This window comes from Schistocerca gregaria, chromosome X (genome assembly GCF_023897955.1).
Source record: "Schistocerca gregaria isolate iqSchGreg1 chromosome X, iqSchGreg1.2, whole genome shotgun sequence".
Classification (NCBI taxonomy): Eukaryota; Metazoa; Arthropoda; class Insecta; order Orthoptera; family Acrididae; genus Schistocerca; species Schistocerca gregaria.
Genome location: NC_064931.1, coordinates 91,725,663 through 92,724,452, shown reverse-complemented (window position 1 = coordinate 92,724,452; position 998,790 = coordinate 91,725,663). Strand labels below are relative to the sequence as shown.

Here is a 998,790-nt window from a genome sequence, read left to right as displayed (position 1 = left end):
ATATTTGTATCTCCTGCTAACACTAGCAGTTATAAACTGCAAAATACGCAGTCGTAACCTAACCTTTTCTATATATAAAAAAAAATTCGGAAGCAGCGAGAAAAGTCACCTGAAAGAATTTGAACAGCTGTTAATGAGGTAGCACATATTTTAGAAGTAAAAGCTAGAGATACATTTAAAAGAGGACGCGGAGAGACAAATATTGGTTAAGAAATCGGATTTCTGGAAGAAAGAATTTGGGGTCATCAAGTAGAATGATAAAAGTTTTAGTTAGTGACGTTCCACTGGTGACAATGAGTCTTGGACAAATTATTCTTAAATTACAACAATTATTTATTTGTGATTTCCCTTTGAGTTATACGCCACATTACTATCCTTTGAATCATATTTAGCATACCGTTCAGAACACAACTAGCATACAGCAAACAGGTTCATTCTGTAACTATAAAGGAAAGGTTATACAGCGAAATATGGCGTTTGAAGAATCATCTCTGTAGTATCCTTACTGCCTCAATACATGTAAATTTTCGAATTTTTAAAGGGAATTACATGATGTAATTTACAATTATTCATTGGATATAACTAAAACTAAGTTTTCATTCTAGATATTTAGTACTACATGTTTATTCTTAGGGAGTTTCTGTTCAGAGAGTTAAGAGATGTCATTTAGCTGTAGATGTAGAGAGGGCAAAAACATTTTTAGCAATAATTTGAAAAGTAAGAATGTGGACAGCCAGTACAGAAAAGAAAGTTTTGTTGTCAGGTCGTCCTTTAGGCTAACATTTGCAAGGTGAACGGGGATCAGAATTCTTGGTTACCATTTTCTTAAAACCTTGTGATTGGGCCAGATCACGGACTATAGAGGGTCAGTTTGTAAAGACTTCACCAAGGGAGACACCACAGTTAAGGCCAGTATACACTAGCCATAATAGCATCATTACATCCTGTCACTGTCACGTTAAAGTGTATTCACACTGTCTGCAATATCACAGCACATTAAGTCAATTCATGTCACACGATCTCGACTGACATGACAGTCCAACCTGTTTCTTTGTGGGCATTTGGATCTTCTTCACAAGACGATTTTCAACTGCTTTTATGTGTGCAGCGCACGTACACAACACAGTAGCTCATTTGTCAAAAACGACATTTGTTGGACTTAAATGGTTTACAGCTTAACGGGATGCGTTGTGCATTAGAGACGGAAGACAGAAGTGCAAAACAATGTAAAAAAGGGTTTGAGTGCGAAAAATGCTATTTCTCGTACAGAAGGGAATTTCACGCACTATACAAGGAGCTCGTGGAAGAGGAATTTGTAATTTATAAAATTTTAAGAAGTCAAAGCACCAGTTTCTTTCATTTGTTAGGCCAAATTGCAGGCAAGATTGCTTAAAGAGAAGAGAGTGTTATGAGCTTCCACTACAGCTCATGAAAAATTTATTTGTTTCAAGTTAAGCTTAGTTGCCTGTCAAGTGCAAATATTTATGCACTAATCATATCTCCCTCAATACTTCCCATTCAGTATTTATAGGTTTTCTTTCCATTTTGTATTTGGCTTTTAATAGTTCAAATTGTTAAAAAGCAGGTTTGTCCCCCACCATCCTACTACATTAGATTAGATTAGATTTACTTTTATTCCAATTGATCTACAGTGAGGAGGCCCTCCAGGATGTAGACTATGTCAGAAAAACAATAATACATATTACAACTAAAACAAATAAACTAATGTACCTTCCACAGGTCATTTCTTTTAGTGAACACTATCTGAAAGAATCATTTTACAAACACTCAATTACTAAGATTGGATTAATGCTCTGAATTTAAAATTTAAAAAAAAATGTTTTATTTATTTATAAGATAATAAACATATAATAGAACTACTACAACTTTTATTTTCAATGAACAAATTACTGCACTGAAATGGTGCAGATGTTAGATTGTACTTTATATATATCAGTTGGCTCTACTGAGAAATTCATCAATGCAGTAGAAGGAGTTGGCCACCAATAAATCCTTTAGGTTTCTCTTAAACTGAATTTCATTGGTTGTTAAGCTTTTTATGGCTGTTGGCAAGTTATTGGAAATGTGTGTTCCAGAATAATGCACACCTTTTTGTAAAAGGTACATGACTTTTAATCTTTGTGAAGATTATTCTTATTTCTAGTATTGATTCCATGAATTGAGCTGTTGGTTTGAAAAAGTGATATTAAGGAATAAATATATTGGGAAGTAGTAGTTAGTACCCGTAGTTGCCTAAACAGGCTTCTGCAGGATAATCTTGAGTTCACACAAAATATAACTCTTACTGCACGTTTTTGTGCCTGGAAAACTTAAGCTTGGCTTGATGAATTACCTCAAAAAATAATGCCATATGTCATTATGGAATGAAAGTAAGCATAGTATGCCAGCTTTTTCATTTTTATATCCCCTATGTTTGACAATTCGCATTGCAAGTACAGATTTGTCAAGACACTTCTGCAGTTGTGTGGTGTGCTCCTCCCAGTTGAATTTATTATCAAGCTGTAATCCCAAGAATTTAACACTGTCCTCTTCTTCTACCTGTTTCTCATCCTATGTTAGGCATATACTCTTGGGACAGCCCTAACAAGTTCTGAACTGCGTGTAGTGTGTTTAGTGACATAGAATAGGCTAGGAACCAGTGATTAATGTCCACAAATATTTTATTAGATGATCTTTCTAAGACTACACTTGATTTGCTATTTATTGCAATGTTTGTATCAGTGGCAAACAAAACAAACTTGGCGTCTGGCAATGTTGCTGATGAAAGGTCATTGATATACACGAGAAAAAGTAAGAGCCCTAAGATGGAACCTTGTGGGACGCCACGTGTAATTAGTTCCCATTTGGAAGATGTCTGGTGGCGTAATAGATGTCTCTTTCCGAATAACACCCTTTGTTTCCTGCCAGAGATGTAAGATTTGAACCATTCTGCAGCATTTCCTGTTTCACCATAATATTCTAATTTACTTAAAAGGATGTTGTAATTTACACAGTTAAATGCCTTTGACAGATCACCAAATATACCAGTTACCTGCAACTTTTTGCCTAACGAAATAAGTACATTTTCACTGTAAGTGTAGATAGTCTTCTCAATATCAGAACCCTCTAGAAATCCGAACTGCGACTTTGACAGTATATTATTTGTTATAAGATTGTTATAAAGCTGATTGTACATTACCCTTTCTAAAATTTTTGAGAATGCTGGCAAAAGTGAAATTGAACGGAAATTTGATGCTATTTTTTATTTCTATTCTTAAAAAGTGGCTTAACTTCAGCATATTTCAACCATTTAGGAAAAATTCCACTGGCATATGACTGGTTACACATGTTACTTAACTCACATTCTTTAGTTAACTTTGTTGATATTTCATTACACCCACTAGATGTTTTTGATTTTAAAGATTTTATGATGGACATTACTTCTGCTGGGGTAGTGAGGGTCAAATTCATATTATGGAAGTTACTTGAAATGTCTGGTCTGAGGTATTCCATAGCAGCATCTATGGAACCCTATAACCCCATCTTTTCAGTAACAGTTATGAAATGTTTGTTAAAAAGTTCTGCAACACTATACACATCTGTCACCAATGTATCATTTACTCTTAGTGCTATTTGTCCTCCTTCATGTCTGATTCTACCGCTCTCCTCCTTCACTATATCCCATATTGTCTTTATTTTGTTATCTGATATGACTATCTTTTCCTTGTAATATATTTGTTTTTATGTCTGTATTACAGGCTTTATTATTTTGCAGTATTTCTTGTAATGTGCTACAGTATCAACATCAGAACTGTTTCTGATTTACAGATACAGTTCTGTTTTTGTTTTACAAGATACCTCTATTTCGTGAGTAATCCATGGCTTCTTTGTAGACTCTGCTGTAACCTTGGTTAGTTTTGGAGGGAAACAGTGTCCAAATAAGGTAAAAACTTTATTAGTAAAAGTGTTATATTTTTCATTCATGCCATGACCACTGTAAATATCACTCCAGCGAATGTCTCAGAGAAGTGTCCTAAAATAATCAATTTTTGGCTTATTGATTACCCTCTTGGGCTCAGATTTAACAGATTTTGTATTTTGTTCAGTATTCACATGTAACAGAAGAAACTGCATGACATTTTCTGAGAGGCCATTGACTATTGATTTTGCAATATAATTTTGTTCATTGGACTTTTCTATAAAGATATCAATGGCTGGTTGTGAGCAAATGGCTACCCTAGAGGGGAGCTTCACAGTGGGAATTAAGTAAAATTATAGTGTTACTAACTCAAATAAGTTCTTATTAGGAGAGTCTTTAAGGATATCTACATTGAAGTCACCAGCAACCACTATTGCTTTGTTTTTGGTTGTTGAATGGGCCAGTACAACTACAAGGTGGTTTATGAAGAGATTAAAGTTACCTGCAGGCGTTCAATATACATTTAATAATATGGCAGACTTTTTGTGAATTTCTGCTTATGTTGCACATGATTCCATATGCTGTTCTAGGCAAAATTTATGAGTATCTATGTTCTTAAATTTATGACAGTTCCTGATGAATGTGGCAACTCCTCCTTTCTCAATTTCTGCTCTACAAAAGTGAGATGCTAACCTAAATCCTGTAACACTTAAAAGTTCTATACCAGTGGTCACATAATGTTCAGAGAGGCAAATTATATCAGCTGGGTTTGGGGACTCTAATTCATCTGTGCAGGTAATTAACTCATTAATTTTATTTCTCAGTCCTCGAATATTTTGATGCAATAAAGATACCTGACATTTCACATTGACTGAATTAAAATTGGGTAGAACTGAAATTTCTGGTGGTTGTTGAAAATTCTTAACCAACAGATGTTTATGCTGATGTAAGAAGCTAGAAATATGTTTTTTGGTTTCTTTCTCAAACTAAAGGTTTGTCTCAATCCTAACCTCTCTTAAAACTTGGTTTCTTTCTGTCCTCCTTACCCTAAAAAAGGGTCTTTTCTGAACCCTGTAACTGCTGGTATTTTATCACTCATAGCAGTGCCTCCCCCCTTTAACTTTCCTGCTATTTTCCTAGCCAATTTACTCTTCTCTTTCCTGTTGAGGTGAAGGAGTATAATCCCACCTACTGAGAGAATCAACAGGAACCAGTTTGTCTTCTAAACTCCTAATTAAAATAGCTGGAAACTATATCAGATTATTTTGTTTTCTTGCTGTTATTCTTCCCAAAAAATTTGATGGTAGAAAATGTTATCTGAGTAAACATTACATGAATTTAAAGACTAATGTAAGTTAATTCCCCCTGTGAAACCTATTTAAGGCCAATTCAAACTGTCCATCATGTCATGTCACGTCACATTCCATCAAAAATTCTGAAATGCATTTGAAATGGCGGCATCCATAGTGGCCATCCCATCATGTCATGTCACATCATGGAACCATCCAGGCTTCTCAGGAAGAAAGTTTTGATGGTCAATGTCACCCATTCATTGATGATCATGTTATCCTGAAGCTCATATCCACTCAGTACAGGCCAATGTGCGAATCTCCATATTTTATTTCATCGTCGCTTTTATGGTTGATATGAGTTGCTCCTTGTTTGTACAAATTGTTTTGTTTCGTTATTTCTTTTGTTAATTTTATAATAGATGATGAAGGTTAATTGAAGCAATAAGGCAAAAGTCTGAATTGTATGACATGACCATGCTAAATTACTTGTCCTCAACTACATTTATAAAGGTCATTTGCATACATACTGGTACCACATTTAATATATTATAGTGAGATGGATTGCAATACGGCCGCAACTTGAAGTGAAAAAAGCACTGCAGGTAGAATCATATGGATTAGTAAGTGGAATTTATTTCTATGTTGTCAGGTATGTGTGATGTTTCATAAAGAAATGGTCTGAAACCTTCAGGGGCTGCAACGGTGGCATAATGTTATTTTTGTGAATTACACATCAAGTAATGTATTAGAATTGTTTGTTTGAATATATGTTTGTGGCAGGCTTATTTATTGTTAAATAGCTCTCTGGATTCTGTGTGAAACAGTATTGCAATCCTCAGTGGTCAATATTTATGTGGTTTCACTAGCTAATCACAGTACAAATAAGGTGTATGACCTATTAAAAGCAAAGGTATTGTGGGATATAGGACTACTGCATGAAAATAGCACTGGTGGCAACTGAACGTAACTTTACACAAACCTGCTTTTCACAGGATGTCATGGCAGCTCGTAACACTGTGCTCTTTATGGTAATTCTGGGTGCTATGTAACATAAAAAAGAAACAATGGGTCTTCAAGTTCCTAAACTACTGTAGCCGTGTACAACATGGGAATTTCCACTTCTGTGACATGTAATAAAACTTTTTGGACCCACATTCCCTTTGTGTTGGTTTGCACTTCTGCCCTCCTACTCTAATATACGAGCTGTTCCTTGCAGGCTGCACTTCATGCATAAAAGAAGTTGATAATCATCTTGAAAAGACTACAATTCTGGCGAAAAGACAGGTGAGGACATCATGTGAGTTGAGATCTGAACTGACTTTACATTCCATGATTTGATGAATGGTGTGAATACACCTTGATGTGGCAATGCCATGACATTACATTGCTGTAACGACCAGTATGGATTAGCCTTTCTTCAGATTATGCAATTCACTGTCCTGAATGTTCAGTCTTAATTAGTTTATATGGAAATGATGTATTCTGAAAGTTATTGTACTTCAAAGTATTCGATCTGGAAGGCATTCATAAAAATGTAGTGAGCTAATAATTAGATTCAGAAAAGTAGTAGACAAACTTTTTCTCATTTCCAAGACATTTTTATTTTAGCTCAAACCTAATTAATTCAGGAGATATAATTAATTAAAGATTTCAACTAGTCTAAACTTTCAGCTTGTATTGTGACCAAACACTATAAATTTCTGGAATATGTTAAAATACTAGTGATGGGCTAAATTTTCTGAACCCAATGACACCAGTAATAAATATGTAATTGTCATAACTAATGTGTGTGTAATTTTTAATATCCAAATTGAGATAATCAATGTGGATGCCATACCTATAAGTCTAGAATTCCCATAGTGTAAGCATAAATTGGTTCTGTATATTTTAACAGCTACTGCTCATATCGGTAATTTGATAAATGAAGTCTGACAGTCACTATTACATCTATTTAAAAAGGAATAATTTGAAGTAGGAAAATTTCAAAAAATGATCGAATAACCAAAATCACACAATATTCTAGGGTGTCCTTATATAAGGACAGAACATGCGCAGTTCCATACTTACTTTTCTAATTTTTCTTGGAGTTAAGTCTTGGTCAGTATGTAACCTGCTCTGAGATTATGGTACTCCCTACACTGTTTGTTGTAGCGTTGTTTTTTTAACTATCTTCGTGATTATTTGAGAATATGAGCAGTGACTATTACAATCAGAGACGTACTTAACAAGTAACATGCCACTTTATCTTTAACAAACTATTATGATCACTCTGTATGCCTTGTAGACAATTTGTTAATCTGCTGTAGGAATTAATTCATGATTCTTATCGTTTTGGTGGAATATAATTTAAAGTTATCCATCAAATGGGAGTACAAGGAGATCTGCATAAACATTTTTGATCTCTAATGAGGCTTGGTCTTTAGCGACAGGAATCAAATACCATAAATAAATATGTGAAATGATTTTGTGTGGACATCTGAAAAGAACTACAGAGCTTTCCTTTTTATTTATTAAGAGATGCAATCCTATCATGAACATTTTCAGCTAAAGACCAGTGGCACAGCTACTGAGAGGCAACATCATTATACAGGTAGGCCCACTTGTATCCTTACATATGGTGCCCTGTTCAAGGACCAACATCAGGCTTGATATAGTGTTTGGTTGTGGACTCGTAAGTACTAAGAACAGTGTGTAGAGGTGACATTTAATGGAAAGTGGCACTAGTGGTGTTAACATACACTTCTTTAGACGAGTCAGGAGCAATACAAGAACTGATATATTGTTTATGAACAATCGAGTGCTGAGAACATAACGTAATGAAATGATTTTTAGTGTAATATAAGTGGAAGTTTACATTAATGACTAATCTTTTAAGAAACCCTTTGCTAAGGTATTTTACATGGAAAATAAAACAATTAAATGACTGTTAATGGAGTGTACATTCATGTAGAGAACAAGAGTGTGACTGAGTGAAATGTACAGTGGCCAGTAAAAAATTTTTGGAACAAAGTGACTGTTCTAAAAGGTAACTGGAGCTGGACTGTGATATGGGACATCATAAGAGGACCATTGGAATTATGAATAATCGGACAGGTTTATAGAAGATGAATTGCTGGATCCTGGAATGGCTGAGAGGGCAGCCACCTTGAAAACTGGACCAATCGTTGTTTGGCGAGCTGTAGGAGGTGGTGTAACAGATGGTACCAGATAGTACCAAATGGATCCTGAGGTGACAGCGCTAAATTCACCATGTATTTAAAAGCTATTTCAGTAACTTGTTTAATTCAGTGTTCTAACTTAAATCTTATGGCCGACAGGGAAAAGAGTGTTAGTGGTAAGAAAATGGTTGTTGACGATTAAGGTAATCAGGATGATAGTGTTGTGGCTGTACCTAATTTTCTCATTACGACAGAAATTTTAAATGAGTGGTAGATAATGAAATAAGTTTTGATTATAGTCAAACAAAGAATCAAATTTTGGAAGAAATGACAAGGGCTGCGTCCAGTAATGGTAGAAATTTAAGTAATGTTGAAATTAACTATGAACTGATACAAAGCTGTAATCTCAAACAAGAAACTGTCAGTCACCACATGTTGTTTGGTAAAATTAAAACAGAACAAAATGGCGGTATGGATAATAGTGTGAGAAATGAATTCAAACATGGGTGAAATAAAAGGGGATATTGCCAATATAAAGAAAGAGCCAGCAGTTGTAAACGAAAATTTGATAAAATATGACTGTATTATTGCTGAAGTAGGGAGTGATTGCAAAAGCTTGTTGAGTGAGGCTCACGCAGAAATAGATTCTTATTTGGAGGAAGTAGCGAATCATTGTGAAGCTAGTAAGGAAAATGTTGTAAAAATGTGTAAGGATGGGATGGAAGCAGTAAATTCTAACTGTCAGAAAGTTCATGAGGATAACAAAACTTACTGTGACAAAAATAAAGATGATTTGAAAACACAGTTAGAGCAGACAAAAGAAGTAGTGAATAGTTCATCTCTACATCTGGAAAGTAAAGTAGAAAATAAATGTATTTCTGTAGTTAAGGACAGTATGTTGGGAGTTAATGAAATTTTGAATTCAAAATTTACTGAAATTAAAAATGGCATGAATCTAAGTGTTGATGGAAGTGATCACTCTATATCATGTGTTTCATGTTTCATTAGTTGTACAAAAATTAACAGTTTTGAACCTTGTTGGAATGTACACCCTATGGACTTTATTAGAGAATTTGATGATTTACCTAAGGGATGGGTTCAAACACAGAAAATGTCTTTTGTAAGATGTTTTATGAAATGTGATGCTTATGGTTGGGCAGCAGATGTAGCAAGTAAATGTGCTTCTTGGGAATAATTCAGAGAGGTACAAAGAAGAACAACATGACTGAGTTTTGGGGTGGAGAAAATATGACCATTTGAGAGGATAGTAAAAGAGTTTTGTCAATAATGGATAAACAAACTCAAATATCTTGATCAGGAGTTGGGTAGCGAAACAATTAACTTGGGGTTAGAAAACAAATGGCCTCAAATAGTGAAAGAATTACTGTTATCTGACCCAGAGGAAATTTAAATGATTTTTTAATTAATGTGGTAACAGGAAAAAGAGTTAAACCTAATTTTTGGGAACATGAACACACTTAAGTGAGGGAAAATTGGAGTAGAAATAATTAGCAAATGCATAGGTTCAGTGGATCAGCTAACCGAAATAACCACAGGTATATTTGGAGAAGTAATAGTAACAAAAGAGGTAGGGATGAAGATGGAATCTCAGGTAACTGGAATGGACATAGAAATGCTGATACAAATCAGGATCAGGGAAACTAAGATTTGCACCAGTTGGAATTCAAACTTTGGCAAATGTTGCAAAGAGTCATGCAATTTCAAATATAGCACTGGTTATATACCAGAAAGTGAATCAAGCTTTTTTTTATAAAAAAAATAAGGACAATATACACCATCAGAATTACAAGTAACGTAAGAAACAGCTTGTATATCAAAAAGGAAAGGGGAGGAACCAAATTATGTGCTAAATCAGCCTGTAAATGAAACAGTAGAGGCAAATAATGCAGAAGGAGTAAACAGAATTAAAGACGAAATTAGTAACTCTTGTTTGGAATTAAACAGAGCAATTTCCAGTGGTAGTAGGCTAGAAAATTCATTTGAAAACCTTTCTGATGAAACAGGTGAAACTTAAAATGGAAACACTGTTCCATTGTTACAAATTGAAAACAATGGCAACGTAAATGTCGTGTGGCTAGGGCCTCCTGTCGGGTAGAGCGGTCGCTGGGTGCAAGTCTTTCGATTTGACGTCACTGCGGCGACTTGCACGTCGATGGGGATGAGACGATGATGAGGACAACGCAACAGCCAGTCCCTGACTGGAGAATATCTCCGACCCAGCTGGGAATCGAACCTGGGCCCTTAGGATTGACATTCTGTCACGCTGAGCTACTAAATAAATTTTCCCCAGCTTATATTCAGTATGAGGTGTATTGATTTTTGCAGTGAGGTCAGATATAGAATTCCAGGGTGTTCCCCTTTCATGTCACCATCTGAACAGTTGTCACCTAAAGTTTAAGTTTGGTAGGAAATCACACATATTTCGTAAATTATCTTTATTCAAAAATTGTAAGCCAGCATTTCTCATAATTTTAAGCAACTGTCCTTCTGACATAACAATTTCAACAATTTGTTGTGGAGCTTATTCTAAAACTGTATTGTTGTCGCTATCATGTTGTGTAGTAGAAACAAGTGCGTCCTTCTTTAACAGCACACTGGGGGTTAGGGTCCTCTGCTGCTCTGCTGCCCCTTGCCCCCCCCCCCCCCCCCCCCGCTCTCCCCCGACTCTGTGGGAGCAGTCAGCTGCAGCAGTCAGCACCAGCCATGTTGGGAGTACTAGGTCCGGTAATGAACAGCTGCCAGCTGCCATACCAAACGACATGGAGAAGTCTGCAGGCTACCCATACACATGGGTAGTACCTCACTGATGTGCACCTAGCAGATTACGGTGCACACTTGATGTCATGCTACCATTTCCACACTGTTTCTGTGACTGGCTGTGTGACACTCCCGCGGCCCACACACATCAACAGGTGGTGGAGATGTAGTCCAACTTCTACCTACCACTAAACGTCTCAAGCAATGCACCATACAGGAAGGTTGCTTTTACCAGCGTTTTGGAGCTTACGGGTTGTTTGTGTTTCTGCGCTACATTAGTTAGGAATGTGAGCAGCTGTCTGTCTGTGTTGTGCACATAGACAATCCGCTGCACCAAAGCCCACATGATTGTAAATAAGAGACAGCTTACAGACAAAATCCTAAGACTACACAATTTTACACTTAAACATGCTGTAATTTTGAAACAGAATGACGTCCTATTCTGTTAATCAGAGGTGATAGTACTGACATTCCATAGCTGGAACAGCTATGTACCCTTAAAGAGTAGTAGGAATAACTTTATATTGTATTGTAGTGTATTGAACTGAGGACCTAGAAATGACGGAGAGGCTTCGTCCCCGCTGTAGTCCTCAGTGGTTCACAACCTCAGAACAGGCTACAGCAGTCCACTCACCCCACCACCGCCCCACACCGAACCCAGAGTTATTGTGCGGTTTGGCCCCCTGTGTCCTCCCCCCTGCCTCCCCTCCCCCCCCCCCCCCCCCCAGTAACGTGTCACACGAGACGAGTGTAACCACAAATGTTTGTATGGTAGAGTAATTATGGCGTACACATATGTGGACACAGTGTTAGGAAGCACTTTACTTGTACTTCATTAGACAAAATGTTTTTAGGATTTGATGAACCGAATATTCTGTTTATTTTGACCTCGGACACTACACATTGAAAGTGTATATGTGGTGTAGTTTCGTCGTCCTCACCACACAGCCTATATCTTGGGCAGGCTTGCTCACACAGGGCATTCCGGTCGGTGGACGCCCACGTAGTGCACGGACAACGAGTCGGCCGGGTAGTCGCATGCTGTTGTCAGTCTTCGCTGGGTCAACAAACCCATTGGCTCACTGCCGTGATAGCTGATGATATGAATATGGATTCAGCTGAGAACAGACCAAGTTCTAGCGTAAATTGCGTCCAACAAGAATCCCTATACGAACTGCAGTGGCTTTTTGTGTATACTGGAGAACGTGCTGTATGTGTATTATGCTGATATTCTGTTATATATATATATATATATATATATATATATATATATATATATATATATATATATATATATATAGCGTTGAGCAACACTAAAATTCCAAAAATTGTGACGTGCATAACTGTGATCAGGGCGACGAGTGTCTGCAATTAACTGCAAAGTTAAAAGAATCCTTCAGTAGTAAGATAAGCACAGTTATCTCAATTAATATGGCACCAACTATTGATATTTTAAAGCTATATTACAACTGAATTTACCCAACACATGAATTGTGCACATATGTGTTACTCAGCCAAAGTAGTGTGGGTGATAATTATATTGCATCACCACTCAAGATCAGTATAGTCCTTAACAGAGTGATTACTGTACAAATGACAGACTGGTCATCCATATTTTTCACATTTCTAGAAATTCAAAGCTATGTATGAAGGTACAGCGAGGGCGAGCTTTAGAATTGCCCATTTAATTGCTTGGGAATTTAGACCATTCTCCACTGGATTGGTTGTGAAAGAATGCCTTTACCTTGCTGGTGAATCCATGTGTCCTGTAAGTACAGCACAATTTCATACAATTTGTCTTTCTCGACACACAATTGCATGCCGAATAGAAGACCTTAGTGCAGATGTTGAAGGACAGCTAAGGTGAGTGGGCATCAATTCTTTGCAATTCTATGTGGCTTGGTAAAAGTAACGACGTTTCTGATACAGCACAATTGGCTATATTCGTTCTAGGGTAAATACAGATTTAAATATCACACAAGAGCTTCTTGATTTAGTCCCCATGAGGGATACATGTACCGGCGAAGATACATTTAGTGCTGTTCAATATGCTCTACGAAACTGAATCTGCTCTGGAGTAAACTCACTTCCGTCGCCTCTGATGCCGCCCCAAATATGGCTAGCTGTAAAATGGGATATGTGGGACGTCTAAAAATAAGCTGAGTCCAGGACATCAATTTCACTCAGTGCATCGTGTAATTGGTCAAGAGGAGCTCTGAGCGGAGACTGTGAAATATGACAGGGTTATGAATGTTGTCATTAGGACTGTAAATTACCTACGGCCTGCAGGAGTGGATCAAAGACAGTTTCGAGAGTTAATGGATTACTGGAATCTGACTGCTATGATGTACCATATTTTTGACAGTTAAGATGGCTGAGTGGGGGTAAAACCCTTGAACAGGTAAATCTTTTTATGGATATGAAAGGAAGGTCGCTTCCTGAGCTTTCTGGCCCTCAATGCGTTGTTAACATAGCATTTGTTGCCGGCATAACGGCTCTCAATGTTTCGTTGCAGAGAAAAGGTCAGTTAATTATATCTCTGTTTCCTAAAATTCACGAAATGCAAATGAAATTGCAGATATAGAAAGGTAAAGCCCAGGATCGTAATTTTACCCATTTTAAGAATGTGATGTGATTCGCTGCTAACATTAATAATGACCTTGTTGCGTCATCTGTTCGGTCTCTGAATAATTTGGATGCATTTTGATATCTTCATGTTACCATGCTCGGTGGATGTCAGAACTGTGTCCACAGAGGTGCAATTAGAATTGATACACCTACAATGTGACAGCCTCATTAAGGAGAAGTTTAGAATGGCGAATGACATCATTTAGGTCTATTCTTGCTTTCCACGGGATAGATTTCCTCAACCACATGCGAAACCAGCAGCTATAATGTGCATGTTTGGTTCTACTAATTTACGTGTACAACTTTTCTCAGCCTTAAAGCTTTGCAAATCTAGACATACATCACAAATGACATATAGCCATCTGAGGGCCGTTCTTCGACTGCACACCAAAAGTGGTATTAGTCCGACATCCCTTCGCTTGCAGCAAAACACGGGAAATATAACAATGTATGCATTTTTGTATGTGGTGCTATTGTATATTGTAAGCAATAAAATATTATATGGTTCATTTAACCAGTTGCCATTGAATCCTTATCACGACAGTGTTGTATTTTATGTATGTAACCTAGAACGGCACACACACAAGCCCGATAGTCGGCTGCTCTCACGCTTCGTCTCTGTAACGTATGCTTCTGGTGAGCTGCTCGCAGTTACGTAAGTCACTTCTGCCTGGCTGCACCGGCCTAGGGCAAACGAGCCAAAGCTGACCATATCTGGTCTACGGGCTTTTTCTCTATACCAATCGCTTGTAGGTGTTTCTTAAGGCTGCCATAGCCTGTCATTAGTCCTATCATGTGTTTAGTTTGCCTCTTTTTCAAGCCCAGGATCACAGAAATTTTCTCAAAGCATGGCTTTAGCATCATTTGCTTGCCATGTTTTAGTTTTTGGGTCATAGGTCGAATTAAAGGAAGACATCGGAGTGACTCACAGGTGGGCTGCTAGAGTTGTTACTGGCTAGTTCGAACAACACCAAGTACTAAGAAGGTGCCTCAGGAACTTTAATGGGAATCCCTGGAGAGAAGACGGTGCTCTTTTCGAGGAACACTCTTGAAAAAACTTAGAGAACCAGCATTTGAAGGTGACTGCAGAACGATTCTACTGCCGCCAACGTACATCTCGTGTAAGGACCAGGAAGATGGTATATGAGAAATTAGGACTCATACAGAGGGATGTAGATAGTTGCTTTTTCCTCGCTCTCTCTTACGAGTGGAACAGTAAGGGAAGTGGCTAGTAGTGGTAGAGGGTGTCCTCTACCAGGCGCCGTACGGCGGCTTGGCGGGTGTGTATGTATATGTAGATATTCCACACACTGCCTTCTGATCCAGTTTTGTAACTTTCACTTAAGCATCACTTTAGGTGTGGTTAGAAAAAGTTCCGGTCTAACAAATGGATTTGTTACACCTGACTTGGCTTACCTATAAGCTCGTTCATTGCCACTTGTTCCTGAGTGACCAGGGACCCACAGCAGGTTTACTCCATTGCTTTCTCCTAGTCTCACAAATGCTTTGTGGAATTTTGCTAAGATTTTTGATCTCACTAAAAGGGCCCATAGAGATTTCAGAGCTGCTTGGCTGTCTGCATAAATGTAGATGCTACTATCTTTGCAGCGGCTACGCAAATACTTCTCTGCACACACCCTGATAGCAGATATTTCCGCCTGGAATACCGTGGCCCGTTTCCCTAGAGAAATTGCTCTCTCTCTCTCTAGAATAGGTGGTACACCATAAATCCCGGCCCCAGCATCTTTGTCTGTTTTCGACCCCTCAGTAAACCAGGCTATGTCACCTCGGTGTCGCCGTTTGGTATTCCACTGCTCCTTACTTCCAGTTGTTAACTGAAAAGTTTATTGAAGCACCTGGAAGTTATTGTACAGACAATGGGCGTCTCCATATTATCCACATTCCCTGTATTGGTCGCTCTAGACGGAACATGATTCACAATATTATCTGTTCAGAAGACATAGTAACTGAATATGGGGCCTTGCTAGGTCGTAGCAAATGACGTAGCTGAATGCTATGCTAAACTGCCGTATCGGCAAATGAGAGCGTATGTAGGCAGTGAAACATCGCTAGCAAAGTCGGCTGTACAACTGGGGCGAGTGCTAGGGAGTCTCTCTAGACCTGCTAGTGGCGACACGCGGGTCCGACGTATACTAACGGACGCTGCCGATTTAAAGGCTACCACCTAGCAAGTCTGGTGTCTGGCGGTGGCACCACACTTAGTTATTTCCAATTTTTAGCATGTATCCCCCTTCCACACCCCCTATTTTAACCCAGAGGTGTAATGGCGTCATGTACAGCCCAGCCTCCGTCCCAGCAGCGGGTGTGTTATGGCTAAGTAGGCCAGCTCTCCCCCTTGACAAGTTCATTAGCAGCTACCATCTGTTCTACTTTGTTCCACATTACAGCAGCCCTACAGATCACCACAGGCCATATTACAGTGATGTGTATGCAGTACATACTCTTGGTGTTTAGACTCCTGATTTTTTCCTAGGTTATTCTAGTTCTCATAAGAGTACCTTTCGTCTTGGAACATATACTGAAGAGCCAAAGAAAGTGGTACACTTGCCTAATATCATGTAGGGCCTCCGCGAGCACGCAGAAGTGCCGAAACACGACGTGGCTTGGACTCGACTAATGTCTGAAGTAGTGTTGGAGGGAACTGACACCATGAATCCTGCAGGGCTGTCCATAAATCCGTAAGAGTACGAGGGGCTAGAGATCTCTTCTAAACAGCACGTTGCAAGGCATCCCAAATATGCTCAATAATCTTCATGTCTGGGGAGATTGGTGGCCAGCGGAAGCGTTTAAAGTCAGAACAGTGTTCCTGGAGCCACACTGTAGCAGTTCTCGACCTGTGAGGTGTTGCATTGTCTTGCTGGAATTGCCCAAGTCCGTCGGAATGCACAATGGACATGAATGGAAGCAGGTGATCAGACAGGACGAAGATTTGATGTTTTACAGGATTGATGACATTCACGATACACTCGTGAAATGGTCGTACGGGAAAATCCGCACTTCATCCCTACCTCGGAGATGCTGTGTCCAATCGCTCGTGCGCCGACTATAACACCACGTTCAAACTCACTTAAATCTTGATAACCTGCCATTGCAGGAGCAGTAACCGATCTAACAACTGCGCCGAACACTTGTTATCTGACATGGACGTTGCCGACCGCAGCGCCGAATTCGGCCTGTTTACATACCTCCGTATTTGAATACGCCTGCCTATGCCATTTCCTTTGGCGCTTCAGTATATATTCCTTATGTGAGGCGTCCATGATAGTTTTGCATACACATTTGACCTGAAGAACTTTACTACTCCCTTTACAGGTAGAGTTTCAGTGAGAAGCTTAAGATTCCGGTACATATGCTAGATATGCTTCTTTATGAACGGCACAACAGATTTCTTGGTGTTGACCGGTAGACCCTGTTTCCTGCACCAGCTTTGCGCATTGTTCAAATGCACGTTGTGGCATTGTTCTAAAAGTACTAGAAAATTTCGTAAGTATTACTACGACTTAGCAGTTTACATATCCTTGCCAATAGTATTTTGTAATAATTAACTCTTAAGTAAGTTAATTCATTGCTGATTTCCACGGTAGTGGGGTCGGAACCGCTTCTTGCAGAGATCCTCTGGTGGTGTTGGTTTTACTTTTCTTCTGCCCAATGTGGTCCTAATCCCCCTACATTTGGTAATCTCAGTGCCATGCTGTTCTGCAGCTCTAACCGTAGATTCGAAGGTCGCACTGCTAAAAGCCCCCTCAGTATCCAGGAAGATGTAAAGGGCAATTTCATGAAAGCGTAGTGCTCTTTCCACCTTTCTAACAAGATGGTGATGTGCTATTTCAAATAATTTGCTTGGCTGATATGTGTGTTGGCTTAAATAAAGAGGAAACTTAGTTAACTTCCTTTCCCTAACGTGCACATTTACCAGTTTTTCTAACTTCCTTAAGAGAAAGGAGGACAGACTGATCCGCCTCATATCCCTGGCTTTTCCCTGGCTTCAGAATGAAAACAACCCTCACTGTCCTCTAAGCTGCTGCTAGGCTAACCCTTACAAATACAACCTCTCCTAATTGCTACAGTAGAGCTGGAAAGATTTCGTCAGGGCCTTGTGTTCTTAAACGTGGGTACCCGGCCCCTATTCAGTATATCCAGCTTGCTTTCGAGTAAACATTCAGAAACTGCTGCTGTTCGTGTCGCTGCTTCACCACAGCAGGTTGTGGGCACTGACATCACAACCAACCAGTATTTGCTCATTGTACTGTGAGCAGTTATCAGTCTCCTCACTTCCTGGGAAAGAGTACTATCACTTGTAAGGAAGCTAAGCTGAGGCCAATACAATTTCCTTCCTTCGTCACACTGTTTCATCCTGATGGTCACGAAGTCCCTGCAGAGAAAATCCGCCATCGACATGAATGAAAATTCCATTTTTTATATAAATGCATGTTCTGGAGATTTGCAGCCTCCACTCGCCACCATGGTCGCATCTGATACTGACGTTAACATGTGAAAACCATAAGCACAATCTCAGTTCCTGTTCGTGCATTCTCCTCTGTGGTTTCTCACCACGTTCAGCCTGAAGGGTTTGGATATAAGTCACAACCTTTTTTGTTGATTACCTCTGTCGATACCTTCTGGTTCTGCACAGTTATTTTTATCGAAGACAGTCTTTGGAGGAGTATCCTTAAGATATTATGAGACCCAAATTGGTACGTTTCGGTCTTGAAGAGCTCAACTACTGTTTTGACCAGCAGTTTCACCTTTTCCCGCAGCGATATCTTGGCCACCATATTCTTAAGCCAATCCACTGTTCCCATCCCCTTTCAGATAAATATAAGAGCACCTTTGTCCAGAGAGACTCTCCTGCCCCCCCCCCCCCTCCCAGCCAGTCTTCTCAAGGAAAGCTATATGAGCAAAATGCATCACCTGTGAGGACATGTTGACCAGTGGGTAATCCTGTTGGGTAACTGCTATACTGAAAACCAAGATTGCAGACATCTGTTTCCCTATTTCCTTATTTGGCTTTTTCTGCATGCGATTATCCTGAGAAGTGGGAATATTAGACTCCTCCCTTATTCTTTGGTTTCCTGTCTTACAAATGGAATGAATCCGTTTACCTCCTTCACTCTTATATAGTATTTTTTGGAGCTCTTAGGTTCAAGAAATTTTAGTTTCCTCCAGCTTTGTTTAGTAAGCCATTCCTTACCTTCCTTTCATTTCTATTCTGTAAGAATTTTTTCCTCTGAGCCTCAGACGGGGATTTAATCTGGACCTGGTCCAACTTCTCCGTGACAATTTCCACCTCTTGGACTGGTCTATCGCCCGATACAGTTGCGGAAACAGCTTACATCAGTTCCAGACCCAATGTTTGGATGTTTGAGTTTCATCATGCCCCTCAGTTTTTGTTTTTTCTTGTACTATGTTTCCCACGATAATTGAGGATATATTAAGTCAACGCCACGGAACATCACGCTGTCAAGGATACTTACTCAGGGAGTTCGCTCGGTATCCTTAGGGTCTCGTTAATGACACATCTTCCCATATGCCGTGCACATCTTGGCAGGGATTGCATCACATCTTGGGTTCTATATCTGGGAAAGTTCCATTGGGGGACTGGATATGGGACACATGAGGCACTGTGTGACATTCTGCTTGTGGTTCCTCCGCTGAGACCTGTCCGGCATGGGAGACCCAGTTCATGGGCACATACACAGCGCACCATTAATTATTTTAAATTTAAAATACATTTGTTTTAACATGATGTTTTTATAGCCTATTTACATGATATCCATATTTCATTTCTACCTTTTATTCTTTAAGTACACTTTATTTTCTTATTCAGCACTGAAAGACCTAAGTTGAAACAAGGCCCCCGGAGTAGACAACATTCCATTAGAACTATTGATGGCCTTGGGAGAGCCAGTCCTGACAAAACTCTACCATCTGGTGAGCAAAATGCATGAGACAGGCGAAATACCCCCAGACTTCAAGAAGAATATAATAATTCCAATCCCAAATAAAGCAAGCGTTGACAGATTTAAAATTACCGAACTGTCAGTTTAATAAGTTACAGCTGCAAAATACTAACGCGAATTCTGTACAGACGAATGAAAAAACTGGTAGAAGCCGACCTCGGGGAAGATCAGTTTGGATTCCGTAGAAATATGGGAACACGTGAGGCAATACTGACCCTACGACTTATCTTAGAAGCTAGATTAAGAAAAGACAAACCTACGTTTCTAGCATTTGTAGACTTGGAGAAAGCTTTTGACAATGTTGACTGGAATACTCTCTTTCAAATTCTGAAGGTGGCAGGGGTAAAATACAGGGAACGAAAGGCTATTTACAATTTGTACAGAAACCAGATGGCAGTTATAAGAGTCGAGGGACATGAAAGGGAAGCAGTGGTTGGGAAGGTAGTGAGACAGGGTTGTAGCCTCTCCCCGATGTTATTCAATCTGTATATTGAGAAAGCAGTAAAGGAAACAAAAGAAAATTTCGGAGTAGGTATTAAAATCCATGGAGAAGAAATAAAAATTTTGAGGCTCTCCGATGACATTCTAATTCTGTCAGAGACAGCAAAGGACGTGGAAGAGCAGTTGAACGGAATGGGCAGTGTCTTGAAAGGAGGGTATAAGATGAACATCAACAAAAGCAAAACGAGGATAATGGAATGTAGTCAAATTAAATCGGGTGATGCTGAGGGAATTAGATTAGGAAATGAGACACTTAAAGTATTAAAGGAGTTTTGCTATTTGGGGAGCAAAATAACTGATGATGGTCGAAGTAGAGAGGATATAAAATGTAGACTGGCAATGGCAAGGAAAGCGTTTCTGAAGAAGAGAAATTTGTTAACAAAGTATAGATTTAAGTGTCAGGAAGTCGTTTCTGAATGTATTTGTATGGAGTGTAGCCATGCATTGAAGTGAAACATGGACGATAAATGATTTGGACAAGAAGAGAATAGAAGCCTTTGAAATGTGGTGCTACAGAAGAATGCTGAAGATTAGATGGGTAGATCACATAACTAATGACGAGGTATTGAATAGAAGTGGAGAGAAGAGAAATTTGTGGCACAACTTGACTAGAAGAAGGGTTCGGTTAGTAGGGCATACGAGTATTCTGAGGCATCAAGGGATCACCAATTTAGTATTGGAGGGCAGCGAGGAGGGTAAAAATCGTAGAGGGAGACCAAGAGATGAATACACTAAACAGATTCAGAACGATGTAGGCTGCAGTACGTATTGGGTGATGAAGAAGCCTGCACAGGATAGAGTAGCATGCAGAGCTGCATCAAACCAGTCTCAGGACTGAAGACCACAACAACAACATTTTCTTATTCATGAGGATGTCTGCGATAGATGACAACATTACCTAGCCTTCTGAGTGGAGTAGACTTGGATGTATTAACTGGAATAGTACAAACACATATTGCCTGGCAGCAGCTTAAACTGCCAGAACAGTCTGAATATATATCTACAACATGGAACAATGCGAGCACAGCAACGTGTGACTATTACTGTAGTTAAAACTATGTATTTAGCTACAGAATAGTGTTGGACCCTTCTATCATTGTCCATTTACCTTTGCTGTTTATCAACAGCCACTTCACGTCTTCCATTCTTTTTCCAGATATCCGTGTGTCGTCACCTAGTCACTACATGTGTAAGTAGGCTGTCTAGGTTTTTATATTGGTAACGCCACGTAGCGCTCTGTATGAAAATCACTGGCTGTGCTGTGTGCAGTCTGTGACTGGTTGGCGTTGTTGTTGGAATATTCGCATTTGCAGTGGGCAGTTGGCTGCTAACAGCGCGTAGCGTTGTGCAGTTGGAGGTGAGCCGCCAGCAGTGGTGGATGTGGGGAAGTGAGATGGCGGATTTTTGAGAGCGGATGATCTGGACGTGTGCCCATAAGGAACAGTACATTTGTAAGAATGGATGTCATGAACTGCTATATACATTATGACTTTAGAACACTATTAAGGTAAATACATGTTTTGTTCTCTATCAAAATCTTTCATTTGCTAACTATGCCTATCAGTTGTTAGTGCCTTCAGTAGTTTGAATCTTTTATTTAGCTGGCAGTAGTGGCGCTCGCCGTATTGCAGTAGTTCGAGCAACGAATATTTTTGTGAGGTAAGTGATTTGTGAGAGGTATAGGTTAATGTTAGTCAGGGCCATTCTTTTGTAGCGATTATTAAAAGTCAGATTGCGTTGCGCTAAAAAAGATTGTGTGTCAGTTTAAGCACAGTCATGTATAAATTTTCAAAGGGGACGTTTCACATGTCTTAATGGTAATTCTAATTGCTCCGATTCCTCACAACAGCTGATTTCCACTGCGATACTGGGGACAATGCCCCTTCTGGTGATATAGGTCTGTATTATTCTATTTGGCTGGTTGTGCATCTATGATCCACAGCATTTGCAGTTTATGTGCAGCGTTAACTTTTGTAGGTGAAAATCCCTAGAAGCCTGCTCCTCATACGAAATGGTGACACATTCTTCCTTCGGCCTTATGTACAGCCATTAGTCTTCACTAAGATGTATTCACAAACTTTTGTCTAAGGTAATTATCTTTCTGGCACAATTCTTTTTAATGACCCTGCTTTGCAGTGATTGACTTCACACTCGTTCTGGTCGGACATGAAGAACATTACAAAGGTTTGTCTACAAATTTTTGTTCCCTTAAAATCTCTTTGCATTCTAATTGATCTGTCGAAAGTCTAATATACAACTTCTTAGAGTTATCTAATAGTAGAAACTTTTTCTCTTGCTACATATAAATGAATTTCCCTGTATCATTTCTTGTTGCTGTTTGGATGGCAATATTCTACATAAATTGAACACTTTGTTTTCTACTAGTGGAATACTAATGACATATATTAGTACATTATCTGACACGAGGACATCTAAAGCAATTATTTTTAGAAGTATGTATCCATATTCTGGGAAGGATATAGGGAAATGTACGTTTCTAATACCGTCTGAATTAACTGTAAGTATTTTACTATCTCTACAGATACATGATGTGTGGTACTAGGAACCTTTTTTGTGCATGCGCGATGGCATTTATTAATTGCTCGTGCTCAGTAACTAATTCTCTAAATAGTGGGACTAACTGTGTCATCTTTTCATTGATGATGTCGAACGTGACTATTCACTTTAGTCCTGCATCCGTTGTCTGTAGTGAGTACATAATGAATTGTTCCAACTTATTCAAACCATTTTCTAATATTTGATCATCAGAAAACGTTGCTCGTTGTACGGGAACTTGCTCCTTTCACTTTCCCAGCAAACTTCTCATTCGCCTTTCCATTTTATTAATGCATATTTTATAATCTGAAGCATCTGCATTGTCCACAGTTCCGAATAGTGTTTTACTGCTTTCGCCTATGACATTGAAAATTCTGCTGTTTGATCTGGAGTTGTGTTTGGTTAATTACTGGATAAAATCTTTAGTTTGTTCTAACGTGGTTGTGTTACTATCAACATCTTTACTTTGCCGATATTTAATCCGCTTAATCTCTCTCAGTACTGTTGGACGGCCTTGTTTCCCATTAGGGCCACTCTATAGAATACGATATTGCAGTGCCTGTGTTATTCCGAACTACGCTGCTTGGAAACGCATGCATGTCCAAAGGAACAGGCACTGTGGCGACTACAACCGACGTGGAATACGTGATATGGTTTCGCAATTGCGAATATGGGCAACCATCAGCTATATAATGGAATGACGAGTGTGAAAATTTGTGGTGGACTGGGACTCGAACCCAGATTTTCCGTTTATCGCGAGCAGTCGCCTTTCCATTTTTTAAATTTTTTTATTGCAAGTGCTATACGATCTTTCTTTTTTTAGACTTCTTCCACTTCAGGCGTTGGCCCCAATTACCCATACTACCCGCCAAAACCTATCTAGCCTAAAAACAATAACAAAGCTATTGCCACGGCCACTATCACCCTAAAAGCTAACTAGGACGGTTGTTTGCCGCCACTTCAGGCTTCGCCCAAGGACAAAAACTAAATATGCCTCTGAACGTTTTGTTAAAAAAAAAAGTTCAAATGTATGTGAAATCTTATGGGACTTAACTGCTAAGGTCATCAGTCCCTAAGCTTACACACTACTTAACCTAAATTATCCTAAGAGCAAACACACACACCGATGTCCCAGGGAGGACTCGAACCTCCGCCGGGACTTGCCAACGTTTTGTTAAACAAAGAAAAGGATAAAGGAAGGAGTACAATACTTGTAGTATATTTTATTTGTTTTTCATTTTTTGTTGTTATGATTTTATTTGTAATTTTATGTATCTTTTTTTATCTCCTTTCGAGGGTGTCCACAGCAGCCAGACGCGGGATGTCCAGGTAGAGAATGTTGACGTTAAGAGTCCAAGGTCCTCTACTACGGCTCTTCTGTTGTGACAGAGTCACGACGCAGATGAAGGCCTGATGGTCGGTGAATGCAGTGGGCCACATCTCGGCACCGACAGTCGCTGCCCGAAGACCTCGGGAGACTTTACTTGAAAGCCGTTTGCCCGGCGTCAGCAGATAAATACGATATTGCAGTGTATGTATTATTCTGAATTACGATGCAATGCTCCTTTGGACATCGTTATTCGGAACAATACAGTTACTGCAATATCGTATGGTATATGACACATGGTTGACGACATATGGAAGTTTGGGTGGGGCCTTAGGTCGTGCATGGATAGTCTAATGGTACGGTAGCTGAGCGTGTTCGGTCAGAGGGTAACCACCCTCTAATAAAAAACCGAGTTTATGGAACGACGATGAACATGAACAAGCGTCATTGGACGCCCGACCCGAACAAATAGAACGAATAATTAGGAACAAAATGAGATCAACATAAAAAAAATTGGGTAAGGCGACCGCTTACGATAAGCAGGAACCGTGTTCGAGTCCCGGTCCAATACAAATTTTCATTTTCGTCATTCCATTGCACAGCTGATGGTTGTCCATATTCGCAATTGCGAATATACGTATTTCATGTACTCTATAGAATTTTTCATCAAGCGTCCTCAGGTTCACATATGTCACAATTTTCTGTGGTACTAAATCCCAGGTGACTCTTACGTCTTTCCTATCACCACTGTGTCTTCGCGTGATCCAACCATCCACATGGCAGAATAGCTGAAGGCCGTTCGAGAGAAATTATGACTGCTAAGGTTACGAAATTAGGAGTGGGATGAAACACTAAGAGAAACCTTTAAGCCAGTTACCACATCTCTAGGGCAGCTCTCGGTAAAATTACGTGATGCTCATGACGATGCTACTGTCGACGTCATTATTCGTCACAGTCATGCTAAGATAGACAGAATATTCACCGTCAGCAGGGTAAAACCATACGTGCTAGGCACACAGTCTATGAGTTTAACTGATGACAGTATATGGATTGGTGATAGGGAATTGCAGAGAACACTAGATGTACTTAATCTTATTTTCCACAGACCTTCAGAAACCCTACATTATTCAGCTAAAGATTTGGAAATGTGTGGTGAAATATTGCATTTGACTGATCTGCATAAGAAAGCATTTGGAGTACCAAAAAGCGAAAGCAGTGTGAAATAAAAAACCATTTCAAAACCTACATTAGATGATGAAAATAACAGCGGTGATGGTATTGACATTCAGCGTAAATGAGTGAACAAGAAATTCCCGCAATATATATATTATGACGATCCCAATGAGCTAATAGATTGGCTATGATTGCTCATGGTAATACAGCTCGTTCGAATGAGGTTGTTTCATTAACTACTGAGCTTAGAGAGACGTATCATCGAATAAGTATGGAGACAGTAGTTCGAGAACTACACAAACCAGCATGCAAAATAAATCCTTGTAGACGAGTTATGATTAAAGGTTTGGATGACTTGTAGTGGGCTGATCTTGTAGATATGAGGGAGTATTCACGTGTGAGTAATGGTTTCAAGTATATTTTAATGGTTATTGATACTTACTCTGAATTTTGCTGGGCATTACCTGTGAAAAGGAAAATGAAGAGAGATATTGCAGAGGCATTTGAGTGCTTCTTGCAGACAGGAATGAATCGATGTCTGGACAACCATCAAACAGGTCATGGCGGAGAGTTTTACAATAGGTATTTCAAGATCGTGATGGAGTGGCATGGGATACACCACTACTAAACATTCACCCACCTGAAGTTGAGTATCGTGGAATGTCTCAACATAAAAATAAATGGTCAAATGTGAATACATTTTAATCTTCGCAGTTCACACAAATGGACAGATATCCTCCCACAAATAATTGCACCAAACATAGCACAATAAAAATGAGACCAGTTGATGCTCATGATAATGAACTAGATATAGTATACAATCATATTAAAATGCTGAGTCCACGCAAACAAAAGTTTAATGTGAGTGATTTAGCATGTATTGTAAACCACAAGACAGCATATGAGAAGTCATACCTAGCAAACTGGTCAACTGAGATAATTTCAGTTTCCAGAGTGCAAAGAATGACTCCTAGAAATTATATCTTAATGAAATTGCAGGGTGTGCTTACACAGGGGATTTGAAAAAAAAGCTCAGAACTGGAAATGTTTCTCACAGAGAGGGTCATAAGATGTCGAGGGAACAGAGCACTAGTTAAAAGGCTTAGTTTTCCTGCAACACAAAACAGCTGGACTGTCGCTGACTATTCCCTGGCCGGACGCTGCGACCGAGCAGTTCTAGGCGCTTCAGTCCGGAACCGCGCTGCTGCTACGGTCGCAGGTTCGAATCTTGCCTCGGGCATGGATGTGTGTGTTGTCCTTAGGTTAGTTAGGTTTAAGTAGTTCTAAGTCTAGGGGACTGATGACCTCAGATGTTAAGTCCCACAGTGCTTAGAGCCATTTGAACCATGATTTCCTGTATAATAGGGTGTGCAGACCACAAGCACTACAGTAGTAGAACATGCATGATAGGAGACGCAGTAGAGGATGTGGTGGTATTCTCAACAAACTGCTGGTCGAATTACACATTCCCGGGTATAACTAACATGGATCTCGAACAAAGCTTCAAGAATGGTTGACGTGGGGTGATAAGAGGATTAATCTGCTTGACAAACCGTGTTTAGAACACGACAATGCATACATGGCAAATAAAGATCTTTCAGGACGTCAGACTGCAGATCGAATTTTAACTGATAAACTCAAGTCAATAAGTGAAAGAAGGGATATTGGCATAGGTCAATGCATTGTGGCATTTACAGTTGAAGGAACCATATGTGGTAAAATTAAGTTGGGTTTAAGGATGAATTTCAAGCAAGTTATGAATGCAGCATGTCGTGCACTAAAGAAAAAGAATAAGATGATTACTAAGAAGAAGATGGGGCAGGGATGTTTGAAAAACAGTATCCTGGCAGCGACGAATGAAGCTAAAAGCGCTCTGAAGCATAAAGGACTGGTTAAAGCACCCAGGGTCCTGCCAATATCCAAGACGTCAGGTACAATTATTTGCTTCCTCATTCCAGCTCTCACAAGTCTCTCAGCAGTGGATTCAATGGCTGGTGGTGCTCCAGCTTTTGCCAGAACAGTAAAGAACGCATAGAACTCCCAGGAGCAGCTAGCAGGCGATAGAAGACATAACCACATGATGGAAGTAACAGCCATCTAGAAAGGACTATACTTGAAACCATCGAAGAAGCCTCGCGGGGTAACCGCGTGGTCTTAGGCGTCTTGTCACGGTTCGTGCGGCTCTCCCCATCGGAGGTTCGAGTCCTCCCTCGGTCATGGGTATTTTGGAGTGCTGGAGTGCTGGAAGAAGCAGCTGCGCCTATAGGAGCAGCAAGAACAAGAGCAGCAGAAGCAAACGCAGTAACAGTTCAGTCAGAAGGCAGAATTGCTCCGTACTCATGCTGCACTGACAGATGGCCTGACGCCGCCAGACAAAATTTCTCCGCCTACACCCCCGACGTCATTTGCCAGATTCGACTAGGCTACGGAAAGATGGGGAGAATTATCTGTGTCAGTTCTTGCTACACTGCCAGGTAAGACGTATCGTCGATCCAGCTAATAAGACTGCCTTGTTATTATCCAGAAGCGTGGGTTTATACGAAATCCTTCACGATTTGAAGCTCTCAACCGACCGTGAGATACGCACCTTCGATGAACTTCGCAGTTGCTTATTCAGTATTTAGGTCCTCAAACCCATGTCATGGCGGCACAGTTACAGTTTAACCATAACCAAAAGCACCCCTACAGTTGTATGCGGCGAGGACTGAAAACCTGAAAGGTCTCTCGCGCAGATATACACTACTGGCCATTAAAATTGCTACACCAGGAAGAAATGCAGATGATAAACGGGTATTCATTGGACAAATATATTATACTAGAACTGACATGTGATTAATTTTCACCCAATTTGGGTGCATAGATCGTGAGAAATCAGTACCCAGATCAACCACCTCTGGCCGTAATAACGGTCTTGATACGCCTGGGCATTGAATTAAACTGAGCTTGGAGGGCGTGTACAGGTACGATACCACAGTTCATCAAGAGTAGTGACTGGTGCACTATGACAGCCAGTTGCTCGTCCACCATTGACCAGACGTTTTCAATTCGTGAGGGATCTGGAGAATGTGCTGGCCAGGGCAGCAGTCGAACATTTTCTGTATCTCGAAAGGCCCGCACAGGACCTGCAACAGGCGATCGTGCATTATCCTGCTGAAGTGTGGGGTTTCGCAGGGATCGAATGAAGGGTATAGCCACGGGTCGTAACAAATCTGAAATGTAACGTCCACTGTTCAAAGTGTTGTCAATGCGAACAAGAGGTGACCTAGACGTGTAACCAATGGCACCCCATACCATCACGCCGGGTGATACGCCAGTGCGGCGATGACGCATACATGCTTCCAATGAGCGTTCACCGCGATGACGCCAAACACGGATGCGACCATCATGATGCTGTAAACAAAACCTGGAATCATCCGAAAAAAATGACGTTTTGCCATTCGTGCACACAGGTTCGTCGTTGAGTACGCCATCGCAGGCGCTCCTGTCTGTGTTGCAGCGTCAAGGGTAATGGTCTCCGAGATGATCGTCCCAAATGCACTACCTGATATGCGGACTCAGTATTTAGGACGCGCACCCGACGATAATGTGCAAACTACTGCACTGACCTTGCTGACACTCCTTTAGCCGGACTTTTAAGACTGCTGAGTCACTTGAGTTTTAGGCAGCGGCGAGGGACGTACTTTCCGACAATCAGCAGGTGGCACAGTTAGACACGCGAGGTACACAGCCCCCCCCCCCCCCCCTCCCCTGTCCCATGGTGTGAACCAGGTGGCCTTGTCTTGCTCTGAGTCATGGTGCTGATTAACCATTAACGATTCGAGTGCAGCGACATCACGACGCTGCCCATCTTCGCCCATGTCAGGCTCGGCAGGTATGCGTCATTAGAAGCATCGTCATACCCGCTCGCACCGTTTTTCGGATTCTTTGTGTCACTCTCCTTCCTCTCAATGTGCAGTCTGGTGTTCATGCCCCGACTGTCATTTGGTGCGTGTTGGAAAGGAATGTGTGCGACTTCCCTCTTAACAGGCTATTTGGCAACAGTTTGTCGCAGTCTGCGAGACGCGAAGTGGTCTTCTGAGGCCCCAGAGTTTTTCCTGCAATCAGAGGCTGTCTCTGACGCCCTGCAAGCACCGCCCCAACGAATTCTGCTGTCGCTGATGGTGGGTGGGGATAGGTGGACACGGGAGCGTCGGTCAGCCTAATTAACTTAGATATGTACCGGCTGTTGGACATCCCTGTGTTGCAACGGCCACTTCGTCCAGTTGTGCCTTATACACTACTGGCCATTACAATTGCTACACCACGAAGATGACGTGCTACATAAGCGAAATTTAACCGACAGGAAGAAGATGCTGTGATATGCAAATGATTAGCTTTTCGGAGCATTCACACGTGGTTGGCGCAGGTGGCGACACCTACAACGTGCTGAAATGAGGAAAGTTTGCAACCGATATCTCATACACAAACAGCAGTTTACCGGCGTTTCCTGGTGAAAACGTTGTTGGGATGCCTCCTGTAAGGAGGAGAAATGCGTACCATGACGTTTACGACTTTGATAAAGGTCGGATTGAAGCCTATCGCGATTGCGGTTTATTGTGTCGCGACATTGCTGCTTGCTTTGGTCGAATCCAATGACTGTTAGCAGAATATAGAATCGGTGGGTTCAGGAGGGTAATACGGAACGCCGTGCATGATCCCAACGGCCTCGTATCACTAGCAGTCGAGATGACAGGCATCTTATCCACATGGCTGTAACGGATCGTGCAGCCACGTCTCGATCCGAGTGTCAACAGATGGGGACGTTTGCAAGGCAACAACCATCTGCGCGAACAGTTCGACTACGTTTGCAGCAGCATGGACTATTAGCTCGGAGACCATGACTGCGGTTACCCTTGACGCTGCATCACAGACAGGAGCGCCTGCGATGGTGTACTTAACGACGAACCTGGGTGCACGAATGGCAAAACGTCATTTTTTCGGATGAATCTAGGTTCTGTTTACAGCATCATGATGGTCGCATCCGTGTTTATCGACATCGCGGTGACCGCACATTGGAAGCGTGTATTCGTCATCGCCATACTGGCGTATCACCCTGCGTGATGGTATGGGGTGCCATTGGTTACACGTCTCGATCACCTCTTGTTCGCACTGACGGACTTTGAACAGTGGAAGCTACATTTCAGATTTGTTACGGCCCGTGGCTCTACCCTTCATTCGATCCCTGCGAAACCCCACGCTTCAAAAGGATAATGCACGACCGCATGTCGCAGGGTCTGTGCGGGCCTTTCTGAATTCAGAAAATGTTCGACTGCTGCCCTGGCCAGCACATTCTCCAGATCTCTCACCGACTGAAAACGTCTGGTCAATGGTGGCCGAGCAACTGGCTCGTCACAATACGCCAGTCTCTACTCTTGATGAAATGTGGTATCGTGTTGAAGCTGCATGGGCAGCTGTACCTGACACACCATCCAAACTCTGTTTGACTCAATGCCCAGGCGTATCAAGGCCGTTATTACGGGCAGAGGTGGTTATTCTGGGTACTGATTTCTCATGATCTATGCACCCAAATTGCGTGAAAATGTAATCACATGTCAGATCTAATATGATATATTTGTCCAATGAATACCCGTTTATCATCTTCATTTCTACTTGGTGTAGTAATTTTAATGGCCAGTAGTTAGTAAACACTGTATCCCACGAGTTGTCAGTTCTCCGTCTCTGCACGTTATAAGAATGTGGCACGACTATTTACGTTGTGTTCGGTTCAAATGGCTCTGAGCACTATGGGACTCAACATATGAGGTCATCAGTCCCCAAGAACTTAGAACTACTTAAACCTAACCAACCTAAGGACATCACACACATCCATGCCCTAGGCAGGATTCGAATCTGCGACCGTAGCAGTCACTCGGTTCCGGACTGAAGTGCCTAGAAGGGCACGGCGTTGTTAGTGGTAAATTCACCATTGTGGGTTAGACATCTTTTCTGTTTTTGTGTTTCGGATATCGGACAAAGTACATTTACCCTGGTGCAGGCAGAAAAATTTTGAGGTACAGAACTCCGTTAAGTTGTCTGCCATAGCTATATTTAGTCGTCCCCACCCCATTCAATTCACCTTGCATGATAAGGTGAAGGTCGAGTTGCAGCATTTGGCGGGACCTCGGCGTCGTTTTCCCTGTTTTATCGAGTCAATGAGCCTTTGCGGTTATTTCAAGCTGACGATGAATGTGTAACGAATCGCGGACCTCTACCCCATACCACGGTCGGTGGAGTTGTTGGCGAAATTGTCTGGATGCCAGTATTTCTGGCGCGTCGACTTGTGCGATGCGTACCGGAAGTTGCAGCTGGGCTCCACTTGTTCGAGTTTCTTAGTACCAAGTACCCACTCTGGGCTTAAACAGCTTAATCTCTTGATTTTTGGAATCTCGTTAGCACCCTGGTACTTATCAACGACGTTCGGAGTGGTTGATTCAGGATATTTCTTTGTTACGTTGAAAGATATGCATTGATTTTTGTACCTCTTTCATTGCTTTTAGAACCCATTAACTTAACTAGGAATCGTATTAATGTTTTCTTGTTTTAATTCTATGGGATAATACCGATTCCCAGAGGAAGTGTCTGCGTAAAATGCATTTTATTTTACCTTAAGTGCCCTTTCTGATCAGCAGTTTCTATTCTGTGCCTGTTCAGTGCACTGCATGGAAATATAAGTTTAGCTGGGTGTTGGGACGTATTTCTGCTCTGGCTTGTTGGAGTTTCCGCCAGCTCTCGTACCAAACTCGCAGTGTGGGCACGCTAAAAAGTGGAGGGCACATTCTTGTGTCGTCTACGTGAGTCGTACTGGGCGCAGATGGAGAACTAGCTCTTCCCGCCCAGTTTCTTTGTGAGGCGTTTCACTGGCTCTTCATATTTCTCGGGAGAAGCTTCTCGAAGCATGTGGTGTCTTTCTTTCGGCACAAGAGCGCCAAAAGGATGTATTCCTTCGCGCTCTGCTCGAGGTGTGATTGATATAGACCATTACGCAGAAAAACATGACAGGCGTTGGGTCAGTTAGGGTTGCCAAAAACGCGGGAATGGAGCTGCCTTTTTCGCTAGCGTGAAGCTAGATAGCTCTAGCGAGCAGTTCAGAGAGCTATGGGAACTCAGAGTATGCGTCTAACTTTGCCGCCTGCCGATTGTGTCCGCCCCGATAGTGACGGCACGGTAACTCAGCGTGTTCCGTCAGAGGGCTGCGTGCTCTCTGTAATAAAAAAAAAAACTGAGTCAAGGAATCAACGATCAACTTGAACGGATGCTTTGTGACGTCCGCTCAGGCCAAACGCAACGAACTATATCGAACAAAATGAAAAAAAAAAAAGAGATAGCTGAGTGGTCAACGGGACGGACTGCCGTCCTACGGGCCCGGGTTCGATTCCCGGCTTGGTCGGGGATTTTCTGCGCTCAGGCAGTTTGTGTTGTGCTGTGTTCATCGTCATTTCATCCCAATCCGGCGCCCAGGTCGCCCAATGTGGCGTCGAATGTAATTAGACCTTCACCAAGGCGGCCGGACCTGCCCCGCAAGTGGCCTCCCGGCCAATGACGCCAAACGCTCATTCCCATTTTTTACCAGCCGATTGTCAGAAAGTACCTCCCTTGCCGCTGCCTAAAGTTTATGTGATCTAGCAGTCTTAGCGACTTTGGCTACAGAAGTGTCAGCAAGGTAAATGCCCTAGTTAGAACATCTGCGTCGGGTGTTAACCGGCGATATCGTCCTAGCTAATGAGTCTGCATATGAGGTAGAACATTTGGTACACTCAAAATTATACATGCGTGAGAGACCCTGCAGGTTGGTGATCTACGCCGCATACTACTGCAGGGGTGATTGTAGTGGTTGTTAAACTGCAACCGTGCTGCCATCGCATGAGTTTGATGACCGAAATACTGCGTGAGCGCGTGACAAAGTTCATCACAGGTACGTTTCTCAGGGTCGGTAGAGAGCTTCAAATTCTGAACGATTTCGGATAAGCCAGGCCCATGCAAGAATTGCACCCGGCGTGTGCGGCCTCGCTCCGCTAGCGCAAGGCAGTGTAGTTCGGCGCCTGTACGCGACTGTGTGTCGCTACTGTCGGCATAGGGAGCGAGAGAGAGAGAGAGAGAGAGAGAGAGAGAGAGACAGAGAGAGAGTTGCGGAGCGAGTGAGACCGCACAGCACTGCTCTGCGCTGGAGTGTCCTGCGGTCAGATCCAACGTAAACAAAATAACAGAGGAACCGCAGCTCTGTAAAAGTGGTCGATGAGCTTAAAACAAGCAAACCATTTGCTGTTTAGATAACAATTAGTATTTTCGTGTGGCAGAATTGCTACGGAAAGCTGTAGAAAACAGTATCCGAAACAGAACAACGTAGTACAGTAGTTTGATTCTATTGGCAGTGCAGATGCACACTCATCATAAGTACAGTAGGCGTCTTCTGAAAGATATATGAATGTCTTAAATGAACTAGTCTCATAAATATTCTATTGTCTATAGAGTCTCATTCTTACTGTTAGTAGTTAGAAGTAAATATTTTTGTTGTACTTCGTGCTACAGCTTTTTGTATCCCTTTTCAGGGTTTAGACATTGGATCCTTAGTGTGCTGTTTTGTACGCAATAATTTTAATTGACCAAGTTTGAAAATTTGTTAAAAGATAGAATTAAGGTTAAACAGACCTTCAATCCTTACAGTCAACATTGTTCAAGAAAATTAACATTTTACGCGTTTTTCTTTTTCGAGGAAATGATTTTGTCTAGGTTTGGTACAATATTCCGGGGGACTGCTAACGTCAAAGAATTCGTCAATTTTTTTTCGCTAATTAGTGAACGATTCCTAGTTTTAGCAAGTTGTAAAATGGAGAAAAAACGCTCACAAATATAAGTGGAACGAAATATGAGAGAACTTTGGCCGCGTGCTTGTGCAAAACAGGATACTTCGCTCAAGGAAAACAGTTGTAAAAGTCATCCAAAGTTTTACACATAAGAAAGCGGTCGTTCAGGTGGATATCGCACTGCAGGTCAATCAGCTGTAGTTGAAAACACTTGTGAAACGTCCTCTTCCAGATGGGAAAACGGGCGAAGAAACACATCTAAGGCCGGTTGAAGCTCACTTATTTCTAAAAATCTGTTTTCAAACTCTTCTTGTAATTCGCAAATGATTTTACCATATTCTGAAAAATCCACATCTTCTTTAACGCTATCTGATGCAGGGAAGTGTCCACAATTCTCCTTGAGAAACTGTTTTTCCCACAAAATAATTTTTTTGAAATGCTTGAATCGTCTGCACTGAATCAACAACAGAGTGTTTTTCGCCTTGGAGTGAAATGTTCAAAGTATTAGGTCACTCAAAAAAGCCAAATTCCCCACCCACTTAGGACCACGAAGTAATGCTTCTGGACGTCCTTTCATTTCCAAAAAGGTATTGACTTCGCCCCTCAGTGAGAAAAACCGATGAAGCACCTTTCTTCTGCTCATCCATCTTACTTCGGTGTGGTAAGGGATGTCCGGGAATTCCGCTTCGACATCAGCCAGAAATTCTTTAAATTGGCGATGTGTGAGTCCATGTGAGCGAAGATAATTATTTATTTTATTATTTATTTATGCATTTATTTTACCTGGCAAGATTAGGGCCTTCAGGCCCTCTCTTACACCTAACCAGGCATACTCAGATTGAACGAGTTACAGTTTCTACATAACATTAAGGACATATAGCCTATTATGCAGTATTGATGTTAAAGAAAAAAATAGATATTATAACAGTAGTACAATGGTAATTATAACAATAAAAAATAATTATAACAATCAATAATAATAATAATAATAATAATAATAATAATAATAATAGTAGTAATAATAATAATAATAATGACTAAACTCCGCCAAAGCCGGTCCCAAGCCGGGTTGCAAAAGGAGGAGGGGGAGGAGTAACACCTCGTTAAAAAACCTTGGTTCACCTGGCCCGGGTGATAGTACCTTGTGAGGGCCCCTTGTCAGGGTACGATGAAGACCTCAACGGCAGTGAAGACGGAGATGAAGATCATCGGTACGGCGGAACTGGCGGAAGAGGCTAGCTTTACGGAGAAGATAAAGCATATCCAAAGTCCAGACACGTCTGTGTGGCAACCACCGGTACTCTGGCCAGCGTCTGTTCACCATGTGAGGTGCGGCTGAACACCATGCTCCAGGAACTAACAATCCCTGGTTCTAACCACCCAGCATAGCTGGAACTGAATTACAAGCAGTATGATTCGTACAAGTAAAATTAATATTACCCCAGGTGGACAATCCACTCGCCCTGTGGCGACAACCAAGCTATCGGATTCTGGGGAGCTTGGGCTAGTACGACAGAGAGAGTCGGAGTTCTCTGGTAAACTTCCACGAAAGTCGCATACATTTATTGGCACTTTCAACATCCAAACACTAATACAAACTGGCAAGTTACATAATCTGCTGACAGAACTCAACAAACAGAAAATTCAAATCCTTGCTCTGCAAGAGACTAGATTCACCGATTCAGAAACAATAGACTACAATAACTACCGTATCTTTAAAAGTAAAACAGGCAAGAAAATATGTAAAGGAGCTGCATTATTTGGCATGGCCTTTATTGTGAATAAGGACATCCTTGATTCTGTTATAGGTGTGAATCAAATCAATAACAGACTAATGACCATGCGAGTCAAGCACACCAACAAAACATATACATTTATTAATGTTCATGCACCCACCAACATTGATAACAAAAAAGAACCCGAGAAGACAGAAAAATTTTGGGAAAAACTTGAAAATGAAATGTCCAGAATTCCAAAGGAGGACGTAAAAATTCTCCTCGGTGATTTTAACGCACAAATCGGCAAAGAAAAGAAATATAAAAAAACAGTCGGCAACTACCCTGCACACAAATTCACGAACAAGAATGGCATGAGGCTCATCGAGCTGTGCCAGCAAAACAACCTAAAAATCATGTCAACATCATTTCGAAAGGACCCTAAGAAACAAAAAACGTGGCGATCCCCAATCCTTCAGCTAGGGGAATTTCAAATAGACCATGTTGCGATTTCCTATGATTTCCAAAAAGAAATACCTGACGTTCAAATCCGCAGAGGGGCAAATATAGATTCTGATCACTATCTTACCAGAGTGAAAATTAAATTCACTCCAAAAAGGAAAGGAGGAAAGAAAACTCCACTAATTCCCAAATTTGATCTGAAAAAAATCGAAGAATCAAAAATTACAGAAGTATGGGAAAAGCAACCTGCAAACAATTGGAGAGATTTCCAAACAAAAATTGTACAGAAAGCAAGAGAACTGATCCCATTAAAGAAAAAATCCAAACACCCATGGTGTAATTCAGATTGTGATAATGCAATAGAAGAGAGACGACGTGCCTTCCTAAATTACAATTGTGACAAATCAGAAACCACGCAACATACATTTTTCGAAGTGAGAAAGCAAACAGCTAAAATACTTAGGCAAACTAAAAGAAAATATCTTCATGAACAACTAAACTCAATAGAAGAAGACTTCAGGAACCACAACACACAAGATTTTTACAAAATGCTCGCAAATCAAGTCAAAGGACACAATCCACGAAATCTCTGTTTCAGGAAAGAAAATGGAAAATTAGCATTAACTAACAAAGAAAATTGCCAAGAACTAGCTAAATACTTTTCACAACTTCTAAACTGCCCACAACCGAAAACAAGATTCCCCAGATTACAACCAGAATGCACGAATGAAAGTTCACTAGCGCCAACTCAGGAAGAAATATATAGCCACATTAAGAAGATCAAAAATAATAAGTCATCAGGAGAGGATGGAATTGTAGCTGAACTACTGAAGAACCTTGGCCCAAACTCCCTAAAAGAGATCACCCAAATCATCACAGAAATCTGGCAGACAGAAAATATTCCAGAGGATTGGAAGTGTGCACTAATTCATCCACTGCACAAAAAGGGAGACAGAGCAGACGTAAACAACTACAGAGGCATTTCACTTTTACCTGTGACTTATAAAATTTTATCCGCGTGTCTACTAAAGAGGGCACAAGAACAACTAGAACATACAATTTCAGACTACCAAGCAGGCTTTCGACCTAACAGATCATGCCCTGAACAGATCTTTAACCTTAAAGCTATTTTAAAACTGAAAGCAATCCGGTCTAAATCAATAGTGTGCACATTCGTTGATTTAAAAAAAAGCATATGATTCTATAGACAGACAGTCTCTATTTAATATTCTTGAAGAACGTGGACTAGACACCAAAACCCGAAAACTAATCGAACAAACACTGACAGAAACCAAATCAAAAATTAAATTCATAGACGAAATCTCGGAACCATTCTTAATTAAAACAGGAGTAAGACAAGGAGATGGGATCTCGCCACTATTATTCAACATAGTTTTAGACAAAGTAATGGAAGAATGGGAAATCGAACTAAAGAAACAAAACTTCTGGAAACCAATTGAACTAGGAAGAGGTAAAGGAAAATTGAACATCCCATATTTAGCGTTTGCAGATGACCTAGCAATTATAACTGACAGTGAAGAAACTGCAATAAAACAAATTGAGATCCTTAAAGAATGTGCAGAGAAGGTTGGCCTGCAAATCTCCTTTGAGAAGACTGAGTTTATGTGCTCCAAATTAGATATTCCGAAACTGGAAACAAATTTTGGTGAAATCAACAGAGTCAAACACTTTAAGTATCTCGGCGAAGTTATTGAACCAACAGGACTCGAGAAAATAGCACAAAACAACCGAGTACAGAAATTCAAGAAAGCATTCAGACTTGTTCAAAGCATATATAACAAAAAATGCCTGTCAAAAGGAACTAAAATCAGACACTACAACACAGTTATCAAACCTACAGTCACATATGCAAGTGAAACGCTCTCACTGAATAGAAAACTAGATTTACAAGATATTAAGAAAATAGAGAGAAAAATTATTAGGAAAATTCTGGGACCACGATACACACAAGATGGATACAGACTGCAGACCATCGAAACAACTGAAAAACTTTCAAATATCGAAAGTGACATCAGAAAGAGAAGAATGAAATTTTATGGACAACTACACAGATTACCTGGAAACAGGTTAACTAAACGTCTATTGGACTATGTGCCATCACTTAAAGCAACAATACCCTGGGTAACTGAAGTTAAGAAGGATTTGACAAAAGCAAAAATTGACATAACAGACGCATCAGACAGGGATACATTCAGAAGAAAAATTGACAAGTGGAAGTTTACTTCAGAGACGGCACCAAAACCATACCGACCAAAGTGGACTGAAGAAAGAAAGAAGGCCTTTGGGGAGAAAATGAAGAAATATTGGCAAAACAAGAAGAACCTAAAGAAATATTGATAAATCACCTGCTTATCGTTCTCCTATGGGGAAATTCGCTAATAATAATAATAATAATAATAATAATAATAATAATAATAATAATGACTATGTATATGAAAGTAAACATACTTTTCTTTTCTGAATGTCAGTCCCATTGTTAGTTGGGAATTTTCTCGTTATGTTCTTGCAGCTTGTGAGTTATTCTAATCGAGCAGAGACATAAGACGATAGAATGGGGTGAAAGAGATATATAAGAGGTAGATAGGTTAGAGGAAGAGAAATAGAACGGTAAAATTCGAAGCTGTGATGGAGAGGAGAAAGAAAGAGATGGGAGGGGCACAAGAATGGTGGCTATACCGTCCCTAATATGTAAGTTTTGAGTTCCCTTTGAATGTTGAGTAGTTCTGGATAAGACGCAGATCACAGGGGAGCGCGTTCCATAGTCGTATGGCTGAGATGGAGAATGACACGGAGAAAGATTTTGTGTTATGTAAAGGTACAGCCAAGATGATAGACGTATCCGATCTGGTGTTGCGATTGTGGAATGATGATAGGTGTTTAATGTGAGAAGATAAGTATTGGGGGCACCAGTGGCTAAGAAATCGATGAAGTAAGCACATCGTGTGGAGATCGCGTGCCGTATGTGGGCGTATCCAACCTAGCTGGGAGTATGAAGGACTGATATGATCATACAACCGAGTATTGCACACGTATCTAACACAAGCATTCATCACTAGCTCGAGGCATCTAGAATTTTCACTATTTGTGCCGTGTTGAACTACATCGCAGTAGTAAAGATTAGGCAAGACTAGTGTTTGGACTAATTTTTGTTTAACATGGGTTGGAAATATTTTTCTAAATTTTTGAATTGCATGTAGGGAGGAGAGCGATTTCCGGCAAGCTGTGACTGTTTGTTCTTCCCAGTTTAGGTGTTCATCCAAGATTATTCCAAGGTCTTTTACTGTTTTTTGGTATGGTAGTTGGGTACGATTGAGGAGTATTTTAGGGACTGTTTCGCGAAAGTACCGGCTGATTAACTTTGGATGAGATATAAGTATGACCTGGGATTTCTTGGGGTTTAGTTTCAGACCTAGGTTCTGTGCCCATCGAGAAACAGAGCAAAGATCTGCGTTCATACTCGCTACTGCGCCAGCAATGTTTTTGGGGCTTGCACTTATGTACAGTTGGATGTCGTCGGCATAAAGATGGTAGTTGCAGGAGTGAATCACTGAAGAAATATCATTAATGTACAGTGAGAAGAGTAGTGGACCAAGGACGGAGCCTTGGGGAACTCCAGAGCGCACGTTTTTCCATGATGAATTTTCTGACCCACAAATGACTTGTTGACTTCTGTTTTTGAGGTAGCTGTCGAACCAGTGTATTGCGCTGTTTGAGAAATTCAGCTGTTTCATTTTAATTAGTAATATATCGAAGTCAACTGTGTCAAAAGCCTTGCTAAAGTCAAGCAGTGTTAGGATAGTAGCTTCACGTCTGTCCATAGCATGTTTAATGTCATCAGTTACTTTGATTAATGCGGTTGCTGTACTGTGGTGGTTTCGAAAGCCTGACTGATATTCGTCATGGATGTTATGAGTTTTGAGGTAATCCGTCAGTTGTTCATGGACGATGTACTCTAGGGCTTTAGAAATTGCAGGTAGTATGCTGATCGGCCTGTAGTCACCTGGCGACTTAGGGTTGTCAGTCTTGGGTATAGGCTTAATTAAAATTTGCTTCCACTCAGTAGGATATGTACTACTGACAAGAGACAGGTTGAAGATGTCTGTGATAACTGGAATAATAGTGTCTACGACGTTCTTAATCATGCCAATGCTCACTCCATCATTTCCTACTGCCTCGGAAGAGATTCTCATAATTGCCTTGTGTACTGTGCCGGTAGTGACATGTTTTAGGAAAAACTTGTCTCTCGAGAGATTGATATCTTGGGGTTGGTAATTTGTCGCTGCGTGGCAGTTTGCAGCTGTTGAGAAGAAATCGTTTAATTCTTCTGCAGACGCTTGATAAACAGCGTCAGATCTTCGCTTCCCTATACCGAAACTGCGCAGCTTTTTCCACAGTGCAGCAGGTTTTGATATGCCGCATACGACAGAGCGGGCATGTCTGATTTTGGCATTCCTCACGCTTTGCTTGGTTCTGTTTCGGAGTTTCCTATAAGCTTCGTACGCCTCGGGAGTTGGGTTACGCTTGAAGGCCCTATGTGCAGCATCACGTTTATTCATTAACTGGCGTAATGCAGTGGTGAGCCACGGAGCGGGAGCTCTCTTTACCTTAACAGTGCGTTGAGGAGCATGTTTATCATACAGTGCAATAATTACCCGTTCGAACAACTGTGTCAATAACATTTTTTATGTTGACAAACGTCGCACAAAGTGCCTCCTGATGAATCAGGCAATGGACTGCCGCGAATGAGGAACAACCAGCTTCAGCCATTTTTGACCAGACGCAACCTAGAAATCCAGGACGTATCTCGCGTAGCGCAGGGGCTACATCCGTTGTTACACTGGTCAGCCGTTCCCTTTTTAAAGCCTTTGACTCGAACACGTTTTCCACGGTTAGAAAAGTTCGCCGGGTGCCGGTGTTTCAAAATGACGTCACTTCGGTGACCTGCAGTTGATGAGAGTGACAGCACAAGAGACAGTGCCTGGGAGGAGAAAATTTCCCGAGCCTGCCGGGAATCGAACCCGGGCCCAGAGGATTGACAATCCGTCACGCTGACCATTCAGCTACCGGGGGCGGACATCTTCATATATATTAAAGAGTCATACGATAGGAAACACTTCATTTTAATGCTGCTTGAAATTTTCTTTTAGTTCTTCAAGCTTTGACGGGCGTTCCTCTTGCGACAAATTTTCTAACTGATCTTTGTGACGGGTATTAAAGTGCTGTTCAATCGAGTACTTTTTTAAATAATGAGGGTCAGATGACATGCGAAACATTTAGCATGATTTTCGACAGTAGTAAAAAAAAAAAAAAATTCCCACTCGGTTTAAATAGTGCGGACGCGCCGCTCCTTCTTCTCTAGTCTGCTGCGTTGACTATCCATCTCGATCCACTGTAGCCTTACGTCTGTTAACCTACGGCTTTGTGTCGTACCGCTGCTGGATCGGCGGTCTGTCTTCCGTACGAAGCGCGCGTCCTACGGCATAGCGAGGCGCGGCGGTCGGACCGCTTGGTCAGCTAACCGACACGACTCAGCCACTGCAACAACATACGTATTTATTAATGGTGGGTTTCATGTGGTTCCCAAGTCGTGCAGCGACCGTATACCATAAAATTACCAAATATGCAACAACCAGTCGCAAAATCATATTTTATTTATTCACTTTTGCAAATCGATTTCAACTGATTAACAGCCATCATTGGTGCTACAAATACAAGAATAAAATAATTAATAACAGGGACCAAATGAATAAATGTACATAAAGCAACGTAAACCAATTAACTCTATATAGACGCATTAAACCATTTGAAATGAACGTACAAATTTACCTTTCAACCAATATGTGCCCTGAGTAGTAATACTGTCTTAAGCAGAGGTCAAACATAAAGTGATACATCGAGAATTGACTATGACAACGTAAAACCATAAGGAGGCGCTGCAAAGCAAACCCGACCTCTATGCGAAAAAATGCAGCTAAAATAAAAATGAGAAGAAGAAGAAAGAGGTATTACATACAAAGTGAGGTAAAATATAATGATGTAATACTAAAACATTTACATGAAACGGATGTATTGACAAAGATTTTGTCAACCACATAGTACAGTTATATACGCCAAAAAGCGATTGTACAAATTAGTAAAAAGGGATAAACGTAGATGAGAAGCACACCATCGAAAAAAAATTTTATAAATTTTTTAAAATTATTTATCATATTTTTATCCAAGAGTAAAAGTTAATCATAACGCCAAAACGCAAAACGTTGTTGGCATCCATCTAGCGTACATTTAATGACATTCAAGAAGATCGGACTTTTTTCGGCAGATGGCGCCACATTGCTGAATGCACGTGTAATGTAAACTAAGTTGAGATAAGAAAATTACGGACACGAACGAAACAAACGTATTAACGAAACGAGGCCAAATGCAAAAATAAAGTGCTAGCACACTTCATAAATGGGAAAATTAACACTGGCTCGATAGGATGAATTGAGAACTCGTAGGGGCTCTTACGGTGTGCCCGTATATCCTGAGACATAAATCTACAGCATCACCTCAAAAGAAAAAGTGAATCGAGCACTATACTTACAGACTAACTGAAGAATGAACACAGCAGTAAAAGCGGCGTTCAACTTCCTGCGATTCGACTGTAAAAGTGCTTACCGGATGACGGGCTTCCGCTCCTACAAGCGTCTACCACACTACCTGGTCGAGCTGGCCGACACCGCGGGCTTGTGCAGATAAAGCGCCTTTTGCGGATGGACGTAAGGGTAGACATATACGAACCACCGCAAGTCCCCCAGCAATGCAACAACTGCCAGCGATTCGGTCATTTGGCCCTTCGCTACGGCCAGGCACTCCGTTGCCGCGGATGCGCTGCCAAACCCGCATTCAAACACCTGTACACTTATCCATCAAAACACACGCCGCTGCGCCAACTGTGGTGTACGTCTACATCTACATCTACATTTATACTCCGCAGGCCACCCAATGGTGTGTGGCGGAGGGCACTTTACGTGCCACTGTCATTACCTCCCTATCCTGTTCCAGTCGCGTATAGTTCGCGGAAAGAACGACTGCTGGAAAGCCTCCGTGCGTGCTCCAATCTCTCTAATTTTACATTCGTAATCTCATCGGGAGGTATAAGTAGGGGGAAGCAATATATTCGATACCTCATCCAGAAACGCACCCTCTAGAAACCTGGCGAGCAAGCTACACCGCGATGCAGAGTGCCTCTCTTGCAGAGTCTGCCACTTAAGTTTGCTAAACATCTCCGTAACGCTATCACGCTTACCAAATAACCCTGTGACGAAACGCGCCGCTCTTCTTTGGATCATTTCTATCCCCTCTGTCAACCCGACCTGGTACGGATCCCACACTGATGAGCAATGCTCAAGTATAGGTCGAACGAGTGTTTTGTAAGCCACCGCCTTTGTTGATGGACTACATTTTCTAAGGACTCTCCCAATGAATCTCAACCTGGTACCCGCCTTACCAACAATTAATTTTATGTGATCATTCCATTTCAAATCGTTCCGCACGCATACTCCCAGATATTTTACAGAAGTAGCTGCTACCAGTGTTTGTTCCGCTATCATATAATCATACAATAAAGGATCCTTCTTTCTATGTATTCGCAATACATTACATTTGTCTATGTTAAGGGTCAGTTGCCACTCGCTGCACCAAGTGGCTATCCGCTGGAGATCTTCCTGCATTTCGGTGCAAGGCCATACGGCCAACTACAGGGGCTGCGACGCATACAAAGAGGCGCGGAGGCGCAAAATTCAAAAATTGAGGCCACCCAACGCCATACCACGTCCAAGGCCCGCACCAAACCCTGTTAGGAACGCAGTATCGTCGCCATGGCTACACGCCCTAGAGGAGCGGAGCGGGCAGCGGAAACTCCGCGCCTAGCACACGCACGTAACACAACCGCTGCGACAACAACACAACCGTCTCAGCCAACATGCAACACCACAACCACACCGGTACCAACACCAGTTCCCCAAAACAACACGACCCCACCCCCTGAAACCACAGCCTGCGAATCCACACACAGCACACAGGAAGACGCACCTACACAAGGAGCCCCAGAACCGAGAACCCAGAGAAAGCGCAGCCGACCACGAGGTAACAGGAGTGGAAACACTAGTACACCACAACAAACTACCCAACAACAACAGAACACTGAAACGCAGGCACACAGACAGCAAGCCAGTGATACCAGCGCACACACTACTCCACTCCTCACCACAACTGGAACACAGGCACTAGCAAATGCACCACACAGCAGCAACACAAGCGCCAGCCCACACATAACGCCAACACCCGCACCAGCGGCCGCCAACACTACAACCGAGCCACAGCCCGACACACACAACACCAACATATCATTTGAGGGTATATTGGCAGCACTATTCCCCCAGCACACGACCGCTCAGATCTTTCGCAAGATCGCGGCGGTCGTCACTACACTCGGTACACGGCTCATAACTACTCAACCTGTCCGGTCGGTGTGACCGAGCGGTTCTAGGCGCTTCAGCCTGGAACCGCGCGACCGCTACGGTCGCAGGTCCGAATCCTGGACGTGTGTGATGTCCTTAGGTTAGTTAGGTTTAAGTAGTTTTAAGTTCTAGGGGACTGATGACCTCAGGTGTTAAGTCCCATAGTGCTCAGAGACATTTGAACCATTTTTCTCAACCTGGGAAGTACTGGGCTGCCATACAAACAGCGCTCACCACACTGTTCACACCCGTACATGAGTAACACGCCACACCCGGCGCCCATCGCAAACAACTAGACACTGACACAGATCCTGTTCTGGAATGCAGACGGGATCAACAACAAAAGGGCGGAATTTGCCGCGCTCATGGAGCGTAAGGGTATCCTTATCGCACTACTGACCGAAACTAAGCTCAAACCACGCAACCAACTAAACTTCACCGGCTACTGCATCTATCGTACCGACCGACCGGACGGCTCTGGTCATGGTGGAACAGCCATCATCATACACAAAGACACAGAACACACTCCCTGAACTTGAAAAACTAGAGGCAACCCCCGTCAGGGTCACGTTCAACGGAGCCTACACTACACTGGTGTCAGTATACAACAGCCATAAAAACATGAAAACACACGACATCAGCACAATACTCAACATATCACCGCGCGTAATCGCCGCTGGAGATCTTAATGCAAAACACCCTGACTGGAACTCACGTATACGAAACTCCAACGGCAAGAAACTATACGAACACGCAATAGGACGAAACTACATCACACTAGCGCCGACCGAACCGATGCACATTCCCTACCGGAGGGGACACGGGCCAGACGTGTTAGACATGGCTCTCATTAAGGGCATAACAACGACACTCAACGCTGACGTTGAAAACGATCTGCCCTCAAATCACCAACCCGTTATCCTGTACATTGAAGAAACACTGCAGCACATGGATCAACGCAGGTTGTTAGACTACAGGTGCGCGAATTGGACGCTGTTCAAGGAAACGCTTGACAGTCGCATCCCACCCACCCATGCGGTTAACGAGACAGCTCAAATTGATGAGGTAGTTGAAAGCTTCACCAGCGCCGCCCAAGACGCAATAACCGACACCATACCGATCCGCACGCCACAACAACACAGTGCTGCCCTGCCCCAGGAGATCCTGGGCTTTATCTCAATAAGAAACCGCCTCAGGAGACACTGGCAGCGTACCAGGCGCCAGCACTTCAAACAGCACATGAACAGGCTCCAGGCAATAATACGGGACAAAATACAAACATTAAAACATAACAGTGGGACCAGAAACTCGAAGGACTAGACACCACGTTACCTGGCGTGTGGCAGATGGCCCGAAACTTCACCAGGAAGAAACTGTACACACCCACGCTACAAGGGTCCGACGGACCAGCATATTCTGCCGAAGAAAAAGCGGAACTGATGGCCTGACACTCGCAGCGTCATTCACACCGAACCTGGATCCCTCAGACCCAGCGTTCACACTTGCGACCGACCAGGAGGTCACAACGCATCCTGGCCCAACCAGCATGCAACATCATCCGACAAGCTAGTACAACTGAAGTCAAATGGGCCAACATCCATACAACCGCTAGGAAGGCCCATGGTCACGATGGCATTCAAAACCGTGTCCTCCAGGAGTTCGCGGACAAAGCAGTAGACTACCTCACACACATCACGAATGCCATACTTAAACACCAACACTTCTCCGCCTTTTAGAAGATGGCCAAGGTCCAGATGTTCAGGAAGCCGGCGAAAGACTACTGCCTCCCCAAAAATTGCGCACTCCGTAAGATCGTTGATAAGGTAATACTAAAACGACTCACCAGGCATTGTATCACAAACGACACCCTGAGACCGGAGCAATTCGGTTTCAGGAATCACCACTCAACTACACAACTCCTCCGCGTCGTTGAATACATAAGATACGGATACAACGCAAACAAAGCAACTGGGGCGGTTTTCTTGGACATCGAAAAGGTTTTCGATCGTCTATGGCACAACGGCCTTATACGCAAACTCAGCGACGCAGGGTTCCCCGACGGGCTAGTACGTCTCATACACTCATATATCACGGACAGGAGTTTCAACACCTACGTGCAGGGCAAACAATAGACACGACATGGTATCCAGGCAGGAGTACTCCAAGGAAGAATCCTAGGGCCCTTACTGTTTAACCTCTACATTAACAACCTCCCAGCTACACGCAACACGACGGTAGCAATCTACGCGGATGACACTGCCATCCTTGCGCAAGACTGGAAGCCGTCTAACATTAACTCACCACTACAGACTGCACTCAGAGCGGCAGAGCCTTGGCTGGTGAAATGGCGTGTTACAGTAAACGTCGACAAGTGCGAAGCCGTTCTGTTCACTAGAAGACCGAAACTACTGCGCAAACATCAGCATTGCAACCCAATAACACTACATGCACGCCCAATACGTTTCCGCGAGAAGGTCAAATACCTCGGTGTCTGGTTGTACCGGAAACTACTCTGGCAGGGGGGGGGGGGAGGGGGGGGGGGGACCAAATTCAAATCGTGACCAACAAAGCAAACGCGAGGCTCAAACAGCTCTACCCTATGCTTATCAGGAGTAGCACACTGAATAGGAGGGTGTGTAGGTCCATGTACATGAAACTTATTCGACCCCTGATGACGTACGTAGCCCCTGTCTGGGGATACGCTGCGCCCACACGTCTGTGCCGTCTGCAGCTCATACAGAACAAAGTACTCATAATCATAAGCAACGCTCCGCGCTACACACGCACCGCGGACCTTCACCGGGAATATTGGCTAGATACCATCTTGCAGGTATTCCAAAAACTCTCCACAGTACTGTACAATAACACGAGACACTCGCGCAACCCGTTTATCCTTTTTCTGTGTAACTACGTCCACAACCATAGATGGAAACATAATAGACCAAAGACACTATTGGCAAGGAACTAAACATCTATGGTCCATAGCACGCTAACACGACAGTACTGGCGAGTCCCTGCAACACAACTACTACTGGTAACCCCAGATGCTCGACCCACTAAAAAACAGGCAACCGTAGGGAAACCGTACTGTACACAGCTCGAAAACCAGCCACACACACCCCCTACACTGTGAGCCGATCTGTGACCGATCGCCCACTAATGTATGACGACCCTGACCTGTTACAGGGACGCAGCAACTGCAGCAAGCCCCCACAACGAACTTCCGCAACGACAAAGGTAACGATGCACGATACCTCGCACTAACATAACCACACCTTGCATACACTGTCGCAGCTAACAAGCCGCTACTGCCATTATTACCCGTCCTGCAGTCGCAGAGGTTTTTTTTTCCTTGGCGCTTGCCTTGGCACTTTTTTTCCTCTGCCCTTACAACCGCTACCCTTCGATCGCTTTCGTCCACTTTCTAACTCCTGATAAACCGTGTTAATGAATAATCTTACCCAGACGCATGGATAACATCACAGCCCGCATCCTGTGATTCCTGATTCAAAAACTAACATGTTATACGGAGATGAGAGTAGAACTTTTGGTTTTGGTCACCACGTTGGTGTGGGCGTGGAGGGGCCCCATCCTTTGAGAAAGAAACAACATCACCTCCGTGTTCAGTAAGGTTTTCGAGACCATCCTCTCTCACCATATTCACCGCCACCTTAACCAGCACCACATCCTTCCCCTTACTCAATGGGGCTTCAAATCTTCTTTCCCTCCAACTTAACTACCATCGCTCCGCTGTCTTTGTTTCCCTTGACCTCCAGAACGCCTATGACCGTGTATGGCATCCCGGTCTCCTCTTCAAACTCCAGACCTATGCTCTCCCCATCAGATTCGTCCGTCTCGTTGCTTCCTTCCTCTCCCATCGCCCCTGCTATGTGACTATCCACAATTCCAACTCCTGTACTTTCCATCCCTCTGCCGGTGTGCCCCAAGGCTCTGTCCTTTCCCCTCTCCTCTATCTCCTGTACACTGCTGATATGCCCAAACCTCCCCTGCCTGTTCATCTTCTCCAGTTTGCTGATGACACCACCTTCCTAGCCCTTTATCTTACCCTTCAATGGTCACAATGTACCCTCCAAAAACACCTTGACCAATTCACCGCTTGGTGCAACCAATGGTTCCTCCGTATCAACCACTCCAAGATCCAGGCGATCATCATAGGACACACCACTCGCTCCTTCCATCTCCATGATTTCTATCTCACCACTTATGACTGTTCTATCCACCTCACTCCTACCCTCAAATACCTTGGCCTCACCCTCGACTACCACCTCACCTGGACTCCCCATCTCCTTACCATCCAACACAAAGCCCACAACAGACTCTGCCTCCTGAAACTCCTGTCCAGCTGGACATGGGGTTTGCATCCCTCCACCATCCTTCACATCTACAAATCCTTGGTCCACGCCATCCTCTGTTATGCCAGCATGTCTTGGATTTCCTCCCCTCCCAGATTCTATAAATCCTACCAAATCCTTGAACGCCATGCGCTCCACCTCGCCTTCCGCATCTGCCTTCCGTCCCCCACGTGCCTCCTCTACGACCTCATCCCCTTTGCCCACCTTCTCCTTTTCCTTGAGCACACTCGCACGATATATATTGTCTGCCGCATTGATCCCCCTCACCCCCTGGTGTTTCCCTTCCTCTTTACCCCCAGCTTGTTGCCGTGCCTTTACCGTTGTGTCCCACTCTCTCTCCATCTCCACACCCTCCATCTCCTTTCCCAACGCAACTTCCACCATCTACCCCTCCCGGATGATGAGCTTCGCCTCGAAATCTACCTTTCCTACCAACTCTAACCCCATCTTCCTCCTGCCTCCCCCTCAGGGCTCCCTCTCCTCCCTCTCCCTTCTCCTGAGTGGCTTTCTCCTCCTACACCCCATCCCTTTCCTGTGCTCCCCTTCAGTGTCTCTGCACTCCCTCCTGCCTTGTTTTCCCTCTTCATCTCCTGCCCCACCAGTCTCCTGCCTCTTAGTGTACCTGCTGACACCCCTACTCTTTTCATCCCACCGCCTGCCCTGCTGCCCCTTGATCTCCCCTCCCTTTCCATCCTGTCCGGCCTCTCCCTCGGCAGGTCCCACCTGGCAGTTTTATTCTTCATCATGTGTGCTCCAAGTGGGTTTTAAGTGTGTTGTTCTGGAGTGTTTTAATACCGTGGTCGACTTTTAACCTGTGTGTGTGCCTTCAGTGTCTTCTTTGTGTTTTAAGAATCGCCAACTGTGTTTTTTAACTTTATGTCGACCTTTTTATTTGTCCCCTCATGAACATATCTATGTCAGTGTAGTTTTACCTCCATTATATCCCATTACTCTGTTTTATGTTCCCCTTTTTCATCGCCTTGTATATGTAACTCTTTATTCTTGTTTTAGTTGTCATGTCACTCGGCTGAGGAGTGGCGATTGTGCCGCTGCCCATATGGGTAGGGGAATGAAATCACAATAAAGGAAAGACAAACTACACCATATGTCTGTTGGTGCACCCGACAAGACACCAAAAGCCCAATTAAAGGGCGTCAACGCGAACTAAGTCACAATAACATCATTCAAATCACCAATCTATTTATCATTGCATTCAGCAATGTGGCGCCATTTGCTGGAAAAAAAGTCCGATCTTTCTGAATGTCATTAACTGTAAGCTAGATGGATGCCAACACCGTTTTACGTTTTGGCATTGTGATTAACTTTTGATCCTGGATAAAAATATGATAAATGATTTAAAATTTTTTATAAAAAATTGTTTCGATGGTGTGCTTCTCACCTATGTTTGTTCCTTTTTACTAACTTGTACAATCGCTTTTTGGTGTATATAACTGTACTATGTGGTTGACAAAATCTTTGTCAATATATCCATTTCATATAAATATCTTAGTATTATATAATTATATTTTACCTCACATTTTATGTCATACCTCTTTCTTCTTCTCATTTTTATTTTAGCTGTATCTTTTCGCATAGAGGGCGGGTTTGCTTTGCAGCGACCCCTTAAGGTTTCTCGTTGTCATAGTCAATTATCGATGTATCACTTTATATTTGACCTCTGTTTAAGACAGTATTACTACTCAGGGCACATATTGGTTGAAAGGTAAATTTGTATGTTCATTTTAAATGGTTTAATGCGTCTATATACATTTAATTGGTTTACGTTGCTTTATGTACATTTATTCATTTGATCCGCGTTATTAATTATTTATTCTTGTATTTGTAGCACCGATGGTGGCTGTTAATCAGTTGAAATCGATTTGCAAAAGTGAATAAATAAAACGTGATTTTGCGACTGGTTGCTGCTATTTGGTAATTTAAGATACGAATTAGACCGGGGCGTTGGTCCGGTGATCGCGGGCGCTAGGGCTCCAGGGGCACGTTTTGGAAGACGCTACTGGACAATCACAAGACAGCCTTATCAGCTGGATCGACGATACGTCTTACTTGGCAGTGTAGCAAGATCTGGCAGAGATAATTCACACTACCTTCCCGTAGCCTCGTCGAAACTGGCGAATGGCGTCGGGGGCAGCGGGAAAGAAAGTTTCTCTGGCTGCGTCAGGCCTGCTCTCAATGCAGCACGAGTACGGAGCAATTTTGCTTTTTGAACAGTTTCTACATTTGCTCCTCATGCTGCTATTCTTGCTGCTCCTGGATGCGCAGCTGTGCTATTGTGTAAAGTTCATTCAGATTGTGTTAGGGAGTAATAGAGATTAAGAAGAATAACTTTGATGCAGAACACAGTCTGATAACAGTGAGAATTTATAGGGAGTAATTTGGATGGTCGGAGTATAAGACAAATGTTAGGAGATGCATTAATCATATCTCTGTTGAATGCAGCAAATGGCTTATGAAAGACAACAGAGGTTGCTGCTGCTGGGAGCAGCTTCAGTCTGCAAAATGAAATGGTAAGAAACGTACAATTGTAAGCATGGTTAGATAGGAGTTTTAATTAATATCTTTCTTGGTATATCAACTTTTCTCTCCAGGAGATCGTGAAAATAATGAGTAAATTTAGTCATTCTTTCATCTCGCGTGAGCGTCCGGTTAGCTTTTCCAGAAAAGTGAGGTCTCGGAATGGTCCATCATTTAATATCTACCGAAGCTTTTAGTAGCAGTGCTCTAACTAGCCATTCTGTGATTGTATCTTACATGCTCTGTAGTGCTTCCTGCTAAAGCATCAGTGTCCTCTGTCAGTTTCTATAATTCATTTAACAGAGTATGCCTCGTCCTTGCTTATAGCACAGAGTCCAACCCAAGCTGATCTGTCCTCCCCGCAGCTTCCACTCTGATACGAATTCGGGTGCGAAAATAATGTGCAGTAGTTTTTCCATAATTCTGTAGTCCAGTGCTGTGGCAATGTTAATAAATGTCACAGTCTGTAATGCTTCTTTTTAAATTACCATTTTACTAGTCCCGTTATCGTCATAATCAGTCTATAAACGAGAAAGGTACAAATTACGTTCAATGATTAAGTGATCGTCTCCATAAAGCTGTACCGAGTTAGCATTGCCGAGCACAGGGTTAGACCGAGAATTCTCTCCCTTAAATTCAGGGCTTAGATGACTTATTTTGGATAGAAACCGGTATGGCCAGCGCATTTACTGTTGAAGAGAAATGGAAATTGAAAAAGGTGGGTTATCTTCTGAGAGAGGTTTTTAATATGATCTTGCAGCACAGGAACAATCAGCTGTTACTAAGTCGCGAGTCTTTATCAGTGATTAGCCCCAGATATTGCCGAAGATTTATACCCCCAGGAGGCAGATGAAATCAACAATTCCTTTCATTTACAGGTAGTGAGGGAGATTCCTAAGGGAGAGAGACGAAGCACAAAAGACATACGCAACAGGCGAGGATACAGAGAATTGTTTACCATCCGGAGCCCAGGGACAGATTATGGACCAGTTCTTAGAAACACCAGCGGAAGAGACGAGGTCAGGCGCGGTACAAATTCCAGCCCCGGTGTTGATCTGAATAATTTTCAAGCCTTAATGTAGGATCAAAAATTGCAGGTGGAAGATATTTATAAAAAAAGAACGGAAAGAACTTCCAAAAAACAAATGAAAATTCCAAGAGAATGGAAGAACGGGCAACTAGCATTAATCAGAGGTTAGATGTGTTCAAAGCTGATAGTAAAGGCATAATAGAAAACCTTCATCCGGAGTTGCAAAGCGTGAAATCTGGGTTAGGAGCAGTAAATCGATGGCGAGACGAAATTATGGAAGACAGTGCGAAGGTAGTTGTAAATATAGAAAATCGAATTTCAGCTATCGGACATAATGACGGAACCTGTGCGAATAGCATTGTGGCTGACTCGGCCATTGTACAGGAAGTACTGGAGGCAGTCAACAAGGATCAAAATGAAATATATGTGCTGTTTGTCAGAAAGTATCCAGACATGAGCAGGTCTTAAACCGACGTTCAGTGAAGTACGCAAGGTTTCCAGACAAACTGAAACTCTTACGATGACAATTTGATAATTATCTACTCATGATGAGAATAATTCTGACACGACTCGTCCGGTAGATGTGGCAGAAATGGAATAGGTGCAGTATCTGCTTCGTTTTAAGGAGAATCTGGTTAATAAGAGATATCGCGAAACTCTAGATGAATTGTATTTATCAAGCGTACGAGATCATGGTAGGGAACTTCAGGACTCGTAGGCTGTAGTGCGATCTGATAAAGAAGAGAAGATGCCATCCTGATGATCTCGGAGAGTTTGAGGAGAGTTAGGCGAGAATACGGAGTCCAAAATACATGACAGGGGCGCTACAAACGGATCGATCGATTGACGAATTTTAAGACAAAGGAAATTGGAGACATTTCCTGATGGTTCAAAGGTATAGTCAGTTCCCTGATCCGACGCGCAGCTTACACCACCATATGTTTGCTGATCAATTTGAGAACTCGTTTTCTTTAACATAAAGTCCGTCAATGCAGATGAACTTCGTGTGTGCTGACCTGAGAAGCGAAGTAGCGAAATCCTGCACAGGGTTCTGAACAGCTTTTTTGGCTGAATATTGGTCGAGAAATACTCAGGATCAAGTCCAACATGGCATATCGATGACTGACGCGTATCATGATGCGAGGCACCAGAATATGATGCTATTTTTCAAAGATATGCTGCAACCAAACAAATATCTCGACGCGCCATACGACCCTATCTAATTAATCAGAATTTGCTCAAAGGCGGTATGTCAATGAATAAAACTGCAAGCAGTTGCGCACAAAGCTCCTAGTTTTTTTTTACCTCTTATGTTTTAGTTATGCCCCTTCCATCATACTGGATTGGAAACCGTCTATCCTGAAGTTTAATTCATTCACATACCGCCTTTTAGTGGTGTTTTGTTCTGACGGACAAAGAATATTGGGTACAAAGTTTTTAGCTTTAATGGTTCAAATGACTTTGAGCACTATGGGACTTCTGAGGTCATCAGTCCCCTAGAACTTAGAACTACTTAAACCTAACTACCCTAAGGACATCACACACATCTGTGCCCGAGGCAGGATTCGAACCTGTGAGCGCAGCGGTCGCACGGTTCCAGACTGTAGCGCCTAGAACCGTTCGGTCACTCCGGCCGGCACGATACCACAGTTCATCAAGAGTAGTGACTGGCGTATTGTGACGAGCCAGTTGCTCGGCCACCATTGACCAGACGTTTTCAATTGGGGTGAGATCTGGAGAATGTGCTGGCCAGGGCAGCAGTCGAACATTTTCTGTATCCAGAAAGGCCCGTACAGGACCTGCGAGATCCGGTCGTGCATTATCCTGCTGAAATGTAGGCTTTCGTAGGGGTGGAATAAAGGTTAGAGCCACGGGTCGTAACACATCTGAAATGTAACGTCCACTGTTCAAAGTGCCGTCAATGCGAACAAGAGGTGACCGAAATGTATAACCAACGGTACCCCATACCCCAGTATGGCGATGACGAATACGCGCTTCAAATGTGCGTTCACCGCGATGTCGCCAAACACGGATGCGACCATCATGATGCTGTAAACAGAACCTGGAAACATCCGAAAAAATAACGTTTTGCCATTCGTGCACCCAGGTTCGTCGTTGAGTACACCATCGCAGGCGCACTTGTCTGTGATGCAGCGTCAAGGGTAACCGCAGCCATGGTCAAAGCTGATGGTCCATGCTGCTGCAAACGTCGTTGAACTGTTCGTGCAGATGGTTGTTGTCTTGTAAACGTCCCCATCTGTTGACTCAGGGAACGAGACGTGGCTGCACGATCCGCTACAGCCATGCGGAAAGGTGCCTGTCATCTCGACTGCTAGTGATTCGAGGCTGTTGGGATCATGCACGGCGTTCCGTATTACCCTCCTGAACCCACCGATTCCATATTCTGCTAACAGTCATTGGATCTCGACCAACGCAAGCAGCAACGTCGCGATACGATACACCGCAATCACGATAGGCTACAATCCGACCTTTATCAAAGTCGGAAACGTGATGGTACCCATTTATCCTCCTTACACGAGGAATCACAACAACGTTTCACCACGCAACGCCGGTCAACTGCTGTTTTTGTATGAGAGATCGGTTGGAAACTTTCCTCATGTCAGCACGTTGTAGGTGTCGCCACCGGCACCAACCTTGTGTGGATGCTCTGAAAAGCTAATCATTTGCATATCAAAGCATCTTCTTCCTGTCGGTTAAATTTCGAGTCTGTAGCACGTCATCTTCGTGGTGTAGCAATTTTAATGGCCAGTAGTGTAATATCCAAGAGAATCAGGATTTGTTTGACCAAGGTGTCTCACGGAGTGCAGAGAGAAAGTACGATTTCTGGCGGGAATATGAACATCGTTCGAGGTTTTCAGTTTTTGTTGCAAGAATTATGCTGCTATCGAAAATCAGTATCGTGCTCATCGTTACCACTAGAGACAAAACAATCTGACATTTCCCGTCAGTTCCACGAGACACAAAGTCATCTTAAACCAGACGTAATGATGAGCGAAGAGGTCGAAATACGTGGAGAGACTCAGGTCCGCCTTGGAACATGTAAAATGAGCGAAGAAGGTTTGACAGGGCTGGTCCGGCATGAATATAGGAAGCTGGAGATTGAGGGGCAAACATTCGAGTCGCAGAACCACGTTACGATGTCCCACGCGAGGGAGAGTCACATTGGCAGAAATTCACAAGAAGAATTAGGCGTTCTTAGTTCTGAGAAGACACGATGTTTTGTTTTGTATATAGACTTGGAAGACATAAGGGAATCCTTTTTGAGACAGGACAAGGAAGTTATCGACGGTAGCTTATGTGTGCAAATATGAAAAAAGAATTTCAAGGGATGTTAGACACTCGCTGACACACTTCTATAATGAGAGAGAAGCTGTTTTAAGATTGTGGAAGCAGTAGTCAGCATTGCCTTTGCAAAACGCAAGAATCAAGCGAGCAGTGAATTATAAAAGGATGACAGTAAATATAAAAGCTGAAACGTCTTTTAGGTGCCAGTCAATAGAGTTTAGAATCAACTTTCTAATAGTACTCCTTTTGACAGATGAGTTAGTTCTGTGTCTGGACTTCCTTAGACTCTACTCCGCGATCTTAAACCCAAACGAAAAATTCATAGACGTGCATATGAATGATACTTCTGTAAGATTAAGGTTTGACTACTACTCTGAAATAGGTTCTGTATGCAGCGACAGAACAGAAGTAGAAGATCTGATGATGAGTAGAACTGACGGAGAGATTAGGTCAATGATCGACGGCAAGCTTTCTCAACTTGTCTCCTTTAGCATTGTGGAACAGTGTGCAGAGATTTACGTAGATTGTGTCCATATGCGTTATCTGCGGTATTGTTATTAGTAACTTGAAATGTTCTGTTCGTGGGGTCGTTGCTGTGTGAGTGTGACGTGCTGGGGCTCGGTGGTGGAAAGTGCTGTCTGCCTGCCACTCTTTCGTGCTTATCACACAATTGTTATGCCAACTGGTGTAAGCCTTATATTGCTTAACCCACCAAACTGATAATCACAGAAATTGAAAGTCCTCTGTGATTCCATAACTCTTAAACATAAATGAGAGCTGTTCTCATCGATTATTTGTCACATAAATTAATCAAATTTCCAACCACACATGTAGTCTTCCATATAGAGTAGAGATGTCCAATCTTTTAGCTTACGCGGACCACATTATAAGAAGACGAGAAGTTTTTGCCTGCACGTAATATATTTAACACTGACAATAACTGCTGAGAAAAATAAAAAGTCGGTGACGGTCAGATGGACATAGTTAACACATTTAAGTAGTTTAGAATTTAGTAAATTATGGTCCTTTACTCTGAAAAAGAAAGATGAAATTAATTTGACATTTTATGTACGTGAATTCATTAATAATTTTATATATAAGTAATTGCAAATTATTGCATTAATGTCAAATTTGGCTGTGAATTTAGGAAACTGACATATCCGTATCAGATTCGATTGAAGTGGTTGCAATTCTCACAGTGTTCCAAAGGTGTTCACCTGAAATTTTAGTCATAGTTTTACTCTTTAAGTGCTTTACTGATGAGTTCACAAGCGTACGTGCTTCCGTACAAATATGTCATATATAACGCATGACTGTGCAGCAAGGTATATTTGTCTCTCGGCAGGTATGATTTGTGAAATCCAAATAAAAATAAGTGATCATATTTTGCTTTTAGTTAAATGTCAGACTGCATCTCTTTGCATTTCATTTGAATAACTTTTGGCAACGTATCTATATTGTTTATAAAAGATGTCGCATGACTGCAACAATTTTGATTATTCTTTCAAAAATCCTTTATTAAATCGAAACGTATGGCTGCATATGTCGTCCAGTCTTTAGGATTATGCTTGGCCAACGTGTTGAAATGAAAAAAAAAAAAAAAAAACTGCTTGCATTTATATGTGCTTGCGATAATTTCAGTTTCATTTTAAAACGCGTTTATTGTTTAAAACACTGTACTACCTTGAAGACACTTGTTTAAGTCACCTAAATGAACAGTCAAATCTACCAAAAGGGCTAGATCAGCCACCAGTGGCATCGTCAAGTTCTGCCATATGTTTTGCTTTTGATATCACGAACGATTTGGTTTAATTAATTATGCTATAAAATTGCTTTAGTCTCTGGCCTCGACTGTTCCACCTTACTTCTGTAAAACGTACGACATCATCAAAACTTCGCAGGGATTCCTGCAACTGGCAGTGATTAAATCCCCTGACTCTCATAAGATTCAGTCTTCACTACGATTTGCACAAGGTGATGCATTTTTAAAGCTTTTCCACATAAATTTTCTTGGTGTATTATAAAATGTAGGGTAATGGGGTAATGGGGGTGCTGATGCAGTTTTAATATCAAATTCATATCTAGATTAATAAAATTGATCAGATAATTACACCCGCCCCCACACGCACACACGCACGCCCAGCCCCCCCGAAATGATGTTAAGTGTTTTTCTCAGCCAGCACGTGGGTCCCCGAGCCCTCCACCCCTCCCCCCCCCCCCATACACTACTAGAGAAATTTCGAGTTTTGGCAGGAATTTTGAATTCGGGCAGAAATTTCGAATTTTGGTAGGAATCTCCTAGTCCCAGTGCTGTGCTAACGTCCCATCCCGAACCCCACCCGAGAATTGGCTTGAAATTAAAAATGGCGTGGCCTTTCCTGGAACTCGAACCCTGGTCCTTCTGGACAGAAAGCCCAAGTCCACCCCCCACCCCTCGGTCTCCCCCCCCCCCCCCCATCCCGCCCACAGCACATGGAAACTACAAGGATTAGGAGATTAGGTTAGTGTACTTTATTTATTTTGGTTGGGAAGCTCAGTCAAGATAGGTCCTAATTACATAATTAATCACAAAAATCGGCCCTAATTACACAACTATGTGCATAGCACCACACTAGCACTGCCTAAAACGCATACAACTCAAAAACAACTGGCGATATCCTGTTCGGAAAAAAAAATTCAGAGTGCGGGGAAAAAGACTGGAGTGGGAGGTACTATCTTTATTTATTTATTTTTTGGTGGCAACTGTGTTCAACTGACAAGATGCTGGTACTGGGCAGCAAGAAGCTTAATACATGTATTACCTGTAAGCATGCAGCCGAGGACTCTGTCTATAGCTGTTTGACGTCAGAGTTTGCTCCAGACGCCTGCTTGACAATCATCCTGCAGCCCAGGTAACTGATGCCAAAATAGTAACACAAATAGTGGAAAATGCTTAGCTGTTCTAATTACACATCGAAATTATCGTGAAACAAACCAGCACTCGTAATCAATAGGTCATTATGCAATAGTGTACTGGGGAAATCGCCGTCTCAGAAGAGTGCAGCGGGAGCAGCAGTTGCAGCTGTGTCCTGTGCCCTCTTCGATGGGTGCTCATGAACTAATTACCTTACAGGCAGTCTTACTGCTCTCCCTTACCACGCCTCATCCCTTCCTCTCTTCACCAAAGTGTTGCGGCCACATGTAGTAAGCGTTGCTTCACGCAGTGGAGAATGGCAAAACAGAGGCACGCCGGTGATCAAGGCGTTACGAAGTGAGTGCAGCACAGATACCCTTGCTGACAGTTGCAGTCTACCAACAAGCTGATGGAGAGGTGAGTAAGGAGAGGTGAGGCCAGCACGCTAAGTTACGCTGCAATATAGTGCGGGAGTAATAACAAAAAGCTACCATCGAGGGTAAAAAAACGTCCTCCTACGGATATAAATAGTGGAGCGCAGGCAGCAACAGAGAAAAGCCATCAGGAAGCATTTCGGATCTGAGGACGGACGTGGTCCCTGTCCGAATGTTCAATCTTCGTAGGTGACGCTTCCGGAAGGCTGTTCCAGCTCGCAGGAGTCATCCGTTCGCCGCCAGATATCAGCTTCAGCTCTGGAGGTCGGCCCGAGTTCGGTCGGCACAATGGCTGACAAACTACAGCGAGAACTTCCAGCAGGACCGGCCGCAGCGCGGTCTTGGTCACAGGCGCCGCCGGGGACTGACGCCCGGACTTCAAATGGCTCTGAGCACTATGGAACTTAACATCTGTGGTCATCAGTCCCCTAGAACTTAGAACTACTTAAACCTAACTAAACTAAGGACATCATACACATCCATGCCCGAGGAAGGATTCGAACCTGCGACCGTAGCAGTCGCGCGGTTCCGGACTGAGCGCCTAGAACCGCTAGACCACCGCGGCCGGCTGGCCGGACTTCACGGAAGCTGGCCCCACGGTGCGTGGTCTATCCATGGCGAGACCTCGCGGACATCGTGACTGATGGCTTCCCAGCCGCCGGTGCCACAGGCGTCGGCAGCTGACCTCACGGCGACGCGGCTCCTGGGCGCCTTTAGTGGGGCGCCGAGCGGCGACGAGTTCATCTCAACTACAGGGCATCCTGGCTTCAGCGGAGCACTGGTGGCCTGAGGCTCCCGGGGCGATCAGCGGCGCGCATTGCGCGGATTGTCGGAGAATCTCCACAGCAGCAGCCAGACAGAGGGATCCGCAGGGCTGGGCAGCTGCGACGAGGGAGAAATTGTAAAGAAAGATCAATAAATAATTGTAAAACTCCACGCCGTCTCAGTCTTTGGCGTAGCCACTGTGTCTGCTGCTAACAAGTAGTATCTGGCGATAACAAGTGGTGCAGAAGTCGTAACAAGTACTCGTAACAAAAGGTATGGATAGAGGCCTGTTCTATCTTGCTGCTGGTAGTCCACAAAGAGATCTTTCTGGTGGCATTGATATACTGTCTCTTGTCTGCAGAAATCGGTCACAGATAGACAAAAGACAAGAAGAAGACGCTTCATGAATTCTGTTAAACGTATTTCTTCTCAGAAAGTATGGAGAGCCCTCATCCTCCCCCCCCCCCCCCCCCCCCCTCCTCCAGGAACAACAGCGACATTCCGGAGAACTCTCCAGATCGCTTTTTCAAACGTCTGCTGCTTGGATAACGGGCAGACTGCCTCTGCCGGCCTCAGCCACCACCCCACCATATCTGGCAGCAGAGTCTTCAGTCAACTGCAGACTACCTCCCATCCACCAGTGGACAAGTACACCCAGCCCCCTTGAGGCGACGGTCCTTCGGCAACACCAAACCATGTATAGCCAACTAAACAATGGGAGATAAATGGAGGGCTGCCCCAAGCGCCACTTGTTCGTTCGTCTAAAATCCACTGTAACAATTGTATTTAACGTTAACGCATCTCTTATAATCGAGAATCTATTAAAAATGAAACCAAATTCGCCCTCTTTTCACGAAAATTGGCGCAATCCATTTTCTTTTAGTTTTATAAGCAAAATCGGTATAGTTTTTATGTTCGACTACAGGATATAATTCGCATATCACCATTTTGTGACATCCAACGAAGTGCACCACCATCGATTACGAATGACTAAAATTCATAGGTCACGCTATACACCTTTTATACACATTCACCTTGCATAAAACTGTTGAAAAAACTTCCACTATTTTGCTGCAAAAGCTACCGATCACTACAGGATGTCCTCGTTATTTCTAAAGCAACTTCGGAGTAAAGAAAAAGCGAGAATTTAAACTCCAAAGAAAAAAAGAATCAATGTTAAACAATTCCGTTCAGCTTGATGTACAAATTACATGACCTGAGACCGTCGCTCACGTTCAAATCAGTGTCTGTAAATAAACTGTTATGCATGTGCGTATTACAAACATTTAAGACATGTGAAATAATATTAGAGAATACAATCTTTCACTCCATTAAGTCACATGTTGGAAAAAAAAACCAGAAACATTTTACGTTTCGTCAACAGGAAGCTATAATTCAAGAGGATGTTCCTGTTTTGCACATTATGGAAAGATCCATTTTACCAATGCGAAGCTACATTCTAACATTCATGGTGGTGTCTGTTTGTTCTATATCGTGTCTCCCTACCACTTTCGCACAACGACGCTCTGAGCGTGTTTTTTAGGGAATTAACTAGTTTGAACCTGGGACCTGTTGCTGGTAAGGAGACGCCAGACCACACATGACATGTAGAATTCAGAAGAGATCAGTGAGACTAGCGATGATATAACCAAATACTTAATGATTTCAGCGTTAGCTCCACTGCACTCCCTGTAAAAGAATCTTAATACTAACTAAATTTAGTGGAAGGGGTTCAAGGCTTTCCTATTTTTAGTTAGCTGGTAAAGTTTACCATTGTAAATTTTATTCTACTCACAAAACATTGTTTATAAATTGCACTATTGATAAAAGGAAATGTTTTAATACAGGATGGTAAGAACCAACTGCGTTCAACAAAAATGTGAATGAATATTCCCTGAATGGGTTTCCAAGTTCTACAATGTATCGCAGGATGACCTATGCCATATCACATCTATAATATAGGTTTAAATTAAGTTTCACAAAAGAGCAAACTATCAAAATGGTCTACAGTGACCCTCAATTATCTTTAATTACTTATCTAACTTGTTGTAAATTACAGTGGCTGATGAGGCTTCTCAATAACTATATAACAGAAAAATCATCGCGTTTCAGATTCTTACTTCAAGTGGAAAATGTGAACACCATGAGCTTTAATTGACGATGAGACTTCTGCAGTTCTGAGCGAAGCCTTATGCGCTCAAAAATGCGGCATCGCGTGCGTTCATTACCTTGTCGGTGTTTAGACAGCGTCAGGGCGGCAGCGGGCAGCACAGCTCCGCTCACCTCACCATCTCGGAAGCAACTCTCTTTCTAACTTCTCCTTACTACCATTTACCGAAGTTGGTTTAAAACCGAAAAAAAACTATCTGGCTGTGTTGTCATCTGACCAATCAGGGTCTCAATGTTAACCTTAAGCTCCGCCTCCAAAAATTCTGTCTATACAATGAGAAACGTTATACTTATCGTGGTGGGGCAGTTTTTTTAAAGTTAGCAACGTAACAGAGACGCGAAAAAGTCTCACGCTAAAACTTGCAGCTGGTGTGGTCCTTTTAGAGTTATCGTAAGATCTATGCTGTTCTTCTGGAGAGCTCTATCTTTTAACATGTCACGATTTATTCGGAGTTATGTGACATACTACTGGATTTGCTTATCATGTCAGGGTTTTCATGGATTTGCCTGACACCTTACAACATAACACCTACATTTACAGAACAAGTCATGAGAGTCAACCTTGGCCGGCCGGTGTTGCCGAGTGGTTCTAGGCGCTTCAGTCTGGAACCGCGCTGCTGCTACGGTCGCAGGTTCGAATCCTGCCTCGGGCATGGACGTGTGTGATGTTCTTAGGTTAGTTAGGTTTAGGTAGTTCTAAATTTAGGGGACTGATGACCTCAGATGTTAAGTCCCATAGTGCTTAGAGCCATTTGAACCATTTTTTTAGAGCCTACCTTGTAATAGATTCTCCAGTAACAACAGCAAACCAAGACCTCCTGCTGCGCCTGTCACTTATCCTTTTGTGCGCTTAAAGACCCACAATGATGGCACATGATAATTGCAATTCTGATATTTTGTGTGCTAGATGCTCATTGTAAGGGTGCAGACAGTATTCTTATGTACAGTACAGATCAGCGCATTAGACTGTATGGCACTGTACTCGAATGCACCCAGTCACTCACAACCGAATATTCTACAGATCCAGTGCTTTTGTTCTATTCTCTGTGCGTCGTTGTCTATGCGAGCATCATTAAATTTAAATGTGCTTACATCCCCAACAGAATCTTATTTTGAAGAGTTTTTCCCTATTTGCAGAGCTTTAGCGCTGTGGACAATAAAGTACAAATTGTTGAAATCGAGACATCACGATTGGTGATATGTATGTATGTGTGCAGAGCAGGTAGCGGCGGACGGTTGCGGTTCGATTGCATAACTTGTTAACTGTTCGTCTATAAATTACGTTGGCGCGAATGCGCACTCTGTAGCTACAGAGAAAGGAAACTCTCACGTTCCAGGACAGTCGACACACTGTCAACTAACTAACAATTTATTCCTAGGACAAAAAATACCCGAAATCTACAGTTTCTGGATATCCTGACAGGGTATAAACAAAGTAACGAAGCTCATCTGGTAAGCAAAAAGAGCATATACTTACGGGAAGATATGTCAGAGCAGCAGCAGAAATCAACTGTGTACACATGTCAACTCCCTGTTGCAGATAACTACATGGTAGAGTGGAAGTCAGATGAACATGTAGAACTGTGCCAGCCTTTGAGTTTTCATCAAGTGCATCACTATATTAGTCTGCAGACAAGCTCTCTGATGTGTCGCAGCAGTGCACAGATTTGTTTCCAGACTACGAGTTTCCAATCTTCACCATTCATTGAGCCTCATCTAGGTACGAGGAGAGTGTTACTGTACTTTTCATGATCTTCCTATCCTAAATTCATGCATATAGATCACTGGGAAGAGGGGAATTCTTAGAATTTTTAGTAGGCTAGTGTATAGGACACACAAATAGCCATTTATAAAATCAAACAAAGCATGAGTATGCCGGCAATATGACCACATACATACTGAAAAATATAAAAAATATGAAAAAACTATTTCAAATCGATAAAAATCGAGAAAAACCTGGTATAATTACGACAAATTTATGGGAAATACGTAAAATTGAGGGAAATACGACAAAATATGTAAAATCACTAAAAAAAACTTGCAAAATTGATCACATTGATTGAGAATACATAAAATTAGAGAAAAATACCATGAAATATGCGAACTGAAGTGGGTTAGGGGTACCTGGACACTCAAGATCGAAAAAGCTTAAAAATTATGCTATGGATACATTCACTTTTAACCCTCCCCCTCCAAACTACGTGGGTTTTCATAACACATACTTCAACAAATGCGACGTAAGTATTACACAGAGGCGCATATGAACACATGCAAAACAGATGTGTTCAAATCCATAACTGTGTTCTCACACATGCAGTCAAATATAGATATTTTCGAATTACTGCTGGTTCTCACAAACAATGCTATTCCTTAAGTATTAAGGAGAAGAATCAAAGCATTTATTAGAGTTTTAGCTATTCTCTAGAGTGTTCTGTACAAGAGTGGACCGCTGTCACATATATCACCTTTAATAGTATGCGAGGGGTGTACTCGAGAGATGTGATGTTAGGACTAAATTGCTATATTATCCTACACATGAGCAAAACTACGTAACATCAGACCAATACTTCTTTGTGCAAGATGAATGGTACCAGAGCTGTGATGATGCTACTCTAAACAGCAACAAGACTGTCACATCTCCTTTGGCTATTGCTCAAGGTGCTCACTCCTTCATAAGAATTTCCTGCTTCTTCGTGTGCATTTTCGTGCAGCAGGTCATGGGTGGTACCTCAATGTATCAGCTATCGAAAATATTCATGTCGGTTTTACTTTACAGTGAATTGTTTTTCTTCTCAGAACGGTGGGCACTTGGCGAGGGCAGTGTGTGGTCGCTCTAGGGGGGTTGTGCTTTGATCAGGAGGTGGCATGTGTGGTGGGGCTGTGTCAATAATTTTTAGACGAACGACAAGCTGTACCTGGGTCATCCCTCTATTCATATCCTATTGTTTAGTTGGCTTTGCATGCTCTTGTTTTGGCGAAGGACCGTCGCCTCAAGGGGGGGGGGGGGGCAATTGTCCACTGGTGGATTGGAGGTAGGCTGCAGTTGACTGAAGACTCTGCCTCCAGATATGGTTTGGTGGGGGCTGTGGCTGGCTGAGCTGGTTGAGGCAGTCTGCCTGTTCTCCAAGGAGCAGACATTTGAAAAAGCTATCTGGCGAGTTCTCCAGAATTTCGTTGTTGTTCCAGGAAATACTTTTAACTGATTGCATGAAACGTATTCTTCTTGCCTTTTGTGCATCTGTGACTGATTTCTGGGGACAAGAGACAGTATATCAATGCCACCAGAAAGATCTCTATGTGGACCACGAGCAGCAAGATAGAACAGGCCTCTGTCCCTGCCTTTGGTGAGGAGAGGGAGCAGAGGGAGGGATAAGGTGATTAGTTCATGAGCACCCATCGAGGGGGACACAGCTGCAACTGTTGCTCCCTCTGCAATTTTTTGAGTCGACGATTTTCCCCAGTGCACGTGTTGCATTATGACCCTCTGATTAGGAGTGCTGTTTTTTTTTTTCAAGGCAATTTCGACGTGTAATTAGAATAGTTAAGCATTTCCCATCAATTATCTGGGCTGCAGGGTGATTGTGAAGCAGGCGTCTGTAGCAAACTTTGACGTCAAACAGCGACAGTTAGAATCCTCAAAAATGGTTCAAATGGCTCTGAGCACTATGGGACTCAACTTCTGAGGTCATTAGTCCCCTAGAACTTAGAACTAGTTAAACCTAACTAACCTAAGGACATCACACACCTCCATGCCCGAGGCAGGATTCGAACCTGCGACCGTAGCGGTCTTGCGGTTTCAGACTGCAGCGCCTAGAACCGCACGGCCACTTGGGCCGGCCTTAGAATCATCAGCTATATGCTTACAGGTAAGACATATATTATACTTCTTTCTACCCAATACCAGCATCTTGTTACTCGAACACAATTGCTGTATTGCGATTTTAGGTAGTGCCTGTGTGGCGCTATTCATATAGTTGTATAATTTAGGCTGATCTTTGTGATAAATTACATAGTTAGAACCGAACTTGATTTCAGCTTCCCAACTAAAGTAAATAAAGTACACTAAGCAAACTTTCCTCTCCTGCATTTGGGCAGTTTCTATGTTTACTAATTGAAGGCATAAAGTCTGTAAGTGAGTCTGCAATCATTTTTGGCACTTTATTTTTACAAGTCCGCCTTGATCACACAGATTTCTTTTTACTTTATTACCGGTTTTGGCATACTGCCATCCTCAGATCTGTTACAAAGGTAAACATTGTGTGAGCGACAGGTTTAATAAGTTAACACTAAATTAAAAAGTCTTAGTGATACATAAAATATAAAATTATAAAATGTTTGTAGCCACGTATGTATGGCAGCTATACGTGGCTATAAACATTTTATAATGTTATATTTTATGTATCACTATGACTTGTTAGATTTAGCGTTAACTTATTGAACCTGTCGCTTACACAATATTTATCTTTGTAGCCGCTCTGAGGATGGCAGTACGCGGAAATACAGTTTCCATGTGTTCGGGGGGGGGGGGGGGGGGGGGGAGTGTGGGGGGACTTGTGCTTTCTTCCCAGAGGGAGAAGAGTTCGAGTTCCAGAAAGGTCACTGCCATTTCTAATTTCAAGCCAGTTCCTGGGTGGGGTGTGGGGTGGGACGTCAGCACAGCCCTGTGGCACGAAATTCCCACCAAAATTCGAAATCCCGCCAGCAGGGTATGTTTGGGCCAGGGGAGGAGGAAGGAGTCGATGAGCCCGGGACTCCACATACCGACTGAGGGAAATACGTGACGTCATCCAGGGGTGAGGTGGGCGTGGGTGGGGTAATTAACTGATAAATAACACCGTCATACCAATTATTCTACTACTATGGGTTTTCATCAAATGAGAGTTTCCGACAGCTGCGGCATCGTCTTGTGTTAATTTTAAAAGGCTTTCCTTTATATGTACTATAGCCAGATGCGCAACTACGCCAGATAATTGACAAGAGAGAAAGAAAACCGCGTTAATGTTTCTTCTTTTATTGCTTCATATGACTCTCTTGCTGTTGTCGTGTTTTCTAATGGTACTAATGTAGCCATCTCTTTGGTAAAATAGTACTAGTCACTAATAAACTGAGAGGACATCGAAAAGGTTCATAGTAGGGTAGCTCCTTTTGTCTTTTGGCGTAATAGGGGAGAGCGTGCAATTGGCATGTTGCGTGAATGAGGGTGGCAGTCATTAAAACAATTTTCATTTCGCCAGAATCTTCTCGTGAAATTTCAATCACCAACTTTCTTCTCCGAATACGAAAATATTCTGCTGGCTCTCACCCACATTGCAAGAAATGATAGTCATGCTAAAAGAAGAGAAATTAGAGCTCGCACAGGAAGATTTAAGTGCTCGTTTTTCCTGCGCGCTGATAGAGAGTGGAACCACAGAGAAATAGCTTAAAGGCGGTTCGATTAACCCTCTACCACGCAATTAATTGTGAATTGCAGAGTAATCATGCAGATGTAGATGTAGATGTAATGCCTCTAATAAATATCGCAAATCTGCACTATTAGAAGCATCAGTACTTTTGTCCATTGCCAATGAATAAAATCTAAAATACAGGTTTTACTTTTCAAATCCGTTTCAATAGATCTCACACTTTCATCAGTTTTCCTGACAATAGTTTGACGAGACAAACTGATTTTAAAAGTATCTCCCATCTTGTGAGGGGAAATGGCTCTGAGCACTATAGGACTTAACATCTATGGTCATCAGTCCCCTAGAACTTAGAACTACTTAAACCTAACTAACCTAAGGACATCACACAACACCCAGCCATCACGAGGCAGAGAAAATCCCTGACCCCGCCGGGAATCGAACCCGGGAACCCGGGCGTGGGAAGCGAGAACGCTACCGCAAGACAGGGGAAATTATATCAAGCATTTTTTTAATAAATTGAGTACTACGCTGAAAAAGTTCTTTGTCACAATTTTACAAAGATAACACAGAATTTACTTGTATTTCCATAAATTAATTTCATTTACGGCACTAAATCTCTAGTTTCTAAGTTGCAACTGAAGTAGCCGTACGACAACAGACCAGCGCGTCTGATGGATTGCCCAGTTGTAAGAACGAGACTTGGGATTCACGTATAGCACTGGCGAAAATTTTATGAATGGTATGGACCAATGAGAGAATAGTTCATGTGGTGGGAGTTTCAAATCGAAAATACTGAATTTTCAGTAAACAGAATTTTGTGGATTCCTTTTACCGATCGATGCTCACCTGTTGGGCTGCGTTGATACTTGCTTTGTTCCCCATGCGGCCTGTAAGATGGACACCTGTGGTACAGAGACACCTGCTTTAAGCGTCACAGTAAGAGCACAATTCAGTTATATGGAATAAATCGGTCACATTTCTTTATTGTGGGTTACCAGGTGTTATTTGGTGTACGACTAAAGAAAATGAGGAAAGCAAAACAATTCTTTTAAATACTAGATCTATTTTGACTACATTGGTTCGTAACTAAAGTGAATATTTTCTCAAAGTGAATCTACGAGCCGGCCCGAGTGGCCGAGCGGTTCTAGGCGCTAAAGTCTGGAGCCTCGCGACCACTACGGTCGCAGGTTCGAATCCTGCCTCGGGCATGGATGTGTGTGATATCCTTAAGTTAGTTAGGTTTAAGTAGTTCTAAGTTCTAGGGGACTGATGACCTCAGCAGTTAAGTCCGATAGTGCTCAGAGCCATTTGAACCATTTTTTTGAATCTACGAACAGTTTTATATTTAAAAAACTTCCTAGCAGATTAAAGCTGTGTGCCCGACCGAGACTCGAACTCGTGACCTTTGCCTTTCGCAGGCAAGTGCTCTACCAACTGAGTTACCGAAGCACGACTCAGGCCCGGTCCTCACAGCTTTACTTCTGCCAGTATCTCGTCTTCTACCTTCCTTCTGCAAGGTTCGCAGGAGAACTTCTGTAAAGTTTGGAAGGTAGGAGACGAGATACTGGCAGAAGTAAAGCTGTGAGGACCGCGTCTGAGTCGTGCTTCGGTAGCTCAGTTGGTAGAGCAGTTGCCCGCGAAAGCCAAAGGTCCCGAGTTCGAGTCTCGGTCGGGCACACAGTTTTAATCTGCCAGGAAGTTTCATATCAGCGCACACTCCGCTGCAGAGTGAAAATCTTATTCTGGAGTTTTATATTTAATAGTAAGATAACAAACTGTCTGTGGAAAAACGTAACGAAATCAATTTCCACAATGGAATGCACGTTTTTGTGCCTAATATTACAATACATGATCGTTTGAAAAAGCTCACTTGGGACAGACTGTTCTGATAACAAGTAGTGGATACCTCTAATTGGACAGAAGATTGTTATGGAACCGCAACTTCTTGGCAAACTCTGTGCAGCTCACAACAGCAAGTTAAAACTGGATCCAAGATCTAAACTAGTAAAGACACTGAAAAAGCAACGCAAGTTGCTGAATTTACCTCGCAGATTGTGAGCTTGTCAGAGCAAACAGCGCGCTAGCGCTTAAAAGGCGACTCTTACCCGATCGATTCAGCTGGCCAGGCTGTGACCAGGCGCCCCTCTCTCGCGATTTGACCTCTCGGCCACGCGTCTTCATACCGGCTCCCGGAATGACTGATTTTCCTCTCCACTCCCAGGAAACTACTACCAGGAGGGGAGAATGTAAAACTATCGCCACAGTGATGACAAGGAAAACGCCCTGAAACGACAGGGAACCCAACCAAATCTTCTCCACTATCGCTTACAGCACGTTCCTTAAATGCCCAGAGGGTGGTACGCTGTATATGGTGTGTCGCCACTCACTGGTACAGACATTTACGCTCCAATGGCTATGCCGATGATCCTTCTGATTGGGACATCATCCTGACAGTTAGATTCTAGAATTTTGCCACACTGGAGCCGAACAATGCCGGTGCCGCAGAAAATGCAGATTCGTCACACCAGAAATGCTCAGAGGACCTATGATTGCCCGAGTATCTTGCAAGACTGTGCCTCCTCGCGGATACCAGAAATCGGTCAACATATTCGTATTTCCACAACATTTGCGCGAACCAGCAGCCCAGTAGAGAAGAGCTTAAGCCATACCGTATTTATAGCGCTGCGACCAGTCAGGTCTATCGCTGTACCCTCACAGGCCTGCCTCACTGAAGGAAAATTCACGAATCTTACATCAGAAGCCACTAACGGCGTATTTCCCTCCAGCACGGTTAAGAATCCTAGGCTGCCAATTTTACCCATTATCACAAAGTGATATATGTAATAGTGCTTTCACAAACTTCGCACTTCTACCCGACACACCTTCCTTTACCTTGTTATACCCCCAAAGCACACTTTATCCCTTAGTTCGACTCTACTGCCTCTAAAAGTAGTACACAGATTTAATATTTGTTTTTAACTCACTTCATTTAAAGATAAACATTTCTTTTATACCGTTCGAGCTATATTTTTAATAATCCGCAATTTTTCCATCCCTTGAACACGGAAACTATTAGTCCTGGAGGTAAAAATGAATAGCACCTTTATTGTTGGAAATTTAATTAGTTTAAATTTGTACTGGAAAACATTTTCTCTAGAAGCTGTGGTTTCCGAGTTATTAGAGAAAAACATAAAAATGTGACCTTTAAACATAGCTCCACTCCATCGCTCACACCCTATTGGTCAGGATTTTTAGTATGTTGTTCAGGACATTACTCCTAACACTGTGCAAAGATTTTGGGCTACACTGGACTAACTGACAGATTTTAGAAAAGGTCAAAAAAATTTAAGTGTTTTTAACAACTCAGTAGGTAAGCTGTTGCTTCCGACTCGGAAGCCGTATACTCGTAGTTTCGCTAATTTTGTGTTCGTTCAGCTTTTGTTTCTTAACAGTGGTTGGGTTTTGTTTTGATCTGCGATGTTTCCGGAGTAAATTTCTGATCTTGTTATTCAACTACGGTTGGTACGTCTATCATGACAGAAACATGTCTAGCACATGGTTTGAAATAAGTTTGAGCTTTGTCAGAGATCTCCCATATTGCGATTCAGAGCTGAATGATCTTTCCTGACTGCTGATGTAATTTCCTACCTTTTTCTTGTCTCACTGTCTGAGCAGAAATCTACCGTTCTTAACTTTTTGTTCAGCACCAATGGTCAGTTATACTATAGTAACCTTATGGTCGTTGATTCCTATCTCTGCATTCAGTGAACTGCAAATGTCAAGTGTTTCACCTGTTAGTTGCCACAAGTTCCAATACGTATCCGTTGCAGGTTGGCTGTGTCACGAATTGCTGTAGAAAATGGTTCAAATGGCTCTGAGCACTATGCGACTTAACTTCTGAGGTCATCAGTCGCCTAGAACTTAGAACTAATTACACCTAACTAACGCATCTGTTGAGCAACTGACCGCCCAGATGAACTAAGGGGCTACCAACAGTGTCTCCTCAACGACCGTTTAGCGAACGTTGCTGAGTATGGGCTTCCGCAGCTGGCACTTGGTTCGTGCACCCAAGCTGACCGCTATTCATCGGTGACAAAGGCTGAAATTCACACGTCAAGACCACAACTGTATATTGTAACATTTCTGGCTTATTCAGCCATCATATTAGGCTCCAGGAAGCTATTCCCAGGGCAGTGGAGATGCAAGAAGCATAGAGATGACGCAATGTGGGATGAGGTCCCGGTGACAGATGTTAGATTCGGTACCATTCCCGTGAGAAAGACCGCCTGCATGATGCTGCTGCTCTGTGATTGGCTGCTGTGTTCGGCGGTAGGGCGTCAAAACGTTAAACTTTAGTTGCTATTATTAATTAAACCTGTCATCCAAATTACTTCATTTTTTTAAAAAATAAACATCTCTCAACAGCCAGCTATCAGTCAGTCATATCAAAATTATTAAAATCAAAGTATTACTAAAACAAAAGACTGACGATATTACTGGCGATGTACTTCGGTGGCGTTCGGGTCACGCCTTGCTGGCTTGGCGCTCGATGTGTTTCGGGCAGTCCGGCTCTCCAGTTCTGAACGTTCCAGTAGACAGACATGTTGTCTGTTATAGCAGTATTTGTTTCATGCAATTTTATTTACTACAGTTCCGACCGTCGCTAGGTGCAGACATGTTGTCTGTAATAGTAGTATTTGATTCATGTAATTTTATTCTCCAGTTCTGACGGTTCCAGTAGACCGACATGTTGTCTGTGGCAGGATTTATTTCATGTTATTTTAGCTAGATATAATGACTGTGGAAAGATATGTTCAATGCGTTGTGATCAAGAATAGTTTCTCGTGTCTATATCAATAAAAACGCGAGTGGCATCCCAAATGAGTTATAGTTTATTCGTAGCAGCAGTTCCTTGCGGTTAATTTCAGCCTCAAGAAAAAGAATCCACGACCTGCGTGCTGTTTTCTGCGCTGGGGACATCATCACCATGAAGACAGCAGGTTAGTGAAGTGCACAAGAACTTATGTATTCCACACAGGGCAGTGGAAACAACTAGGCACCTCACGTGTACTGCATGCACAGTACGAATGTGCTCAGCGACACGTCATCTGCAGTAATGCAGAGGAGGTAAAGAAGGATGAAAGTATTAACACTATCTCACTTTTATTCCTTTTTTCCTGCCGTAACATCCACTGAGTGGCGACAGGTGGTCTTTTCAGATGAAACACGTTTTATGCTTCATCGGACAGGCGATCGTTGGTGTGTGCGGCGTGATCGTCTGAAAGCAAACATACTGTAACAATCTTCGGGAAGTGTCCAGGCCGGAGGAGGGAGTGTTATGGTCTGGGAATGTTTCCCTGACATTCCCTGGTTCATCTCGTCATTCTGGAAGGCACAGTCGATCAACGAAGAATACGCATTCATCCTCGGGTGGATTGCCGTCCTAAGGGGCCCGGGTTCGATTCCCTGCTGGGTCGGGGATTTCCTCCGCTGAGGGACTGGGTATTGTGTTGTCTTCATCATCGTTTCATTCCCATCCGGCGCGCCGGTCGCCCAATGTGGCGTCGAATGTAACAAGACCTGCACCAAGGCGGCCAAACGCTCATTTCATTTCCATTCATGCTCGGGGATCATGTCCACCTCTACGTGCAGGTTGTTTTTCCTCGGCCCGATGGCGTCTACGAGCAGGATAATGCAACGTGTCGCACAGCTTGCACTGTACGTGCGTAGTTCGAAGAGCACCAGGATCAGCTTGATGAACTCCCCTGTCTATCAAGCTCTCTGGATTTAAGAATCTACGAAACAATCTGGATCGGGCTGTTCACGCCATGGATCCTCATTCGAAAAACTTACAGCTGCTGGCCACGGCACTTGAATCGACTTTGCTCCACATCCCTGTCGGTAACTCACTGAACCTCACTGACTCTCTTACTGCAGCGGCCCGCGCTGCGAAAGGTGGTTATTTAGACTTTCGACAGGTGGTCACATTAATGTTACTGGGCAGTGTATAATCTATCTGAAACCTTCCGATGTCTCTAAGTCCCCTCCGTGTGTACATTCTCCTTCCTTGATTTTTAAACTACGTGTTAGCAATGACAAAATTTTGCAGTTTTCAAAATTCTGTTAGCTAGCTGGCTCTGTCATCCGTTGCCCCCAGTCAATCTTCTCTTATTGTTTTTCCTTCTCCTCATTTTCCTACTACTGAATTCAACTTCCTCCTCACAATTCCATTTATATCACTCTTAATTATCTGAATACTTTGTTTCATCTCATCACACATTTTTTTTCAATGCCGGCCGCAGTGGACTAGCGGTTATAGGCGCTTCAGTCTGGAACCGCGCGACCGCTACGGTCGCAGGTTCGAATCCTGACACGGGCGTGGATGTGTGTGATGTACTTAGATCAGTTAGGTTTAAGTAGTTCTAAGTTCTAGGGGACTGATGGCCTCAGATGTTAATTCCCATAGTGCTCAGAGCCATTTGAGCCATTCTTTCAATCTCATCAACCCCCGGCGAACTAGTAGGCATATAAACTTGTACTGCTCTGTATATGTATTGGCTACGGTAATGCGTTGACTGTGCTGTTCATAGTAGATTGCCCGCATTCTTATTTTAGTACTTATTAGATCTGCATTACCTCTGTTTGATTTTCTGTGGTCAACTGACCTAAGATTATGTTCTTTCAGCAACCGCACATCCCTCTAGTTTCCACTATATATAACTTCAACATATCCATTTCCGTTTTTAAATTCAGTAATTTATCTACCGGTGAATGGATCTAACGATCCACGCTCATACCGACTACACCTTCATGAGTGGTATCCTCCCAGAGGTGCGGATGAGAGACAATTTTATATCCAGAATACTTTACCCAAGAGGATGACATTATCATTGAGCCATGGAGTTGAGCTCCATGTCCTCGAAAACTAAAATGGCTGCACTTTCCCCTTCCTTTCGACCGAGCGAGGTGGCCCAGTGGTTAGCACACTGGACTCGCATTCGGGAGGACGACGGTTCAATCCCGCGTCCGGCCATCTTGATTTAGGTTTTCCGTGATTTCCCTAAATTGCTCCAGGCAAATGCGGGGATGGTTCCTTTGAAAGGGCACGGCCGACATCCTTACGTATCCTTCCCTAATCCAATGAGACCGATGACCTCGCTGTCTGGTCTCCTCCCACAAACAACCCAACCAACTTTCCTTTCGTTTCAACAGTACCATCACAGCAAGGTCATGTTGGCTAATGTTACAAGCCCAGTACCATCACAGCAAGGTCATGTTGACTAATGTTACAAGCCCAGTCAACCATCTAGACTGTTTACCCCCCAATTACTGAAGAGACCGCTGCCTTCAGATACCATATGTTAGACTGACGTCTCTACGCACACCCCTTCGATGTGTTTACACCTATGTGATTTCTATCTGTGTCGTTAAAACACAGAAGCCACCGAACTGCGGCAAGGGCAGTGGTCGTCGATGGCCACTGCAGAGTCAACAGCTAGGCTCTCAGAAACAAGTTGAACTAGTCGAGATCGAACAGGCTCATCGCATTCTAAGGAAGAGTGATTTTCTCAGTGCGATTCTCACACAAACAGAGAGAAAGGGCAGAAGCACTTCCCAAAACTTTTCCATCAATAGCAAAGACGAGAATCGACTTGAGTAACCAAAAGGCAACGTCTAACAAGCAACTGCTGGACTAACAGCGAGCGCATGCAGATCGCGATGAATGGCAGCCAGACACAGCAAGCCGTCTCATGCGTTCAACAGCATTTATCGCCAGTTAGTAAAATGGAAAGAACAAGGCACAGTTTCACTGCTCTTTTCTTTCAAGTGAGTCAGGTAGCTACGGAACAATGCGCAGAAGCAGTCTCGCGTTTCCGCCACAGTAAACACGTTTACGACTGTTGTCGTGATTTAAGCTCGCAGTTAACACAGGCACTGCGTGCACACTACAGCTCCCTTGTTTGTGTGATTGCAACATGTAGGAACCAAATGCGACTTCCAGCGAACCAGGTATTTTTCTGCCAGTGAAAGGATCGAGAGGCAGAGGTTTAATTCGAAATATAATGCTAATGTCAGAATACGGGGGGCTAATACTATGTCCCTTCAACACTTCTGTGTAATGGTGCCAGTTAATTAGTTCAGCCGGCGGGGGTGGCCGAGCGGTTCTAGGCGCTACAGTCTGGACCCGCGCGACCGCTGCGGTCTCAGGTTCGAATCCTGCCTCGGGCATGGATGTGTGTGATGTCCTTAGGTTAGTTAGGTTTAAGTAGTTCTAAGTTCTAGGGGACTGATGACCTCAGAATTAAGTCCCATAGTGCTCAGAGCCATTTGAACCACTTTTAATTAGTTCAAATGGTTCAAATGGCTCTGAGCACTATGGGACTTAACTTCTGAGGTCATCAGTCCCCTAGAACGTAGAACTACTTAAACCTAACTAACCTAAGGACATCCTGCCCGAGGCAGGATTCGAACCTGCGACCGTAGCGGTCACGCGCCTCCAGACTGAAGCGCCTAGAACCGCACGGCAACACCGGCCGGCCACAGAAATCACATGTAGCAAAAAGCACATTGGGCATGCAACGTCATCGAAAAGAAACAAAACAGAACATACACATTTTAAAAAATTAACAAAAGAGGATATCTGTTTTACATAAGCAAAACCGTTAATACAGGGCCACATTGAAATACAGGGTATTGTTAGCCTAGCCGTCCAACACGAAATACAGTCACGTGGCGTAACGCCTATGGTATGGTTCAAGTCCTGTATTGACATGAGATTTCGGCCGTCAAAAAGACCTGTGTGGAAGTCCGTAAGACTTATAGGTAACTGCTAATGGGCTGAAATACAGGGGTATCCATGCTTGAACGAACACTGAGGTGTCAAAAGTTATGGGATACCTCCTAATATCGTGTCGGCCTCCTTTTGCCAGACGTAGTGCAACGACGCGATGTGGAATGGACTCAACAAGTTGTGGAAGTCCCCTATAGAAATATTGACCCATCCTATATATAGCCGTACATAATTGCGAAAGTGTTGCAAGTGCAGGATTTTGTGCACCAAGTGACCTCTCGATTATGTCCCATAAATGTTCGACGGGATTCATGCTGGGCGATCTCGGTGACCAAACTTTTGGCTCTAACTGTCCAAAATGTTCTTCAAACCAGTCCAAAAAATGTGACCCGGTGACAAAATTTCATGAAGTCCACGAAAATCATACACTAGGGTAGCTCGATACACATGGGCTTTGTCGTCAATGAAGAGTCTGTCTGGCCAAAGTGTACCCCAGAAAAGTCACAGATGTGAGTGCAGTACTACGTCTCTGCTTATAGTGAAGCTCGATACACCTATCCTGCATCATGACTTTCACACTAGCCAGTAAATTGGCGGTTTTTCCTGATATTCCTACGACTGTACTGGCTGCAGTATTCTCCACAGGCGAAGGTGCGATGGGGATAATTGTGACAGTTGAATTCCGATGCACATTCCTCCAATAATACTTGCAGCTGTTTACTCTCCGCTACGTCACAGACTCGGTTAGTATGTGTGAGAATGTTACGGACGTGTCATCCAACTACAGTGGTAGACAATACAAGTGAGATGTTGAATATGGTAGAGAGTTTACTCTTATGTTTCGAGAGCGAAATTTCCAAGAAGAGAATGCAGGGTAGATTACAGTCGATGCCAAGATCATTAGAGACAGAGCACAAGCTCGTATTGGGGAACAATAGGGAAGGAAATTAACCATGTTCTTTTCAAAGGAAGCATCCAGCACTTGCCTTAAGCTCAGATTGCCGGATCGCGAGCTGTGCCTTGGCACAAGTGCCATAGTGCTCAGCCTGGGTACACATACTCCCCCCCCCCCCCCCCCCCCCCCCACGCGCTCCCAAATCGGCCACGGCACGGCACGCTGTTTCAGCGTCAAGAGGCAGAAGAAGGAGAAACGGTGAGGGCGCCACATTTAAATGGCAACTCAATCGCACTGCAAACGACTTGCTTTTCAAATTTCTCAACGTCATAAATCATGCACAAAACGTATTTTCAGTATTATTTCATTATTATTGGCTCACTGAACACATAAAGTAATTTTTATGTGGTACAAACTGTCAGCATAGGGAACGGCCTTGCCGCAGTGATTACGCCGGTTCCCGTGAGATCACCGAAGTTAAGCGCTGTCGGCCGTGGTCGACACTGGGATGGGTGACCATCCAGGCCGCCATGCGCTGTTGGCATTGTTTCGGGGTGCACTCAGCCTCGTGATGCCAATTGAGGAGCTACTCGATCGAATAGTGCTGGCTTCGGTCAAGAATACCATCATAACGACCGGGAGAGCGGTGTGCTGACCCCACGCCCCACCTATCTATACCCTCCACGGACGAAGACACGGCGGTCGGATGGTCCGGTAGGCCACTTGTGGCCTGAAGACGGAGTGCTTAATTTTTTTTTTTTTACTGTGAGCATACGGATAGACACAGATATTTTCACAGATTTTCACACTCAGGTTGCCATGTAAACATTTCTTATTTAGTTTCATAATCGAAAGAAGGTCTTTTAGTCACATATGTTGATCGAACTATTGTAGCATTTTTGCTACCTCATTATGGAGACACGGAAATTCTTAGCTGAGGAAAACAATGTAGATGTATTGCGCTCTTTTAACGTAAAAAAAAGGGAATTACATAGCAGGTCAGTCAATTACATCTGCACATGCACTGGGGAACTTTCAACTCAAACGATAAGCACTTTGGAAGAAAGCTCGAAAACAGATGTAAGATTGGCACTGTTCTGAAAACGTTTCCAAAACTATCCTTGTAATTCTTTTACGGCCACAATGAATTCTTAAAATCTCATCTTTTCTTTAGGGAAATCATCAATGTTTTTCGTCAGAACTTTTTCCTCCTAGAGCTCGGTTTTCTTTTAATATCGCAGTCATGGACTGTGCGGCTGGTCCCGGCGGAGGTTCGAGTCCTCCCTCGGGCATGGGTGCGTGTGTTTGTCCTTAGGATAATTTAGGTTAAGTAGTGTGTAAGCTTAGGGACTGATGACCTTAGCAGTTAAGTCCCATAAGATTTGACACACATTTTTTTCTTTTTAAATCCATCCCCATCAAATCAGAAAGAAGTTGCTTGTCACCTTGCAGTGTCTTAATGTGGGCAGCTTTCAGTGTGCAGTCGAGTGTACTTAAAGGTCGAGCTCTGGAATCCATTCCGGATATTCAAATTTTCGTTCCTGTTGTGCTTTTTCCTTAATAAATTCAACAGCAGCGCATTTTAAACAGAAAAATAATTCCAGGGATGCTCCTTGCCTTAAGAAACATATTTTGCAGCAATACAGAAAGTCTCCACACCTTTCGTTCAGTTCCATCAAGAACTATTGAAACTGACGCTGGAAGAATAAGCACGGCTTCACAAATTTTAGGGTTCGTACCACCAATTTCCCCCCCCATGAACCATGGACCTTGCCGTTGGTGGGGAGGCTTGCGTGCCTCAGCGATACAGATGGCCGTACCGTAGGTGCAACCACAACGGAGGGGTATCTGTTGAGAGGCCAGACAAACGTGTGGTTCCTGAAGAGGGGCAGCAGCCTTTTCAGTAGTTGCAGGGGCAACAGTCTGGATGATTGACTGATCTGGCCTTGCAACATTAACCAAAACGGCGTTGCTGTGCTGGTACTGCGAACGGCTGAAAGCAAGGGGAAACTACAGCCGTAATTTTTCCCGAGGACATGCAGCTTTACTGTATGATTAAATGATGATGGCATCCTCTTGGGTAAAATATTCCGGAGGTAAAATAGTCCTCCATTCGGATCTCCGGGCGGGGACTACTCAGGAGAATGTCGTTATCAGGAGAAAGAAAACTGGCGTTCTACGGATCGGAGCGTGGAATGTCAGATCCCTTAATCGGGCAGGTAGGTTAGAAAATTTAAAAAGGGAAATGGATAGGTTAAAGTTAGATATAGTGGGAATTAGTGAAGTTCGGTGGCAGGAGGAACAAGACTTCTGGTCAGGTGATTACAGGGTTATAAACACAAAATCAAATAGGGGTAATGCAGGAGTAGGTTTAATAATGAATAGGAAAATAGGAATGCGGGTAAGCTACTACAAACAGCATAGTGAACGCATTATTGTGGCCAAGATAGATACGAAGCCCACACCTACTACAGTAGTACAAGTTTATATGCCAACTAGCTCTGCAGATGACGAAGAAATTGAAGAAATGTACGATGAAATAAAAGAAATTATTCAGATAGTGAAGGGAGACGAAAATTTAATAGTAATGGGTGACTGGAATTCGAGTGTAGGAAAAGGGAGAGAAGGAAACATAGTAGGTGAATATGGATTGGGGCTAAGAAATGAAAGAGGAAGCCGCCTAGTAGAATTTTGTACAGAGCACAACTTAGTCATAGGTAACACTTGGTTTAAGAATCATGAAAGAAGGTTGTATACGTGGAAGAACCCTGGAGATACTAAAAGGTATCAGATAGATTATATAATGGTAAGACAGAGATTTAGAAACCAGGTTTTAAATTGTAAGACATTTCCAGGGGCAGATGTGGACTCTGACCACAATCTATTGGTTATGACCTGTAGATTAAAACTGAAGAAACTGCAAAAATGTGGGAAATTAAGGAGATGGGACCTGGATAAACTGAAAGAACCAGAGGTTGTACAGAGTTTCAGGGAGAGCATAAGGGAACAATTGACAGGAATAGGGGAAAGAAATACAGTAGAAGAAGAATGGGTAGCTCTGAGGGATGAAGTAGTGAAGGCAGCAGAGGATAAAGTAGGTAAAAAGACGAGGGCTGCTAGAAATCCTTGGGTAACAGAAGAAATATTGAATTTAATTGATGAAAGGAGAAAATATAAAAATGCAGTAAATGAAGCAGGCAAAAAGGAATACAAACGTCTCAAAAATGAGATCGAGAGGAAGTGCAAAATGGCTAAACAGGGATGGCTAGAGGATAAATGTAAGGATGTAGAGGCTTATCTCACTAGGGGTAAGATAGATACTGCCTACAGGAAAATTAAAGAGACCTTTGGAGAGAAGAGAACCACGTGTATGAATATCAAGAGCTCAGATGGCAACCCAGTTCTAAGCAAAGAAGGGAAGGCAGAAAGGTGGAAGGAGTATATAGAAGGTTTATACAAGGGGGATGTACTTGAGGACAATATTATGGAAATGGAAGAGGATGTAGATGAAGACGAAATGGGTGATACGATATTGCGTGAAGAGTTTGACAGAGCACTGAAAGACCTGAGTCGGAACAAGGCCCCCGGAGTAGACAACATTCCATTAGAACTACTGACGGCCTTGGGAGAGCCAGTCATGACAAAACTCTACCAGCTGGTGAGCAAGATGTATGAGACAGGCCAAATACCCTCAGACTTCAAGAAGAATATAATAATTCCAATCCCAAAGAAAGCAGGTGCTGACAGATGTGAAAATTACCGAACTATCAGTTTAATAAGTCACAGCTGCAAAATACTAACGCGAATTCTTTACAGACGAATGGAAAAACTGATAGATGCGGACCTCGGGGAGGATCAGTTTGGATTCCGTCGAAATGTTGGAACACGTGAGGCAATACTGACCTTACGACTTATCTTAGAAGAAAGATTAAGAAAAGGCAAACCTACGTTTCTAGCATTTGTAGACTTAGAGAAAGCTTTTGACAACGTTGACTGGAATACTCTTTTTCAAATTCTAAAGGTGGCAGGGGTAAAATACAGGGAGCGAAAGGCTATTTACAATTTGTACAGAAACCAGATGGCAGTCATAAGAGTCGAGGGGAATGAAAGGGAAGCAGTGGTTGGGAAAGGAGTGAGACAGGGTTGTAGCCTCTCCCCGATGTTATTCAATCTGTATATTGAGCAAGCAGTAAAGGAAACAAAAGAAAAATTTGGAGTAGGTATTAAAATTCATGGAGACGAAGTAAAAACTTTGAGGTTCGCCGATGACATTCTAATTCTGTCACAGACGGCAAAGGACTTGGAAGAGCAGTTGAACGGAATGGACAGTGTCTTGAAAGGAGGATATAAGATGAACATTAACAAAAGCAAAACGAGGATAATGGAATGTAGTCCAATTAAATCGGGTGATGCTGAGGGAATTAGATTAGGAAATGAGACACTTAAAGTAGTAAAGGAGTTTTGCTATTTGGGGAGCAAAATAACTGATGATGGTCGAAGTAGAGAGGATATAAAATGTAGACTGGCAATGGCAAGGAAAGCGTTTCTGAAGAAGAGAAATTTGTTAACATCGAATATAGATTTAAGTGTCAGGAAGTCATTTCTGAAAATATTTGTTTGGAGTGTAGCCATGTATGGAAGTGAAACATGGACGATAACTAGTTTGGACAAGAAGAGAATAGAAGCTTTCGAAATGTGGTGCTACAGAAGAATACTGAAGATAAGGTGGATAGATCACGTAACTAATGAGGAGGTATTGAATAGGATTGGGGAGAAGAGAAGTTTGTGGCACAACTTGACTAGAAGAAGGGATCGGTTGGTAGGACATGTTTTGAGGCATCAAGGGATCACAAATTTAGCATTGGAGGGCAGTGTGGAGGGTAAAAATCGTAGAGGGAGACCGAGAGATGAGTACACTAAGCAGATTCAGAAGGATGTAGGTTGCAGTAGGTACTGGGAGATGAAGAAGCTTGCACAGGATAGAGTAGCATGGAGAGCTGCATCAAACCAGTCTCAGGACTGAAGACCACAACAACAACAACCACCAATTTCTTCGCATGCTCCTTGTCTGCAAATGTAACCCAAAGTGCTTCTTGCTCTACAGAATAATAAATCCTGTCTGTCAACCGTTGTAATTGTTTGTTCTTTCATTGTCAACTAAATCTTTGAATTCTTTCTACATGGTGTTGTAATGTTGTTCCATAGAAAATTTTCCAATATTGAGAATTTTCGTCGTCCTTTTCTGTCATTACCATTCAGTTTTAAAGGCTTGTGACGATACACAGCTAGACTGACTCTTTTTGTGCATACAGCCACTGGACTGCTACCAGTCTTCATACCACGAACGAATAGTGAAGGATAAACAGCGCTGACACACAACTCTGCCGAGCTATACCGACCGAAAAATGCCGCACCGCTATACTAAATGAAATGTCGCACTTTACGGGGTACCTATTCAGAGGACCGAGCAAAGCCAACAGGCTGAACCTTGGCCCTCCCGCGGCTCCCACATCCAGTGGCCGGACCTGCCTTAAGCGAGTTAGGGAAAACGACAGAAACCTATATCTGCATGGCCGTATGGGGATTTTAGCCACAGCCCCCCCCCCCCCTCTCAATGTGCTAAACAAAGGAGGTATCATGTTATTCCTTCCACATTAATCCCGGCGGGAAGTGACCATCGGGGTGGGGGGAATCAGGGAAATCAGAACTCACACAGGGTCTTACTCATTCAGTCATTCTTCCCACGCCGGCCGCTGCGGTCGAGCGGTTGTAGGTACTTCAGTCCGGAACCACGCTGCTGCGTCGGTCGCAGGTTCGAGTCCTGCCTCGGGCATGGATGTGTGTGATGTCCTTAGGTTAGTTAGGTTTAAGTAGTTCTAAGTCTAGGGCACTGATGACCTCAGATGTTAAGTCCCATAGTGCTTAGAGCCATTTGAACCATTCTTCCCACGAACTGTTCGCGAATAAAAAATGGAATGGAGGAAATAACAGGTGGCTTGTGGGGTATAGATGTAGATAGACACATATCCATCAGATTTCTGCTAACTTCACAGCACAACATCTGCTTTATCAAAATAACAGAAACCTGGAGCTTGACTTGGATAGACAGGAAGTGATTATCATATACCTGTAGACTTTAGCAAAACATTTGACACTGTAGACTTCGACATTTTACTTGCTAAGCTTATCAGCTTAAATCTCTCTCCTGGAGCAGCATTATGGTTTCGCTCATACCCGACGTCTCGCTAGCAATTCGTCATGTCGGGCATGAAGACAAATACTATCAGGCATCCGCGAGAGCTTGGCGTTAAATGCAATAGGACTGTTTATATGTTTGTATGTTGGTAGCGCTAGAGACTGCATTAATATCACAGACAGTGCTTTGCACCCTCGCTAAGAGACTCTGTGGCTGGTCGGACTCGCAGTTGAGAGTTAATAATTAGCAGTGTTGGAGGTTAGCAGTGAGCGAGCGGACGGTCTGGACGTGTGTCCATCATGGAGATTTAGTGTTGGTTGGAAATGGATTGTAGAATGATGATTGATGTATCTGCTAATGTTGGGAGAATGGAATTATTGCTGATTGTATAACTTTTGGAACTGGATGTCGCATGAATAAGGTAAAATGGGCCAAATACATTGTTTGCCCTGCAACAAAATCTTTCCTTTGCTAACCATATGCCTATTAGTAGTTAGAGCCTACAGTAGTTAGAATCATTCTATTTAGCTGGTTGTAGTTGCTGCTTATTGAATTTGCTGTTGTTCGTGTTATGACTATTTTCTGTGAGGTAAGTGACTTATGGAATGTATAGGTTATTGTTAGGATTTCTTCTAATTCAGGGCCATTCTTTTGTGTTAATTATATGCAGTCAGACTGCGTTGTGGGTGGGTATTGTGGGTCATAAATGCCTAGGGTAAGTTTGAGTTGTATTTGCCAGTGAAAATTCGGTGAGTCAGTGTTGAAATGATAAAAACAAGCAAAGAGACAGTAGGTTCTGTTGCACTCAGCAGTTTAAGAAGGTTCAGTTGCATTCAGCAAATTCAGACTTAAACACAAAAGTTTCACTATACTTTCTTTTTCACTGTATTTCAATGATGTGTGCGGTAGCAGGTTTCAGACGGCCGGCCGGAGTGGCCGAGCGGTTCTAGGTCCTACAGTCTGGAACCGCGCGACCGCGACGGTCGCAGGTTCGAATCCTGTTCGGGCATGGATGTGTGTGATGTCCTTAGATTCGTTAGGTTTCAGTTGTTATGATGATCTCAGATGTTAAGTCCCATAGTGGTCAGAGCCATTTGAACCATTTGAATTATCTGTCATCAGTTTTGTCCTAATGCAAATACTACATGCATGCTGACGACCTCCAGATATACCTAACCACAAAAACTATAAATATGAAGACAGCTATCGCAAATTTCAACGCCTTCCAATGTGTACAATCAAAATGGACACAGAATTCTATCAAAACTGAAGCGTTCCTTGTACGTCATATTAGATTCATTAACCCAAAACAGTTCGAATCCTTACCATCTTTAATCTCATATTGTACAAATACCAACTTTTCTCGTTCACCAAAGAGTCCCGGCGTAATAATAGATGAAAAGTGAAAATGGGCCGAACACACAGCTGCTATGCGCAAGAGGATATCGGCATCTCTCGATTTCGTACAAAAATATAAAAAGCTCTTCCCTTTTCACACGAAAAAGAACACCTTCCAGTTGTTAAATCCTCGCGTTCTCATAATGACAAATGTTTCGTTTAACATAATCTGATGTCGATTTTCTAAAGCGTGTTCTGCCACCTCCCGTGTTTCGTCTGTCATTACCGCCACTGTGCGTGCTGCTTGGCCAATGTAGTAGCAGCCACGTTGACATGATATCTTTTACACTCCAGGCGTTCTAGTCCTCCACGGGCCTCATAAGCTGTCGAATTGTTGGTGGGGACCCGAAAGCTGAGGCAATGTTGTGTCCCTTCAGAAACTGGCTAATCTTCCCGGATACTGTACACAGAAAGAAAGGCAAAAATGCTAGTTTCTTGCTTTCTTCTTTGGTGGTATTTTCCTTGCGAGTCTCAGCGGAAATGGCCTGTGATACGTGATTCCAGCTGTTTTCAAAAAATGTGTGCGAAATCTTAAGGGACTTAACTGCTAAGTTCATCAGTCTCTAAGTTTACACACTACTTAACCTAACTTATCCTAAAGACAAACACACACACCCATGCCCGAGGGAGGACTCGAACCTCCAGCTGTTTTGCCGGATAGCTCTTAGGAGGTGGCTTTGTTCCAGCGGCAGGTTTTTAGCGTCTGAGACGACATTAGCGAGGATGTTCAGAACGCCACATTTTTGTGCCGGATGGAGGTGAGTGTGAGCGTGCAGAAACCGACCCGATTGTATAGGTCCCTGAGACGCAGTAACTGAGATGCCCGTTGGTTTTTCGGCGAACGAAGACGTCAAGGAAGCGCAATGCAGTATCTATCTCCACTTCTATCACAAACCTAATGTGGTCGTCGATTGCTATCCTGAAAAATCAGGTAATCGACACCGGATTATGTTCGACGAAACTTCTCTCATTTTGAGGACGAACGGATTTTGGGATAGTGTTATAAAAGAATGTATAAAAATACCTGAAAACACAGTCAATAAGGACAGCGGTTTGCAGCTCAGCACAACCTGGAACAAGGCCATCACGAGGTTGAAGCGGGCGCGACGGACGAGGGACGAAAACAGTACCCTATTTGACGAGGAAGCGAGCGCCAGTGAACTCACAGCCACCATTACGGCTATACAGGACAGCCAGAAACAGTCTGAAAGGTTCGTAAGGGTGTTGCATGGTAGGTTGTGCTGGTAAATAACTGTTAAAAAAAATTCTATACGTTAATTCGTTCCGAGTTAATTAGCAATCAAGTTAGCCAACCAGGCCGTTGCGCTCAGCCTTTGGCTCGCGTTCTATCCTTACTACGGTGTCACGTCCACTTTTTGTACCGGTTTTATGTTTCGTTTCAGGAAGCCAAACGAAGAACACATTTGACGACACCGCCTCTGGCGGGCCGCTTGAATTTGCGCGCGCAATGGCCTGATTGGCCATTTCAGTGCTAATTAACTCGGAAACGGCACAATGTATCGGATTTTTTCTTAACAACTATTTTTCATCACAACCTACCCTGCAACAACGATTTTCAGAAAGTTTCTGACCACCCTGTATAGCGGCGAGGACACGGCAGTCATTTACCACTTGACAATGGCCGAGAAGAGCTCGGTAGAAAGCTCATGGGATTTTAATCACCTGACGTGGCTGGAAGCCTGAGGACCTTCTATTAATTCGTGTCACCGTGATACCGTGCATTCATGCAATGATGATTGTTGATTCGAGTGATGTTATCTTGAAAGGTCCTTGTCAACAAAGCTCACGATGCCTGGAATTGGCGATGAATGCCTGAATTCGAATATTTGTGATGTGTGACACTTTGATAGTACTTCATCAGCTTACACACAGCTCTACTGGGTACATGCAGACATGCGCACAGAGTTTTGAACACTCTGTCTCCTCTACTTTCTTATCAATGTACAATGTCCCTCATAAAAGAAAGGGAATACGGCCACAATTTTCACCCTGTCTACATCTGTCATATTTATTTAATCGTGTCAGAATCACACACTATAGCTTACAAGTTATACAAAATGTTCCAAAACATGGTACTATAAGCATTACAATTACAGTTAAATGCGGCGTGGCCAGTATGCAGCAACTTGGTGGAATCTATGACATTCTGTGGAGTGCATGACGTCGGGCATAGGCTGCAGACAAGAAGATGAATCATTCTCTGTCCTTCACCACATTCACATGCTGTGGAGTCGCATGCAAATCCCCATTTTTTGTAGTTGGTCTTCGTTCCTCCAACTCCAGAACGCAGCCTGTTGAGGGTCTTTCATATTGACCTGATGGGAGGCTTTCTATCGGGATCATCCACACTGCAAGGTGGCTGGATCTGGAACGCCATGAGTTGACTTTGAAGTTTGAAGGTGGTTCAGTGAGGCTTTCACTTGAATGGAGAAAGCTTTTCCTTGATTTGAGTCTTGGTACTGCTGGCTGATATCCGTGTAGTGCGTGGGACGTCAGATTCAATGCCTTAGACTTTTCCAGTCTGGATGCACATTCACGACGGATATCTGGAGGTGGGATGCTCGCTAGACAATAAACTTTATCAAGTGGTGTAGACCTCAGACATCAAGTAATGAGTCTGCAGGTTTCATTCAAGGCGATATCCACTTATTTAGCATGACTAGATCTCCACCAGACAGGGCAAGCATATTCTGCAGCTGAATAACAAAGAGCTACAGCAGAAGTTCTTAAGGTGCGAAGATGCGTCCCCCAGGCTGTACCCGATAATTTCCGGAGAATGTTGTTCCTTGCACATACCTTTCATTTGGTGTACATCTGCCATGAGAGTCTGGGATTCTTTATGACCCACTCATCTCTGCCCCCCTCCCCGTGGGTCATTTGGGTAACGTATAAATGGTGGACTGTTCTCCTATTGGCTGGGGCATACTGCATGGATGCGGCTCTTTTCCACTATAACTTATAACCCAGTTGTGACCACCCTTTTACTTATGACTATAATTATATACCCTCCTTATCTTAATTAGGATGATTTATGTTTGCCAAATGTTTTCTGAGATCCTTTTCCTTATTGCTATAATTATTATCCGTATTGCTGATGTTTGTTGTGGTGTCACCGCCAGACACCACACTTGCCAGGTGGTAGCCTTTAAATCGGCCGCGGTCCGGTAGTATACGTCGGACCAGCGTGTCGCCACTATCAGTGATTGCAGACAGAGCGCCGCCACACGGCAGGTCTAGAGAGACTTCCTAGCACTCGCCCCCAGTTGTACAGCCGACTTTGCTAGCGATGGTTCACTGCCTACTTACGTTCTCATTTGCCGAGACGATAGTTTAGCATAGCCTTCAGCTACGTCATTTGCTACCACCTAGCGAGGCGCCATTATCAGTTACTATTGATAATGTGAACTATGTACTGTCAAGAGCGACGTTCATCATTAATGGATTGAAGTTAAGTATTCCACCAGATACGTCCGTTTTTCTAAATTCTAATTTCCTTGTCCTGTTCCAGACCTCACGCCAGCCTGCGTGAGCTAAACGCGTGCCTTTCGGCCTCCTCTAGTAACACGGTGTTGGCTCTCTTGTCAACCACAACATTGGCGACGAGGCAAAATCGCGTTCTTATCGGTATTGCCATGATTTACTTGTGTAATGGCTTCGCCAAAATCTCCAGATGTACTGACCGAATTTTATCGCTTACAGAATCAGCAGACGCAGACCTTACTGGATGCCCTTGGACAGCTCGTCCAGTGTCAACGTGCGATGCAAAACGATGCGGCGGCAACCGTTTCACCGCCAACGCAGCCACAACACGCTGTTGCACCCACTTTTCGACCTTTTGATGCTGCACTGGAAAGCTGGACGGAGTGGTCACGCCAATTTGGATTCCATCTCGTCGCCTACAGAATTCAAGGTAACGAGCGGCAGCCATTTTTATTGTATTCGGTCGGCGTGCAAACGTACTGTGTGATAGTCAAATTATTTCCCCAACTCGACGTAGCAACTCTGTCCTACGAAGAAATTTTGTCTGCATTAGATGCATATTTCAAAGAATCAGTCAATGTAGTTGCCAAGCGGTATACCTTCTTTCGTACAAAACGTACGGCAGGCCAGACTAATCGGGAGTGGGTTGTAACCTTGCAAGGCCTTACTAGGGATTATGCTTTTGAGTGTCAATGTGGACTCCCTTATTCAGATACTATGGTAAGTGATGCAATTGCACAGAACGTTTCTGATGTTCGTATAAGGGAACAGATTTTGAAAATAGTCATTCCCTCCCTTCAACCAGTGATGGACATATTGGATCGGCAGGACACACTTGACTTTGCTCAGGAATCATTTGAAACTTCGCCAGCAGTGTGTCAGGTTAACCGGCCCGCCGGGCGAGCTGCACGGAGCAGTAAACAGCCCTCGCGCCCGGCCGCGCCGCTGTCGCCAGGCTCTCAGCCGCGTGTGCCGCGCCGGGAAGCAAATGCAGTGATCAAATCATGCCCGCGGTGTGCTACTAAACATTCGCGTGAGAATTGTCCGTCAAGCCGAGCTATTTGATTTATTGTAATAAAAAAGGACATGTTCAGAGTGTTTGCCAGAAAAAGCTCAGATCGGAAGCTCAATCCCGTTCCAGGCCCTTTGCTTCGCGCCGGAATCGCAATCGAACCAAGGATACTCAGGCTCGCGAAACTTCGCCCATGGAAATTCATGTAGTTCATTCCATTCCGCGCCGTGCCACTCTCTCTAACAGTGACTGTGTTCGTCCCAAAAATAGTGTGCGTCGACATCGCCGAACTCCCGTCAAGTCGCAAGTGATTATGTACCAGTGTCAGTTCACGTTGCACGAGACAGTCGATCTTGTTGTCAGCAGGACAATAAACTTTTTGTAGACTTGGACATTAACGGCAAAGTGATACCATTCCAGCTCGATACCGGAGCTGGAGTTTCACTGATCAATCAAGACACTTACAAACTGCTGGGCACACCTCCGTAGCGTGCCGCAAATGTTAAGTTCACTAGTTATTGCGGTCAAGCTATCCCTGTGTTAGGACAGTGCAGCCTTCTTGCAACATACAAAGGACAAACAAAACTTGTGTCATTTTATGTTCTTCGTTCTTCTTCTGCAGTGAACTTGTTTGGTTTCGATTTATTTCAGCTGTTTAACTTGTTTATAGTAAATCAGGTCCTATCAGTGAACCAGAAGGTGCCTTCAGACAGTGTTTCTCGTCTATGTGAAGAATTTGCAGACATTTTTGCACGTGGAATCGGTTGCGCTAAAAACTATAAAGCACATTTGGAACTGAAAGTAAACGCGCAACCGAAATTTTTCAGAGCGCGCAATGTTCCCCACGCATTGCGTGATGAGGTTGCAAAAACATTATACAATTTGGAATCACAAGGTGTAATTGAACGTGTGCAGGCTTCTCTCTGGGCACCACCCTTAGTAATTTTGCCAAAACCTTCCGGCAAATTGAGACTTTGAGTGGACTTCAAGGCAACAGTGAATCCTCAACTAGTGATTGCAACTTTTCCTTTACCCCGCCCAGAAGACCTTTTTGACAAACTGCGCCGGGGAAAAAATATTTTGAAGTTGGACCTCGCAGATGCGTACTTGCAAATACCGGTGGACAAAGAATCCCAGCGCGTTTTCGTGGTTAACATGCATCTTGGGTTGTATCAATTCAAAAGACTCCCATTCGGGTGTGCATCCGCCCCTGCATTGTTTCAGCAATATCTACAAACTGTTTGTGCGTCGGTCCCTACTGCAACAACTTATCTGGACGATATTGTGATCTAGGGAAAGACGGAAGAAGAACATTTGGCCAATCTCAGGACATTATTTCAGGTCTTACGACAAAATGGTCTTCGCTTGCAGAAGAACAAATGTGTGTTTTTTGCTCGTGATTTGCCATACCTGGAACATGTACTCAATGCCCAAGGCATACATGCCAGTCCAACGCACCTTCGTGCCGTACAAGACTTGCCTTCGCCGCAGAATTTGAAGCAGTTACAGAGTGTGCTGGGAAAAATTGCGTATTATAACCGCTATGTTCAGCATGCCTCTTCCATTTCAGCTCCGCTTCATCGCTTACGCCGTAAGGGTGTTCCGTTCGTCTGGACGACGGAATGCGAACGCGCCTTTCGCCAGTTGAAAGCGGCGTTGCTTTCCAATACTTGCCTTACGCCATTCCATCCCCAGAAGCCCATTTTGTTGATGGTGGATGAATCGGATTTCGCGATCGGTGCTGTGCTCGCGCACAAAGATGGATCGCACGATCGCCCTATTGCTTTTGCGTCCAAATTGCTCTCGTCTGCTCAAAGAAATTATTCACAGATCGAGAAAGAAGCATTGGCTCTCGTATTTGGTGTTACAAAGTTTCATGATTTCTTGTATGGTCGTCACTTTACCATAATCACGGACCACAAACCTTTGACATCACTTTTTCATCCGACCAAGCCTGTACCTCCACGTACAGCGCAGAAATTCATTCGCTGGTCTATTTTCCTCTCGCAGTACCGCTACGATATCTTGTATCGGTCCACTGCTAAGCACGGAAACGCCGATGCGCTGTCCCGCTTGCCTTTTGCTGAGGATAGGGCATTCATTTCCTCCGAACTTGCTTGCATATTCATTGATGCGGAAACCGATGACGTGGTCGAATCGTTTCCGATTGATTTTCGTCGTGTAGCTACAGCCACAGCTGCCGACCCTGTCCTTGCTCCCGTTCTGCGTTTTGTTGCTACGCAATGGCCCTTGTCAAAGTCACGGATCGGGGACCCGTTGGTTCGCCGGTTTTTTGCTCACAAGGAGAGACTTTTTGTACGACGTGGTCTAACATTCTGGGTGGTGTCTGTTTGTTCTATATCGTGTCTCCGTACCACTTTCGCGCAACGACGCTCTGAGCGCGTTTTTTAGGGAATTGCCTAGTTTGAACCTGGGACCTGTTGCTGGTAAGGAGACGCCAGACCACACATGACATGTAGAATTCAGAAGAGGTCAGTGAGACTAGCGATGATATAACCAAATACTTAATGATTTCAGCGTCAGCTCCACTGCACTCCAGTTAAAAGAATCTTAATACTAACTAAATTTAGTGGAAGGGGTTCAAGGCTTTCCTATTTTTAGTTAGCTGGTAAAATAACGTCGAAAAAGCAGTTAATTTTACCATTGTAAATTTTATTCTACTCACAAAACATCGTTTATAAATTACACTATTGATAAAAGGAAATGTTTTAATACAGGATGGTAAAAACCAACTGCGTTCAACAAAAATGTGAACGAATATTCCCTGAATGGGTTTCCAAGTTCTACAATGGATCGAAGGATGACCTATGCCATATCACATCTATAATCTATGTTTAAATGAAGTTTCACAAAAGAGAAAACTATCAAAATGGTCTACAGCGACCCTCAATTACCTTTAATTACTTATCTAACTTGTCGTAAATTACAGTGGCTTCTCAATAATTATACAGGGCTATTACAAATGATTGAAGCGATTTCATAAATTCACTGTAGCTCCATTCATTGACATATGGTCACGACACACTACGGATACGTAGAAAAACTCATAGTTTTGTTCGGCTGAAGCCGCACTTCAGGTTTCTGCCGCCAGAGCGCTCGAGAGCGCAGTGAGACAAAATGGCGACAGGAGCCTAAAAAGCGTATGTCGTGCTTGAAATGCGCTCACATCAGTCAGTCACAACAGTGCAACGACACTTCAGGACGAAGTTCAACAAAGATCCACCAACTGCTAACTCCATTCGGCGATGGTATGCGCAGTTTAAAGCTTCTGGATGCCTCTGTAAGGGGAAATCAACGGGTCGGCCTGCAGTGAGCGAAGAAACGGTTGAACGCGTGCGGGCAAGTTTCACGCGTAGCCCGCGGAAGTCGACGAATGAAGCAAGCAGGGAGCTAAACGTACCACAGCCGACGGTTTGGAAAATCTTACGGAAAAGGCTAAAGCAGAAGCCTTACCGTTTAGAATTGCTACAAGCCCTGACACCCGATGACAAAGTCAAATGCTTTGAATTTTTGGCGCGGTTGCAACAGCTCATGGAAGAGGATGTGTTCAGTGCGAAACTTGTTTTCAGTGATGAAGAGAATCCTCACGCATTCGCGCAGCAAATTCGCAATTAACCAAAAGTTAACGTGTTTTGTGCAATCTCACAATTTAAAGTTTACGGACCCTTTTTCTTCTGCGAAAAAAACGTTACAGGACACGTGTATCTGGACATGCTGGAAAATTGGCTAATGCCACAACTGGAGACCGACCGCGCCGACTTCATCTTGCAACCGCACTTCCATCATGGTCTTCGGCATTTCTTAACCAGAAGATTGGAAAACCGATTGATCGGTCGTGGTGGAGATCATTATCAGCAATTCATTTCATGGCCTCCATGCTCTCCCGACTTAACCCCATGCGATTTCTTTCTGTGGGGTTATGTGAAAGATTCAGTGTTTAAACCTCCTCTACCAAGAAACGTGCCAGAACTGCGAGCTCGCATCAACAACGCTTTCGAACTCATTGATGGGGACAAGCTGCGCCGAGTGTGGGAGGAACTTGATTATCAGCTTGATGTCTGACGAATCACTAAAGGGGCATATATCGAACATTTGTGAATGCCTAAAAAAACTTTTTGAGTTTTTGTATGTGTGTGCAAAGCATTGTGAAAATATCTCAAATAATAAAGTTATTGTAGAGCTGTGAAATCGCTTCAATCATTTGTAATAACCCTGTATAACAGAGAAATCATCGCGTTTCAGGTGGGCAGCGGCCGGCGCAGCAGCCATCCAGCTCGCCGTCTTGGAACTAACCAACCTCTCCTAACTTCTCCTTACTACCATTTACCGAAGTTGGTTTTAAAAAAAAACTATCGGGCTGTGTTTTCATCTGACCAATCAGGGTCTCAATGTTAACCTTAAGCTCCGCCTACAAAAATTCTGTCTATCCAATTAGAAACGTTATATTTTTCGTGGTGGGGCAATGTTTTTATAACGTAACAGAGACGCGAAAAAGTCTCACGCTAAAACTTGCAAGTGGTGTGGCCCTTTTTGTGTTATCGTAAGATCTATACTGTTTTTATGGAGGACTCTAGCTTTTAACATGGGCTGGGGGGTGGTCCTTGACGTAACAGAGACGCTAAAAACTCTCATGCTAAAACTTGCAGCTGGCGTTGTCCTAGTGGTTAGCTGGCGACGTGGGTGTCCGGTCAGTCCCTTATCGTAGGGCCTTCTAGCTTAATACGGTTTTGCTCTCGGCTTCTGTTCTCGTTTCTCCCCTTGGAACTGCGTCTGTCTCATGGTGGGAAGGTATGACATGCATTTAGGCATTGTTGTGTTAGTCTGTGGTATTCCATTTGCTCACTCGTTACTCGTATTACTATGGTTAATTTAATGTCACGATTTATTCGGAGTTATGTGACATACTACTGGATTTGCTTATCATGTTGGGGTTTTCATGGAAGGTGTTGGATTTGCCTGATACCTTACAGTGGTGTTTTGCTGTTGCGTTCTGATAATGATCAGTCCAGGGTCGTGGTACCACGTTCGTTACAGTCCTCTGTCTTACAGCTTCTCTACCAAGGACATTGAGGTATAGTGAGAACGAAACAACTTGCTCGTCAGCACTGTACTTGGTTTGGAATCGATGCCGAGATTACGAATATGTGCTCTTCTTGCATAGTGTGTGCTGAACAACAATCAGCACCACCGCGGAAATCCTTTGCATGGCCAAAAGCCACTTCCCCTTGGTAATGCTTACACATCGATTTTGCTGGTCCATTCTGGAATGCTCGAGGGTTGGTCGTGGTAGATTCATTCAGAAATTTTCCTTCTGTTGTCCAGATGTCTTCCATGACGTCATCTGCCACCATCCAAGCGTTGTCCGCTATCTTTTGCATTGAAGGTCTTTCACAGACTATTGTTTCCGACAATAGCCCACAATTCATGTTCGCAGAATTTCAGTCATTCTGTAAGGCCAATGGTATTCAACATCTGACGTCCGCGCCGTTTTCGCCATAGTCAAACGGTGCCGCTGAACAATTGGTCAGGACTATCAAGTCACAGATGTTGAAGTTGAAAGAGTCGCATTCTCGAGAGGACGCGTTATTGCTTTTTTGTCCTCGTATCGCTCTCAGCCCGGAGATGGTCGCTCCTTGGCTCAGTTGCTCCACGTTCGTCATCATCTTTGCTACATCCGCCGCATCAGGTTCCTGTGCAGCTGCAGACACCTGCGTTTGCTCCAGGCGACGTTGTCTACTATTGCCACTATCGAGGTTCACGGCGTTGGCTCGAAGGGCGCATTCTTCGCTGCCTCGGACGCGCTATGTATCTGGTTTTGGGGGCCTCTTGTGAGGTGCGTCGGCATCTCAAACAGCTGCGCCTCTGTCGTCGCACGAGATCTGCCGCTCGCCGTCTGCTTTTAGCGACGGTGCCGTCCGGTCAGCGCCCCGGGGACCCATCTACTGGCTCGCCTCAGCCGCAGGTGTTACCGACGCTGCCTTCCATGCTGCCCCATGGCGACGCGCCGCCGCCGCCGCCGCCGCCGCCGCCGCCGCCGCCGCCGCCGCCTGTTCTCCCGCCGGCGACGCCCGCAGTGGACGCGTCTCTGCAACCGCCGGGCGCCTCCCTGTGTCACGCGCCGCCGATCGCTTCCCGTGACCAGTTGTCGTCCGACATGGAACTCTTGCCCACTCTGGACCATATGTCGTCTTCGCCCGTCGGGTGCCCCGGTTCGATGGAGGTCGACCCTCGGCCCCTCCTGTCTCTCTACGGGCGCATACACCGCATGTTGGCGTGCACCCTGGAGCAGGTTTTCAGGCGTTTCCTAGCTCCCGCGCTCCGAATGGCACGGTGCGGGTGGCACAGCCTCGCCTGTTGTTAGGCTCCCCACTTCGTCGCATACGTCAACATGGGGTCCTCCCCACGGCGGGCGGAAGCCTTATGCCACAACCGTACGCCGATTTGCGGGGGAGGAATGTGGTATCACTGCCAGACACCACACTTGCTAGGTGGTAGCCTTTAAATCGGCCGCGGTCCGGTAGTATACGTCGGACCCGCGTGTTGCCACTGTCAGTGATTGCAGACCGAGCGCCGCCACACGGCAGGTCTAGAGAGAGTTCCTAGCACACGCCCCAGTTGTACAGCCGACTTTGCTAGCGATGGTTCACTGCCTGCTTACGTTCTCATTTGCCGAGACGATTGTTTAGCATAGTCTTTAGCTACGTCATTTGCTACGACCTAGCGAGGTGCCGTTATCAGTTACTATTGATATTGTGAACTATGTACTGTCAAGAGCGACGTTCATCATTAATGGATTAAAGTTAAGTATTCCCCCACCGTGAGCTAAAACGCGAGTCCTTTCGGCCTCCTCTACTAACACGGTGTTGGCTCTCCTGCCGACCACAACATTTGTAACGACCCTTCTCCTTATCAATATAATTTGTTGCCCACATCACTGATATTTAGTAGGCAATGGTTCAATTTGTGACACATGATGTCATCCAAGATGACATACCTATGACGTCACTGTTAAACATGGCTACCTCTGTGAACTGCGGTATGAATACAACCCTATTACGTTGTCGTGTAAAATGGTAGGAAATTTTAACAGTAAGATAGTTGCATATTGCATGGTTTACTTGTTAAGGCATACTTCTGGATTCAAATGGTTCAAATGGCTCTGAGCACTATGGGACTTAACATCTGAGGTCATCAGTCCCCTAGAACTTAGAACGACTTAAACCTAACTAACCTAAGGACATCTCACACATCCATGCCCGAGGCACGATATGGACCAGTGACCGCAGCGGGTGCGCGGTTCCAGACTGAAGTGCCTACAATCGCTCGGCCACTCCGATTGGCACTTCTTGATTCCTCGAGACATCTATGTAGTCGTGGTATTTTAAAAGCATCACTGGCCGTACACAGGACATCACCAGCATTATGCTAAGTGTAAAATTTTAGAAAATCCAGGTGAGATAGATTGTTTGATACTTGTATTTTGCATGGTCTATTTATTTAAACAAATAATTCAAGAAATGACAATTGCTATACTTTCAGCTAACCACTTTCAACTAATTTCCATAATCACCCAACTACTCTTCAAGTTTGGCATAAAAAGACACTTGTAAATTATCATAAATACAAGAGGTTCAATGTTTAAGCAATTACAATTTTGTACGTGTCGTAGGCTAGGATGGGATGGGAACGTTTATTAAGCCAAATAACTACCGCACTGGGAGGGCCCCACGTGGTGCACTATGTGACTTGCGATGTCTGGGGGGGGGGGGGGGGGATAACCTACAGCCACCAGCCTCACTGACCAAATGAAGCATCCCCTCTGCTGCTTTGTGCACTATGCAAGGGAAGGATTCAGCACCGCCTAGGTGCCAAGACAGTCTTATCTCCCAACCTCCACCCTGAACTCCAGACTAGAGGGGGTGCATTTTTTGCCTCCATACGTGAACACAGCATTCCGCATGATACGCACCAGCTCTGCATACAACACACTTTCTCTCAGCGAGAAAGTTCAATTTTACAATTCATCATTAAGGCTGGGGGGCTGAATCACGTTTGATGCAGTCTTAGGTCATGAACTGCTGGTTGTGGAATGTGGCAAACATACAGAAACAGCTAGTGTTTGTGAGCCATCACAGGGTCAACATGGGAGCCGTGAGACAGTGAACGATCTTCGTCAGTCACTTGCCCCACTATTCCGTTCGTCATGTTGTTTTGTTATAGCGCACATGCACGTAAAGAGAATGTCAACACATTATTTAAACACAGTGCAGTCTATGACAATGGCTGTACAAGTTTAGATGTTACAAGTAATTGTGGCACAGCATCAATCTCGCCTTTTTTATGCATTAACAGACATATTTTATAACTGTAATAATATTACAGATTTTATTACATCAACTGACCAACACCGGCGGTGAAATAGCAAAACAGGATCAGATGCATAACACACATTTCCTCCATTCCATTAACAGTATATAGTCCTCTCATCAATAGTTCAGCTTGTCAATAGTGAGTTGTATTTTACCATTTCTCGTTAAATTCATAATAAATTATGTACTGCTTGTATGGCTCAAATGGCTCTGAGCACTATTGGACTTAACTTCTGAGGTCATCAGTCCCCTAGAACTACTTCAACCTAACTAACCTAAGGACATCACACACATCCATATCCGAGGCAGGATTCGAACCTGCAACCGTAGCGGTCGCGCGGTTCCAGACTGTAGCGCCTAGAACCGCTCGGCTACTTCGGCTGGCGCTGCTTGCATGTTTTCTGTTCTAAAGAATATCTATACATATACAGAAAAAGGGCCGTGTTTACCCTCTGCTACATGGGGAGAAGTAATACGTTGTCCAGGTGTACCCTGAATGTACTCACTAGGATGTGGAACATCTCTCCTGTAGCATGTACGACTGGAGTTTGTGTAATACCTCCGCAATGCTTTCGCACAAACTTGAGAGTGTGCCACTGTGTGTGTGGCCTTGTCTGTGCCTCCTATTAATATTGCTATAAGACGGTGTCCTGTGAGATCAGACACCGTCCCAACGAATTCACTGGTGGTATGCAAATGACATAATCTTGCTAATTTATCATACAAGATCCTGAGAGACGAAAACACACCCCCATGAAGTATGTGGACTATACAGATGTAGCGACTGTTGCGCATAAGAAACACTGAAATTAAATATCGTAAAATTTCAGATGGCCTCGGCCACTGGGTTGTTGTTAGAGAATTTGGGCAATCAGTATGTTCAGTAACCTAATAACTACTAAATGAGAGAGTTATATGTGATAAAATTTTCTTTTTATTCGTGAAAAACTAAGAACACCAGAAAGCTTCAGGCACAGATAGGAATCAAAAGAGCTATTACAACATAGCTTTCCTTAACAGCATGTACGTTCAGTAATCAGTCACAGAGGGTGTCAACCAGCATTACACTGGACAAGTCGATGAAAATGGTGGCCAGACAATTTATGGACACACCAATAACAATTTCAACTATGGTAGAAGAAGAATGAAATTAGCATGACATCAATACAACCAGAATAGAAATTCGAGTTAAAGAGTTGAAAAATCATTAGAATAGTTGCGACAATTGCAGCTGATAATAGGATCAATTAATTGATTCATGAGTGGGTACCGACCGAAAATCCCCAAGAAAAGAAAGTTGACTTTTAAAGGTAAACAAGCGTGACTTCACGCAACTCAATCAGTGCCTCAGAAACAATAACTGAGTTGTAAATTGAGGTTAAGTCTCTCTTTCTTCTCTCTGCCAAATGACCTAAAGCTGAATGTTCATATCGGAATCTGCAGCCTTACCGTAGTCACAGTTATCGTAGCTGAAGGTGGTGGCACCGGCCGCTGGGGCCTGAGAGCTGCTAATAGGCTATGCCGCTGGTTGTAGCAGGTTCGCTCTGCCAAATGACATAAAGCTGAAAGTGCATATCGGAATCTGCAGGCTTACCGTAGTCACAATTATCGTAGCTGAAGGTGGTGGCACCGACCGCTGGGGCCTGAGAGCTGCTAATAGGTTATGCCGCTGGTTGTAGCAGGTTCGCTGCAGAAAGTCGAAGTCGCCATATTGTCGATAACGATGCGTATGAATAATCTCTGATTAGCGAAAAAGTTAAACTGCAGAATGACATGGAAGAGTACCGAAGTCCAACAATCTCTTCATTTGAAGCGAAAAAAAGGAAAAAGAAGCAGAAACACCACCGAGATCAGTCAGCAAAAATGCCTAAGTTGATCGCCAATCCCAGACATGGAAATTGGTTCCCTGTCTCCCACCATATGATTTAGCATGCATCAGCTAATGAAAACAGTAGTTTCACTAGCGAGCAGGGACCGGGCGAATAATCCCACACACGGTTCTCCATGATGGGAAATTTGCAATTTTAGGAAGATTACCAGCCCACGGAAGGTGTACTGTGAAGATTTTCGGCGTGTACCTGTGGAAATAATTCTGGCTTAGCAAGACAGAGCTACGAGAGCAAACATAGCTGGTAGTCTCACTGTAGACGGACAAAACCGCCCGTCGATAGCTATAATGAGGACCAGGTGCCCGTGAGGCATCGGTTGTTATTGTGCACAAAATTCGAGTGAGTACCTTTGGGTCCATTTCGCACTGACCGTATGCGGCTGACGCTCTGGGCTGCCGATCGCCACATGACCGTCATCTCAGAACTAACGAAAATGGGGCTAGACTGCCGTGTCGCTCTAAGTAGCGTGAGAAGGTTGCTGTTCCACAGTTAGAGGGTATCCCACGTGCTGAGCAAAGATATGAATAGAGATATCTGAATGTCTCCAGAAGTTTACTTGATTCGAAAATCCAATTTGGTCACCCATCTACATTACTACCAACTACATCTTAACCACTCATGAGTTACATCCGAAAGTCGCTAGGTAATGCAAGGTAAACACAGAACGATTCGGAAAGCAAGATGAAGAAATTAAAGTCTTATATGCTAATCACGTGTGCAGAGCAGAACAATAAGTGAAGTAAGGCCTGGAACATGCCGCCGCCTCACAGTGTGACATGGTAAACGTCTCAGAGAGAGGAGCAATACTAAAAATTCGGTCGAACAAGTGTTATATAAGCCACTTCTTTCGTGGATGAATTACGTCTCCCTAAGATTCCCCCAATGAATCTGAGCCTGACATTCTATTTTATGTGACCATTCCACTTCAGGTCAATCTGGATGGTTACTTTCAGATATTTTACGATTGTTAGTTTTTCCAGTGGTTTTCCACTAGTGGTGTAATCGTGCAGTATTGGATTTCGCGGCCTATTCAAATGCACTACATAGAATTTACCCACAACTACATAGAATTTACTCACATTCACTATCAACTCCGAGATCCTTTATCTATCATCTGCAGATATTCCAGCAATGAGGAAATCTAATTGTGAAATATTACAAAACGTCTCTCCTCCATACAGGAATCCTTGTCTGACTCACAAAGTGTCCCACGTACAGTGTCGTCATTACAACGTTTATGCTTTTGGAGTTTTTGGACCACAAATCCGTGTTGTGGTCTATGTAGCACAATTAAAAACATCGTGTCTTGTAGGATACCCTTTATGTACAAGAATCCACTTTATTATTTATAGAGCTTCGCCACCATGTCAGAATTTTCCTTGCTCAAAAAAGCAGTAACTATTCCAATTTTTGTAGAAAGAGGATGACGATGAATTAAAGATGTTCGAATCTAAATTTTACTACCAACACGTATGAGAATTATAGAATTATCAGACAGATGAAGACAGATGGGAGTGGATATGCTTCGACACAACAGCATTGCATGTTGGCATTTTAATACATGTAGAATTTCCTTCTCACAGTCCGTTTGCATATTTTATTCTCAGCAGAGTAATATTGTTAAGAAATTGGGGCCAGTATTGCAGAGTTCAGTATCATCTGTAAACAAGTGCCTAGTGGTATGAGGTAGTCCAATAGCTCGGTGGTTGGTGTCCTAGGAATTGTGGGTGTCATGACCTACTTTCAGTTCTATTTTTAGCCTATGAACTAAATTTTCTCATGTACAGGACCTACGTCACGGAAATTCAAAATAAATAGTAGTCCTCCCCACTACTTGAAACAGTCGTGGGCTACCATGAACGATAGGTGCCAACTGGAGCAGGGAAGGGCTGGAGGTTTTGCATGTTGATGTATTAATCAGCCAGTTCTCTCGCTCTTAACGGTACAATATCGACAGATGTGAAGACAATTTCATGAGTACCCCAAGGGAGTGTGATAGAGCCCTTATTATTTACAATACATATAAATGATTAACTACAAAATGCCGGAAGCTCCATAAGGTTGTTCGCAGATAATGTGGTTGTCTATAAGAACGTAGCAATGTCAAAAGACTGTATCGCTCGGCAAAAGGGTCTGCAGAGTACTGATAAATGGTGCAGGGACTGGTAGTTGCCACTGAGCGTAAATAAATGTAACACATTGCGCATACATAGGAAGAGAAATCCACTGCTGGACAACATACCACTGATGAAAGATTGCTGTAAACGGTGTCTAGCGTAAAATATCTAGGAGTAGCCGTCCGGAGTGACCTTAAGTGGAATGACCACATAAAACAAATAGTAGGAGAAGCAGATGCCAGACAGATTCATAGGAAGGGTCTTATGGAAATATTAATTCATCCATGAAATAAGAGGTTTAAGAAAGACTTGTTTGGCCGATTCTTGAGTACTGCTCATCACTCGGGAATGCTTACCAATAGGACTAATAGAAGAATAGATCCAACGAAGAGCAGCGCCTTTGGTCATAGGACTGTTTAGTCAGCGCGAGAGAGTTGCAGAGATGCATAACAAACTATAGCGACAGACGCTACAAGGAAGGCGTTCTGCATCTCCGAATGGTTTACTTTTGCAATTCCCAGAGAGCACGTTCCGGGAAGAGTCGGACAACACTTCTCTCTCCCACACACTTATCGAGAAATGACCACAAGGAGAAAATTCGAGAAATTAGAGCGAATTAAGAGGCTCACCGACGGTCATTATTTCCATGCTCCATTCGCGAGTGGAACAAAGAGAGGGCGATCAGTTAATGGTACTAGAAGTTCCCTTCAGCAACGTCAGGTGGCTTACGGAGTACTGATGCAGATGAAAATGTACGAGTAGGATGCCCTGATGAGAGGAATTAATGAAACAGAAGAAATCCGTGTTACGCATCTGATCCCTCGCCGTTGGTATTAGTCAGTGGATGCAATCAAAATTATAATATTATTACAGTTAAAAAATCTGTCTGTGTCTGTGCATAAAAAAAAGAGGCGAGAATGATGCCGTGCCACCACTAGTTGTAATACCTAAGCATGTACGGTCAATGATAGACCGTACTGTATTTAATTAATGTGCAGACGAAGCAGCCATTGTCCATCTCCATAGCTGTGTCATCACACTGGGTGACTGCAATGTGACGGACCCGTTTTATACACCATGTAGTGGCAGGTATTTTTTCTTGGTGGGAGGACTGCAACGAGATTCTCTCAGCCTGGTGAGGCCAACGGAGGAGCAACTCGAAGGAGAAGTGGCGGCTTCAACGTCAAGCAACTCGAGGACGACCGTGTGTCTGACCATATGCCTCTCCATCGCGCAGCCATTGACGTTATTGGCAGAGGACAACGCGGTGGTCGGTCAGGACTGATTGGCTCTTCTAGGGCCAGAACGCCGAACTTTTTCACTTTACAGCACCTATTTCCTTTATGTGCACGTGCAGTACTACGAAACAAGACGACTCGCGGAACTGTGCTTAATGCGACTGCCTGTTAGCTTCCAGGGTGACAGTTGTGGAATCGTAAACGTTAGCTGTTCCTGCATGTTTTCCGCATTCTACACACGCCAGAGTATGACCTAGAAGCGCATCGAACTTGAACTGCGCCTCAGGCCTTAATTACGAATCGAAAAATTATTTTGGGACGAGAGAAACTGTCTAATATTCAGTGCCGGTGGAAATCATGTGGGATGCTGTGTTCGCGTATGGAGGCAAAAAATGCGCTCCCACCGAGCCAAAACTTACATTTTCATTTATTAATTAATGGTAAGGATAATACAGGTTGGTGACCATTTACGGAATTTCAGTGGTTTGCTTTAGTGCGGCAAGACACAATTAGTCCCCGTGCTACTCCAGTTCAAATGGAAACAGTTGCCAGCAATCTGTGGTAACACATTGAAGGGAACCCCAAGTGTGCTCACTCTGATGGCTGATTTATGCCATCTTCAGTCGCAATAGTGTGTTTTCCTATGATTAGCCAGAAAATTATGGCTACCGAATTACTATCGATGTAAGCCTGTACAGGCGATAGCAGCGTCACCTGGCAAAGAATGAGTGCTGGTCAGACACACTCGCGCTGCATGTACACTACTGGCCATTTAAATTGCTACACGAAGAAGAAATGTAGATGATAAACGGATATTCATTGGACAAATATATTATACTAGAACTGACATGTGATTACATTTTCACGCAATTTGGGTGCATAGATCCTGAGAAATCAGTACCCAGAACCACCACCTCTGGCCGTAATAACGGCCTTAATACGTCTGGGCATCGAGTCAAACAGAGCTTTGATGGCGTGTACAGGTACAGTTGCCCATTAAGCTTCAACACGACACCACAGTTCATCAAGAGTAGTGACTGGCATATTGTGAAGAGCCAGTTACTCGGCCACCATTGGCCAGACGTTTTCAATTGGTGAGAGATCTGGAGAATGTGCTGGCCAGGCAGCAGTCGAACATTTTTTGTATCCACAAAGGCCCGTACAGGACCTGCAACATGCGGTCGTGCATTATCCTGCTGAAATGTACGGTTTCGCAGGGATTGAATGAAGGGTAGAGCCACGGGTCGTAACAAATCTGAAATGTAACGTCCACTGTTCGATGTGCCGTCAATGCGAACAGGAGGTGACCGAGACGTGTAACCAATGGCACCCCATACCATAAAGCTGGGTGATACGCCAGTATGGCGATGACGAATACACGCTTCCAATGTGCGTTCACCGCGATGTCGCCAAACACGGATGCGACCATCATGATGCTGTAAACAGAACCTGGATTCATCCGAATAAATGAAGTTTTGCCATTCGTGCACCCAGGTTGGTCGTTGAGTACATCATCGCAGGCACTTCTCTCTGTGATGCAGCGTCAATGGTAACCGCAGCCATGGTCTCCGAGCTGATATTACATGCTGCTGCAAACGTCGTCGAACTGTTAGTGCAGATGGTTGTTGTCTTGCAAACGTCCCCATCTGCTGACTCAGGGATCGAGACGTCGCTGCACGATCCGTTACAGCCATACGGATAAGATGCCTGTCATCTCGACTGCTAGTGAAACGAGGCCGTTTGGATCCAGCACGGCATTCCGTATTACACTTCTGAACCCACCGATTCCATATTCTGCTAACAGTCATTGGATCTCGACCAACGCGAGCAGCAACGTCGCGATACAATAAACCGCAATCGCAAGAGACTAAAATCCGACCTTTATCAATGACGGAAACGTGATTTTATGCATTTCTCCTCCTTACACGAGGCATCACAACGTTTCACCAGGCAACGCCGGTCAACTGCTGTTTGGGTATGAGAAATCGGTTGGAAACTTTCCTCATGTCAGCACTTTGTAGGTGTTGCCAACCTTGTGTGAATGCTCTGAAAAGCTAATGATTAGCATATCACAGCATCTTCTTCCTGTCGGTTACATTTCGTGTCTGTAGCACGTCATCTTCGTGGTGTAGCAATTTTAATGGCCAGTAGTGTACGTATACATCTACATGGTTACTCTGCAATTCACACTTTAGTCGAATTAACAGCCCTTAGATTTGATCGATTTATCGTATATCCAAAACCTATCGGATTTCTTTTAGTACCCATGTGGATGACCTCGCACTTTTCTTTGTTTAGTGCCAATTGCCACTTTTCGCACCATACAGAAATTCCCTCTAGATCATTTTGTAATTGGAATTGATCGTCTGATGATTTTACTAGACGGTAAATTACAGCGTCATCTGCAAAAATCTAAGGGGGCTGCTGAGATTATCACCTAGATCATTTATTTAAATCAGGAGCAACAGAGGGCCCATGACACTACACTGCAGAACACCAGATATCACTTCCGTTCTACTGAATAATTTACCGTCTATCAATGTCGAAACATTAATTCTAACTATACCTAAAAATGTTCGTACATGGCTCAATAGGTGCACAACAATAGTACGAGAGACCGCCACCTTACAGGCACAACCAAATACCAAGCGCCTCTCGGTTCCGAGCAGCTACCAGCTAGATGGCGCTCGCTATTTCGGACTACTTTCTGCTTCAGCCGTCACACCCATCGGGGCGTCGTATTCGTTCGCCAATAGCGTTGCCAGCCGCCAAAGAGAGCACTGTTATACCTAAAAATGTTCGTACATGGCTCAATAGGTGCACAACAATAGTACGAGAGACCGCCACCTTACAGGCACAACCAAATACCAAGCGCCTCTCGGTTCCGAGCAGCTACCAGCTAGATGGCGCTCGCTATTTCGGACTACTTTCTGCTTCAGCCGTCACACCCATCGGGGCGTCGTATTCGTTCGCCAATAGCGTTGCCAGCCGCCAAAGAGAGCACTGTTAACCGGTGATTCTTTTGCTTCCGCCTGGTCTTGGGCAGATGAAGACCCTTCCGCTGACAGGCAGAAAAGAAAAAACAACACAGACATTTTCTCTGTTCAGTCTCTCTCTCTCTGTCGTCTGACAGTTTTGCCACTGGGTGTGAGTCTTTATCGTTGGGACCACTTAGGCAACTTACGCGTCGGTGTTGATGAGGACAACACAACACCCAGTCCCTGAGCGGAGAAAACCCACGGCCCAGGTGGGGATCGTATTCAGCCCCCTTTGTTGGCAACCAGCCACTCTGACCCCACAGCTACCGAGGGGGACATATTGTCTTATGGCACACCTTCCTGGTGTACGTCGCCCAATTGGACACCAAATTGGCGACTGGCACGTCGTTCAACGAATGGCACCCAGTTTTCTTCGGAAGGACGCCAAGCCAAGTACTAACTGGCCCTGACGTTGCTTAACTTCGGTGATCGGGTGGGAACTGGTCTTACCAATGTGGCAAGGCCTTTGGCGTTCAGTTCAGTTCCTGGAACTCAGCGGTTTCTATGTTTCCTGTATTACGCAACGGAACAGAGTTTCACTAGTTCCACTGAGAAGACAACAATTCAGACTGTTTACAGAGAACTGGAGTAGTGAAACGAGTGTCTACATAATTACACCCATTACAGTGACAATGTCATAGACTGCCAAGTCCCAGTAAAGTTATTTAGATTTTGACGAAAAAACTGGTAGAAGCTGACCTCGGGGAAGATCGGTTTTGATTCCGTAGAAATGTTGGAACACGTGAGGCAATACTGACTTTACGACTTATTTTAAAAGAAAGATTAAGGAAAGGCAAACCTACGTTTGTAGCATTTGTAGACGTAGAGAAAGCTTTTGACAATGGTGACTAGAATACTCTCTTTCAAATTCTAAAGGTATCAGGGGTAAAATACAGAGAGCGAAAGGCTATTTACAATTTGTACAGAAACCAGATGGCATTTATAAGAGTCGAGGGACATGAAAGGGAAGCAGTGGTTGGGAAGGGAGTTAGACAGGGTTGTAGCCTCTCCCAGATGTTATTCAATCTTTATATTGAGCAAGCAGTAAAGGAAACAAAAGAAAAATTCTGAGTAGGTATTAAAATCCATTGAGAAGAGACAGCAAAGGACTTGGAAGAACAGTTGAGCGGAAATGAGTGTCTTAAAAGGAGGATAGAAGATGAACAGCCCTCATCTAGTGGTCGTGCGGTAGCGTTTTAGCTTCCCACGCCTGGGTTCCCGGGTTCTATTCCCGGCGGGGTCAGGGATTTTCTCTGCCTCGTGATGGCTGGGTGTTGTGTGCTGTCCTTAGGTTAGTTAGGTTTAAGTAGTTCTAAGTTCTAGGGGACTGATGACCATAGATGTTAAGTCCCATAGTGCTCAGAGCCATTTGAACCATTTTTTTAAGATGAACATCGACAAAAGCAAAACGAGGATAATGGAATGTAGTCGAATTAAGTCGGGTGATGCTGAGAGAATTATATTAGGAAATGAGACACTTAAAGTAGTGAAGGAGTTTTGCTGTCTGGGGAGCAAAATAACTGATGATAGTCGAAGTAGGGAGGATATAAAATGTAGACTGGCAATGGCAAGGAAAGCGTTTCTGAAGAAGAGAGATTTGTTAACATCGAGTATAGATTTTAGTGTCAGGAAGTCGTTTCTGAAAGTATTTGTATGTAGTGTAGCCATGTATGGAAGTGAAACATGGACGATAAATAGTTTGGACAAGAAGAGAATAGAAGCTTTTGAAATTTGGTGCTACAGAAGAATGCTGAAGATTAGATGGGTAGATCACATAACTAATGAGGAGGTATTGAATAGAATTATAGAGAAGAGAAATTTGTGGCACAACTTGACTAGGAGAAGGGATCGGTTGGTAGGACATGTTATGATGCATCAAGGGTTCACCAATTTAGTATTGGAGGGCAGCGTGGAGGGTAAAAATAGTAGAGGGTTACCAAGAGATGAATACACTAAACAGATTCAGATGTATGTATGTTGCAGTAGGTACTGGGAGATGAAGAAGCTTGCACACAACAGGTGTAGGACATCAAATGTCATGCATCAGACTGTTACCAATAATTAAATAAAGTTTATATCATAACTCGTAAAAACGTTATTGGTTATTTCGTACTGTGTTGCCACATTTCCGTTCTAATACTGCCCTGTCAAGTAAGTGTATAATTTAAGAGTACTAACATGCAAACTGCCACCAATTTGAGTGAACCATTTTAGAAACTAACTTTTCAGTACTGTGGATATTTGGGCTAGATTAATAGTAACATTCAGTTACAACATCCCAAAACTGGCGACGCGGAAAAAGTTTAAAGATTGTTGACAATATTCCACCAGTTTCCAACAGTTGCGACGATTAACTGAAAGTCGTTGATAACAAATTTCGACCGGTAGCTAACACCTGCAACGGGTTGAGTTAAGTTTAGTGACATTTTCAGTTCTCGACACTGACAACGAGGCAATGCACACCAACATTATACTCGCCGACACTGGCGACGATCAGAAATATTCAATACTGGAAAGAATTACCGAACTAAGTTGGCAATCTATTTTTACACGTTTTCCTTTGAGTTTACGTATTTAGTTGATTTCTGTGGCAACAATGGGTGAATTACATTTACGGTGCCTAATAGATTCTAGGAATCCTAATCCGTTTCCTCTCCAGGAAGATTTTTGTGAACTGTTTCAGACATGGTCCAACCGAAACTGATCATTCTACTGCCAGCGATAAAGTTATTGCAATAACCAACAGCAACCCAGGAGCTCATGGTGGCACAATTAGCCACGCGTGAAAAAAGCAAAGACGAATGCCAACAATAATAACTGCAATTTAAGATGCCGCCGCAACCATTTCCAGCATATGATCGGAAAGCTGAGGCCTGGAACAACTATATACAGCTTCTGGAGCAGCATTTCCTCACTCATCAGATATCAGGTGACGTGCAACGGAAATAATGTTTGTTATTGTACACAGTTTTCATTTCAGTGTTTTACTTCGCCTCAACATCAACACAGCTTTCAGCTCTCCTCACATACATACAAATAATCAAAATATGTAATTTACTAGTCAGTATCTGGGCTTTAAGCGGCTCTGACAGTACCTATTTCTTACCGAGACATTACAGTATCCTAACCGTCTGTCATCTTGAGGTACATGAAATTCCGTGGCAATGAAACAATAACCTAACACCCAACAAAAACAACAGCAAAAACAAAGTCGGAAAAAGTAATGTATAGGATCAGAAACCAGTAAAAAAATTCTGAAAAATGAAAAAAATTAAATGATCGTATGGCACTTATGGCTGGTAGATCCCACTAGGGGTAGTACGGCTTCCTAGTTGCAAGTCTTCTGAGGTGATGCCACCTTAGACGACTTGCGTGTCGATGATGATGAAGACAACACAACACCCAGTTCCCAAGCGGAGAAAATTTCCGACCCAGCTAGGAATGGAAGCCGGGCCCATTTTTTACGAAATTTCAGTCACCAACTTTCTCTTCCGAATGCGAAAATATTTTGTTGAGCCCAACCTACATAGGTAGGAATGATCATCAAAATAAAATAAGAGAAATCAGAGCTCGAACAGAAAGGTTTAGGTGTTCGTTTTTCCCGCTCGCTGTTCGGGAGTGGAATAGTAGAGAGATAGTATGATTGTGGTTCGATGAACCCTCTGCCAAGCACTTAAATGTGAATTGCAGAGTAGTCATGTAGATGTATAGATGTAGATGGCACTCAGACGCTCCGACCAAGCAGCTAAGGAGACGGACATTCCTGAAAAGAAAAATAAGATTAGCACATCGCAGAAGATATGTAATTAATTCTACCACCAGGATTTACAATACGTAAATCTGAATTGTGACAAAGTTAGCTGTAGTTCCATACAATTGAAAGCTAATTTTATCACTGAGCTAGTAGCCAATTTTCCAACAAACTTGGTTAACAACAAATCATGCGCTGAAAGAATAATTACCTAACAAATTACAAAAGCTCCGAATCTGGAAACTATCCTGCCAAGGACGCCATTATTTCATGTAAACCCCCATGGCGTTTGTAACATATACTGAGGTGACACAAGTCGTGGGATAGCGGTATTCACATACGCAGATGGCGGTAGTATCGCATACACAAGGAATAAAATGGCACTGCATTCGCAGAGCTGTCATACTCACTCAGGTGATTCACCTGAAAAGGTTTTCGATGTGATTATGGCCGCAGGACCGAAATTAACAGACAATGAACGGAAAATAGTAGTCGGAGCTAGATGCGTGGGACATTCCATTTCGGAAATCGTTAGGGATTTCGGTATTCCGATATCCACGGTGTCTAGAGTGTGCCGAGAATACAAAATTTCAGCCATTATCTCACCACTGACAACGCAGTGACTGACCGCCTTCATTTAACGACCGAGAGCAGCGGCGTTTGTATAGCGTTGTAGTGCTGGCAGACAAGGACCACTGCGTGAAATAACCACAGAAATCAATGTGGGACATACAACGAACTATAGACAAATTTTTTCAATGTTTCAGAAAGTCAGATGAGTCCTATAAAGATGTATTGCTCAATTACAGGAGCTGGCAAGGGAATGTTAATTTCATTGCCAAAATTATCAGTGTAATAAACTCGCTAATTAATGACATGTGCATCATGTACTCCTTTGGCGCTAAATGAAAGAAGGACCCGCTTAGTCTAACAAACCCGTTTTTACAAGACTGTCTGTCGTTCATCTGGGCATACGAACAAATGCATGTTTCTGCTGAAGCATTGCAGTGCGAAGATGCTGACTTACCGTATACACTACACGTCCACATTCGTCATGGCCAAGTGACGTGTGGCCAGACCTGGAGAATACAGGCCGAGCACGCCAGTCAGTGAACAAGGTTACAAATGCTAAATTACAATCTTCTTCATGCTGTGACATAAATTCCAAAAGGGATATTGTTCCTAGCGGAACGCACGTTGTAATAATCCGGACATAGTGTAACGTCGCGAGTCAGCATTTGTTGCACTACTTTGCAGTACGGCTCGCAGCTTTAGAGCCGTAGGCGGTGATAGAAACTACCGCTTGTATCTTAGCATCTGTAGCTAGCCTAGCCGTTTGAAACGGTACCTGTGTCAATTAGAGCGACAGAATATTCAAGCCCCTAAGAATCTAAATAAACTATGTTACATATTATTCAATTTAGTTAAAAGTAAATATACTGCCCTTTGTTATTAAAAAGAAGACTGTGTAAAAATCCCAGCTTCCTAGCTGCCATACTTTCAGAGATAGAGAAAATTACCTAAAACACCCCAAACCGACGCTTGTAAGATTAAAGTCAGTTAGGATTCATAATAGTTTGTCTTTTAGTATTATTTGGAATCATTACTGAAGTTCACAAAATGTTAGGTCAATTCGTCTGAATTTTCATAATTAAAAACGTTAACAATTCCTCATTTTCGTAATATAAAATTCAGAAAAGATCAGTTTTTATTTGATGTGTTGTTGTGTTAGTAAATGAGAATGAGTGAGAGTGTGTATGTGGGACATACGAAAAAACTCAGTATTATCTCATGTTAAACATTGCGTCACTATGTCATGGGATAGTGTTAAGCAAGCAAGTTGCAATGAAAAACGTAATTTCCCCACCGTGCTGTCCCAGGGTACTTGCTACTGTAAGAAGGCAGCCAGAATAGCCATTTGCAGAGTAATAGTTTTCTAAAGTTATTTCAAGATTAGATTTCTTTTCGTTTGGTTTTGTTAAACATTTTATTAATATTTGCATGATGAAGTGACGTAAATGCATCTGTGAATGTTGATTGGCGTAAGACAGTTTTAGCGCGGAAAAGAACTCGAAGGATTATTTTGAATGGCTGGTCATTTTGAGCAACCAATCAGTGTTAAGCATTTCCCACGCATTGCAGGTAGTTATAGGCTGTGGGAGGAATGGCAGGAAGTAAGTCGTTGGCTAGATATCGGAGGTACAGGTCATGTTGGACGCGTCCGTCTACGTTTTGAGTAAAATGAAGAAGTTACTGGTACTTGGCGTCAGGGTGGTATTGCCGTGAAAGCAGCTGCATTTAATGACAGATTGTGGAAATTTGAGCGTTGTGAAGTGTTCAGTTGGAAAGACAAACACGTGTGAACTTTCGGTATTTGTAGAATACCGCGTGGCATGTTTCATATTCATCTATGGAATAGTTGGCGAGCAGTTTCTTTATCACAAATCCACTGAAAAAAAAGACCGAATGTGAAACTCATATATTATAGCAAAGCGTCAACTGTAGATCACGTAAGCTAAAGAAATAAAAGAACTCGTTGCAGAATTTTGCCATTTTTCTAAAGAGATGAAGCAATCGCCTTCGGCCCGAAAAGTAAGAATTTACAGGATAGCTTGTTAGCAGAGTTTACGCGGACTTTTCAACGTAAGTATTGACGGCTTTTTCTTCAATGCTGCTTTTAAGTCGTCAGCGCCGTATGCAGAGAAACGGGCTGGTGATCGGCCGCCGTACTGAGGTAGGTGGAACTTTTGCAGTGAACAATACGACGAAAGACAGTGATCAAACATTTACGACACAAATCCACCCCGCCCAACCGCAATAGGGCGGTTAGGTTAGGTTAGGTTGGTGCTCAAAGCGAAGCACAACCAACAAAAAATCACATACCCAAAAATAATGCAGTGCTTTCTAACAAAAAGTCAAGTAATATTCATAATGAGCATGCGTAAATTCAAAAGCTTTCACGGAAGAGACGTCTTTTCTGTAAATAACAATTCGTTATGTACTACTCTTAGAGTTAACAAAGTGCCAGTCTGTTTTCAAATTGACACAGGGACATCAGTTTCAATCAGTAACCTACAAGCTTATCGAAAATTAGGATTGCTAAAGTGCAGACTTTGGAAGTTCACTGTTGAGTTACAACAAACAGGAGATTGCAGTAAATGGACAATATTCAACAGACGTTACGAATAAACGATTTATGAAACAGACTACATTTGTCATTGTAAATTCAACTGAAGCAGCTAATTGACTCCGAGCGGTCTAAGGCATTGCAGTGATGGACTGTGCGGCTGGTCCCGGAGGAGGTTCGAGTCCTCCCTCGGGCATGGGTGTGTGTGTTTGTCCTTAGGACTACTTAGGTTAAGTAGATGTAAGCTTAGGGACTGATGACCTTAGCAGTTAAGTTACATAAGATTTGACATACATTTGAACATTTTGAACAGCTAATTGACTAGGACTGGATCTCTTCAACGATTTGGGCTTCACCACTCATGAAGGTGCAGATCAACTTCAAACTGTCATTCCCAATGAAAAGTTAAATCAGCTTTTCTACGAATATATTTTTTCTGAAGAAACACGCAGTATTAATGGCTATGAACCACACACTGCACTAAAGGTAAACGCAGTGCCAAATTTTGCAAAGCACGCTATATTCCTTTTACATTAAGATAAAGTAAAACAGAAAATTGACCATCTTGAACAGAATGAAGCTATAGAAGCCATAACCAGTAGCTGATTGGCGGCGCCGATAGCAATTGTACAGAAACCGGATGGCTCACTACGCATCTGCGAAGATTTCAGAGCGATTATTAATACTTGATCTATTATTGACATCCCTCTGTAAAACAAAACAAAAAAAGATGTGAAAATTGGCTGGTGGTATGTACTTTGCCAAGCTGCATCTCAAAGGAGCATATTTGCAAATCCTTTTGGACAAGGACAGAGAGTTTGATGGTGATAGATACTCCATTTGCTCTATACCGCTACAAAACTTACGCTTCGGAATAGTCAGTGCACTAAGTTTGTCCCACTGGTATTTAGAACAATTATTTCGGAAAGCCATTGTCTCCGAATCAACTCCACAGGAACTCTTACGGAATTTGCAACCCGGTTTCCAAATACTAGAAGCAGCAAGTCTGAAACGCACAAAGTGTATTTTACTTCAGTGCGAAGTCCAATAATTAGGAGATTGTCTCTATACGGTATCTGATCGACATTGCAGCACATCGGTGCAATTATAAACCTTCGGCTGACAAGAAATTGCATGCCATATTAACACAAATAAATTGTTATCAGAAGTTCCTCCCTCATTTAGCTCTCATTAGTGAAACATTACACGAGTTGTTACGTAAAGACACCGCATGGACCATGAATAGTGAATACCAACTCACATTTAAGAAATTCAGACAGAGGTTGCCTGACGCCATATGTCTCACAACACATCCGAACAAAATGGTCACACTAGCTGCGGATGCTTCAGACTATGACAAAAGCGCCATTCTGTCGCATCAACATCATTGTTTTCAACGATCAGTTACGTTCGCTTCAAAGACTGGGAGTGATACAAAGAAATTACAGTCAATTCGAGAAGGAGACTCTCGCGATTATGATTGTAATCAAGAAATGTCATGTTTATATTTACGGTTGTAAATTTATCCACGTCACAGACCACAAAGCTTTAGTGGCTACCTTAGGACCGAACAATATTGTTCCTACACAGATGGCTTAACGTTTAAAGAGCACTGAGCGTGTGACTTCGGTCGAAGTACGACTGTGAAATTATATTTAGGTCCATCTCACAACACGTGACTGTATTTTTCTTTCACATCTGTCAATAGGACAAGCCGAAATGTTTTACTCTTCAGCTGATGTTTGTTCCTCAATAGATATTAGTGACCCAGACACCAGTAAACTCAAATTTCATTGCCAAACTTGCACCTACGGCTTCTGTTCCGTTTCAGATCAAACAATATAACCTAGCGATAAGAAGTTGCTGCATCAACCAGTGATTAAATCTCATTTGAAATATGAGGAATGTACTTGTCAAACGTCCTCTCTGTCGAAGGATTGCTGAAACCTACGGTCACAGACTACACCACACAGTTCTCTTCTGAGGAATTTAAACTATTTTGTGAAACCAGCGTCATTTCACTTATGAGAACTGCACAATTTCGTCCTGAGGTCAATGGGCTCGCTGAAAAATTCGTTCGAACTTTCAAGTCGCACACGACGAAGCTTGTTCAACAGTACAATAAAGACAATCGTTTACTGATCTTTCTCTTTCAGAACAGAACCACTCCACACAATGCAATCTCCAGCTGAGAAACTTAATGGGTGACGACATCGAACATTAAAGTCAATTTTGCCTGCATCGGTGGCCGAGCGGTTCTAGGCGCTTCAGTCCGGAACCGCGCGACTGCTACGGTCGCAGGTTCGAATCCTGCCTCGGGCATGGATGTGTGTGATGTCCTTAAGTTTGTTAGGATTAAGTAGTTCTAAGTTCTAGGAGACTGTTGACCTCAGATGTTAAGTCCCTTAGTGCTCAGAGCCACTTGAACCAATGTCAATTTTAAAGCCACTCGTGCATCCACAATACAAGCTTCGACAGCAGTCAAAACAATTTTCTTTAACCGAATGAGCTTGTGTTGATTTCAGTGTACGAATTTGGTAGAAGACATGGGTACCACGTACAAACTGAAATGTTCAGTGTTCAAATCAGTCTGAACCATGCTCACATACCTGTGGGCAGAACTCTTTAGAAATCATCTTGTACAGAATCAGACGAACTGTAGGCAGCCAGCTGTCTGGGGTGTCCTCTTAAGCAACCCGCAGCTCCCTGCGCCTGCACATGCTGCATCCATCCAGTGACTGATGGACAGAAGTGGACGTTGCGACTCCCACTAGCTTACGGACATCAAAATTTTAAGCGCTTTACAGGCCACACCCTTAGTGTTCTTATGAGTGTGTTTCTTAAAGTGCCATACGCGAATGATAGGGGGAGCAACATACACCGCTGACCATTAAAATTGCTACACCAAGAAAAAACGCAGATGATAAACGGGTATTCATTGGAAAAATATAATATACTATACTAAAACTGACATGTGATTACATTTCCACGCAATTTGGGTGCATACATCCTGAGAAATCAGTACGCAGAACAACCACCTCTGGCCGTAATAACGGCCTTCATACTCCTGGGCAATAAATCAAACAGAGCTTGGATGGCGTGTACAGGTACAGCTACCCATGCAGCTTCAACACGATACCACAGTTCATCAAGTGTAGTGCCTGGCGTATTGTGACGAGCCAGTTACTCGGCCACCATTGGCCAGACGTTTTCAATTGGTGAGAGATCTGGAGAATGTGTGGCCAGGGCAGCAGTTAAACGTTTTCTGTAGCCAGAAAGGCCCGTACAGGACCTGCAACACTCGGTCGTGCATTATCCTGCTGAAATGCAGGGTTTCGCAGGGATCGAATTAAGGGTAGAGCCACGGGTCGTAACGCATTTGAATTGTAACGTCCAGTGTTGAAAGTACTGTCAATGTGAACAAGAGGTGGCCGAGACCTGTAACCAATAGCACCCCATTCCAACACGCCAGGTGATACGCCAGTATGGCGATGACGAATACACGCTTCCAATGTGCGTTACCACCCAGGTTCGTCGTTGAGTACACCATCGCAGGCGCTCCTGTCTGTGATGCAGCGTCAAAGGTAACCACAGCCATGATCTCCGAGCTGATAGTCCATGCTGCTGCAAATGTCGTCGAACTGGTCGTGCAGATGGTTGTTGTCTTGTAAACGTCCCCATCTGTTGACTCAGGCATCGAGACGTGGCTGCACGATACGTTACAGCTATGCGGATTATATGCTTCTCATCTCGACTGCTAGTGTTACGACGCTGTTGGGATCCAGCATGGCGTTCCGTATTACCCTCCTGAACCCACCGAGTCCATATTCTGCTAACAGTCATTGGATCTCGACCAACGCGAGCAGCAATGTCGCGATACGATAAACCGCATTCGAGACAGGCTACAGTCCGACCTTTATCAAAGTCGGAAACGTGATGGTACGCATTTTTCCTCCTTACACGAGGCATCACAACAACGTTTCACCAGGCAACGCTGGTCAACTGCTGTTTGTGTATGAGAAATCAGTTGGAAACTTTTCTCATGTCAGAACGTTGTAGGTGTCGCCACCGGTGCCAACCTTGTGTGAATGCTCTGAAAAGCTAATGATTTGCATGTCACAGCATCTTCTTCCTGTCGGTTAAATTTCGAGTCTGTAGCACGTCATCTTCGTGGTGTAGGAATTTTAATGGCCAGTAGCGTAGATCTCAGTATTGGCTCCTATGCCTTGCTCGAAAGTCCTGGCTATCTCGGATAAATGTTGGGACTCCATTTTCAAAGAAGCAGTTGAAATTCCTGTGACTATTAATTCGCTCAACATGAACACAGATTCCAACTGAGCAAGGCATTGAAGCCAATACTAAGCTCCATCAAAGCAGAACGGGACAGTTGGACACAAGATGCGACAGGGACGGCGGGTTTCCGAAAAACAGTTCAAATGAGCATAACATATTACTTCTCAAAAGTATGTGCAGTGAATGAAAAAGTCACTACACCAATAAGTAATTGATGTAGAATAGTGAAATTTCGGAAATACATTTCTTTAGGTAACATATATAGGTGATTAACATTGCAAGATCACAAATTAATGGTAGCGCGAGATAAGCCATAGCAAAAATGAAATTCTGGTACATTAATAACCGGTGTATCCGCCGGAATGTTGAATGCAAGCATGCAAACGTGCATGCATTGTGTTGTAAAGGTGCTGGACGTTAGTTTCCGGTATGCTTGTTGGACTTGGTGAGTCAATATGGGGATAGTCAAAGCTGTTTGACGATGTCCCAAAAGTGCTCGATTTTCGACAGATCTGCGGATCGTTCAGGCCATATAGAGCATGTTGGACTACAACAACGGTATGTGCGCGAGCCTTATCTTGTCTGCAGACACCCGCAGGTATGTTGTTCATGAACGGAAGCATGACAGATCAATCAGACTGACGTACAAATTTGCAGTCAATTTGCATGGAATAACCAAGAGAGTGTTCAGGCTGCCATAACAAATTGCACCACAAACCATAACTAACGCCTCTATTATTCGATTGGGATGAAACTGAGGAGACATCATCTTTCCGATGTAGAAACACGCATACCAACTTTCGTTTATGTCGCACAACTCATTCTTGGTTTTGTGATTTTTTCCGCCAGTGTATATAACAGACAAAAAGCTCTCAATGTCTGAAACTGTAAACCAGGTCAACAAATACTTTTTGGAAATATCACCTGATGTCACAAATAAACCATGTGTGTACTGTAATTTCTTGTACTATAGTAGTCGGTCTTGATCACACAACAATTTTGTTGATTACAAGTTTCGACTCTCACACAAAGTTTCTTCGGATGAATATGTACGTATGTGATATAATACTAAGCTTTCGAAGATCAGCATTTGACAGTAACCTTTTAGACCTAAAAATGACTATGAGAATCGAAACCGATAATTAATAAAAGATTTATTTACTTAAGACTGTTACGCTGTAAGAAAATGAGATACATTAATTATGATAATAACTACGAATTTCATGAGGGAATACGCAAATGAGAGATCAAAACACTTTAAAACTGTGCCATCAATTTAAATTTCAAAATGTTATGTAGACTCACATGAAAGGGTATAAGTGAATGTAAGAATGTGCTTCGTACACAATTTTTATCGATGCCCATGCAATGCAGAATTTTATAGTTGCGAATGACAACAACGTTTCTTAAAACTACCGTCTCCATTATATTTTTGCTTGTCAGCCATTGCCGTCTAATATCAAGAATGTATAAAGAATTGATTGTGACCTCTGAACACCCTGCTCCCAAAAATCTACGTATTGGAGGAATCGCCTGATATTTCTGCAACTAAATGCATACATCCGCCCAAAGCAGTCAAAAGACGAGACAGTTCGTCACCTCTTTGTGAAATCCCTGGCTAAGCTCACATTCAGTGGGCAGCTGGAGACGCTTATGACCACGACCACAATGACAGTTTTAAAATTTAACGCTGTCAAGAGATGGAGAGAGGCGAGCTTACCGACTCCGGAACGCATAGGTATCTGTGATGTGAGCCAGGAACATGAAGAACACCATGTGTAAAGGCATTATCAAGTGTACGGAAAAATGTATTAGGCCAAACGACAGTGAGAAATAAGAGGAGTGAATAGCATCACTGAGAGGAAGAAGACTATGCATGTGTGTTCTAATGGTATCCAACAGTTGTGGTAGAGAAACAATTGTTTGACACTCGTAAAGAATGTACGCTCCACCACTAAAGAGGTAATTTGGAGTGAAGTGGCACATGGTTTATTTGGCCAACACATTTGAGAGATTCTATGGATTCTACTTAGTCTGAAGACGGCAGCTGTCTACGCTGATCTGCCGTTGAAGGGCAGTGTTCCATCCTTGTGACACGAAAGAATCTTGCATCGTGCTCAACGTCTTATGGAGAAATTTTCCCTCTGCTGTCACCAAATGCTGCCATATCCCGTTGCCTGTAGAACTCATCATGTTTTGCCAGTGTGGAGATGAAACTGTTCGCCGTGTGTGGTGTCAGCTGTAGTATTTAGCATATCCCTAAGATGCTATAATCCCGTTTCTGGTGACCTATAGAGAAGGGAAGCACCCCATAATATAATGTAAATTTATGTTAAGGAAATGATAGTTTTGTGCAAATGGAAACATCTTACTGAAATCATAATTAATAACGTGGCCCAATCAAGCATGAAACTATAGACACCACACCAAGCACATAGACACGTTAATGACAGAAGGGATCATCTGTCTACAACAGAAATAAGAAGTCACTATAACAGCCAATTTATTATCGCAAAGCACCAAAATGTGAATTAAGCACTGATGTAACTGAATGAACATTTAGTTATTGGACAAGGGACTGTAATTGTAAAATCTAACCTTAGAACAGGTGGTTGAATATGATAAAAGCAGGTGTATGAGAATAAATCAGGGTTACGACCAATGATTGCAAGAGAGGTTAATAGTTAAAGAAAGAAACGGAAAAGTAAGTACAGATATTAGTAAGATCGGCTAAATGCATGATGAAAGCGAGATGTTAAAACTGTCCGATGGGCTCCTGAAGGGAGTTATCTAACATCGCGTGCCTACCGAAATGGTGATACCACATGCGTGCAGCGTGACTGCGGAAAGGTGACGGCAGTAGGAGCGGTGGCTGGAGACGGTGAGTTCATCCTGCCCTCTATGCTCATTGTTAACGTGATGTCATTCTTCTTTAGAACCGCAAGGTTCATTTAGCAACAACCCTTCCCCTTTGGTAGTCTGCCTGGAAGTGTTCTATTCGACAACTGAGTGGCAAGTGTACTTGTCGATCGCCTATCAGTAAGTGTCCTCCAACTTAACACCCTAAAACGTAGGCGTTATGACAGAACTGAAACCTCACTGGTCATTAGTAGCACACATTGTGAGTTCTATCCAACAGTAATGTAATCTGGTTGAACAAACTTCAGATCCTAGGTACTTCGTTATGACCAACGGAGAGGACTCCAGAATGCCTCTCCCACACCATGGTACAATTCTGAAGTTGGCAAATAGGAGAGTTTACACGTAGACACTCTCGATATAGCACACGCTCTACAGAATATAACGTTATGAACCAAAGGAGACATCTGTCCCAAACGTTTAAACACAATGTTCATCCCTAGCATAGGTCCCTAGGATAGCGTTCCTCATGCACCTGTGTCTCTGTGTAGTTGCAACTGGTTTAGAACTTTCTAAAAGCAGTAATTCACGCGCTTTCAAATCGAAAATGAAGAGTTTCCTCGTGGGTCACTCCTCCTTCTGTCGTGGGGTTCCTTGAAAAATTAAGTTGATTCTTGTTGTATTGTTGATTGCGTCTACTTAAAGTAGTGGCATGAGTGTTTTTGGGTGCATAAACATTTTATTTTTATCTGTTATTACTTTTATGTTGTAATTTCATGTACTGATATGTGCCATGACCTTGGAGATTTGCTCCTCAATTTGGCCCTACGGAACTTGACATGTAAATAAATGAAAAAAATCAATCGAAATGTGAATTAACCACTGATGTAGTGGTTATTCAGCCTGCCCTTTGTACTCACTGCTAAAGTGAGGTTCACATGGTTCAAATGGCTCTGAGTACTACGAGACTTAACATCTGAGGTTATCAGTCCCCGAGGACTTAGAACTGCTTAAACCTAACTAACCTAAGGACATCACACACTTCCATGCCCGAGGCAGGATTCGAACCTGCGACCGTAGAAGTCCCACGATTCCGAACTGAAGCGCCTAGAACCACTTGGCCACCGCGGCCAGCTAAAGTGAAGTCATTCTTCTTTAGAATCGCAAGATTCATCTGGCAGCCTGGAAGTGTTCTACTCGATGACTGAGTTTGAAGTGTACTTGTCGATCGCCTAAGAGTAAGTGTCCTCCGACTTAACACTAAAACTTAGGTTTACTGCCAGAACTGGAACCTCCGTGATCAGTAGTTGCAGACATTGTGAGTTCCATCCAGTAATAATGTTGTAATCTGGTTGAAGAAACCCTAGCTCCTAGGTATTTCGTTATCATCAACAGGGAGGATTCCAGAAAACCTCTCCCACCCCACTGTACAATTCTGAAGCTGACAAACAGGAGAGTTTACAAGTAGACACGCACGAAAAAGCACACGCTTTGCATAAAATGTCATGGGCCAAAGGGGACATTTGTTCCAAAAGATAAAACAGAACGTTCATCCCTAGCATAGCTCCCTAGCACAGCGTTTTTCATGCGCCTGCGTCTCTGTATAGTTGCAACTGGTTAAGAACTTCCTAAAAGCAATTTCCCAGACGCGAACAGTACTGTTTATTAACAGACAGCTAATTCTTTCGGCATCCTGGAGTGTGGGGATGGGAGCTAACAAATTCCGTTCTCTGCTACCTGCGCTGAAACTCAGCCTATAGCTCTAAGAAGTTTATGACGCCATTCCCTGTTGCTTTAAGTAACCTCCAACCTCATCAAAGCCAGGTTGGAGGCTTTAAAGTCTGCAGAAAATAACAAGCCCTCAAATAGGAAAGAGAATAAGCAATTAGTTGGGCAGTAACTGGAAGCACTGAATACTGTCAACAGCTATGAAGCAACGTAAGAGTAAGACTACATTGAGCAAGGTGATGAGCATGTCATGTGATGAAATATGTTACTTGAAACATAACAGCAGCACACGTAAAGATCTAAACCCTCTTTCGATATGTTTGCAAATCCCATTTCCGTACAAAAATGGATTCGTGTTCATTGACTTCATTCCACCCAGACAAGTTTTGACAATGCTAACACTGAAATTTTGCCAGTTTGCTAAGACATTCATGAGTAGTGTCGTCTTACAGAATGCAACATCTATCTTCGTTCAGATTAGTGAATTTTAACCAGGAAAATAATATTTGAGTGTTTTCAAGACTGTAATTTGATCAATGCATGCAATGGACTGAGTTGAAATTATGTATTAGATGTGTGGCATTTGAAATACGACTGAGACGAGAATCTAACCGCATGCTGAGAAACTGCACAATCTAATTATTAGCACGAATTTCCTGAGTCAGTATCGGTATTAATTATAAATCGTTTGTTGAACATGACAGCAGTTAGTGAGAAAGTTAAACTATCCACGTGCTGCCACTCCATTTCTTCAGCTGCCTACGATAAGGCACTAAAGATTAAATCCACTATGGGTCAAATGCATGTAGTGGAGAACTGTGCGTTGTTTTTCCTTTGTCGTTTTTACAGTCCGACTCAACATGAAGGAAGGGTGAGGCGGGGAGGGGGCAGTAATCACTCTTCTGCTGAAAATTTAAATGTAAAAATCAAATAAAATGATAAATATTCCTTTAAACCAAGGCCAGCCTCGCCGTGCCAAACCGCATGCAAACCAGATGAGAGGACAAAGGCTAGACCTGTCTCAGCTCTGGACGGTCCTTCTGTTAAGTACCCGGTACAGTGCGACATTGCGTTTAGTATTGTGGTGTGGCACTTATCGGTCGCATAGCTCTCCTGAGTTTGGCAGAATCGCGGTGTCGGCACAGTTTACCCTTCGCTGTTAGTTCGTAGTATGAAGGACGTTGACTGGCGCAGTGGCTTTTTGCACAGAAAGAGACAATCTAATAATGTATTGTCACAAGCCTTTCAAATCTAATGGGGGTAACAGAAAATAGGGATGAAAATTCTCAATATCTATTATGCAGCAGCATAACTGACAGGTACGGCGAATTCACTATGAAATGACTTTACAATACCATGCAGAAAGAAATTAGAGCTATAGTTACGAACGAAAGAGCAAAAAACTACAACGATCGAGAGACGAGATTCATTGCTCTGCACGTAAAGCAGTTTGTGCTAAATTTGCTGGCATGGAGCACCTGAAGAAATAGTTGGTACGAACACTAAAATTTTTGAAGTCGCACACGTTGTTCCACTCTCAGTTGCAATAGTTTTCGATTGAACTAAACAAAGAGTATGTAGAATTTGTACAGGGTGTCTCATAATACACTGACAATGCTTAGTATGTTGCGCAGGAAGGCAAACTGATCGATTATCAAGAAGGCACCCATATCCCGGCACGGCTCGGACGTTGGACAACTTCGAAGTTCGAGTGCTGTGACAGTTTGTTCCGAATCGTTTTGGTGTCTTAATATGGAAGATATGGAGCCCTTTCGCCATCTTCGTGCAGCCGATGGATGAACTAACCCTAAACAACATTCCTGCGCATATGCTACGTGCCTCCACAAAGGCCTTATCCGCATCCCACTGAGGGCCTAGTATGGTCTGCCAGTTCAGTAATGTTGTTAATAGCAGTGCACAGATGCGGAAATGACTGACATGGTTCTTGCATACGGCAAGGCGGTGTGCAGTAGGGGAGCTGCTAGAAGATTGTATACGAAGCGTTTTCCAAACAGACGTATCCCACATCTTTCCACGTTTTCGGCCATCGAGAGACGCGTAAGAGAAGCAGGAAATTTGCACGTAGATATTTTGTGCCTCAGATCTGTCCATTGTACAGTAAGGTAGTAGCACTTCTTGCTTGGTACATGCGAATACTGACGCCAGTCTACTGCTTCTTCTCTGATAGATGCCGAAACGCGATGCGGGTGTTCCACGCTCGCCACGATCACTACATTAATGTTCGAAGAGGTCCCAGCCACCAGCACACGGCAGGGGGTACAGGCGCTGCACACGGGTAAAAGTGGTGTCTGGCGTGTTGCCCATGAACACCAGCTGCATCCATTCCATCTCCAGAAAGTCCAGGCATTACGGGAGGAGGACTACCCACGATAGGTACAGTCTGCGCAGTGGTATTTACAACAATGCGTACTCCAGCCGCAATTCTCGAACTTGCAGCTATTCACAGATGAACGCATGTTTACTATAGGCGGCATATTAACACTAGAACCGCAAGATGTATATCTTAAGCCTGAAGATGCCTAAATAAGGTAAAACACGTAGTTGATAAAAAAAACTAAAACTGCACCTAGGACTGTTTTCAACTAATACTATTAAACATTGGTTTGCTGATTCATGCCACAGATGGAGTGGAAGAATTTCTAAGAAAAATTTTTGTTCGAGAGCTCGTTTCAGCGTTACTGATTTTGTATAACTTTCCGATTTGGATTTTTGAAGCTGGAAAATTTTTCTGCAGTCTTCAGCAGATTCAGTGTGATGTAAACTACAGTTTTCATTTCACCCTTGAAGGTCAGCAAATAATGTACTTTACCCGAAAAGAATCAGACACCTTTGTTCTGAGGAAAAACCTGGGCACTAGATATAAAGAAATTGAGTACGGGGCTTAATCTTCTGCTAACTTTTTCAACGCAACGTATCTTGCTGTCTCTGAAAATGATGTGTGTTAAATAATGAGTAATTCGCATATTAAATTTTATTCACTTGGCTTACTGTATCCGGGTGTTGCCAAATTCATACATTCTGTGAGCGTGAGGTTGATCTGAGATTCTGTTATTCTGCGCAACGGATTAATCTGAGACGTACCCTTTACCTTGTTGCTTCTGCAAGATGCTATTTCCACCCCCACACTACAGAAGTCAGACAGACGCTCCTAAAGTTCTAAAGAGAAATGCCTGAAAAACTTTCAGCAATAAATATCTTCTGGAGTCGTCTGCTGTAAGGAAATGACACAAAAATTCACAAAATTTCTTACGTAAATAGTGAGATAATTGGGTACTGGAGTAGTGTTAGTTAGTGTAAGAAAAACATGAAACTAACGAAAGTTATTATTTATTTTTGCAAAAATACTGAGAAATTACAATGGCACTTTTAGTTATGAATTGAACAAGTTATATCCTGGTTCTTTTCGGAATGTGAAGTTACCTCTCAAGGATAGGATTCGCTAATGAAATTTCTATACAAAGTTTAAGATTGTTGTTGACTTGGCAGAATGGCTGAGAGGAGCGCCTACTCAACTTGAATAATTATCCTTTAGAATGTTTGCTAGGTACGGTCGAGGCTGTCGCGTGTGAAATGCAGTGAAGTGTACTGTTGAGGAGGAAATATGGGGCTCGCACTAGCTGTAGCGCATATTACCGTAAGCAGCGATGACTGCTGTCTGCGCCGCTCGCTGCTGACAAATAAAACTCTCGTTGTATCTGGATTGACCTTCGCCAATCAAACTCTCCCTATGCCTTGATGAAGTCAAGGATTCCCATTCGCCCCTAGTCTAACTACTGGCGTAGTACACCAGTCAGATAACCAGTCCACTGCAATGCCACTTAAAAATTCGCTCGCAGGCGTTTAACTATAACTCTGTCCATTCACACCGCACAATAAGTGTGTCGGCCGACACAGTGAACAACGCTTAATCGCAAGGACTCAATATAGAGAGTCGCACTTCGATTCGCTCTCGACAGAGGTGCTCTCCCAGTGAAGTACTGAGGAGAGACTTGTTCCTCGCTCCAAGAGTGACAACGGAACGGCGCCTCTCCACACTAGACGTGAAGGGGTACATATCTTTCGGTCTCTTCCATTACTCCTTCAGCTCAAGGCGTCAGAAATGTCGTCTGCCAATCAGCATTACTCTTCTAAAACGGGAGAATTACGTTTCGTTTAAGGCGACCAATCCGGAAATCTGTAGTATCGGGATTTGGCGTTTGCTGTCTCCCTGTGAAAATCTCTGAAACTGCGTGCTGTGTGTAAAGAATGCGTAGGCTAGCCGCTCCCACACAATGTAGCGGAATTTGCTTTTAAGCTGAACACGGGGTCGTTCCTCGTTTCCCTCGGCGAACGATGTCTGCTCCACGGGCGTCCACCGGCCGACGTAGATGGGTTGGGACTGGCCTCCTGGCGTGCTGTTGCCTCTCTCGAACTAAAAGCTCCTGTGACCGTCGTGTCTGGAACGATGTGTGTACGCCAGCCTCGAGTATTTCAGCCACGGTGCGCACTTGCGATTTATTAGTTATTTGAATATCGTTTACATGAATTCATACAACATTGACTTTATCTTATCGAGTTTGGATTCGAATGAAGCGTCTTGATGTGCGGAATATGATTGTGAGGGTGAAATATGTAAGCATTGAAGGTCAGGAGACCACGACGTCTTACAACATCAGTATGTAATTCATGTAAATATTTGGAGAATCTCATCTTTGTCACTATAATGGATGCCACACACGGCGATCCCGTAAAAACACTCGTCTCCTGCATCTTTATGGAAGATCATTTGAAATGTCACTTCATTGAGTGCACATGTGATTTCTTTTTCCATCTTTGTCAGCAATTGTTTAATTATATCACTATATCGGTTGCGCAGTCGACGAGACTATGCAAGAAGACATAATTCATCACTACAGGGCGTTTCAGGAGCATTGGTCAATATTCACGGTTATGACTAGGAACGATTATTCGGAGTTAAAAGGTCTAGTAAACATGGACTCTAAAATGCATCCCTTAAGAGCTGAGAGCACTTTTCATCTCCGTCACTGTGAATCAAATCTCTTCTACTGTAAGCTCTTTACTCTTCTTATTTTGGGTGGAGGTACTATGGACCAAAACAAGAAAAAATTGTCTAGTAAATCTGAGTGCTAAAATGCATACCTTAAGAACTATGAGCATTTCTTCAGTAGATGGGATGTGTTTCACAGTAGCGAAGATTAACAAGTCCTCATAGCTGTTAAGGTATGCACTTTAGAGCCCTTGTTTGCTGGACATTGTTTCTTATTTTGATCTATACTACTTTTCGTTTACACCTATTTTTAAAGGCTCTGGAAGAAACAAGAGCAAAACTACTATCGCAATTAACTGATGAATAATCCATACATTTAACGTCATTTGCCTTATAGTCAGTGCGTCGGTCCTACCATATGTAGCCAAGTGTGATTAACATCGGTTTTAAATAAAACTTTTCTCCACTATTCCGCTTGGACTTTGTAACTGCGTCACGATGAAGCGTCCCATCAGCGTTATGCAAGAGTTACTTTTAACGAGACGAAGGTCGCATAAGACAGCAATCGGTTTTATGTTCAACTCATATGAAACCTAACTTTTAAAACTTGCAATATCTCCGAGATATTGAAGTAAGTACCGCTTCGAAATACGACGGTTAGGGCTTTATGGTCGCCGTACTGCGCATGCTCGCAAACTGTTGGCTCCCTGCCGCCGTTGGATAAGCAGCTGCCAGCAGAAAGTCGTATACTCCTAGCTCACTCATTTGTTACATAGTTTAATTCTTTATTTCTTTGTGTGTTTTTGGTACTTGCATTGTTTAATTCATAAATTTCGGGCGTATTATAGTATTTGAGGGTTGTAGCATCGCGTTTTAGTACCTGAATAGTGTAAAATCGCGTAGTCTCCTTCCGCCGCCGAGCAGTGTGTCAGCAGTGCGCAAGTAGCAGCATTACTGCATTTACTAGGCAATCTTGTATTTTAATAACCGTTTAAATTTTGTGTCGATTTCTTTGTGCTCTCTGTAGATTAGTTCAGACGTTCTTTGCACAACAGTTTTTAGCATGGATAGGGACTTCAACTGCTGTGTTCGGATGCAGGCTGAGTTGGCATCCCTTCGCTCCCAGCTTCAGGCAGTGTTGGCTTTGGTCACACAGCTTGAGGCTGTTGCCAATGGGCATCACTGTGGGGGTCCGGATTGGGGTTTGTCGGGGACGGACAGCTCCTCCCACGCATCCCCCAATCGGACTAATACTGTGGCTGCCCAGGATATTGCCCACATTGAGGCTGATCTCTCACCTGTGGTAGAGTGGGAGATCGTCTCGAGGTGTGGCAGGGGGCGAAAGACATTCCAGAGGGCTGAACGGAAGGCCTCTCCAGTTTGTCTGACGAATCGGTTTCAGGCTCTGTCTCAGGCTGATACTGATCTTAGGCTGGACACGGCTGCTTGTGCTGTTCCAGAGGTTGCCCCTCAGTCTGCAAGATCCGGGCGGTCGCAGAGGGTGGGCTTACTGGTAGTTGAGAGCTCCAACGTCAGGCGCGTAATGGGGCCCCTTAGGGATATGGCAGCAAGAGAGCATAACAAAACCAATGTGCACTCCGTGTGCATACCGGGGGGAGTCATTCCAGATGTGGAAAGGGTCCTTCCGGATGCCATGAAGGGTACAGGGTGCACCCATCTACAGGTGGTCGCTCATGTCGGCACCAATGATGTGTGTCGCTATGGATCGGAGGAAATCCTCTCTGGCTTCCGGCAGCTACTGATTTGGTGAAGACTGCCAGTCTCGCTAGCGGGATGAAAGCAGAGCTCACCATTTGCAGCATCGTCGACAGGACTGACTGCGGACCTTTGGTACAGAGCCGAGTGGAGGGTCTGAATCAGAGGCTGAGACGGTTCTGCGACCGTGTGGGCTGCAGATTCCTCGACTTGCGCCATAGGGTGGTGGGTTTTCGGGTTCCGCTGGATAGGTCAGCAATTCACTTCACGCCGGAAGCGGCTAAACGGGTAGCAGGGGTTGTGTGGCGTGGACTGGGCGATTTTTTTTAGGTTAGATGACCTCGGGCAAGTACAGAAAGGGCTACAGCCTCAAAAGGTGCGGGGCAAAGTCAGGACATGCGGGGACCAGCAGCAATCGGTATTGTAATTGTAAACTGTCGAAGCTGCATTGGTAAAGTACCGGAACTTCAAGCGCTGATAGAAAGCACCGAAGCTGAAATCGTTATAGGTACAGAAAACTGGCTGAAGGCAGAGATAAATTCTGCTGAAATTTTTACAAAGGCACAGACGGAGTTTAGAAAGGATAGAGTGCATGCAACCGGTGGTGGCGTGTTTGTCGCTGTTAGTAGTAGTTTATCCTGTAGTGAAGTAGAAGTGGATAGTTCCTGTGAATTATTATGGGTGGAGGTTACACTCAACAACCGAGCTAGGTTAATAATTGGCTCCTTTTACCGACCTCCCGACTCAGCAGCACTAGTGGCAGAACAACTGAGAGAAAATTTGGAACACATTTCACATAAATTTTCTCAGCATGTTATAGTCTTAGCTGGAGATTTCAATTTACCAGCTATAGACTGGGACACTCAGATATTTAGGACGGGTGGTAGGGACAGAGCATCGAGTGACATTATACTGAGTGCACTATCCGAAAATTACCTCGAGCAATTAAACAGAGAACCGACTCATGGAGATAACATCTTGGACCTGCTGATAACAAACAGACCCGAACTTTTCGACTCTGTATGTGGAGAACAGGGAATCAGTGATCATAAGGCCATTACAGCATCCCTGAATATGGAAGTTAATAGGAATATAAAAAAAGGGAGGAAGGTTTATCTGTTTAGCAAAAGTAATAAAAAGCAGATTTCAGACTACCTAACAGACCAAAACGAAAAGTTTTTGTTCTGACACTGACAATGTTGAGTGTTTATGGAAAAAGTTTAAGGCAACGTTAAATGCGTTTTAGACAGGTATGTGCCGAGTAAAACTGTGAGGGACGGGAAAAACCCACCGTGGTTCAACAACAAAGTTAGGAAACTACTGCGAAAGCAAAGAGAGCTTCACTGCAAGTTTCAACGCATCCAAAACCTCCCAGACAAAGAGAAGCTAAACGATGTCAAAGTTAGCGTAAGGAGGGCTATGCGTGAAGCGTTCAGTGAATTCGAAAGTAAAATTCTATGTACCGACTTGACAGAAAATCCTAGGAAGTTCTGGTCTTACGTTAAATCAGTAAGTGGCTCGAAACAGCATAACCAGACAGTCCGGGATGATGATGACATTGAAACAGAGGATGACATGCGTAAAGCTGAAATACTAAACACCTTTTTCCAAAGCTGTTTCACAGAGGAAGACCGCACTGCAGTTCCTTCTCTAAATCCTCGCACAAACGAAAAAATGGCTGACATCGAAATAAGTGTCCAAGGAATAGAAAAGCAACTGGAATCACTCAACAGAGGAAAGTGCACTGGACCAGACGGGATACCAATTCGATTCATGCAGAGTACGCGAAAGAACTTGCCCCCTTCTAACAGCTGTGTGCCGCAAGTCTCTAGAGGAACGGAAGGTGCCAAATGATTAGAAAAGAGCACAATTAGTCCCAGTCTTCAAGAAGGGTCGTCGAGCAGATGCGCAACACTATAGACCTATATCTCTGATGTCGATCTGTTGTAGAATTTTAGAACATGTTTTTTGCTCGAATATCATGTCGTTTTTGGAAACCCAGAATCTACTCTGTAGGAATCAACATGGATTCCGGAAACAGCGATCGTGTGAGACCCAACTCGCTTTATTTGTTCATGAGACCTAGAAAATATTAGATACAGGCTCCCAGGTAGATGCTGTTTTCCTTGACTTCCGGAAGGCGTTCGATAGAGTTCCGCAATGCCGCCTGATGAACTAAATAAGAACCTACGGAATATCAGACCAGCTGTGTGGCTGGATTGAAGAGTTTTTAGCAAACAGAACACAGCATGTTGTTATCAATGGAGAGACGTCTACAGACGTTAAAGTGACCTCTGGCGTGCCACAGGGGAATGTTATGGGACTATTGCTTTTCACAATATATATAAATGACCTAGTAGATAGTGTCGGAAGTTCAATGCGGCTTTTCGCGGATGATGCTGTAGTATACAGAGAAGTTGCAGCATTAGAAAATTGTAGCGAAATGCAGGAAGATTTGCTGCGGATAGGCACTTGGTGCAGGGAGTGGCAACTGACCCTTAACAAAGACAAATGTAATGCATTGCGAATACATAGAAAGAAGGATCCTTTATTGTATGATTATATGATAGCGGAACAAACACTGGTAGCAGTTACTTCTGTAAAATATCTGGGAGTATGCGTGCGGAACGATTTGAAGTGGAATGATCATATACAATTAATTGTTGGTAAGGCGGGTGCCAGGTTGATATACATTGGGAGAGTCCTTAGACAATGTAGTCCATCAACAAAGGAGGTGGCTTACAAAACACTCGTTCGACCTATACTTGAGTATTGCTCATCAGTGTGGGATCCGTACCAGATCGGGTTGACGGAGGAGATAGAGAAGATCCAAAGAAGAGCGGCGCGTTTCGTCACAGGGTTATTTGGTAACCGTGATGGCGTTACGGAGATGTTTAGCTAACTCAAGTGGCAGACTCTGCAAGAGAGGCGCTCTGCATCGCGATGTGCTTGCTCGCCAAGTTTCGAGAGGATGCGTTTCTGGATGAGGTATCGAATATATTGCTTCCCCCTACTTATACCTCCCGGGGAGATAACGAATGTAAAATTAGAGAGATTCGAGCGCGCACGGAGGCTTTCAGACAGTCGTTCTTCCCGCGAACGATACGCGACTGGAAGAGAAAAGGGGGGTAATGACAGTAGCACGTATAGTGCCCTCCGCCTGTGGTGTCACCGTCAGACATCACACTTGCTAGGTGGTAGCCTTTAAATCGGCCGCGGTCCGGTAGTATACGTCGGACCCGCGTGTCGCCACTATCAATGATTGCAGACCGAGCGCCGCCTCACGGCAGGTCTAGAGAGACTTCCTAGCACTCGCCCCAGTTATACAGCCGACTTTGCTAGCGATGGTTCACTGACTTCTACGCTCTCATTTGCCGAGACGATAGTTTAGCATAAGCCTTCAGCTACGTCATTTGCTACGACCTAGCAAGGCGCCAGTATCCGTACTATTGATATTGTGAATCATGTCCTATAAAGAGCGACGTTCTTCATTAATGGATTAAAGTTAAGTATTCCACCAGCTACGTCCGTTTTTCTCAATTCTAATTCCCTTGTCACGTTCCAGACCTCACGCCAGCCTGCGTGAGCTGTGACGCGTGGATTTCGGCCTCCTTTAGAAAAACACGGTTGGCTCTCCTGCCAACCACAACACCGCCACACACCGCTGAGTGGCTTGCGGAGTATAAATGAAGATGTAGATGTAAATGTCCACAAACGCTATTACGATAGCTTTCGATTGCGTGAATGTTAGTTTATATGTGTTTGAAACTGCTCATCTGACTGAAAATGTCCCCTAATGTGAAATACGTATTCTTACTAATGTCCGAAATGTAAGAGATGTGAAATCTGCTGAAATTCATCGACAGATTAGTGAAGTGTATAGAGAAAACGTTACGAGGACTGGAATGGTTATAAAATGTTCTAGACCATTTAATTACTGATGTGCAACTGTGCACGATGAAAAGTGCGGTGGAAGACTCTTGTCATTACTGATGAACTGGCGCAGAAAATCAATAAAAACAAAATCGTAAAGACAGACAGCACACGATTTGATCGTTCTCTTATACATTCTCTCACTTTTCCAGAGATTTTCGGTATGAAATTATGGCAGAATAGCTACAGTAGTGAAAGTTGTGTGCACGCTGGGTTCAAAAAATGGTGACTGTGTTGTACAAAACCAATTGTTTTTCCAGAGCAATGACCTTTATTTGAGGTTCTGTGTAGGGAATGAACTTTTAAACCAAGTTATCGCTGGCGGCGAAAAATGCGTTTTTCACATTATAGTGGAAGTAAAACAACATTCCTTGGAACGGAGGCAGTCGGTGTTTCCCAATGAACTAAAGTTCCTGCAAACAATTTCTGCCCGAATAATCATGTATTCCGAGTTTTGGTATAGGCACAGTGTTTTGCTTGTATAGTTTTCGCTTCGAGGTAGTGCAGTCAATACAGACATTTACTGTAAGGTCTTAAAGAAATTACGTCATGGAAGCAACAAAACACACACACAAAAAAAATATTGCATGCGCAATAGAGGGCTCGTTTTGCCACACGACAAAACCCGTCCTTATGTGGTTCATCGAATTAAAAATCTCATCGCATTCGTTGTATGGCTGGCAACAGTTTAATCAGTATAGTAATGAGCTAGCACAAAGTTATTATAATTTGTTGTTGCACTTAAAGAGGCGCCTTGCCGCTGACATCAGCGCTGGGAGTAGGTTGACGATGTCTAAACGTCAGCATAGGACCGGTTAAACATCCAGGTGCCGGAATTGTAGGAGGAGAGGTTTCAGAAGCTGGTCATACGATAAGGTAAGTGTCTTAATACTTGGGGATATTATGTTTAAAAGTATATTAAAGTACAGTCTTTCACGTAAAAATAAAGTTGTTGTGAAACTGCTTTCAGTTTATTTCAAAACGATACTTATTTTAAAAACGAGCTTTGTAGTAACCGAAGCTTGAAGAGTGAAGTGCTATTGAATTCATTTCTTTTGGAACTATGATATTAGCAGCAGAAATTTCTGAATTTCCATTTGAAAAAGTTTGTAGTTAATAGGTCGTCAAATTCTTCTTTCTTGCAAGCGAAACGCAGTTAATCTTTACTGACACTACGCATCCCTGTCTAGATTTAATTTGTAGTTCACTGTAAGAACTGATTCGTGAATGCAAATCTTGATCTGCAAAATTAATTTCCTAGCACTTCTACTCTATTTCCATATGTAGTTTCCGTCTCGTCGCTAAAGATCTGCCATAATCAAACAGCTCAAGCGAGAGAAGTTAATATTTTACTTTCCGTATCTAACTAAATAAACAACGAAAATATGTGGCCACATAAAATGAGCAAAGCACTGATAATACAATTTATTTTTAAATGATAATAACGCCAGGCCAACTCTACTAATTAAATTTGATGTAAACAATTTCCAGTTTGTATCTAAGGAAAAATACAGTTCTAAGGAAACAATAAAAAAAAGTCAACCTTTGCTTACGTGACCCTCATTATAGACATTAAATCAAATTAGTTACAAAGAGAAAAATGATTTTAATATTACTAATAACCTGATAACAGGTAAGGTTTGCTAGAAGCCAAATGTATTGTGAACACGACCTCTTGCTCATCAGATGATCAGAGGGTATGCAGATTACACTGATGTTGAATCTATCAGCCCAGATTATATAAAATGATAGATTACCTCTACGAAGCTAATAGACTTCTTGAAAAATCAACTGCCGCGCATTTCGGAAAACGTTATTTTCTAAGTTACGGAACTCATTATGGGCCTCGCCTATTGTTTATGATTGGATTACCTGTGCATTCCAAAAGAATAATTTACTTCAGTGTTTGCTCCATAATAGAGTTTGATCTGATAAAATAATATTTGTTCAAACAGTGCGTAAAAATTACTCAGGACATATCAATGTCGAGGTTGTAAAACAATCTGAGAATGAATTTACATAATTAAAATAGAGCAATGATAAGAAAATGAATGGTGCTAAGGATCGTCAGCAGCATGATGCTGAACAATTACGACTGAGATCGTGCCTAGATACATAAAGGACAAAAATTATGTTTTCAGGCGTCCTGGCAAAACTATGTAATTACACAATGTTTTTCTGTATAAAGATGCGTCCTTTTGATGTTTACCCTCGACTACGCACTTCAGTGATTCGTAGAATACATAAGCAGAAGGAAAACAATTATTTCGAGTTTTGACAGATTCGTAACGATAACGCAATGAAAGTATGCCTCCGTAGCTAAGCGGTTAACGTGCGTGACTTGTGCGCGGGAGCACCGGATCCGATTCTTGGTACTGCCAGGAATTTTTCCTCAGTGGGTGGAATGGAACGGGGTCTAGTCAGCCTCGTTATGCCCTTTAATGTGCGACTTGAGTGAAAAGTAACTACTCCGAGATCTGGAAAGCTGAAGAGGACCGGGCGAGTCACGTGCTTAATCCAAGCGCCGAAGTACCACACAATCGAATAACGCCGTCGCAAAGGGTGAAACGACAGCTCGTTGGTTCTGCATGGCCTGTTGACGTCAGTATGTGCACCCAGGAAAGAAAAAATCCCATTTAAATGTTCTTGTTGTTGCTGTGGTTGTGGTCTTCAGCCGAAGACTAGATCAGTGCAACTCTCAACGGTTGTCTATATTGCACAGGCTCTAAATGTCTGAGTACCCACTCCATCTAACATTCACGTGGAGCTGTTTAACGTAGTCCTAATCAAACCTTAAACTCCCCACATAATTTGTATACCTACACTTCCCTCCGTCAGCAAATTAACAATTTATTGAACCCTCAAGATGTGTCCCAAAAGATGATCTCTTCTTTTGGTCGACTTGGGTGATAACTCTCTTTTCTACTCGGTTCGATTCGCCACCTCTTCATTAGTTACTCCTTCATTAGTTTCCTCATGATCACCTGATTTAATTCCACTAACCACCATGACCCTTGTTTAACTGTTTTAGATGCTCACCTGATAGCCTCCTTTCAACACACTATGCATTCCTTTGAGTTGATCTTCAATGTCATTTCTGACAGAAATACTGTGTCACCTGCAAACCTTAAAGTTTTCATTTCCTCTCCCTGAACTGCGTTATCTCTTTCCAAATTTCTCCTTAGTTTGCTTTGCTGTTTGTATTGTGTCTCACTGTTTAGAGGCACAAAATGTGTGGGTGTTTTCAGCTTGTTACTAAATGCAAATAAGTAGGAGGCCGAGTTGATAGGAGCTGAATGAGTCCAGGCTGCAATAATATGAGGTACGGCACACTGTTAGAGAGAAGGATTATTATTCAAGAAACACATATTATAATGAAAATTACTTATCTTCAGTAGTTTGTAGGACTGCAGCTACGTATATAACTAATACAACATATTCTTAGGGACGAAGTCTGATGAGCCCTCCTCAGAGAATCAATGCAAACAGAACTGGCTGAGGGCCGATTATGAAAATGCGACTGCCTAGGTTGAAATCTCGCTATGACGTGAACGAGACACACTCCAGTTCCGTCGAGCTGCACAGCCCGCTAAAGTGCGCTGTGCTCGGCAGACGACGGGCTGCCAACCTTGCGTTGGTGCGGTGTTGTAGTACTATCTGTGGCAATGATACTACAGTTTGCTACATGTACAAATCGAATAACGACGGCTGCAACACTGTCTCACTCCGTTTTCAAGTATTGCCTTCCTTTCATATGGACCGAATCTTATTACTGCCGTTGTAGATGATGAGAGACCACTTTTCCTCATCTTTCCAGTCTTTATTAAACGCAAGTTCGCTGTTATTGTAGTTAAAAAGTCAAGAATTCGACTTTAAAATAAATTTATTTTTCGTCAATTATTTTAAATTAAGACGTTCGTCTGTTTTAGATTTGCTGTGATGGGTACCCTAAATCCTTTCTGTTGTGATTTAAGCATACTCCAAACGATCTACACAGCCGGTAGCGACCAGCGTACTCTCCAGCTGATTTCTTTCATTTCATCCGTCGTGGTAGGACACTACCACTTCAGTCAATAAAGTCAAATCTGTTGGCAGTAACAGCCATGTCACTGCTCTCCTGTTCCCAATATAACGACCAGAAGGATCACTCTCTCTCTCTCTCTCTCTCTCTCTCTCTCTCTCTCTCTCTCTCTCTCTCTCAATATATATATATATATATATATATATATATATATATATATATATATATTGGACATGTAATCTGCCTATAGAGACTTGCACAGTTCGTCAGAGCGTCTTGTTTTAAACCATAAATATATGCTCGGTGTATAGTTTAAAGCAGGGCAGCCAAGAATTCGACTCATGAGTGGAACGCGCCCTGCCATGAGTGCCCTACCTCTCAGCCTAGCTGCACATCTCCCCCACTGCCGCGGCACGTTGTCTGAATGTGACAAGGGAAAAGAGGAAAACTCAAACGACCTACATTTAAATGCAATGCAGTCGCACTGAATATGACTTGGTTTCATACATCCCATTTTTCAACGACATAGGTCATGAACAAAACAAATTTTCAGTATTATTTAATTATTTTTGACGCCCTGAAGACATAATACGCCCGCGTCTTGTGGTCGTGCGGTAGCGTTCTCGCTTCCCACGCCCGGGTTCCCGGGTTCGATTCCCGGCGGGGTCTGGGATTTTCTCTGCCTCGTGATGGCTGGGTGTTGTGTGATGTCCTTAGGTTAGTTAGGTTTAAGTAGTTCTAAGTTCTAGGGGACTGATGACCATAGATGTTAAGTCCCATAGGGCTCAGAGCCATTTTGAACATAATACAATTTTTGTTTGATACAAATTTTCACCAAACGGACAGACACAGACATTTTCACATATTTTCACTCAGGTTGCCATGTAATCGTGACTTATTCAGTTTCATAATCGAAATAAGGTCTTTCACCCACATATGTCGTTCGAAATATTGTCGCACACTTGCTCTACATTATGGAGACGTGGAAACTCTAGCTAAGGAAAATAATGTAGACACCCTAGACTGTTTTAACGTAACAGAATTTGTCTTTAAAATGGAAATTACACTGCGGATCCATTACTTACAACAGCACAGGCGCATTGGCGCTTTAAACTGAGACGGCGAACGCTACCGAAAACAGACATAAGATTGGCAGCGTCCTCAAAACATTTAGAAAATTATCGTAATTCTTTAAAAGCCACAATTAACTCTTCAGACCTCGCGTTGTCTGTAATTTCAGTTCAAAATGGTTCAAATGGCTCTGAGCACTATTTGACTACAATGTGATTTTCTTTTTAAATACATCCTTATCAAATGAGAAATAAGTTGTTTCACACCTTGCAGTATCCAGTCAAGTCCACTTAAAATGCAAGGTGTGCGATCCATTCCTGGTGATCTAATTTTCGTTCTTGCACTCATTTGCTGATAACATATTCAATAATAGCGGGTTATAAATCCAAAAAATCGTTCCAAGTATGCCCATAGACTTCACCAACGTACTTTTCAGTAATATACAGGCTCTCTCGAAAACACCGACACCTCTTAGAATGTGTTGCGGGAAGGCACACTGATCGGTTTTCAAGAAGGAGCCCATATCCGGAAACGCATGGGTTGGCAGCTGGAGAGCGTCGAAGTTTGACAGGGATGTGCATTTCACATTACCTCAATAAACCCAACAAGAGTAGCATATCGTGCTGCCTAAATTCGAATGGACTTCGAAATGCGTCCTTCTTACCTAAATGCAGAGCCTACATTGGCGGTGCTAAGCCTCACGGACATGATCCAATACGTGCGGTTGTCTTTGAAGTATTTCGTTCGCTCCGTTGACTCAAGCAATAAGGTCCTTCACTGATGTATATGTGTGCCATACAAAATACTCTTCATACTACCCCACAGAAAATGGTTGAGAGGCGTCAGATCTGACAATGGTGCTGTCCATGGAACTAGTGCATATCTACCAGTACATCAACTGAGATGTGCCGCGTTGAGGTTATTCTGCAGATCGACATCAAAGTGTTCTGGAGCTCCGTCGTGTTTCAACCACATTTCCATCTGCCATCTGAACAATTTGTGGCACTGGATAAAACAAGGTAGGCAAAACATCTCCCTAAACGTGAGTTAGATTGGTCCTGTTACTCGGTTTGGCAGCATACATGGCACAATGATATGGTCACCAATTATTCCGGACCAGATATTAATGCCGACCCTATTTGGTGACTTTGAATCATCTGCACCCGCGGGTTTCCGTCCGCTCGACCATGCATCTTGGGCAGGTTTAATATGCCTTCTCTAGTAAACATCCATTCGTCTGTGAATAGCTCCAAGCACGGGAATTGTGGCTGGAGTAGGCACTGTTGGAAATACCACAGCCTGCCGTGGTGGCCGAGCGGTTCTGGGCGCTACAGTCGCAGGTCGCAGGTTCGAATTCTGCCTCGGGCATGGATGTGTGTGCAGTACTTAGGTTAGTTAGGTTTAAGTAGTTCTAAGTTCTAGGGGAATGGTGATCTCAGAAGTTAAGTCCCATAGTGCTCAGAGACATTTGAACCATTTTGAAATACCACTGCGCAGGCTGTACCCGTCGTGCGTAGTCCTCCTTCCGTAATGCCTGGGCTTTTGGAGATGGTATGGACGGCGCGGTGTTTATGGGCAACACGCCAAACACCACTTTTACCATTGTGCAGCGCCTGTGCACCTGCCAAGTGCTGATGGCTGGGTCCTCTTCGAACATTGTCAGCACGTTCTCCTCCAGCCGTAGTGTACGAGGCGAGCGTGGACCACCCGCATCGATTTCGGCACCTATCAGAGAACAAACAGTAGACTTCTAACACACTGCGTGGTGTCTGTTTGTTCTATATCGTGTCTCCCTACCACTTTCGCGCAACGACGCTCTGAGCGTGTTTTTTTAGGGAATTGACTAGTTTGAACCTGGGACCTGTTGCTAGTAAGGAGACGCCAGACCACAAATGCCATGTAGAGTTCAGAAGAGTTCAGTGAGACTAGCGATGGTATAACCAAATACTTAATGATTTCAGCGTCAGCTCCACTGCACTTCAGTTAAAAGAATCTTAATACTAACTAAATTTAGTGGAAGGGGTTCAAGGCTTTCCTATTTTTAGTTAGCTGGTAAAATAAGGTCGAAAAAGCAGTTAAGTTTACCATTGGAAATTTTATTCTACTCACAAAACATTGTTTATAAATTGCACTATTGATAAAAGGAAATGTTTTAATACAGGATGGTGAAAACCAACTGCGTTCAACAAAAATGTGAACGAATATTCCCTGAATGGGTTTCCAAGTCCTACAATGGATCGAAGGATGACCTATGCCATATCACATATATAATCTAGGTTTAAATTAAGTTTCACAAAAGAGCAAACTATCAAAATGGTCTACAGCGACCCTCAGTTATCTTTAATTACTTATCTAACTTGTCGTAAATTACAGTGGCTGATGTGGCTTCTCAATAACTACATAACAGAAAAATCATCGCGTTTCAGATTTTTACTTAAAGTGGCAAATGTGAACACCATGAGCTTTAATTGACGATCGACACTAGTATTACGCAAAAAGGGGGTGTAACAGATGAGACTTCTGCAGTTCTGAGTGAAGCTTTATGCACTGTTATGCGGCATCGCGTGCGTTCATTACCTTGTTGGTGTTCGTCAGGGGGCGGCGGCTGGCGCAGCAGCTATCCAGCTCGACGTCTCGGAACTAACTAACCGCTCCTAACTTCTCCTTACTACAATTTACCGAAGTTGGTTAAAAAAAACTATCTGGCTTTGTTTTCATCTGACCAATCAGGGTCTCAATGTTAACCTTAAGCTCCGCCTACAAAAATTCTGTCTATCCAATGAGAAACGTTATACTTTTCGTGGTGGGGCAATGTTTTTAAAGTTTGCAGCGTAACAGAGACGTGAAAAAGTCTCACGCTAAAACTTGCAGCTGGTGTGGTCCTTTTAGTGTTATCGTAAGATCTATACTGTTCTTCTGGAGGGCTCTAGCTTTTAACATGGGCTGGGGGTGATCCTAGCGGTTAGCTGGAAACGTGGGTGTCCGTCCCTTATCGTAGGGCATTCCAGCTTAACACGGTTCTGCTCTCGCCTTGTGTTCTCGTTTCTCCCCTCGGAACTACGTCTGTCTCACGGTGGGAAGGTATGACATGGATTTAGGCATTCTTGTGTTAGTCTGTGGTATTCCATTTGCTCACTCGTTACTCGTATTACTTTGCTTAATTTAATGTCCCCACTTATTCGGAGCAATGTGACATACTACTGGATTTGCCTATCGTGTCAAGGTTTTCATGGAAGGTGTTGGATTTGCCTGACACAGACTGCAGTAAGTATTTTCACGTACCAAGCACGAAGTGTTACTACTTTACAATGGACAGACCTGAGGCAGAAAATACCTACGTGCAACTTCTCGGCTTCTCTGCGGCGTCTCTCGATGGCCGCGAACACGAAATGATGTGGGATACGTCTCTTTGGAAAACATTTCGCATACAATTTTCTACCAGCTCTCCCACTCCAATTCACATTGCCGTGTACAAGAACCACGTCAGTCATTTCGCAGCTGTGTCCTGCTAATAACAACATTACTGCACTGGCAGACCATACAAGCCCCGCAGTAAGATGCGGGTAAGGTCTTTGTACAGGGACGTAGCTCAGGCGCAGGGATGTTTATCACTCTCAGGTCATCCATGCGGTGCACCCAGATGACTAAAGGGGTGTGTACCTTCCATATTAAGACACCAAAACGAATCGGAACAAACCGTCACGGCTTCGACGGTCTCCAGCTTCCGAGCCGTGCCCGGATATGGGTTCCTTCTTGATAACCGATCCATCTGCCTTTCCGCACAACATACTAAGCGTTGTCAGTGCTTTATGAGACACCCTGCACAATGTCTCCATACTCTTCTTTCAGTTCCATCTAAAACTGTTGAAACTGCGAGTGAAAAAATGTATGTGACTTCAGAAATTTTACTGTTCGTACCACTAATTTTTTCAAATGCTCTACGCCCACAAATTTAGCACAGAGTGCTTCTTGACGTGCAGAACAGAATCCCGTCTCTCGATCGTTGTGTTTTTTTGCTCTTTCGTTCTCAGCTATAACGCTAACTTCTTCCTGCACGATTTTGTAATGTCGCTTCATAGTGAATTCGCCGTACCTGCATAATAGATACCGAGAATTTTCCTCCCTCTCTTGCGTTATTTCCTTTAGATTTTAAAGGCTTGGGACGATACATCATTAGACTGCATCTTTTTGTTGCAAAAAGCCACTGCGCCAGTCAACGTCCTTCAGACTGCAAACTAACAGCGAAGGGTAAACTGTGCTGACACGACGATTATGCCAAACTCAATAGAGTTTTGCCGACCGATAAATGCCACACCGCAACACTAAACGCAATGTAGCACTGTACCCGGTACTTCCAAGAAGGAACGAGCATAGCTGAGACAGATCGATTCTTCGCCCTTTCATCTGGCTTGCATGCCGTTTGGCACGCCGTGGCTGTCTCTGGTTGAAAGAAATATTTATCATTCGTTTGTTTTTTATATTTATAATTTTCGGTCGAAGAGTGATCACTGCCGCCCCCTCCTCTTTCTTCATCTTGTGTTTGATCGAAAAAGCGAAAAAGAAAAAAACAGCTCGTAGTTCTCCAATACATGCATGTCGCACCTTAGTGGATTTAACCATTAGTGCCTTATATTAGGCAGCTGAAGAAATGGGATGGCAGCGCGTGGATGATTCATATTTGCCACTAACTACTGCCATGTTCAACAAACGATTTATAGTTAGGACCGATGCTGACTCAGGAAATTAGTGCTAATAATTAGATTGTGCAGTTTGTGCGCATGCGGTTCGATTCTCATCTCAGATTTCAAATACCACAGCTCTAATACATCATTTTAACTCCGTCCATTGCATGAATTGATCAAATTAGAGTCTTGAAAATACTCGAATATTATTTTTCCAGCCGAAATACACTAATCAGAACTAAGTTAGACTATTGATGCATTCTGTAAGACGACGCTGCTCATGACTGTCTTAGCAAACTGCCAAAATTTCGGTATTGTTGTGGTATCATCGCCAGACACCACACTTGCTAGGTCGTAGCCTTTAAATCGGCCGCGATCCGGTAGTATACGTCGGACCCGCGTGTCGCCACTATCAGTGATTGCAGACCGAGCGCCGCCACACGGCAGGTCTAGTCTAGAGAGACTCCCTAGCACTCGCCCCATTTGTACAGCCGACTTTGCTAGCGATGGTTCAGTGCCTACTTACGTTCTCATTTGCCGAGACGATAGTTTAGCATACCCTTCAGCTACGTCATTTGCTACGACCTAGCAAGGCGCCATTATCAGTTACTATTGATATTGTGAATCATGTACTGTCAAAATGACGTTCTTCATTAATGGATTAAAGTTAAGTATTCCACCAGCTACGTCCGTTTTTCTAAATTCTAATTTCCTTGTCATGTTCCAGACCTCACGCCAGCCTGCGTGAGCTAAAACGCGTGCATTTCGGCCCCCCTTTAGTAAAACGGTGTTGGCTCTCCTGCCAACCACAGCTATTGTCATTGTCAAAACTTGTCTTGGTGGAATGAAGTCACTCAACTCGATTGCGTTTTTGTAGGGAAAAGGGATTTACAAACATGTCGAAAGATCGTTTGGATTTTTAGTGTGCTACTGTTATGTGTCAGGCAACATATTTCATCACATGATAACCATCCCCTTGCTCAATTTAGTCGTACCCTTATACTGCTTCATAACTGCAGACAGTATTCAGTAGTTCGTGCCGCCCGGAGTGGCCGAGGGGTTCTAGGCGCTACAGTCTGGAACCACGCGACCGCTAAGGTCGCAGGTTCGAATACTGCCTCGGTGATGGATGTGTGTGATGTCCTTAGGTTAGTTAGGTTTAAATAGTTCTAAGTTCTAGGGGACTGATGACCTTAGAAGTTAAGTCCCATAGTGCTCAGAGCCATTAGAACCAGAACTTCAAGTTACTGAGCAACTTTCTGCTCGTTCCAGCATTCGGATTAACTCTAGCTATTTCAGCGGTCCATGCGCAACAGCTGTGGAACAGCGCCCTACGAAATGGCACACGTCACCTGTACAACAAAAGTCAAGATATCATCATTTCACATTATCTTTTCTCACAAAAACTGTAAGCTGTGACCTGTAAAGATGAATCAAATAAATATGTTATCTGGACTGTTGCTTAGCCCATACTTCATCCTGTTTTCTTTTCATAATTATTTCAGTTACTAACGAGATGGCGTGATGGCAACAGATGAAACCGCTCCTCAGCTAAACGTTTTACACAGTTAACAGATGTTTTAATACAGATAAAGCAAATAAAAAGAAGAAAAGGCCTGAATGAGAATTTTGATTGAGGAGGGAGGCAATCTATGTAGCACGAGTAGTTGTGCGACGTGACGGTGCAGGGTGGCGTAGGGGTTGGCGCGTGTACATAGTGAGCAGCAGACCTAGGTTCGAATCTTGACCTTGGTACAAATTTTCATTTGTTGCTTCAGTCTGTATATGTACATGGCAGATGTTTGAGACTTTCAAAGGTCTCTGGACCTTTCTGCTTACATTAATCAACTGGTACAGTATTTTTTAATTGGCTTTAGGTACGTGCCAACATAGCCATCTAAACAATGAAAGACGATACGACAGTGTTTTTAGACAATTCGGGACATTCATTACTGCCAAGTCGTACTGTGGTACGAAGTAACATTGGCTTAGACTTGTAATGTGACTCCACGCAAGCGATTTTCGTGTCGGTTATGACTATACGAAGTAAAGACTACACAACAGTCAGTCCCCAATTGGAGAAAATGTCCGATCTGTGCAGGAACAGAACCCAGGCCCTTCAGTTACCCTATTTGAGGGGTTGTTATTTTCTGCGGACTTCAAAGCCTCCAACCTGGCTGCAATTAGGTTGGAGACTACTTAAAGGAACAGGGAAAGGCTTCACAAACTTCTTGGAGCCATAGGTTGAGTTTCAGAGCAGGCAGCAGGGAACTGAATCTGGTTACCCCACACACCCACATTCCAGGATGTCGAAATGATCAGCTGTCTGCTAAGAAACAACATTGTTATACACTCCTGGAAATTGAAATAAGAACACCATGAATTCATTGTCCCAGGAAGGGGAAACTTTATTGACACATTCCTGGGGTCAGATACATCACATGATCACACTGATAGAACCACAGGCACATAGACACAGGCAACAGAGCATGCACAATGTCGGCACTAGTACAGTGTATATCCACCTTTCGCAGCAATGCAGGCTGCTATTCTCCCATAGAGACGATCGTAGAGATGGTGGATGTAGTCCTGTGGAACGGCTTGCCATGCCATTTCCACCTGGCGCCTCAGTTGGACCAGCGCCAGGGTAGTTGACTTACACCTTCTAGAGCACGTTGGGTGGCACGGGATACATGCGGACGTGCATTGTCCTGTTGGAACAGCAAGTTCCCTTGCCGGTCTAGGAATGGTAGAACGATGGGTTCGATGACGGTTTGGATGTACCGTGCACTACTCAGTGTCCCCTCGACGATCACCAGAGGTGTACGGCCAGTGTAGGAGATCGCTCCCCACACCACGATGCCGGGTGTTGGCCCTGTGTGCCTCGGTCGTATGCAGTCCTGATTGTGGCGCTCACCTGCACGGCGCCAAACACGCATACGACCATCATTGGCACCAAGGCAGAAGCGACTCTCATCGCTGAAGACGACACGTCTCCATTCGTCCCTCCATTCACGCCTGTCGCGACACCACTGGAGGCGGGCTGCACGATGTTGGGGCGTGAGCGGAAGACGGCCTAACGGTGTGCGGGACCGTAGCCCAGCTTCATGGAGACGGTTGCGAATGGTCCTCGCCGATACCTCAGGAGCAACAATGTCCCCAATTTTCTGGGAAGTGGCGGTGCGGTCCCATACGCACTGCGTAGGATCCTACGGTCTTGGCGTGCATCCGTGCGTCGCTGCGGTCCGGTCCCAGGTCGACGGGCACGTGCACCTTCCGCCGACCACTGACGACAATATCGATGTACTGTGGAGATCTCACGCCCCACGTGTTGAGCAATTCGGCGGTACGTCCACCCGGCCTCCCGCATGCCCACTATACGCCCTCGCTCAAAGTCCGTCAGCTGCACATACGGTTCACGTCCACGCTGTCGCGGCATGCTACCAGTGTTAAAGACTGCGATGGAGCTCCGTATGCCACGGCAAACTGGCTGACACTGACGGCGGCGGTGCACAAATGCTGCGCAGCTAGCGCCATTCGACGGCCAACACCGCGGTTCCTGGTGTGTCCGCTGTGCCGTGCGTGTGATCATTGCTTGTACAGCCCTCTCGCAGTGTCCGGAGCAAGTATGGTGGGTCTGACACACCGGTGTCAATGTGTTCTTTTTTCCATTTCCAGGAGTGTAGTCTGGGAAAACTCTTTTAGAAAGATGAAATGAAATGTGTGACGAGGTCCTCCCGTCGGGTAGACCGCTCGCCTGGTGCAAGTCTTTCGAGTTGACGCCACTTCGGTGACTTGCGCGTCGATGGGGATGAAATGATGATGATTAGGACAACACAACACGCAGTCCCTGAGCGGAGAAAATTTCCGACCCAGCCGGGATTGACAGTCTGTCGCGCTGACCACTCAGCTACCGGGGGCGGACTTTTAGAAAGATGTAAACCAGTAACAACTATTCTGAGACGCAACTGGATGAGAAACACCATTGCCTCAGCAGTTATGCTACGGATGAACATTCTGATTAAACGTTTGGGACAGATATCTCCTCTGATTCTTAACGTTATTTTCTGTAGAGCGTGTGGTGTCTACGTGTAAACTCTCGTATTTGCCAACTTCAGAATTGTACCATGGGGTGGGAGAGGCTTTCTGGAGTCCTCTCCGTTGATAACAACGAAATACCTAGGATCTGAGGTTTGTTCAACCAGATTACAAAATTGTCGTTGGATAGAACTTACAATGTCTGCTACTATGACCAGTGAGATTTCAATTCTGGTAGAACGCCTACGTTTTAGGTGTTAAGTTGGAGGAAAGTTACTGATAGGCGATCGACAAGTACACTTGCCACTCAGTTGTCGAATAGAACACTTCCAGGCAGACGACCAAAGGGGAAGGGTTGCTGTCAAATGAACCTTGCGGTTTTAAAGAAGAATGACATCACTTTAGTAGTGAGTATAGAGGGCAGGATGAAGTCACATCTCCAGCCACCGCTTCTATCGCCGTCACCTTTCCGCAGTGACGCTGCACGCATGTGGTATCACCAATTCGATAAGCACGCGATGTTAGTTAACTCCCTTCAGGATCCCATCGGACAATTTTAACATCTGTCAGCCAACTAGTTGCTTTCATCATGCATTCTGCAGATCTTACTGAGATCTGTACTTACTTTTCCGTTTCTTTCTTTAACTATTAACCACTCTTGCAATCACTGGTCATACCCGTGAATTATTCTCATACACCTGCTTTTATCGTCTTTACTCACCTTTTCCAAGATTAGATTTTACAATTATAATCCCTTGTTTAATAACTATTCAGTTACATCAGTGGTTAATTCACATTTTGATTGATTGATTTATTTATTTACATGTCAAATTCCGTAGGACTAAATTGAGGAGCAAATCTCCAAGGTCATGGAACATGTCAGAACATGAAATTACAACATAAAGGTAATAACAGATAAAAATAAAAAGTTTATCAACCCAAAAACACTCAAACCGTAACTTTAATTAAACGCAATCAACAATATAACAAGAATCAGCTTGATTTTTTAAGGAACTCCTCGACAGAACTGCTGAGGTTCGAAAGCTTGGTATTATATGGCATACGTACACATTCATCCGAAGATCGCTTTGTGTGAGAGCCGAAACCGGTAATCAACAAAATTGTTGTGTAATCAAGACTGACTCTTATCGTAGAACTAAATTACAGTACATACATGGTTTGTTTGTGTGTTCAGGTGATATTTCCAAAAATATTTTTTCACTTGGTTTCCAGTTTCAGACATTGAGAGATTTTCGTTTGTTATATACACTGACAGAAAAAATCCTAACACCAACAAGTAGTTGTGTGACATAAACGATAGTTGGTAGGCGTGTTTCTACATCAGAAAGATGATGTCTATTCAGATTTCAAAAAGTGGCTCTGAGCACTATGGGACTTAACATCTGTGGTCATCAGTCCCCGAGAACGTAGAACTACTTAAACCTAACTAACCTAAGGACATCACACACATCCATGCCCGAGGCAGAATTCGACCCTGCTACCGTATCGGTCGCTCGGCTCCAGACTGTAGCGCCTAAAACCGCGGGGTGGAGATCTAGTGTGTTTTCTGATAAAAGCTGGCTCTCCCTCGGTAACAATGATACCCGTGTGTTGGTTAGAAGGTGGGTAGCTGACGGCCTGCAGCCAACCTGCCTGAGTGCTAGACACAGTACACCTACACCTGAAGTTATGGTCTGGGGTGCGATTTTGTATGACTGTAGCAACACTCCCATACACACTGACTGCAAATTTGTACGTTAGTCTGGTAATCCGACCTGTTGTTCTTCCATTCATGAACAGCATTCCACCGGGGTGTTTGTCGAGGGGATAACGTTCACGCACATACCGCTGTTGTAATCCAACATGCTCTACATGGCCTGATCGATCCCCAGATCTGTCTCCAATCGAGCACATATCGGACATTATCGGATAACAACGGCAGCATCATCTACAACTACACTCATGCTCATAAATTAAGGATAATGCTGATACACTTTGGTTGGCGGTTTGCGCGTTTAAATCACCTCGGTGTATGACCAAGCGGTGCATTTGACTTGCGGTCGTCGCACGGTGGCGCTGGCAGCAGTCCACATACGCAGAGGCGCATGTCAGAGTACGGTGCAGCGAGTAAGTGTGCAGACGTTTCCAGACGTGCTAATGGTGACTGTGTCTTGAAAATGGCTCAAAGAACACATATTGGTGACGTTATGAGGGGTATAATACTAGGGCGACTGGAGGCTGGTCAAACAGAGAAGGTCGTAGCACGGGTGCTCCGTGTGCCAAAAAGTGTGATCTCAAGATTATGGCAACGATTCCAGCAAACAGGAAATGTGTTCACACGCTACAGTACGGGACATCCACAGTCTACAACAACACAGGAAGAACGATATCTCACCATCAGTGCTCGCAGACGGCCACGGAGTACTGCAGGTAGCCTTTCTCGGGACCTTACCACAGCTACTGTAACAGTTGTCTACAGACACACAGTCTACAGACGACTGAACAGACATGGTTTATTCGCTCGGAGACCTACAAGGTGCATTCCACTGACCCCTGGTCACAGGAGAGCCCATAAAGCCTGGAGTCAAGAACACAGTACATGGTCATTGGAACAGTGGCTCCAGGTTATGTACACGGACGAGTCCAGGTATAGTCTGAACAGTGATTCTCGCCGGGTTTTCATCTGGTGTGAACCAGAAACCAACTCCTTAATGTCCTTGAAAGGGACCTGTATGGTGGTCGTGGTTTGATGGTGTGGGGTGAGATTATGACTGGTGCACGTACACCCCTGCATGTCTTTGACAGAGGAACTGTAACAGGTCAGGTGTATCAGGACGTCATTTTGCACCAGTACGTCTGCCTTATCAGGGGTGCAGTGGGCCCCACCGAGCTGCCATCGTGGAAGTGTGCCTTGAAACAGGCGAATGGAGTGGCCTGCCTGTTCTCCAGACCTAAAACCCTTCGAGCACGTCTGGAATGCTCTCGGTCGACGTATCGCTGCATGTGTTCAAAGCCCTACGACACTTCAGGAGCTCCGACAAGCACTGGTGCAAGAATGGGAGGCTATACACCAGCAGCTGCTCGAGAAACTGATCCAGAATATGCCAAACCGTTGTGCGGTCTGTGTACGTGTGCATGGTGATCATATCCCATATTGATGTAGGGGTACATGCACAAGAAACAGTGGCGTTTTGTAGCACATGCGTTTCGGGACAGTTTTCTCAACTTATCACCAATACTGTGGATTTACGGATCTGTGTCGTGTGTCTTCCCTGTGTGCCTATGCTATTAGCGCCAGTTTTGTGTAGTGCCACGTTGTGTGGCACCACATTATGCAATTATCCTTAATTTATGAGAATGAGTGTAGTATTAACTATCCCCATATTGACCTATCAAGTGCAACACGCATCCCACAAACTGCCAGCCGGCACCTGTACTACACAACGCATACACGTTTGCATGCTTGCATTCAACTTTATGGTGGGTACACCGTAATTAATGTTCCAGAATTACACATTTTCAATGGCTTATCTCGCGCTTACATTAACCTCTGATCTTACATTGTTAATCACTTAAATACACTCCTGGAAATGGAAAAAAGAACACATTGACACCTGTGTGTCAGACCCACCATACTTGCTCCGGACACTGCGAGAGGGCTGTACAAGCAATGATCACACGCACGGCACAGCGGACACACCAGGAACCGCGGTGTTGGCCGTCGAATGGCGCTAGCTGCACAGCATTTGTGCACCGCCGCCGTCAGTGTCAGCCAGTTTGCCGTGGCATACGGAGCTCCATCGCAGTCTTTAACACTGGTAGCATGCCGCGACAGCGTGGACGTGAACCGTATGTGCAGCTGACGGACTTTGAGCGAGGGCGTATAGTGGGCATGCGGGAGTCCGGGTGGACGTACCGCCGAATTGCTTAACACGTGGGGCGTGAGGTCTCCATAGTACATCGATGTTGTCGCCAGTGGTCGGCGTAAGGTGCACGTGCCCGTCGACCTGGGACCGGACCGCAGCGACGCACGGATGCACGCCAAGACCGTAGGATCCTACGCAGTGCCGTATGGGACCGCACCGCCACTTCCCAGCAAATTAGGGACACTGTTGCTCCTGGGGTATCGGCGAGGACCATTCGCAACCGTCTCCATGAAGCTGGGCTACGGTCCCGCACACCGTTAGGCCGTCTTCCGCTCACGCCCCAACATCGTGCAGCCCGCCTCCAGTGGTGTCGCGACAGGTGTGAATGGAGGGACGAATGGAGACGTGTCGTCTTCAGCGATGAGAGTCGCTTCTGCCTTGGTGCCAATGATGGTCGTATGCGTGTTTGGCGCCGTGCAGGTGAGCGCCACAATCAGGACTGCATACGACCGAGGCACACAGGGCCAACACCCGGCATCATGGTGTGGGGAGCGATCTCCTACACTGGCCGTACACCTCTGGTGATCGTCGAGGGGACACTGAGTAGTGCACGGTACATCCAAACCGTCATCGAACCCATCGTTCTACCATTCCTAGACCAGCAAGGGAACTTGCTGTTCCAACAGGACAATGCACGTCCGCATGTATCCCGTGCCACCCAACGTGCTCTAGAAGGTGTAAGTCAACTACCCTGGCCAGCAAGATCTCCGGATCTGTCCCCCATTGAACATGTTTGGGACTGGATGAAGCGTCGTTTCACGCGGTCTGCAGGTCCAGCACGAACGCTGGTCCAACTGAGGCGCCAGGTGGAAATGGCATGGCAAGCCGTTCAACAGGACTACATCCAGCATCTCTACGATCGTCTCCATGGGAGAATAGCAGCCTGCATTGCTGCGAAAGGTGGATATACACTGTACTAGTGCCGACATTGTGCATGCTCTGTTGCCTGTGTCTATGTGCCTGTGGTTCTATCAGTATGATCATGTGATGTATCTGACCCCAGGAATGTGTCAATAAAGTTTCCCCTTCCTGGGACAATGAATTCAAGGTGTTTTGATTTCAATTTCCAGGAGTGTATGTTAACAAACTAATGTATTCCCGAAATTTCATTATTCTTCATGAATTACTTTTTGGTACTGCGATTTTTTCGGAAATGTTATCTGATGTGGCGTTAGGATCAGCGATTATGATTATGCTTCCAAGGTTTTTGGATTTTCTGCCGGATCCAGTCGTCGAAAGTCCACGATAGTTCGGAGAATATCCATTCCGCCATCGTTAGGTGGTGCTGATGGAATGATGTATCTGCTGTATTCGCAGTATTTATACCTACCAATCCATAAGTCGGGCCCCGATGGGCCCGCGTCGTAGTCGATGAAGTGGAGGGGGGGGGGGAGGGGGGAGCGTACTTGGTACGTGCTGCTGCTGCGGTGCTGGAGAAGAGTCTAAATTGCCTTCCACCCTCCGTCCATGTCCCATCTTGTGTCCCACTGTCGCATTCTGCTTTGATGGAACTTAGTATTGGCTCCGATCCCTTGCTCAGTTGGAATCCGTGATCTTGTTGACTGAATTACTAGTCACAGTGATTTCAATCGCTTTTTTGAAAATGAAGTCCCGAAATTTATCCGTGGTAGCCAGGACTTTCGAGCAAGGCATGGGAGCCCATGCTGAGCTCCATCAAAGCACAACGGGACATGCGGACTGAGATGCGACAGAGACGCCGGGTAGAAGGCAACTGAGACTCTCCACGCCCCCTCCCCTTCCCCCTTTCCCACGAGCTTGGCGCTGGGCCAGTGAGAGTCGAACTCTGGACGGCAGGCATAAGTACCAACAGCATGCAGTAGACGTATCACTCCGTCAGAACTGATGGTGGCGGAACGTTTATTCGCACCACGTACCGTGGCCCTTCGACTATTGTATCCGGTCTTACACCCGAGAGCCTTGGAAGCAGCATATACACCGAAAAAGCCTGAGATGACGATTATGGTTATGTTTCTCTTCAAATCATAGCGTATTTTAAAATATTTAATCTTTTTCAGTACTCGAGAAATTCTGAAATAATGAAGAAGATTCAGTCTTAGGAATATGAGAAAGAGCGTAAATTGTGTCTGGATTGCAAAACGTTCAATATTTGTATTCACGGCCAATCAGAAATTGCGAAGAAAATAAAATGGAAGTAATTGCTGAATTATTTAGGTGAATTTTGTTTCCTGGGGGCAAAGCTTAGAATATAGGTCGGGCTAGTGTCGTTGTTCACGAAGGTGCTGGCGAAGTCTGGATCCGCTAACTGATTCTGATCTTCCATTTCGTATAGCAAATATCGATGTAGGAGTGCCAATTAGTGCGCTGTAGGTTGCAATACTCAAACTAAGACCAATACAGTGTGAATTCGTGATGATATTACAAACTTTCAGGGTAAATTTATCAATTTGGGATAGGGGACCCTAGTCCAGAAATGACCGAGTTGCAAGTTATAAGCGAATATCGTTGTGATATCTCTGGCAGTGTATCTAATCTACTGCAGGCTCTTTGTTTTACATATTTTGGGACGAGGTAGTATGGAGCACAAAAAAAAGTCCAGTAAACGTGGGATCTAAAATACATACCTTAAGAGCTATGGGCATTACTTAGGTAGAAGAGATGTGTTTCACACTAGCGAGAATGAACAAGTTCTCATAGCTCTTAAGGTATACACTTCAGAGCCCGTGTTTCCTGGACATTTTCTTTGTGTGTTGGTCACTACTACCTCATCCCTAAGTAGGGGAAGCAAAGAGCCTGCAGTAGAAGAGATCCAGTGTCAGAGGTATCACAACGATTTTTGCTTATACCTCGGTCGTTTCCGCACCAGCGTCCTTACCTCAAACTGATACATTTACCCTTGTTCTTATCTGTGAATGTTTATTACATCATCACAGATTCACTGTGTATATCTAGGATGGAAGGCAATCGAACAGGTGATGTGAACTTTAAACGGTTCGCGAGATTGTTATTTTGTTCAGCGAATTTCACTCATTCCCAATAACTTCTTATTCCATTTTAAATTAGTGCATTTACACAATGTTAGCTGTATTCGTTTTCGCACTCGTTCAGCTCTCTCTCTCTCTCTCTCTCTCTCTCTCTCTCTCTCTCTCTCTCTCTCTCTCTCTCTCTCTGTGTGTGTGTGTGTGTGTGTGTGTGTGTGTGTGTGTGTGTGTGTATGTGTGTGTGTGTGTGTGTGTTCTTGTGTTTGTGTCTGTGTATGTGTGTGTGTGTGTGTGTGTGTGTGTGTGTGTGTGTCTTTCAAACGACTCGCAACTCTCTCTTATATTAGCGATGCAAACAATTAGGTGCTCTGCGTCATATGCGACTCAACCTCACGCACTAGTTACAAAAGAACCTTTATAATAACGTTTAATACTGCCTCGGGCGGTTCCGTTTTCTACTCCATTTCTGCCCTTTAAACAAAGTGTGTTTGTCTATCTGACAGCTACACAAATACTTCAGGGTAAATGAAATCGCGGACAGAGCCAGAGGAAAAAGAAACTGTAGGGGTAGAAAATGGCACTCCTGTACCACTTCTCTAAGATAGTGCCAACACCGACACAGCTCTCTAAGGATCATTGTTGGCATGAAAATGAGTTGTCTCCCTTGTCGTGTTCACGTCACTTTTGCTGCGGTCAATAGTCGGGTGTGATACTTCCTGCTGTCACGCAAAGTAACTAACGAACTACCACGGAACTTACTGCCGAGTTTGGTATGTGTTTAGAGAACACAATGCCAGGCGACTTACAAGAACAAAATGTTCCCTGTGGTGATCGTATTGCCAAATACTGCTGCAAACATTGCCAGTGTAAGGAAGTGGCTTGAACGGTGCAGAGTCGTTAAACCTAGACTATAGACGATCTGAAAGCTGTGTCGTGGTTCGATGAGCTTACTTTTATACAATTCACTACCAGTAGGCCTCGTTATACACGGAAAGTACATAGATATGTACATAACGCACAAATGTGAAGCATTCTGCATAACCTGCACTGCTTTTGGCGGGAATATCGTTATTTTTTGTAGGTTTTATGGCCACAGTTAAAAAAGAAATATGTTATATGATGAATGAAACTACTTTAGGTGGCCACGTTCATTCAATGGCATAGGCACTGTTCGCAGCAGGGGAACTTCGAATATGATAATGCCTCCAATTAAAAATGGCCGAAAATATCGAAGATTGGACATAAGTGTCGCCCTTCCTCTAAAATCATCAAATTTAAGGCATTGACACTGTAAATACTACAGTAAGCGCCCTTTAAAAGATCGTTATGTCCTTGGTGGATTTTATGTCATCAGGGAGTTGGTTAAAATGCTTTAAACCCATGTGAATTGTGCGCTTCAGGCACTGTTCAGTATCGGTGTGAATAATGTTTTGTCTGATTATTACCATAGGTCCCTCGGAGGCCGAGGTGAACGTCTCCCATAACGTAATACAGTCCTCCAGCGTCCCTGTGTCCGTGGCACTGTGGATTTTGTGAGCAGTCTTTCGCCTGGACGACAGCATTTCCGGAAACAAACATAGATCTAGTGTAGCAAGAACGTGAGGCATCAAAAGTTCGTACTCCGCCGTCAGATTTACTACAGATCGTCGCCTACACTGCGGGCAAGCCTCCGACTTTCACGTTGTGTGGACGTCCAAACCCCTGTCATCTACTCGTGGTTTCACCGTCCTTCAACCCATTCCATAAACGCTCACGACAGAAATACTCTAACACGCTACCAGCTCTGCCGTTTTCGAGATGCTCAATCGCAGGCTTCATGCAATAAAGATATGCAGTTTGTCAAAATTGCTTAGGGGCTTCTATTAATTATGTAAGATACGTGAATGTGTTTTTTTTTATTTTAATTGATTCAACAGTGAATTCTTGGTGATGCATTGTATTGTATATTGTATTAACTAAACGAAACACTTTAGTCTTGTTTGACAGACTGTACTATTACTGGACTGTCTAGGTTTCTGGTTACAAGTCCAGTTTCTAGCACATAGTTTCTCCCAAAGATACGAACCACGCATAGATAAATGTCTCAACTTTTTAAAATATCGGTTCTTATCTTGCACTGTGAAAGTTATCTTGACAACATTGACAAAATTATGTAGGGATTTACAAAATTCACGAGGACAGCATTTACTGTAACTATGACTAAACACATGATGGAGCAGAGCTATATGTACAAACGGAATTTTGTAAAGTGAATGAAGGCACCAAGGGTGGTCTTCTATATAGGTTTGCAGTATTGTCCAAAAGAGGAAAATGAGTGAACTGAGCCGGCCAGTGTGGCCGTGCGGTTCTAGGCGCTTCAGTCTGGAACCGCGTGACCGCTACGGTCGCAGGTTCGAATCCTGCCTCGGGCATGTATGTGTGTGATGTCCTTAGGTTAGTTAGGTTTAAGTAGTTCTAAGTTCTAGGGGAATGATGACCACAGATGTTAAGTCCCATAGTGCTCAGAGCCATTTGATCCATTTGATTGAACTGAGTTCGCTCTTGCAGCAATAAATGTGGGGATACAAACAACGATTTCTTCGTTTCTAAAATTTCTAACTGCACGAGCTTTGCTGTATGTGTAGGTCTTCTATGTCTATGATGTATTTGTGGTTTTCATTTACGCAATGTTTGGCAAAGGGTGAATCCGGCTTCTTAAACCCTGAGTTTCTATGGTGTTCTCTGAGACTAGAGCAGATTGATCGCCCAGTCTGTCCAGTATAGCAATACTGACTCGCTCGGCAGATGATCTTACAAACCCTACACTCCGGCATAACATCAAGCACCGGCATGTCAGCCTGGAACGTTACAGCAGAGAGGGCTGTGAGGCGACGTCAGCCAATAGTACGCTGATTAGGACGACTCTACGACTGGAGTGACCCCTATACGATGAGAATAAAAGCGCTGCACCGCCTAGCTGCAGCAAACCCTGCAAATCCTAGAACGCCATGCGCTCCAACTCGCCTATCGAATCCGCCTCCCATCCCCCACGCAGATCTTATATGACCTCATCCTTTTCCTGCAACTCCTCCTTTTCCTCAAATGGATACAGATCCTCTACACCTCCCGCAAACTTGATCCTCCTCACCCGCTTGTCTCTCCCATTCTCTCCCACCCCAGTTCGCTGCTGTGCCTGCATTCCTCAATTCCCACCTGCTCTCCATCTCTCCAATCTCCATACCCTCGCCCAAGGTGGCTTCCACCAACTCCCCCTTCTTGCCTTCCTGATGATGCCCTCCTCCCCTCCATCTACCCCTCCTACCAACTTCGATCCTCCCCATCCACTTCCTGTGTTTTTTCCCAAGGGCACCCTCTCTCCCTTCTCTTCCTCCTCCCTTCCTCCCTCCCTCCTCTCTCCCGGGCTTCCCCTACCACCCTTACCTTCTTTCCTCCCCCTCCCCCCATCTCATCTGCAACTGGCATCTACACCTTTCCCTATCCCTCCTCCCGCACCTTTCACCTTCTGGCAGGTCCCTGGACTCGTACACATGAAGTGAACTTTCGCGCGCCGGCGACCGTCGCCAGTGTTTTGTGTGTGCCATCGTGATAGTGGTTTTGTGTTTCGTCATTTGTGCTCCTTCGTTCACGTGTGCCGTTTCTGTCGTTTCTGTTAGTGTCAGAGTGCTGCACGTATTTCTTTGGACGTTACGCCTGTGAACGACTTCATGTATTTTAAGTTTGTGTGTCTACTGTTGTCTATCCACCGTGTTGTTTCGTTTTTCGATGCCTCAACTTGTAATAAATGTATTATCTGTGGCCGAAGAGCGGCGTAATATTGCCGCTGCCGGCCTACCTTTGTATAAGGTGTCAAAATAACAATAAAGGCAAAAAAATAGCTGCAGCCACACTAGAAGACGAGCTGTCATATAAACGCTTTAGTTGTGACTTGTGAACTTTATTACTTGTTTGCATGGAAATTTTATACACTCCTGGAAATTGAAATAAGAACACCGTGAATTCATTGTCCCACGAAGGGGAAACTTTATTGACACATTCCTGGGGTCAGATACATCACATGATCACACTGACAGAACCACAGGCACATAGACACAGGCAACAGAGCATGCACAATGTCGGCACTAGTACAGTGTATATCCACCTTTCGCAGCAATGCAGGCTGCTATTCTCCGTGGAGACGATCGTAGAGATGCTGGATGTAGTCCTGTGGAACGGCTTGCCATGCCATTTCCACCTGGCGCCTCAGTTGGACCAGCGTTCGTGCTGGACCTGCAGACCGCGTGAGACGACGCTTCATCCAGTCCCAAACATGCTCAATGGGGGACAGATCCGGAGATCTTGCTGGCCAGGGTAGTTGACTTACACCTTCTAGAGCACGTTCGGTAGCACGGGATACATGCGGACGTGCATTGTCCTGTTGGAACAGCAAGTTCCCTTGCCGGTCTAGGAATGGTAGAACGATGGGTTCGATGACGGTTTGGATGTACCGTGCACTATTCAGTGTCCACTCGACGATCACCAGAGGTGTACGGCCTGTGTAGGAGATCGCTCCCCACACCATGATGCCGGGTGTTGGCCCTGTGTGCCTCGGTCGTATGCAGTCCTGATTGTGGCGCTCACCTGCACGGCGCCAAACACGCATACGACCATCATTGGCACCAAGGCAGAAGCGACTCTCATCGCTGAAGACGACACGTCTCCATTCGTCCCTCCATGCACGCCTGTCGCGACACCACTGGAGGCGGGCTGCACGATGTTGGGGCGTGAGCGGAAGACGGCCTAACGGTGTGCGGGACCGTAGCCCAGCTTCATGGAGACGGTTGCGAATGGTCCTCGCCGATACCCCAGGAGCAACAGTGTCCCTAATTTGCTGGGAAGTGGCGGTACGGTCCCCTACGGCACTGCGTAGGATCCTACGGTCTTGGCGTGCATCCGTGCGCTGCTGCGGTCCGGTCCCAGGTCGACGGGCACGTGCACCTTCCGCCGACCACTGGCGACAACATCGATGTACTGTGGAGACCTCACGCCCCACGTGTTGAGCAATTCGGCGGTACGTCCACCCGGCCTCCCGCATGCCCACTATACGCCCTCGCTCAAAGTCCGTCAACTGCACATACGGTTTACGTCCACGCTGTCGCGGCGTGATACCAGTGTTAAAGACTGCGATGGAGCTCCGTATCCCACGGCAAACTGGCTGACACTGACGGCGGCGGTGCACAAATGCTGCGCAGCTAGCGCCATTCGACGGCCAACACCGCGGTTCCTGGTGTGTCCGCTGTGCCGTGCGTGTGATCATTGTTTGTACAGCCCTCTCGCAGTGTCCGGAGCAAGTATGGTGGGTCTGACACATCGGTGTCAATGTGTTCTTTTTTCCACTTCCAGGAGTGTATATCGAAGGACATTGATTATTTGCATGTCACTATTTGTTTGCGTCCGATCTTTGTTAATACGGGAACTTAAGTATTGTCAATTTGACTTTCTGTTATAAACTCCATTAATAAGATTTGCTTGAACTGTTGTCGAGTTATCCGAGGAAACAGCTTCCTAGGCACCCTATATTAGACGGGTAGGCTGGATACGACACCCCACTTTCCATAACGTGTGGTTGTTTACCTTTGAAGTTGAAGAGACATTGATCAGTTGTCTGTGGGACATAGAAAAGCACAGAGAAATCCTTTCCTTTTAAAATTTTACTTACACTATTTGAACTTTTACCTTTTTCATTTATCTGTGTTCATTTATCTGTGCTTGCTTCTTCAGCTTTTTTTATTGTGAATTTGTCAACGCTGTTGGAATCAGATTCATATTTGTGTGTGGTTTTTATTGTATTGAGCTCCTGGTCGTAGACCGCTTGGGATATGGGAACAGAAGGGAAATAATGGATCATGTGGTGGAATACTGCATGTGTGTGTGTGTGAGCGCGTGAGTTCTTAAGGTACGAAACTGCAGAGGTCATCTGTCCCTTGACTTACACACTACTTTAACTAACTTAAACTAACCTATGCGGATACTGCATGTCTGTAGGCTGTAGGATGTTGAGAGGAAGCTGAAATCAATGTGTCAATAAAGCAGGTTTTTTCGGTAAGATCTGTTACTTGTAAATTAAATGTAAACTGTTTTTACTGCTATATGTTTGTGAAGTTCAGTTTTTTCCTCAAGATGTCGTTGATCACCCCGACAATACTGCATACTGGTGCTTGTATTACAGATGCCACTGGTCGGGTGGAATGTCTGGTTTGTGGAATCTGAGTAAGCCATAGAGCTGTTGAGCCCTAGGATTCTTTTGAAGAATGCTCTTCCAAAGACATTCAGAAAAAATGTTAGAGCACTTATTTACTATCTGCTTATCTTGGCTGTTGGAGCTTTCTGTTGTTTTGAAGCTACACTGACTAGAAAAATTCTTCGATTTTACTTGTATAATCATTTTTATTTAACAACACTACAGTCCCTCCAGTATCTGCTCTACTCACAACCACGTTACTACTCTCAGTGCTAGTTTTAAGTTCCATCAAGAATAAGAACTCGTTCTTCCTGCACTGAAGTAGATGTTGTTGCTGTACCTACTTAATTTCTTCTTCACACTGTACTTTCTGAAGAGGTAATTTTGGATCTACTCATATGGTCTAACACTTGGGGTTTTGGTATCATGTCTGAGGCATAATTGTGGCCTTTTGATAGTAACTTCTCTTCTGATCCTGTCAGGGTGAATGTTGATATGTTCACAATTAAGCCTGGAAACTGGGTTGGTATTGTTGGGCTTAGTATTCTCTCCTTCAACAACGACAACTGTTCTAACATATCCTTCTGGCAGTAGAGCGCATTATCAGTGATGTCCGTAGTTTTTCCAACCAGATAAATTCACACAGATGCAGTATGTAAGTAAGCTGCATATGTACTAATTTCAAGTGCTTATTCACCATTATGTCATACCTCGTACCACTTCGACGTTTCTCGTATTATCTACAGTTGCCGGCCGCGGTGGCCGTGCGGTTCTAGGCACTTCAATCCGGAACTGCGTGACTGCTACGGTCGCAGGCTCGAATCCTGCCTCGGGCATGGATGTGTGTGATGTCCTTAGGTTAGTTAGGTTTAAGTAGTTCTAAGTTCTAGGGGACTGATGACCTCAGATGTTAAGTCCCATAGTGCTCGGAGCCATTTTTATCTACAGTTTGTATGCTGTTTTCCTCATACGTTTTGCGCGGTCCCTATTGTCGTAAATCTCTATTCGTTGTAGGTAATGTAGTATTTACCCGTAGGCATTTACTACCAATGCTGTGTCTTGCGGTCAGGAACTTCAGGTTAGGATTGTGTCATCTTTATTTGCCGTGTTACTGTTCAGTCATGATTTGGATGGTAGCTAGTTAGGACTTCTTAATGCGCAAAGAGGCGGACTACCGGTTGAGGAGGCAACAGGCCGTTTGTAATAGGCGCCTTCGTCGCCAGGGCACCGGAAGATGATCTCTTTTCGAGCTTGATGGTAACGTATTTTGGTGTCATCTCGTAATCTAGACACTGCTTATTAAACCAAACATGCTGAAATTCTGTCGCCTTCTTGGTTAGGAACCGTCCATAAAGCACAGTTAACATTGCTTGGTTTGCGTTCTTAATCATTCTAATTGTGGCTTTCATTTATGCGATGTTCGGCAAAGGATGAATCTGGCTTCTTTAACCTCCAGCTTCTATGGTGTTCTCTGAGCCTACTGCAGATTGATCGCTCAGTCTGTCCAATATAGCAACACTGACAATTGTGAGTTCTTGGTCAAATGTTTAATTTTATTAACTAAGCGGAAAACATTTTTGGCATTGTTTCACGAACTTATTATTGTGCAACGGAGGTTTGGAGCTATAAGCCCATTTTCTAGCCGGCCGTGGTGGCCGAGAGGTTCTAGGCGCCTCAGTCCGGAACCGCGCGACTGCTACGGTCTCAGGTTCGAATCCTGCCTCGAGCATGGATGTGTGTGATGTCCTTAGTTTAGTTAGGTTTAACTAGTTCTAAGTTCTAGGGGACTGATGATCTCACATGTTAAGACCCATAGTGATTAGAGCCATTTGAACCCATTTGCTAATACATAGCTGATTCTAAATATGAGAACCAAGCAAAGGTAAACAAGTCATCTTTTTAAAATATCGATTCTTGACTTACACTGTATAAGTAATCCCTCTAGGCAATTTTGACACAACTATACATAAATTTAAAAAATTCACTATGACAGCATTTACAGTAACTATGACTACAAATATATTGGATCAGAGTTATGCATAGGAAAGGAATTTTGTTGTGTGAATGAAGACAATGAGGTTTTTCCGTCTATGTAGGAATTGCAATATTGTCCGAAAGGATTGAATAATTTACTTCTGTTTGTTTATAAAGTAAGTAAGGTGTTACAAGTAAATAAGGTGTTTACGTTTGACAATACCACTTATGGGACATTACAAGAGCTACATATAAGGCATTGTGACGAGGTTTCCTCATCCGTGAAAACGTAGCACTTCCGGTATAATTTGGCAACACAGCTTTACACCATCCGGTCATGTGAGCATTGTCGAATGTAGAAACCAGACGCGATTTGAATTGTCATTTGCGCATCTCTGTGCTCTTGTGTTATGAATGTCACTTGTTACGGGAACGAGTAACTCATCCGTGAAAACGTAGCACTTCCGGTATAATTTGGCAACACAGCTTTACACCATCCGGTCATGTGAGCATTGTCGAATGTAGAAACCAGACGCGATTTGAATTGTCATTTGCGCATCTCTGTGCTCTTGTGTTATGAATGTCACTTGTTACGGGAACGAGTAACTGGTTGGTAGTGAATGGAAATGTCGAAATTGAAAAATTTTGCTATTGTGGGTGTGTACCCTTTCACAAAAATGCGCCACACCTTCAGGAACAACCCTGATAACTTTTGTTACATTTGTGCCGCTGTTCTTTATGGTTCAAGAAGGCCGCCGCGACTAAAGCAGTGAAACAAGCATACGCCTTTTATTTCGGATGTCGAGTGGGAGGCCAAGATAAATCGTGGGGTCCACACCTATGTTGCATCTCGTGTTCAGCTACACCGAAAGCTCGGATGCATGGTAAAAATGTCTCCTTGAAATTGGGTGCCTGCTTTTTGGTGTGAACCCAAAAATCATGCATCAGATTGCTACTTTTGTATAGTACCTCCCTTTAGTAAAGGATTCAAAACCAATAGGAACATTCAGTACCCTGATATCTTGTTTGTCATTCTCTCTGTGGGTCTTTGCGAAGGACTGCCAGTTTCTGTTGCTCCACATGTACCATCATCAAGCAGTGACGGCGATAAAGCTGAACCAAAAAAGTACAGCCGATAAAGTGAATGTGGAGTCAATGATCTGTCTGGAGAACTAGATTTTCCAGAGTATAAAGCCGAACTATTGGCCTCACGACTGCAGCAGTGACGTCTCATAGCTTACACAGAACATGTCTGTGTTTTTGGAGCGTCAGAAAAAAAAACGTGAATACTAGTTCAATTACTGAAGGCGACATTACATTCTACAGTAACACTGACGGTTTGTTGACGGATGGAAACTCTTCATAGATGGCTCAAACACAAGCCTGAAAAATTATAATGGTTCAAATGGCTCTGAGCACTATGGGACTTAACTGTTGAGGTCATCAGTCGCCTAGAACTTAGAACTACTTAACCTAACTAACCTAAGAACATCACACACACCCACGCCCGAGGCAGGATTCGAACCTGCGACCGTAGCGGTCGCGCGGTTCCAGACTGTAGCGCCTAAAACCGCTCGGCTACTCCAGCCGGGGGCTGGTCACAGTGGTCTAGCGGTTCTAGGCGCGCAGTCCGGAACCGCGCGACTGCTACGGTCGCAGGTTAGAATCCTGCCTCAGGCATGGATGTGTGTGATGTCCTTAGGTTAGTTAGGTTTAAGTAGTTCTAAGTTCTAGGGGACTGATGACCACAGATGTTATGTCCCATAGTGCTCAGAGCCATTTGAACCATTTTTACACCGGCTGGCAACAAGCCTGAAGGCAGTACTCTTACACAGTAACAACGAAAGGCCACCCATCCCTGTCGAATGTGCTGTCTTTTCTAAAGAAATTATTACTATGTTGAATCCGTTGTAAACAGTGAATTACAAAGTCATTACGGTGGCTACACTATGCATTGCTGCCATCAATGTGAGGGGGGACAGTTGCGCTAGAAAAATCACTACACACAGAGCGAATGGCCTCCACGAACAGATTTGGTGCCTGAGTCAAAAAATATTACAGGAAAACCCCTAGTGAATCTGAAAAAAAAACTGTTCTCTCACCAGTGCACTTAAGCTTGGAAACATGACAGATTTGTTAAGGTCGTGCACAGGAATTCAGTAGCATTTCAATGTTTGTGTAAGAAATTTCCTCGACTCAGGATAGAGAAGATAACAAAGAGGATGTTCATTGGCCTACAGATATCGCAGCTGTTGGGGGACACACTCTTAGAGTCCACGCTCAGCTGCGTGCATGGTATTGTTTTTGTCACGGACTACAGTTTTCTTGGGGAACAGGAGAGTTGAAAATTACAAGGGCCTTGTGGACTATCTCACACATGCTAATAAGGCCTCTGGCTGCAACATGGCCCTGAAGATGCACTTCTTTTACTTCCACCGCGATGTGTTCCCAGAGAACTGTGGTGCATTCATTGTTGGGCATATCGAGCGATACCACAGAAGATTTCTCTCATGGAACAGTGGTACGTTGGATGCTATGTTGGCTGACTTCTGCTGGATGCTGCAGAGAGGTGCTCCAGACGCTAGCCACAAGAGCAATGAAAAGAACTCTAGTACTTTTAAATTATACACTTGCTTGACTGGGCGGCCCTAGAACAAATGTGGCATCACAGTACGAAATAATCGATAACATTTATTATGAGTTATGATCAAAGGTTTATTGACCTTTTGATAACAGTCTGATGCTTGGTACTTGACGTCCGATACCTAATACAATGAAATGTAAATGCTGTTCCTTGGCAGACAATGGTATCGTTACTATGACATAGTAATTATGCAGATTCTAGTTCGAATGTTTTAGTTATCTGTAAACAGTGAGTGCTAAATCGGAATCGTTGCATTCTCAACGGAACTGGCGAAGCTGTGCTCCTTGCCGTAATGCAGCAAATGTTGACATGGTAGGAACGGCTGAGCCGCAGGAACTGATGTGAGCTGTACAGAGAGTGTCGTCTTTTCCGCCTGTCAGCAGAAAGAATAGTTCAAATGGCTCTGAGCACTCTGGGACTTAACATCTGAGGTCATGAGTCCCCTAGACTTAGAACTACTTAAACCGAACTAAACTAAGGACATCACACACATCCATCCCAGAGGCAGGATTCGAACCTGCAACCGTACAGCAGCGCGATTCCCGACTGAAGCGCCTAGAATCGGTCGACCACAGTGACCGGCTTGTCAGCAGAAGGACCTCCATCTGTGCAAGTACTTGTTGGAAACACAGTATTGTCCAGTTGATAGCGCTCTCTTTGACGGCTGTTAACACTATTGGCGGACGAATATGACGACGACGTTGCGGTGGACACAGAATGTGGTCCCGAATAACCTGTGCTATGTAGGAGGTGGTTGCTCGCAACTGAGAGGCGTTTAGGATGTGATTGTACCTATGTGGTGGCAGCCTCTCTTAGTACTGTTGTGTACTTCTTGAACTATGAAAACTACCTTCCTTCCCTGAGAGAGAGTGGGAGGTGGGGGGGAGCTGATGAATCCGGTTTTATTGGCGTGCATATTTCGTGAATGTATTTATGTTGCTCCCTCTGACATTCACCTACGGGACTTTGGGAAGCCCACTACGCTAGTCAAGCTTTTGCCATTTTGACGTCCGTAAGCTAGTGTGAGGTGGGAGGCGCAACGTCCATTTCCATCCATCAACCACTGCTTGGATACAGCTGGGTTCCAATGTTGCAGGTTCTGGCGGAGGCAGCAGATCGATGCATAAGAGGAACCCTCTGACAGCTGGCTGCCTGCAGTTGATTCTGTAAATGAATGTGGCTTAAGAGTTCTGAGTTCTGCCTGTAGGCTTGTGAGCATGATGCGGCTTGATTTGAACATTGAACACTTTGGATTATACATAACATTACTGTGCTGCTCTATGGCTCTGCCTGGAACCCACTTCTTTTACCATATTTGTAAAATGAAATCAGTACTGGTTCGATGGGTAAAAAGAAATTGGGACTGTTGTTGAACCGTGGTTTGCTGATGCACAAGTTTAATTAAAATTGACATTAATGTTTTATGTCGTCTTCCATGCAGTTTCTTAACTGGAGATTGTGTATTGTGTGTGTGGCTGTATTAAATAACGTGTCAAAGCCTCTACTGAAACAGCTGTATCAATGAATCCTAAGTGTAACAGTTTTAAAAAAAAGAGATTGTTGTGAGAAACACACGATGTAGATTTTTTAGTTTTAATGTAAAAAAGTTCTATTCATTAATACTAAAGTATCAACCAAAGAAAATGTATATATGTGTTTATAAGATTTTCTAGCCAATGGTAGTAAAGTATCTCTGTAGTAAATAGAAAAATATTATCTGTATATATCTAGTGAATATAACATAAATTATTTTGTTATCATAGATATTCCACTTGATCTTATTTACAAAAAACCTAATCACATTTGCAGCTTATAAAAACGCACAGTTGATACAGCTTAGCCAGCTGGGAAGGCAAGATAGTATTGGTGGCACTCTATTTTTATAGGGCAAGTACCAAACTGACTGAGCTACAACGACAATATATCTTTATCTACTACAGTACGTATGGTCTACATGAAACGAGAGTAAGTTTAGAGATGGAAGAAGCCTATTTTTTCTTTTTTAGTTTGATATAACATTGTAGGATACATGAACATGTACAAATCTGCACGTATATATTCAGCAACAAAGGGTGGTGGTGATTCATTATACATAATGTGCACAGAAGCTCAACACATATCAAAATTAGTAGTGAAAACGTCCTCTGAACTGTTCTCATGTGTAAGCTTTGTAAGCGCGTACCATGCATTCCCCCCCAAAAAAATGTATACACCTACTCACACCACCCAAGACAGTTATTCACAGCACACTGAAGGAATTAGCACGCATCAAGTTTCTTAACGTTGGTTCCTGAAAGTGAGTGCACTCTTCAGTATTATTGTTTATGTACAATTCAGTTATGCTTGGGTAGTATTCAACATGTATTGTGACAACCTAGTAACACAGGAACTGTTTGAGTGTTGAACGAGATGGTTATCTTTGAAAAATTCTGACATAATTTCCACTACTCACTGGGTGATAGAGCTACTTCATGTCGCTGTACTAGGGATTTTCAAACACTACCACTGTGTTGAACTCTTCACTAGCGGACCTGCCAAAAATTACATGTTTACACCCACTCACGTTTAGATTCTACATAATTGAAAAGAGCATCATTTTAATAGGTGATGTGCACCGTCGTAAACACCTGGCGAATGGTGGCAATGTTGATAATAGTGGGAACTCAAAGTTTTAGAAGAAGTGTTCTTTTATGTCCTGAAGCAGCAGCAGCTGAAGCAATATGTCACCGGTGCACTACTGCAGTGCTGCAGACTCAGTCACATGATAAATTATGTGGGGGAAACGTGAAGTCTGATAAATCAGGCAGTGCTGTGGAAACTCGAATAACTGTGTCTCCTTGTTTTGGTAAATTGACTGCATCATCAGGGACCCACTGCACTGTCAGAGAAATAATAACAAATGACATACACAGATAATAATAATAATAATAATAATAATAATAATGAGGTGTGTGTGTGTGTGTGTGTGTGTGTGAGTGAAAGAGTGGGGGAGTGAGAGTGGGGGAGTGAGAGTGGGGGAGTGGGGAAGGGAGAGTGGGGGAGGGAGAGTGGGGGGGAGAGTGGGGGAGTGGGGGAGAGTGGGAGGGGGAGAGTGGGGGGAGAGTGGGGGGAGAGTGGGGGGAGAATGGGGGAGAGGGGGGAGATGGGGAGAGTGGGGGAGAGTCGGGGGGAGAGTGTGAGGGAGAGTCGGGGGGAGAGTGTGAGGGAGAGTGGGGGGAGAGTGGGGGGAGAATGGGGGAGAGGGGGGAGATGGGGAGAGTGGGGGAGAGTCGGGGGGAGAGTGTGAGGGAGAGTCGGGGGGAGAGTGTGAGGGAGAGTGGGGGGAGAGTGGGGGGAGATGGGGAGAGTGGGGGAGAGTCGGGGGGAGAGTCGGGGGGAGAGTGTGAGGGAGAGTGGGGGGAGAGTGGGAGTGTGTGTGAGAGTGTGTGAGAGTGGGGGAGAGGGAGTGTGAGTGTGTGAGAGTGTTAGTGTGTTAGAGAGAGAGAGAGAGAGAGAGAGAGAGAGAGAGAGAGAGAGAGAGAGAGAGAGAGGGGGGGAGCGAGGGGGAGCGAGGGGGAGCGAGGGGGAGCGAGGGAGGGGGAGCGAGGGGGAGGGAGGGAGAGGGAGTGAGGGAGGGGGAGGGAGGGTGGGGGATGGAGGGAGGGGGAGTGAGGGAGGGGGAGGGAGGGGCAGGGAGGGGTAGGGAGGGGGAGGGAGGGAGGGGGAGGGAGGGAGGGGGAGGGAGAGTGAGAGATGGAAAGATTAATAATAATAATTACAACTGAATGTGACAGGCTTCTTTTATTCTCTCCAGGGGTAGTGACTGATATCTGCTGCTGCTGATGCTTCATGATGTTGATAGACCGAGTAGAAAGCACACATTTTAAGTCTGTCTCATGACGCTGGGTGCCCCGACGAGTGGAGGTGGGTAGGGGATGATGTTTTGGGGGATGGGAGGGTGCGGATATCCCATCAATAGGATCGCACTGCAAGACTGAGGAACCATCTTGGATCACAAATTATGGTAACAGTGATGTATTGCAGACTTTAAATAACTACTAATACAAATAAGTCAATATTTATAAGTGTTGTATTAATACAACATACATTTGGTTTTATTACGAATAAATAGCTGTCGCTATAGAATTAGCGATCTTATAGTGCTAATTATTTCCTCCAGACGACACTCTGGAACTCAATTAACGAATTACACCTAATTTTAATGCATTTTATGAGGCTGGCTGTAACATAGATTATGAACCGTAAATGGATATAAACACGTTTATAGATTAGTTAAATTTAAAAGATAAATGTTTAAAAATGTAGACTCGGGACGATATGTAAGTCGTTCTCCATCGGCTGACGGCGACGCTTTAGGCTCTGGAGCGTACTCTCTCTACCCTATGTAGCTCGTGGCTGCTTATCCGTCAGCATCAATTACAGTGACTGAGACCTCCACAAAGGATCAGGCGCCATCGCAGTCATGCAAATGGGTAATGATGCATCGTTTTAGAGTATACTTTGACAACATTGCCTTCTCTATGTAATATAGCACTTTTAAATCTGATATTACACTGCACTGTTGATGGCCCGCAATTAAAACACCGAAACTAGTCAGAAGTTAACATCGGCTGCTATCAAGACTGTTTTTCAACAATTTTATTTCAAACTTTTTTTTTTAGTTAAAGCATGAAACTGTATCCATTTTACACCTCCACAATGCGGTATCTTGTGTATTTCTTTATGTTACTGTTATCTTTCTTTAAACATTAAGATATAACATGAATATCTGACTTAAACAGCCAATGTGTTCCGTTCATAATACTAATAAGGGCAACAGAAAGTAATAGTGAAACCAGTAACATCGTCTGTATCCAGTGAGCTACAAAAAACAATAGGTAGGCTACACTACACTGCACATTACGCTAGCACAATAATTCCATTCTGTATGTTTGACGTCCAGGAAGTGTATCTCGCAAAACATAGTCCCGCCAATAGGTTTAACAAAAATTCGATTTAAGGAACGAGACTCTGGCAACGCTGTAATTGCGTGCAGCGTGATCAAGAACAGGTAGCTTGAACTTTGCACTGTGCCGGAACTTTGCACTGTGGTTGACACGATTCGCGTTACATCTCATCAGGTAGATACTGCTTATTTTGATTCTGATTTGCATGCATTTTTTGTGAATTTTCAAGATCCATTGCTAATAGAGCGGCTTCTCTCTCGGATTGGTTCTAGGTTATGTGTACACATCATGATGGATCCGTTAGTCCAATCCTTCTTGCAAATGCGGCGATCGAGTATATTCCGGTTAGAGCTGTAATTTTCGAACCAAAGTGGACGATTTATTTCTTAAGCCGGCGTTGCTTCCTTATGGGTTCGTTCGTTATATCAGGCGGGAACGCTGGTCTGCTCAACATCGGTTGCAGTGTTACAGTGGTATCCGACCCATAGAAATGTATGTTCAAAGGACTATTCCTTCATTTCTCAAGATGTTTGCGGTTACTGGATTAATGTTACATATGCAGGTCAAGAAGGAGAGCCATGAGCAAAACGTTCAACAAATCGAAAGTAAAATTTTATCTGCCAGGCTGAGAGAAAATTCTAAAACGTTTTAATCTTATAACAGTAAACGGATCAAGGCAATCGGTACAGACACTCTGTGACAATAATGGCATCGAAACGGAGAAGGAAGATTGTACTGTGGTTCTTCCTTTCAATTGTCACAGTGACGGCGACATTAAAAAAAGAAAATCAGTTAAAATCTCTTAATACAGGAAAGGTGACTGGACTTGATGGGAACTTATGGCTGTCCATAAAGTATGAGGAGGAAATTGTGCCTCTTCTAGCAGCAGTTTACGGTAGGTCGCTCTAGAAACAAAGCGTTCCAAGTGACTGGAAAAAAACACAGAACATTCCTGTTTCCAAGAAGGGTTTTCGAACAGAAGCACATAACTACAGGAATATATCGCTCACATAAATCTGTTGTAGAATAATAGAACACGTTTTATGTTACATATTACGATCTTCCTGGTGACTGAAAATCTCCTTAGCAAGATCCAACCCGGATTCCGCAAACAACGATCTCGTGAAACCAATTTTATCTTGGTCGCCCACGACAACCAGAAGGTATTAAATATAGGCGCCCAGCTTGATGCCTTGTTTCTTGACTTACTTAAGGCATTCTGTAGTGCTCCCCACTCTCACCTAACCTCAGCGCATGCAATATCAGATCAGCTTTGTGACTGGATTGAAAAGCTCATAGCAAATATAACAGGGCATGTGATTCTTAACGGAGATAAATCAGATGTAGAAGGAATTTCAGGTGTACCCCATGGGCTGCTGTAGGACCCTTACTGTTGCAGATATACATAAATGACAGACGATATCGTCAGATGCTCCATTAGACTATTCTTCGATAATAATGAGCGTATGGCATTGGTGGCCGGGAGACCCCTCGCGGGCCGGTTCGATCGCCGCTCCACAAGAACTTTAACGCCACTACGGTGATTTGCGATTAAATGAGGATGAAATGATAATGAAAGACACACAACACCCAGTCATCTCGTGGCAGAGAAAATCCCTGACCCCGCCGGGAATCGAACCAGGGACCCCGTGCGCTGGACGCGAGAACGCTATGGCAAGACCACGAGCCGCTGACTATTCTTCGATGATGTGGTTATGCACAGAGAAGTTTTAATGCCAGAAAATTGTATCGAAATGTGGGAAGTCTTACAGAGGATCGACCCTTGATACAGGAATTGACAGTTGATCCTCAATATATAAACATGTAACGTATTGCGCAGGAAAAGGTGTCTGATAGCACGAAGCCCGAACAATCCCTGGAAAAAGTCACATCAATACATGTCCACAAGTTTACGTACGGAGCGATTTAAATCGCAACGGCCACATAGAGCTAATTGTAGGAAAGGCATACGTCAGAATAAGCTTCATTGGAAGTCTCCTCAGAAGTTGAAGATAACACACGAGTGCGGTATCTTATAAAACTCTCGTTCGGCCGAAACTTGAGCACTGCTCGCTAGTCTGGGGGAGTCACCAGAATTTATGGCGAAATAGGGGAGAAAGTGTCACGGATATGATAAACGAGTTGCGATGGCCATCATTAAAACAGAGGTGCTTTGCGATGAGGCGAGTTCTATTCACGAAATTTCAAACACCAAATTTCTCCTCTGGACATGACAATATTTCAATATTTTATAGTCGCAAACGTACATATGTAAAATTAATGATCATAGCAATAAAATAAGAGAAATCAGAGCTCGTACAGAAATATTTAAGTGTTCATTTTTCCCACGCGCTGTTAGAAAGTGGAACGGAAGAAAAATAATCTAAAAGTGGTTCGAAGAACACTCTGCCAGGCACTTATGTGTGAATTGCAGTGTAGTGATGTATATGTAGTTCTAGATGTAGAATTAATAGACGAAGCAGAGAAGATACAAAGAGCAGCATCACGTTCTGTGAGGGGCTCGTTTAGTAAGCGCGAAAGCACCACGGAGATTGTTATCCAGTTCCAGTGGCAGACGCTGAAAGAGAATCGTTCTGCATGATGGTGTGTTTCGTTGTTAACATTCCGTGAGCGTAGTTTCCTAAAAGAGTCGACCAATGTATTGGTACCTCCTGCGTATGCGTCACGATAATACCACGAAGCCGACACAACAGAAATTAGAGTTCAGTCCGAGGTTTTTTTTTCGGAGGTTTGCCAACAATCGCATTTCGCCTGCACCATTAGAGACTTGAATAGGCTAGGGGGAGTCAACACCTATACACTAAGTACCCTCCGTCGCACACCATAAGGTGGCTTGTGGAGTATAGATATAGCTGCATAACACAAAAAATGTGGCCCACAAAGAGGAGCTCGATGTGAGTTAACACTGAAACACTACAGCGGTCTTACCTGTGGCTGCTGTTAATGTTCTTACAACTAGCTTCTGATGCATGGAACACTTATAGCCTAATGCTCCATAGCATTGAAATAAAGAATCAGACAGTAGAAGCCGACCGAGACAGACGCAGCACCAGGGAACTAATTGCATTTGTGCCACATTAAAAGTTCCCAATCAGGGTCAAATTATTTAGCTTCACCTGAGTGCTTCGATAGTTAGGTTTTTGAATATCTGCGTATTACTAGATGCAGTATGTGCGCTTCCTTCAGGGTCTACAGTAGAGTTGCGCAGGACGTGCCGATAGTCCGTTTATCTGGATAATTTAGTTTTCCACGGTATTTAATATGGATAGGGAGTGCGATTGTTGTGTGCAGATGCGAGCCGAGTTGGTGACACTTCGCTCTCAGCTCCAGGCTGTGATGGCTTCGGTTACACAGCTTGAGGCTGCCCACAGCTTGAGGCTGCCCACTGTTGTGGGCCAGCAGTGGAGATCCAACGGACGTCCAGCACGTCAGAATCCTCCGATCGGTCGTTACCGGTGGCTAACCCAGTTACTGCTCGCACTAAGGCTGACCCCTCACCAGTGGTCGAGTGGGAGGTCGCTCAGGCGCGAAGCAGGCGCCGAAAGACTACCCAGGCGGCTGCACGGTTTGTCTGACAAACAGGTTCCAGGAGCTGTCTGTGGCTGACGCTGTCGCTGAGGCATTTGCTGTTGCCTGTCCTGTTTCAGAGGACTCAGCCTGCAAGATACGGGCAATCGCAGGGGGTGGGAATATTGGTAGTTGGGGGCTCCAACGTTAGGTGCGTTATGGGGCCCCTCAGGGACTTGGCTGACAAGAAGGGTAAGAAATTCAATGTGCACTCCGTGTGCATACCGGGTGGAGTCATTCCAGATGTGGAAAGGGTCCTCCCGGATGCCATGAAGAGCACAGGGTGCAGCCAACTGCTGGTGGTGGCTCACGTCGGTACCAATGATGTGTGTCACTTTGGATCAGAAGAGATTCTCTCTGGTTTCGAGCGGCTAACAGAAGTGGTAAAGGCTGCCAGTCTTGCTTGCAAGATGAAAGCAGAGCTGACCATTTGCAGCATAGTCGACAGGACCGATTGCGGACCTCCAATACATAGCGGAGTGGAGGGTCTGAATCAGAGGCTCAGACTGTTCTGCGATCCTATAGGCTGCAGATTCCTCGACTTGCATCAAAGGGTGGTTGGGTTTCGGGTTCCTCTGAACAGGTCAGGTGTCCGCTATACGCAGGAGGCACCTACACGGGTAGCAGGGGCTGTGTGGCGTGGACTGGGCGGTTTTTTAGGTTAGAGGGTCTCGGGAAAACACAAGAAGGGCTTCAGTCACAAAGAGTGCATGCTGAACAGAGGAAAAATGTATATACAGGAACCATTGGTATAACAGTTGTAAATTGTCGTAGCTGTGTTGGGACAGTACCAGAGCTCCAAGCCGGCCGGAGTGGCCGATCGGTTCTAGGCGCTACAGTCTGGAACCGCGAGACCACTACGGTCGCAGGTTCGAATCCTGCCTCAGGCATGGATGTGTGTGATGTCCTTAGGTTAGTTAGGTTTAATTAGTTCTAAGTTCTAGACGACTGATGACCTCAGAAGTTAAGTCGCATAGTGTTCAGAGCCATTTGAACCATTTGAACCAGAGCTCCAGGCGGTAATAGAAAGCACTGATGCTCAAATCGTTATAGGCACTGAAAGATGGCTAAAGCCGGGTATAAGCCCAGCTGAAATTTTTGCGAAGAACCTAACGGTGTTCCGAAAGGATAGGCTAAACACGGTTGGCGGTGGCGTGTTTGTTGCTGTCAGAAGTAGTTTAACTTGTCACGAAATTGAAGTATATACTTCCTGTGAGTTAGTATGGGCAGAGGTCATTGTTAGCAACCGGAATAAAATAATAATTTGATCATTGTACCTACCTCCCAATTAAGATGATAAAGTTGCTGAAAGGATGAAAAAAAAAAAAAACTTGAGTCTGGTTTCAAACACGTACCCGACATATACGATAATAGTTGGTGGTGACTTTAATTTACCCTCGATATGTAGGCGAAAATACATGTTTAATCCCGGAGGTACGCATAAAATATCATCCGAAATTGTGCTAAACGCATTCTCTGAAAATTATTTCGAGCAGCTAGTTCATGAGCACACGCTAATAGTAAACGGTTGTGAAAAAAACTCTTGACCTCTTAGCAACAAATAATCGTGAGTTAATAATCTGCATCAAAACCGGTATAGGGATTAGTGAACACAGGTTTGTCGTAGCGAGATTGAATATTCTAATCCCCAAATCCTCGAAAAATAAGCGAAAATTATACCTATTCAAAAAAGCAGTTAAAAATTCACTTGACGCCTTCCTGAGAGACAAAATGGTTCACATGGCTCTGAGCATAATGGGACTTAACATATATGGTCATCAGTCCCCTAGAACTTAGAACTACTTAAACCTAACTAACCTAAGGGCATCACACAACACCCAGTCATCACGAGGCAGAGAAAATCCCTGACCCCGCCGGGAATCGAACCCGGGAATCCGGGCGCGGGAAGCGAGAACGCTACCGCACGACCACGAGCTGCGGACCCTGAGAGACAATCTCCACTCATTCCAAATTAATAATATAAGAGTAGACCATTTGTGGCTTAAATTTAAAGAAATAGTATCGGCAGCAATTGAGAGGTTTATACCAAATAAACTAACAAACGACGGAGCTGATCCTCCTTGGTATACAAAACGGGTTCGAACACTGCTCCAGAAACAACGAAACAAAAATGCCAAATTTAAACAGACGCAAAATCCCCAAGATTGGCTGTCATTTACAGAAGCTCGAAACTTAGCGTGGAGACGCCTATAACTGTTTCCACAACGAAACTCTCTCTCGAAAGCTGGCAGAAAATCCAAAGAGATTATGGTCGTATGTGAAGTATGATAGCGCCAAGAAACAATCAATGCCTTATTTGCAGGATAGCAAAGGAGATACTATCGAATACAGTGCTGCGAAAGCAGAGTTACTAAACACAGCCTTCCGAAATGCCTTCACAAAAGAAGACGAAGTAAAAATTCCAGAATTCGAATCGAGAATAGTTGCCAACATGAGTAACGTAGGAGTAAATATCCTCGGAGTAGTGAAGCAACTTAAATCACTTAATAAAAGCAAGTCTTCTGGTCCAGACTGTATACCAGTTAGGTTTCTTTTGGATTATGTTGATGCATGACCTCCATACTTAACTATCATATACAACCGTTCGCTCGACTAAAGATCCGTACCCAAAGACTGGAAAGTTGCACAGATCACACCAATATTCAAGAAAGGTAGTAGGAGTAATCCACTAAATTACATGCCCATATAGTTAACGTCGATATGCAGCAGGATTTTAGAACATATTTTGTGTTCTAACGTAATGAATTACCTCGAAGATGGTTGAAATGGCTCTGAGCACTATGGGACTTAACTTCTGAGGTCATCAGTTCCCTAGAACGTAGAACTACTTAAACCTAAATAACCTAAGGGCATCACACACATCCATGCCCGAGGCAGGATTCGAACGTGCGACCGTAGCAGTCACGCGGTTCCGGACTGTAGCGCCTAGAACCGCCCGGCCACCCCGGCCGGCTAATTACCTCGACTAAAACGGTCTATTGACACACAGTCAACATGGGTTTAGAAAACATCGTTCCTGTGAAACACAACTAGCTCTTTATTCACATGAAGTGTTGAGTGCTATTGACAAGGGATTTCAGATCTATTCCGTATTTTTGGATTTCCGGAAGGCATTTGATACTGTACCACAGAAGCGGCTCTTAGTGAAATTGCGTGCTTATGGAATATCGTCTCAGTTATGTGACTGGATTTGTGATTTCCTGACAGAGAAGTCACAGTTCTTAGTATTTGACAGAAATTCATTGAGTAAACCAGAAGTGATCTCTGGCGCTCCCCAAGGTAGTGTCATAGACCCTTTGCTGTTCCTTATCTGTATAAACGATTTGGGAAACAATCCGAGCACCCGTCTTCGGTTATTTGCAGATGACGCTGTCGTTTATCGACTAATAGCCATCAGAAGATCAAAACGAACTGAAAAACGATTTAGAAGAAATATCGGAATGGTACGAAAAGTGGCAGTTGACCCTAAATAACGAAAAGTGTGAGGTCATCCACATGAGTGCTAAAAGGAACTCGTTAAACTTTGGTTACACAATAAATCAGTCTAATCTAAAAGCCGTAAATTCAACTAAATACCTAGGCATTACAATTACGAACAACTTAAATTGGAAGGAACACATAGAAAATGTTGTGGGGAAGGCTAACCAAAGACTGCGTTTTATTGGGAGGACACCTGGAAAATGTAACAGATCTACTAAGGAGACGGCCTACACTACGCTTGTCCGTCCTGTTTTGGAATACTGCTGCGCTGTGTGGGATCCTTAGCAGATAGGACTGACGGAGTACATCTAAAAAGTTCAAAGAAAGGCAGTACGTTTTGTATTATCGCGAAATATGGGAGAGAGTGTCACTGAAATGATACAGGATTTGGGCTGGACATCATTAAAAGAAAGGCGTTTTTCGTTGCGACGGAATCTTCTCACGAAATTGCAATCACCAACTTTCTCCAACGAATGCAAAAATATTTTGTTGACACCGACCTACATAGGGAGGAACTATCACCAAGATAAAATAAGGGAAATCAGAGCTCGTACGGAAAGATATAGGTGTTCATTCTTTCCGCGCGCTATACTGGATTGGAATAATAGAGAATTGTGGAGGTGGTTCGATGAACCCTCTACCAGGCACTTAAATGTGATTTGGAGAGTATCCAGGTAGTCGTAGATGTAGATGAATTCTGTATTTGTATCTAACGCTGAATCGAATTTTGAGAGCAAAAAATCTACATTCAAATAATGCGTTACTACAGTTTTCCTAAGTTGAAGCCGCTGAATGACAATCGTACAATACACAAAACACAATCAGGTAATTAGCTTCTAGAAATTATGAATCATTTGTTGCGTTAATGCTAACTTCTGCGTGATGAATAAGACACATTTCCTGTAAGCTGATTCACAAACAAAGCTGTCCTGTAACATTAGCATCTAAATTAAAAATTTATACAATCCGGTTTTACGATTGCAGTGAGAACATAATAATACGAATACAGGGGACGAGTGGCAGACCAACACACATGTAGACATTATTTCTAAAACTTATATGAATTCCCACAGAACTCTAAAACGGAGGTAACTCTCGAAACGCTGATGTACTGCGCATTGTGCAGTAACGTTATTACATAGATAATTTTTGACGGAGTTACAGGCTTTCGAATAACATCGTTTATGATGAACAATATTTACATCTTTATTGTGAAATTCTAGACGAATGTCTACTGCTAGGGAAATGTTTTACTGGCCCTTGAAATTACATAATGGTTCAAATGGCTCTGAGCACCATGGGACTTAACTTCTAAGGTCATCAGTTCCCTAGAACGTAGAACTACTTAAACCTAACTAACCTAAGGACATCACACACATCCATGCCCGAGGCAGGATTCGAACCTGCGACCCCAGCAGTGGCGCGGTTCCAAACTGTAGTGCCTAAAACAGCTCGGCCATCCCGGAAGGCGAAATTACATGTTCGTTTCACTCACACCACTGTGACTGGTTTAACTACCGAAATGTTCATGCCCTCGTTCAGAACACAAAAATTAAGCAAACTGTAATACGTGCACAAACATAAGTATGTCTGCCTGCTATGTCTGTTGCTTGTTTAGCTATTCGTGACAAACTTGAGAGAATCAAGTGATCAGAACAGGTGACAAGGAGAGGGATTCGTGAGAGATTGTTCTAAACGTCTTATGTGAACATTACCTCGGCGATAGTTAGAGTATCGACTTGTGAGTGTTGTGTTTGGAAATTTGTCGTAAGGTATTACGGGACCAAACTTCTGAAGTCATCGGTCTCTAAGCTTATGCACTAATTAATCTAACTTACGCTAAGGACAACACATACACCATTGCCCGAGGGAGGACTCGAACCTACGTCGAGGGGAGCCGCGCGGAACGTGACAAGCCGTTCGAGACCGCGCGGCTATCCCACGCGGCGAGTGTTTTGTGAGCATAAGAGAGCTGTAGTACCAGTGATATCAATGAATGGAGGAAAATATTTCTTTTTAGCTTATGTGACAAACAGGTGGCAGATTATATTCACAATCAACAGCAGACATTATTCTGTGGGGAATAAAACGTGGAGATGAGTAGATAAAATTTTAAATATGCATAAGACAGCAATCCGTTGCCGAATATTGGATGGTATGGAAAGCGCCATTGTGGTTAAATAGTTGTTAGAACTTTGCTTTGAAAGCAAAGACTGCTTTATCCAAGATTATAACATTACTGACAAATAAAAGCTCAATGTGTAAACAGAGCAATGTAGAGGCGTCTTATGAATATGAAAGTAGAATGTTCTCTAAGTAAGCAAACAGTTCAAAGTCATCTATATAGTCACTCAGTGATGATATGGCACCAAAACGGAGGATGATAGGGAGAAATCTAAATACCGCATCTGATCTTTCGAAAATGTTTCACTGAGCAAGTTCGTCTTGTTCGTCTTGTAGTTAGTCTTTGGAGTCGTAGTAAAAATTCAGAAATGTCGAATATTGAAACTGACTACGAAATAGAAAATCGTATATAATAGCGCAGTTCAAAGGAAACGAATGAATGGGATATATGTGAGCGAGTCCACATAGACTGTGCAAAATAACTTACTCTCCTGCAGCAGGAATTTATCGCAAGTAATCTACACGTCCCCCCATGAACCATGGACCTTGCCGTTGGTGGGGAGGCTTGCGTGCCTCAGCGATACAGATAGCCGTACCGTAGGTGCAACCACAACGGAGGGGTATCTCTTGAGCGGCTAGACAAACGTGTGGTTCCTGAAGAGGGGCAGCAGCCTTTTCAGTAGTTGCAGGGGCAACAGTCTGAATGATTGATTGATCTGGCCTTGTAACAGTAACAGAAACGGCCTTGCTGTGCTGGTACTTCGAACGGATGAAAGCAAGGGGAAACTACAGTCGTAATTTTTCCCGAGGGCATACAGCTTTACTGTATGGTTAAATGATGATGGCGTCCTCTTGGGTAAAATATTCCGGAGGTAAAATAGTCCCCCTTTCGGATCTCCGGGCGGGGACTACTCAGAAGGACGTCGTTATCAGGAGAAAGAAAACTGGAGTTCTACGGATCGGAGCGTGGAATGTCAGATCCCTTAATCGGACAGGTAGGTTAGAAAATTTAAAAAGGGAAATGGATAGGTTGAAGTTAGATATAGTGGGAATTAGTGCAGTTCGATGGCAGGAGGAACAAGACTTCTGGTCAGGTGAATACAGGGTTATAAATACAAAATGAAATGAGGGGGATACCGGAGGAGGTTTAATAATGAATAAAAATGTAGGAATGCGGGTAAGCTACTACAAACAGCATAGTGAACGCATTATTGTGGCCAAGATAGATACGAAGCCCATGCCTACCACAGTAGTACAAGTTTATATGTCAACTAGTTTCGCAATTGACGAAGAGATTGATAAAATGTATGATGAGATAAAAGAAATTATCCAGATAGTGAAGGGAGACGAAAATTTAATAGTCGTGGGTGACTGGAACTCGATAGTAGGAAAAGGAAGAGAAGGAAACGGAGTAGGTGAATATGGAATGGGGTTAAGGAATGAAAGAGGAAGCCGCCTGGTAGAATTTTGCACAGAGGATAACTTAATCATAGCTAACACTTGGTTCGATAATCATAAAAGAGGGTTTTATACATGGAAAGAGTTTGGAGATACTGAAAGGTGTCAGATAGATTATATAATGGTAAGACAGAGATTTAGGTACCAGGTTTTAAATTGTAAGACTTTTCCAGGGGCAGATGTGGACTCTGACCACAATCTATTGTTTATGAACTGTAGATTAAAACTGAAGAAACTGAAAAAAGGTGGGAATTTAAGGAGATGGGACCTGGATAAATTGAAAGAACCAGAGCTTGTAGAGATGTTCAGGGGAACCTTAGGGAACGATTGATAGGCATTGAGGAAAGAAATACAGTAGAAGAAGAATGGGTAACTTTGAGAGATGAAACAGTGAAAGCAGCAGAGGATCAAGTAGGTAAAAAGACGAGGGTTAATAGAAATCCTTGGGTAACAGAAGAGATATTGGATTTAATTGATGAAAGGATTGAAGACCACAACAACAACAATCTGCACGTTCCAAGCGCCTGGTTTTCCAAAAGGTTAGATGCAATTATATACATAATAGCGGCCTATATCTCTCACATTAGTCTGTCGCAGAATTATGGAACACGTTTGACAGTCAAATGATATTACTTTTTTAGAAAAAGAAAAATCTCGGGTGTACAGATCGACATGAAGTACTCAGACGCTGAAGCAGAAATGCTATGAATATTCTGGAACACCTCCCACGCACCTAACGTCGGAGAGGAGCCCAAGAGGCGTCGTAGCTCTACCATTCCTTGTTAGTGTCACCCTACGTCCTATAAGTGACAAGCCATGTCCCTTCACCCACATTCCTAACTCACTCCCCCATCTGTCCCCTCCTTACCTCCAACCAATCAAAGGGAAGTATTAAAAATGAAACAGTCAGTAAAAAAATTAAAGATAGCAGGAATAGCCTGATTGTGCTAGTGGGAAACTTAAAAGTATCTCTTCCCCTCCTCTTCCTATACAATCAAAGGAAAGTATTGGCATGAAATGTAAAAATAGCGCCATTCTTCCCCCTCGCCCACCTGTCCTCAACCTATGAGAAATTAAAGAAGAAGGAACTAGCTCATTTGTGTTTCATGCAACACTCTTTTCAACCAATCAGAGAATAGTTCTGAAACGAGGCAGAAAAATGGAGCCAGATACGCAGTAAAAAGCTACGTAACCTATACTTCAAATTCAAAAAAGTGTGTCATCAAATAATTATATCAATCAATCAATCAAATACAGTAGATTAAATGAAATAGAACTACCTCAGTTGTGATATATATCTTTCCCTCATCTTCCCAACCAATCAGAGTGTAGTATCAAAACAAGGCATACAAATGGGGCCACATATACAGTAAAAAATTACGTAACCTCAGCTCGAAAGTCAAAGATATGCGTTATTTCCATGAAAGTCACATACCTTTGGTAAAATATTAAAACGATACGTGAACATGGTGTCAAGTTACATTACTTCACTGAAAGTAAGAGATATTCATGTACCTTTAACGAAATATTAAGGTTATGTGAAGATGAAGGATGTACATTATCCACGTAAAAATCATGTACACATACACACCTCCGGCGTAATATTAAAACGACTCCAAGGTCAGGATATGCGTTATAGGTATAAAATGGCGTAAACACACACACACACACACACACACACACACACACACACACACACACGCACGCACGCACGCACGCACACACACACACACACACACACATATCCGTATTTCATACATGAAATACTGTAGTCTTTAAACTAACATGTTAAATCTCTTATAAAAAGTAATAATTTGTTCCCCCTCTCTCTCTTTCAAACAGAGGGCAGGAAGTGAGGGGTAACCATTGTCCTCAATATAATTCACATCGCGTTCCGTCAATATGTCATTAATCCATTTCACTTTCTCCACGCCCTTCGCGTAAACACACGACTCAGGTGGAATAACTGTGCTTATATATCATTCAGTGCAGTCTCCATTGGCACACCAGCTGAGCCCAAACTGTGATGGCGGTGACTGTCGATCACTCATTTTGCAGAAGTTACATCCAACAAGTAGTAGGGCGTCGGCTACTGACAAATGAAATCTCCAGGAGCAACCTCACTACTTCAAGCACCACACAGCATCCCAAATGCCTGCTCCCTTGGAACAAATCGACTGCCTATGGTGTGCAGTTCCTCACAGTCAAGAAGAAGTCGTACATGGTTCTGAAAAAAAAAAAAGCAGCAGCAATGGTCAGTCTCATGCAAAATCAAACTCTCTCCTTAAGCATGGGAGAACTGTTTTGTCCTTACCTTAAGTAACATATCAGCACAATAAGATACCCACCAGATTACTGATCAGTTGTAATTGTCAAGACTTCTTATATACATTGAATTTCCAAGATGATGTCACTTCCAATCACGTGATCGTGACATCACTTCCGGCTGAGAAAACTGCGAGACTCCCTCCATATGTACAGTATTAAATCTCACGTTTTTTGTACGCCTTGTTACCCAGTTACTTGAAAGTGTCATTTATATAAGAGAATCGTTAGTTACCAGGCGGAATTGTATAGTATTTTTTGGTTTGCATTTCAATTCTCATATCAGTGACAGAGGATTTCAATATTTCTTCTTCTTGAAGTGAACTATATTATCGATAAAATATATAGACCACTTCTGGAACTCTTTCCAACTCATGAACGGATTTCTCTTACTCCTCTACCATATAATATAGCGAATGAAAATTGCAATACATTTCATTCGCTTGCGCAGTATTTTTGTGCTAAAATCGGCAGAATTCAGATATTGCTTCAACTCTGTTATGTCTGTTACATTAAATATGATACAATAACTTGGCCACATGTCCTGTGGATACACGTTACGTGTCTTTAATGCAGTGGTTTCCATTGCCTTCTGCATCCTCATGTCGTTGATCATTGCTGATTCTTCCGCCTTTAGGGGCAATTTCCCACCCCTAAGACAACCTCTATCCGCTCCTCCGCCCTCTTTGACAAGGCCGTTGGCAGAATGAGACTGACTTCTTATACCGGAAGTCTTCGGCGGCCAATTCTGATTATTTATCAAAATTTAGGCAGTGGCGGGAATCGAACCCGGGACCGAAGACGTTTTGATTATGAATCAATGACCCTACCCCCCCTTTTTTTTAATCTCATTTTGTTCGCTTTTGTTCGTTGCATCTGCTCGGGGCGGACGTCGTAAGACATCCATTGAAGTTCGTTGTTGATCGATGAGCTCAGTTTTTTTATTACAGAGGGCACGTAACCCTCTGACCGAACACGCTGAGCTACCGTGCCGGCTAATCAGGATGGCTGGAGAGCCCTAGACCACGGGTCGGGCTGCATCAAACCAGTCAGTAGACTGATGAAAAAAAAAAAAAAACCTTGAGGTCAAATACCTTTTTGTCTGAAAAGCTAAAATAACGTACTTGCTGTTTAGAGCGGTGTATTGAATTTAGCTTGCATTGTCCCTGTACTAATTTCTAGTGCAACACATTCAATTAAATCCCTAGGACAAATGCTAGAGTCATTTCTTAAGATCTTAGGTAATAATATTTGCTCTTTCTAGCACACTCGTAATTGTGGCATTTCCCAGAAAAAATTTTCGATCACAATTTCCGATTTGGTATCTGCATTACCTGAGAAAATAAATTTAGTGTCTTTTCTCCTGCTAATCAGTACAGTTTCATTGCGAGAGTTTAAAATAATGTGCCTGTAATCCTCTGCGAACCAAGTTACCGTGCAGAGACCGAAATGTCCATCATCAGCAACAAATTCCCTTTACTCATCTCTCGTTCCTCAACCAGCATTCTGCAATATGATAGCATCATTTGGCTTAAAAGACGCACATCCTTTCATTAGCGTTGCAATTCCTGGATAGCGCACATTATCAGTAATTTGGTTATTCGAACGATACTGAATTTCCTAAAAGATGTGAAGGGCACAATTTTTTTTAAGCCGATGTCACTAACTTTCTTTAGTCCTGACTCAACGACAGGGCTTCCTTCAATATAAGTGATGGTTACAATTAAACTGTAACTACTTGAGCCAGTGTAGACGGAAAACTATTTACCGTATTGGTACCCAGCTTTAGAGGAATCAGTATACGTTACAACTGCAGATTGTCAATATGAGTCTGGACAAGTTGAGCAGATCTTAACTCCTAAAGCGGTTTTATTAAAAGAACAGCAGTCGTGCAGTTGCTCTTCGCGAGTATCGACCCATTAAAAGAATACGGAGAGGTTCTCTTTCCCCACCGGCGTGGAAGGACGTGATTAGGAAGTTCGAATTAACTGGGGATTTGGGAATTGCTCCTGGGAGAGACAGCCAACTGCGCCACAAATTTTTGAAGAAGTTACTGTTGCCATGGCTGAAAATGTTGGATACAATGTGTGATCTTCAAGCAGTGCACGAGCTGTATGACAACAGTTGAACATTCCATTGCCCACCGTTCGAAAATTGCTGCGTACAATTATGAAATGGTATCCGTATAAACTTCCAAGCTGTCGTGTATGCTGATAACCGTCACATTGAGAAACGCTGTCAACCTGGAATTTGAACATGGTACGCAATTAAGAAATGTTAACATCTCATGTGGAAATTAAAGTGTTTCTTTCAATGGTTTAGTCGTTATTTCTCTTCAGTATGTCCTTAAAAACATTTCCACAAAGTGTCATTGGCCTACGATCACGCGTTTTTCATGGGGGCCGCCTTAAATAATAAATGTTTAATTATAACCACCCTGTATAGCGCGATTCTCACATGACAGTAGGTAAATGTTTTCTTTTTGTATCACAGTCGATACGGAATCGTTGTGAGCGAAAACTGGTTGATCAAATGGTTTAGTCTTATAATATTCGAAGCGAAGTAGCGGAGTCATCAACGACATTTTTTTAATATGCGATTGCAGTCTCTCTCGGCGTATTCCAATGATGAATTCTTCTCGGTTTATCAGCCGAGTGGTGGCGTCGTCTTGTCGCAACTTCGCCAGAAGATGATGGGTACGAAATTCATCAACTCATCGAAACGCTGGACAAGACGACACCACCACTCGGCTGATAACGCCACCACTGGAACTTTTTTACTCTCACATTCAGTACGGAACTGCAAACCTGAGCCGTAACGTGTTTGCCCACCGTGCGGCGGGCCCCTGGTTCAATTCCCGGCCGGGTTAGAGATTTTCTCCGCTCGTGAACTGGGTGTTGTGTTGTTATCATCATCATCTCATCAGTACTGACACGCAAGTCGCCCAATGTGGCGTCACCTAAAATAAGACTTGCAACTCGGCGGTTGAACTTCCTGGTCGGGGCCTCCCAGCCATCAATGCCACACGATCATTTGAGTACACAACTATCCTCTTCTTCGTCCTCTCCCTCGCCCAGAACAATGTCGAATGAGAGCTACAGACAATAGTGGTCGTATATATAGACTGCGTATCCTAGTGCTGACAGTATCTGTCGATTGTGAAGAATTATACCACTTTCTTCTTGTTCTTCTTCCTGTTCTTCAACTTCTTCTTCTTCTTCTTTGTATCCATTTTAATCTCTTCAGACACAACACGTTGCCTGAATACGATGCCCATGACGTTTCTTTAAGTGCAATGGAACTCTGAAACGAATCTTACCATGAGTAGCACGTAAAAGAGCGGATCTGGTGATTCCACTACCCCGGATGTGACGTGTGTAGGAGCAGCATTAAGGAATGCACGCCAAGAAGTATGTCAATAAACACACAACACGTTAATGCTCTGAATATATACTGGATGTTCTGATATCTTTAAGGTTTGTTTTCCAATTACGGATTCCCTGTGGTCCAATACTGAATATATATTTATCAACAAGCTTAAAATCAATATACATGTTACTCCACATCTCGCTTCGTTCGAGAGTTTTATTGTAGCTGATGTTCGGTTTGACACTGATTTTTCTTCTTTTCTTCTCATCGCATTCTCGAACATTCCTGATTCTCTCAACGGAGCAGAAAAAATGTAGTCAAATCATGAGTCCCCCGTCTTGAAGTAACTCTGTCCAGAATTTCAACACCACTTATCTGATTATAGCAGTGAAAGTTATTGTTTTTAGGTGTAATATTCGACATGGAATTTAAGGTAAATAAGTTGAGTAAGGCATTTTCGCACGGATGATAAGATAAATTTAGCGCCGAGTTAAAGGCAGCAGCTATAACTGAGTTCTCAGCAGACAGGCTAAACGTCAGACCATGGTCGATGGCATCAATTATGATACTGTCATTATATGCTAAAACACATGTTAATTTATATAGAGTTCACAAACTGCACACAAATGTGACCACGCCTCTTACTTTCAGGAAACTGAAACGTATTCTAGTTATACTTAATTGTACAGTTTTTGAACTACCTTACTACATCTGGAGGAGGCGGTAAATTTGAAACATCCCATTAGAAAATTTTTTTAATTACTGTGCTAATAAACCCCTTACGTTATTTGATTTTCAAACAGCTGAGCAAAACTGAACGTACTCAGACTTTCACTAAACTGACACACAGTATTTTTATAGCTCAACGCAATCTGACTTTCAAAAGAATGGCCCTGACAAACAATAACCTATACCTTTCATGAATCACTTACCTCACAAAAAACTTCGTTACTCAAACTACTGCAATACAGCGTGCGCCAATACTGCCAGCTGAATAAAAGATTCTAACTACTGGAGGCACTAACTACTGATAGGCATAGTTAGCAAATGAAAGATTTTGATAGAGAACAAACAATGCATTTACCTTAATAATGTTCAAAAGTCATCATATATACACTCCTGGAAATTGAAATAAGAACACCGTGAATTCATTGTCCCACGAAGGGGAAACTTTATTGACACATTCCTGGGGTCAGATACATCACATGATCACACTGACAGAACCACAGGCACATAGACACAGGCAACAGAGCATGCACAATGTCGGCACTAGTACAGTGTATATCCACCTTTCGCAGCAATGCAGGCTGCTATTCTCCCATGGAGACGATCGTAGAGATGCTGGATGTAGTCCTGTTGAACGGCTTGCCATGCCATTACCACCTGGCGCCTCAGCTGGACCAGCGTTCGTGCTGGACCTGCAGACCGCGTGAGACGACGCTTCATCCAGTCCCAAACATGCTCAATGGGGGACAGATCCGGAGATCTTGCTGGCCAGGGTAGTTGACTTACACCTTCTAGAGCACGTTCGGTAGCACGGGATACATGCGGACGTGCATTGTCCTGTTGGAACAGCAAGTTCCCTTGCCGCTCTAGGAATGGTAGAACGATGGGTTCGATGACGGTTTGGATGTACCGTGCACTATTCAGTGTCCACTCGACGATCACCAGAGGTGTACGGCCAGTGTAGGAGATCGCTCCCCATACCATGATGCCGGGTGTTGGCCCTGTGTGCCTCGGTCGTATGCAGTCCTGATTGTGGCGCTCACCTGCACGGCGCCAAACACGCATACGACCATCATTGGCACCAAGGCAGAAGCGACTCTCATCGCTGAAGACGACACGTCTCCATTCGTCCCTCCATTCACGCCTGTCGCGACACCACTGGATGCGGGCTGCACGCTGTTGGGGCGTGAGCGGAAGACGGCCTAACGGTGTGCGGGACCGTAGCCCAGCTTCATGGAGACGGTTGCGAATGGTCCTCGCCGATACCCCAGGAGCAACAGTGTCCCTAATTTGCTGGGAAGTGGGGGTGCGGTCCCCTATGGCACTGCGTAGGATCCTACGGTCTTGGCGTGCATCCGTGCGTCGCTGCAGTCCGATCCCAGGTCGACGGGCACGTGCACCTTCCTCCGACCACTGGCGACAACATCGATGTACTGTGGAGACCTCACGCCTCACGTGTTGAGCAATTCGGCGGTACGTCCACGCGGCCTCCCGCCTGCCCACTATACGCCCTCGCTCAAAGTCCGTCAACTGCACATACGGTTCACGTCCACGCTGTCGCGGCATGCTACCAGTGTTAAAGACTGCGATGGAGCTCCGTATGCCACGGCAAACTGGCTGACACTGACGGCGGCGGTGCCCAAATGCTGCGCAGCTAGCGCCATTCGACGGCAAACACCGCGGTTCCTGGTGTGTCCGCTGTGCCGTGTGTGTGATCATTGCTTGTACAGCCCTCTCGCAGTGTCCGGAGCAAGTATGGTGGGTCTGACACACCGGTGTCAATGTGTTCTTTTTTCCATTTCCAGGAGTGTATATAAAATCAGTTCATGATATCCAATATTACTAATTTACTCTTTCTAATGGACACACGTCCAGATCGTACGCTCTCAAAATTCTGCCATCTCTCTCCCCACATCCACCACTGCTGGCGGCTCATCTCCAACTGCGCAACGCTACGCGCTGTTCACATCCAACTGCCCGACACTACAATAGCGAATATTCCAACAATGCCAACCAGCCACAGACTGCACACAGCACAGCCAGTGATTTTCATACAGAGCGCTACATGACATTACCAACATAAAAACCTAAACAGCCTACTTACAGATTCCCAAAGCTATCGAAGTAATATACAATATTATACTTCTTGTAAGACACCCAATGTTAACCTAATTTACTTTCCGTCTGGACGTTAGCAATGGCGCTCTCATATGTTACACGTTTTGGGAAAAGAATCTCTCACAAAAACTCTTCGAAAATGTGGCATTTCCAATGTTTAACATATATTCTAAGCCAATATTAATAAGCGCTCTTGTTGGCAGACTGTTATAGGAGGTTCTCAGTATAAGCCCTCCATGTATTACTTTGGTTCCACTGTATTGTCATGTCTTTGCAACTCAGCCAACTGTTTGCGAGCAGTCTTTATATTATTAACGCATGCCGCTCCATCAGCTAATGCCCAACCTGTTTTGGGAATGGGAATTATATGCTCTCCGCAGAGTGCTTTTACTTTTGGAGCAATTCGTGCAGCAATTTTGTGAGCTATTTTCACGGCTGTTATGAGACTGTTGCCTGGTTCTAGACTACTTTGGACTGTTTTAATTTTCTGTTCATTATATTCTCTGCATTTTTCTACTTCTTCGGCGGCCGCGGTGGCCGAGCGGTTCTAGGCGCTTCAATCCGGAACCGCGCGACTGCTACGGTCGCAGGTTCGAATCCTGCCTCGGGCATGGATGTTTGTGATGTCCTTAGGCTAGTTATGTTTAAGTAGTTCTAAGTTCTAGGGGACTGATGACCTCAGATATTAAGTCCCATAGTGCTCAGAGCCATTTTTCTATTTCTTCTTCTTTTTCATACCAATACGTATTTTGCAGTTAGCTGTGTTTGCAATAGTCACTGCTATAGCAGCTAATTTCGTACTGAGTTTGGCACCTTTTGGCTTCACTCTACGCCACTCTCTTTCAGTGTTGTCTGACAAACTGTCTGGGCGCATTGCACAAGCAAAGTCACGTTCCTTGTACGCTGCATCTAATGGCTTGACTGCAACATCACTTCTTAGCAGTTCCATCAGCTAACCCAGTCCACAATATGAGTAGCCAGCTACTCTGTCCAGTTACATTAACGTGACCACCTGTCAAAAGCCTGAATAACCACCTTACCATCTTTTGGAGCGCTGAACGCTGCGTGATGTGCAGGAAGAGTCAGTTAGGATCTAGAAGCTAACGACAGAGATGTGGAGCCATCCCACTCCAGTGCCGCGGTCAGTTACGCTAGGTTCCTCGGTTACAGACCCATGGCGCGAAGAACCCGATAGAAGCGCTTTAATAGATTCTCGAATGGGTTTAAATCCACGGGATTTGATGGCCAGAGGATACCTTAAAGCAGTCTTGGTGCTCTTCGAACCACATGCATGCGCTGCGAGCTATGTGATACGTTACACCCTGTATACCCTCCACTGTTAGTGTGGCCACCTGCCGCTTGTGAGTAGTTACTGCACGTTGACATCGAGTATAGACGTTGCTCACATTAATGTAACTGGGCCCTATATATGAAGTCCTATGTGTAAGCCGTTAACAACTCGATTAAGGATAGATTCACATTGCCTCTTCTCCTTCTCCTTCTTGTAGATTGCTTAAATTCCAACACACGATTGATGTACGAGAATCTACGACATGCTCTTACACTATGTGATCAAAAGTATCCGGATACCTGGTTAAAAATGACTTACAAGTTCGTGGCGTCCTCCATTGGTAATGCTGGAATTCACTATGGTGTTGGCCCACCCTTAGCCTTGATGACAGATTCCGATCTCGCAGGCATACGTTCAAGCAGGTGCCGGAAGGTTTCTTGGGGATTGACAGCCCATTCTTCACGGAGTGCTGCACTGAGGAGAGGTGTCGATGTCGGTCGGCGAGGCCTGGCACGAAGTCGGCGTTCCAAAACATATCAAAGTTGTTCTACGGGATTCAGGTCAGGACTCTGGGCAGAACAGTCAATTACAGGGATGGTATTGTCGTGTAACCACTCCATCACAGGTCGTGCATTATGAAAATGTGCTTGTTCGTGTTGAAAGATGCAATCACCACCCCGAATTGCTCTTCAACAGTGGGATGCAAAGGCGCTTAAAACATCAATGTAGGCCTGTGCTGTGATAGTGCCAGGCAAAGCAACAAGAGGTGCAAGGCCCCTCCATGAGAAACACGACCACACCATAACACCACCGCCTGTTGGCACAACACACGTGGCAGATGACGTTTACCGGCTATTCGCCATACCCACACCCTGCCATCGGATCGCCACATTGTGTACCGTGATTCGCCACTCCACACAACGTTTTTCCACTGTTCAATCGTCCAATGTCTACGCTCCCTACACCAAACGAGGCGTCGTTTGGCATTTACCGGCGCGATGTGTGACGTATGAGCAGCCGCTCGACCGTGAAATCCAAGTTTCTCACGCCTAACTGTCATAGTACTTGCAGTGCATCCTGATGCAGTTTGGAATTCCTGTGTGATGGTCTGGATGGATTACACATTACGACCCTCTTCAACTGTCGGCGGTCTCTGTCAGTCAGCAGACGAAGTCGGCCTGTACGTTTTTATGCCGTACGTGTCCCTTCACGTTTCCACTTCACTATCGCACCGGAAACAGTGGACTTATTGATGTTTAGGAGTGTGGAAATCTCCTGTACAGACGTATGACACAAGTGACACCCAATCACCTGACCACGTTCGAAGTCCGTGAGTTCCGTGGAGCGCCCCTGTCTTCCTAGTTACGATGTCTAATGACTACTGAGGTCGCTGATATGGAGTAACTGGCAGTAGGTGTCTGCACAATACACCTAACATGAAAAACGTATGTTTATTGGAGGTGTCTGGATACTTTTGATCACATAGTGTTTAGCACAAGCAGAACACCAACGCTTGATATCAAGGAAACCGTCGTAGCGCAAAGCAAACGACTTCAAAAATGGTTCAAATGGCTCTGAGCACTGTGGGACTTAACATCTAATGTCATCAGTCCCCTAGAACGTAGAACAACTTAAACCTAACAAACCGAAGGACATCACACACGTACACGCCCGAGGCAGGATTCGAACCTGTGATCGTAGCGGTCGCGCGGTTCCATATTGAGGCGCCTAGAACCGCTCGGCCCCACCGGCCGGCGTAAACGACTTCGGTGCGTCCTCTTTCAGTGTGAACTATTCATGGAAATCCAGTGAGAGCAGTCATCAGTAGTTAATAAACATCTAGTTGAGAATTCCCCCTTGCGGATACATGGGCTCGATCTCCCCAAACGGCAATGGAGGATCTTGAACCAACTCCGAACCGGAAAAGGCAGATGTGATTATCTAATGCACAAATGTTGAGCGGGTAGTTCTGCAAATCGTGACTGTGGTGACACCTTACAGTGAATCCTCCATATCTTTACTGTCCTCTTCGATTGTACCACGCATTGCATAAGACGGTCAATTGGGCTAGTAAACTGGACCTGAAGTTGTAAGATTGTGCAAACTTGTGATTGTGCACGTTTATTGGAAAATGTTGTATATATGTACTTGTTTTCATTATACGATAAATAAAATAAGATCAAGAGCGTGCCGGAAAAGCTCTTCCAGGTCAGAGCAGCCTTGTGCGACACGTAGAAGTTTCTAGTTAAATTTCTGATAACGCACGTCTCAAGAAGAGTCAAGTCACCTATTACTTCTTCAGACATATAAACATCGAAATAATTATCACCATTAAATCTGAGTAATTGGGGCTCATATGGAGCTTTTGCGACAGTCTTTCTTCCTTTATACTATTCCAATTGGAACAGTAATGGGGTATCCGATGAACCCTCCGCCACATATCACAAGGTGACTGGTGAATTGTAGATTCTGTTGACATTATGACATAGCTCGGGTTGGTGCACAAAGTGTCTCTCAACTTCTCCCAATATCAGTTAGCTGTTCACTAGTAAGAATCGTTTGCGTTCGAAAAATTTAATAAATACCACTTTTCAGCAAATATTGACCAAGGCCTGGATGCAAATCGGGAAAAAGTAACGTGTATTTCAACCCATTGTTTGTTACAGTGTGAATGAAATGTAGATAAAATCCGAACCTCGTGCAGACTCATGACGGCGTTTCAGAGAACTGGTCATGTGAAAATTTCGTTTCTCTCTCAAGTCGCTTAGCGGCTACAAATACTTTACTCCCGACTGATTCCGCATCGTCCCTAAAGTTCGTGCTCCGTCAAGCGACCGGCCGGAAGCCGAAATAGCCCGTTTGAGGCGCATGACGCACCATTCGGCTTTGTGCGTTTAACGTTAGCCCTGTCCGTGCGGCTCCTGCTCTCTTTTCCAAAATATCGGACAGTATTCCCTATATTTCGGTAGTTTCCTCTTGTGTCCGAAAGTTGGAAATCAGACGGCTGAGAGTGAAAGAGCATCTGATGTGAACTGTACCACAAAATAAAAGTGAAAATATATTTCGTTTGATGAAAAATTTTCGGTTTAGCTGGGAACACAGAACAATAACGAGAACACGTTCTCGTGTGGTGAACCCAAAAGGTGTGAAAAACACGAAGCAGCCTATAGTGGATCATAGTACAAAAACGACCGAGAAATTCTGGTTTAGAGCGACGTCCTGCATTAGGGTACCACAGAAAACGTCAGCATGACACTCCATTGCGCGTATTTCGTTATGTACTCTATGCTTAAATTATCTCGTTTCTCTTTTGTGCTGCTAACGACCACGTCTAAGAAGCTAATCCAACTTAAACTTTCACAAATACCCTACCTCAGTTTTTGCTTTCTTGTCTTGAGTTTTTTGCTTATTTGCGCTCCTTTCCACCATATCTTCATATACAGTCTCAAACCAATTACGTTTATTTCAGAATGTTGTACAGATTATTGTGTCAGCAGACAAGAACACATCTTTGGATGTGACCACAAAGTTATCATGTTTTTTTCTTATCATATCATCTTTTTTTTACACTAATTTGTTAATTTGCGCATTGCTTTTCTGCCTTGGGTCTGTTGCCTGTCGTCTTCATCACAATCTTCCCTTTTCTTGCCTCACTTCTTTTTTTTTAAGTTAACACTAGTGCTGCTGATGAGTACATGTACTGTGACTGAGTTACTGTCTTGTAATACCGAACTTTTACATTAACTGTATTAATTTAGGTCTCATCTTATTAAATTTTACACATCTGCATCTACCTTTTCTACCTTATTACCTCCAACTCTCAATAATGATTACAAAATCTGATGTTATGACCACCTTCCGTATTCGGTGTAGACAGGATGAGAATATGCTCAGCATGTGACGAGGTTTGTGCTCTGAGTGGTGTACTTTGTAGTGGGCGTTGAAACTTATTGAACATAAACTAAAGAACTACATAAATTAATAAAATTAGTGTCAGTATTGGCTTTTCCCGCCGTTTCCTGACGTGCGGTTCCGTTCTAGACAGTATGTAAGAGGAATAAAAGAAGATTGGATTCTTGAGTCTGTTCGGCATCGAGATCATTACAAATTAGCACAAAAGGACAAGAATGGATGAAAAAATTAGTTATTGTTTATCTCTTGAAACTATTCTGAATCTTGTTTTAAGGGATGTGTATGTAAAATTGGCCAAAAATACTGAAATTTGTGTTGCATATAAAAAATAGCGTCTCCAATTTTAGAGTTTAATTCATGCTAAGAATTGTATAAAAACCATCTTGTTTAAACCAATGCGCACTGCCACGCCCCTTTTCTACACGATTCTGTCCTTGTTTGTGATATTTTATTATTTCGTGCTATCAGAGAAGACCGATGTAGAGTGCAGAGGGCTGTAAATTCACTTACGATGCGACTGATTACGACTTATTAAAGAAGCTCACAAATGGTGGAACACAAAACCCGAACGAAAGCTTTAATATCCTCATTTTGAGGAGACGCGCAAAGACAACGTTTCGCTCATCTAGTATTGTTAAAATCACCTCGTGCGGATCTTGTGTGGTGTTCAGTGATGGTAATAGTGGAAGAATCAGAACTCTTACGAGACTAGGATTCGATGTAAGTTGTTTCTCTGAAAACCTATTGAAGAAGACTGATGACTTGTTTATTGTTGGTTCTGAAATGTCAGTGAAGGATATTGGCAAAAGCTCACGCCACAAGAATAAAACTAGAAGGAAGGATCTGCAAGAAGATAAAAAATACCAAATGTATGGTTATGGCCAACATTAATCAGCGTTAAGATATTTGTTTCTGGCATAAATGCTAATGAAATTTATTTCCTGCTTTTTCTGCAACTTCCATTTTTCAGGGTATAAGGAACATTTTCTGCTGAACCACTGCAGGTTGTTACAGACTTCGTAAATACTGTAACACAACTTCCTGTGGTACAGAATTTTTCAAAGCGTATTACTGTCAAATTTATTTAAATTTTTGTGAAATATAAAAATTATTGTGTATTATACACATAACTTTAAAAAATTGTTGCGAAAGTTCTAAGACAAACTGGCACAAAGATTTGTTTATCTAATTACTAAGAATACCCTACCACATTTTGAAACTGGCAAGTGTAGTAACCTTTGAGAAAATGTTCCTTGCGTGATAATATGTCTTCTGAAAGTATCCGGCAACGTCCTGATCAAATTATGTGACAAAAAATTGAAAAATTGAAAAATTGAGATTATAGCAAAATTTGTTTCAATTATCTCTCAGACAGTGACAGTTACATTAGCTCATATGTACCTGTGTATTTTTCTCGTACGTCCTCCCCTTAAGTGGCTTATTGGAACCACAGAAATGCAAATTAAAGTGGTCGGACGGGAATTCGGACCCCCCCCCCCCTCCCCAACCCCCACCCCTACTCCAAACTATTCCAAAATAAGAGAGCATTGACTAAATTGTGACACCGTAACGCAGTATGTCACGCTATGATACAGAATTACTTTTCAATAATTAATTTCTATTCCTTTGTACGAATGTCGATTTTCATGCAAGTGTAACCGTTAGATTGGCTCTAAAGACTGTTTTCTCTTGATTTTCCTATTAAAAACAAGGTGGCATCCCATTATTTCAAGACTTTAATTACAATAGCGTTGAGATTTCCCACTAGCCAGTCCACTAGCCGATTGTATGCTCGGGTGGAGCCATGACCGTTGGAGAGGAAGACCAATTGGGACGTCGAGACAACTTTAAAGACACAAGGGAAGCAAACATCTTAGTGGTGCATTTGGCAACTGGTAGATGTACTGGACCGTCTAGTTACGAGTTGGTCAATGCAGCCCTCCAGATGCAACTATTCGCGAGGACCAACTTGCGCAGTAGCATGTCCGAAGCAGTAATGTGTCACGGCAGGAACACTCACCCTAATCAATAAATTAGTTAAGAAGGCGTAGGGGCCGCTATTTGCATGTTTGAAAACTTCGTTAAAATTGGTGGCAAAAGTAAATATTCTCTGCAATAAGTATTTCGTTTCTTATCAGATCCAGAGTTTTAAATATTGCTTTTTGTACTCTGTTATTGTTCGTTGATGATGTCTTGTCACGAATCCTGCATGCCGTCGTGACGTTAGACATTGTTGCTGTTGATGCAGCACAAAAATTGGCGTTCATCGACACTCGTGTGTCAACTAGCAACGCTGCAACACTTCAGTGGTTATTCCACGCGGCTTCTGTCAGAGAAACTGTCGCTCAACCAAATACAGACTATCTTCCTTCAATGAGAATGGAAATGACAGAGTTACCATTTCGAAAAGGTGATATCATTTGGAACATAGTTGTTTTAATTGTTTTGTGTGTCACTTGTACAGCAACAGTATACTGTATTTCTCTGTACGTAATTACTTTCTCACAGATCTAGTCAAATATTTGACAAGGAAAGGAACTTTTATCACGACGACAACTCTCAGTGATAGAACGGCATTTACAGATATACAAATATAACAGTATCAGCGTAATTCAAAGTACTATATTTCTCGACATGGCAAATGCACTAGCAAAAATTCTGCAGCTAAAGAGGCTGAAAGGTTACGTCCTTTTTTTTTTTTTTTTGAAGTTTAGGAGATTAACCATTTACATCATCTCGGTCAAAGAAATTGTACCGCCAGATACTGAGCAAATTGCAGCCTACTACGGATTAACTTCCTTAAATGGAAATACAAGAAACTGACACAAATAATTAGTAGTACCTCTTGCAGAGAGAACCATTTATCATGATGACATACTTAGGTCCTAAAACGTCTTTTATTTCTACATTCATATTGACACGATCGCGACACCTCTGGATAGTATATTCCACTAACTCAATCTATTATGCTTAAAAATATCAACAATTTTTATGCTGTTAGAATGTATTAGGGGAAATGAAAAACGAAAAAATACGACCAAACAAAAATGATACTGTCCAAGCAAAATGAGTCAGGAATACGGAAAACTTCTGCGTAAATATTAACAGAGATAAGACGTTCAAAGAGCGTCCTCAGCCCTCAGAAGAACTCACATTGGTACCAGAAAACCCTGTATGTACTAACTTCTAAATCAGGTATGAACAAACTCTAATGCTTTCCCCAGATTCATTGTCATTTATCCGGTGACAAATATCAACATATTAATCCAAAGATGGGAGCTCTTTTATCGGTTGCTGCTGTATCTTTTTTATGGTGTTCAACGTGGCTTTCAATCACATACAAATATATTGTGCATGTGAAATCTGCCAAAATTACATGATAATTCGGATTTTTGTTCAGGTTTTCTACCACTGTGTGGTTAAATTGCTTCGTAGGTTGAACAAAGCTGACCAGTGCTTCTCTTTTCTTACAACAGATTCTCTACGTCCAATGTAACTTAAACGACAGGCGCTTAAAAAGCTCAGGCAGAATATGAAAGGAGGCCTAGTACTAATAATTGTCGGTTTTAGGCAGATTGATGGTGCAGATGCCAATCTTTTGGAAGCCAACTTACCTAGATTTTTTTCTGTATGTTACCAGAAATGGCGAAAGAAGCACCAGAAAGTCGACAGAGGTGCGGCAGTCGCAAATCCTCTCCTTAATTCGCCGACAGATAGTACTTAGCTCTGCCTTTTGTCGTTGCAGAGTTTTAAATTCCTAAAGTTGTGGTATTCTTTTTGAATCACCCTGTACATGTTTTTATTCTAGTCCAATTTCTCGGTAACACCAATATAACATTGCAGATCAAATTTACATTTATGTAGGGCATTATGATTAAGTGTCACACGACCTCATATGGTTTGCCCTACGAGGTCATGAAGTGCCTGAAGAACTAAAATAATCGACCCGGCTGATCTAATATCATCCAAAAGTCGATTACTAGCTACTGCTGGTGTACTGAGTGACTTTTCTGTTTCTGTGGGTGTTCGTCAGGGATCTGGTCTTTTTCCCCTTTTCCTCAACATAATATCGATATGATCACTAGAAATCTACAGAAATCAGCACCGTGGGCATTACTATACGCTGTTGATATTTGGCTGGTGAAGGCACGAACGACCTTCAGCGACAACTCAGAGCACGGAAGAAGAGCCTTAAACAGTCCAGACTAGGCCTCAATATTAAAAAAAAACTGTCACCAGACGCAAATAATGTGAGCGCCGTCAATACTGACGGTATGGATCTACCTAAGACAAATATCTTCAAGTGCCATGGCTCAAAAACCGATGACGACTGCTCACTTATTCTGAAATCACAAACAACCTTAGCAATGCATGATTTAAATGGCGGACACTGACTGGTGTGTTTTGTGATAAGAAAATCCCAGACCAACTTAAGCAGAAAATCTGTAATGCTCCCAGTGGTCTTGTACAGTGCCACGCGGAGTGGCCGAGCGGCTCGAGGCGTCATGTAGCGGATTGTGCGGCCCCTCCAACCGGAGGTTCGAGTACTCCCTCGGAAATGGTGTGTGTGCTGCTGTTAGTATAATTTAGTTTAAGTAGTGTGTAAGTCTAGGGACCGATGACCTCATCAGTTTCGGCCCTTAGGAATTCACACACATACATTCTTGTATGGTGCAGAATGTTGGCCGGTAACAAAAGAAGCAGAGCAACGATTTGCTGTGATTAAAGAAAAATGCCTTGGTATGTATCTATCCTGACACTTCATGATCATGTGACCGATGATGAAATTCCTAGGCAGTACGGAATGACACGTATCATTGAGAAGATCCTCAACTTCGAGAACACCAAGACACAATAGCAAAAAGTGGGTTTTCGATTTAAGCCGCTGTTAAACATCCTCTCGGGGGGGGGGGGGGTGGCTAGATAAGCTCCACATAGACCCACCTGACCAACCACAAGATAGCTCCAAAAGTGCAGACAGAAAGCCAAAAGAGAGACCCCCGCCACATAGCCGGACAAATGCCGAGGAAGAAGGTGACTATGACTACCATTTTAGTGTGTATTTCATTATGCAATGAATCCTAATCTAATTTTACTGTACTTAAAATATTACTATTTTTCATTTCTGTTTGTCTCGACTAATGCCACACTAATATTTCTGTGGCTATGTAACCGCTTTTCAACTTGCATTCCTATGGCATCTTTTTCGACTCTCAATCGGGTGACCCTTTCCTGTCACTGCAAAAGAGCCCTGGACACTCGATATTTGCAATCTACTACAATTATGGCTACTGCTACAAATACTGTGCTCGCCCGGCTAGCCACGCGGTCTAACGCGCTGCTTCCCGAGCGGGAAGGCGTGCCGGTCCCCGACACGAATCCGCCCGGAAGATTAATGTCGAGGTCCGATGTGCCGGCCAGCCTGTGGATGGTTTTTAAGGAGGTTTTCCAACTTTCACGGCGAATGCGGGCTGGTTCCCCTATCTCGCCTCAGTTACACTATGTTGGCGATTGCTGCGCAAACACTGTCTCCACGTACGCGTATACCATAATTACTCTACCACGCAAACATTTGACGTTACACTCGTCTGGTGTGAGACGTTCCCTGGGGGGTCCACTGGGGGCTGAACCGTAAAATAGCCCTGTGTTCGGTGTCGAGCGGCGACGAATTGGGTGGATTGCTATGGCCTGTTGTGGGGTTGTGAATCACTGAGGGCTACGGCGAGACACTGCCTCTCCGTCGTTTCTAGGTTCTCGGTTTAATTCACAGTACACACTACAAATACTAGCATGCTCTATTACCACCACTACCATGTTCATTACACAGCAGCAACAATTATTACTAAGATTTGTGCTACTAATATTAATATTAGTACTAATACGGTACTTTTATTACAATTACTTATGATTACGTTTTGGCCGCAATCTATCAGAGCAGAGGTAAGTAGTATATTGTTTTGTGTCTCATCACTGAAGTCTGCGAAAGACACACAGACTTTGTACTTCTATTAGCTTGTATTTAGTTTCAGTGATTTCTCGGTACATTCTGTACGATATGAAGTTTAGCAATATCTCGCTGCTTCGAGCGCACATGGCAACAGATCAGAATGCATCGCCTTTCTTTCTACCGGGAACAACTGTTACTTCTTGGGTAGGCATGTGGCCACCTTCCTTTACTGTTCCGCTACTGGGCCAAACGACCGCAGATATATCGGGCTTCTATCTTTTTCCCTGGGTTCGACTAGTGGCCTTTCTCATCCTTAATATAGAGCCTTTTGACTATAGCTACTCTTGATTTTTCGGAAGCCACATCGGCTAGAAGATATCAAAATCCTCTTTTAGTCGAATTATTTCGTAAGCATTGTAGCAAAGGATGCAACTCGAGGAACGAAGAGCTCGTAGTAGTGTTTGGGGATAAGAGTAGATGCTGTCTTGACGTCAGGGACGGTAGTTTACAAGTAAGGCATTGTTTAGGAGCGTGGCTACTAGAAATTGCCTACAATGAGCTTACGCAATTACCGTTTGTTGAGGCAAATTTGAAAGCATTCTTCTTCACTTGCTACTTCAATTATATTTATTATTTTGCAACTCAATATTTATATTGTTTTTATCATATCGTTTTCACTTGTTCATTTTAAAGATCATTAGTGGTCAATAAAGTGAAAGATAATCATTTAACTAAACGTAGTTTGTTAAGAGACACGTAATGTTTCCTGGCAGCACATTTGGATTATCTTACAGTTTACAATTATAGAGTTGTGAATTGCCACTTATTCTTATGTTTCCTGTTCTTTTCGTGCGTCTTTTGGGTCTTGAGTACGCATTAGATGAACATATTATAGGTTTCCAATTGAGTGTACGTCACAAATATGTATTTCATTGTACATAACCTTTCTTGCTGCGAACCGCACATAATTTGCTGTATGATGATTGAGGGATCATTAGAGCTACAGAAGGTAGCAGTGGACTTTGTTGTCGGGGTGGGAAGGGAGGGAGGGTGAGTAGGTAGTGTGATAGTGGGAGCATTGTAATCTGCCAGCCCATTTTGTTACTGTTAATGCAACGTCAGTGAGATGTGCATGCTCTTTAAGATATTAAACATGCTTGACCAACACGAGTCCCACTAAGAAAGTTTAGGAAAAGGATGGGTCGTAAAATGTACGGTGTAAGTAACCTGCAACATCTCATGATTATTTGGGACAACAGGTAGGACGTACCATGTCCCACCAACTACGATACTGACGGCGGACGCTGGTATGATCGTCCCTGTATACTACTGCAAGACTACGAGGTTAATGAAGTAGGCTATTCAAGTTATTGAAAATTGTTGTCCGACGCGCTTTATCAGTAGGGCCATTAAGGAGAAAAGTGGCCCAACAGTTTCAAAAATAAATTTTCATCATTTCTTCTCGATAAATACTTCTGTTTCACAGATGAATTTTTGAATAGATAATATCTACGATCGTCGGGCTGCGTTTCTTAAATTTTATTGTAGGTTAACATCAAAGTAAAAGTCCAGTTATGTAAATGGCCAGCATTTCCATGAGAAACCTACTGGAATGTTTCGCAGTATAAAGGGGCATAGTAAATATCATTCCTGTAACATGATAATAACTAAGAGGTGTATGATAGTGTGGTTTTGTTGATATAAAATGCGTTACGTGCGGATGAGTTTTGTAGCACTCTACGGAACCCGCCTCTTCCTTTCCGTGTTTGCGAATTGTGTCCGGATACTCAACCCGGCACGGATTGAATATCGTGGGACACCTCAAACAGTCTATCAAGTGATAGCTAGCGAACTGTTTTGGAAATAAAATGGTAACGCAGCCTACTGGGAACAGTGGTTGTCGATTTATTACGCAATGACCTATTTAAAGCTATAAAAATAATTTGATAATATCCACACGTCCTTCTTAAACCATACATTTGATTCTTCTGAAAGTATTCTCCTGGATCCAACAGTTCCTTTTTGTATCACAGAAATATGTCCGCACCTGTAAGCAATAAAAAAATTGGTCTGTTTCGCGTTCAGTCATATCACTGTTTACTGCAGCCAGTAATAGATTCACGCTCTTGTGATATCTGTAACCCTAAATTTTGGTTCCGTCCTTACTATTGCCTTTAAAAACGATACAAATCTGTCACCGTATGATGGTTTTATAGAGAGAACAACAGTACTCGAAATACAGATATATATAATCTAGTCGAATATTTTCAGTTTCGTGCTTTCCTTTCTTAAATAAGAAATTGTTGTACCAAGGGGAACCGAAGAATACATTGCAATAATGGAACAATGAAATCAATGCACAATCTTAATAGTAGAAACTGACTACTTTTCTCTGACTTACTACCTGAAACACATAGATTATGCATGAAGCTTAGTAGTAATTTTTTTTAGTTTTATTGGCCATTTCTGGGAATAATTTAACCAAATTTATTTGAGGAATTTATAAGGTCATTTGTTAATGAGCACTGCAGAATTCCATAGTTTTTTGTGACAATTATTTTTGTAGAAATTAGGGGAGGTGGCAGGATTGTCACAGGTGGATTTGGGAAACGATTACATTCTAAGCATTGTAACATTTAGACTTCTTTTCTGTTCTGGAGGTTCTGTTCTATTCTGTGATGCAGTTCCTAAGACAGTAGTTTCTGGAATTTTGTGTCGAAACGACATTAAGCTTTCGTGATCCCATATTTTATGCAAATTTTAGCATCCAGTCGAAGTCAAGGATTCCAACTACTATATCGTCAAATATACAGGGTAAGTCACTTCAGATGTAACACTTCTTTTGTTTCGTGAAAGGTTACACGTATCAAAAGGCGGTTTTCGGCTAATATTAGAGTATCGAGGGTCACGTATTTTTTGTTTGGTTAATGTTTTTACTGCCGGTATCTACGGAGATATTGAAACAAACACTTTTTTTTTAATGGAATCTGTTACTTTTTACGAGTATAACAGCATTCGATAGCTCTCGAGAAGACTATTATAGTGATGTAGCCTTTATAAATGTTGACGTTGAAACTTGTCGCAAGAAATTAGAGAAATGTCCTAGAATGTGAGAGCACGGTGGGCGGAAACAGCATTTGCAGTGCAAACACTTCCAGGCAGGCGTTTCGGACCAGGCTGCGCAGTTGTACACCGTAAGGTAGGCCTGCGCTACAAGGGCAACGCTTTATTTCTCCTTGAACCAACTTACGATCAAGATGCAGGTTCATTGACGAATGGTGTGTATGGAAATACGACATAGGCTAGAATCTAGCGTATCACAAAGACCTTAGGAAAACGATTTCATATTTGTGTATGCTCTCAGACGTACGTGAGCTGAAACAGAGAAATCAACTGTTCATTCTTCAAAAATAAAGAGGTCTTATACGCTGCAAAAAGCAATTACTGTATTAAATATCTAAGTGTTAGAAGGAAGATTTGACCTATCTTTCCCTGTACGTAGCTGCGTACTTCTTAAAGGTGAAATACGTACTGTCGGACAACCGCCTCTACCTACACTGCTCTAAGTGACATCGTATGGGGTGCATTCGTTGAACTAAACATTGCATTAAAATACTTTAGTGACCACCAGTACACCGCAAAATAAATATTCTTCTTAACGAAACGTCGTTTCATGCTAGACATAAGCGCGTAATGGTAGTGTTACCAGCGACGTGCAGTACACGCTGTCGACTTATTTGACATTGTAATGCAGAGTGAAAATCTAATTCTGGAAACATCCCCCAGGCTGTGGCTAAGCTATGTCTCCGCAGTATCCTTTCTTTCAGGAGTGCTAGTTCTGCAAGGTTCGCAGGAGAGCTTCTGTAGAGTTTGGAAGGTAGGACACGAGATACTGGCAGAAGTAAAGCTGTGAGTGCCGAGCGTGAGTCGTGCTTCGGTACCTCAGATGGTAGAGCACTTGCCCGCGAAAGGCAACGGTCCCGAGTTCGAGTCTCGGTCGGGCACACAGTTTTAATCTGCCAGGAAGTTTCAATGTACATGCAATGCCATGTACCTATGTAAATGAAATAAAAAGTTTACTAACAATGATTTGGTAACCACCTAAATCACATAACATAAATTTTGTCTTAAAAATAAGTAAATGAAATAAAAAGTTTACTAACAATGATTTGGTAACCACCTAAATAACATAACATAAATTTGTCTTAAAAAATAAAACTTTTTTCTTTGCGTGTGTTCAAACGGTTGACCATGGACTGAAAGGCACATTTGCAATCGCCGTTCGAAAGAACGATGAACAGGTGTAATTACAGTGGATTATATGGTAGAGCATGCAATGGCGATTCGACGACACATATCGTCTGGTGTCATAGACAGCATCTTTGAGTGCTCCCCAAAGAAAGAAATCAAGAGGCGTCGAATCGTGGGACATCGCACGCCATTTCACAAGAGAATTTTGTACTACCCAACGTCTAGGGAAGTTCTCATTCAGTATTTGGGTTGAAACACGAGACGAGTTCTAGAAGAACCGGCAGAATGTTCGTTGGAAAGTGTGCTTGCGAATGTACATTTAGAACGTCTGAGCCGCATGGTCCGAGGCGCCTTGTAACGGATCGCGCGTCGCTCTCCGTCGGAGGTTTGAGGCCGCCCTCGGGCATGGGTGTGTGTGTTGTCCTTAGTGTAAGTTACTTTAAGTTGGATTAAATAGTGTGTAAGCCTAGGGACCGATGACCTCAGCAGTTTGGTTCCATAAGAAACAGGAAAAAAAGAAAGCCTAAGATGAAGAAAAGTACTACAGTGTAATTTCCTATGATGCCGCACCATACGTCTACGCCCCACGGCCGTTGATGTTGCATCTGACGAAGCCAGTGTTGATTTTCGGCTGCCCAGCAGCGCATATTATGCAAATGTACATTAGAGTGGTTAGCAAGCGCTGCTTCATCAGTAAAGAGCTCACGTTGGTTAACGTAGTGTCGTCTCTCAGTTGCTGAAGGGAAAAGCGCAAAAGTTCGAAATTACGGTCGTCGATTGCCTGATGTAGTGACAGCTAATTGGGATGGAAATTCTGTCGATGCAGGATGCGAATGAATGTCGTATGGCTCATTCCACATTCCTTGGAAATATGTCTCTTATATGCGGATTCACTAGCGTCGTAGTCAGAACAGCTCCTTCGTGTCTTCTGTCAGTTTCATTCTTCTTTCTCGCCCTCTTTTTGACATTCAAGCAGATTGTACTCACTCGCCTCTTAATAATCCGTGAAATTGTAGGGCGCGTCGCACATTGGCGATCCGGATAGATAGCCCTATACCGTTGTACTGTTTTTACGGCATTACTTTCACATTCACGATATAGAAGTAATACATCCAAGTACTCCTCATTGGTGAACATGTCTGCACGCAACGAATGTTGAAGCAGAAATGAGCGACCTGTAGTGCAGACAAGTAAACAGGCAAATGTGTTGACATTCTGGCACAGCGTAGCACGAGAACTCTGCTTGGCGCTGTTTGCAACGTAAATGCCGATTCCGGCCACCCTGCTCTCAAATTCTAGGATGTTACTCGAATTTTTTTTGCTACAGGTTTCAACGTCAACATCAACGAACGCTATATCACTATAAGTGTCTTCCCAAGAGTTATACAGGTACAAAGCTATGCGGTTACAAAAAATATACAGTTCCATTAAAAATACTTGTTTCAATATCTCCATTGATACCAGCGCTAAAACATTATCCAAACAAAAACATACGTGCACCTCAACGCTATAACATTTGTCATAAGCCGTGTTTCGATACGTGTAACCTTTTACGAAATAAATGGCGTGTTATGTCTTACGTGAATCACCCTGTGTAACTCACTCCGCGTCACCTAAAAGTATGTGAGACTCATGTTCATTTTTAATAACCACATGTTCGTAACATGAGTACAGGCTTACTATTAGTCTAGGTGAGTGTGGAAAACGGCTTTAAACGTTGTCCTGGCTGATCAGCGTGTGTCTGTAACGACACGGGCCACGGCCACAGGCCAATACCTTATGTAGGACATAGCAGCCACTCCCATCAGTCGCAGTCAGTCTACAGCCACATACTCCGCTAGCCACCAAGCGGTGTGTGGCGAGGGCACAATTCGCGCCAAAGTCATATTCCCCCCCCCCCCTCCCCCTCTGTTCCACTCGCGGATCGCACGAGGGTAAAACGACTGTCTGAATGCCTCAGTACGAGCTCTTATTTCCCTTATCTTTGAATGATGATCATTACGTGATTTGAAAGTTGGTGGTAATAATATATGCTCTACATCCTCGGTGAAGATTGGATTTCGGAATTTAGTCAGCAGCCCCTTCTGTTTAGCGCGTCGTCCATGTGCAAGTGTGTCCCACTTCAAATTTTCTATGTGATTTGTAACGCTCTCGCGATGGCTAAATGTACCAGTCACGAATCTTGCCGCTCTTCTTTGGACCTTCTCAATTTCTTGAATCAGACCCAACTGGTAAGGGTCCCAAACAGAGGAACAATACTCTAAGACTGGACGAACTAACGTATTATAAGCTATTTCTTTTGTTGAAGGATTGCATCGCTTCAGAATTCTACCAATAATCCGCAATCTAGAGTTCGCCTTACCTGTTACTTGTGTAATCTGATCATTCCATTTGAGATCATTTCGAATAGTCACACCCAGATACTTGACTGATGTTACCGCTACCAAAGACTGATCATTTATTTTGTACTCATGCATTAATGGGGATTTTCACCTTGTTATACGCAGTAGATTACACTTACTAACATTGAGAGATAACTGCCAGTCATTACACCACGCATTTATTTTCTGCAAATCCTCATTGCTTTGTTCACAACTTTCGTGTGATACTACTTTCCTGTAGACTACAGCATCATCGGCAAACAGTCTGAGGCCGTTGTCAATACCATCAACCAGATCGTTTATGTAAATCGTAAAAAGCAGAGGACCTATTACGCTGCCCTGGGGCACACCTAAAGTTACTCTTGAACCGACGGTGCAGCATCCAGCAGGAGCTGGGAGCTTCCGCGGTTCTATCACTGCTGTGGAACAGCAGCCAGGCCCAGGTCAATGACCCCTGTGCGAGAGGCTTCTGCGTGGTACGGAAACGCGACATCTTCCACTCGGTCAGCTCTGGACAGCTATATTTAAAGTCCTCCGGGGCCACCTATCGGCGTCGGACTCCTGGGCTATACTATGATTTACATGCTGTGTCATCAACGCCGCACCGATGACGCTGTCGCCACCATAGTGGCCAGACCTCAAATCTCGAATCGCCGTCTGAGCACCCGGCAACTTGAGCAGCTGCTGACACCTTCAAGGGTCTACGATGCAGTGACCTCTGCATGTGCGGGGACAAGGCACAGCCTGCTGTATTTTCGGTGACAGGAGCTGACGTCGAGACCGGCCTGCTACGGCTATGAAACTCGGCACCTCCTCTGACTCAGCAGGAGCGGAGGGGTACCACGTGTGCTACTGCTGACCAGACAGACACCGAGAGGTGACCACGATAGGAAATGCCGTGTCAGTGTATTTACCGTGCTCGCCAGGGATCAACACTAGCAGCACTGAACACTGAATGAATGTAAATAAAAGGCAACAAAGGGTTTCTTGTACCCATGAGTTGCCTTCTACTGCTGCACTCGCATCCCTCTCCGATAGAGAATCACCGCCCACACGGAACCATACCTGACACCCCGTTATATATTCAAACCTAAGAAAGCTGTTGCTATATAGAGACGTTGAATTTAATATTCGTTGCCGCTTTAGCAGTCAAAGTTGCGGAAATTCTGTTTTTAAGTGATGGTTATGATAGAACAAAATTTTATTGTACCTACTGTTTCAAAAATGGTTCAAATGGCTCTGAGCACTATGGGACTTAACATCTAAGGACATCACACACATCCATGCCCGAGGCAGGATTCGAACCTGCTACCGTAGCGGTTGCGCGGTTCCAGAGTGAAGCGCCTAGAACCGCTCGGCCACACCGGCCGGCGTACCTATTGTTGCAGTCCCTTTGGGAAACATATATGTCTGAGCCATTCCGTGATGCTTAGCTTTTATCTAATTTAGGTAATCGAATAATGGATGTTATCTCCTGTTGGGTGATATGAGCTGGACAATGAAAAACAATATCCACGAATATTTTTGTTCTGGGCAATAAGACTGTGGAAGTACGATGACGAAAATTCTGACCTAAAGAGTTTTAATCGAGTAACTCCCTGAAGTGAATCTCTCAGTAGTCCGTTAATAGCTATCTGGCTTTATCTGGGAAAGGGGGGGGGGGGGAGGGGCAGCTGGCGTTACGTACTGAAATCAGCAGTGGACTGAATCTAAAGAGAAGAGAAAGACGCTGGCTTCTCCGTTACAGCACTGTGTGTGATATGCACTGTCAGCTTAAAGTCACTGAATTGACAGTCACACCCGAATATACATTTAGATATGCTGAACATTGTTGGAGGAATAATCATCAAACAGTGGCACCCTAATACGTTGATGCGAAATTTTATTCGTAATGCCTGTACTATATCGTGAGAAAACAGGCGATGGTTTTATAATTGTTTTAATTTAAGTCGAACTGTTAGCTGTGGTAGTTAACAGTACGAACGGTTCAAGTTCATTCCATCATTTCACTGCTAAAATGAGAATGTCAGCACTGAAGTACCGCTTTTTGGTCAGAGGGACATGAAAATATTGCATAAAAATTGATATTTGGCGTCAGTGTATTTAAAATTTTGCACGCTCAGAAATGTGTATTGCAGTCAAAATTTTAACTTACCATTTAAATCACTAGTGAACATCTATCCAGTTATGATGTATTTAAAAAGTAATTCCAACAGTTTGGAAGGACACTTAAATGATCATTTTATTTACAACATAAACAATACTCGAGAGCTTCGTGAAATTAAATCTGTGTTCACTTTCACAAACAAAACAAAATTGTAACTTATGAATATATGTATTTCATCATCAATCTGGTTTACTGTCCTTCAGTGATTATTAGTTTAATGTATTTCCATCCATTATTCCACTATTTTTTGCGGGAGCATCCGGGATAGTATTAATCTTGTACCGATATTTCGGTTGACAACAGTTCAGCCATTTTCAAAACGAGCCGCTTACAAGATTTTTAAAGCACTTTACACTTTGGAGTAAACACGCATTTGTCAGAGATAACACTGCTGGTAACAAGAGCGTTAGTCATTGGTAAAACTTTATGCCTCTAATAGTAAAACAAAGCACAATAAGAGTCATCGAATCCACAGTGCTTACGAAGTGTTCCCATGATTATTACGATGGAGTATGTTAGAATGTCAATCAGTAAAGACTTGGAACGATATTTCTTTTGAGAGCGCAGACGTGAAATGAGGGGTTTTCATGATTTTCTGAGCTGGCAAACCTCGTCTCGCCTGAGCAGGTTGTCTGCCAATTGTATTTCCATAGCTTCGTTGACCACCGAATCTCAGTAGGATGAGGCTGAGGTCAGTATCTTAACTTTCCCGAAGACGTTGGAATAGCCAGTGGAAATACAATGTTCAGTCAGTGCAGACTTGCTGTTCGAGTGTCTCGCCGTTGTTCAATGCAATGTTCTTTTAGAGTGCGTATTGTTTGTCTTATATGCCATTTACCACACTCAGTAGGAATTTCGTACATACCTGCCTTTCGTAGAAGTAGATCATCCTTCACAAATCCCAGAAGATCTGCCGTCTCGGCTGTTGGAAGGAAGATCTCATCCACTTTATCTTTCTTCATTATTCTTACAATTTTTCAAGGAATATTTCCCACATGCGGTAGAAAGGTCGTAGACTTTACATCGGTTTCTTCTTGCTCTTCTTTTGTTGATCTTGTATTTTCACATGCTCTCTTAATTCGTTTTTTTGTACATCCATTCTTACGGAATGTTTCTTCCAAGTGTATCAGTTCAACCTGTAGGCTGGCAGCGCCGGACACTACATGAGAATTGTGTACTGAAGTTTTAAAGATAGAAAAACAATTAAAATCGCTCAAAAGAGGAAAGGCCGCTGGACCTGATGGGATACCAGTTCGATTTTCACAGAGTACGCGAAGGAACTTGCAGCGGTGTACCGTAGGTCTTTAGAAGAGCGTAGCGTTCCAGAGGATTGGAAAAAGGCACAGGTCATCCCCGTTTTCAAGAAGGGACGTCGAACAGATATGCAGAACTATAGACCTATATCTCTAACGTCCATCAGCTGCAGAATTTTGGAACACGTATTATGTTCGAGTATAATGAATTTTCTGGAGAGTAGAAATCTACCCTGTAGGAATCAGCATGGGTTTCGAGAAAGACGATCGTGTGAAACCCAGCTCGCGCTATTCATCCACGAGACTCAGAGGGCCATAGACACGGGTTCACGGGTGTTTCTTGACTTCCGCAAGGCGTTCGATACAGTTCCCCACAGTCGTTTAATGAACAAAGTAAGAGCATGTGGACTATCAGACCAATTGTGTGATTGGATTGAAGAGTTCCTAGATAACTGAACGCAGCATGTCATTCTCAATGGGGAGAAGTCTTCCGAAGTAAGAGTGATTTCAGGTGTGCCGCAGGGGAGTATCGTAGGACCGTTGCTATTCACAATATATATAAATGACCTTGTGGATAACATCGGAAGTTCGCTGAGGCTTTCTGTAGATGATGCTGTAGTTTATCGAGAGGTTGTAACAATGGAAAATTGTACTGAAATGCAGGAGGATCTGCAACGAATTGACGCAAGGTGCAGGGAATGGCAATTGAATCTCAATGTAGACAAGTGTAATGTGCTGCGAATGGATAGAAAGAAAGATCCTTTATCATTTATCTACAATATAGCAGGTCAGCAAGTGGATGCAGTTAATTCGATAAATTATCTGGGAGTAGGCATTAGGAGTGATTTAAAATGGAATCATCATAAAAAGTTGATCTTCGGTAAAGCAGATGCCAGACTGAGATTCATTGGAAGACTCCTGAGGAGATGCCATCCGAAAACAAAGGAAGTAGGTTACAGTACACTTGTTCGCCCACTGCTTGAATATTACTCACCAGTGTGGCATCCATACCAGATAGGGTTGATAGAAAAGGTAGAGAAGATCCAACGGACGGCAGCGCGCTCCGTTACAGGATCATTTAGTAATCGCGAAAGCGTTACGGAGATGACAGATAAAGTGCAGTGGAAGACTCTGCAGGAGAGACGCTCAGTAGCTCGGTACGGGCTTTTGTTGAAGTTTCGAGAACATAACTTCACCAAGGAGTCAAGCAGTATATTGCTCCCTCCTACGTATATCTCACGAAGAGACCATGAGGATAAAATCAGAGAGATTAGAGCCCACACAGAGGCATACCGACAATCTTTCTTTCCAGGAACAATACGAGACTGGAATAGTAGGGGGAACCGATAGAGGTACTCAAAGTACCCTCCGCCACACACCATCAGCTGGCTTGCGGAGTATGGATGTAGGTGTAGATGTAGATGTAAGTAATAGTTTGTGAAGGGTGGTGGCAGCTAGGCGCCTGCAAGTACAAATCGTTATGGGTGGGATTAGGGTAAACACGATGTACTAAAAACACACCTTCCTTTCGTCGAACTGATACAACCATAAATGGTAGACAGACACTCATTTTCCGTTCCACTGTAAATTTTATATTTTTGTGGATGGAGTTTAGACCTTCGAAAAACTAGATAGTTTGTCCTCGTCATTGGGCTAGACTGTGATAGTGTCATCGACATCTCTCCAGAACATTGTAGGTTTCAAAACTGCAGAGTTGAGTGCTTTTTCTTCAGAACCCTTCAGAAATAAGTTAGCTATTAGCTACCATGGGTGAGAGAGGACAACACGTAGCTACACCATCAATCTTTTCAAAACATTGGTTGTCATTTAAACAGTAAGTGAAGGTGAGAACATGATTAAGTAATGCCGTTATGTCTTCTTCAGCCTTTCTGCTAATCAGTGACAGTGAAAACTAAGTATCAAACAAAATAAGAGCAAGAAGAAAGAGATGTGAAGTACACGGTCATTCTACCGCATGTGACAAATATTTCTTCAAAAATTGTGTGAATAATGAAGAAACATGAAGTGGATTAGACCTTCCTTGCATCAACCAAGACGGCAGATCTTGGATCAACACTGGCTGAACATTGTATTTTCACTGGCAAGTCCATGGATTACGGGAAAGTTAACGAAGCTATGGAAATACAATTAGCAGACAACCTGCTCAAGCGAGATGAGGGTTGCCAGCTCGACAAATCGTGGAAACCTCTTTTTTCACGTTCGTGCACTCGAAGTAAATATCGTTCTAAGTCTTCACTGACTGCCATTCCAACATATGCCTTCCGTAATAATCAAAGAATACTTCGTAAGCACTGTGAACTCGCTGACTCAGAGTGCTTAGTTTTACCCTTAGAGGCGTAAAGTTTTGTCAGTTACTGTTGCTCTTGTTACCAACAGTGGTATGTCTGAAGCATGCGTGTTTACTCCAACGTGTAAAGTGCTTTATAAATCTTGGAAGCGATTCAACTTGAAAATGTCTGAAGGGTTGTCAGCCGAAATATCGGTTGTTGTTGTTGTTGTCTTCAGTCCTGAGACTGGTTTCATGAGCTCTCCATGCTACTCTATCCTGTGCAAGCTTCTTCATCTCCCAGTACTTACTGCAACCTACATCCTTCTGAATCTGATTAGTGTATTCATCTCTTGGTATCCCTCTACGCAGCCCTCCACTGCTAAATTTGTGATCCCTTGATGCCTCAGAACATGTCCTACCAACCGGTCCCTTCTTCTTGTCAAGTCGTGCCACAAACTCCTACTCCCCAGTTCTATTCAATACCTCCTCATTAGTTACGTGATCTACCCATCTATCTTCAGCATTCTTCTGTAGCACCACATTTCAAAAGCTTCTATTCTCTTCTTCTCCAAACTATTTATCGTCCGTGTTTCACTTCCATACATGGCTACACTCCATACAAATACTTTCAGAAACGACTTCTTGACACTTAAATCTATACTCGATGTTAACAAATTTCTCTTCTTCAGAAACGCTCTCCTTGCCATTGCCAGTATACATTTTATATCCTCTCTACTTCGACCATCATCAGTTATTTTGATCCCCAAATAGCAAAACTCCTTTAATACTTTAAATGTCTTTACTAATTTAAGTGTCTCATTTCCTAATCTAAATCCCTTAGCATCACCCGACTTAATTCGACTACATTCCATTATTCTCGTTTTGCTTTTGTTGATGTTCATCTTATATCCTCCTTTCAAGACACTGTCCATTCCGTTCAACTGCTCTTTCAAGTCCTTTGCTGTCTCTGACAGAATTACAATGTCATCGGCGAACCTCAAAGTTTTTAATGTGACTTCTGAAATTTTCCCGGCGTATTTCTTATTCTAATAATTTCCGGGTATGCAGCCGGATCCCGTCGACATTCTGCCACGATATTTCGGCCCAGACTGCACCTGGGCTCTTCAGTAGTTGTGTACTCACCTGATGATGGCCGGACGTCTCTGGGCCGAAATATCGTGGCAGAATGTCAACGGGATCTGGCTGTATACCCGGAAATTATTGGAAGACTCAAAGTTTTTATTTCTTCTCCGTGGATTATAATACCTACTCCGAACTTTTCTTTTGTTTCCTTTATTGCATGCTCAATATACAGATTGAATAACATCGGGGACAGGCTATAACCCTGTCTCACTCCCTTCCCAACCGCTGCTTCCCTTTCATGCCACTCGAGTCTAATAACTGCCATCTGGTTTCTGTACAAATTGTAAATAGCCTTTCGCTCCCTGTATTTTACCCCTGCCATCTTTAGAGTTTGAAAGAGAGTATTCCAGTCAACATCGGTACAAGAGTTAATAATACACCGGGTGCACTCCCGAAAAATGATGGAGTATTAGATCTGCCGGGAAAACTTCAAGAAACACATATTTCCATCTAATTCCGCTTCCGTAGGTAAAAACATACAGGATTTTCGCTGCATGAATCACACGAGACTGAAACGGATTTTATTAGTAATACCTAGCTGACAAACGGCAATCAATGTCTCGTGTGGGCTTTCAAGTTCAGAAACAAAGTCTTGTTTATACACATACTGATAACTTGACTAACTCTTAGATCAACAGAGTTACGTGGTCGTGCATACTGGATTACTTATGAAACCACGTATCCCATCCACACTCTGATATCATTTACGCATTTTTCGAGGACTTGGCGAGTTAGTCTCAAATATACCCCTGGCATAACCATATACTCCTGTGGAGTAGATTTTTAGTGGTAATATAAAAGTTGTCATAGTTTGTAGGAACGACAGAACTTGTAGTCTTGGCAAACTGACAAGCTCCCTTCAATTATACCTGATACAACCTTAAGCATTGAAATACTATTTCATCTATAAATGGTTCAAATGGCTCTGAGCGGCATGGGACTTAACATTCAAACCTGCGACCGTAGCGGTCGCTCGGTTCCAGACTGAAGCGCCTAGAAACGATCGGCCACTGCGGCCGGCAATTTCATCTATATATTTCTGTTTCTCCAAGTCCTTTGTCACATCATTTAAAATACTATTTACTTTCGTGAGACGACAGGTTGCCTGTTGAAGAAACTTCATTTTCTTCCTGTTGTAATCTACAAAGCTGTAAAGTAATCAGAAGTAAACAAGAGGAATATCATGGCATGATACGTATATTTGAATGACTCTGACTTCATAAAACACTTGATGCACTGACCTGTAACAGCAGTGAGTCAGAATGGTATCGTGCCATGCGTCACCAGATGTGAGCTGGTCACACTGACAAGTTACATGTTAAGTGAAGCAATTCGTAACTGCCAAAGCAATGAGAAAAACCCACGCACTATATCATGACAGGATCATCCAGTTGTAAGGTACATAATGTGTGGGAGGGAGGGAGGGAGGGAGGGAGGGAGGGAGGAGGGCGGTTCAACGGATATAAACCTGTCTTCCTCAGAAGAAGTGATAACATCTAAAAATAGGATATATTACAACCAGTACATGAAAGCCATATGTGTAGCAACAGGAAACAGGAAAATTAAGAGAAGCGAGGTCAAGAATAAAATCATCCCTATAAATGCTATGGCGTACCCATATGGCTTAGTTAACAGTAATAATGATCCATGTAAAATCTAAGGAAGACGTGCATCATACACTCAAACAGGCAACTAACACGGCAGAAGAGACAATCCAGTAGGAAACTTACGCCCAGGTGGCGCTCACATAAGAAGCGGTGCAACCACAAAAGACACCTCATATGTTAATAAAATTACATTGAAACAGCACTACAGAAAGGGTAATATAACAAAAATTATAAAAAGCAAACAAACCTATGGAAATAGTGAACAAAACTACAACGCACTTTGAAGTAGGAAATGACAAACTACGTCTCTGAGAAAAGCAACATCTCGAAACAGAGCGGAAACCCGATACAGCAGTTGCATCTATTAAACAGGCCAAAAGGCATTGAAAAAGTTTCTGTTTTTATTCTGTAATTGATAATTAACAATAAAGCCCCTATTATAGAAACGTGCTTAAAAATTGGAAATTCCTCCAGCAATTCCAATCTAAAACCCTTCTCTTTCCTATGCAAAATAACATTCTCTTCCAATTTTTCTGCCTACGTATGCCACTCTACTATGCCGGACATCTCATACAATATGCACACACCGCTGTTAAATTGGAAGAAAAGGCTATTTTGTATAGGGGAGGGAAGAGTTGTAGATTGGATTTGCTGGAAGAATTTCAAATTTATAAACACCATTTCAGTAGTAGGGGCTTTATTCTTACTCATTAATTACAGTTTAAAAACAGAAACTATATCGACGGCTTTCGGCTTGTTCTTAAATTGACATAGCAGCTGCATCGGGTTTCCGTGCTGTTTCGAGATGTTACTTTTCTCAAAGACTCATTTACTGACTGCTGCAATGTTCAAGGTTTTAAAGTTTTTACCTGCATAGGTGTCTAAGACTATTGACATATACATGGACATTTCTTCTAACATTTTAAAACCATGTATAGCAGTTGATTTTAATAAGCAGTGTATGAAATGTGTTCTGATGTCCGATTATGTAAAAGCATATATCAATGTTAGTGTAAAAAGGACCAGCAAATGAAAAAGAAACTAGCACAACAAGTTGTGTCTAGCAGATAGTCAAACTTTATGCTAAAAAAGATAAGTTGAATGAAGGAGCGTGAAGGTCTTATTTGTTTTTAACGAAAGCTTTCAAAAATCATTTTAATTTTCAAATAGTCAACGTCTCGTGTTATGTCAGCGATTGGTTATATATCCGAAAATGTGATATTACTGACAAAACGGTTAAAAATTGTTTGTGACTAATAAAGCCTTACGCCTGCTCGTAATCAGCATCGGCACAAATTCTGTGATAGGATGGCAAATAAGACTGATATTAGTTTTACGAAGGAAGAAAAAGATGTTTTAAGTAAAGGTCTTAAATATGATGATAATCCTAGACTTACTGATCCCAGTGCTATGAAAGCCTTGATATAGATCTTAAAACTGGTCTAGAAAGGTCCATAACAGAGAAATCTCAGCAGGCTAGGATCGCGTGTGTGTGTTGTATTACATTGGAAAAAGAATGTTCTTCCAAAGAGAGGGCTTTCCCTGTAGATCAGCCGATAATTAGCAGTATTAATCAGTAACTTGAGAGCAATGATGCTTTAATAACTAAATCAGATAAAAGGCGGTACTGTAATAGTCGCTCATAAGAGCCATTATGTACCTAAAGCTAATAGATGTCTTTAAGGTAAATAACACAAATCGTAGAGACTGACGCGAACCCGACTACTAGCTTCCAGAATCAAATTACGAACGGTTTGCAAAATACTAAAAAATTGGTTGGAGAGTTCCGTAAAAAGTGGCTCGTAAATGTGAATCCCGAACCACCAGTTTTGAGAACCCAGTTTAAGGGCTATAAAAATGGCCACCAATCTTTCTGATTATCTACAGTTCTAGCAGTGCTTGCCGTAAGTTAGCGAGGTTTTTACATTCAAACATATGTGTTTGAGAAAAGGGTTTTTCCGTAGAGTTTTTCAGTATATTTGATTGAAGAATTTAAAACTATCATATTTTATCCTCAGGCTAAGCTGGAGCTCTTTGATATCACTAGTTTATATACACTATGTGATCAAAAGTATCCGGACACCCCCAAAAAACGTACGTTTTTCATATTAGGTGCATTGTGCTGCCACCTAATGCCAGGTACTCCATATCAGAGACCGCAGTAGTCATTAGACATTGCGAAAGAGCAGAATGGGGCGCTCCGCGGTACTCACGGACTTCGAACGTGGTCAGGTGATTGGGTGTCACTTGTGTCATACGTCTGTACGGTTTCCGATGTGATAGTGAAATGGAAGCGTGAAAGGACACGTACAGCACAAAAACGTACAGGCCGAACTCGTCTGTTGACTGACAGAGACTGCCGACAATTGAAGAGGGTCGTAATGTGTAATAGGTAGACATCTAACCAAACCATCACACAGGAATTCCAAATTGCACCAGGATCCACTGCAAGTACTATGACAGTTAGGTGGGACGTGAGAAAACTTAGATTTCATGGTCGTGTGGCTGCTCATAAGCCTACGTCACGCTGGAAAATGCCAAACGATGCCTCGCTTGGTGTAAGAAGCGTAAACATTGCACGATCGAACAGTGGAAAAACGTTGTGGAGTGACGAATCACGGTACACAATGTGACGATCCGATGGCAGGAGGTAGGTATGCAGAATGCCTGGTGAACGTCATCTGCCATCGTGTGTAGTGCCAATAGTAAAATTCGGAGGCGGTGGTGTTATGGTGTGGTTGTATTTTTCATGGACCCCTTGTTGTTTTGCGTGGCACTATCACAGCACAGGCCTTCATTGATGTTTTAAGCACCTTCTTGCTTTCCACTGTTGAAGAGGAATTTGGGGGTGGCGATTGCATCTTTCAACACGATCAAGCACCTGTTCATAATGCACGGCATGTGGCGGAGTTGTTACACGACAGTAACATCCCTGTAATGGACTGGCCTGCACAGAGTCCTGACCTGAATCCTATAGAACGCCTTTGGGATGTTTTGGAACTGCAACTTCGTGCCAGGCCTCACCAACCGACATCGATACCTCTCCTCAGTGCAGCACTCCATGAAGAATGGGCTGTCATTCTCCAAGAAACCTTCCAGCACCTGACTGAACGTATGCCTGCGAGAGTGGGAGCTGTCATCGGGGCTAAGTGTGGGCCAACACCATACTGAATTCCAGCATTACCGATGGAGGGCGCCACGAACTTGTAAGTCATTTTCAGCCAGGTGCCCGGATACTTTTGATCACATAGTGTACCAATGTCCCGGTTGATAAGGATATTGTTGAAAGTTATTTGCTTCATCACAAAAAGTTACCTCATCCTGAAATTACTGAACTTATGCCGTTGCTTCAAATTGTGCTTAAAAATAGTTACTTTGTGTTTAACAACAAATTATATAGTGTGTTTCCATAAGACGGTGCAAAAATGTAACAGAACATAGAGAATGCTCCGCTGAGCAATTTGAGGTAGGGAACCTGGAATCGGAGAAGGAGACATGGAAGTAAACTTGTGTATCGCTTTCTCTAGCATTACTGTTTTCCAGCTTATTTACAAATAATATGTGTACAATTTTACACGTAATATGCTGCTTATTTATATTTACATTCTTTATTTCCTATAACGAAACAAGGACGAGCCTGATTACCAGGAAGTCATGATGCAGGTTTGGTTACTTTACTTGTTCATAAGGTGGCTGGAGGACAAATGTAAGGATGTAGAGACTTATCTCACTAGGGGTAAGAAAGATACTGCCTACAGGAAAATTGAAGAAAAGAGAACCACTTGTGTGAATATCAAGAGCTCAGATGGAAACCCAGTTCTAAGCAAAGAAGGGAAAGCAGAAAGGTGGAAGGGGTACATAGAGGGTCTATACAAGGGCGAAGTACTTGAGGTCAATATTACGGAAATGGAAGAGGATGTAGATGAAGATGAAATGGGAGATATGATACTGGGTGAAGAGTTTGACAGAGCACTGAAAGATAAGGGTCGAAACAAGGCCCCGGGAGTAGACAAGATTCCATTAGAACTACTAACGGCCTTGGGAGAGCCAGTCCTGACAAAACTCTACCATCTCGTGAGCAAGATGTATGAGACAGGCGAAATACCCTCAGACTTCAAGAAGAATATAGTAATTCCAATCCCAAAGAAAGCAGGTGTTGACAGATGTGAAAATTACCGAACAGTCAGTTTAATAGACCACAGCTGCAACATACTAACACGAATTCTTCACAGACGAATGGAAAACTAGTAGAAGCCGACCTCGGGGAAGATCAGTTTGGATTCCGTAGAAAGGTTGGAACACGTGAGGCAATACTGACCCTACGACTTATCTTAGAAAATAGATTAAGGAAAGGCAAACCTGCGTTTCTAGCATTTGTAGACTTAGAGAAAGCGTTTGACAATGTTGACTGGAATACTCTCTTTCAAATTCTGAAGGAGGCAGGGGTAAAATACAGGGAGCGAAAGGCTATTTACAATTTCTACAAAAACCAGATGGCAATTATAAGAGTCGAGGAACATGAAAGGGAAGCAGTGGTTGGGAAGGGAGTGAGACAGGGTTGTTGTGGTGTCACCGCCAGACACCACACTTGCTAGGCGGTAGCCTTTAAATCGGCCGCGGTCCGGTAGTATACGTCGGACCCGCGTGTCGCCACCATCAGTGATTGCAGACCGACCGCCGCCACATGGCAGGTCTAGAGAGACTTCCTAGCACTCGCCCCAGTTGTACAGCCGACTTTGCTAGCGGTGGTTCACTGACTTCCACGCTCTCATTTGCCGAGACGATAGTTAGCATAGCCTTCAGCTACGTTATTTGCTACGACCTAGCAAGGCGCCAGTATCAGTACTATTGATATTGTCAATCATGTACCATAAAGAGCGACGTTCTTCATTAATGGATTAAAGTTAAGTATTCCACCAGCTACGTCCGTTTTTCTCAATTCTAATTCCCCTGTCATATTCCAGACATCACGCCAGCCTGCGTGAGCTAAAACGCACTCATTTCGGCCTCCTTTAACCATACGGTTGGCTCTCCTGCCAACCACAACAGTTGTAGCCTTTCCCCGAGGTTATTCAATCTGTATATTGAGCAAGCAGTAAAGGAAACAAAAGAAAAATTCGGAGTAGGTATTAAAATCCATGGAGAAGTATTAAAAACTTTGAGGTTCGCCGATGACATCGTAATTCTGTCAGCAAAGTACTTGGAAGAGCCGTTGAACGGAATGGATAGTGTCTTGAAAGGAGGATATAAGATGAACATCAACAAAAGCAAAACGAGGATAATGGAATGTAATCGAATTAAGTCGGGTGATGCTGCGGGAATTAGATTAGGAAATGTGACATTTAAAGTATTAAAGGAGTTTTGCTATTTGGGGAGCAAAAAAAATGATGATGGTCGAAGTAGAGAGGATATAAAATGTAAACTGGCAATGGCAAGGAAAGCGTTTCTGAAGAAGAGAAATTTGTTTACATCGTGTATAGATTTAAGTGTGAGGAAGGCGTTTCTGAAAGTATTTGTATGGAGTGTAGCCATGTATGGAAGTGAAACATGGACGATAAATAGTTTGGACAAGAAGAGAATAGAAGCTTTCGAAATGTGGTGCTACAGAAGAATGCTGAAGATTAGATGGGTAGATCACATAACTAATGAGGAGTTATTGAATAGGATCGGGGGGAAGAGAAGTTTGTGGCACAACTTGACATGAAGAAGGGATCGGTTGGTAGGACATGTTCTGAGTCATCGATGGATCTCCAATTTAGTATTGGATGTGCAGCGTAGAGGGTAAAACTCGTAGAGGGAGACCAAGAAATGAATACACTAAGCAGATTCAAAAGGATGAAGGTTGCAGTAGGTACTGGGAGATGAAGAAGCTTGCACAGGATAGAGTAGCATGGAGAGCTGCATGAAACCAGTCTCAGGACTGAAGACCACAACAACAACAAGGTGGCTCTGTTGTTTCGTATTTACATTGCCCCATGACAACGTGCTATGAATCAACGACAGACGGTGTACCGCCTCACTTCAGTGTGGATGTCCGCAACCATCTCAATGCTGTATTTTCTGCCGCTGGATTGGAAGGGGAGGTCCTATTCTATTGCTCATGACGTCATCTGACCAGAATCCCAGTGGTTATTACCTATGGGGATGTCTTAAGTCACTTGCGTATGAGACCGCAATGGGTACGGATATGGAATTAGTTGCCAGAATTGTATCTGCCTGCCATGTGATACGGAAAACACCAAGGATGTTTGTGAGGGTGCGTCAGAATCTTGTTCGTCGAGGTCATGCTTGCATTGAGTTTGATAGCCGTCAGTTTCAACACATTTTGTAAGATACTGTACGAATGGTATTTGCACTTTACAGTAACTAACGTAAATAAAAAAGTACACAGTAATGTGATATTATTCTTATTATCTTCTTAAGCTGGCTTCTCTGATCCAAGGATCCATACCTCAGATTGTTCAGCGGAGCCTCCTCTGTGTCCTGTTATATTTTTCCACTCTATTACGGAAACACACTGTATATGCAGCCTTCTGGCATGGCTATGGATAGTCCCCTAGACATAATTTTAGCTGAAATATTCATATGTTCCTTCAAACAAATGGTTCAAATATCTCTGAGCACTATGGGACTTCACTGCTGTGGTCATCAGTCCTCTAGAACTTAGAACTACTTAAATCTAAATAAGCTAAGGACATCACACACATACATGCTCGAGGCAGGCTTCGCACCTGCGACCGTAGCGGTCGCACGGTTCCAGACTGTAGCGCCTAGAACCGCTCGGCCACTCCGGCCGGCTATATTACTTCGAAGAAGATTTCTTCAAGAATAATTCTGAGCTAAAGAGTAACATTAGTTTCTACGCTCGGTATGTTGACGATTTAATTTTTGTATTCAGAGGTAGTTATGAAGAATGGGATCAACTGTTTCATAGTTTGAACCAATTTGATGAGAAAATAGTGTTCACGAAAGTATTTCATAACGAAAATAGTGAGTTGAAGTTTCTTGATCTTACTTCGAATGTAACAAAAGATAAAATTGACTTCAGAATCTTAAATACGTAGCCTTTTCAGATTGTTCATATGGCTCTGAGCACTATGGGACTTGACATCTGAGGTCATCAGTCCCCTAGACTTAGAACTACTTAAACCTAACTAACGTAAGGACATCACACACATCCATGCCCGAGGCAGGATTCGCACCTGCGACCGTAGCAGCAGCGCGGTTCCGGACTGTAGCGCCTAGAACCGCTCGACCATAACGGCCGGCCTCAGCCTTTTAGGTAACTTTATCCCAGTTGATTTGGCTTACCTTCAAGCACACAAATTAACCTTTTTGCATTGTAATATTGTACGCCCCTGGTAGGTGAGTGGTCAGCTCGACGGAATGTCGCACCCAGCGGCTCAGGTTCGATTCCCGGCAGGATCGGAGCTTTTCTCCTTTCAGGGACTGGATGTTATGTTACCCTTATCATCATCATTTCATCCCCATCGACACGCAAGTCGCCGAAGTGTCGTCAACTCGAAAGACTTGCACCAGGCGAACGGTCTACGCGAAGGGAGGCCCTGGCCACACGGCATTTCCATTTCCATTGTAATATTAATCGTGCTTTGGTTACTCAGTTATCCCCGAAGATTTTTGCGGAAGAGATAAATTTCATTAAAACTTCAGTCAGTAATAACGACTACGAACCATCATTAGAAGACAGAATACTGGATAGTAAAACTGCTAAAAAAGTTTTTAGGAGATTACGAACTGGAAAAGTGAGGAAAAGGGGTGGGGAATTTCTATTCTATACCGTTTCTACGAAGCGTTTTATATAAGAAACCGCCCTCTTGCTAAGGAATATGACTGTAATGTTTCGTTTTCAACTAACAATAGTCTTGCGAAAAATTTAATTCACGCCTTAAGGGGTAAGGAACTATTTTCTCACTGTGGCATCTATAAAATAAGGTGTAATTATTGTCCCTATTTCTATATAGGTCAGGCAGGCAGACAGGAGGAGTAGTTAGTTAGATACAAAGAACATTATTGGATAATGGAAGCGTAATGTTGTCTATACATTCCGAGCACATCATACAATATGTACACTCCCATATTAAATTAGAAGATATGGTTATTTTGCAAAGGGAAGAGAAGGGTTTCAGATTGGGCCTGCTCGAGGAATTTCAAATTTTTAAGCACAATTTCATAGTCGGCTTAGTTCTGGCTTATACTCCAAAGCAGTGCAAATGGTGTTCCCTGTTATCTGTACTCATTGGATATAGACCTGCAAGAATAATTTGCCAACTCTCGAGCCACTAACATCAGAACAGCGCTGTAAAACAAAATCTACTCCTAATGTTACCACTACAAAACCCCTTGATATCATGTATCCTAGACTTTATGGCACTAATATACCAGTTCACTACACACTACATTTAGAAATCAGCATCTTCCAGAACTGCAGCAGACGACTTTCCTTTACCCACCCAAAACCTAATTCCATCCAAAGAAACAAGGTATTTATTGCTAATGATACGCAATAGTAGAATCTAATTAATTTAACTGTTCATGCCATTTATATGAAAAATCCGCCGGAAACAAGTGGGCACAATATGACAGCATGTAGCTATGTTAAGTAAAAAAAAAATGTAATGGCTTTGTTTGGAGGAAATAATTCACAGAAAAATGTTATAAATATGTATGTATATTGTTCTCAAAAGAACGGAGCTGCTTTATAAAGCCCACATTTAGAGATTTATACCAGAATGGAAATTACTACCATCTTTCCAGATGCATAAATTTCTTAAAAGTATCAAGGTAATCACTGAGGTATTAAATCTCCAATGACACACTTTGGCGATTCCTCTCTAATAGCTGACAATTAATAACTGTTATGAACGCAAATATTTTCATTGCTCCCCTCATTTCGACCACATTCACTCAATAATTATATTAACTAACTTAAATTTAACAGGAAACGTTACTTTATCCGTGTTAGCGGTGGCTGATCTCCGTGGCTGTCGATTGAATTATACAGCCAACGGCCACTTTCTGTGTTGCTTCGTGCCTACGGAGATGCTTTTGAGCTTTCACCCATCCTCAATTGGCATAATACATTTATACTTGCTTTAGCAACACGCTTCTATCTGCAGAATTCGAACACTGCAGCTTGAAATACCCCCGTTTTATCCTTTATTGGCTTTTGTGTGATTTACCGAAGCCGCCAAACAGTGAATTATTATGAATATATGACCGTGTGCTTAATGGATGAAAGGACATCGGTTTTTTCTGCTGTGGTTTGGGGGATACTTCAATAGAGTGTGGCTGTTCTAAGACGGAGTGGTTAACGATTGAAAGTTTTTTTATTATTAAAGACCACGAAGGTTGCGATATACACACTGATATGTATTTTCTATTAACACACAAATTTTGAGGCAGTTGCTATCTTCGCCTTACATGTTTAATTACGGTTATGTCTTTTATTGGTTGCTGATTTTAAGTACTTCGTCACACGCAATCATGATGGTCAACATTCACAACAATCCTCACTGCAATTCATGGTTGTTGCTGGCCGACGCGGTTGACGCGAAACACGTAATTCGGCACTTGTCACTTTTGGTTTCACATCACTCGCGAATCGTTTTTGATGAGGGCCAACCCTACGGCGGCAAGGGGACGCGCTCATTTGTCACACTCCGGTGAATTTACAATTTACTTCTCACTCGGCACATCCGCCATTGACACCGCACTCAGCTTGACCGCCGTTCTTATTTTTGCCAGTCTTTACAGTACTGCTTTCACCCGACACTAATCTCACTGCCTCCTGCAGCGCTCGACAATCGACTCTTGCCTACTATCGACCTGGGTGTCGGATACAAATATCTATGTTCGTGGGACCACTGATCCCTTACAAGCTGCCCCATGGAAAATTACCAATAGTATAATTACGTAGGGAAATCATAAAGTAAGCTATGTATCTCGTTCCGCGCAAAGACTACTGCGCAACAAGAGTGTTAGAAAAGAACACATGATCCGGTTATCCGCAGTCACATTTCTCCTGCGGTGCTAATAACAAGTGCTTCACAGTGCGCAACTGAAATGGCGCTGCAACTGGAAACGCACTCCACAAGTTGAAGCGCGAGGGACACTACGGTTCTTGTGGGAAAAACGTGTAAATTGCACACAGATCCACCGTGATATTCTGACGGTATATGGACTAAATGCAGTGTCGCTTCCAGCCGTAGAGAAATGGTGCCAGCAATTTTAGCAAGGCCGCAGAGTTGTAGGCGATGCTGATCGGGAAGTCCAGATCTCGTACCATGCGATTTTCATCTTTTCGGCAAGCTGAAAAAACGTCTTGGATCGGAGGTGGTGGGAAGATTTTACAACGACGAGGACGTTCGCACGACGATTGTCGAATGAGTCAAATGGTTCAAATGGCTCTGAGCACTATGCGACATAACTTCTGAGGTCATCAGTCGCCTAGAACTTAGAACTAATTAAACCTAACTAACCTAAGGACATTACAAACATTCATGCCCGAGGCAGGATTCGAACCTACGACCGCAGCGGTCGCTCGGTCCCAGACTGTAGCGCCTAGAACCGCACGGCCACTCCGGCCGGCTTCTCGAATGTCTCCGTGACCAAATACAAGATTTCTGTCTTCAATGAACTGAGGAACTGAATGATTATAACAACATTCCGACCGTTGTTGACAGAGAGTTGGTGACTATGTTGAAAATCTGTCCCGTATGTGTGTGTCGTGCAGCATTCAGTGAAAGTTACTTGGCCTGCGATAGTAATGCCAAAGTTATTGTTTTATATACCCTTGTAATAGTTACATACACTTAGCTTTGTTCTGTAATTTAACGCTCCTTTTTTCATTTGTAGCCGACGGCCTTGCCGCAGTAGTCACACTGGTTCCCATCAGATCACTGAAGTTAAGCGCTGTCGGACTGTGCTAGCACTTGGATGGGTGACTACCTCGTCTGCCCAGAGCTCTTGGCTAGCGGGATGAACTCAGCCTGTGCGAGGCAAACTGACGAGCTATTTGATTGAGAAATAGCGGCTCCGGTCTCGTAAACTGACATACGGCCGGGAGAGCGGTGTGCTGGCCACATGACCCTCCATATCCACATCCAGTGACGCCTATGCGCTAAGGATGACGTGGTGACCGGTAGGTACCGTTGGGCCTTCATGGCCTGTTCTGGAGGAGTTTAGTTTAGGTCTGCAATTGTAGAATGACCTAGCGCGACTCATTACAATACTTACACAGGACATTTAGCAATATTTTGTCGTACTCAGGACTGTAACAATATTTAAAGGCAGCAATATTAACTCTATAAACATAACTGACTAGGTATAATTTTGGAATTTGAAAGAAATTGTAATTTGGCGTTAGATATTATTTCTGAGGTAAATAAACGAATTAGTCGGCAACGTGGCGTTTGTTCAGGAAAAGAAACTACAAATTGCCGTACTAAAGTGAGCGCGATCAACTATTAGTTAAATATAAATGTACAGCTCGGAAAACGTGGTACCTAAATGAATCGACGCAGCTACAACAGTCAGAAGGAAGTCGATAATTATGAATATGTAAATGATTTCAGAATTTCTTTGTAGGGAAGGCGCAGCGTGTTATCTTGGATGGAGGGCCGTCGATAAATGTTAAAGTAACTTCAGGTGGGACCCTTGCTATTCATGTTGTACCAGTATATTAATGACCTCGCAGACGATATGAACAGGTACCTCTGACTTGGCTCAGAAAATGCCGTTTTCTGTAATGAAGTACTAGCTGAAAAAAGATGTAAACATATTCAACCAGACCTTAATAACGTTTCAAAATGATGGAAAGATTGCCAACTTGTTTTAAATGATCAGAAACGTAAAACTGTGCTCTGCACAAAACGCGGAAACGTTTTATCCTATGACTACAATATCAGTGAGTCACAACCGAAATCAATAAAATCAAGCAAATAGCGGGATGTAGCACTTTAGAGGGCTATGAAATGGAACGATCACGTAGGCTCAGTTGCAGGTAAAGCAGATGGCAGGTTTCTATTCATTAATAGGATACAAGTAAAATGCTTTAAGTCTACAAAGGAGATCGCATATAGCACACTCGTGCAATTCATCTCAAAATGTTGCTCAAGTGTATGGGCCCCGCAACAAATGGGACTAACAAGAAATATTGTATGTGTACAAAGAAGGGGAGGAAGAACGATGACAGGTTTGTTTGACCGACGAGAGTGCGTCACATAGATGCCGGAAAAATTGAACTGGCAGACGCTTCAAGATAAATGACAAATATCCCGCAAAAGCCTACTTAGAATGTTTCGAGAACCACTTTAAGTGATGAATCTAGGAATATTCTACACTCTCTAAACGTGTCACTTCCGTAGGGATCACAAGGGTAAATATAGTTTATTCACAACAAGCACAAAAGCGAAACTTCCTGGCAGATTAAACCTGTGTGCCCGACCGAGACTCGAACTCGGGACCTTTGCCTTTCGCGGGCAAGTGCTCTACCATCTGAGCTACAGAAGCACGACTCACGCCCGGTACTCACAGCTTTACTTCTGCCAGTATCTCGTCTCCTACGTTCCAAACTTTACAGAAGCTCTCCTGCGAACCTTGCAGAACTAGCACTCCTGAAAGAAAGGATATAGCGGAGACATGGCTTAGCCACAGCCTGGGGGATGTTTCCAGAATGAGATTTTCACTCTGCAGCGGAGTGTGCGCTGATATGAAACTTCCTGGCAGATTAAAGCTGTGTGCCCGACCGAGACTCGAACTCGGGACCTTTGCCTTTCGCGGGCAAGTGCTCTACCATCTGAGCTACCGAAGTACGACTTACGCCCGGTACTCACAGCTTTACTTCTGCCAGTATCTCGTCTCCTACCTTCCAAACTTTACAGAAGCTCTCCTGCGAACCTTGCAGAACTAGCACTCCTGAAAGAAAGGATATAGCGGAGACATGGCTTAGCCACAGCCTGGAGGATGTTTCCAGAATGAGATTTTCACTCTGCAGCGGAGTTTGCGCTGATATGAAACTTCCTGGAAGATTAAAACTGTGTGCCCGACCGAGACTCGAACTCGTGACCTTTGCCTTTCGCGGGCAAGTGCTCTACCATCTTTTTTTTGTTTTTTTTTTAATGTATCAGTTCTAGGCTGCCGTTGCGCAGTATAAGAAAAGAAAGGAAATGTCTTCTTGAGGTGCACAAATGACTATCACTTCATTGTCGAAAGGAAAGTTGCTCCGCTGCTCTGCGAGAGAAGGAAAATGTTGAGAGGAAAATGGGAAAAAAAAAATGCCTTCTGCATTGGTGAGCATCTGAATAGTATCTTAAAATTCCGGCAAGAAATGAAGTCCCAGGAAGCAAATATGATTTATACATACAGGCAACTGCCAACCTCTACTATCCAAATATTGTATTTGAAGCATTTAACCGTTAATCATGATTGGCAGCATATTTCCAAATATCCTCCTGTAGTCACAATGTTGGCTTATTTTAAATTGTTCAATTTCTATGTAAGAATAATAGTCTAGGAAAGTAGCATGCCTATTCTGCATAATAAACGATGCTGTGTGGCCCACGATCCACGTGGTAGCGTTGTTTTTTGCTCGTGGATACCTCAGTTTTTGTGGCTGAATGATCTCTAAAAGGTCTACACCACTGGGCGTCGTACGGTCTATCACTGACAATCGTTGACGAAGAAATGTTGTAATTTCTTCTGCGTGTCCGCACGTGAACCTATGAAGGAGCGTATCGACTCTTCCGCATGCGTCACAGTTGGGCGTTGGGTGAATGCTTATTTTATGTAGCTTCTCATTCGTTGCTACTTTATCGTTGACTGTGAGATACCAGTCGGCTATGACGCGTGATGGTAACATGTCGTTGTGCACATTCCGCCATATTATTCTCCAATGTGTATGTGGATGTTTTTCTTCGAGACGATTCCTGTGGTTTGTTGTCATGAGAAGGTCATAAAGCTTCCTGTTCGTCAGGCTTCCGGTATCGACGATGTTGTGTCGAATGTAGCTCATTTCCATGTAGTACAGTTGCACATGTCGGTAAGAAAGTGGAATGCCGGCGATATTAACTGGTGGGTCCAAGCTATGAGGCTTCCACCGCTGAATGAGGTTTCTGATGAGAATGGTCCTCCGGGTACGAAACTCCTTCCTGATGCGATTTAGGAGCAGGGTGACACATTTTTTGTGTACTTTAATGAGGTTAAGGCCACCTTTGGACGAAGGTAAGGTTAAGGTATCGAACTGAACTTTGAAAATATGCCCCCTAAAAATAAACCAACATAACGCTTGTTGTACACTCTTGGCTAGGTGGTCGGAGATTGGAAGAATTTGCGCCAAATAATTCATCTTGCTCGTAATGGCGCTCTCGATGGTCTTAACTTTCTGTAGTATGTTCAAGTCACGGTCGGAGTGAAGTATCAAAGCAGCACGTAATTTATTAAGCATGTGTGACCAGTTCTTCGTCAGGAATTTGTCTGGTTTGGCCTCAAAAGTAACACCGAGGGTTGTGTGAGAATCCTTTACCTTGCACCAGGTAACATGGGATATGTCTCCGATACCGCCACCGATCCGCAAAACTGTGGTTTTAGTTCTATTGAGTATTGCTCCTGAAAGAAACGTGAATGTTTGTAGAAGAGTTGCTGCCGACAGAAGTTGTTGCGATGATGACACAGTTACGCATATATCGTCAGCATACGCAATGCATGGGATAGTGACGGACTCGACGCTAAGCCCGATCCCGCTATGCGCTAAGTTGTTCAGTAGCGGCTCTACTGCAATGGCGTACAAAATCATTGACAGAGGACATCCTTGGCGGATGGATTGCTCAATGGCAACTTCTTTTGTAAAATGGCCATTAATGAGAATCCGTGAAGAGGCGTTTGTAGTAACTTTGCGAATTAATTTTATGAGATGAGGTCCAAATCCTAGTTTCTTCATGCTTTGAAAGAGGAAATCATGACGTACACGGTCATAAGCCTTCTCAAAATCTAGAAAGATCAGAGCGCCCTGTCTTTTAGTTTCAGCATATGAACAGATGATGTCCCTCAAATCGCAGACAGCTGAGATTGCACTTCGACCTTGCACTGCACTGTACTGGTAACTGCCTAAAACCTTGTACATAAAGGTTTGCATCCTTAGCTTAATCGATCTGGTGACGATTTTGAAGTCGGCATTCAGGAGTGTGATGGGTCGTATGATTTCGACCTTCCTGCTGTTCCCTTTTTTCGGTAAGAGCAGGATGATACCTTCCGTAAATGCCTTGGGTATGACTTCCAGGTGCCAGAGTTCATTCGCTATCTCGAGGAGTGTCGGGCCGAGGAGGTTCCAGTATCGCTGGTAAAACTCAGCGCTGAGACCATCGTGTCCTGGTGATTTCTCTTTCTTTGCACTGTGGACCGCCAGTCGGATTTCGTCCTCTGTGAAAACAGATTCCAGCTTTGCATTATCCTGTTGTGACAAGCGACAGCTCAAGGTGCTAAGAAAATCCTCGCACGAGTGTTCATCAACGAGTTGCTTCTTGTAAAGTTGACTATAATAGTCGTAGACGTGCGAGATGATGTCACGTTGTTTCGTGATGGCATTCTCAGCGTCATCAACGACGGCTTCAATCAACATGGCTTTACACCGTTTCGTCGCTCTCAGGATGTGGTACAGAGAGGCCCGTTCTTCGGCGGCAACGTCCTTGGGGTGGGCTCGCACGATGATGTCATGCATTCGTTGGCGTTGTATCTCCGTGATTTTCGCTTTATATCGTTTGATCTTTACGTCGATGTCGCGAGAAAGATTGTTAGTGCGACTGTACAGTTCTCTCAAACAGTGATAATAAAATTCAAAAGTCTGTTTCTGCCAAAAGCTTTTTTGTCGGGCGTAGCTCATGAGGGTGAGGCGTAATTTAGGCTTAGCACACTGAATCCGCCACTGTAGAACGCTAGCGTAACAACGTCGGTGCCGCTGGAGCTGTTGCCACGTTATGTTCACCTCCTCTTGAAGTTGGGCATCCTGCAGAAGGCTGACATTCAATTTCCAGTAGCCCTTCCCGCGGTAAATTGGCTGGCGTTGTAGGTTGAGGTAACACTGATATGCACAATGGTCGGAGATGTTGACAGGAGCTATGTCACAGTTCACAGTGTGTCGCTGGAGGGCATCGGACACATAGATCCTATCCAGCCGACTGGCAGAATGACTGGTTACGAAGGTGTACGCTACCCGTTCACCTTGCAGTTGTTCCTATGTATCGTGAAGACGCATGCCATGAATTAAATGTTCAAGTTCGATACATCTGTTCGTGTTAGGAGTTTGGTCTCTGTCGTTGAGCACACAATTGAAATCACCACCAAGGATGAGATGTTCACGATAAGCGCTAAGAAGAATGGGAACCTCGGTTTTATAAAATTTTGAACGATCTCTCTTATGAGTGCTACCTGAGGGGGCGTACACGTTAACAATCTGCACACCATTTACTCGAAGAGAAATGCCACGACCACTGGGCAGCCGCTGCACATCCGTAAAGGGTATACCGTCACGCAGAAGGATGGCAGTGCCTACAGCATCCTGAAGATTGATGTTATCAATAAGAACGTAACCGGGCACTTCTAAGGCTGTGACTACCTCCTGTAGGAGGGCAATGTCAACGCTGGTACCATACAAGAAATCAGTTAGCGAACGGAGTTTCATCGCACTTTGAATTCTATTGACGTTAAGTGTGGTAATGTTGTAGGTTTGGCTGTCACCCATGATGGTTCAGAGGACAATGAGCTCTGAGTTTCGGATCGTCCTTCTCTCCGGCTTTGAACCAAACTCGTTGGTAACGTTTGGAGTACGAAACGAAATGTCAAAACCAATAACGGGTCAGGGAGCGGAAGGTCGCAGCGCGATGGTCATGCGCGAGAGCAGCTACTGCTGCATCTCCTCGTTCTGCTGCCACCACGGCTCATTGCTGTCTGGTGCTGCGCGGTGCGCGCGCCGCCCTGCCCGCCACCGCCGGTTGAGTCTGTCAACGTGGTCGCATCCGCCTGGCCACCACACGGGGCTGCGACTGACGTCAGCGAGTTCCTGCGGGAGCGCTGCTGCAGCTGCTCGCTGCTCTGCTCGCTCTTCCTCTTAGCCGTTACGGTGCTCTGATCCCTCTCAGCGCTCAGTAGTGCCTTCAGGTGTTTTGGTTTGTTCACGAATGCGTTCTTGCCTCGCGGTGTCCTCGCAGCGCACGGAGCAAGAAGATTGAAGTTCAGTCTCGCTGCCACTTTCTGACATGTGTACGGGTCTCAAATCATTCGACTTTTCCTCTTTGCTACTATTTCCTTTGCTTCTCCTTCGGCGGCCTTTCTTCGTGTCTGCTACAGTCTCTACCGATAGGGGTGGTTCAGGCAAACTGATCTGCACCCGCTCCTGTATCTCACAAGGCTGAGTTCCAGAGGTGACTGGCGCATCGTTGGTATCCAGCGGTAACTGCCCCGGTGAGGATGACGGTGCCGAATCGATGTCCGTCCTACCGCGAATGTCTTTGGCACTGCATTCCACCTGAACTGGCATCTCCGCCTCGCTAACATGTTCCGGCTGCCGGGGTGGTGGTACAGTCCCCGCGACCACCTCACTCAATAGTGGAACAAGCTTTTCACTACCGTCTGCAGGACGTTCCCGTGGAAGTTGAAATGGACGTCGACGTGTACAGTTCATCAGCAGATGGCAAATCGAACAGGTAGAGAGAAATCAGAGCTCGAACAGAAAGGTTTAGGTGTTCGTTTTTCCCGCTCGCTGTTCGGGAGTGGAATAGTAGAGAGATAGTATGATTGTGGTTCGATGAACCCTCTGCCAAGCACTTAAATGTGAATTGCAGAGTAGTCATGTAGATGTAGATGTAGATGTAGGGGGTTGGCCAATGTAAGTTACCTGTGCGCGACAGCCGCCAATGGCAACATACGAAGGTATATGTTTTTTCAAGTCTACACGTACACTTCGCACCCCGCTGTTAACTTGGTAGCGATAGGCACTCGACCATTTTTCATTTGTAACTGACAAAACCGCGCCGTACAGTGACAGACAATGTGCAATCAGATCATTAGGGCACTCAGGTGGCACATTAAGTACCCTGACGGTTCTTACTCCGTATCCCGAAGGCAAGATTTGGACATTACTAATACTGCCATCATTATGACGAATGGTCTCACACCAACATGCTCCTCAACGAATTTCTCATAAGTGTCACTCGAAATAAATTTGATAAATAACGAGTACTGCACAAAGTCCAACTGGAACGTGTCGACTATATCTTCAGGCAATTTCTAATCCTCAAAGATCCACTCAAGAATTTCAAACGCCGTCGGTCGCAAGGCAGCGCGATCGAAAACACACTGAACGCTGTTCGCTCTGTTAATTGTCGACATCTTACTTACAACAGTTATACAGAAACAAACGTTAACAGCGCTCGCACACGCTGCTCAGCTCTCCACCTCAGCACTGCTCGCGACGTAAACACTGGCCCGCGCTACCGCCCGTCACCGCGCGATGTGCACTGGCCGAGTGCCGGAACACGACTTCAGAGCTACAGAAGCACGACTCACGCCCGGTACTCACAGCTTTACTTCTGCCAGTATCTCGTCTCCTACCTTCCAAACTTTACAGAAGCTCTCCTGCGAACCTTACAGAACTAGCACTCCTGAAAGAGACGATACAGCGGAGACATGGCTTAGCCACAGCCTGGGAGATGTTTCCAGAATGGAGAGCTTCTGTAAAGTTTGGAAGGTAGGAGACGAGATACTGGCAGAAGTAAAGCTGTGAATACCGGGCGTGAGTCGTGCTTCGGTAGCTCAGATGGTAGAGCACTTGTTCGCGAAAGGCTAAGGTCCCGAGTTCGAGTCTCAGTCGGCACACAGTTTTAATCTGCCAGGAAGTTTCATATCAGCGCACACTCCGCTGCAGAGTGAAAATCTCATTCTGGAAACATCCTCCAGGCTGTGGCTAAGCCATGTCTCCGCTATATCCTTTCTTTCAGGAGTGCTAGTTCTGCAAGGTTCGCAGGAGAGCTTCTGTAAAGTTTGGAAGGTAGGAGACGAGATACTGGCAGAAGTAAAGCTGTGAGTACCGGGCGTGAGTCGTGTTTCGGTAGCTCAGATGGTAGAACACATGCCCGCGAAAGGCAAAGGTCTCGAGTTCGAGTCTCGGTCGGGCACACAGTTTTAATCTGCCAGGAAGTTTCATATCAGCGCACATTCCGCTGCAGAGTGAAAATCTCATTCTGGAAGCACAGAAGCGTTTAAGCAATAATTCCTACCCTGGACTTCACACAGTCTGCCTTCGGCGGTGCTACGGCACGGACGTCTGTTAACGTCCCTGCCGGAGTAGTTCGCGCTCGCGCAGTTGTTTACCTCTTCGGCGTACTCGCGCGTTTAGACGACTCGATACAGAATGGCACATGCATACCGAAAGTCGACTCTCAAGATTAGTTTTTCGAATGTATATGCGAGGCCAAAAGCTTACGAAATAGAAAGGTTCCTACGAGACGAAGTTAAACTTGACTACAACGAACTTATCGGAATCCACCTCTCCATAGTGAGCAGTGTCGTTTACGTCAAGCTGATTAACGATGCAGTATGTGACAGAATCATCCGAGATACTAAACATGGACTCAAATTTCGTCACTCTGATGGACATGTTGGAGAAGTAACTATTGATCATGCAGGACTGGGCTTACGAAACATACGCATTTTCGAACTTCCCTTCGAGGTTCCGTCTGACTTGGTCATTGACGCCTTACGCCCGTATGGAAGAGTGCTCAGCCACGTTCAGGAAAAATGGTCCAACTTCACGACTTACCCCGTTCTCAATGGGGTGCGTCAAATCAGAATAGAACTGACACAACATGTACCATCGTACTTGTTCATCGGCGGATGCAGAGCTATAGTCATCTACGATGGACAGCCCAAAACATGCTCAGGATGCGGGAAAGAGGGCCACGTGCGTTCCGAATGTATGCAGCGGAGAATAGTGCAAGTTCCAAATGGCGAACCCGTACCTACGTCCACGTTGACGCCGCTGCCACTAACGTATGCGGACGCATTTCGAACAGATCCCATCCCGAAGAATGACCAGGTACAGAATCCTGACAGTTTACGGCAACCGACTGCAGCAGAGACCGCCTCCAGTGACGAAACGACGCACACTTCTGCCGCTCCGGCGCCGACGACGCCCTTAACCGAGCGGAAAGGATCGGTAGGAGATATGGAAATTGATCCTGCGGTTGTGCCGACAGCTGCTTTCGTCCCTGAGCACCGGGAGTCACTTCCGCACTCGGATACGGAGGCGCACACGCGCAAACAACGGTCGCCGAAGCGCCACAAGAAACGACGGCTAGCGCCGTCGGATACCTGCTTACTGCAGTCCATGTCAGACGAACTTGGGTGTAACGTCGATACAGTGCATCTGGATGCGCAACGGGAGGTTCTACCCCCCAAACAGCAGTACGACTCGAATCACGCTAGACTTGGGTTGAATACAGACACACCGGACGGAAAGCCGACGGAAGGAGACCCTCCACCCACCGCAGCAACGCCACCGCCTCCGGTCAGCCCGGCCGGAGAGACGCGACGGGAGCTGGACCTCCAGCACAGTAACTGGGCCGACGAATCCGATGCTGACCCACACACTGACGACGCACCCGCAATGGCCAGTGCTGCGTCCACCGGATGTTAACCGCCCAGAGGATGCAGATTGACGCACAGACAGCAGGTCACCGGGCAGCAGCACACAAATTAACATAAGCGTTCATGTGCGCTTTACGCACTGAGGAACAGCGGCAGGCATATCGAACAGCCTCTATTAATATTAATACGATCAGAGCGCCTGTAAAATTGCAGTTATTACGAGACATGCTGCATGCGTCAGACGTCGACATCGTTCTGCTGCAGGAAGTATGTGTTGAGAGCTTCCCCGACCTCTATGAGTACGATACGTTCATTACACCAACTACCGACGGCGGCAGCGGAACAGCGATACTTCTACGTAGCGGCATAGTAGCCGAGGACGTGGTGTACCTGCCGTCAGCGCGAGGACTGGCTCTCACAGTGCTGGGAGTACGGGTCGTTAACATTTACGCACCGTCGGGGTTCGACAGACGGCGCGACCGATCCCGATTTTACGCAGAGGAGATTGCAACACTATTCTTAGGTCGGTATGAACATGTCTTATTTGGAGGCGACTTCAACTGCGTGCTCGCACCAAAAGATCAACACCCACGTTATACTTCATGCCCGGAGCTGCGACAACTCATACAGGACATGAATCTCATTGATACATGGGAGAAGATACATGGCGACAGACGTGGATACACCTACGTCACGAGTCACTCTGCAAGTCGGCTCGATAGCATTTACGTAACACGTCGTCTCGAACCTGCGATCCTCGATGCGGAATTGTGGCCTGTCGCCTTTTCAGATCACATAGCATATATTTGCACGGTCTCCCTCAGTCGTCAAACAAGTTTGGAGGAGTCGCAGTGTTTGGAAACTGAATACAGCACACCTCAGGTAACCTGAGTGCAGACGCATAGTCGAAGATGCTTGGCACGTGTGTGATCGACGCCTCCCGACATATCCGACGACGTTGCAGTGGTGGCTGGAATGCGTTAAGCCTGCATTGCGCCGAGCGTTAATTGCATACGGAAGAGAGCAGATGATGTGGAAGCGACACACGACGGAATTTTATTTCACGATGCTCCGCGAACTTTCTGTACAAGCATCTTCATAGGAGCGTCGAGCCGGTATAAAACGAGCACAGGCCCAAATAATTTCCATAACGCGCCGCCGTCTGGAGGGAGTCGCAATCCGTGCAAGGGCCTTTGAACGAGTCCGTGGAGAATCACCGTCGATGTATCACGTTATCAGAGAAAAACAACGTAGCCGCAGAACCTTAATACAGACGGTCGTACTGCCAGATGGTCGCCGCATGACAACGCAAAAAGATATTGCCAACGCTTTCGTGGAACACTACGGTCATCTCTATGAAGAAGCGGAACACGATCAGCCAGCCTTTCAGGAGGTCCGACGAACGCTCTCCGCGTGTCTCGACGAGTCGGCCAACCTGGAGTTAACAGGTGAAATCACAGTTGACGACGTAATGGAAGCGATTGATAAGGGAGCGTCGCACAAATCGCCGGGGCCCGACGGGTTTCCGTTAGAGTTATATCGTACATTTAAAGATCTCATGATTCCACGATGGATTGCCATGTACTGCGAATTGATGTCTCCCAACGTGCCTCTTCCACCCGCCTTCGTGGAAGGAATGATCATCCCCATCCACAAACCATCTGGCGGCACAGGGATACAGGCCTACCGGCCACTGACCCTTCTTAATTGCGACTACAAGATCTACGCCAGGATACTTGCAGCACGCTTTAAACGCGTAATACGCCAAGTGATTTCACTAGACCAAACCCAGCTAGGAGGAGACAGCAATATACAAACGGCACTCAGTGACTACCGCGATGTTATCGCACTGGCATCAACATGTCGTCTCCGGGGTGTATTGGTATCGATAGACTTCGATCGCGCATTTGACAGTCTGAGTCATGCTTATCTCACGGATGTTATGACAAAAATGAAGTTTCCGGAAAGTTTTGTCACCGTCGTTATGAGACTACTCGACGGAGCCGCATCGAAAGTGCTCATCAATGGACGCTTGGTGGGGCCCATCACCATCTCACGATCGGTCAGACAAGGGTGCCCGCTGTCAACGATATTGTATGCCATTGCTGTCGAGCCCCTGCTCTGCGGGCTCCGGAATCGACTCCAAGGAATGACGATAAGGCACAACAAGTTTATATGCCGAACATACGCAGATGACCTAGTGTTTTTAGCACAGTCAGGCGACGAGGCAAGAGCCTCCTTGCATTGGATTAATTTGTATTGTATGGCTAAGGGAGGTCGCCTGAACATGGCAAAGTCAGGAGCGATGAACATCGGGAGAGGACTCCCGACAGGAAGTGTAGCACCATTACAGCCGATCAACAAGATGAAATGTCTAGGAATTATCTTCACTACAGACGTTCGACGCACGGCGGCACTGAGTTACAGACATCTTCTGCAAACAATTCGTGCGAGTGTCCGAAGTCACAGGTTAAGGGCACTGGATATGATACAACGGGTCACCTTTGCCAACACTTATCTAGCCTCTCGCATCCCCCACCTGGCACAAATTCTTCCTATACCGGTGGGGCTGGCCCGCCGAATCCTGGCGGCACTAGGATATTTTGTGAGCACGGGTCTGCTTTTTAAGGTAGGATACGAAACCCCCTTCCTCGTAGTCGTGGAGGTCTTGGACTAGTTCACGTACGCGACCGAGCAGTAGCTATTTATGTAACCACAATGATAAAGATGTGGACACGACACCAGACATGTCTGACGGGCACCTTGATAGACGAACTCGCTCCACCTTCGCGTTCGGCTCCGGTAGCCGTGGCTCACATCTCACCATCGCTTACCCATATGCGAACCTTTTTTGTGGAACACAGTTATGTACATATGGAACTACCGACTACCAGGACGGCAACGGCACGTGATATATATCACATCTTGACTCGACGACGGCCGAACAATGCCGTAGAGCGCCGCCAACCAACAGTTACGTGGTCAATGGTATGGAGTACAGTGCACCATCCACACCTTGATACGGGAACGCGCGCACTATGGTATCAGGTGGTAAATGGGAAATACGTGACTCGTTCCAGGTTGCATACAATTCATATGGCGGACGAGCCACTGTGTCCGCAGTGCAATGTTATAGACACAGAGGAACATCGCCTGATATGCGGTCCTTCGGAGGACGTATGGTGTTTGGTCAAAAAAATGATCGCCTTCCTCCTTCGGGTGGGGCCACAAACAGTAGAACCACGCACATTACTTCTCCCAGATAGGACATATTATCCCCGAACAAAGACAAACGCAGTGACTTGGATTCGAGGTTTGACTGTGCGTTATCTTTTCCGAGACGGCAGTAAGAATGTGCTTGACTTCTGGGCCTTATTACAGAAACATCACTCACAGCTTATGAGACATCCGAGATATCGAACATATTACGCAAATTTTTTAGGGAGTGCCTTGCTTGATCCCCCACCCAGTTGGGGTGTCCCGGGTAGGAGAATGTAATTATTGTCTATAAGTATCAGAACAAGAAAGGACCAGGACAGTGGAGAGGATCCACAAACACACGTGAAGACGTACCCGACACCAACGCGAGGTATGACGGGATTAGCGAGGTACGCGACTGAAAGAGGAACGTAGACCGTTGTTGTTTTGTCCTGACAGAAGCAGGATTTTTTTTCCACTCTTATGTAAAAAAAAAAGTGGAAAGTCCACTTATTTACGTTTCCCAGAAAAATTTTATTTTATGAAGTCATCGTCTTATATATTAAAAAAATGCTAGAAGCAGTTTATGTTTGTTATTGCAAAAAAGTCGGTAGAGCACTTGCCAGGGAAAGGCAAAGGTCCCGAGTTCGAGTCTCGGTCCGGCACACAATTTTAATCTGCCAGGAAGTTTCATACAAAAGTCGTTAGGAATTTCACACTGTACTGTAACTTTTAATCCGTGTAGATTGACCACTTGCTTCCCTAATAGATTCATTTTAAACGCTGAAGAAGTCACATACAAGAATTAAGAAAGAAAGAAACTTCCTCAGACTGCAATTGAATGGTCTTCATTTTCTTATGCCACAATCGAAAAAAAAACAAAAAAAAAGATGGTAGAGCACTTGCCCGCGAAAGGCAAAGGTCCCGAGTTCGAGTCTCGGTCGGGCACACAGTTTGAATCTGCCAGGAAGTTTCATATCAGCGCACATTCCGCTGCAGAGTGAAAATCTCATTCTGGAAGCACAGAAGCGTTTAAGCAATAATTCTTACCCTGGACTTCACACTTGTTTCCAGATGTGTAGATGTACACTACTGGCCATTAAAATTGCTACACCACGAAGATGACGTGCTACAGACGCGAAATGTAACCGACAGGAAGAACATGCTCTGATATGCAAATGATTAGCTTTTCAGAGCATTCACACAAGGTTGGCGCCGGTGGCGACGCCTACAATGTGCTGACATCAGGAAAATTTCCAACCGATTTCTCATACACAAACAGCAGTTGGCCGGCGTTGCCTGGTGAAACGTTGTTGTGATGCCTCGTGTAAGGAGGAGAAATGCGTACCATCACGTTTCCGACTTTGATAACGGTCGAATTGTAGCCTATCGCGATTGCGGTTTATTGTATCGCGACATTGCTGCTCGCGTTGGTCTAGATCCAATGACTGTTAGCAGAATATGGAATCGGTTGGTTCAGGAGTGTAATACGGAACGCCGTGCTGATCCCAATGGCCTCGTATCACTAGCAGTCGAGATGACAGGCATCTTATTCGCATGGCTGTAACGGATCGTGCAGCCACGTCTCGATCCCTGAGTCAACAGATGGGGACGTTGGCAAGACAACAACCATCTGCACGAATAGTTCGACGTCGTTTGCAGCAGCAGGGACTATCAGCTCGGAGACCATGGCTTCGGTTAACCTTGACGCTGCATCACAGACAGGAGCGCCTGCGATGGTGTACTCAACGACGAACCTGGGTGCACGAATGGCAAAATGTCATTTTTTCGGATGAATCCAGGTTCTGTTTACAGCATCACGATGGTCGCATCCGTGTTTGGCGACATCGCGGTGAACGCACATTGGAAGCGTGTATTCGTCATCGTCATACTGGCGTATCACCCGGCGTGACGTTATGGGGTTCCAATGGTTACACGTCTCTGTCACCTCTTGTTCGCATTGACGGCACTTTGAACAGTGGACGTTAAATTTCAGATGTGTTACGACCCGTGGCTCTACCCTTCATTCGATCCCTGCGAAACCCCACACTTCAGCATGATAATGCACGACCGCACGTAGCAGGTCCTGTACGTGTCTTTCTGGATACAGAAAATGTTGGACTGTTGCCCTGGCCAGCACATTCTCCAGATCTCTCACCAACTGAAAACGTCTGGTCAATGGTGGCTGAGCAACTGGCTCGTCACAATACGCCAGTCACTACTCTTGATGAACTGTGGTATCGTGTTGAAGCTGCATGGGCAGCTGTACCTGTACACGCCATCCAAACTCTGTTTGACTCAATGCCCAGGCGTATCAAGGCCGATATTACGGCCAGAGGTGGTTGTTCTGGGTACTGATTTCTCAGGATCTATGCACCCAAATTGCGTGAAAATGTAATCACATGCCAGTTCTAGTATAATATATTTGTCCAATGAATACCCGTTTATCATCTGCATTTCTTCTTGGTGTAGCAATTTTAATGGCCAGTAGTGTAGATGTGTTACGCCTGTTGAAGATGTGTGAAAACACTAACGTGTACTGCAATAAATTAGTTGTTGGTTTCCGTATTTCTTGAAGTACAGGGTGTTTACACATAAACTTTCGCTACTTGGGAGGGCTCCCATGAAAAACGAGTGATCGTACGACAATGAAAGTTTGTGGAAACATTTTTAGGGACATGCGGAAGATAAATAATGAATAAAGTGTGCTTCATCACTCCCCAAAATGTTCCGAAGTCACATGTCGTTAACTTCAGTCATTGCAAGAAACGTCAGAGCAAAGTCCACTATACTGTCTGGATCACCTGGGAAAAATTGGTTACTAATGTGAATTTTGTATAGATACATTTCACAGTTGTTCACGGCAATTTTCGAATGGTGGACCATCGAATGTTAGCTGTGCAGAACTCGTGCAGAACTTGAAGATCGCACATTGCATCCAGCATTCCCAGCCATGACAACAGGAACTTCAACAGTTGGTTGGTTGGTTGGTTTGGGGGAGAAGACCAAACAGCGAGGTCATCGGTCCCATCGGATTAGGTAAGGAAGTCGGCCGTGCACTTTCAAAGGAACCATCCCGGAATTTGCCTGAAACGAATTAGGGAAATCACGGAAAACCTAAATCAGGATGGTCAGACGCGGGTTTGAAGCGTCGCCCTCCCGAACGCGAGTCCTGTGTGTTAACCACTGCGCTACATCGCTCGGTAACTTCATCAGTCTATGAAGCAATTAGCGTAGCCCTCTCTCAGGAGCAGTTCCCAAATCGCCAGTTAATTCGAACATCCGAATGATGTCCTTCAACCCGGGTGTTGAAAGACGACATCTCCGTATTCCTTTAATGCGTCGATAATCTGTTACTGTTTTGGTAAAACAGCTATACGAGTAGAGCTCTGCTCACCTTGTGCGGACCCATGTCGACTGTCTACAACTGTAATTCACACTGATGTTTGTGTTTCAACCCTACGTCGCCGTGCCAGTATCGGCGTCTAACCTTAAATCGTGACATTAACACCACTGACAACGCAAATCCTGCAGCGGGCAGTCTGAAAATCGTTCTTTTAAAGTTGAGTAGAACCATTTTGTAAACAATTTCACGTCTACGCCCGTTCTGTTGTGAAATATTAATATTATAACCGCCTTGTAAATTAACAGCGTTTCTGCCAACGTGTCGACTGTGCTATTGGTCCCAGGAGTCGGTGTTCCCATATTTATCTTTCAGCAGAGTTTGTAGTCGTGAAGTTGATTACACGAACATTAGTGTGAACCTCTGGAAGTTGCAGCCCATAGTACTGTTTACGACGGCCGGCCGATGTTGCGGGGTGAATCCCCCCCGGAGGCGGCGCTACGACTCGCGCGTGCGCTTCGTGTCGCTGCTTGCGGGGGTGGGAGTGGGGGTGGGCGTACAAGACTTTATGTGGCAGCGCGCGCGCCGCAGTCCGAGGAGTGTCATGATCGCAGACAGACGGCTCGCAGACGAGAAGCCATGCCTCAGAATGGTCGCAGAAGGCGAAGTAAGTTGCGCTTCCGAGCTGGCGAGTACAGACTCCCAGTATCTTACGACTAGTCTGTGTTTCTTGTACAGCTAAACAAAGTCACATTAATAGCTTCACGAGAGATCTTTATGAGTCTGAGGCCAAACATTTATGATCTTCCGCGATAAAGTCACTTTCTTTTTCGCTCAAGCACTTTTCGTTGCAGTCTCAATTCTAGTCTTGTTTTTTCTTGAATTTACGAAAACAATGCACGGAAAACGGAAACAGTGAAAGTTTCGAAATTTCCCAACATCACACAATAATTAATTACATTGTTTCGCATCTAAGAGGTTTATTTGTTTTGTTTTGCTTTCCCGTACTTTGAATTACCTTGCTATCATAATAGTAACATCACATTTTCTTTCATTGTATGAAGTAACTTGTGATATAATACAGACATACTGATCAGGGAGCGTTCAGCAGATTGTAATATTTGAAGAAATACTTCAGAGGCAAGATCGCATTTAAGTATTTATTTTGAATTGATGATCGGTTTCAACAGTACTTAGCTGTCATCTTCGGATCTTATTTTTGCTTTCAGAATTATGCCACATATTTTGAAAAATATGCTATCCCAAGATGACAGCAAAGTACTGTTGAAACCGCTCATGAGTTCAAAATAAATATTTAAATACGATCTTGGTTCTGAAGTATTTCTTCAAATAGATAACTTGTGGTTTAGCTGGTTGAAATTTTGAGATCTACCCCGCACACTGCAATTCTGATTTTTAATTTAAACGTAATAAACGACTTTTGAGTTATGTCTTCGCAACAACATATAAACTCAGAATAATACGTCTGGTGAAATGGAAACTAAAATCTCCTTGTTGCTTCTTTCGATACTAACATAATTCAATACGTCATTCCTTATGGACGAATGGACTTTAATTCTTTTATGGATTGAGCGAAGCAGAAAAATGACAGCGTAACTTTAACAATTGGTCAGTTGTTTCTTCCTGCTTTGGTATCTCATTTTTGCAGCTAAAAGTTCAGCAATTATGTTTTACTTGAATTGTTTTCAGGGGTATTTGTGCAACTATTATAGACTTCTATTTTCGTGACATAGGAGGTGTAAATATACTTTAAGCAGCATTTCTGTATTTCTTCAACTCATGCGAATGATCCATCTGTACTTTCCTAATTGTGCAGTATTTTAGTTTCAGGAGTCACATTCTCTGAACTGGATTCATTTAGAATAAAACCATTCGCATTTGTAAAATAATGAATAGTAAAGAAATGTCATGTTAAGTAACTTTCGAAATCTAAAGCCGACACTTAGGTTACGTTAAATCCTAGTGGGAATACGTGACTCACCTGGAGGATGAAGTTCTTCAGTAGCTTGGAACTTACGCTTGCCGAGTCCACATTTAATGTGTGTCCATCAAAGATCTTTAGGTATGTACTAGTATATCCTGGTGGTACGTGACGCATTACTCCGGCGTTCAAGGCTTTATAAGAAATAGGAGGCCATCATGTGTTCCCTGTCGTTCCTGCCTATAAAAAAACTATGTTCATAGTAGCAACCCGTCATGAATGGCGCGATCCTCAAGACAATGGACTCGTATTCGGGAAGATCGAGGTTCAAATCCACTTCCGGCCACCCAATTTATATTTTCCTTGTTTTCTTTAAATATTATCAGCCGATAACCGAAGTGATTTTTTTCATTTTAACTACGGACGAGTCCTTATCCAACTGAGCGAATGCTACGACACTAAAGAGATCGCTGTCGCCTAGATATAATACTATAACTTCTCTTTTCTCCATACTAACATATTCTTCTACGCTTTCAGGGTGGATCTAAGGACATACATGTTTGCCTGAGAATCGGTCCCCTTGAGACCGCGAAGATAAATGATGACTACTAAGAGCTTGCATATAAATATATGAGTAACAGTTGTTCTCGTGAAGAGAATTGGAAGAAACCGGAATGGGGAGAAACCGTAATGTGTATTACAGTGAAAAGTAACAGGTGCAGTGCACTTCATAGTTATCTGCCGAGTAGAGGTACATAGTGTTTTAAGTGCTTAGATAACATCAAACAAGACAAAAGACACTATCCATTTCACACCTACAGTAGTATTGCGCGTAGAGTAACCAGTACAGCTCAAAAAACAAAGCACATATTGGAAACTTCGCGGAACCTTTGCCTGCAGTAGCAAGCACACGAGACGTTATGTGAAAATATGAAAAGCGTCGCGGATCATCCAAGTCGATTCAAAGCATTGTCCACCACTTTTCTGCGTTCCACCATCTTTCATTTCTCAGATAAGACTACTTTCGGTGGAAATATGCTGCGGCTGTTTTAGAACCCTGCGTCTTCCACATCATCGAAAAATTCTCTACTAACAACGAACTGTGTCATTCAATTTCTGGACTATCGCGCGACGACTGTCCTCAGTTTTCCTTAACTGACTGAAGGAGAAAATAGTAAAACTAAATCTGGATGGAGACTTAAACTGCTGTTTGTAAGCGGTTGTAGTGCCACAAATCCCAACTCCAGCCTTATTTAGCCATTGCTTATTTAACTTCTTTCGGATACTTCTAGCACGTACCCAGATAAGGCCGTTTGACCGTGGCGTCTCTACAAACTGCCGACAGTCATCTGCGGATTTGTGCACCACGGTAGCCCTCTCTCCTCAGCAACTTAATCATTGCTCTTTGCTATCGCCCCTTACAAAAATGTTGTAAGAATCTTAAAGTGACGAATACTCTACACTTTGAGACAAGTTTTCATACACTTTAGCGACGGGTATGTTGTGACCGGCACTTGTGACAAGTTAAAAAATTGCACCGGACCGAGACTCGCACTTGGGTTCGTGCGTTTCGCAGTCAGTACGCTACCTAATACGTCTTACTAGCGTGCCTCAAAAGTCGACTTAAAACTTCACTTGGTCGTTAATGACCCTCTATGCCATCTTATCCGCACAGAGACTCTACCACGATGCTAGCAACAACCGTGGAAGGCAATATACTGAAGAGTTCAAATGGATGACGTTTTTGCTCTTTCGAGAAATATACTCTACACTGGGCGTATGTGAAGTCCGTCATACGTGCTCATATGGTGTAACTGGTAGCGAATTGTCCGAAAATGCTAGGGTTCTGGGTTCGTACTAAGGTCTAGCACACAATACCAAGTTTTAGCGAATCTTCACTCTTCATCCTGCTAACTTGTTACAATACATCTTTTAAAGTTACATAAATTTTCAAGAAGAATATATTAGATTATCGCAAGGGCGCACAGGTAAATTTACTTGGAGCACAACACGAAACCAACTGGCCAGTCATGGGCCACATCTACTGGTTCCATCTACAGAGGGCGCGGGCCAAGCTGGTACGAAGGAAAACGAAGTTGAATGCGAATGACAGAAAGCAGTCTAACATCATAGCCTCTTACAGACGTCATGCAAATCATCAAACCGTACTGAGAAAAGATACACACTTTCCACTACCCTTTGTGGTGGTATGAGTAGTGTCTTTGGTTTGCAGTCCCACGATGGTTTAGCCCAGCCACAAATCCTTTAACTAAAAATGCAATATATGATACTGAGATAACTGAAAATAAACCGTGACTCGAAGTGCGAAAATACTGGATTCACGTTCCGAAGAACGTCGGTTCACATCCCGACCAGGCCATCCAAATGTAGGTTTGCTGTGTTTTCTCTCAATTCCTGGATGCTTCCTTTGAAATGGAAATGGACCATTTGATTTTTTTTAACTCTGACCACTTCACTAACTAGAGAAGATTTCAACAAAAAAGAAAACTTATTTCCGAATTCGACACTTCATCTATTTGTCACAGAGCAAGAGGCGCAATTACTTTCCCACTGTTAGAGCAACAAAGTCAGTGGTTTCGTGCTTTCCATGGAGTTCTCGCGCGCATCTCTTACTTTGGACCTGTTGTATCGGCTTTTTCATAATCATTCAGAACATCATCGTTCTTGTTTTCTAGTTAATATCACAGTTTCTGGTTTTTTATTTATTTTATGGCCTACAATGGACCACCTCGGTAAATACTTTCTAAATGGACGTGAGTAATTCCAAGTCCTGCATAACGTGTACACGTTCACTGGAGTACGTGTACGCCTTATGCAGGTCTTGGAGTCACTCATGACCATTTAGAAAGGTTAACAAAGGTGATGTTGGCCTGATGTACTAGACGATGCCATTTAGCTATACTGTCTAAAGGATCGTCTTAAGAAACGCCAAAGATCAGCATGAAGATGCCTAAATAAGGTGAAGCGCGTAGTTGATAAATAAATAAACTAAAATTGCAGCCAAGACTGTTTTCAACTAATACTATCGAAATTTTTTTCAAGCTTGATGTTCTTCATCGTGAATTTCGTCAGATTCTGTAGTCCACCATGCATGATTTTTACACTGATTTACTGGGGCAGTTTCTTCAACACGCTGTTTTAAAATTGGTACTAGCTTCTCAAGATTATCGATTACAATTGTATTTTGTGTGTTTTTCTGATATTTGTTATTTTTGATTAATTTATGTGAATCATACTTTCTTTCATCTCCAATTGTTGGCTGTCTTTTTTTCCTTAATGGGGTAAATTTGATTTTGATTTTGACCAAGTAATGATCAAAACCTGTGTCTGTTCCTCTCTGCACTTTAACATTTCGAATTTCTTTATGAAATAATTCGTCCATGCAGACATGGTCCAGCCGCCACTCGCCTCTTGTCCAATCAGGACGTTTCCATGTCATAAGCTTGCTTAGTTTTCTTTTAAAATAAGTGGATTTAGAAATAAGCCCATGTGTTCTGCAAATTTCAACGAGCCTTTGTCCATTTCCATAAGTTTATTTACGTGCAGCCCATTTTCCAATTATATATCTGTGCTTCTTTCCCTTCCCCAGTTGGGCATTAAAATCCCTTACTGAGATATTTACGTTGTTTTTATCGACGTGATTTAATTATCTACTTCAACCATACTTCTGTTACATAAATTTTCTTTCCGGTCGGGGCATGTGCGTTTATGATAGTATAGATCTTGTTTATGGTTATCAGAGTTAAAGTTGCGATTCGTGGGAAATAACTTTAAAATCAGTAACTGAATCTATCGCTTTCAAATTTACTACAACTGTTCCAAATTGTGGGCACTGTTTCATAACTCTTTGTCCTGGTTTTCCATTATAAATTTTATATCCTTGAGATTCAAATGGATCTTCTGTCGTATTTCTCATTTCTCGGAGTCTTGCTATTATGATGTTTTGTCTGTCCAATTCATTTGTCAAGTTTTTGAGCTTTCCAGTTTTCAGTAAATAATTTATGTTATGTGTTGCAATGTAGTTAACATATTTATGCTTTATTTTGGCATTATGAGCTTTTTGAGAGTTGGGTTATTTCAAATGCTCTAATTCATTGAGTTTTCAAGTTGGCTACCCACCGAATCCGATATAGCCTCCCCCTTCCCTACTGGGTTGGACGGTGGAAATTTTTCTCTAAAAGATCTTTTCATGTTTGACAGTCAGAGGCTTTCAACCTCGAGCGGAGCAAGCTTCGTGTTGTAACTATGGTTGTTAGCCACAGACAATATTAATCATCCTCGACTAACATATGGAACAGAGGTTGTTGGGGTACCGCCACTGACATATGGAACCTTCTTGCCCTTGTCACTAGTTTTGGTCCATCTCGGGTATTTTATTTTCGCGGTACCCACCACATCTGCTGAGCATCACCCTATCCGCCATCTGGGGAGGTGCTTAGCAGGAGACTAACAACTCCCCTGAGACAGTTACTGTTTACTACCTCTATTCTGTATCTTACTCTGCAGATTTCTCCATTTCCTCTGTTAAATCACTGTTTCTGATCAGTTTACTAATCGTAGCATAGGTTGCATACTTGAATGTCTCTCGTTGCGCCAGCAAAAATTTACTGCGGGGTGGCGTGCATGGATCATCTTTTTATGTTAGTAACTGCATTTGTGTGTGCTTTCTGTAATTTGAACATTGAGGAAATGAAATACCAGATTAGTATTCACCTGTGTCCTGAAAGACAACATTAGAGTTTAGTGTCCCGCCGACAACGAGATGTTTAGAGACGGAGCACAAACGCAGATTAAGGAATAATACGGAAGTAAATCGACCGTGCACTTTCAAAAGAATCATCTCGGCATTTGTCTTCAGTGATTTACTGAAATCCTGATTTAGGTTTTCCGTGATTGCCCTAAATCGCTCCAGGCAAATGCCGGGATGGTTCCTTTGAAAGGGAACGGCCGAATTCCTTCCCCGTCCTTCCCTAATCTAATGAGACCGATGACCTCGCTGTCTGGTCTCCTTACTCAAAAAAAAAAACACGAACAACAACAACTGATGAGCTACATGTGGACTGCCGGACGTTGATTTGAACCGTCGTCCTCCCGAATACGAGTCCAGAGTGCTAAAACCATTACGCCATCTCGCGCGGTACTGTGTGCCGTGAATTCACTTAAAAGCCATAAATAGTGTGTGACAGTGTCAATGTCTAGATTAGTTTAGGTAGCGGTCGTAAATGACCGTCCGCATCTTCCAGCTAATTAGATGAGTGTCAGTATACTGTTTGATCAAACCTGACACAGAATGTGGACGAAAAACGCAGTTATTTGTTACTATGATCACTGTATTTATGTTCTATACAGATCGACAATGTGCAACTATTTCGCTCGCACTCCTGTTTATTTATTAACATCCCGTCGAAATTTTGGTATTTAGTGGTGGAGCAGTAGGCCGACTACATGAAATTAAGGCGAAGAAATAGTGGTGGCCACCTTGTCTGAAATCATCGTCGCAGGCGACGCGAAAAGCGTGAAACGAAAGTGTGATTGGATGGGCGGTTGATACTCGTTCCTCCCGAATGCAAATTTTGCATGTTACCATACCACTTCTTTACGCTTTTCTGCTATTCAGAACTCCACACCGAGCCTCGTGGCAATAATATGGAACTGGCATCTGCGAAAGAATGAATGTGGATGAGAAATATATAGCCATTATTTAAAAAGAAATGTTTTCAGAATGAAATTTCTAACTTTAGTCCGAGAGTTGCGCTGAAGTGAAGCTTGCTGACAGCGCAAGACTTGATGGAGAAATATAATTCTAGAGCATTTTCCTGCCAGTCTCACACATGAATGCCAGTGGTCGTCCCAGAGACCAAACAAATTGACTGGAAAACTAAAAAGCTGTGCTTCTCGTATTCCTACATTTTCATCTTCATATGTGCGCCACAAGCCTTTGTACTCGTATGTTTAAGTGGCGCAAGATGCATAATATACTAATATATTTTTCTCATCTTTCTACACCATTCGCACGTGTTGTCGATATCCTTCTGTATGAGCGGAAATTTCCCTTCTGTTAACGCCATGGTCTTTGCACTCTGTTTAAGCAAGTGATTCATTTTGGAACGCGAGATTTTGGCATTTCATTAGTAAGTCCCAATGTCTTTCTTCTGACGTCTCCGATTACAGTCTGTATGTTTTCCGTTAATCCAATTTGATAAGTGTCCCATATCGACGAATAATAATAAAGTATTCATCGAACATAGGTTTTGTTACCGACTTCTTTCTGATCTGTTATTAACCCTTTGTGCTGCTAGACCATTGGAAACAGTACTAATTTCTGAGAAAATATGAACCATGCAAAGTAATATCGCTAAAACTCAACGAGAATGCTATCTTGAAAGCGTTCTTTACAAACGAACTGCAAATCTTTTGTCGAAATTGCAGATAGCTGGTCGAATTAGCCCAAAGTTGCTGTACATTTTGTAAATTATTGCCCGCGCGATGTACTTCAATCGTGATGTGAACAACCTTTTCTTACACCGTTCCGCACCAACAGCACAACAAGTTATCTTTGGTGATTTAGTTGTGACGGAAGCACAAGAAAGCCTTCGTGTGGTTACCGCACTGTAACAAGGAAGATGTTTAACCGCTATAATAAGTAATCGACGGAAATGCATGCGTCAGTATTACTTCGAAGAACCTACACTATGCTCTGACTCGCACAGTTTTCAGAACTGGACGTTCTCAGAAGCGACAGCTGTAATCTATGATGGACTAATTTTGGTTGCACTCGTTCTCACAGTACTTTGTACTAGTGCGGTATTTACCTGAGCTTCATCCAGATATCCCTTCAGATCATCTTCATTTGTTACTTCCAGTAAATTTCTTTTCTAATTTTTCTTGTTTGCAATGTACGATCATGAGTGTGGTGCTTGTGCGTCTGACTCTGTATGGTGGGGAGCAACAGGTAATCGAGGTACCATTCATGGTTACGCGGAAAGACCCATCCTAACATTCGTCAAAAATGTCCTTGAATCAAAATCATAATTATTGGGTCGAGATTTGCTCAAGAGTGCTTAGTCGAGCGATACTTTGCTAGGTATTTTTACGATCTGCTGTAATGGCTGCTGTATGATCGTTGCATGCTGAGCCTGAATAGTACGAAGTTACGAGTAGCTCGCCTCGATAGCCACGCTTTTATGCCAACACTCGACTCAAAGGTTGCTGGTTGGAATCCTTTCGAGTTTTCATTCAACTGGCAATGAAAAGAGAAGCAGTTGAGTACAGTTCTCGTTACTTCTTTTGCGTCGGTGGAAATGAAATGAGCGTTCGGCGTCATTGGCCGGAAGTCCCTTGCGAGGCAGGTCCGGCCGCCTTGGTGCAGGTCTTATTACATTCGACGCCACATTGGGCGACCTGCGCGCCGGATGGGGATGAAATGATGATGAAGACAACACAACACCCAGTCCCTGAGCGGAGAAAAATCTCGGACCCAGCCGGGAATCGAACCCTGCACCTTAGGACCGCAATCCGTCACGCTGACCACCCAGCTTTCGGGGCGGACTTTGCGTCAGTGTACTAGGTTCAATCGCAAACCTCTACCACATATCCCATTGTGGCACTGTCGATGGTGACCCGACTGTCGTATGGGACATTAAGCACGACAGCCCACTTAGTGCTATTCGAGAGGAGTACGAGCGGGTTGCACCGTGATCTTATTTCTCATCGTCATTAATTACACAAACACGACACTAAATCTCCAAGGGCACTCATCACTGTCACCTGCACTCAATACGTTCACTTACGACACGACACACATTTTGCGAAGGAGGGATGACACTGCGCGCTATTAAAGAAAGCTTCCCCAGCTAAGTGGCTGAACTTACCTTCTTCGTCTCTACCTCAGTAGATTCATACGAGTTCACTTTAACTTTATTCATGGGTGTAAAAAAGGTTACTGAAACATATTTTACTCTGAAATGTTACAAATTCACGTACATCATGGGAAAGATACAGGGAGCGGACAAAAATATGGAAACACCAAAAGTACACTAAATTACCATGCCTAATAAGGTGCTGGAAAATCTTTGGCATTAAACCAGCTTCTAGTCGTCTCAGAATGGATAAATACAGGCCTTGTAACGTATTCAAGGTAACCTTATGCCATTATTCCTGCAAAATAGTGGCAAGTTCAGAAGATGATGATGGAGATGGATAGCGATCGAGCTTGCTTCGTTCCAAAGTAGACCACAAGGACTCAATAATATTGAGATCTGTTGACTGTGGTGGCCAAGGAGATACGAGACCTCATCCTCGTGCTCACAGTACCATTCCTGGACGATGCGAGCTGTGTGGACAGCGGCCTTGTGTACTTGTAACACAGCATCACCTTTCCGGTACAAATATTGTACCATGGGTTGGATCTGATAGCCAGAATGGTCACAATCCTTGGATAGAATCCGATCTTATAGAGTAACCACGATGCCCATAGAATGCCACAAAATGGCTGCCAATATCAGTACCGAACCGCCACCACGTTTCACTCTTGGCATCAAGGAGTCTGCGTCATAGGCTTGAGACGGTGTACACCAGACATAAACAAGGCCAGAAGTTAGAAGCAATGTGAAACAAGACCCGTCCTGCCAAAAAACTTTCTTCCGTTGCCCCATAGTCCAAGTATTACCAAGTATTATGGCTTCGGCACCACGTTTTTACGGGCATTTGCATCACTGATATGTGGTTTTACCATTCAAGCTCGCCCTGCAATTCGCACGTTATGGAGCTCCATTCGTTTTGTTTTGGTGCTTGACAGGGTTCGCGAGTACGACATTCGGCTAGCTTGGTTGCAGAAGCACCCCCCCCCCCCCCCCCATACGAGCACCAACAATTTCCCAACTTCGAATTCACTCACCTCCGACATAATGTACCCCCATCTATACAGAACATTGTTCTGACCGCGACTGAAACTCGCAACGTATTGAGGGCACCGCACAGTCTCCATTCGCGTTCAAATACAACAACGCCCCCTTCAGGTTTGTGTAGCGCCTGCATTTATATTCAAACTTGCACTTCTCACAGTGGCCGGCCGAAGTGGCCGTGCGGTTCTAAGCGCTGCAGTCTGGAACCGCGAGACCGCTACGGTCGCAGGTTCGAATGCTCCCTCGGGCATGGATGTGTGTGATGTCCTTAGGTTAGTTAGGTTTATCTAGTTCTAAGTTCTAGGGAACTAATGACCTCATAAGTTGAGTCCCATAGTGCTCAGAGCCATTTGAGCCACTTTTCACAGTGTTTCCATATTTTTGTCCCACCTCTGTAGACTTCTTAACAGTGTACAGAATTGCAAACATTGTTCGTTAACGCGAACATAAAAACCATAGCGTGAGAAACGCGCAGTCTATGATATTCCGGGCCGATAACAAAATCCACGCGAGAAGTATGTCAATCCCATGCGGTGGCTTACGTTACTCTTGCCATATGAATGTGTGACTTTCATTGCTTTTCTATTATTGTGAAGAATTCTATGCGAAGTATATCTCATATAAATTACACTGAAGAGCCAAAGAAACTGGTACACCTGTCTAATATCGTGTAGAGCCCCCTCGAGCACCCATAAATGCCGCAACACGACGTGCCATGGACTCGACTAATGCCTGAAGTAGTGCTAGAGGGAACTGACATCATGAATCCTGCAGGGCTGCCCACAAATCCTTAAGAGAACGAGGGTTGGAGATCGCTTCTGAAAAGCACGTTGCAAGGCATCCCAGATATGCTCAATAATGTACATATCTGGAGAGTTTGGTGGCCAGTGGAAGTATTTGAGCTCAGAAGAGTGTTCCTGGACCCACCATGTAGCAATTCTGGACGTGTGGGGCGTCGCATTGTCCTGCTGGAATTGTCCAAGTCGATGTCGGAATGCACAATGGACATGAATGGATGCAGGTGATCACACTGGATGCTTACGTATATGTCACCTGTTTGAGTCGTATCTAGAAGGATCAGGGGTCCAATATCACTCCAGCTGCAACATGTAACCAGTCATTAACAGTACAGTGTTGGTATTCATGGGCATAAGGCTCTGTGTCGTGCAGTCATCAATGGCACACGAGTGGGCCTTCGACTTCGAAAGCTCAAATCGATGATGTTTCGCTGAATGGTTCGTACGCTGACACTTGTTGATGGCCCAGCACTGAAATCTGCAGCAATTTGCGGAAGGGTTGCGCTTCTGTCACGTTGAATGATTCTCTTCAGTCATCGTTGGTCTCGTTCTTGCAGGATCTTTTTCCGGCCGCAGCGATGTCAGAGGTTAGATGTTTTACAGGATTCCTGATATTCACGGTACACTCGTGAAATGGTCGTACGGGAAAATACGTCATCGCTACCTCGAAGATGCTGTGTCCCATCGCGTCGATTATAACACCACATTCAAACTCACTTAAATCTTGGTAACGTGCCTTTATAGCAGCAGTAACCGATCTAACAATTTCGCTAGACACTTGCCGTCTTACATAGATGTTACCGACCGCAGCGCCGTATTCTGTGTGTTGACATAACTCTGTATTTGAACACACATGCCTATACCAGTTTCTTTGGCGCTTCAGTGTATATTCAAGTGCTAAATAAAAAATTGTGACGTGCAACAAGAACAATATCCAGTTCTCTTAGTTCCTCATTTGTGCGATATCAGAATCAGGTGTTTCTCAGGTTTAATCATGAACAGTATTTAAGGCGCAATTCATTCACTTACCGTGAGGCAGGACGAAAGTGTGGTAGAGGAAATATACCTGTCTTACCTTTGCGTTAGATATAAATAAGTCCGCAGTTATTTTTGCTTTGTTAATTTATTCACAATACATGAGAATGCATTTCGAAATAATCTCTTCTAAAACTATAATTTAATTTAAGAACTGTCGAGATAGGCTGCGTAGTGGGTAACACATTGGATATGAATTCATAAAGAACAAGGTTCAAATCTATCCATTCAGATATAGTCTGTATGCGGTCTTGCTGAATTGATTAAAACGAGTGTCAGAGGGTTTATTTGGGAAGGACGGAGCCCTTTCTCATATTGGCCCTACTCGAGTTAGTGCTCCGTCTGCAGTGAATTCGTCGTGGATGAATGTTAGACTGTAATTTCCCTTTTTCTCCTTTTCAGACATTTAATTACATCGTCGCATATGACACAGTAATGACGTGTGACAATTTTCCTCCCTTAACTGGCGTTGTTGTTGTACTATATGTAGGATACTTCTCTCCAACTATCACTGCTGTATACTTACGTGAAAGAAGTTGAAGCATTTAGCTCCTTTGTTGTTACGCCCATTGTCAGTAAATAAACTGCACGTCATACAGAGCAGGCTTCCGCAGCCAGTACTTGAAATCCTCGATGATTTTTATTGTACGGGCACTTCGCCGTGTTCTAAGACGTATTTGTTTCGTCTCCTTATGATGGAGATATTGTCGATGACTATAAAGATATCGTTAGCTGGTTTTTGAACTTACACAAGCTCAGCAAGCCGAATCGTGACATTATCCGACTACTGCCAAAGAGCGTGGAGTCGCTCCCACGTCTACTACGGAACTTGTACTGCATAAGAATTTGTGCGATTTGCTTCATTTAGCACTAAGCCTCAGAACATGCCTATTATCAGTTCTCCTTTTCTTTGAAAATCAAACAGCATCAACTCTTCTGCAGTATAAGTTCCACTACACATGTGAGCGCGATTTTGCAATCTTTGACAGAGTCAGATGAAGTTAAAACACGATCGTTTAAGCTAGATAATCAGCTGAGAGCGTCTTTGTATCATATGAGGATGTCTAAAGACACTAGCAGACAAACGTTAGGCAGACAAATATGCCTTACACAACTGCCTAATGCCTATATACCTACGCCTACATCTACATAGATACTCCGCAAGTCACCGTACGGTGCGTGGCGGAGGGTACCCTGCACCACTATTTCCTGCTCCACTCGCAAATAGAGGGAGGGAAAAACAACTGTCTATATGCCTCCGAATGAGCCCTAATTTCTCGTATTTTATCTTCATTGTATTTACGCGCAACGTATGTTGGCGGCTGTAGAAACGTTCGGCAGTCAGCATCAAGTGCCGGCTCTCTAAATTTTCTCAACAGTGTTTCTCGAAAAGAACGTCGCCTTCCCTCCAGGAATTCCCAGTTGAGTTCCCGAAGCATCTCCGTAACACTTACGTGTTTTTGGAACATACCAGTGACAGGTCTCGGTCGCGGTGGTCTTGCGGTTCTAGGCGCTACAGTCCAGAACCGCGGGACTGCTAAGATCGCAGGTTCGAATCCTGCCGCGGGCATGGATGTGTGTGATGTCCTTAGGTTAGTTAGGTTTAAGTAGTTCTAAGTTCTAGGGGGCTTATAACCTAAGATGTTAAGTCCCATAGTGCTCAGAGCCAGTAACAGGTCCAGCAGCCCGCCTCTGAACTGCTTCGATGTCTTCCTGTCACATTTCCCTGGGGCACTGCTGACGATACCCCTGCCTCTGATGAACACTCACCATCGAGGACTTCATTTAAGATCTTCGAGCCACTCTCATATCTGTGGACTTATTCCATATGCTCCTATCTTCGTTAACAACCTGCAATGGGGCACCGTGTCAAATGATTTCCGGAAATCTAGAAATATGTAATCTAGCTGTTGCCCTTCATCCATTGTTCTCAATATATCATGTGAGAAAAGGGAAAGCTGAGTTTCGCACGAAGGATGCTTTCTAAAACCGTGCTGATTCGTGGACATAAGCTTCTCAGTCTCAAGAAAGTTTATCATATTTGAAATGCGAATATTTTCAAGGATTCTGCAGCAAACGGAGGTTAGGGATATTGTTATGTAATTTTACTCTTCTTATATACTGGAGTCACGTACGCCTTTTTCCAGTCACTTGAGACTTCGTGCTGGGCGAGAGAATCACGATAAAAGCAAGCTAGGTAAGGGGCCAGTGCCGTAGAGTACTCTTCGTGAAATCGAACTGGCATTTCATCCGGTACCTGGTGATTTATTTCCTTTAAAATATTTCAGTTGTCTCTCATTGCCAGGTATGCTTATTACTGTGTCGTCTATACGGGAGTCTGTCCGATGGTCAAATGACGGTATGATTGTACGGTTCTCCTGTGTGAACGATTTCTTGAACGTGAAATTTAAAACTTCGGCTTCCGTTTTGCTGTCTTCAAATGGCTCTGAGCACTATGGGACTTAACATCTATGGTTATCAGTCCCCTAGAACTTAGAACTACTTAAACCTAACTAACCTAAGGACAACACCCAGCCATCACGAGGCAGAGAAAATCCCTGACCCCGCCGGGAATCGAACCTGGGAACCCGGGCGCGGGAAGCGAGAACGCTACCGCACGACCACGAGATGCGGGCTTTGCTGTCTTCAACTGCCACACCAGACTGATCAACAAGGGAGTGAATGGAAGCCTTAGGCCAGCTTAGCGGTTTTACATAGGACCAGAATTTTCTCAGCCAGATGTTTTGCCGGTGGTAGCTGTTGTATGCTTCGCGCGTAGATATTTCCACAGACGCACGAATATCTACTAACCTTCGCTAGACGTCATTTGCGCGTTCCATTTTGAACCGAGAATGCAACAGCCTCTGCTTCCTCAGCATCCGTTATTAAACCATAGTGGGTGTTTTCCATCCTTTACCCACTAACTAGACACAGAGCTCTCCAGATGACGATTTACAATCTGCTTAACTTTGCCCATAAGTCCTCTACACCCATCTTATTGGAACTAAGTGATGACAATGCACTGTCTAAGTGAGATGTTAATAACTGCTTATCTGCTCTGTCTAGCAGAAATACTCTCCTAGCCTTCTTGACTGACTTATTAACTTTAGTAATCATATTTGCTACAATGTCATCATGATTGCTAATCCCCGTTTCATTACTGACATTGCCGATAAGGTCTGGATTATTTCTAGCTACAAGGTATAAGATATTTCCATTGCGTGTGGGCTGCCAAATTAGCTGCTCTAGAGATATAAGTAAAATCAGATGTAAATTGGAGCAACCGGCCGGAGAGGCCGAGCGGTTCTAGGCGCTGCAGTCTGGAACCGCGCGACCGCTACGGTCGCAGATTCGAAACCTGCCTCGGCATGGATGTGTGTGATGTCCTTAGGTTAGTTAGGTTTAAGTAGTTCTAAGTTCTAGGGGACCGATGACCTCATAAGTTAAGTCCCATAGTGCTCAGAGCCATTTGAACCAAAATGGAACTGCCGCGCCATTCTGAATACCGCATGTTTGATTTTTTGAAACAGAATGAAGGCTTCACCGACAATATTCTAAGAAAGTACAAGTAAACGTGTTGCACGAGCTTGGAGGAGCCCAGCATTTTCTTGGATGAAATGAAAAATAGCCTAAAAATCTAAATACGTAGTAGTCGACGTAATACATATGTTAGATTCTAAAGGGGAATCATCTCATGTTCTTGTTATTTAGAAAGCTGTCAGCTTAAGAGAAGAACGGCTCAGTAATAATGTCGATAGCAAATTTGATAGGTAGTACCTGTAATTCACTTTGTAGTACACTCTCGCACAAGTGGTTTAACGGTCATCCAAGTGATGGATTTGTACGCTATCTGACGGGACATGCTACATACTCAGAGTGTCTATATAGAATCCAGGAAAAAGAGGGACCCAGCTGTGATTGCGGAGCCATGGGTACACCAGACCACGTCCTACTGGAATGTCCAGTTTGAGTCCTTGATGAAGGGAGGGAAACAGTAGCATAAGTATCAGTGCACTTCTATCTACGAAGTAGTGTGTAATGAGCTGTATTTTGACTTCTTGAATGTGACGAATTAAGTCTTCTAACTGACAGCCAACAGAGAACATGGAGACCAACTTGCGCAGGTCACACCAATAGTTAAGAAAGGCCGTAGGAGTAATCCACTGAATTACAGGCCCATATCGTTAACGTTGATATGTAGTAGGATTCTGCAACATAAATCGTGTTCGAACATTATGAATTACCTCGAAGAGAACGGCCTATTGACACGCAGAAAACACGGATTGGAAAAACATCGTTTTTGTGAAACACAACTAGCTCTTCGCACACACGAAGTGTTGAGTGCTATTGACAAGGGATTTCAAATTGATTCTGTATTTCTAGATTTCCAAAAGGATTTTGACTCTGTACCACACAAGCAACTTGTAGTGAAATTGCGTGCTTATGGAATACCGTCTAAGTTATGTAACTGGATTCGTGATTTCCTGTCAGAGATGTCACAGTTTGTAGTAATTAACAGAAAATAATAGAGTAAAACAGAAGTGATATCTTGCGTTCCCTGAGGTAGTGTTATAAGCCCTCCGCTGTTACTTATCTATATAAACGATTTGGGAGACAATCTGAGCAGCCGTCTTAGGTTGATTGCAGATAATGCTGTCGTTTATCGTCTATTAAAGTCATTATAATATCAAAATAAATTGCAAAATGATTTAGAAAGATATCTGTATGGTGCAAAAATTGGCAATTGCCCGTAAATAACGAAAAGTATGAGGTCATCTACACGAGTGCTATAAGCAATCCGTTAAACTTCGGTTACGCGATAAATCAATCAAATCTAAAGGCCGTAAATTCAACTAAATACCTATGAATTACAATTACTAACAACCTAAATTCGAAAGAACTCATAGAAAATGTTGTGGGGAAGGCAAACCAAAGGCTGCGTTTTATTGGCAGGACACTTAGAAGATGCAACATATCTACTGGAGGGACTGCCTACACCACGCTTGTCCTTCCTCTTTTAGAGTACTGCTGCGCGGTGTGGGTTCCTACCACATAGGATTAACGGAGTGTATCGAGAAAGTCCAAAGAAGGGCAACACGTTTTTTATTATCGCGAAATAAGAGAGACAGTGTCACTGAAATGATACAGGATTTGGGGTGGACATCGCTAAAACAAAGGCTTTATCGTTGCGCGGAATCTTCTCACGAACTTCCAATCCCCAACGTTCTCCTTCGAATGCGAAAATCTTTTGTTAACGCCGACCTACATAGGGAGAAACTACCATCATAATAAAAAAAGGGAAAACGGAACTCGCACGAAAAGGTATATGTGTTCGTTTTCTCCGCACGCTATTAGAGATTGGAATAATGTAGAATTATTGTGAAGGTGGTTCGATGTACCCCCTGCCAGGCAATTCAGTGTGATTTGCAGAGTATCGATGTAGATGTAGATAAACGACTGCGTGCCCAGAATAGGAGGATGTTACGTGCCGTGGAGGAGGGAAATGGCTCGATAACAGGATAAGAATGGAGTAAAGAGCCGTCAGTTTGTCTTCGAATCCGAAGTCGACTCCGAAAGGGAGACTCGATCTGCAGTACCTCACCTACCATATAGCTGCTGAAATGGGAAATAACACAGTAAACCGGATCCATGAGGTTTCTAAAGTTAGTGTGAAAATGATACTGGACATTGAGTATCCGAGTCACTGAAATTATCTAAGATTACTCAAAAAACTGATATTTGTCGCATGTTCCACATATTTGTCGAGTAATGACAAATCTATTTCCTTCTTTCTCATTAATGTTCTTATTTATATTCTATCTACCACACTTCATATTGTTATTTGTTCTTAGTAATGATTATTAGATTTCTTTATTATATTAGGTGGACAAGAGGTTGTGCAATAATTGGTGCAGGAAGTTGAATTACATTGAGAGAAATATAAGAAAGTACAGATGAGCTTCGTGTCGTCTGGCTTACACACTGGCTGTAAACTGAATGGCATTTCCATATCCTCATCCAAAATATCGCTTTCTCGGAGGATGATCCACAAAACATGTAAGAACTAAGTATAGAAACGATTTCCTTGATAGAAATTGAACTGTGGAATATGCTGTTGGTAAAACCTTCGAGCAGCAACTATACCTTCCGATGACACCAAGTCGTCAACCACTTCACGTCTGGATTCAACTACAGTCGCCAACAAGGCAGTGCGTGAGTTAGGAGACCGTCTTCGTATGAAGTAAGCACGGCTTGAATGCGGTAAACAGGTTACGGTGTGTAGTGGGTCTATGAATCACCAGAAGCGGGCAATTTAATAGCGGGATCTGATAGACTATGTTATTGTTGTTGTTGTCTTCAGTCCGAAGACTTGTCTGATGCAGCTCTCGACGCTAATGAATCCTGTAAAACCCTCATCATCTCTGCATAACTACTGCAAACTACTCTACTACTGCCGTCATGCCTTGGTATTTCCTTCTCTATAATCTGAACTCCCCCGTATCCCACACGCACACACACACACACACACACACACACACACACACACACACACACACACACACCTCTTCCCTCCAATACCATATTTGCAAATCCTTAAAGCCTCAGGATGTGTCGTACCAATGCCAAGTTGCACCATAAATTTCTTTTCATCTCATTTGCATATAGTATTTGTGCGTTAGTTATCCGTTCTACCTATTTAATTTTCAACATTCTTGAGCCACATTGCATTTCAAAAGATTCTCCTCTTTTCTTCTTGCCTAACATGTTTATCGTCCGCGCCTCACTGCAGTACGTACAAGGCTAGACAAATACCTTTAGAAAAGATTTCCTAAAGGCTAAATTTATATCCGATGTTTACAAATTTCTCTTTTTCAGAAAAGCTTTTCGTGTTATTAGGGATAAGCTTCACAGCTATTGTTTCCTTTTCATGTTCTTCGAGGCTTACAATTGCTGCCTGGCTTATATAAACGTTGTAGGTAATCTTTCCCTCCCTGTATTTTATCCTCACTACCTCCAGAATTTCAAAATGAATTCCAGTCAGCCTTATCAAGATTTTCTTCGATCTACAAATGGTATACACGTAAGTTTTCCTTTCTTCATTCTATCTTTTAAAATAACACTTAAGATAAGTATTGCCTCGCATGTACATACACTAGTGCGGATTCAAAAATAATTTTCCCTGAAGTCAGCTTCTATGCTTTTCCATTCTGCTGTAATTAATTCGTGCCAATATTTTGCGAGAATGATTTATTAAATTGATAGACAATTTTCACACATGTCAGCTCTTGCCGTCTTTGGTATAGGGATTACTAAATTTCTGTTGAAGTCTAAGTGTATTTGTAAGACAATGAACTGGTAGCCAAGATCCAGTTTATTGTTTTGCAAGCATCTAGATCGCTCCCACATAAGCACAATGTGCTCCCTACAAAATCTAAGAGTATTTATTTTATCTTATTTATTTTGCATACCAGGTGGGATAGTGTTGTCATGGTATGTTCTCCGAAGGATCTCAGTATGTCTGAAGGAATATCTTCTACTCCAGAGGCCTTGTTTCGACTAAGGTTTTTCAGTGCTTTGTTTGTATCCAAACGATATGTAGTCAGTATCCTTCTCAAAACAAGAAAACAATTTCGCTTAGAGCAGCACAAATTTACGTAGAACCCTTTATTCACAAAAACGTGAGTCGACATAAAAGCTAAAGGGGTTGGACAACACCGCAGAAAATGTTTGCTTAAACATATATGCAGGTGCTAGCCAAGCCTGCAGATGGCACTGTTGTATTTGAACACTAACGGCACTTCTGCAATGTCCTCAATTAGTCCATCAATCGAAAAACTTAGGGGTAAAAGGACGGGAGGGGGGGGGGGGTGGTGGTAGAAGCGCCCGCCTGGAAAGGTAGGTCGCCGGATTAAGTTCATGCTCTTCCCTCCTTCATAGGTCTGCAGACTGAAGGTTGAGTAGGTGATTCCCCATTCTGTCTGCCCCATTACGTCACGAGAAACAACTACAGGGTGTTTCACAAAGTCATCCGGGGCCCTCCACAGAGCGCCTTATTAACCACTGGTAACGCACTGCTCAGTCATGCCCGGAGAGTGTTTATTTGCACAAAATGCATTAACACAGCATAGAATGCAGGTATACGTTACTAATAACACTTGCACAGATAATGCATATGGTCAGAATCTACGTAAACCTTTGCACGATGTTCTACACTGCTAAAGTAGAAACTGATTCTTAGTAATCGTGTACGACAACTGTAGTGTCCTGGGGAAGGCAACTTACCCCACCATGGGAGCTGCTCTCTTTTAAGTTTACAGACAGCTAGACATCCACAGCATTTGTGAACTCAAACACACCGAAGTATCTCGAACACAATCACATCCTCCATGCCAGCCAGCATAGTTTTCAGAAGCATCGGGGGGCTAAACCGGACTCGCAGTTTTTTCAAATGGCGTCGTGAATGGTATCGACCAAAGCAGTCAGGTAGATGTATTTCATGACTTCATAAAAGCACTTGACACAGTACAACATCAGCGAATATGTGATACCAAACAAAATATGTGACTGGAATGAGGATTTCTTGGTGGGGAGGATGCAGCATGTTGTATTGGGTAACGAATCATCCACAGTTATAGAAGCAACTTCAGGTGTGCCTCCGCGAAGTGTTGGAACATTTTCTGCTAATATTGCACATTAATTCTGTGCTAAACAATATTAATAGTGGCCTCAGAATTTTCGCAGTTGATGCCCTTACATATAGTTACATGTTCATAGCATTGTAGAACATCGTGCAGAGGATTACGTAGATTCTGTCCATATGCATTACCTGAGTAAGTGTTATTAGTAACTTATATCTGAATTACTTACATTATAACAAAAACGTGAAGCTCCAAGAAAGGGAGAAACGAAATGAAACTTCACGGGTTGAGAGGTCGGTTGGTTGAGGGGAGGGGTCCAAACGGCGAGGTCATCGGTCCCATCGCATTAGGGAAGGAAGTCAGCCGCTCCTTTTCAAAGGAACCATCCAAGCATTTGCCTGAAGCGATTTACGGAAATAACGGAAAACCTAAATCAGGATGGCCGGACGTGGATTTGAACCGTCGTCCTCCCGAATGGGAATTCAGTGTGCTAACCACTGCGCCACCTGGCTGGGTAGCGTTGAGACGGTATTGGACGTTATCTACAGTTGCAGAATACCTTGAGGAATTTCCCGTAGAGCGTACATCTGAGTATTCTCAATAAAACAGACGGTTTAAAGGTCAAAATTCTAACTTTCTTCCAGTAAATGGGGTCACTATCGGGCTCGGCCTGGGGTCATAGAACTGCCAATGAGGACACGGTAGATATTGCTAAGTAAAGGAACGAAGTCCGAGAGCACTCAGTAGAGAGATGTGAGGAAATGACTTCATGTCAAGTTGACTGTCAGGTCCAGACAGACTGTCCATCTGTAGCGTGACGTTCCAGTCACGCCTCGCAACCTACACGTGATTTTCCTCTCATGTCCCTTACTAGCTTCTCTGGTGTCTGGTGACGAGTCTGGACTTGTCAGTCAGCGTTTTTATTAGAACAAACATTCTCTGCTGATGCGATGGTTCTGCTTGGCACGTAGATCATAGTATATTTATACTGGAAGAGTGACAGAAAACGATATGAAAATTTAAGTGGAAGAAAATGTAAAATTCACGATCAAAATTCCCGATACTTCCTAGCCTGCCTTAATAAGCTGCACTGTTATTTCAGTAGTTACAATATCGAATCAAACTTATAAAGAACCTAGCATTATGAGCCCACTTCTCAGGCCTGGCCGGAGTGCAGGCACTGATTCGGTAAGGAAGGCTACCATTAAACCCTTGTATCCTCTCTAGGGCAGGAGGGCCCACAACTGGTTCAAAAATGGTTCAAATGGCTCTGAGCACTATGGAACTTAACTTCTGAGGTCCTCAGTTCCCTAGAACTTAGAACTACTTAAACCTAACTAACCTAAGGACATCACACACATCCATTCCCGAGGCACGATTCGAACCTGCGACCGTAGCGCCTAGAACCGCTCGGCCGCAACGGGTCCTTCATACCCTGGATACTGTCCCTCGGACGGAGATGACGTCTGTGCTGGTCTCACACATGTTCTCACGGGGACAGATCGTTGGATCTTGTTGGCCACAGGAGTACGTCTACATTGGGCAGGGACTTCGCAGAGACACGTGCCTTGTGTAGACGAGCATTGTCCTTTTGAAATATGGCACCACGATATTGTCGCATGAACCGTAACGCATGAGCACGCAGGATGTCTGCAGTTGTGCCATCAGAGTTCCCTCAATGACTATCGGCCGTGATCTGAACTCAAATCCGATTGGTCCCCTCACCATGACGTCAGGAATAATACCGCTTTGCCTCTCCAAAACATTGGAAGAATGGAGCCTCTCCCAAGGTATCCGCCATACTAGCCGACTACGGACATCGGGGTCGGGTAGAACTGTGCTTTACCACTGAACCCGATGCGATGCCATTCATCTGCAGTTCATGCTGCCTGGTCACGGCATGGGACGGTAATTCCATAGTGAGATTGCTGCCTGTGCTACACTCAAAGCAATGGTGCAGGATCAAAAATGGTTCAAATGGCTCTGAGCACTATGGGACTTAACTGCTGAGGTCATCAGTCCCCAAGAACTTAGAACTACTTAAACCTAACTAATCTAAGGACATCACGCACATCCATGCCCGAGACAGGATTCGAGCCTGCGACCGTAGCGGTCACGCGGTTCGAAATTGTAGAGTCTAGAACCGCTCGGCCACTCCGGCCGGCGGTACAGGATCACACAGATATTGTAGGGCGCCCGATTACGTGGGCACATGTGAAGAGGTTACGGTGTGCCTGGTGCGCAATATGGCTATACTCCTTTGTAGTTGTTAGATGTGACTGATCGGAATCTTGACGTCGAGTATATTTGTTCTCACGTTTCCATGCCGTCCAACATCGGGCCACTGTCGCATTCAAATGCCCCAAAAATCTGAATATTGTACGATTCGACCAGCCAGCCAGATACGTGAATGCGGACGATATTTCTAACGCGAAAGTTAACGATACTTTTAACGTTTTTTATGTATCTGGAAACAAAACAAGTACTGTAAATCGATACTTCTAAAAAAGGCAATCGATAGATTTTTAAGGCCTACGATTTTCCAGTTTAACGTTTTTCGATCAGAGTTATAGTTTTTCGTATGTGATTGCAGGCTTTTTCGGCGTATTTCGGCTATGAAATCTTCTCGGGTTAGCAGCCGAGTGACGGCGTCGTCTCGTCTTCAGGCTAAGGTGATGGATACGGAATCCATTGAAACGTTGCGACAAGACAACGACGCCACTCAGCTGATAACCTGAGAAGACTTAATAGTTTTTCAGTTATTTAAGAAGAACGTATTTACTATTTTGCGGATTTTTGGCTATATTCGCTATCTTGAATCTAGTTTCACGAAATAGAAACTATATCTAAAAATTAATTTCCTAAACACTCATACTTTTTGTTTTCAGGTAATAATTACTGCGATATCTTCTTCATAATTATTGGAATGGAAGCCCGCTGCTCCCCGCGAGGCAAGTGCGTTAATTACTGCGTCACCTTGTTTTGCGTGATTGCGTATATGGCTATGACTTCTGTTTATTCAGTGTCACGGGATCACAGAACATTAAAGCAACTGTAATCTCAACTGTTCGATGCCATTCCTCAGTATCAAACGAACGAGGAATAAATGCTCACAACCTTGCGGTAACTCTCGGGAAGCACGTTTTATATGCCGGGTGACAATCACAGGAAGTATCGAATGCTTTTGAGAATTCTAGAACAACGGAATCTATTGGCACACACTTCACTGCCTCGACGTGCAAAGAAATTTTACGGTGTGCGATAATACCAGTGTTTTTTAAACCCTCACTGCAGTTTTTTTTCTTCTTGGTTCGCGAGGGGAAAAAGACGTATTGTCCCGCAAGTAGTTTCGCGCCGTCACTCTTTAATGAGTTTTCTACTGCGCCAGCGTTCACACCAATACCAGCGAAGATCGAATGTGTTCTCTGAATCAGTTACGGGCTATCAAGAAAATATAGCATGCTGCCGCACTTCTCGTTACTCTTCGTGCTACAGCCACGAAACAGCTGCATGTAGCAATAGCCACGTGAAAACAATAGTACGTATAAACGCATTGACGACTCGTAACACGAGTCTCCCCGTTTTCTTGTTAACGTGAATTACACGCTCTAGTGCTAACAACTGTTTTCCCGAGCAAAACCGAATTATCGAATTAACTTATGAGGTACTTCAGTATGTCCATAGCAATCTGTTTATTCTAGCGATTCTCTAAGAAACAAAATGCCCGACAGGAAATTACAAAAGCACTTCAGAAATCTCGATGCTAACTACGTATTTTTATCGCCCTTCCAAGAAAAAAGTAACGCATAGGAAATGGAGGTCATTCAGGGGGCTGAAAAATGAAAGATTATCATTGTAGCAAAAACACAAGGAAGAAAAAAATGGCTCTGAGCACTATGGGACTCAACATCTGAGGTCGTCAGTCGCCTAGAACTTAGAACTACTTAAACATAACTAACCTAAGGACATCACACAGATCCATGCCCGAGGCAGGATTCGAACCTGCGACCTTAGCGGTCGCGCGGTTCCAGACTGAAGCGCCTAAACCCGCTCGACCACACCGGCCGGAGAAAATGTAGTATTCTTCAAATGTGCTGCATTCAAGTGGCTGTAAGTACGCTCCAATTGATGGGAAAGACGGTCGGTGAAGTGGACACGGTTTGCAGTTGGCCCTCAACATAAACAAATATAATGTACTGCGCATAATAAGACGGATACATACGTTATTGTATAAATACACGAATACCGAATAGTTACTGAAAGCAGTCACATCCATTAAATATCTGGGAGTATGGGCAAGGAGGATTTAAAGCGGAATGATCGCATAAGACTGACAATGGGAAAGACATATTCCAGAATGAGACTTATTAAAAGAATCCACCCATGAAAAAGATAGTTTATAAATTCCTCGTTCGACTGTTACTCGAGTGTGAGTCATCAGACTGGGACTTTTGCCCGTTTGGAAATAAAAGTATCTGTATTTCGTCACAGGTTCGTTTAATAAGCTCGATAGTGTCACGGTGCTCATTCAACTCAAATGGCTCAAATGGCTCTGAGCACTATGTGACTTAACTTCTGAGGTCATCAGTCGCCTAGAACTTAGAACTACTTAAACCTAACTAACCTATGGACATCACACACATCCATGCCCGAGGCAGGATTCGAATCTGCGACCGCGGCGGTCGCTCCGCCCCAGAATGTAGCGCCTAGAACCGCACGGCCACTCCGGCCGGCCCTCATTCAACTCCAGTGGCAGGTGCTACAAATAGATGTCGGACACCACGCCGCGATTAACTATCAGAATTTCTAGAGCGTACGTTCCTAGACTCCTCAACCAGTATATTGCCTCCTCCGACGTATACAGGGTGATTCAAAAATGCATGTAAATATTTTAAGGGTATATTTGTGAGGTAAATATAAGACAAAAATGTTCTATACAATTTTTGCTATACTTGGCTTATTACAGAGTTATGAACAAAACATGATAATACATTCAATACAACGTAAAGTATTTACTTCCCAGAGTTCACAGTTTAATTACAGTGCATTTGGACTAAAAACGCAAACTGGTAAATAAACGTGACGTATCAAACTGAAACAATTCCTTGCGAATACTGTATTACTTTCGTTCCTGTTGATTGAACTAAATCAATGCAAAATAACTAAGGAAAATACGTGAAGAATTTACAGACTGTACTGTACTGTATTTGCACAAATCTTAATGCAATGCATGTTCAAAATGCTGTCCCTGAACTTGCAGACAGACCCGTGCTCGTCGCCGCAATTATCTCTGCACATTACACAGTCCGTTCAACTCTCCACGAATAATTTCACAACCACCTTCAATTCTTTGTTGTAGCACTACTCTGTTCGGTACTGCAGAAGAATACACCAATGTCTTTAGTCGGCCCCATAAATAAAAGTCTAAAGGGTTCAGGTCAGGTGATCTGGCTGGCCAAGCAATTGGTCCTCCGCGACCTATCCATCGATGTGGATACGCATCATTGAGGTACGCCCTTACGTTGCGGCTGTAATGGGCAGGAGCACCATCGTGCATAAACCACAAGGTGGCTCGTGTTGCAAGAGGGACATCCTGTAACAATCCAGGCAATTCCCCCTCCAAAAATTCGCGGTAAGCGTGCCCAGTCAGCCTTGGAGGTAGAACATGAGGTCCGAGTAAGTCATTCCCCACAATACCACACCAAATGTTTATGGAGAATTGATGTTGATATCCACGCACAATTCTCGCGCCAGCATTCTCGACAGCCCACTGGTGCATATTATGCGAATTGATTACACCCGCACGAGTAAACATGGCCTCATCTGTGAATAATATCCGCCGAATGAACATTGGATCATTCAAATGACGCTCTTGTAACCACTGGCAGAATTGCTGACAGCGAGGATAGTCTGCAGATGTCAATTCGTGCACTTTGTGCAGGTGAAATGGATGCAACTGTTGTCTCCGAAGCAACCGCCATACAGTAGATTGTGGAAGTCGTACAGCTGCACTAATTTGTCTCGTACTGATGGCTGGATCTTGGTCTACCAGGTCCAAAACATGTTCCTCGACGTTCACTGCATGCTCAATTGGTCGACCTGAATGTGGCCCAGGACGAATGCCATACTCCCGCATACGTCTGTCCACAGATACAAACGTCTGATGACTTGGTAACCGTCGTCTTGGAAACAGCTCACTGTACCTTCGTCTTGGTGCAAGTGCGTTTCCATCTGCTGCACCATACACAAGGTGCATATCAGCATACTCACTGTTTGAGTGCATCATGTGCACGAAACCTGTAGCCTTCCGACGATGAATGAACGACAGGAAGTACGTTTCCGTTACCAACAACATCAGCGCCATCTTCTGTACAGTAGGAGTAAACAGCAATTGCAAACACAAACAAACACTATTCATGCAGTTTCGAATCAACTGTTGGGAGATACGTATGTGCATTACGTACCAGAATATGGCATCCTGCTGCTTGCACTGACGTCGTTTTGATACGGACATGACTTTCGTATTTTAACGATAACTCTGGAATTAAACGTTTATGGAAAAACATTTATAGAACATTTTTGTCTTATATTTACCTCACAAATACACCCTTAAAATATTTACATGCATTTCTGAATCACCCTGTATATCGAGAGACAGCGACGAAGATAAAATTAGAGAGGTCGGAACTCAGACGGAGGCGTACCAGCAACCGCACTAATTCTTTCCCCCCAAAATATCTGACCTACACTGATCGGACAGGAGGCGAGGGAGGCGCTGGATATAATGTTCGGCCGGCAGTCGCTGAAGCGTGTGCGGGGAATTTGTGTCCCTACAATTCTTGTGGAAACGTGTTCCTGACGCAGCACGCTTTATTCTCACGGTAGACCGTCAATCGCCCCGTTTGGCGACTGGCGTCATTTCTGCAAACACTTGTGATAGTGCTGTCCGGCGGTTTTCGGTGTTGGATCATTGTCTCTGAGATACTCAAGGACCACCCTACACAGTGCAGACCTCGGGAAACACTAATTCTTGTGTCAATCTCCGATATGCACTGAAACATGTATCTTGCACCGATTATCATCTCACGTTCACAACCGGTTAAGACGTGATGTGCTGTCGTATTCACTACACAACTGTCTGAAATAGATTTATTTATTACGTTATAACCTATTACCTATAGTTTAAAAACACACTGTTTTCATTCTTAGAGAGATTATTACTATCAACAGCACTTGTTTCTATACAACGGAAACTGAGACAATATGCCGGGTGATCAAAAAGCCAGTATAAATTGGAAAACTTAAGAAACCACAGAGTAATGTAGATAGAGAGGTAAAAATTGACACACATGCTTGGAATGACATGGGGATTTATTAGAACCCCATATTGCTAGAAGCCTCCCCCCATGAACCATGGATCTTGCCGTTGGTGGGGAGGCTTGCGTGCCTCAGCGATACAGATGGCCGTACCGTAGGTGCAACCACAACGGAGGGTTATCTGTTGAGAGGCCAGACAAACGTGTGGTTCCTGAAGAGGGGCAGCAGCCTTTTCAGTAGTTGCAGGGGCAACAGTCTGGATGATTGACTGATCTGGCCTTGCAACATTAACCAAAACGGCCTTGCTGTGCTGGTATTGCGAACGGCTGAAAGCAAGGGGAAACTACAGCCGTAATTTTTCCCGAGGACATGCAGCTTTACTGTATGATTAAATGATGATGGCATCCTCTTGGGTAAAATATTCCGGAGGTAAAATAGTCCCCCATTCGGATCTCCGGGCTTCGACTACTCAGGAGGATGTCGTTATCAGGAGAAAGAAAACTGGCGTTCTACGGATCGGAGCGTGGAATGTCAGATCCCTTAATCGGGCAGGTAGGTTAGAAAATTTAAAAAGGGAAATGGATAGGTTAAAGTTAGATATAGTGGGAATTAGTGAAGTTCGGTGGCAGGAGGAACAAGACTTCTGGTCAGGTGACTACAGGGTTATAAACACAAAATCAAATAGGGGTAAAGCAGGAGAAGGTTTAATAATGAATAGGAAAATAGAAATGCGGGTAAGCTACTACAAACAGCATAGTGAACGCATTATTGTGGCCAAGATAGATACGAAGCCCACACCTACTACAGTAGTACAAGTTTATATGCCAACTAGCTCTGCAGATGATGAAGAAATTGAAGAAATGTACGATGAAATAAAAGAAATTATTCAGATAGTGAAGGGAGACGAAAATTTAATAGTAATAGGTGACTGGAATTCGAGTGTAGGAAAAGGGAGAGAAGGAAACATAGTAGGTGAATATGGATTGGGGCTAAGAAATGAAAGAGGAAGCCGCCTAGTAGAATTTTGTACAGAGCACAACTTAATCATAGCTAACACTTGGTTTAAGAATCATGAAAGAAGGTTGTATAGGTGGAAGAACCCTGGAGATACTAAAAGGTATCAGATAGATTATATAATGGTAAGACAGAGATTTAGGAACCAGGTTTTAAGTTGTAAGATATTTCCAGGGGCAGATGTGGACTCTGACCACAATCTATTGGTTATGACCTGTAGATTAAAACTGAAGAAACTGCAAAAATGTGGGAAATTAAGGAGATGGGACCTGGATAAACTGAAAGAACCAGAGGTGGTACAGAGTTTCAGGGAGAGCATAAGGGAACAATTGACAGGAATAGGGGAAAGAAATACAGTAAAAGAAGAATGGGTAGCTCTGAGGGATGTAGTAGTGAAGGCAGCAGAGGATAAAGTAGGTACAAAGACGAGGGCTGTAGAAATCCTTGGGTAACAGAAGAAATATTGAAATTAATTGATGAAAGGAGAAAATATAAAAATGCAGTAAATGAAGCAGGCAAAAAGGAATACAAACGTCTCAAAAATGAGATCGACAGGAAGTGCAAAATGGCTAAACAGGGATGGCTAGAGGACAAATGTAAGGATGTAGAAGCTTATCTCACTAGGGGTAAGATAGATACTGCCTACAGGAAAATTAGAGAGACCTTTGGGGAGAAGAGAACCACGTGTATGAATATCAAGAGCTCAGATAGCAGCCCAGTTCTAAGCAAAGAAGGGAAGGCAGAAAGGTGGAAGGAGTATATAGAAGGTTTATACAAGGGTGATGTTCTTGAGGACAATATTATGGAAATGGAAGAGGACGTAGATGAAGACGAAATGGGAGATACGATACTGCGTGAAGAGTTTGACAGAGCACTGAAAGACCTGAGTCGAAACAAGGCCCCCGGAGTAGACAACATTCCATTAGAACTACTGACGGCCTTGGGACAACCAGTCCTGACAAAACTCTACCAGCTGGTGAGCAAGATGTATGAGACAGGCGAAATACCCTCAGACTTCAAGAAGAATATAATAATTCCAATCCCAAAGAAAGCAGGTGCTGACAGATGTGAAAATTACCGAACTATCAGTTTAATAAGCCACGGCTGCAAAATACTAACGCGAATTCTTTACAGACGAATGGAAAAACTGGTAGATGCAGACCTCGGGGAGGATCAGTTTGGATTCCGTCGAAATGTTGGAACACGTGACGCAATACTGACCTTACGACTTATCTTAGAAGAAAGATTAAGAAAAGGCAAACCTACGTTTCTAGCATTTGTAGACTTAGAGAAAGCTTTTGACAATGTTGACTGGAATACACTGTTTCAAATTCTAAAGGGGGCAGGGGTAAATACAAGGAGCGAAAGGCTATTTATAATTTGTACAGAAACCAGATGGCAGTCATAAGAGTCGAGGGGCATGAAAGGAAAGCAGTGGTTGGGAAAGGAGTGAGACAGGGTTGTAGCCTCTCCCCGATGTTATTCAATCCGTATATTGAGCAAGCAGTAAAGGAAACAAAAGAAAAATTTGGAGTAGGTATTAAAATTCATGGAGAAGAAGTAAAAACTTTGAGGTTCGCCGATGACATTGTAATTCTGTCAGAGACGGCAAAGGACTTGGAAGAGCAGTTGAACGGAATGGACAGTGTCTTGAAAGGAGGATATAAGATGAACATTAACAAAAGCAAAACGAGGATAATGGAATGTAGTCAAATTAAATCGGGTGATGCTGAGGGAATTAGATTAGGAAATGAGACAATTAAAGTAGTAAAGGAGTTTTGCTATTTAGGAAGTAAAATAACTGATGATGGACGAAGTAGAGAGGATATAAAATGTAGACTGGCAATGGCAAGGAAAGCGTTTCTGAAGAAGAGAAATTTGTTAACATCGAATATAGATTTATGTATCAGGAAGTCGTTTCTGAAAGTATTTGTTTGGAGTGTAGCCATGTATGGAAGTGAAACATGGACGATAACTAGTTCGGACAAGAAGAGAATAGAAGCTTTCGAAATGTGGTGCTACAGAAGAATACTGAAGAGAAGGTGAATAGAGCACGTAACTAATGAGGAGGTATTGAATAGGATTGGGGAGAAGAGAAGTTTGTGGCACAACTTGACTAGAAGAAGGGATCGGTTGGTAGGACATGTTTTGAGGCATCAAGGGATCACAAATTTAGCATTGGAGGGCAGCGTGGAGGGTAAAAATCGTAGAGGGAGACCGAGAGATGAGTACACTAAGCAGATTCAGAAGGATGTAGGTTGCAGTAGGTACTGGGAGATGAAGCAGCTTGCACAGGATAGAGTAGCATGGAGAGCTGCATCAAACCAGTCTCAGGACTGAAGACAACAACAACATTGCTAGAAGCGTGAAAGATCTCTTGCGCGCGTTGTTTGGTGATGACCGTGTGCTCAGCCGCCACTTTCGTCATGCTTGGCCTCCCAGGTCGCCAGACCTCAGTCCGTGCGATTATTGGCTTTGGGGTTACCTGAAATCGCAAGTGCATTGTGATCGACCGACATCTCTAGGGGTACTGAAAGACAACTTCCGACGCAAATGCCTCACCATAACTCCGGACATGCTTTACAGTGCTGTTCACAACATTATTCCTATTGTTGAGGAATGACGGAGGACATATTTAGCATTTCCTGTAAAGAACATCATCTTTGCTTTGTCTTACTTTGTTGTGCTAATTATTGCTATTCTGATCAGATGAAGTGCCATCTGTCGAACATTTTTTGAACGTTTGTATTTTTTTGGTTCTAATTAAACCCCATGTAATTCCAAGCATGTGTCTCAATTTGTACTACTCTATCTACATTATTCCGTGATTTATTCAGTTTTCAAATTTATACTGATTCTTTAATCATCCGGTACATTATTACATCCACAATATACTAGTCCCCATCACCACAACTTTTTCTATTATTGAGAAAAACTACACCTACTTTCAAATCTAACTATATCTACCGCTATTATTTATTTGCAAATTTTTTCTCCTATTCGTCACTAATGCACACTATAACTAATTGAAAAAGGTTGTAAATGGTGATAACACCACTTCTTGACTGCCGCAATCCACAATGCACTCCTTCACTGCCCAGTCCGTAGGGACATTCTGTACGATTCCTTGGGCACTGCAGAGTCCGTTGTGATTACATCTGGCTCTTCGGCTGTCTGTCGGCACTCTTGTTGGGGACGACTTCCTGTTGCGATAGAGCATCCTACCAGTGAGGTTCGCAACCACCCCCGTTTCTAGTTCCCTGGGTAGCGAGATGCGATTCACCGCTGTGCTTCCTCTCTCGTGTTGTTACAATCGCCATTAATTCACTGTTGGTTGTTCGTCTGCCGGAACTGTTGACCTTAGCTGTCGTTGCTGTGTTGTTCTCGAGCTTCTGTCGCAACGTCCCACACTGCAGTAGGCAGCGGTTAAGAACATCGCATCACTCCTGTGGTGTACGGTTAGCGTGTTTGAGTAGTAAACAAGAATGTGCTCGGTCTCGGGTTCGAAATCCGCCCCAGATTACCTTTGGTATATAACCAGCACTGGCGGCGGAAGACTACCGGCATAAGATGTCACACTCATTCTGCCAACGGCCTTGTCAAAGAGGGCGGAGGCGCGGACAGATCTTCAGGGCACTGTATTGTCCTTGGGGTGGTAAATTGCCCCTAATGCCAGAAGAATCAGCAATGATCAACGGCATAAGGATGCAGAATTCAATGGAAACCATTGCATTAAAGACACATAACGTGTATCCACATACATGTGGCCTATAACTGCAAAAATGTCATGATGATCTCTCCATTGGCAAAGATTCGGGAATAGTCCTCCATTCGGATTCAAAAGGGGGAGGTGACCATGAGAAAAAGCATGAATAATCAAAGATAGAATAACCTTCTACGAGTAGGGGCGTGGAACGTCAAAAGCTTGAACGTGGTAGGGAAGTTAGAAATTCAGAAGTGAAATGCAAAGGTTGTTGTTGTCTTCAGTCCTGAGACTGGTTTGATACAGCTCTCCATGATACCCTATCCTGTGCAAGCTTCTTTATCTCCCAGTAGTTACTGCAACCTACATCCTTCTGAATCTGCTTAGTGTATTCATCTCTTGGTCTCCCTCTACGATTTTTACCCTCCACGCTGTCCATTGATGCCTCAAGACATGTCCTAGCAACCGGTCCCTTCTTCTTGTCAAGTTGTGCCACAAACTCCTCTTCTCCCCAATTCTATTCAGTACCTCCTCATTAGTTATGTGATCCACCCATCTAATCTTCAGCATTCTTCTGTAGCACCACATTTCGAAACCTTCTATTCTCTTCTTGTCCAAACTATTTATCGTCCATGTTTCACTTCCATACATGGCTACACTCCATACAAATACTTTCAGAAACGACTTCCTCACACTTAAATCTATACACGATGTTAACAAATTTCTCTCCTTCAGAAACGCTTTCCTTGCCATTGCCAGTTTACATTTTATACCCTTCGTACTTCGACCATCATCAGTTATTTTGCTCCCCAAATAGCAAAACTCCTTTACTACTCTAAGTGTCTCATTTCCTAACCTAATTCCCTCAGCTTCACCCGACTTAATTCGACAAAATTCCCTTATCCTCGTTTTGCTTTTGTTGATGTTCATCTTATATCCTCCTTTCAAGACACTGTCCATTCCGTTCAACTGCTCTTCCAAGTACTTTGCTGTCTCTGACAGAATTACAATGTCATCGGCGAAGCTAAAAGTTTTTATTTCTTCTCCATGGATTTTAATACCTACTCCAAATTTTTCTTTTGTTTCCTTTACTGCTTGCTCAATATACAGATTGAATAACATCAGGGACAGGCTACAAACCTGACTCACTCCCTTCCCAACCGCTGCTTCTCTTTCATGCCCCTCGACTCTTATAACCGCCATCTGGTTTCTGTACAAATTGTAAATAGCTTTTCGCTCCCTGTATTTTACCCCTGCCACCTTTAGAATTTGAAAGAGAGTATTCCAGTCAACATTGTCAAAAGCTTTCTCTAACTCTACAAATGCTAGAAACGTAGGTTTGCCTTTCCATAATCTATTTTCTAAGATAAGTCGTAGGGTCTGTATTGCCTCACGTCTTCCAACATTTCTGCGGAATCCAAACTGATCTTTCGCCGAGGTCGGCTTCCCCCAGTTTTTCCATTCGTCTGTAAATAATTCCACGTTAGTATTTTGCAGCTGTGGCTTATTAAACTGATAATTCGGTAATTTTCACATCTGTCAACACCTGCTTTCTTTGGTATTGGAATTATTATATTCTTCTTGAAATCTGAGGGTATTTCGCCTGTCTCATACATCTTGCTCACCAGATGGTAGAGTTTTGTCAGGACTGGCTCTCCCAAGGCCGTCAGTATTTCTAATGGAATGTTGTCTACTCCTGGGGCCTTGTTTCCACTCAGGTTTTCCAATGCTCTGTCAAACTCTTCACGCAGTATCGTATCTCCCATTTAATCTTCATTACAACCCCTTCCATTTCCGTAATATTGTCCTCAAGTACATCGCCCTTGTATACACCCTCTATATACTCCTTCCACCTTTCTGTTTTCCCTTCTTTGCTTAGAACTGGGTTTCTACCTGAGCTCTTGATATTCATACAAGTGGTTCTCTTTTCTCCAAAGATATCTCTAATTTTCCTGTAGGCAGTATCTGTCTTACCCCTAGTGATATATGCCTCTGCATCCTTCCATTTGTCCTCTAGCCATCCCTGCTTAGCCATTTTACGCTTCCTGTCGATCTCATTTTTGAGACGTTTGTATTTCTTTTTGCCTGCTTCATTTACTGCGTTTTTATATTTTCTCCTTTCATCAATTAAATTCAATATTTCTTCTGTTACGCAAGGATTTCTACTAGCCCTCGTCTTTTTACCTACTTGATCCTCTGCTGCCTTCACTACATCATTCCTCAGAGCTCCCCATTCTTCTTCTACTGTATTTCTTTCCCCCATTCCTGTCAATTATTCCCTTATGCTCTCCCTGAAACTCTGTACCACATCTGGTTCTTTCAGTTTATCCAGGTCCCATCTCCTTAAATTCCGACCTTTTTGCAGTTTCTTCAGTTTTAATCTACAGTTCATAACGAACAGATTGTGGTCAGAATGCACATCTGCCCCTGGAAATGTCTTACAATTTAAAACCTGGTTCCTAAATCTCTGTCTAACCATTATATAATCTATCTGATACCTTCTAGTATCTCCAGGATTATTCCATGTATACAACCTCCTTTTATGATTCTTTAACCAAGTGTTAGCTATGATTAAATTATGCTCTGTGCAAAATTCTACCAGACGGCTTCCTCTTTCATTTCTCTCCCCTAATCCATACTCACCCACTATGTTTCCTTCTCTCCCTTTTCGTATTCTCGAATTCCAGTCACCCATGACTATTAAATGTTCGTCTCCCTTCACTACCTGAATAATTTCTTTTATCTCATCATACATTTCATCAATTTCTTCATCATCTGCAGAGCTAGTTGGCATATAAACTTGTACTACTGTAGTAGGCATGGGCTTCGTGTCTATCTTGGCCACAATAATGCGTTCACTATGCTGTTGGTAGTAGCTTACCCGCACTCCTATTTTTTTATTCATTATTAAACCTACTCCTGCATTACCCCTATTTGATTTTGTATTTATAAACCTGTATTCACCTGTCCAAAATTCTTGTTCCTCCTGCCACCGAACTTCACTAATTCCCACTATATCTAACTTCAACCTCTCCATTTCCCTTTTTAAATTTTCTAACCTACCTGCTCGATTAAGGGATCTGACATTCCACGCTCCGATCCGTAGAACGCCAGTTTTCTTTCTCCTGATAACGACGTCGTGTTGAGTACTCCCCGCCCGGAGATCCGAATGGGGGACTATTTTACCTCCGGAATATTTTACCCTAGAGGACGCCATCATCATTTAACTATACAGTAAAGCCAAGGATATATATATATATATATATATATATATATATATATATATATATATATATATATATACTCCTGGAAATGGAAAAAAGAACACATTGACACCAGTGTGTCAGACCCACCATACTTCCTCCGGACACTTCGAGAGGGCTGTACAAGCAATGATCACACGCACGGCACAGCGGACACACCAGGAACCGCGGTGTTGGCCGTCGAATGGCGCTAGCAGCGCACCATTTGTGCACCGCCGCCGTCAGTGTCAGCCAGTTTGCCGTGGCATACGGAGCTCCATCGCAGTCTTTAACACTGGTAGCATGCCGCGACAGCGTGGACGTGAACCGTATGTGCAGTTGACGGACTTTGAGCGAGGGCGTATAGTGGGCATGCGGGAGGCCGGGTGGACGTACCGCCGAATTCCTCAACACGTGGGGCGTGAGGTCTCCACAGTACATCGATGTTGTCGCCAGTGGTCGGCGGAAGGTGCACGTGCCCTTCGACCTGGGACCGGACCGCAGCGACGCACGGATGCACGCCAAGACCGTAGGATCCTACGCAGTGCCGTAGGGGACCGCACCGCCACTTCCCAGCAAATTAGGGACACTGTTGCTCCTGGGGTATCGGCGAGGACCATTCGCAACCGTCTCCATGAAGCTGGGCTACGGTCCCGCACACCGTTAGGCCGTCTTCCGCTCACGCCCCAACATCGTGCAGCCCGCCTCCAGTGGTGTCGCGACAGGCGTGAATGGAGGGACGAATGGAGACCTGTCTTCCAACAGGACAATGCACGTCCGCATGTATCCCGTGCCACCCAACGTGCTCTAGAAGGTGCAAGTCAACTACCCTGGCCAGCAAGATCTCCGGATCTGTCCCCCATTGAGCATGTTTGGGACTGGATGAAGCGTCGTCTCACGCGGTCTGCACGTCCAGCACGAACGCTGGTCCAACTGAGGCGCCAGGTGGAAATGGCATGGCAAGCCGTTCCACAGAACTACATCCAGCATCTCTACGATCGTCTCCATGGAGAATAGCAGCCTGCATTGCTGCGAAAGGTGGATATACACTGTACTAGTGCCGACATTGTGCATGCTCTGTTGCCTGTGTCTATGTGCCTGTGGTTCTGTCAGTGTGATCATGTGATGTATCTGACCCCAGGAATGTGTCAATAAAGTTTCCCCTTCCTGGGACAATGAATTCACGGTGTTCTTATTTCAATTTCCAGGAGTATTTATATATATATATATATATATATATATATATATATATATATATATAGTAGGGGTCTGTGAAGTCAAATGGAAAGAAGGCACGGATTTCTCATCGGATGAGTACAGGGTAATATCAGCAAAAGCAGAAAATGGTACAACGGGAGTGGGATTCGTTATGGATAAAAAGATAGGGCACAGAGTGTGTCGCTGTGAACAGTCAGTGATGGGGTTGTACTTATCAGAATCGACAGAAAACCAACACAGACAACGATAGTTCAAGTATAAATGCCGACGTCAAAAGTTGAGGGTTAAGAGATCGAAAAAGTGCATTAGGATATTGAACGGGTAACACACAACGTAAAGGGAGATGAAAATCTAATAGCCATGGGGGACTGTAATGCAGTTGTAGGGGAAAGAGTGGAAGAACGGGTTACAGGAGAATATGGGCCTGGGACAAGGAATGACGAAGGAGAAGGACTAATTGAGATCTGTAATAAATTTCAGCTACTAATTGCATTACAAGAGGAGGAGGATACCTAGAAAAGGCCTGGTGATATCGGAAGATTTCAGTTAGGTTACAATCATTGTCAGACAGAGATTCCGAAATCAGATACTGGACTGTAAGGCTTACCCAGGAGCAGATATAGACTCGAATCATAATGCAGTAGTGATGAAGAATAGGCTGAAGTTTAAGAGATTATTCAGGAAGAATCAATACGCAAAGAAGAAGGATACAGAAGTACTAAGGAACGACGAGATACGCTTGAAGTTCTCTAAGGCTATACATACAGCAATAACGAATAGCCCAGTAGGCAGTACAGTTGAAGAGGAATGGGCATCTCTAAACAGGGCTGTCACAGAGGTTGGAAAGAAAAACGTGGGTACAAAGAATGTGGCTGCGAAGAATCCATGGCTAACAGAAGAAATATTTCATTTGATCGATGAAATAAGAAAGTACAAAAACGTTCAGGAAAATTTCAGAAATGCGGAAATACAAGTTGCTGAGGAATGAAATAAACAGTAAGTTTAGGGAAGCTAAGACGAAATGGCTGCATGAAAAATGTGAAGAAATCGAAAAAGAAGTACTTCTCGGAAGGACTGACTCAGCAGATAGGAAAATCAAAATAACCTTCGGTGAAATTAAAAGCAATGGTGATAATATTAAGAGTGCAATGGGGATTCCCCTATTAAGTGCAGAGGAGAGAGCGGACAGGTGAAAAGAGTACATTGAAGGCCTCTATGAGGGGGAAGATTTGTCTGACGTAAATTTCAAATTTGTGGAAAGTTCCTATGGGACCAAACTGCTGATGTTATCGGTCTCTAGGCTTACACACTACATAATCTAACTTAAACTAGCTTACGCTAAGGACAACACACACACCAATGCCCGAGGAAGGACTCGAACCTCCGACGGAGAAAGCCGCGCGAACCGTGGCAAGACGCGTAAGATCGCTAGGCTACCCCGCGCGGCTTTGTTTGACGTGATAGAAAAAAAGAAACAAAAGGCGATTAGAAGAGATAGGTGATCCAGTACTAGAATCAGAAATTAAGAGAGCTTTGGAGGACTTAAGATCAAATAAGGCAGGCGGGATGGATAAAATTCCATCAGAATTTCATTGAGGGAAGTAGCATAAATGAGAACAGCGAGAAATTTAACATGAGGACTGATGGTCAAAAAAAGTATATGAATTTAGGAAGTATATTACCTAGGCAGTAAAATAACCCATGACGGACTGAGCAAGGAGGACACCAAAAGCAGACTAGCACTGGAAAAAAGGGCATTCCTGACCAGAAGTCTACTAATATGAAACAAAGGCCTTAATTTGAGGAATAAAGTTCTGAGAATGTACGTTTGGAGCACAGGATTTTATGGTACTGAAACATGGACTGAGGGAAAAACGGAACAAAAGGGAATCCAAGCATTTGAGATGTGGTGCTATAGACAAATGTTGAATATTAGGTGGACTGATAAGGTGAGGAACGAGGAGGTTCTGCGCAGAATCGGAGAGGACAGGAGCATGTTGAAAACACTGATAAGGAGAAGGGACAGGATGATAGGAAATCTAGTAAGATATCGGGGAATGACTTCCATGGTACTCGAAGGAGCTGTAGAAGGCAAAAACTGCAGAGGAAGACAGAGACTGGAATACGTTCCGCAAATAATTGATGACGAAGGCTACAAGTGCTACTCTGGGATGAACAGAATGGCACAGGTGAGAAATTCGTGGCGGGCCGCATCAAACCAGTCAAAAGACTGATGACTCAGAAAAAAAAAGCATCGGTAATATTGTCCATGATCTATCATTCTGACTCGCAATGCAGTATCTCCGCGACATCGAGTCTTCCGTGCCGATTCAGTTGCTGCTGATCAGTATCAACAGAGTCTGGATACAGCGGATATTCCTACATAGTATGTTCTCGTGTGCCTTATTCATCAAAGGCACATTCGAAGGTTTGTCTGCAACCAGTTCGATGCCAGGAGGTGTTGTAAGCCACATGGCTCATCGTTCGCAACTCGTGGTCTAGTGGCTAGCGTTGCTGCCTCTTAATCACGGGGTCCCGGGTTCGATTCCCGGCCGGCGCGGGGATTTTCTCCTCTCGGGGACTGGGTGTTTGTCTTGTCCGCATAATTTCATCATCATTCGTGAAAGTGGGGAGATTTGACTGTGTAAAGACTGGGAAATTGTACGAACACTGATAACCGCGCAGTTGAGCGCCCCACATCATCATCACATGACGCGTCAAGGAGTGTGTGAGGCATCTTTATGGATTTAGTTGCCTCATTCCCTATCCCTGATTTATGTTTGGGAGAAAACAATATTCTGGCCTGTCTTGCTTATTTCTTCAATATGTGCACTATAATTTTTTGCTCGTCCAAGAGGCTGCATAGGAATCTCGTGACGGACGTTTTTCTTATAGACCTGTTGCATAATTTCAAGATCGAGTTTCTTAAAAGGTTCACTTTCAACAACATACACATGGTCTTTTAAGGTGCAACGGAAAATATAACTTAATGTAAATAGAAGGTGGATAACTGCTTTCAGCTGCTAGGGGACATCAAGCGGAATCAGTGGTGACGCGCGAAAACGTGTACCAGACCGGGATTCGAACCCGGGACTCCTGCTTAGTAGGCAGGTGCGATAACCACTGCGCCATCCGGGTCACAGTGTTATCGCGTAGATGAGTATTATCTTATATCGTGTAGATGAGTATTATCATAGAGACCTTGATGTAATGTGAGATTTTGTTGCGATTTTTAACAAAATGGAGATATGTGACTACCTAAGATCAAACTATGACTTCTATGTGCAAGGACACTACCACGGAAACAGCAGAGTGATTTTAAATTGCGATAAGACAGGTGAGAGTGACTATTCATCATGGATGAGCTCCAACTGTAGAGTAAAGATGTATTATAAATTTGTATGTCTAGCCAAAAGCCGCGGAGCGAACGAGGTTCATGTAACCTCCTTATCGATTTTTTAAAGTGTCCTGATATGCGTCTATGAAAAAACTTTTACATCTTACTCAGCTGAAGGATATAGTACCGGATGTTTCAAAATGAATATCAAAGTTTTAAGTCCTTGTAGAATTTATTACGTTCAACTGACAAACTAAAAAAAAATTAATGAAAGAGCAACTTAGTTTTTCTTACACGTGTTCGGTGTGAGCAACATTCGTCACATAGTGCACATCTAGTCGATCGGCGAGGTCTTCCCAAGTCTTGAGCATTGTGTCTTCAGTAATTGTTGCAACAATTGCTTAATCCTGTAGATCAGCTGGTAGCGGAGGCACGTACACATGATCCTTGATGAACCCCCAAAGGTAAAAGTCGCATGGCGTCAGATCATGTGAATGTGGAGACCCTGCGAAACCTCTGTCGCTCGGCCCCTTGCGGCAAATCAAGTGGTCGCGTACAACGTCGTTTAACAAGTCACGTACTGAATTATGCCAGTGAGTAACCATCTCGCTGTCAAATGAAGTTCTGTGGTTCAATTCCTTCCAACACAGGAAACAGCCATAGTTCTAGAGCATCAAGATAAGAAATACCAGTTACAGTTGCTTCACCGAAAAAGGAAGTCCCATGAACTTTCCGCCGGGACATGGCATACATAATAAATAGTTTAGAGGAGTCTCGTTGCAACTGTATCGTCTCATGGGGATTTTCTGACCTTCAGATGTGCACACTATGTCTGTTCACATTTCCACTTAAGGGTCATGTCGATTCATCGCAGAAGACGACAAGATCCAGAAAATCTTCCCTAGTCGCTGTCTTTGCTACTATCGCGTTCAAACAGAAGACACAGGAAACAGTACACGTGAAGAGGTAGATAAACAAAACCACTTGAGTTGCTCTTTCATTCAAGGCATTAATTATAATTGTAATTTGAATGCTATAAATGCTACAAGGCCTTAAGACGCTGAGATTCATTTTGAAACAACTGATATAACTAGACTTGAAGCCACGATCGGTAACTTCAGAGTGGACATGTGTTAGGTCCTGTGGAAGACTGTACTAACAGTACTAATAGTATTTACAGGGTGCACCGCTGTACTTTGTACCAGTCGCTTCCGTATGGTGACAAGCAACGAATAACTTACAGAACGGAAAGTTAACTTGCTTACAAGCAAACCTTCCTGTTTATCATAAGTGAGACAAGATTATAAAGTGTATTTTGTCTGCGTTAGTTTCAATTATTGGCCTGTAAACTATGCGGAGGTTGTTAATGCAAAAATGATACAAGCATTATACATAAGCCTTATATCAAAGTTGGAGAAACATCTTTTTATCACTCTATGGTACTGGTCTCCACAATACCATCAAATGTAGATGCTGATGAATTAGGATTGATTCCCATGAATAATATTGCAACATAGGTCTTAAGAGAAAGAATCAATGTATCAACAGACATGAACGATACCACATTAAAGAAATTTCTCCTTTTAGCACACTTCATGTGTTATGTGTACGAAAAAGAAAACTGGAAATGGAAGAGGTCGAAGTCAAAAAATAACAGCTGGAGTATAAAGCGAAAACAACTAACATGAAGGAGGAATATAAATTGCAACTGGAATAAGAAGAAACCATTGCGGCTTTGCAGGCACGGCTGAAATACACTCCTGGAAATGGAAAAAAGAACACATTGACACCGGTGTGTCAGACCCACCATACTTGCTCCGGACACTGCGAGAGGGCTGTACAAGCAATGATCACACGCACGGCACAGGAACCGCGGTGTTGGCCGTCGAATGGCGCTAGCTGCGCAGCATTTGTGCACCGCCGCCGTCAGTATCAGCCAGTTTGCCGTGGCATACGGAGCTCCATCGCAGTCTTTAACACTGGTAGCATGCCGCGACAGCGTGGACGTGAACCGTATGTGCAGTTGCTCCTGGGGTATCGGCGAGGACCATTCGCAACCGTCTCCATGAAGCTGGGCTACGGTCCCGCACACCGTTAGGCCGTCTTCCGCTCACGCCCCAACATCGTGCAGCCCGCCTCCAGTGGTGTCGCGACAGGCGTGAATGGAGGGACCGAATGGAGACGTGTCGTCTTCAGCGATGAGAGTCGCTTCTGCCTTGGTGCCAATGATGGTCGTATGCGTGTTTGGCGCCGTGCAGGTGGGCGCCACAATCAGGACTGCATACGACCGAGGCACACTGGGCCAACACCCGGCATCATGGTGTGGGGAGCGATCTCCTACACTGGCCGTACACCTCTGGTGATCGTCGAGGGGACACTGAATAGTGCACGGTACATCCAAACCGTTATCGAACCCATCGTTCTACCATTCCTAGACCAGCAAGGGAACTTGCTGTTCCAACAGGACAATGCACGTCCGCATGTATCCCGTGCCACCCAACGTGCTCTAGAAGGTGTAAGTCAACTACCCTGGCCAGCCAGATCTCCGGATCTGTCCCCCATTGAGCATGTTTGGGACTGGATGAAGCGTCGTCTCACGCGGTCTGCACGTCCAGCACGAACGCTGGTCCAACTGAGGCGCCAGGTGGAAATGGCATGGCAAGCCGTTCCACAGGACTACATCCAGCATCTCTACGATCGTCTCCATGGGAGAATAGCAGCTTGCATTGCTGCGAAAGGTGGATATACACTGTACTAGTGCCGACATTGTGCATGCTCTGTTGCCTGTGTCTATGTGCCTGTGGTTCTGTCAGTGTGATCATGTGATGTATCTGACCCCAGGAATGTGTCAATAAAGTTTCCCCTTCCTGGGACAATGAATTCACGGTGTTCTTATTTCAATTTCCAGGAGTGTATAAATGCTAAGAGTGACGAAAATTCGCGCATGCGAATAAATTTGTAAATAAACTGGCGCTCAGTGAGATAAGAATGTACAATGATGCCCCCGCTGCATTGCAGGCAGAGGCAGAAGACCTAACCAGTTTCATGTCAGGGTCACATAATCTCGTGACGAAGACATCTTGCAGCGGTGCGCCAGCGACGAGGCGAGTTACCTGCATGGCTTGTACTAGAGATCTGGCCATCCCAGCAACACAAGTGCACACTGCTGCAGTGGCAGGCTGTCTTCGATGTGTCCAGGAGCACTCCAGTTAGGCCTTCGAAACCTGCAAGTTGACCTTAGCGAATTCTATATTATTGGTTCATCCTGTCCTCCGTGAACAGATGGCACTTTTTTTCGATGATAGCCAGTTTGTTGTAATCGCAGTGGTCATCTGGAGCTCGGCAGCCACTAGGCTTCTTATCGGGAGGTCCATCTCCACAGCAAAAGAATTGGAGTGCATTTGATAGTGAACTACCTGCTATATACCTCCTTGTCAAAAAATTTTTGACAATACTTGCAAGGTGTGAAGTTCAAAATCTACACAGATCACAAACTCTTAACTTCACTTTTTCAACGATTTCTGTGTTAAAGGCCCTACGTCAGGTACGTTACGCGGAATTTATTCCATATCCGTCCGCAGCTCGTGGTCGTGCGGTAGCGCTCTCGCTTCACGCGCCACGGTTCCCGGGTTCGATTCCCAGCGCGGTCAGGGATTTTCTCTGCCTCGTGATGGCTGGGTGTTGTGTGTTGTCCTTAGGTTAGTTAGGTTTAAGTAGTTCTCAGTTCTAGGGGACTGATGACCATAGATGTTAAGTCCCATACTGCTCAGAGCCATTTATTCCATATCCCGGGGACCTACAATGCTGTCGCGGACTACTTGCCACGCAGTTGAATAGTTTTGACGTGTATCGACTGGGCAGCTGCCGCAACAGATCAACAATCGGACGTATTTTTGCAACAAGAGCGCCTCTATCCTGCAACTAACAGTTTGAAACTTGAATATGTGGAATTACAGGGTTCTCAATGCCGCTTTTGGTGCGACACATCTCGCAATATGTCGCGACCTCTTATTCGATTCCGTTGGAGACGGGCCGTCTTTGATGTTTTACACGTCTTGTTGCATCTTGGCGTTAACGCTTTGACCAGGTTAGCTGGCTCCAAAGTGGTACGATCGGGAGTATGGAAGGACTGTGCACGAAGTTGCCTTCCCCGGCAGAAAAGTGAAGTAGGACGTCACACGACTTCTCCCGTGGACTCTTCCCCTTCATCTTCAGGTCGATTAGTTCACACTCACGTTGACATCGTAGGACCTCTTCCGAATTAATACTCCTGACAGGTTACAAGCATCTGCGAACTAAGAGCTACCATCCCTGTAGTAATGGAATGATAGAACGTATGGAACGTACCGTTGTTTCACTGGCCTGTCACGGTGAAGCACGGACGGCTGCCCTATCTATGGTTTTGTTGGGACTACACAGTACGTTAAAAGAGGATATTGGATGCTCTGCGCCAAATTACTCTACGGCGAGGGCTTAAAGGCCACGGGAGAATTTTTCGCCTCATTCCCCCTGCACGATTGGGAAACTGGTGAATATGGTCAGTTTCTGCAAAAATTACAAGCTTTCATGCGCTTGCTGTATCCTCTTCCTCCGCTGCGGCATCGATCTCGACCATTCTTTATTCCCAAAGGCATTTTCACCTGTGCTAAGGTTTGGATCAGGGATGACGCCGTCAGGTCTCCATTGAGCCCTCTTCGTTACGGTCCATTCGCTGTGATCTCCCGCAACAACAAGACCTTCGTCATTGATAAAAATGTCACAGTCTCAGCTGACCACCCTAAGTGAGCATTTACCGAAATGCAGCAGCCACCTTGACTCGTGGAATCTCCAGCCAGCCTGCCTCAGCCATCCTCCGTCCTCCACCCTACGAACCCCAGACACGTTCCGGCAGATATAACAAGTATGTTTTCCCTTGGGTCCGGGAGGATCCGGGCTTCCGTACCGACAAGGTCTCTTAAACTTGTGTTCGAGCATAGCTCTGCCAAATGGAGTGGGCGGGGTGGCGGGGGAGGGGGCTAATGTGGCGTGTGCAACGCGTGCAGTGATCAACGGCCGAGGACAGGTCGAAAAGTAGTTACGAGTATAAATGGTTCAAATGCGTCTGAGCACTATGGGACTTAACTTCTGAGGTGAGCAGTCCCCTAGAACTTACAACTACTCAAACCTAACTAACCATGGACATCACACACATACATGCTCGAGGCAGGATTCGAACCTGCGACCGTAGCGGTCGCTCGCCTCCAGACTGTAGCGCCTAGAACCGAAGGCCAACCCGGCGGCTAGTTACAAGTACACATTACATGTATGTTATGTCTTTAAACTAATAATCACCGCTGGATAGCTAACTGTGTTATGATGCTTGCTATACAGGGTGGTCCATTGTTCGTGACCGGGCCAAATATCTCACGAAATAAGTGTCAAACGAAAAAACTACAAAGAACGAAACTTGTCTAGCCTGAAGGGGGAAACCAGATGGCGCTGCCATAGGTCAAACGAATATCAACAGCGTTGTATTAAATAGGAACCACCAGTTTATATTACATATTCGTGTCGTACGTAAAGAAATATGAATGTTTTAGTTGGACCACTTTTTTCCCTTTGTAATAGGTGGCGCTGTAATAGTCACAAACATATAGCTCACAATTTTAGACAAACAGTTGGTAACAGGTCGGTTTTTTAAATTAAAATGCAGAACGTAGGTACATTTGAACATTTTATTTCGGTTATTCCAATGTGATACATGTACCTTTGGGAACTTATCATTTCTGAGAACGCATGCTGTTACAGCGTGATTACCTGTAAATACCTCATTAATGCAAGAAATGCTCAAAATTATGTCCGTCAACCTCAATGCATTTGGCAATACGTGTAACGACATTCCTCTCAACAGCGAGTAGTTCGCCTTTCGTAATGTTCGCACATGCATTGACAATGCGCTGAAGCATGCTGTCAGGCGTTGTCGGTGGATAACGATAGCAAAAATCCTTCAACTTTTCCCACAGAAAGAAATGCGGGGACGTCAGATTCGGAGAACGTGCGGGCCATGGTAAGGTGCTTCGACGACCAATCCACCTGTCATGAAATATGCTATTCAATGTCGCTTGGAATACTGGAATTCTCTCTTTCAAATTCTGAATGTGTCAAGGGTAAAATACAGGGAGAGAAAGGCTATTTACAATTTACCGCTTCAACCGCACGCGAGCTATGTGCTCGACATCCATCATGTTGGAAGTACATCGCCATTCTGTCATGCAGTGAAACATCTTCTAGTAACATCGGTAGATCACTATTTAGGAAATCAGCATACATTGCACCATTTAGATTGCTATCTATAAAATGGCGGCCACTTATCCTTACTACCACAATGCCGCACCATACTTTAACCCGCAAAGGTCGCTGATGTTCCACTTGTCGCAGCCATCGTGGGTTTTCCGTTGCCCAATAGTGCATATTATGCCGGTTTACGTTACCGCTGTTGGTGAATGACGCTTCGTCACTAAATAGAAAGCGTGCAAAAAATCTGTCATCGCCCGGTAATTTCTCTTCTGCCCAAAAAAAAATGGCTCTGAGCACTATGCGACTCAACTTCTGAGGTCATCAGTCACCTAGAACTTAAAACTAATTAACCCTAACTAACCTAAGGACGTCACACACGTCCATGCCCGAGGCAGGATTCGAACCTGCGACCGTAGCGGTCGCTCGGTTCCAGACTGTAGCGCCCAGAACAGCACGGCCACTCCGTCTTGCGCCCAGTGGCAGAACTGTACACGACGTTCGAAGTCGTCGCCATGCAATTTCTGGTGCATAGAAGTATGGTACGGGTGCAATCGATGTTGATGTAGCATTCTCAACACCGACGTTTTTAAGATTCCCGATTCCCGCGCAGTTTGTCTGCTACTGATGTGTGGATTAGCCGCGACAGCAGCTAAAACACCTACTTGGACATCATCATTTGTTGCATGTCGTGGTTGACGTTTTACATGTGGCTGAACACTTCCTGCTTCCTTAAATAACGTAACTGTCCGGCGAACGGTCCGGACACTTGGATGATGTCGTCCAGGATACCGAGCAGCATACATAGCACACGCCCGTTGGGCGTTTTGATCAAATAGCCATAAATCAACATGATATCGACGTTTTCTGCAATTGGTAAACGGTCCATTTTAACACGAGTAATGTATCACGAAGCAAATACCGTCCGCACTGGCGAAATGTTACGTGATGCCACGTACTTATACGTTTGTGACTATTACAGCGTCATCTATCACAAAGCGAAAAAAGTGGTCCAACTAAAACATTCATATTACTTTACGTACTACACGAATATGTAATAAAAAATGGGGGATCCTATTTTTAAAAAAACGCAGTTGATATCCGTTTGACCTTTGACAGCGCCATCTAGCGGGCCAACCATAGCGCCATCTGATTTTCCCCTTCAAGATAGACGAGTTTCGTTCTTTGTGTTTTTTTTTTTCATTTTATGCTTATTTCGTGAGATATTTGGTTCGGTCACTATCAACGGACCACCCTGTATACGTGCTGCTCTTATATTTAATTAGATTGAACTATGTTAAATAAGGAAGGTTTGTTAAAGCGTTCTTTTCGAGTCTCGTTATGCCCCAGTATTATTGATCATAAAAAACACGTTTCTAGCCACGTGGCGTCCACCACCACACAAAGGATGGACGTCATTATACCGAAGGTTTGGTTCGGGAAAGAAAGTTTACAGCTAACATTCGAATTATAATGTTAAAGCTCGCTGAAACTGAGAGGAAGAAGAAATAATAAATGGAACTCAAGATTACAAAGAAACGCACTTGGGACCATCATTCATGAAAGACACCAAGTCCTCTCCACCACTAGAATTTCGTTGCCGTTAATTTCACTCAGTCATCACTCCTCTAAACTAACAACATTGCATAATTAAGGCAAAAAGGCAGCGCAAATCTTATTCACAGACAGTGTTCAAAATGGTTCAAATGGCTCTGAGCACTATGGGACTTAACATCTGTGGTCATCAGTCCCCTAGAACTTAGAACTACTTAAACCTAACTAACCTAAGGACATCACACACATCCATGCCCGAGGCAGGATTCGAACCTGCGACAGTAGCACACAGACAGTGTGAAATTACCACATGGATAGATAGTGTGGAAGAAAGGAGTATGAACACAAGATCTTAAGTTGCACAGGAGTCTATTGATATCCACATGCGAAGAATATACAAAAAGCACAGTAGATCAGTGGCTGAACATGAACGTAGTAATACTTTCAAATCTAACAACACCCTACCTTGCACAACACAGCCCGACGTGTACTAAGATCATGTTTCAAGGGAAGAACCATACTCACACGTCGGACTCTGCAGGAAGAGTGATCCCCAAAAACCAGCCTCCCCAAAAACCGACGTCCTCTTGGCGCTGTTAGGCTATCCAGTAGAGTGAAAAACAAAAACCGGGAAAGCTCACAATTTGTGGCATGCTCTTTTACTAAGCAAACATAAGGACTGGGATGGATCATGATTTGCTATATGTTATTTTACGGGACATCTCTGAAGTTCGAACTGAGAGAAAAGAAGCGTAAATCTGAAGTTCGGGGTGGCTACTTCTGCGTGAAATAAACTTCTCTAATCTACTCCGAAGATTCGAAAACAGCCGGCCGCGGTGGTCTCGCGGTTCTAGGCGCGCAGTCCGGAACCGTGCGACTGCTACGGTGGCAGGTTCGAATCCTGCCTCGGGCATGGATGTGTGTGATGTCTTTAGGTTAGTTAGGTTTAAGTAGTTCCAAGTTCTAGGGGACCGATGACCACAGCAGTTGAGTCCCTTAGTGCTCAGAACCATTTGAACAATTTTTTTTTATTCGAAAACGCATATGCACGCTTCCATATCATGCGACAAAGAAATCAGGACATCGTATTGTAAAAGGAAGAGGCTGCTGATCTCAAGTGAAAAATAAAACATTGTATTCTCCTCCTTCGCATCGGCATCCAGGGGCGTAGATACCAAGGAACTAACGGACGACGGTGTCCAAATCCCCTCACCAAAGACATGAATGTTTTCCTTTTTTTATATGGCTTTACAGTCGCTCACGTTAAAATAGGAAATGATTAGTACTCTCCGTCTTCAGGCCACGAGTGGCCTACCGGGACCATCCGACCGCCGTGTCATCCTCTGTGGAGGATGCGGATAGGAGGGGCGTGGGTATTCTTGACCGAAGCCACTACTATTCGGTCGAGTAGCTCCTCAATTGGCATCACGAGGCTGAGTACACCCCGAAAAATGGCAACGGTGCATGGCGGCCTGGATGGTCACCCATCCAAGTGCTGACAACGCCCGACAGCGCTTATCTTCGGTGACCTCACGGAAACCGGTGTATCCACTGCGGCAAGGTCGTTGCCGGAAATTATTAGTTATAATGAATAAATTTTGACTAATGAACACTTATAATGTCTGTTAGATTGCAAAGTTTGGCTGCAGCGAGCACGATGTCTATAAGATATCGATGCTAAACCGAGTTTTGGCTCCCTACTTGCTATCGGTAAATGTCGATACTTCTCGTGTCGACTTCTTATGTTTACGGCTGCTGCCAACTTCAGCGATCTAACAGCTGTTGCAGTATACTAGGACAGCCAACTAGTGTTGTGTGTCAACTGAAAAATAAATAGCGTAGCGAGTGTGTTTGAACATAAACAACTCTACGATATGTTTCCACCTGACCTTGTAGCTTCTGTGTGTAATATATACCATAGCTACTGATTTTTTGGGCACACGCATGCCTAAAGTTGCATCATTTTATAGCAGACAGCAATATTCTCCCTCTTACGTCCTCCCACAACGTGGCGGCAAAGTTCTTCCTCGTGCTTCCTGTGCAAGTCACACTCAACGAAGCTAAGTTTAGCATCAACAACTTATATAGACTTCTATCGATATCCATAGAGCGTAATTGTTGCCTCTAAGAGCACTAAAACATGAAATAAAAGTAACATGGCTTTAGTGTCTCAGAGTTTCATGGGCTGAGTTTGAAAAATGATATACCTAATACATAAGTTGGACCTTTTTCCAATGAGTAAAGCATCCGGTGGCTGTATCCTCGGGTCAGTGACCAGACACTGAATGTGTGTTTGCTTACATGAAGATTAAACGACGAACATAGTCTGTGGAAACTTTAAAAGTTTCGTCACACTGATAGTAAGAAGAGATTTGCAGTACTTAGCGTGACTGAGATTGTGTTGTTTTTCTAGTTCACCAGAAATGACATTTCAGGGTAACTCTCTTTAGTTACTTTTTGGAAGAGTGAAATTTTATTAAATAACTATGTTAATTTAAACATGATAATGTTACACGTCAATAGATGTAGCTTTTGTATCATCAGTCCAATACTAAACAAGGGAGGGGGAGAGTCACCATTTAAAGAAATGACAAACAATTTGTTTCTAGTGGCCTTTTAAATGAATTAAAATATAGTTAATGGTCAACAAGAAAAACCCGTTGCGGAAAACCAAGCCACGGAAGCAACTAAGGACATTACAGAAGAACTATAAATTGTGAGGTCTGATACTACAAAAACTTGCAGGAATGTTTTTGAGAGAGCAATTGAAATTTATCAACAGCTGGACATCTCAGTCTTGGTTCCTGGGATGGATAACATCCAAAAGAACAGCTCAAGCTTCTCTATGCATGATCCTGAAGAGTACTACCGAGAGGCGGTCTTTATTTCATTTTTATCTTGTTCCATAACCGAGTTAAAAATTGCAGAACACAAGAAAGTGTTTTCTGGATTTTCATCAGTGTTCCAGATTTCAGCCAGTGAAACACCATTTAAAAGAACGAGAAGAGTTCATGTAAGAATTGAATTCCACTTTGAAGATATGCACCGTGGAGTTGAAGATGTTTTTGTTGAATTATGTGTATTGTTGTTGTTGTGGTCTTCAGTCCAGAGACTGGTTTGATGCAGCTCTCCATGCTACTCTATCCTGTGTAAGTTTCATCATCTCCGAGTAACTACCACAACCTAAATACTTCTGAATCTGCTTAGTGTATTCATCTCTTGGTCTCCCTCTACTATTTTTACCCTCCACGCTTTCCTCCAATACTAAAGTAGTGAACCCCTGATGCCTTAGAACTTGTCCTACCAACTGATCCCTTCTTATAGTCAAGTTGTGCCACTAATTCCTCTTCTCCCCAATTCTATTCAGTACTTCCTGATCAGTTCCGTGATCTACCCATCTAATCTTCAGAATTCTTTTGTAGCACCACATTTCGGAAGCTTCTATTCTCTTCTTGTCTAAACTATTTATCATCCAAGTTTCACTCCCATACAAGGCTACATTTCACACAAATACTTTCAGAAAATACTTCCTGACACTTAAATCTATACTCGATGTTAACAAATTTCTCTTCTTCAGAAACGCTTTCCTTGCCATAGCCAGTCTACATTTTATATCCTCTCTACTTCGACCATCATCAGTTATTTTGCTCCCCAAATAGCAAAACTCCTTTACTACTTGAAGTGCCTCATTTCCTAATCTAATTCCCTCAGTGTCACCTGATTTAATTCGACTGCATTCCATTATCCTCGTTTTGCTTCTGTTGATGTTCATCTTATATCCTCCTTTCAAGACACTGTCCATTCCGTTCAACTGCTGCTCCAGATCCTTTGCTGTCTCTGACAGGATTACAATGTCGTCGGCAAGCCTCTAAGTTTTTATTTCTGCACAAATTGTAAACAGCCTGTCGCTCCGTGTATTTTACCCCTACCACCTTCAGAATTTGAAAGAGAGTACTACAGTCAACTTCGTCAAAAGTTTTCTCTAAGTCTACAAATGCTAAAATTACGTTTATAGGGAAGAAAAAAATTCTAGACCTTCATCTGCCATGGAACCACTGCAATTATGCAACAATGACATCTATCCAAATATCAACAACCTTGTGAATATATTGGCCACATTTCCTGAAACTACAGCCACAGCAGAGAAGTCATTCACCAATATAAGACATCAAGAGTTACCTACGAAATTCAACAGTACAGGCAAGCTTTGAAGTTTATTGCCTCACATTAAGTAGTATATTAACTATTAGATTGTCATTTATTAATATTTACAAGTTCCAAAAAGAAACAATGTTTGCTGATGTATAAGTTAAATTAAGCTGATAATTGTCGGCCGGTGTGGCCGAGCGGTTCTAGGCGCTACAGTCTGGAACCGCGCGACTGCTACGGTCGCAGGTTCGAATCCTGCCTCGGGCATGGATGTGTGTGATGTCCTTAGGTTAGTTAGCTTTAAGTTGTTCTAAGTTCTAAGGGACTGATGACCTCAGAAGTTAAGTCCCATAGTGCTCAGAGCTATTTGAACCATTTTTTATGCTGATAATTGTGTTTTATCCTTAAAGGTATTCGCGCTTTAGTCCATTCATCGTTCAGTATCTATTCAGCAATGAAGGTGCAGAGAGCCTCGCAAAGACATAGAAGGAAAGTGATATGTCGTCACAGGGAATGTACTTGTTATTTCATGGTGCCTTCGTTTTAGTTCCCATTATTATATGCCATGAGTTATTTATTCATCGGTAGAACAAAATACTTGACATACTCATCGTCATTACTTCGCACAGTGTTTCCTATGTTCAGTCCTGACACACTTTTCAGGCATACTAATCCTCAGGTTGAGCCCGGCCGGCTAGCCGCGCGGTCTAACGCGCTGCTTCCCGAGCGGGAAGGCGTGCCAGTCTCCGGGCACGTATCCGCCGGGCGGATTAGTGCCGAGGTCCGGTGTGCCGGCCAACCAGTGGATGGTTTTAGGTGGTTTTCCATCTACCTCGGCGAATGCGGTCTGGTTCCCCTTGTTCCGCCTCATTTACACTATGTCGGCTATTGTTGCGCAAACACCGTTACCACGTACGCTTACACCATAATTATTCTACTAAGCAAACATTTGGGGTTACACTCATCTGGTGTGAGACGTTCCTGGAGGGGGGGGGGGCTGGACTGGGGGTCCACTGGGGGCCGAACTGCACAATAGCCCTGGATTCGGTGTGGGGCGGCGGTGAGGTGGGTGGACTGGTGTGGCCTGTTGTGGGGTTGTGAACCACTGAGGGCTGCGGCGGGACGAAGCCTCTCTGTCGTTTCTAGGTCCCCAGTTTAATACATACATACAATACTCAGGGTGACTAACGATTTGTCCCTTTATTCAGACGAGTGCCTTTGAAGCACTTTCTTTCCAGATCAGCTACACTGAAAAAGCATTTGAAGTGGACCGTGGCACAAGAAACTGTTCATAGACGCCAAATATTTGTGATTTACGTCAACGTCATCGGAATATTTTTACTCCAGTGGCTGCATCTCCATTTCTTTGTATCTGTGAAGGTAAATAAATAAATGTCGTGTGATTAGGGCCTCCCGTCAGGTAGACAGTTCGCCTGGTGCAAGTCTTTCGATTTGACGCCACTTCGGCGACTTGCGCGTCGAGGGGGATGAAATGATGATGATAGGGACAACACAACACCCAGTCCCTGAGCGGAGAAAATCTCCAGCCCAGCCGGAAATCGAACCCGGGCTCTTAGGACTGACAATCTGTCGCGCTGACCACTCAGCCACCGGGGGCGGACATCTGTTACGGTACAGTTCCGACACTTTACGAGCCATTTTCAGCACTCGCCGAACTGTTGTGACGCCTCCTGACACGGCTTTCCGGGTGTAGTCTTCCCTGTAGAGCGAAGAGGAAGAAAATGTGGTCTGCCATCACAATGGCAACCCGCGCGGCGAGTGTATCACTGGTCTCAACGTGTCAACGAGTTACACTTACCAACATGATCTGCCACCGGCATATTGGTCGCGGCTCAGTTTGGGTTGTACGAAAGTAAGATCAAATGTGTTCTGTTTTTGACCCGCTAGGAACTTATTGATTGTCAGGAGCACTCGGTTACGGACGTCCTATAAACTTCGCTATTGACAAGTTTAAAAGTGATTGTTGTCTTTATTTGTAAAAATGTTTTCTATTCATTACTGATATTATGACAGTGTTCCATGTTAAATTTCGTCGACATTTGAAAGGCAGTAGTTGTATTTTTTTTCTAAGCCTGTGTGCGATAATCAGTAGCCATCCTTATTCTTTCTGTTTTGACTATTGACTACTTTAGTTAGCCCTGTTTTGACTACACCGTGTTTTTTAAAATCTTTGGTGATTATGTTTGAGATTTTTTAATTTTTTTATTTATTTGTGAAGGTTATAGCTGTATTGTAAGAATGTACCTTATATTATTGTTTTAAAAGGGAAAATCTAAATGGTTCCATAGATCTGATAGATTATGGTATTTTGTGTGGTGTCACCGCCAGACACCACACTTGCTAGGTGGTAGCCTTTAAATCGGCCGCGGTCCGTTAGTATACGTCGGACCCGCGTGTCACCGCCATCAGTGACTGCAGACCGACCGCCGCCACACGGCAGGTCAAGTCTAGAGAGACTCCCTAGCACTCGCCCCAGTTGTACAGCCGACTTTTGCTAGCGATGGTTCACTGTCTACCTAAGCTCTCATTTGCCGAGACGACAGTTTAGCATAGCCTTCAGCTACGTCATTTGCTACGACCTAGCAAGGTGCCATATTCAGTTACTATTCTGAACAGATAATATTGTGAATCATGTACCGTCAAGAGCGACGTTCGCTATTAATGGATTAAAGTTAAGTATCAAACTAATTATGTCCGCTTTCTGAATTCTAATTCCTTGTCATGTTCCAGACCTCATGCCAGTATAGTCCTTCCCTCCTCACGCGAGCCTGCGTGAGCTAAAACGCGTGAATTTCGGTCTCCACTACTAACACGGTGTTGGCTCTTCTGCCAACACAACATTTTGATTGCGGCATTATGTGAGGATCAAATTGATAGATTTCTGTATAAGTAATTCTGTTGTGTATTTTCTTTTAATGGCAATTTTTAGGTCTTATAAGCTGTGTATTGTGTTGTATGGCTAACTGATGGGGGCGGCTCATAATTTTGATGTGTCAATAAATAGTTTGTGATTAATAATATGTTACCTGGGTGTCGTTCAAATGTTCAAATGTGTATGAAATCTTATGGGACTTAACTGCTAAGGTCATCAGCTTACACACTACTTAACCTAAATTATCCTAAGGACAAACACACACACCCATGCCCGAGGGAGGACTCGAACCTCCGCTGGGACCAGCCGCACAATCCATGACTGCAGCGCCTGAGACAGCTCGGCTAATTCCACGCGGCGGATGTTGTTGCACACCTCTAAACACGGCACCACCACTCCTAACTACCACCACAGCACCACAATTTTCACTAGATGCAACCTGTGCTACAATCATAAACGTTGAAACAATTTGTGGTATCAGAAATGGATACTGCACTCATTGGCCTCTCACGGTTGGCAAAGGAAACGCACGTTTCCGACAGACGCTGATAATGGTGGCACAGGGTCTAGGATTGTTGATATTTTAAAAGTTATCGGGAATCCGATATATCGATATTTCAAAAATATCGTTACTGGCTTTAGACATATTGAGTTGTAGGATCTATATATCGATATATCGACGGAAAGTATATTGACGTTCTGGTCCATAAACGCTTCACCTTATAGATATACCACCGCTTTTAGAGCTGTATATGTACTTGTGGATTTATTGTTGGATATTCCTTACATTGGCTACCGCCCTTATAATAAGAATTGAGAGGAAAACGAAGCAAGTTCACGCTTGGCGATAGCCGATTTGCCAACAATGGTAACTGCGTGTAAGTGGCACAATAAAATGTGTCCGATGAGTCCGTCATTCGGTTTCGCCTGGAACACTTCATGTCGACTTCCCTGTTTTTTTTTTTTCATTTCTGTCAACGCCAGTTACCTAGCAGCTGCAGTGTCTAAATTGCGTGGTGAAGATAGACGTTGCAGTTTCTATTGGTAGCGTCAAACGTCGATTATGACACCACTTCCCTCACTCGTCTCCGCTCACCCCAATAGATCAATCTTGTCATTTAGATTTTGTTCATCATTGCATTAAAAATTTGTTTAACGAAACTGGCGTGTTGTTTATTCACATCAGGAATCCTGTTATCCCATTCACACCGTCACCCCCTAGTGCAATCGGACGTCTTCTTTTGTGTCACATATACTTGCTTCACACAGTCAAAGAGAACGACTGAACATGTTGAAAGTACAAAAAGTAGCAAGACCCCTTCACACAGTGAACGCAAAATTATGTTCTAGCAAAATTTCGAGAGAACGACTTCAAACCTGTGCCGAAAATAATGAAAAAATATAAAATTTAAATATCCGCACTCGATATTGCCGTTTTGACATGATATATCGATGTGCAGTATGTTGTCCATAAATGTCGATTTTTTTGGGTGAAATATCGATCTTTCGATATTTTATCTGCAGCTCTAACAGGGAGATGGAGGATCCAATGATGCGCTCCCGTTAAGAAACGCCTTCAGCGGCTCCGCCTACGAGCGCGCTCTGCCGCTGCAATATAAGATGGCCGGCGGCAGAAATACGGTCTAGTCTCAGAAGCAGTCTTCGAAAGTTTTCAGTCTAGTTAGCCGTCGACAGTTTGCTCGTGCGTTAGCAGTGGGAGCCTCACACTGCACGACGCACTTCAATTCGCTTCTTGTTATAGCTGGGCCTTATTGCTGTTTGTTCTTTTAGAAAGTTCCTTCGCAATGCCTGGAGAAAGCTATAAGTCAAGTAAAACTTCTGTTTGCTGTATTTTCGTGTTCGGTTATTACACTACTGGCCATTAAAATTGCTACACCACGAAGATGACGCACTACAGACGCTAAATTCAACCGACAGGGAGAAGATGCTGTGATATGAAAATGATTAGCTTTCCAGAGCATTCAGACAAGGTCGGCGCCGGTGGCGACACATACAACGTGCTGACATGAGGAAAGTTTCCAACCGATTTCTCATACACAAACAGCAGTTGACCGGCGTTGCCTGGTGAAACGTTGTTGTGATGCCTCGTATAAGGAGGAGAAATGCGTACCATCACGTTTCCGATTTTGATAAAGGTCGGATTGTAGCCTGTCGCGATTGCGGTTTATCGTATCGCGACATTGCTGCTCTCGTTGGTCGAGATCCAGTGGCTGTTAGCAGAATATGGAATCGGTGGGTTCAGGAGGGTAATACGGAACGTCGTGATAGATCCCAACGGCCTCGTATCACTAGCAGTCGAGATGACAGGCATCTTATCCTCATGACTGTAAAGGATCGTGCAGCCACGTCTCGATCCCTGAGTCAACAGATGGGGGCGTTTGCAAGACAACAACCATCTGCACGAACAGTTCAACGACGTTTGCAGCAGCATGGACTATAAGCTCGGAGACCGTGGCTGCGGTTACCCTTGACGCTACATCATAGACAGGAGCGCCTGTGATGGTGTACTCAACGACGAACCTGGGTGCGCGAATGGCATAACGTCATTTTTTTGGATGAATACAGGTTCTATTTACGGCATCATGATGGTAGCAACCGTGTCTGGTGACATCGCGGTAAACTCACATTGGAAGTGTGTATTCCTCATCGCCAAACTGGTGTATCACCCGGCGTGATGGTATGGGGTGCCACTGGTTACACGTCTCGGTCACCTCTTGATCGCATTGACGACACTTTCAACAGTGGATGCTACATTTCAGATGTGTTACGACCAGTGGCTCTATCCTTTGTTCGATCCCTGCGAAACCCTACATTTCTGAAGGATAATGCACGACCGCACGTTGAATGTCCTGTATGGGCCTTTCTGGATACAGAAAATGTTGGACTGCTGCCCTGGCCAGCACATTCTCCAGATCTCTGACAACTGAAAACGTCTGGTCAATGGTGGCTGAGCAACTGGATCGTCACAATACGCCAGGCACTAGTCTTGATGAACTGTGGTATAGTGCTGAAGCTGCATGGGTAGCTGTACCTGTTCACGCCATCCAAGCTCTGTTTGACTCAGTGCCCAGGCGTATCAAGGCCGTTATTACGGCCAGAGGCGGTTGTTCTGGGTACTGATTTCTCAGGATCAATGCACCCAAATTGTGTGAAAATGTAATCACATGTCAGTTCTAGTATAATATGTTTGTCCAATGAATACCCGTTTACCATCTCCATTTCTTCTTGGTGTAGTAATTTTAATGGCCAGTAGTGTATTTCTGCTCCTGGCCAGCTTCCCCATGACATCAGCTGCGGCACTACTCTGTAGCTCACTGGCCCGTAGCGTTGTGTACGAAGTAAAAAAAAAAGTTATCTGACCTCCTGTCGGCATGTGTTCAAGATATGATTGTTGTGGTTGGCAGGAGAGCTAACACCGTGTTACTAAAGGAGGTCGAAAGGCACACGATTTAGCTCACGCAGGCTGGCGTGAGGTCTGGAACAGGACAAGGAAATTAGAATTTAGAAACAACGAACGTAGCTGGTGGAATACTTAACTTTAATCCATTAATGGTGCACGTCGCTCTTGACATTACATGATTCACAGTATCAATAGTAACTGACAATGGCGCCTTGCTAGGTCGTAGCAAATGACGTAGCTTAAGGCTATGCTAACTATCGTCTCGGCAAATGAGAGCGTATTTAGTCAGTGAACAATCGCTAGCAAAGTCAGCTGTACAACTGGGGCGAGTGTTAGGAAGTCTCTATAGACCTGCCGTGTGGCGGCGCTCGGTCTGCAATCATTGATAGTGGCGACACGCGGGTCCGACGTATACTAACGGACCGCGGCCGATTTAAAGGCTACCACCTAGCAAGTGTGGTGACTGGCGGTGACACCACAATGATACCGTGAACAAGAAAATAGTGCCATTAACAAGTAATGAAACAATAAAGTTATGAAACGGAAGCTTAAGACGTGCCCCCTTTGAAGCTTCCATTCGCTTCTTGTCTTGTTACGGCGTAAAGTCAAGCTCCGTCACCCTAGTCGTTATCGTCTCCAGGACGACAACGCAACACCAGCGACCCCTATGTGAAGAGAACATAACCGGCAGTCCTACAGCAGCTTCAAGACTAGCAACATTGATAGAAGCGTCAACTCTAACCACTTGCTTTTACGTCTATGTAATTCGAACTTAGGATTGTTTATACTGAAGAGCACTGCTTATTTTGCAAGTCTCCCTTAAAACTCATTAATACGATTTGTTTGAATGTTGTCTAGCGACCCGAGAAAGCAGGTTTCCTAGACACCCAATATTTGATGAGTTGTCTGGATTTAACACTTATCAACGTTTCACTTCGGTTCAAGGTTACAGGCCAGGTAAATACCTTCACTACAGACATCCTAACATTTACATTTATAGCCAATGTTCAGAAATTTCTCGCTTTCAGAAATTATTTCCATGCTCTAGCAAGTCTGCAATTTATATCCTCCCTGCTTCTGACATGATCAGTTACTTTACAGTGCACTGCATTACAGTCTACTGCAGAGAGTGTCTCATTTCTTAATCTAATTCCCTCATCATCAGCAGATTTATTTCGGATACTTCCATTAATCCTGTTTTACTTTCGTTGATGCTCATCTCACAGACTCGTTTCAAGGTACTACCCATTCCGTTAAATTGTTCTTCCAAGTCCTTTGCTGCTTCTGGTAGAGTTAGAATGTCGTCAGTAAAACTCAAAGTTTTTTTTCTTTTCCCTGAACTCCAAAATTTTTTTTGTTTTACTTTTCTGCTTGTACAGTGACATGTTGAATAACATATAGTATAGGCTGCAGCTCCCTTCTTAACCACTGCTTCCCTTTCCTATCCTTTGACACTTACAGATGCAGTCTGGTTTCTGTACAAACTTTATATAACCTTATGCTCTCTGTACCTCTGTTATCTTCAGAATGTCAAAGAATGTATTCCGCTCAACATTATCAAAATCTTTTTCTATGTCTACGAGCGTTATAAACGTTGGTTTGCCTCTATTTAAACTATGTTTTAAGGTTCTGGTGGGGTCAGTGGCCCGTAAATAATTCGTATCAGTATCTTCCAATGATGGCTCATAAAACTGATAGTTCATTAAAACTGACACCTGCTTTCATTGGGATTGGAATTATTAAATTCTTCTTGAAGGCGGTGATATACAAATTGAATTTAAAATATTTGAAAAAAAAAAGGTGATATGTTTTGTGACATGAATTTGCTAGAAGTAACAAATGAAACAGATTAGAGAGATATTTGATGTGCCTAATATATTGTACATGATTTCGAGTATCATCCAAATAGACGTCAGTTGTTTCTGTAATCTATTTTATTTCTTATTTGATGACAGTTCAATCCAGAAAAAATTTGACCGTTACTTCCATATTTTTTTAAAATTTTAAGTTTGGTCGAAAATCAATCGGAATTCTATTGTTTGTTATGTATAGATCAAGAGTAAACAGAGAAGTTTCAGTTTACGTTGGAAATTGATAAGTATTTTAGTTTTAAACATAGAAGAAAGAATTCTAATATTTCTAAACCAATGTAACTCTTTATGTGCAAAATAGGTAGGCGCTGAGTAGCCAGCAGCAGGTGTTCGTGAAAAATTCCAATTATCCCTTAAAGCACTATCTAAGCTTTTCTCAATTACTGTTTTACTATCAAGTATTTTTTTTTTTTTACAAAAGTAGACCTCACGTTGATCAATTTAGTGCCCGATTTATGCATTTCTCACTCTTCGTTTGGCTTTGAAAATTCGAACAAAAGCGTTCCCTCAATCCATTAATTCAGCTTTTCTTATTACCCCGATTACTTTCAAGCAGTTGTTCGATTCCCACTTTTCGTCTTTCTATGAAAATTCGGACAAGGTTCCATTGTGTAAGTTGTAGGAAGTCTTGTTTTCGGTCCTTTTAAACATTTGACCAAATGCTGCCGTGCACATGGTAAAGACGGGATAGGGTCAGTACTTGAAAATTTAGCGACAAACATCTAATACATGAACTGCATGAAGTAATAAGTAGCATTTGGGTAAATGAAGGGACGCCAGAGCACTGGAAAAGCTGAATAATATATCTCACGGTATGAGACGCTTAAAGTAGTAAATGAGTTTTGCTATTTGGGGAGTAAAATAACTGATTATTGTCGAAGTAGAGAGGATATAAAGTGTGACTGGCCATGGCAAGAAAAGAGTTTCTTAAAAAAGAGAAATTTGTTAACGTCGAGTATAGATTTAAGTGTCAGGAAGTCATTTCTGAAAGTATTTGTATGGAGTGTAGCCATGTATGGAAGCGAAACGTGGACGATAAATAGTTTAGACAAGAAGAGAATAGAAGCTTTCGAAATGTGGTGCTACAGAAGACTGCTGAAGATTAGATGGGTAGATCACATAACTAATGACGAGGTATTGAATAGAAGTGGAGAGAAGAGAAATTTGTGGCACAACTTGACCAGAAGAAGGGATCGGTTAGTAGGGCATATTATGAGGCATCAAGGGATCACCAATTTGGTATTTGAGGGCAGCGAGAAGGGTAAAAATCGTAGAGGGAATCCAAGAGATGAATACACTAAACAGATTCAGAAGGATGTAGGTTGCAGTAAGTACTGGGAGATGAAGAAGCTTGCACAGGATAGGGTAGCATGGAGAGCTGCATCAAACCAGTCTCTGGACTGAAGACCACAACAACAACAACATTGTTACACCGACTGCGATCTAATAAGCGCTGTACCATGCAGTCTCAGTTACAGTATGTGTAGAAAATGGTTTTCATGTGTCTGAACACATGCGTGTGCTAGCCGTAGCATGTGCTGTCTCACACTTTCATATCTGTCGGGCTGCATTCGAACAGCGTCAAGGGCAGTATGAATACGCTACTCCAGTGTCTCCATATATGAAATGGGTTCTGCATACACGATACTGTTGAGATGGCCCCATAACCAGAAATGACGTAGGTTGAGGTCCGGCGAACGAGTAGGCCCTGCAACTGGGTCCCCTCGTCCGATCCATCGACCATGGAACTTGCGATTGAGATACGTTCGGACGTTAACTGCAAAGTGGGCTGGAATACCATCATGCAGCACTCACATAATCCATAGAACCATCAATGGCACTTTTTCCGTTAGGGGAGGCAAAGTCACCCGCAAGAAACGCCGATAGTTCCGCCCTGTTAGACGACGTGGAAAGAACAATGGTCGCAAAATACGGTCCCCAATTATCCGGCCCACAAATTCCGGCTGTACCGATACTGATGATTTGCTGTCACCATACCATGGGGGTTCTGTATACTGTCTCACAGGTGACTGTTATGAAAGTTGAAGTTACCACTCCGCGTAAAGGTAACCTCATCTGCGAATAGGATGGATGACGCACATCCCGGTGAAGAAACCAGTGACAAAACTGTTCCCGATGAGGAAAGTCTGTCGCTAGTAAGCCCTGCAAACGCTATAAGTGATAAGGGTAATAAAAGTTTTCATGAAGAATGTTCCATACGGTCGTCTGGCTTATCCTGTACTGGCGGATCAACTTCCTGATACTGACACGGCGGTTGCCTTCCACAGTGTTAATCACTGTTTCTTCCAAGACTGGTGTCCCAACATTTCGGGTGCGTCCTTCATGATTTCCTGCTTCTTGGAACGACGAAACACTGTTGCAAAATTGAATTCTCCGGTTGTCGTAGACGGGGATAGGTCTCTTGATACAACCTTGCTGCCCGCCGCCGGTTGCCATTTGCCTTTCCGTAAGTAAACACCACGTCAGCAAGCTCTCGATTCGAATACGGAACCGTTGTCTACAACGCTGTATCACATCCACTAAAAGGTAAGTCAGCAAGAGAAGTGAATCGGACACAACATTACTAATTACAATGGCAGGAGAGGGCGCTATGGCATGACCTATGAGGAACAGTACAACCCTCTAGGAGGAAACCATGCATACTGTTAACTGTGGCTGCATGGTACACCGCGTATTAGACCGCAGTCTCTGCAACAAAGTATGACTGAATAAATGATCTCCAGCATGGAAACCATGCATTTCCAGACATGAGATCATTATACCTATTTTATTCCGTATCCTCTCATCGATCACTCCCTTCATGTTCGTTTAAATGTGGACAATGAAGCGGCTCTCAGCAACCTCTACAGGTATTCGGGGAAAAAAATCTGCAAAAAATGTGTGGATCTCTGAGACAGTCATGAAATACATCAGCTGATACGAGTGAGATCTATGGCACAATTTACTAAATCTCAGAGAATACACTGTTTAGAACGTATGGAGAGGGTGACAGATGACATGATGCCTAAAAGAATTATTACAGGGAGATGATATTCCACCAGAAGGAAGGCACAGACAAGAACAAGATGACTCGAAAATGTGTTGCTTGACCTTAGCGAGATGGAGATCCGAAGATGGAAAAGAAAAGCAAGGAACAGAGACGTGTGAAGGCAAACTGCTGAGGAGACTAAGGCCCAACAAGAGCAGAAGAAGAAGAGGAAGAAAATTAAGAGTCTATGAAGTAGATGAGGCATATCACAAGAAAGAGTAAGCTATATGATAGATGCGAAATTAACATGTCAAAGGTTTATACGTTATAGGGGAGACATTTGTTGACTCCTTACCTTGTGAAAATACAGAAAGGAATTTATCGGTAATACTTAAACCATTTCAATAAGAATGCATTGATTTTGTGCGCCGCTTGTTACTGTGAACGAGACGCGGATTCGCCACTTCATCCAGAAACGAAACAGCAGTTTAAAGCTGTACGTGGTGGCCGATGGCCCTGCGTCAAGAATGGGGAAGTCGACTTCATTTTCCGGAAAGATTTCATGGACAACGTGTAGGGGGTACAAAAGGCACTCTACTTCTTCATTTCTTTCAGAGTTTAACCGTGTCTGGCTTACTTTACTCAGCCCTTCTGGACCAATTGGATAAGTGACATGATAAAAAAAAATGATTCAAATGGCTCTGAGCACTATGGGACTCAACTGCCGTGGTCATTAGTCCCCTAGAACTTAGAACTACTTAAACCTAACTAACCTAAGGACATCACACACACCCATGCCCGAGGCAAGATTCGAACCTGCGACCGTAGCAGTCCCACGGTTCCGGACTGCGCGCCTAGAACCGCGAGACCACCGCGGCCGCCAAGTGACATGATAAGATGCTAGTTCAAAAGAATAAATCGTCTTTGATCAGCGCAGTACGTCTGTTGACACAGGCACTTTACCAGTGGGAAAATTGAGGAATTTGAAGTGCATGTTCTTGGAATGTCCACTCAAGTTCCCAGATATAACACCAACTGACTTTCTCCTATTCACATACGCAAGGAAATTTGTAGCTATAAAACCTTTCGAAACGGATGGAGGGTTTGCAAAAGGATGGAAGGAAAGAAGAAGTGGGTTTAACGTCCCGTCAACATTGGGGTCATCAGAGACATAGCACAAACTCATATTATTTCGACGATGGGGAAATAAATTGACCGTGTCCTTTCAAAGGTCATTTGCCTGGAGCGATTTAGACAAACCGCAGAAAACCTAAATGAAGATGGTCGGACGATTATCTCAACCATCATGCTCCCGAATGCAAGAATATTTTGCAGAATTTTCTGAATCGCACATCCGGAACAAAATGTAGTTAGTGTCAAAACGTTGCACAAAGTGTATTGGCATAAAATTGCCCTATACTGTCATGCCGAGAAATGGAAAGCTGTACTTCGGTCGGCGAAGCTGAGCGGTTCTAGGTGCTACAATCTGGAACGCGCGACCGCTACGGTCGCAGGTTCGAATCGTGCCTCGGGCATGGATGTGTGTGATGTCCTTAGGTTAGTTCGGTTTAAGTAGTTCTAAGTTCTAGGGGACTGATGACCTCAGATGTTAAGTCCCATAGTGCTCAGAGCCATTTTTTTTTTTTTTTTTTTTGAAGGCTGTACCATGATAACTACATATCTCCACATACTCTACATACATTCCACAAGCCACTGTACAGTGCATTACGGCGGGTGCATAGTAGAAGTATTATCGATTTTCTTTTCTATTCCAATAACGTGTTGCCCGAGGGAAAACAAGAATCTGTTCGCGCGATAATTTACAGCACTGGCCATTAAAATTGCTACACCAAGAAGACATGCAGAGGATAAACGAGTATTCATTGGACAAAAATATTATTCTAGAAATGACATGTGATTACATTTTCACGCAATTTGGATGCATAGATCCTGAGAAATCAGTACCCAGAACAACCACCTCTGGCCACAATAACGGCCTTGATACGCCTGGGCATTGAGTCACACAGAGCGTGGATGGCGTGTACAGGTACAGCTGTCCATGCAACTTCAGCACGATACCACAGTTCAATCAACAGTAGTGACTGGCGTATTGTGACGAGCCAGTTGCTCGGCCACCATTGACCAGAAGTTTTCAATTGGTGAGAGATCTGGAGAATGTGCTGGCCAGGGCAGCAGCCCAACATTTTCTGTATCCAGAAAGGCCCGTACAGGACCTGCAGCATGCGGTCGTGCATTATCCTGCTGAAATGTAGGGTTTCTCAGGGATCGAATGAAGGGTAGAGCCACTGAAATGTATCGTCCACTGTTCAAAGTACCGTCAATGCGAACAAGAGGTGACCGAGACGTGTAACCAATGGCACCCCATTCCAACACGCCGGGTGATATGCCGGTAGGTTATGACGAATACATGTTTTCATTGTGTGTTCACCGCGATGTCGCCAAACACGGATGTGACCATCATGATGCTGTAAACAGAACCTGGATTCATCCGAAAAAATGACATTTTGCCATTCGTGCACCGAGGTTCGTCGTTGAGTACACCATCGCAGGCACTCCTGTCTATGATGCAGCGTCAAGGGTAACCACAGCCATGGCCTCCGAGCTGACAGTGCATGCTTCTTCAAACGTCGTTGAACTGTTCGTGCAGATGGTTGTTGTCTTGCAAACGTCCCCATATGTTGACTCAGGGATCGAGACGTGACTGCAAGATCCGTTACAGCCATGCGGATAAGATGCCTATCATCTCGGCTGCTAGTGATACGATGCAGTTTGGATCCAGCAGGGCGTTCCGTATTACCCTCCTGAACCCACCGATTCCATATTCTGCTGACAGTCATTGGATCTCGACTAACGCGAGTAGCAATGTCGTGATACGATAAACCGCAATCGCGATAGGCTAAAATACGACCTTTATCAAAGTCGGAAACGTGATGGTACGCATTTCTCTTCCTTACACGAGGCATCACAACAACGTTTCACCAGGCAACGCCGGTGTACTGCTGTTTTTGTATGAGAAATCGGTTGGAAACTTTCCTCATGTCAGCACGTTTTAGGTTTCGCCACCGGCGCCAATCTTGTGTGAATGCTCTTAAAAACTAATCGTTTGCACATCACAGCATCGTCTTCCCGCCGGTTAAATTTCGCGTGTATAGCATGTCATCTTCGGGGTGTAGGAATTTTAATTGCCAGTAGTGTATATTAGCTTGTTCTCATGTCCCCTAAGCGAGATAGAGGAGAGTGACAAAATAATGCTCGCTCATTGTTCTTCGTATACAGGTTCCCTGAAGTTACCCAATCGCTTTCGCACAACTACGTCGCCTTTTTTCCAAGGATTCCCGTTTAAGTGCTCTGTGTATCTCTGTTACTCTTCGTATGGGGCATCCCGAGAAGTTACGAGCCACGGCTGTCGCTTGGACGGAGATGTCGTCTTTTCATCTGAACAACAAACTTGCAAACATGGAACTTAGAATTCCTTTCAGCAGTGTCATCATAACTCACAATAAATCTTCGTAATTAGGAGATACTTTGAACGAAACGTTGAGCTATAAGAAACACCTAACAAAGACAGCTGTAGAACTCCGTACAAATAATTCTATACAGATGCTGTGCAGCAACACGTGGGGCTCTTGAGCATCTGCAGCCTTAGCTCTGGTTCTTTCAGTAATAGAATACTGTTGCTCCATGTGCCTTGATAGCCCCCACACTAAGGAAATCAGACGATGCAAATGATTTCGGGCACTACAAAGAGCACTGTCACATTCTGCCCACCAGTCCTATTATCCGTTTCATAATGATTCAGCCCTGACTTTAACCTCGTATTCTGGACACATTGCATTACGAATATTGATATGTTATACCTTACCGGAATCGTGGATATGTCTACTTTTATTTAGTGTATGACTACTGCGTCTAATGGGGTGACATATGCGGTTATATTTAAGGGAAACCCTGCTCTTTCTAGGTTTTTTTGGCAATTGCTAACTTTAAGAACGCATAAAAGTCAGACCGTAATTAGGAGAAAAATTTTCTTTTCCCAGTTAAAAGATAAAATCTTGTTCTATTTACAGGTAGTTTTTCGTTATTTTCTGATTACTCATTTCATCGCTATGTCAAAAGCAAGGCGCTGCGTTTGAGCTTATCGTTGTAGCTATTGCGACGGAGAAGGCACTGATGTTAAGCTTGAAATTTTGTTGGTTACATCATATGTCTTTACTAATAAGCACTCCTCGTGTTTGTTAGGTTAGAATTTTTCAACAAATTGTGTGAAATATGTGCGAGGCTGTGGTGGAGCTCACACCAACGCGTCGCCACTGTTGTAAAAATGGTTCAAATGGCTCTGAGCACTATGCGACTTAACTTCTGACGTCATCAGTCGCTTAGAACTTAGAACTAATTAAACCATCAGTCGCTTAGAACTTAGAACTAATTAAACCAAACTAACCTAAGGACATCACACACATCCATGCCCGAGGCAGGATTCGAACCTGCGACCGTAGCGGTCACGCGGATCCAGACTGAAGCGCCTAGTACCACACGGCCACACCGGCAGTCGCCACTGTTGTAATGCGCCATAAGCGCCTGTTTATCAGCGAAGAACACTAACGTCGTAGTCACATTCCAGTTCAGTATTGCCACGTTCACAGTTTTTGTTGCGAGTAGAGGGAAATAATATGGGAAATTATAAATAATTGCTCTATGTGCAAGCACCTTACAATAAATGAACATTTGTGTAGCACAATTGAACAGTCAATGGAAAAGTCGATTATCTCGAATTAGTTTTACAGTGAAAAAACGGAATGATCGTATGACATTGTTGGTCGGGAGACACCGTCGGGGGAAGTTCGGCTGCCGTGGTGCAAGTCTTATTTCATATGACGCTACATGGGGCGACATGCGCTTTGATGATGATGAGGACAACACAACACACAGTCCACGGGTGGAGAAAAATCCCCAACCCAGCCGGGAATCGAATCCGGACCCGCTGCCTGGAAGACAAGCACGTTGTCACTCAACTAAGCGGGCAGACGAATTTGCAGTCAAGAATGATAACTGAAATAAAACCTGTCTTAATCTCTTTCGCTGCTGGCTAGGTCTCACTGCTGCTATTGCAGTTCGTCTACTTTATCAACAACGATTCTTTTGCGAAGTCAAGACAGTGCGCTCTTCGTGCGTAAGTGCTTTCAACTTCGTGGATATGTCTCACTGAATTCCTCCACACACTTTGGGGAACAGTCCCCACAGCGGAGCGACACAACTGTAAAGCATAATTTATTTTAGAATTCTTATTCTCCTTTGCTATCTTGTTCTTGACAAATACGCAGATCAGTTCAATAACGTTCAATTCGCAGTGCTCTACAGACAACGACACAAGTTTAATTTCCTTTCCACTGATCGTAATATACACTGAAGAGCCAAAGAAACTGGTACAACAGCCTAATATCGTATAGGAACCCCGCGAGCACGTAGAAGTGCCGCAACACGGCATGGCATGGACTTGACTAATATCTCAAGTAGTGCTAGAGGGAAATGACACAATGAATCCTGCAGGGCTGTCTATAAATCCGTAAGAGTACTAGGTGGCGGAAATCTCCTCTGAACAGTACGTTGCAAGGCATCCCAGAGATGGTCAGTAATGTTCATTCAATGGATATGAATGGATGCAGGTGATCAGACAAGATGATTACGTACATATCACCTGTCAGCGTCGTATCTAAACGTATCAGGGGTCCCATATCTCTCCAATTGCACACGCCCCACACCATTACAGAGCCTACACCAGCTTGAACAGTCCCCTGCTGACATGCAGATTCGAGGGATTCATGAGGTTGTCTCCATACCCGTACACATCCATCCACTCGATACAATTTGAAACAAGACTAGCATGATCAGGCAACATGTTTTCAGTCATCAACAGTCCAATGTCTGTGTTGACGGGCACTCGAGGGCGTAAAGCTTTGTGTTGTGCAGTCATCAAGGGTACAGGTGTGGGCCTTCAGCTCCGAAACCCCATATTGATGAAGTTTCGTGGAATGATTTGCACACTCACACTTGTTCATGGTGCAGCATTGAAATTGAGAGAGGACAAGTTACTCTCTCACCTATTTTTCGTATATGGAAAATTATTAAAGATTTTGCTACAACCTGATGCACCTTGAGCAAGACTATAGAAAGTTAACAGCCTGAGCAGACGTTGATGAAGCCTGGTCGGGCGCTAAAAGCATGAGGTATTTTTATGGTTCTTAGCTGGTAGAAACGGCATGTTGGGAGTGGAAAGCAATTGGCGGCAAGCCCATCCCTTAGTAAATCTTGCTGGACAGGTCCACAGCTGCACAGGGCAGATGGGGCAACCCCTTATTGATAAAGATCTCCAGCAGAACAATGTCGCGATACCTGCCGTGGCGCCAGCTGAATCCTGGTCTGAAGGAATGTATCTACATAGGGGAGTCATAAACCAGGCATTGTGTGAAGAGTCATGCGTAATAAAAACTCACAAGTTTTTGTGTTCGCTGATAGTGCAAATAGGCCTGTGAACCACTTCCATAATCCGGTTCAGTTGTATAAGAAACTCCGGCATCTGAGAAATGTCTAGAGACAGAATCTTTATTACAGCTCATAGCTAGAACTAACAAGCTCGAAGGCACAGGCCATTTAGATAAAGATGTTTAAGACTGTATCTGTCCGCTTGTTGCTGTGGGAAGCGACACAACTTCAGAAAATCATCTTCCCCTGTGTGAAAACTTAAAAAAATCCAGTAATTGGCGGTTTCATTTTTTTCCTGAGACGCAGGTTTCTTAACCCTTGCCCTGATTCGACATGAGTTTGTGCTGTCATGTGGGAGGAGAGATTTAGCCCCTCTAGAGCCCCGTGATTGGCGCAAGACGGGGTGAAGGCGGTGTCGTTCGTGCACTTTGCAAGATGCAAAGCACTCAGATGCAGGACTTTGGTCTGGAAGGAACTTCTAGTCGAGGATCTGGCATGTGTGGTTGGTACTTGGGACCTGTCCTGAGACGCGCAGTCCGGAACCGCGCGACTGCTACGGCCGCAGGTTCGAAACCTGCCTCGGGCATGGATGCGTGTGATGTCCTTAGGTTAGTTAGGTTTAAGTAGTTCTAAGTTCTAGGGGACTGATGACCACAGTAGTTAAGTCCCATAGTGCTCAGAGCCAGCCCACCTGTCCTGAGACTGACTTCACGTGCGACTAGTTTAGACTGGGTGAAGTTTTTACTGTACCGACAATGTGACCTCAAATGTCTCGGACTTCTCGTTTGCCGAGGGCACAAGTATTCGTTTTTTTTACCAGTCTTGAGGTTTGGTATACTTGTGCGCTCTGTCATATGAGTGAACCAAATTGGTCCTTGGCAGCGAACAGGTGTGTCACACACTGAAATCTACCGTGATTTCAGGGCTCTGGTAGAGAGTAAATTGCGATCCGTTTGCCTGATCGCCAGACCGTGAGATTTTTGCATTTCTTTCGTGGCCGCAATCGATTCACAGATGCCGTCTCCACGTCTCACCTCCACCTCACACATCTCGCCAGCTGCAATTTACGTCGCCGTTCGAAGCAAACAGGGTAACGTACTACCGCTCCGGCATTATCAGGGCGTACAGATTTCAATCGTCACTTGCTCCCAGCTGCACCTATATAGGAAAACTTCAGTAGACTTGATCAATAAAAGTCAGATTCAGAGTGCGTTATCCACATTTTTAGGGCCAGAGTTAAACCGTCTTTGCCAACCCAGGATCCTTGTCCAGTGTAGTCTTAAACAACCTGTTAGTTGTTTACAGTATTCAATCAACTTGTTTAGCATAAGTGCCTGGCACAGTAAAATTATGCCAACTTTCTCAGTCAGTTTAAACAGCCGCCACCAGTATTACCTTTCATTGTGGCGCAATGAATACCTCATGCTTTTATCGCCCTACCAGGCTCCATCAACGTCTGCTCAGGCCGTTAACTTTCTAGGGTCTCGCTCAAGGTGCGTCAGGTTGTAACAAAATCTTTAATAATTTTCCGTATGTGAAAAATAAATGAGAGAGTAACTTGTCCTCTCTCAAAATCTGCAGCAATTTACGGAAGGGTTTCACTTCTGTCACGTTGAACGATTCTCTTCAGTCGTCGTTGGCCCCGTTCTTGCAGGATATTTTTCGGCCACAGCGATGTCGAAGATTTAATGTTTTACCGGATTCCTGATATTCACGATATACTCGTGAAATGGTCGTACGGGAAAATCCCCACTTCATCCCTATCTCGGAGATGCTGCGTCCCATCATTCGTGCGCCGACTATAACACCACGTTCATACTCACTTAAATCGTGACAACCTGCATTTGCAGCAGCAGTAACGGATCTAAGAACTGTGCCAGGCACTTGATGTCTTATATATGTGTTTCCGACCAGAACGCCGTATTCGGACCGTTTACACGTCTCTGTATTTGAATACGCATGCCTAGAGCAATTTCTTTGGCGCTTCAGTGTACTTTCCAAAAGATATTCCTGTGCCCTGAAGTGCGTTCGCGCGTGTTCCAGTAGCCAGCTTTAGTAAATTCCTCATATGATGTGGCATTAGATGGAAGCTCTACATCATTGCTTTCCATCCATTCAATAACAGAATCGTTTCTTCATTTCGTAGATAGATTTCGTGATACTGAATTTATCATCTTGTGATATTGAGCCTGATCTACAACAATGGCAGATATGTTTGGTAATTTTTCGAGAACGCTCCTAAACCACTCTTCGCAGTGTCTGGCATTCATTTCAGAATGCTAATCTTCACTTCCTCTTTGCCCTATAAAACATAAGCCAGCATTTTGCTCAAACCCATCTTCGTTCCCAATATGGCACATTGTAATGTTTTTTACAGAACCAGCCGGCGTTTGAGTTCCTCATTTCCAGCTATTCCACTCTTGAACAACTCCTATGATCGTCGTACACATTTTCTGATGCATAAGGCACTTTTTTGTTCCTGCCAACTAAATTTTCTGAAATTATTTGCACCACTCCAACTCTCATTAGTTTAGTAAATAGTCCATCCAGTATTGCGCAAGTATCTTATTTCCTGCAAGAACTCTCTTTTTCCTGCAACTTGATTATTTTCCATCAGTACAGGTCTTTTGTTGAACTTGTTTTATCTGAAGCGCAATTATTGAATCGTTTCACTCATATCAGGAAAATATTTCACTTTAGTCTTCAACTTTTCCAATACAGCTGTCACTTTTCGAAGCTACTTCTCCACATAGAAGTCGTGGATTTTTCTTTTTATGACTCCCTGTGTAAACTAGTCTAAAACAAACTTCCGTCGCCTGACAGAACCCTTTTTGGTGATATAAGACATGAAGTTTCTCTATATTCTCTCGAAATTCGCTTCACTGTACTTTCATTAATACAGAGACTTTCAGACGTTCTCATTACTGGCTATGATACGGAACTGCTCGCGCCCTGTTCTTTTTAGGCCTAAAAGTAAACACGTGCGCTAGTCACCATGCACTTTTCACAACTCCGTAAATGATTCATGGCTTCACACAAGTACAAGGCAACTAATTTTGTTACGAGCACTGTCTCACACGAGTACACAGCAGCGAATGGGAGCACGATTATTTCCTATTTGACGGGAAGCCTAGAAGTAAACACTGCAACAATGAAGAATGAAGTGGAAATACTGTTCAAAGGTCCGGCACATGTGAGCACACGGCGCATAGAAACGCAAAATCAAATAAATTAAAGATGTGATATTAGCTCTTTATGTAGATTTAATGCATAGAAACAGAACAGCTGTGAAAGGCAACAACAGAGCTTGCATATACACTTTTCGTCTAGTTAATATGTATCACATAGGCGAATTGCAGTTGTCTGTACCCACCCTTATTAGGACAAAACGTCTAATTGGAAAGCAACATCAGTTCTTCTGGAAGTGGAGTATGATTGTCTCTTTAAACTGTGCAAAGGAAATTTTTCTTCTAATTGCAGTCTGACTTCTATGACTCTTCAAATTTGGTACTCGCCAAAAAATTGTCGAAATGGTATTAAATATTACCTCGTATGCCACCCACTTTTTAACTAAAATGTAATATTCATACACCAAATAGAAGTAGACATTTCCACGATTCCGGCAAGGTATAACATATCGATGTTCGTCATGTGATGCGACCAGAATATGAGCTCAAAGTCAGGGATCAATCATTATGAAGTTACCTCCACCACATCTGCGACGGATGACTGGGTGTTGTGTGATGTCCTTAGGTTAGTTAGGTTTAAGTAGTTCAAAGTTCTACGGGACTGATGACCATAGATGTTAAGTCCCATAGTGCTCAGAGCCATTTGAACTATTTTTGAACATCTGCGACGACAACAAGTACTTCTTATGGAATTTAGAAAAATTCGAAACAATTTACTTTTCATTAGTTCTCTGATTAAGTAAATATGAAACGACTCCGCTCTAAGCATTCACCACTTGTGGAAGCTATATGCTTAAAAAACAACAAATAGTGGAAGAAAGCTTGAGAAGATATTGTAACTGCGAATCTCAAGAAATTCCGATGTATTTGACATGTTCGCTAAGAGCCTATACAGGAAAATTTAAAGACTATCTGAATAAGGCTGATAGTCCAATCAACTATATTTGTAACTTACATGTTTCTTTATGAATTTTATTCTTAGGTCATTAATGTGATTGATAATAATGAAAAAGCACTCCGTCTTCAGGCCACGAGTGGCCTACCGGGACCATCCGACCGCCGTGTCATCCTCAGTGGAGTATGCAGATAGGAGGGCGCGGAATCAGTACACTGCTCTCCCCGTCGTTATGATTGCATTCTTCACCGCAGCCGTTACTATTCGGTCGAGTAGCTCCTCAATTGGCATCACGAGGCTGAGCGCACCCCGAAAAAATGGCAACAGCGCATGGCGGCCTGGATGGTCACCATTCCATGTGCCGATCACGCCCGACAGCGCTTAACTTCGGTGATCTCACGGGAACCAGTGTATCCACTGGGCAAGGCCGTTGCCTGATTGATGATAATGCCATACGATAAATAAATAAATAAATACCGACAAGCGACGGTGCTAACAAAGTGTTTCTGAATTCGTTCGGCGGCTGACGCCATACCTACTTGACAGCGACGTCACACGATGGAACAGTACTCTAAAGCAGATCGCACTATCGCTTTGTGTGCAGTTCCCTCTATACATGCTTTGCATTTCCCCAAAACTTCTTCCAGCAAATTTAAATCTTTGTTATAAGTCTACTGATTTTTCGTGATCGTCCCGTTTCATATTGCTTCTTAGTGTTATCCCTATATACTTATACGACTGACATACTCAAAATGTTCATCAATAATGTTGGAATCAGATACCATCATCGGGCTTTTCCCCTTTGTTTTAGCCATTATCATACATTTATTCACACAGAGCTGCGATTCCCTAAAAGAAGTGAAAGTTTTGTACAAGTCTCTCAAAGGTATTTAACGATCGTCAAACGGCGACAATCTCCAGCAGACAACGGCATTGTCAGCTGCTACTGAATCTCTCTGATAAGTAGTTTATGAATACTGAAACATTACAGGTCCTATTACGCTTGCCGGCCGGCGTGGCCGAGCGGTTATAGGCGCTACAGTCTGGAACCGCGCGACCGCTACGGTCGCAGGCTCGAATCCTGCCTCCGGCGTGGATGTGTGTGATGTCCTTAGGTTAGTGCTCAGAGCCATTTGAAGTGTTTTACGCTTGATTGGCTCACACCCGATGCTACTTTGTTTTCTGTGGATAGTTCACTGTCTAGTATAGCGTACTGTGTTCCATTAGTTAAATATCCCTCGAGTCATTCACATATTCGCGAAGATACGCCATACAGTCGCAATTTAGTTAGTAGTCGACAGTGTGGCACAGGGTGGAATGCCTTTCGGAAATCTGGCAAGAAGTAATATACCTGTACACCTGCCTCTGTTGTTTACAAGATGTAGTGTGCGAATGAAGCAAGCTACGATGCGCACGAATGGTTTTTCCTGTATCGCTGTTGATTCTTTGAGAGACGAAGTTCGGTAGTGTCTGTGAAATTGATACCAGCTCTTATGTAACTTAATTATTTTGTCAGCTGTCGCGTCCGTAATTCCGAAGTACGAACGAGGAAATGCAAGTGCGGTCGCGTGCGGTGAATCCCCGGGGCGGCAGCGGCGGGGGCGGTGCGTGCGCAGACGCAGCGGCGCGCAAGCGGAAGGGGTAGGGCGGCAGGGAGGGGGTGAGGGGTAAAGGTAGGGGTAGGGGGCGCGGTCCCCGGCCGGCCGCGGCGCAGCGTCAGTCCGAGGAGTGTCATGATCGCAGACAGACGGCTCGCCGACGGGAAGACATGCATCAGAATGACCGCCGCATGCGTGGTGAGTCACCTGCGCGCTGCTCCCCGCTAATATTGTCGAGCAAACAGTAGCTGAGCGCATGCCTCCTCTGCACTTCCCTGCCTGACGCAATAGCGGCGCGCTCCTCTAAGGTGGGGTGAAGCAGCAGGCTTTGCGTCCGTACCCGAAATGTAACATCAACAAACCCTCTAATTTGATGCAGCAGATAAAACACTGGAAGTTATTTGTCGAATCACTGCTCGGCGTAACTCTTTATTTGAAGTATATGAAAAATATTACGGTAGCGGTCACCTTTCTCACAGATCGTAACCTCAGAGCACTTGATCTGACCGTTGGTGAAGAAAAGTAGAAAGCAAATCTTTGTTAACGTAAACATGATGCCGTACGAAGAGTCAGTAAAGATGACTACACTTTACGGTATCTTTTGTTAGGTCATTAATATGTGTTGATGACAAATATACTAGTCAGGAAACGATCGACATATGTATCATGCTTAAAATCCTGCGTATTTAGAAAGCGAACGTTGACCTCAAGCAGTAGTATTCCTGAGTGTAATAAACGCGAATTTGTTTACACCAGACATTACATCCACTGTCTTACGTTGCAAAATAGTGCGGCACATAAAACACATTTCGCTGCTGTTCTAATGCCTTCCTCAGTCTATGGGGCTTAAAAATAATGATTCATATTCCTCTTGACGTATTTTGTGGGTGGAACCTCTGAAATCACACCGATATGAAGCAATACTTGTACTAAAAATATCGGTTTCATTATGTGTCAAAGTGGCATGCCCTTCGCACGTGGTTTTTTCGCACGATGCGATTGTTTCGTATGTAAGGAAGCTTTACTTGCGCACCTCTGCACTGAGGCATTTAACGCCAATTGGCGATTGTTACCAGATAATTTATCACACACAGACTTTGTCTGTAACTTAGACACTTACTGGCCGAGAAGCAAAATATGGTATGAAGTAATATGATTGTAAAAATTACGAAGTACATTATGTAACCGACAACTAGCAACGTAGTGCATCTGCTTCTGAGAGTCACAGTACTTTTACTTATCTCTACTTAATCACCCATTTGATATCCCTGTCATTTGAGACAGCTTAAGGTATTTAAGCTCTAATCAATCTAACCAGAAGATTGGCTTAAATACCACAGTTGACCTGTTTTTCCTCCACAAATTGTTACCAGAGGTATCAGTCGAAAATTCATTTCAACTTTCACGAACCTCTCCACAACCCGCAGAGGACTAAACCAAGAACTTCCTAATCTTATGGGCGCAACCACTAAACGCCCTCTTACACTGACTTCTTTTTAGTGATAAGTCAACTAAAGAAACCTGTTTGTAAGATTCTTAAGTTTTGCTTGAGTCTTTATTCGCGGACTAGATCAGCATGAGTGTGGGAAATACCTGAGAAGGTGCTTGCAGAGCGACGTCAATTCAGACTTCATAGTGTAGCCCGAATACAGCATGTAAATGTGCAGACCAACAGTTGGGGCATCGATAACCAAAGAGGCCCGGGTTCGATACTCGGCTGGATCGGAGATTTTCTCCGCTCAGGCCCTGACTATTGTGTAGTCCTTACGCTCCTATCATCGTAACTGATATTCCACTGTTGAAATGGCTGTATGGGCACGGTCCGAAAGCCAGTAAATAAAAAAAAAAATCCTTCGGGCAATCATGGTGCACTGAGATGGACATTATTATACTGAATCGTATCCACTCAGAAAATTTATGATAGACACGTAATGGAAGGTATTTTCAATAAGTAAAACAGCTTACTGTTTATGGTCAATTCGTATATGAAGCAAAGATGAGAGAACAAGAGATTTATGCCATTCAGTTAAGAAATTCAGTCTAATATTCATATGACATCAAGCTCGACGGGTAAAGAGTAGTGGGAAAGAATGGCCACTTGTTTCACGGCTGTCTCTCGAACGATCTTCGGACCCAGATGGTCAAGAATGTCATTCAATCCTGAGTTAGTCTGCCTGTGCCTTGCAGCCCTGTAAAGTATACAGATATAATCCTTATACATCCACTAACGAGCCAAAACATTATGACCACCTGTTTAGCCGGCTGGAGTGGCCGAGCGGTTCTAGGCGCTTCAGTCTAGAACCGATCGACCGCTACGGTCGCAGGTTCGAATCCTACCTCGGGCATGGATGTGTGTGATGTCCTTAGGTTAGTTAGGTTTAAGTAGTTCTAAGTTAAGTCCCATAGTGCTCAGAACCATAGTGCTCAGAGCCACCTGTTTAACAGCGTGTTGGTCCAGCTTTGGAGCTCAATACAGCTGCAATTCTGAGTCACTTGGATTCGAAAAGTCCTTGGTAGGTCCCTGAGGTATGTGTCGCCAAATGCCTAAGCGCAGGTCACGCAATTCCCGTAAGTTACCGGCAGGTATTTGTAGGTGGGATAGCCTCCCAGATATGTTCCTCCCTGTTCAGATCAAGCGAATTTGGTGGCCAAGACAGCAACGTGAATTCACTATCACTGAAGCACGATTCTGGTTGTCATAGGGGCAGTTACCGTGCTGGAATATGCCATCGCTGTCAGGGAGGACTTCAAGCATGAAGGGATGCAGGTGGTCCGCAATAATGTTCACGTAGTCCACAGCTGTTATGGTGTCTCCGATTCCTATCACAGGTCCCATGGAAAGCCAAGTAAACGTCTTCTATAGCATAATACTGTTCCCTCCAACAGGCGTCTGCGGAGAGACGCGAGGGGCATGTTTCGTCTGGATGACGGCTTTTGCGGACAAAACCATCGACCTGGTGTGGAAAGTAATGTGAGTCATTAGCCCAGGCGAAACGTTTCAATTGATACACTCTCCAGTCTCGATGATCCTGAGCCCAGCGCAGTTGAAACGGAGGATATCGTTGGGTCGACATGGGAACACGTTTACAGTGGAGCGCTATGTTCAAAGGCTCGCATCTGTGACGAAGGAGGCAAGATGGTACGTGAAAAGCAATGGAACGCACCAGATACCTACAAGCAATTTCGAGTTGCAATTAGTATATGTCTGTAGTGTATTTACTAGCGTCCTCTCACAAGTGGCGGCGGGGTAGAAATCATTAACTATGCTATCAGATTCGCCCGAGAAGGATAGACGTTTCCTACGATAACGAGATCATTAGAGATGAACTGTAGGACATGTGGCCAACAATGATTGAGGAATTCAGCTGTTGGCCCAGATTGTCCCATTCCTCAACGGCGATTCGTCGTAGATCCCTGAGTGGTTGGGGGTCTCGTCGTCCATAAACAGCCCTTTTCAATCTATCCCAGTCATGTTCGATAGGGTTCATGTCTGGAGAACATGCTGGCCACTCTAGTCGAGCGATGTCGTTATCCTGAAGGAAGTCATTCACAAGATGAGCACGATTGGAGAGGTAACAGGACGTCCTGTGGCTGCACGAAAAGTATTATTCAACATGGTGGCGTTGCTGTCAGGGTTTCTGCGAGTCATAATTCGTAGGTAGCTGTCATCCATTGCAGTAGTAGCCTTTGGAGGGCCTGAGCGAGGCATGTCACCGACAGTTCCTGTCTCTCTGTATCTCCTCCATGTCCGAACAACATCGCTTTGGTTCACTCCGAGGCGCCTGGACACTTCAATTGTTGAGAGTCCTTTCTGGCACAAAGTAACAGTGCGGATGCGATCTAACTGCGGTATTGCCCATCTAGGCATGGTTGAACTACAGACAACACGAGCCGTATACCTCCTTCCTGGTGGAATGACTGGAACTGATTGGCTGTCGCACCCCCTCCGTCTAGTAGGCGCTGCTCATGCATGGTTGTTGATATCTTTGGGCGGGGTAAGTGACACTTCTGAACAGTCAAAGGGACTGTGTCTGTGATACAATATCCACAGTCAACGTCTATTTTCAGGAGTTCTGGGAACTGGGTTGATGCAAAAATTTTTTGGTGTGTGTACTAATAATGGAGACAGTAGTGAATAAGCCTTTTTCGATGTGAAGTCGGACCATATAATTTAGGAAAGAAGTTTACCTTCCACTGATGCCATTTCAGATGATTACCATATCATGTGAAATGTTGTACTGAACACAAGGAAAACCTAAATTGGAATGACTGGACGGAGGATTGAGCGTGCTCCTCCAGAATACAAGTGCAATAGCTGGACACCTCTTTGATCTCGAGGAACTGTTGCATACAGTATGTCTCTTTTGTTTAGAGGCTTGGCATTACTACTGCTAGGTCAGTTCCATTAACGTGGAAGGTCACGGATTCCTGACAACAAGAAACGCTTCCCTATGAAGGAAACGTCTCGTTTTTCTGAAATATCTAGGCTGTATAGATTTTCCTTTGTGTACTTGTATCTGCTGACAAATCGTAGAGATTTTTTTCAGTGACATCATGGTCGCCTTTATTTGTAAACCTATTTATTTATGAGACCCTTTGTTGCAAATTCAGCCATGTGACCATTGTCAAATGGGATGCTGAAAAATGGTGTTTCAGCGCATGTCGAAACCCTAAAATAATATCTGACATGTATATACGTGAGATATTTTTTAAGGCTTCGACATGTGGCGAAGCACAGTTCTGCAGCATCCGAGTTGACTGTGACCGCACGGCCAAAATGAGAATAGTGGGCTTTCTAAACAAATATTTTTACAGCGAAGGGCGACCATTACGTAATTTCAAAATGTTTACATGAATCGAGACAATCATTCAGACATAAACTACTTCACTAAAGACAAAGCACTCGAAATTGGATATTTTCAGGAAAGGGAGATGACATGTTTCAAACTGCAAACGCAGGTCAACATTATGAAACCTACGAAAACAATTACACTACTGGCCATTAAAATTGCTGCACCACGAAGATGACGTGCTACAGACTCGAAATTTAACCGACAGGAAGTAGATGCTGTGATATGCAAATGATTAGCTTTTCAGAGCATTCACACAAGATTGGCGCCGGTGGCGACACCTACAACGTGCTGACATGAGGAAAGTTTCCAACCGATTTCTCATACACAAACAGCAGATGACCGGCGTTGCCTGGTGAAACGTTGTTGTGACGCCTCGTGCAAGGAGGGGAAATGCGTAGCATCACGTTTCCGACTTTGATAAAGGTCGGATTGTAGCCTATCACGATTGCGGTTTATCGTATCGCGACATTGCTGCTCGCATTGGTCGAGATCCAATGACTGTTAGCAGAATATGGAATCGGTGGGTTCAGGAGGGTAATAAGGAACGCCATGCTGGATCCCAAAGGCCTCGTATCAATAGCAGTCGAGATGACAGGTATCTTATCCACATGGCTGTAACGGATCGTGCAGCCACGTCTCGATCTCTGAGTCAACAGATTTGGACGTTTGCAAGACAACAACCATCTGCACGAACAGTTCGACGACGTTTGCAGCAGCATGGACTACCAGCTCGGAGACCAGGACTGCGGTTATCCTTGACGTTGCATCACAGACAGGAGCGCCTGCGATGGTGTACTCAACGACGAACTTGGGTGCACGAATGGCAAACCATCATTTTTTCGGATGGTCCTCGGTTCTGCTTATAGCATCATGATGGTCGCATCCGAGTTTGGCGTCATCGCGGTGAACGCACATTGGAAGCGTCTATTCGTCATCGCCATACGGCGTATCACCCGGCGTGATGGTATTGGGTGCCATTGGTTACACGTCTCGGTCACTCTTGTTCGCATTGACGGCACTTTTAACAGTGGACGTTACATTTCAGATGTGTTACGATCAGTGGCTCTACCCTTCATTCGATCCCTGCGAAACCCTACATTTCAGCAGGATAATGCACGACGGCATGTTGATGGCCCTGTACGGGCCTTACTGGATACAGAAAATGTTCGACTGCTGCGCTGGCCAGCGCATTTTCCAGATCTCTCACCAATTGAAAACGCTTGGTCAATGGTGGACGACAACTGGCTCGTCACAATACGCCAGTCGCTACTCTTGATGAAGAGTGGTATCGTGTTGTAGCTGCACGGGCAGCTGTACCTGTACACGCCATCCAAGCTCTATTTGACTCAATGCCCAGGCGTATCCATCCCGTTATTACGGATAGAGATGGTTGTTCTGTGTATTGATTTCTCAGGATCTATCCACCCAAATTGCGTGAAAATGTAATCACATGTCAGTTCTGGTATAATATATTTGTCCAATGAATACCCGTTTATCATCTGCATTTCTCCTTAGTGTAGCAGTCTTAATGGCCAGAAGTGTACTTGCTAAGTGCAGTAATGTGGTCGCACCCTAACCACGAAAAACATCCCGATACCGTAACACCACCTTCTCCCTACCTCATTGTTGACGGTACACATGATCACAGGTAACATTCTCCAGGCGTCGCCAAACCAAAACACTTCCATCGGATTACCACAGAGTACAGCGTCTTTCATCACTCCAAATTACTCATTTTCAGTCCACAGTGTCCAGTGTTATCGGTCTTCACACCTGCTCAAGCGTTCCTCAATGCCGACTATACAAATTTGTGACTTATGAGTAGCTGGTCGACCATTCTCCCTCATTCTTTTCAACACTCTACGCTCAGTCACTGCGCTAATCGGACTTTTGAGAGCACTTTGGACCCACGAATATTTTCTTCTGATCATTTCATGCGATTTTTTTACAACCATCCTCTAGAGTGTTTAACAGACCCTGTCAATAGGCCTATATGAGGCCTGTCTGGTCGTGGTTTAGCTATGGTTTTCCTTGGCATATACTTTACAGCCATATCATCAACAGTTGGCTTGGGCAGCTTTAGAATTGCTGAATTGTCCCTGATTGATCTGTTAGTCAGGTGACATCCAGTGGTAGTAAACGTTCCAAGTCAGTGAGCTCTCCCGACCGACCCACTGTGCTGTTACTGCTTCTCTACTGACAAGGCAACACTCGCCACCTCGTTTTATACCAGCGGCTCCGCCTCTACAGGCATCTACCGCTCAATCCCTCGTTATTCAGAATACTTTTCATCAAACAGCGCACAGAGAGATGAGAATCAATTTCTCCTCCATCCATATTTATACACCACTGGCCATTAAAATTGCTACACCAAGAAGACATGCACATGATAAACGGGTATTCATTGGGCAAATATATTATACTTGAACTGACATGTGATTACATTTTCACGCAATTTGGGTGCATAGATCCTGAGAAATCAGTACCCAGAACAGCCACCTCTGGCCGTAATAACGGCCTTGATACGCCTGGGCATTGAGTAAAAAAACAGAGCTTGGATGGCGTGTACAGGTACAGCTGCCAATGCAGCTTCAACACGATACCATAGCACATCAAGATTAGTGACTGGCGTATTGTGATGAGCCAGTTGCTCGGCCACCATTGACCAGACGTTTTCAGTTGGTGAGAGATCTGGAGAATGTGCTGTCCAGGGCAAAAGTCGAACATTTTCTGTATCCAGAAAGGCCCATACAGGACATTCAACGTGCGGTCGTGCATTATTCTGATGAAATGTTGGGTTTAGCAGGGATCGAATGAAGGGTAGAGCCACGGGTCGTAACACATCTGAAATGTAACATCCACTGTTCAAAGTTCCGTCAGTGCGAACAAGAGGTGACCGAGACATGTAACCAATGGCACCTAATACCATCACGCCGGTTGATACGCCAGTATTGCGATGACGAATACACGCTTCCAATGTGCGTTCAGCGCGATGTCGCCAAACACGAATGCGAGCATCATGATGCTGTAAACAGAACCTGGATTCGTCCGAAAATAATAACGTTTTGCCTTTCGTGCACCGAGGTTCGTCGTTGAGTACACCGTCGCAGGCGCTTCTGTCTGCGACGCAACGGCAAGGATAACCACAGCCATGGTCTCCGAGCTTATAATTCATGCTGCTGCAAACGTCGTCGAACTGTTCGTGCAGATGGTTGTTGTCTTGTAAACGGCCCCATCTGTTGACTCGGGGATCGAGATATGGTTGCACGATCCGTTACAACAATGCGGGTAAGATGCCTGTCATCTCGACTGCTAGTGATACGAGGCCGTTGGGATCCAGCAAGGCGTTCCGTATTACCCTTCTGAACCCACCGATTCCATATTTTGATAACAGTCATTGGATTTCGACCAACGCGCCAGCAATGTCGCGATGTGATAATCCGCAATCGCGATAGACTACAATCCGACCTTTATCAAAGTCGGAAACGTGATGGTACGCATTTCTCCACCTTACGTGAGGCATCACAACATCGTTTCACCAGGCAACGCCGGTCAACTGCTGTTTGTGTATGAGAAATCGGTTGGAATCTTTCCTCATGTCAGCAAGTTGTAGGTGTCGCCACCGGCGCCAATCTTGTGTGAATGCTCTAAAAAGCTAATCATTTGCATATCACAGCATCTTCTTCCTGTCGGTTAAATGTCACGTCTGTAGCACGTCATCTTCGTGGTGCAGCAATTTTAATGGCCAGTAGTGTAGCTTAATGTGGAAGGACATGAACACATAGTACATTCTGTACTGCATACAGTAGAGGAATACTTTGCAGAGAATGATTGTCAGTATCAGAATGACAACACCCTGTCGTAAAGCAGCATCTGTGCTGCAATGGTTTGTGCGCAGTAACATTCCTGGAATGGACTGCCCTTGCCACATTCCCAACCTGAACTCAATGTAACACGTTTGGGATGAATAAGAAAATCGAATTCGCTCCAGACCCCAGCGTCCAACATCACAACCTTCTGTGGTTTCTGTTCTTAAGAGAAAATTGTCTGCCATTCCTAGCACAGGTATTCAGACACCGAAGGTGTCCCCAGCAGAGTTCAAATCGTCATAAAGAGTGAGTATGCAGACACCCCACATTTATATCTACTAATATGTGACCGTGTACTGTTGATCAGGTATTGCATTACGACTTGTTTATTTTCCAACGCACTGGACTCAGGTTTAGAGCAAGAGCAGAAGACATTAGCTCAGAAAGAGTTCACTATTTGTCAATAATATCGCTTGCCAGACTCTATTGCACAAAACTTATTAGTTTATCGAAAGCTTCTTAAGAAATCTGCAGTGTAATAATATGTCAGCATTAGAAATGAATTATTTCAACGAATCCGATCATAGTTGGGAAAACAAATTTCTGTGAGTTGATAAATAAGTTAAAATATGTTTCTAACCATTTCGTTGTTGCTGACACTTTCATTCCGAGTGCCGCTTTGATGCCGCTCTCCACGCTAGTCTAACCTGTGCAGGCTTCTTCATCTCTACGTAAATGCTGCAATCTAAATCAGTTTAATCCTACGTACTGTAGGCAAACATTAGTCTTCCTTTGAAGTTTTATTTTCTACATTACACCCCTTAGCAGACTGGAAATTTCTTGTTGTCTCAGGATGTGTCCTGTAAAAAAATTCTTTCTTTTAGTCAAACTTTACCACAAATTTATTTTCTCCCAAATTCACTTCAGTACTTTCTCATTAGCTTTGCGTCTTTGCCATCTAATCTTCAGCATTCTCCTGTAACACTAAATTTCAAAACATTCTATTCTCTCCGAACCTGGACTGTTTATCGTCCATGTTTCACTGCTGTACAAGGCTACACTTCTGACGAATAACTTAAGAAAATACTTCCTCGTACTTAAATTCTGCCTTAAATTTCTATCTTTCAGTTACCCTTTTCTTGCGCTAGAAAATCTGTATTTTATCTCCTTTAGGAACACATTTGTACTGAAATGTAATCTTAAATATGGGTTTCGTCAGATTCTGATCATTTCATATAGAGTCAGTTTCAAGTGTGAAAGTAAAAGTTTATCTATATCCTTTCAATGAGCGCTGAAGTGTCGCATTAACGTCCTGAATAAGATACTAATGCAGATGGTTGGCGTTGCCTCGCTGTGGTGTGATGATGGTGTGTCTAATGAGTATTGCAGTATGTTGATAACTGTCGCCAATATTTGTTAAATGTAATATTGTTATGAGTAAGTATAGGATGAGGTGTTATTTGTTGCTGATGAGAACGGGGCGAAACCAAAGGCAGGGTGTAACATTGTCGTCACGCAGCCGATGGGGTGCCAGAGATTAACGTGCCATTCGAGGACTGGATCGCTTCCAGTTACCCCCACTATGAAAGACTCTCTGGAGTAATTTTGAATTTCAGCCAGCGAATTGGTACACTGTCCAGAGATTAAGAACTGCACGTCCTCGTATCTTATCTCTATGCCAATCAGATCCCAAGGACGGAAATTCTTCCACCGGCGGAATGCAACCGGCACTCTTAGGTTCGAGTGCACTTCTGCATCAATCACTTCTGTGAAGGGGAATAATCAAATTGGTGGAAAAAAGGGAGCTACTGTGCTATAGAATCGTACAAAATTCTCTAAAACTGCAATCACAGTAACTGTAGTTGGTGTGTAAAGAGAACTGAGTCACAGGCTACCATGTGCACATTAGTTCCGAAAGTTTGTTGTCGAGAACAGCCGCGCACTGATAATGTTACTCCTACCGTAATGCTGAAGCGTTATTTATAATCAAGAGGGGACGATCTCTCCCTTGGATGAACAAAAGGCATTTCTTATAAACCAGCATCCTGCTACCGGTTCAAATGGCTCTGAGCACTATGGGACTTACCTTCTGAGGTCATCAGTCCCCTAGAACTTAAAACTACTTAAACTTTACCAACCTAAGGACATCACACACATCCATGGCCGAGGCAGGATTCGAACCTGCGACCGAAGGGGTCGCGCGGTTCCAGACTGCAGCTCCTAGAACAGCTCGGCCACTTCGGCCGGCCCTGCTACCGGTATTATCTTCAATTCTTCTCTATTCCATTGTGAATTCTCAGTCACAATATCCGATTGCGACTCATATGACAACCGTGATAGATCGCTCAGTGGTTAACAGGCGATAAGCAACACTGTCCAGTTACATTAATGTGATCACCTGTCAAAATCCCGAAAAATCGACTTTTACGGCCCGTGACACGCAGGAAGAATGTCAGTGAGATTCTAGAAAGTATCGACAAGGATATGTAACCATGCCGACTCCAATACTGTGGCCAGCTGCGCTAGATTTCTCAGTTGAGGATCCATGGCACGAACAGCCCGATCGAGGTGCTCCCACAGATTCTCGGCTGGGCTTCAATCTGGGAAGTTTGGTGGTCAAAAAAGTATGGTAAACTCATTCTGATGCTCTCCGAGCCATACACGTTTACTGTGAGCTGTGTGATACCTTGCATTGTCCTGTTGGTAGATGTCATCTTGCCGAGGAAAAACAAACTGCATTTAAGGGCGGACATGTTCCCAAGAATAGTTGCATACTCCTGTTAACCCATTGTGCCTTCTAGAACGACGAGATCACCCAAGGAATGCCACGAAAGCTGCCCCACGACCATAATGCTCTCACCTGGTTGAAGGTGCTTAATTTCAGAAGTTTCGCGCCGTGCATGCCAACGTCAGTCTGTCCGATGGAGCATAAAACGTGATTCATCTGAAAAGGTCTCCTGTTGCCACTCGTTGGACGTCCAGTTGCAATAGTGGCGTGCAAATCCCAGCCTTCGTCGCTGATGAACAGTAGTCGGCGTGGGTGCGTGAACCAGACACCTGATGCATAGACGCATACGCAGCAACGTCCTATGAAAGGTCATTGAGGAGGCACTGTTAGTAGCACCTTGGTACATTTGGACGGTCAATTGCTCAACATTTGAATGTCTATTTGCCCTTACACATCTCTGGAGGCGTCGTTTACCGCGGTCATCTATGGCTTGTGGTGCACCACTTTTGTCTCGGCGTCATATTTCGATAGCGCCATTTTCCATGCATTGTATACACTGATCAGCCAGAACATTATGACCACCTATCTAATATCCGGTATGTCCACCCTTGGCATGGATAACAGCGGCGAAAGAGCGTGGCGCGGGAGCAATGAGAGCTTGGTAGGTCGCTGGAGGGATTTGGCACCACATCTGCACCCACAAGTCAACGAGGTCTGACGCCACATCCAATCACATCCCAAATGTGTTAGATCAGGATCAGAGCTGGGGACCAGCCAGCACATCAATTGGAAGTCTCCACTGCGTTCCTCGAGCCGCTCCTTCACACTCCTGGACTTGTGCCATGGCGCAGTATCTTGATAAAAAATGCCACTGCCTTCGGGAAACATGATCATGATGAAGGGGTGCACGTGGTCTGCAATTTGCGAGCGATACTCCTTGGCCGCCATAGTGCCTTACAAACTCCACTGGACCCATGGATGCCCACGTGAATGTTCTCCAGAGCATCATGCAGCCTCCAGCTTGTCTCCGTTCGCAATTACTGGTGTCAAGGAGCTCTTACCACGAAAGACGACGGGTTCGCGCCCTCTCATCATAGATATGATGAGGAAGATATCGGGAGTCATCAGACCATGTAACGTCCTGCCAATGCGTCAACATCCAGTGCCGATGGTCACATGCCCATATCTGTCGTAGTTGCCGATGTCGTGGTGTTAACATTGGCACACGCATGGGACGTCGGCTGCGGAGACCGATCGTTAGAAGTGTTTGGTGTACTGTATGTTCGGACTCACTAGTACTCTGCTCAGCATTAAATTCTGAGTTAGTTCCTCCACAGTTCGCCACCTGTCCTGTTTCACCAGTCTGTCCAGCCTACGATGCCCGACATCTGCCATGAAGGGTAGCCACCCTATCCCACGACGTATGGACGTGGTTTCACCTTGGTTTCGCCACGCGTTGAAGACACTCACCACAGCACTCCTCGAACACCTGGCAAGTCGTATAGTTACCGAAATGCTCGTGCCGAGCCTCCAGCCATCACAATCTGCCCTCAATCAAATTCAGATAGATTGTGAGCCTTCTCAATTATATAGACTGACAGCACACTCACTGATACTACATGCACCGTGCGGGTGTCTGACTAGCAGTCATTCCTCGCCAGGTGACGCTGCTATCGCCTGTACAGGTTTATATCGATAGTAGATCGGTGGTCATGATGATCGGGCTGATCTGTGTTGTTTAACCACGGCGGCATGCGAACTGTTTTGCAGACCTGGTCCAAAGGTCACGATCATGCCGTACTGGACGTCAGATAAACCACTCCGTTTCCGAATTACGACAGCGACTGCTTTGTTTTCCGCGTTCTCCAGATTTGCTTTAAATACCCTCCACTGCTACTGCTGCCACGTGCCTTCTATGAGTGGTTATTGCACGTTGACGTCGAACGTAGGCGGTGGTCACGTTAATGTAACAGCACCGTATACAATAGCCTCGACAACAAATATGAAGCAAGCACCACATGATTTCAAATATTACATTATAACGTGTACGTATAGAAATAGCATCCTCCAGGGAAATCAGGGTGGATTTTAAAACAACAACTAGCTCTATTCGGAAACGATATCCTCAGTTCATGGATATCAGAAACTAGGTTGGTTATATCGTCATGTCAACGCCCTGTCAGGAAAATGCGTTGCAATGGGATATCCAACCGTTTTTTGCTAACATGCAGGACGTACCACGTTATCCAATGGAGAGTCATCTGTAGGCACTAAAGTAACATCGGGCTTGCCACGCGAGAGTCTAATATGATCCTTGCTGTTGTTATTATACTTTATTGATGTAGTGGATAAAATTTGTCATTTCGCATATGATGCAGTTATCTATGCGAGATTCCATTTAGTAAAAATTGCAGTAATATTCAAATTTGTGTCGACATGATAGTACGGGAATGCTTAATGATGTAGGGAAATAAAACTCTGAATACACTGACGACATATAAAAGCACGAGATTGTTTCACTACAGGATTAATGAGTCACAAGTGGAGTTAGTTCTGTGAGACTAATATTAGGAGGTAACCATATGAAGTGTAAACACGACAGTGCAGTTATCGATCATGTGAATGATAGGCCACGATTAATTAGTAGGAGACTGGGAAACTTCAGTTTGTGACGAAGAGATATTGTATACGAAACACTCTTACGGCACGTATAAGTGTATTAGGGACACACAATGTCAGTCTATCAGGGGTATCGAAGACGGGCGTTGTGGATGGTCACAGGTTTGCTTAACTTGGGAGAAAAATGTTGAAAAATCTAAAGCGACACACATCCGATGAAAGACGCAGTACATTTCGCGAAAAACTACTTAGAAAATTACGAAAACCATCTTTCATGTCAGAAATTACGAAAAATCGTATCTATCCGGTATATAGGACGATGACAAAGTAACTTCGTGGGTGTAATGTATGCATCAAAACAAGAGTAAAATGTTGAATAAAATTTTGTCTGAAGTTACTTTATTTCAGAGTAATGCCGTACAGTAGGGATCACAAGTGCAACACAAAAAAAAAAAATAATTCTTCACAGAAAGCAACGAGAATGAGGGACCTGGAATTCAACATAACTACGTACTGTACATTTACCCCACAATATGTTCAAAACGATGTCCATGTAGACAAAACAGTGATGTGCTCGACGTGTTGCAGACTCCGTTTAAATCATTCTGCCCAGTGGCACAGCCGTTTTCTATTAACTGCTGTAGTTGCAATACCATACATAAGCTCAATGAGATGGCTCCAAAGGAAGAAGGTCGGGGATCTGACGGGCCAAGCAACTGGTCGCGCACGACTTACCACTTATCAGGATAAGCAACATTCAGACATTGAGATACTCTCTTGCCTCCCGACTGAAATGTGCAGGGGCAACGTCGTGCAAACATAGTAAGTGGTTCGTGTGGCGAGTGGGATATCATGAAGCAGACCACACAGTTCATGTTCCAAAAACTGTCGATACACTCTTTAAGTCAATAGCTGTGGAATAACATGCGATTCTAGAAACTTATTGTCCACTAAACCACACCAGACGTTCACTGCAAAACAATCTTTATATCCTCGTACTGTAGTTACGTGAGGATTCTCATTCGTCCACACGTGCATGTTATGAACGTTCACGATACCCGCTTGAGTAAAGAGGCTCTCATCTGTAAACAGCGACCGACGACCGAACAGCAGTATGGCGCTTGAGTAACCACTGACGTCTAAGATAATCTACAGGTGTCCGCTCCTGTACCTTCTCCAGGCGAAATACTGAAATAGGTGGAATTTCATTTATTGAGGAACCCGTACAGTGGCACTCATAGGACGGTCGAAATTCATATGCCATTTCCAGGATGTTCTCAAACCCACTTCATCCAGCTGAGGCCGACATAACCGTCGTACACCGCGAATGCCATATTCCCTTAAACGCCTGTCCACAGCTGTGAAAGTTTGGTTTGGTACTCTTCTGTTTGGAAGCATTTTCATGCACCGTCGCGTCGCTACTCAAGCATTGCCTCCGCTGCGCTGTAAAAGAGGTGCATATCTGCGTTTTCACCGTTTGAGCACGACATTATATCGCACACAACGACTGCAGTCTGAACTAACGACAGAATGGTTGTACATATTACTTCTAGTGCGGCTACACTACAACAGCGCCATAAGGTACAACAGACCACACTGAAGTCAAGTAAACAAAGGCATTTCGTGCCAGAATCAACAGAGTTATGTAGAAAGATGTGCGAAGCTAAAAATGGTTCAAATGGCTCTGAGCACTATGGGACTTAATATCTGAGGTCATCAGTCCCCTAGAACTTAGAACTACTTAAACCTAACTAACCTAAAGACATCACACAACACCCAGCCATCACGAGGCAGAGAAAATCCCTGACCCCGCCGGGAATCGAATCTGGGAACCCGGGCGTGGGAAGAGAGAACGCTACCGCACGACCACGAGAGACGGGCGATGTGCGAAGCAACATCAGTTGATATGCAAGCGAACGCCGCGCGGAATTAGCCGAGCGGTTTAGGGCGCTGCAGTCATGGACTGTGTGGCTAGTCCCGGCGGAGGTTCTCCCTCGGGCATGGGTGTGTGTGTTTGTCCTTAGGATAATTTAGGTTAAGTAGTGTGTTAACTTAGGGACTGATGACCTTAGCAGTTCAGTCCCATGAGATTTCACACACATTTGAACATTTTTGCAAGCGAACGCGAGAGACCAAAAGCCCGTACTGGCCCATGATGTAATGCCTACCACAGATGACATTATGCATCATAACTTGGAAATTAAGCAATTTCAGACAAAGCTTTATTTAACACTTCACTCTTATTGTGATGCGTACATTACACCCACGACATGTGTACAGCTACTTTTGAATCACCCTGTATATAGCCGTTGAAACTAGGATAAACAATAGCTCGCACGGAGGCGTACAAACAGGAATTCTTACCCTGCTCCATCTGGTAATGGAACGTGAGGAAACCTTAGTATATTGTACAATAAAAAATACCCTCTGCATCGCTCTTCAGTGATTCACAGAGTATAGCTGTAGATGGAGATCTTAAAAGATCCATATTTTGGATAGCAGTGCCTAGAATGAGCATGGGCACCTCATCGTAATACGAAATTTAGACAATAGTCAACACGAACTGATAATACTGAACTGTCATTCCCTACAGAACATAGATTAAATTCGGTATTCATGAGAATAAAATGCCTTACGCATCACGCATCAGCAACAGATATGAAAGAGGCATAGATGTTTCTTCCCACAGTACAGCTCTACATATACATCTACAGCTACATATTATCTAGCAAACATGTAGTAACGCAACTGTTGGATTTGAATTTTGTTCACATCCTGGACTGGCTACTTCTATGTAGTTCCCTTCAAACTTTCTACGGGAATTTTGGGTTGTTGCTCACTAGAATCATTACTCATTCCTCTTTGTTTCTCGTCAAAGTAGAGCACTTCTCTGATGATGTCATTCTTGTCAAGATGGTGTTTCCCCACACTACGTGCTTCCTGTGGCTTTCAGCGGAAAGGAAACGCCATCAACAGCGTTTTTGTAAGTCATCTGCGGTCCATCTTCAGCAGATGATCTAACGCTCGTCTAGGAAGCAGAATCGGCGAAAAATCCCCCTTGATAAATGTCACTGAATATGTATATTTCCTGTTCGTGCTTAGGCACTTTCTGTCCCTAAGTAAAACTGTGTTGAAGGACTCGGAAGTCTTGATGTGATGTAGTTAATTAAATTAGATATATAAATTGCATTCTCTCTCTCTCTCTCTCTCTCTCTCCCTCCCTCCCTCACACACACACACACGCACACACACACACACACACACACACACACACACACACAACAGAAATCAGCTATCCTAAATGGTGATATAAACATACCCAGAATGGTGATAACGCGACCAGAGTTGTCTTCAGTTATATGTCTGAGTCTGAGTAGTGTCACGTGTTGTCGTGGAGTTCCACCATATCAGTTTAGTAATTCCGACATTTTCACAAGGGTACCGTACCGAGAAGACTGCTGCGAAGTGAGTTTAACATAACTGCGGCCTATTACTTACAGAAATTCTAACAACTCTTGGCGTTCATGACGCGGAAACGAAGAATGTTGCATTTCGCACATGAACGCGTATATACAACGTGGGCTATAAGCGATACTTGTCTAGCGATACTCCGGGCTTCGAATTATTTAGCGGACTGAAACTATGTGTCTCCTCACTTGTTGTTCACGATAGTATAGGAAGTGCAGATATTTCTGTATTTACAACAATTTACGTTCTTTTGTAAGTTATATCCTAGACAAGCCTTCACCAATCCCTTTATGAGTATAAAGTTATGAAATGAACTGAACGTGAGGCATTGTCGGCCGGAAAGCCCCAGTCGGGGAAGGTTCAAATGGTTCAAATGGCTCTGAGCACTATGGGACTTAACATCTGAGGTCATCTGTCCCCTAGAACTTAGAACTACTTAAACCTAACTAACCTAAGGACATCACACACATCCATGCCCGAGGCAGGATTCGAACCTGCGACCGTAGCAGTCACGCGGTTCCGGACTGAGCGCCTAGAACCGCGGGACCAGCGCGGCCGGCCCATTCGGGGAAGTTCGACTGCCAAGTGCAAGTCTTATTTCAGCCAACGCGACACTGGGCGACTTTCGTGGGGGTGATGAGGGTGAAATGATAAGGACAACACAACACCCATTCCACGAGCGGAGAAAATCTCCAACCCGCCCGGGAATCGAACCCACGCCCGCTGCTTGAGAGGCAAGCACTTTACCACTCAGCTAAGCAGACGGACTATAAAGTTATATTTCTACTGCACAGAACTAGTTTCTATAGCTCACAAAGTAATACCATCAATTCTAGATGCTACACAATACCTTAGACTATTACAGACACATTTCTATTTAAAATACTAATATTCTATTGAAAACAAACAGTCCAGACACAGTTATGTGACCATTGCCTATACTCGACGACTCTCGGAGAAAGGGGGGGGGGGGCGGTAAACAATGAAACAGTGCAGTATTTGTCGTAATGTGGAGGAAACGGAACCAGTTATTTGATGTCCAAAACGGTATGATCATTGGCTTTCGGGCGAAGCGTGGAAACATTTCCGAAACGGCTAAGTTTTTAATCTATTCGCTTTCAGACGTGGTTAAAATATACCCTGCATGACAAAATGGCACTATCCAAAACCGGAGCCGAGGCAACTGTGGTTTACCATGGGTCATAGATGACAGGGATGAACGAAACTTGCAGAGATGCGTGAAGGCGAATAGACTTGCAATTTGTTGGGCAACTGACCGCCCAAATGGATCAAAGTGCTACCAACGGTGCCTCATCAACGACCTTACAGTGAGCTTTGCCGCATATGGGCCGCCACAGCAGGCACCGGGTTCATGCACCCATTCTGACTGCTGTTCATCAGCGACGAATGCTTGAAATTGCACCCCAGTATCGCAACTGGACGTCAGATGAATGGCGGCAGGTGGCCTTTTCTGATGAATCACTTTTATGCTTCATTACACAGACGGCCGTTGGCGTTTGCGACGTGAAACGTCTGAAAACAAACACCCGGCATGCATTATGGCCAGGGAAATGTTTTTGTTGCATTCCCTGATGATATCGTCAGTCAGAAAGGCACAGTGGATCAACAAAGGTATGGATCTAGCTAGCCTTGGGGACCATGTCCACCCCTACATGCAGTTTGTTTTTCATCGACACGATGGCATCTACCAGCAGGACAATGCAACGTGTCATAAGTAGTTCGAAGAGCACAAAGATGAGTTTACGGTACATCCCTGGACACCAAACTCCCCGGATTTAAACCCAATAGAGAATATGTGGGAAAACCTAGGTGGGGCTCTTCGCGCCATGGAGCTCAACCGAGAAACCTAGCGCCGCACGGTTGCTGTTGGTTATTGTTGTTTAACGTCCCGTCGACAACGAGGTCATTAGAGACGGAGCACAAGCTCGGGTTAGGGAAGGATGGGGAAGGAAATCGGCCTACATGCAGTTTGTTTTTCATCGACACGATGGCATCTACCAGCAGGACAATGCAACGTGTCATAAGTAGTTCGAAGAGCACAAAGATGAGTTTACGGTACATCCCTGGACACCAAACTCCCCGGATTTAAACCCAATAGAGAATATGTGGGAAAACCTAGGTGGGGCTCTTCGCGCCATGGAGCTCAACCGAGAAACCTAGCGCCGCACGGTTGCTGTTGGTTATTGTTGTTTAACGTCCCGTCGACAACGAGGTCATTAGAGACGGAGCACAAGCTCGGGTTAGGGAAGGATGGGGAAGGAAATCGGCCGTGCCCTTTCAAAGGAACCATCCCGGCATTTGCCTGAAACGATTTAGGGAAATCACGGAAAACCTAAATCAGGATGGCTGGAGACGGGATTGAACCACCGTCCTCCCGAATGCGAGTCCAGTGTGCTAACCACTGCGCCACCTCGCTCGGTGGGCGCCGCACGGGATTAGCCGAGCGGTCAAGGGCGCTGAAGTCATAGACTGTGCAGCTGATCCCGGCGGAGGTTAGAGTCCTCCCTCGGGCATGGGTGTGTGTGTTTGTTCTTAGGATAATTTAGGTTAAGCAGTGTGTAAGCTTAGGGACTGATGACCTTAGCAGTTAAGTCCCATAAGATTTCACTTACATATATATATGAGAAACCTAGCGTAACTGACCACGGCACTGAGCTTGGCATGGCGTTACCTACCAGAATCTCACTGACTCATCCTGCACATTTCTCAGCGGTCCGCGTTGAAAAAGGTGGTTATTCAGGCTTTTGCCAGGTGGTCACATTAATGAGACTGGACGGTGTATTTAAATTGAAAACGTTTAGTTCTCTAATTAATTTCCATTTATATTACTGTTTCTGTACTGCACTGGATCTAAATGGTTGAAATGGCTCTAAGCACTATGGGACTTAACATCTGAGGTCGTCAGTCCCCTAGACTTAGAACTACTTAAACCTAACCAACCTAAGGACATCACACGCATCATGCCCGAGGCAGGATTCGAACCTGCGACCGTACCAGCAGCGCGGCTCCGGACTGAAGCGCCTAGAACCGCTCGGCCACAGCGGCCGGCTGCACTGGATCTCTATACTAATGATAATAAATACAGAAAATGCCATTAAATATCCAAATTTTAAAAAAGAAAAATAATTGTATAATGTTACACAATGAATTACCAAAACTAAAATAATAATAACAAATAAAATAACAGTAACAATGAATATTCAGCATTCCAATTTACTTTATTTTGAAACGTTTCAGAATACATCTACATGTACGTGATTACTCTGCTATTCACAACAAAGTGTCTTGCAGAGTGTTCAGTGAACCACTTTCAAGTTGTCTCTCTACCGTTCCACTCTCGAACGGCTCGCGGGAAAGACGAGCACTTAAATTTTTTCTTTGCGAGCCCTAATTTCTCTTATTTTTATCGTGATGATCATTTCTCCCTATGTAGGCGGGGGCCAACAGAATGTTTTCCCAATCGGTGGAGAAAACTGGTGATTGAAATTTCATGATAAGATCCCGTCACAACGAAAAACCCCTGTTTTAATGATTGCCACTCCAATCCACATATCATTTCTGTGGCACTATCTCCCCTATTTCGCGATAATACAAAACGAGCTGCCCTTCTTTGAACTTTTTCGATGTCATCCGTCAGTCCCACCTAATGCGGATCCCACACCGCACAGTAATACTCCAGAATAGGGCGTAGTGTAAGCAGTTTTTTTAGTAGACCTGTTGCATCTTCTAAGTGTTCTGCCAATTAATCGCAGTCTTTGGTTTGCTCTACCCACAACATTATTTATGTGCTCGTTCCAAGTTAGGTTATTTGTGATTGTAATTCCTAAGTATGTAGTTTAGGTTTGTGTTACTTATCGCGTAATCGAAATTTAGGGGATTTATTTTAGTACTCATGTGAATAACTGCACACTTTTCTTTATACAGGGTCAATTGCCACTTCCCGCACCATACAGATACATTACCTAAATCATTTTGCAATTCGTTTTGGTCGTCTTATGACTTTACAAGACGGTAAATGACAGCATCATCTGCAAACAATTTAAGAGGGCTACTCAGGTTGTCTCCTATATCGTTAATATAGATTAGGAACAGTAGAGGGCCTATACCGTTTCCTTGGGGAACGCCGCATATTACTTGCGTTTTACTCAATGACTTTCCGTCTATTACTACGAAGTAGTCTTGACGGTACATGTGTGGAAATTATGGGACGACTGAATTCAAATGTACAACTATCCTGAGTTACATTGCAAAGCTCTCTGCAGAGTCGTTTGAGGTGAGTTTGTACGAGTGTCTTCTGTGAGTAGGTTAGGAGGTCAGTTGAGCACCTGCATTCAATCTGTCTGTGGCCTAGATATTCTGGATCTGCACCTGGGGTTCTGGTATCGGATGCGATTTTGTATGGCAGCAGGAGCACTCTCATGGTTATTCCTCTCACCCTGACTGCGAATTTGTACGTCAGTCTGGTGACTCGCCCTGTTGTGCTGCCGTTCATCAACAGTATTCCAGGGGGTGTTTTCCAACAGGATAACGCTCGCCCACATACTGATGTAGTAACCCAACATTCGCTATATAGTGTCAGCATGTTGCCTTGGCCTGCTCGATCACTAGATCTATCTCCAGCCGAGCAGTGCATGCAACATTATCGGACGACAACTGCAACGTCATCCACAGCCAGCGTTAATCGTCCCGGTATTGACAGACCATGTACAACAGGTGTGGAGTTCTATTACACAAACTGACAACTGACACATGTACGACATATGCGTGCAAGATAGAATCATTGCATTCTATATTCTGGCGGTTACACCGGCTATTAATGTACCAGCGTTTCACGTTTGCAATGGCTTACCTCGCGCTTATATTAACCTGTGATCTTGCAACGTAGATCACTTAAATATATTACATAGACAAAAGCATTCTCGAAATTTCATTACTCTACGTTACTTGTTTCTTTGTGTTGTGATTTTTTCCCGTCTGTGTACATTCCAACATTCCACGAACACTCACGAAAATGTGTCACAACGATCAAGTTCCAAGAAATGACGGTGCAGACGTTCAGTTTCTTGCTCCCCAAAGTAACGAGTAGATACTTTCTTTCTTTTCATTTGCGGAGAATTTGGCGAATCTTTGGGCAACGATAGGGGCACGAACATACAAAATGGCTTGTGCAATGGAAACAAAACTTGTTTTCGAATATGGTTCATTTGGTTTAGAGTGCAGCTACTGTTACATTAACTGACTAGGCTATGTTTTGGATATAGGAAGCGTCAGTGTCCATCCTAGTCTGTCCATATCATGGAGGTCGGCCACCAAACAGCTTGGGTGCAAGCACATATTGACAATATAAGCATCGTATAATAGCCATGTTTTATCACGCGTCCTAACTCTGTGCAGCAACTAAAATTTCTGTTCGGAGAAAGAGAAGAACATCACCCTTCCAGATCAGACATCATTTGCTTGCCGTATGAACTAAACACCAGGAAATTATAGTAGTACTCGTGCTGTGGATCATGCATACTGGCGGGCATCAGTCTTCACCAACACTTCCAACTGGATTTTGTTAATGTCTGTAATCAATATACATGTGGTTCACACCCAGGGCTGAAATTTTCGGAAAAGAATTTTTTCAATCTTCTCTGTGAGTAATACAGTCATTTTGCTAGATCGGAATAGTCTTTTAACGCTTCTGACTATCTCTGCTGCGTTTCAGTCCATTTCGGACCGGTACATAACAAAAAAAGAAATTTGCCTTGTATCTAAATTTACCCTAAGAAATCTAAATTTACGCTACGAAAGCGAAGCATTTGAAATGTTTAACGGCCTGCTATCTCGGACAAGGACGAGTTAGCAAATAGGCCGCTGTTTTTTTTTTTTTTTTTTTAAGGAAACGTAAACCACGATAGTGGGAAAAGGTTTGGAATACTGGTCTTCAGTACACGAACTGAGTGTATGTAGGTCACACAACTTTCATTTGACAGTTTACTAACGTGGGGAGACGTGCGACCGGTACAGTCTCATTCTTAAAAAAATTTCAGGTACCCAGACTACGATTTCCTGAAATATTGCAGTTCCTGTACGAAGACATATTTGTGTTCTTATCACCTTTCATTAAGATTTCGAAATTCTTAAGCACTAACAGTAGTAGATGACTACTATAACAGTCGTGTACGATGACCCGCCTGAAACAATTTTCAGGGCAACGGCCCAGAATTCCAGTCTGTGTATTGTATTCTGTGGGAATTTTTCAATGCTTTTTATTGGGTTAATATTTGTCCTCGATACACAATTTTATCTCATGTGATCTCAGTCACGACTTTTCAACTGCAACGCGGGAAATCACAATTTTGTTGCTCAAAGTTGGACCACGAAGACAACTGGAATTAATGAACTTTCTTTTGCCATTCAGCCTTTTCTTGTCTCAATAGTAACAGACATTTGGGTCTTGCTTGTATCAACACATTGCTGCCACGACGAAATTTGTATCATTACAGGCGACTGTATTTCGTAAATTAATCAGGTACTTTGATGTTGGGCCGAGCGGTTCTAGGCGCTTCAGTCCGGAACTACATGGTTGCTACAGTCGCAGGTTCGAATCCTGCCTCGGGCATGGATGTGTGTGATGTCGTTAGGTTAGTTAGGTTTAAGTAGTTCAAAGTTTAGGGGACTGATGACCTCAGATGTTAAGTCCCATAGTACTTAGAGGCATTTGAACCGTTTGAACCTTGATATTGTGTACGTAAATGACTATGCATACACAACACACAAATCCGATTGTGTATTTCATCAATTAATAAGGTACTCTGACATATTGTTCGTAAATGACTACGCATACGCGACACACCAGTCAGCCAGAAGGAAATGAAATTAATGTTTATAAAAAATCTAGCACCAAGAGAAATACATGTGGCACACTAATACAAAAGTGCACAGTACCAAAGAAATGAGCGTGATAACTGACATTGAGAATGCATAAAGAGGTAAAGCCCAAACGTGTAACATTCAGAGAACGCAAACGTTTTACCATAGCTTCGAACAGTGCCTGAGTATCTTTCTGCCGAATCTGCAATCACGAGCTTTATATGTAAGTCCTCAGTGTATCGCCAGTGTCTGCTAGATGGCCATGAAGGACAAGTTGATGACAAACCATATACACTGACCGCAAAAAATCGCAACACCAAAAACTATTTAATGTAGAGTAACGTAATGTCTGGAATACATTTGTCTAGGAAACATATTTTAGTTATTAACGTTGCAAGTTCACAGTTTAATGTAAGCGCGAGATTGCACATGGCAAATGTGAAATGCTGGTACATTAATAACCGGTGTAACCGCCAGATTGTAGAATGCAAGGATTCTATCGTATGCACACTGTGTCGCACAGGTGCCGGATATCAGTTTGTGAGATAGAATTCCACGCCTGTTGTACTTGGTCTGTCAATACAGTGACGATTAACGCTGGCTGTGGATGACGTTGGAGTTGTCGTCCGATAATGTTGCATACCTGCTCGGTTGGAGACAGATCTAGTGATCGAGCAGGCCAAGGCAACTGTAGCGCATGTTTGGTTACAACGGTGGCATGTGGGTGAGCGTTATCCTGTTGGAAAACGCCCCCTAGAATGCTGTTCATGAACGGCAGTGCAACAGGTCGAATCACCAGATTGACAGACAGATTCCCAGTCAGGGTGAGTAGAATAACCACGAGGGGGCTCTTGCTGTCATACGAAATCGTAAGTGTAGGTCCAGTGTGTCCAGCAGACAGAAAGGTTGGTTGCAGGCCCTCGTCTGGCCTCTTTCTAACCAACACACAGACATCACTGGTACCGAGGCAGAACCCACTTTCATCAGAAAACACAACAGACTGCCCTCCCGTTTGACACCACTGAGTCGGTAACGGCGGTGTTTTGGCTTCAGTGTAATGCACGCTACAGGGCGTCTGGCTCGGAGAGGTCTTTGAAGTAACCGATACCTGACAGTTCGTTGCAACACTGTGGTGCCAACTGCTGTTCGTATTGCTGCTGCAGATGCAGTACAATGCGCCAGAGACATATGCCGAACACGATGGTCATCCCTCTCGATAGTGCCACGGGCCCTCTGGATCCAGGTATTCTTGCGACCGTAGATTCTTGTCACCACCGTTGCCAGCAATCATGCACTTTTGCTACATTCTTGCCAACTCTTCCTGCACTATCGCAGATGATATATACAGCTTTCCGTAGCCTTTTTACACCACCTCGTTCAAACTCAAATTCAAATGGCTCTGAGCACTATGGGACTTAACTTCTGAGGTCATCAGTCAGCTAGAACTTAGTAATACTTAAACCTAACTAACCTAAGGACATTACACACATCCATGCTCGAGGCAGGATTCGAACCTGCGACCGTAGCGGTAGCGCGGTTCCAGACTGTAGCGCCTTGAACCGTTCGGCCACCACGGTCGGCGTTCAAACTCAGTGAGATGTTGATAATGGCGTCACTGTTGTCAGCTCATCACAACCAATCTCAAAGGTAACTAACGCTCACGATAGATACAGCATGTATTTAAGGCAAACCTTATTTGCATCCTCATAGTGGTGCTACTAAGGCCAGTTTTATGCGACTGGCGTGAAATTTGAATAGACATTATCTTGCAGATATAGAAACACGCTTATCAGCTTTCGTTTATGTGTCTCAGCTCTTTCTTGGTGTAGTGATTTTTTTCCGCCAGTGTACGTCCCGTGCACGTCACTGGATATAGTGCCCAGGCTGTGGGATGCCGTCGATCATAGTGGGAAGGAAGATAAGAGTTTAAAGTCTGGTAGGGGGGGATGACAGAGAAGGAAATCTGCAATGTCCTTTTCGAGACAATAATTCTGGTATTTACTTTAAGCTATTCAGGCAAACTAGGGAAAAACTAAATTTTGATGGTCGGCCGGCCAGAGTGGCCGAGCGGTTCTAGGCGCTGCAGTCTGGAGCCGCGCGACCGCTACGGTCGCAGGTTCGAATCCTGCCTCGGGCATGGATGTGTGTGTTGTCCTTAGGTTAGTTAGGTTTAAGTAGTTCTAAGTTCTAGGGGGACTGATGACCTCAGCAGATAACTCCCATAGTGCTCAGAGCCATTTGAACCATTTGGATGGTCGGACGGGGATTTGAACCCCACCCTCTCGTATGCATTCCCAGTTTTGCAGAGAAAACTATTCATTCCTCACCGATGTTTGTCCTTCTGAAATAGGGCATGTGAAATTGCATAAAAAATATGGCGAGTGCGATGGACACTCCTTCCTAATTTAGCAATTTCTGTAGTATTAGACAGGAGTTGAAATCGCATGTCGTGGTTACTGACTACCAAAGCATCACACTTGGGTTTTGCCAGCTATACTGCCCAACGTTGCATGCTGCATCACGATAGGGCCTAACACGTTTGCGACCTGGCTATCACTACGTACTACTAGTATTTTGTGCTTTCTAGGCTGCAAAAGCCTACACAATGACGTGGGTTCCGTAGTGCCAGCACGCAACGGAGGGCGTCGAACTGTAGACGGAGATAGGTCCACAGCCGTTGCAGTGTCGAAGCCAACGCTGTGATCGATGTTCCACTACGGCCTAGTGGACAAAATGACGACACTCTCGTGCAACGGTCACATTGCGTGATCCAGTACCCGCTCATAGTCGCGTTCGATCCTTTATCAACAGGTTCCACATTCACATCGTTGGCGTAGGAGCACGCCCTGAGCGAGCCGACATGTTGCGATGTGACAAACACATTACCCGGAGACTAATCATACTGCACCATTCGTATGGCGTCTGTCGCAGTAAAATTTCAACATAACTGTATATTCTGTTTTTGTGAAAATGTGTGTCGACGTGTGCAATGAAAGTTATCTGGTGCTTCACTCTAATGAACTCACAATCGGTTACACTCATACAGTTGAAAGAAATAACGATTAGTTACGAATACAACGGCTTAGTTTTATGGCATCATATGTACTCAGAGAACTGGCGTTCATTGCGAGGACAGACAAGCACGACGGAAAACACGTGCCACCGGCAAATTAAAAGCTGACAAATTAAAAGCTATGTAAAGTAGGGTTGCTTCTTCGGCAGCAAATGAATGAAGAAAACAGCTTGTGAAAAATAATGTTCCGAGATTAAAATACTAGTTATAAAATCTTTAACCGTTGTTTCACTTTTCAATTACTTCAATCAACACTGCATTCCTCTATAGTTCTGTTCATTTCATTATTGACCTATTTAGAAACTGTACTCGCCAGTGTTATTTGAAACTTTGCGTAATATTTCTTCCGGATTCCATGATGCATAAAACCGATATCGAAGCTTCTTTACGCTAGTTATCTTCTTCGTATACCTGTCAATGTTATTTCTAGTACTACACTCCTGGAAATTGAAATAAGGACACCGTGAATTCATTGTCCCAGGAAGGGGAAACTTTATTGACACATTCCTGGGGTCAGATACATCACATGATCACACTGACAGAACCACAGGCACATAGACACAGGCAACAGAGCATGCACAATGTCGGCACTAGTACAGTGTATATCCACCTTTCGCAGCAATGCAGGCTGCTATTCTCCCATGGAGACGATCGTAGAGATGCTGGATGTAGTCCTGTGGAACGGCTTGCCATGCTATTTCCACCTGGCGCCTCAGTTGGACCAGCGTTCGTGCTGGACGTGCAGACCGCGTGAGACGACGCTTCATCCAGTCCCAAACATGTTCAATGGGGGACAGATCCGGAGATCTTGCTGGCCAAGGTAGTTGACTTACACCTTCTAGAGCACGTTGGGTGGCACGGGATACATGCGGACGTGCATTATCCTGTTGGAACAGCAAGTTCCCTTGCCGGTCTAGGAATGGTAGAACGATGGGTTCGATGACTGTTTGGATGTACTGTGCACTATTCAGTGTCCCCTCGACGATCACCAGAGGTGTACGGCCAGTGTAGGAGATCGCTCCCCACACCATGATGCCGGGTGTTAGCCCTGTGTGCCTCGATCGTATGCAGTCCTGATTGTGGCGCTCACCTGCACGGCGCCAAACACGCATACGACCATCATTGGCATCAAGGCAGAAGCGACTCTCATCGCTGAAGACGACACGTCTCCATTCGTCCCTCCATTCACGCCTGTCGCGACACCACTGGAGGCGGGCTGCACGATGTTGGGGCGTGAGCGGAAGACGGCCTAACGGTGTGCGGGACCGTAGCCCAGCTTCATGGAGACGGTTGCGAATGGTCCTCGCCGATACCCCAGGAGCAACAGTGTCCCTAATTTGCTGGGAAGTGGCACTGCGTAGGATCCTACGGTCTTGGCGTGCATCCGTGCGTCGCTGCGGTCCGGTCCCAGGTCGACGGGCACGTGCACCTTCCGCCGACCACTGGCGACAACATCGATGTACTGTGGAGACCTCACGCCCCACGTGTTGAGCAATGCGGCGGTACGTCCACCCGGCCTCCCGCATGCCCACTATACGCCCTCGCTCAAAGTCCGTCAACTGCACATACGGTTCACGTCCACGCTGTCGCGGCATGCTACCAGTGTTAAAGACTGCGATGGAGGTCCGTATGCCACGGCAAACTGGCTGACACTGACGGCAGCGGTGCACAAATGCTGCGCAGCTAGCGCCATTCGACAGCCAACACCGCGGTTCCTGGTGTGTCCGCTGTGCCGTGCGTGTGATCATTGCTTGTACAGCCCTGTAGCAGTGTCCGGAGCAAGTATGGTGGGTCTGACACACCGGTGTCAATGAGTTCTTTTTTCCATTTCCAGGAGTGTATTATAATTTTTTTTTATTTTTATGATGTTATTGGAGTATTTGTAAAAGATATGTTCAAATGTGTTCTAATTACTAAGGGACCAAACTGTTGAGATAATCGGTCCCTAGACTTACACACTACTTACTTTTTCGGTACTAAAAGCGATTGAGCTACGATAGCATCATTGGCTTGTACGGGAATTCTTTGCTGAAAGATTGCGTACCCATACTTCACTAACACACTTACAGGAAATATGCTGTACTGATAATGGTACCGAACGCTGTACTGAAAACTGAAACAAACTTTGATCCTAATTTTAACTTCCATACCTTGCGATAAGCTACTGACAACTCAAGATCTAAACAAATTATGTTCTTGCTCACGAAATGTATTTTCTGAAGGTGGATACAACGTTTAGTTCTCATTGATTATGATATTTTCAAGACTGGTAAGCAAGATATTCTTTCCAGATACTAGAACAATCATGGATTGTGAAGTGCATGTCAGAGGGTATTTCTCATTATGCTAGTTACGTGTTAGAACTTCTTCCCGTTCCATACATGGATCGAACGAGGGAAGGATGACTGATCAAACGCTTCTGTGTACGCTGTTATAAGTCTAATCTTGTGTTTGCGATCCCTATGGGAGCCATACGTAGGGGATTGTATACTCGTAGATTCATCCCTTAATGTCGGTTCTAGACACTTTAATTAGGCTTCGTGTCTGTCGTCAAAGCATTCACCAGTTCAGTTCTTTAAACATCTTCGTTACTCTCTCCCATGGGTCAAACAATCCTGCTATCTTTTGTATCCGTTTAGTACCCCCTGTTATCCCTATTTGCTACAGGTTTCACACTCTTGAACGATGTTCTAGGATAGGTGGCATCAGTGGTTTTGTGTGCAATATCCTTTGTAGACAGAACACGTTTACCTAGTATTCTGTCAATGATCTGCAGTATGCCATCTGCTTACCTACGACTGCGACTAGTGATCTTTCCACTTCATATCCCTACAAACTTTTACCCACTGGTGTTCGTATGAGTCCCAACAGTGGCTCACCGACATTGTAGTTATAAGACGCTACGTCTTTTCGTTTTGTGAAACACACAGTTTTACATTTCTGAACATCTGAAGTGAGTTGCCAATTTTTGTACAACTTAGGAATCATATCAAGATGTGATTGAATATTTGTGCAGTCAGACTACGTCATTATAGGTAACTTCGCCAGATGTAAAAAGTCTGAGGTTACTATTACTGTTGTCTGTAAGCTCATTAATATACAACATGAACAGCAAGGGCCCCGAAAAATCTTCCTGAAGCACACGTGAAGTTACTACTACGTTTATCGAGGACTCTCCATTCAAGACAACTTGCTTCGTCTTCCCCACAACATAGAGTCTGGTCACAAATTTCGATCGATAATCCATATCATCGTAATTTAGACACAGTATAAGATCAAAAGTATTCGGACTCCCCCAAAAACATACGTTTTTCATTGTTGGTGCATTGTGCAGCCACCTACTGCCAGGTACTCCATACCAGAGACCTCAGCAGTCATTCGACATTGTGAGAGAGCAGAATGGGGCGCTCCGCGAAACTCACGGACTTCGAACGTGGTCAGATGATTGGGTGTCACTTGTGTCATACGTCTGTACGCGAGATTTCCACACTCCTAAACATCCCTAGGTCCACTCTTTCCGATGTGACAGTCAAATGGAAGTGTGAAGGGCCACGAACAGCAACAAAGTATAGAGGCCCACCTCGTCTAAAAAATGGTTCAAATGGCTCTGAGCACTATGGGACTTAACATCTGAGGTCATCAGTCCCCTAGAACTTAGAACTACTTAAACCTAACTAACCTAAGGACATCACACACATCCATGCCTGATGCAGGATTCCAACCTGCGACCGTAGCGGTCACGCGGTTCCAGACTGTAGCGCCTAGAACCGCACGGCCACACAGGCCGGCCCCACCTCGTCTGTTGACTGACAGAGAACGCCGACAGTTAAAGAAAGTGTAATAGGCAGACATCTATCCAGACCACCACACAGGAATTCCTGCCACGTTACAATTTTGTTAACATTGTAGTAGGTATGAAGATTTATTGGTCAGTATGGTGGCAGTGCCGGTGTACTCGTCTAAGCAACGTCTTGTTCACGAACGAGTCACTGTTACAGGTACTTGTCAGTCGTCTGTATAGCTGCCACGTTACAATTCCCAGGTATGTTCGATAAGGTTCATATCTGGAGAACATACTGGCCACTCTAGTCGAGCGAAGTCGTTTTCCTGAAGGAAGTCATTCACAAGACGTGCACGATGGGGGCGCGAATTGTCGTCCATGAAGACGAATGCCTCGCCAATATGCTGCCGATGTGGTTGCACTATCGCTCGGAAGATGGCATTCACTTATCGTACAGCCGTTACGGCGCCTTCCAGGACCACCATCGGCCTACGTCGGCCCCACATCACGCCACCCCAAAACAGCAGGGAACCTCCACCTTGCTGCACTCCCTGGACAGTGTGTCTAAGGCGCTCAGCCTGACCGGGTTGCCTCTAAACACATCTCTGACGATTGTCTGGTTGAAGGCATATGCGACACTCATCGGTGAAGAGAACGTGATACCAATCCTGAGCGGTCCATTCGGCATGTTGTTGGGCCCATCTGTACCGCGCTGCGTGGTGTCGTGATTGCAAAGATGGACCTCGCCATGGACGTCGGGAGTGAAGTTGCGCTTCATGACACGACGTCCTGTGGCTACACGAAAAGCATTATTCAACACGGTGGCGTTGCTGCCAGGGTTCCTGAGAGCCACAATCCATAGGTAGTGGTCATCCACTGCAGTATTAGCGGCCTGAGAAAGGCATGTCGTCGATAGTTTCTGTTTCTCTGTATCTCCTCCATGTCCGAGCAACATCGCTTTGGTTCACTCCGAGACGCCTGGACACTTCCCTTGTTGAGGACCCTTCCTGACACAAAGTAACAATGCGGACGCTATCTAACTGGGTATTGACCGTCTAGGCATGGTTGAAATACAGACAACACTAACCGAGTACTCCTTCCTGTTGGACTGACTGAAAATGATCGGCTGTCGGACCCCCTTCCGTCTAATAGGCGCTGCTCATGCATGGTTGTTTACTTCTATGGGAGGGCTTAGTGACATCTCTGAACAGCCAAAGGGAGTGTGTCTGTGATACAATATCCACAGTCAACGTCTATCTTCAGGAGTTCTGGGAAATGGGGTGATGCAAAACATTTTTTGATGTGTGTATATACACTCCTGGTAATGGAAAAAAGAACACATTGACACCGGTGTGTCAGACCCACCATACTTGCTCCGGACACTGCGAGAGGGCTGTACAAGCAATGATCACACGCACGGCACAGAGGACACACAAGGAACCGCGGTGTTGGCCGTCGAATGGCGCTAGCTGCGCAGCATTTGTGCACCGCCGCCGTCAGTGTCAGCCAGTCTGCCGTGGCATACGGAGCTCCATCGAAGTCTTTAACACTGGTAGCATGCCGCGACAGCGTGGACGTGAACCGTATGTGCAGTTGACGGACTTTGAGCGAGGGCGTATAGTGGGCATGCGGGAGGCCGGGTGGACGTACTGCCGAATTGCTCAACATGTGGTGCGTGAGGTCTCCACAGTACATCGATGTTGTCGCCAGTGGTCGGTGGAAGGTGCACGTGCCCGTCGACCTGGGACCGGACCGCAGCGACGCACGGGTGCACGCCAAGACCGTAGGATCCTACGCAGTGCCGTAGGGGACCGCACCGCCACTTCCCAGCAAATTAGGGACACTGTTGCTCCTGGGGTATCGGCGAGGACCATTCGCAACCGTCTCCATGCAGCTGGGCTACGGTCCCGCACACCGTTAGGCCGTCTTCCGCTCACGCCCCAACATCGTGCAGCCCGCCTCCAGTGGTGTCACGACAGGCGTGAATGGAGGGACGAATGGAGACGTGTCGTCTTCAGCGATGAGAGTCGCTTCTGCCTTGGTGCCAATGATGGTCGTATGCGTGTTTGGCGCCGTGCAGGTGAGCGCTACATTCAGGACTGCATACGACCGAGGCACACAGGCCAACACCCGGCATCATGGTGTGGGGAGCGATCTCCTACACTGGCCGTACACCTCTGGTGATCTTCGAGGGGACACTGAATAGTGTACGGTACATCCAAACCATCATCGAACCCATCGTTCTAAAATTCCTAGACCGGCAAGGGAACTTGCTGTTCCAACAGGACAATGCACGTCCGCATGTATCCTGTGCCACCCAACGTGCTCTAGAAGGTGTAAGTCAACTACCCTGGTCAGCAAGGTCTCCGGATCTGTCCCACATTGAGCATGTTTTTGACTGGATGAAGCGTCGTCTCACGCCGTCTGCACGTCCAGCACGAACGCTGGTCCAACTGAGGCACCAGGTGGAAATGGCATGGCAAGCCGTTCCACAGGACTACATCCAGCATCTCTACGATCGTCTCCATGGGAGAATAGCAGCCTGCATTGCTGTGAAAGGTGGATATACACTGTACTAGTGCCGACATTGTGCATGCTCTGTTGCCTGTGTCTATGTGCCTGTGGTTCTGTCAGTGTGATCATGTGATGTATCTGACCCCAGGAATGTGTCAATAAAGTTTCCCCTTCCTGGGACAATGAATTCACGGTGTTCTTATTTCAATTTCCAGGAGTGTATTTACTACAAGTACTATAGCAAATGCTGGTTGTAAGGGTGTCTGCTGTAGCGTCACATGCGCCTTTTTAGTGGCACATATGGTCCTCAGTTGTAGTTGACGGGCATCACTGTTCGAGCACTCCTGGAAGGCATGTTCGATATCACGCAACTACATTGGCTTAGCCTCTCGCCGGCGCCTGTCGTCTGCTCCTCGCCCCACTCCCGTCCCGGACTTCAAATGATCGAACATGCATGGAAGCCTCTAAATAAAATAACTGTTGGTCAAACAGCGCCCCCACGAATAACTGCTGACTTAAAAAATGAGCATTTGTTCAGCAGTGGGAGATGTTACGAAAATGGTTCAAATGGCTCTGAGCAGTATGGGACTTAACATCTGTGGTCATCAGTCTCCTAGAACTTAGAACTACTTAAACCTAACTAACCTAAGAACATCACACACAGCCATGCCAGAGGCAGGATTCGAACCTGCGACCGTAGCAGTCGCGCGGTGGAGATGTTACGTAATGTTTCGCCACACAATGGCATCACACGTCCTATTTACGTTCCACATGCCACAGAAAGACGACCCACGACTGGGTTTGCTATACGCCTTGTATCTGTATCGCTGCCTCACGTGTCACATTTTGTCATGGTACTTTTGTTGCACAAATTATCGACGGTTTTCGTGTTTTACCGTGCACTACAGCTGAGTTACCTCATTGTGTGCCTTCTGGTCACAGAACCAGAGTAACCATTCTGATAAATTGTGTGGTGATATCAAAAAACAGTGCTACATCTCTCTATACTGCTTAATGCAAGACGGGCAAGTAATTTACATACAACGTACGACAAATTCGTGCATCTGGCTGTCTGGTAGACCGTCGAGCCGGATTATGATATTTGGCTGTTTACCACACCCGTCTACGCAGATGTCGGGAAAGTTTCCCACATTTGTCCAGCAACTCCACACACACAGTTCGAGCCCAAAAACAAACGAAACAAATCTTCATAATTCATAGAGAGGTGGAGAACATGACACTGCTTTAAGTTAACGTGTCGGTTTGTCTGCAGGATCAATGGGATTCGGGCGCAGAAAATAATCGCCGCTAAATATGAATTAGGAGAACCCCGAATACGAGGCCGGCCGGAGTGGCCGAGCGGCTCTAGGCGCTACAGTCTGGAACCGCGCATCCACTAGGGTCGCAGGTTCGAATCCTTCCTCGGGCATGGATGTGAGTGATGTCCTTAGGTTGGTTAGGTTTAACTAGTTCTAAGTTCTAGGGGACTGATGACCTCAGCAGTTAAGTCCCATAGTGCTCAGAGCCATTTGAACCGAATACGAGAATAATGGTCCGAAAGAGAGAGATTATAAACCAACGACGCCTGGATAGAATATTCTTAGAGGAAAGTATTGTGTTACCGGGAGAGTTAGCCGCAACCGCAAGGTAGGGCCGCATCGTAGGTAAGTGAGAAGCGATTGCAAAACTGTGCGTCAGTGCCCCTCGCGGCCACATCCCATACGCTAGGATAAGAACGAGCTGGCCGAGGACAAATGTCGATAAAGATCGCTGACTGGCACTCGACCACGAGCGTTCCGCCTATCAGACGAGTACCGGGGCTCCGGCCTCGCCTGGAACAAAGGCACAGCCAGCCGTAATGTAATGACGATAACCAGGCTTCCACTTTAAAGTAGCCAAGGAAAAAACCCTGTTACTAAACAAGAAAAAATAACAGATTTAGCCTCACTTTACGGTTATACCTGCTGGACTTGTGTTAAACATCAGGGTTACTGCAGATAGATTAATGACCAAAATCATAGACGCAATGTCTGTTTTCCTATGATATGCAAATTTATAACATTTATAAAAACGTGTAGCAAGTGGTTTGCAAATAGGTAGAGAGGATATTGAACTATGTTTAAGCAAAGTGAATGCGTAGTGGTTAATTTGCTGGAATAATATTTCGGAATAACAGGTTTCAATATTCACTTAATAACTGTATTTCTAATACCTGGAGTTTTCACAAACCGCCATTTTAGATACTTTCTTAATTAAATCACGAAGTACCGTTCATTCGCTTTATTTATTTATTTATTTTTGCAGTGGCAACGTTGTCGAGCATTGAAAGCTATTTTCAATCGCCTTTGTTGTCTACTTACTTACGTTTGTACATACGAGTGTATCAAATGGTTCCAATGGCTATGAGCACTAAGGGACTTAACATCTGAGGTCATCAGTCCCCTAGAACTTATAACTACTTAAACCTAACTAACCTAAGGACATCAAACACATCCATGGCCGAGGCAGGATTCGAACCTGCGACCGTAGCAGTCACGCGGTTCCCGACAGAAGCGCCTAAAACCGCTCTGCCACGGCGGCCGGCACGAGTGTATCTAATGTGATTTTCCTTTATGGAATTCGTATAAGTGGTTTGGAATTCATAGGTGGTTTGGAATCCAAATGGTGCACGTGCGTATATTTTCACAAAGGCCATGAAGTTTTCTTAATAACATTTTTCATTTATCAAACTCGAAAACTGTTGATATAGTTTTGTAAGGCAAATTACGTAAGGCTAATTAGTTGTTGCCGTGTGTATCAAACAATATATGATCGCTACTTATTCCTCTTCCAGCTGCTCTGGTCAAATTTTTCATCATCTAAATTCTCAGACTGCCGAAAGCACCGTTTCGTAAGAGCGGATTGGCTTCCAGCTTGTTAGCTTCCTGCGCCGTAAGGCTCTGACTAATGGCGCGTGGCTTTCGTAACTTTAGCGTCACAAACTTAATTTCAGTCGAAGTTTACATGAGCATCTCTCTTTACATGGATCACCCTCTGCTGCCGGCAAAGCCAGGCAAGGCGGACAGAAATTGTAGTACTTCTCTCGCGGTGAAAGCAAGTACAGGACGACAATTTGTCGCTTGACAAAGGCCTCGTAGAAGAATACTTTGATGTAGATGCGAATGAAAATGAAATTGTGGGCGTTTGTGGACAATAAGTAGGTTGACAATGTAATAAGATCGGACATCACATGTTTGTAAAGGAAGTATTTTCTTGATGGTGTTATGGAGGAGGAGATTACTGTTTAATGTCCCGTCGACAACGAGGTCATTAGAGACGGAGCACAAGCTCGGATTAGGGAAGGATGGGGAAGGAAATAGGCCGTGCCCGTTCTAAAGAACCATCCCGGCATTTTCCTGAAGCGATTTAGGGAAATCACGGAAAACCAAATAAGGATGGCCGGACGTGGGATTGAACCGTCGTCCTCCCGAATGCGAGTCCAGTGTGCTAACCACTGCGCCACCTCGCTCGGTGAAGGTGTTATGGATTTACTATATACGCCGGTACTTTATTATTAATATAATGAACAAAAACTACAGAGAGAGTTACTTTTTCAATGAAAATTACTCAGCAGCATCGTATATTTATTTTTAACAATCGGTTTCGGTATCTCAAATTTAATATGCCATCCGGTAAACAAACAAATAATATGCCAACGGTTTCTGCCATTATTGACATTCTGATTCTAACGTAATTCTCATGCTATGAAATAACTTACCGTATTCTTATACTTCATATCTGTAAACTTAAAAGGACAATTAGTCGGTCATTATGGAGACGACATGTCATAATACCACTATGTGACTAGCCGATGTCTTTTACTTTATTTTAACGGCTTAGTACAGGAATTTTGATGTAGGTACTGCACTGATAATGCTCGTACTTGTGACTCATTGTTATACCTTATAAAAACTTTCACTTTTTATTTCTTGCGTTATACAGGGTGGTCCACTGATAGTGACCGGGCCAAATTTCTCACGAAATAAGCATCAAACAATAAACTACAAAGAACGAAACTCGTTAGCTTGAAGGAGGAAACCAGATGGCGCTATGGTTGGCCCGCTGCGTTTTTTTTAAAATAGGAACCCCCATTTTTTATTACATATTCGTGTAGTACGTAAAGAAATATGAATGTTTTAGTTTGCACCACTTTTTTCGCTTTATGATAGATGGTGCTGTAATAGACACAAAAGTATAAGTACGTGGTACCATGTAACATTTCGCCAGTGCGGACGGTATTTGCTTCGTGATAAATTACTCGTGCTAAAATCGACCGTTTACCAATTGCGGAAAAAGTCGATATCGTGTTGATGTATGGCTATTGTGATCATGCTGCTCGGTATCCTGGACGACATCATCCAAGTGTCCCGACCGTTCGCCGGATAGTTACGTTATTTAAGGAAACAAGAAGTGTTCAGATACATGTGAAACGTCAACCACGACCTGCAACAAATGATGATGTCCAAGTAAGTGTTTTAGCTGCTGTCGCGACTAATCCGCACATCAGTAGCAGACAAATTGCGCGAGAATCGGGAATCTCAAAAACGTCGGTGGTGAGAATGCTACAGCAACATGGATTGCACGCGTACCATATTTCTATGCACCAGGAACTGCATGGTGACGACTTTGAACGTCATGTACAGTTCTGCCACTGGGCACAAGAGAAATTACGGCATGATGACACATTTTTTTCACGCGCTCTGTTTAGCGACGAAGCCTCATTCACCAACAGCGGCAACGTAAACCGGCATAATATGCACTACCGGGCAACGGAAATCCACGATGGCTGCGACAAGTGGAATATCAGCGATCTTGGCCGGTTAATGTATGGTGGAGCATTATGGGAGGAAGGATAACTGGCCCCCATTTTATCGATGGCAATCTAAATGGTGCATTGTATGCTGATTTCCTACGTGAAGTTCTAGCGATGTTACTACAAGATGTTTCACTGTATGACAGAATGGCGATGTACTTCCAACATGATGGATATCCGGCATATAGCTCACGTGCGGTTGAAGCGATGTTGTTATTGTGGTCTTCAGTCCTGAGACTGGTTTGATGCAGCTCTCGATGCTACTCTATCCTGTGCAAGCCTCTTCATCTCCCAGTACCTCCTGCAGCCTACATCCTTCTGAATCTGCTTATTGTATTCATCTCTTGATCTCCCTCTACGATTTTTACCCTGCACGCTGCCCTCCAGTACTAAATTGGTGATCCCTTGATGCCTCAGAACATGTCCTACCAACCGATCCCTTCTTCTAGTCAAGTTGTGCCACAAACTCCTCTTCTCCCCAATTCTATTCGATACCTCCTCATTAGTTATGTGATCTACCCATCTAATCTTCAGCATTCTTCTGTAGCACCACATTTCGAAAGCTTCTGTTCTCTTCTTGTCCAAACCATTTATCGTCCATGTTTCACTTCAATGCATGGCTACACTCCATACAAATACATTCAGAAACGACTTCCTGACACTTAAATCTATACTCGATGTTAACAAATTTCTCTTCTTCAGAAACGCTTTCCTTGCCATTGCCAGTCTACATTTTATATCCTCTCTACTTCGACCATCATCAGTTGTTTTGCTTCCCAAATAGCAAAACTCCTTTACTACTTTAAGTGTCTCATTTCCTTATCTAATTCCCTCAGCATCACCCGATTTAATTTGACTACATTCCATTATCCTCGTTTTGCTTTTGTTGATGTTCATCTTATACCCTCCTTTCAAGACACTGCCCATTCCTTTCAACTGCTCTTCCACGTCCTTTGCTGTCTCTGACAGAATTACAATGTCATCGGCGAACCTCAAAATTTTTATTTCTTCTCCATGGATTTTAATACCTACTCCGAATTTTTCTTTTGTTTCCTTTGCTGGTTGCTCAATATACAGATTGAATAACATCGGGGGCAGGCTACAACCCTGTCTCACTCCCTTCCCAACCGCTGCTTCCCTTTCATGCCCCTTGACTCTTTATAACTGGCCTCTGATTTCTGTACAAATTGTAAATAGCCTTTCGCTCGCTGTATTTTACCCCTACCACCTTTAGAATTTGAACGAGAGTATTCCAGTCAACATTGTCAAAAGCTTTCTCTAAGTCTACAAATGCTAGAAATGTAGGTTTGCCTTTATATGACAAAATAATATACTAGGTAAAGGTTGTATGGAAAGGAGCGTACTGGGTCTGCAATCTGGCCATTGAATTGCATTGCAGTGTAGCCTGCACAGCTCGCATCCGCAGCTACTTCTCACTTCCAAATATTCGTTGTTACTATAACTTCGACACAAACTGTATTACGGCAGCAGGCCATCTTCTACATTATAAAATGTAGAGACTATAAAAGATGACGTGGATTCGATATCAGAAAAAACTAGCCTACGAGAGAAGGAAGAGACCGTATCACGCATGAACAAAATGAAAGTGGCATACCAAGTAATAAAAGTCATCTACAATAAGAGATCGATATCGTTAATCACCAAAATGGAACACTACTGCACTGTTATTAGACCGGAGGCTCTACATACGGCAGACAGTCTTAGAGTGAAAGAGAAAGCTCTAATGTAAATGCTTGAAGTCAAAGCAAGGAAAATTTTGAGGAAAATACTGGGTTCCATTAAAGAAAACAGCGAGTCATGTGAGTCATGGGAGTCACAACCACTAATTATATAAGCCTTGCTGAGAAGGCAGGTGACACGATTCAGAAAAGATAAATTGACCTTTATGGCCATATGAGACAAATGAGCCCAGGAAGGATATCCTAAAGGATAATAACCAAGGTAAGAAAACCAAAGGAACATGGTCCACAGAAGTTGAAAAATACTAACGGGAACTGGAAATTTCTCCTACAGATATCCGGGGGCGCGAATCATTTAAAGAAAAAAGCTACGAATACGCAATCTAATCCAGGAAAATCCGAAGCTGAAGATATGGAGGTCGTGGGCCCAATAGGGAAAAGAAACACACTGTAAACGAATGCGAGAACAATGGACAGCAGTCGAAGGTCAGAATTGACAGTTCAACTGACGTGGACCCGAGCTGGCCGAAACGAAGAAAGAAAGCACAAGAATCTGTGGAGGTAACATTCAGGTACTATTTAAAATAATATGGCAAGCAGAGTTATCTTTGAATGTCTGGGATGCAAGAGCTGTTCCGAAGAAATATATTGTAGATTTAGCTGAAGTACGAGATGTGCAGATCTAAAAGAAAGTTCTAGCGGAAATCTCAGAGAAAAATTTGTTAACTAACTGATCATATGCCTGGTCAGAGACAGTATGAATGCGTTACTTTTACGAGATGCAGATTTCAATCATTTGCGTGCTCCTGTTACGTAGTATTTATGAGTATGTTATAGATTGTGGTATCTCCTGGTGACAGGAGGTCGCTTCGTTGAAGGGCCAATGCGTAACGTTGTAAGTGCAGACTTCAGCGGGACTCGCTCAGTGAAAGGATTGCATTAGCGCCGACGTCCAATATGAGGCCAGGCAATTTCCTCTGAAGAAACACAACAAGGCACATCGGTTCTTAATGTACAAATAAAAACAGGTATGTCCCCCCTTGTTATCACTTGTACGAAACCAGGACACACTTGTGGTACCTGTCGGACAGCACTCAGTGGAGGTGTCACGAAAAATACGACCAGGAATTTTGCTCACACACATACATCCCTTCTGATAGTGTGAGAGTGTGTTTTGGAATAAAAAGCTCACATTTTAGGCAGTCGCCTGGCTATCTTTGTTTTAACTATGTAAAACCTAAAACTGATGCTGTATAATTTATTTGGCTCAAGCCCTTATTACGAAAACGTATCTTTTCGCTTAATATAAACTTGTATCCAGTTTCATAGTAACATCGTTGGGAGCCACGTTCAGAAATGCTTTATTTAAGACTTCTTGTTTTGATATCCGTATTGTCGCCAATACTCAATGCTGTAATATTCACTGAGATATAAGCAAACCACTCGAGCTACAGTCTGGAACCGCGCGACCGCTACGGTTGCAGGTTCGAATCCTGCCTCAGGTATGGATGTGTGTAATGTCCTTAGGTTAGTTAGGTTTAAGTAGTTCTAAGTTCTAGGGGAATGGTGACCTCAGAAATTAAGTCCCATAGTGCTCAGAGCCATTTGAACCATTTGAATCACCCCGGTTCTGATAGTTCCGGAATCTGTACAGAAAATTGAAATAGAGCTCAACATAAACATCATTTTCGCCCTTTTTATTGCTCACGAAAACCACACATTGAATGTTGTACCACCATACAGCGAGACCTTCAGAGGTGGTGGTCCAGATTGCTGTACACAACGGTGCATCTAATACCCAGTAGCACGTCCTCGTGTATTGATGCATGCCTGTATTCGTCATGGCATACTATACACAAGTTTACCAAGGCACTGATGGCCCTGATTGTCCCATTCCTCAACGACGATTCGGCGTAGGTCCCTCAGAGTGGTTGGTGGGTCAGGTCGTCCATAAACAGCCCTTTTCAGTCCATCCAAGGCATGTTCGACAGAGTTCATGTGTGGAGAACATGCTCGCCACTCTAGTCGAGCAATGTCGTTATCCTGAAGGAAGTCATTCACAAGATGTGCACGATGGGGGCGCGAATTTTCCTCCATGAAGACTGATGCTCGCCAATATTCTGCCGACATGGTTGCACTATCGGTAGGAGGATGGCATTTACGTACCATACGGCGCCTTATATGACCACCAGGGGCGTACGTCGGCTCCACATAATGCCACCCCAAAACAGCAGGGAACCTCCACCTTGCTACACTTCCTGGACAGTGTGTCTAAGGCGTTCAGCCTGACCGGGCTGCCTCCAAACAGGTGTCCGACGATTGTCTGATTGAAGGCACATGCGACATTCATCGGTGAAGAGAACGTGTTGCTAATCCTGAGCGGTCCATTCGGCATGTGTTGGGCCTATCTATACCGCGCTGCATGGTGTCGTGGTGGCAAAGATGGACCTCGGAAGTGAAGTTGCGCATAATGCAGCCTATTGCGCAACAGTTTGAGTCGTAACACGACGTCCTTGGTTGCACGAAAAGCATTATTCAACATGGTGCCGTTCCTGTCAGGGTTCCTCCGAGTCATAATCCGTAGGCGCTGCTCATGCATGGTTGTTTACATCTTTGGACGGGTTTAGTGACATCTCTGAACAGTCAAAGGGACTGTGTCTGTGATAACAATATCCATAGTCAACGTTTATCTTCAGGGGTTCTGGGAACCGGGGTGATGCAAAACTTTTTTGATGTGTGTATTACAACTATTTTATCACTCTGTAACGAGCCACCAGAGACCACCATGATACTCAAAAAGTCTCCCTGAACAACGTCCAAAATTTTATCGGTAGAGTCGGAGTTGACACTGTACATGTGCTGAAAAAGTTAACGGCCAGAAGACTCCTTCCCTGCGTCTGGGCAACAGAGCCGTCGAAAAAATTGTAACATGACACTGAGGCCATATGAACCAGATTTAATTAATTCTGATATTAGTGTAATAAAGCGACCTCGTTCTTACTAAGATGGCGGTATCTTTAGAGCAACGTATCCCCAACAAAACAGCTTGTTGGAATGCAATGTTGTACTCATTCCTTGCGGTATAACTTCCTGATAGATCTCATACAGAATTCAGAGTTCGTTAGACACTGTAACTTTCGGCAATGTAGCTATTAATTTCATTTCGAATATGTTCATGAGCAGATGTTCGCAGTCTATAAAATGATCGCTGTTGTTATGGTTTGACGTGGGTGATGTTGGGCGTAAAATCAAATTCTTACAAACAAAATGGTTCAAATGGCTCTGAGCACTATGGGACTTAACATCTGAGGTCATCAGTCCCCTAGAACTTAGAACTACTTAAACCTAACTAACCTATGGACATCACACACATCCATGCCCGAGGCAGAATTCGAACCTTCGACCGCAGTGGTCGCACGGTTCCAGACTGAAGCGCCTAGAACCGCTCGGTCACTCCGGCCGGCTCTTACAAACAGTAGTAATTAATTTATGTTTTGCATATTTACAATTTATTCTTCAAACCCATCTAAAAAAAAGCTAATATATTGCAGTGACGAGTACAACTCGTGGAATGCCCTATACAACGCTACACAAACTGTTCTGCATAAGTTGTACCTCTTCACTCACTAACCACACCGAAAACATTACGAAAAAGGAGTAAGATTTACTACTTTTGGGACAAATAAAAAAAAGACTGAAGCTAGCCTAATCCGGAGTCGAGTGTATGAAGTTACTCTCAGAGTTTGAGACATTACGTAAAAATAGACCTACTATCTTGACAGAGAACTGCACCGCGAGCTGACGTTGAGTTTCATCAGTTGTGTCTACAGCGAAGCAGATAAGGCAACCAATTTGATAAGAAACCGGAAAGACGGCAGGAAGCACCTGCAGCTGCCTGATGATTTAAGCTGCTGTGGTTAGCGCCCTTTTGACGTCAGCGTCTGACGGTGCTGTGATAACCGCTTGAGAGATAACATGCCTGGCGGCAAGGCGCTCTAAGAAAATCCGTTGCGGCACACCCTTCAGTGTATTCTCTAGAAAGGCTATGCGCTGACACTACATTCATTTCCTCCCTTCCTGTCATTTCTACAATCATCGGTGCTTACTCCGTCTTAGCTAAGAAGAGATGACGAAGGTTCCGGACTCGGACTTAATTAAACAAACAATATGGCGCACGCTCTAAGTGACACAGAAGGCACAATAACGTAATTAGGACGGTCCATTCAGAATTCGGACACAGTTCTTTATTAATGGAATCTATCGGAAACATCGCATACATTGCAGTCCTTACTTTATATTTATATTTTTTCCAGTACACAAGTCTATATTACAGTCACAACTCTGAAAGAAATGATTTATTTAAATTAAGGTGAACTTCAGAATAGTTTTCTGGTAGTTCTTCACAAATGCGTGAGAAATACACTGAGATACACCAGGGTGTTATTCATGTTTGGTCTAAAATATCCTGAAGAAGTGCATAAAATACTTCGTCTTACAATGACAATAAAAAATGGCTCAAATGGCTCTGAGCACTATAGAACTTAACTGCTGAGGTCATTAGTCCCCTAGAACTTAGAACTACTTAAACCTAACTAACCTATGGACATCACACATAACTATGCCCGAGGCAGGATTCGAACCTGCGACCGTAGTGGTCGCGCGGTTCCGGACTGTAGCGCCTAGAACCACTCGGTCACTACGGCCGGCTGAGTCATAATACAAGTTTGTTTTAGAGACATTAGAATTCGTTGGAAGCAGGGGAAACCGGTCAACAGAGATAACCTATTATTACGCTCCTTCTCATGCGTGATGACTGTATCTTTTTCACATTTGCCCTCTCGACTTGATCTTCCTGTTTCCCATAGCGAAACTCAACCTTGAGTTATTCGCGAAGGACTTTCATCATCTTTATTTATGCAGTTACATCACAATATTAGGAGTACATTTCTAACAGTCGGGGACTAATCTTCATGGTCTCAAGAGGTCAACCGAAGGTATTGGGAAGCACTGGCTCATACTAACTGAGAGCAAGTAGTGCGATCTTTCGAACTGGAAACTAGATACTCAGGTCAGAAACTTTCCCGTGTAAGATTTCTTAAAGAGTTCCAGTGGAAACGAATGGGAGACATGAGCGGTACCATGAATTCAGTATAGTGTTGCTGAGACCATTGGTTCTCCACTCTATAGTGGTGAATGTGGCACTGTTCTGTAGATAGATACCATAATTGTCAGGGAAGAATGTCAGAGTTTGCATGATCCCCTACGATTGACAAGTGTTATTCATCGTGCAGAGATTTTTCTGCTGCCAACAGCGATCTAACATTGTGCCACGGAAGTTCTCTCCACACAAATAGGATTTTACGATCATTCTGAAGCAAAACGTCCTGGCGAAATAACTCTGTGTGCTGGATAGTGACTGAAAGCTGGGACTCTTGCGTTTCGCTGACAAGTGATCCACCGCCTGAGCTATTCAAGCACGATTGACGAACTAGCCTCACAGCTTTACTTCTGCCAGTGCCTCATCTCCTACTTTCCAAACTTCGCAATAGTTCTGCATACCTTTAAATCAGCACGCACCCCACTGCCGAGTGAGAAATCATTGTGGAAACAATGCCCCAGACTGCGGCTAAGCCATGTCTCCGTAATATCCTTTCTTCCAGGAGTATTAGTCCCGCAAGTTTCGCAGGAGAGTTTCTGTGAAGTTTGGAAGGCAGGAGATGAGGTATTGGCAAAAGTAAAGCTGTGAGGGTAGTTCATAAATCGTGCTTGGTTAGCTCAGTCGGTAGAGCACTTGCCTATGAAAAGCAAATGTCCCAGCTTCGAGTCCCGGTCAGGCACACAGTTTTAATGTGCCGGGAAGTTGCAAATGAGAGAGCACGCCATTGCAGAATGAAAATTCATTTTGGAAACACCCTGAATTTGATCATATTTTTCGCGTGGGTGATAGTACCACGCATTTCCACATCTGATAGCATCCATCCATTGTATTCAGCACGAACCGCAAGGAAAAGCCAACATTTTTACACTCCCTCATTGACATTTAACCCCGATCTTTTATATGGGTTATGAAAATAAAATCGTCCACAATGTCGAGTCCAGTTTATGTACTGTTCGTTAGAGTTAATACTCTCCTCTGGCATTCGTGGTTATCAGTCATTATGGTACGTGGATACTTTCAAAGAGCAAGAAGTTGTTTCTGCATCTCCCTTTCCCCACCACAAAGTGTACCACAATGGTCACTTCGTGAGATATTTGTGCAAATAAGTTAAATTTTAAATGTTGAACGGCTCATCTCCGTACGTGCTGCCACCAATTTTAAGACAATACTTATCTGTGAGTCACAACGTTTCCCTTTTATCATCTTACATTCTTTTTGAACGATCCTGTAACGAAAAATGTAATCTTTTTTCAATCTCTGCGCTCTTTCCTATTGATATTACTTGATAATGGCACCAGGCTGAAGAGCAATACTCAAGAAGCGGTACAATGAGAGTTTTGTAAGCCAACCTCTTCGTGGATAGTTGATGTTTCTTTAGTATTCTACTAACGAATATCAGTATATCCACTGTGGATGACGAACTGCGACTGTGATTTAAATTGGCGATTTATCTGCTAATAAATATGCAACCAGTTGGGTTTCATAAACGTTTCGTCACAGACTACTAAATTTCTGTCATTTCCACCAGCAGCATCAGCACAGCATCTAGCTACATTTGGTCCACAGCATAATGTTCTTGTAACGCCTCCATCTGACGATGAGCCTGCAGTGGTTCGAAAACACATTTATGGTAGAATAAATCGTATGAAAAAACTAAAAAAAGACTGGTTGCAAATATCAGTCTGGCATTTTCCTTTGTTACTAATTTTATGATTTCGTTCCACCTTAAATCACTTCTCGGTGCGTATTGACAGTCCAGACTATCAAGCAGAGAACAGAATGAGTCATATTCCAGATGCTGTGATCCTCTGTGGCATTGTATTTTGACTTATACTTCTAGAGATGACCTAATTATTGTTCTATTCGTTTTTTCGATCGGTTTGTTCTACACTATCTTTATATCGTGTGCTTGATTATTTGTATCTACTGGAAATTATACAGGGTGGACAGTAAGAGTCAAAAGCTAGTATGGGTGTTCCTGGGTAGGCTGTTCTGAGAAATAATTGATAATTTCTGTGTTAATTAGCACTGAAGTTAGCCAATCAGACCGTTGCGCCCGAAAATTCAAGCAGCCCGCGGAGACGGCGTCACGAAACGTATTCTTCGTTTGACCCCCTAAAACCGAAAAACCATAAATTGGTTATGTGACGTTAGAAAGGATAGAACCCGAGACAAAGGCTGTCCAGTCTCGTGCGCTGTTATCTACGCTATGAGGACAACTGACAGCGGGCCGCTTGAATATGCGCGCATTATGGCCTGATTGACTAAACTTCAATGCTAATTAACTCAGAAACACCGAAACGTGTGGAATTCTTTCTTTAAAATTATTGCTCATTATAACCTACCCTGAAATACCCTTACCAGCTTTCCAGACTGTTTCTAACCACCCTGTTTATTGGCATAAAGTAATTCTGTTGTTGTTGTTGTTGCTGTCTTCAGTCCTGAGACTGGTTTGGTTCAAATGGCCCTGAGCACTATGGGACTTAACTTCTAAGGTCATCAGTCCCCTAGAACTTAGAACTACTTAAAGCTAGCTAACCTAAGAACATCACACACATCCATGCCCGAGGCAGGATTCCAACCTGCGTAGACTGGTTTGATGCAGCTCTCCATGCTACTCAATTCTGAGCAAGCTTCTTCATCTCCCAGTACTTACTGCAACCTACATCCTTCTGAATCTGCTTAGTGTATTCATCTCTTGGTCTCCCTCTACGATTTTTACCCTCCACGCTGTCCTCCAATGCTAAATTTGTGATCCCTTGATGCATCAGAACATGTCATACCAACCGGTCCCTTCTTCTTGTCAAGTTGTGCCACAAACTCTTCTTCTCCCCAATTCTATTCAATACCTCCTCATTAGTTATGTGATCTACCCATATAATCTTCAGCATTCTTCTGTAGCACCACATTTCGAAAGCTTCTGTTCTCTTCTTGTCCAAACCATTTATCGTCCATGTTTCACTTCAATGCATGGCTACACTCCATACAAATACATTCAGAAACGACTTCCTGACACTTAAATCTATACTCAGTTAACAAATTTCTCTTCTTCAGAAACGCTTTCCTTGCCATTGCCAGTCTACATTTTATATCCTCTCTACTTCGACCATCATCAGTTATTTTGCTCCCCAAATAGCAAAACTCATTTAATACTTTAAGTGTCTCATTTCCTAATCTAATTCCCTCAGCATCACCCGATTTAATTTGACTACATTCCATTATCCTCGTTTTGCTTTTGTTGATGTTCATCTTATACCCTCCTTTCAATACACTGCCCATTCCGTTCAACTGCTCTTCCAAGTCCTTTGCTGTCTCTGACAGAATTACAATTTCATCGGCGAGCCTCAAAATTTTTATTTCTTCTCCATGGGTTTTAATACCCACTCCGAATTTTTCTTTTGTTTCCTTTGCTGGTTGCTCAATATACAGATTGAATAACATCGGGGGCAAGCTACAACCCTGTCTCACTCCCTTCCCAACCGCTGCTTCCCTTTCATGCCCCTCTGATTTCTGTACAAATTGTAAATAGCCTTTCGCTCGCTGTATTTTACCCCTACCACCTTTAGAATTTGAACGAGAGTATTCCAGTCAACATTGTCAAAAGCTTTCTCTAAGTCTACAAATGCTAGAAATGTAGGTTTGCCTTTATATGACAAAATAATATACTAGGTAAAGGTTGTATGGAAAGGAGCCTACTGGGTCTGCAATCAGGCCATTGAATTGCATTGCAGTGTAGCCTGCACAGCTCGCATCCGCAGCTACTTCTCACTTCCAAATATTCGTTGTTACTATAACTTCGACACAAACTGTATTACGGCAGCAGGCCATCTTCTACATTATAAAATGTAGAGACTATAAAAGATGACGTGGATTCGATATCAGAGAAACTGAAACAGCGACGAAACTTTTTCCGTGACCCTCTTCTACCGCAGTCCGCAGCTCGTGGTCTTGCGGTAGCGTTCCTGCGCACGGGGTCCTGGGTTCGATTCATGACGGGGTCAAGGATTTTTCCTGCCTCGGGATGACTGGATGTTGTGTCGTCTTCATCATCATCATCATCATTCATCCCCATTACGGTCGGAGGAAGGCAATGGCAAACCACCTGCAGTAGGACCTTGCCTAGTACAGCGGTGCGGGTCTGCCGCATCGTGCCCTACCCTCCTCGGAGTATGGGACCTCATCATCATATTATACCGAAAGTGAGCTCCTTATTTGTTGGCTGCCGTGTGTTCAGAGGACTGAGATCACTAAGCAATGACATAAGATTCAGGGCGAGAAGAGATATTGTCGAAATAAGGCAAAACATCAGCGAGGCGAGCTTTCGTTAGCGAAAATAAGTAACTGAACCGAACTGTGACGTCCTACAACAAAATTTACAGGTTCTGAAATATTCTGCATAGAGTAAAACAATTAATTCACAACAGCATACCTTGACAAGCTGAAACTCAGATTCGGTCCGTGAGACGTGCTCAGATAACACAATTCGTAGCACATTGGTCGCAAAAAAGGTGGAGATTCGGTTTCTATGATTTTTATACTTCATTTTCGGAAGTCTGCCAGTATCCGCTCTATTAAGTGTAACAGTCCATAGTGTAGATCAACGTACAACTAACACTTAGCTTAATTTTGACGTATTAATTTCGTATAAGGAAACACTCTGCTTTTGTAAGCAGTGAGGTATTCGCGTGCATTTAATTAAGAGACTTGCGAGAAGGTAAACAAGAGCTCCAGCATCTAGTAACTAAATAGTGCAGCTTCTAGTATCAAGCGGTGCTGCCTCGTATTAGCACACAACTAAGCTGTGGAGCGACAAGACGTTCCATTTACATACGACGGAAGTCCATTTCACCATTTGACTTAGCTGTAGTGGTTTCTTGTGCTTTTATAGAACAGTTGTATTTTTCTTTCAAATGTTCGCTCATCATGTTATGTATAAAACAGGTTTTGAGTACAATAATATTACATATTATAATATTAACGAAGGAAATATTTAGTTACATCAATAAACATCCGCAATAATGTCAGGGACATTTACCTTGATTAAGGTTGGCCATTAATTCCCTAGACAGAAGGTCTGACAGGACTGTATTTAGTTCGTTGTTGTAGTCACAATTCCCATTCACAAATATTCTGTTATCGGACTCAGATTTCTTCGTCTCGTTGAAATTTGAGGTTTTCTCAAATTAAATATAGAACCTAATCTCTGCATGCGGGCAGCATCATTTTTGAGATAATTACCGAGCACCCCACGTGTTTGAAAGACCGAACGATATGGAGGAGGAGGCCAAGATTAGTGTTTAACGTGCCGTCGATAACGAGGTCATTAGAGACGGAGCACAAGCTTGGATTAAGGAAGGATGGAAAAGAAAAGCGGCCGTGCCGTTTCGAAGGAACTATCCAGGCATTTGCTTTAAGCGATTTAGGGAAATCACGGAAAACGTAAATCAGGATTGCCAGACGGGGTTTTCGTCCTCACGACTGCGACTCCAGTGTGCTAACCACTTGTACTATCGCGCTAGGTCCGAATGACACGGAATTAAGATTAACTATTTCGCTAAAAATTATACAAACTGTTCAAGCCTGGATCTAAATCGTTATCATACCGTGGTTCGGAGCTAGGATAACAATTTTATATATCTGAGAGTGTTGCTTTACTTTCTCTGTCGGTCTTCATCTATGCATAAATACTGCAGTGTACACTCCATAACAAACTTCCATTACAAACTATTTGAATCTGCGTACTATAGTGTTGCAATAAAGCCTTGCTCTCCCTTCACGATTTCACCCTCCACTCATTCCCTATTACCAAATTAACGATTCCTTGATGTCTGTATGTCCTATCAACCGCTCCTTTTTTAGTCAAGTTGAAATATTTTTTCTCCCCAGCGATTCAGTGCCTTCTCATTAGTCACCCAATCTCCCTATCCGATCTTCAGCATTCTCCTGTAGCATCAGTTTCGAAAGCTTCTCTTTTGTTCTTGTCAGAACTGTTTATTGTCCATGTTTCACTTGCGTAAACGGCGATAGAAGTACCGAGAGGAAATATTTCCTAAGATCTATATTACTATTCGATACTTAAAAGTTATCTTTTCCAGAAACGCTTTTCTTATTATCGTCGGTCTGCATTTTGTGCCCTACCCACTTTGGGCATTAGCACTTATTTTTCTGGCCAAATAATAAAACTTATCTACTACTTTTACTGCCTCATTTCTTAGTTTAACTCACTCCACATTGTCTAATATAACTCGCCCCTAAATAATGAGAAGTGTTACATCATCTACATGAGTACTAAAAGGAATCTGTTAAATTAGGGTTACACGATAAAGCACACAAATCTAAAGGTAGTCAGTTAACTAATACCGAGGAATTACAATTACGAATAATCTAAATTGGAATGATTAGATACGTAATATTGTGGGGAAGACAAACCAAAGGTTACGTTTTATTGGCAGAACATGTAGAAGATGCCACAGATGTACTAAAGAGCTACCTACACTATGCTTATTCGTCCTATTCTGGAATACTACTGCATTGTATCGAATCCGTATCAGATAGGATTGACGGAGCACTTCGAACATTTTCAAAGAAGGATAGCTGGTTTTTTGTTATCGTGAAATAGAGGAGAGAGCGTCAAGGATATGGTACTCGAGTTCGGGTGGCAATCATAAAAACAAAGGCGTTTTCCGTTTCGGTGAGAACTCTTTACGAAATTTTAGTCTCCAATGGTCTCTTTCCCATGCGAAAACATGCTGTTGATATCCATGTACATAGGGAGAAATGTTTATTGTAATAAAATAAGAAAAATTAGAGCTCGCACGGAAGGATTTAAGTGTTTGTATTACCCACGTGCTGTCAGAGGGTGGAAGAGTTGAGAAATATAGTGAAAGTGATTATATTAGCCCTCCGACAGACATTTAAATGTGAATTGCAGAGTAGTCATGTAGAAGTTGTTGTAGACTACAGTCCATTATCCTCGTTTTACTTTTGTCGAAGTTCCAATGTATGGTGAGAAAATGCTAACAAAATTCAAGTCTTATATAATGAAGAATCCAGAAGACTGCGTCTCAGCCCAGGCAAAAGACTTTAGGTCTACGACGAGAGAAAAATAAAACACACCGTTACCAAATAAGTTGCTGAACGTCCGCGTGGTAGGAAGGGAAAGCGCGGACATTAGGATAGTGCTCAAAATGGTTCAATGGCTCTAAGCTCTATGGGACTTAACATATGAGGTCATTAGTCCTCTAGACTTAGAACCACTGAAACCTAACTAACCTAAGGACATTACACACATCCCTGCTCGAGGCAGGATTCGAACCTGCGAACGTATCAGCGGCTTGGTTCCGGATTGAAGCGCCTAGAACGGCTCGGTCACAGAGGCCGGCTAGGATAGTGCTAAGGAAGCAATATGAATACTGGCAAGGCACAAGTTCCAGACGTATCGGGGACCAAAGTCATGTGAGTTCAATGAATATATTTTTTCTTTCTATCATCAGTGAGGCATCCGTGTAAAATAAATTTCACTTCACAGACTACATACTTTTTCCCTGCATACACACCCCAGGAATGCCTTTCCTTCATCTAAGCAGGTTGTTTACTTCAGGAATAAAACTAAGTTCAATGCAGAATGTTGTATACTGTTAATGGAGGAAACGCGACCACATTGTCAGTACATTATCAAGCAGCTCAGTAGAGATAATTGTAAATGTTCGCGGCGGAGGAATACGTTATTGTGTCCATTTCTAGTGTATTTGTTTTCTTTCACAGTACAACGGATCTGAAGTGTGTCCATTCTTACCAAAATCAGTAATCTACGGATATACCGGGTGTCTCTCCTGATGCGTCAGGCGCATTGTCTCCGGTGTTTTGGCACATATTTGCAATTTTGTTTTTGCAATGTGTAGCTGGAGTAAGCCCAAACAAACAAATGCTGCTCACCACGTCTTTCATGCCACACTCAGCGTCGATGGAAAGCGTCAGGCCGGCCGGTGTGGCCGTGCGGTTCTAGCCGCTTCAGTCTGGAACCGCGTGTCCGCTACGGTTGCAGGTTCGAATCCTGCCTCGCTCATGGATGTGTGTGATGTCCTTAGGTTAGTTAGGTTTAAGTAGTTCTAAGTTCTAGGGGACTGATGACCACAGATGTTGTTAAGTCCCATAGTGCTCAGAGCCAATTGAACCATTTTTTTTAAACCGCCAGGTTGTTTTCTGTTAAAAACAAAATAATTTTTAAAGTGCAGTTTTACATGCCCAATCGACAGAGCGGTCGCAAATTAACCTAATGCGATATTCGTTTTAGCGATGTATGCTAATAGGGCCAGTAAAACAGAAGGAATATCCAGTACTTCAGCAGGGACACCACCGTGCTGGCTGCTACCACTATGCAGAAGCGAGAAGCCCAGTCGCTGCTGGAATACCGGTTATTCCTCGTACTTTACTGTACCTGTTAATACATGGCGGTAAAATGAATAACGCACTAGATTTATCTAGGTTCGCTCTATCGAATGGGTACGTAAAATTCCGATTCAAAAGACATTTTGTTTGTCATGGGAAACAAACCGACACTTTCCCTCGACGCTGGGCGTCGTATAAAGACGTGAGGAGCAGGATTCGCTTGGATGACCCATGTTACGCGTTGCAAAAACGAAATTGCAAAAATCTGCCAAAACACCAGAGTAAAGGCGCTTGACGTTCCACAAGAGAGACACCCGTCGTATTTGGAGTCACTGATTGAAAATAAATAGGAAGACTTCTACACATTCCTGGACCGCGGTGTTCTTCAGAGTGTCGTTATGTGCAACTCACAGAAATTCCTGGCTTGTATATTGGCTCTCAGTGAATGATGGATGGATTGAAGGAAGGAAGAAAGATAGATAGATAGATTAGGGTGTTACGTCCAGTCGACGACGAGGAGGCACTCAGGGGTTAACGAAAATTCGCTGTTCGAGTGTAGTTATGTTATGTTTGTTGTTGCTCTGTGCCCGTTCAGGAAAAAAAGAGATTAGGGCCTAACTTCCTGTCGTGTTCGAGTTTATTAAAGACGGAGCACAAGCTCACTCTGTTTTGAGGATGGGGAAGGAAATCGACTGTGGCCTTTCAGAGGAACCGTCCCAGCACATGCCTGAAACGATTTAGAGAAATGACGTAAAACCTATGTCAGCATAGCTGAACTCAAATTTGAACCGTCGCCCTCCCGAATGCGAGTCCAGTGTGCTAATCACACGCCGCTCGGTATTCCCGTTCCGAAGGAATACCTGGTGTCTCATCTAATGCAGGGTGTCTCAGGACCTCACAGAAATAACGTGGTGAAAGATGTCAGAGAAATACAGCCAGCTTGCTCTTAGTTTTTAATAGAAGCCATTTTTCGAGTGAACGCTGTTTTTTTAATTATTTCATTATTAGTGATTAGTTACTTTTGCCCCATCGGGCACTGTCAAGCTAAACTACACAACAACTCATGTTATGAGTACAGCGTGATACGATGCATTCAGCAGTGTGAGCAAATGAGTTCATCAAAACTACCATAGGTAAGGCTCAACTCTATGACGTTCATATGTAGCGTTTGAATTTTTAAATTATTACACTTGAGACTTGACGAGTGTGACAACTGAGACCGTACCTACTACGGTTGTGCTGACGTCTTATTAGGGACACCATCGCACGTTGCTTTTTGTCAGACTGGTGCTGTGTGTGAGTACGTGACGGTTTTTAGAACTTGAACTGTGTCCTTATGCTGTAACAATTTTCATCAAAGTCGCTCAACTCAGTGGCAGTGAGTGAGCAGTTTACTGTAGATGTGATCTCACGCTCCGACGGAGGTCAAATTCGATGGAGATCCTGCGCAGCCTTACAGAAAATGATATGCGGAAAAGTTTTGAGCGCTATAAAGAATTAGCTGCTAGTGGACTCAAATGGATAACCTGTAATTGAACGTATTGGGTAACTACAGAAATTAGCACCATTAGCCGCATTTCTTTTGTGTCCAGTCTCGAATACGACATTATCCGACGGACTGTAAGAAGTCATACAATGCCACTGAGTTGAACGACTTCGATGAGACATGTCTCTACAGAAGACAACGACAAAGAATCCCGTAGTAAATTTAGCAGTCTCTCTTCTTTTTTGTGAGACCGTCGTAGCTGACAAATAGCGTAATTTCGACGTTTAATAAAGCCGAGGTAAAGTCGAAGAAAACATTCTGAATAACGATATACCAACAAGTTCTGAAAGGCAAGCTGTGAAATGCCTTCCGGTATAACGTATTGCGATTTATGTCTAGTTTATAACGAGTTTGTTATCAATAGGACGTTAACTTGCAAATAAAATACCGAAAGAAGACAATATAACGAATACACAAACAATTAAAACACGATGAACCAGAACGGCGGGTTGGTATTTTAGTGCTAATGCCCCGAACGTGAAAGATCCGCCTTCCTTCTCCACACCAGCGACAGAAATTCTTCGAGCACTCAGCTCGCAAACTCCCACCTCCGCAGCAGGCAGTGGACTTGTCCAGCAGATGGCGGAAGCCAGTGTGGGCAAGTTTTGAGAGTGGGAGGTGTAATGGTGATAGCGTTGTGCTGTACGCTTTGAGATGGAGGGAAGGGGAGGCTGGCTGCGCCGATTACCGGTATTACTGGGGCGACGCCCGCACTCGCCGCTACTGCGCACCCACAGTCCGCCCTCGGACATAACTTTCTGCTTCCTGGTTTCCTCGTTTAGAGCCACAGGAATTCTAGCACAATGCGTGAACCTTTTACCAAGGACGTAACATGTTTCTCCAGAGAACTTGCTCCCAACAAGAAGAAGAAAGTAAGGAGGACGATTGGAGTGTAACGTCCCGTCGACAGCGCGCTCACTGGAGTCCCAGCACAAACGTAGATTACGAAGGGAGGGGGAAGGCAACCAGTAGCTCCCTATTCAAAGGAAGCACCCCGGCAGTTGTCTGGAACGATCTAGAGCAATCACAGAAGTCCTAAATCTGGGTGGCCAGACAGGGGTGTGAACCACATTCCTCCCTAATATGAATCCTGTATGCAAATGCAATAATGTCTCTGTCAACAAAACTTTCAAGTCCTGGAACATTTGGTACTCCAGTACCTCCACGTACAATGGCTACGGTAAACCATCCGTTACCATGACCAAATGAATCATTAATATCTAAACTAAAATTAAGACGACATCCACAGAAAACAGAAGGTCCGTCCAGCAAGGCTTGAGCAGCAACAGACTTAACTGGAATACGATTCTTCTTATCTCCAGCTGTTGTAGCAAATTCGATGTTCTCGATGGTTTTGTAGACTGTCTGTTTGGAACTTTGGTAAATCAACATATATGTCGACCTCAGCTTTGCCATTGTATACTCGCAATAGGAGGAAAATATCTGTTAATGAATCTGTATTCATTTGGGTAAAAGGTAAAGGTGTATGTGAATATGTGAAGTTTGTTGGTGACTGTACTGTATACTTCCACAAATAAATTGTTTTTGGTTCCAAACAGGCAGTCTTCAAAACCATCGAGAACATCGAATTTGCTACAACAGCTGGAGATAAGAAGAATCGTATTCCAGTTAAGTCTGTTGCTGCTCAAGCCTTGCTGGACGGACCTTCTGTTTTCTGTGGATGTCGTCTTAATTTTAGTTTAGATATTAATGATTCATTTGGTCATGGTAACGGATGGTTTACTGTAGCCATTGTACGTGGAGGTACTGGAGTACCAAATGTTCCAGGACTTGAAAGTTTTTTTGACAGAGACATTATTGCATTTCGCACCTACCATATGGCCGAACTAGCTAATAAAGACTTTGGTAAATCAGCATATATGTCGACCTCAGCTTTGTCACTGCGTCACTTCACTTTGTAGGAAGAAAGAGGAAAGAAAATAAGCTGTTTTAATTGATAGTTGCCGATTGCGTTGGTATTGTCAGGTATCAGAGCGCTAAGACGAATGACCTGCTGATATATATTACTGCGCAGGGAGTTAGCTTGCGACGCGTGGAGAGTCAGACCTGAATAGAAACCGCGAAATGGATTAGTGAACATTGGTCTGGTACGTCGCCCGCATTGAGTGCGGTTTTTAGGTAGTTTTTCTACATCTACATCTACATCCATACTCCGCAAGCCACCTGACGGTGTGTGGCGGAAGATACAATGAGTACCTTTATCGGTTCTCCCTCCTATTCCAGTCTCGTATTGTTCGTGGAAAGAAAGATAGTCGGTATGCTTCTGTGTGGGCTCTAATCTCTCTGATTTTATCCTCATGGTCTCTTCGCGAGATATACGTAGGAGAGAGCAATATACTGCTTGACTCTTCGGTGAAGGTAAGTTCTCGAAACTTCAACAAAAGCCCGTACCGAGCTACTGAGCGACTCTCTTGCAGAGTCTTCCATTGGAGTTTATCTATCTCTTCTATGAACCCTATCTGGTACGGATCCCTCACTGCTAAACAGTATTCAAGCAGTGGGCGAACAAGCGTACTGTAACCTACTTCCTTTGTTTTCTGATTGCATTTCCTTAGGATTCTTCCAATGAATCTCAGTCTGGCATCTGCTTTACCGACGATTAATTTTATATGGTTATTCCATTTTAAATCACTCCTAATGCCTACTCCCAGATAATTTATGGAATTAATTGCTTCCAGTTGCTGACCTGCAATATTGTAGCTAAATGATAAAGAATCTTTCTTTCTATGTATTCGCAGCACATTACATTTGTCTACATTGAGATTCAATTGCCATTCCCTGCACCATGCGTCAATTAGTTGCAGATCCTCCTGCATTTCAGTACAATTTTTCATTATTAGAACCTCTCGATATACTACAGCATCATCCGCAAAAAGCCTCAGCGAACTTCCGATGTTATCCATAAGGTCATTTATGTATATTGTGAATAGCAACAGTCCTACGACACTCCGCTGCGGCGCACCTGAAATCACTCTTACTTCGGAAGACTTCTCTCCATAGAGAATGACATGCTGCGTTCTGATATCTAGGAACTCCTCAATCCAATCACACAATTGGTCTGATAGTCCATATGCTCTTACTTTGTTCATTAAACGACTCTGGGGAACTGTATTAAACGCCTTGCGGAAGTCAAGAAACATGGCATCTACCTGGGAACTCGTGTCTTTCCTACAGAGTAGATTTATAATCTCCAGAAAAGTCATTATACTGTAACAACTACGTGTTCCAAAATTATACAAATGATCGACGTTTTTCACCCTCGTTTATAGGCAAATGCTGGCCTGGCCCCCTATCTCTACCTCAGAAAATACGATAACACATGTAACAAAGTTTACATGACTCACAGGGAAATTGTGCACGCGACTTCCCTCCCTTAGAGTAACCGAGTACTGAATTGAAAGGAAAGGCATCCGGTCACCATGTAAGTTAAAATACAATCTACCAAATAGTGAAAACTAGCGGACACTGTGTGCTGAGATACACGCTAGGAGAGAAATAAATATATATTATACTTATATTAATCACAAATTAGATCCTTGTACTGTTCTAAGGAACAGGGAGGGGAACATTATATACTGATTCATTTTTGCTAGAATTTTTACAGTTACGTGTTTACGTGTATCTGGCAACATGTCCTCAGTTCCTTTGTTAAGAGCGCTTCTTTCGTCTGTACATGATAGCCGGTTTACAAGCTTAATTTCGTGTTCTCCAAGCCTTGATTTTATTTTTAAAGTCACTTGTATGCAGAGTATTTAGTTCTACTGCTCTTTCAGCCTAAAAATTTCAATAACCCCTTTGGGTCATGGACTGTGTGGCTGGTCCCGGCGGAGGTTCGAGTCCTCCCTCGGGCGTGTGTATGTGTGTTTGTCCTTAGGATAATTTAGGTTAAGTAGTGTGTAAGCTTAGGGACTGATGACCTTATCAGTTAAGTCCCATAAGATTTCACACACATTTGAACATTTTTTTGCCGCCAGGGGTGGGGGGGTGGGGGGGGGGGGGAGACCAAGCGGTTGTAGGCACTACGGTCATGGATGTGTGTGATGTCCTTAGGTTAGTTAGGTTTAAGTAGTTCTAAGTTCTAGGCTACTGATGACCTCAGAAGTTAAGTCCCATAATGCTCAGAGCCATTTGAATCATTTTCTTAAACTCCCAAACTTGCTTGACAACGTCTTTTCTCACCGATCGAGATACGTGCTATAGGAGGGCTCCCTTCCTTCCTAAGTTGGTAACCTTCGTTAAAATATTTAGGTTAAACATCTATTCAGGATAAAGTCGACCCTTGCTGATATCCGATAAGATGTAGAATTAATTGCGTTTCTCATCTTGGTAGCTTTTGAAAGAATAGCGAAATAAATGGCTCTGAGCACTATGCGACTTAACTTCTGAGGTCATCAGTCGCCTAGGACTTAGAACTAATTAAACCTAACTAACCTAACGACATCACACACATCCATGCCCGAGGCAGGATTCGAACCTGCTACCGTAGCGGTCGCTCGACTCCAGACTGTAGCGCCTAGAACCGCACGGCCACTCCGGCCGGCAGCGAAATAAATTTCCGTTTATGTATTTGTCTACTTATAAAATGTACTGGTAATGTAGTTGGGCTGTACATTTTAGTTCACTGCTCCAAAGTAATGAAATACTTTCTTCCTTCAAACCACTCATCAAATTACTAGTTCGAAGTCTATTCTGAGAGTGATAGACATTAATGGCCCTCCAGTATTTCTCCTCACTTGCAGAAAATTGCTGGCATTCAGTCTCGGCTGCGCTTCGGGAAAAATAAAAAGTTACATGGAACATGATGAATTCTACAGAGATTGAGTGGTCAAAAACTGTGAAGCCTACTGTGGCTAGATACGCAGCACCAATTCCGCCTATTGTTTCTTGAGAGCCGATTGTCGCTCATTTGAACACTCTTCTTACAGCTAAGAACACAGCTTGCAATCTATTCTAACATACAGGAATTTTAGACTGCGGCAGGTACACACTAATCGTTAGTCACTTGCTTACTTTCTTGCAACATGATTTGATCATTATCATAATAATTCCAGATTTACTCCTTTGTGAATACATTACTCACACAGCAGCATTAACCACTTGCTACGCTTTTGAAAATTCTCTTGTACCAGTTGACGGCTTATGGCATTCGCTTGTGTGTCATGAAGTCAGTTATGTCCAAAACAGAAAGCTTCGTTTTAATATTTTTTCAACGCTAACAATCGGCTAGAATTATTTTCGGAGGAATTCGTCGTCTGTTTGTTTTAAAATGCTTTAATATTAAATTAAACTATGGTTACTGAAGGATATTAAAACATTTTTATCTGATTTTTAGGTGTTTTGAATTTTCTTACCAGTACACATACAATAGTTTACTAAACAGAAAAATCATGTTCTCTGACTTAGCTTACAGCATGGCCAATGAAAACAACTATTTCCTACCGGCGCTCTGTTAGTAGGTTTTACAGAAAAAATTATAGCACTCGAACACTCGAGATTGAGAGAGCCAATCTGGAAAAGAATCGAAAATTTCAGTAAATAAGAAATGTTTAGAAATTAATTCCTTAGTCACACGTAATACCCAGTGACTGACTACGAACAGGCTAGCAGCGATCTGGACTTCTACCCCGGGAATTTACGGCATTAACATGCGTCAGCGGGACTATGAACTTATTTTCTAGGCCCATCATGGGAATGCTTAGATGATTCACTACCACTGTGTCATTTGGCTGACTCAGAAACAAAGCTTTTGACACATCATTTCTGTGGGGTTATATACGCACTGGCAATTAGCAACGCCAGTTTGGAAGGTTTCTTCAGTGGATGAGGAGTGTCAGACGTAGCACGTACGGTACGCAAGCAGGCGTTCAGAAGTGGCTCGGTAGACTGCTGATAGACTTTTACTAGTGTTCGGAGACATCCTGGTTACTGTTCAGTCCACACCTGGTGCAGCTCTCCTGGCGAAGAATGGATATGGATCAGGAGGAGTGTGGTATGTCAGCACCTCTCTACTTGTATCTCGGCGCTTTTGTCCTTGATTACACGAGGCTGCTGCTCGAACAACAGTTTAACGGATCTATAGCCGTGCAAGTTTATAAATTGTGTTGGTTAACAACGCAATACGGAAATGAAATTTCAGTATCACGCCGTCTTATGTAGAGGCTGTACATTTTCCGTAGCTTTGTGGAAACGAAATCTGCAATAATGTAACCATTGTGAAGAGGATCAAGCTTCACTGGATGTTGAAATCATTTGTCTTGTGCACTCGCATCTCTTTTTTAGTTGACAGAGTTTCCTCACAGGAACTGTAATTTATGAAATGTGATGCTAAAGATGAGTTTATTTCATATCGCCGCTATTATCGGTTTTCTTGCATTCTGCAGCTACAACTACACTTCACTGTAGAAGAATTCGCTGAGTATGAAGGTTTTTCGGTTCAATTTTTGGTACCCGTCAATGTTGCAATTAATTTTAATGGCCAATAAAAATTTGAGTTCCACTGATTTATAATTTTTCTCGTTGTGCCACTGCAAGGTGACCACCGATGACCGATATTTGCTATTATGCACCCTAATGAATAGGATCGCGATCTGATACCAACAATGATCTTCCTTTCTGCAACCAAAGAAAGTGCGCTTTGTGTGGAAGGCTTAGTGAAGGTGATTTGTATGTAACGAGGCAAATACTTCTCGACCGATCATCACATCTCACAAGAACGAGCGTTTGTTATAAGCGTGTTATTATTTACGTTGGACTGTGTAGGACCATTTTCTACATTAACGAGTTCAGTGTTAATATTTCATTCATTTCCCACAGAACTCACGTTCCTGTGGTCTGTAGTCCGATGACAAGTTTGATGCAGCCCTTCACGCTACTCTGTCCTGTGCAAGACTCCTCATTTCCAAATAAGTACCGAAATCCATTTGAACCTGCTTACTGTACTCGTTTCTTGGTCTTCCTTTTTCAATTTTTAACCACTCTCCCCTCCTCTCACCAGTTCCATCCAGTACTTAATTGACAGAATGTGTCCAGACAACCGATTCCTTCTTTTAGTCAAGTTATACCATAGTTTCCTTTTCTTCGCAATTCGACATCTGCATCATACACCGCAAGCCACCAACGGTGTGTGGCGGAGGGTACCTCTGGTACCACTAACTGATCCCCCCATTCCTGTTTCACTCGCGAATGACGCCTGGGAAGAATGATTGTCGGTGAGCCTGTTCAGTAAACTCCTCATTAGTTACGCGTTCTACCCATTTAATCTTCAGCATTCTTCTGTAGCACTACATTCCAAAGCCTGTATTCTCCTCTTGCCTGAACTGCTCACTGTCCATGTTTCACTTCAGTGCAAATCTGCACTCAAGACAAACAGCTTTAGAAAAGACTTCCTATCGCTTAAATTTAAGTTCGATGTTAACAGATTCGTGGTATTGAAAATTATTTTCTGCATTTGGTATCCTCTCTACTTCGGTTCAAAAATGGTTCGCCGGCCGCGGTGGTCTCGCGGTTCTAGGCGCGCAGTCCGGAACCGTGTGACTGCTACGGTCGCAGGTTCGAATCCTGCCTCGGGCATGGATGTGTGTGGTGTCCTTAGGTTAGTTAGGTTTAAGTAGTTCTAAGTTCTAGGGGACTGATGACCACAGCTGTTAAGTCCCATAGTGCTCAGAGCCAAAAATGGTTCAAATGGCTCTGAGCACCATGGGACTTAACATCTGAGGTCATCAGTCCCCTAGAACTTAGAAATTTAAAAACCTAACTAACCTAAGGACATCACACACATCCATGCCAGAGGCAGGATTCAAACCTGCGACCGTAGCGGTCGCGCGGTTCCAGACTGAAGCGCCTAGAATCGCTCGGCCACACCGACCGACTCTCTGCTTCGGCATCGTAAATTATTCTACTTCCCAAATAGCAAAACTCGTCTTCAACTTTCAGTGTCTCATTTCCTTATCCAATTCCCCAAGCATCGCCTGATTTAATTCGACTATATTCTATTAACCTTATTTTCCTTTTATTAATTTTCATATTATATCCTTGTTTCAAAACACTGCCCATTCAGTACAACTGCACTTACAAGTCCTTTGTCGTCTCTGACAGAATTTCAATGTCATCGTCAAACCGCAAAATTTTTATTTCTTCTTCCAGCTCTTTAATTCCCTTTCCAAATTTCTCTTTGGTTTCCATCACAGGCTCCGCAATGTACAGATTGCAAACAGCGCTCATATGCACCGTAATTCAGATCAAACATCTAAAAGTCTCAAATAAACGACCGGCTGCTGCAGTGATTGTACATCTTAGGTCAAATGTTTGAGCGGAACAAAAACAAGACTCCCTATAAATTACACAATAGATTTTTGTTCGAAGTTTCATAGCCATAGGAAGAGCGGTAAATAAATAAATAAATGGACTATCAAATTGAGCAGTAGGAGGTCTATTTTTCCAAAACATGCTGAACTGCATGATAGTAATGAGAATAATTAAGATGAACTTAATCAGTCACTTGAGGATAAATTGAAATAATTCACTAATAGCTGCTGCTAGCTATATAAAAGCAGCGTCAAAAGTTCTTCTCTTCAAGGCGTAGCTATTGTGCACATAAAAATTACATTGTGTAGAAAACTTAGAATTATTTCTTTCATGTTGCAAAAATAAAATAAGTATCCAGTTTTAGATCGAACAGCTCAGATTTTCCTAATAATCCCAATTTAAGTATAATATACTTCGTGCTTTCTGAGGAAAACTTTTAAAAAATTATAAAAAAGAACGCTTAAATATTTTGTGAAATGATTTGCCTAAAAGTAAGAAATAAAATGGATTAGAGAAAATTGTGGGGCGCCTCATTTAGTCTGCATGATTTCGAACATTATTCAAAGACGTGTCAAATGTTTCTCTAAGCTATTTCGTTTCTTACTTTGAAACAAATCATTTCACGAAAGTCACAACTTTTCTTCCTCCAAAAATAAGCAGGGTATTCCATTTACCTTGATACCCCAAATAATTTTTGTCCAGAAGGAAAACAAATGTATGAAGCAAATGTTGTTCATTACATTGACGACTCGAAACATTATGACCACCTGCTTCATTGCTTGTTTGTCCGTCTTTGGATCAAAATACTTCGCTCATTCTTCATACCAGGGATCCGACAGTTTGTTGGTAGGCTTGTGGAGGTATGAGGCATTAGATGTCTACGCACGCGTCACGTTGTTGTTGTTGTGGTCTTCAGCCCTGAGACTGGTTTGATGCAGCTCTCCATGCTACTCTATCCTGTGCAAGCTTCTTCATCTCCCAGTACGTACTTCAGCCTACATCCTTCTGAATCTGCTTAGTGTATTCATTTCTTGGTCTCCCTTTACGATTTTTACCCTCCACGCTGCCCTCTAATACTAAATTGGTGATCCCTTGGTGCCTCAGAACATGTCCTACCAACCGATCCCTTCTTCTAGTCAAGTTGTGCCACAAACTCCTCTTCTCCCCAATCCTATTCAATACCTCCTCCTTAGTTATGTGATCTACCCATCTAATCTTCAGCATTCTTCTGTAGCACCACATTTCGAAAGCTTCTATTCTCTTCTTGTCCAAACTGTTTATCGTCCATGTTTCACTTCCATACATGGCTACACTCCATACAAATACTTTCAGAAACGACTTCCTGACACTGAAATCTATACTCGATGTTAACAAATTTCTCTTCTTCAGAAACGCTTTCTTTGCCACTGCCAGTCTAAATTTTATATCCTCTTTACTTCGACCATCCTCAGTTATTTTGCTCCCCAAATAGCAAAATTCCTTTACTACTTTAAGTGTCTCATTTCCTAACCTACTTCCCTCAGCATCACCCGATTTAATTTGACTACATTCCATTATCCTCGTTTTGCTTTTGTTGATGTTCATCTTATACCCTCCCTTCAAGACACTGTCCATTCCGTTCAACTGCTCTACGAAGTCCTTTGCTGTCTCTGACAGAATTATTCATGCAAATAACGGACCGCCGATTTGCGTACGGGAAGATGGCGCCCGATAGCGACCCAGATGGCTTCCAGAGGATTTACAGCGGGCGAATTTTGTCGCCGAGACATCAACGTGAGTTCACTATAATGCTCCTTGAACCACTGTAGCACAGTTCCGGCTCCGAACCGCGGGCAATTATACTGCTGAAAGTTCGCATCACCGTAGGAGAAGACATCTGGCATGAAGGGATGCAGGTGGTTCGCAGCTGTCAGCATGTCTTCGATTACTACCACAGGTCCCATGTAAGCACAGGAGAATGCCTCACATTGCAAAATAATGCTCCCGTCAACCTGTGTCCGTGGGGCGCTGCATGTTTCGAACCGCCGTTCACTTCGATGACGGCGTTTGTGGAGACAACCATCGAAACAATGTAGCAAAAATGTGATTCGTCTGAAGAGCCGACACGTTTCCATTGATCGACGGTCGAATACCGATGGCTCCGTGCCCACTACAATCGTAACTGACGATGTTGGGTCAACATCTGATCTGCTGTGGAACTCCATGTTCAACGATGTACGACGGTGTGCTCTGAAACAGTTGTGCGTGCACCAACATTGTGTTCTTTAGGCAGAGATGCCACAGATCATCATTTGTCCTACTTTATACAAAGACTAACCTCTGAGCCCCACGTCCTGTGAAGAGTCGTGGATGTCCAACGATTTGGCACCCAGTGGTAGTTTCACTGTCCTTCTACCTCTTTCCGTAGATTATATTCGACCTGCTTTACCGTTTTTGAGATGCTCGTTGACAGGCCTGACCTTTGTCAAAGTCACTTATCTCATGGGATTTCCCCATTTGCAGCCCATATCTTCGCTAGGGTGATCCCCCGTCCGTGTCCGCTCCGTTTACATGCTATTGTTACCGCGTCACGTACCCGCAAAGGCACCAGGCGGCATCTTAAGTCTCGGTAGTCAGTGGTCATAATTTTTTGGCTGATTAGTGTACACCAGGAGGAGATAAACCAGCATCACTACCGTTCTTGTAACTTTGTTCCCTAGTAAGATATGAATAACAGTGCATCTTTTATAAACAACACCCCTTAATTTTTATTCAGTAAACTACTTTCCCTCCTTAAGATTTGTTGAAAAAGAATTACAGTGTACCATTCACGTAAATATGACGTTACTGAAAACGTAATACACAACTGACTTTCAGTAAACAAATGGAACCACAGGGAAAATACACATTGATAATTCAAGCAACTCTCTGCTATACAAGGTACGTGTGCGTACAATATACAACAACGAAGCGAAGGTAGAAAAGTTACACATCTATGGAGAACTGTTACTAGATCAGTCATTGCAACAAGTCGATTGACTGAATGGGCAGTGTGCTTTCCTTGTGTTTACATTTATTTACTGTCAACTCTTCCTCGGGTGCGTGCTCTGTGTGCTATCACAGGAGAGTAAATGTCAGTTGTGTGTTACATTTTTAATAACGTCATGTTTTAACTGAATGGAGCGCCGTGATACATTTTTTGCACAGATCTGGAGGGGAGGATGTGGATTAGCGAATAAAAAGTATTGGATGCACTTAAAAAAGACGTACTGCTGTTCAGATCTTTGTAACGAACAAAGTTAAAAGAGATACAATCATGTTGATTAATACCCTGCTGGTAGCTAAACTACACTTGCACGATACATTTTTTTATTTTGCTTGCTGACAAAATGTTGTTTTGAATGGTCAAGGTTAATGAGAGCACCTTCTATGTTGTTGATACATACTGACTTACGTTATTAACTATTTTAACTGTATCACAGAAGATATATGTATTCACTTTCCTGGGATAAAATTGTCTTGTGTATGCTTCTCTGAAGTGGAATGTTTGCTGACCAGACGCGTTTCGCTTCTTTGACTACAAAGCTAAGTCAGTCTGTAACCACTCGCTCTCTTACCGAACTGTGGTATTGCCTGGATATCTGTAAGACTGGTGTCGATTCAGTCAAAGAAATCCAAAGTTCACTATACTGCATATCGACGTAGCTGTCAGATTACACTGAGATTACAAAAGTCATGGGATAGTGACATGCACATATACAGACGGCGGTAGGATCACGTAAAAAAGGTATAAAAGGGCAGTGCATTGGCGGAGTTGTCATTCCTAATCAGGTGGTTTTTGTGAAAAGGTTCCCAGAATGAAATTTTATTTCTGCAGCGGAGTGTGCGCTGATATGAAACTTCCTGGCAGATTAAAACTGTGTGTCGGACCGAGACTCGAACTCGGGACCTTTGCCTTTTGCGGGCCAGTGCTCTACCAACTGAGCTACCCAAGCATCACGACCCCTCCTCACAGCTTTAATTCCGCCAGTACCTCGTCTCCTACCTTCCAAACTCCGCAGAAGCTCTCCTTCTTACCTTGCAGAACTAGCACTCCTGGGAGAAACGATATTGCGGAGACATGGCCTAGCCACAGCCTAGGGGATGTTTCCAGAATGAAATTTTCACTCTGCATCGGAGAGTGCGCTGATATGAAACTTCCTGGAAAATTAAAACTGTTTCTTATGTGAAAAAGTGTCCGACGTGACTATGGCCGCTCGACGGGAATTAACAGACTTAGGCCGCGGAATGGTAGTTGTAGCCAGATGCATGGGACATTCCATTTCGAAATTCATTAGGGAACTCAATATTCCGAGATCAACAGAGTCAAGAGCGTGCCGAAGATAGCAAATTTCAGGGAATACCTCTCACCAAGGACAACGTAGTGGCCGGTTGCCTTCACTTAACCACCGAGAGCAGCGGCGTTTGCGCAGAGTTGTCAGTGCTGAAAGACAAGCAACACTGCGTAAAATAACCGGAGAAGTCAAGGTGGGACATACGACGAACGCATCCGTTAGGACTGTGCGGCGAAATTTGGCGTTAATGAGCTGTGGCAGCAGACGACCGACGCTTGTGCCTGCAGCGCCTCTCCTGGGCTCGTGGCCATATCGGCTGGACCCTAGACGAGTGTAAAACCTGGTCAGATGAGTCCCGATTTCAGATGGTGAGAGCTGATGGTAGAGTTTGAGTGTGGTGCAGACACCACGAAACCGTGGACTCAAGTTGTCAACAATGCGCTGTGCGAGCTGGTCGTGGCTCCATTATGACGTTGGTTGTGTTTACATGGAATGAACTGGGTCCTCTGGTCCAACTGAACCGATCATTGGCTGGAAATGCTTCTGGTCGACTACTTGGAGACCATTTGCAGCCATTCATGGACTTCATGTTTGTGGGTGACAATGCACCATGTTACCAGCCCACAATTATTCGCGACTGGTTTCAAGATCATTCTGGACAATTCAATGGAAAGATGTTGCCACCCAGATCACCCGACATGAATCCCATCGGAAATTTATTGCTGCTAATAGGATTTAGCGAATTACATTAGGAAACAGAAAGCATAGGAAATGCAGGCCTGGCTAGAGTGTACTCACTTACACGCGCAGTTCTCGGCTATCAAGAAATTGTTCTCGCAGCCGATATCAGATGTCACGGTCAGTACTCAGAAGTACCTCCTCGACATATACAGAGTATCGTACAAGTGATCTCTTAAACACTGCTGTCAGTAAAGACAGCATCCTATTGTTGTAAGACCACTCTTCCCCAAACAGATCTCGAATGGATCGAAAAATCAGTGGTTGAAGAATATAGAGGTACTCCTAAACAGTTCGGTACATTTAGAGAAGAAAGGTCCAATCAAATTCCATCATGGCAGGCTACACGACACCTGAAGCATCGATCGATTCGCTTCCTTTTCTACGTGAACATGTGGATTTGCAAGAGTCCTCTACCTATGCTACCATTCAATTCCAAGTGCTCCTCGTCAGACGAGATAACTTCCCCAGCCAATTACTGGATCCCGTAAGCCATTCCTTCAAATTACTCGCAATACTGAAGCCTTAGATTCTCGGCGTTCTCTTTATGATTGTGCCGTAATCTTGGAGCGAACACTTTTTCGACTGTGCGGCCTTCAAAAACCTTCAAACGCCTGATCAAAAAAGCTATATTTCGCGTGCATGCGGATCAGATTTTTTCGGTGATAATATCAACTGTTTAAAGACCGTAGAACTAGTAGCTGAACTTGTTATTTTTGGTGATCGGACTGAGTACGAATTGTGCACATCGCAAAGAGTACGGTCGGTTTTAAATTTATCCGGAATACGAGAAGTTGTAAGATATGTTAGTGGTCGAATTCCAGACTCATTCGGCCACTGTCATCGTGTCTTTTTAATTCCAGACTCATTCGGCCACTGTCATCGTGTATTTTTGCACTTCCAGTCGCACTTCAACGCAGCCCACTGTTGCTCAAAAGGAAATCTCACTCCGATTGCACTTGGTGCATTGTTTCCTACTCTCAGCCCTCATGTCACTTACGTGCCTTTCACCACCGGTTAGAAAAAAAATAAAAAAATTATTAAGGGAATTTCTGTGAAATGATAAAGACGCAAGAGGGATAACTGCTTATCGAGCAAGAAGACAAAAGGAGAAGAAACTCCAGGTTGTAAAGACGTATCTTAAATGGATTTGTGAGGCCATCGTGTCTTATAAAGGAGAGAACAAAGATGAAAACAAGAAAATAACGAGGTAAAGTCGCTTGCTTTCTGACAGACAAAGTCGCAGTAACTGAAGCCAATATCTCCCGCCACAGTTCTGAGCTCCTTGAGCGTACGCAACTGCATTTAAGCGACACGACCCACTAATTCTCCAAATGACTGCTTGTCAACAGCGACGAGCCATACTTCCTTTACTGGCTGCGCGTAAAATATCTTTCAAATTCTTAAGTTTTGTGTGATCGTTAGCTCCTTTAGTCTTGTTACAGGCAAGTTGATTGATGTCATACAAGAAGGCATATACCTGCAATAATAATGTTATTTAAAATTTTAGATTTAATTTGAGGAAGAAAAGGCCAGCCTCAACTACAACATCTCATCGATATCACTAGAGAGGGAATATTCGTTCTTCAGTTGGGCAAAAAGAGATGCAGGCTTATTTAATTAATTTTTTTTATCATAGTTACAGCATGTTCTCTGAAAAGCTAAAATTGGCCATACAAATCACATTTCCTTGGACAGTAATAAATTATGTATTAACTATTTATTTGTGATACTTAATTTTTAAAGTGCTACTTCTACTATTACAAAACTACAATAATAGCCTTAACCAGTTTCCTAATTACTAAAGCTAGTATAAGCACAACAAAACTTGTTTTCTGTTTGATCACTTATTTTGGTGCATTTAACTCGCAGATAATTGTTTCCGCTACTGGATTCGGCCTTACAGTACCCCGGTCAACAGCCAGTATCTGCAGCATTCTTTGAGCGTCGGTCAGCACGTCAACAGAGTTTTCACTGCAGTAAGCAATTCCACCCATCACTGTTCCGTCTTGAAGTCCACACTTCTATGATCACTTGCGCCAACGCAATGTAGATTCTTGGGGCAGTATTTCATTCGATAGTCACTGACCTTAGTTATCTTCTCTGCATCTATGTTGTCTAGGCGGGATGTTAGCATGCTGACTTATGGTTGAATACCTCATGAAATCTTTCTTGGCCTTCCTCGATATTGCGGCGGAAGTATCGTCCAAAATGCGGCAGGTCGACTCGCTCCTTGGCGCTGCTTTGGGATCCAACATCCTTAATACCTGACGTTCATTACTCGCCACATCTTCATAGAGCGTGCAGTTCCACAATGTATGTTCTGGTGTGCCCACACTGCCACAGGCACAGGTATCATTCATCTGTCTTCTGATTTTATGTAGATACGTAGCATAAAGGCCATGGACAGTCAGGTGTTATATCAGTCAGCTCGACGGGTTAAGAAATCTCATTTTTAATCTCTCCATGATGTTAGGGAGAAATTCATATATTCTCCTGCCTGTGCCCGAAGTGTCCCATTCATTTTGCCTCAGTTGTAATATGCGATCTTTTATTGCCTTTTTCGAAATGGCCATAGTTCCAAGCACCCTCCGTATTTCGATTTGATTGCCTTTCTTGAACCAGTAAAAGGCTCCTCTTTTCTAATTTTCAAGTCCAGCGGGTGTATTCTTAGAATTACTAACAGAGCGTCGTTCGGGGTAGAGCAGTAGGCGCCCGTTAATCTTAATAGCACTCCTCGTTGAACTCACTAATACGTCTAGCTTCACTAACTGCAATCTATGAGCCTAAAATCTTGCACCATATCCTACGACTGCTGCTAATGTGGATTGGTGGCATACTCTGTTTTCGAGGGAAGCCGAAATTGCCTATTTGCAGTTGTTATAATTTTATTCATCACTTTTGTACCACTTCCACCTACCTCCTCTATATGATGTGCAAAGTTACGACGTTCGTTCGGGAATACCCCTAGGTATCTCGTTGCTGCGCTTCTCCTAATCGTTACATCATCTAATTTTATTTAGGGTTTCTTACCACGTTCTCTTTCAGCACGAAGCACGTTGTTTTGTGAGGTGCTAGTGACAGTTGAACTTCGACACCAGCCCTCAAGTTCGTGGAGCGCCGCCTTACGTTCGTCTTGTACAGTTCTTCTGGAGACACCACGTACAACGAACCGCACGTCACCTGAAAGTGCTACCAGTCCGCTTCCACTGTCATGTAACATCTGTAGTATGGCTGCAGTGCTACATCCCAAAACTCTGGATCACACACTGGTCCCTGCGGACAGTCTTTTGTTATTGTCCTCGTTATTTTCTTTCCTGGTTATGTTAAAGAAGCATGTCACCCGTGGCAATAATCTCTGAGGCAGTTGTGGAGCGCTTCTGGACACTCCAAATCAATAAGGTGACCAAAGAAAGACGGCCACCGTAGGTTATCGAAAGCCCCAGCAATATCAATCATCATCGCTAGAGCCTACGTAGAATGAGTATCTCTGTAATTAAATCGCCTTATTTTTTGCCCATCAGTTGACGTGGCTTTTACAAACCCGTACTGGTGAGGGCTCATATCTTGTAGCAGACTATGACCTTATAATCTTTTGGAGCTTAGTTTTTCAGATATATTTCCGAGAACGTTCAAAAGACAAGTTGGTCTATAGGATTTGGATATCATTAGATCCTTATCTTCTCATTTACTAATTATTACCACTCCAGCGTTCTTCCACGGTACAGGGTCCCTTACTTGCAAGATACATCCGTTATACAGTTCGCGCAAGTACCTATCCAACTGGTCACATAGCGCTTGTATTACTTCGGCAGGGATCCCGTCCGGCCCTGGAGATTATTTCTTTTCCAGCCTTAAAATTTTTTGCCTAGTTTCTTCTTGTGTGAAGGTGTACACAAGTTTATTGTTCCTATAGACTTCCCATAGCATCTGTCTCGCCTTCTTCTCCATCGTGAAGAAGCAGTGTTTCCATTAGCAGGGCAGCCTTCTTTCTGCTACCGTCCCATAATTCCTTTTGAGCGTGGATAAGACTGTTGGTGATCTTATTTTCTCGCAGACTATTTTATATGGTACACCCCACGGATCGATTTCTAACTTATCCTCCACGTATTTCTTCCACCGTTCCACTTTTCCTATCCATAATTCTTCTTCAAAACGTTGTTTAACGTACCTGTATCTATGCAACCTTGGGACTCTTTCTTCTTGGATCGTGCAACTCTGATACAGCTTCCTAGCTCTTCTCGTGTCACATCTTAATTTCTGCAGCATCTCAGTCCATATTGCAAGGTTCTCCTTTATAGTGACCTCCATTGCTCTGTGTATAGCTACTGTCAGTTTTTGCCCTTTAACAGCTACATTATCAGGCAGCGATGGACTTCCCGGACACTGAATGAGGATATCAACTCCGGTCGTCCTGAGGGAACCACGCAGACATTGAACTAAAACGGTGCAGGAAAGCTACTGATAACGTTGAACAGGGCGACCACACGGGGATTTAATCTGTGGTCTGATTCATGCAACTGCGTGATCTTAGTCATCCTCCCCCCTCTCGTCAATTTGCAACATGAGAGTAGTAACATACATTTCGAACATTGACACTACATTCTGAAGCTGATTTTAATTTGTTTGTCTTTCATTTGTTTTTAACTATGGAGACAGAAACTGTATGCCCTTCTAGGTCATCACTTCTGTTATCTTTTATCATATGTTTCTTAGATGCCATATTAGTTTACCGTTGTAAACCGGAAGCGTGCATGTCGTGTTATTTCCTCAATGCGTACACAGAGTTCGTCTCCAGTAACTATCGAAGTTAATTTCAGTCATGTAGCTTGTTCTGATCGTGTAGGGTAACAATGGGTGAAGTGTAGGCCTAAGCGCGGTCAGGGCAATCGCAGAGTAGCTTGGTTTTCTGCTGAAGTGGAGGTTGCCCGTTGGAGACACTTCTTGAGCATGGTTTTAAGCATTAAACGTGCAGTAATTGAGTGTACCAACACACACACACACACACACACACACACACACACACACACACACACACACACACCACGAAGGAACTATCAGAATGGGACGGAAATCAGTAGACGTGATGAGACGTGATGTACATGAGGAAGCAAACAAACGATAAAAATTTCAGAAAAACTGAATGATTTATTCAAGGTACATAACTTCACAAATTGAGTAAACCAGCAACGCGATGGTCCATCTCTGACCTTTATACAGGCAGTTACTCGGCTGGGAACAGATTGATAGAGTTGTCGGGTGGACTTCTGGACTTCTGAGGGATACCGTCCAGTTGGCGCGTTAGGTCGTCAAAATCCCGACCTGCTTGGAGCTCTCTGTCCATAATGCTCCAAACGTTCTCAGTTTGGGAGAGATCCAGCGATCTTTCTGGCCAAGGTAGGGTTTGGCAAGCACGAAGACAAGCGGTAGAAACTATAATGGATATAATTAACACCTCTAAGAACTTAAAAAGAAATACAAAACTTTTTGTAACGACATGCTCGTACAGTTTAACACACAGTCCGCTAGCTTACGAGAGAGGGAGGTGAGCCAGGCCAGGACAGAATCCCCGCGCCGAGTTAACGACTGTCAGTCTGCTACAACGGCCAGCTTAAGTGTGGTTTCAGGTGGTTTTCCGCACTCTTTTAGGTAAATGATGAGCTGGTTCCCAGTCACCGCCTCAGAAAATACTATACACGAAGAGTTAAAATACGATAACAAACAGGTGAAATTTTACACGATTTCCAGACAGTAGGCACACACGACTTCTTTCTCTTAACTGACGCCCATGGCGATAGGGAGGGCAAATAAAATTAATTTGCCAAATCATGAAAACAGCGCACCCTTACGACGGAAAGAGAAACAAACTTCTTGCAAATTTGCTCTTGGAGGGTAATACTCCAGCCCAGCGTTGAAGCATTTACGCATGATACACCTATCTTAATGTGGTATTTCTTTACATGACCCCAAATGGCGAGTTTAATATCTTTAAATAAAAGGAATACAAAAGGCGCAACAAAATTAAAGGATCACTTTTCGAAACCCCGTAACTGTCTCCCAATGCAACGCATAAGTTTGAAATTTGGCTCAAGGGTACCTACGACCTTCCTTTGTAATGGGGCAAAACCGTGGCTCCCTGTGACTTCACTCTCCGGCTCACCGACGTTTTGAACGACAAACCGTCGACTGGTGTGAAAAATAAGGCCACAGCTCAGAAACTTTTGTGAGCTGAAATGTGGGTTAATGAAGTCACATTGGTACCGAAATTCACCACCATTATGTTCAACTCCACTGTTGACATGTAACACAATGGAAAGGTCATCACACCCCCTCTTACCTACATTTCGCTACTTCGTTTTAACACCTCGGCAACGAATGTCAGAACCGCAACATCTAAGCTTGAAATAACGCTATTTTCGTGTAGGTGGCCGAGAAAAACATTTCGGACATGCCGCCGCTCAAGACCGACCACGGAAATGCCTCGCGAAGTGGCATAAAGTTTGCCAATGAATCCACCCCTTTCTTGGCGCTTTGATTCCCACGCATTTCGCGGCCTAAACGGACATTTCGCAGTGCGACGAGCAACAGGATGAAGTTCTTGACAAATCTGGCGCCTTCTGCCACCCCCTGCACACTTCAAACCCACTCTGTGGACATTGCAGCGCAGAAACCCGGCTGAGCGTGATCTCACCACTTTGGAGTGTAGCGTGACAGCAATTTTTTTTGTCATGCAGTGTCGAACCTCTAAGAACCATTCAGAACCATTCAACAATATTTGAAAATTATCCGAAGCATTTTCATCCCTCCTTTTTCGCGTCTTCTTGTGGCGTGAGCGTGGGAGGTTTTGGCATAGACACATGCTTGAATAAAATGAGGTGTCCCAGACAGTTCGGCAACACCCTCGTTGCCATCCTTGCGCCTTTGTTGAGCACATTGAAAATATACCTGTCAGAAACTTCAACACCAATTTAGTCTCGTGGTTGCTCTAGCGCCTAAATGTATGCAGACTACATCTAAGGCCGTCGAAGGGATTACCCACTTGTCAGGCGACGGAGCAGCCGCTAGGCTAAATCGGAGTCGAAGTTTCTGACAGGTACATTTTTACCGTGCACAATAAAGGTATGTGGGTGGCACTGAGGTTGTTGCTGAACAGCATAAACTGGATGATCATAGACGGATACTTTGATATTTTATATACCATTTGTCAGTGTCGTGGAACGAACGGCAAAGTGACCCTCTAACACCTTCTAGTTCAGCAACACCCTCGGTGGCACCCACGCACCGTTGTTGAGCACATTAGAAATGTACGTTCTGAAATTTCGACACCAAATCAGCCTGGCGGCTGCTCTGGCACCTAAGTATTATACAACCACTCCGACACCCCATGGGTGCAATTTGCTTACCATCAGGCTGTAGAGCAGACGCCAGGGTAAACTGAAGACAAAGTCACTGACAGGTACATATGTTACGTGCTCAACAAAGTTACGTGGCTGGTATCGAACATGTTGCCGAACTGGGGGGAGAGGGGGGGTGGGGGGGTCTTAGAGGGAATCTTTGCCGTTTTATTCATATAGATGTTAATGTTGCACTCCAGATGGTCACGCCACAGAACAGGAGGCCTGACAAGCAAAGTATCCTCTGCTGCTCCAGATCATGTTCAAATTTCGTTGAATGATTTTGAACGGACTCTAGGGGTTCCAATATGTACACTAGAGCAAATGCTGCGTTCGCGCTGCACTTCAAGGGGGGCGGGAGTCACTTTCAATGGGGATGCAGCCCTACAGGGTCCTTAGAGAAGCGTTGAAACGTCCATGTGAGGTGTCATTAGCGTCTAACTCTGTCTGTTGCTCATCGCACTGTGAACTGTCGGTTTTAACCGCAAAATGTGTGTAAATGAACGGCCCAAGATAAGTGGTCATTTAATTGACGCCCTTTATACCACCCCCCGGGAACTTTTCGTGTCAATGCTGAACGGAGGTGTGCCTGAAATGTTTTCTTCGCCCATCCATAGGAAAACCCCTTAATTTCAACCCTGGATATCGTGGTTCCGACCTACACGGCAGAGACGACAAAAGAAAGGGCGAAATGTTGGTAAGAAGGGCTGTCTACATCTCCATCTACCTGGCTACTCTACAAATCACACTAAAGTGCCTGTCAGGAGGTTCATTGAAGCACCTTCACCATAATTCTCTGTTATTCCACTTCCGTGGAAGAAAACGAACATATCTTTCCGTGAGAGCCCTGATTTCCTTTATTTTATTATGACGATCATTTCTCTCTATTTAGGTTAGCGTCAACAAAATATTTTCGCATTCTGAGGAGAAAGTTGGTGTTGCAATGTAGTGAGAAAAATCCGACACAACGGAAAAGCCTTTTTTTTATGATTTCCACCTCAAATCCTATATCATGTCCGTGACACTCTCTCCCCTATTTATAGATAATATGAAACGTGCTGTCCTTCTTTGAACTTTCTCGATGTACTCCGTTAATCCTGTCTGGTAAGGATGCCACAACGCGCAGCAGTACTCCAAAACAGAACGGACATGCGTTTTCTAGGCAGTCTCTCTAGTAGATCTATTGCATCTTCTAAGTGTTCTGCCAATAAAACGCAATCTTTGGTACGCCTTCCCCACAACATTTTCTATGTGTTCTTCCCACTGTAAGTTGCTCGTAACGTAGTTCATATGTATTTAGTTGAATTTACGGCCAGTAGATTTAATTAATTGATCGTGTAATCGAAGTTTGACGGATTCCTTTTAGCACTCATGAGGACAACCTCACACTTTTCATTATTTAGGGTCAATTACCAATTTACGTACCACATAGACATTTTATCTAAGTCGTTTTGCTATTTATTTTGATCTTATAACGACTTGACTAGACGATAAACGACATCTTGATTTGCAAACAACCTAAGACGGCTACTCTGATTGTCAGCTAGGTCGTTCATATAGGAACAACAGAAGGCCTATAACACTACCTTGAGGAACGCCAGAAGTCACATCTGTTTTACTCGATGATTTTCCGTCAATTACTACGAACTGTAGTTCAAACGGCTCTGAGCACTATGGGACTTAATATCTGAGGTCATCAGCCCCTAGAACTTAGAACTACTTAAACCTAACTAACCTAAGGACATCACACACAGCCAAGCCTGAGGCAGGATTCGAACCTGCGACCGTAGCGGTCGCGCGGTTCCAGACTGAAGCGCCTAGAGCCGTTCGGCCACACTGGCCGGCTACAATGAATTGTGACCCAGTCACATAACTGGGACGATATCCCATAAGCACGTAATTTGATTAGAAGCTGCTAGTTAGGTACGGTGTCAAAAGCTTCCGGAAATCTAGAAATACGGAATCAATTTGAAATCCTCTGAGGACAGCCCTCAACACTTCGTGTGAGTAAAGAGCTAGTTGTGCTTCACAAGAACGATGTTTTCTAAATCCGTGTTGACTATGTGTCAATAGACCGTTCTGTTCGAAGTAATTCATAATGTTTGAACACAATATATGTTCCAAAATCCTGATACATATCGACGTAAATGACATGTGCCTGTAATTTAGTGGATTACTCCTATTGCCCGTCTCTAATTTTGGTGCGACCTGTCCAGCTTTCCAGTCTTTGGGTACGGATCTTCGGTCGAGCGATCGGTTGTATATGATTTTTAAGTATGGAGCAATTGCAACAGTGTACTCTGAAAGAAACCTAATTGGCGTACAGTCTGGACCGGAAGACTTTCTTTTATTAAGTGATTAAAGTTGTTTCACTACTCCGAGGATATCTACTTCGAACTTACTCATATACTGGAATATTTACTCCGTCTTCTTTGTTGAAGGAATTTCTGAAGGCTGTATTTAGCAACTCTGCTTTAGCAACACTATCATCGATAGTATTTCCATTGCTATCGGGCAGAAAAGGCATTTATTGTGTCTTGCTGTTAGCACACTTCACATGCGACCAGAATATCTTCATATTATCTGTCAGGTTTCGAGATAAAGTTCCGTTGTGGAAACTATTAAAAGCATCTCGCATTGAAGTCGGCGTTAAATTCTAGCTTCTGTAAGATATCGCAGATCTTGAGGGTTTTACGTTCGTTTAGATGTGGCATACTTTTTTGGTGCTTTTACAACAGCGTTCTGATCTGCTTTGTTGCACCATAGGGTATCAGCTATGTCGTCTGTTACATTATTTTGTATAGATCTCTGCGACGTCATTTTCATCGTGGCAAACGTCCATGGTAGCGTTTGGCAGAACTGTGGTAAAATTTTGTGCAAATGTGACACCACTAACCCACATTACAGCTCATATGAACTTTTGAGCTGGCGCCTTTTTTCGCGTGCGTCGACACTTTGCTGTTTTAAAGCTTCGCTGAGCCTGAGGGTGACATCGAAGGCACTACGCTTTTGCATCATTACAGAGGAAATTTGTAGGCACTTTTTAGCAGAATTTCAAACTTACGCGTCGCAAACGGAGGCAACTACGGAGTTTCGAAAAAGTGATCCTTTAATTCTGTTGCGTAGTGTATTATTGTGCTTTGTGGACTCACAAAACCAGGAGTTTAGAGGCTGTGATTGTAATACGCGTAAACTTCATATCATATTGAGTTCACAGAATCGAAGATCATGTACAGATGTGTAAACCAGACATAACTGGGTGGTTATAACTAAACTTTCGCTACTTGAGCCAGTCTAGAAGGAAAACTATTTACCTTATGAGTATTTATTTATTTACATATTTGTTCTTCATAATTACAGCCTGTTATCTAAAAAGCTAAAATAGGCCATACAAATCACATTTTCTTGGACAGCAATAAATTTATATATCAACTATTTATTTCTGGTAGTTAATTTTTTTAATACTAAACTACTTCTACTACCACAAAATCACTAGAAAACCACTGAGCAGTCACCCAACTACTAATAGTGCTATACGCACTACAGACTCTGTTGCGTGTTTGTTCAATTATTTTGGGACATTTAACCTGTAGGTGGTTGTTTCTGCCACTGGTTCCGCCCTCATACATGTTTTTTGCTCGCGTATCATGTCATTTCTAGAAACCCAGAATCTACTCTGTAGGAATCAACATGGATTCCGGAAACAGCGATCGTGTGAGACTCAACTCGCTTTATTTGTTCATGAGACCCAGAAAATATTAGATACAGGATCCCAGGTAGATGCCATTTTTCTTGAGTTCCTGAAGGCGTTCGATACAGTTCCGAACTGTCGCCTGATAAACAAAGTAAGAGCCTACGGAATATCAGACCAGATGTGTGGCTGGATTGAATAGTTTTTAGCAAACAGAACACAGCATGTTGTTCTCAATGGAGAGACGTCTACAGACGTTAAAGTAACCTCTGGCGTTCCACACGCCAGTGTTGTGGGACCATTGCTTTTCACAATATATATAAATGACCTAGTAGATAGTGTCGGAAGTTCCATGCGGCTCTTCGTGGATGATGCAGTAGTATACAGAGACGTTGCAGCATTGGAAAATTGCAGCGAAATGCAGAAAGATCTGTAGCGGATACGTACCTGGTGCAGGAGTGGAAACTGACCCTTAACATAGAAAAATGTAATTATTGCGAATACATAGAAAGAAGGATCCTTTATTCTATGACTGTATGATAGCGGAAGAAACACTGGTAGCAATTCCTTTTGTAAAATATCTGGGAGTATGCGTACGGAACGATTTGAAGTGGAATGATCATATAATTAATTGTTGGTAAGGCGGGTGCCAGGTTGAGAGTCATTGGCAGAGTCCTTAGAAAATGTAGTCCATCAACAAAGGAGGTGGCTTACAAAACACTCGTTCGACCTATACTCGAGTATTGCTCATCAGTGTGGGATCCGTACTAGATCGGGTTGACGGAGGAGATAGAGAAGATCCAAAGAAGAGCGGGGCGTTTCGTCACAGGGTTACTTGGTAACCGTGATAGCGTTACGGAGATGTTTAGCAAACTCAAGTGGCAGACTCTGCAAGAGAGGCGCTCTGCATCGCGGTGTAGCTTGCTCGCCAGGTTTCGAGAGGGTGCGTTTCTGGATGAGGTATCGAATATATTACTTCCCCCTACTTATACCTCCAGAGGAGATCACGAATGTAAAATTAGAGAGATTCGAGCGCGGACGGAGGTTTTCCGGCAGTCGTTCCTCCCGTAAACCATACGCGACTGGAACAGGAAAGGGAGGTAAAGACAGTGGCACGTAAAGTCCCCTCCGCCACACACCGTTGGGTGGCTTGCGGAGTATAAATGTAGATGTAGATACTACCCCTATCGCAGCCTTTGTGTGCTGGATTCCTCGGGCATTGGCAGCACTCAGCAGCTTTTCCACTCTAACAAGCGATTCAACCAATCACCGTTAGAGCTTAAAGTCCATGCTTCCGTGATTGCATGCACCACCACAAGGTAGATTCTTGAGAAATTATTTCATTCGGAAGTCGCCGACCTCAGTTGTCTTCTCTCTGTCTGAAGAGTGTGTTGTCTAGCCAGGATGGCAGCATGCTGACGTGTGGTTGACTTCCTCGTGAAGTCTTCCTTGGTCTTACTGGATTCTGCGGCTTCAGTATCATCCAACACGCTCCAGGTCGACGTATGGGTACCCAAATTTATAGGAAGGATATTCAGACGGTGCACTACAGGATCTGCTCGTTAGTTGTGTTAGTGCCAGACCTGTCGTTAGGCGCTGGTATTGGTAGGATGCCTTGGGGTTGAAACACATGCATCGGTGTAAATTATAATTGCAAACAGACAACATGGGTCTGGACAAGGTGAGCAGGGCTTTACTCGAAAAGCTATTTTATCAAAACAAACGCAGCAGTGCTGCTACTCTTCGAGAGTATCCACACAGTAAAGGAATAAGGAGAGGTTCTCTTTCCGCGCTGGGGTTGAGGAATATGATGCTGGACTTCGAATTAACCGGTGATTTGGGTGTTTCTCCTGACAGAGGCCATTGACCAATAGCGCCACAAATTGCTGAAGAAGTTACTGTTGCCATGGCTAAGAATGCCGGATGCAATGTGCGATCGTCAAACAGTGTACGAACTGTGTCAGGACAGCTGAACATTCTATGGTCCACCGTTTGGAAAATGCTGCCAAGAATTGTAAACTGGTATCCGTAAAAATCTCCAAGCCTGTCGTGGATTCAGACGGTCCTCACATTAAACAAAGTTTGTAACCTGGAACGTAAAGTCCGTATGCAATTAACAAATGTTACTGTCTCATGTGGAAAGTACAATGTGTTCCTTTCAATGATTTATTCGTTATTTCGCTTTCGCATGTCTTTGCAACTATTCCCACAAAGTTTCAGTGTCCTACGAGCATTTGGTTTTCCTAGGTGCCCTCTCAGATAGCGAAATTTCAATTATAACGACCCTATAGTATCATGCAGCTATTCTGCGGCATGAAGCTCATTTCGATTACATCTACCCTTCTTGATGTCGCAGTTTCCACAACCTTTCATTTAGGAGTCGTATACAAGTTACGATAAACAACTTCCCTGCATCGATTGACCCAAGAATGCACTTGAGAACAGATGGGAATTTACAACTATATCAGGTTTAATTTACTCCGGCCATCTTTGTCTCTAATGTAGATTTTTTTTTCTTCTCTGAAAAGATGAATAAAATAGCCTTCAAAAGTCTGTGAGTAGTGCTCCACATTTTATTTCGCCACACCATACCAATGACTCAATTTTTTTTCTCGTGGAAATAAGATACGGAACAGTGCTGGTCTCGTGGCTTGGCCGAGCATAAAAGTGGCAGCGTTCTCCTGGATTCGAAGTGTCGGCGCGTATTTAAGGGAAAACCTTTTGCGTAACGACTGTATGCTCAAGAAACGGCAGCCAGCTAACCACACAGGGCTAATAGCTCTAACTAGGCTATGGCATTTATCGCACAGCGGTTAATCATAACAAATTGCTGTGTTAAATTGAGGCTTACGTAGTTGATTTTTAGTTTGCGTTTCATATCTAAGGCTACAGTGAAGCGAGTATTATTCTATGGCTCCCTCCTGGTGATATTAGGTAGCGATGTGAAATCAGCTTGAGGTTTTAATTCAGTACGAAACCTAATTTGGGTTATAGATATCTTTAGCGCATTGAGGAGCAGAGATATGTGATTAGAAATGTGGATTTCTTCCAGCAGATTCTTGATTTTGACGATTCATCACAGCATGTGTATATACAGGACGATTGCCACCTATATAACTTCGAAAGTATGAGAGGAGCTGAAAAGTTTGTGGGACAAAAATTTCTAGGTGGGGTCGCTTAAAAGATATGAAGGTCAACTTTGTTTTTTTAAACGGGATGCTATAGTTTGGTATTTATTTTCTGATAGCGGCGAATCCAATGATGTGTAGCAGTAAGATGTTTAAAGGTCAACGGAGGTCACATAGGTGGATGTTATTACATCCTCTTTCGTGATACCATGTTGTTATGTGTATGTGATACCACTAATACTATTCCAATAGCGTTGTTATGTGTCTGTATTGCTTTACATGCTCATTCATTAATCAGTCACTGCATTTCGATATCAAATTTCGTTAATACGGAGCAAATTCGTCAGGGGTAACATCTGATGTAAGCTATTGTGGTTCATTTTATAACTGAAAAATATTGGTGCCAAACATTACCCAAATTATTCAATAATCTTTCGGTGACACATACGGCACTGCCACACTCGAACGATTACTTAATTGGAATTATGCAGGGGACCGTTACAACAATTAACAATCGCCATCAAGAGTACTAAAGGAGAGGCAGCAGATAACCAGTCTCAAAATAAATTATCGCTTAACGGATCGTCGATTGCGAGGTTATCAGAGACAGTACTCAGAGTGATCAGAATCAGGGAGCTGAATTTCGCTTTTCACAATTGTGTGGCAGTGCTCCAAGGTAATCGCAAGTAAGACAAACCAGAACGATACCAAAATCATGGTTGAAAGCCTTCTCGGGATTTTCTGTAGATGTTGAGGGGAGTAGGCTGCTTCATTCTTCGTAGTTGGAGCTTGGCACAGCAATGAGATGCTTGGTATTCTGCACTGGCCTGCAGCTGTCTTATTAGCAAATGACACTGGCCTGGCTGCACGGCCGCCTATTAACCTCCCCGTCCGCCCGGGCCGAAGCTGTCTCTGTTGAGAACAACGGTAGATGTAATCAAAATTCTGCTTCCTTCTGTCGTTTGTTAACAACAGTTTTCAGAAATATCATGCCATTTTTGACGTATAACGTACATCTGCGTTGTAACTTAAACGAAACACCTGGCTTGTAATTATAAATTATCTGAGCATTATTGCTAGAATTAGTTACCACACATTGATCTCAAAGGCATTTTAACTTGGCGTAGGTTGCATACCCCAGCATATATTCTATTTAAATACCTGCCCTGTCGTATTCTCATATACATGACTGTATTCTGTTTCCAGACTCTGTTATGTAACATAAAACCATAATAATACACTTTGATATTCATTTCTCATAGTTCCCTATTCTACGTACTACTTCAGATTTAAAGGGACTTTATTCATCTACGAAAAATTCAAGAAAATAAGATACACATTAGGGCTGGCTCAGAACAACTGCCTCTCTAGAACGTGCAGAAGCGTTTTATTTCTTGGGCATATCTGCTCGAACAATAAGCAACTGAACTTACATTGCAAGAGCATTGTGTTTATTGCAACGTTGCAGCTGGAAGCACTGACGTAAAACACACACATGGCCATTAAAATTACAACAGCGAGAATGATATTAAATAACGAAATTTTACTTATTATGCAGATATTGTATTGCAGGAAGGATATGTGATTAAATTTGTGGGTGATTTGGGAGGATGCAAGTACGAAATTTATTTCGCCAATTTTCCACCTCCGACAGAAACAATGGCTCTAACCCAGTTGGGAACTGAGTCTTACTGAGCTTAGATGGCAGCTACGGGTATGTGATACTACACTGCTTCAGCTCTATGCCAGGTTTAGTAAACTTTAACGACTGGCGTGTGCTGACGTGCGAACGTCTAGGCAGCGCCAAATGCTTTCATTCGGTGAGAGATTTCAAGAACGCGGTGATCAGCGCCACAGTCAAACACCTTGTGAAGTCGAAATTGGAACCAGTCAGCTCGTAAAAATACTTGGGTGTAACAGTTTGTAGTGATATGAGATGGAACAATCCGTCTCAGTCGTAGGCAAAGCAGGTGGCAGACATCGATTTATTTGTAGACTACTAGGGAAATCCAATCAGTCTACAAAGTAGATTGCTAACGAAACACTCGAGTGACCCATTGTAAAATACTACTCAAAATAAAGCTTACAGGGGAAATTGAACATACACTCCTGGAAATGGAAAAAAGAACACATTGACACCGGTGTGTCAGACCCACCATACTTGCTCCGGACACTGCGAGAGGGCTGTACAAGCAATGATCACACGCACGGCACAACGGACACACCAGGAACCGCGGTGTTGGCCGTCGAATGGCGCTAGCTGTGCAGCATTTGTGCACCGCCGCCGTCAGTGTCAGCCAGTTTGCCGTGGCATACGGAGCTCCATCGCAGTCTTTAACACTGGTAGCATGCCGCGACAGCGTGGACGTGAACCGTATGTGCAGTTGACGGACTTTGAGCGAGGGCGTATAGTGGGCATGCGGGGGGCCGGGTGGACGTACCGCCGAATTGCTCAACACGTGGGGCGTGAGGTCTCCACAGTACATCGATGTTGTCGCCAGTGGTCGGCGGAAGGTGCACGTGCACGGCGACCTGGGACCGGACCGCAGCGACGCACGGATGCACGCCAAGACCGTAGGATCCTACGCAGTGCCGCAGGGGACCGCACCGCCACTTCCCAGCAAATTAGGGACACTGTTGCTCCTGGGGTATCGGCGAGGTCATTCGCAACCGTCTCCATGAAGCTGGGCTACGGTCCCGCACACCGTTAGGCCATCTTCCGCTCACGCCCCAACATCGTGCAGCCCGCCTCCAGTGGTGTCGCGACAGGCGTGAATGGAGGGACGAATGGAGACGTGTCGTCTTCAGCGATGAGAGTCGCTTCTGCCTTGGTGCCAATGATGGTCGTATGCGTGTTTGGCGCCGTGCAGGTGAGCGCCACAATCAGGACTGCATACGACCGAGGCACACAGGGCCAACACCCGGCAACATGGTGTGGGGAGCGATCTCCTACACTGGCCGTACACCTCTGGTGATCGTCGAGGGGACGCTGTATAGTGCACGGTACATCCAAACCGTCATCGAACCCATCGTTCTACCATTCCTAGACCGGCAAGGGAACTTGCTGTTCCAACAGGACAATGCACGTCCGCATGTATCCCGTGCCACCCAACGTGCTCTAGAAGTTGTAAGTCAACTACCCTGGCCAGCAAGATCTCCGGATCTGTGCCCCATTGAGCATGTTTGGGACTGGATGAAGCGTCGTCTCACGCGGTCTGCACGTCCAGCACGAACGCTGGTCCAACTGAGGCGCCAGGTGGAAATGGCATGGCAAGCCGTTCCACAGGACTACATCCAGCATCTCTACGATCGTCTCCATGGGAGAATAGCAGCCTGCATTGCTGCGAAAGGTGGATATACACTGTACTAGTGCCAACATTGTGCATGCTCTGTTGCCTGTGGCTATGTGCCTGTGGTTCTGTCAGTGTGATCATGTGATGTATCTGACCCCAGGAATGTGTCAATAAAGTTTCCCCTTCCTGGGACAATGAATTCACGGTGTTCTTATTTCAATTTCCAGGAGTGTAATTATTAAGATTGATAACTTGTGTTTGTGATCTATGTTGCTGAGAAATGTGAAATATAAAACCAAGTCAAATGCAGTACGACTGTACTGCCATTTAAAGGCGGCACTGATTTCCCCTCTCGCCCCTCCCCGCCCTCAGACAGGGCGGCGTAGCGGTGGGGGAAACGCGAAGCAAGGCTGAGCGCCTTGGCACTTGGGCCAGGCCATGGCCTTCGAGCCGAAATCTTCGCCACCCCTGATCTATACAGTCCCTATCTCTCCCCAAGCTGTTTCTATATTTTTGGAGCTCTGAACGAAGATACCCGTGGCCGTCTATTTGCTTTGGACGAAGAGGTGCACTCCTGTCTGCAATCACGGTTCTGTAGCATAACTGCACATATATTTCCATAATACGTCAGAAATATAACGAATACTGAAAATTACGGTTTGTGAGATCCATTGGTAACCGTGTATTATCACGCCAGGTGCTGGGCCTGTTGATGACTATCTGGTGACGTTCGGTCCCCTCGGAGCCTCGAACCTGGGATACATCCATAGTTAAGCTGTATGCAGAATCGGGACCAGTCTGAAAGGATGTGTCCAGTTTGTTGTGCATTCCTCTCTCCGCTGCCGTGTCATAGGAAGCCGCAGTAAACATCGCCGACATGCTGCTCCAGGTGTCGTCGTGCTGTTCGTGTGCATACGTGTCTTACTCTAATGAAGACAATTTCCTGAATTGAGGTAGTTAAGTGCTTGTACGATGTAACACGGCTCAGCAATCAGTGTGTGTATCCTCTCTAGCTGTTGCCACGTGGGGCCGTTGAGATTCTGCAATGCGTTGAGCGTGGCCTTCCTTATGCAGTATATTGGGTATGAGTATGGCAGGGAGTCTAGTGTGGCCTTCCTGACCCTCCATATTGTCTATTAACATGACAGTCGTTGAATTTCGACCAACATGAGCAACAATACCGCAGGACAATAGAGAGGAGTCTCGATAGGCCACGATGGCCACGATTTTGACACTGTCGAATTCTGACACACGCTGGATGTAACACAAATTTCACAAGCGACCCACATTAAAATATGTTTTCTGAATGAGAACACGTGGATAAATCTCTAGATATCTACAGAAGATAGCTGGCGTAACCACTACCTTCTTTTAGATTTTGCCCTGAAATGCTGATTAGACTTTCAAATCCAAGCATGTGGCACATTAAAGCCAAAGTGACAATTTAAGGCATTGGTTCAATACCCAGGTAAGTCACATTTAGATAATATCGAGTAAAACACAAAACACCCTACCTAAATTGGAACAAAATATTTAATCGGTCTTGTCTGTTTCCAACTTTTATATAGGCCACCAGTACACCGTAATAACGTATTATATAACCAAACAAAGATTCAGATGAAAGAAAAACTAGCGGTAGAGTTGGCAACACTACACAAAACACACGATACATATTTAGCTAAAAGGATACTAATAAACATTGGATTTACTACACTGTGTTTTGTTTAACATCATAAAATGCATAGTCATACAATGCAGTGTGGGCTTAGGTCAGAATCACCGGTGCCAAACGAAGAAATAACCCAAAAAGCACGCATTAAATACCGCAAGTAAAAGTCAACATCTTGTAAAGTGTATTTTCGCCCTAGAAATCAAGACATATTGTAAATAGTTTTCATTATAGACCACATATGATGTTTTTCTTTTCCAATAAAACGAAACGCGTTTGGTGGAAAAACACGCTTTTTCTCGTAGTTTCAAAGAAAGAATTAAAATGCCGACAGTAATTTATTACCATACTTATTGACTTTTGAAAATCTGAACTTACTTCTCTCTTGCATCAAACAACATTGTTTTATGAATACGATGTGAAGTGAATAAACAAGTAACTAAAGAAACAACTATTAGCACTTTGCGGATTATTGAACATTATAAATAGTCTGAGAATTACAAAGAAGTGAATCACCCAATAAAAATCATGACTGTGGAAGGTTAAAAGATATGCATTAAGCTTCTTTTTTTGATGTTCTGGGTGTAGTACCGGTAAGGCTTCAGTCACAGACCAAGTTTGTGCAAAAGTACATGTCTGAGGCACATACTTTTTGCCAAGCTTCACATGTTTTTATTTCTCAAATAACTGGAAGAGGCACTTTGTGAAGTTATTCCTCACGAAAAGTCAATGTGTTTGATGGTTTCTGAATCACGAAATCATGATAGATAAGTTGTGACAATTATGCACTATAGCAAATTTCATGTTTGCGTTCTGTGGAGTATTCAAAAGACGTGTACTTTAGCACTCCGTCTTCAGGCCACGCGTGGCCTACCGGGACCATCCGACCGTCGTGTCATCCTCAGTGGAGGATGCGGATAGGAGGGGCGTGGGGTCAGCAAACCGGTCTCCTGGTCGTTATGATGGTATTCTTGACCGAAGCCGCTACTATTCGGTCAAGCAGCTCCTCAATTGACATCACGAGGCTGAGTGAACCCCAACAAATGGCAACAGCGCATGGCGGCCTGAATTGTCACCCATCCAAGTGCCGACCACGCTCGACATCGCTTAACTTCGGTGATCTCACGGAAACCGGTGTATCCACTGCGGCAAGGCCGTTGCCCGAAAGACATGTACTTTGAAACAGTAACCTTATCATTATTAGCAATCTTAATATTAGACTGAAACAACTATTTTAGATGGGTCGTGAAGTTTGTACATTATGTACAGAGACATGACACTGCAGAAACACCTGCGCTATGTTCTACTCCTTTCATATGCCATAACCTGACTACTATTTGGTGCAATGACAAAAGAAGTAATTGACATGTCTGGTTCTTGCCCCAAACAGCCACAAGTCCCATTCTTGCAGCATACGATCGAGCAATTTTCAATATACAAATGGGGTGACAAATGTCATGAGATACCTCCTAATATCGTGTCTAACCTCTTTTTGCACGGCGTAGCGCAGAAACTTGACGTGACATCGACTCAACAGGTCGTTGGAACACCCCTGCAGATATACCGAGTTATGCTGCCTCTACAGCCGTCCATAATCGCAAAAGTGTTTCCGGTGCAGGATTTTGTGCACAAACTGACCTCTCGATTATGTCCCATAAATATTCTATGGGATGCATGTCGGCCATCGGGGTCAGGGGTTTTCTCTGCCTCGTGATGACTGGGTGTTGTGTAATGTCCTTAGGTTATTTAGGTTTAAGTAGTTCTAAGTTCTAGGGGACTAATGACCATAGATGTCAAGTCCCATAGTGCTCAGAACCATTTTTTTAAGACGCTTGTCACTCCAGCGTATGCAATGGTTGTAAAATCTTATTGTCGGCTCAAAGTGGACATATTTGTATATTAAACCAACAGCTTCAATTGTCGCATGTCGGTTTCATGGCATTGCAGTTTTAATGATAAGCAGTGTACTTTTCTGTGAATGGCAATGATAGTAAACAAAAAAGTCGAATCAACTATTGCCTTCCCATTTTCTTCTTACTTTTGCGAACAAACAGCTATTAAAGACTCCTTTATGACAGTCTACCGTCTCCCTTTTTCCACAACGATAACAGATTTTTTTCAGTTACAGAACATAATCTTATCAGATGTTGTCGCAGAGGAACAAGTCTGTTTCACTTACTGTACACTGCGTCCGTTAATTTATTTACTCTGCAACTAATATTGGTCCGAAGATGTTCTGTTATTGAACAAAATGGGCTACCATTGTGAAAAATGTACGGCAGTAATTATTAAATACCTTTCAGTAATTTGGTTGTATCGGGGTTCTTCACTTGACAGCGTATCAAGCCTTCATAAAAACGTTTTAAGTCGAAGTCCGTTTGAAAAAATAGCTAGATTTTTAACTGTACATTTACGCATTGTAGCCCGCTGAAAAGTTACACATAAATGTTGCTCCAGTTACGAATTTTCACACTTAATGATTGAATTTTCTCATATCAAATCTTTAAATGCTGCTTACATGACGCAAATACGGATCAAAGCGTCTATATTTCAGTATTGTGTGAACAGGGCCTGATGTGTAGTGGTAGATGTAGCAATTACTACCCCCTGTCTAGCAGCATAGGTGACACTCGGCCAGAAGACTGTCCTTTACAAAGTTTCCGAATGGTGTCCTGAAACACCCCACCACATTCGTATTACAATCAAAATTGTAGCTTGAGCAATGTCGGAGTCTCGGCGTGCCATTTTGTCTGGGCTGATATTCAAAAAAGGAATTTTAAGTCTCATGTCCCTACCTGAAATCAAATATATTCGTATTCATCTTCTAAGTGATCTATATGACGAACGTCCGAAAGGTACAGCCACAGACAGAAATGTAGAGAATATGCACAGCACGGTAGGAGACGACCAGCGATTAAAGCTGTACGAAATACCGGCCGCCAGAGGCATCTCAGAACGAAGGGTTTAACATATAATAACTAAAGTATTATTAATCTTCGTGCGAATGAATGTAGCGTTTGTTAAATGTTAAAGAATACCAGGTGTTGGACTGATTAAAAACGATCGAACTGATTTTGTACATAGTTTTCTTTCTGCGGAAGGGGACGCCAGTGGAGATTTAATCTGCCGGAATACTCACTTTCAGCGTTTCCCGGACCTGTTCCAGAAACTAACTAGCGACTAGCACATAAGTCTTTTGGATCAACTGGATGGGAAAGTACGTGAGAAGGGGCACGTATTGCGAAAGAAAAAATAATAATCATCTTTAGTCACGACAACCCAACCTCCCGTAAAAGGAGCTTTAGCAATATGAAAATGGAAGTGTTTTATGTAGTACTAACTCTTGAACGAGCCATTCTGTTTACCATATTTGTCAGCCTTTAAAATGCAACTATTCCAGCAACAGACGTCTTTAGGGATGGGAAATGTACCTAGTCCAATAGAGAGGCTATGGCACTTGAAGATTGGTAATTTGCAGAATGTTCAGTTTCTCGGTCATCGATGGAAGAATAAACTCACTGGAAACATGTTGGATAAAGGTTATTGTCAAAAGAGAAGACTACGTCAAAAAAGTGCTTTTTTAGTGCAATCCTTCTCCGATAGGTTGGAAAAGTTTCTTGTCGAACTTTTATTAGGCAACTGTAATGTCTCAAATTCACATTTTCACTCATCCGCGAGTCTACGTAGTCTGTGCTCGATTATGTCCTTATATACACTCCTGGAAATTGAAATAAGAACACCGTGAATTCATTGTCCCAGGAAGTGGAAACTTTATTGACACATTCCTGGGGTCAGATACATCACATGATCACACTGACAGAACCACAGGCACATGGACACAGGCAACAGAGCATGCACAATGTCGGCACTAGTACAGTGTATATTCACCTTTCGCAGCAATGCAGGCTGCTATTCTCCCATGGAGACGATCGTAGAGATGCTGGATATAGTCCTCTGGAACGGCTTGCCATGCCATTTCCACCTGGCGCCTCAGTTGGACCAGCGTTCGTACTGGACGTGCAGACCGCGTGAGAAGACGCTTCATCCAGTCCCAAACATGCTCATTGGGGCACAGATCCGGAGATCTTGCTGGCCAGGGTAGTTGACTTACACCTTCTAGAGCACGTTGGGTGGCACGGGATACATGCGGACGTGCATTGTCCTGTTGGAACAGCAAGTTCCCTTGCCGGTCTAGGAATGGTAGAAAGATCGGTTCGATGACGGTTTGGATGTACCGTTGACTATTCAGTGTCCCCTCGACGATCACCAGAGGTGTACGGCCAGTGTAGGAGATCGCTCCCCACACCATGATGCCGGGTGTTGGCCCTGTGTGCCTCGGTCGTATGCAGTCCTGATTGTGGCGCTCACCTGCACGGCGCCAAACACGCATACGACCATCATTGGCACCAAGGCAGAAGCGACTCTCATCGCTGAAGACGACACGTCTCCATTCGGCCCTCCATTCACGCCTGTCGCGACACCACTGGAGGCGGGCTGCACGATGTTGGGGCGTGAGCGGAAGACGGCCTAACGGTGTGCGGGACCGTAGCCCAGCTTCATGGAGACGGTTGCGAATGGTCCTCGCCGATACCTCAGGAGCAACAGTGTCCCTAATTTGCTGGGAAGTGGCGGTGCGGTCCCTACGGCACTGCGTAGGATCCTACGGTCTTGGCGTGCATCCGTGCGTCGCTGCGGTCCGGTCCCAGGTCGACGGGCACGTGCACCTCCCGCCGACAACTGGCGACAACATCGATGTACTGTGGAGACCTCACGCCCCACGTGTTGAGCAATTCGGCGGTACGTCCACCCGGCCTCCCGCATGCCCACTATACGCCCTCGCTCAAAGTCCGTCAACTGCACATACGGTTCACGTCCACGCTGTCGCGGCATGCTACCAGTGTTAAAGACTGCGATGGAGCTCCGTATGCCACGGCAAACTGGCTGACACTGACGGCGGTGGTGCACAAATGCTGCGGAGCTAGCGCCATTCGACGGCCAATACCGCGGTTCCTGGTGTGTCCGCTGTGCCGTGCGTGTGATCATTGCTTGTACAGCCCTCTCGCAGTGTCCGAAGGAAGTATAGTGGGTCTGACACACCGGTGTCAATGTGTTCTTTTTTTCCATTTCCAGGAGTGTATGTTCACATCTCCCGGTAATCTAACCTGATAGAGATCCAACAAACCTCAACGTATTCCAGTACGCAAATTCAAAAAGATTTGTTTCAGCTTTGCCTGAATCAGCAACGAACAAGACACCTAGCTCAATACAGCAGCAAAAGTCTTCCCGTCAAACTGTCCTTCCTCAACTCGCTGTAGCAACTTAAAGCGCTAAACGACCGCTGCTGGCAGGATTATGAAATGCACGGACGTCTTCCACTTCCTCGTAAGGCCATCCCACGAAATGTCTTCTCGTGGAGTATGAAATCATAAAGCCGTCACAGCAGATATTTCCGCAACTTGTTTCGGTGATGCAACGTGGTGGTCGGGGTGCGACGGACAAACAGCGCGCTCCTGGAGCTGCGAGGAGCGCTGGAGTTTATCTTAAGCATCGCTTGGGCGATACCATCAGCTAAACTGATACACTGCTTTCACAACTTCCCCAGCTTTCGTAGAATATTCGGAGGTATAAGCGTTCACAGAAGTCGCTATCTGATTACCCACTTTCTGCTAATTTTATCGTTTCATGGTTACTCCTCAAGCCGCAGTGCGATCGGTATTACGTGCCTCAGATTGTCCACTGTTGTCTATCGCTCATTGTAGCCCGATATGGCATTACAGTAAAAACTGTGGAAGTCTTGGTAATTAAATATCAGTAAATGTCGAGATGTTACCAGAGATAAATTACTTGGCTGTGATGTGGTAAGACTTAACCTACGGGACACATTGTATTTAAAGATAAAGCTGTCATTATCCGTAAGTCTGATCTAAATACCGCAGAACTTTACTATGCACGACCCAGTTTCCTGATTCAGTATGTATTGGTAGACGGCGTCCCATTGTCTAAAGTAATGTTGCGTCCTCATGTTAATTGTATTGTGTTCAGACATTGCGTCAGTGTTTCGTAAATCATTCGTAAAATCTTGTTATCAATGTCACACACATTTAGTGTGTGCCGAGTCACTGACCATTTTCTCACGAGGTGATATACGTCGCTGATTGATACGAGATATTTAATATTTTGATGTTGATGTTAAAAGCATTCCAAATAACTGTCACTGCCGTACAGTTTCCTTATCATTTTATTCCTCAGAATTTGGCATCGAAAAAGTGCAGTATCGAAATGTTAGTCACATGCAGTTCTTATGTATCTTAGGAATCATGATCCGTTTGCACAATCACAAACGTCAAACTTCGAACAAGCATCAGATCGTACAGGGTCCGTAGGATTTACTGACGGGTGGTTGTTGTAACAAAGCGTTTCTCGCTCTCTTGAGTGTCGTCTGAAGACTTTAATCTTATGCTACTGATGTATTTTCAGTGTTCTTTCTGTATTACGTTGATGGGAACTACCCAAACAAACGCAGCTCATCATGTCATTCACGCTACCTCCAATGTCAACGGAAAAACGACGTTTCGATTTTCATTAGAAATGAAATTTAGTTTTGAGCGTAATTTTTGTATCATTTTGTATATAACAAAGTTTAAACTAATAGGGCATTCAGATTTCAAAATGCCATTTGACAACTGTAAGAATTCACTAGTCAAGATATTTATTCAAGTCAGTCCTGAATTCAGTATGGTGTCATTTTTACTTGGTTCTTTTTAGGGTTTAATGTCGCGTCAGTGCCGGCCGGTGTGGCCGTATGATTCTAGGCGCTTCAGTCTGGAACCGCGTGACCGCTACGGTCGCAGGTTCGAATCCTGCCTCGGGCATGGATGTGTGTGATGTCCTTAGGTTAGTTACGTTTAAGTAGTTCTAAGTTCTAGGGGACTGATGACCACAGATGTTAAGTCCCATAGTGCTCAGAGCCATTTGAACCACTTTTTTGTCGCATCAGTATCATGCTACTAGAAGATAAACAGGTCCACTTTTGGCACTGTTACTGAAATAAGAGACCTAGAACAATTTATAGGAGCCATATCGGTGTTACCCTTCTAACATTCTGCGTGGTGTCTGTTTGTTCTAAGTCGTGTCTCCCTACCACTTTCACGCAACGACGCTCTGACCGTGTTTTTTAGGGAATTGACTAGTTTGAACCTGGGACCTGTTGCTGGTAAGAAGACGCCAGACCACACATGAAATGTAGAATTCAGAAGAGTTCAGTGAGACTAGCTATGATATAATCAAATACTTAATGATTTCAGCGTCAGCTCCACTGCACTCCCTGTAAAAGAATCTTAATACTAACTAAATTTAGTGGAAAGGGTTCAAGGCTTTCCTATTTTTAGTTAGCTGGTAAAATAACATCGAAAAAGCAGTTAAGTTTACCATTGGAAATATTATTCTACTCACAAAACATTGTTTATAATTTGCGCTATTGATAAAAGGAAATATTTTAATACAGGATGATAAAACCAACTGCGTTCAACAAAAATGTGAACGAATATTCCCTGAATGGGATTCCATGTTCTACAATGGATCGAAGGATGACCTATGCCATATCACATCTATAATCTAGGTTTAAATTAAGTTTCAGAAGAGAGAAAACTATCAAAATGTTCTACAGTGACCCTCAATTATCTTTAATTACTTATCTAACTTGTCGTAAATTACAGTGGCTGATGTGGCTTCTCAATAATTATATAACAGAAAAATCATTCTGTTTCAGATTTTAACTTATGTAGCAAATGTGAATACCATGAGCTTCAATTGACGATCGACACTAGTATTACGTAAAAAGGGGATGTAACAGATGAGACTTCTGCAGTTCTGAGTGAAGCCTTATGCGCCCAAAAATGCGGCATCGCGTGCGTTTGTTACCTTGTCGGTGTTCGTCAGGGGGCGGCGGCCGGGGCAGCTCCATACAGCTCGCCGTCTCGGAAGCAACTCTCCCCAACTTCCCCTTACTACAATTTACCGAAGTTGGTTTTAAAAAAAAAACTATCTGGCTGTGTTTTCATCTGAGCAATCAGGGTCTCAATGTTAACCTTAAGCTGGCCTACAAAAATTTTGTCTATCCAATGAGAAACGTTATACTTTTCGTGGTGGAGCAATGTTTTTAAAGTTTGCAACGTAACAGAGACGTGAAAAAGTCTCACGCTAAAACTTGCAGCTGGTGTGGCCCTTTTAGTGTTATCGTAAGATCTATACTGTTCTTCTGGAGGGCTCTATCTTTTAACATGGGCTGGGGGCTGGTCCTGCCGCTTACTTTCCGTGGTGGACCAATGTTTTTAACGTTTGCAACGTAACAGAGACGCGAAAAAGTCTCATGCTAAAACTTGCGGCTGGCGTGGCCCTTTTAGTGTTATCGTAAGATCTATATTGTTCTTCTGGAGGGCTCTAGCTTTTAACATGGGCTGGGGGGTGGTCCTAGCTGTTAGCTGGCGACGTGGGTGTCCGTCCCTTATCGTAGGCCCCTCTAGCTTAACACGGTTCTGCTCTCGGCTTCTGTCCTCGTTTCTCCCCTTGGAACTGCGTCTGTCTCACAGTGGGAAGGTATGACATGCATTTAGGCATTCTTGTGTTAGTCTGTGGTATTCCATTTGCTCACTCATTACTCGTATTACTTTGGTTAATTTAATGTCACGATTTATTCGGAGCTATGTGACATACTATTGGATTTGCTTATCATGTCAGGGTTTTCATGGAAGTAATTGGATGTGCCTGACACCTTTCACCCTGACTTATTTAATAAACTAATGTAGGTTGTAAGTAATGGTATTCAGTGAAGGAATTAAAAGCCTATTACGGATGTATAGTTTTCAGGCAGAATATCTTCACACAGTTGCACGTTTCAGTTGCTGCCAGAACACATGCCTTTTCGATTTCGACGAGACAGAAGTGAAGAAGTTAAAAGCTTCGTAGATGTCAAGATAAATGGACCTCAGCTTCCAGCTAGACAAGAATAGTGCATGAAAATGGAAATGGCCCTGTTTAAGAACTGTGCTCTTTTCGCCTCATGTGGTTTAGAGAAAATGCGGAAAAATGAAATCAGGACCCCTGCAAGAGATTTTGTCTCCACTCCTGCTTAAAACCAACTGCTGGGTCACAGAGCTTTGTTCCAATTTTGGAAATAAAATGAAACTAGATTCCTTCCTGAGTAGCATCAGGAATCATCGCTGCATAAAATTGGTGAATATGGTGACTTGCGAGAAGATAGTTCAAGTTAAAACAGTGTCTTCCGTGAACCACATGCAGAAACACTGAAAAGCTTTCAGAGTTTCCCTTTAGTGTGCAGGTGAAATTGAAGTTTATGGAATCTGTATAAAAACAAAATTTTTTGTGTGCAGTATCTCATACGGAACACTTACTGAGATTTGACTGGGCTATGGGAAAGAATAAGATCTTATAGTAGTAATGGTAATTGAATTTTCATGTAGTATTAGGAAAAAACCTGGAAGTATTCCGTTTGGAAGAGCGGGCTCAGGCTTTGTATTTGACCCTCCAGACTATAAAGGGCAGTACTCTGCTATGCCATAACTCTTTCACTACATGTCAAGTTACATGATCGATCAGGAAACCATGACAACAAAGTGTCCGACCCCTACTACAGAAATGGAGAAGCAGTTGTATCCCATCGCGTCCAGCAGACTTTCCGATAGTAAGTCATGGAAATGTAATGGCATAACTAATCTTTATAAGAAATAGTTGCGGAAAGATTTAGCAATGAATATCACGCAAGATCACAATTCTTGTAACTGACTTTTGTGACATAGGTACGTAAAACTCCACTTATTTTCCGGTTGAAATATCCACAGAAGACCAGATACTACTGCATTTCAGCAATTTTGCTGCATAATTTAAGTAAAAACGATGAAATCAGTTCCAAAATAAATGCATATGATGTTTTAAAATAAGGATCGGCTGAAGGAGGTGAGGGATTAAAATTCTCGTATTCCGCGGTATCCCTACGTCACTTGAGTTGTACCCCAGAATTATCCTTACTGAACTTGTCCTCCGTTTGTAAGGGCCTCGTTGTCGACGCGATACTAAACCATAACCGAGTGTACTCCCAGATTATTTAAAACTAGGAGGTCGATAGCGTTAACATAAAAAGTAAAGCCGTGTCCAACCCAGTGGCCAGTTGCTTCCGATTGCTTTGAAATGTGAATTGCCTTACACGGGAAGTTACTGGGAGACCTACAGTTGTACGTGGAAACCGATCTATGGTGACATATGGCTGTTTCCTACGTATAAAGTACTGCCAGATGTGACAGTCATTGTAAGTAACAGGAAAATCCTAGGAGACACCATTTCCGACTGAGCGGAGACGCTGTAGGTACGGCCCAGTTTCAAACTTTATATTTCTTCATAGAACAGATACGATGGCAATGGAGTTGATGCACCTAATCGGGCCTCCAGCTTCCCAGAAAAATCTTGGTTCTGTCTGAGATATTTGCAGAAGACAGTGAAAGTTGAATTGAAAACAGTTAAACCAAAAAATTTTCTTCCATGGCATAAGAAGTCGAAATCAGTACTCTGAGACTATGAGCTGTTTGTTTGTGTGTGTGTGTGTGTGTGTGTGTGTGTGTGTGTGTGTGTGTGTGTGTCAACGTTACTCTGCACTTTTCTAAGACGCCAAAAATAACTCCGACGTATAATATTACGAAGTTACTCGTCATTCACACATGACTCATGGATTTTTATGTCCCTTATCACTAGCTCGTGCCAGGTATCGATATTTCTTCGAAGGCGTGGATTTTAATAGAATTTTAACGGTGCTGTAAAAGCGTGATATCAGACAATGGTTTCTTTTTATATGTATCGTTTTCATACCGCGAACGTGTAGTTCTAATAAAACTTAACCGACGCGAGGTAGACTGAATGGAGCTGAAAAGAACACGTAAGTGCCGCAAGAACAGTGCGATGGATGTGATGTCAATTTTGTATTTTATGTACATGTATTTCAACTTTACATTCTCGTGACAAAACCTTGGTTACACCATATTTGTCGTAAACGGACACGTTCTTAGTCGTAAACATCGAATTTTCCGAAACTTCTAGACAAATTAAAACTGTTTGGCGCCCCAGAAGCCTTTCCCTGTGTGGCACACAGTGGCAGCCTGTCCACAAGGTTAAAAATAGGGTACGCTGCGCTGCACATTGTCTAATTCTTTCAGGATCTATTTTTCCAATAATCTACAATGGATGTGATTTTTTGGAAACAATCTAGAGATTTCTGTAAAATTGTACACCGTCAACATCGTAGCCACAAACAGCTACATCATATCACGGCAAGGAATTACGTGGTGGGGAGCGATATTATTGTCATCACAACAAAATTTTTTATAAATACCAAGACTGACGATTGTTTATATTTGTTATTAATTCTTAAAACTGGCCGGCCACTGTGGCCGAGCCGCTCTAGCCGCTTCAGTACGGAACCGCGTTGCTACTACGGTTGCAGGTTCGAACCCTGCCTCGGACATGGATGTGTGTGATGTCATTAGGTTAGTTAGGTTTAATTGGTTCTAAGTTCTAGGCGACTGATGACCTCAGAAGTTAAGTCCCATAGTGCTCAGAGACATTTGAACCATTTGCTCAGAGCCATTTGAACCAGTCCAGTGATTTTGATGGCCAGAGAAGGTACTGCACGTCTTGCAGAGCACGTTGAGTTTCACAGGCAGTGTGTGGGCGAGCATTATCCTGTTGCAACAGCAGGACCATAAGGACCTGTGGTGAGACCAGTGTGTCTTGGACGAATGCACTCTACGAGACAGGTCTACGTGGTACGTGCAAACGGCCATCACTTATGTGCAAGCAGAATCTGCTTTCATCATTGAAAACCGCGGCGCGCCATACCATGTTCCAAGTGATTCTCCGACGGCCCCAGCCGAGCCATGCATGTCGATGCTGTGGCGTGAGTGGACGATGGGCTAGAGGTGTGCGTGCCAGTAATCCTATGCTAATAACTGGGCACAGAAGGCCTGTGCTGTGGTAGCTGTGCGATCTGCCACTGCTGCCTTTCAATACGACGATCCTGGCGGGCATCTTCCCTGCGTGGACGTCCAGAACCTCGTCTACGGGTGTGAGAATACTCAGGTGTCCACTGAAACCAGCATCGCTGCGTAACTGACGCATCACGTTCTACTTGTGTGGCAGTTCCCCAAAAGACCACCCCGCCACTCGGATGGTCACAATTTGACCCGTTTCAAACTCACTCAGTTGGCTGTAGGAAGCCCGAGTGTATCTCTGTAGCATGATTTCCTGCTTCCTTCACTCGTTTGCACCTCACTGAGCCTTCTGGCTAAGAGCATTCCCGACTAAAGGTTAGACACAGATGTCGCTCTGGAAACTATGCCACTACGACGGGCGACGTTGAAACAATTATCAGTACATCTACTATCCCAGATGGCATTTACCGCCATATGGGATGAAAATCGATGTCGTCTTTTCAGGTGTAGTAATTCTAAAGGTGGCAGGGGTAAAATACAGGGAGCGAAAGGCTATTTACAATTTGTACAAAAACCAGATGGCATGAAAGGGAAGCAGCGGTTGGGAAGGGAGTGAGACAGGGTTGTAGCCTGCCCCCGATGTTATTCAATCTGTATATTGAGCAAGCAGTAAAGGAAACAAAAGAAAAATTCGGAGTAGGTATTTAAGTCCACGGAGAAGAAATAAAAATGTTGAGGTTCGCCGATGACATTGTAATTCTGTCAGAGACTGCAAAGGACTTGGAAGAGCAGTTGAACGGAATGGACAGTGTCTTGAAAGGAGGATATAAGATGAACATCAACAAAAGCAAAACGAGGATAATGGAATGTAGTCGAATTAAGTCGGGTGATGCTGAGGGAATTAGATTAGGAAATGAGACACTTAAAGTAGTAAAGCAGTTTTGCTATTTGGGGAGCAAAATAACTGATGATGGTCGAAGTAGAGAGGATATAAAATGTAGACTGGCAATGGAAAGGAAAGCGTTTCTGAAGAAGAGAAATTTGTTAACATCGAGTATAGATTTAAGTGTCAGGAAGTCGTTTCTGAAAGAATTTGTATGGAGTGTAGCCATGCATGGAAGTGAAACATGGACGATAAATAGTTTGGACAAGAATAGAATAGAAGCTTTCGAAATGTGGTGCTACAGAAGAATGCTGAAGATTATATGGGTAGATCACATAACTAATGAGGAAGTATTGAATAGAATTGGGGAGAAGAGGAGTTTGTGGCACAACTTGACAAGAAGAAGGGACCGGTTGGTAGAACATGTTCTGAGGCATCAAGGGATCACAAATTTAGCATTGGAGGGCAGCGTGGAGGGTAATAATCGTAAAGGGAGACCAAGAGATGAATACACTAAGCAGATTCAGAAGGATGTAGGCTGCAGTACGTACTGGGAGATGAAGAAGCTTGCACAGGATAGAGCAGCATGGAGAGCTGCATCAAACCAGTCTCAGGACTGAAGACAACAGCTACAACAACAATTCTATTTCAGCCAGTCTATAAGGGAAGGTCAAATCAAAGGAAATATACGCTGTATATAACTGTTAACGCGCAAAAAAGATGTCGAGTTGACTCAGTCTCTCACCACACTAACAATATATATATATATATATATATATATATATATATATATATATATATATATATATATATATATATATATATATATTCGTTTGACGTTAAAGTTTTGTTCAAAGTTAATATTTCCGTATCATGTAACCAGCGAATGGGCGCAGTGATAGAGACTGTACGATCGTGGGAGAAGGGCTGAATCGTTGTACTAACGATCTTATTTAGGCCTATCGTACTTTCACTGAATTACCTCGTGTGAGTAAGGCCACGTTCGAGTCCTTAACCATCCGGGTTCTGTCTCTAATATCCACAATGTCGATAGTACGTTAAAACCTAATCCTCGGCAACACTATACAAAGGAAGTAATTTGGGCATAGCTTCCCCGTGTCGAAGACTCGCCTCGATAATTCTTTCTGAAATGGGATTCGAACAATAAGATGGACTTTTTGTCTCAACAAATTTACGAGAATTGCCGTATTTCTGAAAAATGTGGCTGGATCAGCACAGGTGCACTTACGAAGCAAATAGACGACCACGTATGTCTTTCTACAGGGATCCAAAAATATGGAAATCACATGGGGAGAGATTGCGATTATATGATGGGTTTTTAAGGGCTTTCGTTCGAAACGTCTGCAACGTAGTCGAAACAACCTTGGCAGCATGTGGGCGGGCAGTATCCTGCAACGGAATGATGCTGTTCGGCAACATTCATGGCCTTCTGGACTTGATGGCGCGTATCAACTTTTGCACAGTTTCGACGTACTGCTGTGCACTAATTGTGGTGCGGTGTTGGAGAAAGTAGTGAGCAGTGGGCTTTTGCCGTCAAAGAAGGAGGGCATTATGACTTTTCCGGATCTGGCGTCCCTGTCGTTTCGACTACGCTGCAGAAGTTTCATTGACAAGCCCTTACACATCCCCCATACAGTCACGAACTCTCTCCATGAGATTTACACATTTTTGGATCCCTGAAGAAAGACGTTCGTGGCTGTAGATTTACTTTGGATGAAGAGATGCACGCCTGAGCCCAATCATGATTCCGCAGGCAAACGCAAATATTTTTCCATGAGACATTGACGGTTTTGTCTCTCTGTAGGATAAATGTATTAACGGTCTCGTTTGACTGCCCCTTATAATTTGGAGTTACAAGCACAATGGTGTACTCCATAGTCAAACCGTTAAAATATATACATTTCCGTGCGACTGTGATTAATGTTTCGAATATTTTAGCCTTCCATCTTTACTGTTTTGCTACACCATAATTTTCATTTTCATTGGTTCCATTTATTTTAGGAAGCGCTACAAGTTTAGGCAGTGTTAAGTTTACATCTAAAATCCATGAAACGAAGTCGAAAGGGAGAATGTGGAGGGCATGAAAATCACCCGATAGGTCACTAGATAACAACATACGTAAACCAGCGAGAATGGAATGGTCGCAGGGTTTCTATGTATTAGGTTAAAGCGCATAACAACGTACTGGACAACGAGATCAAAAGATTCAAATGGCTCTGAGCACTATGGGACTTAACATCTGCGGTCATTAGTCTCCTAACTAACCTAAGTACATCACATACATCCATGGCCGAGGCAGGATTCGAACCTCCGACCGTAGCAGTCGCGCGGTTCCGGACTAAAGCGCCTAGAACCGCTCGGCCACCACGGCCGGCGGACAACGAGATTGCTGACATTCTTGCTAAGGAAGAGATTATCATAAGTATAGAAGACTACACACATTCCAGCGGCGGATCTACTACGCGAATTACGGGAAGAGGATTCGGACTGAGTGGACCACCGAATGGCAAGATTGCCCGGCAACTAAACGGAAATACTATGCTCAGATAACGCCAGTGCTACCACCCAGACCTTGGCATCAAGGAAGTGCGTGATCACGGAAATTTGCAATTACTACAGCGCAGTTGAAGTTCAACGACCGTCGATGTGTACGGCACTTACACCACATACGAATAGTCCGCAGCTCGTGTCCGTGCGGTAGCGATCTCGCTTCCCGCGCCCGGGTTCCCGGGTTTGATTCCCGACGGGGTCAGGGATTTTCTCTGCCTCGTCATGACTGGGTGTTGTGTGTTGTCCTTAGGTTAGTTAGGTTTAAGTAGTTCTAAGTTCTAGGCGGCTTATGACCATAGATGTTGAGTCCCATAGTGCTCAGAGCCATTTGAACCATTTGAACATACGGATTGTACAATCCTCAATTTGTGGCTGCGGAGAAGCAGAAGACAGAAATTACCTATTTTCCGAACGTACCAACCAGTCAGACCTCACACAAAAGTTGCTAAGTAATGTTGTGAGCAAGAAATACCAGTTGCTAACACCCGCGCCAATTTTACTCGCAGCCATACGGTTTACTGAGTACAAAGCACATTACTCCTTTCCAGAGAAAGCGCAATGAGAGAAATGATTTCAGTGCGTAAAAAAATAATTTTATGTAATTTCAGTATGTTACTTCAACTGCTTCTGTCTTTGTTTTCTTGTCATCGTAATTAGTGTCTTTTTAATCAATTTGCTTTGGAATTTGTACCAGTTGTATGTCATTATAATTTACTTACGGAGATGTTTTTATGAGGAGTACTCAAATGCCAACTTTAAAAAGGGTCAGAATGTGTGCCATATGGTGACTCTTTACCCGGTTAAGACTACGTTGAGCCGATAAGGACGGATTACACTCATCACAATCAGTAAACATAACATGTTTGACGCTAGTTATAACATCAAGAAAAGACAGTAGCCGACTGTTTTAATGAGAGAAGTGTTAACCGGTACAAAAAATGAATTGCTGCTTGTAGATAATGATCAGAAAATAACTTTTTCTCCATTAGTTCTCGCATTTTCTCACGTGAAAAGAGCATGGTACGACTGGGGATAAATGGTTCTGAAGAGGGGTGGTGTCTGAAATTTTTCGACTTATTTCATCTCCTCGAAGTCTGCTGTATATTTATAATAACGCATTTTGCATAGGACATTATTGTGCGGTAGCAGTACCACCTAGTTTCAAGTATAATCTTCTACTGTTATATCAGCAGCTTGTTTCGAAGAGTAGCACGCCATTAAATTGACTCATGCTTCTATCTATACACAGTGAGTGAAGCTTGCTGGTCACTACAAGTTTATTGGATGATTTCACCTATAAATTCCGGCCGCTGTGGCCGAGTTGTTCTTGGCGCTTAAGTCCGAAACCGCGCTGCTGCTACGGTCGCAGGTTCGAATCGTGCCTCGGGCATGGATGTGTGTGATGTTCTTAGGTTTAAGTGGTTCTAAGTCTAGGGGACTGATGACCTCAGATGTTAAGTCCTATAGTGCTTAGAACCATTTGAACCATTTTATCTATAAATAGAATGTGTTATTGGGCAATAAAAGAAAATATATTCGTCGCGTCACTTAATTTGTCATCATATGCTTCTCTCTCATAAAAATTGTATGTGGTCCATATGATCTATGGAAATGTATCCAAGAATTAAACTATATTGCGCAGTTGTCAATGGTTGTCTTTCTAATAGTGATGAAAGACCAAGTGTTATTGTAAACAATGAAGTAGCTTCTGTACTAAGTTGAGAAATGTTATCTCAGTTTTTAACGGACTTAGTGCGCGGTACATCACGGGTCATTATCCGAATGGGCCAACGAAGTCGTTGACGTGCGAGATCGGTGAAGTAGTATTTTGTAGCCGCAGTGGTGGTCAGGTCATACAACCTGGCGCGCATTGATTGGCGCCGGCGACAGACAGCGGCACGCAACCAACCTCAAAAGGCGGCGCACACACGGCCGTCGGTCATGCTACTCACGGAGGGCACTTTAGTCACAAGCTGAAACATTGCAAAAGCTATTAACGTAACATCCGTTTTTGCCGATGTTTTCAGAGCATTCAGTCGCAGTATTTTTTCATTTTTTTTTTCATTCTCTCTTCTGAAGGGAGAACTCCTATTCTGTTGGATCAGGATACTATCTATAAAACGCTATTTTGTCTAGGTTTATTTGTAGATTAGCCGGGTGGGTGTTATTTTTAGTTCTCCCAATTCGGAATCTGTTAGTTCTCATATGGACAGCCGGCCACGGTGGCATCTTCGTGTCCTTGACAGTAATACCTGACGCTGTATACGCGCGTTACATACCCTACCAGGACAGATGACTACAGTAAACACAAACAACAAATGTTCAAATGTGTGTAAAATCTTATGGGACTTGACTGCTAAGGTCATCAGTCCTTAAGCTTACACACTACTTAACCTAAATTAACCTAAGAACAAACACACCCGGAACCGCGGGACTGCTACGGTCGCAGGTTCGAATCCTGCCTCGGGCATGGATGTGTGTGATGTCCTTAGGTTAGTTAGGTTTAAGTAGTTCTAAGTTCTAGGGGACTGATGACCTAAGATGTTAAGTCCCATAGTGCTGAGAGCCATTTGAACCATCTCATATGGACAGCCCCGTCACTGACATTAAAAAATAACCAAAACCTTCGCCGGGATTGGATTAAAGACGCGTTATCCAAACTAAACGAACCTCTCAAAAATGCAAAAAAAAACATTTGGTCCAAGAAAACAGACACCTCCTTTTTTTGATTGCATAATCAGTCGCTACCATTCATTGTCCTCCAATGGCAAGTGTTATTCATTACTGTTCTTACAGCGCCTGTTGTAATCAAACTTCTCCAGTTCGTGGGCACGTGGCACAAATATTCCCATTCACGATGTACCGAATGGCGCAACCGAGAGAGGTGTTGGAGTGCTAAGACACTGGAGGAAGGCGGTTCAAATCCCTGCCCGGCTATCCAGGTCTAGGTTTTCTGTGTTTTCCGTACATTATTTAAGGCGTATGCCGGTACAGTTCCTTTCAAATGGTGGGGCCGATTCCTTCCCCATCCTTCGTCAGTCCGAACTTGTTGTTCAACCATAATTTTACTTCCTACATTCCGAATCGCTCATACGAGGTGCTCGAGCAGCTATGTAAAATAGCGGAAATTCTCCAGCTTTCTTTAAGTGACAGAAGGTACAGTCACTTTTCCGTCGACTGTCAGAGTAAAAACATTTATACAGATTAAGTCTAAAAAATGACATGAACAGTTTTCCTAAACCTCACTGTATACTAGCCAAACGTGGGAAGGTTATCAACTGCAGCCAGCCAGGTTAGTCATGATCCAAATTTTATCGACCTATGTTATTTGACATCAAGCGAAAAGTACTTTCGTCCTTTAACTTTGCAAGACATTGTATATGGATAATAGCACACCGACACAGGTGCTGCAGTCGTTAAGGTGCAGGGGCTGTGTTTGTGGTGAACTAGGTTCACATCCTCACGTACCGCGAGCAATTGGATTTTCCTTTAACTACACCAAAGTATCCTGTGGAAGCTGTGTGATGTCTCTGCCCCACCTCTAATTAGACTCTAATATCTAAACATTCTGTCTGTAGTCTACCTTAGGGATGGAGCGGACGGTTGTTTGTGTACACTATCATTTCGCCCCTTCCTGTTTCAGTCGTGAATATTGCGCGGCAAGAACGACTGTTGGTATAACTCTGCGTGAACTAGATTTATCTTTCGTGGTCTTTTCGCGACAGACATGTAGGAGGTTGACTCTTCTAGGAACTGAAATGAAATGTCGTGTGACGAGGGCCTCCCATCGGGTAGACCGTTCGCCTGGTGCAAGTCTTTCGATTTGACGCCACTTCGGTGACTTGCGCGTCGATGGGGATGGAATGATGATGATTAGGACAACACAACACCCGGGCCCTTTCGATTGACAGTCTGTCGCGTTGACCACTCAGCTACCGGGGCGGGCTTCTAGGAACTTATTTTATGGGAATCTGAACAGTAAAGCACGTCGTCACCTCTGCATCTGGAGCTGAAGCTTGACTCTTTCACGCCGACTAAACCAACCTGCGACGAAACGCGCTGCATTTCGTTAAATCTTATCGATGGTGGTGGTGCAGTAATAGAGCACAGCACGCATATACAGGAGTACGACGGTTAAAATTCCTGTCCGGCCATCCAGAGTTACGTTTTCCATGATATTTCTAAATCCATTAAAGTTAATGTCGGTTTGGTTCCTTTCAGAGGACTCGGCCGATTTTCTCCCACATGCTTCCTCAATACGAGTCCGTGTTCCGTCTCTAATGACCTCATCGTCGACAGGACGCTAAACTCTAATCTTCGTTTTATCGAGATGTGCGGAGGGTTTTGCAAGTCAACTCATTGATGGGTGAACTAGAATTCCTTGAGAATTATTTCTACGAATATGTTCGGTATCTGCATTTGCCACGATTAGTTTTATGTGGCTATTCTACTTTCAGTTCCTCCGTATGCATAACTCCCAGAAATTTCATGGCTGAGACTGTTTCCATTACGTATTTTGAAATAGGGTAATCAAACAATAATGGATTATGCCGCTTAGCTATGCACAATACGTTATTTGTTTATGTTGTGGGATAGCTGCCAATTCCTGTACCAATCTCTCTTTTATGTCAATAAAACAAAACTCTTATGGTACTCCACTAATAGTATAGGCCAGGGATTCCCAACAACATTTTCTCGAGGACCCCCTCATCGAGCATGATTGGTACCTTGTCATATCACAGCAGCAAGTACCTAAAAAAGACAAATTAAGATTTTTTATACGTTTTCTATTATTGGTACTTAGAAAAAACATTGACTTATTCATTATTGAAAAAATATTGAGCTTAAAACTTTTTCAATTTAGCCATCATTGTTATTGTTAAATTTTTGATTATTGCTCAAAATCTTTGTCATCAAATCTGTGTGTTTAGTATAACAAGTGCATTATCTTCCTCTTCATCTGAAGGCCTTTCTTGTTTTAACGAACCACTTTTTAACCAACGGTTAGCTTACCCAAAAAACAACGCTTTACAAACACTACTGTTATAATACAGAATATTGAATATGTAAACAATACGGTCTGTGAAAGCACTGGAAATAAATTAACAATGGCCGATTGTTGTCTGAAATGCGAGTTGCTGTGTAAAGTTACTGTCAGTTGTCAGCTGCAAAGAGGCAGCTAGAGTAGTCTAACGGCATACAGCAGAACTATTTGCATCTATCTAACTCTAGTTTTGTGCTAGAATGTGCTAGTGTCAATTGGCTCTAGGAAGACGCTAGACGCAGAAGTTAGCGTTCGCTAAAGCTCTGCTCATACAGGAAGTGGCCAAAACTAAAAATCTGTTATAATACGAAATATATTTAATATATTTTTTATTGTAATAGCATCTTGCAGACCTCTCTGCATAGCTCGTGGACCCCTGGGGGTCCGCGCACCACCTGCAGGGAACCACTGGTTTAGGCAATACGGAACAGTGTTGTCTTCAAAATGCTTCTTTTATAAAGCGATCTGCAAAAGTATCATTTGCCGTGGTAAGTACAGAACATACGTGGTTTTGTATAGGTATCAGTTATTGGTTTACACAGAAGAAAGCTTTCACGTCCTCAGACGTGTTTGTGTGCGAACGTGCCAAGCGGCATATAGGCTGTGCCTGAGCGACGGCGTGGCTGCTTTATTTGCTGTAGCAATCTGTCTGCTTGTTGTGTGACACTGGTTTAAAGACCTTCACTCACTTCGCGGCTACAGTGACGCAACAGCTTCGTAATAGAGAATTTGTGTATGCTGCGCGAACTGTGTGTAGCACCGCTGTGTTTGCGCAGGACTACACATACTGAAAGACATCACACGGCTGCCATACGATACTTTGGTGTAAATGTGTGGGAACCATGCCAAATAGAGCGTTTTTAGGACTCTCATTTAATTACTTCGCGAGCCGTGATCGCTGATTCATCACATTCTTTATCGGATAATACATTAGCGGCTACAATGGTAAAAGTTGAAAAACTGCGCTCGTGAATATCATCGTAAGGTATTTCACGAGCAAATTGTATATTTCAGGAATTCGTGAAGCGGAAAATTTCTAATAGTAAAGTTCATATAAACATACCCCAATTTTCAGTAAATACGGAATTATTGCAGACTGACGTTCACTTTCTTTGTAAGCGCTCACGCTGGTGGTGCGACAAATTGATAACATTCCTTATCCCTGTTATGAATATTGTGAAACGTTCAGCTTGAACAACGTCCGAGCTTCCTGCGATATCTGATATTGATAATCAACTTATCAAGCTTCAATTTATATTCCATTAATTTAACTTTCACTAATTAATGACATAAAAACATTTTACGAAGAAATCTATATTTATATATGAAGTTCCATAAAAATATGCTACAAGAATTATACTATTATTTGGCTTATTTACTAAGACTTGACGAACATTACGCTTCAAGCGATCGGATATACCAATAACAGATTTACAATTCATTTACTTCATTATGAATTTTTTCCTTAAAAATCGATTTCACGTAAATCCATACATATAATAAAAGAGGATGTATGTACGTTCAACATCTCATCCTAAACCACTGGCTAACTATCAGCCAGATTTGGTACACATATCACTTACTGTCCGGAAAGAACCACTGCGGGGATAAGAACCACCTACCGCTCAAAGGAGTGTCGGTGAAAAAGGAGTTTATATCACTACGCGCAAGCAGACAGATTATTTTCATCAAGTATTTGAGAATTTTCGCTGTCCCTACGCTAAAACTGGCGCATCGGGCATAGTCTTTTAAGTTACTGCTTCTATACTACTACACTACTGGCCATTAAAATTGCTACACCAAGAAGAAACGCAAATGATAAGCGGTTATTCATTGGAGAAATATATTATACTACAACTGATACGTGATTACATTTTCACGCAATTTGGGTGCATAGATCCTGAGAAATCAGTACCCAGAACAACCACCTCTGGCCGTAATAACGGCCCTGATACGCCTGGGCATTGACTCAAACAGAGTTTGGATGGTGTGTACAGGTACAGCTGCCCATGCAGCTTCAACATGATACCACAGTTCATCAAGGGTAGTGACTGGCGTATTGTGACGAGCCAGTTGCTCGGCCACCATTGACGAGACGTTTTCAATTGCTGAGAGATCTGGAGAATGTGCTGGCCAGGGCAGCAATCAAACATTTTCTGTATCCAGAAAACCCCGTACAGGACCTGCAACATGTGGTCTTCCATTATCCTGCTGAAATGAAAGGTTTCGCAGGGATCGTATGAACGGTAGAGCCACGGGTCGTAACACATCTGAAATGTAACGTCCACTGTTCAATGTGCTGTCAATGCGAACAAGAGGTGACCGAGATGTGTAAACAATGGCACCCCTTACCATCACCCCAGGTGCTACGCCAGTATGGGGATGACGAATACACGCTTCCAATGTACGTTCACCGCGATGTCGCCAAACACGGATGCGACCATCTTGCTGATGTAAACAGAATTTGGATTAATCTGAAAAAATGACATTTTGCCATTCTTGCGCCCCGGTTCGTTGCTGAATACACCATCGCAGGCGCTCCTGTCTGTGATGCAGCGCCAAGGGTAACCGCAGCCATGGTCTCCGAGCTGATAGTCCATGCTGCTGCAAACGTCGTCGAACTGTTCGTGCAGATGGTTGTCGTCTTGCAAACGTCCCCATCTGTTGACTCAGGGATCGAGACGTGGCTGCACGATCCCATACAGGCATGCGGATAAGATGCCTGTCATCTCGGCTGCTAGTGATACGAGACCGTTGGGATACAGCACGGCGTTCCGTATTGTTCAAATGTGTGTGAAATCTTATGGGACTTAACTGCTAAGTTCATCAGTCCGCAAGCTTACACACTACTTAACCTAAATTATCCTAAGGACAAACATACACACCCATGCCCGAGGGAGGACTCGAACCTCCGCCGGGACCAGCTGCAGGCGTTCCATATTACCCTCCTGAACCCACCGATTCCGTATTCTGCTAACAGTCATTGGATCTCGACCAATGCAAGCCGCAATGTAGCGATACGATAAACATCAATCGCGATAGGCTACAATCCGACCGATATCAAAGTCGGAAACGTGATGGTACACATTTCTCCTCCTTACACGAGGCATCACACCAACGTTCCACTAGGCAACGCCGGTCAACTGCTGTTTGTGTATGAGAAATTGGCTGGAAACTTTCCTAATGTCAGCACGTTGTAGGTGTTTCCACCGGCGCCAACTTTGTGTGAATGCTCTGAAAAGCTAATCATTTGCATATCACAACATCTTCTTCCTGTCGGTTAAATTTCGCGTCTGTAGCACGTCATCTTCGTGGTGTAGCAATTTTAATGGTCAGTAGTGTAATTCTGTTTGCAACACATTTTGTAGACAGTATTCACATATACCACTGAATGTTCTTGCAAAAATGTATCACTGTACGACACACAGTTTAGGAGATACGACGTCATAAACCCTGAGATAAGAGAAAAACTGCCGCATGATGCACGGCGTTTTATTACTTCCTTGCCACTAACTCTATTTACAACACATTCGCAGACAGTGTCCACACCTACCGCTGGATACGACACATAATTCAAGAGATGTGACGTATTGAAAATTGAAGAGATGGTTAGTGAGAGGGGGAGGAAGAGATGGACATAGAAGGAGGAAGAGGAGATGAACAGAGGGCGAATGAGCACATGGAGGTAGGGGGGAGAAGTAAATGGACAGAGAAAGGAAAGAGGAGGAGAGGGACAGACACAGTGGAGGAAGATATGGACAGAGAAAGTTGGGAGTAGTTCGACAGAGAGTGAGAGAGGAGGAATTTGGGAAAGAAAGGGAAGAGGATGAGATGGATGTAGAGAGGGGAGAGGAGGAAATAGACAGAGATAGGAGGGAGGAAGAGATGGACAGAGAGAGAGGAAGGAGGAAATAGCCTTAGAGATGATGAGGAGGAAATAGAGTGGGAAGGATCAGATTGAGAGAAGCAGAAGGAGCAGATAGACAGAGAGTAGAGAACCAGATGGATAGAGAGAGGAGGCAGGAGCAGATGAATAGAGAGAGCAGGCAGGAACAGATTGTCAAAAAGAAGGGCAGGAGGAGATGGACAGGAAGTGAATGATGGGGGAGGTGGACAGAGAAAGGAGAGAGGAGTAGGTGGCCAGGAGAGGGGGAATGAGGAGAGAAACTAAGAGAAGATTTGAATAAGTACATACCCACCAACGCTGGATTCTCAGCTAGTTGGGCATAAAAATGACTCGTTGTACTTGTAAATACATGTGGCTGGCCTGCAAAAACAATGTTGTTCTTTTTCTTTCGCTTCTCCTTCTCTCCCACATCAGTACGGGGTCGGCATGGTTAGTAACGGATTTGGCATGGTTAAGTTAAGGTGTAGCTGGATGGCATTCCTGTCACCACCCAGTTACCCCGGGACGGGATAGTGTACCCCAACTGTCTGTGTAGGGAATAATGCTTGTGAACATGAGCTCAAGTTTTCTAAATGTTTACGAATCGTAACTGAGGTAGGACGTAGATACCAGCCCGGTATGCACCTAGTAGGATGTGGAAAACCGCACTAAAACCACATCCAGACCCTCGTATTTAATATGCCGGGAGGATTCAATCAGGGGCCATCGCACCTCCCCATTCCAGAAGCAGCGTTTCGACACGCACCGCTACTCGGGTGGATTCTGGCATGCAAATACTCTGCTGGCCATTAAAACTGCAGCCCCTTGAAGTTGGTACGCAATAATCGTCAAATTGGCATGAAGTGACATACCTGCTTCGATATGCAAATGTGAGTACTTCAGGGCAATCACAAGAAGTAGGTAGGAATAAAACCATATACACTCCTGGAAATGGAAAAAAGAACACATTGACCCACCATACTTGCTCCGGACACTGCGAGAGGACTGTACAAGCAATGATCACACGCTCGGCACAGCGGACACACCAGGAACCGCGGTGTTGGCCGTCGAATGGCGCTAGCTGCGCAGCATTTGGGCACCGCCGCCGTCAGTGTCAGCTAGTTTGCTGTGGCATACGGAGCTCCATCGCAGTCTTTAACACTGGTAGCATGCCGCGACAGCGTGGACGTGAACCGTATGTGCAGTTGACGGACTTTGAGCGAGGGCATATAGTGGGCATGCGGGAGGCCGGGTGGACGTACCGCCGAATTGCTGAACACGTGGGGCGTCAGGTCTCCACAGTACATCGATGTTGTCGCCAGTGGTCGGCGGAAGGTGCACGTGCCCGTCGACCTGGGACCGGACCGCAGCGACGCACGGATGCACGCCAAAACCGTAGGATCCTACGCAGTGCCGTAGGGGAACGCACCGCCACTTCCCAGCAAATTAGGGACACTGTTGCTCCTGGGGTATCGACGAGGACCATTCGCAACCGTCTCCATGAAGCTGGGCTACGGTCCCGCACACCGTTAGGCCGTCTTCCGCTCACGCCCCAACATCGTGCAGCCCGCCTCCAGTGGTGTCGCGACAGGCGTGAATGGAGGGACGAATGGAGACGTGTCGTCTTCAGCGATGAGAGTCGCTTCTGCCTTGGTGCCAATGATGGTCGTATGCGTGTTTGGCGCCGTGCAGGTGAGCGCCACAATCAGGACTGCATACGGCCGAGGCACACAGGGCCAACTCCCGGCATCATGGTGTGGGGAGCGATCTCCTACACTGGCCGTACACCTCTGGTGATCGTCGAGGGGACACTGAATAGTGCACGGTACATCCAAACCGTCATCGAACCAACGTTCTACCATTCCTAGACCGGCAAGGGAACTTGCTGTTCCAACAGGACAATGCATGTCCACATGTATCCCGTGCCACCCAACGTGCTCTAGAAGGTGTAAGTCAACTACCCTGGCCAGCAAGATCTCCGGATCTGTCCCCCATTGAGCATGTTTGGGACTGGATGAAGCGTCGTCTCACGCGGTCTGCACGTCCAGCACGAACGCTGGTCCAACTGAGGCGCCAGGTGGAAATGGCATGGCAAGCCGTTCCACAGGACTACATCCAGCATCTCTACGATCATCTCCATGGGAGAATAGCAGCCTGCATTGCTGCGAAAGGTGGATATACACTGTACTAGTGCCGACATTGTGCATGCTCTGTTGCCTGTGTCTATGTGCCTGTGGTTCTGTCAGTGTGATCATGTGATGTATTTGACCCCAGGAATGTGCCAATAAAGTTTCCCCTTCCTGGGACAATGAATTTACGGTGTTCTTATTTCAATTTCCAGGGGTGTACATTATGAACTTCAGGGAAGATTAAGCAGTGGGTTTCTCATTCAGATTCCGCATTTGAATATTAGTTGTTGGTGAGAACATCGCATTATGCTTTGTGTAAGAAAGAGAAACACCTACCAGCACGTGTGGGAATTCGACAGCGCCAGTAGTGTGGTCTATCGAGGTCGCTGTCTATCGTTCCTCGACACCGCTGCTCGCGTTGTCGGGATCCTACGACTGAAATGTGAATGGGATCGATGGGGTCAGAAAAGGCATACTGAACGTCAGGAAGGATCTCAAAGACGCCAGACGTCTAGTGCCAGAAAGAACAGGGATGTTTTCCACCCGGCCAAGCAGGACCGTACAGTAACGTCACATACATTATTTGCAGCAATACTGACTATGCCGAGACGTCTGGACCACCATGGACACCTTTTATAGAAAAACATCCCATAATTCAATCTGAAATTATCGTGGTCACGTACGATGAAAATTCAGCTGTACCCTGTCTCTACCATGGTTTGAGTGCTGTTATCAGTGTGCTAGTGGACTGAGATCATACGTCATGTTGGTATCCAGACATTTAAATCTTGATTGGACTTTTATTCACTGTAGAAAACCCCCTTAATAAACAAACCCGTTAAGACAAAAAAGTCAATCTTATTGTTCGAATCCCATTTCAGAAAGAATTGTCGTGGCGAGTTTTCGACACGGGGAGCTATGCCCAAATTACTTCCTTTGTATAGTGTTGCCGAGGATTAGATTTTAACGTACTATCGACATTGTGGTTATTGGAGACAGGACGCGGATGGTTAAGGACTCGAACGTGGCCTTACTCGCCCGAGGTAATTCAGTGAACATGTCTAAACTTGCCTGCGTTTAATTCTGTTCTTATAACTAAAGTTAATACAATTTTTTGATTCATTTTTACAAAATTGGTAATTACAATACAAAACGCATGTAACTTTTTTGAAAACTGACAACAGACTAAATGTCCTATATGGCTATCACTGTGTAAATAGTTTTCAGACTGTTTACCAACACAACAATAAAAATATCATGCGAATCGCGCGAATACAACACGCGAAATTATAAAATTTTGAGCTCACATCTCGTGTGTCTGGATGTATTCTATACACGCTGTTCCCCGAGAGACCGTCTAGGGAACAACTGCTCATATTCACATTTTGCGAACAGAGAGAAAGAATCTGTCTTCTTCGTCCTAAGCGGGAACGGTGGAAAAAATGTTCGACTGTCTCTGAATATCTGCAGTGCTTAATCATCCTATATAATCACTCCAAGAACCTTCACAGCGTGTCACCGTATTCAGGAAATCTGCCAGTCAATTTACTGACCGCGCTCTCTGTGGTAATGTTACAATGAATTGTGAAAATCTACAAAAGAACTTAGAAACTGCGGTTTTCCTTGTCTCTGTTCCATTACTGAAACTCATCAGTGGTTCATTACGTTTTTACACAATTCCAGTAAGGTGTTACAACGTAAATGACAGACAACAAAAGAAATTGTACCAAAGGGGGGGGGGGGGGGGGCAAATTCTTATAATAAAAAAAAAATCCTGCTCATCATTCAGGACGTGAAGGTCGAAGAGATGTATAGCGAACGCGTCATGTAGATGCGGTACGGAGTGCATGTGATCACATCATACCGATCTCGGCCAGCCGCGGTGGCCAAGCGGTTCTAGGCGCTTCTGTCCGGAACCGCGCAACTAATGCGGGCTCCGGTTCGAATCCTGCCTCGGGCATGGATGTGCGTGGTGTCCTTAGGTTAGTTAGGTTTAAGTAGTTCTAAGTTCTAGGGGACTGATGACCTCAGATGTTAAGGCCCATAGTGCTCAGAGCCATTTAAACCATTTGAACCATACCGATCTCCCGGCCGGTTTGCAGATTTTACAGACCGTGGAGCCGTTTCTGAGGGGCCAGGCAGCTCGTCGGTTAATATCACGAGGCTGAAAGCAGCCCGTGCCAGTCCTCCCAGAAAGGAAAAATCGGTAACAGTAACGGGAATCGATCCTAGGTCCTCCGCATGGCAGACATCTGCACTGACCGCTCAGATACGAAGACGGATGCAAATTCTTACACTTAAGCAAATTCTGTCAGATATTATTGCTATCTTCGCCCACAAACCTCAAACTTTTGGATTACAGAGCCTTATTATTCTTCTCCTTATCTACATCTTCACTCTTCAAGTCATCTCATGATTCGCGGCAAAGGGTACTTTTGGTTTACCCCATCCATTTTTGATTCACGAATGGCGCGTGGCAAGAATGATTGTTCGTAAACACCCGCATTAGCTCTAATTTCTCGGATTTTCTCGTTGTGGTCTTCCCGCAAGACACACGTGGGGGGAACTAATATGTTGCGCGACTCTGCCCCGAACGTACTCTGTCGTCATCTCAATAGTGAACCTTTTTGTGAAGCATAAGGCCATTCTTGTAGCGTCTGCCACCGGAGTTTGTTGAGCGTCTCCGTAAGGTTCTCGCACTAACTGAGCGACCCCGTGACGAAGCGTATCTCATTTATTAATCCAACCTTCTCAGAGCAATACTCAAGAACCTTCCTGTAAATCTTGTCCGTCGTGGATGCAATACATTTCCTTAAGATTCTCCCAATGAACCTCATCCTAGTATCTGCATTTCCTACAATTTGTTTTATGCTGTCATTTAACCTTTGGTCACGGATCGTTACTGGTAGGTATTTTACGATGGTTACTGTCTGCAGTGATACATTGATCAGCCAGAACTTTATGACCACCTACCTAATGGCCGATATTTGAACCTTTGGCAAGAATAACAGCGGCGACGCCTCGTGGCATGCAAGAAATGAGGCCTTGGTAGATCGCTGGAGGGAGTTGGCACCACATCTGCACGCACAAGTCACCGAATTCCTAAAATGCGGGGTGGGTGGCAATGAGCTGTGACGCCACGTTCAATCACATCTCATTTCCGTTCGATTGGATTCAGGTCTGGCGAGTTAGGGGGGGGGGGGGAGGGGGGTAGAACATCAATTGGTACTACCCACTGTGTTCCTCGAAGCACTCCATCACTCTTCTGGTTTTGTGAGATGGCGCATTGTTTTGTTCAAAAATGCTGCTGCCGTCGGAAACATGATCGTCATCAAGGGGTGTACTTGGTATGCAACCAGTGAAGGATAACCCTTGGCCGTCACGAAGCTTTGCACGAGCTGCAGTGAATCCATCGATGCCCAAGTGGATGTCCCCCAAAGCCACCGCTAGCTTGTATACGTTCCGCAGAACAGGTGTCAAGTAGCTGTGTTCTTCTGGAAGACGACTGACTCGTGCCCTCCCATCGGCATGATGAAGAAGGTATCGGGATTCATCAGACTGTGCAGCTTCTTGTCACTGCACCAACGTCCAGTGCCGATGGTCACGTGGCCATTCAAGTAGTAGTTGCCGATGTCGTGGCACACGCACGGGTCCTCGGCTGCGGAGGCCGATCGTTAGAAGTGGTTCGTGCACTGTGTGTTCATATACACTTGTACTCCGCCCAGCATTAAAGTCTGAGTTAGTTCTGCCACAGATCGCCGAATGTCCTGTTTTACCTGTGTGCTCAGCCTACGACGTCCGACATCTGTAATAAGGGGTGGCCGTCCAACCTCACGACGTGTGAACGTGGTTTCTCCTTGGCTTCGCCAGACACTCACCACGGCACTGCTCGAACACCCGACAAGACGTGCACTTTCGGAAATGCTCGTGCCGAGCCTCTGGACCATCACAATCTGCCCTCGGTCAAACTCGGATAGATCGTGCGTCTTCCCCGAGCTACTCAAGGACAACACACTCACTCCTGCACCGTACGTGTGTCTGACTAGCAGTCACTCATCGCTAGGTGACACTGCTATCGCCTGTACTGGTTTGTATCGATAGTATGTCGGTGGTCATAATGTTCTGGCTGATCAGTGTATGTCACCAATAGTGTAACCCCACAGAACTGGATTTGTACTACTATAACGCGCAATATATTACATTTATTTCAGGGTCAACTGTTGATCTGCTGTTCTTCTTGCTTTTCCTTGTATTCCTCTGGTGTTAGGGAAGGTGGAATAAGTGGTCACTCCAGGGGAAATTGAATTTTTACCGAACTGTGGTAATTATAAAAGCTTTCCGCTTACGTAGAGGGTAATTCAGTTGCCCCTACCTGTGGGTTTTATGCAACTCGCAGCGCCTTCACATACCACGGGCAAGATTTTCATATTCTCTCACTCTCTACGTGCAAACTATTACTCCTACAGAAAAAATAAACGGGACGTTTATGTAGAATTAAATTTTGTACTTGGATATGTTTTCGCTAGAGACCATAGTTTTGGAATTATTGAAGAAAAACGTACAAAAGTTACCTTTAAACGCGTTTTTCTTGAATAACTCGAAAACCGTGGCTCCCAGCGGTAACGTATCCCGGAACAAAATTTTAATTACATTAAATTTCCGACAAAAAAGTCCTGTTCATTTTACCTGTAGGACTAATGGTTTTTGCGTAGCTAACGAGAGAATATGAAAATCTCGTGTGTGGTTTTTGAGGGCTTTGCACGTTGCATAAAACCCAGCAGTAGGGGCAGCTGAACCATCATGTTTTACGAATCTTCATATTATAAGGCATCACACTGAATATCTATACGTAAAAAAATGTACTCGTATAATGAACAGGACCTACATGCATTTTTCTGTAGGCATACATAATTACCACTTTTCCCAATCTAACGGGATAAAGCAGCCAGTGAAGACATACACACTCCGAAAGTGGACAGCAACCCCCTTTCAACTGAAGAAACGCCCCCAGCAAACAGTTTGCTATTCTTGGACTGAATTGTCAACTGTTTCATCGACAACATTTTCTACGTTGACCTTGCGAGAAGCTTGTCCTCTACCCATTGAGGTAGGCCTCCTAAGACTAACATTAGGGTGCTGTCTTTGATTGCAGTCTCCAACTGTTTGTTAAAACGATGTGGTATTTTGCTCCAGTCTGCCAACTTCAATGCTAATCTCCATATATCGTTCACAGTAAATCCTTAAAATCACTTTCCCTTTTCAAAAACATAATAAAAAGATTTCTTGTTTTTTATCTAACTCAGTCCAGAAGTTTCCCATAATTCTTTTACCCCCTACAGCATCTGTGTTTTTTCCTAGAACAATTCTTTGCAGTGTTTTACGTGGAGCACATAATTGCTTTCCTTCTGTACAAGAAAGCAGTTTCTCATTCTTTGCCGCCTCAATCGCGCTTCGCTTTGCAACATGGTTCCACGTTTGCTGCTCTGATTTACAGGCATATTTTCTGGGCGCAACAATACCAAACGGCTGCAGCAGACCGGTTTCAATCGCATTTTTGTATTAGATCAAATATAACAGAACAGAGATAGTTTTAAATAACGTTAGTATATTAACTAATTCAAAACCGTCACAACGTGACACAATTACGGATGATAGCTTTGTATGTAAATAAAATTTAGAGTTCGGTCTGTAGTAGTACATATGACGTATAGAAGTAGCTAACTGTTGTTAGTGTAAACTGTTTAAAAATGAACTATTGGGAAAAGTGGTCACCTTGCCCCTTCTCGAAAGCAGACGCTATGTTGGAGTTAACGGTTGACAGATTAAATGATCAAACCGAAAGAAACAAAACCGAACTGTATTTGTAAGCCAAAATATGTCGTTTAAACACTGAAGTTGTGAAAAAGTATGTTGTTTAAACAATTACATTGTAAAAAAGTCTAACTGAACTACTTTCCTTTGTCAAACTCACTGATAACACTGACGATGTATATTAGCATTAGTTTGACCACTTCCGGATAGGCAGTAGGACTGTTGAGGGCAAAAAGTACGCATGGCCGCTTTACCCAGCCTTCCCCTACTACATTTCACAGACAACCATATCATCTGCATCTTCCGGTGTTATCCATTAGATCATTTATATATGTCCTAAACAATAACGGTCCTATCATACTTCCTTGGCGGACTCCTAAAATACTTTTATATTTTTAGATTCTGTTCCGTTAAGAGCGACGTGTTGATTTCTACCCGCAAGAAAGTCCTTAATACACCCACAAGTCTCGTCCGAAGGTAAGTTCTTATATAGGTCACTGAACGACAGTGCGGGACTTTGGCAGATGCCTTTCTGAAGTCGAGGAACACAGCGACAACCTGTGCGACTTTGTCTTTGTGGTGTTTTGAAATACTTAATAGTGAATGAATACATTATTACCAGAATCAGGCGTGCATCTTAATTCTGCAACAGCTGCACGTCGAACACACAGTCGTGTATTCGGAGGGGGGGGGGGGGGGCAGAAGTTCAGAACCCCGTCTGGTAAGCCAGATTTGGGTTTCCCGTGATTTCCCTAGCTCTCTCAAGGCTAATGCCGAGGTTTATTTAGCCCTTTCACTACCATTGAGACGTATGAGCTCCACGATAGGTTTTTAGAGAACCTGTGGAAATTTGCTGCGTGTTACTGCTAAGTACTACTGTGGCACTGGTAAAGTGAAGCATATTAATGGTTTGCGGAATTCTTATAATTAGAGCTAGCGCCTGTAGGTTGTGATGCCTTCAACTTTCACCGTTAACTCTCTGCTCCGTACTGCCGCAGCCAATTAGTTGGCGCCCGCGGATAGGCAACCCAATGAGCAGATTTGTAAAGCGGACTGCTGTCGCGCCTTCCCGGAAAATTCGCGTCAATGAACTGCACGCACGCATTCACGTTTGCCATTACACAAGCGGTGTTCATTCTGAGCCCTGCAATGTGAGTTAAAAACTTCGAGAGATGCTCTATCCACTTATGAGTCTCTGTTTTCAGAGCGTCTTATAGTTTTCATGCAGTTGTCTGGAGTCCCCTGAAGTAATTACGAATAACGCTGTTGTCCCAAATCAAAGGCCTTGCCACAGTGGATACACCGGTTCGCGTGAGATAACCGAAATTAAGCGCTGTCGGGCGTGGCCGGCACTTGGATGGGTGACCATTTAGCCGCCATGCGCTGTTGCCATTTTTGGGGGTGCACTCAGCCTCGTGATGCCAATTGAGGAGCTACTCGACCGAATAGTAGCGGCTCCGGTCAAAGAAAACCATCATAACGACCGGGAGAGTGGTGTGTTGACCACACGCCCCTCCTATCCGCATCCTCAGCTGAGGATGACACGGCGGTCGGATGGTCCCGATGGGCCACTTGTGGCCTGAAGACGGAGTGCTGTATGTCCCACCCCTCCCCGAACTGGAAAACAAAGCAGCGAGAAATATTTTTTTCGTATTGCTACTTCTGACTACGACATCAGTTAAAATAATCAATCATTAATGCCTTTCACTCTGAAAAAGAAAAGTTGGTAGTGAAAGGGCTGATGCCCTAATGAACTCGTTGTCGACAGAACCCTAAACCCTAAAATCGCTTCCTCATGTCTAACGCGATATTAAAAACTGTTAATAAGTAACTGATCAGCTCTTTCGGGTCCATGACTTATAGTTCTCAGTGTCTGATTTTACTGTTTAGCGACTGGATATCCTCTTTCTTAAATAACAAAGTGGTTTGTAATAATATGTGAATTTGATCAAATACTTCCAATAAGTATATGTATTTTCGATCAGTCAATCGTCTACATATATCATTATAACAACTTATTCACTAGGACAGCAACTTCCCGCAGCTCGACTATGAGCCTCGCTCTATCCCAATAATCACTCCAACAACTCTGCACGTACAACTAGCTACATCTACAGACACAGACGAGTCTCCGCTTGCCCGCTCCCGTACACAGCCACATTATTCAGCATTGTTAACACAAAAGTAACTACTGCAATATACAGAACGTTCCATAAATAACTATTTTTCCAGAAGCAAAATGAAAACTTTATCAAGCAAACGTTGTTTAGCTATCAGAGGAAATCAACCAGCATGATTGCCTTTCGTGTAACTTTGTTCGTTATGAAGATATGAACAGCAGCGCGTGGTTCTCAAATAGCACCGTATACTTTTTATGCGATAATCCACTTCCTCTGCTCATGGCCTGTTTAGAATTATATCCCTGTGTACCATCCACGTCAACATCACGCTACTAAATACGTAAGAGAAAACTGACTTTGGCTTTCCTGTTGTACAAAGTGTAGGTGCTCTGGGCTAAGAAACTCGTCCCCTTGTTGGAGTTGTCAGTCAAAAAATGGAAACACAAAGAATATTTACACTGTTCATTCAGCCAACAGTCTTCAGTTGAATATTTGTGTGAGTAAAACGTACTCCAACGAAGATCTAATCTTTCGTTATTTACAGCGCCGATACAGGTAATACAGTAAGGTAGCACTTTTAAACGGTATGTTACGAACAATAATGGCGATCCTTGATAAAAATATGATTTAAAAGTGTTACAGTACTTTTCTACATGCACGGGTATTGTAAGTAAACATACGTCATTGCAATTACTGTTATACTAACTTATATTCTCCAGGCAATTCATTTAGTATTAAATAATTTCAGAGAAGCACACTGCGAAGAGCTACGTAACTGAGTTACGGGTGAAATTCTCCTGACTGCCTGTCTCATTTATTTTCACGTAACTGTTCTCGCATGCGTTGTGGCGAGGGTTGTGTTAGCGGATCCTTGTTAGTTTCTATCCTGTATCGAATTTGAAACACTGAAAGAGATTTAGGGTGCCTTCCCTTGGATAGTCGACATTTTAATTGCGTCCTCACAGTGAACAACCAGTACTACTGTTGCCAGTCGCATACCAAAAACTTGTTGGAGTATTTCACTTGCCAAACACATTGTTATCTTTTACTAACCATTATAATTCAGTGAATTATTTGTAGCTTTTATGACATTTACCAGATACATTTTGAGTGAAGGCCAGGATTATCCAACAAAAGGACATCGACACAAAACAGCGTCATACCCTGCAAAGGGAACCTCTCAGCGTATATTTTCATAGTTGCCCAATATACTCTTGCTGACCACTGACCGCACTTCCGCACTTGGCTACCCCTCTACTCCCTGCCACCTCATGATAAGGAGAAATACAAAAGATATTAAAACGAATTTGTAACTTTGTTTGCTATACATCAATAAAGATCGTCAAATTAATGGTTTTCTTCAGTCATCCCATTTTAAATATGAACCTGAGATAGCGCAGTGGATCCGCATTTTGGTGTCGTGGCATAGATCTCCCATAGTTTCCTTTAAATTTCTTTCTGAAGGTTAAACCCGGGATGGTCACCTTCAGAAGGTCAAAGCCGATTTCCTGCTCCATCCTCGTCTAATCCTGTACTGATGTGCAAGTAAGATGTTGGGTGTGTGACGTGTCGTGCGCAGACAGAAATGCAGAATACATCGCGGGCTCTCTATAGAACATGCTTCAGCCGTTGCCTATCCTGATAACTGGTAACTCTTCATTTCGATACCTAGTTTTTTCTTCAAACCCTTCGTAGAAAACTTTATAGACCTGTACTCAGACAATTAGTAGCAGCTTGTTAACGTAATATTTGACAGCTTTGCTTAATGCCTCACCAACTATCATCACTATACCTAAATCAAAATGAAAATCAACGCTAAATGTTCTAAGCGCATCCCGAAGCCGCCGTGCCACGTAGTACAATACACTCCCCTTGGCACTGTACATTGCCCCACCATTTTCCGTCTTAAAATCATACCGCTATAGCTTGTGGTGTCTCTGTTGACCTCTTTTCCGATATTAATATTAGTAATGGTGACAATTCATACTGGATATTGCTCAATATCTTGATGCTTAACATAACATTGCCTCTTGATTCAGACTCGCAAGCTTTACATAGCGAAAAACTCTCGGATTTGCTTACGTTTAACAACAGACCAGAGTAGCACAACCACCTTGAGTCAAAACAGTGTTATAAACTGCTGCTTAGGAATTTCCTACTAAACAGCCACTTGTGTGAAGTGCGCAAAATGTTCACTTTTTTTATAAGCAGTTGTTGATAAAAATATTTTTATATCTGAATTCTAGTACCGCGATTTTCCTTGCCAATTAAGACTGTACCAACGACCGGTATTCGAACTGAATATTTTTTCCTTTGGCTACATAACTCCGCCATCTAAATCGTTGGACATAGGTTCACACCCCTCATCAACGCTACCATCCGCCGGTATTCGCCAGTATCTGCCTGTCGATCCGTGAGGCGTCTTCAGCCTAGTTATATTGCACTAGGCCGCCCGTAAGGCGAAGATCGGGGTTTTAATCTGTCTGCAAGTCACTTGAATGTAGACTCCAGTGCAGATTACAGGAGTCGGTTCGGAAAAATAAACCTAGGCTCTGTCAAACCCATCTGTTTGTTGTGGGTTGCCAATCCAGAAGGCCATCCAGAAGAGGTTATGTGGGATTTAGAAAACAGAAGAGAAGCTGTGGCAGATTGAAATTTTCAAAAAAAGGAAGATTAGGGTTTGACGTCCCGTCGACATCTAGGTCGTTAGAGAAGGAGTACAAGCTGCGTCTGTTGCAAGGATGGGGAAGGAAATCGACCGAGCCCTTTCAAAGGATATTTAGTTGGAGCGATTTAGCGAAATCACCGAAAATCTAAGTCTGGGGGTCCGGACGCGGATTTGAACCGTCGTCCTTCCGAATGTGAGTCCATTGCGCATCCAACGCGCCGCTTCACTCTGTCGAATTTTCAGTGAAGTCGTGTCGAGTTCTCCGATGGGCTGGACACCAGAAAGTGGTCAGCGAAAAGAAACACTCTTGGCTCCAATTCTTATCTAGCACACTGACTCAATTTCTAACAAAGTTTAAATGTAAAGGTAGTTAAATGAAATATTTATTTTGCAAATGAAAATCGCGTTTTTAATTGGCATCTGTGTTTCCTCTCATCTGGTCACGTGCTATAAGTCACACTACAGCTCTGTTTATGAAAATAAGCATGTTTTTATGTTCCCGACTTTTTTCATCCCATTTTTCATATTGTTTGCCCTTATTGTTGTGATACATTAGCAGCCTTAAAGTAAAAAAACGCGAAACGCGTCTTGGAGAAATGAAATACAGTGCAGCAAGAGAAGGCGATTTTTAGTTACAAAACAAATATTTCTGTGCTTGCTGCAGAGGATGGCCACGAAAAAAGCACATTAGTTAGCTGAACATTGCGGTTCGAACTTAAATGAAATATTTTGTGTATGTAGCTATTAACAACATCCCAAAAATCTTTTTAGTGCATCTCATATGGAAACACTATTCAAATGTGAAAACAGTTCTATTACTCGGTATTTCATAACTCACTACAAATACGAAGAGTCTACATTGGTGAGGACGCGAGAAGTGGCCGTGCGGTTTGAGGCATCATGTCACGGACTGCGCGGCATCTCCCGCCGGTGTTTCGAAACGTCCCTCGGGCATGGGTATGTGTGTGTGTGTGTGTGTGTGTGTGTGTGTGTGTGTGTGTGTGTGTGTGTTGGTGTGTTGCTCTTAGCATAAGTTAGTTTCAGTAGTGTGTAAGTCTAGAGACCGATGACCTCAGCAGTTTGGTTCCTTAGGAATTCACACACACATGTATCTACATTGATGAGCCAAAACATTATGACCACCTGCTTAATAGCTTGTTTGTCCGTCCGTGGACTGAAATACACTGATCCTGCGTATCAGGGATCCGACGGTTTATTGGTAGGTTTGTGGAGGTATGTGGCTTTAGATGTCTACGTCCAGATCATATAATTCACGTAAAGGATTCAAATGGCTCTGAGCACTACGACATCTGTGGTCGTCAGTTCCCTAGACATAAAACTACTGAAACCTAACTAACCTAAGAACATCACACACATCCATGCCCGAAGCAGGATTCCAATCTGCAACCGTAGTAGCAGCCTGGTTCCGTACTGAAGCGCCTAGAACCGCTCGGCCACAACGGCCGGCTTCACGTAAATGACGGGCAGCTATTTGCGGTAGTAGCACCCGATAGCGATCCAGATGGATTCCATAGGATTTACATCGCACACCGTTTTAATCTGCCAGGAAGTTTCATATCAGCGCACACTCCGCTGCAGAGTGAAAATCTCATTCTAAGGACTTTGATGTTTAAGTTGTCGTAACTAGTGAGGATTGGCTACACTCCAGTAATCCATATTATGCTAGGTACCGGTCCCATGGTTTGTGAATGTACACTGATGGGTAAATAGTACCTTGGCAAAGAACGTGGAGGTCATTTGCATTTGTTGACGTGCCCGTCAACAAAATACTACCCGGTTATGGAAATCGGCGCCACGAAGTTCATGATGCAGTGACACGTAGTATAAATGATTGTATTTTGTGTACTGTATGTTAACTGGGGACTCAGAAACGACGGAGAGACTCTGTCCCCGCCGCAGCCGCAGTGGTCCACAACCCCACGACGACTACCGCAGTCCACTTCACCCCTCCGCCGCCCCACACCGAACCCAGGGTTATTGTGCGGTTCGGCCCCCGGTGTACCCCCCAGGCAACGTCTCACACCAGAGGAGTGTAACCCCTATGTTTGCGTGGTAGAGTAATGGTGGTGTACGCGTACGTGGAGAACTTGTTTGCGCAGCAATCGGCGACATAGTGTAACTGAGGCGGAATAAGGGGAACCAGCCCGCATTCGTCGAGGCAGATGGAAAACCGCCTAAAAACAATCCACAGACTGGCAGGTTCACCGGACCTCGACACAGATCCGCCGGGCGGATTCGTGCCGGGGACCAGCGCTCCTTCCCGCCCGGAAAGCCGTGAGTTATGACCGACAGGGCGGGCAATATGAATGATACTTATGACGATGTAGTATTGTGACAATACTACCTACGGACATATCGGAATCGTGGTGTAATTGGCGGACGCTTATCCGTAGGTTGTGGTGCACTGCCGCTAGTGCAGCTATTTCATCAGCTTCACCTGTAACACGTTTCCTTTTGCCGGTCTGTACGCCACCATAAGACATAAAGGCGTTCACAACCTTGTAAAAGAACGAACGAAAACCCGCTTTCTCTGGAAAACGCTCTCCATACAAGGGAACAGCAGCCCCAAAATTTCTCCTACATTCTCCGTGAATCAGGAGCATTTCAATTTTTTCTTCTGTCGTTGCAACGTCGACTTGCACGTCTGTTCTCCAAGTGATAGGTAGGACTGCGAGCAATAAAAACGGAGCAAGTATTGTGATATTTTGAGCTGCTATCTGTTATACGTCTGCACGCTACACGAGATCTGGTTGCAGTGTCGTTCGCTACACGGACACAGTGACGCGTCGATTAGTTCCCTGTTCGATATATCGGAGAAATATAACGTTGTGAATAGGGTTTGCAATTAGACGTTATGAAATACTGGCCTGTCATACCCTCGCAGCGTGGAGGTGCGGTCCCACGTGCCATTGGATATTCAAGGGCCATTGAGTAACATGTAAATTGCGACTGTGCACCCATTTCTATTCCTCCGATTAAAGCGCCATCTTTGGCGAAACGAAGAAAATTCTTCAGACAAAACGTATGTAGATTTTGCCGTTAAATCGTAATCTGCAATAAAAAACGGGTGTTCCTATTGAAGATTTCAAGGTTGTCCCCGCTACCCTACACACTCGGGATGGGAGGGGGTTCGAGTGTGACAAACATGTGGAATTATAACCTTGTTTAATCCGATATGTAGTTTTTTAGATATTTAACGTTTTCAGTTAAACTGAACACCCTGTGTATAAAAGGCAATGTCCTGACTGACTTATTCATTATCGCCCAGCCCAAATCGCTAAGGATAGAAACTTTAAATTTGGATAAGGTGTTGATCTTATACTGTAGGTGTCATTTAAGAAAAGATTTTGTGCAATTCCACCGTAAGGGGGTGAAATAGAGGATGAAATATTTTTTTAAAAATATGTCGCTATAAAGGTAATTTTGAAGCTAGATCTATGATATTGGTATTTGGTCTCTCGGTGAGAAATAAAGAAGTACCTGTTTCAGCACTCTTGGAAATTTAACTCGTATAGGGTGAAATTGTGACTGAAAGTAATTATACTAAATCATTATAACAGAACTACTGAAGTATTTTCAAAGCTACATCTATGAAAACTGGTATCTGACTCCTCAGTTACAAACAAAAAAATTTGGTGTTTCAGAATTTTTGGAAATTCAACCCCTTAGTGAGTGAAATAGGGGATGAAAAGTTTTATGAAAATATTTCTCTACGAAAATATTACTAAAGCTAAATCTATGAAAATCTGAATTTCGTTTCTCGAGTAGATATAAAAAAATTGTTTCACTTTTTTTTGAAATTCAAACCCTATGGGCATGAAATAGGAGATGGAAGTTTTTATGGAAATATTTCATTATACGAGCATTTTTGAAGCTAAATTAATTAAAATTTGTATTCGGCATCTCTGTCAGAAGTAAAAGAACACGCATTTCTCTGTTTTTGTAAATTAAACCTCTAAGGGGGTTAAATAGGGGGTGAAATTAAGTGTGAAAATATTTTATTATGAAGCATTTTTAAAGCTAAATCTTTGAAAACTGGTATTTGGTTTCCCTGTTAGAAATGAAAACAATAAGTGTTTCACTATTTCTGGACATTCAACCCCAATGGGGGTGAATTAGGGGATGAAAATTATTAAGAAAATATTTCGGTGTATTACAAAAAATTGTAAAGCAAAATACATGGAAATTGGTACATCGCTTCTTGGTTAGATATAAAGAAATAGGTGATAGGGGATGGAAGCTTCTATGAAACGTGAAAGGCATGCTTAACACAAACATTGAATTCCAACTACCAGATCGCTTTTTGCTCAGAAACATTTCCGAAACAGACAATGCTTCTATGGCCTTAATTAGTCTTAAAAGTTTAAAAAAATGTTTCAGTTTGTGAACAGCATAAAAATTCGATTGAAAAAAATCTGTACAGACTATACAGTCTCGGTGAGCAAAGCAGCGGGCAGTAAGTTAGTGTAAAACAAGTCATTTCTCATTCACTTGCTGGTATTGGCTGTCATTTATGAGGGCTGCTGAAACGTTGCTTTTCGTCCGTCTGCGGAGCTTTTGTAAGAGCCATCCGGCGCCGGCGCCTGCGGCTAGAATTCCCACAGCCTTTGCGATTTGGGGAGTGCGAGGCAAATCACGCTACGTATTGCTCCGCAGATTTATTGCAGGACCCGGAGTAGTCATCAGATAATGGTGAGCAGCCTCGCTGACAGGCTTAAAATGTTACTACTCCTGTGACACTCGTAAGTGCCCTGTATCGATCTAATTACTTTCAGAAAATTCTCAGATTCATCACCAGTTTGCAAAACGAGCACCATAAACCATCAAGAAACCGACACCTATTGGTACGTAGCAGCTCCAGCCAATCCTCTCCACTATAAATAAAATAAAGAGTATAAATTCAAACCGGAGGACACACAAAAAAATTACACTTCAGGTTCCTACCAGAACAAATGGGAATACCTATCTCATTCGTTAAACAAGACGGCCAGCTAATAGCTCCACGCCCTGCTGTGCTGCCACTAAAACAAAGCACTCGCTTTGAAAATCGGCAAGAGGCCAGGCCTGTTCTCACGTCCACGCACGTGGTAACTCTTCTCAGGCTTTCGGCTCGGGACAGCAACTTTACTGATCACTCACAACCGACTTGTGAAATACACTCAACAACACTAACACCGCCCCCCCCCCCCCCCCCCCGGAGGCACAATACTTGGTTTCTGCTCCTCACTAAAGCCACCGACACTTCTCGGTTTCTCGAGCTCCAAACGACTCCATAAAATAATTCAACATTTAGCTCTTTCCGCCCAGTCAGCCTCAGCTACGGAATTAAGATATTTCAATCGGCCATATCTTGCTAACGCTAATTCCACTTGTTGCAAGGTGGTGCCTCCTGCCACGTCTTACTCTGACAGCTGCTGCGAAGCTCCTGCCGTGTTCAGGAACTCTCTGACCCTCGTGTCAGCCCCGTTGGGACGCATCACAGGGTAGCGAGAGGCTGGAGAAAGGTCAGAACATTATATGCTGTACGTCTTAGATGTGAAATTCACACGTGCTCGATATCCTTTTTCGTGAATATGTTGTGTCCATTACATGTGCACGTGCCTGGAAGCAGATCACTCTAGAATTTGCACCGCATACCGTGCTCCCGCTCATTGAGGCAATGCACGTAGTAGAGGCTACAGCTTTTCCAGCCAGCATTCGGTGATTCTAGAGACGCAGCACGAATCGTATCGTCGAAATAAAGGCGTTCAAGTGGTACTTACAGTTTCTGAACGAGCCTCTTCTTCGACCTCCCCATCTCGGAACCGTTTGAGCGCGACAATTATCCGAGTTCCGGGCAGTAACAAGCAGTTTCCATTTGGAGGGGAGGAAGCGGTGAGATTGTTATTAGAGGCCTGCGAGAGCGCGTCTGGCACCGCAGACGGCCGCATCGACCGCGCCCAGCCGTGTCCCACGCCCACGCCCCGCGTTTCCCCCAAAACGCGGTCCTGCTTTCACTCTTTCCCGCCTGCAGTCACTCAGCACCCTGCCGTCTAAGCAGTCCGGCCGCTAATTGGAATTCCTCTTTGTACCTGGGTATTCACCATCCTGAATGCGGCCTTCACCTCACCGTTCGCTTGTCATCTCTATAATCCGGGAGGTATATTCTACAAGGACTCTGACCCGTTAATATTACATCTGTACTTCGCAAGGCATTTTACGGAGTGTGGCGTAGGGTAAATCCGGTGCGGATACCTTTTCGCTTTCTCCCCTCCCTCCACCACCCCCCCTCCCCTTTCCTATAACATTCACGAATAGTGAGCGCAGAGGATGGTTGTCAGTAAACCTCTGTATCAGCTCTAACTACTCTGATGTTCTCGTCGAAGTCATTTGAAGAGACATATTGGCAAAATGTAATTTGTCGCTCGAATCTTCATGGAAAGTTAAAAAAAATTTCAAATGTGTGTGAAATCTTATGGGACTTAACTGCTAAGGTCATCAGTCCATAAGCGAACGCACTACTAAACCTAAATTATCCTAAGGACAAACACACACACCCATGCCCGAGGGAGGACTCGAACTTCCGCCGGGACCAGCCGCACAGCCCATGACTGCAGCTCCTAAGACCGCTCATCTAATCCCGCGCGGCCTTTCCTGGAAAGGACGGTCTCGGAATTTCAACAATAAATCTCTTATAGCATCTGCTAGTGGAGGTTCTTGAGTATCTCCGTTTCACTCTCGCGCCGTCTAAGCGATCCCGTTAAGAAACCCACCGATCTTCGTTCCATCTTTGTAAGGTTCCCACACTGATGAGTAGCGGCCTTACAACTGTTTTGTAAGCCAATTCTTTCATGAATGAATTACATTTTCACAAGATTCTCCCAGTGTCTCACAATCTGACATGGGTCTCTTCGCCTAATTAGGCGCAATACGTTACATTTATTTACTTTCAGTGTCAACTGAAAGTTTCTGCATGACAAGTCTCGAAAATTGCCATTTTTGATTGATATCAACGATTTAATAAGTTAGTATTGTTTAGTATTGTCTCACTGTGATGAGCCACATAATGCTACAACAGGCTAATCGAGAGTTTTAGCGGAGTCACGGGAAATCACTTCTAGAAGTGTCCGGGCAATTCTCTAATTAAGAAAAACTCTGTATTCCAGATTCCGGGGGGGGATCCACATACTGGGATCCTGTTATTCTGTTATTAAGGAGGCTGTTGAAATAAGAATGAGCGAGAAGAACTTTAACCGTGATTGCGGATATTATCTGAGCGGTGCATGGAAACGAGCGCTCCATGCAGGGAAGCAGCGCAGATATTCCTTGCAGTGTTTACGTTCCCACGGAAGCGGTGGCGCCACCATCGCAGAAATTGACACCGTCTGTGACAGCAGTACGTAATCGCCGACCAATCACAAGCCGTCCACGGGCTATATGCGGCCACCACAGCAGCAATGAAGACAGTCAGCTGCTCCTGACGATGACGTTGGAGGCTGTCGTCGAAAGCTCGAGATTTTATACCGAACTGACGCGGCAAGAAAACTGAGAATATCTTACACATCAGTGCCGTCGCGAAAGACTTCGTTCTGATAGTCAGCTTGGTACCCCACCGCTGTCAATGGCGGCTTTAAACACGCCTTCGTTGGTCATCGGGTCTCATTTCGAAGCTGGGCTCATTACTGAAGACAGTTCTACTCCTGTCAATGAGATTGCAGGCTGAAGACGCGTCAGTTCGACAAAATTCGTCGCAGGATCACATCCAGTAACTCCATCACTCAATACAATGGCGAATATCTGCTAGCATAAGCGCCAGGGGTGGCCAACGCTTTATTGAATTGCTTAATTTGTGTAGCTCTTTCTCTCTCTCTCCTTTTCTTTGTGTACTTTCAGGATCAGCGTCCTAACATTTAAATTTATTTTCGATATTAACAATTTTTTAGAAATACTTTTACTCTGCATTTTGTATCCTCTTTACTTCGGCCATTCCTCCAACACCCTCGTCAAATTGGCATTTGAAGCATAAGATGAAACAGTGAAAGACAGATGTTGCTTGATATCAAAGTCTGATCGCAGAGTTAGTTAGTTCAAACAACCAGTAAGACAGGAAACTCTGCTGACATGTAGGATCACATAACGACGAGCATGTGTAGCTGAACACTAGTAGATGATCTGTGCTTTGTATAGGTTCTTTACCAATAACCCTCACACAGGTGCACAAGAACACGAGTTCTGACGCACTCTTTACTGTCATTTTGAGGAGTCAGCACTAGAGCGCAGTATGATTAATGAAATGAAGTGCATGGCGAGTGAATCGGAGTTGCAGTATCTCTTTGCGGACGAGCTATCGGAAGCGGAAAGCAAACAAAAGGTCTTATCGAAAAAACTGTCCATGTCAGAAAAGTAAAGCTCGTATAATTTATTCTAGACTATTGTAACGTTTACAGCAGTTGACAAGTGGGATCACAACACTTCGAGAAACAAGCCAGAGCCTCAACAATACAGACTTCACATCCTTTTTAAAGGACGCTACCAGCATCATTGTGTATTCCTAGGTACTTCTCACTGATGTCGACTGTTCCACCTGAGATGCGGCAGTTAATAGCACAGTTAGTCAAATATAAATATTTTAGTATTTGACGTAAATGCCATAGCCGCAAGTATGAAGAGGCATCTAAACATTTTGCTCACGTGAACGCATATCACGAACTATTACTTAACAGGCCCGTATCTCCTTCCTCTTCCTTACCTCTCTTCCGGAAAATGAAGTTGATTGTATTATTTTTCTAAGAAACATACTCCGTGAGTTATTATAACAGTGGTCTCAGTTTTCCCCAAGACAGTTATTATTGCGCAGATATCGTTTTCTGAAATAAATAAGATTAAATTTTAACATCAAGTTGACATCGATGTCATTAAAAACTAAGCAAAAGATAGTTTTCACTGGAAGAGGGAAAGATCTTGTTTAAAATAGCAGCATTTTACTTAAGTAGTTTACGGAAACGATGGAAGGCGCAACTCGGTATGACCCGACGGGGCTGTAAATCCGCTTTCCCAGGCTATAAAGTCTGTGAGACATCATCTGCAGCTTCTTATTTGTCTTCTTAATGTTATCTCGTGGTGCCGTATTTGTTACATGGTCCACTTAATGCCACTTAATACGGCGAAACAAGTCTATGAACGAAAGTTTCATAGCCTCCACCTGCTTGTGAATACATTTAGCTGCGTTTCTTCGGTCAAAATGCGGTCTTCGCCATCTCACCTCTGAATGACATTTACATAAATGATTTAATGCGCTGCTCTTTGTATCCTTACGTATACTCACGTTTTTGTTGTTGAACAACACTACCCCATGGACGTTTTGTTCTGACTGTAGTCCAGTAGGATAATTCCCATCATCAGTAGTAGTACCTGCATTTTCAGTAGACGGTCAAGTAATATAATGCCGTAGGAGTGACTGTTCCTTCCATCGTCTGGTATATTTGAGATTTCATGGAAATTGTTGTAGCCTTCCTCTGAAATACCTTCTGGAGCCCCATTTTGTGTTCATACTGATACATGTTTCCACGCTAGTAGAGTCAGGACGTAGGGATAATCATTGAGAAGTATAGTAATTCGTCTTTCGCGACTTCCTTATATCACTTAGAATTTTTTTTACACAAGCCCTTTGCCTATTACCGAACTAGGTAAATCAAAGATGGAGACAAACTTGCTGGTATAGCGTAAAGTGTGGATATGGCTTTAGGCTATATTCCATAACTGGTTAGAAAAGGGCATGCCTGTTTTCCCATCTAGATCTCAGAAATACAAAGCACGTTTCGCAAACAAATTTTGTACACTACACAGTCACGTTAGGTGGGATATCTAGCCGCAGGGGCAAGTGCCAATTCGACGGTGAACAAAGACGAAACAAGTGTTTAACCTGCACTAGGCAGCGAACCATACGACCATTCTTCTGTTTATGCCATCTTAGGTTTATTTAATTGTCGCTATCTAACATACAAACTTCTCCTGAATTTTAGCATAAGAGGAAAATGCAGAGAGAATAATACTTCTTTTATTCCGCTTTATTTAACAGTTACACGTCACTAGAAGCTTTATTTACAGACACAGATCTTTGCATTCTTTCCTCTTTCCATTCCCTGTTCGATTTCTATTTGCCCTGGAAACTTTTCAAGCTGTCGATCGTTGACCTATATATACTTAACGTGCTACAAAGTAATATAAAAATCAGTTTTGGCAACTTGATGATGTAAATTTTAATTTTCTTTTCCTAGTTGACTCGCTTAATCTATCACTTTCCTATTAAAGTTCTCCCAGTTTTCGTGATCTATACCATCAGTCCGCAGTCTTTGCATCCGTAATCTCACGGATGATCTTGGCTCTGAGCACTATGGGACTCAACTGCTGTGGTCATCAGTCCCCTAGAACTTAGAACTACTTAAACCTAACTAACCTAAGGACATCACACACATCCATGCCCGAGGCAGGATTCGAACCTGCGACCGTAGCAGTCACACGGTTCCGGACTGTGCGCCTAGAACCGCGAGACCACCGCGGCCGGCAGGATGATCTTTCTCTCTAATCTGTCGACTTCTCATAGTCTCTAAATTATCATCATTCACTATCATACAGACACACTGTTTTAATAACACTGATGTAGTGCCTTAATTTAGCTCACTTTGATACGTACTTGCATTTGTATAAAGTGTGTATCCCGCGATTAGCACTGGCGATCTTTTTTCGCCGCTTGTTGTCGGCGTCTCTTTCGCTAGATGTTAGTTGTATGATTTCTCTGAGATATATAAAACAGTACAAATACTATAAATGACGGTCAGAATTTCCGTAAGCCCAGAAACCCGCTATTTGTATAGAGAAGGAGTACTCCCTGCTTGGAACTGAGGAATGTTTAAGCTCCTACATATTTACACTTTCACTGTAAATAGAGTACAATGAGCAACGTAATGCCTCAAAGACTCCTTTCTGACTGTTTAGCAGAGTGCCCGGCCGTCTTGAAGCAGGTCGGCCAAGACCACATCGATGAATGTGCCATTTCAAGGTTTAGGCCACGGTTCTGAGACATAGCAAACTCTCCTCTTAGACCAAAACAAGGTCGACTAAGAAAAAACGTTCAGTTCAGCGCGGTCTAAACTGCATGACAAGACGCGATCATATCCTCGGTAAATCACAGTTTGGATTTCACAAAAGTTGCTTAACTGTGAATTCGATTTACACATTCACTCACCAAACTTTATTAAATCTCAAACAATCTATCACCTCTTGGCATTTTCTGTGACCTATCTAAGGATTTGGCTGTGTAAATCACAATATTTTCATAGATAAATAGAGGTTTCGTGCAATTGATGGTATAGCCAACCAATGTACACTCCTGGAAATTGAAATAAGAACACCGTGAATTCATTGTCCCAGGAAGGGGAAACTTTATTGACACGTTCCTGGGGTCAGATACATCACATGATCACACTGACAGAACCACAGGCACATAGACACAGGCAACAGAGCATGCACAATGGCGGCACTAGTACAGTGTATATCCACCTTTCGCCGCAATTCAGGCTGCTATTCTCCCATGGAGACGATCGTAGAGATGCTGGATGTAGTCCTGTGGAACGGCTTGCCATGCCATTTCCACCTGGCGCCTCAGTTGGACCAGCGTTCGTGCTGGACGTGCAGACCGCGTGAGACGACGCTTCATCCAGTCCCAAACATGCTCAATGGGGGACAGATCCGGAGATCTTGCTGGCCAGGGTAGTTGACTTACACCTTCTAGAGCACGTTGAGTGGCACGGGATACATGCGGACGTGCATTGTCCTGTTGGAACAGCAAGTTCCCTTGCCGGTCTAGGAATGGTAGAACGATGGGTTCGCTGACGGTTTGGATGTTCCGTGCACTATTCAGTGTCCCCTCGACGATCACCAGAGGTGTACGGCCAGTGTAGGAGATCGCTCCCCACACCATGGTGCTAGGTGTTGGCCCTGTGTGCCTCGGTCGTATGCAGTCCTGATTGTGGCGCTCACCTGCACGGCGCCAAACACGCATACGACCATCATTGGCACCAAGGCAGAAGCGATTCTCATCGCTGAAGACGACACATCTCCATTCGTCCCTCCATTCACGCCTGTCGCGACACCACTGGAGGCGGGCTGCACTATGTTGGGGCGTGAGCGGAAGACGGCCTAACGGTGTGCGGGACCGTAGCCCAGCTTCATGGAGACGGTTGCGAATGGTCCTCGCCGATACCCCAGGAGCAACAGTGTCCCTAATTTGCTGGGAAGTGGCGGTGCGGTCCCCTACGGCACTGCGTAGGATCCTACGGTCTTGGCATGCATCCGTGCGTCGCTGCGGTCCGGTCCCAGGTCGACGGGCACGTGCACCTTCCGCCGACCACTGGCGACAACATCGATGTACTGTGGAGACCTCACGCCCCACGTGTTGAGCAATTCGGCGGTACGTCCACCCGGCCTCCCGCATGCCCACTATACGCCCTCGCTCAAAGTCCGTCAACTGCACATACGGTTCACGTCCACGCTGTCGCGGCATGCTACCAGTGTTAAAGACTGCGATGGAGCTCCGTATGCCACGGCAAACTGGCTGACTGCTGACGACGGCGGTGCACAAATGCTGCGCAGCTAGCGCCATTCGACGGCCAACACCGCGGTTCCTGGTGTGTCCGCTGTGCCGAGCGTGTGATCATTGCTTGTACAGCCCTCTCGCAGTGTCCGGAGCAAGTATGGTGGGTCTGACACACCGGTGTCAATGTGTTCTTTTTTCCATTTCCAGGAGTGTATAATGTCATATCCACTCAAAAGAATGCAGAAAGCTGGACTTAGTAACTCATCCACTGTAATCAGGCGAGAGACTTCTGACTGCGGAGAAATCACGTATGGAATCCCCAATGCCCAATCTTAGTTCCGCTGTTTTTCCTCATATACGTAAATAATCGTCCACCTAACGTAAAACTACCAGAATTTGTTCTTTATGTGGATGATACTAGTATTTTAATTTATCCTAGCACACATACACCAACAGAGAAAACGGTAAACAATGTTCTTAAGAGCATCATTAACTGGTTTTCTGAGAACGGTTTCATTTTCAGTTTCAAAAAGATACAACATATTCAGTTTTCTACATCCAGGGGTACTACATCAGTAATAAGTGTAACACATCTTGAGGAAATAATAGCTAGCATGGAAGTATCAAATTTCTTATGTGTCTATATGATGAAAATGTAAACAGGAAAACATTTCGGAACTCTTAAAACAACACAATTAATCCACATTTGCGCTTAGAATCATTGCCAGTCTTGAGGATAGACAAATACGTAGGCTGGCATATTTTGCATATTTCATTTCAATATCGTAAGAAATAATGTTTTGAGGTAACTATCATTAAGAAAGAAAGTTTTCATTGCTCAAAAACGTGCTGTAAGAATAACATATAGTGCTCACACAACATAGTATTATAGACATCTGTTTAAGGAGTTAGGCATTTCGACTACTGCTTCACAGTATATTCATTCGGTCATGAAGGTTGTTGTACGTAATACAGTTGAAAAGGAACAATTGTGTGCATAATCATAATACTATAAGAAAAAATGACATTCATTGCTCCACATTAAGGTTCTCTTCAGCACAAAAAGATGTGCACAATGGTGCAAGCAAAACTTTTTATCATTTACCCCGTCATATAAAATGTCTGTCAGACAGCAAACTAAATTTTGTAAACAAACTGAAACCTTTATCCGGGAAACTCGTCCTACTCCGTAGAACAAATTTTTTTATTGTAGTGTGTAAAGGTAGTTGTAGAAATTATTCACTCACATCTGTGTATTATAAAATGGTCAGCATGTAGTCATATTTACAAATAATTTGCTATTTGAATGTAAAAGACTTGTCCCACATCTTTATAATTTATTGTACAAAAGATTTATGAAACATGAGATGAACTTACAACAATGCCTGTAATATAACATCATTTTTTCCTTATTCTTGGATGCACAGCCACAAAAAATCAGTTAATAGGTTTCATGCTTCCTCTGAGGCTGTCTGTCTTTTATATGAAAAATTTACTCGTCACTATTTATGAATTTAGAACACATGGTTACTATAAAAAGTCTCGCCAATATGATTACATCTGTGCTAATAACAGATCTACATGCAATCATAAATAAGAAATGAAAATGTGGAGGCATACCCAGTTCAGTATCGACATAGCTTACTATTGCTCGCATTGCAAAACGTAATAAGTGGTGGTTACTCTACACACACACACACACACACACACACACACACACACACACACACACATGCCAGTAAATACAATATACAACACAATATGTTTTCCGGTATGCATGTGAGCTAATTGACTCAACATTTAATCGGATACAGGAACAGTAAAAACTTACTGTGTTGCAAATTATATTTAGCAATGTGTGTGAAAGAATATCATGTTATTTAGTTTGTCAATACGATGTGTAGTTATCTGGGTCGACGATGCCATTGTACATGACTCTAAATTTTGATTTATTATTTATGACTGCTTTTATGATCTGTTGTCATCGCATTTACACTAATGGCCATTAACATTGCTACACCAAGAATAAATGCAGATGATAAATGGGTATTCATTCGACAAATATATTACACTAGACCTGACATGTGATTTCATTTTCACGCCATTTGAGTGCATAGATCCTGAGAAATCAGTACCTCTGGCCGTAACAACAGCCCTGATACCCCTGGAGCTTGGATGGCGTGTGAAGGTACAGCCACCCATGCAGCTTCAACACGATACCACAGTTCATCAGCAGTAATGACTGGCATATTGTGGCGAGCCAGTTTCTCGGTCACCATTGACCAGACGTTTTCAGTTGGTGAGAGATCTGGAGAATGTGCTGGCCAGGACAGCAGTCGAACATTTTCTGTATCCAGAAAGGCCCGTACAGGACCTGCAACATGCAGTCGTGCATTATCCTGCTCAAATGTAGGGTTTCGCAGGGATCGAATGAAGGGTAGAGCCACGGATCGTAACACATCTGAAATGTAACGTCCACTGTTCAAAGTACCGACAATGCGACCAAGAGGTGACCGAGACGTGTAACCAATGGCACCCCATGCCATCACGCCGGGTGATACGCCAGCATGGCGATGACGAATACACGCTTCCATTGTGCGTTCACCGCGATGTCGCCAAACACGAATGCGGCCATCATGATGCTATAAACAGAACCTGAATTCATCCGAAAAAATGCCGTTTTACCATTCGTGCACCCAGATTCGTCGTTGAGTACACCATCGCGGGCGGTCCTGTCTGTGATGCAGCGTCAATGGTAACCGCAGCCATGGTCTTCGAGTTAATAGTCCATGCTGCTTCAAACGTAGGCGAACTTTTCGTGCAGATGGTTGTTGTCTTGAAAACGTCCCCATATGTTGACTCAGGGATCGAGACGTGGCTGCACGATCCGTTACAGCCATGCGGATAAGATGCCTGTCATCTCGACTGCTAGTGATACGAGGCCGTTGGGACCCATCTCGGCTTTCCGTATTACCCTCCTGAACCCACCGATTCCATATTCTGCTAACAGTTATTGGATCTCGACCAACGCGAGCAGCAATGTCGCGATACGATAAACCGCAATCGCGATAGGCTACAATCCGACCTTTATCAAAGTCGGAAACGTGATGGTACGCATTTCTCCTCCTTACACGAGGCATCACAACAATGTTTCAGCAGGCAACGTCGGTCAAATACTGTTTGTTTATGAGGTATGTCAGCACGTTGTAGGTGTCGCCACCGGCGCCAACCTTGTGTAAATACTCTTAAAAACTAATCATTTGCATATCACATCATCTTCTTCCTGTCGGTTAAACTTCGCGTCTTTAGCTTGTCATCTTAGTGGTGTAGGAATTTTAATGGCCAGTAGGGTAGCTTGATCGTGCGTCTCTGGAACGAAACACGTCACTGATTCTGCGTATGTCGGATCCGACATTTTGTTGGTATGTTTGTGGAGGTATGTGGCATAGGACATCTGCGCTCAGGTAATGTAATTCGCATAAATAACGGACCGCTGATTTGCGTACGTCATGATGGCACCCGATAGCGACGCATATGGGTTCCATAGGAATTGCATTTGGGGAATTTGGTTGCCGTGACATCAATGTGAGTACACTATGATGCTCCTCAAAACTTTGTAAAACGTTTCTGGCTGCGAGACGCGGACAGTTATACTGCTAAAAGATGACATCGCCGTCAGGGAAGTCATCAAGAATGAAGAGATGCAGGCGGTCCGCAACTGTCAGAATGTTTCCAATTCCTACCACAGGTCCCATGCAAGGGCAAGAGATTGTCTCTCCTAACATAGTATTGCTCCCAACAGCTTGCGTCCGTGGCACTCTGCACGTTTCGAGCTGCCGTTCATCTCGTTGACGGCGTTTGTGGAGCGACCATCAACTAAGTGTAGTAAAAGTGTGATTGAACCGAAGAGTCGACACGTTTCCATTGATCGACGGTCGAATCCCGATGGCCTCGTGCCCACTTTAATCGTAATTGACGATGTCGTTTGGTCAACATGTGGAAGCGTAGGGTTGGTCTGCTGCGAAGCTCCAATGTACGACGAACGGTGTGCTCCGGAACACTTGTACGTGCCACAGCATTGTTCTCTTTCGGCAGAGATGCCACAGGTCACCACTTATCTTACTTTTCAGAGCAGACAAGCTTCCAAACCCCACGTTCTGTGAAGAGTAGTGGACGTCTAACCATTAATCTACCCTTTGTCAGACTGGCTTATCTCAATGGATTTTCCAATTTGCAGCCCACATCTTCGCTAGGTTGATCCCCCGTCCGTGTCTACTCCGCTTACATACTTTTGTTATCGCGTCACGTTCCCGCAAAGCCACCAGGTGGCATCCAACGACGGGGTGGGCAGTGGTCATAATGTTTTCTCTTGTCATTATAAATGACACTCGATAATGACAATGTAGTCGATACGGGCCAACGCTGTCGATAAAACGTAACCATGACGTCTTGTAACTGACGCATGACAACTGTCAAAATATCTAACAGCCGTCTCAGGTGTCGCAGTTTCCCGAAAGACGGTGTATCCAAAGCTCAAAGATGATGTTTTGTATTCCAGACATTTTTCGATGCGTGTGTCATGCCCATAGTAGCGTAGAGGTAGGTTTATTTGTTGTATTATCAGGGACATAGGAGTGGGGCTTGAAATGTAGACACATGCTCTTTACACATGAATCCCACTTCAGCTGCCAGAATTACTTTCGTCACAAATTCGTTTCGAAAGAATGTGGCAGCCGGAACAATCACAAAAACATCGTGGAAAGAGACAAATACGTTGGTGGTGGGGTACTGGTGTAAGGAACCATCACGTTCTAAGGGCGTACAGAGTTTCACTTCCTCTGTGGTGGTCTGAGGAAACCTGTTACCGTTTGTAGGTATACAGATGATACTGCAGTCACATAAGCGACTGTAGTTGTTTCAGCTTTCCTCTTTTTACGCAATAACGTCTGTCTGGAACGAGCAGCTTTACGAATGAATTTCTCGCAAGTGTATGTATCTAAACTCTGCATCACAGTTGGGATGATTTCGGGAAGCTAGCTACTAGCCTGTAGTCTCCACCGATGACTCTCCCAGACCGTCGAAAATCGCGTTTTTAGGATAGGAATCGACTTCCAGATGGCGTCTTAAGGATCTTAAAGGATCCTATGACTTAATCATTGCGCAATATGACTCGAGCGATTAAGGAATACAACTATCAGTTATTTTAAACTCCTAGATATGGTTTGGATGCATAAAGTTAAACACAAGAATTCGTTACTATGGGTCACGTACGGCAATAACACCTACTATCTATGATTTTATGATGGATTAGGTAAGGAAGCCCGCGTTTCGTAGGTATTTATTTATAACTGTGCCCAAGACTTCGTACACTACTGGCCATTAAAATAGCTACACCACGAAGATGACGTGCTACAGACGCGAAATTTAACGTACAAGAAGAAGAAGATGTGATACGCAAATGATTAGCTTTTCAGAGCATTCACACAAGGTTTTCGCCGGTGACGACACCTACAACGTGCTGACATCAGGAAAGTTTCCAACTGATTTCTCATACACAAACAGCAGTTGACCGGCGTTGCCTGGTGAAACGAGCGAAGAGATTGTTTGCTTCACAAACATGGGAGGGAGTCATGTATAGCTGAATGTGCGGAAATCAACTAACACTAAGATCCAAGTCCGCAACATGCAGCGTCTGACCTCCTGCTTTGTTTATGGTCGTGGCTTAATATAAGCTAACCGGGAATTGTACCGGTTTAAAGCAAAATGGTAAATTGTTAGGAAAAAGTGGGATTCATGGTATAAAAACGTGTTCGCCAACGCCATTTCCCGTATAAGTTAACGCTTCTGTAATGGTACGTAGGAGAGAAGTAACTTTAAGACTCTGTAAGTGAAGGGCTCTGAGGAGTGACATAATGCAGGACGTTCTAAATCACAGTTAAGCCGCGCCTCGCTTTCGGGAGAAGTTTCCAGAGACTGAGTTAAAGCCAGCTGATCTCTAGCCGCAACAAGTCTCGCCTCATCATCTTCACTGGTTTTTTGAGACAGCGTAAGCCGCAGTGTTTTAGTCCTTCTGGTGTATTCAGAAAGACTCGACCGTTTTCTCTGGATTTTTATGCATAAACAAAACGGAATCAAAATGTAATGAGTAGTCAACCAAATTGCAAAGCAAACATAATATATTCGCTTTTCCTAGCACAGGATATAAACGAAACCTATCAAGAAGCAAAGCAATTGTTAGGTTTTTAATACACAAAGTGAAATCAGTAAATGAATAAACATCCAAACTGTTAAACTGAGTAGTAGATTTTAGATAAAAATTTTGACTTTTTTTTCATGATCCAATTTTGATGATATAAAGCCAGTATTTTGTCCCAAATCACGCTCAAGTTACCTGCAAAAACCCATGAGTATTCGTCTAGTAGTTTTGGATATTAGGATGTTCAATAAGGCAATCAGACAGACATTACAGTTTTACATTAGTATCTATTGCCGATTTACAGAGTACTTTAGAACAGCAAATTAGTGATGAGGAACAATGTTAGCAATGTGTCATAACCATTTGCATCTACTTCATTACAAGGGAAACAGTAACTACATTTATTTGAGAGGTAGAAAACCACGATAGTGGGTTAAATGAAAACTGTAACTGCTTAATAACACACAAAAATATGCCGCCTCTTGTTTGTAAGTTGGTAAGAATGTTCCAAATAGTGTGCTGGATACCAAATAGGTAACAGCGTCGTGCAGATGTTCAAACACCACCATGGGGACCACGTACATGTTGCCCTATCAGGCCGCTGCTCTGTTATTTTTTTCCATTGTGAGGGTATGAAACCCTTGGAAACTCATCGCAAATGTAGGTCGGTGTGACATCCGCGACAGATTCTTATCATCTTCTTCGGATACTTGGAATTATGCCTCCAGAAAATAGACTAATGGTCATTAAAATTGCTATACCACGAAGATGACGTGTTACAGACACGAAATTTAATCCACAGGAAGAAGATGCTGTGATATGCAAATGATAAGCTTTTCAGAGCATTCACACAAGGTTTTCGCCAGTGACGACACCTACAACTCGCTGACATGAGGAAAGTTTCCAACCGATTTCTCATACACAAGCAGCAGTTGACCGACGTAACCTAGTGAAACGTTACTGTGATGCCTCGTGTAAGGAGTAGAAATGCGTACCATCTCATTTCCGACTTTGATAAAGGTCGGATTGCAGCCTATCGCGATTGCGGTTTATCGTATCACGACATTGCTGCTCGCGTTGGTCGAGATCCAATGACTGTTAGCAGAATATGGAATCGGTAGGTTCAGGAGGGTAATACGGAACGCCGTGCTGGATGCCCACGGCTTCCTATCACTAACAGTCGAGGTGACAGGCATCTTATCCGCATGGCTGTAACGGATCGTGCAGCCACGTCTCGATCCCTGAGTAAGTAGATGGGGACGTCTGCAAAACAACAACCTTCTGCACGAACAGTTCAACGATGTTTGCAGCAGCATGGACTATCAGCTCGGAGATCATGGCTGCGATTACCGTTGACGATGCATCACAGACAGGAGCGCCTGCGATGGTGTACTCAACGACGAACCTGAGTGCACGAATGGCGAAACGTCATTTTTTCGGATGAATCCAGGATGTGTTTACAGCATCATAATGGTCGCATCCGTGTTTGGCGGCATCGCGGTGAACGCACATTGGAAGCGTGTATTCGTCATCGCCATACGGGCGTCTCACCCAGCTGCGATGGTATGGGGTGCCATTGGTTACACGTCTCGGTCACTTCTTGTTAGCAGTGACGGCAATTTGAACAGTGGATGTTACATTTCAGTGTGGTACCGTGCAACCGCTACGGTCGCAGACTCGAATCCTGCCTCGGGCATGGATGTGTGTGATGTCATTAGGTTAGTTAGGTTTAAGTAGTTCGAAGTTTTAGGGGACTGATGACCTCAGTAGTTAAGTCCCATAGTGCTCAGAGCCATTTTTCTACCCTTAATTCGATCCCTGCGAAACCCTACATTTCAGCAGGATAATGCACGACCACATGTTGCAGGTCCTGTAAGGGCATTTCTGGATACAGAAAATGTTCGACTGCTGAACTGGTTAGCACATTCTTCAGATCTCTCACCAACTGAAAACGTCTGGTCAATGGTGGCCGAGCAACTGGCTCGTCACAATACGCCAGTCACTACTTTTGATGAACTGTGGTATCGTGTTGAAGTTGCATGAGCAGCTGTACCTGTACACGCCATCCAAGCTCTGTTTGACTTAATGCCCAGGCGTGTCAAGTCCGTTATTACGGCCAGAGGTGGTTATTCTGGGTACTGGTTTCGCAGTATCTATGCACCCAAATTGCGTGAAAATGTAATCACATGTCAGTTCTAGTATAATACACTCCTGGAAATGGAAAAAAGAACACATTGACACCGGTGTGTCAGACCCACCATACTTGCTCCGGGCACTGCGAGAGGGCTGTACAAGCAATGATCACACGCACGGCACAGCGGACACACCAGGAACCGCGATGTTGGCCGTCGAATGGCGCTAGCTGCGCAGCATTTGTGCACCGCCGCCGTCAGTGTCAGCCAGTTTGCCGTGACATACGGAGCTCCATCACAGTCTTTAACACTGGTAGCATGACGCGACAGCGTGGACGTGAACCGTATGTGCAGTTGACGGACTATGAGCGAGGGCGTATAGTGGGCATGCGGGAGGCCGGGTGGACGTACCGCCGAATTGCTCAACACGTGGGGCGTGAGGTCTCCACAGTACATCGATGTTGTCGCCAGTGGTCGGCGGAAGGTGCACGTGCCCGTCGTCCTGGGATCGGATCGCAGCGACGCACGGATGCACGCCAAGACCGTAGGATCCTACGCAGTGCCGTAGGGGACCGCACCGCCACTTCCCAGCAAATTAGGGACACTGTTGCTCCTGGAGTATCGGCGAGGACCATTCGCAACCGTCTCCATGAAGCTGGGCTACGGTCCCGCACACCGTTAGGCCGTCTTCCGCTCACGCCCCAACATAGTGCAGCCCGCCTCCAGTGGTGTCGCGACAGGCGTGAATGGAGGGACGAATGGAGACGTGTCGTCTTCAGCGATGAGAGTCGCTTCTGCCTTGGTGCCAATGATGGTCGTATGCGTGTTTGGCGCCGTGCAGGTGAGCGCCACAATCAGGACTGCATACGACCGAGGCACACAGGGCCAACACCCGGCATCATGGTGTGGGGAGCGATCTCCTACACTGGCCGTACACCTCTGGTGATCGTCGAGGGGACACTGAATAGTGCACGGTACATCCAAACCCTCATCGAACCCATCGTTCTACCATTCCTAGACCGGCAAGGGAACTCGCTGTTCCAACAGAACAATGCATGTCCGCATGTATCCCGTGCCACTCAACGTGCTCTAGAAGGTGTAAGTCAACTACCCTGGCCAGCAAGATCTCCGGATCTGTCCCCCACTGAGCATGTTTGGGACTGGACGAAGCGTCGTCTCACGCGGTCTGCACGTCCAGCACGAACGCTGGTCCAACTGAGGCGCCAGGTGGAAATGGCATGGCAAGCCGTTCCACAGGACTACATCCAGCATCTCTACGATCGTCTCCATGGGAGAACAGCAGCTTGCATTGCTGCGAAAGGTGGATATACACTGTACTAGTGCCGACATTGTGCATGCTCTGTTGCCTGTGTCTATGTGCCTGTGGTTCTGTCAGTGTGATCATGTGATGTATCTGACCCCAGGAATGTGTCAATAAAGTTTCCCCTTCCTGGGACAATGAATTCACGGTGTTCTTATTTCAATTTCCAGGAGTGTATATTTGTCCAATGAATACCCGTTTATCTCATGCATTTCTTCTTGGTGTAGCAATTCTAATGGCCAGTAGTGTACTAAAGCCGTAGAAGCCATCGTGACGAACAATCTTCAAGTGCATTAATCCACATTGCGGACTTTTGAGGCACGTTGACAAAGTGACGTCTTCCTTGCGACAATCGTCAGCGTGGATTGTGTCTGGATCCACTAACATCAGCCAGAAACGGAAGGAGCGAGAAAAAAAAATTGAACATTTTTCCTTGCCCAAAAGAATAAGTTACGAACACATCTGTCAGTGTGGCAGGTTGTGCTGATACCCTTACGAAATTGAGAAAATATCACCGCAGCGGGCGACCACTTAGTATATCATACTTAAAATACCTAAAAAAAAGTCACTTGCTGCCTGTAGTCAATTACAAAATGAAGCAGTTATAATGTTGTAACATGACAATGCACAGCCTTATACGACCCAAGCAGCAGTTGCAGCAATCGGCAGCCTGAATTCCGTATCCTTGCCTCGAGGGAGATTATCATCTCTGAACCACTCTAAGAAGCAATAAGCAGCATAACTTATTTTCTGATGAACAGGTGCACCACCTTGTATGTGAGGAGTCGCACAATCTCCCAAACGATTTTTTCCACGGTAATTAATGAACTTAGTGTGCTGTGACGTATTTGCATTAATCGTGAGGCATATTTTATGGGGAAAGGATACAGGTTGTACAATGTACGAAATAACTCACCCTCATGCGAGCAGAAGTACATGATAATCATTTTTTTTACCCTTGTCGTTTCTTTGAAACGATTCCTGATTTTATTGGTTACAATTTTCATGCTAAAGGTAATGCGCAAATGCGCACTGACAAATTCTCTGGTAGTAATTAGCTCTAAAGAATAGTTGACTCTAAATTGGACGTGTTTCCCACTAGCTATTCTGAGCACAATGTTACGAGCTCCGGATATTGCGCTGGTACTGAGGCAGCCTGAAGAGTGTATAAACTCTGCGGCAGCCCGCGCTGAGGCGTGCCAGAATTACACGCCAAGTGCACGCCTCGTCTTTCTTCCTCACCGAGAGCCTTGCTTTCAGTTTTAAACGTGGCTTGTATAGACGCAGAGCATCGTCGACGAAATGACCGGAGCGGCGAACGTGGCTGTTTAAACAGAAGGCTGGGCAGCTTAATGTGTTGAATCCTGTCTTGAAGTCAGATATGTGGGGTCTAGGAAGCCTGCCTTCTCGGATCGCTAGACAACATTCAAACAAATCGTATTAATGAGTTTTATTACTAAATGAACAATGACAATACTTAACTTTGACAATAACACAGAAGTGTTACAATCAAAGGACGGCATGCAAATAAGAAATCTTCTTCAGTATATACGATTCCTAATACAAGTTAAGTAACACAGTTGACTCTTCTACTCAGGTCGCTAGTCGTGAAGCTTCTGTACAACTGGGGCTGCGGCCAGTCGGGACACAGTGTTTATGTTCTCTTCACACAGACGCCGCTGACGTGGCGTTGTCGTCATGGAGAGGGGTCGGTCAGCGTCGAATTGGCTGACATCTTATTCATAGCCCTATACGCTCTCTCGTTCCCCACTGGCGAGCAGTGGCATTATGCAAAGAAAAAGAATTTTTTTGGAAACTACTATCAGCACTACAGAAAGCACACATTGATAATTTGGTTGCAAACGAGACTGCGTACAAGATCCTTATGCGACAGTACTTTTCGGTTGTTAGTGTTCTTTATCAAGTTGCATTAAGGATGGAGATGGAAGGAATTAAAATGCACGGTGCGAGATTTTTAATTGAATGCTTCAGTTAGTGTGAGAGTGTCACGGAGATGTTCAGGAATATTGTATAGAAAACTGTGGAACAAATGCAACGTCCGTTCCGCCACACACTGTAAGGCACTTTTAGAGGGCCACTAAGGGAGGCAGACAGCGAAACGATTCTACAGCCTCTATCTTAAATTTCGCCAAATGACCATTAGAAGCCACGCGGAGTGGCCGTGCGGTTTGAGGCGCCATGTCATGGAATGCGCGGCCCCTCCCGCCGGAGGTACGAGTCCTCCCTCGGGCATGGGTGTGTGTGTTGTTCTTAGCATAAGTTAGTTTCAGTAGTGTGTAGGTCTGGGGAGCGATGACCTAAGCAGTTTGGTCCCTTAGGAATTCACACACATCTGAACATTTTGATCATTAGAACGATGTGAGAGAAATTAGGGCTCATTGGAGATAATCACTTTTCCCGCACACCATTCGTAAGTAACAAATAATGGAATGACATACCCTCTGCAAATCATCGTGCAAAGACTTACTGAGTGTACAGCTTCCTTACAAGTTATTAGCCGAATTACTAAGTATATCTCTTCACCAACACTGAACAGAAGTTCAAAAAATGGTTCAAATGGCTCTGAGCACTATGGGACTTAACTTCTGAGGTCATCAGTCCCCTAGAACTTAGACCTTCTTAAACCTAACTAACCTAAGGACATCACACACATCCATGCCCGAGGCAGGATCGAGCCCGCGACCGTAGCGCTAGCGCGGTTCCAGACTGTAGCACCTAGAACCGCTCGGCCACTCCGGCCGACCTAAACAAAAGTACATTATCTTACCATCGACTCAATGAGAAGTTTGAAGTTTATGCACCAACCGTAAAGCACTCATTGTGAGTCCTACGTGCAAGATGGCAACGTCTAGGCTGTGACTCACTGAACCAAGCCTTGTCATGGAACCCCGGTGATGTTCTGCAATGATGCGACTTCTCAATTCTTATAACTTCGCGGGAAGTACAGACACGTCATTTTGGTCCTTCATGACATCTCACAGGATGAATTCGTAAGGGAAGATCTGTTGAGTAGAGTGATCATTGGAAAATGACATTTGCCTGCGATTCCCAACTTATCCGTGGACCTCACTCTGGTCCATTTTTTTGCACGCCAACTATCATATGCCATTGTCACTAAACCATCATTCTTGTCACTAAACAATGTTATAAAATCTTCAGACTTATACGTAGTGCGATACGTTTTTAGGAGACGATGAACGGGCCAATGACACTTCATCTAATGGCAGCACAAAGCACGTTGCTACGACCTGTCATGTTCGACCTCAATGACAATATTTGTTTTTCAGGTCATTAAGCTAACTGAACAGTAAATAATAACACCTCAGATGGATAAGCTAAAACATTATCCACTTTTTTCTTTTTTTTTGTTCTAGTTTCACCTCAAAAATGGTTCGAATGGCTCTGAGCACTATGGGACTCAACTGCTGTGGTCATCAGTCCCCTAGAACTTAGAACTACTTAAACCTAACTAACCTAAGGACATCACACACATCCATACCCGAGGCAGGATTCGAACCTGCTACCGTAGCAGCCGCACGGTTCCGGACTGCGCGCCTAGAACCGCGAGACCACCGCGGCCGGCAGTTTCACCTCACAGCTGTCTTTTCCAGATAATTGGAATGTCTCTTCTTTCTTGCTAATGACACCTTTTGACTACCAATCCTACTCAGTAATACCCACAGAATTCTCTTTGTTGAAATATTTGGTAGCATTTTGTGTGACGGATATAGTTTATCGGGGCCCACTTCTTTACAAATTTGTTTACTGCTGATGTTTCTAAATGAAACGATTAATCCCATTTCCGCACTAACTTTTAGGAGCATTCTGGGAAACTTTCACATGTTAATGCTCTCTCGGCATGTTTATATATTTTTAATGGTAAATACATCCATTGTCGGACAGAAGTCACATGATAGACACGACTTCCCAGTTTCCGTCTAAATATCCATGGAGCTGCAGTAGCACAGGAAAAATAAATTCAAATTTCCACATCAATTCAGAAGACAGCCGCCAGTGTCGGAATCGAATAATATCCGAACATCTCCACCTCAAATATTGTTAATTGTTGCGCACAGCGATCGAAGTCTCTACGACTGAATTTACGTATACATTGCCCAATTACATTATTACTTCCAATTAATTATTAGTATTCAGAGGAAACCGTTGTTTTCTGCTCGTACAGGTACTAGATGACCGAAAAGTGACTCAGTCCACTGCTGAAAGTACTCCACAGAGCTTCCACACAGAAGGGTGAGGCGGAAGATTCGCATAGGGACCCACATATCCTCCGTTGAGTATGTATCCGGGAAACCTAGAATATAGGGCTATGTTTAAGTGCCTTGATATTAGTCGTTCGGATTTTTACGGATACACATAGCGCAGTGGTAAGGCGTACTTCCCTGCTCAAGGATCTCGTCCTTTGCAGGGAAGAGTATTATCAACTGTAGGAGGACGCGTTCCGCGAGTATGCAGTCACAATCAAACCAGTCAAAAGTGCCTCCCAATCGAATTAAAGTCCGCTTAAGAGTGCCCACCGTTTGGATGAAAGGTCTCAATCAAATCGATCAAGAGTGCATTCCATAGGCATTAATTGTCTGATGGGATGCCGTAAGAAAATTTTGCAGATCCTAACGGTACCAGTTCCTCATTGCGTTCTTCCAACAATAACTATGCGTGTTTGGTCTACGATGTATCAAGTCAAACACAACGACACCCATCCGCAAAAACGTGACCCATCAAAGGTGGCCAATAATCACCAACTGACAGCAGTCACATTTTAACACTTTTGTGCAGTATTAGGTATTTTCCCTCGATTTGGCCGTCCTTAGGCCCGTGTTAAACTGTGAAAGGTCTCTGGTAAATCTTTTTCTAAAAGCTAGGACCACAGTCGGAAGTCAGTGCAGGTGGTGTGCGATCTTATGGCCGTGCTCGCTTAGCGCGTTGTTGCTGGCGCTATGTGACAGGAGGAATTTGTAAGTACGGACTTCACAGTCACACGATGGATACAATAGTACAGGAAGTTTTGCTTAAAGCTTTCCTTTCCGTGTGGACATGAATGTCCAAAAGTGTTCGAAATTAACGGTTGTTTTTTGGATAACAGAAAAATGAAGTCCCCAGTTATATTTACGATTTTCTCGGTAATGATGTTTATCCAAAGCTAATAGACGAAGAAACGTGCATTAGAATGACGACTCAGACAGATAGTTCCGCGAAACTTCAGAATTCTAAGCGTGAAGTAGGCAATGTTGCTATCAGCTATGCTGGGGTAGGTCTTCGATCAGTTCGAGTACTTTATCTTCCATTGAAAATGAAATTCATAAATATTCGAAGGTTCTGCTGCCCTACGGCAACGCTATACAAATAACAGCCGAGAAATGGCACGAATACCAACACTTTAATGTTGAAAATGAAGTCAGGAATGTTGAAATCGATTTAAGGGAACACGTGCCTTCTCTACTCACGATCGAGGTTTCAAAACCCTGGTGGTATACGACGGGCAAACGCGGACGTGCGTCATTTGCGGCTCCACAGGAAATCTAAGACGCGGATGCTCGCGTGTCAAACCGCAACGTCAAGACCGACTCAATGAAGCGGGATGAATAACTTAGGCGCAAATGATAGTAGATCCGCCGCCGCCAGGCGCACACTTGCTCGGCCCAAGCACAACGGGGCCAGCCGCACTCGGCCCGGCGGTAAACAACAAAGCAGGCACGCACGATCTGCTGCCCCTAGTCAAAATACACCAGTGGCCATTAAAATTGCTACACCAAGAAGAAATGCAGATGATAAACGGGTATTCATTGGATAAAAATATAATACTACAACTGACATGTGATTACATTTTCACGCAATTTGGGTGCCTAGATTCTCACAAATCAGTACCCAGAACAACCACCTCTGGCCGTAATAACGGCCTTGATACGCCAGAGCATTGTGTCAAACAGAGCATGGGTGGCGCGTAAAGTTACGACTTCCCATGCAGCTTCAACACGATACCACAGTTCATCAAGAGTAGTGACTGACGTATTCTGACGAGCCAGTTGCTCGGCCACCATTGACCAGACGTTTTCAGTTGGTGAGAGATCTGGAGAATGTGCTGGCCAGGGCAGCAGTCGAAAATTTTCTGTATCCAGAAAGGCCCGTACGGGACCTGCAACATGCGGTCGTGCATTATCCTGCTGAAATGTAGGGTTTCACAGGGATCGAATGAAGGGTAGAGCCACGGGTCGAAACACATCTGAAATGTAACGTCCACCGTTCAAAGTGCCGTCAATACGAACAAGAGGTGACCGAGACGTGTAACCAATGGCATCCATACCATCAGTATGGCGATTACGAATACACGCTTCCAATGTGCATTCACCACGATGACGCCAAACACAGATGCGACCATCATGATGCTGTAAACAGAACCTGGATTCATCCGAAAAAAAGACGTTTTACCATTCGTGCAACCAGGTTTGTCGTTGAGTACACCATCGCAGGCGCTCCTGTCTGTGATACAGCGTCAAGGGTAACCGCAGCCATGATCTCCGAGTTGATAGTCCCTGCTGCTGCAAACGTCGTCGAACTGTTCGTGCAGATGGTTGTTGTCTTGCAAACGTCCCCATCTGTTGACTCAGAAATCGAGACGTGGCTACACGATCCGTTACAGCCATGCGGATAAGATGCCTGTCATCTCGACTGCTAGTGATACGAGGCCGTTGGGATCCAGCACGACGTTCCGTATTACCCTACTGAACCCACCGATTCCATATTCTGCTAACAGTCATTGGATCTCGACCAACGCGAGCAGCAATGTCGTGATACGATAAACCGCAATCGCGATAGGCTACAATTCTCCTCCTTACACGAGGCATCACAACAACGTTTCACCAGGCAACGCCGGTCAACTGCTGTTTGTGTATGAGAAATCGGTTGGAAACTTTCCTCTTGTCAGTACGTTGTAGATGTCGCCACCGGCGTTAATGTTGTGTGAATGATCTGAAAAGCTAATCATTTTCATATCACAGCATCTTCTTCCTGTCGGTTAAATTTCGGGTCTGTAGCACGTCATCTTCGTGATGTAGCAATTTTAATGGCCAGTAGTGTACAAGTCGAAAGGCGGACGACGCCAACAAACAGCAGCTTCAGAATGAAGACTCAGGAGACAGGCTTACAATAGCCCCTCCGAGCAGACGGACGTTGATCGTATTGTGAGCAATAGGACATTTCAGACCCTGAGTACTTATGCGACAACAGAGGGATTAGCCCCATCAAGTATGGTCGCCGGCTCCGCAGAAAGTAGCGAAGAGATTATTAAAAACGACAACAGAACTGTCGACAACTGACAAAAAGTATCATAGCCAGCAGCCTGTGCAATCCAAAGAGACGCGGAAGGAGAGGCTCTATGAAACACAGGAATTAGCGAAGGAACTATGTCGCACAAAGAAAATACGTAAGAGAGACAGCACAGAAGATTTCGACGTGGAAAATGTCGGTAGAAGACTACACCACACCGATGCCTAAAGATATTAATATGACCGGGGAGGACTGCGTGGTCCGTCAGTACCAGTCAAGAACACACGCCTCACTGCAAGCACGTGAGATAGCTACTGTTAATACATTCCTGGAAATGGAAAAAAGAACACATTGACACCGGTGTGTCAGACCCACCATACTTGCTCCGGACACTGCGAGAGGGCTGTACAAGCAATGATCACACGCACGGCACAGCGGACACAGCACGAACCGCGGTGTTGGCCGTCGAATGGCGCTAGCTGCGCAGCATTTGTGCACCGCCGCCGTCAGTGTCAGCCAGTTTGCCGTGGCATACGGAGCTCCATCGCCGTATTTAACGCTGGTAGCATGCCGCGACAGCGTGGACGTGAACCGTATGTGCAGTTGACGGACTTTGAGCGAGGGCGTATAGTGGGCATGCGGGAGGCCGGGTGGACGTACCGCCGAATTGCTCAACACGTGGGGCGTGAGGTCTCCACAGTACATCGATGTTGTCGCCAGTGGTTGGCGGAAGGTGCACGTGCCCGTCGACCTGGGACCGGACCGCAGCGACGCACGGATGCACGCCAAGACCGTAGGATCCTACGCAGTGCCGTAGGGGACCGCACCGTCACGTCTTCCGCTCATGCCCCAACATCGTGCAGCCCGCCTCCAGTGGTGTCGCGACAGGCGTGAATGGAGGGACGAATGGAGACGTGTCGTCTTCAGCGATGAGAGTCGCTTCTGCCTTGGTGCCAATGATGGTCGTATGCGTGTTTGGCGCCGTGCAGGTGAGCGCCACAATCAGGACTGCATACGACCGAGGCACACAGGGCCAACACCCGGCATCATGGTGTGGGGAGCGATCTCCTACACTGGCCGTACACCTCTGGTGATCGTCGAGGGGACACTGAATAGTGCACGGTACATCCAAACCGTCATCGAACCCATCGTTCTACCATTCCTAGACCGGCAAGGGAACTTGCTGTTCCAACAGGACAATGCACGTCCGCATGTATCCCGTGCCACCCAACGTGCTCTAGAAGGTGTAAGTCAACTACCCTGGCCAGCAAGATCTCCGGATCTGTCCCCCATTGAGCATGTTTGGGACTGGATGAAGCGTCGTCTCACGCGGTCTGCACGTCCAGCACGAACGCTGGTCCAACTGAGGCGCCAGGTGGAAATGGCATGGCAAGCCGTTCCACAGGACTACATCCAGCATCTCTACGATCGTCTCCATGGCAGAATAGCAGCCTGCATTGCTGCGAAAGGTGGATATACACTTTACTAGTGCCGACATTGTGCATACTCTGTTGCCTGTGTCTATGTGTGATCATGTGATGTATCTGACCCCAGGAATGTGTCAATAAAGTTTCCCCTTCCTGGGACAATGAATTCACAGTGTTCTTATTTCAATTTCCAGGAGTGTATTAATAAAACTGAATGCGACGTCAAGCTGGAATGTCTGCTTGATTATTTATATACAAGCTCATGTGTACGTAGCGATGCCTCAAGAGGTGGCCACAAATAAAATCGCTGACATCTTTGGATTCGATGATAACATGTATATCGGACAGGAATGCGGCACAGCAATAGTGCATAAGGTGGGCATAATCTATACTCCAAACTGACAGAGGCATTGCGGCAAAAATACACGACCTGCTCTTAGTAAATATACACTGAAACTGGTATAGACATGCATATTCAAATACAGAGGTATGTGAACAGGCCAAATACGGCGTTCCGTCGGCAACGTCTACGGTATATAAGACAAGTGTCTGGCGTAATGGCGCAACTTCAAAAAATCGTTGAAATGCCTGTAAGCACTATGGGACATCTGATTCCTTTTTTTTTTATCGTTATGTGTCACATTACATCCGTTCAAGTTCGTTGCTGATCTTTTCACTCAGTTTGTTATTACAGAGGCCACCCAGCTCTCTGACCGAACACGCTGAGCTACCGTGCCGGCTTTTTTTTAACCTTCTAAAAATTATATACGATAAACAATAAGAACGCGTGAGGTCATCAGTCCCCTAGACTTAGAACTACTTAAACCTAACTAACCTAAGGACATCACACACATCCATGCCCGAGCCAAGATTCGAAACTGCGAAAGTGGCAGCCGCGTGGTTCCGAACAGAAGCGCCTAGAACCGCTCGGCTACAGCGGCCGGCCTGGTGCAACTGTTAGATCGGTTACTGCAACTACAATGGCAGGTTAGCAAGATTTAACTGGGTTTGAACGTGGTATCATAAGCGGCGCACGAGCGATGTGACACAGTATCTCCGAGGTAGCGATGACGCGGGGATTTTCCCGCACGACCATTTCACGAGTGTACCGTGAATATCAGGACTCCGGTAAAACATCAGATGTCCGACATCGCTGCAGCCTGAAAAAGATCCTGTAAGAACGGGACAAACGACGACTGAAGAGGGTCGTTCAACGTGACAGAAGTGCAACCCTTACGCAAATTGCTCCAGATTTCAATGCTGGGACATCAGCAAGTGTCAGCGTGGGGACCATTCAGCGAAACATCATCGATATGGGCTTTCGGAGCCGAAGGCCCACTGGTGTACCTTTGATGACTACATGACACAAAGCCTTACGCCTCGTCTGGGCACGTCCACATGGAAATTGGACTGTTGATGACTGGAAACATGTTGCCTGGTTGGACGAGTCTAATTTCAAATTGTATCGAGCGGATGCACATGTACGGGTATGGAGACAACCTCATGAATCCCTGGACTCTGCATGTCATCAGGGGACTTTTCAAGCTGGTGGAGGTTCTGTAATGGTGTGGGGCGTATGCATTTGGGGTGATATGAGACCCCTGAAACGTCTAGATACGACTCTGCCAAGTGACACGTACGTAAGCATCCTGCCTGATCACTTGCATACATTTATGTCAATTGTGCATTCCGACGGACTTGGGCAATTCCGGCAGGACACTGCGACATCCCACATGTCCAGAATTGCTACGAAGTGGCTCCAGGAACACTCTTCTGAGTTTAAGCACTTTCGCTGGCCACCAAACTCCCCAGACATGAACATCACTGAGCATGTCTGGGATGCCTTGCAACGTGCTTTTCAGAAGAGATCTCCACCCCCTCGTACTCTTACGGATTCACTACCGAACGAGGTGGCGCAGTGGTTAGACACTGGACTCGCATTCGGGAGGACGACGGTTCAATCCTGGGTCCGGCCATCCTGATTTAGGTTTTCCCTGATCTCCCTAAACCACTCCAGGCAAACGCCGGAATGGTTTCTCTGGAAGGGCACGGCCGACTTCCTTCCCCATCCTTCCCTAATCCGATGAGACCGATGACCACGCTGTCTGGTCTCATTCCCCAAAAACAACCAACCAACCAACCAACGGATTCACTGGCAAAACAGTGGGATATGCTGCCACACTACATGTCACTTCGGTAAGAATCACAGAGTCAGTATGACGGAATTTAAGGTGGGTGGGAATAGAGCAGTGAGCAGAAAGATCAATATTGGTACAGTGGATCACTGAACACTCTTATACAATATGAACTGTGACATAGATACAGAGATTCCCAAACCATTAGGGTGAAAATTGTACCTATGGTAGACGATCTTAACATGAGAACTTTGGAAAAAATGGAACTCGTAGTTGGAAATGAATGTTTATCTCCTTATTGTCATAAACAAGTTACGTCTTATAGCGACTTCCTAAGCTCATGGCTATTGTTCAAATTGACGCTCTCATTCTCAGTTACAATGGCGTATAAAAGTTTTCCCACTCTCTCATACCTCGCTGTAGTTTGTAGTACAAGGAGACAGACAACTAGGATCCTACTGGACCAGTTCTTCTTCAATTTATGCTGGAGTTTCAAACACAAACGGATTCACGTATCCCCAGAGGAAAAAAATGCGATCGTGCTGGTGATTGAAGAGGACCTCTCCCTCGAGTTTAGAAACAAAGATAGCTGCTTTTCAGGTGTTCATGGTATTAATGACATTAACATCGAAGTGAATTGGTCAACCGTCGTGTTGGAACCCTTCCCTTTTGCGGACAACAGGTGGTAGAGTGTCTAACAACCGTAGCAGCACAGTTCCAATGAACACCAAGGAACAAAAGTACATTCAAACAAGATGGCTGTCATACGAGTATTAGTTCATCTTTTCAACGCCAGACAAGAAACTCATGGGGCGTCTTTGCTCCTGAACTGATACGAGCGTGGCGTTTTTATTTTAATCTCTCCAAGCAGGAATGTCGTGACATCTGAAAACATCATCACGACGAAAAGAGGCCTTTCCGTGGACAACGTTGACTTTAGAAAGCACAGCACTGCTGTATTGTCCGCGCGACTGCTACGGTCGCAGGGTCGAATCCTGCCTCGGGCATGGATGTGTGTGATGTCCTTAGGTTAGTTAGGTTTAAGTAGTTCTGGGGGACTAATGACCTCAGATGTTAAGTCCCATAGGGCTCAGAGCCATTTTTCTACCCTTCATTCGATCCCTGCGAAACCCCACATTTGAGCAGGATAATGCACGGCCGCGTGTTGCAGGTCCTGTACGGGCCTTTCTGGATACAGAAAATGTTCGACTGCTGCCCTGGCTAGCACATTCTCCAGATCTCTCACCAATTGAAAACGTCTCGTCAATGGTGGTCGCGCAACTGGTTCGTCACAATACGCCAGTCACTATTCTTGATGGACTGTGGTATCGTGTTGAAGTTGCATGGACAGCTGTACCTGTACACGCCATCCAAGCTCCTTAGGTTAGTTAGGTTTAAGTGTTTCTAAGTTCTAGGGGACTGATGACCTCAGATGTTAAGTCCCATAGTGCTGAGAGCCATTTTTGAACTGCTGTATTGTGCAATAAACAATACACAGGCCAAAATGAACTCTGGGTTCAAAACTATTTAGTCCCACTGAGAGTACACTTTGTTTATGATAGAGATGCAATTTCTGCTCAACCAGTACTCTCAGCGCTGTATTATTCAAACTCTGAATTGCACGGTCAACATGACGGTTCCTTCTCGATGAGTCTTCCTCCACACGAATCACAGCTACCTCCTCAGATACTACTGCGCTACTACTGTGATAAATTACTTCAAGTTTGAATGACGTCAATTGCAAAACTTTTCACTGGACATTCGTTGAGCTATGCAAGAAATCCATACTGCTGCTCCATACATTAATTACGTTTGTAAGTTCCTTTAAGGAATAGTGCAACATCTCCGACAACCGGTCATGGATGGTAAAGTGCAGTAAATGCAGCCGAGTTAACCCCAAGAATGACTGCGTAGAAAGCAGTTGTTTGTTATGAAACATAAGTAGTTCACAAACACTTCCGGTTCAAATCCCTGTCTGGCCATCTAGACTTAGATTTTCCACAGTTTCCCTGAATCGCTAAAGGCCAACGCTGGGATGGTTTCTTCCACATCGTTCCCCGCAACGAGATGGTGCCCTGTCTCTAATGAAATCGTCATCGACAGGACTTTAAACGAACTTTCGTCAAATGCATCGTTTACTGAAGAAGTCTTACCACGCAAAATATTCATTTCATTCATTGGTCACTTATCTCAAAACACTACTATACTCTATCGTCTGCAATACTTTGACTTAAAAAGATTGAGACAGTGTGTACTCGTATACACACGCAACAATACCGGTTTGCCCTTGCTTTGGCGTCTATTTTCGAGTAAAATTGTTTTCGCCATTTTAAGAGAAAGACAAGCACAAGTGATATTAAGCAGTGCTCGGCCATATTGTCACGTTGGCCAGGACCCGCTCCTTCCTTGTACAGGGCGCTGACTGCCCGGCCTTAAGCAGGAGGCGGCGCTGACGTCATACTGTTCAGCGCCGAGCACCGCCTTTCTAGTAATGGCATTTTCACAGCATTCACAGGACCCAGGCGCGCCCCTTGTTTTGCCGTCTTACTTTAAAATTCTGTCTTCTACGGTTCTTTTCCCTATTGTGTCAGTTATACATCAGCCATTTTCGAAGGTCGGTGACCGGCAGTAGCACACTATTTCTCTTATCAATGATAAGAAGTTAGTGATTATATTTTAATGAGTACGAATTAAGTAAGTATAAAATTATGCTGATACATAAAGATGTTCTAGATGAGACAGTGTTAGTAATGGGCTCCCCGTGCTGGTGGACGAGGTGACTGACCGAATCAAATAGATGGCTGCTCAAAATTCAGCATGGGCTGATGGCAGAATAAAACAGCGACCAGGCTTATTGTTTAACGCTGGAAACTTTCGCAAGGAGGTTCTCAGCCTATTCTAGTTAGTTTAGAGCGTTTTAATGTGTAATTAAATTTCTGGGATGCCCCAGAAAAGCTACACAGTAGAAATTCTGCCTGTAAGTCTTGAACAGACAAAGAAAAAAGTTATAAGCAACACCTTTTTATGTTATTTGTCCGTTTATTCAGTTTATAAAGTATACGTTATATTCATCTTTGAGCCTTGGAAGCAGTATTGGTATACCACTCTACTACCTTCAGACCGGTCTAGTGGAGGTGGTTTCACGAATCTGTCCTTGACCGGAGTGTTAAGTTTCAAATGAGTATGTATATTGTGAGGATGAAATTGACGAGTACTTTACTTCAAAATTTTGTTGCTTTGAATGATTATACACATAAAAGAAATACAGAAGCTGTAACATGGTGTCATTGCATACCCCATTCTTCTCGAGGAACACCACTATTACCTCCGGAGCTTAATGTGCACATCCTATGGATGTATTCCACCAGCAATGTTACATGTTATAACTTTGTGAGACAATCCATAGAGCTTTGTGATTTATCCCACGACGTTGGTGCAAAGTCTGGTGAGTCTGGGGAAACTATGGAATAGTGAGTTCCGGATGTGCGAATTTCCACTTGCTTTGTATTATTTTTCCACATGTGCAAGTAAGGTGCTAACAAAACGGATCTTGGATTGTGCGGTTATGTTTTCGAGCTATTTTCCGTCGAGTGAGATGGCGCTGGACTGGTATTCAGAACCATCAATCCTCGGTCAGCCATCCTACTTCGAGCATACCGTGGTTTCTCTAAAATTATTTCAGTCTAATGCAGAGATTGTTTCTTGGCAAGGTCCGAGCTGATTTTAAAGACTTTGGTGAAGTGGTAGGTTCGTAAGTGGCGACGAATATCTTCTAGAAGTTCTACGCAGTAATCGGAGATGTAATGGAAGTTTGAATGTGTAAAGCAGTCGTATCCAAACAATACTTCAAGTGATCGTTTGGTTCTCGGGAGGCACCGCACTGATATTTATAGGATAAAACCTAAAAGCAGTTACAATTAATTAAGTGAAGTGGGCTGAAGGAGGAAAGCAGACTTGTCGGATTCCTTGCAAACGTCATTATAAACGTCTGTCGTGGCACTATAGAAAAATTTAATAAATAATACATCAAAACGAAGCACTGCGAAGGAATTATGCCGACAGGACAGAAATCGATACATGCGATGTACATGCACAGACAAACAAATGTTTCCAATTTCAGAAAAATTGCATAATTTATTCAAGGGAAAGAGATTCACCAATTGACCAAGTCAATAACTCGTTTGTCCACCTCAGGCCCTTACGCGAGCGTTATTCGGCTTGGCGTTGATTGATAAGAGTTTTTGGATGTTTTCCTGATGGACATAGTGCCAGTTTCTTGGAAAGACGTCCCGGGCTTAATTTTCTGCAAGATAATGCCCGCCCGCAGACGGCTAGAGTTTCAAAAATGGTTCAAATGGCTCTGAGCACTATGGGGCTCAACTGCTGTAGTCATCAGTCCCCTAGAACTCAGAACTACTTAAACCTAACTAACCTAAGGACATCACATACACCCATGCCCGAGGCAGGATTCGAACCTGCGACCGTAGCAGCAGCGCGGCTCCGAACTGGAGCGCCTAGAACCGCACGGCCACCGCTGCCGGCGGCTAGAGTTTCTATTGCTTGTGTTCGCGCTGGGCAAACCAAACGTATGTCAGCAAGGTTTCCGGATCTCTCCCCAATTGAGAACGCTTGGAGCATTATGTACTGGGCCCTCCAACCAGTTCGGGATTTTGACGATCTAACGCGCCAATTCGAATAACTTCTTGCATAAGGGTTAGAGGTGGACTAACGCGTTATTGACTTGCTCAGTTCGCGAAACTCTTTCACTTGAATAAATCAGTCATCATTTTGCGAAATTGTAATCATTTGTTTTTCTGTACATGTAAATCACATCCACCGATTTCCATTCCATTCGGACGGCCGGTGTGGCCGAGCGGTTCTAGTCGCTTTAGTCTGGAACCGCGCGACCGCTACGGTCGCAGGTTCTAATCCTGCCTCGGGCATGGATGTGTGTGATGTCATTAGGTTAGTTAGGTTTAAGTAGTTCTAAGTTCTAGGGGACTGATGACCTCAGATGTTAAGTCCCATAGTGCTCAGAGCCATTTCCATTCCATTCGGATAATTCCAGTTGCGTAGGGCTGAAAGGCCGTATGCAAGTCTTTCAATTGTACGCCACTTCGGCGACTATTTAACGAGTTACAAGCTGATTAAGGGCCTGCAGTGTTCGTTAGAAGTATAGAATAGTGGTTCCTAAACAATGCTGCACGGGAGAAAGGCGTTCAGAGAAATCAGTGTTGAGGAAAATGGAGACCTTTAAATTACGGATGAAATTATTCAGAGAAACAAAGCAACAAAAATATACTGATATTATGTACTACAGTGTAACATTGAGATGCTTATTTCATTCTTATCGTCGCTTATTTTGATTGTAGGAATGCGCCTGAATGCCTTCGCTACTTAGTAATTCACACGCGACAGCGTCAAGTACGTGATTGATGGTAAGGTCACAGTTACACATTGATTGAGCAAATGCCACTTTATATGAGCTGTGCGTCACCTCTGAGTAGTTGGTGTTACAGTTCACTCCCGTTTTACGCCAATACTCCTTCTACACCAGTAGTGAAGTATGCGCTGAAGTGAAGTAGCCAGTCACAGTTTTATCTGTAACATCGACAATTTGCTCAAGATATATCTTGTGGGTCTGTTCGTCATTAACTAATATAATTAGTGTCGTACACTTACAGATTATTCATACGGTTGTTTTTTAGGAAAACATTTTCTTCTAGACAACAGTGACGCTGGTCAGTGGTCCCATCGACGTATCCCCAATTACCTCATCAGCGGAGAGTAAATAATTTTGTTTTATCGGCATTTACGAGAATAAAAACAAAGTAATTCACATTTAAAAATTTCAGATAACATAAAGGCTGATTATTAAGTACTGGTATGTACTAATCAAAGAAGGGAAGCTGAAAGGTGGAAGAAATACGTAGAGGGGCTTTAATGAACTTGAAGACGGTATTATAGAAAGAGAAAAGAAAGTAGATGAAGGTGAGAGAGAACCCACTGAATGACTTGCTCGATCACCAGATTTCAATCCAATAGATTTAAAATCCTTAGCGTATTCAGCTCCTTTACTTAATCTTGATTTTTCACAGATCCATAATGTATTTGTCCAAATACGACCCACTCCAGAAATTTCCAACAGAGTAGGACTAAGCGTGGGACACAGGCTCTGTGCAAGTATGGAAGGAGGAGGGGGTAATTTCGAGCGCTTTTTGTAAATGTACATCGTTAAATGTATCTATTTTGACAGTAGCAGAAGATCCACTTAGTTTCGTTACGAATGACTTTTTCAAACGTTTTGATGACGGGAACACATTCCTACATTTATGGAAACCAATTTGTAATTTATCATAACCTGTATGATGATGATAATGGTACTGATAAATATGATTGTGACTTTAAGACGTTCAGCATCCACTATAATGTTGATCGCCACTCTTATCTCTGGAACATATAACAAACTGAAGTAACCTCATGTAAAATTGACAGTAATGGTCATTATTCTTCAGGTACGTTGTAGGGTCAACTTTCATAAAAACATTCCGGCGGTGAGATCAGTTTGGGGAATAGCAAAGGTATTAGTGAAAAGAGAGGCAAGTGAAATGACTGCCTGTAGCGATGAAATACAAATTCTGAAAAAAAATTGAAGCCCCTAGAACACATGGACGGATGTCAGTGTAACGTTGTAAACACAGACATTCGATCGGCGGGTACGTAAAGGAGAGTTGGGATTCTCTGTGACGAGCAGAGTGGCCACCAAAGTCCATAAGTGTTGTTTGTGTTTACGGTAGTCACCTGTCCTGGTAGGGTATGTAAGTCGCGTGTATTGTGTGATTACTGTGAAGGACACGAAGATGTCGCCTACTCGACTTAGAAAGCGAGTTTGGAAGGGGCCTCATTGTGGGTGTCCGTGTGTCCAGCTGGTCGAATCGTGCACTGCCCACATTTCTGAGGCATTCGGATGTGAGAGTGGCCCATTTTGTAATGCAGGGGAACGTGAGGGCAGACATAGTCGTCACAAGATTCTGATCTATCATAACTGACTGCCACACCTTCAGATTTGCGCGTACCATCCGAGAACAAGCAACGATCTCCCCGCAACAGTGTGTACCCTACCGCACCACTGGCCAGAGACATGCGGCAACGAGACTAGAGAATTACCGTCCCATGTGTAGTCTGCCGTTAACACCGTAACACAAACGGCTGCGTCTGGAGGGGTGCCGTGACCGGAAATCATGCTGATGAATGGCATCGCATTGTTTTCAGCTACGAATGGCGGTTCTTCTCTACCGCACATGACCATCATTGGCGCGTAAGGCGGCTATCTGGAGAGATGTCCCCTTCTTCCAATGTTTTCGGAAGGCCCAGGGCTATTACTCCTGGTCTCATGATGTGGGGAGCCAGCGGATCAAGTATTTCGCTATCGTTCCACGGGTAGGTCTAGAAATACGTTTGATTTCTGCACACTCGAAACAGTATATCACTGTCAACCACAGTAGAGCGTCACCTGCAGATGGATCTCTTTGTATACCATCAGTGAGTGGTTAGAGTAGGCCTGGAAAAGCAGAACCACTGCCAACAGGAGGGTCCAGATGCAGACCGGAAACAGTACCCAATATTTACCAAACCAGAGCAGCTGCAGTGGATGGAACCCTTTGTGTGCCATCAGGAATACGATAGAACAGGCCTGGCAAACCAATATCCCTACCTACAGAGGAAGGGATAAGGGGAGCTAGGAGGGGGGGGGTAAGACTGTCTCTAAGCTGCTTAGTCTGTATCCACACATTGAGGTGAAGACACGTGCAATGTTCTTGTAGAAGGGTTCTTTCTGATAGGTGTGTAATGTTATTACAGTGTTTCATCTTCGTTTAGAATCAAATGTTGCTCTCTTATAAGAGGATTACGTCTCTCTCCTCCTAAGACACTCGCAGGAAAAACAAAGTCTATCAATACCAGAATGTTTGCTCAGTATTGGTTATCATGTTATAGTTTGGCCCTGCCAGCATTTTGTTATTGGTGTCGCCTTCTTTTCATCACAGTGTGTGGAACTTGCTAGGTGAATGTACACTAGTATTCAGAAAAAACGGATACCGCCTACCGGTAACAACTAACCGCCTACCGGTAAAATGTGCCTGTGGCTCTCTTTGTCGCTATAAACAGAAGGTAGTGGATCAGTGTGACTTTAGCAGACGTGCAGGGTGCCTCACAGGTGTATGTGGGAACCATACTGTCAAATCAGTGAGTTGGAAAGGGGACGCATTATTCAGGAGAATGTCATGTATCCATCCGGGAAATTGCTGCTTGTGTAGGACGAAGTGCTTCGCCAGTGCAACGGGTGTGTGCAGGATTGTTCACGGGAGGCCCTAGAACGCGACGAGATGGGACAGGTCGCACCACCCTGACCGGACCAGCCCTGTAGAAGATCGACACCTCATCCAAATGGCATTGCAGGACATATCTGCATCCTCCTCGACCCTGGCGAAACAGTGAAACATTATAACACATAGTACACTATCAGGGGTGACAGTCCGTCGCGATTTACTATGGTATGGGTTATGTGTGCGTCATCCACTTCTCCGCCTACCTTTGAGGAATGTGCAGAAACATGCTAGACGGCAGTGGTGTATGTAACGACGTTTAGGGATAGGAATAGCATCAGATTGTGTTTAGGGACTAATCCAGCTTCTGTTAGTTTCAAAATGATGGCTGCATTTTGGTTCGCCGCAGACAGGGAGAGCAGCATCAATGTGACTACATTCGCACAAGAAATACAGTGACAACTCAAGGTCTTGTGGTGTGGGCTGCTATTGGGTATAATCAGGGCATACTCTCGAGTATGTCCATAAATATTCGATGGGATTCATGTCATTCTAACAGCGTGACCAAATCATTCACTCGAATTGTCCAGAATGTTCTTTAAACCAGTTGTGAACAACTGTGGTCCAGTGACATACCGTCATTGTCTAGGAACATGAAGTCCTTGAATGGCTGCAAATGGTCTCCAAGTAGCCGAAAGTAACCATTTACTGTCAATTATTGGCTCAGTTTAACCAGAGGATGGTTCAAATGGCTCTGGAGCTTAACTTCTGAGGTCATCAGTCTCCTATAACTTAGAACTACTTGAACCTAACTAACACATCCATGCCCGAGGCAGGATTCGAGCCTGCGACCGTAGCGGTTGCGCGGTTCCAGACTGTAGCGCCTAGAACCGCTCGACCACCCCGGCCGGCTAACCAGAGGACCCAGCCCATTCCATGTAAACACAGCGCACACCATAATGGAACCACCACCAGCTTGCGCAGCGCCTTATTGATAACTGGGGTCCATGGCTTCGTGGAGTCTGCACCACACTCGGATCCTACCATCAGCTTTTGCCAATTGAATCGGGACTCATCTGTTCAGGCTACGGTTTTCCAATTGTATAGCTTCCAACCGATGTGGTCACGAGCTCAGGAGAGGGGCTATGAGGATGTCGTACTGCTAGTAAACGCACTCGCGTCGATCTTCTGTGCCATAGCCTATTAACGGCAAATTTTGCCACACTGTCTTAACGGCCATAATCACGTGGGGAAACCTTTTTACACTACTGGCCATTAAAATTGCTACACCACGAAGATGACGTGCTACATACGCGAAGTTTAACCGACAAAAAGAAGATGCTGTGATATTCAAATGATTAACTTTTCAGAGAATTCACACAAGGTTGGCGACGGTGGCAACACCTACAACGTACTGACACGAGGAAAGTTTCCAACCGATTTCTCAAACACAAACAGCAGTTGACCGGCGTTGTGTGGTGAAACGTTGTTGTGATGCCTCGTGTAAGGAGGAGAAATGCGTACCATCACTTTTCCGACATTGATAAAGGTCGGATAGTAGCCTAACGCGATTGCGGTTTATCGTATCGCGACATTGCTGCTCGCGTTGGTCAGGATCCAATGACTGTTAGCAGAATGCGGAATCGGTGGGTTCAGGGGGGTAATACGGGACGCCGTGCTGGATCCCAACGGCCTCGTATCACTAGAAGTCGAGATGACAGGCATCTTATCCGCATGGCTATAACGGATCGCGCCGCCACGTCTCGATCCCTGAGTCAACAGATGGGGACGTTTGAAAGACAACAACCATCTGCACGAACGGTTCGACGACGTTTGAAGCAGCATGGACTATCAGCTCGGAGACCGCGGCTGCGGCTGCCCTTGACACTGCCTCACAGACAGGAGCGCCTGCGATGGCGTACTCAACGACGAAACTGGATCCACGAATGGCAAAACGTCATTTTTCCGGATGAATCCAGGTTCTGTTTACAGCGTCATGATGGTCGCATCCGTGTTTGGCGACATCGCGGTGAACGCACATTGGAAGCGTGTATTCGTCATCCCCATACTGGCGTATCACCCGGCGTGTAAATGTAATCACATGTCATTTCTTGTATAATATATTTGTCCAATGAATACCCGTTTATCATCTGCATGTCTTCTTGGTGTAGCAATTTTAATGGCGAGTAGTGTATATACTATTTTACAACGGTGCTTTTTTGTCGGTACACCGTATCTCCCATTGGTGTGACGTGAGCAATTTTCCAGTCTTTAGGTACGGATCTTTCTGTGAGCGAGTGGTTGTATACAATTGCTAAATATGAAGCTATTTTATCGGCATAGTCTGAGAGGAACCTGACTGGTATACAATCTGGACCGGAGGCCTTGCCTTTATTAAGTGATTTAAGCTGCTTCGTTATTCCAAGGATATCTACGTCTATGTTTCTCATCTTGTCAGTTGTTCTTGATTGGATTTCAGGAATACTTACTTCGTCTTCTTTGGTGAACGAGTTTCGGAAAACCATGAAATAGAATGATTTCTTAATGGCAATAGAAAATATCTTAATATGTAACAAGTCCCATGTAACGTACACTTTTAACGAATCGTAAATGGTCCAAGATATTTAAACAAGGTATTTGACAAGTGATAGTTCGCAAGGGGACGAGTATCTTGGTGTATTGTTAATAATGTAACTTTTTAGCCACAGAGAGGCTGAGGCATATGATTTTAAATGTAACACTTTACCTTTATTTTAATAGCATTTGCGAGCTCTGGCTAACAGGACTAAAATGCCACAACGCTAACTGATGTCTGTAGACAGGCATTACGCAAAAATACCTGGGAGGTGACTGTGGCATCTGAGGACCTATGCTTTTTATTTGTCGTGTGACTAGGGTCTCCCGTCGGATAGACCATTCGCCGGGTGCAAGTCTTTCGATTTGAAGCCACTTCGGCGACTTGCTCGTCGATGGGGATGAAATGATGATGATTAGGACAACACAACACCCAGTCGGGAACCGAACCCGGGCCCTTAGGATTGGCATTCTGTCGCGCTGACCACTCAGCTATCAGGGCCGGACAAGACCTATGCTGCCACGACAGCATAGTTTCAGTTCCATTATGCGGTGTTTATGTGATTCCTAGCTGCCACAGCGGCCTTGCCCCTCAGTCTCAAGCTATGCACACTTACCATCTATTTCTGTGAAAAGTTTCTCCACAGACATTAACAAGCACTAGTCGCTGTACTACACTACTGGCCATTGAAATTGCTACACCAAGAATAAAAGGAAATGATAAACGGGTATTCAATGGACAACAATATTATACTGGAACTGACATGTGATTACATTTTCAGGCATTTTGGGTGCGTAGATCCTGAGAAATCAGTACCCAGCGCAACCACCTCTCGCCGTAATGACGGCCTTGATACGCCTGGGCATAGAATCAAACAGAGCTTGGATGGCGTGTACAGGTACAGCTGCCCATGCAGCTTCAACGCGATACCACAGTTCATCAAGAGTAGTGACTGGCGTATTGTGACGAGCCAGTTGCTCGGCCACCATTGACCAGACGTTTTCAATTGGTGAGAGATCGGGAAAATGTGCTGGCCAGGGCATCAGTCCAACATTTTCTGTATCCAGAAAGGCCCGTACAGGACCTGCAACATGCGGCCGTGCATTATCCTGCTGAAGTGTAGGGTTTCGCAGGGATCGAATGAAGGGTAGAGCCACGGGTCGTAACACATCTGAAATGTAACGTCCACTGTTCAAAGCGCCGTCAATGCGAACAAGAGGTGACCGAGACGTGTAACCAGTGGCACCCCATACCATCACGCCGGGTGATACGCCAGTATGGGGATGACAGATACAAGCTTCCAATGTGCGTTCAGCGCGATGTCGCCAAACACGGATGCGAACATCATGATGCTGTAAACAGAACTTGGATTCACCCGAAAAAATGACGTTTTGCCATTCGTGCACCCAGGGTCGTCGTTGAGTACACCATCGCAGGCGCTCCTGTCTGTGATTCAGCGTCAAGGGTAACCGCAGCCATGCTCACCGAGCTGATAGTCCATGCTGCTGCAAACGTCGTCGAACTGTTCGTGCAGGTGGTTGTTGTCTTGCAAACGTCCCCACCTGTTGACTCAGGGATCGAGACGTGGCGGCTCGATCCGTTATAGCCATGCGGATAAGATGCCTGTCATCTCGACTGCTAGTGATACGAGGCCGTTGGGATCCAGCACGGCGTTCCGTATTACCCTCCTGAACCCACCGATTCCATATTCTGCTAACAGTCATTGGATCTCGACCAACGCGAGCAGCAATGTCGCGAGACGATAAACCGCAATCGCGACAGGCTACAATCCGACTATTTATCAAAGTCGGAAACGTGTTGGTACGCATTTCTCCTCCTTACACGAGACTTCCCAACAACGTTTCACCAGGCAACGCAAGTCAACTGCTGTTTGTGTATGAGAAATCGGTTGGAAACTTTCCTCATGTCAGTACGTTTTAGGTGTCGCCACTGGCGCCAACCTTGTGTGTATGCTCTGAAAAGCTAATCATTTGTATATCACAGCATCTTCTTCCTGTCGGTTAAATTTCGCGTATGTAGCACGTAATCTTCGTGGTGTAGCAATATTAATGGCCAGTATTTTATTTCAAGACATTTGTAAACACGGTAGAAAAAAATACGTATTGTTTCTTCCACATGTATTTAGATTAAACAAATATCGCTACAAAGTAAACAGCAAAATACTATTGTGTTATATTACTGTCCATTTTGGTACAGCTTGTTTCGTTTTGTTTAACTGTTTATGAAATACACTGACGGGTAAAAAATCGCAGCATCAGAAATTAATTAATGTAATGTCTACATCTACATCTGCATCGATACTCTGCAAATCACATTTAAGTGCCTGGCAGAAGGTTCACAATTCTCTGTTATTCCAATCTCGTATATCGCGCGGAAAGAATGAACACCTATATTTTTCCGTACGAGCTCTGATTTACCTTATTTTGCGATCGTTCCTCCCTCTGTAGGTCGGTGTCAACAAAATATTTCCGCATTCGGAGGAGAAAGTTGGTGATTGGAATTTCGTGAGAAGATTCAGTCGCAACGAAAAACGTCTTTCTTTTAATGATGTCCAGCCCAAATCTTCTATCATTTCTGTGACACTCTCTCCCATATTTCGCGATAATACAAAACGTGCTGCCTTTCTTTGAACTTTTTCGTTGTACTCAGTCTGTCCTATCTGGTAAGGATCCCACACCGCGCAGCAGTATTCTAAAAGAGGATGGACAAGCGTAGTGTAGGCAGTCTCCTTCATAGGTCTCTTACATTTTCTGAGTGTCCTGCCAATAAAACGCAGTCTTTGGTTTGCCTTCCCCACAACATTTTCTATGTGTTCCTTCTTTCTTGGATGTATTTGTGTGGGTAGCATTTTGTGTTTTGCAAGATCACACGTTAATGGAAGCACGAGATAAGCTACTGTAAAGGTGAAATGCTGGCACATTAATAACCGGTGTAACCACCAGAATGTTGAATGCAGGCATGCAAACGTGCATGCTTTGTGTTGTACAGGTGCCGAGTGTTAGTTTGTGGGATGAAGTTCCATGCCTGTTGCATTTAGTCGGTCAATACAGAGACGGATAAAGCTGGTTGTGGATGACGCCGAAGTTGTCTTCCGATGATGTCCCATATTTGATCGACTGAAGACAGGTGTGGTTGCCCAAGGCAACGTGTTGACACTCTGTACAGCATGTTGGGTCACAACAGTGGTACGTGGGCGAGCACTATCCTGTTGGAAAACACCCCTTGGAATGTTGTTCATGAATGGCAGCACAACACGTCGAATCGTCAAACTGACGTACAGAATTCCAGTGGCATACGAAATCGCACTCCAGACCGTAACTCCAGGTGTAGGTCCAGTGTGTCTACAGACAGATTGGTTGCACGCCCTCAACTGGGCTCCTCCTAACCAACAAGCAGCCACCACCGGTACCGAGGCAGAAAAAGCTTTCATCAAAAAACCAACAGACACTACCCTGCCGTCCAATGAGCTCTCGCTTGTTACCACTGAATTTACAAATGCCGGTAGTCTGGGGTCAGTTGGTGCATGCTACAGGACGCCTGGTTCGGAGCAGTCATTGAAGTAAGCGATTTGTTACAGTTCTCTGTGTTACTGCGGTGTCAGCTGCTGCTCAGATTACTGCTGCAGATGCAGTATGATTCGCCAAAGCTATACGCCGAACAAGATCGCCTTCCCTCTTGGTAGTGCCACGTGGCTCAAATGGTTCAAATAGCTCTGAGCACTGTGGGACTTAACATCTGAGGTCAGCAGTCCCCTAGAACTTAGAACTACTTAAACCCGACTAACGTAAGGACATCACACATATCCATTCCCGAGGCAGGATTCGAACCTGCGACCGTAGCGGTCGCGTGGTTCCAGACTGAAGCGCCTAGAACCGCTCGGCCACAACGGCCGGCGCTACGTGGCCGTCCGGAGCCTGTTTCGTAAGTCATCGCACATTCTCGTGACCACAGTCATGCACCGTGGCACATTCCTGCAAATTTTTTCTGCAATATCGCAGAAGGAACATCCAAATTTTTGTAACTCTATTACAGGACCTCGTTCAAACTCAGTGACGTGTTGATAATGGCATCTTTGTCGCCTTCAAGGCATTCTCGAATAACCACTCATCACTAACATCAACTCACAACGTCCAATCTCAAAGGTAACTAACACTCACGACCGTTACAGCATGTATTTAAAACAAACCTGGTTTTCATCCTTATAGTGGCGGTACTAGCGCCACATTTATGCGACCGGCGCGAAATTTGAACATTACATATCGGATGTATAAATGCGCCTACCAACTTCCGTTTATGCCTCACCACCCCTTCTTGGTGTTGTGATTTTTTTCTGTCAGTGTGTTAGGACTGTTCACTCTAATAGATACACCCTGCATTTCAAAAAAGAAACAACGCATTACCGAGCGAGGTGGCGCAGTGGTTAGACACTGGACTCGCATTCGGGAGGACGGCGGTTCAATCCCGCGTCCGGCCATCCTGATTTAGGTTTTCCCTGATTTCCCTAAATCACTTCAGGCAAATGCCGGGATGGTTCCTCTGAAAGGGCACGGCCGATTTCCTTCCCCATCCTTCCCTAATCCGATGAGACCGATGACCACGCTGTCTGGTCTCCTTCCCCAAACCAACCAACCAACCAACCAACCTTACTGGCATAAACGGCATACTGGCATAAACAACGCATTAAATGAATAATTGCTTGCGCCGCGGCACACTCTTCCCGCGAAGAGTCACTTCCTTACGGATCGACGGCCGCGAGAAGGTAGTAAACTTCGTAAGTGTTGCGTGCCGCTTATTATGAGTGTTTCGCGTGTTATATGAATAGCATTCCTTCTAAATTCCAGCACCAGCCTGATGACAGACCCGAACTGGCGTCGACGGAAAGAAGATTCTCGAATTAAAATTGTAAGCAGGCTTCGGTGCGCGATCGAATAGCTAAATAACTCCCTGAGTTGCGTGCTGTCGGCCAAGGTCATCAAACAGTCTTATTTTATCATCCGGCAATCGTATATGTAATTCAGTCTCTCAGATAAACATACAGATCTTTTTTCATCAATGGTGTAACGGTAGCACAGTGGCTGTCGTAGGAACACGTTTACAACTGCTACGTTCAAAATGGTTCAAATGGCTCTGAGCACTATGGGACTTAACGTCTATGGTCATCAGTCCCCTAGAACTTAGAACTACTTAAACCTAACTAACCTAAGGACCTCACACACATCCATGCCCGAGGTAGGATTCGAACCTGCGACCGTAGCAGTCGTGCGGTTCCAGACTGAAGCTCGTAGAATCGCTCGGCCACATCGGCCTATGTTATTTATTCAATGGACACATGAACTCATTGGTCCATCGTCTTGTTACCTGATACTGATCGCGTTTTACCAATTGGTTTTAGATTTATAAAACAGATTATTTTTAAATTACAGATATGATAGCCTTACAAGACCATTAAAATGATGGAAAATGATTATTAAAAATATATTAAATGCCTCTAGTAGGTATATAACACTGGACCCTAAAAAGGATGCTCATTGTTTTAAGACATTCTTATTTAACTTTCGTGAATAAACTTCAGAATTCAGAAAAGTGATTAAATAATAAAAAGATTGTAAAAATTAAATACAGTGAGAGTGGGGCAATTATTTCAGTGCTTTTCAAAGTTTTGCACACTTAAATATGTAATTAATGCTAAAGTTTCAGATGGGATTTCGGAAAAGACTCTCTGATGGACAATCTCTTTTGATTCCGTCGCTCGACGTAATTCAAATTTGATGGATAGAAAAAATATTTCTGCGTTGTGAACAGTAACAGAGAGCAAATAAAATACCTGATCTTCTAGCACCGTATTAACAAGATTTATGGAAAGCATACACACTGACTTTTAATTAGCTATAGACTACGTCTTGCTTAACACATGGGAAAGAAGAGAAACATCTCATTCCTTTTATGCTGCTCGCCGCACTTTAGGTTCCTCACAAACTGCGAAACTTCGAGGCGTTTAGCGGTGCTTCAGAAGTTTTAATGGGGGCATTACAAGACAGTTAATGACACGAGTAGGATTAAACCTTGATCTCTGAGCATCGATCCTGCACTCGATATTTAGAAAGTAATCTGAACTCAGAGTGCGGCACGACCGCATACCAGAGATGCCCCATTCTGCGTCAAGGATATCGCTGCCAAGGAGCTCCGACAAATAAAACAGTCTGTCGCACACCAGTCGATGTTACTTCTGGACAAAACTAGTTAAAGATTCATTACTATGAAGTGAGACAGGACCTATCAAATAGCTCAAATGGCTCTCAGCACTATGGAACTTAACTCCTGAGGTCATCAGTCCCCTAGAATTTAGAACTACTTAAACCTAACCTAACCTAAGGACATCACACACATCCATGCCCGAGGCAAGATTCGAATCTGCGACCGTAGCGGTCGCGCGGTCCCAGACTGTAGCGCCTAGAACCTTTGAACACTCCGGCCGGCGTGACCTATCACTGGATTTATAGAGGATAAGGTATCCTATTCATTGATTAATAATGCAAATAACTTTAACTAGACTTTCATTTATTTTCTCACTGATCGATTCCAATGATCAACCCTCCATCACAAGGTGGATTTATTTGAATTAGGGTGACGTAAGTTAGCTTGCTTCAGGTTACCTAGAGTATCTTATGGACACTATCTGACGGCAGAAGGCGAAGATAAAAGTATATATGAACATATTTCCGGAACGTTTGAGTTATATAGTTTTTTATCAATCACGGGTCTCAAACTGATTTTAAGAATCATATTTACATTATATTCTAAGTTTTTTATTAGCTGACATAAGTAGGAAGCAACTACTAGAACGTAAAAACCCATAATATAATGACACTGTGACGCTGCCAACAGAGGGGAATTATACACTAAATACACCTGACATTGGTCATAGACCTACGACACGACAATTTAGCGAGAAATGAAAATGTCTGGATACAGTTATTTGTTTATTTCAGTTAAAATGTAAGAGTCGTATGACACTGTTGGCTGGAATATCCCACGGAGTGGGTTCCGCTAACGGGAAGGACGTTGTTCCTCCTCGCACATTGTCCCCTTTTCTTGCGAATATGTGAGACTCGTGTCGTATGTGCATTTGTAGACTTTATGTGAATGTAATGGAAGCGTTTTTAGTGTAGTGTTATGTTTGTGGTATGTGATGGTGATGATTGATGATGATGAGAGGAAGGGAGGGTGTGAAACCCGGTGCCGGCACACGGAGGGGGAGCGGGGGGAAGTGGACGCCGAGCTAAACGTTCCCCGCAGATGGACGGATCACCATGAAGAGTGTCACATCCCTCAGTTCGTGAGGCACTGTGGAGAGTTATGCAATTTAATCCAGGACATAGGAGCGAAGACTGCTTGTTAGGAACTTTGCGCTATAACCCCTCCTTCGCTTGCCGACCAAATGCTGGCAGTAAAAACTTTATCCATCAGCAGGACAGGGACCGTCCTACCTCCAACTCGGCCGTCACCACACAGACTTACGTTAGCGCCCTCTCCTTTTCTGGGGGTCGGGGTGGGGGCGAGGGGAAAGGAACCTCAAAAAACCTGACTCTGAATTACACGACATTTTTAGTTTTTTCCAAGTGTTCTATCGATCCTTTTTTTTTTGTTCCACCACCAACATTTTTACCTTTCTCTACACAATTTTGTTTAACTATAAAGTAGAGTGGTCAGCTTCGAGCCAGAGGAGAGAGGATGGGTTTGCGTCGAAACCCGAGGCTGAGCACGATGCTTCCCCCTTCCCCTCCCTGAACCGCTTCTCTCTTTTTTGGGGAACCAACATTAGACAATACACCCGAACAAGGCGCCCAAAAGTCTATTAACAAGATGTTGGGGAAAAAATACAAAAAACCAAAACCAAAAAGACAACAAAAAAACTGAAAGTAAGGTAAGATGTGTGGCGCCGTAGAGAAATAGGGAAGAAGGTCTGAGGGTATGGCAAGACTTGCAGGCATCCTCCTGCTTTCGAGATGGGGCGTGGGGGCAAAGTGAGCGGGGTTTATCTTGCGAGGCCTGACGACAGTGCCCCGGCAGCACAACCAGGCAAAAGTGCACGAAAAAAGGGGCAGTCGTCTATGCACCTACCCCCCTATTGTGTACGATATAGAAATAAAGCGCGGTAAGTCCCAGACGTCAGCAGAGGGGGGGGGGGGGGGGAGGTGGATTGCTGAGCCCTCGGCTCTGAGCACTATGCGACTTAACTTCTGAGGTCATCATTCGCCTAGATCTTAGAACTAATTAGACCTAACTAACCTAATGACATCACACACATCCATGCCCAAGGCAGGAGTCGAACCTACGACCGTAGCAGTCGCTCGGCTCCAGACTGTAGCGCCTAGAGCCGCACGGCCACTCTGGCCGCTGAGCCCTCGGCTATGGGGCCAGTTTCAACTGATATTCTTTAGAGTCAACGTTAGGCCTCACCTAAAATTTTCGAGTTCGAAGTTTCCACTGTTATGGTTCAAATGGCTCTGAGCACTATGGGACTTAACATCAGAGGTTATCAGTCCCCTAGAACTTAGAACTACGTAAACCTAAGTAACCTAAGAACATCACACACATCCATGCCCGAGGCAGGATTCGAACCTACGACCGTAGCAGTCGCTCGGCTCCAGACTGTAGCGCCTAGAGCCGCACGGCCACTCTGGCCGCTGAGCCCTCGGCTATGGGGCCAGTTTCAACTGATATTCTTTAGAGTCAACGTTAGGCCTCACCTAAAATTTTCGAGTTCGAAGTTTCCACTGTTATGGTTCAAATGGCTCTGAGCACTATGGGACTTAACATCAGAGGTTATCAGTCCCCTAAAACTTAGAACTACGTAAACCTAAGTAACCTAAGAACATCACACACATCCATGCCCGAGGCAGGATTCGAACCTACGACCGTAGCAGTCGCTCGGCTCCAGACTGTAGCGCCTAGAGCCGCACGGCCACTCTGGCCGCTGAGCCCTCGGCTATGGGGCCAGTTTCAACTGATATTCTTTAGAGTCAACGTTAGGCCTCACCTAAAATTTTCGAGTTCGAAGTTTCCACTGTTATGGTTCAAATGGCTCTGAGCACTATGGGACTTAACATCAGAGGTTATCAGTCCCCTAGAACTTAGAACTACGTAAACCTAAGTAACCTAAGAACATCACACACATCCATGCCCGAGGCAGGATTCGAACCTACGACCGTAGCAGTCGCTCGGCTCCAGACTGTAGCGCCTAGAGCCGCACGGCCACTCTGGCCGCTGAGCCCTCGGCTATGGGGCCAGTTTCAACTGATATTCTTTAGAGTCAACGTTAGGCCTCACCTAAAATTTTCGAGTTCGAAGTTTCCACTGTTATGGTTCAAATGGCTCTGAGCACTATGGGACTTAACATCAGAGGTTATCAGTCCCCTAAAACTTAGAACTACGTAAACCTAAGTAACCTAAGAACATCACACACATCCATGCCCGAGGCAGGATTCGAACCTACGACCGTAGCAGTCGCTCGGCTCCAGACTGTAGCGCCTAGAGCCGCACGGCCACTCTGGCCGCTGAGCCCTCGGCTATGGGGCCAGTTTCAACTGATATTCTTTAGAGTCAACGTTAGGCCTCACCTAAAATTTTCGAGTTCGAAGTTTCCACTGTTATGGTTCAAATGGCTCTGAGCACTATGGGACTTAACATCTGAGGTTATCAGTGCCCTAGAACTTACAACTAGTTAAACCTAACTAACCTAAGGACATCACACACATCCATGCCCGAGGCAGGATTCGAACCTGCTATCGTAGCGGTCGCGCGGTTCCAGACTGAAGCGCCTAGAACCGCTCGGCCACACATCCACTATTATGGAGTCCGGTCTGTATCGTAGTTAGCATTTCGTGATACCCGATGAACACCGAAATACAGTGTATTACACGTTCGACAGCTGTGCTCTTTTTCCTGGCTACAGTTATTGGAGCCCACATCTCGTGGTCGTGCGGTAGCGTTCTTGCTTCCCACGCACAGGTTCCCGGGTTCGATTCCCGGCGGGATCAGGGATTTTCTCTGCCTCGTGATGGCTGGGTGTTGTGTGCTGTCCTTAGGTTAGTTAGGTTTAAGTAGTTCTAAGTTCTAGGGGACTGATGACCTGAGATGTTAAGTCCCATAGTGCTCAGAGCCATTTGAACCATTTTTTTGTCATGTGAAATAGCCCGGCCGTGAAGGGCAACCATTTCCTTCGTATCTTCGTTGCACGCGCAGCTCCAGTTTTTTTGTATGTAGAGCACACAAATGTCAGCGTTCGCATCATCACCTATGAAATCACCTAGTGCTGCGTAAGTAAATGGAATCCAGAATTACTTAGCGCCTGTGCAAACAGGTCTTCACAATTTCGTCTCCTTCAAGAGTATTGTACGTAGCAGAATAAACGACGGTAAAAGAATGGTTGTTCACGGTCACACCGATAAGTGAATTTGAAATTAATATTCGTCATAATAGGGGGCCATGCTGAACCTAAAAAAGAACAAGATTTGTAAATTTGTTAATTTAAAATTAGCTATACTATTGAATATATTCTGCCATCTGCTGGCGGGCTGGAAAAGTATGACACTGATGACACCCTTTGTTGTCTCGAATTTCATATTTATTACTAAAAATTGGCATGTGGTGACTTTTACACTCAAAACCAATGCAAAACTCCACCTTCTGATCCTCAACGGCCAATTGGGACCGACCGATCGCCGTGTCATCCTCTGCCAATGACGTCTTGTGGTATGGTATGGCGTCAGCACACCGCTCTCCGGCTGTTGTCGGCTTCCTTCACTTTCGATCAGCTACTTCTCACTCAAGTAGCTCCTCAACTGGTCTCACGAGGCTGAGTGCGTTCCATACCTGTCCTCCCACCAAGAAAAAAACCTTGGCTCTACAGAGAATCGATCCGCTGCCCTCAGCATAGGAAACTTGTCAACATACCAGTTTATAAATTCGTTTTCGGAAATCTCGATCATACTTTGTAAGAGCTTGTATCTACATGGTACACATTAAGTTCGATTCTAAAATTTTCTAAATGCATGGGAGAATCTACATGACATCCAAAGTAACGGTAAATCGGAAGCTTACAGCGAGTAGTTGACTAGTGCGAATAATTCGCACTCTGTCCACATCAGTCACCGAAAGGTAATATAGTAATAGAGAAATGCGTAAGCGCAAGTATTTATTACTGAAAGGTGTTGTATTTTGAATAGTAGTAACAAATATTAGTCTCAATTTCGAAAATCGATATCATTTCATACAATATGGTTAACTGTAAAACAAACAAATAGCAAATATTGTATCAGTGAGATTCATTTTATTTTTTAAAACTTCTTTATTTTACAAAACGTCTTTGAAAACAATGTTAGCAGTGATAAAGTGATCATCATTTACTTTTTGGCTGTATGTGCCTGTAGCACAAACACAGATATCACTGTATTATTTAGAAAAACATGGCTGGATCAGAAGATGTAAGGTTAATGCGGAGTATGAGCACAGTTTCATCGGAGTCAATAAATTCAGCAGCGGTGATGTACTCGTAAGTGACTTACCACTAATCTTGCAACATTTGGTAATCCTTAATTAGCTTTAAAATTTCTAATTAACACAATAATAAAAAAAAGTTTTAGAACCAATTGACGAGGTGGTAAACCAGACGTATTGAAAGACTTGTGAGGGGTACAGTTGAACGTTATTTATTTCTTCAAGTTGGACAGAATCATAACTAAGGTAAACGTTTGTTTCTCCAGGTAACAAGCTGGAAATTACGTATGCTTTGTTGTACACTCATCATTTGATGGACATAGAATCGCCTTTGAATAGACTGAGAAACAGTTTGTTCATTGATTCCATTGCCACTGGATATGGTGAATAATAAAACCATCGTAATAACAACAACAATGTCTAGGAATTTTGATCTCTTCATTGAAGTACTCTGTTTCATTTTCAGCCGGCCGGTGTGGCCGAGCGGTTCTAGGCGGTTCAGTCTGGTGACGCGCGACCTCTACGGTCGCAGGTTCGAATCCTGCCTCGGGCATGGATGTGTGTGATGTCCTTAGGTTAGTTAGGTTTAAGTAGTTCTAAGTTCTAGGGGACTGATGACCTCAGAAGTTAAGTACCATAGTGCTCAGAGCCATCTGAACTATTTTTTGTTTCATTTTGTAAATCACCGTTGTCCAATTTAAGTAACCATTCAGTGAAAACGGGAGCACCATCGTCCCTAATATTTTGAGTCAATCTATGAATTTTAACATGAAACCAAATAAGGCTGATCACTTAACTGTAATTTCGACAGTAGCTGCTCTATCGACATGTCTAACGACGGGTAATACTTAATGGAAAACTCCACCAAATAGAATTACTTTGCCTCCATGAGAGAGACTATTATTCATGATGTCTCTTAAAAGTCGGTCGACAACGAACGGCACGTCATCGGGAACCACTGAAATCTCGACCCAAATGATGAGAGCAAAGTCACTGAGAAGTTGTACATCCTTGGTGTGAGTGCGAATCGATGATAGGATGTTTCCAAGATGAACAGTGGTAGTTTCAAAATCGAATGTGATGGGCAACTCCCTGGTAGGAGACTGGCAGCAATACCTGTCCATGCAACTGTTAAACAAATTTGTTTCCCCTCGTAAAATGTGACACAAAGTTTTGTAGACAAATGTTTTACCGAAGCCTCCTGGTCGTTCACTGAAGTAAGAACTGGGAATCTTATTTCTTAATGGATGTAACACTTCCTCAGCTATTGCCTTCTCTTCTTCATTTAGCATTTCGTAGGCGGTCTTGCCGATCGTACGTCCTTCTTCCGCGTTGTGGGCTTCTCTTGTGTGTTGTGCAACGACTGCAGCAGGGCTCTACAGGTTGAATTGTTAGGAAGATTTGCTATATTTAAAAATATTCTCTAACACCATCGTGAAGTCACGGAGTCATGTCATTTATACACATAACTGTACAAATGTTCAACAGATCTGATTGAAGAACAATACTCGAGATTGATAAGAGAGCGGTATTGTCTACGGAGAAATCTGCAGTATGGTACAATCCACCTATTACCAATGATAAATAATCGAACTTTCATTGTAACGCCGTTTTACGTCTTCTGTACGTGGGCTAGCCATTAACATTTAAATTAGTCCCCCTCTTCTGGATAATATTTGATACATTTTTGTTCTTGCATGCATGGACTGTTTAGACTGATAGTATCTAAAGGTTCATGTCCCTCGTATTGCTCAATGACTTCAAACAGTTCAGGGTCTGTTTCATTACTTCGAATTTCTGCAGAAATTAAAAGTCTACATCTTCAACCAAGCGTAAATTATCTTAATTTGACAGACTGAGTAGAATGTGTGCATGAGGGACCTCCCTTTCGAAATTCAGTAACAGAAACTACACCCCGTACATGATTTTTTTAAGGTCATGTAATAACGCTTCCAGTATTAAATGAAAAATCTTAGATCTATGTTCAAGTCTTTCATATGGTTTCAGTTGACAGGTAATTTCAGTCCACTTGGGGTTGTAAGTAACTGAGACAAACAGACCAGGCTTTCTTAAGCGGGCAACAATGGCCATTGTATCTTGATACAGTGATCAACCAGAATATTATGACCACCTACCTAATTGCCGGTACGTCCACAAATGGCACGGATAACATCTACATCTACATCTACATCCATACTCCGCAAGCCACCTGACGGTGTGTGGCGGAGGGTACCCTGAGTACCTCTATCGGTTCTCCCAGTCTCGTATTGTACGTGGAGAGAAGGATTGTCGGTATGCTTCTGTGTGGGCTCTAATCTCTCTGATTTTATCCTCATGGCCTCTTCGCGAGATATACGTAGGAGGGAGCAATATACTGCTTGACTCTTCGGTGAAAGTATGTTCTTGAAACTTTAACAAAAGCCCGTACCGAGCTACTGAGCGTCTCTCCTGCAGAGTCTTCCACTGGAGTTTATCTATCATCTCCGTAACGCTTTCGCGATTACTAAATGAACGAAGCGCGCTGCTCTACGTTGGATCTTCTCTATCTCTTCTATCAACCCTATCTGGTGCGGATCTCACACTGCTGAGCAGTATTCAAGCAGTGGGCGAACAAGCGTACTGTAACCTACTTCCTTTGTTGTCGGATTGCATTTCCTTAGGATATTCCAATGAATCTCAGTCTGGCATCTGCTTTACCGACGATCAACTTTATATGATCATTCCATTTTAAATCACTCCTAATGCGTACTCCCAGATAATTTATGGAATTAACAGCTTCCAGTTGCTGACCTGCTATTTTGTAGCTAAATGATAAGGGAGCTATCTTTCTATGTATTCGCATCACATTACACTTGTCTACACTGAGATTCAATTGCCATTCCGTGCACCATGCGTCAATTCGCTGCAGATCCTCCTGCATTTCAGTACAATTTTCCATTGTTGCAACCTCTCGATACACCACAGCATCATCTGCAAAAAGCCTCAGTGAACTTCCGATGTCATCCACCAGGTCATTTATGTATATTGTGAATAGCAACGGTCCTATGACACTCCCCTGCGGCACACCTGAAATCACTCTTACTTCGGAAGACTTCTCTCCATTGAGAATGACATGCTGCGTTCTGTTATCTAGGAACTCCTCAATCCAATCACACAATTGATCTGATAGTCCATATGCTCTTACTTTGTTCATTAAACGACTGTGGGGAACTGTGTCAAACGCCTTGCGGAAGTCAAGAAACACGGCATCTACCTGTGAACCCGTGTCTAAGGCCCTCTGAGTCTCGTGGACGAATAGCGCGAGCTGGGTTTCACACGACCGTCTTTTTCGAAACCCATGCTGATTCCTACAGAGTAGATTTCTAGTCTCCAGAAAAGACATTATACTCGAACATAATACGTGTTCCAAAATTCTACAACTGATCGACGTTAGAGATATAGGTCTATAGTTCTGCACATCTGTTGGACGTCCCTTCTTGTAAACGGGGATGACCTGTGCCCTTTTCCAATCCTTTGGAACGCTTCGCTCTTCTAGAGACCTACGGTACACCGATGCAAGAAGGGGGGCAAGTTCCTTCGCGTACTCTGTGTAAACTCGAACTGGTATCCCATCAGGACCAGCGGACTTTCCTCTTTTGAGCGATTTTAATTGTTTCTCTATCCCTCTGTCGTCTATTTCGATATCTACCATTTTGTCAACTGTGCGACAATCTAGAGAAGGAAGCACAGTGCAGTCTTCCTCTGTGAAACAGCTTTGGAAGAAGACATTTAGTATTTCGGCCTTTAGTCTGTCATCCTCTGTTTCAGTACCATTTTGGTCACAGAGTGTCTGGACATTTTGTTTTGACCCACCTACCGCTTTGACATAGAACCAAAATTTGTTAGGATTTTCTGCCAAGTCAGTACGTAGAACTTTACTTTCGAATTCATTGAAAGCCTCTCGCATAGCCCTCCTCACACTACATTTCGCTTCGCGTAATTTTTGTTTGTCTGCAAGGCTTTGGCTATGTTTATGTTTGCTGTGAAGTTCCCTTTGCTTCCGCAGCAGTTTTCTAACTCGGTTGTTGTACCACGGTGGCTCTTTCCCATCTCTTACGATCTTGCTTGGCACATACTCATCTAACGCATATTGTACGATGGTTTTGAACTTTGTCCACTGATCCTCAACACTATCTGTACTTGAGACAAAACTTTTGTGTTGAGCCGTCAGGTACTCTGTAATCTGCTTTTTGTCACTTTTGCTAAACAGAAAAATCTTCCTACCATTTTTAATATTTCTATTTACGGCTGAAATCATCGATGCAGTAACCGCTTTATGATCGCTGATTCCCTGTTCTGCATTAACTGATTCAAATAGTTCAGGTCTGTTTGTCACCAGAAGGTCTAATATGTTATCGCCAAGAGTTGGTTCTCTGTTTAACTGCTCAAGGTAGTTTTCAGATAAAGCACTTAAAATATTTCACTGGATTCTTTGTCCCTGCCACCCGTTATGAACGTTTGAGTCTCCCAGTCTATATCCGGCAAATTAAAATCTCCACCCAGAACTATAACATGTTGGGGAAATCTACTCGAAATATTTTCCAAATTATTCTTCAGGTGCTGAGCCCCAACAGCTGCTGAGCCCGGGGGCCTCTAGAGACATCCAATTACCATGGCTGAGCCTGCTTTAACCGTGACCTTCACCCAAATCATTTCACAGTTCGAATCTCCGTCAATTTCCTTCGATACTATTGCACTTCTTATCGCTATAAACACGCCTCCCCCTTCACTGTCCAGCCTGTCTCTGCGGTATACATTCCAACAGCTGCGACGCGTCGTGGCATGGAAGTAATAAGGCCATGGTACGTCACTGGAGGGAGTTGGCAATTCATCTGGACACACAACTCATATAAGTCACATAAATTCCCGTAAGGGAAGCAATGTGCTCTGACGCCACGTTCAGTCAGATCTGAGATGTGTTCGATCCGGTGAGATAGGGGGATGAGGCGCACCAACACATTAATTGGAACTCGCCAATGTGCTCCTCGAAACACTCAATCAGACTCGTGGTCTTGTGACATGGCGCGTTATCTTGTTGAAAAATGCCACTGCCGTCGGGAAACACGTCGTCATGAAGGGGAATACGTGATACGATACTCCTTGGTCGTCTGGATCCTTGCGCGAGCTCCACTGGACCTATGGATAAAGTAATGGCGAATTAAAAGTTAAGCAAAGTAAGTTAGAAAAGAAAACGGCATTTATCTGTGATGTACGCTGATGTAATCAACTCTTGTTGATAGAAAGTAAACAATACCAACCGCTGTCGTGCATAATAGTGAAATTAGATTGACGATAGAAGGGAACTTCTAAATTCCTTAAATTGAGGTATATGACCGAAATCGTGTGACAGACTACGCTTGCGTGAAGTATCTAAACAACTGCAACAGCTGTCGTGCATGTTAGTTAAACAGATTGTCAATAAATAGTACTTCCTACGTTGTTTTTATAAAAATGTTTTCAAAATAAATCATTTAACGAAAACAATGAGTTTAAATTGTATGTATTTTTCATTAGTGGTTACGAAATCTTGAAAATTACGTCTCAAACATTAATTTTGATCAAGTAATACGCGGAATATGGCGTACCGACAAAAACACCACTGAGAAATAATACGTACGATGATGATGAGTATCGAGGTGAAATTTAAAGCGCGTTATGAGACAGCATCGCTACTCCTTGACTACACATGTTGACTTAATGTTGACCTGTGAAACAGTGTTAAAACCTGAGCGTGACTTACGCGCCATTTGTTGTACACAAGAGACTTTGGTAGTTACTGCGATTGGCAATAGACACATAGTCCAGTACCCACTGAGTTGTCGTTAACTAGGCAAACTGCTTCACTGTAGTGCTCCGACACAAGTCGGTCTCGAAAACCATACACTGTTGTCAGCAACTAAACAAACGATAATCAGAAGAACATACACAACCAGCAGCAGTTCAGAGCAGTGTAGACACAGCACAAACAGAAAACAGGTGGCAGATACACTTCAGGATTAACCACTCTTGGCGTCCGCTATTAATGCTGCAGTATTGGTTCTCCAAATAACCTACTTCCATGCTAGCAATGTGGCGTATTGTAATCGCAACACTGTTAGCGCCCCTGCATCTACAAGGGAGGTTTGACAAGTCTGGTGAAAAAGCAAGAAAAATTGTTTTTTTGATTAATAACTCACCTTACTTAACGACATAGTGTCCTTTGAGGGACATACACTTGGTACGGGGATACTCCAGCTTTTTCATTTCACCAGAAAAGGTAGTTTTTGTCAAACTCTGTAAAATAGCTGTTGACTGCAACTGTAGCTTGCCCATTTGATGAAAATTGCTTCACAGCAAGCCAAAGGTTCAAGTTAGGGCACAGAAAGACGTCACCTGAGGCTAAGTCTGGTTAACAGAGTGGATGAGGAACCAATTCAAAGCCCAATTCATGAACTTTCACCATTATTATCGCTGATGTTGGGATGGTGCATTATCCTGGTGAAAGAGCACGTTTCTGCGTGCCAACCTTGGTCTTTTTTAAACCAACGCAAGGTTCAAATGACCCAGCAATGAGACACAATACGATCCAGTTATGTTTCTGTCTTTTCCTAAGTAATCTATGAGGATTGTTCCTTAAGAATTCCAAAAACAACAGTGGGGATCACTTTTCTAGCTAACAAAATGATGTTTGCCTTCTTCGGTGCACTTTCACCAGTCTTTGTCCATTTTTGTGACCGCTGTTTCGACTCTGGTGTGTAGTGAAGGATTCTCGTTTCATCAACAGTCACAAATCAGCGCAAAAAAGTCTTGCGGATTTCAATTAAACATCGCCAGACACTGTGTTGAAATTTTGTGCCATATCCTCTTTTGGTCGACTGTGAGCAATCGCAGCACCCATTTCGCACACAGCTTCTTAGTAGTCAATTCTCCATTCAGGATATTATTCCCTCGCCCATTTGAGATGCCTACAGCCTCAGAAATCTAACTTTTATTCGGCGGTCTTGCATTACTATATCATGGATTTTGTCAGACGTTCTCTCTGTGATGACCTCAATTGGACTGCCGGGGCAAGCTTCATCTTCGGTGCTTGTCCGACCATTTTTAAATCCAAAACTAAATAGCCTTCAATGATGGTGCGAAATCCACGTAAACTTCATCCAATTCTGTCTTGATTCGCGCGGCAGTCCAACCCTTCAAATGAAAATGTTTAATAACAGCACGAAACTCTGTTTTCTCCATTTTCATTCGCAGCCGACACACTTACCACTCAGATAGCTGTCAAGAATAAAATGAAAGATTTTACGGAAATTTACCAGACTTACCAAACCACTCTCGTACATCAATACTCTGCATCACAGGGGGTACTTCCCACCATTGTATACGGTATATCAGGGTTTCTTTCCCATCCATTCGCGTATCGACTAAGGGAAGAATGACTGCCTAAACGCGTCTTTGCGCGGAGCAGTAAGTCTAATCTTGTTTACTGGAGCGATATGTAGAGGATTGTAGTATATTACTTGGTTTTTCAACTAATACTGGTTTTTGAAACATTATGAATAGGCTTTCGCGGGGTAGTTGGCGTCGGTCTTCAAGTGTTTGCCAGTATTTACATGACGCTCTTCAATGTGCCAAACAAATCTGTCGCCATTCGGACTGCCCTGCTTTGTATTCGTTTACTATGCCTCGCTGGTCCCTTTTGGTATGCGTCCCACATATTTTAACAAACACTCTAGGATGGATCGGACGAACGTTTTGTAAGCAGTCTTTAATGCTCACGCATTTACCAATTGTCAAGGGTCTTCCTTTTAACCTTAAGAGTCAGACCAAGTTACAATCGTTAATACATAATACGACGAAGGGGTGACGATCCTAGTACAGGTTTACCGTGGTTTCACTTAATCAGTTCATCACGTCATGTGGATGACTAACCAATACGGAATCTATCATGTCTCCTTTCCGCATTCAACTGACCCAGTTCTCCACTTTTAATGATAGTGTTGTCGACAACAATGTCCTTGACATAAATGCTTGGTCCGTGCTTTTTTAGATTTCTAACGTAAGTGAGCTTAAATAAAATTACAAGGAAGGTCAGCATTGGCCGTAATTTTCATGAATTATTAACAGAAAAATCGATTTTCGGTCACATAATGAACATCTTCAGTACTTTAGCGTACAAATTGAAGCTCGTAGGCACTTGTGTCTAGTTATTAGCAGTAACAGAAGCTACGAAACGATCACAATAATTGAGTTATTGTGATCGTTTCATAGCTTCTGTTACTGCTAATAGCTAGACACCAGTGCCTACGAGCTATAATTTGTACGCTAAAGCACTGAAGATGATCATTATGTGATCGAAAACCGATTTTACAGTTAATAAATAATCAAAATTATGACCAATGCTGAATTTCCTTCTAAATTTATTTATCATATGGTCGTTGTGCACACAGCCCTCTATGGAGTCGCCAATCAAGTAAGTGAGCTCACCACCAGTTCCTCCGAGGCCTGGATCAGGGTCACATCCGCTTCTTCTGTTCCCAGAAAGTGACTTAAGGCAGCAGTTGCCCTCTTACTTTGTTGCAGGTTTATCTGCAACACTTCCAGCAGCCACTTGTCACCATAGTTGCATCCAATGTTCTTCATTACCTTGACAGTAGCCTATGAGAACCCTAAATACGTTTTCAGATCCTACTCTTCAACGAGGACCAACCTTCCGGTTGATTACCCTCCAGTCATCTGTCAAGAGCTACTTGTACTGCACCCATACCTTAAGAAGTTTTGACACCCAAACTGAAATCTTCCCGGTCTTGAAGAGTTCCACCGCTGTCTTGACCAGCAACTTTGCCTCCTCCTACGAAGATACCATGGGCACCAACACATTAAGCCATTTCGTTCTTCCCATCCCCTCACGGCAATGATTAGAGCACCTTCGTCTAGATAGATCCTCCTGAACTTGCATCCTGGGCTTGCATCCCCCCTCCCGTCCAGACTTCCAAAGTGAGCTATCTGAACTAGCTCCTTCTGTTGCGCCCTAGCTGTCTGATACCTTCAATCCCACAAACCAACCAATCATTCTGTTGCGAGGTCATGGCTAGCGGACATCCCTATTAAATAATCGCTATCCTAAAATCCGAGACTCCAGTACTACAGCTCTGATTTCTGATTTCGTGCCTCTGCTTTTTGTGGATCCGGTTATCCTGAGCAGGGGAAATAACAGGCTCCTCCCTCGTTCTCTTGTTTCTTGTCTTGGAGACAGAGTTGCCTATTTACTTCCTTCACTCTGCGACAGTCTTTCCTCTTTTATTTTTTTTTTTTTTTTTTTTTGAGGTCTTGGACCTCGAAAAAACCTTGGATCATTTAGTTCCCTCCATTTACGTTTAGGAAGCCATTTTTTCCTTACATTTCTTTTAGTTCTCTGGGAGGTATCTTCCTTTGAGCCCAATAATGATTTGATCTTTGTCTGGTCCAACTTCTCAGTGACGTTTTCAAATTCTTGGACTGGACTATCATCCGATCCAGTTGCTGAAACAGCTACCACCGATTCTAGCACCAATGTCTTGGTATTTTAGATATTACTGAATCCCTCTGTTTTATAATTGTTTTCCGTGTCCTTCATATTGATCCCACGAGAACTGCGAATATATCAGGTCAACGCCAGCGGCGCTCCATGCTAGTGTATGGGTAATTACTCAGAGAGGTCGCCCTGTATCCCTGAGGCTCCGTTCACGACATATCTTCCAATGTGCCACACATCCTTCGGCACGAATAAAGACTATGAAAATGGATGTGACAAGAGATGGGGCGTTGTGGGACACGCTTCGTCAGGTTCATTCGCTGAGACCAGTCCGGCTTGAGAGGCCCTGCCAGTAATTTACCTCAAGGCGTCATAGTCGTCAGCTTCACGCGAACACGCAAACCTCTACGCCCGCACGTCAGTGCTACGAAAAGGCAGTATCCCCAGGAGAGGAGATTCTGGATATAGTCCAGGAAAAGGAGAAGAAGGAGTACACTTTCCAAAGTATTCTGACAGTCATGTTTCCATTACTCAGTACGTGAGTGGACTAGGAGAGAAGGTGGCAAATGTTGTGCGAAGTACCTCCGCCATGCGCTACAAACTGGCTTGGCGAGTATATTATTAGATTTAAATTCAAAGTTCTTAGGTGTTAACCTTAGTATTACAGATTTATTGAGAGAATAGTTGGCAAATGATAAGTGAATGGGTATGTGCGCATCTTGTAAGTGCAAATATTTCCTGTAATCGAATACAGTAAATAATGTTAAAAAGATTTGTACTTTATCATCAAACAGTTATGGAAAACTAATATGCCAGTATGGCTCATGATTTCTACTTGAACATTTGACAGCAAGAGCCGAGTCCGACGTTTCCATTAGTTTCATGTCAACATGCTTCCCACGGAATTAAAAGTATGCAGATGACTTTTATTTTATAAACCCTGCCATTAGTTTGAGTTCTTTTATTAATAGGGATACGCAGGCGGCGGGCACAGATAACTTTGACGCACGAGGACAGACTCCCTGCTGGCAAAAAGAATTGACTTCTGTGACGCAGACAGCCGCCTCCGTGTTATCTGCAACCCTGCAAAGGTCTCTTTGAGAAGACGTCGGAGAAGCTGTCGCGCGCAGCTGCCTAGTATTGGACGTCTCTTATCCGCAAGACAATGATTTATGCTTGGAAGGGCATTTGAAAAGAGCCTTTACCGCTCCAGATATTTTAGTGACTATCTCAGGAGGCTATTCTCGTAATGCCAGAGAGTGATGATGGGGCACGCACTTTAGTCCTGTGGAAAATGGAAATGAGCGTTTGGCGTCATTTGCTGGGAGGCCGCTTGCGGGGCAGGTCCGGCCGCCTTGGTGCAGGTCTTATTACATTCGAAGCCACATTGGGCGACCTGCGCGCCGGGTGGGGATGAAATGATGATGAAGACAGCACAACTCCCAGTCCCTGAGCGGAGGAAACCCCTGACCCAACCGGGAATCGAACCCGGGCCCGTAGGACGGCAATCCGTGACGCTGACCACTCAGCTACCCGGGCGGACACTGTAGTCCTGTAATTTTCATTTACGGCTACTCCTTCTTCGACCGTAAAAGATTTTTCGACTGGACTTTGTATCCTTTCGTCAACTAACTTTCTACTAAAATACATGCCATGGACTGAATTCCTAGTGAACTTCATGTCCAAAGGTAGAACTGCCGTGCACATTACAGTAACGAAGAAGAATACGATGTGAAAAGAAAATACGGTATAGGAAATACCATATCATTCACCTTACGTGCAATAAAAGTAACATCTACTATTTTTCTGCATCACTGCCTCCAAATCTGAAACATTTACTGTAGATTGGAGCCAAATTTTGAATACCGTCATAGTATAAATTTGCCACCTGTGCTCGTAACGGGCTGTTACTGCAATAGCCGTCGATGAAGTAATGCTTAATTTATCACAATTTATTATCATAGCCAATAATATCAACACGTCTCGCTTAAGCCAGCATCTGATATAACAGTAAAAGGACATCAGTACACAGTATCTCGTCAAATTCCTACGAACAAAAGCGTGCCATTGGACTGCGATTGATGATAATGATGGCTTAAACCAAAACGCCTGTACGTTCTATGAAAATAAAAAGCAGCCAAGAAGGAACATTATCTGAAGTATAGCTCATATTATCGCAGCTATTCGAGACTTTAAAAGGGCTGGAGCGGTGAAGAAAGTTCCAACAGCATTGATCTTCACCTTTAGATCGAAACACATTTCCCCTCTTCGAACGGGGTACGGGTGCATAAATCACAGGTACAAAAACAAATAAACACGAAATTGAAAACCAACTGATGTCGTTCGATTTAGGAAAGACCACTGGACTTGATAGAAAGCCTGTTAATTATATACTGAGTATGTTTAACAACTGGGCCTAAAACTTCTGTCAGATTAAAACTACGTGCTTGATCACGACTCGAACCAAGGACCTTTGCCTTTGGTAGGCATGTGCTCTACCGACTGTTCCATCCATGCACGACTCATATCTCGTTCTCCCAGTTTCCTTCACCACTACGTCATCTCCACCCTTCCAAACCTGATAGAAATTATCCTGCATATCTTGCAGCACTCTTGGGAGAAAGGATGGTGTGGAGACATGATTTTTCCACAGCCTGGGGGATTCTTCTCGGAATAAGTTTTCACTCTGCAGCGGAGTGTGTGCTGATTTGATACTTCCTAGCAACTTAGAGCAACGAGAGAGAACTACAAAACGAAAAAGTTCATACATCAGTCAGCCAAGTTAACCACAAAGATATTAACTGGAAGATAGTCTGGTCTTATTTTCCTGGTGCGACTGTAAGTTCAACGCTGCGATCGACTACTTACATATTCTTAAACGATCCGTTTCCTGCTGCATCACGGTAACACCGACTGAGACTCACGGGAAACGTACTGCGAACACTGTGCCTTGACTGACACAGCGCTGCGCCGAACAGTAGGCTGTTCAAGAATTCTGGGCTTACGAAAGTGGATTAAATTTAAATGTGCACTGCTACTGACAACAAAGTCTGAAGTTAACGTCAAGAAGGTAATGTACATGCATTTCAAAGACGAGAACAGTCAAGTGGTTTATATGTTCTTATATAAACTAATCGTCAACGATGAAGATGAAACTGTAACTGAATTCAACAGTACTTCTATATTTACATGTACAGTATGTCTCTCTTAAGAGATATCAGTCGTTTTTTCTCTGGTGCAATTTCTTTTTTGCGTTGGGTAACTGGAGTCACTCCAGACAAATAGTGCTCATTAAACAAGGTAAGCTTTCACGGCTGCTACTGATATCACTTAAAACTTCCAGGCTAACAGGCGGTGATCGTCGTATAAAACTTTGTCCCAACTTTTCCTCTCCGAATTCTTGAAACATCTTCAGACGTAAAATGGCGAACTGCAATCAGAATTCGAGGGAGCGCCGAATATATGGACATTGTACAGGGCACCACAGTCCATCACGTGACGTCGGCTACGAGATTATCTCTAGTGGTGCCAACATTCTCGATTAAAAGTAACCGATCCTCAATCTTACGTTGCAATGTTGACATCCTAACTTTATGTAATTTAACACCATCCTCTTTTCTGCTAAAATTATTACGGTGTTTTAATCGCCTCTTTATACATACGGGCATGATAACGCGATGTTTTCGATATGACATTCGTCTCAGTCAATTTTAAAAATTGAAATTTGTGGTAAGGTCTTATGGGACGAAACTGCTGAAGTCATCGGTCCGTAAGCCTACACACTACTTAATGTGTGGCCGCTCGGTTCTAGGTGCTTCAGTCCGGAACCGCGCTGCTGCTACGGTCGCAGGTTCGAATGCTGAGTGATGTCCTTGGGTTAGGTAGGTTTAAGTGGTTCTAAGTCTAGGGGACTGATGACCTCAGATGTTGAGTCCCATAGTGCTTCGAACCCTTTGAACTTAATCTAACTTAAACTAACTTACGCTATGGACAACAGTTAGTCATGCCAGAGGGAGGACTCGAACCTCCGACGGGGGGAGCCGCACGCACAGTGACAAGACGACGTAGACCGCGCGGCTACCACGTGCGCCAGTGTATTTTATTTCATGTTCCGCTAAGGCCGATTTATCCGAATGCTTCAGGCGGCAATTCCTCTTGCATTGAATCAAACGTGTGTGTTATCACTTCTCTTTGTGGTACCGAGGTATATATAAACCAGACAACAACTACAAGGAATTTTATGTACACGCGGTGTAGCCAAAGGATTTCGTGCATCTTTAGCCCATCTGAAACATCGTTTCATCTTATTGGTGGGTCTGAATGTACACTACTGGCCATTAAAATTGCTACGCCACGAAGATGACGTGCTACAGACGCGAAATTTAACTGACAGGGAGAAGTTTCTGTGATATGCAAATGATTAGCTTTTCAGAGCATTCACACAAGGCTGGCGCCGGTGGCGACACCTACAACGTGCTGACATGAGGAAAGTTTCCAACCGATTTCTCATACACAAACAGCAGTTGCCGGCGTTGCCTGGTGAAACGTTGTTCTGATGCCTCGCGTAAGGAGGAGAAATGCGTACCATCACGTTTCCGACTTTGATAAAGGTCGGATTGTAGCCTATCGCAATTGCGGTTTATCGTATCGCGACACTGCTGCTCACGTTGGTCGAGATCCAATGACTGTTAGCAGAATATGGAATCGGTGGGTTGAGGAGGGCAATACGGAACGCCGTGCTGGATCCCAACGGCCTCGTATCACTAGCAGTCGAGATGACAGGCATCTTATCCGCATGGCTGTAACGGATCGTGCAGCCACGTCTCGATCCCTGAGTCAACAGATGGGGACGTTTGCAAGACAACAACCACCTGCACGAACAGTTCAACGACGTTTGCAGCAGCACGGACTATCGGCTCGAAGACCATGGCTGCGATTGCCCTTGACGCTGCATCACAGACAGGAGCGCCTGCGATTGTGTACTCAACGACGAACCTGGGTGCAAGAATGATAAAACATCATTTTTTCGGATGAATCCAGGTTCTGCTTACAGCAGCATGATGGTCGCATCCGTGTTTGACGACATCGCGATGAACACACATTGGAAGCGTCATCGCGATGAACACACATTGGAAGCGTGTATTCGTCATCCCCATACTGGCCTATCGCCCGGTGTGATGGTATGGGGTGCCATTGGTTATTCGTCTCCGTCACCTCTTGTTCGCATTGACGGCACTTTGAACAGTGGACGTTACATTTCAGATGTGTTACGACCCGTGGCTCTACCCTTCATTCGATCCCTGCGAAACCTTCCATTTCAGCAGGATAATGCAAGACCACATATTGCAGGTCCTGTACGGGGCTTTCTGGATACAGAAAATGTTTGACTGCTTTCCTGGTCAGCACATTCTCCAGATCTCTCACCAATTGAAAACGTCTGGTCAATGGTGGCCGAGCAACTGACTCGTCACAATACGCCAGTCACTACTCTTGATGAACTGTGGTAGCGTGTCGAAGAGGCATGGGCAGCTGTACCTGTACACGCCATCCAAGCTCTGTTTGATTCAATGTCCAGGCGTATCAAGGCTGTTATTATGGCCAGAGGTGGTTATTCTGGGTAATGATTTCTCAGGATCTATGCACCCAAATTGCGTAAAAATGTAATCACATGTCAGTTCTAGTAAAATATATTTGTCCAGTGAATATCCGTATACCATCTGCATTTCTTCTTGGTGTACCAATTTTAATGGACAGTAGTGTAGTTTCCACACCACAGTTGCTCTACACTTTCCCAATACTATCTGTATGCTTACTAATGAAAGGAAGGAAAACTTTCGCTTTGGGCGGCCGTCGTTCCTCGTCGCTCCTGATTGTCTCCCTAAGGCGAAGTACTCGATCTATCGCCTTGTTAGAATAACCATTCTTTTTGCATGTAGACCGTAGATGTTTTGGTCATCCTTCAATAATAAGAAAGTTTTCCTTCCGTTCATCAGTCCGATTACAAAAAAAATGGCTCTGAGCAATATGGGACTTAACATCTTAGGTCATCAGTCCCCTAGAACTTAGAACTACTTAAACCTAACTAACCTAAGGACATCACACACATCCATGCCCGAGGCAGGATTCGAACCTGCGACCGTAGCAGTCGTGTGGTTCCGGACTGAGCGCCTAGAACCGCGAGACCACCGCGGCCGGCAGTCCGTTTACAGATCGTATTGGGAGAGTGTTGAGCAAGTATGATGTGAAAACTACCTTCAGACCCACCAATAAGATAAAAGAATGTTTAAGATCGGCATAAGATGCATGACATTCCTTGCAATTGTGCTCTGGTTTATATACTCTTAGGCGCCATAAAGAGAAGTGTTTACATCCGTCTGGTTCAAAACAAGAGGAATGGCCGCCTAAGACGGATAAATCGGCCGTAGCGGAACTCCTTTACCGAGAGGCTCATCCTGAAATAAAACTCACTGAGACGAATAGCGTATCGAAAACATCGCATTATATTGCCCGTACGTATAAAGAGGCTGTTAAGGTTTACAAACACCGTAATAATTTCAATAGAAAAATAGTTCAAATGACTCTGAGCACTATGGGACTTAACATCTGAGGTCATCAGTCCCCTAGACTTAGAACTACTTTAACGTAACTAACCTAAGGACATCACACACATCCATCCCCGAGGCAGGATTCGAACCTGCAACCCTAGTAGCAGCACCTAGAACCGCACGGTCACAACGGCTGGCAATTTCAATAGAAAAGAGGAAGGTGTTAAATTAAATTAAATTTGGATGTCAACATTACAAAGTAAGAATGACGGTCGATTACTTTTAATCGAGAATGTTAGGACGATTAGAGATAATCTCGTGACTTCACGTGATGGACTGTGGTGCCCTCTACAATGCCCATACCTTCGGCACTCCCACGAATGCTGGTTTCTGTCCACCATTTTACCTCTGATGACGTTTCTCGCAGTCGGAGAGTAAACGTTACGAGTTTTGTACATCGACCACGGCCTATTAGCCGGACGTTTTAAGTGAGTGCCCATCAAGTCTTTCGTGCGACGCCCAATACCCAAGGAAAAGTGTCGGTTTGTTTCCCGTTGCAAACAAAATTATTTTTGAAACGGAATTTTACGTACCCATTCGATAGAGAGCTTCCAAATTAGTCTAGTGCGATATTTGTTTTACCGATATGTATTAAAAGGGAGTCTCTGGTGGATTTTTGCTTATTCTCTGTGTTTTACCGTCCCTGTTAATACATATCGGTAAAACGAGTATAGTGCTAGATTAATTTGGGACCGCTCTGTCAAACGGGCACGTAAAATCCTGATGTAAAAATAATTTTGTTTGTAATGGGAAACAAATCGACGATTTCTGTTGACAGTGGGCGTCGCATGAAAGAAATGACGAGAAAGAATTGTTTGGTCTGGCTGCAGCTACTCAATTCAAAAACGAAACTGCAAATATGTGCCGAAACACCAGAGACACCAAGCGTACTCCACAAGGCACTTTACGGTGTTGCTGGTAAGCCTCTGTGTGGGCTTGATCTCTCTCTCTTCATGCTCTTTTCGCGAGATAGACGTAGGAGGAACCAATATATTGGCTGACTTTCTAAGAAGGTTCACTCTCGAAACATTAACGGTAAACCACAAGAAAAAAAATATTGGCTGACTTTCTAAGAAGGTTCACTCTCGAAACGTTAACGGTAAACCACAAGAAAAAAATGTGTGTGGAATCTTATGGGACTTAACTGCTAAGGCCATCAGTCCCTGAGCTTACACACTACTTAAGCTTAAGTATCCTAAGGACAAACACACACACCCATGCACGTGAGAGGACTCGAAACTCCGACGGGACCAGCCGCACAGTCCATGACTGCAGCGTCTCAGACGGCTTGGCTAATCCCACGCAGCGATAAACCACCCTGATGCAGAACACCTCTCTTTCAGCGGCTGCCACTAGAGTTGGCTGACACTTTCACGTTTAATAAATAAACCTATAACAAAACGTGCTGCTCTTCTTTGGATCTTCTCTATTTCCTCTCTCTACCAGTCCGAACGGATCCCAGACTGACGAGAAGTATTCAAGTATTGGTCGAATTAGTGTTTTTTTGGAAGCTACTTCCTTCGTTGATGGACTACATTTCCTGAAATGCTTCCAATAAATCTCCCTCTAGCATCTGTCTTACCCACCATTAATTTCATGGAGTCCTTCCACTTTTACTCGCTCAGTATGCATACTCCTAGACATTATATGGAAGTAACTGCATCCAGTGATTATTCTGCAATCATGTAATTATAAAATAAAGGGTTTATGTATTTGCAATACGTTACTTTCTTTTATGATGAGAGTCGACTGCCCCTTCCTTCATCAATCGTCGACCCTCTCCAGGTCTTTCCGGATTTCGCTACAATTTACTAGAATTGCGACTTCTCTGTACACAACAGCATCATCCGCGGGAAGTCTCACAGAAATTCCGACGTTGTCTACTAGGTCATTTATAATATTGTGAATAGTAATGTCCTATAACTCTCCCTTTGTGCACACCCGAAGTTACTTTGCCGGCCGGAGTGGCCGTGCGGTTCTAGGCGCTACAGTCTGGAGCCGAGCGACCGCTACGGTCGCTGGTTCGAATCCTGCCTCGGGCATGGATGTGTGTGATGTCCTTAGGTTAGTTAGGTTTAATTAGTTCTAGGTTCTAGGCGACTGATGACCTCCGAAGTTACGTCGCATAGTTCCTCAGAGCCATATGAACCATTTGAAGTTACTTTAACGCCTGAAGACTTCTCTCCGCTGAGAATGACGTGCTGTGCTCTATTTGGTAGAAACTCTTCAATCCCATCGCATGTTAGTCTGATATTCGTTCGCTCGTATTTTGTTCATTAGGTGGCAATGCGGAACTGTATCGAACGCCTCCCTGAAGTCAGGAAGCACTGCATCTGCCTAGGCGTCCGTATCTCCTGCTTTCTGGGTCACGTAGACGAAGAGAGCGATCTGGGTTTCACATGATCGTTGTTTCCGGAACTCATATTGCTCCCTACAGAGGAGATGTTAATCCTTCAGAAATGTCATAATACGTGAGCATAACTCATCTTCGAAAATTCAACACCAGGCCGAAGATATAGGCCTATAGTGTTGTGCGTCTGTTCGACGACTCTCTTTGAAAACGGGAATGACCTGTGTTTTTTTTTCCACTCACCAGGAACGCTTCACTCCTCCAGAGACCTACAGTCACTGCCGCTAGAAGAGGAGCAAGTTCTTTCGCATACTATAGTCCAGTGGCCTTTCTTTTGTCGCTTTTCTGTCCCTGGACACATTTCTCGATATCCGTCATTTTGACGTTCATATGATGATTTAAAGGAGGACGTGCAGTACGATCTCCCTCTTTGAAACAGTTTTGGAAAAAGAGGTTTAGTATTTCTGACGTTTCTGTGTTATATCTCGATTCAAAGCCATTATGGTCACAGGATGTCTGAACAGATCGCTTCGATTCGTTTACTGAATTAATACAAGACCAAAACTTCTTAAGATTTTCTGGGACTGAATTTAACTTTCGAATTCTTTGTACGCTTCATGCACGGCCCTCCTTACGATAATTTTTTCTTCGTTTGGTTTTCGTTTGTCTATGAGGCTTTCGCTACGTTAAAATTAGCAGCCCAGGTCTCTTTGCTTTTGTAGCAACTATCTAACACGGTTGTCGAACCACGGCGGACCTTTTCCATCCCTTACAACTTTGGTGTTGGTATTGAACTGGGGACCTAAAAACGACGGAGAGGCTTCGTCCCCGCCATAGCCCTTAGTGATTCACAACCCCACAAAGGGCTACAGCAGTCTACTCACCCCACCGTCGGCTCCCAGTGGACAACCCCCCCCCCCCCTCGCCCCTCCCCCCCTCCACTCCGGGAACGTCTCACACCAGACGAGTGTAACCCCAAATGTTTGCGTGGTAGAGTAATTATGGTGTACGCGTACGTGGAGACAGTGTTTGCGCAGCAATCGCCGACATAGTTTAACTGAGGCGTAATGAGGGGAAGCATCCCGTATTGGCCGAGGAAGATGGAAAACCACCTTAAAAATCATCCACATACTGACCACCACACCGGACCTCAACACTAATCCGTCGGGCGGATTCGTGCCGGGGCCCGGCACGCCTTCCAGCTCGAAAGCAATGCAGTTACAACCTTACTCGGCTCTGAGCACTATGGGACTTAACTTCTCTGGTCATCAGTCACCTAGAACTTAGAACTACTTAAACCTAACTAACTTAAGCACATTACACACATCCATGCCCGAGGCAGGATTCGAACCTGCGACCGTAGCGGTTGCGCGGTTCCAGACTGTAGCGCCTAGAAGCGCTCGGCCACTCCGGCCGGCCAACCTTACTCGGCACTTATCAGTCGGTAGCGTATAGTATCATGCTATTGAACTTTGTCCATTAATGCTCAACACTGTCGGTGCTACAAACGAAATCTGTGTCTTATTGCTCTTGCTAGACAGAAACATCTTCTTACTTTTCTCTATTGTTTCTCATTGCTCTTGCTAGACAGAAACATCTTTCTACCTTTCTCTATATTCTTATTTAAAACATTATTGTGATGCTGTAGCGGCCTTCTGATAACTAATTCCCTGTTCTACTCTAACTGAGTCTAAAAGTCGTGTTTGTTTCTCACCAGAAAGGATAAGATGATAATTTTCGGGTGATGCACAAGATTCCCTGTCGGTACGAACCTTTCCTGATCACTTTAGTCGCCCAGTCTATAGTTGGTTGGTTGAAACCTCCACCTAAAACTATAAGATGGGCTGGAAAATTACGCAAAATGTTTTCCATCTTTTCCCAACTACTCCGTCACTACTGCTGCTGAGGTAGAGGGTCTAGTATCGGATGACCATGTTTAACCCACCTCTAACAGTATGTTACCCAATTTATTTCGCATTCTGAATCTGCACTAATTTCACTGGATATTCTCGCATTTGTTAGTACTGCATACATGCCTGCACCACTGCAGTACAACGTAACTTTGCGATACATATTCCAGGCAGAATTTAGAATGTCATTGAAGTTGACATTCGGTTTCAGCGAGCTTTTAGTCCCTAGTAGTATATGGACACTTTTACCGTCTATAAGCCACGCTAGTTCTGGGACCTTTCCATAGACGCCCCTGCAGTTAAGTGATACTAAATTAACATTTTATTTCTCCGATTTGATATGACGAAAGCTACCCTGTCTGGACTCTAGAACGCATCTTATTGGGCCTGTGGAGGAATTTCTCTATCCTAACAAACCCACATATGCACGCCACACGTATTCCGCTAGATTAGTAGCCACCTTCTGCGTGTAGTGCACGCCTGATCTCTTAAGGGGAGTTCTACACTTCTCTACCTGACAGCGGGGTAGAGAAGTCTGCATCCAAGCTCGTCACCGAGTCGTCAGAACCTGTCGGTTAACCCTCCCACCCGGCTCCAAACCTGAGGACTGCGATCGGTTCTGGGAACGATGGAACAAAATAATAGCTCTGCTTCCACCTCACAACTGAAGCTATCTGTCTTCACCAAATCAAGCAGCCACCGTAGGAACCGAGGATGGCCTCGGAACCCTGGCGGCAGGTGTCATTCGTGCCTATACGAGCCACGGTCTGCAGCCAGGTGCACCCTGTGCTGGCAGAGCTTCCTCCACATCTCGGACGACAACGCCAGGCAAGCAAGTAGCTTGGATACTGACCTTATTTCCCAACCTGTCCACTATTTCCTGAGGGGTTACATCACCCGCCTGACACTGGAGCTCAAAGTGACAAGCAAACCCTCCCCCTGCACTTGGCTGGAGCTCTCACGAGCATCGGCTGCAGTCACAACAGGAAAGGCATCCCCACTGGCTCAAGTGTACATTCAGCAGTGGACAACACCTCAGATCTGTTTTTTGAGGAATAGAAAGACAGACGTGTGGACAGTAGCCACTTTTGTATTCTACCCATAGATTCGCGATTCTGCTACTGTTCGCCAATCAGCGTCTGTTAAGTGTCGACCGGCCGGGACGTGAGAATCGGAAGCTGCAGCGGCGTCAGACACCCCAGACGACGCTATAGGTCCCACAAGCGCCAAAGCATTAGTCTCAAGTGCCCCAATGACATCGCATCCCAGGGCAGCAGCCTGTTGAATATGGGCAACATAGCTTCCACCAATTTAGAGACAATGGTCAACTACCCCTTCATCTGTACACAACCGGAGCTGTCACTGGCCATCCTTAATAAACTTTTGTCGATATGACAAGTAATGTAAAAGTAACCCTAGAAGTCGCTAGGAGCAATCTACGTTGTGCTGCTATATTACCTCTGTTGTGTTGGCAGTAGAGCCAACACCGTGTTACTAGAGGAGGCCGAAATGCACGCGTTTTAGCTCACGCAGGCTGGCGTGAGGAGGGAAGGACTTTACTGACGTGATGTCTGGAACATGACAGGGAATGAGTATTCAGAAAGCGGACGTAATTAGTTTGATACTTAACTTTAATCTATTAATGATGAACGTGCTCTTGACGATACATGATTCACAATATTATCTGTTCAGGATACATAGTAACTGAATATGGCGCCTTGCTAGGTCGTAGCAAATGACGTAGCTGAAGGCTATGCTAAACTGTCGTCTTTGCAAATGAGAGCGTATGTAGGCAGTGAACCATCGCCAGCAAAGTCGGCTGTACAACTGGGGTGAATGCAAGGAAGTCTCTCTAGACTAGATCTGCCGTGTGGCGGCGCTCGGTCTGCAGTCACTGATAGTGGCGACACGTGGGTCCGACGTATACTAACGGACCGCGGCCGATTTAAAGGCTACCACCTAGCAAGTGTGGTGTCTGGCGGTGACACCACAACCTCTACATTTTAAACTTAGAGTGAGTTAGTTAACACTAGTCTATACAGTAAAGTACACAGGTATAATTCACTCTTCGTAGAACTACTTAAAAACAGAATCGAAACTAAATTACTGTTATAAATCGGAGACTGCTAGCGTTCCAGGAGTTTCCAGCGGCTGTAGTGACTATGAGAGCTTTGTATCCGACGGTCACGAGGTTCAAACGGAGTCACGCGCTTCCCGCAATTATGGCAGCGGTAAACTATGCTAGAAATCGGTTCGCACACATAGATAATGCACTAGAATTCGCTTTAACCAAGAAAGGGCCCAAACTGTATACAGCAACTGGAAAAAGGAAAAATTGGGCCACTTGTACATTTTTTTATAAATAGGAGGATATTTCAAAAAGTAAACACCCGAAATCTACGTTTCAGAGGAAGAAGTTTCGAGTTTATATTCAAGTGCAATTTAATTCCATAGTTTCAAATAAAGTAAAAACATGTTTTTAAATCTTCTACACTGCCACAAAGGAGATAATCACATACCCTTAAGAAGAAGAAAGTTTTATTTTAGGGAAGAAATAGAAGTTTTTAGTTAATTTTAAAGCAAAAGAATTATGTTAATTAAGGAAAAATACGAATATAGCTAAAGAAAGCTAACCCATGAGTGCATAATCTGGCGAGCGTAAGGATGGGCTGTACAGGGAGAGTGGCGGCCCGAGAAAAATACATAAAAATTTTAAAATGTCGGTAGAGCACTTGCCTGCAAGAGGCAAAGGCCCCAGATTTGAGTCCTGGTAAGGGATACCTTTATAATCTGCTAGGAAATTTCAAAACAGCACACACTCCGCCGCAGAGTGAAAATTCATTGTGGAAAGTGACTCCTACCGTTGGAAACAGCTAAGTGTCGATCATAGAACAGATGTACAAAACTATAGCTCGACCCTAATCAAGCAATTTGTTGGAATACTACAGAACATACCTTGTGTTAACGTGTGATAACTTATTTGGAAACTGAGTAACTCCTCTATACAATTCAACATGTGCTGATCATTTGAAACCTAGCTTCCTTTTTTTGTTTGTGTGAGAGAAAAAGAACTCAAGTTGATATTGTGTTTCTTAATGAATTACTTTCGATACATTTCCACACTGTAGTCCACTAAGCAAAATACGGGCTTACGGAAAACAGGAACTTGAATGCGACTGGAATCGAGGCTACCTAATAATATAGCAGTACGTCGTTGTTAATGGGTAGACATCGTCAGAAATGGAACGATCGTCCGTCGTTGCTCAAGGTAGCATGATAGTATCGTTGCCGTTCACTGAATAAGCTATAAAAGACCTTCTTCAAAAGAATCAGCCAGAAATTTGCCTTTATCATTTTTAAGACACTACGGAAAACCTAAAAGAGAATTACCACACTGGGTCTGAACGCCAGTCCACTTGAATGCGAGTCCAGTTCCTTAACAACCGTGCCACCTCGTACGGTACGCTAATGTTAATACGAAACGCATTTATAGGCGAGCCTTGTAAAATGCAGCAGATGGTCTTAACTGTGATCCTCAATGGGAATCACTGCTGTAACTGACACAGAGGCAGTCGCAGAGCCCGTTAATTAATCTGGATTGTTACGTGTACATGTGTTGCCCCTAACAAATCTGAAAAGCATGTGAAATATGTGTTACCTAAGAATGACGCAAACTGTAAATTTCACTAATAGGCGCGTTTGACGTCCGCTTGTAACTTAACCAATTATTTCAGTTTATTCTTCCGTCTAATAGTTAACAGAAACAAAGTTGAGCAACCGAGGCGTACGCTGAACAACTAAGGAGGTGAGACAGTGTCAGCTTCCAACTCATCGATTTCGGTGGATATCGTCTTGGAACAGGAGCGGCTTGCGAGACGTGTTCGGCATGCTCTTCGAGAAGTCGCTATAAATGGAAATCGACTACGTGAGTCGTCGATGGAAGAGAGCTCTTCACGGAAAAGACATAAAATTCTACAACATTCACTCACAAACGCTATCCGACCACCCAAAATCGCCACCATTTGGGCGTATATTGCTTCTGAAGATGCGTCGGTTTGCGGCTGGCTAGACGCTTCTGTGGTGGACTCACTGCTCTCAGAAGGACTGAGCTGTTTTCATAAATAGCGCCAACATCCACATATTTTCGCTTTGTCCGGCAGCAGATCGTGGTGAGTAAGATGACAGGCAGTCGTGACTCCTCAGAGGAGAGAATCTATCGACAACCTTGCGTTGCGGCATTTTCCGACAACGCGCCTGGTACGAGGTCTGACAAAAAGGGATGCTGCTATCATTATTAAAAACTATTTGTCACAGCTTGTTACTGCGCGGTTGTTTCTTACCCGTGGACTGTGTACTCGCCCAGGAGAAAGTTTCAGCTTGTTCTATCAACCCAGTACCTACAGAAGAACATTGTCCTACAGACACGAAATGATGGAGTGCTTTCGCATCCTCTTGGGAAGCGAACTGCAGAAATATTTCGGAACTCGGAACGAGCTAATGCAGACGTGATTGGCTTCCAATGGGCATTTATCAGGAGTCAACCATCACCAATTGTATATATTTTACACATACGCACATTTTGAACAACAGTCGCGTCTATTTCGTGTCAGACATTCCCTGGCAGAACGCAAGAAAATTTCTGTTTACAACTAGTCGTTCACTGCGTCTGACCTGATTAATTTTTCGAAATTTGTTCCTAAGTAATGACACGAATGAAGGGCGAAAAACAATCGCTAACTAATACGCTGTTGACTTCTGCCTAATCATAAAATGTGGGGTGTCTTGGAAACCTGCTTTCTCGGATCGCTAGACAACATTCAAACAAATAGCATTAATGAGTTTCTTATACAAAATGAACAATGACAAAACTTAACTTTGAGAATTACATAACTGTGTCGCAAGCAATGGGCGAAAGACAAAATAAGAAATCTCTTCAGTATATACAGTTCCTAAATCGCTGCTATACCAGTGCATAATCTTGATGCTGCTATACAGGGTGGTCCATTGATCGTGACCGGGTCAAATATCTCACGAAATAAGCATCAAACGAAAAAACTACAAAGAACAAAACTTGTCTAGCTTGAAGGGGGAAACCAGATGCCGCTATGGTTGGCCCGCTAGATGGCGCTGCCATAGGTCAAACGGATATCAACAGCGTTTTTAAAATAGGAATCCCCATTTTTTATTACATATTCGAGCAGTACGTCAAGAAATATGAGTGTTTCAGTTGGACCACTTTTTTTTAACTTTGTGATAGATGGCGCTGTAATAGTCACAAACATATGGCTCACAATTTTAGACGAACAGCTGGTAACAGGTAGGTTCTTTAAATTGAAATACAGAACGTAGGTACGTTTGAACATTTTATTTCGGTTGTTCCAATGTGATACATGTACCTTTGTGAACGTATTTCTGAGAACGCATGCTGTTACAACGTGATTACCTGTAAATAGCACATTAATGCAATACATGCTCAAAATTATGTCCGTCAACCTCAATGCATTTGGCAATACGTGTAACGGCATTCCTCTCAACAGCGAGTAGTTCGCCTTCCGTAATGTTTGCACATGCATTGACAATGCAATGCGCTGACGCATGTTGTCGGTGGACCGCCATAGCAAATATCCTTCAACTTTCCCCACAGAAATAAATAGGGGGACGTTAGATCCGGTGAATGTGCGGGCCATGGTATGGTGCTTCCACGACCAATCCACATGTCATGAAATATGCTATTCAATACCCATCCATCATGTTGGAAGTACATCCCCATTCTGTCACGCAGTGAAACATTTTGTAGTAACATCGGTAGAACATCACGTAGGAAATCAGCATACATTGCACCATTTAGACTGTCATCGATAAAATGGGGGCCAATTATCCTTCCTCCCTTAATGCCGCACCATCTATTAACCCGCCAAGGTCGCTGATGTTCCACTTGTCGCAGCCTTCGTGGATTTTCCGTTGCCCAATAGTGCATATTATGCCTGTTAACGTTACCGCCGTTGGTGAATGACGCTTATCCGCTAAATAGAATGCGTGCAAAAAATCTGTCATCGTTCCGTAATTTCTCTTGTGCCCAGTGGCAGAACTGTACACGACGTTCAAAGTCGTCGCCATGCAATTCCTGGTGCTTAGAAATATGGTACGGGTGCAATCGATGTTGATGTAGCGTTCTCAACACCGACGTTTCTGGGTTTCCCGATTCTCGCGCAGTTTGTCTGCTACTGTTGTGCGGCTTAGCTGCGACAGCAGCTAAAACACCTACTTGGGCATCATCATTTGTTGCAGGTCGAGGTTGACGTTTCACATGTGGCTGAACACTTCCTGTTTCCTTAAGTAACGTAACTATCCGGCGAACGGTCCAAACACTTGGATGATGTCGTCCAGGATACCGAGCGGCATACATAGCACACGCCCGTTGGGCATTCTGATCACAATAGCCATACATCAACACGATGTCGACCTTTTCCGAAATTGGTAAACGGTCCATTTTAACACGGGTAATGTATCCTGAAGCAAATACCGTCCGCACTGGCGGAATGTTACGTGATACCACGTACTTATACGTTTGTGACTATTACAGAGCCATCTATCACAAAGCGAAAAAAGTGGTCCAACTAAAACATTCGTACTTCTTTACATACTAAACGAATATGTAATAAAAAATTGGGGTTCCTATTCAAAAAACCGCAGTTGACATCCGTTTGACCTATGGCAACGCCATCTAGCGGGTCAACCATAGCGCCATCTGGTTTTCCCTTTCAAGCTAGACGAGTTTCGTTCTTTGTAGTTTTTTCGTTTGATGCTTATTCCGTGAGGTATTTGGCACTGTCACTATCAATGGACCACACTGTAGAACCGGGCGCGACCAGTCGGGCGTGGCGCATGTGTCCTCTTCACATAGAGGCTGCTGCTGTCCCGTTGTCCTGGAAAGGGGTCGGTCTGCGTGCAAATGGCTGACGCCTTGTCACAGCCCACTCCGCTCTACCGTTCACGACTGGCGTGCCGGCGCTTGACTTTACGCCGTAACATACGCTATGACGACCAGTATAATTCACGAGGGTTGGAACTTCAATAGTGGCAACTATTTATTCACAACCGATACAGAAGAGTTACATGTTTACACCTGTTACTATCCTTCAAAGCAGTCATCAGCGTTGTGTAGAACCCGTTTCCATAGATGTGCAAGGCGTAGTATACCGTTAGCAGAGCCTGTTCTGTTGGTGGTGCGAATGGAGCGGTCTACTGCCTGTCGAATGTCTGGAACAGTTCTGAAGCGAATGCCACAAAGTGGTTCCTTCATCTGCGGAATCAAATCAAAGTCACAAGGACTTAAGTCCAGGGACTATGGTGGATAGTATAGTACTTCCCAGTCCCATTGACCGAACAGAGCAAGTCGGCCGGTGTGACCGAGCGGTTCTAGGCGCGTCAGTCCGGAACCGCACGACCACTACAGTCGCAGGTTTGAATGCTGCCTCGGGCAGAGATATATGTGATGTCCTTAGGTTAGTTAGGTTTAAGTGGTTCTAAGTTCTAGGGGACTGATGACCTCAGATGTAAAGTCCCATAGTGCTCAGAGCCAATATTTAATTTTTTTTAAAACAACAGCCACAGCTTGCGTTGTATGCGCCCGCGCGTTGTCGTGCAAAATGATGGGTTGGTTGCGCGGAAAGTGTTGCCGCTTCTTTCGCAAAGCTGGTAGCAGGTGATGCTCCAAAAACGAACGGTAATACTGTGCATTGACGGTCTGCCGTGGAGGAACGTAATGAGATAGGATAACACCTTCACAGTCGTACACGAGAATCACCATAAATTTAGACCGCTCCATTCACACTATCAACAGAACAGTCTCTGCTAACGGTATACTAAGTCTTCCACATCGCTGACAACGGGTTCTACATACCACTGGTGACTACTTTTAAGGGCAGTAACAGGTGCAAACATGTGAATAAATATAATAGTTGCCACTATTTAAGTTCCAACCCTCGTATTTTTGCCAGAAGTTGTATAAACTGAAGGGTCAAACCATTATGACCACTGTCTGCTGCGAAACTGGATGGCTACTGGTATCGTTTCGAGCACACGACGCGGTAAGGTTAAAAAATGGTTCAAATGGCTCTGAGCACTATGGGACTTAACATCTTATGTCATCAGTCCCCTAGAACTTAGACTACTTAAACCTAACTAACCTAAGGACATCACACATATCCATGCCCGAGGCAGGATTCGAACCTGCGACCGTAGCGGTCGCGCGGTTCCAGACTGTAGCGCCTAGAACGACGCGGTAAGGAAAGTATGTGGGCGAAGCAGAGAGGGTTGAAGAATCATTGCAGCGACGGTAGTGGCCTAAAATGGGGAAAGCGAGTTGACAAACTTTAGATTATTATGGTCCGACGCCTGGGAAAGAGCATCTCCGAAACACTGTTTCGTGCTACTGTTGTGATAATGTGTGGAAAGTGGCAGAAGAACGCAGAATGCGTGAGTAGACAACAAGGTGTCGGAAGTCCACACCTCCTCACATAAAATGGAGGTAGGGAGTTTGCCCACTCTGTAACGTAGGGCAGGCGGCAGTCTCTGGCATATCTGGCGACAGAGTACATTGGTGTAGGTACTAGTACAACTCTTTCGGAGCACTCCGTTCCGCGCATCTTGTCGAACGTGGCCCCAACGCGTTCTCCTGTTGACCCAACGACACTACAATTACGATTGCAGTGGGCACAGGAAATCGAATCAGGTGACATACCTGGTTCCATAAAAGATGTTAATTGTTACCCCAAGTAGATAGTCATGTACGGATACGCCACCATCGAAGTGAATGGCTGTTCGAAACGTGCGTCAAGCCACGGACGCAGACTGCGTGGGGTAGTATTACGCTATGAGGAACGTTCACTCGGGCTTCCGTGGGTCTTGTGGTGGCAATCGAAGCAATCGTGACATCTGTGAAGTACGTAAACATTATAACGGACCGCCTCCTTCCCTTGCGTTCGATGTTTTCTCCGACGGTGAAGGAATCTTCCAGCATAATAACTGTCCGAATTGCGCAACAGTTGTTTGAGGAGCGTGATAGTGAACTCACGTTGACGTTTTGGCTACAAATGGAATACATCTGCGAAGCTCCGCGCCGACAAACCATCGGGCGGTATTTGCTATAACCTGTGCGTAAAAATCTTGTGCCACATACCTAGCGAGAACTTGTCCAAATATGCCACATAGAATCGCTGCTGTATTGCTTTACAAAGGTGGACCGACACGCCATTAAGCAGGTGGTGTCAATGTTTTGGATCGCCAGTGTATACAGGGTGTTACAAAAAGGTACGGCCAAACTTTCAAGAAACATTCCTCACACACAAAGAAAGAAACTATGTTATGTGGACATGTGCCCGGAAACGATTACCTTCCATGTTAGAGCTCATTTTATTACTTCTCTTCAAATCACATTAATCATGGAATGGAAACACATAGCAACAGAACGTACCAGCGTGACTTCAGACACTTTGTTACAGGAAATGTTCAAAATGTCTCCGTTAGCGAGGATACATGCATCCACCCTCCGTCGAATGGAATCCCTGATGCGCTGATGCAGCCCTGGAGAATGGTGTATTGTAACACAGCCGTCCACAATACGAGCACGAAGAGTCTCTACATTTGGTACCGGGGTTGCGTAGACAAGAGCTGTCAAATGCCACCATAAATGAAAGTCAAGAGAGTTGAGGTCAGGAGAGCGTGGAGGCCATGGAATTGGTCCGCCTCTACCAATTAATCGGTCACCGAATCTGTTATTGAGAAGCGTACGAACATTTCGACTGAAAAGTGCAGGAGCTCCATCGTGCATGAACCACATGTTGTGTCGTACTTGTAAAGGCACATGTTCTAGCAGCACAGGTAGAGAATCCCGTATGAAATCATGATAACGTGCTCCATTGAGGGTAGGTGGAAGAACATGGGGCCCAATCAAGACATCACCAACAATGCCTGCTGCCCAAACGTTCACAGTGAATCTGTGTTGATGACGTGATTGCACAATTGCGTGCGGATTCTCGTCAGCCCACGCATGTTTATTGCGAAAATTTACAATTTGATCAAGTTGGAATGAAGCCTCATCCGTAAAGAGAACATCTGCACCGAAATGAGGGTTGACACATTGTTGGATGAACCATTCGCAGAAGTGTACCCGTGGAGGCCAATCAGCTGCCTGCACACGCAGTACACGGTACGGAAACAACTGGTTCTCCCGAAGCACTCTCAATACAGTGACGTGATCAACGTTACCATGTACAGCAGCAACTTCTCTGTCGCTGACATTAGGGTTATCGTCAACTGCACGAAGAATTGCCTCGCCCATTGCAGGTGTCCTCGTCGTTCTAGGTCTTCCCAAGTTGCGAGTCATAGGCTGGAATGTCCCGCGCTCCCTAAGACGCCGATCAATTGCTTCGTACGTCTTCCTGTCGGGACACCTTCGTTCTGGAAATCTGTCTCGATACAAACGTACCGTGCCACGGCTATTGCCCCGTGCTAATCCATACATCAAATGGGCATCTGCCAACTCCGCATTTGTAAACATTGCACTGACTGCAAAACCACGTTCGTGATGAACACTAACCTGTTGATGCTACGTACTGATGTGCTTGATGCTAGTACTGTAGAGCAGTGAGTCGCATGTCAACCCAAGCACCGAAGTCAACATTACCTTCCTTCAATTGGGCCAACTGGCGGTGAATCGAGGAAGTACAGTACATACTGACGTTACTAAAATGTGCTCTAACATGGAAATTAAGCGTTTCCGGACACATGTCCACATAACATCTTTTCTCTATTTGTGTGTGAGGAATGTTTACTGAAAGTTTGGCCGTACTTTTTTTGTAACACCCTGTACGCTTAATGCTGCGACTCATGTTTTGGCCGATCGGATTTACATCGTTGCACATCATAGCGTGGGACTGTGAGCGATAAATGATAGCCAATACGTTCTAACGATGAAAATTTTTCTTTGGTTATTAAGTGAAGATCTAACACTGCTGTACATCTCAAAAAATTACATATGTTACTGCCTCTTTTATCTTTGAACTAGAGCCATTCGAAAAGTAGTAAGGTCCGATCAGCCGCGAAATGTGAACCACTGTGAAATTCAAAAATGTTTTATTTGAAACAGTTAAGTAGACCTTCCATCTACTTCTCTACATACTCGCCCCTCAGACTTAGACATTTTTTGTAGCGTTGTACCAACTTTTCAGTGCCCTCGTCATAGAAGGCAACCGCCTGTGCTTTCTGCCAAGTCTCTACGCTAGTCTACAATTCGTTGTCTGCGCCAAAATGTTGTCTTCTTAGCTAGCGATTCATGTGAGCAGAAGCGAAACTCAGTGGGAGTCAGTTCCGGCCTGTATTGTTAGTAATCAAATACTTCCCATCGAAAACGTTGCTGGGGCATCTTTATTGCCCATGCAGAGTGCGGGCGAGAATTGTCATGAAGAAGGATTCGCATGACAGTCATGTTATGTGGGCCGCATAGCTTCATGCGAAATCTCTCACCAGACCCTCGCTCTTCGTGGGAGATACTTTTTTTCTAGCCATCTTTACGTTCTTACTGTGCGTTCAAAACTGAAAACAGCGACGCGACGCGATCGCCGGGCATACTAGAGATACTGCTCATCACATCCGTGCAAAGCTTAATCGGATTTTCAGTGTCGTTTCCATTTCGCGATCGATCGGACCTTACTTTCTGGATGGTAATAATTTTCCACCGACCACACACAAAGATTTGAAGTTCGGTACGCCAAACAATTTGTTCGCATTCAGCAACTCACTACCAGCAAACTTGTCTGTTTTGCTCAAATATTTGAGCAGACTGGAAACAAGATCCCACTAGGAATTTTCGTCCGAATCTTCATATCCAAATGAAGAGTGGGATCAGGTCAAATTGGGGATCAAATGACCATCGCGAGGTCTAGTATTGCAAAGAAAGATTTGTCTGCTCGAAAGTCATCAGGATTATTCAGGAAAACTTAGTGATTTAAGGGAAAATTTCTGTCCGAATTTTCATAGCTAAAAGGAGAGTCGATAGTGCCCAGTGGGGTATCAAACTGACCAGCGTGAGGTCTAATTTTTCCAAAACTAGAAAGAAAAATTTAGTTGCTTCAGAGTAATCAGAGTAATTTAGAAAGAACTTTAAAGGAAAACTGAGATATTGTATGAGTATCTGCTGCTGGTTGAAGCGTCGAAAAGTCACATCTCAACGTCCTAGCTATTTTTCGCATAAAAATTACGCGGGTGTGAAAATTGTGGATTTATTTCTTTCATGTTTAAAAAATAAGATAAATATTAAATTAGAGCATAAATGGAAACTTCTCTGCTTTCTAGAGCTCTATATGCCCTTAATAATAATTGTTATATTACATCCTGTATTTAAGGCCAGACTTCGGGCTTATCGTCGATTGGTCGTTCACTTACTGGCTTACGACAAACATTTCCTGTGTCTCAGACCCGTCATCAAATCCTTGAAATCCAATTTACAGATACATTCAATGCTGCTGAACCTGCAGTGCGTTTCTGACCTACCTCAACTTGTTCGGGGTAAATACTTTAGAAAACTGGGTCCAAGAAGACTCTTGGTGCCATAAAACTGTTAACTTCAGCAAGAAATTACTCAGTGTTCGCGGCAATAGTGCAAAAGTAGGCCGAGCCAAAAAAAAAAAAAAAAAAAAAAAATGGTTCAAATGGCTCTGAGCACTATGGGACTCAACTGCTGAGGTCATAAGTCCCCTAGAACTTCGAACTACTTAAACCTAACTAACCTAAGGACGTCACACACATCCTTGCCCGAGGCAGGATTCGAGCCTGCGACCTTAGCGGTCGCGCGGTAGGTTGAGCCATTTTGGGGCTAGTGCACTGATTTATTTATTTGTCCGGTCACTTTCCCTCTTTTCGATTTACCCTTCTCACTGTTAAACTTAAGTTTTCAATACTAATGCAGTTTAAACGGTATTTTCTTGTTGCATAGAATTGTGTGATTGCTTCAGATATCAATATAAACAAAAAACAAGCCAATTACCCTTTTTGAACTAGGGTGGATGAACCCGTCAACGAGGGCAGGACTTTCACGTGTTTTCAATAACCATCTCACGCAAATACTAACCTATTTCCCCATTTTATCCACAGACGAAGGCTACATAAATTAATAAAATCGACAATAACACGAAATGATACTGTCACGATACACAAAGAATATCGCATGTGTCTGTCCCTTTTTAGATTAATTATTTGGCTCTTCGTATGTGACTAACAACGAAGGGAGAAATAATTTCTGTATTTCTTCTCGCGTTGTAACATTCATTGTATATGACGTGAAAGAAAGATGATAAGATGTGGAAAGACGGATTACACGGAATGACGCGTTAGCCACATTCAGCATACCAGTTACAGCTGTGATGAAAGGGTTGCATAGCTGTCAGGCGGAATGGTGCACGAACGCACTCCGCAGTGCATCAGACACCTCACAAAGGAGCGCTGCAGCTGACAAGCGGTAATAGCTCCTGAGTTAGCAAGGGTACTGAATTTTTGAGATTACTTTTTACCTTTTATAAAGTTCAAATTCGTCCTTTCAATACGCAAATGGTTCTGGAAATGACAACTTTCCGCCTTCAACGAAAGGCACACCGTAGTAAGTTACAGCTAAGAGTACACTCCAGACGAGTTTTCACAAACCGATGTGTATCAGAACAACGGTGGAGTCTACAACAGCGATAAAACTGCGGTTGAAAATCAGCACTGGCACTCAAAAAAGGCACTTACAGAACTAAATTTATGTTGTTAAAATACTCGCAAGGAGTGTGCGTACTACCCTAAAACTCATTTTTAATCTTACATTATGCTTGTATTAATTTATTGTGAAAGAAATGCAAAGTACGCGATGTATGAAATTTGAAATGATTGAACCAGTGCGATACCAGTAAACCTAATTCAAATGTGTCGTCATAATGACTTTCTTTACAGAATAATACGAAATTATACATGATGAGTAATTCAGCCAATAAGATTTATTCATCATGAGGGCAAACAATTCCATAGCTCCTCATACATAGGTGTCAATTTACTACTTAAGATAAGTTTTCATATCCCTTTATATTTTCCTTGCTAAATTCCATGTAACACCTAATATATATATAAAATTTATATTTTTGTGACAGACGTGCTACCAGCGCACTGAGAGACGTGTGAGAACATTGCTTCGGTCTGAACGAACACGCCAGTTCAGCTTTGTTCCGAAATACGAAGATCGTTTTGAGACGGCGTCGCGAATCGTGTGTGGTTTGGCAGTCGTTTGTTACTGCAGTGCAGGATGTTTACTTACAGTACTCGAGGAGCCATGTTAATTATTCGCTCGTGTAGTTAGTCAGACGTATGAGAGTACAGCACAAACTAGATTTCCTTTCTAATTTTCGATATGAACAAATTGTTAGGGGCGCCATTGCTGTATAGAATACTACGAATACTGCCGATCATCTAGGTATATCGGGAGAAAAAGTGTCAAGGATGACACCAGCATACATGATTTGAGGTACGAAATCGTCGGTGAAGAGTAATAGCGGATGAAAATCAATCTTCATGTCGTAATAACTCAATCACAAAATCAAACAACCAGTTTATACAATCGGTAACTGAAACGAAACTGTATATCTGTTACTGACTCATAATTCTCAAAACTACCAAGAATGGTTTAGGCCGATGCAAATCGTGCCGAGACCATGCAATTTTGAGATAGGACGATAGGAAGAGACTAGTACGCATCGAGTCTTCTTTGTGCTGGATTCCAACAATAATTGTCGTTTGTGGGTGACCAACCTCCTAAAAGGATTATGCATCAGACTGTCTAGATCACACCGCTAAACATGACGGTGTAACAACTCAGAATGTGCTACCTATATCGGAAACGAGGACTCACAGCTGGCAATGGTTACGTGATTGAAACATATAGAAATCAGTGGATTAGTCTTTTAATGATTCAACCGTTTTTCAATTTCACTGTAAAGAGGGCCTAGTCCCCTGGCAAAGTTTAGAATGTAATGCCACAAAGACTCCATGTGGACCCTCCATTGTATATCATCCCCAGACGCGTTGAAGCAGGTAAGACACAGACCGCAGTTCCAGCTGCTTTTCGTACGGCACTAAGTAGCACATCGGGCTCTTGGAGTCGGTTCTGAGACAAAAAATGTGCGCCGTAGATCAATACAAGATTAACCACGTCACAACATGACCGGCATTTGACCTTGACTGCCGGCCGCGGTGGTCTCGCGGTTCTAGGCGCTCAGTCCGGAACCGCGCGACTGCTACGGTCGCAGGTTCGAATCCTGCCTCGGGCATGGATGTGTGTGATGTCCTTAGGTTAGTTAGGTTTAATTAGTTCTAAGTTCTAGGCGACTGATGACCACAAATCTTAAGTCGCATAGTGCTCAGAGCCATTTGAACCATTTTGACCTTGACTGCACAATGTAATATAAAAATGTCTGCAATAAAACGGTCCCTAGACGTACCAAATGCTTCCTGAATTGCAGTTTCCCGACAAACTGTGTACTGGATTCTCAGAGTAATTTATTTCTGAGCCAGACGGCCAATAGTGTGTGTACCACTCATGGTAGTGCAGGCACACAGATGTTTGATATGTACTCGGCAACACCGAAATTGGACCACGTATGAACGGAGAAAAACGCTTCTCACAGTTGTCTCCCCCTCAAGGTTATGGAATGACACTTGTCACACAGTCATCCACTAGCATATCCGCATCGTGATGGTAGCGACGTGGTACAGGCAGGTATTGTGATGGATGAGAGTAAGAGGTTTCACTTCTTTGTTGGTAGTTAGAGGAATATTGTAAACATCCAGAACATATTCGAGTACATTAGATACTGCAACCTCGTGTTGTTCTTTCTGTAGATGCAGCTGATGCAGATAGTCTCTTCGTGGATGGAAATGCTAGTCGATGAAGAGATGCTTGGGGATATACCCTAATTTCTTGATTATCCTCAACCTTGGACTTCTGGGGCGCGGCTACTCTAATGTCTCTTATGTTTCTCACACACTTCAGTAGCTTAAGGCATTCTAAATCTATTCGTTTTGTGAACTACGAACTCTATTATAATTTCACTGAAAATTTTTCTACCCATCACGATTTATATAATTCGAACGCCATGCTCAGCTTGTTTGCAAATTGAGATTAAAATCACTTCATGCTGGGCGCTGTCGAAGTCGCTCTGTAGAGAAGTGTTCCTGTAGCGTATGTAAAAGGTGGTGAGGCTTTCACATGAACAAGGAAGCCTCGCAGTCCGAATGCGAACTCTCCCTGTTGCTGAAATATGATAGATTTTCAGAGCTGTCTGGTCCACTTATTTCCACTGAACTGCCAATTAGCTAAATCTAGCGACGGAGAAGACGTTCTGTAATGTGATGGATTAAAATGAAATTCAGAAGAAAGCTTCTGCACTTCTGCTGATCGAATTTGCAGAAAGATAGAGAAAAGGAGACAATGACAAAGATTTACTGCCGATTAGTCTTTTATATAGAACTTACTTTATTTAGAAGTCAACGATGTAAGTCAGTTGAGAAAGATCGGTCTCACTGGAAGTGCAAGCAATCACCAAGAGCGTTCCTTACGACTATATTTAGGCACTGCTAAATGCACATGTTTGCACTGTAGGCTCTGAGATGTTTCTATTTTTCTTATTCATTATACTCTTGTACATCTGATATGTAATTTTATAGTAAAATGTTTACTCTGTTCCTGTGTCTGGAGTCAGTGTTTATCGTAATGTGTTGTAATGACTCTTAACAGTGAATGCTTGAAGAAGCATTGGTTCTATCTTTAAATGAAACCATATGATTCCAGAGATCTTTTCAAATCTCAAACATGTATGATGTATACAGGGTGTTACAAAAAGATACGGCCAAACTTTCAGGAAACATTCCTCACACACAGAGAAAGAAAATATGTTATGTGGACATGTGTCCAGAAACGCTTACTTTCCACATTAGAGCTCATTTTATTACTTCTCTTCAAATCACATTAATCATGGAATGGAAACACACAGCAACAGAACGTACCAGCGTGACTTCAAACACTTTGTTACAGGAAATGTTCAAAATGTCCTCCGTTAGCGAGGGTACATGCATCCACCATCCGTCAAATTGAATCCCTGATGCGCTGATGCAGCCCTGGAGAGTGGCGTGTTGTATCACAGCCGTCCACAATACGAGCACGAAGAGTCTCTGCATTTGGTACCGGGGTTGCGTAGACAAGAGCTTTCAAATGCCCCCATAAATGAAAGTCAAGAGGGTTCAGGTCAGGAGAGCGTGGAGGCCATGGAATTGGTCCGCCTCTACCAATCCATCGCTCACCGAATCTGTTGTTGAGAAGCGTACGAACACTTCGACTGAAATGTGCAGGAGCTCCATCGTGCATGAACCACATCTTGTGTCGTACTTGTAAAGGCACATGTTCTAGCAGCACAGATAGAGTATCCCATATGAAATCATGATAACGTGTTCCATTGAGCGTAGGTGGAAGAACATGCTGACGAAACTAACATGAGCTCTAACATGGAAATTAAGCGTTTCCGGACATGTGTCCACACAACATCTTTTCTTTATTTGTGTGTGAGGAATGTTTCCTGAAAGTTTGGCCGTACCTTCTTGTAACACCCTGTATATGGAGAGTGAAGCTATAAAAATCTCTACCAAGGTCAGGATTCGAACCTGAGTCTCTTGCTCACTCTGTAGATGGGCTAGCCACTACGCCACACTGGCACATTAGCTTTGCAAAACTTCACGGGCTACCCTAGCACACCTCTCACCTCAATCCAAATTTCCATTCACGCCTCAGCCCCCTGATTAAAGCACCTATGCCTGGGTTTCAGGCAGGATCCTCATTTCGTTCGACGCTGAGGTACTGTTCTAATGCAATTGGAGAGCCTCTGGAATGCTGTTCGAGGATAGGGGGAATACCAACTGAGATAAGGCGTGAATGAGAATCTGGATTGAGGAGGGAGGCGTGATAACGCAACCTGTGCAGTTGTGCAAAGACACTGTGCCAGGATGGAATAGTGATAAGCACCAAACTGCATATATACAACGTATATCTTTGCTTTGGTTTGTTATTCATAACAGTCATCTACGCTTGGATGCTCTGACACATGTTTAAATTTAGATGCTTGATACTTTGTAACTGTGATTTCGAATTGGACACATCACCTCTTCTGCAAAAATACCTGTTTGATTCTTTAGATGTTTAACAGTTCAGATAGACACTAATTATCAGGATTTCCCTATTGATTTTTGCTATGACATGCGATTAATATTTGGTCTTTTTTATGTATTTACACTACTGGCCATTAAAATTGCTGCGCCACGAAGATGAGGTGCTACAGAAGCGAAATTTAACCGACAGGAAGAAGATGCTGTGACATGCAAATGATTAGCTTTTCAGAGCATTTACACATGGTTGGCTACACCTACAACGTGCTGACATGAGGAAAGTTTCCAACCGATTTCTCATACTCAAACAGCAGTTTACCGGCGTTGCCTAGTGAAACGTTGTTGTGATGCCTCGTGTGAGGAGGAGAAATGCGTACCTTCACGTTTCCGACTTTGATAAAGGTCGGATTGTAGCCTATCGTGATTGCGGTTTATCGTATCGCGCCATTGCTGCTCGCGTTGGTCGAGATCCAATGACTGTTAGCAGAATATGTAATCGGTGGGTTCAGGAGGGTAATATGGAACGGCGTGCTGGATCCCAACGACCTCGTATCACTAGCAGTCGAGATGACAGGCATCTTATCCGCATGGCTGTAACGGATCGTGCAGCCAGTCTCGATCCCTGAGTCAACAGATGGAGACGTTTGCAAGACAACAATCATCTGCACAAACAGTGCGACAACGTTTGAATCAGCATGGACTATCAGCTCGGACACCATGGCTGCGGTTACCCTTGACGCTGCATCACAGACAGGAGCGCCTGCGATGGTGTACTCAACGACGAACCTGGGTGCACGAACGGCAAAACGTCATTTTATCGAATGAATCCAGGTTCTGTTTACAGCATCATGATGGTCGCATCCGTGTTTGGCGACATCGCGGTGAACGCACATTGGAAGCGTGTATTCGTCATCGCCATACTGGAGTATTACCCGGCGTGATGGTATGGAGTGGCATTGGTTACACGTCTATGTTACCTCTTGTTCGCTCTAATCTTCATTCTATCCCTGCGAAACCCTACAATTCAGCAGGGTAATGCACGACCGCATGTTGAAGGTCCTGTACGGGCCTTTCTGGATACATAAAATGTTGGGCTGCTGCCCTGGGCAGCACATTCTCCAGATCCCTCACCAATTGAAAACGTCTGGTCAATGGTGGCCGAGCAACTGGCTCGTCACAATACGCCAGTCACTACTCTTGATGAACTGTGGTATCGTGTTGAAGCTGCATGGGCGGCTGTACCTATACACGCCATCCAAGCTCTGTTTGACTAAATGCCCAGGAGTATCAAAGCCGTTATTACGGCCAGAGGTGGTTGTTCTGGGTACTGATTTCTCAGTATCTATGCACCTAAATTGCGTGAAAATATAACTACACGTCAGTTCTAGTATAATATATCTGTCCAATGAATATCCGTTTATCATCTGCATTTGTTCTTGGTGTAGCAATTTTAATGGCCAGTAGTGTAAATTTAATGGACTTTATGCACTTCTAGCTGTTTCAGCTTAGTTTTGATAGATACAGATAACAATGGGGATGGTGTGGACCGGTACCGGTATTTATAATAAAAGACACCTAAACAGCTGCGAGTCACGCGTTCAAAAAGAAAAAAAATGCTACTTCGTGTAATTCCATTTCTTCATGAAAAACACGCGATACGATGTTCATAGTACCTCCTAATGTCGATTTTGCTGACTGTCATTTGAACCCGTTTCGGTGACGTCAACTATTGTCACATCGCCGTCGTGTATAGAGTCCTAAAACCAGAGCAGGAGAGCAGAGTTGGCGGCAAGATGGCCGGCGGCGCACTCATCTGGCTTAGGCTGGTAAGAGGACTACAGCTGCAGCGCGCTGATTGCGACTGCCTGGCGGCAATCAGCTACTGCGTCGCAGCTCTGCACCAGCTTCCAAACGAAACACGTACTTCATAACGAAGCCACGCCATTCAGTATACCGCGTAAATATTCTGCAAATTAATACTCAGTTTTTCATTCGATAGTTCATTGTATCATAATGGTAAATGTAAATGTCGTGTGACTAGGGCCTCCCGTGCAGGCCGGTGTGGCCGTGCGGTTCTAGGCGCTTCAGTCTGGAACCGCATGACCGCTACGGTCGCAGGTTTGAATCCTGCCCCTGGCATGGATGTGTGTGATGTCCTTAGGTTAGTTAGGTTTAAGTAGTTCTAAGTTCTAGGGGACTGATGACCACAGATGTTAAGTCCCATAGTGATCAGAGCCGTTTGAACCATTTTAGGGCCTCCCGTCGGGTAGACCGTTCGCCAGGTGCAAGTGTTTCGATTTGACTGCACTTCGGCGACATGCGCGTCGATGGGGATGAAATGGTGATGATTAGGACAACACAACACCCAGTCCTTGAGCGGAGAAAATCTCCGACCCAGCCGGGAATCGAACCTGGGCCCTTAGGATTGACATTCTGTCGCGCTGACCACTCAGCTACTGGGGTCGGACATCACAATGGTAACATTCAGTACGTAATACTGGACGGCGAACGTTCAACTTAACCAGAACTAACATCGTGTGTGCAATAATGAAGAACAGAAACGCTAACACTCTCAAAATATACAGACAACCTGTCGTAATGGGTTAACAGCATGCTCACTTTGCTGAGGATGCTGCTGTTTACAGAAAATTGTTCGATTATACTCTCGATGACAAATAACCACTGTGAAATTTCTAGGAGAGGCCATCCAATGTGGCGTAAAGTGGAATGGCCACACAAAAAAATTTAGAAGCGTACACACCGGGCTGAGATTTATTATGAATCTATTAACAAAATGTAGCTCACTCACGAAAGACGTAGTTTACAAAATAGTAGCTCGAGCGATTCTTGAATATTTTTAATCAATGTGGGTGCCTTGCCAAGTTGAATTAATAAATAAGGTAGGGAAGATCCAACGAAGAGCGGCGCGTTTCGTCACGTGATCGTTTAATTGGCTATAAATCGTTAAGGATATGCTACAGCTACGATGGCAGACGTTAAAGAGAGGCGTTGTACATCGTGAAGTAGTTTACTCTTGGAAAGAGAGGCGTTGTACATCGTGAAGTAGTTTACTCTTGGAATTCCGTCAGCCGTTGTTACAAATAGAGCCGAGCAGTTGACTCGTTCCCTGTAACCGCCTACCATCATAATATGAGAATCTGAGGATGCTCAAATACTGACCGAAACCAGTAATCATTTTTATTGCGGTCGAGTCCGTTTGTAATCTATTTTTAAAGTACTTTTGGCCAGATCTCTGTTTCTCCACAAGAAATGTTCTAAAAAATTACTGGTTTATTTATCGATTGTTATTTTTTATTTGTAGTTCAGCGTTGCTATTTGAGTTTACATGATGCCATTCTGTCATTTGGAGGTAGTGAGTGGAGCTGTGAACGCTAGAAAATGGAGTGCCAAGTTGAGAAATCGGAACATCTCTGACATATTCTTCGTTTGAGTTCGATAGAGCCGTGACAGGAGCGGAAGTAGCCAGAAACATTTGCGCCGTGTACGGGGATAATGCAATTGGACAGAGCACGGCAAGAAAGTGGTTGTCTCATTTTAAGGAGGATCCTTTTGATGTTAATGACTCACCACATTCAGGAAGACCTACGAGGCATGATGAAGATCGTTTAGATGCATCAACCCACACTTATTCACGTCAGTGTACACGAGAATTGGCATATGTGGTGAACAGTGATCATTCCACCTTCGTTCGATATTTGCAGGCAATGGGGAACGTTCAGAAATCGTATGTATGCGTACAGCATGCTCTAAGCCAAAATCTCAAAAATCAGTGGGTGGTCATATGTCCATCTCTGCTTGCTCGTTGTCAATTGGCTTGGGAATAACATCGACCATTCCTATCCTGTATCGCTACTGGTGACGAGAAATGGTGTCTTACGCTAATATCAAGGGGAAAAATGGATGGTTGAGCCCAAGCACAAAACCCCGTACAAAGACTTGCGCTGAACCACGAAAGATAATGTTATGCGTCTGGTGGAACAGCGACGGTGTGGTGTACTACGAATTGCTTCTCCGAGGTGTAACCATAACTGTTGACATTTATTGCCATCAACTGAGACGTCTTCCAAACGCAACCCAAGAAAAAAGACAAGGAAGGCTGGTGTGCCACAGGAGAGTGTTATGGGACCATTGCTTGTCACAATATATATATATAAATGACCTAGTAGATAGTGTCGGAAGTTCCATGCGGCTTTTCGAGGATGATGCTGTAGTATACAGAGAAGTTGCAGCATTGGAAAATTGCAGCGAAATGCAGGAAGATCTGCAGCGGATAGGCACTTGGTGCAGGGAGTGGCAACTGACCCTTAACATAGACAAATTTAATGTATTGCGAATACACAGAAAGAAGGATCCTTTGTTGTATGATTATATGATAGTGGAAAAAACACTGGTAGCAGTTACTTCTGTAAAATATCTGGACGTATGCGTAAGGAACGATTTGAAGTGGAATGATCATGTAAAATTAATTGTTGGTAAGGCAAGTGCCAGGTTGAGATTCATTGGGAGAGTCCTTAGAAAATGTATTCTATCAACGAAGGAGGTGGCTTACAAAACACTCGTTCGACCTATACTTGAGTTTTGCTCATCAGTGTGAGATCCATACCACAAAACACTCGTTCGACCTATACTTGAGTATTGCTTATCAGTGTGGGATCTGTACCAGGTCGGGTTGACAGAGGAGATAGAGAAGATCCAAAGAAGAACGGCGTGTTTCGTCACAGAGTTTTTTGGTAAATATGGTGTACGTACTGTAAGGCCTTCGGTACACACACCATCAGATTATTTGACTTGTCGCTCTAGCGAAGTAGGCGAGTGCCAGCAATATGTCTCGTGGTCTTATCGTGGCGTGTTTATCTTCTGCCGTTAGGTCAGACGGTAGAAATGCCACTTGTACACTCAGAGTAGCAGATTGACGGTGACCGAGTTTAAACAGAACTTGATTAATTTTCTCACACATTTATTAAAACAATAACAAGCATAAAAATAACTTAACTTGATTCTGGATGCTATTTACAATTGACAATCTGAAATTCCTTTGGTCTTGGTACGTTAATCCTATTATCACATATCTCTGATACTTGACAAAGTGTCTATACATTTCTCTTCGTGGCTATGTACAGGAATATGATAATCTTATTAGGTGCAGACTGAAACTTGACTGTAGACTGGTGTAGATGATGCAGACTAACTAATCGGAGGTCTGTACACTCGTTATAATACCTCGCGTGTTCAGGTATCACTGCACGAGTGTGATCCGCGAGGAGAAAATGTTCTACGTTAGCAGCAATCTCATTGGCTGCGTGACATAATAATACGCGGTTCTGCGGAAGCAGAATTTGGTCCGTCTCTAAGACAGCGCCATCTCGTAGTGCGGAGACGGACGAGAGCTGAACCTGTGCTGTTGTGCTTCGCGGGGCGCGCTCTAGTGGGAAAGTTGTGTACGCACTGACTACGCGGAACTATGTACACAACAGTAAGCGTGATAGCGTTACGGATATGTTTAGCAAACTCAAGTGGCGGACTCTGCAAGAGAGGAGCTCTGCATCATGGTGTAGCTTGCTGTCCACGTTTCGAGAGGGTGCGTTTATGGATGAGGTATCGAATATATTGCTTCCCACTACTTATACCTCCCGAGGAGATCACGAATGTAAAATTAGAGAGATTCGAGCGCGCACGGAGGGTTTCTGTCAGCCGTTCTTCCCACAAACCATACGCGACTGGAACAGGAAAGGGAGGTGATGACAGTGGCACGTAAAGTGCCCTCCGCCACACACCGTTGGGTGGCTTGCGGAGTATAAATGTAGATGTAGATGTGATGCTACTCCACGATAACGCCCGGCCGCATTCTGCTAGGCTGCCAAAAAGACTATACATGCGTTGGGTTGGGAAGTCATTCCGCATCCACCTTCCTCACCTGACCATGCACCCCAGATTTTCACCTTCTCTCCTCTATCGAACAACCTTGAAGACACTTTCTTACTCCAGGGTTGGCAGACTGTTAGAAACAGTGAAGGAGAATATCATTGATGACTAAAATATCTGTTATGAGTATCTCTTGCGTAATTTACGTAAAAACGCTACGAACTTATGCACCTATGCAATAGAATAAATCTTTTCAGAAAACTGTATTCCTGAAGCTGGTGAAACCTACTCCATAATTCTGATGATATAATTGGAGTCTTTATAAAGCACCTCCTGGCAGGAGAAATCGAAGGGATTCAGAGAAGCCCTGTATAATTGTAACAGCTCGTTGTGGTCGATACTAAAGCATAAAAGATGGTTAGCGAACTTACATGGGAATCTTTTGGAGAAAGGTGACACTTTTGTCGCGAAACGTTCTTGAGTAAATTTGGAAAGCAGTTATTCCAGATAGTTTATCCAACATTTCTGCAGCCTCGATTGTGGATCTCACGAAGGGATTGTGAGAACAAGCTAAGAGGGATTAGTGCGCGTACGGAGGCATATAGATAGTTATTTTGTGTATTTAGCACGTTTCCGGCCTCTTCAGCTACTAACGACAATAAGCGCTATGTGACTATGTCCCTAATAACAAAAATTTCTTGTAGAGGTATGTACCATTTTCTATTCAGTACTAAATGACACCGAGGAAAGTCTTAATCGTAACTTTTGTTTATTCCTTGGGGATGAGTCATTTAATTTAGATTTTGTGCCTATAAACAAAGGACATGAAACTGCCTTGTATTTGACATTACGTGAAATTAAGTAACAGATGATGATAACATACTACTTACAACTACAAAATTGAACTATTGCAGAGCGCACCGGCATAAAACAGTCAAGTGACGAAAATTGTTGAATACTTGGACTCTATGGAACCGGAGTGCCGAATGGTGCGGAGTATCGTACGCAACATGAGTAAAAATTTCTTGCCGCTGCGGACTGCACCGACGTAACCTTTTGATATGAGAACAGCTGGTCTGATTTTAGCACATCTCTATAATATTTTATTTTCTGCCAAGTCGTAACTAGTGTTTTTCTTGTTTGAAATACAGGTTTGGAAATCTTTGTGCATACAACAGTCTAAAGCTCACGATTTAATAAACAAAATATTTACGACCTAAATAGTAGTAGATCTTTAATCAGTGTTAAAGTTATGCGCGGCGGAAGCAGTAGTATAATTTATTCGGAAAGGTGGTTTATGGTTGCTGAGCAATGATGCTATACCCTGTTCCTATCTTAATGGACAAACATATATTAGCGTTTTCAAAGCATACTAATTAATAAATCAAGTACTTGATAAGCAAGGTCCTAGTGAAGGGTAGAGGTATTAGCACGCCGTGGACTACTCTGCGTTTCACCCCCGCTCCTTTGATAGGTAGGCTGAAATCGGTCCAATGGTTAAGAAAGAGATGTGAAGCACACATACATAAAATACATGCGTACATCCATTTTTATAATACTGGTATGTACGGATATATAACCTTGACAAACAGACATAGCAGCAGTTAACAGATAACCTTTCCTAAAATTGTGTTAAATGTTACTGTGAAATTTACGCTGCAGGTCAACATGCATATCACTGTAAGTGATACATTACATTCTGCTGTATGTGTAACATCTGGCGTCAATGCGTTTAACATTCCCAGCGATGGGGACTCAACTCGTCGACTCGTCACAGCACTACGATCACTCCGTTTACTCATCTTTACCCAACCGAGCTATCGAGCAGCTCCTAATTACGTTAATGTTGACGGAGGTAGGTGGCGACTCTTGAAAATACGATTTGCCACGATAAAAACAGTATCATATGCAAAATGGCTGCATAAACCGCCGACAATAGTAGTGTTCAGAGCAATAAATGTGACAAGAATGGTAAGATAGAGCGAGACACGTTGAACGCAGTTTCGGAAACCAATGTTGGTAAAATCTTGAGTATATCAACAAACGAGAAAAACGATATTTTTAGATACAAGATGCATATTACTTTGAAAAATGTCTTAAAGAGCTGATCAGTCTCTTCTCGTTCGCAAGTGCTGCGTAGTCCACAGAATCGTCGCTAGATGTCCCTAACTGCACCGGCAAGTACTGCGAAACGAGCGGGCACTTCGCTCTAGCGGCGTTGAATGAGTAACTTGCGCCAGGCCAGTTGCCGCAATATCACGGTAATTACTCTTGTTTACAGCCCGTCTACGAAGATCTAAAACCAGTAACACGAAAGGACCACTTCATAACTCCTGTAACAACTATCGCGTGATTTGTCTTAGTGTATCAGAGCATTGCATGTTGACAGATCAGTTGCCTGGTCACATGAGGAGCAACAGAGAGAAACACGTAGCAGTTAACTGCTAATTGAGAGTGACTCTGTAAGGTACACTTAGTCTTTAATGACAAAGACGGCTAATTGTCAGTACATAGCGGACTTGAATAAAAAAAAAGAGAGACAAGCACACTACTGTGCATCCATGGCAAGTTTCAGGTTATGTGTTTGCTTTATTAAAGCAGATGTTGTGCTGGATGTTTACGGAAACCTGATTGGTATTCGTCTCGTAGGCTGTTAGTAGTCAGTTTGTTAGCTGGTCGTCGACTATACATTTTAAGGCGTTGAACAGTGCAGGAAGAATGCAAATAGGTCGGTAATCAGAGGTTCCTGTGGTAAAGTCCTTTTTACGTGGCGGCTATTTCCAGGCCTCAGGGAAAACACTTGTGGTGAAGGAGGGGTTGAAGATACCTGTCATAGTGGGCAGTAGTGGGTCAATAATAAGCTTCATCATTTGGTTGTGATGCCATCGTGTCCAGTAGATGCTGATCTGACATTTACGATAGCTTTCTTGACGGCATTGGTAAGTAACATGCTTTAGATAGAATTTTTCGCGGCTATAGCCCCGTGAACTGATCAATGAGTCTCTGTTTCTTTTACTGTTCAACTGTGGTTATAGGTAATGTGAAGTACCCGTTCAGTTCTTCGCCTGGGGCATCATACAGATTTTTTCATAAGACAGCTGACCTATTTCTGTTGTCGATTAATGTGTGGGCATGCCGGAGTTTTCTACATCTACATCTACATTTATACTCCGCAAGCCACTCAACGGTGTGTGGCGAAGGGCACTTTATGTGCCACTGTCATTACCTCCCTTTCCTGTTCCAGTCGCGTATGGTTCGCGGGAAGAACGACTGTCTGAAAACCTCCGTGCGCGCTCTAATTTCTCTAATTTTACATTCGTGATCTCCTCGGGAGGTATAAGTAGGGGGAAGCAATATATTCGATACCTTCAAGGCAATCGTAAAATGCGTTTTAGACAGGTACGTGCCGAGTAAAACTGGGAGGGACGGGAAAAACCCACCGTGGTACAACAACAAAGTTAGAAAACTACTGCGAAAGCAAAGAGAGCTTCACTCCAAGTTTAAATGCAGCCAAAACCTCTCAGACAAACAGAAGCTAAACGATGTCAAAGTTAGCGTAAGGAGGGCTATGCGTGAAGCGTTCAGTGAATTCAAAAGTAAAATTCTATTTACCGACTTGACAGAAAATCCTGGGAAGTTCTGGTCTTACGTTAAATCAGTAAGATGTTCGAAACAGCATATCCAGACACTCCGGGATGATGATGGCATTGAAACAGAGGATGACACGCGTAAAGCTGAAATACTAAACACCTTTTTCCAAAGCTGTTTCACAGAGGAAGACCGCACTGCAGTTCCTTCTCTGCAGTTCTCGCACAAACGAAAAAATGGCTGACATCGAAATAAGTGTCCAAGGAATAGAAAAGCAACTGGAATCACTCAACAGAGGAAAGTCCACTGGACCTGACGGGATACCAATTCGATTCTACACAGAGTACGCGAAAGAGCTTGCCCCCCTTCTAACAGCTGTGTACCGCAAATCTCTAGAGGAACGGAAGGTTCCAAACGATTGGGAAAAGGCACAGGTAGTCCCAGTCTTCAAGAAGGGTCGTCGAGCAGATGCGCAAAACTATAGACCTATATCTCTGACGTCGATATGTTGTAGAATTTTAGAACATGTATTTTGCTCGAGTATCATGTCGTTTTTGGAAACCCAGAATTTACTCTGTAGGAATCAACGTAGATTCCGGAAACAGCGATCATGTGAGACCCAACTCGCTTTATTTGTTCATGAGACCCAGAAAATATTAGATACAGGCTCCCAGGTAGATGCTATTTTCCTTGACTTCCGGAAGGCGTTCGATAGAGTTCCGCAATGCTGCCTGATAAACAAAATAAGAACCTACGGAATATCAGACCAGCTGTGTGGCTGGATTGAAGAGTTTTTAGCAAACAGAACACAGCATGTTGTTATCAATGGAGAGACGTCTACAGACGTTAAAGTAACCTCTGGCGTGCCAGAGGGGAGTGTTATGAGACCATTGCTTTTCACAATATATATAAATGACCTAGTAGACAGTGTCGGAAGTTCCATGCGGCTTTTCGCGGATGATGCTGTAGTATACAGAGAAGTTGCAGCATTAGAAAATTGTAGCGAAGTGCAGGAAGATCTGCAGCGGATAGGCACTTGGTGCAGGGAGTGGCAACTGACCCTTAACATAGACAAATTTAATGTATTGCGAATACATAGAAAGAAGGATCCTTTATTGTATGATTATATGATAGCGGAACAAACACTGGTAGCAGTTACTTCTGTAAAATATCTGGGAGTATGCATGCAGAACGATTTGAAGTGGAATGATCACATAAAATTTATTGTTGGTAAGGTGGGTACCAGGTTAGATTCATTGGGAGAGTCCTTAGAAAATGTAGTCCATCAATAAAGGAGGTGGCTTACAAAACACTCGTTCGACCTATACTTGAGTATTGCTCATCAGTGTGGGATCTGTACCAGATCGGGTTGATGGAAGAGATAGAGAAGATCCAAAGAAGAGCGGCGCATTTCGTCACAGGGTCATTTGGTAACCATGATAGCGTTACGCAGATGTTTAGCAATCTCAAGTGGCAGACTCTGCAAGAGAGGCGCTCTGCATCGCGGTGTAGCTTGCTCGCCAAGTTTCGAGAGGAATGTTTCCTGAAAGTTTGGCCGTACATTTTTGTAACACCCTGTATATGTCTTGAAACTTATGACGAAACTCATCAAGATGAGCGAGCAGGGATTGAACATTTGAGTGTGCAACATGAGGCTTGGTGCGTTCAGATGCAGAATATGTGCGGATGTCGCTGATGGACCCTTGAGACTCTGGGTGAGTGCTTGCAAGGGAACAAACCACAAGGAAACGCGCTAACATGGGGGAGCACAGCTCCCAGAAAGTAAAAGCGGCGGGTATCTTCAGGGATGAGGGAGGTTTTGCGACCAAGGCCAGCGGGATTTGTAGCAGTCTGTAAACAGCCAAGTGATGACAGAAATAGGAACTCGCTAAACAGAGCTACAATATTCTGTACACAACAGCACTGAAAGCAAGATAAATGAAATAAAAACAGAATGCACTATTTATGACGCTAATAATGGTTCAAATGGCTCTGAGCACTATTGGCTCAACATCTGAGGTCATCAGTCCCCTAGAACTTAGAACTACTTAAACCTAACTAACCTAAGGACATTACACACATCCATGCCCGAGGCAGGATTCGAACCTACGGCCGTAGAGATAGCGCGGTTCCAAACTGAAGCGCCTAGACCCGCTCGGCCACAGTGGCCGGCCGCTAATAATGAGTAACAACAATAATATAATACTAAACTGCTCAATAAAAATGAAATTAAGACTAAGTTGGTACAGTATTTCATAACGTAAATAAGAAACTATAAATATCAGGATTTAGTAATGAAGTAAAATAAAAAAAATTACTCATTAGTTAAGTTACGGCTAACTGTAGTTTACAATAGCAATATAAACACACATACTAGCGGCATACATATTTTTAACGCTCTATGCTCCTAAAGTACAGTCTTTTGAGTTTATTTGTAATGCAAACTGATCTTTTTCTGTTTTCGGTCTTCACCGTTATTCTGTCCTCATACGTTTCCTAGCCCAGATCTCGAAATCGCGTTGTTCAAAATGTTTAATCTTCCAGATGGGAGATACTCTTTTCTGACTTTTCGAGTTTTTTCGTCACTCTGATGATTTCATATCTTTTCCTGTACGACTATTATTCGTCTAGGTTTTCAGTTTTGTAGATGCTGCGTCCTACGTCTCACTCTACGACTTCTGTCAATGTCATTCAGTGTCACCTGCAGACCTCTCTGAAAAGAATCGTCACTAATTCGTCTGTATTCTCTCTGCTTTACTCTGGAATCCCGAACAGTGTGAGATTATTGCGTCTCTGATATTTTTCAAGTTCGCCAGACTTCTCGACCAGTTTCTGTTCGAACAATCGTCCCCTATCATCAGGTTCTTTTAAAGATTTGTTCAGAGCACGAATCTCGCTCGCATTCGCCTCCAGAGTTTGTTGTATTTTGTCCATCACTGCTCCAGTGATGGTCTGGACAGCGGGAGCAAACATGTGCTGATCTTGTAGAGTGGCGCTAACCTCAGCCTCGACGACCGCGGTGGTGCTCCACTTTATTCGACGGTTTTCCTTTTAAGAGCGGATTCACGTAAGATGTACTCTAAATGAGTTGCTAATGTGACACTAGTGTTCAATTCTTTTATCTTGGCGGTTCGCGCATGCCCGCCCAGACGCGGGAGATTGCTGCGTTGCCAGTTGTATGCACCAAGAGAAGCAGTGCCATAGTATAGTTCGCAAACTTACGTTTAGGGGGGGGGGGGGGGGGGGGGCGAGCAGTTTATGAAGTACAGCCACCACGGCCGCATTAACCCTTTCGCTGCTACAGAGACGTGCTCCCCGCCTTCCGCGATGTGTGCGATTTTGTCATCATTGCATTGCTCGCCTGTGCAGACACATGGTGTTTCGACTGCTTTGACACACTTTATCATTCGATTTCATAAAAACTATGTGGCCCAAAAAATTGATTTTTACTCATCTTCTTGACTGATACCTTCCCCCCATAAATGACTTAATTTTGTTTCGATGTTCAACGCAGCTTCTGTGCAGCATTATAAAAAAAAATCGATGTAGTAAAACATTGCACGAAATTTTGACGAGTTTGCACAGATAAAAGTCCATACCGTATGCTTTCCATATGGTCGATTTTAGTTGCCACTAGAAATTTCAAAAAATTACATTCAAACGAATAAAATTCATGAAGTAAGGCACTTCGATACTGTTTTTAAATAAAGAAAATTTGAAGCACCAAACAAGATTTGAACTGAGAACTTTTCGCTTAGCAGCCATACACTTTAAGCCATTACGCTAAGGTAGCTCATCATTCAATGTATCTCCCGCAGGACTTTAAAAATCTCACACAAAATACCGATAAACACTGTTGGTATGACGATTAATTATTCACGTTTCGTCGAAGTACAATAGGAAATAAACAATTACCGCTGCTCTTTATTGCGGAAAAGCGGTTAGTCAGAAGGATACAAACACATTTCCTTGCTATCGCCGGAATTAGTAGGCTTATTGCTTGTTTGGTTTAATTAATTAGTAGAGTATGAAGCAATTCGTATAAAGAACGCTTTTTTCCAAACTTTCTAGAAAAGAGTCTGCTATCAAGACATTGCTTTTGTTCAATTTCTTTACTAATGACTGAACGTTCCTAAAACTGAAGACACTCGTCCGTGCTCTGCAATGCAGTCGAGCTCTGACAACGTCGTTCTCTGTTCATTGGCTGACTGTGTTTTGTGACGTCTGATGCTCAGAACGAACGTAAACTCCGCCGCCGTCATAAATGACGCGCACTTTAGGCACTCGTCACATGAATCGCTAACATACCGAAGAGCCTAACAGCTTAACAACACCTTCAAATTTTTTCAAAAGGCCCGCAGTTCATTTAAAGTCTCTTATGAGCAAATAGTGTCAAAAGTCTTCTGAAAGTCTAGAAATATGGAATCAATTTAAGATCCCCTGTCGATACTACCCATTACCAAGTGAATAATATCAGAATTTACCTCAAGCAGTTCGTATAAACCTTAGGAAGCCTAAATCAGAATGACTTGATGAGGATTTTAAATCAGGATACCGTGCTAAATCCGCCTGAGGAAAGCTTCAAATAAAAGATTCGCTCGAAAGAATAAATAATGGGTCAGTTTGAAGACGTCAGGCGTATATGCTGGTGTCTGTCATAGTTGCCGTTATAAACAGACCTAGTTTATCAAGCAAGTTTATTAAATTATTTTCTTATCGTATATATGTCCTCTTAAAAAAATTGTTTCCCGTTATCTTCCAACTTGTATAATGGCACTTAATCTAACTTAAATATGTGCTGCTACGCAATGAAAACTTTTCCCCGGGAGCAGAATGTGTACTAAATTAAGACCTAAAAAGTGAGAGAGATGTAGTGAAGTTTAATTTTGAAGGTGAAGTGCACTCGTGTAACAGAGATAAGCCACGGGATACGATAGTTTCAAGTTTGTGTTCGTCTGCTGTTCCCATAGAGTTTTAATTTTACACGAAAGTTGATTGATACGTATGTCGATTCAGATATTTTAAAAGGGGCTCGTAACAGAGAGAAGCCATTCTTCGATATGGCGCACCAGATCCACTACAGCCAATCGTAGGCAGTGCCCATCCTGGTAACAAAGTATACACTAGTGTTTGTGTTGCGTAACGTCAGAAAACTGGACGGATTTTCGTGAGGAACCCGATTCAGAAATCGACTGTACTGGTTACCGTTTTCCTGGGTTTTTCTGAAACATCCAGTGGCTGCTGTTTATTTTCCCATACTCATATCGTCACCTTTTATGACCTGTCTCCCGAGAGCACATTAAGCAGAAAACGACAATACGCTTTCATACAGCCATGACTGTCTCAAAGAGACATGTCATTGCTATCCATTTCTGAAATGAGTAAACATGTAATACTGTATTTCAGAGGTTAAAATACTTCATTAGTATTCGAGAAGTGGGATATTCCACCGTGGTTCCCATTTGCAGTGGTTTTCTTAACCACGTTAAGCGAATGCCGGAAGGGTTCGTAGTTTTAAAACAGGGCTACTGCCAAAATCCCTTCTCTACTTGTACAGACAGAGTTTATGTAACAGTCAAGATAATAGGAATAATGATAAGTTCCTTAGTGTATTGTGGTCTGCTCTTGATACTGCTGGAGTCTCACTTCGGTATCCTCTGAGCCATTCTCGTGAATAACGGAAAACCTACACGATAATCTTTTTGTGTTCGCAACAGGACTTCGTGCAAACTTTTTATCGACTTCGAGCTTCGATAACATATAACAGCAAGAGCCACTGTGTAATGAATGGTTTTAAGATAAGGCGTTGGGAGCTACGCACTCGTTGTATTTAATTAGATTTAACGAGGTGTCGTGTTTCGATTAAAATTAATCTTTTCCTGAGATAAGGCTTCCCAGTCACTTTTGACGAATACAGTTTAAGAATCTCTCTCTCTCTCTCCCTCTCTCTCTCTCTCTCCCTCTCTCTCTCTCTCTCTCTCTCTCTCTCTCTCTCTCTTCTCGCTTGTCCCTTGGCCTCCCCCTCGCCGCCTGCAGCATATAACAACCCTACCACAACAAAGGTCAAAAATTAATTATGATTGTAGTGTTGCTCACGCTGCTAAATATTACATTTTCGGGAAACATCTAAGTTATATTATGTGACAGGTGTCATTAGAGCACAGTTATTAAAGTCATTTCTTGAAATAATGGATAAATTAGGCACTCATCTTTTCGTGTTTCCCACGCTGGTCTTGTTGTGAACTCATGGCTCAATCGTCGAAAATCTAGGTAGTGATGATTCCAAGCCCGGATGCAAAGAGGCCTAGGTGTTATTCTGCGATATTCAAAAGTTTTATAGATGGGTTTCATAAACCATTCTTGAAGATTAAACTTTTGCAAATTAGAACAAAGGTGATGTAAAAAAGTAATCAGCACTCATAATATAAGTTACACTTCTTTTCTCTTACTTTTGTTGCAACATCACTTCACAATATAAAACATACATGAAAATATCTTCCTCGCTGTTGAAGTTCACATTTCATAAACTGGCTACAATTTGCGTCTTTTCAACATGACGACCAAGACTTGACTCTCTAATAACCGCTTACGCGCCCAAAATTCAGAGTTACAAGTACGTCAAAGATCATAGTGACAAAAGAAAGAATACACATAAGAATAATATCATTGCAATATAAACATATCGATGTATCAAAGTACCTCTACATTAAGGAAATCAAATCTGAATGTTGTCACAGAAATATGTTGACTAATTTACAGAAAGACAGTAGAATATTGCTGGTATAGAGTGGTTGAGGTGAGGTGTCGTAATGGTTACGTAATTCAAGTACCATCACAAGCAGTAGACGAATATCCATTATTCAGCAACGCATTGATGAGATACTCCAATTCCGAACAGCTTCGGTTCACATGTGTTTCTCGCTCTGTCGGCAAACGTTTTTTAACACAGCGCTTTTTCCGTGGGTGGTGATATGAATGCCGGTGTGATGGGTGGGTTTTTGGTATGCCGTGTGGCCCAAGTTATTGTCTTCTTTCTTAAGGATGGCACATTCAGGAAACGTAATCTGCCATTTACCCCCTCATCCACGGTGAACTGAATCTTCGAATTAACGTTACTAACGTATTTTTAAGAATGGCGTAGTCACTCTTTGCCAAGTCTCGACAACGAAAACGTGTAGTCGACGAAATGGCACTAGATATTCAGTTTTATGGTAGCAGTTCCCCTTCGAATTTTTCCGTGAAGGAATTTGCTACAACCGGGAGTGTGGGTGAACTCATGGACATGCCATCCGTCTGTTCGTAAAACTGGTCGTTCCATTTCACGTACGTAGTAGGTCAGTATTTAAACAGCTCTGCCATACCAGCAGGAAAAATGCAATGCAGTTGTTCCGGCAACTCATTAAGCGAGACCATAGTACACATTTTACATACCCGCCCGGACAGCCCCGCGCGTTAAAGCGCCGATCCCGGACTCAATCTGCCCTTCGTATTAACGACATCCGGCTAGCCCTTAAATTAACCGTGCCAAATCCGTTAATAACCATACCGACCCTGCGCCGATGCGGTACAAAAGCACACTTTACATTCTACAAAAAATGTTGAGCCAGACCCAGCTGAGCTACACCTACAATTGGTCATCTGAGTGACGCCAGCTGCAGGCGCGGGATGCGGCCCTACAGCTAGGGCCCAGTTGCACCCTTCCCGGGTCGATGTTGGCGGCAGCACCCAGGACTGCTGCAGCCCTGTGGGAATGCCTCCACATCCTTCACCACTACTGACCTCACAACTCAGTCTGAGCTCGTACTCGCTATTTGGAACTAAATTCTCTTTCAATTTTCTCCAAATCATTGTCATATTTTCACCAGACAGCCTTATTACGTCGTCCATTCTGTGCTTCGAAGTTTGGAAATGGGTGAGTCAAATGAAAACCTTACATTTGTAATAACAAATCGAAATTTCGCGCCGTTGTCCTGTAAGTTGGTAAGCGTGCTACAAACAGCGTGCAAAATTGCAGCATAGTGCAGATGCACACATACCATCGCAGTATCAGTATAAAGATGGCCGACCCACTTGCGACTTGCACCAGGGAAGAACAGCGTTCTGTTATTCGGTTTTTGCGTAGTGAAGGTGTGAAACCTATTGAAATTCATCGACGAATGAAGGTTCAGTACGGTGATGCATGTTGTCACCGCGGCAAGTCTACGAATGGAGTAGGAAGTTCGCAAATGGTATGACTTCAGTGGGAGATGCTCATCGTCCAGGTGAGGCACAACGAGTTGTGACTCCACAGAACATTGCAGCAGTTGCAGCCATAGTGAAGGAAAACCGCCAAGTGACACTGAATGACACTGCAGCATGTTTATAGATTAGTCATGGGTCAGCACACCGCATTGTGCATGATGTGCTCCAGTTTCACAAAGTGTCTGCAAGATGGGTGCCACGGCAGCTGACTCCTGAAATGAGAGAACGACGTGTTGATGCTTGTGAAGAACTTCTTCGGCGCTTTAAACAAGAAGGTGATGGCTTCCTTGCACGAATCGTTGCTGGGGACGAAGCCTGGGTTCACTTCCACCAACCGGAAACGAAGAGAGCGAGCAAGGAATGGCGCCATTCATCATCACCCAAACCAAAGAAGTTTCGAACAGAACCATCAGCAGGGAAGGTTATGCTGACTCTCTTTTGGTACGAAAAAGGTGTCATTTTGGAGCATTAAATACCTAGAGGGACCATTGTCACCAGTACATCATACACAGATCTCCTAAAAAATTATCTGCGGCCTGCAATCAAATCAAAGCGACGTGGATTGCTGTCAGCAGGTGTCCTTTTGCAACATGACAATGCAAGGCCGCACACTGCCCGTACAACAGTTGCAACAATCACAGATCTGCATTTTGAGTGTGATTTCCATATGTTTTATCCACTCAAAGACGCAATGAGGGGAAAGAAGTTCCGTTCTGATGAAGAGGTACGCCACGCGGTGCATGAGTGGTTGCGCGGACTACCAAAAGAATTTTTTTCTAAAGGAATTTATGCACTTTGTAAGCGCTGGAGGACTTGCATTGAGCGTGGAGGAGATTATGTTGAAAAGTGATACAGCTTTGTAACACTTCTGCACAATAAATAATATTTAAAAAATATTTGAGGTTTTCATTTCACTCACCCTTGCATATTTTCGTCAGTGTTATCAAAGTCTTTCTTTATCCTAACATTTATCCCGCCTAGTATGGGGACCGCTTCTCCAGTATTTGGCAAACTTTATCGTGACCATTTAACTTTGTCACCAGATGAATTTCCTGGTACCACAGTCATCGGAGTAACTTAAGGGAAGGTGAAAGCCATCTCTCCGTGAATTATGTAAATTTTTATTCTGTTGAGTTACAGTATTTTAACTGTTTGCGTAACGTGTTCTCTGAGGCGGAAATTGGGGATCAGCCAAGCATTTTCCTTAACGAGGCTGGGAAACCGCCTAAAAACCACACTGAGCCTGGATGGTGTACCAGCCCACCTACTGTCGTAAATTTTGCCGCGCAGATCCACTTCGGCTCTGGCTCATCTCCCTGTTTCACAAGCTACAGTAGCTCGCTACGCTATACGAGCAGATCGTCGGTTCAGTGCAAGTAATAATTCTAGAAACTAGGTACTGGCGGAATTAAAGCTGTGAAGACGGGGCGTGAGTCGTGCTTGGGTAGCTCAGTTGGTAGAGCACTGGCCCGTGAAAAGCAAAGGTCGCGAGTTCGCGTTTTGTTCAGGCACACAGTTTTAATCTGCCAGGAAGTTGCAAGTAATAATTACTTCGTAAGTTTTTTCTAATCAGCTCATTTCCGCCTCTTGGCGTACAGCGCTCGTTCGCCTCCAGATAAACATTTAGCTAGTGGCATTTGGTTCGTAGGAATCACACTTATAAATTGACCATATAAATAATTTTCTATTCCTAAATCCAAATTTTTAGGCTCATAATCGTATGCTGATTCTACAAATGCTACTTCATTTACCTCCCCCATAATCACCCCACCGCTTTCTCTTACAACAGATAAGGGCAATAATCTTTTACCTTATTACCGACATTTGCCCAATCGTGATAAGAGCTCCTATAACTTAACACTGAGTGTAAAACACAGGTCACGTTTTCTTTATTTATTCAAAAACTATCATTAATATATTCGAGCGAGTAACCATTCATTTTTAAGTGGCGCACACTTTCATTGATCCAGACATTCGTTCAGCAGCCGTCGATAGATGAGTGGTTATCCACTCGAAACTAGTTGTGGTTTCTAAACAAACAACAATAAAAGAAAAAAGTTGCGGCTGTATAATTATACTTAAAGTTGAATTCTACAGTCACGCAGTTGACTGTATGTAATTAATGGATCAAAATTAAGAAACAAGCGCCGCTAGCTGAATACATCAATCATACAGAGTAGACCTTATCATACGGGTAATTAACCTAAAAGACAACTACCCACTGTAAATATTACAAAGGCTTCTTAATACCGCCATCCAGGACCCATGAAAAATCAATGAATCTCGCAGCCAGTCAGACTTCAAGCATTAAATTGTGCATTTCGGGTGATTTGCGAAAGGGAGATTTTAAACTGAAACGTTAACTGCGAAACGACCGTCTCATCTGCCACAGCTTTAAATACTAGCCAATCAGTGCGGTACTAGTATATCTACTCGATACTATTTAAACAATTTATCAATGAATGCCGGAGCGTATTTGGTACCATTATTATTGTTCTCATCTCTGCTCTATTTTTCGAACACGACGAAGGAAAAAAATTATTGCTTGAATGTCCGTGTACGCTCCCTCCTCTTTTTATTACCCATACGCCGGAGAGATATTTTCGAAAACTGGCTCTCACAATTTCAGCAGTAGCTTTTCACTGAATGATTTCATATCTTTCCCCTGCATTTCCCACATTATATCAGAGAGCACATGGATCATTATCCTACTGGTTAAATTGGAAGGTTTTTTTGAATTCGTTCATCTTTTTAGTGATCCAAAACAGTGAAACAGTCGTACATCATGTGCAGCACAATTTTAAGAGATTTACGACGTATGTATTTTATTTGTTCCCAGAATATTTCGCACGGACTGTCTGTCTCCCTTCTCATATCACTTCGCAGGGATGTCACTGGACGTTTAAATGATGTCACTGCATCTAGAATAGATTCACTGGTGCGGTTAAAAACATTATTTCTGATTTCAGTACTGCGGTTAACTGTAATCGAGTAAACTCTTTCAAGCAATAAAAAGTCGCGAATATGATGCGAGAAAGGGCACTTGTTTAACTCATAGAGGAGGGTACCATGAACCACTGGTAATAATGCCTTTTCCTGTCACCGTTGCAAAAGGATTGAGAGAAAAACGACTCTATGTTTCCGCACGATCCCTGATTCTCTTATCGTGTCTTCTCAGTCCTTAGGCGAGATGTAAATGTAGGCTTCCGCGGCCGTTCTCGCAGTCAATAAAATTCTTCTGGGTTTGAGGCTGCATTTTTCGTTTTTTTTCGATGCAAATTTTTGTTGTGACTGTAGATTGAAAGCGGTGAGATAGTTGGCCATCTTTGAGCTTCTGTCAAGCAATTAGCGTTTCCCTGAGTTGTGAAGGAAGGGCCGTGCATACCAACTAGCCTGCTATTAGGCAATACGAGCATTGGCGGTGAAGCAGTGGCCTGGGAGCTCAGGGTTGGTATTGACCGCTCAGGTTCCTTCCAGTGTCCTCGCTCTCCTGGAGGGTCGCAGCTTCTTCCCTGTCACACTCACCATTGATATCATCCAAATACCGAGCGAGGTGGCGCAGTGGTTAGCACACTGGACTCGCATTCCGTAGGACGATGGTTCAATCCCGTCTCCGGCCATCCTGATTTAGGTTTTCCGTGATTTCCCTAAATCGCTTCAGGCAAATGCTGGGATGGTTCCTTTGAAAGGGCACGGCCGATTTCCTTCCCCATCCTTCCCTCACCCGAGCTTGCGCTCCGTCTCTAATGACCTCGTTGTCGACGGACGTTAAACACTAATCTCCTCCTCCTGCTCATCCAAATCCTGATAGAAGATTACAGTTGTGCTTCCAAGAAAGAGACTTGCGACATGTCAGTCAGTTTTTAAATTGACCGTACGTTAATTTTCATGTCATGTTACGTCTATACGATCACAACCTGATGGCTTGATATTCCATACTATTTGGCAGTCTACATTTGTGCTGCCATAGGAAGTAGACTGAGTGTTTAGTATTTAGGCCTTTTAAGAAGGAAGCTATAGATGAGCGGGAAAATGACTCATACATTGTGCTGCAAGGATTATCGCAATTCCTGACAACAACGAGGCGTAAATGACACTCGGTTCAATTGCTTTATTACGCAGTCTCTCAGATAGGATACACGTAGAAACGTACACAAAGAGAACTATCACAATATTAAGTACTAGCAAAAGTTCATAAGGATCAGTGACAAAATCTACATCTACATCTATATTTATACTCCTCAAGCCACCCAACGGTGTGTGGCGGAGGGCACTTTACGTGCCACTGTCATTACCTCCCTTTCCTGCTCTAGTCGCGTATTGTTCGCGGGAAGAACGACTGCCGAAAAGCCTCCGTGCGCCCTCGAATCTCTCTAATTTTACATTCGTGATCTCCTCGGGTGGTATAAGTAGGGTGAAGGAATATATTCGATACCTCATTCAGAAACGCACCCTCTCGAAACCTGGACAGCACGCTACACCGTGATGCAGAGCGCCTCTCTTGCAGTCTGTCACTTGAGTTTGCTAAACATCTCCGTAGCGCTATCACGCTTACCAAATAACCCCGTGACGAAACGCGCCGGTCTTCTTTGAATCTTCTCTATCTTCTCTGTCAACCCGACCTGGTAAGGATCCCACACTGATGAGCAATACTCAAGTATAGGTCGAACGAGTGGGATAGAGGATGTATAGCGTTGGACGCCTGAGAGTAGGGCAAATTGACAAATTACACTGCACAGAAATTGCACGTTAAGAAGATAAAGCTTTAATTCTGGGCTGTAAGTGGCCTAAAAACACTGGTTAAAAATTAATGCCATATCTACCAGACAGTAAGCCGACAAAAGCGAGAGAACTCGTTGAGATGATTTAACCACGTTATGGGAAAGGACCTTCAGTCTACCCCAGCATGTAAATGTGAGCGCGAGGGGAAAATGTGAATGAAACCGATAAAGAACCTGGAGGAGATGAGCGATGTAATCCACACATAGCTCAGGACAGAGCATCTTGAAGACAGACGATAAAGATGAGCCATGCTTTATAATGATAAACGGTGCAGAATGAGAGACTTTAGGCGTAATCTGAAAGATGAGCTACTTTATACGATTACTCCACAGAGGTAGTCAATAGCTACGCCATTTGAGATAGCGACCCGCCAAGTAAAGTCAGGCTCGATAAGCTTCCACTGCTACGTATTTCAAGTGTATCAGAGTGCCTGTCGAGACTCTGCTAGAATTTGTGAAGGATTAATTGTTGGACATGTGTTGAAACACTGTCACCGATTTCAATTGCTTTAACATGTAACTTGAAATTTAAGACTTTTCCACTGCTGTTAGAAGATTGAATTTTAGTAAGAGACATCTTCTAAACAGATTGAAATTCTATCTATGCCAGTGTTCTGAATTTAAAGTTAAATAATTTCCAATATTCGCCTTTTTCTTTTAATTCAGACACTGGCGTAGGAAGAATGTCTATTTGTTTAGAAGATGTTCTTTAATAAATTTCAGTTTTCTAGCAGCAATGAATCTGAAGGTAAGGTCCGTTCGATCGTCAAATAGAAACCATAGTGAAAATCCGATGAAGCTTTGCACAGATGTGTTGGACACTGTCCCTAGTATGCCCATAGATCTCGTCGCGTCGCCCTTTTGAATTCAGAACACACAGTGAGCGCGTAAGGATGCCTAGAAAATAGTGTCTCTCGCCAAATATAAGAGCCTGTGAGAGATTTCGCCTGATTTCATTCTTCGTGATAATTCCCAGCCACTCACTGCTGGGACTATGAGGACGCTCCTGCAGCGTTTTCGATTGGAAGTGTTTGATCATCCACCGCACAGTCAGAACTTGGCTCCCCCGACTTTCATTCCTACTCACATGAGTCGCTAGCTACGAAAACAACATTTGGGCACAAACAACAAGCTGTAGATCACAGCAGAGAATTGGCAGAAATTACTGGAGGTTGACTTCTCTAACAAGGATATTGGAAAGTTGGTAGATTGCTATGACAAATTTCTCAGTCGGAGGGGCAACTATGTTCAGACGTACCTGGAATGTGTTGCTGTTAAAAACGAAACATTTTTAATTTTCACTGTGGTTTTTATTTCACGACAGATCGGACCTTACTTTCCGAATAATCCATATACAGGGTGTTACCAAAAGGTACGGCCAAACTTTCAGGAAGCATTCGTCACACACAAATAAAGAAAAGATGTTAGGTGGACATGTGCCCGAAACGCTTAATTTCCATGTTAGAGCTCATTTTAGTTTCGTCAGTATGTTCTTCCACCTACGCTCAATGGAGCACGTTATCATGATTTCATACGGGATACTCTACCTGCTAGAACATGTGCCTTTACAAGTACGACACAAGATGTGGTTCATGGACGATGGAGCTCCTGCACATTTCAGTCGAAGTGTTCGTACGCTTCTCAACAACAGATTCGGTGACCGATGGATTGGTAGAGGCGGACCATTTCCATGGCCTCCACGCTCTCCTGACCTCAACCCTCTTGACTTTCATTTATGGGGTCATTTGAAAGCTCTTGTCTACGCAACCCCGGTACCAAATGTAGAGACTCTTCGAGCTCGTAATGTGGACGGCTGTGATAAAATACGCCATTCTCCAGGGCTGCATAAGCGCAACAGGGATTCCATGCGACGGAGGGTGGATGCATGTATCCTCGCTAACGGAGTACATTTTGAGCATTTCCTGTAACAAAGTGTTTGAAGTCACGCTGGTACGTTCTGTTGCTGTGTGTTTCCATTCCATGATTAATGTGATTTGAAGAGAAGTAGTAAAATGAGCTCTAACATGGAAAATAAGCGTTTCCAGACACATGTCCACATAACATATTTTATTTCTTTGTGTGTGAGGAGTGTTTCCTGAAAGTTTGGCCGTACCTTTTTGTAACACGCGTTTAGCTCACGCAGGCTGGGGCAAGTGCTAGGAAGTATATAAGGAAGTATATATATATATATATATATATATATATATATATATATATATATATATATATATATATTCACATAATTACTTATTGTGCTAAAGAGCGATCTAGATGTAATGGTTTAAATACTTAAAGAGATCTACATGACTATAATTGACGAATGTTAAAGAGCTAATGTAGTTGGATGACAAATGGTTCAAATGGCTCAGACCACTAGGGGACTTAACAGCTGAGGTCATCAGTCCCCTAGAAATTAGAACTACTTTAGAAGGTTAGTTAACCTAAGAACATCACACACATCCATGCTCGAGGCAGTATTCGAACCGGCGACGATAACGGTCGCGCGCTTCCAGACTGTAGTGCCTAGAACCGCTCGGCCACAACGGCCGGCAGTTGGATGACATTTTTCTCCATTTTTCTCAGAATTTGTCATGCAAGTAAACAACGAAATAAATGAATTGTGAACTATCCGAATCACAGATATTGTATTCCGTAGATCAAGTCGAAATCGGGCTACATAACCTTTCTCCTCCCAGCGAGTACCAGCTAGGGACTGTTAGCACGAAGGAAGCCACTGCCAAAGAGCTTGGTTTCTCAGATGTCACTAGCACGGCGCTAACAAACTGTCGGTGACCTATTGCATTTAAGGTGAATAATGACTTTGCCTGAAAGCTCTTAAGATAAAATAGAACAAAAACTTTCTACGTCGCACCTTTAACTTCCGCAGCTTTTTTCAAAATGCTTTTCAATGCGCAACATACACTTTTGATTCCTACACAACCAGTCCTCGAACCAAAATTGATTTCTTCACTAAGTTATTAGCACTTGAAATAGTTCAAATGCCTCTGAGCACTATAGGACTTAACTTCTGAGGTCATCAGTCCCCTAGAACTTAGAACTACTTAAACCTAACTAACCTAAGGACATCACACACATCCATGCCCCAGGCAGGATTCGAACCTGCGACTGTAGTGGTCGCGCGGTTATTCGCACTTACTTTTCTACGCTCTTAGTATGTCTTCTTGGGTGAGAAATAGTCTCCCTTTTACCTTGTTTGTCACATACGGAAGGGAAAGGGTAGGAGAGGTGAGGGGGACGCAATTCCACAATTTTCAACGCAACGACATCCGAGCCGTACCTAGAAGCTGTTAGTCCTGAAAAAATACCGTGGTACGCTTCATCGCCATACGCCTTGCGCATGTGACGGCACCATTCCCAAGTTTTCCCACCTGCTAAACAGCTGGGACATGGAGCATCCAATAGAAGCCTCCCTTCTACAAAATGGTTTTACAAAGTTCTGTGAACTGCTTTGGTGTGCTCATATCCGTACCATCGTCTGTTCGGAGACATGTGGTGCACCTGCACATCTCATCTAGAACTCTTTCTAACGGCAATGTTCCTTCTTGTGAGAAGCGAGGCTTGTTATTTTCATCCTGAACCATTTTTACAACAAGAAGTTGCACGTATTCTACTTCTGCATCTACATACAGGAGTTGGACAAAAATACGTAAACACCGCGAGAAACACTTGCTTGAACACAAATGCAGATGGTAGTGAATCCTGCAAGGGGCGCTGTTTTAAAATGGTTCAAATGGCTCTGAGCACTACGGGACTTAACTTCTGAGGTCATCTGTCCCTTAGAACTACTTAAACCTAACTAACCTAAGGACATCACACACATCCATGCCGCAGGCAGAATTCGAACCTACGTAGTTTTAACTGACCACGAACACCGCTTGATCTGTGCCCTCAATACACTGCAAGTGTTAATCGTTGTGAAAACAGTGTCTTGCGTAGTTTTATGTGCATTATGTCGGAGATAACCAAATTCCAACATGGTCAAATTATTGACGCTTGTATGATGGGTGTTTCTGTATCTAATGTAGCCGAAGTATTCGATGTTTCGAGAGACACCGTATCGAAAATCAGATTGTATACAGGGAAACAGGAAACAAATCATCCACTAAGCGCGCGAAAGAGTATGTTGAGTGAGAGTAACATACGATCATTGAAGAGAATAGTGGCTGAATGTAAGGGGATGACAGCTGCAAAAATCTCTGTAGAACAGTGTCGCCCTCCTGAACCCGGTCATCACCAAAAGGAAACGAAGGGAGCTCCCGAAGTGGGGAACTGCAGGGTGAGCTGGAATTACAAAACCACTCATCAGTGATGCAAATGCCCGTAACAGGAAAACGTGATGCCGGCGGCATAAAACCTGGGCTATGGAGAAATGGGAGTGAGACATTTGGTTGGATGAGTCTTGTTGCACCTTTTTTCCAACTCCTGGCCTGGTTAACATACCGAAAGTGAAACATGGTGGAGGTCCGTTGATTTGGGCAACCATAGCGTGGTATTTCATCGGTTCCATCGTTGTATTGAGAGGTAGCATTACTACCAAGTACAATACTGGCCATTAAAATTGTTACACCAAGAAGAAATGCAGATGATAAACGCGTAGCCGGCCGCGGTGGTCTAGCAGTTCTAGGCGCTCAGTCCGCAACCGCGCGACTGCTATGGTCGCAGGTTCGAATCCTGCCTCGGGCATGGATGTGTGTGATGTCCTTAGGTTAGTTGGGTTTAAGTAGTTCTAAGTTCTAGGGGACTGATGATCACAGATGTCCCATATTGCTCAGAGCCATTTGATAAACTGGTATTCATTCGACAAATATATTATACTAGAACTGACATGTGATTACATTTTCACGTAATTTGGGTGCATAGATCCTGAGACATCAGTAGCCAGAACAACCACCTCTGGCCGTAATAAAGGCTTTGATGCGCCTGGGCATTGAGTCAAACCGAGCTTGGATGGCGTGTACAGTACAGCTGCCCATGCAGCTTCAACACGATACCACAGTTCAACAAGAGTAGTGACTGGCGTATTGTGACGAGCCAGTTGCTCGGCCACCATTGACAAGACGTTTTCAATTGGTGAGAGATCTGGAGAATGTGGTAGCCAAGGCAGCAGTCGAACATTTTTTGTATCCAGAAAGGCGCGTACAGGACCTGCAACATGCAGTTGTTAATTATCCTGCTGAAATGTAGGGTTTCCCAGTGATCGAATGTAGGGTAGAGGCACGGTTCGTAACACTCTGAAATGTAACGTCCACTGTTCAAAGTGCCGTCAATGCGAACAAGAGGTGATCGAGGCGTGTAACCAATGGCACCCCATACTATCAAGCCGGGTGATACGCCAGTATGGCAATGGCGAATACACTCTTCGAATATGCGTTCACCGCGATGTCACCAAACACGGATGCGACCATCATGATGCTGTAAACAGAACCTGGATTCATCCGAAAAAAAAACGACAGTTTGCCATTCGTGCACCCAGGTTCGTCGTTGAGTACACCATCGCAGGCGCTCCTGTCTGCGATGCAGCGTCAAGGGTAACCGCAGCCATGGTTTCCGAGCTGATAGTCCATGCTGCTGCAAACGTCGTCGAAGTGTTCGTGCAGATGGTTGTTGTATTGCAAACGTCCCTCATCTTTTGACTCAGGGATCGAAACGTGGCTCCACGATCCGTTACAGCCATGCGGATAAGATGCCTGTTATCTCGACTGCTAGTTGGGATCCAGCACGGCGCTCCGTATTACCCTCCTCAACCCGCCGAGTCCATATTCTGCTAACAGTCATTGGATCTCGATCAACGCGAGCAGGAATGTTGCGATACGATAAACCGTAATCGCGATAGGATACAATCCGATCTTTATCAATGTCGGAAACGTGATGGTACGCATTTCTCCTCCTTATACAAGGCATCACAACAAACCAGGCAACGCCGGTCAACTGCTGTTTGTGTATGAGAAATCGGTTGGAAACTTTCCTCGTGTCAGCACGTTGTAGGTGTCGCCACCGGCGCCAACCTTGTGTGATTGCTCTGAAAAGCTAATCATTTGCATATCACAGCATATTCTTCCTGTCGGTTAAGTTTCGTGTCTGTAGCACGTCATCTTCGTGGTGTAGCAATTTTAATGGCCAGTACTGTATTATGCGGCCATTTTGGCTTTATGTCTAAGTGGTGAGTTACCCCAGAAAACAATTCCATAAGACATTATTGAGTGGAAATATGCAATGTACGTTAGGAGCCTGTAATAGAACTCAGTGCGTTCTTTTGGACGATGCGTGTTCATCAGAGACAAGGGTATCGTCAACAGTGTTCCACGGAAGTGAGTAGAACCCCTCTTGTTCCCTGACGGATAGGGTGAACAGCAAGCTGTGGCTGTTCGCTGATGACACTTATGCAGATGAGTGCGGGAAACAATCCTGTACTGCATGAATAAGTGTTAGTGGTGTCCTGCTCGACACTGTCGCGGCAAGTAAGTATCTGGGTGTGACGTTGCGAAGCGATACGAAATGGAACGAGCACAGAAGGTCTGTTGGAGGGAAGGCGAATAGTCGATTTCGGTATATTGCGAGAGACGCCTGATCTATAAAGGAGACCGCGTATAGAAAACTTGTCCGACCAATTTTTAAGTACTGCTTAAGTACTTGGGATCCCAAACAGGTCAGGTTAAAGCAAGACATCGAAGTAATTGAGAGGCGTACTACTAGATTTGTTACCTGTAGGTTCGATCAACATGCGAGTAATACGGAGATTTCTCGTGATCTCAAATGCGATTCCCTGGATTGAAGATGATGTTTTCTTCCCGAAACACTATTTGGAAAGTTTAGAGAAGGAGCATTTGCGGCAGACTCCACAACAAACCTACTGCCACAAACAAATATCTCGCCTAAGGACTGAGAAGACAAGGTAAGAGACTCACGAGTCGTGCCGAAACATAGAGTCATTTTCGCCTCGATCCATTTGCAACGCAGACAGGAAAGGGCATTATTACCAGTGGTTCATGGTACCCTCCGCTATTCACCGCATGATGCCTTGCAAAGTATGTAGAAGGGTGGACAATAAAATGGAAACTAAAGAGAGCTGTGAGAACAATTATTGGTGTTCACCCAAGAACGTCATGTAGGCACCTATTCAAGGAGTTAGCTATTTTCATTGCACCATCACAGTACATATATTCGCTAATGAAGTTCGTTATAAATAATCCATCTCAATTCGCGAAGAATAGTGATGTTCATACGTACAACACTAGAAGTGGTTCAAATGGCTCTGAGCGCTATGGGACTTAACTGCTGAGGTCATCAGTCCCCTAGAACTTAGAACTACTTAAACCTAACTAACCTAAGGACATCACACACATCCATGTCCGAGGCAGGATTCGAACCTGCGACTGCAGCGGTAGCGCGGTTCCACTGTAGCGCCTATAACCGCTCGGCCACTATGGCCGGCAACACTAGAGAGAAAAATGACCTTTCCTATCCGTTATTGAAGCTGTCAGTTGCTCAAAAAGGAGTACATTATTCAGCAACAGAAATCTTTGATCATTTGCCCAACAACATAAAGTGTCTGGCAGGTAGCAGAACAAGTTTTAAATCTAGCTTAAAATCATTTCTTTTGGATGACTCCTTCTATTCCATGGACGAGTTTCTGTTTTAGAGCTGGTAAAAAAATTGACCTCTAAATGTAGTTGCATGTGTAAAAGTAAAAATTTCAGTAATGTTAATATTAGAACTATTGATGTGTGTGTCTATATATCTTCTAATCTTGTAATCGTATCGATAAAATAATCGTGAAAATTATCTACGGAACATGACATAACTAAATTAACTAATAATCTTCAAGCCGCTCACGTATCTGAGAATCTAATCCGAATGCACGGACCTTCGTCAACAGTCTGCAGTAGGACTCTGTGTCAAAATCTATCCGGAAATCTAGGAATACGGACTCTGCTTCTTGCCATTCATCTCTGGCTCGCAGGATGTTCGAGAAAAGGTCAAGTTGAGTTTCGCATCTCCGCGAGAGTGTTGTCGTCAGAAATTAAACAACATGGTTCAAATGGCTCTGAGCACTATGGGACTTAACATCTGTGGTCATCAGTCCTCTAGAACTTAGACCTACTTAAACCTAACTAACCTAAGGACATCACATATATCCATGCCCGAGGCAGGATTCGAACCTGCGACCGTAGCAGTAGCGCGGTTCCGGACTGAGCGCCTAGAACCGCTAGACCACCGCGGCCGGCCTTAAACATCATGAATCCAGTTTAGTTTGATCACCATAAAGTAGAGATGTTGCTTGTTCGTACTGCAATAACCGCATGATTTACCGGTTTATGAATAAAATTAATAAGATACTACTACACATCCTGCGAATTATTCGCCTAAACATATTGAAAAGTTGTCTTAGATAAAAACGTTTTTGATCATTTCCTTCCGTAATGACATTGAAAAAATTCTTTTGCGAATTCCCGTGTCCTGAAAAGATATTCACTTTCCTATGGCCATATTGTATTTGATAGGTTCTGAGGATCGGAAAACTAAGTTATCGTTTCTGAGGTACAGTACGTATTACGAAATAGCCTGACACAGTGTTATTTGTCAGCAAGTAGTAACGGAGTAGAAGTGCGAAAAGAACGTAATTGTTACTGACGGTAACGATCTGGCTGACATGAGAAAACTGTCTAAACAATCAAATACGTAACGCAGTGATTTGTGGCAAACAACAGAAGCGTTAATTGAATTTTTTAAAGGGCTGTAATGTATCTGTGTATGTATAGTCAACACAGCTGAGGGACCGTAATGTGTGAGAAGTGGCCAGACATATCACTGTTTACGAGGTGCAACTGAGGCTGCAGTTTTGGCACTGATCCAGATTCAAGCATCGCAATTTGTACAAGCGCATTAACAGCTCTGGCACGTACGAAGCACTCTTTCTATAGTCTCCGTGGCTGATATTCATAGTACGACATTTAGAAGATTCCTTTCTAGAGTATAATATTCGGCAAGATGATATGACCAAATTTATCTCTCTGTGTTTATCGAGTATTCAACGGTAAAGTGAAGATGAGGAATAAGAGGCTGTAAGACATGTTTGTGTATAATTTCAGAAGTTCACCAGTCAAAACATTAGGCACCTACCAGTCAAAGCTAAATCGAGGCTCTTGCATACGGCGTAAAACAATGTAGAGTGGAAGGTAATTGCATGGGGAGTGTAGATTAGTGTTTAGCGTGTCCGCGGAGATCATGTGGCGCAATTGCTGTCTCTTTCGCCGAGTTTAACTAGGGGTTCAATGTCGATATGACGAAGTATCGAATGTTCCAAATTTCATCCGGTGAAGTATGTGGCAAATTTCACATGTGTAATAGAGCGACTGGGCTTCAAGTTTACCAGGAATCACAAGCATTTCAGCTCACAAGATATCTGCGCCAGTACTACGGCCGAAAGAGAATCAAGTGAGGCCAGAAACGAAAGTATGTGTGCCACAACGCGTGGCTAAGAATGCTTTTTGTGCCAGGTTTGGAATTGTTACAGTACACCTGCACTGGTTATCTAATGACAGCTTCAATACGTATACGCTGTAAAGTACTGTATCTCATGAAGTTCCTAGCAAACAGTACCAGGATGTTATCCATAACAAAGAGAAGTCTTCAGAAGTAAAAGTAATTTCGAGCGTATCCCAAGGGAAACCACAGTATTTCACAATTTATACCCCGCACAAAAAATGTAACTTCTTCGAAACGCCGTAATTGTCTTCAACAAGTTTGAAATTCGGCTTAAAGGTGCCTACAATGTTCTTCCGTAATGATGCAAAAGCGGGGTGCCCTGCGACGTCACACTCTGGCTCGGTGATGCTTCTAATAGCAAGGTTTCTGCACATGCCAATCTCCACTTCCACTTTTCCAGAAGTACACGAGCAGTAGGGTGGGTTAATGAAGTCACATTGGCACCAAATTTCACCACAATTCTGCCTATTGCCACTGTGGACGTGCGACACGATGGAAAAGTTGTCACAACCCTTATTACCCACAATGGAACACTACTTTTAACGTCCTTGCGATGGAGATCAGAATCGCGAATTCAGCGTTGAAATCAAGCAGTTCTCTTATCGGTGGTCGAGGAAAACCTTTCAAAAGCACCACCTCTCAGAATCGATATGAAAAGCCCTCAGGAGGTGACAGAACGTCGCCCTGTTGTTCATTGCACTGCGAACTGTCGTTTTCAAACGATAATTCACACTTACGTGCCTGGCAAAGGGTTCATCGAACCATTTTCATACTACTCCTCTACCATTCCACTCTCGAATGGCCGATCGGTTCTAGGCGCTTGAGTCTGGAACCGCACGACCGCTACTGTCGCAGGTTCGAATCCTGCCTCGGGCATGGATGTGTGTGATGTCCTTAGGTTAGTTAGGTTTAAGTAGTTCTAAGTTCTAGGGGACTGATGACCTTAGATGTTAAGTCCCATGGTGCTCAGAGCCATTTGAACCAACTCTCGAATGGCGAGTGGGAAAAAGGAACACCTAAAGCTTTCCGTTCGAGATCTGATTTCTCTTATTTTATGGTCATCTTTTCTCCCTACGTGGGTGGGCGTCAACAAAATATTTTCGAATTAGGTACAGAAAGTTGGCGATTGAAATTTCGTAAACGGATCTCGCCGCAAAGAAAACCGCCTTTGTTTCAGTGACTGCCAACCCAACTCGCGTATCATATCAGTGACACTCCACCCCTATTGCGCGATAACACGAAACGAGCTGCCCTTCTTTGCACTTTTTCGATGTCCTCCGTCAATCCTACCTGGTAAGGATCCCATACCGCGCAGCAATATTCCAGCAGAGGACGGACAAGTGTAGTCTTCCAAATTAAGTTGCTCGTAATTGTAATTCCTAGGTATTTAGTCGAATTGACAGCCCTTCGATTTGTACGATTTATGGTATACTCAAAATTTATCGGATTTCTGGTAGTACCCATGTGCACTTTTCTTTGTTTAGTGCCAATCTCCACTTTTCGCACCATACAGAAATTCTCTCTAGATCATTTTGTAATTGGAATTGATCATCTGTTGATTTTACTAGACGGTAAATTACAGCGTCATCTGCAAACAATCTAAGGGGGCTGCTCAGATTATCACCTAGATCATTTATGTAAATCAGGAACAGTTATACAAGACGCATAGGTTCCCACAAGCGTATTGCTCAACTCTTTTATTAGTCGCACTCCTAGTATTCGCCGTGCAGTTACGCATTGGATTTTGCGTACTTCGGCCTTAGGACAGTTGTTTAAGCGTTATACAGTAGAGTCACAAATGGAAAAAGTTTAACATTTCCAACGTATTGGCCGGCCGGAGTGGCCGTGCGGTTCTAGGCGCTACAGTCTGGAGCCGAGCGACCACTACGGTCGCAGGTTCGAATCCAGCCTCGGGCATGGATGTGTGTAAAGTCCTTAGGTTAGTTAGGTTTAACTAGTTCTAAGTTCTAGGCGACTGGTGACCTCAGAAGTTAAGTCGCATAGTGCTCAGAGCCATTTGAACCATTTGAATCCAACATATTGTTGGTTTTGGGATTAATGGAGTCGTGCAGGAGGCGGAAGCAGCTCGAAACATTTGTATCGTATGTTGGGTAAGTGCCATCGAGCGAATCATGACTGGAAAGGCTTTTTCTGTTTCAAGGACAATCGTTCTGGCATGAATGGTTTTCCACATTCAGGAAGTCTCGAAAATTGACATGTATGAGGAACTGCATTTGCATCCAATAGGCTAGGTACAGAGTTTTGGTGTATGAGTATTGTGTGTTATAATTCAAAGTGACAAAAATAAAAGGGGAGACTATTACTAAATTTATGCTTGAACGTCATCTGTTCGCTCATTGAAAATTTCTATGCAATTTTGTTACTGGTGGCATTTTACGATACTTTTGCGTTAACTTCTTAAGAGTGAATTAATGGATGAACCCTAACAGAACACATAACCGCGACCAAATGATTAGTGTGAACAGACAATATTTTGCATCTAGTGGCACAAAAAGGGTGTTGTGCATTCCGAATTCCTCCACACGAATCCAGTGCTCGTGAAAATGTCTTTTATTAGGTCTCAGCCATTAATTTCTTCTGAAGAAGTTAACGTAAGGACTTCATAACTTGTCATCAGTAACAATACTACATAGGAATGCCCAATGAGCGAACTGTGACGTTCAAGCAAAAAGATAGTGTGCTTTCATTTTTCTTGCTTTGAATTAGTATGTGCAGAACTCCTACATCTACGTAGCCTGCTAAATGCAAATGTCACAGTTCATCACATATTCTCGAGACTTCCTGAAAGTTGAAGATTATTCATTTTCTTGAAACAAAACATTAAAAAAGTCCTTTCCTGGTGTGATTTGTCCGATAACACTCACCCCCACTTGATAGAAATGTTTCTAGTTGCTTCCAGTGCCTGCACTATTCCATTAAAACTAAAGGAAACAATACGCCGCAAATGTTAGATATTTTTCTATTGCGAATCTGTGTTATACGCTTAAGAAACTGTTATAAGACTGAAGTATGCAAAATACAATACGTAACTGCACGGAAAATAGTTGTTGTTGTTGTGGTCTTCAGTCCTGAGACTGGTTTGATGTAGCTCTCCATGCCACTCTATCCTGTGCAAGCTTCTTCGTCTCCCAGTACCTACTGCAACCTACATCCTTCTGAATCTGTTTAGTGTATTCATCTCTTGGTCTCCCTCTACGATTTTTACCCTCCACGCTGCCCTCCAGTACTAAATTGGTGATCCCTTGATGCCTCAGAACATGTCCTACAAACCGATCCCTTCTTCTAGTCAAGTTGTGCCACAAACTCCTCTTCTCCCCAATTCTATTCAATACCTCCTCATTAGTTATGTGATCTACCCATCTAATCTTCAGAATTCTTCTGTAGCACCACATTCCTAAAGCTTCTATTATCTTCTTGTCTAAACTATTTATCGTCCACGTTACACTTCAATACATGGCTACGAGAGCCAACCGTGTTTTTCTAAAGGAGGCCGAAATGCACGCGTTCTAGCTCACGCAGGCTGGCGTGAGGTCTGGAACATGACAAGGGAATTAGAATTGAGAAAAACGGACGTAGCTTGTGGAATACTTAACTTTAATCCATTCATGGAGAACGTCGCTCTTTTATGGTACATGATTCACAATATCAATAGTACGGATGCTGGCGCCTTGCTAGGTCGTAGCAAATAACGTAGCTGAAGGCTATGCTAACTATCGTCTCGGCAAGTGAGAGCGTAATTTGTCAGTGAACCATCGCTAGCAAAGTCGGCTGTACAACTGGGGCGAGTGCTAGGAAGTCTCTCTAGACCTGCCGTGTGGCAGCGCTCGGTATGCAATTATTGATAGTGGCGACACGCGGGTCCGACGTATACTACCGGACCGCGGCCGATTTAAAGTCTACCACCTAGCAAGTGTGGTGTCTGTCGGTGACACCACAACACTCCATACAACTACTTTCAGAAATGACTCCCTGACACTTAAATCAATACTGGATGTTAACAAATTTCTCTTCTGCAGAAACGCTTTCCTTGCCATTGACAGTCTACATTTTATATCCTCTCTACTTCGACCATCACCAGTTATTTTGCTCCCCAAATAGCAAAACTCCTTTACTACTTTAAGTGTCTCATTTTCTAATCTAATTCCCGCAGCATCACCCGACTTAATTCGACTGCATTCCATTATCCTCGTTTTGCTTTTGTTGATGTTCATCTTATACCCTCCTTTCAAGACACTGACCATTCCGTTGAACTGCTCTTCCAAGTCCTTTGCTGTCTCTGACAGAATTACAATGTCATCGGCGAACCTCAAAGTTTTTATTTCTTCTCCATGGATTTTAATACCTAGTCCGAACTTTTCTTTCGTTTCCTTTACTGCTTACTCAATATACAGATTGAATAGCAACGGGGAGAGGCTACAACCCGGTCTCACTCCCTTCCCAACTGCTGCTTCCCTTTCATACCCCTCGACTCTGATAACCGTCATTTGGTTTCTGTACAAATTGTAAATAGCCTTTCGCTCCCTGTATTTTACCCCTTCCACCTTTAGAATTTGAAAGAGAGTATTCCAGTCAACATTGTCAAATGCTTTCTCTAAGTCTACAAGTGCTAGAAACGTAGGTTTGCCTTTCCTTAATCTTTCTTCTAAGATAAGTCGTAGGGTCAGTATTGCCTCACCTGTTCCAGTAGAGCTTCAAATAAGAAAATGATAGTTGATAAATACACTCATAGCAACCTACGCGTCTTGTGTAACTGCATAGTGCTCATTCGATTTATGGAAGGTGTTTCGAGCGGAAAATCACACTGTACTAAAAAGCAATTTTACGCTAACAATGCAAGAGCTGAAACGTGCCGAAGTGCATCGTGCCGCAGTCACCTGGTCGGATGGCGGCTGGTGCAAAGAGCCCGGCCGCGAATGGTCAGTGACCGCTGTAGAGCGAGGAAACTCTCGAGCGTAAATTGTTCTGATCTTGACGCAGCCACAAACTCTTTGGTGGCAATGTTTCTGGGAGGTTTTGCTCTTATTGGCCTGTTAGAAAGTGACTCAAGTTACCTTTGACGTTCCATCGTAGTGATATCTTTAACAGACAGCCGAAATGCGGTTTAAACATCTTGAGCACACCACACTTCTGTATCCTAGTGTTGCCAGATGGTGCAGATAGCCGGGCTTAGAATGGGTGAGGGCGACCACTTTTATAAGCGCCTTGAGTGAACGACCCGGATTTAGTCTCTTGGGTGGCTGGCTGCCGGCCATGTCTTATGCCTATCAAGTGGACCCCGCCTACTCCTTATCACCGATTCTGTACAGTTTTATGGTATATGTAGGGCTTCGCCAGGAATGAAAGTGACAGAAGTGGGACATCCAGCTGGCCAAACGTATAGAAAAATATCATTTTTGGCGCAGGTCGGTCGAGGCATCAGCTTTTCTTGTTCAGGCAGGTTTGAGGCAACGGTTAGCGCAGCGGAAAAAGTACAAAATCATAACGGAGGATCGTGGGGTCGAGTCTCTATGTGGAACCTTCTCCTATTTTATATTTTAAATTGTTACCTTACTAACACAGCAAATACACCGAAATGATGTGCAATGTATTGTATTTATTAATATTTTCATCATAAGCATAAAAAAGGAAAGGTTAAAGAAAATTAGAAACTGCAAATAAATTTCCAGAAAGAGATTGGAAGACAGACACGAGAACTTCGTATAAATTGAGAACAACTGGGTCTTTAACGCATCGGAAACATATCCGGCAAAGGAAAGTTACTAACGAGGAAACGGAAATTGGTACTCTCGCTACTGTACCTCCACGTGTACTGGACCAAAATTGTGACTACATGACGTAAGAAACTTCAGAAGCAGGACACGTATTCACTGGCCCGCAAATTTCTCGGACTGGAATCTCAACGAAAATCTTTGCGACCGCTTTGGGTAACGTGCCAGACCTGCCCGACTTGCGTGGCTTGCTGTGGCAGGAATGTTTGTAATGATGTCTTCTACACACAGAAACGTGTGCAGTCAAAGTTCAGATGCGTTATCAAACGCCGTGGAGTTGTTTTTCTCTGGTGCTCGTCGTGTAGCTGTCGTGCGTGCATTGCAACGAAAATTTGTAAGAGGTTAAGCTTCTGTGACAAACTTGAGATGTAACCCAGAGTCTTGGCTTTAACTGTCAGTGATCTTTCTGACAGAACTATCCAGACATTCTGCCCGGCTCGGTTCAAGACATTGAAGGATAATGATGCTGGCATACTGAAATTTTATTCTAGTAATAAAGCACGCCTGGGTGACAATAAGACGATTGCAAGGATCACATTTCCGTTTTCAGAGTGGCACACAGTTTTAACCTGCCGGAAAGTTCAAAATAAATTTCTTTATTTCACGTCTATGATCACAAATATTGTGATATAAAGAAATTTATTCTACATTTTCGAATCAGTTTTCCATTCGCGACCATGCAGGGCGTGTGAACGAAAGTTTAAAAGTATTACTGCAGCTCGAGATTGCATCACAGAATACCTGTTTCTTGTTAATAGTGAAATGTTATTAATTTGATGCTTACATTATTTCTATTGCCTACCACGAATAATTTGTTGCGTTATTTTTTGATAACGCTCAAATTATGTAACAGAGGGAAAGCTGTCATCAAAACAAAGGTTGGATTGGACACCACAGTTATTTATGATGAATAATCACAACGTCTCAAATTATACCGTTGCCTTTCTCTGAACTTTGAGCTGATTTAAACAGAGAACTACAGGGACATCTGTTGTTTAAGGTCGTCTCCGAACCAAGTTGCAATTTGGCACTTACCGCATTACTAAAGCACTAATAAAGGAGAATCCGAAGGCCAGTTAGGGATCAAACAAGAGACCTTGAGGTTCGTAGCCTGGCACTTACTTCTGAGCATTGTTCTTTACGTCATCAGCGAAACTGCGAAAATTTGAGATTTTCACGTAAATTGTGAATTTCTATTTCCAAATCCAGATTTCTGTTTAGAACGGAAAATGGAAATTTCGGTTTGTAATTAGGAAATTCTGCTTAGGAAGAACCTTTGAGGAATTGTTATTGACAGCAGGAACACCCCGCAGCCGTGATTATCGAACTGTTGGTTCTCTCTGCAGTTCAGGAGGGGAGAGGTCATCGCCTTCGCTACCCCTTTGCGGCAACCTTGCAGCCCTCTACGAACTAGGCTACCGGAAGTTCCCGTCTTTTACACAGGTCGGGGCAAATAGCCAGACCACCGACTGTGTAACGTCGAGGTCTATCGAAATCTTGTCGCTATAGTCGTGAAAGGCTTAAAAAGAAAGGGAGAATCCAGTCAAAGCAAAACTTTACTCACTCTGTGAGTTCTCTCGTCTGTGCGAATTAGTGTGGGTTATAGTAAAGTGATAAGTTTATACTAACAGCGCACATCAAGTAATGAAATCATAGCGTAATACAGGAACTCGTTGCATATTATCTAGTTCATTTAACTGTCATGAATACCACGTCAACTGATACACAGATAAGTTCATGAGGGTACAAATATTGATCATCGTACGCTTGCAGTGGTCTTTTCTGCATCTGCACTTAACATACGAGTAGGTATCGCCATCTTCCGATACATTTTTACATAAAAAACAGAGCTGGTCCAAATCCTAGGTAGATAAAAAATTTGCCTCAACCTCGCGGAATAAATACTAGCTCGTTGCTGTACTATCGCTCACTATAAATTTATAACGGCAGCCTGAAACATTTATAACGTACTAGGAGTGTCAACGTTTAAGTTGGACGCAACGTATTCACTGTAAGTGCATAGTGATAGGTGCTTCAGTATTTCATTCGTGTACGGAGGGAGTGGTAAAAATGTCTACACGCCTCCGAACTCGCTTTAATCTTTTTCATCTCGTCCGTACGGTTCTCGTGTGAATCTTGTTCTGTTTTGTATGTAGTCTCCATTGTAGATGCACTACATATTCCTATAATTCTTCAAGTAAATTGACTTGTAGAGCGCAACACGTTATTCTACATTCAAAAATTCCTATATACACAGAAGTGATAGCTGTCTTACCTCAAGACTGTTTACCCTATAGCGGATACTGCCGCTTGCAGACTCAGAATTTTCATAGCAGATATGTTCCTCTATGGAAAGGTGTACTCTGATAAAGAGCCGGCCGGTGTGGCCGAGCGGTTCTAGGCGCTACAGTCTGGAACTGCACGACCGCTACGATCGCTAGTTCGAATTCTGCCTCAGGCATGGATGTGTGTGATGTCCTTAGGTTAGTTAGGTTTAAGTAGTTCTAAGTTCTAGGGGACTGATGACCACAGCAGTTAAGTCCCATAGTGCTCAGACACATTTGAACCATTTGACTTTCTGATAAAGAATATAGTTATATCTTGTAAATCCTTGTCAATGTATTAGTTTGGTGCGAGACTGCCAAATACCTCCAATGTACACAAATATAAAGTTTTGCGGAGACTGGCAACTACCTACTACGTGAAAATGTACTACACAACTAGAAATCAGTCATGTTTCACAAATTCGCTGAAATAGCAATTAACTGGTATAGGAAATGGACTGATGACATAAGCACAGTTGTAAGCATTGGTATCTGCGGGTTTTTATTTCCTAGTCGGATACTTGTAAAACGCAGTTTCCCATAAAAGAGAGTCCTGAAAGTGCCGGAGCCGATTTTATTCCTGGCGTATAAGCGACGTCAGTGCAGTAACAACAGTAGCAGCTTGAACTAAGAAATGTAAACAACAGACGTGTATTCGACAAGTAACTGAGTGCAGATAGTGTTAAGTAGTGACATGCAGCCGTAGCGCGTCAACGTTGTTTTCACAAATCGCAATTGAGCAGCATCTCTAAATCAAGTCTGCAAGAAATTATCTACAATGTTTTGGAGAAAAGTGAGTGTAAATTCTGTCCCACACACTCTGACTCCCGAGCAATAACAACGTCATGTGGATACCTGCCGCGACTTGACGGAAATGCAAAATGGGGACAATTCTTTTCTGAAAAAAAAATCACGACTGACGAGCCTCGTTGTTATGAATATGAACCTAACGAAAAACAAAGAAGTACAGAAATTCACGCGAAGGGTCAACGCTTTGGCGGCATAACCGACGTTCGAGCCAGTGTGACGCGAGAGACGAACAACATTCCAAAAAAGGACTTTTGTGACAGTTTCGCATGATGGTATGAACCTTTTGAGCGTTGTACTAAAGTGGGGATGACTATGTAGAACACCTGTGCATTAAAATCAACTTTTAAATTTTTTGTTTTTTATTAATCTAGTTCGATACTTTTTGGATTGATGGGGTGTACAGTCCATACTGGAATACTGTTTAAGTATATGAGGTTTATACCCCAGACCTAACTCCTCTGGACTTTTACCAGTGGGGAACACTAAAGGACGTCGTTTAACGACAAAAGCCACGCACATTGGACGAACTTCGAGATTCCATCGTACATTCATGTGCAAATATCCAGAAGTTCGTGCTGCAGTTGGGCGGCATCGTTTGTGTGTGGATGTTACTGGTGACCATTTCGAACACCTACAGTGATATCTTTAAGATGGACTTTAAGCTACAGTTTCACCAAAGATGAGACAACTCCGTCAGATAGTTTGCCACTTATGGACTTTTAAACAGTGTATACATTTTTTGGACCCGTCTGTATATTAAATAAGAACGGCAGATTTAGAAACTAAATCCATATTCGAGGTAGATTCTAACCCACTGCTTCCCGTGTACGAGCCAACAACGCTACCCCAGACAACTGCAGCTCACAGTAGGTTTCAACTGCAATTCTTTTGACACATTACAACATTATCGACCAGCGTCCTATGTACCAGATAAGACGCGAAAGCGCATTCCAGTTTCATTAATCGTGAAAGAAATTTTCAAAATGGCTCTGAGCACTATGGGACTCAACTGCTGTGGTCATCAGTCCCCTAGAACTTAGAACTACTTAAACCTAACTAACCTAAGGACATCACACACATCCATGCCCGAGGCAGGATTCGAACCTGCGACCGTAGCAGTCGCACGGTTCCGGACTGCGCGCCTAGAACCGCGAGACCACTGCGGCCGGCGAAAGAAATTGTCGTGGCGCAGACCTCCGCAGTACAACGAGTGTTGTGCATGCGCAATTGCACTTGGGAATGCAACAGGCTGATGACGTGGAGCAGGTGTGCTCGATTAAAAGTTTTGTGTACACATACTGGCCGAGGGGACATTGACATCAGCCCAGCCAAGTACGACTCGCGAAACAAAATACATTACTGAAACTTTTTCTGCAACATTATTGGCCCTTGTACTCTGTCGCGCACGACGTCAGCACCTATTGCTGTCTCATTGTTTGATGACCCGCAGCCACTCGACTGCTGACTGCGCGCCGCGCGCGGTATCTACGCATGCGCACACGCTCGCGTTCTGGCGCAGGCGCCAGGTGCGCAACACATTCGCTGGCACCGTTGACTGATACTTCCGATGCTTCTCTGTTGATCTGCGGGCAGCCGTGCGAAATGGAAGAGGGGTTAATATACGCGAGGTCTCACCTTCGCTACTAGTCTATCTGCGATATTCGCGGAATCGCGCTGCGTTGTAAGCCAAATAGCTCGCCTTGTCTGGAAGCCCGCGTCGGTGCACAACTGCGCATGCGCAACAGCCGAGCACTCATTGATAGGTGCCAACTGGCGTATTTCGTTTTGAATGTTACTCACAAGGGAACCTCCCAATCGCACCCCCCTCAGATTTTGTTGTAAGTTGGCACAGTGGATAGGCCTTGAAAAACTGAACACAGATCAATCGAGAAAACAGGAAGAAGTTGTGTGGAACTATGAAAAAAATAAGCAAAATATACAAACTGAGTAGTCCATATGCAAGATAGGCAACATCAAGGACAATGTGAGCTCAGGAGCGCCGTGGTTCCGTGGTTAGCGTGAGCAGCTGCGGAGCGAGAGGTCCTAGATTAAAGTGTACCTTCGAGTGAAAAGTTTAATTTTTTATTTTCAGACAATTATCAAAGTTCAGGCACTCACGCATAATCAACTTCTCTCTCCAAAATTCCAGGACATGTTCAGATTTGCTTGGACATATTTAGGATTTAACGGTCTACACACGGAAAAATTTGAAAATGTTAAAAACATGCGTTTTGACAGAGCACAGAGAAAACCGTGCGACTGTGAAACTGTTGCATTCATTTGTTGCAGTTTATGTGACAAACTATTATGTTTTCATCACATTTTTGGGAGTGATTATCACATCCACAAGAAAACCTAAGTCGGCCAAGGTAGAAGAATCTTTTTACCCATCCGCCAAGTGTACAATTTAGGTGGGTCGGCAACATATTCCTGTCATGTGACGGACATGCCGTCACTAGTGTCGTATATAGTATTTCAGACGTGTTTTCCTGTGGAGGAATCGGTTGACCTATGACCTTGCGGTCAAATGTTTTCGGTTCCCATTGGAGAGGCACGTCCTTTCGTCTACTAATCGCACGGTTTTGCGGTGCGGTCGCAAAACACAGACACTAAACTTATTACAGTGAACAGAGACGTTAATGAACGAACGGATCGTGTTCGGTCAGAGGGCTAGCTGCCCTCTGTATTAAAAAGAACTGAGTTAATGGATCAACAACGAACTGAAACGGGTGTCTTTCGACGTCCGCCCAGAGCAGATACGAGGACTATCCAAAAAGTACATTACGTTTTGGAATTAAATATAAATAAAGTATTGGAATTTTTTTATTATATACAGATGAAAGCCACACTTAAATACTACTTTTCTACATAGTTGCCATTTAAATTAAGGCACTTATCGTAGCGATGGACGAGCTTGGAAATTCCTTCGTCGTAAAATTCGGTCGCCTGCGCCTTCAACCACGTAATGACTGTCTTTTGGGACGGAAAAGGTGTGATTTTTGTGGATTTTCTGGAAAGAGGCACCACAATAAACTCTCAAAGGTATTGCCAAACTCTGCACAACCCCAGAAGAGCAATACAAAACAAGCGCAGGGGAAAGTTGGGCTCAAAGATCTTGCTGATTCACGCCAACGCCCGGGTCCACACGGCAAATGCCACTTGTGAAGTTCTCGAATCTTTTAAGTGGGAGTTGTTTCTTCATCCGCCGTACAGTCCCGACCTGGCACCGAGCGACTCCCACTTATTCCGAGCAATGAAGAGGTGGTTGGCTGTGCAGCGTTTTGATAACGACGCACAGCTTCAAGAAGAGGTAACCACGTGGTTGAAGGCGCAGGCGGCCGAATTTTACGACGAAGGAATTTCCAAGCTCGTCCATCGCTACGATAAGTGCCTTAATTTAAATGGCAACTATGTAGAAAAGTAGTATTTAAGTGTGGCTTGCATCTGTATATATTTAAAAAAATTCCAATACTTTATTTTTTTTAATTCCAAAACGTAATGTACTTTGTGGATAGCCCTCATATAACGACCGACGAAAAAAAAAAACACCGGAGAGATCATAACTTTGCGAAAATAAAATTTTCAATCGAGGAGAGACTTGAACCATGGACCTCTCTTTTCTTTTTTTTTAATTCTCATTTTGTTCGCTGCATCTGGTCGGGGCGGACTTCGTAAGACATCCACTTATGTTCGTTTTTGATCGATTGACTCAGTTTTTTTATTACAGAGGGCGCGTAACATGCTGTTCGAACACGCTGAGCTACCGTGCCGGCTAACCTATTGTCCCACACATACTCACGCTAACCACGGGACCACGGCGTCCTAAGCTCAGATTGTCCTTGATGTTGCCTATCTTGGGCATGGACTACTCAGTTTGTAAATTTTGCTTATTTTTTCATAGTTCCACACAACTTCTTCCTCTTTCCTCGATTGATCTGTGTTCAGTTTTTCAAGGCCTATCCACTGTGCGAACTTGGAACTAAATCTGAGAGGGGTGCGATGGGGAGGTTCCCTTGTCAGAATGCAGACGTTGCGTGCGACGAGATCTGCAGTTTAAACGTAGTGATTGTTGCCCCCCCCCCCCCCCCCCCCCCCCGCCTGAGCGGCACGCGTTCCGGCTGCTGAAGTCTAGCGTTCGGTGAGAACCAGCGGCGGCAAGGCCGACTCGTCTAGACGCGGTCTGCAGACGACTCGAGCCGATGGAGCGAATCCGGCGGGTGGTGCTTGAGTGCATTTTGGAGATAACCGGCGTCGGAAGATGGCGGTCGGCGCGTGAGGCTGCACCGAAAGCGTCCGCGGCGCCTTTTAAAGAGGACGTTCTGCGCCGCCGCATACGTGACACGTTAAAGCGGCATGGTGGGGCGCAAAGCTATTCGCGTGCGGCGCTCCCGCGGCCGCAGCAGCCAGTATGAGCCAGGGAGCCGCGAGCGCGGGACATGAGAGGCAAGCTGTGGAACCTGCTGTGTAGCTCCCGGCACGCGGTTTACACAGGTACCTCTCTCTTCCTTTGCATCGTAGCCGCAACAACAAATCTGCCTCGTCTCGGGCGCGTCTAACAATGTTCTTCGAATTATCTGCGAATGGAACACCGTAGGGTGCTGATGAAACTGATGCCGAGAACCCTCCCCTGTAACTTAAGCCGCGCCTTTCGTCAAACGGATTTAAAATGTCGAGCACATATCGTCCATGTGCTTCGTCCGCAATGATAGCCGTGGACTAAAAACTCCTTTAATGTGTCTGTACTCTGTAAACGATTCTGCGTGCACGGCAGACGGAACTTTCCTCACCACAGAAAATGTAGCAAAGAATTGCATCAGAATCTGGAACCTTGCTTAGGTGTAAACTCCGTGTTTCGAGCTTTCATTCGTTGTGATGTACAGTAAAGTTAATTTATAATCTGCCTGTGAGGCAGAATATAAATCCATTTTTCCGTCGAGTGCTCAGATTGAAAACCACGAAACATTACGCGCTTCAGCCTAACTACAAGCTCAAAACTCACCACCCACATCTAAACAAACCAAAAGACTACTGTAACTCATTGCTGAATCGATACGAATTCTGTCTTTTCGCCACATTAATGGACTGTGAATGGAACACCGTAGGGTGCAAATGAAGCTGATGTCTAGAACCCTCCCCTGTAACTTAAGCCGCGCCTTTCGTCGAACGGATTTAAAATTTCGAGCACACATCGTCCATGTGCTTCGTCCACAATGATAGCAGTTGATTAAAAACTGCTTTAATGTGTCTGTACTTTGCCAACGATTCTGCGTGCACCGCTGACCGAAATTTTCTTAACACAGAAAATGTAGCAAAGGATTGCATCAGAATCTGGAATATTGCTTAGGTGTAAACTACGTGTTTCGAGCTTTCATTCGTTCTGATGTACAGTAAGGTTAATTTATAATCTGCCTGTGAGGCACAAATATATCCAATTTTCCGCTGAGTACTGAAAATTAAAAACGCGAAACATTACCCACTTCAGCTTAACTTAAGCTCAAAAGTCACCGCCCACATCTAAACAAACAAAAAGATTACTGTAACTCATTGCTGAATCGATACGAATTCTGTCTTTTCGCCACATTAAAGGACTCAAACCTGTCAATATCTGATCGAATGTCAGCTTCAACTAAATTATTTTACAGAAACGATCATAAATGAGGCATAGGATGAGCGAAAGCTATGTTGCAGCTGCTGCTAAAACCAATTGTGTTTCTAACATATGTTCACGAATAGTACGCAGAGGACTGTAGAATAACCTTAGTTCCCCACGTTTATATATTTTTCATACGAATTTTTGAGATCTAATTAGTGTAATTCTTAAAGGCTATGCAAACGTAGATTGCTAGACATTTTTGTGAACCTCTCACGCTGTTTATCGTATCTGCTGTTATTCTTCGCATATGTTTAGGAGCTCCTGCTGATCCACGATAGCCGGCCGGAGTGGCCGTGCGGTTCTAGGCGCTACAGTCTAGAACCGAGCCACCGCTACGGTCGCAGGCTCGAATCCTGCCTCGGGCATGGATGTGTGTGATGTCCTTAGGTTAGTTAGGTTTAATTAGCTCTAAGTTCTAAGCGACTGATGACCTCAGAAGTTAAGTCGCATAGTGCACAGAGCCATTTTTTTATCCACTTTAGTAATTATTCCACACCCATTAATTACACATAGCGTAGACTGCAAAACGATGTGCACCTACCATTAATTTGGAACTCACATAGTACGTCCAAATTTAAGTTTTCCATTTCACCACACACGTTATCGACTAATACTAAATCCTCATGTGAAACAGAGAATTAGAATTCTCCTTCATCTGACTCCAACTGCGACTAGATAAATCCACAATCATGTCAGAACCCACAATAAATTACTGCAAAAGTTTGTCACATTGTCATTGACGCCAATAAATATCATTTTTTCTATACTCTCGAGTAAATGTACTTCTCGTCGTTGTCGTTGTCATTATTATTGTTGTCTGTATAATGGCCCTCAACATGTATAATGGCCCTCAACATGTATAATGGCCCTCAACATGTATAATGGCCCCTCAACATGGCGGTCATCAACTCCGAATTCAGTTTCGCATTGTGTGAATCTGGCTATGTCTACGTATGAGTTCTAAACGCACGAAGAGGATTCTAACGTCAAGATTGACCGACAGTAATCCCTGAGCTTTTGAGGCGACATAATGTCAACGAGGATCACCTCTAAACAGAGGCAAACAGTGAACTCCTGAACTCGAGATCATCGTAGCAACCGTCGGGTTACGTCCGCCGGCGGGAGAGGAACGCTCGGCTCAGACAGATAAGACACAAAATTAATAAATTTTGCACACACTCTGTCAAGTACCGTTAGTATGTGTACAAGTCTGTCGTTGGTAGATCTCTCTTCTCTAGCTGCGAAAGAATGGTACAGTCTGTGTGGGAATTCACAATTTTTCTGAGAGCACTTGGTGGCAATAAACATTTCATATGAGCCGTTTTTTAACATTGAAGTCAAATAAAAAGAAATGCTTACTTTTATGCAGCTTAGTGAGTCTCAAAATATGTACCCAACGTCAAATTGGTGTTGAAGTAATAGACCACAAAACTGCAAGCTCGAAATGAAATTTCGTAAGATGCAAAACACTCTCATAACACAGCTTACTCAATGGGACATTGAATGTATTACGATACATGTTCTAAAACATGTCTTATTCGGAATAGTTCCTTATAAATAACCTGATTAAAGCACATTTACTGCTGTGTCACATATAAAGAGAAAACCTGGATAAAAGTAAAGACAGATTGTAATAATTCTTCAGTTCTCAGCATACAGAAGTTTAAAGTTAGGCGTTTTGTCATTTCTGCATCCACATACTCAGCAAGCCAAATTACGGTGCGTGACGGAAGATATCCCGTACCACTACTTGGCATTTCCTTTGCTGTTCCACTCGCAGACAGAGCGAGGGAAAAACGATTGTCTGTATGCCTCCGTATAAGTCCAAATTTCTAGTATCTTATCTTCGTGGTCCCTAGGCGAAATGTACGAGGGTCAGTCAAAAAGTAATGCCTCCTATTTTTTTTCTACGTTAAATTGTCAAGAAATTTAAATGCAATTACATAGGTTGAAAACCACAACATTGAGGATCATTTTGTCATTTTTCAATGTAATCTCCGCCCATCTCTACAGTTTTGGTCCATCTTTGAACAAGGGCATGTATCCCAGCACGGTAAAAATCACAGCTCTGCTTCCTAAGCCATTGACGCACGGATGTTTTGACGGCCTCCTCATCTTCAAAATGAATCCCACGATGAGCTTCTTTTAGTGGCCCGAACAGATGGAAGTCTGATGGTGCCAGGTCAGGGCTGTATGGGGGATGAGGCAAAACTTCCCATCCAATTTTGACAATCTCGTCAGAGGTGTGACGACTGGTGTGTGGTCTTGCATTGTCATGCAAAAAAAGAACATCTGCCATTGATTTTGTTGGGCGAACTCGCTGAAGACGTGCTTTAAGTTTTTTGAGGGTTGTGACGTATTGAACAGAATTTATTGTGCATCCCTGCTCCAAAAAATCAACCAGAATCACACCCTCTGTATCCCAGAAAACTGTTGCCATAACTTTCCCTGCCGATCGAAAATTTTTAATTTTTTCTTCCTCGGCGAGCTTGTGTGACGCCACTCCATTGACTGCCTCTTTGATTCGGGTTCAAAAAAATGCACCCATGTTTCGTCCCCGGTCACAATTTTTTTCAGAAACTCATCTCCCTCCAAACGGAAGCGCTGCAAGTGTTGGGAGGCTATTGTTTTCCTTGCCTCTTTATTCTGATCGGTTAACATTCTTGGAACCCACCGTGCACAAACTTTTGAGTACCCCAATTGTTTAATAATCGTGATCACACTGCCTTTACTAAGAGAAATAATGCGACACACTTCATCTGCAGTCACCCGACGGTCACCACGAATGATGTCATCAACTTGCTGAATGTTGTGTGGAGTCACTGCACTCACCGGCCTGCCGCTCCACTTTTCGTCAGTCAACGGTGTTTGCCCTTCAGCTTCCTTACAACGACGAACCCATCGTCTAACAGTGCTGACATCCACTGTCACAACACCATACACCTTCTTCAGTCTTTCATGAATGCGTATGGGCGTTTCACCTTCTGCATTCAAGAATTCAATCACACAACGCTGTCTCAAACGAACATCGATGTCGGCCATCTTACAAACTTCTGCTGTGCTGCCACCTGTTGACACAGAAAGTTACTACTGCAGTGGATTGCAGAAGAAGGTTTGAGGAATGGCGCCAAATTCAAATTTTTCACTTAACTTAATTTTTTTAAGTAGAAAAAAATGGGAGGCATTACTTTTTGACCGACCCTCGTATGTTGGCGGCAGTAGGATCGTTCTGCAGTCACCTTCAACGCCTGTTCTCTAAATTTTCTCAGTACTCTTCTTCGAAAAGTATGTCACCTTCCCGTTTGAGTTCCCGAAGCACCTCCATAACACTTGCTGTTTCTCGAACCTACCGACAACAAATCTAGCGGACCGCCTCTGAGTTGCTTCGATGTCTTCCTTTAATCCGACCTGGTGCGGAACCAAAGCACACGAGCAGCACTCAAGAATAGGTCATACTAGTGACCTATATGCGGCCTCCTTTACTGGTCAACCACTCTTTCCTAAAATTCTCCCAATAAACCGAAGTCGGCCTTTCCCCTTCCCTACCACAGTTCTGTGTCGTCGATAGTTATGATGCCGCAAGGTAGGTGCACGCTCTCGTAAGTTGGCACTACGAGAGAAGAATAATTATAGGTGTTCATTCTTCCCACACGCTATACGAGGTTGGAATAATAGAAAATTGTGAAGATGGTTCGATGAACCCTCTGCCAGGCACTTAAATGTGATTTGCAGAGTATCCATGTAGATGTAGATGTAACTACGCCGACCACAGCGCCCTCTGGCCGACGCACAGGGAGTGCCGTCATGATTTCGGCCCGTTTCATCAAGAGCAGACGGCCCGGAAATATCGCTTCTACTACCGAGTGGGCTAGCTCGCTATTGAGACTTTGTATTAGCTACGTTCAGTTATAGTTTGGACAGTAACAAGTATTTGTTAGTTTTGAGATTATATAGAACAGTCATTCTAACTTCACAGGATTAGACATGGACCACGGCTTCACACCTACGCGCTCATCCTAGCCAAAGTTATGTAAGCATTTGATATTTACTTGAGTTTTTGACTCTATTAAAAGTGTCGAAGTTACATGCAGTACCGAAGTGCTTCACGTCTCCTGCTCCTACTCGCTTCCTTCACTCCCGGCCTATATTGCAGAAGCAGATCACAGGAGCAGACCCACACACCGCCTATCCAGGCGGGATACAAAAGTTCTCACATGCTTGTTCCATTTCATATCGCTTTGCAGTGTTACCCCAGATGTTTAAACGAGGTGACTGCGTCAAGTAGGACACTAGTAATACTGTATCCGAACATTACAGGTTTGTTCTTCCGACTCATCCACATTAACTTACATTTTTACACATTTAGAGCCGACTGCCATTCATCACATCAACTAGAAAGTCATCTTGTGTCACCCTACAGTCACTCAACTTCGACACCTTCCCGTGCATCACAGCATCATCGAAAAACAAGCGAAGATTGCTACCCAACCTGTCCGCCAAATCATTTGTATAAACAGAAAATAATAATGGTCCTACCACACCTGACGATAAGCTTGTCTCTAACGAACACTCGCCGTCGAGGATAAAATGCCGAGTTATATTGCTTGCGTACTCTTCGAGCCACTCACATATCTGGGAACCTATTCCGTACGCTCCTACCTTTATTAGCACTCTACAGTGAGGCACCGTGTCAAATGCTGGTTCAAATGGCTCTGAGCACTATGGGACTTAACATCTGTCATCAGTTCCCTAGAACTTAGAACTACTTAAACCTAACTAACCTAAGGACATCACACACATCCACGCCCGAGGCAGGATTCGAACCTGCGACCTTAGCAATCACGCGGTTCCGGACTGAAGCGCCCAGAACTCTCGGCCACAGCGGCCGGCAACCCTTCAGTATATCATGTGAGAAAAGGGCAAGCAGAGTTTCACGCGAACCATGCTTTCTTAACACTTGCTGATTCGTGGACATAAGCTTTTCGGTCTCTACGAAATTTATTACTACTATATTCGAACTCAGAATGTGTTCTACAATTCTGCACCAAATCGATGTTAAGGATATTGGTCTGTAATTTTGCGGCTCTGTTCTTTTACCCTTCTCATATACGGGCGTCACCTGCATTTTTTCCAGACGCTTGACACTTTACGATGGGCGAGAGATTCGCGATAAACGTGAGTTAAGTATGAGGCCAAGGCCACAGAGTACTCTCCGTAAAGGCGAATTGGAATGCCATCCGGACCTGCCGACTCGCTTGAACTCTTTCAGTTTTTCTCTACGCTAGGTATGCTGATAAGTATGTCATCCATGCGGGACTCCGTGTGATGATCAAACGACAGTATACTGTTTGCGGTTTGTGCAGTCTATCCGCATCGAAAGAGATGGCTAACGTAATAGTTTCATCAAACGTAGCTTCAGCAAAGGTCAGCTACTGTATAGCTTGACGCCCTACGTAAATTATAATTTGGGACAACAATTAGTGATTTGAAATGATAATTAAATCAAGACCCTAAGCTGTCGACAGGCGTTGACATATATCAACGGGGACAGTTGAAAATCTGTGCCCCGACCGGGACTCAAACCCGGGATCTCCTGCTTACATGACAGACGCTCTATCCATTTCAGCCACCGAGGGCACAAAGGATAGTGCGACTGCAGGGATTTATCCCTTGCACGCTCACCGTGAGACCCACATTCCCATCTTAATTCCACACACTATATTCGTAGTGCCCCTGCATATTACACTCATTCCTCGCGGCAGACAATCTTACCTTGTCCCCTAAGAGTTCGGGCAATACGTGTGCATCCAGCACAGAAGAAGAAGGTCAATGGCCGGTTAGACTTAACTATATGAAGATGGTATCTGTTCTTTCGGACATATCCGAAAGAACAGATACCATCTTCATACAATCCCTGATTTGTTTGGGGAATAACATATACTTGATACCTATGCCATCATTCTTTTATGTTTCGATGTAATTATGTATCAGTTCGTGATAAAGTTAATACTTAGACATTTTTAATGACATAATTTATTGTTAGCACTATTTCATTAATTAAACGTGAATGTTACTTAACAGATTTATTTCTCTAGGTCCTCACTTCAGGTAAGTATAACAGATAACGCTTCTTGATTTGGTATGGACGTTATACTGTTAATCAGTTTCCGAGGTTTTTAGACAGGTATTCTTTACAGAGGAAGAAACACGATCAAATTTATGATTGAAAGATTTCCTTTGGGCCGTTTATGTTGTTGGTACTGCAGTAGATTTATTTTAATTATTCCTTAACCGAAGAGATGCACGCGTCGTTTTAGGAATAGATAAAGTTAGTTGGTTGGTTAGTAAGGAGTTCAAACATTCAGGTAGACGCAAAGTCGGAACTTCCATTGATCCAGTCTGTCGTGCTGCCAGCTTATCGTTGGCTGTAGTAACACATAGCAAGCTGACGACTGTACTCCATTCAAATCACTTTGACAAATTCTTGGCGACTTTTCGTATGCCGAAAAAACTTTGTGTTAGCACTCAAGCGATTGGCCATGAATTCAGATAACTTTCATGTAAAGTACTGCAAAGTTTAAGACAGATTGCCCTGCATATACTGATATTTTATCGTTTGCTTCACACTAAGTGTTTCGAACAATACGAGTCAGTTTTCAGTTATTCAAGTAGATTGTTCAATCAATACCAAGCTCATTCGCGCATTATATTCAGGACAGTATTATTATTTGAATGTTTTAGACAGACATTCCGTTCTTTCCTATGTTCATGTGAAGTAGTAGCACTCTTCAAAATGTGTGCGAAATCTTGTGGGACTTAACTTCTAAGGTCATCAGTCGCTAAGCTTACACACTACTTAACCTAAATTATCCTGAGGACAAACACACACACCCATGCCCGTGGGAGGACTTGAACCTCCACTGGGATCAGCTGCTCAGTCCATGACTGCAGCGCCTGAGACCGCTCGGCTAATCCCGCGTGGCATTAGCACTCTTGACTGGGACTAGTAGAAATGCTGCTATGTTGCGGAAACAGAGGAAGTACGACAAACACACAAAGAAATCATTCCGATCATTTATACCTGCACGAATATGATGGGCCTGTTGGCATAATGTGCGAACGCGCCGATGACGGAAAATTGGCTCAAATACAGAAAGACCTTACGTGAACTGAAAATACCATAGCGTAATTGCGGGCGATGGTGAAGTGGACGACATTAAATGAATTGACCATTGCTAATCTCCGCGAATAAAATTAATTGTAACGTCATCAAGTACTGACTAGTGACGAATGTAATTGGCCGGCCGCGGTAACGAGCGGTTCTAGGCGCTTCAGTCCAGAACCACGCGGTTGCTACGGTCGCAGGTTCCAATACTGCCTCTCTACATCTACATGATTACTCTTTAATTCACATTTAAGTGCTTGGCAGAGGGTTCGTCGAACCACAATCATACTGTCTCTCTACCATTCCACTCCCGAACATCGTAAGGGAAAAACGAACACCTAAACCTTTCTGTTCGAGCTTTGATTTCTCCTATTTTATTTTGATGATCATTCCTAACTATGTAGGTTGGGCTCAACAAAATATTTTCGCATTCGGAAGGGAAAGTTGGTGACTGAAATTTCGTAAATAGATCTCGCCGCGACGAAAAACGTCTTTGCTTTAATGACTTCCATCCCAATTCGCGTATCATATCTGCCACACTCTCACCCCTATCCTGTATAATTTCTGTGACACTCTCTCCCATATTTTGCGATAATACAAAACGAGCTGGCTTTTTTTGCACCCTTTCGATGTCCTCCGTCAATCCCACCTGGTAAGGATCCCACACCGCGCAGCAATATTCTAACAGAGGACGAACGAGTGTAGTGTAAGCTGTCTCTTTAGTAGACTTGTTGCATCTTCTAAGTGTCCTGCCAATGAAACGCAACATTTGGCTCGCCTTCCCCACAATATTATCTATGTGGTCTTTCCAACTGAAGTTGTTCGTAATTTTAACACCCAGGTACTTAGTTGAATTGACAGCCTTGAGAATTGTACTATTTATCGAGTAATCGAATTCCAACGGATTTCTTTTGGAACTCATGTGGATCACCTCACACTTTTCGTTATTTAGCGTCAACTGCCACCTGCCACACCATACAGCAATCTTTTCTAAATCGGATGACCTTACTAGAGGGTAAATTACAGCATCATCTGCGAACAACCTAAGAGAACTGCTCAGATTGTCACCCAGGTCATTTATATAGATCAGGAACAGCAGAGGTCCCAGGACGCTTCCCTGGGGAACACCTAATATCACTTCAGTTTTAGTCTGGCATGGATGTTAGTGATGTCCTCCGGTCAGTTAGGTTTAAGTAGTTCTAAGTCTAGGGGACTGATGACCTCAGATGTTTAGTCCCGTAGTGCTTAGAGCCATTTAACGAGTGTAATTCGTGTCACTTGGAAATTAAAATAAAAAAGTAGTAGCGTTCTATCATTGGATGAGATGGGCATTAGAGGAGATCTAAATGCTCACAATGTTATGATCTAGTGGATATGATTTGCCATTTTCGGTCTTCGGCCATTTCCTATCGGTAGTAGAACCAGTGTTCCAAAAATGGATCAAATGGCTCTCAGCACTATGGGAATTAACATCTGTGGTCATCAGCCCCCTAGAACTTAGAACTACTCAAACCTAACTAACATAAGGACATCACACACATCCATGCCCGAGGCAGGATTCGAATCTGCGACGGTAGCGGTCACGCTGTTCCAGACTGAAGCGCCTAGAACCCCACGGCCACTCCGGCCGGCCCAGTGTTCCAATTCCACAGCCGAACGAACTGGAAATGCACACGCGTATTACATTTATCAATAGGCGAGTTTCGGCAAGACCCACAGATAAGTCTGACCTATCGGCAAACAGTTGTGGAGAACCGACTGATTGTAAGGCTGAAGCAGGTAAAACGAAGGTCCGGTGGTTGCGCTCGTGCTGCTGGGACTCGCGCAACTGGCGCGCGTGGCGAAGCGGGCAGCGAAGGGCGCGTGCAGTGCAAGCCGCCTCAGGTTAGGAAAGTCTTTCCAACAACGTGACCGCGGCGCCTCCTCGCCTTGGGCTTTGTTCCAGACCGCTTTTATTTTGGGCCGCGCCGGCTTCACAGATCGCGCTATAGCCCTCCACGTTTGCCGCGCGAAGTGTGATGTCGTCGTCAACACCTATTCGTAAAGGAATAATATTTTGCGACAAATGTGGTTGTCGTACAATCATCTATAAAATTTACCCTGCGTGATTTGTCTTTCACAATTGGATTTTTATTTTTTCGGTGGTGCACGCATCCATCGAGGGTCCGTACCGACTGTTTACTATTTTTATAAGAAAAATGATATGTTACAAGATCTCTTACAGACAACTGGACCAGTTTAAAGATTTGGATATATGTATATTATACGGCATATGAACGTAAGATCTTGTGATCTTATACCAAAATTCGTAATTTTTTAATTTAAGGGGGTGACCAGGGTGGTGTGCGTACTGTAGGACCTTCGGTACACACACCATCAGATTATTTGACTTGTCGCTCTAACGAAGTAGGTCAGTGTCAGAAATATGTCTCGTGGTCTTATCGTGGCGTGTTTATGTTCTGCCGTTAGGTCAGACGATAGAAATGCCACTTGCACGCTTAGAGTAGCAGATTGACGGTGACCAACTTTAAACAGAACTTGATTAATTTTCACACACATTTATTAAAATAATAAAAAGCATAGATATTACGTAACTGTTTACAATTGACACTCTGAAGTTCCTTTGGTCTTGGTACGTTAATCTTATTCTCACATATCTCTGATACTTGAAAAAATGTCTACACATTTCTCTTCATGGCTATGTACAGGAATATGATAATCTTATTAGGCGCAGACTGAAACTTGACTACAGACAAATACAGACTAATGCAGACTGACTAATCGGAAGTCTGTACACTCGTTATAATACCTCGCGCGTTCAGGTATCACTGCGCGAGTGTTATCCGCGAGGAGAAAAGGTTCTACGTTAGCAGCAATCTCATTGGCTGCGATACATATTAACACTCGGATCGGCGGAAGCAGAATTTGGTCCGTCTCTATGGCAGCGCCATCTCGTATTGCGGTTGTTGCGTTGTTGTGCTTAGCGGGGTGCGCTCTAGTGGGAAAGTTGTGTACGCGCTGACTACGCGGAACTATGTACACAACACCAGGATGGAAAAACCACGCGGGGTTGCCGCTCGGTTTTGGGCACATTGTCACGGTTCGAGCGGCTCCCTCCCCCCCCCCCTCCTCCGTCAGAGATTCGAGTCCTCCCTCGGGGCATGGGTGTGTGTGTGTGTTGTCCTTAGCGTAAGATAGTTTAAGTTGGATTAAGCAGTGTGTAAGTCTAGGGACCGACGACCACAGCAGTTTGGTCCCATAGAACCTTACCACAAATTTCCAAAATAGTTTTCGAATGGAAAAAAGAAAAATAAATTGTCTCCATTGTCGGCACACTCACAGTGGTGTACGATTAGTTTTTCTATAAATGCGTCTTATAAATTTGTCACGTATGTCCAACCGACAGCCGACAGTTTCTTTCACTTCGTCATCGTGTTCTGCTGAAGCCCCATCCGGCCATCCAAATTCACGTTTGTTGCGATTAGTCTAAATCAGCTGAGGTAATTGTCTGGATGGCAAATCGAAAAGGACCCAACCGATTTCCTATCCCAGCCTTGTCCTAGCTGAGCTTCCGTTCCATCCCTAACAACTTCTTCGTCAACAGGCAGTTTTTTGTCATCTTTACGGAAACACAGTAGCCGTCGTCGTGAAATGTATGTTTTTTTCTGTCGTAGCATCAACCTTTCCCATGAATTTTTCAGCCACTTTTGTCAGTTGCCCTCGTAACTCCTCATGGCGTAGTATACTTCGTAACAACATTAGCGGCTTTCTGCCTTATATCATTCGTGTGCTGAGCGACAGAAAATTGAGTGTACGCGCCCTAATCTCTCTCAGCTTATTCTCAAGAAATTTGCATAAGACACATGATGAAGGTAGCTGAATGCTCGTGCAGTTTTCCTGGAATACCAGTTCTCTAGATTTATCCAACAAGGTTTCGTGAGAGCTATGTCATCTTTTTTTCCAGAGATTCTCATTTTAAGTTCCCCCACCATTTCATTTGGGCTGCACAAATCTGTTACGATCCTAACAGCGCGTGTCGGATTTCGTCCGATGTTAGCTGTCATGTCTACTTGACAATGATTCCAAAGGCTGGAACAATACTCCGGCGCTGTCGTTCTGGCGTATTGTATGCGACTTACTTTGCTGATAAGTTACGCTTACTCAAAAAGCATACAACAAATCTGAGTCTTTCAGTTTCGTCCTCTAATACTTATTTCCACCCATAAATCATGGAGCTTGCTGTAGTTGGGTGGCTTGCATGTCTCAGCAGTACAGATAACCGTACCGTAGATGTAACCACATCGCAGGGGTATCTGTGGAGAGGCCAGACTGACACGTGGTTCCTGAAGATGGGCAGCAGACTTTTCAGAAGTTGCAGCGCAACAGTCTGGATGATCGACTGATCGAGCCATGTGACTTTGGCCTTGTTGTGCTGGTTAGCGCCAATGGCTGGAAACAAGAGAAAAATGCAGCCATGATTTTACCAATGGCATGTAGCCCTTCTGTATGATGAAATAATGATTGCATCCACTTGGGTAAAATATTCCGGAGGTAAAATAGTCCCCCTTTGGATCTCCAAACGGGGACTACTCAGGAGCATGTAGCGGCAATACATGAGTAGGTCCAGAGGTCCATTAATGAATAACGAAGTAGGAACGAGAGTAAGATTCTATAAACAGCGCAGTTAACGCATTTGTGTAGCCTACATAGATAAGCCAACAGCCACCACAGTAATACAAGTTTATATGCTGACTGGCCCGGAAAATTATGAAGAAGTTTAAAGACTGCATGATGGAAGCAAAGATATTACTCAGATAGCTAAGGAGAGGAACATTTAATTGTGATGGGGGACTGGGATGCGAAAGTAGGGAAAGTAATAGAATCCAGTACCCGTTCACCACTACGTCGTAGCTTCACTGCTGAAGCAACATGCCCTGTTCGAAACGCGCTCTTACGGCATGACGGCCCGTTTCACGGACACCGATCCCATTCTGCCCCGTTGAAACTTACCCACATGTTGATATTTAGCTTTTTGATGTTGACGATGCGTAGCGGTACTCGGTGTCGCGATTTCATTTCCTTTGACATCTGTTCGTTGGCTGAAGTGACCTTTTCGATACCACAAGAGGGGCCACTGATGGAACTTAGAGGCTTGCCATCTCTCTGCAGCCTTAGGCACTTATCACTCGTAAACTATTCTGCGAATAGTTCGTGTTTGGATTCATTAGGATCACTGTTTATGGATGTTGCAATTTGTGTAAAAGTTAGTGTACTTATTTTCTATGTATACTTTCTTTTTTCCGTTCCTTAGGGTAGATAATGACGATTCTGAAAAAACTTTAATGAAGGAGGATTGTTCGATACCGTTTTGCCGGCCGGGGTGGCCGAGCGGTTCTAGGCGCTACAGCCTGGAACCGCGCGACTGCTACGGTCGCAGGTTCGAATCCTGCCTCGGGCATGGATGTGTGTGATGTCCTTAGGTTAGTTAGGTTTAAGTAGTTCTACGTTCTAGGGGACTGATGACCGCAGAAGTTAAGTCGCATAGTGTTCAGACCCATTTGAACCACTTGAAACTGTTTTGTTCCAGTTTGGTCGTTACACTGTCACCGTGGCGGAGTCGCATTGAGAAACTTATTCCTGACGCAAGCAGTGTTGTCCCAGATCGATCTTTCGAGCGATCGTTGTAACTGTTGAGCAGCAATGATGAAGCCGGTAGTAAACCTGTTATTACATTTCGCGAGCTTTTCCTTCTTCCTCATTCCACAGACTGGGCGGTAGGCGGATGTGGTTGTATAAGGAAAGTGTTTTTGTAGTAACAGCACGAATAATGGAGAGTTGTTGCAAAATCATTTGGCAACACTGGAAGTGCAGCGTGAGGCAGGGGAGATATGCGGTGGCGAGTCTAGCGCCTTTCTCACATGTTTTTATCGAAGTATGGTGCGGTGCGAGACTCGCTGGCTCGCTACCAATGCCGCGGCCAGAGGGATTGCCAGCAGAAACAGAGCGGAGAAACCTCTGTTTCTGATCTGTTGTTTCCGAACGTCCCCACAGGCAGCAACCGTAATTTCCCTCGTGTCAGTCGACGTAATCCAAATGTGTAAATGGTAAAATATTTCACTGGGTTACCCACGAGGTCCAAACAGTTGACAGCAATACATCACGTTCAATCATTCGCTTTCGTAAAAACTCGTCTTTAAAAAAAAAAAAAAAAAAAAAAAAAAGCTTTTATCCATTATGGATGTTGAACACTGCAACTGTGATGAATAACAGTTTTCAGGAATAACTGTGAGCAGTCGCTTATTAAGGTTGCAGTTATTTTTGAAAACCGTTCAAAGTCTTGCTGTTTCGGTAACAGCGTGTTTTCAGCGTTACTGCTAGTTTGGTATTGTTTCTGCAGGTGATAACCACACTCCCCTACGCTCTTACCTCAAAGACTTTCGTTCGGGAGTAGCTGATTTCTAACGGTGATTTTGATTTAGCTCTGTGTCGTTTCCCGAAATATTGACTTTTTCTGTGGTACTTCCGTAAGACTCAGTTTGTGGTAATGTGTGTGTGTGTGTGTGTGTGTGTGTGTGTGTGTGTGTGTGTGTGTGTGTGTGTACACGTGTGTGCGTGTGTGAAATCTTATAGTACCTAACTGCTAATGTCATCAGTCCCTAAGCTTACACACTACTTAACCTAAATTATCCTAAGGATAAACATACACACCCATGCCCGAGGGAGGACTCGAACCTCCGCCGGAACCAGCCGCACAGTCCATGACTGCAGCGCCTGAGACCGCTCAGCTAATCCCGCGCGGCTTGTGGTAATTCTTTTGCCAACTGAGCTAAGCTTCCATCTCTCTAACGTTTAGCGTCTCTTCGATAATCTGATTATTATATACGAAGCACTAGCTCATTTTGCAAAAAGTTGGTGTAGGAGACCCGGGACCTTTTTGTTTGAACTTAATGGTTCAAATGGCTCTGAGCACTATGGGATTTAACATCTGAGGTGATCAGTCCCCTAGAACCTAGAACTACTTACACCTAACTAACCTAAGGACATCACACACATCCATGCCCGAGGTAAGATTCGAACCTGCGACCGTAGCGGTCGCGCGGTTCCAGACTGAAGCGCCTCGGTCATAGCGGCCGGCTTGGTTGAACTACCATGCTGTTTGCCTGAAATGAAATATAACAACAACATCATCCCTAACTAAACAAATTCACCGTTTGCAATGTATACATCATGCAGTTCCACAGTCCCGCTGACAGTAAGCCATATGTCAAAGTGCTTAGGAATCGCCAAAAAAAAAAAAAAATAATAATAATAAAACTGAGCACGAGATGGCGAAGCGTGAAGACGCTGGATACGCATGTGGGAACGGAGGTTTACATCCTCGTCCTGCCACCCAGGTATAGGTCTTCCGTCGCTTAAGAAAATGCCGTGATGGCCCATTCCGTTCTCCGCCTGAGCTGAGCCTAATTGTCGACTGGACGTTACGCACTACCCTTCCTTCCTTCATCCTGTAACTATGGTCAAAGTTCGCCTAGTGCTGCTTCATTTATCGGCATTTTGTTTCATTTCTGTTATTGTGTTCCACACGAGTTCCCATTATCGTCCTGCAGCCATATAAAGCAAGGGCATTACGCACCTTCTTAAGTATTTACTCAAAGCGGCGAAAATTATAACAATTGTAAGAGAAAAGTCCTGATAAATATAGTGACATAATCCTGATGTTCAGTTCTCCCTCACTGCAGCAGATGCGGGGACAAAAACATACTTTATCAGTTCATGCATGACTGTACAACCGAGTAACATGAATTTATCAAAGTAAATTCTAGGTCACATGACGTTTTAAATGGATTTTCCCTATCTCAAGCCTCTTCTCTCTCTCTTTCCCCTCTCATGCATTACTTTCTCTGTCCGTCTCTCTCTCTCTCTCTCTCTCTCTCTCTCTCTCTCTCTCTCTCTCTCTCTCTCCGTCCCAATCCCTTTCTCCGTACTTTCGCTTCCTTCAGGTTGCCGCACAAAATAATTCACTCTCGCACTTAAGTGTTCCTTTATCACACATTGAATGTTAGTTCTTCCTGCCGCATGCACTACCCATCCTAGTTTCCAACAGATGCGGTTACTCGAGTCAACAGTAATTTGTGTTTTGTGTACTTTCGGCTGCAAACTTATTTGTAAAAGTAATACAGGTTTCAAACTTTTTCACTTAGAAGATTACTTCTTCCCACCTCGTCCACGCACTGTTACAGACTAGGAAGTGCCTCAACCGACTTGTTTACTTTTTTTTAATTGGACTGAAGGAATACAGTAACGAATGAGTGTTTTATTAGCTGTCCATGTAAGAATGAATCAAGATTCACTCATTATATATAATGAACCGTTGCTGTAATTTCAGGAATCTGCCAGATGAAAAAGCAGCGGCCGTTTTCCTTCTGAAAGTTATTCTAAAACCGTTTACGAATAATCGCAGACGTGACTCTTGCAATCAAGGTGCTAATTTACATATGCTAAAAACAAAAATGCAGTTCATAATAAAGTGTATACGACTTGACTACGTAGTAAAGAAAATATCCAAGAAACAACATTTATTCCTAAAGAATCACATCAAATATTGAATATTTCATTGTATAGAGATGTAGTGAATAATTTATGTGATTTGACAGGCCTCATATCTATTGCGGTCATAAATTACAGTGACTCTATGGGGTTTACATGAATAATTGGAGATATGTGACTCATATGTTTTCAAATTGAAAGGAAATATCAACAGTGTTTTAGTAATGAATCACTAAACTTCCAAAAACTGTTAATTTTAGACACTAGACGTATGCCTGTAATGCTAGTTCTACTTTAGTGTCTTAAATGTCTATGCGCCCCACCGGCGCTGGGCAATCCTAACTATGCCAGTTTTTTATAACTTCTGTGTCGTCACTGACATACTACAGCGTGTGAATACATTTTTTGCTTAGAAATAATCATTATTTGGGCCGGACTGAGTCGGAATTGTGTATTGACCCATTAAGATGTGTTCGAGAAAAACCGGTCGAAATTACGACCATCTTGCTGTAGCCGGCCGGGGTGGCCGAGCGGTTCTAGGCGCTACAGTCTGGAACCGCGAGACCGCTACGGTCGCAGGTTCCAATCCTGCTCCGGGCATGGATGCTTGTGTTGTCCTTAGGTTAGTTACTTCTAGAGGCCTGATGACCTCTGAAGTTAAGTCCCATAGTGCTCAGAGCCATTTGAACCAAGCCATCTTGCTGTAAGTCTTTCCGCGTTTCCCCTGAATCGCTTCAGTCATCCAGCACAAAACACAGCGTTTGGAACAATTCGTGGCAATAATCTGAATATATTGAACGCTGAGGCTTTTGATATTGGTTAAAGCAGTGCGGAAGAGTTGGGGATGATGTAGCACGTTCGTTATTAAGTATGCATACCGGTACTGTTCCATTCTGCTGCACTTTAGACACTTAATTGAAACTGTATTTGCGTTTCAATGGTTAGTAAGGGAATAACTTCCTATTTTGGGAAATATGACTCTGTAAGTACTACTGCACATGATCATGTCATCCTCGTACATAGTTTCGAGCTACTTTTAGCCAAATAACAGCTTATTTATGAGCTTTCTAATCTGGTGGTAATGGCTGTCTGCTAGACGGCACTGTTTCTTCAGCCACTTGTGCTTCTTCAGCCGTTACATACGTCAACGTTCAACATCTATTGTAGATAAATGCAAAGTTATACAGATAAATGAGCTTGATGAGTGGTACAGCAGGCCGGCCGGAGTGGCCGTGCGGTTCTAGGCGCTACTGTCTGGAGCCGAGCGACTGCTACGGTCGCAGGTTTGAATCCTGCCTCGGGCATGGATGTGTGTGATGTCCTTAGGTTGATTAGGTTTAAGTAGTTCTAAGTTCTAGGGGACTGATGACCTCCGAAGTTAAGTCGCATAGTGCTTAGAGCCATTTGAACCATTTTTTTGGTACAGCAGAAACATTTCCGCATTTTCAAATCTGTCTTTTTGGTCTGGCCGTTAGAGCTGCGGCTACATCTTCGTGAGTGGATTTCTACGAGGGTAATCCCAAAAGTAAGGCCTCCTTCTTTTTATAACTACATAGACCTGTTTATTTCTACAATGGTTTACATCAGTTTACAGCTTGAATATTTAGCTATTTTTTGACGTAATCACCATTTCTGTCGATGCACTTCTGTAGACGCTGTGGCAGGTTTTCTATGCCCATGTCATACCAGCTCGCCGCCATGCTGTTCAGAAAGTTATGAACCTCTTCTTTCACCTCGTCGTTGGTTTATTTCTTTTAACCTAGTGAACAAGTGATAGTCACTCTGGGCCAGGTCAGGACTATAGGGTAGGTGGGTGATTATATTCCACTGAAACTGCTGCAGGAGAGCAACGGTTTGCCGAATGATGAGTGTGCAAGCGTTCGCACGGAGAATGTGTACGCCCTTGCTCAACATTCCTCTTCTCCGTTTCTGAATCACCCGTTCGAGTTTTTTCAGAGTCTCGCAGTACCTGTCAGCGTTAATTGTGGTCCCAGCGATTCAGCTCCGACGACGAGGTGAAAGAAGAGGTTCATAGCTGGTATGACTTGGGCATACAAAAACAGCCACAGCGTCTACAAAAATGCATCGACAGAAACGGCGATTATGTCGAAAAATAGCTACATGTCCAAGCTGTAAACTGATGTAAACCATTTTAGAAATAAACAGGACTATGTACTTATAAAAAAATAGGAGACCTTACTTTTGGGACTACCCTCGTACATTCTTTTATGACAGCAGTGGTATCGAAGAAGCTATTTGTTGTGTACATAGTTCCGCGTAGTCAGCGCGTACGCAACTTTCCCATTAGAGCGCGCCCCGCTAAGCACAACGCCGATCCGCTTATTAGTATGTAACGCAGCCAATGAGATTGCTGCTAACGTAGAACCTTTTCTCCTCGCGGATCACACTCGCGCAGTGATACCTGAACGCGCGAGGTATTAGAGTGTGTACAGACCTGCGATTAGTCAGTCTGCATTTGTCTTCACCAGTCTGTAACAGTCTACATTAGTCTGTACCAGTCTACAGCCAAGTTTCAGTCTGAACGTAATAAGATTATCATATTCCTGTACATAGCCATGAAGAGAAATGTGTAGACACTTTGTCAAGTATCAGAGATGTGTGAAAATAAGATTAACGTACCAAGACCAAAGGAACTCCAGAGTGTCAATTGTATACAGTTACGTAATATCTATGCTTTTTATTATTTTAATAAATGTGTGTGAAAATTAATCAAGTTCTGTTTAAAGTTGGTCACCGTCAATCTGCTACTCTAAGCGTGCAAGTGGCATTTCTATCGTCTGACCTAACGGCAGAAGATAAACACGCCACGATAAGACCACGAGACATATTGCTGACACTCGCCTACTTCGTTAGAGCGACAGGTCAAATAATCTGATGGTGTGTGTACCGAAGGTCTTACAGTACGCACACCACACTATGTAGCAGTTCGTGTTTCATATCTACCTCTTCACTGTATATTTTTACCTTAATGCAACCCCAGAAACAAAATAAAAAAAGGCTTTAGATCTAGGATATTATGATACGTGGAGTTACGATCAACTCATTCAGCATGTGCCATTCTTTGGCGCGAATACTCAGAAGAAAAACCGTGAATGTGGAAAGAAATCCTATTGGTCGTAGGAAATGACGCGACGCCTGTCCTCCAGTTCACGTGTTCGTCAACATACGTTACCAGAGGCCTATGACGCGAGCGCACTGACTGCAGTTCGAAGAATACCGAGAACCATTTACAGTGACGAAACGCTGCGGGCTAAAAATAGAGCGTTCACGTGAGCCGTGAGCCGTGACTCTGAGCCGAGCGCCCAAACCGCCGTTCCAGGTTCCCTGCTTCCGTTCAGACGTCACTCCCGCCGTCGCTCGTTACGAGGGCTTGCGGTACAAGCTATATGGTTACAAAACGTCCGCGCACAGAGTATTCAACTAGAAATACGTGGAAATTCTCTTCGTACTGAGTAACAGGAGTTTTGTAATTTCTTGTGTTGCATTAGTCCCATTCATACTATTTTCTCGTCGTTTTATTGATAAATATGTCTGAAAATTATCTGTACATTGTTGGTCAAATCAAATATTTAGTTTATTCTCAGCTTTCAAAACGTTACCACGTGTTGGACAGTATCGACGATTATTTATATTTTTATAAAAATGAAACGGAGTATTTGTATTAAAGGTTACTATGAGAACGGAATAAAGACATCAAAGTTTTAGACTCTTTAAATACTGCTTTTTTGAGCCTGTCATGAGTAGAATGGGGTTTAAAAAATGGTTCAAATGGCTCTGAGCACTATGGGACTTAAACGTCTAAGGTCATCAGTCCCCTAGAACGTAGAACTACTTAAACATAACTAACCGAAGACCCGAAGCAGGATTCGCACCTGTGACCGTAGCGGTCGCGCGGTTCCAGACTGTAGGGCCTAGAGTGGCCGAGCGGTTCAAGGCGCTTCAGTCTGAAACCGCGCGACCACTACGGTCGCAGGTTCGGATCCTGCCTGTTTTTCTCGAACCACTCCATCATGCTCCTGGACTTGTGACATGACGAATTATCTTGTTGAGAAATGCCACTGCCATCGCGGAACATGATCGTCATGAAGGGGTGAACGTGGTCTGCAACCAGTGGTGCCTTACACGAGCTCCACTGGACCCACGGATGCCCGTGTGAATGTTCGCCGCAGCATAATGGAGCAGCCGCCAACTTGTCTCCGTCCCACAGTGCAGGTGTCAAGGAGATGTTCTCCTGGAAGACGGCGGATTCGCGCCCTCCCACTGGCATGATGAAAAAGCTGTCAGGATTCATCAGACCTTGCAACGCTCTACCACTGTGGCAGAGTCCAGTGTCAATGGTCATGTGCTCATTTCAGTCGTACTTGTCGATGTCGTGGTGTCAACATTGGCAGATGCATGATGGTCGGCGCGGAGGCCGATCGTTAGGAGTGTTCGGTGAACTGTGTGTTCAGATTCACTTGTACTCCGACCAGCATTAAAGCCTGCTCTGTTTTACCAGTCTACCGTAGACTACGATGTACGCCCAACCCGACGATGTCTGCACGTGGTTTCACCTTGGGTTCGTCACATGCTGAAGACACTCACCATATCACTCCTCGAACAACCAAGTAGTGCACTGTCCGTACCGAGCCTCCGGGTTATCACAATCTGTTCTCGATCAAACTGAGATATGTCGTGCGCCTTCCCCATTCTCCACACAGACATCATGCTCACTGATCCTACAGGCACCGTGTGTTTGTCTGACTAGCAGTCAGTCCTTGCCAGGTGACGCTGCTATCGCCTGGACATGTTTATATACACTCCTAGAAATGAAAAAAAGAACACATTGACACCGGTATGTCAGACCCACCATACTTGCTCCGGACACTGCGAGAGGGCTGTACAAGCAATGATCACACGCACGGCACAGCGGACACACCAGGAACCGCGGTGTTGGCCGTCGAATGGCGCTAGCTGCGCAGCATTTTTGCACCGCCGCCGTCAGTGTCAGCCAGTTTGCCGTGGCATACGGAGCTCCATCGCAGTCTTTAACACTGGTAGCATGCCGCGACAGCGTGGACGTGAACCGTATGTGCAGTTGACGGACTTTGAGCGAGGGCGTATAGTGGGCATGCGGGAGGCCGGGTGGACGTACCGCCGAATTGCTCAACACGTGGGGCGTGAGGTCTCCACAGTACATCGATGTTGTCGCCAGTGGTCGGCGGAAGGTGCACGTGCCCGTCGACCTGGGACCGGACCGCAGCGACGCACGGATGCACGCCAAGACCGTAGGATCCTACGCAGTGCCGTAGGGGACCGCGCCGCCACTTCCCAGCAAATTAGGGACACTGTTGCTCCTGGGGTATCGGCGAGGACCATTCGCAACCGTCTCCATGAAGCTGGGCTACGGTCCCGCACACTGTTAGGCCGTCTTCCGCTCACGCCCCAACATCGTGCAGCCCGTCTCCAGTGGTGTCGCGACAGGCGTGAATGGAGGGACGAATGGAGACGTGTCGTCTTCAGCGATGAGAGTCGCTTCTGCCTTGGTGCCAATGAAGGTCGTATGCGTGTTTGGCGCCGTGCAGGTGAGCGCCACAATCAGGACTGCATACGACCGAGGCACACAGGGCCAACACCCGGCATCATGGTGTGGGGAGCGATCTCCTACACTGACCGTACACCTCTGGTGATCGTCGATGGGACACTGTATAGTGCACGGTACATCCAAACCGTTATCGAACCCATCGTTCTACCATTCCTAGACCGGCGAGGGAACTTGCTGTTCCAACAGGACAATGCACGTCCGCATGTATCCCGTGACACCCAACGTGCTCTAGAAGGTGTAAGTCAACTACCCTGGCCAGCAAGATCTCCGGATCTGTCCGCCATTGAGCATGTTTGGAACTGGATGAAGCGTCGTCTCACGCGGTCTGCACGTCCAGCACGAACGCTGGTCCAACTGAGGCGCCAGGTGGAAATGGCATGGCAAGCCGTTCCACAGGACTACATCCAGCATCTCTACGATCGTCTCCATGGGAGAATAGCAGCCTGCATTGCTGCGAAAGGTGGATATACACTGTACTAGTGCCGACATTGTGCATTCTCTGTTGCCTGTGTCTATGTGCCTGTGGTTCTGTCAGTGTGATCATGTGATGTATCTGACCCCAGGAATGTGTCAATAAAGTTTCCCCTTCCTGGGACAATGAATTCACGGTGTTCTTATTTCAATTTCCAGGAGCGTAGATTGTAGGTCGGCGGTCATAATATTCTGTCTGATCAGTGTATTAAGCAACAATAAAAAGACGGCCGGGGTGGCCGAGCGGTTCTAGGCGCTACAGCCTGGAACTGCGCGACCGCTACGGTCGCAGGTTCGAGTCCTGTCTCGGGCATGGATTTGTGTCATGTCCTTAGGTTAGTTAGGTTTAAGTAGGTCTAAGTTCTAAGGGACGGACGACCTTAGAAGTTAAGTTCCATTGGACTCAGAGCCATTTTGAACAATAAAAAATTCGATTTTGTAAAAGTAAAAAAAGGTTTTCACTGAATCTCTGTAGATGGGTACGGAGGTGGTGGTGTAATGAATTTTCCTGGAAAGTACCTATATCGTGTAACTTGTTTTTAGTGCACAGAAGCTATCTGAAGAGTTTTACCTCTAGGCTTTTTTAATTTCGGTTACGGAAGTGCTTTAAACCTTTTTATTAATTTAGTAACACGTTTTCATCGTATTTGATTTTTCTAGAATTGATTTATAATATAGCGTGTAATAAAATGCTGCCGAAACTTCAGTATTTTCTAGCTTTCGTTTCCATTTCCTGACTAATAAGCAATGTTAAAGTTATGGATTGCAACTCGTGGTTAGAATGTTGCAGGTGTTCGTATAGTACATTATTTGAGCTTGTCGATGACTGTATCATTATGATGCGGTCCCTCGAAAGCTTCGCTGCCAAAGTAGCAGGGGAGCCAAGGCAACCTTCCAAACCTGTGAAATGTCAAATTAAATAATTAAGTAGACACGACGTTCAGGACGTTACGTTTCCATTAAAAGTTAAACGAAAGTCTCATTTTGTATTTAAAGGTAATTTGAAATTAATCGTCTCCATCTAACAATTGTAAACGTCCATCAGCGTACTCGAAAGCAGTTTCCGACTTCTTGAAACCCACGACACGTTCTTGTTCAAGCAATTTGTGGGCGAATATCTTTATTCAGTAGATACTGTTATTAGAAACTTCTCTTCACCACACTTATGAGGCACGAATTCTGTGTAGGGAACACATAAATCATCCTTCGGAAGAATGACCAGATTTACTGATTCTATGAAAACCATACATCTATCCCGCCTTACAAACAGGTCAGCCAAGAAGCAAAACCTCTTTTCCCCTCCTACCACCTCAGGGCTTCATTTTCCTATATTTCTAACCAAATTCGCTACGACATTATCAGATTTCGGTTTATTCAGTAGCTATTACGGAATTCCTTCATTAACTACGAAGTTCAGTAACATCCTGTCCCGCGAAAGAGGTAATCTTTATTAAAATAAAGTAAATAGAAGCAAAAATTGTGTAGTGTTATTGGCTGAGTGACTCCAAAATGAACAGTAGTGTGTAACGTAAGGACTAAAGTAACTTTCGCGCGATGGGTCACAGCCAAGTAACATAGTTTGATGAAATTTGGACCACATATAGAAAGAACTGCTACAGTGTAGTACAAGAGATAACTGAAACAAATATGCAATGATACGAATAGAAATGATACTTTCATTTAAAGGCAGTAATCACATTGCAGTTACCGCGATTTATGATGATTACTTAGAGGTTACAGAAGGCGGAACATGGTTCTTAACAGGGTGAGTGATCGCGGACGGCAGAGCACGCTCTGCAACGTGCTCTAATGCTGGCCACAAGGCTGGATTGGTAGGGAGTTCGTCATCTACATCTACGCCTATAATCTGCAAACCGCTGTGAAGTGCATGGCAGAGGGTACGTCTCACTGTACCAGTTATAAGGACATTTCCTTGTTCCACTTACGCATGGAGCGCGGGAAGAATGTCTGTTTATAGGCCTCTGCGGACGGTGAATTAATCGAAACTTGTTCTCACGATCCGTATGGGAGTGATATGTGGGAGGATGTAGTATATACCTAGAGTCATCATTTAAAGACAGTTCGTGAAACTTTTCCCTGTTTACCAGACTGCACTGTCTTTTGAGAGGGAGAAAATACAAGTATATATGACACCAAGAGGCCAAGAAAAAGTATAAGTGTCTACATCTTGCACTTATGACAGTGTTGTACGCTACAGCTTTGGCGACGTTGCCGTCTCTGCCAACAGTACTCCCAACCCCCCCCCCCCCCCACCCTTATGTATCCTACAGGGAGCCCTTAGGGCCACTCAACCATGCCTTACCATCTGATGGTTGGGGAGACTCTCCTCCTGCTACTTCTTTTCCACCCACACTTTGGGAGCAATGGCTCCCCCCTCCCTCCACTGGGGGGCGCTGATCCCCATCCGTCAGCTGGAGACGCATCACCCTCGTCTGGCCTCTCAAAACAGGAAGGGGCCACTGGGGACACTCCCCTCCAAGGTTTCTGCCGGTCTGCAAACGGATACCAGCCAGTGGCTGAAGGAACTACAGGCTGCTGGTCGTAGGACTTCACGTTCTTCTTCAGTCCATGAAACTAATTCAAGGAGGCCCTCACAGTCAACCAAACCCTCTAAGGAAAAGAAAGATGAAGAAAGTCTTCCAGAACGAAGGAAATTCCGGTGGCCCCCACGCCACTCGATCCCACACTGTGGCTGCAGCAGCGATGATGGTGGTCCCTGAGGCTCCAGATCGCACCACACAACATCTCTTAGAACTTATGTGTCTTGGTACCATACCCTCTCAACCAGTGGCAGCAGGTGACCCCGGGACATAACCTGCCTCTTTGGTCACACCCTCATTGTTTACTGACAGCACGATTCTCCAGTGGAATTGCAGCAGTTTTTTTCAGTACCTGAGCTACAACATCTCTTAAGCTCCAACCCCGCTTTCTGCATCGTCCTTCTAGAAACTTCGTTTCTAGCAACACAGACCCCTGCCCTTTGTGGGCTACTGGAGATATTTCAAGAATCATGCCGATGATGATAGGCTGTCAGGTGGAGTTTGCACATATGTTCTGAACTCTGTATGTAGTGAACCTTTCCCTCTTGCTACAGCATTGGAGTCTAAGGCTGTTTGAATAAGTGCATTTCAGGATTTTACCATCTGTAATGTTTATCTCCCTTCTGATGGTGGAGCACCTCCCAACATATTGTCTGCATCGGTTTCTCAGCTCCCCCACCTATTCTTAATCTTGGGCGACTTCAATTCTCATAACCCTCTTTGGGGTGGAACCACAGTAAGCCAGTAAGGACATCGAAAACTCACTGGCAGATCCCGACCTCTGTCTCTTGAATAATGAGACTCCATGCACTTCAGTGTGGCATATTAAACTTATTTAACCACTGATCTTTCTATCTGCAGCCCTAGTAGTCTCCCAACCATTCACTGGAGCGTCCACGAAGACCTGTGTGGTAGCAACCAGTTCCCAATCTTCCTATCACTCCCCCAGTGTCACTCCCCTGGGCACGCATCTAGATGGGCTCTCCAAAATGCCGACTGGCATGCTTTCACCTCCGCAGTCATTCATGGCTCCCAACTAAATTGAAGCAGTGACGAGGCAGTCCAAAATGCAACAGCACCCATTCTATCAGCAACCGACATAGCAGTCTTCTGTTCTTTGGGATCCCCTTGTTGGACAGAAGTACCTTGGTGACCCTCAAAAATTGCCAAGGCAATTAGAGATCATAGGCATGCTTTCGAACGCCATAAGTGGCGTCCTTCAATCGAGCACCTCACTGCCTTTAAATAGCCCCATGCCCAGTCCCGTCACTTAATAAAGCAAGAATGCTAGGAACCTTAAGTTTCAATCATTTGACCATGTTCATCTCCATTGCAGGTTTGAGGGAGGAGTAGATGAGTCTGTGGATACAAGTCCTCTACAGATATTTCCTTGAGCAATGCTGTTCTCGCTGATCTAAACGCCATAGCCAATCGTTTTGCTCTGCATTATGTTCGAACCTCTTGGCCTGAGAACTATCAACCTGCCTTTCATCTCCTTCAGCAGTGGAATGAGCGATTGCATTTATCTTTCACTGCACGCCACCTGGAGCCCTATAATGCTCCATTTAATGAGTGGGAATTCTCCAGTGCCATAGCCCTTTGCCTTGATACAGCCACAGGGCCAGACCACATCCACAACCAAATGCTCCAACACCTATCACTGGACTATTAGTGCCATCGCCTTACCATCGTCAACCATATCTGTGCCGAGGGTGAGTCCCAATCTCAATGGCAGGAAAGCGTCATCGTCCCAGTACTGAAACAGGGTAAACATGCCCTAGAGATGGACAGATATCGCCCAATTAGTCTCATCAATATTTTCTGTAAGTTGCTCAAACACATGTTGAGCTGGCGGCTGTGTTGACTCCTTGAGTCTTCTTGAGTCTCTGTCCCAAGGTGATTTTCGCCAAGGCTGTTCCACTGCTGACAATTTGGTTTGCATGGAGTCTGCCATCAGGACAGCTTTTGACCAATATCAAGACCTTATTGCTGTCTTTTTCAATCTCGTCCAAGAACAACATGCAACCCTACTCGTAGTTTTTCGTGTCCTTATGCTATAGGCATCATCGCAAACGGTGCGGCCGGTGTGCAGGTGTCAACGGAACATAACGTACGAGTCTTCGGGCAAAGAGACAACCCTCACGCTATCGCCGTGACAGTATTCAGCGTAGTAATTCATTATCAGGTGATACAGTTCTTACAATTCATTCGCATCATTGTGGGGGTTGTTGTACACAGTTATTTGATTCCGTAGGTTTATTCCTGGTGCACAAATCTCTTCGGAAAATGTTTATATTCGTCAGTTATGTTAGATACATAGAAATACACATCATTAGCATAGTTAACAACTCCCATGCACTTTAGAATTTGTGCACCAGGAGTAATCTATGGAATGAAATAATTCTCCAAAACCACCTCCACAATCTATGAGCGAATACTAAAAACTATAAATAAAAATTCATCACCACAAAAGAAGACTCTTTGCAGTCATTTCTGAAAACCTTTATTCGTCACTGTCACAGTGTTCCACATTCATAATCGATTAAAATTTCACGCAGATACTTATCTTTAAAGTATATTCTCAGTTATCTCCCAGGACCAATTTCAGTCCTGCTACCAAATAACAATTCTTGAGGTATACTGGGAATCGGACCCAAATTCCTCTTGTGGTGACAGACTGGCTGATTCTTCGGACAAGGAAATGGAAGTGATCAGATTCCACCAATAAACTGGCTCACTAAAGCACTAACATATTTTGGCCAATTTTTAAAAAGGTAATACAAAGACAACAGAAGCTGTGCCTTGAGTTTTCATCTTGACACAAAATAGACAGACTGCATGCGTTACTATGGAACTATTTGTCATGACGTGCTAGTGTGTAACTGTTTCTCGAATTTGAAATGTGTCCTTATGCTGTGACACGTTTTATAAAAAGTGCCATCACAGTGACAGTATTCGAGCAGATAACTTCAAAAGTGTTTTTTTCGCTGTGCAGAAAGGCAACTCCTGTGCAGCCGCAGAGAAACGAAATGGAGAAATGTTTCAATCACTGGGAAGAATGTACACGGACACGTAGGGGCTCAAACAGCTGGTGCTACTTTGAGGGCGACCGTCAATAACGAAACACATCTGGTAAATGCATGAACTTTCAGTGTCAGTATCGCTTCTTTTGTATCCGACTCCCATACATGTTATAGCCCAGAGTACAAACACATCGATAGTAAATTGCTCGCCCACAAAGTTCATCGACTTTGCTGAAACTTGTTACAGCGAAAGGACATGGATCAGCGTAAAAAACAAATCTGTCACGATCAAGCCGTGACACATAGTTCCTCAATAATGCGAGCAGTCTAATTATTTTTCTGTCGATGAACACCGCTGGCCATGAAAACTGCAACACAAGGCAGAAAGAAAATGAAGAAATTCTTGTTGTTGTGCGTAGATACTGCATATCAGAAAGAGTACATTATTAAATTTGTACGTGATTTGGGGGTGTACTGGGTGATAAATTCAGGAGACAGAGTTGCCACCTCTAGCGGCAACAATGTCACAGACCTATTTGGGCAACGAGTCTAACTGAGCTTGGACCACAGTGGAGTACGACATTCGATGCTGCTTCAACTTTAAGCCCTGTTTGATCAGTCGTAGTGGGTAACGACTGGCTCCGTATCAGTCTCTCGACAAACCGTGACCAGATGTTGTCAGCGGGTCAGGGTTCAGGAGAAACGGGCAACATCCAATCTTGCGTTATACCTTGTTGAAAAATAACAATCATATACAAGCGTTCGCTCGACGAAAAATCTGAACCCAAAGACTGGAAAGTTGCACCGGTCACACCAATATTGAAGAAAGGTAGTAGGAGTAATCCACTAAATTACAGGCCCATATCGTTAACGTCGATATGCAGCAGGATTTTAGAACATATATTGTGTTCGAACGAATTACCTCAAAGAAAACGGTCTATTGACACACAGTCAACGAGGTTTTAGAAAACATCGTTCCAGCGAAACACAACTAGCTCTTTATTCACATGAAGTGTTGAGTGCTATTGACAAGGGATTTCAGGTCGATTCCGTATTTCTGGATTTCCGGAAGGCTTTTGACACTGTACCACACAAGCGGCTCGTAGTGAAAATGCGTGCTTATGGAATATCGTCTCAGTTATGTAACTGGATCTGTGATTTCCTGTCAGAGGGGTCACAGTTTGTTGTAATTGACGGAAAGACATCGAGTAAAACAGAAGTGATTTCTGGCGTTCCCCAAGGTAGTGTTATAGGCCCTTTGCTGTTCCTTATCTATATAAACTATTTGGGAGACAATTTGAGCAGCCGTCTTCGGTTGTTTGCAGATGACGCTGTCGTTTAGCGACTAATAAAGTCATCAGAAGATCAAAACAAATTGCAAAACGATTTAGAAGAAATATCTGTGTGGTACGAAAAGTGGCAGTTGACCTAAAATAACGAAAAGTGTGAGGTCATCCACATGAGCGCTAAGAGGAACGCGTTAAACTTCGGCTACACGATAAATCAGTCTAATCTTAAAGCCGTAAATTCAACTAAATACCTAGGTATTACAATTGCGAACAACTTAAATTGGAAGGAACACACAGAAAATGTTGTGGGGAAGGCTAAACAAAGACTGCGTATCATTGGCAAGACACTTAGAAAATGTAACACACCTACTAAGGAGACTGCATACACTACGCTTGTCCGTCCTCTTTTAGAATACTGCTGCGCGGTGTGGGATCCTTACCAGATAGGACTGACTGAGTACATTGAAAAAGTTAAAAGAAAGGCAGCACGTTTTGTATTATCGCGAAATATGGGAGAGAGTGTCACAGAAATGATACCGGATTTGGGATGGACATCATTAAAATAAAGGCGTTTTTCGCTGCGACGGAATCTTCTCACATGATTCCAATCACCAACTTTCTCCTACGAATGCGAAAATATTTTGTTAACACCGACTTACTTAGGGAGGAACGATCACAAAGATAAAATAAGGGAAATAAGAGCTCGTACGGAAAGATATAGGTATTCATTCTTTCCGCGCGCTATACGAGATTGGAATAATAGAGAATTGTGAAGGTGGTTCGAAGAACCTTCTGCCGGGCACTTAAATGTGATTTGCAGAGAATCCATGTAGATGTAGACGTAGATGAACACCACGGAGAGGTCTGAGTAAGGACACACACGTCAACAAATGTAACGGACGCTGTCCAGATTACTGGCTTTGCAAAGCAGAGGTGTTCGTGTTGTGAACTGAATGGCATACCCATACAGTTACTCCATTTACTGGGTTCGAATGCAATATGGCAACTTCCATTCTCCTCGGAGTTTCCACCAACAAATACGCGCATAGTTTATCTACATGCAGGACCGGGAAAGACAACGTGGTGTCACTGGTGTGTGCACCTCCCTCTTTTGCCGCCTCCAGGGAAGCCGCGGCAGTAGACGTGCTGATAGTGCCTCTTGTTCCAGACCTGGAAGCACTTGTCTTGCCGCAAACAAACTCTCTTCTTGATTCAACGTACCTGATGTCACCGCACGTTCCTGTACGTCCGAGCGTACAGTGAAACTTCCCTCTCTGGTAGTAGTTTCGTGGAGCCACTGACATCTCCCACGGCGTCGAGTACGCCCGTCCTAAACCCATCGATTCCATATAGGCATGGCAGTCGTGGGAATCCGAACAACGCGAGCAGCAATAGCGCGGAACAATTTAACCGTTATCTCTATAGTTCACGGTCCTGCTGCTGTTGAACTTCGACATGTGATGGTTCAAATGGCTCTGAGCACTATGGGACTTAACATCTATGGTCATCAGTCCCCTAGAACTACTTAAACCTAACTAACCTAAGGACAGCACACAACACCCAGTCATTACGAGGCAGAGAAAATCCCTGACCCGGGAACCGAACCCGGGAACCCGGGCGTGGGAAGCGAGGACGCTACCGCCCGACCACGATCTGCGGACTTCGACATGTGATGATAGACGTGTATGCTTCTTGTAAGAAATAGAACACGGTCCACTCACAGACAAAATTCAAATGGGATTTCTCAATGGGAAACAACCGTTGTCGAAAGTTCTTAAGAACAGTAGCTAGTATCTGTGGAGATTCCTCAGAATAATGAAACGACATTTTTTTGTCGTTTCAAGAAGTGTGATGTCTTGTACAGGATGAGGCCAATAAAATGTGACCCGGAGAACAGAGTTCCACGCCACATATAACACATTGGAGGAAAGGAAATACAGGACTAACCTGACTACAGCATATTTATTTATTTGTTTACACGTCAAGTACCGTAGGGCCAAATTGAGGAGCAAACCTCCAAGGTCATGGAACGTGTCAGTACATGAACTTACTACATAAAAGTAATAACAGATAAAAATAAATGTTCACGAACCTGATGAGAAGTCAGTGCATAAGTTTAAGTAAACGCTATCAGCAATACAATAAGAATTAGCTTAATTTTTCAAGGAACTCCTTGACAGTATAGAAGGAGTGACCCATGAGGAAACTCTTCAGTTTCGATTCCAAAGGGCGTGGATTACTGCTAAGATTTTTGAATTCGAGTGGCAGCTTATTGAAAATGGATGCAGCAGTATACTGCACACCTTTTTGCACAAGGGTTAAGGAAGTCCGATCCAAATGGAGGTTTGATTTCTGCCGAGTATTAACCGAGTGAAAGCTGCTTATTCTTGGAAATAAACTAATTTTGGTAACAAGAAACGACCATAAGGATTATACATATTGAGAGGCCAATGTCAAAATACCCAGACTCGTGAACAGAGGTCGACAAGAAGTTCGTGAACTCACACCGCTTATTGCCATAACCGCCTGTTTCTGAGCCAAAAATACCCTTCTAGAATGGGAAGAGTTACCCCAAAACATAATACCATACGACATAAGTGAATGAAACTAAGCAAAGTAGACTAATTTACGTGTCGAAGTGTCACTCACTTTTGATACCGTTCGAATAGTTGATCGTTGGTAAAGCAGATGCCAGACTGAGATTCACTGGAAGAATCCTAAGGAAATGCAATCCGAAAACAAAGGAAGTAAGTTACAATACGCTTGTTCCCCCACTGCTTGAATACTGCTCAGCAGTGTGGGATCCGTACCAGATATGGTTGACAGAGGAGATAGAGAAGATTCAACGGAGAGCAGTGCGCTTCGTTACAGGATCATTTAGCAATCGAGAAAGCGTTACAGAGATGATAGATAAACTCCAGTGGAAGACTTTGCAGGAGAGACGCTCAGTAACTCGGTACGGGGTTTTGTTAAAGTTTCGAGAAAATACCTTCACCAAAGAGTCAAGCAGTATATTGCTCCCTCCTCCCGCGTTCGATACAGTTCCGCACTGTTGCCTGATAAACAAAGTAAGAGCCTACGGAATATCAGACCAGGTGTGTGGCTGGATTGAAGAGTTTTTAGCAAACTGAACACAGCACGTTGTTATCAATGGAGAGACGTCTACAGACGTTAAAGTAACCTCTGGCGTGCCACAGGGGAGTGTTATGGGACCATTGCTTCTCACAGTATATATAAATGACCTAGTAGATAGTGTCGGAAGTTCCATGCGGCTTTTCGCAGATGATGCTGTAGTATACAGAGAAGTTGCAACATTAGAAAATTGTAGCGAAATGCAGGAAGATCTGCAGCGGATAGGCACTTGGTGCAGGGAGTGGCAACTGACCCTTAACATAGACAAATGTAATGTATTGCGAATACATAGAAAGAAGGATCCTTTATTGCTCTGCATCGCGGTGTAGCTTGCTCGCCAGGTTTCGAGAGGTTGCGTTTCTGGATGAGGTATGGATTATATTGCTTCCCCCTACTTATACCTCCCGAGGAGATCACGAATGTAAAATCAGAGAGATTCAAGCGCGCACGGAGGCTTTCAGACAGTCGTTCTTCCCGCGAACCATGCGCGACTGGAACAGAAAAGGGAGGTAATGACAGTGGCACGTAAAGTGCCCTCCGCCACACACCGTTGGGTGGCTTGTGGAGTATAAATGTAGATGTAGATATCTCGTGAAGAGACCATGAGGATAAAATCAGAGAGATTAGAGCCCACACAGAGGCATACCGACAATCGTGCTTTCCACGAACAATACGAGACTGGAACAGAAGGGAGAACCGATATAGGTACTCAAGGTACCCTCCGCCACACACCGTCAGGGTGACTTGCGGAGTATGGATGTAGATGTAGATGTAGAAGTAATCGCATACTGATAGATCTGGTGACCTGTGTGGCCAGCTGGGGCAGCAACCAGACTGACCTCTGCTAACAACCCTGTCAAGAGTAAAGATTGTGTAAATGTGTTCTAAGGAACCGGTGTGGATCACGTGGATGGCGCATACGTTGTGTGCACGTCACAGGGTGTGGTTATATGCATAGATTCAGGTCCAATCGTATCTCCTCGTCCGTGCCACTTTTATTTGCCCCATCCTGTTCAAATTGTTTTACTTAAGCATAAAAATGCTTTTGACCAATAGTAGTTACTTGCGAAAACATTGTCATGTTGGTGTTTCTGTTCACAGAGAATAATGTATCCGGCAAAGATGGACTCCAGTTGCGGAACTCAAGCAACGGATCTGCAAGCAACGGTGAAGCGGGCGCGCTGTCCGAACTTTCCGGCACAGGGGGAGACCAGCTGGAGAGGCCGTCGCCAACTGCGAATGACACTGTTCACCTCGAGAGACGGGTGGGACTCTTCAGTGGGGTGGCTTTAATCGTTGGGACTATGATCGGTGAGTCACCTTCTTTTTCCGCTTCTCACCCTTCTATACTAAATAACAGCACAGCGTCTTTTTGCTCAAAGAACAAAGACAATATTAAGAAACAAACACAGTATCTGAGAAGTGAAATTTTGAATAAATTTCTGAGGAGCGTTGTTGTGTCGTAAAATTACTCCTTATAGAAATTCTTTACGGAGAAATATCTCATTCTCTCTACAGAGTTAGTACGAAATCGAGAATTAATCAGGTCTACAGCCTACAAACGAAAATCAGGAACAAATAAAACCATTATACGATATGACAGAAACTGAAAATTATTACAGTAATTTTGAGACTATTAAAATAAGTAATCAACAGTAAATGCTATATTCCACAGGACTTAACGATGGTATAGTTGAATTGGCACTTCGTTGAGTCGCCTCTCAGAAAAGACAAGGTAATCTTACTTGCCACCAGGTAATGGTAGTTTTAGCACCTGGTGGCTTAAGTAAATTGCTCTTGTCTACCTATGAAAACAGTGGTACCTTTTACATTTCTGATTTAACATCTGCCGCTTGCTGCATAGTCCCCTTCCAGGATGTCTGCTCTTAACTGTATTAATTAAAAGCAAACAATAAGACAAGTTACGCTACTGATCGCTACGGTTGAATTAGAAAGTCACCTTATGTTATATTTATTTTATTCGGTGTTTAAAATGTGAAATTTATGAAATAAACAAAATTCTAATTAACATTTCTTCTAATAATTCTTGGTCGTTTTAGTTTATAACATGCTTAAAACGATGTTAAACTTGAAACGTTTTAGTTTTCGTTCAGCAGCTATGAAACACAAACCGTAATGGTCGGCAATTTTTAAAATCTTCTTTCTTTCTTTCTTTAGAAGGCAAACAATAACAAGCTGAAAAGAAAAGAGCAAGCCATTATCGCGTCACGTATGACAGAAATTTTAAGATTTTAATTTGACAAATACCTAATACTGGCCTCTACTTACGCTGCCAAACCTACTGTTTCAGAATTTGTAAATTATACTTCTGTTTCGTTCGTTGAAGTCGGCTGCGCTTGATTTTGAGTCACAGTTTTATTACATGCATTCATATGATTGTAAACGTGTGAAAGTTCTGTAAAAGGAATGTTGTATCTTAACATCGAAAATCACGGGAAAGTTTTTGGTAAGATGTTAAGATTCGTTAGGGATCACGGCAGCGTACAGTGAGCAGTTGACGTGTTCCCCAGCGTTGCCTATCCAACAGGGGCCTGACGCGTGAGGGGGAATGATGGGCTCGGTTCTAGAAGTGGCTGTGATGACGTAACACCAAAATAAACAACTGCACGACCGCTGTCACGTTAATACTGATGAATTATTAACGTCGCTACGGACTTTAACAGTTAGCACGTTCATATGGGTGTTTAATAAAACGATTAGGGTATCTCGAAAAAATACGGTCTGCGTTTGTGTCCAGACAGAAGAGATTTCTTTTAATAAATTTGAATTATTAACCATTTGGAAGGAACGACGAATTTTCCACTTCCCGCGAAAGAAATTGACGGTAGATCCGTTTTCACATCGCCACACACTACATTTTATTTTTTTGTAGCGCTTTATTCATGTTGATTAACTTGATGGTGGGTAACGAGGCTGACTGAATTTGCTAAAGTGAAAAATTAACTTCAGCCAGAATTACATCACTTGTTGCGAGATTTGAGAATAAAGGTGACTCTTGAAATTAGTACTATCTTTAAAAAATCGTATATTGGAGGATGCCTGGGGATGATTTGATCATGTTTCTAATACTTTTTCCTCTTATTGTTTTAGTTCATGCAAACTGAATGCGTTTTTCCATTTAGTCGGAGATCCGAAAAACTATGTGTAAACGGGACGCAGGAGAAACGGAAACCTTAATGTAACAAACGGGCTTGTTGAAAAATCGATATAATTGTTGTCGATATGTTGTCAAACGAGAATAACATATTACAAGATACGTTTCGGTAAAAAACGAGAAATTCACTCGAAGTTAATAAAATCCCTAACACGTAACAAATAATTGTTATCTGGCTTTGCTGAACTGAATCACTATGATCCTACATCTATCAGCCTGACGTGTGTTATTGCATTCATGAAAACAGTTGTACAGAACAAGCAAAGTTTTTATAAAGCCTAACATTTAGATATATATATTCATACAGGTTTAGGTCTTTTGCAGTCACCCCATTTATCAATATACTGTTAATATAAAAAATTATGAAATATTCAGTTTAAAAATTATACAAATAAAAAATAATGAAGTGCTGTATATTTTTTCAGGCTCTGGAATTTTTGTGTCTCCGTCAGGCCTTGTGACTCGTACAGGTTCTGTAGGGATGAGTTTTGTGATATGGGTCTTCTGCGGATTGCTGTCACTTCTAGGTGAGTAACATCTTCATTTGTTGCCTTCTCAAATTCCAGTCATATTTAACGGTAATTAATAATTGTGGTAAACTATGAGACTGTGATGTAGTTTAATCTGAGCATCTCTGTGCGTTGTTTCACGTCACAAACTTTTTTTCTGATTTCTTCAATAACAATCAATTACTCAAAGTTATTCCCACTGGTTATTGGTAATGCTTGTATTAGATTTAAAGAAAATATTGATTTGTTAAGTGCAAATAACATTTATTAATTGTAAACTCGTAGCAACATAGTACACACATCACAAAACGTTTTGCATCACCTCGGTTCCGAGAGTTCCGGAACCTGCACAGAAAACTGGAATAGAGATCAACATAAACATCATTTGCACCCTTTTTATTGCTCATGAAAACCACACACTGAATGTTGTACCACCATATAGCGAAACCTTCAGAGGTGGTGGTCCAGATTGCTGTAGACATCGGTACCTCTAATACCCAGTAGCCCGGCCTCTTGCATTGATGCATGACTGTATTCGTCGTGGCATACTATCCACAAGTTCATCAAGGTACTGTTGGTCCAGATTGTCCTACTTCTCAAAGGTGATTCGGGGTAGATCACTCAGAGTGGTTGGTGGGTCACGTCATCCATAAGCAGTCCTTTTCTATCTATCCCAGGCATGTTCGATAGGGTTCATACCAGGAGAACATTCTGGCCACTCTAGTCATTCGGCATGTTGTAGGCCCCATCTGTACCGCGCTGCATGGTGTGGTGGATGTAAGATGGAACTCGCCATGGACGTCGGGAGTGAAGTTGCGTATCATGCAGCCTATTGCGCACAGTTTGAGTCGTAACACGACGTCCTGTGGCTGCACTAAAAGCATAATTCAGCATGGTGGCGTTGCTGTCAGGGTTCCTCCGAGCCATAATTCGTAGGTAGCGGTCATCCACTTCAGTAGTAGCCCTTGGACAGTCTGAGCGAGGCATGTCATCGACAGATCCTGTCTCTCCCTGTCTCCTCCATGTCTAAAAAATCGTCGCTTTGGTTCACTCAGAGACGCCTGGACACTTTGCTTGTTGAGAGCCCTTCCTGGCACAAAGCAACAATTCGGACGCGCCGAACTGCGGTATTGACGGTCTACGCCGGTTGAACTATAGACAACACGAGCCGTGTACCTCCTTCCTGGCGGAATGACTGGAACTAATCGGCTGTCGGACACCCTCCGTCTAATAGGCGCTGCTCATGCATGTTTGTTTACATCTTTGGGTGGGTTTAGTGACATGTCTGATCAATCAAATGACTGTGTCTGTGATACAATATCCACAGTGAACGTCTATCTTCAGGAGTTTCGGGAAACGGGGTGATGAAAAACTTTTTTTGATGTGTGTATTTTCAAACTACGTTGTTTAATGTACAGAGTGTATCCTTCGCAGTAAACAATTGTGAACCAAAATAAAACTGTCTGTGTTTGGGTGCCTGCATATCATCGTGGGATAGTAGGAAGAGCATGTTTCACTAAAGTGCCTTTTACGTCTACATCTACATGATTACTCTGCAATTCACAATTAAGTGTCTGGTAGAGAGTTAATCAGACCAACTTCAGCTGCCTCTCTACCGTTCCACTCTCGAACAGCGCGCGGGAAAATTAACACTTAAATCTTCCCGCGGGAACTCTGATTTCTCTTATTTTATTATGATGGTCGTTTTTCCCTCTGTAGGTGGGCTCCAACAATTTTTTTCACATTCAGAGGAGAAAGTTCGTGATTGAAATTTCACGAGAAGGCCTTGCCGCATCGAAAAACGCGTTTGTTTCAATGACTGCCACTCGAACTCGTCTATCATATCCGTGGCACTCTCTCTCTTATTCCTCGATAGTAAAAAATGAGCCGCCCTTCTTCGGACTTTTACCATGTCCACTGTCAGTCATATCTGATGCGGATCACACCCCACAGAGCAGTACTCCAGAAGAGGGCGGACAAGCTTAGTGTAAACAGTCTCTTTAGAAGACTAAGTGTTTTGCCAATAAATCACAATCTTTGGTTTGATTTCGCCACAGCAATATCGGTGTGATCGTTACGAAATAAGTAATCTGTAATTGTAATCCGTATGTGAGTCTACAGCCTTTACATTTGTATGCTTCATCGTCTAACTGAAAATTAGCGGATTCCTTTTAGTACCCATGTGGATGACTTCACACTTTTCATTATTTAGAGTCAATTTCCACCTCTTACACTATTCAAATATCTTGTCTAAATTATTTTGCAATATGTTTTGATCATCTGTTCACTGTACAAGACGATAAATGACTGCTTCATCTGCAAACAATCTAAAAGGGCTGCTCAGAGTCTCCCCTAAATTGTTTACAGAAGTTAGGAATAGCGCAGGGACACTTCCTTGGGGAACGCCAGATATTAAATCTATGACTTCTGTTTTACTCGATGACTTGCCGTCAGTTGTTATGAATTGTGACAGGAAATCACGGGTTCACTCACATAACTGAGACGATACTCCATAGGCACGCAATTTAATTATAAGTTTCTTGTGAGGAGCGGTGTCAAAAGTCATCTGGAAGTCTAAAAATATGGAATCAATTTGATGTCCCCTGTCGATAGCACCCACTATTTCTTGAGAATAAAGAGGTAGTTGTGTTTCATAACAAAGATATTTCCTGAATCCATTTTAGCTATTTGTCAATAAACCGTTGTCTTCGAGGCGACTCATAATGTTAGAGGACAGTATATGTTCCAAAATCCTACTGCAAATCGCCGTTAGTGATCTGGGCCTGTAATTCAGCGGATTACTCCTATTTCCTTTCTTAGATATTGGTGTGACTAGTGCAACTTTCCAGCCTTTGCGTACGAATCTTTCTACGAGCGAGCCTCTGTACTGATTGCTAAGCACAGAGCTATTGAATCAGCATACTCCGAAAGGGACCTGACTGGTATACAGTCTGGACGGGAGGCCTTGACTCTCTTAACTGTTTTCAGTTGCTTCGCTATATCTAGGATATCACTTCTAAGCTACCCATGTTGGCAGTTCTTGATTCGAATTCTGGAATATCTGTTTGTCTTCTTTTGTGGAGGAATTTCGAAAAACCTTGTTTACTAATTCTGATTTAATGACGCTGTCATCAATAATATCACTATTGTTATCGCGCAGTGGAAGTATTGATTGCGTCTTGCCATGTGTGCTTTACATGTAACAAGAATCTCTTTCGGTTTTCTGCCAAGTTTAGAGCTTCTGTAAAACTTCGCCTGTCTTTGGTATTTTGCGTTGTTTGCAATTTGGTATGCTTTTTCCGCTTCTGTAACAGTGTTCTGACCTGTTTTTGTATCATGGGGAATTATTACCATTTCTTATTAATTTATTTGGTATATATCTCTCAACTGGATCTATTCTTTCCGTAGGACGCTCTATTTTCAAACCTGTAGATGAGTCTCTCGATTCGGTATCATCTATATCCAGCCACCCAGCCGGTGTAATGACATGTAGCATTATGCTTTCTCATCATCTGGGCGCACAGCGAGGATTACTGACAGTGATCCTACGGGATTTATGCCAAAGGCTTCAGTGGGCTTTAGGCAAAAAACGTGCTTACTCTTGACGTGAGATTTTATACACACAAAAAAAGTTTCTGCGTTCATACGCTTACTCTGAAAGTGATATCGAACAGAAAATTCAATTCAGTTTGTCCTCATGACATGTAGTGAAATTTTGTGATCCATACTCGAGTCGTGCGATTTTACATATGTTTGTTACATTATGAAATACAGTTTTCCCGATTGTACTTCTTCACTTCCTCGTTCTCCTTATTTTTCTTCTTCTTCTTCTCTGGTTCATTCCTTATTCCAGATTTCCAGAAGGCTTTTGATATCGTTCCTCACAAGCAGCTTCAGATCAAATTGTGTGTGTTTGGAGTACCGTCTGATTTGTGCGACTAGATTCGTGATTTCCTCTCAGAAAGGCCACAGTTCGTAGTAACTGACGTGAAGTCATATAGAGAAACAGAAGTGATATTTGGCGTTCCCCATGGATGTGTTACAGGCCCTCTGCCGTTCGTAATCTAGATACACGATCTCAGCAGCAATCTTAGATTGTTTGCAGATGAAGGTGTCCTTTACCTTCTAGGAAAGTCAACAGAAGATCGAAACAAATTACAAAATGATTTATACAATATATCTGTACCTGTATAAAAAGTGTAAGGTCCTCCACATAACTAGGAGCGAATATTATACCTAGAGAATAGTGGACCTCGGAACACCCGATAGTTTAGTTCTTCAGTCTATTGACTAACTTTAGAATTGCATGAAGGGACGCTCACTGAAGACCGCCATAAGCATTATCCGCCATTTTCTACTGTTTTTGTTGTTGTTTGACATGAGGTTGTGTTCTGAGCAGCACTGGTAAATGTTTCGCGTTCTAAACGTTTAAGTACTGTATAATATGTTAGATTACATTTACTTTCATTCCAATTGTTCCGTACTGAGGAGGTCCTCCGGGATGTAGAACATGTCAGAAAAACGATAATACATGACAAATATTTACAACTGAAACAAATGAGCTAATGTACCTTCCACAGGTCCCAAGTGGAATGATCGTCTTTCTTTTAATGAACACCATATGTATGATTAATTTTACAAACACTCATTTACTAAGATCTCATTAATGCCCTGAATTTAAAGTTAAAAATTTTGTTTACTTATAACGTAATGAACATATAACAAAACTACTACAATACCTTATTTACAATGAACACATGACTTCCCTGAAACGGTTCGGAAGTTAGATTGTACTTACATACAGGGTGTTACAAAAAGGTACTGCCAAACTTTCAGGAAACATTCCTCACACACAAATAAAGAAAAGATGTTATGTGGACATGTGTCATGAAACGCTTAATTTCCATGTTAGAGCTCATTTTAGTTTCGTTCTTCCACCTACGCTCAATGGAGCACGTTATCATGATTTCATACGAGATACACTACCTGTGCTGCTAGAACATGTGCCTTTACAAGTACGACACAACATGTGGTTCATGCACGATGGAGCTCCTGCACATTTCAGTCGAAATGTTCGTACGCTTCTCAACAACAGATTTGGTGACCGATGGATTGGTAGAGGCGGACCAATCCATGGCCTCCACGCTCTCCTGACCTCAACCCTCTTGACTTTCATTTATGGGGGTATTTGAAAGCTCTTGTCTACGCAACCCCGGTACCAAATGTAGAGACTCTTCGTGCTCGTATTGTGGGCGGCTGTGATACAATACGCCATATATATATATATATATATATATATATATATATATATATATATATATATATATATATATATATATACGCAAATCAGTTGGTTCTACTGAGAAATTCATCAATAGAGTACAAGGATTTGGCCACCAATAAATCCTTTAGGCTTCTCTTAAACTGAATTTCATTGTTTCTTAAGCTTTTTATGGCTGCTGGCAAGTTACTGAAACTTAAAGCTTAGCATTCGCGCAGGCGAAAATAATTTTCGCGCTAAAGAGGCCTCCTGCAGAATCACTGTACGGCCAATTCTTGATTGATTCAATTGGGGATCCTTACCGCCATGGATTAATGCAAGAGACTGCAAAGATTCAAAGCCGAAAAGATTCACGTATGGTTCGAGACAGCGTGAAAAGTGCTGAAAGGCCTGCAGTGAGAGACGTAAGAACAAGAAAGATGTTGCACATCGCGGGAAGCCAATTCAGACAGCCTGCGTCCCATAATACGTCAAGAAACACATTGCTTCCTCAGCCGTGTTATTTCGCGTAATGATGAAGACTCGGAAACGAGAGAAAATCAGACTCAGGCGGATAGGTACCCACAATATTCCTTCACGAGTGCTACCTACGAGTGGAATAAATGGCTCTGAGCACTATGGGACTTAAGAAATTTTGGTCTTATGTCAAAGCGGTAGGTGGATCAAAACAAAATGTGCAGTTACTCTGTGACCAAAATGGTACTGAAACAGAGGATGACAGACTAAAGGCCGAAATACTAAATGTCTTTTTCCAAAGCTGTTTCACAGAGGAAGACTGCACTGTAGTTCCTTCTCTAGATTATCGCACAGATGACAAAATGGTAGATACCGAAATAGACGACAGAGGGATAGAGAAACAATTAAAATCGCTCAAAAGAGGAAAGGCCGCTGGACCTGATGGGATACCAGTTCGAGTACGCGAAGGAACTTGCCTCCCTTCTAGCAGCGGTGTACTGTAGGTCTCTAGAAGAGCGTAGCGTTCCAAAGGATTGGAAAAGAGCACAGGTCATCCCCGTTTTAAAGAAGGGACGTCGAACAGATGTGCAGAACTATAGACGTATATCTCTAACGTCAATCAGTTGCAGAATTCTGGAACATGTATTATGTTCGAGTATAATGACTTTTCTGGAGACTAGAAATCTACTCTGTAGGAATCAGCATGGGTTTCGAAAAAGACGGTCGTGTGGAACCCAGCTCGCGCTATTCGTCCACGAGACTCTGAGGGCCATAGACACGGGTTCACAGGTAGATGCCGTGTTTCTTGACTTCCACAAGGCGTTCGGTACAGTTCCCCACAGTCGTTTAATGAGCAAAGTAAGAGCATATGGACTATCAGACCAATTGTGTGGTTGAAGAGTTCCTAGATAACAGAAAGCAGCATGTCATTCTCAATGGAGAGAAGTCTTCCGAAGTAAGAGTGATTACAGGTGAGCCGCAGGGGAGTGTCGTAGGATCGTTGCTATTCACAACATACATAAACGACCTTGTGGATGAAATCGGAAGTTAACTGAGGCTTTTTGCGGATGATGCTGTGGTATATCGAGAGGTTGTAACAATGGAAAATTGTACCGAAATGCAGGAGGATCTGCAGCGAATTGACGCATGGTGCAGGCAATGGCAATTGAATCTCAATGTAGACAAGTGTAATGTGCTACGAATACATAGAAAGAAAGATCCCTTATCATTTAGGTACAATATAGCAGGTCAGCAACTGGAAGCAGTTAATTCCATAAATTATCTGGGAGTACCCATTAGGAGTGATTTAAAATGGAATGATCATATAAAGTTGATCGTCGGTAAAGCAGATGCCAGACTGAGATTCATTGGAAGAATCCTAAGGAAATGCAATCCGAAAACAAAGGAAGTAGGTTACAGTACGCTTGTTCCCCCACTGCTTGAATACTGCTCAGCAGTGTGGGATCCGTACCAGATAGGGTTGATAGAAGAGATAGAGATGATCCAACGGAGAGCAGCGCGCTTCGTTACAGGATCATTTAGTAATCGAGAAAGCGTTACGGAGATGATAGATAAACTCCAGTGGAAGACTCTGCAGGAGAGACGCTCAGTAGTTCGTTACGGTCTTTTGTTGAAGTTTCGAGAACATACTTTCACCGAGGAGTCAAGTAGTATATTGCTCCCTCCTAAGTATATCTCGCGAAGAGACCATGAGGATAAATTCAGAGAGATTCGAGCCCACACAGAGGCATACCGGCAATCGTTCTTTCCACGAACAATACGAGACTGGAATAGAAGGGAGAACCGATAGAGGTACTCAAGGTACCCTCCGCCACACACCGTCAGGTGGTTTGCGGAGTATAGATGTAGATGTAGATGTAGGTTTAGAACCTAAGAACATCACACACATCCATGCCCGAGGCAGGATTTAAACCTGCGACCGTACTGGTCGCGCGGTTCCAAACTATAGCGCCTAGAACCGCTCGGCCACTCCGGCCGGCACGAGTGGAATAGGCAGGGAGGAAACGATATTGGTGCACTATGTACCCTCCACCACTCGAAAGAGTGCATCTGTTGTGTTGTGAGACTTTCCGTGGAGCTGTGCCAAGACGGCTGAACCAATGAAGAGCGCGGTTTCGTACACAAGGACGGCACGTGGGGGCGCGGGGCCAACGCTGGCCCACCTTGACGGAGTATCTTTCCATTCCCTTGCCGAAGGTAGGGCTGTTCTCAGAGCTTTTAGAAACAAATGCAAGGTATTTCACGACGGAGTGGTATAGCCAACTCCAATTATTTAAGTTCACAAAATAGTAAATCCAATTTTCTATGGGTGGAAATGTACAGTTCTTTGAATGTAACGGATAAAATAAAATCCTCAACAGTGATAAGTACACACAAGTTATTTAATGAAGCAGTTTATCGATGGCAATTAATAATTTCAGCAACAAAATTAATAGTGAAAATGCTGTCAACGACTTGAATGCACTTTTCTGTTTCCTTCGTAACGGTACATGTATGCCCTCTGCACACGCAGTTGTTCCCTTTTCCCTCTGCAGATTTCACTTTTCATCCATCCCCATACACAAAGTACTATGAAATATGATCCCGTGATCTTGGTGGCTGTTAAAACAGACCATTGCGACGTTATATCTGTACGGGAATTTTTCCTTTAGACGGCGTGTTACGTGATGGATATGGTGTACATGAGTAACGCGCTTTGAAAGAATATAACATATCTGACGATGGACTAAGAAGCCGAAAACCGGTTCATAACGAAGTAATACATATTATTGTGGAACATTAATACACTCCTGGAAATGGAAAAAAGAACACATTAACACCGGTGTGTCAGACCCACCATACTTGCTCCGGACACTGCGAGAGGGCTGTACAAGCAATGATCACACCCACGGCACAGCGGACACACCAGCAACCGCGGTGTTGGCCGTCGAATGGCGCTAGCTGCGCAGCATTTGTGCACCGCCGCCGTCACTGTCAGCCAGTTTGCTGTGGCATACGGAGCTCCATCGCAGTCTTTAACACTGGTAGCATGCTGCGACAGCGTGGGCGTGAACCGTATGTGCAGTTAACGGACTTTGAGCGAGGGCGTATAGTGGGGATGCGGGAGGCCGGGTGGACGTACCGCCGAATTTCTCAACACGTGGGGCGTGAGGTCTTCACACTACATCGATGTTGTCGCCAGTGGTCGGCGGAAGGTGCACGTGCCCGTCGACCTGGGACCGGACCGCAGCGACGCATGGATGCACGCCAAGACCGTAGGATCCTACGCAGTGCCGTAGGGGACCGCACCGCCACTTCCCAGCAAATTAGGGATACAGTTGCTCCTGGGGTATCGGCGAGGACCATTCGCAACAGTCTGCATGAAGCTGGGCTACGGTCCCGCACACCGTTAGGCCGTCTTCCGCTCACGCCCCAACATCGTGCAGCCCACCTCCAGTGGTGTCGCGACAGGCGTGAATGGAGGGACGAATGGAGACGTGTCGTCTTCAGCGATGAGAGTCGCTTCTGCCTTGGTGCCAATGAAGGTCGTATGCGTGTTTGGCGCCGTGCAGGTGAGCGCCACAATCAGGACTGCATACGACCGAGGCACACAGGGCCAACACCCGGCATCATGGTGTGGGGAGCGATCTCCTACACTGGCCGTACACCTCTGGTGATCGTCGAGTGGACACTGAATAGTGCACGGTACATCCAAACCGTCATCGAACCCATCGTTCTACCATTCCTAGACCGGCAAGGGAACTTGCTGTTCCAACAGGACAATGCACGTCCGCATGTATCCCGTGCCACCCAACATGCTCTAGAAGGTGTAAGTCAACTACCCTGGCCAGCAAGATCTCCGGATCTGTCCCCCATTGAGCATGTTTGGGACTGGATGAAGCGTCGTCTCACGCGGTCTGTACGTCCAGCACGAACGCTGGTCCAACTGAGGCGCCAGGTGGAAATGGCATGGCAAGCCGTTCCACAGGACTACATCCAGCATCTCTACGATCGTCTCCATGGGAGAATAGCAGCCTGCATTGCTGCGAAAGGTGGATATACACTGTACTAGTGCCGACATTGTGCATGCTCTGTTGCCTGTGTCTATGCGCTTGTGGTTCTGTCAGTGTGATCATGTGATGTATCTGACCCCAGGAATGTGTCAATAAAGTTTCCCCTTCCTGGGACAGTGAATTCACGGTGTTCTTATTTCAATTTCCAGGAGTGTACATGTATTCAAGATATTAAAATGTGCTCAGTCTTACAGTCAAAGAGCCTTCTTTCAATAATTGTGGTAATTCATTGTAAAGAAAGTCTCCTTGTGTGAATCAATAGGCCCATTTAAGCGACCGCAATTAACAATGCACAACATGTTTGCAGAGAAGCGACATCAAAATACATGTCCAGTGTTCATAAATGTACGTGGCGTTCCATCGAAACACCGGCGTGAGTATGGATATTTTTCATGTTATAATTTACGAATATTGATTAATAGGTGAACAGTGGGAATGCAGTTAACAATCGACAAACGAACACGTTACATCCACTGAAGAGTTTCACCCACATTTTGCTCACGTGCTCGTTCACGAGAAACGTGTTCGCTCATACTATTTCCACTAACTTTGCAAAAAATACGAGTAAACACCCTAAACTTCGGTGATCTACAGGTAAGAAACCGCTAACGGTATTCTGTTCTCAACACGTAGCAAGAGCGTTTCAAAACCAGATTTACATATTTCAAATGTGTAGAGATGTATGACATTGTTTTAAATACTTGTATTATCAGAAAATTAGCTTGAAAGTGCAGTTTCGGGTGATTCATACATAAGAACATAGGACATTCGAAGCTCTTTTAAAAACTGTGGAATATACTAAGAGAAGTAACAGTTTCTTAAACACCAGGATTTGTGGAACGCTGTGCTAGCTTGTCATGCCAGCGACATCCTAGGTCCGCAAAGATGGAAGAAGAATTACTGAAGTAACTAATTCCAGAGCTAACCACAGTAACATCCACCAAGTTGACCGGTTGCGATTTTGATTCCAGCCTTATGTTCTGAAAGGCTTAGTGTCACATGATACTTTACCCTGTTTTAGAAATGTACATCGGGGTTCGTGACTGATGTGGATTATCGAGCCGAATATAGTAACTCTGCGTTAACTCACACACCCTGCAAATCACAATAAAAGCATGGAAGAAAGCACATTTCATTTCACGCTATAGCACGGATTAGTTTCGTTCCATTTCCGGTTGGAGAGTGAGGAGAATGAGGGATTAGCGCGTTTATGACCTCTGCTTTTCATCTAATTTCATCTTTATACTCTAGAGTGGAATGATATGCTGCGAACAAAAATATATTCTTAATATTCTCACTGAAAACCGTCTCTTGAAGTTAAATGCGTACGTAGGTTCTCTTGCGATTTTATGAGTATCTATTAATACGGCTGTCAGCTAAGATTTATCAGCATTTTTGTAACTGTATCTCTCTAAAAATAAGTAAGGTTATGACTGTTCACGCTGCACTTTGTTGTATACGCCCTATGTCCCTTGATAGTTTAGCCTGATACAAATCTCTCACTCATGAGCAATATCCCAGTACAGGCTGCAAAATTATTTTGTAAGCTCTTCAGTGGATGTGAGGTGCTCCTTTGTCGACGGTTAACTGCATACCTTCTAGAATACTATGTCATCAGCGGGAAACCTAAGATGACCACTACTGACAACCACTAAGTCCTTAATTTATAACATGAACAGCAATGCCTTACCGGGCGCGCATCCAAATTAACTTTTGCATCCGCAGAAGATTCTCCGTACAGGATAGTGTGCAGCATTTTGTCTGTCAAGACGTTCTCAGTGTCTTCAAACTCCTTATACGATGTTCCGAATGAACGTTCTCTTTGTTTTTCATCAGTACTAGCACTGAAACAACTAAGTCGAAACAAAGCCCTTGCAGTAGACGAAGTTACCTCAGAATTATTGAGATGCTTGGTAGAGCCACCCATGAAAAACTATTCCATCTGGTGTGCAAGATATACAAGACAGGCGAAATTCCCTCAGTCGGCAAGAAGAACGTCATATTAACTGATTCTTCCGTTGCTTCTTGATAAACAAAAATGAAAAGCACAATATTATTTATATTATACCCATACAATAATGTGCTGTTCATTCATGAGCCTGTCATAATTCAAATTTCGAAGCTGACAGGTGCTGGCAGATAAGAATATTACCGACCTACTAGTTTAATAAGCCGTGGTTGCAAAATATTGACAAGAATTATTTACAGAAGAGTGGAAAACAGAAGAAGCTGGTCTTGGGGAAGATCAGTTCAGGTAGGACAACGCGAGGCAATACTGACCCAACGACTGATCTTAAAACATAGGTTAAAGAAAGGAAAACAACGTTTACAGCACTTGTAGATTTAGAGAAAGTTTTTTGACGATGCTAGCTACAATAGTCTTTGAAATTCTGATGACAGCAGGTGTAAAATACAGGGAGCGAAAAATTATTTACAACTTCTAGAGAAACCAGACTTCAGTTATAAGAGTCGAAGGAAATGAAAGGGAAGCAGTGGTTGAGGAGTGAGTGCGACAGAGCTGTAGCTTGAGCAAGCAGTGAGGGAAGGCAAAGAAAAATTTGGAAAAGGAATTAAAGTACAGGGAGAAGAAATAAAAACTTTGAGGTTGCCTGATGACTTTGTAATTATATCAGAGACAGCAAAGGGCTTGGAATGTGGTAGAATTACATCAGGCTATGCTGAAGCTATTAGGTAAGGAAATGAGTAACTAGAAAAAGTAGGTGAATTTTGCTATTTGTACAGCAAAATAACTAATGATGCCCGAAGTAGAGAGGATATAATCTGAAGGCTGCCTATAGCAGGAAAATTATTTCTGACAAAGAAGATTCTGTTAACGTATAATATCAATAAAATCGTCAGGAAATATTAACAATATTTCCTGAATGTATTTGTTTGAAAAGTAATCTTAAGCATAAGTGAAACGTGGACGATAAAGAGAGTAGAAGCTATAAGAATGTAGTGCTACAGAAGAATGCTAAATAATAGGTGCTTAGGTCTAGGAACTAATGAGGCGGCTCTGGATCAAATAGAGGAGAAAAGAAGTTTATAGAACAACTTGGCTAAGAGAAGGGATCGGTTGATGGGACACATGCTGAGGAATCAAGCAATCGTTAATTTGGTAATGATAATGAAGGGAAGCGTGGGGGTAAGAATTGTAGAGAGAGATCAAGAAATGAATCCAGTAAGTAGGTTCAAACACATGTATGTTGTGGTAATTAGAGATGAAGAGAGTTGCACAGTATAGACCAGCGTGGAGAACTGTATTAAACCATTCTTCGAACAACAACAGCAACAGCCGTTGTAGCTGAGTAGGAGGAGCAGTTGTTAGCGGGTTACTTAAATAAAACTGTTTATAGAATTTAGAAATATGCTCCTATCCAAGTGTTACATACAGTGTTGTCTTTTTCCCCGAAGACAAAACGAATCTATACCCAGTGTCCAATTTTTCTTTCAGCAACAAAATTAATAGATCATTAAATTTTACTCTTTAAACAAATAAATGGCACTTCATGCAACTGAATAAAATTCGACTAAATCACCGTACTCTTCCTAAGAGATATTACTTTGCGTGAAGTACCGAATGGTGATATAGTCATAGGGAGGGAGATACAAAATGGTTAAAATGGCTCTGAGCACTACAATGCGACTTAACTTCTGAGGTCATCAGTCGCCTAGAACTTAGAACTAATTAAACCTAACTAACCTAAGGACATTACACACATCCATGCCCGAGGCAGGATTCGAACCTGCGACCGTATTGGTCGCTCGGCTCCAGACTGTAGCGCCTAGAACCGCACGGCCACTCCGGCCGGCGGAGGAAGATACAGAGAAATAAACAGAACAGAGGGAGAGACGGGTAGGCAATAATCCCAAGAAACAGGCTGAATCGCAATTCGATCAGCTGCGCTGTTTACTACCAAAGTGAATTATTTCTCGTGAATCACTCAGACTAATAGCCCAAGCTCTTAGTTAATGGGGTGTTAATGATTTTGCCGCTGCAAAGGTAATCGGACCTGGCCCTGCCGCACTTGAACTAAATTGAGAGTGTGTTTGAGTGTTGGATCAGGTAAAAGCACTCTCCATTACAGTTCCATTCTGTAGGTAACTGTTGCACCACTAATGCTGTTACCTCACTGTAAGCAGAACAGTGATTTGATTTACGAAGTGTTCGCACTCAGTTGTCCTCTCTGTCGCTTTCTTTTAACAACGTTCGCTATTTAGAGAGCTTGTGCCTGAAAGATTCCACTAACTGTTTCCCTCCTAATATCTTTTTTGTTATACAAAATTGCTGAGTGCATCCCTCGGAACATGCTTCATAGAGAACAATGTTTGGAAACTTGCGCAGTCTTCTGGAGAACAATTAACTATCTGCGTTGAGTTTTTCATGGATACGTCTGTATATCTGAATATCTTGACAGAAAGGAATGTTCTAGTAAGAACGTAATATCAAAACGACGGAAAATATTATATCACACTCTCTGAAAAATATCGCATATTTTAACTAATTATGCAAGGTAACCTTTTTTGAAATTAATGTTTCTGTAATTTTGACGTTCTGCTACTATTCATTGTGCCACTGTACCAGGAAGAACATATCGTATTATGTACGAAAAAAATGAATAAATTAACTGTTTGTTGATGTTGTGGTTTTCAGTCCTGAGACTGGTTTGATGCAGCTCTCCATGCCACTCTATCCTGTGCAAGCTTCTTCATTTCCCAGTACCTACTGCAGCCTACATCCTTCTGAATCTGTTTAGTGTATTCATCTCTTGGTCTCCCTATACGATTTTTATCCTCCACGCTGCCCTCCAACACTAAATTGGTGATCCCTTGATGCCTCAGAATGTGTCCTACCAACCGATATCTTCTTCTAGTCAAGTTGTGCCACAAACTCCTCTTCTCCCCAATCCTATTCAATACCTCCTCATTAGTTATGTGATCTACCCATCTAATCTTCAGCATTTTTCTGTAGCACCACATTTCGAAAGCTTCTATTCTCTTCTTGTCCAAACTGTTAATCGTCCATGTTTCAATTCCATACATGACTACACTCCATACAAATACTTTCAGAAACGATTCCTGACACTTAAATCTATACTCGATGTGAACAAATTTCTCTTCTTCAGAAACGCTTTCCTTACCATTGCCAGTCTACATTTTATTTCCTCTCTACTTCGACCATCATCAGTTATTTTGCTCTCCAAATAGCAAAACTCCTTTACTACTTTAAGTGTCTCACTTCCTAATCTAATTCCCTTAGCCTCACCCGACTTAATTCGACTACATTCCATTATCCTCGTTTTGCTTTTGTTGATGTTCATCTTATATCCTCCTTTCAAGACACTGTCCATTCCATTCAACTGCTCTTCCAAGTCCTTTGCTGTCTGTGACAGAATTACAATGTCATCGGCGAACCTCAAAGTTTTTATTGCTTCTCCGTGGATTTCAATACCTACTCCGAATTCTTCTTTTGTTTCCTTTATTGCTTGCTCAATATACAGATTGAATAACATCGGGGAGAGGCTAGAACCCTCTCTCACTCTCTTCCGAACCACTGCTTCCCTTTCATGTCCCTCGACTCTTATAACTGCCATCTGGTTTCTGTACAAATTGTAAATAGCCTTTCGCTCCCTGTATTTTACCCCTGCCACCTTTAGAATTGGAAAGACAGTATTCCAGTCAACATTGTCAAAAGCTTTCTCTAAGTCTACAAGTGCTAGAAACGTAGGTTTGCCTTTCCTTAATCTAGCTTCTAAGATACGTCGTAAAGCCAGTATTGCCTCACATGTTCCCATATTTCTATGGAATCCAAACTGATCTTCCCCGAGATCAGCTTCTACCAGTTTCTCCATTCGTCTGTAAAGAATTCGTGTTAGTATTTTGCAGCCGTGACTTATTAAACTGATAGTTCGGTAATTTTCACCTCTGTCAACGTCTGCTTTCTTTGGAATTAACTGATTAGTCAAAATACCTGGGAAGGATTGTCGTGCTTGAAGATGTATCGTGTATGACACCCGAATGATGCAGCTAGATGCTAGTTTAGACACGACATCTTGGCAGTCTATAATGGACAGCTGTGTACATAACATGCCACGATGTCTAGAGTTAACCGGTTTTGAACGCAGTGGAGGAGGCATGGGTCAGGAATATCAGAGAATACACACAAATTCAGGACTACAGTTTTCAGGGTGGTTCTTCAGTATCGCAGAGAATGTATCCACGCCGCAAGAACTTAGAACTACTTAAACCTAAGTAACCTAAGGACATCACACACATCCGTGCCCGAGGCAGGATTCGAACCTGCGACCGTAGCGGTCGCGTGGTTCCAGACTGAAGCGCCTAAAACCGATCGGCCGCTCCGGCCGGTTCAAATGGTTCAAATGGCTCTGAGCACTATGGGACTTAACACCTGAGGTCATCAGTCCCTTAGAACTTAGAACTACTTAAACCTAACTAACCTAAGGACATCACACACATCCATGCCCGAGGCAGGATTCGACCGTAGCGGTCGTACGGTTCCAGAATGAAGCACCTAGAACCGCTTGCCACACTGGCCGGTTCCGCAGAGCCAACCCAGCACTAAATAGAGACAGATTACCGCATAGGCTTGAGCAGCGGATAAACGATTCTTGTTCCTTTACCGACACTTCTACGCTGAGCTCCTGAACTGCCACAGGCTCGCAACACCGTCACTCGACCACGGAACAATGGCGGCGTCTCACGGTCCGATCAATTCAGATGATTGGCGCCTTGGTGTGTCACGTTTGCCCTGTGGTGCTTTGCTCCTGCCTGTCAACGAGGTTGTTGTGCCCAGACAGGAGGTGACTCAGTTATAATCTGAACTGTGTTCACGTGGACGCAATGAGGCCCCACTGTCCGTCTGCACTGAACAATAAAAAGCGCACTTATGTGACTACGCTTGCTGACCATCCTCATTCATTTCTAGCATTGGAGTACAGTGATGTAAATGCCAGGTCAGTGCGACATGTCACCGCTCTTTTTCTTGCACGCAGTCGGCTCGAGGAATTCTCCTGTGAATTCGTGATATGGCCCTCAGATAGCCCGACCGTAACCCAATCGAATCTTTATAGGATGATATCTATATCCATGTACGCTCGAGCAACCTAGCACCAAAAATCAGAGAACAGTTTTGGGTAGGACCTCAAAATACGTTGACCAATATATCTTCATATCTATTTCAATATTTAGTATTTACTGCAACTTTATAGTTTCACAGAGGCGAGAGTCACAGTTAACGTCATATCCACTGCCTTTCCACAACTTTTGGCCACTAAGTGTATAGCAACCTTAGAAAAAGGAACGCGCAATTGAAATCTCAGCTATCTTTTACGCTGAGTCCATGCATAAAAGAGACTAGGCGTGAAGCGTGTAATAGTTTCCACAGTCAGTCCTGGCTAATGATCTAAACAATATTCTTGGAAGTTCTGGTGAAATGTAAAGTCAATGAATGGGTCCTAACCTTCAGTTCAATCTCTCGTGCATCAGTCTCGTACTGAAACTGAATACCGCAAACTGAAGGCAGAAACAGTAAATACCGCATTTGAGTGAATTCGTCCGTGCACTACCATGTTTGATCGCCGCAAACATTCAAGAATGAGAGATACAGCTTTATTCACACGCGATACCTTGAAAACGGAAGATCCAGGTGACATGGTAGAGTCCATCTTCCTATACCTGCAAAAGACATTCCTCACTGAGCCACACCGTCTGCTACTAACCGAGACAGGATTTACAGATCTCAGGGGCGTGATAGGCTCGATGAATGTTTCACTAAAAGAACTCAGTGCATTGCACTGAACGGCGAATATTTATCAGAAACGAAAGAAATGTCGGGTCTGTTCCAAAGAAGCGTAATAGAACTTCTAATTTTCTCAATATACATAAACGAGTTATGCGATAGGGTCAGCAACACCATCAGATATTTCGTGCAGTAAAGTAACGTCGTTCGACGATTGTAAGGGACTGCAGAAAGGCTTTGACTTTCCACTTCGCTTAGTGAACGACAGGTCTTTTTAGATGTGAAAAAAATGCAAGATAATGCCTATAAAAACAGAAGAACCGCTGGTTTCTCATTACAATATTAGTGACGAATGTGTGGAATATACGGCACATAATTTAAATGTTTAGGGGCAATACTGTTATTGTTGTGACCTTCAGTCCAAAGACTGATTTGATGCAGCTCTCCACGCTACTCTAACCTGTGCAAACCTGTTCTCCAAACAACTTCTGCAACCTACCTCCACTTTGCACGTACTTCCTGTATTCATCCATTGTTCTCCCTCTGCAACTTTCATTCCACACGCTGTCCTCCATTACCGAGCTGACGGTTCCTTCATACATAAGGACGTGTTCCATTAACCAAGCCAATTAGTCAAGTTTTGCCACAGTAGCTCCTCATTAGTTACTAGCACCACATTTCAAAAGCTTCTTCTCTCTTGCGTCTCAATTCCTTATCGCCTACGTTTCACATACACATCTTCAGAAAAGACTTCCTGGCACTTAGATATGAATTCGAGGTTAACGAATTTCTCTTCTTCGGAAATGCTTTTCTTGCCATTGCGCCGGCCGCGGTGGTCTTGCGGTTCTAGGCGCTGCAGTCCAGAACCGCGGGACTGCTACGGTCGCAGGTTCGAATCCTGCCTCGGGCAAGGATGTGTGTGATGTCCTTAGGTTAGTTAGGTTTAAGTAGTTCTAAGTTCTAGGGGACTGATGACCTAAGATGTCAAGTCCCATAGTGCTCAGAGCCAGTTGAACCATTTTTTTTTTGCCATTGCCAACATACATGTTATGTCCACTCTACTTCTACCATCGTCAGTTACGCTATAGGGACATTAAATATAAAATGGGATGAATACGTAAAATCCATAATAAGTGATTTGTTGGAAGTATTGTGACTAAGTCCCCTACATCTATAAGGGAAATCGCTTACAAGGCAATTAGTTCTATTGTACTGCTCCATAGTTTCAAACCCTTCTGATGTACAACTGACGGAAGAAATAGAAGGGATTCAGAGACGCGCTCCTAGAAACAGGTCACACGTCGAAGGTCGCAGGTGCTAACGTGAAACTGTAACAATACGTTCAGGAAGGCTCTAAAAAAAAGCAGCTTTTCCTGTATTCGAGGAAAAGTGTACAACAATTCTGCTATCATCCTATAATTTGTAAGGGGTTCTGGCTGTCATCTTTCCTTTGCTCATTACGGTGGGGAGATAGGACAAGAAATCAATAATCCTAGTACGAAGTACCCACCACCGCGGACTGCAAAGTGGCTCGGGGAGCACATATGTATTTGTAGAATGTACACAGAAACTTCGCATCAGGTTACAAGCACGGTTTCTATTTTTGTTTTGTACAGGTCGGTGTATAATTAAGAAGAAAGAGGCCAAGAAAGAAACTTGTAGGTATCAACATTTTCCTTAAAAAAGTATGACGTAGAATTACCATTTACTCGTATCTGAAGGTAATATTTTGATTAGACGCTTGAGTAGAAAAACAGGAGGTAAATACCTTGGTTTTAAGTGAACAGGTACCTATTCACTTACTTCAAACGCTTTCGGAAAACGACGTAAAATGCAAATGGTGGTTACTGATCGGAGTTTTTTATAAGGTTGTATTCAACCATAGATGTTTTTTGCTACCACATACCGATTCACTTCCCACTATTGAAAAATCTCCACTAGCGTTGCAAAATGATAACTACAACCGCTTACATCTGCAATGAAACATCTAACAAACAACATTACACCTCTGCAGGCTTGTAAATGTGTCTATGTTAAATCTGGTAAATATGGAGCATCCTTCTTTCAGTAACCTATAGTTCGACTTCGGTGTATTTTTGAAGACTCAAAGAATAAGTCAGAGAGCAGCATCCATATCAACTGCCTGTCGATCTTCATCGGAATTCCTCAGCCACAAGAATATTGGAAGGCATCTCCCACCACATATTTCATGCATGACAGCTAGTCTGATGCGGAAAAGCTACATGTTGCTTTTCGGGGCTCCACACTCATATATGCCAATACTGAGCTAGTTTAGTGTCAACAGCACCCAATAATTGTTTATGCACTTCAGCAAAGTTTACAGTTTTCATTAGGTTATCTTTTTTCTAATATATCTGTTAGTGGGAGATAAAGTCCACGAAAAAGTCGATTTCAGACTGAAAATCAATTTAGTTGATAAATAATGATATTCTCAGTTGCTTGTGCTGTCATGATAACCCCGTGACTTAGTCTAACATCGACAGGTCACTTTATTTCGCACTTCATGTCTTATTTTCTAAAATATAGACCATGCTCTTCGGCTTATTTTAGTGGTTAACTTCTACTCTCGCTGAGGAACAAGTCGTCAGAGTCTATAGAGAAGTTAATTCTCCTACGTTCAATGCTTCAAAGAACAAATATTCCTCGTACGCGCGTATTACGGGAAAATATAATGCGTAGTTCGACTTGGGATTTAAACACACCTATTCCTATGTAATCTTCGTACGCAATCTTCCATGACATGAAATTTATTCCCACAAATTGTAATAGACTTTACCTCAGTACTATCCAGTACTACATAGACGACGAACAGTTTCGGCTGACTAAAATCCATCTTCAGATCTAATGGAAAAACAGTAAAACGTCTTTCCGTTTACGTAAAAACCTCGAAAATATTTTTAAAAGCCTATTTTTTAATATTAAGAAATTAGATACAGTAAAACAGCGTACCATGCTTTCAGTATAGTCAGTCCTAAGGCATCAAAGAGCGTTAACTATCAGTTCCTCGAAGTTTCTTTGTACGTTTGTAAAAATATCCAAAGTGTGGTCAGAGCACGTTTATCGGCATATAAATTTAGAAACAGACTGAGTACTGTACGTGCCTGCCCGAGACTATCGTCATTTGCCAATTAGTAACGATGTTGTGATGTTTAACAGCGATATCTCAAGCACCAATTATAGTGAAAACTTGCTATATTGTTTTACTGTATTTAATGTTTTAATATTTATGTAACTATATGCTACTAATCTTCCGGACAGTTCTAAGAAAATGGAAAGCATTTTTTCTGTTTGTTCCGTAGATGTGAATATGGTTGTTAATCAACTGAAACCGGTTATTGACATAGGTTAATATTGGGACGTATTCTAATCAAGACTATTAAAATTCGTAACGAATAATATAGATCGCTGTCTGTTCTTCACGTGAGGATATCAGGTCTTAAACATAAGACTATCTTTCGTACCTTTAAAGAAGTTGATACTAGCCAGCCTTTGAAGAAAAGAAGACTGCTAACGGAAAAATTCGAACCAAAAGAGTGTTTTCGAGTTTTTAAAACATTCATGGAAATTCAACAAAGATTTTAAATGTTTTGAAAACATTTAGTACATTAGAGATGACAGACGGACGGAGGCAGTACAAGTAAGCGAACAGCGTGACTAACGTTTCATAGAACAAGTTGTCGTATTACCAGTTTCTGACACGACTGTCCGGTATGAAAACTCTTAAACAACATACAAGGGAGTTATTGAAATGTGGTGTCTCGGTAATAATTTTGTAAAGCTTTCGCTTCCGGCAGAAGAAATACGCTTTGTGTCTCCACATAGCTTTCAAGCAATTTAGGAAAAACACAATTTATGAAATTACGTACAAGAGAGGATGCAACAGTAACAGTAGAAAAATCGGAAAAAAGCAATTACCATATATTGGAGGGTGTGCATACTGATAGGATCTCGAAGTCGATCTCATATGTTATAGTGCAGCTTAAAGGCTTACTTTTCTACACCTGGTTGTTTATGTATGTTATCAGAATTTCCAAACATTACTTGGATCCGCATACTTCCAAACATTAATGGTTCAAATGGCTCTGAGCACTATGGCAATTAACTTCTGAGGTCATCAGTCCCCTAGAACTTAGAACTACTTAAAGGTAACTAACCTAAGGACATCACACACATCCATGCCCGAGGCAGGATTCAAATCTGCGATCGTAGCGGTCGCGCGGTTCTAGACTGTAGCGCCTAGAACCGCTCGGCCACTCCGGCCGGCCGTTCGCTGGTTTCTTCTTTGGCCATGCGCTCGTACAGCAATAGTGTAACATGTTAAACTTGAATGTTCATTTCATTTGTCAAAGCACCTATTTACAGCTCTGAAATTACGGTGTAAATGTCCGTCTGGAGTAGCATTAAATGTATTAAATGCAAGACGAATTTAAATTGTTCTTCGTACATGTTCGAGAGCGATAACGGTTGTCTGACTGCAGCTATAACTGAATATAAATGTATATAAAAGGACAAATTAATAGAAGGTAATACGAAGAGTCAAGAAGATAATAAAAGTTTTGTGATATGGAGGATGTTGGACTGTCGATTCTGAGCCACCACTAGCAGCCAAACTGCTGCGGGGAAAGAAAGAAAATTGACGAGGGGACAGACTGTTCCCACCCCGCATCTCTGTCCGCGCGTGCCGCTTTCTTTATGTGGGGTTACTGCTCTAGGAGCAGTTTGCCGCAAGTAAAAGGACTTCAGTTCCAGTTTCAAAGGAAGGCAACGCTCACAAGAGTGTCTGGAGGCCTAGCAGCCGAAACTCGGCCACTCTCGATCGATGGCAGTATTGTCCTCTGAAGGTCAATACACATGGCTCTCTCTGCTACTTTCTGTGTGCTTCACAAGCTATTAGGGAATCTGGTAACTAACGGTTATTTTAAGTTCGCATGAATGAAAACAAATTACAAAGAATTTAACTGTTCTTCGAGTAAAAGCTAAAATACTGTGGGGCAGTGTTTTATCCACGCATCCCCGTTCAGCTTTTTCACTTGAGGATTTCCGTGCGTTATATCATGTTTTATGAATTCTGAGCAGTTCTCTTAAGTAAGACCAACATCTATTTCCTCCCCATCCTTCGCTAATTGAACCTAGCGAGTGCTCCTATCTAATCTACATTTATACTCCGCAAACCACCCTACGGTGCGTGGCGGGGGGTACTTCTGGTACCACTACATTTATCCTCCCCGTTTTCAATTTCCCTTTGCCTATGGCACATAGGAAGAATGATTATCGGTAAACCTCCCGAGTAGCACCAATTTCTCGGATTATCTCTCTGTGATCATTTCGTGACAGTTTCTAGTATTTGTAGACTTAGAGAAAGCTTTTGACAATGTTGACTGGAATACTGTCTTTCCAATTCTAAAGGTGGCAGGGGTAAAATACAGGGAGCGAAAGGCTATTTACAATTTGTACAGAAACCAGATGGCAGTTATAAGAGTCGAGGGACATGAAAGGGAAGCAGTGGTTCGGAAGAGAGTGAGAGAGGGTTCTAGCCTCTCCCCGATGTTATTCAATCTGTATATTGAGCAAGCAATAAAGGAAACAAAAGAAGAATTCGGAGTAGGTATTGAAATCCACGGAGAAGCAATAAAAACTTTGAGGTTCGCCGATGACACTGTAATTCTGTCACAGACAGCAAAGGACTTGGAAGAGCAGTTGAATGGAATGGACAGTGTCTTGAAAGGAGGATATAAGATGAACATCAACAAAAGCAAAACGAGGATAATGGAATGTAGTCGAATTAAGTCGGGTGAGGCTAAGGGAATTAGATTAGGAAGTGAGACACTTAAAGTAGTAAAGGAGTTTTGCTATTTGGAGAGCAAAATAACTGATGATGGTCGAAGTAGAGAAGATATAAAATGTAGACTGGCAATGGCAAGGAAAGCGTTTCTAAAGAAGAGAAATTTGTTAACATCGAGTATAGATTTACGTGTCAGGAAGTCGTTTCTGAAAGTATTTGTATGGAGTGTAGCCATGTATGGAAGTGAAACATGGACGATAAATAGTTTGGACAAGAAGAGAATAGAAGCTTTCGAAATGTGCTGCTACAGAAGAATGCTGAAGATTGGATGGGTCGATCACATAACTAATGAGGAAGTATTGCATAGGATTGGTGAGAAGAGAAGTTTGTGGCACAACTTGATGAGAAGAAGGGATCGGTTGGTAGGACATGTTCTGAGGCATCAAGGGATCACCAATTTAGTATTGGAGGGCAGCGTGGAGGGTAAAAATCGTAGAGGGAGACCAGGAGATGAATACACTAAGCAGATTCAGAAGGATGTAGGTCGGTGTAGGTACTGGGAGATGAAGAACCTTGCACAAGATAGAGTAGCATGGAGAGCTGCATCAAACCAGTCTCAGGACTGAAGTCCATAACAACAACAACATGAGGGAGGATGTAAAATGTTGCCCAACTGTTTCCGGAATATACCCTAGCGACATTTCAAACGATCTGGTGAGATTCCTAGACTGATGAACATTATTAAAGAATCGGTCTGACAATAGTTTTGTAGGGGACTATTTTGTGGACGAATCACAGTTTCTTAAGATTCTTCCAATGAAACTCAACATGGCATCTGCTTTTCCTCTTGATGATTACTCCTAGAAATTTTGCAATATTTGCTTTTACCAGCAATGTCCACACCCATGACGCCCATGTAGAAGGGACGTTAACATCTGAACTTCCTATCTCCCTTACGCATGATCAGTTCATCGTGTAGAATTACACATCCGCTTCGTCGAATATTTGATCTATTTGTGTTACCTTTTAACTACCATCATTGTCTTGAGCAATAAATTGTCAGCGGCAGTAAGTTAATAACTGAATGACAATATCCAATACCGAAAATATTTGATCAACGCTTGACTAATATACTATCTGCTAGCTTTGAGAGGCCTCCTTTCCTGACGAACATGCAAGATAATAATTTGTCCGCTGGTAATTAAATATTAAAAAGTATTATTCGGAAGCGAACTGCCGCATTGCGTTTTAGTACACCGTTTACAGTCGTGTGTTTTATAGACACAAGCGTCACGGAACGGGTGAAGAATCAGATAAAGCTCTTTATTTTCAAGCGTTGGCTGCCCACCAGCAGAGCAGTTGCGTCCATTGTAACGTAGAATGGTAAATCGCAGCGATGTAATTGATTCATTTTTGGCTTGCTCAATGACCATATAGTAACTGTTAACATTTAACTCCAAAATCTCAGCACTCTTCCTAGCGAATATAAGAAGAACAGAAAGCTGCAGTCGTGCTTCTCATCGACACACGAGGTGATTGGAGTCGGAGGGAATCCTACGTTAGATAAGAAATCAATCGTGGCCTTTGATGAGTCCATCGCAGTATTTCTGAGAAGTGACTTAGACCATGGAATTTCTAAATAACGATGAGGAGATCAGAAGCGAATTTTAGCTTGAAACAGAATTTATTCAGAGGTGTTTTGTTGTTACCTAAGTGCTGAAGATTTATCCAATTTCGAAAAAGATCGCTGACAGACGTGGACTGTTAAAACGTTTCGTCTTAAGATGCATGTAAGCTTCAGAAACGCACAGCAACACACATAAAATTTAGTATACGGTGTCATGGTGTTTTTTATTAAGTTAAGAGTTTAACATTCAACGAAGAGCGAGATGGTGCTGTGGTTAGCATACTGGACTCACATTTGAGAGGACGACGGTTCAAACCCGCGTCCGGCCATCCTGATTTAGGTTTTCCGTGATTTCCCTAAATCGCTTCAGGCAAGTTCCGGATTGGTTCCTTTATTCACACAAAGCAATGAGTGCTATCGACAGGGGATCTAAAATTGATTCAATATTTCTAGAACTATAACAGGTGACATCATCCGTCACAAGCCTAATTGCGTACCCACGGAGTATCGTCTCAGTTTGCGACTCGATTCGTGATTTCCTGCCAGAAAAGCCGCAGTTCGTAGTAACTGACGTAAAGTCATCAAGTAAAACAGAAGAGATATCTACATCTACATCTATACTCCTCAAGCCACCTGACGGTGTGTGGCGGAGGGTACCTTGAGTACCTCTATCGGTTCTCCCTTCTATTCCAGTCTCGTATTGTTCGTAGAAAGAAGGATTGTCGGTATGCCTCTGTGTGGGCTCTAATCTCTCTGATTTTATCCTCATGGTTTCTTCACGAGATATACGTAGGAGGGAGCAATATACTGCTTGACTCCTCGGTGAAGATATGTTCTCGAAACTTCAACAAAATCCCGTACCGAGCTACTGAGCGTCTCTCCTGCAGAGTCTTCCACTGGAGTTTATCTATCATCTTCGTAACGCTTTCGCGATTACTAAATGATCCTGTAACGAAGTGCGCTGCTCTCCGTTGGAACTTCTGTATCTCTTCTATCAACCCTGTCTGGTACGGATCCCACACTGCTGAGCAGTATTCAAGCAGTGGGCGAACAAGCGTACTGTAACGTAGCGTTCTCCATGGAAGTGTTATAGACCCTTTGCTGTTCCTAATCTATATAAACGATTTAGGAGACAATCTGAGCGACTCTCTTAGATTACTTGCAGATGATGATGTCATTTACTGTCTCTCAAAAAGTCTTCAGATGATCAGAACCAATTGCAGGATGATTTTGGCTAGGTATCTATATGATGCGAAAGGTGGCAATAGACTGTAAATAATGAAAAGTGTGAAGTCATCCACATGAGTACTAAAAGGAATCTGCTAAATTAGTGTTGCACTATAAATCACACAAATCTAGAAGCTGTTGATTAGACTAAATAGTTAAGGATTACAATTACGAGTAACTTTAACTGGAACGATTACACAGATAATGTCGTGGGGGAAGCTAATCAGAGACTGTGATTTATTGGCTGAACACTTACAAGATGCAGCAGGTCTGCTAAAGAACCTCCCTAAACTACGGAGTATTGCTGCACGGTGTGGGATCCGCATCAGACAGGATTTACGGATGACATCAAAATTGGCTCGGAGCACTATGGGACTTAACATCTGAGGTCATCAGTCTCCTAGAACTTAGAACTAATTAAACCTAACTAACCTAAGGACATCGCACACATCCATTCCCGAGGCAGGATTCGAACCTGCGACCGTAGCGGTCCCGCGGTTCTGGACTGTAACGCCTAGAACCGCGCGGCTACAACGGCCGGCCGGATGACATCGATAAGGTTCAAAGAACAGGGGCGAGAGTATCACGAATATGATAGGCGAGTTGATGTGGCAATCATTAAAACAAAGAGGTTTTTCGTTGTGGCAGGGTGTTTTCAAGAAATGTCAATCACCAACTTTCTTCTCCGAATGCGAAAATATTTTGTCCGCACCCACCTATATAGGAAGTAATGATCATTCTAATAAAGTAAGAGAAATCAGGGCTCACGCGGAATAACTTAGGTGTTCGTTTTTCTCGTACGTTTTTCGAGTGGAACGGTAGAGAAGTAGCTTGAAGATGGTTCGATGAACCCTGTGTCAGGCCTTAGTTGTGAACTGCAGAGTAGTCACTTAGATGGAGATGTGCGGTTCAACGTCACATCAGCAAGGAGCTATCTAACGACTGGCCGAACATGGTGAAGAATATCAGGCGTGTCCTTTCCAAAGGATCCATCTAGACATTTTTCCGCAATCAATTTACAGAAACCACAGAAAGCCCAAGTCTGCAGGGTCCGTAGGTGAACTGAAATCTGTGTATGCAAGTCTCGCGACTTAAACAATGCGCATACTTGTTTGGTTTTATTGTTACTGACTGTGCTGCGATTGTATGGTTGGCTGGTTGCTTGGGGAAAGAGACCAAACAGTGAGGTCATCGGTACCATCGGATTAGGGAAGGATGGGGAAGGAAGTTATTTCAAAGCGGCAGTTATCACTGAAGACAATTCTATTCCAGTCAGTGAGATTCCATGTCCTGATGACCAGCGAGGACGTGTCTGAGGACACTACGGACCGCGGTAGGATACCAACGTGACTGTCACCCACTGCGACCCGACAATCAGGAGTAAGCTTCAGGGATCCCATTTAATTTCACAGCAGCACCCTTACAGCACTACGAGGGTTTCTACTGCTCGTCTTAGTGCTTTCCAAACCCTACCTTGACCAGCTAGGTTGCCCGATCTCTCCCCAAATAAGAACATTTGGAGCATTACGGGCAGGGACCTCCAACCACCTAGAGGTTTTGAAAATCTGTTACATCAGTTGGACAGGGTCAGGCATGATATTAATAAGGATGGCTTCCAACAACTCTATCGATCAATGCCTAGCCGAATAACTGCTTGCATAATTGCTAAATTGGTGAAGCTCTTTCTCTTGAATAAATCATATAATTTTTCTGAAATTGTTATCATTTGTTTGTACGTGTACGTCACATCTGCCGATTTCCGTCGCATTTCGATAATTATTTCGTGGTGCGTCGTTTCTTGTTCTTAGAGTGTATTTTCTCGTAGTAAAGATTTTTGATAAGGGGGGAAATTCAACACTTAATAAACTGACTGATAAGTTTATATGAATTCATGGTATGTATTGCATAACCAAAAGCTGCTACATGAATTCACTACTGACTTTTGATCACAACCTCTCCATGGAGATGTCCAGGAAAGAACTAAAACAAACTAGGTACTTGTTGAACACAAGCATTACTTTAATAAGTGCGACATGAGAGCGATATCGTAAAGAAAGTTCATTAATCCATAACAGAATGAAATAAGTAGTACAGATGACGTTCGGTGAGTCAGTCAGAATTCGGCCACTATATGTATGCTTCTCACTCCAGACTCTAGCAGTAACGAGTACCGTACGGAGACCGTTTAGAACATCAGTAGTTAGTTACTTCCTTGGTTTACTGATGTGAAGCCGTCATACAATTGTTATTCAAGCAATATTAAATCAATCGTGTTATTATTGCCTCATCATTTTTCGGTCCATTAGGCCTCGTCAAACCTAAAAAGAAGGGGCACACGTGCTTTGTCAACCCAAACCGAAAAACATCACAAGCCGATGCATCCACCGTTCCCGAGATACAGTTACAAATTTTTTAAGCCCCTGAAAACGGGATAATGTTGCCCCGAAACGTGTTGTGTCAATAATCACACGACTGACAACTGGGCTGAATACCCTCAATATTCCTTGGGCTGTTTTCATTCATTTCAAAAAATTTCTGATGCAGTGTTACATATCGTACCGCAACGGATGAAATTGATTCCGTCGCTATTCTTCTTTATTACATTATTTTAATATTTATTAGTTTAATTCCGTTTGCTGCAGCCTCTTTGAGTATGATTAATGCAGACAAAATTTTACTGTGGGAACAGATTTATAAGGTAGGCATTTTAAAAGCAGACACAGAAAATTCCAGCGATGTCGTGTTTGTGCTACTGTTTTTCATAAGCGGTATAGAAACACTGAATTGAGGAAAGAGTTGCATCCTATCTGGTGGCAAACAGAAAGAAATCTTAAGCAGCCAAGAATTACCAGCAGAAATAAGAGTTGTTTTGCGTAACTACGGTCAGAGCTATAAGATACTTCTGTGGACAGTGAGTACAGCTCTGTAAAGAAAAGTACTTATTTCAGAACATTGGTATTTTGTTTTATATTTACGCATAAAAGAGTATTTCTTTCTTTTCAAAGGAAATTTCTTTTTCCATTTTGTTATCAGAGAAGGAAGATTATGATTTAATCGACGTCGTTAGAAACGGATTATCTTGTTATCGATATAAATCGGTCACCCAGTAATTATCTTCGTGAATTTACGTATTCGTGTCACTTGTGATAATTTAACTTTCAACTGTATTTGTTTTGACACAAAATATCGGTTTATTATCCGAAAAAGGACTGAGAGTCCTCGTTGGCACAATCAAATTTCATTCGTTATTAACTTCGGTATGCCTCGTAACACAGAGCGATTCCTAAGGGCGAGAACTCGCCCTGAAGGCCTACTAGTGGAATGTCAGGCTAACCTTTTCGAGAGGATCTTGTTTCAAGCTGAGCTAGTGACGGCGCACCTTCAGACAGAGCCTTTTCACAGAATGGGGCTACAGTCAGTCGGTATGCGTCTTAGCAGTCCGGTCTAAAGGTCATAATGGACCATATAGTATATTTCATTTCGTACTTCGCAACTAAACAGAACCGCTGGGTGCTTCTACCGAATATTTATCGAATTATCTCCAATTGCACATTGTTCATCAGAACTTTCTTACGGTGAGTTTCTTTGTAATATTTAAATGGATGTATGAGGATTGGAACTTTAACTGTGGCAACTATTTATTTACAGCTCGTACAAAATAGATACGTGTTTCAAAGTTTTACTGACCCTCAAAGTAGTCACCAGCTTTGTGTATAGCTCGTTTCATTGTCCTGTACAATGGTGGTCAGGTTCCATCACTTAAGTCTCTAGGCTGTTCATTTTTGGAACACAACCTATTGCCAGCTTAGAGACAGAAATGATGACACTTTCTGCAGGATCTAGCCATCATTTTGCCGGACTATGCTCAAACACGTACAGTGCAAGCTGTTACTAATTTGTTTGACTGATGGGGCTGCTAAGTGCTATACCACCTATTGCACTCCCCTGACTTAAGCCCTCGTGAGTTCAACTCGATTTCTAAACAAGTAAACACTTCACGGCATTCGCGTCACAACTACTACAAATTCGTCGGGTAATCGACCGCGCCGCTCTGACTGTCAACACAACTGGCACTGCTAAGAGTATCCTACGACTTCCACATCGCTGGCATCTGGTTATACACAATGCTGGTGACTACTCTGTAGGTCAGTAAAACTTTGAAACACGTATCTATTTTGTACGAGCTGTAAATAAATAGTTGCCACTATTAAAGTTCCAACCCCCTATCTTAGCAATAACTGAACATAACAGTCGCGACTATGATTTGATTCAAAAATAACCCCCCCCCCCCCCCCCCGCCACCTCCCCCAGTGTAGCGTGCCCGCTTAGGAGTTTCACTTGATTTCATGCCGCACACATAACTTTCATGCGTTCCCTTCTTCAAGCCGGCCACTGTGACCGGGCGGTTCTAAGCGCTTCAGTCCGGAACTACGCTGCTGCTGCGGTCGCAGGTATCTAATCCTGCCTCGGGCATGGATGTGTGTGATGTCCTCAGATGTTAAGTCCCATAGTGCTTAGAGCCAATTGAACCATTTTCCACCCTTCTTCAGGTCAATTCACGGCCGCACACTGCGGGTGCAACGAAGACGATCCTGCTGCGTTTTCGGTGGGATGTGTTTAATTACCCATCATAGAACCGGGACTTGGCTCTCTCTGATTATCATCTCTTCGTTAACATGAACCGTTGGCTATGGGGACAGTATTGCGGCACAGCCCACGAGCTACAGACCAACGTAAGGTATTGGCGGAAATCACAGGCGGCTGCCTTCCATGACGAGTTTACTGGGAAGTTGAAACCACGCTACGACAAATGTTTAAGTCAGAGCGGCGACTAAGTTGAAAAGTAGTGGAAGGTATTGCTAAATGTTAGAAATAAAACATTTTTGGTTTTCACTGTAGTTTCCATTTCGAAACCGATCGGAAGCTGAAAAAAAAAGAAAAAAATCATGTAAAATTTCACGCATTTACAGCAACCTGCCATTCATCACACCAACGATAAGTTCTATCCAATCATCCTGTATGTTCCCACAGTCACTCGAAGACGACACTCTCCCAAACACTACAGCATCATCAGCAAACAGTCGCATATTGCTGCTCATGCTACCCGTCATATTGTTTATGTATTAAGAGAACAAGAGCTGTCCAATCACGTTTCCTTGCGGCAGTCCTAACGGTACCTTTGTCTGCGATGAATACTCGTCGTCCAGCATAGCATATTATGTTCTAATGCCCAAAAAGTCTTCCAGCCACACATCCGGGAATGGAAATATTTTAGACCTCCTAGCTGCAAAGAGGCCCGATCTTATCTGCAGTGTCAATATAGAGACTGGGTTTAGCGATCACGATTTCATGACAGTAACGATGTTTACTGAAATTCATACATCCATCAAGAAAGCCAGGAGAATTTTTATGATGGAAAAAGCAGATACGCAGTCATTAGCGTCCTCATTAGAAAATAAATGGGCACTTGTAGTTGTAATATGATGGATGTAGAGTAATTATGGTCAAAGTTTAAATTGACAAGCTTGCTCTGGAAAAGTATGAATCGAGTAACTGGATTAAGGAAGGAAAAGACCCACCGTTGTTTAATAACAAAATTCGAAAAATCGAAGTTATAGTTTCACCTACCGCACTCGCAGTACCTGTGGAAGTAGTGTCACGACGACGCCTTGCGAAAGTTTGTAGCCGGCAATTGTCGAAATTTGTGATTTTTCGTTACAGTGAAACGTACGTATGGCGTTATTGGCCAGGATGTTCGACCATCTGTTATAAGTCTTTTTACTTGATACCACTTCCACGACTTGTGCGTCGATGATGATGATGATGATGATGATGATGATGATGATGATGATGATGATGTTTGGTTGGTGGGGCGATCAACTTCGCGGTCATCAGCGCCCGTACAAAGTTCCCGTTTATACACAGTCCAAATTTTTTCCCAGTCCAATTTAGTCACTTTCACGAATGGTGATGATGAAATGATGAGGACAACGCAAACAGCCAGTCCCTGGGTAGAGAAAATCCCCAACTCGTGCAGGAATCGAACCCGGGACTCCACGATCCAGAGACAGCAACTAGACAGCCACTAGACTACCGCGTCGATGATGATGAAATGATGATGAGAACAAACAACACGCACACGCCGACCCGGCCGGAAATTGAACCCAGTGCCAAGTGGTCGAGAGTCAGCAACGCCAACCACAAGACCACGAGCTACTGTCATTGGTTTCAATAACGTCCACTGTACGAATTTTAAACACTTTAAAATATTTGTCTGTATGCATTCCATCGCCAACAACTGCTGTTTGTGGTTCAGACATCTAACGTCGATGTTTTTCCGACGTTGTACAAGTATCCAGATGTTGGATGAGCTGTAGTATTATATTATTGACACACTGGATCTTCTGACCAATGTTTAAATTGTAGGTATTAAGTTGCGCGGCCCCGTTTGCTTTCTTGGCTTGATGTACAGTACACAGATTCTTCGATTAAAAAAAATCACTGTCTCATGATGGTCTGTGACACTCATAATTGATAACAACGACAGAGGTCTTCCATGCCAGCTTATCGAGATTCTGTATGATTTTCGATCATTTCAATCAAATTTGTGAATGCTACATTTTGCATTACTTTATGAGCTTACCAGGCAGAACATTTGGCCCCCTCCCCCCCCCCCCCCCCCATCTTAAAAGAGCACACTTGTCGCTTTGGAGCGCTGCAGATAGTACGAAACTAATACCAGGCCAGGCGCCTGTGTGACCATCCATCAATCATGTTAGTGATGGCAGTGAAGTAGTGTGTATGAGACAGTGGATTATAAGGAATCATCGCAGTATTATGTCCCGGCGTGGAGCGTTGCACAATGGCAGACGTGCTCATGATCACAAAGTAGAATAAATTTGCCGATTTGTTGATGTATCAAAACAGATTGTCCAGCATGTCCAAAAAGAACGGCGTACCACTCGCCGCCATCTAACACGGCTTAAGAACAGTGGTCGTACAAAGATCCTAACCGACAGGTATCGGAAGTGAATGTCTCGACTTGTCATTGACAATCGGATTCGAACACGACAGGAATTCGTGCTGTCAGTCAATGCAGGTCCATCTGGATCTGAATGAGCTGTTCTAGGCGCTTCAGTCTGGAACCGCGCGACCGCTACGGTCGCAGGTTCGAATCCTGCCTCGGGCATGGATGTTTGTGATGTCCTTAGGTTACTTGGATTTAAGTAGTTCTACGTTCTAGGGGACTGATGACCTCAGATGTTAAGTCCCATAGTGCTCAGAGCCATTTGAACCATTTTGAACCTCAGAAGTTAAGTCCCATAGTGCTCAGAGCCATTTGAACCATCTGGATCCGCTCACGAGTGAACGTTGCCAAGGCAACTGCATGCAATGGAAATTTTTAGTCTGGCCATTCCTCACATCAGCGCATAAAGCTTCACGTCTTTGATGGGCAACACATAATCGGGCCGTAGCTGACTGATGGAGTGTCATGTGGTTCGAAGCGTAGCGGGCCAACCTTTTTCCCAAGTGATGCAAGGTGTCGACTAGACCGACGGCTTATGGTGTTAGACATTGAGGCGTTTAACCCACAGTGTGTGGAGGCTGTAGTTCAGCCAGAGGTAATTCTGTGATGCTTTGTGAGTGGATTTCGTACCATGAGGAACGAATGAGGTGGTGTACTGGTTAGCAAACTGGACTCGCATTCGGGAGGATGACATTTCAAATCACCGTTCTCCCCTCCAAATTTAGGTTTTCCGTGCTTTCCCAAAATCGCTTCAGGCAAATGCCGGGACAGTTCCTTTGAAAGCGCATGGCCGATTTCCTTCCGTAAGCCGAGCTTGTTCTCCATCTCTAGTGACCTTGTTGTCGACGGCACGTTAAATTCTTATCTTTCTTCCTTCCTTTTCGTACCATGACTTGGGCCCACTCGTTTAGCTTACAGCGAACATGGACCAGCATACTTACTTCATCATTCTTGGTGATCATATGTTGCACTTTCTTTTGCATGATAATTGAATTAAAAATCCGCTGCAGCCGTAAAAGGTGTACAAAGATACATTATTTCCAACAGCAGCTGATTTTTAATTTAGTTAACGTGATCCTCAGTTGCGGATGTTCTTCAAATCAGATTTTATGATTTAAGATGAGCATGCTGTAGACACCCTTGTCTTTTTAGATGAGAATAGCCTTCTTCACAGTGCCACACTCTTACGTTCATTGTTTGATGAAAAGTCAGGCACGCTATCACCTACCCGCTGGAACGGTGAATCCCGCAGGAAATGTTTATTTAGAACAGCGGGTGAAAGTAGCAGTCAATACCCTCGCAGATTAGTAGGTCTACAGGATCCAGTCATCAGCTGGCTAAGACATACCGTTGCTTAGAGAAATTTGTGGACTCTTCTCCTCGCCACCGTGAGGAAATAATCAAGATAGAGCGATACACGGTATTAGCCTGATGTTTACTGACGGTGAGTAATTTTTTGTTCGGTATGCGTAGCTTTCAATAAATCCTGTTAGCACACAGTTGGCTGATTTTGTTAGGTGAAACAAATAAAAACAGAGCGCACTTGATGACAGATTCTTAGTTAACAAAACTAAGTATTTGCTACTCAAGGGTTCGGATTATTTTAATTTTTATTAATTAACAATTCTTTTACACTCTGTGCTTAGCGCTGTTGCCAGGAAATCACCTATGGATTAACGTAACCCTATTACAGCATATCACCTCGTCATCATTTAATAACGTAAACAATTTAGAGCTGTATTTTTTCGGATAGTTTATTTCTTAGTATGTGCAAGACAACCCGATGTCTGACAGTATGTGTGTCAAAAGATCAACAGAAACCAATTTCATCTGTTAACTAAGTTTCAAGTGTTTAACGCTAACCAGAAGCTCACTGCGGATGTAAATTTTCGTTTTATACACGTTGCTATATGTTTAAAGCAGCGTTACCTGATCATACCTGTATATTTCAGAGACACAAGCGACATTTTGGCTGTTATGGTGGAGATAGATGGTACTGGTATCAAAATGAACGTAATCGTTTACCCTTCTAAATGCAGGCCGAATCGCTGTATTTTGACCGGTGTTATGACGATCACCGACAGAGGAGCTCACGGTTGGTTATTTCTGTTACGTTGCCAGTCTACAGATTTCTGACGAAAATTCCATCTAAATTTACTCCTCTCTGAAATCTAAGACACTATTTGAAGCGTCCGTGCCACAGGGACAGCAACTTCTTCTGTAGTTGGCGCTACGTACAAATCGTCATATTTCTATGCTTCTTGATAGGTGGGCTGTCACATTTACAACACTGAAGTGTTTTATACCTCAAATTGATTGTTTTCATGTACAATCTAAGACAGAAAAAAAACGACGGACCATGAAGGAATTGTCCGAATGGGACATGTACAGAAAACAAATGATTACAATTTCATAAAAAAGTGATGACTTATTCAAGAGAAACAGCTTCACAAACTGATCAAGTCAATAACACTTTCGCTACGGTCGCAGGTTCGAATCCTGCCTCGGACATGGATGTGTGTGGTGTCCTTAGGTTAGTTAGGTTTAATTAGTTCTAAGTTCTAGGCGACTGATGACCTCAGAAGTTAAGTCGCATAGTAGTGCTCAGATCCATTTTAACCATTTTGTATCTCCCTTCCTATGACTATATCACCATTCGGTACTCCACGCAAAGTAAGATCTCTTAGAAAGAGTACGGTGATTTAGTCGAATTTTATTCAGTTGCATGAAGTGCCATTTATTTGGATAAAGAGTAAAATTTAATGATCTATTAAGCGCATAGTGCTCGGAGCCATTTGAACTAGTAATGCGTTGGTCCACCTCTGGCCCTTATGAAAGCAGTTATTCGGCTTGACATTAATTGATAGAGCAGTTGGATGTCTTCCTAGGGATACTGTGCCGAATTCTGTCCAATTGGCACGCTAGATCGTCAAATTCCGAGCCGTATGGGTGCCGCGTATAACAACCAAAACGGTCCTGCTCCAAAAAGGAATTCTAACTGAGATTATCACTCGCACCATATGGCGGCGACAGTCGGGTTGGTATCCCACCGCTGTCCGATGCGTCTCCAGACACGTCTTCGGCCTGGAATCTCATTGACTGTAGTAGAACTGTCTTCAGTGATAATTGGGGTTTCGAACTGTGCCCTGATGACCAGCAATGACGTGTCTGGAGGCGTCCTGGACAGCCCTGAGATACTAACCTGATTGTCGCCCGCCATACGGCGCAACAGCCAGGGCGAAGGTCTGGGTTGCCATTTCTTTTCATAGCAGAACCCCTTTGGTTGTCATCCCCGGCACCATTACAGCATAGCGATACGTCGACGATATTCTACGCTCTGTTTTGTCACTCTTCACGGTAAGCCAATCCGCTCCCGGTAGCTGAGGGGAAATCGGCGGCAATGCTGGTTGGAAGGGGCCTTACGCCGGAAGAAATCAGTCCGTTTCCTTATGTGCAACGATTCCACTGTCTCGTTATAGACTTTACCTCATCTGTAAAACATACTGCGGCAGTTAACTACCGGCGTATTTTACAGACAATACGTACCATGGTCCGACGACATCTCCAACGGTGCCTTGATCCTTTGCATCGAGTCGAGTATCTGAACACTTGTGGTTTCTCGAATGGTGCATATTTCGCAGATCCTACCCCTACTACTCACGCTCGGATGTCGACTTCAATCAGCACTAGGCTATTTTGTGGTGATTGGGTCGCCCCTCAAGGTGCGATACGCAACGCTCACGCTCCCTACGGACAAGGGGGACTCGGACTTACGAATGTTCACTGCCGAGCGACGGCGCTCCTTCTAGCCACAATGTACAAGCAATGGCGTAGCGGTGGTGATTCCCTTACATCCCGCCTACTGGATCTCCTGGTTCCAGCGTCCGTCATACCTCCGGTGGCGGTGGGAAACATTACGCCACATTTTGCGCATGTATCAACATTTATCGTGGAACTTAGTTATATCAGAGACGAGCTTCCGCGCACGAGACCGCCATGCGCGATAGATTTTTATTTGGCTTCTACGACGGATAAGTCGTAATGTCATTGAACTCAAACACCTCAGGTTGCATTGGCCAAAGATTTGGAGACATGTGCACCAAAAATTCCTTCCTACCTTCGTTCGGGCACTGTGTTTCTCTGTCGCCTGTGGCAAGTTCAACACCAACCAACGGCTCCATGCAACTGGACTAGTGGACACTCCACTATGTCTCCAAGTGGATGACGACCATCACCGATTAACTTGTATCGCGGTGGAGGACGTCTGGCTCCTAGGAAGATAGATGGTGGCTTGCTACCTCCGTGTGACCCCGCAACATGTTACACCTGCTTCCTTCTTATATCCGGAGAGTGACTACTTTCCGGCGACTAAATCACAGTCTACCATCTGTGTCAAAGGTTGGACAATCGCGTACCTCTATGGGGATGCTGCCAAGTCGCGACTTGACTTTTGGTATTTCTTGCAGCAAGCCCACACTGAGGTTCATCGATGGTCACACTATCGGAAAACCTTTGCCAACTATGTTCAGACAGTCTTCCTCGACCCACCACGCAGTTGGGATGTGCTGGGTGTAATCGGTGTGCACATTTGATAATGAACCTCACGCTTCTCTCACCATTCAATATTTAATGCACATACTATACCATGAAATGAGCTACATGTTCATTTTAACGGAGTGATCTTTATTGAAAATAAAAAATAATAAAAAAAACATCCCTGTTCCCTTAAATTTGTGAAAAGGAAGGGGGCAGCGCGACAGAATGTCAATCCTAAGGGCCCAGGTTCGATTCCCGGCTGGGTCGGAATTTTCTCCGCTCGGGGAGTGGGTGTTGTTTCGTCCTAATCATCATCATTTCATCCCAATCGACGCGCAAGTCGCCGAAGTGGCGTCAAATCGAAAGCCTTGCACCCGGTGAACGGCCTACTCGACGGGCGGCCCTAGTCACGCGACATTTACATTTTACGGTAAGCCATCCTGGGCTTACATTTCAGCAAGATAATGACGCACGCAAACGGTAAGTTTCTACTGCTTATCTTCGCGCTTGCCAGAGCCTACCTCGTCCAGCAAAGTCGCCAGATATCACCGCAGTAGAGAACGTTTGGAGGATTATGAGCAGAGCCCTCCAACCAGCTCAGGATTTTGACAATCGAAGGCGCCAGTTGGACAGAATTTGGCCATGACATCCCTCAGGAGGCCATACATCAACTCTATCAAACAGTGCTAAGCCGAATAACTACTTGCATAAGGGCCAGAGATGGACCAACACGTTATTGTCTTGATGAATTTGTGAAGCCTTTTCTCTTGAATAAACCATCCAATTTTTATGAAAACGTAATCATTGGTCTGTATGTACATGTACTTCACATCTACCGATTTCCGCCCCATTAGGGCAATTCTTTCGTGGTTCGTCGGTTGTTGTCTTTTTTCCCTTAGAGTGTGTATTTCTTGGTTTTGATCATTTTACTGGTAAAATTTTGGTCGTACGTGACTCTATTAATGAAGGGGGAGAGGTTCCGGTATAAGACAATCGAAGATCCTGCGTTTTGGTATGCAAAACAAGAAGTCAAATATTTTTGATATGGTGTGCCTACTCAAGGAACTCGCGTAGTTTAAGACATTATAATTACTTTGTGGTTTATACTCACAGTGTTGGCCCCGAGCAACTCTATGGAGGATCGGCCACGGCGTGCCCAATTGCACGAGCGCGACGTGCGAGCTTTTGCTCAGTCCTTCCCGGGAGTACTCAGTACTGCCGACATTTCATTTCTCATTGCGGTACGCCATTTTTCGATAGGCACGACTTTCATCAGTTAGGGAGAATCGTGGTGTCAGCGCTGTTTATCATTAGCTATTTGTTCTTGGTAACAAGGAAGTGCCGGCCGAGATGGCCCAGCGGTTCTAGGAGCTTTAGTCTGGAGCCGCGCGACCGCTACGGTCGCAGGTTCGAATCCTGACTCGGGCATTGATGTGTGTGATGTCCTTAAGTTAGTTAGGTTTAAGTAGTTCCAAGTTCTAGGGGACTGATGACCTCAGAAGTTAAGTCCCATAGTGCTCAGAGCCATTTGAACCAAGGAAGTTGCTAGGTTCAGTGTCTGCTTTCACAAAAAGAGGTAGTCTAGAGATCCAACGTCACAAGTTTTTAAAAATGAATCATAATGACAGAAAAGACGTATAAGAGTTCTCAGTGTCGGATAATAGATATACAACGGCATAATCGACGGGTATCGCAAATCTGCTACGGTACGACATTACAGCACAATGTAGAAAGACTTTAAAGACTTAGTTGACGATGAAAGAATGAAAAATTACCATAATCGACAGACGGCATTCATTGATTTGTGCATCAAGAAGCACTTTGTGTTAAATTTGCGGGAATAGAGTATGTGATGAAATTTTTAGTACGAATAGTGAATTTTCTGAAGTCGCACGCATTATTCCCTTGTTAGCTGCAATAGTTTTCGATGGAATTGTACGAAGAGTATGGATACTTCAAATACTACTGCAAAGTACCTCGGTTATGTCAAGACGAATGCCTAGAACGCCTTTAGAACCCGCTATTGTTGAATTTACAACAGAAAAAGGAAAACAGGAACGAAAATTAGAGCATCTACAATGGACTGCAGACCTCAGAATTTACGTGACCGTGACTGCACGCTGCCCACAGTAAGACATTGCAAGGTGAAAAATAATGTATTTCTGAGCTGATGGGCATGCATTTAAAAAGAAAATTGCATTCTGTAAGGGACAAATTGTCACAAGAAACACGGTCCATTTCCCTCAGCTCGTTGAAGAAAACGTGAGTCTGATGAATCCATTGTGCCTTGAAAGAATTATGAGGATAATTTTCTCATCTTTTTGGAGCTAGCCGCGTGGGATTAGCCGAGCGGTCTGAGGCGCTGCAGTCATGGGCTGTGCGGCTGGTCCCGGTGGAGGTTCGAGTCCTTCCTCGGGCATGGGTGTGTGTGTTTGTCCTTAGAATGATTTAGGTTAGGTAGTGTGTAAGCTTAGGGACTCAAGACCTTAGCAGTTAAGTCCCATAAGATGTCACATACATTTGAACATTCTTTTTGTTTTGTTTTGAGCTCACTGACGATATTACATCTATTTTCGAGGTGTTTTCGAGAACATTCGTTATTTCAACTGCAAGCTCCCCTGTGCATGTGCATGTGCATATGAAACTGCTTGACTTGTGATGAAATTCTCGTTTAAAAGACAACTTCTTTTACGTTAAAAGTGTCCAATAGTGTTCAGTGTTCTCCTTGGGAAGAGTTTCCACGTCTCCACAATAAGGTTGCAAACGTGATAAAATATTTCAATCAGCTTTGTGTGTGAAAGGCTGTTTTCGATTGTGAAACTAAATAATCCACAGTAAGTGTCAACATGAGTGTAAAAATCTGCGAAGTTGTCTGCGTCTGGCCATATGCGGAGAATTTGTATCAGATAAAAATTATACTATGCTTCCAGCGAAAATACTGAAAATTTGTTTTGTTTGTGACCTATGTTTTTGAGAAATATTAAATCAAGCCGTATGTAGTGCGACTGCATTGCCACCTAAATGCAGCTCGTTTGTTGTTTCCCCTTCTCCACCCTCCTCACGCTCAGAGAATGTGGTGTGCAGTGAGACAGCTATGGCACTCAAGCAAGAGCACTGCTCACATGCCAAATTCCTGGGGCTATCCCTTGTGTGTGCTGTAACAAGAATGTCAAGAGATAGAAAGCTTAATATAACACAGACACTCTCTCTGTGTTTCGATACTACGCACAAAAGTTTGTACACACATTTTCTAATGTTATTTTCTCCTAAAAATGTAACAGTGGCCCTGTCCATTAATTCTCACATCTTATAAAAATACAGTTTGATTCACCTGAAATTGTAATGATTCGGTGTCATGAAAGACAATACTATTAAATATAAAAAATACATTATTAGGAAGCATAGACTTGAAAATCGACTGCCTATGCTCCGCAGATGATTTTACGATATTTCCGAATTCCTATATTCATTCACAAAGGAAGTCAATGCATTCGAAACTAAAGCGACCAATGAGAGCCTCCATATCAATGCGCAAACGAAGTGCATAGCTAAAATCTTGCCAGCGCCAGTCGAGTTAGATGTAAATGAGGTACAGTACGGTGGGTAGAAAAGTTGAAGAACCTATGATCGCCGATAAAACGGAACATCGCTGAGAAATAAACATTGAGATCTATGATTGTGAGGATTGAAATGGTGTACTACATATGATCCATGCCTACCGAGAAACTGAGACACTATCGTGCAGTCAGTCTGACACAGCAGAGTGCCTGGAAATGTGTAGTTACCGTCTGGAAGAGAATTTAGAAGTCAAGGAAAGAAAACACTGAAAGAAGTTCATAAACCCGATAAGACAGATTGATGAACGAACTGTACTTGGACGTGGTAAAGGTGGCATGCACCATGCGCAAATGGAGAACTGATTCTCTGGAATCATTAATTAAATATTAAATAAATATAAATAATGGATAATAATAAACAATAGGTAAATAAGTAATAAATGAGTCCAAATACGCTACCCAAGCAGACATCTGCGTATTTTGTGGAGGAAAGAAACAAATTCTGTTGCTGATCCTGATGTTGAACGGGATCTTCAAGAATTGGGGACCACAAATTAAGACACCCAGGAACGTGACATTTCCAAAAATAGTTCTGAATAGACCAAGAAACAAACGAGGCTCATTGTGAACCAGTACGAGAAGAATGAGTGTAAGTTATAGCTCGAGGAAGAGCTATGGTCCACAGCTAACAAAGCATTGTTGGGTAAGCCTTTATCTTCTGGTTCCTGGTGTGCGCAGTTACGGTCGTTATTATAGAATCAGATGTTTCTTTTACATGCCTATATAAGAAGAAAGAAAATGCATCCTTGTTTCATGACTTCATCTTCAAATTCAGTTCAATTTCTTTACGATTTTATATAAATGAAATTTAAGGCAGTAGTTATGCGTCATTTTCAGGAAAATTAGTTTGAATCCTGAGGGTGGTTATTCTGTGGCTGGTTTTCTGTTTTTTATCTCACTGAGTGAGTTTTTGTGTTCATGGCTAAGCTTGTGGACACCTGGGGCATACTACACAGTGTTCTTAGAGGTTTTTTAGAGTAAGTGTTTGACCAGTGACTTTCCCCATCCTCTGCGAGATGTCTGATCAGTAACTGCATCGTGCAGATATCTACGTGAAGTATAACGGAAGGTTCGTCATCAATGACGACAAATACCTTCGCTATTTCATCCATTTTGGAGAGGTCTGAGATTTAGTTCAGCTTATTAATGCACAGTTTGGTGAACAGTAACAACCTCTCCTACATGTCATTGTTGCTAAAATTTTCTACCGCCACCAGAATTTGAACAGACCAACTCCTATCGAGCGGTACGTCGCTAGCTGCGTTTTACCCGCTCTTCCAAACACGGGAAAAATTGTTTGTTGATAGAGCAGCTCGTACAACTGGTAGCATCAATGGCGGCTCCCGTGACCCTAATTTGAACGGCGCACTAAACAGTGGAACCCGCATCAACATCGTGACCTGCCCCCACCGAGGCCACTGGCTGAGCTAAACGTCGCACACGTTACTCATTCCAACTGCGAAACAACGAATACATGTTGCTCCGTCTCTACGCTTGCCGCCTTAGGTAATTAGCGAGACGAAGTTCTATTTTTGAGACATTCAGACCTTTGTGCAGAGACTCCTGGTTCCTACCCAGCTCATTCTACACCGTTCGTCTTGTAGTTTTCCACTCAGTGAGACTCTCAGGTAATTACGGTTCTGTCCTTCGGGGACAGAAAATTTTGAAGGAAATTTACAGTTGATCTTGACACACTACTGCGTAGCATTCTGTTTATTTACTATATGTGCCGCATTAGAAGAGAGGTCTGCAATGATACATCGCGTCCCGGCACAGATCCTGTCAGTAGGTTTGGACGAGTGTGAAGCAATAAACGTTGACGAAAATGTGGACTGAGGTCTACTAAGGTACCTTTAACGCAGTGAGAAGCAGACAGATTCCTTCGATGCTTAGCACAGGTGATCAGCCGTCACGGTAGCTCAGCGTGTTCGGTCAAAGGGTTAGCAGCCCTCTGTAATAAAAAAACTGAGTTAACTGATCAACAACTAACTTAAACGGATGTCTTACGACTTCCGCCCTGAGCAGATGCAAAGAACGAAAGCGAACAAAATGAAGTTTAAAAAAAAGTGGGAAGGTGGGAAGCGTGACAGAATGTCAATCCTAAGGGCCCGGGTTTGATTCCCGGCTGGGTCGGAGATTTTCTCCACTCAGGGACTGGGTGTTGTGTAGTCTTCATCATCATCATTTCATCTCCATCGACGCGCAAGTCGCCGAAGTGGCGAAAGACTTGCACCCGGCGAACGGTCTACCCGACGGGAGACCCTAGTCACACGCCATTTACATTTACATGTGATTTTGGAACAGAGAGGAGAAGTTTTTGGCTTCTTAGGAAGTGAATAAGGATGTAAACAGTTAATAATGAAGTTTGACGGCCGGCCGCGGTGGCCGAGCGGTTCTAGGCACTTAAGTCCGGAACCACACGACTGCTACGGTCGCAGGTTGGAATCCTGCCTCGGGCATGGATGTGTGTGATGTTCTTAGATTATTTAGGTTCACGCACATCCATGCCCGAGGCAAGATTCGAACCTGCGACCGTAGCGGTCTCGCGGTTGCGGACTGAAGCGCATGGAAGATACTGTAACGGCTGTACGAAACGTGAATGCCATCCTCCGACCATATCGGAAGCATATTGGCGAAGCACTCATCTTCATGGACGACCATTCGCGCCCCTGTCGTGCACATCTTGTGAATGACTTCCTTCAGGATAACGACATCGCTCGACTAGAGTAGCCAGCATGTTCTCCAGGCATGAACACTATCGAACATTCCTGGGATAGATGTAAAAGGCCTGTTTATCGACGACGTGACCCACCAACAACTCTGAGGAATCTACGCCCAAACGCCATTGAGGAGTGGGTAGTATACCATGACGAATACAGGCATGCATCAATGCAAGAGGACGTGATACTGGGTATTAGAGGTACCTGTGTGTACAGCAATCTTAATCACCACCTCTGAAGGTCTGGCTGTGTGGTGGTATAACATGCAACGAGTGGTTTTCATGAGCAATAGAAAGGGCGGAAATGATGTTTATGTTGATATCTACTCCAATTTTCTGTACAGGTTCCAGGACTCTCGAAACCGAGGTGATGCAAAACTTTTTTTGATGTGTGTAAATGAATACGCCCAACCTATATGGCAGTCCTTTGCAGCAACTCCAGTTCCTGCGTTTCAACTTTCGCTATAAGATTTGAGCACTCTGCTTGCAGCTCGTACCGACAGTAAAAGACAAGTGTGAAGCAGCGCTATTTCCTCTTTGTATTCTGGCACACAGAAGATATCAGCTAATACCTGTTGCTACTACTAGAGACAAACACTAAAGACCTTGTTCTTTACCAACAAGCAGGAACACAAGATAATAACTGTTGGTGGATACTTATCGGAAACTCAGTTCTCCTCCTTGTAGTGTGTATAGAATTGTCTCTGGTTTAAGATCTCAAAGTCAATGTTCCGCTCTGCAGTGACCTGTCCCGACGACTCGGATGTTGTACTGCTCCTACTGCTTCCTGGTAATAACTGTCTTGGCCCCCGGCACAGGCCGTTTGTATAGTGGTTTTTGAGGGATTTTTGTGCAAGTTTCTCCTATAGAGATGTTTTCCCTGTCTCTTCCGAAGGTAACATTCTGGCTGTATGCCGGCGTCTTCAAGTCACCTAGGTGCCCGAGGGTGTTGCCCTCGCGTAGCCATTACAGCACCGCAACTCCCTCAGCAGCTTCTCGCTGGCACCGTTTCTGACGTCCGCCTGACACCATGCCTTGTTTTCTCCTTTCCTTAGAGACGTGCCACTTCAGACATTAATAAAATTCGATAGTCATGATAAAAAGAACACAGATGAAAGCTAAAAAATGTTATTTTTGACGTAATGTTTTTTGATTCATTTTCTTTAGGCCTAATTCAGCAATCTACCTCCCAATCAAACAAGCATTTTTTACTGTAGCATGATTGGGTGCCATAATGTTGTTCATTCACTCCATATCGTCAAAAACAACACAACGGTCTTCTTAGATATTTTACCCGCCAGGTTAGGCGAGAGCGCTAATGCGCTGCTTCCTGGACTCGGGTAGGTGCGCCGGCCTCAGACCGAATCCGCCTGCCGGATTAACGAGGGTCGGTGTGCCGGCCTGCCTGGCTGTGGTTTTTAGGCGGTTTTCCACATCGCTCTAGGTGAATATCGGGCTGGCCCCTCGTCCCGCCTCAGTTACATGACTCACAGACATTTGACACACATCCGCACTTTTCCATGATTTACACTAGACGCAGACAGATGGGGTACTCTGATTCCGTCCTGGGGGGGGGGGGGGGGGAGGGGGGGAGGGGTGGCAGCATAAAGGGCATCCGGCCACCTCTTCACATTAACATGCCAAATCCGATTTAACCACGCCAACTCCGCGCACAATGAGCGATCAAGACGCAAGCGATAGATAGGTTTTCTTAGATATTTTATTTATTTATTTATTTCCTGAGAGTGTTCAGTTTGAATTTACTATCCAGCGCATGAGAAATGACGAATCGAACGTAAGTGTCAGCAAGTGAGCGAAAATTATACAAATGACAGAGCTTAATAGGAAAATTAAATGAATAACCCTCCTATCAGTGTAAGCACTAACTACTTCATAGAACAGGTTGTCATGTCAACTAGTTTCCTTATAGAGCACTTCCACTCAATTTAAATACGAGAAATGCTTTATGCTGTGTGCTGTTCGAATTATAAGCGAGATGTTGTGTTGTTTGTGGCAGGTGCGCTTGCCTACGCTGAGCTGGGTACCATGAACACCAGCTCTGGGGCAGAATACGCGTACTTCATGGATGCGTTTGGGCCCATCCCAGCATTCCTGTTCTCTTGGGTATCAACGCTCGTGCTGAAACCATCGCAGATGGCCATCATCTGCCTCAGTTTCGCTCAGTACGTCGTGGAGGCGTTCGTATATGAGTGTGAACCACCACAGATGGCTGTCAAGCTCACAGCCATCCTCGCCATACGTAAGTATCTGCGGCAGTATTTGCATTTTTAGATTATGTTCTAATAATTTCGACTACGTTAAAGGTAAAAGCTCTTTCAGGTTTCATTGAGCTCCTTTTTGTGTCTGTCAGACAGAGTTTAATTTCCAGAATGAGATTTTCACTCTGCATCGGAGTGTGCGCTGATATGAAACTTCCTGGAAGATTAAAACTGTGTGCCGGACCGAGACTCGAACTCGGAACCTTTGCCTTTCGCCGGCAAGTGCTCTACCAATTGAGCTACCCAAGCACGACTCACGCCCCGTCCTCGCAGCTTTACTTCGTTCAGGAGTGCTAGTTCTGCAAGGTTCGCAGGAGAACTTCTGTTAAGTTTGGAAGGTAGGAGACGAGGTACTGGCAGAAGTAAAGCTGCGAGGACGGGGCGTGAGTCGTGCTTGGGTAGCTCATTTGGTAGAGCACTTTCCCGCGAAAGGCAAAGGTCCCGAGTTCGAGTCTCGGTCCGGCACACAGTTTTAATCTACCAGGAAGTTTCAGAGTTTAATTTAACAGACAGCACTGGATGTAAAACGACAGTGAGACCGTTGAACCCGCAGATACCGAAAGTGTGGAAATTAGGCGGCGTTTAAAACGAACTGAAAATGGAGCTACGGCGAAAAAACAGTTGACGATGTTTCTCATCTTAAATCTGGATTTTATAAAATATTTATAGGTGTTCTAGTGTTCTAGACATTTTGTCAGCACCTACCGTTCAAAGACTGGTGACTAAATTGTCGTCTACCATCAGGATTGGAATCGGCTAACTCCGGGTCTTGAGCTTTCACATTACGCTGACGTGTGTTAGTTATCTCATCTACTGCGTACACAGTTAAAATTTGCAACTACTGCGACGATGAAGTAAAGTAATTGACTTCAGCTGATTCTGTTTGTCTCACGAAATATGAATATCTTACCGTATTTGAAGTAAATAAAAAATATCTTTGTCAGCTATATTAACTTATTTATAGAATGTACTGATGAGAATAACCACTAGATAGCTAAATTCTCGTATAGGTTAAGTAGGTATTCCTAGACAGTTTCAGTGTGAATGACATATTACACATTTCTCCATTTCCTGTTGGACTCTGATTTTATTGGCTCGTTATTTACGTATGACGAGTCTCGTTTCGACAATCTGCCGTTTTCAAATAGTTCTGAAACATACAAAAACACAGTTTTTTGTATAAAACTGTAAAGAAATTAAATTTGATAGCTTTTGTTCATTTTGGTACGTATTTACGTTTTATGCGTCACAATATAGTGACTTTTATGTGTCACAATATGGTGGCTTCAAGTGTCTGTGTGTTGGAATAATTTTATTATTTCACCATATCACAGAACTATTTCGAATTTGAGAAAAAAATTACAAACAGTTAAATAGAATGCAAAGGGCAGCTGCATTATGGGATCAGTTGCTGACATACATGGGTTGGATAAAAAGTAGTGGTAACACCGTTAACACGAAGGATGTACGTCAAATGGCATACCCGCTATTTGTATCTGATAACAGAAGGTGAGATGAAGTACTGTAGTGAGCGGCGACAGCTGTGTTTGAGTCAGTTGATGTGTGTACTGTGTGAAATTGTTAAAGGCCAATTCGATCGACCTAACAGTGTGTTTAGGAAACACGAAGAAAGTGCATTTATCAAGACTGAGCTGGCACACGTAGCGAACCCCGTGCAGGAGCCCCTGCGTACGTGAGGGTGGAAAATAGTGGAATAGCCGCCGTAAGAATCCGATCAGTCCGAGAATTGTCAATAAAGAAGGAAACGCTTGACAGTTATGTTATGTAGGCTACATAATATCAGGTGAAATCTCTCATCAGGCGAGAGACACTATTTTCTATGCATCTTTACATACTCACTGTGCACTCAGAGCTGAAAAAAGCGACGCGACGCGGTCGATAGGAACACTGGTGACACTGCCCAATACAACTGTGCAAAGCTTCATTGGATTTTCACTGTGGTTTCCATTTCGCACCCGATCGGACCTCATTTTCCGAATAGCCCCGATACATGAGAAGAAACAGTTTTTTTAAAAAAATGGCTCTGAACACTATGGGACTTAACGTCTATGGTCATCAGGCCCCTAGAACTTAGAACTACTGAAACCTAACTAACCTAAGGGCATCACACAACACCCAGTCATCACGAGGCAGAGAAAATCCCTGATCCCGCCGGGAATCGAACCCGGGAACCCGGGCTTGGGAAGCGAGATCGCTACCGCACGACCACGAGCTGCGGACTGAAATAGTTTTAATTTCAAACTGGCTTACTTTAGATATAGCTAGCTCAGAATGTGAAAAATGAAAGTTAATGCGGATGAGTACGAAGAACAAATGTGTAATGTTCGCATACAGCTTAGTTCTGTCCTGCTTGACACAGTTTGGTTTTTCAAGAGGCACCTTATCAAAGTTTATGCAGCACATAGGGAAAGCGGAAAAACATCGTCCGCTAAGTCACAACGCGGACCAAAATGTGAGTTGAGTGGTTATGACAGACGGTCATTGAAGAAGATAGAGACGTATAATAAGAGGGTGACAGGTGTGGAAGTTACTGTAAAACGGAATGTCGCAGTCGCGAACCCTGTCAGCACTTTAACAACACGAAGGGAGCTCCATAAGCTGGAAACTGCAGGGCGAGTAGGGATTCCAAAACCACACAAAAATAAAAAATAAAATAAAATAAAAGTTCAAATGTGTGTGAAATCTTATGGGACTTAACTGTTATATCCGTGGAGTGAAATATGGCGGGGCTCGGCGGTGATTTGGTCAATCATATCATCGTGTTCCATGGGCCATGGTTACGGACAAGAATTATGTGACCAGTTTGGCTGATCAGGCCCATGCCACACGACAATTTTTGTTCAGGACGTTTTTTGTAAGAACGAGGATGAATTGGCGCACCTCTGGCAACCAGTGTTATAATACCACAACATTATTGAGCCTTTGTGGTCTAATTTGGAGAGAAGGGGGCCTGATCGCTATCCACCCCCATCACCATTAGCTGAACTTGCCACTATTTTGCTGGAAGAATGATATATATATGGCCGCGCGGAGTGGCCGTGCGGTTTGAGGCGCCATGTCACGGACTGCACGGCCCCTTTCGCCGGAGGCTCGAGTCCTCCCTCGGACATGGGTGTGTGTGTTGTTCTTAGCATAAGTTAGTTTAAGTAGTGTGTAAGTCCAGGGACCGATGATCTAAGCAGTTTAGCCCCTTCAATGACATACGATTCCTTTGGAAACCATACAGGGCTTGTATTTACGGAGTCCGAAACGACTGCAAGCTACACTCCTGGAAAATGAAATAAGAACACCGTGAATTCATTGTCCCAGGAAGGGGAAACTTTATTGACACATTCCTGGGGTCAGATACATCACATGATCACACTGACATAACCACAGGCACATAGACACAGGCAACAGAGAATGCACAATGTCGGCACTAGTACAGTGTATATCCACCTTTCGCAGCAATGCAGGCTGCTATTCTCCCATGGAGACGATCGTAGAGATGCTGGATGTAGTCCTGTGGAACGGCTTGCCATGCCATTTCCACCTGGCGCCTCAGTTGGACCAGCGTTCGTGCTGGACGTGCAGACCGCGTGAGACGACGCCTCATCCAGTCCCAAACATGCTCAATTGGGGACAGATCCGGAGATCTTGCTGGCCAGGGTAGTTGACTTACACCTTCTAGAGCACGTTGGGTGGCACGGGATACATGTGGACGTGCATTGTCCTGTTGGAACAGCAAGTTCCCTTGCCGGTCTAGGAATGGTAGAACGTTGGTTCGATGACGGTTTGGATGTACCGTGCACTATTCAGTGTCCCCTCGACGATCACCAGAGGTGTACGGCCAGTGTAGGAGATCGCCCCCCACACCATGATGCTGGGTGTTGGCCCTGTGTGCCTCGGTCGTATGCAGTCCTGATTGTGGCGCTCACCTGCACGGCGCCAAACACGCATACGACCATCATTGGCACCAAGGCAGAAGCGACTCTCATCGCTGAAGACAACACGTCGCCATTCGTCCCTCCATTCACGCCTGTCGCGACACCACTGGAGGCGGGATGCACGATGTTGGGGCGTGAGCGGAAGACGGCCTAACGGTGTGCGGGAGACGGTTGCGAATGGTCCTCGCCGATACCCCAGGAGCAACAGTGTCCCTAATTTGCTGGGAAGTGGCGGTGCGGTCCCCTACGGCACTGCGTAGGATCCTACGGTCTTGGCGTGCATCCGTGCGTCGCTGCGGTCCGGTCCCAGGTCGACGGGCACGTGCACCTTCCGCCGACCACTGGCGACAACATCGATGTACTGTGGAGACCTCACGCCCCACGTGTTGAGCAGTTCGGCGGTACGTCCACCTGGCCTCCCGCATGCCCACTATAAGCCCTCGCTCAAAGTCCGTCAACTGCACATACGGTTCACGTCCACGCTGTCGCGGCATGCTACCAGTGTTAAAGACTGCGATGGAGCTCCGTATGCCACGGCAAACTGGCTGACACTGACGGCGGCAGTGCACAAATGCTGCGCAGCTAGCGCCATTCGACGGCCAACACCGCGGTTCCTGGTGTGTCCGCTGTGCCGTGCGTGTGATCATTGCTTGTACAGCCCTCTCGCAGTGTCCGGAGCAAGTATGGTGGGTCTGACACACCGGTGTCAATGTGTTCTTTTTTCCATTTCCAGGAGTGTATTTTGAATGGCAACAGGTTTCCAACACCGTATTAGGCATGGTAATATGTTGTGTTTTCGCTCCCTATAGTTTCACACACACAAATACATATGATTATTTCACTACCATCTATCTTCGCAGCCGGCCGGAGTGGCCGAGCGGTTCTAGGCGATACAGTCTGGAACCGCGCGACCGCTACGGTCACAGATTCGAATCCTGCCTCGGGAATGGATGTATGTGCTGTCCTTAGGTTAGTTAGGTTTAAGTAGTTATAAGTTCTTAAGTTCTAGGGGACTGATGACCACAGCAGTTAAGTCCCACAGTGCTCAGAGCCATTTTTTTCTGACTTCACAAAGTAACTTTAAAACTAGTCGAGGACTAGAATTTTACATTTCTTCGAATTCGTAAAATTCATGACGTACAGTAGAAAAATGTGCTAATGTTTGGCTGATATTTTGTACGATATGACAGTGATTTATGCAATTATGTTTCCCCGCGAAAATAAACAAATAATAAATAAACAAATAAATGAAACAAAGAATACTTCTCGAGTTCACCACTGATTACTGCTTTCAAGTTTTTTGCTGAAAGGAATCATTTCTGTTTATGTTGGCTGCTACTTATAAATCAGAATGAAATAAGTCATTTGAAGTCTACTACACCCGGAAAATTATACTCATCAGTACATTCTATAAATACCTTATTTCAGTTCACATAAACATTTCTTATTAACTTCAAAAAATTATTTCACTTTTAATCTGTTAAGAGTCATATTTTGTAAGAAAAATTCGATCAGTGACAGTATACAAACAAAGCTGTAATACTTTCAAAAGACTCAAAGAAATACACTCCTGGAAATGGAAAAAAGAACACATTGACACCGGTGTGTCAGACCCACCATACTTGCTCCGGACACTGCGAGAGGGCTGTACAAGCAATGATCACACGCACGGCACAGCGGACACACCAGGAACCGCGGTGTTGGCCGTCGAATGGCGCTAGCTGCGCAGCATTTGTGCACCGCCGCCGTCAGTGTCAGCTAGTTTGCCGTGGCATACGGAGCTCCATCGCAGTTTTTAACACTGGTAGCATGCCGCGACAGCGTGGACGTGAACCGTATGTGCAGTTGACGGACTTTGAGCGAGGGCATATAGTGGGCATGCGAGAGGCCGGGTAGACGTACTGCCGAATTGCTCAACACGTGGGGCGTGAGGTCTCCACAGTACATCGATGTTGTCGCCAGTGGTCGGCGGAAGGTGCACGTGCCCGTCGACCTGGGACCGGACCGCAGCGACGCATGGATGCACGCCAAGACCGTAGGATCCTACGCACTGCCGTAGGGGACCGCACCGCCACTTCCCAGCAAATTAGGGACACTGTTGCTCCTGGGGTATCGGCGAGGACCATTCGCAACCGTCTCCATGAAGCTGGGCTACGGTCCCGCACACCGTTAGGCCGTCTTCCGCTCACGCCCCAACATCGTGCAGCCTGCCTCCAGTGGTGTCGCGACAGGCGTGAATGGAGGGACGAATGGAGACGTGTCGTCTTCAGCGATGAGGGTCGCTTCTGCCTTGGTGCCAATGATGGTCGTATGCGTGTTTGGCGCCGTGCAGGTGAGCGCCACAATCAGGACTGCATACGACCGAGGCACACAGGGCCAACACCCGGCATCATGTTGTGGGGAGCGATCTCCTACACTGGCCGTACACCTCTGGTGATCGTCAAGGGGACACTGAATAGTGCACGGTACATCCAAACCGTCATCGAACCCATCGTTCTACCATTCCTAGACCGGCAAGGGAACTTGCTGTTCCAACAGGCAATGCACGTCCGCATGTATCCCGTGCCACCCAACGTACTCTAGAAGGTGTAAGTCAACTACCCTGGCCAGCAAGATCTCCGGATCTGTCCCCCATTGAGCATGTTTGGGACTGGATGAAGCGTCGTCTCACGCGGTCTGCACGTCCAGCACGAACGCTGGTCCAACTGAGACGCCAGGTGGAAATGGCATGGCAAGCCGTTCCACAGGACTACATCCAGCATCTCTACGATCGTCTCCATGGGAGAATAGCAGCCTGCATTGCTGCGAAAGGTGGATATACACTGTACTAGTGCCGACATTGTGCATGCTCTGTTGCCTGTGTCTATGTGCCTGTGGTTCTGTCAGTGTGATCATGTGATGTATCTGACCCCAGGAATGTGTCAATAAAGTTTCCCCTTCCTGGGACAATGAATTCACGGTGTTCTTATTTCAATTTCCAGGAGTGTATTAGGAAATCACTAAGAAATTGGCAGAGGAAATTGAAAGCTCAGGTTTACGTCTGATCCTTGTCAATTAAAACGATAAACAACCACTCATATCACGTCTCCACCACCTACACGCCTCTTTGCTACCTGTCGTCGGTGTGTTATTATAGACAGCATGTTACCAAAGTTGTCATTTTTCTTAAAGTCATCTTACTGCGGGCTGTTTTGACGGTGCGCTCCATTTTGCCCTATATTCTCATTACCATGTTACTAAAAAATGGCTCTGAGCACTATGGGACTTAACATCTGAGGTCATCAGTCCCCTAAACTTAGAACTACTTAAACCTAACTAACCTAAGGACATCAAACAAATCCATGCCCGAGGCAGCATTCGAACCTGCGACCGTTGCAGCTGCGCGTTTCCGGACTGAAGCACCTAGAACTGCTCGGCCACAGCGGCTGGCCAGCGCTAAGTCATTCATGCTTGGTGGCCGTATCGAATATCCCAATAACCTGTCTTTTTCTGATAAGAGCTTTCCATTGACATTGTAGGACATCGGATTTAGAAAAATAAACCTTTTCTGTCTACGTTTTCTACAGACGGTCACTTTTGCAATTTATTTTATAAGCCCAACTCTTTAGCGTAAAAAAGTCTGCCAGTCTAATTTTTAGAGTGTTATTATGATTCTTTACTAAAATATTCATACACTCCTGGAAATTGAAATAAGAACACCGTGAATTCATTGTCCCAGGAAGGGGAAACTTTATTGACACATTCCTGGGGTCAGATACATCACATGATCACACTGACAGAACCACAGGCACATAGACACAGGCAACAGAGCATGCACAATGTCGGCACTAGTACAGTGTATATCCACCTTTCGCAGCAATGCAGGCTGCTATTCTCCCATGGAGACGATCATAGAGATGCTGGATGTAGTCCTGTGGAACGGCTTGCCATGCCATTTCCACCTGGCGCCTCAGTTGGACCAGCGTTCGTGCTGGACGTGCAGACCGCGTGAGACGACGCTTCATCCAGTCCCAAACATGCTCAATGGGGGACAGATCCGGAGATCTTGCTGGCCAGGGTAGTTGACTTACACCTTCTAGAGCAAGGTTGGGTGGCACGGGATACATGTGGACGTGCATTGTCCTGTTGGAACAGCAAGTTCCCTTGCCGGTCTAGGAATGGTAGAACGTTGGTTCGATGACGGTTTGGATGTACCGTGCACTATTCAGTGTCCCCTCGACGATCACCAGAGGTGTACGGCCAGTGTAGGAGACCGCTCCCCACACCATGATGCCGGGTGTTGGCCCTGTGTGCCTCGGTCGTATGCAGTCCTGATTGTGGCGCTCACCTGCACGGCGCCAAACACGCATACGACCATCATTGGCACCAAGGCAGAAGCGACTCTCATCGCTGAAGACAACACGTCGCCATTCGTCCCTCCATTCACGCCTGTCGCGACACCACTGGAGGCGGGATGCACGATGTTGGGGCGTGAGCGGAAGACGGCCTAACGGTGTGCGGGACCGTAGCCCAGCTTCATGGAGACGGTTGCGAATGGTCCTCGCCGATACCCCAGGAGCAACAGTGTCCCTAATTTGCTGGGAAGTGGCGGTGCGGTCCCCTACGGCACTGCGTAGGATCCTACGGTCTTGGCGTGCATCCGTGCGTCGCTGCGGTCCGGTCCCAGGTCGACGGGCACGTGCACCTTCCGCCGACCACTGGCGACAACATCGATGTACTGTGGAGACCTCACGCCCCACGTGTTGAGCAATTCGGCGGTACGTCCACCCGGCCTCCCGCATGCCCACTATACGCCCTCGCTCAAAGTCCGTCAACTGCACATACGGTTCACGTCCACGCTGTCGCGGCATGCTACCAGTGTTAAAGACTGCGATGGAGCTCCGTATGCCACGGCAAACTGGCTGACACTGACGGCGGCGGTGCACAAATGCTGCGCAGCTAGCGCCATTCGACGGCCAACACCGCGGTTCCTGGTGTGTTCGCTGTGCCGTGCGTGTGATCATTGCTTGTACAGCCCTCTCGCAGTGTCCGGAGCAAGTATGGTGGGTCTGACACACCGTTGTCAATGTGTTCTTTTTTCCATTTCCAGGAGTGTATATCCTCAACACATCATTCTAATTTTATAGATAAATAGCTGAGTACCGGTTGTTGCCCGAATGTGTATTTATTCCAACTTCATTAGTCCATATCCTCCTCCCCCTGGACGTTCACGCCCACTCTCTCTCTATCTTCTTCTCCCCTGCCTCTGTCCATCTTCCTCTGCCCCTCTCTCTGTCCATCTGCACCTTCCCCCTCTGTCCACCGCCTACTCACTCCTCTCTCTGTCAATCACCACTACCATTTCTCTGTCCATTTCTTCTTCCCCTATCTCTCTACCCACCTCCTCCGCCATCTCCGCCTCCCGTCTCTCACAGTCTGTATTCTCCTCGCCCCTCTCTCTGTCCATCTCCTCCTCTTTCCTTTGTCTGTCCATCTCACCCTTTTCCCTCTCTCTGTCCATGTCTCCCTTCCTATCTCTCTGTCCATCCCCTCCACACCCACACCTGTATCTATCTCCTCCTTCCCCCTCCCTCTGTCTGTCTATTTCTTCCTCCCCTCTTCTCTCTCCACGTTATCACCCCCACCCCACTAGAAAGTTACTGGTTCTTATTTCATCCCCTCCCCAACAGATTTTTTCCACACAGTAAGTAATTTCCAATCACCAACTTTCTCCTCTGAATGCGAAAATATTTGGTTGACAAAGACCTACATAGGGAGGAACGATCACCACGATAATATACGGGAAATGAGAGCTCGTACAGAAAGATATAGGTGTTCATTCTTTCCGCGCGCTATTCGAGATTGGAATAATAGGGAATTGTGAAGGTGGTTGGATGAACCTTCTGCCAGGCACTTGAATGTGATTTGCAGAGTATCCATGTAGATGTTGATGTAGATATGTGTACCAAGTTTGGTTGAAATCTATCTAGGGGTTTAGAAAGAGCTTTTTAGCCGCGCCTTTGCCTGCATGCGCACATGTCATATACTTTACATATGTTTAACATATATTTGTATACAAATTTCAACGGTATCTCTTGAGAATTACGATCTGCAATATAGTTTTCACACCGCTCAAACGTTGACGACATCATGTATCCTGCGTATGTGTCGTACAATGATAAAATTTTGCTGGTACATCCGACAGTATATGTGAACGCTGTCTGCAAAGTGTATCGCTAATCAAGTTAGCAGCAAAGAAGGTTCAAATGGCTCTAAGCAGTATGGGACTTAACATCTGAGGTCATCAGTCCCCTAGACTTAGAACTACTTAAACCGGACTGAAGCGCCTAGAACCGCTCGGCCACAGCGGCCGGCGGCTGTTTTACAGCATGAACAGTAATTCGTTGCACGATGTGACGCTTTAATTGAATTTCTTAACAAGACGTGATACATCGAAGCATTACCATAATCGAAATGTTCTCTACGTTGTACGCCACTCAGCGTCCAAATCATGAATTTATGTATATGGGTTCTGCTTGATAATGAAGTTTCACTCTGTAGCTTAGCGTGCGCTGATTTGACGCTTCCTGTCAGATTAAATCTGTGTGCCGGACGCGGCTCTAACCTGGGACCTTTACCTTTCGTGGGCAAGAGCTCTACCGACTGACCTATCCAAGGACGACTCACTGCCAGCCCTCACAACTTTACTTTCACTAGTTCCTCTTCTACTGCTTTCCAAATTTCACCAAAATTCTCCTGCATACATTACGCGACTAGCACACCTGGAAGAAAGAATATTGTGGATAAGTGACTTAGTCGCAGTCTACGGTGTTGCTCCGGAATGAATTTTCACATTGCTGATTTGAAACTTCTTGACAGATTAAAAGTGTGTGCCAGATGACCACTCTGACCTGGAACTTTTGCCTTTCGTGCGCAAGTGCTCTAGCGACTGAGCCATCCAAGCATGGCTCACGACTCCTCCTCCCCCCCCCCCCCTCTCCCTACTTTGGAAGGTATGAAGGTATTGTCGAAAGTAAAACTGTGAAGGCCTGTCGCGAGCCGTGCTTGCATAGCTCATTCTGCAGATCACTTACCCGGGAAAGGCGGTTCGGGTCTCGGCACACAGTTTTAATCCACCTAACGAGTTTCAGTTTACCGTCGTGTCCAACATAGTCCCATTCCGTAGGTGCAATTCGTGCGCCCACTTTACACTGATGGCTAATTTGTTGCATAGCTAATTAGGAAACGAAGAAGCTTTGACCCTATCGTTCCCAAACTTCGATGCCTCAAAGTGCCAAGGCTTAGCATTTCCTGACAGGAGTTCCCGCATGGTAAATAAATAGTCTCCCTCCTGCATAGTGTATTGAGCTTATCGGTGTTTCTCTTATCGAACATGCACTAGCATAAGAGACACAAAATTTTGTTGATATGGTTTCAGTTCGCCTGGCAGGCTTAAAACGTTTCAGTTTTTTGTATTGCAAAACGTATGTGCTCACAGCGGCACGTCTGGGTGTTATCTAGTGGTCTAGGGCGTCCGCAAGTAACATGAGGGAATCTGGAGTAGCTTTTATTCATTATAGTATTCTCATACAGTTCTGGGAGTGAATGAATGATCATCAGTTCTCTGAGTTGTAATACGTTTTATGCGTCACATATAAAATTTATTTCTTATGGTATGACACCTTATCGGAACTGACCAACGCAATTATATAGAAAATGGCAGTCTAAGAGTCTCGTCCCTCCGGACAGATTGCTGCGGACGCTCCTGTTGGCAGGCTTTACGATTTCGCTCTACTGCGACAATGGTGCATCGCTTTTACACCAACTGCAGCAGTTTTGCATGGCAGTCATTGCAAACACCGAACAAGTGAAAGCTCTCGATAGTCGCTCGAAGTTGTCGTCACGATTACGGCCGCGGTATCACGACACGGGGATCTTGGCGGCCTTCCACGAAGGTGCGTGTCGGCAACACAGCTCTCAACCAGTGTGGCTGCGACTGCGGCGGCAGCGTTAATAGAACACACAGACGCGAATAGCCCGGCACGCATTGCGTAACGCGGCCACGCCGGCCGCTGACTGCCCGCAACACGCGCCGTCAGAATGACACTGGCTCCTGTCTGCAAGGGCCGCCGCATACCCTTGCTCAGCGCGTCTCCCGTAATCTATTTATCGGCGTTACCGGAAGTCGACATTACTCCATCCCTCCGTCCCCCTTTATCCCCTTATCCACGACGTTAAGGTGATGAGGCGCGCGCGCGCATTTGTTTGTGTGTTTGTGTGTGTGTGTGTGTGTGTGTGTGTGTGTGTGTGTGTGTGTGTGTGTATGAGAGAGAGAGAGAGAGAGAGAGAGAGCACCTTCATGGATGGAAACTGAGGGGCGTTCAACTGTATTTCATTAAAATATTGTTATTCGATAATTCATTGAAGTGTTTCATGTGTGGTATTTAATTCGATTTAGAAATCATACAAATTCATCTCTTAGTTAGGCTGGCATGGAACTTGGCTTACTCTTCACTGATCAGCCAAAACATTATGACAACTGAATCTTTCCTGGCAGATTAAAACTGTGTGCCGGACCGAGACTCGAACTCGGGACCTTTGCCTGGGCAAGTGCTCTACCAACTTGCCCGCGAAAGGCAAAGGTCCCGAGTTCGAGTCTCGGTCCGGCACACAGTTTTAATCTGCCAGGAAAGTTTCATATCAGCACAAACTCCGCTGTAGAGTGAAAATTTCATTCTAGAAACATCCCCCAGGCTGTGGCTAAGCCATGTCTCCGCAATATCCTTTCTTTCAGTAGTGCTAGTTCTGCAAGGTTTGCAGGAGATCTTCTGTAATGTTTCGAAGGTAGGAGACGAGGTACTGGCAGAAGTAAGGCTGTGAGGACGGGGCCTGAGTCGTGCTTGGGTAGCTCAGTTGGTAGAGCACTTGCCCGCGGAAGGCAAAGGTCCCGAGTTCGAGTCTCGGTTCGGCACGCAGTTTTAATCTGCCAGGAAAGTTTCACATCAGCGCACACTCCGCTGTAGAGTTAAAATTTCATTCTATTATGACAACTGCCCACCACGAGCCTGAACGCCGTCTTCGATCTGTTACGCATCCGAGTTAATTAGCACTGAAGGTAGCCAATAATGCCGTTGTGTGCACAAATTGAATCGGCCCGCCAGATACCAAAAAAAAAATGGTTCAAATGTCTCTGAGAACTATGGGACTTAACATCTATGGTCATCAGTCCCCTAGAACTTTGAACTACTTAAACCTAACTAACCTAAGGACATCACACAACACCCAGTCATCACGAGGCAGAGAAAATCCCTGACACCGCTGGGAATCGAACCCGGGAACCCGGGCGCGGGGAGCGAGAACGCTACCGCACGACCACGAGCTGCGAACAATCAAGTCATATAAATGAGAGTAGATTTTGAAGGCGTGGCGCCTGGGAACGAACACCTCGGAAACGGCGAATATGGCCGGATGATCGCATACTGCTATCGTCAACATCTATGAAAAGTGGTTGAACGACAGTGAAGCCCCACGTTAGCGAAAAGGATTTGGACGTCCACGCCTCATCATAGAACTTGGAGATCGAAGGATCGCTGCTCTGTAAAGCAGGACAGGCGGCAACCTGTGGCGGATTTGACGACGGAATAGAATGCTAGTACAGTCACCAATGTTTCGGACCACACTGTTTCCCGGGTTAGATTCCCGGCGGGGCCAGGGATTTTCTCTGCATCGTGATGACTGGGTGTTGTGTGATGTCGTTAAGTTAGTTAGGTTTAAGTAGTTCTAAGTTCTAGGGGACTGATGACCATAGATGTGAAGTACCATAGTGCTCAGAGCCATTTGAACCACACTGTTTAGCGTCAGTTGTCGAATGTGGATTTCCGCAGTAGACCGCTCCTACTTGTTTCCATGTTGACCGAACGACATACTCAGTCAAGAGTGAAAACGCGTTGTCTGGTTGGATGAATAACGTTTCTCGTTGCACCAGGTCGGGTAGTTTTCGGATACGCTGTCATCGAGGCGAAGGGACACAGGCCAGTGGGGACCGTATTATGCTATGGCAGACATCCATCTATGCTTCTATCGGACCTGTGGTAGAAATTGAAGGCACAGTGGCAGCTATGGACTACGTCGTGAACGTTATTGGTTACAGCCTAACTCCCTTCACGCACCGAGCGAGATGGCGCAGGGGTTACCACACCGGACTCGCATTCGTGAGGACGACGGTTCAATCCCAAGTCCGGCCATCCTGATTTAGGTTTTCCGTGATTTCCCTGGCCGCTGGTGGCCGAGCGGTTATAGGAGCTTCAGTCTGGAACCGCGCGACCGCTACGGTCGCAGGTTCGAATTCTGCCTCGGGCATGGCTGTGTGTGATGTCCTTAGGTTAGTTAGGTTTAAGTAGTTCTAAGTTCTAGGGGACTGATGATCTGAGATGTTAAGTTACATTGTGCTCAGAGCCATTTGAACCATTTTTTGACCTCGCAGTTTGGTCTCCTCCCCCAAATCAACACAGCTCTTCACGCATTCTGTCGTTCCCGACGGCGATGGCATCCTCTGTCCCAGTGGTTTGAGAAGTGTGATAGCGAAGTCATGCTGACGTCTCCCCCAACACATTTGCCCAATATGAACCCTTTGGAACACATCTGGTTCAAATGGCACTGAGCACTATGGTACTTAAATTCTGAGGTCATCAGTCCCCTAGAACTTAAAACTACTTAAACCTAACTAACCTAAGAACATCACACACATCCAAGCCCGAGGCAGGATTCGAACCTGCGACTGTAGCGGTCGCGCAGTTCCATTTTGTAGCGCCTAGAACCGCTCAGCCACTCCGGCCGGCGAACACATCAGGGACGCTGTCTGGCGCCAGTTACTTGCCTGCGAACCATTGCTCCATAATTTACAGTAAGTGGATGAGCTGAGCGTAAACATCTGCTGCCACATACCTAACGAGAGCTTTTCGAATCCGTGCCACGCAGAATCGATGCTGTACTGGGTTCCAAAGGTGGACCAACACACTAGTAATCAGGTGTTCGTAATGGCCTTCATGTTAAGTACACACAACTGATTTCTTATGTGATTCCCTCTTGGACAGCCTTATGTACTCAGTACTTCGGTTTACTTTGGCTGCCACAAGCAGATAGAAAAATGAAATTATATAATTTTGGGATCACGAAAATTAAATACCATCAATAAAACAGCTGAGTTGATTGTCCATTGACAATACGCTAATGGCAGTGTGAAACTTTCTCGTCTACCACAGTCAACACTGATAACGACGTCTAGATCTAGGTCGGCGTACTGAAAAGTAAAGCACTCCGTCTTCAGGCCATCGGGACCATCCGACCGCCGTGTCACCCTAAGCTGAGGATGCGGATAGGAGAGGCGTGTGGTCAGCACACCGCTCTCCCGGTCGTTATGATGGTTTTCTTTGACCGGAGCCGCTACTATTCCGCCGAGCAGCTCCTCACTTGGCATCACGACTGGATGGTCACCCATCAAAGTGACGGCCACGCCCGACAGCGCCTAACTTCGGTGGTCACTGCGACAAGGCCGTTGCCACGTGCTGAAAAGTAATGCTTCGTAATTTTTTGTGCGAAAACTCTTACAGCTTTTTAAATAAAACAAACGTTGTTAACATTCTACATCTTTATTCTTCTTCTATGCATACTTATTTCTCAACATAGTCACCCTGGCGACGAGCACATTTCACCTTCTGAGAGACCAGTTTGTTGTTACCGTCACTATAGAATGTTTGTCTTTGTTGACAGAGCAACAACCTCACCTGTGCTTGCTCGCTTCATCGCTTTCAAATTGGAGTCCTCGAAGGTGTTCTGTGTTCTGGAAACACATAAAAATCGGATGGGGCCGACGTGGGATAACGACATGCACGAATACAGATGGCGGTGGTGTCGCGTACACAAGATATAAAAGGCAGTGCGTTGGCGAAGCTATCATTTGCACTCAGCTGATTCACGTGAGAATGTGTACGACGTGATTATGGGCGCTTTGAAAGAGGAATGTCAGTTGGAGTTGGACGCGTTGAACATTCCATTCCGTAAATCGTTAGGGAATTCAATATTCCGAGATCCACAGTGTCAAGAATGAGCCGAGAATACCATATTGCAGGCATTACCTCTCACCACGAACAACGCAGTGGCCGATGGCCTTCACATAACGATCACAACCACTGGCGTTTGCGTAGAGTTGTCAGTACTAAAAGACAAGCAACACTGCGTGAAATAATAGGTTAGTTAGGTTTAAGTAGTTCTAAGTTATACGGGGCTGATGACCTCAGACGTTAGGTCCCATAGTGCTCAGAGCCATTTTGACTGGATCCTCTGGCCCAGCTGAACCGATCATTGAGTGGACATTATTATATTAGCTTACTTGGAGACAATTTTCACCGATTCATGTTCCTAAACGTGTCACCAGGCCACAACTTTTTGCATTTGGTTTGAAGAACGTTTTCGACAATTCGAGCGAATGATTTGACCACCCAGATCGCCCGAAATGAATTCCATTGAACATTTGTGGAACATAATATAGAGATCAGTTCCTGCACAAAATCCTATACCGATAAAACATCCGCAGTTATGGGCAGGTATAGAGGCAGCATTCCTCAGTGTTTCTGAAGGCGTCTTACAACGACTTTTTGAGTCAGTACCGCGTTGAGTTGCTGCACTACGACCGGAAAAGGGAGGTCCGACCCGATGCATGACTTTTGTCACATCAGTGTAGCTGCATTACATACCGCCATGTTACAATCCCTCTAGCGGCAGAGCACTGCAAATGTGTAGACATGAAGAATAAACATGTAGGATGTTGTTAACGTCTGTTTTATTCAAAAAGCTCGAAGAGTTTTCACATAAAAGATTCGAAAGCATTAGTTTTCATCACGTCCTCGTATATTAGGTGAAACACAGGCGGGGAGAACTTCCGTCGGCGGCAGGCTGCAGTAGTTATACAGAGATGAAGGGACTCGCACTGAGAACTGCATCAAACCAGTCCACCGGCCGCTGTGGACGAGCGGTTCTAGGCGCTTCAATCCGGAACAGCGCTGCTGCAACGGTCGCAGGTTCTAATCCTGCCTCGGGCATGGATGTGTGTGCTGACCTTAGCTTAGTCAGGTTTAAGTAGTTCTAAGTGTATGGGACTGATGACCTCAGATGTTAAGTCCCATAGTGCTTAGAGCCATTTGAACCAAACCAGTCCTCTGACGTGTAAGGGGAAAAGTGAGCCTCAGTCTTGGTAGTGATATACGGTCTCGGTCGCTGCCTTTCACATTCAATTTGATATCAGCCGGATGTTCTTTTTTGTAGTGCTATGAAAAAATTGGTTCAAATGGCTCTGAGCACTATGCGACTTAACTTCTGAGGTCATCAGTCGCCTAGAACTTAGAACTAATTAAACATAACTAACCTAAGGACATCACGCACATCCATGCCCGAGGCAGGATTCGAACCTGCGACCGTAGCGGTCGCCCGGCTCCAGACTGTAGCGCCTAGAACCGCAAGGCCACTCCGGCCGGAAGTGCTCTGAATCGACATACCATAAATTGATACAAAATTTATTCTCCGGCGATGCCTGTCACTTCTTTCTCCTGTATGAAGATATACCATGGCCACATTACTTTTAACATGACATGTTGTACAATAACACTTCCCCAAAATTTTTAGCTTTGTTTCAGCGTAGGAGAAAGTCTGATTAACACCAATACATATTTCTTTAAAATTTGGATCAATTCATATACTGCAGGCGAATTAAGTAAATATCATAAAGTTTCGGTCTGTAACTTGCCCGCATAATTTCCAGTTGATGAATCGTAATCTCAATCTGCATAGTCGAAACGGAATTTCGAGTGCAAGAAGATGGAAAATAGATACGGCCCTTAAGGATCATGGGGTGAAACTAAACAATCGTAATGTGAAGACAGGGCCACAGCGTTTGTGGTTTAGGTGCTACTAGGCTGAATGAGAACAAAAAAACCGTAGGTTCTCCAATAAACGCCTTGTCAGAAAACGTAAAATAATTTCGAAAGGAATAAGGATTATGGAGATACTGGTTTTGAAACTGCGTTCTATATAAGATACAATTCCGTATTTTAATCTCAGCCATACATGTTTTAACACCTTGTGGGATGCCTTGAGTGAGTAGTTACATTGACTGCCTTACCTAAACATTACTGCAATGTTAGATCCTCCCCGCTTCCTTCCCTTCAGATGTTAGATAAGCATCAATTTTCAATAAAACACTCTAAGACGAAGTGTGTGGGGGGGGGGGGGGGGGGGGGGACGACGACCCACTACGAAGGAATTATCGCCTTGGAATCTGGAGTAGAACTGTGATGAGTCTCGCCTCGAACTGACACGTGATGACCAGCGAAGGCTTGTCTAGAGACGCCCCGGACAGCGATGGGATACGAACCTGACTGTCGCCCACCGTACGAAGTGATGGTGTGGGATGCCATTTGATTTAGTAGCACGACCTCTTTGGTTGTCATCCGCGACACCCTAATAGCACATCTGTACCTTGACGATATTCTACGTCCCGTTTTGCTGTCCTTCATGGCAAGCCATTCTGGACTTACATTTCAACAAGGCATTGCCTGCACCTACACGACTAGAATTTCTACTGTTGTCTTCGTGCTTGCAAAACCCTACCATGGCCAGCAAGGTCGCCGGATGTCTCCGCAATTGATAACGTTTGAACCACGGTTGTTCACCGACTTGCTCGTGCGAGCTAGCTCACGCTGACGCCTCAGCAGTGAGCAACAGCCCGCCTCACGGCGAGTAATTGGCGGGTGGGAAGGGGGTAGGAATCCGAACAAGGCAGCACGGCACGAGAAACTGTTGCCAATGAGTCTATTCTGTGGCAGCTACGGAGATTTATCAGTTCTTGGTGGCTAATTAATGAGTTCGTGGCAAATCTACTTCTTATGACTGTTGCATTCATTAGAAATGCCAACGAAATGGAACTTACTGAGACGAAGAACATGGGACAGCTAGGTACGAAATACACTCCTGGAAATTGAAATAAGAACACCGTGAATTCATTGTCCCAGGAAGGGGAAACTTTATTGACACATTCCTGGGGTCAGATACATCAAATGATCACACTGACAGAACCACAGGCACATAGACACAGGCAACAGAGCATGCACAATGTCGGCACTAGTACAGTGTATATCCACCTTTCGCAGCAATGCAGGCTGCTATTCTCCCATGGAGACGATCGTAGAGATGCTGGATGTAGTCCTGTGGAACGGCTTGCCATGCCATTTCCACCTGGCGCCTCAGTTGGACCAGCGTTCGTGCTGGACGTGCAGACCGCGTGAGACGACGCTTCATCCAGTTCCAAACATGCTCAACGGGGGACAGATCCGGAGATCTTGTTGGCCAGGGTAGTTGACTTACACCTTCTAGAGCACGTTGGGTGGCACGGGATACATGCGGACGTGCATTGTCCTGTTGGAACAGCAAGTTCCCTTGCCGGTCTAGGAATGGTAGAACGATGGGTTCGATGACGGTTCGGATGTACCGTGCACTATTCAGTGTCCCCTCGACGATCACCAGAGGTGTACGGCCAGTGTAGGAGATCGCTTCCCACACCATGATGCCGGGTGTTGGCCCTGTGTGCTTCGGTCGTATGCAGTCCTGATTGTGGCGCTCACCTGCACGGCGCCAAACACGCATACGACCATCATTGGCACCAAGGCAGAAGCGACTCTCATCGCTGAAGACGACACGTCTCCATTCGTCCCTCCATTCACGCCTGTCGCGACACCACTGGAGGCGGGCTGCACGATGTGGAGCGTGTGTGGAAGACGGCCTAACGGTGTGCGAGACCGTAGCCCAGCTTCATGGAGACGGTTGCGAATGGTCCTCGCCGATACCCCAGGAGCAACAGTGTCCCTAATTTGCTGGGAAGTGGCGGTGCGGTCCCCTACGGCACTGCGTATGATCCTACGGTCTTGGCGTGCATCCGTGCGTCGCTGCGGTCCGGTCCCAGGTCGACGGGCACGTGCACCTTCCGCCGACCACTGGCGACAACATCGATGTACTGTGGAGACCTCACTCCCCACGTGATGAGCAATTCGGCGGTACGTCCACCCGGCCTCCCGCGTACCCACTATACGCCCTCGCTCAAAGTCCGTCAACTGCACATACGGTTCACGTCCACGCTGTCGCGGCATGCTACCAGTGTTAAAGACTGCGATGGAGCTCCGTATGCCACGGCAAACTGGCTGACACTGACGGCGGCGGTGCACAAATGCTGCGCAGCTAGCGCCATTTGACGGCCAACACCGCGGTTCCTGGTGTGTCCGCTGTGCCGTGCTTGTGATCATTGCTTGTACATCCCTCTCGCAGTGTCCGGAGCAAGTATGGTGGGTCTGACACACCAGTGTCAATGTGTTCTTTTTTCCATTTCCAGGAGTGTATGATATTTATTACGACTGATGATGTCTTATGATATATGTCGTTTTCGGACGAAGTTTATTTTGACATTACTTTGTGCTTCGTGACTATTTTATTCATACTTCAAACATAGAAACACTAGATGTCAATCAATACTACTTATTTCCACTAAGGCATCAATGTCTGATACTGTTATGCCGGAGCCAAGGTAGCCCCTGAGGTCCGGCAACCCGTATTACACCACAGAGACAGGGTTGTCTATGTTCAAAGCGTACTAAAAGCACCATGGAAACAGACATTCCGAGCACTACTTCCTGCAGGGGGAGCTCGAGCCACGGCGTGCAGGAAGTATCACTACGCCAAAACCTGACTGGCTGGAGACAGCTATTTAGGCGCTAGAACCAGCCCCGAACTTCAGTATCACTCCGAATGCCGACCTCGTGGACTTCGACCGCTGAAGATTACGTCTTCGTCTCTGAATTGGACTTTTACTAGTGTGTGTGTGTGTGTGTGTGTGTGTGTGTGTGTGTGTGTGTGTGTGTGTGTGTGTGTGTTACCACGAACCTTTGTGGAAAATTAGACGTAAACTTTTGTTTGCCACAATCAGGAGACTTTACTGGCATCGTTATTGTTACCTTTCTTTTGTTGTTCAGTCATCAACCTTGTAAAATCACATAAATAAAAGTTGTGTTTGTGAAAAATTGCAAAATGTCAGTCACCACAGATACCTCTTTAAGAGTACTGCTAATTGTAAAATAAGCTTTTAAGTTGTACTCTCTTAACTGGGGAAAAAAGCTGCTGCACAAGTGGGCCTGTGTCGGTCCAAGCAGCGACATAATCGTTGCTGCAAACTTGTAAAATCATGAAAATTTACGTTGAGGAAAATTTTTATACGAATGCACAAGACTTGCTTTACTACGAAGTTTATCACGCAACTGCCTGTCACACTACAGGTCTGTAAGTTCTAACTGTAGATGGGCATCGTTCTCTGATGTCTTGTAAGTCGTTCTCTGACGTCTTGTAAGTTGATGTTCGTATGTCTGGTCTTCTCTTCGAATTCCCTAACCCGGTCGTTGTGCTCCTTTTCACAGATTTAAAGAGAGGTACTCCCCACTTTAAGCACTGCACCATTAAGTACATAGGCTCACGTCTAAGGACACGACGACCTTAACACACGGTCATTCGTCTGAAGACAGCGCACAGTATGCTCTTCCCCTGTGCTACATAATGACGTCCGACCGTCCCATTTCATCGCAAGGGCTCACTACCCAGGCAGCGGGCGAGCGTGAGAGCTCCTTTTCACCTAGTCGTCTCATAAACAGGCCTGGTATGCAGCATTATGGGCAGACCTCCAACTAGTTAGGGATTTTGATACTAACTCTCCAGTTAGACAGAATCAGGCATGATATACCAAAGGAGGACGTCCAATACCTCTGTCAGTCAGTGCCAAGCCGAATAATTGCTTGCATAAGTGCAAGATGTGGACCAACGTATTACTGATCTGCTCACTTTGAGATTCGCTTTCTCTTGAATAAGTCATACAGTTTTTCTGAAATCACATCTACTAATTTCCGTCCCATGCGGATAATTCCTTCGTGGTGAATTTTTTTCTTAGAGTGTATGATAAGGTAAACTAGATGGCCTACGATTAGTTTTAAGCATTTTGTGCGTGTAGTCCTATGCTATTCTTTTAAAGTGATACTCGCATTTCCATTTTAATAACTTTTTAGCAAGAATGGAAATAAAACGAGATACATTTCTAAACGATCATAAGTTATGGACCCTGTTACTGCATTTAGAAAGTTGCATGGAAAGGAAAACGAGACTGTAACGAAAGTAAAGACTGCCAGTCTTGCTTGCTAGATGAAGGTGGAACTAACCATTTCTAACATGGTAGAGAGAACCGACTGTGGCCCTGTGGTACAGAGCTAAGTGGAGGGTCTGATACAGCGGCTCAGACAGTTCTGCGACCGTCTAAGTTGCAGATTCCTAGACTTGGTGCCATAGGGTGACGCGTTCCCGGGTTCTGCTAATAGGTCAGGAGTCCACTACACGCAGGAAGCAGCTACATGGGTATTGGGGGCTGTATGGAGGTGACTGAGCGATTTTTTACGTTAGAGGGTCTCGAGGAAGTATAAAAGGGGCTTCCGTTTCAAAAGGTGCAGGACGAACAAAGAAAGAAGGTAGACATAGGAACAATCAACACTGTAACTGTTCTAACTGTGTTGGGAAAAAACCGGAGCTCCAAGCGCTAATAGACAGCACTGAATCTCAAATCTTTATAGGTACAGAATGCTGGCTAAAGCCGAAAATAAGTACAGCCGAAACTTTTAGAAAGGACCTAACCGTGTTTAGAAAGAACAGATTAAATACACTTTGTGGTGGTGTGTCTATTGCTGTCAGATCTAGTTTACAGTACAGTGAAATTGAAGTAGATAGTTCCTGTGAGTTAGCATGGGTAGATATTATACTTGAAAGCCAGAATAAATTAATAACTGATTCCTTTTACTGAGCCCCCGACTCATGTGATACAATTGCTGAACAGTTCAAAGAAAATTTGAGTGTTACTTTAAATAGATACGCCACTCATACAGTTATAGTTGGTAGTGACTTCAAACTATCCTCGATATGTTGGAGAAAATACATGTTTAAAGTCAGTGGTAGGCGTAGATCGTACTGAATGCCTTCTAAGAAAATTATTTTGAACAACTAGTTCAGGTGCTCACTTGATATGTAAATTGCGAAAACATACTTGACCCCTTAACGATAAATAGTCCTGACCAAATAGGAGCATCATGACACATACAGGAATTAGTGACCACAATGTTGTTGTGGATAGACTAAGTATAGTAACATCCAAAACCACTAAAAATAAATGAAAAATACATTTACAAAAAAACTCATAAAAATTCTCTTGACATCTTCCTAAGAAACAGTCTCCACTCCTTCCAATCTGACCATGAAAGCGTAGACTAGATGCTGTTTAAATTCAAAGAAATAGTATCGACGGCAATTGAGAGATACTCACCAAACACAAGATGAAGTAAGAGATGTTACTGATCCTCCATTGTACACAAAACAGGTCAAGATACTATTCCAAAAGCAAGAAAGAGCATGCCAAATTTAAAAGAACGCAAAATCCCCAAGATTGGTGAAGTTTTACAGATTATCGAAATTTATATCTAACTTCAAAGCGAGATGCTCTTAATTGTTTCCACAACGAAACTCTGTCTAGAAATCTGGCAGAAAATCCAAAGAGATTCTAGTCATATGTAAGGCACACCATTGACAAGGCGCAATCAATAGATTCACTGCTCAATAACAATGATTGTCATTGATCACAGCGCCGCTAAAGATGAGCTACTAAATACGGTTTTCCAAAATTCCTTCACAAAAGAAGACGAAGTAAATACTCCAGATTCGAATCATGAAAAGGCAACATGAATGACTTGGAAGTAAATATCCTCGGAGTAGTGAAGCAACTTAAATCAGTTAATAAAAGCAAGTCTTCCGGTCCAGATTATATACCGATTAATTTCCTTTCAGAATATGCCGATGCAACAGCTCGATACTTAACAATCATATGCACGTGCTCGCTCGTAGAAAGATCCGAACCCAAAGACTGGAAAGTTGCACAAGTCGCCAAGTAAGGAAATAGGAGTAATCCGCTGAATTACAGACCTATGGGTGTGCAGTCGATTTGCAGTAGGATTTTGGAACTTATAAGTGCTCGAACATTATGAATCACCTCGACGACAACAATTTATTGATAGACAGTGAACACGGATTCTTGTAAAAAAAACTAGCTCTTTATTTTCATGACCAAATGAGTGCTACGACAGCGGGCGTCAAACTGATTCCATACTTTTAGACTTCCAGAAGGATTTTAACACCGCTCCTCACAAGCTACTTCTAATTAAATAGCGTGCTCATGGAGCATCGCGTCAGTTGTGTGACTGGTTTCGTGATATCCTGTCAGGAAACTCACAATTCGTAATAAGCGACGGAAAGTCATCGAGTAAAACAGAAGTGATATCTGACGTTCTCCAAGGAAGTGATGCAGGTATTCCGTTGTTCCTGATCCACATAAACGATTTAGGAGATAGTCTGAGCAGTCTTCTTAGATTGTTTGCAGATGTGCTGTCATTTACCGCGTTGTAAAGTTATCAGATGATCAAAAGAAATTGCAAAATGATTTAGGCTCGATATCCGTATGGTGAAAAAAGTGGCAGCTACAAAGAAAAGTGTGGAGTCATCCATATGGCCACTAAAAACGATACATCATAGAAATCTAAAGGCAGTAAACTCAGCTAAATCCTTAGGGATTACAATTGCGAATAACTTAAATTGGAACGATCACATACCTAATTTTGTGGAGAAAGCAAACCAAAGACTGCGACTTATTTGCAGAACACTTAGAACATATGTCAAGTCTGCTAAAGAGATCACGCTTGTCCGCCCTCTTCTGGAGTATTGTTGTGCGGTGTGAGATCCGCATCAGAAGAACTGACGGAGGACATCGAAAAAGTTCAAAGAAGGGCAGCTGATTTTGTATTATTGCGAAATAGGGGCGAGAGTGTCACGGACATGTTACACGAATTGGGCTGGCAGTCATTAAAACAAAGGAATTTTTCGCCATGACGCTGCTTTCACGTGAAATTTCAATCACCAACTTTCTCCTTAGAGCGTGAAATATTTTGTTGGCGCTCACCTACATAAGAAGAAAAGATCATAATAATAAAATAAGAGAAATCAGAGGTCGCACGGAAAGATTTAAGTATACGTTTTTCCCGCACTCTGTTAGAGAGTGAAAAGGTAGAGAAGTAGCTTAAGGATGGTTCGATGAACCCTCTGCCAGGCACTTAATTATGAATTACAGATTAATCATGTAGGTGTAGATATAAGTCGCAACAGGAGAAAGCAGTGCTTATGATATATTATAGGTATGGAAAAATTCCTTTATATGCCTCCTGTTGAGCAAAAGAATTCCGTGAAAAAATAATTCCTAATAGCTGGATGGTTGAAAGGAAAAGAAATATGGATGAAATGCACCAGTGGTTTGGAATATAATTAGGAGGACCAGAAATTAAAGCTGTAAGATACCAACGTATCTGGGTTCTTTTGTATCGTAATTATGTAGATCACTGTTAATGTCTAATGACTACAGTGCGAGTCAGTTCTGTGCCGACCCAAGACGCTGTTTGTTACTGCCTCTACAGTATCCGTTTTCCCTTCTACAAAGCACTCGTAACAATACTGGGGCCATGGTAATTTGGTACCAGCTGATGAGTAAATTCCCCTGGTATCATTAAAAGCAGTCATGCTCGATTTATTTCTCTCCTCATAATGTTAAAGAACAGTAATGTACGTGCCGACTGAGAACACGCGTTCCTTAACCTGATTCTATCAATACCTGCGTCTCTCCCACGTTCCTGACATTGGGCAAGTCACATTGACCTAAATACGTCGCTGCCAGATTCTTTTCAGCGTTTACAAATCAGGTCACCTTCTTCTAGACATTCGTTTCTGTCGTCGTCGCTGCAGAAGAACGAGAAGTGTTTCGTCAGAGGAAGACAGCAGAAACATTGCATTAATAGTACATTCGAATATTACAGGAACTTTTTCCCACCCACCCAGAGAAATGTTTATTGTAATTGCTTACAGCGACGTCCTCTAAATGTAACGTGGACACAAAAAGTTGCTGCAAGCTGTATCTAAATTCCTAAAATGAATGAAAATGGTACAGTGACGCTGACCCAGGACAAATATTTTTGAGGAAGGGTATTTAAATTCGCGTCCGGCCATCTTGATTTAGCTTTCATAGTTTCCCTGAATCATTTCAGATGAGCACCGGGATATTTCCTGAAGCAGCTTATTTTTCCACTACCATCTCAAAAAGAGCTCGTATTCCGTCTCTAAAGATCTGCACATCCACGAGATTTCAATTGCCTGCCCTCCCTCCAGTCATTAAAGGATGTGAATATCACAGGCACAAAAAGTTCTCTCAAGAAGCCCTCTTCGTTTTCTATACGTGTTTAACAGCAGTGAAATTTCACAGAAACGTACAAACAATGTTTGATTGATAAAATCAGGTGAACTGATGTGCTAAAATGCAAAATTACTTTGTCTTATACTTTTGCCAAGTCACGAACTAGTTATGTTAATTTGTCTTGGCGTAAATGATATAGTTTTATTACACGTATGAAAAAGTTCTCTTATGCCAGTTTAGTAGACACTCTCGCGCATAAGGCTTATGTTATTCGATTGCATCACTTCCCGTATCTCAGGACGATACATTCTGACTCCGCCATCACCCTTGAGAGTTTGTCAGATCATGACGGGAACGCCTTGTATATTCGTCCATAGGCATATTTAAGTTTATCTTTCTGTTATGACTTCAGAGTACTGTAGCGTCAAAATGAAATCAGTACAAAAACTGAACAGCATTCTAAGAAAATTGCTAGTATAAATTTAATAAGAAGTCAAAGAAAATGAAAATTAATGTTTAGCGTCACGTCGATGGTGCGGTCATTAGAGATGGAGCACAAGTTTAGATTTAACGAGAATAGGGAAATAAATATTCCGTACCATTTTTAATGATTTTGTCCCAAAATTAGCTTCGTACGCTTTAAGAATGGCTCGGCTGGAACTTGAACCTCGATGAGCCCAATGCCTTGGAGATTCCGCTCAAAGCAATTTGGGGAACACGTGCGTCAGTGTCCGGTGTGTTAAATCTATTTTGATACTGGCGGTATCTGTGGTCCTATTGCGTAAGTTGAGATCTTCGCTTTCAATGTATGCAAAAACTAAAGTCAATCGACACGTATCCGCCGCGTTATGCATTACGTACCAGGTGACACCTCAGAAGGAAGTGACACCGGTGTCCCAGTGTTCTCAAGTGAAGTACACAGACGGCAGTTGTCATTCGTCGACACTGTATTCAACCAAGCACATTTAATAGGACATTTCAATGTAGTGCAAGTTGCAGGGGCAGCCTGTTTGATCCAGGAAGGAAGGAATTTCCTTCGTGTTGCTGCAGATGCCAGCGTGTCTCATCTGTCATCCATAGGTTGTAGACACACTACAGGGACATAGCTCAGTACACTTGGCGAGTGCACAAGGTCGCCGACGCATTGCAATCCCACGTTACGACCGATATCTGGCCACCTCTGCGTTTCGGGTTTCTTAGGCTACCGCCGGATCACTGCCACACCATCACCGAAGAGCCATTGCAGCCGCTGTGTCCGATTAGGCTGTAAGAAACAGGTTGCAAAAAAGGACCTTACGACTCAGACGTTCTATTCCAGTGTCCAGCTTGACACGACATCTCGCCGTTCACCTTCAGTTCTGCCGGTACCATGTCAACTGGCAACTTCACCACTGATGTATGACTTCAGGTGATAACTGCGCCCCAGGGCCAGTATGCAGGACATAACGACCCGTTACAACACTTGTGGTGCCAGTTTGTCTCGAGAGATGATAAAACGCCTTTATGACACACTTCCCCGCACAATCTATGCATGCATCCAGGCCAGCAGGGGTGCAACGTCATACTGTTAACTGGGTCCATACTGCCAAAGTTGTTTGTAGATTTGACTCTGTTTTGTAGGCACTGAAATAACATCACATACACTCTCAATATGTAAACTTTCATTTCGATTCCTTCACACATTCTGGGTGTTTCACTTTTTATGTCAGAGTTTACGAGGGGCAAGCACAAAGTAAGAATACAACAGTTGTCAAAAATCGAAAAATGAATATGTTTTCATCAAACGTTTATATTTGTTAGATGAAGAATGGGAATGGCACCACTAAAGAGATTTTCTTTTCGGCTCAGGAGTATAGTGACATATCCACACTTCGTTCCCAGTCACAATTGAATTGAGAAAGGAGCCACCCTCAGTTTGAAAACGTTTAAGAAATTCTTGTATATATGCAGGAGAAGCGATTAATGAAAATTTGACGTAACGTATGGTTCAAATGGCACTGAGCACTATGGGACTTAACTTCTAAGGTCATCAGTCCCCTAGAACTTAGAACTACTTAAACCTAACTAACCTAAGGACATCACACACATCCATGCCCGAGGCAGGATTCGAACCTGCGACCGTAGCGGTGTCACGGTTCCAGACTGTAGCACCTAGAACCGTTCGGCCACTCCGGCCGGCTGAAAATTTGTGCCACCGCTTGGATTCGAACCCAGGTGTTCTGCTCACTAGGTACATGCGCTAACCACTATGCCACCATGACACAGTGGCTTTGGATAACTGCACAGACTACCATAGCTTGCCTCCCTCCTCGATCCAAATACCCATTCATGCCTCAGCCAACTTTGTATTCCCTCTAAACTCGAATATCATTGCAGAGGCTCTCCATCTGCATTAGTATAGCACCTCAGCATCGATCGAATCAGGGGCTCCTGCGTGAAACCCATGCATTTCATTAAAGCACCCATGCCTGGGTTTCAGGCATGATTCCCCATTTCGTTCGATGCTGAGGTACTATTCCAATGTCGTCGGGGAGCCTTTGCAAAGATATTCGAGTTTAGGGGGAATACCAAGTGGACTTACGTGTGAATTGGAATATGGATGGAGTGGGGGGTGGGGGGGGGGGATGCTAGAATAGGCCGTGTAGTTATGCAAAGCCCTTTGTGTCAATGTGATTTAGTGGTTAGCGCATCTGCCTTGTGAGCAAGAGACCCAGTTTCAAACCTCTGCCTTGGGCTTCTGTCTGGATATATACGTCATACATATTTGAGAGAGGGAAAGTTCTCTGGAATCATATAGTTTCTTACATAGAACATAATAGCAACCAGCCTCCTTTTACAATGCTATTTATTTATTTAAATAGCGCCGTTACCGGCTTCGAACATTACAGGTTAATCTTCAGACGGCTAGTTCACTTAAGATACAACTTACATTAGCTCTCAGTTTCTGTTTTCCCAAATGGTGAAATTTCCTTGGGGTGGTGATGCCCTACAACCAAAATAAGATGTGAGACAACGTCTTTTTGAATGTAATTATGCCTCACAACGATTTTAATTGTTATAAACGAGTTATTAAAGTGAAGATGTTTTGGTTTCTTACATTGAAAAATCAACGCCATTACGTTCCAGTGCTGACTGCTTGTGTTCATGCAGCTGCGAAGACTGTATGGGGCACTTTTTTATGCATATGGGTACACATAATCTAAAGCAACACTCACACATCAAGAAGTTTCACCACACGAAAGTATGTATACAAAGATGGCGATATAGCAATCATAACGTTGCCAAAGACGGCGCCGAAGTGCAGTGGCTCCAATCACAGCCTAAGACCCATAAAAACTGTCTTATCGGGCCGACTGTTAACTCTAGGAACAGCGTTTCATACAGGTTACATAACAACAGCTTGCTCTACTTAATACCCATTCTACTTTTGAAAACAGATCCTCCACAAAGAACACATGCTATTTAAATATATAAACAGTATTGTAAAAAGTGGCTGGCTGCTGTTATCTTCTATGTAACAGTAAACCCATATTTTGTACACAGCCATGGACTCAGGATGTCGGTTTTCGACAATGTATCATATAGTTTCCCTTTTTTAAGAAATTCTCGAGCAGTCGACAAGCGATTTTAAAGGTGTTCCGGAGTCAATTTTGGCAGGCACCTTGCCCACAGCATCATAAACTGAAGTTCTTCTGACACAATTTCATCCAGAAGACCTTGTGGAACGCGTGGAAAACTTTCACGATCATCGGGAGCTTTGCCTTCAACCTGTTACACAAGCTCTTCTGAAATGACAGACGGTCTCCCGGATCATGAGTGTCGGTACGGACTTTTAATTCACTTGGTAACATTCTGACAATTCATTACGTTGGATCTGTACGTTTCTACAAGCTGTCGACGGATACTGGCCGCCGATTCGTTACGCAAACTCAGGGACAGAATGACTGAATGACTCTTACACCTATTGCAGGATGAGCAAACGGAGGGTGCGCTAGGTGAGGTGTTATGCTGCTCCAACGAAATTTCGTACTGTCTAAGGCGCTCGATCACATCGCTCGACCATTATGAACCCCTCTACACGTCACGGGTGCCAACTTTGAAGAAACATCCCTATGTCTTTACACAGCCCTTGTATTATTATTTTCTGGATGTACGTACACTATGTAATCAAAAAGTATCCTAACACCAGGCTGAAAATGACTCACAAGTTCGTGGTGCCCTCCATCGATCATGCAGGAATGCAGTGTAGTGTTGGCCCACCCTTAGGCTTCATGACAGCTTCCACTCCCTCAAGCATACGTTCAGTCAGGTGCTGGAAGATTTCTTGGGGAATGGCGGCCCCTTCTACACGGAGTGCTGCACTGAGGAGAGGTATCGATGTCGGCCAGTGAGGCCTGGCACGAAGTCGGCGTTTCAAAACATCCCAAAGGTGTTCTGTAGGATTCAGGTCAGGACTCGGTGCAGGCCAGTCCATTACAGGATGTTATTTTCGTGTAACCACTCCGCCACAGGTCGTGCATTATGAACAGGTGCTCTAACGTGTTAAAAGATGCAATCGCCATCCCCGAATTGATCTTCAACAGTGGGAAGCAACAAGGTGCTTAAAACATCAATGTAGGCATGTGCTGTGATAGTGTCACGCAAAACAACAAGAGGTGCAAGCCCCCTCCATGAAAAACACGACTACAACACAACACCACTGCCTCCGAGTTTTACTGTTGGCACCACACGCTGGCAGATAACGTTCGCCGAGCATTCGCCATACCCACACCTTGCCATCGGATCGCCACTTTGTGCACCGTGATTCGTCACTCCACGCAACGGTTTTCCACTGTTCGGTTGTTCAATGCTTACGCTTCTTACACCACGCGAGACGTCGTTTGCCATTTACCAGCGTGGTGTGTGGCTTATGAGCAACCGCTCGACCTTGAAATCCAAGTTTTCTCACCTCCCGCCTAACTGTCATAGTACTTGCAGTGGATTCTCATGCCGTTTGGAATTCCTGTGTGATGATCTGTATAGATATCTGCCTCTTCAACTGTCGGCGGTCCTATCAGTCAACAGATGAGGTCAGCCTGTACGCTTTTGTACGGCACGTGTCCCTTCTCGTTTCCATTTCACTATCATATCAGAAACAGTGGACCTAGGGATGTTCAGGAGTGTAGAAATCACGCGTACATACGTATGACACAAGTGACACCCAATTACCTGACCACGTTCGAAGTCCCTGAGTTCCTCGGAGCGCCCCATTCTGCTCTCTCACGATGCCTAATAACTACTGATGTCGCTGATAGAGTACCTGGCATTAGGTGGCAGCAAAATGCTTCTAATATGAAAAACGTATGTTTTTGGGGGTGTCAGGATACTTTTGATCACATAGTGTATAACTTATATGCTGAGAAAGTGAAGTAATTTCTCCGTACGACATTTGCAGAATATATTAACTATCTGAAAGCATACTTCCAGTATCCCCCTTTGTCGCGTAGTTAGCAGTTGTCTAACTTTTACCATCTCATGCAGCGTGTCCCGCTTAGTTATTCTGGGAAAAGCGGAAGAAAAGCTATCAGCAGATGAGTTACATTCCACATCATATCCTTGTATCACGCTTTCAATTCCTTCGCGGAAATATAGGACGGACGAAAGAGTCTGCAATTTCTGCACCGAAGTTTACAGCGATATATGAGACTGAAATTGCCGCGAGTGGTAGGAGAATAAGCCAGGAGAGCTGGATGGCGGCAACAGACGAGAAGACGCAAGATGGAAAACACGTGACCGCCGGGGGCAGGGAGCAGGGGGGCCGCCGGAATTGGAGCAATCTGCCCGCCACAGTCGCACTCGCGCCTTCCAATTGGAATTGCAGAGCTGCAGAACACGTTCCGCTGGACGCGTCGAGCTACTGATGCCGGTTCTGCAAATCATATTCATTGCATCTGTCCTTGTACAAAGTAGTTCAAATCTCTGTGTTGTGCCTACTCAAAATAAGAATTAGCAGGTTATGCCTCCCTCCAGCAAGACAGTTTTTACCCATCATGTTTCGTCCCAGTTAACAATAGTTCTCGGAATTTTCTCAGTAAACAACTCTTTGGCGAGCGACATCTCTCTTGTAACGTGTGCCAAAGAAGTTGGATGAGCATTCCGTGACGATTTAGCGCCTGTGACGAAACGCTCTGCTCTTCCTTAGATCTATTGTATTTCATCTATCAATTCTCTCGGGTAAAAGTGACACACTGACTGGACTACACTTTCTCAGATCCTTCCGATGAATCTAAGTGTGGCACCTGCCTTTATGAGATCGTTTCGCTCCATACCCATACTGCCAGATATTTAATGGATGTCACTGCTTCCAGGGACTGTTCAGGAATCGTGTAATCATAACATAGCAGGGATTGACTTCTGAATATGAGCAATGCGTTACACTGATTAATATTGAGGATCAACTGCCAATTCTTCCACCAAGCGTAGATCCTATGTAGATCTTCCCGCTTTCACTACAATTTTCTAGCGTTGTGACCTCTTTATATACAACAGCTTCATTCACTAACACCCTCATTGAACTTACAACCTTACCTGCTAGGTCGTTTGTACACAGATCAACCAGAACTCAACCAACAAACTTTGAGAGATAGTAATATGAACCAAAATAAGAAAAAAATTCTAGTAAACATAGACTCTGAAATGCACATCTTAGAAATTATGAGCACTTGTTCATCTTCGATACTGTGAGACACATCTCTTCTACTGAAATCTCTTAGCTTAAGAGCTATGAATACTTGCTCAACTTCGCTATTGTGAAGCGTATCCGTACTACTAAACAAGTGCCCGTGTTTACCGGACATGTTTTTCTTGATTTAATCCAGACTGTCACCTCCTAAAATGTGGAACGCAGGGAGTTTGCTGTAGAAAAGGCGTGTTTCACAGTATCGAAGGTGAACACGAGCTCATAGATCTTAAGGCATGCATGTTATAACCCAAGTTTGCTGCCCTTTTTTCGTCTTTTCGTTCATACTATCACCTCTGAAAGTTCATCGGTGGGTTTCTGGTTCATCCTGTACAAATATATTGCATTCGATAATTGTCCTGTAACAATACCTTGGCGGTCATCCTGAGTTCCTCCAGCGCTGTTCTATTTGATAAGAACTCCAAAAACCTAGTCTCATGCTCCCTATAACTGTATTTTGTTCATTAGGCGACAGTGCGTAACTGTATCTACCACCCTCCGGAATTCAAGGAACACGGACCAACTTGGGTGCCGGTATTAAGGTTTTCTGGGCAGTGTGGACGAACAGAGAGAGTTGGGTTTCAGACGATCGTTGTTTGCTGAATTAGTAAATTTCTACAGGATATTTTTGACCTGCATGAAAGTCATAATACGTGAGCATGATTTGTGGACAATACATTTATTATTTTGCTTACATAACACTTGTGTATGGTGTGCGTTACCTTGAATAATGTTTGGGTTTCCCGTGAGCGCCTATACACCTCAGCCACAGTTTTATATAAACAAAACGCCTTATGCTATCGGTAATACAAGAGAAACATCCTTATCGCAAATGAAACCTAAATATAAAGTTCAGAAAACACATATTTAAGCAAGAGACATTGCCGTATGTCAACTGCGAGATTTTATGTTGCTGTAGAGAAACTACTAGGCTGTTAGTTATTTTTCCGTGTAACACTGCACCTTTTGTATTATTTCCGATGTATGTAAGTCAGCAAATAATATGTTTTTAGTTCGTGGATAAAACAATTTTACATGGTGCTTATTGATTAAATTTTACTGCATTCGTGAGGACTGTACTCCAAATCCTCATCCGAAAAATGCGGTATAGATCTGCCGGAAATAACACCAGGATAATGCTGGGATTGGTTTTGAAGCAAGGCAACGGCTGGTTTCTTTCCCTTTCTGGCAGAAAGGAGTTTGTGCTTAGTCCTTAATGACCTGAGTGTCCGGCCTCACTTTCGCTTACTCGATCGAGGAGAATACTACACTGGTTTTCAACTCCCTGTTTCTCTTGTCTGCAAATGATTTGATCGGATTTACACAATATTTTTACATATTACTTATTTGTGATGTAAGTTAGACGAAATTAAGTAATTGAAGTTTTCTGCGTTATCTTTAGAGAAAGTTAAGTATAGGATCTGACACTATTTGTGTTCCTACTGCATTATTGCTCGCAAGGAAAACAAAGAAATGCTTGCTCATTTGTATATTCGTTGGCTTCGTACAACCCATATCTATACTATCATGTGTGAGAATGTCAGTAGACCATCTCTATAATTGTGTCATTCTTCTGTGTACGCAGTTATCTATTGAGTATATATAAACCGTCGCCTTTCTGTAGAATGAGAAGAGATCTTTGTAAAGCCATGTATTTCGTGCACTGGCCACTCACCTTCGCTAGCTATCAACAAGGACCAGTGATGACACATCATCATACATTTTTTTCCTCCTATTCTAGTTTTAAGAGTGTGTATTTCCGGGCTGAACTTTTTTTTCAGTTGGCTTCCCCAATATTTAAGACGCTGCCGGAACTAAGATTTTTAAGGGTCCCATACAGAAGGACAATGTTCAAGAGTCGGCCAGAGGGGAGGTGTGCAAGCGACGTCCTACGATTATGAATTCTTTCAATGAACCTCTATGTGGAGAACCCCTCAACACAACTACGTTCTAGTGATCATTCCACTTCAAATCGCCAGTTTGGAATCTTTAGGTATTTGGAGTTATGAACGATTTTCAAGGATTGATTGCAGAAGGTGTAATCTTACAGTATCATATCTCGAGTCAGCCTAGGTAGTAAGGGGAAAAATATAAATACGTGTACTCTACTGGAAAAATGACGAATAGAAGCCGTGCCATCTTGAAGCTAGCGTATATTGGATAATATCACAGTCTCTCACTAGGTAGATATACTCCTTGTACCATAGTCCCATAGCAGGAAATCTTAAGGATTTAGAACGCCTAAAAAAGTAAATAACATATATTTACGAATGAAGAGAAGTGTTAATGTTTGTTCCATATATAAGAAACGAAATAGCACTAGAGGAAGTGTAATAATTAAAAAATATGAAACATATTCCTTCCACATATAATAAGTGAAATGGCCCTCGAGGAAGTGGGATAACTAAAAAATATGAAATATATTTTCATTTACAAGTTAATATCAAACTTTGCAAACATGTAAATATACAGGCGGTGGAGAAAAGTATGAACACACCAAAAACACAATACATTACTATGGTTAATATGGTGTAGGAAACCCGTTGCCGTTCAAACCAGCTTCCAGTCATCTCGGAGTGAATAAATACAGCCCCTGCATTTTTTTAAAGGAAACGTTACACCGTTTTTCCTGCAAAATAGTGGAAATTTTAAGTAACGATAATGGAGGTGAATAGTGATCAGGCATCCTCCTCTCCAAAGCAGACCACAGAGGCTCAATAATATTGAGATCTAGTGACTGTAGTGGCCACGGGAGATGCGAGAATTCATCCTCGTGCTCACAAAACCAGTCGTGGACGTTGTGAGCTGTGGAAACAGGAGTCCTGTCGTCTTGGAACACAAGCATCACCATTGGGGAACAAACGTTGTACCATGGAACTGACCTGATCAGCCAAAATGGTCAGTAATCTGACCTTGCAGGCTAATATGACTTCGATATAGCTGCCCAAATCATCACCGAACCTCCGCTTAGTTTCATTCTTGGGACGTAAACTCGGCCAGAAGTTGGGAACAGTGTGAAATAAGGCTCATTCGAGTAAATGACTTTCTTCCATTACTCCATAGTCCAGTTTTTTGTTTGTAGCTTCGGCACCACGTTTTACTTTTGCAAGCATTCGCATTAATGATGAGTGCTTTTGGCATTCGATCTCGTCCTGAATTGCCTATTTACGGAGCACCCTTCGAGTTGTTTTTTTTTTCCCCTGACCATCTCTCACAATTACCTAACGCACAATTTCGTCCACGTTGTGAACTTAACAGATGATCTTTTCTACTTTCCCTGTGTGCGATTTAAATCTTCGATACAATACCTCTTGAAACACCAAACACTTCTGTTCCCTTGGTTACCGAAGCCCCCTCCCCCCCCCCCCCTTACGAGACCCAATAGTTCATTCACGTTGGAATTCAATTAGCTCCAATATAACTCAAAACTAAACAGAAAACTGCTCTCACCACAATTGACACTTGCAACGTGTTCAGAAAATTGCACAGGTACCATTTGTGGTCAAATACAACAGCGCAATCTGCAGGCTAGCACCTGAACTTATGTTCGAGCATGGATTGTCATGGTGTTTCCATATTTTTATCCCACCACCGTAATTGCGATAAAGAACATAAAATAATATTACAACGCCTACTTGCGCATATCGTATTAATGCGCTGAAGATGAGCAGATGTTAGATTTTATGTAAAATCATATCATATGATATTCTGAACAATGTATACATCAAATGGTTCCACTAAGGATCTTTTGACTTCTATTAATTTGTGCTTAATTAGTAGCTAAACTTTTTATGGTTTCTGGTAAGTCACTGGAATTATGTGTTGTTGAATAATGGGCACCTTTATGGACCAAATATTAGTGTAGATGATTCTTATTTCTAACATTGATTGATTTGTGAACTGAACTGTAGCTTTGAGAAAGAGACAGGCCCACATTGTTTATGACGAACCCCATTAAGGAATAAATGTACTGGGGTGGAGTAGTTAGTACCCCCAGTTCTTTGTAAAAGCCACAGCAGTATCTTCTTCAGTTCTCACCACAGATAATTTGTATTACACGTTCGTGAACTCGGAGAGCAAACACAGAAGTTTCTTCCGCAGCGGCGGAGAGTTGGTAAAATTTCGCGAGCGCCTACGACACTAGCGACCGCCCAGCGGCGCAGCCACTCTTAGACAATCAGTCTGAACTGGCCGACGTCCAAACTTTAGATAGAAGACGCTACCTCCAGTAGTTTCAAGAACGAACTTTGCGAGTAGGCAACCCGGAGCTTTGTTGTGCGCTGAGGGACCCAAGTCCCCAGGCACAACACTGCGCTGGCCACACAAGGTGTGCAATTTTTACGTTCAATGTAGGACAACAGAATGCGAAGCAACCCAGAGAATGAAAGAAAGAGAGGCAAAATCAGGTCATTACGTCCGAGTAAGTGATTCTGATAGTCGCCAACGTTATGTTTCCTTCATTTCACTTCATACACGTCCATAAAAAATAAACACAATTAGCACTCATCACAGTCATCCACTCAGCATAGACACAGACAAACCAACAAGTGTTTTCGGAGATGGGGGTCCCAGAACTGGACCTTCGGTCGACTCTACGTCATCAATTGTTGGATGTCCGGAACTCGGATAGGTTCGCCCTTGACTCACCCAACAGAGGGTAATAAAGGAGATCACGACCATATGGCAGTCTTCCCTTCGCCCTTTTGACAGGGAATCCACTGTCCTTTGTCAGCTATGCATTGGCCACACTTGGCTGATCCACAGCCACATTCCCCGACATGAGGACCCGCCTTACCGCCGATGTGGTGTCCACCTGATGGTGGCCAACATCCTACCAGACTGACCAAATTTGGCTGCTTTGTGGCGATATCTTAAACTTTCTGACACGCTACCTCTAGTGTCAGCAGGCGACACTTAAGCGGCTGACCTGGTTTTACATCTCACCCACGAAAGCGGTTTCTACTCTCTGTAAGGTGGGGCACTTTGGCCTCCTTGACCGCCTGAGGTGTTGGAGGGACAACCTTCGCCTGCTCAGATCCAGGGCTCCCACAGCGGCCCTTTCTCGGCGGTCTGGCTCGGCCCCTACCCTTCTCACCTTTTAATTCTCCTTCTCTTTTACGTTTGCCATTTTTTAATGTTTTATCTTTCCTAAATTTTGACCGTCTTTTCTAACTTGCTCGTTTTCTTGGGGTAACGGACGGCGAGGTGGTGCTGGTGAGAAGCAGAGGGTGTGTCTCCTACCGCATACAGTGCTCCAGCGACCTACAACTGCACTCTGGGCAAAGCAGCTCGCCCACCTTACCCCTCTCACTCTCCTCCTCCTTCATATTATCTCTGTCTTATTGTACCTTGCTTACTATTGGGCTTCCGAGGATTTGCTTTTTGTGTTCTCCTTCAGAGAGTTATTCCTGGTTCAATGCAAGTAGGATGAAGAGATTGATGGCCTCGCAGTTGGGTCCCTTTACCTCCAACAACCAACCAACAAAAGTGTGTGTAGGGGTGGCGCAGTGTCATGCTATATTTGAACCAAAACAATACGTTGTTCGTATGCATGTGGCAAATTAAAAGTGAAATAATAAGTAATGGTTGCTAAAGTCTGTATTAGTCTCTTCCATGGAAATATATGTAACAGAACAGCGAATAAAGATGACGCCCTGGGCATATTCCAACTTAAATATTTCCAAAACTTACCACTGCGTTTCCAGGACCACATTTTTCTTGGCCAAGCTGTGTGGACTTGAACTTTATTGGCAGGAGGGTAGTGTGGAATCATCTTGTTACGAAAGCATCATTGCCTTACCGCACTGCCCCTGAAGTTCAGTCTTTATTGGTTGTTGTTGTTGTTGTTGTTGTCTTCAGTCCTGAGATTGGTTTGATGCAGCTCTCCATGCTACTCTATCCTGTGCAAGCTTCTTCATCTCCCAGTACCTACTGCAACCTACATCCTTTTGAATCTGCTTAGTGTATTCATCTCTTGGTCTCCCTCTACGATTTTTACCCTCCACACTGCCCTCCAATACTAAATTGGTGATCCCTTGATGCCTCAGAACATGTCCTACCAACCGATCCCTTCTTCTGGTCAAGTTGTGCCACAAACTTCTCTTCTCTTCAATCCTATTCAATACTTCCTCATTAGTTATGTGATCTACCCATCTAATCTTCAGCATTCTTCTGTAGCACCACATTTCGAAAGCTTCTATTCTCTTCTTGTCCAAACTATTTATCGTCCATGTTTCACTTCCATACATGGCTACACTCCATGCAAATACTTTCAGAAATGACTTCCTGACACTTAAAACTATACTCGATGTTAACAAATTTCTCTTCTTCAGAAACGCTTTCCTTGCCATTGCCAGTCTACATTTTATATCCTCTCTACTTCGACCATCATCAGTTATTTTGCTCGCCAAGTAGAAAAACTCCTTTATCCCTTTAAGTGTCTCATTTCCTAATCTAATTCCCTCAGCATCACCCGACATAATTCGACTACATTCCATTATTCTCGTTTTGCTTTTGTTGATGTTCATCTTATATCCTCCTTTCAAGACACTGTCCATTCCGTTCAATTGCTCTTCCAAGTCCTTTGCTGTCTCTGACAGAATTACAATGTCATCGGCGAACCTCAAAGTTATATAATGAAATAAAAGACACGAATGTGAAAGAGCAGGAGTCCTAGAGATGAACAGGGATATGTTCTGTACTACACTGATGTTTACAAAATGTCGCCAATTTAGACAGTCAATGCTAGAGGCCTCTCCTTTCCAAACACATATTTTTGTACCTAAATCTGTCAGTTTGCCGCCTAAAGAAATTTTCGACCCGACACTGCAGTTTGGTGGGCATCACGTTTATTTGACAACGGGTAAGCTGTTGCAGCTAACATTTGCCACTGCCACAATCATGTTTCACCAATGTCATCTTACTATCAAAGATTTAGTAAGGTCAGCTTTTTGTAACCTCCCACGCAACCAAATTCAGCGTAGAACCAGAGGACTTGGCATCGCGGCAGTAAAATGATATAGGCGACCGCCGAACATAGTGTTCATGAGAACAATGTGATGATACTCACACCAAATGTTTATGTGATATTTCAGCTGTTAAAGTACTGTATGCTTCTTCCCGTGGTTTTCCTCAATCGTTTGAGGTGAGTGCTATGGGCGTTTCCTCTCCAATTCTTTCTCCCATTAAATTAATTAGTACATTTCTAATGCCCTCAAAATTGTCCGATTATGAAACTAGTTTTTCTTGTTTTATTTTCCCCCAAGGCATTTGATTTTCTTCCTTAAAAATAAAGCAGGAATAGGATCGAGCATTGATTTGGCGATCACAATACTTCATTTTCTAGGCACGGTTGTGCAGGAAGTTGTTTGCTCTTTCCTTCCTGCGACCTGTCAACTGAAGTGACGATCCAGTTAAGTTGGTTCAAATGGCTCTGAGCACTATGGGACTTAACATCTATGGTCATCAGTCCCCTAGAACTTAGAACTACTTAAACCTAACTAACCTAACGTTATCACACAACACCCAGTCATCACGAGGCAGAGAAAATCCCTGACCCCGCCGGAAATCGAAACCGGGAACCCGGGCGTGGGAAGCGAGAACGCTACCGCACGACCACGAGCTGCGGACCCAGTTATGTTGTTGCGGCCTTCTGTCCAGAGACTGGTCTGATGCTGCTCTCCATGCGAGTGTATCCTGTGCAGGTCTCTTCATCTTACCTCATACAGAACCGTATTTGCATGGTTGTCACTGTGTGTGGTTCTGCGATATATTGATTTCTTTCCTTGTTTTATGGCACTTGATAATGAGATAACGTAGTCCCGAAACATGTTGTGGTAAATATCACGTATTTGACAACTGGTGCGTAACATTCTCAGTACTGGTACGACTGATATGGGTGTGTATCATCCTTTGCTAAATTCCGTTTATGTTGCGAATGTTAGGTAACTACTTCCGCCACGTCAAAGTGATGGTAACGTCACTAGAGGTTTTATTTTCCAGAACTATCACTACTGTGACCCAGTCCTTAGTATGAACATCAAAGCTGTTGTCTTTGAATGCTTAGGTAGAGTTCGCAGTCGAGTGTGCTACCTGTAGCTGTTGCTGTGGTATTTTACAAACCCATGCGCTCCCATCGAGTCCCTTACCTGATTCCCCACTGCAAACAATCTGTTTACGTTATTCTATGGTCCAGTGACGAGACTCCGTACACAATGTAAAGCAGTGTTTTAGATTTATCGATGTTTTGTGTGTGTGTGTGTGTGTGTGTGTGTGTGTGTGTGTGTGTGTGTGTGTGTGTGTGTTTTATAGAATACTGATCTACCATATAAATATTCTTTTCGCTAGGACTAGATCCTAATACACCGTAGAATTCCATAGAGAGTGTACTGATGAATGATTTTTAGTTTCTCATAATAGCTGTCTGTACTTGACAGCTTCATGAAGTCAAAATGTGTGGTTGACCTGGTCGTTTTTGGATTACGGATATCATGTCGCGTTTCTCTGTCATTATGCCTTCGGAAACAGTTATTGGTGAGTGTTGAATTTGATACCAATTTTCACACAACAACGCTAGATATTGATGAGCTCCTGAAAATGATTGATTTTCCACCACCGTTCACTCTCTTTCTCTTACTGTCTCTCTACCTATCTCTCTCTAACACACACACACACACACACACACACACACACACACACACAAGACACTGCCACTGCAGATATTTTTTTATGTCATACTTCAAGCGGCCGAGAAAAGGACTTAATTCTACACATAACAAGTTATTTAATTTTAATTTGCCCTAATTAGTCTTTGGTACGCTACGTAACATATTAGATGAAGTATTAAAAGAGAAACTTTAACTGAAGTGAATGAGAAGGGAACAAAATAAAAATAGAAAACAGTCCAATTCCTTGTTTTTTATAATCAACTGGAATTATTATGCTTGTATGACAACCGCATCCGAAAAAACTCTAAAAAAAATTACAGCATAAACACGTTATAGTTTCTCATAACGCCGAAAGTAGCAGGTGTATAACAAAATTTCCTTCTCAGAACGTTCTGCGGAGTATTTGTTTGGGTAGCCTAAACACCTCATCTGCATTTATCACCACAGTATTTCCGCTTAAAGTACTTTTTATGGTGCGTGGCGTAGAAACTGATTCCTGGAGTACTTTTCAGTCGTCCTTTAAACGCTTTCCCGCGTGGGAGGACGTTGACAAAGCACAACTCAGTAAAAATACGCGTGTCTACAACGTCTAAATGGCACCGTTTCGCTTAGAGACTGACGGATGACGCAATCCCGCCGACCATGTTCTGGGGCTGCTCCTGTTTCTCAGCTTGCACAATCTGTTGTTTGTGGCGTCTTCTGCGTCAATTCGTGGATTCCAACAAGTGCTAAAGAGAACATTAAGCGTTAAGTTTTAAAGGAGATTTTTATACGGTGTTCTTAAGACAGTATTAAAACGCGAAACGTTCATAATCAATTTTCTGCTTGCTTTGCTCGTATACTTATTTCTACCTCGCATTTGTTGTATCGAATTTGCGACTTCACAACACAACTTGATATAACAAAACGTATTTCTTCGCCTTTGGTAAAGGCGCTAATCACTACAAAGGAAATCTCTTCCGTGTAACAGAAAAGTTGCCATGTCCAATAATGACTTCTCTTGACAACTTTTCTCTACGTAAAGGTAGGGAAAAATTTATAATAGTGAACGATCTATGGCATGTTACCTAATTTATTTTATACTTTGTGTCATCAGTATAATCTTCGCGTCAAGTCAGGACCTAACCACGGCTAATCTCTGCTTTCTTCGGCTTTGCATTCTCATGTTAGTGCCCTCCCTAAGGTACTGGTATCGAACTTGTTTTCTTGTCTATTTGTTTTCTGTTTAGAACCTAAGTTGTTCTTACTCTTGTTGTTATGAGTTTCTCGATCTGCACAAAAAGCAAGAAATTACGGAAACGAAAGAACTGTGGAAGACGACTTAAAGTTCGAGAATAAGAAATGAAACATCAATGTTTGTCGATGATATCGATATTCTGAACAAATGCGGTATAGTATTTTGAAATTGTGTTGAACGAAATGTATGGTGTTTAGAGGTGATCATAAGACAAACATTAGTAAATTTAAAAAAAGAGTTATGGAGGGTAGTCTAATTTAGACAGAAAATGCTGAGAAAATTATATTGGCGAATGAGGTGCTAGAAGGAACAGACGAGGTTTGCTATTTTCGTAGCAAAATAACTGATTATGGCAGAAGTAAAGTGGATACAAACTACAGAATTGCAAAAAATGCTTTTCTGAAACAGAGAGGTTTGGTACCATTGACGATAATTTGATGTGTTAGGCAGTCTTTTCAGGAATAGTTTGTCTGTAGAGTTGCCTTATATGTAAGTGAAACAGTACAGAGAAGAGAAGAACAAAGCTTTAAAACTGTGCTGTTATAGAAAAATGCTGGGATTAGACGAGTACATCGAATGACTAACGAGGAGATATGACTGAAGAAGCACTTTGGGTCAAATTGATTAAAAGAAGGGCTAGTTGAGAGGACACATCCTGAGGCATCAAGGAATAGTGGGAGGGGGGGGGGGGGGGCGGTTATCACAGCAAGCAGCTCAAATGAATGTCGACATGTAAAAACCTGCACTTCGTAGAGTAGCACCAAACCAGTCTTCGAACTGCAAACAACGACTACGTATATCAAGTTTCTTCCCGCATCTCCGTCGCTACCTTCCAGAAATATAAGTGGAAGCCAATACATTTTTTATAAAATGTTGAAAGGCGTGAAAAATACCCCAAACAATCTGGAGCTTCGTAAATATAAAGTGAGGAAGTACTTTCAAAAAGTAATAATGTAGTACCTGTTTTAACTGAACGAATACTGTCGAACGTTTCAGATTATTAATAACACTTTTTTTGACATGCAGGATGTACCTACCACGTTCACTTTGCGAACTAGAACTTGGCGTCTGTTAAATGAAAGGGGCAGCTGGAATATGTACAGAAACGCAATGTCTGCAAAGAGGCAGTTTCCTTCTTTTTTAAAGTTGTTTACCGATCATCAGGAGGAATATGCTTCGTGTCTAGTGTTTATAGTCCGGAGGTACATTCTTCTCCTTCAGTAAGTCCTTCATGTCTTCTGTGAATCTAAGAATGTCAATATCTATCATAAAAACTATTAGGTAACTAATGTTTAAAACACCTATCACAGTAGTTTCAAAATGCAAACCCTATCATAGACTCTGATTTTTACTTAGATGTTGTTTGACTCCATAACTTATTCCTTCAGACGTCCACGTCGTGCGAATAGTATTTACTTTAACTATCAGCTTTGATTTAGTACGCTCTTAATGCGGTGAAGAAGCACTCTTCTCTCGAAGTTAGTCATGATCGGCAAGCCTCCTACAGGAGCACTTAAGCTCATTAGCAAACAGCTGACGGTCTAGAAAGAGGCTTTTCAGATGTAAAACGTGGCGGCCGTCTCTGACGTTGGAAGCTAATGCCGCCACTTGCCGAGAAACAAAAGACCCGACGGCGAACGGATCTTGTAACGCTCCATAGGACGGTCTACATTTGACGTCTTACTCCATCCGCCGTGCATGCTTCACAATTAAGAAGTAGTGTGCGTCAGCCACAAGTGGATTCCGCAATAAGTGATCCTCTCATCATGGACGCTGGGCGGAGCTAACGAGCAGTCAGCCACCGACCACCGAATACAGTGTGAATTCTTCCACGGGACTTAGTCCCGGCGGGGGACATGCCACACTAAGAATGCCGTGTGTTCCTCATAATGACTTCAACTGCTCTTTACACAGTCAATTCTGTCCTTGGTTGAGGAAACTGCTCAATTGGCACGGACGAATTTTAAGAACCTAGTGATGTAAACGAGATATTACAGCCTAACCACAGCGTCTGTGGGGGTTCATTTTTGTGACATTCGACAGAAATTAGGAAGTGAAAATGAAAAGGCGGCAAGAGAGATCAAAGAAGAAGGAGAAGGAAGGAAATGGGTTGAAGGGCATCAAAATTGAAAAGTAATGGAGATGCATGAAAGAAAACAGTGTGGAGATTAGGATTGGAGTGCGGTTCTATGCCTGCTGGGATGGCCGAGCGGTTCTAGGCGCTACAGTCCGGAACCGCGCGACCGCTACGGTCGCAGGTTCGAATCCTGCCTCGGGCATGGATGTGTGTGATGTCCTTAGGTTAGTTAAGTTTAAGTAGTTCTAAGTTCTAGGGGACTGATGACCTCAGAAGTTAAGTCCCATAGTGCTCAGAGCCATTTGAACATTTTTTTTTTTTTTTTTGACAGTTCTATAATACTGACCTCTCACTGTTTCCGGCTACTAATTGGAGCCACTCTCATATTGCCAAATGAGTCAACACAACGAATATGTAAAGAGTACACACGGATGTGACAAAAGTCGTGGGATAGAGATATGCACATATGTAGATGGAGGTAGTTTCGCGTACACAAGATATAAAAGGGCAGTGCATTGGTGACACTGTTATTTTTATTCAGATGATTCATACGAAAAGGTCTCCGACGTAATTATGGCCACAAGACGGGAATTAACAGACCTTGAACACGAAATGGTAGTTGGACTTAGACGCATGGGACATCCCATCTCGAAAATCTTTGGGTAATTCAATGTTCCGACATCCACAGTGTCAAGCGAGTGCCGAGGACACCAAATTTCAGTCATTATCTCTCACCACGGACAACGGCCGACGACCTTCACTTAACGACCGAGAACACCGGCGTTTGCGTAGTCAGTGCTAACAGACAAGCAACACTGCGTGAAATAATCGCAGAAATCGATGTGGGATGTACGCCGAACGTATCTGTTGGGGCAGTGCGGTGACATTTAGCATTAATGGACTATGGAAGGAGACGATGCGAGAGCCTTTGCTAACAGCACGACATAGCTTGCAGTCCTCTCCTCGGCTCGTGACTGTATCGATCGGATCCTAGACGATTGGAAAATCGTGTTTCGGTCAGATGACTCCCAATTTCAGTTGGTAAGAGCTGCTTGTACGGTTCGAGTGTGGCGCAGACCCCGCGAAGCCATGGACCCAAGTTGCCAACAAAGCACTGTGCAAGCTGGTGGTGGCTCTATAATGGTGTGAGCTGTGTTTACAGGGAACGGACTGGGCCCTCTGGTCCAACTGAACCGATCATCGGCTGGAAATACTTATGTTCGGCTACTTGGAGACCATTTTCCGCCATTCATGTACTTCACGTTCCGAAACATGTCACTGGGCCATAACAGTTCGCGATTGGTTTGAAGAACATTCTGGACAATTCAAGCGGATGATTTGGCCACCCAGATCGCCCGACATGAATCGCATTCAACATTTGTGACACACAATCGAGAGGTCATTTCGTGGACAAACTCCTGGACCAGCAATACTTTCGCAGTTAAGGACAGCAATACAGGCAGCATTGCTCAGTGTTTCTGCAGGGGACTTCAAACGACTTGTTGAGTCCACGCCACGTCGATCAGTCGCACTACGCCGGGCAACAAGAGGTCCGTCCCGATATGAGGGCCGGCTGAGGTGGCCGAGCGGTTCTAGGCGCTACAGTCTGGAACCGCGCGACCGCTACGGTCGCAGGTTCGAATCCTGCCTCGGACAAGGATGTGTGTGATGTCCGTAGGTCAGTTAGGTTTAAGTAGTTCTAAGTTCTAGGGGACTGATGACCTCAGATGTTAAGTCCCATAGTGCTCAAAGCCATTTGAACCATTTGACCCGATATGAGGAAGTATCCCATGACTTTTGTCACCACAGTGTATGTTGCGTTTGTTGAATCATTTGTGACGGCTTTGCGTTGACCAGTAATGAAACAATGGAAAAGGAATCGCATTATTGGTCAAGCGTTGCGATTTTGAACTATCTTCTCCATTATTTGAATTGTCTCATACCGAAAATATTCATTGAAATGTGGACCTTTTACTTACTCGTAAAGTCGCCTTGATCTCAGTAAATACATAAACAGGCGAAGCAGCGATGAGGATGTGACGCAGGAAACTTTGGGAGTGGTAAGTGGCTGCGGGTTGCGAGGGCATAAATACTTAACAGTTTCAGTACCTTACTTATTGGTAATACAGTCCAGCTAACCAGAGTGCATCGGCATATATAACAAAATAAGAAAATATTACTTGCACTCAACTCCAACAAGCAAAACGTGAGCAGAGCATCTTACATTCAACATCAACGTGACAAGAATCTTGAGACTTTAAGTGAATGCTGCTTCGACAATGAAAGGAGAGCACACTGTAAATAAACAAGGCTGCAACTAATTAACTATACAAGCTGGCAAAAAACAATGATCAGGAATGCTCTAAAACTCTAGCTGACCACTCCCAGAGACGTCTAAACGCCAAAAACCTAGTCAACCACTCCCACATAGAAAACCTGCAAAACTCAACATCTAGCAAATCACATTCTAGAAAGTCAAAGAGGTCATAAATATCCTCAAAAACGACAGATTCTTTTGGGAAGATGGGATAGTGGCAGAAAGTCCGTAATTAGACGAAGAAAACACACACAGACATGCACATTCATTAATCCTGTACTTATGGGCTAGCGAGAAATCCCAGTCGAGTGGACCTCAGCCGTTATCCTCCCAGTTAACGAAAACAGCCTCCAACAATTGTACAGGAACATCGCTCCTTGCAGTCACGTGCAATATTTTATCCAAGATCCTCGAACGACACGTAACGAGACAGCTGAGCAATGAGTAGGGGAATATCAAGCAAACTTCAGAGCATCGAAACCCTCTACTGAAGAAATACGAAACCTCAAGAGAATCGTCCAATACAGGAAGAAATGAGCCAGACTGTAGACTTCTAATAGGTTAACGACTCTGCGGATAGAACAGCTCTCTTTGGAATATTAAGAGAAACTGGACTCGACGAAAAACTCAATAGGTTTCTGCAGGCCACCCTCTGCAACGCCAAACCCAAAGTAAAGTTTCAAGGGCAACTCTCAGAAACTGGTCTTATCAATACGGTTTCGAGCCGAAAAGATGGTATTTCCAGGATAAGAACAAGGTCTCTACTAGCGAACACGGGATTAAGGATGAGGATCAAAGCAGACAACCTAAGGATCCCCTGCATGGCCTTTGCTGATGACCTGACTTTCATAGCAAACGATATGTAAGAGGCATCCATGCAACTCCACACTGTATTTTACAGCAGAAGAAACAGGTCTATTGATCAACAGTGTAAACATCGAATTCATTACTAATATTGGAGATGCCACTAGAACGATGTGAATTAGTGCCAAAAAGCAAATCACGAAAGCCAATACCATAAATTACCTTCCAGAATGGATCTCAGATGATCTCACTGAAACTGTATCTCTCGAACAGAGGAAAATCAAATCGATCGAACTAAGACACCATAACACAGTAGTCATACCGTCAGTCCTCTGATTAGCAGATTGCCTACACTTAACCTAGAAGACTCAGTAAGAATCCTCGAATTACAAGAAAGGAAATTCCTGCGAAAGATAATGGGACCAAGGATCCTACCTGATGGAAGGCAGTGGTACAAACCTAGTTATGAACTCCACCAACACCAAGGAAACCTCACCAATGCCATCAGAACAAGACGCCTAGCTTTCTATGGCAGAATGGAACCCCATCCCCTCCACTGGCTGTCCGATCTTCAAAGTAGACAACAAGGGTAAAGCCACTGGATCCCTGTGGACCGAGCCAATAGAGAAACACCTCCCAGAACTTCGTATTAGGTGAGACTTAATCGCTAACAGTTATGAGTACCATTTAGCTACTGAAACAAAACCTTTCATAACATCCCATCGAGCGAGGTGACGCAGTAGTTAGCACACTCTCATTCTGGAGGACGACGGGTCAAACCCGCGTGCGGCCATCCTGATTAAGGTTTGCCGTGATTTCCCTAATTCGCTTCAGGAAAATGCCGGGGTGGTTCCTTTGAAAGAGCACGGCACACTTCCTTCCCCATCCTTCCCTAAACCAATAGGACCGATGACCTCGCTGTTTGGCCTCCTCCCGAAAATCAACCTTACATCCTTCACACGAGTTAAACACAATGAGAGTGGGGAATAGTCCGAGCAACGGAAGATAGAGTTCAGCAGGAAAATGAAGGATTACTATCACTTTAGACGTACTGTCCGATGCTCGCTCGCCAGCCCCAGCAACCAGCCACTCCGGAACGAAAACAAGACGGGACGGCTCTCCCACCAACTCAAAGCGTTGCCTGCAGCTGCTGCCCGGCCCCTGGAGTTCGTTCCAAGTTGCTCCTGCTTCTCCGTCACACATCAGACTGTTCGGTGGCGCTGTGCTCGGCTGCTTTGATGTATGGCGCGCTCTCCGTCGGGATGAGAGCACGTCTCCAGCCCTGGTGCCAGCTGCCGTGAGGGGAGGAACTTTAGCTGTACAGTGTGCCACTAAATCACGGCACACGGATTAAATAAAAAACGGGAAGATGTTGATGGGGGCAAAGTCAAAGTTCGTCCTGCGCTCCAGTCACCTTCGTTACACCACTGTGAGAACCATAGCCATTCAATTATCCGACAATGCAAGGTGAAATATGAAACAAACGACCACAATCACACACACACACACACACACGATGCAGTACTCTAACATCGATTGTTTTTAGATTATGTGGTTTCAGGGAAGCACTATTCGATGTAAACATACGTGGCGTATTGGAGTAATTAATGGTTTAGTCCCGGAGAGTAATCGCTTTGCTATGTTTTTCCTGGTTCAAGGATTCGTGGCTTGGGTGTTTTGAATCCGATGCCTTTCATTTGTGCTGATCAGACTTTTCAGTAGAAATTTGTGAGTGGTGAATTAGTTTCTAAAGAAAATTCGTTGTTATACACTACAGTCACTATAGGAGTGGTTAATTTCGGGGTCGATGTGGAGGACAGCTATGGAAACAAATTTCGAGTACATACAAAGCTAGCTCAAGTATTATATCATCAGTCATTTGCAGTAGTTTCTTCGCAATTTTGACCACGTAACCTCAAGTTGAGCGGGCATTTACCACCAAAGGTCGAATGAAGCTTTTGTGACGCCATCTAATATTACTGAAGAAGCACACTGTTACGCTTTAGGACTGGGAAAAGTGGCTTTAGGGTCATGCTGGCTGTATGGATCAGACTCTGAACAGTTCCCTATCCATTGAGTTATAACATACCATTCGTTGTGCTCTCGTTGTTTGCCGTCTCGTAGATCTCTTCCTTCCCCTTCTTATTCTAAATCGGGATGCGCTACGAATTGGGAAAATCTACATCTACATGGATACTCTGCAAATCACATTTAACTGCCTGGCAGAGGGTTCATCGAACCACCTTCACAATTCTCTATTATTCCAATCTCGTATAGCGCTCGGATAGAATAAACACCTATATTATTCCGTACTAGCTCTGATTTCCCTTAGGCCTGCAGCGGTGGTCTCGCGGTTCTAGGCGCGCAGTCCGGAACCGTGCGACTGCTACGGTCGCAGGTTCGAATCCTGCCTCGGGCATGGATGTGTGTGATGTCCTTAGGTTAGTTAGGTTTAAGTAGTTCTAATTTCTAGGGGACTGATGACCACAGCAGTTGAGTCCCATAATGCTCAGAGCCATTTGAACCTTTTTTTTTTTTTGACAGTTCTATAATACTGACCTTATTTTATCGTGGTGATCGTTCCGCCCTATGTAGGTCGGTGTCAACAAAATATTTTCGCATTCGGAGGAGAAAGTTGGTGATTGGAATTTCGTAAGAAGATTTCTTCGCAACGAAAAACGTCTTTCTTTTAATGATGACCATCCCAAATTCTGTATCATTTCTGTGACACTCTCTCCCATATTTCGAGATAATACAAAACCTGCTGGCTTTCTTTGAACTTTTCGATGTACTCCGTCAGTCCTACCTGGTAAGGATCCCACACCGCGCAGCAGTATTCTAAAAGAGGACGGACAAGCGTAGTGCAGGCAGTCTCCTTAGTAGGTCTGTTACATTTTCTAAGTGTCCTGCCAATAAACGCAGCCTTTGGTTAGCTTCCCCACAACATTTTCTATCTGTTCTTTCCAATTTAAGTTGTTCGTAATTGTAATACCTAGGTATTTAGTTGAATTTAAGGCTTTTAGATTAGACTGATTTATCGTGTAAGCGAAGTTTAACGCGTTCCTTTTAGTACTCATGTGGATGAACTCACACTTTTTGGTATTTAGGGTCAACTGCCACTTTTCGCACCATTCAGATATTTTTTTCTAAAACGTTTTGCAGTTTGTTTTGCTCTTCTGATGACTTTGTTTGTCCACAAACGACAGCGTCATCTGCAAACAACCGAAAACGGCTGCTCAGATTGTCTCCCAAATCGTTTATATAGATAAGGAACAGCAAAGGGCCTATAACACTACCTTGGGGAACGCCAGAAATCGCTTCTGTTTTATTCGATGACTTTCCGTTAATTACAACGAACTGTGACCTCTCTGACAGGAAGCCACAGATCCAGTCACGTAACTGAGACGATATTCCATAAGCACGCAATTTTACTACGAGCCGCTTGAGTGGTACAGAGTCAAAAGCTTTCTGGAAATCCAGGAATACGGAATCGATCTGAAATCCCTTGTCAATAGCACTCAGCACTTCATGTGAATAAAGAGCTAGTTGTATTTCACAGGAACGATGTTTTCTAAACCCATGTTGACTGTGTGCCAAAACATATGTTCTAAAATCCTGCTGCATATCGACGTTAACGATATGGGCCTATAATTTAGTGGATTACTCCTACTACCTTTCTTGAATATTGGTGTGACCTGAGCAACTTTCCAGTTTTTGGGTACGGATCTTTCGTCGAGCGAACGGTTGTATATGATTGTTAAGTATGGAGCTAATGAAGGTAATCATGGTACGCGAGGTTTCCGATTGACAATCGTCATTTCTTGTTGCTGTTAGCTTTCTTACAGAATACTGTATCCTACTACTTTAACTGAGCTATCAGGTGAGCAGTTTAATTATATCGCTAACTATTTCCCGCCACCTATTATACGCAAGCGACTTATCTCAGCAAAGTACTCGCGACCACCCTGTACAGTCAGTCTCTACGACCGCTCGCCAATGACTCTGCTGACCGACTCGTACTGCCCACGGCATTAAAACATAGGGAAAAACACATTCATTGTTGTGGCCAGATATGCAGTTTTACTTATTCTCACAACTCCCCGATGCTATTGCTCCCAAGGTTCCTATCCTCATATCGGTATTCGGACGGGCTGTAACAACAGTAACCTTAAAACGAGATTCAAGGCTGTGGTTCTCCATCGGATTTCCTCAACCTGTTGCTGCAGTCTTTGAAGAGAGGGAGCGACCTTGGTGGCACTGATAACATGTTAGGTCGTCACTTGTAAGTATGATTAACCATTATACATAGAGGTAAAATTGTCGTGGTCTGCCTGTCACTGTGTGTTGACTGGAGGTGCAGAATAACATAAAAATCCAGCAATTTAAAACCGCACTCATCATTGAAAACGTTACATTTATCGTATCGCGACATTGCTGCTCACGTTGGTCGAGATCCAATGACTGTTAGCAGAATATGGAATCGGTGGGTTCAGGAGGCTAATACGGAACGCCGTGCTGGATCCCAACGGCCTCGTATCACTAGCAGTCGAGATGACAGGCATCTCATCCGCATGGCTGTAACGGATTGTGCAGCCACGTCTCGATCCCTGAGTCAACAGATGGGGCCGTTTGCAAGACAGCAACCATCTGTACGAACAGTTCGACGACGTTTGCAGCAGCATGGACTATGAGCTTGGAGACCATGGCTGCGGTTATCCTTGACGCTGCAGGAGAGATAGGAGCGCCTGCGATGGTGTACTCAACGACGAACCTGGGTGCACGAATGGTAAAACGTCATATTTTCGGATGAATCCAGGTTCTATTTACAGCATCATGATGGTCGCATCCGTGTTTGGCGACTTCGCGGTGAACGCACATTGGAAGCGTGCAATCGTCATCGCCATACTGGCGTATCACCCGGCGTGATGGTATGGGGTGCCATTGGTTACACGTTTCGGTCACCTCTTGTTCGCATTGACGGCACTTTGAACAGTGGACGTTACATTTCAGATGTGTTACGATCCGTGGTTCTACCCTTCATTCGATCCCTGCGAAACCCTACATTTCAGCAGGATAATGCGCGACCGCATGTTGCAGGTCCTGTACGGGCCTTTCTGGATACAGAAAATGTTCAACTGCTGCCCTGGCGAGCACATTCTCCAGACCTCCCACCAATTGAAAACGTCTGGTCAATGGTGGCCGAGCAACTGGCTCGTCACCATACGCCAATCACTATCCTTGATGAACTGTGGTATCGTGTTGAAGCTGCATGGGCAGCTGTACTTGTACACGCCATCCAAGCTCTGTTTGATTTCATGGCCAGGTGTATCAAGGCCGTTATTACGGCGAGAGGTGGTTGTTCTGGGTACTGACTTCTCAGGATCTGTGAACCCAAATTGCGTGAAAACGTAATCACATGTCAGTTGCAGTATAATATATTTGTCCAATGAATACCCGTTTATCATCTGCATTTTTTCTTGGTGTAGCAATTTTAATGGCCAATAGTGTAGAAAGACGAAGAGGCGGTATCAGCTAGTACTAGTTACTGTTTGCAGCAATTTTTCACCACTAGTGTAATTGTACAATAGTGGATTTGTTCCCATACACTGGGTGGTTATAATTAAACTTACGCTATTTAACACGTTATAACACGGAAACTAATTATCGTACGAGGACCAAACATGGTAGCATTAATGTCAAGGACATGGGAAAGAGAAATAATGCAGAATTGATTCAATTGAAACACTTTTAATGTGCTGCTACGGTCTATCAAAATGGGCTTAATATGGCGCCCATCAGTGTCCAGAAGAGTCTGAAATACAGGATTGCATTCTGCACAGCAGAACGAAGCTTGTCCGTAGGTATACTGGCTACCGCTCTCGATATGCTGCGCTTCAGATCAGCACATGTGTTTATGTTCCCCTGGTAAACCCTGTCCTTCAGGTAGCCCCACAACCAGAAATCACAGGGCGTGAGATCAGGTGATCGTGCCGGCCAAGCATTTAGAAACGGTCGGATGATTCTTCGATCGTTTCCAAATGTGTTTCGGAGAAGCAGGTGAACTTTACGAGCGATGTGCAGTGGGGCGCCATCTTCGATGAAAACTGTTTAGGTCAATGCGTCCGTTAGCTGTAGGGCGGATATGACATGCTGGCGAAGCATATCACAATAACACTGGCCAGTCACATTTCACGTCTTTGGTTCTTGAGTCCCAACCTGTTCAAAAAAGAATGGACCAATGATGAACGTGGCCGTGAAGCCACACCACACGGTGACACGTTCACCATACAGAGGAAATCCATGCGCAGTGACTGGAGGTGAGGATCCCCATACTCGGCAGTTCTGTATGCTCACCTCACCCATCAGAGAAAAATGTGCTTCGTCTGTCCATAGGATGGTCCAGGACCAGCCATCGTCAACTTCTACCCTTGCGAGAAAGTGAAGAGCAAAGTCAACACATCGTTGTGCGTCCTGTGCTGCAAGCTGCTGTACGATATGGATCTTGTACGGATACCATTTGAGAATGGTTCGAAGCACCTTCAATACAGTGGACCACGGGATGTTCAACAGTCATGACAGAGCACGCGCAGTGCCTGACCGTCGGGAATTGCGCGCAGCGTTGTCTGCCACAGAAACAGCGATTTCATCAGCCGCCTGCGGTGCAACCGGTCGTCGGCCTCTTCCCGGGAGCGACGCCCAGTTCTCCAGTGGATTCGAACTTCTTCATCATGCTCCGCACAGCATGTGGAGAAAGAGGACCCTTCCATAATTCTTTCAGCTGACGGTATTCTCGAAGTGCAGCTACAGCATTACTGTTTTGATAATAGAGCTTCACCCTACTGCTTTTGCCCAAGCTAATGTTGATACCTCAACAAGTGCACTGCGACTGGTTTGGTATGTGAGACTATGAATCGCAATGACTGATCACGGCACCTGGTGACCATAGTTGGAACTGGACAGTGGGCCTGTGACGCATCAAAATCATGTACCCCATACTCTGGACATTAATGATACCAAGTCTGGTACTCGTACGGTAATTAGTTTCCGTGTTATAACGTGTTAAATAGGGAAAGTTTAATTATAACCACCAGTTTACGTCCAGGGTCAGCTCCCAATTCCCTGCGCTTCCTCTACAGGTTTGCAGCTCCTTCTGCTGTTCAGTACAAGTCCTCTGACGTTGCTGCATTGTTTCAGACAACCGCATCATCTGAAAACAGCTTGCTGCAGCTTCCGACGTTATCAGCTAGATTATTTATGTATATTGTAAACAGTAAAGGCCCTATCACACTTCTTTGAAACACTGATTCAAATGGTTCAAATGGCTCTGAACACTATGGGATTTAACATCTGAGGTCATCAGTCCACTAGAACTCAGAACTACTTAAACCTAACTAACCTAAGGACATCACACACATCCATGCCCGAGGCAGGATTCCAACCTGCGATCGTAGCGGTCGCGCGGTTCCAGACTGAAGCTCCTAGAACCGCTCGGCCACACCGTCCGGCCTTTGAAGTACTCCTATATATATATATATATATATATATATATATATATATATATATATATATATATATATATATATATATATATAATGGAAAAAAGAACACATTGACACCGGTGTGTCAGACCCACCACACTTTCTCCGGACACTGCGAGAGGGCTGTACAAGCAATGATCACACGCACGGCACAGCGGACACACCAGGAACCGCGGTGTTGGCCGTCGAATGGCGCTAGCTGCGCAGCATTTGTGCACCGCCGCCGTCAGTGTCAGCCAGTTTGCCGTGTCATACGGAGCTCCATCGCAGTCTGGTAGCATGCCGCGACAGCGTGGACGTGAACCGTATGTGCAGTTGACGGACTTTGAGCGAGGGCGTATAGTGGGCATGCGGGAGGCCGGGTGGACGTACCGCCGAATTGCTCAACACGTGGGGCGTGAGGTCTCCACAGTACATCGATGTTGTCGCCAGTGGTCGGCGGAAGGTGCACGTGCCCGTCAATCTGGGACCGGACCGCAGCGACGCACGGATGCACGCCAAGACCGTAGGATCCTACGCAGTGCCATAGGGGACCGCACCGCCACTTCCCAGCAAATTAGGGACACTGTTGCTCCTGGGGTATCGGCGAGGACCATTCGTTACCGTCTCCATGAAGCTGGGCTACGGTCCCGCACACCGTTAGGCCGTCTTCCGCTCACGCCCCAACATCGTGCAGCGCGCCTCCAGTGGTGTCACGACAGGCGTGAATGGAGGGACGAATGGAGACGTGTCGTCTTCAGCGATGAGAGTCGCTTCTGCCTTGGTGCCAATGATGGTCGTATGCGTGTTTGGCGCCGTGCAGGTGAGCGCCACAATCAGGACTGCATACGACCGAGGCACACAGGGCCAACACCCGGCATCATGGTGTGGGGAGCGATCTCCTACACTGGCCGTACACCTCTGGTGATCGTCGAGGGGACACTGAATAGTGCACGGTACATCCAAACCGTCATCGAACCCATCGTTCTACCATTCCTAGACCGGCAAGGGAACTTGCTGTTCCAACAGGACAATGCACGTCCGCATGTATCCCGTGCCACCCAACGTGCTCTACAAGGTGTAAGTCAACTACCCTGGGCAGCAAGATCTCCGGATCTGTCCCCCATTGAGCATGTTTGGGACTGGATGAAGCGTCGTCTCACGCGGTCTGCACGTCCAGCACGAACGCTGGTCCAACTGAGGCGCCAGGTGGAAATGGCATGGCAAGCCGTTCCACAGGACTACATCCAGCATGTCTACGATCGTCTCCATGGGAGAATAGCAGCCTGCATTGCTGCGAAAGGTGGATATACACTGTACTAGTGCCGACATTGTGCATGCTCTGTTGCCTGTGTTGATGAGCCTGTGGTTCTGTCAGTGTGATCATGTGATGTATCTGACCCCAGGAATGTGTCAATAAAGTTTCCCCTTCCTGGGACAATGAATTCACGGTGTTCTTATTTCAATTTCCAGGAGTGTATATATATATATATATATATATATATATATATATATATATATATATATATATATATGAAGATGGTATGTGTCCTTTCCGACATGTCCGAAAGAACAGATACCATGAATATAGTGCGGGACAATAAGTTGGTAATGTACTATCCTCTGTGTCCTCGTTGGCTCTGTAGCCGTCACGGTAGCTCAGCGTGTTTGATCAGAGGGCTGCGTAGTTACTGTAATAAAAGAACTGAGTCAAGGCATCAACGATCAACTTGAACGGATGTCTTGTGACGTCCGCCCAGAAAAATGCAACTAACTACATCGAACAAAACGAAAGAAAAAAAAAGATGGATAGAGCGTATACGATGTAAGCAGGAGATGCCGTTTTCGAGTCCCGGTCTGGGCACACATTTTCAACTGTCCCCGTTGACTTATATCAACGCCTGTATTCATTTCATTGTAATTTTACTCCTGATATATTTTCATTAGTCAAGCTTATTCCGTTGACAGCGACTTGTTGCGTTTTGTCTGCAAGAATGTCTTGAATCCGGTTACAAATCTGTCCCGATACTCGGTGAACTTGTAGTTTGTTTTACTAAACGAAGGAGCGGAACTGTATCAAATGCCTTCCTGAAATCGAAGAACATGACATCAGCCTGAGCACCGCAGTCCTTGAAACAAATCCAGCGTGGTTCGCAGACCTGTCTGTGTATCACTTTTAGGTGATTTCCCTACATTCCTTTTGGGGCGTGGAGGGAGCTCACGAGTGTATCTACCTAGTAAACATCACCTCACAGTTACATGTGTTGTAAGCAAGTAATAATTGCAATTATATGTTACAACACTGCAGGACAATATTAAGGACTCCATTACATCGAGTACAGTAATGCTGGCACTCTTTTCGTGCAGTTCGTTCCAACACACCGTACAGAACTACAGCTGCGCACGTTGTCACGCAAGGTTTCATGTACAACGTACTCGAACGAAAGCCACCGAGATTGGCTGATGCGGGCAGCAGAAACTGTGACTGCTATCAAAAAACGCACGCAAAACTAGTTAGTACATAACATGCCCTATTTTTTAAAGTTATTTCATACAGTGATGTGTAGTCCTCGATTTGCAAAGAGCTCTATATAACATAACGGCTGTATATCGACTGATAGAAAGATCAGTGCTCGTCCTTACTTATTCAGAAATGCAAGTTCTGAAATGCCAAAAAATGGGCAACAAAAATTAGTATATGATGTGAAACATGCGTGACTACGTTTTTCTTCGAAATATTACTTCTATAGAGAATTCTGCGAAACGAGCAAATTTGTTACGGCGCGTTCTTACAACGCCCGATCGAAAGTCATTTCCAGGAAGTTTGAAAGTGTACGACGATAAAAATAATATCGCGACTTCTTTCAGACGTATGCGTAGAAGGTCTCTCTGTGTAGTAGAGACTCTTATTTACAGTATCCTATTGTACTGTTACTACCATGCTAGATAGTGCAGCAGTCAAAATTGGAGTCATATCTATCTGTGCATTTTAGTAACTGTTTTTGGTGGTTTTCTAAATCAGTTTGGGTGTAACAGTGTAATTTCCTAACCTGAGACTACACAATATTTTTCTCGTTGAAATGTGTGTCAGGAGTATTTGGGAACTCGCACACTTTAACATTTAATTTTAATCTGATACTTTAAAACATACATTGTTTGCATTTTTTCTGTAAAATAGTGACATAAAATACGTGTCTAAAAATTGACTGAGTGTTTTATTCAGCTCCAAAGTAATCTATATTGGCCACAATACACTGTCGACAACGTTAATGAAGCTGCTGCTAAGTTTATCACAAATCCTCATCCCGTGTGATAGTCTGTAGAGAAGAAGACTGTTTACATCCGTGTCACCTTTATATCTAAATTTACATACGTACTGCGCAAAGCACCGTACCGTGCATGAGGGAGGGTAACTTTCACCACTACCAGGAATTTTCTTTCCTGGTCCACTCGTAAATGGAGCGAGGGACAAACGACTGTCTATATGACTCCGTATGAGCCGTAATTTCTCTTATGTTGTCTTCCCACTTCTTATGGCAGTAGAATCGTCTTGCAGTCAGCTACAAATGTCAAAATGGTTCAAATGGCTCTGAACACTATGGGACTTAACATCTGAGGTCATCAGTGCCCTAGAACTTAGAACTACTTAAATCTAACTAACCTAAGGACACCACACACGTCCATGCCCGAGGCAGGATTCGAACCTGACACCGTAGCGGTCGCGCGGTTCCAGACTGAAGCCTCTAGAACAGCTCGGCCACACCGGCCGGCTACAAATGTCAATGCTCTAAATTTTCTCAATAGCGTTTCGCGAAATGAATTTCGTCTTCTTTCCAGTGATTCCCATTTGCCTTCATGAAGCTTACCGTAACACTCGCATGTTGATCGAACCTACCGGTAACGAACGTATAATAGCAGCACGTCTCTGAATTGCCTGGATGTCTTCCTTTAATCAGACATGGTGGTCATTACAAGCACTCGAGCAGTGCTCATGAACGGATAGCTCTTGTGTTCTACACTTCTTCTCCTTCGTAGGTGATCTACACTTCCCTAAAATTCTCCCAATAAACCGAAGCCGAGCATTCGCCTTTCCTTCCACCAAACTTACGTTCTCATTCCTTTTAATATCGCTTTGCAACGTTACCCCTAGATATTTAATCGACGTGACTGTGTAAGGCAGTACAGCACGAATACTGTATTCGACCACTACAGGATGGTTTTCCTACTCATTTGCATTAACTTACATTTATCTTCATTTAGAGCAAGTTGCCATTCATCACACCAAATACACTGGTGGGGAAAAGAATCTCACCACCAACAAGGAAAGTTGGTAGCTGTATTTCTACATCTGAAAGATGATGTCTGTTCAAATTTCGCGCCAGTTGCATAAGAGGGGCGCTAGCAGCGCCACTATGAGGATTCAAATCAAGTTTGCTTTAAATACACGCTGTAACGGTCGTGAGCGTCACTTCGCCTCGCCTTCCTTATACGCCTCCCGTCCCCAACGCAGATCCTCTACTACCTGATTCCTTTCCCCCATCTGCTCCTATTCCTCGAACATATCTGCATACTCTACACCTCACGCCCCTTGATCCCCCTCACCCCCTGGTTGCTCCTCTCCTCTCCCATCTCCGCCCCCTGCCATGCCTTCACTGTTGTATCCCCCCTGCCCTCCATCTCTACACCCTTCATCTCCTTTCCCAAGGTGGCTTCCATCAACTCCCCCTCCCAGATGATGCCCTCTCTCCCTCCATTTATCCCTCCTATCCACTCCTCATCTCCCCCTCCTTTCCTCTGTCCTTCCCCCGCCTCGCTCTTCCCGCCCTTCCATTCTGTTTTCTCCCCACCTAACCTCACTCTGCCTCCCTTCTCCCCCCCTCCCCCCCAAATCCTTTTGCATTCGCCTCCTCTGCCTTTCCCCACTCCCTCTTGCGTCTGCCCAGCTCCCCCCTCTCTTATGAGTCCACGTCCTCCGTCGGCTCCTTCCCCCTCCCCCCACCCCTGTCATATTTGTGCCAACTTTTTAGTGCAGTGTTCAAGTGAGTGTTCAGTGTTGTGCGTCATTCCAAAGTGTTGCGAACAGAAATCATGCTGTCGCTGGGTGCGATTTTTATATCCCTTGCGAACAGAAACCAGACTGTGGCCAATTTTTTAATTGTCTGTCTGTTATTTTTCCTGTCTGTCTCCTGTGTATTTTATTAGCATCATCAACCCTTTGTTTTATGTTTTAAGTTCCACAATTTTCCGCCATTTTAACATTTAAGCCCCAATTTTATCACCTGCTTTTATTATTTATTATCTTCATTTTTTAAAACAAATTATGTAGGCTGAAGAGCGGTGTACTAAGCTTCTGCCAGCCCTCCCCCTTCGGGGGGGAATCGAAACTCAGTAAAGTAAAAAAAAGAGTCGTGAGCATTAGTTATTTTTGAGATTGCACGTGAAGAGTTGGTGTTAGTCAAGAATCCTTTTATGGTGACAAAGAAGCCATTATCAGCACCTCACTGAGTTTAAACGAGGTAGTGTAATAGGGTTACGAAAAGCTCGATGTTCCTTCTGCGATACTGCAGAAAGACTTGACAGGAATGTAGCCATTGTGCATGATTGCTAGCAGTGGTAGTCCGGGGTATGTGCGGTCGCAAGAAGACAGGGCTCTGGATGGCCACGTGGCACTACCAAGAGGGAAGACCATCGTGTTCGGCGTATGGCTCTGGCACATAGAACTGGATCTGCAACACCAATCTGAGCAACAGCTGGCACCATAGTGACACAAGGAACTGTTGCAAATTGATTACTTCAGGGACAGCTATGATCCAGGCGCCTTGTAGCGTGCATTTCACTTATGAAAGCTGGTTCTGCCTCGGTGTTAGAGGTGGTTGTGTGTTGGTGAAGAGGCCAGTGGAGGCCCTGCAACCAACCTGTCTGCGCGCTAGACGTATTGGACCTACACCGGATACGCTAGAAAAATTATACGTTTAAAGCCGGCGGCAGACATAAAACGTCATCCGAAATTGTACTGAATGCTTTCTCAGAAAATTATTTTGAACAGCTATTTCATGAGCCCACTCGAAGCGTAAATGGTTGCGAAAGCATACTTGACCTCTTAGCAACAAATAATCCTGGACAAGTAGGGAGTACCATGACGAATACAGAGGTTAGCGACCATAAGGCAGTTGCTACTAGGCTGAATACCGTAACACCCATAACCATCAAAAAGAAATGCAAAGTACATCTATTTAAAAAAGCTAATAAAAATGCTCCTAACGCCTTTTTAAGAGACAGTTTTCACTCCTTTTGATCTGATCACGTAAGTGTAGAAAAGATGTGGAATGATTTCAAAGAGATAGTATCGATGGCAATTGAGATATATATACCACATAACTTAATAAGTGATGGTACTGATCCCCTATGGTACACAAAACGGGTCAGATTGCTGTTGCAGAAGCAACGAAAAAAGCATGCGAAATTTTAAAAAACGCAAAATCCCCAAGATTGGCAAAGTTTTGCAAAAGTTCGAAATATAAAACTCTGTCTCGGATTATGGTAGAAAACCCAAAGAGATTCTGGTCTTATATAAAGCACACCAGTGGCAAGACGCAATCACTACCTTCACTGCGCGATAACAACGGTGAAGTCACTGATGACAGTGCCACTAAAGCAGAGTTATTAAACACAGTTTTCCGAAACTCCTTCACCAAATAAGACGAAGTAAATATTGTTGAATTCCAGTCAAGAACAGCTGCGAAGATGAGAAACATAGAAGTAGATATCCTCGGTGTAGCAAAGCAGCTTATATCACTTCATACGTATAACTGTTCGAGATTTTTAAGCTCACTGTATTTTATTTTAGTCGAAGACTAATAATACTCAAAATAAAGTACGATGGCGTGTCGGTTGACTTTCTTACTGAGATATACATGTTTCTCTGAGTTAGGAAGTTCTGCGCTTCTAATTCTACGAAGTACTGAGAGTTTACAACGATCATTCCGTGGTACTAAAACATGGAATTCTCGCTTCTATTGCACCAATGAATTTGTTGCGTTAGCAATATCATTTGTATCTAAACAACCTTCAGACTCAAAACGCTAGATACCAAAAAAATTTATATTTATGAATACTTACAAACCAGAAAGAAATAATATATCATTGCTGCAAGAAGTCACACTTAGTCACAAACACGTTAGGTTTGTGATCATATGGCTATATTTGAATTTACATTGTTGTTTCTCGACATTTTGAATGTTACCCGAAACTACAAGGTCTGTGTGTTAAGGAAAGTTTGTGTTTTTTTTTAGTAGTACAAAAACCGAAGCGTACCACTGCTTGCAGCACCCATTGTGGAAAGTCAAATTATAACAGCTAAAGAACTCGCTTTTCTCAATATCGCTTGTAAAACCTCACACATTTTTATCACTGACTTATACTTACGGGTATCACATTAGACACTTTTCACTTAATTTATGCCAATTAATGCATTATACTAGCGCAGCATACTTCATTGTCTCACAGCCATCAACATTTGCCGTAGAATTCAGATTTCAAATGAAAGATGCATCACAGACATGTCTAATCTAATCTTAATGGACAAATACTGTCAAAGACATGTCTACATTTGCTTGTGAGAAATGAATCATAGTTTTTTTTACAATTTTAAGATGCTCTGTGGGTCATATTACGTTTTACACTACAAACCACCTACGTCACATTGCGGTAGTGCCTATGAAGCTTGGATAATAGATTGGAGGAATAAAGCGGTGACTTCCTCCTGTGGGACCATCCTCGGAAAATCAATGCAGCTGTTCCCGTGGAGCAGCTAGCCTCTCTAGAGCCGAGCACAGAACTAGCATCAACTAGCGTATAGCTGATGCAGCCTAGCTCATTTATTGTGCTAGAGTTGCTCATCTGGGCAGCGAGACACAAATGAGCGAAGTGGCAGGCGAAGACTCCAGGCGAGCCGTGGTTATTCAGTCGCGGTCACGACCCTGTCTGTGTGTTTATTGGGGCTCCGGCCACGCGTCCGCTTTTCCGGCAGCTATAAACAAGAGTCCATTGGAACAAAGTGGCAACGGAAGCCTAAGCACACATATGGACCGGCCGCTCGTTGTGCTTTCATATCCTCATGGCAAACGACATAGCTCAGGTTGACATAATGAACTTGAAGTATGAACCGTTTTAAGGAGTTTTTGTAGGTTGCAAACACGTTAAACTTAAATTCTGTCATTATTTATAATACCGCTATCTGATCAAAAGTATCCGGAGGCACCTATGTAATGCAGAATTGACCACGACGAGAGGCGGCCTCACCAACGTAAAAGGAGGCGGGGAGTATTGTGTTGTCGGCACACTTGTCGGTTAGAATCCGGTGTTCAATTGCTCCTCGCTAAGAATTGTTTTCCTTATCGCGTTGTTCCGCCTGCCACGCTGCGGACTTGTTTACTCGTCATCATCATCATCACCATCATCATCTGCTGCGGTGTGGTAGTCTGGGCTAGCCTTCTGGTATGGAATGGCTGGCTCCAGGCCCTTAGGGAAGGTGTGAGACAGAACATGCTACGGCGGGTACACGCATGCGTTGAGACACATCGAAAGCATTTTCAGCACATACTGTAACTAACAGCATGGTACAGCGAGTACGAGACCGCAGTCTCTGTAACAATGTATGATTGAATAAATGGTCTCTAGCATAGAAACCATGCATTCCCGGACATAAGTTCATTATATCTTCTTTGCTCCACGTCCTCTCATCGATCGATGGCTAGAGTTTGTACACGGTGGAAAAAATCAACCTTTATGAGAAGAATTTGGTGCTGTTCACAAAGCCGGCCGGAGTGGCAGTCTGGAACCGCGCGATCGCTACGGTCGCAGGTTCGGATCCTGCCTCGGGCATGGGTGTGTGTGATGTCCTTAGGTTAGTTAGATTTATGTAGTTCTAAGTTCTAGGGGACCGATGACCACAGAAGTTAAGTCCCATAGTGCTCAGAGCCATTTGAACCATTTTTGTTCACAATTACGGCATTTCTCCTCCTCAGTCCATGGCAGGATGCAGTCTCAAGGTAGTGGTTCTGGCACACCTTACATACCTTGGCTGAAGGTGGCAATAATTCGCTGTATGCTCAAACGTTTACACTGAATGGGCCCCTCCTTCGGTATACAGGGTGTTACAAAGAGGTACGGCCAAACTTTCAGGAAACATACCTCACACACAAAGAAAGAAAATATGTTATGTGGACATGTGTCCGGAAACGCTTACTTTCCATGTTAGAGGTCATTTTATTACTTCTCTTCAAATCACATTAATCATAGAATGGAAACACACAACAACAGAACGTACCAGCGTGACTTCAAACACTTTGTTACTGGAAATGTTCAAAATGTCCTCCGTTAGCGAGGATACATGCATCCACCCTCCGTCGCATGGAATCCCTGATGCGCTGATGCAGCCCTGGAGAATGGCGTATTGTATCACAGCCGTCCACAATACGAGCACGAAGAGTCTCTACATTTGGTACCGGGGTTGCGTAGACAAGAGTATTCACATGCCCCTATAAATGAAAGTCAAGAGGGTTGAGGTGAGGAGAGCGTGGAGGTCATGGAATTGGTCCGCCTCTACCAATCCATCAGTCACCGAATCTGTTGTTGAGAAGCGTACGAACACTCCGACTGAAATGTGCAGGAGCTCCATCGTGCATGAACACCATGTTGTGTCGTACTTGTAAAGGCCCATGTTCTAGCAGCACAGGTAGAGTATCCCCTATGAAATCATGATAGCGTGCTCCATTGAGCGTAGGTGGAAGAACAAACTAAAATGAGCTCTAACATGGAAATTAAGCGTTTCCGGACAGATGCCCACATAACATCTTTTCTTTATTTGTGCGTGAGGAATGTTTCCTGAAAGTTTGGCAGTACCTTTTTGTAACACCCTCTATAGTCTTCAAGCCACATTCTAGTATCAAGTACATATTGCAGATTGTAAATTCGGTCATTGATTTCCTCTGGCAGTCAGATAATAATGTAAATGGGAAGGAGTCCTGGAACAGGCTCTCCCGTTTTTTTTATATATATATTGGTACACAGTAGCTGCAGGAAAACATTTTCCTCGGATTTCTCTGGTCAAGACGTCAACTGGAACTTGCGCCGGAAGACACTACAAGACAACCTATAATCGCTTTTCTTCTGGTGGCTAGTGCGTGTAGAAATCAAGTTGATGGTGTTGGAGAAAAGCTTTCCGTTGGTCGGTAAAGGTAGTTAAATGATACTTGACCATGTTTCCTTGATAAACAGCCTTGAGGGGGCCCTTTCAACGCCGCGTTTAATTCAAAGTAGTCTGCAGTAGAGTAAATGGTAACTGGCGGCCGCTGCAGGTTCCTGTGGGACGCCAGTCTGGTTTCCTGTTGAGGGGCAGGTGAATTGTCGGCGTGAATCTGCAGCGGGGAAGGAGGTTCTCAACGACGGTACGTTTGTCCGCCGTTTGCGAGGGTTCGAGTCACGTGGAGGCGACCCACATTTGAGGTGACGTTTACATTGCACCATGAAAAAATCTTCTTCTTCGGCGGTTTCCTGCTCCGGCATGTCAGTCATGACATCAACACCTTGTTCCACGGTCTCAATCAATCCACATTCGTCGTCATCATCAGGAACGGCATCGACGTGAGGGAGGCTGACCTCTGCTACGTGAGAATTGGTGTCTTGTGACGTCGGAAGTTGAACAATAGGTAATGATGGGTTGGTAATGGTGGTCTGACGTCCCATTTCTTCAGGTCTAAAATACGGAGAGGACTAGCTTACTGGCTGATAGCATCATTTTGAACAGGCTGGCAAATGCACCATCTTGATTAACGATCAGTCGTAATGTCTGTTTCTGTTTTCGTCGGGAGGGGGGGGGGGGAGGGGAGATTGACGGCTCCCTAGTGAATGGTGAGTCTATCGCAAATTTAAGCGGTGGAACATCCCGTTTTTTGGTCGCAGTGTGTGGTTTTGTCCTGGCAGTCTTGACCAGACGCGGAGAACGCGAGCTAGCTGGTAGGGCCTGGCTCCAGGCTGCATTCGAACAGTGGAAAAAAGGCAGCATGAATAAGCTGCTCCTGTGTCTCCACATCTGGAATGGGTTCTGTATACACGATACTTTTCAGATGGCCCCATAACCAAAAATCGCACGCCATACAACTGCACCTCCTCGTCCTATCCATCGAGCAGGGAAGACGCGATTGAGATGCGTCCGGACGTTAACGCAAAGTGGGCTGGAGCACCATCATGTAGCAGCCACAGAACCCTTCGAATCATCAATGGCACTTCTTCCAGCAGGGGAGACAGTCACCCGCAAGAAACGCCGATAGTTCCAGCCTGTTAGGCGACGTGGAAGGAAGACTGGCCCCAAAATACGGTCGACAGCTATCCCGCCCCACACATTCCGGCTGCACCGAGGCTGATGATTCGCTGTCACCATGCCATGGGGCTTCTGCTATCCCACAGATGACAGTTACGTATGTTGAAGATACCACTACGCCTAATGGTGGCCTCATCTGTGAACAGGACGGATGAAGCAAATCCCGGAATCGTGGCAGCATGGTGAAGAAACCAGTGACAAAACAGCTCCCAGTGTAGAAAGTTTGTCGCTAGTACGCCCTGCACACGCTGTAAGTGAATAGGGTAGTAACATTTATCATGGAGAATGTTCCACCCGGTCATCTGGCTTACTCTGCACTGGCGGGCCAACTGCATGGTACTGACACTGCGGTCGCCTTCCACAGTGTTAATCACATTTTCCTCCAAGCCTTGTGTCCAAACATTTCGCATACGTCCTTCATGATTTCCTGCTTCCTGAAACGACCGTGTTTCAGACAAGCGGCGAAACACTGTTGCAAACATTGAATGCTGTGATTGTTGTCGGTGGGTATAGGTCTTCTTTGCTGCCCGCCGCCCGTTGCCATTTGCCTTTCCATAATTAATCATGTCGGCAAGCTCTCGACACGCATGCAGAACCATTGTGTACAACGCTGTCTCGCATCCACTACAAGATGAGTGAGCAAGAGAAGTAAATCGGACACAATATTACCAGTTACTATGGCAGGAGAAGGCTCTAGAGCATGACGCATGAGGAATAGTACCACCCTCTAGGAGGAAACCATGCATACTGTAACTGTGGCTGCATGGAACAGCGCGCATTAGACGGCAGTCTCTGTAACAAAGTATGACTGAACAAATGGCCTTTAGCATGGAAACCATGCAGTTCCTGACAAAAGTTTATTAGACATTTTTTGTTCCGTATCCTCTCATCGGTCAATCCCTAGAGTTTGTACACAGTGGAAAAAATCACCCCGTAAAGGGTGTCCGGACTACAAAAAAATGGTTGAAATGGCTCTGAGCACTATGGGACTCAACATCTTAGGTCATAAGTCCCCTAGAACTTAGAACTACTTAAACCTAACTAACCTAAGGACATCACACACACCCATGCCCGAGGCAGGATTCGAACCTGCGACCGTAGCAGCCCCGCGGTTCCGGACTGCAGCGTCAGAACCGCACGGCCACCTCGGCCGGCGGACTACAAAGACTTACTACACGCCTACTAACGTGGTGCTGTTGCCAATTCACGCACTCCCCGGCACACAACTCTCATTAGGTCGTCGTCCCAGGACGTCTACCAACTCTCTGATGTCCGTACACAGCCGCTGAGCTCAACTCAGCAGCCTCAGCAACAACCACAACCTCAAGTACACCAGCAGCTACCGCGGGTTATCTGTCAGAATAGACTTCCGAAGTATGCACAAGCAGCGAGTCTTGATCATCAACAGCCTCAACCCGCCGCCTATTTCACCTCTTTAATGGGACCTCACACGTGCTCTTGTTCTCTGCCTCGTGATGACTGGATGTTTTGTGATGTCCTTAGGTTAGTTAGGTTTAAGTAGTTTTAAGTTCTAGGGGACTGATGACCATAGATGTTAAGTCCCATAGTGCTCAGAGCCATTTGAACCATTTTGAACCTGCTCTTGCTGATATTAGCGACTTGATGTACATTCTCCACCAAAAACTTACAAGCGTAATGACCCTCGTTGAAGGTTCTCTCCAGGTGTTTGTCCCTCCGTGACTGGGTTGTTTGGCCAGGATACTACTCACCTTCCTTTTATTTAATTATACACTATGTGATCAACAGTATCCGGACATTTCCAGAAACATACGTTTTTCACATTAGGTGCATTGTGCTGCCACCTACTGCCAGGTTCTCCATATCAGCGACCTCAGCAGTCATTAGACATCGTGAGAGAGCAAAATGGGGCGCTTCGCTGAACTCACGGACTTCGAACGTGGTCAGGTGATTGGGTGTCACTTGTGTCATAAGTCTGTAAGCGAGGTTTCTACACTCCTAAACATTCCCAGGTCCACTGTTTCCGATGTGTGAGTGAAATAGAAACTTGAAGGGTCACGTAGAGCACAAAAGCGTAGGGGCCTGACCTGGTCTGTTGACTGGCACAGACCGCCGACAGTTGTAGGGGATCCTAATTTGTAATAGGCAGACATCCATCCAGACCATCACACAGGAATTCCAAACTGCATCAGGATTCACTGCAAGTACTACGTCAGTTAGGCGGGAGGTGAGAAAACTTGGATTTTATGGTCGAGCGGCTGTTCATTAGCCACACATCACACCGGTAAATGCCAAATGACGCTTCGCTTGGTGTAAAGAGCGTAAACATTGGATAACTGAACAGTGAAAAAACGTTGTGTGGAGTGACGAATCACGGTAACAATGTGGCGATCCGATGGTAGGGTGTGGGTATGGCGAAGGCCCGGTGAACTTCATCTACCAGCGCGTGTAGTGCCAACAGTAAAATTCGGAGGTAGTGGTGCTATGGTGTGGCCGCGGTTTTCATGGAGGGGGCTTGCACGCCTTGTAGTTTTGCCTGGCACTATCACAGCGCAGGCCTACATTGATGTTTTAAGCACCTTGTTGCTTCCCATTGTTGAAGAGCAATTCGGGGATGGCGATTGCATCTTTCAACATACTCGAACACCTCTTCATAATGCACGGCCTGTGGCGGAGTAATTACACGATAGTAACATACCTGTAATGGACTGGCCTGAACAGAGTCCAGACCTGAACCCAGTAGATCTCCTTTGGTGTGAGTTATAACGTCGACTTCACTGCAGACCCCAGCGTCCAACATCAGTAAGTTCTCTGGTTTCGGCTCTTGAGGAATAATGGGCTGCCAATTCTGCACCGATGTTCAGACACGTCATTGGAACTGTGTTCTAACCGTCGCAAAGGCACAGGGTGGACAAACTCAATATGAATGTACACTAATGTATCTTTACGTATGGAGTTATAAATTTGTCATTATGGGCCCTTGCCAAATATTATCATGGGGGCCCAAGTGTTGGTGTGGAGTATAACGCCTGCAACAGAACGGCTGTCACGTAATGGACACTCCATGAATCCCAGTTTCAGATACTCATCCAGTTCGCATTATTTTTCAACTTAAAAAAATTGTAGCAGGTTTTTGAGGCTGAATTTATCACATCAAGCGACAATGAAATAGTAGTTAACGGAGAGTCTGAAGAACTGGGATTACAGCTAGTTTCTAAGATGTGCGGTTGGTTATGAAAATGACGCAGACACCTATTTTCCACAATACGTGACTTTCGTGACGTGGTAATACTATCCACCCGTGTTCTGCATCAGTCATCTCGTAATCTGATCTTCTATACACCAGTTGGTGTATTACATCTTGCTCTGTGCAGATGTCCAGACGTACGAAGAGTAAAATGCGAAGTAAGTCTCACATTCAAAATACGATGGACTGCTAGAGCGAACTAGCGCTATTGAATGCTATGTACGAGGCGTGATACCATAGAGGACTTTGGCGAGATTTCGTACTGGATTCGCATTCGGGAGGATGACCGTTCAAATCCTCGTCGGGCCATCTAGACTTCTTTTTCCGTGATTTTCCTAAATTACTTTAGAAAAATTTTGGAAAGGTTCCTTCGAAATGGCACGGCGGATTTCCTTCCTCATCCTTCCCTATTCAGAGCTTGTGCTCGGTCTCCGACGACCACTTTGTCGACGGGACACTAAATGCTAATCTTTGTTCTTTCGAGACTTCATCGGCATAGACACGGCTAAAACCCAAAACTCGATGGTCAAATTCGCCAGACGCTAACGATGTTGATCACAAAGAAAAGAAAGAATAATGCAACACAAGTAACGTCAGAACTCTCGTTACACTGGTGCGCCCAGTACAAACCGAATATTCATGCGGAAGTGTGATGATCTATAGATTTCCGATCATCATTAAGTATGAGTCAGCACAATACAAATGTGAAAACAGATAACATGATATTTTCACACCATATTGAGGTATTACCAATATTATTCATGAAGCACAAAAGTAACAGTATGTATGGATCTACGGCGGTTGGCAGGGGGTTATATGGTGCCTTGAGTCACCCTCTGGACCTTCGTCCAGCATAAGGTCACAATGAGTGAACATTTCAGGTGACGCAATGAAACCAGTACCACAGATGATCCCCTCGTTATAATGACGGAGTTCGACAGCACGAACATACCCCAACTTATTCTGCTAATTCTAACCACAAATGCTCTGACAGCTTGCCGTCGAACCTTGTCAACTTCCTTGGCGTGCCTAATTATGCTTCTTCAAAATTATTTTCAAAAAAAAAAAATCGAGCTGTAAAATAAGTTACATGTGGTACAATATCACATTAATCACAGTAATTCAATTCTTTGAATTACTTCAATAAACATATGTACACCAGCTACAAAACGGAGCCGCTGGTCCATTACGTTGTTAAATATTTTTCTAGATAGAACGCCTTCTGAGTACCGTATCACTGCCACCTCTCAGTTTCGAGAAAATAAACTTATGACACGTATCGTATTAGGTGGAGGACCGAGTTTAAAATATACGAGTAACTTACAGACAGAAGTACATTTTTAATTTTACCATCACTTGCAACTCATAATGAACTTACTGCTCACATATTTTGTAAAAAGAATAGAGCTATTAGGAGTCATTGGGTTCTGGTTACGCATTCATACATCCAAACATGCCAAGAAAAAATCACTTTAAACCTTGAAATTTCAAACCAACTAAACATCGGAAGGGATGTCTGTTCAGGTCGACTGAAACGAAAATCTGTATCTCAGGTAAGTGCCAATTATTCTGGCAACGTCGCCTGGGTCTTAGAAATGCTGCACTCTCTCTCCCTGATTGAAATCTCTTGCATATTGTCGTTCAATTTATCTGACATAATGCGGAAAAAGGAGGGCTCCCAGTTGAAACTAAGACCACTCTGGGTTGCCTAGTTCCACTAGACTGTCTGCTCCCTAAAGAAGAAGCCTTGGCGCAATCGGTAACGCATCGTGTAGTGTAGCGTGCACAACAAATAAAACTTAACGTACTATTTTGGCTACGGTAGCTCACGAAGTTCCTTTTTTACTATAGAACACAGCACAGAAACTTCAGTAGCACGTCATTCACTTCAGATAACAGATCTTATACGATTAAGTGAAAGGTAAATACGCATATAGTTACCTCGCGCATCATTCAGCAAACAAACGGCAAGTCCATGGCAGCGCAAAAATACCATATACTTTCTGGCCTTAAATTCCGCGAAGGAAAGAACATTAGTAGCAGTCATTAACCAAGAACAAGCCATGCAGAGTATTTATGAGCTCCATTACGAATATTGTGGGTGGTTTTTCCAGAAGAATGTCAGAAACCGTTCTGTGATGACCCTACTCGATTTCGTTTCCTAGTAACATGTACTTACGGAGTATTTAAACGTTCAACCCAAACGATATTAGCACTGGTAAATTAACATTGGCAGTTTCTTAAGAGACAAAATATTTTATTCAGTTTAACAAACACAGGCATTCTTTAGGAATACAAGTAGAATGAAGGCAGGAAATACAAAAGAAACAATCGATATAAATATGTTTTGGCTCAGAGTTCAGTTAAAATACAATACTGAGAAACAGGAGACAGTGCATGCACCGGATAAAATTTTGAATCAAGACCGGAATTGTCTAGGTTTAAAAATAAAGCGCACGCCGAGGCACTTACGGCAGGAAAGGTCCAGTAGGACCTTGATGACATATTAGACACCGGCGTGTTGCTGGCTGGTTCGTGATCGTTGTCAATTTTTCTTTACTTTTCATTCGCTATCCTTAAACGTAGAGTGGGCTGTTGAAGATGCTCGTGCGGCACAGAGCCACAGTTGGGAATACCTTGAAATGTGATACCCACTTTTGGCATTTATGTTACAACCATCGAAAACCTCCCGAAAACTTTGGTCAGAAACGGAACAATTATTTTGGAACAATATGTTTGAATTATTCGTGTAATAACTTTTCGTCACCGGACACTACCATTTGTGGTACTTCATGATTTGACGAGCAGCGGTATATGTAATCATATTTTGACAGGCATGCTATATTATCTGTCACTTAATCGTATTATCTTTATAGGCAGGAGTCATTTGTCGACTGTTCCTTCACGTCATGTGTTACTGAATTGAATGAAATCAGCCCACATCTTAACTTTTTTCGTTGTGTCATATCGTCATCCAATAAAAAGCAGTCTTCGTACCAGTCTGTGCTTTTAAGGAATGTGCAAAATTACATGTTGAAAAAGATACTGTAAGTGTTTTTGTGATAGGAAGTAAACAGCGTATAACTATGTTATCCTACCAATTACTCGGTGACATAAGCACACTTGCATTATTTCCATACAAGACAGATCTTGAAAAAATGAAATTCATTTTATATGTGTGACAGAGGGCAGAAGGACAAGTTGACGGCCAATTCCCGTGCCTCTTGAACAGGAACAACCGAGAGAGTATTTCTTCAAAATATCAATCTCTCTGCATGTAGAAGAGACAACACCCGCAGTGAACTCGTGGCTGAGGCAGACGAAAAAAATGTATTAACGAATTAACCTCACTTCAGTGTAAATTTCCCGTAATCGAAAGTCACCATATGTCGTTAATGTATGGTGAAAAATGGAATACACGTAAACAGAGCTATCGAAACGATTTCTTTAAACTTGTACGCCAACTAAATGTTGCTAAATTTAAACCACACAAAATGTGATAACCATTTAAACTACACTAAACGTCAGTTTTGAGTTTCTGTCTGCCGAATTCGGATTTTTCCACGTTAGCCTTCCTCAGTTAAATTAAGCACGCATTCGCGGCCAAAAGAATGTGTATCACTAATGCAAGCGCCAATAATGAAGGTAAAATCGTCTCTCCTAAAATCATTAGCGTTATTGCGCTTTCTAATGACAGCAATCAAAGCAGACGTTGTTCCTGCAACAGGTGCTTCTGATATGGCTGCCGCCTCAAAATAACCCAGCGTACAGTTTCAAACAAGACGTAAGGCCTCACCATGATACGAGAAATAAGTTTACACGCCAGAAAGGTCTCTGTGTCGGCAGGCGCACCACCTTTGACCACGTGCCAGTGTGTAAAGTGCCGCATGTCGACGTTCTCCAAACAGAATCTTCGGCAGCAGGTGATCAGTTTTCATGATACTCAGCAGTCCATCACGAGCAAGTGACGTGACATTACAAGTTTTTGAAGGAGCAAGCAGACTGCCACGAGGCGCACGAACGACGCGAACCCACCGATAACTTCCGCCATACGGAAGACCGTCGATGGTTAAAGACAGATTTACGATCTTCTTTCCGGTTCACATTTTATATAATTCGTTCGTGCCCCCTTTTGAAAGTACTGATATTTAATGTGAAAAGTTCTCGTCAGCAGTTTGGTCCCATAAGGTCTTACCACAAATTTCCAATTTTTCCAAAGGAGGAGGCCCATGTGTCGTCCTCGCATTTGCATTAATACTGCACTCGTCCCTGTAATGAGTTTCATTTAAACACACCAGGTCATCTCGTAAATCTTTAAAAGCCTTTGCTGCAGTTCAAGTGTACCAAGGAGACTGCTGTACACTTCATTTCTGAGATGACCCCAGACATAAAAATCCAGAGGATTTTGGTCTGGAGATTCCGGAGGTCAAGGTACAGGTCCTGCTCATCCTTTCATATTCGGCCATGTTGGCGCGTTAGGTGTCGTCTTACACCAGCAATAAATTGTGGCCGTACTCCCCATTCACGGGTTATGGGCGAAACTTGAGCCGAATTAGATGGGGTCTTTATCAACAAGTGTACACCCCAAATAAATTTGTACTCAACGTTTCAAACTGAAGTCAGTGGCAGGTCGTAACCCTCAAAATGGCTCTGAGCCCTATGGGACTTAACATCTATGGTCATCAGCCCCCTGGAACTTAGAACTACTTAAACCTAACTAACCTAAGGACATCACACAACACCCAGTCATCACGAGGCAGAGAAAATCCCTGAGCCCGCTGGGAATCGAACCCGGGAACCCGGGCGCGGGAAGCGGAGAACGCTACCGCACGACCACGAGCTGCGGACCGTAACCCTCATCTACATCATTTTTATGCCCCGATAAACATCATTTTGAGAATATTTTACGATAGGATTAATTCCAGTTTCATTTCAAATTCAACAATAAGTAATTTTTCCAATAATGCTGTATGAGTAGTGAAAGACTTTAAAAAATTATCTGATATACACTCCTGGAAATGGAAAAAAGAACACATTGACACCGAGGTGTCAGACCCACCATACTTGCTCCGGACACTGCGAGAGGGCTGTACAAGCAATGATCACACGCACGGCACAGCGGACACACCAGGAACCGCGGTATTGGCCGTCGAATGGCACTAGCTGCGCAGCATTTGTGCACCGCCGCCGTCAGTGTCAGCCAGTTTGCCGTGGCATACGGAGCTCCATCGCAGTCTTTAACACTGGTAGCATGCCGCGACAGCGTGGACGTGAACCGTATGTGCAGTTGACGGACTTTGAGCGAGGGCGTATAGTGGGCATGCGGGAGGCCGGGTGGACGTACCGCCGAATTGCTCAACACGTGGGGCGGGAGGTCTCCACAGTACATCGATGTTGTCGCCAGTGGTCGGCGGAAGGTGCACGTGCCCGTCGACATGGGGCCGGACCGCAACGACTCACGGATGCACGCCAAGACCGTAGGTTCCTACGCAGTGCCGTAGGGGACCGCACCGCCACTTCCCAGCAAATTAGGGACACTGTTGCTCCTGGGGTATCGGCGAGGACCATTCGCAACCGTCTCCATGAAGCTGGGCTACGGTCCCGCACACCGCTAGGCCGTCTTCCGCTCACGCCCCAACATCGTGCAGCCCGCCTCCAGTGGTGTCGCGACAGGCGTGAATGGAGGGACGAATGGAGACGTGTCGTCTTCAGCAATGAGAGTCGCTTCTGCCTTGGTGCCAATGATGGTCGTATGCGTGTTTGGCGCCGTGCAGGTGAGCGCCACAATCAGGACTGCATACGACCGAGGCACACAGGGCCAACACCCAGCATCATGGTGTGGGGAGCGATCTCCTACACTGGCCGTACACCTCTGGTGATCGTCGAGGGGACACTGAATAGTGCACGGTACATCCAAACCGTCATCGAACCCATCGTTCTACCATTCCTAGACCGGCAAGGGAACTTGCTGTTCCAACAGGACAATGCACGTCCGCATGTATCCCGTGCCACCCAACGTGCTCTACAAGGTGTAAGTCAACTACCCTGACCAGCAAGATCTCCGGATCTGTCCCCAATTGAGCATGTTTGGGACTGGATGAGGCGTCGTCTCACGCGGTCTGCACGTCCAGCACGAACGCTGGTCCAACTGAGGCGCCAGGTGGAAATGGCATGGCAAGCCGTTCCACAGGACTACATCCAGCATCTGTACGATCGTCTCCATGGGAGAATAGCAGCCTGCATTGCTGCGAAAGGTGGATATACACTGTAATGGTGCCGACATTGTGCATGCTCTGTTGCCTGTGTCTATGTGCCTGTGGTTCTGTCAGTGTGATCATGTGATGTATCTGACCCCAGGAATTTGTCAATAAAGTTTCCCCTTCCTGGGACAATGAATTCACGGTGTTCTTATTTCAATTTCCAAGAGTGTATAAAAACTGTAGGCTATTACATGTAGCGATTAGAAGTACAAGTCATTTTCTCTGTTGTGGGTTACTTGTTTTAAAAGTCTATCTCACCTTTGTCGTTGTTGCGTCTTTTCTTTTCCAGTTATCATCGCATATATCAACTGCTACAGCGTGAAGTTGGCAACAGCTGTGCAGAATCTGTTCACCGCTGCCAAGCTGGTTGCAATTTTTGTCATCGTCTGCGGTGGAATGTACAAGATAGGACATGGTAAGGAACACGTCTCTACTATACCTTCCAAAAATAAAAAATCGTAAGTAAGTAAAATAGATAAGGAAGATGAAGTAATGGGCTTTTCATGTCAGTTTTTGTGACAAAGTATTTAAACCTATTTGCTAGAGAATGTTGGAAGCTTTCCTGTACGAGTATCAAAACTGGCTTTTGAATTAGTGCATGCAAAACAGGCATTCCCCTCATGGAGACACGCAGTCAGCTAGCTCATATACATTTCTCGACATCTAATTAGCTGTGACTTATCCATAATTTATTACCAACTTTGATCGAACAGGTAATTTTGGTCCTTTCTTAGCGTAAAGTAAGCAATAATGTAAATTTTAGAAAACATCTTAAGAAATTTTACACCTTCATTCGTATACTTGAAACAATAGCCAAGACTCTTCAGCACAGTATTTGAGTACATTTACATCTACATCTACATCTACATCTTCATCTACATCGATACTCTGCAAAACACATTTAAGTGCCTGGCAGAGGGTAATCGAACCACCTTCACAATTCTCTATTATTCCAATCTCCTATAGCGCGCGGAAAGAATGAACACCTATATCTTTCCGTACGAGCCCTGATTTCCCTTATTTTATCGTGGTGATCGTTTCTCCCTATGTAGGTCGGGGTTAACAAAATATTTTGCATTCGGAGGAGAAAGTTGGTGACTGGAATTTCGTTAGAAGATTCCGTCGCAACGAAAAACGCCTTTCTTTTAATGATGTCCAGCCCAAATCCTGTATCATTTCTGTGACACTCTCTCCCATATTTCGCGATAAGACAAAACGTGCTGCCGTTCTTTGAACTTTTTCGATGTACTCCGTCAGTCCTATCTAGTAAGATTCCCACACCGCGTAGTAGTATTGTAAAACAGGACGGACAAGCGAAGTGTCCTGCCAATAAAACGTAATCTTTGGTTAGCCTTCCCCACTACATTTTCTGTGTGTTCCTCCAATTTAAGTAATTGTAATACCTAGGTATTTAGTTGAATTTACGGCTTTTAGATTAGACTGATTTATCGAGTTACCGAAGATTAACTAATTCCTTTTAGCAGTCATGTGGATGACCTCACACTTTTCGTTATTTAGGATCAACTGCCAATTTTCGCACCATTCATATATCTTTTCTAAATCGTTTTGCAATTCGTTTTGATCTTCTGATGACTTTATTAGTCGATAAACGACAGCGTCATCTGCAAACAACCTAAGACGGCTACTCAGACTGTCTCCCAAATCGTTTATATAGATTAGGAACAGCAAAGGCCTATAACACTTCCCTGGGGAACGCTAGAAATCACTCCTATTTTACTCGATGAATTTCCGTCAGTTACTACGAACTGGAACCTCTCTGACAGTAAATCACAAATCCGGTCACATAACAGACGATATTCCATAAGCACGCAATTTCACTTCGAGCCGCTTGTGTGGCACAGTGTCAAAAGCCTTCTGGAAATCCAGAAATACGGAATCGATCTGAAATCCCTTGTCAATAGCACTGAACGCTTCATGTGAATAAAGAGCTAGTTGTTTTCACAGGAACGATGTTTTCTAAACCCTTGTTGACTATGTCAATAGACAGTTTTCTTCGAGGTAATTAATGTTTGAACGCAATATATCTTCCAAAATCCTGCTGCTTATCGATGTTAACGATATGGGCCTGTAATTAAGTGATTTAAGTTGCTTCACTACTCCGAGGATATTTACTTCTACGTTACTCATGTTGGCAGCTGTTCTCGATTCGAATTCTGGAATATTATTTCGTTTTCTTTTGTGAAGGCATTTCGGAAGGCTGCGTTTAGTACCACTGCTTTGACAACACTGTCTTCGTTAGTGTCTCCATTGCTATCGCGTAGAGAAGGCCTTGATTGTTTCTTGCCGCTAACGTACTTCGCATACGACCAGAATCTCTTTGGATTCCCTGCCAGGTTTCGAGACAAAGTTTCGTTGTGGAAACTGTTATAAGTATCTCGCATTGAAGTATGCACTAAATTTCGAGCTTCTGTAAAAGATCGCCAATCTTTGCGTCTGTTTAGATTTGGTATGTTTGTTTCGTTGTTTCTGCAACAGTGTTCAACCTGTTTTGTGTACCAAGGAGGTTCCGCTCCGTCGTTTGTTAATTCATTTGGTATAAATCTCTTAATTGCTGCCGATACTATTTCTTTGAATTCAAGCCACATCTGGTCTACACTTATATTATTAATTTGGAATGGGTGGCGATTGTCCCTCAAGAAGGCGTCAAGTGAATTTTGTTCTGCTTTTTGTGAATAGGTATATTTTTCGCTTACTTTTGGAGAATTTTGGGATTACAATATTCTATCCCGCTACGACAACCCTGTGTTCGCTATTCTCTGTATCGGTTTTGATGCTCATTATTAACGCAGGATTAATTGTTGCTAAGAGGTCAAGTGTGTTTTCACAGCCGTTTACTATTCACGTGGGCTCATGAACTAACTGCTCGAAATAACTTTCAGAGAATGCGTTTAGCACAATTTCGAGTGATATTTTATGCGTACCTCCGGAATTAAACATGTACTTCGCCAACATATCGAGGGTACATAAAGCCACCTACAACTATTATCGTATGAGTCGCGTATTCGAGTAGATGTATCCACATTGTTGTGTCCAGAAAGTTATACATGAAATATCCATGATCATTCATTTATATAAATATCCTATGCTACACAAACAGTCACGTAGCACCCCTTCATATTCCTACACAAACTACTTAAGACAGAAGCCGTGAATTATTGTTTCTGTTGAAAGTAAATGTCCAAGCAGTTTCTTTTCTAAAAATCGGGAAGTTACTGACCAACTCTTGGCTATTGTTTTGAACAACGAGACTGTTATTCACTGCTGACTCCTTATTGCGACAACACTCGGTTATGACTTGAGTAGCAGTATGCGAAACTTTTGCAACTGATACAGAATGAGACTGCGAGGAATGTTCTTAAAATTATGGGCTTGTGTAGAGTGATATCGACAAATGTATTTCAAAATCTTTATAACACACGAACGTAATGCGGATGATAACAACTTTGCAACGTTGTTTCGTTGAAATCAAAGAGAGAGAAAATATTCATGGGAGAGAAATCCGTAATATCCAGTGCATCACACAATTCATTCAGGGCTAAAGGAATGAGCTTATGCGAAAGTCGCACACACGACGACAGGGTGAAAGTTGCTAGTGTGTTACAAAGATGGCATTAAATATGAATAAAATATTCGTGATGTTGGAACTTGCTACGCCGTAAAGTAAGTCAAGCCGATCAGAGGCAGGGATCCGTGTGGCATTGTTCTGGTTGTCTTGTCCGAAAATTACTTTGAGCAGATGTTTAGAGAACCAGCTCGTGAGAGCAACGTCATAGACCTCCTGCCAACAAACTGATTTAAACTTACCGAATCAGTTAACGTAGAAGAAGACAAGTATGTTCCGAGTAGGGTCTTAAGGGATGGGAAAGTCCCACGATGGTTTAATAGCCGCGTTACGGTTACGTAAACAAAGAACTTCATCTCAGATTCAAGAGAAGTAAAAACCTAGCTGACAAACAAAAGCTGAACGAAGCGAAAATCAGCGTAAGGAGAGCAATGAGAGAAGCGTTTAGTGACTTTGAAAGTTAAACGTTGTCAATCTAGACGAGCAAAAACCGTAAGAGGTTTTGATTGTTTGTTAAATCAATAAGTTGGTCAAAATCATCTATTCATTCACTCAGTGACCATACTGGCACCGAAACAGAAGACAACAGGGAGAAGACCGAAATACTGAATTCGGCCTTCCGAAATTGTTTCATCGTGATAGATCTCATGATAGATCCATTCTTTCAATCGTCGTACGAAAGTCGAAATGACTGCCGTGAAATATTAAGAGTTACTAGCCAGGGCAAAATTAAGTGGAATGACCACATAAAACAAATAGTGGGGAAAGCAGGTGGCAGACTCAGATTTATATGAAGAATCTTAAGGAAATGTAACTTATCCTCGAAGGAAGTTGCGTATATGGCGCTCGTCCGACCGATTCTTGAGTATTGTTCATCTGTCTGGGATCCCTAACAGATAGGACTGATAGAAGAGATAGAGAAGATCCAACGAATAGTGGCGCGTTTCATCACGGAATCGTTCAACCAGCGCGGGAGCCTTACGGAGATGCTCAACAAAGTCCATTGGCAAACGTTGTAAGAGAGGCGTTGTGCATCACTGAGAGATTTACTATTGAAATCTCGAGAGAGCGCTTTCCGAGGAGAGTCGGCCATGTTATTTCCTCCTACATACGTCTCGCGTGGTGACCAGAGGGAGAAAATTCGAGAAATAAGAGCCAATACAGAGGCTTACCGACAATCATTGTTCCCACGCGCTATTCGCAAGTTGGACTGGATTGTAGGGCCCAGTTAGTGGTACAAAAAGCACCCTCCGTCATAACCCATTATGGTGTATAAAACAACTGTACCAGCAGCAGTATTTCGTTGAAAAATTAACTGCGAGAAATCACTGTGCAAGATGTGGGCCACCTTTGGTGCACACTGACCAACATCAAATTCAAAAACTACTTTTTCAGCTGTGTTCAGACTGACCTGGAAAGAACCTAACTTGTTTTTGCGATTATTTGTTGCTGTGTAAGTGAAGCGGTTCGGCCACTGGAGGCCATAAATGAAACAGTAATCGCAGCGGTGCAATGGATGTCCAGGTTTCTTTTAGGATTCAAACGGGATCCTTCTTACTGATTACCTTACAGAAATACGAGGGCTATCCACAAAGTACATTACGTTTTGGAATTAAAAATAAAAAAAGTATTGGAATTATTTTTTTTATTATATACAGAAATTTGGGACAGAAAAGGCGTGATTTTAGTGGATTTCCTGGAAAGAGGCACTACAATAAACTCTCAAAGGTATTGCCAAACTCTGCACAACCTCAGAAGAGCAATACAAAACAAGCGCAGGGGAAAGTTGGCCTCAAAGATCTTGCTGATTCACGACAACGCCCGGGCCCACACGGCAAATGCCACTCGTCAAGTTCTCGAATCTTTTAAGTGGGAGTTGTTTCCTCATCCACCATACAGTCCCGACCTGGTACCGAGCGACTTCCACTTATTCCGAGCAATGAAGAAGTGGTTGGCTATGCAGCGTTTTGATGACGACGCACAGCTTCAAGAAGAGGTAACTACGTGGTTGAAGGCACAGGCGGCCGAATTTTACTACGAAGGAATTTCCAAGCTCGTCCATCGCTACGATAAGTGCTTTAATTTAAATGGCAACTATGTAGAAAAGTAGTATTTAAGTGTGGCTTTCATCTGTATATAATAAAAAAAATTCCAATACTTTATTTATTTTTAATTCCAAAACGTAATGTACTTTGAGGATAGCCCTCGTAGAACAATAACTACGTAAGTCTTCTGGGGCAACTAGACGAAAAAATACGTGATAAGAGGCCTAGACAGTGAAAGTGAAAAAAAGGTTTTTCCATCAGGATAATCCACCTGTGCGCAAATGTGCTTTGGCGACTAAAAACTGATGAATACCAACTACGAAACGTTTTAACACCTACTCTATTCACCGATTCGACACCCTCTGGCTCCATTTAAACTTACGTCTAAAGAAATTTGTGGCCGATAAACGCCTGTGGTTCAATAAAGTGATTATGGCAGTTTTATATGGTTATTTTATAAATTTTCCAAAATGACAATTCAAAGAGGAAGTATGCTGAATAACGCGTTACTTCATTCCCAGACCGAGCACTTTTCACCTAACCTATTACCTTTATTATGGTTTGCTGTGAAACTTTTTACATAAGGAGGAGAGGAAGGTGCCAAATATTAAGACAAATACTGCAAGCTTGCCTCAAGTTCCGCTCCGTTACTCTACGTTTATATGACGAGGTATGTAAAGCTGTTCTGCCGCGAAAAGAATAAAATGCACTGCATTAAATGATATATCTGTAGGCCGTATAACAGAAATCTCTCAGCCTTGTCCAGTGACCAGTGCTAGAAACTCTTGTCTCGAGATCGCACAAGCCCAGTACTGGAATAAAAGAAGAAATCTGTTATTAACGGCTCGGGCGCGAGGAGCTGCAATTCGAAGAGGGGACCCCCGGCTGATATGACGCGCGCTGCAGCCGCGTGACTGGGTCGACGAGAGTTGTAGCGGCCTGTGACGTCAGAGGTGGTCCAGAGATCAATATGAGCGCCAAGCGGCGCGCGCCGGAGTTCGGCAACCCATTCACGGCGGAGCTCCACAACTCCATTGACGCGCCGCAGACCGCGCGTCGCGCCGAACGACTTCGCCGCTTCTTTGGGCCACGAGGAGCACGTGCAGCGCAGCTGCCGCCCTCACGAACAAGTGCTCCACTTTTGTTTGGTTCTCTGGCCCCATGACGTGTTTACAGATATACTCTTATCACGCATAGACACGAGGACATAAACAGTACCTTACAGCAAATTTGAAAAATGGCGTGCGTTCAGCAACTGATTCACAAGTTACGGCAAGAAAAAGGAATAAAAGTGAGATACTGTTAGTACTTTCATCCTTCTTTACCTCCTCTGCATTACTGCAGATTACGTGTCACTGAGCACATTTGTACTGTGCATGCAGTACACGTGAGGTGCCTAGTTGTTTTCACTGCCCTGTGTGAAATACACAAGTTCTTGTACACTTCACGAGCCTGCTGTCTTCATGATGATGATGTCCCCAGCGCAGAAAACAGCACGCAAGTCGTGGATTCTTTTTTCTTGCGGCTGAAATTAACTTCGCAAGGAACTGCTGCTACGAATAAACTATAACTAATTTGGGATGCCACTCCCGTTTTTATTGATACAGACACGAGAAACTATTCTTGATCACAACGCATTGAACATATCTTTCCACAGTCATTATATCTGGCTAAAATAACATGAAATACATCCTGTCTACTGGAACCGTCAGAACTGGAGAATAAAATTACATGAATCAAATACTACTATTACAGACAACATGTCTGTACCTAGCGACGGTCGGAACTGTAGTAAATAAAATTACATGAAACAAATACTGCTATAACAGACAACATGTCTGTCTACTGGAACGTTCAGAACTGGAGAGTCGGACTGCCCGAAACACTTCGAGCGCCAAGCCAGCAAGGCGTGACCCGAACGTCACCGAAGTGCATCGGCAGTAATATCGTCAGTCTTTTGTTTTAGTAATACTTTGATTTTAATAATTTTGATATGACTGGTTGAGAGCTGTCTGTTTATTTAAAAATGAAGTAATTTGGATGATAGATTTAATTAATAATAGCAACTAAAGTTTAACGTTTTGGCGCCCTACCGCCGAACACAGCATCCAATCACAGAGCAGCAGCATCATGCATGCGGTCTTTCTCACGGGAATGGTACCGAGTCTAACATCTGTCACCGGTACCTCATCCCACATTGCGTCATCTCTATGCTTCTTGCATCTCCACTGCCCTGGGAATAGCTTCCTGGAGCCTAATATGATGGTTGAATAAGTCAGAAATATTACAAAGTACCGTACCAGGAAAAATCGGAAATTATAATCTTTTGTTATTTTCTCACTTTATTCTCCTGTTGTCACTCAGAGATCGCCGACTTACATTAGCGAAGTCACACTGCAATTGTGTTGCTTAAATCACCGCAGTTCTTCGACATATAGCACTATTTGTGTCTCGTCGTGAGCTTCACAGTTGCTCAGTAATATACTGCATCAATTCTTAAACACGTAACCATTAGATTGAAATGCTCATTCAGAATAAATGATTTTAGATTAGGTATATTGCGTAATGGCATAACTCCATTTAGTCATTCTGACTCAAGTTTTCTGTCGTTTTCGTCAATCACTTGAGTGTTATTTACTTCCAATGTTAACTTTTGCTTCATCGCTAATTAGCACAAAATCGACCAAACATTAAACAAAACCATTCATTTCACAGCATGTGTGTATGTGTGTGTGTGTGTGTGTGTGTGTGTGTGTGTGTGTGTGTGTGTGTGAGAGAGAGAGAGAGAGAGAGAGAGAGAGAGAGAGAGAGAGAGAGAGTAGGAGGTGGATTGGGGGGGTGTTAGTCACAACTTTAGCAAGGCCTTTCTGTTAGTTAAAAAAAATACTTCAGTTAAATTGAAATTCTGTGCCATATTGCGTACAATTTTAAAAGACTGAAGTACGCTATTACCATTACGTTAGACACGAATATCTTAACGGATCGTGTATTTCAATGAAATATGATTTTCTAATTTTTCAAAGTAAAAATATTGAGTATTCATTAGATTTCCTAACGAAAGAAGAAAATTAGAATCGACATTAATACCAAAGACGAAGCATTTTCTCAGGTGAAGAGGAATGGGAAAAGGAAGCAGCAATGACATATTTAGGAATCATGCAGATATATCCCTGTGTTGTTCAACAGACCCAAACCTGAAGAGTTGTACAAGGATCTGAAGCCTTCCGAATACGGGTACACCTCCCTTACAGTTGCGTCACCTTGCTCGGTTTAGTGTCAGTTCCTGTATGGGACCGATCTTAAAAGCACGGGGTTTCGAGTTTTCACAGTCTGAAATGTGACGAGTAGTCTCCCTGAATGAACACGTAACAATGCCTAGTAATTTGATAGCTTGCCCTCAAAACTCAGTGCGTCATTGTAAAATTAATATGAGTCTGTTAACTGCCCCGAGAGCGAGCGAAATGCTCTAGTGAACGAGCAAGACTATCAACTTAACGCCTCGTCGACAACAAGGTCAGCAGACATAGAAAAGTCTTCAAGTGGAGAAGGATGCTACAGGTAAATGCACGTAGCCTGTTGGAAAGTCTCGTTGCAGTAATCTCTAACGATTTACAGACATAACAGAAATCAGTACCGCGTATGGCTGGATAAGTACTCGAAACCAAGTAAAAGTCCAACGTCTTTAAACACGTCACTACTTCGCTCAGACACCGTAGGTCTTGCACGACATAACAAGTTGCAAATCTCTGATTTCGAAAAATACAGCGACATACGCAGTGAACTTGATGGAGATAAGCTGCTCTCCAAATAATTTACCCCTCAGCTTCGAAAAATGGTCTTGAGAACCGAGCTATCAGCGCAAAGCTCATTATACGCCGAAGCGCCAAAGAAACTGGTATAGACATACGTATTCAAATACAGAGATAGGTAAACAGGCAGAATACTGCACTGCGGGCGGCAACGCCTATATAAGACAACAAGTGTCTGGCGCAGTTGTTTGATCGGTTACTGCTGCTACAATGGCAGGTTATCAAGATTCAAGTGAGTTTGATCGTGTTGTTATATCTCCGAGGTAGAGATGAAGTTGGGACTTTCTCGTATGACCATTTCACAAGTGTACCGTTAATATCAGGAACCCGGTAAAACATTAAATCTCTGACATCTCTGCGTCCGGGAAAAGATCGTGAAAGAAAGGGACCAACGACGAATTAAGAGAATCGTTCAACGTGACAAAAGTGCAACCATTCCGCAAATTGCTGCAGATTTCAATCCTGAGCCATCAACAAGTGTCTGCGTGCGAACCATTCAACGAAACATCACCGATATGGGCTTTCGGAGCCGAAGGCCCTCTCATGTACCCTTGATGACTGCACGACACAAAGCTTTACGCCTCGTCTGGGCCCGCCAACACCGACATTGGACTGTTGATGATTGGAAACATGTTGCCTGTCCGGACGAGTCGCGTTTCAAATTGTATCGAGCGGATGGCCGTGTATGGGTATCGAGACAACCTCGTGAATCCATGGATCCTGCATGTCAGCAGGGGAGTGTTCAAGCTGGTGTACGTTCTGTAATGGTGTGGGGCGTGTACAGTTGGAGTGATATGGGACCCCTGAGACGTCTAGATGATAGGTGACACGTACGTAAGCATCTTACCTGATCACTTGCATCCATTCATGTCCATTGTGCATTTAGACGGACGTGGGCAATTCCAGTAGGACAATGCAACAGCCCACACGTCCAGTTTCTACAGAATGGCTCCAGGAACGCTCTTGTGAGTTTAAACACTTCCGATGGCCACCAAACTCCCCAGACAAGAACATTATTGAGCATATCTGGGATGCCTTGCAACGTGATGTTCAGAAGATATCTCCACCCCCTCGTACTCTTAAGGATTTATGGACATCCCTGCAGGATTCATGATATCCGTTCCATCCAGCACTACTTCAGACATTAGTCTAGTTTATGCCACGTCATGTTACGGCATATCTGCTTGATCGCGGCGGCCTTAAACGATATTAGGCAGGTGTACCAGTTTCTTTAATGAGGTCGCGCCAGCACTGTAATGTATACGAGTAGGAGAGGTAAGCTGAAACTATTACAACTATTACTCATCAGTAGATAGAGAGTCTTTTCATTGGTTCACACCCATATCTTATGGAGATGGGGAAGGGGGGGGGGGTGAATCAAAGTATGAACAAACATTGGGAGAAAACAATAATACAAACTATAGTCATTTCAGCATGTCAGGCGTCCCTCAGAAGGTTCGAATGGGGAGGTAAGGATGAATATTAATAAGGAGTTTGAGACAACATTCATGAGACATCAGTGGAAACATAACTCGGAATGAGGTGAACACATGGGGCACGTTAAAACAGCAGTATCTGTAGCACAGTACTGCTTACTTACACAGAGCCGGAAGTCATACGTTTAAATTCGTTGTGTAACTCTATTTACCGTTATAACGTCCTAAAAGAACAAGCTTCTGTTTGATATAAAATCGGCATAATTTTCAATATAACATGCTTTGTAAAATGTAAACTTTCATGGTCGAAAATGTCACAATTAATGAAATATCTCGGGCTGTTATGCTTTTGAAAATTTACTTTGTTATTATAACAATTTGTCATAAATATATCTCACTGAATTGTCCTTCAACAGGAATGTCGTAGAGATCAGTGTTGAGTTGGTGATCTGTTTATGTGAATCAGGTTGGTTGCGAGAGAAGGCTCTACAACGATTTTTCAGATTCGGTGCGCCAAATAACTCCAAAATATCAGTAAAATAAATTCATTTTTGGGTATATCTGGAGTTGTAAGTAGGACAAAATTGTCCATTCGCGGAAAATTCACGGACACTCCTACGACCTGTGTAGACTTGCTTGCTGCGGGGCCACCAGTGAGGGCGGGAATATCCTCCCAAGGGCTCTTTCTGATATACGAGTGAGCTTAGCGACTCCTGAGGACGTTAATGCCAAGCGCCGGCTACTATACGGTCTCGGGAGCTGCGAGCAAAAGGAGTAAGTCTCATGCCAACGGCTATACAATGTGAGTACGAAGTTAGTTCACTGTTCTTCTCTCCCGAAAGACAATGGCGTGTTGTAAGCAAGGACAGCACCTGCTCTGCCATGTATTCCACGTTAGCGATAGAGGGAAGACTACTATCAGGTTGTAAAACAGGCATCGATAGTTATCTACTCCTCCCACAAACTTTAGTTTTGGTTCCTGAAGAAGTTACTTTATTTACTTATGGCAAAGGAGACGCGTATAAAATTTTAATTACTTCCACAAATATGTTCCCCCCTCTCTTTGGTGACAATTTTTATCGTAATGGGCGGTTATAATTAAAGTGCAGCGACTCACAGAGATATAGTGTGGTCTGTAATTGCCGTACGGCAGCGAAACTTGGTGGACATTCTAATGCGTTAATGCGGAACCGATTTACGCTCCAAAAATTAGTTCCAGTTTTGGAAAACGGGTGCAAATCTGGCGTTGTGAGTGCAAGAAAGACGTACAGAATTTTTTTCATATGTTATGGGTTAGGAAAGGAACGTGGGCAGAAAAGGTCAAACAAATGAGAAAGGCACAATGTTGATTGCATTAGTAACCACCGCTTACACTATTTCTTCGATATGAGACCGGAGACGCCGACGAGATGCTGCATTCATAAAGCGACATCATCGACAGTGGCTCGCAGCAGTTACGGTGGAAACTGAGCAACGTGTTCCTGTGTACTGGCCTTCAGATCAGATAGAGAGTGAACGTGTCTCTTGTAAACGCGTTCTTTTAGATATCCCCAGGGCCAACACTCACGTGTATTCAGATCAGGTGATCGTGCAGGCCATGCACTTGGAACATCTCTGGAGATAACACGTTTGTGGAAGATTAGCATTAAGCAGATTTTCCATTTGGCTAGCGATATGAAGTGTTGCCCCCATCTTTCATGAAAACAGTGTTTTCCACACAGTTGCCCTCTTACAAAGCAGGAATCAAATTCCGTGCAAGCAAGTCTTGATAATGAAAAGGCGTCACGGTACACCTGACAAACCTCTCGATATATTCTCTTCAAAAAAGAAAGGGCCGACAATAAATGTGCTTGTGAGTCCACGCCACAGTCACGTATGGAGAATGTATTGATTCTTCTTGCATATCACGCGATTTAACAGTTCGCTGCACCCTGTTGCGCAAAATGTGCCTCGTCGCTCCATATATTGCCCACCCACACCTCGTGAACTTCGATCCGTGTCAGAAACCGAAGACCAAATTCCGAACGTTGCTGTAAATGCTCAACCGTCGGGATCTCGTACGTGTACCAGTGTAAAACAGACCAAAAAAGTTTCTGAAATGTTGACCATGGGATGGGCAACTCTAGAACTCTGGTGACACTGCACAAGCACTAGCACTACCCGTGAGTCTCTGTGTGTGTGTGAGGGGGGCGGGGGGGTGGGGCGTGCTACATGGTCAGTTACAGCAACAGTAGTCTCGTCAATAACTTCCACCGCTGTCGGTTAGTTCCTCTTCCAGGAGCCACACCAAGCTCACCAGTGTTTTCGAATTTCATTATCGTCCTTCTTAAACCATCTAATGACATCGCGCCTCCCCTAGGACCGATCTCTCAACGCAACACTGTAATGCTGCCGTTCATGTAAAACAGTTTCACCAACAGCGCACGGTCTCTCTTTTCGGTAGCCATACTCTTCACTCACGGCTTGTCATGACGGCGTGGAAAGCTTACCATCATACAATGTACGGTGCCAGATTTGTCCCTGAAGGTCACAACTGGAAGTAATTTGTTTTCCGCATTAACGTATTATCAATCTACCAAGTTTGGCTTCCACACGTCAATTACAGCCCAGACTGGACCTCCGTGGATAACTGCACTTTAATTTTAACTCACTGGACAAAATAACAGTGACCCCCTCCCGGTAGCTTTGCTGTACAACTGTTACCAGGTGGCCGTGTCACTCTTCATCGCTGATGCAAATAATGGGCGTGTATATGACAGTCGATTATATGAAAGCAGCACAGTAAGTTGGATCGACGTGGAGATGTGAGAGAACTGAGGAACGGAGCAGTGGTGGTTGGAATCGCCCATGGATGCAGGGTGGAGGAAATTGCACGATTTGTTAGTGTATAAGCGCCGACTGTACAATGTGTCTGCAAGGAATGGCGTTCCACTCGTCGCCAAGTAAAACGGAGTAAGAACAGGGAGAGGTACAGTCTGGGATCGGAGAGGAGTTGGCAGTCGGTTTCACGCCCGACAGCCATTGCTGCTGTCAGTCCATCTCAACCCGTTCCCGAGCAAACAGTACGAAGTTAACTGCACAGAGTAGACATTTGCGTACCTCTCAAAAGGCCGTTTCTCACAGCTGCACGTCTTAAATAGACCAAACCACACGAAAACTGTAGCAACTCAATGGAGGTGTGTAATGAGGTCCGACGAGAAGCGATTTTGCTTAATTTCAAATGATGCCAGACGTCGAGAGCACCGACACCGTAGGTGGTTCTCTGATGTACAGCTCTGTCATCTGAAACATTTATTTTGATTGGATATGAAAGTTCGAATCTTAGAGCGCATATTAGCGATCCTTATGTGCACCGCCAATGTACGTGTATTGGCTGTTTTCTTCTTTTGCCTTTTACTTTCTTTATTTTGACCGTCTTATCCAATCATTCTTCCTATATCTCTGTCCGATCTAAATGTGTGAGATCTCGACATTTCACAACATCCTGTTGTAATTTAACATTCGATAGGTTGATTGCCTAAATTCTTTGTTCTTAACGATTTTCTTGCTCGATGACGTGTACCAGTTTCGTCTAACAGGGCGCCATTGGATGGTCTTTTCACACCTTTTAGAGTACATGATGTAACGTCTAATCGCTCCGAAACAAAAAGTGGAATATTTTTCTCCTGGTTATCTTCTAACAAAAACAAACTTATGTTGATACAGTGTTGCTTTTATTGTAATTGGAGGCTTATCAGGAGGTCTTCCTCTTTGAGCTCTGTCGATTTGTTGGTTCTTAACTCTCCCTGGCAATCCATTCAAGCCACTAGTAGTGCTACAAGTTTGATCACTTGATTCCGTGGGATTGTCACGAGCAAGTATGGAAACACGTGTAATCTGTGGTATACCTGAGTAAGGCTTATCCAGTTGAGGTGTGGAAAAGACTGCATATGTTTCCCGCTAAGCACTGCTTCGCCAGAACAGCTATATACACTCCTGGAAATAGAAAAAAGAACACATTGACACCGGTGTGTCAGACCCACCATACTTGCTCCGGACACTGCGAGAGGGCTGTACAAGCAATGATCACACGCACGGCACAGCGGACACACCAGGAACCGCGGTGTTGGCCGTCGAATGCCGCTAGCTGCGCAGCATTTGTGCACCGCCGCCGTCAGTGTCAGCCAGTTTGCCGTGGCATACGGAGCTCCATCGCAGTCTTTAACACTGGAAGCATGCCGCGACAGCGTGGACGTGAACCGTATGTGCAGTTGACGGACTTTGAGCGAGGGTGTATAGTGGGCATGCGGGAGGCCGGGTGGACGTACCGCCGAATTGCTCAACACGTGGGGCGTGAGGTCTCCACAGTACATCGATGTTGTCGCCAGTGGTCGGCGGAAGGTGCACGTGCCCGTCGACCTGGGACCGGACCGCAGCGACGCACGGATGCACGCCAAGACCGTAGGATCCTACGCATTGCCGTAGGAGACCGTACCGCCACTTCCCAGCAAATTAGGGACACTGTTGCTCCTGGGGTATTGGCGAGGACCATTCGCAACCGTCTCCATGAAGCTGGGCTACGGTCCCGCACACCGTTAGGCCGTCTTCCGCTCACGCCCCAACATCGTGCAGCCCGCCTCCAGTGGTGTCGCGACAGGCGTGAATAGAGGGACGAATGGAGACGTGTCGTCTTCAGCGATGAGAGTCGCTTCTGCCTTGGTGCCAATGATGGTCGTATGCGTGTTTGGCGCCGTGCAGGTGAGCGCCACAATCAGGACTGCACACGACGGAGGCACACAGGGCCAACACCCGGCATCATGGTGTGGGGAGCGATCTCCTACACTGGCCGTACACCTCTGGTGATCGTCGAGGGGACACTGAATAGTGCACGGTACATCCAAACCGTCATCGAACCCATCGTTCTACCATTCCTAGACCGGCAAGGGAACTTGCTGTTCCAACAGGACAATGCACGTCCGCATGTATCCCGTGCCACCCAACGTGCTCTACAAGGTGTAAGTCAACTACCCTGGCCAGCAAGATCTCCGGATCTGTCCCCCATTGAGCATGTCGGACTGGATGAAGCGTCGTCTCACGCGGTCTGCACGTCCAGCACAAACGCTGGTCCAACTGAGGCGCCAAGTGGAAATGGCATGGCAAGCCGTTCCACAGGACTACATCCAGCATCTCTACGATCGTCTCCATGGGAGAATAGCAGCCTGCATTGCTGCGAAAGGTGGATATACACTGTACTAGTGCCGACATTGTGCATGCTCTGTTGCCTGTGTCTATGTGCCTGTGGTTCTGTCAGTGTGATCATGTGATGTATCTGACCCCAGGAATGTGTCAATAAAGTTTCCCCTTCCTGGGACAATGAATTCACGGTGTTCTTATTTCAATTTCCAGGAGTGTATCAATAAGTAGCTAGCTTTGATGCTAAGAGGTTTTCATAGAGGTTTTGACCATCTTCAAGAGCACACAAATTATGCCAGAATTCTCGCTCCTTATAATAAATCATTTTCCACCTCCGTGTGAGTTGTCATCGCTAAAACACAACTAGGGCTTACAGTTATAGACCCAAACTCGAGAATCCCGAGATCAGTAAACGTGTACGTAGCTTGTACAGTGAGGTGCTCACCATTTAGCATGACCTAGGCGGCAGATGCAGCTTGTCCATAGGACCGACGTTGATTATGGCAGACGATTTCACCACCAGTACTTGATCTTGAAGACACGATGTTGCGATGGTGTACAGATTCTATAGACGAGACGCCCCGCACAACTCATCAACAGAGGGCGTATGACATTTTACATAGCCATTGGCCTAAGATGGTGACGTCGTTAAGCTCGGTGGTCTTCCTGGTCCTATTCGAGGGAATGGATTTCCAAAATCATATATAACAACAAAAACACAACGATCTACTGCACAAACACTCATCGTTGCCATCCATGCGTCAGTGATACATCTTTTGGAACGCTACTCTGGGTAACCTGTTGTCGCCTGCCTCCCACTTCCTGTAACAAAGAAGGTGATGCAGTGCTGTAATCAAAGCTTATGATGGCAGTGTAGGTGAACAGGAGGAGCTGTACCAGAATCATAACAAAGGCAAAAGCCTAAATGTGACTCAACTGAAATTTATTATTCATTTCAAATTTGAAAATTAGCAGGAAAATTAAGCACTGAAATCGAGAGGAAAGAGTGCGTTAGTATTCAATATCGGGTTTCACATATGACCAAGCATCAATTAAAAGTAAGAAAAATTACAAAATGATATCAATGTTATGTGTGTATTTTATTTTACGAAATGCTGCAAGTAGTGATATATTGAGGGCTACTTACCTTCATCCAGAAACGCAGTGGTTCTCAGCGAGAGGTCATGTACCTTCTTCAAATTTTTTAAACAAATCTTGCACGACATGTAACATAAAGATACAGTGAGCTAAATACTGAAGTAAAGTTATAATTTTTATGGTAATATTCTCTCTCAATATGTGGCTGTCATATGGAGTACACCCTAATTGATCTATCCCAGATGGCAGCACAGCATGAATTTACTGTTGATAATGTATCAACAAGGTGACTAAAGATTCTGTTCCGACTGCGCCGCCGGCAGCTGCTGATGACGAGTGAAACGTTGTTGCAGGGAACACTCAGCACCTGGAGAACGCGTTCGATGGAACGACATCGTCCTTTGGGAACTTAGCGACGGCATTTTATACTGGCCTGTGGGCGTACGATGGCTGGAATAATCTCAACTACGCTACAGAAGAAATCAAAAATCCATCAAGGTAACTACTCTATCATTATTATAACCTACAAAACTGGACGCTCACTATTTTCGCGCTCTTTTTTTCAAAAATCACCACCATCATTTTCTTTCCTTCTCTGAGAGATAACAGTACTGATGATTGCATTTAGTATTAGAAGATACTGAAAACTAGTTTCTCACAAATAGTTTCTACGCCGGATAGTCCTTTTTTCTCAATTCGGAAATTCTTTACGTGTATCACAGGATGAATAGGCATGTTTTGTGTTTATTATACCGCACTGCGCGCCATTGCGGATACTGCGACCTATGTTAAATATTAAAGCTAAATCTTTATTAATGAAAAATCAGTTATAAGGCTAAAAGTCTCAAACACTTAGTGTTAACAAGTTATGACCTTAAAAAGATGTCACCTGACATTTAACTCGAATGTGTAAAAAAGTCATGTTTGTTGAAACAAATTTTAATTAGATCGCAAATGGTTGTAAACTTGAACTTGCACATCAGCTCACCTCGTTTGTCAAAGAATCGGCCAACTTGTTCCTTGGTGAAACCTGCTGCTTGTAATAAACTCGTAAATTCAGCTGTATTTAATCTTAACACTTCATGTATTTTTATAAGATAATAGTAAGAGTCCTTACCTGCTTTCAGTTTTGTCTTCTTGAAGCGATGTTTTACTTTCAGCTGCTCTACATGTTTGCACGCTAGATTTATAAACTCATCTTCACTAAAAAACGTAAGCTGGCTATCCAAATTCTTAACACATTCGTGCAATACTGTTTCCTCATCATCACTGAATTTTCTCGAAAAAAACCTTGTATTTTCCCTAATAGGTTTCATGACCACTCTTTGTTTTCCCATAAAGCTGTGCACCTATCATCCAATTTAGTTCTTGGAACTGAATATTTCTCATTCGCGTCTTTGATGGTTATTTCAAGAAATATAGCTTTTCTAGGCCTTTCTTCTTGTTATTTTAATCCCATTTATATCCTGACGTCTCCTCTTTGTCAGTTAAAGAAAACAAATAAAAACTTTATTTTTGAGCTATCTGTATTGTCCGTTACAACCAGAAACTGCTTTGTCCGATACAACCCGAAATTGCGGCTGTGGTAGTTTAACATTCACATTGTTATTACATGAGCTAGACACTGTTACAGCCTAAAGTAACGAGAATAATATCAGTTTTATCCAAAGATATAATGAAAATATATTACTAACTTGCAAACGAAACACAACACTACAAAATTAAGTTCGTGTACCGAAAAACTCAGTAGGAGCTGATAATGGATTTGTTTAGAAATAACTTCGCTGCTACCAGCCAAGATTTTCTTTTATTTATTTAATATACATGACGCCTTCCGGTTCAAAAATGGTTCAAATGGCTCTGAGTACTATGGGACTTAACATCTCAGGTCATCAGTTCCCTAGAACTTAGAACTACTTAAACCTAAGGACATCACACACGCCCATGCCCGACGCAGGATTCGAGCCTGCAACCGTAGCGGTCGCGCGGTTCCTGACTGAAGTGCCTAGAACCGCACGACCACTTCGGCCGGCACGCCTTCCGGGAAATGACTCCCATTTTCAAGTTTGTTCGTAATGTTTTTTATGTTTGAGGTTCTACAGAACGCACTGGAAAATGGGAATCATTTCCCGAAAATCGTCATGTAAAATATAAATAAAAGAAAATCGTGATTGGCAGCAGAATTTTTTTTTATAAACAAAGCCATTGTTTTCACAGTCGCAGGTTTTCACAACCCATTTCGAGTGGATCAGATCAGGAGCAGATAACCTGTTGCCACCCGGAAACGGACTATTTTATTTACTCAATATTACGTGAATAATCTGCACTGCATGGCGCAACAGGTGCTGTCCCTAGCGCTAGAGTTAATAGACAGCTCTTGTTCGATACAACTCGGTATCCGATGCTACCCGACCATCCTCAAAACACACCATATACAGAGGCGGACAAAAGTATTCGGACACTGGCAGTAATCAGAGAAGTAAACCTCAAATGTGTTTTTAACTCAAAACATATATTTTATTCTTTAAAAATGTGTAATACATATGTCAGTCTGAACATATGCAGAACAAAAAGTAACAAAACACGCCTTACATTAAAAAAAAAGACAATTGAAATATGAAATGGGCAAAAGTATTCAGACACTCAGCAGTCAGTATTTGGTAATGCGTCTCTTTCTCTGTATTACAGCCTACGTCTTTGTGGCATGAAGAAAACGACCTTTTTCGTTATATCCGAACCGATATTCACCCATTCTTATTCTATCAATGCACGCAAAAATACGTCAAACTGCTCACATGTCGTTTGCGTAGTCCCGTTTTCAGTTCATTCCAGATGATTTTCGATGGTATTGAGGTCCGGAGACTGCGGTGGGGTAATGAGGCGATGAGGTGTGTTGTATAGGATCGACTGACAGTTTCCGCCGTATGCTTGAGATCATTGTCTTGTTGGAAATAAGTCACCTCCAATATCCAACTCCACAGCGCTTTTCATAAGATTTTGTTTGAGTGTATCGAGATTGACAAATTTGTCCATGGTGCCTTCAATAAAGACAAGCTCGCCAACACCTCTGGAATACGTGCATCCCCACACCATCACACTGCTATCTCCATGTTTGATGGTTGATTGCGTGTTTTTGGGCTCCCATTCTGTGTTTGCTTAACGCCACACTAAACTGCTGCCATCCACGTGGCTCAAAGTAAATTTGCATTCATCAACCCACATAATCTTGTCCCAAAGGGTCACATCCTTGCCGACGAGTTCTTCTGCAAAAACCATCCTTTTTTTGCGTTACACTTACTGACGAACTGTTTGCGCCTTGTCACTCTGGCGTTGTACCCAGCACTGTTCACCCATCTGCGCACTGTTCTAACACCAGGGGCCGTTGTCCGCGGGTCGTTTTTCACCATTCGAACTATCTACCTCTTGTCTCTGTTCGTGAGTTGCTGAGGACACCCCTGTGGTGGATGACTGAGAAAGTTTTTCTTCTTTCCATTCCTGGACGATACTAAATATAGTTTTTAGGTTTCGGTTGACGACTTTGCCTATTTCTGCATTCATGTATGCCAAGAATCAATAGATACTATATTTGTTCGATGAAAACAATAGAGACTGCGGCTACTTTTTGTAACTCTCGATAGGATATACGAGAGAGTACGAATGTCGGAAGTGCGTGTTAATTGATATTAATCGTCAATGATAAATATTCTCTTCCGAAACATAATTTAACAAATATCAGAGCAACATACCACAAAGGATTCGATAATTTAATTTTGTGAATGAGTATTAGAACACCAAAGGCATTTAATCAAAAAATACGCCTTATAAATAACCACTGTCATATTTAAGTGTAACAGTAGAAAAAATACGTTATATACGTAAGTGCAGCAGTAGTAGTAGTAGTACTTAGTAGCACCAACAACTGTAGTAGTCATAGTAGTAGTATAGTAGTAGTGGTACATTTACCTGTTTTCTGCGTCTCTATCGATGTGTTTGCAACATGTGAACAACAGAAATTCAATAATAACGTGGATGATACTTCTAGTACAGTAGAAGTGAAAATTTTAAGTCACCTAACAAAAGAAAATTGAAAGTCCTTTCCAACTTAATTGAGAGATTCTATTGCAAAATTGTGCTTCTGTCATATTCTTGACCAAAGTAAACAAAATTAAATTACTAACATTATTTACAACTTCGGTGACAGCATAAGGAAAGAGGTACATTATCCACTGTTTGATGCTTACTGATGATATACACGATGACATGTAACCAAAGAAGAAAGTAGACAACGTCTGGAGAAATGGGGGAACTATCTGAGAGGGTGGAGTGAGTGCAAATATAACAAAAACAGATTTGGCGAAGCTGCAGAGAAACGAAGAGGCTACAAATAGGCCGTAGTAGATATGGCCGCAATAAGTAAGTTTAGATAGTTCGGTTTACTCGTTCATCAAAGTGACAAACTGAGAGGGACATAATCAGCGCATTTTCCAGCTATGTAGCAGCAAAAACTATTAGGCGAACTGCACATGATTGTGTTCAGATTAGTAATACCGCAGACAATAAGGACATTGACTGAATTCTGCAGTGAATGTTGCTTAAACCCAGCCATTTTTACTATATGGGTTTTATCTTTGACAGACATATCTCGAAGACCACTCATTTTATAAATTCTGTTCACGTGTTTAATTTTCTTAACTGTTGTTGTTGTTGTGGTCTTCAGTCCTGAGAACTGATTTGATGCAGCTCTCCATGATACTCTAACCTGTGCAAGCTTCTTCATCTCCCAGTACCTACTGCAACGTACATCCTTCTGAATCTGGTTGGTGTATTCTTCTCTTGGTCTCCCTCTACGATTTTTAACCTCCACGCTGCCCTCCAATACTAAATTGGTGATCCCTTGATACTTCAGAACATGTTCTACCAACCGATCCCTTCTTCTAGTCAAGTTGTGCCACAAGCTTCTCTTCTCCCCAATCCTATTCTACACCTCCTCATAAGTTATGTGATCTACCCATCTAATCTTCAGCATTCTTCTGTAGCAGCACATTTCGAAAGCTTCTATTCTGTTCTTGTCTAAACTAGTTATCGTCCATGTCTCACTTCCATACATGGCTACACTCCATACAAATACTTTCAGAAACGACTTCCTGACACTTAAATCTATACTAGATGTGAACAAATTTCTCTTCTTCAGAAACGCTTTACTTGCCATTGCCAGTCTACATTCTATATCATCTCTACTTCGACCATCATCAGTTATTTTGCTCCTCAAATAGCGAAACTCCTTTACTACTTTAAGTGTCTCATTTCCTAATCTAATTCCCTCAGCATCACCCGACTTAATTCGACTACATTCCATTATCCTCGTTTTGCTTTTGTTGATGTTCGTCTTATATCCTCCTTTCAAGACACTATCCATTCCGTTCAACTGCTCTTCCAAGTCCTTTGCTGTCTCAGACAGAATTACAATGTCATCGGCGAACCTCAAAGTTTTTATTTCTTCTCCGTGGATTTTAATATTTACTCCGAATTTTTCTTTTGTTTCCTTCATTACTCGCTCAATATACAGACTGAATAACACCGGGGAGAGGCTACAACCCTGTCTCACTCCCTCCCCAACCACTGCTTCCCTTTCATGCCCCTCGACTCTTATAACTGCCATCTGGTTTCTATACAAATTGTAAATAGCTTTTCGCTCCCTATATTTTACCCCCGCCACCTTCAGAATTTGTAAGAGAGTATTCCAGTCAACATTGTCAAAAGCTTTCTCTAAGTCTACAAATGCTAGAAATTTAGGTTTGCCTTTCCTTAATCTATTTTCTAAGATAAGCCGTAGGGTCAGTATTGCCTCACGTGTTCCAATATTTCTACGGAATCCAAACTGATCTTCCCCGAGGTCGGCTTCTACTAGTTTTTCCATTCGTCTGTAAAGAATTCGCGTTAGTGTTTTGCAGCCGTGACATATTAAACTGATAGTTCGGTAATTTTCACATCTGTCAACACCTGCTTTCTTTGGGATTGGAATTATTATATTCTTCTTGAAGTCTGAGGGTATTTCGCCTGTCTCATACATCTTGCTCACCAGATGGTTGAGTTTTGTCAGGACTGGCTCTCCCAAGGCCGTCAGTAGTTCTAATGGTTGTTGTCTACTCCCGGGGCTTTCTTTCCACTTATGTCCTTCAGTGCTCTGTCAAACTCCTCACGCAGTATCATATCTCCCATTTCATCTTCATCTACATTCTCTTCCATCTCCATAATATTGTCCTCAAGTACATCGCCCTTGTATAGACCCTCTATATACTCCTTCCACCTTTCTGCTTTCTCTTCTTTGCTTAGAACTGGGTTTCCATCTGAGCTCTTGATATTCATACAAGTTTCTCTCTTTTCTCCAAAGGTCTCTTTAATTTTCCTGTAGGCAGTATCTACCTGACCCCTAGTGAGATAAGCCTCTACATCCTTACATTTATCCTCTAGCCATCCCTGCTTAGCCATTTTGCACTTCTTGTCGATATCATTTTTGAGACGTTTGTATTCCTTTTTGCCTGCTTCATTTACTGCATTTTTATATTTTCTCCTTTCATCAATTAAATTCAATATTTCTTCTGTTACCCAAGGATTTCTAGCAGCCCTCGTCTTTTTACCTACTTTATCCTCTGCTGCCTTCACTACTTCATCCCTCAGAGCTACCCATTCTTCTTCTACTGTATTTCTTTCCCCTATTCCTGTCAATTGTCCCCTTATGCTCTCCCTGAAACTCTGTACAACCTCTGGTTCTTTCAGTTTATCCAGGTCCCATCTCCTTAAATTACCACCTTTTTGCAGTTTCTTCAATTTTAATCTACAGTTCATAACCAATAGATTGTGGTCAGAGTCCACATATGCCCCTGGAAATGTCTTATAATTTAAAACCTGGTTCCTAAATCTCTGTCTTACCATTACATAATCTATCTCCAGGCTTCTTCCATGTATACAACCTTCTTTTATGATTCTTGGACCAAGTGTTAGCAATTATTAAGTTGTGCTCTGTGCAAAATTCTACCAGGCGGCTTCCTCTTTCATTTCTTACCCCAAATCCATATTCACCTACTACGGTTCATTCTCTCCCTTTTCCTATACCGAATTCCAGTCATCCATGACTATTAAATTTTCGTCTCCCTTCACTATCTGAATAATTTCTTTCATTTCATCATACATTTCTTCAATTTCTTCGTCATCTGCAGAGCTAGTTGGCATATAAACTTGTACTACTGTAGTAGGCGTGGGCTTCGTGTCTATCTTGGCCACAATAATGCGTTCACTATGCTGTTTGTAGTAGCTTACCCGCATTCCTATTTTTTTATTCATTATTAAACCTACTCCTGCATTGCCCCTATTTGACTTTGTATTTATAACCCTGTATTCGCCAGTCCAAAAGTCTTGTTCTTCCTGCCATCGAACTTCACTAATTCCCACTATATCTAACCTTAACCTATACATTTCCCTTTTCAAATTTTCTAACCTACCTGCCCGATTAAGGGATCTGACATTCCACGCTCCGATCCGTAGAACGCCAGTTTTCTTTCTCCTGATAACGACGTCCTCCTGAGTAGTCCCCGCCCGGAGATCCGAATGAGGGACTATTTTACCTCCAGAATATTTTACCCAAGAGAACGCCATCATATTTAACCATACAGTAAAGCTGCATGCCCTCGGGAAAAATTACGGCTGTAGTTTCCCCTTGCTTTCAACCGTTCGCAGTACCAGCACAGCATGGCCGTCTTGGTTAGTGTTACAAGGCCAGATCAGTCAATCATCCAGACTGTTGCCCCTGCAACTACTGAAAAGACTGCTGCCCCTCTTCAGGAACCACACGTTTGTCTGGCCTCTCAACAGATACCCCTCCGTTGTGGTTGCACCTACGGTACGGCTATCTGTATCGCTGAGGCACGCAAGCCTCCCCACCAACGGCAAGGTCCATGGTTCATGGGGGGTTTCTTAACTGGCAATCGTATTATAACTGTGAAGTGCATTGCAGTTACGCACCAGTGAAGACATGAAGTGGTACTGCTAACGAAGTTATAATCTGGAAAGGAAAGGTAAGCTGCATAAAGTGTACACAATAATATAAAACTTTTCTTCACGCAGAGGCAAAAACCGTCTTGATAGACTAGATTAGATTAGATTAGTACTTGTTCCATAGATCATGAAAAAGACACTTCGTAATGATGTGGCACGTTCCAGGTTAATAAAAGGTTACATGACACTTAATATTTTTAATTTTTTGTGTTAGTTGGGGAAATTACCCACTCACTATACCCAAAAGTTCATCTAATGAGTAGAAGGAGTTGCCATTAAGAAATTCTTTTAATTTCCTTTTAAATTCTATATGACTATCTGTCAGGCTTTTGAGGCTATTAGGTAAGTGACCAAAGACTTTTGTGGCAGCATAAATTTATCCCCTTCTGAGCCAAAGTTAGATTTAATCTTGAGTAGTGAAGATCATCCTTTCCCCTAGTGTTGTAGCCATGTACACTGCTATTACTTTTGAATTCGTTCGGATTGTTAATAACAAATTTCATAGGTGAATACATGTATATTGAGGCTACAGTGAATATCTCTAGCTCTTTAAATAAAGGTCTGCAGGATGATCTTGGATGAGCTCCAGCAAGAAATCTGATTACACGCTTTTGTGCAATGAACACTCTTTTACTCAATGATGAGTTACCCCAGAATATGATGGCATACGAAAGCAGTGATTGAATGTAGGCGTGGTAAGCTAATTTTCTGAGATGTATATTGCCAAAATTTGCAATGACCCTAATAGCATAAGTAGCTGAACTCAAATGTTTCAGCAGATCTTCAGTGTGTTTTTCCAGTTCAACCCCTCATCAATGCATACACCTACAAATTTTAAATATTCTACCTTAGCTACCGATTTCTGATCGATGTCTACATTTGTTAATGGTGTCATTCCATTTACTGTGTGGAACTGTATGTACTGTGTTTTGTCAAAGTTTAATGAGAACCCATTTGCAGAGAACCACTTAATGATTTTCTGAAAAACATGATTTACAATTTCACCAGTTAATTCTTGTCTGTTGGGTGTGATAGCTATACTTGTATCATCGGCAAAAAGTACCAGCTTTGCATCTTCGTGAGTATAGAATGGCAAGTCATTAATATACCGGCTGATCAAAAAGTCAGTATAAATTTCAAAACTGAATAAATCACGGAATAATGTAGATAGAGAGGTACGAATTGACACACATGATTGGAATGACATGGGGTTTTATTAGAACCAAAAAATACAAACGTTCAAAAAATGTCCGACAGATGGCTCTTCATCTGATCAGAATAGCAATAATTAGCATAACAATGTAAAACAAAGAAAAGATGATGTTCTTTACAGGAAATGCTCAATATGTCCACAATCATTCCTCAACAATAGCTGTAGTCGAGGAATAATGATTGGAAAAGCACTGTAAAGCATGTCCGGAGTTAAGGTGAGCCATTGGCGTCGGATGTTGTCTTTCACCATCCCTAGAGATGTCGGTCGATCACGATTCACTTGCGACATCAGGTAACCCCAAAGCCAATAATAGCACGGACTGAGGTCTGGGGACCTGGGAGGCTAAGCATGACCAAAGTGGCGGCTGAGCACACGATTATCACCAAACGACGCGCGCAAGAGATGTTTCACACGTCTAGCCATATGGGATGTTTTTTTGGTTCTAATAAAACCCCATGTCATTCCAAGCATGTGTGTCAATTTTTACCTCTCTATCTACATTATTCCGTGGTTTATTAAGTTTTCAAATTTATACTGACTTTTTGATCACCCGGTATATTAAGAACAACAGAGGACCCAAGATCGAACCTTGCGGCACCCCATTCTTGATTGTTCCCCATTTTGAGAAAATACCAGTTTTTTGCATATTATGTAAACTGCTAATTTCAACTTTCTGCACTCTTCCAGTTAGGTATGATTTAAGCCATTTGAGCGCTGTCCCATTAATACCACAGTACTTGAGCTTATCTAGAAGTATTCCATGCGTACCACGAGTTTTTATCAGATTAAAACACGAAGTCTCTTTACTGTGGAGAATAAATTACAGTGTGCATGATGTTGTACTGCGCATCAGAACGAGACAGAGAGAGGAAGAGATGAGGAGGGCGGTTTTGTGCTGCGCAGGGATCTGCCGCTCTCCATCATCATCGCCATCCCGCTGGTGACGTCATGCTACGTGCTCATCAACGTGTCGTACCTGGCCGTCATGTCAGCCGCAGAGATGAGCGAGACGGGCGCCGTCGCAGTGGTGAGTACCAGCACTCGCCACCTGGCGCTGTCATCGGCCGCTTATTGCTTTCAGCTACGTTCGCCGTCACAGAGGCATTTCGCTTTGCGTGGAATGTACTCGCAGTTGCAAACACGAACAACAATCAGCTCTATTATGGAATGACGACAGTGAACATTTGTGCCGGACCGTGACTCCGACGTCGATTTCCCACTTTCCGCGAGCGGTCGGTCACCTTAAGCGCTTTGGCTAACTGTGCACGACAGACGGTCAGATCCAAATTTCCATACGTTGCCGTTCCTTTGTCACAACCTGCACTCGCGTTCACTTACTGTAATTTCCGTTCAAGGGAGGACATTATAACTGAAAGTCGCTGACTGGTATCGACGGATAAATAATATATTGCAGTACCTGCGTTGTTAAGAATTCATGCCCTAAGGAAAATTGAAGCGTTCTTCTTAACAACACAAGCAGTTCTATACGGTTGTCCATATTCACTGAAATAGAATTCCCTTAAACTCCAAGTTTAAACCCCAGTAACAAAGACATTAAATATAATATATACTATTGGCCATTAAAATTGATACACCATGAAGATGACGTGCAACAGACGCGAAATTTAACCGACAGGAACAAGATGCTGTGCAATGCAAATGATTAGCTTTCCAGAGCATTCACACAAGTTTGGCGCCGATGGCGACACCTACAACGTGCTGACATGAGGAAGTTTCCAACCGATTTCGCATACACACGCAGCAGTTGACCGGCGTTTCCTGGTGAAAAGTTGTTGTGTGTAAGGAGGAGAAATGCGTACCATAACGTTTCCGACTATGATAGAGGTCGGATTGTAGCCTATCGCGATTGCAGTTTATCGTATGGGGACATTGCTGCTCGCGTTGGTCGAGATCCAATGACTGTTAGCAGAATATGGGATCGGTGAGTACAGGAGGGTAATACGGAACTCCGTGCTGGTTCCCAACGGCCTCGTATCATTAGAAGTGCAGAAGACAGGCATCATACCCGCATGTCTGTAACGGATCGTGCAGCCACATCTCAATCGCTGAGTCAACAGATGGGGACGTTTGCAAGACAACAACCATCCGCACAAACAGTCCGACGACGTTTGCAGCAGCATGGACTATCAGCTCGGAGACCATGGCTACGGTTACCCTTGACGCTGCATCACAGACAGGAGCGCCTGCGATGGTGTACTCAACGACGAACCTGGGTGCATGAATGGGAAACCGTCATTTTTTCGGATGAATCCAGGTTCTGTTTACAGCATCATGATGATCGCATCCGTGTTTGGCGACAACGCGGTAAACGCACATTGGAAACGTGTATTCGTCATCGCCATACTGGCGTTTCACCCGGCGTGATGGTATGGGGTGCCATTGGTTACACGTCTCGGTCACCTCTTGTTCGCATTGACGGCACTTTGAACAGTGGACGTTACATTTCAGAAGTGATACAACCCGTGGCTCTACCTTCATTCGATCCCTGCGAAACCCTACATTTGAGCAGGATAATGCACGACCGCATGTTGCATGTCCTGTACGGCCTTTCTAGATACAGAAAATGTTCGACTGCTGCCCTGGCCAGCACATTCTCTAGATCTCTCACCAACTGAAAACGTCTGGTCAATGGTGGCCGTCACAATACGCCAGTCACTACTTTGATGAACTGTGGTATCGTGTTGAAGCTGCATGGGCAGCTGTACCTGTACAAGGCATCCAAACTCTATTTGACTCAATGCCCACGCGTATAAAGCACGTTATTATGGCCAGAGGTGGTTGATGTGGGTACTGATTTCTCAGGATCTATGCACCCAAATTGCGTGAAAATGTAATCACATGTCAGTTGGTTGGTTGGTTGGGGGAAGGAGACCAGACAGCGAGGTCATCGGTCTCACCAGATTAGGGAGGGACGGGAAGGAAGTCGGCCGTGCCCTTTGAAAGGAACCATCCCGGCATTTGCCTGGAGCAATTTAGGCAAATCACGGAAAACCTAAATCAGGATGGCCGGACGCGGGATTGAACCGTCGTCCTCCCGAATGCGAGTCCAGTGTCTAACCACTGCGCCACCTCGCGCGGTGCGCATGTCAGTTCTAGTATAATATATTTGTCCAATGAATACCCGTTTATCATGTGCATTTCTTCTTTATGTAGCACTTTTAATGGCCAGTAGGTTTTAGACGAAATTAATACCCAAATAACCATTTTTTCCTTATTTGATTCATACTAGTTTCAGTCATTGCTGAATACGAAAATTTCACCTCCCACAATAACCATCCGTACATCAAAAATTAAGATAAAACTAATGGAAATTACTATTCTTTTCGCTTACAGGACTTCAAAAAACCCATAACACGTGCAAATAAATACAAAATTAAAAATATGTGAAACTGTATTTAGCGCTTCACTCCTAAATTCAAAATTAAGGACCGTCGATGACTGTCATTAGGAGCAAGTGTGTCTTCGACCGTTCGCCGGTGTTCTAGTTGACAACATGCAAAACTACAATTCCTGTCTAGAAGGCAACTAAAAAGGCAAAAATGTTATCAAACCGAATGTTAGTGAATGTTACAGTGCTTTATTACTGGATGTGGTATGCCGTTGCCTTTCTCCGACCATCGAACTGATTTACCAAGATGTAGTCCAAATCACTATGCAGATCAGAATTTTCCACATTAACAAACATTGCCAGATGAGAAGGAAGTGAAATTTGCCGCATAAAAATCCTAGGATTGGCTGGGAATCTATCGCGAGAACTTTAGATTGATGGTTGAGCACTGAACCCCCTTTTTCTTTTCTTTTCATCCTTTTATACTTCAAAGCATCTGCTCGAAGCTGTATCAACGTCCTTGAGGTCTTACATAGCGTGTTGTAGCCAACAGCGGTATTCTTTTTACGATAAATTCCTTTTTACGATAAATTCCTTTACGATAAATTCCTTTACGATATTCCTTTACGATAAATTCCTTATTACGATAAATTCCTTATGTGGTTTAGAGTTACTCCAGTACGTTATAAATGTGACATCTATGTCTGATATACTAATCTTTCGTTCCAACGAACCCATTCTTTGAGTTACATCCCACCATTGCTCAAACATGAACCATCAAACGTGTTATGATTCTTCAGTTTCTCCCGGCGTATTTGTTGCTCGAACAGTCCATGGGTATATTGCCGGTTCAGTGTCCAACGGGCACAATATTTCGGCGATCAGACATGTCGCCATCGTCAGGTGCGCTGACGAACTAAGCTCCGAGGGCGGGCGGCCGATTTAAATCCCCTCCTCCCGCGGGCCGCTCTCTTCGCCGTCAGCGCCCGCGCGCCGCCGGTCGCGAAGACGTGGGCGTCGGAATCTGTCGTAGCGTCGATGTGCTTGCTACGTCCGCCCTGTTCGCCAGTTCGTACTTCTTGCTGAGAGTCTTCTTAATTACATTCAATGCCGGGTCCCAAGCCTTGCTGAGATTGTAGCAGCAATCTCGGTTGATAAGATCTTCCCTGGTGTGAATTTCGATAACCTCCCTTATAACGCTGTCCCAATATTTAGAGGTCTGAGCCAGGATCTTGGTATGCTCATAATCCATCTCGTGTTTCTCGAACAAACAGTGCTCTGCTACCGCCGATTTATTTTGATATTCCAGTCGAGCGTGCCTTTGATGTTATCGGCAACGATCTTCGATGGTGCGTACTGTTTGTCCGATATAAGTCTTCCCACTCTCACAGGGAATTTGGTATATGCCGGCCTTCCTCAAACCGAGGTCATCTTTCACACTTCCCAGTAATGCCCGTGTTTTATTGGGCGGGCAGAAGACGGTTTTAACTCGGTGTTTCTTTAATATACGGCCGATTTCACACGATAGTGCGCCATTGTACGGAATAAAGGCGGTGGCTACCTCTTCTTCCATGACTTCATCCGTCTCCACAGGTTGTGCTGTGGTGGTGGGACGGAGAGCGCGTCTAATCTGCCATTCCGAGTACCCGTTTTTTCAGAACACGGTTTTGAGGTGTTCCAATTCCTGAGGCAGATTCTCTGCGTCTGAGATGCTGCGCGCCTTGTGAAAAAACAAGTGTCGCTCTCCTATCTGCCTCCTCACTCTCTGCATCCTCAAACCCTATCCCTCTTCCTCCTGCCTCCTCAGACCTTGTCTGTCTTCTTCGTTCCTCCTCAGACCCTGTCCGTCTTCTTCCTTCCTCCTCACACCCTTTCCCTCTTCCACCTGCCTATTCATATCCAGTCCCTCTTCCACCTGCCTCCCCACACTCTGTCACTCTCCCATCTTCCTCCTCACTCTCTGCATCCTCAAACCCTATCCCTCTTCCTCCTGCCTCCTCAGACCTTGTCTGTCTTCTTCGTTCCTCCTCAGACCCTGTCCGTCTTCTTCCTTCCTCCTCACACCCTTTCCCTCTTCCACCTGCCTATTCATATCCAGTCCCTCTTCCACCTGCCACCCTGCCCCTCTTCCACCTGCCTCCCCACACCCTGTCACTCTCCCACCTTCCTCCTCTCTGCATACTCACACCCTGTCTCTCTTCCTCGTGCCTCTTCACACCCTATCCCTCATCCACCTGCCTCCTCAAACCCTGTCCGTCTTCCACCTGCTTCCTAACACTCTGCCCTGCTTCTTCTTGTCTCCTCACACCTTGCCCCTCTTCCACCTGCATCTGCACACCCCGTCCTTCTTCCACCAGCTTTGTAACACTCTACCTTGCTTCTTCTTGTCCCCTCACACCTTGCCCCTTTTCCACCTGCACCTGCACCTGCACACCCTGTTCATCTTCTACATTCTTCCTAACACTCTGCCCTGCAGGTACATCCTGTAGTATATGTGTCTACTGTCGGTGAAACGTGTTGTGACTATAGTTAGTACTAACGAAATAACAAATTAAAGCCTCATGCATAATTCAACACGTATTCACGCATCTCATTGTTCATGAGGTCACATCTCCTGACCTATGTGTCGTACAATGATATATTGTTGCTGGTCCACTCAGCGGTACATGTGAATACTCTCTACAAAATGTGCCAGGAAAGCAGTTAGTAGTAAAGAAGTAATAAATCTAAACATCATGCCAGATGTGACAGCTTTGCTGCATGAACAGCGAAAATGTACTAACCGATAAACTTTTTCCCTTTTTTCATGTTTTATGGGTGGTCCCCGAGAAAAAGTTTCGTAAACGATTGACATTATGTGAAAAGTTTGTTGCAAGTCACTAAGTGCTCTTATTCTCAAATACTGGCTGAATGAAGTCTAGGTGTTCGCGAGTAGTGGGCCACAATCTTTTTTCGCTCCAAAATCCTACCCCTTTGATAGGTAGGTGGCTTTAACACCCACAGCCATTCTTTCCAAACAAAAGAGATATGTGTACCAAGTTTGGCTGAAATCGGACCAGTAGTTTAGGTGACGTCGAACATACATACATTTTTATAATATATACGAATATGTATGAGTATGAATATAGTTATAAATTATAACCTCATATTATCAATAAGTTAATTTAAATTGTGCAAGCCTTTGTTCCAACGTAGGTGTCAGTTTTCCGAAGATACATTTCTTTCATATACTTCAGCCATTCTCGCGAATGTTTGAAGTATGAAATTTCTCACCTAACATACTGTTTAGGGCAGAATTGGCCACTACAATTAAAACTTAGAAACCGTCTGGCGTTAAAGTGTGGTAAAGCATTTGCTGGGTACGTGTACACAGAGCTCGATAACATTGATCAGGGTGTATGTTATTCTGGCACGGAAGGCTACAGCAAACTCTGTAAGGACGTGACACAGAAAAATATTCCTGGTAATGAATATTTTTGTAACTTAAATGTTAGTGTTGGGATTGGAAATCGTGTCACATTTGTTAGCCAATATTTCGGCGTTACGCGTTTCAGGAGTAGCTCCCCGCGGTTCCCAAGTGCCTTCTCATTAAATTATACATTCTGTGCTGAGTGTAGTCACTGCATGTATATTCACGAGCCATTTGTTTATATAGTACTGTTTCAGTTACACTTGACTCCATCTCATTTGTTTCGTTCTGGTCTCAGAAGCAAAAGTAATTACTGTGGTACGGTAACTGCTAATGAACTCCGCTTGTAGGAACTACGCAGCAAATGTCATAGGACGCACAATATGTGCCCCAATACGGTTGCTAGCGATAGTACCACGGGAGTAACTCACAGTATGCAGGAACGGTTTCGAGTTCCACTATGAATCAAAAACTAGCTGGCAGGCGACAACAAAACTGAATAGCGATAGTAAAATTCCAAATAATTTTCAAGCATCAGCTCACAGCTAGTTGCTTGTACACTGTGGGTGCCCCTTTCTTTAACTGGGCTACGTTTCTGAGTGTTAAATTGCGAAAATCATAGTAATTTTATCAGGCAGCTGACTCCACCCACAAGCAGATTGCGTGAGAAGTTAGGTGTTCTATTTCTACCGTTTCTGCCATAGGGAGACGCGTGCAATATCAAAACGGCGAAGACTCCAAAAAAGTGTGCTGCTTTCGTACAGGTGGAAGAAGTTACGCTTTTACATCCCAGTAACGACAAGGTGTCAGAGATGGAGTTCAAGATTAGACTAGGCAATGGTGGTGCGCAGTATCAATGAACTGCCACATCTTCCAGGAATAATTCGTTCGTTACGTGTTTCGTTCGATATAGTCAATGAACCACCTAAAGCTGTCTCTCTACCGTTCCACTATCGAACTGCGCGCGGGCAAAACGAGCACTTAAATTTTTCTGTGCAAGCCCAGATTTCTCTTATTTTATCGTGATGATCATTTCCCCCTATGTGTATAGTGAAGCAAATTTGTCTCCGTATGAATGATGACCGTATTTCATATTCTCCCGTATAGATAGTCCAGCATAGGTGAGGCGAACCCGGTAACCTTTCTCTGTTTCAGTGAGGACAGGTTGCTGGAACGCAACTTGGAGCAAGTACATCGAAGACAGCCAGTTCGTTAACCGTACAGACAGCAACAGTGGCCAAGCTAATAACGATTCTTGCAACACTTAGTCGACGAATAGTAGTAAAGTTGTCAAAACGAACATCCACGGCAGTTAGGTGGTCTCTAAATCTCTAAAGGTATTGGTATAACGCAAAGAGTTCTGAAATTGCGCTCCATTGACCAACAACGGTTCGAAGAGACTCATATGGTACGATCAGTCCTCTTCCACCTTGTTCCCAACAATGCGTAGGGAATTAACTACGATGGGCAGAAAAAAAAACTCTTACTTTCCACTGCCTCAAACATGGAACTGTGTATAAGTGTCTTGGAGTTAATGCAACCTCACGATTCCAAATGCAATTACCATCTCAAACAAACAGGCCAGTTTAACGCGAGTTACTCAATCAAAGAGCAACTTCCCAGATGGTTATTTCGAAACTTATAATCTTTTTAACTTTTAATCACAATGCAGACCATGAAACGTGAAACAACAATGATTGTAAGGGCCTAACATGGTCCGATGAATCATTTTTCTGGGCACATGTCTAGTTAATGTTGGACTGCCTAGTACTTACAGGTAAACACCTGTGGTAATCTGGGCTGCAGTTTTATCACCTTCCATTTGTCCTGTTGTTTCCCTCCAAGGACGAAGTACGGCCTAGCCTTGTACTAATATTTTAGGTGAGCAGTTGCATTCTACTGCAAACACGTTTTTCATCTATAACTTTCTCACAGTATGACAACAATCCGTATTACACTATGCGGGTATGTTTCACGTACATGCAGAAGGACTTCACCACCTCCTCCGCCCAGCCAAATCGCCGACTCGAACGTTAGTGAGTGTTTGAGGTCACTTTTAGTCCAGATAATCCTGTTTGTACCGCATTCTTCATCATGATTGATGGAAGTACGTACGGCTACGAAGCCTTGTACAGTTTTTTAAGAGATTAGCCCGCGAACGGTGTGCAGCCATTGAGAGATTAATTGTAGCTATACAGTAGGCTGAGAGTTATCTAATTTTCTGTTAATCGCGACTGTTTAGAAGTCTCCACTGCACTACTGCGCAGCTTCCGCGGCCATGTAAATTTTGATTAAGCGTTTTCATGTAATCGTGCAGCGTAATTTTCAGTGATAATATTGCCAAAGTTTCTCCTTCAGGTGTTTTCCTCTTCGAGATTCTCTTCTCAAAAATAATCGTAAAGAAGAGATGATTCACGATGCAGACTCCTGCGACTGCCCCGAAAGTTTAGTACGGTTACTACTAAAGATAATGTATGCAGATTATCTAACATCTCCGTGCCGTACGTTTTCATTATTTTAGTAATTTCTGTATGGTGAATGTTTCACTGGTACTTCTTTTGTCTGCATCATCTCACCATTAGGTGCTGTTCCAGACAGCGGTTACACCTTTTCATCTTCGAAACTCGTGTGACAACCTAGCGAGATGGAGCAGTTGAAACTTCATGGCAGATTAAAACTGTGTGCCGGACCGAGACTCGAAGTCGGGACCTTTGCCTTTCGCGGTCAAGTGCTCTACCACCTGAGCTACCCAAGCACGACTCACGCCCCGTTCTCACAGCTTTACTTCTGCCAGTACCTCGTCTCCTACCTTCCAAACTTTACAGAATCTCTCCTGCGAACCTTGCAAAACTAGCACTCCTGAAAGAAAGGATACTGCGGAGACATGGCTTAACTACAGCCTCGGAGATGTTTCCAGAATGATAATTTCACTCTGCAGCGGAGTGTGCGCTGATATGAAACTTCCTGGCAGATTAAAACTGTGTGCCGGACCGTGGCTCGAACTCAGGACCTCACCGCAATATCCTTTTCTTTCAGGAGTGCTAGTTTTGCCAGGTTGGCAGGAGAGCTTCTGTAAAGTTTGGAAGGTGGGAGACGAGGTACTGGCAGAAGTAAAGCTGTGAGGACGGGCCGTGAATCGTGCTTGGGTAGCTCAGGTGGTAGAGCACTTTCCCGAGAAAGGCTACGATCTCGTACTGCTGATCGCATGCCTCATGAACATCCATTTATGTACCATATCATCCAAGAACGCCAACATCGACGCAGAAAATTGATTCCCGTCCTAACAGACCAAGAAGGGCGTCGCTACGTAACCCAATCTGCAATAGGGAATGTGCTTCACGCCCATTACCAGCAGCTCTACGCCGTAATTCCACATTCCCCAGAGTTGATCGAGGAAGACTCGCAGCTCAACTTCGGTGGTATCCCAGGAGATGCGGCGACTGACTTGGTGTCATAGGTGACTGATGATGAAGTCCGCGATGCGATCCGGGCAGGAACCATCAATCTCTCCCCAGGACCCGACGGTCTTCCCCTCGAATTTTATCGCACCTTCCGTGATTTGTTAGAGTCCACCTCCACCAATATCTGTCGGGAACTGATGTCTCCGGAAGTACCTGTGCCTGACGCTTTCATGGAAGGAACTATTATTCCTGTACATAAACCGCATGGTGGCAACAATATCAGTGATTATCGGCCCCTCACCCTCCTTAACAGTGATATGAAAATCTTCACTCGTCTTTTGGCGGCACGACTTAAAAACGTTGCCCGATATGTTGTGTCGCCAGACCAAGCATCTTTGGGAGGAGATAATATCCGCATGGCTTTATGCCGCTACAGGGATATGATCGCCGTTACCCAGGCACAACGCCTCTCTGGGGCACTTGCGTCTTTGGACTTTAGTCAAGCTTTTGATAGGGTTGACCATTAGTTCCTTACAGCCGTTCTCCACCATATGGGTTTCCCAGTCGCCGTTATCACGGTAGTGATGTGCCTTCTACGGGGTGCCTCTTCCAGGATTATGTACAATGGCAGACTCACTCATCCGATAAAAATAGGTCGATCCGTTGCCCTCTATCAGCGATTTTGTACGCCTTTTCCTTGGAATCCTTGCTATGTGGACTCAGACAACGTTTGGTAGTGTTGTCCATAGATCGATACCGATTCTGTTGCACGGCCTATGCTGACGATGTAGTCATCTTTTTACGTAATGCCGACGAGGTTCGAGCTGTTTTGACTTGGGTAGCGACTTATGGTGAGGCGTCGGGTAGCTCTTTAACCGTACGTAGGTCACAAGTTATGTTCATTGACATGGGACTCCCTGTGGAGTGCGTTACACCTCTCACCACCGTTGATACCATTCGCTGTTTGGGAATAGATTTTTCATCTGATCTCCGGCTTTCAGCCGAGATCAACTGCCGACGCCTCCTTTTAATGATCAGAACAGGTCTTATGGACCATCGCCTTCGATCCCTAGATATTCTCCAACGAGCTCGATATGTCAATATATATATATCCCATCCCGAGTTCCCCATGTAGCACAAGTTCTACCCTTCCCGCTTACTGTGGCACGTCACATGTTGACAGCGATGGCATCTTTCGTCAGCTCTGGGCTGTTGTTCAAAGTTAACTATGCAACCCTTACTCTTCCCCGTGAACGAGGTGGGATAGATCTGTTGCACGTGCCGGATAGAGCTCGCGCCCTATTTGTCAGCTCCCAGATGACGGTATGGACACGTTGCCCAACGAGCCTCACTGGTCTCCACCTGTCGGCATATTCGCCGGTCTCACTGTCAGCCCCAGTGATGATCTCGGATGTTCCGGCCCAGTTCCATTATATACGATACTTCTTTCTTGAACTCAGTTATCTACGCCTCACCTTACCAAGACAGCTTTTACTCAAGACAAAGGCAGTATACAATGTCCTCCAATTAGGTCGTCCAACTAACCCGATTGAACAATAATAGTTCCCCCAGGTTGACTGGCGTCATGTATGGCGTTCGGTTTTCACCCGTTACCTTGACACGAATGTTCAATCTGTCTGGTACCTAACTGTCAATGGTAAGCAAATCAACCAATTTTGCTTCATCGTATCCACCTCGCCCAGTCACCTCTCTGTTCCACGTGTGGAGTGCCAGACAATGATGAACATCGGTTTGTTTGCGGACCGGCGGCGGAGGTTTGGCACTTGATTCGTCGTATTTTCGCTTTTCTAACGCGGGACATTCCGGATCGGATTACTCCCCTTTCATTATTATTTCCGGAACGTGAATATTTTCCTCGGACAAAGACCAATGCTGTGAATTGGATTCGCGGACATGCCATTCACTACCTATTTGGACAAACTGTAGACTCTGTACTCGATTTTTGGACATACCTCAATGACCGTCATTATGTCGTTATCCGTCACCCAAAATACAGACAATTTTTCTCGAACTTCCTTGGGAGTGCTTTCCACGGCCCGCCTCACAGCTGGAATGTGTTAAGCCAAGAGAGAAGGAGGTTTCCTGTTTGAACCAATGAACATTTCAAAAATGGTTCAAATGGCTCTGAGCACTATGGGACTTAACATCTTAGGTCATCAGTCCCCTATAACTTAGAACTACCATCACGAGGCAGAGAAAATCCCTGACCCCGCCGGGAATGAACATTTCTGAACAGTTGAACAGAACACATCAATTTCGAGAAGACGTGACTCAACATATTACCAGCGAAGCTCAGAAGGCCTCTGATCAATTACACAACAAAACTAAACAAAACAAAAAAATAACATAACAACAATAAAAATAAAAATAAAATTCAGAAAATGTAAGATTTTGTTTTGTTTATAAGGATAGCCTTACCTTGATTTCCCATATTTCCCCTGGTATTTAGGCAGCTCTCTGGGGTAGGTTTAGTCAGGAGCCAACGCCTGAAGTGGACCAGATTTTTTTTTTGTTATAGGATGAAAAGTGGCGGTGGCACTTGGTCTTTTTTTTAGTTCCATTTTATTAAAGGGTTTTCATAAGGAAAGGAAAATGTCAACAACAACAAAAAATAGTCCCATGGTTGGAGCGAGGAGCCGCTGAACGAGAGGTCCTTGGTTCAAGTCTTCCCTCGAGTGAAAATTTTACTTTCTTTATTTTCGCAAAAAAAAGAAAGGTAAAGGTCCCGAGTTCGAGTCTCGGTCCAGCACTCAGTTTTAATCTGCCAGGAAGTTTCATATCAGAGCACACTCCGCTGCAGAGTGAAACTGTCATTCTGGTATGGCGTAGTTGTTAGCACTCTGGGGTTGCATTGCTGAAAAGCGGGACTTGAAGTCACATTCGTCCATCCAGAATTAAATTATCCATGGTTTTCTTAAATAAATTAAGAAAATAGCCGGATCGTTTCTTTTAAAAGATGCTATAGGCTATCAACTTCCTTTTCCCTGTCCAGTTCGACCTTTTTTCAAATACTAATGGCCTCATCGTCAAAGGAACATTACACTCTTTCATTTAAGAGCATCCAACTTGTACAATTTTTCTGAGATACAGATACATATTCGATTTTGTGTTTTCATCTTTTGGCATTATCAGACCAATGGCATTGCAGCACCCAAATGTTGAGTTCACAGCCCTTGTGCATAACACGACTGTCTCTAGTTCGTTGCTTTTGAGGCTGTAACTCCCCATTCGTAAATGTGCTGCAAGAAAAAACATGTCTCAACTGAGAGCGCGCCATTTTATACAAAGGAGTAAGTGCAAGATTTCGCCGTGGCCGAGGGCCACGACGTCTACGAGCCGGCCAGGAATAGACTAAAACAAGATCGTGAGTTAAATTTTATTCAGCTATTCCATTGTGTTCTATATAGACTGCGGTTAGAGCGCGTGCTAATGCCAAGTCATTAAGAAGGGCCGCAGCGCTGCAGCCGGTGTGCATACACTGGCCGCCTCTGGCGCCAGCCCGCAGCTGCCAGCCGTATAAAAAATTTCGCCTTGAAAAATATGATATTTTTTATTCGCTTGCATAATCACCACGTCCCACAAAAGAAGTTCGAGAACATCGAGGCTGTTTCGTTCCTCCCGATATAGTGGGTACACTGATTAGGACGTCAGGATCGTTACAATCCCAGTCCTCATCAGACCATCCACATTAAGACACAGTGGTATGAAAACCATTAACTGCCAGTGGGCATTGATTTATATCAATGAGGCAGGATGAAGATTTGCGGCCGACCGGAATTCGAGCCCTGGTCTCCTGCTTACTGGGCAGATGTACTGACCAATACGCCATCGGGACTCAGTGGTCCTCACCACAGTACGAAATACCCTAGCATGTCTACTGTCAGACCTAGTTTCTCACCTTATATCACACACTACTGTTCATTCGGACATGTCCGGAAGAAGAGGCACCACATATACTATCCAGATAAGATTTTTCGTTCTTTCTCAAAATCCGTTAAGACAGATGACGGAATCGATCTTTGAAAGGAACACAGCCTATTTTAGGCTACTCCGTCCCTAATAAACTCGTCGTCGACAAGATGTTAACGAACTTCCTTTCATTTTACATCACCCGTATTGCACGCAAATGAAGTTCAAAAACCCACTCATATGAAGCGTTTCATAACGTTTCTTATAGAGGAAGCTACACCACTGGCCATTAAAATTGCTACACCAAGAAGAAATACAGATGATAAACGGGTATTCATTGGACAAATATATTATACTAGAACTGACATGTCATTACATTTTCACGCAATTTGGGTGTATAGATCCTGAGAAATCAGTACCCAGAACAACCACCTATGGCCATAATAACGGCCTTCATACGCCTGCGCATTGAGTCAAGCAGAGCTTGGATGGCGTGTACAGGTACATCTGCTCGTGAAGTTTCAACACGATACCACAGTTCATCAAGAGTACTGACTGGCGTATTGTGACGAGCCAGTTGCTCGGCCACCATTGACCAGATGTTTTCAATTGGTGAGAGATCAGGAGAATGTGCTGGCCAGGGCAGCAGTCGAACATTTTCTGTATCCAGAAAGGCCCGTACAGGACATGCAACATGCGGTCGTGCATTATCCTGCTGAAATGTAGGGTTTAGCAGGTATCGAATGAAGGGTAGAGCCACGGGTCGTAACACATCTGAAATGTAACGTCCACTGTTCAAAGTGCCGTCAATGCGAACAAGAGGTGAACGAGACGTGTAACCAATGCCACCACATACCATCACGCCAGGTGATACGCCAGTATGGCGTTGACGAATACACGCTTCCAATGTGCGTTCACCGCGTTGTCGTTAAACACGGATGAGACAATTATGATGCTATAAACAGAACCTGGATTCATCCGAAAAATGACGTTTTGCCATTCGAGCACCCAGGTTCGTCGTTGAGTATATCATCGCAGGCGCTCCTGTCTGTGATGCAGTGTCAAGGGTAACCGCAGGCATGGTCTCCGAGCTCATAGTACATGCTGCTACAAACGTCGTCGAACTGTTCGTGCAGATGGTTGTTGTCTTGCAAACGGCCCCATCTGTTGACTCAGGGATCGAGACGTGGCTGCACGACCCGTTACAGCCATGTGGATAAGATGCCTGTCGTCTCGACTGCTAGTGATACGAGGCCGTTGGGATCCAGCACGGCGTTTCGTATTACCCAACTGAACCCACCGATTCCATATTCTGCTAACAGTCATTGGATCTCGACCAACGCGAGCAGCAAAGTCACGATACGATAAACCGCAATCGCGATAGGCTACAATCCGACCTTTATCAAAGTCGGAAACGTGATGGTACGCATTTCTCCTCCTTACACGACACATCACAACATCGTTTCACCAGGCAACGACGGTCAACTGCTGTTTGTGTATACGAAATCGGTTGGGAACTTTTCTCATATCAGCATCTTCTTCCTGTCAGTTAAATTTTATCGTCTGTAGCACGTCATCTTCGTGGTGTAGCAATTTTAATTGCCAGTAGCGTACAAACATCAGTCAGATCATTTTGTCTGCAGAAAGCCTGCCTTTAACAACGAGTACATAGTGAATCCCCCGCCTTTGCAGCCAGGGTTACTAATACAGTGATGCTCGACCAGTGGCAGCAGACTTGAATATTGAGGATGAAAGAAATTTCATCACCAATTTACATTGGTGAATAGGAGGAATGCTGGTTACGTACCGTTCCCGATCGCCACAATATATGACGGCCTGCATCCACATGAATATCCTGCAGACCACAGTGAAGTGCAAGGCAGAGGGTACTTACCATTGCACGACGTATTAGTGTTTCTTTCCACTCCGTTCGTGGGTGGACCACCTTTGTAAGCGCTGTAATTAGTCTAGACATAGTCTAATTAGTCTTCCATAGACACGGGTTCCCAGGTAGATGCCGTGTTTCTTGACTTCCACAAGGCGTGTGGTACAGTTCATCACAGTCGTTTAATGAACACAGTGATTGGATTGAAGAGTTCCTAGATAACAGAACGCAACATGTCATTCTCAATGGAGAGAAGTCTTCCGAAGTAAGAGTGATTTCAGGTGTGTCGCAGGGAGTATCGTAGGACCGTTGCTATTCACATACACAAACATCAGCTGACCGGCGTTGCCTGATGAAACGTTGTTGTGATCCTCGTGTAAGGAGGAGAAACGCGTAACATCACGTTTCCGACTTTGATAAAGGTCGGATTGTAGCCTATCGCGATTGCGGTTCATCATATCGCGACGTTGCTGCTCACGTTGGTCGAAATCCAATGAATGTTAGCAGAATATGGAATCGGTGGGTTCAGGAGGGTAATACGGAACGCCGTGCTGGATGCCAACGGCCTCGTATCACTAGCTGTCGAGATGACAGGCATCTTATCCGCTTGGCTGCAACGGATCGTGCACCCACGTCTCGATCCCTGAGACAACAGATGGGGACGTTTGCAAGACAACAACCATCTGCACGATCAGTTCGACGACGTTTGCAGCAGCATGGCCTATCCGCTCGGAGACCATGGCTGCGGTTACCCTTGACGCTGAACTGTGGTATCGTGTTGAAGCTGCATGGGCAGCTGTACCTGTGCACGCCATCCAAGCTCTGTTTGACTCAATGCCCAGGCGTATCAAGGCCGTTATTACGGCCAGAGGTGGTTGTTCTGGGTACTAATTTCTCAGAATCTATGCACCCAAATCGCGTGAAAATGTAATCACATGTCAGTTCTAGTATAATATATTTGTCCAATGAATACCCGTTTATCATCTGCACTTCTTCTTGGTGAAGCAATGTTAATGGCCAGCAGTGTATATTTAAATGACCTTGTGGGTAACATCGGAAGTTCAAAAAAATGTTCAAAAGTGTGTGAAATCTTATGGGACTTAACCGCTCAGGTCATCAGTCCCTAAGCTTACACACTACTTAACCTAAATTATCCTAAGGACAAATACACACACCTATGCCCGAGGGAGGACTCGAACCTCCGCCGGGACCAGCCGCGCAGTCCGTAACTGCAGTGCTTAAACCACTCGGCTAATCCCGCGCTACATCATCAAAAGTTCACTGAGGCTTTTTGCGGATGGTGCTGTAGTATATCGAGAGGTTGAAACAATGGAAAATTGTACTGACAGGAGGATCTGCAGCAAATTGACGCATAGTGCAGGGAATGGCAACTGAATCTCAACGTAGACAAGTGTAATGTGCTGAGAATACATAGAAAGAAATATCCTTTATCATTTAGCTACAATATAGCAAGTCAGCAACTGGAAGCAGTTAATTGCATAAATTATCTGGGAGTAGGCATTAGGAGTGATTTAAAATGGAATGACCATATATCTCGCGAAGAGACCATGAGGATAAAATCACAGAGATTAGAGCCCACGCAGAGGTATACTGGCAATCTTTCTTTCCACGAACAATACGAGACTGTAATAGAAGGGATAACCGATAGAGGTACTTAAGGTACCCTCCGCCACACACCATCAGGTGACTTGCGGAGTATGGATGTAGATGTAATCTTGTCTTCACAGTCCCCACAGGAGCGATACTTAAAAAACCATTTCGCATATTCTTAGATTCCTCACTTAATATTGGTTGTTGACACTTTGGCTTTGGCGGAATATTTGGCGTCGGTCTTCTAGCGTCTATCAGTACAGGTTTTGAACATTTCCTTGACGCTCTCCCGTGACTCCAACAAACGTGTTGCCCTTCTTTGTATGCATTCAATATCCTGTCGTAGCCCTATCTGGTATGAATCACACACACATCAGTAAAATTCTAGGATGGGTCGCACCAGTGTTTCGTAAATATCCTCCTCTTCGCCTTGTCACGGTTCGCGCGTAGCGTTGCGCAGTTGGAGGTGAGCCGCCAGCAGTGGTGGATGTGGGGAGAGAGATGCCTGAGTTTTGAGCGGACGATTTGGACGTGTGTCCACCAGAAAAAGGAAATTTATTTAATTGGATGTCACAAAATTATATATATATATATATATATATATATATATATATATATATATATATATATATATATGATGACTTTTGAACATTATTAAGGTAAATACCAAATACATTGTTTGTTCTCTATCAAAATCTTTAATTTGCTAACTATGCCAATCAGTAGTTAGTGCCTTCAGTAGTTAGAACCTTTTATTTAGCTGGTATATTGGCACTCCCTGTACTGCAGTAGTTCGAGTAGCGAAGATTTTTGTGAGGTAAGTGATTCATGGAAGGCATAGGTTATTGTTAGTCGGGGCCATTCTTTTGTAGGGATTATTGAAAGTCAGATTGCGTTGCGCTAAAAATATTGTGCGTCAGTTTAGTGATGATCAGATAAGTAAAGATTAAACTGTCTGAGTACGTTGAGTTTTACTGAGCTGTTTCTGTATCAAATAACGTAAGAGCTTTTCCAGCACTGTCATTCATTAATTTTTCAAACGGGACGTTTCAAGCGTATAGTTCACTGTTGCAATCTGTATGGTTTGCAGGCACACTGTTGCATGTTGTAGTACATTAGTAATAAAGGTATGCAGTACACAAATACCACATCAGAGGGAAGGTCTTTTCCCTAACGGATAGCACCGGGCGGGGCTTCTTCCACGATCCCTGCGTTTCAGGCGAGATTCTACATTACTGCCGCAATATCTTACAGCCACTACTTCGTCAGCCATCTCATCCACTGAAGGCCACACCACGCTGTGTCACACTCCACAGTCCTCCACAACACACAGGGGCTGTTTTCACCTACAAATCTAGACTCATTGGTGCCACGTTTTCAGTTAGGAATGTGGACAAGTGTCCATCACCTATAGTACTCCACAGGTATTGCACTCCTACCAAAGCTGGCTAGATTATTTCGCACTTAAAAACTGTACGGCGTTGTGCTGTGCTGCGCTGTGAACATCCTCAGGCACCGCGTCTGCAGCTTAGCGACCCTGTCTTGACCCGTGCTCACTCAGAGTAATAGTGGTGTCATATCTTTCTTTGGGCATGCAGGACCATACGGAAGGACATGAAATGTGCTAAGGAAAGGATCGTATGGCATTTATTGGCCGTGATATCCCCTTCGGGGTTCGGCCGCCGTATTGCAAGTCTTTTTAATTGACGCCACTTGCGTGTCAGTGATGATGAAAATGATGATGAAGGACACACATCACCCTCTACGAGGAAACTGCAGACCAATATATTACTATGAACGTACATTTCACTTAATAACAGTGATGGAAAGACAAGTCAATGCTTGTGTGGAAGAATATACTCATTCACCCTTCATTCCACTTACTAGTGAAATAGACCCAAAATCAAAGAATGTTGTACCGACAAAACTGAATTTTTCGTAGAAATCAGCAAATGTAGTACCAAACTCAATCACTTTTCTACCTAAATGAGAGAATTTCAGCTTCAAATCTACTCCCTTGCCATTGAACATGTTCGTCAAAAAATGAAACGTAATTACTCTCTCATCAAACGACACACGACAGCAACCATGTCACAGATCTTTTACATCTAAGGGCTCCTCATTCACTACGTGATTTACCTTGCACACATACTGTCAGATGTCTACATAGGATTTCTAAATGGAGACAGCCGACATACACACAGCAAATCATTTTTATGCGGAGGTAACGAATATTGAACTTAATCAATGAAATTTGTACCTTAACAAATTAATTTAGCATCACACCTGGTCCATACCGTTACACTTTCAGGGCCGTATATAACTGTTATGATCCTAATATGCCATCTCTAATTTCATTCGACATCTATAGCCATGCTTACTTCACAAGCACTCCAAAACAACCTCTAGAACTGTTGGTATTAGCAGCTTTTACGCCACTTCCGTTACATTATATGACTTTTCTGAAAACCGTTCTAACATACCTAACATTGTTTTCTGCATCTCCTATATTTCATGTCAGCCCCCGGTAGCTGAGGGATCAGCGTGACAGAATGTCAGTTCTAAGGGCCCGGGGTTCGATTTCCGGCTGGGTCGGAGATTTTCTCCGTTCAGGGACTGGGTGTTGTGTTGTTCTAATCATAATCACTTCATCCCCATCGACGCGCAAGTCGCCTAAGTGGCATCAAATTGAAAGACTTGCACCCAGCGAACGGTCTACCCGACAGGAGGCCCTAGTCACTACTACTTTATGAAAACAAAGAGTTATTTCACTGTAACTGTGAAAGGTTCTAATGATCAGAAACATAACTGTTTGCTATGTTTTACGCAATTTCACATGTTTAAAGGTACATTATGTTTTTGCATATTTAGCTTGTCATATTCCTTACAATTCTCTTGAAGTGTCGGGAATGATAAGCAGAGTCACGTATTTTAAACACGCTTTCGGTTGTAACCAATGCCTATGGCAAGCTATCATCTTCTCATTTGTTAGAGGTCTTCGTCAGTTGTACTTAAAAAACCGACTGTTATCAGTATGTATCTCATTGGCCACTGCATGAAAGCAAATTATTTGCCAGAAAAACGCGGGTACAGGGCAGTTTCAACTTAACAGTACTAAATTGGCAAGCAGAAAAAAAACGTAGTGACTCCAATCTTCCTCTCACAATAACTGCCCAGCACATGGTCAGAGGAAAATGAAAATAGTACTATTAGAATCTAACCGATTCCTGTTACTTACTCAGAATCGCTAAACCTATTAAACTGAATGGTTTAGTTTATGTCCAAATCACCTACAAGTATATCAGATGTGCTGGAGAAGACTCTTTTAGAAGTTTGATACTGCGTTTCACAGCAGGGCATTCCCTGCAGTTTATCTACACACAACTGCATCACCCTACACACAAAGCACACAGTTAACATTGCAGGTAGCAAAAGTGCCATGTCTGCATGTATTAGACAACCATTACAGTGAATTATATACACTCACACCTATCCTGATGTTGTGCAGTGAGTTAACTGTCAGACATTTGCATCGCATATTTGCACAGATTTCCTCAATAATTTTTGACAAATGCAGGTGTGATTCTTTCAACAACACTTTTATGCTGGAAGTCTCTTTCGGGCCAAGGTTGCACATAGTCATGATAAAGAGGTCTGCTGTTACGACTTCACTACATTCCACATGCAGGCTTACAATTGTCGGCGCATCTAGCGTGCAAACAAATCAGTTCTACAGCATTTCTTCTTGAGGTATCTGAAATCATATGTTCACACACAACTCGCATAAACTGCAGGTGTATATCTAACATACAATAGCGTCCCATGTGCATTCTAATCACACGAACTTAATGGCTAGCATATCAATGTGGGAGCTCTTCAAATCACTCTGGCAAGATTCAGCTTTATACCAAGGGTGTCTGTTCAGGAAAATGAGGTAAGGTAGTTCTTAAAGAAGTGTGGTCGATGTGACTTAGTCTGCAGAGTACCAGTGATTGTTTTTTAGTGCTACATTCACACAGTAAATTCAAATAGTAGGTGCCATGACGAATTCAGTAAGGTGATGGCAGTAGACTCATATTATAGATTGAAATAAGTTCCCAACTAGCTGTAGTAGTGGTATTAGTGGTAGTAGTAGTTATATCGACACATTTTTGGACAGACATCAGTATTATTCTTCAACTAACACTGATTTTCACTGTAGCTATACCTTAGTGTGAAGGAAATTTGATACCGTTGTAGACAATATGTCAAACTCTGACCATCTTTCCTATATACAGAAGGTGGTCTAATGAAAAAGCTATAATAGCATTTTTAAGTGATTTGTTGATCACTTCTCATATAAATTGTATTTTTACTTTATATAGAAGACATCCAACATTTCCAGCGGATTTCTAAATGGTGACAATTGGGGAATCTGAAAATATGAGCTATATGTGAAACATCTTCATAGTCGATTGGCGACATAGTGGGACTTCTATTTGCAAGCTTACATAGGATTTCTGTCTCATGCTCCAACGAATGCCTGTATTATTCGTCCAACAAGGGCGTTTGCACATGAGTTCTGACTGCTGGTCACCAAAGTGGGCGTCAAGAAAAAGGAAGGAAGGAAAATTGGGTTTAACGTCTCATCGACAACGAGGTCAGTAGAGATGCAGCGCAAGCTCAGACTGTGTCAAGGATGGGGAAAAAAATCGGCCATTCCCTTTCAAAGGAAGATTCCCAGCAATTTCCTGGTGCTATTTAGGGAAATCACGGAAAATCTAAATCTGGATGACCGGACGCGGATTTGAACTGTCGTCCTCCTGAATGCGAGAATGCGTATCCAATGTGCTAACCACTGGGAGTCAGGAGATGCGATGTGAAATGAACATGTGTGCAGTATTGACGAAATTCTTCAAGTCGTCTAGAATGTAGTGCATTGAAATTTATTTGACTATAGTAAAATACTTACAATGAACTTAATGTTATTCAACACCATGAAGAGTTTGGTTTTATGAAGGCTAATCTGAAACATTTTGGACAAAATTTAGACTTTGACTAGTATTCCATATGATGGGAGAATATGATGAAGTGTGAATTCGTGCACTGCCCAGTGGTGGATATATAAAACCTCACCCAATACTTCTGTATGTTACAGAAAAAAACAGCGCAGTGCCTCAAAACTGTAACAAAGTTCTCCCAAAACTGTAACAAACGGCCAAAACTGTAACAAATTGTCCTCCCCACCTGCAACAGATAACGCCAGATTCCAGTATAACTTGTAACAAAATGCTCTCAATCTGTAAAAGTGCCCCTACACTGTAACAAAATACCCCAAAAATTGTAACACATCGCTCCAAACTGTAACAAATTACCCAATGTTCCAACAAAAATAGCAACAACCCACCCCCCCCCCCCCTCCCCACCGCCCCCCAGTTGCCCCACAACTGCAACCATTTGCTCCGAACTGTAGCAAATTGGCATAAAACTGTTAACAATATGACTGACCTTAACACCATCTGCATGATGAACAATCCAAGCTATCAAGCCTCAGGTTACCGTTGGAGTCTGCACTGTTCAAAGTTTAGAACTCAAGATCGAACTTCAAGATAATGATCCACGACATCATCAATAATGTCTGAATCCAATATGGCAATCGAGGATGGTGGACGTGGGCATATGAGTGCCGCCTGCAATCTTTTTCGGTCCAAAGCAATTTTTCGAATTTTTATGGCGTTGCACCCCCCCATGAACCATGGACCTTGTCGTTGGTGAGGAGGCTTGCGTGCCTCAGCGATACTGATAGGCGTACCGTAGTTGTAACTACAACGGAAGGATATCTGTTGAGACGCCAGACAATCGTGTGGTTCCTCAAGAGGGGCAGCAGCCTTTTCAGTAATTGCAGGGGCAACAGTCTGGATGATTGACTGATCTGGCCTTGTACTATTTACCGAAACGGCCTTGCTGTGCCGGTACTGCGAAAGGCTGAAAGCAAGGGGGAACTACAAAAAATCTTCGGATGTGTGTGAAATCTTATGGGACTTAACTGCTAAGGTCATCAGTCCCTAAGCTTACACACTACTTAACCTAAATTATCCCAAGGACAAACACATACACCCATGCCCAAAGGAGGAATCGAACCTCCACCGGGACGGGGAACTACAGCCGTAATTTTTCCTGAGGGCGTGCAGCCTTATTGTATGGTTAAATGATGGTGGCGACCTCTTGGGTAAAATATTCAGGAGATAAAATAGTCCTCCATTCGGATCTCCGGGCGGGGACTACTCAGGAGGACGTCGTTATCTGTCTAAACACAGCAGCATTTTGGGTACCCGTGTTGTGGTCCAGCACAGGTTTCACGCATCATTAACTATGACCTATTGCTCAAGACACTGTGTAAAACATTTACCACGGTTTGACGATAAACCTTTCAGGGTTGAAACAACTAAAGTTTCTGGCTTCCTAAAATAAATAAAATAAGGCATTCCCAGTAGTTACCGTGCTCATCACAATATTATATTTGATGTCTTTCCAAACAGTGCAAGACTTAGAGTGTCAGATTACGATAACACTGATTTTTGTTCGTCGCTTTTTGATTTATTCTCAGTATTTTTTTTCCGACACTGGGTTGGTGGGATCACGACTGAGATATAAGGCGGTCAAAAAATGGCTCTGAGCACTATGGGACTTTACTTCTAAGGTCATCAGTCCCCTAGAACTTAGAACTAATTAAACCTAACTAACCTAAGGACATCACACACATCCATGCCCGAGGCAGGATTCGAACCTGCGACCGTAGCGGTAGCGCGGTTCCAGACTGTAGCGCCTAGAACCGCTCGGTCACCCCGGCCGGCTAAGGCGGTCATTAAATGGTCCAACCACACTACGGAACAGTTGTCATATCTGCAGTAGACGTGCACCTTAATGTTTCACCCAAAAAGAAGAAAATAGTTTCAAATCGAGGGTAAGGAACAGTCTCGTTTATAACGAGACAAATACCACACATCAAACGGGTGAAACCATTAAGCGTGCGAAAATCTGCTGGGGTATCAACAGTAAAGCTACAAAACACTAGACACACCAAAAAAATAATAAACGATTACACTGTAACCGCAAACGGTCATTGTGGAGCTAAATTTTGAAAATGAATACATTTTAAAATGTAAAATCTTGACTTAAACGTAATATGACTAAGTGAAAAATGGTCCGGCAATTCTCAGCAATAATATGTACCACACAGAAATAGTCGGTGGCGCACTGTCTCTCTGGCAGATAATTAGCTCTATTCGCCTTGTCATCGATGGCACAGAACAAGATAACGAAAATAAGTGGGGCATCATTCACAGTTACCAGAGATACAAATTACATTTTGTTAGCGTTGCTGAACGTCGGCGTGCGCTCTGGATCTGGTGCCCATCAAATTTAACGACCTTCGTGCTTATTGGCTATAAGAGCTGTCAAAGGCGAATTGGCGCCTTATACAGCGTTGCGCAACAAGTTAATGAGCGTCTGGGTCGAGGCGACTAATGAAAGCTAGCTCTCCACCAGTAGCTACGTCAGTCATATGTCTACCGTTTTTCAGACCAAGCTATAGAACACGATATCGTCATGTAACAATAACTGAAATATTGCCTTGCACTAGGAGGCGTAACGCTTAATGAAAGGAAGCAGACAACGCATAAGACAATAATGTGTTTATTGTTTTGTTTTGGAACATATTTTATGTTATTAGATATGAAGTGAGCCGAACCCATGCGCGAATCCAAAGGGATGGCTGGTGTCATGGGTCCAAACAACATTTTACTAAAAGCGCTTATATATTTTTTACATATACAAATCCCAATTTTATCAGCGAACTTTCCGAGAATACAGTACCGTGGTTACTATAAACTCTCAAATGGCAATAAATTCAAAAATATTGTGAGCTTCGTTTAACACAGGATACTTTTCGGTTGCATTCTTGAGGATAAGTCCACGTGGATTGTTTTACAGCGTGACTGGCTGCAGGAGACGATCCAACCAGGAAAATTAAGCTATTCGTAACAACTACTTTAACAGTTCATGGAACCGATAAACCTTCTTCAAGTTGAGAGAATGCCAAACAGAAGGGAAAGTTGCTCCACTAAGAAAAAACAACATAAAAACTGACTTTCCAGAATGTACGTAGAAACAATAGAGAGATACATGATTCTCTCTAATTAAAGAACCTTCCACATCGCAGCGCGTCAGCAATCGTTGGTTAATATATTAAAAAACTAAAAACCCGCCTCGATTGCGAAAAGCGCACCTAGTGTTAAATGTTAACCCAGGTTTCGGCGTAGATAACTACACCTTCTTCAGAACAACAATAAAACCCACAAATGCCTAAGAAGACCTTTGTCAATGATTAAAAGAACACCATAGCTATATATATATAAACTAAAAAGAAAAGGAAAACACAAACAGTACATATGTACAAAGTCAAAACCATTACTTAATGTTGTACGCTCCACCTCACACCGGCCTATGTTACATGCGTCATGACCCGCCATAAACTGCAGCTACAAACGGTCGCCCACTTACAAGCCTGACCCGCTACCTACGCACATGCGCAAGACAAGGGAAGTTACTTGAATGCGCATGCGTATACGAATACGAGAAAGTTTATACATGGGTCGGGGCTAAATAGCTCATATATTCCCAACCGTGGATCAACGTATATCAAAAAATGAAATTGGATAGAACAAGAGACGAGCTAAATAGGAGATGAAACCTAAAAATAACCGTACACGGTTGCTTATGCTAGTAAAGAAACGCATATATGAAGCTACCTATGACAACAGGAGGAACTCTTAAAAAGTATACCTAAAGCCAGTAGTTGGCCTGGGGGGGGGGGAGGGGGGGCTGAGGGTACGTAATCTAAAGACGTCGTGGTAATAAAGATATAGGGATAAAACGTGAGGTGTTCAACGGGCTAAAATCGCCTTCATCGAAAAAGGAAAATGAGGATAAAAAGAAAGAAGATGAGCAGCTTGACCAACTGCGCTCGCCAATACTGATACTGATAAAAGTGAGTGCACACCTATATTTTATACCATCTAAATCATGATATTGTCAAAGTTATGAAAGGTTGATGCTATCATTCTCTTCAAATAACTATGTAACTGAACTACAATTCTTGGAAGTAACGTTGAAGCGACGTAAATCACGAAAGAACTATCTGAATGAGACAGAAGCCGAAGTTGTTTGATGTCCTCCTGAGGGAAATCGTGCCAAATTCTGTCCAATTGGCGCGTTAGCTTGGCAGAATCCCGAGCTGGGTGGAGGGCTCTGCCCATAATGCTCCAAACATTCTCAGCTGGGGAGAGGAAGGGTTTCACAACAAGCAGTAGAAACTCTCGCCGTGTGCAGGCGGGCTGAAATGTAAGCCCAGGCTAACTTGCCATGAAGGGCAACAAAATGGGGCGTAGAATATCGTCGATATCCTACTGTGCTGCAAGGGTGCCGCGTCTCAACCATAGGGGTCCTATTATGAAAATAAACGGCACCCCAGACCTTCCAAGAGAATGAAGGGATTGAAATCGAAGGAAAGAGACTGGCATACTTAGCCTATGCAGACAACATCTGTTTACTCTCTAAGTCGGAAGAGGAGCTGGAGCAAGTGACCAAAGCACTAAAGGAGGCTGCCAGCAAATTTGGGCTAAACATAAACGAAGCCTAAGACAGAGTACCTCGTTATGACGCGTGGTCATTGTCAGACTGCTGATCATCTACAATCACTGCAGACTGGGGACCAGTCCTACAAGAGAGTGCAAAAATTCAAATACCTAGGGGCACTTTTCACTGAGAACTCGTCATGTGAAGCAGAGATCAATGCCAGAATACAAGCAGGAAACCGATCTAACCACAGCCCAGCACAACTGCTTCGGTCCAGATATCTCTCCAGACAGTTCAAGATTCGACTGTACAAAACCCTGATCCAGTCTGTTGTTCTATATGGCTGTGAGGCGTGGAGTATCCGGAAACAGGACTTCCATAAGCTCCTTGTTTTTGAGAGAAAAGTGCTTCGGAAGATCTTCGGTCCGGTTCTGGATGCACATACAGGGGAATGGAGGACCAGATACAACCAAGAGCTTGAGGAACTATACCAGCAGCCCAACATAGCAGGAACAGTCGACGCCAAACGAGTGCAGTGGGCCGGCCATGTGGCCCGGATGAAGGATCACAGATGGGCTCTAAGCTCCTGGATTTCACACCTACAGGAAAGAGACCGCCAGGGAGACCCAAGGAGCGTTGGAGGGATGGACTCCATGAAGATTTAGACCAAGTGTCAATAGATGTGAACGGATGGCGGATAGCAGCAATGGTCAGAATACAGTGGCGGAGGAAACTTCTGGATGTTTGCGCTCCACTAGGCCTGATCACGTAGTAGTAGCAGTAGTAGTAGTAGTACCCCAGACCGTCGCTCCTGGTTGTCGGGTGGTATGGCGGGCGACACTCAGACTGGTATCCCACGGTTATCTGGAGCGTCTCCAGACACGTCTTTGCTAGTCATCGGGGTTCAGTTCGAAGCAGGACTCAACACTGAAGACAATTCTTCTCCAGTCAATGACATTCCAGGCCGAAGACAACTTGACAACATTGTAATTGCTCGCTTATCCACAGCCCAGTCCACATGAATGCAGAAATTCACACATTTATAAATGACACTACTTCCAGGTAAACGTATCCGGCGTAAAGAAAAGGCATAACCTCCAGTTCTCTCTACTTGAAGTGAATCTCATTCTTTTGAACGTCATGTAAGTCTCGCGTGTTCTGAACCGAACGATAACGCAAGTCGAGAGTCAGCTCTTTACATATTCGCTACAGCTTGTGATGTCAGACTGACGTCACGTTTGCACGAAGTGTTGTGAACTGTTGGTTATCCCCCTAGCGTCATTTGTAGCAAACACGGTCACGATTGTGCTGACTGTGTGTTTAGGTCGAAGAATCAAAGCAGCGAAATTTTCGTACGGAGTACGATAAAGATCTTCACAGCAGCCTTATCATTCATGAATGCCACAGTTTTTGTTGAAATTGGCTGCTCGGTAAGCCATAAAAAGTCCTGAGATCGATCGCGTGTGTCAGACGAAGTCGTGGAGCAAGTTTTATAACACTCCTACAAAATTAACTGGGCGTGTGTTAAGAAGACATTTGCATCTCAATCAGTACAAATTAACAATAGCACAAGAGCTACACTACTGGCCATTAAAATTGCTACACCAAGAAGAGATGCAGATGATAAACGGGTATTCATCGGAAAAATATATTATACTACAACTGACATGTGATTACGTTTTCACGCAATTTGGGTTCATAGATCCTGAGAAGGCAGTACCCAGAACAACCACCAATGGCCATAATAACGGCCTTCATACGCCTGGGCATTGAGTCAAACAGAGCTTGGATGTCATGTACAGGTACAGCTGCTCGTGCAGGTTCAACACGATACCACAGTTCATCAAGAGTAGTGATGGCGTATTGTGACGAGCCAGTTGCTCAGCCACCATTGACCAGACGTTTTCAATTGGTGAGAGTTCTGGAGAATGTGCTGGCCAGGGCAGCAGTCGAACATTTTCTGTATCCAGAAAGGCCCGTACAGGACATGCAACATGCGGTCGTGCATTATCCTGCTCAAATGTAGGGTTTCGCAGGGATCGGATGAAGGGTAGAGCCACGGGTCGTAACACATCTGAAATGTAACGTCCACTATTCAAAGTGCCGTCAGTGCGAACAAGAGGTGACCGAGACGTGTAACCAATGGCACCACATACCATCACGTCGGGTGATACGCCAGTATGGCGATGACGAATACACGCTTCCAGTGTGCGTTCACCGCGATGTCGCAAAACACGGATGTGACCATCATGATGCTGTAAACAGAACCTGGATTCATCCGAAAATATGACGTTTTGCCATTCGTGCACCCAGGTTCGTCGTTGACTACACCATCGCAGGCGCTCCTGTCTGTGATGCAGCGTCTCCGAGCTGATAGTCGATGCTGCTGCAAACGTCGCCGACCTGTTAGTGCAGATGGTTGTTGTCTTGCAAACGTCCCCATCTGTTAACTCAGGAATCGAGACGTGGCTGCACGATCCGTTACAGCGATGCGGATAAGATGCCTGTCATCGCGACTGCTAGTAAAATGAATCCAGCACGGTTTTCCGTATTACCCTCCTTAACCCACCTATTCCATATTCTTCAAACTGTCATCGGGTCTCGACAAACGCGAGCAGCAATGTCGCGATACGACTAACCGCAATCGCGATAGGCTGCAATCAGACCTTTATCAAAGTCGGAAACGTGATGGTACGCATTTCTCCTCCTTACACGATTCATCAAAACTACGTTTCACTAGGCAACGCCGGTTAACTACTGTTTGTGTATGAGAAATCGGTTGGAAACTTTCTTCATGTGAGCACGTTGTAGGTGTCGCCATCGGTGCCAACCTTGTGTGAATACTCTGAAAAGCTAATCGTTTGCATATCACAGCATCTTCATCCTGTAGGTTAAATTTCGCGTCTGTAGCACGTCATGTTCGTGGTGTAGCAATTTTAATGGCCAGTAGTGTAATAGTCACTGATAGGATTGCTCGTAAAAACGTTTGTGAGGAAATGTTTCTTCATTTGGTGAAAGACGAAGATTTTGTTGATTGAGGGGCAAAGTTAATGAACAGTACTGTAGGATTTGGGACAGTGAAAATCTACAACGAATCTTAAAACATAATCATGATACCACATAAGCTACGGTTTTTTGTGCACTGAGCAAGAGCAAAGTTTGTGGTCTTTTCTTTTTCCAAGAGGAAACAGTCAACGAAATATTATACTTCGATATTTCGTTCACTATCACTTTCCAGGTAAATTGACTGGTCGAGATGCGTCAACTGCATGGCCTCCATATTCATCTAACCTGACACCTCTTCGATGTATCAGAGAGACCATTTTTGCATCACCCTTGCCGCCTCTCTAGCAGTACTCAAAGCGAGAATCTTCGCAGCAATAGAACAAGTTACTCGCGACATGCTGCAGCGTCTTTCACAATTTATAGACTTCAGATGGGATATATCCCACGTAACCAATGGAAATTATATTCCACATATATAGCTGTAAGCAAAAATAATTATGTAATTTGCTAAAAATATACGTTAGACATGAATAACTGTATTTTTAAAGTTGATAAATCAGTTTAAAACCACCCTATACAGGGTGTCCCAGCTATCTTGTCCACCCAAAATATGTCTGGAACAATACCAGCTATTGGAAAACGACTTTCACCGGAATCAATGTAGGGCTGGGGCACATGAATGTACATATTTGGAAATATTCTAAAACGAAAGCATATGTATTTTTTAACACAAACTTATGTTTTTTTTTAATGGACCTCCTATATTGTTTCTTCAGCAATCCATAGCATGACAAAGCACTTACACACTGGCGCTGATTGAATCGCAATATTCCCATTACATCCCGAGATATTAAGACGCGAAGTTGACGCTTGAAACACCCGACATGCGCTGCTAGCGCACGTCCTGAGGCTCACCATTATGTGCTTATGAGAGTTGATGGCAGCATACCGTATTATTCGTTTCGGACCTCTTGATAAGTATGGAGGTGTGATTACACATGTCAATCACATCGCGATTACGGGCAGCATGGGGTTCACGCCTGAGCCTCAGGACGTGCGCTAGCAGCGCATGTCGGGTGTTTCAAGCGTCAACTTCGCGTCTCAATATCTCGGGATGTAATGGGAATATTGCGATGCAATCAACGCCATTGTGTATGTGCTTTGTCATGCTATGGATTGCCGAAGACAAAATATAGGAGGTCCTTTTAAAAAAACATAAGTTTGTGTTAAAAAACACATATGCTTTCGTTCCAGAATGTTTCCAAATATGTACATTCATGGGCCCCAGCCCTACATTGATACCGGTGAAAGTCGTTTACCAACAGCTGTTATTGTTCCAGACATATTTTGGGTGGACAAGATAGCTGGGACACCCTGTATAAAACGTTTTGATACAATAATAATAAAAGACGTTGTTATTACAAATGAACATCTTAACACCCTTAACTAGTAAAAGTGATGATGACGGCATGTTATATTTGGAAAAGGGAGGGGGGAGGGAGGGAGACAGAAGCAAACGGTGATTCCCTCCTTCAGAACCGGGCACTAGATCTATCCGCTCCCAAGCCAACGACAGGAGCTGGCGTTATCACTCAACTCGGAAGAAGCAAATTTCGTTATTAAACGAATTCTCAACATCCGTATTTCAAGCGAAGGAGAGATGGCAGCTGCAAATTTCGCATTCCCGGAGATTGCTCTAGTCTCTTCTCTGTGATGTTGTATGGAGTTGGGCGATAGGACAGCATTTGTGGTCTTCTGTGGGACGGGCACTCAGGTTCGTCGTTGTCTTTGGCGCTGTTCGAAAGAAGTAGGCTACGAGCTACTATATAATTGGACACTCTCCAACATTTTCGTTTTTTAGTCTCTATTAACGACACGTAACACTGCGCTTCTTCACCGTTTATCGTTTGCAAAACATGTGTCTTCAGTGTACCCAAACAATCTGTTCGATTATCAGAGAGATTTAGTTAGTTAGACAGGTTAGTAAACCACATTCTGCTCGCATCCACGTTCGGGACGAACAACGGTACGACCGTTACACTGGTCATCTCCGATGTGGTATTAAGGCAGCGTTCCCCCAACCGTCTGAGATGCGTCACCACTTCCGCCTCATACGTACAACACGATGATAGTTCAAAGATGAAATCACACATAACTGAGGCTATAGAGTTTGCAGACAGGCCTCCCTCACCTGAACTTAGTGTGTCGCGGCTGCGGGAATGGATTGGCAGTGGGCCAGTACTCACCCGTACAGACGATACGGGGTAGTTCCAGGACCAATAAAACGATATTAACACATAGGGTGACACAAAAGATAGTAAGTTATCTGTATAAAACGGTGAAGCATTGGCAAGCAGCTGACAGGTGTCAACAGTTCAAGGGAGGCGCTGAACATCAGATTGTGTTATTAAAAATGGTTCTATTGGAAATGTATACTTTCCGTTCCTCCACACTGAGAACTGACGCAATTGTTTTAGGAACTAACACTCTTATAGCCACATTAGCAGTTAACGTTCCATATTCAGGATATACCAAACGCTTGGTGTGTTGGTGAAGGCCAGAGATCTCCCACGTCTAGAAGCTCTATCCATGTCATATTAAGACTCTCTGATGTAGCGAGCTGCGAGAGCAATTTGTTTATCATACTCCATAATGACAAAAGACATGTCAGGCCAAAAAAGCAGGAAGCTGCGCAGCATACCACCTGTCTCTATGGTCTTAAGGAGTACAAGAAGTGGTGAGAAGTTCAGTGTTGTACCAGGAGACTAGACTAGGCGAAGTGATGGGGGCATCTGGCTTGCCTAACGTGGCTGTGCATCCTATATTAAGCTGGCTGATGACCACAAATTTTGAAAGGTTCTTCAGGACGAAAAAGTGGGACTTGACTCGTATTGCGGAGAGTAAGAGTCACCGCCCAACTATGCAGAAAGACTGTTCCCTTTTTCCTTTTCTTTATGCGGCGGGCAATGAATTTCTCTCCTGTGCCAACCTTTTCATCTCAGAGTAGCACTTGCAACCTACAGCCTCGATTATTTGCAGGAGATGTTCCATTCTATGTCTTCCTCTACAGGTTTTACCCTCTACCGCTCCCTCTAGTAGCCTGGAAATTGTTCTCTGATGTCTTAACATATGTCCTATTAGTCTGTCCCTTCTCCTTTTCAGTGTTTTCCATGTGTTCCTTTCGTCACCGATTCTGTGGACAACTTCATCATTCCTCATCTTATAAGTCCATCTAATTTTCAAAATTCTTCTCTAGCATCACATGTCAAATGCTTCGATTCTCTTCTATTCCGATTTTCCCACAGTTCATGTTCCTTAACTTCATCTAACTCGTGATCACCAATTCTGATATTAAGTTTCTCGCTGTTTTCATTTCTGCATCTTCTCATTACTTTCATTTTTCTTCGATTTACTCTTAATCCATATTCTGTACTCATTAGACTGTCCATTCCATTCAACAGATCCTGTAATTCTTCTTCACTTTCACTGAGGATAACAGTGTCATCAGCGAATCTTATCACTGATATTATTTCACCGTGAATTTTAATCCTACTCTTGAAACTTTCTTTTTTTTCTGTCGTTGTTTCTTCGACGTATGGATTGAACATTAGATACGAAAGACTACGTCCCTGTCTTACACCCTTTTTTATTCGAGAACTTCGATTTTGGTCCTCCACTCTTATTGTTCCCTCTTGGTTTCCCTATAGCTTACTCCTTCAGAATTTCGAACAAAAAAATGGTTCAAATGGCTCTGAGCACTATGGGACTTAACATCGATGGTCATCAGTCCCCTAGAACTTAGAACTACTTAAACCTAACTAACATAAGGACATCACACAACATCCAGCCATCACGAGGCAGAGAAAATCTCTGACCCCGCCGGGAATCGAACCCGGGAACCCGGGCGTCGGAAGCGAGAACGCTACCGCACGACCACGACATGCGGGCGAATTTCGAACATCTTGCAGCATTTTACATTGCTGAGCGCTTTTCCTAGGTAGACAAATCCTATGAACCTGTCTTCATTTTTCTTCTGTCTTACTTCCATTATCAACCTTAACGTGAGAAATGCCCCTCTGCTGCCTTTTTCCTTCCTAAAGCCAAAGTGATCGTCATCTAGCAGACCCTTAATTTTCTTTCCCATGCGTCTGTACATTATTCTTATCAGCAACTTAGGCTCATGAACTGTTAAGCGGATAGTGCAATAATTCTCGCACTTGTCGGCTCTTGCAGTCTTTTAAACTGTGTGGATGAAGTTTTTCCGAAACTCTGATGGTATATCGCCAGCCTCACACATTCCACCCATCAACGTGAAGTCATTTTGTTGCCACTTCCCCCACTGATTTGAACAATTCCGATGGAATATTATCTATCCCTTCCGCTTTATTTGATATTAAGTCTTCCAAAGCTCTTTCCACAATTTCCCTAAATGACCTCACGTAAATTCTGGGGTGGTTACTTCAACAAAGTTGCGGTCTATCCCGTCCCACACGCATCTCCAACTGCGATAGTGCTTTGTCTACTATTGACATGATGTCGACCGCCCTCTTGTGAAACTGGCACTGACGACGATCGCCTTCTGTTGATGTCATCAGAAGGAGGTCCCTTTCAGGACATATATTTCTGCAATATATTCATGTGTAGACTTGATGCAACTGATGTTCCATCAGTGTATAATTACGGTTGACGTTCTCCAGTGACCTCTAAATTAATGATCCACACGGACTGATTGTACTGTTCATTTACAAGAGACATATTCACCGTAGATAAATCATGATACGTATAATGGTTACCAGTTTTTTTTTCAAGAAGGGAGCAAGGAGAGGCCTCCAGAATTTATTTCATGCAGTTCCCAAGTTCCTTACTTCCAGAAGTGTCGGACGTGACATTTAAAGGGCTGAACTCTCAGGCAACTTGCAGACAGTCCGCTGCCCCAAGAGAGCACCACTTTCTTCCGCGTGATGAACTCTTGAGACTGACCCGGAGGTGTTGCTGACCCGACACGTGGACGTTGATGAAGCGAGATTCAGTAGGAGCAAAAGTTCTTTACTTCTTTTCACGATGGTCGCAGTTCGTCAACCAGCAAATGCATTTGCACAGAATACTGTGTTTAGATCTGCTTCTCAGATTTAATATTCTTTTCAACTCGACGCAAGTCTTAGACAGGATAATAATCTTTTTTATACAGTAGCTTTTTGAACATAAAAGTAAGCTTTGAGCCTAAAACGTGCTTCACGGGCAAAGCGCAACAGTTGGTCTTATCCAACAGTCCTTCCTGTATGTCTCGTTCGGAAAAAAATAAATTATATATTATAATCCTATTGTCTGTTCAACGTATTTCTCTCAGAAAGGAATTTGTAACAGATTTCTCCAGATAGCGTTGATCGCCATTTTTATGGAATGTTGTTTCTGCAAATTTCGTGTCACCTATGAACGCCATTGTAATAATCACCGTAAACCTCTTTCGTGAATCTGATCACGTCTGTAGGAGTTCTTTCAATTTAAGAAAAAATTCGTCGTTTTTCTTGATTTTTATGCTAATGAATTACGAAGAAATGTTTTCCTTCGTTGTGAAGTCCAACGTTCAACTATAATGAGCTGAGAATTTTCAAGTTTCAGAAGGAGAATAAGCATAGACTTTGAGTAAGGGAACCTTCACATCGTCGTTCTATATGACAAAAACAAATTAGGATAACTATTCTACAGAATAGTAATACAGGAAGGCAAATCACAAACAGCTCCATACTATTAAAACAGCAAAATCTCGTCGCTATGGAGACAGATGTGACGTTATCGTGCAAAAAGCGGATATAGTAAGACGGTAATGTGAATGACCAACACACCGGTGCATGTACTTTAAAATGACTATCATGTGACATTTAACTAGATCTGATGAATAAAATCAACTTTAGTGAAACCTCATAAATTTCTGAATATATTTTACACATTCGTTCACACTCTGCTTTCAATAATGTATTTATACGCTATTGTATTGAGATTCAGATACAGTTGAAACTATTCTCGAATAGCTAACTTCAATGAATTTAACTTTGCACTCGAACTTCATTTCTCATGAAAGATGTAATTTGTTGTAATATTCTCGCCTATGCATGTGTATCACTAATTAATGCAGTGCTGCTCTCAATTTTCTCCCATAATTTTGGATTTTTCTTGGGTTCATTGTTCTACAGTGAGTGAACCTGTCGGTTGTTTCGATTAAACACAGTTTTATATCTGAGTTGAAGTCGAAAAAAAGTACAACTGGCAGCTGTTGCATCAAGTAAACTGTTGTAGAGATTTTGAAATTCGTGACGTATTTATTCGTTGACAGATCACTGATACTAATTAAGGTGTTCTTTGTGATATCTGCAATAAAATTCTAAATCATTCAGTACTTGCGAAAATTCGAGATATCCATACTTGCACAGAAACCTGTAGGAACTTGATACGCCCAGCGACGCTGCTAAACTTTCCGACGATATTTCCCGTATCCACTGACGACTCGCTCCGAAAACCCCATAGAAACAATCCATTACTGAAGCGTTACTGGAGATGAAAAATGAACAGTCTACAATAACGAGGTGTGTTAAAGGTCATAGGCCACTGCAATGATTCACCTTAGGCAACCATGTCGAAAACTTGCGTGCTCTGTGCGTGGTTATAAAGTGCGCTCTATTACTGTTTCCAATAGGTCGTATGATTAATTAAATCCATACGGCCCACATTGAATGAAACTGACCCGAGTAATGTCTATATAACTTCCAAAAACTGCCCACTTCAGTGTGGGATAGATTTTGCGTCCAATAACCTCAGATGTTTTACGAATGCAGCAATGACCTCAGATGCTTTACCAATGCAACATGAAGATGTTCCCAAAAAACCGATAGAGGTGTTTCATAAATGGATGACGAAATCGTAACAAGTTTTCCAATAAGTAATAACATGTAAAGGAAGTGTTTTACTGTAAGGTCAATATCTATAATTTTTTCTACTTTTGTAGCGTCATGGGATAGCTCTTAAAGTAAGGAGTACTGATTCCTAGTAAAGAACTGTGACATTCAAATTAAAATTCATCTTGAAAATTAATGTGCTATACCCCTGTTTACCGTTCAATGAAAGTTTCCACAAAAGGGAGTAATATGGCTAGAGCGACTCTGGTGCACCTTGTTTCCATTTGTGACGTCACATGAGTGATGTCCTCTCTACGATGTCATAAGCAACGCCCGTTATGTACAACATCACAACGATGACATCACAACCAACGCCCCTTTTTCGATGACGTTATAAAGATGGACGCGAGGAACTTGAAAATTAAAAAAAAACAATAAAAATGGCAGTGGATAGTAAATTTTCAAAAAAATTGCATATGTATCACACACACACACACACACACACACACACACACACACACACACACACACACACACACACAATGTTTATGTCAAATACTGTAGCCTCTCCAGTAAATTTGATTGCTTTTATACTTCATTCGTTTTCATACTTAATGCTTATGTCAAATACTGTACTGCGTGATCATCAGTAAATATCATCTCTGTCTTTGTAGTACAGGAATGGGAAAGGAAAAAACTGAAAAAGTACTCTAGACATAAAAATTATTGTAATTTTTTTCATACATTGTTCTTACATTCAATGTTTTTATACACTCATTACCTGAGAAATTATAATGGATCATTAAATACCCATCGAAAAGCCTACATCAAGATTATTAGAATATAAGTAATATGTGAAGTCATGTATCAGCTACAAATACAGTAGTAACCTCTAATTACAATCTACACTTTACAGTAATCATACATTTTAAAGATATTAACATTACATTCACATTAGTTACAAGGATAGTAGTGAGCTCAAATTACAATCAACAATTTACATATTTAACACACATTTTAAGGTATTTATAGTGAATTCACATCAGTTACAAAGGTGGTAGTGGCCTAAAATTACAATCTACAGTTTAAATTTCTCACACACACTTTTCTGATACTTACATTGAACTATCAGTTATAAAGGTGAGAGTGAGCTCAAATTACGATCAGCAGTTGATATATTTCAAACGCATTATACAATGATATTTATATATTAACTACCTGAGCAGTTAAAATGGACCTCTGAATTTCTATCGTGTTAATGAGAACATGACCCTAGGAGTATGTGAATTCACACATCAGTTACAAAAGTGATAATAACATCAAGCTACAATTTACATTTTTACAGGTATTTGCATTGCATTCACATCAGTTACAAAAATGATAGTAATCTCAAATTAAATCTACAATTTACAATAAAATCAATCATCTTCTTTCATGCAGTAGTGACCCAACGCCACCGTATTTATCTTATGGTGTAGTATCAAACATTTATCACTTTGTGCAGAAAAAGCAAATTTATGTTGTCTAATAGTAGAAACAACATGCTGCTTAGATTGAAATTTGTACTGCACAGTAGTTTTTACTGCCCAGTTCAGCACATGTTGTCTGTAATCATTGATGGAGAGGCTACAGTATTTGACATAAACATTTGTGTGTGTGTGTGTGTGTGTGTGTGTGTGTGTGTGTGTGTGTGTGTGTGTGCTCTGTGCGTTATGCCCCCATACTCAGTCTCGAGAGTATATACTTTTGATTGAAGGCCTACAAATTCTCTAAAAGGTTCACCACAGAGTTTCGTCTTTGATCAAACGAACCTCTTTTTTATCCACCAGTATAATATTGTATCTGTTATTTGCAAGGAATCCTGAAGTATTGAACCTTATGTACACATCATTCCTGATGTACTCATATATATTTAGAGCTGCAAGATGATAGACTTAGCTATCGGTCTCCGTGTATCAAAGTTTCACATGATGCACGGGAAACTTGTTTACTATATATCGATGTTTTCATGAGCTTTCGAATTTGTTTAAAGAAAGCAGATTGCTTCGTTGCAAAAAAAGCTGTAGTAACTTCAGAATTTCGGCAAATAAAATGAGATTTACGAATTCTAACTTCACAGCCAAATATTCATTCTCTTCCGCTATATACCTTGTCGAATGCATTGTTTCGATATGATGAACCTCCCGTGACAAAACGAATCATTCACAAGAGCAGAATCACCTTCATCGTTATAGTTACAATCACTTGAAAACATTGTCACCTTACGCTTCTTTACAGATCTAATGATGTCACGGTCACTCGAATCGTCCTCAGTACCATTGAAATAGTAATTCACACAAGTCATCCAGATATTAAGTCTCACTAGAAATATCTGAATAGCCATTGCCAAAAACTTCAGAAAGTATTTATTTCGTTTATTTTCTTCCGTTTGCTGAAAATGGGCAACTCTAGAAGCAAGAGAAACTTCCAAACGAAAACAGTAACTATTGAAATATCAAAATGCTTTAAGCAAAAAATACACGAAGGCAATCAAGTATGGTACATTGATTACTGGTTTAAATACCTAAATACACGAAGTAGTTAAAACATATCACAGCAGACGGCGTCTACAGACAGCGTGTAGAACACGAGAGTTCGAGAGGGTGCGTTTCTGGATCAGGTATCGAATATATTGCTTCCCCCTACTTATACCTCCCGAGGAGATTACGAATGTAAAATTAGAGATTCGAGCGCGCACGGAGGCTTTCCGGCAGTCGTTCTTCCCGCGAACCATACGCGATTGGGACAGGAAAGGGAGGTAATGACAGTGGCACGTGAAGTGCCCTCCGCCACACACCGTTGGGTGGCTTGCGGAGTATAAATGTAAATGTAGATGTAGATCCGCCTCTAACTTACGGGTCCGCAGCTCGTGCTCATGCGGTAGCCTTCTCGCTTCCCACGCCCGGGTTCCCGTGTTCGATTCCCGTCGGGGTCAGGGATTTTTTCTGCCTCGTGAAGACTGGGTGTTGTGTGCTGTCCTTAGGTTAGCTAGGTTTAGGTAGTTCTAAGTTCTAAGGGACTGATGACCATAGATGTTAAGTCCCATAGTGCTCAGATCCATTTGAACCATTTTTCTAACTTATGGCACGCCAAACAAGAGTAAACTCGGCATCAGTCCACAATGTGCTTAGGGTGTCTAACCATATATCATTTCATAAACTAAAAAGTAAATTACATTTCACTCCAAAGTTGAACTAACTTATTTACCAAGTTCTGTACTTCAAGCCGCCCTCAAGTCTGCTGGACTTTAGATGAATCTGTCTTTTCGACGAAAGAAACACATCGGCGATATTGCGGCTGTCTTTCATACCTTTGTTCAGTCTCTCTCTTGGCCATAGAGACACTTCGAAGCGTAGAAGAAGTATACCCTAATTATTACTTTCTGACCGTAACCCAACTGTCATCTCAGCAGCCCCTAAAAGAGAGCCGATAAATTACACGTCCGAGACCTTCTAACCGAGTAAGTTGCAGCAGAGGTGGAACACAGTGCATGAATTTAGAAGGATCTGGGTTCAAACCATCACTACGTATGCTCTTTCGTAGTGCTCGTAAATCATTCAACTTAATTCTAAGAGTACTCCTACCGAAAGGCGACAGGCCCATTACTCGTCCCCATACTAGAGCGTGATCGTCCCTTAGAAAAGGTCTCAGACCATCCTCGTCCTCAAAACTTTGCCCATTCCAAAGTTGTCTCTAGTCTGTAATGGCCAACGACGTCAGGGCATTATACACGAACGCCCTCTTCCTTTTTTCTTCCACTTGCGCTAGTGTTGCGCCTACACAGACGTAGCTATTTACGCACGTTAAACTGTTAAACTGTCGTAAGGTAAACGTCCTATTCTTTTAAAAAAAAAAAGAAAAAAGACACAGCTCCAAAGAGGCCAGTTATTAGCTCTGGCAACGACTCTGTGGCAGGTTTCCATACACAAGCTGAAGTCGAGAATATTTCCACCAATGTATGAAGGTGCCATGTCCGCAAGAAGACAATTAGTACGGGTTCTGCAGTTGCTCTCCACCTTTTATCCGGTCTCAGCATTTGAAAAAGTCTTCCTGCATAGAGAAAATGATACATTTTCGGAACGTAAGACAAGTTAAAATGAAAAAAATAAAATGTTCCGAGACCTGTTGCCAAATGAGCTGCAAAAACTTGCTAACATCCAGGTTTGTAATGCTGATGTAGTTACTAAACACACGATTTCCTGCATAAGAATCTGAAGCTGTTCCTCAGATTACGAACATTCGTTGTTCTCCATTCCCTGTCAGCTGGACGTTCGTCTCTAACCTTCCTTCTTCTTCCGTAATTTTACTTATTCAAAGAGCGCCTGGTGGCGTTTCTCTTTATTCTCCAAAAACCACCTCACGAATTCACTAGCGAGCAAGACAAGATGGCGCAGCGGTAAAACTCTAAACTCGCAATCTGGATGACGGAGGCCTAAATACCCGTCCGGCCATCCAGATTTAGATTTTACGTGGCTTCCCTAAATGGCTTAAGGCAAACGCCGAAATGTTTCCTTTGAGAAGAACATGCGTGATTTCGTTTCCCTTTACGAGTTTGTGCTCTAATGACCGCGTCATCGAAGGAACGTTAAACCCTAATTTCATTTCGCTGTTGGCTTTCATGAAATCACTGTGTTGTTTCTAGAGTCCTTTTGACCATTCCTTTCAAGTTCTCTTATCACGTATCTCCACGAATTAGCGATTAACTGCAACAGATATTTAATGAATTCTTACGTTGTCTTCTATGACGCCGTCCGCAGCTCGTGGTCTCGCGGTAGCGTTCTCTCTTCCCGACCACTGGGTCCCGGGTTCGATTCCCGACGGCGTCACTGATTTTCAGCTGCCTCCAGGTGACTGGGTGGTGTTGTGTCGTCTTCATGATCATCATTCATCCCCGTTACGCTCGGAGGAAGGCAATGGCAAACCACATCCACTAGCACTTTGCCTACTACGGCGGTGCGGGTCTCCCTCATCGTCCCCCTACACTCTGTCAAGGAGTATGAGACTTCATCATCATCTATGATGCCTGTAGTTTCCTGTATTGTTGCCAGTTTTTAATCGGGGTTGCGTGTTGGTTTTTAGAAGATCATTACTTCTTTTGGTGGGACCCAGCAGACACCTTGTTTAAGAGTGGTTTGACATTCACTCCTATCCGTAAGTTAAGGGATCTTCGAAGTATACGAAGCACGATACTTGACGATAATTCGTGCAGCAGAAGGTCCTTAGCAACGTTGTATTATGACACATTGTGATAAGGGTATAACGTATACCTGAAAATTGGCCTTTGAGTCTTTGTGGTGTTCCTCCACCAGTAGTATACGTAAGGTTAATACGGGTCGTGATGCCTCCACATGCCAGTAAAAGGCACACAACACATTTGAATGCTGCGGCAAAGCTCGCCTAATTTAGCTTAATCTAACGCCTCTAATGGCGGCAGTGTTAGGGCTCCAATTCTTCGGCCAAGAGCGTCCTGTGTGTATCCAATCGGATTTAAGGCTGAGAAGCGAAGTGACCAGTCCAGACTCCTAATGTCCACTCCTAGCACATATTAGTCCACCTGACCGACCGTGTGTGGTCGGTCATTACGGTCGTTTATATGGAACCCTGATGCACATGCTCCACGAAAATGGTGCACATATCGTTACTGAAAGTCATCCCTGTACTCCTCAGACGTCACAGTAACGTAGAAAACATGTATAGCTTATGTGGGTTTAGCATGACAGCGCTCCAGACGGTAAAACTTTAGTCGCTAAATTAGACCCTTTTCACACTACTGGCATGTTAGTAACCCACCTCAAAGTCATCATACATGAACAGACAAGGACAGTCACTCTCTATGCTAACCGAAAACTCGTCCGTGAGTAGGGCATTATCCCACTGGTCCTGGGTCTACTCACGATGGGCAAGACGCGACACACTTTACCCCCACATGTTTCAGTGGAATACATACTGCTGGTTGAGCACACATTTGAGAGGCCTCGTTGATGGCTATTCACAGCCTGGCGGGAGACGGGAGACCCAGAGTCTGCCTCTTGATCTCTAACCAGCTCAAGAGGGCCTTTTTTGGTACTGGGCTGTAGTTCGTGGTCGACTTTGTCCGCACTTTTGATGAACTTTTTCCTTTCCTGGAACCTTCTTCACCGACGTGGAATGACGCTATGGACGACATTTAACTCTGACTCCAACTCACGCTGACTGTGGCAACTCTTGTCACGTGCAGGTTAAACGACCTCGTACTGGCGTGCCTTGTACGTCACGTACGTCCGCGTTCTGTCACTACTGTTCAGTCCACACATTGTTGTAAGAGCGCCATCTTCTCCCGTGTATCTCGAAGACCCCACAGATAGACAAGATGGATAACCCGCTTTGGGCGTTAATGATATATGAACCCCAAATGTTGGTCACCATGCAGGGTTCAAATAGCTTCCTGCTGCCACAGTGCTGTAGATGTTGTCACTTTGCCGAGATCATTGGACATTGTCATCTGGCTGTCGATATCCAGTTTGTGATCGCAGAAACAGGTTGCTGGAAGTTCTGTAGGAACTCTGTAGTCACACGTACTCTGCTAATTTCGCCGTCCTTTGTGAAAATGCTCTTCAAAGCTCAACGATTCATGTCACCGAAGACTAGTTTCTGGCCGGCCGCTGTGGCCGGGCGGTTCTAGGTGCTTCAGTCTGGAACCGCGCGACCGCTACGGTCGCAGTTTCGACTCCTGTCTCGGGCATGGATGTGTGTGATGTCCTTAGGATAGTTAGGTTTAAGTAGTTCTAAGTTCTAGGGGACTGATGACCTCAGATGTTAAGTTCCATAGTGCTCAGAGACTTTTTTAACTAGTTTCGGTCTACTAGTACTTTTCCCTGGCATTCTTCTACTAATTTTGACTGCCCTTGTCACCTTGGAGACTACTGCTACCGATACTCCAAAGATATCCTTCCATACACGCTTCCTCCAACAATTTGGCCTTGTTGAAATACAGAGAGTCTTCACTTGCTACACCAAGAAGAAATGCAGATGATAAACGGGTATTCATTGGACAAATATATTATACTAGATCTGACATGTGATTACATTTTCACGCAATTTGGGTGCATAGACCCTGGGCGTATAACGGCCTTGATACACCTGGCCATTGACTCAAACAGAGCTGGGATGGCGTGTACAGGTAAAGCTGCCCATGAAGCTTCAACACGATACCACAGTTCATCAAGAGCAGTGACTGGCGTATTGTGACGAGCCAGTTGCTCGACCACCATTGTCCAGACATTTTCAGTTGGTGGGAAATCTGGAGAACGTTCTGGCCAGGGCAGCACTCAAACATTTTCTGTATCCAGAAAGACCCGTACAGCACCTGCAATATGCGATAGTGCATTATCCTGCTGAAATGTAGGGTTTCGCAGAGATCGAATGAAGGGTAGAGCCACGGGTCGTAACACATCTGAAATGTAACGTCCACTGTTCAAAGTGCCGTCTCTCAGCAACTGAAAACGTCTGTGGTCAATGGTGGCCGAGCAACTGGCTCGTCACAATACGCCAATCACAACTCTTGATGAACTGTGGTATCGTGTTGAAGCTGCATGGGCTGTACACGCCATCCAAGCTCTGTTTGACTCAATGCCCAGGAGTATCAAGCCCGTTATTACGGCCAGAGGTGGTTGTTCTGGGTACTGATTTCTCATAATTTATGCACCAAAATTGCGTGAAAATGTCAGATCTAGTATAATATATTTGTCCAATGAATACCCGTTTATCATCTGCATTTCTTTTTGGTGTAGCATTTTAATGGCCAGTAGTGAATGTACCCGAGGATACGCCCAAGCATTTGGGCAGATACGTATAGAAAACCGACTGAAAGTCAAATCCAGATTGCTCGTCGTATCGAATCAGCGATAATCCATTCAGTATAAGAATTCGATTACTTACATTTACTCTCAATTACTGCAACCCAAATTTCTAAGATTTGCACTTTACGACCAGATCAGCACCTATTGAGGTTGTGTCTCCTTTGGTCATCATTTAATGCATGTTATGTAATTTAGAAACTTTTACCCACAACGTATGATTGAGTTGTAAAGAAGTGCTCGTCTGGTTTCAGCTGTTCGGCAACCGCATTCTGGGCCCGATGGCTTGGCTCATGCCGCTCGCAGTCGCCGTGTCAACCTTCGGCTCTGCCAATGGGACGCTCTTTGCAGCTGGCAGGTGAGTTGCGCCTCAATTTCATCTCCATCAGAGCTCACCACGCAATCGAGGGCTGCAGAAGTACAGCTGAGTCTTTGCAACACAGATTTTCTCTTCAGATGAAGACTATCGGGCTTCTCGCAACGCGGCAGACGAATATTCGGGAATAAGTGACGTAAGATTGTCAGACCTCGCGGGGCAAAATATTTCTCCGAAGGTTTCATCTCTGATTTTCTCCACGTAATGTGAAAATCTTTTCCATGTTCTGTGTTCTACCGTGGCATAAACTGAAGTTTTTAGTGCCTAGCTCAAACATACAGTCGATAAACTTCGAGAAACTGTTCCGTGCTATTGAGTCGGTCGGAATCTGCGTCACTGGGATGCAAAAAGTATATTTATAACATGCCAAAAGAAATGTTCGAGGATCGAGACCTACTTTACGACACGATACAGTGCAACGTACACTGTACATTTGGCTCGCTTTGTAACATAAAATGGTAATTATAATATTTCACAATCTGACGAGAGAAGTTGGAGGAAGAAGAAGAATAATCATTATGTATGTTCCCTTATTACAGCTCCGATGCAACACTACATCACGTGAGCGAATAAACTTAACCGTTTGAAGTAGGCGGTTGTTAGAGAGCAATGAAAGCAAAAACCTGAAATTTCCTAGAAAAATCATTTTACTTTGATTGCGCTTTTCTTAGACAATCATAATACAAGATCACAGTTTCATCTTGCGTCACAATGGCATCTTTGTGTAAAAACCTGTAAACTCATTATTGACACAGAGAGAGAAAATATGAATAAAAATGTAATCACGAAGCGCTTATTCTTTGTTTATGGATTAAAAGAAGCTCATTTCGTCACTCAGTGGACACTAGCCGCATTGGTTTTTTTTCTCTAGGCATCAATGAAATCCTGGAATACAACAAATCCCAGTGATTAATCAGTTCCGCCACATTTTAGACGGTAGCAAAGATTACTGAATGCGCCAGATACTATTTTGCGTTACGTACACATTTTTTTGTATGCGATCGTTTCACATTGCCACATTGTCTACACTTTTTAAATAGAGTCAGTATCCGTTATTCTTATATCTGAAATAAGAACATAATTATCAGGTCCAAGGAGTACACTGAAGTGCACGTGTACTCCTATTAAAAACAAATAAATTCACATCTTAAGCGTACTATACGGTAATGCAAAATAAAAATGCTCTTGTAGGTTTTATATCCGTGTTTTCAGAATATCCTTCGTAGATGAAAACGAATTTTGTGATCATAGGAACAGCCTCATCTTCTTGATAAATAGGATAGGCGATCTCCAGGAATATTACACACACAAACGCCAAAGCAAGAAGCCCGATAGTCTTTCCGAACACGAGTCAGAGTTCCCTCTAACAAGGGTCTGCGACGCAATCAACAAACATTTCTTATTAGTTTTATAGCTAGCGTCAGTTCGCGACACTAGATCGGATTCGTACAGGACTTTTTACCCGAAAAAGTAGCTTCAACTTAATTGTTGGCGTGATTCATCATCTACTAAACTGGAAAACTTGGTAAGTGGATCACACAGGAAGTTCGGAAGTTCCCGTTGCAAACTTCTAGGGCTTGTAGAGGGGAGTGAGTTCATAAATTCTCAATATGAACCCATCTTCGGAAATGTACTGTTTTCGTTCTACGACTGTTTGGATTCAGATGTGTAACTCATCCAGTTCTGCTTGAGGAACTGAATTAGGCGTCACTCGTTGTAATTACTAGGTACCAGTTCGAAAGAAAACACCACGAAACATCCGTTTATCACTTAACCACATTTGTTTGTATTGACACTTAAACATTAAGTGTTTCATTATGCCAAAACTAAAAAGAGCCCACCATACTGTACGCACAGGACAGTACTGATGCATTACAACAGCGACTCGATGTGTCGGCCACCAACGTTGTTACACGCGTTGTACGTACCAAGAATGTTCTGGTACACACTCTCCATCCCATCTGGTGCCTCTTCAGTTTCTAGTACTGCGGCCAGAACCCACGCCGGCAGACCTTCCTCTATCTCTACAGGGGTCTCGCAGCAAGGTAGATGTTAAGTGACATCAGCTGACCATCTAACGTAGTGCACATCACCCTGTCTATCCTATGGTGTACCAGACAAGCACCTCTGAGACTTTTCTATTTACCTCAGCAGACGTGGACGCGTGACATATCTGAACGGAAACGGTACATTTCCGGATATGGGTTCCTATTCAAAATATTACGTACTCATTCTCCTCTACAAGTCATAGAAGTCTTAACGGAAATTTCCGCACACCATTTGTAATTGCTTTTGTCATTCCCCTTTAGTGAAGGTCTCGTCACTGTCAAAATAATGAACATCATGGTATAAGAAAAAAGCAGCTGAATAGTCTTCTGTTAAATGAAAGTACCACGCTATGCAAAATTTTAGCTACTATGGAAAAACAGTGTAAGTTTTTCGTTCGGATTTATAGTGCAGGACGTTACACGATTCTTGCAAAACAGTTAACAGCAGCCCATTTAGGTCACACAATATAATCTGCGTATATTAATGCGAGAAACTAAGCAACTGGCTTTGAATATTAAGTGAAACGCGGTAGAGGTCCTTAGCTGCGGTTACACCTACTGCATGGTGAGTTATCAGGATGAACTCTTACCTCTGTTGAGCGAATGAGACTTGCGGAAATGTTATCAGCCACCATACGCATGGACGAGTAGTCTCTCAAACGATGTTCGGAGCTCTATACTTCTGCATGCAGTGCCTCTTCATTTTCGTTTTCAGTTACGTGAGTGTTATCGCCGCTCACTTCACCAACGTTAAAAGAGCTAGATACATGTAACAAACTACTACAGACCCATCGACAGAGATCTCTGCACATTCATTCTGCAGTAGCCTCTTTGCTTCTTCAGCAAATATCCTAAAAGAAAAAGTTGAGTATTATTGCCTTGAGAACATATCTATAGTGATTAAGCTTAATATTTACTTTTTAATTGTGAATTAATTAATTGCTTTCGATTCTGGATTATATTTTAGAGATGCCGGGGATCGATTTTTTTTCTCTTTTTATACATTCAGTTTCTACGTCTCAAGTTGTTTTACTTTATTTTCGTGCAAGTTTTGTAGTGCTCTCTCTTACAGCTCCTAATTCACTTTATTTCGACATCGCCACTCTGATAATACGGTCGCACTATTCATTCTCTTGCCAGAAGGACAATATTTGCATATAATAATCTTTCTGTTCGTGTAGAGAAGGATGTACAGCAGACAGATTCAGCTGTCTTATTTGCAGCTTTAGTCATTACGAAGTGATAAAACTCTAATACTTTTGCTTTTCACCAAGTTTCCTGTATAACAGTTAGACGTGTGACTGACGTGTAGCGGTCGCTCAGACTGAACCGGCATTCTTCCTACCGAAGCTTTCCTTATCCTGCACACATAAAGCTCAAAAGTTAGTTTTCAACCAAGTAGTGTCTTCCATTTTTACGTCTTGTGCATTACCGTTACTATCCTTTCTTAAAACTGCTGTTAGCTTCTCGGACAAGCCACCTACGTGTTTTTGCAAGAACTGTTTTTCTCTGTTGCCTCAGAGCGTGGTTCCACTGAAAACGGAGGAGCTTGTGCAGCATCGTTGACGGAGCTGATTATTTTTTTTATTTCTATTAAATCTGAAAGTGAAATCTGTATTCTCGCTGCTGTAACTCTTTTCTGGCTTTGCACTAGGCAAAGATTTATTTTCAGCAAAATGTTAATAATAATCTTGAAAAATTTGCTGCACTATCTGTGATGTTAAAATACAAGTAAGTTTTCTTTTGCTTACAAGTTATGATCTGATGCTTGTCTAGGCTGTGTTTCGCGGCCAGCAGGGAAGGACACTTGTTCAGCATTTTGTCTTACGTGCACGTGACCAAGTTAACACCGGCTCCCAGCCTCATATTCCATGTAAGTACAAAAACTATTGCACATGTTTTTACTCCTAGCTGAAACCTCAGTGTTGCGAACTACAACGTCCGAAAGGTTGTTAAAAGAATCAGTAGTCAGACTTTCCACAAACGAGTGCACTTAAAAGAATCTACCCTCGAGTCCACGAAAAACTGTAGACGTTATGCCAGTCAAATTCTTCACCTGTTATGTTTGTATTTTAATTTTCGCGACATGCTATAGACTGCAGTTGTCGGTAGCACTAAAGCATTCTCTCGAGGAATTCTGGAAATATCAGATTTTTCTAGGGCAAAAAAGGAGAGGGGGAAAAACGTAGGACTGGAAAGTTAATGTCCGTGTAAATCATGTCATGTTACTGCGTAAACAGTCTAGAGAACTACGTACATGTCGTGTCATTCACAAGCAAAAACTGTACTGCAGTCAGTGCTATTCTCCTACATAGTTCCCATTTTCGGTATGTTTCTCGCAGTTCGTCCAACTTCTATTAATTTTTAAGTACAGCTATGGTGAGATGGTTTTCATGCGAAAATATTACCGACACCTCATTGCTAATAGGCAACCAGTGGAGAGGTGACATCCAGTATTTAAAATGGGTTCCGTTGTAGTTTGCCGTCTTACTCGAAAATTCACAAAGCCCTCTGGACAATACCTTCACATGCAGGTACTCTGTGGTAAGGCTCGATATTCCCGCGATAAATGTGACCTGTTCTTTGACAACCGTGTTTTAAGGAATATGGGCATTAATTTGTCTCTCAGCCAGCAGAGGAAGAAGCATGCTGACCGTTAGGAAGTATTGGAGAAAATTACTGGATGAAGAGCCATGGAAACCAAAATTAGTGAGAGTCCAAAGGAGTGCGATCATCGTCAGGTAAGTATTGCCTGGAACTGGGTACAACTTACTTCTGTTAAAATATAAGAGTTTTAATATATAGATCAGATATGTAATCCTGGAACTAAAGTATTCTTTTCTGTAGTACCATGAGAAGACGCAGTGGATGCAGTTGCGGGACCCTACCTGCTTTTTACCCTTTTTTTGCTTTAGCGTAAGACTATAACTTGCTTATAAGACCTGTAAAAGTGTTTATGTATTTTTTTTTATCAAATATGCGTTTTAGATTCAGCATTCGCTCGAGACGAGTAGTCCCTCACCTATTCAGGTCAGTCCAGTAACCGACAAGCTCATCGTAAGCTTGTGGCTACAATGACTGCGACAAGTGTTGTCTAACTTGGCTCACTTTAGGCAGCTCAGCTCCCAGTTTCATCCAGCCAACCGTCCAAATGTGTCTCCTTGATTTATGTGTTACTTCCGTTAATAAAATCCCACAAATTACAAGAACGGCAAACTACCTTTAGACCTGCTACTGTAGGAGTCTACGTTTTCTAAATGTTTCTCAGAAAATCAAACGAGACACTCGTGAACGTCAGGAACATGAGTTAAATACTTCCTAATAAAACAAAATTCCATGGAAATGAAATGGGTGTTAGAAGGATTCACAGCTTTCACGGTGGACACGAAATATATCATTTAACTCTCAAGAGAGTGACCATGGATGTTTGAAGAGAGGGTTTTATGGAGCTATTGATCTCCATTTACTGGTTACCCAGTGATTTGATGGTGTTGTGTTTGACGTGTAATGAGAAAGCAGACGTGATTAGCGAACAAGCTTTACTTACCTTGTAGCTTCCTCCAAGTGTACAAATACATCCAAGTCTAGCTAATATAAAAACAACAAGATCATCGTACGGCGAGGCTCTCTTAACTAACGCACGAGTGATAGTGAAGGGCCACGACTGGTGTGCATCTCCATGGCGACTCCGTTGTGACTGGGCCACGCCTCATTGCAAATGGGCTGTGTGGCTGCCGCCTACCATCATATATTCTGGAGGTGTGGCTCAGTGGGTGTGCTCCATTGGATTCGTCGGATCCCTTACAGCCGCTGTCGGCATCTGAGGGAAACTTGCATTGCCATTAGCAACTGCGGGAAGCCAGTGAGGTGGTATCGATCTATGACAGCACAAATACAAATGTTGTACGTGAGTCTAAACATGTGGTGCGCGTTAGAAATTCGTTTTGTGACCAACCGAAAGTGTTTAATAATGCAAGTCGAAGTATGCGATTGTGGAAATACAAACCAAATTACCAATATAATTCGCTGGAAGAAAACTGTGAATGCAAATGCTCCAGACGAAGATTTCATGACAACCCACCAGTAAACCAATGCATCATATGTTTTGACGAAATCATGAAAGCCGCCTGATGACAAATTGTATAAAATCGAAAATGGTAATCATATATTTTTAATAAAGTATCCTAAAGCCAATTTGTGGCTGGCTGCTGTACCCCATTAAAAATACGAAGGTTGGAACTTTAATAGTGGCAACTATTTATTTACAGCTCGTACAAAATACATACGTATTTCAAAGTAATGACCAGCATTGTGTATAACCCGATGCCAGCGATGTGAAAGTCGCAGGATACTCTTAGCAGTGCCAGTTGTGTTGACAGTTGAAGCGGCGCGGTCTATTGCCTGACTTATTTGTAGCAGTTCAGAAGCGAATGCCGTGAAGTGTTTCCTTCAGTTTAGAAAGGTAACTGAATTCACGAGGGCTTAAGTCAGGAGAGTGTAGTAGATGGTATAGCAATTAGCAGCCCCATCAGTCAAACAAATCAGTAACAGCTTGCACTGTACGTGCTTGAGCATTGTCCGGCAAAATGATGGCCAGGTCCTGCAGAAAGTGTCATCACTTCTGTCTCTAAGCTGGTCGTAGGTTGTTTTCCAAAAATGAACAGCATAGAGACAGATGTGATGGCACTTTCTGCAGGACCTGATCATCGTTTTGCAGGACAATGCTCAAGCACGTACAGTGCAAGCTGTTACTGATTTGTTTGATTGATGGGACTGCTAAGCGCTATACCACCTAGTGCACTCCCTTGACTTAAGCCCTCGTGAGTTAAACTCGATTCCTAAACTGAAGGAAACACTTCACGGCATTCGCTTCAGAATTGCTAAAAATTCGTCGGGCAATAGATTGCGCCGCTCGAACTGTCAACACAACTGGCACCGCTAAGAGTAGCCTACGACGTCCAAATCGCTGGCAACGGGTTATACACAATGCTGATGACTACTTTGAACGTCAGTGAAACTTTGAAACACGTATCTGTTTTGTAAGAGCTGTAAATAAAAAGTTGCCACTATTTAAATTCCAACCCTCGTAGTTTTGCATCTTTACACATCTGTGTAGGGTTAGTTACGAGGGAGACAGGGAATGAAAGAATAAGACTAATTACAATGAAAAACTTTACTGCAAAATGAAAACAACACAGTAAACAAACTAAAGGCACTATTTCCGAAAGGGCACACGCTTGCACATGTGTGAAATCAAAATCTGCTGCTGTGTAACATTCAGTAACATATTGCTCCTCCCCCGCCCCCCCCCCCCCACCCGCCCCCGTACACTGCAACGTGCCTGGGTCCTCCTTAGCATTCTGTTCACAATATGGTCGAGACGTTGCTGTGTAGACGGTGGGTCTTCTGAGGTCATCCGATCGCTACAAGCTTTAGCTGGTCCCAAGCTCAGTCAATGGGTTCTTGATAGACGATGCAGCAGACCATTGCAAATTTATGGGTACAAGTATACTCATTCAGAATCGTCTTGAAAGACAAACCCATCACCAAATTGTTGACAGTAGGATTGGACAATAAGGTGCAAGATTCTCGTCCGATATTGCACAGTTCCCAAATTTCCCTTGTTAGTGGTGAGAGGCATCCGACAGTCTTACTTGAAACCAGTCTAAAACATAACTGACCCGCCTACCTCACTGCTGAACCAGCGGGACTGAATGCCTGAGAAGTGCATTGTCACCTGTCCGCCTCCACACTCTTCTACAACGATCGTAAGGCTTTAGAGAAATTCTTCACTCGTCAGCGAAGACTACCGTGTGCCACTGATCTAAATTCCATTCCTTTTTCACTTCTTCATGCATCACAGTGCTAGGAGGAACGGTTGTAACTTCGTCCATAACGGAAGCTTAGAGGCTAAACTGATCGTGTGGAGATATCTGCGTATTGTCTGAATCAATATAGTCCTCCCACTTGCCTCCAAAATTTCAGCACAAAGTGCTTCTCAGGGTACGTGAGAGTGATGATACCAAATGGTTGCTGAAAGTGTAGCTGCTCTTCTAAACAGCATCCCATACGAGCAAATTAGTTCCGTGATTACCTCCCGTTATTCTTACTTTAGGTACTTGGGCTATGCAGAGCTCTGTTTAAAAAGAGTAACTCAATGTGGTCAGTGTCGAGTCATGCACATCTGCTTTCATGCCCCATAGCTAATTCACTGGAAATAATAACCTGTAGCTGTGATACTGCAGCCGAATAATCTATGGATTGCCTAGAATTGCGAGTTAATGAAATACAGATAAATACAAAATTAAGTTAAATGGATAATTTATTAAAAGAGTTCCACTGTAACGTCCGTAATTGATGTAAATGACAGAGAGTTATTTTGAATAATGTTTACTCAAAAGAAGACATCTCAAATACACGGGAAGTGGTCCTACGGTATTCAGTTAAAATACCAACAGAAAATACCCTTATCAAAAGCAATAAAGCTATGTTGAGAGCGTTGTGAGAATGGTAGCAGAATCCTCAAACTAAATAGTCATCAAAGACTCGCAAAAACTAAGAACATTTCATGATCACAGTACACGAAATATTCGCCAGCTGTAAAAAGTTCAGAGTTTAACATGATGATTCACATATTAACACGCACCATACAAAGAATAGTAACTCATCGTTCATCCTCAGATCCGTAATATAAACGGAAAAAGTTAGAGTCCTACATTGGAGCACTTTCAGACCTCTCGTAATATGAAGTCCCTTCACAAGTCACAGTATGATAGCAGCCGTTCACTGCCCAGAATCAGTCACCTATACAACCGAACCATGCATGTTACTGCAGGCAGATCTGCCTTCAAGAACTCAGCGTAAAGTGCTCCAATTGCTCCCTTAAGATCTTCACTCGAAATGTTTCAGTCTCCACTTGTCTTCTGCAGTGTCCCACTATTGTCTGCTTTTTCATTGGCTGAAGGTCACCCCATAGAAAACACATCGTTGTTAAGCTCTACAAACATGATTTGACTCATCTTGACCACTTCCCAGCATAAACTAATATATTGCAACAATATTTAAATAAAGAATTGTTATAAATATTCGGTCACACTCAGATCATTCACAATAACTATAAGTAAAGGTTTGTTCATAAATAAGCTAGTATTCTTGGCCAAGTGTACTCACATTAAAAGAAAAGAATTGTCATTAAAAGTTGTTTAAACAATTCTTTATGCCTTCCTGACAGAAGCGTCTTTTGGTTATCTTTTCAGTTGTGGCGCCCTTTAACATATGCCATTGACCACTTTTAAATTAGTACTGTTTCTTAATAGCACTTGCAATCAACGTTTAAATAAAGTTACTGGGAAAATAATAAACTTTTCATTAAATAACTACACAAATATGACAATAAGTGTCAGGTATTCACGTAGACGAAAAGCTGTCAGAGGTAAAACTATGGGCCATTCACTTCGATTTTAGCAGATAATGTCCCTATTTTCCAGCTTCATACCTCACTAAGTGACCCTGAACGAGTGTAATCACTACACTGACGCTTTTGTGTTACTAAACAAATGTATGTAACTGACATGTAAGAAAACACTAATTTATCTGTAATGTTCTAAGACTCTGTTGGTTCGAGAGCTATTGTTGAAGCCGGCGTACATTCGGTCTCCTCACGTATTTTCGTTGCAGATACCGCTCCACGCGTATTTCATGTCTTCTTATATGAGGTCCCTCCTCAAGCATAGCGACCGTGCTAGAACCAGAATCCTAACATAATTATGCTACATAATTCCCCACATTCCTACAAGAGGCTGTCGCTAAGAATTCCACGGTCTATTTCACTTACTCCCTCCATGATGTGGCAGACGGTTGACATTGGAAAAAAATATTGAAATTACGCAGGGCTACACTGTTTCTATTGTTACTGGTTAGCAGTGTCACAGAGTTTCTCAGAATTCCACGAATGAAAATTATCAAAAAATCCTGTCCCGATTATCAGCAATCGAACATTTATTTCAGGTCTCGGCGAGAGCACAGTGCCTTTTCTCAGTTGTGCGACGATGTGGAAATCAATCTGTAGCGTTCTTATCGACGCAGCCATCTTCAAACACACCTCATCTGATGTCTGACGCACGGTAAACTAACCTCACATCTGTAGTGGACCGAATTGTGCACTGAAACATTATAATAACTCAGCATGGTACAGGCGAAAACACAGTCGAACGGCATTATTGAAAACGTCACATAGGTGTGATACCAATAACGTGTATCTCACAGGTTACGTTATGTTTCATGAGATACTGTAGCATACTCTGTCAGTTCAAAAAGTTTCGAGACTGGATTAATAAGAAACACAGAAACGTTAAGAAGGTGTTTTTAATGCTTCAGGTGTTCTACACACTCTCCCCCCATTTGAATACTACGCACAGAACGTTCATACAACCATGTAAAACGTCAAAAACGCTCTTCTTTGCGACGTTGTTCAACTCGCAACTCACACTGGATTGAATGTCGATTGTCTTGCAGAGCATTGACCCTCCATGCAAATTTCTGCCATGATAGGTTCATATTGATATCACCAAATCTCGTCGCCACTGATGATTTGTTTCCAGAACGGAATTGTCGGCATTTCGCATTTCAATCAAGTTGAGACAGGGATCCACTACTTTCTGTTCGGAAGACAAAGTCTACAAGACAAACTTGTCACGCACTTTTCTCTTCTTCAATACATTCTGGTGAATGTCTTGAACATTTGATTTACAGATGTTGGTTGCCCCACTGCGATTTGTGACAAAACAACATTGGCACATTACGGTCGCTCGTCCACGACTTACACTACGTTTCCCGTGATTTCCCTAATTTGCTTAAGGCAAATGCTGGGATAATTCCTTTGAAAATGGCACGACTGATTTACTTCCCCAATCCTATCTTGGCTCCGTTTCCAATTGCCTCGTCGGCGACGGGACGTTAAACCCTAACCTACTTTACTTCATCAAAAAAAAAAAAATAAATAAATAAATAAATAAAACAACACGAAGGATTTTATTAGCTAACACATTCGTAGGAGAATCAAAATTATTTAGGATTCTGCGAATGACTCTGTCTGACATGTATTATTCCTTACTTCTAGACATCTTGTTATTGTGTCTAGCAAGTTATTGCAAATCGCGCAATAAAAATTTATGGGTCTTTCCGCTTATTTATTCGCGTTACATTTATTTATGCAGCGGTCTCCTGCCTGTCATTGAACCGTACGTCGATCCTCTATAGATGTTCCTTCATTTCACTGCAGGTTTCTGGCGCTGCGACAGTGTCATCTACCAACAGCCTAATGGAACTTGCGACGTTGCCCAACACGTCATTTTTGTATACAGGGTTTCGACAAAAGTCTGGAAAAACCGCGAGAAATGTATGCTTGAATATAAAAGTAGAGCCTAGCCACACCCGCAGGTTGCGCTGTTACCTTGTATTTGACCACGCACAGCACCTGTGCAATGGATCAATATGTTGCAACCGCCAGTTGTGCTCCGAACAGTGGTTCAAAATGGTTCGAATGGCTCTGAGCACTATGGGACTCAACTTCTGAGGTCATCAGTCCCCTAGAACGTAGAACTACTTAAACCTAACTAACCTTAGAACATCACACACATCCATGCCCGAAGCAGGATTCGAACCTGCGGCCGTAGCGGTCGCACGGTTCCAGATTGTAGCGACTAGAAGCGCTCGGCCACTCCGCCCGGCTCAGAACAGTGTTCTGTGCATTTGCGGGTATATTATGCCGAAAACACGTGCATTCGAACGTGAGCAATTTGTTAGTGTTCGTTTCATGGATACTTCCGAAACGAAGGTAGCCCAAGTGTTGGGTGTATCGAAGATTTGTATCACATACAGGGAAAGCGGAAAAGCAACATCCGTTAAGTCACAACGCGGACGAAAGTGTGTGTTGCGTGACGGTCATTGAAGAGAATTGTTAATAATAAAAAGAGGACGACAGCTGAAAAAGTCAATGCAGAACTGGACGTCGCAGTCACGAACCCTGTCAGTACCAAAACAACACGAAGGGGCCTTCACTAAGCAGGGAATCGTAGAGTGAGCTGGCATTACAAAGCCATTCACCCGTGATGCAAACGCCCGTAACGAGAAAACGTGGTGCCGAAGCCATAAAACCTGGACCGTGGAGCAATGGAAGAAGGTCATTTGGTCGCATGAGTCTTGTCTCTCACTGTTTACAACTTCTGACCGAGTTTAAGTCCCAAGACTGAAACTTGGCAGGGATTCGGTGATGGTCGGTAGCCACATCGTTGTATTCCATGGGCCCCATAGTTACTCTGAAGGGCTGCACTACTGCAACTATTACGTGATCATTTCGACTGATTATGTCCATCATATGGTACGATGTTCTTTCCCCAACTGAGATGCTCGGAGACGACAAGGCCGTTGTTCACAGAGTTCGCTTCGTCCGCGACTGGTTTTGTGAGCACCACGATGAATTGTCGCATCTCCCCTGACCACCACAGTCAAAATATCTCAATATTATTGAGGCTTTGTGGTATACTTTGAACAGAAAGGTGAGTCTTCACTATCCACCTTATCATCGTTCCCCCAACAGACAACTGTTTTGCAGGAAGTGTGTTATAAGGTTCCCTTGAAAACCATACAGGACCTGTATTTATCGATTCCCAAACGACTGGAAGCAGTTTTTAATGCCATTTCGTTTCCTACGCCGTATTATGCGTGGTAATGTGTTGTGTTTTTCGTGTTTGCAAATTTTTGTCCAGCCAGTGTACAATGGACAGCAAGATCCTAAACCCTCTCTTGGGGTACACAGGAAGCTGCTTTCACGTCAGAAGATTTCTCCCCGTTAAAAATGAAGAGTTGAGTTCTAATAAGTTCATAGTCTTAAATCCACAAAGATTGTCCAGTAGTGCATAAGCATGTTTTTTTTCATTAACGTACAATATAAGACCGCATGGAATTCCTTTCCGTAGTCAGAGAACAGGACATCAACCAGGGCGCTTCCTTCTGAGCCTCCTGGCTGAACAGAGCGAGCCGAGTTTCACAAGATCACTGCGGAATAGCCTGAGGTGTAGATTCGTTGCGCTCTAGACCCATCTGGTTACAAATCCATCCGTTCAGGTCATGTAAATATATCATTTTATCCAAGTTTCAGGCGCCTAGTGCCCTTTTTCAGAAGATTATAACTATCGCATTATTAGCGAGTGTCAGAAATAATCAGTTGTGTGCAACGTATTACTGGTGCCATGTGGATCATAGCGCCTGTACAAATCTACTATAAGGAACTACAGTAATATGCTTCATACATCTGTTTATTCACGTTCGCTGATAAGGTGATAATTATAGTCTTCTGAAGAAAGACGCTGTGTGCCTGAAACCGGTAACAGAATAAAATTTCTTTCGTGCAGCTAGTTGTTGATTGTTACAACAAATGTAAATATATGTTGATTATTTTCGCCAAGTCAGATAAGACTTTCCATCACAACACTGTTAAGTGTGAGGTGCCTTTAAATGCCACACAGTAGCTAGTACAGGATGACTTAGGTTCTCCAGCATTTTCCTCGGCTACTCATTCTCCCGATTGGAACACAAGTCGTGTTCGTCGTATGTGTGCTCCACCACGGTGTTGCGAAATTCCCTGCAGGCAGGCAGGTATGTAGTTAAGGGCGCTACTTAACTATTCCCATAGCGTCTACGTCATGGTCATGACCAAAAGACTCGAATGTGCGGATATCAGAATCTGAAACAGATATCCTTAGTCACGGAACTCACGCCAAAGAAATAAGCTGAAAGCAGTCCTTTGAATCATGTCTAGTACCTCCCGCATATTTTTTGAGACTAGGGGTTGAGATCTCACCTTGGGAGACATGAATTAATATCTGCGTTTCGCTATCATGTGCGTCTAACAAGCCAAATCGACCACCGGCTTCAACAATAATTTCGAACTATCTATTTTGTTCGATAGTCCAGTTTGTTGCTAAGGGTACGTAATGACTGTTGCTTGTTTTTCCTATGAAGTAGTCGTTTGTTGTTAACTTTAGGAATAAATTAATTTAGTGACATCGAAATTAGACAATTAATATTGTGGTATTTCAGATAGTGTTGAGCCTTTTAGTACAACCCTTGACTAACGCTTACTCATAAGAAACAGTTCAACTACTATTGGTAAGAGCAATCACAGCAAAAATTCAGCGTTTCAGACACATTGACCTGGGATTATATTGAAAATTTTAGGATAGGTGTAGCCCTCGGAGGAGTAGCTCATTTTCTGAAATTATCATGTTTTGCACTGTTACCTCTTTCGGCTTTTCAGATATCAGCGAGAGGAAAGTGACAACAATGCTGATTGTCTTGTTTCAGAAACCTTCGCAGTCTTCTGGGCTCCTGGACGCAGTCCTCGTCTGATACCGACCCACGTAATCTACTATCTTAAAAAATATTTTTTCTAACATAGTTTCTTTTTTGTTGCAGTCACTGATTGCCATCGCAATGGTCGCAGCGGGGAACATCGACTCGTTGATAGATTTCTTCAGCTTCACAGCTTGGATATTCTACGGTGGCTCAATGCTGGCTCTGCTAGTAATGCGGAGAACCAAACCAAATGCGCCACGGCCCTACAAGGTCTGTCTCCATTTTGTTTTACAAACGTTGTTTTAAAAATTCCGTCCGTTCCCTTTATTGCAAGAATAACCACTGCCTCATGTCGAGTGCTTCTTTTTTCCATTTTTCCTCGTTGATTCCTGTTGAGAATTATTGCACTGTTCTTTACACACGAGTAATCGAAAGAGCTGGCGCAATGATTAAAGCAAAGCAATCGCATTCTGCGAGAGCGGCGTTCGAGTGCTCGTCAGGTTATTCAGATTCAGGTTTTCTGTTGTTTCACTAAATAAATCATTGAGAATGTCGGGATGGTTTCTTAGAAAATGGCGCAGCAGACATTTTTTCCAGACCATTTCCAATGCGAACTTGTGTTCTGCCTCATCTTTATTCGTTCGTTAAACATATACGATCATTATTACTCTATGTAGACATACACTGATGGCAATGGGAAATGTTACAACACCTGCATAGAAGTCTACCAAAATGATAATCGTTTTTGTTTATTTTTTCATTTCTTGGGATATGTTGATTAAATATTTACCCTTACGCGAGCTTATCCACAGTGTTTTCATTGTACAAAAGAGCCATTCCTACAGGTGAATAATGGTGTGAAAACATAATGTACTGCGAGCAGGAGAAACTACACTACTGGTCATTAAAATTGCTACACCAAGAAGAAATGCAGATGATAAACGGGTATTCATTGGAAAAATATATTACACTAGAACTGACATGTGATTACATTTTCGCGCAATTTTGGTGCAGAGATCCTGAGAAATCAGTAACCAGAACAACCACCTCTTGCCCTAATAACGACCTTGATACGCCTGGGCATTGAGTCAAACAGAGGTCGGATGGCGTGTACAGGTACAGTTGCCCATACAGCTTCAACACGATACCACAGTTCATCAAGAGTAGTGACTGGCGTATTGTGACGAGCCAGTTGCTCGACCACCATTGACCAGACGTTTTCAGTTGGCGAGAGATCTGGAGACTGTGCTAGCCAGGGCAGAAGTCGAACATTTTCTGTATCCAGAAAGGCCCGTACAGGACGTGCAACATTCGGTCGTGCATTATCCTGCTGAAATGTAGGGTTTCGCAGGGATCGAATGAAAGGTAGAGCCACAGGTCGTAACACATCTGAAATGTAACGTCCACTGTTCAAAGTGCCGTCAATGCGAACAAGAGGTGACCGAGACGTGTAACCAATGGCACCCCATACCATCACGCCGGGTGATACGCCAGTATGGCGATGACGAATACACGCTCCCGATGTGCGTTCACCGCGATGTAGCCAAACACGGATGCGACCATCATGATGCTGTAAACAGAACCTGGAATCATCTGAAAAAATGACGTTTTGCCATTCATGCACCCAGGTTCGTCGTTGCGTGCACCATCGCAGGCGCTCTTGTCTGTGATGTAGCGTGAAGGGTAACCGCAGCCATGGTCTCCGAGTTGATAGTCCATGCTGCTACAAACGTCGTCGAACTGTTCGTGCAGACGTTTGTTGTCTTTCAAACGTCCCCATCTGTTGACTCAGGGATCGAGAGGTGGCTGCACGATCCGTTACAGCCACACGGATAAGATGTCTGTCATCTCGACTGCTAGTGACACGAGGCCGTCGGGATCCAGCACGGTGTTCCTTATTACCCTCCTGAACCCACCGATTCCATATTGAGCTAACAGTCATTGGATCTCGACCAACGCGAGCAGCAATGTCGCGGTACGATAAACGGCAATCGCGATAGGCTACAATCCGACGTTTATCAAATTCGGAAACGTGATGGTACGCATTTCTTCTCCTTACACGATGCATCACAACAACGTTTCACCAGGCAACGTCGGTCAACTGCTGTTTGTGTATGAGAAATCGGTTGGAAACTTTCCTCATGTCAGCACGTTGTAGGTGTCGCCACCGGCGCCAACCTTGTGTGAATGCTCTGAAAAGCTAATCAAATGCATATCACAGCATCTTCTTCCTGTCGGTTAAATTTCGCGTCTGTAGCACGTCATCTTCGTGATGTAGCAATTTTAATGGCCAGTAGTGTATGTCGCAGCAAGCCTAGACAACAGTTCAATAGCTGTGACTTCTGGAGGAGGTCGAGTGGAGGCTACAGCATATGTAGAATAGGCTTTAATACCGAATACTTATCTTTAGCAGAAATCCATGTCCATATGAGGGGCGATATACATTTACAATCACAGAACACAATAGTAATTGTTCTTGCACTGAATAATACTGTAGTGCAGCCTCGCAACAGTTTTTGTTTTGTACTGAATGACAGCTATGAACTTCGGTATACAGTTCTGACTACTGATACTAGCTCTTTCCTGGATATGAACTACGATGAGGCTGCTATCAGAGGGGATATTGAGGAGTGCGGCTGAGCGGCACTCCGCCCTGGCGTAAGTAGACTTCTAGCAGAGGCGCCGTACCGAATATCTTTAAGACGCGTCTTCGTTGACGTCTCTCGTTCGTGACTGCGTCTAGCAGCGATTGTCCTTAAGCCGTCAGCACACGGACCGTACGTCAGAGCGTGGAATAGCACGTTCGGGAGTCTTTCCGAAAGTGCAGAGCAATATCTGGCATGTCAGATATTCTGAGCGTGCGTTTGAGCGTTGACCAATGAGATGGCACAACGCCACCTACGTCACACGCACGCCGTGTCCCTTCAGTACAGAGTTGTGAGGCGCCACATTGGCATTCATTTCAAGCCTACATGTATATATGCCGTTTCTGAGCACCAGCAAATTGAGAATCACTGGACAACCCGTTGTTAGTTGTGTGATTCGTTCCAATAAAATAATGAGAAACATCATATTCGTGGCAAAAGAATTATTGTAAATTGCGTATTACGAGAGTAGGCTATTTGAAGGCAGCGACATGCTGAATATCCACCCAAAACTTATTGTTCTTGGTACAATTTGTTATAATTAAATTTCAATTAGTAACATAATTATCTACGATTAACGTTTTTAGCAAGGGGTATGATAATATGTTTAAGTACATGGAGTGTGATGTTTGGTTTAGTCTGACGGCACGATAGCTCAGCGTTTGAAGGCACGGTAACTCAGCGTGTTCGGTCAGGGGGTTGGCTGCCCTCTGTAATAAAAAAAACTGAGTTAATGGATCAACGACGAACTGAAAATGGGTGTCTTGCGACGTCCACCCCGATCAGATACAACGAACAATATGAGATTGATAAAAAAGAAAAAAAAAGAAAGTGTGTTCGGTCAGAGAGCTGATTGGCCTCTGTAATAAAACACTGAGTTGACTAACTTTAACCGATGTCATGTGACGTCCGCAACGGCCAAACCCAACAATCAACAACGAATAAAATGAAGGAAGAAAAAAAAGTGCAATGAGGGGCGTATTTGTTCGGCAATCAGTTTTTGTTGGGGCGATGGTTCGTGTCTTAACACTTCCAAATTCTTTTTCCTAACATTCGCGTTTTTATTGGGTTCTAATACTTTATTATTAGTTTAATATAATTATATGTTGTAATATTTGATGTTATGTAAATATAAGACGACCTTTTTTTGAGGGGTGACTTTCTTCGATTCACTTAATCTACAGGACAGCTTGCGCTACTTGTATAAAGATATTTTCCTCATTTTTCTTTTACGCTTCGTAATTCACATGTTGCAAAGATTCTGCTACTGGGTAGGAACAGTGATCACGTAATACTGACCTTGGGGTTTTACTAATATGTGGAAATCATGAAATAATGTTTATCTTATGCGAAGAAGTATTCCAAATTTGTACCGCACTGTTTGTAATGGAACTTTTATAAGCCTGTGTCCTTATTGATTGGACATGGTACTTTCCTTTTCGTGGACGATGGAGTAAATATGCGTTTTAATAGAGCTAACGTGGGTAAACGTTGAGTAAACTGTGTGATTTAGGAACTAGAAACATCCCTCAACAGCCGCTGGTGTGCGTTGCGCGTAAACCACGTTGGGGCCCACGAGGCGTATGCACAAGTCGCATCGTTCCTGAGCGTTCAGCAGCACGTTGAACTTGGCACGCTCAACGTTAACGTTCGACAGCACGGTCTGTGTGCCGACGGCTTTAGCTTGTGGCTCCGTCGTGAGCTACCAGTTTTAACATGGGACCTCACTCTCGGACGACACAAAATTTGGAGTGATAAATCACGCTATAGCATGTGACAATCTTGCGGAAGGGTTTGAGTTTGGCAAAAGCCTGGAAAACGTTACCTCCCTTCATGTTTAGTGGAAATAGTGGAGTACGGAGGAGGTGGTCTTGCGATATGAGGCTGTTTTCCGTGGTTAGGGTGTCGCCCTCTTATTGCACTTGAGAACACTAAATGCAGGAAGATACGAATACGTTTTACAGCATTGTTTACTACGTACGGTAGAGGAACAGTTCTGAGACGATGACTGTATCAGCATGGCAATGCACGCTGTCGTAAACTAGCACCTGTGAGTCGCTGGTTTGTGAACAACAACATTCCTCAAGTGGAGTGGGCTGCCCGAAGTCCTGACCTGAGCCCAGTAAAATAGCTTTGGTATGAGTGAAAACGTCGACTTCGCTCCAGACCCCAGCCACTGACACCAGCACTTTCTCTGATTCCGCCTCTCGAGGAAGAGTTGACTGACATTCTTCCACGGACATTCTGACAACTCACTCAGAGTGTCCCCAACAGAGCTGAAGCAGTCGTAAAGGCGAAGGATGGACACAGTCCATATCAGTGCCCGCTAATAGCTGAGCAGATACTTTTCATCACGTAGTATATCAATCCAGAGTCCACCCCCGGTAGCTGAGTGGTGCGGCACGGTAGCTCAGCGTGTTCAGTCAGAGGGCCGATTGTCCTCTGTAATAAAAAACTGAGTGAAGGAATCAACGATCAACTTGAACTGATGTCATGTGACTTCCGCCCAGACCAGACGAAACGAATTTAAAAAGAAAAAAAAGTAGTCAGCGTGACAGAATGTCCATCCTAAGGGCCCAGGTTCGATTCTTGGCTGGGTCCTAATCATCATCATTTCATCCCCATCGACGCGCAAGTCGCTGAAGTGGCGTCAAATCGAAAACCTTGCACCCGGGAACGGTCTACCCGATGGGAGGCTCTGGTCACACGACATTTACATTTTTATCAATCCAGAGCTGCGGGTGGTGTATGTAGATGAGTCATCAGTAGACAGTGTCAAATTGGCACAGCATTACACAGCTGCGGGTGGTGTATGTAGATGAGTCATCAGTAGACAGAGTCAAATTGGCACAGCATTACACGTTTCAGTCAAATTAAGTAGCCTACAGATATTTTTATTTTACACTGAATAAAATCGAGTACCACATCTGAACAGCGGTTATTATGACAGACCACAGAATTTTGAGAGATATCGCGTTTTTCGTATTATTACAAATAAGTTGGTGAAAAACTAAAAAATTACGTTCTCTAATTTTTACAATTCTTATCATTTCGTGCGAGTAACAAATTAAATTTTTATAATATCACCGTTTTTTCATTAAATAATCATGCGCCATAACATTCTCGGGACGTCCTTGTAAATTTTTAAAAGGTGGGCCAACAACCAAAGAAACTCAGACTTGGTGTCTGATTGTTTCCTTTCCTTCTGACTGAATAGCTTACATTCGTAATTGCTCCGAACCGCCGAAAGCGGCCACATAAATGCTTCAGAAATTAATTGAGAGTGATTAATTAATGTGGAAAATTTGTAGGACGGAAAGAATGGTGCGGAGATAAGGAAAGGGGATGGAACACCTGTCGACTGCGACCCACAGTCACCACTCTCGCAAACAGAGAAATAAAAGCCGAGCCCTGCGCCATTTGTCATATTCATCTGAAACTTGATGCTGCTGCCAGAAATTCATCTCGCCGTGTAAAACATCTGAAAACGGAAAAAAAAAGTCTCCGGCTTTTGTATGGTACGTTCCTTTTGCGAGACCTGGTCTTCGAATTTCGTGTCCGTTGGGCGCGAAAGTCATTACAGACGGTACGTTTTTGTCTGCTATAGTGGCCGTCCATTTCGATGGGCTATTATAGTGGGTTACGTCATTCGAGCTCTGAGTGATAAAACTGCATCAGTGTAGCAGCACTAAAGCTAGACGGAAGTACAGTGCAGAGGTTTCAGGTTGCGAAGCACGTTGGTGAGCCAGAAATCGGATAAAAGCAACAAATTGTCGTCGACTCGTCTCGAATATGGACCAATCCGAGAGCGATTATCAAACACTACTTATTATTCGTATGAATCTGCCTGTTGCGTTACGGCATGTTACTTTACCTGGGAACACTACGACAAACCGTGCCAGGTTAAAACACTTGCGCAACAGAAGGACTATAAATCGCAGTTCTATGGTACGGCAAATAATGGTACCTCTTCGGAAAAGGATATTGTAGGAAGGAATGATGATAAAGGTTGAACGTCCTGTCGGCAACTAATTCGTGGAGGACAGTAACTGCTTCGTGCTCAAGGATGTGGCAGGCAAACCACCGTGATCTTACAAAGATATCAACAGGACACAATGGCGGTGCAAGCTTTAGGGAAGCCACAGAAATCCTACATATGGCCAGATAGGATATGAAGCCCGTGTCACCCGAATTTGCGTTCAGTTTTCTAACCACTCAATTAAATCGTCGCAAAGGATGAGATAGACACATTAAACATTCCAGTAGCAACTGAGAGCGCAGGGCTCAAACATCTAGTACTACGTAGTACGTCATGCTATCTCTCTGCAGAGAGGGTGTTAGTGGTAAGTTTTGTTCATGGGATTGCCGTGAAGACGACGACTTGCATCAGTTTTCCTAAAACTGGCCATGGGTCCAGACACGGATCAAGGGTTCGGTTCTCGTTCGCTGATGCCGCTGTGCTATATGAGTAAGTGCCGTCGCTGAGTGACTATAGGATGACTTGGACAAAATTTCTATTTTGTATGGTGAATGGCAACTTGTTACAAACATGGAAAAATGTAAGCTAATGCACGTGAGTAGAAAAACAAAAATGGTTCAATTGGCTTTAAGCACTATGGGACTTAACATCTGGGGTCATCAGTCCCCTAGACTTAGAACTACTTAAACCTAACTAACCTAAGGACATCACACACATCCATGCCCGAGGCTGGATTCGAACCTGCGACCGTACCAGCAGCGCGGTTCCGGACTGAAGAGCCTAGTAGAAAAACAACCACGTAATGTTTGAAACGAGTATTCATGATGTCCTATTTAACACAGTCACGTCGATTAAATATCTAGGTGTAACATTGCAAAGTGACATGAAATGCAAGATAACATAAGGTCGATTGTAGGGCAAGCGACTGGTCGACTTGGTGTTATTAGGAGAATTCCAGGTAAGTACAGCTAATCTGTAAAAGAGAACGCATGCAGAACACTTATGCGACTCATTCTCGAGTACCGCTTAGTGTCTCGGATCCCCACGAGGTCGAATTAAAGGAACACATCGAAGCAATTCAGGCGCGTGCTGCCAGATTTCTTATATGCAGGTTCAATCACATGTGAGTATTACGGAAATGTTCCGTGACAAATAGAATCTCTTGTGAGAAGAAGACGTCCACTTCGTGAAACCTTATTGACATACACTCCTGGAAGTGGAAAAAAGAACACATTGACACCGGTGTGTCAGACCCACCATACTTGCTCCGGACACTGCGAGAGGACTGTACAAGCAATGAACACACGCACGGCACAGCGGACACACCAGGAACCGCGGTGTTGGCCGTCGAATGGCGATAGCTGCGCAGCATTTGTGCACCGCCGCCGTCAGTGTCAGCCAGTTTACCGTGGCATACGGAGCTCCATCGCAGTCTATAACACTGGTAGCATGCCGCGACAGCGTGGACGTGAACCGTATGTGCAGTTGACGGACTTTGAGCGAGGGCGTATAGTGGGCATGCGGGAGGCCGGGTGGACGTACCGCCGAATTGCTCAACAGTACATCGATGTTGTCGCCAGTGGTCGGCGGAAGGTGCACGTGCCCGTCGACCTGGGACCGGACCGCAGCGACGCACGGATGCACGCCAAGACCGTAGGATCCTACGCAGTGCCGTAGGGGACAGCACCGCCACTTCCCAGCAAATTAGGGACACTGTTGCTCCTGGGGTATCGGCGAGGACCATTCGCAACCGTCTCCATGAAGCTGGGCTACGGTCCCGCACACCGTTAGGCCGTCTTCCACTCACGCCCCAACATCATGCAGCCCGCCTCCAGTGCTGTCGCGACAGGCGTGAATGGAGGGACGAATGGAGACGTGTCGTCTTCAGCGATGAGAGTCGCTTCTGCCTTGGTGCCAATGATGGTCGTATGCGTGTTTGGCGCCGTGCAGGTGAGCGCCACAATCAGGACTGCATACGACCGAGGCACACAGGGCCAACACCCGGCATCATGGTGTGGGGAGCGATCTCCTACACTGGCCGTACACCTCTGGTGATCGTCGAGGGGACACTGAATAGTGCACGGTACATCCAAACCGTCATCGAACCCATCGTTCTACCATTCCGAGACCGGCAAGGGAACTTGCAATTCCAACAGGACAATGCACGTCCGCATGTATCCCGTGCCACCTAACGTGCTCTAGAAGGTGTAAGTCAACTACCCTGGCCAGCAAGATCTCTGGATCTGTCCCCCATTGAGCATGTTTGGGACTGGATGAAGCGTCGTCTCACGCAGTCTGTACGTCCAGCACGAACGCTGGTCCAACTGAGGCACCAGGTGGAATTGGCATGGCAAGCCGTTCCACAGGACTACATCCAGCATCTCTACGATCGTCTCCATGGGAGAATAGCAGCCTGCATTGCTGCGAAAGGTGGATATACACTGTACTAGTGCCGACATTGTGCATGCTCTGTTGCCTGTGTCTATGTGCCTGTGGTTCTGTCAGTGTGATCATGTGATGTATCTGACCCCAGGAATGTGTCAATAAAGTTTCCCCTTCTTGGGACAATGAATTCACGGTGTTCTTATTTCAATTTCCAGGAGTGTAGTTCAGATAACCGGCGTTTGCAAAAGACTGTAGAATGATTCTGCTGCCACCGAGATACTTTTGACGTGAATCTCGTGAAGACTACAATATAAGAGAAATCAGGGCTCGTACCCAAGCATATAGGCAAATGTTCTTCCGTCTCTCCATTTGCGATTAGAACAGGAAAGGAAAGGTGTTGTGTACATAGTTCCACGTAGTCAGTGCGTGCACAACTTTCCCACTAGAGCGCCCCCCGCTAAGCACAACAACGCAGGTGCAGTGTCCATCCGTCTCTGCACTACGAGATGGCGCTGCCTTAGAGACAGACCAAATTCTGCTTCCGATGATCCGCGTAGTAATATGTCACGCAGCCAATGAGATTGGTGCTAACATAGAACCTTTTCTCCTCGCGGATCACTCTCGCGCCGTGATACCTGAATGCTCGAGGTATTATAACAAGTGTACAGACCTCAGATTAGTCAGTCTGAATTGGTCTGTAGTCAAGTTTCAGTCTGCGCCTAATAAGATTACCATATTCCTGTTCATAGCCATGAAGATAAATGAATAGACCCTTTGTGAAGTATCAGAGATATGTGAAATTAAGATTAACGTACCAAGACCAAAGGAACTTCAGATTGTCAATTGTAAACAGCATCCAGTATCAAGTTAAGTAACACCTATGCTTTTTATTATTCTAATAAATGTGTGTGAAAATTAATCAAGTTCTGTTTAATGTTGGTCACCGTCAATCTGCTACTCTAAGCATGCAAGTGGCATTTCTATCATCTGACCTAACGGCAGAAGATAAACACGTCACGATAAGACCACGAGACATATTGCTGACATTCACATAGAGCGACAAGTCAAATAAAAGTGGTTCATATGGCTCTGAGCACTATGGGACTCAACTGCTGTGTTCATTAGTCCCCTAGAACTTAGAACTACTTAAACCTAAGTAACCTAAGGACATCACACACATCCATGCCCGAGGCAGGATTCGAACCTGCGACCGTAGCAGTCGCACGGTTACGGACTGCGCGCCTAGAACCGCGAGACCCCTGCGGCCGGCACAAGTCAAATAATCTGATGGTGTGTGTACCGAAGGTCTTACAGTACGCACACCACAAAAGGAAAGGAGTAGCAGAGATTCAATGTACCCTCCGCCATGAGCCGTATGATGTTTTGCGAAGTCTGTATATAGATGTAAATGTAGCGCCCTATAGCTTGCAGGCGTCACAGTTCCCTAGGAAACACTTGCTGGGTCTTATATGCTCCTAGCATGAGGCTGCATAGGCCAAGAACGCAGGTGACATCATATCGGTCCCATCCCACATTTACTAGTGGGGACAAGCCCATTGTCTCAATGAGTTGCAGCACTCATTAGTACACTCACTTTACAGGAATTACTTATCGACAGACTGGAGCAGGATTTGGCGGAATGTTCATCAAAATCTCCTGTCATGAGATCAAAGATTCACTTAGTTGGATTTAATCTACGGGAAAGTTCCAACTACAGAGAAGTTACATCAGTCTGACACCAGACACAACCTGTGGGAAGTATCACTTACAGAATGCCCTCACACACAGATTCATTTGTTCTGACCAGAATGCAATTTGGACATAAACGAGGAAGAAACTGGCTTTACTTAACCAGAACGTGCAACATCACCAAAGATTTGAGTGTTATTTGCCAGTTGAACTGGAACTTGTTCCCAGGAATCACACACCAGTCGTATATTCGGTATGTGGCTTATTTTACCCACTACTCGATAATCATTGTCTCCAGAAATATCAGACTTCCAGTCTTATTTACAACAACAACATTGGAGCTTGCGATAAAGGTGAGGAACAACATACGTTAAGCGGTTCAGGAAGTTTGTAATTATTTCTCTTGTTCTGCATTCACGACGAATGCAAACTGAAATTCAACGAGAACCGAAGACGCTCTTGGAGTGTTGATGGTCTTTGCTGAACCAGAAAGAATACCCTAATCCCAAAGTAGGGACTTTTGTTTCTTTATCCATTTGAAGCATGAAGAACTTTTATTTCAAGAGTTAAGATTAATAAAAGAGGGTAAAATATAAAAATAAAAACAGTGAAGTCTGTAGCGTGAGCAGGTAGCCATAGAAGGTATTTTTGGAGAAAGACGGGGTGGGCTATAAGGGGAGACGGAAGACCCAATTCTTAAACAAAAAAAGGGGGAAAAGAGGCACACTATTGATTTGAAGGTCTCTGGTTCGATCCCTGGTCAGCTCTAGTGTTTTATGGCCCTTGTTTCACCTCTGGCATTATTGTTGATGTGAAAAACGCCGATTTGCGCTGTGATTCGGAGTCCACGTCAAACTGTACGTCTCCCTATAACTTCTAGGAGGAAGGTAGCGGCATACTAGCCCAACAGTAAAGCACTGTGCTGCTCAGAACAACCTTCGTGTTAATGACAGCTTGTAGTGTGGCCCAGGTAGTGACGGGACAACCGACTGGTTTTATCAATTGATCAGTCTACAGTTTTTTACGTTCAGCCAATTTTTTTAGTCGAGCGAAACAACCGAATGAAACAAGTTTCTGTAGCCACGTCAGCTATGTGAATGTTTCTCACTCTTTCTCCGGGCTTGAGTGGCTTCACTTAATGCGAAACAAGCGACTGGAACAAGTCTTCGACGGTTACGTTAGTTAAATGAATGTTTTCACTCACTCTCCAGGTGGGAGTGTTTGCATTTACATACTTGACAAATAACATATCTTATTACAGTGAGACGTAAATAAAAAGTATATTTCTATAAATGAAGAATTTATTTACTCAAATTCGAATTCTTTGTATTTACGGCACTATATTTCAGTTTTTGGTTAGTTTTAGAAGTTTAATAACTGTTGTTTAATTGTGGATTCATGTTTAGATAAACGGCCAGTTACTTCCGTAATTTTAATTTACTGAAGCTCTGTCTTCCGCTTACCAATGGTTTGCACCCATCATCGATGATTCTCTTTCGGTTAATGCTGAGATAACGCGAAAAGAAAGCAAACGGGATACTATTTTTTAATTGTCCGGTGAGTTAATCACTCGCTATTTAAGCATATGCTGCCACTTTTCGAAAGTGTTTTTTCGCGAAAATGTTTTGACCTCATTTGCTAATATTTCTTGAATTGTTCAAATGGTTCAAATGGCTCTGAGCACTATGGGACTCAACTGCTGTGGTCATTAGTCCCCTAGAACTTAGAACTACTTAAACCTAACTAACCTAAGGACATGACACACATCCATGCCCGAGGCAGGATTCGAACCTGCGACCGTAGCAGTCGCACGGTTCCGGGCTGCGCGCCTAGATCTTGAATTGTTACCCACGAGTGTGGGGAAACAGCGTTTTAAACCACACTTAGAGTGGGCCGGCAGAATTGGCACGAAGACTACAGACTGGTTTTAGTTGAGAAGAAAGAATGAATAATTCAGCCGATATGCAAAACTACAGTTGACTTCATCGATTGTTTTCATTCGGTTTCACTCGAAAGGAGTAATCAATAATAATTCGGCGATATGTAAAACTACTACCCACTGAATCGACTGTTTTCATTCACTTGCTACCGTAGACAGGCTTCATTCAAAGGAATAAATGAATAATTCAACCGATACGTAAAATTACAACCGACTGAAAGAATTGTTTCTATTCAGTTCCTTCCGTCACTAGTCCCAGGGTGCGCGCCAGGTAAGGTGATGGCAACAACCGCTCTTTATGCTAACTGTCCAGTGAAATTAAGAAAAATGAGCAATAGACGTGGGAAAAATTGCTTCAGAAGCGACTGAAGTGGTAATCAACTCAACAAATGTTGCTTTTTGACATATCCAAAGTCAGACAAAATCGGACCATGGGCAAGTGCCGAAAAATCTAGTTTAAAATGTCGTTAGTTTTTTGAACTGTTGATTACTTAGTTTGAAGATTTTTGTAATATTTTCGATAATAAAAGCAAGCCTTTAATTTTCATTATACGTATATAAACAACATAGAAATTATATTACATCTAAATAACAGATTCTATTTAAACAACATTGCAGTAATTTATGGAAACATAAAAATAATTTTAATTTTTTGTGGTAAGTAAAAATGATTTTTATCGTAGGTGTCAGATATGAACACAATCGTTAAGAAGTAAATACGTGATGTTGGAAAAACAAGGCATATGAATTACTATCACTGTTTTGAATTACAACGTTGTCGTGACATCCACTGTTCTGGCACTCGCCACAGCAGGCTGAAAAAGACAGACCGTTCTGCTTGTATCCACATCGCACTGTTGCTCATGTCGTCTTGTAAGAGCAATGGATCATTTTAAGTAACTACTCTGGCGCTGGTGGAATATCAGATACTGTAGGCTAACATGATATATCTGTATCAAACAAACCCCATTAAGTAGCATTGAAAGTATTGCTTTCGATATCCAGACGCTGACTTGAAAGTATGTCTGAACGCTATGGTAACTTCCGTAGGTGGCCAACGTGCAAATGATTTAGCTACTCCAACTTTTTCTACTAACATTCGATAACGAAGTGTTTGTAAAGAATCTCATATCTTTCTGCTATATATTAGTAACGCAGCCTCATGTCCTGCTGATTCAGTTTCAAATTGTCAACATCCATTTGAGGAAAATACACTCCTGGAAATGGAAAAAAGAACACATTGACACCGGTGTGTCAGACCCACCATACTTGTTCCGGACACTGCGAGAGGGCTGTACAAGCAATGATCACACGCACGGCACAGCGGACACACCAGGAACCGCGGTGTTGGTCGTCGAATGGCGCTAGCTGCGCAGCATTTGTCCACCGCCGCCGTCAGTGTCAGGCAGTTTGCCGTGGCATACGGAGCTCCATCGCAGTCTTTAACACTGGTAGCATGCCGCGACAGCGTGGACGTGAACCGTATGTGCAGTTGACGGACTTTGAGCGAGGGCGTATAGTGGGCATGCGGGAGGCCGGGTGGATGTACCGCCGAATTGCTCAACACGTGGGGCGTGAGGTCTCCACAGTACATCGATGTTGTCGCCAGTGGTCGGCGGAAGGTGCACGTGCCCGTCGACCTGGGACCGGACCGCAGCGACGCACGGATGCACGCCAAGACCGTAGGATCCTATGCAGTGCCTTAGGGGACCGCACCGCCACTTCCAAGCAAATTAGGGACACTGTTGCTCCTGGGGTATCGGCGAGGACCATTCGCAACCGTCTCCATGAAGCTGGGCTACGGTAACGCACACCGTTAAGCCGTCTTCCGCTCACGCCCCAACATCATGCAGCCCGCCTCCAGTGGCGTCGCGACAGGCGTGAATGGAGGGACGAATGGAGACGTGTCGTCTTCAGCGATGAGAGTCGCTTCTGCCTTGGTGCCAATGATGGTCGTATGCTTGTTTGGCGCCGTGCAGGTGAGCGTCACAATCAGGACTGCATACGACCGAGGCACACAGGGCCAACACCCGGCATCATGGTGTGGGGAGCGATCTCCTACACTGGCCGTACACCTCTGGTGATCGTCGAGGGGACACTGAATAGTGCACGGTACATCCAAACCGTCATCGAACCCATCGTTCTACCATTCCTAGACCGGCAAGGGAACTTGCTATTCCAACAGGACAATGCACGTCCGCATGTATCCCGTGTCACCCAACGTGCTCTAGAAGGTGTAAGTCAACTACCCTGGCCAGCAAGATCTCCGGCTCTGTCCCCCATTGAGCATTTTTGGGACTGGATGAAGCGTCGTCTCACGCGGTCTGCACGTCCAGCACGAACGCTGGTCCAACTGAGGCGCCAGGTGGAAATGGCATGGCAAGCCGTTCCACAGGACTACATCCAGCATCTCTACGATCGTCTCCATGGGATAATAGCAGCCTGCATTGCTGCGACAGGTGGATGTACACTGTACTAGTGCCGACATTGTGCATGCTCTGTTGCCTCTGTCTATGTGCCTGTGGTTCTGTCAGTGTGATCATTTGTTGTATCTGACCCCAGGAATGTGTCAATAAAGTTTCCCCTTTCTGGGACAATGAATTCACGGTGTTCTTATTTCAATTTCCAGGAGTGTATATTTGCAGTCACTTGTAGCTGTTTATTATTCGCTGGTTTTTCCACTGCTGTGGCTTTTCCAGTCCCAAAGATTTTGTATCACAACCAGTAGAAGCATGTAAAAACGAAATGTTGTTACAAATACCACAAATATTCCAGGAATATCGTACACCGGATTTATAGATAACCTTCAATGATGCCATTCCGGAAGTACAATTTAAAACAATTGTTTTTAGTATGGTAGAACAAAACACTTGTTTTTGTATCTGTATTGCGAACAGTGCCGGCCACTATTTTTTGAAATGAAAATGCAGCAAAATTATCAATTTGAAGATCTGAATCTTCATCAACATGCTGAACAGTGCATCCTGTTTTTATTAAGGCTTCTCATATGAGCGTAATGAAACATTGCGTATTCGTATCATTTGCCGGCCGGGGTGACCGTGCGGTTCTAGACGTTACAGTCTGGAACCGCGCGACCGCAGGTTCGAATCCTGCCTTGGGCATGGATGTTTGTGATATCCTTAGGTTAGTTAGGTTTCAGTAGTTCCAAGTTCTAGAGGACTGAAGACCTCAGAAGTTAAGTCCCATAGTGCTCAGAGCCATTTATTCGTATCGTTTTCCAAGTCTTTTCTTTCTTCCCAGAAAACTTCACACAAGGTAGGAAATTCTGTCTTGCTCGTTTTGGATGCGTTTCGCCTTCTGTGAGTCATGCCCTTAATGGAAGCAGCATTGTTGTAACTATGGAAGATAACAATACCTATGCTATAATTATGAAATGTGAAGTCTGTGTAGGAATTTACTATCTTGAGGGATATATCAACAGCCTTCCAAAGCACAAGGCGAAGCAGGGATCCTCCATCTAAAACGTACTGAACATTAGCTTGAGTTTCTGGAAGAGCTGTTGCGCACAAATTATCACTCTTTTTCAGTATTTCATTGGTTAAACGAGACTTGTCAGCTTTCGTTGCAAGAGTTCGTGCTTCAGATAGTGCTGGCAGATAAGCACAGAGTTCATAATAGAAGACTTCTGGAAGATTCACGTCACCTAGTGTAGCTACAGTCATCATTCTCTGGAACAACAATTTCTGATCTATGTCAATGTTCTTTTCTGCTCTTCTAACAGCAGATTCTGATCCAACCGACTTCAATCTGTCGCTTCTTTCAGCATTATATTTGTATACCGGTTTTCCAACCATTTTATTATAATTTCTGTGCAACTGCATGCAGCTCCTGTACGTTTACACTTGATCAGCAGTAACTCCTGCAATAATATTTCTGAGAGATAAGTCACTATCAAATGGAAAGAAAGGTTTCGGGCATTCGCTAACTTCTTGGAAGTCACTGATAACTCTAGATCCCCTGCTCTCCCCATCTTCTTTGTGCTGTTCGCTAGTTTGGAACGAGACACTGGAGTATTCTTGCATTACGAAGTTGTAAAGACAACACGTAAACAATGATTTAAGCCAAATTGCCTTCTGAATTTCTGTAAGTCCACTTCCAAGTGCCAAACAACTTCTGCTTTTATTAGACGTCATCAGCAATTGTTCTGTTTGAAGGTCACTCCGTAATCTTACCCAGAATCGATCACTTCTTCGAACTACAAACTGTCCTTTCTGAAAGAGTTCCATACAGTTGGATTATTACGTGGCAACTTCAACATATCGTGTAGGTACTTGTATCCAGATTGTGGTGACCAGCTGCTGCAACGAGAACAAAGCATTCTTCGATTGCTTCTAAAGGTATTTTCGATGAAAAAGGTCTATCAGTGGGAATAAGCCTGCTTACAGTTTTCTCCACTTCCTGGTATACCAAACACAGCTTACTACACTCCTGGAAATGGAAAAAAGAACACATTGACACCGGTGTGTCAGACCCACCATACTTGCTCCGGACACTGCGAGAGGGCTGTACAAGCAATGATCACACGCACGGCACAGCGGACACACCAGGAACCGCGGTGTTGGCCGTCGAATGGCGCTAGCTGCGCAGCATTTGTGCACCGCCACCGTCAGTGTCAGCCAGTTTACCGTGGCAAACGGAGCTCCATCGCAGTCTTTAACATTGGTAGCATGCCGCGACAGCGTGGACGTGAACAGCATGTGTAGTTGACGGACTTTGAGCGAGGGCGTATAGTGGGCATGCGGGAGGCCGGGTAGACGTACCGCCGAATTGCTCAACACGTGGGGCGTGAGGTCTCCACAGTACATCAATGTTGTCGCCAGTGGTCGGCGGAAGGTGCACGTGCCCGTCGACCTGGGACCGGACCGCAGCGACGCACGGATGCACGCCAAGACCGTAGGATCCTACGCAGTGCCGTAGGGGACCGCATCGCCACTTCCCAGCAAATTAGGGACACTGTTGCTCCTGGGGTATCGGCGAGGACCATTCGCAACCGTATCCATGAAGCTGGGCTACGGTCCCGCACACCGTTAGGCCGTCTTCCGCTCACGCCCCAACATCGTGCAGCCCGCCTCCAGTGGTGTCGCGACAGGCGTGAATGGAGGGACGAATGGAGACGTGTCGTCTTCAGCGATGAGAGTCGCTTCTGCCTTGGTGCCAATGATGGTCGTATGCGTGTTTGGCGCCGTGCAGGTGAGCGCCACAATCAGGACTGCATACGACCGAGGCACACAGGGCCAACACCCGGCACCATGGTGTGGGGAGCGATCTCCTACACTGGCCGTACACCTCTGGTGATCGTCGAGGGGACACTGAATAGTGCACGGTACATCCAAACCGTCATCGAACCCATCATTCCTAGAGCGGCAAGGGAACTTGCTGTTCCAACAGGACAATGCACGTCCGCATGTATCCCGTGCCACCCAACGTGCTCTAGAAGGTGTAAGTCAACTACCCTGGCCAGCAAGATCTCCGGATCTGTCCCCCATTGAGCATGTTTGGGACTGGATGAAGCGTCGTCTCACGCGGTCTGCACGTCCAGCACGAACGCTGGTCCAACTGAGGCGCCAGGTGGAAATGGCATGGCAAGCCGTTCCACAGGACTACATCCAGCATCTCTACGATCGTCTCCATGGGAGAATAGCAGCCTGCATTGCTGCGAAAGGTGGATATACACTGTACTAGTGCCGACATTGTGCATGCTCTGTTGCCTGTGTCTATGTGCCTGTGGTTCTGTCAGTGTGATCATGTGATGTATCTGACCCCAGGAATGTGTCAATAAAGTTTCCCCTTCCTGGGACAATGAATTCACGGTGTTCTTATTTCAATTTCCAGGAGTGTAGTCCCTGATGGTTGTCGGTGCAATTTTTTTCTTCTTTAGAGGGTTAGCTATCTCACTCAGTGTATCCGAAACCTGCACATTCACCACCGATTCCTTGCCTGACATGATACCGTCATACAAAGTCGAAGAGTCTTCAACAAGTCTGTGGTCTTCATTACAGGGGAGAACATCACCTAACAACAAAGTAGATAGAGCTGCATCAACAAACATGCGACTTCGAGTAGCCCTGGAAATGGCTTGACCTGTCGTCACATGAAGCACAGCACTGGAAGCGTATATCTCTTCTAACACTCCATATAAACCTGAACCGTTTATTAATGGCCTAATCGACCACAAAAGATTCATGCGGGTATGGAAGGACCCAAGAATTTATTACTGTGTTCATGAATAATTTTTTATGCTTTCCAATGTAAAAGTTGGTCAAAAGAGACTAAGCATGGAACCTTTTTGTCATGCGCAATCTTATTCAAATACAACAGTGTTCATAATATGCTCTATACTGAGGACATTGCGCAGGTGTTGTTCGTGGCCAAATACAACAGCGCAACCTGCGGGTGTGGCTAGCCTCTACATTTATATTCAAACATGTATTTCTCACGGTGTTCCCATATTTTAGTACAACCCCTGTACCTCTCAAAGCCAACACTGCAACTAGCTGACGTGAGATGTGGGAACTGAGGGTTGCCCAGAAAGTAATGCACCACATTTTTTCTTCAACAGTTCTTTATTGAACATAATGTGAACTACACACACGAAAGAATGGTGTTTTATCTACACACCCGATTGTTCCACGTAGTCTCCATCCCGTTCTATGGCCTTCCTCCAGCGCGAAACAAGGGCGTGTATGCCCTGTCGGTACCAATCCTTGTCCTGGTGGCGGAGCCCGTGCTTCACTGTGTCAATCACCCCTTCGTCGTCATTAAAATGTCTTCCATGAATGGCATCCTTTAATGGCCCGAGCAAGTGGAAGTCCGAAGGCTCGCTGCAACATGTCAGGTGTGACAGCCGTGGCTGGTCTCAACGACCGCTGCAAATCGTGGAGCTCCGCCGAACCGCCTTCTGATTAGATTAGATTAGATTAGATTAGATTAGATTAGATTTTCGTTCCAAAGATCCGTGTTGAGGAGATCCTCGTGGATGTGGAACATGTCACGTTTTTTTATTTTTTATTTTTATTTTTTTAAGCTGAAATAACAATACTAATAGTATAAATATATACAACACATCATTTGTTTCTATTAAAAAATTCGTCAATGGAGTAGAAGGAGTTGGCCACTAGTAAGTCTTCCAGGCTCCTTTTAAACTGATCTGTATTTGTAACTAAATTTTTTTTATGTTTGCTGGCAAATTATTGAAGATGAGTGTTCCTGAGTAGTGGACCCCTTTTTGAACTAAAGTAAGTGCTTTTAAGTCCTTGTGCAGATCATTTTTGTTCCTGGTATTGTATGTATGAACTGAGCTGTTTGTTGGAAAAAAAGATATATTATTTAGGACAAATTTCATTAAGGAGTAAATATACTGAGAGGCAGTAGTTAGTATACCCAGTTCTTTGAAGAGGTTTCTACAAGACGTCCGTGAGTTTACTCCACAAATAAAACGTATTACACGCTTTTGGACTCTGAAAACTTTTATTTGACTTGAAGAGTTACCCCAAAATATTATACCACATGACATTATGGAATGAAAGTAGGCAAAGTATGCAAGCTTTTTCACTTTTATGTCGCCTATGTCTGCTAACACTCGAGTTGCAAATACAGATTTGTAAAGGCGTTTCTGCAGTTCTGTGGTATGCTCCTCCCAACTGAATTTATTATCAAGTTGTAATCCCACGAATTTAAGACTGTCAACCTCTTCTATCTGCTCTTCTTCGAACTTTAAGCATATGCTGGGTGGAAAGCTCTTACAGGTTCTGAATTCCATATAGTGAGTCTTTTCGAAGTTTAATGTCAGTGAGTTGGTTTTAAACCATTTATTAATATCCAATAAAATATCATTAGATCTTTCTAGAACTACACTCGACATGCTATTTATTGCAATACTTGTGTCATCTGCAAACAAAACGAACTCTGCTTCTGGCAGTGTAACTGATGAGAGATCATTAATGTACACAAGAAAAAGCAATGGCCCTAAGACGGATCCTTGTGGGACACCACACCCTCCGTGCCCAGCGACTAAATGTACTTCTGTCGACAGCAGAAGCTCCATAGACTTTGCACAAGCCTTTGTGAATATTGACCACAATTTCTTTCTCTGCATTGAGAAGTGATGGAAACTTGGCGCGCTCACTCAGGAGAGTTCAAATAATACATCGCATTCGTAGCATTTTTTTCGGCTGAGAAAAAAAAAATTCGGTGCACTACTTTCTGGGCAGCCCTCTTAGATTGTCGCAAGGACCTTTGCCAGGACAATGATGTACTGATTGGGCGTCTTCGTGTAAGATAACAGTCCTGCACTGGCTGAAGGCGCGTGCTGTTGTTGTATGTCGTTTCCATCCTGGAATCTTCTCCCCAGCTGTGAAATGACGTTCCGGCTACATCAGATTCTAGTTCATTATACACACACTTTGCTCCACCTCCAATATGCCAAGGGATGGGCCACGGATAATGTCATCCACATACACTGGTGTCAAAAATTAAAGCAATTAATCGCTCTATCCCCTTCCCTTGTCTAATTCACGATATAATCATACAAACTGTCGACAGATGTCCGTACGATCGTGTCCTGCCCGGAAGATGGCATTCCGGTCAACGGGCAAGCAAGCCAGTGGTGACGTCAGGGCACCCATCAAACGGGGTAGTATTTGTCGGGTATTCCCACAGTCACAAAAACTGTGTACACTGTCACAGACGGTGCAGTATGGTACAGAGAAGACGCCTGCCAGACTCTTTGCAGTGGAGAGGTGTAAGAGGAATGGAAGCAGGACAGTCACAAACTGGTGTGGCCCAATGGCTTAAAGTGAATCGTTCTGTTGTTTCTCGGATGTGGCGACAGTTTATAGAGACCGAAACTGTATCCCAAAGGCCAGGGCAGGACCGACTACGTGTGACATCAGAAAGAGAAGACCGTTATTTGGCTGTAACGGTACAACGATACTATCTTACTACTGAAGGCAACTGGCATCTGACTACACAGCATCCACTGGACGTGTTGTACGAGTCAAATGGTGTACAGAAGGCTTCAGCAGAATGGCCTTCATTGTCGAAGACTTTCTGTATGTGTACCTCTGACGTGTCTTCACAGAAGGGAACGTCTTGAGCGGAGTCATCATGCCACCTGGACGGTCGAGCAGTGGTCCAATGTTCTTCTCACACATGAGTCCTGATTTAGTCTGGAGAGCGATTATCGACGGATTCGCCTCTGGAGGGAACGTAAAATACGATTTCCGAACCCAAACATTGTGGAAAGCGACCGGTATCGAGAAGGGGCCCTAAAGGTGTGCGCAGGGATTATGCTAACCACTCGAACAGCTCTTCACGAAATTGTATGGGTGAATCGGTAAGATTTAACGGCTGTAAGATATCGTGACCAGATTTTGAGACCTCATGTGTGGTTGTTGCAAGGTGCTGTGGGCCCAGACTTTGAACTGATGAACAGTAATGCTCGACCTCATAGAGCACAGGTAGTTGATGTTTTCTTGGAAACGGAAGATATAGCACGCATGACGTGGCCTGCTCGTCTCTTCCGATTTTAATCCCATAGAGCGTGTCTGCGATGTACTGGGGAGACAGGTTGAATCACGTCAGCATCCACCAAACACTCCCCAAGACATATGAGCAGCTCTGCAGGAAGAATGGGTGTTATTGCCTCAACATGAGACTGATGACATCATTCACTGCGTGTCCCGGTCGTTGCCGGGCCTGTGTTGGTGCCAGAGGTCATCACACCCTATACTGAGCACATTAATCATTGCCGGAATGTGTGTGCAAATCCGTTAAGTTGGGAAAAAACGAAGAACATTTTTTTCTACCGTTACATATGTTGTAGTTGTTTACGTTCGGTACTCTTTACATTGTTTCTACTTTACTATCGCCTGCTTATACTGGTTTATGGCAAAACAAATGAAACCTTGTAAATATTCCGTTTGTTGCTTTGATTTTGGACACCAATGTATGTTCGCTGTGCTATACTTCTTTCGTGCTACTCGATTGCTGTGTACCAAACACACATAAAATATGTTTTTAGAATCACTGTACCTAAAATCTCTGTACACGTGGACTGTTGCAGTACACTGAGGGGTCTCGTACAGACACGTGTCATAGGTGTTTCTGTGTTGTACCACCACAACTGAGTTTGCGTCTAATCGTTAAGGCGCATATTTTCGGTCTGCCTCGAATATCCCTTAACGTAATAACGTTAGTATTTTAAATTTTTCCCAACATTAACATTTAGTCACAAAATGTGGATTTATTCTTCGTTAGTAAAAAGGAGTAAGCACTTTAGCGACAGAACGGATAACATTCAATATGTGCAGGAACCAATAGCGAACAATAAGAATGGAAGACGAAGAACGGCCGCGCGGGGTAACCGCTCTGTCTCAGGCGTCTTGTCACGGTCCGCACGGCTTCCCCCGTCGAAGGTTCGAGACACGGGTGTGTGTGTCTTCCTTAGCGTAAGTTAGTTTAAGTTAGATTAAGTAGTGCGTAAGCTAATGGACCGATGACCTCAGCAGTTTGGTCCCATAAGACCTTGCCACAAATTTCCAAGACCAAGAACGAATTGCTCAGATTAAAAAGGGTGTAAGACGGAGATGTAATCTCTTGACATAAGGGTCATAGGGATCGCTGACTCCTTTTCTTGTGATGAGAGTCGCTTTCGAATCCCTTTATGCGCCAGGTTTGGGGTCTACACTCATTTCAAAATAGGGAAAATCATGCAATCCACAGCGCAAAGCAAATTGGAGCACACAAAGAATTTGGTAGTGGTTATGGCGCAATTGTTTGCTGCAGCTGGCAGTGTTAGTTTAGTCCCGAACTCTGCCGGGATCTTTCGCAATTATAGTTCAAAACACTCCCCACCTAAAACTGCCCGATGTAGTGTCCGCATAATATTTACCTCAAAACTCGAGCAGCACCCGTTACTGAGTACGAAAGGGAAACAAACATGACCTTGATAGATCTCTGTCGAGTGCTGGAGCGTGGCACGTGCTCCGGCTTGCGATCATATTGCGACTTGATACCACACCTCCCTCTTTCTGCTTCTGTCTCTGCAGATCATATTTAGATGAACAAAACATCCCTGCCGCCCCAGGATTCGAACGCGGACCCATCTCAGACGAAAGATCAGAAGCCAATCACTTGGATTACCGTTAATGAAAGTTGTAGAACCCTCAACATAAAATGGAAACAAGGCATCATTTATTTATTTATTTAAAAGCAAGAAAGTGGATGCTAAAAAATATAAGAACAATTTCTCATTCTAAAAGTGTTTCAGTTAAAACAGAAATGAAATAACACCACGATTATCCAGAGTCCTAGTTTGATGCTTCGTCATGTCTTTTATCAGTATGGCATAATTTCTAAATTCGAGGAAAAATTCATGTGCACCAGAAAATAGTTCCACTCCTATGTTAGCCTATTTTCTTGCAATCAAATAAAATAATTGATGCCAAATTAGGTTGCACTGGTTTATTCATTTGAGACCTCGTTTAAAATGTTCAGCACATTCTTCCTCTTTCGGTTATTTTGGGAAATTCAAAAACTGAGGAGAGAAACACAAGAAATTGTGGACATTTGTTGTCCTCAAACAGTTTTAAGGGAATTGAGAACAAAAGATGAAAACTGAGGACTGTCACCAGAAAATTAGGATGTCAGATCACCTTAGTTTAATGATTAAAAGTATGATGGGAGATTTGTATTGCTGTGCCACTGGATGTTGGTGGTGATGGAAGAGATGGGGGATATCGGGAAGACCGACTGTAGTAAAAATGGGGGGGCGTCATTTTTCAATTCTCGCCTGGGCGGCAAAACACCCAACAATGGCCCTGCCCTACTGTCACACATAATATTGCAAAGACACACCACCTATAGGGGACTACCAGAATGGTTTTCGGAAAATAGATCAACAACAGACAGCACATTTTGCATTAAGACCACCAGTCAAAAAGTATGAGATTACAACAATAATATCCATTACATGTCCACTGACTGTCAGAAAAAGTATGCTTGAGTGACAGTGAAACATTATGGGAAATAATGGCAGAATACAGAATCCCTAAGGTGCTCATCAGTCTCGTCTAAATGTTTATGGAGAAGCCACTAAGAGGGTTAGCATACTGCGGCTTGTTATCGAACTGATTTGAGAACAAAAATGAACTGAAGCAAAGTGATATGCTATCCCCACTTAGCTTCGACCTTGTCATGGAGGGAGTAGTAAGAGAAACCTGACAAGCAACAAATGGAAATATCACATGTAACCAACAAGGCACACTCAGCTTTGTAAATGACATAGTTTTAATAGGAAGCAAAAGTTCTGAAATTGAAACACTGCTCAAGAAACTAAATGAAACCACCATGCAAATTGGTTTAAAGATTAATGACAGAAAGACATAATACATTATCATACAAAGGGAGAACACGACTACAAAACCACTTGATGAACTTCATATAGAAAAGTACACTTTCAGCAACACTTGCAGCTTCAGGTACCATTGTGCAAATATAAATGTTTACAATAAAAGATACGTCAATACTAGATTAGACTATGGAACACAAACAAAGTTTACTTTCTCCTTGAAACACTTCTATCCTCCAAACTCCTGACCAGGAAAACTAAACTGAAACACTACAGCACAATCATCAGGCAAGTGCTGCTGTATAGAGCTGAAACATGGAGCATGAGCAAAAGAGAAGAGCATGCTCTCTCCATCTTTATGAAGTGCACAGAAAGTTTTTGGTCCAACATATGACCAAGAAACACAAAGATGCATTTGAAGATCTGGCTAAGTTATCCAACTAACCCTCTCTGGTGAACATTCTCAAAGCAAAACGTTTGCAAGGAGCAGGTCATGTTGTCAAGATAGATCCTGACAGAATAGTCCATCAGATATATGACAGGAAGGTGGACAGCTCAAGACCCCTTGGGTGACCAGGAAGGAGATGGCAAGATGAGATGACATCAGATTGCAGAGTGATTGGTATCAATGGGTGGAAGGAAGCTACATGAGGCAGAAAGAACTGGAGGCAGATAGTAAGAACTGCATGGGATTGTCATGTTGAAAAGATGCCAGTAGAGTGAGCGAGCGAGCGAGTATGAGTGTACAAGATGGGTCTAAAAAATTCTGTGAATAGTCTCAAAGAAAAGTTACAAAGAAAATTCCTTTACCAGCCGTCAAAGTAATCAGCATTGTCCACATTGTTGGAAACTGTCAGCAAATGTTTCTTGTGGGATCACTCAAAGCAACATGGTCAAGCTTTGTTGGATATCCACAACATCCACAAATGCCTGTGAACAATTAGGCTTACATGGTCTTTGCTCATCTTCAATTCTCCTGCTCTCATTCTCAAAGACAGCCACTGATAACCCACCACACTGATTTGCTGCTGAAGGGCATTATGTGCGTTGACCCCAATTCGGTTCATCCTCAACACCGACCTTTTCATCTCTAAAGAATTTAAACCACACAAACAAATAATTCTTACTCGCTGCCTCAACACCATATACTTGCACTAAAATTCCACGAGTCTCTGTCACCATTTTCCCTAACTTGAAGTACAACTTGACATTAACATGTTATTCTGCTTTGTGCTCCATTTTGTAACATCATGAGTGCAACAGATGCTTGCAGATGTTTGGCAGCTGTATTTATAAGAATGAGAGCAGAAGGGCTGAACATATGCAAAGACAGTGTAAGCATTATGGTTCATGGACATTTGCGGGCTTTGCAGATATCCAACAATGTGTCACCACTGTGCTTCAAACAGTTCCACAAGAAGTGTTTGCTGATAGTTTCTAACAGCCTTAAACCTGATGTCAGAAGTGTGTTGAAGCAAACAGCGGCTACTTTGGAGACCAGTAATGGTATTTTGTTTATAACTCTTATTTCCTTTATTTTCTGAGACCATTCACTGAATTTTTGAGATGCACCTTGTGTAACACTGACCAGATACTAAAACTGCAATGTAAAAACCAACAGTAGAAAATGATGAGCAGACAACGATGACCTCAGAATTTCTAAATCATCTGTATGTGGAATATGTTCTGTCCTTATTGACACAAAAACCTGCTGGCACCCCTGCTACTGCCCTGCGCTGCTATTTCTGTTGTATTTTCATGTCTTGCAAAAAGTTTTGGCTGTGACATTGCCTAGGGGTTAATCCACCTGAAATAGACTGGCTTTCTTTATTTGCAATCATTAAGCAGCTTCAGTTTTTTGAGCATGAGAGTTTATTGCAGGTGACTATTTTGAAGGTAGATTATAGTTTAATGTTCTGCCAACAGTTAGGCCACTAGAGATGGAGCACAAATTCGTATTAAGCATGGATGGGGAAGGAAATCAGCAGTGCCATTTTCAAAGGAACCATTCCATCACTTGCCTTAAGTGATTCAGGGAAATCACAGAAAATCCAAATCTGGATGACCTGATGACGATTTGAACTATTGCGTGCTCTGCGCTTGCCAGATTTGTTCACAGTCTTAGTCACTATAATATTATCATCAGCAAAAGGTAGTTTAGATTTCCAAAATTGTTGGCAATGGACAATGCTGTATTTACATTTGATGCCAATGTTTCGGATTCCACTAATACAAAAATGGGGACAGTTGGAATATTTTGTGAACAATCAAAAGCTTTTCAGTGTGACCATCATCAAGTACCATTACAGAAGGCTGCATACTTATATATAAGTGGTCCAGCATGGAGGTGGACCGATACCACACTACTACTGCGCCATATATGTTCCCCTTACATGTTTTATTATGGAAAAAGGAAAACTTTAAATGTAACAGTCTGTATCACACAACATAAGAAAAAAAGAAGGCATCCACTTTGAACTTACAAATTAAGTATTATGCAGAAGAGAGATCCAGTTTAATGGTTGCTAGATTGTTAATGCTCTCCCTTCACAAACTGAGAGTATAGTGGAAGATGAGCATCTGTTTAAAAAGCAAAGATATTTTCTGATGGAAGACCCTTTTAAAACTGTATAGGGTGAACCAAAACTCCACTGACAGACTTCCAGAGGCAGTTCAGGGATACCTTCTAAGTATTTTGGTAAAACGGACTAGATACAGAGTTATTATACTTAATCTGTTTTCTTGTGCCAATTAGGTTTGCATCCATACTGCACTGAAAAGAGGGCACAACAGTGCAAGTGTCAACACTATGCACTATGTGCACGTTTTCATTCACTCAGGGTACCTGATATTGACAACAGTAATGCCCTCTTTGTTATTTCCCTTGATTTTGTATTCAGTACTGCTCAGTTCTTACATATTGTTTACAGATAATCCCATATTTACAAGAGAGGTCATGTTCAACTGTAGGAGTAGCCATGCATAGAATGACAAAAATCTACACACAGAAGTTTGCTGTGAATTTATGGGCTGGTATTATCAACAATTTTGTGCTTGGATATTACCTACTTTTTGATACACTGAAGGAAGCTGTGTACAAAAAATTCCTTCAACATGTCCTCCCACAGTTGTCCTCCCACAGATGTACTGCTGAGAATTCATCAGCATATGTGGTTTCAACATAACAGGGCACCAACACAATTTGCACTGATGTCAGGAACCACACTAAGGTACAGTTTGGACACCAATGGATTGGTCACAGTGGTTCTGTTCCATGGCCAGCTTGTGCAACTGATATGGCACCAATGGACTACTACTTCTGCGGGCATGTGAAGAGCCTAGTTTATCTGACTCTGGTTGATACTTGCATGGACCTGGTTGCTAGGATTATTGCAGTCATGGAAGTAGTATGTCAAACTCTTAGAATTCTCTAGTATATAAGACAGTCGATGGTGCATCACTGTACACTCTGCCGTGATCAGGGTTGTCAATATTTTGAACAGTGTCTGTAAGGGAACAGTTCTGCATTTGTTACATGCTGATCATTGATCAAACCTACTGAACACACTGAAGTAAAAATGTACATGTTTCATTTGAGGATTGTTGCATTACTCTGTGTTGTGTCTTGTATGTTGTATGCTTTTGTTATTGTATGTTACAAACTGCTTCACTATTGTGGAAGTATTTTCACAGAAACAAGGATGAGTTTTGTAACAAACCAAAAGACTCAGAACTGCGTTATTATTCTGTAATGAGTCACCAGAGAGCACACGTCCCTTATACTGTAATACTCTGAACGTATCACTGAATGCCCCCTGAATGTTTGTCAGGAGAGTCCTGGTTCACTGTGTAAGAGAGTTCCTGAAATATAATATATAATATCAATGTACTTGTAACATTTAGATTCATTACCAGATCTTTGCGTGAATATGTGTGTGTCTGTCATTATAAGTATACCTCAACATTGTAATTTTTCTGTAAGGCACCTTCTATAATACACTCCTGGAAATTGAAATAAGAACACCGTGAATTCATTGTCCCAGGAAGGGGAAACTTTATTGACACATTCCTGGGGTCAGATACATCACATGATCACACTGACAGAACCACAGGCACATAGACACAGGCAACAGAGCATGCACAATGTCGGCACTAGTACAGTGTATATCCACCTTTCGCAGCAATGCAGGCTGCTATTCTCCCATGGAGACGATCGTAGAGATGCTGGATGTAGTCCTGTGGAAAGGCTTGCCATGCCATTTCCACCTGGCGCCTTAGTTGGACCAGCGTTCGTGCTGGACGTGCAGACCGCGTGAGACGACGCTTCATCCAGTCCCAAACATGCTCAATGGGGGACAGATCCGGAGATCTTGCTGGCCAGGGTAGTTGACTTACACCTTCTAGAGCACGTTGGGTGGCACGGGATACATGCGGACGTGCATTGTCCTGTTGGAACAGCAAGTTCCCTTGCCGGTCTAGGAATGGTAGAACGATGGGTTCGATGACGATTTGGATGTACCGTGCACTATTCAGTGTCCCCTCGACGATCACCAGAGGTGTACGGCCAGTGTAGGAGATCGCTCCCCACACCATGATGCCGGGTGTTGGCCCTGTGTACCTCGGTCGTATGCAGTCCTGATTGTGGCGCTCACGTGCACGGTGCTAAACACGCATACGACCATCATTGGCACCAAGGCAGAAGCGACTCTCATCGCTGAAGACGACACGTCTCCATTCGTCCCTCCATTCACGCCTGTCGCAGCACCACTGGAGGCGGGCTGCACGATGTTGGGGCGTGAGCGGAAGACGGCCTAACAGTGTGCGGGACCGTAGCCCAGCTTCATGGAAACGGTTGCGAATGGTCCTCGCCGATACCCCAGGAGCAACAGTGTCCCTAATTTGCTGGGAAGTGGCGGTGCGGTCCCCTACGGCACTGCGTAGGATCCTACGGTCTTGGCGTGCATCCGTGCGTCGCTGCGGTCCGGTCCCAGGTCGACGGGCACGTGCACCTTCCGCCAACCACTGGCGACAACATCGATGTACTGTGGAGACCTCACGCCCCACGTGTTTAACAATTCGGCGGTACTTCCACCCGGCCTCCCGCATGCCCACTATACGCCCTTGCTCAAAGTCCGTCAACTGCACATACGGTTCACGTCCACGCTGTCGCGGCATGCTACCAGTGTTAAAGACTGCGATGGAGCTCCGTTATGACACGGCAAACTGGCTGACACTGACGGCGGCGGTGCACAAATGCTGCGCAGCTAGCGCCATTCGACGGCCAACACCGCGGTTCCTGGTGTGTCCGCTCTGCCATGCGTGTGATCATTGCTTGTACAGCCCTCTCGCAGTGTCCGGAGCAAGTATGGTGGGTCTGACACACCGGTGTCAATGTGTTCTTTTTTCCATTTCCAGGAGTATATGTACATAGTTAAGTATTTACTTGATTAGTACTGTTTACTGAATCCCATATAATATTGTGTTCTAATAATCACAACAAGCTTGCAAAAGTGACTCATTCTATATCCTGTGATCTAGTCACAAAATGCATCTAACACAAAATAAACAAACAAATATAAGCACTGGATTTGCATTTGAGAATTATATGGTTCACATGGCCATCTGACAATTTAAGTTACATTTTCCATGGTTGTGCTGGATGTGTTAATGTCAATAACAAGATAGTTCCTCTATAATGATGATTTCCTGTGCCCTAACTGTATTCCTCTGTCAATAATTAGCTCAACTTGATGAGATGTTAAACCTTCAAATTCCTTTCTTACACTTGGGAGTAGTACAGTTCAAATAACAATCCACTTGTGCTGGTTTTGGTTTTCCATGTATTCCTAAATCATTTAAGGCAAATGACAGGAGTTATAGCTCTGATGCAAATAACACTCATTAAGCAAAAATTCAGGCACTGGACTTACCTCCTGGAGGATAGAGATTCAAATCCCCATTCACATATCCATCCAGGTTTAGGTTTTTCCATGGTTTCTCTAAATTTCTTAAGTCAAATATCTGCATAGTTCCTTTGAATAAAGGACACAGATTATTTCTTTTCCCATCCTTCCCTAAACCAAGCTTGTAATCCATATCTGATGAACTCATTGTCAATGAGATAAAAAATCTAGCAATGTAAAGTCCAGGGTACAACCCCTCCTTCCACAATGATCTCTACCTGTTCAAATTTTCTCTGTCCATAGTCCTCACCAACCTCTTCCTGAAAAATCATATAAATCAGATCCAAAGCTCCTTGCAATACCTCTTCTCTAGTCATAAAATTCTCCTACTCTACAATCCCAAATTCCTGCAACCCATCACCCATATTGAAACCCTTGCTCTCCAGAAACTAATGCAGCACGCACAATGCCACCTCAAAAAACTCAACAACCTGTTCACATCATACTCCCGGCCTGGACTACCATTATCTACCATCTCTACAAGAGCCTCCATCAAACCTCCCCTCACAACCATCAAACCCTGTCCTGCAGAACTATTAGAGTTACCACACCCTCAGAGATGCCCTCCCACCACCATACAGAATCCATAACCTAAACAGACCTGCAACACAGTCATCAACCTGTCCTCCCAAAGGCCCAGTCCCAAAGAAGTATCACTCTTTTCCAAAGGTCTTATCCTTCACCCCACTCCCAAATTTGATCATTCTGAGCTTGTAAACAACTGCTCCTGATCCCTACAGCAGTAACACTTTCTTGCCACCAACCCTACCAATCAGATTCAATCCAAAACCAACACTGACCTCTACCTGAGTTAGTCTACTCCTCCACCCAACCATAATCCACCCCCACTGCCTCAAAATCACCCCATTCACTTTTCAGAATTTCCTAACATCAAACTTTGCCTCACCACCATTCCCCAAATTGATTAACCTTACATCTGTAGAAATAACTGAAATTCACCACCTGAAAACTGACCTCAACCTTACAATCCCACCTGCTGACAAAGGCTCCACCACTTTGCTTTTGAACTGCAGGAATTATCTGATGGAGTCCCTCCACCAGCTGTCAGATACAGCCACCTACAAACCCTGCCACAGTGGCTACATCCCAGAAACCCTATTGGATCACCAGGCCCTTTTCAAATCCTTAATTCAGTCCGAGAACCTCTCCCTTGTGTCTCTCTCCTCCTCACCCCCACCCCTTCCTGCACTCCTACCTTCCACATTCTTCCTAAGGTTCATAAACCCACCACACAGGTTGACATATAGTAGCTGGTGACTGTGCCCCCACAGAGTGAGTATCTGCTCTCAATGACCAACACCTACCACCTATTAGCCATAACCTATTTTCCTATATAAAAGACAGCAACCATTTCATCCACTGACTCTCCACAGTTACTTATCCTCTACCATCCAGCACCCTGCTCATCACTATTGATGTCATCAGCCTCTACACTAACATCACCAATGCCCATGGACCAGCCACTATTGAACAGTACCTTTACCAATGCCTGACTGACTCCAAACATACTTGCCCCTTCCTGATCATCATGACCAACTATATCCTCAACCACAAATACTTTTCCTTTGAAGGCATCACCTATAGACAAGTCTGTTGCATGCAGGCACCAACCTGTATCAAATTTTTCATGAGTAATCTCAGGGAATCCTTCCTAACCACTCAGAATCCTAAATCTTCACCTGGTTTAGATCCACTGATTACATCTTCATCATCTGGACTAAGGGTGAGGATGCCCTATCCACATTCCTCCAGAACCTCAGTACCTTCTTCAACTGGTCCTCCTCAACCCAAAAAATTGCCTTCCTCAATGTTGACCTCCATCTCAAGGACAGCTACATCAGTACCTACGTCCAGACCAAACCTACCAGCCCTGAACACCACCACCACTTTGACAGCTGTCATCCATTCCATACCAAGAAGTCACTTCTATACAGCCTAGCCACTGTCTAGACACAAAGGAGCACTCCTCTCGTGACTCAGTTCCATCCATGACTGAAGAAACTGAATCATATTCTCTGCCAGGGTTTTGACTACTTGTCATCACCCCCTGAAATGAAGAATATCCTTCCCACTAACCTCCCTACCCCTTCCAAAGTGGTATTCTGCTGCCCACTGAACCTACACTATATCCTTGTCTGTCCCTACTTCACTACTACTCCAAATCCCTTGTCTCATTGCTTATATCCCTGCAATAGACCTAGATGAAAGACATGTCCCATACATCCTCCCACTACCAACTACTCCAGACCTGTCACAGGTATCCCCTACCCCCTCAGAAGTAGTACCACCCATGAAAGCAGCCATGTGATTTAATACTAAGTCACAACAACTGTGTAATTTTCTATGTGGACATGACAATTAACAAGCTCTCTGTCCACATGAATGACCACTGCCAAACTGTGGACAAGAGACAGTTGGACTACCTAGTTGCTGAACATGCCACCAAGCATGATATGCTTCACTTTAATGATTGCTCCACAGCAAATGCCATGTAGATTTTTCCTACCAGCACCATCTTTTCTGAATTGTGCAGGTGGGAACTCTCCCTACAACATATCCTCTACTCTTGTAACCTCTTGGCCTAAACCATAACTAGTCTGTGTAGTTCATCTACCTATCTCCTTCCCCCTCCCCACTCCAGTACTGGACGCACTTCCTGTCCTGCCAATGATGCACCTACTTCTCTCATCTCCATTTCCCCCCCCCCCCTCCCCCCCACCGCCACCACCACAAAGCTTCCTGTTGCTACATTTACCATCCTTATCCTGTCCTGGCTACATCCCTGCACACTCCTCCAGGCAACATTAGCATCTTTCCCCACCTGTATCCTGCTATCCCTCCCCCTCCCTGCTTCATGCCTCCTCAATCCCATCACTCATCTCCAACTGCTGCTCTGTCAGACACAGTCACAGTTGTTCTCTAGCACCCTAAAACAGTAGCCTTGTTTTTGTGTTCTGCCTGTGTGAATGTATGTGTTTTCTACTACAGAATAATGTCTTTGCCCAAAATCTTAATATTTCAGCAGTCTTTTTCATTCTGTCTGTCCACGACTCAGCACCTCCTCCAGATAGTTGATAGTACAATCTAATATAATATTCCTTTCATTTCTTCCAGTGCACCTACACCAAAAGCTGTCACAAAGTATTTAGCACATCAAATTGATAATCAGGAATAGTGGGAGTACAAATCTCCCAACCATCCAGTCTAGATTTTACATGGTTTTCATAAAATGGTTAAGGTGCACACCATGATGGTTTCTTTGAAAAGGGGACAGATGATTCCATTCCCCATCCCTGCCCTATCCAAATTTGTGATCTGTGTCTACCTTGCTGTCAAGGAAATGCTTAACCTCAATCTTCCTTTTCTCATGACTCCATCTCAACTATCTACCAAACTAGACATATGAAAAAAAGTTTTGCATCACCTTGGTTCTGAGAGTTCGAGAACCTGTACAGAAAACTGGAACAGATATCAACATAAACATCATTTCTGCCCTTTTCATTGCTCATGAAAACCACACATTGCATGTTGTACCACCATACAGCGAGACACTCAGAGGTGGTGGTCCAGATTGCTGTACACACTAGTACCTCTAATACCCAGTAGAATGTCCTCTTGTATTTATGCATGCTGTATTCATTGTGGCATACTATCCACAAGTTCATCAAGGCACTTTCAGTCCAAATTGTCCCACTCCTCAACGGTGATTCGGTATAGTTTAGATGCCTCAGAGTGGTTGGTGGGTCACGTCCTCCATAAACAGCCCTTTTAAATCTATCCCAGGCATGTTTGATAGGGTTCATGTCTGGAGAACATGCTGGCCACTCTAGTCAAGCAATGTCGTTATCCTGGAGGAAGTCATTCACCAAGATGTGCATGATGGAGTCACGAATTGTTATCCATGAAGACAAATGCCTCGCCAATATGCTGCCGATATGGCATTCACATATCATACAGCTGTTATGGTGCCTTCCATGACCACCTGTTGTGTATTTCAGTCCCACATAAGGCCACCTCAAAACAGCATGGAACCTCCACCTTGCTGCATTCGCTGGACTGTGTGTCTAAGGCATTCAGCTGGACCGGGTTGCCACCAAACATCTCTACGTCAATTGTCTGGTTGAAGGCATATGTGACACTCGTCACTGAAGAGAACATGATGCCAATCCTGAGCGGTCCATTCGGCATGTTGTTGGGTTGGGCCCATCTGTACAGCACTGCATGGTGTCTTGGTTGCAAAGATGGACCTTGTCATGGATGTTGGGAATGAAGTTACACATCATGCAGCCTATTGCGCACTGTTTGAGTCATAACATGATGTCCTGAGGCTGCACGAAAAGCATTATTCAACATGCTGTCAGGGTTTCTCTGGGCCATAATCCAGAGGCATGTAATCAACAGTTCCTATCTCTCTATATCTCCTCCATGTCCAAACAACATCGCTTTGGTTCACTCCGAGACGCCAGGGCACTTCCTTTGTTGAGAGCCCTTCCTGGCTCAAAGTAACAATGAGGATGTGATTGAACCGTGGTATTGACTGTCTAGGCATGGTTGAATTACGGACAACACGAGCCATGTACCTCCTCCCCGGGGCAATGACTGGAACTGATCGGCTGTCAGACCCCCCCCAGTCTAATAGGCACTGCACATCCATGACTGCTTACATCGTTGGGCAGGTTTAGTGACATCTCTGAACAGTCAAAGGGACTGTGTCTGTGATACAATATCCACAACCAACATCTATCTTCAGGTGTTCTGGGGACCAGGCTGATGCAAAACTTCTTTTTTTTTCATATGTGTGTATAAGGGGCAATCAAAAAGTTGCCATTGGAAGGCCGTACAGTCCGGAACCGGTATGCCAATCAGGCATTGAACTGATCACACAAGTTTGGAAATACCTGTTTGGTAAAACACTGGGACCTGCTGTGTGAAGAAGTCCTTAACTGCCCACTGCACATCCTCATCTGCAGGAATTATCAATGCTTGAAGGCTTTTTTCAAGGAACCGAAGGCATGATAATTATATGGGGGGAGATTAGGACTACAGTGTCATCCACCTGAGTTGACGTAACTTCTGCATTACAACATCTGCAGTATAAGAACATGCATTATCATGAAGCAGCAGCACACTTGTTACGCACCATTCCACAATGGTAGTTTTCAACAGGGATGTTGCCTGTGCATATTCTTCATACTCTTATGGATTTCTACCAGTGCTTGTCCTTCAGCAACCAAGAGAAAATGACAGCACATTGGTACTGTTAGGATGAATTTGATAATAACATCACTATAGTTCATGCTTCCACAATTTCTGCACATGTGTTGCAAAGGCATGAATGCCACACTGATCCCTTGCTTACATATCGGTGGTTATATGCCCACATCGAAGTTGCACTACATTGCATATACGCTGCAGCAATGTTCTCAAATCAAAACTTTTTGATCGACCCTTATAAAACATTCCCCCCTATGAAATTGTACATTTGGTTTAAAGTTTATTATTGGAATAATGACTGAAGTTTTATGAATTCCTGAACTGTGTAAAATTTTTTATAATATTATTATGGTGTGTACATATTTTATGTTTCCACAATTTCTGTGACATATTAAATCTCAAATAGCTGCCACATGTTTTTTTACTGTTTGTTTTGTTCTAGTAGATTCTTTGTAACATTATTTGCCACCTGTGGTGTATCAGCAATAATGTATAAATGAAACAAATATAAAAAATATTATAATATAATGTTCATTCTCAACTTACTTTATGACTGATGATGCTAAACCCAGGGGTGGGGAATTGGTAGAATGATTTGAGGCAAATAAACACCATTAACATTGCAATCCGTGAAGGAAAAAACTTTCGAACTGTGTGGGAGGAGCATTTGCAATGCCTGGCAAAAAGAATTCACATCACATATTCTAAGAGCGAAGGAAGACAGGAAAATATTATGACCTTGGAATGAAGTGTGTTGCCCATATATGGACAAGTAGAAGGATAAGATTCCTAAAAACCTTCTCTCCTCATTACAAGTAAAGATTTTATTGGGAGTAATTTTTGCTAATTAATCTCTCATTTGGCCATCTCTACCACATTGCATAATGTTGATGCACTGTGAAAATTTTTCTGGGGAAATAAAACTATTTTAATGCTGATAGGTGAATTTAGCCATATTTTTGTTCAAGGTTGTACCAGAACTTTTGTAGTTCCTTTAGTGATAAGTTCTTTCCCAGTAAGTTATATATGGGGCATCTCTCCCAAGAGTCACCAAGTTCAGTTTCTCTGGTGTTTCAGCAGATATTTGGTATTTCAATTTTGCATTGCGTAGCTGGAGTCAGCCAAACGAAAGTGCTCATTGATGCCCAGTGTTGATGGAAAGCATCAGTTTGTTTCCAGTTATAAGCAGAATTGTTTTTAAAAGTGTCCCAGTTTATTGACAAGTATTAACAAGGACAGCAAAACTCAAAGAATAACCAGTATTCCAGCAGCAACAGCAATTCTCTGGCCTGCACTGACTGTTACTGCCCACCACGCAGCACTACAGAGTCACTGCTGGATTGCTGTTTATTTTTTGTGGTCTACTGTCTCTGATAAATACATATTGATAAAATAAATATCAGAGTAGACTAATTTGGGAGTGTACTATCAAATGGGTGTGTAAAATTCCAATTCATTTGTAGCTGGAAACAAACTGACACTTTCTGTTGACACTGGGCATACCATGAAAGATGTGATGATCAGTCATTGTTTGGGCTGACTCCAGATACACAATGCAAAAATGAAATTGAAAGTATCTGTAGAAACACCAACAACTAGTCTTAAAATTTTCATTAATGCCATGTACTCTGGCTAAGATGAACTGGTGTTCAATCAGTGATCACAATTACAGAAAGAGTTCTCTCTTTCCCTGTAGGTTCATTCAGCCATGTGCTATTCATCAGCAGTGTGGAACTTACCAGAACAGATATTTGCTATTTGAAAACATCTTCATGCCAATTAAAGATTTTGTTGTTGCAAATATAATCATAACTACTACTCAGTTTTCAGTTCATTTTGTATAAAAATAACACATTTTCTAGCTTTCCCTGAAGAACTTATACTTGACCATTCCATCATTTTTTACATCATAATATCAGTGCTAAAGTCCTTTTTTCCAAAATTTTGCCCTTCAGGACATGAGGGGTATTAGAACATTGTATACTCAGACGACTATACCACAAGTACTGGTGACAGATGAATTTTTTGTACTGAATAGGAATCCACACACACCATCTGCAGGCAAGACATGACTTCATCTAATCATAACTGCTGCAAGGTTACATGTTGCAGTAGGCTTCTTGCAATCCTTAACTGCAGTTTATTATCCTTTTTTTATTATTCAGGAATTTTGTCACTGATATATAATCACAGTAGGCATCAGAGAAGCAACAGCATTGTCAGACTGGCACATTGAGCCACAGTGTGTCATCAAGAAGCTGTCACATCATCTACTTCAGTTCCTTGGATTCTCACACTCTCCTCTTTAGGAAAATACACATTTATGTCTGCAAGGTCAGAGTGTTTGCCATATGTCCTTCAGTTATTGCCATCAAATAATGCCTTGAACAGAGGATGGAGCAACAATAGGTCAGCTGACCAATCCACTCTAGAACAGAACTGCCAGGAGGTTTACTTTAGTTTTTTTTCTTTTGCCAAGTGTGGGGTCTTGCCCACTCATTGCTGATTTTGCCTAAGGGAAGCAGCACCCTCAGAATGATATACAACAATTCAAACAAATAACATTAGTGATTTTATTTCTAGAAAGCAAATCGACGATACTTAACTCTGATTACTGCAAATGTTGCTAGCGAGAGATGACGGAAACAGTAAAGTTCTTGCTATACGCAAAGGCCTAGCAAGCACTTTATACAGATCACAACAATCTGATAGCTTAGCACTAATGTCTGTTGCAGACTGGACCAATCTGAGCAGCCGAGGCTAGCAGGAGTAGCACTTATATTCACTTCTTCCAGGTGTCGCTCTTGGCGCGGCGTGGTCCAATCCACGCACCATTGGCTGATGTTTCCTCACTGCCTTCTCTGGTCTTGCATACTGTATCTTAGTTCCAGCACTTGTGATATGCCAGAACACCAAGAATAGCCCAAACCACATGTAAGGCAACTGGAGTAGGTAGAAATGTCTGCTTTGCTGAAAAACTTCACTTTCTCAGGTGCCTTCAGGACAGTATGGAAGGAAGAACTGAAGGAAGTTTGAATTCTGAAACAGTTTAGGGAAATTTGGATCAGGGTGGGTGGGTAGTAATTTTTACGCACATCCCTGTTCAGCAGGATCGGGTTGAGCTACAGTCGCAAGTGCAAGTCTGGAATGAATACCTTGCAGAAGCAGGCCTATGACACAACATAAAGAGAATGCAGTATCTCACCACAGACCTAAATTACCCACATACCATAAGAGGCAATGTTGTTGACATTCCAATAACAAGGACTCAAAAATTGCTGCTAATGGAAATCTCAGCAAACTGGCTAAAGGCAAAAGTATATCAGTCTGTAATGTTACATGCTACTGAGGATGCTTCATAAATAACAGCAGTGAAATGAGTATAGCAAAAAACAAACTGCCTTTCATTTAGTTGCATAGGTAGAAATCAGTAATATGTTCAGCTGCACTGTGTGGTGCTGAATACTGGCCTATGACAAAAAGAGTGGAACAACAACTTTCTGCCATAGAAACAAAGATGTTCAGGTGGAGATCTAGATTAATACTGCACAATCACATCACAAATGATAAAGATATGCCATAACAACAATAGTAGACAAGATGAGAGAAAGCTGTCTATGATGGTATGGGCATTTTCTTAAAGTGGCAAAGACTAATTTTGGTTTGAAAGTAAATGGTAAATGGCCAGTAGGATAATGTAGGCAGTGATGGCTTGATATCCTACACAAAGGTCTCAAGATCTCAGGCCTTCATCTGATCAGGCCCAATCAGGTAAAATAGTGACAGAGGGCCAAAACAGCAGACACTGCCTGCATGCAAGACAAACACCAAGGAAGAAGAAGGAGGGAAAAGAAAGAAGGAGAAGAAATGTTCATCATCTGAAGAAGACTTTTCCCATGTATCATGAACAAATGACAGTGTAATTACTGCTGGTTTATATGCTATTTCTCCTACATTGAAGAGGGGGAAAATCACACTGTAAATTTCCATTTCAAGTAACTGCTCTTTTTACTAATGACTGCAACAAAGATGAGTGTAGCCAGTCTGTTGCAGACATTACGTTCCCTCTATGCCACTTATTATACACACTTTCATGAGCTATGAATTCCCTGCATCAGTTTCATGATACTACCTTAATGCTTTCACTAGAATGTGCAGTTCATTTCACATTCCAGTTGCTAATAGATTATGAGCTAAGGTGAGAACTCTAAAAATGTAACTGAGTGAGTCTTAGCTGTGCTCATACTATTTTCATCATCAGTATGTTTAGAATCATTAGCTACAGGGATTACATTTTAAGGACTCTTCTGGCTAGCTCACAGCAGCTCACATGATGGGTACGTTGCTTATCTTCATCTGTTACAGCCAATACATGAAGAAGTATGGAGCTGCTCTGTATTTAAATGTTAAACTGCTATTAAGACACTATTCCAAATGCCATTACAAAAAAATTGAACACTTTGTAAGCTGATGAAACTGTTTATATTGTTTATATACTCAACATTTGAATAAACATTGAAGGAAAAGCAGTGAAATAATATTTTCTTAATTAGTATTGGCTGAGTCATATTTGCAGCTGTGTATATTTCAGTTTCCCAGAGGAACACTTCAGTTCATAAACATACTTTTCATGAATTATCCTAAAAATTCTTTGCTTTGATCCACATATTGTGCAATGTTTATGTCCATGTGGTTCCAGTCCACAGGATGAAATTGGCACGGTATTCTTCCATGAAATGTATTTTCATTTCAGGTTCAAAATGATAATTCCAGTTAGTACAGTGGATGAGAAATGATAATTCCTATACTTTTAACATTCAAGTAATTTCATATAACTTTACCCTTGAGGCTCACTAGCCAAGCACCCAGGAACCAGTCACATCAGAATTCCATGTATTCTGACTCACTGATTATGGTAATGATTCTTTGCCATAAGGTACAGTTGGAAGACTCCTGGCTACAATTCATGTAATTTTATGGTGGAATTTGCAGGAGTCAGTTTTGATGGTGACCCATGTGTTGTAGATATGATGGATTTCCAAAAAGCTGACTCAATGATAGCTATCATTTTACTTCATACCTCTGTGTGTGCTGTAATTAATCTAATCTTGTCCTCATGATTCCTGTGTAAGCAATAACTACGGGGTTGTAGTATCAACGTCTTGGACTTTGATCTCCACATCTTTGATGGCTCCATCTATATTTCTGTCCCCACTAACCAATAACAGTACCTGCATTTTGACAGCCTTCATCCTTTTCACACCAAAGAATCACTCCCACATAGTCTGGCCACCCAGGGATGGTGCATCTGCAGTGATGAGAATTCCCTGCCCAGTATGCTGGAGGTCTCACAAAGGCCTTCACAAGCAGGTGCTATCAACAAAACCTAGTCTGCAAGTAGTTTTTTTGCACCATACTCTCACACACCCCCAATCCCCCACCCCTCTCCCCCAAGAACCAGCTGCAAAGGAGTACTCCCTCATCACTCAGTATCAACCTAAACTGGAGCAACTGAATGACATCCTTTGCCAGGATGTCAGCTATCGATTATTGTGCCCAGAAAAGAGGGACATTCTACCCATGGTCCTTCCCACCCCTCATCAAATGGTATTACACCACACACCCAAACTAAACAGCATCCTGATCTATCCCTATACCATTCCCACTCTCAAACCCTTGCCCATATAGGTTATATAACTGTGTGAGACACAGATGTAAAACCTGCCTAATTCACCCAACCAGCACACCAGAGTCCAATCCTGTCACAATCTTCTTCTATCCCATCACAGGCAGGGCAACTTGTGAAAGCAGCCATGTCATATATCAGCTCTGCTGCAATTTTTGTACAGCATTTTATGCGGGCACATCCATCAATCAACTGCCCACACAAATAAATGGCCACTGCTAAATTGTGGGCAAGACTAGAGCTGACCACCAGAGGAGGAACTCACTACTGGGCAAAACATGCTCAATTTCAGTGGCTGTTCCACAACCCATCCATCAGGATCCCTTTTCTTAGCACCAGCTTATCTGAAATCTGTAGATGGTAGTTAACCCTATAACACATCATTTGTTCCCTTAATCCTCCTGTTCCCTGGCTTTAGTCTCATCTAATGTCCTGCACCCACACTTTCTTTCCAACAGCGAGAGAGAGAGAGAGGGGGGGGGGGGGGGTTGTGTGTGTGTGTCCAGTGTAAAAATAAAGGTCTTTTCCCTTCTAGGATTTACATTTGAGGTCAATTTCTCCCAGATAAATCAGAACAGAGGGCATAAGGGCAAATCAGGAAAGTAAAACAACATTTCATATCTGCAAATACAATGAGATAAATAGTAAATGAAAAATGTTGTAGGAATGATTCATTAATCAGGTGACTTATATTCCTTGTTACAAAACAAACACTTCAAGAATGGAAATTCATTGATTCCTTACTCCTCTTTTCATTTTAGGATTCTGTAGTCATATTTTTGTACAAAGGTGATCACAACAACTGTGTCCAACAATCAAGCTATAGCTACTTGTAATTATGCTTCAATAACTTGATTTTCAGTTCTTAGAGTTGTATGTAATGAGTTCACTTTCAGGGTCCTGCACTATCAGTTTGGTATAGTCTCATCCATTAAGTGGTCCTTTATCATAAGAGAGAGACAGAGAGAGAGAGAGAGAGAGATGAGAGAGAGAGAGACTGATATGAGGCATTAAATGAAGGCTGTTTCCTGCATTTCAGGAGTATACTTACTCACAATTGTTAATGGTGACAAATAAAAATCTGTTGGTGACCTATTCTGTACAAACATTCTATTTGGCTAAATTCCTTTCTATTTCAGATAAGTTGTCAACCTTTCTCATAGTAACATAGTATTAGTTCCATTAAGGGTCATTATAACTTCAAAAATTTGTATTTCTATGAGACACCACTGATGATGACCTTTTGTTTATTTCAGGTGAACATAATCATTCCATGTCTTGTTTTGGTTATCTCTGTGTACCTGATAATAGCTCCAATAATAGACAAACCACAAATTGAATACTTATATGCAGCTCTCTTCATAGTGGGCAGTCTTATTTTTTATGTGCCCTTTGTGATCAAGCGACATTGGTTCAAGAGGCTTGGTATGTATCATATGATTCATCTGATTTAAGTTAAACATAAATGAAATATTTTTTACTCATGTAGGCTTATGTTGTTTATATTTGTGTATCATTACAAAAGACTGTTTATTTCCTGGACTTGACAAATATGCATATATCTCAGACAAACAAAATTTGTGTCCAACAACAAGACTGACACTGAGCCATGCTATTCTCGGGATTGACACAAACAGCATTATATATGTACTCAGTACCAAATGGAAGAATGAGTGAAGCCTCACACAGTCAGTATTATTCATCTCTCTAGAGAAGAAATACAATAAAATTAAAGAACAATGTTGTCTTAAATGTAACACAGCTCACAGAGTATCATGCACACACTTTGCTTAGTGAGGCAATAAAACTGGGTATTTAAGGATGATGAACACTAGTTAAGAGATTATGTATGCCACATCTAGAAAATGGCAACAGCATGTAAATTTACAAACCAAACTAACAGATCAGTTAATGGAACCACTAATTGAAAATCTTTTGTCACAATGCTGCAGTTTGGAGCTGGGACACTTAAATGTCAATAACATTTAGGTAGGCAATCATATTATTGGAGAACTCCAAGAATTCAGTATCAAAATTTGATTTCCCTTCACTGGCAATGAAAAATCTTCCATTAAATCAAGGAAAGACTTGTGAAAAATAAATGAGGTGGTTCTAAAACATGCTTTGTTGCCATCAGAGGGCTACCGATAGTTCAAAAATATAATAAATCCTTTGGAAAGACTGAATTGTACAATAGCAACTAACAGTAACTTCAGAAACTGTTGTAACTTCTACTGTTCAGTATTCATACTAACAATATTCTTAATGACTGGAGTGATGTACATAATTGCTTAAAGATCAGGTATCTTAGATACATAGGGATTTCAGAAAGTTAGTTACACATGTCATCCCACACTAAGACCATTGTGCTGTAAGAGTGGCACACTGTCAGATGAGGGTACGTGTGATGAGTGTCCTGAACACACAGTTCCGCTGTATAACAATTGCATCACAGTGTGCAAGTGAAATCAGACATCTGTAAACATACTGCAAAGTTGAAGTATGTGGAGCAGTACAATTCTTGTGCGAAAAACATGTAAATCATACACAGATTGACCATGAAAGTCTGCTGGCATATAGACCAAAAGCAACATCATGTACAGCTGTAGTGAAATCATGCCAACAATTTGATCAAGGCCACATACACAAGGGTGATGCTGATACATTACACATTCCAGATCTAACACCATGTGCTTTCCATCTTCTCAGCACGCTGAAAGAACATCAGAAAGAAAGAGATTTTCCAATTATGAGGACATTCACAAAGAGGTTATCCAATGGCTCCACAACCAAGGAGCTAGTTTCTATCATTGAGGAATTGAATGATTGGTAGAATGTTCTGACTGTTGTTTAAAGAATGAGGTGACTATGTGGAAAAATAGTGCCATGTTTCTTTGTCACTTTGAAGTGTAGTTCAGCATTCAATATAAGTGACTTAGTCTTCCATGGTAATGTACACTTCTTATTGAACTGCACCCAAACTTTTGCAAATCCTTATACCTGATAGCCAAACATAGGAAAATGACCAATGGACTGCAGACACTCTCAGCGAACTGAATTCTCAATGAACGCAGATTGAAAATTTCCATAGGCTGGCCAAAACAAGCAGTATTCAACATTTAATATACTGAAACTTCCTGGCAGATTAAAACTGTGTGCCCGACTGAGACTCGAACTCGGGACCTTTGCCTTTCGCGGGCAAGTGCTCTACCATCTGAGCTACCGAAGCACGACTCACGCCCGGTACTCACAGCTTTACTTCTGCCAGTATCCGTCTCCTACCTTCCAAACTTTACAGAAGCTCTCCTGCGAAACTTGCAGAACTAGCACTCCTGAAAGAAAGGATATTGGGGAGACATGGCTTAGCCACAGCCGGGGGGGGGGGGGGGGGGGGGGATGTTTCCAGAATGAGATTTTCACTCTGCAGCGGAGTGTGCGCAGATATGAAACTTCCTGGCAGATTAAAACTGTGTGCCCGACCGAGACTCGAACTCGGGACCTTTGCCTTTCGCGGGCAAGTGCTCTACCATCTGAGCTACCGAAGCACGACTCACGCCCGGTACTCACAGCTTTACTTCTGCCAGTATCCGTCTCCTACCTTCCAAACTTTACAGAAGCTCTCCTGCGAAACTTGCACAACTAGCACTCCTGAAAGAAAGGATATTGTGGAGACATGGCTTCAGTAGCTCAGATGGTAGAGCACTTGCCCGCGAAAGGCAAAGGTCCCGAGTTCGAGTCTCGGTCGGGCACACAGTTTTAATCTGCCAGGAACTTTCATATCAGTGCACACTCTGCTGCAGAGTGAAAATCTCATTCTGGATTTAATATACTGTTACATGCCAAATATTATCAGACAAAAGCTTCAAACGTCTCCCACCATAGTAGTAGTGAAAGTAAAAAAAGATTAACAAACAACACTTTCAATATCAAACAATGGGTAGAATCTGCAAAAATAAAGATTAATGAAGCACTGTCACAAAAGGGAAGCAGAAGTGGGGAAAGGACCATCAGCTATGCTGGTGGGATGGAAGTCACGTTTAGTACTGGGGTGGGAGCAGCGGAGGAGATAGGAAGGTAGAGGACAAGGACTGGCACTAGATCTTCCCCTCCACCTGATTATCCCCTTCACTGCATCCCCTAGAGTTCTACACATGCCTTCTATTCTGCCAGTGCATCTGCATAGTCATTGCCCCTTCTCTGCTTCTCTCCTCTCCTCTCCTCTCCTTTCCTCTCTTCTCCCCTCCCCTCCCCCCTCATCCTCCCAGCACAACAACCCCAAGCTGCATTTAGCAGTGCTATCCTGTCCCTATCACATTCCTGCATGCTCCCGCAGGCAGTGACAGCACAGTGATAGCATTTTCCCCCACCCATACCCTGATATCTCTCCCCCTCTCTGCCCTATGCCTCTTTGGTACACCCACTACCCACCATAGCAAAGATCATGGCTCACTTCAGAACAGTTACAGTCTGATGAATGACATAGTCCAATGACTTAATATAGCTAGCATTCTTTTCCATTGTGTCTGTCAGTGGCTCAGTGTATCCTTTATATCCAATCTTTCCATTTCATATTGTTAAAAAGGAATAATCTATATTATGGTTTGCTTTGTTGACAGTTGCTTATTACTTTTTTTTCAAACAACACTTACATACTACTGGAAAAATCTACTTAGCAAATAAAATTTAATATGTTATTGAAGTTCATATCTTATGACTATTTTGTTGTTTAAAATTTTTTCACCAATGTTTACTTTATCTACATTCCAGGTTTCATTAATGTGTTCCTACAACTACTACTTGAAGTTGCTCCAACCCAATCCATGTACGAATAGCAGTATCACTGATGGATCTAAGAAGCTTATCAAATGCATGATACAGTAGCAGAATCTCATACTGTTACACAGTAGTCAAAATTCGGACAATGTTAGTTCTCCTTTGTATGATTCAGAAAAGATTAAGATAATAAATCATGAAAAGTCCAAGTATCCTCTGCTGAGCATAGAACAGTGTACTGAAAATCCTGCTATGTGTCAGCTATTATACAGAAATATTATAGGAGGAAATAACATTGTGTTGTATAAGCTAGAACAAGTTAAAGTATTTACAATGTTCTTAATTCATTGTTGGTGTTCCCCTTGCACTAAAAATAAAAAGAATTAATGAAAGTGGTTCAGTGTTACACTTTTAATGTATTTGGCATTAGTTTATCACTTTTAACAGCATTTTATTATGATCATAAAAATGACTAAATTTTTATTTTAAAAATGGACTTAATTTTTTTGTTGTACTTTTATTAGTCTTATTTTTTTGTCTGGTGCAACCTTCAGAGATGAAACTCAATTTGTAAAAGTTGACAAAACACATTCCAATTAACTCTCTGAGTTTTGTTTAATTTTTTTTTTAAATTAAGGACAGATGTTGCTGTACAAAAAACAAAATGTTACAGTTGCTCGTATTTGTGAATATTAAAAAAGAATGGTTGGAATGTAAGAGATAAAACTTTCACCTTTCTGAATTTCAGTGCTGAAAAGATCTGTAGGCTATTGCCTGACAGTTATATGATGACATTTGTTGTGAATTTAGCCTCAGTTTTACAATAATGAGATGTCTGTGCCGTATGGATTGTAGTATTTGGTCACAAAGTACTAATATAAGAAATATTTGTTTTAAACATTAAAATTTAAAACAATCTGTAAAATGAGTGGCATAAGAAACCATACCACTTACATTATGAAACAACGAATGTAACTGCCAGAGCAAGATGAAAAGCACATGAGCATTATGCATATCCAAATTGACAAAATTTGAAATACTTGAACATATTATTCAAACCTGGAGCACTAAAGGTATTATGTTAACTTCTCAGTGATATTCCAATGAGAAATATTTTTGTTACATGTCAGTTACATTTTGATAAATTTTATAATTGTATAAGTATATTTTACAGTTGAATAGTAAATATTTTAAGAATAACTATATTGTCCTCCAGGTAAATGGTCTGTTAAATAAATATTTGTTTCAAGATGCTGAAATTAAGCTGAATAATGTGCTGTAAAAAATTAGTTTATTACAGATTGAGGATAAATTGAAAGATGATTTAAAATATTTTCAATAGTTGCAAATTGCCTGAGAATTAAGTTGTTTATCAAGTTGGTATTCAAAAATTGACAGGTTCCTTGCCTTGTACACAGTTTTCAGGCAAATACACTTGTGCCAGATGATGTAACATGCATTTTGTGTACATTTTCATTCCCAAGATGAATGGTTGTCTGTTGAAAATGTAATGAACTTAAATGATGACTGAATATAAATTACATTTAGAAAAATAATCAGCTTCATGATTGAACTTTTTTACAACAATAATATTTTCAGTTTGAACTACTTTTCTATTCAGTGATGTAACAGATATTCATTGTGTTACCATAACTTTGTCTGATCATTCTTCACCAGCAATGATATTAACACAGGTATTATAATATTACTGAGTGAGTGAGTTTCTGCCTGTCTGTCTGTCTGTCTGTTTGTTTGATAGAGAGAAAAAAACTGAGCCAAACATCTTCACAAATGTTTTGGTCAATGCTACACTATTTTCTATTCACCAATTACAAACACAACACTGGGAAAATTAATCCTCAAGAATGTAGACTTACATTTCTTTTACATTAAAGGTAAGACATCTGAACACACAAACTGATGCCACACGCTGCAACAGGTGACATGAATATCAATTCAGTGAATTAACATAAAAATGAGAGTATCCACAAGAAAACTATGGAAGTTGATAGAATTTTCAACAAATCCATGGGTGATCAAACCTTGAAATGAGAAAAACAAATGTGCTCAAATATTTTAATGCCCCTGAAAGAAAAAGAGGTCATGTTAACTACATGAAGATTTTTCTTTTAATCTGTCTCTTGCAGAATAGTGTATGAAAAAAAAATAATTAAATAGTTGATCACATAGATACACAATGACATTGTAATGAACAGAATGAAACTTCCAGTTTATCGTTATTTTATAATGTTCAACAGGTATATTTAAAGGACCATATTTGAGCAAGATTTATATTGTACTAGTATCAAAATCCAAGCAAAAAAATTGTGTACACAGCTCTCTTTTTGAGACAGAAATGAGTGATGATACTATGCAGCAAATCAAAATAAAATTCAGATATGTTTAAGGTAGAAAAGTCTTTTGAAATAAAATGTTATTTGAGGCTGTCAATCAGCACCTGCGAAGCACCTTTTAAGAAAAGAAATAATCAGTCATCAACTGCACAAACTTTTATTTAATTAATTTCTTGCCTAGTTTCAGCAAATTAATTTGCGTCTTCAGAAGAGCATATACTTAAGGATTTTATGCTAAAACTTCTATAAATGGTGACAGCTTTTTTTACCTGACAAGTAGAAGGTTTAAAATTTTATTTGTGGCTGTCAATTGGCAGCTGTGAAGTACATGTTAAAAATAGAAATAATCAGTTGTCAGCTGCACAAATTTTCATTAAATTAACTTCTTGATTAGCTTTGGCAAATTAATTTGCCATCTTCAGAAACATTGATTTAAAACAAACAGCTTCTTTTATATTAATGATGCACTGAAAACAACCTTACAATTATTCAAAATATTTGTGTGAGGGCAGATCATTGTTCACCAAACAGAAGATATATCACATAGGATAAATTTTACTAACAACCTTTACTGCTTTGCTACAAAACTTCATGTGATGTTGCATTGAAAGTCGCTAGTTTTACTACCTGCAAACTTAATCCCAAATCTAAAGTGTTTGGAACAGTGGTTCTATTTTTAGAAGTATTCTGGGACTTTAAAAAAGAGGAAAAGAGGAGGGAGGGATGGGTGGAGGTAGTAAGATTGTGGGTGAGAACATGTTTGATGTAAGAGACTTGGTGAAATCGTTATAGGTACAGAAAGCTGGCTTAAGCCAGAGATAAATTCAGCCAAAATTTTTACAAAGACACAGACAGTGTTTAGAAAGGACAGATTGCATGCAACCGGTGGTGGCGTGTTTTTCGCTGTTAGTAGTAGTTTATCCTGTAGTGAAGTAGAAGTGGATAGTTCCTGTGAAATATTATGGGTGGAGGTTACACTCAACAACTCAACAATCGAGCTAGGTTAATAATTGTCTCCTTTTACCGACCTCCCGACTCAGCAGCATTAGTGGCAGAACAACTGAGAGAAAATTTGGAATACATTTCCCATCAATTTTCTCAGCATATTATAGTCTTAGGTGGAGATTTCAATTTACCATATATAGACTGGGACACTCAGATGTTTAGGACAGGTGGTAGGGACAGAGCATTGAGTGACATTATACTGAGTGCACTATCCGAAAATTACCTTGAGCAATTAAACAGAGAACCGACTCGTGGAGATAACATCTTGGACCTACTGATAACAAACAGACCCGAACTTTTTGACTCTGTAAGTGCAGAACAGGGAATCAGTGATCATAAGGCCATTGCAGCATCCCTGAATATGGAAGTTAATAGGAATATAAAAAAAGGGAGGAAGGTTTATCTGTTTAGCAAGAGTAATAGAAGGCAGATTTCAGACTACCTAACAGATCAAAATGAAAATTTCTGTTCCGACACTGACAATGTTGAGTGTTTATGGAAAAAGTTTAAGGCAATTGTAAAATGCATTTTAGACAGGTACGTGCCGAGTAAAACTGTGAAGGATGGGAAAAACCCACCGTGGTTCAATAACAAACTTAGGAAACTACTGCAAAAGCAAAGAGAGTTTCACTCCAAGTTTAAATGCATCCAAAACCTCTCAGACAAACAGAAGCTAAACGATGTCAAAGTTAGCATAAGGAGGGCTATGCCTGAAGCGTTCAGTGAATTCGAAAGTAAAATTCTATGTACCGACTTGACAGAAAATCCTAGGAAGTTCTGGTCTTACGTTAAATCAGTAAGTGGCTCGAAACAGCATATCCAGACACTCCGGGATGATGTTGGCATTGAAACAGAGGATGACACGCGTAAAGCTGAAATACTAAACACCTTTTTCCAAAGCTGTTTAACAGAGGAAGACCGCACTGCAGTTCCTTCTCTAAATCCTCGCACAAACGAAAAAATGGCTGACATTGAAATAAGTGTCCATGGAATAGAAAAGCAACTGGAATCACTCAACAGAGGAAAGTCCACTGGACCTGACGGGATACCAATTCGATTCTACACACAGTACGTGAAAGAACTTGCCCCCCTTCTAACAGCCGTGTATAGCAAGTCTCTAGAGGACCTGAAGGTTCCAAATGATTGGAAAAGAGCACAGGTAGTCCCAGTCTTCAAGAAGGGTCGTCGAGCAGATGCGCAAAACTATAGAGATATATCTCTGACGTCGATCTGTTGTAGAATTTTAGAACATGTTTTTTGCTCGAGTATCATGTCGTTTTTGGAAACCCAGAATCTACTCTGTAGGAATCAACATGGATTCCGGAAACAGTGATCGTGTGAGACACAACTCGCTTTATTTGTTCATGAGACCCAGAAAATATTAGATACAGGCTCCCAGGTAGATGCTATTTTCCTTGACTTCCGGAAGGCATTTGATACAGTTCCGCATTGTCGCCTGATAAACAAAGTAAGAGCCTACGGAATATCAGACCAGCTGTGTGGCTGGATTGAAGAGTTTTTAGCAAACAGAACACAGTATGTTGTTATCAATGGAGAGACATCTACAGACGTTAAAGTAACCTCTGACGTGCCACAGGGGAGTGTTATGGGACCATTACTTTTCACAATATATATAAATGACCTAGTAGATAGTGTCGGAAGTTTCCATGCAGCTTTTTGCGGATGATGCTGTAGTATACAGAGAAGTTGCAGCATTAGAAAATTGTAGCGAAATGCAGGAAGATCTGCAGCGGATAGGCACTTGCTGCAGGGAGTGGCAACTGACCCTTAACATAGACAAATCTAATGTACTGCGAATACATAGAAAGAAGGATCCTTTATCGTATGATTATATGATAGCGGAACAAACACTGGTAGCAGTTACTTCTGGGAGTATGCGTGTGGAATGATTTGAAGTGGAATGATCATATAAAATTAATTGTTGGTAAGGCAGGTACCAGGTTGAGATTCATTGGGAGAGTCCTTAGAAAATGTAGTCCATCAACAAAGGAGGTGGCTTACAAAACACTCGTTCGACCTATACTTGAGTATTGCTCATCAGTGTGGGATCCGTACCAGGTCGGGTTGACGGAGAAGATAGAGAAAATCCAAAGAAGAGTGGCATGTTTCATCACAGGGTTATTTGGTAACCGTGATAGCGTTACGGAGATGTTTAGCAAACTCAAGTGGCAGACTCTGCAAGAGAGGCACTCTGCATCGCGGTGTAGCTTGCTCGCCAGGTTTCTAGAGGGTGCGTTTCTGGATGAGGTATCGAATATATTGCTTCCCCCTACTTATACCTCCCAAGGAGATCACGAATGTAAAATTAGAGAGATTTGAGCGTGCACGGAGGCTTTCAGACAGTCGTTCTTCCCGCGAACCCCATGTGACTGGAACAGAAAAGGGAGGTAATGACAGTGGCACGTAAAGTGCCCTCTGCCACACACCGTTGGGTGGCTTGTGGAGTATAGATGTAGATGTAGATGTAGATGTAGATGTAGATGTAGATGTAGATGTAGATGTAGATGTAGAAAGATAGAGAGAGATACACAAACCAAGCAAAGAAGTACTCAATACATAAAGTCAACAAAAATAACCCACAGAGAAGTCTGAGTAAAGTCTGGAATAGTAGAAGAAAGAAAACTCCCAGAAATCGAAAAAAACAATTATAATGAAAAATGAGTGTGATAACTTACTAAAATATACTACTAAAATATACATGAAGAGTACAAATAGGAAAATGAAAACAATTGTCTTCCTAATGTCCCTCACATAATCTGCTGCAAATATCAGAATAATTTTTTTTATAGTTATGGATATGGAAAGTCCATAACCATAAAAAAAATGTATTTATTTTGCTCTGCTGTGGAATTTTATAAAATGGCCACAGCCAGCTCCATGATACTCTAGCCCCCAGTTGTCATAGCTGTAAATATTTATTTGCCATGTGTTCCTTGCGCACAAACATTGTATTCATAGTGACACTGTCACGTGTTGTACTAGTACTATGGGTATCTGCCTTACTCTCAGTCTTTCTAAAATGCAGTTGATGACACCAACAGACAGTGAATGATCGGAAAACATTTGTTTGCCATGTTCTCCTTGCTGAACTTCCCCCATATCATGTACCAACCTGCATCACACTGCCTGTGTGCTACAGCTATGCAGTAGCCCTACTCAGGCATTACCAATCTGCTGGCTGTTCTTCATGTTATGCTGTCCCTTTTAACATATAATGTTCAACTGAATATCATACTAGACTAGTTTGGAAGTATTCTGTTGAATGGACACGTAAAACTCAACTTTACAAAACATTTGGTTTGTGGTGAAAATTTCCCTTTTATATTAGGTACCACATAAAACACACAAGAAGTCTGATTTTCTCTACAAATTCAAAACAGGAATGCAAATATCTGCCAAAACTCTAGAGAAAAAGACATTTGATGACACTTAGTAGGGACACACAATACTTTTATTGTAAATACTTCCTTATTTAGTTTGACAGAAACACCAGGAATGAAAGATTGTTAAACATATTCATTATCTATATCCTGTAAAAAATTGCAACTATTTCCCATAAAAAGTAATAAAAGTTTAAAAAAAGGAAGTGCTGTGGCTTGGAGCAGACTTAAAGCAAGAAAAAATTTTACAGGTATTTATTAGTCACTTTCTAACTTATGGGTGATAAAATAGGAAAATTCACTCTGCTCACTGTCTATCCCCTACTGTCCCTGATTATAATTTCTATTTTGTAAATGCTTTGACTTATTTTTGTTTATCTTCTTTTCAAGTGTATTGTTGATTTGTAGAGCTTTTAAATCTCAACTTTACCTATGAAATTATATAATTTCTCCATGGTTATTTGTATTGTCCCTCTTAACTCTGAGATACAACTGAAATTTCTCTTTGTGTTACACAGTTCCCTTTCTTTTTCTTCCTTGCCCTCCTTCTTTCTTTATGAAGAAAATTGTAAAACCTTTTTGTTTCCTTTTTAGGGCCACTATTTACTATATAATGCATAAATTACAATTGTTCCATCTCCCAGGTATTTATTAGTCACTTTCTAACTTATGGGTGATAAAATAGGAAAATTCACTCTGCTCACTGTCTGTCCCCTACTGTCCCTGATTATAATTTCTATTTTGTAAATGCTTTGACTTATTTTTTGTTTATCTTCTTTTCAAGTGTATTGTTGATTTGTAGAGCTTTTAAATCTCAACTTTACCTATGAAATTATATAATTTCTCCATGGTTATTTGTATTGTCCCTCTTAACTCTGAGATACAACTGAAATTTCTCTTTGTGTTACACAGTTCCCTTTCTTTTTCTTCCTTGCCCTTCTTCTTTCTGTATGAAGAAAATTGTAAAACTTTTTTGTTTCCTTTTTAGGGCCACTATTTACTATATAATGCATAAATTACAATCGCTCCATCTCCCAGGTATTTATTAGTCACTTTCTAACTTATGGGTGATAAAATAGGAAAATTCACTCTGCTCACTGTCTGTCCCCTACTGTCTCTGATTATAATTTCTATTTTGTAAATGCTTTGACTTATTTTTTGTTTATCTTCTTTTCAAGTGTATTGTTGATTTGTAGAGCTTTTAAATCTCAACTTTACCTATGAAATTATATAATTTCTCCATGGTTATTTGTATTGTCCCTCTTAACTCTGAGATACAACTGAAATTTCTCTTTGTGTTACACAGTTCCCTTTCTTTTTCTTCCTTGCCCTTCTTCTTTCTGTATGAAGAAAATTGTAAAACTTTTTTGTTTCCTTTTTAGGGCCACTATTTACTATATAATGCATAAATTACAATCGTTCCATCTCCCAGGTATTTATTAGTCACTTTCTAACTTATGGGTGATAAAATAGGAAAATTCACTCTGCTCACTGTCTGTCCCCTACTGTCTCTGATTATAATTTCTATTTTGTAAATGCTTTGACTTATTTTTTGTTTATCTTCTTTTCAAGTGTATTGTTGATTTGTAGAGCTTTTAAATCTCAACTTTACCTATGAAATTATATAATTTCTCCATGGTTATTTGTATTGTCCCTCTTAACTCTGAGATACAACTGAAATTTCTCTTTGTGTTACACAGTTCCCTTTCTTTTTCTTCCTTGCCCTCCTTCTTTCTTTATGAAGAAAATTGTAAAGCCTTTTAGTTTCCTTTTTAGGGCCACTATTTACTATATAATGCATAAATTACAATCTTTCCATCTCCCACAGGCTGTCATATTCTCATCATGTGTATGGCATACTGATTTTCTGACATATTTTAATTTCAATACCAGAAAGTTTTGTTATACTGTTATTTTAAACTTTCTCCAGTTCCTATTTTCCACACCTTGTCAAGTTAAAAATCAAAGTAATTGATTACATTTCCAATTTATATTAAATAATATGTAAAAAGGAAAAACATAAAAATGAGAACTATTTTAAAAAATTAATTCTGTATAGGTTTCAGTTCCAGGCCTTTCCTATCATGTGTAATTGCCTTTTACTGTTAAATCACTACCACTCTCATTGAACAGTAAATATATTGTGCACAATATGTTGACTATAATAATGAAACTGAAAGAAACCTGTGAACTATACTTTCATTTCCTTATATGAATATTGTATCATAAAACAATTCTAAATTTCCAAAACGCATCTCACTGTGCAGTGGGTGTAGTTTTGAAACATCTTTGCTTATTACAGCTGTGTGTTGTACCAGGATTTGAACCCAGAACATTGCCCTTCACAGGTAATGCTCTTTCATATTAAAGTATCCAGGCATGATGCACAACCTGTCCTCAGAGTTTCAATTTTACTCGCATCTCTCTTCTACTTTCCAAATTTCACGAAAGCTCTCCTGCATACCTTCCAAAACTAACACTCCTAGTAGAAAGGATATCACCAAGAAATGGTTTAGTCAAAGACTAGGGGATTGTTTCCAAAATAAATCTCACTCTGCAATAGAGTAGGTGCTGTGTTGAACCTTCCTGATGGGTTAAAACTATGAGCAAGATATGCTATAGAGCTTCTATGAATGTTTTAAAGTAGGAGAGAGGTACTGGCAGAACTGAAGCTGTAAGGACATTTCATGAGTCATGCTGGATAGCTGATGTGGTAAAAACATTGCCTGTAAAAGGCAAAATTTGAGGTTTGAGTCCCAGTCTGGCACAGTTTTAATCCACCACGAAGTTTCAGATCTACATTTCCTTGTCATAAGCAACATAATTCTCCAAAATTAAACATGTCAATGCCACTTGATATGTATCCTTCATAATGGATAAATCCAAGAAATCTATATACAAATTAATCTTCAGCTACATTTACAGCATACAAGACACTTTATCATCTGCCAGAGGTACTTTGTCTATCACTGCCACTGGCCCCTTTCTTGTTTGAGTTTTGGATGATAATGTATGGGAAGAAAGACTGTTGGAAAGCCTCTAAGTGAGCTCAAGGCTCTCGGATTTTACCTTAACACTCTCGATATATGTAGGACAAAGCAATATATTGGTTGACTCCTTTAGAAACAAACTGTCTCAGGATTTTAACAATATACCACACCATGATGTACAGATGCCTTCTCACTTATTAAACAAACCAGTGAATTGTAACAATGCTGTGGGGCATCATTATTAGGCATTGCATGAACTCACCAGCTCTGGTGCCCACATGTTACATTCCTACACTGAGCACCTGCTGCTTCTTCCTCCTGCATTCCTATCTTGCACACCTACTGCCTCTCTCTGTCATCCCTCCCACTCTCTGCCTCTTTCCTTTCCTCACCTACTTTGCCACAAGCCCCTACCCCCAGTCTACCTGCTAAAGTGACCGACTCTATATATATATATATATATATATATATATATATATATATATATATATATATATATATATATATATATCCTTCATATGTGCGGATGGATATGTGTGTGTGTGTGTGCGAGTGTACACCTGTCCTTTTTTTTCCCCTAAGGGAAGTCTTTCCGCTCCCGGGATTGGAATGACTCCTTACCCTCTCCCTTAAAACCCACACCCTTTCATTTTTCCCTCTCCTTCCTTCCTTCCTGACGAAGCAACTGCCAGTTGCGAAAGCTCGTAATTTTGTGTGTGTGTTTGTGTGTTTTGTTCATGTGCCTGTCTGCCGGCGCTTTCCCGCTTGGTAAGTCTTGGAATCTTTATTTTTAATATATATATATATATATATATATATATATATATATATATGTGTGTGTGTGTGTGTGTGTGTAAACAAATCAGGAAGTATATTATCACAATTCTCACCAAGAAGGAAACAGAAGGTAAAGTGATAATGAACTCAGAAATAATTGGCTTCTGTTTAAACTTCATACATGTGCATAAGCAATTTTTAGATTTAAACACAACACAGAATCAAACCAAGCCATAATAGAAAAAACGAAGACCTTTTCATTTAGTTAATTTCTGTAGACCACTACACCAGTAACACACAAGAAACAGCTTTTGAATGCCAGATCAAGACATTTTCTCTCTTGGACTACAGGAAGTCATGGATGTCATTGGGCCTTTGCTAACATATGATTATATTGACAATAAATTTTATGAATGACAAAATGGTTGAGTCGTGTATCATGCCTTTCTGCCATAGGCCAGGCATACTGCAAACCAAATTCTGTTTTCAAACTTCAAACAAGTCACTAAAAAGACTTCTTTCTACAGATATTACCATGTCATTCCTCAAAACTACCAGTGAAATAGAATAATTACATAAATTATCAAGAAATTCTCATCAAAATATGAATTCACAGGTGAATGTGAGGTGGACTACATTTTAATTGCTAGATTTGGCTGTTCTCGTCAACAAGAGTAAATATAGCTCCATAGTAAACAGTAATGAAACAGCATAAGCTGCAACTATCTACAACAGCTCCTTTGATTCCAAATAAACAAAATAGGTCACAACTTTGTTTTTAAATACTCCTCAGACAAAAAAGGACACTCAATGAGCACATAACTACAAATAAAGTCTATCTGCTAAACACCGTATTGGAAAATTAGAAGAAGAAACCAAATATCAATAAAGATACACAGAAAGCCATTCCGTATGCAATAACCAGTAACTTGTTTAGCATTTAATTCACTAGAAAAGGATTAATAAATGAAACACCCAAAAGTTTTGTTAATATTTCTATCAGCTTCTACACCATCAATAAAATACAATAGACATAAGATGGTAGCTGAAACAATGAAACTAATTGGACTCTTAGCTAAATATGGTCAAACTATGAGTCAGAATATAATTCTACAGACTTCATGTACAGAGTTTTATCATTACACCAGAAAATTATTAAATTTGTTATAAAACATGGAGTTACTCATTTCACAACTGCCTCTACTTCAGTGTCACTGTGAACAAGTTTCATGTGACCAATATGCTGAATGGGGATCAGAAAACTTGAAGCCACAGTGGATTTAAGATTTTAAATATAGCTTTGACATTACCTTCACTCTCAGAAAAGCAGTTTGGATGAGAAGATAATCATTGCCTGCAATTTTCTTTACCCACAGCTTAGCCTATGTAGCTGACCTAGTTTGCCTCTCTTCATATTGTTTGTCCAAACTACTAGTAGGACATGAGTGAGTCTAGTTGTAACTCATTACTCTTGCAGTAAAAAAATACCATGCTTTTATGCAACATGAAGTATACAAATTTGTATTTTTCCCCATCTAGTATTTTTATGATACTGATATTTTGTCAAGATATAATTGAATATACAGCAATTTTTACCAGATAGAATTTCTTCATAGACAACTACAACAACTTTGCAAAGCCTGGGACCCAAAGAAGTTATAAAATAGATGTATAATAGATATGTATGAATGTTCTACATATCCTCCTAAACCACTGGACTGATTTCAACTAACCTTTGGACACATATCATATACTATCTGGAAAGAATCACTTTGGGGACAGGAACCACCCACCTACCAAAGGGGTGGGGTGGAAAACCAGTGCAGCCCATGACATGAGATTATCAATACTTTAGTCATCCTGTATTTGAGAATGAGAGCATTTAGAGAATTGCAACAAACTTTACATATAATTTCAAACCTTTGCAAAACTTCTTCCTGCTAACAACCACCACAAAACAATGAAATGAAAAAGGTCTGTTGGTCAGTACACATTCACTGTTTATGCTGTAGAACTGCCCTGTGAAGCATGACATTTTAATTTATTACTTCTTTAGTACTAAGTATATTCATGACACATTTTGCAGACACCATTAACATGTACCACTGAATGTACCAGAAAAATTACATTATTGTAGGACAATTAGTTCAGGAGATACACCATAAACACTATACACATGAGAAACTACTGTATCAGGCGAGATGTTTAAATTTATTACTTTGTTGCTACCAACTCTATTTGCAATACTTTTTGCAGATAGTATTCACATATGTCACTCAATTAACATAAAAATATATCCTTGTATAACACATAGTTCAGGAGATATGGCATCATAAACACTAAGGTGCATGAGAAACTGCTACATCATGCATTAAATTTTAATGTATCACTTCTTTACTATGAACTCTATTCAAAACACATTTCACAGACATTAGCCATATATATCACTGTTTGTACCTGCATAATTATATGATTCTACAACAAAAAGTTCAGCATATACAATGTCATAAACATTAAACTGTGTGAAAATCAAACTGCAGAGTAGCTTTTCAAAAATCTAGAAACACTAATCAACTTCATTTACTCTATCCATTGCACTGAGAATGTCATATATGTAACACATGTGCTAAATAACCTGTGATCAACAGTGTCTGAACTCATGCTGATTTCCATGGAGATGGTTATTTTGGATCCAACATTAATATCTGAAACAGAAGATTATTTATGAAGAGCTGCATAAAAACTTCAAAACATTCTCAGAAAGTAAAATGTAAAACACTCAGACACTAAATCAAGGGCAATAACTGTAACATAAAGCCTTCCAAGTTTAAGTATTTCAGTCAATAAAAGGGAACAGATGTCCAAGATTTGGGTAGCTATATTCCACACTTCTCAAATCAGACAGATATAATGAAGAATTTAACAAAATATAATATGATAAATGGAATGTTAAAAAAAAACTTTGGTAAACACTTGACGAAACATCATAGCAATGTTTGCAGGTAAATAGTGGGTAGATGAGATTTTGAAATTCCTGAAGTGCTGGAACTTTGAAGAGTAGAGTGAGAAGTGAAGTTATAAGAAAACAATGATACATATGGGAAATGGTACATGATGTACAAACATATGACTTTAAACACCACCAGCATGTTATAAGAATGCAAGAACTTAGACAGCCACATAAAGAGTTCTAACGTAAACTTCAAAGGAAAAAAAAAGATAGAGGAAGACCACTTAATGGCATACAGAACCTTGGTTGTTGTAGAATAGGAGCATGTCCAGTATTGCCAATGATATTTTGGACCACATAAAACATAATGTTTGAACACAATGTTCTTGTATTCTACTACATATCAACATGAATGAAAAAGAAGATAGTTCTGTGGATCAGTTTAACTTCTTGTTTTATAGATGGGTGTGGCCTGTGCTCTTTTCCAACTTGTTGAACGAGAGGCATACTGACAGAGGTGATCCTGAGTCCTTGGAAGAACTGTCAAATTTGTATGCCCTCCACCCCCATGCCCTGAAAACAGCTTTTCTGCAGTTTTTTCTACACATACTTAGGAAATTTTATTATTTGTAAGGTAAGTTTAATAAAAATAAAGCATTGTTGAAACATATTTTGTAAATAACCCATATAATTGAAAAATATTACATGCAACAAATACGTACCATTGAAGCAAAAAATTACAAATTGCACAAACTTTCTAAAAAATTACAAATTATTTAGGAATAAAGGAGACCACTTGCTGAAAGGCAGAAGCACTGCATTGTCAATAGGTACACAAACAAAAGGTACAGAGCTTGGCTACACACACACACTCTGTAAGGATAACTCCCATCTGCGCAGCTCTGAAAAACTGGTAGTGGGGAGGATCCAGATGGCATAGGTTGTGAAGCAGCCACTGAAATCTCACAAGTTGTGGTCTGCTGCATCTTGTGCCACTGGGTGGTCCATCTTCATTATGGCAACAGTTTGGCAGTGATCATTCTTTCTAGTTGACACAGATGGTTGGTTGTCATACCAATATAAAACACTGTGCAGTGGTTGCAGCACAGCTGGTATATAACATAGCTGCTTTCGCAAGTGACCCAGCTTCTGATGGTGTAGGATAAGCCTGTGACGGGACTGGAGTAGATGGTGCTGGTAAGGTGGATTGGGGAGGTCTTTCATCTGGATCTTCCACAGGGTATGATCCCTATGGCAGGGGATTAGGGATGGGAGCAGCATAGGGATGGACTAGGATGTTGTGGAAGTTGAGTGAGTGGCAGAACACTACTTTGGGAGGGGTTGGAAATATCTTGGGTAGGATGTATCTCATTTCAGGGCATGGTGAAAGATAATCAAAGCTCTGACAAAGGACACGGTTCAGTTGTTCCAGTCTGGGGTGCTATTGGGTGACAAGCAAATTAATTGTGATAAACACGATATTTGGTCCACATCATTATAAATGCCTACCTTTTAGTGTAGCCAGCACAACAGCATTTTCCAGTGATACTGAGAACATCTCAGGCAATCAGTTCCATCTAGTCCAAAGTACCATGACATTGTCATTTTAATTAATAGGACATCACATAAATGTTTCACAAACATAAGGATGTTATTCACAAAGTTACAGCAGACCAGCCTAAAATGCAAGTTGCACTAATGTCAATTTGTTAAAATAAACATCAAAATTTTATGTCATACTCTAGCTAAAGAAGGGCTAAACCCACACAATACCAGTTTACTGCAAAAAACAACCTACCAAGGTCACACAATGTAACAGCTACAATAGTTTTCCATGGATATATGCTAAAAGGAAACAGCAGAATTTAACGGATTTAGAGCAAAAAGCGATTGAGGGTAGTACCATATCTGGCAACTTTCATTCCTAGAAAACAAATGGTGCTTGCAACAGATGCTCAGCAGCATGATGCCCAACATGGGTTGACACACTAAAACTATAACAGGTCAAAAGAACTGATCAAATACACTGTCCAGTCACATTAATGTGACCACCAGGCAGAAGTCTGATTACTCACCTTTTCCAGTGTGGATCACTGTGAGACATGCAGGAAGAGAGTCAATGAGGTTCTGGAAGGTACCAGCAGAGATGTGCACCCATGCTAACTCCAGTCTCATGAGCAGCTATGCTAGGTTTCACACATGAGGATCCATGGCACAGACAGCCCAGTTGCAGTGGTCCTGCAAATTCTTTATTGGGTTTGAATCTGGGGAATTTGGTAGCCATAGGAGTATGGTAAACTCATCCTGGAGATCTTCAAATGATGCATGTTCATTGCTATCTGTGTGATACAAATGATGCATGTTCATTTCTAGCTGTGTGACACATTTCACTGTCTTGCTGGTGGATACCACTATGCTGAGGAAAAGCAAACTGCATGTAGGGATGGACATGGTCTCCAAGGATAGATGCATAGTTGGCTTGAGTGACTGTACCTTCCAGAATGATTATGTCACCCAGGGAATGCCACAAAATCATTCCCCAGCCATAACATTCCCTCCTCTGCTCTGGACCCTTCCAATGGTTATTGCAGGATGTTTGCTTTCAAACATTTCACATCGATAGAGCATAAAACCTGAGTTATGAGAAAAGGACATCTGTTGCCACTCACTGGATATCCAGTTATGATACTGGCATGCAAATTCCAGCTTTCATTGCCAATGAACAACAGTTAGCATGTGTGCATCAGCCAGGCACCTGGTGGAGAGGCTCATACACAGCAACACTTATGAGGCACTGTTGCTAGCCCCTTGGTTCATCTGGGTGCTCAGTTGCTCAACAATTACACATCCATTCATTCATACACAGCTCTGCAACCATAACTCAGCACTGACATATAGGGCCCTTGTGCACCAGTTCTCCCAGCACTGATTTTGGACAGTGCCATTTTGCTATGTGCAGTATGCTTTAACCATGGCAGCACAAGAACCATTTACAAATTTACCATTTGAAGGCGTCGGAGAGATATAGTCATAAGCCACATCGAACTAGTTTTGAGATACAGTGATTTTAAAGTTCCACGAAGGTCTGAAAATGTTTAATACAAAATAGAAACTTTATTTCTACTGCAAACACTTGCAAAGCATGTTGTTAAATAGTCAACTCTCTGCATGCTATAAAATATTAATTTTTGAGTGATTCTAATTAAGATGTAGTCAATGGTAGCTTACGACTATATCTCCCAAAAAATTGTTTAAAACATAAAGTATGAATTTGTAAGGATTTATTTTAACTACTCTTACATAGCAAGCAGAATATATAATTTTTACACATTAATATACACATATCAGGTATCTGAGATGTATAAATTACTTTTTCATTGATACAGTTACATCAAGGAAGTTCCTCTACCTCATCATTGTACACGTCATTTCCAGTACATGACCAAAATAAATCTTGATTTGATGCAGGTATGTATGGCATAAGACACAGTACCTAATCAAAATTTTTCTGGGTAATTGGTAGTGGCTTTCTGTAGTTTATAGGCAGCTGATATGGATTTGGTTCAACTAGCCTTCCTTTCATTTTGACATGAATGTCCACTGACATGAAAGCTCCTATGTCTGAATAAGAGTGCTTTACATTTAACTTGAGGGGATCTTCTGACTCAAACTTAAATTGAGTAGCTTCACTAAAATGGTGGGGATCTCCAGACATGGATTATGTACGTTTTGAGATCAATGTCTTCAGACTTTCCTAACTTCTGAAGTCTTCTCTTTCCATTTTAGTTACAATGAAATGTTTTGGACTCACAGATTTTATTACTTCTGCCCATTCATCTGGAGTGTATACTATTGGACGTCTGTTTCTTGCATACCGGTCAATGCGACCAAAATCAAGATCGTAAGGTAGCATGGTGTGACCTACCACAGGGAAGTAATGCTGGACAGAATCAAATCTTTTGGTAGCAACGAGGGACCTTACCAAAGCAATAATAGTCCAATTCTTTGCCTGACCCTTTCAGTTGTCTGTGATTATGTGGAGATGTTTTGTCTGAGGATTAGTTATCTCCAAGTACTTCACTAAGCAGCTCCCAGCCTCATCTGAACCCCGTCCTCCATCTTTCTCGCTCCACAGAAACATATAACCCTTATTTGATCCACAGTCATGGATACCATAGTTGTATATCCATATTTTCCTCTTGTAAAATGCTGGACCAACTGTTGGTTTAGGTGTGGGGAACGTTTGCTGCATGTCCATTGCTATCACATGATGCTCTTTCGAATTTTCTGTAGCCAGAGCAGTTAAAGACGCAATCATATTTTGTCCTCTGTCAGCCATTTTGAGATGCAGTTCATATTGTTGTTTCTTTTCTGTGACTTCTTCTGCACATAATTCTGGGTTATTTATTGCAATTAGAAATCCATCACATTTTGAACCGGGTTTCACTTTTTGGTAGTTTGAAGCCTATGTTAAATTCAGACACGAAAATTACTCTGAATGTACTTTCAGATATTGCAGGAACCTGCTTTTCCTTGCAGTATTCTGAGTATTTATCTCAAAATAAGAAAACAATTGTGAGATCGCAATCCAAATGCACTTTATTGGGATTCTGTTGCCTACTGCAATGACTGTTATATTTCAGTAAGGAGCTGAGAAATTCTCTAACACTTTATACAGCTTTGTCTTGAAATTTATGTGGGTAGTTTCCATGTTTTCCTGAAAGAAAAAAAGATGAGCTTATATCCTCTTCCTAATAGAAATTTTTGTATATTACTCACTTTGAGTACATCTCTAACTTATAGCAGAGAGTAACACACAAACCACTTCAATCTTCTTTTGGCACTGAAAATCCCTGCTTCATTTGATGCAAATTCCTCACTCTTCATGCATGTATCTGTAAGCCATGAACCCTTAGGAAAGCTTCCTTCCAGAACATGACTTCTATTCCGCATACCCTCACATAATAAGAAAATGTAACATCCCTGGATGATATTTTCTTGGAAGTCTTTTTTGGATAGGTTTGAAAGAAATTATGACAAATATAACAAAATGAAATAAATATACAAAATACTAAACCATTTGTACTTAAATAGTGAACAAACCTCCGCTTTTTCGGTTCCAATTTCATACAGCTCATCAGGTAAGTATTTTGGGCATTAAAGTTTCCTATTTCCCAAAATGAATGAAAAATGTTTTCTTCCTCTCCAAGCAGTTTTGTGAGGTATTTATTTAAACAAGTACAGGCACTTCCTATAGTAGCAGCCTGAACAGTCGTGTGTGTTTTCAAGGACTTATACTGCTGACCAGCATTTCGTCGACATTTTGCTTTATTTTTTCCACTGATCAATATTTCGCTTTCTTTCCCATAAAGACTTTGGTTTTTTGGGTTATTCTTCATTTATTCTACTTATTTCAAGCTATAATATGAAAAGCAAAATAGTCTAAGAATTTGCGTGAGATATAATCATAAGCCACACAAAACATTAAATTTCGCTAAAATCACATTAACAGGAAAATATTTTTACACATATTTTGCCTTTGAAACTACATTATTGCATCACTAAGCAGTAATATAAATGTGCCCATCAAGTTTTATCATTAACACACAGGATGGCTGTCAAATGTGTTGGCAATGTTGAGAGAAACAAAGCACAAGCCACAGGAAATTAATCGCCAGAAATAAATCGTTTTATATACTTACCGAAACATCATCTCAGCTGGAACTGCTGGTCGATGGATGCCAAGATTCATCACTGTCAGGATCCAAAGGATAAAGCTCTTCACTTCCACTACAGTCTGTGTCAAATATGCGTTGAAGACCCGAAGACGTTTCAGACGTTCCTGACCCACCTGCCATTTTGCCGTGGCTTGTGACTATGTATCTTCTGAAACTACCACCAGATGGAACAGCATAGAACTGCACTCCATCATAGCCTTCCATCTGTTGCACTAACACAGAACTTTTTCAACACATTGTGAAGAAGACATTGTTAGGAATGCCGCAGCATGAAAAACTCAATTTCGTGAAAGTTGTGGCTTATGACTATATCTCTCCGAGCCCTTCATTTTATAAATGCTTCCATCCTTGGACTGAGAGCCAATGCTAATGCCCATTTGGACATAAGATAAATCACTCAATTTCTGCATTATGACAATGACTGCACTGTTTTCCATGTCCCTAACACACACTTTTTTATATGCTCTGCTGTTATTGCCACTGCCTGCCATCTGCAAGTGATTACTGCATGTTGATATTCAACATAGGCAGTGGTCACATTACTATGACTGGACCCTGTAGATGTAGACACAGCCTCACAATGGAATGAAAACGACTGATAGAAAACTTACATTGCTGGAAGTTAACATCTGCTGCATAAAAAATTAGATATTAAAATTTAAACTCTTTTATATGGGGTGTTCACATATGACACATGTGCAAGCCTTCAAAAGTGATGCAGTGTGCATACTGGCTAGCTCTGTTGAAAACTGCCACACAAAAACTCAGCACATCTCCCCCAAGTTGAGCATAAACTAACATGCAATGTGATTACATTAAAATTATGTTCACTTACATGAAGTGCTCAAAACAGTGGCCTATTGTGGGAAGAGCAACCTAACAAACTTCTGAACACATTGTCAACCATTAGTTAAACTTTGAATACCACACTTCTTGAAACTGCAAGCTGAATACTGTCCTCTAACACTTAGCATGTATAGAGAGTCCACAAAGAGAAAAACAATGCAGAAGACCAGTCAACTGTCCTATCATCAAAAATACATTGTAATATTGTCATAAATGCAGGGATAGCATGTGCGCTTGCACAGTCTAGAATTACATAACCATAGGTCTTTTCATTAATTGCTAGCTCTCCAAATGTATGACTCAGAAGTTATCATTTGGAGGAAAAAGATTGGTCCATTAATTCATATTATACTAATTGCACACCACACTCTGGTTATCACACTACACAGAGGTTCTCAATATAGTTGATGAGGATTTTTGGAGCATTAATGTCAATTTTTCTACAAGTACACATACAGCAATATGTGCAACAATATGTCATCAGAAAAAGAGCATTTCAGAATCAACCTCTCCATCACCTACAACCTGCAACTGTCATAGTAGCATAGGCGCTAAGAAACAGCATCTGATTTGGTCAAACGACACACTGCTGTTACTCCAAAATGCTTCAGTTTGTGTTTATGCACAATTCTGTGAGCAGATGCTATGGACATGCCAGTATGAAGTATTAAGTAGCACTATGACTTTCTCAGTCTTCTTGCCAATGCCACTCATAATCTTGTTTTCTCAATGAAAACATGAGCACTGTTTTCTACAACTTTTTTCTATAACACAGATCCAGTCCCTCAAAATTTATTTACTGATTTATGTGTAGTTGAATCACTGGGAATGTGTAACAGAGAAATTTTTTATTTAGTCAAGCTGACATTCCACAAGCAACTCTATTCTTGCATATTTCAATAAAAGAAACACACACTGTACTTTTGTGTATAATATTCTGAATGGAAACTACACACAATAATGGAAAGAGGGAGATAGCCTCAACTGCATAGTAAGCGATATACCAAATACCACACCATCTGAGTAATGGGCCAGAACGTTATCTGGTGGTCTAAGCCTTCTTGCAGGTGTTTTGGTTCCCATGTAACACCAGATACAGTACTTGCATCATACGTGGAACACCCTGTTAATTTGAGAACATTGAAGCTATCGAAGGTGCAGGGTGCAGTCATCTTCCAATTGTAGCTCATGTCGGCACCAATGACACCCATTTCTATCATAACAGTTGTAGACTCATTCATAAAATGTCCATGCACAGTACCTCACTCATGCAATATTAGTTGGAGGTGACTTTAACATACTGAGTATAGACTGGGACATCTAGAGATTCATTGCAGTTGATACACTCAATCAGACTCACAAATTAGTTCTGAACACATTTCAGAAAAAACTTCTTGAGCAGCTAGTTAAACAACCCATATGCAATGGAAATATTTCAGACAATGTAGCTGTCACATATGACATTGTATACAACAATAAAGAGAGGTGGGCTACACAGCGGTGCAGAAACTGTCATCATAGGAAAGCTGAACAGGAGTAGTAACGATTAGCAAATGAGTTAATAGAACAAACAGAAGATTTACTTAAATTGTATTTCTGCAAACAAACAGAGACTCATTACAAATATTGCAGCAATAGACAGAATCCAGTTATTTCAATGTCAGCAATGATGAGGGTCCCAGAAGTAATTTCAAAATTGGAAGAACTATTGCACTAGAACAAAGGAAAAATGGGTGGAGAAATAAAAAAGGTCTTCGAATTGTATCATGAATCATTCATTGTGACTCACTGGCCACATCCTAATGCAAATAGACTGCTCTATCCAAAGTCCTGAAAGCCAGTAGTTCTTACAAGGTACCCCTTGAGCGTGAGGTAGCAAGTTCAGTCTTTAGTAAGACTCATTTTAAAGTGTTGTGTTAACAATTATGACAGGAAAATATTAGCTACTAATGACTCACCATGGGCGTTAGGAGGGCAACAGAAAATAAGTGCCTGTAAGGTGCCGAGATCAGCCTTCTATGGGATGTATGTATTACACTTCACAAAATTGGCACTGTTGACATTCAAGAAATGTTCAAAACAAACCATTAACTTGCACCATGAACACTGAATGAAGAATGGGGCACCACAGTGATCACAAAGGTTCGCACCATCAAGATCGATGGGGAACTCCTTGGGAGTTACAAACTGCACAGGATGTTCAGCTAGGTATACACTCTTAATAAAAGAATGCATATAGAATGATATTGGTGTAACAGGATGATGAGAACTGATGGCATGTGACAGCATGCAACTGAATGTGAAACAGTCTGTCATGGTGCTTGTCGTGAAACTGGCTATCTTTTAATGTGCAGCTGCAGATAGTATGATAATACGTTTTATAAGCAAGGAAAACAAAAACATCCAGAGGCTGAACCTGTCCATTGGTTCTAGTTGATATGAACTGCAATGTTATGCACTTTTCAGGAGGGATAGTTTTCTCTAAAGGACTATGATTTTTTTTTTCCTCCGCAGACCAGGAATCAAGCAAAAGCAAGTTATTTTGACCAAATGCAGAGCCATAGTTGTAGTCATCTTACAACGTTTTCGCACTCTTGCTTGCTATGACGTAAAAAATCCCTACTGTGCTTGAAAGATCACACACATGAAAAACAATTGTAGGGAGCAGAGCACTCAAACTTTCTTGCAGCACAATAAGTAACTTTCTAGGCATTTACCATCCAGATTAGCAGTTGTCATAATTGTATACAAATGTGTTAAGGCATTGATGTCAGTTGATTTTGATGCAATTCTCTTGTTACCTCGAATTTCAAGGGTTCATTTCATAATCATTTCCTCTTCAAATCCCAACTGGTTTGAGTTGAAAACAAATTCCTTACTGAATGATGGTATAAGTTTGTTTATCTCACCTACAAATATCAGGCCAATTCCACAGTTTGCTCTGCATCATCAAGTTCATGTTTTGTTTTAAATTTTGTTATCTTACATCTTCCAGTTCTGTAGCACTGTTTGAAGATATACAACCATCCACAGCATCCCCTGAAATCACCATAATCTATGTCACAATTTTATGTGCATAATGCTATAGGTCACTATCATGCACATCCTGTACACTGTATCAAGCATTCTTGAAATGCACAAATAACAGTTTTTGTAACAAGGCCAACTTGTCCTCCCTTGAATACCCATAGCTTTTCTTATGCACTACAGTCATACTGCTGCAGACTTACTTGAAATCTGTTCATAAATTATTATTATTATTATTATTATTTTTTTTTTAATTTTTTTTTTTACTGTGCTTAGGATAATTTCCCATGTACGTAATTATGTTTTGTACCCTGGGATTTGTGGCTCCCTGTCTGACATGGCTCTACACCTGTTTCAGTATCACTTTCACTTATTAAGCATATACCATCATTGTACCTCTCATGTACATTGTGCGCAAAGTCAAGGGTATATGACGCCACACATTCCACTAACTCATCTTGCAGAAACATTAATATTTCATCTGCCACTTCCTCACTCTGCAAAACTCATTGGGTTCTTTTCTGATGAAATGTCAACTTCAGAAACTGATATCATAAATGAAATGCAATGTTTGCTTTTTTCATCATTGCCCCTGCTCTGATTTGTATCAAAAGCACTAGCACTGTTGTAACTTACTCAGTGACTAAGCAGTTCAATTACACTCCATAGCCTCATGCTGTGCTCACCATTGGATACCTCCAGCCCCATTGCCATTAGCAGACAGTATCATGGCTGCATGGTGGACAATAGATGGGGGTGCTGAATGCTATAAACATCATTGGCCTTTTGCAACTTCACACGTAAGGAGTTCCTTGTTAGAAATATAACTGAACTGAAGTTATATATACAAAAAAAAGTGTGTCTGTGACGATCTGGATGATATGTATCTGTATTCAGTTATAGTATCTGATGTTTAATGTATAACAGTTCCATTTTGAATGTTATGTTTATTATGAATGGATGTCTTTTCCATCATATCTAGGAAAAATATGTTATTGATGATGGTAAGTGTTTCCTTGTTATGCACATTTTTAATCATGTTACACTAAAAAACAAACTTATGTGCAATGAGTAATGTACATATGATGAAGGAATTTGTGAAATCAGACTATCATTTATATGCAGATGTATTTATTAAAGAGTATATCATAGTCTAGGTATGACAGGGTGATGATGCCACCACCTGATTGCAGATTAGCAGTCAAGTTATGTTTATAAGTAACAGAGTTACTTGTAGTTAATTGTGTCAGTTTAGTCAGTCACCTGCATATGATGAAGTGACAGTTGTTTCGGAGCAGTAAATGCTGTAGTATAGACAGTCGAGTTCATTTGGGTCTTTGAACTAGAGGTTACAAGTACACTGTAGTTAAAGAAAATTGTTTGTGCTAATTCTTGACTGAAGCATTGCAGTCTTGTTGCCTTTTACAGATTTCTTTCAACTATTTTTGACTGTGAACAGTTTGGAAAGCAAGGGGAAGGTAGAAGTACTTTGATCATTGGTCACCAGGGGATTAATAGTGCAAATTATCAGCCTGGATTTTGTTTTTGTATGTTTTATTTGGAAGTTTGGCTGGCAAGACAACAACTTGGAGTATAGCACAGTCTGGTAGTATGGGAGTGCATCTAGATGATACTTTACATTCCAGTACTGAGCAGCTGGAAAACAGGAAACAGCAGTGGACTGGACTGGATCTGGTTCAGCAAACAAGAATCAGTTTCTGTATAAAGTGTACCATTGTGTTAAATTGTTATTCAGAATTATTATGATAAATTCCTATGAAGAATCTGGTAAACACAGCAGAACATTGGTTAAATAAGCCACTATTGCTGCACAAATTGACAATTTAAAAGTGTGTTTATTTTGTGTGTAATGATGAAATAAGTCACATCAAGTGTAAGTGTAGTGTTTACTGTATGTAATATGCTTTTTGTTTGTTTTAAACTTTCCCAGAGGAAAATTATGGAATTAAGATTATTTTTATTCAATAATTGATTTGCTGCCTGTCAAAAATCAGGTCTTTTAAAATGTCATATTCACATAGTATATTTTTTCAGGGTCATGATATATTTACTTTGGTTTAAATGAAAATTAATAATTCAATCATATGTATTGATATACCTACACAAAGGAAGTACACTGAAGAACAAACACTCTACATAGACAAAGTAGTGGTTACGTTTGTTAAGTGTGTACATTTGTTGGTGTAAAATGCTGAAGGTCTGTTTCAGGTAAGGCGATGAGCCTGGTTATAACAACCTGTGTCATTGACACTTCATGGTGAGGACAAGTCTATTGGGGTATTGAGAAGTCACAAGAGGAATGCCAATGGGGATCTTGAGCCATGTGGGACAGGGCGGTGAGCTGCCAGGCACCATGCTTGGAGTGTTTTCCACATTAGAATATCTCTGGTGGTTGCTCAGAGGGGCTGTGACAACAAGAATGCTACTTGTGCTTATGCCATTCGGCACAGAGCACCAATGAATTTGAATGCATTTGAGTCAGGACAGAAGGGAAAGTAGCCAAGTCACACATATGTGTATTTTGCAAAAGCCATCCTTTGATCTTTGACCACATCCTCGGACTGCAGGTGTGCTCAGTTGTTGTCAAGTCTCTGAACGAAGGACTTGAAATATGAATTCACAACATCCAGATACTCATGTCTCCAATATGCCAATATCAATACATTTGAATGTCTATACATCAGGTGCATACGAGGTCCGAAGATGACAAATTCAATTGCCGAAACAGGTTGTGAAAATAAAATAATTTCTCAAATCAAATGACTGTTTGCCAATTTTCCTTGTTAAATATTTGACCAGCTACTGTCCCATGTCCACAATGGATTAACAGATATGCTCTGACAGGGTGGCAGCAGGCCACATGTTTGAAATGCATTACAAAAGAGAATATTGTTTCCATCCTTAAGACGAAACAGGTTACTCTCTTTAGTGGAGCTTTAGCTAAATAGATTGTTACAGTATTCACATAATACATTCTAAAGACTACAGGTGGAAGTGTCTTAACTGCACTACATTGAATCTTGTCTTTGGCAGGAGCAGGTCACACACCATCTAACTCATGGGATTGGTAACACAGCAGATACTACCAGTTACAATGGTGGCCACTTTGCTGAGGTTTTTTCCAAGATGTGTGTGTTTAAAAAGACATGAAAAATGATATCGTCTCTTCAAACAAATGACTTGATCATATGCTTTCCCACATCAGATGTGAATCTGGCCACAAATATTAGTTATTTGGCTATCGTTTGCACATTTGCTAAGTGCTGCAAAAGGGATGGTCTCCAGTGAGTCTGCCTGTCTTCTAACAATCCATTGTGTGTACTGTTAGCCCTGTTAGACAGCAACCACCCATGTAAGGATGTACAGGGTAACAGAACATTAGACTGGATGTTCCTTTCTCTTAAGGGTTTTAATCAACTGTCATCATATATCAGAAATGAATGGCATCATCTACCAGTGAACTGTGGAGAACAACTGTGTAGTTAATTCAGTGACACAATTAACATATGGTAATAAAATAATTTGAGATAACATAGTTTTTGAGAGAGGTCGGACATAAATGTATAGCTTTTGGTATCATTAAAACTAGTATTTAAATGGAATTTAGAATGTAACTTTTGTTTACTTATAGCTTTTATGATTGGTCAGTTGGTTCACAATTGAACAGATTTGTATATCACTGCATTGGAATATGGTAAAATGACACGGTGGGAGAGGTACAAAGGCAGTTAGCCAGTAACAAATGAACTGAAGGATATGGGTGGGATACTGAACGTTTAGCTCGGATCTGATGTTGAGAGGGCTGGGGGACTTTGGTTGGGAGTTCCAGAAGTTTGTGTGTCTGTTTCTGTTAGAATGAATTCATTTGACATTCAAAACAGTCCAGATATTTCCATTTTGATTGTATTTGAAGACATGGGTAGGGGACTCCAGAGGGCACATACATTTCTGTTTTAGAAGAAGCTAAGCCTTGTGGATTTGACTTCTATCCACAGCTCAGAAAAGTGAAAACGTTTTGGTTCTGGCAGAAATACACATTGGCCATGGACATGAAAGTGTTGTGACATATCACTTTTAACAGGAGCAGCATTTCCTGAACTGTATAAGTTCTCGAATTTTGCTTTTCATTGATAGATGATTTCTGTGTTGTTGAACTACACTCCTGGAAATGGAAAAAAGAACACATTGACACCGGTGTGTCAGACCCACCATACTTGCTCCGGACACTACAAGAGGGCTGTACAAGCAATGATCACACGCACGGCACAGTGGGCACACTAGGAACCGCGGTGTTGGCCGTCGAATGGCGCTAGCTGCGCAGCATTTGTGCACCGCCACCGTCAGTGTCAGCCAGTTTGCCGTGGCATACGGAGCTCCATCGCAGTCTTTAACACTGGTAGCATGCCGTGACAGCGTGGACGTGAACCGTATGTGCAGTTGACGGACTTTGAGCGAGGGCGTATAGTGGGCATGCGGGAGGCCGGGTGGACGTACCGCCGAATTGCTCAACACGTGGGGCGTGAGGTCTCCACAGTATATCGATGTTGTCGCCAGTGGTCGGCGGAAGGTGCACGTGCCCGTCGACCTGGGACCGGACCGCAGCGACGCACGGATGCACGCCAAGACCGTAGGATCCTACGCAGTGCCGTAGGGGACCGCACCACCACTTCCCAGCAAATTAGGGACACTGTTGCTCCTGGGGTATCGGCGAGGACCATTCGCAACCGTCTCCATGAAACTGGGCTACGGTCCCGCACAGCGTTAGGCCGTCTTCCGCTCACGCCCCAACTTCGTGCAGCCCGCCTCCAGTGGTGTCGCGAAAGGCGTGAATGGAGGGACGAATGGAGACGTGTCGTCTTCAGCGATGAGAGTCGCTTCTGCCTTGGTGCCAATGATGGTCGTATGCGTGTTTGGCGCCGTGCAGGTGAGCGCCACAATCAGGACTGCATACGACCGAGGCACACAGGGCCAACACCCGGCATCATGGTGTGGGGAGCGATCTCCTACACTGGCCGTACACCTCTGGTGATCGTCGAGGGGACACTGAATAGTGCACGGTACATCCAAACCGTCATCGAACCCATCGTTCTACCATTCCTAGACCGGCAAGGGAACTTGCTGTTCCAACAGGACAATGCACGTCCGCATGTATCCCGTGCCACCCAATGTGCTCTAGAAGGTTTAAGCCAACTACCCTGGCCAGCAAGATCTCCAGATCTGTCCCCCATTGAGCATGTTTGGGACTGGATGAAGTGTCGTCTCACGCGGTCTGCACGTCCAGCACGAACGCTGGTCCAACTGAGGCATCAGGTGGAAATGGCATGGCAAGCCATTCCACAGGACTACATCCAGCATCTCTACGATCGTCTCCATGGGAGAATAGCAGCCTGCATTGCTGTGAAAGGTGGATGTACACTGTACTAGTGCCGACATTGTGCATGCTCTGTTGCCTGTGTCTATGTGCCTGTGGTTCTGTCAGTGTGATGTATCTGACCCCAGGAATGTGTCAATGAAGTTTCCCCTTCCTGGGACAATGAATTCACGGTGTTCTTATTTCAATTTCCAGGAGTGTATTAGAGTTTTGAGCTTTCACTGGGTTTATCTCATCTTGGAATACTTATTCTAGCAGCATTATAACCAAGCAGTACTGTTTTGTTGGGAAGTGTGATCTGACTCAGGATCAGTTTTTTTGCAAATTATGAATGAGACTAAGTTTTCTGGTGAACTGGCTGCTGCTGAATTGACAGTGCCATTGGTAAACTACTGCTATTAAATAAACAAGAGAAATTTAAACAAGTTTTTGTCATTTAATTTTATTTGTGAAATCCAACTCCAGCAACTTAAATTTAATTAGAACACAGCTACCAGGTCTGCTAGAGCATTATAGACTTGAGATCATCATAAAGGGAATTGTTTCACAGTGGTGTGTATTTGGTCCTTAGAGAAAATCTGATGAGTCAGATATTAGGTAAGATCCAACGAAACAATTAAGCTCCCATCCCTAGAAAGAATTGCAGTTCTTATCAGGGAGTTGAAGCTAACAAGGCCAAATCCAAAAGCAGGGTCATCAATTAAACATAACACTTAAAACAGAAATTATGTGTACTAAGAAAATTACCATATAGCCAGAAAGAATTGACCTACTGGCTGGAGAGTGTACCTATTAGTACAAACATTCAATATTCGAGAATTCTGGTGTTTATACAAACATCCAATATTCCAGAATACAGAAACATTACAAATAATTTATGGTGATCATGTTTGAACTGGGGATCTGCAGCATGTCATCTGCTGATGGTAATCACTACGCCATACTGTACACACCACAGCTGACAGCAATATTATTGTTGTTTCCACACAGATTTTCATATGGTCATCATTTCTGGTGGTGGTTCTGTGAACACTGTATCTGAGGCACTATTGTAAGCAACCAACTTATGCCAATTGACTATGCAGTAGGTGAGAGGTTATAAATGTGTTATTTATTGGTAGTTTTAATAACAGAAATTGGTTCTTTGCTTCTTAGCATCAAACTGAAAAATGTTTTTATGTATCTATGTTCCTTAAAGAAATTGTGTAATGAAGATAGATGACGTGCTCATGTGCATGAGATGTGCTTGCTTGTGCGAATGAATGTGTGTGTGTGTTTTCTTTTGCCTTTGTCCAAAAGCTATATGTGTAACAGACCTTTTGTTGTGCCTGTCTGCAACTCATTGTTTCTTCTTTGCAGTGATTAATAACCTGTCCTTTTCTTTGTATTGTTTGTTTTCCAACCTGGAGTTTCCATTGTTTCAGAGATTATGAATTACTTATGTAAAACCATTATGCAGTTGATTGCAGAAACAAGACAAACTGTAAAAATCAATTTCCTTTACAACCATGCAAAACTACAACTGCACATGTTCTGGAAATTAGCAGCTGTTGAAAACAAAATAATAATATTTGTGTTATGTAATTGAAATAAAGCATTTGACAGAATTCAACATCTTACTAAGAAAATTTGAGTGTATGCCGTGCATAACTCCACTTTCGAAGTAATGCCTTCCTATGGAAGACAAATTGTTCAGAAAAATATATGAATTTGCTTTCATTAGAGCTTAGCACTAGTGTTACTATAGGACTATGACCTCAGACCCTTCTTTTTATGGTTGCTATCTCCTCTGCCTCACTACACATCAGTCCATCATCTGTTGATTCAACCTCACTTTTTCACTTCAAAACATTTCAGCTCTTGGAAAGATAATGCAGCATTCATTTGAGGCAGCATTCAATCAACTCACAGTCAATATATGCCTTTAAAAATATGGACCAAACTCAACAGCATCTGTTAGATCTGTCGTTGGATACAGAAACTGAAAATTGAAAGTCCATGATGTAATAACAGCAAAATGGAAAGGGTAGATTGTTATTCACTGTATAGAAGCAGCATTGAGTTGCAAACAGGCAGAATGAAAAAGATTGCTAAAATCAAAGCTTTCAGACAAAGTTCTTCTTCCAAAGCAGGAAAAACTCTCTCTCTCTCTCTCTCTCTCTCTCTCTCTCTCTCTCTCTCTCTCTAAGGTCTGACTGACTGAGTGTGACAAGAGGGCAATCTAGCAGGGTTGGGTAATATGGGTAAGGAAGAAGTGTGGGGGCAGGGAGGAGGAGGAATAGCACAGAAGGGATGGGGGAATGTGCTCATGCTACCTGTGGGAGCACACAGGGACATGGTAGGGACAGGATAGGGCTGCTAGGTGCAGCATTGGGAGGGTGTGCTGGGGTGGGGCAGGCAGAAGAGGGGAGGGGGGAAGTCAGAGGAGAAAAGTAGGGGAGGGGAAAGGACTATGTAGGTTCACAGACAGGATAGAAGGTATGTGTTGTACTGTAATGGGAAGAGGGAAGAAGATAGGTAGGTGGACAAGGACTAGCAAAGATTGAGGCCAGGGGGGTTATGGAAATAAAGAATGTGTTGTAGGGAGATTTCCCATCTGTGAAATACAGAATAGCTGGTGTTGCTGGGGAAAATTCAGATTGCACAGACTGTGAAACAGTCATTACAGTGCAGCAGACTGTGCTGGGTGTCATATTCAGCAGCTCGGTGTTACAGCTGTCTCTTGGCCACACTTTGGCAGTGGCCAGTCATGCAGACAGACAACTTGTTAGGTGTCATACCTACTTAGAATGTGGCACAGTGGTTGCAGCTTAGTTGGTAGATACCACATGGCTGCTTTCACAAGTGGTCCTGCCTTTGACAGGGTAGGAGATCCCTGTCACAGGACTGAAATAGGTGGTGGTGGTGGGACACATTATGGGACAGGTGTAATGTCTACAACTATTGCAAGGACATGAGCCATGACACAACAGGTGGGGTACAAGGGTGGACAAGGATGTTGCACAGCTTTCTTTGGCTGTGGAATACCACTGTGAAAGGATGGGCAAGACAGTAGGCTTGATATTTCTCATTCAAGGCATGGTGAGAGGGTGTCGAAACCCTAGTGAAGAATGTGATTCAGTTACTTCTGACCTGGATGGTACTCAATCGCAAGAAGAAAGCCCCTTTGTGGCCACCAGTGGGTACATGGTGGGAGTGAGGCAAGACATGGGAGATCTGTTTCTGGAGAAAGTTGAGAGGGTAATTTCAGTCTGTTAATGCCTCTGCAAAACTGTTGGCACATTTGGAGAAGGGCTACTCATCACTATATACACAATAACCACAGGTTACTCAGCTGTATAGAAGGGGCTTCTTGATGTGGAATGGGTGGCAGCTGTCAAAGTGGAGGTACTGTTGATAGTTGGTAGGTTTGATGTGGACAGAGGTACTAATGTTGACATCCTTGAGGTGGAGATCGATATTAAGGAAGATGGTTTGTTGGGCTGAAGATGACCAGGTGAAGCAGATGGGGGAGGAGGTGTTGAGGTTACAGAGTAATGTGGATAAGATGTCATCAACTTTTGCCTAGATTACAAACATGTCATCAATTAGTCTCGAGCAGATGAGGGATTTGGGATTCTGGGTGATTATGAATGATTCGTCTCGTTGGCCCCTGAGTATGTCATAGGATGCTGGCCATTCGGGTACCCATCATTGTACCACACATTTATTTGTAATTGATACCACCAAAGGAGAAGTAATTCTGGGTGAATATGTAGAGGGTCATGGCAACAGGGAAAGATCTTATAGCTTTGGGGAGTCAGGCATTGGGAAAGGTAATGTTCAATGTACAAAAGACCGTGGGCAATGGGGATGTTAAGTGTGGAGAAAGGTGGCGTCAGCAGTGATGTGCTGGGTACTGGATGGTCAAGGAACAGGAAATGTGGAGGAAATTGTTGGTGTCTTTTATATAGGATGGCAGGTTACGAGTACTAAGCTGAAGGTGATGGTCCATGAGAGCAGAGATTCTCTCTGTGGGGGCACACTAACCAGACACAATGTAGCATCCTGGGTGGTTGGGTTTAGGAACCACGTAAAAGGATGGAGTGTAGAGAGTGTTTCAGGGGAGAGGTTCTGGGATGGACTTAAGGATTTGAAGAGGAACTGGAGATCCTACCAGATTTCTAAAATAGAGTCACTATGTCAGGACTTCTGGGTGGATGTGTCTGACAGCTGGCAGAGTCTGTCAAGTAATCCTTGCAATTTCTTAACCACAGTTGTGGAGCCTTTGTCAGCAGGTAGGAGTATAAAGTAAGGATTTTGGGTGGTAGATTTTGTGGTTCTTTCTGCCGATATTAGGTTGATTCCTATGTTGAGGGACTTTGGGAATGACAGTGAGGCAAGGTGTGAGGTTATGCAATTTGAAAAGTTTACAAAGATACAAAAGAAAATAAAGAAGTATTAGTTCTGAAATTGCATGATCTGAGATCTACATCAATGCAGAGTTGTTTATGATGGAGACTGATGGGCAGGGAAGGTGGGGAAAATGTGTTTCCACTGTAGGGACTGGGAGGACAGAAGTTCTTTAACAAGCCCAATATGACTGAATATTGGAGTGTGCCAAAAGGTAAGGCCTTTGGGAAGGAATGATACTTCTGTGGGACTGAGGGTTATGGAGGACACATTCATGACTGTGTTGCAAATCTGTTTATGTTCTGGATTAATGGTGGCAGGAGCAAGTTTCTGAGAGTTTGGTAAATGTTGTGGATCTGCTAGACTGGGTTTGGCAGCTTTTCTTAACTGTATAACTGTACAGGTAGAAACTCTGCCTACAACATATTCTTTGCACCCCCCCCCCCCCCCCCCCTCACTTCAACCTTCACTAGGCCTCTCATCCACCTACCTATCCCCTTCCCTGCTTGCACTACAGTACTAAACACACCTTCCATCCCATCAGCACACATACCTAGACCTTTCCTCTTCTGCACCTCTCTCCTCTCACTTTAATCCTCCCCCTCCCTGCCATGCAGGGCCCACAATGCTGCATCTAGAAGCTCTGTCCTCTCTGCACTGTGTCTGTTAAGGCTTCCTGTTGGAAAATGGATGCAATGAGCAATGCAATAGCCCTCAGTAACTACATTACTGCTTTCTGTCGAAAATGGGGCCCAGCAACTTCATTAACGTGTTGGTCTCATCCTCAATCCAGAAAAATTAAAAACAATACATGAATGTTTAAAGAACACAGACACAAATTTCTGAGTGGAATATTTAAAACCAATATTTTCTGCCTCTCGTAGGCTGTGTCCACACTGACAAGACCAGACATGCATGACTGGTCAAGCACAGCTGTTAATTACACTATGTTGCATAGTGCACAACTAATTGGCATGATACAGGTGGCAAGTAATGCACAGCCAAATTTATGAGCACAGAACACACGACAGCATATGTAGGTGGATAAAAAAACAATGGCCAACAGTCTGATAATACTCATTGCAGGGGTCACATGTACGCAGGATACAATATAAAATAAAGCAGTCGTAGTTCTGAAATGACACAATCTGATAACTACATCAATACAGAGTTTTGTATACTGGAAGAGGAACAAAGACCAGAACTGTTTAACTGCACTATAACAGAATACGGTGACAAAAATTAACATAATTCTTTTCAGGAACAAGCACTGAAAAACTTTCGGAGGTGAATTACAGGAATATGGAGGGGGGAAAAAAGGACTTTGCAAGTACAAACTATTTATGTACTTTCAGATAAGCATGTACATGGATTTATAGATATAATCTGCTTACATGTATTTGTTTCACCAAGGAACCTGACCTTCCTCAAAAAGTACCAAAAAAAAGAAGTGCAATAAGATGCTGGACATCTTGCATTTTGAGTATTACATCACAATATTTGATGCAGCATCAGAAAATAATGGAGACTGCTGGCTTCTTCTGTGACATCTCTGATTACAAATAAGCTGTGTAAAACACATTAGCACAGCTAATCCTATAATTGAAAATCATCTTTTAGGGAAATAAATTACTGTGAAATTGTAGACACATGATCTTTTCTGAAAGATAAAACTTCATCTTCAATATACAGGGTGATTCAAAATCATGTCCCACAGGACAAAACAATATTAGTGGAGTTAGTGAGGAATGATCTGTCCACCATCGAAATGACAGCTGTGTACTGTGGAGCTGTTCTACAGTGTAGTGACTCTTACAGCAATGTACACATCAGAAGAAGGCGTGGCATGTGTTAGTCTATGGAAAGTGGCAGCAGAGTACTACAGGCTATCCAAATGAATGTATGCCTAATCAGAATGATTGGCCATTTAACCCTTTCTGCTCCAACAGCGAGTGGCAGTCAACACTGCGAATTTTCTTTTCCACTCCAATGCCTAGCCTCATTTGACATAATTTCTCGTAGATCTCACATGCTCCATTCTCGAATCTGACTGTACTAGGTATCATGCTGCATAGTAATGCAATCTAGGGAAACCTCTGTTAACTCCGTGTCAAATTGTAACAGCTGTGTTGAGAGAAAGGTTGTAATAATTACGTTCAAGTTAGTAGGTGTGAAACAGCTAGTTCTTCACATAGTCTTTTCTGAGGAAGAGATCATAGAGGTTTTAGAGGAGACTATGTGAAAATGAGAATGACAATGATTTTAATGATGACAATTATTCATTTGCAAACAATTCAAGTGAAATGACGATGAAAATATTCAGCTTGGAGTGTTTCAAAAAATAATGCACAATGAATAGTTTTGTACTGCAATGCTCATGTAAATATATTTGAATGAAAGTGCACATTTCATTTCAATGTATCTCCTAATAGTTGGGCAGTCGTCTCAATAATTACACAAAGAGATGTGTGCAATTCTCCATGGCATGTTCGCAACACAGATGGCAGTAGTTCAAATAAGAGTGCACAAGGATGTCCTATGTCTACAATATAGAATGCAAAGAGGTAATGGAACAGTTCAAATCTACAGGCAGTGTTCACAACAACAAAAATTCTGGTTACCACGCACAGCAGCAGGGGATACATAATCCACAGTTACACTAGCTAAGACGACAGGAATTCAACTCGGAAAACAAGTGTGATGGCACAGGAATGCGGCATTAGCTGATAATTACGATGATTTTGGATGTGAGACACTCAACATCATGGCCATTGGTACCCTGACAATAAGTCAGCATGGGGGGGGGGGGGGGGGGGGATGTTTCGTTTTAGAACACAAAAACAACTAAAGCCATATGCACCCATGTCAGAATCTTAGGACACTAAGATGAAAAAGGAATTAAAAGTGACTACATGTTAAGCCCAATTGATGGAAGGAAAGGCAGCTAAAAATAAGGAATTCCTTTTGGAGAGAGGTCCACAATATATACCACAGAGACAACAGAGGTCCTGGACTAAAGATTAAATGTCCTTTGCCATACTGCTATGTCAGATAAAAAGTAAAATGCGGTCAACAGCCCACATGTTATTCACTAAACAAGTGATAACTCAGCCAGCAAACATAAATTAGAATGTAAGTGGTTTCTAAAAAAAAAAGAAAAAAAAAGGGGGGGGGGGGCCTTCAGTCAGGAAATGGCAAACTCAAACATTGATGACAATCAGCACAAAATTGTGGGGTTCATTAGTTAAATAATGGTGATGGCTGAAAGTATAACACCCAAAATGCAACCTAGCTAAAATTATCTCCTCGCAGCAAGAGGGCTGAGAAGAGGTCATCCAAACAGCTGGGAGAGATTTAATTCTCTGCAGCTTGTTTCCATGAAGGGCAGACCAATGGTAATGCTGATATGACATCACCTGCTGACACTTGGCAACACGGAGATCGTCAGAAGGAATGGAAGAACTAGCGGGCTGAGGTAGTACAACTGCAGCCTTGGCAGCAGCATCAGCAGCCTTGTTTCCCATCAGAACAATGTGACCAGGGACCCACATAATCATCATAGCGACTCCTCAAGGTGAGCAAGTGGAAGCATTTTGTGACCCGTTGGGCTAAGGAATGGACTGTGTGCAGCACAGGGGCTCTGAAAGGCACTGAGAGAATCAGAGCAGATGACACGGTACATCAATTCAGGAGTAGTGTCCTTAGGAAGCAAATTAAGTACAAGGTGACCAAGGGTCATGACATGAAGCCAACGTGGTGTAGGGTTCACACCCATCAGGAAACTGGCAGGTAGTGTGAAATTGCTGCCAGAGCAATAGCCAAAAGCAAACTCCAGGAGGTAACAGACAGAGGGACACACCCCATACTGGTGCTCAGGAGTCATCAAAGAACGATGCATAGGATGGGTGGCCAGGCACAGCAGACAAATGGTATGCATATCCGCTGTAGAGAACATAATGTCAGTATGACAGGGGTAGTTCAACAGTTTCAGCGTAGATTCTCAACCGGGCTTGTGTAAGGCACCAGTGGCCAAACAGATGCCACGACGGTGGATTGTATTTAGATTGCGTAAGATGGATGGGCATGCAGATGCGTAAATGAAACACTTATAGTCTAGTTTCGAATGGACAAGGGATCAGTACAAAGAGAGGAGGGTGGTCTGATCTGTTCCCCAGGAAGTACTGCTGTGGACACACAAGACATTGAGAACCAGGTACAATGGGGAGCTAGGTAGGATGCATGGGAGGAGCCAGAAAATTTCCTATCATGTATGAGCCCCAATAATTTTGTAGTTTCACTAAATGGAATAGCAACAGGCCCAAGATGCAAAGACAGCAAAAGAAACCCATTGCACTGCCAGAAACTCAAACAGTTTTGTCCCAGGAAAAGTGAAAGCCATTGTCAATGCTCGACAAGTAAAGATGACCAAGACATCGCTGAAAATGCCACTCAAGGAGACATGTCCATGGAGAATTGCAATAGATCACAAAACTGTCAATGAAAAGGATGCCCTGGGGAGGACAGGCCATAATAGAATTAATGGCAATAGCAAATGGCATGACACTCAGGACGGAGCCCTCAGGCACCCTGTTTTCCTAGATAAAGGTGTCCAACAAGGCAGAACCCACACGTACCTTGAAAATTCTATTGTTTAAAAAGTCCTGAAGGAAATGGGGCAGTTGGCCTCGGAAGCCCCATGTGTAAAGAGTATGGAGGATACCGATCCTTCAGCATGTGTCATAGGCTTTCTCCAAATCAATAAACACAGCTACAGTCTGGTATTTCCATAGAAAACCATTCATGACATGGGTTCACAAAATGACAAGATGGTCAACGTAGAACAGGTCACTCGAAATCCACAGAGTGCAGTGGTTAGTAGATCTTGAGTCTCGAGCCACTGTACCAGCCGGGCATAAATAATATGTTCCATCACCTTGCAAGCACAACTGGTAAAAGAAATGAGGCGGTAGCCATAAAGAAGGTGTTTGTCCTTACCGGGCTTAGGTACGGGTGGCTTCATGCCAGCACCTGGGAAATGTGCCATCTGTCCAGATGCAATTGTATGTATAAGGAGAAAGTGCTTGCCTACAAGAGAAAGGTGCTGCAACATCTAAATTTGAAGATCATGCAGCCCTGGGGCAGAAGATCAGAAGGATATGGGAGCAAGATCTAGCTCCTGCATAGTAAAGGCGGCACTGTAGCATTCACAATTCTGAGAGGAGAAGGGTATCACCCGAGCCTCCTCCACTCATTTCCAAAGGAGGAAGGCAGGGTGATAGTGGGTGGAGCTCGAAATCTCTCCAAATAGCGGTCCAAGGTATTGGAGATAGCAATAGGGCCCACAATGACATCATCACCTACAGTTGGGCCAAAAATTGGGGAATGGACCTTGGCTCCAGAGACGGGTCAGAGGTCAGGCCAAACGATAGAAGGAGGAGCTGCACTATTAAAAGAACTAGTAAATGAAATCCAGATAGCTTTTTTGTTATCCCAAAGAATGCAATGACACTGCACCCACAGCTATAATGGTTAAAAATGTGAGAGCATGTCTCTGCTTGCGAACTGTATTGCAGCATACTTCAGTCCACCAAGGGACCAGGACATGGTGCAGTAAAGGTGAAGTGCAAGGAATTGAATTTTCTGTGGTGGTAAGGACAGTGGTTGTAAGGTATTCCACCTGGTCATCACAACTGGGAAAATGATGTTTGTCAAAGGTCACCAGGGAGGAATAAGGCCACCAGTTGGCCTCTGACAGCTGCCAATTGGGATTACACGTAAGGGAGGTAGGAGTCAGAAAATGGATACCACGTAGGAAATGGTCACTTGAGTACATGTCAGAAACAACAGACAACTTGAAATGACAGGCAAGTTTGGAAGTGCAGAATGAGAGGTCCAAATGGAGTCTGAAAGGAATGTGAGTGCTCCAGCGTTTATGCAGATGAGGTCGATTTGATTGAGGTCAGCCAAGAGGGCACCTCACAAACAGGTTCTGGAAGATTTCCAAAGGGAATGGTGTGCATTAAAGTCACTTAGCAGCAAAAAGGGGTGAGGAAGGTGCCCAGTAAGCCGGAGGAAGTCTGCAGGGGTGACACCAAATGATGGAGGGATGAAGACAGTACAAAGAGAAGAGGTGAAGTGAGGAAGGAAAATTCAGACTGCAACAGCTTGCTGCCAGGTTGTTCAGTGAGATGGTTTGACTATAATCATCATCCTGGATGACCAGCATGACTCCCCCATGAGATGGAATGCTGTCCTCTTGGGGAGGGTCAAAGCAGGCCGAAAAGAAATGTGAGAGGTCAAAGTGGTCATGAGGACGCAATTTTGTTTCCTGGAGGCAGAACATGAGTGGACGCTGCAATTTCAAGAGCAGTTGTAACTCCTACTTGTTGGATATAACATTACAAACATTACAAATGTTTCATTGGAGGACAGTCATAACAGAGAAAGGGCAGGAGGGGAAAAACGAAGGGTCGTCACCTCAGCGGCTGCTGTGTGCTAGCCTTTGACAACAGGGTGCAGAGGCTGGAGGATCCTGCTCCATGAGATCTACAGAGGTGTTGGCATTTTACCTCAGTTGGCCTGCGGATTCCAGGGCAAAAAAACGGTTGGCAGTGTGCACCATCAAAACAGTGGTCGGCTGGGTGAGAGTATCACATGGGACACCGTTGAAGGGAATCTCCAAGTCAGTAAAGGAGAAGACTGTCTGTCTGATTTCTTGGAGCCTTTGTGGTTGGCAGGTGAAGACTCAGACTTTATTGAGTGTAAGGATGTAAAAAGACTTCACGGGTGTATTCCTGTTGTCCTTTCTGGCCTGCCAATTGTGTAGCAGGTGTTTTCGCCATCAGAGGTGAAAATTTGGTGGCTTATTGCAAAGCTGGAGAGGATGTTACCATGACACTCAGTGATTTTACAACTGCGGTGCCGAATTTGACGTCACAAGTCCGCATCACTGTGTCGTTTGTGGAGTGATGTGTAGCAAGAATAATACTGTAAGTGCCAGACGGTAAAATGCAGGGCTTTCGACTAGCTAACAACTTACGAGCATCAGGGTAAGGCAATTTTTTTCCTTCACCTGTTTTTCCTGGATGGTCCATTCACCAAGATACATGGGACATTGCCTTTGTGAGCATACCCATCACAAGTAACACATCTGGCTGGGTTTTGGCAGGACATTCGAGTGTGGTTGTCACACTGACACTGGTAGCAGCACATAGGGTTTGGAATATACAGTCAGACCATGATGACTTCATAGTCTGCTTTGATCTTTGGGGGAAGCACTACTCTATCATACACGAGAGAAAGAGTGTGTGTGAGCACAAAAAAATGTATCAACCTTTGTCATCACCCCATGGACTGCAGTGACGCCCTGATCAGAGATGCAAGTTTGGATTTCTCCCTCGGCCAAACCATCAAGCAGCCTAGTGTAAAGAACACCACATGTAGAATTCAGCATTCAATGGACCTTGACACAAACAGGATATGCAAGCAGTTGTTTTGGTTGGTTGACTGGGAGGAGGGGAGAAAACAGCGAGGTCGTCAGTCCCATGATATTAGGGAAGAAAGTCAGCTGTGCCCTTCCAAAGGAACCATCACAGCATTTGCCTTAAGTTATTTAGGGAAATCATGGAAAACCTACATCAGGATGGCCAGATGCAGGTCTGAATCATCATCCTCCCAAATATTTATTGTGCTTCGGGATTACAATTCATCTCCAAAGGCAAAGTGCCATTGCATAAACAACAGCAGGACATCATAGGGCCTGCAGCTGCATCAACACCTTTGAGAATAATAAAGGGATTAGCCATAGCAAAGGACTGACCATCTTCAGTAAGTGAAACCACAAGGAACTGTGTTGCAGCTGGGAGTCTTTGAATCTTTAGCCTCCTTCCACTTAAATTTAGTAGACGTAGAATGATATGAAGATGATCGGCTTATTGCAAGAAAATCCCCCACGACTGCCAGTGTCTACAAAGGCACATTCCTTCCAACTGGGGGTGGGGGCTCTCAGAGTGGGGCTCACCCACCTTAGGTGATCGTTCACACTTCAGGTCACACCTCCCAAACTCCTGACAGAGGGACCAATTGGCAATTTGTGAATGTAACAGCTCAGGAAATCACCCCTCCCTGCACCTGACCTGTAACAGGGGGTATGTACGTACCCTATCTGTAGAACCAGGACTGGGAATTACACATTTCCCAGTCACCTTTTACTCATTGGATACATTGGCTGGCCTTCAGGAGTGCACAGGGAGGAATAAGAAACAAAGAGGAACCTCAAACATTGAAGTGAAGAAAGGATAGGAGAAGTAAAATGAAGAAAGAAAAAAAAAATGGGCGAGGGCCTGTTCTGGTATCAGGCTATTACAACCTCAGACAAGTTCCCCAAAGGAGGGGAAAAAGAACAGCAGGAGAATGGACATGCAGCATGGAAGGGAAAAGGCCCTGTGGTAGCCAAGAACGAACTCATCAATGAGTGTTGAGCTCCCTGGGAGGGGGGAGGGGGGGGGGGATGAATGCTGACCCCTCATGCAGCGTAGTTTATAATGTATTTAAGTCTGCACTCATGGTCCAGGGGTAGCATCTTTGATAAGTAATGAAAGTGTCCTTGGTCCGGGTTCAAAACCCACCACCACTTAAATTTTGATTAATAATCAGCATTGGTGGCTGCAGACTTCCGGCATAAGAAGTCTTGTCAAAGAGGGTGAATGAGCGGACAAAGGTTCAGGGCACTCCCTTGTCCTATGCGTGGGAACAAAGGCAGAAGAAACAGTAATGATAAATGGCATGAGGATGCAGAAGGCAATGGAAACGATTGCATTAAAGACACATAACACATATCCACAGGATATGTAGCCCGTAATTGAAAGTGTGTCATGATGATCTCTACATGGGCAAAATATTCCGGAGTAGTCCCCCATTTGCACCTCTGGGAGGGGACTGTCAATGGGGAGGTGACAATGAGAAAAATATTCAATAACCAACTAAACAATAATGTTTTATGAGACAGGGCATGGGATGTCAGAAGCTCGAACATGGTAGAAAAGCTATAAAATTTGAAAAGGGAAATGCAAAGGCTCAATCTAGATATAGTAGGGGCCAGTGAAGTGAAATGAAATGAAAATATAAGGATTTCTGTTCAGGTGAGTATAGGGTAATATCAACAGCAGCAGAAAATGGTATAATGGAAGTAGAATTCATCATGAATAGGAAAGTAGGGAAGAGTTTGTTACAGTGAACAGTTCAGAAATAGAGTTATTCTTATCAGAATCGACAGTAAACCAACACCAACAACAATAGTTCAGGTATACATGCCGACTTAGCAAGCTGAAGATGATGAGATAGAGAAAGTATACGAAGATACTGACAGGGTAATACAGTATGTGAAGGGAGATGAAAACCTAATAGTCATGGGGGACTGGAATGCAGTTGTAGGGGAAGGAGTAAAAGAAAAGTTTACAGGGGAATATTGGCTGGGGCAAGGAATGAGAGAGGAGAAAGACTAACTGAGTTCTGTAATAAATTTCAACTGGTTATAGTGAGTACTCTGTACAAGAGGAAGAGATATGGTTGGAAAAGGCCAGGTGATATGGGAAGATTTCAGTTAGATTACATCATGGTCCAACAGAGATTCCTAAATCAGATACTGGATTGTAGGGAAAACCCAGGAGCAGGTATAAACTCGGATCATAATGTAGTAGCGATGAAGTGCATGCTGAAGTTTAAGAGATTAGTCAGGAAGAATCAATACACAAAGAAGTGGGATACGGAAGTACTAAAGAATGATGAGATACACTTCAAGTTCTCTAAGCCTATAGATAAAGCAATAATGAATAGCTTGGTAGGCACTACAGTGGAAGAGGAATGGCCATCTCTAAAATGAGCAATCACAGAAGTTGGAAAGAAAAACATAGATGCAAACAAAGATAACTGCGAAGAAGACATGGGTAACAGAAGAAATACTTCAGTTGATCGATGAAAGAAGGAAGTTAAAAAATGTTTAGGTAAATTCAGGCATACAGAAATACAAGTCACTGAGAAATGAAATAAACAGGAAGTGTACGGAAGCTAAGATGAAGTGGCAGCATGCAAATATGAAGAAATCAAAAAAGAAATGATTGTCGAAAGGACTTGGCATACAGAAAGTCAAACCAACCTTCAGTTAAATTAAAAGCAAGGGTGGTAACATTCCCACTGCTAAATGCAGAGGAGAGAGAGTATAAGTGGAAAGAGTACATTGAAGGCCTCTCTGAGGGGTGTTATCTTATCCTCCCTCACATCGTTTGTTACTTGTCACTTGTCAAAATAATTAGCTTCTTTTAATAAGCTTTGAGAGGAGTAAGATGTACAAATAAGTTTTTTACTTATCTCCATTTTCTTGTAGTTGGCTCCAGTTCATCACGTCGAGTGGCTCGTTCTTGAGGCTGAAATTTTTTTGACTTTGTAGGTTACCAGATGACATGATAATCATTACGTAGGCCAAGTGCGTAATTTCTGTTCTTGTACCTTTTTTTTTTTAATTCTATCATATTTTTCTATATCACATTGTCTTTACAACTTCCACTTTCATGAAATCAGAAATTACATTGTTATTGCCAAACATAAAAACATGTCTGATTCCATCAAACACATGCCCACTACTAATACATTCTGTGGTATTAACAATGTTCCAAAGAGTTTACAAAACAAAGAGAGTTCACAGACTTTCTTGACAAAGAAGAATCTCCACCAATTTATGTTATTATTTCATAAATGAATCCAGAAATAAATTTAATAAATATTTTCAGATTGCACAATTAATAATATAAAATTTAAGTGTACCAAATATTTTGTAATTTCGAATGTTTCTAAAAGAAAAATAATTATAACTGTACATACAGGTTTAATACATATCCATTGTAATAAAGTAATACAATAATTTCTTTTCATACATTTCAACCTGAGATATAATATATCATATACAAAATCATATGAAATTCTTTTAGTTAAACAGCTGAGATAATATTAACCGGTTTAAAAGGAAGAAAGTATTTTTGGTATTGATAACATATGTTGAATAAAAGTAATGTTAGAGGAGGGCGCCCCTTTACAGGGGAAAGATTTGTCTCAAGTTATAGAAGACGATACTGGAGTGGATATAGAAGTATTAGAATCAGAATTTTAGAGAGCTTTGGAGGACATAAAATCAAATAAGGCAGAAGGGATATCTAACATTTCATCAGAATTTCCAAAATCATTGGGGGAAGTAGCAAGAAAATGGCTACATTGTTGTGCAGAATGTATGAGTCTGGCGACATACCATCTGCCTTTTGGAAAAATATCATCCATTCGATTCCAAAGAATGCAAGATCTGACAAGTGCAAGAATTATTGCACAATCAGCTTAACAGCTCCTGCATCCAAGTTGCTGACAACTGAATAGAAAAGAAAATTGAGGATGTGTCAGATGACAATCAATTTGGCTTTAGGAAAGGCAAAGGCACCAGAGAGGCAATTCTGATGCCACAGTTGACAATGGAAGCAAGACTAAAGACAAATAAAGACATGTCCATAGGATTCATCGACCTGGAAAAAGCATTCGAGACTGTACAATGGTGCAAGATGTTCAAAACTGAGGAAAATAGGGATAAGCTACAGGGAGAGATGGGATGACAAGAACAAAGTGCTCGGATTAAAAAGGGTGTAAGGCAGGGAGTAGTCTTTCGCCCCTACTGTTCAATCTGTACATTGAAGATGCAATGATGGAAATAAAAGAAAGGTTCAAGAGTGGAACCAAAATTCAAGGTGAAAGGATATCAATGACACTATTCGCTGTCTGATGACAATGCTATCTTGAGTGAAAGCAAAGAAGATTTACATGATCTGCTGAATGGAATGAACAATCCAATGAGTACAGAATATGGACAGAGAGTAAATCGAAGAAAGACGAAAGTAATGAGAGGTACCAGAAATGAGAACAGTGAGAAACTTATCAGGATTGATGGTCACGAAGTAAATAAAGTTAAAGAATTCTACTACCCAGGCAGCAAAATAACCAATGACAGACAGAGCAAGGAGGACATAAAAAGCAGACTAGCAATGGCAAAAAGGGCATTCCTGGCCGAGAAGTCTACTAGTATCAAAGATAGATGTTAATTTGAGGAAGAAAATTCTGGGAATGTGCATCTGGAGCACAGCATTGTATGGTAGGGAAACATGGACTGTGAGAAAACTGGAACAGAAGAGAATCGAAGCATTTGAGATGTGGTGCTACAGATTAATTTTGAAAATTATGTGGATCAATAAGGTAACGAATGAAATGAGTTTCCCAAGGACACGATTTGTCTTTCAGATAATGAGGTCATGGCTTGCAGGGGAATATCACACCAACATACACTATCATGCTGATGTGCTGTTTTGGTTGCTTTGTCAGCTATGTCACAACAAAAAGGAACTGACTAGGTAAATTTGCCATGAATTTTTTACAGTGGCCTTGCATGAAAAATCTCCTGAGCAGTCTCCTCCCTTGTCCTTCTCCTCAATCCCTGCAACTAGCAGCAAAGTTCTTGTTGCCAAACTACTCACTCAACACCACCACACCCCAAATTACCCACAGAGAAATACTACGATTTCATAAAACACGACCCTTTTATTCTCCTTAAACACTGTTTATTTGCACAGTTCTGCACCTTAATGAATGAAATGGCATACTGTGCTGTCACTGTGTAGTAATTTAAATTGATCATAAATCCTGCTTTGGACAAGACAGTACCATTTTTCAAACTACAGTCCCAGTGTTCTGATGTATTTCGGCGGGACGCCTCTTTGTCCCATTATTTTAGAAAGTAGCATTTATTTTTTTTATTTTCTATGCTATGCTAAGTAATATTTAAAGCTTTATGTCTATAACTGCAAAGAATGAAAGTTATGTTACCAATGGATAAAATTCATTATGAAAAACAAATCATTTAATTGGCCACCCTGCTGGCATTGTTTTGTTTCCTGTGCTTCATTGCGGCAATTCAGTTCCATTCTCCAGTGACTTAGTGACAGTTGGAGGTGTGATCTGCATTGTTTCAGCAGTCCACGAGAGATTGAAGGTGCCAATACAAAAGTGTGTGTTCACCGCTGCAGTGTGAGAAAAGATAAGTATCTTATCCTATGAGATATGACTTGCGATTTATAGAGAATTATACATTAACTCCCAAAAATTATGCATAAATCAACCAATACTAAGTCTTTTTATTTATACTTTACCTTCTGTCGTTAAGTACACATTCATAAAGAAAACATGGTCCAATTCTGATATTCACTGCACCATTTCTAACATCGAGTTTTTTGTGTGTCGTGGAGGGAAGAGCACATTGAGCAACATCCAAATTGAAGTAAGCATAAAAACGGCAGAAATTTCGGCTGTGTCATCCAGAAGTGTAACTTCATTTTTCCAGCCAAATTCAGCAACAGATCCTGAACTGCACTTGCCTACATATACACCACAGTCCTCAAGCCGCCTAATGGTGTGTGGCACAGGGTACTTTTTGTACCACTAATTGAGCCCTCCAACCGTATTCTACTCAGGAATAGGGCATGGGAAGAATGATTGGCAGTAAGCCTCTGTATTGGTTCTAATTTCTTGAATTTTCTCCCGACGGTCATTACACAAGACATTATATATATGTGTGTGTGTGTGTGTGTGTGTGTTGGGGGGGGGGGGGGGGGGTAATATGTTGTCCGACTCTTCCAGGGAAGTACTCTCAAAATTTCAATAGTAAATCTCCCCGTGATGCGCAATGCCTTTCTTGTGATATCTGCCAATGGAGTTTGTTGAGCATCTCCTTAACGCTCTTGTGCCAACTAAACGAACCTGTGATGAAACATGCCACTCTTTGTTGGATCTTCTCTCTCTCTTCTATCAGCCCTATCTGGTAGGGATCCCAGATAGATGAACAATACTGAAGAATCAGTCAAACAAGTGCCTTATAAGGCACTTCCTTCATGGATGAGTTACACTTCCTTAAGATCCTTTCTATGGATCTGAGGGCATCTGCTTTTCCCACTATTTGTTTTATGTGGTCATTCCACTTAAGGTTGCTCTGGCTAGTTACTCTTCATATTTCACGGTAGATACTGTTTCCAGCAGTTTGTCATTGATAGTGTAGCTATACAACAGTGGATTTCTTTTCCCATGTACGTGCAATATGTTACACATATTTACATTCAGCGTCAATTGCTACAGCCTGCACCATTCATCGATTCTCTGGAGGTCATTACGCAAATCTTTACTATCTTCTGGCATTGCTACTTTCTTATAGACAACCAGCCTTAGAGGGCATCTGATGCTTTCTACTAGATCATTTATATGTATTGTAAACAGTAACAGCCCTATCACACTTAATTGGGGTACTACAGAAATTAGCTTCACATCTGCCAATTTTGTTCTGTTAAGAGCGAAATGCTCTTCTGAGTTCTGTCAGCAAATAAGTCTTGAATCCAGTCACAAATCTGATCCTATGCTCAATAAGCTTGTAGTTTTTTCAATAAATGGCAGTGCAGGATGGTGTCAAATACCTTCCTGAAGTCGAGGAACATGGCATCAACCTGAGCATCATTGTCTACGCCACTGCAGATCTCATAGAGTTTCGCAAAACCTCTGTTTGTGGGATCCACGTTGATTTTTATAGAGGAGATTTTCCTTCTCCAAGAACGTCATTATTCTTGAACATAAAACATGTTCCACAGTTTTACAATAAACTGACATAAATGATATAGGTCTATAATTGTGTGCATCTGTCCTATGGCCCTTCTTAAAAACGAGAATGACCTATGCTTTCTTCCAGTCACTAGGCACCCTTCGTTGCTCAAGCAATACATGATAAATTACTGCTAGGAGGGGAGCAAGTTCTTTCACATAATCTTTGTAGAAACTTATAGATGCCTCAACTGGTCCTGACGCCCCTCCACTACTAAGCTATTGTAGCTTTTTTTCTATTCCGTGATCCGTTATCTCAATATCAGCCATTTTGACATTTGTACGATGATTGAAAGGAGGGATCGTGTTACGATCTTCCATGGTGCAGTAATTTGGAAGGCCAAATTTGGTATTTCAACATTCTCTCTGTTACTTTCCTTTTGAGTGCCAGTATGGTCACTGAGTGAATTAACAGACGATTTTGACCCACTTCCTGATTTTACATATGAACAACACCTCTTAGGGTTTTCACTCAGATTGGTTGACAAAGTTTTACTTTTAAAGTCATTGAACGCTTCTCTCATTGCTCTCTTTACAATCATTTTCACTTCATTCAGCTTTCGTTTGTCAGCTAGGTTTTTCCTTCTCTTGAATCTGATGATGATGATGATGATTTTTGGTTTGTGGGGCACTCAACTGCATGGTCCCAATTTTTGCACAGTCGAATTTTTACACAATCGGATCTAGCCACTGTCAAGAATGATGGTTAAATGATGAGGAAAACACAAACACCCTGTCCCCAGGCACAGAAAATCCCCAACCCAGGACCCTGTAATCCAGAGGCAGGAACGCTAGCCACAAGACCACGAGCTGCAGACCTTGAATCTGAGATGAATTTCTCTTTGTTTACATAGCAGTTTTATAACACAGTGATTAAACCATGGTGGGTCTTCCCCATCATTTAAGACCTTAATCTGAACATAATTGTCTAGCGCATACTGCTGCCTTTGAATTTTTCCCATTTGCTAACATCTTCATTCTCATCACTAAATATTTTATGCTGACTGCTCAGATACTCTGACATTTGTATTGTCACTCTCACTAAGCAAAAATATTATCCTACTTTTCTTGACATTCTTTGTTGAACCAGTTTTCAAAGATGCTGTCACAGCCTTATGATCACTGATATCTCCCTCCAGGTTAACTAAGTTCAGGTTGTTTGTTGCCAGGAAGTCTAGGACGTTACTCTCACAAGTTGGTTATCTAAATATCTACTCAAAGCAATTTTCAGACAAGACATTCAGAACAATGTCACATGACTTCTTTTCTCTGGCATCAGTTTTGATAGCATGACATTCCCAATGAAAATTATTAATGATATTCTGAGAGTTTCTGAAGTGCTCTACCACTGGAGCTCCTGACCCACGCGGTTAATAAAAGCGTAAAATTACCATTTTTGACCTATCTTTGATACTTTACTTCACCTAGATTAATTCACAATCTGATCCCACGATAACCTCGGTAGATTTTATCGAATTTTGTACTGCAATAAACACGCTGCCACCACTGGCAACTTACCTATTCTTACAATAAATATTCCAATCTGTGCTTAGGGTTGCATTGTCATTAACATCTGATTTCAACAAACTTTCTTAATACTATCACTGCATTATAACCTTCAGTAAGCAAAAATAATTCCGGGAACTTTTCTTGGATGCTCCTGCAGGTCACTAAAATTACTAATCTTTTCTATATCTTATCTATGACAAACGTTCTCTGAGGTCACTGTGGCTAATTTATCAGGCAAATCATCTTTGATTCCAAGTGAGGGTTTCTCTAACCTAAAGCAGCCCCTTGTGCATGCCACACGTACACTGCTACTCTAGTAGCCACTTTCTGCGTGTAGTGCACATCTGACCTATTGAGGGAAACATTACAATTCTGTACTCAATAGCAGAGGTTGAGACATTCACATCTGATACCACTGCAGAGTTCTCAGAGACTCTGGTTTAGACCTTCCACTCTGCTCCAAACCAGAGGGCCATTATCAACCCTGGGTATGTTACAGAGAGACACCTTAGCCTGCACCCCATGTGCAATGCTAGCTGCCTTCACCAAATCAGCCATCTGCTGACAGGAGCAGAGGATGCCCTCAGAACCAAACTGGCAGGCATCATTCGTGCCAGCAAGTCCCGCTATATGCAGCCGGTTGCATCCAGTGCACTCGATAGGCACCGGCAGGGCCTGTTCCACATCACAAACGAGACCAACAGGCCTACAAACTTCTCTACTTTAACAAAATATTCAACAATATAAAACTCACAAAACTGGGGAGACAAACATACATCATATGCATCTTTTTTTTACAAAGTATCTACAGTTGAAATTGGGTAGAATGAAGAAAAATGAACTTCAGTTTTAAAAATCAGACCTTGAAGAGCTTAGTTTGCATACTGAAGTAGTCAAATGGAGGGAAGGGTTTCAAGATCTAAAGGTGAGAGAAACAATGACAGCACTGTCTCTCAGACATAAAAATTTATTTTAAATTTAAATCACAGTGAAAAATTATTTATTAACAACAGAATACATATTCAATCTGAAGGGTATTCGGTATAATCTATTGCACAAATAATTGTATGTAAACTTTTACATAATATAGATATAACATATCACAAGGAAAATCAAAGCACAAACACCAAAAGCTTTCACATACATTGATTTTGCATTTAAATGAGTGGCGTCTTTCTTATATTTTTGGGAATGTAGCTGCAAGTTCATTGCTTTTGTATCCAAATCTGTAACAAATTTTAAAAATGTGGACACTGTAAGTCAGAATATATTCTTATTTATAATGTGAAACTAAGTTTAAAAAGCTAGCAAATATACTGTACCAGACAATACTGCACCCCTGTGCAGAACATCATCTATATTTTGCACCATAATTCTTTGAACATCCTGTAACTCTGTGTTAAGTGCAGCAAGGTTACGGCGTGTTCTCGCATCAGTAAACATTTTCTTAGCCTTTTGCATATATGTATCTGTAACAGAGAATACCAAGGTAACAGTTCCTTGTAATTGTATCAGCTCTTGACAGATATTCACAGAACAATAAACTACCTACCAAATTCAATGAAAGTGTAAGGCCTTTGCACAACATTAACTCTCTTCCCATACTGAGCATGAAATTCTTGCGCTAGGTCTTCTAAGTACGAGAAAGCCAGTCTTTTTGAGAAATTACGCTCAGTTAATACCAAGTAACAAACATCATTTTCGATAAGATAGCTAAATGAAAAAAAAAAATAAAATAGGTTAGTAAAAGCAATCAAGCATTTTCCATTTTTACTTTAAAAATTTAACATAAAAAGCCACATAAAATACTTTAAAGGATGTACACAATATTGCTAGCAGCACACCATTTTAGGAAATTACAAACAGAACAAACAAAGCGAATAATCCAAATTCAGTTGCACACAGCAAGAGCTGAGTATATAGCTAGAAGAAAATAACCTTTCAAAAAATACGGCAGCTTGCCAGCAAATACATGTTCTGTACTAACTCTCCCATTGAACTACAGAATTATTCTATCTATGTAACTATTCACATCTGAATATATTTCACAATGATACTGAAATAATCCTCCCCCATGAACCATGGACCTTGCGGTTGGTGGGGAGACTTGCATGCCTCGGCGATACAGATAGCCGTACTGTAGGTGCAACCACAACGGAGGGGTATCTGTTGAGAGGCCAGACAAACACGTGATTCCTGAAGAGGGGCAGCAGCCTTTTCAGTGGTTGCAAGGGCAACAGTCTGGATGATTGACTGATCTGGCCTTGTAACAATAACCAAAACGGCCTTGCTGTGCTGGTACTGCGAGCGGCTGAAAGCAAGGGGAAACTACGGCCGTAATTTTTCCTAAGCGCATGCAGCTTTACTGTATGATTAAATGATGATGGCGTCCTCTGGGGTAAAATATTCCGGAGGTAAAATAGTCCCCCATTCGGATCTCCGGGTGGAGACTACTCAAGAGGATGTCATTATCAGGAGAAAGAAAACTGGCATTCTACGGATTGGAGCGTCGAATGTCAGATCCCTTAATCGGGCAGGTAGGTTAGAAAATTTAAAAAGGGAAATGGATAGGTTAAAGTTAGATATAGTGGGAATTAATGAAGTTCGGTGGCAGGAGGAACTAGACTTCTGGTCAGGTGACTACAGGGTTATAAACATAAAATCAAATAGGGGTAATGCAGCAGTAGGTTTAATAATGAATAGGAAAATAGGAATGCGGGTAAGCTACTACAAACAGCATAGTGAACGCATTATTGTGACCAAGATAGATACGAAGCCCACACCTACTACAGTAGTACAAGTTTATATGCCAACTAGCTCTGCAGATGACGAAGAAATTGAAGAAATGTATGATGAAATAAAAGAAATTATTCAGATAGTGAAGGGAGACGAAAATTTAATAGTCATGGCTGACTGGAATTCGGTAGTAGGAAAAGGGAGAGAAGGAAACGTAGTAGGTGAATATGGATTGGGGCTAAGAAATGAAATGGGAAGCCGCCTGGTAGAATTTTGCACAGAGCACAACTTAATCATAGCTAACACTTGGTTCAAGAATTATAAAAGAAGGCTGTATATATGGAAGAACCCTAGAGATACTAAAAGGTAAGACAGAGATTTAGGAACCAGGTTTTAGATTGTAAGACATTTCCAGGGGCAGATGTGGACTCTGACCATAATCTATTGGTTATGACCTGTAGATTAAAACTGAAGAAACTGCAAAAAGGTGGGAATTTAAGGAGATGGGACCTGGATAAACTGAAAGAACCAGAGGTTGTACAGAATTTCAGGGAGAGCATAAGGGAACAATTGAGAGGAATGGGGGAAAGAAATACAGTAGAAGAAGAATAGGTAGCTTTGAGGGATGAAGTAGTGAAGGCAGCAGAGGATCAAGTAGGTAAAAAGACGAGGGCTAGTAGAAATCCTAGGGTAACAGAATAAATATTGAATTCAATTGATGAAAGGAGAAAATATAAAAATGCAGTAAATGAAGCAGGCAAAAAGGCATAGAAACGTCTCAAAAATGAGATCGACAGGAAGTGCAAGATGGCTAAGCAGGGATGGCTAGAGGACAAATATAGGGATGTAGAGGCTTGTCTCAGGAGGGGTAAGATAGGTACTGCCTACAGGAAAATTAAAGAGACCTTTGGAGATAAGAGAACCACTTGTATGAACATCAAGAGCTCAGATGGAAACCCAGTTCTAAGCAAAGAAGGGAAAGCAGAAAGGTGGAAGGAGTACATAGAGGGTCTATGCAAGGGCAATGTACTTGAGGACAATATTATGGAAATGGAAGAGGATGTAGATGAAGATGAAATGGGAGATACGATACTGCGTGAAGAGTTTGACAGAACACTGAAAGACCTGAATCGAAAAAAGGCCCCCGGAGTAGATAACATTCCATTGGAACTACTGACGGCCTTGGGAGAGCCAGTCCTGACAAAACTCTACCATCTGGTCAGCAAGATGTACGAGACAGGCGGAATACCCTCAGACTTCAAGAAGAATATAATAATTCCAATCCCAAAGAAAGCAGGTGTTGACAGATGTGAAAATTACCTAACTATCAGTTTAATTAGTCACAGCTGCAAAATACTAACGCGAATTCTTTACAGACGAATGGAAAAACTAGTAGAAGGCGACCTCGGGGAAGATCAGTTTGGATTCCGTAGAAATAGTGGAATGTGTGAGGCAATACTGACCTTACGACTTATCTTAGAAGGCAAACCTATGTTTATAGCATTTGTAGACTTACAGAAAGCTTTTGACAATGTTGACTGGAATACTCTCTTTCAAATTCTGAAGGTGGCAGGGGTAAAATACAGGGACCGAAAGGCTATTTACAATTTGTACAGAAACCAGATGGCAGTTATAAGAATCAAGGGATATGAAAGGGAAGCAGTGGTTGGGAAGGGAGTGGGACAGGGTTGTAGCCTCTCCCCGATGTTATTCAATCTGTATATTGAGCAAGCAGTAAAGGAAACAAAAGAAAAATTCGGAGTAGGTATTAAAATCTATGGAGAAGAAATAAAAACTTTGAGGTTCGCCGATGACATTGTAATTCTGTCAGAGACAGCAAAGGACTTTGAAGAGCAGTTGAACAGAATGGACAGTGTCTTGAAGGGAGGATATAAGATATAAGATGAACATCAACAAAAGCAAAACGAGGATAATGAAATGTAGTCGGATTAAGTCGGGTGATGCTGAGGGAAATAGATTAGGAAATGAGACACTTAAAGTAGTAAAGGAGTTTTGCTATTTGGGGAGCAAAATAACTGATGATGGTCGAAGTAGAGAGGATATAAAATGTAGACTGGAAATGGCAAGGAAAGCGTTTCTGAATAAGAAAAATTTGTTAACATCGAGTATAGATTTAAGTGGCAGGAAGTCTTTTCTGAAAGTATTTGTATGGAGTTTAGCCATGTATGGAAGTGAAACATGGACGATAAATAGTTTGGACAAGAAGAGAACAGAAGCTTTCGAAATGTGGTGCTACAGTAGAATGCTGAAGATTAGATGGGTGCATCACATAACTAATGAGGAGGTATTGAATAGAATTGGGGAGAAGATGAGCTTGTGGCACAACTTGACTAGAAGAAGGGATTGGTTGGTAGGACATGTTCTGAGGCATCAAGGGATCACCAATTTAGTATTGGAGGGCAGTGTGGAGGGTAAAAATCATAGAGGGAGACCAAGAGATGAATACACTAAGCAGATTCAGAAGGATGTCTGTTGTAGTAGGTACTGGGAGATGAAGCAGCTTGCACAGGATAGAGTAGCATGGAGAGCTGCATCAAACCAGTCTCAGGACTGAAGACCCCAACAACAACTGAAATAATACCCTCAAACACCAACAACTGAAGTGTTTTTCAAGACTATAATGGAGCTGCTGCATATAAGGAGCCTTATAACAATTATCTATTATCATCGTTACTAAAAAATTCTACCAGCATATGCATAGTTAGGTCTTCATGTATTGTAATTGCCTTGATTAGGCTTTATTCACAAGACAAAAGGAAGAACAGAAAATAAAACTAAGACTTTTTCTGTGTTTGCTATTTTAAAGGTATGAATTTTGTGCATCTGGGTTGGAAAAGTGGAGAAAGTTAAATATTTGCCTAATTGGCCATAGATAATTTCACATCATCATGATGTAGAAAAACGAATGGGCCTAATCTGCCTCAAGGGAAAACATCAAACACCTGCAAGGGGCCCTACAGTAATCAGAGAAGTACTATCCTGAGAAAATGTATCAGTGTCTTCAAATGAACAGCATTTTCAAAGAAAACCATAAGAACAAAATGACATACTGTTAACATGTCTGACAGACATGTTCTCTCAGGAGACCATGAGTCAGTTACGGTGATGCCTCGACAACAGGTACTCTGATGTGTCCTCTGTGCGGAAAGATAAATCACTTACATTCCTCTACACGAAGCTTCATGTGTCTAGTTTTATCAATATCATTTTTTTTTGCATTAAACAATTGAGAGATGCGGTGCCTTTTTAAACCTTCCCATGATGGAAATCATAACATCTTTTTATAGAGTTATGTAGCCACTTAATGTGAGCACTGATGGGGTGCTTAAATGACAAATATGTCAAAAAACTAAAGGGCATTGAAGGGATTCCTCTTTATTTGTCATTTTCATTCCTAATGGGCAACAAATGCTCTAACAATACTTAGGGATGGGTCAAAAATTAGTTTCGAACGTGATCAGCTCCATTTAAAAGTAGACTTTTCAAGACCTTCCTAATTTATTTCATTCAGACATTTCTTTCTCCCCAGTACATCCAATGAATGAATGACTACCCCACGGTATTTGACACAAAACATTCTTTCAAGTGGCTCATCACAGAAGCAGTAAATTATATTTGGACTTTTAACCTATTATCACATATGGTTCAAATGGCTCTGAGCACTATGGAACTTAACTACTGTGGTCATCAGTCCCCTAGATTTAAAACTACTTAGAACTAACTAATGTAAGGACATAAACATCCATGCCCGAGGCAGGATTCGGGTCTGTGACCGTAGCGGTCACTCAGTTCCAGACTGTAGCGCCTAGAACCGCTCTGTTAATTTATCACATATACTTTACATTTGCTTGTATTTGAAGTCATCTGCAAGGTATAGCAAGAAATTGCAGGTGTCACCATTTTACACTGCTATGGGCACTGTCTACTAATACATGGTCTTACAATTTTGCTTCAACTTTGGTAGATACTTTGTGTATTTATGACAGTATCTTCAAGCCTAAAACTGCATATAGAGATGTTATGTTCTGCTTGTATGAAAACTTCTGGGAAGATATTCTATAAGAACATGTTTTGCTCATAAAATAATATAGCAGAATGCAAGAAAGATGAACACCAACTCAACTCTTATCAGAAGCTTTCCAAAATTTGTCAACGAAGATACTGAGCAGAATCCCTGAATTCTCTATTTAGGAAATTATGATTTTAACATAATTTTTAGTTCAACCTAGAGGAGAGCCATTATATCGCAGTGGCACATCTATTTAAATCTCTACAAATGACAGAACTAAAGGCTGTAATTTTGCATAGTTGCCATAAAAAATTTCTAGGAAGAAAAACAAAGGGGCATCTGACATCTCACAACCACTTAATAAGTTCTGCTTCCATCATGATTCATGTTAAAAAGGCATGCAGCAATGGAAACAATACTGGTGCATATTCAACACAGAATATACAAAGAAATCCATCAACTTTGAGAATCTGGCAGTTATTTACTTATAACTTCATTCATATCACCAATTCTTATTTCCTACCTCTGCAACAACAAGAAATCTGAAAAGGAACAAATATGGAGTATGTACACAATTAGAGAGAGAGAGAGAGAGAGAGAGAGAGAGAGAGAGAGAGAGAGAGAGAGAGAGAGAGAGAGAGAGGGGGGGGGGAGTTATTTTTGTGGTCTAGAATAGATGTACTCCAAAATATAACAATTTTTCTATCTTTTTGTGTGTGCCTGTTGATGGCTCAAAGCTTCTGCTTCTCAGTGACTGGTCTCCTTTACACCTAAAATATTTATTTCCTGGATAGTTATCTGATATGAGTGTCAAGATGATTTTGCAACAACCTTTATTTTTGACAATCAACTGCCAATACTCATGAGCAGTAAAGACAAAGATTAATAATAAGCTATGCTGGACAGTTCTTATGCTGATTATTTCATATTCTAAATCAGTTTTTACAAGGATCCTGCCTCTAAATATCTGGGTCATGTAACTTTTGTTACATAGATTTCCTTGATATCAATAGATGAAACATCTCCATTTACATCCAACATATACTTATGACACACCACTCACTTAACAGAGATTACGTTATAAACATGATACACATCTAGAAAAAAAAGACTTGATGTGCTGACTCACTGTTCTTATCATGAGCTAACAATTCCTCTTATCAGCTGTACAGAGGAGAACAAAGCCATTAGCCACAGTCTACTTTGACAGGTATCAATTGGATAAACTGCTAATCTCATTATACATCCAGTTCACAGATCATGAAGAAAGAAGGATGAAAAACAAAAAAAGAATGAGAAGTGATTAGACATTGCACTGTAATTCTGATATGAGGAGTTTTAAAGCCAACTGTTTATCGAGAGAGAGAGAGAGAGAGAGAGAGAGAGAGAGAGAGAGAGAGGGGGGGGGGGGGGGGGGTTACCCTGCAATACACGAGAGTCTATGGCCACCAATATCATGGAACTTCAAAACAGCAATATTACAACTTAACCAAAGGACACAAGCAAACTCTCACTGGTTCATGTTTCCCAATTTTAAGTAAAATGTTAGTTACTTACTCTACAGATGATGGAAACATATGTGCAATGAGGCACTGTAATAAGAATGAAAGAAGAAAGCATTTCACGTACAAGGACAGCAATTTTACATAAAGCATGCTGTGAATATTACCAGGATGGGCACTAAAACAATCAAAAAAAGAAAACTACATGCAAAAAACCTTTCCCATCCTTAGTAAACTACCACTATAATTTTCAAAATGTCAAAAGGAACACAGTACAAAATCAGTCAAAAAAATGTTCATAGCAACAACTGATAAAAAAAAAAATTACTTCTCAATTTCACTAAAAAGAATTATCCCCAGCATAAAGCTTAGTTACAACTGTGTTCTATAATATTTGAGCACAGAATTGCCTCTTTTTTATATACAAGCCATATAAGGGCCAGGAGTGGAGGATGACTCACATTTAAATTGTGTTTGTTAAGTGTGTCTTTAAGATACAGTTTAATCAAAGTTACCACACAGTGAAACAGAGCAGAAACTAATGAATAACATGGAATTTCTGCTGGCTATTATAGGAGCAGTGAAAGTAGAAGATGAAGATTGAGGATAAATAGTCAATATCAAGATCCAAAGTACTCTCACCCAATACTTAAAAGTAAGACTTCACACTCATTCTCAAACTTACCGTCCATTGACTACTTATTCCAAATGGCAAAGCTGTTCAGAAATCAACTGTTGCTCTTATGTCCATACATAAAACAGTTTAAAGTAACAAATACTGAAAACTGTGTTGCAGAATGATGATGATTATTGTGCCACACTTTGTAGAGAATTTCATAATTTTCCTTTGTTAATGGTTCAGACACTTCCTCACATCAGTTTGGTTTTAAGAATGAGTAAGGAAGGAAATTAATAATAATCTTGCTTGATAACTATTTCAGGGTGCTAAGGGTGAGAAATGAAACAATTAAATGATGGAAAATTGCTTTGCAGCTCGTGAATCACATCCTCTATTTCATCACAACACTGCCTGCAATTCTGTACCAGTGATGCACAGTTGAAAGTTCCCCAAGGGCAGGTTGTTTATTTCAGATGTGACACCTTTTTACAAACAGCAGCTCAAATCAGTAACTGACCATTTCTTCCCAGTTATAAGGTAATATCACACAGGGTATAACATTATGTGGAAAAGCATTTCTTTGGGAGCTGCATATGATAACTCTATTGTTAATTAATTAAGTTTGTGGGTGCATGTAGTAATGATGTATTGAATTATCTGTGTACAGGCTGGATATGTTGGAGAGCACTAACTGAAAACTCATATCATCCATTAAAATCAATTATTTCTTTTTCCTAGTCATAATATTTCTAAAGTATTTTGTACCATCCCTTCACTAAGCAAATTATGGTTACAAAATGAAATAAATATCTCCGCTTTATTCTGACAAGCCCATGCAAACACTGCGAGGTAACAGGAATGATTGTACAGTAACAAGAGAGAGACATTGTAGGTAAAATGACTACTCTCCATTGTTTCAAAAATCCGCTGTGAGAGTACAAGAATCAGAAGCAAGCCTCGTCAACAAGAGTTCTATTGGTCACATGGCCAAAATGCTTGAATGCATCTGGTCATTAAACAATCAAACTAAACTCTTGGACTGTGTTACTTGAAGGCAAATATTCTGCCCACTTTAAATAAATTGTTTTGCAAAACACTTAATTCATTTTCCTCCCCCCGTAACAACCAGTAAACTTCACCCCAAGCATAGAAGAATTACAAAACTGACAAACAGTTTTATTATAAGTGCCTTCAGTATATATGGCACATCATTGTGTCAGAATCTGTAGTGATGCTGTACCTGCTGCATACAGTGTTTTATTTTAGCTTTGTGGGACACTATAGGATATTAAGTCACCAGAAACAGTTTCCAGAAGTCCTGAGATACTGAAGTGACTATTTTGAACATCATAGATTTTTGGGGAATTGTTTATAGTGCATCCAATTGATTGAATAATATTTCTGACATGTGCACCTGGATAATATTTTTGATGTGCACCTGGATGGGCAAATACTGATGTTAAAAATCCACAAATAACTCAGCAATTTCCACTTTAAGGATTTTGTTTCATTTGATGATACTATAAAAACTCTCAGATATTGGATGTAGAAGAAGAAATAGATGTATTGCCGAAAATAATGGTGTTGAAGCAGGTCTGAACATGGCTCAGAGTCTGTTACTTTGAAACACTGTTCCTGGAGAAAATTTCTAATGAAGTGATAACATTAACTGTAGACTAACATGCTGAGAACTGCTTAAACACCTGGCCACACTGAGACAAAAGTAATTTCCTCAGTTTGTAATGTGCAATTTCTGTACTTTCAACAAAATAGTTTGCATGTTATTGCAAGAATTATTTAAAATTGGGTAATAATAATGTTTTTACTCATTTTACATATTCTGGAATGCTTTGTGGAGTTGCATATTCATGGTATTAGAGAAACTGGAATCTTGCCGCCAAAAATTGCTTGAACTCAATTTGTTTTCCTGTTTCATCCATTGTCCTAACAAAGTATTTCAATCAGACACCGAAAAATATTTTATATGTCATAGGGCATCACACGACAACAATGACTGTCAATTACAAATAAAAAGAAATGTCATATTTGATTTGAAATTTAACTGTTAAACACTGCCTGCTACAACAATATTTTTGTTTATTAAAGCTTGACATGGTGCCAAGCGGAAATATATACGTGGACAACCTGATTATTCTAATATTTTTTTATTGCAGCTTGTTATGCATTAGTCTTAATAATGATTACTAGTTTCATTCAAATTCCGATTGTCTTCACATCAACTATTGTTGCAGAGCAACCCGCCAGTTGTGTGTGCTGTGGACAGCTTCTGCAAGTCACTACGACATTAGAACTGTAAGGCTACTCTGCAACTAAAATTGATCTGAAGATATTCAAAATTGGAAAAAAAACTGGAAATCATTATTAAGACAAATGTGATAATACACTGCAAACATAGAATATTTTAGTTGTCACCCATGCCCATCACCACTTTCCCCTTTACCCCGCATTAGCTCCATCCTTAATCTGCAATATTGTGTACACAACCTGAGCTGTCCACCAAGATTGATAACTGCTTGACAGCTTACACTGTGGCATTTGAGCTATAACTACTAGCCACAAGTATATGAAAAATTTTAACTGTAGATAGGAACTTTTATCCAGTTTTATCTTAGTATTGATTTCCATTATTTTCTATGGCAAACAATTCACTGACATTGTAAGTCAATCAAATCCCAACCACTTCATTTCAAACAATTTATTGTCGTAATTATTTCACCACATGTTTAATCCTAACACCTCACAAACAATGCTATAATCAAACTATCTCTCTATATCAATTTTTTATTATTTTTTATTTGATCCAAGACTATCTTTGTGCATAACACACTTCAGTGGTTCCATTATTGAAAACCATTTGAAATCTACTAAAATTTATAAAAAACACAAAAAACAGTAAGGTGAAAAAGATTTGTCACAGGAAAACTCTATGAATGGCATATGAAGGCAACACATTGTGGGATACCCACCGCAGTGCTCTTCACCCACGTCAGGTGCTCTGAGTTACCACTCTGGGTGACAATGACACTGACACCATGTGTAGGGTACACACACATCACTGCAGTGCCACTCAGGCATCAGTTCTCACTCCACTGCACTTCTTAGCTTCATTTGCTACACAGTACTCTTGGACCCACTAAGATGGAGCAAAGGCACAATCAAAGCAGTGCAGCAAAATGCCATTCCTACCACAAGCAGAAGAATGATATTGAGAAGACTTCACAAACATAGTGCACTGATAGTACAAAAAAAAATTGTTGAACACCAAACCAAAAAATGAGGCATTGGAAACCTTCTTGCTACTAGCAGACTGTGTTACAGGAGGCTGCACCTCTGATACGATGCTCAACAGGTAATGTCACTATACCTTATACGTTGAGTACCTCGGTAATGATGCAGTGATATAAAAGTAACTACAGGATCATACAACAAAAATCCCAGGAAAGAAAAGTATCCAGATCAATTAAAACGATCCTGATTGATAGAGAAACTGAAATGCTAGTGTTGAGCAACCTCCCAACATTTATGCACTAAAAGATTTTTAGAAATATTCAGAACAACTCATCAACAAAGGTGCGAATGAATGGGAAAGTAAGACTATAAGACAATTTACCACACAGTGTTAAGACACATCAGAAAGAATCCCAACAAAATAAAAGCAATCATAGTTCTGAAACAGAAGGTAGCAATGAAAGTCGAGGGGTGCACCTTAAATGTGGGCTTGTGGACCGGCAGTCACAAGATGATGCATTTCATGACTGATTTCATAAAGCCATTTCAGGACAAATGAAAGGATGGTACCCAAGCCTTGATCAGAATGGCAGTCCAGAGAAAACTGGAATAAATATTCACCATGAAATTAAAGTACATTTTCTTGAAATAAGGACTGAAAATGGAAAAGGGAGAACCGATAGAGGTACTCAGGGTACCCTCCGCCACACACCGGCAGGTGGCTTGCGGAGTATGGATGTAGATGTAGACTACATACAAAGATGTTATTTCATTACCAATCAAGGAGCAAACACAAAGAAGGCTCTGGAAATACTCGTATACGAATGACTTCCTTGTTGCAATTATTATATTCTGACAGTGCTAGGGCATACTTCAGGTGAGGACATTTTGGAACATCAAACTCCAGTTGATGTTTCATTTAACTGCTTTCAATGAAAATTAATGTTGATTTTTCGGAGATGACTTGTGCTGAAATTTGGATTTCATGGTCTATAACAGAGCTGCAATTCACTGGAACAGGGTGCAGTTTATAATGTTGGCTTCCACTCACTGTTAGTTACCAAAGAAATAAATGCGCTACACCCCAAGGCAGTAAACACATCTGAAAATTCTATGTACAAAATACAGGGTGGCACACTAAATTTGTTACCATTTTGTTTTTGAATATAAACTTTATTGTCAATACAATCTGGAAGGAACATTTACTACAATGAAGAGCCGTCCATGGAAATTTGCTCTAACTCAGCACATGCTCAATATGTCCACCATTTCATTTCCTAACTTCCTTCAAACGAACACTGAAGTTACTGATTACTCTACGGCACACGTCTTCCGTAATTTCACTGCAACCTTGAAGAATAAGTCTTCTGAGCTCCATTAAACCACGTGGATGTTTCGGGAACTTTTTCCTTTAGGTACCCTCAAAGAAAAGTCACATGGATTGAGGTCTGGACTATTGGGGGGAGAGGGGGGGCAATTTTGTCCATCATTGAAGCGACCTGGAAACCTGAGGGAAATGATCCACATGTCGAAATGCTCATGTAAAAACTCCAACACAGTGGTTGCAGTATGTGACCTTGCTCCATCTTGCATGAACCACCGTGTGTTGAAGGGCAAGGCAGTAGCAAGAAGCTGTGGAATGAAGCTATTGCGAAGCATGCTCAAATAACGCTCGCTGTTCACAGTTTCTTCAAAGAAAAAGGGTCCAATAAGTCCGTGACTGGAAATTGCTGCCCATGCTGTAATCCTCTGAGCATAATGTTGTTCATGAAGCACTTGTGGGTTTTCAGTGGCCCAAAAGCGTACATTTTGTTTTTTAACCACACTCTCTAAATGAAAATGCACCTCATCTGAAAAGCAAACGTTGTTGAGGGTTTCTTCCCTATCCTCCGTCCACTGAGCAAACAGTAGTCTCTGCTGCTAGTGTTCTTCAGTGAGCTTCTGTGCACAGTTCATCTTGTATGGGTACATATGGAGGTCACTTAAGAATGCATTGAACAGAGCGTCTGGATATTCCCAGTTGTACTGCTGCCTTTCTACACAATTTCCCAGGACTTCTCTGTACAGCAACTCGTACCGCCTCAATATTCTCCGGCGAACAAACAGGATTAGCCCAAGATCGCTTTGCTTCCAATACTGTTCCTTCCTGTACAAATTTATCGTACAACCTGTGGATGGTCCTCTTGCAAGGGATCCACCGTGTGTTAAACTGTTGTCGAAAATGCCTCTGAGTGACAACAAGGCTTTTCATTTCATGAAAAAGTAACACAATTGCCGATCATTGCAGTGTCATCAGTCTCCCATTGTCAGCCATTGCTGCTTACTACTCTCCTAGCTGCAGTATTGTGAATTACATGTCATTATGTAACTCATTTGTTTTTCCAAGCTCTGCTGGTACTGCTGTAGAGATCCCAGTGGGATATCTAATGTGCATCGTAAATTGTGAAAGAAACAATTGGTAACACATTTCGTGCGCCACCCTGTATTTGAAACACTTCAGATGAACACCAATGATAGCCACGTAATAGAGAACGTCAAAGGGAGAGTGTCATATTTTATTGGGGAGAAATACGTATTAAAGAAACTCCATCATGTTACAAAGGTTTTAGGGCCTTTAGGTCACCAACTAGAAAAGCTTTTGGATACTACAAAATTACTATTAAACACCACTATGTACAAAATGGGTTATCAAATAGCAGTGAATATAAAAAAAATTTGTAATCAGATTCAGCAGTCTATTACTAGAAAATATAAATTATATTGGAGTTCAGTTGACAATTCTGCTGACGGACATTCATTGTCTGACGATCTGAACAGATTTGCCTTATCTGCACGTGAGCGAGCGGCATGGAATGAAAAATTTTTTGGTGGCAAAAAATTCATGAATAGGCCTAGACCTTTCCATAATTTGCAGCAACAGCAGTTCACATGGTGTACGTGTGCCTCTTACTAGTGCAAATAGTGAACACAACTTCGACCGAAGTTGGAATCTTCTGTAACAAGTGGAATAAAGTGCTCAGATTTTAGACAGCAAATAAGCTGCTACTGATTCTCATCACAGCTTTCAGAAATTTACCTGTACACTGGCTGAGGACACTACAGTCAATATATTGAAATAATGTAGTGAATCAATATTATATACGGATGGCAAATCAGTACAAAAAGGATGCATCACATCAGGAGGCAACCACCTGTGACAGAAAATTGTGATGGATGGCACATCTTACACATCCTCCTTACACATTGACAGTAGAGAATGATTATGATAATGGTTAAAGCTAAACATTAAAGAAATTTTGGGAGAGGGGTGGTGGTATGTTCAAAGGGAGGCATTAACTGGCATTCTGTAATTCCTGGTAAGGAAAAAGTATTCTACAACATCAAGACATAGCCATCTATTCACACAAATTTGTTGACATACAAATATTATAAATGAAGAAAAAGTGATGAATAAAAAATACAATAAAAAACTAGGTTCATGGTGTGAGGTCACTTTTAACTTTTGGAGTAGACCAGTGACCCTGATATCTAACTATAGAATTCACAATTTCAGGTACGTTTTTATTCCATTGAACAGCTCTGATTTGGGCTGTAAAACAAATACCAGTTATTTATTCAAGTGAATTAAAAATGACAAAGATTGTGAATGATATAGTTCATTGAAAATTAAGAGTCTAAGACAGTGGTAATGAACTTGTGAAACACAACAGGGTTAAGAATCCCATGGATGTAGGCTTCTCCAACAGAGTATATCACTAAATTCAGTACCTATATCACTATTTTCAATTTTGGATCTTGTTACAGGACTCACTTTCTTGTACATAATTTAACACTTCGATTATAACAGTAGTGTCATCATCTAGTTTCTGTAATTAATATTGTGCTAGCTGTAACTCGTGCCAGAGATACAGTAAGTCGAGGTATTCAACAAGATGGTGTTGAACTATCAATTCTCCACAATAACATATAGGCTGTTCTAAGATGATATGAGTTTGTGTGTGAGCTCAGTGTTTCAACTGTTAATGTAGCAAAAAGCAACAGAATCTTTTTAGGAAGCACAATGGAATGACTTCTGTATTTAGTCATATATTTTATTATTTGTTGGGATGAGTGTTACTTTGCCACTACTTGTGCACAACATGTTACCTTTATTTATAGGCTATTCAGTGTCAATTGCCAGTCCGCACAATAATCATCAATACTCTGTAGGCCTTCCAGCATTTTGTTACAGTCTTATGGCATTACAACCTTCCTACAGACAACAGCATCATTCACAAACTGGCTCTCAGAACTTTTGACACTGTCTACTAAATCATTTATATGTAATATGTACAGAAATGCCCCTGTAACACTCATTTGAGGTACTCTCATAATTACCTCTACATGAGTCACTATTGTGCTGTTAAGAACAGTGTGTTGAGTTATATCTGTCAGTGCAATGAAGGAACTTTATTCTGAAAAGATCATGTAAGAGCTCTCAAATGTACAAATTACATGATGATTTGGAAAACATCCTGTTACTGTCTAAGGACTGCTGAGTGAGTCACTCCGTATAGGAGCATTTCGTATGCAATGATTTATGATCTAGGTATAAGAGCAACCTTCATCCCCCAGAGAATAATGTTTGAAGAAATTCTTATTGATGCATGCATACCCAACCTTTTGAGCTATCAGAGTAGATAAGGCCAAAGTATACATATTCTTGATGAACTCAGTAAATTCTTGGACTGGGTCAACTTTCATGTCATTCTCAAGGTTCAGTTACACAGTAGGGCAGAGGGTATGCACCATGGTGGACTTATGATGTTGAGATGAGAGTGTCGGTGGCCACAATAACGGAGAGCTGTTTGCAAATATTGGTGAAACATATAGCAGCAGGCTGCCCATAATAAGTAAGAAGTTGAGGATAGGGAAGATAACTGAATAACACTGATGTTTCAAAATTCTACTTAATTTAAACACATAATTAATTAGATGGTGTTGACAAATTATTTTCAAGGGAGCAGTATCTGCCTCCATCAGGAGACTGTATATCAGGCTTACATCTCATGCAAAACTCAGCTTGTCCCTTTCCCAGATGATATACTGAAAACTATGGATGAAGGGCAACAGTCAGATTCCATAATTCTAGATTTCTGGAACCCATTTGACATGGAGCCCCATTGCAGGCTGTTAATGAAAGTATGAGCATACGGAATAAGTTCAGATATGTGGTGGCTCGATCACTTCTTAACCAATAGAGCCCACTACATTGTCCTCAATGGCAAGCGTTCATCAGAGACAAGGGTATTGTCACAAGCGCCCCAGGGAACTGTGATAGGACTCCTGATGTTCTCTACATACATAAATGATTTGGCCGACAGGGTAGGCAGCAATCTGCAGTTTTTTGCTGATGATGCCATGGTGTATGGTAAGGTGTCAAAGCTGAAACTGTAGGAAGATACAAGACGTCTTAGACAATATTTCCAGTTGGTGTGATGAATGGCAGCTAGCCCTAAGTGTGGAAAAATGTAAGTCAATGCAGACAAATAAGAATATCTAGTTTCCTGCTCGACAGAGTCGAGTCATTTAAATGTCTTGGCAGAATGTTGCAAAGCAATATGAGGCGGAACAAGCATGTGAGAACAGTGGTAGGGAAAGCAAGTGATCGACTTCTGTTTACTGTGAGAATTTTTGGAAAGAGCAGTTCACCTGTATAGGAGACTGCATACAGGACAGTGGTGCAACCTGTTCTTGAGCACTGCTCAAGTGTTTGGGATCTGTACTAGATCAGACTGAAGGAATGCATCGGAGCAGTTCAGAGGCAGGTTACTAGATTTGTTACTGGTAGGTTCAAGCAACACATAGGTGTTACAGAGATGCTCCAGGAACTCAAATGGGAATCCCTGGAGGGAAGGTGATGTTCTTTTCAAGAAACACTATTGAGAAAATTTAAAGAACCATTATTTGAAGCTGACTGCAAAACAGTTCTACTGCCACCAACACATTGCACTTAAGGACCATGAACATAAGCTATGAGAAATTAGAGCTCAAACGGAGGCATACAGACAGTAGTTTTCCCTTGCTCTATTTGCGAGTGGAACAGGTAAGGAAATGATTAGTAGTGGTACAGGGTACCCTCCGCCATGCACCATACGGTGGCTTACGGAGTATCTACGTAGATGTAGATATGGATGTATATGGAAACTGGATGCCGTCATGAGGTACAGTGTCTAATAACCCAGGACAGAGGATGCAGCCAACTCATACACAATGCTCCCATAGTCTGTATATGAGTAGCCTTTAGTGGCTGGATGTGTGGTACCCAAGTCAACTTCTTATCAAACAGTAAGGTCAAGAAACAACCACGGTCAACACCTACTATGATTTCAGTATAATTAGAGATGTGGGTGAATGGACCGAAGTTGGCAAAAGTGCGTAGTATGGAATTTCAGTATTGAAACACAGTATCTGAAATTTTTAGCCCATGCCTGTCTTCTATGTAAAGCTGTTTGCTGACAACTTTCACTTAAATGGACTTTCACAGAGCTTTAATAGAGGCAAAGATCATCGAGTCCACACTACATTTACTTCCGTATTGAGCTTGTTAATCAATCACAGTTTGAAAACAACACCAACATTCATAAACATAATACTAGAAGGAGAAATGATTTACACCATCCATCACAGTCTCTGTGTGGCACTGAAAGGTGTGTGTGTGTGTGTGTGTGTGTGTGTGTGTGTGTGTAAATGACAAAAAGCCAGCATTTTACAAGCATTAAATAATAAAATAGCAGCTGCTGATATTTTCTGTGACCTATCTAAGGCATCTGACTGTGTGAACCACAGTATTCTCCTAGCTAAACTGAAGTTTTATGGGATTGACGATACAATTAACCAATGGATAATGTCATATCTAACCTGTACTTAGTAATTCAACCAATTTAGTCTGGGGACATTATTCTGACTGGGGAGAAATCACATATGGTCTTCTCCAAGGCTCAATCTTAGGTCCACTGTCGGTCCTCTTTTGTAAACAGTCTTCTGTCTAACATACAAGCAGAATTAGTTCTTTTTGCAGACAACACTATCACTGAAATCAATCATGTACTACAGAAGATATATTGAACAATGTTCTTGAAAGTATCACTGACTGGTTTTCTGTGAATGGTCTCACCCTGAATTTTAAAAGACAACATATTCAGTTCTGCACATCTAGGGGTACTGCAACATTGGTAAGTGTACCACGTGATGAGGAAACAATTAATAGTGTGGGAAATTCAAAATCCTTTGGAATCAATTCTCTGCAGTTCAAAAGGAACAATGATGTACATAGTTACGATATCAGATGGAAAACTGACTCACTCTACTCAACATTAAGATTGTCTTTATCACAAAACGGGTGCACAATGATCCAACTAAAATTTCTGATAACTTACACAGTGACATAAAATGTCTAACAGACAGCAAAGCAAAATTTGGAAACAGTGAAAAAGTTTTTCCTTGACAACTACTCCTATTCCATAGAAGACTTTCTGTTATTGCAATCTATGAGACGCGGTGGGTAGAAATTACTAACCTCTGTATATTATTTAAAAAAAAAAAAACTTTAAAAATGTTAAAATGTTAAGCCTGTAGCCATATTTACAATTAATTTGAAATGTGAATGTAAAAGAAACTGATTCCACATCATTACAATGTATCATGGAAATGATTTATGGAACATGAAACTTTGGCTCCACGTTGTCATATTTTCTGCTGAGAAGTTGTAGTACAATTGTAAGGCTATTGACTCATTCCATACCATTGTGAAATGTCACAGGCCCCGTGTAAAGACAGGCAAATGTTCTGTCACATGTAGTTTTGCCCATGTGGTGTCTTAAGCATTTTGCAAATCCAGGTGTAGACAACACATGAGGGTGTCTCTGATGGCAGTAGGTGATTCACAGTAGATCTGGCCAGTTAGAAACCCCATTGAAGTAGCAACAGCCAATTTCTAGTTTCCACTGACCAGGAAAGCTTTACTAACCATCCACTCCAGTATTTTGCACACAGCTGCTCTGTTGATAAATAATTTTACTGTGCGAGTCTTTGCAAAGTTTCAAAATTGGTATGATCATATTTCCCTTCCACTCTATAGGAAAAAATTCGTTGTTATCATATCTTGCTGAATATAATTATTAATCATGATATCCCATTTTCTGGAGTGGATAGAACATCTGGTAATGTACCATATACAGCCAGAGGAATTCTCTCTGCAGTCTGCCTCAGTTATTTCTTTGGACAGTCAGAGAACTGACTTCAGTATAGAGCAAGGGTGTACAGGATTGCCAGCACTGCATATCACAAATCCCTCACTGTAGCTGCATTTGTAATACTCATTTTATGATGCAGCTCAAAAGAACTAATTCTAAAAGGGCCTGCCATCTCCTTTCTGGAAGCAATTGAAGATTTGTGAAAAAGTCTCATGTCTTTGCTACCATACTGGATAAACCAATTCACACTGTGAAATGGCTCTGAGCACTAAGGGCCTCAACTGCTGAGGTCATAAGTCCCCTAGAACTTAGAACTCTTAGACCTAAGTAACCTAAGGACATCACACACATCCATGCATGAGGCAGGATTCGAACATGCGACCGCAACGGTCGTGCGATTCACACTGTCAATCTGCTTCTAAATATGACGTGTTGTCATGAGTTTTGAGTTCCTGAATATTCTTGTCTTTTTCAATAACTTGACACATAGGTGCTGGAATGTATGCTTAAAACACACGAAATCTGTATATCATATCCCTCACTTTTTCGGGCAGTGTGTTCCTGACAAACACTTGTGTTGATCTGGTTGTCCTAACACACTTCCTGTATGCAAGGAACATAAACTCCTCAAAAGTTACCCAAATTTCCTCAGAGTTTTTCTTAATGCAGATCCATCTCTCTCTCTCTCGCTCTTTTTCCTACAGAGTAAACTTTCTGAGTTTATCTTCTACGTTTCTGCAAAGTACAGTCCATCAATTGTGGTATAAGAAAGGAAGTGTGCAAATTGCTTGAATCTCTGTCTTGTCACTTGCCTGTGACTTAAAAATCTGGCAAAGGGGAGGAATGCCATGGTAGTATAAGTTTTTAGTATCGAAATTATGCACTGCACAACAGACAACATAGTGGTCATCCATGATAAGCATGGTCAACACTACATTGAGTTTACTTTTTCTTAAGGTATGCTCAAAAAGGGATTAGTTTGAAAGCTAGCTATGAGCCTGCTGACAATTCAGTGCCTCTACTATTTGTCACTTGTTCGCTTTACTTGTAAATTATTTAGGTTTATCATTTTAACAACAAATCTGCAACAAGTCTGCAAAAAGTCGTCATGTTCGACTTTCACTCTCTCTCTCTCTTTCTACAATATTAAATGTTAGGAAACACATTACTGGAGAAACCCTATTACAGTTCTGACTAGGATTTTTTGGGGAGTATAAGAGGAGGAGGAGGATGATTATCATACATTTATCGAAAGAGATTTTCCAACATTAAAGAAATTCATACAAGAACAGGGATGGCAACATCCAATTTTTGAACTCATTCAGCTCAAAGTAGTTTTTTGCAGCCTGGCAGACTTTTGTTGCAACATGTCACTGCCTCTAGGATTTCAAAAATTTTTCTGTGGCATTCATGCATACTTAATTTCTTTGAAAGTAATTTTATCTCATTTTCCAGTGAAATTTTTCTCCCTTTTGTCATGATTATTTTCACAAACAGCAATTTCAGTTTATGCTTCACTCTTACTTTATCATTACTAATTAGTCCATGACAAGGAGACTGGTTACTACTCCTGGGGACTGTAAGACATTTTGGTGCACAGGTCAAGTTTATAACAGACTTCAGAATGTTCTTAGGATCCTTTTATGACAATTCCCTTGTCTTATCATGATTATCTGGCAGGTAAGGTAGCAGAACCCAGCAAACACAAAAACAATGAATGCATAATAAATAATACACATGCTGATGAGGAAACCAAAACTTCTGTTTAAAGTAAGTGGTAATACACACAGAGCTATCTTAGATACCAGATAGGGGGCTACTTGCTATAGGTAAAAACTGATCTTAGTTGAAAGAAGATTTTCTTATTTTTATTTTGCTTGTCTAGCTCCACAAGATGAAACTGAGGAGCAAATTTCTATGACCATGGAACAAGCCACTACATGAAATTAACTGCAGAAAGGTTTATAGTAAATAAAATGAAATTCACACAAATGCTACATGGACAACAAACTGCCAAGTATATATTACCGTAATTAACAATATAACAAAGAAATTTGCTAAAAATTTATTCCAGCAAGTCTCAGACAGAACAGGAGTGTGCCATGAGGAAAGTGAAGAATTCAGATTCTTTATTCACCATTGACCACCTGAGGTGGAATAGGCAATTTACATGGGTATCATAATATTTTCCTTGAATAGTACCTTAAAGCTAAATGAGCATTGCAAATAATGCCCATAGATGGTAACATACACCATAACATAAGATAAATAGTAGAAAAGCTACTGCTAAGATTTTTTAAATTCTTATAGCACCTTATTGAAAACTGATATAGCAAAATACAGGATGAACCAAGGTTTGCAGTACCACTTGCTGGCTTTGATCTGTTTCGTCACGCATAGCACACATGAACAAACAATACAAAAAATATTTAACTGAAGAAATGACATGAGACTAACAGAATTGTAGGAGTTACATGGTTTCTGGTGGGACAAACTACATATATGATAAACCTAATAATGAAGACTTATAAAAGAAATACTTATGAATAAACACCTAGCAAACAAAATCCTCAGCAATCAACAAAACAACACTTGGAAAAAACTGATATCAGAAATTTCACTTGACCTATATAATGCAAAAGAAGTCCACAATACCAAGAACACACACACAGCTCCGAAACCCAGTAGGCTACCAGATATTTTCCTTGGCCTATATATCTCATATGAAATCCACATTACCAGAAAATCATATCAAAGTATAAACCCAGTACGTTAACACTTCATTTAACCTATATAGCTGAAACAACATCCGCAGTACCACAAAACCGAATCTCAGCCATATAACTAATACCGAAAATCTAATCTCATGCAGCACAATCCACCATTTTCACCAACAACTAACAACAAAACCCACAAATTCATAAAAAATACAGTAACATCAATTTCTGAGCAGACATACCTTTTGTGAATGGGAAGAGTTACCCTAGAATATAATGCTGCATGTCTTAAGAGAATGAGAAAAATCAAAGTAGACTAATTTTTGTGTTGGACCATCATTTGTTGCAGATACTACTCCAATGGTAGATACAGCAGTAATCAGTTTTTGAACAAAATCCTGAACACAAGCTTTACATGACAGCTTTCCATCTATCTGAAAACCATAGATAGATGTCTCATAGACAGCAAAGTAAAATTTGGAAACTGAGAAAGTTTCTCCTTGACAGCTACTCCTAGTGGGGAGAAGAATTTCTGTTACTGTAATGTGAAAAAGGTGGTGGTTAGGACTTGCTAACTCAAAACATCTGTACAGTCTTTTTTCTTGAAAAAACTTAGAAATGTTACAAATGCAAGCATATGTACACATTAATTTGTTTTGTAATATAAAATGACTCACTCCACAACAGTACAATCTGTCATGCAAAATGATCCATGGGGCATGAAGCTAACTACCTAACTATCTACCTACCCAGTAATTTGGTTTGTCCACACTCATCAATCATATTCCTAATCCAAAATGTTAGTTTTAGTAGAAATTTAGGAAAATCACAGAAACTATCCAAATCAGGCTCACTGGATGGATAAAAAATTTCACTCCTATCAAAATCTTATTCATTAAGTATGTGCTAAACAAAACATGAAAAAGAATTGCAGAGAGACTGCTCTGGAGAGAGAGAGTCCTGATGATACGCAATAAACGTCGAACATGTTTTTTATACTGCGCCCATCATATGTTAAACCTATGCTTAGAACTCTGCCACAATAGCTCGATGACTGTTAATCTGAATATATTTATATGTTCATTCAAGATGTACCTTTAGATGTTTTTTTGAGTAGACTGAAGCACTACACAGAAAAAAGAGTGACAAAGAAAGGATACTGCATAAAAATCAAATACAAGGATAACAACCATGATGCCAACCAGAGTTCTGAATATGATTTTCTTTTTCTTTATTTAAACATATGTTGAATCCTTTTCATCACAGAGAAGTAGGCTACATGCATGTAGGTATGCGGGCTAATGGGACCGTCAAGCAAGACTTTTTAATACTACGCTAAAACCCCCAAGAACCCCTCCGCATGTTTTTAGATGATAACCACATTTAGGCCTTAATGAACTGATATTTACAACCCAGTATATGACAATAGAATAAACCAACTCAGAGAAGAGTATCACAGCAACTGCATTTTATGGGATCTAAAACATCTGCTACTGAATAGATACAGTGATCTAACCAAAATTCTTCTATAGGAGGAAGCAAATAATATTAACTTTACACAGTGGACAATAGTACATTAGTACAGTGTAATTCCTAGTGGAGATTTTAAACTAATATGTTACAGACTATAAATGGGAATAGTCTCTTCGGCTTGTATAATATTTCAGTAGGTTTTTTTATGTTCTGACAATTACACATGTTTAGTACACAAATGTAGGAGGGGGAGGATTAAATACTTCTTCAAAAGTGAGACTACAGGAATCTGACTGCATTGTAATTTAGCATACATATGATACTATTCAACAAGGTAGTCAACTGGAAGTTTTGAAAAAACTTTTATGGAAAGCAAACAATCTGTAACATTTTGCTGAATAGGCCTATTGCATGAATTCTGCTTACATGTTAAAGGAAGTAGGGGGGGGGGGGGATTTCTACTAATATTTATTGTCTTACATATGATGTAGATTTCACCTTTCATTAAGAATTTCGTGACTATCACTGTTTGTGTTTATTAGTACCTTCTTCCATCAACAAATCCATTCACAGCTGATTATAGCTGACATGTGATATTTCCTGTATGAGGAGCAAATATCATACTTTTACTGGCTCTTGAATCCGTTCTACATTTTATTTGCTTGTTATCTGCCCGAGAACTGTGCAGTTGCTCGTGACCCTTTTAGGACAATGACCCAAATACCAATGATTTGATGTCTTTCCAATATTAAGCCATAATTATGTCACACAAGCAGAAAACTCAATGTCTTTTAGTTATGAAAGGAAAAGGTACTGCATAATTAAGTTCCGGAAACAAGTCAATGTTACGACAACACAATGGGTGCAAAACTGTTTCATGACTGCAAAACAGAAATGCTTACAGTTTAGCCTGTGCGACATACGACTAAATACGAGAAACGGTGTATTATGAACCATTGTTCTAACAATGACAGTACCATAATAGCAATTGTCACATAGCTTGATGTACGCATGGCTGCAATAATGCATTAACAAAAACTTACTGGAAAACATATGGTCCTGTTTCGATCGTGCAACGCTCCAAACTATGGCTGTTTAACTTGCGGAATAATAATTTCGCTTGGTTCTGGTACTCAAGAATGCTTCTCCCAAACTGAAAAGGGCGCAAAAAAGACCGTGTCACCAGTAAAAGATGATGAACTTTTTATGAGAAAAAAGTGAATAAATTTTAATGAAACCTCACAAAATCATAGGTCAATCTACCAACCTGTTCATCTTCTTGCATTGATGCTGACAGCGGCAGACCATCTGACAGCCTTGCTATCATCGTCATCAAAACCATTTTGTCTACAGTAGAGGTGTGGTGACGTTACAAACAGAATGTATGGAGTACTGCTGCTATTAAACACAATGCATCATTAAAAATCTACCTTCACCTGAATAGGCACAACATATACACGTCACTCGGAACCACACATTCACTCGCACACAAACATATCCACGCTCACTCCTGTCAAAGACGTATCTACACGACGGAAGAGACGGTACAAAGAGTTTAGTGCGATATATCGATGTTCACATCTACATTTACGTCCATACCACCGTCTAATATAACAATCGCGACACTTCACCTAGAGTTTGTCGCCAACTGCGCCAGCAGCGCACCAAGCGGCCAGTAAAACTATTGATCTCAGCGACACCGTGAAAGCGAACAAGAATAGTACTTGTTTATTTTGGTTTGAACAATTGTTTCTACAAATGAGAGCGTCTATAACGCAATAAATTGCAGCAACAACACGAAGAAAATACCACATCTGCCTTTTTCTTTAGGTTTCCTAAAGACTCTGTTATTATACAATATCGCCAGGATTCGCTTACAAACTACAGACAATGGCTAGTGCATAACAGACGAAGAGATTTTATGAAAAAAAGACACTGTTTACCTTTATAATAATGTTAAGTTTTGTTCACTATACTTCGAACAAAACCAGTTCACTAATGCAAACAATAATAAACTCGTGATGAATTCAGCGCTGACACTGTTTGACATACCAAATTAGCCACAATTGACGATAAAGAAGAAACTGCCACGGACAATTTGTCTAAAGTCATATGGCACAGATGCAGCCAGTTCAATTCTACATATATCAGTGCCAGATTCATCTGAATCGTCAACATAGACCTGACGATGAAGTGGTTGGATTACGAGCAGTTATTCGTGTCTTGTAAAAGAGTTTGAAGTGTCAGAATGTGCAGATCGCTAAACTTATGCAAAATTATTTCGGGACAAGTAAAATTGCCTACAATTTTAAGCAACAGAAACTCTATTAGAAGAAGGACAAACAAATTTTGAAGACAATAGGATCTCGATATTTAACAAAGGATGCCCTTGAATTGTTGCTAAGCCAGATTACGATGCCACTGGAGCAACGTGCTGCAAAATAGAAAGACGAAAATAAGTTCTTTGTTCTAAATTTATTTCATTACAGCACTCAGACATTCAGGTTTTGTCAGAGTGTTTGTGTTTCCATCAGTGAATGCATTACAGAGGCATGAGGAGGGCATACAATTAAAATGTGGGATAAAAGCACTCAGGCATAGAGGTTTTGCTAGAATGTTTTATGCTTCCATCAGTGCGTACATTACAGAGGTATGTGGCGGGCATACAAATAAAATATGTGGGATAAGTGACAATATATTCCACCTTTTAAAGAAGAAGGTATAGTATTTCTCCGATACTGATAAACTAATGAATATGTCATTGGATAAAATGTCTCTAAAGGCAAATTTAAGATATGACACCACTTCTGACAGTGTTATTGGTTTTAAGGACATGGCGTTTATGCGCATAGCATATTTCTCCCACTATTTGGCAGTGGCTTGTCCCACTTAGAATTATGTAAAGATGGAGGTCGTGCTTGTGGCAATAGACGACAATGAGTAAAATACAAATGGGGCGTCGATCCCTTTTGCACATTGAGGTACATGTCTGTGCATCTTACATTTGAATCCGTATGTTTGTAACCTTTTGATATCAACGTGGTAAGCCGCAGCTCTATCCAACTTCACAAGTGTTTCTTCGCGAACGTGCTGTAGCTTGCTACTGGATTCATGGTTTTTGTCAATGGCGTACCCAGGATCTGAACGGGGAAGGGGAGGGGGGGGGGGCAGGTCATACTAGTTTCAGGAAACAAGACAACATACAGCTCTTCTTATTAAATAAAACAGTAAACCAGTGAAAAACTGCTTTTAATCAACATTTTAAATACAGGAATGCACTTGTACAATCCGAGAAAACATGCAGCGCTTCTTATTAAATAAAACAGTAAACTAGTGAGAAACTGCGAATGTCTTCTTGGGGGGGGGGGGGGGGGGTAGTTCCCCCCCGCCCCCCGCTGGGTACGCCTATGGTTTTTATCCCTACTAGCGCTTATTTTAGAGTCATTTTTAGAAACATCTATATCTTCTGATATTACACAAGCTCTTGAAGACAAAAAACTAATTCAAATATTTCGTAAATCAAGTAGGAAAGGGATGCAAAAGAAACATAATGCTTACGATGCATCTGACGTTCTCTTTTTTCGCCGCTTGGAGCGTCAGTCTCGCTCCAGATGTCAGACGGTAACAACTTTCAAAACAGCGAGTGTTGCGACTGTTATATTAGGCTGTGGTCCATACTATGAAAACATTTTTTGTAGCTTAGACAGGGAAGAGTAAAGAGCGCATCGAGCTTAGTGGGCGGCAATACTCTTTCCCTAGTCTATAAGCGGTGTGATTTTCCATGGTGTGTTGAAATTCAAGTGTCGTTCCGTGTTCGTTCTTGCAGTTCAAGCAACAGTCATAACAAGCGATTCTCTAAGTCTCTGGGAGATAGCTCTCAACCATTATACTTAAAATGGAAACTAATGACGTGATCCACGCTGATGCCGGTCAGGGTTCATCTATGATTTTGCATACGGACCATAACAATTACCCAGTCGTGACGCATACTCCATCAACAGTGCAAATTAGAGACCCACATCAGTCGGGTACCACTTAAATGTGCTAGAAGGTCACTGTTCTCAGAATTATCAGAGTCAAGAGGAACATCATTCTTGGCATACATTTGTTTCATCACAGTCTCTGACACATAAAACACAGAGAGAAAAGTCTAGACAGCATTCACTCTCATCACGGCAGGTACCAGCCGAAAACAATGCTACGAATGCGAAACGTTACGTATATATTTTGTGAAGTCTCCTGAGTGAGCGTGTCAAGTTTCCGTCACTTCTGACAGACAGCGTAGCTGCAAGACGGTTTCAAAATGGCGTTTGTGGGTGATGTAAGTTACAAACCACATGCCATCATTGAATTTTTCACTGTAGAGAAATATTTTGTGGGGAATATTCACAAACGCTTGTGCAAGGTCTATGGAGCATCTGCTGTCGACAGAATTACAATTAGTCATCAGAAGGCGGTTCGGTGGAGCTCAACGCCTTGCGGCGTTCGGGGAGAACATCCAAGGCTGTCATACCTGACACACCTGACCTATTCCCTTTAGACTACCACTTGTTTGGGCCATAAAAAGGATGCCATTCGTGGAACACATTTTGAGAACGATGAGGAGGTGATTCAGACAATGTAGCACTGGCACCACCTCCAGGACAAGGATTGGATACTCACAGGGCATGAGCAGTAAAAACTTGGTCAGTTCAATGTCACCAGTGGTCACTTTTGGAGGAAGCAAAGCGTTCCCTAGCCACAGAAAATATGCTAGCAGGGATAATACAAGTCAATCAACAGACATGGATCCTTATGTTGTATTTGTAGAAGGCAAAAATGGTAATTTTCGAAAATTGCATCCAAGGGCCCTGCATGCAATGTTGGTTAAAGAAAGTAACAATTTTGCGACAGGAAATTCTTAACATCACTATTGACAGAAACAGGTATAAAACTGAAATCAAATCTGAGCAGTCTGCCAATAAGTTACAGTTCCTTGATATCGTTCGCCAGAAAGGTACAGAGGCCTAAGTTCCTAATTTTCTCACAAAAAGGCAAGTGTCATTCAAGACGTTATTATTGGGTTGTCTAATGAAGAATGAAATGCGAATTTTTAGTGATCAATGTGAGAAAGTTCCCCGAGAAAGTAATTGAAGATGGATAGGTGAAGTAGATTCTCACACCAAAATGTCTCAACATTTAAATCTCAACAACTTCCCTAATATGTACATTTGTTCAGCTGCACCATATGTCTAGCCCATTTTGTAGTGCCAAATTTGTCGTCGATATTGCAAGAAGGTAGGTGCTATGGCTTCTTCATACACTTACTAATGGCTATCAAACTAACTTATTTTGGATTTCTAAAATATGAATTTCCAAACATGCAAATAAATGTCATTTTGCTACCGTGTTACACTGTTATGGAAAACAGATAAACAGATGCTATGTACTGGCATGTGTAGGATTGGGAGTAGGATGCATGCCGATCTCCGTTCTGTTCATTTCACATACGAGACGAGTGGGAACTAATGGGCTGTGAGAAGAGCAACTGCTCACAGTAGCAGGACATGTGGGAACATCCAGGCACTGGAAACTGTGGACAGAGTCCTCACCCCTGGCTGGCAGCTTTCTCTTTTGATGTCAGCTCTCATGGCCAAGAACGATGGGCATTCGTTATTTTTACAATGGCTAGGTGTAGTCCTTTCGCGAAATTCTCATGTTTTGGGCAGGAACGCACCAGCTTGGGGCCATCGCTGTGCTGTTGTTTGGGACGTGTTTCGGAGGCATGGTCGCCGAGCTCGCTGGGACAGCTGACAGAATGATGCCACACGTCACACACCCCCCACACCCCAGTTATCATATTCTGATGGCACCCATTGCCAGAATGCATCCCACACAAAATCCTTGCAGAGGGTATGGTAGGCTGCTCGACTGTTACGTCAGCATATTTGTGGTCACTGCCGGGAATTGGCAGTAAGGGGTGGTATTGGCGCCTAAGTTGACAGGGTATGGTTGTTGGAGTCTAGACAAGGCCATAATTGGCGAAATATTTGTTTATCATCGACGAATAGCCGAGTTCTTTCACAAGCAGAGTGCTCACTCTCTGGGCGTGGGGTAGAAGAGAACTGGAGATTTAGTTCCTGGACGCTGAAGGAGGCAGTCGCCCACATTGCCGCCTTTTCTGCAGAGGAATTTCATTCACAGTGTCACTTGTTCGGCCACTTAGTTTTTTTGCACACTCTGACTTCGGTCGGTCTCCAAGGCAGAGCCCATATCCAGGCAGCAGCTGACCACGAATAGCAGCAATCACCAGCATACAATATTGAGCTGTACTGTCAATAATATACACACCTCCGGCCTGTAGGGATTCATTTGATTTTTCAGCCACCAAAAATTCGAATTGGGGAGTCTCATTTGTTACTTCCCCTTAGGTGATGTCGTGGTACTGCATCCAATTACCCACGTTTTTTATAGATTTCATACATTTTATATGTTTTTCTTGCTCCCTTTTCTTGTAGCGGTGAAGCACACTAGATTTCACATTTCGTTCTTATTAGAACCCCTATGAAAATGGTTCAAATGGCTCTAAGCGCTATGGGACTTAACATCTGAAGTTATAAGTCCCATAGACGTAGAACTACTTAAACCTAACTAATCTAAGGACATCACACACATCTATGCCCGAGGCAGGATTCGAAACTGCGACCGTAGCAGCAGCGCGGTTACAGACTGAAGTGCCCAGAACCGCTCGGTCACAGTGGCCGACAACCCCTATCTACTGAGGTCTATTTACATGTTTTGTTTGTTTTAGCGTAGGCCACCATTCCTTGTCCAAATTTTAGATCAATTTTATGTTCCATTTAAAAAAAAATGAAATTCCATGCTTCTTGAGCAAGTGTAGAAAAACAATGTGGGAGACCCGCACCACCGCACTAGGCAAGGTTCTAATTGATGTGGTTTGCCGCTGCCATCCTCCAATCATAATGGGGATGAATAATGATGATGATGATGATGACGACACAACACACCCAATCGTCTCGGGACAGGTGAAAACCCTTGACCCCGCTGGGGATCGAAACCGGGACCCCACCCTCAGGAAGCGAGAACACTACTGCGAGACTAAGGGTGGTGGATCATTTAAAGTAAAGAAATGTAATTGTAAATTTGTAGAAGACCATTTATCTGTTAAACAGTCACACTCATCAGAATTTCAAGATTTTAAACATGGCTGAAACAGCAACTGTTGAAATTCTTCACAGTAAATGATGACAGCCAAAACAGTTGCAGGATAAAGATTTATTAAAATTCTTGACCAAGGTTTCGGTATATATAAATATACCTTCATCAGAAGTAAAATATCCTGAACAGGAAGACACTTTCATTAGCAAAAAATTAGCATCGGAAATGAGAAAGAAAGAACACTATAGCTTAAGTAACCGTAAAATTACCAGAGTATTACAGGCACAAAAAGTTTTATTCACTTATGAAAATTACATCCTGCAATGGAGATTAATACACTCCTGGAAATTGAAATAAGAACACCGTGAATTCATTGTCACGGGAAGGGGAAACTTTATTGACACATTCCTGGGGTCAGATACATCACATGATCACACTGACAGAACCACAGGCACATAGACACAGGCAACAGAGCATGCACAATGTCGGCACTAGTACAGTGTATATCCACCTTTCGCAGCAATGCAGGCTGCTATTCTCCCATGGAGACGATCGTAGAGATGCTGGATGCAGTCCTGTGGAACGGTTTGCCATGCCATTTCCACCTGGCGCCTCAGTTGGACCAGCGTTCGTGCTGGACGTGCAGACCGCGTGAGACGACGCTTCATCCAGTCCCAAACATGCTCAATGGGGGACAGATCCGGAGATCTTGCTGGCCAGGGTAGTTGACTTACACCTTCTAGAGCACGTTGAGTGGCACGGGATACATGCGGACGTGCATTGTCCTGATGGAACAGCAAGTTCCCTTGCCGGTCTAGGAATGGTAGAACGATGGGTTTGATGACGGTTTGGATGTACCGTGCACTATTCAGTGTACCCTCGACGATCACCAGAGGTGTACGGCCAGTGTAGGAGATCGCTCCCCACACCATGATGCCGGGTGTTGGCCCTGTGTGCCTCAGTTGTATGCAGTCCTGATTGTGGCGCTCACCTGCACGGCGCCAAACACGCATACGACCATCATTGGCACCAAGGCAGAAGTGACTTTCATCGCTGAAGACGACACATCTCCATTCGTCCCTCCATTCACGCCTGTCGCGACACCACTGGAGATGGGCTGCACGATGTTGGGGCGTGAGCGGAAGACGGCCTAACGGTGTGCGGGACCGTAGCCCAGCTTCATGGAGACGGTTGCGAATGGTCCTCGCCGATACCCCAGGAGAGACAGTGTCCCTAATTTGCTGGGAAGTGGCGGTGCGGTCCCCTACGGCACTGCGTAGGATCCTACGGTCTTGGCGTGCATCCGTGCGTCGCTGCGGTCCGGTCCCAGGTCGACGGGCACGTGCACCTTCCGCCGACCACTGGCGACAACATCGATGTACTGTGGAGACCTCACGCCCCACGTGTTGAGCAATTCGGCGGTACGTCCACCCGGCCTCCCGCATGCCCACTATACGCCCTCGCTCAAAGTCCGTCAACTGCACATACGGTTCACGTCCACGCTGTCGCGGCATGCTACCAGTGTTAAAGACTGCGATGGAGCTCCGTATGCCACGGCAAACTGGCTGACACTGACGGCGGCGGTGCACAAATGCTGCGCAGCTAGCGCTATTCGACGGCCAACACCGCGGTTCCTGGTGTGTCCGCTGTGCCGTGCGTGTGATCATTGCTTGTGCAGCCCTCTCGCAGTGTCCGGAGCAAGTATGGTGGGTCTGACACACCGGTGTCAATGTGTTCTTTTTTCCATTTCCAGGAGTGTAAAACAATTGTGCCAAAGGCGTCGTCAGTAGTTAAGACATCATCTCTATACAACATGATTATGGACACAAGGTCGATGTAAACACAGTTTAGCATCAGTACTTCGCCTATAAACTATCGTATTATGAGTATATCATCAACATGACGAGCATTTCTTTCTATGCACGTTATGTTGATGATATACTCATAATATCTCAAGAGAGTGACCAAGATCTACAACATATGTTTCATGTTTTTAACAGTTTTCACGAAAAAATGAATTTCACAAAAGAGATACAAAACAATGAGGGAGAACTCCATTTTCTTGACTTGAAACTTAACATTTTTCGTAAACAAACTTTTTCTGATAATATTATACCAGGAGATTCTTCTCATCCTCAAACTCACAAAATCGCTTTCTTCCATTCTGTAGTTCGTCATGCTGTGTGCACACCTTTAGAATAGAATTGTTTAGAAAAAGAAATATCTTTAGTAAAATCAATAGCTACTAACAATGGATACGACCCTAACTTAATTGACCAAATTGTTAGGAAAAAACAGCTGTAAAATGTTCAATCTTAGGAGATGACAGGGCGAAAAAGAATGAGGGTAATAAGTTTATTTCTATTCCATTTTTGGGGAACGTATCATATAAGATAAGAAGGCTTCTACTGAAACATTACGGTTATAGAGTTGCCTTTTCCGTAAATAATAGCCTGAAACAAAGAGTGATTCATCCTATCGGAGCACGATGAACTAGGCACTAAATCCGGAGTTTACAAAATTACTTGTAACGACTGCTCAAACTATTACAGTGGACAGACATGTAGACCCATTAAAGTAAGGTATAAAGAACACATGCTAAGTAAAAATGGGGCAAACGTACATAGGCCTAATTCCACGTTTGCCGAACATCTATGGCTCTTACAGCATACGCCACGTGAACTGGATGACGTAGAATTGCTTCATGAAGCGAGTAAGGGTTACAAACTGGACCTGCTCGAAGGATTAGAGATTTTCTAACATCTGTCTCAAAAATATGGTTTTGTTCTTAATGAACAGGTGCATCTTAGAAACAAAAATTTATTAGAGAGTTTATAGCCCCTCCTTGCTTTAATGTAATATAGTCTGGCTGACTAGAAGTTGGTTTTTTTGCTTCTTGATGCCCGTGAAATGCGCATTTCCTGTCTTGTTGGGATTTTACGTATTTTTGATGTTTGCTGTTTGTGATTTCGATGTGTATGTGTGGTTAATTGGCTGTTATGTTTTTATTCACAACGACAGATGGTTTCATTTTATTTTAACATTTTGGTTGTTTTCGCTAATATGTATTTTACCGTTTACGTTACGCGAGTTTCTCGCGCATAACATTAGTGCCGTCTCTCGTTAGATGTGTTCCATAGCTCAAGCTTCATCTGCTTGACACTAGGACACAGGCAAATTGGTTTCATATTTTGTATTTTACATAGATATTTTTAAATGGTTCTGATATGTTTTATTTATTATGACAGAAGGTTTTAATTAGCACAACTTTTAATAATTTTGTTGCGCATGTGTAAGTATACATGGATTTTAATGTGCGCAAGTGTCCGGCACATACCACAAGTGCCCTCTCTTGGCGAAACTATCTGACTTTCACACTCTCGTCACTATAGTTCGTAGGCGAAGTACTGATGCTAAACTGTGTTCGAATCGACCATGTGTCCATAATCATGTTGTATAAATGGAGATGATGTCTTAACTACTGACGACGCCTTTGGCACAATTGTTTTATTAATGTTCATTGCAGGATGTAATTTTAGTAAGTGACTAAAGCATTTGTGCCTGTAATACTCTGGTAATTTTATGGTTACTTAAGCTATAGTGTTTTTTCTTTCTCATTTCTGATGCTAAATTTTTGCTGATGAAAGTGTCTTCTTGTTCTGGATATTTTACTTCTGATGAAGGTGTATTTATATATACCGAAACCTTGGTCAAGAATTTTAATAAATCTTTATCCTGCAACGGTTTTGGCTGTCATCATTTATGGTGATGAACTCATCAGAATCCCTTCCCATAATAATTTTTGGAGGGGAACTTTGATCAATTAATTTAATGAATAAATTATATGAGAGGCTAACCACCCCATGTAGCCTTTATATCAGGGCCATTATAAGACTGTGTTTTGTATCTTGTGTACATACAATATAAAACTACTTGGGTGTCATTTGCATAACATTGTGATTCTGCCCCCTAACTTGCATATCTGATAAGAGTACGAAGATAGCAAACACGTGGTTAGTTTCCATATTGGCGACCCTTGCCTTATGTTTCATACCCAATGGGTCAGACTGTTACAATTTAATTTCTTCTTCTCTACCCCATCAATTACTTGATGTTTTTTTTTAGATCCATGGTAGAATTTAGGTTGGTGCTGCCTATGTGCTAATTTTATTGTTTTCTTTATATTTTATTTAGCAATTTACATCTATACCTACATCTATACCTTTCATGGTGCCTCAAGGTTCTGTGGTTTCTGCACCATATTCATCATGATCATCATAAATCAGTGTTGGGAGCCGTGCCGTTAATTTGTATAAGATTTCTTTTGGTATGTGTTGTTTTTGGAGGTAAAAGTTTCTTTGATTATTGTCTACAGAAAAGAGTGGTAGATTATTAGCTCTGTTCTTGCTTCGGTTAATTTCGTTGTTGTATTGTCTTTCAGTTCTGAATGCTGACAAGGAGTAAGATGAGGTTGTTAAGAGAGGAAAATCGTTCTAATTCTAGGTACATGCTGGAGCAATTTGACGGCGAGGACGGCGACTTTTCGGGGGACGAGGTGGTGTTCAAGAACATGCAGCAGACAGGTCCAGATGCAAGTGTTTTTCACCATTTAGAGAGTGGTCATGAACAGGGAACACAACCTATTGAGAATGATATGGATTCCATTGACAGACAGTGAAGGGAACCTTATGAAGCGATTGTAAAAATCCAGAACCAGTTACAGACAATAAGTGAGTCAGTCGGTGCCAGCATAATAGCATGCAAGAATTCAAAGTTGCATTCCCTGTTACCAGTATAGGATATGAACTACCAGAGGATCCTATTTTAGATTTTCTTAGAGAGGTGGAAGGAAAAAGAGAGGAAGTAGAATTTTAAAAGATAGTAGGAGGCTAAAAAGGCATGAGTTGAAAATTTCAAAGAACTTATGAAGTGAATTTCCACGGAAACTAGCGAACCCAGGAAAAAAATGTTGAAAATAGCAAAAACGTGTGCGGAAGCAAAACAAACTGCAACTAGTGCAGAAAGAGATGCGCATTTATCTAAATTAGAAGTAGCGGGAGCCAGGAAGATAGCTATCACTGCAGCTGGGAGTGTTAAGCACACGAATCAAAGAACAAATCGAACACAAAGATCTTCACCAGTCGACTAAGAGTAGGCAATATTGTGGTCGAACACATCTCGAGTAAAGACACAAAAATAGATTATCGAGTGTCTCACCTTGAGAAGCGTTCAAAACAGGCACTGCTATGGAAAATGTATAGGAGCATATACGGTTATGTGGGTCACCGTTGGGTCAATCTTTACCGACAGGTTCTGGTTTAAGTGTCGGCCGCACAATTCCAACAGAGACGCAATCAATGTACACTCGGAGATCCACTCTGGACAGAAGCGAGAAGCATTCCGGACACTCTTAGCGGTAATTCGGCTCCATACGATGGTCACTGGACTCGCATTCAGGAGGACGAAGGTTCAATCCCGCGTCCGGCCATCCTGATTTAGGTTTTCCGTGATTTCCCTAAATCACTCCAGGCAAATGCCGGGATGGTTCCTCTGAAAGGGCACGGCCGACTTCCTTCCCCATCCTTCCCTAATCCGATGAGACCGATGACCACGCTGTCTGGTCTCCTTCCCCAAGCAACCAACCAACCAACCAACCATACGATGGTCGCTGTAGACATGAATTAGCACATGGATGGTGCCGTTTCGTAAAAAATAACAGAGTTGCAGTTCCTTCGACGCATTTAGAGACGCATTTCTCTCCGCATATTGGTCGAGAGAGATGCAAGATCGCATTAAGCAAGACACAATGATGTAGCCAGATCTAGAGACAGTTGGACAGAAAGCCCTCTCAAAATGTTAGACACATTGATTAGAAAAAATTGGTACTGAGACTTCACATGTAGAGCGTCAAAGATGCTCCAGTACTTTTTCACCAAACTCTCCACTTATTACTAGCAAGCACTGGTTAGAAGATGCGGTGACAACTTTGAATCGTTCAAGTGTTTGCTGTTTGAGATGGTACTTGTGTTTGACAAACAAAATGCAAAAGAAATAAGAAGGCAAACTAAGGAAATGATCAGCAACCTCGTAAGAATCACGAAATAAGCACTGATTGAAACAAACCACAAGGTGTGTGACAGGAAACATTAGCATGGCTAAACTGCAAGAATTGTGGGGACCAGAGATGAGAAGGCCCATAGCTTTGACAGAAACTGGCGCAAACATATGCATAGCCAGCAGGGAGACAACTGGTGGTGTAGTAAGAACCATAATAATAACAACGGCGACACAAAACAAATTAAAGGCCCAAACCCGTCTAATGGGCAACAATAGCGAAATGACAACCACAGCCGACGCCAGAAACATGAGGAGGCAGTTCAGAATAACTCCACATCGAAATACGGCCAGAACTGGATAAATGTAAGCAGTTATGAAGATATACAAGAAATTGTTATGGAAGAAAAAGAGTTGGTCAGCAGGGAGGACTTGCACCCAGTAATTACGGTTACAATAGGAAATGTCGAGCTGTATGGTACTGTTGATAGCGGGAGCAATATTACCGCCATCTCAGAACTGGCGTTTCCTCGATGTGCTGCGTACACGAACTGCCCGACTCTCGCAATGAAAACAACTAAAATAAAAGGTGCAATGGCAAGTAGAGGGACTTACGTGAGCCTACAGACCAGGCACGAATTTAAGTGTCATGGACACAGTCTGGAGATAAATTTCTTAGGGGTTCCCAATCTCTCGATCTAAGTAGCAATAGGGACGAATTATTTGAGGGAGCACCAAGCATTTCTTGATCTGGGAAGGGCCTCAGGTACCCTAAATAAGGCAATCAAGGCGGCTACAAATTTTTACAAACAAGCTACTCCAGCTCAGCTAACAGCTGATAGTTTTAAACGATGCATCACACAAATGGACGACAATAGATATGATAGAGTTGTCATCCAACCTGAAAAAGTTCATGAGGTGGAAAAGGTCTGCATAGAATGAGATACTGAACAGCTCATCAAGAAGAAAGTAGTCTCAGTCCACAACGTTGTGGTTATGGAACAAACACTGAAATGTTTGTGCCAAAGCCAGGTACAACCAAAAATTTTGAATACTACTTCAGCGTCAAACCACACACAAAGTTTTTCGTTCCACCTTATGTCATTCTGCATGCGTATCAGGAGATGGTTGTGTCTGATATATCAAAGATGCTGAAAGACGAGATGATACAACCAGCAGGATCTACTTGCAACAGCTCCATCAAGGCAGTGGGGAAGAAAGGGGATAAATTTTCCCTGTTTTAGCCTCATGGAAAATCAACACGACAATCGATATAGAGACTGATAGACCAGAGACACTGGAGGAACTGCTCCTGAACTTCGGTGGTGTGTCAGTTTCTCGTTGATCGATCCGTGCAGTAACTTTTCAGAAGGTTGTCGTTTGGTCTGAATATCTCGTCTGACACCTTTATCAGAGGAGTATGTGCTATCATCAGTTATTTCCTCAAGGAGAGGGTCCCCCCATATGTTCCTGATTTGTTAATAGCAGAAAAATCATGGCAGAAACATAGTGTGGTCCTACAAGATTTATTAAACACCTTCAAGGCACACATTGTTACAGTAGACATTTAAAAGTCATGTTTCGGATTAACAAAAGTAGACTTCCTTAGACATGTGTTTATGGGAGAGGGAATATCACGGAATACAGAAAAAATAAGAGGCCACAGCGAAGTACCCTTCCTCGATGACAAAGCCACAAATGCGAGGAGTTCTTGGCGTCATCAAATTGTAATAGCGATTAATATACGAGTACATTGAAACATTGAGTTTTCTGCTTCTACTACACTGCTGGAAATTGAAATAAGAAAACCGTGAATTCATTGTCCCAGGAAGGGGAAACTTTATTGACACATTCCTGGGGTCAGATACATCACATGATCACACTGACAGAACCACAGGCACATAGACACAGGCAACAGAGCATGCACAATGTCGGCACTAGTACAGTGTATATCCACCTTTCGCAGCAATGCAGGCTGCTATTCTCCCACGGAGACGATTGTAGAGATGCTGGATGTAGTCCTGTGGAACGGCTTGCCATGCCATTTCCACCTGGCGCCTCAGTTGGACCAGCGTTCGTGCTGGACGTGCAGACCCCGTGAGACGACGCTTCATCCAGTCCCAAACATGCTCAATGGGGGACAGATCCAGAGATCTTGCTGGCCAGGGTAGTTGACTTACACCTTCTGGAGCACGTTGGGTGGCACGGGATACATGCGGACGTGCATTGTCCTGTTGGAACAGCAAGTTCCCTTGCCGGTCTAGGAATGGTAGAACGATGGGTTCGATGACGGTTTGGATGTGCCGTGCACTATTCAGTGTCCCCTCGACGATCACCAGAGGTGTACGGCCAGTGTAGGAGATCGCTCCCCACACCATGATGTCCGGAGCAAGTATGGTGGGTCTGACACACCGGTGTCAATGTGTTCTTTTTTCCATTTCCAGGAGTGTATATGACAAAGGTTGCATTACAAGAAGATGTAACAGTTACTATACAGAGTGACAATTATTGAACTATGTGAAATAAAATCGTCATAACTTCTGAACGGTTTGCGTTAGGACGTTCAAACTTTATGGTTTGCCATGGGGCATAATGGGAATTGATATGCCCATTGTTGGTTGATTTAGCGACGAAGCCCACTTTCATTTGCATGGGTTCGTCAATAAGTAAATTGGAGCATTTGGGGGACTGAGAATCCGCATTTCGCGATCGAGTAGTCTCTTCACCCTCAATCGGTGCGATATTTCTTGATGGCACGGTGATTATCGAATGATAAGTCAAGGTTTTGGAATATGATTTCACCCTCATTAACCTAAGTGACCGTGATTTCGACAAGACGTGGTTCATAGGTCATCGCCAGCCTCAATGTTCCAACACTTCAGTGGTTCATGCAGAATTTCGTTATTTGTCTGCACCACATCACCTCAAATAATAGCACGTACATCAAACATGTCATAACCTAAATCCGAATATCTGTGGTGCCATTTACATGTTGAATAAAGTGTGTGCATGCCGTAGTCTGTAACTAATTTACTTGTTTTCATACAGTTCAGTACTTGTCAGCTTGTAAGAAACTAGCAGGATAAGGACCCAGGAATAGTCAAGATAAAGCAGAAGTGGAAACACCAGAGAGAGGCTGGGATCAGATAATTCTATGTCTGTCATAAAGGAATTTACGTTAGTATTCGTTGAATTGTTGTCAAAATTTGTCACTTTAGCGCTACTGAACGGGGCTACAGCGCTGGTTGTTTCAAGGGAATTCCGAAAAGATTTCCTTCCACGAATGGGACATGTCGATAAAATGATCTCCGATAACGGTGCGCAATCCCAGGCGTCGTTGGGGAAATATACGACGAGGACACATAAAATGTCGTCAGTTTTTATTCCCTCCCACCACCTGAGGTCCATTCTGGTGGAGGAGGTAATGAAAGAGTTGGGGAACCTCTACAGAATATACTGCAGAAGGTAACGCACCACCTGGAATATCTTCTTGGAAGATTTCCAGGATGTGCTGAATGAAACACTGCACAGAGATATGCAAGTGGCACCAGTAACAGTTCTGTGCAACGGAAAACCTGTGGCCTCATCAGAAAATTGATCACTTCTCGCTCAGGTCTCGCGTGAAGCATCAAAGTGTTGTTGAACTCGCACATAAACAGATTCAGGCAACAGCGAAGATCAGAAAGCCACATACTGATAAAAAGCCGAGAGAGTAGGAATTTCGTATTAGGAACAAGGTACTCATCAAGCCCTTTCGCCTGCCAAATAAACCAAAGCAAAAGTGCTATACGTTTTTCTCAATTAACAATGGGCCATTTTATGTGCAGAAGATTCCTCATGAAAACTCATTGGAGCTGGAGCAGTTATGGACAAAGTAGTCCATTGGACTCCAACATGTGAGTCATGCCAGACCATTTCTTGAACAGGAACGTTGTCATTTGTTGTTTTTCATTTTTTGTTAATATTAGGTTAGATGCTCTTATTTTTGTGAAATTTTCTTTATGCATGACTGTGTGTAGAGTAGGATCAGTGTTAGATTGTACATTATGTTTTTTTATTGTTTTGTAAGTTTGGACAGGTCTCATTTTGTTTGTTTTGTGTGAACAACAGTTGCGCATCAGACACCATCCTGGGATATATTCTTGCATATATCAGGACAGCTACCCAAAGTCATCGTTTTCTTTTGTGGGCAAATATCTCGACTCATTCACCATCTGTCTGCTCTGTGGGGCTCAACGCTGTTCTGTTTCCTGTGGACTGGTGTGTTTGTAGTCGAAATCTCTTTGGTTTGGTCAGAAGTTTTGGTTCAGCACACGCGTGTGTTCTATGTGAGAGTGTAAATGGATGAGAGATTGGTACCTGCGTATATAGTGGAACGTACTTCTAATATTGTTTCGGATGAGTATGGCTGCTCGTTAGGACATACGTATGTCCGCAGAAGATGTGTTATAAGTAGTGCGACAAAGAGTGCATCAGCACATTTTGTTATCACAGGTTGCCTACATCAGCTGCAAGCATACATCCATGGGCAAATCTACTGTTCTGCTCCTTGTCAGTCCTTAACCTATTGTTCTATTTTGATTGACAGGTCCTTAACATATTGTTCTAGGCCACTTTTGATATGAAATTGATTTTGAATTAATTAAAATTTGACAGCTGGCAGATTTATGACTCCTCCTCTTAACCTGTTGTTGTGCTAAGTGGTTTGTGACACAGGGATAATCTCTCCTTCTGAGAAATTCTCCCCACAGCTCCACCCCACTTTACACCTCCATCTCCAACTCCCACCTCTCTGGAAACCTCCAACACTCCCCCCTCCTCATCGCCGGTACAAGCACACTTTTGATTCCAAATTAATTGACTAAATAATTAAATTGGTCAATTTATTTACCCCTTCTCTTCCACCCACCCCCAACTACCCCCTTCCCTTCTCCATCTGGAAACTGATGGGAAAAAGAGTCAGTTGATTGTCTGTTTTTCGAGAAATCGATTGCAGTGTCTGGAATATTGTATTAACAACTTCTGGTCCACAAAACAATGTGTGGAATATTGTTTATTTAAACAATTCACGGAATATAAGGCAGTGTTTGGAACATAGTTTATTTATTCACTGAAAGATTTTTCGGGACATTGACTGCAGTGTATGGAATATTGTTTGTTTAAACATTTGGAGGATGACAAGGCATTATGGAATATTTTAACAATTTATTCCAATTGCACTAGGAAGACCATCAACAAACTCATCATATGTAATTACACTGTTAAAAATCTTTTGATCCTGAATCACATGCCATCTTCTGAGCTCATGTGGCACACAGACTGGTTGTCGAACTAATCCATCAAACAAAAGCTTCAGATGGCGACATCTCTTTGATATTTGATACCTGACAAATCCCTGTCAAAACAAATGCTCCATCTCTCTCTCTCTCTCTCTCTCTCTCTCTCTCTCTCTCTCTCTCTCTCTCTCTCTCTCTCTCACGTGGCCACGACCTGTCACGTTCCACTCCCGGGAATGCACCCAACATTGGAGTGTAAAGCAAAGAAAGCAGAGCTTGCCTGGTAAACACACAGCTGTGGATGCCTTGGAAATATTCCCTCACTCTGTCAGATTGATTGACCAATTAATTAAATTGATACAGTCTGTGTAAGGCAGTTTTTCTAGCTTCCTATTGGTAGATGCTAGGATTGGAATATTTGGTGGAACTCGATCCTGCAACCACGTGGTTTCCCAACCCTACTGGATTTTTTCCCTTGCCTCCTAACGGTGAATACTGACACATTTAGGTCATTTTGTAAAGAGTCCATTACATTGGAGGTAGCTGAAATTTTCGAATTTCAGCTCAGTTGTATTCTGTATTCTTAAAGTGTCTGTGAAGGGGTTGGACTGGTGCGTGTGCTCGCTATATCACGATCAGAAACAAATTGCTCAGTCAGGAATCTGACGTTGCGATGGGCTTTTTAAAGCACTATATAACCCCTAAGTTGCTTCTCTCAGCTACATCAGGTTGGTGAATGTGTAAGAGTCGGAGGGAGAGGAGGAGGAGGAAAGGTCTACTATGTGATGGGATAGTAACAACAACGAATACCACTGCCACCTTTCCACCACAAAGTACAGTCCACTGTACTGTATTGAGAAGCAGTAAACACCACACACTTAAATCTTGTTCCATTCCGTAGTAATAGTTCTCATGGCTAGAAGTCAGAGATAACTGAAATATTCTTACATCCAGTGCACTCATGTTCCGATGAGTACACGCAGTGCCCCAGGCCAGAGAGTTGAACACAGCTTCTTGCTATAGTGTATGCATGTCTCAGCAATTGCACCAGGTCAGCAGCCGGAGTCAAATGCATGAGATGACCACACGGCCATGGAGGGAGTCCAGGGATGAATGAAGCGTCTGGAATTCAAATCTTATCAGTATGTCCAGCACCAACACTTGTCAGTGATCGATATTGAATCTTCTCAAATATCCACATAATAATTGGAGAATAATTGTGACGCTTGCAATCACAAAGGCTGCCAAACACATCCTGAGTATTAGGATGCAGTTCAACTATGCAGAGGGCGCCACCGCTGGGACTAGATCCTGCAGCTGTGGGCAAGAACCGACTTGTTGACATGCCGGAACCTTTCCTTGTAGTTGCTGTTCATGAGAGCCTTAAGCTGGAAATACCCATTCGTCCCAGCCACAGGCTACCTTTGCTATGCGCCCCATATGTCAGACGGTGTCGTCCTAGGAAACCAGCCACATATTTACCACTGTAATCACAATTAAATATTACGATTGCAGCCGGAATCTGATGACATTTGACAATGAGAGAAGTATCAGAAACACCCCCTCCTGACAGCTGTGGCTCTGGAAGTATGACTGGACATATTTTTCCACACAAAATCATTCATCTCCCTCAAGGATACAGAATACTTTTCTGGCTCAATATTATGTAAAAATCAACACCTATTTCTTTCAGGCACTGTTTATAATGTACATGATTTACAGATTTTTTGTTGATATCAGGTAATGCTGCACACTTTTTAACCAAATTATAAGCATTTTGAATATTTTTCAACCTTCTAAGGGTTATTAAAAAAATTACAAAGAAATTGATGCGATATTTTCCCAAGATGCTTCTTCAAACTGAGGTACCATTCAATCGAATGTTATACATTTGAAGGAGACCAAATTTTTACCAGATATGAATGACATGATGACTGAGGTACTAGACCTATTTAATTCCACCTATTATGTCTATTACAGGGACAAAAATATCGAATCTTACATTTTAATTTTTATAACTTTTTTCCTAATAAAAATATTATTTTTTCCATAATTTAGTTGATTCTGCAATAAAGCTTATCTGTACTACATAACTACGGATTATTGAAAGCTACCTGAATTCTGAAAAAAAACAACTGGCAGAAAATTGAGAATGAAGATATGAGTCCAATTAAACTGTGCCTCAGAACATTCCTGAAGCATAGTCTTCATCATGCAGCATTTCTTTATCTTCAAGCTTCCTCTTGGCATTCTTTTAGCACTTCTTGCTTCTTTGGTAACTTTAAAAGTGAATCTTTCAGCTTCATGTCCCCATTGTCTGTTACATGCAAGCAATTGATCTTCCATATTAGAGCCACATTTTATGCCTAAATTTCGCAGGACTTCCAACCTTCCTATCACTCCAGCCGGCCTGGTAACCAAACCAAGAATCTGCTCCTTTAGGGCAAATTCCGTGAACAGGGTGGTTATCTGTGGACAACTTATGAATGAAGGTGGCCCATACAGCTTTTCCCATTGCTGTAACATCATTTAGAGGTGCAGTTCGTCTAATGGCCAATCCATAATAGCTCTTAAGAAGGTGTATTTCAGTTTCTGTCCATCTGTTTCAGCCAAACAGATTTTCCAACACATAGCAACTTTCCTTTCATTTCTCTTCATAGCTTCCTCAATCTAGCACCCACACTCCTTTGCACATGTCCATAACACTCCAGTTTTGTTACAAATGTATCACAATAAACATTGAAATCATTAATTTTATTGAAAGCTTTAAAGTCCCCATCGCCTAGGTACTTCTTATATCTAATGTTATAAACAGGCATCAAAGTCTGAAATACTTTTAGAGCTCCATCACACTCCATAACTCCACTGTGACACTCATAATTCTTAGAAAACTGATGTTCAATAAATCCTTCAGTGTTACCATGGCAGGCGTGGCAGTACTTAGATGAGCACTCAGCATCAACAACTATACCATTCTTCAGAGAAGTAGCACTTACAACACCATTCAAGGAACAATGTAATCGATGATGCCATGTCCTACTAAGTGCAACAGTAATGTCCCTGGTTCCACTAATATTGACAGTTTCTTCTACTGCACGTTTCATGGATGCTTTAGACACAACTGTCAAGGCAGCTAAAAGTATTTTCATGTACTTGTTGAACCTACTGGGAGGAGGAGGAAGGTACGCCAAACCACAAAATGTTTGAGCAGCCTTTTTTTTCCTTTTGCTCTTGCACAGACTGCATACACTAACTTCAAATTCACATCATATGAATTATGCACAATGTTAGAATTCGTTTTCGAGGTAGAATTATTACAGGATCCACACAGAACAACTAATTTTGACACTAAACCCTTCCTACTATTTTGTTTTTCAGTTATTTCCAGACAGCCTACACCATGACATTGTTTACATTTCGCCACTTTCTTTATCAAAGAAGATAAGATGCCCTACATCATCAACAACAAATCTACTACAAACAGCATCATTGTTAATATAAGAAAATCGAATCACCAGGGAGCATGCAATGTCGGAATTACCTTCCTGAAGAACTGATACATAGATTCCTTTCAACAGAGTGGCTTGCTTTGTATGTGAACTGGTTACCACGGAATTTCCTTTTATTGAATTTCTTGATCCATGGTATAGTTCATAATTATTGCACACTAAAGGATATGTACTTCTACAAATATATGTAGCACTTGGGCAACAAACATTCAGGAACATGTGAACAAACTGCTTCAGTGAAACAAAATACTAGCAAAGATAACCATTTACAGACACTAGAAACCTGCACTGTTACCAACATATACAATATATCATACGCATAATCGCTGGAAACAAAAACTTCACAGTTCTTTTAGAAATAATATTGGTTGAAACCCTTTAATGTATATATCAATGTAATCAGGAAGGACTACAGAATTTAATGATCAACCAACACCGGAACGTAGTACCCATTTCTTGTATGCCAAAGATCTGGCCATTACAGTGAAAGGAAATAGCTTCGAGGAAGTAGAAGGGAAATTGGAAAGCTCGCTACATGTAATGTTTGAATACTATAAAGAGAACTCCCTCAAACCAAATCCATCTAAGACACAGGTTAGCGCTTTCCACCTCCGCACAAAACAGGCAAACAGGAAGCTGAACGCCACCTGGAATGGCAACAAACTGGACCATACGGCCAAACCAACATACCTTGGTGTCGTGCTGGATAGATCACTGATGTACAGATATCACTGTGAAAAAACCTGCCAAAAAGTTGCTGCCAGGAGCAATATTTTAAGAAAACTGACGAATAGTAAATGGGGAGCTAGTCCGACTGTACTACGAACAACTGCTCAAGCACTTTGCTTCTCCACAGCAGATTATGCATGCCCTGTATGTCCTGATCCACACATGCCAAAAAAGTCACTACAGTCCTCAGTTAAACATGCAGTATAACAACAGGATACATGAAACCCACTCCACTTGGGAAAATATACAAAGCAGCTGGATTCTCATATCATGAATCCCGAAGAATTGCAGACGAACTTACAGAAAAATTTAAACAGATTTTCGACGAGCGCCACCAGCTGCATGGTTCTTCATGTGGACGTAGCAGACTTAAATCCCGTAAGAGATTTCTCACTAGTGAATAGAACGAGCCTCCGAGGGACTACCCTGCCTCACGAGAAATACCCAGCGGCAGTACATCAAGCTGGAAGATTTGGAGAACACTGAACCGTATCAGAACAGGCGTAGCACCAGTTAAAGCAAACCTAGTGAAATGGGGCTTCAAGGACGAAGGAGACAACAAATGCGACTGTGGTGAAGTTCAGGATATGGAACACCTTCAACAGTGTTCCATGTGCCCCACAAGGTGTACTCTGACGAACTATGGCTTGAGAAGAGAGAAACATTGGACTTGGCCCGACATTGGACTGAAAGGCCTTGAAACAAATCTCCGGACACGAAAAAGTAAAGTAAGTAATGAAGTCATAAAAAATTTCGATTTTTCCACCATTTATAAGTATTCCGTATCCTTAAAGCAACCGGTGCACTGAAATCGCAATCTCCCATGTCAAATCCATACCCCCCCCCCCCCCCCCCTTAAGACCAGATATAGTCATTCTCTTTGCACATGTTGGAGATATAACAACACACGCTTTATAAGCCTGTCGATCACAGCGAATCTATCACACATCCCCTACTAAGTATAAGACTTTGATAATAACTAAATGCTGGTGGCACCAAACAATTCTGAGCGAAAATCCGCGATAGATGAACATGCTTCATTTGTTTTGTTTTGCGAGTGGTACCAGAGTGCCTTATGAAGAGAGACATACTGGTGTTATAAGCAACCAGCTGCTAGAAACACGATCGCAACGACCTTGTCACTGTCATGTTGCATAAAAAGCAGTCTCGGTTCCAGCCACACACAAGCGTCGCTAATGATACCCATGTTAAGAAATATACATGCTTGATAAATCAAAGTTTGATATTACTTCCGAGTGAAATGATCTTCCACACAAATATCATGACATTGTATGTAGATGGTTTAACTTGAACGACCACCAAATGTAGGGGAATAAATTTATATCACAAGCCCAAGTGTGTCCCCTAAGTTATTTGCGACCACCTTATAGATTTTTTATAAATTGTCCGTGGCTGAAAAGTGTTATACTGCTGGCGGGGGGAGGGGGGGGGGGGACTGCAGTATACAGCTACAGAAGGAATGGATCACGTGTTTGACCCTGTTTAGGTGTTTTAAACCCTAACAATCAGTATTTACAATGTGTTTCACTGTACTCTCCACCAATCACAACCATACCATGTCAATTATCCTTTGTCTTACAGAACAGTGGCTGTAATTTTTTTAACAACATTCTATTGGATTTCTGCTGCCTTTTATGCTTTCCTTGAAGAGAGAACCATCTGCCTCTAAATTGACGTGGATCTGCTTCAAAGCATGATAGAAAATAGATGGAGTGATCGGCTGAGGGGAGTTGTAACGAGGTATGACTTAATGGTAGACTGATGGTGCATTCTAGACATATATATATATATATATATATATATATATATATATATATATATATATATATATATAGAGAGAGAGAGAGAGAGAGAGAGAGAGAGAGAGATGTTGCTAGAGGTCATTTACGTCGCATTTAACCATTTTTTCCATTGCTCTCTTAGGGTGTATCTGCTGTGTGGTATAATCTGCGATCAACTCGTAAACAACTGCATGTTCTTTGTGTGACTTATAGCGCTATCTACCTGCAGTCGGTAACAGCAAGCGTTTCCATACCACAGTCTGCAGAGGCCGTCCAATACATATGTGATCAATCATGTCTATTGATGGAAAACCTATTTCAGCGCCTTCCTCTTGACGAATGGAGATGTATGCGAAGTACTCCATTTCTCTGCCACATCTTGGACATAAATCGGGTCTTCAGTTTCGTAACTGCAGTGTTTCTAAGTATGTGACAGGTGTTTGCGAGGTTCCGAAAACACTATGTATATATTGGCTTGCAGGTGTCTTGTTTATGGAGTTGGTGCACAATGGCATGTAATTTCACAAGTCAAACACCACTGCTATGTGTTTATCTGTTTCCTTATAAGACGCATTTTACACTGCTGATGATCATTTTATAGGACAGTATAATTTCGCAACCATAAACGGATGTAAACAATTGGCTTTCTATACCTATGGAAAGCCATATGGTGCATGTATCACAAAGGATCGATGTTTTCTCAGGTGTAGAAGGTAGTTTTATTAACACTGTTGTTTTTGTTGTGGTCTTCAGTCCTGAGACTGGTTTGATACAGCTCTCCATGCTACTCTATCCTGTGCAAGCTTCTTCATCTCCCAGTATCTACTGAAACCTACATCCTTCTGAATCTGCTTAGTGTAGTCATCTCTTGGTCTCCCTCTACGGTTTTTACCCTCCACGCTGCCCTCCAATACTAAATTGGTGATCCCTTGATGCCTCAGAACATGTCCTACCAACCGATCCCTTTGTCTGGTCAAGTTGTGCCACAAACTTCTCTTCTCCCCAATCCTATTCAATACTTCCAATATTATGGAAATGGAAGAGGATGTAGATGACGATGAAATGGGAGGTACGATACTGGGTGAAGATTTTGACAGAGCACTCAAAGACCTGAATCGAAAAAAGGCCCCCGGAGTAGACCACATTCCATTGGAACTACTGACGGCCTTGGGAGAGCCAATCCTGACAAAACTCTACCATCTGGTGAGCAAGATGTATGAGACAGGCGAAATACCCTCAGACTTCAAGAAGAATATAATAATTCCAATCCCAAAGAAAGCAGGTGTTGACAGATGTGAAAATTACTGAACTATCAGTTTAATAAGTCACAGCTGCAAAATACGAACGCGAATTCTTTACAGACGAATGGAAAAACTAGTAGAAGCTGACCTCGGAGAAGATCAGTTTGGATTCCGTAGAAATATTGGAACACGAGAGGCAATACTCACCCTACGACTTATCTTAAAAGCTAGATTAGGGAAAGGCAAACCTACGTTTCTAGCATTTATAGACTTAGAGAAAGCTTTTGACAATGTTGACTGGAATACTCTCTTTCAAATTCTGAAGATGGCAGGGATAAAATACAGGGAGCGAAAGGCTATTTACTATTTGTACAGAAACCAGATGGCAGTTATAAGAGTCGAGGGACATGAAAGGGAAGCAGTGGTTGGGAAGGGAGTGAGACAGGGCTGTAGCCTATCCCTGATGTTATTCAATCTGTATATTGAGCAAGCAGTAAAGGAAACAAAAGAAAAATTCGGAGTATGTATTAAAATCCATGGAGAAGAAATAAAACCTTTGAGGTTCGCCAGTGACATTGTAATTCTGTCAGAGACAGCAAAGGACTTGGAAGAGCAGTTGAACGGAATGGATAGGTTCTTGAAAGGAGGATATGAGATGAACATCAACAAAAGCAAAACGAGGATAATGGAATGTAGTTGAATTAAGTTGGGTGATGCTGAGGGAATCAGATTAGGAAATGGGACACTTAAAGTGGTAAAGGAGTTTTGCTATTTGGGGAGTAAAATAACTGATGATGGTCGAAGTAGACAGGATATAAAATGTAGACTGGCAATGGCAAGGAAAGCGTTTCTGAAGAAGAGAAATTTGTTAACATCGAGTATAGATTTAAGTGTCAGGAAGTCTTTTCTGAAAGTATTTGTATGGAGTGTAGCCATGTATGGAAGTGAAACATGGACGATAAATAGTTTGGACAAGAAGAGAATAGAAGCTTTCGAAATGTGGTGCTACAGAACAATGCTGAAGATTAGATGGGTAGATCACATAACGAATGAGGAGGTATTGAATAGAGTTGGTGAGAAGAGGAGCTTGTGGCACAACTTGACTAGAAGAAGGGATCGGTTGGTAGGACATGTTCTGAGGCATCAAGGGATCACCAATTTAGTATTGGAGGGCAGCGTAGAGGGTAAAAATCGTAGAGGGAGACCAAGAGATGAATACACCAAGCAGATTCAGAAGGATGTAGGTTGTAGTAGGTACTGGGAGATGAAGCAGCTTGCACAGGATAGAGCAGCGTGGAGAGTTGCATCAAACCAGTCTTAAGACTGAAGACCACAACAACAACAACATGATTGAAGTGCTAGAAATATGTAGACAACCTAGCTGCATCGGTATAGCACTTTGTTGTATATGTCTGACAATTAACCATGAATGGACATACTGCACAGTCATCTATCTCCATTTAGCGAAGATACAGATTTTGTAAAGTATGCTGTCTTGTCATTGGTTGGCGTTGAAATTATGGAAAAACTGATAAAATTGATCACACTATCAACTGTGGTGCTTATTATACACTCCTGGAAATGGAAAAAAGAACACACTGACACCGGTGTGTCAGACCCACCATACTTGCTCCGGACACTGCGAGAGGGCTGTACAAGCAATGATCACACGCATGGCACAGCGGACACACCAGGAACCGCGGTGTTGGCCGTCGAATGGCGCTAGCTGCGCAGCATTTGTGCACCGCCGCCGTCAGTGTCAGCCAGTTTGCCGTGGCATACGGAGCTCCATCGCAGTCTTTAACACTGGTAGCATGCCGCGACAGCGTGGACGTGAACCATATGTGCAGTTGACGGACTTCGAGCGAGGGCGTATAGTGGGCATGAGGGAGGCCGGGTGGACGTACCGCCGAATTGCTCAACACGTGGGGCGTGAGGTCTCCACAGTACATCGATGTTGTCGCCAGTGGTCGGCGGAAGGTGCACGTGCCCGTCGACCTGGGACCGGACCGCAGCGACGCACGGATGCACGCCAAGACCGTAGGATCCTACGCAGTGCCGTAGGGGACCGCACCGCCACTTCCCAGCAAATTAGGGACACTGTTGCTCCTGGCGTATCGGCGAGGACCATTCGCAACCGTCTCCATGAAGCTGGGCTACGGTCCCGCACACCGTTAGGCCGTCTTCCGCTCACGCCCCAACATCGTGCAGCCCGCCTCCAGTGGTGTCGCGACAGGCGTGAATGGAGGGACGAATGGAGACGTGTCGTCTTCAGCGATGAGAGTCGCTTCTGCCTTGGTGCCAATGATGGTCGTATGCGTGTTTGGCGCCGTGCAGGTGAGCGCCACAATCAGGAATGCATACGACCGAGGCACACAGGGCCAACACCCGGCATCATGGTGTGGGGAGCGATCTCCTACACTGGCCGTACACCTCTGGTGATCGTCGAGGGTACACTGAATAGTGCACGGTACATCCAAACCGTCATCGAACCCATCGTTCTACCATTCCTAAACCGGCAAGGGAACTTGCTGTTCCAACAGGACAATGCACGTCCGCATGTATCCCGTGCCACCCAACGTGCTCTAGAAGGTGTAAGTCAACTACTCTGGCCAGCAAGACCTCCGGATCTGTCCCCCATTGAGCATGTTTGGGACTGGATGAAGCGTCGTCTCACGCGGTCTGCACGTCCAGCACGAACGCTGGTCCAACTGAGGCGCCAGGTGGAAATGGCATTGCAAGCCGTTCCACAGGACTACATCCAGCATCTCTACGATCGTCTCCATGGGAGAATAGCAGCCTGCATTGCTGCGAAAGGTGGATATACACTGTACTAGTGCCGACATTGTGCATGCTCTGTTGCCTGTGTCTATGTGCCTGTGGTTCTGTCAGTGTGATCATGTGATGTATCTGACCCCAGGAATGTGTCAATAAATTTTCCCCTTCCTGGGACAATGAATTCACAGTGTTCTTATTTCAATTTCCAGGAGTGTAGTACATTGTCACATATTGACGGAGTCTTCTCTATCCCATCCACCCACTGGTATGCTGTTGATTGCCACATAATGATTGACTGACACCACTTGTTGTAGATGGAGAGAGTCTTCAAGGGAGCAACACCTTCCAGGGATGGCCAGCACCAAAATGGTGATCATGTGCATGGCTACAATATCAAGAGTTAATGCTGAGGGTCTCTTTGAAAATGAAACACCAAGGCGTCTGCTATCATGTCTCTGGTGAAACATGTGTTTAAATGTAGTGGTCATCAGTCACCTTTGGTTAGATGTTTGGATACACTCAACAATGCCGCAAACTTTTCCAGTTTCCATATGTTGCGAAGTCCTCCACATGTCTGTCAATAAGAAACACTGCCTCTGTCTTTTATTTCAAACATCCTGTGTGTTGTAGGAGCAATATAGATTATGCCTTGCGACATCCAGCTTTCTGTGAGAGACAATGAATCGAGATGTGTTAACCCTGGTTTAGCACATGACACAGACCTCAAACTCGTTATGGAAAAACAAAATGTATGGTGGTGTACAAACCTGTACTTATAAGCTGCTTGGATGTGTTACAGCAGAAAAAAATGCATCACACTAGCCCTTCTATAATGCAGGCGACGAAAGTTTACACTGGTCTGTGCAAGCGACTTTGATCACCTGCTCCAGTGCACAATTTCCTGTATATTTAATAGGATCACCACATATGCTCGATGTAAACATGCAGACAGTATTTGTTTTCAATGTATCGGAAGAGAGGGATGCGGGAATATCTTATCGAGCTCTCTCCAGGATTAGAGGAGTTTTTATAGTTCGTGGTTTTTCACTGCTTGATGGTACAAAATATCGAGGATGGGGTGAATGTTTGGGTGACAGACATGAATACATTCTGAGGGACGCAGATCTCCTTCAGACTGCAGTACCTGTATGCAGTTTGGAAACACACTGCAATGCAGTAGCAAAATCCTCGACTTATTCCATAAGAAACATTACTGCACCTGCTCATACTGTCTTTTCTACCTCATGTTGCAGGAGAAAGCTTCGTTTGGCGCTGGCCTCACACAGTGTACATTGTTGGATGAGATACGATATGTTCCCATTTCCATTGAGTGGTCAAAACACAGTCCTGTCACATTAACTCAACTCATCCTGTACCTACACAGGATGCAAAAGGTGGTAGATATAGAGCTCTCTGACTTCCGCTCAGTTCCGACCTACATTGGGACTATCACATGGACAAAGAGACTGAGGAACAGTTAGAAGAGACAGAGGGACTGTCTAAAACCATGCTGGAACTTTGCTGAATGAGGTCCTTAGAAGATAGGTTCGAATAAGGTCACTCATTTCGAGATATGATAGTGCCACGAATATAATTCATCAGTAGATGTAACCATTAAAAGACATCTCCATAGTATACAACACAAGTAGCTGGTTGAGTGGAGAGACATGATTCCAAATCATGACCGAATTTCTACCAGAAAGCGTAATACTACAGATCTGAAAAGGCAGGGTATTGGTCAAAGGATTTTGTACGTTTCTTACGACTTCAATCTAGTGTTCCACTTTTAAGTGATTCCTGACATAACACACCACCTGCTGTAAGTATTCATTCTCGATCAACCATCAACGTCCCTTGCCTATTAACCTGTGGATATATTGCAGAACCTCTCTCAGATAGTCTACATGGTATTGAGATAGAATGTGTTACAAATACTGTTTGTTAGTGTGACAAGCATCCACCAGCAGCATGAGGGAGTTGCAAATATCGGTTTAATACCACGTTCCTTAACCGAATCACTTTCTAAATTCGGTGATATTATTACCAGTTTACACTGCTGGCGACGTGCATCCGCACTTTCGGTCTCTTAATACACAGCTCGCGATCACCATGTACATAAAATGTCCTGATACTTGTGTGGAAGACCACTTCACTCGGAAGCAATACCAAACTTCGATTTATAAGGCATGTATAGTTTTTAACATGGATATCGTCAGTGATACTTGTGTGTGACTATGGAACCAGGGCTGATTTTTAAGCAGCGTGACAGTAACATGGTCTTTGCTATCGTGTTAGTAACAGGTGGTCGCTTGTAATACGATTATGTCTCTTTTCCTAAGACACACTGTGGCCACTAGCACGAAAAATAAATGAGGCATGTCCATCCATCGCAGATTTTCGCTCAGTACTGCTTGGTGCCACCAGTATTCAATTATTGGCGAAATATTATACTTAGTAGGCGATGTGTGTTAGATTCGCTGTTATCAGCAGCCTTATAAAGTTTATGTTGGTGTGTAAAGTTACTGTTGTCATTGTTCCGACATGTTCAAAGAAAATGACTATGTTAGGCTATAACAGGGATATGGATTTGACTTCGGAGATTGCGATTTCAGTGCACCGATAGCCTTACGGGGAGAGAGGGGGGAATAATTTTACATGGAAAATTATGTCCAGTCATAAGAAGGCTATAGGTTTGATACTTCCAGAGTCAAAGCCGTCAGGAGGAGGTATTTTCATTACTTCACTCATTGTCGAATGCTCTTCGATTGGATCTGCAATCGTAATAGTTAATTGTAATTGCTGCAGTCACCACAGCTGCCTACTGCAGCGGCAACACTGCAGACAGACCAGCAATGCGGGTTGCCGACTCCGCTGCGAAGTCTGGTTGACACAAGTGTGTTTACATGCAAGTACCACAGTTGACAACAAACATGTAGGTGCGGCCATTGTATATCAGAGGGCATCAACCAGCAGGAGAGGAAGAGGGCGCAATGATCAACGAACTATTTCTGGCGATCATGTGTGTGCAAATAGTCCCAGAAATATCCTTCCACCCAGGGCTAGATAAGCCGACGAACGGCCGTTCAGCAGGTAGTTCTCGACTCGCCGAGAGCGGAGAAGATCGGCCGGTCCAGCGGTGTGCCACCGCGACCATCCTCTCTTAGACTACGATTGTGATATGTCGCTTAAGTCAGTTAGGCTACCAAGCAGCTGCTAACAGCCGACTTCGACGTGGAACAATTGTGTAAGTATAGAGTCGAAGAGAACTCTGATGATAGGAATTAGTAGTTTTTTTATCTGCAGAAGGAATCCTTATTGTTTTTTGGTTTTGAGAAGTGTGTTACTGTTGGTGGTTTATTGTAGGTTACTTAATAATAAAATAAGTTGGGAAAAGAAGTTATTTCTTGCTCTGCAGATTTTACAGTGATTGCAGTGATAAATATGTGGCTGGTTTCATAGGACGACAACGTTTGGCATGTGGTGGAAGTAGCCTCTGGCTGGAGGAAGTGGGCATTTCCGCTCTCACGAGCAGCGCCTATGAAGAAAAGATCTGGCCTGCCAGCTAGTCGGTGGTTGTTCTCAGCTTCAGGGGAAAGCCCCGGTGGCAGCGCCCTCTGCATAGCTTAACATCGAACTAATACTCACTATGTGCTGGGTGGGCTACGCGATCGCACGTGTTGTGAGTATTCTCTGACTTTTATGTGTATATTTGAGAAGATTCAATGCCGACCACTGTCAAATATTGGTTCTAGGCATATTGATAACATCTGAATTCCTACCACTCGAAGCATCCCCAGACTCCCTCCACAGCTGGGTGGTCCTCTTCGGTGGGCTGAGTCTGGCTGCTGACCTGGTGCAATCACTGAGACATGTATACACTGTGTCAACTAGTACTCCATGACTCTTTGGTTTGGGGCACTGTGTGTGGACTTTGGGAGATGCGCATGCGTGAGACATGAATATTTCACCTATCTCTGACATCTAGCCATGGCAACTACTACTATGGAATGGAACGAAATTTAAGTGTGTGGAGTTCACTACTTCTCGATACAGTACAGTGGCCTCTATTGTGGAGCTGAGAGGTGGCAGCGGTATTCATTGTTGTTACTATCCCATCACATGGTAGACCCTTCCTCCTCCTCCTTATGCTCAATCTTCATTTTGATGTAGCTGAGAGAAGCAACTTAGAGGTTATATAGTGCTTTAAAAACCCCATCGCAACATTAGATTCCCGATTGAGCAATTTATTGTTTCTGATAGTGGTATTGCAAACACACACACCAGTCCAACCCCTCTGCAGATTGTTTAAGGACATAGAATGCAACCGAGCTGAAATCTGCAATTTTCAGCTACCTCCAACATAATGGACTTCCTACCAAATGGCCTAACTGTGCCAGTATCCACTGATAGGAGCTAAGGGGAAAAAATCCAGTAGGTTTGGAAACCATGTGGATGCAGGATCAAATCACACCAAATATTCCAATCCTAGTATCCACCATAGGAAGCAAGGAAAGAGTATCCCACATAGAGGAAATCGATTTCATTAATTGGTCAGTCAGTCTGACAGAGTGAGTTGATAACCATGCAAATCCTGCTTTGTTTCCAATGGATTCCCATTGCATGCCCATACCCGGAAGTTGCACATGACAGGACATGGCCACTTAAGTACATGTGTTTCAACAGGAATTTCTCATGTAACACATATCAAAGGATGCCACCACCTGAAGCTTTTGTTCAGAGTATTAACATGACATATGGTCTGTGGGTTGCATGAGTCAGCTGGCTGTGTGGCAGCTGATAGCAGTCACTGGGCCTGTGCTTGTGGAATAACATGAGGCAACTGGTGGATGTCAGCCCAATGGGCAGAGGATGGCACGTGTTTTCACGATCATTAACAGTGTAATTATATCCTGAGAGTTATGCAGATGTTATTCCTTGTATGACTGGATTAAAAACTGCCTCAGTTGTTTAAATGCTACTTACAGCCTTGTCACACTCCAAGTGTTTAAATAAACAGTATTCTAGACACTGCTGTAAATTTCCCAACAATTTTTTTAAAGTAAATATATAAACTATACTCCAAACACTGTCTTTTATACAATAAATTGTTTAAATAAATAATATTCCATACATTGATTTGCCTCCCAGAAATTGCATAAACAGTGTTCTATATACTGCAATCGATTTCTCATCAAATAGCCAATCAACTGATTCCTTTTCCCGCCAATTTACAGGTGGAGGAGGGGAGGGGAGAATGGGGGTGGGTGGGAAGGGAGGTTTCAATTATTTGATCAATTTAAGTAATTAGTCAGTTAATTTGATATCGAAAGTGTGCTTGTGTCAACGATGGGGACAGGTAGGGAGCCTTTCTCGGAAGGACAGATTGTTCCCAGTGCTCACAAACCACTTAGCAGAGCAACAGGCATCATAAATAAATCAGCTATCACAATTTAATTAGTTTGATATCAGTTTGATATCAAGTGGCCTAGAACAATAGGTTATGGATGTGTCAACTAAAGTAGAGCAATACGTTAAGGGCTGATATGGAATAGAATAATAGATTTGCCCCTGAACATATGCTTGCAGCTGATGTAGGCAACTCTCCCTAACAAAATGTGCTGATGCTCTCAATGCCCCACTACTGTTATGTGCTTAGGACGCTAAGGTGGCCAGAGTGCAGGGTCACTGGGAGTTGTTTTAGACAGGAGCATGAGGCCCTGCCAATTCTGGGAGCATCAAGTTCCATAGTCATACACTTGAAGTGTTAAAGGGATCATAGATCGCCACGAAGTTACAATGCTCTTCAGCGAGTGCACAATTTATCATGACCAATAGTGATATGTTTGCTGTGCAATTAGATCATACTGATACCAGAACCTAGATGCAACCAACTTACACCTTCTTTATTAACTTGTAGGCTTCACAAATTTCGTGTGCATTGGATCTGTAGCTGGAACTAGCAGGTTTTTGAGACTAACAATATCCTATGAGTTTCAGAGAAATCAAATCACCCTGATTGGTAGCATGGTGGCCACAAATAGATCCACAACTTGTAGAAACCAAATGTGAGGTATGCCATGTCATAAGGGAGTTCCCCACGATGTCGGCAGCACAATAATATTAGCAAGCTACTCAGTAACATGGAATGAGAAGTATACAGCAACAGTGGTCCTTTGTCATTTGTTTTCAGCTTGATACATCAAGCATACTCATTTATAATTTTGGCCATGTCGGCTGAGTTTTTTATTTACTATAGTGGGTCTGGGAAATATGTTGCATGTATGTCCACAACTGTTGTCCTCAGAAGAGAAGCAAATTTGTAGTAAAGAGAAATTCGCGAGAGTGGCTGCCAAGACGGCGAGGTGTGTGGAGCTGCACCGCCCGCCGACCCTGACTCACCACTGACAAGGTAATGAACACACGCGATGCCGCATAAGAGGGCATAAGGCTTCATTCAGAACTGCAGAAGTCTCATCTGTTACATTCCCTTTTTGTGTAATACTACTGTCGATCGTCAATTAAAGCTCATGGTATTCACATTTGCTACTTGAAATTACAATCTGAAACGCGATGATTTTTCTGTTATATAATTATTGAGAAGCCACATCAGCCACTGTAATTTACGACAAGTTAAATAAGTGATTAAAGATAATTGAGGGTCACTGTAGACCATTTTTGATAGCTTTCTCTTTTATGAAACTTAATTTAAACCTAGATTATAGATGTGATATGGCATAGCTCATCCTTCGATCCATTATAGTACCTGGAAACCCATTCAGGGAATATTCGTTCACTTTTTTGTTGACTGCAGTTGGTTTTTATCATCCTGTATTAAAATATTTCCTTTCATCAATAGCGCAATTTATAAACAATGTTTTGTAAGTAGAATAAAAATTCCAATGGTAAACTTAACTGCTTTTTCGACGTTATTTTACCAGCTGACTAAAAATAGGAAAGCCTTGAACCCCTTCCACTAAATTTAGTTAGTATTAAGATACTTTTACAGGGAGTGCAGTGGATCTGACGCTGAAATCACTAAGTATTTGATTATATCATCTCTAGTCTCACTGAACTCTTCTGAACTCTACATGTCATGTGTGGTCTGGCGTCTCCTTACCAGCAACAGGTCCCAGGTTCAAACTAGTCAATTCCCTAAAAAAAAAAAAAAAAAAAAAAAAAAAAAAAAAAAAAAAAAAAAAAAACGCTCAGAGCATCGTTGCGCGGAAGTGGTAGGGAGACACGACTTAGAACAAACAGACACCACGCAGAATGTTAGATGTCAAGATTTCTGCTTTGAGTGTGGTGCTCCTCCCCCAAATTCGGCGAGCAGACCACTCTGTAGCTCGCCTATATGACATAGGGCCTGAGGGCCTGATCAGTCTCAAATACTGTTCGAAAGTGCTGTGCAGAATTTGTTACATGTGCATACAGAGGCTGTCACACATTAGGAGTCATAGGCTGAAAAATGATACGAAGGGAGAAGACAGAATATCGTATGTGTTATAAGATGCTTCACTCAAAAGCAAAAATCGTTGCCAACAAAAATACTGATCCATGTTTGTTCACGGCAGCATAGTTTATTCACTGGCTCTGTATATAGAACAAATTAAAGTGATTTGGAGGGGGTGGCAGAAACAGTGTCTGCCCCCCCTCCCCTCAGTGTTTGAAGTGGTGGGGCTGCCTCTCCCCCCTCCCTCCCGGTGTATACGCTGTTGTTCATGACCATTCATTGTCTGGGACGCTGACAACTGTTAATCTGTTTTTTCTAGCAAAAATACTCTCCTATCTTTCTTGACGGATTTGTTAACTTGAAGTAAAGGAATCACATGTCATTCAAAAGAATACATAAACCTGCACAGTGAAGATATGTTTTAAGTACTGGTAATTTTTTTCTAAATTTGTGTCATGCACCCACTAGCTTATTTTTCTGAAAAAGTCTTCAGCATTAATGGATAATCTTTTAAGTTTGTCAGTGCCGTTTCTGACCTGTGACCAGAATATTTCCCGTACAAATGAGTTTATCCATATTTCTTTCTTCATTTTCTAGTTCAGTCAATAATTTTAATTCTTCTGTAAACGCAGTAATTAAATCTTAAAAACGATAACTTTTCCATAAAATAGCAGTCTTCTTTGTCTTTGGATTCATTTCACTCACTCTCATTTTTAAGAGTCACTGATACCAGTAGTTATTCACTGTAACAAGCAGGCATTATAACAGAGGGGGAACTGGGATATTGCAAAATTTTTGTTTGTGCAAAGTGCTCGAGCATGACTGATGCTAAAAATGGAGTTCCGAACTGAGGCTCATGTATGAGAATTACCAGTACATTTAGCGACTGTTTTAACAGTTCCCATAAGTATAAATTTTAGTTAAGCCCCATTACAATGACCAAAGTGTTGTGTTGCCAAGGGTTTTGATAGATTAAAGATTATGTGTCCCAAGAAAACTCAGCTTGACAGACAGAAACTGATATACAGGGCATTGCTAGGTGTTTTGCCCCCCAAGGCGAGAATTGAAAAATGACGCCCCTTCTTTTTTACTTCGGTCTCCACGATAACCTCCTCCACCACCACCATTAACATCCAGCGGCACAATAATACAGATCTCCCATTACGCTTTTAATAATTAAACTAAGGTGACCAGACATCATTTTCTGGGGCAGTCCTCAGTTTTCATGCTTTGTCCTCAGCTCCTTTAAAACTGATTGAAGACAACAAATTTCTCAGTTTTTTATGTTTTGTCCTTAATTTTTGAAATTTCCATATACTAACGCAACCAAATTTGGCATCGATTACTTATTTTATGTTATTGAAAGGAAATGGGCAATTTTCTGGTGCAATGAATTTTTCCTTGAATAATAGAAGTTATGCTATATTGGTGGAAGACGTGTTGAAGCATCAGACTAGGTCATATGGATATTTGTGGCGTTATTTCGCTTTAATTGAAATATTTTTAGAATGAGGAATAGATCTCGTCTGATTTCAGCATCCACTTTCTTGCCGATTAAATAAATTGCATTCTCTGTTGAGAGTTCCACAACTTTTATTAGCTGCCCCAGTGGCGCAGTGATCTAAGTGATTGGCTTTTGATCATTCGTCTAAGACTTGATTGTTGTGTTGGTCTAAAGGTACTGATTCTTTCCCTTACCTGGAGTCAGTACCCTAAACTTTGGGATGGGCGACTGTTTATAGAGAATCACAACGAAATTTCAGTACAAAATCAAAATATAGCGTTGTTTTTATGTGCTACCCCCTATGTGTAACGTTTATCAGGGGTTGGATAATACTCTGAATGATAATACCGTATTCTTAGTTTATACTTATTTAACACGAAAGTATCACTCAGATTAATTGCACGTTTACTAAACACTCGTGATACAGTTAATAAATTCTTTACTGATCTTTGGCAAGTCGTCTCATATGTCCCACTCCATCGCCCGACAGGGTTGTAACTTTTTGGAAACTCTGGCCACAGAATTGCCTACACCATGCCTTCCCTGTAGCTGCCTATGGTAGGTAATTGCAATTTCCCTGTGGAGACCTGCCATGCTTTTTTCACTGGGATCATTTTTTGTGTTCGTCGACTGTTTTGTTCTGGTCTGCTCTCGTGGCTGCTTGGTGCTTCCTCCCTTAGGTGCTGTGAGGGTTGCACCATCTTTCTTAAGGGTGGAGGAACGTGGTATATGCAGGGCTGGGTCCCTGCGTATTTCGTCACTAGAGTCATGGATGTGTTCCACGAGCCAGGTACAGCCCCTGCTTTATCTCAGGACGTTGTTTGTCAGCAGAAGATTCACTGTGCTTTTTACTGCCAAGCCTCTTGCAGCATTCACAACGTCTGGTGCACAGGTCACAAAAACAGTGCTGCAGTCACAGGGACATATTTGAGTCCTTGCGCTCACGTGTCCACATGACACCATATCTGTATTCCTCAGCTGACGAGTACGTGTGTCACCACTCAGCCCCTCCTCGACAAGTTATGCTCCGGGCTCCAGGCTGACCGCCATCTGCCCTCAAGTCTATGCTTCAGACCTCAATGCCTGGCACTGACCCTACCCATCAGATAGCGCTATCTCGCGCCTACATCAGGATCGCCAGCCACTGGATGTCCATCAGTCACTCCTGCACCTAGACCTGCAACTCCAGTTCTGACGATCGTGTACTTCATCACAGTGAGCATCGTCAAGATGGACTTTTCAGTTACACTCGAGTGTGCACTTCCGTCCTCAGAAACTGTACTTACAAGGGAATGGCCCAATAAGACATGTCGAAACCTACGCTGAAATTTTTTACACAGGAAGAAGACAACGAAAGAAATGCATCTTAATTTGTAAAGGACGTTTCAGTTTACCGTTAGTTGATAGCTTCTCTTACACTACAGTACAAAGTTAGTATTCTCTCGAATTAGCCACTCACGTGACATCTATTACAAATTATCATTTTCTTTTTGCAGTATTGGTAAGTACTAACAGTACAGAAAAAGTTGAATTAATATTTATTGTGCTTTCGTAAGGCATGCCTGCTAATAGTGCCTTTTTTGCTTCCAAAAGATGGTGCAAATGGCTCTGAGCACTATGGGACTTAACTTCTGAGGTCATCAGTCCCCTAGAATTACTTAAACCTAACTAACCTAAGGACATCACACACATCCATGCCCGAAGCAGGATTCGAACCTGCGACCGTAGCGGTCGTGCGGTTCCAGACTGTAGCGCCCAGAACCGCTCGGCATTTTTCTTCCAGTTTCACACAATGTGGAATCCAGTTAACGTTCTCAATTTAACTACGATGAAATATGAAGAACGTGGTTTTCAGCCGAAAACCTACTCCTCCTGAGGATGTACATATGTGTCATTTGTTAGATGATTTCCTTGGCATTCATTTGAATGATATCGTCATTTCGTTTGAAAATTTAATACGTTAGAAGAAATAGGAACTAACCGACTAACCGTGACGATTCCATGAATTGTGGTTCTGAAGAAGAATACCTTCCAAGCCTACAAAAAAACACGTACTGCAACAGCTTTCGGCGACAAAGAAAAGGCAGTGAAATATTGGTTAAACGAAGAAGGGAAAAAAACGCTTGAAGTTCCGCAGTGTGCAAAGGCATTTTCATTTCGTAAAATCAGAGCGTGAATTGTACTTATGGAAGAATGAATTACGTGAAGTAATAAATGTGCGCCAAACGGAAACACGAAACCATCTGAATGTACAGATTTAGAACTGTTCGTGAGATACTATGTACCGTTACCGATGGAGATCTACGAGACTGGGCCCTCCGAATTGCATCTGACATGAACATTGCTAATTTCCAGGCTTCATCGACCTGGCTACGTAGGTTCAAGAAATCGCACAGAACAGGAAGCAGCAAAATTACCAAGGTTACGTCACGTAAACGCGTAGAGCAGCTGCCAGTGATAGACAATGCTATAGAGAAATGCATAGCTAACGTAAAGACACAACTGCTATTTATAACGGTGACCAGTCGTTGTTGTTGTTGTGGTCTTCAGTCCTGTGCAAGTTTCTTCATCTCTCAGTACTTACTGCAACCTAAATCCTTCTGAATCTGCTTAGTGTATTCATATCTTGGTCTCCCTCTACGATTTTTACCCTCCGCACTGCCCTCCAATGCTAAATTTGTGATCCCTTGATGCCTCAGAACATGTCCTACCAACCGGTCCCTTCTTCTTGTCAAGTTGTGCCACAAACTTCTCTTCTGCCCAATTCTGTTCAATACCTCCTCATTAGTTATGTGATCTACCCATCTAATCTTCAGCATTGTTCTGTAGCACCACATTTCGAAAGCTTCTATTCTCTTCTTGTCTAAACTATTTATCGTCCACGTTTCACTTCCATACTTGGCTACACTCCATAAAAATACTTTCAGAAAAGACTTCCTGACACTTACGTCTATACTCGATGTTAACAAATTTCTCTTCTTCAGAAACGCTTTCCTTGCCATTGACAGCTTACATTTTTTTATCCTGTCTACTTCGACCATCACCAGTTATTTTACTCCCCAAATAGCAAAACTCCTTTACTACTTTAAGTGTCTCATTTCCTAATCTAATTCCCACAGCATCACCCGACTTAATTCGACTGCATTCCATTATCCTCGTTTTGCTTTTGTTGGTGTTCATCTTGTACCTTCCTTTCAAGACACTGTCCATTCCGTTCAACTGCTCTTCCAAGTCCTTAGCTGTCTCTGACAGAATTACAATGCCATCGGCGAATCTCAAAGGTTTGATTTCTTCTCCATGGATTTTAATACCTACTCCGAATTTTTCTTCTGTTTCCTTCACTGTTTGCTCAATATACAGATTGAATAACATCGTAAAGAGGCTACAACCCTGTCTCACTCCCTTCCCAACCACTTCTTCTCTTTCATGTCACTCGACTCTTATAATTGCCATCTGGTTTCTGTACAAATTGTAAATAGCCTTTCCCTCCCTGTATTTTACCCCTGCCACCTTTAGAATTTGAAAAAGAGTATTCCAGTCAACATTGTCAAAAGCTTTCTCTAAGTCTACAAATGCTAGAAATGTAGGTTTGCCTTTCCTTAATCTTTCTTCTAAGATAAGTCGTTAGGTCAGTATTGCCTAACGTGTTCCAATATTCCTACGGAATCCAAACTGATCTTCCCCGAGGTCGGCTTCTACTAGTTTTTCCATTCGTCTGTAAAGAATTCGTGTTAGTATTTTGCATCCGTGACTAATTAAACTGATAGTTCGGTAATTTTCACATCTGTCAACACCTGCTTTCTTTGGGATTGGGATTATTATATTCTTCTTGAAGTCTGAGGGTATTCCGCCTGTCTCGTACATCTTGCTCACCAGATGGTAGAGTTTTGTCAGGACTGGCTCTCCCAAGGCCGTCAGTAGTTCTAATGGAATGTTGTCTACTCCCGGGGCCTTGTTTCCACTTAGGTCTTTCAGTGCTCTGTCAAACTCTTCACGCAGTATCGTATCTCCCTTTTCATCTTCATCTACATTCTCTTCCATTTCCATAATATTGTCCTCAAGTACATCACCCTTGTAGAGACCATCTATATACTCCTTCCACCTTTCTGCTTTCCCTTCTTTGCTTAGCACTGGGTTTCCATCTGAGCTCTTGATATTCGTACAAGTGGTTCTCTTTTCTCCAAATGTCTCTTTAATTTTTCTGTAGGCAGTATCTATCTTACCCCTAGTGAGATAAGCCTCTACATCCTTACATTTGTTCTCTAGCCATCCCTGCTTAGCCGTTTTGCACTTCCTGCCAATTTCATTTTTGAGACGTTTGTATTCCTTTTTGCCTGCTTCATTTACTGCATTTTTATATTTTCTCCTTTAATCAATTAAATTCAATATTTCCTATGTTACCCAAGGATTTCTACTAGCCCTCATCTTTTTACCTGCCTGATCCTCTGCTGCCTTCACTACTTCATCCCTCAGACCTACCCATTCTTCTTCTACTGTATTTCTTTCCCCCATTCCTGTCCATTGTTCCCTTATGGTCTCCCTAAAACTCTGTACAACCTCTTGTTTCGTCAGTTTATCCAGGTCCCATCTCCTTAAATTCCCACCTTTTTGCAGTTTCTTCAGTTTTAATCTACAGTTCATAGCCAATAGATTGTGGTCAGAGTCCACATCTGCCCCTGGAAATGTCTTACAATTTAAAACCTGGTTAATAAATCTCTTTCTTACCATTATATAATATATCTGATACCTTTTAGTATCTCTGGGATTCTTCCATGTATACAACCTTCTTTTATGATTCTTGAACCAAGTGTTAGCTATGATTAAGTTGTGCTCTGTGCAAAATTATACCAGGCGGCTCCCTCTTTCATTTCTTAGCCCCAGTCCATATTCACCTACTATGCTTCCTTCTCTCCCTTTTCCTACTACCGAATTCCAGTCAGCCATGACTATTAAATTTTCGTCCCCCTTCACTACCTGAATAATTTCTTTTACCTTGTCATACATTTCATCAATTTCTTCATCATCTGCAGAGCTAGTTGGCATATAAACTTGTACTACTGTAGTAGGCGTAGGCTTCGTGTCTATCTTGGCCACAATAATGCGTTCACTATGCTGTTTGTAGTAGCTTACCCGCGCTCCTATTTTTTATTCATTATTAAACCTACTGCTGCATTACCCCTATTTGATTTTGTATTTATAACCCTGTATTCACCTGACCAAAGTCTTGTTCCTCCTGCCACCGAACTTCACTAATTCCCACTATATCTAACTTTAACCTATCCATTTCCCTTTTTACATTTTCTAACCTACCTGCCCGATTAAGGGATCTGACATTCCATGCTCCGATCAGCAGAACGCGTTTTCTTTCTCCTGATAATGACGTCCTCTTGAGTAGTCCCTGCCTGGAGATCCGAATGGGGGACTATTTTACCTCCGGAATATTTTACCCAAGAGGACGCCATCATCATTTAACCAAACAATAAAGCTGCATGTCCTAGGGAAAAATTACGGCCGTAGTTTCCCCTTGCTTTCAGCCGTTCGCAATACCAGCACAGCAAGGCCGTTTTGGTTATTGTTACAAGGCCAGATCAGTCAATCATCCAGACTGTTGCCCTTGCAACTACTGAAAAGGCTACTGCCTCTCTTCAGGAACCACACGTTTGTCTGGCCTCTCAACAGATACCCCTCCGTTGTGGTTGCACCTACGGTACGGCCATCTGTATCGCTGAGACACGCATGCCTCCCCACCAACGGCAAGGTCCATGGTTCATAGGGGGAGGGGTGATCAGTCAGGTTTCGTGAAAGAAGTGCGTGCATACCGCACTTTATCGTTTCGGGGTGAAAAATTGACGGAGTCGTTTACCCAATATATGAATGCAATGGCACATTCATATACGATAATATCAGTGATAAGTATGAGTGGTTTACTGTTTCCGCAGCTGTATATCTGTCTTCAAGAACCGCAAGGCAAATTAGAACCAAAAATAAAAAAATGGACTGTCTAGTTGCAAAAATATTGTAATCGACGTATCAAAATCTGGAAAAATGACGTCGTTCGAAACGTATTCCTACCAGCTGCAGAAACTAATTCATTGCTTTTCTTGGATTCACAGGCTGGACATAACGACGCCTCTGTTTTTGTGGAAGACGACGAAAAATCTGTAGATGTAATGTGGGTTTCGCCTGGAACTACTAGTACGATTCAACTTCTCGATAAAGCATATTTCAAGAAATTATCAGACAACATAATTTCCGATACCTGTCTCTCATTTCAGGTTTAGCAGCGGAACAGTCTTCTTAAGCTCCAGTCATTTGTGCATTACCAGTTTTTTTCGCCACGCTTAACGAATTTGATCAAGTATGCCTGATATGCAGCGCAATATGCAGAACAACTGTCGGGACCATTCCGACTCCATCCTAGTTCTGTCTAAATGAAACTAGTGGTTACTGCGAATTGCCTGACTGCATCAATTTTTCCTTTGTCCGGTGTGCCTGGTCCAAGAAAATGTCTGTTTTTGTCATTCAACAGACACTTCGCATTTTTGTAACGACTACAGGGAATAAACAAAGAACTGTTTCACTGATATTCAAATGTACAACATTCAAACATTGTTCTAAGGAATGACCTGAAGGAACTGTTATAAAATGTAGTACTGCAAGACACATTTCATTTCAATAAATTTCAAGTCCTCATTGATGGAAGTCGTCTGTGACATCAGACATTGCCATGATTTTATTTTCTCTACTAGCCACTTCTATCAGAATTGCATGTGCAAGAATTGAACTGTCAATATGAAGTTATTCAACAAAATGTTTGTATAGCTTAAGCAAGGTTTTCACCAGGGCAAACAGGCTAACAAGCACGAGCAAAAGAGAATTCTGTCTGGTGTACCCGGTAAGCCTCTTGCAGGTCTTTCAACTGGACGCCTCTGCAGCTACTTACGTATCCCTGGCCTTCCCCAGTGATCTAATAGGGAAATAGATACTTTTAGTTTAACGTGGCCATTCCAACATCTGTGAGAAGTGAATGCTCGGTTAAAAATCAAAGTGAAAAAGCTATGGTCTGAACGGGATTTGATCCCGCGCTCTCTGGACCACGAAGCGCGTGCTTTGCCAGAGAGAGTTGTATCCTGTATGCCGAATATTAGTACCAAAAACTAGAAACTAGTAGCACAGCGTTCATAAGCAATGTTCGCTACCTCGTGTTCTCTTCCGCTCCGTCTAGTATAAACGATTCTACCCATATCCAAGCGAATGGTAGAGAATTTTCCGCACATGCTCATTCGCAAGTGTTTGCTCCAATTCGCTCCATTGTATAACAAGCTTTAGGTGCTTAAAATTGGTCTGTGAACCCCGGATAATTCCGCTACTCGGCGCTGCGTGAGTTATTCGCAGAGTCGCGCGACAGGAGGTCAGGGCTGTACAAACCGCTGTCATAGACCGTTCACACTAGGCAAAAACGTGGAACTCCAACATTTTTTACAAAATTCTTGCAGTGCCTCTTAGCTGCTAAAATTTTGGCAGTGCATTTCTTTCGTTGTCTTCTTCCTGTGTAAAAAAATTCAGGGTAGGTTTCGATATGTCTTATTGGTTCATTCCATTGTCAGTTTCGTTCACAGTTAATAAACAGAGAGTTGTTATTGCAACATGTGAATTCAATCACTACCTATGACATCACTCTGCTAAGGATATTAAAATTATACTCCTACTTCAGAAGGCACTAAAGATTTAGTGTAAACCCACGAACTAAGTACAGAAATTGGTAATGGAGAATTGTAAGTAAATACGTTCCTCCCCCTTGCTGGCTAAGTTCCAGAACTGAAAATTCTTTCTGTTACTGAGATATTAACATCATACACCATATTTTACTCGCATTTTAGCAAGCTTGCCGATGGAGAAAGATAAGCTTTTATTATAACCATTCTATAATTGGATATCATTACACCGAATTAAACAAAAAAATAAATTAATCAACAGAAATGCTAGTTTCAACACTGCATTGTTTAACTTGATCCAACTGGAGATAATTTGACCTTGGCTTACTGATCCATAAGTTTTGTCTCATCCTGTCAGTTATATGGAAACTTCCCTAGCAAAGATATCACACCATAGTTTAGCTTGACTGTTTCATGTGCAGAAGATAACAAGTTAGGTTTTTATAAATGAGATCAGTGTCTCTTGTGAGTTACAAATTTTACATGTATAATTATTCTCCAGTATAATGGGTGCAATAATTGCCCATTTCTGTTAAAAACACCCCCTACTGGAACAGCAGCTTTGACACTGTGTTCCTAGTTGTCCAATTTTTTTCCCTATTAATGGCATTGTGCACATATGGCCAATTTATGAGGATCTTCCTTATCATACTTCTACAAATGAATGTAGCTGAATGTCATGTTGTGGTGTCATACCAATGGTAAACACCCTTGAAATCTTCTACATGAGACCTTTCATATCATGTCTTAGTTACTTATCTATGATCATCTTATTCTTACTGTTCACACTGCTCTTGAAGTTTCTCAAGATGATGCTTCAATGCAACATATACAGTGTGTCCCAGGACGAATGGCCAATATTCAGGGATATGACAGGAAAGTTGATTTGAAGCAAAGGATTTTATACAGACATCTGCCCTATTCTGAATGGTTTCCAAGATAGAATATGTTTAACGTACATTTGTTTTGGGCTAGTGGCGTATATGTCTTACCCACTTGACCTCTTTGATGCTTTATTCTAGCCAAGCATACCCCACTGCTTTTAACCTCTTTGCTCAGGATGTCCTTCTGCCATTAAACTAGCCAGTTGGATGCACAGTTGTCCACAGTGTTTCGAGTGAAGTAGTGCAAGGGATTGAGAGTGTGTCAGAGAGAAGCATCAGTTAACTGTGTTTGTACATGCACTGGCAAAAATGCCACACATCTACACTAATGAAGAGTATGCAGAAATCGTACATGTTTACAGCTTCTGTGATGGTAGTGATCCTGCTGCTTTTGAAGAATACAGTTGGCACTTCCTGACACACTAAATTCCTGACCTTGTAGCGTTCACCAGAGTTTTCAACGCATTACATCAACCAGGCATTCTTCCTTCCCTTGTTTCTTCTGAACATGTAATTCAGCAAACCATGCAGGAACAAGAACACATTTTTACAACAACTGTAACTTGACTTGTACGATAATGCTTAAAGGTGAATGCTGTAAGGGTACATGTATCACACCTATCATGGACAGATGGAATCTAATCTTATGCATCTTCAATTCAGCACATTAGCATCACTGATAGGAAAGCCCCATTGTACTAGAAGAGTGCTGCTTTAAGTCTGCTATTTGCTTTGGCACCTCAGTGAGTCAGTCCCACCTGGGCCTTCTTAAAGAGAGGATCACATATGTACACAAGGTATATGATTGGGAATAAAAGGCATTAATTTGTGGGACTTAAATTATTCACATAGTCAGGGAATAATTTTAAATTATGGATGAGCATAAGGAATGTGCCACCAATGGCAAACTCAATTTAGAAAGTGTTATGTGCATGAACGAAGTTGCAGAATGAATTATAGGAACTGTAGACAGGGAACATGCCAGCAGGCACAAAGTTAAGAATGTTCTTTTTTTTCTCGTTCCATAGATCCGTGTTGAGGAGATCCTCGTGGATGTGGAACATGTCACTTTTTTTTTTTTTTAAGCTGAAACAACAATACTAATAGTATAGTATCATTTGTTTCTATTAAAAAATTCGTCAATGGAGTAGAAGGAGTTGGCCACTAGTAAGTCTTCCAGGCTCCTTTTAAACTGATCTTTATTTGTAACTAAATTTTTTATGTTTGCTGGCAAATTATTGAAGATGAGTGTTCCTGAGTAGTGGACCCCTTTTTGAACTAGAGTAAGTGCTTTTAAGTCCTTGTGCAGATCATTTTTGTTCCTGGTATTGTATGTATGAACTGAGCTGTTTGTTGGAAAAAGATATATTATTTAGGACAAATTTCATTAAGGAGTAAATATACTGAGAGGCAGTAGTTAGTATACCCAGTTCTTTGAAGAGGTTTCTACAAGACGTCCGTGAGTTTACTGCACAAATAATACGTATTACACGCTTTTGGACTCTGAAAACCTTTGGTTGACTTGAAGAGTTACCCCAAAATATTATACCATATGACATTATGGAATGAAAGTAGGCAAAGTATGCAAGCTTTTTCACTTTTATGTCGCCTATGTCTGCTAACACTCGAATTGCAAATACAGATTTGTTAAGGCGTTTCTGCAGTTCTGTGGTGTGCTCCTCCCAACTGAATTTATTATCAAGTTGTAATCCCAGGAATTTAAGACTGTCAACCTCTTCTGTCTGCTCTTCTTCGTACTTTATGCATATGCTGGGTGGGAACCTCTTACAGGTTCTGAATTGCATATAGTGAGTCTTTTCTAAGTTTAATGTCAGTGAGTTGGCTTTAAACCATTTATTGAAATGAAATGTCGTGTGACGAGGGCCTCCTGACGGGTAAACCGTTCGCCTGGTGCAAGTCTTTCGATTTGACGCCACTTCGGCAACTTGCGCGTCGATGGAGATGAAATGATGATGATTAGGACAACACAACACTCAGTCCCTGAGAGGAGAAAATCTCCGACCCAGCCGGGAATCGAACCCGGGCCCTTTGGATTGACAGTCTGTCGCGCTGACCACTCAGCTACCGAGGGCGGACAACCATTTATTAATATCCATGAAAATATCATTAGCAGATCTTTCTAGAACTTCCCTCGACATACTATTTATTGCAATACTTGTGTCATCTGCAAACAGAACGAACTCTGCTTCTGGCAGTGTAACTGATGAGAGATCATTAATGTACACAATAATAAGCAATGGTCCTAAGATGGATCCTTGTGGGACACCACATGTAATTTCTTCCCATTCTGATGATGACTTAATTCACTAGTCCCTTGCACTGACACCCTTTGTTTCCTGTTAGCGAGGTATGACTTGAACCATTTTGCAGCACTGCCCGTGACACCATAGAATTCTGATTTATTTAAAGGGATGTTGTGGTTTACACAATTGAATGTCTTTAACAAATCACAGAAAATACCTGCTGCTTGTAACTTGTTATTTAATGAATTAAGTACATTTTCACTGCAGGTGTAAATAGCCTTTTCGATATCAGAACCCTTCAGAAATCCAAACTGTGTTCTTGATAATATGTTATTTGTGGTCAGATGGTTGAGAAGCTGCCTGTACATTACTTTTTCTAACAAAGTTCGCCCTCCATGTTGTACTAGCCTAGTCTTATTGCCTATTAAAAATCAGACAGTCAGAATATGCTTAAATAAGAGAATTAGCTCAAATAAGAGGAGGAGAAATACATATTTTACAATTGTTATTTTGTAAAATCTATGTTGTAATGTTTGCTGTTATACAGGTGCAAACCTGACAATGTATTGAGTAACACAGAAAATAAATAACAATGTACATTAAATGTGCTCTGTCTAGGAAAGCATTTACAATAGGGTATATATCTATATGAAGTTTATTACTTCAAATGACTGTTTCTGTCATGCCCCTGAATATTTACCACTTCTGAGACACCCTGTATATTTCAGCAGCATTGTTTCAAAACTTTTATTGTGTTTTGTTTGTTCTTTCATGTTTTATACATGTCAAGTGGACGAAGGAGCAGTGTTACCTGTCTTTGGGATACAGTGTTGCTTGTACTCAACACAAAACACTGACACATGCCATACATGGTATTTCTTGTATGTGGTTCTACAGTGGTGAAGTAGAGCTAAGACACCTTCTGCTCCTTGCTCAGTTGTTTGGTTGGGGTAACCATAATATTACTGTAGAACTATGTGAAATGAAATGAAATGCATGCAGGGCATTATTAGTTGGGAGACCCCATTTGGAATGTTCAGCCACCTGGTGGTAGTCTTTTTATTTGACACCACTTCGGTGGCTCATGTATTGGTGATGATGAAATGGCGATGAGGTCAACATACACATTCAGTCTGAGCAGTGAAGATCCGTGACCCACCCAGGAATTGAACCCAGGGCCCTGTGACTGAGCATTAGCAACACTAACCAACTACGAGCTGCTGACAGATATTACGTGAACTGAACTGTGATACTAAAAAAATTGAGAGAGTAAAAGTAATTACAGATCAAATAGATGAGGTGTAGAACTGTCAACAAGCCTGTAATCTAGATTAAAATAGTTGCAAAGCTTCTGGATACACACTGAAGCAGTGGAGTGGGGGAGGTAGAACGTAGGAGGAGGGAGACTGTGAAAAGAATGGAGTGGATGTAGATTAATAAAGTGAAGTGGGAGTGATAGGGAGAGGAGTGGAGGTGGGTTTGGAACAGGGACTAGCACAGATTG

The 998,790-nt window shown here is 43.3% G+C and overlaps 2 protein-coding genes and 1 non-coding gene across 7 annotated transcripts; 1 reads left to right on the top strand and 2 right to left on the bottom strand.

Moving 5' to 3' along the window:
• Positions 1–242,358: 242,358 nt before the first annotated feature.
• LOC126298679 (b(0,+)-type amino acid transporter 1) lies at positions 242,359–876,705 on the top strand. Of its 4 annotated transcripts, none has more exons than XM_049990114.1 (12): positions 242,359–242,432; positions 616,918–617,127; positions 619,417–619,518; positions 665,643–665,885; positions 742,727–742,852; positions 759,934–760,078; positions 769,749–769,872; positions 814,070–814,173; positions 818,016–818,112; positions 828,714–828,863; positions 871,741–871,909; positions 875,252–876,705. In XM_049990114.1, exons 1-12 carry the CDS (start codon positions 242,405–242,407, stop codon positions 875,314–875,316), a joined length of 1,563 nt encoding a protein of 520 aa, XP_049846071.1. In that variant the 5' UTR covers positions 242,359–242,404; the 3' UTR covers positions 875,317–876,705. The 4 variants fall into 4 exon arrangements, with proteins under 4 accessions (XP_049846071.1, XP_049846070.1, XP_049846072.1 ...); XM_049990113.1 differs by lacking the exon at positions 242,359–242,432 and adding an exon at positions 318,385–318,463; XM_049990115.1 differs by lacking the exon at positions 242,359–242,432 and adding an exon at positions 379,397–379,643.
• Trnas-acu (transfer RNA serine (anticodon ACU)) lies at positions 282,662–282,735 on the bottom strand. Its single transcript has one exon. It is a non-coding gene; the product is annotated as a tRNA-Ser (tRNA).
• Positions 876,706–925,313: 48,608 nt separating the features above from the next.
• Positions 925,314–950,467, bottom strand: LOC126299237 (vesicle-trafficking protein SEC22b). Of its 2 annotated transcripts, XM_049991025.1 has the most exons (6): positions 950,353–950,467; positions 950,190–950,269; positions 949,966–950,075; positions 925,915–926,075; positions 925,685–925,831; positions 925,314–925,588 (listed from the first exon to the last, which is right to left on the bottom strand). In XM_049991025.1, the coding sequence occupies exons 2-6, from the start codon at positions 950,262–950,264 to the stop codon at positions 925,440–925,442; spliced, it is 642 nt and encodes a 213-aa protein (XP_049846982.1). In that variant the 5' UTR covers positions 950,265–950,269; positions 950,353–950,467; the 3' UTR covers positions 925,314–925,439. The 2 variants fall into 2 exon arrangements, with proteins under 2 accessions (XP_049846982.1, XP_049846981.1); XM_049991024.1 differs by having other exon boundaries at positions 950,190–950,467.
• Between the last annotated feature and the right edge of the window lie 48,323 nt (positions 950,468–998,790).

What these genes read in the sequence shown, in the direction of transcription:
- LOC126298679 (XM_049990112.1), top strand. Translation starts at nt 582,807, where the DNA reads ATGAGAGGCAAGCTGTGGAACCTGCTGTGTAGCTCCCGGCACGCGGTT. An exon ending in GAAATCAAAAATCCATCAAG is followed by an intron (nt 760,079 to 769,748) that starts GTAACTACTCTA and finishes TGTGCTGCGCAG; the next exon opens with GGATCTGCCGCTCTCCATCA. An exon ending in ACATTGGTTCAAGAGGCTTG is followed by an intron (nt 871,910 to 875,251) that starts GTATGTATCATA and finishes TCTACATTCCAG; the next exon opens with GTTTCATTAATGTGTTCCTA.
- LOC126299237 (XM_049991024.1), bottom strand. Translation starts at nt 950,264, where the DNA reads ATGGTTTTGATGACGATGATAGCAAGGCTGTCAGATGGTCTGCCGCTG. An exon ending in ACAGGACCATATGTTTTCCA is followed by an intron (nt 926,076 to 949,965) that starts GTAAGTTTTTGT and finishes TTTTTCATTTAG; the next exon opens with CTATCTTATCGAAAATGATG. An exon ending in CAGGGGTGCAGTATTGTCTG is followed by an intron (nt 925,589 to 925,684) that starts GTACAGTATATT and finishes AATTTGTTACAG; the next exon opens with ATTTGGATACAAAAGCAATG.